This window comes from Chiloscyllium punctatum, chromosome 9 (genome assembly GCF_047496795.1).
Source record: "Chiloscyllium punctatum isolate Juve2018m chromosome 9, sChiPun1.3, whole genome shotgun sequence".
Classification (NCBI taxonomy): Eukaryota; Metazoa; Chordata; class Chondrichthyes; order Orectolobiformes; family Hemiscylliidae; genus Chiloscyllium; species Chiloscyllium punctatum.
The window spans coordinates 41454645-42436214 of NC_092747.1; the positions used below are offsets into that span (position 1 = coordinate 41454645).

The 981570-nt window shown below is 39.8% G+C and overlaps 7 protein-coding genes and 1 long non-coding RNA gene across 15 annotated transcripts; 5 read left to right on the forward strand and 3 right to left on the reverse strand.

Annotated features, from left to right (window-relative positions):
* Nucleotides 1–23646: 23646 nt before the first annotated feature.
* On the forward strand, nucleotides 23647–75769 carry rnf6 (ring finger protein (C3H2C3 type) 6). Of its 2 annotated transcripts, XM_072577322.1 has the most exons (6): nucleotides 23647–23736; nucleotides 40356–40405; nucleotides 40654–40735; nucleotides 57277–57490; nucleotides 65840–65947; nucleotides 71883–75769. In XM_072577322.1, the coding sequence occupies exons 3-6, from the start codon at nucleotides 40694–40696 to the stop codon at nucleotides 73703–73705; spliced, it is 2187 nt and encodes a 728-aa protein (XP_072433423.1). In that variant the 5' UTR covers nucleotides 23647–23736; nucleotides 40356–40405; nucleotides 40654–40693; the 3' UTR covers nucleotides 73706–75769. The 2 variants fall into 2 exon arrangements, with proteins under 2 accessions (XP_072433423.1, XP_072433424.1); XM_072577323.1 differs by lacking the exons at nucleotides 40356–40405; nucleotides 40654–40735 and having other exon boundaries at nucleotides 23665–23736; nucleotides 71883–75768.
* Nucleotides 75770–112084: 36315 nt separating this feature from the next.
* On the forward strand, nucleotides 112085–673678 carry atp8a2 (ATPase phospholipid transporting 8A2). 5 transcript variants are annotated; one of them, XM_072577324.1, is made up of 38 exons: nucleotides 112085–112144; nucleotides 122351–122410; nucleotides 223069–223207; nucleotides 245236–245335; nucleotides 249946–250044; nucleotides 272119–272164; nucleotides 284141–284181; nucleotides 289801–289874; nucleotides 292978–293047; nucleotides 293758–293885; nucleotides 299057–299168; nucleotides 305520–305685; nucleotides 316236–316363; nucleotides 318684–318761; nucleotides 324275–324363; nucleotides 325412–325456; nucleotides 333227–333299; nucleotides 350341–350446; nucleotides 355808–355890; nucleotides 356282–356331; nucleotides 357824–357893; nucleotides 363318–363402; nucleotides 365461–365600; nucleotides 367152–367290; nucleotides 370125–370189; nucleotides 446140–446312; nucleotides 534513–534696; nucleotides 539385–539495; nucleotides 565683–565757; nucleotides 569195–569317; nucleotides 583222–583300; nucleotides 600427–600488; nucleotides 601311–601367; nucleotides 604706–604813; nucleotides 631917–632005; nucleotides 634748–634852; nucleotides 658935–659023; nucleotides 671693–673678. In XM_072577324.1, the coding sequence occupies exons 1-38, from the start codon at nucleotides 112087–112089 to the stop codon at nucleotides 671788–671790; spliced, it is 3597 nt and encodes a 1198-aa protein (XP_072433425.1). In that variant the 5' UTR covers nucleotides 112085–112086; the 3' UTR covers nucleotides 671791–673678. The 5 variants fall into 5 exon arrangements, with proteins under 5 accessions (XP_072433425.1, XP_072433427.1, XP_072433426.1 ...); XM_072577325.1 differs by lacking the exons at nucleotides 112085–112144; nucleotides 122351–122410 and adding an exon at nucleotides 142509–142685; XM_072577327.1 differs by lacking the exons at nucleotides 112085–112144; nucleotides 122351–122410 and adding an exon at nucleotides 142966–143643.
* Nucleotides 596508–607272, reverse strand: LOC140481330 (uncharacterized). Its single transcript, XR_011961503.1, has 3 exons — nucleotides 606759–607272; nucleotides 605630–605698; nucleotides 596508–598484 (listed from the first exon to the last, which is right to left on the reverse strand). It is a non-coding gene; the product is annotated as an uncharacterized lncRNA (long non-coding RNA).
* Nucleotides 673679–703738: 30060 nt separating the features above from the next.
* shisa2b (shisa family member 2b) lies at nucleotides 703739–725217 on the reverse strand. Its single transcript, XM_072577330.1, has 2 exons — nucleotides 724133–725217; nucleotides 703739–707545 (listed from the first exon to the last, which is right to left on the reverse strand). The coding sequence occupies exons 1-2, from the start codon at nucleotides 724464–724466 to the stop codon at nucleotides 706983–706985; spliced, it is 897 nt and encodes a 298-aa protein (XP_072433431.1). The 5' UTR covers nucleotides 724467–725217; the 3' UTR covers nucleotides 703739–706982.
* A 32651-nt stretch (nucleotides 725218–757868) lies between these two features.
* On the reverse strand, nucleotides 757869–818057 carry nup58 (nucleoporin 58). 2 transcript variants are annotated; one of them, XM_072577331.1, is made up of 16 exons: nucleotides 817694–818057; nucleotides 809184–809326; nucleotides 803964–804002; nucleotides 803643–803786; nucleotides 800953–801087; nucleotides 794577–794687; nucleotides 791440–791470; nucleotides 786285–786350; nucleotides 786020–786194; nucleotides 784920–784999; nucleotides 783340–783458; nucleotides 779480–779562; nucleotides 771590–771788; nucleotides 768278–768376; nucleotides 762634–762729; nucleotides 757869–758992 (listed from the first exon to the last, which is right to left on the reverse strand). In XM_072577331.1, exons 1-16 carry the CDS (start codon nucleotides 817759–817761, stop codon nucleotides 758817–758819), a joined length of 1764 nt encoding a protein of 587 aa, XP_072433432.1. In that variant the 5' UTR covers nucleotides 817762–818057; the 3' UTR covers nucleotides 757869–758816. The 2 variants fall into 2 exon arrangements, with proteins under 2 accessions (XP_072433432.1, XP_072433433.1); XM_072577332.1 differs by lacking the exon at nucleotides 762634–762729.
* Nucleotides 818058–820195: 2138 nt separating this feature from the next.
* Nucleotides 820196–863223, forward strand: mtmr6 (myotubularin related protein 6). 2 transcript variants are annotated; one of them, XM_072577333.1, is made up of 14 exons: nucleotides 820196–820306; nucleotides 828976–829098; nucleotides 834639–834801; nucleotides 840073–840230; nucleotides 842567–842695; nucleotides 843113–843247; nucleotides 843369–843501; nucleotides 845185–845294; nucleotides 850241–850366; nucleotides 853046–853095; nucleotides 854725–854925; nucleotides 855174–855308; nucleotides 855394–855520; nucleotides 857625–863223. In XM_072577333.1, exons 1-14 carry the CDS (start codon nucleotides 820283–820285, stop codon nucleotides 857886–857888), a joined length of 1878 nt encoding a protein of 625 aa, XP_072433434.1. In that variant the 5' UTR covers nucleotides 820196–820282; the 3' UTR covers nucleotides 857889–863223. The 2 variants fall into 2 exon arrangements, with proteins under 2 accessions (XP_072433434.1, XP_072433435.1); XM_072577334.1 differs by having other exon boundaries at nucleotides 855482–855520; nucleotides 857625–857780.
* Nucleotides 863224–902922: 39699 nt separating this feature from the next.
* On the forward strand, nucleotides 902923–913341 carry amer2 (APC membrane recruitment protein 2). The gene has a single exon (XM_072577335.1). It carries the CDS (start codon nucleotides 902983–902985, stop codon nucleotides 904909–904911), a length of 1929 nt encoding a protein of 642 aa, XP_072433436.1. The 5' UTR covers nucleotides 902923–902982; the 3' UTR covers nucleotides 904912–913341.
* A 22419-nt stretch (nucleotides 913342–935760) lies between these two features.
* Nucleotides 935761–937149, forward strand: LOC140481335 (junction plakoglobin-like). Its single transcript, XM_072577336.1, has one exon. It carries the CDS (start codon nucleotides 935785–935787, stop codon nucleotides 937132–937134), a length of 1350 nt encoding a protein of 449 aa, XP_072433437.1. The 5' UTR covers nucleotides 935761–935784; the 3' UTR covers nucleotides 937135–937149.
* The last annotated feature ends 44421 nt before the right edge of the window (nucleotides 937150–981570 follow it).

Here is a 981570-nt window from a genome sequence, read left to right on the forward strand (position 1 = left end):
ATTGACTAGGGCTCCCTTGGTACCAGGGGATTAGACAGGGTGGGATTTGTTAGGTGCATTCAGGAGGGTTTCTTGAAGCAAAGTGTAAATAGACCAACTAGGGAAGGGGCTATAGTCGACCTGGTATTGGGGAATGAGCCCAGCCAAGTGATTAAAGTTTCAGTTGGGAAGCATTTCAGGAACAGTGATCCTAATTCTGTACATTTTAAGGAACCTTTGGATAAGGATAAGACTAGTCCTTGGGTGCAAGTACTAAACTGGGGGAAGCCTAACTACCACGATATTAGGCAGAAACTGGGGAATGTAGATTGGAGAAGGCTGCTTGAAAGTAAATCCACATTTATCATTTGGGAATCTTTCAAAGGCCTGTTGATTAGAGTTGACTACCAGCATGTTGCTGTCAAAATTGAACAGTTTTGGCCTGTATTCTCTGGAATTTAGAAGAATGAAGGGAGATTGAATTGAGGCATTCAAGATGATAAATGGTGTGAATAAAATAGGTGTGGAGCAGATGCTTCCTCTTGTGGGGCATTCTAGGATGAGAGGTTATAGTCTTAGCGTAAAGGGTAGCAAATTTAAAACAGAGTTAAGGAGAAACTACTTTTCCCAAAGGGCTGTGAATCAGTGGAATTCGCTACCCCAAAGTGGAGTGGATGCTGGGACAGTGAGTAAATTTAAAGGGGAGTTAGACAGATTTTTAATTGGTAATGGGTTGAAGGGATATGGAGAGAAGGGTGAAAAATGGGGCTGAGGAGCATATCAGCCATGACGATGTTGGAGCAGACCCAATGGGCCGAATGGCCTAATTCTGTTCCTATATCATATGAATTGATGCACATATGAACTTATGAAAAATGAAGGGTAAGAATAGTAAGATTCAGGAACATTGGATGACAAGAAAAATTGTGAGCTTACTCCAAAAAAAACAAGCCTATATAAGGTTTAGGAAACTGAAGAGAGATAGAGGTCTTGAAGAACATGAAGAAAGCATGATGGACCTTAAACAATGAGTTAGGAGGGCTAAATAGTGTCATGAAATGTCCATGGAAAACAGAGTTAAGCAAAATTCCAAATCGTTTTATACATGTATAAGGAGCAAGAGAGTAGCAAGGAAAAGGATAGGTCCATTCAAGGACAAAGGAGGGAATATATGCATGGAGCCAGAGGAAGTAGATGAGATCCTTAACTTTGCATCGGTATTCACAAAGGAGGATACATTGGATGGTGAGTTTGGAGATAGGTTTGATATTCTAGGGCATATCAAAATAAAAGAGGAGGTTTTGGGTGCTTTGAAAAGCATTAAGGTCAACAAGTTCCCAGGACCTGATGAGATCTATCCCAGAATGCTGAGGGAGGTGAGGGAAGAAATTGCTGGGGCCTTGTATGAAATATTTGTGTCCTCTTTAGTCACAGGAGAGGTCCCAGAGGAGTGGAGAATAGCCTTTGTTTCAGAAGTACAATGGGATTATCCAGGGAATTTCAGACTGGTGAGCCTTGCATCAATGGTAGGAAAATTACTGGAAAAGATTCTTTGGGACAGATTTACTCACATTTGGAAGAATATGAATTTATTAGCAATAAGCAGCTTGGCTTTGTGGGAGAAGGTTTTGTCTCGCAAACATCATTGAGTTTTTTGAGGAAGTGTCAAAGATTATTGATGAGGGCAGGGCAGTGGATATTGTCTACATGGACTTTAGCAAGGCCTTTGACAAGGTCCTTAATGGCAGGCTAATACAGAAGGTGGTGTCACATGGGATCTGTGGTGAGTTGGTAAGATGTATACAGGACTGGCTTAGTCATAGAAGACAGAGAGTAGTGTTGGAAGGGTGTCTTTCTGGCTGAACTCCACTGGGGTCATCTGGGGATTTCCAAAACGAAGATGTTGGTGAGGCATTATATCAGAGCCAGAATTGGATGCAGCCATAGTTGTGTTGGAGGGTCTGTGCCCAACAAGGACAAAAATTACTGCCAGGACCTCCCCCACATTTGTGGGACTGGCTGAGTAATCCCTGAACTCAGTTACAGGGTTGACTATGCGGGTCTTTCATGGGCTGCATATCTTTTGTCATTGTGGATGCCCATTCAAAGAAGTTGGGCACAGATAGAGTTCATTCGTCAAATACAGGGATAAAATCCTATAGTTGTACAGCATGGAAACAGATCCTTTGGTCCAATTCATCCATGCCAACTGGACATTCTAAATTAATCTAGTCCCATTTGCTAGCAGTTGGCCGATATCCCTCTAAATCCTTCTGATTCATATGCCCATCCAGATGCCTTTTAAATATTGTTACAATATCAGCTGCCACCACTTCCTCTGGCAGCTCATTCCATACATATACCACCCTCTGTGTGGAAAATTTACCCATTAGGTGCCTTTTAATTCTTTCTCCACTCACCTTTAACCTATGCCTTCAAGTTTTGGACTCACCCCACCCTGTGGAAAAGACCTTGTCTATTCACCATATCCATGCCCCTCATGATTTTATAAATCTCTATAAAGTTACCCCTCATCCACTGACATTCCAGGGAGAATACCCACAGCCTGTGCAGCACCTCTCTCTAGCATAAGCAGTACTGACGGGTGCAGCATTGACACAGCAAAAACCCTTCAACCCTGGCAACAACTTTTCTGAACGCTTTCACAACATCCTTCCTATAGCAGGGAAAACAGATTGCATGCAGTATTCCAATAATGGCCTAACCAAGTCCTCTACAGCCACAACTTGACCTCCCAATTCCTATACTCAGTAAACTGACCAATAAAGGCAAGCATACCAAACACTTTCTTCACTATCCTAGCTATCTGTGACTCCACTTTCAAAGAACTATAAACCCACACTCCAAGGTCTCTTTGTTCAGCAACACTTGCCAGGACCTTATCATTAAGTGTATAAGTTCTGCCCTGATTTGACTTTCCAAAATGCAGCACCTCACGTTTGTCTCAATTAAAGTCCATCTGCCACTCCTCAGCCCATTGGCCCATTTGTATTGTACTCTGTGATAACCTTGTTCGTTGTCCATTACACCTCCAATTTTGGTGCCATCTGCAAACTTAATAACCATACCTCCTAGGTCACATCCAAATGATTTACAGGTGTCCCCTGCTATCCGAAAGTACGGTGTACCTATGAAACTGCTCATAAGCCAAAATGGCCATAATGCAAAGAAGCAATTACCATTAATTTATATGGGAAAAACATTTGAACATTCTCAGACCAAAAAATAGTCTACCAAATCATACCAAATAACACAGAAAACCTAAACTAACACTAATTTACAGTAAAAGCCGTCAGAGGTTGGGTGGTGATAGGTACAGGAGACTGGGGTGCAGAAGAGAGAGAGGAAGAAGGTCATCAGTTAACATGGCATAGTCGCCTGAATCCATCAGGACAGGCAGGTCACTAATGTCTACATTTTCTTCTATGTCTGCCTGCATTGATGTTGAAGGTCGAAGTTCATCGTCTGCTGTGGTTGATGGGGAAGACTGCTTAGCCTCACGCATTTGTCTATCAGACAGTTCTTTGCAGGTACTCAAAACATCCTGCAAACCTGCCCTAAACCAATGTGACCTTTCAAAATTAAAGTCATACTCTTCTGCAATCATTGCTGCACTGTCAATCATAGTGAAAATCTCATTCAGTTCCTGGATGACATCATTTTTGTGCTGTTCGCTATTGCATTTGGTTTCAATTCATATCCTTTCCTCTTGCAATTGCATCAGCTCTTCATCTGTTAGTTCTTGGTCATGGGATACCAAAATTTTTTCAACAACATCTTTGTCAACTTCTACAAACCCAGCCTCCTTAGCCAAATTCACTATTGCTGTATTTATTGTTGTTGGTTTGAAGCCTTTAAAATCGTTCACTCCTTTGGGATATAGTTTCTCCAAATGCTATTTCTCATCAAGGCTTGTTAGCCTACTGAGAGCATCTCCAAGGTTGGTGATTGTCAATTTTATATTGTACTATTTCCAGATTTCTCGCAAAGATGTCTGTCAATGGCACTTACAATAAAACTCATCACATTTTGCACATAGTAAGTTTTAATTGTGGCTATTAGGCCTTGATCACACGGTTGCAGCAATGACATTGTATTCGGTGGTGAGAACACAACACGAATGTTACCGTCATATTCAGCAATGCCAGGTGGATGAGCAGCACAATTATCAACAATCACAAGACACCTATTATCGAGGTTATTTTCTCTACATTATTTTTCAACAAAAGGACAAACATATCCACTTAGCTACTCAGAAAATATCACTTCGACATTCTAACCACCTGGATGTGAATGAAACACAACAGGAAGTGTATTCTTATCAAGGCGTTTAGGTGCCCTTTGATTTTCTGAATGGTACACTAGTAGAGCCTGAGGACAACATCACCAGTGACGCTAATAATAGGCATTGTGCTTTTTTATTCCTGATGAAGGGCTTTTGCCCGAAACGTTGATTTCGCTGCTCATTGGATGCTGCCTGAACTGCTGTGCTCTTCCAGCACCACTAATCCAGTATTTGGTTTTCAGCATCTGCAGTCATTGTTTTTACCATTGTGGTAAACCTGTCCTTCGATGCCTTTTGTCCCTTAGCCTGCTTTTCTTCTATCAAAATAAATGTCTTGCATGGCAACTTTTTCCAATAAATCCCAGTTCATCACAGTTAAACACGTGCTTACACAAATAACCACCTTCTGTAATTATTTTCTTCAGTTCTTCTGGTAATTTTTCAGTAGCTTCAGTATCAGCAGAAGCACTCTCTCCAGTAACCTTTAAGCTATGAAACTGCCATCGCCTCAAAAGCCAATCAAACCAACCATGACTACCTTTAAATTACACTTTCACAACACTTTCTTCACCATCGTCCAGTGCTTTCTGTTATTTAATTTATTAAAAGACTGACCGATATCTCCTTAAGTATAAGATAACAACTGAACACTACGCTTTGTACACCCATTAATCCAGTCAAGCGATAGATTTTCCATTTATTCCATTATCCAACTAAAAGAGACCATTTTGCTACTAGCAGAACCAATAGTAGCTTTGGCAGCTTTCAAGACTCTTTCTCTCTGCCTGTAAATAATACAAATTTGGATGCAGGCAAGTTCAATGCACATACAATGTCCTTATTTCATTGACCACGATCAAAACACTTAATTATGTTCAGTTTTACACTAAGTGTAACAGCCGTACGAGCTCTCTTAGGCTTTTCTGATATCTTAGGACACATCTTGCTAATGGATGTACAAAATAAATTGAGATAACGCACAAATGCTCACAGATACAGTTCAAAGCTATGGCGGCCTGATGCTGAGTGTAGTTCCCGGGGACCATGCTTGGTGGAGCTACTCTCACTGCTTGCACTTTGTCGTAAAAGCAAAAATCCTCTTTCGGTTAGCAACGACAAGTACTAAAGTAGGTCTTTTGTAAAAGCGAATTGGCTTAAAGGAAATTTTCAAAAAGTGGCGGACACCTTTATATACATGTCAAAAAACAGTGGACCCAGCACCAATCATTGTGGCACACGCTGATCGCAAGTCTCCAGACTGAAAAACAACCCTCCACCACCACCCTCTGTCTTCTACCTTCAAGCCAATTTTGTATCCAGATGGCTAGTTCTCCCTGTAAACCATGAGATCTAACTTTGCTAACCAGTCTACCATGCCTTGTCACATGCCTTACTGAAGGCCATGTAGATCACATCCACCACTCTGCCCTCATCAATCCTCTTTGTTACTTATTAATAAAAACTTAGTCAAGTTAGTGAATCACGATTTCCCACGCACAAAGCCATGTTGATTATTCCTAATCAGTCCTTGCCTTTCCAAACACGTTTAAATCATGTTCCACAGGATTCCCTCCAATAACTTGCCCACTACCAATGTCGGGCTCATTGGTTTATAGTCCTCTGGCTTTTCCTCACTACCTTTCTTAAATTGTGGCACCACATCAGCCAACCTCCAGTCTTCCAGCACCTCACTTGTGGATATCAATGATACAAATATCTCAGCATGGGACCCAGCAATTTCTTCCGTAGCTTCCCACAAAGTGTTATGGTAGAGTTGATCATCTTTATGAGTTTTAAGATATACAGCACCTCCTCCTCTGTAATATGGATATTTTTCAAGATGTCGTTATTTATTTCACCATATTCTCTATCTTCTATTTTCTTTTCCACAGTAAACATTGATGTGAAATATTCATTTACTATCTTCCCTCCTCACCTGCAATTCCACACATAGGCAGCCTTGCTGGTCTTTAAAGGTCCAGATGAAGGGCTTATTCCCGAAACATCAATTCTTCTGCTCCTTGGATGTTGCCTGACCAGCTGTGCTTTTCCAGCATCACACTTTTTGACTCTGATCTTTAAGTGTATCCATTGAAAAGCTGCAAGCATATTTTGCAAAACACAGACTACTGAAGGTGTTGGTCACAGATAACTGGCCATTACTTACCAGCAGGGAAATCAAGTACTTCCTGAAGTCAAATGGCAATCTAAACATTGAAGGCAAGCTCAAAAAAAGCAGCCTATAGCTTCATTCCATACCAAACAGACCCTGTTCCTATTTGATTATCAGACCACTCCTCACTTAACTAGAAGAGTTTCTAATATGGAGAAGACTCCATATCAGGTTAAACCTGATCCTCCCAGACCTGGGTGGGGGTGTGTGAAATGACATCACGAATGCCAGTGCTGCTCACAAGTCTCTTCTAAGTGAGAGTGACAGTTTACTTGAGGGAATGAAGTTTGGTGTTAAAACCACGGAAATATCTCTGCATGGGTAAAAGGCATGGCTGACGCGAGGTCAAGTCCCATGACAGACAAAGTTAGGGTAGGAAAGCCAGTCCTGAACAAGTGTGTTGACCACACAAAAGCTGCAACTTCACAAACGAGGCAGGAGCAAAACATGCCCAGGCCCTAGGAATATCCAGCAAGGCTGTCAGAACCCATGGATTCTCCCCGTCCACCTAGTGCGAAGACACCACTGAGGCCGAGATGGACACAGCAGGTGTCGAAGTCTTGACGCCGTTACCACATGTAGAAGAAGATTAATTTCTGTCAAGGTACTCCGAGCACGATTGGCAGACTATTGTCCGGTATACAGTGCCAGAATCTGAGGCAGAGTTGGAGGAACTGAGCTGGGGCAGAAATGCCCCAAGAGAAGCTACAGGAAAAAGAACACGCCTATGTACCTGGTCCTAAAGATTAGGGATGAGGTGATTGGAATGAGGTCAGCCAGGTGGACCAATTTAGAATATGAGTTCCCTGATTTGGGCTGTTGTCATGGTCCACTCAGGGAGTCCTGGCTGACAGATATAAAAAGGAGTATTGGGTGTTCTGTTCACTCTATAAGCCAGCTCTGAGCTAACCAGGTCAGTATCTTGTATTATGCATGTATAAGTAAAGAGTGACTTGGTGACAGGAGGCTAACCTTTGTGAAGTTATTTCAGAGGCATTTAGCTATGAGGAGAGATTAGACAAACTTAATTTGTTTTTACTTGAACATTGAGGGAGGATGAGACACAACCTTATCGATGTTTACAAATTTGAGAGGCATGGATAGTCAGAATCTTTATCCTAGTATAGAAATGCCAATTACTAGGGGTCATAGGTTTAAGGTAGAAGGGGGAACATTTCAAGGAAATGTGAGACACAAGTTGTTTTACACAAAAGGTGGTAAGTACCTGGAATGCACTGCCAAAGGTAGTGGTAAAGGCAGATACAATAACAATGGTGAAGAAGCATCTTGACAGCTATCTGAATAGGCAGGGAATAGATGGAAATAGGCAATGTAGAGGCCAAAGGTTTTAGTTTAGAGAGGCGTCATGTGTTGACGTAGACTCAGTGAGCTGAAGGCCCTGTTCCTGTGCGGTATTATTGTTCATTCTTTGTTTTAACCTGTCAGATATTTCCAGAATTGTTTGTGTTTCATACTTCCAGCATTCATAGTATTCTGCTATTGTATAAATATTAAAAATTAGCTTTACTACATGTGTATACAATACCTTTGTCCTAAATGCATACAACTGTCAAATGAAAAGAACCCACCATTTAGTACAAATTATCCCAAATGGACTTAAGTAGGCCAGCAAATCTTTCTGAAATTAATTACTTCTATAATACTTAGACTTGCATTGTCAAGATATTTGAACATCCAGGGTACACCATTAATGCTCCACAATGCTGTGGGATATTTAAGGACTATCCACACTACCAGGATAGGTAAGTGAGTTTTTTAATTCATTCATGGGATGTGGGTGTCAATGGCCAGGCCAGCATTCATTGCCCAGAGGACAGTTAAGAAACAACCATAAAGGCCAAACCAGGTAAGGGGATGATAGTTTCCTTCCCTAAAGGAAAGAGTGAACCAAATGGGTTTTTTTGATAACCAAGAATGGTTGGTTTCATGGTCAATAGACTCTAATTCCAGACTTTTTAAAATTTGAAGTCAAATGCTACCATCTGTTATGACAAGATTCCAACCTAGGTCCCCAGAATATTAACTGGATCTCTGGATTAATAGACTAAAATTATGGCACTGGAAAAGCACGCCAAGTCAGGCATCATCCAAGGAGCAGGAGAGAATTAATCCAAAGAGAAAGTATGGACTGCAGATGCTGGAGGGTCAAAGTTGAAAAGTGTGGCGCTGGAAAAGAAAGCAGTCAGGCAGCATCCGAGGAACAGGAGAGTCATCGTTTCGGGCATAAGCCCTTTATCAGGAATGTGGTGTGATGGGGGAGGGAGAGGCGGGGGGTACATTGCAGGGGCTGAGAGATAAATAGGAGGATGGGTGTGGGGTTGGGAGGAAGGAAGCTGGGAAGGCAATAGGTGGATATGGGGGATGCAGTGGGAGACAGACTCAGTGTTCCTTGTGGAAGGAGGAGGAGGAGAACTTCTTCAGGTGGGCATACAAGGTTACAGCAACTGAGAGAAAGTAAGGACTGCAAATGCTGGAGAGTCACAGTCAAAAAGCGTGGCACTAGAAAGTCCCAGCCCCAGCCCTAGCCCTAGCGCCACTCCTACCCTCCTATTTATCGCTCAGACTCCATCTCCCAACCCCCAATTCCTGATGAAAGGCTTATGCCCAAAGCAAAGCAGATGCTGCCTGACTGCTGTTCTTTCCCAGCGCCACACTTTTTGACTCTGACCCTCCAGCATCTGCAGTCCTAACTTTCTCTCTGGGTTAATAGCTGAGTGACATGCCATGAGACCATTGCTTCTGCATAACTTTGTTATATAATACAAGATCTACTAAAATGCAAAACAAAACCACAAAATGATATTGCACAACAGCATACGCAATACTGTTAGTGCATGCTTACCCTGTAAATGAACTCATTAACAGAAGTCAGGAAATCGCCAAGTTTCTGACAAATTAGTTGTATTCTAACATATAGAAAATCATTAAGTGTATGTTTTGTTCAAATGTTGTTCCTGTGTCATTGCTGCACCCCCTCAGTACTGTTTTAGGGTCGATGCCTAGGTCAAGCTGTAAGCATGGCTCAGAGGTCAAAGCCCCACTCCCCTTATTTACAAGCAGGGGTGCTACCAATGAGCCACTCTAGTGTTTCTCAACATAATGTGTCCTACTCTGTTACCATATATGATGTGTTTCACTTGGGAGAATTTTTATTTGGAGCTCAATGCATAATTAAGTAAACTGGCAAGCAGAAAACATGATCGCACAGTTGTTTACAGTCACTCAGCAGGAAGTTTGGAATGTGTGTTAAGTATTAAAAAACAATAAATATTGGTTAAGCATTAGAACATTAAATGCCCTCAACTGAGAGGAATAAACTGATGAGTTTTCATTCGTACATTTTACAGCTGGAACAGGGAGGTTGACTTCGATTTGTTTCTATTATTGTAACCTTTTAAGAAACTTATTTCAGTCCTTCCTCTAATGGAATCTAAATTTCAAATACAGTAATTGGATAACATGCTTCAATAGGACTGCCTAAATGAACAATATCATCATGAGAAGCAGTTCAGAAAACACTTTTGTTTTGGCTTGTATGCTTACAAACAGTCCAAAAATATAAATTGTACTCCATTAAATTTACATGCAAGAAACAAGGTACGACATTGTGATGAAAATGAAACATTGTTATGACTGATTCTCTCTTCCAAAATAAAAAATGCCGTTTGTTTTAAACTTGCTAAATCCATTTTTCTGTGACAGAACAAAACAAAATTGCATTTAGAAGTAACAAATGTGTATGGAAATTGTCTATGGGTGTGCCGAAATGTTTCATAGCCAAACAAAGTACTTTGGAAATGTCCTCCTTGATCTGTTTGCAGTCTTTTCTATGACTGACCACACCCTCCTCCAACACCTCTCCACTGTCATCTAGTTGGATGGGACTGCTTTCACCTGTTTTGTTCTTCTCTATCAAGCCAGTGAATCACTAGCTATTGGCTTCTCTTCTTGCTATTGCACCATTATATTTGGAATACTCTAAGCAACTAATGTTGGCATCCTACATTTTTAAAATCTATATTATTTAGCTTAGAAACATTATCTGAAAGCACAATAGTTTTCACACTTATGCTGATGACACCCATGCCTAAATCACTACATCTCTCTTAACTCTTCCTCAACATTCAGTTCTGGATGAGTAGAAATTTCCACCAATTAAATATTGGAAAAACTTATGTCACTGTTTTCAGTCCTCATGCTAAACTCTGTTCCAAGCTATAGACTTCACCCTGCTATCTGCCAACAGTCTGAGATTAATTCATATTCCCCATCACTCCCATGGTCACTGACCAATATCAGTTGCCAGATTCTGGATTAGTGGTGCTGGAAGAGCACAGCAGTTCAGGCAGCATCCAAGGAGCTTCGAAATCGACGTTTTGGGCAAAAGCCCTTCATCAGGAATAAAGGCAGTGAGCCTGAAGCGTGGAGAGATAAGCTAGAGGAGAGTGGGGGTGGGGAGAAAGTAGCATAGAGTACAATGGGTGAGTGGGGGAGGGGATGAAGGTGATAGGTCAGGGAGGAGAGGGTGGAGTGGATAGGTGGAAAAGGAGATAGGCAGGTAGAGAAGTCTGGACAAGTCATGGGGACAGTGCTGAGCTGGAAGTTTGGAACGAGGGTGAGGTGGGGGAAGGGGAAATGAGGAAACTGTTGAAGTCCACATTGATGCCCTGGGGTTGAAGTGTTCCGAGGCGGAAGATGAGGTGTTCTTCCTCCAGGCGTCTGGTGGTGAGGGAGCGGCAGTGAAGGAGGCCCAGGACCTCCATGTCCTCAGCAGAGTGGGAGGGGGAGTTGAAGTGTTGGGCCACGGGGCGATGTGGTTGATTAGTGCGGGTGTCTCGGAGATGTTCCCTAAAGCGCTCTGCTAGGAGGCGCCCAGTCTCCCCAATGTAGAGGAGACCGCATCGGGAGCAACGGATACAATAAATGATATTAGTGGATGTGCAAGTAAAACTTTGATGGATGTGGAAGGCTCCTTTAGGGCCTTGGATAGAGGTGAGGGAGGAGGTGTGGGCGCAGGTTTTACAGTTCCTGCGGTGGCAGGGGAAAGTGCCAGGTTGGGAGGGTGGGTTGTAGGGGGGCGTAGACCTGACCAGGTAGTCACGGAGGGAACGGTCTTTGCGGAAGGCGGAAAGGGGTGGGGAGGGAACTATATTCCTGGTGGTGGGGTCTGTTTGGAGGTGGCAGAAATGTCGGCGGATGATTTGGTTGATGCGAAGGTTGGTAGGGTGGAAAGTTGGTAGGGTGGAAGGTGTTCTGTCCTTGTTACGGTTGGAGGGGTGGGGTCTGAGGGCAGAGGTGCGGGATGTGGACGAGATGCATTGGAGGGCATCTTTAATCATGTGGGAAGGGAAATTGCGGTCTCTATAGAAGGAGGCCATCTGGTGTGTTCTGTGGTGGAACTGGTCCACCTGGGAGCAGATACGGCGGAGGCGGAGAAATTGGGAATACAGGATGGCATTTTTGCAAGAGGTAGGGTGGGAAGAGGTGTAATCCACTCCAGGACACCCGCACCAATCAACCACACCGCCCCGTGACCCAACATTTCAACTTCCCCTCCCACTCTGCTGAGGACATGGAGGTCCTGGGCCTCCTTCACCGCCACTCCCTCACCACCAGACGCCTGGAGGAAGAACACCTCATCTTCCGCCTCGGAACACTTCAACCCCAGGGCATCAATGTGGACTTAAACAGTTTCCTCATTTCCCCTTCCCCCACCTCACCCTAGTTCCAAACTTCCAGCTCAGCACTGTCCCCATGACTTGTCCGGACTTGTCCTACCTGCCTATCTCCTTTTCCACCTATCCACTCCACCCTCTCCTCCCTGACCTATCACCTTCATCCCCTCCCCCACTCACCCATTGTACTCTTTGCTACTTTCTCCCCACCCCCACACTCCTCTAGCTTATCTCTCCACGCTTCAGGCTCACTGCCTTTATTCCTGATGAAGGGCTTTTGCCCGAAACGTCGATTTCGAAGCTCCTTGGATACTGCCTGAACTGCTGTGCTCTTCCAGCACCACTAATCCAGAATCTGGTTTCCAGCAGTCATTGTTTTTACCTCCTAATATCAGTTGCCAGTCAAAATGGGTATTTATTCCTGTTTTGAAATCTCTCGATGGCCTTTGTATCTCTAATCTCTTTTCATACCAAACTCCTCCAAGATATGTGTGCTCCAATAATACTAGGTTCTTGTGGATCTCTGATTTTAAGCATTCCACCAATGGCAGCACAATTCCAATTGCCTAAGCTTCAATTTCCAGAATTCTTTCCCTACATCTCTCTGCCTCACTTTTCTCCTTTAGAAGATACCACTTTAAAAGTGCCTTTAAGCACAAGTGACCTCATCTCCTCTGTGATTCAGTGATCTAATTTGTTTCATAATGCCCTTGTGAAGGGCCTTGGGACATCACATGGCAGCTTTAATGTAATTATAATAAATATGAATTGGAATGGTCATTATTGTGCTGTAAAGAATGTGGCAATAAATTGCACACAAGGTTACACAAACAGCAATGAGATAATGATCAGATAACCTTTCTTATAATGATGGTGACTGAATATTAGCAAAAGCTCCATGCCCACACAGACAAAGCTGTGTTTCCACAACTAACTGATCAAATCAAAATGCTACAATCCTGCCACATCAACCAATAACGGTGCATAATTAAACTAGTGACAGAAAGAGGAGACTCCATAAACATCCAACTGCTGAAAATTAGGATCCCCTTTAAACCTGTATTTCCTCAGAATTCCATAGTGGGTAACTCCTGTGTAGCATGAAACCTCACTCAAATGTAGATATAAAGTAACCATATTCCCAGAGGACCTTGGGCTGCTGTCTCATTAAAGAGAGATGACTTACAGTGGCTTAACCTGAGGGTCATTGCACCCCAGGCAAGAGGTGAAGTTGAGCAGGTGGGACCTTCATGGTAACCTCAGATGGTACAAGAATTGAACCCATTCTGTTGGCATCACTCTGCATCACAGACCATCCTCCAGCAACTGAGCTGACTGACCCTCATTTAGCTATAGTAACGAGCTTTCCATGAGCATAAACAAATGATTCATCGAACTCCATACGATTATGACAGCAATAAGGATTTGTTCTGAGAAGAAGTGAAAACCAATCTTCAAATGGAGGTGGGCAAAGGGATAGTGGTCATCCTGCACAATGAGTAACTGTCCATGACCATTGGCCAAGAAGGTTCAGACAAGCAATTGATGCAAAAGATGGCCAGCTCCCAAAGTAAGGCATATCATCAGGGATAAGTAAAAAGAGATGGGTACAAGCAAGAGGATCCAATGAAAGGAGCCACCGCCTTCCTGGGAGATAATCCTACATCAGTTTGAAAGCAGAACAAAGATAAAGACACTATTTCAAAAGCAAGAAGTTATTCTTCAGAATTGAAGAAGAGTTATACCGGACTTGACAAATTAACTCCATTTCTTTCTCCACTGATGTTGTCAGGCCTGCTGAATTCCTCCAGCATTCTATGTTTGTTTCAGATTTCCAGCATTCAGCTTTTACTGGAGAAAATGGGACTCATACCATTGAGATAGCATTCATCCGAAGAGAGTGAGAGTGAGTATTCTAGTATTAAATACTGCAGTAGAGAGGACTATGAACTAAATAGTGGGAACAAAGGATCAAGTGTGGGAAAACATGGTAAATCAAAGACTGAAGATCAGATAAGGGAGGAAAGTATTTAACATGGGAAATAGGAAACAGACTGTGGCAGGAAGGGCTAAGGAGAATAACTCAAAGAATAAGTCAACAGATATGGCTAGAGGTGAGAAAAATGAGATAAGGTCAAAAGTAAAGGCTCTGTATCTGAATGCACATAACATTTGAACAAAACTGATGAATATAAATATAAACAGTTAAATATGATGCGACAGCTATGACAGAGACATGGTTGTGGGATAGTTTGGAACCTCAACAGTGGGGACCTCATGTCAGTAGGAAAGACAAGAAGTCAGGAAAAATTGGAGATGTTGCTCTGATCATTAATAATTGTATCAACACAATGGAGAGGGATGACCTAACTTCAGGAAAGGAAGATGTAGAAGCAGTTTTGGCAAAAAGGAAATGGTGGATGAATTCTGCACCAGTCTTCACTATAGAGGATAAGAGGTAACATCCCAGAAGCAGTGATAAATCAAGAAGTGGAAATGAGGGAGGAATGCAAGAAAATTGCAATCAGAAGGGAAGTGGTACTCTGTAAAATGTTGAAGCTTCAGATTGACAAGAGCAGGAAACCATAGGCTAGTTAATATTTGCTATGTGAAGATAATAGTGCTGTGAATAAAATTAGCTATAATAGGGATTGGGATAAGTTCAAGGTAGTCAGACAAAATCAACATTTTTTTGTGGTGGGGATTTGATCCTTTGATGAAGTGAGTTACAATGGATAAAAAGGAATTTATGGACTTACTGTACTTAAGGTATTCATCATTATAAATGACAGCATTTACAAGCAGATTTCTTTCGAAAAATTATAGCATCAGCCCAGTTGTATGTGCTCTTCCTAAATGGGGCATGAGTCCCCTGCTATCAACATCCTGGGGGTTACCATTGATCAGAAAAGGAACTGGACTAGCCATGTAAATACAATGGCTATAAGAGTTTGATGATGCAAGTCTTTTAATAAGCTTATGTTGTCCTCGTTTTTTTTTCAAAAGGGATTGTAAAAGGCAGAGATTCCAGTTCGTCTGGGATTAGGCCATTTTGATTATGGCTAACAGATACTGCCTAAGATAACCATCAGGGAAAAGGCTTTTAGTGATTTTTTTTAAAAAAACACTTGTACCATGAAAGGGGAATGGCCAGTTCTCCTAGTTCAGGGATTTTTCTAGTTTGGTTTAGTTTTAGCTGGGGACCCCAAGAAGCTGCTGAAACAAAGAGCCAAAGATCCCTGTCTGATCCTTTCTGCAATCTCTCTCTCCTGTAAAAACCTGTGCTTAAATTTACCTTTTGCCAAGGGTATGTTTATGCGATGTTGTAGGAAATCAGAACAGCTCTTTGTTAAGTTACAGGGGATATCGTGTCAGTCGGGTTTTCTTAAAGTTGCTATTCTCAATTATGTTTTCTTTTGTTTGTGTTTCATTTGGTAGTCTGTAAATAAATTCTATTTTGTTTAAAACTGAGTGATTTGACTAGCTGCATTACTCCTAGAATATCCACCTTAGGTTTGCTTAAAACAATTAGAAATGTTAGGGTCTGGGCTACCTTCTTGAATGTTTTGAGGGTTGTGGCCTTGTCCATAACAAGGACAAGGCAGAGGTTAGGAATCCTTCAGCGAATAACTCACCGATGGCCTCCCCGACCTGTCTACTTCTACAAAGCACAATTTGGAAGTGTGCTGGAATACTCCCTAGTTGCCTGGATGAGTGCAGCTCCAACAATACTAAAGGTAAAAGTAGTTTGCTTGATTGACACCACATCCAAAATATCCATTCCTTGACGCTCAGTAGCAGAAGTGTGTACCATCTACAAGATGCACTGCAAAATTCACTATAGATCCTTAGACAGCACCTTTCAAACCCACAACCACTGCCATCTATAAGGACAAGGGCAGCAGGTACATCCCTGCCATGCCACTCACCATCCTGACTTCAAATAAAGCTCCATTTCTTCAAATTGTGCTAAATCTTGGAATTCCCTCCCTAACACATTGTAGGTACATTGACTGCAGTGGCTCAAAAAAAGACAGCTCACTACCATCTTCTCAAGAGCAACGAAGGATGGACAATAAATACTGGCCCAGCCAGTGATGTTCATACCCCATGAGTCAATAAGAAAACAGTCTGTCTTGAACCGATCCAACAATGAGAGTACAATGGTGAAAAATGTGAATCTGTCCATTTTGGTAGGAAGAATAATAAAGCATATTATTTAAATTGTGAGAGACTGCAGAACCCTGAAATGCAGAAAAATCCTGGTCCCCTAATGTATGAATCATGAAAGTTTATCAATAGAATGTTTTCATTTATTGCAGGGAAAGTAGGGAGGTTATGCTTCTGTTACAACATGGGTAAACCCTTCTGCTAGTTTAAACCCAACACACAGAAAAGATTCACCCTGTGCTGTAATCTGTGAAAATTCGAGAGGCAAAGAACTATCCCAAAAGTCACTACTTAAAGTAAAATTAACAACTTTTTTTTAAAGTCTAACAGAGAATAATTAACTAACAACTATTTACAACTCATTTACCTAAACTTATATTTTACCTTCCCCTCTACAATATTGGTCCGATAAAACTCCCGATTAAGATTTACAGAAAAATTCAAATTTCAACACCAGCCAGCTGTCGAATCTTCTCTTTGTATCTTCCTCTGTTGATTTGCTCTCCAGGTCGGTGTTGATGCTTTTTCCTTTTCCTCCTTTTCCAGACAGGTACCTCTCAGAGAGTTCTTACTAGCAGCCTACATCTGTTGTTCTTTTGGCAGTTCTCCCCCAACTGTTCAATTTTTTTCTGCATTTATATCCCCAAAATATCGGGTCATTTCATTGGTTTTAATATTGTCAAAATACCAAATTCAAACCTGATTGGAGTTTGCTAACTTGGGCCATAATTTAAACTGATTGGCCAAATTTGATTTTGTTTTTGTCTCATAGCAATCCAGCCAATGCTAGTTGTCTTGACCAAGCGTAATATTGTTACCTTGCTCCGAACTCTGTGCCTCTCTAAGTCCCTGCTAGCTTGCAATTCTCTTAAAGGTACAGTACCCCTTACACCTTCATAAACGTTGGATCTGGAGAGGATTGGTGAGACTTCACCTGAATGTGGTTAATTTTGGTCTCCTTGTTTAAGAACAGATGTATAAGCATTGGAAGCAATTCAGCTAAGATTAATACCTGGAATGGGTGAATTGTCTGATGAGGAAAGGTTGGACAGGTTGGGCTAGATTTCAGAAGCCTTTTAGTCTCTTAGTTTTATAAAGGTAACTTAACTGAAATGTGAGGTCTAAAGACATCATAACTTGGTGGATGAAGAAAAATATGTTTCCTCATGTGGGGCAGTATAGAACTAGGGATCACTTTAAAAATCAGGGGTCACCCATTTAAAAACAAATATGGTGACTTTTTTTTCTCATAAATGGGCAGTGAGTCTTTGGAACACTCTTCCTCAAGAGTTCTCAAAACGCAGAAAATTTTAATTTTGTTTTGTTTAACTTATTTATCAAAGCAACCTGTTCAGAGATGTTATTACACAACTCTGGAGCAGGTATGGCTTGAGCCCAGGCCTCCCAGTCCAGAGGTAGGGACACAACCATTGCACCACAAGAGGGCTTGAAAGAGATGGAGAGATTCTTACATAAGAGGTAAAAGGTTAACAGGCGAGTCAAATCAGTCCCTACCTTGTTGAAAGGCAATGCAGACTCAAGTACCTGCTTCTAGTTTGCATACCAAAGATTAAGTCCTGGAAGACTGCTATGTATTTCCAGAATAATCTGTTTCAATTTCAGATTATCAATATTAATAATTTTTTCCATTTTAGATTTGACTGCATTTCTTAACATTTTAACTTTGTTTCATGTTTACTGCTCATCTATTGCCATCTGCTGGTACAGAAGAAATCCCAGCCACAGATCATGGAGTCATGGAATGCCTGCAGTGCTGAAACAGGCCATTGGGTCCATCGAGTCTGCACCAACCCTTTGAAGAGTATCCCACCCAGACCCATCCCCTTACCATATCATCACAACCCTGCATTTCCGATGGCTAATCCACCTAACCTAAACATTTCTGTACAATATGGGCAATTTAGCATTGCTAATTCACATAAACTGCCTAAGATGGGAGAATTTTGTTTGCATTGGAGCTGTTTCTGTAAGTTATCCCAATTCCGCGTGGAAGCAACAATGAAGCCAATGAGGAAACCAAAAGCAAAAAAAAAATGAACTGATGTTGATTGTGTAGACAGTGATTGTTGGCATGATCCTCCCTCTGGGAATTGACATAAATCTTTACAAATGGATATTTTTTTCCCACGTGGGTCAATTAATCTATGTAGTGTACAAAGGCCTTGGTATTTCCAGTGCAGGTTGTATCACTGGATGCTACCTGCAAGGACAGTGTGACTTTCTCAACGAATATGAGTGCATGGAGGCGCATCTCTGTCACACTCATGGCACTGATATTTGAGTGACCGGAAAGCACCATGAACCATGTGGAATCCCCATGCAGCTGACTCCATAGGAACTGACAGGGCAATTGAATTTTCCAATGGGCAAAATTCCTGTGCCAGGAACCCTCCAAAAGAGTTCATTCAAGTCAGAAAATTTGGAGAATTCCAACTCATAGTTAATAGTTATCCAGGAAAAGGCAAAGGACTAAAAAACCTGCTCCAACTCTATTAAATTAAATACCCAACTAATCCAACATCACTGAATACCTGACCCGGCCACTGCTGCTGTCACCACCTCTCCAGCTCCCTGGCCCAGACATGCTGGAACTGATATGTAGCTCTCCCCTTACATCACCAGCATCAGAAATGATTTCTCATTTCCCACACTAAACCAAGCAAATATTTGTCACCCTCCACTTTTATCTACTTGGCATCCAACTTACTTACCTACCCACTTGGCACACAAAAACACTTACCTTTCCTCAGTTGTTGCCGAAGTGTGTTTGGGACCTTTAACTCCTGAAATACAGTCTAAAGTATTGTGAAAAAGAGGCATATCTTGGTCTACAACACTATTCCTGCACTGACTGGGTTTCTCCCTGGTTTCTTCCAGTTGATGCATTTGGGACAGACCAGACTCAAAATTCTTGACTGGAAAAATCACTGTCAGCAAACTGTTCATTCTGGCAAGTAATAGCGTGGGATTTTATTAAGAGCTGTAAGACCAACTCAAGATAAGGACAAGTTTGTAAAAGAGAGGAGCATAACTATGTATTTAAAAACTGAAAGAACTGTGGATGCTGTGAATCAAAAACAAAAATGTAAGTTGCAGGAAAATATCAGCAGGTCTGGCAGCATCTGCGAAGCGCAATCAATTTTAACATTTCAAGTCTGGTGACCCTTCCTCAGAACTGAAGAACTGAACTTAATTCTGAGGAAGGGTCACCGGACCCAAAATGCTAATTTTGATTTCTCTTCACAGATGTTGACATAACTAGATATTTCCCAGTCTAAAAATAGCACTGCTCATCGTGACTTCTTGACCCTTTCTTAATTTTGTATGCATGCTACTACTGTTGCTATGGTTTTGTAAGCTTTAATTTTGCTAATATATTGTGATTTACCATGTGGCCTTTGAAAGTCCATTCATATCACTTGAGTTACCCTTATCAATCTGTCTTCTACTTCAAAGAAATAAATCAAATTAGTCAAGCACCATTTTCCTTTCACAAATCTGTGCTGACTTTCAAAGTCTACATTTTACAAAAGTGCTAATTAATTTTGTTGTAGGTCAATATCTCCAAATTTCCCCACATTTCATGTTAGACTCTACAGCTGATACCATTTGGGTTTCTTTCTCCTTTATTGTATAGGATGTAACATTTGCAAACTCCAGTTCAGTGGCACCTCCCTATTATCTTTGGAGGATTGGAAGATTGTAGTAGCCACAACCCAAACAATTTAAACCTTTACTTCCCTCAACAACCTTAGATGTAATTCATCTGGACTAGGTGGCTTTTCTGTTTTCAGCATCACCAAACTTTCCAGGTTTTTTTTGTAACCAATGTCACCATACTTGAACTACTATCTGCCAATTTTTGACACTAATTCACCTGAGTCAGATACCTAATGAAATTAATCTTTGCCAGTTAAGTATTTTAACTTTGATTGTTACTTATAATTTCCTATAACTGTTCTAATTTTGATTTTATGATCATTATTCTTCAAAAACTTCTGCACTGAAGCATGTTCTGTTTGCCTTATTTAATTTCTCAGAACTAGATCCAGTGCTGCTTCCTTCCTCATTTGGCTGGAAATAGTAGTCAAAAGTTCTCTGTACCAATCTATATTAATGTAACTAAGGCCCTCCATTATTATTAGTTTGTTATTGCATCATCTTTATTTTAACCACAAATTTGCTTTTCTAGTTCCTTTCCATTATTTTGTTGGGTATAATGCACAACAGTATAAAAGCTCCATCACCCCTGAATTCAATGCAAACATATTCTGTTTTTGACCCCCTCAATAACATTACTGCTTTTCAGAGCTAATAGTTTCTTTGAGCACAACTACCAATTCTTCCATTTTTCCTTTCTTCCTTCCTTTCATGAGTACCTTGTTATGAGGATGGTACATTCCCAATTTCATCTTCTTCATTGATCCAGGTTACTTAAATGCCACTTGATCAAAATCTTCTGATAGTTGTATCGGATGCCGACTATATTAAAATGGGAACTTAATTTAGGAATGTCAGTGGCAGGAACCCACAAAAAGGAGGACTGACATGCATGTTCTGAAATTGCCCTGGTGAAGTGTAAATTTGAAGAGTCATCAGACTTAAGATGTTAACTGTGTTTTTCTCTCCAGACACTGCCAGACGTCCTGAGTTTCTACAGCACTTTGTTTTTATTTCAGATCTTCAGCAGGCACAGAGTTGCATTTTTATTTCAGTTTAAATTCTGATTGGTTGATTTCTGACAAAAGTCTCTGACACTGAGGTTAGCATCACAGATTTTGAGCACATTCCTGATACTTAGACCAGATATTAAGCAGATATTGATCGGTGTTAACTGAGTGTTCAAACAATGTCATTGGAGAGTACCACCAATGACTCATTAACTCACCACCACAACCCGTCCACCTGAGTTTACCACTCCACTGACCCAACTTGATCTTCAGCACAGTATTACCCCCCAACCCAACTTGACACATTCCCCAGTCACAAACCTAACAATGCACTTGCTTTCAAAGGCTGTTTAGAATACAGCAGATTATAAAAATGCATAACCTCTTTTTGCCCACCTTCTCAGCTTGAGATCTTCCATGGAAATATATGCTGAACCATCAAATTATAGTCAGGTCTTGAATTTGCAGAAAGGTGTGGACAGCAGCAATGTGTGCAGCATCATTTCTGTGTCTCTAAAGTTAATGCTAACTGGGTGTTTTGATAGCCTTACAGGGTAGCTGGGATTGAACCTGGATCTTCATGCCTAGAGAAAAGGACACACTGTGCTCCAACACCCTTCATGCATGTGCAGCATTAATGCTTACCAGAATAAGGGCCATCGCAACACCAACTATAGCTCAATAAACGTTTTACTTACTTGTGGTCCTTGACTTGCCCATCCCAATGCACTCTGAACCACATTTAAGTAATTGTGCTATTTGAATAGTTAAATGCCTTGGGATATTTCATTTAGAGTCATAGAGATGTACAGCATGAAATAGACCCTTCGGTCCAACTCGTCCATGCCATCCATATATCCCAACTCAATCTAGTCCCACTTGCCAGCACTTGGCCCATATCTTTCCAAACCTTTCTATTCATATACCTACCTAGATGCCTTTTAAGTGCTGCAATTGTACCAGCCTCTACCAGTTCTTCTGGCAGCTCAATCTATACATGCAACACGGTCTGCGTAAAAAAGTTGCCCCTTAGGTCTCCTATATATCTTTGCCGTCTCACCATAAACCTTTGCCCTCTAGTCTGGACTCACTCACCCCAGGGAGAATACTTTGCCTATTTATCCTATCCATGCCCTTCATGACTTTATAAATCTCTATAAGGTCACCCCTCAGCCTCCAACACTCCAGGGAAAACAGCTCCAGCCTATTCAACCTCTCCCTATAGCTCAAATCATCCAACCCTGGCAACATCCTTGTAAATCTTTTCTGAACCCTTTCAAGTTTCACAACATCCTTCCAATAGGAAGACTAGAATTGCATGCCATTTTCCAAAAGTAGCCTAACCAACATCCTGTACAGCCACAACATGATCTCCCATTTCCTATATTCAATACACAGACCAATAAAGGAAAGCATACCAAACGCCTTCTTCACTATCCTATCTACCTGCGACTCCACTTTCAAGGAGTGATGAACCTGCATTCCAAGTTCTCTTCTCTCCCAAGGACCTTATCATTAAGTGTATAAGTCCTGCTAAGACTTGCTTTCCCAAAATACAACACCTTGCATTTACCTAAATTAAACTCCATCTGCCACTCCTCAGCCCATTGGCTCATCTCATTTTTTGCAGTCCCATTAAATGGTTTGTTTTTTGGGAAAATCCGTTGTGGATCAATCTAACGTGATGGCGTCGTCCCGCCTCCTTTTTATGTTGACTGGTTCAGTTGTGTCGCAGATCCCGTCGTAATCTGAGGTAACCTTCTTCGTTGTCCACTACATTTCCAATTTTGGTGTCATCTGCAAACTTACTAACTATACCTCCTATGTTCACATCCAAATCATTTACTTAGAGGGCATAGGTTAGGGTGAGATGGAAAAGATATGAAAGTGACCCAAGGGGCAACTTTTTCACACAGAGGTTGGTACGTGTATGGAATGTGCTGGCAGAGGATGTGGTGGAGGCTGGTACAATTGCAACATTTAAGAAGCATTTGGATGGGCATATGAATGGTTTGGAGGGATATGGGCCAGGTGCTGGCAGGTGGGACTAGATTGGTTGGCATGGACAGGTTGGGCTGAAAGGGCTGTTTCCATGCTGTACATCTCAATGACTCTATAAATGCCTCACAGCGCCAAGGACCTGGGTTTGATTCCTGCCTTGGCTGACTGTGGAGTTTGTACATTCTCCCTATGTCTGCATGATTTTTCTCCTACATTCCAAAAGATGTGCAGTTAAGTGAGAAATTGCACGACACCAGGTTATAGTCGAACAGGTTTATCTGAAATCAAATAAACCTGTTATACGAGAACCTGCTGCCGTGTGATTTCTGACTTTGTCCAACTCAGTTCAACACCGGCATCTCCATATCATGACTCCCTTGACAGTTAGTTTGTTTTCAGAAACCAGGTGATAGAGAAGCAAATGGGGGCACACACACACCCATCATCTCCAGCTTTAGGAAGTGACGGGCGTGGTTCTTCTTTCGCACAACATGGGAGCACGTCTCGGAACCACCTCGCCCGAAGGCTGGCGTGCACCAAGGAGGCGTGGCAGAGCTGGCACGATCCCGTTGGGCTCGTTCCCGAGGCAGTGTCACGTGGTGCTGGTGCGCGGTTGTCAGTGCAGGGAGTAGCACGCGCTCATTCGCTCTCCACTTTACGGCTGGAGCAGCAGCTGAGGAGCCTGGTCTGTGCTAGTGGCGAAAAACCGTCGACTGTGAGGTATCGCTTTTCTCTGACTAATTCGGCGCTGTGCGATCTCATGCGGTTCTGTTAATCTGAAGGTTGGGTTCGATCGGCGAGTTCGATTTTTCCACACATTTTTTGCAGTCCCATTAAATGGTTTGTTTTTTGGGGAAATCCGTTGCGGATCAATCTAACGTGATGGCGTCGTCCCGCCTCCTTTTTATGTTGACTGGTTCAGTCGTGTCGCAGAAAATGGCATCAGAAATGGTTCGAGTTCCGTATGGTCAGTTTGGATGTCAATCGTTACCTTGTCGCTTGCTATCACGTTAGGTTGCATTTTGATTTGTAGTGCTGAGGCCTAAACCTGGGTATTAAAGGATATCTTCATTTTTAATATTTCTTGTTCTGGATCTTGTTTTAACTTTATCCTATTTTATGCTCTTAATTACTCGTTGGATTAAGATTTGTTTCTGTCCTAGTGACGGAATGAGATCTACAAGCATCAAAACGTTCAAGTGTCAGTTTATTAATAGTGAAAAATCTAAAATTGTCTGCTCAGTTATTAGTCACCTCGCGTTCCCTGTGCTCGTGTGGATATCTCGTCTACGCACGTTCATTATAATCCTGCTACAGAGTAACCTAGAACAATCTAAAATATGCCATATAGTTTCTTTTTCCATGTAGGTTTTGTCTTGCAATGTTGTGGCATTTTTACGTAAACAAGGTTCAGAAAAATCCATTAAAATCAAGAGTTAAGTAACTAGGTATATAAAATGTACATGTTATACGTGTAGTGTAGTATTTAGAGGCTCTGATTATAATTTTAAGTTGACATACCTGTTATAGACCATTCCAGTTTCCTTGTCATGTTTTGATAATGACCAATTCTCTCAGCTGTTGTGCAGTATTTCCTTAGTATTTTTGTTACTCATTTTGTTTGCTTTTATTAATTGCATCATTGTGTATGATGCAGTGCAATTTGCTTTAAAATTTCAAGGATTGGGAATTGAACTTAATGTAAATTGGAGATCAGGTGCCATTCTTTCTTGGTTTTAAGTGCCATTTTATCAAAGCATTAAATGCATATTGTGATGGTGATCCAGTAGCCATTTTGTTGGATGCAAACCTTTGGTTGACTTTATTAACAGGCTTGACTGTTCATCGCAAAGGATTGCTCTGGGTAGCATTCTGAAATGTATGTTAACCTCCTCAATATTGTAATGATGTCTTTTAGATTAAGATGTTTACATTTTCAAGTTACTTTAAAATTGCAGAAGTCATTTGTATCCTGAATTATGCTGCCATTTGCCTTTGCTGCTCTAAATCCTGATATCTGCTGCTATTGAGTGTGATCAGGCTGATGCGTCAATACTTGTGAACCATGGCCTAGCTACTTGCAATCAATCTAAGTTTCTTTATAATATGTGTTAAAGTTTTACATTAATACCAGGATTTTTTTAGATCTGTTTTTAACAATTGTTGTCACTTGAATAGTGTCACATTTTATAAAAGCATAATTGAGTCTCAACATCCATTAAACAATACGTTAATCTGTCATGTTGTATTTAATGTGTTTTAGATGCAGCATAAAAGGGTTAACAATAGGGTGATGCTGACGACTTGTACAGTTTCATGGCAGCACATTCTATATGAAGGAGTAACTGTTGAAAAATGTAGATCCTAATCTACACCAGCCAGTGATGCTGACATCCCACAAATGAATAAATTAAAGAAAAATGAAAACATCACAAGATTATTGGAATAATAATTGATATGTGGAACAAAAGGAAAAGGCTATACATGCTGTCAGTGTTTAAGATGGTCTGCTAACACCTGTGGAGTGCGTCATAGTAGGTGAAAATAAATATAATCTTCACATTGTGGGATTAGAGGCTGGATGATAATCAGACCAAGGAAAGCTCTCAAAATTACAATTTTTAAAGATATTCTGCCTCTTTAAAAAAAAAATCCATAATAAAGGTCCTAAATATATTTTCCACATGAAAACTGCTGATGTAATTGTACACTGTAATTCAAGTCTTCTAACCAGTGGTAGTGCATAGTCCTGCTTTTGTTGATTAGAGACAAGTGTAATTATGGCATGGCAAATTTTTGCTTGTCGTCATGAATGTGGTTAGAGCATTGAGTATACGAGTTGGGATGTCTTGTTGCAGCTGTACCAAAGATGTTGATGAGGCCATGTTTGAGGACCTTTTGATCAGATGGGCCGAGGAGTGGAAGATGGAGTTTAATTTAGATAAATGTGAGGTGAGATGTTGCATTTTGGATGGGCAAATCAGGGTGGGACTTATACACTTAATAGTAAGGTCCAGGGGAGTGTTGCTGAACAGAGAGACCTTTAGAGTGCAGGTTCATTGTTCTTTGAAAGTGGAGTCACAGGTCGACAGAGTAGTGAACAATTTGTTTGGCAATCTTGCGTTTATTGTTCAGTGCATTGAGTAAAGGTGTTGGGAATTTATGGAGTGGATGTACAGGACATTGGTGAGGACATGTTTGGAATATTGCATTCAATTCTGGTCTCTCTGCTATGTGAAAGATATTGTGAACTTGAAAGGGTGCAAAAAAGATTGACAAGGATGTTACCAGAGTTGGAGAGTTTGAGCTGTCGGGAGAGGCTGAATAGGCTGGGACTATTTTCCCTGCAGTGTCGGAGGTTGAGAGGTGACCTTACAGAAGTTCAGAAAATTTCGAGGGGCGTGGATAGAGTGAATAGATAAGGTCTTTTCCCTGGTGTAGGGAAGCCCAAAGCTAGAGGGAAGTGGTTTAAGGTGAGAGGGCAAAGATTTAAAAGGTGCAACCTTTTCACACAGAGGATGGAGCGTGTATGAAATTAGCTGCCAGAAGAAGTGGTGGAGGCTGGTGCAATTACAACATTTGAAAGGCATCTGGATGGGTGTATGAATAAGAAGGCTTCAGAGGGATATACGCCAAATGCTAAAGGCAAGTGGGTCCGGATTAATTTAGGATATCTGGTTGGCGTGTTTCCATGCTGTACATTGCTATGATTCTACAGCATGCAGTACTTGTCACCCTACTGTAGAAAAGGATGTGGTGAAACTAGTAAGAGTACAGAAAAGATTTACTATGATGCTACCTGGACTGGAAGGTTTGTGTTATAAGGAGAGGTTGGATAAGGTGGGATATTTTCTCGGTGGAGTGTAGGAGACTGAGGGGATGACTTTCGAGGTTTATAAAATTGAGAGGCAAAGACAAGGTTGATAGCCAACAGTTTTTCCCATTGAAGGGAAGTCTAAAACTAGAGGGCGTAGGTTTAATTTGAGAGGGGAGAGATAGAAAAGGGTGGAGGAGGCAATTTTTTCGCACAGAGGTGGTGTGTTTGGAATGGGCTACCAGAGATAGTGGTGGAAGCAAGTACAAGTTTGTCATATAAGAAACATTTTAGATGGATACATGGATTGGTTAGGTATGGAGGGATATGAACCAAATGCAGGCAAATTGAACTATTTTCTATGAGAACTGGGCAGCAATGGCAAGTCAGGCCAAATGGCCTGTTTCCATGCTGTGGACATCTATGACCAAGTAATTAACCAGTATTTCTTGCTATTGACTTTTCATGCATAATTTCTTAACATTTTTACAAAAGTCAATTCTGGAGCAGAATATTACCTTATTTAAGCATAATGTCTAAATTGAATAACTAGTTCATGAGAAATGACAATGTGGTGAAATGAGATAAAACGATGTGAACCTTTTGCCATATTGTATTAAATGTTAAGCCAAATATCATTTTTCTTGCCCCACCATGTCACTTTTCTGTTTATGGAATTGTATAAAAAAGTAATTGAAAGGCAAGAGTTGAATTTAGTGTACTTCATTAATCATATGTAGAAAAATGCAATCTATTAGGGGATCGAGGTCTTGCATTTGAGAATCTTGATACATTTCTTGGAAGGTACATTGTAATGAGCTTCTGAAGGCCTTTGTAATTGGCTGGGTTTCTGAATGGCATTATAAAAGATTTCTTCAATGTCCACTGATAGCAATGTGTTCTGCAGCTTGAAAAATGATGCAGTGTTCTCTTGATTGTTGAGGAAAAACTTTGGAAAGCATAGAGTACACAGCAACAAAGTAATGGGCATATTATTTGCTGATATTGGCCAATTACTTCCATTTTCAAAGGGCAGTTTTTCATTATTGGGGAAATCATGATCTCACAACCAAGGAGTTCAAATCCATGTTGTAATCAATTTATTGGAGGCTTTTTAGTATCTGGCAAAATTGATGGAAAATTGCTGAAAGATGGGATTAGAGTAATTAGACATTTGTTTTTGAACAGCACAGACTTGATGGGCTGAAGAGCCTGTTTTGTGACATAGACATCAATAACTCCTCTGGTTTCTAAGTTCAAGTGACTGGTGTTTAACATACAGTGGATGATTATGTTTTAAGGCCATGCCACCACGAAATGGAGCATCATGTGCATTACACAGCATTGGAGTATTGCAGGACTATGTCATAACTAAAAATGCTGCAAAAAATTGAGTTTTTTAAACTACTCCAATAATTAGAATTTATAATAACATGTGAATAAGGAGCTGGAGTATGCTTTTTGGCCATCTGTGCATGCTCTGCCATTTAATGGGGCCATGACTTATGCAATAAAGTGACCTACCTTGTGACCGTTCACCCTCGTATCAAAAAACTGTCCACCTCTGAGTTAGTGGTAGTCAAGAACTCAGCTTCCAATACCTTTTCAGGACAAGTCTTCCAAACACTGAACTCTCTGGGCAGAAAAGCTTTTACTTCATCTGTTCTATATAAGTGACCTTTTTTTTTAAAACATTGGTCAGCCCTAATTTAAGTTCATTCTTAACAGGAAGCATTCTCTTTGCATCAACTTTGTCAAGACACCCCAGAATCTTGTATTTAATACAATTGCCTCTTATTCTAAATTTCAGCAGATACATGTCTAGCCTGTCTAAACAATCATCACAAGATAACCCACTTCTTTCAGGTATTAGTCTACTAAATTTTCACTGAACTGCTTTCAATGTATTTGCATTGTTCCTCAAATAAGGCAATCGAGATTTGTACACAGTACCCTGGGTGTGGTCCTATATAACTAAAACATAAACTCCTATTTTGTATTTAATTTCCCCTCACCACAAATAAAGTTTAAAATAAGCCTTAGACCTAATTCTTGCCTCTCAAGCACACTGTAAACTCCAATCATAAAAATGATGCATCCACCAAGGGACACCTTCACTGTGAATTCATTTGTTAACCGTATCTTCTTGCACATTACCAGATATAGTATAGTTTGCATTTTGGTTGGTTGTAGAATGTGCTGTTTTAAGAAATTACCTCAAAAATGTATTTACCATACAGGCTACCTTTGCTAACCTGTGATTTTTTTTTGTCAGTTTATATATTGATTAAAATCTCCCTTGATTATCACTATCCCTTTCTGAGAAGCTCTGTTATTTTTCCCTTTCGTTGCCCTATCCTCCTTTGCTGTTTGACGATAAAAATAGTTAGACCCCAGTCTGTTCAGAGATGTTAATAGACTCCTCTGGAGCAGGTGGGATTTGAACCTGAATCTCCTGGTTCAGGGGTAGGGACACTACCACTGCACTACAAGAGGGTCCTGCTGTTTGGGGCCTGTGCAGCATTCCCACAACTGACGACTTGGCTTTGTCATTTCTTTTCTATCCAAACCTTTTACACATCTTGAACTTGAGTCATCCCTCCCTGTGGTGCAAATACCATCATGAATTAACTCCTCTTCAGCTTTTGATGGCTTTCTGCCCTTGCTAAATACCAATCCATGTTACAAATACAGTAAATGCTAGAGAAACTCAGCCAGTCCGGCACCATCTGTTGACAGAAAGTAGAGTTAACATTTGAAGTTCAGTGACCTTGCAGTGTTCGGAAAGACAAGAGGGATGGAAAAGGTGGTAGGGTTGTACTGTTAATAAAAAATGAAATGAAGACTGTTGTGAGAAACAATCGAGACTCTGATTGTAGAGTCCATTTGGGCTGAAGTTTTTTAAGAAAAGGAAAAGAAGACATTGGTAGAAGTAGTACACAGACCTCTGAACAGAAAAAGCTAAACAAGATCTACAAATAATAGGAGCATGTAAAAAGAATAGAACAATTATTTGTGACTTTAGTATTGATTGGGCTAATCAAATTGGGAAGGATAGCTACGACAACAAAATTAAAAGGGTGCATTAGGGATAGATTCCTCGAGCAATATGTCAGGGAATCAACCAGGGACCAGGCTATCTAGGATTTGGTCATGTGGAATGATATAAGTTTGATAAATGACTTCCAAGAAAAAGCAGGAATAACGGTAAGTAAGCAATGGCAGATAATTTAAGGAAGTCATCCATGACATTCAGCAAAAATGCATTACAGAAAGGACGCAAGATCATGAGAGGGATGAACCAAACATGGCCAACTAAGGATTTGGAGGAGAGTATTAAGTTGAAAGAAAAAAAATTTAACAAAAGCCAAAATCGGTGATAGCCACGAAAACTGGGATAAATTCAGGATCCAGAAAAGGAAGACTGAAAAGGAAGACTTAAAAAGGTAGTAAAGAGGGTGAAAATAAGTTGAGGTCAAACTAGTGAATATAAAAAACTGACATGCTCCTTTTATTTAAAAAGAAAGAGAGCGATCTCAGTAGAAAGATGAATGTGGGGAGATGGCTATGGGAAATAATGAAATGGCAGAGGAGTTAAACTGACATTTTGTATCAGTCTTTATGGAAGAAAATACTCTTGAGTATTCCATTAATACAAAATGAATACAAAATTAAATACCATTCCTATCACTGGAGAAGTAGTAACAGATTAATGCAGGTAAAGGCTAATAAGTCATTTAGCCCTGATGACATATCCCAGAATCCTAAAAGAGGTAGCTAAGAGATAATGGGTGCATTGGTTGTAATTTTACAAAACTCAATAGATTCTATAGAAGTACTAGAGAAGCAGAAAACTGCTAATGTAATACTCCTATTCAAAAACGGTGGGAGGCAAGAAGCAGATAATTATAGACTGATTAGTCCAACATCTATTGTTGGAAAAGTATTGGAATCAGTTATTAACGATATAAGAGCAGAACATTTGGAAAATTATAATCTAATCAACCAGTGTCATTTGGCTTCATGAAAGGGAAATTGTGGCTGAGTAATTATTGGTGTTTTAAGGAAGTCCAATAGATGTGTTATATTTGGACTTCCAGAAGACACTTGACAAGGTACCTCACAAAAGGTTAAGTCATTATGGCCTACAATGTTGGAGATAATATATAATCATGGAGAGAGAATTGGCTAATGGGCAGGATATGTCAAGTGAGGATATGGGGTTCTTTTTGAAGTTCGCAACCTGCAACCAGTGAGATTCCATTGGGGTTGCAACTGTTTTTAATATCTAATAATGATCTGGGTGAAGGAAGTGAATACAAACAGTTTAGAGAGATATTGATGTGTTAAGTAAGTGTGCAAAAAGTTGGCAAATGGAATATTATGTGGAAAACTATGAAGTTTTCTTTTGGAAGGAGGAAATTAACCGCAGAAAGCTACAACACAAGGGGACTTGGCTGTACTTGTGCACGAAACATAAAGCTGGCACAGAGATGCACCAGGTCATTCAGAAGGTGAATGAAATATTGGCCTTTATTTTAAGGAATTGGAGTATGAGATTAAGGATGTTTCTTGCAACAGTACACGATGCTGATGAGACCATATCTGGAGTACTATAAACAGTTTTGGCGGTAGTTCATTTGAAGGTATGGAGAAATTGTCTCATGGGCAAAAGTTAAAACAGGTTGGAACTTGCAGAGTTTCAAAAAATTAGAGGTGATCTCATTGAAAGAATGCCTCCAGTTTGTCCAGAAGCACTACCTGAGCTTCAGTTGGCTTGTCATTTTAATTCCCTATTTTACTATTATGCTGAATGTTGTGCCCTTGTTCAGTGAACTCAGCAATGCTCTGGAGTTTGCATTATCTTTCAACTTGGCACTTGTAACAGTCTTCTAGGCTGAACACTGAATTGGAGTGTGACTCTGCAACCTTGTTGTATATGGTTTTGTTTTATCCTCTTTTATTGTGCTGTCTGTTCAATTTTTCTTCATGCCTTCAGATGATTTATAGCAATTTGTGCCTCATTTGGATGTAGTCTTTGAAGCTTCATTATGTCTACTGCCGCACCTTGTCTATTGCACCATGAAACCTTTTGTAGTTTCAATGTCCCCTGGTCTCCACCTTATCTCTGATCTATTTTCTTGCTTCAATACTGCCACCCTGCTGCCACCCCCAAAAAAAACTTATTACACACAAAGAACTCTAAATTCTCTTTGTTTCAGTTCTCATTGGAAGGTAATTGACATGAAACGCTATCTTTCTCCACAGATGCTGCTTGACTTGGCTGAATTTTTCTAGTATGTTTGTTCTTATTTCAGATTATCCATGTGATTTAGAGCAACAATTTTACTGTGTTGACAGATTAATGCAACCAGCCTCCTTTGCAATGGGGGTTGGGGAAAAATGAAGTAAATTGTGTGAAGAGAAAAGCTGAATGAATTAGTTTGACAGAAAGCAATGGATTTCTCTAAATTCCATCATTCCATTGGTATTCATGAAAAATTCCTCAACTGCTTTTGATGAGTGAGGAAAACTGAGTATGCAGTTCAAATTACTAATTGGCGTACTGTTCTCAGAGATCCTGTGAAATCTGAAGCCTCGATTTGGTTGAATTTCAAATGATTAATGAATCCAATCATTGGCTGTTATGGGTAATTCTTCAAATGGCTCATATGTGTTGATTGGATGGTTAGGATACTTGCAGCTTTCTCAAAAGAAAAGCCTGTATTTTGCTTCGATGATTTAAGGTTTAGGACCGGTTATGATTAAGTATGAGATTTAAGAAACAGGGGAAACTCTGCTCATCATTTCTTTGTAATTTCATCTGAATGCCATATCACATTGAGTAACTGGCAGTGCTCCCAAATGCAATGTTCAAGATGTTAAGTGGAGCATCCTATTAAGTTCAACAGTCTTGGAAGTGAGGGTTTTAAGCAAAGAAATCACAGTCAACATCAGATCCCAGAACGTTAAGATAAAGATTTTTCCAAGCTTAATGTCATAGGAGCTTCACGTTTGTTGATGCTCAGAATAGAACCTTAAAGCTCTGCTTGGTCTTGAGTTGACACGTTGGCCTTGGATTCTTTGACTATCATCTGACCGTTTCCCTTTCACATTTTAAAAAAATTGTGAAGAACTGAAAGCCCCAAAAAATTCTCAATTTAAGACTCTGGGACACACCAACAGCAGCTGACACACAACTGACTTTTTTTATATAGGTATGATTCAAAACACAGATGAGAGTCAGAGCAACTAACACCATTTGCTGTCAGTCATGAATCTGGAGAAGATCATTCATTTTACCTAATGAGTTTGATCTTGTGCAGACTGTTCTGATTTTGTCCCGCTGTCTCCCACATCTTTTTAAGTTAATGCTAATTTGTTGAATTCATTGTGCCTGGGTGTCATAATGCCATCCATTGACACATCTAATTTAGCAGGAACTGTTATTCGAAGTATTGAAATGACATCAGGGTAGTAGTCCTGAACCACCTTCATTCTGAACCGATGTGCATTGATACAGAACAGGGAGAACTTAAGATTTTTGGTTCAAGGTTTGTTTCTTATTTATTTTGAAAATACTGTCTTGCCAACTTAAGCCTATGGCTGTGTTTTGAAATTCTTGCTGTCAGTCATAGCTGATGTACAGCACTCTTGCCTCTTAGCCATAAGGCTGTTGGTTAAGATCTTGTTCCAGCGACTTGAGCAGAAAATCTAAGTTGTTGGGAATGTGCTGACTATATGGAAATGAAGCAGGTGACCAACTCTAATTGTACTCAGTGGTAGAACAGGCTCATGCTATTTCTCATGTTCTTTCAGCCATATTATCTTCAAGATAAGAAATTAAACTGATACTGTTGTCATTGATAAGGAACAACTAGTGGGGTTTTCTTAAAATGAGTTGGGATCTTAGTCTGATTTTGTATGACAACGTAATTTTGAGTCTCTGTTGTGGAAAATTGCACTTTCGATAGCTGTAATATAAGGTGACAGAATTTTGTGATTCTGACACAGGTTACAGAGGCGTACAGTACGGAAACAGATCCTTCAGTCCAATTTGTCCGTGCTAACCAGATTTCCTAAACTGACTTAGTCCTATTTGCCAGCATTTGGTTCCGTTCCCCCTCAATCCTTCCGATACATATACCTATCCAGATGCCTTTTACATTTTGTAATTATACTCACTGCCTGTAGCCTGGGAAAAAGACACTGGCTATTCACCCTATCCATGCCTCTTATGATTTTATAAACCTCCGATAAGGTCACCACTCATCCTCCTATGCTCTGTGGAAAAGAACCCCACCCCATTCAGCCTCTCCCTATATCTCAAATCCTCCAATCCTGGCAATATTCTTGTAAATCTTTTCTGAACTCTTTCACGTTCAATAACATCTTTCCTATAGCAAGGAGACCAGAATTGCACACAGTATTCCAAAACTGACCTCATCAATATCCTGTACAGCTACACTATGACGACTGAAGAGTCTGTTTCCGTAATGTAAATCTCTGTGACTCAATGACTCTTAACTCCTTTTAAACAATGCATTGACAAATGGAGGCAAATGTACCAAACACTACCTTCGCTATCTGCAACTCCACTTTCAAGGATCTATGCACCTGCACCCCATAATTTCATTTATTTGGAATTCTTTAAGCAGATTTTACAATCTGACATGGCTTCTGAACAATGATTTGCTGCTACTTCCATTTAGAACAGGAAGTTGACAATTTTATCAATCTGTGAATCTGCTCTTTAAAATTAAAACTGGACCAGTGTTCTTACTGATAGACCACAATTTTTTTAATATATTGGTCACATTCTTGTAATTTATTGAATAACTTATTTTGTTTGATCTAGTTTCAACCCCAAAGGTGGATTTGGAATTTAGCAATTCTTTATCAGTCCTTTTATAGACAAGAAACTCTGAAATGCTTTGGCTTTTTTGGATTTGAGCCCCATTCTAAGGCTTGACCAGAAAGCCAAGGGTAATGCTTTATTACAGTTTGGAGGAGCAGTGCATTGTTGAAGATGGCATTTTTGATTTAAGATGTTTACTCATTGAAGTAAACCTGAAAGATTCAATTACACTACTCAAACAGCAGCAGTGGAAGTTTTGAATTGTCTTAACCAATTAACTTTCAATGTAGGCATAACCAAATAGGAATAATGAATCTTTATCTGATATTTCTATTTATGTAATCATGTTATGGAAACATGGACTGATCCTTTTGCTTTTGTGATCATAGTGACGATCAGAATTAGTCATTGTTCCATTCTATGAAATATTCCTGAGGACACGATATAAATGCAATCCTTTCTTCTTCTTCAACTTTCACAACTACAAATTTCCAGCTCGGTTGGTATTTTCTACTTGTTGAACATACAACTCTTAATTAAGCCCTACATTTCATTGTTTGGATTGAAAAGTTCAATTCTCAGATCCAATTAGTCACAGAGTCATAGAGATGTACAGCATGGAAACAGACGCTTCAGTCCAAATTGTCCATGCCAACCAGATATCCCAACCTCATCTAGTCCCACTTGCCAACACTTGGCCCATATCCCTCCACAGCCTTCCTATTCATATACCCATCCAAACACTTTTTTAAAATGTTGCATTTGTACTAGCCTCCACCACTTCCTCTGGCAACTCATTCTATACAGGCACCACCCTCTGCGTGAATAAGTTGCCCCTCAGGTCTCTTTTGTATCTTTCCCCTGTCACCCTAAACCTATGCCCTCTAGTTCTGTACTCACCCACCCCAGGGAAAAGACTTTGTCTATTTACCCTATCCATGCCCCTTATGATTTACTAAACCTCTATAAGGTCACCCCTTAGCGTCCGATGCTGCAGGGAAAACAGTCCCAGCCTATTCAACCTCTCCCTATAGCTCAAATCCTCCAACCCTGTCAACATTCTTGTAAATCTTTTCTGAACCCTCTCAAGTTTCACAATATCTTTCTGATAGGAAGGAGACAGAATTGCACACAATATTCCAAAAGTGGCCATAATGTAACAGCCATAATGTGACCTCCCAAGTCGTGTACTCAATACTCTGGCCAATAAAGGAAAGTATACCAAACGCCTTCTTCACTATCCTGTCGACCTGCGACTGTTCTTTCAAGGAGCTATGAACCTGCACTCCAAGGTCTCTTTGTTCAGCAACACTCCCTTGGACCTTACCATTAAGTGTATAAGTCCTGCTAAGATTTGCTTTCCCAAAATGCAGCACCTGTTTTCTCCAATTTAAACTCCATCTGCCACTGCTCAGCTCATTGACCCATCTGATCAAGATCCTATTGTAATCTGAGGTAACGTTCTTTGCTGTCCACTACACCTCCAATTTTGGTGTCAGCAGCAAACTTACTAACTATGTCATTCTATGTTTACATCCAAATCATTTATATAAATGACGAAAAGTAGTAGACCCAGTAGTGATCCTTGTGGCACTCCACTGGTCACAGACCTCTAGTCTGGTAAACAACCCTCCACTGCCAGCCTCTGACTTCTACCTTCGAGCCAATTCTACATCAAAATGGCCAGTTCTCCCTGTATTCCATCAAATCTAACCTTGCTAACCAGTTTCCTAGGGGAACCTTGTTGAACGCTTTCGTTACTTCAACAAACTCAATCACGTTCGTGAGACATGATTTCCCAAGCACAAAGCCATGCTGACTCTCCCTCTTTAGTCATCGCCTTTTCAAATACATGTAAATCCTGACCCTCAGGATTCCCTCCACCAACTTGTCCACCACCAACGTCAGGCTCACCAGTCCATAGTTCCCTGGCTTTTCCTTGCTACCTTTCTTAAACAATGGCATCAAATTAGCCAATCTCCAAACTTCAGGCACCTCACCTGTGACTACCGCTGATACAAATATCTCAGCAAGGGGCCCATCAATCACTACCCAAGCTTCCCACAGAGTTCTCGGGTACACCTGATCAGGTCCTAGGGATTTATCCACATTTTCTGCGTTTCAAGACATCCAGCACTTCCTCCTCTGTAATATGCACATTTTTCAAGATGTCACTATCTATTTTCCCCACATTCTGTATCTTCCATGTCCTCCTTCACAGTAAACACTGATGCAAAATACTCATCTAGTATCTTTCCCCATCTCCTGCGGCTCCACACAAAGGTTGCTTTGCTGATCTTTGAGGGGCCCTATTCTCTCCAGTGTTACCCTTTTGTCCTTGATCTATTTGTAAAAACTCTTTTGATTCTTCTTAATTCTATTTGCCAAAGCTGTCTCATGTCCCCTTTTTTTTGCCTTCCTGATTTCACTCTTCAGAATACTCCTACTGCCTTTGTTCTATTCTCAGGATTGGGCAGCGATTAATAAATCCTTAATCTCGCAAGGATTTAAGGGCTATGTGAAGAGTGCAGGTAAGTGGATTTGAAATGCCCATCAGCCATGATTAAATGGCGGACTGGACTCAATGGGCCAAATGGCCTTACTTTCCCTCCAATGTCTAATGGTCTTATGGACTCTATCTTTGCTATTGATCCCTGATATGTGCTTCCTTTTTCTTAACCATACCCTCAATTTCTCTAGTCATCCAGCATTCCCTACATCTACCAGCCTTTCCTTTCACCCTGACAGGAATATACTCTCTCTGGACTCGTCATCTCATTTCTGAAGGCTTTCCATTTTCCAGCCGTCCCTTCACCTGTGAACATCTGCCCACAGTCAGATTTTGAAACTTCTTGCCTAATACCATCAAAATTAGCCTTCTTTCAATTTCGAACTTCATCTTTTAGATCTGGTCTATCCTTTTTCATCACTATTTTGAAACTAATAGAATTATGGTTGCTGGCCCCAAAGTGCTCCCCCACTGACACTTCAGTCACCTGCCCTAACTTATTTCCCCGGAGTAGGTCAAGCTTTGCACCTTCTCTAGTATGCACAACGACATATGGAATCAAAAAAATTTCTTTTGCACACTTAACAAATTCCTCTCCATCTAAACACTTAGCACATTGGCAGTCCCAGTCAATATTTGGAAAGTTAAAATCCCCTACCATAACCACCCTATTATTTTTAGGGATAACTGAAATCTCTTTCTGGATTTGTTTCCATTTTTCCACTGACTATTAGGGTGTCTACAATACAATCCCAATAAGGTGTTCATCCCTTTCTTATTTCTCAGTTCCATCCAAATAACAGCCCTGGATGTATTCCCAGGAATATCCTCCCTAAGTACAGCTATCCCTCATCAAAAATGCCACACCCCTTCTCTCTTGCCCCCCTTTCTATCCATCCTTTAGTATTTGTATCCTGGAACATTAAACTGCCAATCCTGTCTATCCCTGAGCCATGTTTCTGTAATTGCTATGATATCGCAGTCTCATGCTCCTAACCATGCCCTGAGTTCATCTGTCTTCCCTATTAGGCCTCTTGCAATGAAATAACTACCGTTTAATTTACCAGTTCTACCTTGTTCTCTGCTTTGTTCCTGACTGTTTGACTCACCTTTGCTCTCAACTGTACCAGTCTCAGATACATCTCTTTTTTTCCTCACCATCTCCCCACCCTCCACCGTTCTCAGGGGCTGTTCATTCCCCTGAAAATCAATCACTCCCTACACTTTCCAAAACAGCATACTTGTTTGAAATGGGGGTCGTCACAGAGAGCCACACTACCTGCCTACCTCTTACCTTTCCTGGAGTTAACCTATCTATGTGGCTGTATCTGCGATTTTTCTCCCTTCCTATAACTGCCATCCATCACACCCCCTTGCTCTTGTTAATTCCTCATTGCCTCATTGCCTCTAACTGTCGCTCCAGCTGATCCATTTGATCTGACAGGATTCACAACTAAAGGCATTTATTGCAAATATAATTCTCAGTAACATGTGTCCGCTCCCTAAACCTCCACATCCAACAAGAGAATATCATTCTACTAAGGGCCATTTTTGCTTCTTACAATCTACAGACCCAGAAAGTAGCACCATCTTATTCCATCTTATTCCTCTACAAAACTGCTCCAGGCTAACTTTAATACTTATGGCTTATATTTTTAAATTTAATCAAGAGACCTATCGATTATAAAACCTTTTTTTTTAAATAAACTGATTATTGTTTATATGGGTCCATTGGAGTTACTGCAGCCATTGAAATAATATGTTTCTGACACTTTTTGAGCTGTTATTTGCATTTGGTTTGCACAAAATCATTTAACCCTTGTTTTGTTTGAAAAGGAAGATTGCTTTTTTTCCAATACAATAGCTGTTATTAGTTATGTTTTGTGTATGTCTTCATATAAATAAGCTTTACAAGATAGAGCTTCATATTTTTAAGGGAACTGACTTCTGTAAGATAATCCAATAAACCACATTTATTCAAAGTTGATCATTTAACGGTAGGAATGGGGTTTGAAAATCACTTATTCTTTAAAACGTCACCATGAGCTGTAATGCTTTTGCTGATTAATTCATGGGATGAAGCATTACTGCCATGGCAACATTTATAGCTTATCCCAGTTTTCCTCACAGATGATCGTGTGCTACCTTCTTGAACCATTCCAGTTTGTGTAATATCGATTAAAAACCAGAAGAACTGCAAATGCTGGAAATCCGAAAGATAAACAAAACCCTTGGGGGCCACTGGACCGGGATGTTAACTGTGATTTCTCTCCACAGGTGCTGTATGTGTTATATAGGTACTCTTAGTTTGGTAAGAGGTTAGGAGAGTGGCACTCATCCTAGGAAGGGGAAAGTATTCCATTATACCCATGACTTCGCCTTATTACTAGTGGAAAGGTTTCGGTGAGGCACTTAACTAGCTATAGTATTTAAAAGGCTGATTCAATTCAGTTCCTGATCAGTGGTGAGCTCCTCAAGTATATTGTTCGTGGGGGATTGCAATGGAATTTCAATGAAATTATTAGACCCTGTTCTGTTGGACATGATCATTGAGTGGCACCTGCGAACTGTGAATGTTGTTTGCTACTTACCAACTCAAACTTCATTGATGCCACATCTTGCTGAGTGAGGGCACAGAAAACTTCATTATCAAAGGAATTGTGAATGGAACTGAGCATTGTAATCACCAGCAAAAATCCTGATTTCTAACTTTAGAATGGAGGACAGATAAGCGACTGAAGATGATTTGGGTCTGCTCCACTGTCCTCAGGGCCTTATGCAATGATGTCCTGAGACTCTCAACAATCATGAACATCTTGCTTTGCTTAACCAATGGAAATTTTACTTCTGGTTTCCCATTAATATCAATTTTACTCAGCCTTCCTGAAGACTTGCTGAGTCAAATACTGCCTTGATTCCAAGGGCATCCTTTGGTATAAATATAACATTTGATTTATACTTTTCATATTTGGATCAAGGTTGCTGTCAACCCTGGAGTCGTTTCGACAAGTTGACCTTGTTTTTAAGCTTCTGAGCATCTATCAGGGTTTTGGAAAGAATAATGACTGCAACAAATCATCAAAATGCAGTTGAAAACACTTGCATTTGGCCACTATAAAGCTCTTGAAAACCTAAAGGTCTCATAATTATCTCTACAGACCAGAACGTAATGACGACAACATCTCGTCTGCAACAGCTGAGAAATCTGGTAAGTCATAGCATGATTTCCATATTGTTCCATATTTCAAAGATAAATACATGATATTATATTGTTCATAGTCCATTATAACAAGCATGCATGTATAGATTGGAGTCTTGTAAATGCTTTGGCATGTCTTGATTCTTTCAATTTTTGTTGCTGGTAAATCAGTGGTTTTACTTCATCTGCAAGAGTTGCAAAGTAAGAAATTTAAGTGAATTGACAATTTAAAACCAAGATAAACTTTACTTTTACAGATGCAGCTTGGTCCAAGTCAGAGTAACACCCTGTCAAAGTATGGAGGACACTTCTAACACCGATGTTGAAGTCTCCCTGCAGGTGATGATCGTCTATAGCATCAAACTTCAAATATGCAGTCTGACTGCCTAGTAAGAAAAAAGATGTCTTCAATGAGCAGAATCAACACAAGGCTTACTCTGCAGTGAAAATTGAATGGTTCCTCTTTTTATGTTAAGTTGAAGTATCAAAGCATAGAAGTCAGACAAAGCAAAGAAAAAGGATAAGATAATTCCAAACTTAGATTTTCCAAACTTGAAGCAAGAACCTCAGGTGGTTTGTTTCCGACTTTGAGGAAGGATGAATTTAAGCCATGTTACTGATGATTAAGTCTGCAGAAAGTGTCTTTGGTTGCGAATCCAATCAGATCACATGGATGGAGCGGCAGTTAGAGACAATGAGGAGTTTACAAGAGCTGGGGGTGTGATGGATGGTAGTTTATAAGAAGGGAGAAAAGCTGCAGATACAGTCAGGTAGATGGGTTAACCCCAGGAAACTTAGGAGGGGTAGGCAGGTTGTGCAGGCATATTCTGTGCCTGTCCCCATTTCAAACAAGTATGCTGTTTTGGAAAATGTAGGGGGTGATTGACTGTCAGGGGAATGTAGCATGAACAGCTAAGTTTCAGTCATTTAGATTGGCTCTAATGTAATGAGGGGGACATGGGGTTCCAAGCGATCAATTGTGAGAGGGGACTGTCTAGTCAGAGGCACGGATGAACATTTGTGCGGCCAGCAGTGAAAATTCAGAATGGTGTGTTGCCAGGATCAAGGATGACTCTGAAGATGCTGAATGTTCTCCAAGGGGAGAAGGACAAGCAGGAGTTCATTGTACACATTGGAACTAACAACATAAGAAGGGAAAAGGATGAGATTTTGAAGGGACAATATAGAAAGTTAGGCAGGAATTTAAAATGGAGGTCCTCGAAGATAGTAATATTTGGATTACTCCCAGTGCTACAAGCTAGTGAGGGTAGGAATAGGAGAATAGAGCAGATGAATGCGTGGCTGAGGAGCAGGTATAGGGAAGAAGGATTCACAGTTTTGAATCATTGGAATCTCTTCTGGGGTACAAGTGACCTGTACAAGAAGGTCAGAATGCATCTGAATTGGAAGGAAACTAATATACTTTCAGGGAGATTTGCGTGAGCTGCTTAGGAGGATTTAAACTAGTAGAGTGGGGGGGGGGGGGTGGGAGGAGAGCCCAGGAAGTTAGTAAGGAAAGACATCTATCTGAGATTGGTACGTGGGAAAAGGACCGAGTCAAACAGTCAGGGCAGGCAGGAACAAAGCAGAGAACAAGGTCGGACTGATGAATTAAACTGCATTTATTTCAATGCACGCGGTCTAACCGGCAAGGCAGATGAACTCAGGGCATGGTTCGGAACATGAGAGTGGGATATCATAGCAATTACAGAAACCTGGCTCTGTGATGGACAGAACTGGCAGCTTAATGTTCCAGGATACAAATACTATAGGAAGGATAGAAAGAGGGCAAGAGAGAAGGGTGTGGTATTTTTGATAAAGGGATAGCATTACTGCTATATTTAGGGAGGGTATTCCTGGGAATACATCCATGGATGTTATTTGGGTGGAACAGCGAACTAAGAAAGGAATGATTCCCCTATTGGGATTGTATTATAGACCCCTTAATAGTCTGTGGGAAATTGAGAAACAAATTTCTAAGGAGATTTCAGTTATCCCTAAGAATAATAGGGTGGTTATGGTAGTGGATCTTAATTTTCCAAACATAGACAGGGACTACCATAGTGTTAAGGGTTAGATGGAGAGAAATTTTTTGTGTGTACAAGAACATTTTCTGATTCAGTATGTGGGTATACCTACTAGAGTGGGTGCAAAACATGACCTGCACTTTGGGGCCAGCAACCATAATTCTATTAGTTTTAAAATAATGCTGGAAGAGGGTAGACAAGATCTAAAAGTTGAAGTTCTAAATTGGAGGAAGGCTAATCTTGACGGTATTAGGCAAGAACTTTCAAAAGCTGATTGAGGACAGATGTTCGCAGGTGAAGGGATGCTAGAAAATGGGAAGCCTTCAAAAATGAGATAACAAGAGTCCAGAGACATTATATTCCTGCTTGGGTGAAAGGCAATAGACAGTAGACAATAGGTGCAGGAGTAGGCCATTCTGCCTTTTCGAGCCAGCACCGCCATTCATGATGATCATGACTGATCATCCTCAGTGAGTATCCTGTTCCTGTCTTATCCCCATAACCCTTGATTCCACTATCCTTAAATGTTGGATGACTAAAGAAATTGAGGGTTTGGTTAAGAAAAAGCAGGAAGCATATGTCCGGTATAGACAGGATAGATCGAGTGAATCCTTAGAGTATAAAGGCAGTAGAAGTATATTTAAGAAGGAAATCAGGAGGGCAAAAAGGGGACATGAGATAGCTTTGGCGTATAGAATTAAGGAGAATCCAAAGAGCTTTTACAAATACATTAAGGACAAAATGGTAATTTGGGAGAGAATAGGACTCCTCAAAGATTAGCAAGGTGGGAGATGGGGGAAGATACTAAACGAGTATTTTACATCAATGTTTACTGTGTAGAAGGACATGGAAGATATAGAATATAGGGAAATAAATGGTGACATCCTGGAAAATGTGCATATTACAGAGGAGGTGGTGCTGGATGTCTTGGAATGCATAAAGGTGGATAAATCTCCAGGACCTGATCAGGTGTACCCTAGAACACTGTGGGAAGCTAGAGAAGTGATTGCTGGTCCCCTTGCTGAGATATTTGTATTGATAATCACAGGTGAGGTGCCGGAAGACTGGAGTTTGGCTAACGTGGTGCCACTGTTTAAGAAAGGTGGTAAGGACAAGCCAGTGAACTATGGACCCGTGACCCTGACGTTGGTGGTGGGCAAATTGTTGTAGGGAATCCTGAGGGACAGGATGTGCATGTAATTAGAAAGGCGAGGACTGATTAGAGACAGTCAGCATGGCTTTGTGTGTGGTAAGTCATTTCTCATGAACTTAATTGAGTTTTTTGAAGAAGTCAAAGAGGATTGCTGAGGGCAGAGCAGTAGACATGGTCATTTTGGCTTTCAGTAAGGCATTCGATAAGGTTCCTCATGGGAGACTGATAAGCAAGGCTATACCTCATTGAATACGGGGAGACTAGCCATTTGGACACTGAACTGGCTTGAAGGTAGAAGACAGAGTGGGTGTCGTGAATGGTTGCTTCTCCGACTGGAGCTCTGTGGACAATGGTGTGCCACAATGATTGATGCTGGGTACACTGCTTTTCGTCATTTATATAAAAGATTTGGATGTGGACTTAGGAGGTATACTTAGTAAGTTTGCAGGTGACACCAAAATTGGAGGTGTAGTGGACAGTAAAGAAAGTTACCTCAGTCCAACGAGATCTTGATCAGATGGGCCACTGAGCTGAGGTGGCAGACGGGGTTTAATTTACGTAAATGTGAGGTGCTGCATTTTGGAAAGGCAAATCGGAGCAGGAATTACACACCTTTAATGGTGAGATCCTGGGGCATGTTACTGAACTGAGACTACAGGTTCATAGTTGAAAATAGAATCGCAAGTGAATAGGGTAGTGAAGAAGGCATTTGCTTTGCTTTCCTTTATTGAACAGAGCATTGAGTATAGAAGTTGAGAGGTTATGTTGCAGCTGTACAGGACATAGGTTTGGCCACTTTTGGAATATTGTGTACAGTTCTGGTCTCCCTCCTATTGGAAGGATGTTGTGAAACATGCCAGGGTTGGAGGATTTGAGCTATAGGGAGAGGTTGAACAGGCTGTCTTTCCCTGGAGCGCCGGAGGCTGAGGGGTGACCTTCTAGAAGTTTTATAAAATTATGAGGGGCATGATTTTATAATCATAATAGACAAGGTTTTTTCCCTGGGGTCGGGGCATCAAGAACTAGAGGACATAGGCTTAGGGTGAGAGGGGAAAGATATAAAAGAGACCTAAGGGGCAACATTTTCAGAGTCGAGCATGTATGGAATGAGCTGCCAGAGGAAAGTGGTGGAGGCTGGTATAATTACACCATTTAAAAGGCATTTGGATGGGTGTAATGATTGGCAGGGTTTAGAGGGATATGGGCCAAGTGCTGGCAAATGGGACCAGATAGTTTAGGATATCTGGTCGGTATGGATGCATTGGACCGAAGGGTCTGTTTCTGTGCTATACATCTCTGATTCTAATATTGACATTCCTTTGTTTCAACATCGGAAAAAGGGAAAAAGATTTGGGATGGTATATTTGGACATAAGAGAAATTAAAATAATTTGAATTCAGGCCATTGTAATTAGAAGGTGGCTGAAGGTGCGATACTGACTATCAAAGTACAAATGCTTTCTTGTGTATTTCATAGGATTAAAAAAAAAGAAAGTATTAGTTTTTACTTTGCCGTATTGTCTCCTCTGGCTATCCAAAAGTACTTTGCAGCCAGTTAACCAGTTTTGCTATATGGTTACTGTTCTTGACCACCAGTTTGCACATGGCCAGTTCTTATAGCAAGTGATCAAGAGATGTTGCCCAAATTTATTATGATGCAGTTGTCCTGTTTTCTTTCTTGCAGGTTTTGTTGCCATTTTTGGCATGTAAAAACTGGTGTAAGTTAAGTGCAAACGTCTAACAATTCTGCAGACTTCAAACGTTTATAAAAACAAATGTGCTGTAATCTCATCAGAAAATAAAGACTTGATTATTTTATTGTTCAGTTGATTTTTTTGTTTGGTAAAATGAAAAAGTGTTGTCCGCTTGAAATTGCTGACCTGCTGTGATACAAATGTACCATTTTTCTCACACAACTGTCTTTTTCAAAGATCAGAACATGTAATTTTGTGAATCTTGTGCCGCTCAAAAGGAACAGCTATTGCTTTTCATCTTATTTTACTAGCAAAGGTGGTGAAAGTTGACATGCATGGCATGTTTGTTGTATTTTGATATACTAACGACAATGCAATATGTAACAATAATGTAATACAATCTCCACTTTGTCATCCACATTTGACAATATATTGGACAACTCTGAAACAACATCTGAATACTTGACAGCAAGACTTCTGACTATTTAGTAGTCTGATTTTAAACTTGCATTATGAGGGAGTGTAAATCTCAGTTCACTCAGGGTGTTGAAATCTAATGTGTTGTGATCTCTGAAGTTTTATCACCAGGCTTACTGGAAGACAAAATTGTTTGTGATTTAGCAACGCCTTTCTGTCTACATGTGCTCCATTGCTACATCCTGTAAAAGATGAATTTTTACGGCTTCATGGTGTGGTGTCTATTTAGGTTACAACTATAGTGACACAAAAGTGCTTGTTAATATTAAAATTTGAATTCCAGAGAACATTACCATCTCAAGATAACCCTAACCCATCTATAGATACTAAGAGCAGTTTTGTCTTTCCAAATTCTTTTTTTTTGGTCTGGTATAGTGCCATACTTTGTCTTGTCTAATATTTCTTTTCCTCTATCGTTACTTTATTTTTAGAAACATACTTTTATAAAAGTATGAATAAAGTTTATTTCCTGATGATTTGAAGCTGTCATTAAGGAATACAAAAAAAAATCCTGTTCTTTCAGAATGTGACACTCTTCAAATATATATGTATATTTGTATTTACAATATTCATTTCTTGTCAAACATGCAGCCAGCCGGCAGTCTCATGGTTCAGCCTGAGGTGTTTTTAAACAGTTACCAACACCGCAGCGTACCATTCTAGTGGGCCTTAATCAGTGGCAATTCCCACTTGAGACTTTGCAACAGCTGCCTCAAGTTTTTACATGTCTGTCAGCATGAAGTTTTGGATCTTGGAATGTCGATCTGCAATGTTGAATGATTAACAGCTCATCACAAACAGAGACCAGCAGGTTTTGACAGACCAAAGAGCGCCCTCCAGCTGCAGTTGATGGTTATCTCCATGTCACTAGAAATGTACTGTAGAAAAAGGAACCACTCAGAATGTTGCTTAATAAAAGCCAGGCTGCTTTTTAAACCTGCAAAGGCACATTTCAGAAGGTGCTGGACAACTATTCCTTCTGTACTGCTTTTACCTTTTCTTCCATGATTGTATAGAACAAATATATGCCTGGTAGTAAGCAATTGTGGCTGTTTAGTTGTTATTTTGTGTCCTGAGACAGATAGCAGTTCAGGTATATTGCAAACTGTCAGGAAAATTCAAATTCAATTTAAAATAAAAATGTATAACTGGAAGTTTATTTTCCAGACATTTATTTTAGGCTGTATTGAATCACATTTATTAGACACTCAAGTCTATGCCAATACTTTTATTTATGGAAAAAAGTTATTTTAAGTGCAGGGTTACATGTTTGCAAGCAAAAGGTTTTGACATAACTCAGAAGTGGTGCAAACCATTGAGTAAATCCTTGGGTGGTGAAGGTCCAGTCTAAGTTTCTCATGCTGTAATACCACTCGGGCTATAATGTTTGCAACCTTCAAAACCATTCTTTTGTGATTGTGTTGGTTGAATTTGCTTAGAACATCAGCAAAATGTGCTGTTCTTGAAACAAGTGTTTTTGTTTAACATTTTGACTGAGCACTAGAGATCTCCGAAAGATAGGTTCACTGTCAATGCAACACTCGTTCACAATTGCATTGAAGTCTCATCTTTAACTTTAGTGTTCAAATGTGTTGATGGAATTCAAATTTCACTGTTAACTCCTGAATGAGAAAACTACTACCAATGGAATGTGGGTGACAATTCATGTCACACGTGCAGCCAGAGTGAGGTCTCCTGGTTCAGCCTGATATGTTTTTAAACAGTTACCAACACTGCAGTGTACCATTGAAAGGCGTCTTGATCGGTATATGAATCGGAAGGGTTTAGGTGGATATGGGCCACCTGTTGGAAAATGGGATTAGATTAGGTTTGGATATCTGGTCGGTATGGACGAGTTTGAGGGATGGGTCTGTTTCTGTGGTGTACACCTCCATTACGCGCTCTAACTTTATGTAATATGCAAAGTGAGTAAACAGGGTCCTACAAATGCTGTATGTCTGGTCTTCGAGAAGGCATTTGTAATCTTTAAGATGACTAAGCCACAATGGCATAGGGTCAATAGCGTTAATGCATTCAGAATAAAATTAATAAGCTAACAGCACAAAGATAAATGGATATGATTTGGTGGGAATTACTGAGATATGATTGCAGGGAAATCAAGCTTGAGAACTGAATATCCAAGGGTATTCCTGTTTTGGAAGGACAGGCAAGAAGGAAAAGGAGGTAGTGTAGCTTTGAGGTAAAGAAAAAGATCAGTACTGTAGTAAGAAATGATCTAGACAATGGAGAGCAAAACATAGCATTAGTCTGGGTAGAAAGGCAAGGGAAAGAAATCCCTGGTGAAAGTAATCTATTGGTCCCCAAACAGTAGTTCCAGAGTAGGACACAGTCTCAACAGAAAATAGTGGGCTCGTAAGATAGATACGGTAATGATCATGGGTGGTTTTAAGGTTTTTATAGACTGGTGAGTTTATTCTATGTGTTAGAGATTGATTTTGATTTTGTGTTTGATTGCGTGTACAATTTGGGGAGTGAATCAGGAAGCAGTCTATTCTGGATTTAGAATCCTACAGCACATGCCATCAATTTTGCACTGACCTCACTAATCTCACTTTCTGACACTCTGCCCATAGTCATGAATGTTATTTTATCAAGGTCTAAGTTTTTCATCTCTACTACCTTTTCAGATCCCACCACTGTCTGTGTGAAAATGTTTTTTTCCTTGAATCCTCTCTAAACTATTTGCCTTTCACCTTTTAAAATTATGCCCCCCATAATTAACCTTTTGACTAAGGGGAACAGCTACTTCCTATCCACCCTACAAGCCTCTCATAATCTTAGAAATATCTTTCAGGTCCCCCCTCCGCCTTCTGTGCTCCAAAACTACTCTAGCTAAAATTTCAAATTCAGTCTGAAGGTGAAAAACTGGCGTCCACACTAGTGTTCTGGAGATGAAGGTATTTATGTTGGCATGAGGATAAATTTTGCCTTAGTGGACTGGACAGGAAGGCTATATTTAAAAAAAAGGACAGTTGATAAGTAGTGGCAGATGTTTGAGGATATTCAATTCTTCACAACTAAAACATATATTCCAGAGAATAAGAAAGATTGTAAGAGAGAGAAATCATCTGTAGTTGAGCAAAGAGTTTTAAGATAATATAAAGCAAAAGCTCAGGCATGCCATATTACAAAGGCCACTGGCAAATTGGAAGATTGGGAAACTTTTAAGTTTTAAACTTTCAAGAAAACTAATGCCAAATATGAAAACTGATAACAAAAGCTTCTATGAAAGGGAAGAGAGTAGCTCAAATAGTTGTCCTTGAGAGGAGGAGAGTTTTGAGGCGTGTGGTAGAGGAATGGTTAATAGGAGAGAACACACGCAAAAGTTCAATCAATATTTACCTCCATTTTCATGATGGAGGACATGAGGACCATTCAAATTATGACAGAATGCAGAGTAGAAAAGGAGGAACTTAATTGTCATCACATGGGAGGGGAAAGTACTGACGAAAACTATTGGTATGGAGGCAGACAAATCGCCAGGACCTGATTGCTGATATCCTAGGGTCTTAAAGATAGCCCAGATAGTGGACTCATTGGTTATAATAATCCAAAGTTTCTAAGCCGCTGGACAGGTTCTAGTGTTATCCTCATACACTAGTCACTTAATGGAAGCATGAAGGTGGTAAGGAAAGCAACTGTGTTATCCCTCATAGCGAGATGATTTGAGTACTGTGTAGGAGTGTCTTGCTGCAATTATACAAGGCATTGGTGAGACTGTATCTGGAGTACTGTGTAGTTTTGATTCTTGTACTTGAGGAAGGATGTAATTGCATTGAAGATAGTTCAGAGAGAGATTCACTATATTTATATTAATTCCAGAGATGAAAGGGTTGACTAATGAGAGGTTTGGGCCTATGTTTGCTCGAGTTCACAAGAATAAGAGGAGATCTAAATGAGGTATCTAAGATGCTAAATAGACTAAGTAGACGTCGAGCAATCTAGAGTGAGAGGCCATAGTTTTAGTCTAAGGGGTGGCAGGTGAGGATTTACTTCTCTCAAATGGTAATAAATCTGTTGAATTGAGTATCACTGAGTGCAGTGGACTGTGGGATACTAAATTTAAGAGGAAATAGTTTTTTTTAAAATTGGTAACAAGCCAAAGGTGGTGTTGAGGCCGAGATGAAACCAGTGGTGGCCATATTGAATGACAAAACAGGCGAACTGTCTGCTACTGTCCTTGGTTATTGTGCTGTTATTTGTTGAAATGCTGTGCTCAAAGTTAATACACAAGGCAAGATCATATGAAGACAGGGGTAATATATTAGCTTGGATAGAGGATTGGCTAACCAACAGAAAGGTGAAAGTGAGGATTGCAGATGCTGGAGATTAGAGTCAAGATTAGCGTGGTGCTGGAAAAGCACACTAGGTCAGGCAGCATCTGAGGAGCAGGAGAATGGATGTTTCTGGCAAAAGCCCTTCATCATCATTCCTGATGAAGAGCTTTTGCCTAAAAAGTTGATTATCCTGCTTCTCAGATGCTGCCTGACTGCAGGGAGTCCATGGGTCTCTTTCTGGTTAGCAAGCTGTAATTGGGGGTGACCCAGGGTTCGGATCTCCAGGAAACCAACTATTTACAAACCGTATTAATGACTTGGATGCAGGATTAGAAGGTACTCTAGCCAAGTTTGCAGACAAGGCTAGAATAGATGGGAAAATAAGTTGCAGTGAAGCAATAAAGACTTTACAAATGGGTATGTTTGGTAAATGGGCCAGAATATAACATTTGGAGTTTTAAGTTGTGGTTATCACTTTGGTTAGAAGAATAAAAAGACAACTGATAATGTAAATGGAGGGAAACTTCAAAGTTCTTCAGTGCAGAGGGGTCAAGGTGTCCTTGTGCATGAATCATAGAAGGCTGATATGCAGTTGAAGCAAGTAATTTATTTTTCTCTCATTGGATGTGGATATTGCCCCATCCCGATTTGCTCTTGAAGGTAGGGAACTACTTTTTTTGACTGCTGCAGTCCGTGTGCTGTAGGTAGACCCCCACTGTTGTTAGGAATGAAATTGCAGGATTTGAGTATGAAAGAGGGGAAATGTTTTTGCAACTGTACAAGGCATTTGTGAGACTGCATCTGGAATACTGTGTATAGTTTTGGTCCCCTTACTTGAGGAAGGATATAATTACATTGGAAGCAGTTAAAAAAAAATCGCCAGATTGATTCCAGAGGAATTCCAGGAGTGATTTGAGCAGTTTAGGCTTATACTCAAAAAAAAATCAAGAGATCTAATTGAGGTAGCAGAGATATTAGAATGGGTTGACAAAGTAGATGTTGAGCAAATATTTCCCCTTATGGAGATAGTGTCTCCATGTTTACTTGCGATAATCCAGTGAGTTAACTCAGTTTTATTTTGCTGATTGGTTGAACACGTTGGCTGAAAAAGTTGGTTATGGTGAACCTGCTTGCTGTATTAGGCAGAAATTACTTTGCTTCCAATGTGTATCGTTGTCAGAATATGATTACTGGGATGTCAAAATCTAGCATTTATTTGGTCTTCAGCTTGTATGGGCATTGATTTGCCAAAGTGATAAGACCTGACTTAGTCAAATCAAATGGTTATGGACCAGGCCAGATCCCCTCAAAATATTTTAAGGAAGCCAAGACCCAACCTTTGTCTTATTTTAAAAGCAGATGTGTGTGTTCCAGGTGTGATGCAACTGATCAAACCACTCCGCTTTAAGCAAAACACTTTATTTAAGTGCCACAGTAGAAACATGAACAAAAAAAAATGGAATTTAGCATAACTATATAGGAAAATTTAACCAACCCGCTACAGTAATGTTTATAATTAATTACTGCAGTGCAGTAACATCCCTTAAACACAAACCTTAACAAAAAGGTAAATTTAAACAAACATTCTTAGTGGCAGGAGGGAATGGGATCAAGAGAGATTTCTATCTGAAGTTGGCAACTCCCCTGGACACCCATCTTGAGACTGCTATAGCTAAAGTAAACTAGAAAAATCCTGAACTAGAAAACTGGCCATTCCGCTTCCATCGTTAAAGAAGACCCTTCGACACCTCTGCCTTTATGACCTCTTGAAAAAAACCAAGGACAAAATAACTTCATAAAAGTGAGAGCATCGTCACAAAACTGAAACAAAAACATGTATTTCTTTTTGGAATAATTACTTGAAATTCATTTTTGCAAAGAAAATTACATTAGCTCTAGGTAATTTAAAATTTAACAAACCATATTTCATGACAATTTGTTTTCTTATTAATCCTTATTTTGTCCAAAGAAATTAACAACACATGCTTACCAACTGGTTTGAGTAGACAGCCAGTTTTGCCACATATGTGTTCCCTGAAAGAAGGGATGGCCTTGAGGGCAGAAATAGAATTCGTTGAGCACGAATTGAAAAACAGAAATCTATGATCATGCTGCTAGGCTTGTTCTATAGGGTCTACAAATGGTGCACATGTGGTAATAGAGCAAATCTGTTGGGAAATAACAGGAATGCACAAGAACTATAGTGTGTTGCTACTGGCGACACCAACATCTCTTTTTAAATCTTGTTTAAAGTGAATGAAAATTTAGGGAGCAGTATCTGTGATGTTTGAAAGAACATCTTTTCTCCAGTGTGTTATGGTCAAACTACAAAGCAGATCTAGCGACCAGCAGATCCATTTGAGAATGAGGTATATCAAGTGGATTAATACTTGTGGGGAAACAGCTGATCCTCATTTTATGATCCCAGCTGGATTACGACTGGACACTTTAGCTCCCTGTCTGAAATCCAGCTTGATTGATCATGATTTGTACTTAACGAATGTGCTGTTCTTTTTCTCTTACTCCAGAAAAACTTGTCTAGTTAATGACAAAACTTCCATACTCCTAGTTCAAAAATCCTATCTCCAAATCAGTGAAAACTCATTTATCAATCTTAACCTGTATTACTGTAATGCAAGATTTTTGGTGAGCAAGAAGTGTTCTAAATCTTTTAAAAATAGAACCAAAGCCTGAAAGGGAAGCTGCAATGGAACCTGAGGTGATTTTTAGCAGTAAACTCCTGAGGGTATGGACTCGGTACATTCCAACAAGGAGGCACTGCAGTGACTACCAAAACCACTATTCCGTAGTTGACAAGGGAGATGGTGAATATAATTATTCAGAGTGTGTTATAATGCAAGGTGAATGAAATGTTCAAGTGAGAACTAGAATGGAAATGACCAGACAAATATGATTGGAGAGAGAGATTTTGAAAATTTGAATGTTACTCAATGTGAATGAGATCCCAAAAATCATCTTTTTAATTATTTTTACTCCATCTGCGGGATGTAGGTATCATTGGCTAGCCAGCATTTGTTGCCCCTTAAGTCCCTTTTGAAATCTTTCCCCTCTCATGTTAAAACTGTGCCCTCTAATTTTAGTTTTTCTGTCTGTCTCTTTCTTTCTGTCTGTCTGTCTATCTGTCTCTTTCTGCACCCCTCAGCCTCCAACACACCAGCGAAAACATCCCCAGTCTATTCAGCCTCTCCCTATAGCTCAAACCCATCAACTCTGGCAACATCCTAGTAAATCTTTTCTGAACCCTTTCAAGTTTCACAACACCCTTCCTATTGCAGGGAGATCAGAGTTGCGCACAATATTCTGATAGTGTCGTAACCAGTATCCTGTACAGCCACAACGTGACCTCCCAACTCCTATTCTTAAATCCACTACCCAATAAAGGCACCTTCACTATTCTATTTACCTGTAACTCCACTTTCAAGGAACCATGAACTTTCACAGTAAGGTCTCTTTGTTTGGCAACACACCCCAGGACCTTTAGTGTTAAGTGTATAAGCCCTGCCTGATTTGCCTTTCCAAAATGGCTAGACTAACATTTATTACTCACTTCTAATTGCCCAGAAAGTCACATTGCTGTGGGTCTGAAGCCACATGTAGGCCAGACCAGGTAAAGATGGCAGTTACCTTCCCTAACGGGCATTAGTCAACCAGATGAGTTTTTTCAACAATCAGCAATGGATTCATGGTCATCGTTGGACTCTTCATTCCAAATGGCTATTGAGTTCAAATTCCACCATCTACTGTGGCAGCATTCAAATCAGATCCCCAGAATATTACCTGGGTCTCTGGATTAACAGTCAATTGGTAATATCAATAGGCCATCACTTCCCCAAGCATTAATTACTACTAATGACCAGTCAATTATAATCATAGATAAATACAAATATGAATTATCAACTTGAACCTTCCTCTTAAACCCCCCAACCACCTGCAGATGTAAACAAACAAGCGTATCTGGATATTATCGGTGGAGAAAAAATAATGAAGAAACACAATTCAGGAGCACCAACCCACAGGAATCAATGAGTGTCTCTTTCACTACTTCCAAGCTCCTCTGATCTTCAATCTCCTCAGTTCTTTTCTGAATGCACAGAGTGGTTGACACATGAATTGTTCAATCTTACAATCACTGGTTTAGAGACGACGACTTATAGAAAATGGGAGGGATTAGCTGTCTTTCAGTTTTTGGATATTTTTAAACCATGACCTCTAATCCCACAAGAGGAAACCTCCTTTTCGCATCCACTTTGTCAAAATCCCTCAGGATCTTGAGTGTTTACTTGTCCCATCTTCCTACCATGAAAAAGTTGACTGTGTTGGGGCACAGTTCAGAGGCAGCAGGCAATCTCTGTTATCTCACTGAAGTGACCCAATATGTTGCCCAATACAAGACAATGAATACTGGAAAATATTTGGTTGTTGGAGACATCACAAATAAGCTGTACTTATCATCACTTGATCAGAAACACAAGTTTAGTACAGTGGTAACTAAACAGTAACCAGGCGGTGAAACTAGATGATCCATCAGGCAGAGCAAGAGGACTAAGCAGGTAGTGCAGGAGTCACCTTTGGCTAGTTCCCTGCAAAACAAATACACCACTTTGACTTTGGGAGGAATGGTATCTGAGGAAAATAACAACAGCCAAATTCATGACACATCACTTGGCTGTACTCCATGGTAGAGTGAGTAAATGTGCGAAGTAACAGGTGATTCAAACCTCATAGCAACAGCTAGACATTTCTGTGCCACAAATGAAATTCCAGGCTGGTATATTGCCCCCTGGGTGCTCGGGTTAAGGATATTGTGGAGCAGCTACATGGCATTCTGGAGTGGGAGGTGAGGGAGTAGGACAGATTGGGAGAATAAGATTGTGGAGCACAAGTTCTCATGACAGAGGAACTGAAGGATATTAGTATTATTTGGAAAGCAGTGTTGAGGAAATTGATGGGATGAAAGGCCAATCAAATGCACAGGGACTAATCATCTCTATCCCAGAGTACTTAAAGATGTGCCCCCAAAACGAAATCTACTGACCGTCATCTTTCGAGATGCTAGACTCTAGAATATTCTAATGGATTGGAGAGTAGCTAATGTAATCCCAATACTTTGGGGGGAGGGGGAAAGGAAGTAGAGAGAAAACATGGAATTGAAGACTGGTTAGCCTGTCATTGGTTGTGGAGAAAATGCAGTAATCCAATATAAAATACGTAATAGCAGAGCATTGAGATAGCAGTGACAGGATTGGATAGAATCAGCATGGATTTAAGAAAGGGAAATCCTGCCTGACAAATGTACTGAAATTTTTCAAGGATGTTACTAGTAGAGTTGATGAGAGGGAACCAGTGGATGTGATTTACTTAGTCCAAAGCCTTCTGAAAGTCTATGTCCCAAATCACAGAATACCCCCTACAGTGTGGAACCAGGCTATTGGACTCATGGAGTCCACACTGCCTCTCTGAAGAGCATTCCACCCTCCTACCCTATCCTATCCCTGTAACCCTGCATTTCCCATGGCTAACCCACATAGCCTGAACATCCCTAAACATTGTGGGGAATTTAACATGGCCAGTCTACCTAGCCTGAATATCTTTGGACTATTGATGAAACTTCAGCACCTAAAAGATACCCAATCAGACATGGGGAGAATGTACATGGGGTTGGGGGTAGTGTACTGATGTTGATACGGAACTGGATTGGCAGGTAGGAAACAAAAAATTTAGGAATAAGCCAGATCTTCTTCTGCAAGGCAAGCAGTTCCTAGTGGGATGCTGCAGGGATCATACTTGGACCCCAGCAATTTTCAATGTATATTAATGATTTTGATGAGGGAGATAAATGTAAAATCTCTCTTTTCACATGATAAAATTGGTTGGGGAGGTGAGCTGTGAGGAGAATTTAGGGTTGCTTCAGTGTGATCTGGATAAGTTGAGGGATGGGCAAGTGCATGACAGATGAAGTATAATGTGGATAGATGTGAGGTCATCCACTTTGGTAAAAACAAAAAAGGCAGATTATTAGCAAGGCAACAGATTGTGAAAGGGAGGTGTTCAACATGGGTATCTTTGCACACCAGCCACTGCAAATAGACATAAGTGCAGAAGGCGGTGAAGAAGGCAAATAATATGTTGGTCTTCATAACAAGAGGATTCAATTGCAAGGGCAGGGATATCTAGCTGCAGCTGTTCAGGGCGTGGGTAAGACCACAGCTAGAGTGCAGTTTTGGTCTCTTCCTCAGAGGAAGAATGTTCTAGCTATGGAGAGAGTACAACAAAAGTTTACCAGACTGATTCCTGGGATAGCAGGCCTGACTTAGAAAGAGAAACCGGATCAGTTAGGTCTATATTCACTGGAGTTTAGATGAATGAGAGGTTCCTAATGACTTCGAAAGTCAGAAAGCACAGTCTGAGGATATGGGGCAATCATGTAGGACTGAGATGAGGAGAAATGTCTTCATCCAGAGAATGGTGAACTTGTCCAGTTCAATGCCACAGGAAGTGATTGAGACTTGAATGTTAAATGATTTCAAGAAGATGTTAGATATTGTTCTCAAAGCTAAAGAGATCCAAGGTCATGAGGAGAAAGTGGGAGTAAGGTACTGAGTTGAGCGATCAGCCATGACATTGAAAGACAGAATAAGCTTGATTGGCTGAATGGCCTTTCATTCCTTTATCATTCAATGTTTCTCTGATATTTTCCCTTCCCTGGGAAATTTTCCAACTTAACTAGCTGAAACATTTCTTTTTGGACGGCATTTGCATCAGAAGGTTTGCTTAAGTACTTGCTGATGCTGTGGGATTGCTTACCTACCATTTTTATTTTCAATATTTTGACTAAATCCTGCAGCACTTGACTCGAGAGGTTAAATTTGTAAAGCATGAATTCATTGTGAAGGTAAATTTACTTTAAATGTCAGAGTTATATATCCATAAAAGTAGCTAACAATGAAAGTAAATCTATATTAAGATATCAGTTTTAATTAGAAACTACAATACACTAATCAATTAAAGAACGTGTCAGTTTTCTACTGTAGACATGCAGAAAGATTTTTTTCTGCGTGGCAACTCTGAATATATAAAATCTGGAGACTGCATACATCTGATCCGTTTTCATATATTACTTTGATAAATGAGGAATGTGTATGGAGTACCCTGCTTCGGAAAATGATTGCCTTTTTGTGAGATGTAATGTGGCCTGATTTTTTACTTTACAGTTGTTTGGAATCCCTAGCATCATGGACCCTCCTAATCATGCCAATCGTAGAGGAGATCAGCAGTCTCCCACAGAAAACTTAAACCACAGCGAAGATGAGCGCAGTCGACAGTTGGAGCGTCTGAGTCGAGAGGAAGCATATTACCAGTTTATCAATGACCTGAGTGAGGAAGACTACCGACTTATGAGAGACAGCAATCTTCTTGGCACCCCAGGTGAGGTAACAGAATTTCTTGGAGAAACAGAGGGTTTTAAAATAAAAGTAGGGAAGAAAGTTCATTTTAAAGTGTCAAAACAGTATGATGTAAAGAAACTTTGTTTTGAGTTATGCTTTACAACTTTGTGAGTAACCCTCAAAGAAATAATGCAAATACATTTCGAAAATGGTAAGTGCTGTCTGATACAATCAAGACTGTCTCATGATATGATCATGGACAAAGGGGAAATGAGGATGAATTCAAATTGATTTATTTTCCCCTCTTGAATCTGAGACAGCCAAATATTGTTTAGATTAGATTACTTACAGTGTGGAAACAGGCCCCTCGGCCCAACAAGTCCACACCGCCCCGCCTAAGAGCAACCCACCCATACCCCTCCATCTACCCCTTACCTAACACTACGGGCAATTTAGCATGGCCAATTCACCTGACCTGCACATCTTTGGACTGTGGGAGAAAACCGGAGCACCCGGAGGAAACCCACACAGACACGGGGAGAACGTGCAAACTCCACACAGTCAGTCGCCTGAGGCGGGAATTGAACCCGGGTCTCTGGCGCTGTGAGGCAGCAGTGCTAACCACTGTGCCACCGTGCTGCCCACGGTGATTTATTCCTTTGCCTTTTTACATTGCTCTCTTAGGTAGGCCAAAGGGTCTTCCCTGAACCGTGGCTTTTGAGTATCAATTTTTTTGAAATAAAGCACAGCAACATCCTTTTTAAGTTGAAATCATAGGTTTAATGAGCAACTGTTTAAAATTCAGGGAATTGCTTTGGGTTCTTCATTCATGTCAATGAATGATTTCTTGTCACATGTATTTTACAGTAAGAATGCATTAAGATACAATGGAAATCTTTCGTTGTCATGATTCAACGCCATTTTGAATAATTTAAGAATAAGGGGGGACAAAATATATAGCTTAAAGAGTCCATCAGTTCTGAGCCAGCTCATCATCATCAATGATGTCTGGAGTGCCATCCTTCCTCCTGCTTCGCCACTACACCAAACCCAACCAACGTCTTAAGCCGCCGATCCTCAGGCACCATATTTTATCACTGGGCCAATTAGTCCTCCACAGCCATCTGCCCTAGACCAACCAACGTCAGAGTCATGTCTCTCACTGCTGGACCCACCTCATCGATGTCGTTGTGATGCCATTTCTCTACTGAATTGCCTCCGGCTCCAGACCCAATCAATGACAAGGTCGCTGATCCTCAGGTGGCATCTTTCATTGCTGGGCCTACCTCCCTTCCAATTCCGATTCCAAGTCCTGTGCTTGTCCCGGAAAAGCAAATCAGCACTCACTCAAGGTTCATGATGGGCCCAATTTCCACTATGCTGGACTCTTGCCGAGCTCAGTTCAAGAGATAAGTTAAAAGTATAGAGGGGAAAAAAAAACCAGAAAAGGGAGGAAATAAAAGAAAAGAACAGCAATCAGAGCCCTTTTTCAGTGCTCTCTTGTTCATCATTAGCGTGCGCGCGCGCGCACACACACTCTCTTGCATGCACCAACATGCAAGATGGAAAGAAACAAGTTACTACTTAGGAATTCATTTTTAAAAAATCAAAAGTGTTGGTGTTAGTTTATATGACTTAAAATCCAGTAATTCACTGTCCAGTTGAGAGCCTGTTTGTTGATATTTTTGTAGCAATATCTTTATAGTAGTAGTTTACAATTCGTATGTCATGGTCTGTATTGGAGTCAGAACTGTAGCAGCATATAGTCACAATAGATAACAGGCCAAGTCTCCACATGTTAGAGGTGTTAATGGACCATCTGGCTTTGGCTTGTAGAAAGTTCTGAAGGGTTTTAGACAGTCACACAATTACAGCAGCCATTTAAGAGTCTGGCAGTATTGTCCAATAGTTCTTAAATAAACAAGAAGCACGAATAGTACATAGTTATAATTTTTCTTCATGCCCTCTGTCCATTGCAATACTGTAGAGTTTTTGTTGAATAGAAACTGAACTGGACCAGCTGTATAAATACTAGCCATAACAGTAGGTCAGAGGTTATGAATCCTGCAGCAAATAACTCCGCTTCTGATTCCCCAAACCTGTTGACTATCTACATGGCACAAGTCAGGAGTGTGATGGAATTCTCCCCACTTAACTGGATGAGTGCAGCTCCAACAACACACAAACTTGTCATCTTCTAGGCAAAACAGCCTGTTTGGCACCACATCCACAAACATCCACTCGTACCATTGATAGTAGTGGCAATAATGAGTACCACCTATAAAGATACACTGCAGAAATTTACCAAGGCTGCTTAGACAGCATCTTCTAAATCTATGGCTAATACTATCCAAAATGGCAAGTGCAACAGATACTTAGGAATACCATCATCTGCAAGTTACCTTCCAAGAGATAGCATCTTAATTTGGTAATATATTTTTTTTTGTGTTACTGAGTCAAAATCTTAACTCCCTCCCTGTCATGATATTGTGGTTGTACTTAGGCCAATGGACTGCAACAGATCAAGAAGACAGCTCACCACTACCTTCACAAGGAATGAACAGTAAATGCTAGCCTAACTCATGATGCCCACATCCTGTGAATGAGTAAACGAAAATGGATTATGCAGATTCCTACTCAACATTGTTCAGTTTGAAGAAGCCAGTAGTGGATGTAACAGTAGCGTTTAAGTTTGAGGAAAAAGAATTTTGAGTGAGAATAAAGCTTGCTAAAATGAACTGGGAATCAAGATAAAAGATTGATAGAAATACAGTGGAAAATGTTTAATGAGATATTTCAGAATCTTATGAAAAAATGCATTCCAATGAGAATTTCTCAGAAGAACTCACCATTCATATCTAACTAAGGAAGTTGAAGATGATATGAACTAAAAGAAAAAGTACGTTTAACCACAATGATGATTGACATGCCAGAAGATTGGACAAAATATAAACAGCAAAGAATGACCAAAAAATTAATAACCTGGGGAAACAGAATGTTTCTTCAGATATTTCAAAGGAAAAAAATTCAGCAAAATGACCTTTGGTCCTTGAGTGTGAAGAATTCATGGAAAATCTACTAATAATGGTGTATGAAATGAACTGATTTTGCGTCTGTCTTCACTGTGGAGGATGCAAATAATATTTCAGACATAATAGTGAATCAGGAGGAAAAATGAAGTGAGGAATTTAAAAACAAGTAAAATCACCAGGGAAAGAGCACTGAAAAATTTATTTTTACAATATTTGACAAGTTCCTTGGCCCTGATAACTTTATCTTAGGGTGTTCTTGGAAGTGGCTGCTGAGAAGGCATTTGTTTTAGTTTTACAAAATTCCCTTAACTCCGGAAAGGTCCTATCAGATGAGGAAAGAAAGCGTGTAACTCCTCTGTTCAAGAAAAGAAAGAGACCAAAAGCGGGGATGCTACAGGTGTTCAGCCTGCATATCATAGAGAAAATACTCACCTCTTGGAGATTATAGTAAGGCACTTCGGAAATCTTAATGCAGTTTGCAGGGTCATTGTGGTTTTATGAACACAAAGTAATGTTTGACTAACTTATTGGCGTCCTTTAAGGACGGACAGGTAAAGCGGATAAAAGAGAACCTGTGGAAGGCACGAGAGAATGTTGTTATGACGTGGGGTAAACCCTTTTGCTAATTTAAGCCAGAGACACACTAAAGGCCATCTCTCGTGGCTTAGTGGTTAGCACTGCTGCCTCACAGCACCAGGGTCCAAGGTTCGATTCCAGCCTCAGGCGACTGTCTGTGTGGAGTTGGCACATTCTCCCAGTGTCTGCGTGGGCTTTCTCCGGGTGACCCACTTTCCTCCCATAGTCCAAAGATGTGCAGGCCAGGTGAATTGGCCATGCTAAATTGCCCATAGTGCAAGGTGCATTAGTCAGAGGGAAATGGGTCTGGGTCGGTTGCTCTTTGGAGGGTCAGTGTGGACTGGTTGGGCCGAAGGGCCTGTTTCCGCACTGTAGGGAATCTAATCTAATCTAATCTCTCCTCATAATCTGTAAAAGTGTGAGTGACAAAGAACTACCAAATCCCACTATTTAAAGAAAAAAATTAACAATTTATTCTTTAACACCAATAAAAAAGAAAGCATTAAACACTGGGTGGCACAGTGGGTAGCACTGCTGCCTCACAGCACCAGACACCCGGGTTCAATTCCCGCCTCAGGCAACTGACTGTGTGGAGTTTGCACATTCTCCCCGTGTCTGCGTGGGTTTCCTCCGGGTGTTCCGGTTTCTTCCCACAGTCCAAAAATGTGCAGGTTAGGTGAATTGGCCGTGCTAAATTCCCTAGTGTTAGGTGAAGGGGTAAATTTAGGGGAATGGGTTTGGGTGGGTTGCGCTTCAGCGGGTCGGTGTGGACTTGTTTGACCAAAGGGCTTGTTTCCACACTGTAAGTAATCTAAACAACTATCTGCATGGCAAATGTCCCTTTGTCTTAATGATTTGTCTACCTCCCACTCTACAACAATATACTGATCCGATTAAACCCCCCCCACCATTGTCCGTTTTAAAAAAAAATTAAATTTCAAAACCAGTCAGCTGTGTCAATTCTCCTCTATCTTCCTAAATAGATTTTTCTGGGATACCCCAAAACATTGCACCTTGTCGTCAAAACAGTAATATTCAAATTTGATTGGATTTTGGTTTCTGGGGGCATAATTTAAACTGGCCAAATTCGAATTTGTTGTGTACCATTGTAACAGCTCAGCTATGTGTTTCCCAGCCAAATGTTGCATTTTTATATTTTTCAGCACATTCTGTGCTTGTTAAGTCCTTGCCAGCTTTCACTCTCAAAGGTACAGTACATGCCTAAAACTTTATAACAACAATGTGCACATCAAAAAATGTTGTCAAATAACAGCTCACAGTGGCAAAATAGAGTAGGTGTTTCTGTCAGGTCTCTCTTTGCCCGCTACCACCTCTCCTCTCCTACCCCCAAACCCCCACCACCACTAAAAAATCCCACTGAGAAAGAACACATGCTTGCACACACATAGCACTATTTTATATTTGCTGGAGTTTATGTGCCCATATCCTGCTTGATTAGATTTTTCTCGTTATTGATTTTTGTTTAAATTTAACTTACAAAAGAAAAATGAAAGCTAAGTGAACTGCTTGTATAAACTGAAATGCCCATTATTATGGGCCCAGTTTATTTGATAACAGGAACATCATGTGAAATAATGCAATATAAAAGGAGTTGTGCACACAGCTAAACAAAAGAAAACAATTTAGACCAAATCGATTGAATAGTGCCTCTCCCTCAAAAAAAAAACAATTGGAACAAGAATAATATCTAGCACACTGGAGCCAAAATTTTTATAAAAACTGATGCTTTCATCAAATGCACTCATTGTCCTTGTATTGGTTTACTAGTTTGAAAAGATTTTAAAACTATTTCAAAAATTCATCATTTCATGTACAGTATATCTGCTACTTTTAAGAATGTTGGGGTTGGGGCATGGGGTGAGCAGGAGCATGAGAAAAGGTGATATATTTTGTACATTTTCCACCATATCAGTATGAGAGCTGCATGAGATAGGAGCAGACAATATTGCCCATTTAAGCCTGCTCCTTTTATTTGATGCAATAATGGCTGATCTATGGCTTCAATTCACACTTTTGCCTGTTTTGTAAGTCCTTTGGTTTCCTGAGAGACCAACAATCTGTCCATACTATCCAGACAATTGACATGTTTCAAAGATTTAATAATCCTTTGAGTGAAGCCATTTGTTCTTAGACTTAAATGACTGTCACCTCGTCACAGGTCTGTACCCTTGTGTTCTTGATTCCCCAGCTAGCAACTGGTATCTATCTATCTGTCAAATTGCTTCTGAATGTGCATATTTCAATGAAATTACCTGTCATTCTTCTGATCTCCAGACAGTGTAGACCCAATTTACATTAGCACTCTATACAGGGGAACCTCGATTATCCGAATATGATTGTCCGAAAGTCGGATTATCCAAAGGAAATCTCCAGGTCCCGATGGAAACGTTACATCAAAGACATGTTTCCAAAATGATCACATCTTTTGTTTACAGTGATTAAACCGGCACCATCTCCAAATGACTGACTGCCCACCCTCTCTCTCCCCACACTTTTCCTGGAGTTCACAGGGGTGAACCCTAAACCCCCGTCCCCAGATAATCTCTCCAACATTGTCCTGTACGGGGCAAACATGGAACCTGTCAAAACGTTGCAGTAAAAGGTTTTGTGTGTGCGTGTGGAGACTTACCTCACAAAAGCCGCAGTAATCTTGATGTTGGTGCACAGTCCAGCTGCCCCAGAGAGGGGGCGGGTTGTACGTGGTTGGGGGGGGGGGCTTGGTGTTGCGTGGGGTGGGGATAGTGTTGCATGGGGTTGGGGGCAGGTGGACAGGATTGGCAGCGAGGGGCTGGTGTTGGTCGGGGCGAGGGTTGATGTTGGGGAAGAGGTGCGGTGTTACATGGGATTGGGGTGTGGGAGCAGTGTTGGATGGGGTTGGTGGCTGGGGGTGTTGTTGCATGGGGTCAGGGGGTGGGCCTTGCACGCTGTATGCTGCTGCTTGTCTCCTGAACAGGGAGCAGACTTTAAAAACTCAGAGCCCCTAAGGAAAGGCATTTAACCGAATAATCAATTATCCGAACAAAAGAGTGCCCACTCATCACCTTCGGATAATCGAGGTTCCTGTGTATAAGACAACCTTCTGGATCATGATTGCGGAGACATCTATTTTATTGTCCTAACAGGCATCTGGTTGTGCTGCTCATTCAGGAACATAGGAACAAAAGTAGGCTATTCAGCTCCTTGAGCTTGCTCCATAATTCAGTGAGAAATTTTCTACAATCTGCCCATTTTGAGAAATATGGTCAAATCTTATAAATTAGGAAATAGTATCTTAGTTGCTGTCTAAATGTTTAACTTCAGATTAACATATTCAACAATATATGGTAAAGTTGCCATAGTCCCAGAGGACCATAGGACTACATTCTCATTAGAGTGGAAGTGAGAGAGATGACTGTTGCTGGGTGATCTTAACCTGAGGATCACAACACCTCATACAAGGGGTGACCTTGAAAAGGTGGAATCTTCATAATAATCTCAAGTGTAGGAATTGAAATTATTTTGCCTACATCACTCTGCATCGCAAACCAGCTGTCCATCCAACTGAGCTAACAGCAAATATATTTCAAGTGAACATACAGACTGTGTCTTGGGCTACTCAAAATATTCAAAACCTGCACATAAACTAGGCCATTCTGCCACTGAATATTTTCTTAAAAGGGACTTGTTCTACTTGTCATTGCTAACTGTTTATATCTAAAATATTTTGTTTCTTCACCTCTTCTAAGTTAATGTTCAGCAGTTACCTAATTTTATCTGATCTGCTCTGGTATGTTATTGTGAAATCACAGCATTGCTGAATTTTTAATGAATCAAAGCTTTTTCCTGCAGCAGTTATGTGATGAAAGTTCATGATATATTGTGACTATTTGGAAACTTGGATTCTAAAGTCAAAGGATCAGCTTTGTTTGATTTTGTATTTCTATATTGATTGGCTTAAGGGGAGTTTTGGTACCTATTGAATCTGAGTGAGGTGTGGGTTGTCTGAAGTTCTGTTGATATGCATCTAAAGAAATCTTTAAATGCCTTGAGATAGAGTTCAGCGCATTGGAAGCACGGGTGAAGAGAAGCATCCTATGACAGAAGAAGTCAGAAAAAAAAATCTATTCAGCAGTTCAGGCAGTATATGCAGGGCGCAATCTGACTGAAAAGGTCTTATAAGTACAGCTTTCTCCTGAACAACAATTGTGGCTGGGGGTGAAATCCAGAAGCTGAAAAATACTAGCGGTATAAAAAAAACTCATGTGTGTTTGCTCTACAAGTGTTTAGAATTCAATAAGAAGAAAGTTTCGGAAATCAATTACAGCACTGTTGTTAGATCTCTAAATTCTAAGCATATGTTACATTCTTCAAGGTCTGTCAAATTAATACATTAATCACCACAGTTATTGGTGGAGCCTCTAACTTTATCTCAGTTTAATATCTATGGTTTTACCCATCACTGCCAAGTGAACTGAAGTAGCTTAAATAGGAATGTAATAGCATTGCAAATGTTTAGTTTGAAAGTTTGCAGTGTCTGTGCAAGCTGAGCCAAAATCTAACTTTGATGTTATATCGAGCTTCTGTATTCGAAGAACATGCGTATGTGAACAGGTCAAGCAGCATCTATGGAGGGAAAGCAGAGTTAATATTTTGGGTCCAGTGATCCTTCTTCAGAATGGTTTTCAGTTTTCCCAGCAATTGCTTTTGTTGTTTCTGATTTTGAGCATTGCGTTCTTTTAAAATTAATATGTTCAATGCTTTCTGTTTTATGGCTGCTTCAGGTGAAATTACAGCAGAAGAGCTACAACAGCGTTTGAATGGCGCAAAGGAGCAATTAACAACACAGAATGCTCTCGGAACCTATGAGCATGAACAAAGTCAGAATCAAGGCAAGTTTTGAGTTTGGAGGTAAATTTATAACTGTAACCTTGATTGGTTTATTTTCAGTTCAGTGGTGCTAAAAGGTAATAGCATAGTATTTCAACACTAATTGTGAGGAAGTCAAGGTCTTTAATTATTCCATGGGGATGGACTTCAGGTTGATAGATTGGAGCGCTCCTTCCAAAGATTTGAAAGGAAATTGATATAGGTATTGAAAATTGAGTGGACAAAGTTGATGGGAAGATATCGTTCCCATTCACAGCTGGCTTGAGAATCCAAGAAAACTAATTTGAAGATAAAAGAACAGAGATTGACATGAGGAGAAATCCGTTTTCAACAGCAAGTGTTTCAGACAAAGAATATGTTGCCTGAGAGTGCTTGGTGGATTCATTTGTTTTTTTGAAGGGAATTGGATAATGATTTGAAGATGATACATTTGGCAAAGCTTCAGAGAAATGGTGAGGCAATTTTCCTGAGATGTTGACATGGACACAATGTTGCCAAATGTACTACTTTCTTGTATATATTCTATGATTCTGTAAGGATTAATAAGTCTAAATTTTGCATATAAGATTAATCAAGAAAAAGGGACGAGTACTCCAGAGACCCTGGCTAATGTTCTGGGAACATTGGTTTGAATCCCATGATGGCAGGTGGTGAAGTATGAATTCAGTATAAAATGTGCAATTATAAATTAGCCTAGTGACAACCATATAACCATTGCTAATTTAAAAAAAAACATGAAAACACCATCTGGTGCACTCATGCCCTTTTCATAGGGAAGAAAATCTGCTACCATTACTTGGATTCCAGACATTTTGATTTATTATTGTCATATCTACCTAGATATAGTGAAAAGGTTTTTGTTTTGCATGTAGTACAGGCAGATCATACCTTATAAAGTACACTCTGTCAGTAGAACAGGGTTGAAGAATACAACGTTATGGCTGCGGAGAAGGCGCACAAATAGATCAACATGTAAATTTAATATTTGAGAGGTCCATTCAGAAGTCTGATAACACGGGGGAAAATGCTGTTCTCGAATCTGTTTGTATGTGTGTTTAAGCTTTTATATCTTCTACTGGATGGAAGACGTTGGAAGAGATTATAACCAGGGTGACAGGGGTCTATGATTATGTTGGCTGTATTAATGGAATCCATGGATGGAAGGTTAGCTTGCATAATGGACTGGGCTGTGTTCACAACTCTCTAGTTTCTTATGGTCCTGGGCAGAGCAGTTGCCATGCAAAGTATTGGATCTGGATTGAATGATTTCCGTGATGCATCTATAAAAATTAAGAGTCGTTATGGACATGCTGAATTTTCTCAGCCTCCTGAAGAAGTAGAGGCATTACCGAGCTTTCTTGACCAGACCATCAATGTGGGTGGAACAGGACAGACTGTTGGTGCAAAAGATGAACCTGAAAGTTTTGCAAGCACCTTCAGCCGGATGTGCAAAGTAGACTATCATTCTCCTAAGGTCATTCAAAAGATTCCAGACTTCAACTGATTCAATTCACTACATGTAATTTCAAGAAATTGCTGAAAACCCGGTTTACAGATATTACAGAGGGTGAGAGTCCTGACAACTCCAACACTCTTTCTGAAGACTCGCCAATATCACTAATGCTGTTAGTTTCACCAGGGCCAGTTGGCTCCAGTTCTCAGTACAGCCTTCGTTCAAACGTGGTTAAAAGAGCTGCTCTCCATAAGTGAGGGGGGAGACTGACTACTCTTGACATCAAGGAGCCTTCGCAAAACTGGAGTCAATGGGAATTGAAGGTCGGGGTGGCAAAATGTTGGCTGGAGCCATTCCAGCATAAAGGAAGCTGGTAGTGATCACTGGCAGTAAATCATCACAGCCTCCGAACACCATTGGAGGATTTCCTCATTGTGGTCTAGAACCAATCATCCACAGCTACTACATGAATGACCTTCTCTCCACCATAAAGTCAGATGTGGGGATGTTTGCTGGTTGTGACCAGTATCTCTCAATTTGTGACCCCTCAGACAGTGGTACATTTTGTGTCCATATTGGTCTGATAAAAAGCAGGTAATATTCATGGTACATAAGTGCCAGGCAATGATCAAGTCAAGTAACAAGTAAAGAATTTAGCTGTTGCCCCTTACATTCAATGGCATGATCATCACTGATTTTCCCAATCTTTAACATCCTGAAACTTAACATTGGCCAGAAAATGAAATGAACCAGCCTTATAAATGGTGAAGAAAGCATTTGGTATGCTTTCCTTTATTGGTCAGTGCATTGAGTATAGGAGTTGGGAGGTCATGTTGCAGCTATACAGGACATTGGTTTGGCCACTGTTGGAATACTGCATGCAATTCTGGTCTCCCTGTTATTGGGAAAAATGTTGTGAAACGTGAATGGATTCAGAAAAAATTCATACGGCTGTTGCCAGAGTTGGAGGGTTTGTGCTTTAGGGAGAGGCTCAATAGACTGGGGCTGTTTTCCCTGGTGTATCGGAGCCTGAGGGGTGATCTCATAGAGGTTTATAAAATCATGAGGGACGTGGATAGGGTAAGTAGACAAGATCTTTTCCTTGGGTTGGGGAAGTCCAAATCTAGAGGGCGTAGATTTAGGATGAGAGGGGAAAGATTGAAAAGGGACCCAAGGGGTAAAGTTTTCATGCAGAGGGTGGTATATGTGTGGAATGAGCTGCCAGAGGAACTGGTGAGGCTGGTACAATTAAACATTAAAAAGGCATCTGGATGGTATATGAATAGGAAGGGTTTAGAGGGTTATTGGCCAAATGCTGGCAAATGGGACTAGATTTATTTAGGATATCTGGTTGGCATGGACGAGTTGGTCCGAAGGGCCTGATTCCATGCTGTGCATCTTTGACTCTATGATGTGCTGTATTGGTGACCTGATCATTACTTTAAAATAGGCCAAATGCTTTCATAATGGGATCAGCACACTTGCAACAAAGGCTTAAAGGCCACACTGGCATACAATAATCTATTATGAGAAGATAATGTTTATAATTATTGTATGGTGTTTACACCTCTTAGATAAATGCAACACATTTGTTGTAGAACATAAACAGTGCAGTACAGTACAAGCCCTTTCAGCCCTCTGTTGTGCCAGCCTTTTATCCTACTCTAAGATCAGACAAGCCTATGTACTCTTTATTGTACTATCTTTCATGAGCCTATCTAAGAGTCGCATAAATATTCCTAATATATCTGTCTCTACTACCACACGCACCACGCTGTGTAAAGAACCTCCTTCTGACATCTCCCCAAAACCTTCCTCCAATCACCTTAAAATTATGTCCCTTGTGATAGCCATTTCTGCCCTGGTAAAAAGTGGCTGTCCACTCTACCTATGCCTCTGGTCATCTTGTACACCTCTGTTATCAAGTCACTTCTCATCAATCTTCATTCCAATGAGAACAGCCCTAGCTCCCTCAACCTTTCTTCATAAGACATGCCCTCTGGTCCAGGTATTATCCTGGTAAATCTCCTCTGCACCCTCTTGAAAGTTTCCACATCTTTTCTGTAATGAGGCGACCAGAACTGAACGCAGTATTCCAAATGTGGTTTTACCAGAGCTCTATTGAACTGCAGCATAACTTCATGGCTCTTAAACTCAATCCCCCTGCTAATGAAAGCCAACACACCATACGCCTTCTTGACAACCCTATCAACTTGGGTGGCAACTTTGAGGGATCTATGGACATGGACCCCAAGATCCTTCTGTTCCTCCAGAACATCAAGAATCCTGCCTTAAACCTACATTTTGCATTCCAATTCACCCTTCCAAAGTGAATTACTTCACATTTTTCCAGGTTGACCTTCATCTGCCACTTATCGGCCCAGTTCTATACCCTGTCAATGTCCTGTTGGAACCTAAACAGCCCTCCAACTCCACCAACCTTGGTGTCATCGGCAAACTTACTAACCCATCCTTCGACTTCCTCATCCAAGTCATTTATAAAAATCACAAAGAACAGAGGTCCCAGAACTGATCCCTGCAGAACACCATTGGTCACTAAGCTCCAGGCTGAATACTTTCTATGTGCCAGCCAATTCTATATCCAGACAACCAGATTTCCTTGTATCCCATGCCTCCTTCCTGAAAGAGCCTATCATGGGGAACCTTATTTTAATGCCCTGCTAAAATCCATGCAGGCCACGTCCACTGCTCTACCTGCATCAATGTGTTTTGTCACATCCTCAAAGAATTCATTAAGGTTTGTTAGGCATGACCTGCCTCTCTCAAAGCCATGCTGACTATTTCTAATCAAACTATGGTTTTCCAAGTAATCATAAGTCCTGTCTCCAGTACTTTTTCCACCACAGATGTAAGACTGACGGGTCTATAATTCCCAGGATTATCCCTGTTGCTTTTCTTGAACAAGGGAATAACGTTTGTCACCCTCCAATCATCTGGCACTACTCCAATGGACAATGAGGGCCCAAAGATCATTGCCAAAGGTGCAGTAATCTCTTCCCTCGCTTCCTGTAGTAACCCAGGGTATGTCCTGTCTGGTCCAGAGGGTTTATCTATCCTTAATTTTTCAAAATTTTCAGCACATCCTCCCTTCTAACATCAACCTATCCTAGCATATCCCTTTCGTGCTGTTCTCAGAAATGTCAAGGTCACTCTCAGTATTGAATACTGAAGCAAAGTATTCATTTAAGGACCTCCCCACCTTCCTCTGACTCCAGGCACAAGTTCCCTCCACAATCCCTGATTGGCCATCCCCTTGTTCCTCACAAGTGTAGAACGCCTTAGGGTGTTCCTTAATCCTACTTGGTAAAGTTTTTTTCATGCCCCCTTCGAGCTCTTCTAAGTCCATTCTTTAGTTCCTTCCTGGCTACTGTGTAACCCTCAAGTGCTGTCTGATCCTTGCTCCCTCAACCTTAAGTAAGCTTCCTTCTTCCTCTTGACTAGATGTTCCACATTCCTTGTCACCCAAGGTTCTTTCAACTTACCATCCCTTTCTTGCCTCAGTGCTGGACAGGCTTGTCCTACTATCAGCAAGTGCTTCCTAAACAACCTTCACATTTCTGTCATGCATTTCCCTGAGAAGATATGTTCCCAATTTAGGTACCCCAATTCCTGCCTAATAGCATTGTAATTCCCCCTCCCCCAATTAATTACTTTTTTCATATTGTCTGCTCCTATCCCTCTCCATGAGCATAGTAACAGTAAGGGAGTTGTGATCACAATCACTGAAATGCTATCCTACCTTTGGCGGTTTTTGTGATCTGTTTGGAAATGATGCCTAATTCTTCCCAATCCTTTCTAAGTGATACCTTAATTTGGCTCTTCATTGATAAGTACCCAATTTCTGACCCTTCTCAAATATATGCAAGTTTCAAGATTTATTGCATGAAATGTATATTGCAGTAAGAACTGCAACACAGAATTGAACAATTACAAGCTTTTTTGTAGATTAATTGCTGGTTTTCCAACAAGATGGCCCCCTGGGATTCACCTGTTATATCTACAGTGTGTTTGTTTGATTTTAGTAGCCTTGCACACTGCAAAAGAGAAAACTATAAATAATTGGATTTGGAAATGAAATAGAAAATGCAAAGCACAGTTTATTTTCTCTTTCTATATGTTGATAGGCCAGCTGTGTATGTATTTATTTCTGGTTGATAAGTTGCAGTTTAGTTTTAAGTCATGATGAACTAATGCTGAGACATCTAATCCTGAAGTATTGTGTTATGAAGCAGTGAAGTATCTCATTTGACACCACCTGTTCACAATATGAAAATGTGCATATGATTTCATCATCAATCAAGCTAGGTTTTAGTCTTATAGTATTTTGAAGAATGCATATTGTTTTACCAATAATGAGATATAATTATGTATTTTTTAAAATTAGAAATATGTTATATATGAGCAGCAAGGTAAGAAAATTTTACTGGAAAATTTAACATAATGTATTTTGTTTCCCTGTATAGGCTCTGATACACCAGGAGAAAGTTCCAATAGTGATTCCCTTCTTGAGTGGCTTAACACATTCAGGCGTACAGGAAATGCAACCCGCAGTGGACAGAGCGGAAACCAGACATGGAGAGCTGTTAGTCGGACAAACCCCAACAGTGGCGAGTTTCGCTTCAGCTTAGAAATTAATATTAATCATGAGCATGATGCTGGCAATGGTCAAACTTTGGACACATCTACACTAGAAAATAGGGACAGAAATGTAGAAGGTGCTCAACTCCTAAGTTTATTAACTCCTGTTGCTAGTCGTACAAGAAGTCACACTCGCGCCCACATGCAAGTGACCAATTTTGAAAGTAATTTTGGAGGCACAGTGAGAGTTGAAGAACTTGAAACCATGCAAGTTCCTCCACCTTCAACTCAAAGGAGTTTCAGAAGTGCATCTATTGAAAGATCCACAGGTAGGCTAAGGCAACGGAGACCAAGCACTAACCGACGAGCTGTTTTAAGTGCAGCAGTTGACCAACAAATAGGAAGACGAAGAGCAGGGCGACATAGTATTCGAAGAATACAGGAAGAGGAACAGGAACGTCGAAGTGACCCTGCAGAGTTGCAAAGACATAGTGTTCCAACTACTGTTAGAGAGAGTCGTGCACGACGGCACACTGAACAACGTAGATCTTCCAGGAATTTTCAAAACCAACGGAGTCGTTCACCCATACATAGAACAAGTGTTCCTGTAAGTTCTTCGGATAGGTCTTCTTCCCAGCAGGATGATTATTTACAACCAAGACAAAGCACTAGAAGGCAACGAACAATGGACCAATCAACCATGACAACTGAGGAACTGCAGGCTGTCAGTAGCAATCCTTCCCTGCAGTCAACAGCTGGTGGAATGCTTAGACAGCAAGTTGTGGATGACGGAGATGTAAACCATCCCAGTGGATCCTCTGTAGCTGTTCGAAGGCACCCAACTATTATGTTAGATCTTCAGGTTAGAAGGATACGTCCTGGAGAAAGTAGAGATCGTGACAGTATTGCTAACAGAACTCGATCTCGTGTCCGAATGGCAGAAAATACAGTGACCTTTGAAAGTGACAGTGGCGGTTTCCGCCGTACTATCTCACGGTCTGAACTTGCAGGTATTAGGACTTACGTTAGCACTATCCGTATACCTTTACGTAGGATATCTGAAACTGGGCTAGGTGAGCCATCATCCATAGCCTTAAGGTCAATACTTCGTCAGATTATGACAGGATTCGGTGAACTAAGCTCTTTAATGGAAAATGATTCCGATTCTGAACTTAACCAAAGAGTTCAGCAGAACCAGTCTGAGAGGTCTGATTCAGTAAGCTCGCAGATTAGTCCGGATAGCAATCTCTTAAATTTAAATAATGAATCAACTGACATATTAACAGGAGATCGATCAGAAAGTGAACAAATGAACGAAAGCATGCAGAATGAAACCCTTGACAATGCTGTTGAAAGCCAAGAAACAAGACAAAGTCGAGACACAAATAGTTTAGTAGAAAATGGTACCCTGCCGATCTTGCGGCTTGCTCACTTCTTTTTGTTGAATGATGATGAAGAAGACGAGCGCCAGAGGGGTTTGACCAAAGAACAAATTGACAATCTTTTGACCCGGAATTATGGAAATGTTAGTGCAGAAAATGAAGTCAGCAAAACCTGCAGTGTATGTATTAATGATTATGCAGTTGGGAACAAGCTTAGAAGGTTGCCTTGTGCGCATGAATTTCATATTCATTGCATTGACCGTTGGCTTTCTGAAAACTCCACCTGTCCTATTTGTCGACAGCCTATTTTGGGCTCCAGTAATTGACTGACTTGAGAGGGAGTATACAGCATCCTATCCATTTTGGAAACTTTAAAGCACTAAAAATCTGAGTTATAGGAATTTGTAAAACAAATGTTATAGATTCTATTATAGAACCATGAAATACATTCTTATTGCTTCTTGCTGAAGCTTTATTTTTTTAGACTTTTTTTTTGTTAAGCTGAGCACTTTGTCATTGGAATGATTGGAACTGAAAAGTGAGCCAAGCAGAAGTATATAATTGTACATGATTAATCATATCTAACACATTTGTAGATGCAATTATGGTTTATAGTGTGCTCTTTTTGTTACAGGATAACAGTGCAAATTAACATAAGGCAATTGTCGTTCAGGTCCTACTGATAGTACAAATCATCTGATGGGTAGAATTAAATTGCCCTTGATCATTGTTTATGATATACAAGATGAAACTTTACAGATTGATAAAATAAGCTTGGTATTCTGCAAATAAAAAAAACACATTTACAACAGAATAGACTGATTTTTCTGCCAAATTACAATGAGACTTCTGATATTTACCAACAGCACTATTAAGATTAGTCAAAAATTTAAAGAATCATTTGATATGTGTTTTGCTATTATGGGTCTATAAATGCAATATTTATTCCATTGTCTCTTGTCTTCCCTGCCCCCATCCACCTGCCCTGATCATTACCATACAAATATTCTTCCCTCCATGCCTGAAAGTATCTTCACTTTATGAATTTTTGCTGTAAGTTGGGCAAACTTGGTCACCCAAGTTATGTCACTAAAAGAGTTATGTCAAATTTTCTGATGGTTCCTGAAGTCACTGATGAAAGTTTAACATGATTTTCCAAATTAATCTGCCCAATTTAGCACTTGAGCATCTTGAGTATAAGGGGCAGTTTGCAAGTCGTGATTTGGTGAGGCACTGTGTTTTCCTTCGCAGTTTCATGAGTTCCTGGAAAAAGAACCTTTCCTTGCTAATGGATTTTTGTTTGATTGAAGTGGGATGCATAAAATCCAACAAAGCCAGATGTGTGGGTGCCAGGAAATGGTAGATTGGTATGATGGTTAGCTTTTTGGCCAGTTAGTTGTCCACTGAAAGCTAACATGCAGATACAACTAGCATTAAGGCAAGTGATTTGTTGGCCATTATTTCAACCAGGTTTGACTTTGAGGGAAAGATGTCTTACGACAATTATATAAAGCTTTGGTAAGACCAGATTGAGTATTGTGTAGCATTTTGGACTCTGTCCTTGGAAAGATATATTTGCCATAAAGGGATGTTGAAAAGGTAAATTCAAATGTTGGAGGTCAAAGAGAAACAAAGATGCCTTGAAATGGTTCCACTCTCTTCGGTAAGTAGGAGTCTGACTGGAATGTTACATTAATTGGCCATTTTCTGGTGCCGTTGCTTTTCCTTCCCACTGAGTAGTCCAGGCTCAGATAAGGCTCTTTAATGTCTGCGAAGGTAGTTCCATCCTAATTTCTTGGTACAGCATTTGAAACTTCAGCATTTAAGAAGTGGACATTTTCTAAAGGGTCTGTAAAGCAATTTTCATTTATAATAAGGACATTATTCTCCTTCAGCTGGCCTGCAAGTGTTGCTGCTGGTTGAATCTTTGATTTGTCTAATAATTAGTTTTGCATCTTTGTATCAGTAGTATGTTTGTATAAAAGTGGAAGTATTGGACGTTTTTTTTTTAAAATGACTAAATTTACTCCTCAGGATAAGATTCACATAGGTTTAATAGATGTGATCTCTGAATTTGAGGGTACATTTTTCACCCAAGTGTATGAATTTTTCAAAACGTTTACGATGGCATTGTAAATGGACAACAGTTACCTTTTACAAAATACATTTAACTGTTTAAAAGCCTCTTTCTACAGAATTAAAAATAACTTTATAATGTTCTAAAGATCAGTTTGTCTTAATTTTCTTTTGGTGCATATCCACGCTACAAAATGTGCTTAAATATAGAAAGTTGCCCCTTCAGTGATTTAACATGTCAACACCCAATAATTCTTCATTCTAAATGTAACTTTTTGTGGAGAAATTGAAAAAAAATGTAAAATGCACTTGAATATATTCCATGAAGTTTTCCTGTGAAACCAAATACTCTTATATACATTGAAAGTAGTTAGTTTCTGCAAACTTTGGATTGTCTTATATTACTTTTGTTAATTTTTAAACTTTGTAATTTTTCATGGTAATTATTTAATCTGAGTTACTTCAAAAATAGTTCAGCTAAAAATTAAAAGAAAATGATGAATTTCACCTCAAAGAAACACTCAGTTTCTTTAGTCTTTGGATAGGTTTTATGACAGTCATACATATTTGTGATTTGAAGTTTCTTCCTAATTATTTTACCTATGGCAATGTTTCTCAGGTGCTGAGAAAACTTGGCTGTCACTGTAAACAGTACAAGACAAAATACTGGAAGGCGAGAGCATTTCAGCTGTTTTTTGCCTTTGCTATGATGTATTGCCCTGGCTATATCTTGGTCTTGGCTATCTATTGTGTTATGTTGCTCAGCATTTATGTTTGGAAGACCACATTGTGTTGTTTAAAACCATCTCCTTTCATGATACTTACCAATTCTAGTAACTTAATGTTTGTCTGGGAGTTTAATGCTGATTAACTCTGCGATTTTGTTTCCCTTCCCCCATTCAATAGTGCCTCAGGACCATAATGGTAAGATTACCTGGCAACAGAGAAGGAATCAACTGGGACCTTCTGTATCTTTAGTTTAATACCAGGTTGCTTTAGTACTGTACATATTCCTTCTCCGAGGCACACACAAATGGTTGACAGTTAGATTTCACATTGTTGATCTCTTTCTCCTAATTTTCACTTATGCTGTCAATATGCGCTTTCACCTATAAGCATGGCAAATGTTCAATCTAAATGTGAGTCTTCAATCAGGAGATTGTCAATCAATGAAGCATTTTTTTCCATTATTATAAACATTTGAATTGGCATTATACATATTCTGTTTCCCAGGCAGTTAACTAATCCAAGAACCCTGCTGTACATGTTTTTGGTCATGAGTTTAGCTTCTTTTACTTCAGATTCCATTCATATAACAAATATACACTGGTATAGCGGAGCATAAAAAAGTGATATTTAATCAGTTGCCTGAAAGGAAGTACAGAATTGCCTGTTTTGTGCCCAGGCCAAAATTGAAGATTCAAGATCAATCCTTACCTTCCACACTCGTGTTCCACAATAGGTGGCATTCTCTCTCGCTTATTATATTACATCAAGATTGTAATTTGAGCATCATGGTTGATACTGGTTTAATGTAACTGTAACTACAGGCAAATAGTTAAATATTTATAACTTGCATTCACATTTCAGAAGCAGCGTTCATTATACATGCATTCAGAACAGCATTGAATGGTTGCAATGGTGTGAAGCAATGCATTTTTTAAAAAAATGCTTATGAATATTTTCAGGATGTCAACCAGTAACTAGTGGTGTTCCACAGGGATTAGTGCTGGAGCCACAATTATGTATGATTGTATATTGATGACTTGGATGAGGAAAGTGTACAAAAGTCATGTTTTCAGATGACAATAATAGATGAGAAGTCAAGTAGTGAGGATGGCACAGTCTGGTCTGCAGAGGGATAAAGAGGCCAAGTAAGTGAGCAAAAACTTGGCAGATGAAATAGAATATGAGGGAATGTGAGGTTATGTACCATAGCAGGAAGAACAAGAAGCTGAATGTTATTTGAAAGGAGAAAGAAAGCAGAAAGCCAAAGAACAGAGGGACTTAGGAGTCATCCATTAATCAAAAAGCGAGCACCCAGGTTCAGTTGGTAATAGGGAAGACAATTGGAATGTTGACCTTTATTTAACAGGGAATGGGATGTACAAGTATGGAGTTTTTGTGGAAATTATACAAGGCAGTAGTCAGACCACAGCTGGAATGGTGTGAACAGTTTAGGGCCCCTTATAAAGGACATGTTTATAGGCTTTGGAGGCAGTCCAGAGAAGGTTCACTCAGCTGATTCCTATAGAATGACAATGTCCGTTGGGGAGAGATTGAAGAGATTGGGACTGTACTGGTTAAAATACAGAAGAATGAGAGGCATCCTTATTGAAACATACAGGTTTCTTAGAGGACTTCAATGAAGAATGTTGTTTCTCCTGTACAAGAGCCTTGGCCCAGAGGCCATAACTTCAGAAGAAGGGAATGCTCATTTAAGACAGAGAAGTGAGAAGGAATTTCTTCTCTCAGAAGGTGGTACATCTTTATCACAAAGGGTTGCAGGGTTGGATCGTGAATGATATTCAAGGCTAATATAGATGTTTTTACCTCTGCCCATAATTAACACCAGTACCATTTTTAATGCATTCATGGATGTGGGCATTGCTGGCAAGGTCAGCATTTGTTCCCATCCCTAATTACGCAATGGGCAGTTAAAAGTCAACCATATTGCAGTAGCTATGGAGTATTTTTATCCTTTTAATAGGATGTGAGCATTGTTAGCAAGGCCCACATTTGCTCCCTATCCCTAATTACCCTTGAACTTTGGCTGATTTGGCCATTCCAGAGGGCAGTTAAAGAATCAAACACATTGTTGTAATTCTGGCATCACAGGATGCTCTGACCACCAGAAAAGTAAAATTGGTTCCCTGAAGGATATTGGTGAACCAGATAGGGTTTTACATCCATTGGTCATTTTTATGGTCACTGTTACTGTGACTAGCATAATATTCCAAACTTGTTAACTGAATTTAGATTCCGTCAGCTACTGTGGTGGAATTTGGACCAAAAAACATCAGCCTGGGCCTCTCACTTATTACTCCAGTGCCATTGCCACTACATCACCATCCCACAATTTATGATGGTAAGTTTTATTTAAGGCTAAAGCTCATAAATCTTTAAACACAATTTATTTAAAGCAGTGCTGTTATTTTCTTAGCAGCTTATTAAAAATATAAGGCAATAAAAATGCTTAAAATATTCAGGACACTACCCCCACTCAATGTGTTGGCCCTAGAATTCACAGCCCTTTAATTGTCAAACTGAATTAGCCAGGTTACCTGGAAAATCCCTGCACTTGTTCAGATAACCACAGCTTTTAATTAAGCAGGCAAGGAATAGTTCCAAAAATGCTCGTTTTTTTTTTAAATCATTAACTCCTATTGTATGCCAACTTGTTACAAACCAATATAGCAGCCTTTTTACTTAGCAGCAAAACCTGAGTGTTTCAACGTGGATAGTTTTTCTGATGTAAAGATCATTTTCATTCACCTACTCCATGCTATTCACATGGTTATATTTCTCCCTTCAATAACTCTTAAGTATTCTTTCAAAGAAAGTGAAATGTTTAAGTTTAACTCTGTCTCTGGTTAAGTCTTAATTGAATAATTGAAGCTTGATGCTCATGAACTACATGTCCAACTCAAACTGGAAAAGATTAGCAAAGCTAATTCATTTGCCATTTGCATTGCTACAAGTGATTATGCTGTCTGCCTAATCAAACATGGAAGCATCCATACCAAAACAGCCATCAAGGCATTTCCTACTGAACATCATAGGAAGTATCTTTGACCATGCTGCTCTTCTCAAACTACAGATTCTGATTTGAATGAATTTAGTGTGCTTTCCGTACTAGAACAACTCATGCAATCACAACCTCCAATACGATAGAAAGTTTAGAGTATAAAATGTACTCAAGTGAAGTGAAAAAAGGAAATTAGGAAAACAAAATGAACAAAAGAAAGTCAATCTGGGAAAATCAAGGAAAACCAAAAGCTGTTTCAAATCAATATATCAAGACCCAAACGTTGACTAAGAATTGGGCCTGTCTGATCTACCTGATGCAGATGATGTAGACAGGATTCTTCATGAAAGTCCTCTGTCTTCACAGAGGAATGGGAACATGCTGACATTCTAGTTAAAGTGTAAAATCTAAAATACAATAAGCAGAATATGAGAGGAAAGTACCTAATTGAAGGTGGATAATTGCCAGGGTCAGATACATTGTATCTCATGCTGCTTAAAGAAAGCCAGAAAGGAAATAATACATGTTCTGAGGAAAATTTTCCCAGCTTCTTTAGGTATAGGCAGGAAACCAGAGGATTGTATATCTTTAAAAGTTATCATTGTTCAAAAAGGCTGAGACAGATGGACCAAGTAACTAGAGATTGGCCAGTTTGACTTCAGTGCTGGGCGAATTATTAGTTTGTTCTGTCTCAGAATTAATTCTGTAACTTTGGCACTGATGAATCAGTGTATCGTTTTAAGGGAAGGTATTGACTTACTTGAATTTTTTTAAGCAAGGAGGATTAGTGAAGGTAGTGCTATGGATGCTGTCAAATGTCTTTCTAAAATCACTCCCTGTCAATTAGGTCCAACATGGTGCATCAGTTGGAAAAGTAAAAGCCCATTACCCTCAAAGGCATGTGGTGCATTGAATCCATAATTAAGTCAGTGACAGGAAACAAAGTTGTTGAGTGTTTTTGTGAAAGAAAAGCAATTTTGAGTGGCATGCTAAAGGGCTCAATGTTGAGTTCCTTTTTCACAGTATTACTAATTGGGGTTTAAATGTGGGTGACATGTTTGAGAAATTTGGGTGACATGTTTGAGAAATTTACAGATGATGCAAAAATTGACCATGTAATTCATTGAACATAGCTGTCAACTCCAGAAATAAATCAAATGGATGAGCAAACTAAATGGAATTCAGATTACAGAAGTGACTATTTGGGCAGGGCAAATAGTCTATCAATATCCCTTTATAATTTTATGCTAATTGCACAGCAGATGAAGTTCGGTGTAAGTCAGTGTGGGGTTATCCATTTTGGACTCAAAACATAGATCCAAGTACTTAATTGATGGTATCATGTTATGTGCATTGGATGTCCAAAGAGATTTGGGAGTTCAGACACCTGGATCTTTAAAATGTCAAAAGCAGGTGCAGAAAATAATCAAGAAAGCTAATGAGGTGCTTTTATGACAAGAGGACTGGAGTACAAGGACGCATAAATTATGCTGCAGCTATATAAAACCCTGGTTGGATCCCACATGGAGTAGTGAGAGCAGACCTGGTTACCATACCTTCGAAAGGGTATACTGGCCTTGGAGGTAGTATAGTTACAAGAAAGATTCCTGGATCTTCAAGGTTGAGTTATGACTGGTGATTTCCAAATTAGGCATGTAGAATTTAGATTAGATTAGATTCATTACAGTGTGGAAACAGGCCCTTTGGCCCAACAAGTCCACACTGACCCTCTGAAAAGCAACCCACCCAGACCCATTCCCCTACATTTACCCCTTCACCTAACACTATGGGCAATTTAGCATGGCCAATTCGCCTAACTTTTGGACTGTGGGAGGAAACCAGAGCACCCAGAGGAAACCCATGCAGACACAGGAAGAATGTGCAAACTCCACACACAGTTGCCTGAGGCAGGAATTGAACCCAGGTGTCTGGCACTGTGAGGCAGCAGTGCTAACCACTGTAAAGGCTAGTGTCTGTTTGATTTTCTAATTGCTTGTACCTGCAATCTGACCTTTTACGATTTGTCACAAACACAGTTTCCTCTCCTGCAGAGTTCCATAGTATATGCCCATTAATGTTCTGCTTTTCTACCTGCCAAATTGGGCAAGCTCACATGTTCCCACACATTACCTGTCATTTGCCAATATTTCATCTACTCACTTAACCCATCTATTTCACTTTACAATCTTGCTTTATTACATATACGTTGTCAGCAGATGTGGCTGCGATATGGTTGGCCCCTTCATCCAAGTCATTAATATCAAAATAAAGTTGAGGTAGAAGCATTGATTCCTGTGGCAATCCATTTAAGATTCTGCCATCCTTACTAACTCATTTATTACAACTGTTGCCCGTTTGTTCACTAATTTTCTACTTTCTCGCCTGAAATGCCGTAGGCTCTTACTTTGTGCGGTATATTTGTATGTGACGACAGATTAACTGCCTTTTGGAAATCCAAGTGCATAACACTAAATCTGAAAGAATAAGACTCTACACTTGTAACCAGTCAATTTTGAACACTCAAATGGTGACTGTGTGGCAGTGATGAACACATCACAGTATTAAGAGTGTGTTAGGACTGAAACAGGCAACATTTCACATTGAGTTTACAACTACTATGTAATTTTAGCAAAGTGACATTGTTCAAAGCATTACCTAAGTCAGGCAGACAACAAGAGGAATGGTAACCAGCAGCACATATTATAAAATAACTCACATTTTTGTGTTTAAATGTACATCAGCCTGAGCCTGTAGTTGCTGTAATGTTTGCATAGACGATGATTATTTTTTATTAGACTCACTGTTATTCTGGCAGCAAATTTATAGCTGTGTGCAAGAGAAAGAAATTTGGGACAGGTAAATGGATAATGTAAATTTAATTGGTTAATACAGTACCAGAAAAGTTGAAGCTCATAAAAACTTTGTCCACCCTGAATCTCCTAGATATGGATGCTTGTCCTCTAAAATCTTCAACAAGTGAAGTTATTTAATGCCTTGTTTTTTTTTGAAAATATTAGACAATTAGCTATCCATAGCTCTTTAATTTATTTATTAAAAGCTAACTCTCTTCAGAACTACAAAGAGAACGTTGCCTACATATTTATTTCACATCTGGAATGGTGAAAGGAGCCACATTTTTTTTCTTGATGGATGGACTTCAATGAAGAAAGCCCATTGCATTATAATGTACAAAGTAGCATTCATTCTTGGGTAAATACTCTGCGAAGGGGAAGTAATAACCAATTGACCCATTGTACTTTGTCTTTAACAGGTACAAGTTTCATGGTTGAATGATCTTTTCAAATTCCATGGTTGAGGTAGTGCAGCTGCTATTGCACTTGTTTTCAGGATTTCACACCTTTATTGTAAATCTTCTGCCCGATCCCCATGGTAACCAAATCAACCTGGCTTGTTGACAGTTCAAATTCAAACAAGATCATAGTGTTCTTCACAACTCCATTTCAGTTGAATTAAAGAGACTGCCCCAAAGCAAAATCGTCTTTCAAAGCATTAGATTTGTAGCATTACACTTAGAAAACTGTGACTTCAAACTACTGAGGACCACAGAGACTGTTGTCTGAGTGCTATGTAAGTGTTGTTTTGAGTACTCTACCAGGTGTGCATTTGCTACTATACGGAAATTCATTTCTTTTCCATCTATAAAAGTGTGTTTTGGGATTATTTGGATTATACTTCCAGTGTGTGATTATAAAATCTGTGAACTTGTATTATAGTTGATTTTAGTCTATTCCACTTTATTCTTTTCTGTAATAAATTTCTGTTTTATTGCTAAAGCAAAATCTGTAGCATTATGTGCTTGTGAGCAAGAGACCACTGTTAAAAACAAAACAAATTAAAACATCATCTATCATACCAGATTCTTTGCTGGAATCTGACATTCTGCTATTAACATCAGCTGAGATCAGAACACTGCTTCACTGCAAACTATCATCTTAACCCCTTTTCCTCGTCTTTTGTATCGTCCATCACCAGTGAGTATGAGGAGTTCAGATTACTTGGTCACCAATGTTCAGGTAATCCAATTAGTTTCCTTTGTTCATAAAAACAAAAACTTCTGGAGAAGCTCAGAAATTCAGGTGATTAAAAATGGTAAAAAGGCAAGCCTAAATGCTTTATATCTTGATGCATGAAACATTTGGAATGAACTAATGGTGCAAGTCAAGATTAATGGATATGATATAGGTATTATGGAGACAGAGTTTCAAGGAGATCTAAACTGGACGGATTCAGAGACATTTGACCATTTAAAATGATAGGACAGATTGAAAAGGTAAAGGGGTATCACTGCTCATTATATATAAAATGAGGACTGGTTGTGAGAGATGATCTGGGGTCAGATCCGTCTTGGGATCTTTCAACCACACAGCATCAACATCACTAGTTTCCAAATCTCTCTTCTTCCCTCTTCTCCCCCACCCTAACTCATCCCAGATCCATCCCTCCAATTTGGCACTGCCCTCTTGACCTGTCATACTTGTCCATTTTCCTTCCCACTTAGCTGCTCCATCCTTTCCACTGACCTATCACAGTTACCCCCCACCTGCAACCACTATCGCCTTCCGGCCTACTACCCTCATTCCCACCCAACCCCCGATTTACCTCATTCCCTTCACCTTTCTGATGAAGGGCTTATGCCCGGAATGTCAATCTCCTGTTCCTCAGGTACTGCCTGACTTGCTGTGCTTTTCCAGTGCCACCCTTTTGGACTCAGATGATGCAGAGTTTGTTTGGGTGCAGGTAAAACACAGAAAGGGAAAGAAGACATGGGTAGGGGTTGTGTAGAGGCCCTTCATAGAAGAGCTACACTTTAGAAAAGGGTAAAAATCAACAAATAATAGGAGCATATGTAATAAAAGCAATAATTATGGCTGACTATAATCTTCATGTTGATTGGGTTAATCAAATAGGAAAAAGTGGCTCGGACAAGAGATTCATAGAATGCTACAGGGATTCCTATAGCAATATGCCATGGAGCTAACCAGGAGCAGGCTGTCTTGGATTCGGTAATTGTTAATGAGGCAGGTTTAATAAATGACTTCAGTAAAAGATCTTTTTGGAAGTAGTGATCATAACATGATCAAATTTAATATTAGTTTTGAGAGTGAGGGAAAAAATGGGTCAGAAACAATTGTGTTAAACATAAAAGGGAATCAGAATAAAATGAAAATAGTTAACTAAGCTTGGGTGAATAGATTAACAGGAAAGACCATAACCAAGTAGTGCAGACATATAAGGATGGAATTCATGACTTGCAGAAAAAAGTACCCTAATAAGGAAGAATAATTCTGATAAAGGGATAAATCATGGCTAACCTAGCAAATTAAGGAGAGTATTAAGCTAAAAGCAAAAGCACGTAAGGAGGCAAATGTCAGTAATATCCCAGTCTTCTGGACTAAGTTCAGAATCCTGCAAAGGACCAAAAAGAGAGAAAATAAACTGAGGGAAAACTAGTGAGGAATATAAAAACTGACAATAAAGGCTACTTTAAATATATAAAAAGGAAACGCAAAGTCCAAGTCAACCATAGGCCCCTTAGAAAATGAATCTGGAGAGATTGTTATGGAAAATCAAGAAAACGGTAGAGGAGTTAAACAGAAGTTTGCATAAATCTTTATGGTGGAAGATACTTTGAACATCCTATTAATTCCTCCACTGTATTTTAAAATTAAAATTAAGTGCTATCACCATCATGAGAGCATTAGTTCTGGATAAACTAATGAGGGAAGGTAAGTCCCTAGCCCTGATGACTTGCATCCGAGGATCACAGCGCCAGAGACTCAGGCGACTGACTATGTGGAGTTTGCACATTCTCCCCGTGTCTGCGTGGGTTTCCTCTGGGTGCTCCGGTTTCCTCCCACAGTCCCAAGATGTGCAGGTCAGGTGAATTGGCCATGCTAAATTGCCCGTAGTGTTAGGTAAAGGGGTAAATGTAGGGTAATGGGTGGGTTGTGCTTCAGCATGGACTTGTTGAGCTGAAGGGCCTGTTTCCACACTGTAAGTAATCTAATCTAATCTGATCCTAGAAGTGGTAGCTACAGAGATGGTGGATGCATTGGTTGTAATCTTTCAAAAATCATTGGATTCTTGAAGTACTAGAGGTTTGAAAAATTGCCAACATGACACCCTTATGCAAAAAGGTAATGATAGGCCAGTTAGCTTGACATCTATTTTTGAAATCAATTAATAAGGAAGTAATAGCATCACATTTGGAAAATCATAATGTAATCATGAAGAGTCAGTGAAGCTTGATGAAAGGGAAATAATGTCCAACTAAGTTATTACAGTTTTTTTGGGAAAGTCTCAATCATAGTTGATAGAGGTAAACAAGTAGATGTGTTGTATTTAGAATTCCAGAAGGCATTTGACAAGGTACCTCACTTAAAGTTAAGTCATAAGATAAGATCCCATGGTGTTGAAGGTAATACATGGCATGGAGAATTGCCAAATGGGCAGGCAACAGTGAGTAGAGATAATGGGACCGTTTTCGGTTTGGTGACACATCAGTAGTGGGGTTGCACCAGGATCAGTGCTGTGATTGCAGCTATTTACTATATGTATTAATGACTTGGAAGAAGGAAGTCAGTGTATGTTAGCAAAATCTGCCATTGACACACAAATAGGTGGACAGGCACATTGCAAGAGGGATATCAATAGTTTGTAGAGAGATATTGATAGGTTAAGTTGGCAAATGGAGTATAAATGTGGGAACTTGTGAAGTTGTTCATTTTAGAAGGGAGAACAAAATAACGATTATTTAAATAGAGATAAACTGCAGAAAGCTGTAACACAAAGAAACTTGGGGATACTTGTGCATAAAACACAAAGTTAGCATGCAGGTGCAGCAGGTAATTAGGAAGGCTAATGGAATGTTGCCCCTTATTTCAAGGGGATTGGAGTAGGGAAGTCTGGCTGCAATTGTACAAGATGCTAGAGGGACAACATCAGGAGTACTGTGAACTGTTTTCATCCCTTTATTCATGAACAATATTATTTCATTGGAGGCAGTTCATAGAAGGTTCATTTGGATGATCCCAGTATGGAAGGGTTGTTTTATAAGCTAAGATTGAACAGTTGGGTCTCTATTCATTGGAGTTTAGAAGAATAAGAGATGATTTCGTTGAAACATAAAGGATCCTTAAGGGGTTTGACAAAGTAAATGTTGGGAGGATGTTTCCATTCAGGGAAAGTCTAAGACCAGAAGGTGTGTTTTCAGAATAAATGGATGCCAATTTAAGACTGAGATTATGAGGAATTTCTTCTGAGGATTGAGAGTCATTGGAACTCCTTGCTACAGAAAGATGTCAAAGACCATGTCCTTCGATGTAGTTAAGGCTGAGATAGATTGTTGATCAATTGCAGAATCAAGCTTGTGGGGATATTGCAGGAGAGTGGATTTGAGGAATGTCGGAGCATCCGTGATCCTATTGAATGGCAGAACAGGTTAGAGGAGGCAAATGGCTTACTCCAGTTCCTATTTATTATGGTCTTATAGCAGATTTGGCAGCATCTGTTCTAAAGATACAATGGCTTTAAGAGGTGTATATTGTCCTTTTGCGCCCAAACATCAGCTGCTTCATTAATCATCTTCCCTCTGTTATAAGAGCAGAAGTGAGAATGTTTGAGCAATTAATGGCAATGTTCATCATCATTCATGACTTCTCAGATGCTGAAGTAATCCATATCCAGGTTTGAACTGACAAATATCAAGTAACATATTTGTATCATACAAATGCTAGGCAATAACCATCTCCAATAAGAGACAATCTAACCACTGTGCCTTGATGTTCTATGCTGTTACCATCAATGATTACACCACATTCTGGAGGTTACAATTGACCAGAAGCTCAACTGGTCTCACCATATAAATTGAGTGACTACATGAGCAGGTCAGAAGCAAAGAATATTGCACAAGTAACTCAGCTCCTGACCCCCAAAGCCTGGCCACCATCTTCAAGGCACAAGTCAGGAGTGTGATGGAATATTCCCTACTTGCCTGGATGAGGGCAGCTCCAACAACTCTCAAGAAGCTTGACACCATCTGGGATAAAGCAGCCCACTAGACTGGTACCACATACACAAGCATCTACTCCCTTTATCACCAATGCTTAATTGCAGCCGTATGTACTATCTACAAAATGTACTACAGAAATTCACTAAAGATCCTCAGACAGCACCTTTCAAATCCACAACCACTTCTATCTAGAAGGACAGGAACAGCAGATACAGGGGAACTCTATCAACTGTAAGTTCCTTTTCAAGCCACTCATTATCCTTTGGAAATATATCGCTGTTGCTAGGTTGAAATCCAGGAATTCCCTTCATAAGGACATTGTGGATCTACCGCCAACACATGGACTATAGTGGCTCACCACCTTCCAAGGGCAGCTGGAGATGAGCAATAAATGCTGGCCAGCCAGTGGTGCCCGTTTACCATGAGAATATTTTGAAAAACAGTGTCATGTGACCCAACTTCTATTACTGGTCTCTTGTGTGGAACCTTATTGAAAGTCTTCTGGAAATTGAACTATATCACTTTCACTAGCTACCCATAATCGTACTCTGCTTGTTGCATTCCACAAAACTCATAATAGGTTTGTCAAACATGATTCCTTTTCATAAATCTGTATCAGCTCTCTCTAATACTACTACTATTTTTGGATTATCCAGTTATCATTGTCTTTACAGTAGATTCCAATATGCTCTTTTTTTATATATATATAATATATATATATATTTACAGTCTTTTTTTTTAAACAAACATTTACTTCCTTTCATATTCAACTTTATTTTCTTTCAGTTTCTTGATTTTCCTTTGCTAAATTTAAATACAGCTCAATGCAAATAAATTCAAACACTGCTTAATGCACCACACCTATTACATATCACTATTTATTCAACTCCAACAAGTGCCTCACACAAACAGCAATGCTCATTGTTGCAATTAACTAATTTATAATTCATATGTGTTCATTAATCTATCATGTAAAAGCTAATAAAGTATTAAATATAAGATGAACCTGTTTAAGAAACTGATAAACCATTCTAATTATTAAGTAACTGTTCCATTTATCTTCAAAATCCTCTTAGTGATAGGCATGTTGGCCCTACCATCTCCAGAAAAGAAGCTCCAAGTTTGCAATGCTGGAGAATGGCCTGTAAACTCTGTTACCAAAATAAATCGTTTACACGGTTCTCGAATCAAAGAAGATAATTGAGGATAATAATTATTTGAGATTATCTCAAAGCATGCTATGTTGCCATTGATATGAGTGGTGGTGTAGAAGATTCTTTTGTTAATGTATAATGTTCAGTACCATTTGTGACCCTGCAGATATCGAAGCAGTCCCTATCCAAATGCTGCCGACACCTAGATGATATTAAATTTTGGTCCATTAAGTGGCAAGTATCATATTTGATATTCAAATACCAAGTAATGACCAACAGGAGAGATTCTAACCATCTCTCCTTGATATTTGATGGCATTACCATCGCTGAATTCCCTGCGATCAACATCTTAGGGAGCAGTTTTCCTTAGCCAGAAACTGAAATACATCAACTGTATAAATAATATGGCCAAAAAACAGAATTATTTTATAAAACATGGCAGCCCTTTTTGAATGATATCAACACAGATATTTCAGCCATACGGTCCAGGGCTTTTGTCGAGCTGTGGTAATGGTTCTGGCTGGTACTCTTGAGAGTTGTTGGAGCTGCCCTCATCCAGGTCAGAGGCTAGGAATTCTACGATGACTAATTCATCTCCTGACTCTCTAATACCTGTCCATCATCTACAAGGTACAAGTCAGAAGTGTGATGGAATAGCATTCACTTGGTTAGATGAGTGCAGCTCCAATAACACTCAAGAAGCTTGACATATTCCAGGACAAAGTAGCCCGTTTGATTGGCAGCAGTGCACAGAATTTACATTTTACACTGCAACAACTGACCATGATTCCTTATACAGCACTTTCTAAACCAACTACTGCTACCACTTAGAAGGCTGAAGGCAGTAACTACATGGGGTCCCTCCCACCTGCAAATCCCCTTCCAAATCACACATCATCCACCCTTGCAAATATTGTTGCTCCTTCAGTGTTGCTGGATCAAAATCCTGGAACTCCCTCCATAACAGCACCACTGTGGTGAGTAGTGGCTGCAGTAGTTAAAGAAGGAAGCTCACTACCATCTTCTCCAGGGTAACTAGGAATGGGCAATAAATGTCAACATCCAGAGAATGAATTAAATAAGGCTATTTGCTGAGCAAATTTATAGTACTATTGATGATCAAGGATAATCTGATTGTAATTGGCCAGGTTGGATTTGTTCTGGGTTTTGAGTACAGAACATTCCTGGGCAATTTTCACATTGTTGGATAGTTACAAGCATTGTAACTGTATATGGAACAGCTTGACTAGGGGTGCACAGTTTCTAGAGCACAAGTCTTCAGTCCTATTACCAGAATGCTGTCAGGGCCCAGAGCCTTTGCAGTATCCAGTGCTTCTAACCATTTTCTGAAATCATGTGGAGTCGGTCAAATTGGATGAAAACTTGTATCAGTGATGCTGGAGTTCACTGGAGGAGGCCAAGCTGAATCATCCACTTGAGATTTTTGGCTGAAGGTCATTGCCAATGTCCAGCCTTAGCCTTTGCACCGATGTGGTGGGCTCCTCCATTATTGAGAATGGAAATGTATGTGGAGCCTCCTCCTTCAGTGTTTAATTGTCCATCACCATTTACAACTGGATGTGTCAGTAATGCAGAGTTTAGATCTGATCTGTTGCTAATGGTTATGGGTTTACTTGCTACAAATACAGTTTGGCATACAAGATGTGGACGGCACGGTGGCACAGTGGTTAGCACTGCTCCCTTACAGCGCCTGACACCCGGGTTCAATTCCCGCCTCAGGTGACTGACTGTGTGGAGTTTGCACATTCTCCCCGTGTCTGCGTGGGTTTCCTCCGGGTGCTCCGGTTTCCTCCCACAGTCCAAAGATGTGCAGGTCAGGTGAATTGGCCATGCTAAATTGCCCGTAGTGTTAGGTAAGGGGTAAATGTAGGGATATGGGTGGGTTGCGCTTCGGCGGGTCGGTGTGGACTTGTTGGGCCGAAGGGCCTGTTTCCACACTGTAATCTAATCTAATCTAGTTCTTTGGTAGCTTCTCCAGATTGACACTTCATTGTTAGGTATACCTGGTGTTGCTCCAGACACACTTTGTGGAACCAGAGTTGATCATCTGGCTTGATAATAATAATCTATCCTACAAACAACCAAAACATAAAATAGGATATCATACAATACTAGCAGTAAACAACAAAATAATTAAATAATTTTGAGATACGTGCTCAAAATAGATTTACATCAAGACATAATAAAACCATTCATATGAGATTCCTCCTCCCTGGGGTCCCCGAACCAGCCAGAACCATTACCACAGCTCGACAAAAGCCCTGGACCGTATGGCTGAAATATCTGTGTTGATATAGTTCAAAAAGGGCTGCCATGTTTTATACAATAATTCTGTTTTTTGGTGCACCATATTTGTGAGGAAGTCAAGGGAGATATATTCCATAACTATCCTGTGACCATTTGAAAGTCCTGGGGGGCCTTCAGCTATCCAATTCACTAAAATATTTTTCCTCACTCAAAAGGGGAAAATGGCAAATAATTTCCTCCTGTATATATCCAGGGAGGGAAAATCTGAAGAGCTCAAACCTAGGGACATTGCATCCAATCTAATCTCCATACCCAAGATCTCTGTCAAGGCATTCGCTACTCTATCCCAATACCTGCAGATGTTATGGCATATCCATAGACTATGCTTGAGAGTACCAACTTCTATTTTACATTTAGGACACATTGGGAATGCTCCTGCCTTGAATTTTGCGAGTTGTCCAGGTGCCATATGAGCCCTGTGAAGTATCTTTAATTGAATAGCTGAGTTCTATTACAAATAGAGATCTTTCTGGCATTTTCCCAGATGTCCTCCCACATTTCTAAAGAGATTACCAACCCTAATTCTTGATTCCAGGTTTTAAATAATCATTCCATGTCCTTCGAACCTAATTATATAATGAGTGAAAAAGAGTACTGACCGAGGGCAGCCCCATCGACCACAGCACTCTCCTTTCCCTATCCGATTTGTAGGGATTAACTATCAATGTGGTCTTCTTTTGTATAAAGTCTTGTATTTGGAAATACCGAAAGAGGTCCCTGTTTGGCAGTCCAAACTTCTGGTGCAACTGCTCAAAGGACATCATAACCTCCCCATTGAACCGTTCTCCCAAGCAGGAGACTTCCAAGTTTTAAATGTAGCATTGGTCAGCCATGACTGAAATCCCGATGCTCCCACTATAGGAGTGTAAGGGGAGGTTTTTTGCAGATTACTCTCATCTTGTTGCATTATCCTCCAAGCTTTAATTGTATTTAATACAATATGGTTTTTACAATAGTCCATAATAGCTCTCATCTTGTCCATAAATAAAAGATTGATGAGGGAACATTTTGCTTGGGAAGTCTCAATATCTAACCAGATTGATTGTGGGTCACAAGAGACCCAATCAGCGACATAAGATAATAAGGAGTTCAATTGGCACCTCCTGAAATCTAGAAAGTCCAGCCCTCCCCTTACTTCTGGAAGCTGCAGCTGTTCTAATTTGATAAGGGGCCATCTATGATTCCAAATAAAGGAGCCGTGTAATGCCTGTCTCAGCAGCATCAGGGGGAGCATTCTCATAGGATATAGAAGACGAGGTAGGATATTCATCTTAACTAAGGCTACTCTGCCTAGCCAGGATATTGGGAGATCTCCCCAGTGTTGAAGGTCCTGCCTTATTTTCTCTAATAAGTGTACGTAATTGGCTTTATACAATTGACCAAATACTGGAGTGATAAAAAATACCTAAGTATAGAAAACCTTCTAGTGACCACCGAAAGGGAAAGCAAGATCCGTCCAGTAAATTGGATATACTGGCAAGACCACCCAATGGCATTGCCTCCAATTTCATAAAATTGATTTTATAATCTGAGAACATACCAAATTGATTGACCACTTGAATTAGGCGGGGCACAGATATCAAAGGATCACTTAAGAAAAGGAGAACATCATTCGCGTAGAGAGTGATTTTGTGCTTGCCCGAACCAACCCTCGGAGCCGTTATGTTACGGTCAGCTTGTATAGCTTCCTCCAGTGTTTCAATCACTAGCATGAATAATAATGGTGAAAGAGGACATCCCTGACGACAGCTCCTGCCAACACTAAAGCTATCTGAACCTAAACCATTGGTGATCACTGCTGCTTTGGGATTATTATATAATACTGAAACCCATTTCGTAAATACCTCTCCAACACCAAACCTTTCCAATGTATAAAAAAGATATGGCCATTCTACCTGATCAAATGCCTTCTCTGCATCTAGGGAGACAACTAAACCCGGTATTGTTCCCTGTTGGCAGGCTTGTATCAAATTTAAGACCCTTCTAATATTATTAGTTGACCTGCGACCCTTTATAAACCCCATCTGGTCCTCTTTTATGATGTGTGGTAAGACCCTCTCCAGTCTTAATGCTAACATTTTGGAAAGAATTTTGAAATCCACATTAACAAAGATATGGGTCTATAGGACGAGCAATCTGCTGGGGCCTTTCCTTTTTTAAGAATGAGATAGATATTTACTTCTCTCAAAGAAGGCGGGAGGCAGCCCTGACTATGTGAGTAATTATACATATTTATGAGTGACCTGGCCAGTTCCCCTGTAAATTCTTTATAGATCTCAACCTGGAATCCATCTGGCCCAGGAGCTTTGCCACTCTGAAGCTGCCTAACCGTATCCAGTACTTCCTGGGTTGTCAGGGGGGCATTCAAGATCGACACAGGCTCTGAGGTTAAGCCCGGAAGGGCCAAATTTTTAAAGAAGGATCCCATCTTCCCAGTTCTATCCTCACAGTCCTGTGATTTATACAGTTCAAAATAGAACTTTCTAAAGGCTGTATTGAGCTTTTTACGATCACAAGTCAAGGTACCAGCACTTTCTCTAATGGACGTAATGGCTTGGGGAGTCTTTTTCTTTCTAGCAAGGTATGCCAGATATCTGTCGGGCTTGTCGCCAGTTTCAAATAATCTCTGCTTTGCGAATAAAATTTCCCTCTTTACTGTTTGGGTAAGTGCCAAGGCTGCCCTTTGTAACTTAGTAATGGAGGGCCCGTCAACATACGCTGTTTCAGCTGCCTTCAAGCGAGCCTTGAGCAGGCGCTGTTGCTCTCCCTTTTGTCTTTTCCAGGTTGCAGAATATGAGATGACCAAGCTTCGTGCATATGTCTTACTGGTCTCCTACATCATCGATGAGTTACTGGCCGTACCTGAATTAATTTCCCAGAAGGCTTTGAATTCCTATGAAAAATACTTTATAAATTTGCTATCCTTCAATAAGAAGGGATCCATACGCCGATGTCGGGGGCTTATCCAATCATCCCAAGTCTTGACTTCCATATAGACTGCAGCATGATCAGACAGCTATATTACCTATTTATAAGACAGTATTGAATTCAAGAGGGTTGAGAGGGCAAAAAACATATCAATTCTGGTGGGGCACTTATGTGGGTTAGAGTAGAAAGTAAAGTCTCCACCCTGGGGATGAAGGCATCTCCACACATCTACTAGTCCGAGCTCCTTATTTGGATCCCCCAGTTGTCTAGATTTCAGAGATATACCCATAGTGCTCCTAGGTACCCTATCCATCTCTGGGTCCATAATACAGTTAAAATCTCCTTCTATAATTGTATGGCGGACCCCCAAAAGCCATTAACTTAGAGAACGCTTCCGTTACAAATTTAAAAGGGTGTACCGGGGTGGGGGAATAAAGATTCAAAATTCCATATTCCTCTCCATGTATTAGGGCTTTGATCAATATGTACTGCCCAGACTCATCTTTTATCTGGCTTAACATTTGGAAAGAAAAATTCTTCCAAATAAGAATGGCTACTCCCCCTACTTTTGAACTGAAAGATGAAAAGAAAGCCTGACCAAATCCACCCCTTTGTAGCTTTAAGTGTTTTTTATCAAATGGATGTGTCTCCTGTAAGAGAGCTGCATCAACCCTTTCTTTTTTAAGATTTGATAATATCATTTTCCTTTTGATTGGTGAATTGCTCCCTTTGACATTCCAGGTGCACCACCTAAATGTCGCCAGCCATGATCGTCCGGGCAAGCCCGAGATCCCCAGGAGAAAGAACCCCACCCAAAAGCCCTTGAAAAAAGACAACAGAAAATTCACAGTTAAGCTAACACAATTAAAAACTACTCGTAAATAAAAAAAACACAAAACATATTTGAAAGGAGACTTTCTCCCTTGCTCCCAGAGGGCATAACTACCTATCAATAACCCCACCATAACCTCTCCTAGCTAGGGCCCTGTCTTCGGCCTAGGCATTATAGAATGGAGTGAACAAATTCAAGTGTTCTATAAAACCAGAATTAAAAGTGAGGGACTCACCCCCACCATGCGTTCCCCTCCCCGCCCCCCCCCCTCCCCCACAAACATCTGGGTGCATTTAGCAAACACAATACAAAATAGAAATATTAAAAGTTACAAAATTACAATCCCAGCAAGTATTAGGCTATTAAGTAAAATGAAGAAAGAGGAAAACCCCGCTCTAGAAAAAAAAGGCAAAACAGAACAAAACCCCCTGCCCACAAATCAAGCAAGCCACACGAACTATAAAAAAAAGACCAAAGGAAGAGTAAAGAACAAGTCCCCTACCCCCACCCCAAGGTAAAGATCATTGGAAGAGAGGTGAAGAAGGAAAAAAGGGTAAACAAAGGAGGGGGGAGCAAAATAAAATTGTTATCCATGCAGTTCAAGTCCCACAGTCTATTTAAGAGAGTCCAAGAATTCTTCTGCTTTCTCCGGTGATCGAAAGTTATAAGCAGATCCTCCATGGCTGAGTTGCAGCGTTGCCTCATCGAATGCCCTCCTCTTGCGGAACACGGCTAGAGAGAAGTCCTGAAATAACATTATCCTGGAACCCTTAATCATTATGTCCAGGGTATTCTTCCCCAGGACTCTGGAGGCTTCTAGGAGCATTTGTTTTTCTTTATTACGTTGAAGTCGGACTAGAACCCGGGCAAGGGCGCTGGTCCGACCCGGGCATGCGTACAGCAACCTGGTGGGCCCACTCCGCCCGCACCTGGCCCGGTCCCGATTCCAACTGCAATAATTGTGGGAGTCTTGCTCCAAAAAGTCCACAAGCTGGCCTTCCTTTTCCTGTTCGGGAAGGCCCGGCAACCGAATATTTTTCCGACAATCCCAATTATCGAGGTCGTTGATGCGCTCCTCCAGGGTCTGGATTTGCTGCGTGAGAGCCCGGACCTGACCCATGGATGACTCAGCAGCACTCTCCGAGGCCACAGACCGTTGCTCCGTCCCTCCAGCACACTGCTCATGTTTTTCAATCTCTTGGTCATGCTTCTGCAACATGACCGAGATCGACTCCCACCTGGACCGAGTCTCCTCGATGAAAGCGTCGATCTTTTCCTGGAGTTTGTTGATCCCGGAGAGCAAGCTCACCACCGTAAGTCCCCCGAAGCGGCCGTGGACGTCTCTGCTGCTGCGGGAGGGGTTGGTGGAGGGGTCCCTGCCTATTGCGAGCTATGGGAATTTTTGCCCTTAATCATTTTAGAAAAAACACCAAACTGTCCAAGTTTAATGTAAAATGACTGAGTACGCTGGGCAAAAGCTATCCTAAATGATTTAAAAAGTGAGGTGAAGGTGGGTGCCCCACTTTGCCCAAGTCTTAGGCAGAGCACTACAGACTCAGACTTACTGGGTTGCCACCATCTTGAATCCTACACATTGAATTATAAATGTTCAAACAACTGCAAATGTTCAGATAATGCAGTTTTATGTGACAGATCTATGAAAAAAGAGCCCTGAAAATCTTGTTTGTCATTTGTGAGGAGGAGCTTTATAGAATTAATACATTCCGTCATCCTAGGGATGATCAAATAGATTCACAGAAAATCTGGATGGTTCTTGGAGACCAGCTCAAGAGAAGAAATAACTTCATGACTAACAGGCTGTAACCAATAATCCTTCAGCTCAGCCAGTTGAAAGTTCTGTGCACACCAATGAGCAGAAGTGGCTGCTGCATGTGGATTTCAGCAGCAGCGAAAATTATGGAGAAGATTAGTTCCAACTCACTTCATATGGACTGCAACCCCAAAAGTCTATTGACCAGTTCATCGGAATGTGCTGCAACAAAGGCTATTGGTGTGACTTTTCTGATGATGAACTGTCAGAAGGGATAATTGAGTTAGTCATAACCTCCTTTAGGAACGATTTTCTGGGAAAGAAAAAGGGTTATATGACAGGGTGGGTACCACTGACACTTTATTTGAAGATGGACACAGGTTTGAAGTCATGGTGGCAGGCTAACAACAACTACATGCTCTAGGTGCAGCTAATACAATCAGCAAAGCACAACATGTAGTTTGTCGCACCTATTCAAAAGCTGTCCGTAATACCTGTACAGCATGTGGCACCATGGGACATTAGGCATGTATGCGACGGAAATCTGATTCTAAAGGCCAAGCCACACCTTCAAACGAAGTACAGTTGTCCAACAAGATGGGACAACACAACACCATCAACAAGGAAAAGGTGGCATGGTGACTCAGTAGTTAGCACTGCTGCCTCATAGTGCCAGAGTCCCAGGTTCGATTCCAGCTTTGGGTGACTGTGTGGAGTTTGCACATTCTCCCTATGTCTGCGTGGGTTTGCTCTGGCTTCCTCCCACAGTCCAAAGATGTGCAGGTCAGGTGAAATGGCCATGCTAAATTGCCCATAGTGTTAGGTGCATTAGTCAGAGTGAAATGGGTCTGGGTGGATTACTCTTCAGAAGGTAGGTGTGGACTGGTTGGGTTGAAGAGCCTGTTTCCACACTGTAGGAAATCTAATCTAATCATTAAGCAGGTTCACAAATGCAAACATGTCAATCAAACAAAAGGCAAATTTCAGAAGATGATGATGAAGCTTTCCATTTTGTTAGCTTCTCACATTGTTTTATACCATCAACACAATCAGAAGCTTTGACAACCATTAATATGTCTCCTGTAAAGGCAGGATGTCACAAACTAAAAGCTAAAATTAACACAGGAGTTAGTGACAACAAGTTACCATTAGGCATCTTGCATGACATATCTCTATGGTACAGATAATTATCCGCCAATGGCTGTCAATATTTGAAAAGATTTGTTCATTTGATAAACTTGGTATTTCCTGACAAGTACTTTTCGAAGGCAAACAGATCCTATTACCACAAGTATTTTATGATTATGTCATGTCCATTTTGCACCAGGGATGCATGAGTATTGAAGAGACAAGAAAGCTAGAATGTGAACCTGCATAATAGCCAGGGATGAATCAGGATAGTCACCAACTTGTGAATGTATGTGAAGTATGCCTAACATATCAACCCCAGAAATGGAGGGAGCTTCTACATTCACACAATGTTCCATGTATTTCTTGGATGAAAATAGCAACAGATCTATTCACAGTGCACATGGAAGATTACAGCCTTGAGATGAAATAAACCTCCAAATTTTTCCTTGTTCAACAATTTAGCAAAACAATGAATGCAAACATCACTGATACAATGAGGCTTATTTTCGTATTCTGGAATGGATACTATCTGACAACGAACCACAGTCTACTGGCAACCCTTTCAAGATGTGTGAACTTAGTGGGGAGTGATCCATGTCACATTTTCATCATATTCATGTCAAGATTAGAGTGGTGCTGGAAAAGCACAGCAGGTCAGGCAGCATCTGAGGAGCAGGAAAATCGACGTTTTGGGCAAAAGCACTTCATTAGGAAGGGCCGTGATTTATGGTCAAATGGTCTAGTAGAGCCTATAATAGAATCCCCGTGTGAAGAAGAAGGTCATTCGGTCCATCAAGTCCACATCAACCTTCTGAAAAGCATCCCACCAGACTCACCACCTTACCCTACCCCTGTAACCCTGAATTTCCCATGTCTAATCCACCTAAACTGCATATCTTTAGCCCATGGGAGGAACCTGGAGCACCCAGACAAAACTCAGACAGACACAGGGAGAACGTGCAAGTTCTATGGACACAGCTGCCCGAGGGTGGAATTGAACCAGAGTCCCTGGCGCTGTGAAGCAGCAGGGCTAAACATTGGTCCATTGCGCCACCCTATGGCACATTTTATAAGTCCGTGATTATTATTAAACAAAACAAGATTTTTGTACTGCAATGCTGCATTTCTATGCAACACTAATGGAAAACAGATGACTAAAGCCAGCATGATTTATGCTCAGTCTTTGCTCAGGAACCAAATGTCTAAACATTCTGAGACACACGACACTCTTCTTCAAAGACAGAGGGGAATTAAAGAAATACATGATGAGAGAATTACCAAAATGGCACAATGGGCAGATATTGCAAAATTATAAATTCAAATACTTGGAGACCAGCAAAGATTTCTAAAAAATGTAACCAGCCCAGATCATATGAAATCATTACTGATCAGTATGCTATATCACAAAGGAACCAAAACCAACTTAGACCAATATATGGCACACATAAGAATATAAGAAATAGGAGCAGGGGTAGGCCATCTGGCACCTTGAGCCTGCTCCGCCCACTCAGTAAGATCATGGCTGATCTTTCTTGCTTACTTAGCTCCACCTTACCCACCTGCTCACCATAACCCTTAATTCCTTTACCCTTCAAAACCTACCGATCTTTGCCTGAAAAACATTCAACAAGGGAGTCTCAATTGCTTCACTGGGCAGGGAATTCCACAGATTCATACCTCTTTGGGAGAAGAAGTTCCTCCTCAACTCAGTCCTAAATTTGCTCCCCCTTATTTTGAGGCTCTGCCCCCTAGTTTTAGTTTCATCCACCAGTGGAAACAATCTCCCTCCTTTTATCTGATCTATTCCCTTCATAATTTTATATATTTCTATAAGATGCTCCTTTATTCTTCTAAATTCCAATGAATATAATCCCAGTCTATCAATCTCTCCTCATAAACCACGCCTGTCAACTCTGGAATCAACCTAGTGAACCTCCTCTGCATCCCCTCCAGTGCCAGTACATCCTTTCTCAAGCAAGAAGACCAAACTTGTACCCAGTACTCCAGGTATGGCCTCAGCAGCACCCCATACAGCTGCAGCATAACCTCCCTGTTTTTAAACTCCATCCCTGTAGCAATGAAGGACAATATTCCATTTGCCTTCTTAATTACCTGTTACATCTGCAAACCAACCTTTTGTGATTCATGCACAAGGGTACCCAGGTCACCCTACACAGCAGCATGTTGCAATTTTTCACCATTTCAATAATAGTCCATCTTGCCGTTATTCCTATCAAAATGGATAAACTCACATTTACCAACATAGTACTCCATCTGCCAGACCCTTGCCCACTGACTTTACCCATCGAAATCCCTCTGCAGGCTCTCAGTGTTCTCTGCACACATTGCTCTACCACTCATCTTTGTATTATGTGCGAACTTTGACAGAGTACATTTGGTCTCCAAATCCAACATCAATCACGCATAAAGAGAATGAAAAAAATTACTTGATGATGATGATTGTCTGATGATATTGCTTCAAAGCAACCAATAAAAAAAACTGAAATTACACAACACCAGGTTATGGTCCAACAGGTTTATTTGGAAGCACTAGCTTTCGGAGCGCTTCTCCTTCGTCAGGTGATTGTGGAGAATAAGATTGTAAGACAGAATTTATAGCAAAAGTTTACAGTCTGATTTAACTGAAGTTACATATTGAAAAAGACCTGGATTGTTTGTTAAGTCTCTCACCTTTTAGAATGACCATGTTGGTTTCAGTTCTTTTATAAGTAAATCGCAAAAATTTTTTAAAAAGTTACATTATGGTCAGAATGATTCTAATCTAAAAAACGGATTTACAGAATCTTACATGGATTCATGTCGTTTTTGAGCAAAGTAAAATTATTCTGCAAGTACAAATTCACCCCACAAACTTGTGTGTGTGTGTGTGTTTGTGTGTCTGTGTGTGGGGTGGGGTGGGGTGCATTTTGCATGTCTGTGAGAGATTATGTGTATATGTGTGAGTGTGAGTATAAAAGGGTATAAGACTGTGAGAGGGTCTGTGTGGGAGTGTAGGTGTGAGCGTATGAGATAGGGTCTGCATGAGTGTATGTGTCTGTAGGAGTGTCTGACTGCGCATCTGTGTGTGTGTGTGTGTGTGTGTGTGTGTGTGTGTGTGTGTGTGTGAGTGAGAGAATGTATAGTGCAATGGGGTCACCTGTAGTGTGACATGAACCCAAGATCCCAGTTGAGGCCATCCCCATGGGTACTGAACTATATACACTATTGCACTATATGCACATACAGACACAGACACTCTGAAACACACACACACACTCCTACAAACATACTATCCTACAGACACTTACATAGGGACTAAAGTTAATGTTTCGAGTCTAGTGACCCTTTCTGTGCATTCATATGCATGCGCTTTAACTCTGCTCTGGACTTTCCTTCTTTCTTGCCTACTCCTATTCCTTCAACTATTAACTTAATATTTTCTTTATCAGGGTCAGCTATATTCTTATCCTTAAGTATTTTGCTACCCCTAGGATTTTTTTCTACTGTTCTTTCCTGGTTCTCACATGCCTGCCAAGTTAGTTTAAAGCCTTCCCAAAGGCACGCACAATGCCCTGGAAGGAACTTAATCTCAGCTCTATTCAGGTGTGATCCATCCAGTTTGTTCAGGTGCCATCTCCCCAGAGCTATTCCCAGGGTCACAGGAATCTAATGTTCTCCTTCCTGCACCATCTTTCCAGCCATATATTCATCTGCTTTGTTCTCCTATCTGTACTTACTTACATGTGACAGTAGAAGAAATCTGGAGATTACTACATTTGTGTCCCATCTGCTAACTTTCCACCAAGTTCCCTAAAGTCTGGATGCAGGACCATATCTTCCTTTCTCCCTAAGTCACAGCAACAATGTGTACTAATTACCCTGCCATGATTTATTTTGTTTCGTACAATTTATTTGAGGAAAGCAAAATATTTTAAAAATAAGTTCCTAAAGCACGAGTTTTTATGGCTGTTAAGGTGTTTTCTTAAAATTAACATTTTCATGAAGATTTTGGAAATATGGAATTAATATAAACATATCAACTTTAATATAACCTTCACAGAAAAACCAAAAACAGTTGAGAGCTTCTGCACTGATGAAATTTTCCTTGTATGAACTCCAAGTAGTTTGATGAATGGGTTTTTACTGACAGTGTAAGAAGGATAAATGAGGCTTGTGATGGATGCTGGATTGTGTCAATGGTGGTTGGAGCGAAGAATGATTCGGAGATGCCGGAGCGAAGAATGGCACTGAAATCCACAGGAATAATGATGATGGATGTTGTTCAACATAATGAACCAATAGATGAGACTACCTCTGTCTTAAATAAAGTCACCAATAAAATGGAAATGGAAGATGGATACATAGAATGACAATAGCAAAGAAGGAGGCTAATCAGCCCATTGCCTCTGTGTCAGCTTTCTGAAAAAACTTCTCAGTTGGTTCCACTATGTGCCTTTACCCTGAAGCCTTGCAAATCTTTTCTCAACATCAGAAATCACTCAACACCAGGTTATAGTCCAACATGTTTATTTGAAATCACAAACTTTTTAAGAGCATTGCTCTTTTGTCACCCGGCACACCAGTGCTCTGAAAGCTTGTGATTTCAAATAAACCTGTTGGACTATAACCTGATGTTGTGTGATTTTTGATCTTGTCCACCTCAGTCCAACACCAGAACCTCCACATCAAAGCTTTGCTCATCAGATAATTATCAAATTCCCTTTTGAAGTACATAATTGAATCTGCCTCAACCACTCTGTCAAGCAGTGCAGATTCTAACCATTCTTTGTGTTAACAAGTTACATCTTATGGTACCTTTAATTCTCCTCCTTTTGGTCCTCCTGTTAATCTTCTCTGTCCAGACATCTTATGATTTCAATTAGTTTTATCAATTCTCTTTGCAAATCTCTTCTCCAAAGGGAACATTCCCAGCTTTGCCAATCCATTCACCTAATCAAACATTCTCATTTGCATATTTGATGTTCCTCGTCCTTAGATTCATTCTCATTAACCTTTACTGCAACTTGCACAATTCCATTGGACACAGTAATCCAGCGAGGCAAAGTCAGTGTTTTATAACGATTCACAATAAATTCCTTGCTTTTATGAATTGTGCAACTATTTATAAAACCCAAGATCCTTTGCACTTTATCGGCTTTTTTTTTCAAACTGGCAACACCATTCAATGATTTGTGTACCTATAACCCAAGGTCCCTCTCATCTGGTATCCCCTTTAGAAATGTGTTCTTTCATTGTATGATCTTTTTTCTCATTAATCCCACCAAAATGAATCACTATAACTCTCTGCATTAAATTGTTTCTGCCACATAGCTACCTTGTTCACCAAGCTATCTATTTTCCTTCAATGCTATAATGATTGAAATATTGCTAAACAAAATCAAGAAGTTGAAGATTTTGTCTTACACTCATCAAATTAAGGGTGCAAGCATCATACGACAAAGGGGGCACTGTTTTGTATAGTATGAGAAGAGGGTGCTGATTGGTTGGGTCTTCACTGACATGGGAAAGGAGCAAGAACAGTTAACTGTCAATCAGGAGCTGGATTCTGAATAGTCAGACTGTTTCCATAGGGATATGGCAGACTCTACTGTCTCTATGATGCCTTTCTCTTACAAGAAGTCATCAAAACACAGGCTCCGAGAAGTCTGGGCCTGGATGGATTTTAGGGCCAGTTTGATTATAGCTAACAGATACTGCCTCAGGCAAAAAGCTTTCAAGTTAAAAGAACTTTCGAAAGCTGATTGGAGGCAGCTGTTCGCAGGTAAAGGGACGGCTGGAAAATGTGAAGCCTTCAGAAATGAGATAACAAGAATCCAGAGAAAGTATATTCCTGTTAGGGTGAAAGGGAAGGCTGGTAGGTATAGGGAATGTTGGATGACTAAAGTTATTTCGGGTTTGGTTAAGAAAAAGAAGGAAGCATATGTCAGGTATTGATCGAATGAATCCTTAGAAGAGTATAAAGGAAGTAGGAGTATACTTAAGAGAGAAATCAGGAGGGCAAAAAAGGGACATGAGATAGTGTTGGCAAATAGAATGAAGGAGAATCCAAAGGGTTTTTAATAATATATTAAGGACAAAAGGGTAACTAGGGAGAGAATAGGGCCCCTCAAATATCAGCAAGGCGGCCTTTGTGTGGAGCCACAGAAAATGGGGGAGATACTAAATGAATATTTTGCATCAGTATTTACTGTGGAAAAGGATATGGAAGATAGACTGTAGGGAAATAGATTGTGACATCTTGCAAAATGTTCAGATTACAGAGGAGGAAGTGCTGGATGTCTTGAAATGGTTAAAGGTGGATAAATCCCCAGGACCTGATCAGGTGTACCCAAGCACTCTGTGGGAAGCTAGAGAAGTGATTGCTGGGCCTCATGCTGAGATATTTGTATCATCAATAGTCACAGGTGAAGTGCCGGAAGACTGGAGGTTAGCAAACTTGGTGCCACTGTTTAAGAGGACGGTAAAGACAAGCCAGGGAACTGTAGACTGGTGAGCCTGATCTCAGTGGTGGGCAAGTTGTTGGAGAGAATCCTGAGGGACAGGATGTACATGTATTTGGAAAGGCAAGGACTGATTAGGGATAGTCAACATGGCTTTGTGCATGGGAAATCATGTCTCGCAAACTTGATTGAGTTTTTTGAAGAAGAAACAAAGAAGATTGAAGAGGGCAGAGCAGTAGATGTGATCTATATGGACTTCAGTAAGGCGTTCAACAAGGTTCCCCATGGGAGACTGATTAGCAAGGTTAGATCTCATGGAATAAAGGGAGAACTAGCCATTTGGATACAGAACTGGCTCAAAGGTAGAAGACAGAGGGTGGTGGTGGAGGGTTATTTTTCAGACTGGAGACCTGTGATCAGTGGAGTGTCACAAGAATCGGTGCTGGGCCCTCTACTATTTGTCATTTACATAAATGATTTGGGTGCGAGCATAAGAGGTACAGTTAGTAAGTTTGCAGATGACACCAAAATTGGAGGTGTAGTGGACAGCGAAGAGGGTTACCTCACATTACAACCGGATCTGGACCAGATGGGCCAATGGGCTGAGAAGTGGCAGATGGAGTTTAATTCAGATAAATGCGAGGTGCTGCATTTTGGGAAAGCAAATCTTAGCAGGACTTATACACTTAATGGTAAGGTCCTAGGGCTGAACAAAGAGATCTTGGAGTGCAGGTTCATAGCTCCTTGAAAGTGGAGTTGCAGGTAGATAGTATAGTTAAGAAGATATTTGGTATGCTTTCCTTTATTGGTCAGAGTATTGAGTACAGGAGTTGGGAGGTCATGTTGCGGCTGTACAGGATATTGGTTAGGCCACTGTTGGAATATTGCATGCAATTCTGGTCTCCTTCTTATCAGAAAGATGTTGTGAAACTTGAAAGGGTTCAGAAAAAATTTACAAGGATGTTGCCAGCGTTGGAGGGTTTGAGCTATAGGGAGAGGCTGAACAGGTTGGGGCTGTTTTCCCTGGAGAGTCAGAGGCTGAGGGGTGACCTTATAGAGGTTTACAAAATTATGAGGGGCATGGATAGGATAAATAGACAAAGTCTTTTCCCTAGGGTCGGGGAGTCCAGAACTAGAGGGCATAGGTTTAGGGTGAGAGGGGAAAGATATAAAAGAGACCTAAGGGGCAAATTTTTCATGCAGAGGGTGGTACGTGTATGGAATGAACTGCCAGAGGATGTGGTGGAGGCTGGTACAATTGCAACATTTAAGAGGCATTTGCATGGGTATATGAATAGGAAGGGTTTGGAGAGATATGGGCCGGGTTCTGGCAAGTGGGTCTAGATTGGGTTGGGATATCTGGTCGGCGTGGGCAGATTGGACCGAAGGGTCTGTTTCCATGCTGTACATCTCTATGACTCTATGACTCTATATGGACTTCAGTAAAGCGTTCGATAAGGTTCCTCATGGTAGACTGGTTAGTAAGGTTAGATTTCATGGAATACAGGAAGAAGTAGCCACTTGGTCACAGAACTGGATCGAAGGTAGAAGACAAATGGTGGTGTTGGAGGGTTGCTTTTCAGACTGGAGGCCTGTGACCAGTGGTGTGCCACAAGGATCGGTGCTGGGTCCACTGCTTTTCATCTTTTATATAAATGATTTGGATGTGAACAAAGGTGGTATAATTAATAAGTTTGCAGATAACACCAAAATTGGAGATGTCGTGGACAGTGAAGAAAGTTACCTCATTACAAAAGGATCTTGATCTGATGGGCCAATGGACTGAGGAGTGGCAGATGGAGTTTAATTTAGATAAATGTAAGGTGTTACATTTTGGAAAAACAAATCAAAGCAGGACTTATGCACTTTATTGTAAGGTCCTAGGGAGTGTTGCTGAACAAAGAGACCTTGGAGTGCAGGTTTATAGTTCCTTTAAATTAGAGTCACAGGTAGATAGGAGAGTGAAGAAGGCGTTTGGTATGCTTTCCTTTGTTCGTCAGAGCATTCAGCATAGCAGTTGGGAGGTCATATTGCAGTTGTACAGGACATTGGTTAGGTCACTTTTAGAATATTGCATGCAATTCTGGTCTCCCTCCTATCAGAAGAATATTGTGAAACTTGAAAGGTCCAGAAAAATCTGACAAGGATGTTGCCAGTGTTTGGGGGATTTGAGCTATAGGGAGGCTGAAGAGGCTGGGGCTATTTACTGTGGAGTGTCGGAAGCTGAGGGGTGACCTTGTAGAGGTTTATAAAATCATAATGGGCATGAATACGATAAATAGACAAGCTCACTTCCCTGGGGTGGGGGAGTCCAGAACTCGAGGGCATAGGTTTAGGGTAAGAGGGGAAAGATATAAAAGGGACCTAAGGAACAACTCTTTTGCACAGAGGGTGGTGTGTGTATGGAATGAGCTGCCAGAGGAAGTGGTGGAGGTTGGTACAATTACAGCATTGAAAAGGTATCTGGATGGGTATATGAATAGGAAGGATTTAGAGGGATATGGGAAAAGTTCTGGCAAATAGGACTAGATTAGGTTGGGATATCTGGTCGGCATGGACGAGTTGGACTGAAGGGTCTGCTTCTCTGCTGTACATCTCTATGACTCTATGACTCTCATCCCATTTAATGTTGGACATTGTGATGTGAATTTTGCAAGTTGAAAAAAGTTGGGTACATCAGTTGTGAACAGTGAAAGTGACATGCTGTTTGGTCTGATCCACCAGTCTTTCAAATGTACATCCTACATACTGTACCTAGAATCACACCAGCACTGAAAATCATATACAACATTATTCATTTGTGTGATAGGCCCTTTTGGCTTTACGATAGCGCTCTGTTAGTTACTTGTCCAAATGTCTTTTGAACGTACTTGTACCCACATCCACCACTTCCTCTGGAAGTTCATTCCACACACAAACCACTCTCTATGTAAAAAAAGGTTGCCCCTTGTTCTTTTTAAGTCTTTTTCCTCTCCCCTTAGAAATGTGCCCCCTGGTTTGAATTCCCTCACCATAAGGAAAAGACATCGGCCATTCACCTTATCTATGCCCCTCATGATTTAAAAAAACCTCTATAATGCCATCTGTCAACCTCCTACACTCCAGTGGAAAAGGTCCCAGCCTCTTGCTGAAACAGCTGAGCCACCATGCCCTTCCAGGGTAATCCTAGGCAGTCAGTGCACAATATACAGTGGGAAGTGTTCTAATGTGGGTAGCAGCATATGATTAACCACTTCCCCCTGACATTGAAAGACATGTTTACAGTTTTTTTTTGAGTGGCTTACTGAGTTGCACTTCCCTGAGTTTGCAGGTTTTGGTTTCAAATCTGCTTCCACCAACGCCTTTACGAATACTTGTATTTCAATTCCAAGTTTTTAATTATACGATTGCTTCTTCAAACTGAATTCAATTTCATGAACTGCTGCAGTGGAATTTGAGCTCGTGCTTCATTTGTCGAGCCAACGGTTGGATGACTGTGACAGTGACACAATGCGGCGCTCGTGCTGTTGGAGTGGATTCTCTGCCACTCCAGCAGGTGGCGCAGACATTGCTCCCTGAGCGGTTTTTTTTTGGGGGGTGACAGGGTTCACTCTGGGATGGAGGTGGCAGCCTCAGACAAACTCCTCACTCAATGTCAGGGCTTCAACTTGCTGCTCTCCTTTACTACACGGGAGAGGTCGTCTCACTGTGAGTTTTACTTTGTTTAGGTTAGGGCATGTGATTTCCCAGTTTATTATAAGGTGGCTATTTTAATAATGATTTCATTTTTCAAAAAAATAACTTGTTTTTTCCCCAGCTCCCATCGGTGCTGAGGACGGGTCACTGGACCTGAAACGTTAACTTGGATTTCTCTCTCCTTAGATGCTGCCAGACCTGCTGATTTCTCCAGCACATTCCCAGAGTTCTTTCAGTTTTTACAGTGTTAGGTGGATTATTGGGGGGGAGGGCACAGGTCCAGGTTACCCAGCAGCTTTTACTCGATACAAGGCCTTTAAATGGCTAGTTTTAAAATGAGTTCTGAAATTCTGTTCATTTGTTGTTCTGTACGACCTAAATGTGTGAGATTTGCTGTGTGTTTTTTACTGAAGTTATCTTCATTTATTCATTTAAAATTTATTGACGGGTTGTGCTTATTTATAAGTCATCATGTGCTTACTGACTGTATTTTACATGCCTTGTTAGGTTACTCTCTTTCTGTCTGAGCCATCCTTTCTAGCTTGGTTCAACAACTTTCTTATTGACTTTTTCTTATTAAAAGGTGTTGGTTTTAAGGTTCCAGATATATGAAATGAAGTATCAAATCCATTGTGGTTGCTGAGAATGTCTCCTGTATGCTGTATAGAAGGTTAAAAATCACACAACACCACGTTATAGCCCAACTGGCTTTCAGAGTGCTACTCCTTCATCAGGTGGCTGTATAGAAAAGTTTGTTAAAATAGTTACCATCATTTTTATGTCCACTACTGTTAACACTATTCAACCCCATATTGGTATTTCTTTTGTTTTGGATGATAAAACATTTTGATGGTGGTTTTACCTGAAGATTCAAAATAGTTCTTGAGTGGACAGGAAACTTCATAACCTGCTTGCTCTTGTCTGTATGATCCCATCCTTTGGGAAAGAAAGGGCAATGTTAAAATTCTTTTGGCTTGAATAGTTGGGTGTGTTTCTGAGCTGCCTTCCAAGTTAATTGCTGTCAAAACTGCCACTACTTATCCTGTAACCATACATGTGTCCTGCTTTCTTCATTTAATATTGAATTATCTTTTCAACTATGGCTTCCAAATTCTTGGTCATATCTGGATTTTAAGCCAATCTTATAAGACTCAGCTGCTATATCTCTGATCTAGTTATGCTGCTACTTATGTTAACTAATCAGTTAACTGTAGCTGATCTGGACTGAACCTGGGTGGTCTACTGGTCCTGCTAGTTTATCAGCTTCAGCTACAGTCTGATTCATGGACAGAGATTTACTCTGAATCCAGTAATGTCCTCCAGCTTTGCAACATGTTTTCTGCTCTGAAACTGTTTCTGCACATCCTGAATCTTCACACTCATAAAATATCTCTCTTAATATGTACTTTTTGTACTCTACCTTTCAAATAGTATTTAGTTTTGACTCACCGTCCATACTTGTCATTAAAGTAGTTTGGTGTTGCATGCTGATTCCAGCTATCTACTTCAATATTCCTCCTCCCTGTTGTCCCTGTTTATAAGCAGGACAAGACAATCCTCATTATTGCTATGTAGCCAGAGTTATGCAGCTTGAGTTCACTGTGTCCATCTGTGTGCTGTTCTGGGCCTCAGCCCATCATTTGTATTTCCCCTATTTTTATACATTTTAAGCTACTCTTCTTTTACCTCTCTTAAATCCATTCCTCTTATCATTTTGCCTCTATTCATTTCTTACCTTGGGTATTCTGTCCTCCAAATCTTGAGTCCACTTAAACAAAACAATTGAAACAAGAAGTAGGCCATTTGACTTTTTGAGCCTGCACCACCATCATAGCTGATCATCCAATTTTGTGCCCTGTTCTTGCTTACTCCCCATGCCCTTTGATCCCTTTCATCCTAAGAACTATATCTAATTCTTTCCTGAAAGAGTTGAATGGTTTGGTCTCAACTGCTTTCAGGGGCAGAGAATTTTAATGCTCACTGCTCTCTTTGTGACAAAATTTTTTCTCATCTTCTTTAAAGGTCTACCCCATATCCTTTTACTGTGGCTTCTGATTCTGCACTCCCCAGTTATTGGGAATATACTTCCTGTGTTTACCCTGTTAGAATTTTATACGTTTCTTTGAGGTCTCTCTCATTCTTCTAAACTCCAGTGAATATATTCCTAAACAATATAATTTGGTTAGGATGATATGCAGAGTCCCTTCCTACATCAGTCCAGCTAACCCAGGCATCAGTCTGATAAACCTTTGTAATCCCATCCATAGCCAGAACATCCTTCCTCAGGGAGACCAGAACTACATATAATCCTCCAAATGTAGTCTTACCAAGGTTCTCTACAACTGCAGAAAGATATTCTTGCTGTTGTATTTGAATCCTCTTGCTATGAAGGCCAACATATCCTTTACTCCTTTCACTGTCTGCTGCACTTTATATTGACCTTCAATGACTGGTGTCCAAGGAAGCCCAAGAGTCAGTGCACTTCCTGCTTTTCCAATCTATCACCATTAAGATGATAATCTGCATTTCCAAAGTGCCAAAGTGAATAACCTCAGATTGAGCCACGTTACACTTCATCTGCCATAAATTTGCCCATTCCCTCAACTTTTCCAAATCACACTGAAGCAGCCTTGCATCCTCCTCACAGCTCACCCTCCTACTCAGCTTTGTGTTATCTGCAAACTCAAAGTGTTACCTTTGGTTCCCAAATCTGACATATATCATGAATAGCTGGGGTCTAAGCACTGATCCCTGTCGATTTTCCCCACTTTTTATTGCCTACTGCTTGGAGAAAGACCTGTTTATCTCTACTTACTTTCCACCTTGATCCTGTCCCTTGATTAAAAGGTCTGGACCTTCTGCTATAAATGTCTGGGCAATTTCAGAACATTCAGTACGAGTCTCCGATGACATGGTCAGTGTTGGAGATACATGTGGAATTTTTCAGGCAGAGTGAAAGAGCCTATAAATTCTTTAAAGAACCTCAGTGGAGTTCACTCCAGCATCTTGGCAGGTATTTAGCCCTCTATCAACATCTCTAAAACCAATTATCTTGTTTGTCATCTTATTGTTTGAGAGAACTGAATACGTGTGAATTGGTTTTCCTATATCATATCAGTGACTAGAACTTCCTGATTTGCTCCACTAAAATGGAGCACTTCATATTTGTCTAGATTAAACTCCATCTGCCACTCTGTGGCTCACTGGCCCGTCTGATCAAGATTCCGTTGTTCACTGTCACGGTAACCGTCTTCACTGTCCACAATTTTCGTGTCATCTGCAGACTTAGTAACTATACCTCCTATGTTCCCATCCGAATCATTTATATAAATGACAAAAAGCTGTGGACCCAGCACTGAACCCTGCGGCATAATGCGGGTCACAGACCTCCAGTTCGAACAGGAACACTCCCCTACCATCCTATGTCTCCTACCTTTGAGCCAGTATTTGTATCCACATGGCTATTTCTCCCTGTATTCCATGTAATCTAACCTTGTTAACCAGCCTACTATGTAGAATCTTTTCGAATGCCTTACCTATAGGTCACGCCCACCACTCTGCCTCCATCAGTCCTCTTCATCACTCCTTTAAAAAACTCAATCACATTAGTGAGACATGATTTCCCACTCACAAAGCCATACTGAGTATCTCAAATCAGTCCTTTCCTTTCCAAATACAACAGAATCTTCTCCAACAATTTGCCCATCACTGATGTCAGGCTCACGATCTATAGTTCCCTGGCTTTTCCTTACCTCCTTTCTTAAATAATGGCACCACATTAGCCAACCTCCAGTCTTGTGGGATCTCATTCCTGACTATTGATGATACCAATATCTCAGCAAAAAGAATTGCAATAGAATTGATTTTTATTTCCAAATTGCAATAACAGTTCTAGATCACCATCAAGTCAAAAATGCAGGAAAATTGAGTGGAGATTGTCGATTACTAGTTAGGCTTTAATTGTGAAGAAATAATGCATATTGCAGTCTTGAAGGAACAAAATTGAAATAGACTTGCATCAGATATGAGAATAGCTTCTTGAAATCTTGGGTCAGAATGAGATCCATTTTGAGATGTGACAGTAAGATTCAGCATCCACGTTATTCTAGAGAATATCTTCTTTCTCGTTTTCAGCTTCTTGACTGAGCTCTTGTACTTAAACAGATATCTGAACATAAAAAAATTGTTAGATCCTTAACATATTGAACTTATTTCTCAATAAACTATAAATCAAACTCATAGATGTAAGCTTTTTTCTTGTATTAGGATGTGTTTTGTTAAAACTGCTGATGCTGTTATCAACTTTCTTGATTATACTGTTAATTTTCTAGTTTAATCACTGCGAGCCAGCTGTAAGGGTAATTTGTTTCATTTGTACCTGTCTGGGTAAATTTCATATCCAGTCTATTTAAATAATATATACTAAAATGCACCAGTCTAAGGAATATTACAAATTAACATTTTATTAGATAAAATAATGAGATTGTACACGTTGACTTCAAAATGAAATCAACTGACTTGTAGAAGTAAAATTCCTATTGACAGTTTTGTTAACTTTTCCAATTTCAGAAATGGGAGAACTGGAGTCTGACAATGAACTTTTGGAATATTCTGAAATGGAAGAGAATGGTGAGTTTGCCTGAGACACTGGAATGCTTTTAATTATCTGTCTCATTCAGATAAAGAGCTAGCTTGTTTTAAGTAAAATTGTATCTACAATATCACAAGTGACCTTAGAACATTTTGGTGTAAATGCATGACTGTAGGATCATTATTTGCATTATTTATTGCAACAGTGCTGTTAGATCTTATATTTTCCAATGAGAGTCCGAGTCCGGTGGTAGATTCAGATACAACTTTATTTTGGTACAATTGTGTTGCAGCTTAAGATTTTCTTTGCAGTAAGGCACACAAAAAGTTCAGATTATACACAAGTAAAACTGAGAGTGCAAACTACCATACACACACAGGCACACACCTGTTTGATACTATAGGTCACTGGTGCCAGGTTATTCCTGTGTGATAGTATCTTAAAGTGATGGACTGGTTGGTGGTCCAGCCCCAGTCATGATGTTTTCACAGACTTTCTTATCTTTCTCTTTGAAGGATAACATTCGCCACCTGCGCAAATGTTGCCTATCTCATTTAAGACAGACCTGCTATTATTCTACTTGCAGAGACAAGTATTATGCTTGAACTACTGCAACCATGGGCAACTGTCGGCCATTTTGTACAACTCAATTACCTTATATTTCTATCATATCTTTAGCATAATGAAATCAGTGAGCTTCCTAAAACAAAATTTTGATATTGAGCTACATAAATATGAGGCCAGGTGTTCAAAAATTAGGCCAAAGAAATTGGTTTGAAGGTATGTCTTATGAGAGGGAAGTGAGACAGAGTGGGGAAATTCTAGATTTTGGGCCTTGGCAACTAAAGGCACAGCCACAAATGGTCATACATTTATAATTGGGGCTGCACAAGAGACCAGAATTAGAGGAATGCAGATATCTTGTAGGATTGACAAGCATGGCTATGAAGGGATTTGAAAACAAAAAAAAATTTAATATTAAGTTGCGCCTTGGATGTGAGAAAATGATCAAGGACGGGAGTTGCTGCTTGTTAATACATGAAAGCTGAGTTTTCCTGACTTGAAGTTTATAGATGGTAGAATGTGAAAGACAAGCCTCAGCAATTGCTGCATTGTTGTTGCAATAACCTTGTACACGATACTAAAGAACTCTAAATGTGGGTATAATTATCTTTTGTTGACAATACAGTCTTTTCTTCTATAGCGCGATAGTTGTTTTCCTGTGTGACCACACGCTGTACAAGAATTGTGCAATACAAATAGCACTGAAAATGTTGGTGATGCAATCTGGCTATAGCCAACACATGGTTTAAAAGTTCACCGTTTAGAAACAGTGCCCCATTCGTCAGTCAGGTTACAGTGATTTCGTGCTGATGAAATGCTTCCACTATAATGTGCGTGTCTTTGTGAACTGGTTTTAACGCGATTGAACAATTTAGACCCTTATTTGTGGAACATGAATTTATTTACCTGTATTGGCTATAATGCCCCAATAGTTTAAATGGCATGGCTATTTTATGATTTTCCTATAATGCGAGATCACATGGGAACTATCACATTATATCAGAACTGACTGCATAACTTGGAGAGGACGAAACGTTATTTGCCACCTTAATCTTGTACTTCTCACTGGTCAGGGAACAACTACCATGTTCTTCCTAACCTATGCCTATCTTTAGAGAAAGCTCTTACTAAAAACATAAGATTATCCGTCTCCATTATTCATTATCTCTATTATCCGTCTCCATTATGTCTCCTTTTAAAAGAACATGGCAGTGTAGATCAGGTATTGCCTTAAGCTGGAAGACATTCTAGGCAAAGGGATTGTGGGCAAAGAGCAGCATGCAATATCTGCAAATGCATAAGATGTCACACAAAGGAAAAGGTAGCATGTTCTACAAAATAAAATTGGTAGCTATCAAGAAGGAAATAATTGATGGGGTTTCCATCAAATAATTGAGATGCAGAGCAAAAATCTTAAAATTCAGACCAATAGTCCTGAGCAAAATGAGGACTGATTGATGCAATTTGCGATAGCTGTTCAACCTGGGAAGTTAAATCATTCAGTTGCATGAAACACGACTGCTGAAAATAAACAACTATTGTCATCAAGGGTAAAGTTGTTTCTGAATTTTGCATAGAGCTGGACGATGTTGAGAACATCTATGGAAATGCTGGATCTTGTGTTGTAACCAATAGGAGAAAGAAAGGTTTGTTTTAGTGTGGAAAAAGCAGCTGATATCTGTAGTGGGTGATAACTGTAATGTGGCAATTCCTGCAGTAAAAGGGATTTGTGCACAAAATTGACTCTGATTGTATGTACTCAATCTATAGTTTTGATTCTGAGGAGCATGTTTTATGAATTAATTTAAGTAATTATATGCCATGAGAAGGTTTATAATGTTAAAGGTGATATAAATGTGATTGAGGGTGAGGAAAAACCAGAAGATGTAGGAGCAGAAATAGGCCATTTGGTCAAATATCCATCTCACCTTTGAATATTCTTGGCCATGCCTTGATAGCCCTCTGTGGTAAAGAATTCCACAGATTCACTATTCACTGAGAAGAAATTCTTCCTCATGATTGGCTCAAATGGACAACCATTGTACTCCTGAGATTGTGCCTTCTGTGCTTAAATTTCCCCAGAAGGGGAAACAGCTTCTCCATATCTTCCCTGTCCTGACCTCGAAGAACCTTGAATATTTCAATATTGTCACCTCACGTTCTTCTAAACTCCACTGAGTACAGACCCAACCTCCTCCATCTCTCCTCTTAAGAAAATTCCTGCATACTTGGGATCAATCTAGTTAATCTTCTCTGATCTGCCTGCACTGTCCGCAAATCTCTCCATCGATAAAGGGACATAAAATTTTCACCCTATTCTCAATTTGATGTAGTTAGTGGTTCTTTAATGGTTTTAAGTAGTCTTTCAAATTTTTAAACATCATTTCCCTTTGAAATGAAGGCCAACATTCTATTTGCCTTTCCTATAACCTGCCCAACTTAAATGCTAAATTTTTGTGATTTTACATTATTCTCAAATTCCCGTGTTGCAGCTTTCTGCAATTTCTTTTCCATTCAAATAGTGTTCAACTCCTCTATTCTTCCTGTTCATGCATTATCTCACATTTTCCTGAGTCCATCTGTTGAGTTTTTGCCCAAGAGGCATACATGTAACACATAGCAGAGATGTGCATAGAAAGAGAGAATATGTGGAGATGAGAAGGGATAATGAGAAAAAATGGAAAGGCAAAGAGGAACAATGAAATAATGATATCAAGGACCTTAAAATATTGAAGTGAAATATTTTGCAGACACATCAATAAAAAGAAGGGAGTCTGAGTTGAAAATAGGACCATTAAGGAACAGATAAGATAATACCACATGTAGTAATAATAAAAGATACATTAAAACTATATTAATTTAAATATTGAATAGACTAATCAATGTGGAAAGAAAACCTGGTCCAGAGGGTTATATCCTTGCAATTTTTTGAAGACACTAGGGAAAAGACAGTGGTGGTGTTCCTATACACAAGAAAAGGTATCATGCCAGAGGACTGATGGATAGCTAATGTAATTTCTGTGTTTAAGAACTGGGTTCTGGCCATGTCCTGTATCTTGTAGACCAATGAGTTTAACCTCAGTGGTTGGAAAAATATATTAAAGTTAGAAATATGATAATGAATGGCCATTAGATTTCAAAGAGGAAAATTTTGCTTAACCAAACAGTGAATTTTTTAAAGGAGGCAACATAGTCTAGTTTCTATGTTAACAGAGTAGATGTAATTCTTCATAATTTTCAGATCACCCGAGAATAGACCAAGGAATAAAGGAAGGGAATGTGACTCAAGAAACAAGAGATTGAATGGTTGACTAGATGACTTCAAGATAGAAAGCAGAAAGTGGGAATTTAAGGTTTTTATTCAGACTGTTAGAAGTAAGGAAGTGGTGTTCCTCGAGGACCAGTGCTAGGACAACTTTCACAACTTATACTAACTTCTGAATCAAAAACACAATTTCTGAATTTGTGGATGAAATCAAATGAGGTTGGCAGATAGGGTGGTGAAGAGGACTGCAACAAATTGCAAGAAAACATGAATTAACTTGTGACATGGAAAGAAGAATTGTCAAATAAAATTCAGCACAGCTAAGTGATAGGAAGCTCATTTATTTTGGGAGGAAGCTCATTTATTTTGGTAGGAAGAATAGGGATGTCACTTGTGTTACGTAGAAGGTGCAACACTATGTAAAGTAGAGGAACAAAATGACTTCCGCCACAGACAAGTGGCAAATAGATGTCCTTCAGCGTGAGAAATTTGAATCAGGTGAACACTGTGGCAGCCCATTCAACTGAAGATGCTTCTGTAGATTCTGACACTATCCAAAGCCATTTCAAAAGCAAGGAGAAAACATTGTCCTTAACTTATGGGGTAAAAACTGTAGGCTAGCTGTATTGAGGTATGTGGTAAAGAGATTCTAATTGAACAAAGTGAAATCATGTTGAAATATTCAAGTTGCTACACCTCAGCTGAATGCTGGATTGTGACTAATTACTGATACTACTGAACTAGCTGCTATCCTAGTTCAGTGTCATAGAGATGTACAGCATGGAAACAGACCCTTTGGTCCAACCTGTCCATGCCAACCAGATATCCCAACCCAATCTAGTCCCACCTGCCAGCACCCGGCCCATATCTCTCCAAACCCTTCCTGTTCATATACCCATCCAAATGCCTCTTAAATGTTGCAATTGTACCGGCCTCCGCCACTTCCTCTGGCAGCTCATTCTATACACACATCACCCTCCATGTGAAAAAGTTGCCCCTTAGGTCTCTTTCACCTCTCATCCTAAACCTGTGCCCTCTAGCTCTGGACTCCCCAACCCCAGGGAAAAGACTTGGCCTATTTACCCTATCCATGCCCCTCATAATTTTGTAAACCTCTGTAAGGTCACCCCTTAGCCTCCGATGCTCCAGGTAAAACAGCCCCAGCCTGTTCAGCCTCTCCCTATAGCTCAAATCCTCCAACCCTGGCAACATCCTTGTAAATCTTTTCTGAACCCTTTCAAGTTTCACAACATCTTTCCTATAGGAAGGAGACCAGAATTAAATGCAATATTCCAACAGTGGCCTAACCAATGTCCTGTACAGCTGCAACATGATCTCCCAACTCCTATACTCAGTACTCTGACCAATAAAGGAAAGCATACCAAACGCCGCCTTCACTATCTTATTCACCTGCGACACCACTTTCAAGGAGCTATGAACCTGCACTCCAGGGTCTCTTTGTTCAGCAACACTCCCTGGGACCTTACCATTAAGTGTATAAGTCCTGCCAAGATTTGCTTTCCCAAAATGCAGCACCTCGCATTTATCCCAACTCCATCTGCCACTTCTCAGCCCATTGGCCATCTGGTTCAGATCCTGTTGTAATCTGAGGTAACCCTCTTCGCTGTCCACGACACCTCCAATTTTGGTGTAATCGGCAAACTTACTAACTGTATCACTTATGCTCGCATCCAAATCATTTATATAAATGATAAAAAGTAGAGGACTCAGCACCGATCCTTGTGGCACTCCACTGGTCACAGATCTCCAGTCTGAAAAACAACACTCCACCACCACCCTCTGTCTTCAACCTTTGAGCCAGTTCTGTATCCAAATGGCTAGTTCTCCCTGTATTCCATGAGATCTAACCTTGCTAATCAGTCTCCCATGGGGAACCTTGTTGAACGCCTTACTGAAGTCCATACAGATCACATTTACAGCTCTGCCCTCATCAATCCTCTTTGTTACTTCAAAAAACTCAATCAAGTTTGCGAGACATGATTTTCCATGCACAAAGCCATGTTGACTATGTAATCCAAGATGGAGGACGGAATAAATTTCTGGCTGTAGCAGCTGCTCCTTGTTTGAGGTATTTTAGGTGCTGGAGGTGATTTCCTTGAATTGCAGGAGCAGCAATTGCTGTTTTATATGCCGTTGCATTGTTTTGGAACTTTGGAAAAAAAAGTCAAAACAACAGCAGTTTTAAAAGGGAGAAGAACAGACAAAGTAAGCACATGGTGAGGTCAGTGCAGGAGAGAGAGAGAAAGAAACTGACAGCAGTGAACCTGCACAGTTACTGCCTTTGCTGTTTGAATTCATGTATTGCTGGACATCGGTGTGTGTCTGGGAAAATTAACAAACAGTGAAATTCATATCTGATCTTGGAGGAACTGTTGGCCGAAGTTCACAGCACATTTAATTGTTGTATTATGTGTGGCCTTCAGAAAGTCTGCAGTAGTGAGTAAAGTGGGTTCATTCTTGATTGTGTGTTTTTGGAGATATGTCTCTTGATTAAACTTAAAATATAAGCCATAACTATTAATTTAACCAGGGGCAGTCTTTGTAGTGGAATAAGACGGTGTTATTTTCTGGGTCTGTAGATTGTGAAGGAGCAAAAATGGCCTTTAGTACAGTGATGTGTATTTCTTGACAGATGTGGGAGTTTAAAGAAGTTTACGGGTTGCTGCGGATTATATCTGCCATACATGATGTTGGTTGCAAATTATCAGATCAAATGGATTGATTGCTTCTAACTGTCTCTCCAATGGGGAATTTGCAACAGCAACAGTATGTGATGGATGGCAGTTATGGGAAGGGGGGGAGGTCTCGAGTACAATCACATAGATGGGTTAACTCCAGGAAAAGTGAGAGAGGTAGGCAGCTAGTACAGGAGTCTTTTGTGGCTATACCTATTTCAAACAGGTATGCTGTTTTGGAAAATGTCGGGGGTGATGGATTCTCAGGGGAACGTAGCACGAACAACCAGGTTTCTGGTATTGAGACTGGCTCTAATGCAACAAGGGGTACATTGGATTCCAAGAGATCAATTGTGTTAGGGGATTCTGTAGTCCGAGGTATAGACAGACGTTTCTGTGGCCAGCAGAGGGAAAGCAGAATGGTGTGTTGCTTCCCTGGTGCCAGGATCAAGGATGTCTCAGAGAGGGTGCAGAATGTTCTCAAGGGGGAGAGGGGCCAGCAAGAGGTCATTGTCCACATTGGAACCAATGACATAGGAAGGGAAAGGGTTGAGATTCTGAAGGGAGATTACAGAGAGTTAGGCAGGAATTTAAAAAGGAGGTCCTCGAGAGTAGTAATATCTGGATTACTCCAGGTGCTACGAGCTAGTGAGGGCAGGAATAGGAGGATAGAGCAAAGGAGTTAGTGTATGGGAGAAGGATTCACATTTTTGGATCATAGGAATCTCTTTTGGGGTAGAAGTGACCTGTACAAGAAGGATGGATTGCACCTAAATTGGAAGGAGGCTAATATCCTGGCAGGGAAATTTGCTAGAACTGCTTGGGAGGATTTAAACTAGTAAGGTGGGGGGGGGGACCCAGGGAGATAGTGAGCAAAGAGATCAATCTGAGACTGGTACAGTTGAGAACAGAAGCGAGCCAAACAGTCGGGACAGGCAGGGACAAGGTAGGACTAATAAATTAAACTGCATTTATTTCAATGCAAAGGGCCTAACAGGGAAGGCAGATGAACTCAGGGCATGGTTAGGAACATGGGACTGGGATATCATAACAATTACAGAAACATCACCCAGGGATGGGCAGGCATGGCAGCTTAATGTTCCAGGATACAAATTCTACAGGAAGAACAGAAAGGGAGGCAAGAGAGGAGGGGGAGTGGCATTTTTGATAAGAGATAGCATTACAGCTGTGCTGAGGGAGGATATTCCTGGAAATACATCCAGGGAAATTATTTGGTGGAACTGAGAAATAAGAAAGGGATGATCACCTTATTGGGATTGTATTATAGACCTCCTAATAATCAGTGAGAAATTGAGAAACAAATTTGTAAGGAGATCTCAGCTAACTGAAAGAATAATAGGGTGGTTATAGTAGGGGATTTTAACTTTCCAAACATGGACTGGGACTGCCCTAGTGTTAAGGGTTTCGATGGAGAGAAATTTGTTAAGTGTGTACAAAAAAATTTCTAATTCGGTAAGTGGATGTACCGACTGGAGAAGGTGCAAAACCTGGCCTACTCTTGGGAAATAAGGCAGGGCAGGTAACTGAGGTGTCAGTGGGGGAGCACTTTGGGGACAGCGAGTATTCTATTAGATTTAAAATAACGATGGAAAAGGATAGACCAAATCTAAAAGTTGAAGTTCTAAATTGGAGAAAGGCCAATTTTGACGTTATTAGGCAAGAACATTTGAAAGCTGATTGGGGGCAGATGTTCGCAGGTAAAGGGACAGCTGGAAAATGAGAAGCCTTCAGAAATGAGATAACAAGAATCCAGAGAAAGTATATTCCTGTTAGGGTGAAAGAAAAGGCTGATAGGTGTAGGGAATGCTGGATGACTAAAGAAATTGAAGGTTTGGTTAAGAGAAAGAAGAAAGCATAAGTAAGGTATAGACAGGATAGATCAAGTGAATCCTTAAAAGGGTATAAAGGAAGTAGGAGTAGACTTTTAAGAGGGAAATCAGGAGGGCAAAAAGGGGACATGAAATAGCTTTGGCAAATAGGGTTAAGGAGAATCCAAAGGGTTTTTACAAATACATTGATGACAAAAGGGTAACTAGGGAGAGAATAGGGCCCCTCAAAGATCAGCAAGGCAGCCTTTGTGTGGAGCCGCAAAAAATGGGGGAGATACTGAACGAGTATTTTGCATCAGTATTTATTGTGTAACAGGGTATGGAAGATATAGATGTAGGGAAATAGATGGTGACATCTTGCAAAATGTCCATATTACAGAGGAGAAAGTACTGGATGTCTTGAAACGCGTAAAGGTTGATAAATCCCCAGGACCTGATCAGGTGTATCCTAGAACTCTGTGGGAAGCTAGAGAAGTGATTGCTGGGCCTCTTGCTGAAATATTCGTATCATCGATAGTCACAGGTGAGGTGCCGGAAGACTGGAGGTTGGCTAATGTGGTGGTGCCACTGTTTAGGAAGGGTGGTAAGGACAAGGCAGGGAACTATAGACCAGTGAGCCTGATGTCGGTGGTGGGCAAGTTGTTGGAGGGAATCCTGAGGGACAGGATGTACATGTATTTGGAAAGGCAAGAACTGATTAGTTGCGGGTAACCTTGGTACTGTCCCTGATTCTAAGTTTGTTTTCGGAAGATTATTACAGGTTTCACTCCATCCTTTGTATGCATTTTATAGAATATGGTGTCCTCATCACAAGTTGACAAACATCAACATTTTATTAGACAACACTCTGTTAAACCACATTTGAGAACTTCATGCAGTTATGATTGGCATATTTTGTAAAGGAGAGAGATGCCCCAGAAAGATTGCAGAGAATATTTACAAGGGTAAAACAGAAATTAGTGAGGGTGCATATCAAGAAGGGATGAACGGGCTGGATCCCTTTTTCCTGAGAGAACTTAGGGGTGACTGAATAGATATACAGTATTTAAAATTTTAAAAGATTTTTACAGATTGTTTCCATTTTGGGATAGGAGCATAGCTAGATGCCATCAATTTGATTCACCAAGAAATTCATCAGGAACTCAGAATAAACCTTTTTTGCTCAGAGGGATAGGAATGCAAAACTTGATACCATAATGAAAGATGAAAGTGAGTAGTGCAGGTGTATTTCAGGGTAAGTCACCCTGAAGCACATTCCATCTTTTGAGTATCCACTCACCTTCTGACTTCTGACTTGTAGATACTGATAAAAGACTTGATGATTATGGACAGAAAGTAGGCAGAAGAATTTGTTGTGGATTGCTTGAAGAAAAGCTGGCCTGTTGCAGTCGGCTGAATTACCACCTTGGATGTTGTAAATATCTGTGGTTTTATGAAAACAGACAGTGAGGGAGAGAAAACAGACTGAGGAGGTGGAGGAGAAATATGCCAGAGAACCAAATAAATAAAAATGACAGAAAATGCAAGAGGATTACGTGTAATGCAAGTGGTAATGGTATTAAGGAGTTTGGAATACACTTTTTTGTCGACTAGGAACTAACTAATTTCCTTGGCTCATGAAATGCAAGGGACTGAATATATTCAGTAGGGTTCAACTCAGCTAAGTTGAGAGAAATGATGAATTAGAATTTGTCAAGAATATTGATGGCTGAATATATGTGGGCAGGACATGCTTCAAGTGAGTTTCATTTCCTGCCATCATCTTGTAGATGTTTATTATTGTTGTCTTAGAATTCAAACAAGTATATGGAGTGCATGATAATTACTGTTGATATCAGAAGATTTGATTTTCTTTTTTTTTAAACATAGATACAGTTGATGCCAAGAGTAAATGGAGAAGGTTTTGGAAGAGTTGCATTGATCATCTTGGTAAGCCTTGAGCTGTCAACCAGCACCCCAGTGTTTGTGATATTATTCCCCTTCACATCTCCTTGTATGTTTGATAAATTGTCCTTATGGTCAAATATTTATTTGTTTGAGCATGTTACACTTTCAATTGATATTCTGTTACAAGCTTTAGACACAGTGCCATGGATTTCCTTTTGCCAAATCATCATTTCTGCAGTGTAGATCGAACCATGTGGAATCTCCATTGATACAGGCTTCAGAGGAATTGCCCAGGAACTTGGAGATGATTCTGGATAATCCTCTGTACCTGGAGCCACCTGAACATGTCTATTTAAATCTAATGAAATTAAGTTGGTAGTTACTCAGGAAAAGTTAAACTCTTAAACTTCTGAATAACTATTTAACTGATGTAACATTTCTTTCACACTGGCAATAGCACCTCCCACAGATCCTGATCAACAGCCCACTATCTATGCCCAGGACCTAACCCCACACCCCTTCCTGCTGAACCTGACACAACACTTCTTTTCACCAACAGACCTGAACCCCTTTTCTCACACTGAGACCCTCCCTCCCATGATTTCCCCCTATGCTCGAGACTGCACCCTCTGCACCAGCAGACCTGATATCTCCACCCAACCTAAACATTGCATTACTTATCTGGCACCCGTGCCACCTGGTACCAATTCTCCTACCTACCTGGCACCCTACCCACCTGAAGCCCTAATCTTTCACTTACTTTATATACTTACTATTTTGAAGCAGCTGCCAAAGTGGTTTACTGTGATTCTAGACCATTATATTTCAAAAATGGCAACTAACTACTATGAAAACGGAGTATGATTTTTCTTTGATAGTGTTGAACTATCAGAGAAGGACCTGTCGTGGGTATGTACTTCTGAAGGAGCCATTATTAAAAATTCCTGTCAGAAATGCAGAGCTCTTTTGGTGTACAAAATGGAGAAAAGTGATCCAGTGAATCAGAAAGCATGAACAATTTATAGTGAACAATGCAGGTCAGCAAATACTTCCTTTAATTTGTGTTACAGTGTATTACTGTGTTGAATGACCATGGTACAATTGGATGAGGACCTATTGTGGCTTCAGACATCACGTAAGAGGTGTGCGAGTAAATCTATTGATGCTCAATTTTGAAGTATTCAAAGAAGTCCCATAAATAACCGGAGGACTTCCAGGATATCGATTACCACACCGAGCTTTTGCATTCCTATCAAAATAACGATATCCTTGGCAATCCATCTAATGCCATTTGGAACGGGCCGAGAGAACGACCCCACCGTTCATGAAGTCTGATCGGTTCATTAATTGAAAATGCTTTGCAAGTGTGTACATGTAAATTATTACTTATAAATCTGAGTAATTGGTTTGCATATACTGACATTTGGGAAATGTTTTTATTACATTAATTATCTTTCCATGTTTTGTATTCTGCACTTATATTGGCTTGAAATTAAGTGTCTTTGTTCCACTTTTATCACAGAGGATGACAGGACTGTTTGCATCTTGAATTCTGTATTGTCACTTTCAAAACTATAATCCTGTGACTTGCTTGTAGCCACTTCTTGTCTTCCTGTTGAAGATTTATTTGAGAATATCTCCTGTCTGCCTACACAGGCATTATGATGTGCATGTGGTTATGAATAACTGTGTAGGCACCTTGTAATTTCACTTCAATTGCAAGAAAATTGCTGGTCAGACTTTTGGAAAAGGGTAATGAAATTTTGAAGAATAATTGATGCCTTAAGAGTTAAAGCACTTTTGTGCATTTTTAAACAAGAGCCGAGAGAACAAAGATTAATAAATTACAGTTATGGAAACAGGATTGACGAGAGAATGAAAATAGAAAGAATTAAATGTGTTTTCATTTGCACAAATGTGAGCAAAACATGTATGAACAAATGTGAACAGTAAGAATACTGAACAAACTAGACAAATATTACAATATTCCTTCAAGCTCTGATTTCATTGCAGATGAAATCTGTTCTAGTTTCATAGTTTTTTAGACTTGAGGACTTAGTATCTGCATCAAGTTAACGTGATTATATCTCATTATTTTATCATATCCTGACACACATCACTGGGGACAAATTTCTAAGGCAGATAATCTTTAGCTGTCTTAGGCAGTAAAGTCCTACTTTGGAAGCTAAATTCTAGATGTCTTGGTAATAGTTGGAATGGAACAATCTGGGTAATCCAAGATGGAGGATGGGAAAAGTTTCTGGCTGTAAGAGTTGCACCTTTTTTTTTGAGGTATTTTAGGTGCTGGAGGTGATTTCTGCGAGTTCCAGGAGCAGCAATTACTGTTTTATATGCTGTTGCGTTGTTTTGGAACTTTGGAAAAAAAAAGTCAAAACAACAGCAGTTTTAAAACGGAGAAGAGCAGACAAAGTAAGCACGTGGTGAGGACAGTGCAGGAGAGAGAGAGGACCTGCACAGTTACTGCCTTTGCTGTTTTTGAATTCATGTGTTGCTGGACATCGGAGTGCATCTGGGAAAATTAACAAACAGTGAATTTCACAACTAATCTTGGAGGAACCGGTTTGGGCGAAGTTCACAGCACAGAATCAGATAAGTTAATTGTAGTTTTAAGTCTGTCCAAGGGAAAGGCTGTTCTACTGAGTACAGTGGGTTCTTCCTTGATTATATGTTTTTGGAGATAAGTCTCTTGATTAAACTTAAAATATAAGCCGTAGCTATTAATTTAACCTGGTGCAGTGTTTTGGAGAGGAATAAGACAATGTTATTTTTTGGGTCTGTAGATTGTGAATGAGCAAAAATGGCCTTTGCAGTGATATATACTTCTTGTCAGATGTGGGAGTTTAAAGAGAGTTTAAGGGTTTCTGCGGATTATATCTGCCATAAATGCTGTTGAAAACAAATCTTATCAGTTGAATGGATCGGTTGGAGAGACGAATAGAAGCGATGAGGAATTTGCAACAGCAACAGTATGTGATGCATGGCAGTTATAGGAAGGGGGGAATGTCTCAGATACAGTCACACAGGTGGGTTCACACCAGGAAGGGTAAGAGAGGTAGGCAGCTAGGCAGGAGTCTTTTGTGGATATTCCCATTTCAAACAGGTATGCTGTTTTGGAAAATGTAGGGGGTAATGGATTCTGAAGGGAACATAGCACGAACAGCTAAGTTTCTGGTATTGAGACTGGCTCTAATGCAATGAGGGGTACGTCGGCTTCCAAGAGATCAATTGTGTTCGGGGATTCTGCAGTCAGAGGTACAGACAGACGTTTCTGTGGCCAGCAGAGAAAAAGCAGAATGGTGCCAGGATCAAGGATGTCTCAGAGAGGGTGCAGAATGTTCTCACTGGGGAGAGGGGCCAGCAAGAGGTCATTGTCCACATTGGAACCAACGACATTGGAAGGGAAAAGGTTGAGATTCTGAAGGGAGACTACAGAGATTTAGGCAGAAATTTAAAAAGGAGGTCCTCGAGAGTACTAACATCTGGATTACTCCTGGTGCTACAAGCTAGTGAGGGCAGGAATAAGAGGATAGAGCAGATGAATGCATGGCTGAGGAGCTGGTGTATGGGAGAAGGATTCACATTTTTGGATCATTGGAATCTCTTTTGGGGTAGAAGTGACCTGTACAAGAAGGACAGATTGCACCTAAATTGGAAGGGGACTAATATACTGGCGGGGAAATTTGTTAGAACTGCTTGGGAGGATTTAAACTAGTAAGGTTGGGGGGTGTGACCCAGGGAGATAGTGAGGAAAGAGATCAATCTGAGACTGGTACAGTTGAGAACAGAAGTGAACCAAACAGTCAGGGCAGGCAGGGACAAGGTAGGACTAATAAATTAAACTGAATTTATTTCAATGCAAGGGGCCTAACAGGGAAGGCAGATGAACTCAGGGCATGGTTAGGAACATGGGAATAGGATATCATAGCAATTACAGAAACATCGCTCAGGGATGAGCAGGACTGGCAGCTTAATGTTCCAGGATACAAATGCTACAGGAAGGGTAGAAAGGGACGCAAGAGAGGAGGGGGAGTGGCACTTTTGATAAGGGATGGCATTATAGCTGTGCTGAGGAAGGATATTCCCAGAACTACATCCAGGAAAGTTATTTGGGTGGAACTGAGAAATCAGAAAGGGATGATCACCTTATTGGGATTGTATTATAGACCCCCTAATAGTCAGAGGGAAATTGAGAAACAAACTTGTAAGGTGATCTCAGCTATCTGCAAGAATAATAGGGTAGTTATGGTAGGGGATTTTGGTTTTTCAAACATCGACTGGGACTGCCCTAGTGTTAAAGGTTTAGATGGAGAGGAATTTCTGAAGTGTGTACAAGACAATTTTCTGATTCAGTATGTGGATGTACCTACTAGAGAAGGTGCAAAACTTGACCTACTCTTGGGAAATAAGGCAGGGCAGGTGACTAAGGTGCCAGTGGGAGAGCACTTTGGGGTCAGTGACCATAATTCTATTTGTTTTAAAATCGTGATCGAAAAGGATAGACCAGATCTAAAAGTTGAAGTTCTAAATTGGAGAAAGGCCAATTTTGACGGTATTGGGCAAGAACTTTCAAAAGCTGATTGGAGGCAGATGTTCGCAGGTTAAGGGATGGCTGGAAAATAGGAAGCCTTCAGAAATGAGATAACAAGAATCCAGAGAAAGTATATTCCTGTCAGGGTGAAAGGAAAGGCTGGTAGGTATAGGGAATGCTGGATGACTAAAGAAATTGAGGGTTTGGTTAAGAAAAAGAAGGAAGCATATGTAAGGTATAGACAGGATAGATCAAGTGAATCCTTAGAAGATTATAAAGGAAATAGGAGTATACTTAAGAGGGACATCAGGAGGGCAAAAAGGGGACATGAGATAGCATTGGCAAGTAGAATTAAAGAGAATCTAAAGGGCTTTTACAATTATATTAAGGACAAAAGGGTAACTGGGGAGAGAATAGAGCCCCTCAAAGATCAGCACGGTGGCCTTTTTGTGGAGCAACAGAAAATGGGTGAGATACTAAATGAATATTTTGCATCAGTATTTACTGTGGAAAAGGATATGGAAGATATAGACTGTAGGGAAATAGATGGTGACATCTTGCAAAATGTCCAGGTTACAGTGGAGGAAGTGCTGGATGTCTTGAAACAGTTAAAGGTGGACAAATCGTGATCAGGTGTACCCGAGAACTCTGTGGGAAGCTAGAGAAGGGATTGCTGGGCCTCTTGCTGAGATATTTGTATCATCGATAGTCACAGGTGAGGTGCCGGACGACTGGAGGTTGGCAAACATGGTGCCACAGTTTAAGAAGGGCGGTAAAGACAAGCCAGGGAACTATAGACCGGTGAGCCTGACCTAAGTGGTGGGCAAGTTGTTGGAGGGAATCCTGAGGGACAGGATGTACATGTATTTGGAAAGGCAAAGGCTGATTAGGGATAGTCAACATGGCTTTGTGCGTAGGAAATCATGTCTCACAAACTTGATTGAGTTTTTTGAAGAAGTAACAAAGAAGATTGATGAGGGCAGAGCAGTAGATGTGATCTATATGGACTTCAGTAAGGCGTTCGACAAGGTTCCCCATGGGAGACTGATTAGCAAAGTTAGATCTCATGGAATAAAGGGAGAACTAGCCATTTCGATACAGAACTGGCTCAAAGGTGGTGGTGGAGGGTGTTTTTCAGACTGGAGGCCTGTGACCAGTGGAGTGCCACAAGAATCGGTGCTGGGTCATCTACTTTTTGTCATTTACATAAATGATTTGGGTGCGAGCATAAGAGATACAGTTAGTAAGTTTGCAGATGACACCAAAATTGGAGGTGTAGTGGATAGTGAAGAGTGTTACCACAGATTACAACAGAATCCGGACCAGATGGGCCAATGGTCCGAGAAGTGGCAGATGGAGTTTAATTCAGATAAATGTGAGGTGCTGCATTTTGGGAAAGCAAATCTTGGCAGGACTTATACACTTAATGGTAAGGTCCTAGGGAGTGTTGCTGAAGAGACCTTGGAGTGCAGGTTTATAGCTCCTTGAAAGTGGTGTCGCAGGTAGATAGGATAGTTAAGAAGGCGTTTGGTATGCTTTCCTTGGTCAGAGTATTGAGTACAGGAGTTGGGAGGTCATGTTGCAGCTGTACAGGACATTGAGTAGGTTACTGTTGGAATATTGCATGCAGTTCTGGTCTCCTTCCTATCGGAAAGGTCTTGTGAAACTTGAAAGGGTTCAGAAAAGATTTACAAGGATGTTGCCAGGGTTGGAGGATTTGAGCTATAGGGAGAGGCTGAACAGGCTGGGGCTTTTTTCTCTGGAGCGTCGGAGTCTGAGGGGTGACCTTATCGAGGTTTACAAAATTATGAGGGGCATGGATAGGATAAGTAGACAAAGCCTTTTCCATGGGATCGGGGAATCCAGAACTAGAGGGCATAGGTTTACGGTGAGAGGGGAATGATATAAAAGAGACCTAAGGGGCAGAGGATGAGCTGCCAGAGGATGTGGTGGAGGCTGGTATAATTGCAACATTTAAGAGGCATTTGGATGGGTACATGAATAGGAAGGGTTTGGAGAGATATGTGCCGGGTGCTGGCAAGTGGGACTAGATTGGGAAGGCATAGCTGGTCGGCATGGACAGGTTGGACTGAAGGGTCTGTTTCCATGCTGTACATCTCTATGACTCTATTTATCTACTCTATTTTTATATCAGATTATTTGTCACTAATCTGAACCAACTTGCAACAAAATTAAGCAAAGTTAGTTAAGGACTTCGAACCTTCTCATCCATCAATTGTTAACTTTATTTTAGTCATGGAACCCAGTAGTTTTTAAATCTCTGCACGACCCGGCATATTGTAAACTGAAGTGCAACATGCTAAGATTTGGGACAGAATTTTATTCTCCCACAAATCCCACCTGGAGTGTGCTGGTAGGTATTGAGGCTGGGGATGGGATCAGAAGAGAGGGGTTTAAGCAGCAGTGCAAAATTAGGAGGTATGGCAGGGGCACCTCTGCTCATTATTTGCTGCTACCACTGATATTTACCAGAGGTCAGGTAGGTAATAGGAAACCTATTCGCATTTCGGACAGTTGAGGTCCTTGAGTGGGACATTCACCGTGTGGGGTCTTTCTGACTGGGCATCCTGTATGCACAGAGAACATAGTTTCACACTGACCCCATGAGAAGACCCCCACCCAAATTTTTACTTGCACCCACAAGTTCTTAACCCCTTCTCTAGCAGTGCCCAGGAATCCCCATCCTCTACCTGACTAACTCTAGCCTGTGACCATTATGGCTATTTTGTAGAGCTGATTGATAGTTGCTCTTCAAGGTGACACACCCTGCATGAGAGACCATGACTGCAGGCATTTCAATTGCCTAAGTACTGTAAAATCTGACTGTGTCTTTCGGTCTGGTGGAGGCAGAGTTTTCCCTGACTTTATGGTCAGTGGATAGAGTCATTATCTTGATGTAAAAGCTTAGTGCACGTTTCACAAATCTGTAATTCATGTCAAATTTTATGCAATTTCAATTTTGGGCCCAATTCCTTGGTTGTGCAGTTTTATTTAAAAAAGGCCTCTCCATCAGGCCAAACCATTGTTGTGGCATTCTTCAAGGTAAGTTTAAAGGATAGATGGGGAAGAAATGGAAATAGGTTGAGGTAGGAGAAAGGTTAGTGAGGAAAACACCACATGGCAAGGGAAAGAATTGGATGAATTGGGGACAGAACACAATAGTGGAAACTTGCCTAGGAGGTGGCAGTGGAATGTTGAGAGAAGGAAAGAGTTGCAGTGCCACCTAGTAGTGGAAGGGCTGAAAGATTTGTATCATTGCCATTAGATGTGCATGTGTATATGAATTTTTATTATGCATATATATGCTTTAACATTAACTGTGCCAATAACAATGATCGAGGAGTGCATAGCAAACATTCATTAGTGTGTCTCTTTTTTTTGCACTATTGGCAAAGAATTTTAATATTATTAATTGATTTCTCTGAATGGTATGTTGCATATATTGCTCCTGATTACTAGATAAAATAGACAGGTTGAGCTCCTGAATCTAGGATGCCATTGGCTGATTGTTGTTGTCGTGGCACTGTATGGCGGATGTTTAGTTAAGGATAGTACTTACTTTCTAAAATGGCCGCTAAAGGTTGTGTTCAGAGGTGCTCAGCTGGAAAAAAACCTAGCAGTAAGACAAATGGCATAATCTTATTCTACGGTTCTTCCAGAAAAAAATGGTTTAATTTAGATTGGAATGCATAATCCACTGAAACAATATGATTTTGTGTGAGTGTGTATGCGTTATATATTATTTATGTATATAATGCATGATTAATTATGTCATACTTGGAAATCAATTGGAATATTGTAGTGAATACTGTCCAATATTATAAATCTTTTTTAATGGAGTTCTGATATTGAAATTTTCATTTTAATTCATAATGGGTTTAGTTACAGCTTACTGAATTTTTCCATGTAAGTTTTTACATAATTTACATGTTAACCATACTTGAGGAAACTTGGAAAATAAGAGGGTTCCTAACTTAAGGGTAACCATGTAACACTCGTGATTGTTTGAAAGCTAAACTTTTTTTAAATGTTGCTAAAAATTACAGTTATTTTCATGCATATTAAATCCTATAGCAGTTTTTATTATTCTCACACATGCTATTTCTGTATATTAATTACACCTGAAGTACCCAGGTCTAGTCAGATAAAAAAAAATAAATGTAGGATATTAATCCTTCCCAGCAGTGTCTGTCGTGTGTTCAAACAAACTGCATCTTGAGCCTGTGCAGCACAAAAATACTCCAAATATAGATATAGACCTAGTAATGTTCATCAGTGTGAAACAAACTTCCCTTATACATAAACATCTCTAGTTTACTAGTTGGAAACTATGTTTGAAATCAGAGTATGGGCAGATTCTGAGGGCACTTTGAAAGGTGATAGCTGTACCTCACAGAAAGTACATAAGAAATGGGGTTGTTTGTAGGAAAATAAAATGAAAATTTAGGATGGATAGTTAATATTACAATGTATACAGTTATGAGATTTATATGATTATTTGCAACTGTCTTCAAAGTAGGGCAAAAGTATGAGCTCATATGGCTTGAAGTCTGTCTGACAACACACTTGGATATTTGATTATTAAAAATTAAAAGGTGTGCAGATTGTTTTTCTGGAAAGAAGGTGAAAGGTGTTCATGTTTGTATGCTGTGTCTCCACAATCTCAGAAAAGTTTTGCAAATATTGGATTGTAACCAGTTCCTAAAACTATTTGTTTCATTCCAAGATGCAATGTAGTTCGGATCTCAAGGATACCTAATCCGTATTTCTACCTGGATACAAGGCTCTTGTGGTTGACATTGTTATAGAAATGGACTTTGAGGAGAGGGAGTTTCATATCCCTGAAACTCCCAGACAGCTAATTGTCACAGTCTTGGGAGAAAACAAAGCAACTTGAAGCTTAAGTCTCTGTGGCTCACTATACAAGAATGTGGTGCGAGCTTGCACTCTGATTGAAAGACCAATTTTTTGAATACTTAGAACAAGGTTGGATATTTCTGGCCTTACCTAGTGCATGAATCTCAAGGAAAAGTCCTTGGTGTGAAGGACAACTCTGAGAGCAAAAGCTAGTAGGCTGGGAAATGAAGAGAATGGAAGCAAATTCTAAAGTCCATCAATTTGGACTGCTGTCAGGAAAATCCTTAAAGGATAGTGTGAAGTAAACTTGGACCATTTTTAACAATTGTGTTAAAAGTAAAAGGAGTGCTTGGTTCCATAGTTTAAAGTGTCAGGTGTCTCCAAAAGTAGTATTGGTCAATAGTGCTTTTAGTTTGTTACAGTAAGTCTTAAAATGTGAAAATTGTCATGTTGTCTTTTCAGCTATTAACTGAAAGTTTGAATTTTTAAAAAAAGTTTAAAGTTTTCTGCCAAGATCATAACGAGGACCCATCTCTGGCTTTATCTGGCTTTGACACAACACATTTCAATTATTATCCCCTGTTATGGCCCCTGCACAAGTGAAATGTAATGAAATTTTGGAGATGATGCAAAGGATAAAATTACCATTTTGATAATCCATTGTTATCTGATTAGACTCTAAGTATTTGGTCATTTACATGTGAGAAAATGTTGTTAGGGATTGTGATTTTGGATTCCAAAAGGATCTAGGTTTTGAAGTCAATCTGGTTGAGAGGATTATTTAAAATAGATAAATATGGTGGAACTAAGCGCAATATAAAATCATTTTAATAAAATAATTAAGGTGGACTCCAGGTAGTATTTATTTTCTTCAGAAGAAGCCTACAGTGCCTGTGTCAACTACGAGAGCAATCCAAAACTAATTTTAAAGTCCCATTTTTTCCTCTGCTCTGAATATTTTGCCGCGTTTCCCTTCAAAATGCTGTCAGCTTTTTTTGCTGTAATGGTAATGAATATAATTTCCTATGCATAGCATCATCTGCTTTGTTTATGATATAAATGTGCTTTCTTTATTGGGACACACAAACTGCAACACCCTTCTCTAACTGTATGTTAACAAGTGCCTTTAGCCTCTGAATAGACGATCAAATTATATGGGGTGGCAGTTTACTGCACTACTTTAGGAAAGAAATTGATATGTTCTTAATGAAAGAGGATAAGAAGTTGGTTAGATGGACAGTCTCTGGCTTTATCTGGCATGATGGACTATAACAGTATTATGACTAGACTCTGGATGAGGTTGCCTTTGACCTCTTCATTGCTAACTGCCGCTATGACATTGACCACCTCAATCTGTCCACCCCTCTCACCCACTCCAACCTCCCGCTCTTACAACGTGCAGCCCTCCACTCCCTCCGCTCCAACCCCAACCTCACCATCAAACCCGCAGACAAGGGGGCGCAGTAGTAGTTTGATGCACCAACCTCTAAACTGCTGAATCCAGGTGCCTACTGTCTCCTCGACCACAACCTCCCCTCCTATCACCAAACCATCATTTCCCAGACCATCCACAACCTCATCACCTCTGGGCATCTCCCATCTACAGCTTACAGCCTCATTGTCCATGAAACCCACACTGTCCGATTCTACCTCCTGCCAAAGATTCACATGCCTGACTTCCCCGGTTGATCCATTGCCTCAGCCTGCTGCTGTGCCACTGAACTCATCTCTGCATACCTTGACACCGTACTGTCCCCCTTAGTCTAGGAACTCCCTATCTACTTTCGGGAAACCACCCACACCCTTCACCTCCTCCAAGATTTTGATTTCCCTAGCCCCCAATGTCTCATCTTCACCAAGGACATCCATCTGCCACAAGGAAGGCCTCCAGGCCTTCTGTTTCTTCCTGTCATCCCATCCCAACCAGTGCCCTTCCACCGACACCTTCATCCGCCTGGCTGAACTGGTCCTCACTCTTAACAACTTCTCCTTCCAATCCTCCCACTTCCTCCAAACCAAAGGGGTAGCCATGGGACCCAGCTATGCCTGCTTCTTTATCGGGTACATGGAACAGTCCATCTTCCCCAGTTATACTGGCACCACTCCCGACCTGTTCCTCAGCTACATTGATGACTGTATTTTTGCTGCCCAGTGCTCCCATGAGGAGGTTGAACAGTTCATCAACTTCACCAACACCTTTCACCCCAACCTCAAATTCACCTGACCATTGTGGACACCTCCCTCCCCTTCCTGGACCTCTTTGTCTCCATTTCTGGCGACCGACTAACCATGGACATCTACTATCAGCCACCCGACTCCCACAGCTACCAAGACTACACCTCCTCCCACCCTACCTTTAGTTAAACCGCCATCCCTTATTCCCAATTTCCCGGCCTCCGCCGCATGTTTTCGCAGGATGACTAATTCCACCTTAGATGGCCTCCTCTTTCCAAGATTGCAATTTTCCTTCCCACATGGTCGATGATGAGACCCCCCCCCCCCCACCTCACCTTTCACCCCACCAACCTCCGCGTACGTCGCTTTATCCTCCACCACTTCTGCCACCTACAAATGGACCCCATCACCAGAGATATATTTCCCTCCCTACCCTTATTAACGTTCCGGAGAGATCATTCTTTTCATGTCTACTCATCAGGTCCACATTCCCCCACCAACCCACCCTCCACTCCTGGCACCCTCCCCTTCCACTGCAAGAAGTGCAAAACCTGTGCCCACACCACTCCCCTCGTCTCTGTCCAAGGCCCCAAAGGATCCTTCCACATTTGATTGAAATTTACTTGTACCCCCACCAATGTCATCTAATGTATCCATTTGCACCCAATGTGGTCTCCTCTACGTCGGGAGATAGGACCTCTCCTTGCAGATCATTTCTGAGAACATCTCTGGGACACCCGCACGAACCAACCCCACAGCCCTGTGGCTGAACACTTCAGCTCCCCCTCCCACTCTGTCAAGGACATGCAGGTCCTGGGCATCCTCTACCGCTACACCTTTACCGTCCCAATGCCTGGAGGAAGAACGCCTCAAATTCTGCCTGGGGGACCCTGGAACCACACGGGATAAATGTGGATATCGACAGTTTCCTCATTTCCCCTCCCCCCACATTATCCCAGTCCCAAGCCTTCAACTTGGCACCGCCCTCCTGACCTGTCCATCACCTGTCCCATCTATCCGATCCACCCTCTTCCCCGACCTGTCACCACCTCCCCCACTTTCATCTACCTATTGCATTCTCGGCTACCTTCCCTCTATTCCCACCCCCATTTATCTCTTAGCCCCCCCGGCCCACAAGCCTCATTCCTGATGAAGGGCTTATGTCCGAAACGTCAATTCTTCTGCTCCTCGGATGCTGCCTGACCTGTTGTGCTTTTCCAGCACCACCCTCTCTACTCGGGATGAGGTTCCCCCAGTTGGTTACGAATACAAAAGAGGACACCTAAAACTGTAAGCTCCTTTAATGAGGAGAGATGAACTGGCATCTCATTACTTAGTTCTCCATCAGTTGGTTGCAACAACACATTATAGTAAAAGGGATTCCTCACCTTTCTCCCAGATCCAAATGAACTTGAAAATTTCAATTTAACTAGGCATTCCTAACTTAACACAAAGTGAGTTTATTCATTATTAAATGTGAGAAGAATTAGTAATACAACGCATATATGCAGAGATTACAAATAAGAGATGAACCTGAAAAAAAAGTATGCATCAGTGTCTGAACTATTCACAAAGAACAGATAGTTAGATGTGCTCATGCAGTGGAGATTACGAATAGATTACTAATTACAATTTTGAAATTCCTGGTTTTGTTGTTGAAGTTCTTTTGTCCCAATTCCTTTTTTAAAAAATAGTTTGCAGCAGCCAGAGAATGTTTTCCTTCACCTGCAACACAGGGGTAACTTTGGATTAATTGTACTAGCCCACTCTCTGGTAGAATTGAGACTGACTTTTTGACCTCTGCCCTTGTGTACCATTCAAAGGAGAAAAACATGAAGTATGTCTGCATTTTGGGACATAATCCAGAGGTGATGGCTTGCTATTGAGCAAGAGATCATCAGATCTTTGTTATCTTTGTAATCACAAGAGACCACAGCCCAGTCTGATTTTAAAATAGCTTTCTTAATTATTTGACATCGGTAGAGAGGAATTTGAGTTTTTGTTAAGTTGATTGCAAGTTTAAAAAATAAATGTTTCTGGCATGTTTCAAGAAGGGAAAATTGTTCTGCTGTTTTTGAATGGGGAACAATTTATAGTGTAGGTGATCTCTCCTCTATGTTTACATACTTTTTGTTGCTTTAACATGAGAAAGCAGTATTATAAATTCTATGGTTTGCAGATGAAATTTCCTGCTTCTGGAACTAATTGTCCTAAAGATCTCGTCTTTGGTCCATTAGCTAAAGTTGAAGTTCTGAATTGGAGGAAGGCTAATTTTGACAGTATTAGGCAAGAACTTTCAAAAGCTGATTGGGGCAGATGTTTGCAGGTAAAGGGACAGCTGAGGAATGGGAAGCCTTTAGAAGTGAGATAACGAGAGTTTAGAGACAGTATATTCCTGTTCAGGTGAAAGGAAAAGCTGGTAGGTGTAGGGACTGCTGAATGACTAGAGAAATTGAGGATTTGGTTAAGAAAAAGGAAGCTCAAAGTTTGGGAGAAGATTTGTAGCTCGGGTGCTCATTGTTGTGGTTCTGTTCTCCGAGCTGGGAATTTGTGTTGCAGACGTTTCGTCCCCTATCTAGGTGACATCCTCAGTGCTTGGGAGCCTCCTGTGAAGCCAAGGAAGCCATATGCCAAGTGTAGACAGGAGAGATCAAGTGAATCATTATAGTATAAAGGCAGTAGGAATATACTGAAGAGGAAAGTCAGGAGAGCAAAAAGGGGACATGAGATAGCTTTGGCAATTCGGCTTAAGGAGAATCCAAAAGGTTTTTCCAAAGACATTAAGGACAAAAGAATAACTAGGGAGCGATAAGGGCCCCTCAAAGATCAGCAAAGCAGCCTTTATGTGGAGCCACAGGAGATGGGGGACATACTAAACGAGTATTTTGCATCAGTGTTTACAGTGGAGAAGGACATGGAAGATATCGAATGTCGGGAAATAGATGGTGACATCTTGAAAAATGTCCATATTACAGAGAAAGTGGTGTTGGATGTCTTGAAATGCATAAAGGTGGATAAATTCCCTGGACCTGATCAGATGTATCCTAGTGTCTGTGGGAAGCCAAGAAAATGATTGCTGGGCTTCTTGCTGAGATATTTGTATCATCGATAGTCACAGGTGAGGTACTGGAAGACTGGAGGTTGGTTAACGTGGTGCCATGATTTAACAAAGGTGGTAAGGACAAGCCAGGAACTATAGACCGGTGAGCCTGATGTCAGTGGTGGGCAAGTTGTTGGAGGGAATCCTGAGGGACAGGATGTACATGTATTTGGAAAGGTGAGGACTGATTAGGGATAGTCAACATGACTTTGTGCGCAGGAAATCATGTCTCACAAATTTGATTGAGTTTTTTTGAAGAAGTAACAAAGAGGATTGATGAGGACAGAGCAGTGCACATGATCTATATGAGCTTCAGTCAGGTGTTCAACAAGGCTCCCCATAGGAGACTGGTTCGCAAGGTTAGATCTTATGGAATACAGGGAGAACTAACCATTTGGATACAGAACTGGCACGAAGGTAAAAGACAAAGGGTGGTGGTGGTGGAGGATTGCTTTTCAGATTGGAGGCCTGTGACCAGTGGAGTGCCATAAAGATCGATGATGAAAAGTGGTGGACCCAGCATTTATATAAATGATTTGGATGTGAACATAGGAGGTATAGTTAGTAAGTTTGCAGATGACACCAAAATTGGAGGTGTGGTGAACAGCGAAGAATGTTACTTCAGATTACAATGGGATCTTGATCAGTTGTGTCAAAGGGCTGAGGAGTAGCAGATGGAGTTTAATTCACCTCAGATAAATGTGAGGTGCTGCATTTTGGAAAAGCAAATCTTACAGGACTTATACACTTAATAAGGTCCTAGGGAGTGTTGCTGAACAAAGAGACCTTGGAGTACAGGTTCATAGCTCCTTGAAAGTGGAGTCACAAGTAAATGGGATAGTGAAGAAGGCATTTGGTGTGCTTTCCTTTATTGGTCAGAGTATTGAGTATAAGAGGTCATGTTGCGGCTGTATAGTACATTGGTTAGGCCATCTTTGGAATATTATGAGCTATTCTGGTCTCCTTGCTATTGGAAGGATGTTGTGAAACTTGAAAGGGTTCAGAAAAGATTGACAAGGATGTTGCCAGGGTTGGTGGATTTGAACTATAGAGGGAGGCTGGGGCTGTTTACCATGGAGCATCGGAGGCTGAGGGATGACTTATAGAGGTGTGTAAAATCATGAGGGGTATGAATAGGTTAAATAGACAAAGTCTTTTCCCTAGAGTGGGGGAGTCCAGAACTAGAGGGCATAGGTTTAGGATGAGAGGGGAAAGATATAAGAGAGACCCAAGGGGCAACTTTTTCACACAGAACATGGTGCACGTATGGAGTGAGTTGCCAGAGGAAGTGGTGGAGGCTAGTACAATTGCAACATTTAAAAGGCTTCTGGATGGGTATATGAATAGGAAGGGTTTGGAGGGAATGGGCCAAGTGTTGGGCAAATGGGACTAAATTAGGTTGGGACATCTGGTCGGCGTGGACAAGTTGGACTGAAGGGTCTGTTTCTGTCCTGTACACCCTGTGTTTCTAATCTCTGGGTGACTTTCTCCCTCTCTCTACTAAACAATTTGCCTTGTTACATTTCTTCTTCCTGTTTTGTTTCACATTTGTGAATTATCTAATGACCAATTAGGGATTATCATTGCTACAAATTTAAAGTTTATAGAATGCCCATTTTAGGACCATTCCCTGAAGAAGGGTCATGTTACCTGGTCTGAATTGAGCCTGACAATAGGCTGAGCATGTTTTTAAAAAAATTAAATAAGTAAAATTTTCTGTAGTTTAGAATGTAAATTGCTGATGAGAGTCATGCTACACTGTTTTGCTTTTTAGTTTGTTTATTACAGTAAAAGTCTTAAAAAACCTTGAAAGTGTGTCATGTTCATTTCTGTCAGTTGCTGGAGTGCAAGAATCTTTTTTTAAAACTTACCAATCTCTGCAGAGATTACAACATTATCCTGTGGGAATGATGAAGGAGGGAAGCACACCTTGTACTTTGGGAGCCAAGTTGACATGCTGTAAAGAAAGACTAGATTGCAATTAATCTCTGTGACACACTGGAGAATCCACTAATGAAGCAAACAGACCCATAATGCCTGTAGTACTCAGCAATGATCAGTTGCCAGTTGAAGATAATTTCTCTCATGGTAATTTGTCTTACCATGCTAAAGAGAACGTTGTGATTTATGTCACATCTTCCAATATTTATTTGCTTCTATTTTTTTTTCGAACCTTAAACTAAAAGAACAAATGTGTAGACCACATTTGTAAAAATCTCTGTTTTAATAGGTATGGCATCTACAATGGTACAAACTCCATGCCCCCACCCCAAGCCTTGGCCATTTTGACAGCATTACAAAAGAAGAGTTCCCCAGTAAATAAATGTCTTGAAATTGTGATAGAACATAGAACATAGAACAATACAGCACAGAACAGGCCCTGTTCTGTGATGTGATGTGAACAATTGAGGCAAAGTCATTGAAAATGTTTAAAGCTGAGTAAAATTGATTCCTGCTTGACAGTGGTGAATCAATGTGAGAGTGGAGTTGAGGCTGAAATCAGATCAGTCATGATCATATCAATTAGCAAAGCAAGCTTGAGCAGTCAAAACGGCCATCTCTTGCTCCTGATTTTATGTTCGTATGTTTGTATTTGACAAAAAAAAGCTCAGTGTAGAAATGAGTGAGGACACCAGCTGAAGAATCACCTGAAAAACTTACATTTTGAGACGTGCCTTTTCTAGGTTATAAACTCTGAGAGCCCTCTAAAAATGTATTTACATCCTTTCCAATTATTTAATTAAGTCCATGCTACTTACCAAATGAACTGTATGAAACCTAATAAGTAATGTGTATGATATCCATTGTCAAAGTGTAGTTTACAGCCTTGTTTCCTAAAGCATAGTTTAAGCACTACTTGTAAAACCAACTTATTTGAATTTGCCCTTTAAAACCCAACTTGAAAGTGCATAATTTATCCTGGTGTGTTTTGACATTGATGTTGATAGGCCTGGTTGTCTTGCATATATGTGATCATTGTTTTCTTTTGAGATGCTGTTCTTCAATCTTATGGACATTAGTTAGATTGACAAACCTCAGGAGTTGGTAGAGAAATTGTCAGGAATCGCAAAAAAGAAAATGCCTCCTATGAATTATAGAGTCATAGAGATGTACAGCATGGAAACAGACCCTTCGGTCCAACCCATCCATGCTGACCAGATATCCCAACCCAATCTAGTCCCACTTGCCAGCAACCGGCCCATTTCCCCCCAAATCCTTTCTGTTCATATACCCATCCAAATGCCTCTTAAATGTTGCAATTGTACCAGCCTCCACCACTTCCTCTGGCAGCTCATTCCATACACACATCACCGTCTGTGTGAAAAAGTTGCCTCTTAGGTCTCTTTTATATCTTTCCCCTCTCACCCTAAACCTATGCCCTCTAGTTCTGGACTCCCCGATCCCAGGGAAAAGACTTTACCTATTTACCCTATCCATGCCCCTCATCATTTTGTAAGCCTCTGTAAAGTCACCCCTCAGCCTCTGACGCTCCAGGGAAAACTTTCCCAGCCTGTTCAGCCTCTCCCTATAGCTGAAATCCTCCAACCCTGGCAACATCCTTGGAAATCATTTCTGAACCCTTTTGCGGCCTTAAAATGGCTGTTGCATTCCTGAAAGATGGCAGATACAAAGAAAAGTATTTGCATTTTGAAAAAAATGTGTTTTTGTTTTCCACTCATTTTTAAAAGAAAGAAGCCATTAAAGTTGCCTCTGTTGAACTGTTCCACTAGAAATTGACAAGTACTTGTTGAGCCTTTTGGTTTGTTTGTGGTCAAGTACTTGTATGGGATTTTCCATAAATAGTTCAGCAGGATAGCATTGAATTTGCGTTCTTGACTCCCTTGATGGCATTGGCATTTGTTTTCTTGCACAAATCAGGCCAACATCTGTTTTAAGTCTGTTGTTGGAGATTAAAGTTGTAAAAGGATTGGCTACCGTCAGCCTCTCCCCATTTGACTATTTCTGATCTATTTGAGTGTTTATGATATTCTGACTACCCATCTTCCAACACTCTTTCCCCCCCGTTTTATTGACTGAACATTTAGTTATCCAATTTATAGTTGGTAGCAGATCCCTGGTCAATGGAAATCGACTCAATCAGAAGCCAGAGACTGTTTTCTGTTTGTTGCCATTTCATTGTGGAGTTTACCACTGCTCCCTAGTGTAGCCACTGTCAACACTCAGAATGTTTTTGATATTTGTCACTGTAATGAAACCATTTAGCAGGCTTCTCTAGTCATAAAAAGTCAGAATCATATTGACTTGTAAACAGTCTCTCCTTGGGAATGTCACACCATGCCGGTTGCTGACATTGCATTGTTACTGTGAATCCAGAGCAAAGACCATTTGGTATGGGGCGTACATGCATCCTGGATCCATCTTTCTTTCATCCTCAGTTGTTGAGCAGATGGCTTGGCCTTCATTTTCTCTTTCATAAATGTTTCTTTTGCTTCTGGATGTTGTCTTGTTATTTGACCTTGGTATCTATCACCCTAGATGGTAGCTGCTATCTATAACATGTAACAAGTTAATTAAATCAGTAAAGTTATCTGGAGTAAAGAAAAGTAATCACTGGTATCAAGAGTCTAATGATAACCATGAAACCATTGTGAATTGTCAGAAAAACCCATCTGATTCACAGCTGACCTTACCTGGTCTGGTCTAAGTGTGACTCCAGACCCATAGCAAAGTGATTGATACTTAACTGCCCTCTGGGCAATTAGGGATAGGCAATAAATGGTTGCTTAGACAGTGATGCCCACATCCAGTGAATATTTTTAAAAAATTAGAAACATGCAGAGAATCTGGCAAACTGGATAGATTGAAGATCATAATGAAGAGGTGACATAGGATAAGAAACTTTAAGGAGCAGGTTACAACAGAGTTCTGGAGTAGGTAGCAACAGGAAAAGTTAGTGGAAGAGAAGCTGTCCATAATAGAGCGAACAACTAGTTTGTTTACTAAAAAGGGATAGTTTTGGTGGAAATAAATGATATAAAGGTAGTGGCTTCATACAGTAATCACAATATATTAAACTCTTAAATACAACCAGAGAAGGGTGAGGAAACTCTTTGACTCAACATTAATTCGAATTTGCTCCTGGATATTTTGGAATTAATTCCAATAGCTCCTTAGCTATGTTTAGGATGTAACTCTAATTCACACATTGAATTTTAAAACCATAAACTCTCAAGAAAACGCAGAACCGAATGACAGGGATTACTGGGGTTCACACTGAATCTGTCACTCCCCAGAGTATTCTTTGATGTTCTACAAATTACAGTGCATTGTAAACGGACAGGAAAATGACAGAGATGAAGACTGTGTACCACTGATAACCCCTTTCTAGTTGCTTATTAATTGCTAAATGCTTTCTTCTCTTTGCGCTCTCTCTACTTGCGGTTATCCAATAATTACGTGTGGGTCCCATCAGAGACATGGCGCTGCTGCTTGGCGCCAGAGAGTGGAGAGAAGGAGCGCCGCAGAGAGGCCGCTTCTGGCGGACAGGAGCATGTCAGTGACAGTCAGCAGCTCAGCTCCGCTCACCTCACCTCCCTGCCGCCGCTGCAAGATGTCTTTCCCCAGGAAATCTAAAAAAATCCATTCGTCAGGAGGTGAGTGGGGGAAAACCGAATTGGGTGGCGCACCTTTTAATCTGACAAAGCAGTTGAGTGGGACTGACTCGCCTGTGACGGGTTTATTTTTGTTGGTGTTTGGTTTTCATCGAAGAGGTCGAACCATGACACCAAGCCGCGCCACCGCTTTTATTGTTGTGATGCTTGTTACCGATCACTTTGCCTGGCCATGGATTCGCCCAGTGTGTGTGGGCTGGGTCCAGGCGCAGTGATCATCAGGAGCTGAATCCTGCCTGCACATTGCAAGTGATATCCGAATGTCGTTTGACAAATGGCACTCTGATAGAAATGGTGCAGTGCGTGAGTACTGAGGATCCGACCTGTCAACCTTCGTCTCGACTATGATCCTCCTCTGCTACCTTCAGGCCATACACAGCCTTCCTCCCCCTCCTCCATCTGTTGTTCCCTTCTCAATTTCAGTTCTACGTCAGCTTTTTGTTCTTCCCTGCCATCTATCAGCTTTGTTTGTCCGTTGGTTTTGGATCTACGGACCTGTGAGAACATGTTATTGCGTATATATTATAAACTGGTTTTACGTACTGAGCCAAATGTCATCGCACCTCCGAGCCAATGCCTAATCTTTTCAGCAAATTAGCTGATTTGTTTTTAGATGCTTCCCAATTAGGAAATGCAATTTTTTTCTATTGCATTTTCAATCAAAATGTCAGTGCAGTCCCAGCTAAACCCCAGCATCGAAAAATATAATCATGAGAGGAGCGGAGGAACTTGCGCTACTTATCTTTGAAAGAAGGCAACTGACGGACTTTACAAAGGCTTATATGAAACAATAAATTATGTAAAAAGATAAATGCAGCGCATCATTCATGCTATGCCATGAGGAAAAGGAAACCAGGTTCGAACTGAAGAGCAAGTTTTGGGCAGATAGTAGAAAGTTGTTCATATTGATAATAACTGCCATCTGGTTACAGTAATCAAGGTAAAATCCTCATTTAATATATATGTGGAGAGTTTTAGTTTTGGGCTAGACTAGGTATAATTTTCTGTATCTATCTTTATCTTGTAATGATTCAGTTTTGCATTGGCATTTTGTAATAACCACTCCTCTCTGATTACAAAGACAATAATTTCTGATCTGGTAATTAGTATTTCCAGACTTTCAATTAGAATCATGATGTCAAAAATAGCACTTTAATGAGTCCAGCAATTGAAGGGCTCCCTTTAAAGTACATGTTGAAGAATTAAAGGTACCATTACTAAAGAGCTGAGATTGTGAACTCTGATGAATTACCAGAGGAAAATCCACATCCCACCAATTAAATGACTTTAATTTTGTCTCCTTAGGCATTCTTTCTTCATTCTCTTCTTTTTGATTTGACACTCACAGTATTAATTGTTTTGAATATGTTAGCAGAAGGGGTGATATTGAGGAAATGAGGTTTACTGTGAGCAATGGCAAACTTGACTTGAACAGTCCAAAGAAAGAAATCAACTGTACAGAATAATAGATGATGTTTATAAACAAAATATTGGTATTAGTCAATGTTCCAGGCAACATCGGTGAAATGAGAAACGGTTGGCATTTTAGGCTGGTAATCTTTTATCAGAATTGGAATATTTTAGAGATGTGACAGGTTTTTAGGAAACACAGGAAGTGGAAGTTGTGTGTGTGTCTTTTTGGGGGCAGGTGAGGGTATGAGCAGCCAGGAGCAGAAGAGTGGTTTGTGATAAAGCAGAAGTAATTGAATGATAGAGGAATAATAGCTCAAGATAGAAAAGGACAGTAATAGGACAAATCAAGAAAGATAGGTCAAGAGAAATGGTAAATCTTAAAAGGAGAATCATTGCCAGAATCTATTGTCTGAATAAAGTGGGAACGATAGTTAGGATTTGAAGGCAAAATCTAACTATTTTGAAGTGATTAGTTGCACTTTTTTAGTTTCACAATTCTATATTTCCACTGATCTCCTTTGCAGTAAGGAGGCAAAACACAGATTGGAAGACCATTTTGTTGGATACCCCAGTCGATATACAGTATGTCTTTAAGATTTGGTTGTACACTGATTTAAGTGTCTGCTACACATCTGATCTGATCTCTCTTTTCTGCCCACATAGCTGCAATAGAGCTTAAAGAAAGCTTAGAATAAAACTTTGATTAGTCATTTCCCAACCTTCTAGACTTGACCAAGTTCAATAATTTTAAGTTATCTACTGTTATGTTCATTCCTCCTCCATTCATTCTACTCTGACCTTCCCTGTCTCTGAATTTTCGTGGGCCTATTCCTGTAGAAGTTTCCAGTTCTGACAAAAGTTTATCACTTGGAACTGTTAATTCTCATTTTCTTTCCAAATCTATTGAGCATTTCTGAATTTGCTGCTCATGTTTTGAATTTCCAGCAGTTGGCATTTAAATAAACACAATATTGGAGAAACTCAGCAGATCTGGCAGCATCTGTGGAGAAAGAAGCAAAGTTAATATTTCAGTTCTGGTATGACGAAATAGGTAATTGGAAATCTTTGAACTTGGCCAAGTCCAGAAGATTGGGAAATGACTAATCACTGTCTTAATTTAAGTTTCCATGTGGCTCTCCATTCAGGCAGAAAACGAAAGTGAGGTCAGATCAGAAGTGTAGCAGACACTTAAATTGTTAAACAACCAAATTTTAAAGACATGTTTTGTGCAGTCAACAAAATGGTCTTCCAGTCTATGACGGCTTCAGAACCTCGGCCTATCCAATATTTCCAAAGAGTTCAGTCCAACATCATAGTGGTAAATCATCTCTGCATCCTTTCTAGTGCAATAACATCCTTGGAGCAACAAAGATTGAGATGGGACTTGATAGGGATATATAAAATTGAGGAATACAGAGTGGATAGGAAGGCACCTTTCCATTAGTAGGGGATCATTAGCCATGCGGCATAAGTTTAAGGAAAGAGGTAGAAGATTTCAAGAGTAGAGGAGAAATTTTTTTTTTTACTCACTGGTGGGAATCTTGAACTCCACCTGAAAAGCTGGTTAAGTCAGAAGCTCTTATAACGTTTATGCAGTGCATATTGACTTGCATTGCACAGCCTCCAGTTCCATGGGCCAAGACCTGGAAAATGGGATTTGTGTAGTCAATCTTGTTAACTATCACAGGCATGATGAGCCAAATGGCATTCTTCATACTGTAAACAGGTGAGAGTCTGAGTTTTTGACCATTGTAATAGGTAATTAGCTGTGCGGTAAAATAATGCTCCATACTTGGAATTTTTGACTGGGTAATTTGATAATAGATTTTTGATTGCCTGTGAGGGAATACAAATTAAGTTGGATGCATAATATTCTGTTTCAATGTTATGGCTGAAGTTCATTTAATTTACCAAAGGAGTGGGATAAGGTGGAACAGGGTGATGTTCTTTTACAAGGATATATCATGCATTATACAGATAGTGTTTTTGTCATAACATTTATGGCCCAGCTTCAATTCTGTTCAGAACAATCTGTATTCTAAAATCTGGAAATATAATGAACAGAGGATAGATCATATTGTAATCAATAAAAATGTTGGTAAATGTATTATTTTCAAAAGTAAACTGCTACATCTAGAACCACGCATTAACATGTCCACTGACTTGAGAGGCAGATGTTACTCCAAAAAAATTCAAAACAAAAAAAACAAGAATTTATAATAATTGAGATTGATCTTGAGTAAAGATATAGAAACTTTTAATGAGAAAAATATGGACATCTGTGTAGAAATAAAATAAGAAGGGCTAATAAGTGATTATGATGGGAGAATTTTTAGTGATCTAATTTATTATTTCTACTTTGAGGGAATGATGCAAGAATTTATTTATGGTAAAGACAGTGCAAGGATCCAATCTAGCCTTGATGTATTTGCTTTGGAAAAGCTGGTACAAGGAAAAGAAGTGGGAGTTAATTAATAATTCTGTGGGAACATGGGTTATATGCTATTTGCTAATGCTACCCAAAATCCTAGATGTTATAAATAATTAGAAATCTATTGATGTTTACTTGAATGTGCCTAATGACTTGAGCTTTTGTGCATTGCAGAGTAGAGAATTTCAAATATTTATATTTATAGCAAAAAATATTTTTATAGATGAGCTATATGGATCACTACTTGACTGAAAATTTAAAGTTGCGTTTTTAAGACTGTACAGCAGTGTTTGGTATTTGGTACAAAAGAAGAAAAAGCTATGAAACGTATGTCATCTTTACAACACTTAAAAGCTCTCCACTGTTAGCGATATGTCGTTGAAGTGTGCTACATGTAATACAATAGATGTTAATTTTTCTTTTACTAAGGCTTACATTACAAATTTAATTCCTGTTTTTGAATCCTGATGGCAGGTAACTGAAATATTTTCAAAATGTAGTTTGTGATGCAATTGGTTTGCTTCTTCATCTATTTATAGCTGCTTGATACCTGACTTGGTTTATCTACATCCTTTTTATTTGTTGAAATGTTTTCTACCTTTAAGTGAGTTTTCTGATAATTATCATTGTATAACTAAATTTTTATAGTATTTATATGAACAGTGTTTGAATTAGTTAAATAAGTAGTGCTTGTTGTCTGTGTGACATTTCTGATGTGTCAAAGTGACAGTTACCCTATTCTAGGCTTTTAGCCAAAATCTCTACTATTCACTTTTTGTCACTGTTTTGTGAATTGTTTGGCAAATGAAATGAAAGCTAGTTACCTCATTCTTTTAAACTAAGATGAAAAACTAGAAGATAGACACAGACACGTAATCAAATGCAGTACAATACTTTTATGTGTTGCTGGGATTATACTTGAGAATTTTACTGACCAGAAAAGTAGTTTGTAATGATGAAAGTTGTTTCGCTATTTCCTTTTATAGTGAAAACAATTTCAGAGATTTGTCTTGACAGTTATCTCCAATTGGAAATTGTGTTTTTATAAAATTCATGATCCTGCAAATGATTTGTTGATCACAAAGAACTTGGCCTTTTCAGATTGTTTTTCCTGTATTCTTGCTTCTCTTTTAACATTCTGCATGACCAAGTTTTAGGTTCTGTTGTAACATGTTCTTCATGTGTTTTAGTATGTCTAGTAATAGCTTAAGCTTGTCAGACATTAACTTCAAACAAACTAATAGACCAATAATATAGTGCAAAACAATAAAGAATGTGGAAATTTCCTTTGAAGATCTTAATCTATTCTTTCAAATTCATTCAGTGTTGCTGAAGAGCCCACCAGAAACGGATCTGTGACTTGACGCTTCATATTCTCGTGTCTTTTTTGTCAACTATTTTGCCATAATGAAATGGGTACAAATAGTCATCAGTGATTTTTAAGAGTAATGAAATGTTCTTGACAGTAGAATTTTATACTACATTATTTCTGTCTAGAACTGGATATACTATTTCAGTGGAAGCTGTGTTATCGGTTCTACTGGAATCATGGTCCTAGCTGAGCCACAGAGTGTGTGAGTCATGTAATCTGATAACTGTACTTTACCTGATCTCAGAAACCATATGGGTACAAATGACACACTTAACTCAGGTGAAAGCGGTTTTTATGCCATCACACACTTCTAGGAAATAATTGCCTGAAAAGAATTGTCTGCTCTTTTAGAACGTAGAACATAGAACAGTACAGTGCAGAACAGGCCCTTTGGCCCTCGATGTTGCACTGACCTGTGAACTGTTCTAAGCTCATCCCCCTACACTATCCCATCATCATTCATATACTTATCCAAGGATTGTTTAAAACTCCCTAATGTGGCTGAATTAACTACATTGGCAGGTAGGGCATTCCATGCCCTTAGCACTCTTGAGTAAAAAAACCTTTGAAGTTAGAATGACATCTGCCAGATGTTGTAATTTGTGTGTTCTCAGATGACTGAACAGTTCTTTGGGTAGAAAGGACAAGAGTTTCCTGGAGGAAGGATGGGGTGGGTGTAGTTTTTGTCTATCTGCTAGGTAAAGCATACACTAGAAGAAACATAATCCTTTTGTAACTGTAAAGAGAAATTGCATCTCACGAAATGCATAGAATTTGCTGAACCATAGCAAGTACTGTTTAATATATTCTAAGTTCAAGAAAAAATGGCTTCAAGGTTTTAATTAGTTTTGTATTCCTAGCTTGGGGTTTAACTTTAGACTTGGGGTTTAACTACTTATTCAATATTGTGCAATCACTTTACTGACATTCTGTTTTGGGAACACAGTCAAAATAATTTAAAGAACAGTGCGCCAACAGTTGGCTTCTTTCTCAGAAAAACAAATTGATCTGGATTGGAATGAAATATAATGGTAGAGAGCTAAGGAAGGATGGAGATTTTCCAATGCTGTACTGACTACATTGGTTCCTGTTGTACGAGGATTTATCTTCTGTAGGAAATAGTCTTCTAACGTTAAAAAATGTAGATTGAAAGATTGTTGAGATTTACTTGATGATGCATTGGGGGAAACTGTGCAGAAACTGACATGGTATTTAATAAGTAGGGCAAAAGGGATGAGTAAATTGCACGTGTTCCCTCGAAGAAACTCTTCTGTCACAAATTACTAGGGTAATGCACTGAAAAATGAACCTGCTATTCCTGAATTCATCACAGAAGTGCAAGTTTTTAAAAAAATAAAGCAAAGTCCTCAAAATACAGGTCATTTTCTTATAACATGCATTTTGTCAATGCGGTTTAGCTGTATCGCGATTGGTAATTGAGGAATTATTTTTTAAAACGCCACCTCCCATTGGCTATTACTCTATTCTGTGAGATCACGAACAAAGGAACTTGAGATGGAGTGGTTTCCAAGTGTGTAGAGAGAAGATCTGTCGAAAAAGTATCTGGGACCACCTTTCTTACGATAAAACAGAAAGCTATATCAATTTTTGAGGACCTAAGGGAAAAAGCTGAAAATTCTGCAGTTATGCCTGCCTTCAGTTCTTGTAGTGGCTGGTTTCCTATCTTTAAGAACTGCTGTGCTTTTCATAACATGAAGTTATGTGGCGAAGCTGCCAGTGCAGACGAGGAACATGAGGTGTTGTTTTCTCCCGTGGCGAAAAAGTTGATTTGAGGAAGAAGGCTATAACTTAAATCGGATCTTCAATTTGGACGAGACTGGTTATACTGGATGCAAATGTCATCCACAACTGCATTTCTAAGAATGAAGCACATGCTCCAGGTTTTAAGGTTGCAAAGGATTGTATGACTGTGTTGTTGGGTGCCAATGTTTCTCAACTTTCCTCAGGATAGAAGACAAAAGGAAGTGGAAAGTTCTCGTGGTGCTGCATCTGGATTTCATTGTCTTCATCTCAAACATCAGTTTCCCCCACAGTAATAAGTTGTTGTCGATCAGCTATGGAGAGGTCTTGACTGTGTGACTCAAGCAGCTCCTTGATATCCCTTCAACATATAACACCTTCAACATATTGTCTCGCTATCACCATTGTTGACAGCGAACCCGAGAATGCAACGTTTTAAAAAAAAAGGGTTTTGTGGTTTACACATGAAAGAAGTGAAACTATCACTGTATTATAACAGATGAAAGGCTTAACAGACAATCAGTTTTTCAATGTATAATTTCAGTTACATCACACTGCAAATTTTTGCTATAAATTCTGTGTTACGATCGAGCCCTCCACAATCACCTGATGGAGCGTCGCTCCGAAAGCTAGTGTGCTTCCAATTAAACCTGTTGGACCATAACCTGGTGTTGTGATTTTTAACTTGATATCCTCAGTCTCCACTTCATCTCCAACTTGCTTTGCAAGAGTGACACAATGTTGCCTGATTGCTGGAAGCTCATTTGACAGTTCAATGCCTTTAAATGATGTAGTAGTTCTGGGTGAAGCTTCTGCCAAACTGCATGCAAGCAATCCTTACTGATATTACCCGAGGCTTCCACCAATGATATGATTAGCATTGTCAATGTTAAAGCAACGTTTAAGTCTCCACTAGCAATAGCACCCAACGACACAGTCATATGATCCTTTGCAATCTTAAAACCTGGAGTGTGTGCTTCATTCTTAGAAATGTAGGTCTGAATGGCATTTGCCAGTGACACCCACATTCCATGCAAGAATAAAGAAAACAAAGCTATGTTCTTGATGTGCTGGACTTGCAAAGTTCCTGGCCCTGACATCACTCATCTTGAGAATTGCAAAATAATGGATTTGCGATTATTGTAGGGAGTTTTCTTTTTAAGGAGGTAGGGTCAGTGCATATTTTACCCAGATCTCTCATTTCTTTTTTAAAAATGGCAAGCTTGATACTAAATAGTTGGAGAGAATTAATTTTGCTAGTTACCAGATTTTGATAAGTATCAATTTGTTTTGAAAGTTAGAGGCACGGATTGGGGTTGGGATGATAGACATCTACCTTGCCAACTCCTTGATAAATGTGTATGAAATGCCCAGGATTAAATCATTTTGTTGCTTTCACATTTAAAACTACACACTGTACATTAGAAGTAAAAATAAATTATTGCTATTTACTGACACGGACCCGGGCTAAAGGGTCACTTTCTGTGCTGCAGACCTCAAGATTTAATTGACTTTATTTCTCTCCATTTCAAACTTCAGTTTATTAGATTTCTTTAAGAAAATAAGCAGAATAGATAAAGGAGAAGCAGTGGATGTAATGTATTTAGATTTTCTGAAGATGTACGATATGTTAGCAGACACTAGGCTACTTAATAAAACAGGCAAAAGTGAGGACTGCAGATGCTGGAAACCAGAGTTTAGATTAGAGTGGTGCTGGAAAAGCACAACAGGTCAGGCAGTATCTGAGGAGCATGAAAATCGACATTTCGGGCAAAAGCCCTTCTTCAGGAATAGAGCTTAATAAAACTTGAGACCACAGTGTTGGAAGTAATATATTTGCATAGAGGATTGGTTAAATAATGGAAGTTGGAATAAGGGGCCATTTTCAGTGTGATAACCTGTAAATAGTGATGTACTTAAAGGATCAGTGCTACAGTTAAAATATAAATAATTGTATGGATTAATACCTAGGAAGTAGAAAGTGAATGTACTCTGGCCAAGTTTTAGATGGCACAGAATCTACAAAGGGTCTGCAAGTGGGGAAAACCCAGGAGTTGACATTTACTGTGGGACAAAATGTGAACTTGTTCCCTTTTGCAAGAAGAATAGAGGAGCTGAATATTATTTAAATAGTGAAAGACAGCAGAAAACTACAGAACTGAAGAAATTGGGAATGCTAATGCATGAATTAGAAAAAGCTAGCATCCACGTTCAGCAGATAATAAGGAAGACAAATGGAATGTTGACCTTTCATTTCAAAGAGTTTGATTAGGAATGTTTGCTAAAGCTAGGTTAAAAATCACGCAACACCAGGTTATAGTCCGACAAAGTTAGTACTTCCGAATAAACCTGTTGAACTACAACCTGATGTTGTGTGATTTTTAACTTTGTCCACCCCAGTCCAACAACAGCACCTCCACATCATTGTTTAAACTATACTAGGCAATAGTCAGACACAGCTGGAACTCTGAACAGATTTGGTTTCCTTGTCTAGGAAAGCCATACAGGGATTGGTGGCATTGCACAGAAAGTTCACTAGGGCTGTTAACCGGTGTGGAGGCACTGTCTTATGAGGAGAGATTAAGAAAGGTGGGCCCGTACTCATGGAAATTTAGAAGAATAAGGGGCAACCTTGTTATGTGTAGCGTGGAAAGGTTGTTTTTCCTTATGGGAGAGTCTTGGACCAGAGAATCTAATCTCTGAATAAGATTTGGAGATGCCGATATTGGATTGGGGTGTACAAAGTTTAAAAAATCACACAACACCAGGTTATAGTCCAACGGGTTTAATTGGAAGCACACTAGCTTTTGGAGCGACGCTCCTTCATCAGGTGATAGTGGAGGACACAATTCTAAGGCGCAGAATTTATAGCAAAAATTTACAGTTTGATGTAACTGAAATTATACATTGAAAAATACTTGATTGTCTGTTGAGTCTTTCATCTGTTCGAATACCATGATAGTTTCACTTCTTTCATGTGTAAATCACAAAACCTTTTTTCTAAAAGTTGCATTCTCAGGTTAGCTGTAACAATGGGTGTTAGCTAGACAATATGTTGAAGGTGTTAGCCCCCTGTGTTCTCTGTCTATGCCATGATGTTTAGATTGATTCTAATCTAAAAAGTGAGATAACAGAGTTTTACATGAATTCATGCAAGTACAAATTCACCCCACAAAATGTATGTGTGCATATGGGTCTTTGTCTGTCTGTCTGTCTGTGTGTGTTTGTCCATTTGGGTTGGGGGTTGGGGGATTGTGAGTGTGAGGGAGTGTGTATATGTGTGTGTAGTGAGTGTAGAGTGTCTGAAGTCTGTGAGGGGGTGCGTGTGGGAGTGTGTGTCTGGGGTGGAGGGTTGTGAGTGTCTGAGAGAATGTATATGTGTGTGCATGAGTGTAGACTGGTCTAAGTCTCTGAGAGGATGCCTGAAAGAGTGTGGGAGTGTGTGTGTGTCTGTGTGTGTGTATAGTGCAATGGTAGTCACCTGTAATGTAACATGAACCCAAGGTCCCAGTTGAGGCCCTCCCTATGGGTACTGAACTTAGCTATCAGCCTCTGCTCAGCCACTTTTCGCTGCTGCCTGTCCTGAAGTCCGCCTTGGAGGACGGTCACCCGAAGGTCCGAGGTCGAATGTCCTGGACCGCTGAAGTGTTCTCCAACTGGGCGGGAACACTCCTGAGTGTTGATTGTTGTGCGGTGCCCATTCATCCGTTGTCGTAGTCTTTGCTCGGTTTCCCCAATGTACCATGCCTCAGGGCATCTTTGCCTGCAACGTATAAGATAGACAATGCTAGCTGAGTCACATGAGTACCTGCCACGTACAAGGTGGGATGCGTCCCCACGTGTAATGGTGGTATCTATGCCCACACTCTGACACGTCTTGCAGCGCCTACCGTGACAGGGTTGTATGGAGTTGTCCTGAGAGCTGGGCAGCTTACTATGAACAATGATTTATTTGAGATTTTGCAGTTGTTTAAAGGCAAGCAGTGGAGGTGTGGGGAAGGCCTTGGCGAGGTGCTCATCCTCATTGATAATGTGTTGCAGGTCATGAAGAACATGGCATTGTTTTTCAGCTCCTGAGAAGTACTGAACAACAAAGAGTACCTGTTGGTTGCAGCACATGTCTGTCTCTTGAGGAGGCCATTACACGTTCCTTGCTGTTTCACGTCGGAACTGGCGTTCGATGAGTTGGGCATCGTACCCCATTCTTTTGAGAGCATCCCTGAGTACTTCCAGGTGCCCGTCACGTTCCTCCTCATCTGAGCAGATCCGGTGTACGTGTAGGGCTTGTCCATAGGGGATGGCTGTTTTAATATGTTTTGGGTGGAAGCTGGAGAAGTGTAGCATTGTGAGGTTATCCGTGGGTTTGCGTTAGGGTGTGGTGTTGAGGTGCCCATCCTTGATTGAGGTGCATGTGTCCAAGAATGAGACAGATAGTCGAGAGTAGTCCATGGTGAGTTTGATGTTGGGCTGAAACTTGTTGATGTCACTGTGTAGTTTTATCAGTGACTCCTCGCCATGGGTCCAGAGGAAGAAAATGTCGTCAATGTACCTGGTATATAATGTTGGTTGGAGATCCTGCATAGAGAAGAAGTCTTGTTCGAACCTGTGCATAAAAATGTTGGCATATTGGGGTGCAAAATTGGTCCCCATGGCTGTTCTGTGTGTCTGGATGACGAACTGGTTGTCAAAGGTGAAGACGTTGTGATCGAGGATAAAGCAGATGAGTTGTAGGATGGTGTTTGGAGATTGGCAGTTGTTGGTGTTGAGTACTGAGGCTGTTGCAGTAATGCCATTATTGTGGAGGATACTGGTGTAGAGTGATGAAACATCCATTCTAACGAGGAATGTTCCCGGTTTGATTGGTCTGTGGGTGTGTGATTGGTTTTCAGAGCCTGGATGGCATTGCATTGTGAACGGGCGATGTTTTGCTCTACCTTGTGGGTGCGGCTGATGAATCTGGCATTTATATATTTCCTGACTGTTTGAGCATACATGTTAAGCCCAGGGCAGCGGCCCTCCGATGGTGTCTAAGTTGACACCTTCTTTGGTCGCTCCTCTACATATCCCTGTCATGACTGTTCCAGTTCATCAGTGGGCTCATTAGGATCACTGCCGGCACCTTGAAAGAATTCCCGGAGTCTCATTCGTCTGATGAACTCCTCCGTGTCTGCTGCAAGAACTAACGGGTCCATTTTGGTGGTGGGGCAGAAGTTGAGACCCCTTGCACAGGACTTCAATGGGACCTTGGGGTCATGTCACATTACAGGTGACCACCATTGCACTAACACACACACACACGGACACATATACACCGACACTCTCTCACTCACTCTCTCTCTCTCTCTCTCTCTCTCTCACACACACACACACACACACACACACACACACACTTACAGACACGCATACTCCCACAGTCTCTCAGGCATCCTCTCAGAGACTTCGACCACTCTACACTCATGCACACACATATACACTCTCTCTCACAGACACTCTCAACCCCCACCCCAGACACGCACGCACACTCACACATGCACCCCCTCACAGACCTCAGACACTCTCCACTCACTACACACACATATACACTCTCCCTCACACTCTCAACTCCCAACCCAGACAGACAAACACACAGAGACAGACAGACAAAGACCCACATGTACACATATATTTTGTGGGGTGAATTTATCCTTGCAGAGTTACATTGTGCTTTGCTCAAAAACCGCATGAATTCATGTAAAATTGTTATCTCAACTTTTAGATTAGAATCAATCTAAGCAACATGGCATAGACAGAGAACACAGGGGGCCAATACCTTCAACATATTGTCTAGTTAACACCCATTGTTACAGCTAACCTGAGAATGCAACTTTTAAATTTAAAAAAGATTTTGTGATTTACACACGAAAGAAGTGAAACAGTCATGGTATTTGAACAGATGAAAGACTCAACAGACAATCAAGTTTTTTTCAATGTGTAATTTCAGTTACATCACACTGTAAATTTTTGCTATAAATTCTGCGCCTTAGAATTGTGTCCTCCACTATCACCTGATGAAGGAGCGGCGCTCCGAAAGCTAGTGTGCTTCCAATTAAACCTGTTGGACTATAACCTGGTGTTGTGTGATTTTAACTCTGAATAAGAAGTCATTCATTTAAGACCCAGATGAAAAGTAATTTCTTTTGGTATAATGAACCTGTGGATTTCTTTACCACAGTGGGCTTTTGAGTCTGAGTTGTTGCATATATTCAAGGCTTTTAACCAGCAAGGGATGAAGGATTATAGAGAATAGGCAGGTTAAAGTGGAAGTTGAGGATTGCCAGATAAGACACAATCTTATTGAATGTCAGAGCAGACCCAAGACACTGAATGGCCTAATTCTGCTCTACATCTTATGGTCTTATAATGCTGTTTTAACCCCTCCCAGGATTTAGGTTGGAATGAAGGTCAAACTGACCTGATTATTAGTTAGTGCTAATCCTTTGAATGAAAGTCTCTTGTTTTGTGTTTTCATTTTAAGTAAGTGGTTGGCTGTTGGTAGTTGTGAGGTTGTGTGAACTGAAACTGCTTGTATTTCAGTTGCAATTTTTAACCAAAATTTTACACTCTGCTACGTGAGTGTTACCAGATGTGATCAACATGCTGGCTGAAGTGGTGGGTTTTAAAAAACATCTAAAGCAGGTGAGAAGCAGTGAGGTTTAGCATGGCCACTGACACCGGAGTAATTAAAATTGGGTAAGGACAAAAGAGAAAAACCAGAGGAATTAGCATCACAGAATCACAGTACAGATAGAGGCCATTTAGCCCATGGAGTCTGCACTGAACCTCTGAAGAGCATCGTAGCCAAATCCCCTCCATCCCCGAACTACAGACTAGTTAGCCTTACATTCACGGTGGGGTAATCGTTGGAGTTTGTAATCAAGGATAGGGTAATTGAACATCTTTTAAAATTTTCAGTTAAGCAGGGAGAGCTAGCATGGATTAACAGCAGGTAGGTTCTGCCTGCCAAATTTCATATAATTTTTTTGAAGAATTGAATAAGCTAGTGGACATCTATGGATGTTGTTTATGGATACCCAGAAAGCATTGATAAAGCCCCATATGAGAGACTGTTAACTAAAGTGGAAGCCATGGATTTAAAGGCAAATTACTGACATAGATAGGAAATTTGTTTGAATGGCAGGCGATGGCAAATAGAGATAATGGGTCAGAACTCAGATTGGCAGGAAGTGACAACTACTGTTCCACAAGAATCTGTGTTAGGGCCTCAGTTATTACTATTATTTATTAATGATTTGGACAATTGCATATACCACATTTGCTGAGGACAAAGTAAGGTGGCGTTGTAATCTTTATATTAAAATTACAAAGGGATATTGATGTACTAAGTGCATAGGCAAAACTGTAGTAAATGGAGCTCAATCTAAGTAAGTGTGAGGTAATCCATTTTGGACAAAAAAAATAGATCAGGGTACTTTCTAGATGGTATAAAATGAAATACGTTTGATGTCCAAAGAGATTTGGGGTTCAGATGGATAAATCTTTAAAATGTCACTAACTGATGCAGAAAATAATCAAGGAAGCTAATGGAATGCTGGCCTTTATATCTAGAGGACTGGAGTGTAAGAATGCAGAAGTTATGCTGCAGTTATCCAAAACCCTGCTAGACCCTGCTTGGAATACTGAGAGCAGATCTGGGCACCACATCTAAGAAGCGGGTATGTTAGCTTTAGAATGAATACAACATAGTTTTAGAAGAAGGATACCTGAGCTTTAGGGGTTATGATGAGGAGAGCTTATACAAATTAAGAAGGTTAAGGGGTGATTTGATCAAAGTTTTGAAGATATTAACAGGAAACGATAGGGCAGATAAACAAACAATTTCCATTGCTTGGAGATTGTAGAACTAGGGAGTATAGTCAAAGAATTATGGCAATGGATACTGGATTAGTTGTTAGGTTAAAGCAGAAATAAAAAAAAGTTTTTTGTTAAGCAAAGATATTTAGAAATATGGACCAAAGGTAGATATATAGAGTGTGGTCACAGATCACCCATAATCTCATTGAATGCTGGAACAGGTTCACAGGTTGAAAGGCCTACACCTGTTTCTGTGTTCCTACAAGAGGCCAGAATTGAAGGAATATAGAAATAATGGAGGATTGCAGGGCTGGAAGAGGTAGAAAATAAGGATAGGTCTGCCAATGAATAGATCTGAACTTTGATGAGAACTTTTGAAGTCTGTTCATCACTTGGGAGCCAATATAGACAAGTGAGCCCAGGGCTAATGGGATTTGGTGCAAGTACATTGAAAGTGAACAAATGCATAGAGGGTGCAGCATGGTAGGGCAACCAAGGACACAGGCAAGTATAGCAGTAAAAGCATGGATGAGGATTTTTGCAATGCATAGGTGTGGGAGTGCTTGAGATGAATGATGAAATGGAGGGGGATGTAGATGGTTTTGACACTGATGGGGTATATTGTCAGAAGCTCAAAATGAAATGCAGAGCTTTTGAACAGTCTAGCTCAGTTTTAGGCTATGGTCAGGGAGAAGGAAGTTGGTGACAGGATTGATGACACCAGGCATCAATTTTTGTTCTACTTACTTTGAAGCAATTCTGTTTATCCAGTGTTGGATGTTATATAAGTAACATGACATCTCATAGACACACCCTCATCTCTGATAGGGGATGAGTAATGCAGAGCTCATTGTCATCAGCGTACAAATGGAACCTGGGGTTTACTTTTATAACGGTGTGAAAGGAGGTCAAGCATTGTTTTTAAAAACAGATTCAAGAAAATATCTGTGGGACAACTCCAGAGATAAATTTAACCACTTTTCATATTTTTAAATTGAACTTCAGTTAGATTGTGTTACTTTTAAACATCAGGCTTCTTTCCCTAACATTTCAGAAGCAGCAAGAAACAGTCTCCAGAATAATAAAATAGTGTGAGTTTGCTGGTGCCTGGTCCTGTTGTAGATGTTTTCCTGGCACAGAACTGTATAGGTATGATTTCACTGTACTAATTTTACTCCATCTGCAGTATACTGCTGAACAATAGAGGTTTCTGTTCTAAGCTTGCAAACAAACTTATAGCAGCACTGTGTAGCAGAATTATTTTGTTATTTAGATTTATTTTAGTAGGGGCATTAATGCCAATGTTAAATTTGATGTTTCTGATTTACCCAATAGTGCCATTTAATGCATTAATCAAACATTGTGTAGTGGAGAGAGAGCTGAACTGGCCAGTTAATTCAGGAAAAGGGGATCAATCTTAATCTCAAAGAATTCTCCATTGCTCATTTTTTCTTGGCTATTTGCCTTTCCTTTCTCTCTGTTGTATACTAAAAGGGGATTATTATTTCTTAGAGAGTCATAGAGATATATAGCACGGAAACAGACCTTTTTCAGTCCAATTGTCCATATCGACCAGATATCCTAACTTCATCTAGTGCCATTTGCCAGCACTGGGCCCATATCCCCCTCAACCCCATTCACCCTGCAAGTGTATTTTTCTCATGTCCTATTTCCTTTGGAAATGGTTGATAGTCTCTGCTTCTTCTACACTTGTTGGCAGTGAATTCTACATCGAATCCTCCATGAAAAATTCCTGCTTACGTTTCCCCTGTAGATATTATCTAATCAACCTGTTTAGAAGTGTTACAATATATCTATAACTTTGGTCTATAAATGTCTCTTATGGCTTCAAAAGAAGTTTTGCTAATTTGTGGTGCTTTATAGAATATACCCAATACTGTAAAGGTACCTCTGTTTTTTAGCTACACTCTGTCATTTTCGCCTCTAGACCATACTCTCTTTCCAGCACTGCAATTTTATTCTTAATCAATATTGCCACCTGTCAACAATAAGATTTAGCACCAAATTCTGTGCTTTTTGTTGAGTAAGATCATTGTTATGGTTACTACATTATCTTCTAAATTGACTGACTTTCTTAGCTTCTGTATGTGCCAGGCCTGCTGAGCTCCTCAGACTTGGTTCAAACGTGGACAAAAGAGATGAACTCGAGGGGAATTGAGGCTGACTGTCATTGACATCAAGACAGTACTTGTATGTTGTAGCATCAAAGAGCCCTACCAAAGTTGCAGTATTAGGGAGTACTCTTTACTGGTTGGAGATGATAGCACAAGGAAGATGATTATAGTTGCTGAGGCCACATATCTCAGTCACAAGATAACTTTACAGAAGTTCCTCAGGGTAGTGCCCTGGGTCCAACCATATTCAGCTGCTTCATCAATGACCTTCCCTCTCATAATTTCAGAAGTTGGCATGTTTGGTTGCACAATATTCAGTACAATTCATTACTCTTCAGACACTGAAGCAGTCCAAGTCCAAAGCAACAAGACCTGGACAACATTTGAGCTTTAGGAAGTAACATCTGCCAGGCAATGATTATCTCCAACAAGAAAATCTAACCATTACTGGCTAGATTAATCGTTGAGCATTGAACCTTGACAACATGGAGAACCTAATCTGATAATCAGAATGTTATTCTAGTCTCTTCTGTCTATAGTGTTATGTATGTTATATTTTACTTGGAATGAATTGATTTGTAAATTTTACCTCAGTTTGGCTCTTAGCTCCGATGGTGCTTGTTTTTTAAATTGCCAAATGAGCCTTTGAGCATGTTCATATATAGATACAAAAGCAAAATACTGCTATCGCTAGAGGTTTAAAATATAAACAGAAAATGCTGGAATTTCTCTGTCCATAAACCTGCAGAGTATCAATTATTGTTTCAGGTCTTTAACCATTTGTTCAGACCCAGTATACTTAGTTATAGTTAGTTTTGTTACTATATTAATACTTCCTTTGGTGGATAAGGAAGGAGTGTGTGCTGTTCGTTGCTTTAGGAACCTGTCTGCCTGTTAAATGTTTCAGCTGAATTGACACTGTGTGGCCCTGTAATTCTTAACTTTAATCAAAAGAAAACTATTACTTCTGAAGTTATGTTTAGCATAAGGTTTATCTAGTTGACAATTATATCTTCTCAATTTCCTTGGTGGAGCACTAATAACTTCTTTGCATACGTTGCATAATTCCCTTCATGAATTTTGAAACTTGAATCTGTATTTTTGTCCAATGAGAGATGATACAGCTTCTTCAGCCTTTCTTTATAAGTGGGTTAATTTTAGGGAGAGTGAGAGAGAGAGAGGACCGAACTTGGTAACCTTATTGGAACAGTTTTCTGTCCTCCTTAGTAAGTACAGTGACAAAGCTTTTTATAGTTTATCATGTCCTCTTTCTACGGTTTCCAAGTTGCCATCATATCTGTAAACTTGATTCATCAATATCCGAATGTACTTTATCTCTGTTCTGTTAGAAAATTGTAACTATACATTGTGATGATATGAATGTTAAATCAAATGAAGCCTATGTTTTTACACACGTGCTGAGTTCCCGATCTTATGCTCAGGTAGGGTGCTGGAAAAAGCCATTCCTTGTGGATAAAGGGTGAATTGGAGAGAAGGATATTCATCAGTCTTTTTGGCCATAGTGGACAGAGTTGGTGACTAGTGATATAGTGCTTATCACGTCTTCAGGGTATCCTATAGAGCTTTACTGAAAATATGAAAACAAGAAAACAGGCGCTGAAAAAATGTTTGTTTAAATCATAGCTTCTATTTATTTATTGTTTTACCAACATGCAAGTATTGCAAATCTTTTAAAAGAAGAAATAATGGCCACCATCCTCACAGTTTCAAATTATTCAAGATCCTTGTGCTTTTCTCCAAATGTGAAATGTTTTCTGTCCTTCATGTGCTTATACTTATGTTTCATGCAAAAATGCAAATACTTAACAGAAAAATAGTGAAGTGATAGTGAGGAAAATGTTATAAATGCCTTTTGTTCTGGCTAGCTAGTGACTGTGAACCTGGTTACCTTAGACTGTGATTTAAGTATTTCATGCTCTCACATTGATTTCCTGTCAGTATGACTATCTGATGGTTTGGTTGATATTTTAATGCAACTTTATAACTAATTGTATTATTGTTATGCCATAAGTAAATTGTTTAAAATGCTAATTTGAACCCATACCTTGTTAAAATCAGCATGTGTACTAACTGCTGTTTCAATGGCTATTGGCGCACCTTCAAACTGCGTCTCAAACTGCTTCAAACTGCTTCAAAATACATCTCCTGAAAGAGCAAAATGTCTTCCGCTTAATATTGGTCCATCTATGTCCTTCATTTTTACTTTCTGTTGGAATATGTGACCTTATTTTGGAAAGTCTAGGATTGGCAAATGCTACATGTCAATCTAACCAGTCCAAAATACCACATACTTGACTGAAATCCATTGTTCCTTATACCTTTTGGGGAAGTCTGGAACTTTGGGGTATGGCTTCACTTTATGAGCAGTATCCTCCTGAAATGTTAACTGCTAGCACTCCTACATCTAGCTGCTTTCATTTTTGTTTTCATTGCCTTAGGCTCAACTTCTCTTAACTCTTACCAACTTCCTTAATTCCAATCCCTCTGCTTGTGTTAACGTTCAGAAGCTGTTATCTGCCATCCATGTTGCTAATGCAGTATTCTCTCTGTGCTCCACTGGCTACAAGGTTTCGATGCTAACTTTTAAGAATCCTCCATGCTGACATCTGCTTGATGAGAATTAGGCCCTGTAGTGGACCTTGGAACTGTAACAGTGAGCTGCTGACTTCCCCTTCTGTCTGCTTTATCATTGGTCACTCAACCAGACATCGTACACTTATTGTAAATTATGCCCAGTTCCCCTTTGTCTTGCCAAAACCTTGCTGTTTTTCCAACCACCTCAAAACCTTTTACTTTGGTTATTCTCTTGCTTGAAGCCCAGAAAAACATTCCATCTTTTACTTTCATTTCCACTCAATTTATTTCCTAATGTTTCTCATTGACCTGTTTTTTCTCCCCAGTGCAGTAAATTCATGTTTGTGTTTCTACAGACCAGTAGTAATGTGGTTCTAGTTTTGAAATCTTGTTAGTCGGACATTTGTTACCTGCCTTTTTAGAAGAACTTAAGGATGAGTACATCGTAGTGATATGGTGATATACTGAATAGTCCAGCATTATTATAATTATCAAAAATTACTAATGTGAGTTATCTGATTCTTAATGCATTTAGAGTCTAAACTTGGTCCCAGTCCTTCCACTATAACCTGTGAACAATTCATCGAGTTCTGAAGAATTGCAGGTGAGCAGATGAAGGAATAAGCTGCATTTATAAATTAATTATCTACTAAACTGATGTAACCACATATTTAAATTGCGAGGATTTCATTTCCTGTCTGAAATACAAACACAAAATTCAGGAAAGCCTCAGTAGATCATACAGGTTTCAGTGTAAAAGAGAAACTGAGTCACTTTGAAGGCAGAACTGGAAGAAGTTATGTAATAGTTTTTAACCAAGTCTAGAGACAGGGAAAGGAAGGGTTGAATGACAAGGGAATATTAAGAGAAGTGAAAATAGTGGAGTAGAAGATTCTACTATAGGGTTTATAGATTTTCAAGGAAGACTTCACTGTTTATTTCCACAGTTGCCACTTGACCTGCTAAGCTGTTCCAGCATTTTCAGTTTGAGTCCATTTGCCTTTTTAAAATTTAATTAAAAGGTTTGTAGTCTTTGTTCCGTTTTGTTTACTCCATGGTAATGTTTTAAGCAGTCAGAGTCTATTTACCAGCTAATTAACATGAATTTTCTCATAACTTCAGGTTCCCTTTGACATTTTTTTTGCATTTCTCCTAATGGGTGCAAGACAAAAATATTCAAAAGCACGTACTTTTTTCCAGCAATAATTAAGTTCAATACGAGCAAGAAACAATTTCAGATTTCTAGTGGGCATGGTATTTTCACTTGTTTTGGAATTTTTTTTGTTTACTTAAACTGTTGCTGTTCACACAGTCTCTGTTTACTTTCAAGCTGAGCATAACTTGAATTTCAAGTGTCAAATACTGTCTGATTTATGTAATTAAGCTTTCTTGTAAAACATCATGTTTATTGTAGCATCATCCCATGGTGTCTCCAAATTCTTAACATGAGAAAATTTCAATATCACAATTAACCAAATTATGGACCAAATCCATTACTGTGCCAACAGGTAGGCACTTCATTTCATTTTCTAACATCAGAGTAGTAGTAAGCACTAAGTTCTCTAATGTGAAAAGCATGTTATAGCTTTTCTGTGATTCTTTCTCTTTTTAACCTAATAGTGGGACTCTAGTTCAATTAGATCCGTAAAAATGTGTCAAATCACCAATTTTCTTTATTTTTGATGTGATTGAATTGAATTTTAACTGATTTTACATTTCTTTCAGTTAATTGACTAAATTCCTCTGTTGCTTAACAATCTGATTCAAAACTACACAGCATGGTGGCTTAGTGGTTAGCACTGCTGCCTCGCAGCATCAGGGACCTGGGTTTGAATCCACCCTTGTGCGATTGTTCTATGTGGAGTTTGCACATTCTCCCCGTGTCTGTGTGGGGGTGCTCCGGTTTCTTCCCACAGTCCAAAGATGTGTAGGTTAGGTGAATTGACCATGCTAAATTGCCTGCCGTGTTCAGGAATGTGTAAGTTAGTTGCATTAGTTGTGGGAAATGTAGAGTAATACTTTAAGGGAATGGGTCTGGGTAGGATACTCTTCAGAGAGTCGATGTTTCTACACTGTAGGAATTCTATGATTCTATGGATACACTATGCTACAACCTCAACAGGTCTAGCAACATCTGTGGAGAGAAATGAGAGTTAATGCTTTGGGTTGAGTGACCCTTCCTCAGAACTGAGGAAAATGTTAGTTTATCTACAGAAAATAGGGTGGGGGAGAAGGTAAGGAGTAAACAATAAGTGAGATTAGAGCCCAAAGAGAGAACAAGAGTTGGACAGACAAGAGAGTAGATAACAATCCGGTTAGGAGATTTAATAACTATTAATGGGAACTGTTTGTGGCTAACAATGATTTTGTGTTCAAACCCACCGACTCCCAACAAGGATAGAACCCCTAGTCCTCACCTTCCACTACACAAATGCCCAGTACAGCGCATTATCCTCCGCCATTTCTGCCACCTTCATTCAGACACCATCACCAGACATCTATTTCCCTCCCTATCCATCTGCAGAGACCATTCCGTCCGCAACTCCCTTGTCAGGTCCACGCCTCCCACTAACACCCCCACCACACACACCCACTCCTGGCACTTTCCCTTACCCGCTCCCACACCTCCGCCCTCACCTCCATCCAAGGCCTCAAAAAATCCTTCCACATCCGGCAGAGATTTTCCTGCACACCCAAACACCTCATTTACTGACTCTATTGCTCTTGATGTAGTCTCCTGTACTTCTGGGAGAAGGTCGCCAACATGCAGAATGTTTCAGGGAACATCTCTGGGATGCACACACGAAGCAACCCCACCGCCCTGTAGCTGACCACTTCAACTCCCCCCTCCACTCCACCAAGGCAATGCAAGTTTTCGGCTGCCTCCACCACCAAATCTAAGCCACCTGACACCTGGCGGAAGAGTGCCTCATCTTCTGCCTCGGGACCAACCACACGGCATCAACTTGGATTTCACCAGTTTCCTCCTCCTCCCCTGCCCACCCCCCCACCTCAGATCCAACCATCCGACTTGGCACTGCCCTCTTGACCTGTTTTATCTTTCCATCTTCCTTGCCACCTATCCGCTCCACCCTCCTCTCTAATCTATCACCAACACCCCCAGCTCCATCTTCCTACCACCTTCCCACCAGCTACCTCACCCTCCTAATTATCTCTCAGCGCCCTTCCTCCGTCACAGGCGCACACACAGCAGTATTTGTCACTTTCTCTTTGCTGGTATGTTTGGATTGCCCACTGATGGAGTAAACTTGGTGATGTCTTATATAAGGTAATGGTCTCAAGGAATTAATGTGGGAGATTGCATTAAGCACCAGTCTGTTGATGCCATTTGGGCTTGGGTGGTGAAGAGGAGTCCAGATTGTGTTACTCGTAGTCAGATGTGTCGCCTGTCTCTTGATAGACATAGCAACAAAGACCAAGACTAACTAGCCAATGTAACTTGTGACTGCTGTAATGTAGAAGCTATAATCTTGAGATATGGTTTTGCTAAGCACAATTTAGAATTAGTTCATGCTCTATCAAAGTTGCCATAGTCCTAGAGGATGGGGATGACTGGTGGTGGTTTAACATGAGGGTCACAACATCAGCCATGAAATGAGGGTTGAGAAGGTGAGCGTTCATGTTGACTGTCATCTGTATGTGAATTAACCCCATGCTGTTGGCGTCCCTTGTTGTTGCAAACCAACTGATCGAACAATCCCCTCCTCCCCGAACACTTTTATTCCAATAAGCCTTGTACAATGGTAGTGCCCCGACTACCGAAAGAGCAGATTCTGGTTCAAAAGTCTCACTTTCCTGAGGAGAGTGTCATGACTTGAATAGGTTGATTTTTGTTTAAATCTAGAAAACCGGATCAGGGTCCTCTGGTACAGCGGTAGGGTCCCCACGTGTGTGTCAGAAGGCCCAGATTCAAATCTCACCTGTTCCAGACATATTATAAGATGTTTGAACAGGTTGAATAAAAGTATTTGGGCTTTCGTGGTCTCGTGGTAGTGTTACTATCTCTGTACCAGAAAGCCAAATTTAACTGCCATCTGCCACAGAAGGGTGTCATAATATTTCTGAACAGTTTCAATGCACATAGCTGTAAAGCAGGATTGGTGGCAGTACTTTACCATAATCATTAGTTGATAGTGATTTGAATTGAATTTATTGTCGTGTGTTCTGAGGCACAGTGAAAAGCTATGTCTTGCGAACAATACAGGCAAATCACAGAGTTAAGGAGCATAGATAAGTAAATAATAGGGAAATAGCAGTAAAAACAAAAATACAAGTACAGGCAAATGTTAAGAGTTTGAGTCCATTCAGTATTCTAACAACAGCAGGGTAGAAACTGTTTCAAAACCAGCTGGTACATGTGTTCAGGCTTCTGTATCTTCTTCCTGATGGTAGAAGTTGCCAGGCTGGGATGGATCTTTGAGAATGCTGGCGGCCCTTCCTTGACAGCGGGCCTGGTAGATGGATTCTGTAGGTGGGAGGTTGGCCTTTATGATTGTACGGGCTGAGTTCATCACTCTCTGTAACTGTCTCCGATCTTGAATGGTACAGTTGCCATACCTGACAAGGTTCTCAGAAAAGTAAGATCTAACTGGCAAATATGACTACTTGGTTAAGCTCTAGCAGATCATACTGCTTCACCTACATTCCTAACCTGGTCTGAAGTGAAAATTTAAGCTGAATTTAATGGATTGTTTTCATCATTGTTACCTTATAGTATTTAACCAACAATACCCACTGCTAACTGCCATATGTATGCGCTACAAAACCAACCTTGATCTCAATGCCGGCAAAACCAAGAAACTCATAATTGACTTTTGGTGGGATGTTACTCATTTCCCCCTACATATTAACAGCACAGAGATGGAACGAGTGGATAGTGTCAAGCTCCTGGGAGTGGTCATCCACAACAAGCCTTCTTGGACTCTTCATCTGGAAGCACTGGTTACAAAGGCCCAACAATGTCTTCTTCCTCAGGCAGCTCAGGAAATTTGGCATGACGACGAATACCCTTACCAACTTTTATAGGTCCACCATTGAGAGCATCATAGTGAGATGTGCATTTTATTTTTGACTTTGAAAGGTGGGAAGGTCTCTATCTTTCTACCAAAAACTATCATCTTGGTTGTAGCAAGTGGAAAAATTTCCGTTTTACCTACAGAAGGCAGGAAGCAACCATTTTGTCTGCAAAAAATGTTGAAGCCCTAGGAAGCAGTGATACAGCATTGTTCTTTCATACACCCTCCTCTCATTTATCTCTCCACCCTTCAGGCACTTTGCCTGTATTCCTGATGAAGGGCTTTTGCCTGAAACATCGATTTTCCTGCTCCTCGGATGCTGCCTGAACTGCAGTGCTTTTCCAGCACCGCTCTAATCCAGAATCTGGTTTCCAGCATCTGCAGTCCTTGTTTTTACCTTGTTTATACCAGCTAGTGATACATCCAGACAGAATGCTCTCGATGGTGGACCTATAAAAGTGGGTTAAATACCAAAAGGTAACAATGATGAAAACAATCCATTAAATTCAATTAAATTTTCACTTCAGACCAGGTTAGGAATGTAGGTGAAGCAGTATGATCTGCTAGAGCTTAACCAAATAGTCATATTTGCCAGTTAGATCTTACTTTTCTGAGAGCCTTGTCAGGTCAGTCCTGGTTCCAGGTTTGTCTGGGATACTAACATTCTGGAGCCTTGTGAATAAAGTTTGTTTTCTTTGAGGTAAGGGAGGGGAAAAGAACTTTAAAATATAAGGACCAAGCTAAGGAAGATACAAGTTGAGAAAGAAGTACTTAACATTCACCATGAGCTTTGCAGCCATAATATGTGCACACCACAGGGCACACTATAATGGCAAAGCAAATGGCTGTGGGTTTAATTCTTATTGAGGTTGCAGCAGCAGGAACATCATGGCAGATGTTAATGTAAAAAGGTATTTTAAATGATAAAACAGGGCAGAATCTAATAGATGATAGTTAAAAGATTTATAAGACTGTGGGAAGAACAAATGATGAATAATTTAAGCATTGATTTTGTCAGGAAGCTGTATTAAGACTATAGCCATGAAACTTTATTGGAAAATCATAGTGAGATGTGCATTTTATTTTCGACTTTGAAAGGTGGGAAGGTCTCTATCTTTCTACCAAAAAGCGGTAAAACTGTCACCTTGGTTGTAGCAAGTGGAAAAATTTCCATTTTACCTACAGAAGGCAGGAAGAAACCATTTTGTCTGCAAAAAGTGTAGAAGCCCTAGGAAGCAGTGAGACAGCATTGTTCTTTCATACAGTTAAAGCCTTATTTAAACAAAATAGTACAGCATAGTTATTGTGCAAGGGTTAAAGGCATTTTAAAAATTTTAAAATGGCATTGTTATTTACAGAAGTAAAAGTCTTCCAAAAGAAAGAGATAAAAGCAGCATTGCCTTACTTCAGGATTAAAAGTTGTCAAGGCAGAAATTGGCACCATTTAGATAATGCAGAACTCAAAGAAGAATAATTAATTGAAGAAAACATGACAAGGAAAATAAAATTGCTGCAAATATTTAATCTTCCACAGAAGCTTAAAATTAGGGATGGTCAAATAGAATACAAAATTAGACACCTTGGAGAAAACCACTCAATGTACAGAATTGGTTCAAACCTAAATACTAAATCTTAAATCGAACAAGTAAATATCTGATTGTATCCAATTGGACCTACAGTGGTGAAGTAATAAATCTCCAAAATATTTTTTATGAAGTCCAGATATTTTTGAGGATGTTCAAATAGCTTTTAACAGCTACTGCTTGAGAATAAACAGAATTTGTGAAAGAGCATGATTTAATAGAAGAATTTAACATTCGGGGAATCTTTAGATATTTTCATTAATGATCTCTACAGATTATTTGAAAAAATGTCGCAATGAGCTTTTAAATGAGGATTCAGAAGAGACCAAGTTATGTTGGAATTATTAATGATGCTTTGTCAAAGAAGATTTGACTTTGACAAAAGGAACTCAAATTGTGATGGAAGCAGAAGCCAGGGATACTTTTGGTCAAATGCTGTGAAGAAAAGGGCAATTTTATCAGAGGAGAATAATAGAACCTATTCAATTTATTAGGTATAATATTCTAAAGACGAATGTGAGAATCCAATGCAAAGAGTAGGCCAAACAACAAATATTAAAAGTCATTGTCAGTGCTGGGGAACAAAAAAGCCTTTCAAGTATTAGCAGTGCCACCTGTGACAAAAGAATGAGACATCTATACTACCAGTCACTACTAAAAGATGACCAGAAGAATGGAGATTTCAGAATAACCAAGAGTCAAATGCTTACCCGTACCAAGATGTTAATATGATAGAAGCAGCACCGTTAGAAAAGATACCTCCATAATTGTGAGGCAACCAATTGGAATTTGACAGCACCTGTTTATCAATCGACATTTCATTAATTTTAAGCTTAAAGTGGGGCTGGTGTCAGTGTCCTATCAAATGAAATATGAGGCTGAAAAAGCAGAAGTGACAGACAAAGGAAGCACATGGTGAAGTCATTGCAGGAGAGAGAGAGAACCTGCACAGTTACTGCCTTTGCTGTGTGACTTCATGTATTGCTGGACATCAGAGGGCATCTGGGAAAATTAACAAACAGTGAAATTCACAACTGATCTTGGAGGGCCAAGTTCACAACATAGAATCAGATAAGTTAATCGCTGTTTTAAGTGTGACTTACAGAGAATCTGCAGTAGTCAGTAGAGTGGGTTCTTTCTTGATTATATGTTTTTGGAGATATATCTCTTGATTAAACTTAAAATATAAACCATAACTATTAATTTAACCTGGGGTAGTGTTTGTAGAGGAATAAGACTGTGTTACTTTCTGGGTCTGTAGATCATGAAGGAGCAAAAATGGCCTTTAATAAAGTGATATGTACTTCTTGTCAGATGTGGGAGTTTAAAGAGAGTTTAAGGGTTACTGCGGATTATATCTGCCATAAATGCTGCTGGCTGCGAATCTTATCAGATCAAGTGGATCGGTTGGAGAGACAGTTAGAAGCAATGAGGAATTTGCAACAGCAATAGTATGTGATAGATGGCAGTTAAAGAAAGGGGGTGGGGGGGAAGTCTCAGATACAGTCACATAGATGGGTTAACTCCAGGAAAGCTAAGAGAGGTAGGCAGCTAGTGCAGGAGACTTTTGTGGATATACCCATTTCAAACAGGAATGTTGTTTTGGAAAATGTAGGGGGTGATGGATTCTCAGGGGAACGTAGCACGAACAGCTAAGTTTTTGGTATTGAGACTGGCTGTAATGCAACGAGAGGTATGTCTGGTTCCAAGAGATCAATTGTGTTAGGGGATTCTCCAGTCCAAGTACAGGCAGACGTTTCTGTGGCCAGCAGCGAAAAAGCAGAGTGGTGTGTTGCTTCCCTGGTGCCAGGATCAAGGATGTCTCAGAGAGGGTACAGAATGTTCTCATGGGGGAGAGGGGCCAGCAAGAGGTAATTGTCCACATTGGAACCAATGACATAGGAAGGGAAAAGGTTGAGATTCTGAAGGGAGATTACAGAGATTTAGGCAGGAATTTAAAAAGGAGATCCTCAAGAATAGCAATATCTGGATTACTCCAGGTGCTACAAACTAGTGAGGGCAGGAATAAGAGGATAGAGTATATGAATGCATGGCTGAGGAGCTGGTATATGGGAGAAGGATTCACATTTTTGGATCATTGGAATCTCTTTTGGGGTAGAAGTGACCTGTACAAGAAAGACGGATTGCACCTAAATTGGAAGGGGGCTAATATACTGGCAGGGAAATTTGCTAGAGCTGCTCTGGAGGATTTAAACTAGTAAAGTGGGGGTGGGGGCGTGGGATCCAGGGAGATAGTGAGGAAAGAGATCAATCTGAGACTGGTACAGTTGAGAACCGAAGTGAGTCAAAAAGTCAGGGCAGGCAGGAACAAGGTAGGACTAATAAATTAAACTGCAATTATTTCAATGCAAGGGGCCTAACAGGGAAGGCAGATGAACTCAGGGCATGGTTAGGAACATGGGACTGGGATATCATAGCAATTACAGAAACATGGCTCAGGGATGGGCAGGACTGGCAGCTTAATGTTCCAGGCTACAAATTCTACAGGAAGAACAGAAAGGGAGGCAAGAGAGGAGGGGGAGTGACTTTTTTGTTAAGGGATAGCATTACAGCTGTGCTGAGGGAGGATATTCCTGGAAATACATCCAGGAAAGTTATTTGGGTGGAACTGAGAAATAAGACAGGAATGATAACCTTATTGGGATTGTATTATAGACCTCCTAATAGTCCGAGGGAAATTGAGAAACAAACTTGTAAGGAGATCTCAGCTATCTGTAAGAATAATAGGGTGGTTTTGGTAGGAGATTTTAACTTTGTACACATAGACTGGGACTGCCATAGTGTTAAGGGTTTAGCTGGAGAGGAATTTGTTAAGTGTGTCCAAGACAATTTTCTGATTCAGTATGTGGATGTATCTACTGGAGAAGGTGCAAAACTTGATCTACTCTTGGGAAATAAGGCAGGGCATTTGAGCGAGGTGTCAGTGGGGGAGTACTTTGGGGCCAGCGACCATAATTCTATTAGATTTAAAATAATGATGGAAAAGGATAAACCAGATCTAAAAGTTGAAGTTCTAAATTGGAGAAAGGCCAAGTTTGACATTATTAGGCAAGAACTTTCAAATGCTGATTGGGACCGATGTTTGCAGGTAAAGGGACAGCTGGAAAATGGGAAGCTTTCAGAAATGAGATAACGAGAATCCAGAGAAAGTATATTCCTGTTAGGGTGAAAGGAAAGGCTGGTAGGTATAGGGAATGCTGGATGACTAAAGAAATTGAGGGTTTGGTTAAGAAAAAGAAGGAAGCATATGTAAGGTATAGACAGGATAGATCAAGTGAATCCTTAGAAGATTATAAAGGAAATAGGAGTATACTTAAGAGGGACATCAGGAGGGCAAAAAGGGGACATGAGATAGCTTTGGCAAATAGAATTAAGGAGAATCCAAAGAGTTTTTACAAATACATTAAGGACAAAAGGGTAACTGGGGAGAGAATAGAGCCCCTCAAAGATCAACAAGGCGGCCTTTGTGTGGAACCGCAGAAAATGGGGGAGATACTAAATGAGTATTTGCATCAGTATTTACTGTGGAAAAGGATATGGAAGATATAGACTGTAGGGAAATAGATGGTGACATCTTGCAAAATGTCCCTATTACAGAAGAGGAAGTGCTGGATTTCTTGAAATGGGTAAAGGTTGATAAATCCCCAGGACCTGATCAGATGTACCCTAGAACTCTGTGGGAAGCTAGAAAAGTGATTGCTGGGCCTCTTGCTGAGATATTTGTATCATGGATAGTCACAGGTGAGGTGCTGGAAGACTGGAGGTTGGCAAACGTGGTGCCACTGTTTAAGAAGGGTGGTAAGGAAAAGCCAGGGAACTATAGACCAGTCAGCCTGACGTTGGTGGAGGGAATCCTGAGGGACAGGATGTACATGTATTTGGAAAGGCAAGGACTGATTAGGGATAGTCAACATGGCTTTGTGCGTGGGAAATCATGTCTCACAAACTTGATTGAGTTTTTTGAAAAAGTAACAAAAAGGATTGAGGGCAGAGCGGTAGATGTGATCTATATGGACTTCAGTAAGGCATTCGACAAAGTTTCCCATGGGAGACTGATTAGCAAGATTAGATCTCATGGAATACAGGGCGAACTAGCCATTTGGATACAGAACTGGCTCAAAGGTAGAAGACAGAGGGTAGTGGTGGAGGGTTGTTTTTCAGACTGGAGGCCTGTGACCAGTGGAGTGCCACAAGGATCGGTGCTGGGTCCTCTATTATTTGTCATTACATAAATGATTTGGATGTGAGCATAAGAGGTACAGTTAGTAAGTTTGCAGATGACACCAAAATTGGAGGTTCAGTGGACAGTGAAGAGGGTTACCTCAGAATACAACAGAATCTTGACCAGATGGGCCAGTGGGCTAAGAAGTGGCAGGTGGAGTTTAATTCAGATAATTGTGAGGTACTGCATTTTGGAAAGCAAATCTTAGCAGGACTTATACACTTAATGGTAAGGTCCTAGGGAGTGTTGCTGAACAAAGAGACCTTGGAGTGCAGGTTCATAGCTCCTTGAAAGTGGAGTTGCAGGTGGTTCGGATAGTGAAGAAGGCATTTGGTATGCTTTCCTTTCTTGGTCAGAGTATTGAGTACAGGTGTTGGGAGGTCATGTTACGGCTGTACAGGACATTGGTTAGGCCACTGTTGGAATATTGCATGCAATTCTGGTCTCCTTCCTATCGGAAAGATATTGTGGAACTTGAAAGGGTTCAGAAAAGATTTCCAAGGATGTTGCCAGTGTTGGAGGATTTGAGCGAGAGGGAGAGGCTGAACAGGCTGGGAAAGTTTTCCCTGGAGCGTCGGAGTCTGAGGAGTGACCTTATAGAGGTTTACAAAATTATGAGGGGCATGGATAGGGTAAATAGGCCAAGTCTTTTCCTTGAGGTCAGGGAGTCCAGAACTGGAGGGCATAGGTTTAGGGTGAGAGGGGAAAGATATAAAAGAGACCTACGGGGCAACTTTTCCACACAGAGGTTGGCATATGTATGGAATGAGCTGCCAGAGGAAATGGTGGAGGCTGGTACAACTGCAACATTTAAGAGGCATTTGGATGGGTATATGAATAGGAAGGATTTGGAGGGATATGGGCCGGGTGCTGGCAGGTGGGACTAGATTGGATTGGGATATCTGGTTGGCGTGGACGTGTTCGACCGAAGGGTCTGTTTCCATGCTGTACGTCTCTATGACTCTGTGACTCTATGACTGTTTACTGATGTAAACACACGGTCCAGCTGAAATAGTGCTCATTGTTAAAGATTTGCTACAACTAACATTGACATAAAACAGGATGTCATTGTTTTTACCTCGTTGATTTTAAGCCTACTGCGAATCCTCTTGCAAGGATACCTGCCTTGAAGAGGTTTTCCTCCTCTCTCTACAAGAATCTCAGGGAGTCCCTCTCCCACTGCAACTCCCAGGCTATGCTACTTTCTCCCCACCCCCACCCTTCTCTAGCTTATCTTCCCACGCTTCAGGCTCTCTGCCTTTATTCCTGATGAAGGGCTTTTGCCCAAAACGTTGATTTCGCTGCTCCTTGGATGCTGCCTGAACTGCTGTGCTCTTCCAGCACCACTAAGCTAGAATCTGGTTTCCAGCATCTGCAGTCATTGTTTTTACCTCGTCATCTAGTATAGCATACTTATGTAATTCATCCGAGTCACTGAATTAACCGCACATGCAAACAAAGTGAAGAACCACGAGTGCATAACATGACATGAAAGACTTATGAAGTTATAACTTTTCCCAATTAATCTGTCCCTCAATTTGCTGCCCTGAGCTGTATATGTATCAAGAGGACTTTTGACACTATTTGTTTTTGGTAAAATAGGAATAACTATTTATTACTAATAAAAAATACTGTACAAAATTCTTATGGTAATGATTCAAACCCATTAACTGCCCAGACTATTAGCCTAAAGTTTGCCTCTTTCATTGAAACCAGCAATTTAACCTTTTGTGTTGTCTATCGGATTTGTAGAGGTGGTCAGATATTCGGTTAAAGGTAGCGAGAGAGAAAGATGGTAATCAACATGGCTGGACTCAGAGTATTTGAATCTCAGATGAGCAGTTCTGACCTCTGAATGCGCTAAACCCCTCTCAGCTCTACAACTGTTTGATGAGGAAAAAGCTGAAACACTTGAAAATGTTGGGTTGGTTCCTCCTTCTGGTACCCCATCAATCGGACACTCATGATACAGTTACTCACCCAAAACCTTTCCTGCTGCAGTCACTGTTATCTAATCTTTGCTTCAAGTAGTGTCCCTGTGGTTACCTACCAAGTGGGCAATCATAGTGTCTACTGTCCAGGAGCAATCCTTTCTCTGACCTCTGCTCAAGCTCTAGCCATTGACTCCTGGCACAAGGCTACAGGGTTTAGCCTTACAACTGCAGAACTTCATATGGTATGCCAACTGTGGCCTAACTAATGTTTTGTACAGTTCCATCATAACTTTCTTGCTCTTTTATTCAATAACTTATATTCTCTTTAGGTTTAATTTTAGCTTTGACTGTTTTATGTTGCAAGAATTGGCTCAATAGATGTTTCTATGATCATGAGCAGAACAGATAAAGTGAATAGCAAGGGTCTTTACTGTAGGGTGGGTGAGTTCAAAAGTAGGGGGCACTTTTTTAAAGGGGAGAGGAGAAAATTTTGACAAAGACATAAAGGGCAAGTTTTTTTATACAGGGTGACTTGTGTGTGGAATGAACTGCCAGAGGGAGTGGTGGAGGCAGATACAGTCACAATATTTAAAAGACATATGGTTAAGTACATGAAAAGGAGAGGTTTGGAGAGATATGGGCCAAATGCAGGCAAGTGTGAATAGTTTAATTTGGGAACATGGTCAGCTTGGGCAAGTGTGACCCAAGGATCAGTTTGCATGCTCTTTGACTGTGTTTAAAAAAACCTCTGGCCCCTTTTCTTTCCCTCCAGATTGTAATTTTCCTTCCTGGCATCATTGAACCTTTTGAACAGCACTGAAGCAAAAGTACTTTTGAGATAGGTACTCTGAATTGCTGACAGGATAAGGGCTGCTCAGTACTGAGTGCAATATCACATTAAGGAATAATGCTAACCTCATAGGTCTCTACACAATCAGGAAGAATGTACTGCCAGAGGGAGTACATTCCTCTCCTCGCATTTGGAATTCAGTTCTTGTGTCCATGTTTGAACAAAGGCCATGATGAGGTCTGGAGCTTAATAGCCCTTGCAGAACTGAAACTGAATGTTAGTGAGCATGTTATAGTGAGCAAGTGCTAAGTGATGACACTGACAGAGTGGACGATGTGGTGGTAATTGCTCAGATGGATTTGGTTTGCTTTTCCTGTATAGGAGAAAGTGAGGACTGCAGATGCTGGAGATCAGAGCTGAAAAATGTGTTGCTGGAAAAGCGCAGCAGTTCAGGCAGCATCCATGGAACAGGAGAATTCCCTTTTTGGGCATAAGACCGAAGAAGGGCTTATGCCAGAAACGTCGAATCTCCTGCTCCTTGGATGCTGCCTGACCTGCTGCACTTCTCCAGCAACACATTTTCCTGTATAGGACATGCCTGGACAATTTTCCACATAGCTAGGTAGATGCCAGTCTTGTAGCTGTACTAGAAGAACTGTGGTAGGGGTGCATCAAGTTCTTCAGGGCTGTTTCTAGAATATTATCAGGGCATGTAGTTTTTGCAGTATCTGATGCAGCCAACTGTTGTGGAGTGGACAATTAAACAACTCATTGGAGGACGAGATTCCACAATTGTCGACATCCTAAATTGGGGAGAATCTCAGCACATCGGTATAATAGGTGAAGCTGAATCATTTGTTACAATCTTCAATCAGAAATGTTGAGTGATGCCAGGATTCCATGTGATAGCAAAAGACAGCTGAAGGCACTGGATACTGCAACAGTTATGGGCTGTGCCAATATTCTTGCAATATTACCAAGGGGGCTTGTGATTCAGAACTATTTGTGCCCCTAGTTAAGTTGTGCCAGTACAACTACAGCGCTGGCATCCACCTGGAGATGCTGAAAATTGATCAGTTAAGTCCTGTTCACAGGAAGAAAAAACAGGACTGATCCAGTTAGGCAATTACTGTCCTATGGTTTATCAGCTTATTCCCTTATCTACAATGTGGATGGCTCTTAATTGCCTTCTGAAATGGCCTAGCAAGCCATTCAATTTTATGAAAACCATTACAAAGTCTAAATGGGGGAAGTGAGTATTGGTAGTCCCTCAAGTGGCACTACTCATCAATAAGCTGCTCATTAATGCTCAGTTTGGTTCCTGTCAGGGACACTCAGTTCCTGACCTCCTTTGTAGCCTTGGCTCAAACATGGACAAAGGAGCTGAATTCCAGAGGTGAGATGAGTGACTTGATATTAAGGCAGCACTCAATTGAGTGTGGCACCAAGGAGCCCCAGCACAATTAGATTAGATTAGATTACTTACAGTGTGGAAACAGGCCCTCCGGCCCAACAAGTCCACACCGCCCCGCCGAAGCGTAACCCACCCATACCCCTACATCTACATCTACCCCTTACCTAACACTAGGGGCAATTTAGCATGGCCAATTCACCTGACCTGCACATCTTTGGATTGTGGGAGGAAACCCACGCAGACACGGGGAGAACGTGCAAACTCCACACAGTCAGTCGCCTGAGGCGGGAATTGAACCCGGGTCTCCGGCGCTGCGAGGCAGCAGTGCTAACCACTGTGCCACCGTGCCGCCCTAATTCAATTGGAGTATGAATTTGTGTGGTGGTTTTTCGGCTGGTTGGAGTTAGGAAGATGCTTATTTGAGTCAAGATTAGAGTGCTGCTGGAAAAGCACAGCTGGTCAAGCAGTATCCGAAGAGCAGTATCGATGTTTCAAGCAAACAAAATGTTTTCGCCCGAAATGTCGTTTTTCCTGCCCCTCGGATGCTGCCTGACCTGGTGTGCTTTTCTAGCACCACTCTAATCTTGACTGTGATCTCCAGCATCTGCAGTCCTCACTTTCGCCTAAATGCTTAGTTGAGTCCAGTCTTCCCAGTTTTGGGGCATTAGTGGAGGTTGTCCTCAAAATACTAGACCCAATCAGCTTTGGTTCCTTCATAAGTGATCTTCCCTACGTCAGGTCAAAAGTGGAACTGTTCACTGGTAGTTGCACATGTTCAGCACGTTAGTGACTCACCACGTGCAAGGTCTCCTATAAGCCACGCATGATCCTGACTTGGAGTTACAGCACCATTCGTTTAGTGTTCTGAATTCTGATGAATGTAAAACAAAAGAAGACTGACATTTATTTTGTGCTCATCATGTCCAATGGATATCTACATATGTTTTGCATAAATACTTTTGAAGTGTCATAATTGTTGTAAACTTGAACAAGTATCAGCCAGTGCATGTCAAACTCCCAAAAACAGCAGTGCAATAATTACCAGAAAATCCCTTTCTTTTGTGATTTTCATTAAGAGATAAGTATTAGCCAGGACGCAGAGGATACCGCTTATGTTGTATTTTTGAAGTCAGGCTTTGGAATCATTTACATCCATCTGAGTAGTTTGCTGACACCTTCATTTGCTGTTGATACCTTGGATTGTCCTGAAATGTGAACTATGATCCAGTTTCAAGCACTAACCACACTCTCTACCAATCAATTTTCAGTACCTTTTGCAGTGATAGCTTAACTAGAAGACACTAAAGTTATCAAATCATTTTGTGTTTGCCCGAAGACTAATTCTGTCATCAGTGCAAAGTGAGTCATTGCTATGTTTTTACAGTGCTATGGCATCTGATTATATTGGCAACATGAGAAGCATGGCAGTATTGTGGCATTTCTCTGGAAGGAAGAAGTATTCATCTGCATTTTGTATTGATATGTAAAATGTTAACTTCCATATCAGTGTTTTAAGTAATCTTGTTTCTCAGTAGCATATCATATATGTCATAGAGTCATGTCCTAAACAAATATTTTGCCTGGTGTAAAAAGTTCATTGTCAAAGCAAATTTCTGTGGATCCATCAGTGCATTTTTGCTTGACTGCTTATCCCTGTCAGTAACACTGAATTGTCACATTATTTGTGTTAGTTATGGGAAGCCTGTTTTAATTGATGAATAAATTAATAGAGATATAACGTAACATTCTCTAGCTAGAACTAATATAAATATAGACTGCTAGCATAATTGGAGCCCTATAATTGAAATACACATGACCAGATAGTTGAATGGAAAGGTCAGCCCAACCAGTGTGCAGCATTAGCATACAAATCCATGTTTACCAAATATGGACCAAAGGTTGGGTTGATGGATTGTTATTGTTGGTCATTTATTGATCTGACCAAATTGATCAACTGTTGCCATATTAAGAAATGGCAGGGCAATTCTAAACCTCCAACTAATAGCTTAGACAATAAAACAAGTGATGGACACAGTAGCTATTTTGCCCAAAAATCTCACCAACATCAATGAGGTAAATAACAAATAGTTTTGTTTTTGCTGGTGTTGATTTGAGGAGGGTAGTGCAGAAGAAGTGCTGCATTATCAGGTGTGTTCTTTGGATGACATCAATCTGTATTCTCGCTCTCTCTCTCTCGCTGACTCCCCTTCTCTCTAGAGCTTAGATCTGTGCATCCAACAATCTTAGAATCTAAGGTGATGCCAAAGCTTGTTCGCGACCAGACTCCCTCAGTAGAAGGATAGACTTGGCTTTTATCTGATGATAAAAGTCATTCCTGATGAAGGGCTCCTGCCGGAAACATTGATTTTCCTACTCCTCGGATGCTGGCTGACCTGCTGCACTTTTCCACCACCACTCTAATCTTGACTCTGATCTCCAGCATCTGCAGTCCTCACTTTCGCCTTGTATCTGGTGATTAGCTGTTTTCGCAAGCAAGATGTCAGTGGCTGAAGTGTTGAATCTTAATTCTTTTCCAGTGGGTTAACCAGTCGAACCCTGATCATTTTGCTGCCTGCTGCTTTGGATTGGAGCCATTATTGTAGCCTTTAAAGATCAAATGTTTAACTTTTCAAATCACAGCAACAGATTCAGTGCTGAAGGAGATTTTAATTTGAGTACTTTTGCTGTTCTGCTGATACTGATCCATTGACTACATTGAACCCAGCAAACAAGCAGGATGGAGGAAAATGTGAAACTGATAGACTGAAAAAAACATTAATATAGCCTTCAAGTCTGGCCAACGCTATCATTTTTGCATACAATGATCTTCAACACTTCCTCCCAGCTCAGAAGCCAGCCAGTCAGCCATGCATTATCTTCACTGAGATCAAAAGACCAGCAGAAAACATTAAAAACAGATATGTTCCCTTTGCTTTGAAAGTGATTGCATAAGATCCAGGAGATTTTCATCTGTCAGTCTCATGGGCAGTGTATTAATGAATACACTTTGTTTTGGATAAAGCAAGGTCTTCTGTTTAATTCACGACATTATTGTGTGCTGCCTTGTGCTTAGTTTTTAACTAATTTGAACTAACACTGATGTGTTGTTCACTCTTAGTCTGCAGTACAGCTGTGACAGAATAGTTATGAATTTGGCTATTTCCTCCTAAAGTTAAAAATCACACTACACCAGGTTATAGTCCAACAGGTTTATTTGGAAGCACTAGCTTTTGGAGCGCTGCTCCTTCATCAGGTAGTTGTGGAGCAAGATCGTAAGACACAGAATTAAAAGCAAAAGATCTCCGTGTCATGCAACTGAAATGATATATTGAACAAACTTAGATTACTGTTAAATCTTTCATCTTTTAGAAAGGGTTGCAGGTTTCAATTCACCGACATGTAAATCCCTGAACTTCTTTTAAGTCACATTCTCAAGATGCTTTAAGGTTTTATAAAATAAAAATGACATCTTAGTTGAGACAGTGTATTAAAGATGTGAGGTTAGAGTCTGTCTGTATCCCAATCTTGAGCCAGACTGGTTCTATTTCCAAAGGAGGAATTTATAACATACAATATATGTAAATGATATAGAAGATGGTATCAGCAATAACATTAGCAAATTTGCTGATGATACAAAGCTGGGTGGTAGGGTGAAATGTGATGAGGATGTTCGGAGATTACAGGGTGACCTGGACAAATTAGGTGAGTAGGCAGATGCATGGCAGATGCAGTTTAATGTGGATAAATGTCTGGTTATCCACTTTGGTGGCAAGAACAGGAAGGCAGATTACTACCTCAATAGTATCAAATTAGGTAAAGGGGCTGTTCAGAGAGATCTGGGTGTTCTTGTCCACCAGTCAATGAAGGCAAGCATGCAGGTACAGCAGGTCGTGAAGAAGGCTAATAGCATGCTGGCCTTCATAACAAGAGGAATTGAGTATAGAAGCAAAGAGGTGCTTCTGCAGCTGTACAGGGCCCTGGTGAGACCACACCTGGAGTACTGTGTACAGTTCTGGTCTCCAAATTTGAGGAAAGACATTCTGGCTATTGAGGGAGTGCAGCGTAGGTTCACGAGGTCAATTCCTGGAATGGCAGATTGCCTTACACGGAAAGACTGAAGCGACTGGGCTTGTCTACCCTTGAGTTTAGAAGACTGAGAGGGGATCTGATTGAAACGTATAGGATTATGAAAGGATTGGACACTCTGGCAGGAGGAAACATATTTCCGCTGATGGGGAGTGCCGAACCAGAGGACACAACTTAAAAATACGGGGTAGACCATTTAGGACAGAGATGAGGAGAAACTACTTCACCCAGAGAGTGGTGGCTGTGTGGAATGCTCTGCCCCAGAGGGCAGTGGAGGCCCAGTCTCTGGATTCATTTAAGAAAGAATTGGATAGAGCTCTTAAAGATAGTGGAGTCAAGGGTTATGGAGATAAAGCTGGAACAGGATACTGATTGGGAATGATCAGCCATGATCATATTGAATGGCGGTGCAGGCTCGAAGGGCTGAATGGCCTACTCCTACATCTATTGTCTATTGTCTATTGTCTACAACATGTTACATGGATTTTCTGTTGGCATTAACTGCCTGCAGATAGTGTGCTTTTTGAACAAAATAGAACATATCTGCAATTATAATTCTGCAAATGCAAATTCACCTCATAGACTTAGATGTGTGTGTGCGTGCATATGAAGAGGTGAGAGAGAGAGTGCATGTGAGTGTGTGTGTTTCTATGTGTGCGTGCTTGGTGGAGTATGCGTGTGAGAGTGTGATGGAGTATAAGCCTGTGAGAGGGTGTGTGTGTGCATATATGTGTGTAGTGCAGTGGAATCACCTGTAGTGTGACATGAACCCAAGATCCTGGTTGAGACCATCCTCATGGGTACCGAACTTGGCTATCAGCCTCTGCTCAGCCACTCTGTGTTGCTGCGTATCCAGAAATCTGCCTTGGAAGACAGTCACCCGAAGATCCGAGGCTGAATGTCCCTGACCGCCAAAGTATTCCCATGACTGGGAGGGAACACTCTTATCTGGAAATTGTTGCGTGGCGTCCATTCATCTGTTGTCGTAGTGTCTGCTTGCTCTCGCCAATGTACCATGCCTTGGGGCTTCCTTGCCTGCACTGTTATGAGATAGACAATGTTGGCTGAGTCACATGAGTACCTACCACATACAAGGCGGGTGGTGATATCCATGTCAACACTCTGGCATGACTTGCAGTGCTTGCCATGATAAGGTTGTATGGTTTTGTGGTCAATGTTGTCCTGAGGGCTGGGCAGTTTGCTGTGAACCATGAACTGTTTGAGGTTTGGTAGTTGTTTAAAGGCAAGAAGTGGAGGTGTAAGGAAGGTCTTGGCAAGGTGCACATCCTCATCTATAATGTGCAGGACGCGAAGAACATGACGTAGTTTCTTCGTTCCCGGGAAGTACTAGATAACAAAGGGTACCCTTCTGGACAAAGAAAGGTTTCCTCCTTTGGCAGTCCCTCATGGTCAAGGATAACTTCCACTCCATGTGTACTTTCTCGGGTAACTGATTTCCACATGTTGGTAGGAATATTGCATTTGTTTAAGGAGGCTTTCAGGGTCTCCTGGTCATGTTACCTCTATTGTGGTAGTGATTGCTTACCATTACAGAGCTCAGAATAAAACACTTGTTTTGGCAGTCTTCTGTCAAATATGCAGGCAAAATGGCATGCCCATCATGTGTGAACAGTTCTTTGATATTGGTGTTCATGTTGTTATGACTATCCAGCCAGTCGATTTACAGGATTTTGCAAAGCTACACTGGTGCTAACTCTTCAGACATTTGAAGTTTCTGTTGCATATGGTCCATGTTCCTGCTGCATACTGGAGTTATGTAGATAGTGTCTACATGAGTTATGTAGATAATGTCATTGGTGCTGGTTTTGACCTCTTGGACTTTGAACACATTCTTCCTTGTGGGCAGGGTCAGTGTTGTGTGGCAGGAGCGGACGGATAAATAACCTTTGTTTTCCACATATTTAGTCTGGAGGTCATGCCAGGAACAGCACCGGTCATACACAAAGGCAAGGAGTCAACCTGGTGAAACTACAAAACAGGACTACTTTCATGCCAATAGCATAAGTGGAAATTGATTTACAGAGCTAAACAATTCCCTGCCAATGGATCAGATCTAAACTCTGCTGTCCTGCCACAACCAGGGGTGAATGGTAGTAGGCAATTAAACAACTCAGTGGAGGAGGAGGCTCCACAGTTATTCCCATCTTTCATAACGGAAGAGCCCAATGCATCATTGCAAATAATAAGGCTGAAGCATGCACAGCAATCTTCAGCCAGAAGTGCCAAGCGGATGATTCATCTCTACCTCTTCCAGTGGTACTCAGCATCACAGATACCAGTCCTCAGCCGATTTGATTCACTCCATTTTATATCAACAAAACAGCTGGAGTCATTGGATACTGCAAAAGCTATGGGTTCTGACAACATTCCAGCAATAGTACTGAAGAGTTGTGCTTCTGAAATTGCTACTCCCCTACCCCAACTCGCCCACTATCAACATTCCTATCGACCAAAAGCTGAACTGAACCTGTCACATAGCACTATGACTAGAGAAAGTCACCTTCTGACTTCCAAAGCTTGACAACCATCTGCAAAGCACAAGTCAGGAGTGTGATGGAATATTCCCTGCTTGCATAGATGGATGAAGCTTGACACCATCCAGTTAAGCTGCGCCAGAGTAGCAGCAGAGCATGCTGGCTTCTGAGCCCAGAACTCGTCTGCTCCTTCTGCTCTTACTTCTTTTCTTCATTCTCTGCTTTTTTGACCTTACTTACCTTCTGTGGAGAGCTTGGATAGCATCAAGATGTTCAGCCTGTCACAGGCAAGGTTTGTTTTTGGAGGCAGCGGAGGGAAGTGAGAATGTGTTCCCGCATTGTCAATATTAGTGGAGTTTGTGCTCTGGTGGTGGCAGCGGTGGAGGGAGGTGAGATTATGTTCCTGGCAGTGGCGGTGGAAGTTGAGTTTGTGCCCCTGATGGTGGCAGCAGCAAAGGGAATTGAAATTATGTTCCCAGTGGTGGCGAAGGTAGGTAAGTTTGGGCCCTGTGCTGACGTGGGACCTGGCAGCTTCAGCAGCAGCAGTAGTATTGTTGAGGTCAGCTGAGCATGGACTTATGGCAGCAGCATTGTTGGTAGAGACACGAGGCGCCAAAGAACGGCAGCACGGTTAAGGGACTTGAGGCTGGCCAACTGCTTCATGCAGGTGACAGTCTCAGTGTAAAGGTGGAAGAGCGCAGATCCAGGTCATTGGTCGAGCACTTAAGAAGGACTGTAACAATGAACTTTTTAACTTTATTTCTTTATTTTTCTACTTTATACCAAAGATTTTGTATCTAGGCCCCTTTAAACCTAAGATGGCACTGGCGAATGGCAAAATTGAACACTCTTCACAGTTCTCCTGTATCCCCGTACTTGAGTACACATGACAATAAAACCTAACTTTAATTCCATCCAGGGCAAAGCAGCACACTTGATTTACATCACATCCAGAAGCATCCACTCCCTCCACCACTGACACTTTGTACTTATAGAAGGCACATATTGCTCCTACTATGTCCTTCCCCCAAACCTTACCCCTCCCATTTATCTCAGCCCCGACCCACAAGCCTCATTCCTGATAAAGGGCTTATGCCTGAAACGTCAATTCTGCTCCTCAGATGCTGCCTGACTGGCTGTGCTTTTCCAGCACCACACTCTCAACCACACCACTTCTAGTTGTAAAGACAAAGGCAGTCGATGCATAGGAACACCACTACCTGGAAGTTCTCCTCCCCTGATTTGTAAATATTTTGCCATTTCTTCACTGTTGCTGGATCAAGATCGTGGAATTTCCTCTCTAAAGACAATATGAGTCAATCTACAGTACATGGATTGCAGCAGTTCAAGAAGGCAATTTACCACCAAGGGCAACTAGTGTTATGGACCAAGTCAGTCGCCTCAAAACACATCAAGAAAGTAAACCAGACCCTAACTTTGCTAGTTGTTTCAAGCAAGTTTCATGCAGATATTCTAGGAGTGATGCAGCTGGTCCTAGCGTTAAATGAAACAATTTATTTACAAGATTACCGAATGAAACACAAACAAAAGAGAACAGAATACAGAATAACCTAACCTCTCCGAAAAACCAACAGATCCCAACTTAATGATGCTGTTCCAAATAGTTGCAATGATCCCAATAAACACTCTTTGGCACAAAAGGTAAAATCAAACACAGGGCCTTGCAGGAGAGATATCAGAAAGAGAAGGATCAGCATGGACCTGCATCTTTGGATCCAGCAGCTTCTACAACAGCCTGACTACTTTCAGTGACTAGCCAGACTGCCAAAACCAAATCAAACCAGAGAACAGCTGAGCTGCGAGAACTGACCACTCCCCTTTCATTGTACATGTGTTTTTTAAAACCTGAAAGCCTTGTGCCTGTGGCAGTATCTGTTAACTGTAATCAAATTGGCCCTAAAATCCATCCAAAGCCAGACTTTTCAGAATCGCTGCTTTTAGAACCTCTCTGGAAATAAAAGCCAAGAGCAACATAACCTTGTTAAAGGAGCAGCATCATCACTTTAGGGATGGACAATAAGTGTTGTCCAAGTCTCTTGAGTGAACAAAAGTCTGAGGACCATTTCGCATATGCCTCAGTGATAGTGTTGACAGTGGCTTGTAGATCAGCCTCCAAGTCTGTGCACATGCAGGCATCATCTGTGTCCTGCAGTTTGATGACAGAAGTTGGGATGGTCTTGGCTCTGGCCTGGATGTGCTGAAGATTGAACACTTGCCTGAATGTCTTGTAGGTTAGCTCCACCTCTACAGGGAGTGTCAAGGAAGTGGGATGGAATATTATGGTGAGGAAGGTCGAAAAGAGCGCTGCTGTAATGATGTAGCCCTGCTTGACTGCAGTTTGCACTTGTATTGGGTTGGCGACAAATTTCTGTAGACAACCAAATTTGAGGATTATATTCGCTATTCGCATGGCTAACAGAGCCTTTGTGAAATTGAAATGGCCATGTACAGTGATTGGTGCTGTTCCCTGCACTTGCCTTGGATTTGCTGTGCACTAAAAATCAGGTCTGTTGCGCCTCTTGACATGCGGAAGCTACGTTGGGTCTCTGGGAGGAGCTCTTCAACTGCTGCAAGGAGGTGGTTGAGGAGGATTCTTACTATTACCTTTTCCCATGGCAGACTGTAGGCAAATACCTGTTTTAATTTCCACAATTGAACTTGTCTCCTTTCTTGACAGTTGGCATCTCTGAGTCTCCTGGCATAGTCTCTTCCTTCCAGACAAGGGCAATGATCATGTCAAGAATGTCTCTCCACTGTACTTTAGTACTTCAGTGGGGATTCCACCTGTGCCTTGTTTTACAGCTTAAAGATGGCTTTGACCTCTCAGCGAGTTGGAGATGCGCTGAGAATGGTTACAGGTAGTGAGTGCAAGGTCAAAATTTAGTTGTTGTGTGCTGAGCCAAGTTTGCAGAGTGCTAAACTGTTTCAAATTTCCATTTTTAGCAGAATGATCATATTCATCATTTAAAAAAATATATACTTTTGATTTACTGAATAGTAATTGATAATTGGGTAACTTTTCTGTAATCTAGTAAACTGCCTGTAATCCTGCATTTGACATCAATAAGTCATAAATATTTTTCAACAAAATACTAACTTAATAGTTAGCTGGAGATTTTTGTTTTAAAAGCAGTAAGACCAGTATATAGACTGAAATGAATCATGATGAGTTCAATGAATTCCATAAACACACTATGTTTCAATGAAATCAGTTATGTTTAAGTTGAGGACAGTCTGATGTTAATTGGGTATAGAATTGTAATTAATTGGTTTTGGCAATAAGAAACAAACTTAAGGAACTTTATTGTGAAAGGGTACCCTGTGGGTACTCCTATCAGTTGCATTCCTGTGGAGTTTGCTTGTTTCTCCTGTTACAAAGGTTCAGGTGCTCATACCAAATGAAAGGTAATATTAATTGCTGCACAGATGTGTCTTGCAGAGTTTTGTGCAAGCAAAGCTAATGTCCTCATGCTTTTGTCTGGACTTGATTAAAATAAAAAGGAAACACTATGTTGGTCAGCGTTGGCAAAGGGGGGAAAAATTATAGGTTCTGACGTTTCAGTGAGTCCTCGTCTAGTGTATGAGTTTTTCTTTATTTTCTAGAATTAAATTCTGTATGATAAAAAATAGACATTGTGCATATGGTATGGTAAATGTTCTATCCTATTGCACTTGCATTTGTATACATTCATATTTGCTTGCAATTTGTATATTTTGTAGACCCTTTTACCATTATTTTAGCCTTACAATCTGATATCAAATGATAGAATGTAGAATCCCTACAGTGTAAAAGCCAGCCATTCAGCCCATTGAGTCCACACCGACCCTCTGAAGAGCGACCCACTATCCTACCCTATCCCTGTAACCCTGCTTTTCCCATGGCAGCACATCCCTGGACACTGTGCAATTTAGCATAGTCAATCCACCTAACATGAATATCTTTGGCCTATGGGAAGAAACTGGAACATCCAAAGGAAGTCCACACAGACACAGGGAGAATGTGCAAATTCCACACACTTGCCTGAAGACGGAATCGAACCTGGGACCCCAGCACTGTGAGGTAGCAGTGCTAACCATTGAGCCACCATGCTGCCCAAATGAACTTAGTTACTGTAAGACACTGAAAAGGACCAACAATGTTTGTGATTTCTGATACCAAGTCAAATAAAAACAAATTTCCTGTGTGGGTTAGCACATTGTTCATCAAAATAATTTCGTTTTTAAAGCCAAATATGATGTGAAGATGTTTTTAAAGAAAGTGAATTAGTTCTGTAATTTATTAAGTTTTGTCTTGTTATACATTGCCAGTTTTCAATTTTGAATGTTAGAGTCTGAAAGTCTCTCTATTCTGACTTCTAATCTGTGATTAATATCTCCCCTTCTCTCAAAGTATAGCCCAAGATGCTATTTTAGTCCGGTTAAACCGATTACTGCAAGTGAGGATAACTATTAATCTTTAGGATGTGCAATTCAGCTTCTTAGTTATAGGGAATTAGGTCAGTTATCAGAAACAGCTGTGATTCCACTTTTATTAAAGTTGTCGGACTCCACCTGAATTAAATAATTTGGAGAGTCCATGACACGAGTTCAATTGATTGGCACCTTTGCCATGAAACTATCCACACCTTTACCACTGTTAAAACTTGTCTGGATTATCACTGCATCAACTCATGTTTATTGTAACAACACCTTCTTCTGTCCTTTGTGATCTACACTTTTGAGAACTACAAGATGAACATTGCTGAACGACATAAGAGCTTGCTAGCCAATATTCTAGTATTCCTTACCTAACGCCATATGAGAGTCCAACCTGTGAAAGACTGTTCAAAAGTTGGCTCGCTATCACTTCTTAAAAAATTATTTTGTGGTTGCAAGTTTAGATGTTCCTCTCTAAAGATGCTTGGCTAGTTGCTTCACTGCCTCTTGAATATGATGCAGCTCTGCTAACTGTGCATTGGTAAGGAAAAAATGCTTTAAGATGGAGGATGGAGTGCCAATTAACTAGGCTGCTTTATTGTAAATGTTTTGAGTTTTTTTAGTTGTTGGATTTGCACTTATCCAGATGAGCGGAAAGTATTCTATCACACTCCTTGTAGATGGTGAGCAGGCTTTTGGGGAGTCAGGAAATTAATTACTCACTACAAAATCCCTAGTCTCTGACCTGTTTTTGTAGCCACTCCGTTTATGTGGCAAGTGCAGTCGAGTGTCTGGTCAATGGAGGTCTTGTGATATACAGATAGTATGCCTCCCAAGAGACCCAGGTTCAAGTCCTACTTCCTGCACTGGAGATATTTTCTAACATGACCACATAGATTAATATTACATCTTCTCTTAGACAGTAGTAAATCTGTGGAATTTTTACAGGGCTATATAGCTTAGGTCATTATGTATATTGGAGGTTTTGATAGGCAAATTCTTAATCAGTAAGTGAATCAAAGGTTTTTGGGGAAAAGGGAAGAAAGTAGCTCTGAGGATGATCAGATCAGTCATTATCAAATGTTCTCAGTCTTATGAGTGATTTTGTTTAATGCCTTAATATTTCTGCAATTATTTTTGATTCTGTTAAAATTTCATAAATCCAAAAAATGATATTCCTGTATCTTCTAGACGCTATTGGAATTTTTGATTGTTCAGAAGGTGGTAAAAAAGTATAACTTAAATATTCTAATATTCTCATTCCAATTTTTACCTTCCCAAGTGCACAGAAACCAAAGATCTCTAAAGTATCTCTACAGATCTCTGCAGCCAGTTCATTGTTCCATAGTAACATGTCTTTCAGGCTATTTGCATATCGTGGATGGATATTGGCATGCAGTTGGGATCTGCTAGGAAAAAAATGTAATCTTCTGCAGTATGGAAGTTGGAGTAGAATGCAAGAGTTATTAATTTAATATTTTGAAAACTTCAAAGCTGATGAATGTTTTGAAGCTAAGGCCAATTTGGGTATCGGCCCTGATGTATTGAAGGTTGTGGCAGTGCACATTTCAAAATCTTGAAGTTGATTATAAGATGGAACTCGAGAGATTGGTAAGGAGAGTATTCCATTAGTTTATGGTGTAACTTTGCAGATTTACCAGGACAAGCTTTCTTTGTCATTTTTTTGAAATTTCAGTTTTTACGCATGAACCAAAATTTAGCAAACACTGGGCTACTTTCAAAGAGGCGATTGTCTCCAAAATATTGAAGCAGATCATATTCGGAGAGAGGTGTGACAAATGCAGAAGAGATCAAACCCTGTGGGGAGTGAGAGTCCAGCATGGCTTACCACTTAAGAAGGACTGCAGTGTTGAACTTTTAACTTTTATTTCTTTATTTTTCGACATTGTCTCTAACATTTTGTACCATGGTACCATTGTATTGAAGAGGCACAGGGAATGGCAATTTTTCATTGTACTCCTACATCCCTGTACTTGAGTATATGTGACAATAAAATCCAAACCTAATTCTAATTCATTAAATATATTGAAGTTTTTATATTTCTGCATAAACTGGTTTGTCATGTTGTTCTGTGGGGTTGTCTGAAACGTGGAGCCTATTTGTGATATTTGACATCAATCTGAGTTTCAAAAAGCACACTGCAAGGAAGTGGGAAAGACAACAGATATTTGGCATTAGTTTTTATGGTGAATGATACTTTGATACTTTAAGACTAAAGATTATGGGGAAGGAATCAAGTACCATTACCAGAGATGTAGTATTAGACAAGCTAATAGAACTAAAGGCACATATGGAGATGCCGGTGTTGGACTGGGGTGTACAAAGTTAAAAATCACACAATACCAGGTTATAGTCCAACAGGTTTAATTGGAAGCACATGAGCTTTCAGAGCGATGCTCCTTCATCACCTGATGAAGGAGCATTGCTCCGAAAGCTAGTGTGCTTCCAATTAAACCTGTTGGACTATAACCTGGTGTTGTGTGATTTTTAACTAAAGGCACATAAGTCACCTAGAACTTATGGCTTGCATTCTCGGATCCTAAAAGAGTTAGATACAGCGATAGTGGACGCATTGGTTGTAATATTCCAAAATGCCTTGATTCTAGAGAATTAATGGAGGATTGGAAAACTGCTAATATGACAACCCTCCTCAAAAAAGGAGGAAGGCAAAAAGTGGATAACAATAGTTGGAACCATTGTTGAAAAAAATGTTGGAATCAATTTTTAAGGAAGTAACAGCAGCACATTTGCAAAATCCTAAACATAAGCTAGGGAAGTGATTGCTGGACATCTTGCTGAGATATTTGCATCACCAAGAGCTGTGGGTGAGGTGTCGGAAGACTGGAGTTTTGCTAACTTGGTACTTTTATTTAAGAACAGAGATGAGGAAAAACCAGGGAACTATAGACTGGTGGGCCTGATAGCAGTAGGGACCAAGTTGTTGGAGGGGATTCTGAGGGACAGGATTTACCTGTATTTGGAAAGGCAAGGACTGATTAGGGATAGTTGACATGACTTATTGCATGGGAACTTGTGTCTCACTAACTTGATTGAGTTTTTTTTTGAAGAAGTGATTAAGAGGATTGATAAAGGCAGAGTGTTGGACATTGTCTATATGGGCTTCAGTAAGATGTTTGACAAGGTTCTGCATGGTAGACTGGTCAACAAGGTTAGATCGCATGGAATACATGGAGAAGTATCCATTTGGATACAAAATTGGCTCACAGGTAGGAGTTATAAGGTGGTGGTGGAGGGTTGCTTTTCAGACTGGAGGCCTGTGAAGAGTGGTGTGCCGCAAGGATTGGTGCTGGATCCACTACTTTGTCATTTATATAAATGATTTAGATGTGAGTATAGAAGATATGGTTAGTAAGTTTGCAGATGACTCCAAAATTGGTGGTGTTATGGACAGCCAAGAAGGTGACCTTAGAGTACAACGAGACCTCGATTAGATGGGCTAGTGGGCTGAGGAGTGGCAGATGGAGTTTAATTTGGATAAATGTGAAGTGCTACATTTTGCTAGGGCAAATCAGTGCAGGACTTATGCACTTAATGATAATGTCCTGGGCATACTGCTGAATAAGGAGATCTTGGAGTGCAGGTTCATTGTTCCTTGAAAGTAGAGTCGTGGGTAGATGGGGTAGTGAAGAAAGCTTTTGGTACACTTGCCTTTATTGGTCAGTGCATTGGATAAACGAGTTTGGAGGTCATGTTGTGGCTGTAGGACATTGGTTAGGCCACTTCTGGAATACTGTATTCATTTTTGGTTTCCCTGCTGCAGGAAAGATGTTGTGATACTTGAAAAGGTTCAGAAAATGTTCACATGGAAATTGCCAGTGCTGGAGAGTTTGAGCTATAGGGAGAGGCTGAATAGTCTGGGGCTATATTCCCTGGAGTGTTGGAGGCTGAGGGATGAACTTAGAGGTTTAGAAAATCATAAGAGGCATAATAAGATGAAGACTCAAGGTCTTTTCTCCAGAGTAGGGGAGTCTAAAACTAGAGGGCATAGGTTTAAGGTTTTAAAAGGGGCAACTTTTTCACACAGAGGCTGGTGTTTGTATGGGATAAGCTGCCAGTGGAAGTGGTGGAAGCCTGTACAATTACAACATTTAAAAGACATCTGGATGGATATATGAATAGATGGGTTTAGAGGGATATGCGCTAAGTGCTGGCAAATGGGACTAGATTAATTTAGGATATCTGGTTGACATGGACAAGTTGGACAGAAGGGCTGTAGATCTCTATGATTCTAATCAAGTAGAGTCAGCATTATGTCATGGAAGGATTTTAACAACATCTTGGGGGTATGGACTGTGGATGTGAAGTTAAATCTAAAATTTAACTCGCTCTACATTGAGTTAAATGAGGGGTGAATGTTAAATAATCAATGTGGTGGTTGGTGATAATAGGAGGTATGAGCAAAGTTTTAAAAAAACCTGATTGATTTAATCCACACTTGGATCATTTCTCAATTTTTTTTCTCTTTAATTAATCCAACTTTCTGTGAATTATTGAATATTGTGTATATACGGAGAAAGAACTCAATTTGTAACTGAAGGGTTAATGGTGGCATAATGGTGATTGCATTGGATCGGTAATCCAGGGGTCCCAGGCTAAAGGTTGATAATAGATTTCTGTGGATACAGTTTTGTATCCCACCATAGTAGCTGGTAGAATTTAAAATAATTTTAAAAATCTGTAATATAAAACCAGTATCAGTGATAGTGGTCAGAAGTACTGCTGTCAATTGTTTTAAAAACCCATCTGGTTCACTCATGTCCTTTGGTGAACAAAATCTGCCATCCTTACCCAGTCTGGCCTACGTGTAACTCTAGACCTGGCACAATGTGATTGACTCTTAACCAATCAGTGCAAGGCATAGCAAGCCACTCAATTCAAAGGCAATCAAGACAATAATTGTTGGCTTTGGCAGAAACGTTTACATCGCATGAAATGAGGTCATGTTTGAAGCTCATTGCCTCTTTCAAATTTTGTAATGTGGCTGTATGAACAATTGTATGAATAGTTCAGGAATTGTAATCTTTGGGTATCATGGTTTCCTTAATAGAGACATTTAATGCAGAGCATTCCCTCAACAAATTTAGTGGTGAATTAATCGCCTTAAATTAACCAAATGCGGTAATTGCTTTGCTGTTAAGTGGTGTTGCTAAATTAAAATAATATAGTGACACCAATGTTCATTATTGTGCACTTTGGCAAATTGTGTTCTATTGACATTTCAGGTGCAGAATGAAATGGTTGAACGCCAAGTGGCTGCTACTTGCTTCATTCTCTTTGTTTCGGTGCTTAAATGCCTAAGTTACCACTATTTCAATATGTTTTTGGCCAGTTTTCCACATTTTACAATTCTTGAACTTGAGATCATCCAAAACATGTTCTTACCTTCAACAAATTCTGGCTCCCTGGTTTATATTCATTCATAACCAAACAATGTCTGGATAAAAAAATGCTTATCCTTGTTTTTAGATCACTCCTTGGCCTTTGGCCTCCCTATTTCTTAAAGCTCAAGCCCCACAATTCTCCAAGATTGCTGCACTCCTTTAATTCTGAGCTTCTGTTCATCCAAAGTTGTAATTATTCTATCATTTAGTAGTCATGTATTCACCTTCATAGTCCTCAAACTTCAGAATTCCCTCTATGCATGTCTCTTCCCAGCTTTCCTCTTTTAATGCACTCCTTAAAACCTATCTCTTTGACCAGACATTTGGTCATCTAACCAGCTATGTACTTAATGCCGGTCAGTGTCATATTTTGTTTTGTAATGTTTCCATGAAACTCCCAAGAACTTTTTGTAGCATTAAAATTGCAATGAAAATATAAATTGGAAATATATAAAATTGTTAGCAAATGCATGTAATATAGTAAAACAAAGAACTCCAGAAACAAAAACAGAAATTGCGAGCAAAACTCAACAGGTCTGACAGCATCAATGGAGAGAAAGCAGACTTAACATTTCGGGTCTAGTGACCCTTTTTCAGAACAAAGAACTGCAGATGCCAGAGATCTGAAACAAAAACAGAAATTGTTGCTGAAAATTTTCAGCATCTGTGGGAAGAAAACAGAGTTAACATTTTCCTTCCATAGATGCTGCCAGAATTCTACTGAGTTTCTCCAGCAACTTCTGTTTTTGCTTGAAATACAATCTTTGCTTAAATTTTTTTCTGTAAGTATATCACACACACAAAAGCAAACTGTGTAGGTTGGTATTTTAAATTGTCTTTACCATGTTAGAAATCTATTTGCTATGTCTTATGAAATGAATGTGCTGCATTGCTGTACAGTTTTCAGATATCTTTTGGGGAATATTCATCACTCCATGCATCTTTTGCAGTGAAGGGAGTCTTTCTTTCCCCATTCGTTTTTAATGTCGTACACTTTTATTTTGTTCCCCCTCACTGCTGACCTATGGTTCCACAAATTTTTCTTGATTCACATTGTGTTCTTCCAAGCCACTTGTTTTATTTTGTGCAGCCTTGTTACACTCTAATTTAAATTTCATTCTCTGGAAAACTCCACCATTACCTCAGTGTCTTTACTTAGGCTCCCATGAGCTCTGAGATAGAACAAGGAACTTAATTCCTTAAGAAAGAACGGAGGCTGGAGCTTTGACTACCCAAAATTAATTAATCGTAAAAAATTACACATGAATTTTCAGTGGCATTATAAACCCTGAGGCTGGTAATTTGTTGTGAGTTACACTTGCAACTCATGATGTTATGAAGTTAAAAATCACACAACACCAAGTTATAGTAAGATAGGTTTAATTGGAAGCACACTAGCTTTCGGAGCGATGCTCCTTCATCAGGTGGTACCTGATGAAGGACCGTCACTCCGAAAGCTAGTGTGCTTCCAATTAAACCTATCTTACTATAACTTGGTTTTGTGTGATTTTTAACTTTGTACACCCCAGTCCAACACTGGCATCTCCAATTCATGATGTTATGAGTGCACCTTATTGATACTGATTACAGATTGAGAGCACATTGTGGGATTGTTTAGGGGAGTGGGCTAGTGTTTGGAAATGTGGAGATTTTTTCCAATTTCAACATTTGGTTCAACAATTGCTTTGTTTTAGGCTCATAATGACTTTAAATATTTTTAAAGGAGTAGATTCCAATTGCCAAAGGAATGGAAGATGATTGGTGACAAGTAAGAATGTAGAGTTGAGGTTAAGCTCTGGTCATGATCTTATTGAATGGTGGAGCAGACTCAAAGGACTGAGTGGTCTACTCTTGTTCCTTGTTCAAGTATTGATATCATGTAATTAGAGATCACAGAGTACTTATGACACAAGCTGATCAGGTTTATGCCAAGTGTTTAGATGTCTCTCACCAGCTGACTGAGTACCACCATGTCTTCTGGGACCTGTTTTATAATGTGCTGGTTATAATGGATAACTGCTTAATGATGAAATGAATACAATTCAGTAATTTGGTAATAAGACTTAGAAAAATTGCAATGTTTACTTGTTTATATTGTTATTACATGGTGGTGAACCCTTCTGTAAATTAAACCAAATACCCAGAGAAGCTCACCTCGCCTTGTAATCTGTTAAAATCTGAGTGACAGACAACTCTCCAAATTCCACTATTTAAAGAAAATAGCGTCAGCTTATTCTTTAACTCTATCAAAGGTACTTTTTTCATATGAAACATCTTCACGAGTCAAAAGAAAGAAGGTGACCCTGAGAGATCTTCAGCCGAAAGCAGATAGAGACTGAAGACGACAGCCACTGTATGGTTTTGAAGTAAAGTTGATGTAGTTTTATAAAGTGTTTTGTTGGAACAGTATATTGTTACAGAGTTGGAGGTAGGTAATAGGCAGTTAAGAGAATGGGGAGATTAGAGTTGTGAATAGTTGTGTTTAGAGTTCACTTTTAGAATGTGTTTCAATCTTGCATAGAATCAGAGAATCCCTACAGTATGGAAACAGGCCCTTCAGCCCAATAAGTCCACACTGACCCACTCAGACCCATTCCCCCTATCCTATTACTCTACATTTGCCCCTGAATAATGCCCCTAACCTACATATCCCTGAACACCGTGGGCAATTTAGCACAGCCAATTCACCTAACCTGCACATCTTTGGAATGTGGGAGGAAACCTGTGCAGACCTGGGGGAATCTGACTCCACGCAGACTTTTGGGTCTCTCTTTCTCGCTCTCTCTCTTTCTCTTTCTTTCTCGCTCTCTCTCTCTCTTATTGGTTTGATATTGGCAAATTAATAAATTCAAACTTGATTGGGTTTTAGTATCCTGAGGCATAATTTAAACTGGTTAAATTTGAATTGTTATCTAAACAGCAGCCAACTCAGTTACCAATTTCACAGCCAAATGTTACATATTTTCAGTTTTCCAGTACGCTCTGAGACTCTCCTCTAGTCATAATCACACAGGTGTTTGTAAGCTCTCAGTGCAGAATAGCATCCACCCTCTCTGAAAGGTACAGTACATACCTTCAACTTCATAACACCACCTCTTAAGGAAAAAAGAACCATCATAATGAAAAGATGGCTTTTTTTTTCTAATTCTTAATTCCATTACAAAGAATTACAGGGGTCATTAATATAAGTTCATATTAATTTCTGCATACATAAATATAACATTAGAATCTTTCCAATCTTATCTATACTTTTTCCTTTAATCTGCTATCAAATTTTTATGATCCGCAACATGTACAATTTATAAATTACAAGTCTATAACATAAGACCCCAATGAAATAGTCTCACATTTTTCTCTTTCAATTGTTCCAATAATGTAAGAGGATTGTGGTCTGTGCACACAACCGTCTCTGACACATTGTTCGTCACATAAACATTAAGATGTTGTAAGGCCAGTACCAAACTCAATAATTCTTTTTTGATGGTAGAGTATTTTCTCTGGTGGGTGGTGTTTCTTTCAAAAGTAGCCAGTTGGCCATTCAGTTCCATCATCATCATCCTGTAGCAGTACAGCTCCAACTCCGATATCACTAGTATCAACTGCAACTTTGAAGGGTTTCAAAAAATTTAGTGTAATTAAAACTGGTGCCATGGTTAATACTGCCTTTAAATTCTCCAGTGCCTCCTGGCATTGTCCTGTCCACCAAAATTTTGTGTTCTTCAGTAAATCTGTTAGTGGCGCCAACATGCTGCTGAAGTTTGGAACAAACTTCCGGTAGAATCTGCTTAGTCCCAAAAATCAAAACACCTCTTTCTCTGAGGATGGTCTTAGAAATTCCTCTATAGTCTTCATCTTTGCGTTTCTTGGGGTTAACCTTCCATGACTGATGTTATGTCCCAAGAACATCACTTCCACCTTTGCTTCTTGTAATCGTTCAAAGAGCTCTGCCAACTGTATCATGTGATCTTTACATGACTCATTAAAAATCACTGCATCGTCCATATAAACTGCACAGTTTATTAACCCAGCCACAACTCTATTCATGAGTCTTTGGAATGTGGCTGGTATATTCTTCATTACGAAAGGCATCACTTTGAATTGATATAGCCCATTTGGGGTTACTAACACAGAAGCTTCTTTTGCTTTCTCTGATAAAGGAAACTAACAATAACCACACAGCAAGTCCAACTTTGTGATGTAACTGGCTTGTCCAACTTTCTCTCTGTGGTCCTCCAATCTTGGTATTGGGTATGCGTCAGATTTTATTATGGTGTTGGCCTTCTGATAATTCACACAAAATCATGTAGTCCCATCAGGTTTGGGAACTAATACTTTTGGCGAACTCCACTCACTCTGACTCAGTTGGTGATATCTTTATTGAGCATTGCATCCACTTCCTTCTGGACCTGTGTGACTATGAGAAGATTAAGTCTGTAGGGGTGTTGTTTCATCAGAACAGCATTCCCTACTTCCACCTCATGCATAATAGTACTAGTCCTCCCCATCTTATTCCTGCATATGTCCTCATATTGCTGCAACATACCTTTCAGCTGGGTTCTGTGAGAGATCTCCAACTTCGGTCCTGACAATTTCTCTTTTATTAATTTCAAAGGCCCTCTCCCTTCATGTCCAAATATTAACTCAAAGGGAGGAAACTGAGTAATTTATTTGGGGCATCTCTAATAGGATACCTTCATCACAATCATTTGGGTAATCCTGACAGTATGCTCTTAACATGATCTTCAGGGTCTGATGCCACCTTTCAAAGCTCCATGGGATTCAAGATAATATGCATTGGATTTAAGGTCCTGTATGCTTAAGCTATCCACGACTTCCTTAAACAGTCTAACAGTAAAATTAGACCCTTGGTCTGACTGAATCTCTCTGGGTAGCCCATACTGAGTGAAGAAAGCTACTAACTCCTCGCTCATCTTTTTTGCCTTAATACTCCATAATGGAATTGCCTGCAGAAATCTGGGAGTCACATCTATTATGGTTAGCAAGTACTAGTTCCCACTTTTAGTTTTAGGGAGGGCAACTACACAATCAATCATAACTCGTGTGAAAGGTTCTTTGAATGTGGGAATTGGCAACATAGGTGCTGGTTTTATTACTGCCTGTGGCTTACCTACCATTTGGCATATATAACATGTACAGCAAAATTTAACCATATCCTTGTGCAGTCCAGGCCAATAGAAATGCTTTTGTACCTTAGCCTGAGTCCTTCCTTACACCCAGGTGACCATCTACAGGTAGTTCATGTGCTACTCTTAACACGTACTGTCTTTATGCTCCCAGCAACACAATCTAGTGCACTTCTACCCTTTTCTCCTGTGCACTAACCTGCCATGGCCTCCATTTTTGTCTTAGGATTTTATCTTTAAGATGAGAGCCCTCGGGAATGCATTCTGATTCCTTTTGTGAGTATGCCTCAAAATATGTATCTTTTATTGTCTCTTTTTTTTCGGTTGTACGTCCATTAGCCTTTCAGGACCAAAACTTCTGCCTGACCCAGGGTATTTTTCTTTCAACTCCTCAGTTCCCTGGTCTTCCTTTGGCTTCTCCACAACAAGGAGTGTCATTCCCACCTTGGATCCTGCTAAATCGTTCCCAAGAACAAACTGTATTCCTGGAACTGCCCTCTGTCAATCACTCCCACTGTTACTTTCACCAGTCTTGAATTGGATTCCAACCTGATTTAACATAGGGGAACACTAAATTTCTTTTCATCTATCCCACAAATTACCACACTCTTGTGTAACCGGTCAGAAAGAGTGCAGATATGCTCATCTCTTATTATTAGAGACTGATTAGATCCCGTATCTCTCAAATCATAACTTCTTCCCTGTTCTTCCTGAGTAAACTTTACCCACAGATGCAAAGTTTTTATAGAGATCAGGCACTAACTCAATACTAGGCTGTGCACTCTCCTGCAGCTCCTAGACTTTTCTTGGGGTTTTCTGTACTACTTTCACTAATGCCACTGGTTTGGCTTCTTTTACAACATCTTTTACCACAGTGCCTTTCTTCAACGACCAGCATTGTGATTTTAAATGTCCCACCTTCTAGCAGTGAAAACATCTTTTCCCAGGGCCTTCTTTAAACCACTGGCAATATAATTTTCTATTTCTGTCTCATTTAGTGAAAACACCCGAGGCCGTTCACCTCCTTCCCAACCTCTTGGGCTTCTTTTTTCACCTGTAGCCAACAATTACCAGTGTTCTCAACTTTTTCTTTCATAGTGTAGGATCTCCCCTTCTCCCAAATTCTATCCCTCACAGGATGAAATTCTTGCCTGAAGGTTGTCTTATTCATCAGCTAACTCTGCTGCTCTTCTCACTTGTTGAACTTTCTGTTTATCCACATGAATTCTTATCATCTCTGGAAATGAGTTTTTAAACTCGTCCAGCAGAATAACATCTCTCAGAGCCTCAAAGATCTTATCTGTTTTTAAGGCCTGCGCCCATCTATCAAAATTACAACTCAGCATAAGTCTGACCTGGTTCCTTCTTTATATTTCTTAACCGCTGTTTATATGCTTCTGGCACCAATTCATAAACCCTCAAAATAGCCTTTTTGGCATCTGCATTATCTCTTGACCCCTCATCTGACAGCACTGCATAAACCTCACTAGCTCTGCCTATCAGCTTAGTCTGAACTAGCATCACCCACAAGTTCTCTGACCACTCCATCTCCCTAGCCAATTTTTCATATGAAGTAAAGAAGTCTTCTGCATCTTTCTCATCAAAATGTGGGGATGTTTTAACATATTTGTAGACAAATCACTATCTTCTCTCTTCATCTCCATCCTGTTAATTTGACCTTCCTGACTAATTCGCAGCTTCTGAAGTTCAAATTCTCTCTCCCTTTTTCTTTCTTCTCCCTCTCTCTTTGCTAAGCTAAGAACCTTCTCTCCCTTTTTCCTCCCTCTCTTTTCCTTTTCTCGTGGCTCTTCTTTTCCTTTGTCTTCTAACTCCATATACCTCAGTTGCAATTTTAGTTTTTCTAACTCTACTGCATTTGTCTGTTTATCTGATATGCCTAAGTGCTTGACCAATTCCATTACAATTTCAGCTTTCTTTTTGTCCCTAGTTAAACCCAATTCTAACCTATTTGCTAATACTAACAGTATGCCCTTCCTCTGTCTTTCCAAACTTTATTGGCAAATTTGGGAAACATCCTCAAACCACAGAACCTCTTTAGCAATGTTAAGAGACATTTCCCTCACTTTTAATTTTACCAACCACAAGTAATCGAAATGAAACAAACTGTCTCGCCTACGTTTTATTCATCAATGTAGGACACTATTTGGCAAATGTTTAAATCTGCTGGGATCTTTCGTACCCCAAATCTGTTCGAATCTCAGATTGGATCTGTCTAAACCTGTCCAAATCACAGACCCGAGTCCCCAAACTATTAGAACACGGCAGTGAAGCCTTCTATTAATTTAACCAAACACCCAGAAAAACTTACCATGCCTCATAATCAGTTGAAATATGAGTGACAGAGAACTGCCTAAATTCTGCTATTTAAAGAAAATAACGTCAATTTATTCTCCTCGTTCTAAAAGTGAACATTAAACAACAACTATTCACAACTCTAACCCCCTTTCTATTAACTGCTTATTATCTGTCTCCAACTCTATAACAATATGCTGTTCTAACAAAAGACTGATTAAAATTGTATCAACTTAATTTCAAAACCATACAGCAGGTGTTGTCTTGGTGCCTGTCGTTTCTCAGCTGAAGGTCTCTCTGGGTCTTCGTCTTTCGTTTTACTGTGACGATGTTTCATATGAAAAATGTACCATTGATAGAGTGTTTCCATCTTTTGGCTCCCTCTCTCTCCCTCTCTATCTCTCTAGCTCTCTCTATCTCTATCTTTATCTCTCTCTCTCGATCTCTATCTCTTTCGATCTCTCTCGATCTCTCTCTTGATCGATCTCTCTAACAATCTCTCGATCTTTTGATCTCTCTCTCTCTCTCTCTCGATCTGACTATCTCTGGTGTTTACTTTCTCTGATTTGCAAAATACCTGCTTTTTTTTAATATCTCCAACATCAGATCATCTCATAGTTTCCATTTTGGTAAAACAATAAATTCAAACTCTATTGGGTTTTAGTTTCCTGGTGCATAATTTAAACTGGTTAATTTCAAATTGTTATCAAAGCAGCAACCAACTCGGGTATCTATTTCATGGCCAAATGTTACATATTTTCAGTTTTCCAGTATGCTCTAAGACTGTTCGCTAGTCATATGACACAGGTGCTTGTAAGCTCTCAGTGCAGAACAGTATTCTCTCTCTCTTAAAGGTATGGTACATGCCTTCAACGTCATATTATTATGCAAACTGTACTACCATTCCATTTAGGAAATCAACTCCTGCCCTCTATTGACTTTCTAACACAACCTGATGTTACTGATTGCTGCCTGCTCTTTACCATTGGAAACTGTGTCAATTAATCTCATCTGCAAAGCAACTTGAGCTTCATAAACTGAAGTGTACCAGCTTCATGCAACAATTTATTTTAGTCCTGTCCTGCCCCCATTCCACTTTCATTGCACAAACAAATGAGGTTTTTTCTTATTTTTAAAAGACACAGGAGCCCAGCGCTTTCTTTTTCTCCATCACCTGGCTATTATGCAGAATTTAGTTTGCTAAATAAACAGTGCACGAAATGAAATGTCACATAGTTAACATCTACCATGGAAAACAAGAACTGTGTGTCAGATGATAATTACTATTGTGCTTAACAATTTATAAATTTACTTCTTAAAAATTAAAATTGCTTGCATGATGACTTACAAATAAAAATAAACTAAAGAAAGATGTTAACACTAATGTTGTTGTTTACTGGATTTATAGAAGACAAGTATCAGCCACTTTTTCTCTATAATCAAATAATATTTATACAAAATTTTAGTGCATTCTGCAGGGAATCACTGTGCTTGTAAACTGTCCATGATACAACTAAAAAGATCTGGGAGTGAGAGCTACCTTCCCTTGTGAATGAAGAATGTTCAGTTAATGCATCATCATCTTGATTTCCTTAAAGTCAACTTTAGCCTGCTAATGTGGTCACCTGATATCTTATCAATGGAGATACACATGCTTATTAGTATTCTTAGAATATTGAAATGGTTAAAAAGTGATGCTGCCAAAGATAATAACTTCGTGTGTTGCTACTCCTTCAGAGCCGAATAGTGAGATGAAAATGTGAGAGTAACTGTGACATTGATGTCTATTCAATTATTAATGGCATTTTCTTTCAAAGATCTAATCAATTCAAATACAGATATTGGTACTTCTAGATATTCTGAAAGTATATATTTCCTATTGAATGCTTAGACTTCAGTTATTACATTGTAATATGCTGTCACTGTGTAATATTTGTAATTGTGACTGTACTTGAGGAATTGGTGGCTGATGAAGATGCTTGTCATTACTTCAGTGAGTGGGTTGGAAACCTGTGGAATAGATTCCCAGGAACAGTAGAGGCAGATGGTATTAACACATTCAATTTCAAATTGGATTGAGTTTAAAGAAAATATTTTTGGACACAGTGTATAAGCAACTTAACAACAGTGTTCTGATTTTTTTTAGAATCCAAAATCTATATGAGTGAACCTTATAAATGAATGAATGTTCATGGTTTAAAGAATACAAGATAAATGAAAATTACTGCGCAAAAATCAAAAAAGCAAATATTAACCACACTATTTTACATAGTTACAATGAAAAATTACATAAACACAGATTTATATTTTTGACCAACCTTCTTAACTTCCCTTTCCTTCCTCACTCATTTGATATAAATGCCTCAATAAAATTAAATCAAATGCCTACTAGACCACTTGTTTGGAGGATTGCTTTGAAAATTTATGTAAGGGTTAAGGTTTCTTCAGTTTTATGCTTGCTTCCACCAAGAATTTCCCTTCAAACCTCCACCAACCACGATAGGCTTGTTGACTCTGACTTCAGTCCAGGCATTCCGATTGTCTTAAGTCCCTGGTTATAATATTCTTTAACTCTGTCTTCTTGTATGTTGATCTGTTTTCGTTCTCTCACTCGCTCTCGCTCTCTTGCTCCTTTCCTTTCTTTATCCACTCTGATTTCTCTCTCTCTCTCTCTGTCCTCCCTCAGCTTAGCTATGCCAGAAATTTAACTTGAGTCCTTCAGTTAAGCAGAGTTTTAACTTAGTTTTTTTAGCACACAGAATTTTATCCGAACTCTACTTGAAAGAAAATGTCCCCCTAGCTAGCTTTTTCTAAATGAATTGAAATTCGTAGAAAACAAGAATCTGGTTATCTTTATGATTTAACTTCTCATTAATTTTTTGTTGTTTATCTCCATGGCAATTTGGTCACATATTCAGTTACTGGAAGCCAGCTTTTTATTTACAATACGTAAGTTTCAGAGAAAAGTTGGCACTTGAAAAGCACAGCAGACCAGGCAGCATCCAAGGAGCAAGAGTGTTGATGTTTCAGTCATGAGCTCTTATGCCCAAAGCATTGACACTCCTGCTCCTCGGATGCTGCCTGACCTGCTGTGCTTTTCCAGTGCTACACTTTCTGACTCTGATCTCCAGCATCTGCAGTCCTCACTTTCTCCAACATCTTTTGGAGAAATGCAGCTTTACAAGGGATTACTATAATATAAAACATGAGCTACTCCCAAAAGCATGTGGGCAATCACCATAGTCTCTCAGGGATTTCCTATCAATGATATTTGACTCACTTGAATGTAAGTAATCAGATTGCATTTTCTTTGACTTGAGATACCTGCAGGAAGTGTTTATCTCCCATTTCCTCTCTTACTACCAGAAATTTCTAATTTCCAAAGGAAGAATTTAAAATCATAATGACTTTTATGAATTGAGTTGGCTTAATATCTTAATTAAGATGACCTACTGCCAAAAATGAAGGTTTCAAACTGATAGTTTTGCCCAGTGGAGAGAATGTTAAGTGAATTTGGTTTTACAGTCGAATGTACACAGTGTACTAAGTCTAAATCAACAGATGAGTCATTGTGGAAACTTTGAAGAAAGCTTATTTACTTATAATATGAGCAGGTCATTAACCAGACTTCAAGGCAGAAAATCTAGACTCTTGTCCCTGTAATCCATGTTGATTTTGACTTGATTTTTTTCCCCAAAGTTGATAGAATATTGTGTTAATCTATTTCTTTAAATTAGTCCAAAATTAAAAACAAGAGAGGGGTGGCAATCATCTTCCTTCCTTGAAAAGAATTGTACAGGTCAGAATGAAACAATTAGATAAAGGAAAAATATGTGAAATGCTCTTAAACAGATGAATATAAATCATCTTTCCTTCCTTTAGGCAAATACTCAAGATTGACGATTACACCAAGATTGGCTAGATGGTTGACTGTGAGAAGGAAGGTTTCAGGAGGATATAAATTAATTGGTCAGATAGGCAGCTCAGTGGCAGATGGAATTTAACCCTGATAAATGTGAGATGATGCACTTTGGAAAAAGGAACAAGATAAGGGAATGCTTAATAAATGGCTGGACGCTACGAAACTCAGAGGGAAATTGGGGTGTTTGTCCACATAACCTTTAAAAGTGGCAGGACAGTTTGACAGGGTGGTTAAGGAATCCTAAAGGATGCTTGCCTTTATCATTTATGACATAGGTGATCAGAGCAGTGAGGTCATGTTGGAGCTTTGGTTGGGCCACAGCTGGAGAACTGTGTGTAATTCTAGTCACCACACTATAAAATGAATGAGATTGCACAGGAAGGAGTGCAGAGGAGATTCACCAGGATGTTTCCTTGGATAGAGCATTTCAGCTATGAAGTGAGGCTGGATAAGGCTTGTGTTGTTTTCATTGGAGCAGGGAAGGTTGAAGGACGATCTGACAGAAGGATATAGGATTAAGAGAGGCATAGGCAAAGAGGAAAGGAATCAGCTATTCCCCTTAATTGAAAAGTCAATAATGAAGGGGCATAATTAGACAGTGAAAGGCAGGAGGTTTAGAGGGGAATTGGAGAAAAATGTTTCGCCCAGTGGATAGTGGGGGTACAGAATGCACTGCCTGAATGCAGTTGAGGTGGGAAACCTCACAATCTTTAAAAGTACTTGGATGAGCACTTGAATTGTCATAACATTCAAGGCTATGGCCCTGATGTGAGAAAGTGGCACTGTTGTATATTTCTGACAGTATAGACTCAATAGGCTGAAGGTTCTTTTCTGGACTGTATGATTGTATAATTGACTTTTGGTCTTTTGGTTCCTGAGTTAACTGAATAGTCCAATACTGGATCCACGAGCCTTGCCATAGTTTGGGCAGGCAGTCAATGGGTGAGGTTCTTGTGTTTTCACATGCTTCTATGACTGTTTGCAGTTGGTCTCCATCGCGTGTGATGAAGATGTTTAACATGGATGATTTCACTGATGAAGCTGCTATTTCATAATGGATGGCTTTTGGGCTTTTAGAAAAGCTTTAAGAACATGTGTGAAGTCTTTCACTTGCCCTCTTAATTGCCACTTGTGATGAAACTTGATTTTTCTCTCCATGTTGAATCTTTGGAATTACCTTCCTCAGAAGGCAGTGGATATAGAATCTTTCAATATTTCAAGGCAGGGGTAGGTAGATTCTTGATAAACAAGGGGATGAAAGATTATTGAAGGCCTGCAGGAATGTAGAGTTGAGGTAAAATCAGATCTTATTGAATGGCAGAGCAGGCTTGAAGGGTCAAGTGGGCTACTCTTATTTCTTGTTTATATGGATACTGTGTTTCTTAAAGATAGTTTGCCATTTCTTTCTGATTTCATTCCTTTTTCCCCCCTGTTTTGATGCAGTATTTTTCCTTTGGGCTACGTTTCATAATATGCTGCAAGTCACAGTCAAAAAAAAGTTCTGAAAGGTAAAATTTAGCTCTTGGATGGAGTTGCAGAAAGGGTAAATTTCTGCTATGCTTGATATAATAAGGAAGCTATCTTTTATGTGAAGAAGAATGTTTTATATTTATAAACTCTCAGAAAACCTGAATATGTTCATCTTGCATGACAGAATGTATTGCATCTTTGGGTTGGATATGTTGGAAAAAGTAAGTCCCTTATCCATCCATGGAGAAACTAGCTGCTAATTTGTTCAGTAACATACTGAAATCCACTGAGTTTGATAAAAAAAAAATAAGATATTGATTGAGGAACGAGTACTGGCTAGGACACTGGTGAAATTGTTGTTCAGAATTTTCAACATCCAACCAGTTGTGGCATCAGTGTAATGTCCAGAAAGCACCACCACAGTAATGGATGTGTTCTGTAGTGGAGCCTGAACACTCAGCCTCTGCTTCCGAGCCAAAAAAAAACTCCAAAAAAGTTGACATAAATACAGGCTTGAACAAATGAATCCAGAATAGTTGACAAACATACATTTTCTGTTCACTGGGCCATTCAATAGAGTGACAAAATTAAGATGGACCAAGAAAAGTGAATAAACTTGGAAAGGCACTGAAACATTAATGCATCTATCCTAATATCAGACCATCACAAGCTAAGATGTTCATTATTGGCTGCATTATGCAATTGAACAGCAGATGCAATTGTTTGAAATTTGAGCAAGTATAGGATATGCATCTGCCAGTAAGTCTGAGTAAGGAAGAATGATCTAAGAAAATGGATTAGTGATTTATAATTTCCGTGTACTTAGCCAAAAAAAAAGAAAATCCAATCTTCCTTTGGTCAATGTAATTGGTATATTGAATTTTGTTATTCTAAAATGAAACATGTATTTGTATTGTGATTTTAAGACGTCTTTTCTGTTTGAGAGGATAAGTGACTTGCTGTGTGTATTTTTAATGTTTTCAATTTTTATTTTGAAAATTCAGTATTTGCATTTTTTTGTTCATATGCCTTGATTCATCACCATTTCTCTTACAGCAAAGCTAGCATTTAAGTTCTCCTTCCCAATTGTTAAGTGATCGGCTCCATTTCACGCGTGTTTTGGAGAACGCATTGTCAATGGTCTGAAACACAACTTCTGTATGAGTCCACACACACAAGTGTCAAATGCATGCTGAAAATCTGAGACTGAAATTGAAATGGTTTTGGTTTGAAGGTGGTATAGGTCAAATTGTTTTCCATCTGTTTTGTAAATTATTTCCAATCCTGTGAATGATTATTTGGCGATGAGGGAAAATGGAGAAGAGCATTAATGCAATTAAACTGTCTTGTTTGACACTGTTTTCCACTGAGGTAGGGTTTGTGGTGGTCCCATTAATGAGGATCACAGCAGGCCTCTCAGCATGGAGTAGGTGGGGGGGCGAAAGCTAATCAAGTCCTGCAGCAAAACTCCTCCCTCTTTCAATGAAGATCAGTGGTGTGATGCTGAAAAATGTGGGCCATTTTAAAATAATTGGGACCCTATGATTGAAGCAAAATTGGATGGCTAAATTGAAAATTGTATTTAATGTGCAGTTTACTTGAAAGTAATGTTCTGCATTTATCTATTCAAATGCAATGATGTGAGCTGTTCCTGCAACACTTCAGCTCATGATGTGATCTGGTCAGAGCACTGCAGTCCAATTGTGACCACCTAGGGATGCTTTCACCAAGTATTTCAATATTGTACTGGCTTTGTTTCTGGTTATCCTCTTTGATTTGGACAGATTTAGAATGGTGTAGTAATCTCAAGTATCTTTTAATCCATCTTCAGCTATTTTAATGCTATTTCGAGACAGGTGTTTCCTTATTTTGCCTTTCTACATGTAGCTCTTTGAATTTTTCTGTATTTTGTGACTTCTTAGATATGGAAGCATTTCGTGGTCGTATGCGGCAAGGGCTAGAACACCATTCAGGTTTGGGCTGATAAGTGGCTATATTTTTCATATTCACACCGCACTCATGCCAGGCAGTTCAACAGGAGCAAATCTAACCATCTCTTCCTGATATTACCAGCATTGATTTAAAAAAAAATCACTTGTGGGTTATGGGCATCACTGGCAGGCCAGCATTTATTGCCTGTCCATAGTTGCTCTTGAGAAGGAGGTGTTGAGCTGAGTTCTTGAAGTGCTGCAGTCCATATGGTGTAGTTAGGCCTACAGTACCACTAAAGAGCTGATGCTGAGAACCTCTGGAGGAGGCTGAGATTGATCATCCACTTGGCACTTCTGGCTGAAGCTTGATGCAAACCTTATCCTTTGCACTCGTGTACTAGGCACGAATCTTTGAGAATGAGGACATTTGTTGAGCCTCTTCCTGCAGTGAGTTGTTTAATTGCCCACTACCATTTATGTCTGGATGTGGCAGGAATACAGAGTGCAGATCTAATCCATTGGTTGTGGGATTGCTTAGCTCTGTTACTTACTGATTTTGCTGTTTGGTACACTAACCAGGTTGACAGCTCATTTTTAAGTAAGCCTGGTGCTCCTCCTGGCAAGCCCTCCTGCATTATATGTTGAACCAGGTTGATTCCCCTGCTTTGAATAGGGGACATGCTGGCCCCTGAAATAGCGGATTGTTTTGGAGTATGATTCTGCTGTGGTGGATGGCCCAAGGCGCCTCATGGATGCCTAATCTTTTGTTGCTAGATCTGTTTGAAATCTGTCCCATTTAGCAAGGTGTTTGTGCCACACAACATGATGGAGAGCATACTCAATATGAAAGTGGGACTTTGTCCTCCTGGAGACAATGAGATGGTCACACTTAATCCAGAGAGAGAGAGAAAGAGAGAGAGAGAGAAGCAGACAAAGGAGTAGATAAAGGTCAGTTTAGGAGAATCAATAGCTGCTAATGGGAATCATTAGTAGTTGACAATGGTTTATTTGTATTCATTCTCCCAGGCTGATCTTTATCTTTGTCTGTCCAAATGACCTTCTGTCTCTCTGGGGTCCATCTCCACCTATCATTTACTCCTTCTTTCTCCCCTTTAGCATATATAAAAACCTTTTCTGAGCTATGATCCGTTCTGAAGAAGGGTCTAGAGACCTAAAACATTAACTCTGCTTTCTTGTATTTTTCCAGTAATTTCTTTTTTTGATTATTTCTGAGATTCCAATGTACCTTCAAGTTTTGTATAATACATCATTTAACTAAGTTGTATGAGAGTTTCTCAGTGCTCATCATTTCTCCCGCTTTAGTCACTTTTTTATCTGGCTATAAGGCCTACAGTTTTCAATTGGTGATGAGAGTATTCTGCAGTTTATTTCAATCATCTGCTCACTGTGTACCCTGACCACAACTCCTCCTCCCTCCCCCCCCCCGACATTTATTGGGCATATGTGGACACCATTGCACATGTTCAATTTATAAAATGCCCTGATGCCAGGATATGTGGAATGAATATGAACTAAGAGGATGAAATGATGTCATAGGCAGTACTGGCAGAGGTACAGTGCAAGTGTGTTTTGCACAGTACTGAGTGTGTTTTCGGGGTGACAAATGTCTTCACCCCATCAGTAACAGATATAAACATTTTTAATTCTTTCCTTCTAAAGGTTTGTGCACTTGTTAACTATTTCCTAGCTTTATTTTAATATTTTGTCAAAATTGGTGGTGTATAGTCATATCACTTTCATTCACATTGTTCAAATCACTTAAGCAGGTGTTCATATTTATTTTAAAGAAAAAGCTTTGCAACCAGATTATGAATTAAAACTAAAAATGATAGCACAAAGCCCAGGAATAGAAAATAGTTAACAAAATTTTGATCTTGTAAAACATGAATGCATAACTGGATGTAGAGTGGTATGTTCAGAGGAACATGGGATCAAGAGTAGGCCATTCAACTTATCGAGCATGCTCTGCCATTTAATATTGTTACAAAGTCAAAAGCATGTATATTCATTTTAAAATAGAAACTGTTTTTTGAACTTTGAAGTAAAATTAAAGTGCAGGCTCAGCTGTCCGTATAGAAAGGCTGAGAGATGAGTTGTTCCAAAATAGATACATATAGCAAATGGTTGTTAAATGGATACCTGAGTTTTGGTTGCTGTTTTGACGACAATTTGAATTTAACCAATCAGTTTATATTATATCCAGGATATTAAAACCCGATTGAGTTTGAATTTTTTGTTTTGACACCTGGAAATTAATCAAATTATACCAGTTTAATGTGTCATGGAGGGTATAAAACATGCGGGCATTTTGAAAATTGGTCAGAGAGCAACTTCCGAGCAAAGGGTGTTTAGCCAGAGAGCTAACTGCCCATCTGACATCTTGCTGTCAAAGAAATTAGGAAGCACAATCTTTCAAAGGTACGTTTTTATGTAAAACCTACTCATGGTAAAAAAAAGAAAGACAACCACCCTGGGGGATCATCAGCTAGAATTTCAAGATAGCAATGAAGACAGACTGTGTGGTCTTGAGAATAAGTGAATATATTGTTTAATAAGTATGTTGTTGGAACAGCATTATTTTTTATAGAGTAGGGGTCGGATATTAAGTAATTAAGAAAAAGGATTTGTGAATAGTTGTTGTTTAGCCTTCACTATTAGAGTTAAGAAAATAAATTGTTAGTTTTCTTTAAATCATGGAATTTAGGAGTTTTCCGTCACTGATATTCTCATAGATTGCGAGTTGAGACAAGCTTTTCTGGATGTTTGGTTTAATCAAATGTGTGTTTGACCTCTGTGTCGTAACAATATGATTTTTACTCATTGAATATTTTAGTGCCTTTAATGTCATTATTATCTCCCTAATCTTTTATGTGATTGATAATCAGAAATCTATCAATTGTGACTTAAACAGGCTCAAAGACGGAGCTTCCACTGCTTTTTGCAATAGATAATTCTGAAAGTTCAGAACTCTCTACATAAAAACATTTCTCCTCTTCTCAGTCCTAAAGGTATACCTCTCATTTTTTAAATTATATCTCTGCTTCTCGACTCCTCATTCAAGAGAAGCATTTTGCCTGCAATAACACTGTCTATCCTTCGTAAGTATTTTGTAGGTTTTAACGAGATCAGCTCTCATTCTTGAAAACGCTAGAGAAAACAGGCACAATTTGCTCTTTGTAGGACAGTCCTTCCATCCCAGTAATAAGTCTGGTGAACCTTCATTGCACTCCCTCTGTGGCAATGATATCCTTTTGTAAGGAAATCAAAACAGCACATTGTACTGCAGGTTCAGTCTAACTAAGCTGTTCTACAACTGAAGCAAAACTTCACTACATCTGCACAACTTGGAATAAAGTCTAACATTCCATTAGCGTCTAATTGCTTGCTGCACCGGCATGTAACCTTCAGTGACTTACTGATAAGGGCACCTAGGTCCCTTGCACATCTCCACTTTCCAACTTCTTTCCATTTAAGAAAAAGTAAATACACCTTCTTACCAAAGTTTATGACTACACATTTCAACTCTTTCTATTCCATCTGCCATGTTTTTAACTCAACCACCTAAGCCTGTTTAATTCCTCGTGAGACCATTTTACATCTTCCTGACAACACACATTTCTACTTAGCGTGTATCACCTGCAAATTTGGATATGTTACATTTGCTCCCTACTTCAAAATATTGATATATACTGTATTGTGAACAGCTGCCTAAGTACTGATCTCTACAGTAGCCCTCTAGTTATAGCCTGCCAAAGTGCAAATGACCCATTTATTCATTCTCATGTTTTCTGCCTTTTGGCAAATCCTTAATCCATGACAGTACATTACCCCCTATCCCATGTGTTTTAGTTTTGTTCACCAATCTCCTGTAGGGACCTTTATCGGAGGCCTTTTGAAAATCCATATATGTTATATCTGTGGATTCCCTTTTATCAACTTTGTTAGTGACAGTCCTCAAAAAAAACTCCAATTGCTTCATCGAGCCTGATTTCCCATTCACAGATCCATATTGTCCATGCCTATTAATCATTGTTATGCAAGTGGAAATTTATAACCTCTTTTATGATCGGTTCTAGTATTAAGTACTGTTAATGATATTCTTTTCAATTTATGGCTAATATCACGGTGATGGTGACAGTTACGCTAATTCCTTCTGTGTGCTTTGATACCTCATTCTACTCAAAAGGTTGTAGTTTCCTATTTTCCCTTTCAGTTCCTTCTTGAATAGTGGAGTGACATTTGTGAGCTTCCAGTCTGTGGGAATCATTCCAGAATCTCTGGAATGATCAGTGTATTGACTATCTGTAAAGTCACCACCTTCAGCACTCAAACATGTTCTTCAGACTTCAACAATGTTTACTCAATCTGGCATTTACATGAGTGTGCATTGACTGTGTAAATGCATAGATTATTAGTAAGACAGAATGTCTGTATTAATTATGGCTTCATTAGTACTAATTACAGTTGGTGGAATACAGACATTGAATGTATAGCATTGGTGCTGCTATTTGATGGAAGACAGTTGTTTAATCATCCTCAGAATTGTGATTAAATGTGATTATTATCCCAATATGCTTGGATTGCATGTCATTTCTGGATGACTTGATGACCTGGAATCCTTCACTTAAAATTAGTTAAACAGTCGACCCTCGTTTTTCCTTTTCATTGGCTAATATTTGTTAGAAAAATTATTTATAAATCATAACTAGAAGTACAACAATTTACTTGTGCCTGCTTAACTATTGTATAATGTAATTCTCAATTAGAGTTAACCTTTAAATCAAAGTTATATTATCGTGTTCAATGTACTTTGATATTGTTATGTCATGGAACTGAGTTAAAGTGTAGCATTCCCAATTGTATATTAATCGTGGAAGCAATCATTCTTTACTTAGGAATTGGAAACATATTTTCTCTTGCATAATAATTTAAATGTAAAAATAGAGAATAGTGAAACCAGTAAGCTGTAAAATAATACTTAGCTTTATGATGATATTATTATAACACCCAAAAATGACTTGTAAATAAATTATTGAAATAAAATTTTGAGATTGAGTTTGAGGATTTTTGAAGACACAGTATGAGAAAGCAGAAGCAGAAGATAGAATGGTCATGGCAAAGAAGGTGATAGAGAATGGTGGGGCGTGAGAATTAGGAATAAGAACCCCCAATTAACTTTAACTTTTTTTTTCTTTATTCATTCATGGGACGAGGGCTGGGTAGGCAGTGTTTGTTACCCATCCCTAATTACCCAGAGACTAGTTAAGAGTCAAACACATTGCTGTGGGTCTGGAGTCACGTGTAGACCAGACCAGGTAAGGATGGCTGTTTCCTTTCGAAAGGACATTACTGAACCAGATGGGTTTTTCAACAATGAACAGTGGATTCATGGTCATCACTAGATTCTTAATCCCAGGTTTTAAAAATTGAATTGGAATTCCACCATTTCAAATCTGGGCCCCCAGAGCACCATCTGGGTCTCTGAATTAACAGTCTGGTGACTAATACCACTAGGCCATTGTCTTTCCTTGAAGAAATTAAAATTTAAAATAATCTTGTGTGTGTAACTGAATATCACTTAATATTGAGTACATTTTAATAACTGTACAGTTCTCACCGAAAACTGGTGTCACTGCAATGTGTGACCAGTGATGATAGTTGGATCAGTAAACCAATAAGTATCTCCCTGAAGTCAGATGTACACAAAAGTGACTATCTGTTTTCTGGCGTATGTCAAGTTGCAGGTAAATTAAGCGACCTGGTGTCTTGATTTCTTTCCTGTGATTATATGACCAGAAGGCAAAAGGACATGGAGACTTAACATAGCTGTTTTAAGTGTTCTTCGAGAACCATGTCTCTTATTCCATAGTCCACTTTCTCTGTGCAAAATAATGAGAGTGTCCTGCTGTCATCTGTGCAGGAATTGTATTATTTTGTTTCCATATGGTATCCCCTGCTATTTGCAAATGGGTGGCTCTTGCGACATATGCTGAGTCCGATATGGTTCATTTCCTCTTTCAGGAACAATCTTGGTAATACTGCGACTGCAGCTGGGTGTACAACATAAGTTTGCCAGAAAATATTCAACTGAGCTAGTATTCAATCATAATAAGGAAACGTTTTCTGGAATTGAAACCAATAAATAATTCCACGACATGTTCTTTTACTGTAAGTATAACAATGTGTAGACAATTGTGTGTGTTTTTGTCAGTTTTCCTGACTTGTAGTGCTTCTATCTCCATGTCAGCCAGTTTGAGCTCAAGTCCAATATTGAACTTGAGTTGGCTGACACCTCAGTACAATTTTAGTGTGATACAAGGGAATCCCCTGTAGTTGTTCTCCTGTCAAACAAGTGTTCTGTTTGGGATACTGATGAGAGGTTGGCCCATGAGGTGACAGCAGCAGCACCCCCAGCAGTGGCACCATGACTGGCCCTGTTACACAGAGTGGGGGGGACAAAGTGTACAGGAGAGACTCCAGGATGGTATGTTGCCTCCCTGGTGCCAGGACCATGGGTGTCTCTGAACAGGTTTAGGGCATTCTGAAATGGGAGGGTAAACAGACAAAAGTCATTGTCCATATTGGTCCAAATAACATACGTAGGAAGAGTAACAAGGTCCTGCAACAACAATTCAGGGAGTTAGGTAGTAAACTTAAAAAGCAGGATTTCCATGGTAGTAATGTTAAGATTACTCCCTGTGCCACATACTACTGAGGCTAGGAGTAGAGACAGAGTACAATTGTACAAGTTGTTAAAGAGCTGGTGTAGTTGGCAGGGCTTCAGATATATCAATCATTAGGATGCCTTCCAGGGAAGGACCTATACTGGAGGGGCACCAATATGCTGGCAGGGAGGTTTGATATTGCCACAAGGAAGGGTTTAAACTAGTGTGGCATGTGGAGAAAACTGGAGCAGTGGGTCAGTACGTATAGAGACTGGGGAAGAGAGGAAGAGCAGCCAAGGAGAAGTTGCTGAACTCAGCAGAACTATATTTCCTTCAATGTAAGAAGTATAACAGATAAGACGGATGGACTTAGAGTCCAGATTAATACATGCAGTTATGATGTTGTTACTATCAGAGACGTGGTTGAAAGAGGGACGGGACAGGAATGGCTGTCAAATGTTCTGGGATATCGATGTAAAGAGGTCGGGTAGGTGCATTACTGGTTAGGGAGCATATCACAGCTGTGTTGAGGGAGAACACACTGTGGAGGGATCCCGCAGTGAGATATTATGGGTATAGCTCAGGAATAGGAAGGGTGCAGTCACAATTCTAGGATTGTACTACTGACTTCCTAGCTGTCAGCAGGAGGTAGAGGGAGAGATATGTAGTGTAATTCTGGAAAGATGTGAAAATAACAGGGTTGATGTGGTGGATGATTTTAATTCCCCCCACCCCCACCATATTGACTGGGACTGCCTTAGTGCCAGGATTTTGAATTCCTGGATTTAAATGTGTTAGGTTGTCCAGGAAGATAGTATGTGGATAGTCCATTGAGGGAGGGGCCATACTGGACCTGGTGTTGGGAAATGAGCTCAGCCAGGGGATCAAAGTTTCAGCAGGGGAGCGTTTTGGGAATAGAGACCATAATTCTGTGATACTTACGGGTAAGGACAAGAGTAGACATTGGGTGAAGATGTTAAATTGGGGAAGGCCAACTTTAACCAAATTAGACAAGAATTGGAGAATGTGGTATGGGAGTGGCTGTTTCAGGGTAAATCCATGTCTGACGCGCAACTCTTTTAGAGACCAGTTGATTAGAGTGGAGGACTTTTGTGAAAATCAAGGATAGGAATAGCAGGACTCAGGAATCTTAGATGACAGGGGAAATAATCGACAGTCAACAAAAAGAAAGCATACATAAAGACTAGGCAATTTTAAAATCAGATGAAATCCTTGATGAATGTAGAGAAAGTAGGAAGGAGCTCAAACAGGGGGTTATAAAGGCGAAAATGTCCTTAGTCAGCAGGGTTAAGGAGAATCTCAAGGCATTTTATATGACTCTATGACTCTATATTTTAAGAGCAAGAGGGTAACTAGGGAAAGAGTAGATCCTCTCAAGGATACTGGAGGGAAGTTGTGTGGAACTAGAGGGAATGCATGGTTTCCTTAATGAATACTTCACATAGGTATTCCCCAAAGAGAGGGATGTGTGGATTTTGAGGTTTGGGAAAGGTGTGTGAATACTATCTGACAGGTCAACATAATGAAGGAGTAAGTTTATCTACCAGCTCTTTCTCTCTCCCACATTTCTTTCTGGATTTAACACGCTTCTTCCTCTTCACTCGCTGAAGTCCAATATTGAACTTGAGTTGGCTGACACCTCAGTACAATTTTAGTGTGATACAAGGGAATCCCCTGTAGTTGTTCTCCTGTCAAACAAGTGTTCTGTTTGGGATACTGATGAGAGGTTGGCCCATGAGGTGACAGCAGCAGCACCCCCAGCAGTGGCACCATGACTGGCCCTGTTACACAGAGTGGGGGGCACAAAGTGTAGCTACAGGAGAGACTCCAGGATGGTATGTTGCCTCCCTGGTGCCAGGACCATGGGTGTCTCTGAGTGGGTTTAGGGCATTCTGAAATGGGAGGGTAAACAGACAAGTCATTGTCCATATTGGCCCAAATAACATAAGTAGGAAGAGTAACAAGGTCCTGCAACAACAATTCAGGGAGTTAGGTAGTAAACTAAAAAGCAGAATGTGTCAATAGCAGAACTATTGGGAAATCTCTGTTGTTTGCTTCCTGTTGGAAAAATATATCCTGAATGAACCATTAACGCGTGCATTACATCAAGCAGGATGACTGGTGTGAATCTTTGTCAGTTATATCTTTTAGCTGTCAGTCATGTTGCACATTGTCTGGAAACAACTGATACAATTAATGCTATAGCCCTGGGTAGTGTTGTAGAACTGAGAGACCTAGGGGTTAAGGTTCTTAAGTCTTTGAAATTTATGTCACAGGTAGACAGGTTGGCTAAGAAGGTGTTTAGCATGCTTGCCTTTGTTGCTTGCCTTTGAGTTCAGGAATTGGACATCCTGTTGAGATCATACAGGACATTAGTGAGGCCTATCCTGGAATATTCTGTGCAGGTCTGTTTGCCCTGTTATAGGAAGGATATTATTAAACTGGAGAGGATTTTTAAAAAAGGTTTACCAGCATGTTGCCAGAAATGAGGGTTGGTGTTTTAAAAGTAGGCTGGGTCTTTTGTTCACGGAGCATCGGCGATTGAAGTCGAAGTCTATAAAATCATGAGGGGCATAGATTAGGTGACTAGCAAAGGCCTTTTCCCTGGGAGTTCAAAACTAGGGGACATATAAATTTAAGGTGAGAGGAGAGAGATTTAAAAAGGACTTGAGGGGCAACTTTTTTTACACAGAGGTGGTTACTGTGTGGAATGCACTTCCAGAGGAAGCAGTGGTTGTAGGTACAGTTGCAACATTTAGAAGACTTTTGGATAAGCACATGACTAGGAAAGATTTGGAAGGATATGGGCCAAACACAGGCAGGTGGGGCTAATTTAGTTTGGGAACATGGTCGATGTGAACTAGTTGGACTGAATGGTCTGTTTCCATGCTGTGTGGCTGTACGACTCTAACAGTCAACATCATGTACTTTTTGCTAACTTATAACAAAATATGTAGCCTTTAAGGATTATAACCTCTCTTCTGATTATGTTATTTAGCATGGTAAACACCTGAAGTAGTGTTGTAGTCTGAGCTTGATATTCTATCCAGAGTACCAAATGCCTGAAGTAACATGGTGCTATGGTATTATGTTATAGAGGAAGATATTTGATGAGGGGTATTAAATCTTAGCAAATTATATCCAATAGTATGATTTCAAATATCCAGTATCTTGTTGTTATGCAGGAGTGGATGTATGATTGGCATAGTGTAATTTTTTTTTGTAATTCTTACGTTGGTTCATGTTTCATGAATCATGCCTAGATAACATTTGGATTGTTGGCTTTAAGGTCCCTTTACTAGCTGTTTGTAAATGAAGAAAGAATAAGTTTTTTTTTACTCAGAATTTGGTCAGTTTACATGCTGTGATCAGAAATGCCTGCAGTGACAGTGGAAACACTTTCAGCGGAGAAATTGGAGAAGAGATTTTCTAGGCCATTGGATTGATTGGATAGCTCTGTCAAAGAGTTACACACACTGGATGGAATGGACTCCTTTGCATTCTAAATTGCATGATTTTCTGTCCTGTGCTATGCACGACACAACCACTTTTGACTGAACAACCCAGATGTTGCCACTGTTAAATGCTCTTGAAATCCAACATTGATCTGAGCATCCATTGCCATTTCCTTCCTCAGTGATGATTCTAAGCTCTTTTAGATTATCTCCAGTGTACTTTAAAGAGGCAACTGTAATTTTTGTACTCTTGCCTGGGTGTTATTTATCTAAGCAACATATCTAATGCATGATTAATTTCTACTTCTGTTTCTGTTCTTAAGGGTCTATCTTGGAAGTCCAGCATGCTTAGTTTTCTTTAGTCTGAACCTGTTGGATCTGCGCTAAATAGAAAAAGACTGATAGACAAATACTAGCATCAAACTCTCTTCATTCACCTGTTCAAAAAACTGCATTGATAACATACTTGATGTTTAAGGAAAATAAATATACCTGGTGTTCAGAAACGAATGCATTTGGTCAACAAGTATTCATAAAATGCACAGAAGGTCTCAGGTTCAGCCTTAGCTATTAATTCTTTGGCAGAAATTGAAATACCTTTTGAGCAATACTGAGGAAACATCCCAAGGTGGTGTAGATTCTCCAGGAACTAAGACTAAATCAACATTGAAACAATGGTAGAGCAATCCTACCCTCTTGGATGTCCCATCATAAAATTGGATTATGGTGGACCTGTACCTCAGCTTTGATTAGACCATATCTTACCCATTGCTTAATACCTTCATGAAACAAACATCTAACTCAGTTTTGAAATTTTATATTTTAAAAAAATTGTTCATAGAATACAGGCAGTCGAGGCTCAGTCAGCATTTGCTGTCCCTAACTGCCCCGGAGAAGCCGGCGATTCGCTGTTTGTTGAACTAGGTTAAAAATCACACAACACTAGGTTATCGTCCAATACTAGCTTTCAGAGCGTTGCTCCTTCATGAGGTAACTAGTGGGGCAGGATCATAAAACACGTCTATAGCAAAAGAACACAATGTCATGCAGTTAAAATGATATATTGAACAAACCTATCTTGCTGTTAAGTCTTTCATCCTTTTCGGATGGGTTGCAGGTTTTGGTTCATTAATGTGTAAATGCCAGAACTACTTTGAAGTCACATTCTCGAGATAACTTAACTTAAGTTTTATAAAAAAAGTGACATCTCAGCTCAGACAATATCTTAACGGTGTGAGGTTAGAGTCTGTCTGTATCCCAATCTTGAGTCAGACTGGCTCGATTTCCAAAGTAGGAATTTATAAAATGTTACGTGGATTGACTGCCTGCAGGTTGTGTGCTTTTTGAGCAAAAATAGAATGTATCTGCAAATACAAATTCACCTCATAGATGTATATGTTTGTTTGTGTGTGTGTGTGCATGTGAGGGAGAGTGTGAGTGCGCATGAGAAAGTGTGCGTTTGCGTGTGTGTGCTTGGTAGAGTTTGTGATGAGTGTGACGGAGTATAAACCTGTGAGAAGGTGTGCGCGTGGGTGAGTATGGGGGGTGTATATGTTTGAGAGAGAGCGTGAGTTTAAGAATATGTAAGTGTGTGTGTGTGTGTGTGTGTGTGTGAGAGAGAGAGAGAGAGAAAATATATAGTGTAATGGGGTCAACAGTAGTGTGACATGAACCCAAGGTTGAGGCCATCCCCATGGGTACTGAACTTGGCTATCAGCCTCTGCTCAGCCATTCTGCATATTTCAAAGTCTGTCTTGGAGGATGGTCACCCGAAGATCAGAGGCTGAATGTCCCTGATGGCTGAAGTGTTTCCAACTGGGAGGGAAATCTCTGGCAATTGTCCATTCATCTGTTGTCTAGTGTCACATCATGGCTTCTTGAACTACTGTAGTCCTTGGGGTGTAGGGACGCCCACAGTGTTATTTGGAAGGGAGTTCCAGGACTTCAACTCAAACAATGAATGAGTGATGGGTGGACTGAAGTGAAATTGCCTAGCCTCAACAGATATGATCTAATCAAAGCTTTAAAACACTCTATTGAGTAATCTCCAGCCTTCTGTCTTCCAGCTCCTTTGAGATGAAGGCCAACACATTTTGCTCTAGTTCATTAGCTATAAGTGATTTCTGTACCTGGTAGTCTAAATCTCCAAAGTAGGAATTTATAAAATTCCTTTTCTTCCACAGCTCCTAGTTTCTTAGACCAGAATGCTTTCTAGATTATATCTATCTTAGTTATATTTCCTAAAATTGAACTTCATTTTGTCCACTCTCCTAAGCTGTCAAAGTTACTTGGCAACTTGCTTCCTCCCATCTGGGCTACTTACTTTAACGCGCAACTTAGCATTGTCAGGAAATTTGAATAAATGTCTCCCTATTCTGTGATGAAGGTTCAAAATATATTATTAGGAAACTTGAGTTCTTGGGTATATCTTTAAGCATGGATTTGTATTTCTGTAATGTGTGCATCAAGAAAGGAAGAACTTTATTTCATTTTTGAGGTCTGTTGAGTGGCACAGAGATACCTGGGAATGTGTTTACATGTACTTAAATGAGTTGAGTAGTTCAGCGCTTTAGAAAACAGTAGAAGAGACAATAAAGTTGGGTTGCTGTCTAGCAATAAGGTGTCCTCGGAAACAGAAATGTTTCTCTTTAGAAAACAGATCTTCCAGACGGGCAGGGAGAGTACAGGTTTCTTTTCTTTCGAAGCAGGCCAATGAATGCATGAAAAACCTGCCAGAGGGGCAGTGCAGTTTAGCAGTCTGAACAGTTATGGTAGCTGAAAACATATCATGGGTGGTTTAATGACAGTGACAGAAAGCTCCAAAAACATACAACTGTGGAATAGGAGTACAAGGAGTCCATGTTAAGAAAGAAGTGAGCGATGTTAGCAGTTTGTTTAAGGGTCTTATGAAGAGACGTAGACTAGAGAACTTCGCATTCTGTGAATGGAGAAGTTAGCTGGAAAGAAACCAAGTACATCTGTGCCAACTGAACAAGGAAGTTTAAAGTCGAAACAGGCTGATCCTTCACTGAGGTTTGAGCATTTATAAAATTGTCATTGAGGATTAAGTCTTTTTTTTGATACGTGTGATAAGACAATTTCAGTGAATTATTTTGAAGTGTAATAGTGTTTTTGTGTGCAATAAATGTTGTTATTTTGTTAAGGATATTTTGATAGCCTCTTGTAAATATGTTCAGTAATTGACTGACAAATAGTAAAAAATAAATCTTGTGGTCTATCATGCTCTGGGATCTGGCTTGTTCAGTATTAATATCAACTTCTTTTCTGTATGTCATTGATAAATGCAGTGATAAGTTTGACGTCCCAGTGCTGATGTCTGGGACATGCAGTTAGTTACATCTAGTGAATTGGTACATATAGCCATTAGCCCTACTGTGTTTTCGACCTTCCAATTAATTCTTAATTCATCACTGTTATAGAACAGAGAATTTGATTCTGTCTCCAATAATGCCGTTCACTAACCCCCGCATGTCAAGGTGATGGATAAATAGATTGTCAGCCTGAGCTAATGTTAATCAATGGAAAGTGACTAACAGTCGCCCAGACTGACTCTTCCTCCACCATCTACTGCTCCTCAGCTCTCTGTGCTCAACTGAAATTGAGAAGTTATGATGTGAAGAGTGAATAGTCTTAGTTATGGAGCAGTGTGTTGAACCATAGCTGAGCTGTTTTTAACATTTTATCAATTCCTCTTCCTAAACTTGCTGTGCCTGAAGCATTACTTTGGGTATATTTTGAACAAATATTTATGATGCAATGATAAAACTCTTGACGGCTATGAGTTTTAGATGTGTTTACTGCAGTAGCTGCTGATCCATTATGTTGTTAGACATAATAGAAGTGATTATCAAATCAGCCCCATAGCTCAGCATAACACTGACAGATGGGCTGATCGGTGTATGCTGCGACAAACTGCCTGTGGATCCCAAGATGCTGGGAGGGGAAATCCTTAATATTACATTAGTTGTCTATTTAAGTATTCCTAATCAGTCTGCATAATTTATTACTCTCCAAGTGATATACTACTTGGTCAGACATACTCTGTTGTAAAGCATCCATTTATCTGGCAGTGGCACTTGCAGCTTGCACTTGTATCATTGCTTGACTTCCCATTGGTCTGGAAAAATTATCTCTTTTACAATAATGGCCCTTTTGTTGCTCTGAAGGTTATTTATTTTGTAAACCTGAAAGCCTGCTGATAACTATGTATGTGTGCTTCACATGCATCAAACAAAAGCGTGTCTGTCACTCATTGTTCAGAGAGCATTGTGCTGCTTTCAGCAGCTTAATTTACTGAGAGTGTGGCCCTGCTGTTTTATCAAACTTCTAACATCTGCCATTGGTAAGCATATATTCTGTTTACTTCAAGTTACTGAGTGGTTTCTATCTGGTCTGAACATTAGGAACTGGTTGTTCATCTTCGGGCTACGAGAAGGCTGATGATGAGATGTCTGGAACGACATCCGCAGAGTTGGATCAAGCAGGCCGAGTTATCAATATCAATCTGCCTCAGATAACTAAATTCTGCGACAACCATGTCAGGTAAGGAAACATTAAAATTCATTGTGAGGGTTAGTATAGTTGCAGACATATGTTAAAGGTGAAATCATCTTTTTCTTGACAGAGTTGGAGTTTTTGAATTATTTACCGACTCTAAGTATGTCCCTTATTCCAATACGGTTGTTACTTAATAGAAGTAAGACTTGCTGCCTGATTGTGGGAAACCCAATGTCATGTTCTATGGAGTAATTCTGTTTCTTCCTGCTAGATATAATTAAATTCAGAATAAAACTTATTGAGGGAAAAGGTGATTTTGATGACTGATGGAATATCTGTTAGAGACATTGCAGTGCATTCAAAGTTAAAGGATTTCGGTATTTTGATTTCACTAGCTAATAAATGTTCTTCATTTAAATATAACAAAAGCTAAGGTTGTAGACTGTCTCCAAATTCCCAAATTATTAGGCACTTTAGTTCATCTCAGGTTAGAGTTTCTTTGCATTTACAGAGAGGCATGTTTCCTTTTCGTCTTTAGTTTTAGAAATGCGTTATGGAATTATGTCTACAATGTACTATAAGTATGTGAATGTATTTTGGGGACTTCTTTAGAAGCGTGTTTTAAACATGAAAGTATGTTATTTTTGCTGCTTTAAATTAATTCCAAAAGAGAAATTCTGTGGTATTTGCCTATGAAGGTTCATGGTGTTTCTTGATTTTGGGACAGGGAAACCCATGAAAGTGTGTCGTTGTTTGAAGGGAGTACTACTCATGCAAGTCTCAAAGCCACCAATTTTAAGTGTATTGCAATAACAAAGTTGCTTCTTGCTTAATTATTTTCCAATAGTGATGGCAGAACATTCAGCAGTTATACAAACAGATTTTGAACAGTGGATCAGCTTGAAGTCTTATCCTGGGGACTCAGCTGGAAGCATTTTGAGCAATATTGTGCAATGTGCATGGGGAATCTGAACACATGGGTTTGAAATATATGCAATTTCATATTTGTGGTTCTTTTGAATCACAAGGTCAGACTCATTTCTTTTAGGGAGAGTGTAGCACATTTTATTTCTTTTGAGGTGCTAAACAAGTACATAAACTTCTGAAGCATCATTTAAAGAAAATTCAGTATTATTCAAGTTCTGTACCTCTAAATGACTATTTGTAAACTTACAAAACTGTACTTAAGTAACTATAGAGAACAACTGTAACAATTTGGTTTAATTATCAAAGTTATAGTGGTGGGAAAGGATTCTAAAAGACAGGAAAATATGGATCTCCAAGTCTGAATCATCCCTTTCATAATCTGCCTTGCTGTTGCATTATATATTGTATCAGGAAATTGATATCCTGAGTATCTGGGAATGATTACGAAGTTACTGTTTTATCAGAAGTGAAAAAGATAGGAAGACTTACAAAAACAAAACTTAATCTCAGGATGTCATCAACCAATCAAATAGTTTTGAAGAGTACTCACTATTTAAATGTAGAGAAACATGGTGAAGTTCCACCAACAATGCAGTGTGGCAGTGATCAGATAATGTGTTCTAATCATGTTGGTGGAGAAATAAATATTGTCAAATAGTGTCAAAGAATCTTTGAAGTCCACCGAGCAGCACTTCAGGAAGGCAGATCATTACCATCTTCTCAAGGGATGGGTAATAAATGCTGGCCAACTAGTGATGCACGCATTCCACAAATGAATTAAAAAAAAATACCTAGAGAGTATACATGGCCTCTGTTTATCATCTCTTCGAAAAGATGGCATCCCCAACATGTTGAGGAAGTGCTCCACTGTCTTGAAGTACCAATCTAGATTTTGTGCTTAGATTTCTGACCTAAGGTTTGAACCTACAGCTTTGCTAACATTACAGTCATTATGTCATTGCTGACATCTCATCTAATATGTTAAGGAAATATTACATATGAGTGCAAAGTACATGAGATAGAACCATTTTCTGAACCCTAAGAATTCTGATTACAGCCTAGGAATTATTTTCTTGGCAGCTGTAAACAGATTTGTTTTGTTAGTTTCACCATAACATAGCATTCAATTGCTGTATCTTTGTCTTACAATGTTTAATGTTAATGTGATTACATAGGCAATGTTCTGCAGTTGAATAAAATTCTTTGTGTGAATTCTAAATGGTTTTAAAATCAAATAAAATCAAATCAATTGGCATACGGACTGTCAAATATGCCAGTAGTATAAACAATGGAAGACCCCACAGAATTGTTACAATAACAGAAAGGTATTAGTGACATCTCCATAAAAGTAAAGGTGGACTGCAGTAGTTCAAGAAGGCAGCTCACTACCATCTTCTCAAGGGCATCTAGGGATGGGCAATAACTGATGGTCAGCTCGTGATTGCAGCATCGCATAAAGAATAGAAAAAAAGCCCTGTATAAAACAATTTGTCAGCGGAATTGGAGATTGCCCATAAAATTAATTGGAATTAGTTTGAAAGACTTTTTGTGAGGAAGTGAACTGTGAGTCTGTGTTGTTGATGATATTAGAAAAACCTAATGGTTTAGGAAATGGGAGTTCTGATGCACTTCTGATTATCTTGAATTTGAGAGATAGCAATCGTGTTATGAGAACTCCATTGTAATCATTTGATTTCTGTAGTGGTTACTGTACATTATACATCTTAAGTAGTTTCTCCTCTTCTAGTGTAGTCTGATTCACTAGAACTTATATTTTTAAAAAATTACTGATTTTTAAAAATCAACATTTGCTATTCCCCTATCCAGCACGCTTGACTCTAAAATCAAGTTTTAACATGTGATCTGTAATTTTTAAAAAAATTGTTACTTTAGAAAAGCTAAAAACATTGGGTCATTGTGGTCATTTGAAAAGTAATAGTTACTTTGTACTTTGAAAGCATGTTTGCTTTTCAATAGTATCTATGCTCAGGACGTTCTGGTATATTCTTTAGATAAAACGGATTTAATTTTTCAGCGGAAGTAGTTTTTACTTTGTATACATAAGTATTAGTTGAACTTCCAGATATGTTTTGTAACAACTGTGGTATCACTATGGTTTCCCATGTCATGAGGACATAGGAATTAGATTTTGAAGTAGGCTGTTCAGCCCCTAGGTCTTAACCTACCCACACATGACAGTCCATTCAATCCAGGTATCATTAAATGGGCCTTATGTCCTGCCTTTAATGAGGAGAACAAACCTGCACATAATATTCTGAGCTGAAAAATGTGTTGCTGGAAAAGCGCAGCAGGTCAGGCAGCATCCAAGGAGCAGGAGAATCGATGGTTTCACTAACACTGTGTACAACTATGGCAAATCTTCCCTACTTCTACAATATATTAGATTTAAAATGAATAATGACATTGCATCTGCCTTGCTAATCACTTGCAACATGTTGTGATGTTGTGTAATTCATGTACCAGGACAGCCAGATCCCCCAGGACCATAGAATACTGTAATCTCTTTTCATTTAAGTAATATTGTCCTTTTTGTATTCTTTGTTCCAAGATGAACCACCTCACCACTTTATTTATTCATGGCACGTGGACATTGTTGCATAGTCAGCATTTATTGTCCATCCTTAATCATCCTTGAGATTGTGGTGGTGAGCTCTATTCTTGAACTGCTGCAGTCTCTGGTGAATAGGTATCTTATTGTGCCATTGGGAAGGGAAGTTCCAGGATTTTGATCCAGCGAGTGTGTAAGAATGATTTGTTATATTTATTGTCACATGTACGTAATTACAGTGAAGAGTTTTGTTTGCAAGCAGTACAGGCAGATCATAGTACACAAGGATACAGATCATGGTGTGAAAAACAAATTAGGCATACAGGTTACACCGCATAGGATGTGCACTAGACAAGATCAGCATTATTTGAAGTTAGAGAATGCATTTGTCAGTCTAATAACGGCAGTAAAGAAGCTGTTCTTGAATTTATTGGTGCATGTGTTCAATCTCCTGTATCTTCTGCCTGATGGAAGAGGTGGTCGGAGAGCATAACCAGGGTGGGATGGATCTTTGATAATGCTGGTAGCCTTTCCATGGCAATGAGACATGTAAATGGAGCCCATTGATGGGAGGTTGGCTTCCGTGATGGTGTGCATGTGCACACAACCTTCTGTAGTTTCTTACGCTCCTGGGTAAAGCAGTTGCCACATCAGGCCATTATGCACCAGGACAGTATGCTTTCTATGATACATCTGTAAAAGTTAGTGAGTGTCCTTACGGCTATACCAAATTTCCTGAGCAGCCTGCGGGAGAAGAGGTGTTGGTGTACCACCTTGCATCTATGTGGGAAATCCAGGACAGGTCGGTTATTATCACTCCTAGGAACTTGACGCTCTCAAGTTCCACTGCCTTAATGTAAGTGGGGGCATGTCCTCCTCCTCCTTCCTTTCTGAAGTCACAGACCTCAATCAGTGAAGATACAACTGCACCTTCTCCATGATAGCACTCAACACTGGAGCACCCCACAGAATGCCCCCTTTTGGACAATGATAACCCCTCAATGTCGGCAAAACAGAAGATTGGGAAGTATACAAAAACAGAGGATATGGGTGGTTAGCACTGTTGCCTCACAGTGCCAGAGACCCAGGTTCAATTCCCGCCTCAGGCGATTGACTGTGTGGAGTTTGCACATTCTCCCCGTGTCTGCGTAGGTTTCCTCCGGGTGCTCCGGTTTCCTCCCACAGTCCAAAGGTGTGCAGGTAAGGTGAATTGGCCATGCTAAAATTGCCCAACATGTTAGGTGAAGGGATAAATATAGGGGTATGGGTGGGTTGTGCTTTGGTGGGTTGGTGTGGACTTGTTGGGCCGAAGGGTCTTGTTTCCACACGAAGTAATCTTAAAAAAAACAGAGAGAAATAAGGAAGGAGAGGATCAAATATGAAGGTAAGCGAGCCATTAGTATTAGAAATGATAGTGAAAGTTTCTTTCAATATGTAAGAAACAAGCAAAAGGCAAAGTAGATATTGGGCCACTCCAAATTGATGTAGGAAGGCTAGTGATGGGAGATAAGGAAATAGCTGAAGAACTTAATAAATACTTTGTGTCAGTCTTCACAGTGGGAGACATGAGTAATACCCCAACAATTAAGGAGAGTCAGGGGCAGAATTGAGCATGGTAGTCATTACAAAAGAGAAAGTGCTAGAAAAGGTCTAAAATTTGATAAATCTCCTGGCCCCAATGAGTTACATCATGGAGTCCTGAGGGAGGTGGCTGAGGAAATAGTGGAAGCCTTGGTTATGATCTTTCAAAAATCACTGGAATCAGAGAAAGTCTCAGATGATTGGAAAGTCGCTGTTGTAACTCCCTTGTTCAAGAAAGGATCAAGACAATAGATGGAAAATTATAGGCTGAATAGCCCAACCTCGGTTGTAGGTAAAGTTCGAGAATCCATTGTTAAGGATGAAATTTCTAAATTCTTGGAAGTGCAGGGTCAGATTAGAGCAAGTCAGCATGCATTTAGTAAGGGGAGGATGTGCCTGACAAACCTGTTAGAATTCTTTGAGGTGTAACAAGTAGGTTAGACCAGGGAAACCCAGTGGATGTTATATATCTAGACTTCCAAAAGACCTTTAATAAGGTGCCTCACGGGAGGCTGTTGAGTAAGGTGAGGGCCCATGTTGTTCGAGGTGAGCTCCTGGCATCGATTGAGGATTGGTTGTCTGTCATGCAGAGAGTTGGGATGAAATGGCAGCTGGTGACTAGTGGTGTCCTGTAGGGTTTTGTGTTGGGGCCGCAGCTGTTCACTTTATATATTTATGATCTGGATGAATAGACTGGGAGCATTCTGGCTATGTTCGCTGATGATATGAAGTTAGGCGGACAGGCAGGTAGTACTGAGGAGGTGGGTAGGCTGCAGAAAGATTTAGTTTAGGAGAGTGGTCCAGGAAATGGCTGATGAGATTCAATGTGAGCAAAAGCGAGGTCTTGCACTTTGGAAAAAAGAATATAGGCATGGACTATTTTCTGAACGGTGAGAAAATTCATAAAGCCAAAGGGATCTGGGAATGCTAGTCCTGGGTTCTCTAAAGGTTGACTTGCTAGTTGACTCCGAGGTTAAGAAAGCAAATGTAATGTTCTCATTTATCTCAACAGGGTTAAAATATAAAACAATGATGTGCTTTTGAAATGTTATAAAGCTCTAGTTAGGCCCCATTTAGAATACTGTGTCCAGTTTTGGGCCTCATGCCTCAGTAAGGCGATATTGGCACTGGAGCATATCCAGCGGAGAGTCACATGGACGATCCATGGAATGGTAGGTCTAACGTAAGATAGACACTGAGGATCGTGGGATTGTATTCATTAGAGTTCAGAAAGTTGAGGGGAGATCTAATAGAAACTTAAATGCATGGCTTAGAAAGGGTGGATGCTGGGAATTTGTTTCCATTAGGCGGGGAGATTAGGACCCGTGGGCACAGCCTTTGAATTAGAGGAGACATTTTTTCAGCCAGCTAATGGTGAGCTTGTGGAACTTATTGCCACGGAGCACAGTGGAGGCCTGGATGTTAAATACCTTCAAGGCAGAGATTGATAAATTCTTGATCTCACAAGGAATTAAGGACTATGGGGAGAGTGCGGGTAAATGGAGTTGAAATGCCCACCTGCCATGATTGAATAGCGGAGTGGACCCGATGGGCTGAATGGTATTACTTCTACTCCTATTTCTTATGCTCTTATAGTCTCTCTGTCTCTCTCTGTCTGTGTCTGTCTCTCTCTCATAATATCTATATATTCTCTCTCTTTCTATCTCTCTCTATCTCACTCTCTGTGTCTCTTGAACCCTTCAGTCAGTGAAAGTAATTTACACAAGGATGTTTTCTCTCTCACTCACAAATGAACATCTTCTAACTTTCTGCCTTCGTGTTTTCCTAGCCTGTAAGGATAATGGGACATTTATTACCCAAAACAGTCAAGATGAGGGAGATGAGCTTCATAAATTCAAATTTGCTCAGTGTGGTATACATGAAAATGTTTCTGGATTGTTCTATTATATGCATATTCCACTCAGCTTATTAGCTTACAAGTTCTTTTCTTATTGCATATGAGTTTTGTTAAGAATCTTTCATATAATCCAGCAATTTAGTTATCCAACGTCCCACTGTGAAATATGCGCGCCTCTGGCGTGAGAACGAAGTACTGCCACACGTTCCACAAGTGAACAAATGTTGTCACCTTATTTACAGAGATCCATTGGCACTAAGAACATATATCCCCAATTCTTCTGGACAAATACCCCCCCCCCCCAATAGTCAAGCGCTTTCCCGCATCTCCTTAGCAGATGTAAGGGTACTAACTTTGTCACCAGGGTGCCTGATTCATTTTAATAAAACAAAGAACTGGAAATCTGAAGCCATCCTGAACAAGGGTCATTAGGCTCAAAAAGTTGACATTGCTTTCTCTCCACAGATGTTGCCAGGTTGGGCTGAGTTTCTCTAGCAGTGTTCACTTGCTTGTTTAACTCTTCAGTTCCCACCTTCAGCCAGACAAACTGCATTAAGAACATTGGACCTGCTGGGCAATTGCAATAGTTTAAGGCTGCTGCATTTTCTTTTGTGTCCCCTTACCTGCCTCACCTGTAGTAACTGCTCACCACCCGCCCTGCTGTTCCTGACCATGGATCAAATTAAAAGGCTGTAGGCTGTCTCTCTGACTGTCTCTGGAACAAAGTATCGAGGCAACTTTGGCCTACACTGATGCATTGCAATATGTCACGCTCAGACTTCAGCTGATTAACTGAAGTTCTTCGAGTTGCAGATATATTTACTTTGGATCTCACAGGTGTACATGAATCTCCACATCCTGTAGTTTTAACATATCACCTGTCCTGTTATCTGTGCAGTTTCTATATTCTTTGCCATGGAATGAAATGATCACTTGTGTCCATCTCTAAGTACCCATGAGTTGAGTGGCTTGCTTAGGCATTTAAGAGTTAACCACATTTCTGTATATCAGCAGTAGGATGTCAAGGGAGTAATTTTCACATTCTCTCTGACCACAGGTGAGATGCCAGAGGACTGTTAATGTTGGCCCATTATTAATAAAGGGAGGAAGGGGTAGACAGGAAATTACAGGCAAGTCAGTCGAACCTGGGTGGTGGGAAATTTATGAGAGATAATTCTGAGAAAGAATATGTATGGACTTGGAAACAAGAATTAATCAGGAATGCTCAATCTGGATTTGTTACGTGAAGGTTGTGTTTGACCAATTTGATTGAATGTTTGGGGAGGTAACTGCAATTGTTGGTGTGAGTGATGTTTTTGATGTGGTCCATCTGGACTTCAGCCAGGCTTTTAATCAGGCCCTTTATAGCAAATTGATCAAGAAAGTCAGAAGTGTGTAGTATCCAAGGCAAAGTGGCATGTCACATCAAAATGCATTGAGAGGCAGGAAGCAAAGGGATGTTTTTATGATTGGAAGTCTCTTTATGCAGGGCTTGATACTGCAGCCCTTACTGTCTGTGGTATGCATTAGTGGGTTGGACTTAATTACAAGGGATATGACCAAGAGGATTACGGATGTCATGAAAATTGGAATGGTGATAGATATTAAACAGGATAGCCATAAACTACAGGAGGATATCAGTGGAGTTGTCAGCTGGTCAGAGCAGTGGCAAATGGAATTCAAATTGGAGAAGTGTGCCAAGAAATGGAGTTTAATTTAGAAAAATACGAAATGTTGCATTTCGATTAGACAACTCAGAGCCAGAATTAATGGTAAGGCCCTGGGGAGTGGTGTTGAACAGACAGATCTACGGGTGCAGGTACATAGTTTCTTGAAGGTGGCGTCGCAGGTAAATGGGGGCACGGGATGAAGAAGGCATTTGTCATGCCTGCCTTCATTGGTTAGAGCTTTGAGTACAGGATTTGGGATGTCACGTTACAGCTGTACAAGACATTGGTAAGGCCACATTTGACGTATTGCATACAATTTTGAACGTGCTGCTATAGGAAGGATGTTGTTAAACTGGCAAGGGTGCAAAAAAGATTTATGAGGATGTTACCAAGATGGAGAGTTTGAGTTATAAAGAGAGGCTGGACAGGCTGCAATCTTCTGCAACCCCCTAGATGGTAGGAGGCTGAGTGGTGATCTTATAAAGTTTATAAAATCATGGGGGGAATAAATAAGGTGAATAGCCAAGGTAGGGTAAGGAATCCAAAACTAGAGGACATAGGTTTAAGGTAAAATTGGAAAGATTTTAAAGGGACCTGAGGGGCAACTCTTTCATGCAGAGGGTGGTGCATATGTGGATCGAGCTGCCTGAGGAAGTGGTAGAGGTGAGTACAATTGCAACATTAAGACATTTGGACAGGTATATAGATAGGAAAGGTTGAGAGGGATATGAGCCAACACAGGCAAATGGGACTACTTCAGTTTGAGAAACCTGATCAGCATGGATGAGTTAAGCCTGAGTCTGTTTCTGGCTTGAATGACTCTAAATGTGAGGTAATACACTTGGGGACTAACAAGGTATTACATCATGAATTGTAGGCAACTGGGAAGTATTGAAGATTGGAGGGACTTTGGTGTGCATGTCCACCAATTCCTGAATGGAGCTGGGTGGGTAGATAAGTTGGTTTAAAAAAAAGATTTATGAGAGAGTTGCCTTTGTAAATGGTGGCATAGAATGCAAGAGCGAGGACAACATGCTGGAACTGTATAAAATGTTGGATAACTGGAATTCTGTATGAACCATTCTAGTCATCACATTTTTTCATGAGAGATAGTGCAAAGAAGACTTATTGGGATACTGCCTGGGCCAGAGAATCTGAGGTATGAGGAAATTTGGATAGACAAGGGTTGTATTCCTTGGAGCACAAGAAGTTGAGAGGGGGCCTGATGCAAACATGTAAAATTCTGAGAGGTATAGATTGGATGGATACGAAGGTAGGTTGTTCATTAGCAGAGGTTTCAATAATCCTCGTGGGGGAGTAGTTAAGATCAGAGGAGACTTGAGAAATGTTTTCACTCAGTGGTGTGAGTCAGAGCCTCAGAGTGGTTGTGTCAGGAACTCTTGTGACATTTAAGTTTCATGTAGACATTCAGCTGTGTTGCATTGCCTCCAGGGCTGTGGGCCAAGAGATGGAAAATGAGATTATTATAATCTGCTCTTTGCTGATTACAGACCTGATGGGCTGAAATCTTGCTTCTAAGCTATAAACATCGATGAGTATTGAGGGTCCAGAATCACATGTCGATCAGACCAGGAATGAATGCAGATCCACCCTGAAAGACATTACTGAACTAACTGAAAAGCTAGTCCAACACCGGCATCTCCAAATCTGAACTAGCTGGATTTCTTCAATAACTGTTGTTGGTTTCATGGTCACCATAATTGAAATGGCTTTAAATTTCAGGTTTTATTTTCTAATCAACCTGTGCTGAGATGATATCACACACCTCTGAGTAGTTGGGATGTGAATCCTGGACACTACCACTGCACCACAAGTGCTCTTACTCCAGCCTTTTATTAGTTGAATTGAAGTAGCACCTACTACTGTGAACCTGTCTCCCGAGAATATCAATTAGCCTGCACCTCTGGATTGCTAGGGCAGTGAACTACTGTCTCTCTATAATTTTAATGATCTATTTTGCAAACTAAATTTTAATTTGTGCCTTTAGTCTTGTCTTTGCATGGATACTACTTATTTCAGTTATTGTTCTTCTTGCCCTGTTTGAAATTCACTACTTTAGAATAGATATCAGGTATAATAAATGAGAAATGCTTACCATCCAATCAACTACTTGCTTTCTTGTGATATGAATGGCATAGTTAGATAACTTGGAGCAGTTTGGACTGTTTTCCTTTAAGAGAAGATTCTGAGGAGATTTACGAGAGATATTCAGAATCATGAAGGGTCTGAACTAAATGGTAGGCAGGGACTGTTACCATCATGGAAAGATTGAAGACTGTCTTTGCACAAGTGGAATATGTGCATCCCTACCGAGCCTTTGTCATTGCCCAGAAGGAAAATCCAGTAAAACTTGCGAATTAGACATATTGGCCTGACTCCCCTATCTGCTTTAAATTGGAGGACCAGTATGACCTACCTGTATGTTCATTTCCGTGTATTCCCACCCTATCAAGGTTGCAGAACGCTCCCTCCTCTCAGGCTCTTCTGAGGGGCTTGCCTCCTTCCCTATGTTCTTGGAGAGTCTTCTACCCTGACCCACCCCTAAACCCTTGTCAAGATGCCAGAAGAATTGATCACTCTGGGTAATGCACCAGCATGGATGGAAAATTGGTTGGCTGTTGGGAACAGAAGAGTAGGGATATGTGGTTCATTTTTGTGTTGACTTGGTTGTAACAAGTGAAGTGTCACATTGATTATGCTGTGACATCAATTGTTTCCAATCCATATCCATGACTTAGATACAAGTTATTTTTAATCAATCTGTTCAGACATTATGTCACATGTCTGAAGCAGTTGGGACATAAACATGGGCCTTCTGGCACAGAAATAGGGACAGAGGGTCTGTTTCCACGTTGTACATCTCTATGACTATCACTGTGCAGCAAAGACTCCTAAGGACAAATGTATGGTTGCTATGTTTGCTCAGTTACACGAAGATGTGTAGGAAAGGAAGTTATCAAGAAGTAAAAGTCCACAGAGAAATTTAGATGGATTAAGTGCGTGGGCAAAAAAATGGCAGATAGAGTATATTGTCTGTCAAAATTGACTATTTGCCAAGAAGAACAGAAAATAAACAAACTATTTGAATTGAGAGAGACTGCAGAACTTGTGGTACAGAGAGATCTGAATGTCTTGAAACATGAAGGACACAGTGAACTCTTAATTTACAAGTTAACTTTGTGAAGTAACATACGCATCACACACATAATAGGCAATGGCTAACTTAAAAGAGAAACCATCTAACCACTGCCCTTGACATTCAATGGTGTTATCATCATTGAATTCCCCACTATCAATATCCTTGGGGTTACCATTGACCAGGCCTCAACTGGACTTGCCATAGAAATCCAGTGGCTATAAGATCAGATCAGAGGTAGGAATACCGTGGTGAGTAGCTCTCCTCTTGAGTATAGTCGAATGTTCCCCACTTGCCCGGATGGATACAGCTCCAGCAACAATCAAGAAGCTTCAAACCAACCAGGACAAAGCAGTCTGCTTGATTGGCACCACATACCCAAGCATGAACGCCCTCCTCCATCAAAGTACATACTGCTGTTACTGAACAATCTACAAGATGCACTGCAGAAACTCTCAAAGATCCTGAGACAGCAGCTTCCAAACCTATGATCACTTCCACTTGAAGGACAAGGGCAACCGATACATGGGAACATCACCGCGTGCAAGTTCCCTCTAAGCCTTTCATCGTCATGATTTGGAAATATATGTATAAGTTTGGCAATGCTGTGATGAAACCAAAACTAATTAGAGGTCCAACTAAAAAGGCCATTATCTTTAAAGAACAAACATTTAGCCAAAGGCAGTTCAGAAAATAGGGTCATACAGTACGGAAACAGACCCTTTGGCCCAACTCACTGATGTTGACCATATTTCCTAAATTGAACTAGTGCCATTTGCCTGCGTTTGGTTCATATCCCTCTAAAGTTTTCCTATATATGTATCTGTCCAAATGTCTTTTAAATATTGAAATTGTACCTGCCTCTATCACTTCCTCTACTCTTTCCATATGTGCACAAGCCTCTGTGTGAAACGGTTGCCCTGCAGGTCCCTTTAAATATTTTCCCTCTCACATTAAATCTATGCCCTCTAATTTTGGATTCCCCAACCCTAGGGAAAACACCTTGGCTATTCACCTTGTCTCTGTCCCCCATGATTTTATATAGCTCTCTAAGGTTATCCTTCAGTCCCCAGTGGCCCAGGAAAAATGGTTGTAGCCTCTCCTTGTAACTCAAACATTCCAGACTTTGTAACATCCTTGTAAATCTTCTTTGCACCCTTTCCACTTTTTTAATAACATCCTTCCGGTAGCAGGACAAGAAGCTGTTACCTTTGCTGTGCAAATGATCCAACTGTTTCATCACATCAGTGACACTTCATTGTGCAGTCCTTTATCTAACAGAACTGTCATATTCTAAATGTAATGATACTGTTGTTGCTAGAATGGGTTTGGGGTTACATTCTTACTGGTTTGATTCATTGAAATGCAATTACTGTAGTTAAGAAAATATAGGTACTCAAAGCAACAATGCTGTTTAAAAATACTTTTGAAATTCATCTTGCAATTAAATGCTGCAGTGAGTACTATAATCTGAACTATTGGATTACATAAAAGGCAAGAATATAAATAACTTAGCACTTGCGAATCAAGCAATGGATGAAACATTTTTAATCCTGGAGGAGAAAGATCAATACAAATCATCAACCTAATGTAAAACTCTACTTTCCACCTTGCCTGCATTACTTCAGAATAAAGTCATGGAGAGGCCATCCAACCTCTTGCTTGTTTCACTATTCAATTAGAATATGGTTACATTGTACTTAATCCCATTTTGCTGCATTGATCCATATCTTGAGTTCTTGAAGAAAATTTGCTAACCTCCATTGTGAAGATTTCACTTTGCCCAGCATCCAATGCCTTCAGGTGTTGGTTATTTTCCAGATTTCCACTATCCTTTGCATCATGTGCTTCATGATTTCATCCTGAATGTCCTTGCTCTAAAATCAGAATGAGCCCTACGCTCTGGATTGTTCCACTATAGAGAAAATAGCTTCTTTGCATTAATGCTGTAAAATGATTTTTAAAAAAAACATTCTAAACATTTTACTTACATAACTTCTCAATCTCTTCTGTTTAAGGGAATATGATTTTGAATCTAATGGCCATAATTTAACCCTTGAAGCCCTGCTATTGAAGCATTTGTCCCAATTCTCAACTTTTTAATGAGTTATAGTTCCTGAAACCCAAGTTATAACTTTACGATTGGTATTAATCCTTGAGGACAGCACCTTCATGAGGGTTTTTCTTCTTCTTTTGGACCAGTGCACAAGCCTTTCTACCCAAATCCCTGAGCTCCCTGCAGTGCCAAGTCTCTAACCATTAAGAAAGTGCTTTGTCTAATCTGGATAATTTCACCATTCCCCATATGAACTCCATTTGCACTGTTTTGACCATTGAGTTTCTCCAGCGCTTTCTGCTTTTACTTCAGATCTCCATAATTCACAGCATCTTAGTTTTTATTATCAGACTGATTTCTGTTCCTCAAGATTGTGTGGAGTTCAGTGACTTTAGATCATGACCTCGACCTCCATTTAGTTTCATTTCTTTTCTCTCCTATTTGGTTTGTCTTGTATCTTTCATTCTTTCTCCACATTGTACTTTGTGCCTATTATATAACCATCCAAACTTTGTCTAGGCACTTTTTTTCTTTCCTATACCCATTATGTATCACTCCCTTTGCCTTCAGTTGCTCAGTCTGGATTTCTTTCCTAACCTTTTCTGTGCTTCTACCCTTTTCATTTTTAAGGTCCTCCTTAACAAACACTATAGATCAAATAAGTTGACCTAGGAAGTCTGCAAATATCTTCCCAATATTCTTTCCCGAGAAAGTCTGCAAAAGTGGGAGTCACTCATATACAGTACAAAATGTGAACTGCCAGTGTGAATGAACTATGGACAAAAAACACAGATAATTTATATTAAGTGAACGTGCATGGTTTATTGAATTAGAAAAATATTTAATTTAAAGAAAGTATCTTTAGCCACAATCAAAATGTTTTAACACCACCAAATGTATTTCTTTGGCAACTGTTACAAAACATAAATGGAATTAATTCTGAGTCATTTTGCCTTTGCCATCATCATAAGGATCTGACTTTGGCTTTGACATGATGCATTCGCTTACACGATCATCTCTACAGATAGTCGTTTCTCCATCTTTTGGAGAAATATTTTGAATGAATTGATGATAGATATCATTGCATGATTTAATAATGAAATTACACACAACATCATGCATGTATATTTCTATGCTGAGTGTATTGTGTCCATGAAGCAGCTACCTGTTCCATTCAGTGTGAACATGATCCTTGAATGGCTTGTTTAGCCACCCATCCAAAGATTGAACTACAAAAATGAGACTCCTTCTTACACCCAGTTTTAATTAAAACTGGGTGTTGTTTATTTTCATGTGTCTCTAATTTCTTTATCTGGCATCTCCCACACTAACAACTGGCAATTTTTCACACAGGGCATTTCGCACATGATCAATCCATAACTTCCATTCAGCCTCATCCATCCAAACCATTGGTATGGGCATGAGCAAAACCTCCTGATGGGAACTTCATGTTAAGAATAGACTTTACTTTAAAAAGTTACGTTAGGCTTTAATTTCACTGTTGACTACGTAGGCTTGTACCACCATGACTTATCCTCTTGGGTTTTGTTTTTAAAGCTTTTTGCCTCTGTTTGTATGCAGAACATACAGAAATTTATGGATGTTTCATCCATGTTGCCAATATAACTGAATGGACACATTGCATTTCTGTTACTGTCTGATGAATTGCTGGAAGCTAGTAATTTTAGCATTTGGTATTTTGGTAATTTCAGCCTTCAGTCACAGCACATGACTTTTTTTGATAAAGTGGCTACACTGATGAGCCATTGGTCTGAAACATTTGCTGTCTTAATTGTTTGATTCAGCCCACTTAATTTATATATATATATATATTATGCATGGCATTTCTGATGACAATGTGACTGTCATGACTCTTTGCAAGGAACTATTTTGGTGCATGTTTCTCAAGGTTAGACTGGTCCTTGGCCTGATAGTATGTTTGGGCATCTTCTTCAGGTTAAACGAACACTGAACTCCCTCGTCATTTATTTATTATCAGTTGTTTTGTCAAGTTAGCCAATGTTATGGCTTTTCTTTTGAAAGCAGCTTCTTGTTTTTCTCGTTTTGCTGAAGCACTCATTTTGTTCAGTACTAACCATGTCATATGTGGTCGGTTCTGTATAGATGTGCCATAAGCTCTTGTTTAAAACATAGCACCTTGGCTGAATTGGTGACCTAAGATCCCATGCTTAGGAGATCCTTACTCCTTACTTATGCAAAGAGAATTTTGTCAGCTCCTGTTAATACCAGTAGAATTTTTTTTTTGTATGTGCTATGACTTTGTGACAAACCATTTTGTTTTAAGTTTATATCTAAACTTGTATTAGGTTCAGCAAGTTTATATTGCTGAAATATAAATGGAGCAAAATAGAGTCTGTGAATCATACAGTACAAAAAACAACCCTCTGGCCCATTGAGTCTGCATCACCAAAAAATCCATGTCTTCCTACACTTTACATCATGTACTCATGTTTGTGTAACAGAAGAGATGTCTTTAAAATGCATTTAGATTAGCTTCCACTCTACAAAGTACAAGCATGACTTAGTTTTTGTTTTGGTAATAAAGTTTGGCATCAGGTTGATGTGTATAAAAATGTGTATAAAAACTATGAAGAGTTCTTGGGTCCATTTGCCTGGATGACACCAGGGATGGGAAATGTGAAGGTGGATTTGAAATACTACAGCAGCAGGTCCCAACAACGGAGGGAAGGATTATCTGGTGTAGCTGGATTTGGGAGCAGAATTAAGGGACCAAGTGGCTTACTGTAGTTCCTAACTCGTATGTTTGAATGAGCAGGGTACCAGCGCAATTAATCTCTTCGGCTGTGTTGTTGAACTAGCTGGGGCATATGCCTCAAAGATCAGGGTGCTTCTACTTTATCACAGTGTGGTACATAAGCAAATTGCATGCCAGTTTCAAATTGATGACACTTTTAAATTTTATATATATATTTTTGGGCTTAATGGCCACAACCAAGAATTTTGCAAATGACACAAAACTTGGCTCTTCAATTGATTGTGAGAGTGACAGTTGTGAACTGTCATAAAAATAAAAGGTAAATTGCAGTAAAATATGAATGGGCTAATCAGATGGGTGTAAAAGTAGCAAATGGCTTTCAACCTGGTACAAGCGTGAGGTGGTACATTCAAGAGGTTAAACAAGGTAAAGGAATGCACAATTGATGGGAGAATGCTTAGTGTAGAGGAAGTGAGGGACCTTGGAGTGGATGTCCATTGATCCTAAAAGGGATCAGGACAGGTTGATATCTTGGTTAAGGCGACAAGATACAGAATACAAGAACAAGGAGGTTATGCTGGACTTGTATAAATCATTAGTTGGGTCACAACTTGAGCGCTATGTGCATGTTTTGGCCATCTCATGACAGAACAGATTTTGTTGCATTAGAGAGGATGTATAGGAGATGTTTGAAGATGTTGCCAGCACTGGTAAAATGCAGCAATGAGGAAAGCAGTGCACTTGATTGGCACCACATCCACAAATGTTCACTCCTTCTCCCATTGATGCCCAGTAGCAGCAGTGTGTACCATCTATAAGATTCACAGCAGAAATTCACCAACGTTCCTTAGCAGTGCCTTCAAAATCCATATTCTCCACTATCTAGAAGGATGAACAAGTGCAACAATAACTTGGGAACACTGACGTGCAAGTTTCTCTCCAAGCCACAATATTGCTGATTCAATATCCTGAAACTCCTGCTCTAACAGAATTGTGGGTGTCCTTAGACTACATGGACTGCAGTAGTTCAACAGGGCAACGCATCAGCAGCCTTTTCAAGTGCAATTCTGGTTGGGTAGCAAATGCTGACTAGGCCAGTGAAACTCAAATTTATTGAATGAATTAAACATTTTTGTAAAAAAAAATTAGACTGGGATTGTTTTCTTTGGAAGAGAATGGTCTGAGGGGAGAAATGATTCAGATGCGTAAAATCGTGAGAGGCCTGGGTCAAGTGAATCGCGAAGGTCTATTTATCTTAGCAGAGTTGTCTGTGACTAGGATCCACAGAATTAAAATGATTGGTACAAGTATTTAGAGGGGAAAAGGGAAAGGTTTTGTTCACTTGATGTGTGGTCAGGGTCTGGAATGACAGTACCATTAGAAACCCTTAATCTTTGTAAAACGCATATGGATTAGCATTCCCTCTAATTTTCTTACTAGCTGTGTGAACATTTGAGGCCATGTACACCAGTAACTTGTAGAACCAGAAGTCAATGCCACAATTAGTGTGCCGACACTGACTGCTCTGCTTGGAATATCAGTGGCAATGTGTTATTAATAATGCAAAGACATGGCATTTAAATTCAGCATGTTAACTTAATTAACGTAGAATGAGCAAAGCAACAGTCTTTCAAATGACCGACAACAGCTTTGTTTTTATTGGTTGCTGGTACTTTATCCATGGACCAAAAACTACTCCAACGCTCCATTTGTGATCTTTAAATGCTGATGCCAGATGAAAGATTATCATATAATTATTGTTCAGGGAGTAGAGACAACCCTGGAAATTGTAGATCTGTGAGCTTTACTTTAGTTGTGGGTAAAGTGTTGGAAAGAGTTATAAGAGGATTTATAATCATCTAGAAAGGAATAAGTTGATGAGGGGTAATCAACATGGTTTTGTGAAGGGTAGGTCGTGCCTTACAAACCTTATTGAGTTCTTTGAGAAGGTGACCAAACAGGTGGATGAGGGTAAAGCAGTTGATGTGGTATATATGGATTTCGGTAAGGCGTTTGATAAGGTTTCCCACGGTAGGCTATTGCACAAAATACAGAGGTATGGGATTGAGGGTGATGTAGTGGTTTGGATCAGAAATTGGCTAGCTAAAAGAACACAGAGGGTGCTGGTTGATGAGAAATATTCATCCTGGAGTTCAGTTATTACTGAGGTATTGCAGGTATCTATTTTAGGTCCACTGTTGTTTGTCATTTTTATAAGTGACCTAGAGGAGGGCATAGAAAGATGGGATAGTAAATTTGCGGAATACACTAAGGTCGGTAGAGTTGTGGATAGTGACGAAGGATGTTGTAGGTTCCAGAGAGACACAGATAAGCTGCAGAGCTGGGCTGAGAGGTGGCAAATGGAGTTTAATGTGGTAAAATGTGAGGTGGTTCACTTTGGAAGGAGTAACAGGAATACAGAGTACTGGTTTAATGGTAAGATTCTTGGTAGTGTAGACGAGTAGAAAGATCTCCGTGTCCAGGTACATAGATCCTTGAAAGTTGCCACCCAGGTTGAGAGGGTTATTAAGAAGGCATATGGTGTGTCAGCTTTTATAGGTAGAGGGATTGAATTTCAGAACCATGAGGTCATGCTGCAGCTGTACAAAACTCTGGTGTGGCCACATTTGGAGTATTGTGTACAGTTCTGGTCACCGCATTATAAGAAGGATGTGGAAGCTTTGGAAAGGGTTTAGAGGAGATTTACTAGGGTGGTGTCTGGAATGGAGGGAAGGTTTTACGAGGAAAGGCTGAGGGACCTGAGGCTGTTTTTGTTAGAGAGAAGATGGTTGAGAGATAACTTAATTGAGACATGTAAGATAATCAGAGGGTTAGATAGGGTGGCTAGTGTGAACCTTTTTGCCTTGGATGGCAATGGCTAGCACTAGGGGACATAGCTTTAAATTGAGGGGTGACAGAAGGAGGACAGGTGTCAGAGGTAGTTTCTTTTCTCAGAGTAGTAGGGGCATGGAACACACTTCCTGCAATGTAGTAGACTCGCCAACTTAAAGTGCATTTAAATGGTCGTTGGATAGGCATATGGACAAGAATGGAATAGTGTAGGTTAAATAGGCTTCAGATTGGTTCCACAGTTCCACAGCAACATCAAGGGCTGAAGGGCTTGTTAACATAACTGTGCTGTTATGTTCTATGTTCATGGTGTTGTAGTTTGCCTCAAATTCTATTGTCAAACTGGCACTTGGATTTTGTTTATTCCCTGTGAAATGTTGTTTAGCTGTGTGATTTCCAAACACATCACTCAGTGTTCCCCTTGTCCTGCACGCACAGTACAAAATCCCCACTCAGTCGGATGGATGTATTCTTGTGTTGTTCGTCTGTACCCTTGCTTTTTAGGTAGGTGACTTTTTCACCTTTTATTTTACTGATTTCTTGCTCATGTTGATAAGTGGGAGGCTTACAATGACAAATAAACAAACAAATTTTACATGAACATGATCAAAGGGAAGAGGTGAAGAAAAGGAATTGTAAAAACTGTTTCAACAGGAGTCGAGAACTATAGTGGATAATATAAAACATTGGCAAACAAAAGTGAACTGAAATAAAAGAAGAACATCCTGAGACTTTACCAACTGCAGTGCAGCTTGTGCATTATTTTAAAAGTTAGTCATTGTTCTTAATCTGGATAATTTATATATAGCTAAGATCTATCAAGAGCAGTAATTCTTCTTGAAAATTCTTTGATAGGAGAAATTCCCTATCTTCAGAATTTTCACTGGAAACGTTTGTGTCCATCTGAGCAGACATGTTAATGCCTTATTTAAAAGGTTATGACCTACACATTTCAAGGTGCAAAATGGGTCATGGACTGTCACTATGGTCAACAGAAAACACTATCACTTTCGTGAAAGCAGAAAATAGTGTGGAGGATCTGTGCAACTTTGTTGCACAGATTTGCTGTGTAAATTGGGCTATTTTGAATGCACTTGATACAAACGTTCTTCAAGGGGCCAGATGAGGCTGCAGCCATAAAGGTGCAATTTATATTTATTAAGGTACCTGATTATGGATAGAGAGATGGCAGGAGATTTTCTCTCCACCCACCTAGTGTGCCAGAGTTAGCAGTTGTACATCCTCAGCTCATCCATAGGTAATTTCTCCTAGTAAGTACAAACCAGGAGTTGACCCTGCAATATTATAATCTGTCTAGGCTATTCTACATGTGCGTCTAACCGTTTATGGAGTAGGAAAATTCTCAAATGTTAACTGCAGAAATATTGGCCTAGATTATCTGATGGCCAGGTAGGCATTTCCGCACTAAGTAGGAGTTGTGCATTAGCATCCGGCAGAATCTCATGACAGCTCACTTTGAAGGAATTGTCTGGCAGTTTGAACGTTACAGTGTGCAATTCCCCCGTGCCTGGAATCCTCTGAAGGTATCCATTTAATTCACAGTATTCAGAAGATTTTGCCACAATAAGGTTACCCAGGATAATTAAATTAACAATGAAATTGTTGGACATTTGAGTCTAACTTCTGGGTAGCTATTACATTTATGCCCCCTCACCCCAACTCCCTGGCACCCGACTCACTTGACCACTTTCCCACCTGGTAACTTTGCTGTTACCTTATGTTACCCTTTCACAGGAGCTGTCAAAGTGGCTGTCTGTGATGCTAAACATTTAAATCTCACAATACAGCATGTGATATGGTATGACATACCCTGATTGTCTTTGTCGCACGGGACCTGTCAGATTTAAAGTACACTTCGTGTTTCTGAAGCTGCCCAGATGAGAATCTCCTTTCTGAAATACAGAGCTCACTCGTCACTTTTCAAAAAAAAAAGCAGGAGCGGATTGACGGTCTGAATATTTACCACTCCTTGGAAAATACAGCCTAATTTAAAACCATGTCCTTTTGATAGAAGTACAAAAAATGCTGCACAAACTTAACAAGCCAGGCAGCATGTATGAGGGAAACTAGTCCTTGTGAAATGTTAATTGTTTAATTTTACAAATGCTCCTTGAATTGCTGAGTTTTTCCATGTTTTCTGCTTTTGTTTTTCACATTTCTAGCATCCATGATATACTACTTTTGGTTTTCTCTTGGAATTGATGTTTAAGCAGCTGCAATTTGCATATTTCTGTGATATCCTAGTACTGGTTTAACACATCTCTGAAGTAGACCTTGCAATTCTCACATTCTCAGTGTACTTCCTCTTCCATATTTCATTTGCTTGCCATAGAGAAATTTTCTTGTGGTCTTGAAGCAAGGACATTAGTTTACATTGATAAATTGGAGTGAAAAGGACATTGTTTCAGCTGACACCTTTTACCAGAATTTTCATCAGCCCTGATAAAGTTTCATACCTGAAATGTTGACATCTATTTCTCTCTCGGATGCTGACTGATTCTTTCTGGAATACTTAACCTGAATCTAGAAAGTAACTGTTCTTAGTCTTAGTTAGACTGTTTGCTTTGATAAGAATTTTATAAGATTATTGGAGTTTTTTTAAGCTTTGAGTTTCTTATGACAATATTCTTGTTTTTATGATCAACAGCACAGCAAAATACAGCGTGATAACATTTGTGCCTCGCTTCTTGTATGAACAGATCAGAAGAGCTGCAAATGCTTTCTTTCTTTTTATAGCCTTATTACAAGTAAGTTTAACTTGAGTGTGTTTGGTAAGACTCTGTTCTAATTTAATATTTCTTCCAATGGTGCTTTCCCCTTCATTGTTTCAAGATTTTTGTATGAATTGTTATTGGAAATGCTAATGCTAAGGTGATGGGGATCTGGTAACATTTTCTATTTAAGATCACTTTACTATCAGTTGTCTTATAACTTAAGTGCTCGATTTAATAGTTAGTAGTTAACAATAAAGCAAGGAACCTTTGATATCTTTTTTTTTTGGCCTGACCCCAGCTGTCGAATGGTCATGAGATGGGTTGTAGAGCATGGCACACCACCTGTAATTGACTTGAAATCAACTGCTGCAAAAGAGCAGATTCTCCAAGAATTGAATGAGGATTATATATTCAGGGCTAACCTAATTACTTCCATTCCTAAAGTGCAGTGAGACAGTTCCTAGTTTAATTTTCCTTTCTTTTCAACATATGAACATTCAAGACACTACATTATTACTTTTATCACTGAAGTTTAAAATAGTTCTGAAGGAAAGATACACTTACATAATTCTGGTGTGGAGTTACATTTCTCTCAATATTTATGACTTATTTTTCTTGAGAAACTGAGTGCTGAATCATTTGCAGTTTTGGATGACTGGGTCTTCTTAGATTGTACTTTATATTGACAAATACTGATTGCCACCAGAAGCTTCCTGTTTACTCTTGTATGTGAGACCAATCATGCCCAATGAGAGACTGAGAATAGACACAATCTTAACAGCATTGGTTTGAATTTCTGCTACTGTGAAGTGTCCTTTAACAGCACTTGTATATATGATGCAGCTTTGAAAGCGGAGAGTGGAGTATGATCTGTAATTAACTGGCACGTTGTATGTTCAACAGAAATTTATTAGTGATCATTGTACCACCTAAAACTGCCTGGGAAAATGAAATGTGAGGTGGATGTAGAAATGCCTCAGTGTGATTTGGACAAGTTGAGTGAGTGGGTAAATGCATGGCAGGTGAAGTATAATGTGTTTAAATATGAGGTTATCCACTTTGGTACCAAAAACAGGAAGGCAGATTATTATCTGAATAGTTGGTAGATTGGGAAAGAGGGAGGTGCAATAAGCTTTGGATGTCCTTGTACACCAGTTGCTGAAAGTAAGCGTGCAGGTGCAGCAGGCGATCAGGAAAGCTGTAAGTTGCCCCTCAGTGAGAAGATTCGAGGAAAGGGCCAGAGATGTCTTGCCTTGGTGAGACCATACCTGGAATAGTGTGTGCCGTTTTGATCTCCTTATCTGAGGAAGGATTTCTGGCAATGGAGGGAGTGTAACAAACATTTATCAGACTGATTACTGGGATGGTAGGACTGATGTATGAAGAGAGACTGTGTCAACTAGGACTATGTTCACTGAATCTAAGGAGAATGAGGGAAGTAACTCATAGATACCTATAAAATTCCACTGGGGCTAGACAGGGTAAGTGCAGGAAGGATGTTTCCAATGATTGGGCAGTACAAACCAAGGGTTTACAGTTTCAGAGTCTGAGGAGGCCGTTAAGGACTGAGCTAAGGGGAAATGTCTTCTCCCAGAGTCTGTGAAATTCCCTGCCTCAGAAAGAGGATGAGGCCAATATCTTGAATATTTTCAAGGAGTTAGATATAGCTGTTGGGCCTAAAGGGATCGAAGGTTATAGGAAAAAAGTGGGAGCAGGTTACTGGGTTGGATAATCAGCCATGATCATATAGAACCGAATGGCCCCCTCCTGTTCCTGCTATGATTCCTGCTTCTTTCTGTCTTGTGAGTAGTTCAGTAATGATTGGTTGGAATTCATCTCCCAGTCAGCCTTTTAGTAAGGTATATATGGATCAGTAGTGGGGAGAAAAAGCACCATAATTACCCCATGTCACTTCAGAAAGAATGCTGGGTGGATAAATAGATCCTTAATGGATAACTATCCAGTTACTTTTATTGTGTAAAGTTCTTAAAATCTGTATCTTTGCAGAAAATGTTTACGCATGGCTATCCCCCATGATATAATCCAAAAATGAATGTTTTCACACATTTTTGCAAGTTGTGCCCAATAAATTATGAAAGGTTCTTAAAAATTTTCGGCCAAATTGTTTTTTATACTTTCAACGACTAGTGTCTCTGTAAGACTGCAAGGCTTCGAAGTGATGAAGTTAGGAGTGAACATAGTAACAATGGAGAATTGAGCATTTTGGTGGGGGTGGGGTTGCTTTCCTCAGTCTGTTTATCTTTCTGTGGTAATTCTGACAGACTTCCTACCATAATTATGATCATGTGTAAACCAGTTATATTGCTCAAAGGAGAAGCATGTTGTTGATGCATTTCATCTTGTGTTATCAGTTTTAAAATTAAGAATGCAAAACTTTGAAGCATCAAAAATTTATGTCACATGAATCATTATCAACTTTGAGCTAAGAAATTGTCAAAGAGAAAGAAATAACAGCCCTTTCCTGCTACTGTATAATTTCTTGTGACTGTTTGAAAATTAGCACTCTTGCATTTTACCAGTCTTGCAATATGTCTCTCTCTTTAGCAATATTCCAGATCTGTACTACCAAATGACTGAAAGCAATTATAGTGCCCCTCATAAAATAATCTATCAATGGCTTTAAGCTCATGAAAAATATATGACTTCCCTTTGATTTCTATTATGCCCTTGTGATTTCTGCCGATAGCACTGTGCAGCATGTAAGACATTGAAGTCTCAAAGTAATGGAAGACTTTCACCTATTTTAGCTTTGACTCTTTTTTTCAGTCTATTTGGTTTTGCAAGTGGAGCTCTGATTGGCTGTCTTCTCGCAGGCTGCCCCTTGATTTGTTGCTGATAGCTTCTCTGGGAAATTTAGCTGTGCGTCTCTAAGACAAAGGTGGTACTCTCCACAGATTAACCTGAAGTCTTTTTCCTATCCACATGACTCTTGTCCCTCCATCTCTACTCTCTTTGTATTCAGTCTAAAAGTAATTTGTAATGTTTACAGCAGAGAAGTAAGGTTCTGAACTCTTTTTGTTTGATTTGGTAACACTCGATGGGATAACGGTTTTTGATTTTCACTGTTCTTAACTTAAGGAAGGTGTTGATTAGTAAAAAGACAGTATCTTGCCAGATTACCACTGTGGGTGGTACCTTGCCCAGCTGCTGGTTTGTATGTAAGTTTTCATAGTCACTATTTGTAGCTCATGGAATGTGGGAGAAAATAATTTAGCAGCACCTCATAGTCTCTGCAGTACATATAACCTCAAAATACATTCTTAGTTCCTTCTGTTTTGATGAGATATGTAAACTGTAAATGGACATTGAAAATATCCATATTATAGAGGAGGAAGTGCTGGATGTCTTGAAACACATAAAAGTGGATAAATTCCCAGGACCTGATCAGGTATATCCTTGAACTCTGTGAGAAGCTAGGGAAGTGAATGCTGGGCCCCTTACTGAAATATTTGTGTCATCGCTGGTCACAGGTGAGGTGCCGGAAGACTGGAGGTTGGCTAAAGTGGTGCCACTGTGTAAGAAAGGTGGCAAAGACAAGCCAGGAACTATAGACAATGAGCCTATAGTTAGTGGTGAGCAAGTTGTTCGAGGTAATCCTGAGGGACAGGATATACATATATTTGGAAAGGCAAGGACTGATTAGGGATAGTCAACATGGCTTTGTGCGTGGGAAATCATGTTTCACGAATTTGATTGTGTCATTTGAAGCACTAACAAAAAGAGAATTGATGAAGGCAGAGTAGTGGACGTGATCTATGTGGACTTCAGTAAGGCAGTCGGCAGGGTTCCCATGGGAGACTGGTTAGCAAGGTTAGATCTCATGGAATGCAGGGAGAATATAGCCACTTGGATACAGAACTGGCTCAAAAGTAGAAGACAGAGGGTGGTGGTGGAGGGTTGTTTTTCAGACTGGAGGCCTGTGACCAGTGGAGTGCTGCAAGGATTGGTGCTGGGTCCTCTACTTTTCATCATTTATATAAATGATTTGGATGTGAGCATAAGAGGTATAGTTAGTAAGTTTGCAGATGAAAATTGAAGGTGTCGTGGACAGCGAAGAGGGTTACCTCAGATTACGATGGGATCTTGATCAGATGGGCCGATGGGCTGAGAAGTGGCGGCTGGAGTTTAATTCAGATAAATGTGAGGTGCTGCATTTTGTGAAAGCAAATCTTAGCAGGACTTATACACTTAGTGATGAGGTCCCAGGGAGTGTTGCTGAACAAAGAGACCTTGAAGTGCTCCTTGAAAGTGGAGTCACAGGTAGATAGGATAGTGAAGGTGGTGTTTGGTATGCTTTCCTTTATTGGTCAGAGTATTGAGTATAGGAGTTGGGAGGTCATGTTGCAGCTGTACAGGACATTGGTTCGGCCACTTTTAGAATATTGCATGCAATTCTGGTCTCCTTCCTATTGGAAGGATGTTGTGAAACTTGAAAGAGTTCAGAAAAAGTATACAAGGATGTTGCCAGGGTTGGAGGATTTGAGCTATAGGGAGAGGTTGAATTTATTTATCTCTCCCTTTTTGATATGCTATAAAATCCTTTTGTTAAGATGTTAGAATTACTTCTGTTCTAAGAATGAAAACACCGGGACGAAACACTAAGACTTGGTTATTTCTTTTAGCAAATTCCAGATGTCTCCCCCACAGGAAGATACACGACTTTGATGCCACTTATCTTCATCCTCACAGTTGCTGGCATTAAAGAAATTATTGAAGATTATGTGAGTATAACTGCTGCTTTGCATCCCTGATTACTAATGGCATTGCCACAGAGAATGCAGTAGTTAATGATGATTGCCATGTGTTGTCTTTATTTTTCTTTAATATTGCTCAAGTTCTGTACTACCAAACAGCTACTTCTGTTTTAATGGATCTTGGCATTCACTCTGAAAACCATATTGATATGGTTATTGATATTGATATTGATATAAAATATAATTTTAAATGAAACAACAAGACTTTTTACATTTTTGGCTCTGGGCTATGAACACGTGTTATGTATTTTTCAAATAGCAATATTCAGTATCCAGTGCAAAATCAACATAACGGATTTTGCTTTTCTCAATGCTAAATTAACGAATATAGGTTAAAAACAGCTAAATTCTGAGGCATTCCTGTATCTCTTGAAACATTTTGGATAATATACAAAAAAGTGCCTACCAAAGAACTTGTAGGTGAGGAGTTAATGAAAAGTAATGTGATCAAGGAGAAGCAGTGGTAAATAGTAAACCTGGTCGATTTAGGGCTGATGTAATAAAAGTCAAGAAAATGAATGAAAAAGTGGGAATGGAAAGGTTAGAGAAATATGAATGAGTTTAGCTTAGTTTGTATAGATGCAAACATGTAATTAATATTGGAGAAAGTCTGGGATTTTAAAAATACATTCATTCAATCATTCATAGGAAGTGGCCATTGCTGGCTATTCCAGGATTTATTGACATTCCTTTTTGCATTGAAGAAGATGCTAGTGAGCTGCGATGTTTTTCATCTGGAAGTGTTAAAATACTGTATTGTACATATGTGACACTGGATTCCTAGTTTAATAACTTGAAAAATAAAATGCACAATGAAATGTAAAAGAAACATTATACAACGTTTTAAAGTAAAACTACTCACCATTTCGTACAATACTTTTAGATTGAAAAGACAACATCTGGTGGCCACAGTTGGTTGGTGCACCTGGACACCAAGTTCTACCTACACTGGCCAACTTGGGCCAATTGATGGAGCCTCGGAAATCAGTTCCAATTTAACTGGGAAGCAAGAATTCACACTTTCTGACATGAAAAAAAGGGCAATTGATACTGAAACCATTTGAAGCAAACTAGCACCAAACGTTATGGATTGCCTGTATTACTTGGCAAAGAGAATATAGTCTTGAATTATCACAGAAGAAATGCAGGGCAAGTTACGTACATGTGAACATATGAATTAGGAGCAGAACTATGTTATTCAGTCCTTCAAACCTGCCTCACCATCTCATAAGATCATAAAGTCATACAATCATTCAGCACAGATGAGGCTATTCAGCCCATTAAGTCTGCGTTGACCAATTTGTACTAAACTCACTTTCCACGTCGACCCATAGACTTGAATGTTATGGTATATCAATTGCTCATCTATGTAATTTGTAAAAATTGTGAGGTTTCCTACCTCTACTACCCACCCCAGGCAGACCACTCAAACTTCCCACCACCCTCTGGGTGAACAACATTTCTCCAATCTTCTTTAAAACACCTTCTCTTCACCTTAAAATTATGACCCCTCATTATTGACTCTTAAACTAAGGTAAAAAGCTGCTTTCAATCCATATTGTCCATGCCCTTCATAATCTTGCACAGCTCCAACATAGCCTCACTGTTTTTAACTCATTGTTCTGATCAGCCTGTTCAGAGATATTATTATACACCTCTGAAGCAGTCAGGACCTGAAGCTGGGCCTTCTGGTCCAAGGATAAGGACACTACCGCTTCTCCATAAGAGGGTCCTCCCTCCTTGTTTTTATAAATCCATTTGGACCCTTGAGCCTGCTTCACCATTAAGTACCATCATGGCTGATTTGACATGCCTCATTTCCACATTCCTATCCTTTCCTCATAATCTTTGATTCCCCTATTGATCAAGAACTTCTCCATCTCAGCCTTAAACATACACAAGAACTTTGCCCACAACTCTCTGTGGTAATGAGGTCCAAAGATACTCATCCATCTGAGAGTTGAAATTCCTCCTCTTCTTAATCCCAAATTTGTGCCCCTTTGTTCTGAGACTATGCCATCTAGTCCTAAGCTCCTCTGTGAGCAAAAACATCCTCTCTGCATTTACCTTGTCAAACTGCTTAAAATTCTTGTATATTTCAATGATATCATCTCTCATCCTTCTAAACGCCAGGATTAAGAATCCCAACCTGTTTAACCTTTGGTCAAAAGACAGTCCCTCCATAGTAGGGATCATCTGGTGAACTTTGTGTGAACTGCCTCCATTGAAATATCATTCATTTAAATAAGGGACCACATCTGCCTTCAGTAATGAAGATGTGGTCTCACTAGCACCTTGTACAGTTGCAGTAGGATTTTCCTACACTTATACTCCAATCCCCTTGGGTCTTCACACTTATTACGTTGTCTTCACAACATAATTCCTACCATTGTGTGTTTTTTTTTTGCAAGTTTAGTTACTGTTGCCTTTGACTCATTCATCTAAGTAGTTGATATAAATTGTAAAACATTGACAGCCCAGCACAGACCTCATTACAACCTGTCAATCTGAAAACGACCAATTTATGCAGACTCTGTTTCTGCCTGCCAGCCAGCCAATCAATTATCTGTGCTACTGTTGTACCAACTACACCACCATGAGCTCCTTTTTTTCACTTACTTTAATGGAATCATGTCAAATGCCTTCTGATATCCAAGTGTGGTACATTTTCAGCCTCCAGTTTACACATGGCGCATATATTATCTTTCAAAGCGGTCAAACAAACGTGGTTTCCCTTTCACAAAACTGTGCTGACTGTTCCTGATTATCTTGTGTCTTTCTAATACTGTGGTCCAGTTAATTGATTCTAACATCATGCCCATGACAAATGTCAAGCTAACCAGACTAGTCTACTGTTTCCTGTCTCCCTTCTTAAATAAAAGGGTTGGTTATATTTCCTACTTTTCAGTCTGATTGAATGTTCTCAGAATCTAATGAATTTTGGAAAATTAAAGAACAGTGCATCTACTACCTCATTGGTCTCCTTTTTTTGTTAATTCACTCATAGGATGTGGATGTTGCTAGCTAGGCCAGCATTTATTGCCCATTCCTAATTGCCAAGAGGGCAGTTAAGAGCCTTTGCATCCAGGTCAGTTCAGGACATCGACGATGATTTCATGGCCATCATTAAATTCTTAATTCCAGATTTTTATTGAATTCATACTTGACTATCTGCCATGTTAGGATTTGAACTCGGCTGCCTAGAACATCACCTACGTCTCTGGATTAATAGTCACTTGATAATACCACTAGGTCAATGCTTCTCCTCTTTTAAGACCCCCGGATAAAGTCCACTAAGATCTGGGGACTTAGCAACCCACCATTCCATCAGTTTGTTTTGTACCACTTCTGTAGTGATGATCATTTCAGCAATTTTCTCTCTTCATTCAAACTCTAAATTTACAGATATTACTGGAATTTGTTTGTATTCTCCATAGTGAAAACAGAACAAAATATTTATTCACAACGTTTGCCACTTCCCATTACCTGTAGAGACCTCTGGAGGATCAACACACAATTTACTTGCCCTCTTCCTCTTTACATTCTTATGGGAACACTTGATATCCTTCTCCTAGGCTTTAGTATTATTTGTCCTGATCAGCATTTTAGTTATTCTCTTTTTCACTTTACCTGCCACTTTGATCTTGACACAATTATATGTTCTTTTCTTGTCATAAATTTGAAGCTTTCTGGGGCAGTAACAGCTTGCAGATGCAATCTGTTCGCAGACAAGTTGGAATTGTATCTAAAAGTTGGAATTGGAGAGCCATTTCCAGAAACCGAGGAGCACAGACCAAGGAAAGTCTGAATTACCAGCAGTTATTGAGGCAATCTGTGATCGAGAAATGTTTGATGGAGTTTTGGAGTAAGGTCTTCAAAAGTGAAGAATTTGACTCCTTTGTAAAGTTTTGAACAGATTTGATAACTCATAGTATCCCAGTTTCTGGGGGCTCATTTTGAAGTCTGTGATCTCAACATTAACCTCTTACTATTTGATGTGCTCTATGTAATGTTTGGCTACAGTTTATCTGTTATCCATATTCACCTAGTGTTAATTCTGAATGTTAGAATAAAAGTTCTCTCCTTGTTGCCTGTAGATGGCATTCATTTTATAAATTTGTACAGTAAAGATTTCTTTTGTTCAAAACCATAGATTTGATCATTATTCTGTTAGTGAGGTCTTGGGATCTCACATTTGTCTACATTTTAAAAAAAAGTTACAGATACCTAGCCAGTAAATAACAAAACTGGTAATCTGATGTGGGATCATGGCAACAGTCTCTCGAGTTTAACAGGCTAAGAGGTGATTTCATCAAAACATTCACCATCATGAATTGGCTTGACAGGGTAGATACTAAGAAGGGATTACTCAATTTTTTTCTGTATTCTCTATAGTGAAAACACAGCAAAATATTTATTCATTTATTCACTTTTTCCAGAGACCAGACAGTTGTGTCTCCAGAGTTGACAAGAGCAGGTCTCAAACCAGTGCTTTCCCTTCCTCCATTTCGAACCCACTCGCTCCTCCTCGTGTCTGGATCAGAGGACTCTCTGATTACCCTGTTCTGGACATGGCATACTGCTCCTACTTTCTGGATTTACACCCTTCTTCCTTTACGATCTGCCTGGACGATCTGCCAGCCCCAGACCTGACCCCACTTTTCCCCTGCCACTGGATCTGAACCCCACCCACTTCAAAGCTGACATCCACCTCTGACAGGTCCGATTTTTAAAATTAGATTAGATTCCCTACAGTGTGGAAACAGGCCCTTCGGCCCAACAAGTCCACACCGACCCTCCAAAAAGTAACCTACCCAGATGCATTTCCCTCTGACTAATGCACCTAACACTACGGGCAATTTAGAATGGCTAGTTCACCTGACCTGCACATGTTTGGACTGTGGGAGAAAACCAGAGCACCCGGAAGAAACCCATGCAGACGTGGAGAGAATGTGCAAACTCCACCAAGAAAGTCGCCCAAGACTGGGATTGAACCTGGGTCCCTGGTGCTGTGAGGCAGCAGTGCTAACCACTGAGCCACCATGCTGCCACTCACCCAGCCACTTTGATCTAAATACTGCAGCCCCCCCACCGTCCCCGTCTTGTATCCTGGCACCCTACCCATGGCACTCTATTTCCTATCCAATTGGCATCCCACCTGCCTGGCAACTACTTATATGGCAATCTAACCTCACACTTGTCTTATATACTTAGTGTTTGACAGCTGTCAAAGTGGCTGAGTGTGCAAGATTCCTGATTGTAATTTCCAATCGGAATTGTGGAGTACTGTCCTTTCATAAAAAAGATTGGGCCTGATTTTCTGAAAAGTGGCATTGTTTACTATGACCAAGGAATCTAGAGGAAAGGGACACAATTGCAGGATAAGGAATCGATCATTTACAGCTGAGATGAGGAGTCACCTCTTCACTGAAAGGGTTGTGAATCTTTTAATTTCTGTGTTTTGAGATGTGCCTGCCATGAGTGTGTTTCAAGCGGAGATAGACAAATCTTGGGAGTTTCAAGGAGGGAAGAAAGTGTGGGAGGAAAGATGGAGTTGAAACCCAACATCCGCCTGATCAAGCTAACTTTGGACAGGCTTAACAGGCCATATGTAGAAAGTGAGCACTACAGATGTTGATCAGAGTCAAGAGTGTGGTGCTGGAAAAGCACAGCAGGTCAGACAGCCTCAGAGGACCAAGAAAATTGACGTTTCGGGCATAAGCCCTTCCTGATGAAGGGCTTATGCCTGAAATGTCGATTCACCTGCTCCTCGGATGCTGCTAGACCTGCTGTGCTTTTCCAGCACCACACACACACACATACACACACACACACACACACTCCTCAACAGGCCATCTGGTCTGCTGCTTATTTCTAATGTTTGGAGAGGTCAGAAATCTCTGCTGCAAGTGTTAATATATTAAGTAACAACCCTCTTGGTAGAAAATTCCAAAGATTCACATATCTCTTTGAGTAAAGAAACTACTCCTCATCTCAGTCCTAAATGATCAACTTCTATTTCTGATGTTGTGCATCGTGTTCTATACTATATTCCCTTGTAAGGAAAAGCAACCTCTCTAAGGTATTAAGCCCCTTCAGAATCTTGTATGTTTCATCAAGGTCATGTACAAGACTCCATCTGCTGTGACCTGCCATTTTTGTCTAGTGTTTGTGTGTTTCTTTATTTGAATAGTTATTTAGTTACAGGTCGTTCTGCTATGACTCATGTTTCATCAATGCGAATTGGCTGTAATGCGATTGACAAAAATAGAATGCTGTTTTGAAACCATGTACTTTATAAATGTGTTGGCTATAACGCGATTGCATCGTCAACACTTTAAGTGCTATTTTAATTGCATGATTTTTATATAGCATGGGGTCGCACAAGAATGCAACCATCACATTATAGAAGAAATATCTGTATTAATTTAGGCATGTAGTAGCTCGTTAGAATTTTCTTGCTTGCAGGCAAAGGAAAACTTTTCACAAGTTACTGGAGGTAAAAGATAATTAAAATGAATATCTGCTTCCCCCTTTGTACAAGCTTGCCATGGGAACCAAATTTTTGACTTTTGTGCTTAAGCGCTCCACACTCTGATGCTTGCTTCTGCTACCAAGGTGAACCTACTTCCCCTTTTGATTGTGCACATAAAGATATTCTAACTTTAAGCTGTGTTAGCATGTTATGCTGAAGCACTTCCCTAAAAGGAGAGACGAAGAGTAGATAAGAAACTATGATGCCACAGGCAACTAATTCAAGGTGAGTACAAGCTCAGTCCTGAAAACACAAGCACGGTCACTCTCTTCTTTTACTAACAAAATTATAAAACCTATGAGGCAAACATTACAACAAAATATTAGTAAATTATAAAGAACCTTGCAGCTTATGTATGTATCCTTAACAATTCTATGATCTTACTTTTACCAACATACATGAATATTTTGAGGAATTGTGTTTTACAAATTATGCTGAGAGATGGCAACTTTTTAAATCAAGGCTTTTTTATTGTCATATTATATTCAATGAAAATATGTCCTCCTTATCTGGATTTTACTGCTAAATGCAATTGTAAAAATGGATTTTGATTCTAACTGAATTTATTGAATGATTTGCTTTTAAATGTTCCACGTGCTGCTGGCTCAGCATACTTAGTAGCTGATTTTATCTGTTCACTGTTGTGTGATTGTGCATTAGGATTCAGCAATTGATTTCTAGTTTCTTTAAGTGGTACTAATGGATTGTGGGTAGATCTGCACAAAAGTGTCTGATGGTAGCTGGTAATATTAAAGCTCTTTTCTGACTTTTACTCTGTCTTGAATAGCTCCCATCAGCAAGTGGAATTTTGAGAGGAAGTTCACACAGTTAAATGACAATATCCGTGCAAATAATGATATAACTGAAAACCAAAGTACTGCCAATGCTGAAAGTCAGAAACAAAATCAGAAATTGCTGAAAAAATTCAGCAGGTCTGGCAGCATCTGTGGAGAGAAGGCAGAGTTAACATTTTGGGTCCACTGACCCTTGTTCACAACTGGTCGATTTGAAAAGCAGTCAGTTACAAGAAGTTCATTCTAAGCACAAACTATTACCGTTTGATGTGTGTACACTGAAAAAGTTAGATTAAATTGTGTATAGTTATTTCTTAGCATGCTATGGAGTTGACCATACTTTGGTTTTGGATTATACGTGATTGGCAACTTCTAACACTCTGCTAGAAATGCAGAATTTTCTCTTTTGGTTTTGAGCTCTGGCCAGAGCACGTGAACTCCTAGAACAAGCTAACTCATACAAATCCACTTGCTATACCTTGTCTTGAAAACCCAGAGTGGAGCCGAACGTGACTGTTCTTTCGAATCATTTGTTAGAGTTAAGAAAATCACCAATGTTTTAAGTGTGTATTTGCCACTTGTTGACTAAGAATTTTTGAATAAAGTGTTGTGTTGTTTAATATTTGCTTCTGATATGACAGTAATTGCAGCCAGTTAATTGTAGTGTTGATCTGACAACATGCTAATATGCACCTTCAAAAATACCTGTACAAGATGCTGACTTTCCCAAAAATTTGTGTAAGTTTGATTGTGGAAATTCATGCCCAGCCGTGGAGATGAGAGCAAGTGCTGGAAAAGCAAAATGATGCAGTATCAAAGAACTCAGTTTTCATAATTATTGTTAATGTCTTCCTGCTTAATAAAAGATTTTTAAATGCTCTTCACGAGGGTGTATTTGATTATGAGGTAAAAACAATGACTGCAGATGCTGGAAAGCAAATACTGGATTAGTGGTGCTGGAAGAGCACAGCAGTTCAGGCAGCATCCAACGAGCAGCGAAATCGACGTTTCGGGCAAAAGCCCTTCATCAGGAATAAAGGCAGTGAGCCTGAAGCATGGAGAGATAAGCTAGAGGAGGGTTGGGGTGGGGAGAGAGTAGCCTAGAGTACAATGGGTGAGTGGGGGAGGAGATGAAGGTGATAGGTCAAGGAGGAGAGGGTGGAGTGGATAGGTGGAAAAGGAGATAGGCAGGTCGGACAAGTCAAGGAGACAGTGTCCCTCTCCCACTGAAACAGCACTGTCTCCTTGACTTGTCCGACCTGCCTATCTCCTTTTCCACCTATCCACTCCACCCTCTCCTCCTTGACCTATCACCTTCATCTCCTCCCCCACTCACCCATTGTACTCTATGCTACTTTCTCCCCACCCCCACCCTCCTCTAGCTTATCTCTCCATGCTTCAGGCTCACTGCCTTTATTCCTGATGAAGGGCTTTTGCCCGAAACGTCGATTTCGCTGCTCATTGGATGCTGCCTGAACTGCTGTGCTCTTCCAGCACCACTAATCCTGTATTTGATTATAACTAGTATCAGCTACTCTAATTGGTTTTCGTTGTGTTATTATGTAAGAATATAAGAATCTAGTTGTTTTATCATCTTGCAATATTGTAGTTAATGAATTTGCTTCTGCAGTTGGATTTACTTGAGCTTATATCCGAGATGTTGATGAGTTGAAGTATCAGACTTGGAAGGTAATGTTCAGAATGTGGGCATGAGGATATGGTCAAAGACAAATCAGATTCCTGGACAGTGCAAGCTCTGCAGACAATGCCATTTTTTTCTTTCTGAAATAAGATTTAACAGAGTAGAAAGAAAGTTTTTCTTAAATTATTGGATAAATATACCCCAATATCTATAGCTTCTACTCGTGCCAGAGTTTCAGCAGCTAAGATATTTTAATTACTCTTTTCATTTCCTTGGCTTATCACCAAGAATATGATAAACCTCGCCTTATTCAAATGGTCACATGGAAGATTCGCATGTGAAGCATTGCTGAAGGTGGAAACTTGATTGTACAGTTTTAAATCAAATTTCTTCAGAGTTTTATTTTTTTCTGAAGATTTCCTTAACAGTAACATGTTTAATTACAATCATCAAGTCCAATATTCCGCAGAAGAAGGACATTGTGTTTGTTCTGTTTTCCTGAAGGAGCATATCACCTTGTGGCATTCTCCCACTTTCTAGATGTAGCTGTGCACATTTTTCTGTTTCAGCTAATAATGCAATTTCCTCTTGAATACCACTATTGAACCTAATCCCACTACTGTCTCAGCAGTACAGTACATTCCAAAACCACTTGCTGTGTGAAAATAGTTTTTTCCTGATGTTGCTATTCCATCTTTTGCCAATTATCTTTAATTTGTGCCCACTTGTTCTTCATCCATCCACCAATGGGAACAGTTTTTTTTCATAGTTCTCTGCCCAGACAATTTGTAATTTTGAATACCTCCATCAAACCTCCTTTCAATCTTCTTTTATCCAAGCAAAACAGTTTCTCTGATTCTCCTACCAATCTAACTGAAGTTTCTCATCCTGAGACCATTCTAAGGAATCTTTTCTGCATGCTCCAGAACTAAATGCAGTACCCCAGTTGAGGCTGCACAAGCTACACATTTCATTAACCAATCTATCAAGCTGTTCTTCCACCTTCAGTGATTTTAGAAAAAAAAATTGTTGGTAGGAGTTTGGTGTTGCTGGTTAGCCCAGCATTCATTGCCCTTCCTAATTGCCCAGAGAGCAGTTGACAGTCAACTATATTGGTTGGTCTGGTATCACATGTAGGCTATTCTAGGTATGGTGGATGGATTTCCATCCCTAAAGGATACTGGTGAACCAGATTGGTTTTTATGACATTTGACTATGATTACATGAGTATTATGAGGTGAGCTTTAAATTCCAGATGTTTTACTAAATTCAAACTCAACTACCTGCCATGGTGGATTGAAATCCATATTCTCAGAACATCAGTTTTGAAGAAGTCATATGGACTTGAAATGTTAACTTTGTTTCTCTCTCCATAAATGCTGCCAGACATGCTGAGTTTCTCCAGCTTTAGTATGCATTTGTTAGCAAAGCTAGTAAAATTACCTCTTTTCTATCCACTTCCCTCTGCTCCTGAATCCCTTTTTGTTGAGAGTGCACACTTACAAGAGCCATGAGAAACTGCAGTATGGAACTGTTAGGACATTCTGGATTGAAGAAAGGGTTGTGAAGGAACATGTGATTTGTTGGAATTGTTCAATAATAATGTGAGCTGCAACTTGCTTGCTCAGTGAAGAAATGGCAAGTAACTTAAAAGAGACAAACAAAGTTTTAACGAGGGATGTGAAATGATGTTTATTGCTTTCATTGCTGACCAAATCTAGTTTGGAAGAGACAGCCTTGGTGGAGAAGATAATGTGGAGGTGCCTGTGTTGGACAGGTGGACAAAGTTAAAGATCACACACCACCAGGTTATAGTCCATCAGGTTTACTTGTAAGTACTAGCTTTCAGAGTGTTTCTCCAAAGACTGCCCTCTTTTGCAGTTGGTTTCTATTTTGTTAGTGGGACAGGAGAAGGAAAGATCTCCAAAGGTTATAGTAAACAGGACTCTTTGTCTCTCTGGAAAAGTAAGAAAAACCTTAAAGCATGATTAGCTGAAAGGATCTCTCTCTGTGAACTATTTCTAGGAACCTGAGAAAATTCCCAAACATCAGTATCTAACTTGTAAATTTAGAACACTGAACTCAGAATTCTATTTAAAGATTATCTGTACTGTTGGTACTAAGAATTGGTAATAAACCAGCAAACTGGGACTTGTACAAAGATTTTAGAGCATTGTAGAATCTCTTCCAGTCTTTGTGGTCTGCATATGGTTGAAGTTTTTCAGGTTTCTGATTGATCTCCTGTGGCCTTTCTCATTTTCAGTATTTTTGCTTTTTCTTCTTTTTTTTCTACTTTCCTCTCCGATATTCCTGTTTCTCTTTATATTATTTTTTGGCCGACCTTTTGTACATCTTTCCTATCCTCTGCCTGCAAAGTCTCATTCGCTCTTACTTATATTTGCTATCCACTTCAATAGCTTTTTCAAAATTTTGGAGAAGCTCTATAAAGAGTGATTGTACGAAGTGAATCTTTTTGAGACATGCAACAATTTGTGACAGTTGAGAAAGAAAATGGGATTTAAAAATAACAATTCCATTGTACACAATAAAATTTGGACATGTAGTTTTCATGAATTATATAAATAGACATTGCATCCCTTAACTTAAATGCCTCATATATTTATTTGAATAATTAACAATAAGAATTTTGCACTTTTGAAGCTGGAGAATTAATGTTGAAAGTTACTTCAGAAACTTGGAAGTTAAGAGTTTGCGTAGTGCAAAGAAGGAACTATATTCCAGCATTCTAGAACTCCTCACTTTGAAATACTTCATTGTGCTGTTTCCTTTCCAAGCCATTTGCAAGAACCTGGTTTTGAACAACAGATAAACCAAACTGAATGGCTTACTTTTATTCATTTATGAGATGAAGGCATTGCTCGCTGGGTCAGCATTTATTGCATATCCCCAGTTGCCCTTGAGAAGGTGGTGATAAGTTGTTTTACTAAACTACAACAGTCCAATTGCTGTAGGTAGATCTACAGTGCCATTATGGAGCGAATTCCAGGATATTGACCGAGTGATGCTGAAGGAACTCTGAAGAGTTTTATTTAAATAAAATGTCATTTATTTTGTCAATGGATTACTATTGCTGCATTAGTTGGAGGTATAAAATGGAAACTGATAGAAGGTGACTGCAGATTTTCAATGCATTGATAATTTGTGTACAAAGGATATATAATAGGATGGTAGAATGCATTTCTTCAGAATAATCTTTGAATGTAACATTGCACTGAGGAAAATTAGTTTACCACACTGCATCTACATATGTACTTATCATTTGGTTGGTGGTTACCACTATGTTCTTAGCTGTGAATTATCATGTTCCAGAAACATGAAGACATAATCTGGGTTGATACTTTGAACTGGTGCTGGGGAAGTGATGGATATATTAAGAGTTAATGGGTTTTGAATTGTTTGTATAGTTATTTGGATCTAGTAATCAGTGGGGCAAGGGATTTTTCTTGAAGTGTAACTAACTGAAATAAAGCCCTCTCATAAAAGAGTGGATTTTAAATCCAATTATCCTTTAGATTATTTAGACTATTACATCTCAAGAATCATTTAGTGGATGTGAAGCACTTTGTTCTAAGGATGTGAAAAGAGCTATGTAAGTTTATTTGTAAATTTATTTGCTTGTTCTTCTCCAAGCACTAAAGGAGTTACAAAGACAGCAAGATTATTTTGGGCATCTGGTAGACATGATATGAAGAACTGGTCAAAAATCTCAGGCTCTTTTTATTCATTCATGGGATGTGGGTGTCACTCTCAAGGTTGTTATTTATTGCCCAATCCTTTGCGAAGGCAATGGTGAGTTGGGAAGATGTATTGTGGCATATTAAACAGTAGCTGAAAATGTGTTGCTGGAAAAGCGCAGCAGGTCAGGCAGCATCCAAGGAACAGGAGAATCGACGTTTCGGGCATAAGCCCTTCATCATATTAAACAGTAGGCCCAGAATATCACATTGGACAAAAAGAGAAGCCTCCTCTCCCTGGGGCTGTCTGATGCTTCTAAAATAATGATGGTGGTTTTCCATTGAAATGTCAGTTGGAGAATATGTTTGTTCATCTGAATATTCAAAATACTTTCCATAAACAAGTTTGGAATGTGATTACTGTCATCATTTAAAAATGTAGTATTTGTTAAAACTTCAAACCTTCCTTTAGTCTCCATTCTGTTAAGTGGTAAAGTCCAACACATGACAATTACATTTGACATCAATTGGAATGGCGAAAAGGAATATGCATCAAGATATTAATTTACTGTATTTACATTTTTAACAAAAGGTATCATAGCGATTTTTGAGATTTGTAGCTCAGGTTGATGAGAAGTATGTAAGTTAGCTCAGTGAACTTATGTTAGCTGGTAGTATGATGAAATGTCTAAAAACAAACCTTCAAGCTCAGCAAATTTACAAATAAACTTACATACTTAAAAGCTATGATACTTTATTGGATTGGTTTAACCCCTTTTTTCCTGGTTGTTAGCACAACATAATTACATTGCCAGTTTAGAAACATGCACTTGGGAGGAAAACAAGTGTTTTATGGAGTTCTTTTACCCTGTAAAAATAAATGCAGATTTGAATTTCCATTAATAATTTAGGTTGATCCTAATTAGAGCAGATAGTCATTGCCAGCTTGTACTAATGTTTTATCCTGATCTTTTTGTGAATGCTTAAATTAATATGGGTAGACATTTGTACCGATTTAATAATAAAACCTTGCATTTTAATAAACTTTATGATTTTGAAAGGTATTTTGAAGCAGTTAAATATCAGGATATGCATTAAATATTAGGAGGTGAGAAACTAAGTTCAGTAGAAATGCTTTGCCTAAGATACATCACTTTTATGGAATAAACTGTTATGGTGTTCCTAAAGACAATGCGACCATGGAATTTAGGAGCAGAAGTCAGCCATTCAATCCATCAAGTTGACTCTTGTATTCAATGAGATCATGACTAACTTGATAATCCTCAAGTCCACTTTGCAGTCTTTTCCCCATTACCTTGGCTTCCCTAACTAATTAAAATCTCTCCACCTCCGCCTTGAATTAGTTAATTCATGGCCCAGCCTTGACATCCTCTGCAGTAAAACAAAATTCCATAGATTCACAATCCTCAGAGAAGAAGTTCTGCCTCTTGTCTCAAATATGCACCACCTTAATCTGAGATTATGCCCACTGGCCCCAGCCTGTTTTACAAGGGGAAACTACCATCTGCAACAACTCATGGTCCCTTCAGAATCTTGCATGTATCAATAAGATTGTTGTGCATTCTTCCAAATTTCAATGAGTAAAGAACCAAACTACTTAACCTCTCCTCATAAGACAGTCCCTTCATACCCAGTATCAATCTTTTGAAGCTCTTCTGCACTGCCAGGATATCTTTGTTTAGGTTAAGGCTTCAAAACTAATTACGGTATTCTAGCTGTGGTCTGACTCGTGCCTTGTATAGTTTAGCAAGACATACCTACTTTTATATACCTTTTCCTTGGCTAAAAAGGTGAACATTCTGTTTGTTTTCTTTATTATCTACTGAACTTGGAAGCTGGCTGTTCATGATTAAGAACATAGAACCTCGAACAGTACAGCATGGGAACAGGCCACTCAGCCCACTGTGTCTGTGTTGAATATGATCCCATTCTAAGCTAATCCCATCTGCATGCACATGGTCTGTATCCTTCTATTCCCTGCTTGTTCATGTGTCTGTCTAAATGCCTCTTAAGCATTGTTATGAAATCTGCTTCATCTACCTCCCCCGACAGCACATTCCAGACACCAAACACACTCTCTAAGTAAAAAAACACTTGCCTCACATATCATCTTCAAACTCTTTCCCCCTCTCATCCTAAACCTATGTCTCCTAGTATTTGACATTTCCACCCTGGGAAAAAGACTTCAACTAGCCACCCTATTCATGCCTCTCATAATTTTATATATTTATCTCATGTTGTCCTTCAGTGTCTGAGTCTCTTGCTAAAACAATCCAAGTTTGTGCAACTTTTCCCCATTACTAATAGCTAATGTATTCCAGTTACTAGAATAACCTGGTAAACCTCTTTTGCACCCTCTTCAAAACCTCCACATCCTTCCGACTGTGTGGTGACTAGAACTGCACACACTACTCCAAATGTGGCCTAACAAGTTTTATACAGCTGCAACATAACTTGCCAACTTTGATATTTTGTGCACTGACCAATGAAGGCAAGCATGCCGTATGCCTTCTTTACTACCTTATCCACTCTGTTGCCACTTTTCAGAGATTGAGGGACTTGCACACCAATATTGATATTGTGTATATCAATGCTGCTGAGGGTACTGCCATTTACTGTATACTTTCCTCTCATATTTGACTTCCCAAAATGCATCACCTCACACTTGCCTGGATTAAACTCCATCTGCCACTTCTCTGCCCAACTTTCCATCTGATCAATAATGGCTCTAAACTTTGACAACCTTTTTCACCATCTACAACTCATCCAATTTTCATGTCAACTGCAAATTTATTAATCAGACCATCTACATGTTCATCCAGATTGTGCTTTTATATATAATTACAAACACAAAATGTCCCAGTATAGATCCTTATGGAACACCACTGGTCACAGACCTCCAGTTGGAAAAACACCTTTCCACAACTACACTCTGCCTTCTGTGATGAAGCCAAGTTTATATACAATTTACCAGCTCTTTGTTGATGCTATGTGACTTGATCTTCTGGACCAGTCTGTCATGAGAGACCTTGTTACATGCTTTAAAAAAGTTCATGTAGACAATATCCACTACCCTATGATCAATCATCTTTGCCACTTGTCAAAAAAACTCAAACAGATATGTGAGACGAGGATGTTAATGCTCCCCTGAACAATAGCATACAGACTAACCCTAATAAGTCCATTATTTTTCAAATGGGAATAAATTCTGCCCTTGAGAATCTTGTCCAATAATTTCTTTACCACTGATGTAAGGTTCAACGGCCTTTAATTTCCTTGATCATCCTTGTGGCCGTGTTAAATAAAGGAACAAAATTGGCTCTTCTCCAGTCTTCTGGGACATGGTCTGTGGCTAAAGAGGATACAGAGATCTCTATCAAGGCCCCAGTAGTCTCCACCTTTGCCTCCCTCAGAATCGTGTGATAGATCCCTTAAGGCCCTATGGACTTACTTACCTTAATGTTTTGCAAGACACTCAACACCACCTCATTCTTAATTTCAACATGCCCTAGAATATTAACATACCCCTCCCTCATATTTTTATCATCCATGTCCTTCTCTGTGGTGGCTACCAGTGCAAAATACATACTAATAAAGGACCTCACCCACTTCCTCTGGCTCCACCCATAAATTCCCTCCTTTCTCCTTGAGTGATACAACCCTTCCCCTAGTGACATTCTTGCTCCTAATATAAGTATAAAATGTCTTTGGATTTGCCTTTTTTAGCCTACCTGATTCATTGTTTAAGTTCTTTCCTGCTTCCTTTATACTCCTAAAGGATCTTGTCTGATTTCAGTTTCCTAAACCTTACATATGTTTCCTTTTTCTTTTGGACTCTGGTTTCAGCTAGATATTGCACTTGGGCTAAATGAGATCAAAGCTTATTGGGAGAGAGCAGGATTGGGCTATTGAGTTGGATGATAAGCCATGATCGTGATGAATGGCGGAGCAGGCTTGTAGGACAGAATGTCCTCCTCCTGCTCCTATCTTTTACGTTTCAATATCTCTCATCATGCAGGGATACTGAATCTTGCCATCCTTATCTTTCATCGTCACAGGAACGTGCTGGCCCTGAACTCTGATCAATTTCCTTTAAAAGACTCCCATGTGTCAGATTTGGATTTATCCTCAAAAAGCTGCCCAAATTTAATTTCTTCAGTTCTTGAATAATACTGTTATAGTTAGTCTTCTACCAATTATGTACTTTCACATGAAGGCCGGTCTTCTCTTTCTCCAAAACTATCTTAAAACTTTCAGAATAATGATCACTTTTCCCAAAATGCATCTCCACTAAAACTTTGATCACCTGGCCAGACTCATTCTCCAGTACAAGGTCTAATACAGCCCATTCTGTCATTGGACTATGTACGTATTGTTTCAAGAAAGCTTTCTGGGTACACCTAACAAATTCTCCCCTACTAAGCCCCTGGCACTAACAAAATATCGGGGCAGTTAAAATGACTCACTGCAGCAACCGTGTTGTTTTTATATCCTTCCATGGTTTGCTTACATATTTGTTCCTGTATCTACCACTGGCTAGTAGGAGGTCTACAGTATAACTCCATTATCATGATTGCACCTTTCTTATAACCAAAAAGGCCTTGCAAGATGTCCTTTTGTAGTGCAGTTGTGACATTCTCTTTAATCATCAATGCAGCTTTCCTACCCCTTTTATATCACTCTGTATCATGCCTGATACATCTAAAGCCTGCAACATTGAGCTGCCAGTTCTGCCCTTATGTAATGGCTACAGCTTTGTAGTTCCATGTATTAATCCGGGCTCTAACCATTATCCTTACCTACTATACTCCTTGTATTAATATAACTATACTTCAGACCGCCAATCCTACTGTGTTCATTAACCTGGCCCTTTTTGTTCTTTCTATTCGACTTACTTGACGTAACCACTACCTTCTCATCAGTCACTTCACATGCTGATCAACCACTCTGGCTCCCACCCCTCTGGCACACTCCTGATTAGCACTTGCAAACTTCCCTGCAAGATATTGGTGCCCATTCAGGTGAGGTGCAACCTATTTATACATGAGACCTCCCAAATCTCTCATTTCTGTATTTTTCTGCATTCTTTCTCAATTCAAATGATGTTCAGCTCTTCTTTGTCCTACAAAAGTGCACAACCTCACATTTTCCTATATTATATTTTTTCTGTCAAGTTTTTCTGACTTGCTTAACCTGCCTATATCCCTTTGCAGACTCTGGCATTCACGCCACTTTCCTTCCCATCTGTTTGTCATTCACAAACTTGGCTGTAGTACATGCACTTTACTCATCCAAATCATTAATACACATCATAAATAATTGTAGCCTCAGCACCGATCCCCGTGGCACTCTCCAGGTTGCTATTCCGAAACTGCTCTCCTTATCCCAACTAGCTTTCTTCTAATAGTTAGTCAATCCTCTATCCATGCTAATAAAATACACCTGCAACACAATGGGCTTTTATCTAGTAGGTTAATCTATGGTACCTTACAAACACCTTTTGAAAATCCAAATATATGACATTCATTGCTTCCCCTTTATCTATCTTGTCTCCTCGAAGAATTCTAGTAGACTCGAGAATCGACGTTTTGGGCATGAGCCCTTCTTCAGGTTCAAGCCCGAAACGTCGATTCTCCTGCTCCATGGATGCTGCCTGACCTGCTGCGCTTTTCCAGCAACACATTTTCAGCTCTGATCTCCAGCATCTGCAGTCCTCACTTTCTCCTAGTAGACTCGAGAGGCATGATTTCCTATTCATGAAGACATCCTGACTCTGCTTGACCAAGTTATAGAGTTCTAAATGCTTAGCTATTACATCCTTTGTAATAAACATTAACATTTTCTCATTAACCAATGTTAAGCTAAGGATTGGCTTATGGTTACTAGTTTGTTTTTGTCTCTTTCTGTTTTTAATGAAGATGTTGGCAGTTTTCCAATCCTCTAGGACTTTTCCAGAATCTAAGGATTCTTGGAAGATTACTACCAGTTCATCCACTATCTCTGTTGCTGCTTTCTTTATTAAACTTAGATGCAATCCATCAGGTCAACAATTTTTTTTCCAATGTTTTTTCACAGAATTCCTAGCTAGCCCATTATTTACTCTCTATCCCTAATTGTCCTTGAGAATGTGGTTTGATGTGCGACTGTTACAATCAGTATGGTTTTGTACACCCAGAATGGTGTTAGAGAAGGATTTCTCAGGTTTTGATCCAGTGAAAGTGAAGGAATGGCTTTAAAATTTTGAGTTGGGGAAGTGTGTAACTTGGAGGATAACCTTTGCATAATGTCATTGAACTTCAAAAGGAGGTAATTCGATTCTTGTTTGCTAGAGATGGTCGTTGCTTGACATTGGTTTGGTATGGATGTTACTCCCTTCTTCTTAGCTCAAACCTGAATGCAGTCCAGGTCTTGCTGCACACTGATTTGTTTTGGTACTGAGAAGTGGCAAATACTGTTGAACACTAAAATCATTAGTGAGCATCCACATGTGACCTTGTGATGGAAGGGGATTGATAAAACAGCTTAAAAATGTTAATCCCTCAACATTACCCTGAGGAATACCTGCAGTGATGTCTTGAGGAGCCAGACGATTGACTTCATTGTTCAAAAGAGACTTGGTGAGATGTTAGAGTCGTGAAAGCATTGAAAAAATGGTGCAAAATGTAAATTAGCTTGCGATCTTTCATGAAGAGATGGATTTGTTCCTTCATTGTTATTTTTCCCCATTGTGAAATGTTTTCATGTTCAATGGGGTGGTTTGAGTGGAAAAGAGAGATCTTGCAATCTTGCCCATTAAACTTCGCACTCTGGAGGTTTTAAATACCAGCCTTAAAAATGAGATTTCAATCAAGTATTCTTCATTTGTCAGAATAATCTTGTCAGTCATGGGAATTTGTTGAAAAATGTCTAGTGAATTGTGTCTGAAATAGTTTAACATCTTTGCAAATTGACAACATGCATTAATCTTCAAACTGAACTGGTAATATGTGGTTTATAAGTCAGAAACTTTTGAATCTCAAGAAAAATACAAAATTCAGATTTGTATCTGCAAAATGATATAGGCCAGCCAGCACGGAAAGTAGCTATGTTCAACTTGTTGGTCTCTTATGTTGAGTTATGGTTTTGCTTTCAACTTTTCAACTGCTATGCGAATCTTTATGATACAACTTCTATGTTTCATAAATATGTCATTATCTGCAACTAAATCTAGTTCATAGGCAATTCAGATTTTGTAGAAATAAGATTTCATCAACACAATCATAATCTGTAATGAGATTTCTGTACACTCAGTGCAAAAATAGTTCTGTCAAAAATCTTGATTTGTCTAAATGTGTATTTCTGAAGAAAAACCAGCATTGTAAAGTTCCTGTTCAGGATCTCTGAAAAGAAAAGGCAGCCAACTGTTGTTCAGATTACTTTTGTAGGGGTGACAGAGACTAAAGTTTAAAATATGAAATGCTTATGCATAAAGTCAATTGGTAGGTATTAAAATGTTGACTGTCTGAATAAACTGTTATATAAAATCTTAAATGCATGTTATTGATTCTGCAAGCCAGTTGTCATGTTGCATTTATTTTTGGTGATATTTTGGCAGAAGTTGTAAATATTTTAGAGGGTAGTTTGGGAGTTGGTCCACTTGTCTGCCATGTTGAACCATTGGACACAAAATAATTGTGCTAATGGCACAATAAGCTATTTTAAAAAGGCAGCATTGCTGATAGCTGTAATTGTGGGCAACTGTGCACGCACTTTGAACTGGAAAAATACTTATGCATAACTGTATATTATCACATAAAATTTACATGTGATGTCATATTTAAAGGCCACACTCCACATCCACAGAGGTTTTAAAAATGATTTCAGCTGTTGGGAATGAGGCTGTGGGAGGGTTGGGGGAATGAGGAGGCAGGAAGAGGAGGTTAGGGGTTGTGATAGAACAATAGAACAATAGAACAATAGAACAATAGAACAATACAGCACAGAACAGGCCCTTCGGCCCACGATGTTGTGCCGAACTTCTATCCTAGATTAAGCACCCATCCATGTACCTATCCAAATGCCGCTTAAAGGTCGCCAATGAATCTGACTCTACCACTCCCACGGGCAGCGCATTCCATGCCCCCACCACTCTCTGGGTGAAGAACCCACCCCTGACATCTCCCCTATACCTTCCACCCTTCACCTTAAATTTATGTCCCCTTGTAACACTCTGTTGTACCCGGGGAAAAAGTTTCTGACTGTCTACTCTATCTATTCCTCTGATCATCTTATAAACCTCTATCAAGTCACCCCTCATCCTTCGCCGTTCCAACGAGAAAAGGCCGAGAACTCTCAACCTATCCTCGTATGACCTACTCTCCATTCCAGGCAACATCCTGGTAAATCTTCTCTGCACCCTCTCCAAAGCTTCCACATCTTTCCTAAAGTGAGGCGACCAGAACTGCACACAGTACTCCAAATGTGGCCTAACCAAAGTCCTGTACAGCTGCAACATCACCTCACGACTCTTGAATTCAATCCCTCTGCTAATGAACGATAATACTCCATAGGCCTTCTTACAAACTCTATCCACCTGAGTGGCAACCTTCAAAGATCTATGTACATAGACCCCAAGATCCCTCTGTTCCTCCACCTGACCAAGAACCCTACCATTAACCCTGTATTCCGCATTCTTATTTGTTCTTCCAAAATGGACAACTTCACACTTGGCAGGGTTGAACTCCATCTGCCACTCCTCAGCCCAGCTCTGCATCATATCTAAGTCCCTCTGCAGCCGACAACAGCCCTCCTCACTGTCCACAACTCCACCTATCTTTGTATCATCTGCAAATTTACTGACCCACCCTTCGACTCCCTCATCTAAGTCATTAATAAAAATTACAAACAGCAGAGGACCCAGAACTGATCCCTGCGGAACTCCACTTGTAACTGGACTCCATGATGATGTGGTAATGGTTGGAGAATGAGGTGGCAAGTGGGAGGAGTGAGGATAGAGGAGGCGTGGGGAGGGAGTGAGAATGAGGTTCTCTTCTCTCCACGTGCCCTGCATCCTGTCCTCAATGCCGCCTTTTTGTGTCCCTTGCCTCTACTTGACCCCCAAACCCACTTTCATTTCCCCTACTCCACCCTCTCAAACTCTTGGGTCACATCCCCCAGAATCAGTTTAAATGCACATGCTCCAGTATCTGCAAATGCAGTCTTTTGAAAAATAATGACCTTGAATCGTACACAAAACTAGAAATGTATTATTTTTCTTTTTAGCAGGAGCAAATCTTTGTTTCAAAATTATGTGTCAGATGTATTATTTTCAAAGTACAATTTTCAAATTTTGGTATTCATTTTATTTTGTAACAGAAAAGGCATAAGGCTGATAATAATGTCAACAAGAAGAAAACTAAAGGTGAGTACCTATGAAGTGAGTTTTGGACTCTTTAAGGGTTACTGACACATGGGTAAATTAAGTTAAATCACATAACTTACTGCGAGTAATAGCCAAATGTGCAAACCCCATAGAAATCTAATGGGTATTACAAATTACTAATGTCAAATTCAATCCAACTGTTATGATGCTGAAGATGAGTGTATATTTTCACCTGGGATTCCTTCCTTATACTACATGGATTCCTGCTGTAAACCATCAGTATGATGATGAATTCTGAAAATGTCTGCAGTTTTGTAAATGATGCTTACTTGATGAAATACATTTTAAGGTTTGTAACAGTACTGAAATTCTGTTTCTTACCCAACACTACCGGACTTTCTGAAGTAAGCTTTCTGATGAAGTAATGTTCCAATAAACATTCTTGAGTAACTTTTTAAAGGTTGAGACACAAATTATCACTGTTCATTGATCAAACTTATACATCCAACTGAAAGTAATTTTTTTAGTGGAACTGGAGTTGCATTGGATATATGAGGTGTTATGTAGACTTCTGAACAGAGCATTTCGATGCCAATTGGAGAATAGAGGTGACCACAGTAATACAAATAATAATAATAATATGCATGTTGGAAATTCAAAATAAAAACCAAGTGCTAGAGAAAACAGTAGGTCTGGCAAGAACAAAACAGAACTTAAGTTTAGAGATGAATTACTCCTTTTTGGAGCTTCTGATGAGTTTCTCAAACACATTATCTTTATTCAAATAGTAATAATGTCTGGCAAAAAAAAAATTCCCCTTTGTAAATGTCGCATTTGCTTTTAGATTAAAAATCAGGCTTGGATCTTTGTTCTTCAGGCAGGTGTACAAACTCAGCAAGGTGAGCTGTTTAAAAGACCTGCTTTGGTTCGCTGGGAGTGTATCACAGTTTTGTATAGGATCACATCCCCTCCATGCCCATACATCTCACACTGTAGACCCTTGAAAGCCTCATAGCAATTTAATGACAAAAGAAGATCCCTCACCATCTGTAGGCCCTCCACTCACCACTGTTGGCAACTCACTCAGTCTTCACCATGGGCAGACTTCAGGAACCAATTTGAAATGATATAAAATAGCTTTGAGCTACGTTTTTAAGAAGAAAAATTCATTTATAGATTTAAATCCAGTCAAGTGCTTAATTTCTTATTTTAAAAAAAATTATAATCATAATACTGCCCAAAAGGAAGTTAATTATCGAATAATCTCTTGGAGCTGTCACACAAACTGAGCTTACCATCCTCCAGTGGGAGATCTTTTAAGATGCACTAATTGTATTTTTTTATCATGTGTTCACGGGATGAGGACATTTACTGCCCATCCCAGAGGGCTGGTGAGAGTCAACCACATTGCCGTGGATGTGTAGTCACATGTAGGCCAGACTTAGTAACAATGAGTTTCCTTTTGGACATTAGTGAACCAGGTGGGGTTTTCTTGACAATTGACAATGGTCATCATTTAACTCTTATTTCCAGATTATTATTGAATTTGAATTCCACCATTGCCATGACAAGATCTGAACTTGAGTCCCCAGAGCATTACCTGGGTCTCTAGATTAAAAGTTTAATGATAATACCACTAGGCCATTGCCTCCCCCTAATTGTTCAACCTCTGGTGTTAACGTTAAAGCGACCCTTTGTATCTGCAAATGTCATTGAGTACTCTTGGTTACCAAGTTGCTGTGGCTTTTTAAAAAAGTCTCTCTTCATTAACCAAGTAAAGAGACTGCCTAGCATGTTCCAAATGGATGAAGAATCAGAGGAAGATTTTGCAGTCAGAGTCCAGAAGCATTGATTTCTGAGTTTTGTTTCAACTCACCATACCAAGTCTGATAAACTGGAATACCTCAAAAGAATGAAGCACGTGGTACCACAAGTGGCCATCTCAGCCGAGAGTCGGCCTTCTGGAGCACGAGCTCAGACCTTCCTCCCAGGGCTCAGCATTAGCACTTTGTCTGCAGGGGATGTTTGAATAATGGGAATGGCAAAGCAAGTCTAAGAGGTGCTGCCTCACATCCCACTGTGTAATTAAGATATGAAGTGTTTTGACATGACTATCATGAATTTGCTGGAGGGAAGACTACAAATCTGTGCCCCTGAGCCAGAAGGTCTTGTTTCAAGTCATACCTGTCCAAAGGTGTGTCCTAGCATATCCAAATAGGTTAATTAAAATAACTAGACTCCTCCTCCAACCCCCCAACCTGAGCCAGTGACACATTGTGGAAGTAGTGAAATGGTAATAGCACTATAATAATGACATGTAGTATTAGTACCTTTTTACATCTGTCAATTTCCTGAAATATGTCATGCATAACTAATGACTTTCAAGATATGTAGGTTAATTCAGGGATCATTAATGGACAATAATATTCCTTGAACAGCAATGAGATGAATGATTGGTGTTTTTCTTTTAAATGACTGTCGGTTGAGTGATGATTATTAAGCAAGACACCAGGAAATTACTGTCTGTTCTTCAAATAATGCTATGTGAGCTCAATAGATGTAACTAGAATCACCTGAGCAAGCAGATGAAAGAGCGCCTTTGTCCCTCATCTTACAAGTGAAAGATGGCACCTTGCAATAATGTGCAAAAATGTCAGTCAGATTAACTATTCATGATTGTGGTTGGTTTGAACTCAAACTTAATGACACAGAGCTGCCAGTCCCATCAACTGACCTCATTGATATGTTAAATGAGTGGAACAAAATTTTGCAGTGAATTTTGATGTGCTAAAAGCCAAAGTGGAATTCCCACTGTGGCAATTTGTGAAATTGAATTTAACACATTATTTACGGGAGGGTACCAAATATGTGATTCTGTAAACTGTCATATGCTATAAAAATCCAGCAGATTCACTAATGTTCTTCAGCTCTCGAGTCCCTCACTGTAGCATGGAAATTCCAGTAGGCAAAAGTGAGGACTGCAGATGCTGGAGATCAGAGTCTAGATTAGTGTGGTGCTGGAAAAGTACAGCTGGTCAGGCAGCATCCAAGGAGCAGGAAAATCGACGTATCGGGCAAAAGTCTGATGAAGGGCTTCTGCCCAAAACATCGATTTTCCTGCTCCTCAGATGCTGCCTGACCAACTGTGCTTTTCTAGCATCCCTCTAATCTGGAAATTTCAATAGCCAATTAGTTATTACAACAGCACAGACCAGAGTTATGCATCATGATCATATGAAAATCCTGAATTAGCCGACTCCAACGGAATTGCCTAGGTTAAGACCTGGTCAGCTATTAAACTGAACACTTATTTGCCACTGAATTCCTCCTTTGCCCCATTTTATTCCCTATCCCCATCCCCAACCTAATTCCTGTCACTAACTCACCTCCCCTACCCTGCCAGAAGAAGCTCAACTCTGGCTCACTGTCATGTGAGAGTGATATTGAGAAGTTAGTGATAAATCTTCCATCACTTCTGAAAGCAAAAAGATGCATCTTTCTTAATAATATTGTCCATTGAGTCATACAACACAGAAACAGAACCGTTGGTCCAACCAGTCCATGCCAAACATAATCCCAAGTTAAACTAGTCCCACCTGCCTCCTCCTGGCTGATATACCTCCAAACCTTTCCTCTTCACGTACTTACCGAAATGTCTTTTAAATGTTGTATTTGTAGCCAAATCCACCACTTCCTCAGGAAGTTCAATCCTCCCAAATCACCCTCTGTAAACATTTTGCCGCTTGTCTTTTTTAAATCTTTTCCCCTCCCACCATAAAAGGATATACTAGACAAAAGAAAGCATGTGATGCAAAGTGGAGAAGAAAGTGGTTAGAGGATGTTTTGTGTAGTGATTATGGTTTGCCATGTTGTTTTAGCATGTGTATGAACTGATGATGACATGAAATAATCCATTCTGGTAACTGTCTGACTCCAACACGGATGCAGCTTTCTTGAGTTTAATGGTTTGCATTGAATATTAAGTTATAGTTGAGCTGGTAATGCCAGGACAATTAACCATGCAAATATGTTAGCCTGTCTGGAGTTGGACATCTGTTATTGTCGACAAGCACAGATCCAAACAACAAAGAGATGGTTGTGGCCAAAAATGATTACCATTTTGGAAACCACTTTCCAATAATGTGTGAGACAGTAGAAACTTCACAGTATTGTCCAATGTTTGTTAAAGTTATGTTACTTTAGAGTATTTCTTTTTATTTGTTCTTTCATGGTTTGGGGCATCATATTGGTGAGCCAGCATATTTTCCCAACTTTAATTGCTATTAAAATGGGTGGCTTGCTAGGCCACTTCAGAGGGCAGGTCCGAGTCAGGGTCTGGAATTGATTGTAGGTCAGACCAGTTAAGGATGGAAGGTTTCCTTCTGTGAAGAACATTAGTGAACAAGAGTGGCCTCTGTTTGCTTACTTGTCCACCCTATTTCTACTTTCTCCCAAGTCAGTCAAAAATCCTATCTTTTCTGAGTGAGCATTCAAAATATTCAATATCCTTGCCTCCACTGCTCCCTGAGGATGAGCGTTCCATAGAAGCGTCTTCATCTCTGCTCTTCTTTTTAAAAAAAGATTCTTTTGGAAAATGGAGCTATCTCTGGTGTCCTGGCCAATATTTATCCCTCAATCAACATCTTTTTAAAAATGATGCTCTCAAATGAAAGCAAATATTTTTGGGTGTTAGAAATCTGAAATAATTGCAAAGTACTGGAAAAAATCAGTAGTTTTGGCAGCAACTGTAGAGAGAGAATCACAGTTAACATTAGTTCTGCATCTCTCTCCCCATATTCTGCCAGACCTCGTAAGCTTCTCCAGCATTATATGTTTTGATTTTGTAAAAGAAACAAATTAAATGCTCATTATCATGTAATTTGGAAGTTTGTATGCAAATTGTTTGCCATGTTTCCTACATGACCAGAGTTCTACTTACACTGCAATGCTTTGAGTTGTTTATGGTTGTGAAAGGCACTGCAAGTTTCAAGATCATTATGGAAAGCGAAAAGGAAGTTAAATGGCTAAATTGGGGCAAGGCCAATTTCAATCCCATTAGATAGAATCTGGCAAACATAGGATGGGAGCAGGGTACTTTCAGTATGTCTGCATTTTGAACATGTGAGTCTTTTAAAAGTAGTATAGTGAAAATTCAGGGTCACTGTGTTTCTCTAAGAGTGAAAGCAAGGGAACTCTGGATGTCGAGGGATATCAAGAGTTTGATAAAGAAAAAGAAGGAAGTAAATGTCAGGTACAGTGCATTAAAAATAGGAGGCCTTTCAAAACTGTACTGTGTCGGGGTTGCTTAAAACAGAAAGTAGGAGGGCATAGAGAAGCCACAAAATATGTTAGGCAGATAGGATCAAGGAAAATCTCAAGGCTTTTATAAGTGTAATAAGAGTAAGAAGATTACAAGGGATGGTGTGGGACCTATTAGAATTTAAAGGGACAACCTGTGCATGGAGCCATTGGACGAGGGTGAGGTCTTAAATGAATACTTTTCATCTGTATTCATACAGGAGAAACACATTGTGGTCGGGGATTTCATTTAGGTTGGTAAGTTTAAGATTAATAAGGAAGATTTTGGATGTTTTAGTGTGCATGAGTCCCTAGAGCTTGATGAGATGTATCCCAAGCTGATATGGCAGGCAAGGGAGCAGATTGCTTGGACCCAGGCAGGTATATTTAATATTTTGCTGGACACATGTGCCACATGTCTTGAGGATAGGTAATATGGTTCTTTTGTTCAATGATGGTAGTAGGGAAAGGCCAGGTAAGTATAGACCAGTTAGTCTGATGTCAGTGGTAGGTACGTTATTGGAAATAATTCTAAAGCACAGGAATAATCGATACTTGGAAAGGTAGGGATTGGCAGCATGGATTTGTTAGAAAAGATCGTGTTTGACTAATTTAATTTAGATTTTTGAAAAGGTGATCAAATATATTGATGAGGGTAGTGCAATTGATGTGGGTTATAAAGACTTGATTAAGACCTTTGGCAAGGTCTCGCATGGATGGTTGGTCCAAAAGGTCGGATCCAAAGCAAGTTGAAAAACTGGATCCAAAATTGGCTTGCAAATAGGAGACACAGTAATGGCGAACGCTTGTGATCAGCAGTGTACCAAAGGGATCAGTGCTGGATCCTTGCTGTTTATTATATGCATTAACAACTTGGATGTGAATGTAGAAGATCTAATTAGTAAGTTTGCAGGTAAATGAAAATTGGTGGTGTTGATGTGGGGGAGGATGTTTCATGCTGCCGTCTGATGGTAATCAGCTGGTAAATTGGACAGAGCAATGGTAGATAGAATTTAATCCCAATAAGTGCAACGTGACACATTTTAGAAGGCCGAAAGAGAAAAGGATAACACAATGAATGGTAGGGAGTATTGGGGAACAAAGTAACATAGATCCCTGAAGGTGTCAGTACAGGTAAACAGGGTAGTGAAGAAGGCATATGGAATGCTTATCTTGATTAGCCAGGGCATAGAATATAGGAGCAAGCCAGTCTTGTTACAACTTTATAAAACATCAGTTAGGCCACACATTCAATCCTGTGTGCATTTCTGGTTGCCAAATTATTGGAAGGACATAATTGCACTGGAAAGGGTGCAGGGGTGATTCAGTATGATGTTCCCTGAGATGAAAAGTCTCAGTTATGAGGAGAGATTGGATAGGCTGGATTTGTTTTTCGTGGAGCAGAGGAGGCTGAAGGGGGATCTGATTGAAGTATACAAATTGTGAGAAGTGTTGAGAAGTGTTGATAAGAGTCGATTGTGACAATCTTATCCTCATGGGAGATGTGACAAGGAGAAAGTGAGGACTGCAGATGCTGGTGATCAGAGTCAAAAAGTATTGTGCTGGAAAAGCACAACTGGTCAGGCAGCATCCAAGGAGCAGGAGAGTCGATGTTTTGAGCATAAGCTCTTCATCAGGAATGTCCAGAGGGCCTAAGTTTAAAACAATGAGCAAGAGGTTTAGAAGAGATTTTAGAAAATGTTTTTTCACCCAGATGTTGGTAGAAATATGGAGGCAGGTACTCCATATTTAAGAAGCACCTTGATGAGTTCTTAAAATGACAGGGACATATTAGTCTCTGGGCTGAGTGCAGGCAAATGGGATGAGCATCGTTTGATATTTATTGATCGTCCTTCTAAAATGTATCACCTTGCACTTATAGGGATTAAATTCTGTCTACCATCACTCTGCCCAATTTACCAGCTGATCACCATCTGACGGCAGCCTGAAACAGCCTCCTCCACATCAAGACCACCAATTTTCATGTATCTGCAAACTTACTAATTACGTCTTCTACATTCACATGCGAGTTGTTAATGCATATAATAAACAGCAAGGATCCAGCACCGATCCCTTTGGTACACCGCTGATATATGTTGGGCCGAAGGGCCTGTGTCTATGCTGCGTGACTCTATGAACATAGACTGGGACTGCCACAGTATTAAGGGTTTAGATGGAGAGGAATTTGTTAAGTGGGTACAAGAAAATTTTCTGATTCAGCATGTGGATGAACCTACTAGAGAAGGTGCAAAGCTTGACCTACTCTTGGGAAATAAGGCAGGACAAGTGGCTGAGGTGTCAGTGGGGGAGTACTTTGGGGCCAGGGATCATAATTCTGTTAGTTCTAAAATAGTGACGGAAAAGGACAGATCTAAAAGTTGAAGTTCTAAATTGGAGGAAGAACAATTTTGACAGTATTAGGCAAGAACTTTCAAAAGCTGATTGGGCGCAGATCTCGCAGGTAAAGGGATGGCTGGAAAATGAGAAGCCTTCAGAAATGAGGTAATGACAGTCCAGAGAAAGTATATTCCTGTTAGGGTGAAAGGAAAGGCTGAAAGGTATAGGGAATGCTGGATGACTAGAGAAATTGAGGGTTTGGTTAAGAAAAAGAAGGAAGCATATGTCAGGTATAGACAGGATAGATCGAGTGAATCCTTAGAAGAGTATAAAGGAAGTACGAGTATACTTAAGAGGGAAATCAAGAGGGCAAAAAGGGGACATGAGATAACTATGGCAAATAGAATTAAGGAGAATCCAAAGGGTTTTTACAAATACATTAAGGACAAAAGGGTAACTAGGGAGAGTATAGAGCCCCTCAAAGATCAGCAAGTCGGCCTTTGTGTGGAGCCGCAGGAGATGGGGGAGGTACTAAACAAGTATTTTGCATCAGTATTTACTATGGAAAAGCACATGGAAGATATAGAATGTAAGGAAATAGATGGTGACATCTTGAAAAATGTCCATATTACAGAGATTAGATTAGCTTCCCTACAGTATGGAAACAGACCCTTTGGCCAACAATTCCACACCGACCCTCTGAAGAGTAACCCACCCAGACCCATTCACCTACCCTATATTCACCCCTAATACGATGGGCAATTTAGCATGGCCAATTCATCTGACCTGCTCATCTTGGACAGTGGGAGGAAACCGGGGCATCCGCAAAAAACCCATGCAGACACAGGGAGAATGTGTAAACTCCACACAGTTGCCTAAAGCTGGAATCAAACCTGGGACCCTGGTGCTGTGAGGCAGCAGTGCTAACCACTGACCTACCGTGCTGCTCTAAGAGAAGGAAGTGCTGCATGTCTTGAAACACATGAAAGTGGAGAAATCCCCAGGAACTGATCAGGTATACCCTTGAACTCTGTGGGAAGCTGAAGAAGTGATTGCTGGGCCTCTTACGGAGATATTTGTATCATCAATAGTCATAGGTGAGGTGCTGGAAGACTGGAGGTTGGCTAACATGGTGCCACTATTTAAGAAAGGTGGTAAAGACAAACCAGGGAACTATAGAGCAGTGAGCCTGACTTCGGTGTTCGGCAAGTTGTTGGAGGGAATCCTGAGGGACAGGATGTACATGTATTTGGAAAAGCAAGTTCTGATTAGGGATGGTCAACATGGTTTTGTGCATGGGAAATCATGTCTCACAAACTTGATAGAGTTTTTTGAAGAAGTAACAAAGAAGATTGATGAGGGCAGACGGTGGACGTGACCTATATGGACTTCAGTAAGGCGTTTGACAAGGTTCCCCATGGGAGACTGGTTAGCAAGGTTAGATCTCATAGAATACAGGGAGAACTAGCCATTTGGATACAGAACTAGCTCAAATGTAGAAGACCTTTGGTGGCGGTGGAGGGTTGTTTTTCAGACTAGAGGGCTGTGACCAGTGGGCTACCACAAGGATCGGTCCTGGGTCTACTATTTTTCATCATTTATATAAATGATTTAAAAGTGAGCATAAGAGGTACGGTTAGTAAGTTTGCAGATGACACCAAAATTGGAGGTGTAGTGGACAGTGAAGGTTATCTCAGATTAAAATGGGACCTTGATTAAATGGGCCAGTTGGCTGAGACATGGCGGCTGGAGTTTAATTTAGATAAATGTGAGGTGCTGCATTTTGGGAAAGCAAATCTTAGCAGGATTTCTAAACTTAATGGTAAGGTCTTAGGTAGTGTTGCTGAACAAAGAGACCTTGGAGAGCTGGTTCACAGCTCCTTGAAAGTGGAGTCGCAGGTAGATAGAATAGTGAAGAAGGCATTTGGTGTGCTTTTCTTTATTGGTCAGAGTATTGAGTAGAGGAGTTAGGAGGTCATGTTGCGGCTGTGTAAAACATTTGTTAGGCCACTGTTGGAATATTGTGTGCATTTCTGGTCGTCTTCTTATCGGAAAGATATTGTGAAACTTGAAAGGGTTCAGAAAAGATTTACAAGGATTCTGCCAGGGTTGGAGGACCTGAGCTATAGGGAGAGGTTGAAAATGCTAGGGCTATTTTCCCTGGAGCATCAGAGGCTGAGGGATGACCTTATAGAGGTTTACAAAATCGTGAGGGGCATGGATAGGATAAATAGGCAAAGTCTCTTCCCTGGGGCTGGGGAGTCCGGAGCTAGAGGGATAGGTTTAGGGTGAGAGGGGAAAGATATAAAAGAGACCTAAGGGGCAACATTTTCATGCAGAGGGTGGTACGTGTATAGAATGAGCTGCCAGAGGATGTGGTGGAGGCGAGTACAATTGCAACATTTAAGAGGCATTTAGATGGGTATATGAATAGGAAGGGTTTGGAGGGATATGGGCCGGGTGCTGGCAGATGGGACTAGATAGAGTTGGGATATCTGATCGACATGGATAAGTTGGACTGAAGGGTCTGTTTCCGTGCTGTCCATCTCTAAGACTCTATGAATTTTTTTTAAAAATGTTACATTTTTATTAACGTTGTAGGTTGTTGTTAAAATATGGATTAGTGGAGAAACAGCCCAATTGATTAGATTAGATTACTTACAGTGTGGAAACAGGTCCTTCAGCCCAACAAGTCCACACCGCCCCGCCGAAGCGCAACCCACCCAGACCCCTACATCTACCCCTTACCTAACACTACAGGCAATTTAGCATGGCCAGTTCACCTGACCTGCTCATCTTTGGACTGTGGGAGGAAACCGGAGCACCCGGAGGAAACCCACGCACACACAGGGAGGATGTGCAAACTCCACACAGTCAGTCGCCTGAGGCGGGAAGTGAACCCGGGTCTCTGGCGCTGTGAGGCAGCAGTGCTAACCACTGTGCCACTGTGCCGCCCACAAACTCGTAGCAACATGCGAGTATTTAATGACAAGATATGGTCTTAGCGAATTTTGAGAAGATTTGTAGCTCAGGTTGAGGTTTTGGATGTAGGTTTGCTTGCTAAGCTGGAAGGTTCATTTCCAGACATTTCATTATCTTACTTGGTAACATTTTCAGTGGATCTCATGCAAAGCAATGCTGAAAATTCCTGCTTTCTATTTATATGTTTGGGTTTCTTTGTGTTGGTGATGTCATTTCCCGTGGTGATGTTAATTCCTGTGGTGAAGTCACTTCCTGTTCCTTTTCTCAGGGGGTGGTAGATGGGGTCTAACTCGATGTTAAACAAACCCAAACAATCAGACATAACACGCCCAGAAACCCTAGCCACTCTCCCCTGCATCAAAAACATCTTGGAAATGACTGCCCGACTACTCAGACCCCTTGGCATCATGGTAGCCCACAAACCCACCAAGACACTAAAACAGCAGCTCATGAACTTGAAAGACCTTATACAGACAATGAGCAAAACTAACATCATTTACAAAATACCCTGCAAGGACTGTAACAAACACTACATTGGACAAACAGGCAGAAAACTAGCCATCAGGATACATGAACACCAACTAGCCACAAAAAGACATGACCCTCTGTCACTAGTATCCTCACATACGGATGAAGAAGGACATCACTTCGACTGGGACAATACATCCATCCTAGGACACTGCAAACAAAGACACACACGCGAATTCCTAGAAGCATGGCATTCCAACTGGAACTCTATCAACAAACACATCGAGTTAGACCCCATCTACCACCCCCTGAGAAAAGGAACAGGAATAGACTTCACCACGGGAAACGACATCACCAACCCAAAGAAACCCAAACATATACATAGAAAGCAGGAATTTTCAGCATTGCTTCGCATGAGGTCCACTGAAGATGTTAACTGTTAGATTAGATTCCCCACAGTGTGGAAACAAGCCCTTCGGCCCAACAAGTCCACACTGACCCTCCGAAGAGTAACCCACCCAGATCCATTTCCCTCTGACTAATGCACCTAACACTACGGGCAATTTAGCATGGCCAGTTCACCTAACCTGCACATTTTTGGAATGTGGGAGGAAACCAGAACACCTGGAGGAAACCCACGCAGACACAGTGAGAAAGTGCAAACTCCACACAGACAGTCACCTAAGGCTGGAATCAAACCTGGGACCCTGGTGCTGTGAGGCTGCAGTGCTAACCACTGAGCCACCATGCCACCCTCCAGTGAGCTACGGTGCTGCCCTAGTAAGGTAATGAAACGTCTGGAAATGAACCTTTCAGCTCAGTGAGCAAACCTACATCCAAGACAAGACAAGACAAGATAAGGTAAAATGCAGAGTTCTAAGTTTTCTATTCCACTTCATCAATTAGAAATGTTTTTATTTTATTTTACAGTTTTAAGAAATGGCAAGTGGAAGACCATTATTTGGAAAGAGGTATGTGATACATGTGTACGTTACAATTTGAGGTTGTCACAAAAACCAACAAATAGGGCAACCTCATAAAATCAAGTCAACCTGGAATTTTTTTACATTAAACGTTGAGAAGTTGGAATTAAATAACTAATGAGTTGCATTTTGGAGTACTTCCAACTGTATTTAATATGTTGGAAATCTTTGCGTTGTGAGGAAGGAGAGCTACGCTTCAGAAAGTTGTACATCTTGTCCATAGATACAATAGGAAATTCATTATAGATGTGAATGCTGCAATATCAGAGCTAAAAATTAGGATGAGTGTTTTTAATTGAACTTTTTAAAAACTGACTGATGCTTCAACCACAGGGTTGTTGAACTTGGTTGAGTGTAGTGGGATGAGGTTTTCATCTTAAAGGTATTTTTAAAAGTTGATACTTTAACGAAGTGGATGTTTTAGTCTCCTTGATGGAGTTGAATCATCTTCCAATTGCTTTTCATCTTTCAACATTTGAAACAAGCATTGTATGCACTTTATAAGTTTCCTCTGTTATCTACAGTGAATATTAGGCTGAACAGGGAAGTATTCTAGAGTGGCTGCTGACTGGAGCCTCTAGGTAAAATAGATGGCTGATCAGAAACACTTGTACTTCACCGTTTTCATGCCTTTTATTTAAGTGCGTGGCAATGATGAATTATTGACTTGTTGTCCAGATGCTTTGTTTCCATTACTCTATTTGACTTCCTAAAGCTCACAAAGCTTAAAATAAACACATTTGAATTATGAGGACAAGCATTTCAATCAATTGGAAGTAAATGTGAGCTACTTATTTTTGCGAATATGGCCTGGTTCTTATCCAAGCATTTTACTATCAGACTGTTAACAGTTTCGTGTGTCTGATAATCCCTCCCTGCTTCCCAAAACAAAAGAGGATAAAGGTCACACAATTCTCAGTCGTGATTTGGAAATGCCAGTGTTGGACTGGGATGTACAAAGTTAAAAATCACACAACACCAGGTTATAGTCCAACAGGTTTAATTGGAAGCGCTAGCTTTCGGAGCATTGCTCCTTCATCAGATGGTTGTGCCTTATGAAGGAGCAGCGCTCCTAAAGCTAGTGCTTCCAATTAAACGTGTTGGACTATAACCTGGTGTTGTGTGATTTTTAACAATTCTCAGTCAGTATGTTTATTTTAAGAATAGGCTTTCTCATCCAAATAATTAGTGAATGTCATAGTTGCTGTTCAGCAGGGCACTTTCACTATGGATTTTACACACAGTTCAAGGGAGAGAAGTGTGAGTCCAAAGCTACTATTTTTGAATGTAAACAAGGGCATTTATGTGGGTGTGAAATGGAGAGTTAGCAAAGTGAATTTGCAATTAAGATTAAGGGATAGATCAATACCGAAGATTTGAGGGGATATTCTATACGTCGTAGAATAGTTACATTCCAACAAATACAAAAAATTCTACGGGACAGAACTATCATCTGTGATTAACTAGAAAAGTCAAAGATGGTATCAAACTAAAAGAGAAATCATACAATTCTGCAAGGATTGGTCGCAGGCCAAAATATTGGGCAGAATATAAAAACCAGCAAATAAAAACTGAAAGATTAGTAAGCGTGGAAAAATTGGTATGACAGAAAGTTAGCCAAGAATATAAAAATAGATAGAAAAGGTTCCTTCATGTAATTAGAAAAGATAAACAAAGTAAGTGTTGTTCTTTAGAAAGAGAGTCTGGGATATTATTAGTGGAGAATAAAGAGATAGGAGATGAATCGAACAGATATTTTGAGTTGATCTCAGCAGAGAGGATACAAGTAGCATCCCATAAATAGGTGTAAACCAGGAATTGAAAGGGAAGGACAAAAGAATTGAAGAGAATCACAATTACTAGGAAATGTACTGTATGAATTGTTGGAACTGCAATTTGAGAAAGGCAACTGGGAACAGACAATAAATGCTGGCCAGCCAGCGACATCTATAATCTCACAAATGAATAAAACAAAAAGGCAGTCAATGCTTTTAAATACTTTTAAAGCAGAAGTAGCTAGATTCTTGATTACCAGAAGGATGATAACACTGCCCGTAGTCACACCAAAGTATCTCGTAATTCTGTAACTTTGAGTCACTTGTGACTTCAACTTTTGATTGAAACTCAGATAGCTTCTTCTTGGATCTATCATACTCCTGACCTTCAAAGTAGTCAGCTTTAAGTAACACCTTAGAGTTTTATCTCAACGCTTATAGAATCATACAGCACGGAACAGACCCTTTGGTTCAAATCATCCACGCCAACCAGACATCCCAATCTGACCTGGACTCATTTGCCAGCATTTGGCCCATATCCCTCTAAACCCTTCCTATTCATAAGCCCATCTTGATGCCTTTTAAATATTGTAATTGTACCTTCCTCCAGTACAACCTCTAGCAGCTTGTTTAATACACACACTATCCTTTGCGTGAACAGATTACTCTTCAGATTCTTTTTAAATATTTCCACTCTCACCTTAGACCTACGTTCTTTAGTTTTGCCTCCCCGACCCTAGGTTTCTGATCAGAAAGCAACACTAACCCGTCAATCTAAAGTGATTGACTATATTTTTAGAACCCTTGCTGATTTTTCATTATTTTTCTTTTAATTCTTTTGTCAATTTTGGTTTGGAGCTAAAGATGACTTAAGGACTTTGTAAAACAAATTGTGGTTAAAATAAAGTAGGTCAAACAAGTTGGTGTTTATTTGTGAGGTCAGGCCTGGAAGTTAATGCAAGCTGAGCCTTGATCAAAAAATGTTTCTACAGACACAGTGACCCTAGGAAGAGCATTGTGTTTAATAGCCAACTTCTACTATCTATTTAATGAGGTCAGTACCCGCGAATTAGTTCCAGCAAGTCTGGAAGAGATCCTATGTTCAAGCAAATTCATGTTCATAAGATATAGGAGTAGAATTAGACCTTTTGGCCCATCAGGTATGCTCTGCCATTCAATCATGGCTGGTATGCTCTTCACACCCAAATTTCTGCTGTTTCCCCATAAACCTTCAACTCATTACTAATTAAAAATCTGTCTAACTCTTCCTTTAGTTAACTCACTGTCCCAGCATCCACTGCACTTTGGGGCAGCAAATTCCACAGAATCACAACCCTTTTGGTGAAGTAATTTCTCCTCAAATCTGTTTTAAATTTGTTCTCCTTATCCCAAGACAATGACCTCTTGTCCTAAAATGTCCCACAAAAGGAAGCATCTGCTCCACGTCTGTTTTATCCATACCTGTATCATCTTGAATTTCTCAATTTGATCTCCCCTCATTCTTCTAAATTTCAGATAGTATAGGCTTAAGCTGTCATCTGTCTTCATACAACAAACCCCTCATCTCTGGGACCAAACTAGTGAACCTCCTCTGAACTGCCTCCAATGCCATTACATCTTTCCTCAAATAAGGGGACCAAAGTTTTGCACAATACCCCAGGTGTGGTCTCACCAATGCCTTGTATAGTTGCAACAATACTTCCTTACCTTTATATTCTCTTTCTTTAGCTCTCAAAGCCAACATTTCATTCGCTTTCTTTATTATCTGCTGTACCTGCAAGCTAGTTTTGCGTGATTCATGAACAAGGACACCCAGATCCTTTGGTACTGTAGCACCCCGAGGTGGCTCCCCATTTTGATAATAGGTGACCTTCCCATTTTCCCAACCAAATGCATGACCTCTCACTTATCCACATTAAACTCCATCTACCACATTTTGACCCGGTCTCCTAATCAATCTATTCATAAGGTTCTGATTTCTTCATTGCAGTTTACTGCCCACCTATTTTTGTGTCATCTGCAAATTTGACTATAGAGCCTTCTATCTCTGTATCCAAGCTGTTAATGTAAATTGTAAATAGCTTGGCCCAAGGTCTGAACTCTGTGGCACCGTGCTAGCTACTTCTTGCCATTCAGAAAAAAAAAGTTATCCCAACTCTGTCTTCTGTCCATCAGCCAGTCACCTATCTAAGCTCATAAATTACCCCAAACTTAGATGGCATAGTTTGCTGGTAATTGAGGCCTCTGGAAAGGACAGTCAGTCTCTCGGGGCAGAACCAGAGCTGGAGCTTATTTGAACTGTATTTTGGAGAGGAGAAAAGTTTGGCTGGAGACAACACAGCATGAAGATTTGAAAGTTCCCTGCCCAATCTCTCTACTCATCGGAAACAGGGTAGAAAGTTGAGTCAGAAATGTTACTATTTTCACCTGAGTGAACCAAGAAGGTGACCCTGATTGGTGACAGAAAAGTAAACAAGGAGTCCACATCTATGCCTGTGAAACAATCATTATGAAAGCCATTAAGTAATTTTTAAAAATTTTATCTCCTAATAGTGTTTGCTTGTCTTTGCAACCCTCATTTACACAAAATACAAACAAATGTTGTGGGTTTAAAGCATAGACGCTAATCAGGCCACCTTATTTAAATTTTCTGTGTTTCTTTGAAAATAAATTTTGTTTGAGATACAAACTGGTGTCTGGAATTAATATTTCATTCAATTAATTATTCATAAAGTCTGGGATTGGTCATTCAAAGCCTATTTGGGAACAATTTGTCATGAATACAGGAATAGAAAGGCTGATGTGATTCAGCTGTCTGTCTGCGTATCATAACAATATGTCCTTTGCTTCTCAGGAACATGGGACAATACACCCATCCCATTTCAAGGACTTCACAGACCTGCTACACTCAAAGTAAAAACATTTTCCTCTCTAAAGTTTGGGTGTTTCCCTCAATCTTAAATAAAAGTTCCAGAAGTCTGTAACAAATCTTGAGGGTCCATTGTTTTGCAACACAGTAAGGGAAATAATCTACAAAAAAAAGAAAATCCATTAAAGTACATACAAAACCTTTCACTATAAAATCAGGACTCAAAGCTGTTTTAAAAGAAATCACCATGGTTATAGAAATACTAAGAAGTTAATTATTAACTTCAGGCACACAGAAAATGCACCAGTTACTAACACAAAGAAACAGAAACAGATTGCCTCACACTGACTGTGCCGTTAGTGCAATGTTGACCTTTTAAAGCCATACACCATCCTGAGTTGGAACTATATCACCCTTCACTGTCACAGGGTTAAGTGGTGGAACTCCCATCCTAAAAACACTGTCCATCTATCTATACCCCAAATCTACAGCAGTTGAAGAAGAAAGTTCACCTCCAACTTCTCAAGGGTGTTAGGTTAGACAATAAGTGCTGGGCTACACAATGATGACCACATTCCATCAACAATTTTTTTTTAAAAAAGCTAACAGTGTCATACTGTTCTTAGAACACAAACTATGTGTTCTTCACTATCTATCAATTCTTATGAAAAAACTTCAGTTTGATTTTAGAACATGAATGGCATTAAATATTAGTACCTGTCAAAACTGTTGTTCAAAATTTGAATTGATATTTGTTTTGGGAAGTGAGGAATTGCAGCAAAGCCACATTAAGGCTCTTTTCATGAGCTAGATGAAGACAAAACAAAAGGTTGGCAAAATTGATAGTATTCCCACGATCTGAATCTTTGACAATGTAGTAAGGCGTTTTCAATGCGAACATTTTGTTTTATTTGTTGCTACTTTCTATATTTCCATATCCTAATGTTCATCATGTTTTTGTAGGTGGCAGTGGGGGACATTGTGATGGTGACCAATGGACAGCGTCTCCCAGCTGATATGATTATTATCTCCACCAGGTCAGGCACTATATGAGGTTCATTGCTGTTTCCTCTGAAGTATGCTTTCGAAGTGACTGTAATTATTTTGAATGCTGCAGTTTTAGCTTCCGTATGTATTGTAAAATTTTATATGTTTGTATTTCTGAACAGAATTAACTGACCTGATGGCATTTGAATTGAGTTTTTTTGAGGATTAGAAAAATAACTTTGAATAAGTTCAAACACATCTCCCACTTTAAATGTATTCAGGGAGTGTACCTTTTAAAAACAAACTTTGATGCAATTGTCTGCGATCCTTCAGTTAATGTTATTGACTTCTTCGAACAATTTTTGATAACTTCATATGAAAGGATAGCAGCTTCTGCCAGGAGGTACCCAGCTGAGGTACCTGCACAGTGAGGAGTCCGTTGGGAAGAAGTTGCTTTGGGAGTCTTCAACATTGACTCTGGGCCTTGTAAGTTCTCTTGGCATCAAATCAAATATGGCCAAGAAAACTTCCTGTTCACTCCAACTTCACCTCCAACAGCATTTGAAGGAGTCACTGAGGTAATAAGGGCACAGAATATTCTCTGGGTGGGGGCCATCAATGTTCTTCATAAAGAGTAGCTTGGCAGCACCACCACTGACTGAGCTGGTTAAATCCTAAAGACATTGCTGCTAGACTGGATCTGCAGCAGACGGTGAGGAAGTGAACAAGAGGGTAAAACACGATACCCCTCATCCTTTCCAGTTATCTGAAAAATCTTTTGTTTTGCTTTTGGTTGCATTTCAGCCCTACATTCCTGACTTTTGGGTATCAGGTGCAGAGGGATTTCGGGCAAGTCAGGAAACCTCCTCACATGTCTTCTGGCCTTGGCCAATTTAGCAATGAACACACCCAGATAACAGCCGGAGGAGAGGATCATAGTTGCCAATTTGTCTGCCCCTTTTCTCTGGCTATGTTAGTGTCCAAGTGTCATTGGAGAGGGGGCATGCGGCATCTACCAATACTGTCAATGCTTTTAAAACCTGAGCACTGCACTAAGTAGAATGCTTTTCTCCCCTCTCAACTCCATTTTGATTTAGCTGTCTCCCTACTCTTCATCATCTTTGGTTTTATTGCATTGCCCTTAATGGGCTCCACATGTAAATTGAGCAGTCAAGAAAGCAAGTAATTTAATGTGGTGGTCAAAATTGCTACAGGTGTTTTAGTACTGGGAGTATCAGTTGTAACATAGGACTTCGAGATTTAAAAACAGTAAATACACCCCTCTGGTTTTGCTTCGATTTCTGCAAAGGCCAGCATATACATTGCGATCTATGATAATTTTATCTCAAAAGTTTTAGCTGGGTTCTGATGCAAATTTTGGAAATTGTAAAAGTTAAGCCTCTATATAAGTCCCTCTTATTCAACTTACTCTAATGGTTATACATATAAAATTTTCTTTTTGTTAAAGGTCATAGCGCTACCTTTATATTCTTGCCCAGTTGTAATATTGATTAACAGCCAAGATTTGATGTATTGATTTAATACCATGCAGCATTTAGTCAATGCGATGTCTTTGTTTTTCACCAAATGATGAGATGAGTTCATTAGAGTTACCATCATATCTGTATTACTCAATGCCTGACAAGCATAATTTATGCAAAATAAAAATTAGTACCCCTAAATTTTCCTTGCACATGTTACCTGTCTCCTCGTAACCCTCCTGAATACTATTTGGGTTACCCTGATGGGGCACTGATGGTAATTTGCTTGATAAAGTCACCGCTTGCACGTTTATTTGCATTAAGAATATAGATCCACAATACTTAGTGTTGACTTCTTTCCGAGCCATCTCCCTCACAACACACTTCCTTAGTTTTCAGACTAACTGGGTCACACTGAAAAAAAACCTACCACAGAAAATTACAGTGTATATTTAATTGACCAAATTATGGTATATCTTCGAGCATTTTAGGTAATTTAGACCTGTTTCAGAGTTGTTGAAGTTGTTTTGATGGACTCACTTTGGACCAACCTTCAGATCAGGCAACCTTCTAGAAATAAAACCATTACTTTCCTCCATAAAATTGTCAGAGCAGTTCTTCGGTCATTACGGTCTGAAAATGTTTTTGTTAATAAATAATGAAAGGAAAATTTCCCCCATAGCTACTTAAAAGATGGCGAGATGATATTGCAGTTTGAAAACAGAAGTACTTGTTTTTATATGACAACAAACTGTTTACCCTTGAGAACTTTGCTGTCAAATAAAGTTGATCTATTTTTGAAATGTAAATTTAATTATTTTCCTTAATTTAAAGTATTTTATTTACTAATTACATCGGATTATCATTATTAATAAATTTCCATATCAATAAATATCCAAAATGAGATGACACCAGAAATGTACTAATCCCAATCAAAACGAATACTGATATAATAAATAAAGTCCTAAATCTGAGTTAGCTTCAGGATGTATTTGCTGTGCATTAAAGCCCAGAAGATATTGAATTCAGTTCCTGCTCTATGCTAGTTGGTCTGATCTTATGCAGAACAAAACCTGGGACAGAGGGCATAATTCTTCCCCAGCACAGGAAGACAAAGATCAGCTCGTATTTACACACTGTTCGTAAATGGTGCAAATACATCCTAATTCAACTGCGATGTTTCCTGTATTTTGTTCAGACTTGCACAGGAAAGATGTGTCAGGCCTCTGTGCTGAGCAATTGAAAGTCTGCAAACATTGCCCAGCAAGAGTCCATGTCGTCAGAACAACAGGGGCAAAACATGGGAGGGTTGGTGAGCATTGTGGCCAAACAGTTGGAAAAATGATTTTGGTTACAATCTTGGATAGGAACAGAAAGGAAATTGGGAATAAATATAAATGGGAATCTAATTGCAGTAATGATTTTTCAGATAAAACATGTACGTTCACTGTAACCAATCTGATTTTCTGTTTGAAAAAAGAAATTGACAAAGTCCAGGATGAAGGTCTGCATTATCCATCATTGATTGTTTTAATGTGTTCTCCTTTATTGGTGAATCATTGTTTTAATATTGAGTGCCCTTTTATTGTTTATACTTGTTTTAATGCAAAGATGTGCAAGACTTTTGTGCTTTTGCTATAGACCATTCACGAATTGTTGATTTATTTCTTAGTGAACCACAGGCAATGTGTTATATTGAAACATCCAATCTGGACGGGGAAACAAATCTCAAAGTACGACAGGTAAGTTGGATTCCACTCCAGGTTGCTGGGTTTGGAAAATGTTTCAGCAATATCGTTGGGACCAGAAGTACATTAAAGTTGTTTTTAATATTACCGGTGTGTAATAGAATGTAGTTCTTCCTTTGTTCCTGCACTCTAACAGATGGTGTGAAGATTTGGGAAGTAATGAAGTCACTGACCCATAAAAATTAGTTTGATTTAATAGTAGCAATGAAACACAAAATCACTCTGCTGAAAGAGAGTTATGTTCTGATGAACTTAAAAATTAGCCTGAAACTTGGTATACATCTGTTCTATCTCATCCATTCAGAATGACAGATTTATCAAACTTCAGTATTTCATCTTGTTTCTTATGTTCATGATCGCTCTAGAGTCAGGTTACCTTTGGTTAAAGGAGGAATGTTCTCAATGTGTTTTTCCAACAATATGAAGAATCCATAACTCTAAATGACATTGTCAGAAGTTATATTATCTATATTGCTTCTGAGATTTTTATGAGGAAGATCAATGCTTTAATTTGCATGACTCCAACAATTTAACATAGATGTTGCCATGCCAGCTGAATGACAGTAAGAATGATAATAGAATCAGTTTGGCTTTTGGCATTTCTCATTTGTTTGGTCATTGTCTTGAGAATTGTTTACTATGTTTGCAGAATTTCTGTTGAAAATAGAATTATCTAAATGCCATTTGTCCTTCTTTTCTTTTAGGGATTACCCATAACGGCTAATATTCTGTCCGTTGCAGATTTAGTGAAAATGGCTGGGAGTGTAGAATGTGATGGGCCCAATCGACATCTCTATGACTTCACTGGCAATCTCCAAATTGGGAACAATGGGTATTTTGAAGTTTTTAAAATGCTTGATTCTCTCCCTCATTTATGCGATCTTTCTCTAACTTCAGTAGGTTGTCTTCCTCCCCAGTGTATAGGGTAGGCTCCAGACCTCTGGATCGGATTATTTCAGTGAGCTCACCCCACATGAACATATAATTAGAAGAGCATAATTATAACACTAGAGGGAAATTAAATTAGAAGTGTAAGCTATCGTTTTCAAAATCTCTTCAGAAACAAAAGAAAAACTGATCTATGAACTCAGATACCAATCATCAAATTTCTTAACTTCGCAAGGAACATTTTGTGTTTTATAAAGGTGCTGTTTTCTCCAAACTTCATTTACTTGGATACAGTAGGCTTGTTGTATTGCATTTTTTGGAAACTATGCAACAGTGTGTGCTATAAGAGGTTTGCATCAATGGAGGATTTTATAATTAACCTGATGAGAGATGTTATTTAAGATTTCTGGAGAAGGTGGGGTTTTTAACCCAGAGGAATTTTATATTCTTCTTGATTGGTCATAGCACCACAAATTTTAATGAATGCATCGTTAAGCATTGCCTTTCATTTTCTATTATTTTATCGCTAGAATTTAAGGTATTGGGGAATTTGCATGCTGTCCTTTCAAATCTGAGACATTCTTCACAAGACAAAGTAAAGAACAGGAAGCTTTTGTCTTATTTCCTTAGGTCATCCCATTTCATGCATGAACTGTAATTTTAGTGTTAAATGTTAGGAAGAATAAATCTATTATCTTTGACCTTTAATACAAACTTTATTCCTGTGATTCTGATTCCACCCTTTTCATTGCTTAACATATCCTGTTCGAACTGACTCCTCTTCTTACACTCAGAAACCTTCTTGAACCTGACTGTTGTTTCTCATTCTGCACTTAATCTAAATCAAAAACTGTGTCATCTTTCACCAGTAAAGTTACCTGTTTCTGCTCCATCCTCAACCAAAAGCTTTTCAGTGTTTGTAACTTGCACATTTGGACTGTTTCAAAGCTATCCTGGATGGAGTTTGGTTCTCTACATTCATATGTCCTGCTGCTTGTATCTGTGCTTGCTGACTAACCGTTCCAGTCCTCCAAAGTTTTCAAGTTTAAATTTGTAGTTAATATACTTATAAATCCATTCATGTTCTTGCTTCTGTAGATCTTATAGCTTACTGATAAACTCTTGTTTATCCAATTCTGGTCTTACATATTCCCTGTTTCCTCTGTCACCAATTGGAGGCCATTCTTTCAACCATTAAGTGCTGAAGTTTTGAAATCCCAGATCTTTTTGTATTGTTTCTCTCTTCACCTCTAAAAAATAACTTTTTGTGATGAGCTTTTTAAGCCAATCGAGTAAATCTAAAGTATGAACAATATTGAAACATTAGATTAGATTAGATTAGATTAGATTACTTACAGTGTGGAAACAGGCCCTTCGGCCCAACAAGTCCACACCGCACCCGCCGAAGCGTAACCCACCCATACCCCTACATCTATATCTACCCCTTACCTAACACTACGGGCAATTTAGCATGGCCAATTCACCTGACCTGCACATCTTTGTGAGTGTGGGAGGAAACCGGAGCACCCGGAGGAAACCCACACAGGCACGGGGAGAATGTGCAAACTCCACACAGTCAGTCGCCTGAGGTGGGAATTGAACCCGGGTCTCTGGCGCTGTGAGGCAGCAGTGCTAACCACTGTGCCACCGTGCCGCCCATAGGGAAAGCACAATAACCAGTTTGTGTACAGCTAGTTCCTTTAAACCGCAATGAGATAAATGAGCAATTTAATTGCTTTTTGTCATTATTTGTTAATGGATTAATTAGCTGGTGTTACAATCCTGTTAATAACTATTAATATTTAAGAGGTATCCAAACATCCTTAATTAACTGAACTACGTGATAAGATTTATTGTTTCAAATGCAAAACAATATCTAGTATCTAAGAGCTAAACAGAGCAAGTGCTATTAACATTGTTTATAATTGCTTATTTTCTGAGCTTAGTTCTGCTTTACTTCTCTTCCCATCCCTTCTCCCAGATGTCCCTTGTACATTACAAGAATTACTCACCTCCTGAACCCCAAAGTCTGTCCACCATCTACAAAGCCAAGTCAGGAGTGTGATGGAATACTTTGCACTTGCCTGGGTTACTACAGCTCCAACAACACTCAGGAAGCTTGATAACATGCAGGACTAACTAGCCTGCTTGCTTGTCACCACACTGACAAGCATGTACTCACTTTGACACCACACTGAGAGCAGCAGTGTGTATCATCTACCAGATGCACAGAAGAAATTCATTTTAGGTCCATTAGACAGCACCTTGTAAACCATGACCATTACCATCTCGAAGGACAAAGGCAGCAGATGATGAGAACACCACTGCCAATTTCAAATTCCCCTACAAGCAACTCATCGTCCTGACTTGCAAATATACTGTTACTTCAGTGTCATTGGGTTACAATCCTGGAATTCCCTCCCTAATGGCATTTACCTACACACATGGACTGCACTGATTCAAGAAGACAGCTCATCACCTTCTCAAGGGCAACTCATGATGGGAAATAATTGCTAGCCCAGCCAGCAACACCCACATCCCATGAGTGAATAAAAAAAAATTTGAAGGCTGATTTATTCTTTTAGGCGCCAATCCAGAAAGCGTGCAGCGGTCTTCCAGAATTCACTTTAATTCTCCTCTGTTGTAGCTTTTCTCCATGGTAATGGTTTATGGGGATCCTTCCATTAGCTTTTTTGCTAAACAGTCCTCCAACTTTTATTTAATACTTCGTGACTGTGGGTGTCTCAACCCACAAGTTGGTTGCCAGCAGATTCCTAACTGGCTTCTCATAGCTTCAAAGCTAATACTGGTGAATCCTGGTGAGTCTCTTCTGTACCCTGTAGTGCAGTCGCATCCTTCCTATCGTGTGTTGATCAGAACTGCACACAGTACTCTATCTGTGACCTAACCAACATTATATATAGCTCCATCATAAGCTCCTTGCTCTTATATTCAGTGCCTCAGCTAATAAAGGTAAGTATTCCATATACATCCTAACCACTGTATCGACCTGTTTTGCTGCCTTCAAGAATCTATGGATATGCACACCAAATTTCGTCTGTACTTCCAAAAGTCCTCCTATTCAATGTGTACTCCTTTACCTGTTAGTGCTCCTAAAATGCATCAATTTTCACTTTTCATGATCAAATTCCATTTACCACTGTTCAGCCATATAGCCTCCTGGAGTCGAAGACTTTCCTCCTCAATATTTACCACACTACAAGCCTCTGTTTTCTGCAAACTTACACATCACCTCCTTCATGTCCAGACCATTAATGTCCACAAAAAACAGCAAAGGACCTGGCTTTGTAACCCTGTGTTAAGCCACTGAACACAGACTTCCAATCACAAAAACACTCTTCAAATTCACCCTCTGTTTCTTGAGTTTTGGATCCAATTTGCCAAAATGCCTTGGATTCTATGGTTCTTTTAGCTTTTTAACCAGTGTTCCAAGTGACACTGAGCAACCTTGTCAAAAGCCTTACTGCAGTCCAGATTACATCAACTGCACTAGCCTCATGGATAGTTATCTCCTTGAAAAATTCAGTGAAATTTATTAAAAGCCACCTTTTGATGACAAAGCCAGGCTGACTGTCCTTGATTAATCCTTGACTCTCCAAATGAAGATGAATTCTGTCACTCAGAATTTTCCCTGTAGATTCCCATCTATTCTTTGCTGAAAGTGCAGGCATGAGTAACATTGTCTCCTGTTTGCTATCTGAATCCATTGAGATGCAATCTACTGAAATAAACTACAAGTGCACGCTTCTTGAGAAAACATCCAATAATATTAAACAAAAGAACCTCTTCATACCATCTTCCACTTCTGTGACAGTGTGCATTGTTTTGAGATGGGTCAACAAACAAAATAAGCTCATTAATTTCACCTTCATTCAACATAACTCTTCGATTTTGAAACCAATACGCATCATTTATGTTCCTAATATATGCTATTTGCCTTGTATTCACGCTATCTTGTTTCCAATAAGAGGTCCAGAGCTAAGTCCCTCTTTGTTTTCAGCTTCTTTTTCATCACCACTCTGATCTTGTATATTAAAGATAGGTTAATTAAATGTAGGTTTGTCTTTACACTTGTCTTTACGATAATTTATTTGTTTCTTAACCAGTTTTTACATTTATCTTAACTTAACCCTTGAATTCCTAAAGTTTTATATTATAAAGTTATGAACTGAATACTTGCAGCCCTAGGATGACATGTTTTGTTGAATGCAAGTGAATGCAGGTGAAAGAAATATTAAAGATGATACCTTCCACAGTATAGTACTACTTCAGTACTACACTGAACTAGGATTTTTTTTTTCAAAGTCCTAGAATCATGCTTGAACCTACAATATTGATACAGGAGTAACTATCATACCACTGAGTTGCCACCTTAGAATCATCTTCTTTGAACAAACTCACTACCACTCATTATGTCTTCCTCCAATTTTTGTCTGATTATGTTTTTACCATGGGCTTGGTGTCTTTATCTATGTTAAAAGTACCATTTAAATTGATTTTTTTGTTCACCCAGTTTGCTTTTACAAGACCGTATACTATTCTTCTGTCAGAAGTTTGGATGAGTGAACCCTTTCAAAGGGCATATGGGATTTGATCACTGTGGAGCAATACCTAATTTCCACCCATTTCCTTGTTCATGGGAAATCTTTGTACTGAAGTCTTCAACACTCCTGCTTTATTGTAAGGCTTAAGGTATCCAGCCACCTGCAAATATACTCACTTTCTAAGCCTTGATCGGTTGGTCAATTTTTGTTCAGTCTTTGCTAATTTTCAGAGGTTCTTGTTTTCCCTTGGTAAAGTTTCCAAAGGCTATTTCATTTGTATGATGAGTGAATAAACAAATAACTCCCTGCAACTTAAAATATATTACTGGAAATAGTAAAAGGTTCTAATTACTGCTAGTGATTTTTTTTCTATAGATTGGCAGTCTTCAAACACTGTATTTCAAAGTTTCTGCCATTTTATAATCATAGATTTAAGTGGCTTTGGAATTCACGTTATTAAAACTATGACTTGGAATCAAATAGCTGTATGTTTCATGTAATGTGCAGAGTTCAGATTTGAGTATGTAATGTTATCTTTATTCTGTTGCAGTCCTGTTCCTGTTGGACCTGATCAAATTCTGTTGAGAGGTGCACAGCTGAGGAACACTCAATGGATTCAAGGTCTTGTGGTCTATACTGGACATGACACTAAACTTGTGCAGGTTGATATCTAACTTTCTTATTTTTATTTCATTAAGTATGTAATTGCATCCTGTATTCACTTTTGAATAGTACATTAATGTTTATTGGTTTAAAAAGTCTGTTCCAAAATCAGTTGTAACTGAACAGAAGAGAATTTTTCAAAATATGAAATTGGCTTATTTATTGTTGCATTTTGTTACAGCATGGTCTTTGATAAGTACATAATCTAATTGTTGGAGATTTTTTTCCTGTAAAATCAATAGGGATGCTGACCATTGTATGCATGTGCACATCTTCCAAGAATCTGGAGGTTACTGTCTGAAACATGTTATCTCTCTAATACTTCCCAAAAATGGCAGCTCATCATCTAATTGACCATTCAAAAGCATTGCACAAGGATTGAAAAGTATTAAATGAAATTATGTTTCTGCTAAGTGACTAATCTCACCTGGAAAATGTAGAGAATGTTCATTCTTATGTAAATACACATTGATGACATAGTAAGTGTCAAATACTGCCAAACAACTTACTTGGTACTGAAAATGAACAAATGTGAAGTATCATTCCTTCAGTTTTTAACTGTTATGGAAGGTGTTTCTAAACAAAAAACATTTTTTGTTGTTTTTTTTTCTTTGTATGAAATCAGATGGACAACCTGGCATCCATCTCAGGACTGGGAATGCCAAACAGCTGTGCCAACCTTACAGAATTCTCCTTACTCTGGGATAAGTGCCAAAATTGGGAAAGCTATACCTAGACTAGCCATGCATTATCCTGACATAGACATGGAATGGTACCTTAGAGGGAGTGTCACAGATAACAACATCACCAGTTCATATCCATTTCTGTCGCGGGACAGACCTAGCAAAGATGGCACCTCATTGAAATAAAGTTGGAAGGGATTCCTTGGCAGTATTCAGCATTGACTCTGAAACACATGAAGTGTCAAGTCATCAGGTCAAAGATGGGCAAGAAAATCTCCTGTTGACCACATAACACTGCCTGCCTGCCTGTCCCCAATGATGAATCACTACTTTTTCTTATTAAACACCACTTGGAGGAAACACTGAGAATGTCCAGGGGGCAGAAGGAACTTCATTGTCCATCTCTAAGACTGGCTTGGCAGCTACACTACTGATGGAGCTGCTATGTCTTAAAGGACATAGCTATTAGACTGGGTTTATGGCAGGTCATGAAAGAGCCATAAGGGTAGAACATACATGACCTAATTCTCACTAATCTGCCTACTGCAGATACATCGGTCCATGACTGTATTGGTAGGATTAACAACTACACATTCTGTATGGAGACAAAGTCCCAATGAGGATACCTTCCCGTATACTCCATATATTTTTATTTTTGTGCATTTTTAAAACTGTGGACTGAAATGAGTTGTTTAGAAAAATAGGAATTTGCACGTGAGAGTGGCTGTATGTTTTGAAAGCAAATACTTTGATATCTGTTGTGATCCCTATTTGTGTAGCTGTGGGTTTCAGCGATGTACAGATGAACTGGAGCTGAGGGTTTATTTACAAGTGACATGACTTGCTTTATGGACTAGGGACCAATTAGCAGTGACCAAGGTGCTCTGCCTACCGATGTGATTGATTGTCAAGTGGCTGAACAGCTTGGGCTGTGAATCAGTCCAAAAGAAAGTAGTCAGACCAGACAGAAACCAGCAGATCTGCAGCAGCAAAAAGCATATTTTCTGGAGGGAGTCGAATGTTAGGAAAGTGGCAGGAATTGCCACCATGCAGCCTTCAACAGTTGAGGGGCGGGTGCTACATCAAGTGGAAGTTCCTCTTGCAGTATTATAAAATCTATCTCTGTGACCTGCTCTCAGCCTGCTTTCCCATTAAACTTTACATTATTAGGAAACCTGAACATATTGCACTCAGTACCTTCATCTAAACCATTAATGTTGGATATAGAAATGAAACATAATTAGTTTTTTGGAAAATCATCATGGCAGCAGTGCTAGGTTGTGTTGGTACCAATAAAGTAAGTAACATTGATTCATAACATACAGTGATAAGCAAAATAAAAATAAAGTATTACATAGTGAGGATTGCACAATTATGACCCCTTGCATATACAATGGTTAGAATGCGTTGCAACTCTTAATTTACAGAACATGTTTACTGCTGCGTACATTTTGTATTACGGTCCATAAATCGTATGTTGAGCTGAATAATCTCCTATGCCACAAAATTTCTATGTTCATTGCTCAAGTCACACATTGATTTCAAAATCTTCAAATACCCATCGATCTTTTTGATTAAGAAGATACAGATTTGTTTTAACTGTTAATAAGGGTCCCACATGATCTGTAGAGGATTCTGTGATTTTGTTTTTAAGCTGTTGATTAACAGGAATTTGCCATACAATACTTCACATCTATGGTGAAGAATTGAGTCCACCATAATGCTGGTGCTATTCACTCACTGATTCATGGAACATCTGGCCAGATATCATGCTGGTTGTCCAAGAGGAGGTATTTGCATATTCACGTTACAAACCATTTCCCTATATGCTTGGACATGCAACAGACAAACGTTTCCTTGCATACTTTAGTTCTAAGGCTGTCAGCATGTGAACAAAGTTTTTTAGTTAATAATGGTGTTGGTGTGCAAATTCTGTGTAATAATGTCAATGCTATCTTCCCGGGCAACACAAATTTAAAGCAGTCCCTCAAGTGAAGAGAAGATGATGAAAGGTCAATTTGGATAGTCTGTACCCTGTGCTGTTTTATACACATGGAATGTGATAGAATTTATTTGTATTTTAATTTTTAATTTTAAATTAATTTAATGTAAAAGGTGCAAAATTTAGCCAAACAGAGTTGTCCACTTGATAGTTTGGAATGAGTTAACCTGCTGAAACTCCAGTTCCACTATATAGAATGGAACATGAAATATAAATCAGAAAACACAAAGATATTTAGGCATATGGTGGAAAATAAAACCACTTGTGGCACTTGAGTCTCTATGGGACATTTAAGTGAGAAATAATGTGAGATTTCATTTCAATGCCTATTAAATACGAGCAATTTTGTTATTTATTTAATGGAGAAAGTTGAAATAACTAAATCTTTAGATGTGATGTCATAATATTTTAAAAGCTGAGATTAATTCTAAGGTCATCTTTAAATTCTGTGGAATCTGGGTTTGTTTAATTTTAATACGAGCTTTGCTTTATTTACATGGTCCTGGAATGTTTGTAGGACTTCTATCAGATTGGTATGAGGGAGCATTCTGTAAGAGAGTACTCATGTATGAATTGAGTGAATTCCCTATATGCACCAGAGTATTATCAGGAACCCAACAAAAATGTAGTTATCGCATCGAGCGCAAGTCCTCTCATGGTTCACTTGTTTTTGATAGCAGAAGGAATTACTAGTGGGCAGCTTGTCTTGGATTATTTAGCAGTTCATTTGAACAGCGTAAGGTATTACAAAACAACATTTGCCATATAGGTTTGCAGGTCCTTTACTTTTAATTATCCTTTTCTAGAATGTAGACGTTGCTGGTTAGGCCTGTATTTGTAATTTCCCTTGACAATGTGGTGAGCTGCTTTATGGAATGGTTGCTGTCCATGTGGTATAGACACCCAACAGTGCTATTAGAGAGAGAGTTCCAAGATTTCCCAATGTGAACAGCGATGTAGTTCCAAGTTATGTGTGGAGAAGAACTTGGTAGGTGGTGGTGTTCCCATGCATTTACTGCCATTGTCCTTTTAGGTTGTAGAGATTGCAGGTTTAAAGGTACTTTTGGAGTAGCCATGGGAGTTACTGCTGTGCATCTTGTAGATAGTGTATACAATTGCCACTGTTTGTCTCCTGTGAAGGCACTGAATATTGAAGATGATGGCAAATAAGCAGTCTGCTTTGTACTGAATGGTATTGTGTTTCTTGACTGTTGGGGCTGCAATAGTCCAGGCAATTGAGGGTATTTCATAACATTCTGACTTGGTTGTTTTAAACATTTCTGGTACTAAATCAGAGAGCTGCATTCATAACAGCTTTAAGTTAACAATCACATAGCACCAGGTTACAGTCCAACAGGTTTATTGGGAAGTACAAGCTTTACCTGATGAAGGACCAGTGCTCTGAAAGCTAGTGCTTCCAAATAAACCTGTTGAACTATAACCTGGTGTTGTGTGATTTTTAACTTTGTCCATTCCAGTCCAACACCAGTATCTCCACTTGATAATAGCAGTAGAGGGGTGTACCTATACCTAATAGGCTGTAGCAATTCAAGAAGGCAACTTAACACCATGTTTTTGAAGCAACCAATGTTGGCCTCATCTATGGTACCTGCATCTCAAGAAAGAATACGTTGTATTTAAACTAGCCTCACACCAATTTTTCAAGTCCATTATTTCAGTGAAAGTTTTGGTTCTTTCAAATCTTGCGTCCTGAGAGCAGCTTGTTTCTCTCAAATCTGACCAACAGCTACAACTTTTACATTTCATGGACCATAAGACATAAGAGCAGAAATTAGGCCATTTGGCCCATCAATCCTGCTCCACAATTCAATCATGCCTCCTCCCCACCACCTTCATCCCCTTAATAGTCGAGAACCTATCTATCTCATGTCTTAAATGTATTCAATGTCATAGCCTCCACAGCTGTCTGTGGCAATGAGTCCCACAGATTCACCACCCTCGGGCTGAAGAAATTCCTCCCTATCTCAGTTCCAGAGGGCTGTCCCTTCACTCTGAGGCTGTGCCTTCAGGCCCTTATCTCTCCTACTAATAGAAACATCTTCTCCACGTCCACTCTATCCAGACCTCTCAATCTTCTGTACATTTCAGTCAGGTCCTCCCTTATCCTTCTAACCTCCATTAAGAACTGACCCAGAGTCCTCATATGACAAGCCCTTCATTCACAGGATCATTTTTGTATAACTCCTCTGGACCCCCTCCATGACCAGCACATCTTTCCTTATGTACAGGACCCAAAACTGCTCTCAATGTTCCAAATGCAGTCTGACCAGAGCCTTATACATCCTCAGCAGTACAGCCTCAGTGAGAGACAGTGCTATTGTCAAAGGCTATGTATTTGTAAATAAAGGGGGACTGGTGATGTGATGCTGGTCTCTGAAGAGTTACTTCAAGTATCTTCTCAAAGTCTTCTAATAGATTTTTTAGGCGTGACCTCCTTTTCATCTCCATTGGCTTGTCATTAAATTTTCCTTGATTCACAAATGCAGCAACAGAAATTCCAACATTTATAAAACCATCTCCCATGAAAGCAGCTATGATGCTAAATGTTGCTTTGTCCTCAAGCTCTCAATATTCATTTCCAAAGTCTGGCCAAGACTTGATTACAGCACCTGTATTGGGTACATTTCTTCCACTTTGGAAACAATCCTTTTATTGTCGTAAAACCTTCGATACCCAGTCCATGCTGAGAACTCTAAGGACAACTTCTCCTGATTACATAACACTGTACTCCCACTTTCGCTGGGTCTGTCCTGCTGGTTGAACAGGACATAGCCAGTGATGAAGTGTTGTCTGGTACATTGTATGGGCACAGCATAGGCATGCCCCCACAAGGCGATGTAAACATGTTGAATGTATGGGCATCCGTGTACCACTTACAGTATAATGTGGTTGTAAGAAGTTGTTCATTTTTTGTAGGAAAGACCAAATAGCGGAATAATATTTCAGTGGTGATACATTGGGAAATTTTACGTACAAAGGAATCTGGGTTTCCTTGTACACTGGTCAGTGAATGCAGGTGCAGCAAGTAGTTAGGGAAGGCAGTTGGTTTGTTGACATTTATTGCAAGACCGTATACAGGAGCAAACAATTTATTATGACAATTATACAGGGCCTTGGTGAGACCACACCCTGCAAGACAGTGTGATGTAGATACTAGAGTAATGTAGCATCACTGACTCATCTGAGCATTTCTTCTGAATTCCATGGAATCATGCTTCACAATTTCGCAGTCAAATTGGGATTCATGTTCCATCTGAGAATTTGTTTTTGAAAATAGCTTTTATTTTGAAGAGTGCAAAAATGCTGACCTTTCTTGGATTGCCTGCCATTTTTCAGGTTCATTGTGTCCAGAATCCACCGGTTTTTATCAAACCTTTTTGTAGGAAAACAGTGGGAGAAAATTTACAAATTTACAGAATAGTGAGCTGGGAGACAGAAGGATCAGTGTTTTGGCACAGTTTTGGTCTGTTTAGCTCATTGAATGTTACAGAAGCTTAAGATATAGAAATTTGAATTTTCTAAAAAAAATTAAAAAGTGTATCTGTTAGCCATAGCATATTAGTTTCAAAATGGGAGGGATTATAGACTTTGAAAGTATGATTGTATGTCAGTTATTTTTGTTGGTGTGTTTTCTCAAAATGCAGAACTCTACTAAAGCACCCTTGAAGAGATCCAATGTTGAAAAAGTTACAAATATACAGATACTGGTTCTCTTCTGCATTCTCGTGGCCATGGCTTTGATTAGTGCTGCAGGTGCTGAGATTTGGAACAAGAAGCACAGTAATTCAGACTGGTACCTGAGCTTAATTGGTAAGGATTATTATTACCATAAAAATTTCTCATTGATAACATAAGCAATAGTTTAAAAGAAAAATATTGTTCTTTATTTACTGTGTCCAATTTTGTTTAACATGTTGAGATGCCATTCACTGACAAAAAAAGCCTCCTCAAAACTCAACTTTGAACAATGGCCCACATTAAGTCTTAGTTTGTGTGTCTAGAGTTGTTAGTTTTTTGTAACCATTGAGGAAATGTAGTTCAGTTATTTCTAGATTGATTTCCAATATTTAACAAATGCAAAAACTACTGGATAATGCAAGATAGACAGAAAACTGTGTAATATAGGCCAGTTAACTGAATATCCTTCATGGGAAATTGCTAGAATCCATTATTAAGGAGGCTATGGATGGGTACTTAGAAAATCATAATGGGATGAGATAGAGTCAACATGATTTCGTAAAAGGTAAGTCATGAAAGAAAAGAGTGGATGCTGAAATTCTGAAACAAATCCAGAAACTGCTGGTGAAATTCAGCATGTCTGGCAGCATCTGTGGAGAGAAGGCAGAGTTAATGTTTCAAGTCCAGTGACCCTCCTTCAGAACTGATGATGTAAATCATGTTTAACATGCAAGGAATGGAGGGATATGGACCAAGAGCAGGCAGAAGGGATTAGTTTAATTTGGCGGGTCATGTTTGGCACAACATCATGGGCTCAAAGTCCCGTTTCTGTGCTGTACAGTTTTATGTTTGAACTAACAAACTAGAGTTATTTGATTAAGTAATAAGGGAAGTGGGTACAAAAAGAACTGTAGATGTAAGTACTTGGATTTCCAGAAGGCATTTGACAAATTAAAAGTTAACTTGGACTCTGGACCTGACAAAGTCTTATCACATCAGCCTAATCAAGGGCATGAAAATAACCTGTTCAGCAACTGAAAGATGACAAAATTAAATTTGAGTAAAGGGCATTAGCGTCCATCACCAAGAGTGGCTCAGCAGCATGACAACAGACCAAACAGGCCTTATGCTAAAGGACAGAGCTGCTTCACTGGGCTTGTGAAAGATGTTGAGACAACTAATGAAAGGTCAACATTTATTTGACATAAACTTCACCAATCCAGCAGTCACAGATGCATCTGTCAATCAGAGTATTGGTAGGACTGACCACTCTGCAATCCTTGTTGAAAACAAAAGTTTCAACATCACACTGAGGAGTTTAAAAACAGTGCAAGAGGGCAAAAATCCAAGAATTTGATAAAAAGGCTACTTGAAAGAATTTGAGCAACACATCATTGGGAGGTATTCAAAAACTAGATTCTATGGGCAGAGTGTGGACATTACCACGAGATAAAGGGTGGTACTGCAAAATTTGGAATTCCTCTATCCAGAAGCATACAGGGTGAAGTAAAACAAAAGTGTGCAGCTGATGACAATTTCAAGGCAAATAGTACTTCGGAAGCTTAGAGGAGGGTAAGGTTAAAACAGAAATTAGGAAAGCAAGGAAAGAATAATTGGCTGATTTTAAAATTAAGGAAAATCAAAAGATGTTTTATCAGTATATTAAAAATGAGAAGAATAACAAAGAAAATGGTTAGGCCTATCAGAGATGTACATGGTAACTCAAATGTAGATGCAGAAGATGTGGATAGGGTTCTTAATGAGTGTTTTGTCTCTACCTTCATAAAGGAGAGGAATCATGCAGCTGTCCAATTTAAAGAGGAGTGTGAATAATTAGTTTTAAAAAGAGCACAATAAGAAGGGAAGTACAAGAGGGAGTGACCTCCTTGAAGTTGGATAAATAACTAGGGTCAGATGATTTGTGTCCTAGGCTGTTAAAGAAGCCAAGAAAGAAATAATGGATATACCAAGGATCATTTTCCTTTCCTCATTAGATACAGGCAATGTGCCAGAGGATTGAACATCTGTGAGCATTATACATGAAAGGTAGTGAGGGATAGGCCAAATAATTATAGGCCAGTCAGTCTGACCTCGGTGAGAAAATTACTCATATTAATTTTTCAGAGATTAACTGTTACTAGGAAGGTCAGACATTCATCAGCAAAAGCATGGGTTTGTTAAAGGAAAGTAGTGTCTTACTAACACACTTGATTTTTTTCAAGAAATAGCAAGGAGGATTGATGAGGATAATTTAATAGATATTGTGTTCATGAATTTTAGTCAGGCATTTAAGAAGATCCCTCATAGCAAACTGATCAAAAAAAATAAAGCACATGGCATACAGAGAAATATGGTGAGTTGGATTCAAAATTGGCTTAGTGACACTTTTTTTTTTAATACAAAGTGATTTCCACTGGTGTTCCACAGAGCTCAGCTTTAGGTCCACTGCTGTTTGTGTAACATTTTGAATAATTTGTACTTAAATGTGTGAGGCATGATTGAGAAATTTGAAGATGACACAAAAAAATTGGTTGAGTAGTTGATAGTGTTGACATTGGGAAAATATTCTATGGTTTTGGCAAGTGGACAGATAAATAGCAAATAGAATTCAGTCCAGAGAAGTGTATTGTAGAGGGCAAGCAAAGCAAGAGTATAAATGATAAATGGGGGGAGGAATGTTTGAGCACAATAGAGGATGTGGGAGACCTTGGTGGGCATGTCTACGGTTCATGAATGTGGTAGGGTAAGTAGATTACCTGGTGAAGAAGGCATACAAATGGTTCTCTTCACTGGGCAAGCAGGAAACGTTTTCACCCAAAGGGTAGTGGGTGTCTAGAATTCAGTGTCCAGTTTGGTTTTTGAGCTGGGAATACTCAATTCATTAAAAAAGGAACCTGGATCTGAACCTGAAGTGCTGTGACCTGCAAGTCAAGCGTATTCTTCAGTCTATTGTTGCAATCCTGCAAGGGGCCAACTGGTTCAATGAGGATTGTTGAAGAGCATACCATTGGCAAATCTGGTGAAGCTACAACATAGGATGACTAGCATTCTGAACAGCAAATGCAGCACACTATGAAATCATTTAGCATTGTGTAAAATGAAATGATCACCAACATTACATGAACAAGGAGCGATTCAGCCCTTGAGCCAGCTCTGCCATTCTCTAAGATCATGGCCGATCTGATTGTTACCTCAAATCATTATTTCTGCTTACCTCTGATAACTTTTCTCCTCCCTGATTAACAAGAATCTATCTACCTCTGCCTTGAAAATGTTCAAGGACTCTGCTTTTACCTCCTTTTCAGAAAGAGAATTCCAAAGATGGTCAATGCTCTAAGAAGATTATCTCTTTATTTTAAATGGGTGAGTCCTGATTTTTAAATGGTGACTCCCTATTTTTAGGCTCTCACATAAGAGAACGCATTATCTCCACATCTATTCCTTTGAGATCCCTTAGGATCTTAAATGTTCCAGTCAAGTCGCTGTTTGCTTTTCTAAACTCCAGCAGCTTCAAGTCTACTTTGTGCAAATTTTTCTCGTAAGACAACCTGCTCGATCCAGGTATTAGTCTGGTAAATAGTCTCTGAACTGCTTTCAAATAATTTATATTTTTCCTTAATTAAGGTAACCAGTGCTGGGCAGAGTACTCCAGATGGGGTCTCATCAAAGCCTTGTGTACAAGAAGCATCATCTGCCTACCTTTGTATTAAGTTCCCTCATAGTAAATGGTAACATTCTGTTAGCTTTTCTAATCACTTGCTGTTCATTATTTGCTGTTTTTGCATACTGACTTCTGTAACATACTCATGTATTTTGTGATTCATACACTGGTATAGTCTGATCTCTCTCCATCTTGAAGCTCTACAATTTTCCTCCCTTTAGACAATATGCTTTGTTATTCTTCCCATCAAAATTGACAATTTCACATCTTCCTACATTAAACTTCATTTGCTCACTGACTTAAGCTATCCATGTCTTTTTGTAGCTTCCTTACAGTCTCTTTAAAAATTAATTTCCTACTGATTTTTATGTCAGCCAATTTGGCAACCATAACTTAGTGACCTTCATCCAAGTCACTTTTATAAACTATAAATAGTTGCAGTCTGAGCATCAATCCCTGTGACGTACTGCTAGTTACATCCTGCCAAACTGAAGGCCCACTTTACCCCACTTCTGTTTTTTGTTAGCCAACCAGTCTTCTGTGCAATATAATATATTACTCCTTGCAAGAACTTTTATTTTCCACAATGCCCTTTGATATGGTACTTCATCAAGCGCCTTCTCGAAGTCCAAGTACAGTGTATCCACCTTTTCCATTTTATCCATAGCACATGTTTCTTCGACAAACTCCAATAAATTGGTTAAATAAGATTTCCCTTAGATGTTGAACTAATTGGCCTCTAGATTGTTGTGTTCTGCCTCACCTTTTTGAATAAAGGGCTCAATACTTGCTATTTTCTACCCTATTGGCATCTTCATGGATCAAGAGAATTTTTGGAAAATTGAAAGCAATGTATCGAGTATCTCACAAACTACTTCTTTCAGGACTCTGATTTACCAGCCTGCAGTTTCAACGGTTTACTGAATACCACTTTCCTGGTCATTTGTAATTTTCTGAATTCCTCATTTCTTGATTTTAAAGCTGTACTTGTCACCTCTACTTCGAAAACTAATACATGTTCCGTTCATCTGCCATCTGTTTGTTTTCCATTACCAATTCTCAAGACTTGCTTTCTATAGGACCAGTGCTCACTTTAACTCTTTTTAAACAAAATATGTCTAGAAAAACTCTTTTATTTTTGGCTAGCTTTCTCTTGCAGTCTTAATTTTTCCTTTGTCATTAATTTTTTGGACATGCTGGGCTGTTTTTTACATTATGTCCAATCTTCTGGTCTACCACCTAACCTTGTGCAGTTATATACATTTTTCTTTAAGCTTGATATTGTCTTTCACCTTTTTTCATTAACCAGGGATGGTGGGTCAGTCTATTGGAATGTATTTATTCTGTGAATTTTGAAATATCCTGTTAACTAACTTTCCCTGCACTTCCATTGATCTAGCCTTTAACTAGTTAAATTACTTCAGCTGGTTCTGTTCGCGTTCTCGTTTTTACCCTTCCTTAAATTTTTTTTAAAAAAGTCTCAGATCCATTCCCATCTCCCTCCGACTAAACGTAAATTTCAATCATAAAAGGATAATTGTCACCTAGGTGCAAGTTCACTGTGAAATCATTAATTAATCCTGTCTTGTTGCATAATGTCATTGTATGCTTTCTGGTTGGGTCCAGAACATGATGCTGGATGTTAAATACAAATTACTTAATTAGTAATTAGTTTGCTGATTACTTAGTAAATGAAGTAATTACTCAGTTATTTTATTCAATTAAATATTTACTTTGACTACTAAAATATATAAAATATACTTTAAAAGCTGGTTTCTATACTGTTTATAACCTTAGGAATACAATAAACCTTCTTTTCTGAAGAGATACTCAACAAATAAGCAGATTTTTCTCCTGTAACCGAATAAGAGCCAATTCCTGGAGGCTGAAAATGTTAGACAAAGCAAAGACGAAGGAACACCCCTTTCCCTCCATTCCTTTTTCCCCTTAAATCACCAACTTTCAATACTCTTATTGGAAGTCAAACTCAAAGCATTAAGCTGCAACAAGATCTTGTTAGTTTCCGATGTTCCTTACGCAAAGACCGAGCAAAATAAATTACAAAGGAACTTAGCTGCTAGACTGGGTCTGTGGCAGATGGCGGGGGAACCAATATGAGGGCAAAAACAGACTTGACCTCATCCTTACAGTTCCATAGCGGTGATCAATTCCCTCTGATAATTAAAACTAACACCCTAGAAAAGCTCACTTTGCCTCGTAATCTGCTAAAAGTGCGTATGAATGAAAGAGAATCTCTGATTTCCATTGTTTAAAGAAAATATAACAATTTACTTTTCTAACTCTTACAGTGAACTCTGAACAAAACTATCAACAAATCCGAGCCCCCTTTTTAAAAACTAATCACTATCTAGGCCCAACTCTGTAAAAACGCTACTCCAATAACACAATTATTACACATTAACTTTACTCTCTCACAGTCCATACAGTCTCTTTGGCTGTCTTCCTTCTGGTCTTCCGAATCTGTTACTTCCTTCCGTCCTTCTGATTCAGCTGTCTTCTCTCTGGGTTGTTGCCTTGTTTTCTACTGCTTTTACAGAAAAAGGTAACTTTTGATAGTGCCTCCTGAGATTTCTTTGAGAGGAAGATGTTTATTTCTTTGGATGGCAATTGCTCTCCAATTCAGTGGGCTCTGATCAATTTCCAAAATGCCCTTGTTTTATTCCCCCAGCATTGTACCCTCTCGTTGGTCCTATGTTGTGAATGCAATAAGTTCAAACTCCATTGGGTATTGATATCTGGACATAATTTAAATTAATTGGTTAAATTTGAATCGTTGTAAAAACAGCAACCAAATCTCGGGTATCCATTTACCAACCAATAGTCACGTGTCTATTTTGACACAGCCCATCTCTTAGCTGTTCTGTATACTGGCAGCTGCTGCTGTACTTTAAATTCAGAAAAGCATATACTCTTTCGATGAGTCTGCCAGTTGCAGATACATCTGTCCAAGACAGTATTGGTAAGAGTGACCACCGCACAGTCTTTGTGGAACCTTCTTATTGAGAATAACCTCCATCATGTTGTGTGGCATTATCACTGTGCTAAATGGGACAGACTTAGAATAAATCCTACAACTCAGACTGGGCATCTATGAGGCACTATGGGCCATCAGCATCAGCACAATCTGTAACCTCAAGCCTGGCATCTCCTCTTCCCCCCCCCCCCCCCCCCCCCCACGTAACCATTACCATCATGCCTGCCTCACTGGAAAGTGCAGGAGGGCATACCAGGAATAGCACCAGGCATATCTGAAGATGAGGTGTCAACCTGGTGAAGCCACCAAACAGGACTTTCATACCAAACAGCATAAAAGCAAGTGCTAGAGCTAAGTGCTGCCACAACCAGACCTAAGTTCTGCAGTTCTGCCACATCTAGTTGTGAATAGTGGTGGACGATTAAACAGCTTACTGGAAGAGGAGGCTTGACAGATATCTGTATTCTCAATGCTGGAAGAGCCCAGCACATTCGTGCAAAAGATAAGGCTGAAGCATTCGTAACAGTCTTCAGCCAGAAGTGCCGAGTTGATGAGCCATCTCAGCCTCGTCCAATGGTCACCAGCATTACAGATACCTGTACTCGTCAATTCAGTTCACTCCATGTAAAATCAAGAAACAGTTTGAGACCTTGAGTACTGCAAAGGCTATGTGCCTGACAACATTCCAGCAATAGTATTGCAGACTTGTGCTTCAGAACTTGGTGTTCCCCTAGCCAAGCTGTTCCAGTACAGTTACATCTGGCATCTAACTGACAATGTGGAAGATTGTCCAGGTATATCCTGTTCATAAAAAGCAAAACAAATCCAATCCAACCAAGTACCACCCCTTCAGTATACTGTTGATCATCAGTAATGTGATGGAAGGTGTGATCAACAGTGCAATCTGCACCTGCTTATCAATACCTGGGCAATTTTCCACATTGTTGGTTAGATGTCGGTGTTGTAACTAAACTGGAACAGCTTGGCTAGGGGAATTCCAAGTTCTGGAGCACAGTCTTCAATGCTATTGTTGGAATGTTGTCAGGGCCCACAGCCTTTGCAGTATTCAGGGTCTCCAACTGCTTCTTGATGCTCAGTGATGCCGTTTGGATTCTGTGAGGACCACTCAGCTGCTGACCTCATTACAGCCTTTGTTCAAACAAGGACAAAAGACGAGAGAGCTGAATTCCAGAGGTGAGGTTAGAGTGACACCCCATGACGTGAAGGCTGCATTCAACCAAGTGTGGCATCAAGAAGCCATAGAAAAACTGGAATCAGTGGGCATCAGGGGGTAGCATCTCCGGTGGTTGGAGTCATACCTGACACATAGGAAGATGTTGTGGTTGTTGGAGGTCAGTTATCTATGCTCCAGGACATCTGACCTAGGCCCAACCATCTTCAGCTGGTTCATCAACGACCTTTCCTCCATCATAAGATCAGAAGTAGGGATGTTTGCCGATGATTGCACCATGTTTCGCACTATTCACGACTCCTCAGATACTGAAGCAGTCCAGGTTCAAATGCAACATGGTCTGGACAATATCCAGGTTTGGGCTGACAAGTGACAAGTAACATTTGCGTCACACGAATGCCAAGCTATGACTATCACCAACAAGACACAATCTAACCACTACCCCCATGATATTCAATGGTATTACCATCACAGATTCCCCCAGGATCAACATCCTGGGGTTATCATTGACCAGAAACTCAACTAGACGCCACATAAACACAATGTCTACAAGAGCAAGTCAGAGGCGAGGAATACTGTGGCGAGTAACTCACCTCCTGACTCCTCAAAGTCTGTCCATCATCTACAAGGCTTAAATTAGGAGTGTGATGGAATACTCCCCATTTGCCTGGATGAGGGCAGCCTCAACAACACTCAAAAGACTTGACATCATCCAGGACAATGCAGCCTGTTTGATTGGCACCATTCCCTCCACCACCAATGCTCAGTAGCAGCAGTGTGTATTATCTACAAGATGCACTGCAGTAATTCACCAAAGATCCTCAGACAGCACTTTACAAACCCACGACCACTTCCGTCTAGAAGGATAAGGGCAGCACGATATATGGTGACACCTCCACCTTCAAGCTCCCCTCCAAGCCACTCACCATCTTGAATTGGAAATATATTGCCGTTCCTCCTTCCTTCACTGCCACTGGGTCAAAATGTTAGAATTCCCTCCCGAATGACATTGTGGATCAGCTCACAGCAAATGAACTGCAGTGGTTCAAGAAGGTAGCTCACCACCACTACTATAAGGGCAACTAGAGTCGAGCAATAAATGCTGCCAGCCAGTGATGCCAACATCTCTCAAAATGAATAAATAAAAAGAAAATGCTAATTTTTCAACTAAACCTGATTGCTCTTCCACTGGAGACCTTGCTAAAACCCTGCTTAAAGCTGTTAACTCAGAATTGAAACTATGATTTCATTTAAACGTCATCTACAAAGAAAATTTAAATTTGTATAAGAAGATTTAGACAGTCCTACCCACTAATGACTAGCAATCAGACCAATGATTTCAAATTGATTGGAATTTGGGCATCTTCCACAGCATACCCTCTGAAGAAGAGTACTATTGCTAACAACAGCTGCAACATTAGCCACAACGTGTAAACTCCGGAAATTGTCAGTTTTGGAGGATAATGATGGCAAACACTGACATTTTACTGTCATTGCTACGGCAAAATCCAGACTGATGTTGTTTCTCTTCTATTTCAGAAATTGTGAATAAATATTAAAGTCCTAGGATGCATGGAAATGAGGAAATGCTAAAATCTAAATTCTAACTCTTGGTGAAATTGTAAAGAAAGTTTTGTAGAATTGATCTTTGACATGCAAGTATTCCATTCATTAGGTTGTTGCCTTGTGGAGAACAGGAATATCTTGAGTGAAAAATACTCCTCAACTTGATCTAAAGCTCTTGAGAAGAAAAGTAGTTTTGTTCTGCCAATATCATTTGCCATTATCAGTTAATGTAGGCGCCTGAGACACTTCTGTTTATAATCGTTAAACCTTTTCACTCTACAATAATATAGTGCTGGCAACTCTAAGTGTTTCTTAATTGTTTATCCTTGAACTAAAGTAAAGGAAGGAATTGACCTGGATTCTGATGTTAGCAGAGAACCTTGAAGAAAGATGCATATCAAGATCATCTTTTTGGCATGAATTTCCCCTTTCCCAATGTTAGTTTGATTCTGGTGTCTGGTCTATGGGATCTACAGATGTCCAGCAAAAGTGCTGTCACCAAGAAGACTGATCAGTCTGTCACATTGTCAAATTGTCACCAACAGCAAATCAGGAAGCAAAGTGCAGTGATTAGCATTTATGTTTTATAAATTTGAAAAGCAGCATATGATAGATTGGGTCATGCAAATGTGAATAAGGTAAAAGGGGAAAAATTATATTAAAGACATTTTTTGCATTAAAAAGCTATGGAATTTTATCATGATGTGGAAAAACGGAATGAGCTTTATGTGGACAGTATGATTATTGAGTTGTTATGACACGAAATGTTAAATGTTCAATTACGTTTCACTGAATAATGTATAATTATTTTGAGGTTTTACTGCAACACTACCTTCTGAAGATTGAAGTTTATGACATTTCAAGTGATTTATAAAGATTGCTATTGGTGGAGACTTCAGGAGTGCACCCAGTGAAGGAGCAAAACATTGCTGAATGGAACTTCTAGATTTCTGCATCTAATTGTGCACATGCAGACTTCAGAATTCCTGGCACTTTCACAATTGTAATGTTAGTAAATCCTGATAGTTTTACTATTACCACAACTGCAAATTCTGGGCCATTTTAAACAGTTTAAGTTTGCACCCACTTTGCAGCATACATATGCCAGGAAGTGATTGAAATGCTCCTGCATTATTCAATTTTGTAAGTACAGATTCAAAAATTTTACATAAGTATTTAAATTATGATTTAAATTCCACATGATGCATTAAAATTTTGTTCTGATCTTTATCTCATGCAATTAACTCGAACTTTGTTTCTTTTTATAGGTACTGACACAGCTAATTTTGGGTACAACCTTCTTACCTTCATCATTCTTTATAACAACCTCATTCCAATCAGTCTGCTTGTAACATTGGAAGTTGTCAAATTTACCCAAGCACTCTTCATTAACTGGGTATGTACCTTTTTAAAACGCATTATATAGATAGTGTATTCAGACAAATATTATAATTTGGTTCCTAGCTTCCTAATGAATTGAAGTTTTATTTATTTGGTCACGTAGAAAGCTTTGGTTCTTGATCTGTGCTGACTTAGCCGGCAGAAGGAGAACTGAAATTATGTATCCCTATTTAGAGGGATTCTGCTTTTGTTATACACTTATTGAGGTGTGCTTGTGCAAAAATGAGCATTTATTATGTGCCCCCCTAATGTACTCTTTGAATGATTATAGATCCATAGTCATAGAATCATACAGCACAGAATAGATCCTTTGGTTCAACAAGTCTGTGTTGACCATAATCACAAACTAAACTAGTCCTAGCTGCTACACTTGGCCCATATCCTTCCAAACATTCCTTATTTATGGACTTACCTAAATGTTTTCTGAATGCTGTAACTGTACCTGTATCCACCACTTTCTCTGGCAGTTCATTCCACACATGAACCACTCTCACTGTAGAAAGATAATGCTCTTCATGTCTTTTTAAAATCTTTCTCCTCTCACTTTAAAAATATGCCCTCTAGTCTTGAAATTCCTCACCTTATCTATAACCCTCATAACTTTAAAAACCTTTATAAGGTCACCTCTCAACCTCCTCCTCTTGACGCTATACTTCAGGAAGGAATGGCTTTGAGGAAGAGAGGAAAGAAAGAAACATATCGAAGATTACTTTTGAAAATATCAAAACCATTTGCGGAGCTAGTACTTTGATCACCTTCTTCATAAAAATTACATTTTCTGTTTTATTTACTATATTTTTCTAGTGTTTGAGAGAAGCTGTATAATACACAATATTTAATAATTAAACTTTGATCCAAATTAAACCGTACAAATGTGCCTATGGATATAGAAACCAATTACAATAGACAACAGGTGCAGGAGTAGGCCATTCTGCCTTTCGTGCCTGCACCACCATTCAATATAATCATGGCTGATCATCCTTAATCAGTATCCTGTTCCTGCCTTATCTCCATAACCCTTGATTCCACTATCCTTGAGAGCTCTATCCAACTCTTTCTTAAATGAATCCAGAGACTGGGCCTCCACTGCCCTCTGGGGCAGAGCATTCCACACAGCCACCACTCTCTGGGTGAAGTAGTTTCTCCTCATCTCTGTCCTAAATGGTCTACCCCGTATTTTTAAGCTGTGTCCTCTGGTTTGGCACTCACCCATCAGCGGAAACATGTTTCCTGCCTCCAGAGTGTCCAATCCTTTAATAATCTTATATGTCTCAATCATATCCCCTCTCAGTCTTCTAAACTCAAGGGTATACAAGCCCAGTCGCTCCAGTCTTTCAGCGTAAGGTAGTCCCGCCATTCCAGGAATTGACCTCGTGAACCTATGCTGCACTCCCTCAATAGTCAGAATGTCTTTCCTCAAATTTGGAGACCAGACTGCACACAGTACTCCAGGTGTGGTCTCACCAGGGCCCTGTACAGCTGCAGAAGAACCTCATTGCTTCTCTACTCAATCCCTCTTGTTATGAAGGCCAGCATGCTATTAGCCTTCTTCACTACCTGCTTACCTTTATTGACTGGTGTACAAGAACACCCAGATCTCTTTGTACTGCCCCTTTACCTAAATTGATTCCATTTAGGTAGTAATCTGCCTTCCTGTTCTTGCCACCAAAGTGGATAACCATACATTTATCCACATTAAACTGCATCTGCCATGCATCTGACCACTCACCTAACCTGTCCAGGTCACCCTGTAATCTCCTAACATCCTCCTCACATTTCACCTTGCCACCCAGCTTAGTATCATCAGCAAATTTACTAATGTTATTACTAAAAGCATCTTCTATATCATTAATATATATTGTAAAAAGCTGCGGTCCCAGCACTGATCCCTGCGGTACCCCACTGGTCACTGCCTGCCATTCCGAAATGGAGCCGTTTATCACTACTCTTTGTTTCCTGTCAGCCAACCAACTTTCAATCCAAGTTAGTACTTTGCCCCCAATACCATGCGCCCTAACTTTGTTCACTAACCTCCTATGTGGGACTTTATCAAAAGCTTTCTGAAAGTCCAGGTACACTACATCTACTGGATCTCCCTCGTCCATCTTCAGAGTTACATCCTCAAAAAATTGCAGAAGATTAGTCAAGCATGATTTCCCCTTCATAAATCCATGCTGACTCTGACCTATCCTGTTACTACTATCCAGTTTGCTAGATTTGCCCATTTGGTTCTAGTGTTTATCTTGTAAATTAATAGTTCATATAAAAGGTTTTGAACTGGAAATGGAAGTCTAATTTGTCCTTGGTTGTTTTAGGATATGGATATGTACCATCCAGAAACAGATATGCCCGCAATGGCCAGAACCTCTAATCTGAACGAAGAGCTTGGCCAGGTGGGTGACATCTACAGTGTTTCACTGATTGTTTCAATGTTGTGTTTCATTGAACAGATACTGGATGCTTTTGATTCCAGGGGAATACTTAGCTTTCTGTCTGCCTTGAATTAATTTACATGTTAAAATATTTAAGACTTTGCAATAGAACTTTAGGACCTCGTTGTTGTAAGTTCCCTATAATAAAACAATTGTGTTTATAGCTTTGACTGTTTCCTTAGGTGTTTTTAAAATGTGCATTATTTGAATTTAAAATTGTCCACAAGTTCTGAGGAATCAGATTTCTTTTACTGTACATTAATTATTTCTGTGGAAATTTGTTCTCTTCATGAATAGAAACTGAATCGTCTAGCAGACGTTTCTTTCATTCTAAGGATGTATCATTCTATTGACTCTGATCTGCAAGTCCAACTCACTACTCTGCAAAATTACTGCCCATTCCTTCAGCCATTCAGGCCCTAAAGTCCGGAATTCCCACTCTAAAGCTGTTTGCTTCTGCACCTAGCACTCTTCCTTTTAGCCAACCTTCCTAATGTCTCCATCTCTTGTGCTGTTGTCAAGTCTTTGAAATAGTTTTCTCTCTTAAAAGTGCTATATAAATGCGGGTTGATTCTCTTATTTTGAAGTGCATTCATATTCCTTAAATGTTTATTGCTTTCACCGTTGAATATATTAGATATCAGATGGCACAATGCACAAGAGCTGTTCCTTTTCTCAAAGGTACTGTGTTCTTGGTTATTTTCAGAGGGGTCGTAAACTGCTCCCGGTGCCAATTAGACTGGTTTGGTACAGAGATTAAAGGGTGTTGAGAGGCCTTTTTGTTTATATATAAACAGATGAGACTTCAGGCCAAAATGGTCATGTTTTAGAAGTGACCTGTATAATGAAAGGGGAGCGGTCAGCTTTCTAGCTGAGCAGTTTAGTTCAGTCCAGAACTAGTTTGGAGTTCAACAGTGAGCTGTGCGGAAACTCTCTCTCTCCTTCTGCTGTTCTAACTTCAACCTGTAAGCATCTATTCTATTTTTTAAACTGTGTTTCAAGAGGGTTTGCTTATTAAGACTTCTGTGGATATTCAGAACAGCATAATTAAGTCTAGTTTTGAAAGACGGAGTTCTATAGGTGTTCTTTATTCTGTTCTTTGTGTTTTATTGTGTAATCTTGTGAATAAATTTTTGTCTGTTTTAAAACCTGGTAGCCAACCTAGCTACCTCACTCAGGGTAGTTTTCACTGTACACTTACCAGATTGCAAAGTTATTGTCTGGCCTGCTTGCTTAACAGTGTTCTAAGTGGTCTGGCCTAGTCCATAACACAGAGCAAACTTGATGTCCAATCCTGATGTCCAGTCATGCTATTATTTGGAGCTGTAATAAATTAGTCATCAAGTAACACAATTTCACAGACATTCCTGGAAAAATTAGACTTGTGTTATTTGATCTGTCAACCTACATGCATTTGCACATTTAGAGCTATTATGCAGCTGTCAAAGTGCTTTTACCTTTTAAATTTTTAAATAGAAATTTGTGTTTTTGTAAAGATTTCTTGTTTTTAAAATTGAAACTTAATGTAGGCATTGGCTAAAATGTTTCCAATTTCAAATGTTATAGGTTAAAAAAAACTTGTAAACTTGTCAAGGACCATTTCAATACAGTCTTGTTGCAGTTAACTTGTAGTGTTAACCACAACTCCGTATCATAAACTCAGCTTGCATATATCCTGCAGAATGAATGCTTTCTATTATCTCCAAGAACTTTTGCAGCAAGAATACTTTATTCTCTATTGTATCAACTGAATTATGAATGGCTTTTAGCAGACATCTTTTTTATATATTGATTCAGTTTAACAAAGTGCATCCTAACACTTTTTAATGTCTATCATTCATCTGTGAACGTTGTTACAATTGAGGTTGGAGGAGTACACTGTCTGTAATCCCACTACCCCATTGGTCATAACGTATAGAGTCATAGAGTCAAAGAGATGTACAGCATGGAAACAGACCCTTTGGTCCAACTCGTCCATGCCAACCAGATATCCCAACCCAATCTTGTCCATCTGCCAGCACCCAACCCATATCTCTCCAAACCCTTCTTATTCATATATCCATTCAGATGCCTTTTAAATGTTGCAATTGTACCAGTCTCCACCACTTCCTCTGGCAGCTCATTCCATACATGTACCACCCTCTGTGTGAAAAAGTTGCCCTTTAGGTCTCTCTTATATCTTTCCCCTCTCGCCCTAAACCTATGCCCTCTAGTTCTGGACTCCCCCACCCTAGGAAAGCGACTTTGTCTATTTATCCTAACCATGCCCCTCATGATTTTGTAAACCTCTATAAGGTCACCCCTCAGCCTCTGACGCGCCAGGGAAAACAGCCCCACCGTATTGAACCTCTCCCTATAGTTCAAACCCTCCAACCCTGGCGACATCCTTGTAGATATTTTCTGAACCCTTTCAAGTTTCACAAATCTTTCCAATAGGAAGGAGACCAGAATTGCATGCAATATTCCAACAGTGGCCTAACTAATGTCCTGTACAGCCAACACCTCTCCTCAATACTGTGATCAATAAAGGAAAGAATACCAAACACCACCTTCAGTACCCTATCTATCTGTGACTCTACTTTCAAGGAGCTATGAACCTGCACTCCAAGGTCTCTTTGTTTAGCAATGCCCCCGAGGACCTTATCATTTTACAAGATGATTAGGGGTTTAGATAGGGTTGACAGTGAGAACCTTTTTCCACGAATGAAGTCAGCTGTTACCAGGGGACACAGCTTTAAATTAAGGGGTGGTAGGTATAGGACAGATGTTAGGGGTAGATCTTTTACTCAGCGGGTTGTGAGTTCATGGAATGCCCTGCCAGTAGCAGTGGTGGACTCTCCCTCTTTATGGTCATTTAAGTGGGCATTGGATAAGCATATGGAGGTTATTGGGCTAGTGTCGGTTAGGTAGGCTTCGGTCGGCGCAACATCGAGGGCTGAAGGGTCTGTACTGCGCTGTATTTTTCTATGTTCTATGAGTGTATAAGTCCTGCTAAGATTTGTTTTCCCAAAATGCAGCACCTTGCATTTATCTAAATTGAACTTCATCTGCCGTTCCTCAGCCCATTGGCCCATTTGATCAAGGTCCCGGTGTAACCTTCTTCGCTGTCCACTACACCTTCAATTTTGATATCATCTGCAAACTTACTAACAAACCTGTTATGCTGACATCCAAATCATTTACATAAATGATGAAAAGTAGAGGACCCAGCACTGATCCTTGTTGCACTCCACTGGTCGCAGACCTCCAGTCTGAAAAACATCCCTCCACCACCCCCTTCTGTCTTCTACCTTTGAGCCAGTTCTGTATCCAAATGGCTAGTTCTCCTTGTATTCCATGATGTCTAACCTTGATAACCAATCTCCCATGGGAAACCTTGTCAAATGCCTTATTGAAGTCCATATAGATCACGTCTACCACTCTGTCTTCGTCTATTTAACAAATGCCAATAGATACCTTTATATTAGGTTCACTATGAAAATATTCATCAACTAGGCTTCTTAAATCAATAATTTTATTGGTTATTAATTATAAAATAAAATTTATTCAGCAAAGATATGAAGCTAGTTAACACACAGTTTGAGACATGAAAACACAAATATTTACTCCTCGACATAGCCTAAAGCACATGCCCTCACAATAGGTATAGAAAAAGTGGCAAGATTAAAAAAGATAAATTTAAGACATTTTCAAAATCGATTCTGGTGACTGGCATATGGTAGATAGGCGTTATCGAACACAGGTGTTAGTCTCTGGGATCTTTACAGATGCAGTTTGCTCAGGAATTTTTGAGAAGAACTCTTTGAGATGCTTTTCAGGAGAACATCTTGGTCAGGAATTTAGTTCTCTGTGAACTCTTAGTAATGGTTTCTCAGAAAAGCATAGGTTACACAGGGGAACTGCTGTTTCTAAGCAGACTGGAATTTAAACAATCTCCATTCCACAATTCCTGATAACCATAAAGCAGCCTTAAGAAATCAGTTTCAGTCGAAAAATATTCTAGTATCCCTACACCAGTATCCACAATCTTTATTATTCATTCATGGATGAGGGCATCATTGGCTAGGCAGCATTTATTGCACATTTCTAATTGCCCAGAGGCCAATTAAGATCAAACCACATTGCTGTGGGTTTGAGGCACATGTTGGCGAAATCATGTAAGGATGGCAGTTTCCTTCCCTAAAGGCCATTCGTGATCCCTGTAGATTTTTCTGATAATCGACAATGGATTCATGGTCAATATTAGATGGTTAATTCAATTATTTATTAGCTACATTCAAATTTTGTCATCAGCTATGCTGAGATTTGAATCTGGGTCTTTGGATTAACAGACAAGTGATAATACCACTAGACCATCGTCTCCCTCGACATTCTACAAAGTGAAGAATAATGATAATGATTTGACTTCATAATGACCTTAATGTCTGTTAGAATACTTCCAACAGCATTAATTAATTGAGTGGGTATAACTGTTCACTAATTAATATTGACTAATCAAGTCTAAAGATGTGCAGGTTAGGTGGATTGGCCATGCTAAATTGCTCTTAGTATATTGGGATGTGTAGGCTAGGCGGTTTAGCCATGGGAAAAGTAAGCTTTCAGGAAATGCAGGGATAGAGTAGAGGAGTGGGTCTGGGTGCGATGATCTTCAGAGGTTGGTGTGACTCAATGGATCAAATGGCCTGTTCCACACTGTACAGATTCTGTGACTCTATGGAGTTCTCATCTGACATGCTCACTTCTACTTTGATTTACTGGATAATGATCAGGAATGCCACTGAGATATCTGTATTCTTTTGTTGATTCCGCCTCAGCTGCAAATTGCCATCAAGCTACCAATACTAAAGTAATTGCAATGGCACTACTGTCAGCTGGTCAAACAACCAGCTAAGTCGTCATCAATCAGAGGTGGGCCATAATACCTTTTTAATATCTGTGGCTAAATTCCTAATCACAAGAAGCTCGATCTTATTTTTCTTGAACCTGAAAAATTGCCATTTGCTGACTAAAACTGTTAAAATACAAGATGTTATGTAAACTTATTCTCATTTCCAAGCTCATTATTTAATGTGTCATTAAACAGGAAATTAAAGCACAAATAAATTATGTAGACTTCAGCCATAACCTGATACTTTAAACGGTGTGTGTTTTCTGAGGCACTTTACTATCTTAACTGATTGCCATAAGTACAAAGACTATGATTTTGACTGTGCAAATCACTGCCTCAGTTATCGAATTTCTTCTGCCCTCTGATGTCACCTCAAACCTGAGTGCAGCCATTTTATGTTACCTTCAGCCATGGACAGACCCAGCAGTTCAAATCATCTACAAGTAATTTAAGATCAACCGATTGTCAGCATCTGCAAAGAGAGAGAATATGTGCACAATATTTCTTGGTGTGTTCTTTATGCTGTATTCTTTTATTTCAAATATAGATTTCTGAAAAATTTAAACTTTTTGCTCTTTCCTTTCAGGTCAAGTACATATTTTCAGACAAAACTGGCACCTTAACCTGTAACATCATGCAGTTCAAAAAATGTTCCATTGCTGGCATTACATATGGGTAAGGGCATAAATGAATACTGTAGACATCTCCTTCTTGTTAGATTTTTGTTTGGTTTGGAATATCTGTATGACCAGGGACTTAATTCCCAATAATGAAAGAACAAAATTATGTAAAATGCTCATGCAATTCACCAGTTTACTGCAAAAGAAAGCACTAGCTCTCAGCAACCATGAAATGTGCTCAACGCACGGGCTCTCTTTATGTTTGGTCCAATTTTCCGTCCAGTGTTGTGTGCAACATCTTCCTTGTTGTCATCATCCATGTTGTTGTTATCATTAGTGTCATTGAAAGAAAAATATATTCCCCTCTCAAAAATATTAAATTAAACTTGTCATGAATTGGGACAACTGAACTTAATCATGTCCTGGTTTCAGCAGGATGTGGTGGAGATGTATAAACTAAGTTCAATAAAAAATGTGCAGTAGAAATATTAGTTCCACAGGAAATGTTCAATTTGTTTGGTACAGCTCTTGAGAATTGTGAAAATAGTACACATTTTACTGAAGCATTTGTCTTGCAATGATTAGGACACTTTGCAAGAAATATCAGCATAAAACATACAGCGTCGACTTGCCAAATAATCAGAACTCTGCTCTCAAACAGTATAAATTTTATTTTCCCTTTACATTGATACCTTTTTGCAAATTGTCCTGATGAGTGCAAGATAAAAAGCTTTGACAAAATGTCTCTTTCAGCCATATTCAAATACATTATGTGTTGAAGCAGGAAGTCGTACACATTTTAGTAAATAATGATCTTGCCACAGAGAAATTGAAATCTGATGTTTTCGCACTGTAGTATCTCCTTCCTTCGCATGTTGCAAGAGAAATATTTTTTATCATGAGAAAAGTAGTTTTCAGAGTAAATTGATTGTTGATAGCTTCAGTTGTTAATTTATCATTTGCCCTTGATTTTGGAAAGATTGGAAGACAGATGTGTTTTAAGATAAAATCTGTTTTGTCCTTTGCGGCTGTGTTATAGTTCTTTGCATTTTATGGAGTTGGTGTTTTGTACATACAATAAAATTCTCATTTATTTCTCATAGTCATTATCCAGATTCAGATACGGAACGCTCTTCTGATGATTTGGGGTAAGTGAACTTTATAAATATTCTGCTAATTTGATTTGGGATTTGTATTAATGTATTATATATTACTTCTTACATTTGGATAAGGAGGTATATTTTAACTGCTGTAAATCATAGAGTTGCTTTTAAGTTTGACATTAAAGGACTACATCTTTGTAAAATATCAACGACTATCAGAGGTTAAATACATCATTAAGTCATAATAATCACATTCTATCTGCAAGGATGAACAGACTTCTGAAAATGCAAGAGTATAGATAGATTTTCTGCTCCTCCATCCACATTAAGGACAGACATTATTTGTATATCCCTTCTATTGATTACAATGATGCAATTGAAATTGGATCAATGTTTTATTCTTGGGAAAAAATAGCAATATTTACTGCCTTAAATGCGTCAAACTGGGAACTCTGTATTATTCTAAAATCCAAACATTCCTCCCCTGTGGTGATAATGATTACTTATCCTTTGAAATATGGACTCTGATTACATTCAAAGTAAAGACTTACTTGATATGGCATTTTGTACGCCTCAATGGACTTTATAAAAATGAATATGAGTAGGTAGTGTGGCCTGCTTAGCCATTCAAATGATGATCTAATCATCTTCTCAACTCCACTTTCCTGCTTGTTCCCAAAATACTTCAGAAAGGACTCCCTTTCAGTTTGAAAATCTGTCTATCCGCTTTGAATGTATTCAGTGACAACCTCCATAGCAGTTGATAAACTCATTGGGGTGGAAAGTTTGCAATGATACAAACTTTCTGAGAGAATAATTCATCTTAATCCCATCTGAGAGTCATTCCCTGATTCGAAAAGGATGGGCCAATTCAAAATTTCCACAGGTGGAGAAACATATTTCAGATATAGGAGCATGCATCAGTCATTTGGCCACTGATGCCTGCTGTAACATTCAGTGAGATCATGGCTGATCTGATTCTGTCCTTCACTCACCTTTCTTGTCTCTCTCAAAACTCTTGACACTCCTATAGATAAAAAGTCTTGTCTGATTTGGCTTTGCATATTTTTACTGACCCAGCCGCTGCTGTTATTTTGGGTAGAGATTTCCAAAAATGAGCAACCCTTAATGACCATTATATGGGCAATCCCTTATTGTCCCTTATCATTCTATGTTCCTGAGGAATTGAGAAAAATCCTTTCAGTTCTGCCTTGTCAATCCTTTCCAATGAGTATAACCTCTTATAAAACATCCCCATTGCCCTAGGAATTATCCTAGTGAACCGTCTATACCTCCAACGCAAGTGTATCCCTCCTTAAGTCAGCAGACCAGAACTGTACACAGCATTTTGTGTGGTCTCATCAGTACCTTATACAATTCTAGCAAGATTTTCTTATTTTCATATTCCATCCCCCTTGCAATAAAATTCAGTAATGCATTTGCCTTCCTAATTAATTGCGGTATCTACATGCTAACTTTGTCTGATCTGTGTACAAGGACATCCAGACCCCTGTGAACTACAGTTTTCTGCAATCACTCTTTTCATTTAAATAATATTTTACTTCACTATTCTCCTTGCCAAAGTTGACAACCTCATATTTTCCTACGTTATACTACATCTATAGAATTTTTGTCTTCTCCCTTAACCAATCTACAAGCCTTTTCAGTTTCGTTGTGTCCTTACAATTTGCTTTCAAATCTATCTATTTTGTCATAAACAAATTTGGCTATGATATAGATTCTAAGTATTTGAGTACTGATTCCACTATTTACTGTTTTCAAAACTAAAAATGACCCGTTTATCCCTAGTCTGTTTTCTGTTTGTTAGCAAATTCGCTGTCCATGCTAATATGTTACTTTCTCATAGTAAGATTTTACTGTGCAAGCGCTTGTTATGTGACACCTTATTGAATGCAGTTTGCAGATCCAATACACTATATCTACCAGTTTCCCTTATCCAGCCTATGTTACATTGTCAAGGAACCTGAGCTCGATCAGCAAACACTCTTTCCCCAATAGCATTTTGATTCTGCCTGATGTGTATTATAATTTTCTAAAATCCTGCTGCTATTCCCTTAATAATAGATTTCCGAATTTTCCCCATGACAGGTCAGGCTAACTGCTATATAGTTTCCTGTTTATTGTATCCCTACTTTCCTGAATAGGGATGTTACTTACAGTTTTTCAATCTAATTGGACCTTTTTCAGAAGGATTTTGGAAAATTAGGAAGATGCAATGTATCTCTGCAGCCAGTTCTTTTAACATCTTGGGATACAAGGCGTCAGGCCCAGGAGTCTTCTCAGTCTGTAGTCCCAGTCTAATACTTTTTCCTTCATGGTTGTTTCGGTTCCTCCCCAGCTATGTCCTCTCATTGGGATCATTTTGGTATCTTATATTGTGAAAACTGACACAAATACTTGTGCAGAGTTTATCAGTTTCTTGTGTCCTCATTATTAATTCTGCTGTCTCATTCTCTCAGAAACCAATTTCTTTTAGCTTCTTTTTTTTTGTATACTTGTGTTGACATTCTTTTTTTATTTTTCTTGGTAGTCTTCTTCAAAATCATTTCCTTTTAGTTTCTAGAATTTTCTCAACCGTTGACATTACCATTTCATCTTCATGTTGTTCTATGCTTTTTCTTTTGATCTGATGCCATCTTTAACTTAGATTTTATAAAAATTATTCATTCGTGGGATGTGTGCATCACTGGCTGTGCTAACATTTATTGCCGTTCCACAGGTACCCTTCAAACGGTACCTGCTGATGAACTGCCTTCTTGAACTGCTGCAGTCCGTTTAGTGTAGGCAGGCCCACAATGCAGTTAGGGAGAATTCCAGGACTTTAACTGAGTAACACTGAGGTACAGTGCTATATTTCCAAATCATGCTGGTGAGTGTCTTGGAGGGAACTTATGGGTGATGTTTCCACACAGCAGCTGCCCTTGTACTTGTAAATGCTATTGATCATGAGTTTGGAAAGTGCTATCTAAGGAGACTTGGTGAATTTCTGCAGTGCATCATATCGATGATGCAGACCAATAGCACTTAGCAATGATGGTGGAGTGATTGGCACCACATCCACTATCATTCAATCTGTTATGAAGATGTGGGTATACTGTACCTTTTAAGAGAATTAAAAGCTAGCAGTGACAGTACCAAGTGTGCTGAATAAGATACAATGTAAAATGTGGTCCAGCTACTGGGGTAGCTAGGGTAGCTGGTTGCTTGAAGACAAAAACAGATTTGAATTAGGCCAATTAGTTTAAATATGCCCCCCCCCAAAAAAAAGTACCAAACTCCAATCCAGTTTGAATTTAGTATATTTATGATCTTAAAAGCCAATGACACAATCTGATGCTTTGGGGGTATAAGACTGTGGAAAATTAAACAGTTGGGAGGAGAACTTCCAAGCCAGTGACATCTGCAAACTGCCCAGAGACTAGCTCTCTTAAAGGTACCTTTATTGATCAGTAATCTGTGAAACAGAATCCCTAAGAAGAAGAAAAGAAGACAGGAGTATGGAGAAGAACCGAAGGCTGTCTGGCTGTGAGATAAGAAGTTTAGATTTGTAAATCTAAATCAGGGATTTTATCAGGCTCGTATTATAGAAGGGAAAGTAAAAGTTAGGTTAGAGGAAGGAGTTGTAAATAGTTGTTAGTTAATTATTCTCTATTATACTTTAAGAAATAAAGGTGTTAATTTTTACTTAGTTCTTGGCCTCTCGAATTTTTACAGATTGCTGCATGGGATAAATCTTTTCTGTGTTGCAACTTTAAATTAAGCAGGAGTGTTTACCCCATGTCGCAACAAGCCAAACAGACTGCATGTCCAGATAGTGACGAGCATTTTGAATGTAATTGGAGTTGCACTCATCTAAAAAAATTGAGAGTATTCCATCAAACTCCAGACTTGTGCCTTGTTGATAATGGACAGGCTTTGGGGAAGCAGGAACAGAGTTATTTGCTGCAGGTTTCTTAGCCTCTGATCTGCCTTTTGTAGACACACTATTCATGTGGCTGGACCAGTTCAGTTTCTGATCAATAGAAACCTCCTGCATGTTGTTACCGTTGAATGTCAAAGGACAATGGATAGATTCTCTCTTGTTAGTGATGGTCATTGCCTGGCATGGATTTTGATATCCGTCTAAGCCTGGACCTTGTTGCTTTTAAACTTGGACTGCTTCAGTATCTGCGGCATTGTGAGTGGTGTTGTACATTGTGCAGTCATCAGTGAACATCTGAAAATGTTCAGTGAGCAACTGAAAATGGTTAGGCCAAGGAAACTGCCCTGAGGTTAAGAAGGTTGAGTGGCACTGGTGGAACCCAAACTGATCCTCAGTGAGCAGGTTATTGCTAATCAATAGCATCACTCAGTTCACTTTCATAATGATTGAGAGCAGACACATGGGGCAGTAATTGATTGAATTGGATTTATCCTGCTTTTGTATACAGGACCCAACTAGATATCTGGACAGTCTTTCACACTGTTGAGTAAATGTTAGTATTGTAGATTCACTGGAACAGCTTAGCTGTGGATGTGGCAAATTCTGGTGTACAAAATGTCAGTGCTCTTGCTCAAATATTGTGAAGGCCCATAGCCTATTAGCATTCAGTATCTCCAACCGTTTTTTGATATCACATAGAGGGTGTTGAATTGGTTAAAGATTGGCATCTGTCATGCTGAGAAACTTTGGAGGAGACCAAAATGGATCAACCACTTGGCAATTCAGCACGAAGATTGTTGTGAATGTTTCAGCCTTACTTTTTGCAATGATGTGCTGGCCTCTCCTGTTATTCAAAATGGAGATGTTTGTGAAACCACCTCCTCCACCACCAAATACTAGATATGGCAGAACTGTAGAGCTAAGATCTGACCCATTTGTTATGGGAATACTTAGATCTGTTTATCACTTGCTGCTTATGCTGTTTGGCAAAACGTTGTCCTGTTTTGTAGCTTCAGCAACTTGTAGCAAGCTAAGCCTAATGCTGTTCCTGACATACCATTCTTCATTGAAACAAGGTTGACACCACGTTTGTTAGCAATAGTAAATTGGTGCATATGCAGGTCCATGATGTTGTGAAGTTGTATTGGAGTAACACTTGGCTGCTGATAGCCCACCGCATTTCTTAGTTGCCCAATCTGGAACTGGTAGATCTAGTCAAAGTCTACCCATTTAGCACAGTGGTGGTGCTACACAACATAATGGAGGGTGTTCTCAATGTGAATACAGGGCTTTGTCTCTACAAGAATCATATCACCTATCACAGGCCCACTCTAGCTGTTTCGTTCTTTAGGGCTCAACCAGCTCAGTTTGTATTGGTGCCCCATAATTCAAGTCCCCACCCAGAGAATGGAGTGGCGCACTACCATCCTCATTGTTTCCTTCAAGTCGTGGTTAATATGGAGGAGTACTGATTCATTGGCAAAAAGGGATTAGTATGTAATAGTAAGGTTTCCTTGCCCACATTTGACCTGGTACAAAGAGATGCCATGGCATCCAGGGTCAGTTTTGAGGACTCCTCCAGCATTACCACTGAAACTTGACCTCTGCTGGGGAACAGGACATACATAGGGACAGTAATGGTCTGAAACATTGCATGTAAGGTATGATTCCATGAATTAGAATTAGAACAGGCGTACATGAGTACAGCAAAAAGTTGCCATTTCTGGTGCCATCTTAGGTACGATACCTAGATCCAAAATCTTAGTTATAAGTAAGAAAATAGAAAAAAAAGTTAAAAAGTCAGCGTTACAGTCCTTATAAAGCTAGGTACAAAATTTGATGTATATATTAGAAAAATAAATAAATAAAGATAAAAGTTCGGCATTACAATCTTTCTAAAGCAGGAACTCTGCTCTGGGCTTCAACTTGAGGCTGGGAGTTCATTGAGTCCATCCCACTGGGCTTCCTCGAGACTTAGAGTGCTTTGGTCTGCTGACACTGCTGCCTGGAGTCCCTGCTCTGGGCATACCACAGTCACAGTATAGCTTTGTCAGGCTGCTGATTGACTAGTCTGAGATAGCTCATCCAATTTTGGCACTAGTCCCCAGATGTTAGCAAGAAGGAGTTGGTACGTCATACCTGGTGCTTTGGTGGATGCCAGGTGGTTATTTCGTTTCATTCTTTTTTGCCTTCCTAACAGTTGATGCTACTGAATGCCTTGTTATGCCATTTGAGGAGGCAGTTAAGAATTAACCACATTGCTGTAGGTCTGAAGTCATGTGTAGATCATCATTAATTCTTTTAACTCCATATTTTTATTGAAAAGTACATGACTCTGGATAATCAGCTCAGTGAAATTGTCACTAGGCCATTGCCTCCCTAATGCATCATGTTCATTCTTTTTGTGAAGTGTTTGTTTCTCAATGGAATTTATTTCTGTTGAGGATTGTGTAATGAAATTTTTATACAATGCATTGGTTTGGCATCCTTCTATCAGCAAAAAATGGCGCTAATGCAGCCTCAGAACATCGGGCGGGGGGTGGGAGATTAGATGAGACCATGCTGCTGAAGAAGCCAGTTTAGAGAGGCAATAAACCTTGAAACTAAAGCTGATCAATGGTCCATTGACATTATCACTCTGCCACCATGTCTTTGTGAGAGACACTTTGTTATCTCTGTTAGTCAGTTGGTCAAAGCTGGTTGCTGCATTCCAATGCATGTAGTGAGCTTCACTTTAAACTCATTTAAGGGATATGTGGGTGTAGCTAGCTAGACCAGCATTTATTGCCAATCCCTTACTTCCTTGAGAAAGAGTAAACTGCCTTCTTAAACCGCTGCAGTCCATCTCATGGAGATAGACCCAGAGTGCCTTTGGGGAGGAAGTTTAAGGCACATGTTTCATTCCATTATTAATCTCAAAACTGTCAGATGAAGCTCTTCATCTGAATAGGGGTATCATGCATTCAATTATGGAAGGAGCATAATACACAACAAAGCTTGGATACACAGTTGACATTCTTTAGAGGCCAATCTTATTAAATAAAACGTTTGCTGCTTTTTGCAGTTTTCTCATTGAATTATTTTGAAGTAAAACCATTGCTGTTACTTAAGTGAACTAAAAGTAAACCAAACAGTAAGTAAAAATGAAAGAAAGAAATGAGAGCAATCAGATAAGTAAGCAATGAAAACAAAAACATGCTGGAACTATTCAGCAGCTCAGATTATCCCTGTAGACACAATAGCAGAATTTAATGTTGCAAACCTGAGATCTTTTATCAGAATGCATGCACTTGAAAAATGAACTCTTTCCCCTCCAAATATACTGTCAGATCAGATGAGTATTACCAGCATCTGTTTTTGTAAATTTCAGATTTCCAGCATCTGTTATACTTGGCTTTTTTTCTAAGAGATAAATAAAAATGCTGTGTTAAGTGGTTGTTAAGCTTGAGTTTATTTAAACTGTTGGCATAAAAGATTTGTTTTGCTAATTCAGACCATAATTATTCACCCAACTTGTTTCCTTCAAAAAAAAGGCTTCCAAAGAGACTTGGTGATTCACTGAATTATATGCTAGAAGGCGGGTCACTGCAGAACACTCCCAGTCCAGTCTACTCAGCATTGGCCTGGACCAAGCTTAGCATGCACACACCACCTCCCCAGCAACGAATTTGTGTTCCTCTACAGATGCTCTAATTCAAACAGTCATTTTTGATTTTTTTTGAGGTCATTTTGATTAATTTTCACCTTACTGTCTTCACTATGAAACATTGAATTGAGGGCAAGCATGAAAAGTATTGGATAGTGAAATATTTGTCATATGAGAAAAAGATTATTTGGTGAGTTGATTTTATTTATCATTTGTCATTTTGCAGACATTTTGCTTCCTCCAAGGATTCTTTGGAATTTGATGATCCAACATTGTTAGATAACATCCTTAGTGAGCATGTAAGTCTTTCAACTAAATGGTGTTATGTTTTCAAGTATAATTATAATTTATTTGTTTAGAAACTAAATATGATAAAGACTTGAGATTGCATGACTCCTTATCATAATTCTGAGAAATTATTTAGAACTGCATTAATGTGATTGTATTAATAAATAATTAATTGTCGTAAAAGGGCAGAGACATCAGCTAAGTTCCTAAGTGGAGCAGCATAATTTTCGTTTTGAATTTCTGGTGTTTGAATCACCTACTCCATTGACATGTATTGCATTCTGTGCAGATGAAAATAAGAACTTTCCTTTGTTACAACCAAGACAGGAGATAACACTGTCTTTTTCAACTTCCAATATTCCCATATGTTAGAAAACGAATAAGAGCACACACTAGGTAAAAGAAAGCAAAAATGGACTCTTTCTGCAGAGATTCACTTCAAGGGAGAAATACCCTTTTTGGCCAGTAATTCATAGCTCTTGAAGGCCAAAAGGGAAAAGGTTTGAAATGTTCAGTTGGCTGACAGTTTGATGTTTGGCCCACAAAGATGAACATCACTCAATGCATGCATTTATCACTTAGTTCCTAAGCAGACGCAGTCTGTCAGGAAATATCGAAAAATCCTTCAGAGGCTTTTCATTTGAGACCAAATGGACTTCGGCTCCAGGAACCACACTGTATCCATCCTTAGGGTACTTTTCCAGTAATGGGAGAATTGTGCCAGGAAGCTTTCTTTCAGCAAACTTTTGCCCCCCATATCCAAAAAGGTTCCAAGCCTGCAAACAGAACAGCTCTAAACTCAATCATAAAAGCAGTCATGTATTTTCCCTGAAGTGAGTTAAAAATCACACAACACCAGGTTATAGTCCAACAGCTTTATTTGGCAGCTCTAGCTTTCAGAGCGCTGCTCCTTCATCAGGTGGTTGTGGAGTATAAGACTAAGACTCAGAATTTATAGCAAAAGTTTACAGTGCGATGTAACTGAAATTATATATTGAAAAAGACCTGGATTGTTTGTTAAGTCTCTCATCTTTTAGAATGACCATGTTGGTTTCAGTTCTTTTATAAGTAAATCACAAAACTTTTTTAAAAGTTACATTCTCAAGTGAACATTAGCAATTGGTGTCACGTTGGCCCAGATAATACATTTAAGGTGTGAGCTGCCCTGTGTGAGACTGTCTGTGCCGCAACGGTCAGACTGATTCTAATCTAAAAAATGTATTTTCAGAACCTTACATGGATTCATGCAGGTTTTGAGCAAAGTAAAATGTAATTGTGAGAAATAGAACTCACTCACAAATCAATCAGCCTGAGACAAAGCCTTGGAAACAAGAACAATTTATTACAGCCTTGCAAGAACCGGACGCTTCTTCAATCAAGCAGAAGTGCATGTGAAAACAGAGCATATTAGAATTCTTATTTAGTTTACAAGTTGCGGAACCACGCCTCCCTTTCCCCATCCTATCATAAGCCGATTACTTCACTTGTTAATTATTTTCTTATCTGGCCATCCAGCTGTCCTTGTCTGCATTCTTTGTTCCTTGTTTGTTACAGCATGTTCTTTTATCCAGTTTCTCTTATCATACTATAAGCTTTATTGTGAAATGCCCTTGCTGCTTCTTTTTGTGGTCAGCTACAACCCTTCATAGTTATTTCCTAGCTTAAAACTATTCTCTTTAAAAGACCCTCTATATTCATTAAAGTCTTGGCCTTAAGTATGCTACATGCTGCGAGAATTCTGCGACCGTTTGTATAATGTTCCCCTTCCCTTCCCCCCACTACACCCCTCCCCCACCTGCAAAAACAACATTTTTAATCTCCCACAATCCCCCCTTTTTCTTTTTCTCTAACTGTTGTTTCTGCACTTATTAAGTCTCCTTTAATTCATTTTTTTATGTTCTGCCCTCTTACGCCTTTTGGCGATGAGGTTCACAATCTTACATTTTATATTTGTGTTGTTCGTCCCTCGAACTCGAGAAGCATTCTTTGACTTTCTCTTTGTTGCATATCACCTGCTGATTGTAAAAGCATCTGATGATTTATTTGGGTTCCTTACGTATGGGATGTCATCAGTCGGCTCATTACCTGTTTTAGGACATTGAACCCTACCACCAGACCCACTAATATCAATAATCCATAGATAGCTCGATTGACTAACCACCTTCCCCAACCAGTCAATCCCCAATCCCCCCATTCCTATCCTTTTTTGTTCCAGTACCGATTACCGGCCTCCCTTGGCGATTTTTGTCTCGCACATGTTTGGAGATATCAGTAATGTTAGAGGAGACCTCGGGTATGTACGTACAACATTCCTCTCCAATTAGTGCACAGGTACCACCCTTCTCTGCTAGAATATAATCCAGAGCCATCCTGTTCTGAAGGGTCATTAGCCTAGTGGCAATCATTTCGGTCGTTATGGCTGCTATTTGGGATTGGGTTTCGGCCAACACATCAGCAGTACTGTTGGCCAACTCTTCCAGGGAAGCCGCCAACTTTTGTATTTCTACTCCTGCTCGAGCGGTCCCATACATAGGTATCAAAGTCCAGAGGAAGAGATCTCCTTCGGTTACTTTCTGGGTTACTCACCTTCCTCCCTGTTTATTCCAAGGTATTTTTGGGGTTCTCTTTAACAGCCTCAAGTGGGAAATTATATAGGCAAGGTAGCAGCAGCCACTCCAGCCTTTCTGGCTTTGAGGCAGTGTTTGAACTGGATGGTCCCAGCACCCATTCCCATTACATCCGCCACTCCAAAATGTACTTCTTGCTGGGGATAAATGGGTAGGCCTTTAAGCCATACACCTAATATGTCCCATTCAATATTCGGGGAATGGTCGTGGCATTGGCTTGGCCGGTGTAGACACAAGATGATTTTTCTAATCGGAAGGGTGCGGTATCATTCTGATTACAGAAACAAGTGGTATTTACTGCTCCTTTCGGTGGGGAAACTCTAAGCCCATCGATAGCGCCCAGAGTTTTCGGGGCTGGTCAAGGGAACCATCCCACAAAGTTATAATTACCCCTTTCAAATCTCCAAGTTGTATCATTTGAGCCCGGGTCAAATTGTTGTATGCCGTACACTTCACTTTTGGTAAGTGGTATTACCGTGAGAGGAATTCTGGATTCCCCATGGTGTGGGATCTCAGCTCATATCCAACAGTCGGTATGCCCCTTTAGTTTAGCATAATTCTGACATAAAGCAGTAAAATGATATTTCCCACCCCCCTTGGCAGCTAGCGCTAATATTATTGTGACAATATAAAGCTGACCACTCACTTCAGCTCACAACCCTATCTGTCTATTCCCTAACCCTTTAAATACCGGGAGGAGTGAGTCCATGCAACACTTAAATTGTTTTGGGATACAGTTTTTTTAACCAATACATAATAGTCTCTTATCTCAGTCCATTCTTTTTGCTCAGCTTGATTTTCAGAGGGTTGTCTGTAGAATGAGCTTGCCACTCTGCCGGAGGGGAAGGAGTGTCCACCGGGCCCTTAACACGAGTGTGATGACTCCACCCTTTTTCAGCAGTTCGGATGGCTGTTTCAGTAGTCAGGAGGGTTAGGAACGGTCCCTCCCAGCTTGAATGCAGTTTGGTATCTTTCCAGGTTTTTATCAGGACCCAATCATCCGGTTGTATTCGATGTACGGCGAACTCAAGTGGAGGTGTCTGGGTCAACAGACCCTTCTTCCTAAGGAAAATAAAGAAGAGCCGAGCGCCACAATATAGTTCTTTAAAAACTTTCATTGAACTCCACAGTTGGTAATTCCCCTCTTCCACCCAAGAAAGGTAATCCAAACATCATCTCATAAGGAGAGAGGCCTATATCACGTCTAGGCGCAGTCCTAATGCGTAGCAACGCGATAGGTAAACATTTTGTCCATGGTAATCGAGTCTCTAAGACTAGCTTAGACAATTGCTTCTTTAAGGTTTGATTCATTCGTTCCACCCATCCAGATGAAGGCGGGTGCCAACGAGTGTGGAATTCCCAAGAGATCTCTAATCTCGCCATTACTTCTTGTAGGATCTTAGAGGTAAAATGGCTACCTTGGTCTGAATCTATACTTTCCACCACTCCATATCGAGGAATTATATGTTCTAAAAGAGTTTTCACTACTCCCTTCGAGGTAGCTGAGGACATTGGAAATGCCTCCACCAGTTAGGTGATCCATTAGGACTAATAAGTACTTTTGTTTCCCTACTGGGGGTAATTCTGTGTAATCTACCTGTATTCTTTGCAAAGGTCTTACCCCAGGGTTTCTTCCACCTCTTGGTCCCCCTCTCGTTACTTTCTTATTAATCTTTTGGCAAGTCGGGCATCCTGCGCATAACTGCTTGGCTAATGTGTATATCCCTTTACATCCGTGCTTCCTTAACACTATGTCACACATGGCTTGGGAGCCCCAGTGACTGCCTTGGTGTAAGGTGGTTAGGATGTTTCTCATAACTGGTTTACTTAAAAACTCCCTTCCATCTGGGAGGATCCATCTTCCTTGGGTTGTCTTAGCCATCGTTACAGTTACTGCACTATCCTCCACCCCAATTTTTAATCCTAGCAATATAATCAAATCCCTACCTAATAGATTACTTCCAATATCAGGAATATATAGTAATTGTCCTATCACTTCCTCATCATTTCTTCTAATTAGGACTGGTTTAAAAATAGGCACCAAGAATTCCTTGCCTTTTACTCCAGAAACCCTGAGATTCTCCTTAGTCAATTTAATGCCGGTAGGCCTAAAACTTAGGGATGACCGTGCTTCTCCCTTGTCCACCAAAAATACTGCCTCCTCCCCTTCAGGCCCCACCTTTAAATTTATCAAGGGTTCCCGGTGGGTCTCAGGAGGAAGGAACGCCTGACTCCCCTAATCTTCATCTAAGGTCATTAGGGAAACGGCTTCCCTTTCTCGTGCTAATTCCGGGCATTCCCATTTAAAATGCCCCACTTTCCTGCAATGGTAACACCCTGCCTGTTGCCTCCTTTCCCGGGTATCCGACCCTTGTCTTTCATGTCCTCCCCTACCCTTCCTGTTATTCCTTGATCCCATTCTCCTTTTTGTTATTTCTTCTACTGCCATTTTGGCTTTCTGTTTCTGCTTCTCGTCTTCCCTTTTCACATACACTTTCTGTGCCTCACATAACAGTTCTTCCACTGTCTTTCATTCCATCCATCTGATTTCTGTAATTTCTTTTGTATGTCCGGCCATGATTCAGTTACAAACTGGACCTTTAAGAGTCCCTGTGCTATCAGATTATCGGGATCCATTCCCGAATACTTCCTTGTGGCCTTCTTGAGCCTTTTAAGAAATGCAGAAGGGGTTTCATCCTTCACTTGTCGTACTTCAAAGGCCTTAACAAAGTTTTGTGATCTTGGTGCCGCCTCTTTAATTCCTAATATTACCATTTCTCGTAGATCCCGCATTGATTCCCTATCTCTTCTGTCATTATTCTCCCAATGAGGGTCAACATTTGGGAATTTCTGTTCTGCTGGGGCCCCTTCTTCCCCAACTGGGTGCTTCTTTTCCCATTCCTATAAAGCCACTCTCCTAATCATACCTCGTTCTTCCCTTGAAAATAACGTTCCTAAAATGGCCATCAGTTCTCCCCAGGTATATAAATTAGGCCCAAGGAATTGCTCTAATTGTTCGGCAAGTCCAACCGGATCCTCTATTAAACTTTTCATTTCCTTTTTAAAGACCCTAACTTCACTGCTAGCATAGGGAGCATTTACATATCCGATTGTACCTTCCCCAATCGGAACCTCTTGTAAGGGACATAATTTTACATTTTACATTATCTCTGTCCCTCCTTTACTTGTGGTGGCTCGAGCGTTTCTGAGCCCCCTAGGTTCTGCATCTTTTAGTTCACACTCCGTTCCCCTTTCTGTGTCTGGACTCGGTTCTACTTCGGGAGCTGTAGGCTCGTTCCGGGGAGTAGTATATGGGGGCGGCAAACATGTTAAGGGATCCCATTGTGGCTTCCCTTTTTCATTCTTTTTTTCCTGATTCCTCCGTATTTATAGGACATAATTTTACTCCCGTGCTCCCTATCCAACAAGCCGCATATTCTGACTTTTCTTGACTGCATGTTTCTTTCTGATTGACGTATATATTTATATCTTGGCACAGCCAATTTTCATTGGACCCATATTTGGGCCAGAAAATGCCAGGCGCCTTAATACTTTCTCTAGTCCAGACAAAACAACAAGTTTATCATTGTAGCTTGATCTTTCTCCCGCGTCCGGGAGTTGTGTTCCCAATTATCCAACATTCTCCCCAAAGAACTGTCAGGTGGGATATATCCCCTTTAACATTATTTACAGATCGATTATTACATAGGCAACTCGCCGTGCCTCCCATTCCCGATTTAATTTAATCTTAATGAGGTCTGGTGTCGCCTTCTTCCACCCCGCCTCCCCCCCCCCCACTCAGGGTCCTGACTAGACGCCTGACTTGTCCAATTAATCTGACCAATTATTTGTTTTGTTTAGACTTCAACTTTTCTCCATAAATCACTTTGATGTAAGGATAAAAGAGATTAGTTAGAAACTGATAGTAAGGCAGTCATGACCTGTAAAAAGAACGGGAGTGAACATTTTATTTCATAATCTATAAAATCCTTAACTTTAAAAGAAATCATGTTAAAATTTCCATAGTAGAAATCAGATTCAAAACAGTCCCGGATCTCAAGCTCCAGGGAACAAAGCACAAACATTCAATCACCAACAACCAAATGTGCATTCAAACCGAATCACAAAGAGTTAAACTTTCTACGTACAGCTCTTCTCTTTCTCTCTCTCTCTCTCGCGCACACACACACACACACACACACACACACTTTGAGCTTCCCGCAACAACAAGTCTAGCTTTTGAATATTTTTCTGGATGTCTGGCCATAAGTTAGTTACGAAGTGCACCCTCAGCTAGTACCCCTTCTGACACGGGCTGTTTTCCATTGAAATATGCTTAATTTTATATATTTCCAATTCCCCGTACTTGTCGTATGTCCCGACCACCAAGGCAATGCTTAAAGGTCTCTTTTCTTACCTTAGTCTGTGCACAGAGTTACCTGGTCATTTCGGAGCGCCCCGTCCCACGGCAATTCCTGCAGCAAATACCGCTGCCCCCGGTCGCCTGGATATATCCTTTAAGACCTTTCCCTACCCGGGTCTTGTGCACAAGAGTTGCCTGACCGAACCCGCCGTGTCTGTCCGCCTTGTTTCCAGGGTTTCCCAGTCCGGATCATACTTGTCCAAACCGTGAACAACAAGCAAGGGAGTCGGAGATCACCAAAATCGGCAAGGTGCACCTCCCCCATCATCCCAAGAAAGTCGAGCGGTCGGAGTTTTGGATCCCGGGCGAGCCCCCAAATTGTGAGAAACAGAACTCACTCACAAATCAATCAGCCTGAGACAAAGCCTTGGAAACAAGAACAATTTATTACAGCCTTGCAAGAACCGGACGCTTCTGTAATCAAGCAGAAATGCACGCGAAAACAGAGCATATTAGCATTCTTATTTAGTTTACAAGTTGCGGAATCATGCCTCCCTTTTCCCATCCTATCATAAGCCGATTACCTCACTTGTTAGTTATTTTCTTATCTGGCCATCCTGCTGCCCTTGTCTGCATTCTTTGTTCCTTGTTTGTTACAGCATGTTCTTTTATCCAGTTTCTCTTATCATACTATAAGCTTTATTGTGAAATGCCCTTGCTGCTTCTTTTTGTGGTCAGCTACAACCTTTCGTAATTATTTCCTAGCTTAAAACTATTTTCTTTAAAAGACTCTCTATATTCATTAAAGTCTTAGCCTTAAGTATGCTACATGCTACATGCTACAAGAATTCTGCGACCGTTTGTATAATGTTCCCCTTCCCTTCCTCCCGCTACACCCCCTCCCCCACCTGCAAAAACAATATTTCTAATCTCCCACATAATTCTGCAAGTATAAATTTCAGTTAAATCACACTGTAAACTTTTTGCTATAAATTTTGTATCTTATGATCTTATACTCCACAACCACCTGATGAAGGAGCAGTGCTCCGAAAGCTAGTGTTTCCAAATAGACCTGTTTTGTGATTTTTAACTTTGTACACCCCAGTCCAACACTAGCATCTCCAAATCGTCCCTGAAGAGAGTTCAAGAAAACAAGTCCAAGTGAAATCGCGTAGTTAGCAAGAAAGTGTTGTTTGAAAAAGTTCCATTATCTATGCATTGTAATTTTTAAGAATATCCAACTACCTCTATGACCCTTTAAATTCAAGTGTACGTAAAATTTGAATATGAAGCTTTCATGATACTTTCGAAAAATCACTATCATTCTGTGGGTGTTTTTATATGTAGTATACATTTGTTGTTGTCTTTCAGGTTGATGTTTCCACTATTTTGTGTTTTTCCTATATTTGTAGATCCTTTTATTTGTGTTGCCTTTTAATGACATGCACCATTCCTTTCTGCATTTGGACTCCAGCTTGATTGTTCCCAAATTAACCACTAGATGGTGAACAAGAATAATCTGATGCAGGGGAGCCAGTGTTGGATGGAGGCGGACAAAGTTAAAAATCACACAACATCAGGTTATAGTCCAACAGGTTTACTGTATTTGGAAGCACTAGCTTTTGGAGCGCTGCTCCTTCACCAGGTAGCTGTGGAGCAGAACCAAAAGACACAGAATTGATGGCAAAAGATTACAGTGTTGTGCAACTAAAATGATGTATTGAACAAATCTAGGTTGTTGTCAAGTCTTTAATCTTTTAGAATGGGTTGCAGGTTTCAATTCATTAATACATAAATCCCAGAACTTCTTTTAAGTCACATTCTCGAGATAGCTTTGGGCTTATAAAAAAAAAGGTGATATCTCAGCTCAGACAATGCATTAAAAGTGTGAGATTAGAATCTGTCTGTATTCCAATCTTGAGTCAGACTGGTTCTATTTCCAACGTGGAATTTCTAAAATATTACATGGATTGACTGGCTGCAGATTGTGCGCCTTTTGAGCAAAATAGAATGTATTTGCAAATTTAATTCTGTAAATGCAAATTCACCCCATAGACTTATATGTGTGTCTGCACGCATGAGAGCGAGAGTGTGTGTTTGTTTGTGTATATCCTTGGTAAAGTGTGTGTGTGAGTTTAATGGAATATAAGACTGTGAGATTGTGTATGGGGGGGTGTATGTTTGTGTGTATGAGAGTGCGTGTGTGTATGAGAGAGTCTGCGTGAGTGTGTTTGTGTAGTGTGACATGAACCCAAGGTCCCAGTTGAGGCCATTCTCATGGGTGCTGAACAATCTGCAGACAGTCAACCCATGGAATAGTTTATAAATTCCACTTTGGAAATAGAACCAGTCTGATTCAAGATTGGGATACAGACAAACTCTAAACTCACACCTTTAATTCATTGTCTGAGCTGAGAAGCCTTTTGTTATAAAACCTTAAGTTTTCTTGAGAAGGTGGCTTAAACCAAGACTGGGATTTACATATTAATGAACTGAAACCTGCAACCCATTCTCAAAGATGAAAGACTTAACAGCAGTCTAGGTTTGTTCAATATATCATTTCAGTTGCATGGTACTGTACTTTTTTGCTATAAACAGTGTGTCTTATGGACCTGCTCCACAGTTTGTCGCCACCCCACAGCTCACCAATAGGATAAACAACACACTGAGGAACCGACAAAAAAACGGACAGATAAACAGGTTTGACCTACAGAGAATGAAACCTGAAAGCAACAATGCCCCCAGATTCTATGGACTACCTAAAGTGCACAATCCAGAAATCCTACTCACACCCATAGTATCACTACCAGGGACACCATCACACAAACTGGCTAAAGAACCACAGCAGAAACTGAAACACCTGATCAGCGGATCCAGACACTCTATACAGTCAACACAGGAATTCTTCGACATCATTAGGAATATACACATAGACAAGGAAGAAACTATGGTCTCATTCGATGTAACGGTACTGTTCACCTCTATCGACAAAACCGTAGCCAGAGAAACAATAGCCAACCTGTTGGACATACAGAACAGACAACAAGACGGGGAACCTATCAACAAAGATGGCATACTTAAACTACTGGACCTGTGCCTCACAACACACTTCACATTCAACAACCAAATATATGAACAAATCAACGGCACACCCATGGGCTCACCGATCTCTGGACTCATAGCAGAAGCAGTAATGCAAAAGTTAGAACAAATAGTCTTACCGCAAATTCAACCCAAACTCTGGGTCAGATATGTAGATGATACCTTTGTAATCATTAAAAACACAGAAATAGAGAACACACACCGGATCATCAACACCATACTCACAGGAATTCGATTCACTAGAGAGGAAGGACAACCAACTCCCATTCCTAGACGTGATGGTACAGAGAACACCGAACGGAGAATTCACCACAAAGGTTTACAGGAAAGCCACACACACAGACCAAGTCCTAAACTATGAAAGCAACCACCCCAACACACAAAAGAAGTTGCATCAAGACACTGTTTAAAAGGGCCACAACACACTGCAGCACACCAGAACTGCAAAAAGAGGAAGAAGAACATGTATACAATGTATTCGCCAAAAACGGATACCCCCGCAATTTCATCAACAGATGCCTAAGGGAAAGACAACAGAATGAGGACATGCCACAACCCAAAGGACTAGCCACACTACCATACATCAAAAGCATTTCTGAACTGACAGCCAGACTACTGCGACCACTAGGACTCATAACAGCACACAAACCAACAGCCACTCTCAGACAACAACTCACCAGAACCCAGCATGAGAAAAACCAATGTAGTGTACAAAATCCCATGCAAGGACTGCACAAAACACTACAAACGACAAACCGGAAGACAGCTAACGATCTGCATCCATGAACACCAACTAGCCACGAAACGACATGACCAGCTATCCTTAGTAGCCACACACTCTCATAACAAGCAACATGAGTTCGACTGGGACAACACTACTTTTATAGGACAAGCCAAACAGGGAACAACCAGGGAATTCCTAGAGGCATGGCACTCATCCACAGATTCAATCAATAAGCACATTGACCTGGACCCAATATAAAGGCCACTGCAGTGGACAGCTGGAACTAACAACCGGAAGCGGCAGGTACAAATCACTATAAATGCCAAAGGAAACATCACAGAAGTGCTTCACAGGAGGCTCCCAAGCACTGAGGATGTCACCTAGATGGGGGACAAAATGTCTGCGACATAAATTCCCAGCTCAGCAAACAGAACCACAATAACGAGCACCCCGAGCTACAAATCTTCTCACAAACTTTGAATAGAAAAGGTATCTCCTGCTGGGTCTTAAAAGGCTAAAGCAAGCTTTAGGCACAAGGCTTTCAAGAAAATTTGGGAACAAGATGGAAGAGTAGCTTCACCAATGGCAGAAAAAACAGTAATGAAGTTTTTCTTGGCTTGGTTATTAAGGAGTATTTGGGAACGTGGGTCAGTTGCTAACTAATACTTTATTTCTGCAGGGAGGTCAACTCAAAAGGAAGTGTTTCTTCCGTCTTAACTCTAAGGTTAAATTAATACATTTATGGCCTAAGTGATGCATCTAGAACTTGGTTCTTCTCAGTAAGTTCTGTCTTAACTAGGGAAGGTAAAAGATCTCTTCAAGATCAATGTTGCTATCTATGTTTGGAACCACAAGAGATGGGTGAGATACTAAACAAGTATTTTGCGTCATTTGGAAGGACATGGAAGTTGGGGAAATTAATTGTGATATCTTGAAAATAATTCATATTACAGAAGAGGAGGTACTGGACATCTTAAAATGCATAAAGGTCAATAAATCCCTAGGACTGACCAGGTGTTTCCTAGAATTTTGTGGAAAACTAGGGAATTGATTGCTGGGTCTCTTGCTGAGATACTTGTATCATCGACAGCCATGGGTGAGATGGTGGAAGACTGGAGGTTGGCTAATGTGCCTTTATTTAAGAAAGGCTGTAAGGAAAAGGCAGAGAACTATAGACCAGTGAACCTTACATCAGTGGTGGGTAAGTTGTTGGAGGGGATTCTGACGGACAGGACTTACATGCATTTAGAAAGGCAAGGACTGATTAGTGATGGTCAGAATTGCTTTGTGCCTGGGAAATCATGTCTCACTAACTTGATTGAGTTTTTTAGAAGAGGTGACAAAGAAGATGGATGAAGGCAGAGTGGTACATGTTGCCTCTGTGGACTTCAACAAAGTGTTTGCCTAGGTTCTGCATGGTAGACTGCTCAGTAAGGTTAGAGCACATAGGATCTAGGGGGAGCTAATCAATTGGACACAAAATTGTCTTGAAGGTAGGAGATAGGAAGTGGTGGTAGACAGTTGCTTTTCAGACTGGAGGCCTGTGACCAGTGTGCTAAAAGGATTGGTGCTAGCTCCACTGCCTTTTGTCTTTTATATAAATGATTTGAATGTGAATATAGGAGGCACTTATTTACATAAGTTGGCATATGTCAGCAACATAAGTGATGTAGTGGACAGTGAAGAAGGTTACCTCAGAGTATGACAGGACCTTGATCAGACGGGCCATTGTATCGAGGAGTGGCAGAATGAGTTTAATTTCAGATAAATGTGAGGTGTTGCATTTTGTTAAGGCAAACCAAGGCTGGACTTTTCACTAGGGTTCTGGGGAGTGTTGCCAAAGGAATGCATGTGCATTTTTCCTTGAAAGTGGAGTTGCAGGTAGACAGGGTTGTGAAGAAGGCATTTTGCTCGTTTGCCTTCATTTGTCTGATCATTGAGTATAGGAGTTGGGCCATCTTGTGGCAGCTGTATAGGATATTGGGAAGGCCATTTCTAGAATATGCAGCACTGTGGATCAGTGGTTAGCCTCACGGTGCCAGGCACCCAGGTTCGATTCCACTCTCAGGCCACTATCTGTGTGGGGTTAGCACATTCTCCCCATGTCTGCTTAGGTTTGCTCTGGTTTCTTCCCACAGTTCAAAGATGAGAAGGTTCGGAGAATTGGCCATGATGAAATTGCCTGGAGTTTACAGGCAAGGTGGGCTAGCCATGGGAAATACATGGTGGGGTGGTGGGGGAGATGGCAGTTTTGAATGGGATGCTCTTTGGAGGGTTGGTGTGGACCAGATGGGCCAAGTAGCCTCTTTGAACACTGTAGAGATTCTGTGTTTCTAATACTACGGACAATTCTACACTTCCTCTTATTGGAAGAATGTTGTTATATTTGGGAGAGTACAGAAAAGATTTCCAAGGATATTGCCAGGACTGGAGGGCCTGAGTTATGGGGAGAGGATGAATAGCTGGGGCTTTTTCCCCTGGAGCTTTGGATGTTGAGGTGTGACCTTATAGAGGTTTATAAAATCATGAGGGGCCTGGATAGGGTGAATAGCCAAGACCTTTTTCTGATGGTGGGGTGGGTGGGGGATTATGAAGCAAAATTTGAGGGAATAGGTTTAAGGTGAGAGGGGAAAGATTTTTCACACACACGGTGGTGCGTGTACAGCACAAGCTGCTAGAGGACGTGGTGGATGTGGGTACAATTACAACATTTACAAGGCATCTGGAGAATGAATGGAAAGGAACAGTTTTCAGGGATATGGGCCAAATGCTGGCAAATGGGACTAGGTCAGATTGTGATGTTTGATCGGCATAGACAAGTTGGACCAAAAGGTCTTTCTGTGCTGAATGACACTTTGACTCTATTTAAATTGGGCTGTCACCAGCCGAACACAGGTCCTGCCATGTTTTACTGCCACCATTGAGACAGCTTTCAGGTATCTTCTATGAAAATAGTTCTTTCACAGTTGGGAGCAATAAATTCGAAAACATAATAAATGAGCTTAAAGCAGAATCCATAATTGGAAGTCAGGCTTCTGGGGCTTTTAACATTGGGTTGGAAATTAAGCATATTGAGTGATGCTTTGCATCAGTAATCTGATTTGGAAAAATGAGAACTTCATTTCATTTAGTAATAGTAGAGTGTTCGGATTTCAGCTGATTGTACTATTGGATAAATCAAATTCCAGATTTAAACCTGGCTTGATGGTTTTTTTTAGTTTAATTAATTAAAGTGATGATCAGTTATTGGAAAATACTTACATGAAGCTGAAACTTTTCTTTAACTGCAGAGCAAAATTTTGTTATGCAAAAGAGAAAATAATTAAAATAAACTATCAAAATATGGAAAACAGTGTGGTCTTAATTAAGTACAGCAAACAAACTTTCACCCTGCTTTCTGGTGCTATCTGTTAGAGATTCAAATCCAGAGAAATTACAATCTGATCGTGATTCTGAAATTTATGACTAACTGATTATGTACATTGGAGGAATAAATAATTGGTGTGTTGGAATTTTGTCATAAGAATTGGAGTAAAATTGTAACTAGAAAAGTTTATGCCTGGAGTCTGTCTAACCAGTCTTTAAGTTCTGATGTCTACTAAGATTTACTCTTTATTGAATTGTTCTACATCACTTGATTTTATTAGTCAGAATGCGGTTTTCAAAAATAGTAAGCATTAAACAAAATACAGCAACAAAACACTCTTCAAAGCACAACTGAAATTGGGTTTTTCAAGCTACTTCATTCCTTGCTAGGATAAATTAATTTGCTAGTCTTTTGAAAATGAAACTTGTTTTAGATTTCCAGCAAAGAATTTGAGCAGGAAGACCTAACATTCAGTTCAAACTTTACAGTGTTATCCCATGGTTTTGACAAAAGAGTTTGGCTATTTTGATTAAGTTCACCCGTTCAGTTTATATCAGCTTTCTTGCTCTTGTTTGCTTCAACTTTTCAGTTGATTTAACTGCTACATTAGAATAGTTCTGTACCTGTTGTGTATGACTTCCATTTTTCTAAATTGTATGCTGCAATCAGTTTCCGCGGTAGCTTGCTACCTTCAAGCTTCAGTCAGTAATTTTAAGATATCTATCCTTTTTTTAATGTTAGCATCTGCTAATGCTTTTTCTGAACTGAATTATGAACACCAGTTTACAGAATTCTATGTATACAAGATGGAAGTCTGTCAAAGCTCTCCTGAAGTGAAGTGAATGGGTTTAAGATCAAATTTTCTATTGATCAGGATTAATAGTTTGTTGAAGTGACCAAGTTGTCTCAGATGGGAGGATTGATATTGTAAATCTTGAACAAACCACAGTACAGAAAATGCGGAGCAGACAGAATTGTTGAAATTCTTGTTTCTGTTGTGCAGATGATCTGTTGCTTGACAAGTTCAAACCGTGTGAGTTTGTATATTTGTTCATCAAATTTAATGTTGTTGCAGAACATTTTCTGTTTTGAGTTCAAGGCACCAGTATAACTGTAGTCAGGATTCAATATACCCCTAAGAGAAAGGGAATACAGTAATATAAATGAACCATCTCACACTTCAACCTAACACTGACATTCAGTAAAATCATGGCAGAGCTGTGACCTAATTCCAGATACCTGCCTTTGCCCTCACAGTTTTTTTGAATTGTGCAGTCAATTTTAAAATCAACTTTTTTTTTAAATGACTCGGGGAATGTGGGTTTCACTACCTGGGCGAGCATTTATTGTCTATTTCTACTTGCCCTTGCAAAGATGTTATTGAACTGCCTGTAATCCATTTCGTGTAGATACACCCACACTGACGTTAGGGAGAGAATTCCAGGTTTTTGACTTGAGAGGCAAAAATGAACAGCATTATATTTCAATGTCAGAATAATCCAGCATGAATTTTAATTTGCTAATTTCATTCTAGAATGGTCTAAATCTATTGTTTTACACTATACCACCTAATCTAAATTTCACAGCTACTGAAAATAGTTTAGAAAAAGAGAAACTATCTTCTTAATATCTTGAAACTTCCAACACCACTCCCTTAATTTTCTAAACACCAGGGGGAACAATCCAAGCTTGTTTAATTTCTCCTTATAACTTTTGGAATTCAGTTGTCATTCACGCCATCCAATGAAAATATTTGCTTCCTAAGATATGATGCTCAGAACTGGTCACACTTTGTGTGGTCTAACCAAGGCTTTTTATATCCAAACCAAGACATATGCCCCTCGTACAGGTACTCTAATTCATAAAATAAAATGTCCAACATTCCATTAGCCTTTTTTGATTATTTTCTGTATTCATTCATCACCTTATACTGATCTGTATATTTGGGCTGTCACGTTTTTCCAAGATTTCACTATTTAAAAGATGTTGTATAATCTTTAGGTTAAAATAGGTGACCACATTGTCTGCATTGACATTCACTTGCTATGGTCTTGCCCATTAATTTAATGTATCTTTGTAATTTTATGCAGTTTACAGTACCTTCTATCTATTGCTGGCAAATTTGCTTTCTATCCAATCATTTAATTCATTTATGAATATTGTGAATAATTGATGCAGCGATACAGATCTTTGCCTGACACACCAGAATGAAATTTCCCAACTTCAGTACCTACCTGATGAGTTAAAATCTGTTCCTGTCTCCTTCCATTCACTCTATTTTCTAATCAATTCCAGAGCTTCAGTGTTAGCAAACATTTATCATATAATCAGCGACATTCCCCTTGTTCACTACTTTCGTCACCTCTTCAAAAAAAATAATTGAAAGGCTTGATGTTTCAGAGAATGCAGTCCATTGCAGTACTTGGGTTTGATATTGTAAGCTACTTTGCAAATAGGCTGGGAGTGTCCATGGATCTCTGATACTAAAAATTTACCTAAAGTTAAGTTCAGCACTGACTGATTGGGACCGAAGGGTCTGTTTCTGTGCCCTATGACTTTATGACCAGTTTGGGCTGAAGGGCCTGTTTCCATGTTATATTACTCCATGACTCTATGGCTGTGAGAGTGCAGTTGCATCTGCCTGTGCTACCAAAGAAAGAGGAACTATAGTATAAGTTCATGAAGACCCCTCATTGCACTATAACTGCATTATGTTGTACAGTAAACATGTGCATTGTGGATTCTCTAAACTGTATGAAATTTGAATGTGTACGTGATCAAGTAAATAAGTTTGAGAATATAAGACAATTAAAAAGGAGCATAGTTACTGAGTTAGCAATATACATTGATTATATATGCTTTATTTCAGCCAACATCTGGTGAGATCCGGGAGTTTCTCGTTATGATGGCAATTTGCCACACAGTTGTTCCTGAGAGAGATGGAAATGACATTTATTACCAGGCTTCATCACCAGGTGAGGTACTGGGATATGATGGAGAGAAGCTACAAATAATAATTGTAGAATCAAAATCAATGCACAATATCTACAATTGTCAAAAGTAACTCCAATAATTTTGGTATATTTCAGTGCAATTTAAAGACAAAGAGAAAATCCTGAAGAAATTCTTCAATAAGAATTATTTTTACAATATTATTTCAAAGTTACATTGTGTGCATTGTTTGCTTCAGTTGTGTTCCGTGTATCTCTTGCACAAAAACACGACATCTCTCTAACATCTTGACTTGGGAGTATGGATTCCAATTACGCATAGGTTCCCAATTAAGGAGAGAAATTCTCTTTGTTCTGTTCCTTTTGTTACTGTGATAATTTGGTGAAGGGGAGATTCGGGCCAGTGTTCCATGGTTGTCCAAAAGCATGGATGTCATTGGATAAGCTCGTTATGGGGTTGTGTGCAGGTTTGTTGTTTTATTTGGGTAATAGTAACATTTGTTTTAACTTATGCTTGATTATTTTCTGTCCTCTTCATTACTACTTAGCTGGAAGCTATTAATGGCAGGCTATTCCACAGCATTAGTTGTATATAATGCTGATTGAGCAACAGGATTTGATACATCAAGGGCAGAAATTGCTGACAAGAGAATTTTTAATCCGTCAGATGCAGGAACCTTATCTTTGTGTACCCTTTGCACATTTAATATATTTAAACTAAAATGTTTTTAATATTTATGGTCATTTGTACCGAATGATCTTGAATCACTCCAATTGTATTCAGGGTGGCAACAGATCCTCTAAGATATTCAGTCTTAACTGAAATATTTGTCTATCCAAATGTTATCTCCACATGCTTTGGCAGCTGGCAGTCAGTCATTCGACAGTTAGATTTGCTCAATTCTCAAAACTGATGATCATGAGTATTGACATTACAGAACACAGCTTCTCAGGTAAATATTGTATTATAAATCAAAGCAGATGGGTGTAATTCATTAATTCCTTAATAGGAGTGCTGATGTTAGTAATTTATTTTCTCTTCACAAACAATATGCTGGGATATAAATTGGGCATGTTTCTTGAGAAAAAAGGAACATTAAGGCATGCTTTTGTCCTTGTCTCTCATGTTTCCAGCATACCTGTGATACTGTCATTTTGAACCACAGATTAATGCAAAATAGAGATCTAGGAACCCTGTTTTCTCGATTATCCGGTTTGTCATTCATATTAACCTCATGAATTAATGTAGTGTAAATGCAATTAATTGTTTAACATGCCTTCATAATAGCAAATGACCTTGCGTGCTTTGGAGGAAAAATTGATTTAGAGCAACTGTTTTGATTTTGGAGAGAGGGCAGAAACTATGGAAAATGAAATAAAAGCAGAGTGCTGGAGAAACTCAACATGTCTGGCAGCATCTACTCAAAGAAAGAGTGAACATTTTGAGCCTTTATGAGGGATCACTGGACTCAAAATGTCAACTCTCAACAGATGCTGCCAGATGTGCAATGTTTCTCCAGTATCCTTTGATTTTGTTTCAGATTCCAGGCCTCTTGCTGAGATATTTGTATCATCGATAGTCACAGGTGAGGTGCCAGAAGACTGGAGGTTGGCTAACGTGGTGCCAGTATTTAAGAAAGGTGGTAAGGAAAAGCCAGGGAACTATAGAGCAGTGAGCCTGATGTCGGTAGTGGTACATGTACATGTATTTGGAAAGGCAATGACTGATTAGGGATAGTTAACATGACTCTGCATGGGAAATCATGTCTCACAAGCTTGATTGAGTTTTTTGAAGAAGCAGCAAAGAGGATTGGTGAGGGCAGAGCGGTAGATGTGATCTATTTGGAGGTAAAAACTGACTGCAGATGCTGGAAACCAGATTCTGGATTAGTGGTGCTGGAGGAGCACAGCAGTTCAGGCAGCATCCAAGGAGCTTCGAAATCGACGTTTCGGGCAAAAGCCTTTCATCAGGAACCTATATGGACTTCAGTAAGGCGTTTGACAGGTTCCCAATGGGAAACTGATTAGCAAGGTTAGATCTCATGGAATACAGGGAAAAATAGCCATTTGGATACAGAACTGGCTCAAAGGTAGAAGACAGAGGGTGGTGGTGGAGGGTTGTTTATCAGACTGGAGGCCTGTGACCAGTGGAGTGCCACAAGGATCAGTGCTAGGTCCACTACTTTTCATCATTTATATAAATGATTTGGATGTGAGCATAAGAGGTATAGTTAGTAAGTTTGCCGATGACACCAAAATTGGAGGTGTAGAGGACAACAAACAAGGTTACTTCAGAGTACAGCAGATTTTGATCAGATGGGCCAATGGGCTGAGAAGTGGCAGATGGAGTTTAATTTAGATAAATGTGGGTGCTGCATTTTGGGAAAGCAAATCTTTGCAGGACTTAATGGTAAGGTCCTAGGGAGTATTGCTGAACAATTGCAACAAAGAGACCTTGGAGTGCAGGTTCATAGCTCCTTGAAAGTGGAGTCACAGGTAGATAGGATAGTGAAGAAGGCATTTGGGATGCTTGCCTTTGTTGGTCAGAGTATTGAGTACAGGAGTTAGGAGGTCATGTTGCGGCTGTACAGGACATTGGTTAGGCCACTGTTGGAATATTTCATGCAATTCTGGTCTCCCTCCTATTGGAAGGATGTTGTGAAACTTGAAAGGGTTCAGAAAAGATTTATAAGCATGTTGCCAGGGTTGGAGGATTTGTGCTATAGGGAAAGGTTGAATAGGCTATTTTCCCTGGAGTGTCGGAGGCTGAGGGGTGACCTTATAGAGGTTTATAAAATCATGAGGGGCATGGATAGGATAAATAGACAAAGTCTTTTCCCTGGGGTCAGGGTGTCTGGAACTAGAGGGCCTAGTTTTAGGGTGAGAGGGGAAAGATATAAAGAGACCAAAGAGGCAACTTTTTCACGCAGAGGGTGGTATGTGTATGGAATGAGCTGCCAGAGACAGTGGTGGAGACTGGTACAATTGCAACATTTAAAAGGCATCTGGATGGGTATATGAATACAAAGGGTATGGAGTGGCCAGTTGCTGGCAGGTGGGACGAGATTGGATTGGGATATCTGGTCGGCAGGAATGAGTTGGACCGAAGAGTGTGTTTCTGTGCTGTATGTCTCTAAAACTCTATGATTGCATTTCCAGTATCCTCAGTTATTTATGTTTATTTTGGATGATGCAACATTTTGAACCAATCAAGAGGTGGTAGAAACTGATGTCCAATAAGGAGCACATTGGAGAAATCTTGTTTTATGAGTTACACAGTGTAGTGAGTAAATGACGTCTGCATTGTGGTATGTTGTGGCTGAGTTGAGCAAGTCATCAACCAGTTTGGGCAGAGTGAGGTCCATGAACAGCAATTAAGTATGTTAACAGATATTTTGATGCTTGGTGGTCTTTAAGTAATAACTACTTCCCAAAGCCTCAGGAAAAAAAATGGCCCAATAGTGATGAACAGTGCTGCAGGAACCTTTGCACCTGTCTGAAAGGACCTCTGGAGAAAGACTACAACATCTTACCTTCTGTTCTGGTGGTCAGCATTGCTACAGTAAGCTAATTAAAGTCTGGATAAGGTGAAGGTGAAGTCAAAGAAATGCAGTCAATATTGTACAAGCACACAAAGACAGAGCAAAGTTCATTAGCCACTTTTCTGTTACTGATTATAGTCATGATGTGGAGGAGCCAATGTTATACTGAAGTAGGCAAAGTTAAAAATCTCACAACACCAGGTTATAGTCAACCAAATTTATTTGGAAGCACTAGCTTTCAGAGCACTGCTCCTTCCTCAGGTAGCTGCGGAGCAGGATCATAAGGCACAGAATTTATAGCAAAAGATTACAGTGTTGTGCAACTGAAATGAGATATTGAACAACCCTAGATTGCTGTTAAGTCTTTCATCTTTTAGAATGGGTTGGCAGTTTCGCTTTATTAAAATATAAATCTCAGAAATTCTTTTAAGTCACATTCTCGAGGTTTTATAAAAAAAAATGACAGCTCAGCCAGTGCAGTAAAGGTGCGAGGTTAGAGTCTGTCTGTATTCCAATATAGAGTTAGACTGGTTCTATTTCCAAAATAGGAATTTCTAAAATATTACATGGATTGACTGCCTGCAGATTGTGCACTTTGAATATATAAATATATCTGTAAATATAATTCTGCAAATGCAAATTCACCCCATAAACTTGTATGCATGGGCAGGTGCATGAGAGAGAGAGTGTGTGAGTGTGTGCATATCAGTGTGCGTGAGAGAGTGTGTGCGCACGCTTGGTAAACTGTGTGTGATGGAGTATAAGCCTGTAAGTGGGGGGGGGGGGGGGGGAGGAGAGAGAGTGTGTATGTGTGTGACAGAGGGTCTGCATGAGTGTGTGTGTGTGTGTGTAAGAGGGAGTGTACAGGGTAGTGGGGTCACCTGTAGCGTGACATGAATGCAAAGTCCTGGTTGAGGCCATTCTCATAAGTTCTGAACTTGGCTATCAGCCTCTGCTTGGCCACTCTACATTGTTGCTGAGCAGAGGTTGATGGCCAAGTTCAGAACCCAAGAGGATGACCTCCTTGGGTTCATGTCATGCTACAGGTGATGCCACAACACTATACACTCTCTCTCACATGCATGTACTCATGCAGATCCTCTCGCATACATGTTCTCTCACATATACACACACACACACACACACACACACACACACACACATCCCCAAACTCACCCACGCACACCCCCTCTCACAGGCTGTTACTCCATCACATGCACACTGAACCAAGCATGCATGCATGCAAACGCACACATGTGCACTCACCTGCACATGCTCACACTCTCACTCTCTGATATGCATGCACACACACACATGTGTCAATGGGGTGAATTTGTATTTGCAGAATTACATTTGCAGATACATTTTATTTTGCTCAAAAAGCACACAATCTGCAGGAAATCAATCCATGTAATATTTTATAAATTCCTACTTTGGAAATAGAACTAGTCTGACTCAAGATTGGGATACAGACAGACTCTAACCTCACACCTTTAATGCATTGTCTGAGCTGAGATGTCACCTTTTTTTAATAAAACCATAACTTATCTCAAGAATGTGACTGAAAAGAATTTCTGGTATTTACATATTAATGAACCGAAACCTCCAACTCATTCTAAAAGATGAAAGACTTAACAGCAATCTAGGTTTGTTCAATATATCATTTCAGCTATATAACACTGTAATCTTTTGCTATAACTTCTGTGTCTTATGGTCCTGCTCCACAGCTACCTGATGAAGGAACAGCGCTCTGAAAGCTAGTGCTCCCAAATAATCTGATTAATCATCGTGGTAGTCTTACCTGCTTCTTTGCACAGCTGCTGACAGATATGTTTTTATACAGATGAAAACTCATTGGTTAAAGCCGCAAAGCAGTTTGGATTCATTTTCACTGGAAGAACACCTGATTCTGTCATTATAGAAGCTGTAAGTAAGCATATTAATTGTTTTCTGTGAAGTTTGGATGGCAGTCAGCATTTGGAGGTTAATGTTGCAGTTGCATTGAACATTTTGGGGTGGGATGGACATTTCCTGTCCTACATCATATGTTTCCTAATTAATTATTGGGGTACGTAATTTCCAGGATTGAAATACTTGTGTATTTTCAAGATTTTCAGTTGTTGAAGAACTGAGAAACTATATTTTCTAATGTTCTAAAATTATATATGTGAAGTGCTATATGTTTTGCTGTGTGTTTTGTGTGTCAATTGCTAGTTTTCTGAGAACTGCAATAGAGCCAAGAACTAGCAATATATATCTGAGAAGTTAAAATTGCAAGCTAGACAGAAATAATTTGCTTTTATTTCTCCATTGGTAGATGGGAGAAGAGCAGACCTATGAGCTGCTTAATGTCCTGGAATTTTCCAGGTAAGTGTTTTTGTCATTTAATACCTCACAACTGCAGTTACATTGAAGTACATGGGCCAAGAATTGCAATTACATCATACCTGACAATGACATCATATGTGCCAAAAACCTTCACACAATTAATTACTCTTGGGTGCAATAATGATTATATAGAAGGAAAGAAAACTGCAACTTGGATCAATTAAGAAGATATTTGTTGAGATTTAAATTAAATTCTTAATTAAGAAACTAGAAAATGTGACTCTGCAGCAGATGCACTTATTTTGTTGTAACTTTTAAATGGTCAGTTTTTAAAAAATTGTTAACGTTTTTCAATTGTACAGCAAGCCTTGTTTTATGAAATTGGAGCCCCAATCTTCCAATAGGAAGATAATTTCTGCAGACGTTTACTGGTATTACATCTTGTTGTACCTTGCAACAGATAGTAGTTGACACTGCAAGAATTGCCAGGAAGTTGAAATTTCCTTTTGGCAATTATCTGGCATATCGAACCCTCTGGAAAAACTCCCCAATTCTGAGTTAAAGTTGGAGACTTGAGAGTTTCTACTTATATTAATATTTAATCCAGAGACGTTAGAGGAGTTAAAATCCACTCATTGGTAGTTATGAATTTCTTAACTCATCACTGACTCCCTTGCACCTAACCACCTGTCCCCACTGACTTGGCATCTGGCTCCCTCTCCACCTGCTGCAATGACTCTCCTGTGCATCCAACAACTGACCCCATCCCTGACACCCATCACTCTGACTTGCTCCCATCTGACACGATTTGCCCTTCATCCCCATGATCCCATTCAGACTTATCCCAACTCTGCCCCAAGTGGCAGCTGTACCCTCTTCTCATTTGGCTGTCTGTCCCTCCACCAATCTGCCACTACACTCTTGCCTAACTCTGTCAGTAGCTGTCAACGTGGCTAAAAGGTCCTTTTAAATACGACAGTGCTGCAAATGACAGGTTGTAATTTCAGTGCTGTTTCTGTCCACTGCTGCCTATGTGGATTCCTGGACTGTGCTGCTTCAGCTGGGGTGTCTCTGAGCCCAGTTGTTTAACCAGAAAATTTCTCCAATTGGCTAACTTCAATTCTGATCTGGGTTGAAAATTGGGGTGCAATCCGGATTGGAAATATCAAACCCTGGTTTTGATCTTGAATGTTCTCTTGTAACCGTGAGCATTTGAAAGGAAACCATGGAGCACTACAATTCTATATTCCTGCGCACACCCTTAATTTCCTTATTTAATGCAGAAACAGCAGAATTTCTGTGCTTTCATTTATTATGTTTCCCTTTTTATATTTTTGAAGACCAACATCAATGATGTGCTCTGTACCAATGAAAAATGCACCATAAAATATTGATAATTGTGATGTAGCCATTCCAACTTCAGCTAGTAGTCCAAAATAATGAGGACAAGCTAGTTATTATTGGGAGAAAAAGGAATCATGTGGCTCAGTTTTTGTCAATAATTATTTTGTGGTCTCTTTCTGTCCAAAAGCACCAGGAAAAGAATGTCAGTGATTGTTAAGATTCCATCAGGAAAGATTCGGCTGTATTGTAAAGGGGCAGTAAGTACTCTGTTTAATAGTTTTAAGCATGGAAATGGTACAAATTGGTAACACTGTACAAAACTCTAACCTGTTATTTGTTTTTAAAAAGTCAATGTTTACTGGAACATATTGTATTTACACAATGTATGGGGCAGCACGGTGGCTCAATGGTTACCACTGCTGCCTCACAGTGCCAGGGATCTGGGTTTGATTCCCACCTTGGGCGACTGTTGGAGTTTTGCATGCTGTCCCTGTATCTGTGTAGGTTTCCTCCCGGTTCTCTGGTTTCTTCCCACAATCCAAAGCTGTGCAGGTCAGGTGAATTGGCCATGCTAAATTGCCCATAGTTTAGGTGCATTAGTCAGGGGTTCGATATAGGGTATTGGAATGGGTCTAGGTGGGTTACTCTTTGGAGCGTTGGTATGAACTTGTTGGGCCGAAGGGCCTGTCTCCATACTTTAGGGAATCTAATCTAATCTTTACTGAGAATTCAAAGCATTTGTGTTTGTTGTAAATACTGTACATTTGAATTAAATTGGTTGGAGTTGTAGTTCATTGAGTCCTGGTTGAGAAATTCTACAGAGCCCAAGATTTTATCCTGTGGTGCTAAGATAGTTATGTAAACTGGGATGTCATTTGAGTATATTTTGTGCTTCAGACCTAGATGCTGTTCCAGTCAGCTACAACATGGGCATTACCTGGCAATTTGGAAAATTGTCCAGATTTATCCTGTCTTCAAAAAAAAGCCAAAACAAATCTGATCCAGCTATCAATTCTCCCATAAGTCCCCTTTCAGTCATCAGGTGATTTTTACCAAGGTTGCTTAGCTCCTGATCTCAGTACAGCTTTGGTTCAAATAAAGGAGACAAATGGGCGAAGAAGATGAATTGAAAGGGGAGTAGTATCGAGGAACCTGGCAACATTGAAATCAACGGGAATCAGGGGGTAGGCTCCACTGGTTGGAGTCATAGCTAATCCAAAAAAGATGGTTGTAATTGTTGGAGGTCAATCATTTAGGGAGAAAATGAGCACTGCAGATGCTGGAGATCAGAGTTGAAGAGTGTGGTGCTGGGAAGATACAGCCGGTAAGGCCGCATTCGAGGAGCAGGAGAGTCGATGTTTCAAGCAAAAGCTCTTCATCAGGATGCTGCCTGACTGGCTGTGCCTTTCCAGTACCACACTCTTTGACATCAATTGGTTAGGACCCAGGCCATCATTATGGAAGTTCCACAGGGTAATGTCTGAGGCACACCTTTCTAGAGCTGTTTCATCAATGATTTTCCCTTCATCTTCAAGTTAGAAATGGGGATCTTTACACAATGTTCAGCACCATTCATGACTCAAATACTGAAACAATCAGCATTCATATCAAGACCCAGGACATCATCCAAGCTTAGGCTGATAAGTGCCACACAGGTGCCAGGCAGTGACCATATGGTGAAACATCTGGATTGGGAGCAGACGTAGGCCATTTGCCTCCTCCTTCTGGTGTGCCATTCACTAAGATCCTAGCTGATTTGTTTGTGTATAAAATACCACATTTCCATCTACTCCCGATACTCTTTCCTTTGTTTCCCTTGCCTAAGAAGAATCTACCCACCACCACTTTTAAAAATATTCATTGACCTCACCTCCACTGCCTTCTGAGGCACAGTTCCAAAGTCTCTCAATCTCTGAGAGAGAAAACACTTCTCTTTATGTTTGTCCTGAGAAGCCACCACTAATTTTTTAACAGTGCCCTGTGCGATATTGTGCTATAGGTTATCTTTGTTAACTCGCTCACCAGCTTGCTAACATTCATTAATACGGATTCCTGTTCATTCATTCATAACCCTTTACTAACCCTATATTTACGATAACACGGTTTCATTCATTCATTCGTTCATAAAACCCACAGATCTGTAGTATATTTTACTATCATAAGATAGACCAAATTTAAAACAAACCTTTCAAACCCATCACTGCATTTTCACGCCTTATCAGCCCTTGCTACAAGCAGCGTTTACCTTTTAATAAGTGTAACGTACAGAACATTACCATCCTCACCATCATGTCTCCACAAAATATGATAATATTAATCAGCCCTTACCAACCATCTCATGGACCTGAATAGATTCCCTAATTAATAATTACCTTCCAACTGGACCATTTCCTTTTAAGAATCTAACTGACAAAACAGTACTTCCATGAAATTGCATGAATGAATGAAACTCACACTGGCAAATAGTAAACAAATCTCACAACCCAGCTGTGGTAATCAGTGTAATATCCTTTATTCTTTTATTAAGTACAGGTACAATTTCTAATTTATTTAGAGCATATAGGTCTAGCATTTTTACTAACATTTACTAACTTAAGAGACAAAAGGCCTAATACCGCTTAGCTATGCAAGTAGACCAGACAGACACACTCAATCCCATCTGAAGTAGCAGCTAGCATTTAGCATCTTTTAACCCATCTCTTGTCTCCCAGGACAGAAGCTCTTCAAACCTTGGTGTACTATAGATAAAACAATGTAATGCCATAGTAACGGAATTTTAATATATGTAAGAACTGTGTAGAAAGAGGCTTTTGTAAGAACTGCATTTCAGGATTTTATTGCTGCCTTGAACTTCTCCTGTGCTACTGAATAAAAGAGGTTATTTTTGCCACTCACCTATTCCGGTCGTTATTTGAACATGATCCCACAGCCCCTTAGTTTTAGACCAATGCTTTCCACAGTTCATAAGACCACAAGAAACAGGAACAGGAGTAAGCTGTTCAGTCCTTTGACTGGTCTGCCATTAAATAGGATCATGGTTGATCCAACTTTTCTCATGTCCACTTTCCTCCCCTTTCCCTGTAATTCTTGATTCTCCTGCTGATCAAGAATTTATTTTTCTCAGCCTTCAAAATACACAAGGACTCTGCTCCCATAGCTCTTTATGGGAAGGAGTTCCAAAGACTTTCAACCATCTGACAGAAGAAAGTTCTCCTCATCTCAGCCTTAAATTGGTGCCCATCTATTCTGAGACTCTGCCCGCTGGTGCTAGATTCTCCCATGAAGGGAAACATTCTCTTAGCATTTACCCTGTCAAACCCCTTGAGAATCTGAAATGTTTCAATAAGATCAGCTCCCATTCTTCTAAACTCCAGTGAGTAGAGTCCCAACCTGTTTAGCCTCTTCCTAAATAACAATCCCTCTATACTGGGGATCATCCAAGTGAGCCTTCATTGAACTGCTTCCAATGAAATGGCATCTTTCCTTAGATAAGGTGACCAAAACTGCTCTCAGTACTCCAGATGTGGTCTTACCAACATCTTGTATGGTTGCAATAAGTCTCTTCTTATACTGCTCTTATACTCCAACCCCCTTGAACTAAGGGCCAACATTCCATAGCCTTCCTGATTACCTGCTGTAACTGTGTGCCAGCTTTCTGTGTTTCATGTACAAGTACACCAAAATCCCTTTGTGTTTTAGCTTTCTGCAGTTTTTCTCCATTTAAGTAATTGTTCTTTTGTTCTCCGTCCCAAAATTAACAACTTCACATTTTTTCCATGTTATATTCCATTTGCCAACTTTTTGCCCACTTACTTAACATTTCAATATCTCTCTTTAAACTGTTGTATCTCCCTTACAACCTGCCTTTCCACTTATTTTTTGTGTCATCTGCAATTTTAGCTACAGTACTTTCACTTCCTTCCTCCACATCAATGATATATTGTAAAGCGTTGCAGTCCCAGCATTCCTTGATCCCTGTGGTTACAAGTTGCCAACTTGAAAAAGAACGTCTCATCCCCACTCACTGTTTCCTGCCCATGACTAATTCTCTGCCAATGACAATATACTATCGGTGCTTAGACTTAACCTTTTGTGAGGTACCTTGTCAAATGTTCTCTGGAACACCAAATACAACATGATTTCCCTTTCATGAAGCCATGTAAACTCTGCTTGATTAGATTATAATTTTCCTAAAGTTCTGATACTCCTTCCTTAACTGACTCCAATACTTTTCCAACAATAGATGTTAGGCTAATTGGTTGAACATCATATATAGGAGCCATCAAGTCATCTTTCATTCCAATGGAAACAAGTTCAGTCTTTCAAACCTTTCCTCATTAAAAATAACTGGCTCACTTGTATCAATGTAGTCAATCTCCTGTGTATCTCGTACATCTATTTACATACTTCTATAAATGTGGAAACTAAAATACCACACGATATTTGAGATATGGTCTCACCAATGCCCTCATAGCTGAAGCAATACATCCTGTAACAGTTCAGAAGCTAACTCATCACTCAGTTCACTTATGGATGGACAATAAATATCTGTACAGCCAAAAGAAAATACATTGCAAATAATATAAATCACTGCCAGTGGAAAAAGATATCTTCAGATTAGGAACTTCTTGCTTAACTGATTGAGTAGTTACAATGGAAAGTGGTATACTGATGCTTATAGATCCAGAAGTCCCACGTTCCATTCCTGATCTGTGCTGAGACAGTTCATCTTAGTTGAAATGCCCTTCAGTTACAGCAGTACAGTTAGCCTTCGAGATCAGGTAGTTGAAAGTTAAAAATTCGAGCTCCAGCTTTTCATCTTAGGACTTTTGGTGGAAAATTTATGTGGCAATTAGCTGGTAACATGATCAACACCCCTGTAAGCTACTCGGCCGTATAGCCTTTGGGAGGGCTTGTGCATGCTTGTTGATATGCTGGGTTTGACACTTTGGCTTCTGCTTCCAGAAGCTACTGCCATGCTCAGGCCTCAGAGGTCCCTGCAGAAGAAAAATAATAGACGGAATATTAGACATGATTATACCCAGTCAAAATGGCAGGAATATCATTGGAACTGAAGTTTGGAGACAAGTGAACTGTATCACAGTTTGATTCAGAGAGACAATAGAAGAGACACCGTAAACAAATTTTAAAATATCAGTTTAAATTAGTGCTTACTATTGTGTTCTTTCTGACTAAGAGTTGTAGAGTCCCTACCCATTAGTTGTACAACTTAGATATGCAGCTTGAAAGAATAATTGAAGCCCAGTAATTAAAAGCTAAATAAATAAAGTTCAGGCTTGCGTGCATAGAGGTCAAAGGTTGATTATTTCTTCAAGTGTTCACCAGGTATACAGTACTTAAAATCCTGGGAAAATCAGCTATTGCTATCAGAAGCTGCAACAGTTGAAATATCATTGCCCTAGATTAGCAGAAATGGAACAATGGTAGAAATGCCTTGTTACAAAATATTTCCAGTGTCTCATTAGACCTTTACTTAAAGTTTGACTTCTGAGATTACAAAAGAACAAATGCCTAGCCTGTGTGTTTTTCAATTGCCATGGAAAATGGTTTTCAGTTAAATGCCCCAGTATCAGAAATTAATTTTCAAAGCAGGTTCTCTTGCATTTCTACAGAATTTAGAAAAGATATTTAAAAGCTGAAACCATGACTCTCTTTAATAGGATGATGTCATTTTTGAAAGACTATCTGACTCATCAAAACACAGAGGTCAGACATTAAATCACCTTGAACAGTTTGCCACAGAAGGTAAGAAATCTCTGAACTAATATGCAGTACATGACATAGCTTAACATCTAACTACAACCAGACATTGAATAAAATATTGGCGAATTTGCTCTGACAGTTCGAGGTGATTCTTTTTATTGCCTGAAATCGTGAGTCAGTTTTTGCAATCTTAGCAGTTTCTACATTATCCGACTCCTACCTTAATTCCATGAAATGTTAAGATGAATCATAGACTGGCAGTAAGCAAACATATGGTAGATTAACTGATCCTCGGACAACTGTTCAATAATGAAAATTGGAAAACAGCCTTGAGGACTTTAATATTAAGTATTCTTTGTTATACGCAAGAATCGACTGCGTTTGGAACAACTTGCCGATTAAACAGCTTTAGTAGACATGGTGTCCTCATTCCTTATACATTGCTAGAGAAAAAGGTCATTTTAAAAATTCATTAGCGTTTTTTTTGTTCATTTATATCATGGAAAAATGGCGGTGAGATCCTGCCTTGAACTAATACACTCCACGTTGTGTCACCTTTAGTGATTTTAGGGAATTCTAGGATTTTGACGTATGTGAGTGAAGAAACAATGGTAATATTGTTTCCCAAGTTACAGTGGTGTTCCCATTGTTTCTGTTGCTCATGCTGTTGCAGGTGTTTGTGCAAATGAGTTCAGAAGCTGCCATTGAAGGAGCCTGGGTAGGTTGCTATCAAGCATTAAGTGATGTAAAGATGCTTTAGCTGAACCTTGCTCCCTTACTCTGACATTCAGTGAGTCTAATGTATAACAACAGTGTCTACACATCAGATTTACTTCATTAGTTATGAAGTGCTTTGAGATATCTGATGGTTGTGAAAAATGCCGTGTAAAATGGAATTTGTTTTTAACAATCTCCTGGACACTGGGCTTAATACTATGGAGTGCATTGCTTGGAAAGAAGCCTATCTGTCTAGAATTGTCTCCATTATGTAATACAAAAATGAATTTACCTGAGCAGGTAATATGTAGTGCTGTTTAGAAAACCAGTCAGTCTGATTCCTTTTCCTCAGTTGTATATGCTCTTGACCAGTTAACATGATGAATCAGAAAGTAAAGAGGAGAGAGAAACTGCCAGATGCTGCATTCCGAGTCAACGCATTCAGACATTTCAAACATAGCATTAACTCTTCTCAAAAAGGCCCTGTTCATCTTGTGACACTTTATATTCATGATAGACAATGGCAGACCTTCCGTCAGGTTTAAGGACCTGGGAATTGGAGTCCCAGTCATGGTCTAACAGCTCGTCTATATCCTGCAGCACCACAGGGAAGATGTTGGCAACTGGGGCCACATTGTGGAGAAATCCAGATTGTATGTGATGAGGTTGGGGAGTCATCAGCAAGTGTGGCTCTCAGCCACCCAACCCTTCCTCTCTTTCACCCTTCCTCCCTTTCACCCTTCCTCCCTTTCACCCTTCCACCCTTCCACCCTTCCTAAAGTCAATTCCCTCGGTTGGATATTGGGTGCTTTGAATAAGACACAGTCGGGGAGCCCACAAACAAACACACCAGCATTTGCTTATCATATTTGTGAATGTGACAAGTTCTTTTTCCCTTCCATCCTGTCACTGCGTTACTACGGCAGTGACAGGATAAGGCCCTTAATTGCCTGTTAATTGCTCACATAAGGCCTCTGTTGGTAACTAGGCAGGAAGGCTCTGTGTGGGTCTTTCCACCTCAGACTTAATTGGGAAGTGGGTGGAATTCCTATCCACTTGATTAAATGATCCCTGCCAGTCAACATACTGCAGGGAATGGCACAAATTTCCACTCAGTGAATAGGAGAGTTATTAGTAAGAGGAAAAGAAATGAGGGAGGAATGCAAGCTCAGAAATAAGTAGAAGAAAGAGCAGATTTGCATAACTTAAATAAACAAATGCAATTTCAATATATCAATTTTCAGCCAACTTCTGGTTTTGTGTCCAACAGAGATATAAATTCCCACCCTTAACTAATTTTGAGTTGCATTGGATTCACTGTCCAAAGCTATTCCTCCTAATTGATCTTTTAATATTTTTAAAAAAGTTTGATATCATTTTCAGGTTTAAGGACTTTATGCTTTTCGTATACTGACCTCGAATTGAATGACTATGAGCAGTGGGTACAGATTTATAACAAAGCCAGTATAGCTCTTCAGAACAGAACCACAAAATTGGAGGAATCCTATGAACTCATAGAAAAGGTAAGAACTGATGACTGCTGCATTACATATATCACTGTCGTGGGCACGAACCTCAGTACTAACGTTTAATGAAAAATAAGTATGAAAGAATTCGGTATGGCACAAGTCTCTTAGTTCACCTTAAGGATTCATGTATACTCTGTCCAGATGCGTACCAATGTGTACAGATCCCACTTCACTGATTATAATCGAAAAGTAGATTTGCCAGGATTTGTTAAGGCCAATCATTGGCAACGTTTATTTTTACTGGGTCTTCTGGCAGCTCCTGCTGCAGAAGAATTGTCGATAAGTTGATTTTCAGTTAGCAGCTTGGTTCAAGTGCTCGTGCCACTGAATGATCGTGACAGTGTAGGATGCAGAGGTATCAGGGAAAGTTGGCTGTCGGCTTTCATTGAGGATGTGAAAAGGGAGGTTTTTTTTATAGGAGAGAAATGTAAATTAAGTTAATTTAAAATTAATTGATCCGACAAGGTTTATGACACAAAGAATACTGGTTTGCATGCACATGCAATCAATAATCATGCCAGTGTTTATACTCTACGTTAACCTTCTTCCACACTCTTCACTATTAACCCTGTTGATCTTTAACCTACTACTGTTTTCTCAAATATTTATTTAGCTTCCCTTTAAATGCATCTATGCTGGACACCTCAGCAATGCAATACAGCAATCACTTCCACATCCTACCACTCTGTAGGTGAAGAGGTTTCTCCTGCATTCCTTTATTAAATACATTTGGGCTAAGAGTCGTGGATATAAGATTAAGCATTAGACATTTAGGGCAGAGTACCAAAACATTTCTTTTGAGAGGCTGGAATTCATTGACTATGTAGCTTAATTGAAACAGAAACAACAGGCATTTTTAATCCTAGGTTGGGTTATTACTAGAGCAAATAGGAAATAATGAAATATAGAAACAAATAAGGGAGGATAATGTGGTGGATTTGTACCAAACTAAATTGGTTGAGAAAATGATTTTTTTCTGTTTTGTAATTTCTGTGTAAGAAGTGTTATTTCAATTATATCCAGCAGAGTGCAGTAGTGTTAAAACTTTTAAAATATAAAAAAATTGTTTGAACAAAAGGTTGTTTCATTTAATAGTGTGAATGCTAATTGAATGAATGAAATAAGAAATGAAAAATAACCCTATTCATTTGGGAAAATGAACATAGTAAGAGTCATTGACAGTGTGAAATATTTTCATGTTTAATAATTAACTTCAGATTAAGAAGTTAGTGCTGTTCTTCAGAAGGCTCAGTAAATATATGATGCTGTATGGCACTAAGTCACACAAACATTAAATCTTCTATCTTTCTATGCAAACATTTTTCTGTAGTAGGAATAGAACTGTTGGCCTCAGTGTCTTTGAACAGTTTACATTTTAAAAGTACTTTTAATGGTGCAAACTGTACATGGGCAATTAAATACCCACAGATTGCTTAACCTCCAACACATGTTTGTTTTGTGTTCCTTGTGAAACATTAGAAATTTTTATATCATGTAAACTTCAGTATTTGCATTATATTTGTTTTCCAAAAACCTATTTTTCAGAATCTGCTGCTACTTGGAGCAACTGCTATTGAAGATCGTCTTCAGAATGGAGTACCTGAAACCATAGCAACACTAATGAAAGCTGATATCAAAATATGGGTTCTGACAGGCGATAAGCAAGAAACTGCAATCAATATTGGTGTGTCCACTTAAACCTCCCCCCGCATACTTTTTAATGTTGATTGGGTCAATAGGATTGTCATCTAAAATCCACATTATTAGATTTGCATAACTAAATTCCTGTACATTTTTAAAATTTAAGTTCAATTGGCAAACTGAAAGCAAGGATGTAAAAGTTACCTTGAATTGATGCTTTAGTGCTAGGACTACAGTATGTGAGGCAGCAGCTCTGTTTTGATTAGACTAAAATCATTAATATAAATTTATGTGAACAGCTTTTTGAAAAGTTGCAACAATTAGTTTGTCTTAAAGGATACTGATATTTTCCACTGGTACACAAAATTCATATTGTAAGACCTCTGTTTTGAGGTGTTTACTGAAATAGGTAACCTCGGAGGGTGCAAGGACTGAGTCATGATGTGAACATTAATCTTTTTAGTACAACAGCTGGAGAAAGGTTCTTCAAGGGAAATGTTTGGACCTGTTCAGATTCCATCTTCAGTAATGTGGGGAATGTCATCTAAAGTGATAGATTGTTCAATAATGTTGTAGCCTTCTACAGAGTTGTTAATTTCCAAAACATATAACTGAATTGCGATTGATCACTTTAGCCCAAATTGGACAACTGGGAAACTATTTTCATGCTAACTTCAATGAAGTCCATATTTTGATAGAGATATTGACTTCATTGAAGCTAGTATGAAAGTGTTCCCCAGTTGTTCAATTGCACTCTCAGTAAATACCAACATGATAGGTTCAGTGATCACTTCTGACCAGATGAGTGTTAACAACATAGAATCCCTATAGTGTGGAAGCAGGCCATATGGCCCATCGAGTCCACACTGACCCTCCAAAGAGCATCCCACCCAGACCCATCCCTCTATCCTATACTATCCTTGCATTTCCCATGGGTAATCTTAGTCTGCACGCATGTGGACACCTTTGGGCAATTTAGCATGGTCAATCACCTAACATGCACATCTTTGGACTGTGGGAGCATCAGAGGAAATCCACGCAGACATGGAAAATATGTAAGCTCCACACAGGCAGTCGACTGGAATTAACCTTGCGTCCTGCTGCTGTGAGGCAGCAGTGCTAACCACTGTGCCACCCTAACATTTCAAAAGATGGTGGCACTTTGCACTTTGGAAACTCAGCACGAGTTCTGCCCATGGTTGACTGTGTGTGTACCTTTGTCCAGAAGTGAAATAGCTGAGTGTCATTATATATGATTCAGAAAATGATAAATTCTGAGCAACTTCAAATTATTCAATTCAAAGGTCTTCTTCATAAGCTGACTCTGTCATAATCCTAGTTTAGCTCCCTGGCACATTGAAGAAGATTGGAGCTTTATGCAGGTTATAATTAGATACAAATCCTATAATAATGCATAAAAATTAAAATAAATTTTATTCTTGCTTTGCATTTGGTGTGTTGCGATTATCTACCAGAACCATTGATTAGAAAGGTATTTTCAGATTTAAAGCTTGTATCTTGTTCTTGTGAGACACTTTGCAGCATATTATGTTAAATGGATTGCATCAATGAAACTGTTAGGGAAAAAAGAAATTAACTGAGACAAACTCAAATTTAGAATTTCTAAATTGTTGGTGACTCATATCGATTAATATGACCAACGGGTAAAAAAATGAATGTCATTCAGAATAAATTCTTCTTAAATAAGCTGAAGGAAGTCGAGTACCCTCCCTTATGTTCATTCATTTGTATAATCTGCATTTGCAGCCATCAGACTTTCTGGTAGAATTTTACTTCTACTGGTTTTAAATTCTAAATAGTTCGTTCTTCCGGGATTCTGCTAATGAAGATCAGATCTGATTCGCCCATGTTCCTTCAATATAGGATTGGCACTAATATTCTACCTGAGTAGAATGAATAGTATTGTCAGTCTCTCTTTTTTAAAAATTAAGTTCTGTTTTGATAGTAATAAATGAAGGAACGTCGGCATCACTTTACCACATGTCACCAACGTTTGAGAGCAGTTTTTGCTGTGTGGTTGAGTGGAGGGAGGGAAGCGGTGATGGAAACCAGAACTAATGTTTTGAGATGAGAGAATGGAATCTGCCATCACAATTGCAAAAGGTAGGGGCAGCAGTTGCTAGCATAAACCGGAGGCACAGTTGTCAGCTTGAACTTTTGGGGAGAAAGGGAAAGTGCCAGTTGTTTAGGGAAGTGGCAAATAATGCTAAGTTAAATGGGTTGGGGATTGATTTATATATTTAAAAAAAGCATGAGGGTGAATGAATTGTCTACTTTTGTAAATTAGAGTCAGCTAGATATAGAAAACTAATTGTTAAAGTTGCTGTGTATTTACCTTTACAGAAGTTACAAACAAACCCAACCTGCGACTATAAATTTATACGTCATAACAGGCATCACTGGACAGCAATTACAAGTGTAAACTTTCATTACCTTACTTTGACACAATTCCTTCTCCCTTCCACCGCATATTAAAATATTGTGCAAACCGATATCACCAAATAATAGCATGCCATCTAAGATTGAAGCTGGACTCTCCCTGATATTTGGGGTTCTGTGCCAGATAAACCATAACTGTCACAACTTAGTCATTACAAGGGTTCAGCTGAAGCTCTCTTGTCAGGATAGTCCAAAAAGTTGTTTCACAATGTATTATATCTAAACTTGGGAGTGTCCCGTACTTAGCGGTGGAAAGCTCTTTAGAAATTTTCAAAATGTTCATACCTTTGACTGGAATGTGGAGAATAAAAAGAAATGTAGTCAAACTATTATTCTGTGATCTTTCTACTTGTCAATGTTGTATTTAGGAAAGAATTGATATTTTTCAACTATTGCTTGTTTCTGTTCTTTTGACAGGTTATTCGTGCAAACTTGTGTCCCAAAGTATGTCACTACTAATAGTGAATGAAGATTCTTTAGATGTAAGTCATTCCATTCCTTTCAAATCTTGTCCAGGTTTTAGACCTTAAAGCATTTATCTTTTGTAATTATTGAAACTTGCCATTCAACATTGTAATGCTTTCCATCATTCAATGCCTATAACATTTCTCACCTGTTGAAATACTGAAAGTACATAGGCATTTTAGTTGTAAATCAGTTGTAGTATGATTTGTGTTGCTCTCATTTTGCATTTCTCTATTTAAAAACTATCAATATTGTTGAAGCAATTTAGTGCTATTCAGTCACAGTACTAATATGTCACAGAAGGGAGGCTGGAAGTGGAGAGTAGACTACTCTGTGTACAGAGAAGGGCACTCACTGGACGTGTTTGATTTTTGACTTGAATTGCTATCTAGTGATTGATTTCAAATTTCCGGTTCAACATTTGAATCCCAAATTTGATTCTTACTCAGACTCACAGACCCTTTAGTAATGTAGAAGTAAATCTTTCTTCCCGCTTCTTCACCCTGTCAGTTCTCAATCTGAATCTCACCTCACAAGAAAGTATCAACCAGACACTAGGTGATGCCTTGTCATTCTGATAACAGTTAGGACAGAAATCCTTACTGGACTGATCTTTAAGAAAGGAGCAAGTGAAATAATAGCTTAAGAGGTTGTTCCTCCTGTCTTCAACAATGCCACGGAACCGATGAGTTGACGTGTTTGAAGTGTGAGAAAAATTAGGAGTAATAAAAGGCACTGGAAGGTTATTTTACTCAGAAATAGAACTGTAATTATGTGGTTTCAACAAATGCATTTTTGTATGTGAAATTAATATTTGAGCACTCCATCTTGGCAGGAGGCATCTTGGTTGCCAGCAGAATTAATTTTACTTTTTCTCAGACTTGGTAAAATTTGTGTCTCAGGCCCTCCAACTCTTCTGACCTTTTTGACAGAAGGAAATTGTATAAGGATAAAGTGCAAGACAACTACAAAAAATAAACAAAATGTAGACATTTGCTACTGAAAACAAATGAAGACAAAGGCACAATAAATAGATATTTTGGACCAGATATATAAACAATTGTTGCTTATGGTCTTCTTAAATGGCTTCTTTTGTTGAGTGGGTGAAGAGTCACTGTAGCTGTAACATTTTGACTGGGCTATTCTATGTATCTGACTTGTATAATTACTGTTTGTGAGCAGTCATTGAGACAGGTGCAGACAAAGCTGTAAAAGCTGATTGTACACAAACTTACTCAACTAAAAATGTTTAACATGCATTATTATTTTATTCTCATTCCTTTCAGATGTTAGATTTGTGACACAGGAATGTTGAGAGTTGTTTGACTCTTGTGTTTTGGTCTTGAATATGTTTTATTCTGATTTTAAATTTATTGCTAGAGAATCTGTCATTTTAAATGACACTCGCTGGCTGAAGCAACATTTTAAAATAGAGTGTAGGAAGTCACAGAACATTTTAACTGTTGGAAATGAATCCGCACTACAGATCGAAAAGGCAGTAGGCATATTAGCATGACTTATGGATGACAGCTGGAGTGGGTGTTATTGAGGCTGGTTATCCATAGTGGCACTAAATCATAACATGTTTTTGTCTGTTTTAATTTTATTTGATCTTTGGTATCCAAACTGAGAAGCATATCAGGAAGATTGGTGAATATATACTCACTTAAACTTTGACTTCGTTAGTCAGGCCAACAAAATGAGAAATTTTTAAAAAACATAGGAAAGCATAGAGGGAGCATTAGTTATTATCAGTTGTATATAATCTCTGAACTCATTCAGTCGTACAATAGAACCCAATTGCAACCAAATGACACAGCTAGTTGATGTTGAAGTGATCGGTGACTTCAACCATGATTCCCTCTACAGGGATTTTTCAGTTGAAATCATGATGAGGTGGAGAGGTCACGACGAAACTAGGCAAATCTTTTCTTGATGTGGTGGAATGAAAAATTAGATGTCAAGCCAGCTGTGTATGTCTCATAAATCTTGGCAAAATATTGGAGCCAATGTGTCATTCCCACCTATCTTCTAATTCATGGAAAAGCACACTACTCAGGAAGCATGCTATGGGAATTTTTAAAACCAAAATACCTAACAATTATGAAATATTTTGGTCCTATGTTCCAAAAATAGACATAAAACTGTATTTCTGAAAGAGTGTACTAAATGTAGAGTTAACTTAAGTTAACCCATTCATGGAAGCAAGAACAAACTGACCCTCTGATAGACTTGGTAATCTCGTATTTTAAACAGACATGTCAACAAATTCTAGGATGCTGCTGATTTATCTGGATCAATAATGAAACTTAGCAAGGTGGATTAATAACAACAAAAGTAACCTACGTCTTCATAACACCTTTAGTGTAGATACTTCTGAAGAGTCTTATCAATCAAAATATGACATTGAGCCACAGAAGGAGATATCAGAATGGATCGCTGTATGCTTTGTCAAAGACATCTATGTTAAGGAATATCTTACTATAAATGTTGAAGGAAAAGGGAGATGTTGAAGTTTTGATGGGGCATTCCAAAGTTTGGGCCTAAGGCAATTGAAAATACTGCTCAGTGGTGATGTGATTGAACTCACGAATGTACAGGATGTCAGAATTGGAGGAGTACAGAGATCCCAAAGGCATGCTGGGCTAGAGGAGGTTACAGAACAAGGAAAGGGTCATGCCACCAGGATCAGGATTTTTCACCACCATTGAATGTCAGGACTTTTTCAGTTTAGTAACAAATAATCATGGAAGCTATTGCTTCGGGAGATAGGATGATCGGATCTGTGTGCACCAAATACAACTTTAGTAATGCAATTTGTGGGTTGCTGAAACAACCTCTATACTTGGTATACATAGTCTGCTCAAGTCCTGGCTTTGCCAATCTAGACTTGAGCTTATAATTTTGCATGAGTAAGAAATTTTGTGTGCACAGATCAGGTACGTGGAAAGTCCTATAGTACTGTGGGTATGCCTACTCCCAAGAACTGCAGCTCACTATCCCCTTGTTCAGGGCAGTTAGAAATATGCAGTAAATGCTGGCCGAGCCAGCAACACTCCACGACCCATGGATGACTAATAAAAAAAAGCATGTCAATTTCTTAGACATCTAAACTCACTTAATTTTAAATTACCTGGCTTACCCAAAGGAAAATTTCTCATAGCGCAAGTGTGTGCTGTTTAGAAGCAACATAAATTTACAATTTAAAATACTTTGTAAATTTGGATTTTTTCAGTTTATCTATACTTGTGCACAGTTCATGTGAATTTTTTAAAAAGTAGGAAATGCCATACTGCACAGCTCCATCAGTTGTGATTTCTGATTTATGACTGATTCTTGAGTGAAGATAATGGATGATTTCATGATTTCATGATAATTGCTTATCAAAAGAAATTTGCCCTGTGGTAACTGAAGAGTTTTTTTAAAGAAGATTGTAAATTAAATTTGCATTTTACATTAGAAATTCTGCTTTTCTTGACACTTAACATGAGAACTTTGAAGTCATTGATAGCAATGAAGAGCCCTCAAATAATTTAATGACTGAATGCATCATGCTTCTGGCTTGTATAATTTTGAGTTTGCCTTTAACCTGTAAACAATTCAAATGTAGCTCTGGTCTATTCAATTGCTTCTCATAGATAGTTCCCTCATCACAGGAGTCAGTCTAGTCAACTAACATAGCTCTCCTTTTAGAGCAACTATATCTTTCCTTGTGTAAGGAGACCAAAACTTTATACAGTACTTTAGGGGTTGCTGCCTCCAATGCACTGTCTGATTGTAGAAAGACTTCTTTACTATTAAACTCCGAACGTTTTATGACAAAAGTCAACATACCTTCCTAATTTCTTGGGATACCTGCATTTGAACTTTGTAATTCATGTACAAGAAAACCCAAGTCCTTTTGAATGCAACAATTTTCTATTTTCTCACCATTCAAAATAAACTTCTTCTGTTTTAAACTTAAGTTAAATGGATAACTTTACACTCATTCATCTACCATCTTGCCCACTTACCAAGTGTGCTGGGTGAGGAAAATAGTGCAGAATGAGAAAATAAAATACTGCATATACCTTCTTTAACAACAGTAAAAACAGGAATATTTTGTATAATTATTTACCAGGTCATTTTGCAATTTATGGAAAAATGCATTTACTTTTTCGGAAACCAAGTGCATCCAAGTTATTTGCCAGAGCAAATATGAGCTTTTATGGTAATAATGTTGGTCAGTCTGAATCCTTAACAATGGCAATCCATTTAAAAAATCTTTAGAAAAATGGTCCTCTTAGTTTTCAAGCTCCTCAAAAAGAGTTTTAAGACAATAATAGTGAACGGTCAATCCAGTATTCTTTTTGATAGTGTTTCATAGGTTGTTCATTTACATCAGGATCTTTACATTTGCAAAGTTGCAATTCCCCTGTTAGATATGATCAATTCTGTTACTGGTAGTAGGATAAAGATTAAAAACTTTCTTCAGGTTGACTGGCCTGCTGTGCGTTTTTAATTTCATAGACATGTGCATTTTTTTGTTTGCTTTTGGTGTTTCATAGTATGTTTTATTTAAAAAGATTGTGTCAGATCTTGTGCAAATTTATGTTATGGAAATTGCCTAATTTTTATTTCTGAATATCACTGAATATTGAGGTTGTTTGGATAATGTCTATATTGAAAAGTTGTGCTGTGCAGCTTGTTTGTAACCCAATTCACCCTGAGCTATCATACTTGAGAACTATCTGGATGTTTTGGGCGGCATGGTGCCACAGTGGTTAGCACTGCTGCCTTACAGCGCCAGAGACCCGGGTTCAATTCCCGACTCAGGCGACTGACTGTGTGGAGTTTGCACGTTCTCCCCGTGTCTGCGTGGGTTTCCTCCGGGTGCTCCGGTTTCCTCCCACAGTCCAAAGATGTGCAGGTCAGGTGAATTGGTCATGCTAAATTGCCCGTAGTGTTAGGTAAAGGGGTAAATGTAGGGGAATGGGTGGGTTGCGCTTCGGCGGGTCGGTGTGGACTTGTTGGGCCGAAGGGCCTGTTTCCACACTGTAAATAATCTAATCTAATCTAATGTCTGTTATCCTTAGATTTTGCGCTTACTGATTTCCTAGGCCATTATTTGATAATGAAGGAATAACGCCAATTCAGTTTTTATTGCATGCAATTTTTATCAGTCGTTTGTCTTCTAATCTTTTCTGCTGTGTCTCTTGAATCTTCTCCTCCAAACAAAAGGGGACTTTCAATGGAAATTGGTTTACCTCTGTGTTCCTTCCATATATGAGACATCCTTTCCTTCATTTTCCTCCGTCTTTTTCAGTACTTAATCTCCTCTGAAATTTAACTACTTTATTTGTGTAATTTGTTCTTTCTTGATTTCCTCAGACAGAAACACCAGATCTATTGGTCTGTTCAGATTTGATCATTGGGTGTTTCTGATCCATTCCAAGCATCAGAGTACATTTAGCAATAGTATACTCATCATTCTTTATTGGCTATTTTTTGTTTTGACAGTTCATTTTTTGCTCTGTAAGGTGAGATGTTGAAACTCCTCTCTGTCCAACATTCGTATCAACAGTTCCTCAGTTCACTTTCAGAGTAAAGCTCTCTCAAAATTTTACTGTTCAGTGTGAAGTGAAAGGTTTTCAAAAGTATCAGGACATTTTTATAGCTATGAATTTAATCTTATTTGTTGCAGATAATTATAAACCAATCAGGCTTTGCTCTTGAACTTTGACATGTGTGTTAACTTCTACCTTGTAGGTCAACTTTAGGTATTTTAAAATAAATTATATGAGTGATACACCTGTAGTTTAATGACTATTTTTACTTACATTGATAACAAGTATGAAGCAAGTTAGCATTTTTAAATACACATTCTCAACCAGATTTCGAATAATTTATACTTACAATCTTTAAAGCCTTCTATTCCCTTCTGTTTTAATTTACTCAACAGACTCATGACCAGTGACATCTTTCATTTCACATTGCCATTGCAAATTTCTACTTCTAACACTGCATTTACCTGGTTGTATTTCACTGCTCACATTAATCTTAGACAAGTTGAAGTGTGGTGTTGAATGTTTTAGGGAATAATATAAATACAGCTTTTAACTATTGATTATGTGTATTGGAAAATCAGGGATGAATGACAAGTGCTTGTGTGGGCCAAATATTACACTGTATCTGGATAATGTACACACCTTTTTAAATCAGAAATCTTGATATGTCAAGATTTACTGCAAAACACCAAGAAACATGAAGAGTATGAGACAAGATTAACCAAATAATTAACCAAGATTAAACGACTAATGATTGCGTAGTTTTAAAGTTGGGATTTATTACTGAGGGTGCAGGAACAAAGAAAGATGCAACAAGCCCATAGCTTTGAGTTTTTTAATACATGAAGAAAAAAGGTGAAAAGCTGTAAAGTGAAATGTTTTCCTTGCTGTGTGTTTATATAGTTTCAAATGACATCTAAAGTAAGATTTGAAATATTTGTACAACTCATAACTGTATGATTATCTAGTGTAAGAAATCTCTCAACTAATTTACTTTCTGAATATCAGCAAAGGCCCCTATAACATCATCTCTTTCCTAAATTATCATGCATCCTTGCATTGTATAAAAAGTACAGTTTATCTCAGTTGAACACGCTATAGTATGATTACATATGCTCTACTTTTGAGGAGTAATTGTAAACCATGTAGCTTGAACTATCATTATTGTAATGATTAAAGAACATGAGGTATGATGGGATATGCAGTGTGCTTTATGAATGTCCAATTTACAAACTTTCCTACTTAGAAATGAAAACCCAAACAGGGGTGTAATTTAAAAAACTCAAAACATTTCCTGAATTTACAAACAGCTGCTTCATGTTGTTCTGAATTGTCATAGAGTCATAGAGATGTACAGGATGGAAACAGACCCTTCAGTCCAACTTGTCCAAGGCGACCAGATACCCTAACCTAATAAATGATCTCCAGAACTGAGCCTGTTTTCAAACGGGGGACTGTCTTTGTGTAGAAGCAATTAACTGGCAGATTTGTCGATTCTATTTACATGAGAGATTGTGACCTATTTCATGTTGATTAATTTGTGTGTGTAAAAATGAAGATTGAGTTGGAAAATGTTCGGCATACATCTGCCTATGAGCTGTGAAACAACTTGAACTTTTCTCATATAAGTGAGAAATGAGCCTGTAGTAATTAATGGCTTCTCCTACATATTGAGACAGGCTTCCCCTTGAGAATATATGCTTAATTTCAAGTGAGGTATGCTTAAACCATTATAGTAGTGTCCTTAGAGATGAAATACCAAAATTGTGAGGTAACCACTATTTGTGCAGAGCAGCAATGGGTAAAGTTCATTTTAGATCGGTGGGGACTTTTTGGGGAAATGTATACATTTATCAATGTTTATTAAGCCTATCACTTTGCGTTTATTTGTGATGTCGAAGAAAATTCTGAGCTACCTCTCAAGCTAGTCTCATATTTTGTTCATGAGGATGTTATGTTGGTTCATTGAATTCACTATTTCTAGTTATTTATGATAGTGGATTACAAAGGTGAATGTGTGATGATAAAAATGGCATAAACTTGCTGCTGGTAATATTTCCAGGTAATCCTTTATGCTGGAACTAATCACATAGATGACCTTTGCTGTATTATTATTCTTTTGTAGCACAAAAGGTCCCACTACTCTGTTAATGCTTCACTAGCTCTGCTGATGGATTGAAAGGTCTCACCTTGTATTCCATTTGGAACAAGTTAGCTTCAGTTAATGGGGTTGATACATGTTTTATGAGTAACAAAATCTTGAAACTGTGCAACATACATAAACCTTAGTTTATTTTTATCTTTTTAAATATAGTCTCCCTGTGACTCATTGACACAATAAATATAAGTGAATGTAGTGGTTCCCAATGTAATTTTACGATCAATTCTACCAGAAAACTAATTGAATTGCTTATATCTTAATAATTAAGAATGTAAATACAGCCTGGTATTTTATTTAAACAATGATTTCTGTCAATCCTATAGTCATTTTCACATGAAGTGTCCAGTTTGTCCTTTGTTCTTGCTGCCCTGGTGTTATCAAGGCTATCTGAAGTAAGCTTCTGATCAGTGGTGACTCCCGAGATGTTGATGAAGGGGGATCTCTGTGATGCGGTTCAATTCAAGATCAAGGAGAGATACCTAACTTTTGTTTGTACCTTAGAAAACAGTTTACATGCTTTGCACAAAGGAACAACATTGAAACAGGATTTAGAGCCCAGCCAATGGATACTGGTGTTAATCCTCCACGTGAGCAGTAGTAGAAATCCTACAGGCCTTCCCTGATCCAAATTTATTTTATTTCCCTTCACTGTATCTCCATTTCATAAATGTTTCTACAATGTCACCCCAAAATTGCCAGTATGTTGAGTGACTGACAAACTCAAAGATGATTCTGCCTAAGGCTGAAAGTTCTTCAGGTTCGTGTGAACAAAATGCAAGTTAATCTGTTTGGCCCCTCCCAGAAATGTTTTCCTATAGTTCTTAATCCATTCTCCTTGGTTATTTGCTTGTTATGAACCTGACTTCCGTGCATCCCGAATGCCCTGTTTAAATCTGACATGATCATGAAACCACGCACCAATTCATCATTAAGAGTAATTATTCCCCTTTCTGAAACCTCACTTGCCTATGTTTGTATCTCAACTCCTCCACTCCTTAAAAACTCTCCCTATCACATTTATCACCATAAAGCTTGATGTCACTGTGCTAACTTCAGTCACTTTTAATTATCAGTCAGATGTTTAATTGACAGTTGACCCACAATTTTCTGTACAGCTCTATGATCTGCTTTATGCATGATAAGGAGAAGATATTAACAGTATTGCTTAAGTAATAAGGAACGGGAAAGAACTTGGCATGTTTGTAATGATTTTCACATTCTTAGGATCCCCCAGCTGTTTAACAGTCAGTAAATTACTTCTAAAGTGCAGTCACTATTATAGGGAAAGGCCACATAGAAAGCACACTGCAAGGTTCCACAAATAACAGAGGGATACATCACAAATTCGTCAAACCCTAGGATTATAGTTATATTATAATAGATTTTGAATATCAGTGTTAACAAAATGAGTAGATAATTTTGCTTTCCCAATGAATTCTGAAACCAAGGCCATTTACTTTCTTTCCAACAGAAATAGTTTTGCCAAAGATTAATCCTTTTCTTACCCACCCACTTAGGTAATAGGATAGCCCTCCATCATAATACTTGAAGGTTGCATAGTACCATGGAAACCTATTGTATTCAACTACTGTGATTGAAATATTATATACTTTGTGATAATTTCCTTCGATCTCGAATGTCACAGACATTACATGCAATTGGGATTATTGTTTCAAGCACATTGATGATTTGATGCAATATGTTTTGCTTCTCTGTAATTTAAAAGATTTATTTAGTTAAGTTGCAAAACATGGAAATAAATAGGTGTGGTATTAGTTTTTCCTGTAATGCATCTAGAATGTTTTTACATCTTAGGACTGGTCTGTCGTCTTAAAGCTTGCATTACTTTGTTAGGTGATTCAGTAAAGTTTGAATTATGGACACTGCACCTGTTACCCAGAGACTTAACTGTTTCTCCAGCTGACATTTAATGAGTCCTCCCACTACTGGGTGCAGACATATGGTTTGACTAACGACTTCCATTATCTCAACATGGATTGATTCTGACGGGCAAGTCCTCCACATTCATCTTTTGTCTGTTTTATTTGCACATGCTTGAGAACAGGTTTCTGCCAGGATAGAGCACATTGAGGCCACTGGCTAGAATTTCACTACCTTTCTGAGCCTTGAGCATAATGACCAATTAAAAAGGTATTTTGAAAGAAACTGAAGTACTGTGGCACTCGAACAGCTGGAACCCTTACCTCCTAATTAACAGAATAAGTGGCAACCTACTTATGAAGAGAAAAGATTAAAATCCATTGCCGGAGAGATTAATGAAAAAGTCATGCAAAATAGTCTTGGACGCTAATAATGTGAAAGTAGTATTTACTTTCCATGCATTCGGGACAGTGCACAATTGTCCTTGAAAGTCTTTTGACTATTCCCAGAAATAGTTCTGCACACCTGTTTTGTATTTTGATTCTTTACTTGCTTCTATTTTGTAAGAGGTGTCCGCCATTCTTTTGTCCATTGTCCAATATACTGAGCTACTCCTCATCCTGAGTAATATCAGTCTTTGCCCTACCTCACCCTCTTTTCTCTGATTTTATTACCTTCTTTTCTCCTTCCATATAAACATTCACTGACATGCCTGTTTTGTAAGTCCATGTGGACACTGCACCCTTGGTAACAAACATAGGCAAAATCATCTTTGACCTCTTCTTGCATCCCCTACCAATCTCATTCGTCTATTCTTTTCCAATCCTACTGTCATCCATTGCCATAAAATCTCTTCCTGGATCACTTGTATTACACTTCCAAAATCCATTGCTGAATATTCATTGGGGTGAATGGAAATATTTATGAAGAACTGTTCATCTGCTTAGCAATCTTTAATGTCCTCATCGCCAGCAAAATCTTTGATTTCCTATCCCAGTTATTGTGCTGTTATGGCTGTCATCTTCATTTTATGGTCAAGGAGTGTGTACTTTAGAATATTTGCATACTGCTTTAGCTATCCATTATCTAACTTGGCTGGTCCACACAAGGAATTATCAAGTTTCATTCTCCTGCCAACATCATTGCCATTGGAGAGCAAAGATAACTTGCAGTTTCTTTTCTCCATTATCCATGATCTCCCCTTTCTCCCCTCCCCCTCCACACTCCTCTTCAAAAGTAAATTCTGAAAAACTGAGCTTGCTTGTTACTAAGATTGACAACTATCCATTTTGCTACATCTACTACTACTCCTCCTTTCCTTCCCCCGCCCCCGCTATTCCCATTGAACTCATTGCCTTTACCTGCTCCCATGCCACCTGACAGGTTTTCACATCTTCGCCTCATTCCAAACCATGAAGCTTGCCTTATTGTACCTCTTTCAATAGTTTTTTGGTTACTTTCATTGTTGCAATTTATTCATTTTGCAGCTTAAACTCCTTAGCCAGTTCTGCTTTTGTGCATTTGAATTCAGTTCATAGACCCAGATCATATAGTGATAATGATGGTTAAATTGCCAGTATTCTCAATTGTTATGCTACTAAAGGGATAGCAATTTCTGCGTCTATGCATGTGCATTATGGGGAATCTAGAAGTTGTTATTGCTGATTTTGTACTTCTCCAGGCTCTTGAGGCACCACTAGATTACACTCAATAGAAAAACATATTGAAAAGAACTTCCACTTGTATGTTGTTATTGTGCTGTAAAAACCCTTGAAACACATGTACCTGGGTTTTAAGCAATCTTTACATTAACTGACCCTTTGGCCGAAAAAAACTATTTTAGGAAGTATGCAAAATTACTACTTCATGATTTTTTTAAAATTACATTTTAATAGTTTTTGAGTTTATCTTTTGTCGAATGCTGAATGCTGAAATGCTGAATCTTTCTGGTTTGTTGCATGGGAATACTTCAACTTGAACGGTTGCTTACTTGCTTGCAGACATCATTGTTGCTGCATGCCTAGAGATGCCCTTGACTTGGTGCCAGAATTAAACTGTTGATGTAAAAGGAAAAGTCAATGGCACAGAAATTGCTCGATCTTTATTTTGCTGCTGACCCCGAAATCCAACCACAATTTGCATTCTCAGATCACATCAAAGTTTACAGCGGTATTCTGACTTAGTTCTAAACTGCTTTTACAACTCTGTGCTTTAGCAATCCATACAGTAACCTAAACTAAATCATTATCTTTGATCTTTTTGAAGAAGCCTCTTAATCTGTCAGTTTCTGTTTAGTGTTTGGTTTTTAATTATCTTTCATTGCAGCAGGTGTCTATCTGTTCTGATTATAGTTAACTTCAATTATTATAATTGTTCTTCACTGGAAAACACTAATTTAAAGTTGCAATAGCTTCCTGAGGAAAGATCACTAGAACTTTATATCACAACAAATTTTAATGCATTCAATCACTATAGCAGCAGACCTGATCTTGGCATTTATAAGCATTTACTCTTGTCTGAATTCATGTTGCAACACTACAAAATTCTCCTTGAGGCCCCACTTAAAGCAATAAAGTTAAAAATCACACAATATCAGGTTATAGTCCAAAAGGTTTATTTGGGAATACTAGCTTTTGGAGCGCTCAATTATCCGAACAATATGGGTGGGCACTATTTCGTTTAGATAATTGATTATTCGGTTAATTGATTCGATGCCTCTCCTCTGGGGCTGGAGTTTTCTGAAGTTTCCTTTTTCCTTGCTCTGCCTGCCTTGCTGCCTGTCTGTCTCAGGATTTGTTTCTGAACAGACCTGTGTGTAAGGAACCTGCAGCATTGCTGAAGCCCCTCCTTCAGTTCAATGGGATTGACACAGCCAGCACTTGTTAAGTCCACTCCCTGTTCAAGAGACTAGACAGCAGCAGCACAACATCCACTCCCCCGTTCATCCCCCCATCTGCCCTCGCCCTGGCCCCCGTCCGCTCCTGGTGTCTTACTGGACATCAACAGTAAGACTGCTGCTGCCTTTGGGTGGTGGGTGAGTCTCAAAATAGCATGCACTCCCTCACAAACACGCAACCACACCACAACTTTTTACTGCAACTTCTTGACAAGTTCCAACTTTGCCCTGCACAGGACAATGTTGGAGAGGTTATCTGGGGAAGGGGGGTTTAGGGTACACCCTAGTGTAGAACTTCAGGGAAAGTGTGGGGGAAGAGAGAGAGAGAGAGAGAGTGGGCGCTCAGTCATTTGGAGATGGTGCCTGGGCTCCCATCGATGTCTAAGACTGTTCTCAGCAGCATTTCAGTAAGCCAAGTTCATTTTTAATCGCAATCAGTGTTGGAAACACCTCTTTGATGTAATGTTTCTATCGGGACCTTGAGATCATCTTCAGATGATCCGAAATTTGGATAATTGATATTTGAATAATTAAATATGTAAACCTGTTGGACTGGAATCTGGTGTTGTGTGATTTTTAACTTTGTCCACCCCAGTCCAACACTGCCACCTCCACATTAAAGCAATGAAGTGAAACTTATCTTCATAATTCCCATTGTTGGGACTGCTAAATGTTGAACCTGTCAGAATCAAATCAGTCCAACAGAACCAAGGGAAGATGAATACTGTCCAGTAGTACTAATTGGTTGTTGGAATTTTGAGACACATTTCATCATTATTTGCTTTGAATTTTCTCCCTATTGAGAGTGTTCAAAATAAGTGCTCCTAAATATAAGATGAGTAAGACTAATAAAGCTACCAGGGAATACAGGAGCATTATCTTTACCTCCAGAATGATTAGGATGTGGAAACACTATCATAAGGAGAGGTTGAGATTGAAGGAATCATAAGTTCAAGGAAGTAAACACAACAGGATTATCTAACCTTTTTGTTGGAAGGGCCATATTTCATTTTATTCTCATTCAGGGGGCCAGTAAGAAAATTTCAAAGATAAGGTTTTGAACAACAGTAATCATGAATTTCAAAAAGCATAGTCAAGGTATGAAATAAACAAAAAGTAACTAAACAATTTGAGCAAAAGATATGTCAAAACAAATTGATAATTGAATAAAATATAATTAATCAAGATGATTAAAAGGTGCTAAGCAGCAGAGCTAACCAATAAAGTCACTTTTTTCTTTTCATTTAAAAAGCAAAGCTAGAGAGACTTGGTCTTGACCCCAAATCCTGCACAACAGGGAAAGGAGAAGGAGGGGATTGGAGCCAAACAAAAGAGCCAGGTTTAGCTAGCACTGACCTTGCATTTGCCTGCGGTAATGCACATTCTGAGCTGGTCTTGGTGGAATTAATACAAAGTGGGAGTCAGAGGCGATTTGCCTTTCCGCCTGGGCTTTTCTCCTAGTCTTATGTCGTCTGTGATTAGCTTTTTAAGAAGGGAGGAGGACAGGGAGGGTTTTTATGTGTGCATTCCCCCACAACAAGCAGCATCTGCCTGTCTCTGTATCTGAATCATTTCCATTCTTCTTGTTCTCTCTCACTCATCCTCACTCATCCATAAATGGATGAGTGAGTGAGAACCTTGATATTAAGTGTGTTTCTCATTTGCACTCATGCAAGCTATCACTGTGGAGCTGTTCAGAATGGCTTTAAGGCACTCTGTATTCACCTTAAGATTCCAGCCAATGCTGTAACTCCTCTTCGAGGCCAACTCGACAACCTAGACCCATGTCCTGCTTTAGGGACTAATCCCTGCGGGAGGCAAATGAACATATAGCTAATTGGAAGGGGAGGCAGCAGCAGAGAGTATAACAGGGGCATACGCAAGAGTGTGGGGATGAGAGTCGGAGGGAGAGTGTGGTTAAGTGCAAGGGGTGCAAGATAAAGCACAGCCACGGAGTGATGAAGACTACCTCCCTCATGCAATTTGGATGAGAAAACTATAGAACAGTACACAATAGGAATCGGCCCTTCAGCCCCTGGTGCCAAACATGATTCCACATTAAACTAAATCTTTTCTGCCTGTCCTTGGTCCATATCCCTCCATTCCCTTGCATATTCATGTGCTTATCTAAAAGTCCCTTAAATACCCCTATCGTATCTTCCACCTCCACTTCCCTGGCAGTGCATTCCAGACTCTGTGTAAAAAACATATAGTAGGGTATGCTGATAGAGTCAGATGAAGAGGGGTGAGAGAAGACTATTGATTTTTAAAAATTATTTGCAGTTGGGGTGTTGATATTGCTAGCGAGGCCAAACTTTATTGGCCATCCTAATTGCTTTTAAAATTCCGTAGTCCATTTGATGTAGCTATATTGTTAGGGAGAGAGTTCCACAGTAAATACAGATGCAGAATATTAATTTAGTATCTCCCCCAGTTTCTGTGGCTCCACACAAAGGCATCTGATAGGCAAATCATAAAGAAAGGAACTGCACAAAGTAGGAACTGTGAAAGAATGTGATATGGTTCCAAGTTCAGAACATAACTGAATTGGAGTAGGACTTCAAGGTTGTGGCATTCTCATATGTCTGCAACCCAGCTAACTGAGGTTGTGGAAGTGTTGCTGAAGGGGGCATTCTGACTTCAAACAATATCACTGTTATTCACAGTTTATGTATCAAAAACTGAGAATTGCCTTCCTAACAACAACATAGGTATATCTAACTACATGATTGCAGTTGTTCAAGTTGGCACACACAATCTCCTCAAGGCCAGTTAGGGACAGGCAAAAAATGTTTACTTTCAGTTACACATTCATCCCATGAATGAATAGAAAAAAATGATTTGGGCTGGTGAGAAGAAACAAACACTAATGTAACAGATTCTCAATCTTAGTGACAGAATTTCATAGATTTCATCTGTGTTTTTGGAGTTAGTTAAAGCTATCCATGAGATGGTTTTCCATCATGTGCAGTGACACCGGCACTGTGAAACATAGGATAAATTTCAAGACTTATCTAGCAGTTCAAAATATTTATACATGAGGTGCCATTGCCAGCATCGCATTGCAGTCACACAATTTAGAGAGAACAAACTTGAGTTAACAGTGCCAGTGATCAGCAGGTAAAAGTGGTGGTAGACAGTCAACCAGAGCCAGAGGAACAGCAAACCTGAGGGAATAGATGCCCTTGCAATTAATAATCCACATGCTTGCTTCCTTTTGTTTGCAGTTCCTTTCTTTATGATTTGCCTATCAGATGCCTTTGTGTGGAGCCACAGAAATCAGGGGAGATACTAAATTAATATTTTGCATCCGTATTTACTGTGGAAAAGGGTAAGGAAGATATCGACTGTAGGGAAATAGATGGTGACGTCTTGCAAAATGTCCAGATTACAGAGGAGGAAGTGCTGGATGTCTTAAAACAGTTAAAGGTGGATAAATCCCCAGGACCTGATCAGGTGTACCCTAGAACTCTGTGGGAAGCTAGAGGAGTGATTGCTGGGCCTCTTGCTGAGATATTTGTATCATCGATAATCGTGGGTGAGGTGCCGGAGACTGGAGGTTGGCAAACGTGATGCCACTGTTTAAGAAGGGTAGTAAAGACAAGCCAGGGAAATATAGACCGGTGAGCCTGACCTCGGTGGTGGGCAAGTTGTTGGAGGGAATCCTGAGGGACAAGACGTACATGTATTTGGAAAGGCAAGGACTGATTAGAGATAGTCAACGTGGCTTTGTGGGTGGGAAATCATGTCTCACAAACTTGATTGAGTTTTTTGAAGAAGTAACAAAGAAGATTGATGAGGGCAGAGCAGTAGATGTGATCTATATGGACTTCAGTAAGGCGTTCGACAAGGTTCCCCATTGGAGACTGATCAGCAAGGTTAGATCTCATGGAATACAGGGAGAACTAGCCATTTGGATACAGAACTGTCTCAAAGGTAGAAGACAGAGGGTGGTGGTGGAGGGTTGTTTTTCAGACTGGAGGCCTGTGACCAGTGGAGTGCCACAAGGATCGGTGCTGGGTCCACTACTTTTTGTCATTTACATAAATGATTTGGATGCGAGCATAAGAGGTACAGTTAGTAAGTTTGCAGATGACACCAAAATTGGAGGTGTAGTGGACAGCGAAGAGGGTTACCTCAGATTACAACCGGATCTTGATCGGGTGGGCCAATGGCTGAGAAGTGGCAGATGGAGTTTAATTCAGATAAATGCGAGGTGGTGTATATTGGGAAAGCAAAGCTTAGCAGGATTTATACACTTAATGGTAAGGTCCTAGGGAGTGTTGCTAAATAAAGAGACCTTGGAGTGCAGGTTCATTGTTCCTTGAAAGTGGAGTCGCAGGTAGATAGGATAGTGAAGAAGGCATTTGGTATGCTTTCCTTTATTGGTCAGAGTATTAAGTACAGGAGTTGGGAGGTCATGTTGCAGCTGAACAGGACATTGGTTCGGCCACTGTTGGAATACTGCATGCAATTCTGGTCTCCTTCCTATCGGAAAGATGTTGTGAAACTGAAAAGTGTTCAGAAATGATTTCCAAGGATGTTGCCAGGGTTGGAGGATTTGAGCTATAGGGAGAGGCTGAACAGGCTAGGGCTGTTTTCCCTGGAGCGTCGGAGGCTGAGGGGTGACCTTATAGAGGTTTACAAAATTATGAGGGGCATGGATAGGATAAATAGGCAAAGTCTTTTCCCTGGGGTCGGGGAGTCCAGAACTAGAGGGCATAGATTTAGGGTGAGAGGGGAAAGATTTTTTTAAAAGGGACCTAAGGGGCAACTTTTTCACGCAGAGGGTAGTACATGTATGGAATGAGCTGCCAGAGGATGTGATGGAGGCTGGTACAATTGCAACATTTAAGAGGCATTTGGATGGGTGTATGAATAGGAAGGGTTTGGAGGGATATGGGCTGGGTGCTGGCAGGTGGGACAAGATTGGGTTGGGATATCTGGTTGGCATGGATAGGTTGGACTGAAGGGTCTGTTTCCATGCTGTACATCTCTATGACTCTATGTAATATCCTTCATATTTTTGTTTCTTTCCCATTCTTTCTCTTAATTTTATCCTTTTGTTGTGTGTCTCACCTTTTGTATATCTCAGTTTCGATGGATCTTAATTTCTTTTAACTGCCTATCGATTTCTTCACTTTCCCCTCCCTTTCCAATATATTCCGTCTCCTTGATTTTTCTTGCCTGTCTTCCATCTTCAATTACATTGCTCCCCACCTGTTTTGATAATTATACAGCTACTTAGCTTATTGTGCTTGTGCCAACTCTGAAAATGTTATTCATTTAGTCTCAATTTCCTTTGCTTTCCCTGTAGCTTTCAAAATTTTTGAGTAATTTCTAGTTCCCAGTTAAAGGCTACTGTGGACTCGAGTTCCATAATTTTTTTCTTTCAGAGCAAGACTTTGCTTAAGTAATTTAGACCATAAGGTATTGAAGCAAAAAATAGGCCATTCAGCTCGTTAAGTCTGCTAGCCATTAAGTGATGGCTGAGAAGTTTCTCAACCCCATTCTCCCGCTTTCTCCCCATAATCTTTGATACCCTTAGCAATCAAGAACCTCTCTATCTCCATCTTAACTATACTCTGGCCTCTGACCTGGCCTCCACAGCCTTCTGTGGCAATGAATTCCATAGATTCACCACTCTCTTGCTAAAGAAGTTTCCCCTCATCTCTGTTCTAAAATGTCTTCGCTTAACTCTAAAACTGTACCCTCGGGTCCTACTCACTCTTGCTAGTGGAAACATGTTGGCAATGTCTGCTGTATCCAGACCATTCAATATTCTGTAAGTTTCAGTTAGAACCCCCTCAGTCTTTCTGAATTTGCTTGAGTATAGAATCAGAGTCCTCAAACGTTCCTCGTATATTAAACTTTTCATTCCTGGGACTGTTTTCGTGAACCTCCTACAAACCCGCTCCAGTTCCATTACTTTGTTCCTGAGGTATGTGGCCCAAAATTGCTCATAATACTCTAAGTGTGGTCTGGCCAGAGCCTTATAAAGCCTCAAAAGTACATCATTGCTTTTATATTCTCTTCCCCTTGAAATAAATGCCAACATTGTGTTTGCCTTCCTAACTACTGACTCAATCTGCAAGTTTACCTTGAGAGAATCTCGGACTAGGACTCTCAAGTCCCTTTGGACTTCAGATTTCTGAATTTTCTCCCCATTTAGAAAATAGTCTCCATCTCTGTTCTTCCTACCAAAGTGCATGACTTTACACTTTCCCACATTGCATCATCTGCAAACTTAGCCAGAATACCCTCAGCTCCTTCATCTAGATTATTAATGTGTCAAGTGAAAAGCTGTGGTCTGAACACTGACCCTTGTAGAATACCACTGGCTGCCATCCTGAGAAGGACGCATTTATCCCCACACTCTGCTTTCTGTCAGGCAGTCAATCTTCTATCCATGCTAGTACCTTGCCTATACAACTGTAAGCCTTTATCGTACTCAGCAGCCTCCTTTGTGGCTCCTTGGCCTTCTGGAAGTCCAAGTAGATACCATCCATTGGCTCTCCTTGGTCTAACCTGCTCATTATCTCCTCAAAGAAATCTGACAGGTTTGACAGCATGACCTCTCCTTGATGAACCGATGCTGACTTTGCCCTATTTCACCATGCACTTCCACATATTCGGAGTCTCATCCTTCACAATGGACTCCAAAATCTAGGGAAGTGATTGCTGGGTCCCTTGCTGAGATATTTTTGTCATTGATAGCCACAGGTGAGGTGATGGAAGCCTGGGGGTTGGCTAATCTGCTGCCACTATTTAAGAAAGATGGTAAGGAAAAGCCAGGGAACCATAGGCTGGTGAGCCTGGGCATGTTGTTGGAGAGGATTCTGAGGGACAGGATTTACATGTATTTGAAAAGACAAAGACTCATTAAGGATAGTCAACTTGACTTTGTGCATGGGAAATCATGTCCCATTAATTTAATTGAGTTTTTTTAAAGAAGTAACAAAGAGGATGAATGAAGGCAGAGCCATGGATGTGAACTGTATGGACGTCAGTAAGGCGTTCGACAAGGTTCCATATGGTAGATTGATTAACAAGGCTAGATCACGTGGAATACAGGGAGAACTAGCCATTTGGATACAGAACTAGCTTGAAGGTAAGGAGACAGAGGGTGGTGGTGGAAGATTGGTTTTCAGACTGGAGATCTGTAACCAGTGGCATGCCACTGGAGATCGGTGCTGGGTACACTGATTTTTGTCATTTATATAAATGATTTGGATGTGCATATGGGAGATATGGTTAGTAAGACACCAAAATTGGAGGTGTAGTGCATAGCAAAGAAGATTACCTCCAAGTACAATGGGGCCTCAATCAGATGGGCCAATGGGCTAATGGGCTAAGGAGTGGCAGTTGGAATTTAATTTAGATAAATGTGCAGTGCTGCATTTTGGAAAGGCAAATCAGAGCAAGACTTATACCCTTAATGCTAAGGTTCTGGGAGTGTTGCTGAACAAAGAGATGTTGGAGTGCAGGTTCATAGTTCCTTGAACGTGGAGTTGCAGATAGACAGAATAGTGAAGAAGGTGTTTGGAATGCTTACCTTTATTGGTCAGTGCATTGAGTATATGAGTTGGGAGATCATATTGCGGCTGTACAGGACATTAGTTAGGCCACTTTTGGAATACTGCATTCAAATCTGGTGTTCCTACTATAGGAAGCATGTTGTGAAACTTGAAAGGGTTCAAAAAAGATTTACAAGGATGGTGCCAGGGTTGGAGCATATGAGCTATAGGGAGAGACTGAACAGGCTGGGGTGTCAGAGGCTGAGGGGTAGATTTATAGAAGCTAAATCATGAGAGGCATAGATAGGGTGAATAGCCCAAGATCTTTTCCCCAGGATAGGGAAGTCCAGAACTAGAGGGCATAGGTTTAAGGTGAGAGGGGAAAGATTTAAAAGGGACCTAAGTGGCAACTTTTTCATGCAGAGGGTGGTTGTGTATAGAATGAGCTGCCAGAGGAATTGTTGGAGGCTGGTGCAATTACAACATGTAAAAGACATCTGGATGGGTATATGAATAGGAAGAATTTAGATGGATATGGGCCAAATGCTGACAAATGGGTCTAGATTAATTTAGGATATCTGGTCGGCAAAGACGAGTTAGACCGAAGGGTTTTTCCATGCTGTGCAGCTCCATGATTCTATAACTGCTTTTATTTATAAAATTTAATCCTGTTTCTTTTATTTACAGCTTAAACAACTTGTATTTCATCTTCTATATGTCTGAACACTGTAGATGCATCACTTCATATTTCTCTGTATCTCTGATTACTTACCTTTCTGTTGCCTCCTCATGTAATTTAGTTGATTTCATACTTAACCAGGTTACCCATTTATGTGTTAGCTCAATTTTTTTATTCTCTACCTATCCAGTTCAGGGTAAAAATCTAATTGGAGAAATTTGATGATGGAGTTAGAAGGGCTATGGGTAGCATTTGGGTGTTGACTGCACATTTCAGGTTTGATGGGCAATGGATTTCAGAATTAAAGGCTCCGTAGTTGGAAATTTAAATCTCGTTTTATAAGTAGAAGGAGAATTTTTCTAAGTCAAATGCAGAGTAAACTGAAGTTAAGAGTTAAGTAATGTGGGTAGTGGCATACACAAGGAGGTATTCATGTCCATGGTTGAAGCCTTGTGAGCACAGAAGAAAACTGGAGCTGAAGTTTCGACAAGTAATGTGTTGATCTCATTGAGATGAGAGGATTTCTCAGGTAAGATTCTGAGAAGGTTGAAGTCCTGAATTGAGAATCAGACTAAGGAAAAGAGGCTTTTTAGAACCAATTTGGGGAGACATTTTTTCAATCAAAATGTTCTCAACCTTTAGTATTCTCTTTCCCAGAGAGCTGTGGATGCTCAGTTGTTATGTATCTTGAAGAGATTTGGATACTAATGGACTCTAAGAAGATTGGGGTAAAATGGGAAAGTGAATTTGAAGCAAAGTTGAAACATGATCTTTGTGAATGATGGAGCAAGATGGAGCTGTATCAAGTCAACCAGTTCCTATCTAATGTTCGCCGAGATTAGAAGCATGAAATATGATGAGTCATTCGAATAGCGGTTAGAGATTTCTTTATGAGAAACCAAGGATCGGGTTTGGGAGATGACAGTCAACAGGATTATAAGAGAAAGGCAAGGAGATGGAACAAAGATAGGAGCTCCACAATATAAAGGATACTAGACAAGTAGGAAGTGAGACCAAAGTTTGAGCAACACTCCAATTGAAATATACTGTATTGACATAGATAAGATTGTTAGAGCCATGACAGGGTAGATACAGAGAGATTGTTACCTCTTCATAGATGCATAGAAGTGTTACAGTGCAGAGGAATCCAGCCACCCAGCCAATACGTCTGCACCATCTCTTTAAATTAGCATCATTAGCTGGCTTCAATTCCTTGTTTTTTTTCCCCATTTTGGAGGATCTAGGACCAGAGGTCATAGTCTCAGAATGATGTGCCACTCAGTTAGAACCAGGAGAAGGAGGAATTTCTTCCGTGGATGGTGAATCTTTGGAATTCTTCACCAATGAGAACTGTAGAGGCTGGTCGTTAATTATATTCAAGACTACGATGTGCACATTTTTAATCAGTAAGGGAATTGAGGGTTATAGGAAAAAGAGGGTCAAAGACAAGTGTAGTTGAGGATTATCAGATCAGCCTATATCTCATTGAAAGGTAAAGTAAACTTGAAAGGCTGAACAGTCTCCTCTCTCTTATACCTTATGGATTTCTAGAATTATGAGTGAGGCAGATGATAAAAATTATCACCAGGCATCAGAAAGGCATGATGTTTCCATCTGTGAAGCATATTTCTACCAAAGCCAGGATGGTGTCACTTAGTAGCATTCTCACTTCTAAATCAAAAGGTTTCAGATTGAAGAACCACTGCTTGGCTTGAGTACAAAACTCAAAGCTGACACTGCAGTGCAGCACTGAGAAACTTTTCCATTGATGAAAGTGCTGCCTTTCAAATGAGACATTAAGCTCAGCTACAGAGATGGATTTCAAAGAACAGGGCAACCCCTGTTATCTCTGGCGACCCTCATAGATCTGATATTGCAAGGTCAGAGTTCAGAACAGGAAACCTCAAGCAGCTGAGCCAGAAAACTGTTTATATTGGCAGAAAGTAGTCTGTCATGGCAAAACCATATGGAAAATAGCAAATCTTGACTGATTAATAATGTTGCTCAAATTTTTGTCTACTGCCAAGTTAATAAGTGTTAAGCAAGCCCTCGTACATTTGTGGAGAAAATGGATTTAGTTGGCATGGGCTTTTCCTTTGGGTTTTACCCTAATATCGTCAGTTTATAGAGAAAATACTGGCATTCATTCAATATCTGTCATCAGCTGTGCTTCTTTAAGAGCAATAGTGCATATATCTGTTTATCGTTCCATGGTGTTTGTCTTTTATTCAATTAACAGATGTGTACTTCAATTATGGGCTTGCCAAAGACTTTTTCAGTTTGTTTCAGCTGGAATGAGTTGACCATTTTGTTCAACGGTGATATAAGAAACCAATAGCTCTATAATAATTGTTTAAACTATTATACCGGTACTCTTCATAAGTCTGTAAGTTGAAGTTGTTGCTTCAATTTTGTGTGTGTATGTGAAATGAAGTATTTTGCATTCTGACTAGCTTATTCTTAAGTTTTTAAAGGAGGACATTAGATTGAGTCCTATTGAAAGTCACTGTTACTGTTCCCAGCTGATGCTATTTGCTCAAATTCCAAGAGGAAACAATTTCTGCTATAAGTTGGTTTGGTGGTGAGTCTGTCCCAGCGCCTCATCCAGACAACTATTCTTTGTGTGTGACCCCCTGGATAGTTTTAGTTTTTAATTGCTGGGGATGTTACAGTCAATCATGAACCCATCCTTACGCAACACACACCTTATCACTTTCCAGCACTTGAAGCCCATTTTTTGTGATCAGGTGTGGCTAACTTGCCCTAAACTTGTTCCAATCCACTCCTCACTTCCATGGTCCTGGGACAATTCGGAAAATATAGTGGTCTAAATGTTAGTTAAAATCAACTAACAACTCAATTTGGGGATTAAATCAAAGACCTTCCTTCTTTGAGTGGTTTGCTCCACATAGCATTGGTGGTTTTACCAATGAAGGCTGAGGGAAACCTCAGTTTATTCAGAAGTGTGTGACATTTCATAGCTCGTTATTTGCATCTACACTGTGAATCTTCAATAAATTGTCATTAAGTGACAATTAAAACTTGACCTGATACAGCAATTTTGAAGAAATAAAAGCTCAGAAGCTAGAACAGAGCACTCTGGAAGTGGGTTTGAAACATTTGGCCCTTATTCTGACCATTCAGTGTCTCATGGGTTGTGCAGTTCCTGGCATTGCAACTAGGTAAGAAGCTATGGGTTGACCTCTGGAAATTAAAATTAGTGAAGTTTTGCATCTGGGTGGCTGTGTCAAAATGAATGTGCATACAAAATGTAGGGAGAGCAAAAATAGTGATAAATATACTGTGATGATTGGAGAGAATCCAACTTTATGGCATTTTCCCTGAGGAAAACCTGGTGACAATTGATACATGTAACAAAATATAGATTGAAAGCACAGTTGTTCTGTTAGCTAGATTTCCTGATTCCAGATTACAACGAATAAAACCAAGGAAAGGAATCATAAAGTAGTTGGTACGTATCAGGAAAATGTAGCAATGGCATATTAATCCTAAGTAAAGATGTGAATGGACAGCATCTAGGATTTCACAAATATGTGATTTATTTGGATGCAGCTCTGAGCTCCTATTTGCAGGGCTTTGCTTGTGTATGATTTGTAAAGTGTTTTCTATGGTTTGTGTGTGAGGTAATTTAGTACTCAAGTAAGACTTAGTATTGGTATAACTAACTGAATCTTTCTAATTGCCTAGTGGTTATAATTCGAAGGCAGGAATTTATAATAACACAGATGAAGTTGTTTAAAGCATTCTTTGGGTGTTAAGAGTTATTGTGTTTTTCCAGAATTGACATCAATACTTATTCCATGTGATGTATTTAGGGTAATTGTTTTTTTTAAAAAAAGGTAAGATCAGTTTTTCAAATGAACTTTGTACAGAGTGGTGTTTTGTTTCACAATCTGAGGGCTGTGGTTGAAAATGTGAAGTTTTAATTCACTGACAGAAACGTTACAAAGCTGGAAATATCAATGTGTATTTTAGTTTCTTTTTCCTTAGCTTCTAATTAGCTACTTTGTGCTGAAATGGGTTGTGAACTTCCTGCTTAGATATTGAATACTGTTAATGCTGATTTGAAATTACATAGCAAATGGGCGCAGTAGAAGGCCATTAGGTCCTTGCAAGCCTGCTCCACTGTTCAATATGGCCATTCAAACCCGTACACTGTCCCTGCTTTCTTCCCATACCCTTTGACCCCTTTAGCCCCAAGAACTATGTGTAGCTGTTTGAAAACATTCAATGTTGTGGCCTAACCACTTCCTGTGACAGAGAATTCCACAGGCTCACCACCCCCTAGGTGAACGAACCTTTCCTCAACTCAATCCGAAATGGCCTTCCCCTTATCCGTAGACTGTGACCCATGGTTCTAGACTCATAATTATTGGGAACATCCTGTATTTACCCTTTCTAGTCCTGTTAAAAATTTATAGATTGCTATGAGATGCCCCTTCATTCTTTGAAACTCTGGTGTATACAGTCCTAACTTATTCAGTCTTTTCATATTGTCAGTCCTGCCATCCCGGGAATCAGTCTGGTAAACCTTTGTTGCACTCCCTTCATAGCCACAACACCACCACTCATATAAGAAGACCAAATCTAGATACAGTACTCCAGTTGCAGTCTCAACAAACGCCTTGTACCATTGCAGTCAGACATCCTTGCTCCTGTATTCAAATCTTCTTGCTATAAAGGTCAAGTACTATTTACCTGCTTCATCGCTTGCTTCTTCTTACATGCTTGCTTTCAGCAACTGCTGTACAAGGACATGTAGGTCTCATTGCAATATATTTCCCGATACCCAATCTATTGCCATTCAGATAATCTGCCTGCTTGTTTTTATCAAAATGTATAACTTCACATTTATCCACATGATACTTCATCTACCATGCATTTGTCCACTTATTCAACTTGTCCAAATCACACTGAAACACCTCTGTCCTCTATGTAGTGCACTCTCCGACCCAGCTTTGTGTCATTTGCAAACTTGCTGGTATTACATTTAGTTCCCTCCTCTAAATCATTCATGCATATTGTGAATAGTGGTATTCCAATCACTGATCCCTGTGGTATTCCACTCATCACTGCCTGCCTGAAAATGAATTGAGGTTATGGTATCCAGGGATTTGAAAGCAAGCAGGCAGGTTGTGTTCATGATGTGGAACATCTTTAGGGGAAGGCCTGACAGGAAATGTTTGAAATGCTACAGATACTCCAGCAAATTTGTAGTGGATCTTTGAGGTACTGACAATGGTAGTTGGGGGCAGCAGTAGCCTTTCAAAGTTACAGCAGAGGTTTATGAGTAAAGGCATGCAAAAAGAGAGGACATGATCTCGATATACCTTAGGCGGTTTGACTGCAATGACTTCCTAGATCCATCCTTCAAATAGACTAATGGAATGCAGCTGAAGCACAACTCAGCAGAAGAGTAAAAGATGGGTATTTCTGGATGGAGTTGAGGAAACTTAATTGTGGCAAATCTCATTTGTAATTCCTTGAAGATTACAATACCTGGATCATTGGGAAAGATCATTGGGCATTTTATGACAGCAAAGATGCTATCATCAGGGAGTTGACTTCTGGACAGGGATGCAGACCTCAGGCTGAAGAAGAGGTGGAATAGATTACTACACAGTGAGCAGTCATTGCTGTTGAATCTCCACAGTAAGCCTCATAGCCATTCTGCCTAAGGGCGCTCCAATGCAGTATTAAAGTTGTGACAGGACTGAGCATTTCAGAAAAAAACTGCTCTCAATAACCACAACAACTACTGCTAATAGGCACTGAGATCCCATCCATTGTACCTCCTTCCCTTCTCACCAGTGTTAAACTAATTGGACCTCCCACCAAGAGTCTTTTTTTTAGGGGAGGAGGTGGAGGAAGGTGCTGAAATTATACAGAAATGGCACCTGACTCATGTCAGTTTTTCTGAAAGCATTTCTCTGAGGATGCGAGCTCATTGATGTTCCTTCTGGGTCTCTGCTTCGCATGGTCGTATATGTCATATAGTAGCTGTAATATGTTCTCTCTATCTATCCTCAATCACAATTTACATAGTTTCTTGTCTTTCATGACCTGATCAATGCTCATTAAAAAAGTAGCGAATTTCCAGTTCCTCCTCCTGCATCAAGAAATATACTCATCAATGGCTTTATGTTCCCAAAGATCCTTGAAAAACTGGACAAAAAAAATGAAAGAAATACAGATGCTGGAAATCTGAAACAATAACAGAAATTGCTGGAAAAACTCAGCAGATCTGGCAGCATCTGTAGAGAGACATCAGACTTAACATTTAAGGTTCAGTGATCTTTGTTCAGATCAGATCCTGTGATGAGCAAGGATCACTGGACCCAAAATGTTAACTCTGATTTCTCACCTCACATGCTGCCAGAGCTGCTGAGATTTTGTAGTAATTTCTGTTTTTGCTTGAAAGACTGATCCCCACCTTGGCCTGCCTGTTGAACCTTAACATGAAAGTCAAACCAGAGAGCATCATCTTTTTTTTGGGACATGAATACAGTACCTCGAGCACTTCATGCTTCCAGACCTACTGTATTTCTATAGCCCTTTCTCTTTTTATTTCAGATCTTTATTATCCAATGTGTTTGCTTTTATCACTGTTTGCTGTGTGTTATTGCTGGAATGGCAAGGCTCAAGCAGGGAAGTGTGTAACAAAAGAGACTCCAGCTGTAGGTGGTGGTGGAGAGCATTGAGCAGTGGAGGTTGAGTAGTTGAGTGGACTCTGTCTGGAGGATAAGGGGCTCTTTTCAGAAAGTGATGTCATGATTAGAGGGTGGGACAGATATTGGAATCCAAAGTAGACAAGCAGGAGGCTGGAAGAACACAGCAAGCCAGGCAGCATCAGGAGGTGGCGAAGTCCACATTTTGAGCATAACCCTACTTCAAAGACAGAGGGGCAGATAAAGGATGTCCTCAGCCAGAAGTGAACTACTGGCTTAGTTCCACATAAATCTTTGCTTTACCTGTTTAACTTTAACTGCCCTTTGTGTTTACAATGACCTGAAGCCAGTGGAATAATTAATTCAAGCTTTGTAGTCTTTGGGTGTCCATGCACTTAAATGTCCTGTTACACTTATTTCTGTCTTAATCAGCTCAAATTAGTTCTGAAATGTGATGTCCCTTTAAATTCACAGTCAAATCTAAGGAAGTTGCTGAAAATTGTAAATTGAAATTATTCCTCTTTCCGTAATGGCTGTCAGGAAGAAAGAATTTTTTTTTCCTTTTCTGGGAGCTGGGTACTAGAAGTGAAGTTTTTTTTCAAATGAAAGTAATTTGTAAGCTGTACCATATGAGATAAACGGGCAGTTTTTTTTTCAGTGTAGAAATTAAGATGTTATGGGTATAAAGGCAGAAGTGGTTTTGAAGATTATTAAAGCAGCTATGATATCATTGATAGTAAGGGGCTGAGAAATAAATAGGGGGTGGGGAGTGGAACTCGGGAAAAGGTAGTTGGGGTGGTGATCGGTGGGTGATGAGGCAAACACTTTTTGTGCCTACATCTGATAAGGAGAGTTCTGCAAATGAATTAAAATAATTTTTTTTCTTGATATTGGTTGAGGTAATAATATTGGCCAGGATACCTCAGAACACGTCCTGCTTTGCATCAACCATATGAAAGAACAACAATTATCGGACCTATTGATTGTGATAATAGTGTATACTGATATTTGTTGATCCCTATCAAACAGCAGGTATGTATATGGAGTTGGACTATATTTTTAATAGGAATATAAATATTCATGTAACCTATTCAGCCCTACCACCTTTCCCAACATTCTATTAGATTACTATAATATTCTGGACTCCAGTTCCATTTCCCCACTTTTCCTCCACTCTTACCCTGATCTAATTTTAAAAATCTATCACCATTGGTCTTGAAGATTTCAATCTGCAGTCTTTGGGAAGATTTAAAGTTCCGTTAACTTTTGAGTGAAAAGTGCTTTCATATTTCATTCATAATGAGCTCTAATACTGAGATTATATTTCTTTCTGTCTCATCATAGGAAATAATTTAACTGTTTAGAAAATGAAATGTTTTTATAATATTAAAGACCTCAATTAGGTCTACTCTCAATTAACCTTGTAAACTCAGTGCAATTTGCAACAAGTTTATTTAACCTGTTTTCATAAATTGCCTTTTAAAGTTTTGATGTTATTCTAGTGAATCTACACTTTCGAGGTCACTTTTTAAACATTTGATGACCAATAGTGAATGCAGTTCTCCAATATTTTTTCAACTTAAGCATCCCTTCCTAAAGACCAATATTATATATTAGCTTAATGATCTGTGGGGCATGGACATACAAATCCCTTTACAACTCCACAGCTCCTTGTCCTACTCCAAAAATTTACATTTCTAATGCGCCTTAGAATAATAAAATGTCCCAGGGTACTTAACAGGAGCATTATAGAGCAAACTCAAATGCTGATGCTTAAGTACAATATTGGGGCTGATAGCTAAATACTTGGTCAATATGGGAAGCTTTCATATTCATCTTGATGAAGGTGATTGCAAATCAGAGACTGTTACGGAGGCAATCCTTGGGCACCTAAAGGCACAGCTATAAAAGTTGGAACAATTAACAGCTGGAGGCTTGAGCACAGACTTAAACAAGTGTAAATATTTCCCTGTGGTAGAGCCTTAGGAGATTGTACTAATTGACAATGTGAATCCATGGAAGAATTTGAAAACCACTATAAGGATTTTAAAATTGAGATTTGCTTGGTGAGGTGCTAGTATCTATCTGCCATCCTGGGCAAAAGATACAGCAATGAAGTTTTGGTTTCTGTCGTGTAGAACATGGGAGGTTAGCATTAATTGGAATTACAAGACCAGAGCAACAAGAGCATAAATGAGGGTTTCAGCACCCAATGTGCTTAGAGAGGGACAAAATCAGCATTGCTGAATTTAAGACAGTGTTATGATTTCCTGTTCAAAGTGACTGTTTTTGTTGAGCGTGTTATGATACACTGTCTAATGTTTGCTGATTGATAATGAAGCTACAAGTCCTGTTTAGAGAATTTTTTTGCATCCTTTGCACAAGTGGTAAGAGGATAAATTTCTAGGTTTAAACAATATTCTTGCAGGTTTTCTTATTAGTTCAATTGTCAAGTTCAACTTTGTAGCCTTTGAAATGACATGTGCTTCTTGCTTATTTTTCTTTCTGTTTTGAAAGCTACCGTGCTTGTTTTATTTTAGTGAATCAGAATTTATTCCAATCAGGGAATATTGCTATTCCTTAGTCTGACTTTTTTAATTTCTACGACCCGAACTGGAAGTTGTAACTTCAGGATTCATTTGCAATATTCACCACATGGTATTTGGGACTATATGAAAAGAGCAAACTTAGTTCCACTTACTATCTCTACTTGAGCAATCAGATTGAAATACTGTTGATGAATAACAGGTTGTGTAAATTAGAATAGAAATTTTGGAATCAAATCGGAAAGGTAAATAGAGAAAGAGATTAAGAGGAGGACAAAAAGATCGGAAATGTTAAAAAAAGGGAATTGGAGCTCATTTTTTAAACTTCTAGCAAGAATTAAGCTCTAAAGGAGTGAGACTCCATAACTATAAAATTTAGTTCTAGTGACAAGGAAGTTGTTCATTAGTGTTTAAGATTTACACTGTGCTTTTAAAAATAGTACTAAGAAAAAACTGGACAATTTTCAGTGGGAAGTTTGATCTGTATGTACAACATTAAATACAGGAACTTCAAGCTGTTCAAAACATTTAAATCAGGAATTAGGCAGAATGAATCTGTTTTTTTTGTGGTTAATGAAGTCGTGACACATCGCAGATCACAGACTGAAATGTGTTTATTTGTACTTTGAGCTTGCTGTCTGATTTGCCCTTATGTTAAGAAGCATTACTGTTAAAATTATTCCAAAAAATGTCCTTTATCATGTCATCACATTGACAAGGACTTTAGGAGGCATATGAAAGCTTTAATTTATGCGTTAGTTTTATGTAGGATAGTTAATACTTTGTCCTTTTACATTGTTACTATTAAAATGGTTGCAAGAAGGATCAAAGCCACTCATTGTTAATTTATTTTTCCTGTTTACAGATTCTTAGCAATGTGTAAAAACCCAAGGATGTTACATGTAAGAAAAAGAATTCTTGTGACAGAAGTGCAGCTTTAGCTTCGAATAACTTTTTTTTTGCAGGTTAATACTAGAATAGTTGTCATCTTTACAACACAGTGGCTAAGTTATTTACTGCAGACAGAACCTAATCTAATACTATGTTCTAAACAAAATTATCAACAGCGCCTAGCTTTTATATGGTACCTCTGGTGCAGAAGGTATCTCTAATGTCATCACTGTTTGTTTACCTGTAGTACCCTTTTTTGATTTGTAAATTATTTAATTTTAAAATAGTCAACAAAGCTTTAATCATAGACAAGATAATGTTCAGTTTATTACAAAATATAGCTTAAATAACCGAGTAAAAGTAATTCTGAGGATAAAATATACTTTTAAAGATAAAATTCTGTTTAGACTATTGCATGCTTATAGGTTGAAATTGAAGTTTTGGTAGTCGGGTGTGAAAGGTTGAAGTTGGAGTTTTGTGTTCCGCAGCTGCTATAGGTTTTGAGTCACGTTGTGAAGAGTTTGCCTTGGGTGGTTTCAGTAGATAGAACAATTTCACGGAGCAGGTCAAGGTCTTTTTTCCTGTTGGTTCTGCTGGCATGACACTTGTTCATGGGATGTGATTGTTTCTCCCTTATTATCCATTCTCAATTATCCTTGAGTAATGTGCATGACCATTTCATAAGAACATAAGAACCAGGAGCAAGAGTAGGCCATCCAGCCCCTCGAGCCCGCTCCGCCATTCAATCAGATCATGGCCGATCTTTTCAAGGATTTAGATCCACTTACCCGTGCTCTCACTGTAACCCTTAGTTCCTTTATTGTTAAAAAAACCCTACCTTTGCTTTAAAAACGTTTACTGAAGTAGCTTCACCAGGCAAGGAATTCCATAGATTAACAACCTTCTGGGCGAAGAAATTCCTTCTCAATTCATTCTAAACCTGCTTCCTGTAATGTAGAGGCTATGTCCTCTTGTCCTAGCTTCACCTGCCAGTTGAAACATCCCCTCAACTTCTATCTTGTCTATTCCCTTCAAAATTTTATATGTTTCTGTAAGAACTCCCCTCATTTTTCTGAATTCCAATGAATATAATCCTAGTCTACTCAGTCTCTCCTCATAAGTCAATTCCACAGTCAACCTAGTGAACCTCCTCTGCGCGCCCTCCAGTCTCAGTACATCCTTTCTCAAATAAGACCAAAGCTGCACACAGTACTCCAGGTGTGGCCTCACCAGCACCTTGTACGTCAGCAACATAACCTCTCTGCTTTTAAATTCTATCCTTTTAGCAATGAAAGACAAAATTCCATTTGCCTTCCTAATTACCTGTTGTACCTGTAGACCAACCTTCTGAGATTAATGTTCAAGGACACCCAGATCCGTCTGCTGGATGCTTGAACTTTTTACCATTCAAGTAATAATCCTTTTTACTGTTATTCCTACCAAAATGTATGACTTCACATGTATTAGCATTGTATTTCATCTGCCAGATCTTTGCCCATTTACTCAATCTATCTATGTTCCTCTGCAAAGTTTCACAGTTCTCTGCAAACTTTGATAAACTACATGTAAGTCTCAAGCTCCAAATCATCAGATAAAATTGTAAATAATTGTGATCCCAACATGAACCCCTGAGGCACACCACTAGTCATTGATTGCCAGCCAGAATAGCACTCATTTATCCCCACTCTTTGTTCCTGTTAGTCAACCAGTCATCTAACCATGCTAATACTTTACCCATTATGCTGTGCATCCTTACCATGCGCAGCAGCCTCTTGTGTGGTACCTTGTCAAAGCCCTTTTGGAAATCTAGGTACACCGTATCCACTAGGTCCCCATTGTCCACTTTGCTCGTACTGTCTTTATAGAATTCCAAAAGATTTATTAAGCGTGACCTGCCCCTCATGAAACCATGCTGCGTCTGTCTACCCAACAGGGCAATTTCTATCGAGATGTGCTGCTATTTCTTCCTTGATAATAGACTCAAGCATCTTCCCCCTACAGAGGTTAAGCTAACCAGTCTATAATTCCCCATCTTCTGTCTACCTCCCCTTTTTAAAATAGTGGCATCACATTTGCTGTTTTCCAATCTGCTGGGACTGCCCCAGAGTCCAGTGAATTTTGGAAAATTACTGCCAGTGCGCTTGCTATTTCTCCCGCCATCTCTTTTAGTACCCTGGGATGCATTCCATCAAGACCAGGAGACTTGTCTATCCTTAGCTCCGTTAGCTTGCCCAACACAACCTCTGCTGTAATAATGATTGTTTCCAGGTTCTCACCTACTTTTGTCTCTTTGTCAATTACTGGCATGTTATTGGAGTCCTCCACTGTGAAGATCGATACAAAATACCTGTTCAATGCCTTGACCATTTCTTCATATCCCATAACTAAATGCCCCTTCTCATCCTTGAAAGAATTCATGTTGACTTTAGCCACTGTTTTTCATTTTATGTACTGAGAGAAGCCTTTGTTATCTGTCTTTATATTCTCTGCTAGTTTTTTCTCATGCTCTATCTTACTTTTCTTTATAGCTCTTATCGTGGCTTCCTGTTGACCTTCAAAGTTTTCCCAATCTTCTAGTTTCATGTTGTTTTTGGCTACTTTGTGTGCCTTCTCTTTCAATTTGATAGCCTCCCCTATTTCCTTAGACACCTGTGGCAGGTTTTCTCTTTTCTCACAGTCCTTCCTTTTCACAGGAATATATTTTTGCTGAGTGCTTTGAAAAATTGATTTGAAAGTCCTCCACTGCTCATCAACTGTTCCACCTTAAAATCTTTGTTTCCAGTCTACTTTAGCAAAGTCTTCCCTCATTGTATTGTAGTCTCTCTTGTTTAAGCACAGGACCCTGATATTGGATTTTATCTTCACACCGTCCATCTGTACTCTAAATTGAACCATACTGTGATCGCTCCTTCCAAGACAATTCCAACTATGAGGTCATTAATTATTCCTGTCTCTTTACACAGGACCAGATTTAGGATAGCTTGCTCTCTCGGTTCCATTATATACCCTTCAAGAAAACTGTCATGGATACGCTCAACAAAGTCCTCCTCAAGGCAGCCCTGACCAATCTGGTTCGACCAATCGACATGTAGGTTAAAATCCCCATGATAATTGCCATGCCATTTTTATAGGCATTAGTTATTTCTTTGTTTTATTTCAGAATCAACTGTGTTGCTGTGGATCTGGTGTCACGTTGAAAAAACTTTTTTATTCTTCTGCATTTTTAACTGTGGGCTGAAAAGGGAAAAGGAGTGCTTTAAACTTCTGGATTATGGAAGGGATTCCTAAACTTTTTAAAAGCATGATCACTCAAAGTGCTGTTCACACCACTGTTTGTTCCAGCAGTGGGGTAGATGAGCTGGAAATAGGGCTGTATACGAATGTTGATTCAACCAGCAATGAGTAGTTCATTAGTGTGTGGAACATTGGCTGATTGCCGATGGGGAAAAAAGAATCATCCACTTGCCAACAGCTTAATAAATGGCTTTCTGATAGCCACGCAATCAGATGGACATTTGGATCAGAAGCCTTCAGACCTCTGGAAGGGGAAGTGGTGTCTTTCACTCTGCAGTTTATAGAAAAACCTAAAGCCTAAACAAAGGTAGTTTACTTTTCCTTGCCTATGCTGTAAGCTGGTGCATTTAACCAATTAGGCAGAGTTCTTAACATTGTGAGCCAGTTGCTCTGTGCCTCCTGCAAGCTACTGGAAGTACCTAAAGTAAAGAGATCAAGGAGCAGCAAGTCCTGGCAAGCTAAAAGAATCATCCCAACAAATCCTGTTGGCAGGGATCATTTGATCATCAAAGGCTTCCTTCTTCCATAATCTTGGTTTCCTGCCCACTGTGATTGACAGGGTTAAGAAAGGTGGTAAGGAAAAGCCAGGGAACTGTAAATCCATGATCCTGATATCAGTGGTGGGCAAGATGTTGGAGGGAATCCTGAGGAACAGGATTTACATGTATTTGAAAAGGCAAGGACTGTTAAGGATAGTCAGTATGGCATTTTGTATGGGAAGTCATGTCTCAAAAACTTGATTGAGATTTTTTTGAAGAAGTAACGAAAAGGATTGATGAGGGCAGAGCGATAGATGTGATCTGTATGGACTTCAGTAAGGCGTTCAACAAGGTTCCCCGTGGGACACTGGTTCGCAAGGTTTGATCTCATGGAATACAGGGAGAACTAGCTATTTGGATACAGAACTGGCTCAAAGGTAGAAGACAGAGGGTGGTGATGGGGAGTTGCTTTTCAGACTGGAGGCCTGTGACCAATGGAGTGCCCCAAGGATTGGTGCTGGGTCCACTAATTTTTATCATTTATATAAATGATTTGGATGTGAATATCAGAGGTGTAGTTACAAAGTTTGCAGGTGACACCAAAATTGGAGGTGTAGTGGTCAGCAAAGAAGGTTACTTCAGAGTACAACAGATCTTGATCAGATGGGCCAGTGAGCTGAGAAGTGGCAGATGGAGTTTAATTTAGATAAATGTGAGGTGCTGCATTTTGAAAAAGCAAATCTGAGCAAGACTCATACACTTAATAGTAAGGTCCTAGGGAGTGCTGCTCAAAAAAAAGAGACCTTGGAGTGCAGCTTCATAGCTCCTTGCAAGTAGAGTCACAAATAGATAGGATAGTGAAGAAAGCATTTGGTATACTTTCCTTTATTGGTCAGAGTATTGAGTACAGGAGTTGAGAGGTCATGTTGGAGCTATACAGGACATTGGTTAGACCCTTTTGGACTTTTGTGTGCAATTCTGGTCTCCTTCCTATCGGAAAGATATTGTGAAACTTGAAAGGGTTCAGAAAAGATTTACAAGGATGTTGCCAGAGTTGGAAGATTTGAGCTATAAGGAGGGGCTGAATAGGCTGAGGCTGTTTTCCTTGGAGTGTTGGAGGCTGAGGGTTGACTTTATAGAGGTTTATAAAATCATGAGGGGCATGGATAGGGTAAATAGACAAAGTCTTTTCCCTGGGGTGGGAAAGTCAAGATGTAGAAGGCATAGATTTAGGGTGACTGGGCTCTTTTATATCTTTCCCCTAAGAGGCATCTTTTTCACACAGAGTGTTGTGCATATATGGAATGAGCTGCCAGAGGAAGTAGTGAAGGCTGGTACAATTACAACATTTAAAAGACATTTGGATGGGTATATGAATAGGAAAGGTTTAGAGGCATGTGGGCCAAGTGCTGGCAAATGAGACTAGCTTGGGTTGGGATATCTGGTCAGCATGGACAACTTGGATTGAAGGGTCTGTTTCCATGCTGTACACATCTATGATTCTATGACTGTATCTGACCTGTCACCCGTGCTTCCGCCCTTGCCCCTTTCTATCATTCTCAACCATGTGATCGGGTCCCTTTTGACCTCACTTTTCATCTCACCACCTTTCCATATTCAAAGGATCATCCTCTGCCATTTCAGACAACTTCAGCAGAATGCCACCACCAAAAACATGTGTCCCTTACTCTGTCGGCATTTTGCAGAGATCGTTTGCTCTGGGACACTCTCGGCCATTCCATGATGACTGCCAACACCACCCCCCACCTCCCCACCATCCTTCCCATGGCACTTACCTGTGTAACCGCAGAAAGTGTAACACCTGCCCCTTTTTCTCTTTACTGCTCGTCATTCAAGGGCCTAAATAGTGTTTTTAGGTGAAGCAGTATTTCACTTGACCTTTTCCAAGCTGGTCTATTGCCTTCAGTGCACACTATGTGGCCTAGTCCCTATGACTCTAGTCTAAACTGGGGAAAGCAAACACAGATGTAGGTGACCGCTTTGCGGAACACCAATGGTGCATACGCAAGCATGACTCTAACCTTCCCATAGTCGGTCATTTTAACACAGCATGCTGCTCAAATATTCACTTGTCTGCCCTGGGCATGCTGCAATGCTCCAGTGAATCACAGCACAAAGTGGAAGAACAACATCTCGTCCTCAAACTAGACACTTTACAACCTTCTGGGCTCAATATTGAGTTCAACACCTTCAGATTGTAAACTCACTCCCATTTCTTCCCTGTCTTTTAGCTTTCATTGTTATATCCACTATGTCCTCTCTCCCCTCCCCCCACTCCAGTCAGACCATCTGTTCTTTCCAGTTTGGTAGTTAGGCACATCACTGTTCTCCCATTCTCACATTTCAGTTGCGTAATCTATACCATCAGTACCCTTTCTTCCCTAGCACTCTACCCTCCCCAACCCCACTCCCTATTATTGCATAAATGCTGCCCCCTCCATATTTCACATCAGCTAGAGTCATTTAGAGTCAAAACGTTAGCTTGCTCTCTCTCCACCGATGCTACCTGACCTGATGTGCTTTCCAGCACTTTTTGTTTTCAGTACAGATCCCAGCCTCCACAGTAATTTGCTTCTACATAGTTATATGTTTACTGTTCAAAGTTGTTTATGTGCAGCTAAAAACTTTATTTGTTAAGTACAGAAACCTGTCCCATGCTGTCAACCTGGGCTTAAAAAGACAGGAATATTGAATCAAAAATTAGAACTTATCCTAAAGTTGAAGTTTTTAAACCAGAAAAAAACACTTTTATTCTAGGAATGAACCAAATTGACCGCAAGAAACCTGATTGACATCTTAAGTTAAGCAGTACTTTTTTCAACTCATCTAGACATGCAACTAAGCATTGGCAAATGTGACTTGCAGCAAATTTTTACATCATATTAACATAAATTGGCACAGGTTTGAGAAGGTCCAGAAACCAAATCTCATGGGAAATTTTACTAGCAGGACAGGGTGGAAAGCAAAATAAAAATGTTAAGTCTGGAAACATTAGAATAGCACTTTAGGAACCCTTAGGTAGTTGAGAGCATGGAGAGCCAGTGTTCTAAAAGCTACAAAAAACAGCTGCTCCAAGTATGAGGGAAATGGCAGTGAGATGAGTGAACTGATACTACCTTATTGTTTGAACAGGTGAAATGGGGTTTCCTTGCCAAAACAAATTTGAGCACAATAAAATATGTGATAATGGACTCATTGGATTTTCACTTTTATTAGATTAGCATCTCCACTCCCACAATTCATCAAATGTGCATCTGGAACTTATTAAAGTGTGGTCGAAGTCAACAGGGAGTGCCTGGTGAAAGTTGTTGTATGACTGACAATGGATTATCAGACACCAAGATTGGTATGCCTTGAATACATCATGTGGACCCACCACTCTCTTTAATATCTCATCAGTATTTTCAGAAGTTTGCACATTCACCAATGGAGTAATTTTGTCAAGATTTGAAAAAAGTTTTTTTTTGCAATTATGCTTTTCAGATACTATTAAGTATCAATTCACACCGTACTCTTAAAACAAATAGATGTAAATTTGTGATGTCCTGGTAATAGACTATGGGCTCTTCTGTTCAATTTTAAACTTGAAAGTATTTACACCAAGTTTGTTGCCTTGGGAATGTTAGGTAGTTTTGTGTTCCTGATCTTATTTGTTTAGCCAAAGAGTTATCTTGAGTGGAGTCCAGGCAACTTCCTATCAGGTGATTGAGGCAGGTGAGTGTGCAATTCTCTCGGCTGGTACAATTCAAAGACAACAGATCTGACATAAGGAATTATTGAAAGGTAAGACATATGGCCCATTGTACCTGTCTAGCTTTTTGAAAGGGCTATTAAATTAATCCCATTCATCTGTAATTTTCCTGTAATTCTTCCTCTTCAAGCTTTTAGATTTTATCTTTATCTTTATCTTTTGGAAGTTGTTATTGAATTTGCTTCCAGCATATTTCAGGTACTGCATTCCAGATCACATTACCATTGTATAGAAATAAATCTTTTGTTTCTCTGGCTTCAGCCAATTACCTTCAATCTGTGTCCTCAGATTATTAATCTTTCTGTCACTAAAATTAGTACCTCCTTGTGTTCTTTCTCACCTCCGCTTAAATTTCCCAATAATCTCTGGTCTGAGGAGACTCTGAAATGAAAACTGTTTAATTTGTCTTGGTAGTTTGTGGAATTTTTAATTTAATTTGTTATTTTCGATGTCAGTGGCAGTAGAGTTGTTGCAATTCCATTTTTCAATATCTTATATTTCTAAATTCTCTGAGTTTCAATTTGCAGTTTTTTTTTAAGTTTAGGTAACGTTTAACAACTGAAATTTTTCTGAGAATGGTTGTCCTTTGACGAATTACCCAAGAAATTCTGGTTTATGTGAGATGGAACTTGACCCACTTTGCCCACAATCAGCATCAGAATTTCATTTGTTTAATGTGGAGAATTGTTAGTTTTGCTCCCAGTTCTTGCCTCCCAATGGTATTGACTAAGGTCAAAAATCAAATAACACCAGGTCAAACTCCGGCATCTTCACACCATGGTATTAACTAAAGCAGAGGTATAATTGCATGGGTGCTGCCTATTCTTTTGTCACTCCCAGATGTCAATTCAAAGGATGACTACAGCACCAGGAGTGTTGTTCTGCCTGTTGTGTCCATGTTAGTTCACAACAAGGCAAACTTGGCTAGTCCCATACCCCTGTACTTTCCACATAGGTGTGCAAATTATTTACTTTTCATATGCTTATCCAATTCCCATTTAAATGTCTCAGACTCTGTGTACTTCCACTGTGCTCTGGAGCATTGCATTTCAGATACTAACTATTCATTGCATAAAAAGATTTTCCTCATATCGCTATTTGTTTTTCCAACTGCCTTAAATATATGTCCACTGTGTCTTCACCATTAAACTACTGAGAACTTTCTTTTCTGTCTCTACTGTAGACTCCTCATGATTTTGAGCATGTCTTCAAATTTCCTCTGACCTTTCACTTCCCTAAGAGAAACAAGGTCAGCTTCTTCAAGCTTTCCATGTAGCTTATGTGCCTCATCTTTAGAATCCCTCTTGTAAATATTTTCTGCACTTCATCAAAAATCTTCACATCCATCCTAAAGTATGATACCCAGAACTGGACACACTACTCCAGTTTACAAAGATTCTTCATAACTTGTCTGTTTTAAAGTCCAGGATACCGTATGTATGTCTTTTTGACCACTTTCTCAACTTGCCCTTTCACCTTCAGATACTTGTGCACATATCCTTGGGCTTCTTTTTTCATGTAGTGTTATTTTACCTTGTCTATCCTTTTTCTTCTTACAAAAAATACAGCACAGGAACAGGCCCTTGAGCCCACCAAACCTGCATCAATTTCTTATACTTATTTAGACCTGTTTCTTCTTGCCTATACATGGTTTCTGTTCATGTGTTTATCCAGGAATGCCTTAAACATTGCTAACATGCCTGCTTCCACCAGCTCCATTCGCAGTGCATTACAGGCACCCAGCACACACTCTGAAAACATTTCCTTGGACTTCTCCCTGAAACTTTTTCCCCCCTCACTTTGAATATGTGTCCTCTTGTAGTTGATCTTTCACCCTGGGAAAAAGCCTCTGACTATCCACCCTATTTATGCCTTTCATAATTATACCTGATGAGCAGGTCGCCCCTCAGCCCCCATCCAACCTCTTCTCATAAATAAAACTGTTGAAACCAGGCAAGGTCCTTGTAAACCTTCTCTACAATGTTTCCAAAGCTTCCAGCTCCTTGCAGTGTGGTGACCAGAGCAGCACACAATATTCCAAATGTGGCCTAATTAAAGTTTATACAGCTGTCACATAACTTGCCAACTTTTTTATTCAGTGCCCCATCTGATCAAGGCAAGGGTGCTGTATGCCTTTCTGACCACCTTCTCTCCTGTGTTGCCACTTTCAGAGATCCATAGACCTGTATGCTCAGATCTTTCTGTATGTCAATGCGCCTAAGGATTTTGCTATTTATTGTGTAATTTGCACCTAAATTTGATCTTCTAAAATGCATCACATCACATTTGTCCAGATTAAACTCCATCTGCCATTTCTGTGCCCAAATATGCAATCTATCTATACCCTGCTGTATTGCTTGACAATTCTTCTCACTGTTTGCAACTCTGCCAAATTTGGTGTCATCTGCGAAGTAACTAATCAGACCATCTACATTTTCCTGATGAACGACAATGGTCCCAGCATTGATCACTGCAGAACACCACTAGTTACTGATCTCCATTGCATAAAGCACCCTTCTACCACTATTCTCTGTCTTCTATGACTAAGCCAGTTCTGTATCCATCTAGCCTGCTCACCCTAGATCCGACGAGAATCTCCCTTTTGTACAAGTCGCCATGAGGTACGTTACCAAATTCCTTACTAAAGTCCATGTAGATAATATCCAGTACTCTTCCCTCATCAACCACCTCAAAAAACTCCATCAAGTTGGTGAGATATGACCTTCCCCACAGAAACCCATGCTGCTTATCATTAACAAGTTCATTTGCTTCCAAATGTGAATAAATTCTATATCTTCTCCAATAGCTTGCCCGCCGATGGCATCAGGCTCACTGGCCTGCAATTACCTGGATTACCTCTGTTTCCCTTCTTAAACAAAGGAAAAACATTGGTCATTGTCCAGTCCTCTGGAACCTTGCCTGAGGCCAAAGAGGATGCAAAATTATCTGTTAAGGCCCCAGATAATTCCTCCTTTGCCACCTTGGGGACTTGTTTACCTTAATGCATTTCCAACACTTCCTTCTTGATTACGTTGACCTGTTTGAGAGTATTCACACACCTTTCCCTAACTTCAACATCCCTCACATCCCTCTCTTTGGTGAACACCGATGTGAAGTACTCATTAAGGATCTCACCCATTTCTTCTGGCTCCACACATAACTTCCCTACCTTATCCTTGAGTAGGCCTACTCTTTCCCTAACTACCCTTTTACTCCTAATATATATGTAAAATGCCTTAGGATTCTGCTTAACCCTGCTGGCCAACAACATTTCATGGCCACTTTTAGTCCGCCTAACTCCTCGTTTTGAGCTCCTTTCTACTTTTTCTATATGCTTCAAGGACTTTGTCTCTTTTTAGTTGTCTCAACCTTAGCTATGCTTCTTTTTTTAAACTAAGCTGAGAATTTCCCCTGTCATCTAAGGTACCCGAATCCTGCCATTCTTATCATTCATTTTTACTTCTCTGCATCAAATGCATCTACTACATATCCACATGTTCCACCAACCTGTCTATCTCTATCATTCGCACAGTTTACATGTTTTGTGTCACCAAATATTGATATTATTCCCTATGGACCAAAGTGTAAGTGATAAATATATGTCAACATAATCAATTCTTCATCTGAATTTAATCAAGGAATTGCAACAGATCATTGTCTCATACACCTGTCATTAAATATCGGCATGGTAGCTGAGTGGCTAGCACTGCTGTCTCATATTGCTAGGGAACCGGGTTTGATTCCAGCCTCAGACGACTGTCTGTATGGAGTTTGCATATTTTTCCTGTGTCTGCATGGGTTTCCTCCACAGTCCAGAAATGGTTCAGTGGATTAGCCATGCTAAATTGCCCATAATGTCCAGGATTATGTAGATTAGCCATGGGAAATGTCAGGTTACAGGGATGGGGTGGGTCCGGGTGGGACGTTGTTCAGAGGGTCAGTGTACATTTGCTGGGCCAAATGGCCTGCTTTCACATTGTAGGGATTGAATTACATCTTATTACTATCCTCTTTTTGATGCATTTCCAGCCAGGGAGATAATATTAGGAGTCCTCCTTCTTTGCACCGTCTGTCTCTGTAGACATGGACTATTCCTAAAATGTTGTAATTTCTGGATTGAGTATTGAGTATTTAGTTGTCTTGGCTAATTTGTGAATGGCAGTCCTTCTACTTGTAAAGTTGAACAGCATTGGCCTAATATTGACCGATATTTTTTCCTTCCTTCTGCCATATGGCCTCTTCATTTGTCCTGTTTTTTCCGTGTCCTTCCTAACTATTTGTTGCTAGGTATTCATTTGTAATAACTGTAACCCTGATCAACCTGACGTCTCACTTGCCATCATCTTTGTAACATAGATGTGGGCAATCTTTTGGTATGGATCTGACTGCAACCTTACCATAGACTATACCATTGAGGATGTGGCCATCGTTCATTTGGATCAGAGAACTGTTGCAGTGCAGGAGGAAGCTATTCAGGCTGTCATGTATACACCATTTCTTTTACCTAGTGCCAATCTCCTGCCTTTTCCCCATATTCCTACATTCTGCTTCTCTCCAAATAATCGTACACTGACCTCTTGAATGCTTTAGATGAACCTGTCTCTACCACATTTCCAGACAGTGCATTCTATACCTTTGCTACTCGCTGTGTGAAGAAGTTTTTTCTCACTCCTTGGTTTGTTGCACATTGCTTTAAATCTATGCCTTATCTGTATTATTCCTCTTGCTAGCAGGTCCAGCTTCTCACTATCTACTCTAACAAGCCTGCTCATGAATTTGAAATCCTCGGTCAAATTTCCTTTCAGCTACCTTCTGTCCAAGGAAAACAGTACTAACTTCTTCAATCTATCCTCATAACTTATGGAACTCAGGAATGAGAAACTTTCTTGTAAATCACTTTTGCACATACTCATTCACATCTTAGAATCAGAGAGTCATATAGCATGGAAACAGACCCTTCGGCCCTATAATGTGGCACCTATTACTGTACACAGTACTCAGCTGAGGTCTAACAAGTGTCTTATATAAGTTCAGCATCACCTGATCTAATACTCTATGTCCCTGTTAATAAAGCGATGAACACAGTATGCTGTATTATCGGCTCTCTCCACCTGTCCTGCCACCTTCAATCATCTGTGTACATATACACCCGGGACCCTCTGCTCCTGTATCCCGTTTAGAAGTGAACCCTTTTTTTCTATTGTCTTTCAATGTTCCTCCAACAAGAGTGCATCACCTCACACTTACCTACATTGAACCCCATCTGCCACTGATCCACCCACTCCGCCAACTTTATGTCCTTTTGGAGATTTATACTCTCATTGCAGTTTACAATTCTTCCAAGTTTAGTGTCATCTGCAAACTCTAAAATTCTCCACTGCTCATGAAGATCCATAGCATTAATATACATCAGGAATAGCAAGGCTCCCAATACCAACCCCCTCCAACCCAAAAAACATCCGTTGACTGTTACTGTCTGTTTCCTGTCACTGACCCAATTTTGTTGCTATTGGCCCTTCAATATGACGACCTATAAATGCCACATAAATCTATTATGTGGCACTGTATCAGATGTCTTCTGGTGTTCTTAAGCTAGGTCACATCATCCAAAAATTGCTATTTACTTAAACCAGTAAAATAGTAAATCACAATCTCCCATGTTCCACTCACTGTTTTCTACTGACTCTTGGTAAATTAATGCACTAAGCGGGAAAAAATGGAATTAACCTTGCCAAGGAACATAATTTTTACATCATTCTTAACAAGATTGTGCTTAGAATTGCAATTCAGTAGTCGTAGCTTTGGAATAACTCTGTACTAAATTACATTGCATATTTTTGGAATGTATCAGAAGAATCTCGCACCCTCCCCAAGGTAGGTTTAGTGATGAAGGGGGATTTAATCAGGTGCGATGGTAGGTCTGTAGGAATACAACTGCCATACCATCTCCATCCCAATTTACTCAATAACAGTAAAACAGATGGATGGCCTACCTTGTCTGCTGCTACTTGAAACCATTAAGTCACTAATTCATTTTCACTTAGGGCCTTTTCCCACTGCTCCTGGTTTTAGTGGTATTTGCTTGCAGGCTGCAAGGGAAGGATTTGATACTTTAAAGGTGCTGAATGTCTGATTGATGGACTGACATCAGGAGAGACGTGGAAGGGCCTGCTTGGAGTGAACCCCTATTCTGGCTGCTTACACTCCTCCCACACCACTTGACCCATCCTGGGATCCAAAACTTTGGTTGGAGAAGTACCAACCAATGAACAGGCATCGTCTCCCTGCAGTCAATTAGTTGAGCAGCTAGTCAATCGGAGACTAAAAGCTCTCTGACTGGACTTGTATTCCTGAGTTCTTCCCTTCATTGGCATATCAAATGCTTGATTGGCACGTGATGCATAGGCCTTGCAACAAAGAGATGTTGTGGCGCACACACTGGCTCTCCACATGATGCCCACGACCCTCAATAAGATTCTACCCTAAGTACGCAGAACATAGAACAGTATAGTACAGTACAGGCCCTTCAGCCCTTGATGCCAACCTTTTATCCTATTCTCAGATCAGACTAACCTACATACTCTTCATTGTACTATCTTCCGTGTGCCTATCTAAAAGTCGCTTAAATGTCCCTAATGTATCTCACTCTACCATGTACCCACCACTCTGTGTAAAGAACCTATCTATGACCCCCCCTAAACCTCCTTCCAATCACCTTAAAATTATGCCCCCTCATGATAGACATTTCCACCATGGGAAAATGTCTGGCTATCCACTGTATCCGTGCCTCTCATCAACTTGTACACCCCTATCAAGTCACCTCTCAACCTCCTTCGCTCCAATGATAAAAGCCCTAGCCCCCTCGACCTTTCTTCATGAGACATGCCCTCCAATCCGGGCAGCATCTTGGTAAATCTCCTCTGTACTCTGTCTAAAGCTTCCACATATTTCCTATAATGCGGTGACCAGAACTGAATGTGATAGTCCAAGTGTGTTCTAACCAGGGCTCTATTGAGTTGCAGCATAACCCCCGCGGCTCTTAAACTCAATCCCCCTGCTAATGAAAGCCAACCCGTCATGCACTTTCTTAACAACCCTATCAACTTGGGTGGTAACTTTGAGGGACATGAATCCCAAGATCCCTCGATTCATCTACACTGCCAAGAATCCTGCCTTTAACCCTATATTCTGCAATCAACTTCAACTTTCCAAAGTGAATCACTTCACACTTTTCCAGGTTGAACTCCATCTGCCAATTATCAACACAGTTCTGTATTCTGTCAATGTCCTATTGCAACCTACAACAGCCCTCCACTCTATTCACAACTCCACCAACCTTTGTGTCATCGGCAAACTTACTAACCCACCCTTCCACTTCCTCATCCAAGTCATTTATAAAAATCACAGAGCAGAGGTCCCAGATCCGATCCCTGCTGAACATCACTGGTCACCAAGCTCCAGGCTGAATACCTTCCATCTACTACCACCCTCAGTCTTCTATCAGCCAGCCAATTCTGTATCCAGACAGTCAGATCTCCCTGTATCCCATGCCTCCTTACTTTCTGAATGAGCCTACCATGGGGAACCTTATCAAATACCTTGCAAAAATCCACGTACACTACATCCACTGCTCTACCTTCATCAATGTGTTTTGTCACATCCTCAAATAATTCACTAAGATTTGTGAGGCATGACCTGCCCCTCACACAGCTATGCTAACTATCTCTAATCAAACTATGGTTTTTCAAGTAATCCTAAATCCTGTGTCTTAGAATCCTCTCCAATACTTTGTACACTGACATAAGATTGACTGATCTGTATTCCCAGGATTATCCCTGTTCCCTTTTTTGAACAAGGGAATAACATTTGCAACTCTCCAATCATCTGGCACTACTCCAGTGGACAGTGAGGGCACAAAGATCATCACCAAAGGCGCCACAATCTCTTCCCTTGCTTTCTGTCGTAACCCAGGTTATATCCCAGGGGATTTATCTATCCTTATGTCTTTCAAAATTTCAGCACATCCTCCTAAACATCAACCTATTCGAGCATATCAGTCTGTTTGATGCTGTCCTCAGAAATATCAAGGTTCGTCTCAATAGTGACTACTGAAGCAAAGTATTTATTAAGGACTTGCCCTACTTCTTCCGACTCCAGGCACAAGTTTCCTCCACTATCTCTGATTGTCCCTACCCTCACTCTGGCCATCCTCTTGTTCCTCACAGAAGTGTAGAATGCCCAAGGGTTTTCCTTAATCCTACCTGCTAAAGCTTTTACATGCCCACTTCTGGCTCTCCTAAGTCCATTCTTCAGTTCCTTCATGGCTACCTTGTAACTGTCTAAAGACCTTTTTAGATCTGATCCTTGCCTCCTCAACCTTAAGTAAGCTTCCTTCTGCCTCTTGACTAGATGTTCCACATCCCTCATCATGCAAGGTTCCTTCAACCTACCTTCCCTCCCTTCCCTCCCTTGCCTCAGTGGGATAAACCTGTCTAGCACTATCAGCAAGTGCTTTCTAAACAACCTCCACATTTCTGTCGTGTATTTCCCTGAGAACATTTGTTCCAAATGTAGGTGCCCCAGTTACTGCCTAATAGCATTGTAATTCCCCCTCCCCCAATTAAATACTTTGCTAGACTTTCTGCTCCTATCCCTCTCCATGAGTATAGTAAAGGTGTCAGGGTGTTGTGATCACTAACACCGAAATGCTCTCCCACTGAGTGATCTGATACCTGGTATGGTCCATCATCAAGCACCAAATCCAATACGGCCTCCCCTCTAGTTGGCCTATCTACATATTGAGTCAGGAACCCTTCCTAGACATGCCTGACAAAAGCTGCTCCATCCAAACTATTTGCACTAAGAAGGTTCCAATCAATATTTGGGAAGTTGAAGTCACCCATGACAACAACTTTGTTACTGCTGCACTTCTCCAAAGTCTGCCTCCCAATCTGCTCCTTCGTGTCTCAGTTGCCACTGGGGGTTCTGTAGAAAATTCCCAATAAAGTGACTGCTCCTTTCCTGTTTCTGACTTCTGTTCATGCTGGCTCTATAAACAAATCCTCCTCAACGACCTCCCTTTCTGCAGTTGTCATCCCTGATTAGCAATGCCACTGTCCTAGCTCTTTTACCCCCCATTCCTTTTGAAACATCTAAACCCTGGAACATCCAGCAATCATTCCTGCCCCCCCCCCCCCCCCCCCCCCCCCAGCCAAGTCTCCGTAATGGCCACAACATCACAGTTCCAAGTACTGATCCATGCTCTAAGTTTGTCATCCTTATTCCTGACACTTCTTCCATTAAAATCGACACACTTCATCCCGGATCGGGAGGAAGAGAAGCACATACCTCAAGTAAAATAATCTTTGTTTTCTTAAACGTGAACAAAGAAATACCAATCACACAAACTTTGAAGTGGCCAAGTTAGGGGAGAAGGGGGAAGGAATTGAAGTTTAAAACATAATGTGTAAAATCCTGTTAACTTTGAAAACAATAGGTTGCTGAAGCAATTTAAGGAGCTGGATGTTGGTGATATCATAACTTTCACTGCCAGATACCATTTGGATTCTGCATTTTATTATTTATGTTTTCTGGGATTCCGTATATATCTCAGGCATTTAGTTTCTGAATAATTTTATGGTTGATGAGGGATTTGACATTCCACAGCAACCACAAATGCTGATTGCTGCCAGGATCATTTTTCTACCTATTTGTTCAGTTTCACATTTCAGATGACTTGTCATGATACTTAACCAATGTTACTTTAATTATAATCAAACTTACAGTTCTGTTGCCTTAATCACTTTCTGTTTATTGCCAGATTTCATGTTTCAAACATAACCCATACCAACAAAATTACACTTAATTTTGTTTCCTTGCAGCCAACTATGTGGCTATTATCACCTAGCACACTAAATGGTGACATTCCAGAGCATCCTGCCTGACTAAACTGATCTAGTTTTTAATACATCATATGTGAATGTGTCTTATCTTTCACCCTCTAAAAATTCAAACTCATCCAACATTTTTCTGCCTCAATTCTAATTCATAACAATGGCAGAATTTTGTGGGATAACAGGGGGGTGACCCATTAATTGGGGCACTGAGCTATTAGCTAGAGGCTCACCCCTGCCCCTGCCACAATTTTACAGGATGGATATGTTTCTAAAATTCTCATCTTTGTTTTCAATCTTCCAATTCTCTTTTCTTTCAAATCCCCCTGATCACTTGCAGAGTTCAGGGCCAGAGCAGTACAACGGATAACTTAAAAGTGTGCAGCTTAGAGACTTTATAGGACTGCAAGTTTTTTCTTTCCTGAACCCCTCTTTCTTTTTAAAAAAAATCTTTAAAACAAAACTCTTCTTTGACTAAGTTTTTCAAAAACTATTCTATGAGTGAATATACATGTTAGAAACAGTGGCACGCTATCCAGCCCTGAATTGCTACAGACCCATCCCTAATCAAATTTCCCAGTTTACTTTGACCAGCTCAGTCTTCATACCTCAGAATTGCTCATATTTACGTTGAAAACATCAGTCCTAAACCCCTTTCCCTCCTCTCAAAGGGAACATAAAATTCAATCATGTTAATTGCTACTGCTACCTGGCAGTATGTTTACTTTGAGAAAGTGAGGACTGGAGATCAGAGTCGAGAGTGTGGTGCTGGAAAAGCACAGCATTTGAGGAGCAGGAGAATCAACGTTTCGAGCATAAGCCCTTCATCAGGAATGAGGCTTGTGGGTCAGGGCAGAGAGATAAATGGGGGGTGGGGTTTGGGGGAGGATGTTTACTATGACATTATTAATTAATCCTGTCTCATTACACAGTAGATCCAGAATAACTTGCTCTCTAGTTGGCTGTAGGATCTGCTACTCTAAGAATCTGTGAGAAAACACCTTGAACTCAGTTACCAGGCTATCTTTTCCAGTTTGATGTGTCATCTAATTTCTATGTAGATTAAAATCATCAATGACTATCCCCGTACATTTCATGCAATGGTTACTCTTGAAGGACCTATAAACTGCTCCCATAGTGATATATTATTGCCATTTCTCAGCTCTACGCCAACTGATTCCATGTCATGATCTTCAAAACTGAGCAATCACTCTGTATTGCACGAACATAACTTTTAATTAATAATGTCATTTTACACTGTTCCTATGTAGAGGTGATGTGATTTGCATCAACAGGATGCTGTCATCAATCTAAAAAGATATTCAGCCGGTTACATAATTAAGCAATGCTATAGTTTCAATGTCATCGTAATACCAAGTTTGTAGGCTCTGTGATTAAACAACAGTCAGATGTACTTAAAGATGTTCTTCCATCTGTAGTAGGGAGATGGAATTAGCCTATCCTTGCAAATCCCAGAACAAAACATCTACAAGTACAGTTCTCCAATTAAACAGCATTTGTTGATCAATCCTTAGTCCATGATTAACTACATTGACAAATAAGATAATCAGTTGAGCTTGTAACGTAATTCATTTACACTTGCTAAAAGCAGTATGCACTAATACATACTGATCTATTCTCCGTAAACAAAGGAAATATATCCAAGCTTCATTGAATTACCTGGGACCACAGAGAGTCTATAGTTCTGCTTTGTTTCCACCATGATGACAGCTTGGCCAATCAAAGTTAAGTGATCAATGAATCAGCAGCCCTTTTCTCCTGTAGTGTAAGTTATAATTACTTGAAACTTGACATTCTTGTGTTTATCCTAATATGTGCAAGATGAAACACTTTGACAAAGTGTCTCTCTTCTGAGCAGTATTTTTCTATTTATTTCATCCAGTGCTAGAATGTGTGTCTTCCAGTCAGATATTGAAATACAGTTCTGAAATAAGCAGTGCTAAGACCCAGATCTCTATTGACCATTTCTTCCGTGCCACTGTGCATTTTTCCATTTTCCAAGTAGTCATCCATTTGACCCCTTCATTAATATTACCAATTTTAAAGATATTGGTGGTGAGCTATATTAAAATATTTCTTCAAGTTGAAGGAGCAAGTGGATAACTTATACCAAACTTGCTTTGGAAACTCCATTCAACGCGAACCCCAGCATCTCAACTATGGAATCATTATAAATAACACTGTGTTCCTTCCTAGATTTTGGTATCAGAATCCAAGTTGTTTGTTTCTTGGTAGCTAGAAAATTGTATTTTAATTTTATGACAATGTGTGCATGTGAGAGAAAATGTTCTACTTTTAAATTACACTGGTGAACTGAACACTTGTCTGTTTTTGAATTCCTCGGTCAGTTACGCACAAGTTAAATGCAAAGTTAGGATATCTCACTTTAGTCTAACTTGATTTTTTTTTTGGAGCCATTACCAATGTACTGTATTTCCTCATCAGCTAATACCAAAAAAGTTTGATGACCAGTAAGGAACTACACAGTTGCACCCTCAACCAATCTTGAAGATACTGCACTTTTTTTTTGCTTCTGTTTTAACTTGCTTTGAATGTTTTCCACCTTGAAATGACAGGGGTAAGTTTCTGCTGTTCTGTTCCATCCACTCAGTTTTAGATTATCATAGGTTTCTGACTGGAGTTTACTTCTCCTGAGCAATGACTATGTTGAAAACGTTTTTGTTAGTTGTGTGTGTTATAGCAAGGTTGTTAATTGTTCAATTTTATTAAGTAAATTTGATGTTTATTCATTAGGGCACTAATGAGGTATTCAAACTGTAGCCTATTTTGTCACATCACAGGACCATGTGTACTGAGAACCTAGAAAATTTCAAATTCGTTTTTACTATCATTTGATTATTTACTGTGATCCAGTAATACATTTGACCTACTCGAGTGTTTAAGAGGTATTTATGATGAGTAGAAATCTGATTGTTGACTCAAACACATTCTAACAGATTCCACAGAAGAGTGATATATTGTTTGGTTTGGTGCACTTTAAGTTCTTTCTCTTGTTGACCTTTAATAGTCCTAAGCAGCAAAGCTTTTGTGCGGAAACCCTGTCTGGCATAGTTGGTACGACTGAATTATGAAGTTATGAAGCTGGAGCAAAAGAAATTGTAGTTGGTTGCATTCAAAAAGACATTTTCAATGACCTAATCAGAAAATCAGGAATACTAGATTTGGAACTTTCAAATTATTCTGTAAAAATGAATATGACTTTTATTTTTAAAATAACTGATTACTGGAGATGCTGGGGATCTGAATTTTTGTAAAAAGGTAATGTTGGAAATACACAGTTGCTTTCTGTGAAGAGGAAAACATTCTAGGTCTGACTTTTCATCCGAACTGGGGGAAAAGTTAGAAATGTAATAGGCTTTAGGCAAGATGAAGAAAGAAGAGGTTGAATGACCCAAGAGTTGGTCTTATAGGAATGGTGGAATCTAAAGGAAAAGACAATAGTAGAAAGAAGCAAAATATGTATCTAGGCCAGGTGTGCCACATCTGAAAGCTTGCAAGTTACCACATTCCAGATTCAAGTTCTATTTCAGACTTGAGAATAAAAATCAAAGTGCATACCTCAGTGTGGTACTGTGGGAGTGCTGCATTGCAGGGGTGTTGAACTTTTGATGGGCATTAAACTGAAACAGTATCACCTTGCTGAGCATCTGTGATTTAAAAAAAAATTCATGACATCATTTCAAAGAACAGCAGGAGTCATCAGTGAACATCCCCACTTCTAACCTTATGATGGAGGGAAAGTCAGCAAAAAAATGAAGCAGCTGAAGATGGCTAGGCTAAGGATACTACACTGAGGAACTCCGGCAGAGATGTCCCAGAGCTGAGATGACTGACCTACCAACAACCACTCGCATCTTCCTTTGTGCCAAGCGTGACTCCAACAATTGAAGAGTTTTCCCTAATCCCCATTGACTTCAGCTTTGCTAGGGCTCCTTGATGTCACACATGGTCCAGTGCAACCTTGATGTCAAAGCTGTCACTCTCCCCTCGCATGAAATTCTGTAGTGGTACTAATTGCCTTGACCTTAATTACAAGCTGTCCTGTAGGGCACTGGACCAGATTGTGCATTTGTTTTAATATTCACCACATTGATAACTAATGTGAAGGTTTTAGTAAAGGGAGGTCATGCCTGACAAACCTGTTGGAATTTTTTGAAGAGGTAACAAGTAGGTTAGACCAAGGGAACCCAGTGGATGTGGTCTATCTGGACTTTCAAAAGGCCTTTGATAAGGTGCCACACGGGAGGCTGCTGAGCAAGGTGAGGGCCCATGGTGTTCGAGGTGAGCTGCTGGGATGGATTGAGGATTGGCTATCTAACAGAAGGCAGAGAGTTGGGATAAAAGGTTCTTTTTCAGAATGGCAGCCGGTGACGAGCGGTGTCCCGCAGGGTTCGGTGCTGGGGCCACAGCTGTTCGCATTATATATTAATGATTTGGATGAGGGAACCGGGGGCATTCTAGCGAAGTTTGCCGATGATACGAAGTTAGGTGGACAGGCAGGTAGTACTGAGGAAGTGGGGAGGCTACAGAAGGATCTAGACAGGTTGGGAGAGTGGTCCAGGAAATGGCTGATGGAATTTAACGTGAGCAAGTGCGAGGTCTTGCACTTTGGCAAAAAGAATAAAAGCATGGACTACTTTCTAAATGGTGAGAAACTTAATAAAGCCAAAGCACAAAGGGATCTGGGAGTGCTAGTCGAGGATTCTCTAAAGGTAAACATGCAGGTTGAGTCTGTGATTAAGAAAGCGAATGCAATGTTGTCTCTTATCTCAAGAGGGTTGGAATATAAAAGCAGAGATGTACTACTAAGACTTTATAAAGCTCTGGTTAGGCCCCATTTGGAGTACTGTGTCCAGTTTTGGTCCCCACACCTCAGGAAGGACATACTGGCACTGGAACGTGTCCAGCGGAGATTCACACGGATGATCCCTGGAATGACAGGTCTAGCATATGAGGAACGGCTGAGGATACTGGGATTGTATTCGTTGGAGTTTAGAAGATTAAGGGGAGATCTAATAGAGACGTACAAAATAATACATGGCTTTGAAAAGGTGGATGCTAGAAAATTGTTTCTGTTAGGCGAGGAGACTAGGACCCGTGGACACAGCCTTAGAATTAGAGGGGGTCATTTCAGAACGGAAATGCGGAGACATTTCTTCAGCCAGAGAGTGGTGGGCCTGTGGAATTCATTGCCACGGAGTGCAGTGGAAGCCGGGACGCTAAATGTCTTCAAGGCCGAGATTGATAGGTTCTTGTTGTCTAGAGGAATTAAGGGCTACGGGGAGAACGCTGGCAAGTGGAGCTGAAATGCGCATCAGCCATGATTGAATGGCGGAGTGGACTCGATGGGCCGAATGGCCTTACTTCCACTCCTATGTCTTATGGTCTTATGACATCCTTGATCATCAATATATCAGGGCACTGGACTGGAGAAGTTCTGACAAGCAAAGTGGCAAACTAGAAAGCCGTTATTTAAAAGTTCTTTGAAAGAGACTTAAGCAGGAATTTATTGCTCATGTGAAAAGCAAGCAAAGAAATGCATCCAGTTTATCAGAGGTTAAAGAGGCAAGAATAAAAAACTACTGCAAATTAGATGTCACACTAAAATCATTTATGAATTACAAAAAAACAGCACAGACGTGATTTAAAATTTTTTTTTGATAGTGGAAATTACTGATTAAAAGTGGGATTAAGTGGTTTGAAACCTGAAGGATCAGGACATAGCAGATATGTTAAATGAATTCTGCACATCAGTCATAGCAGACGAAGATCTTGGGCAAATTCCAGATCCAAGCAACTGACATAACAAATGTAGAGGTCAGTTCAGCATGTGTTACAAAGGAAATCAAAGCATTAACTGACCACAAGGCATCTGGAGCCAATGAATTGTACCTTTTGAGTCCTCAAGGAGATGAGTGGAGGTGGGGGCTATGGAAGGTGATGACCAAGGTACCAAGCAAATATCTTAGATCCTGCAAAGCCACCTGATAAATTCATTTGGCCAGGCCACTTGTACATTGTTGTGTTCAATTTTGGACATACTTATGGTGTATTTCTTTAAACTCATCAACAGTCAATTCTTTGCAATGTCATTAATTCAAAAATATTGTTCTAGTACAACAAAGTCATAGTGTAGACTTAGAAGCTCCCCATATTAAACTGATCCAAAAAAAATTCTTGGTTCTCAGTGGTTAGTTTCTTCCTGCAACAGATTGCCTGTCTCCAGCTGCTACAATTTGAGGGGCACCAACCACTTGGTATAAAACTGAGCTGACTAGAAAGCACTCCCATTCTTAGCAGTTGCCAAAGGCAGATCAGAAAGGTTTCCAGATTAGTAATTAACCAGTTTGGTTATGCTATAAAGGTACCTCCCATAACTCTGAAGTCCTGAAGTAAGACTCAACCCTGAGCTTCTTGGTCCAAAGTCAGAGGTGTTATCCACTGAGTCACTAGTCCTTATTGATGAAACTTAATAAATAAAAATGTAATTAGTAGTATTGATAGACTGCAAATATTAGGTGGATATCTAGCCTTTGCTCTGAAATCAGACAGTGTACATGCAAATTTATTGGAATTGACCTAGATATGATGTCATAACTCTAATTGTTTACAATTATTTGTATGATGTGGAGGTACCAATGTTGGACTGGGTGGACAAAAGTAGAAATTTCACAACACCAGGTTATAGTCCATCAGATTTATTTGAAATCACAAGTTTTCAGAGTATAGCCCCTTCATCAGGGGCGACGCTCCGAAAGCTTGTGATTTCAAATAAACCAAGCTCCTTGAAAGTGGAGTCGCAGGTAGATAGGACAGTGAAGAAGGTGTTTGGTATGTTTTCCTTTATTGGTCAGAGTATTGAGTACAGGAGTTAGGAGGTCATGTCAGGGCTGTACAAAGCATTGGTTAGGACACTGTTGGAATTTTGCGTGTAATTCTGGTCTATGGATAGGATAAATAGACAAAGTCTTTTCCCTGGGGTCGAGGAGTCCAGAACTAGAGGGCATAGGTTTAGGGTGAGAGGAGAAAGACATAAAAGAGACCTAAAGGGCAACTTTTTCACTCAGAGGGTGGTACATGTGTGGAATGAGCTGCCAGAGGATGTGGTGAAAGCTAGTATAATTGCAACAGTTAAAAGGCATCTGGATGGGTATATAAATAGGAAGGGTAGAAGGATATGGGCCGGGTGCTAGCAGGTGGGACTAGATTGGGTTGGGATATCTGATCAGCATGGAAGAGTTGGATGGAAGGGTCTGTTTCCATGCTGTATATCTCTATGACTCTAATTATTTGTATAATGCAACTTTGACAGCAAGTGTCAAATTTTGCACTTTGTTTTGAAGATGAATGATCTTTCGGTCACTGCCTGAGGAGACTGTGAATGACTGATCTGTTCTGATCGTTTCCTACAGTCTCCTCTGATTGCTTTATTTTGCATCCATAGTAGATAGAATGTTATTGCAGCAACTTGTGACTAACTATGAGTGTTTCTAAAATTCTTACTTAATTGAAAACCCGAATCCTGCTTCAGCCACACAGAAGAAGTTCACCTCCTACCGTAATCTGTTAAAATTCGAGAGGCAAAGAACTATCCCAGAAGTCACTATTTAAAGTAAAAATTAAAAATTTTGTTCTTTAAGTCCAACAGAGAATGTTAAAATCATCAACTGTTTACTACTACTTTCTCTTAAACCTAACTTTTATCCCCCAGCCTGCAATACTGGTCTGATTTTAAAAAATAATCCTGATTAAGACTTACAAAGAGAAAATCACGTTTCAAAACCAGTCAGCTTTGTCGATTCTCCTTTGTAGCTTTTCCTCTGTAAATTTTTCTCTAGGTCAGTTTTGATGTTCTGCTGAGCAAACTTCTTACTGACAGGTACCTTTCAGAGAGTTCTTCAACTAGCAGTCTATATTTATGTGGATGTCCTTGGCAGTTCAAAATGTCCAGTTTTATACCCCAAAACATTGGATCTTTTCATTGATTTTAATATTATTCAAAATACTAAATTCAAATTTGATTGGAGTTTGGTATTTTAGAACATAATTTAAACTTATTCACCAAATTTGAATTTGTTTTTGTTTAATGGCAACTAATCTGCAGCTGTTTGTTTCCCAAGTGTTGCTTTGTTCTTACTTTGTTCAGGACTCTCTATGCTTTGTTAGTGCTTGCTGGTTTTTCAACTTTCTCAAATGTACAGTATACCTCCATAACATAAGTGGCATGATTATAAGGAAATGTAAAAGCATACTTGTTGATACCAAATACTGTGCAGACCAAAGCCATTGTTTTCAGGCTCTTATTTCTAACTGGCCAACTGTCTGAGGCGAAGCTGTACTACTTGCAATCTTGCGGTCATAATTTAATCTCGAGTTGAGATTTCAGTGATTAACGCAGTCACTAAGACTGCCTAATTTTATCTTTGTAACATTATCTGAGTCTGCCCTGTTTGATTTTCCTGTGTACAGTGCCAAGGAATATTTAATTCTGTTAAGGTTATATAAATGAGTTGATAGAAACCTGACCATATTGAATTTTGTGTTGACCTTTAACAGCATTCTAAGTCATGACTTCTAAAGAAACTATTTTGCATTGAAGATTAATTTTAATTTTGACTTCACAATTTTCCATTGGTAACTATATCATTTTAAAGCAGAATAATTTTTTAAAGAATTTGATACTTCATTATGTGTATGTCCTATTTTTTATTTTGTCAGTTCAGTACATGTTACTTCATATAATTGTCATTGGTAATAATTCTTTAACATGATTAGTTACTTACCCTGCTTGTTGGAATTACAGACAAATTCTGGAGAATTTCTCTCTCTCGTGCATGCACGCGCGCGCGCGCGCACACCCTGCTATCTTGCACATTCTGGTCTCTCCTCAAATTGTTGCATCCTCAAATAATACTGGAGATGAAGAACTCAGTATTTCTTCCTGATTACTGTTTTCTGTGCACATTTATACCCTATACAATTGCATCAGATACTCTGGCATCCTAATTATCATATGATTGCAAGTAAGCCAAAATTATTATAGTATTTGTAATTTTAGTAACACTAGACAATATTACACAGTGGAAGTGTTCCTTATAAAGTGGCTGAGTTCCTCCTCTTTGCATGTTCTACAATGATTATGCTTCTTTACGTTTCAAGATAATTTTCCATTCAGTATGTTTCTAATGATTATTTCTTTTGGATGTTATATCCATCTCCTCCCGACAAGTGTTTGGTCAGATCTCTTTGTGGTTTCAATTTTGCTGCAAACTCTTCTTGTAGCATTACACAGCTCCCTGCTGTGTTCACATTGTAATTGTCCTGTCTGCCACCAATTTTATGCTGGTCTCAGTTTAGAATTAAAGTGTACCTCAACCCTTTTAAAACCTGCAGCCACTTCAAGCTGACTACTAATTTATCTATCTATAGTTTAACTGGAAGCAGTTTCTGTTGATACAGTTGCCAGATGGTCTCATTATGAATGTTTGATTGATCTCCCAGAATGGTTAATGACTCACTGTGCAGGGGTGCTTACTCAACTTGAAAGGCGGAGCTAGTTTAGTACAATTGATAGCACTGTACCTTTGTAATAACCTGATCTTTCTTTTGAAGAGGTTTTTCACTCTCTCTGTTTATTTGAACAAGATTAGGAGGCGTAAACTTGATGATTGAATGTTTGTTCAATGGGGTTTCCCCCTCCCACTTCAACTCTCCACTCCAACTTCTTCTCCACCAGGCAAGTAGGAAAATTTCAAAGCACACCATGTATACTCACCATTCATTGAGGGGACTAGGATTCTTATGTTATAATTAAATATCTCCCTACTTCTAATGGAAACCAGATGCTACATCTATCTTGAATTCCACTTAGAAGTAAAAACTCTGCTTATCCCTTGGAAAAATATTGCACAACTTGCATTCAGTTACTCAGACTTATAGCCATTATTGTTTGGAATTGTTTTGTTTCATTTCTCAAATTCCATTCTACTGATTCTGAGGTAATTTGTGTTCCTTTCTTCCTTATACAACTCTTCTAACCTGCTTCCCCCTACTGAATTTAGTGGGAATCCAACTCCAGTCCCTACTTGTCTCTAATTTCATGACCATCTACACTTGACCTACTGATCAGTCAATTAATTCCTGATCTCATGATTGCTAATATAGAACTGCTCATCAGTGAGAATTCAGTATAAAAGATTTCACTTTGATTACATATCATCACCACTGTGTTTGAGAATTATAATCTTTAAGGTGTTTAGACAGCTGCGCTCTTGGAGTTTTATTTAGGGATATATTTCTGAATGTTACAGAGAAAGTGTTTTGTTGTGCAAAAGTTGAATTGTTCTTCTGTGATGTATGCAAATTTGTCTTATGGTTAGCAAACTTTGTGAATGCAGATGTTTGATTTACACAGGCTAGCAAATCAGCTTTAATGATCCTTGATGTATTGTAAATGATGGCTTTCTGCATTAGTTAGAGATTAATGGAAGTTGATAATGTCGGTGGCTAGTTGCACAGTCCAAAAAGAGTTGTGACTTTCAAATAGGGAAATACAGCTCTGAAACAAATAACATAGTCACAAGATGCATAGATTTTGGTGCAGGCATAAAGTATATTTCTTTAGACCAACATGTATGAATAATTCTATAACGTGCATTTTTGAGAAGTTTAGGCAAATCATTTCATTTTTATGTTGTCATTCAGTGAGTGATTACCAAACCTATTTTATGCCTGAAGAAGTAGGGTTCTGCAAAATACTGAAATTAAGAAAATTGAATCTTCAAATGTTGATTATTTAAAATATATAAGGTAAGTCTGAAGCCCAAGAACTTGGAAATTTCTCTTGAGGCATATCTGTGTTCTTTTTAACCTTTCATGAGATGTGGGCTTTGCTGCTAAGACCAAAGTATTTTGTCCATCCCTAATTATCATTGCACTGAATGGCTTGCTTGGCCTTTGTAAAGGACAGGTCAGTGTTAACTACATTACTTTGGGTCTGAAGCTACATGTAGACCAGAATCGGTAAAGAAGGCAAATTTCCTTTCCTGTTAGTGAACCAAAATGGATAACCTCCCACTTATCCCATTTTGTCAAATTTAGCCCATTTACCTCACTTGTCCATATCCATTTGTAATTTTATAACTTCTCCATTGCAACTTATAGTCACTTTATTCTGTTACGATACAGGGATAGAAAGCCAAACCAAGTCATCCTCACTATTAATGGATTTACAACACTGTGAAATGAAAGCATTCGATAACTCTTTAAATTGCCCAATTGTTCGTAACCAGACTTATAAATAACAGATCTTGGAAACCAACTTTAACTTTTAAAAAAAAAAGCTGTAAAAAGTTAACTTTTTAAATTAACAATGTAAATTTAGCAGAACTAAGATAAGCAAGTTAGTCTAATTAATATCTACAATCTAAACTTAATCTTTTTTCATCACAATTCCCACTGTCTCACAGACAGACCAACTGACAGACACAGTCGAGGGGTAAGTTAGAAAGCAAATAAAAGAATTGTAATTTGCCAGTTCAATTAAACAGTTCCAAATGATGAAAACCAGACCTTCATGAAGTGCTTGAAAAGTGAGTTGTTCACAGACAAATCATACTATGATTATACCTTGCCATAATTTTGAAGTAGTGTTTCTAATGGGTATTCTCCTACATACTATACTAGTCTGCTCTGTGGACTGAGGATCATGGAAAACTCTGCTACCTTGTCTTAACTATTAGTAAATCTCATTCTCCTGTGCTTGTTGACTTTGTTTCTTTCTGTTCAAGCAACATATTAGCTTTCAAAATTTTCATCCTTGCTTTCAAATTCCTCCATAGCCTTTGCCCTCACTGTCTGTGCAATCATCTCCAGTCACCTGCACTGCTTTGATGTGTTCCCAAGTAAAATTCTCCTCCAGTGGTGGCCATACCTTCAGTTGTTTCCGCTTCTAGTCTGGAATTCCCTCTTGACATGTCTTTGCCAGAGTCAAAAAAAATTAAAATGCACACCTCAAGATTTTTGTGTAGGAAGCAGGTAATGTGTCATTTCTCCAAGTTTGTTCATTGGATGAATTATTTGAAGAATGCTGCAGTTGCACCTCTAAGTAAATGACAATTTATTTTAGAAACTTGATTTGTTTATAACTAGGCTTACATTTGTTATAGGTGACAACCCACAGATTCTCACTGGTGACTGATCTGTAGTGTTAATAGTTCTAGGATTTTTGGAACAGGAATAGACCACTTAATAGCATGCTATTCTGTCCTGATTCTGTCTTGTAGTTAATGTGATAATAGTAGGAAGAATAGATATTTGGGTTTCTGAAAAGAGGGTGTTGAAATGAAAATGCAGAAAAGTCGACTGCAGTGAAGCAAGAAAGACAAGGTGAGGTTGGCAGCAACAGAGATTTTTGATAAGTTTTTGCTTTTTATCACACATCAATTAAAATGTAATATATCTGAAATCAAGGACCAGTTATGCAACGTTCTTGAGTGGAAGGAAGAAGAATTTTATTGAAGTCATAGAGTCATACAGTATGGAAATAGACCCTTCAGTCTAACTAGTAAATGCCGACCATGTTCCCAAACTAAACTAGTCCCATCTGCCTGATCTTGGCCCGTATTCCTCTAAACCTTGCCTATTCATGAAATTATCCAAATGTCTTTTAAAATTTATAACTGTACCTACATCCACATTTCCTCTGTCAGTTTATTTCACACATGAACCACTTTGTGTTAAAAAAAAGTTGCCCCTTGTGTCCTTTTTTAAATTTTTCTCCTCCCACCTTAAAATAAATGCCCTAAATTTTGAACTCCCCCCACCCCAGACAAAAGACCCTTATCATTCACCTTATTTATGCCCCTCATGATTTTATAAACCTCAATAAGAGCCTCCCGTGTTCCAGTGAAAAGAATTCTAGCCTTTCCAGCCCATTTTTATATCCCAAACCCTCCCTTGCCAGCAATATCATGGTAAATCTTCTCTGATCCCTATCCACTTTAATAATATCCTTCGTATAGCCAGACGATCAGAATTGCACAAAGTACTTTTGAAGAAACCTCATGAATGTCTTGTACAACCTGAACATGATGTCCAAACACCTATAATCAAAGGTCTGAGCAATGGAGGCAAGTATACTAAACGCTTTCGTAACCACCCTGTCTACCTATGACCTAATTTCAAAGAATTATGTGCCTGAACCCTTAGGTCTCTCTGTTCTACAACACTATCCAGGGTTTAGATCAGAACGGTGCTGGAAAAGCACACAGGTCAGGGAGCATCCGAGGAGCAGGAAAATCGATGTTTCAGGCAAAAGCCCTTCATCAGGAATAGAGGCAGGGAGCCTCCACCCTGGAGGCTTCCTGCCTCTATTCCTGATGAAGGGCTTTTGCCCGAAACATCGATTTTCCTGCTCCTCGGATGCTGCCAGACCTGCTGTGCTTTTCCAGCACCATTCTGATCTAAACTCTGGTTTCCAGCATCTGCAGTCCTCACTTTTGCCTAACACTATCCTGAAGGGCTGATACCCAAAACATTGACTCTCCTGCTCCTCGGATGCTGCCTGACCTGTTGTGCTTTTCCAGCGCCACATTTTTCGACTCTGACTCTCTAGCATCTGTAGTCCTCATTTTCTCCATGTCCTGTCCTTGTTTGTATTGCCATAATGTAATCCCTAACACTTATCCAAATTAAATTCCATCTGCCATTCCTCAGCCCATTGACCTAATTGATCAAGATCTCTTCGTAATCTTAGATAACTTTCTTCACTGTTCACTATACCACTAATTTTAGTGTCATCAGCAAAGTTACTAAACATGCCTCCTAAATTCTCCTCCAAATCATTTATGTAAATGATAAACAGAAGTGCACACAGTACCGATATCCATGGAACGCAGTGGTCACAGATTTCCAGTCCAAAAACCAGCCCTCCACCACCCTCTGTCTCCTACGATAAGGCCAATTTTGTATCCAATTAGCAAGCTCACCTTGAATCCTATGTCATCAAACTTAACTAAGTGGTCTACCATGCAAATCCTTGTCAAAGGCTTTATTAAAGACCAAGTAAAAAACGTCTTATTACTCTGCCTCATAATTTATTTTGTTGTTTTGAGAAGTGTAAGAAGTAGCTACACCAAACACTCAAATACTGGTATAAGATTTAATCAGGCAGAGTACCCTGTGCAAGAAGGAAGAACGGGCAGTATCAAAAATAGCCCTTGAGTTTTAAGCAAAGACCACAGTTGTTTAATTGGTTTGTATCCCCAGCAATGGTGAAGTTTGCAGATGTCCTTGAGTTTGCGCCGAATGGGTGTTTCTCCAATTTGCTTTAACACTGGGTAATGTTTGGCAAAGGTCTGAAACTAGGTGGGTTCTCATCCTATTTCTCTCAGCAGGCAGGTTTTCCAATTCTGCTGTTAACGAATTCATTATTTTTCTCCCTCATCTACTCAAAGTTCTTGGCTGAAATACAGTTGTTAATATTCAAGAGACCATTAATTAGTGACTTGGCTGAATGAGGTGCCTCGTTTTGGTATTTTAGAGTGCAGGTGGAGGCAGTCCAGAAAATAATTTGGTCTTTTAGTATTTTGGTTATTTTGAACTGCTTGGAACTACACCAGAAAGATAATGCTGCAAAGAATTTAACCATATCCTGAGGATCCCAAGAAAGGACTTTGAAGAGAATTGAAGTGCATTGATGAATCCTGTGTCTGACTTAATTATTTTTCTTCAAGCTGGGTGTGATTCGCAAGGGACTTCCATCCCAATTTACAAAAATTCCAAAACTGTGTCAATCACAAAGGAGATGTAGATTGCAATGACTTATGGCATGGTGGCTCAGTGGTTAGCACTGCAGCCTCACAGCGCCTGGGACCCAGGTTTGATTCCAGACTCCATTGTATGCATGGCATTTGCATGTTCTCCCTGTGTCTGTGTGGGTTTCCACTGGGCACTCCAGTTTCCTCCAACAGTCTAAAGGTATGCAGGTCAGGTGGATTAGCCATGTTAAATTACCCTGTAGTGTCCAGGGATGTGCAGGGTTGGTAAGTTAGCCATGGGTAAATGCAGCATTGCAGGGATAGGATGGGATGCTGTTTGGAGAGGCGTGCTGGCTTGATGGGCTGAATGGCCTCTTGCTGTACTATAGGGATTCTGTGATCACTGGGTTTAGTCACTTTGCTATGTTAATTTCAGCTCAGGTTGGGTCTTGTTTATTGATGATTTCATGAACTGGTCAGGTAATCACTGTAACCATTTTATGTCAGTGTTTTCTGTTTTTGAAACCATTTTGATCTATGAAATGTTTAAAAATCAGATGATGGACATTAAAAATTGATCTATTTTTATCACAATGCTGACCAGGTTTCCTAAACTGAACTAGTTTCATTTGACTGTGTTTGGCCCATATTCCCACCCATGTATTGTCCAAAAGTCTTTTAAATGTTGTAATGGTACTTGCCTCTATCACTTCCTCTAGCAGCTGTTCCATATACGCACCACTCTGTGTGTGAGAAAGATCCTCCCCCAGCATAAGAGGTGCAGTTAGTAAGTTTGCAGATGACACCAAAATTGGAGCTGTGGTGGACAGCGAAGAGGGTTACCTCACATTACAACAGGATCTTGATTAGATGGGCCAGTGGGCTGGGAAGTGGCAGATGGAGTTTAATTCCGATAATTGCAAGGTGCTGCATTTTGGGAAAGCAACTCTTAGCAGGACTTATACACTTAATGGTAAGGTCCTAGGGAGTGTTGCTGAACAAAGAGACCTTGGAGTGCAGGTTCACAACTCCTCGAAAGTGGAGTCACAGGTAGATAGGATAGTGAGGAAGGCGTTTGATATGCTTTCTTTTATTGGTCAGAGTATTGAGTACAGGAGTTCGAAGATCATGTTGCAGCTGTACAGGACATTGGTTAGGCCACTGTTGGAATAAGGTGCCATGGTGGCTCAGTGGCTAGCACTGCTGCCTCACAGCGCCTGGGACCTGGGTTCAATTCCCGCCTCGGGCAACAGTCTGTGTGGAGTTTGCACATTCTCCCCATGTCTGCGTGGGTTTCCTCCGGGTGCTCCAGTTTCCTCCCACAGTCCAATGATGTGCAGGTTAGGTGAATTGGCCATGCTAAATTGCCCATAGTGTTAGGTGCATTAGTCAGGGGTGAATGTAGGGGAATGGTCCTGGGTGGGTTGCTCTTCAGAGGGTCGGTGTGGACTTGTTGGGCTGAAGGGCCTGTTTTCACGCTGTAGTGAATCTAATCTAATCTAATATTGCATGTAATTCTGGTCTCCTTCCTATCGGAAAGATGTTGTGAAACTTGAAAGGGTTCAGAAAAGATTTACAAGGATGTTGCCAGGGTTGGAAGATTTGACCTAAAGAGAGAGGCTGAACAGGCTGGGGATTTTTTCCCTGGAGCATTGGAGGCTGAGGGATGACCTTATAGAGGTTTACAAAATTATGAGGGGCATGGATAGGGTAAATAGACAAAGGAGTTCAGGGAGTCCAGAACTAGAGGGCATAGGTTTAGGGTGAGAGGGGAAAGATATAAAAGAGACCTTAGGGGCAACCTTTTCATGCAGAGGGTGATATGTGTATGGAATGAACTGCCAGAGGAAGTAGTGGAGGCTGGTACAATTGCAACATTTAAGAGGCATTTTGGATGGGTATGTGAATAGGAAGGGATTGAAGGGATAAGGGCCGGGTGCTGGCAGGTGGGACTAGATTGGGTTGGTATATCTGATCGGCATGGACAGGTTGGACCGAAGGGTCTGTTTCCATGCTGTACATCTCTATGACTCTATGACTCTAAATCTTTTCCCCTCTCACCTTAAACCTATGGCCTATAGTTTTGGACTCCCCCTACCCTGGCAAAAAGACCTTGGCTATTCAACTTATCTATGCCCCTCATGATGTTATAAACCTCTATAAGGTCATCAGCCTCCTAAGCTCCAAGGAAAAGGGTCTTAGCCTCTCCAGCCTCTCATAACTCAAACCTCCTAATCTTGGTTACATCCTTGTAACATCCTTTTCCAGTTTAATAACATCCTTCCTATAACAAGGCGACCAGAATTGTACCAAGTGTTCCAGATGTGGCCTTACCAATGTCTTGTATAGCTGTAACATGACATCCCAACTGTTGTATTCAATGATGTGACTGATGAAGTGAGGCGTACCAAAAGCCACCTTCACCCCGTGCCTACCTGGGATGCCAGTTTCAAGGAACTTAGTTAAAAAAAAAACGAGTACAGCTTTATTTTACTAAAGATTACTTGTAAGTTTGGATTGTTATATTACTATCACCCATGACCAAATGTTAATGTTGATCAAAGACTCCCTTATCTTATGTTCTTAAAGGCAACACTGAGACTTAACAAGAGGTTAAGATCTTTAAAACAATGTACTGAAGTTAGATGCTTTCTTGTATAATGATCAAATTGGCATGACTTTGCATTACAGCTTGTAAAGAAGGCAGATATTATTGCACATGACTGGTGTATAAGGAGCTTATATTTTACAACCAGAAATCCATAAATGTCAAGCAGTTAGTTCAACTGATGAGGTAGAAGAAAATGTGTCTGGTTTAATTTGTTGCCTAAAGGTCATAGGTCAGTAGCGCTACTGTGGCTGTATCAACAGTAGAAGTAGAAATAGAAACTGCAGCAGGTTTGTGTTGAAGCTTTAAATGCAATATCTTTAGCTTTTGACATTTGTGGAAATACTGACTGACACTTGTCGTAGCTGAAACCTCCAATTAAATTTTTTAAGCTGTGCACAAAGTTAGGTACTTAAAGACAAACTACATGACTGCAAATGGGAATCGCTTTCAATTATAGCTATTTTACAGACAACTGTAAAATTCACCAGTCCACTTCGGTTCTCTTCAAAGTCCTTTCTTGGGATACTCTAGATGTAGCTAAATTCTTTGCAGTATTTTTTTTCTGATATAATTCAAAGTCATTCAAAATTTCCTGCGTCCATTTAAAAGTCAAATTATTTTCAGCCTTGCCTCCAGCAGGACTTCACGTCACCGTGTAACTACTGTCATTTGTTGTAAAAAGTCATATGGTTCACTAATACCCTTTAGGGAATGAAATCTACTATCTTAATGTGGTCTGGCTTAGATGTGGCTCCAGACCTATAGCCATTTGGTTGACTCTTAACTACCCTTTCGGCAATTAAAAATGGGCAATAAGTGCTTGTCGAGATGCTGTCCCCAATATCCTATGAACAGAAATCCATGTTTCAGCAGACCATCTTCTGTCACAAATAAAGCAAAAAGTATTAAAGTATTAAAGCCTGTCAAAATAGTAGTGATTTTGAACTGTTTTGACATTACAGATATAGAACAAATTTTATTGTTAGCAAAAAGAACAGGTCATGTTGTTCACAAGTAATAATCCATCAACTGAGCTGGAGTGATGCTAAATTCATTTGTGCTTACATGTGTTTGACTGATTTAAATCTGAAACAGTTAATGCAAAGTACTGTTTTGAAGAATGTATTAGTTAGAATGCCACTCTGGATTTGGAGTGCTGCTCTACCTGGTGAAGGAGCAGCACTCTGAAAGCTAGTGCTTCCAAAAAATCCTGTTGGACTATAACCTTGTGTTTGCGATTTTTGTACACCCCAGTCCAACACCGGCATCTTCAAATCATGTAAATAATTATATGAACATAACTAATGAGGGTAAAGGAAATTCATCAATTTTAAAAGAAGTTGTTTCCCTGTCTTAATGAGTAAAGGTTCCAGCTACAAATGGTTCTGGTTCAAACAGATAACGGATATATTGTAACATATTATTAGTCTGGCTCAGTTAAATCCAGTAAATTACCACTGTGTCTGATCTACCAGAAGAGCTGAAGAAACCTCCATTTGAACTTCTCCAGTTTAAAGAATTACCAGTTCAATTGACAATGTTACTACCCATTATACTTATTAAAATGCATATTTGAGACATTGCTGGTATAAGTATGTATATTGCAACAGAGTTTGTTTCTGTGACCAGAATACTTGAACTGCTACAAGTTAAACCTTCCAGAGGCTTGAAACTGAATTGTGCATCAGTTCTGACTGCACATTACTCAGTGCGGTGTTCAGACCAAAACAACTAACAGTGATTGATTACCTAATGACTGGAAGCTCTATTCCATTGCTTATATTTTAGTTAGCTGTTTGGTCCCACAGCAGAGAGAACAAAAGCTGATTCTGTGTTTAATTGTGATTCAAGAGACCAATCCGGTATTCGAGGTTCGATTTTTTTTGTGGCTAGTAAAATGTTGGTGTTAATGTGCGGCTATACAGAACCACTGATTGTAGTAATCCAGGACATTTGAAGGTGAGAAAATGTAAACTACATGTCATTACATGATTACTTACAGAGCTTTGGGATGCAGCCTGCAGCTGAGACCACCCATAACACTAAGCCTGTAGGCTGTTCTGATTAGCTACTTGCAAAAGAGGCATTTTTCAATGGGAAGATTCACAATGGTAGCTATTGTGTCTTTTGTTGCTACCTTGTACAGTGGGGATTTAATTTATTTAAACAGTACACATAAATGTACAATACTTTTATCGTGAATACATCTGGCAGCTGTTATGACTTGGGTGTTGCTTTTTCTCTGGTTTGCTGAAATGACCTTTTGAGAGCATTGATTGTATATAATAAAGCTGACAAAAGGTTTGCTTTATTTTTGAATTGACGTATAGGAGGTGACCTACAAATATTTATCAAAACCAATAAATATCCTGTTCCACATGTCTACACTCTTTGTATGAAATATAAAACACAAAATTGGTATGATACCTCATGAACAGTTACTGCCATTTTTATATGGTGTGACTTATTGCATTAAATTTTGTTATTTTTGAAAACTGCGTAACTCCCGGTTAGGCTGTTTCCCTTCAATTCTCTAACTGAGAGAACAGGTGGTTGTTCTTCCAGCCCCTGCCGGTGGTACTCTAAAAATGGTTGTGACAGTGTTACCTCAGCAGAATGGGGGGTTCCGTTTTCTTCTCCAATTTTGCACACTCACTGTCATTAGACTTTGAGGAACATGAATAAAATCAGGAATTGAATACATGGGAATGGGCAACTACCTCACAATAAACTTGACAGTTCTAATTTACAGTTCAGGGAGAAATGTTCTTGTTCCAAGTGGAATTGGAAGGCCTAATTGATGTTTGACTAAATGAATTTGGCAAATTGTTGATAGGCTGTGGAAGTGAGTATAAACTATTACCAAGAATCGCAGATTCTGGAAATCTGAAACAAAACCAGAGGTTGCTGGTGAAACTCAGCAGCTTTGGCAGCATCTGGGAGAAGAAAGCAGAGTTAATATTTCAAGTCTAGTGACTCTACATAAGAATGCTGTTATTGTGGAAGCTACCCATTATACCAATCTTATAGACATGGATTGTCAATTCATGACTGGTGCCAAAGAGTTCAAATGAAAATTATCATGACTGAACCAAAGAAGGTGATTGTTTTAACCCTTTCGAGATGACCCTTAAAGGAATAAACCAGGGTGTGGCAAATCTATTTAAGAATTCCCCCATATTTTGAAAAGGAAGTAAATTGCGGAGTCATATATTAAGGCAGCCATGTTTTCTCTGTAATCTTTAATTGCTGACTGCAGAACATAGCAACAGCAGCAGCAGACAACAAGGCAGAAGAATCATACCGTGACACCGCACGGTCTCCAAGCCTGTTCAGGTCAGTTTTCTGGATTGGTGGACCTTCTAGCAGAGTGGCACAAGAAGGTAACTTTGTGACCTGCAGCATGTCCATCCGTACAAGAGAATCCTGAAATGACTTGACATTATCAATTTGGCTGCTAAATCTACCTAAAATAGGAATGAAGATGTGATCTTCATCACTGTAAAAGTGTAGAATTCTTTTAAACTCTACTTTCCTTGAGTATGATCGTGTGTGAGACTGTGAATGAGTTCTGTAGCATTAGAGCTTGGGGTGAACATGTGAATAAGCAATCCTTGTAAGTTAAACCATGAACTGCACCCCACCCCTTACTTTCAACATGACCATGACATTGTTTAGAGACCATCCACACTTATTAACATTCCAATCTCTCCAGTCTTATGTTTTTTTTTCTCTATTCTTTTGTCGGACTTTTGATAAAGGGAATAGAGTAGGAATAAATGTGTAATTGTCAGAGTAGGAGAAGTGATAAGTGGGAAACATAGACTCTGCCTATTCATGGATCTGTCAAGGTACCTCTTAAATATTGCTGTTGTATCTGCTTCTACCACATCCTCTGGCAGCACATTCCAGGTACTTACACTATGTGTAAAAACCCAGCCTCTCTCATCTCCTTTAAACTTGCCCCCTTTTACTTTAAATTGGCATTTTTATTCTAGGGGAAAAGACTCTGACTATCCATGCCTTTCTTAATTTTGTTAACCTCTATCAAGTCACGCTTAGGTTGTCTACTCTCTCCTCATAGCTAATATCCTTCAAACCGTGGCAAGCGGTGGAGGCCGGGACATTAAATGTCTTCAAGGCAGAGACTGATAAATTCTTAATCTCGCGAAGAATTAAGGGATACGGGGAGATTGTGAGTAAGTGGCGTTGAAATGCCCATCAGCCATGATTGAATGGTGGAGTGGACTTGATGGGCTGAGTGACCTTCCTTCCACTCCTATGTCTTAAGCTCTTACGGTCTAAGCTGAAAATGCGTTGCTGGAAAAGCGCAGCAGGTCAGGCAGCATCCAAGGAGCAGGAGAATCGACGTTTCGGGCATGAGCCCTTCTTCAGGAATGAGGAAAGTGTGCCAAGCAGGCGAAGATAAAAGGTAGGGAGGAGGGACTTGGGGGAGGGGGCGTTGGAAATGCGTTAGGTGGAAAGAGGTTAAGGTGAGGGTGATAGGCTGGAGTGGGGGTGGGAGCAGAGAGATCAGGAAGAAGATTGCAGGTTAGGAAGGTGGTGCTGAGTTCGAGGGTTGGGACTGAGACAAGGTGGGGGGGTAGGGGAAATGAGGAAACTGGAGAAATCTGAGTTCATCCCTTGTGGTTGGAGGGTTCCTAACTGCAGTCCTCACTTTCTTACAGTCTAAACCAAGCAACATCCTGGTAAACCATTCTGTCCCCTCTCCACAGTGTCCCCTTCCTTCTGGTAGTGTGGTGACCAAAACAGTACACAATATCCCAAGTTTGGCACATCTAAAATTTTCTGCAGCTGCAACATGATTTGCCAATTTTTATACTCTGTACCCTGACTGATGAAGGCAAGCATGCCTTGTGCTTTCTTGACCACATTATCCACTTGTGTTGCCACTTTCAAGGAACTGTGGAGTTGTAGCCTAGATCTGTCTCTATGTTAATGTTTGAAAGGGTTCTGCTATTTACTGTAATTTTTTGTCCTGCATTAGGCCTTCCAAAATGCATCACCTTGTACATCAAATTAAATCTGCCATTTCTCTGTCCAAGTCTCCAGCCTATCCTGCTGTATCTTCTGGTAATCCTCCTCACTACGCATAGCTTTGTCCTAGTTTGAATAGTCTTCATATCATTTTTATGCATTTATGTGAATAAAGCACCTTAGTCCTACCAGACCACAGGGCTGTTAGATAGAGATGACTGGCAGTGATTTAACTGGAGGGTCACCAGACCTCAAGTGATGTGAGAGATTGAGAAAGAGAGTCCCTCATGGTAACCTCAACTGATGTGGGAAATGAACCAAGATGTATTAAACTGCAAACCAGTCACCAGCCTTCTGAGGTAACTGATCCACAGAAATGTGAATACACATTGTATCATAAATAAGATTTGGAAACTGGAGGCACAGATGTCAGGTATAATTATTTTGATGAGAATAGTTAGGTGGTGGTTTTTGACTGGCATAGACCTGATGGGCCTTTTTCTGTGTTGTAGGCCTTGATAACTCTATGATTCTAATTATGATGTAGCGATAAGAGACCTGGCTTAATGAAAGGCAGGACTGAATGTTAAACATTGCTAGCTACAAGGAAGATTTACAAAGAAAAGACAGGGAATGGGAAAGATGTGATATTAGTTAAGGAGAACATTGCAGTGTTAGAAAAAGAGGGCAGATCTCCAGCATCTGCAGTCCTCACTTTCTCCCAGAAAAAGAGGGCACCCCAGTGTGTTAATTTGGCCACAGCTAAGGAACAAGACGTTCAGATGCATTGCTCAATGTAATCTATAGACTCTTGACTAGTGGGAAGGATGAAGAGGAATAAATCTGTGAGGAAATTAGAGGTGAAAACATTATCAAGTCTTTATTCTGGAGGACTTTTCATTACCCAGGTGCAGTTTGGAATACTGGTAATTTTAAGGTCAGAGAGGGGAAGTGTTCTTAGATTAAGTTTAGGCTAATTTCTTAACAGTATGTGTCTGGTCCTTGGATATTGAAACAGTCCACTTTCAAATGCAGCAGACAAAATGCAGACTTGGGCTGACAAGTTGCCAAGAACATTTGTGTCACTCAAGTGCCAGATAATGACACAAACACTAATGAGAGAATCCAACTGTCACCTCTTGACATTCAATGGCATTACCATGACTTTATCACCACTATCAACATTCCTGGGGATTATTATTTACCAGAAGCTGATCTGGACTACTCAAATAAATATTAGTCAGAGGCTAAGATAAGAAAATAATGTAACCCCAATGTCTGTCCATCACCTGCAAGGCACAAGATGGAATATTCCTCACTTGCTGGGATGAGTGCAGATTCAACAACACCAAGTAGCTTGACACCAGCCAGGACAAAGAAGCCCCGTGATCGACATTCACTTCCTCCATCACCAACGCACAATTGCAGCATTTACAGGATACATTACAGCAACTCATCCTTCAGCAGGTTCATCCAGATCCACGAGCACTCGCATCTAGAAGGGCAAGGGAAGGAAGTAAATGAGAACACTACCAGCTGCAAGTTCCCCTCCAAGCCACTCACTATTCTTGCCTTGGCAATAAGTGAAGAAGTTCTGAAAAGGGCTCATACCTGCCTTGAAACATTAACAGCTTCCAGACTTGCTGAATTTTCCCAGTATTCACTGTTTGTTTCAGATTTCCATCATCTGCATTGTTTGCATTTATTTGAAATATATTACCATTCTTTCCCTATGGCTGGGACAAAATCCTGGAACTCTTCCATAATGACATTGTGGGTGTACCTACACCAACAGGACTGCATGGTTCCAAGAGATCAGCTCATCAATACCATCTCAAGCAATTTAAGGCAGGCAATAAATGCTAGCAGAATTCATGCAAATTTTTCTATTGTATGTTTTGGCTTTATTACTTGGGTTTCCTTTACAATGGGTTCCAAGTTTAGATATTTTCTTTCATGTGTTCCTTCAAAAATGTTACTGATAAATCTATCTGTATGGAAAATTAAACTTCAGTAAATTAATCTGTTAAGCAATCAACTATAGGTGTAAGGGAATGGTCATTGACTCTTTAGCTCAAGGTATTAAAAGTCTATGTAATGTCTTTAAAGTTTCATTAATAGCTTAAAGGTTTATTATATAATGGTTGTGGAAGTGCCACTTACGCTTAATTTCAAGAATAATGGTATTTTCTGTCCGAATAAAAGCTTGTTTTTACAGCGCAATTGTGTCTTGAGGTTTCTTAAAATGGTTTCTATGCAGCAAAGTTTTTGATGCGCAGTCATTCTTTGTGTATTCGCTGATGTAATAATTACTATTTCAACAGAAAATCCCACAAGTAGTATTACCTGGCTGGTTAATCTGTGATACTGCTGGAAGGAGGAGTGTTGTTGAGGACACCAACAGAACTTGCTCGTCTTCTAGTGGTGTAATGAGACATTTAGCATTCATTTGAAATCAAGGAATAGCTTTGATGGACCTATATAATCCAGCGTTGAGAGTGTGGTGCTGGAAAAGCACAGCAGGTCAGGCAGCATCAGAGGAGCAGGAGAATCGACATTTCAGGCAAGAACCCTTCACCCCATCAGGTTCCTGATGAAGGTCTGTAGCTCGAAACGTCAATTCTCCTGCTCCTCAGATGCTGCTTGACCTGCTGAGCTTTTCCAGCACCACACTCTCGACTCTGATCTCCAGCATCTGCAGTCCTCACTTTCTGCATAAATAATCCAGCTCCTTGTGAAGGGAACCATGGAAGCTGGGGCCTACTTGATCACAAGTGAGGCTCTACATCTCACGCAAAGCAGCGTTAAGACTCCCCCAATTAAGTCAGGGATAAAGGTGCTCACAATGGGGCAATCGATGCCAGTGGTGGCAGTTAGACTAATTATCTTTAAAGTAGTGGTCGCTCAAGAATTAATTATAAGTAACGTGGCTTTCCTGAAAACAGTGTATGATTTGCCAGCAAATTTCAGTTGAAGCATCTGGCATCTGAAGTTGAGTGGCACTGAGAGCCACATCATTGCCCACCCTAGCCTAACCTGTAATTCCCATCCTATCCTCATTCACCTTTGGTCCAGGCTCCCTTGATAGTCCTTAAATTCTAGTGAGACTAACTAGACTTTCTGCTGGTGGACAGGAAGGGATGATAGGTTGGATGCTTTCTGTGGGAGGGGCCTCCACTGTTGAGCTGCTGAATCCATTCCACAGGTATTCTGCTGCTATAATCTGGTTTTACTGGTGACTTCAACTCTAAACTGGTTGAATGTGTTATCAATTGCTCTCTTTACTGTCAATCTGACACTCAAGTGTCTTTGCAATTTAAAAGTTTGAGCTTTACACTTTTGACTCACCAGTTGAGTCAAACCATTGCAACTGATTTAGAGATAGGTATAGCTTTTCCAGAATGCACTGACCTGGCTTTATCATCTGGAGGCAGGACATTATCTCTGTAATGATTAATCAAAATTATTAATAGACAATTTTGGCATCTCTCACAAAACAACAGACCCACTGACCAAAGCGCAATTTAAATTCTCTGCGTAATGGAAAAGTAAACGATTTCAATCAATCCAACGTCGTGAAGTCTAGAGACTTTCAGCCTCTAGCTGCTCTCTTTCTCATTCCCCAGACTAATCTCATTATATATTTTATGAAAGCTTGCAGTGGTTTCATCTGTACCCTTCCCATCTCAATCCCCAGCATGGCAAAGTGAACTTCAGTTTGGATTGCTGATTAGTTATCCTTGGGAACTCAACAGGCTCTCACTTGAGGATGGCCTCAACCAGGACCTTGGGTTCATGTCACACTACAGGTGACCCCACTGCGCTATACACTCTCTCGTACACTCACACACACACACTCTTACACACTCACACAGACCCTTTCACATACACAAGCTCTCTCTCATACACACACATACATCCCCCACACTCTCATCCACGTGTGCACCGTCTCACACTCACTCACATACTTTACCAAGCTTACACATATGAAAACACACACACTCTTACATGCATTCACACCCACAAGCGCACACTCACATGCACACACTTACTCTGTCTCTCCTGCATGCACACACGTAAAATGTTTATGGGGTGAATCTGTACCTACAGAATTATATTTGCAGATATGTTCTACTTTGCTCAAAAATGCATAACCTACAGTCATTCCATGTAATATTATATAAATCACACTTTAGAAAAAGAACCAGTCTGACTCAAGATTGGGACAGAGACAGACTTTAACCTCACACCTTTAATGCATTGTATGAGCTGAGATGGCACCTTTTGTTCGAATACTTGAAGTTATCTTGAGAATGTGACTTAAAAGAAGTTCTGGGATTTACATATTAAAGAACCAAAATGAGCAAACCCATTCTAAAAGTTGAAAGACCTAATCTGGGTTGATCATTTCAGCTGTATGATAATGTAATCTTTTGCTATAAATTCTGTGTCTTGTGGTCTTGCTTCACAACCACCTAGTGAAGAAGCAGCACTTTGAAAGCTAGTGCCTCCCAAATAAACCCGTTGGACTATAACCTGGTGTGGTGTGATTTTTAACTTTGTACACCCCAGTCCAACAGTGGCTCTTCCAAGTCATGAACTTAGTACTAAATAGACATATTAAAGCACAACTATCTATTGTGCTATATTGCTATATTCTCATTACTTCTCAGGGACATTGGAAACCACAAGGCTGTCATACCAGCCTACTGTTAGTACTAAGGCTGATATAATTGATTCCAAGTGTAAATACTTAGCAGCTTTTTCCCATTGAAACAACACAACCAGACACATGCCCCACACTTTAATTCCTAACAATCAAATCACTTAGACTTTCCGAAAGGTGGCCCATGGAAAAGTCACATAGCCCCTTTCATTTTACTTTAAACAAATAGTTCCAAAATGTAGTAACCTTATCAACCTCATCATTGTAACCTCAATTTGTGCTTCCCAAGATGAAATAAAAAAGTTACATTCCAATTTGAATGGGATTGGGAGAAATGAGTGGGCAATTCTCTATAAATGCTAAATATTTATATTGGAATTGTCCTTCTCAGAGCTCAGACTTTACTCCGGAGTAAGTATTCCATTGCATGATGTTCTGCTTTTAAATTGACAATTGCACATTAAATCTCCAAATTATGGCTAATTAATTTGGCTGTATTTTATGGGGGTCAGGCTGTTGAATTCTTGCCTTTCAGTTAGGAAAACAACAACAGGAAAGACAGTATAAATTATGACCATGAATTCAGGAATGAGGAAAGTGTGCCAAGCAGGCGAAGATTATTAACAAAATTTTTGTTTTTTTTGTAGGCAACCAGGGAAACACTTACTCACCATTGTGAGGACCTAGGTGAGTCCTTGAACAAAGAGAACGAGCTTGCCCTAATTATAGATGGGCACACTTTGAAATACGCACTGTCTTTTGAAGTCCGTCGTTCGTTTTTAGATCTGGCTTTGTCTTGTAAAGCTGTCATCTGCTGCAGGTAAGAATGCTGCCTATGTTGACAAGATTTCGTTTTAATTTGTCCTTGGGATGTGAATCATTTTGGCAAATTAGCTTTTGCCTATTCCTAATTGTAATGAGGTATCAAGGGTCAATCAGCAGAGCATGGGGCAAAAACGTACCTAAACCAGAGCAATTAGGGAAAGGGAGGGGTAGAAGGTGCAGCTCCATTTCTTAAAATACAATACTGAATCAATTAGCTATTGCTGACGACTTGGTCACTTTTTTGCAACCTTGTCAAAACGTATACTATAGCATTCAAATCCTGTGCCTGTAATTATAAAATGGTGAGAGTGATATACAGAGTATATGCCCTTATCTCAGCCCCCTTCAAAAATTTGTTTTTTTTAATATTTTGTGTTGTTTTGTATTTTTATTGAAAGTTCAGCAGATATGTATTTGTATTCAAGATGATCATATTTTTGCTGCATTCTTAGTAGCAGTAGTACAAAGTTTCCACAATGGTGAAAGGACTTACTTCAGCTTTACTACACTAATGTCAACACAATTGCGAAGAAACTATGAAGCTATACAGACCTTGTCCGATTGGTGTCAGTGATGCCACTTTGGCACAGCCCAAGTATTACATATCTAGGGTACCTTATTTGTTACATGATGAAAACCTGGTCTCTGAACAGATAGGTTCAGTTCAGCTTTGTGTTTTAAATGTGCAGGACTGATCCCTGTCAAGGGGAGTATCAACTTTATTTCTTGATGTTTGTGCAGTTATTCTTCATGGCACCTCAGCAAAAATAAATGAACATAGATGACCATAAGATTAACAAATGTTTTCAGTAAATATGTTTTTCGTGCTGTATTTAAGAACCTGACATTACAATCTATTAATTCCAGGTAACCATAACTGGGCATTCATTATGTTTCTTTAAATAGGTCAAATTAACTGGTCTTTTTCTGTGCAGACAACTTAAAGACCTATGCACACAATGGTGTGAGAATTTGATCTGTGTCTTTTCACTAACAAGTGATAAACATCTAAATGTGCTTGTATAGTTATAAACATGTGAACTTTTTAATCAATGTGGTCATGTGGAATGGTTAGGCTCATCAAACCAGTCAATGTAAATGTTGCTGTTGGAAATGTTTGACTTTCTGCTGTAGTCAGTTGTGTGGAAGGGAACTTTGCTGCCATGAGTTAATTTATTGTACTGTAGTTTTGTTTTTCTTTGGTGAGACAAAGTATTCATGAGTTGCTAGTATGTGTTTTTAATGCTTTGCTTTTAAAGCAGATACTGCATTTCTACTTACAACTTGATATCTAGATACTCATACTGAGGTTTCTGTAGGAGCAGTAAGGCTCATTATTGGTTATTCCATTTTGTTCTTTATATTAGGATGTAGCTGATATTTCTACAAGCCCTATAGGTTATGTTTGGTACTGATATTCAGAGATTTCAAATTGTTGGTGGATATTTGGAATGCCATTTTAGTTTCAAATGTGAACATATTCATGAGTGAAAACAGATGTCTAATTAAAGAATTCCTCATGAATGTGTTAACTTGCATTATTTTACTGCTTCTCACTTGTGTGTGGATGTCTCCTAGTGCTTTGCAGAATACAGACTGAGTAGGACAATGCTTAAGAAATCGTGAAAGCTATATGCAGTGAAGACAAAAAAAAACACAGTAAAATCATGAAGAAGAGAAATTGGTGGTGAAATTTAGGGTCGTGGAATCTATCTGGCTGGAAGATTAAGATGAGTTCCTTAACCTAATAACATCTTGCAAAACATGAATGGACAGTGCCATAGAGAAGCGACATAGGAGCTGGTAGACAAAAGAAAGGTCTATTATCAATGGATTCCAAGCCAGTTAGAAATATTGAACTCAGGCCACATCTATCTTTTGTTCTGTAAAGAGAGTTTATTGACCTACTGGATCTTGCCCTTCTCAGTCCATGCCCATGTTACACTTGCTTCCTATGAATGATATATTATGACACTCTTGTGGAGCAGCTGGAACTTGAACCCAGGCTTTCTGGCTCAGAGGTAGCAATATTACCACTATGCCATAAACCTATTACACATCTGTGGAGCAGCTGAGACTTTGAACCCAGGTCTCCTGGTTCAGAGGACATTACTACTATGCCTGAAGGTTGCTCCGTATATGAGCTCCAATAGTTAACAACCACTGCCTGCTTTTCTTAACCTTAAATAAAGATATTAAGAAACTCAATGCATTAATCTGATATCAGATATGTTTAGATTTCTGCCATCCTGCTGGTTGCATGATACATTTACAGTGTATGTAGTTGTTGACTAATCATAACAATTAGATGTTATTACTTTGTCCATAATGGGCAATTAATGTCTGCATAAGGAGCTGAGAGACTGCTTGTGGGATTGTTCCCTGCTAAAGGCCCTGTGTAAGTTCTGGCATCAAAAGTGGGGGGTTCCCTGCCCTTTACTGCTGATCCTATCATCTTCAGAGGCACTCGTGTGGCCTGAAATCCAGCAATAATTCTAGGCCCCAGATGGATGTTGTGTGGGCAGTAGCATTGCCATACAATGGAGCTGCTTACCTCTGATTAGCCAGAAGCTCTTGATAAGCAGGATTTTAGTCCTAGGCTCCTTGATCCTGAAGAATGTCCAATAATGTAAACAATAAGAAAGTTAAATGCCTGAGTTGTACTTAAATTTAGCCGGCCTTCCCTAAAAATGATGAAGCAGGCCTCCATTGTCTCAGTTAAGTACCATCCAATACCTTTGGAGTGGCTATTGAGATAGGCAAGATTTAATTTTAAAGCAATTTAGGTAAATATTTCAGAGGAACTATAAAAGGTATTTGAAAGATTAAGAGGGTTGAAATTAAAGTAGATAGTTTCAGTTGGCAAGTTAGCATAGGATACTTGGATTGAATGGCCTGTTTCTGTGCTCCATAATAATTCAATAGAAGTGACATGCATATATGTCAAAATATACTTTGAGTGGTTCTTTACTCTGAAACCAAATTTCATGATGCTTGTTGCATCATAAGTTTTCAGTCACTTACAATAGACATCATGCAGTAAAATACTTGTTTGGGTTCTTCGCATCATGGATGAAAATTCACAGTATGCTGCTATTGATTAATAGATACTTGTATCTCATTATTGGTTACCTTAAGGTCCCAACACCCGTATCATGGACCATCAACATCCCCCTACCCTGGCCTCCCCTTCAACTTCTAGAATTGTACACTGTGTAAGGTCTGCATGATATTCATTAAATATAATACCAATTTTACCTGGAACAGTAGGCAGTGCTCTTCCAGCTGTGAAACTGAAACCTCCTGTTTTGCAATTCATTGCTGCTATTGTCATAATGCAGTCAGATCTGATGTGATGTGAATTTCGACTACTGGGTCTGTATTTAAGGTTTGAAATTATTGCATTTTTAGTGATTACTTTTTCCCAAATTTGTATTTCAATTATCCTTGGTTTGCATCCAGTAATATTCATGTGTTAAACTACTGGACTCTCTTCTAATTTAACGTAGTGACATTGTAACTGATGTGAGAAAGTTCATAATGTGTTACATGTCATCTGAAACCTGTGTCAGTTGTGAAAAGTGCTGGAAAGTTGAAGTGTATCCACTGGAAATGGTACAACCCAGAATAAGTTTTGATCAAGGGTCAGATTTAAAATCATAGAATTATTGAGCACAGAAAGAAGCCATTCAGTCCACCATTCCAACTAGACTCAATCACTGGTCTTTCTCCATAGCCTTGAAAATATTTCCTTTCAAAATGTATATTGAAAAGCACATGTGAAATTCATTGGCCTTTACTTTTAGATGCTAATTAACTTGATATTCAAATTTAGAACTTTTCGTTTTCATTTCAGCTTTTAGGAATGGCAGGGTGCTGACTTTTTAAAGTCAACAAGTGTTTTTGTGCGATTAACATTTGAAAGGAAATATTCTTGGAAGCATTTCTCCCATTAAAGGGAGAAAGCAAAAAAAAAATTATGTAGGAAAGTCCCTACTTTGGGGAACCAGATTCACGTTTTATTTGTAACTGGCGTCTTTCTGAATTACGTGATGTTGAGCTTTTTTTTACTTGTTACTAGATGGCAAACTATTCAGCTCTTCTCTATGGATCAATGAAGGCAAAATTCTTAGTGGCATCAAAACATCTCACAACAATTTAATAAAAGTGCACCCTTTTTACAAGGCATAAATAATCAAATTTACATCATAATAAAAACAGAGGAAATGTAGCAGATTAAATTGTTGGGCAGGATAGTGGCTCAGTGGTTAACACTGCTGCCTCAGAGGACTGGGGACCCAGGTTTGATTCCAGCCTTGGGTGACTGTGTGGAGTTTGCACATTCTGCCTGTGTTTGTGTAGGTTTCTGCTGGTTCCTCTGGTTTCCTGGATTTGGTGGATTAGCCATGGTAAATGCAGGGCTACAGGGATAGTCTGAGGGTCAGTGCAGACTTAGTGGGCTGAATGACCACCTTCAGCACTGTAGAGATTCTGTGATCCTACAATAAATCGTAGATGATCACTGAATGCTGAAGAAGCTTAGCAGGTCTGGCAGTATCTGTGGAGAGAGTTGCCAGATCTTCTGTGTTTCTCCAGTGCGGTCTGTTTGTTCAAGATTTCTAACATCAGCAGTATTTTGCTTTTATTTGAGAAGTAAATTAGAGCATATTTAACACTTCTGACAATTCACCAATCATAAAGCACCTCATGTGTGCAGGCAAAGGAGAATATTCTGTTTGCTATCCATTTCTTTTATACTTGGGTAGTTAAGTAAGAGTCAGTGGATCTAAAACATGGACTCTGCTTTCTCCCCACAGAGACTACCAGACCTGTTGCATTTCTTCAATGCCTTGTGTTTTCATTTGAAATAAATTATTAGAACAGGTTGTGTTGGGGTAAGCTTACATTTCTTTGAGTATAGAAGATGTAAGTGGGAATCTAGTTGAGGTTATTAATGAGTTAATAAACTAAATAGAGAAGCTATTTAGAAATCCAGATGAATAAAATCTGAATTAGGCTATTCTGGGGTAATGTTATAAAGCATTCCTTTACATACAGGCAAGTGGACATCTTGAGCAGTCACCTCCAGAAAGCTGTTGAGGCTAGGTCAGTTAAAAATTTCAAAACTAAGGTAGATTATATTTTTGTCTGGGATAGGTATTAAGAGACATGGGCTAGAATTTATGATCCCCCTCGTTTGCCCATAAACCTACTTTTCCCAACCCTGCTCCCACTTAAATGTGACCAACAATGTGAGAAATGCTGAGTGACGTGGCAGCTTGTTGCACACTTGACATCCTTCACTGAGCATTAATTGTCCACTCTGGTGGAAAATGCCACATATGTAGCCACTGTATATATGAATTATATGTATGTAACCTGTAATAATTCCGACAATTGATTAATAGAATCAAATAGTACATTCCTTTGGTTGTTTGTAATAGTCGGAGTACCTACCATACTCAGCCAGACTGCACTTACACAACCCAAAACAAAACATCTGCTGTTCAATGTGATTCCGTAATGTGGCAGCACTTCTTGAAAAATCTTTCATGGGATGTGGGCATCAGTATTAAGGCCCGCATTTGATTGTTCCTGAAATGAGTCTATAAATGACCATTTCAAAAGGCATTGAAGTCAATGACATTTCTGTGGATTTGTGGTTACATGAAAGCCCAAGCAGATAAAGTTAAGCAGATTTCCTTCCCTAAAAGGTAGGTGTATACATGAGCATCCAAATTAGGAACCTCAAGCCTGCTCTGCCAAACAGTAAGATCATGGCTGATCTGATTGTGGCCTCAACTCTTCACTCCTTCCTAACCCAACAACCTTTGATTACTATGTTAGTAAAGAATCCCATCTCTCCTTACCAGTATTCAATGACTCTGCTTCCACCTGTCTGAGGAAGAGTATTCCAAAGACTCATTACCTCAGAGGGGAAACAAATCCTCCACATCTCCATCTTAAATAGCAGAAACCTTATTTTTAAATTGTTTTCCCCAGTTCAAATCTTTCTCATATGAGCGATCATCTTTTCCGCATCCACCTTGCCGCATCACCTCAGGATTCTGTATGTTTCAAGAACACAACCCCTCATTCTTCTAAACTCCAGAGGATTGAGGCCCAGCCTGTTCAACCCTTCCTCAGAAAATAACTGCTCCAATCTTTGTATTAGTCGAGTAAACCATCTCTGAACTGCTTCTAATGCATTTACATCCTTCTTTATATAAGGAGACCCTAACTGCATATACTACTCCAAATGTGTCCATCCATTACTCCTGAACATCTGTAACAAAACGTTCCTACTTTTATCTTCTATTTCCCTTGTGGTAAGAAACAACTTTCTGTTTGCCTTCTTAATCAGTTGATGTCTTTGCTTATTAAGCTTTTGTGACACATGCAACAGGACACCAAGATCCCTCTATACAGCAGAACTCTGATTTAGATTAGATTAGATTAGATTAGATTACTTACAGTGTGGAAACAGGCCCTTCGGCCCAACAAGTCCACACCGCCCCTCTGAAGCGCAACCCACCCATACCCCTACGTCTACCCCTTACCTACACTACGGGCAATTTAGCATGGCCAATCCACCTGACCCGCACATCTTTGGACTGTGGGAGGAAACCGGAGCACCCGGAGGAAACCCACGCTGACACGGGGAGAACGTGCAAACTCCACACAGTCAGTCGCCTGAGGCGGGAATTGAACCCGGGTCTCTGGCGCTGTTTCTCGTTATATTTAAATAAAGTGCTAATTTTCTATTCAGCTTACCAAATTAGACCAGTTCACATTTTTTCCAATTTATGTTCCAGCTGCCAATGTTTTGCTGAATCCCTTGACTTGTCTATATTCTTAAACAGACTTCTTATGTGCAGAAATATAAATTAAGCCAGAGTAGGCCACTCAGAATCTCAAACTAGATCCACCCTGCAGTTAGATCGCTCTCCATTCCCACCTACCCTGAGAACTTTTCACACCTTGCTTATCAAATATCTTGTTTAAATTCAGCGTAACCTCCTGCCTCCTATATTCTATGTTCCTGTTAGTAAAGCCCAGAATATTGGATGCGTATTAACTGTTCTCTTTGCCTAACCTGCCACCTTCAGTGGTGCTCCTGCTTTTCTCATACTTTTCCATATTGAAATTCATCTGCTTTTTATGTGCCCTCTACTCCAAATTGTCTGTGTCCTTTTGGAACTCTGTACTGTACTTCCAGTTTACCATGCTTCTGAGTGTCATATCATCCACAGAATTGTCCCCTGCATGACAAGATCTACATCATGAATATACATCAGAAAAAGAAAGGTTCTAATACAGAACCTGAGGAACTCCCCGACAAACCTTCCTCGGCCTGGAAAATATCCTCTGATTACCACTATTCCCTATAACTTTTGTATCTGTGTTTCTACTGTCCCTTTATGAACTGTAACTTTTCTCATATTTGTCGTTTGTATTAAATACCTTTTTAAAGTCCATCTGCTTTACCTGTTGAAAAAGGTCCAGCAATTAGTCGAATGTAACTTTTGAAATCTTTTGAAATCAATGTTGGTTCTTCCGAATTGGCCCAATGACTACTAATTCTATCCCAAATAATTGTTTGTGTTATCTTCCATCCTGATAGAATCTTAGCAGAAGCTAGGGAATTTTGGATAATGAAAACCAATGCATCAACTATCTCCACAGCCACTTCATTTAACACCCAAGAATGAGTTACATAATGTAATGAGCCAGATTGGTTTTTACAACAATCAGTGGTCATTTCATGGCACCATTATTTATTCAGCTTCTAATTGCTCACTGCCACGATAACATTGCAGTAGTTGACCACCTCTGGACTCTGCAAGGAACTGTTACAATGACCAACTAGGAATTACTGTAAATTGTTAGAATGAATGGGACAAATCAAATAAAGATATCAATAGACATCCTGATCTAAATACAAGTTCCACAGAGGGGTAAAACTAGTCCTACACAAACCGCTCCCCCCCACCTCCACCCCAACCACCACCAATAAGAGCAATTTTTCAGCGGCTGTGCTGTGATTTTTAGTGAACGTTGCAAAGTAATATGCCCTACCTTCACTGCTTTCCTTCCCATATACCGTCACGCCTAGCTTTTTTCTGGCGTCTGTTATAAGGAGTCCTGTATATATTTTTTTTCTCATTAGTGTCTTCATTTCTATTCTTAATTGTTTAACCCCTTCCAGTTACATCTGGCCAATCCCAGTGTTGACCAGAATAAAGTACTTGGGGGCAGATATAAGCCTAACAATACCTGTGGAGTGTGGTTATGAGTCATGATTTCAGTGAATCAGAACTCTTGCAGAGAAGTTCAACTCAAAATAATTTGGAACTGCAATTGTAGCAAGGTTAAAAATGGCGTTTTAATGCTCATTGTTAGTTACTGCCCAAAGTGACTCTCTGGTCAAGCTATTCAGTGTATTACTAGGCAGCACAGCATAGAAACGAAAGGCTAAACCAGTTCTGTCCAGTCAACCTGTGGTAAATGTCAGCGATCGTAACGGCCAACATTGAGTTCAAAATCAGATGTGAGTGATATCCACATTATAAAAGTTTTTGGTGTTTCTTTTGTGTCAGATCGTAAATATTTTCAGCACTGTTGCTGTGAAGTGATTTTCAGATCCCATGCATGAAAGTTTCCTGATTTTTCAACAAGTCTGATAAACTGGAAAACAAACACAGACGTGTCTTTAATACAATTTACAACAGCTTACTTTGCATTTGCAGTATTAGTACAGATGGACAATGCAGTTGAGTTTATTTATAAATATCAATTTTTACTTTCTGGAGAGGGAAGTAGCCTTTATAGGACATTCCCATATAGATCGAATCGAAAAGATTGGTTCAGAGATTCTGGTGTCAGGATGCTACTTGGCATTAAAAAAACATCATTACCTAGTTTGCTCTTATTAGCAATTAGCAAAAGCTGAGGTTAATTTTATTTCCATACCGTATCTGGGTCACTGAGGTTAATGATATTCCTTCAGCTACTTCTGTAACATAGCTTGGAGTTCTCCTTTGTATGGTGAACAACTAATTCATTTTGACAGTATGTTGGGTCTGATATTTTAACAAATAATATATTCTTTTAAGTGTAAGATTTCTTTTATAATTAGCAAGAACATTTTTCCATCTTTTGAACAATGCAACATAGTAAATAGAAAAATATTATTCACAGTCTTGTTTCAAGAACATAACCCCTCATTCTTCTAAATTTCAGTGCATGCAGGCCCAACCTGTCTAATATTTCCACAGAAGATAACTGCCCCATTCTTGATATTAATGGGGTAACCCATTTCTGAACTATTTCTAATGTATAGATTGATGATAAACAACTGATTATATTGGACCTAGCTTTTCCTTTATAAATGTTACTGATTTGGATTTTGAACTTGAGCAGATCAAATCAAATTGAAAATAGAAGAGTCTCAGGGACCAGAATTTCACGTATTGGGATTTTGTAATTTGACCTCCAATTTGCAGGTCAGCTTCTTGTGTGTCCTTCCTGCCGAGCAAATTTTACAAAAGCACTCTGCTGTCTATTCATCACCTGAAAGGGGGAAATTTATGCTATTCCTTGTAAACGTTACCCTTACTATCTCTCAAATTCACAGGCTGTCTCTCTCGTCCTCTCTCAGTATCTCTCTCTTTCTTTCTCTCATCACCCCTTTTGCTCTCTTCTCCCTTGCTAGTCCGTAGAGCAATAGAAACATCACAGCACAAAGATGATGTTCAGGTCATTGCATCTGTGACAGCTGAATGGTCACCTATTCTCATCTCAGTTAGCAGCACCTGTCCATACCCTTGCAGGTTACATCACTTCAGATACAGGTTCAAGTTCCTTTTAAATGAGTTGAGAGTGTCTACCTCATGAAGCTGGGCAGTGAATTCCAGACACAATCATCCTTGACATTCTTTAATCCATCACCTTAAATCTGGATACCCTAGTAATTGACCTTTCTGTTCGAGGAAAATGGTCTTTCCTGTCTATGTATCTTTCTTACATGTGGACCATACATAGGCAGTGCTGGATGGACTGATGTTTATTGCTCATCTGTATCAGTTCCTAGTTTGCTGCTTTTTTGAACTGTAAATATCTATTTGGTGTAGGTAGACCCACAATGATGTTGGTGAGGGAGTTTCAGAATTTTGACCCAGATGTTGAAGAAGCAGTAATATATTTCCAAGTCAAGGTGGCATGGTGAGTTGTTTAGAGGGTAACTTGTAGATGGTGGTTGTCCCATGTATCTGCTACCCTTGACCTTATAGATGGTAGTGGGTTTGGATGTTACTCTTGAAGAATGCCAGTTGAATTTCTGCAGGGCACCTTGCTGATGGTACTCTCTGCTCGTCCTTAGTGTTGGTGGTAGGGGGAGTGAATGTTTGAGCATGTGGTGCCAATAAAACATTATATTTTTTTCCTGAATGGTGTCAAGCTTCTTCAGCGTTGATGGAGCTGCAGTTTTCTAACAAGTGGGAGTATTCCATCATATTCAATACTTGTGTCTTACAGATGGTAGACATGTTTTTGACAACGAGGAGGTGAGTTACCGTGTAGGATTCTTTGTCTCTGGTCTGCTCTTGTAGCACAGTATTTGTATAGCTACTCCTAGCTTAAAACTGTGTTGCTGGAAAAGCGCAGCAGGTCAGGCAGCATCAAAGGAGAAGGAGAATCGACATTTTGGGCATAAGCCCTTCTTCAGGAATGAGGAGGGTGTGCCAAGCAGACTTGGGGGAGGGGCGTTGGGAATGCGATAGGTGGAAGGAGGTTATTCCCAACGCCCCTCCCCCAAGTCCCTCCTCCCTACCTTTTATCTTAGCCTGCTTGGCACACCCTCCTCATTCCTGAAGAAGGGCTTATGCCTGAAACGTTGATTCTCCTTCTCCTTTGCTGCCTGACCTGCTGCGCTTTTCCAGCAACACATTTTTAAGCTCTGATCCCTAGCATCTGCAGTCCTCCTCACTTTCTCCTGTAGCTACTCCTATTCAATTTCTGATCAATGGTAACCCTCAAGATGTTGAGATGCAATTTTGTGATGGTATTGAATGTCCAGTGGAAAATGGTTAGATTCTGCTTGTTGAAGATGGTAGAACCTGGTACTTGTATAGCATAATGCAACTTGTCAGCCCTTGAGCTGGATATTGTCCAGATCTTGCGTCATTTGGAAATGGACTGCTTCAGTATCTGAGGAGTCACAAATGATGCTGAACATGGTGCAATCATCAGCGAACATCCCCACATTTGACATTATGATTGAGGGTAGGTCACGTTGATGAAGCAGCTGAAGGTGGTTGGGCCTAGGACGTGACCCTGAGGAACTCCTGCAGAGATGTACTGGAACTGAGATGGTTGACATATAAAAATCTTCTTTCTTTCTGTCAGGTATGACTACAACCAGCAGAGGCACTTAGCGCCATCCCACCCCAACACCACCCCCCTGCCCTCCGCCTCCGCCCCCAATACCCCTGTTCCCATTGACTCATTTTTTGCTGGGACTCCTTGGTCCTCACTCAGTACAGTGCAACCTTAATGGCAAAGGCAGTCATGCTCACCCCCCATCACGAGTTGAGCTCCCCATCACTTCATTACTGTGTACACCTTGATTAAGTCCCCATTCAGTCTCTTATGTTTTAAGGAAAGCAATACTAGCGTACTCTATCTTTTATTACATTTGTGATTTTCATGCCCTGACAATGTTCATGTAAATCTCTCCCCCTCTCTGCCTTCCTCTGTAGCCCTCCTGTCTGTTCCCATCTCTACTTTCCTCTGTAACCCTCTTGCATTTTACACTCCAATCTGTTTACCCACTTTCAGACCTCTCCTCTTGATTCTGCACATCCTCTTCAGTGTTCCTCTCCCATTGTTCCTCTCTCTTTCTCACTCGCCCACTTGCTCTCTCTGTCTCTACCTGACTCCTTTCTCCTTCTTCCTCTCCTTCCTCCTCTTTCTCTGTCTCTTTTTTTCTGTGTCTTCTTTCCTCCTTTTTCTTGCGGGCTCTCTCTCGCCCCTTCCCATCCACCTTTTCTTTTGTTCCCTCACCTCAATTTTAACTTTCTCTTTTATTCCCCTCCCTCTCCCTTTTCCCTCCTTTCCCCTCTCCTTTCACTCCTTCTCCCCTTCCCTGTCTCCCTCTCTCACTCCCAGTCTCCCTGACTACCACCCCGTCTCTCTCCACACCCCCACGTTTCTCTCCACCCGTCCCCATCTCTCTCTCTCGCTCCCTCCCCATCTCGCTCTTGCTTCATCCCCCATGACACTCACTCTCGCTCCATCCCCGTCTTTCTCACTTGCTGCCTTCTCCATCTCTCTCTCTCTCTCTTTTATATATATATATGTCACTACCTCCCCATCTTTCTCTCTCTTTCTGTCTCTCTTGCTCCCTCCCATCTTTCTCACTCTCTTTTTCCACCCACTTTGCACACCTCATCTCCCTTTTTCCTCTCTTGCTCTGTCACCGTCTCTCTCTCCCTCCCCTGTCTATCTCGCACCCTCTTCCAACTCTCTCTCTCCCCCTCCCCGTTCTTGTCTCTCTTTCTGTCTTGCTCCCTTCCTCATCTCTCTCCCTCACTCCCTCCCCCGTCTCGCTAGCGCTCTCTCTCATGCACACACACACCTCTTTCCCCCCCCCTTTGTTTCCTTCCTCCCGTGTCTCTTTCTGCCTCCCTCACCCTCCCTTCTCTCTCTCTCTCTCCCCCTCCATCCCTCTTTGTGTCCCTCCTCCTCTTTCTTCTGCTTTTCCCCCTTTCTGTCTGCCTCCCATTCCAAACCTTTCTGTCTCCCTTCCCTCTACTTTCTGTGTTCCTTCCCCCTCTCTCTTTCTTTCCGCCCACCTCCTCTCCACACACACCTCCTCCCCCCACCAGCCCTGTTTTTTTGTTTCTGTAGGATCAGGGCAGACTATGTTCTGCCGAACGGCCTCTTTTTGCACTGTTGGGATTCTGTGACTCTCTGACTGTGCTGAATGACAGCAATCTCAAGTTTGGTGCTTTCTGAAATCCCCTTTGACCTGTTGATTTTATCCTTCTCCAGTTCCATCCTTACATATGCAGCTCTGTGTTGTCTGAGGTCTGAGTCCACCAGTCCACAGAGCCATTGCTCAAGATACAGTGAAAGATTCTGCAAGGGCTGTTCCTCTAATCATAGGCTATTCCCAGATTTGGAGCTGACAATGAGACTGTCAGCAGCAATATGCAGTTGAGAAGCAGTGAGCAGTGTAAACTCTTCATGTTTGTTTTCACAACCATGGTGCATTCTTGGGTTATAGTTCTTTTTGGCCCTTGGTTGCACTTTTGTCTCTCAATCACACCCTCATCCATACCCCCAACCTGTCCTTGGCCAAACAATCTCTTGCCTTCCACATACACCACCTTGGGCTTGACGTTCACTTCACCCCTCATCCACATTACGCTTGCCTAGGCTGTCTCATTACCCCATCCTTTCTGAGCTAAGATAGTGTTGTTGAACTCAAGACAGCACCCAGATAAACTTATTTAAGGTCTGGTGTGCCTTTTTTTAGTAATACTATTTAATTGAAAAGGAAAAAATTGGTTAGCCCTGCTATTTAGCACCTTATAATGGTCATCTTTATTTATTACTAATTTTTTTACATTCTCAATGTCATGCTTTGACCTTTTTTGCCTCAGCATGCTTTCTGTTTTTTGCACATCTTGAAATTCATGCTTAATGTTGTGGCAATCTTATCTCTTCGAAATGTGCCCATCAATCTCTAAGTGAGGAAAACAAAGCTTAAATGGCCTTTTGCATGAAAAGATTGGACACCTCATTCCAGCTTTTTCTTATGAGTTTAACATTTTGTAAAGATCATAAGAAGGAGCAGAATGGCCCAGTTGATTCAGCCCATCTCACCTGCTATACCATTTACTAATCTAATGTCTAACAGAGGGTTGCCTTAACTCCACCTTCCCATTTTCAACCCTATCCCATAACCCTTGACTCATCTCCATCTTAAATAGGATATACCATTTTCTGAAAATGTGTCCCATAGTTCCAGATTTTCTCATGACGGGGACTTCTTTTTTGTGATCCATCCTTCCAAGTCTCCTCTGAATCTTGTAATATTCAATGAAGTCACATCCTATTCTTCTCAGCTCCTTTGAGTATCAGCCCAATCTGCTCAAACATGTCTCATAAGATAACCTATTCATCCTCAATCAGTCAAGTAAACCTTCTCTGAAGTGACTTCAACACAACTATTTTCCTTCATAACTAAGTGGAATTGAACTGTGCATAAACACCAAATGTAATCTTGTCAAGCCCTGTACAAAGTAAAACAACTTTCCTGCTTTTATATTGTAACCCTATTGCAAATAAGGCTAACATTCAATTTGTCTACTTGTTGTAATTGCATTCTGACTCTCTTGTGATTTAGGTACAAGAGCAAGCAGATCCCTCTGCCCTGCAGCAGTCTGCAGTCTCTCTAATTAAACAATGTTCTGCTTTTCTATTCTTTCTATCAAGGTGGATGACTGCACAATTTCCCACATTATATTTTGTCTGTCAAAATTTTGACGTTCCTCAAATTTATCAATATCCCTCCTCAGACATTTATGGCCTCAGGTAGCAGCTCGTATTTGTAGATATTCAGTACTCATTAGCTATGAAAGTACTTTGGGACATCCTGAGGTTGTGAAAGATGCTGTTCTTTAATTCAGCATCATTTAGCACTGATCAGTGGAGTCTCTGTCAAATGCTGTTTTCCTTAAATCCATAGTTGCATCTTAAAAATTGAGATTTTATACCTTCTCAAGTTCAAAAGCTCCTGCAAGTACATAATCTAAGAATCTTACGTTTGAGAGAATCTACTCTTCTGCTGTGTATTTATTTGTATGATGGTGTAACCCAAGGTTCTAACAACAGGATGCTCTTGTGACATGAGACGTATGCTGGTGTCTTTTTGTGAATCTGTACTTCATTAATCACTGGCAAGGTGGACAAATTAAACGATTGGTGAGGCAATGACAGACATGAATTGTTAAACTAGCTTAGTTTGATGTTAATTAGATAAGCAGGAAACTCAAACTCCCTTAAATCAATCCACCCATTTAAAATTTGTTCATGCACATCTTAATGCTCATTCATCTTGCTGCTTAGGTAATACAGCAGCTTGTTTGGAGTACAAAATCATATTAGAAGTATTTGCAAATAATAGTCATGTAGGAGGATTCCCTGACACTGGTGCAACTGATTACTTTAGCATTGTAAATTTATCACGATGCCTTTTTGCCATTTGTTGAAATATCCTCGCTTGTCAAAAATAAGATCAGTTGTTTGCATGTAAATTCAGCACTCCTGTACTCTGGATTAACATTGATTCGAGGTGAATAGAGGCGAATGTGGGTACTGCAGATGCTAGAGATTAGAGTCAAGATTAGAGTAGTGCTTGAAAAGCTCAGCAGGTCAGGCACTGTCCAAGGAGCAGGAAATCAACGTTTTTGGCAAAAACCTGATGAAGGGCTTTGCCCAAAATGTCAATTTTCCTACTCCTAGGATGCTGCCTGACTTGCTGTGCTTTTCCAGCACTACTCTAATCTAGAGGTAAACAGAGATGGGCTAAAACACAACAGTTTTCCGTATCCCCTTTGAATAAGAAGATGGAGGCACTCAGTTACCTTGTGATTTGCATTCATAATTGCTTCATTTACATAGTGAATTGATAACCATTGTAAAGCCATTGCAAATAAATGTAGGTCAGAATGTGCAGGATTTAATTAGAGAAAGTCAAATTTAACTGTGATGTTTATTTGTTTTTTTTATTTTTAAGGTAGATTTACTGCATTCCCCTTGTTATTGGTTACACTTTTTAAAAACACTTGTGGTCTGTAGTTGTCTAAAATAAATTATTTTGGTGGCAAGCTACAATTAATTTAACTTTCATTAACTGAGGATTGGAAATATTAGTCATTGTCCAATGGCCTCTTCTGGAAAATGCACAAACATGTACATTGAGCAGAGGATTGAATAAACGGCTGACATGCCCTGTTTCTGATCATACGGTTAAGGACTATGATCTTTGAAATAGTAATTCAGGAAAGAATGATCCCTCTTAAGGGAGAAGATGATAACGGTGAGCATGGAAAGATCGTGAACACTCTGAATTGCACTAGATAAAACATAATCTCTACAACAATCTTTGTACTGACTCCTTGTGAAAAATATGAATAAAATTCCTGTTTTTGTTTTGTTTCTGAATATGAAATTTCTGAAGAAGTTCTAACCTGCTGGATGTAACTGTTTTAGATATACTAAGGAGCTTCTGTGGAGTGGTAGATTTTGCAGATATGGCAGTAGTTATTTAGGAAGCCCTGTGGTATGTCTGATATTCCTGTACAGCTGACTGGTTTTGCCCTCTGTCTGTGACTCCACTAATTCACCACAAGGGCTTTGGTCTATACAAGGTGACTGCAGCTGCTGGTTCTCAGTAGGGGGGCCGACTGCTTAGCTAAAAAGAACTGGCTTCATTCTCAGTCTGAAATAACACAGCTGCTAACAGTATGGTGGCTTTCCTCTGCAAAACATAGCCTGTCTAATTCTACAGGAAGCCACTCGTAGTTTTTAATAACTCACTAGCGGAGGTCAAAATTCTTTGACTTCATCTGGAGAAATGCAATTGCACCCAATTCACAGCACAGGAAAGATCCATACTATGGTTTCAACTTGACTGCAAACAATAGTGTTACTGAATCTGGTTGAATAAATACTTTATTCATTTCCACATTGAATCTAAGATTATGAATCTTATATTGACTTTTATACATGCTACTTGAATTAACGCACCTAGATTTAAACTTGATTAAGTTCACTGAAACAAAACAGAAACTGATACTGAATGAAGTGAAGTATGAAGATGTGAGAGCTCAAGTTTCCTGGTATTTTGCTTAATTCAGGCACGCCAGAGGATAGTGGTATACTGGGAACATCTACTGTGTCTGCATAACATTATAATGGAGACTGAATAGAAAATAAGATATTTGATATTCTGTGCTTTATACATTCTGTGGTCTCCAGTCTGCAGGGTGCATGCATCAGCGAAAAGGACAATCTTCCATTTATAACAATATGTTGCTATTTCAATGTCATGCGGTACATGGGATATCAGATTGACCCGGCAATCCTCAACATCACACCTTGGTGGCTTTTGGAGAGAGTCAGATGGCAATGAGCAGGTCCTAAGTTGCTTAACATAAGTAAAGAAATTGACAATACATTGGAAACTGTCTTCCTAACAGGAATCCTGGGTAAAGAAATGTAATTTTAAAAACAAAGCTAACCTGATTGAAAGCAGTAAGTAAGTCTTCATATTCAGGCTCAAGACAAGGTGAAATGTGGTGCCCCCGCCCTCCAAAAAAAAATCCAAGGTGTAAAAGAAACGTAGCTGCCCAGAGATGTTGAGAAAGGGCAAGGAATTGAGATTAGAAAGACTAGTCATGGTTGAGCAAGATTTTAGATTTGGACTAATGGTTTAACCCTGTCCCTATATTCCAACAAGAGACAAAGGCTTTTTGTACAGTGTTTTATGGACCAGACCAAACTCCCTCAAAATATATTAATAAGACAGCCTAGACCCTAACTTTTTTCTTCTTTTAAAGTGTTGCATTCCAGATGCAATTTGATTGGTCAAATACTTAACTTTCAGCAAAATACTTTATTTCTTCACTACAGTTAGACCATAATAAAAATAAAAGAATTGGCTTAACTGTAACCCTATTACTAATTAACAGATCTAATATAATAACATCCTATAAACACACCCTTGGCAAAAGCAAATTCAGGAAAATGCATTGTCTTCTCTGCAATTCTGTCAGCAGAATGATAATCCTAGCTTTTAGCTGTAACAGAGAGAGGAATAAGAGCTTTGACACCTAGGTTCAGGACCTTAGCAACTGCTGAAAGCTAAAACTGAAAAGTCAGATTCTGTGGAAGCTTGACCTCACCCACTCAGGCTGCTTCTATTATTCCAACTTTAAAAAAACCTAAGACTTTGAAAACTGTTTGCTTTATTGGCTTTGAACGTTTCATTCAGCACCTCTGTCTCAACCTTCTTTCATTTTAAAAAAAAGGACAAAATGCATTTCTTAAAGCTATAGCTAAAGTGGTAAATAATTTTTAATCAACCTCTTCAAATACAATATGACACATATCAGGTGAAGGTGGGACTTTGAACCTGAAACCTCTGATCAGGAAGGAAGGATACTACACTGCACCTCAAGTGCCCTTTTGTTCAGTGATAAGATGTGGTTTCTTTTAGTGTTGCTCGTGGTCAATGAACTGTGAGATTACCGATACACAAATTCACTAATTGTGAGCAGTTTTGGTCCCCTTATTTAAGGAAAGATATCATTTCATTTTAAGCAGCTCAGGGAAAGGTTCACTAGGATGACTCCTGGTACAGAAGGATGGTCTTACAGGCATAGGCTAAACAAGTTGGGACGCTATTCTCTGGAATTTAGAAGAGTGCGAGGTGATCTCATAGACACATGTAGGATTCTTAAGGGGCTTGACAGGTTAAATGCTGAGAGGATGTTTCCCCTCATGAGAGAGTCTAGGACGAGAGGGCATAGTCTCAGCATTAAAGAGTGCCAATTTAAGACTGAGATGAGATGTAATCTCTTCTCTGAGGATTGAGTGTGTTTGGAACTCTTTGCCACAGAGTGTTGTGGAGCATTGTGCATATTTAAGACTGAAATAAGTAGATTCTTATCAGTAGCCGAGTCAAAGGTTACAGGGAAAAGACAGAAAAATTGATGTGAGGATGGTGGATTGGTCATGATCCTTTTGAATGGCAGAACAAACTTGAGGGGCGGAATAGCCTATGCCTGTTCATATTTATTATGGTCTAACCAGACAAAGTGGTATAATTTGTAGGAGTAGTGCCAAGAAATGGAAGATTAACATAAGCTATTTATCTTGTTAAACTTTTCTGAACGGGTAAACAAATCTTAGAAAAAAAATTTTAAATAGCTGACAGTCATGATGAGGGCTGTATGGTGAGTGCAATCAACATGGGTTTTGGCCAAGTTTTTGACAATTTTCCAAATTATGTGCTGTTCAAGTAAAAGTAAAAGCCTGTAGAATCCAAGCGAGACTGGTAAAGTGCATCCAAAATTGGCTTAATTGCAGGAAACAAAGATTTAACAAATTGAGTGTTCTGCAATGGAAAATCGGGGAAGTTCAGCAGTATTCTATCCCTTGTTTTCTGTTTCTCTTTGTGTTGAAAATAATGAAAAAGTTTGCAGGTTAAAATTGGTTCTGTGCTTGACAGTGAGGAAGAAAGCTTAGACCTCAGGAAGAAATAAATACTCTGGTCAGTTGGACAGGTAAGTGAAAAATGGAATGCAATTGGTTGAGGGAAAAACTGAAAGAACTGTAGATGCTGTAATTAAGAAACGAAAACGGAACATTCTGAGGAAAGGTCACTCGTCCTGAAACATTAACTCTGATTTCTCTGCACAGATGCAGCCAGACCTGCTGAGCTTTTCCAGCAATTATTTTTGTTCAAGAATTGAGCTTATGTATTTTGGGACATACAGCCAGGCAAGGGGATACACAATCGCTGTCAGGATATTGTGTGGTATGGAGGGTCCTGGGAGTATTTGTCCACAGATCCCTAAAGGTAGCAGGACAAAAGACGACAGATAAGATGGTCAAGAAAGTAGGTAGCGTTTTTCTTCTATTACCAGAGGCATAGAGTATTTGAGCAAGGAGGCTGTGCTCGAACTGTGTACAAGACTAGTTAGACCACTTCTGGGTGCTGTATACAGTTCTGATCATCACATTACAAGCAATTAATAGGTTGAGGTTCATTTTCTTGAAAACAGACAATTTTGAGGGGTGGTTTATTTAAGGGCCTAAATTTGGGAAATAAGAATGGGTCTGTTTACCTTCGTGGTTGGATAATGGCCTGGAAAGCATATGATTTAAGTGATTGTGATTAGAGGGGAGATTAGGAACCATTTTTTTTCATCCATAGGATGGTTGAGACACTCTAGGAGACATTGCTTGAGAGAGTGGTAGAGGCAGAAACTCTCCCCATCTTAAAAAGTACATTTGTGTGCATTTGAAAGCTGTGATTTGCAAAACTAGGGCTGGCAGGTAGGATTAGGTTGAATAGTTCCTCATCAATTGGCATAGACACAATAGGCTAAATGATTTTCTTCTGTGTTATAAATTTTCTTTGGTTTCCATTTTCGTGAATGCACATCAGGAAGTTCCAAATTTAATTCCTGATTTGTGATCATCAGGAAAGTCAGAGTTAGATTGCTACAGGTCATCTAACCTAGAAAAGATCAATGTCCTTCTTATGATGTTTCTGTGGTGATTTCTTATTGTGGGATGTGTTATGTGTCAGCCAGTGAAAACTAAATCCTGCTCAACTTGGATGCCAATGAGAGCATGAACTTGCTTTCTAACTAAAAAAATGAGGTGTACTTTTAAACTTACATCCCATAATAATCACCATCAAGTAAGAAGGACAAAAGAATGGAGAGGATGGTGTGCTTCTTTATTTTTTAGTTCTAGAGATGTTCCAATTATTAGTGAATTAGACCAGAGTTTTAAAATAATTTAGTTCAATTTTCAATTTAAAAAGTATTGTCTAAACTTCAGAAATGTTGTTTATTTTGTTTATTCAACCATTTTTCTATCAAAATCGACATTCAAACTTGGAAAACATTTAGTGTACCCTATATTGTATGTATAGCATTGTACTTTGGCATGTGGGATTGAATGCTGATTTCTGATGACAGGGTATGATACTTATTAAAAAGGATAATAATTTACCCTGACATGCTTATAAAACATTTATTTACGCATGTACTTAGGCTTTTGTGTTACAAAATTGATATATATGATTTGGTATGGTCAATTTTTTGTTATTTGTCACAGTTATAACGAACTCTGGTTTAAAAAAAGAATAATTACGTTTGACTGATTGTGAGCACATATTAAGCGTTGTGTTCCACTCCAGTTGTTTGATGCAGAATGGCATCTGTCAAGAAATAAGTGAAAGTTGATTCCTTGGTGGTGTGCCTGACATCTGGCAGCTTGCTTGTGTGGCTGGTTTTTCCCGGATGCATTATCGCTGTGAGTCAGTTGAGAGGTACTCAACTGTTTTTGATGTCTATTCACCAGCAGTGCTAGAAATTTAAAGTTCAGGAAGTTAATGTTTACATGGAAGCTGGGTTTGTGCAGCTTGTAAATTATGCATAAGTTGATTTTAATTTATAAAACAAAAACTGAATTCTGCAAAAATTGGAAAAACATCTGTGCATGAGGGAGTGGCTGTGCAGAAAAGTGTTGATTTTGCTATTTTATTGCAAGGCTTCTTAAATCTTTGCTTCTGTTTTATGGAAATTCAGCCTCTGGTGTGTTGAGGCCCTCTCCCTCATAGGGTTTGAGCTAAAATTAATATTTCCAAGTGATTGATGTACATTGATCTGGTTTTATTGGTTCATGTGAGATGAGATGACAGAAGTGATTTTGGTTAATCCATGAATTCATAGTTTTGCTAGGCTTGTGTGCTTAAAAAAGGGCCTTCATTGAATTTTTCATTCGAACAGTAATGTTTATGATTATGAAAGAGAAATTAAGTTGTTGCAGATTATTAAGCTCCTGACCCAGTTCTTGTGCAATTAGTTTTCTTAGTGACTTAACTGAATTGAGATTGCAGGCATTCAGCTGGTTTCCAGATTCTGCCAAAACTGCTTTCTAAATTTAAGTTAGTGATATCATGCCAACATGTTCACATTCTGTTGTGGTGAGTTGACCCCTAAATGTTAGGTTGAGATCAGTAACCTACTGTTGAATTTCAGAAATAGTTATCAAATAGAGTGTGTCAACATCCATAATTTAGTACCTTAATTCATTTATGTAATGTTCTGAGGTATCTCAACTTTCAGATTCTGCATCAGCCTGCACATTTTCAACACCAATTTGCATTTATGTCATATTTTTAATTAAAATATTACAAGGCATTTGACAGAACTGTTATCAAATAAAGTTTTGGCAAGAACCCCATAAATGGATATTCATGAGGTTTATCGTATGCTTGATGGTAAAGCCCAATTGGAAGGAACATTTTGAAGCTGAAAAGAGACAAGGAGAGAATTCCCGAACCTAGGGCCTCAATAATTGATGGTATGCCAGCAATTGAGTAACTGAAATTGAGGGTGCAACAGAGATCAAAAAAGGAATGCACAACTATCTTCATTTGAAAACAACGATGAGAATTTTAAAATCAAGATGTTGCTTAAACAAAAACCAATATAAGGCAAAATGCACGAAGGTGGTATATGAATTGGACTCTGTGGAAGTTCAGATATGAGCCCCAAAGTTTGGGCATGATCTCAACTTAAGTAGGGTTGAAGATAGGACGCAGGCCAAGAGAGTGTTAGAACAGTCCAGAGGAACATCAGCATAAAAATAAAGGTTTCCGCAACAGATGAGTTGAGATAGGCAGAGTGGAACTATATAGTCAAAGACTATATTTGTCATGGCTCAAAAATGTGGTCAGAAATGCAGTTTGGTCAAATACAACATCAAAGGTGCAACAGTCTGGTTCAGCTTCAAGCAATTGCTGGTGAGAGAGAAAGAGGTGGTGTTTAGCTGATGGAGTCTTTTTTGCGGGACTGAAGAAAACACCTTTGGTCTTCTCAATGTTTAGTTAGCGAAAATTTCTGCTCATCCAGTACTGAATATTGGGCAAGCAGCCTGACTAATCGGTGGTGGCGGCTGTTGTGTAATGAGTCTCATGGAAATCATAATGATGTAACAGATTACACGTCTCTGTCATCATTGAGAGAAACACCAGTCAGGAGTGAGCAAATGAAGAGAGTCGTCTTTGAAGCTACACAATTGACAGAAAGGGTGAGATTCAATCAGTAATCTTTGTCTTTAGGGCAATCAGTAAAAGCCTTTTTAACTGACTCATATTATGTAGCAGGACATTGCAGGTATAGTGTTTTGAAAGATTAGTTAATCAGAGACTATATCGTGGTGTGAAAGATGAGCAAGTTATCAGACTTCCTGCAAACCTAGGAGTACTTAACGTTGGAACAGGTAACACAATTGACTATACAGCCAGAAAAGGAGGTACTACTAGACTAGTAATTCAAACCCAGACAAATGTTAAAAATCCACAACAGCAGATGGTGAAATTTGAATTCAACAAAAAATTGGAATTAAAGTTAACCATTAATTGTTGTAAAAACTCATCTTGTTCCCTAATGTCCTTTAGGAGAGGAAATTTACCATCCTTGCTTGGTCTGGCTGATATAATTCCAGACCCATTGTAAAATAGCTGACTGTTGGCTGCCTTTTAAAATGTTCCAGCAAGCTAATCAGTTCAGGTAGAATTAGAGATAGGCAATAATTGGTGGCCTAGCCAGTCCACATCCTATGAATTTTAAAAATAAAAATCCGGGCCCAAATATTGGTCAATACTGTGATGAAACCTTAAGGATTCTTCTGACGTGATCAGATAGGCCACAAAATGGCATTGTCTGCCTCCTGAAGGCTTTCCAAAATGCCAAATCTGTGTCATCAGTCTAGATTGTACAAGATGCAATTGCAAATGTAACACATGACAAGTAGGGAAAGCTGAATACTATAAATGAGGGCTAGTTGGGAAACTTGAAAAATATTGCAAGTTAATTTTACGTCAAAATCAAAGAAAATTACCTGCAAATCATACAACAAGAAAGAATTCATGAAGAGTTTAAGATACAGAACAAAAGACGAAGAAAATGTTGCTAAGTAAGGTCAAAGAGAGTCAAAATAGATCCTGGACCACCAACTTGAAAATACAAAAGTGTCAACTAGAATTTAATCATGATACCAGAGTAGTTTTTTCATTAGTGCCGTACAGTTTGCCATGATTAAAATCTGAGAGAGTAGGACCAGCTAACAGAAAAATCCAAAGACCAAGAGTCTCAGATCTTCAAGGAGTTTGGGAAAATTATCACAGAATTTGGTCACAGAGATGAAATATCAGTGAAGTATATGTATTGAGGAATCACAATATTGCACAATTGAGCAGAAATATATGTATTCAGAATGAAGAAAATTTACAGTTGGAAAGAATTTGAGCAAGAAGTTTGAAAGTTGTTTGAAGGTTTGCATAAGTTGAAGCAGGGATACCTTATTACTGTGCAAGAGAATACAAAGCCCCCGATTGTACACTGCCAGGGAAATTCTTTAATCTTTGGTGGGCAAAGTAAAATCTTGCAAAGCATATTGAAGGTGGGATCATATCACCAGTGACAGGGTCAACACTGTGATGCTCAGAGCTTGTTACTGTTCCCAAGACAAATGGAAAACTTAAGATTGTGTGTGGATTCTCAATTTTTTTTAAAAATGGGGAAATTCATCCCATTTCATCTGTCAGTAGTGGGTTGGCAAAATTGGCAAGAGGCATTTTTTTCACAAAACTGGATGCCAGAATAGGTCCTGGCAAAACTGCCTTTGGATCCTGGGTGAAGACGCCTGACTTTTACACCATTCAGGCAGCATTGTTTCAAGTATCTACAATTTGAGATCTCTTCTGCACCTTGTATTTTCCATGGAATAATATGTAGAATCCTGGAAGGGAAAAGGAACCAGTTGGAGTACTAATGATATCCTTTTAAAATGAAGAAGGAATGTGACCGGAATAAGCGTCATGTTAAAGGCACTGCAGAATGCTGACCTTGCACTGAATGAGAAATGTCAAATCTCCATAGTGGCAGTTGAATTTTTAGGACATATGATTCGTGAATAAGAATAATGACTTCAGAAACCAGAAGAATTACCAACTCCTGATTCCTGCTTGTAGTGTAAAAATCTAGCCCAGTAACATGTGGCAAAGCTGGTATTTTACTGGAATTTTTGAAGTGCGTTGCTCCACTTATCCAATATAAACATAAACCAAACAAATCTTCTTACTCAAATAAAAGCAAAATACTGCTGATGCTGGGAATCTGAAAGAAACACAGAATGCTGGTGAAGCTCAGCAGATCTGGTAGCACCTGTGGAGAGAGAAACAGAGTCAACATTTTGAATCCAGTATGACTTCTTCAAAACTGAAAGGCATTTGAAAATATGTTTTTTATACATATATGTTTGACAGAGGCAGAGATGGTTTGAGGGAGAAGATGCTAGAGAAGCCAAGTGCAGAAGACAAATGGCTTATTAATGTTAGTGAAAGAGAAAAAAAGATATAAAATAGATGTGAAGTAAGAGAATGGGTCATCTTGATGGAGAGTAGTAATGTCAAAAATATTTTAAAAAATTCTAACTCCTGTCAGTTCATTCTACTCTATTTGTCACATCTTTGCCCACTCGCAGTCTATCCATATTCCTTTTCTAGCTGCCTCTCACAACTTTAAGACCATGATAAGTAGGGACAAGAATATACCATTCAACTCGTCCAGTCTACTCACCCATTTAATAGTATCATCACTGATCCGACAGGCCTCAAGTCCACTTTCCTGCCCTTTCCCCATAACCCTTGATTCCTCTCTACTGATGAGGATCTACCTCTGTCTTAAATTTACGGAAGGTCTCAGCTCCCACAGCTTTCTCTGGCAAGGAGTTCCAAACCCACTCAACCTTCTGAGAGAAGAAATTCCTCCTCACCTCAATCTTAAATTGGCACCCCTTAATTCTAAGACTGTGACCTCTGGTCCTAGACTTTACCGTGAATAAAACATTTTCTCAGCATTTATCCTGTCAAGCCTCTCAAGGTTCCTTTATGTTTCAATGAGATCACCTATCATTCTTCTAAATTGCAATGAGTAGGATCCTAATCTCTCTACCTTTTTCTCATACCCTCCATTTTGGGGATCACCCTAGTGAACTTTCTCTGAACTACTTCAAATAAGATAGTATATTTTCTTAGATAAAGAAACCGAAACTGCTCACAGTATTCCACACGTGATCTCACCAGCACTTTTTACAGTTGAAGTAAGACTTCTCTACTCTTATACTCCAACCCCTTTGAAGTAAGGGCCAACATTGCAATAGCCTTCTTGATTACATCCTGCACCCGTGTGCTAGCTTTCTGTGTTTCATGCACATGTACTCCCAAGTCCCTTTGTGTTGCAGCTTTCTGCTGTTTTTCCACACTTAAGTAATACCTTGCTGCATTTAAATATTTAAATACTTAATAATTTAAATAATATCTAAATCTTGTCTGCCTCTGTTCCTGACCTCAGTGAAGACTCAAACTTTAAGCCATTGTTTTAAGAATAAAAAAGTAATGTCTCTGTAAATGAGAGAGCAGATTATTGTCTGGTAGGACAATAACAATTTCACCTTTTACCTTAATTGAGTTACCTCTGACACTTCTAAACTCTAGAGGATACAAGCCTAACCTGTCTGGCCTTTCCTCGTAAGGCAATCTGTTCATTCCAAGTATTAGTTTAGTAAACCTCAGCTGCATTCATACCCTTCCATGAGTACAGAGGCCAGTACTTTACGCAATACTCCAAATGCGAACTGACCAATGCTTGTACAACTGAAGCATAACTTTCTTATTTATGCTATGAATTCCACTCTCAGTAAGCCATAGCATTCTATTAGCTTTAATGATTACTTGCTGTACCTGCATACTAACCTGCAATTCATGCACCAGGACACCCAGATCCCTGTTACTTGTGCCTACTCTCCATTTCCTATTACTTAGCCAATTTTCTGTCCATGCCAAAATATGTTTCCCAGTACACCATGAGCTTTCATTTTCTGCAGTAACTTTAATGCAGTAATTTATCGATGTCTTGTGAAAATTTGTGTATAATACATCCATCAGTTCGTCTTTGTCCTCAGCACCCTTACTTCTTCAAAGAACTGCAATAAACTGTGAAATGTTAACTGTTAAACTGATTTCCCTTTAACAAAACCATGTTGACTGTTTGTTTGCTTTGACTCGTTCTAAATGCTGTATGCCACACCACACTGACTAGCACACTGACAATTAAGCCCCACTATTCATGGAGTCATCAACAAGTTAAAGATTTTATCAGCTTTTACAAAATTCTGCAATTTACTTGTCTTTTTAGACCCAGATTTCTGTACTTAACAAAAGTGACTATTTATTTCTATTTATTAAATATTAAAGTTATTAAATAAACAGATTCTAACTGCAAGCAATTAGGAATTATCAACATATACTGTAGTGAAAACCCTCACCTCTGTTTAAAACTCCTACGCATACAGATTAGCACAAAAATTAATAGTATTATGGGTAAAGGGCAAACTGGGAAGACAGTACAATTGACCCTATTCACAGAGTTTACTGAGAAGATCCTTTTTATTTCTGAGAACTTGCTGTTCACTCATCTCTCTCTTTTCCATTTACATGCTTGCGGGAGGTACAGAGCAACTGCTTCACAATTTATGAAGTCTCTGACTTTTTAGTTAAAAGCAACAGTTTACAGCAATTAGTAAGGGGGGAAAAAGCTGGCTTCCTTCAGACTATAGGTATGTTGTTGTTTTTAACTGCAGAGAACTGCTGTGAATAGGGGCAACGCAGTGGCTCAGTGGTTAGCACTGCTGCCTCACAGCGCCAGGGGCCCAGGTTCAATTCCAGCCTTGGGTGACTGTCTGTGTAGAGTTTGCACATTCTCACCATGACTGCGTGGATTTCCTCCGGATGCTTCGGTTTCCTCCCACATTCCAAAGATGTGCAGGTGAGATTAGTCAGTGGTAAGTACAGGGTAGGTGAGTGGGTCTGGGTGGGTTACTCCTCGGAGGGTCAGTGTGGACTTGTTGAACCAAGGGGCCTGTTTCCACACAGTGAGAATTCTAATCTTTCTCATCTAAAGACCTCCCCTTTCTGGAGGTCTAAGGATGTCTGTCTGTTTTGTTTCACCCACAAGCTACTCAATTACCTGGGATCCAATCACATAGCAAATGGCAGGAAGAAGGCCTTCATCATCAATAACTGGTCACTACTCCACAGAAAAGGTAGTTACTTGTGCCAGCTGAATCTCACTTCGTAGACATACCCTGCCTGGCTGCAGCCCATCTGGAGTAAGCTTCCACTGTGGATTGAGTCATAGAGTCATACTGCACAGTTATGGACCATTTAGCCCATATCCCTCTAAACCTTTCCTATTCATATGCTTGTTCAAATGACTTTTAAATGTTGTAACTTTACTGCATCTACCACTTTGTCTGGCAGTTCATTCCAAGTATGAGCCACCCTCTATGTGAAAGCATGCTTTTCAAATGTGTAGCAATCTCTTCCACATTCTTTTAAACAGTCCTTTCCTTATTTCAGTCCGCAATCAAAGAAACTGTGAATAACATGATGCAATAGCTATAGCATCTTTAATAAAAGCTTCAACATCTTCCCTATGACAGATGTTAAGTGGCATGCCATTTCCTGCTCTCTGAGTTCCCTTTGACTATAAATATTCCCAAAAGGATGTGAAAGTGAATCCCTTTTAAACGGTTTGCTTTTTAAAACCATCTGCAGATAATTTTTTTTCCAAACAAAGCATTTGTAGGGAAATTAAACAGTTGCAACTTTTTCTTTATTATCAACAAGTTCAAACACATTTATGGAGCTGGTGAACAGTTGGCTAACAGAAACCTTTGGATTGCACAAGTCTGAATGGTCGGGGCATCTTGAATTTTTTTTTTTGCAAACCCTTAATACCACAAGAAAGACGAGCCTTGAAAATGTGACTTCTTTCAAATTATGTTAGTTTGTGAAATAATATTACTTTGATGGAGAACCATACTGTTCTGCAGCTCTTCATTATTTGCCCTTCTCTTTAATTAGACCAGTCTTTCTAACAACAGAATTGTGAAATGCAAGTTTGTAATAGGCCTTGTTTTACAGGAGATCAGTCATATGGTTAGTGAAAACAAACTAACAGGATAGTTTTCGGATTTTATGGGGGAAACACTGTGCAAAGACAAAGTCTTTACAGACAAATAGCAGCTACCCAATACAGAAGTCAGAGTTCAGTAGAGCATGTCACTTTTTGTCAAATTGTAACCAGAAAGACATTAGGTAGAAGGTAGGAACATGATGAGTTCTGACATTTGCTTTACTTACAATAAAACATCATGGAAAACCTCATTAACTTAAAATCTAACAGTAACACTTGACGGGATACAGAACTAAATAGAAAGACTGCAGATCAGATTGTAGTGTGCAGTTTGCAAGGTGAAATTGTCCATGTTTCCCACCCAGAAGTTAGATTGAGGAGTCATAAAGTGTGGCTATTCATTTGTCTGGCCGCTTACACCAAGTATTTAAGTTAAGATAAGGTAAATCCAAACCTCAGACCTAACACAAGTATGCTCTTAAAGGCCTTGCAGATTTTTATGCATGCTCACTCAAGAGTATGAAAAGAAGTAATGGTATTTGTGTCTCCACACACTGCAAAAATACAGGGCGAATAATGGGTATCGCATAGTAAGAGAAAAAGAACTTTTAAAAATATTTTAAATTATACAGGTTTTCAAATGTATATTTTTTAATTAAGTACAAATAGTCTTTGGGTTCCGCTCATCGACCCTAAATGCGACATCTGTTTCTCTCCGCAGATGCTGACCAAGGCCACAGTAATTCCCAGTGAGGGCATGAGAAAATAATGCAGGTTAAAAGGAAAGGGAAAAGATTAGAGATTTGGCACATCAGTTGTACATAGAGCTTTCTTTTCAGCTGGTCTTACTTATTTACAATACTCAAAGTGAAAGTGTTGCCTTTTCCAGAGTAGATTCCAAAAACATAAAGTTGCCCTTAAAAAATAAATAGCTGCTGTTGTCAGGTTCTTAAAATAAGATAGAAACATAGAAAATAGAAGCAGGATTCAGGCCTTCAAGCCTGCTCTGGTGTTCAATATCATCATGGTTGATCATCCAACTCAGTATTCTGTTCTAATTTTCTCCCCATAGCTTCGTTCTCTTTTGACCCAAGAATTATATCTAACTCCTGGAAAGCATTCAATATTTTGTCCTCAACCGCTTTCTGTGGAAAAGAATTCCTCAAATCACCACTCCTCATCTCAGTTCAAAAAGGCCTACCCTATATCCTTAGACTGTGACCGCTGGTTTTGGATTGCATGGTCATCTGGAACCTTTTTTGTGCACTAACCTTGTCTTGTACTGGTAGGTTAGGTTTTTAGGTTTCTGTGAGACCTCACTCCCAATCTTCTAAACTTTAGTGAATATGATTCTAACTGATCCCAGTCTTTCTTGATATATCAGTCCTGTTCTTCCAGGAATCAGCCTGTTAAACCATCATTGTACTTGCTATACAGCTAGAACATCCTTCTCCAGATAAGGAGACCAAAACTGCATCCAGTACTCCAGTACTCCTCACCACCACCCTATACAATTACGGCAAGACATCCCTGCTCCTGTACTCAAATCCTTTCACTATGAAGGCCAACATACGATTTGTCATCACTGTCTGCTGCACCTGCATGTTTACTTTGTGACTGGTATCTGTGGAACACCAAGGCCTTGTTGCACCTCCCCTTTCCCAAACTATCACCATTGAAATAACAATGTATCTTCCTGTTTTAGCTACCAAAGTGGATAATCTCACATTTAAATACATTATACTTCATCAACCATGCATTTGACCACTCGTTCAAGTTGTCCAAATCACACTGAAACATCTCTGCATCCTCCTCACTTTCCCACCCAGCTTTGTGTTATCTGCAAATGTGGAGATATTACCATTTGATACCTCCTCTAAATCATTAATATGTACTGTAAACAGCTGTCATGTAAGCTCCGATACCTGTTGTACCCCATTTGTCATTGCATGCCTCTAGGGAAAAGAACTGTTTATTCTTAAACTTGTTTCCAGTCTGCCAGCTAGTACTCTATCCATGTCAAGACACTATCCCCAGTCCTATGCCCTATATTTTCATAAGCAAACTTCTTATGTGGACCTTATCAAAAGCCTTCTGAAAGCACAAGAAAGTATAAGACTCTACTGGTTACAATCCCACAAATCCAGTGGATTTATCAAGTTTGATTCCCTTTTGTAAGTCCATGCTGACACTGTGCAATCCTGTCACTGTTTTCCAAGTGCTGTGCTACTAAATCTTCTAGAGTGGACTTTCGAATTTTTCATATTATTGATGTGAGGCTAACTGTTCTGTAATTCTCTGTTTTCCTTGTACCTCCTCCTTTAAGTAATAGGTTTACATTAGTTATCCTCCAAGCCAGAGGGACTGTATGGAATCTATTGTATCTTGGATCTGTGACTACCAATGCATCTACGATTTCTAGGGCCACTTTTTTAAATACTCTGGGATGTAGATTATCAGCCACTGGGGATTTATTGGTCTATAATCCCATCAATAGCCATTTCTCTATGAAACCTGATTTCCTTCACTCACTTCCTCTCTCTACGTCCTGTGTTCCCTAACAGGTTAGGGATATCATTTGAGTCCTCCTTTGTGAAAGCAGAAGCAAAATATGTATTTACTTGGTCTATCATTTCTTTGAGTTCATTATAACTTGCCCGGATTCTGACTTTAAGTGACCGACATGTGTCTTAATAATCTTTTTATCTTCATGGAACTATAGAAACTTTTGCCATCAGTTTGTATGTGCCCCATGAGTTTACTGTTGCACTCTGTTTTCTCTCTCTCAACCAATCTCTCTCCTCTTCTTTGCTGAAATCTGACTGCTTTCAATCCTCAGGTCTGCTGGGGTTTGTTTTGGAAAATTTGGTCAGTCCTTCCTTAGATCTAATACTATTCCTAATTCCCTTGATAGTCATGGTCAGGCCACCTTTCCTGTTTTATTTTTGTGCCAGACAAGAATGAACAATTGTTGCAGTTCATCCGTGGACTCTTTAAATATTAAATTGTCGTGTATCCACCATCATCTCTTTAAGCAATATTCCCCAGTGTATCATAACCAGCACACACCTCATACCATCATAGTTTTCTTTGTTCAGCTTCAGGATCCTGATCTCAGAATCAGCTACATTTCTTTGTATCTTAATGAAGAATTTTACCATATTAGGGCCACTCTTCTCCAATGGCTGTCAAACAGCTCAATTCCCAATGTGTCCTTTTTTATTGCACAATATCCAATCTAGGACGGCCTGTTCTGTCACTGATTCCACAATGTATTGATCCGAAAATCCATCTCATACACACTCCAGGAATTTCTCTTCTACAGTGTTTATTATTGATTTGATTTGTCCAACCTTCTTGCGGTGTAAAGTTGCCCATATAAACAGCTGTACCTTTATTGCTTATATCACTAAATTCCTGTTTAATGCCACTACATGTTGGGGTTTATATATAACCCCTCCTATCGTTCTTTGCCCCTTAGTATTTCTAAGTTCTACACATACCGATTCTACTTCACTTGCTGTTGTGTAATTTCCTCTTTAATCAACCATGCTACCCCACAGCTTCCCCCTTTTTGTCTATCCTTCACAAAAACTGAATACCCCTGGATATTCATTTCCCACCCTGATCACCCTTAAGCCACATCTCCATAATGCCAACAATGTCACACCGATTTATATCTATTTGTATGTCTAATTCATCCTCTTTACTATGAATGTTCCACGCACAAAGACACAAGTCTGTTCTTTCTAATAGTTTCGTCCTGTTCACATTTCTTGGCACAATGGACCTGTTTGATTTTTTTACCCTTGAAATCTCTACCTTTCACATTTTTTACCTATCACTTTTCTTACTTCCCATTCTGATTTATGTTTTTTCTCTTGTGTCCCTCTCTCCTGTCTCCCTGTACAGGTTCATATCCCCCTGCCATGGTCTTTAATAATACCATTGTTATTGACCAGACCAAGCCTCCTCAAGATATATTAAGGAGATGGCGTAAACCCCAACTTTTTCATATTTTAAAAGGCAAATGTAAGGCAATGTGTTCGGATGTATATCAATTGGTCAAACCACCAGGCATGAAGCAAAACACACATTTCTTTTGTTTGTACTTTAACTTTAGTGTAAAAATAAGGAGAACTTGGAATAACTTAACTCTATTAGAAAACCTAACATGATAATAGATTGCTTAACTACTCAACAGCAACTGTTCCAATATGATAACATCCCACAAGCACACCCTTGGCAATGGCAAATTCAGTGAAATAGATTTCTCATATAGAGGAAGAGAACCTGAGCTTTTAGCTGTATGAGAGAGAGGAATAACAGCTTTGACGTCTAGTTTCAAGACTCAGCAACTATTGAAAACTAAAACTAAAACTCTGGTTCTGTGGGAGCTTGACCACACCCCTTCAAGCTGCTTCTATTGTTCTGACTTAAAAAGAAAACCCAAGGTCTCTTGAGCTGTTTACTTTATTGTTTGGGAACAGACTGCTCTTCACCTCTGTCTCAATCTCTCTTCATAAAAACAACCAGGCTAAAACAGACCCCTTCAAACCATAGTGTTGTCACATCATTAAGTTAATTCATAATTTTATATGTCAAATGTCAGAAATTTGATATTAAATAGTATAGGGTTCTGAAGTTTAAAAAAGATGGACAAAATGCAAAAAGGTACTCGAGATAATAAGATTGGCATAAACACAGAAGAGACATGGTACATTAGATTAGTTACAGTGTGGAAACAAGCCCTTCGGCCCAACAAGTCCACACCGACCCATCGAAGCGCAACCCACCCGGACCCATTCCCCTATATTTACCCATTCACCTAACACTACGGGCAATTTAGCATGGCCAATTCAGCTAACCTACACGTTTTTGGACTGTGGGAGGAAACCGGAGCACCCGGAGGAAACCTGGACATGGGAAGAATGTGCAAATTCCACACAGAGAGTCGCCTGAGGCGGGAATTGAACCCAGGTCTGTGGCGCTGTGAGGCAGCAGTGCTAACCACTGTGCCACCCACAAAGAAGGTGTAGAAAGTAAAGATGTAAAGTTAGTTTGGTTGGAACTAAGGTACCCCCATAGCAGAAGACACTCATGGAAGGTCATACAATTATCATGGGGAAATTTCATAAGGATGTAAGAGCTAGAAGTAGGAGTAAGCAATTCAGCTTCCCCCACCATTCAATCTAATGGCTGATCTCATCTCAGCCTCAGCTTTACTTTCCTGCCTGTTCTTCATAACCCTTTAACACAGTACTAATTAAAAGTCACCTCAGATTTATTCAGTATTCCAGCATTCACTCCACTTTAGGAGAATGTATTCCACGGATTCGCGACCCTTTGAGAGACATGATTTCTCCTCATCTCTGTTTTAAATCTGTTGCCCCTTATCCTAAAACTGTGACCTCTTGTTCTAACTTGCACCAAAAATGGATATATCCACTCTGTCTGCTTTGTCAATCCCCTTTAGCATCTTGTATACCTCAATTAGATCTCCTCTTATCCTTCTGAGCTCTAGTGAGTATAGGCCTTAAACTATTTGAATTCTGAATATACTACCCAAGAAAACATTCCTAACAGAGTTCGGCAACTCTTGTCCTCCAAACCTTAGAATTATTCTGAAGAAGGGTCTCTGGACTTGAGACTTTAATTTTGCTTTCTTTGCAGAGACTCTGCCAGGCCTGCTGGATGTCTCCAGCAATTTCAGTTCTTGTCTTAGATTTTCAGCATCTGCAGTTCTTTGGTTTCTAAAACATAATAGGAACAACACTACTTCACTTTAAGTTTTCTTTATCTTTCTACAATTTACTTTATTATTTTATTTTACTTTGACTTTTTCTAACTTTATTACATTTTTCTAGTTGTAACCTATTTAAATTCACTCCCGAACAGCAGCTTATCACTAACCAGTAAATTTAGAATTCCTATAATGTCACCTGCAGATTTTTAGTCATTCTATTCACAGCTCTAAAATAGCCCCAAGTTGCAAATTTGTTGTCTCTGCTCCTGGAAGATCTGTGAAGACCCCAAGCCTTGCTCTCCCTTTGTCCACTCCCATGTAGAGGTGTCTCCCACAACTCTGTCTGTCTGTCTTCATGGAAGGTTCCCAGTCTTTGGATCCCCCTCTCCTGTGTTTTTATGTGATGGAGTGCATCGTTGGTTCCTCCACTCCCACTACTTCGGTGGCTTCACACTTAAGTGCTAAGAATCTATTCCATCCCCCCCTCCAGGGGGCTGAACAGCTAGAATTAGGGAATCATGGTCTCAAAAAAGGGATTAGCCATTTAGAATTAAGCCAAGATGCTGTTTCAGACAGCTGTAAATCCTTGGCAATCTTTACCTCAGAAAGTTACGAATGCTTAGTTGTTGGGTATATTGAAATCCCAGATTGATATATATTTGGAGACTAAACAAAGCAAGAGACCTGAAAATAGTGCAGGTGAGTAGATTCACTGTGGAAGATTGTGGAAGATTGTGCTTGATCATATTGAATGCTGGAACAGTCTCAAATGTTGAGTTACCTTCTCTTCTTCCTATTTCTTATGTTCTCAAGTGTGAGTTGCCTCCATGGGAGCTGCAGTTGTAATTTAATTGCATGCCAAAACCTAAGTTATGCTTTCTTTGACCTGGAATTGTTTTGCTGCAGTCAGAATAGGTATATGAGATAAAGGAGTTAACATTTTGAGAGTAGCCAAATTCTCACTGGCGATAATAGCTGCAGAATTCTTCGATTAGCATGTTTACTTTATGTTGATTCTTGTTATAAGGCATAGGAGAGGAAGGTTACATAAATATAAGAGTTTGGGAGTTCCTCTAAGGGGCAGAACCAAATTTTCCTGCTGCATGTTAATGAAATCAGAGCATACCCCTGTGGCTTTTGCTGGATGTGGGCTGTATCCTGATGTCCCTGCAGACAAATTTCCCTCTCGGTCTCACTTTCTCTCTCACTTCTCCCCAATAGTCTTCTGCTGCCAGTGATGAAAATATTTCATTTTCCTGACTAGGTAAAACATCAATTTATTATTAAAGGGATCTCAATTGCCCTTGATTTCTTTTGCTTAGATTCAGCAGTTCAAACTTTTACACTGGAGTATTCAAGAAAATATTTACTTTGGCATTGATAACTTTCAGCCAATTAATCACTTACACACAATGCACAGTGTAATAACTGTTACTTTTTCTTTCACTCAGTGTTTTATTTGTTACCTTGATTAAAATTCAAATCTCTCAACGCAGTATAGTGCAGATGCTGAAAATCTGGAATGAAAATAGTAAATGAGAATTTATTTGGCCCTTTGAGGCAGGGTTGTGAATGGTGATGAACGTTAAGTCTTGGCAGTATTATCTCCTCACACCTTTCCTGGAGTAGTCCTCTCTTTGCTGATGACAATTAAACTGCTTCACTGCAGTGGGCAATTGAGGTTGTTAAGGAAGCATTTAGGCATTTTCTGAGGACAGGAGGATTATCCCAACCGATTATAGGAACAACACAGTATCTGCAGCTCTGAAACCACAGGAGGCAAGTGTGTAGCAGAAAGTTGGAACACTGAAAAATAACATGAAAACTAGATGTTCAAAGTGCAAATTGCAATTGCGAGGACATTTGTGTGTAGAGATTGTAGTTGTGTGGTCATTTCCTGGAGACTAATGATATGGATACTGCTGGTGGTGACCAGCCACTTCACGTTTTCACTTGGTCCATTGTCTCTTGTCCCATTAGTGGTAACGCTGCAGCCACAGAGAAGGCTGCCAACCATCCTTGCAAGCTGATACTGAACCTCCATCCTATATCCTCAACCCATCTACTGTCTGCAATTGGATAGTGATCCTGAACATGCCTTGTTAATTGGTCAATCCCCAGAAGCTTCTACTGGCAATCTCATTGCAGAAAAAAATCCTTTGAGAAAATTCAGCCCAAGATTTCAGTACTGCATTCAGAATTGGAAAAAGTTAAAGGTGCAGCTAGCCCCAAGCTAGTTCAGAAATGGGATAGGGAAGAGGAGGAAAGAACAAAAGTGACTGTCTGTGAGAGGGTGAAATCAAAGAGAGAATAAGTGACAAGTGGGTTGATGCTGCAAAGCAAAAGGACATGGTAAAAAAAAAAGGTCCAGAAGAGTGACAAATAGGAATAACAGAATCATGGATGAAGAAATTACAATCTGAAATTGTTAAACTCAAAGTTGAGTCTGGAAGGCTTTCAAGAGCCCAATTGAAAGGTGAAGTAGCGTTCTTCAAGTTTGTGTTTCGTTTCACTGGAACACTCAGAGTGAGAATAGAAAGCTCAGAGTGGTAGTGAAATAGAGAATTAAAATGACAGATGGCCAAAGCTCAGAGACATACTTTGAGATGCGAATCTCCATACTGGCAGTTAACATTAACTCCAAAGGCATTTTGTAGTATATTTGGGGCAAGGGAATAACAAGGGAAAGGGTAGGGCCCATTACAGAGCAAAGTGGAAATCTGTCTGGAGCTGAAAAACGTAGCAAAGGTTTTGAATGAGTACTTTACACCTACATTCCCATAGAGAAGGACAGTGTAGGTCTAGAAATCAGGGAGAGGATTGTGATATACTTGAACAAATTAGCATTGAGAGTCAGTAAGTATTAAAAGTGGGCTTGAAAGTGGATAAATCCCAAGGCCCAAGTGAAATGTGTCCAGGGCTGCCATGAGAAGCAAGGGGAGAGATTGCAAGGGCTCTAGCATTAATTTTCAAATCTCTCTGGCCACATGAGGGATGTCAGAAGACTAATCATAGAATCCCAACGGTGTGGAAACGTGCCATTTGGCCCAACAACTCCACACCAACCCTCCGAAGAGTAACCCACCTCGACCCATTCCCTTACCATATTACTCTACATTTACCTCTGACTAATGCACCTAACCTACACATCCCTGAACACTATGGGCAATTTAGCGTAGCCTATTCACCTAATCTGCACATCTTTGGACTGTGGCAAGAAACCGGACCACCCAGAGGAAACCCACACAGACATGGGGAGAATGTGCAAACTCCACACAGACAGTCGCTCGAAGCTGGAATTGAACCTGGGTTTCTGGCGCAGTGAGGCAGCAGTGCGAACCACTGAGCCATCATGCCACCCCTCATGTGGTTCCGTTATTCAAGAAAGGTAGAGGGGATAAACTAGGAAACCACAGGCCGGTGAATCTAACATCTGTACTATGGAAACAATTGGAAAATATTCTGAGACACAGAATGAATCACCACTTGAAGAGGCAAGAATTAATGAAGGATAGCAAGCATGACCTTGTGCGGGGGAGATCATGTCTAACAAATTTGATTGAATTTTTTGAGGAGATAGCTAAATGTGTAAATGTGGGTAGTGCATTTGATGTAGACTGGTTAAGAATCTAAGAGCCCATGTAACCTCGGGCAATTTAGCAAATTGGATCCAATATTGCCTTAATGGCAAGAAGGAGAGGATGATGGTTGAAGGCTGTTTTTGTGACTGGAAGCCTATGTAGTGTACATTAATGATCTAGACATGAATGTAGGAGGCATGGTCAGTAAGTCCGCATATTTCATGAAAATTGATGGTGCCTAACTAGTGAAGAGAAAAACTTAGACGATAGGATGATATAGAGAGGTTGTTCATATGGGCTAGGCACGCACAAATGGAAGTTCATCCTGAAAAGTATGCGGTGGTATATTTTAGGAAGACTAACAAGTCAACGGAGTAATTACTGAATGGTAGGACTATAGGAAGTGCAAAGAATCAGAGGGACTCTGGTGTGAATGCCCATAAATCCTTGAACGCAGCAGGACAGGCAGTTAAGATGGTTAAGAAGGCATATTACGACATACTAGCCTTTATTAATCATTAATTTATAATTAATTATAAATATAAGCGCAAAGAGGTTATTATGAAGCGATATATAATGTTAATTAGGCCACAGTGTGCAGGTACTGATTGATTTGTACAAAGTTCATGGTAGACAGGAGAAACCTTTTCCTTTAGCAGAGGGGTTAATAATTGAGGGGCAAAATTTTAAGGTACAGGACAGTAGGGTTAGAGGGGATTTGAGGAAAATTGTTTTCACCCAGAGGGTTCTGGGATAGGAGACAGAGTAATTGTTATCGGGTATCTGTTTGGATGGAAGAAGGTTTTCAGTGGAATTCCCTTGGAGTTGTTTTGATACACTTGTCCTGTATATATGTATAAATGATCTAGCTCTTGATGCACAGGGCACAATTTCAAAGTTTATGGATGACAAACATGGAATAATTTTAAGCTGAGGAGGACAGTGTAGAACTTCAAAGGGTATAGACAAGTTAGTGGAATTGGCAGCTAGGTGGCAGATGAAGTTCGATGTGAAGTATGATCCACTTGGAACAAATAACATGGAGAAACAGAATAAATTAAAAGGTACTATTCTGACTGGTGTGCAAGAGTAGAGAGAGCTGCTTGTATGTGTACATATGCAATGTTGTAGAGTCATGCAGCATGGAAACAGACTCTTAGGTCCAACTTGTCTGTGTTGACCAGACATCCCAACCTGATGTCCCATTTTCTAGCATTTGGCCCATATCCCTCTAAACACATCTCATTCATATACCCATCTGGATGCCTTTTAAATGTTGTAATTGTACCCATCTCTACCACTTACTCTGGCAGTTCTTTCCGGATATGCACTACCCTCTCTGTGAAAAAGTTAACTTTCCCATCCTTTTTAAACCTTTCTCTCTCACCTTAAATCTATGCCTTCTAGTTTTGGACTCACTTACCCTCGGAAAAAAGTCTTGGCTATTCACCTTATTCATGCTCCTCATGATCTCATAAACCTCTATGTCACCACTTGGCTGCTGATGCTCCCACCTATTCAGCCTCTCCCTATAACTCAAACCCTGCAGTTCTCACCACATCCTTGTAAATGTTTTCTGTCCCTCTCAAGTTTAACAACATCCTTCCTGGAGAAGTCATGTTTGAATTGGAGATGAGATTCCAACCATGTTTTAGTGCCATAATGATGACTGTCTATTTCCACCTGTTAATGTTTTCAGACTTAGTCACTTTCTCAGCTTATCTTCTGCAAAACCCTCTTTGATGTCTGTCTTAATTTTAGACTTGAATATTCCAAAGCACTGCTGGCTAGCCTCCCACATTCAATTTTCTATAGATTTGAGACCAAACTCTGCTGCCCGTGTCTCTATAATCCCCTCTAACGCAATATACCATTATCTAATTCTGGCCTCTTGGGCAGCTCCAATTTTAATTCCTCTCTCATTTTTTGCCATACTTTCAGCTGCTCAGGACCAAGATTCCTGCTAAGCATTCTTGCTGCTGTTTGGACCTCCAAGGTTTGTACATGGCAACAACTTCTGGAAGGGGAAACTTTCAGCACATCAATTGGCATGCATGTAATACCGGTGGTATTACTGTGCAGGTAGAGGGAACATTACCCAGGATATGAATTCTAGAATTTCCTCCTGCCACCCCTATCTGGTCTTCCTCCAATTAAAATGCTCCTTAAAACACATATTTTGTTCAACCTTAGATCATATGAACGAATATTTCCTTATGTAGCTCAATATTGCATTTTGTCTTCTTTACTGCTATGAAAGTCATAGGACATAGAATATTACAGCACAGTACAGGCTCTTTGGCCCTCGATGTCGCACCAAGCTGTGAAACTAATCTGAAGCCCAGCTAGCCTACACTATTCCATTCTTGTCCATATGCCTATCCAGTGACCACTGAAATGCCCTTAAAGTTGGCGAGTCTACTACTGTTGCAGGCAGTGTGTTCCATGCCCCTACTACTCTGAATAAAGAAACTACCTCTGACATCTGTCCTATATCTATCACCCCTCAATTTAAAGCTATATCCCCTTCATGCTAGCCAACGCCATCCAAGGAAAATGGCCCTCACTGTCCACTCTATCTAACCCTCAGATTATCTTATATGTCTCAATTAAGTCACCTCTCAACCTTCTCTGTAATGAAGACAGCCTCAAGCCCCTCAATCTTTCCTCGTAAGACCTTTCCTCCATATGAAGCAACATCCTAGTAAATCTGCTCTGAAACATTTCCAAAGCTTCCACATTCTCTCTTTAGGTCTTTCCTGGCTAACTTGTAACTGTCAAACGTCTTAACTGAGCCATCACAGCTCATCCTAACATAAGCCTCCTTCTTTTTCTTGAACAGAGATTCAACTTCCTTAGTAAACCACGGCTCCTTCGCTTGACAACTTCCTCCCATACTTACCAAGGATCCACAGTAGCTGTTCTTTGAATAAGCTCCACATTTCAATTGTGCCCATCCCGGGTAGTTTATTTCCCCATCCTATGCATCCTAAATCACACCCAATTACATCGTAATTGCCTTTCCCCCAGCTATAACTCTTGCCTTACAGTATATATCTATCCCTTTCCATCACTAAAGTAAACATAACCAAACTGTGGTCACTATCACTGAAGTGCTTGCCTACCTCCAAGCCTAACACCTATCTGGGTTAATTATCCAGTACCAAATATAATGTGACCTCACCCCTTGTTGGCCTGTCTACATACTGTGTCAGGAAACCCTCCTACACACATTGGACAAAAACTGACCCATCTAAAGTACTTGAACTTTAGTATTCACAGTCAATATTTGGAAAGTTAAAGTCCCCCATAACAACTACCCTGTTGCTCTCGCTCCTACCGAGGATAATCTTTGCTATCCTTTCCTCTGCATCTCTGAAACTATTCTGAGGCCTATAGAAAACTCCCAACAGGGTGACCTCTCCTTTCATGTTTCTAACCTCAGCCCATACTACCTCAGTAGACGAGTCCTCAAACGTCTTTTCTGCAACCGTAATACTGTCCTTGACTAACAATGCCACCCTTCCCCTCTTTTCTTTTACATTTTCTCTGTTAGTCCTTCAGCCATTTTATCATGTTGAAGGGTGTTATTTAAATGTACATTGTTGTTGTAATGTTAAAACTGGTTGAAATGAGTGCAAGTCAATGATTAATGATTAGTTAATGTTTGAAAGACATCAAAACTATTACTTGTACTTCAAACAAAGAAGGCAGAAAAACTGGAAGTAACACAGCTGTGACATGAGAAGAACTATTACCAGGGTTGATTTAAATGTTTATGCTGTTTTTCTCTCAATAAAAGAAATTAGAACAGAATTTTAACATTTCAAACAATTCCTGAAATGTGACTGCTCTTTCACAACAACTGTTTGAAATAAGAATAAATCTAGAGTCAGTGTTTCAACGTGCTGTGTGGCCAAATGGTATTTGCTGGGGTCAGGCCCACTGATCCAAATATGGTGTGTTCCCATTCTGAATCTCACGTTGCATTCCAAAAGGCATAATAAATTCAATTGAATTACAGGCACTGAACTATCTTCTTCACTACCCAGAAGCTGGCTGTCTAACCTCCAGAAAAGGATCTGCCAAATGCATTTGAAATTTGTATTTTTTTGCTTAATATTAGGAAGTTGTTCAGGATCTTTGATGTGAATTTTCAGATATTTGGTTAAGAAATATAAATCTCATTTGACAATCTTTGTTTTTATGAGGATAGCTTTCCTGTGCACTGCATTAGATAATCCCATGTTGTTGTGCAAGCACAACAGCTTGCATTTATAAAATTTATTTAGACACTTACACTGGGATATTGTCCCTGAGCCAAGTGTCATAATAGAGCACATGACTAATGTTTTGGTAAGGAACATCGTATAGGATGAGAAAAGAGTAGAGAAGCAGAGAGATTTAGGGATAGAATTCTGACCTTAACACATAGGCAGCTGCAGGCATGGCCACCAATGTGAGTGAGTTAAAAGCCCACCAGAAGAAAACATTTATGACTCGGAGCAAATTACTGTAGATGCTGGAATCTGAGCTAAAAACAAAAAGTGCTGGAGATCGCAGTAGGTCAGGCAGCATCCATGGAGAAAAAGTAGATGGCTCTTCATCAGAGCTGCGGTGAAGAGTCATCGAGACTCAACGTTAGCTTGCTTTCTGTCCATGAACGCTGCCTGACCTGCTGTGATCTCCAGCATTTTTTGTTAACATTGATGACCTGTTCTGTTCAAACCCATTTCCTTTTATGCCCAACCAAAAACTAGTATTGACCATCTCTGTGGATGTGATGTCGACAGATATTTCTCCAGATTTACCACTACACCCTGAGGGGTGAGAACATGTTGAAGAAGGTTAACATGAAAAAAGGTAGAAGAAAGGAGAGTAAAAACCTTCTGAATTGTGCCAAAACTCCAAACAACAATTGGTGAAAATTTACCTCAATAATGATAACATGTATGCTGCTATTTAATTGGTTTCACTTTGCTTTAATACCATCAGTGAAATTAAGTTGAAATGAATACTCCAGACTAAAAGAACTGAGTTGCATCCTAAGTCCTATATTCTATTTGGAGTAACTTAGTTTAATTTAGGTAGGTCAGTTAAACTTGAAAGAAGTAGATCAACTCACAAAACTATTTGTGAGTCTATTTGTGATGATATCTGAATGATATTTGCTCCCCTCAACAGTGCTGATGTAATCTGTGTTAGGATGTACATTCATACTTGGTAGCGTTATGATCCCAGTTGACGTTATTACTGGAAAAGTCAGATCCAGACTGAAATCTGGCTTAATACATTTTTCATTTGTTTTGAACAATGAAACAACTTGATTACTTAAAAAAAATACATTCGTAAACTCTTCACTTAGAATCCATATTTAAAGATTTTGAAACACCCTGACACTATAAGACATAGGAGCAGATGTCAGCTATTCAATGAGATCATAGCTCATTTGATAATTCTCAACTCCACTTTCCTGCCTTTCACTATAATTCTTGACTCCCTTGCTGATTAAAAAATCTGCCTATCTCAGCCTTAACTATTGTAATGACCCAGCCTCATCAGTCCTCTGCAGTAAAGAATACCACAGATTAATTAGCCTCTGACAGAAGTAATTCTTCCTCATCCCTGTCTTAAATGTGCAATTCCTCATTCTGTCCTCTAGTCCTAGATTCTCCTACAGAGGAAACAACTTCTCCACATCTATCCTGTCAAGTTCCCGAAAAATCTTTTTTATGCTTCAATGAGGTCACCTCTTATTTCTCTGAATTACAATTAGTACAGACTTAATATACTCAATTTCTCCTCAGTCCATGGCAAAATAGAATCCATTAATCTGAAAAACACTCCTTTACAGTACTTGCATCAGAGAGAATTCCCCTTAATTCACATCTGTAAGGCTTCATTTGACTGTGGCTTCAATGCCCTGTCTTGAGAGAAGGTAGCCTCTTCTTGGAGGCTTCAGACAACTGAGCTTAGACTTTATCAACTTTGTGTAAGCCTTTCAGGGTTTTAACCAAATACTTCTGGTTCAGAGCTTTTAAACCAAGCTTCTTAATTTGAAGTAGTCTCTTCATTAGCAGTTGTAAACTACATCCCTTTCTCAGGAGCAACTATTTTACAAAGCCAATACTTCTGTGAAACAGCCTAACTAAAAACCAAAAGTTTTTTTTGAGCTACAGGCATTTCCCTAACTCAAAACATCAATCCCAGAATCATGTATCTGAAAACCTAATGGACTACACTGTTTACTTTGTTCACTCATAAACTCTCCCAATGAGAAAAAAACATAGCTCTCCAGGAAGTATCTCTTCAGTACTGTGTTTTGGAAGAAATCGCTGTGCTACAGAAATACTTTCAAGTTAATCATTAAACACCTTCACAGATCAAACCCATTTGCCACTACCTTAAAGTTCAAAGATCCAAAATAAATGATATTACTATATATATCATACACTTTACATCATGGTACTGCTAACATGTGAATTGTTCTGTTCTAGGCAGATTGTGTCATCCAACAAAATTGAAAACTGGCTGGTAATATACTTCCTCAGAATTAACCAAACTGAAAGTACAGTGACTGTGTTGTGCAATGAGAGGAATAACCAAGTCCAGGTGCTTAAGGTGCCATCTCCTTTATTCAAGCATATGCAGGGAAGCCATAGGACAGAACAATGTCTCTTCAGAACAAAGCTGACAGTGGATTGCAGTGTTGGATGAAACAAGAAGCTCCATCCAAATTTTAACAAACCAACTAATTTATCATTTTTGGTCAGATCCCACTCGCAATCCTTGGGGCAGGGTTCCCTGCTGTCTATGCTTCCTTAGACATGTTTGTGTTATATTGAGCCTTTCAAATGTGACAAATGTTCACTCCAGTTATGTTCCCTTCGTGGAAGTGTGGTTAAGGCAGTTTCACTCAAAGTATTCAGGAGGATATTGCATGATTCTTTCTATTTATACAAAGTTCAGAGTTAATGGATAAAGGTTAGAGAACAACACCAAGATATAATTTTAATTCAGAGAAACGGTGCAGATATGATGAGCTGAACTGTCTCTTTCTGCATCAAACCAAGCTATGCTGTGTACAGAATAGAAGTAGGCTATTCCGTCCAATGAGTATTTCTACACCGATTAAACTTCCTCCCGCTCTGACATGTCACTCGATCAGTATGTTTTTCTGTCCTTCTTTCCCTCACGTACTTATGTAGCCTCCACTTCGGTGTATGAATCAGTGAGATTCTGTCAGTTGCTGCTGTTCTCATTCTTCAAACTGAAGACAGAAACCAAGTAAATAGAAACTAATTTAGAGAACAAACAGCATTCTCTGGTTCTCTTGATAATATATCATTGATTCATGTTAATGCCAGTATATTTTCATGACTTGCCAATTGCAGTAATATTAACATTGGGCTTTAATTTTCAAGAGTTGGTGGCAGTTTGTATTTTCTCATTGACTAGTCAGACGTAAGATCAGTCTTAGTGAGCTTTGAGAAGATTTGTAGCTCAGGTTGAGGTTCTGGATGTAGGTTTGCTCGCTGAGCTAGAAGGTTCATTTTCAGATGTTTCACCATACTAGATAACATCATCAGTGAGCCTCTGGATGATGCAGTTTATCAACAAACGTCTGTAGTCCACTTTCTATTTATATGTTTGGGTTTCCTTGGGTTGGTGATGTTTCCAGTGGTGACTTCATTTCCTGTCTTTTTTCTTGGGGGTGGTAAATGGGATCCAAGTCAATGTGTTTGTTGATAGAGTTCCGGTTGGAGTGCCATGCTTCTAGGAATTCTCACGCACATCTCTGTTTGCCTTGTCCTAGGATGGATGTGTTGTCCCAGTCAAAGTGGTGTCCTTCCTCATCTGTATGTAAGGATACTAGTGAGAGTGGGCCGTGTCTTTTTGTGGCTAGTTTTCTGCCTGTTTGTCCAATGTAATGTTTGTCATAGTTCTTGCAAGGCATTTTGTAAATGACATTAGCTTTGCTTGTTGATTGTATAGGGTCTTTCAAGTTCATTAGGTGCTGTTTGAGTGAGTTGGTGGGTTTGTGGGCTACCATGATGCCAAGGGATCTGAGTAGTCTAATTTAACCTGGTCTAATCCACTGTATCCATGTCTCTCATCATCTTGTACACCTCCATTAAGTCACCTCTCATCCTTCTTCTCTCCAATGAGAAAAGCCCTAGCCTCCTTGACCTTACTTAATGAGACATGCCCTCAGCATCCTGGTAAATCTCCTCTGCACCCTCTCTAACGTTTCCACATCTTTCCTATAAAGCAGTGACCAGAACTGAAAACAATACTCCAAGCGTGGTCTAACCAGGGCTCTATAGAGCTGCAGCATAACCTCGCAGTTCTTCAACTCAATCCCCCTGATAATAAAAGCCAACACACAATACACTTGCTTAACAACCCTATCAACCTGCATGGCAACTTTGAGGGATCTATGGACATAGATCCCAAGATCCCACTGTTCTTCCACACTGCCAAGAATCCTGCCTTTAACCCTGTATTCTGCATTCAAATTCAACCTTCTAAAGTGAATCACTTCACACTTTTCCAAGTTGAACTCCATCTGCCAATTGTCAGCCCAGTTATGCATCCAGGAACGGAGAGTGTAATACTGGAAAAGCACAGCAGGTCAGATAGCATCCAAGGAGCAGGAAAATCAATGTTTCGGGCAAAAGCCCTTCATCACTTTCTTTCAGTTATGCATCCTGTCATTGTCCCATTGCGATCTATAACAACCCTCCACACTATCCACAGCTCCACCAACCTTCGTGTCATTGGCAAACTTATTAACCCACCCTTCCACTTACTCATCCAAGTCAGTTATAAAAATCACAAGTGCAGAGGTCCCAGAACTGATCCCAGCAGAACACCACTGGTCACCAAGCTCCAGGCTAAATACTTTCCATCTATCACCACCCTTCTATTGGTCAGCCAAATCTGTATCTAGATAGCCAGATTTTCCTGTATCCCATGCCTCCTTACTTTTTGAATGAGCCTACCATGGGGAACCTTATCAAATGCCTTGCGAAAATCCATGTACACCACATCCACTGTTCTACATTCATCAATGTATTTTGTCACACCCTCAAAGAATTCAATAAGTTTGTGAGACATGACCTGCCCCTCTCCCAGCCATGCTGAACATCTCTAATCAATTATGGTTTTCCAAGTATTCATAAATCCTGGTTCTCAAAATCCTCTCCAATACTTCACTCACCACACGTAAGACTTACTGGTCTATAATTTCCAGGGTTGTCCCTATTCCCTTTCCTGAACAAGGGAATAACATTTGCCACCCTCTAATCATCTGGCAGTACTCCAGTGGACAGTGAGGATGCAAAGATCATCACCAAGGTGCTACATTCTCTTCCCTCACTTCCTGTGGTAACCTAGGGTGTATCCCATCTGACCCTGGGGATTTATCTATCCTTATGTTTTTCAAAATTTTCAGCACATCCTTCTTCTTAACATCAACATGTTTGAGCACATCATTCTGTTTCACGCTGTCCTCAGAAATGTCAGTGTCCCTCTCAGTAGTGAATACTGAAGCAAAGTATTCATTAAGGACCTCCCTTACCTCCTCCAACTCCAAGCCACGAGTTCCTTCCGCTATCCCTGATCAGCCCTACCCTCACTCTGGCCGTCCTCTTGTCCCTCACAAGAGTGTAGAATGCCTAAGGGTTTTTCTTAATCCTACCGGCTAAAGCTTTTTCATACCCCCATTTAGCTCTTCCAAATCCATTCTTCAGTTCCTTCCTGGCTGCCTTGTAATCCTCTAAAGCCCTGACTGGTTCTTGCCTCCTCAACCATAAGTAAGCTTCCTTCTTCCTCTTGTCTTGATGTTCCACATCCCTTGTCACCTGAAGTTCTTTCAACCTACTAACCCTTCCTTACCTCAGTAGACCAAATCTGTCCAGCAATATCAGCAAAGGCTTCCTAACCAATCTCCACATTTCTGTCATACATTTTCCTGAGAACATCTGTTCCCAATTTAGGCACCCCAGTTCCTGTCTAATAGCATTGTACTTCCCCTCCCCCAACTAAATACTTTCCCATGCTGTCTGCTCCTATCCCTCTCCATGAGTATAGTAAAGATAAAGGAGTTGTGATCACTATCACCGAAATATTCTCCCACAGAGCGTACTGACATCTGGCATGGTTCATTGCCAAGCACCAAATCCAATATGGCCTCCCCTCTAGTCGACCTATCTACGTATTGAGTCAGGAACCCTTCCTGGACACACCTAACAAAAACTGTTCCATCCAACTTATTTACACTAAGGAGGTTCCAATCAATATTAGGGAAGTTGAAGTCACCCCTGACAACAACCCTGTTACTTCTGCACCTTTCCAAAACCTGCATCCCAATCTGCTCCTCTGTGTCTCTGTTGCTATTAGAGGGGTGGGGTCTGTAGAAAACACACAGTAAAGTGACTGCTTCTTTCCTGTTTCTGACTTCCACCCATATGAACTCTGTAGACAAATCCTCCTCAATGACCTCCCTTTCTGCGGCTGTGATACTATACAAAGAAACCTTGGAGTGCGGGTTCATAGCTCCGTGAAAGTGGAGTCGTGGGTAGATAGGATAGTGAAGAAGACGTTTGGTATGCTTTCTTTTATTGGTCAGAGTATTGAGTACAGGAGTTGGGAGATCATGTTGCGGCTGTACAGGACATTGGTTAGGCCACTGTTGGAATATTGCATGCAATTCTGGTCTCCTTCCTATCGGAAAGATGTTGTGAAACTTGAAAGGGTTCAGAAAAGATTTACAAGGATGTTGCCAGGGTTGGAGGATTTGAGCTATGGGGAGAGGCTGAACAGTCTGGGGCTGTTTTCCCTGGAGTGTCAGAGACTGAGGGGTGACCTTATAGAGGTTTACAAAATTATGAGGGGCATGGATAGGATAAATAGACAAAGTATTTTTCCTGGGTTGGGGGAGTCCAGAACTAGAGGGCATAGGCTTAGGATGAGCGAGGAAAGATATAAAAGAGACCTAAGGGGCAACGTTTTCACACAGAGGGTGGTGCGTGTATGGAATGAGCTGTCAGAGGAATTGGTGGAGGCTGGTACAATCGCAACATTTAAAAGGCATCTGGATGGGTATATGAATAGGGAGGGTTTGGAGGGATATGGGGCGGGTGCAGGCAGGTGGGACTAGATTGGGTTAGGTTATCTGGTCAGCATGGACGGGTTGGACTGAAGGGTCTGTTTCCATGCTGTACATCTCTATGACTCTCTACCTGATTAGTAATGCCACTCTCCCACCTCTTTTATCTCCCCCCATTCCTGTTGAAGCATCTAAACTCTGCAACATCCAAAAACCATTCATATCCAAGTCCCTGTAATGGCATCATCATAGTTCCAAGTACAGATCACAACATCATAGTTTCAAGTACAGATCCATGCTCCAAGTTCATCACCCTTATTCCTGACACTTTTTGCATTAAAATAAACACACTTCAAAGCATCACACCGACTGCATCTTTGCTCTATCAAGTGCCTATCCCTCCTCACAGACTCTCTGCATGCTGCATCTGGCTTTTCACTATCTACTCCATCATCTGATCTATAGCTCTGGCTCCCACCCCCCTGCCAATCTAGTTTAAATAAGATCTTGCCCATAAATGTCTCAGACCTTTTCATTGCCAGTTAAGGCAGCACACATTGACTATTGAATACCAGTAAATAAAATAGACCCCTTTTTACATCTTTGCATAGGTTTTTATGACTCACAAAATGAAAAGTACATGTTTTCTAGCTTAGATAAACTGTTAAAATTGAGTGTGATAAGTATATTTCATTGCATTATTGCTGAATGTGTTCCAGGACAAAGCATGCCACTTGACTGGCATCTCATCCATCTTTTTAAACATGTCTCCCACCATTATCATTGCACAGTGATAGCCACGTGTGCCACATAAAAGATGCACTGCAGCAACCCCTCAAGCTACCTTTGACAGCACCTTCCAAACCCATGACCTCTCCCACCTGGAAGGACAGTGGCAGAAGATGCCACCAACTATAACTTCCTCTACAAGCCAAATGCCATCCTGACTTGATCCTACATTGCTGTTCTTTTGCTGTCTTTCCAGCTCAAATCCTGGAACACCCTTCCCAACAGAATCGCAAGTGAGCACTTCAACCACATGGACTGCAACAGTTCAAAAATGCAGCTGGCCACCACCACCACCTTAAGAGTAATTAGTGATGGGCAAACAATGCTGACCTAGCTAGTGACATTTACTTCCTGTGGAAAAAATGAATTTGAACAACATTGTTTGTGCTGTTTTCTCTTCATCCTCATTACATACAAGAACATGAAGTTGTGACCTTGGCTTCAACAGAAAAAAAATGCTGTCTGCTGATGCAGACACATGCATAGAAATTCTGATGTAGTAGATGAGTTCTTAAGGTACAGCAAAGAAATAATAGGGGGAGCAGTGTGTGATGTGAAGTAAGGAAAATAAATTATCAAAAGCAGAGCTGCACTGAACTTTGCCAAATGCTCTTCACGCTTTTCTTTCAAAATGCTGCCTGCAGAACAGGGATATAACGGTATATGACACTAGATATCTGGCAACTGATGGACTCTGCAGCTTGTGTCGGCTCTCAGTAATAAGACCCCTCTTTGGATGAAGAATCCAGTCTCAAATTCTTGCAGAGATATACACAAAAATAGTCCTGACATACAGTGGCCTTAGTTATGTTACTGGTGCCACATTTGTAACATATATATCACTTTGTCAGTCTTAGAGCAATCTGGCAGCAAAATCTCAGTACTTGCCACAATTTTTTGCTTGCTGCTTTGTTTTACATGCATACCTTCCATGCCTTTCAAATATAATTTATTAATATAATATTTCCTGTTTGGATTAAATGCGTTTCCCATTTCATTACTGTTTAGGAAACATTTCTTTAGTTTTACCCAATTTAAGTTTGAAGTTAATTTTATCTTGAGGACTTTATTGTCCACTTTTCACTCGTAGTGCAAGATAAGTTTCAGTCTTCAACCTTCCTTCCAATGCCCCTCTCTCAAAAAAGGGGGGAAGGAAATGTTAATCAGTAATTTATATGATTGAGCAGTATTTATCAAAATGCTATGTCCTAAACCCAGGCACCATATGAATATTGCAGAGGTTATTATAGCTAAAGGATCATTATTTGCTAATTGAGACAGTGTAATAATGCATACCTATTTTAAGGTCTGAATTTTGCATGTGATTGTGGTTATAAGCTTTTATCATAATTTGAACTTGTCTGGCTACACTAAACTAGAAAGTTCTTGTGCTGCAGTGGTAGCATTACTGCCTTTGATCCAGGGAGCCTGGTTCAAGTCCCAACTGTTCCAGAGGTGTGTAATAACAACTCTGAATAGGTTTATTAGAAAATATCTGCACTAAACCAGCCTCTATCACTCAAGTGCTTAGACGTACTTTTTTTTAAGCAATATACATAGACTGCTTGTACCCACTGCTGTAGAAAGTGGAGAGTGTGCTGGCTTGCCTTCAGTAACACATCCACGGATGACTCCATGACTGAGAGAGGAGGGCATTCTCAAAAGTGGAAAACTGGAGTTCTGGTGGAGTAGATCCTGAGTGGGATGTCCTGAGCCAACATGGTGAGCACGTGGTGTTGGGTACAGGGAGAAAAATGCCAACTCACCCTCCTGTCCCCTTCTGCCAGCTCATGCTGCTCTGCTTAACCTCATATCCTCGTCCCATTCCTCACCTGACCCAAGTGGCCTAGCAGATATACTCCCTTCAGTTAACTCCTATCAGTAAAATAACAGGATGAACTTTTTTGGTGTGAAATCCTTGATTTCCAGAATAAGTGTTGTTAGCGCTGAGTATTGGCAAAACATCCCAGAAGTTTTCTTAATGCGTTTTAGAAATTCTTTTTCCCAATTCCAGCACCACATAACCAGAAATTGCTGAATGTCCCATTAGTTGGCACTCGCGAAGACGATCAATGCTTGAAATCTATGGACAGGATATAAAACAATTGGTGATTCTTAGGCAAGGGCCTTTATTGGATTAGTGCTTTCAATAAGATGTTATGCTGCAGCCTTATAAATGCGATCAGGCACTTTAGGTAACAGAAAATCCTTTAATAAACCTCTGAGTGGCCATTCCTAACACAGGTTTCAAACTCCTGTAAAAAAAAAATGCTGTCTTAGACTAAACTTGGGTGAAACACGGCTTATAGATTTCAATGTAAGCAAGTGGGAGATTATCTCTTTTTAACTGAAAAAGGATAGATCACAGTACTTTTAGGATGCTATGAAGTTAAATATGTTGTATGTTCCAAAAGACTTGGCAGTTCACATATATAGATCATTAAAATGCCATAAACAAGTTCAAAAAAAAAATCAAGAAGGCTAATCAAATGCTGGCCTTTCGAAGACTTGAATATAAGAATGCAGAAGTTATGTTGGAGCTAAACAAAACCCTGGTTAGACCTCACTTGGAGTACTATGAGCAGACGGAGCACCACATCTTAGTAAGGATATATTCACCTTGGATGGAGTACAATAGAGGTTTAAAGAGTAACACTTGGATTTCAGGGGTTAAGTTACAAAGAGATTTTCTAAATTAGGCTCATTTTCTCTAAAAGTTTGGAACTTAAGGGGTGATCAGAACAAAGTCTTCTGGTATCGGTAGAAAAAGATAAACTATTATTCCAAGTTAGAGATTCTAGAAATAATGGGCATTGTCAAAAAATCAGGACCAGGTGAGATGTTAAGAAGCAATTTAACACACAAAGGATGGTAGAAGTTTTGAACTCCTTCCACAAATAGTGGTTGATGCTAGATCAGTCATTATTTTAAGTCTGAGATAGTTTTGTTATGCAATGATATTAAGGGAAATGGGCCAACAGCAGGTCCATGGAGTTAGGGCAAGAATCAGCCATGATCTCACTGAATGGCAGAACAGGCTCAAGGGCCGAATTATCTACTTCTGTTCCTTTGTTCCTACGTATAAGCATTTTAGCTCAAGGCTTCATTTTAGGTATATCAAAATTATCCCATGTTTTTAGTTATTTTAACCTACCTGCTCAGACATGGTATGACACTCTTCCAGGTCAGATGGGACCTGAACCAAGGCCTTTTGGCCCAGAGGTAGGACTGTGTTTATACAATGGGGAGAAAAGATTCAGTAATCAATGATCTTGGAAAATTGGAATTGTTAAGCTTTGCCAATACCCTTTGAATATCCATCGTGCTACTCGTGATATATTAACTATTTCGTGTTCAATGCCTTAATGCAGATTTTCATCAATTTTACCAAGTGGTTAGTGTGTTTATAATGAGACATGTTAACAGCATACCAAAATGATGACACTTCTTGCTAGTGCATTGCTCGACTGTGTGTTGTGATGATCTGTTGTCAAACGGATTGTCTCATCTGGTGAATCCAGCTGTTTAACCAACTGTGATTGGGACATGGCTGACAACTAATAAGTTATAGCAATGATGTAGTATGTGGTCTGCTTAGATTTAGACGTCTTGGAGCCATAAAAAGCTTCAAGGTATTTTCTTCCACTGACTGTAGTACATGCTTCTCAGGTTTCTTTTGGGATCTTGATTTCCCTGTGAAAAAAATTGTGCTTTTTCAGTGTACTTGTGTAGCAGATTCTCTCTTCTGTAATGAATATGTGGAGTTCTTTGCTTTTGACTTCCAGCAATAAAATCAAATATTGCTTTATTTGGTTTTGGCCACAAACAGCCATTCGTTAAAAGGAATCAACAGTCCTCACATTTAAATTGGAGTTAATGTGAAGTTTACACATAAGATTCAATTAAGAAACAAAAATATATTCTTCCGCCTACTGTTTTAATTCAGAGTTTGTCAGTATGTTTCCTTGGTGACCATTCCTATAAGAAAGCCCAAAAACTTGCAAACTGCAGGTTGTGTATTTATCTCTGTCACTGAGTTGATAAATCATCGTAAATTACACAATAGGAAAACCTTGATAATGAATAGATAAGATGCTTACCACACCTCCTGTTAATTTAGACTTTTGAACTATGTAGAAGGACTAAAACGATAGGGAGCCATTCACCCTTATTTTAAGAACCAAGACCCAAGAATAAATGTTTCATGATTGAGAAATCAGAACAAACAAACAAACAAAGGTCACAGACCAAGAAATGGAAATTAAATGGAAAAACAAGAAAGCAAGTATGCTACAAGTTACAGAGAAGTCATGACTAAAACAAAGGACATAAAAAGTCAAGAAGTGTTTGACAGATGAGATACAGTAAAATCATGATAAGTCAATTTGAAGGGGGCCCATTAAATGGAATCTCAAGATAGCTGAGGAAGCTCTATGTAAGCTAATTTGCCTACAATTGTACTCAGTGTCAAAAAAGCAAGCTTGTAGTAAATTTGTGAAAAAATTCTTCAATTTGTTTATATCTTATAATGGTCTGATATTGTACAATAAAAGGTATTGAGAAAAGTTGGAATTAGCTCTGGCAAAACTTAAGCTTTTTTTAACTTATCTTGCTGTCTTCAGACAGTTATGTTGTCATACCAATCAAAAATGTTTTCTGTATTTTCATTCTACAATATGAAATCCTGGATCATCACTGTGATCTCTGCATTCATCTAGACACCCAGATTAGTGAGTGGACAGACATTCATCAAACTCTTCAGGGTCACAGATTTCTTTTGCATTCTTTGAATCATTTTTGTCAACTTTCTTTGCCAAACCTGAAAGAAGCTGAGATAATTGTTGAAACTGAGATTTTGTTATCTTCAGATTATGTGAGTGGTATCTTGACAATCATAAACCAATGTGGCTTCTTGCACTTGCCAATCACAAGAAGCAGTCTGTCAATTCCATCCACGTTGGGGCAGACCATAGCAGTGGCACGTTCCTTTCTTCATTTTCCACAGTTTACCCATTTCACCTTTAAAAAGTGATCTGGTAAAAGACAGTAAATAGCCTGGTTTCGACTTTACTAAAAATGTCTCTTGGTGCATACTTGTTCATGACATGGTGACATCAATTTGCAGCTATTGCTACAAGCCTTCCTGTGATTTTGCATTCTCATGTAACTGATCTCTGCTCGGTTGGTTAGTGAAGTCACATGACAAACACCTCTGAGTTTGGTTAAGCCAGAGTTACTGATCTGAAACCAAAATAAACTGGCCCCAGGAGGTGTGTAATGAGGTATTGGAGCTAGAGTGAATTGTACAACGATCCAAACTGAGAGAGTCGTCAAGAGAGAGATAAATAATCGACAAAACATTGACATTAAAGGTGAAGAATGCTTTGTGATTGACAAGTACAGGGAAAGCACCAGCTATAGATGGAAGAACAAAAGAATATCTAAATCTTTTGAAAAAACAGAATCGAAAATGATAACAGCAATTGTGGTCAAATATAAATTATTTGGATATATTCCAAATGACTCGTGACAAGTTACCTGAGAAACCTAAAGCAGTAGAGTGCAATCCGAATGAGTCATTTTATTAAAGTGATCTTGACAATCAGTTAAGAAAGAAATAATACATTTAAAGCAGAAATGGTGAAACATAATTTGTTTTTAAATCTAGAGAGGGATAAGAGAGGAAATATTTAACCTAAGAACAATTTTTGATAAATGACCAGAAGTAAACAAGAACGTGTCGATATACTTCATAGAGATGATGAAAAAGCATTGAATCATTTTATTACAAAAGTTAATTGATATGTTGCTGAAACATGACATCGACAGTAAAGATGTGAGATCATTTGGGACTAAATGATGAGCTAGAAGAGGGATTGTTAGACATTTCAAGTGACATGAGTACAACAAGACTGTGTATGTTGTCCCCAAAATTATTCAAATATACAAAGAACAAATATTGAGTATTTGATGTACTTCTAAGGGTAAAAATTAGAGGCAAGCACATAAGCTTGCAGTATGCTGACAACACAACAGTACATATATCACACCCAAGCTCTGGGGTGTGGTTTCCCGATTTGTTACAGTTTCAATCAGGAACCCCAAACTGTTAAGCTTCCAGGTGAGAAGGGATGAAATGGCTCCTCTCTTTATTCACCCACCACTTCAATTGGTTACAAAAAGGTTCATTTGAAAATGAATCCCTTATCTTGAGGATATCGCTCTCCCAGATCCAAATGAGCTTGTGATTTAGAAGGAGCCAAATTAACTAGGCTTTCTTGAGTTAACAAGGAGTAAGCTTATTAATTTAAAAAATGAGAAGAATTACTTACATAATGCACATACATGCAGCTTAAAAATAAAAGTAAGTACAAAATGAGAAAGTTTCATTAAAAAAGTATGGACCAGTCTCTGAATTGTTTATGATGTTGTAGCCATTGTAGTGAAGGTTACCTGGAAGCGTTGATGTTAGTAGTTGAAAAATCTGTTTGAAGTCTTTGTTTTACAGGTCAGTTGAGATTGTGTTGTTCTGATTTGCTTTTGATTGTGACTGAATTCCAGTATCAGAGCGAGAAAAAATGTGTGTGTTTGTTGACCTATTTCCTTTTCCTTAGCTTACTGGTTAGCTGGCAGCTGGCACTAAGTGGCAACGTGGGATAGTTCCTCGACTCTGACCTGCACAGCACAGTAATGTTCGTACCACAGGCTGGCACTGGCATACGTGGGTACCTTCGTGCCATTAAAGTTGATTCTGGCTTTTTAACCCCTCTTCTTGTCTGTTCTTCAAGGGGAAAAACACAATATGTGTTTGCGTTTTGTAACATAATCGTAAGGTGCCCTTTGCAGATTGAGCAGGAGGGTATTAGCCTCTTGTATCTTTATAGTCAGAAGTGAACACAATCCAATCTGTTTCGACTTGCCTGTTGTCACTTTGAAAGGTTGTTGCTTGAAGTTTCTTTTGCATCCATAGGTGTAACATTCCATGAGCCTCTCTTTCTACACTGTCACTTATCTTACATCCACATTTTTTGGCATGCAAGCCCTCTTTTTTTTTTTAACATTCTTGAATTATAATTTAAAATGTCCATTGTAGTTGGGGTTCTAACCTATGACGCTTGCAGAATTAGAAAATGCTTCAAAAATCTTATCGGTCAAATAAATATCTAAATGTTTAGCATATGGATTGAGTCTGAACAGTAATAAGACAAATACTGTAGTTGTTAAAAGGGTTATGTTCAAAGAAACTAGGGTGAAGACTGAAGTGGATGCTGTCACACTGGAATAAATAGATTTGTCAAATTAATCAAATTGTAACTGAAGATAGCTAATGTGATGCAGAAATTAGAAAAAGGATAGAGATAGTCAGAAGTAAATTTGTGACAAAAAATTGATCATGTAACAAGAAAACAGTTACATTGTATCCACTTAACTGTATGACTCAGCAACTTGGACAATAAATAAATAAACAATATTGAAGCAAATAGAGATCTTCGAAATGTGGATTCTGTTTCCATATACAGCCATTAGACCATTGAGAACATACTTAAACTTTCAAAAGTACGAAACTTCTAAAAAGTGACATACAGAACAGAAAATATTGGTATTTCGGTCAGTTAAACAAAACTGAAAAGCTACAGCCATCTCTTCTAGAGGGCAAAGTGGAGGCCCAAAGAAAGGGAGGTTAACCTAAGCATAGTTGGAAGACGGATGTCAGAGTGTTTGCAGATGAGCTGCAGTGTGTGAGAGAATGGCGCAAGATGGATAAATGTAGCACGCCATGACAGCAGATCTCCTGGCAAGAGTAGCTACAAATAGCAGCAAATTAATAACACTAATATTTTACTTTGTCAGATCCACTTGTTAGTTAAATGCTAAAGCTAATGGAACGGCCATTGTTAATACCATAATGCAAATAGAAAACTTTTGGATAAGAGTATTGAAAGAAATAATTTTGCAAAAATTTATGTGGAGCACAGTGATTTCAGTGCTCTGAAGTAACATTTTCTACTTTGTCACAAAGTCACTGGAAGGCCATAGTTATTATAATATTGACAATGCAGTATAATTAAAAGTAATGCAATGGAAGAATCTAGCAAGAATTGCAGCTAAATCATTAACCTCTGCACTGACTTTGCTTTCACAAGATTCACTTGTCTTGCCATTGTTATCTGCTTTCAAAAGTGGAGCTTCAAAGAAGAATTATCCTCATCCTATAATCCCACAAGATGTACTGAATATTTAAATGGAACAATGATCGATATCTTTCTTCAATAGTTTGGCTCATGTTGATGGCATAGCAGGCATATAATTTATTGGGACAATCATTTCAGTGTATGTCAGGGCTCCATCACTGGTCTCTTTCTTTGCCTTGGCTTTGCCACCCAGAATTACAGAATGAGATGGAAGCTTCTTCCAGTCACCTCTATCTCTCCACTTCATTCATCAATGCCTCAATTGTTACCAAGGCATGTAACCACCTGTACAATGTTGAGAGTCTTGGACAAATCAATTATCTTTCTCCTTCCTCTTTTTAATTAATCACATGTTGATGCATTCCAGGATATGTCAATCATCTGAGACTCTCACACTACTGAGCTAACTAGGCTTTCGGTTAAGAGCAGGGAAACCTGTCTGATTTGTTAACGATCACAGCTCATACATAGTTTAGTACTCATTGCATTAGCAAGTGTAAGCTTTTCAAACAATACATTATGTGGTCAAATGAGGAGGGGGAGAAGAGTGGAGTCCCTCATCCTCTTATCATTTAGTTGTAATGAATAAAATTATCAGAACCCACTGGAGCAGCCATATAAATTCTATGGCTCTCAGAGCAAGCAGAAACTGTGAATTGTGAGTCATAAATTTGTCCACCATTTGAAAATTTGCATTTTGTTAATGGTGTTGTAGAGTAGTCCCCACTTGTATGGATAACTGCTGTTCCAATAAAAAATAAGTTCAATACTCTCCAGGAGAAAGCTGCCCGCTATTCTGCACCGCTTTCAGCACCTTAAATGTGCAACACCAACGTACACTAGCAGCAGATTGTATCATCTGTAAAATACAATGCAACAGCTTGCCAAGCCTCCTTCATTAACATTTTCCAAACCCACCATGTTTACTATCTAGAAGCAAAGGGGGAGCAGATACATGGGAACATCAGCCAGAGGTCATGGTACACATCAGTACTAATGACATAGCTAGGAAAAGGGATGATAACCTGAAAAGCCGATACAGGGAATTAGGTTGGAAGGTAAAAGAAAGGACGAGCAGAGTAGTAATCACAGGATTGCTACCGGTGCCATGGGCTAGTGAGACTAGGAACAGAGAGCAAGTGCAGCTGAACATGTGACTGCAGAGCTGGTGTAGGAGGGAGGCTTCAGATTTGTGGATCATTAGGATACCTTCTGTGGAAGGGGACACCTGTACAAGGAGGACGGGTTGAACCTGAACTGGAGGCGTACCAGTACCCTGGGCAGAAGGTTTGCTACAACTTTTCAGGAGTGTTTAAACTAGTTTGGCAGGGGGACGAAACTGGAGCTATGGGTCGAGGATGGGGTAGCTGGTGAACAGACAGATTTAGCGTGCAGAGAGTCTGTGAGGAAGGATAGACAGTTGATGGGACTAAGTTGCAGTCAGTGTGATGGGTTGAAGTGTGTCTATTTAACGCAAGAAGTGTCAGGAATAATGGCAACGAATTTAGAGCATAGATCAATACTTGGAATCATGATGTTGTGGCTGTTACGGAGACTTGGATATCATAGGAGCAGGAATGGTTGTTGGATGTTCCAGGGTTTAGATGTTTCGAAAGGAATAAGGAGGGTGGTAAAAGAGGTGAGGGATTGGCATTGCTAAACAGGGATAGTTTTAACAGTTGCAGAAAAGGAGATTTTCGAGGAGGATTTGTCTACAGTGTTCATATGGGTGGAAGTCAGAAACAGGAAAGGAGCAGTCACTTTACTGGGAGTTTTCCACAGACCCCTAATAGCAAGAGACACAGAGGAGCAGATTGGGAGGCAGATTTTGGGAAGGTGCGCAAGTAACAGATTTGTTGTCATGGGTGACTTTAACTTCCCTGATGTAATTGGAACCTCCTGAGTTCAAATAGTTTGGATGGAGCAGTTTTTGTCAGGTGTGTCCAGGAAGGGTTCCTGACTCATTCGGTAGATAAGCTGACTAGAGGAGAGGCCATATTGGATTTGGTGCTTGGCAACGAACCACGTCATGTACGAGAATATTTCAGTAATAGTGATCACAACTCCCTGACATTTAGATTAGATTAGATTAGATTACTTACAGTGTGGAAACAGGCCCTTCGGCCCAACAAGTCCACACTGACCCGCCGAAGCGCAACCCACCCATTCCCCTACATTTACCCCTTTACCTAACACTACGGGCAATTTAGCTTGGCCAATTCACCTGACCTGCACATCTTTGGACTGTGGGAGGAAACCGGAGCACCCGGAGGAAACCCACGCAGACACGGGGAGAACGTACAAACTCCACACAGTCAGTCGCCTGAGGCGGGAATTGAACCCAGGTCTCTGGCGCTGTGAGGCAGCAGTGCTAACCACTGTGCCACCGTGCCGCCCTCTATTTACTGTTGTCATGGAGAGGAATAGGAACAAGTGGTTATGGGAAATATTTAAATAGAGGCGAGGGAATTACAATACTTTTAGGCAGGAATTGTGGAGCATAAATTGGGAACAGATATTCTCAGTGAAATGCATGACTGAAATGTGGAGGTTGTTGAGGGAGCACATGCTGCAAGTGCTGGATAGGTTTGTCCCACTGAGGCAAGGAAGGGATGGTATGGCCAAGGTACCTTGGATGACAAGAGATGTGGAACATCTAGTCAAGAGGAAGAAGGAAACTTAATTAAAGTTGAGGGAGCAAGGATCAGACAGGGCGCTAGAAGGTTACAAGATAGCCAAAAAGGAACTGAAAAATGGACTTAGGAGAGCTAGAAGGGGGCAGAAAAAAGCTTTAATTGGTACAATTAAGGAAAACCCCAAAGCGTTCTACACTTATGTGAGGAACAAAAGGATGGCCAGAGTAAGGGTAGGAAATATCAGGGATAGTGGAGGGAACCTGCGCTTAGGTCGGAGGAGATAGGGGCGATCCTTAATGAATACGTTGCTTCAGTATTCACTACCGAGAGGGACCTTGTATTTGTGAGGATAGCGTGAAACAGGCTGCAACACTCAAACAGGTTGATGTTAAGAAGGAGGATGTGCTGGAAAGTTTGAAAAACATGAGGATAGATAAGTCCCATGGGCCAAATGGGATATACCCTAGGTTACTACAGGAAGAGAGGGAAGAGATTGCAGTGCCTTTGTGATGATCTTTGCATCTTCACTGTCCACTGGAGTAGTACCAGATGATTGGACGGTGGCAAATGTTATTCCCTTGTTCAAAAAAGGGAATAGGGATAACCCTGGCAATTATAGACCATCAGTCTTCAGTTGATAGTGACCAAATTATTGGAGAGGATTCTGAGAGATAGGATTTATGATTATTTGGAAAAGCATAGCTTGATTAGGGATAGTCAGCATGACTTTGTGAGAGGCAGGTCATGCCTCACAAGCCTTATTGAATTCTTTGAGAATGTGACAAAACACTTTGAAGGTATAGCAGTGGATGTGGTGTACATGGATTTAGCAAGGCGTTTAATAAGGTTCCCCATGGTAGGCTTATTCAGAAAGTAAGGAAGTATGGGATACAGGAAAATCTGGCTGTCTGAGTACAGAATTCACTGGCCCATAGAAGACAGGGGGTGGTAGTAGTTGGAAAGTATTTAGCCTGGAGCTTGGTGACCACTGGTGTTTGGCAGGGATCAGTTCTGGAACCTGTGCTCTTTGTAATCTTTATAAATGAATTGGATGAGGAAGTGGAAGGGTAGGTTAGTAAGTTTGCGAATGACACAAAGGTTGCTGATGTTGAGAGTAGCATGGAGGGCTGTTGTAGCTTGCAACGGGACATTGACAGGATGCAGAACTGGGCTGAGAAGTGGCAAATGGAGTTTAATCTGGAAAAGTGTGAAGTGATTCATTTTGCGAGCTTGAATTTAAATGTAGAATTAAAATTAACTTTTATAGGCAGGAGTCTTGGCAGTGTGGAGGAACAGAGGGATCTTGGTATCCATGTCCATAGATCTCTCAAAGATGCCACCCAAGTTGATAGGGTTGTTAAGTAGGCATATGGTGTGTTGGCTTTCATTAGCAGGGGGATTGGATTTAAGAGACACTAGGTTATGCTGCAGCTTTATAGAACCCTAGTTAGACCACACTTGAAATATTGTGTTCAATTCTAGTTGCTTCATTATCAGAAGGATGTGGAAACTGTAGAGAGGGTGCAGAGGAAATTTACCAGGATGCTGCCTGGGCAGGAGGGTATGTTTTATGGAGAAGGGTGAGAAGTGACTTGATAGGGGTGTACAAGATGATGAGAGGCATAGAGTAGATAACCATAGACGTTTTCCCAGGTTGAAAATGACTATCACCAAGGGGGTACAATTTTAAGATGATTGAAGGAAGGTTTAGGGGAGAGGTCAGAGGTAGGTTCTTTGCACAGAGTAGTGCATGCGTGGAATGCACTGCTAACAGTGGTTGTAGAGTCAGATACATTAGGAACATTTAAGCGACTGTTGGATAGGCACATGGATGATAGCAAAATGTAGGGTATGTAGTTTAGTTTGATCTTAGAGTAGGATAAAAGGTCGGCAAAATATTGAGGGCCGAAGGTTCTATGTTCTATCACCATCTGGGAAGGTCTTCTACAAGTCATACACAATCCTCTCTGACAATAAAGGAACGGTGATAATTCTAAATCAGTTGAAACCTCCCTAATAGCTTTTTGGTATACCTACACAGCCCAGACAGCAGCATTTCAAGAAAGTTGTTCACCACTGTCTTCACATAGCACAGTTAGGAAATAAATCAGGCCTTGCCAACAATGCATACAGCCTTGAACATATAACAAAGGAATAGTTGAACCTAAAAAAAAGACAGAAACCATTAATTTCAGGGGTACTGTGTGTTGCATGTTCAAAGCTATTTTACACCAATGGATTTGATGAAGATCAATGGCTTCTTACTGCAGCCCATCCTCTACAACTTTGGAGAAATAATGCTAATTGGGAATTTTCTCAGACCATGCAAGGTGCAACATAGTGGAGATTGCTAATGCTGAAGAAAGTTTACAATGTTTATGCAATCAGCTTACAATTTGGTGCAAAAATGTCAGTTCACAATCAGAATATTTCTCGCACAGCTTGGACTCTTTCCTGATATGTTAACACTATAAGGACAGAGGCAAAGTGCACTATTTAAATTAAATCTTAAGCAAAGTAACTCAGGATGTAAATAGAGGCAAGAAATATAGATGTTGAATACATGCATTTGCTTAAAGCATTTTGTTGGAAGTATGCTGAGATGGATCAGATTATGAGACAACAGCAAGTAAAACCAGAAGTAAATGTGATCCATATTACTCAACATTTTTATCAATGTTTTACAGGAAAGGTAGGTAAATTCTTCTCATGTTTGACAGTCGGTAAGCAAATAGCAGGCATGATTATTCAATGGGAGATGTTTTAGGGTATGGAAGAGTAGAATGACTGGGGCGATAAGATTTGAAAAGTGTGATGCTGGAAAAGCAGGTGAGGCAGCATCCGTGGAGCAAGAGGATCAGAATTTTGGACATAAGCTGTTCATTAGGAAGGGTTTTTCCAGTGCTTTTTGATGCTGAGCTCCAGCATTTGTAGTCCTCACTTTCTCCTGGGGAGATAAGATGCCAATTGTCAAATTTAATATGTAGTTAAATAAAATTCATTGAATCTAAAGCATGATGTGAAAATGGAGCAAAACAGAAATGGGATGTGGGATAAAAAGTGTGTTAGAAATAAGTATGCAAGTTAACTCGCTGAGCTTGAAGGTTTGTTTTCAGATGTTTCATCACCATACTAGGTAACATCATCAGTGAGAGTCTCCGGTGAAGCGCTGGTGGTATGTCCTGCCTCTGTATTTATTGGTCTTGGTTTCTTAAGGTGGGTGATGTCATTTTTGGTTCTTTTTTTCAAGTGAAGGTAGATAGGATCTAAATCGATGTATTTATTGATGGAGTCCTGGTTAGAATGCCATGCTTCTAAGAATTCTCGTGCGTGTCTTTCTTTTGCCTTTTGACATGACCCACTATCACTAGTTTCTACACATATAGACAAAGAAGGACACCGCTTTGACTGGAACAACACACACATCCTAGGACAGGTGACGAAATGTCTAAAAACAAACCTTCAAGCTCAACGAGCTAACTTTCATACTTATTATCAGCCTGAGCTACAAATCTTCTAAGTGTTAGAAATACTTAGGTCTGACAGCATCTGTGAAGAGACCATCAATTGACATTTCAAGTTAGATATGAGCCTGGATATGATCCTAGTCTACTTTTCCATCGCTCCCTACATACCTTCACTGCCCATGGCACTTTCCACTTTAATCACAGAAGGGTATAACATTTGATCCTTTACCTACTCCCTCCTCATTGGCAAAAGCACCAAACACACCTTCCAGGTGAAGCACAGATGTGCATGTATGTCTTTCAATCTTCGTTGCATTGAGAGCAGTGAATGCAGTTTCCTGTATATGGGACAGACCAATTAGGCTGGGTGACCATTTTGCAGGACACCTCTGCTCTGTCCACAAGAATGACCCCAACCTTCTAGTCACATGCCATTTTAATGCACTATCATGCTTTCATACTAATATTTCTGTCATGGGACTGCTGCAGTGCTACATCAAGGCCCAATGCAAACTGAAGGTATAGTATCTCACTTTCCATTTAGGCATGTTAAACCATTCAGGACTCAACATTGTGTTCCATATGTGTCTGGCTGCAATTAGGAACTGAAATTAAATGCTTCTGCAAAAAGAGAAATAGCCATGTCGATCAAAGGAAGGTTACCCAGGTTTAGCTTCTGTCATATTCTGTGAAAACATTGCTGCTGGAAGGTCTTAGGAAGTTTGGAAGCTCCTACTAAAAATGATAAGGGAACTAAAAGCAGTCCCTGGATTATAAACAAGTTCCATTCTAGAATTGCATGTCAATTTGTACCCAAATCCAAAAATGATTCAAGTCACTATAAAGGAGCAGTTCCAAAGTACACAAAATGTTTCTCTGTCAGTTCTTTAAAATTGCAGCCTTGTATGAGATCACATTCATAAATCAGATATTTGGAATTCAGGGAACTCTTGTTATAGAATAAAATATATCAAGATTGAGCAGATTTGGAATGCTTTTAGTTTGTGAAAAGGCAGGGTAACAAAAGAGGTATGCAAATTATTGTGACTCCAGTGGATCAAAGATGTTTGATTTGTTGTGGGATAGAAGTGGAAGATTATAAGTTGAAGAGGAGCTATTTCAGGATAAGAGGATGATCAGTTTTTGGAATAGCTTTCCATGGGAGATAATAGTTCAAATAACTGGATATTTTCAAGGTGAAATTGACCAGAAACATGTTTTATGATTTTCTATGCTTTCTATGCTTTCGGGACAGCAGAACGTTTTGCTATTGAAAGTGGAGGACAAGGAGGGGAAGTTGTAGTAGAATCTGGGATTTGCAAGATCAGAGGGCACGTGCTGGCATGTCATTGTTTGGAAGGCTGGTGAGAAAGGAGAAGACGAAGCAGCAGAGGCATTTAAAAACTGAGGAGTTTTAATCGAGTGTATTGAGAAATAGGGTGCCATTGAAAGATGATGTTTGTGCAAACAGGTTGGTGGCATAGGGGTGAGAGGGTGCAGGATAGGATATGGATTGTATATTTTGCATGAAGGAGAGTTTATGTCAGGTGGAATTAGGAAAGCTGAAAATTGTTGGGAAAATTCATCTTCAAGTTGGTGAATCTGTGAGTTAACTTTTCAGAGGTTGTAAGAATAAAATATAAATGACGACAACTAATGTTACAGAATAGAATTACACAGGCAGGAGGCTCAAAGAACATAGCAAGCCAGGCAGCATCAGGAGGTGGAAAAGTCGTTGTTTTGGGTGTAACCCTTATTGAGGACTGGGAGTATGACAGAATAGAAAAAAGGAGAAAGTGAGGGCTGCAGATGCTGGAGATCTGAGACGAGAGTGGTGCTAGAAAAGCACAGCAGGTCAGGCAGCAACAGAGGAGCATGACAATTGATGTTTCGGGCAAAAACCCTTCATCAGAATAGAAATACGCAGACTACTGGGTTGAAGGTGGGATACAAAATGTAGTGGTTTCTCAAGAATCCTAAAGAATTTAAATGGTATAGAATTGGCAAACCCTTTTAAAGAAGTCATGAAGTGTTTTGTTTTTGTAACCACAGGACTATACTTGGGTTTTGTGCCCCTGGAAAGGCCTATAGACCTTGTGCATAATAAGGTCGATAAATACTACTCCTTTGTCCATCATCAATGCTGTGTACTTTTTTTCTGTTGGGGAGAAGATGTGTAGTTGGTTGTGATTTGGGATTGTAAAATTGGAATTCTTGCTCCATGCTTGCATTCAGCATATCATTCTGTTCAGATGGAATTTTTCTTGCCCATAATTTAATACAAGCTTGTATTATACATTGTAAAAAGGTAAGTTTATGGTAAACTTCTCATGTGATTGATGTGTTTTGTTGCAGTTTATATAACAGTTGTGTTGTCTATATTGTATTGGAAAAATTATCAAATTCTGTTTTTACAAAGGTATAGCAGCCTCATTCATCATTTTGACGAATAGAATATTGAGAATGGGGTAATGTCCCTCAGACAATACTATATCAGCACTATTATCCAAAGGTAGCTGTGGCAGGTCTCACCTTCTGAGAGAAGCATGCCCCAAAGAAATGCCTCAATTGAATCTGCCACTTCCACATTCACAGTGCATTGCAAATCCTATGTAAGAAAAATAGTTTCACCTGTCATTTGCTTCTTTCATGAGTGGCATCGGTTTTTCGCTATCTACTCTGCCCGAATTCCTCATGATTTTGAAAACTTCTGTGAAACCTCCTCTTTGCCTTCTCGTCTCGAAGAAAAACAGTTTCCTTTCTTTTCTGAGGGTAGCAAACCTATGGAAGTCTTTACCACAGAGAGCTTTTGAGGCTGAGTAGTTGATATTATTCAAGGTTAAGACTGATCATTAATCAGTAAGGCAATCTAGGGCTCAGGGGAGCAAAGGCAGAAGAGTGGAGTTGAGGTTAATCAGATCAGCAATGCCTTATAGAATGATGATTTGGAGACGCTGGTGTTTGACTGGGGTATACAAAGTTAAAAATCAAACAACAGGTTATAGCCCAACAGGTTTTTTATTTGGAAGTGTTAGCTTTCGGACCACTGCTCCTTCAGGTGGTTGTGGCAAATAAGATTGTAAGACACTGAATTTATAGGAAAAGTTTACAGTGTGATGTAACTGAAATTATATATTGTTTGTTAAGTCTCTCATCTTTTAGAATGAACATGTTGGTTTCAGTTCTTTCATATGTAAATCCCAGAACTTTTTTAAAGTTACATTCTCAAGTGAGCTTTAACAATTGGTGTCATATCGGCCCAGATAATACATTTAAGTTGAGGTACCCCATGTGAGACTCTCTGTGCCACAATGTTCAGACTGATTCTTATCTAAAAAAAATGGATTTACAGACTCTCGCGTGGATTCATGCAGTTTTTGAGCAAAATCAAATGTAATTCTGCAAATACAAATTTGACCCACAAACTTGTATGTGTGTGTGCGCGCATTTGGATGTGTGTGTGGAGTAATGGGTTATGAGTGTCTGTGAGAGAGTGTGTATATAAGTGTGAGTGTAAAGAGGTGTAAGTCTGTGAGAGTGAGAGTGTGGAGTGCATGTATGAGCATATGAGAGAGAGTGACCGCCCTCCAAGGTGGACTTTGGGACAGGCGACAATGCAAAGTGGCCGAGCAGAGGATGATATCCAAGGGGTCATGGAGGTGGCCTCAACCGGGACCTTGGGTTCATGTCACACTACAGGTGAGCCCACTGCACTACACACACGCACGCACACATTAAGATAGATGCACGCACACACAGAGACACTCCTACAGACACACACACTCTCCTACTGACCCATACACTCACGCAGACCCTCTCTCATACACAAGCTCTCTCTCATACGCTCACACATACACTCCCACACTCACATGCTCACAAGCTCCCTCTCACAGACTTATACCTCTTTACACTCACTCTCACACACACTCTCTCACAGACACTCATAACACCACAGACACTCATAACGCCACACACACACAAAGTTTGTGGGGTGAATTTGTACTTGCAGAATTACATTTGATTTTGCCCAGAAACTGCATGAATCCATGTAAGATTCTGTAAATCCGTTTTTTAGATTAGAATCCATCTGAACCTTCTGGCACAGTCTCACACAGGGCACCTCACACCATAAATGCATTATCTGGACCAACATGACACCAATTGTTAAAGTTCACTTGAGAATGTAACTTTAAAAAGGTTCTGCGATTTACATATGAAAGAACTGAAACCAACATGTTCATTCTAAAAGATGAGAAGCTTAACAAACAATCTAGGTCTTTTTCAGTATACAATTGCAGTTACATCACACTGTAAACTTTTGCTATAAATTCTGTGTCTTATGATCTTATACTTCACAACCACCTGATGAAGGAGCAACGCTCTGAAAGCTAGTGCTTCGAAATAGACCTGTTGGACTATCACCTGGTGTTGTGTGATTTTTAACTTAATTGAATGATGGAATTTAGACTTGATGAATTGAATATCTTGCTTCTGTCTTATGGTCTAATGTTAATTGCAGGATGTTGATAGTATGGAGTTCAACATTAACAATACCATTGACAGCTCTGTCTATTCTGCCACCTTTAATGAGCGTAACAAACCATCCATGTCTTTTTGCTCCTGCGCACCTTTTAATTTAAACTGTCTCTCCATGTTCTTTTACTAAAGTGATCTCGGATCCCTACAGTGTGGAAAACGGCCATCTGGCCGAACAAGCCCACACCGGCCCTCTGAAGAGTATCTCATCCACTCTATTACTTTACATTTCCCCTGACTAATGCACCTAACCTACACATTCCTGAACACTATAGGCAGTTTAGCATGGCCAATTTACCTAACCTGAACATCTTTGGACTGTGGGAGGAAACTGGAGCACCCAGAGGAAACCCATGCAGACACTGGGAAAATGTGCAAACTCCACACAGACAGTCGCCCGAGACTAGAATCAAACCTGGGTCCCTGGTGCTGTGAGGCAACAGTGCTAACCACTGACCCACCATGCTGCCCCTCACACTTCCCCTGCAATGAACTTCACCTGTCATCTGTCCACCCACCACCAACTTGTCAGTCTTTTTAAAATTCTACACTTCTTTTCACAGTTTACAAGTTTTGTGTCATGCTCAAATTTTAGAAATTGTCCCTTCTAGGTCAGAATCTCGATCATTTATATATATCAAGAAATGCAAAGGCCCTTGAGAAACTTCACTACAAGCCACTTTCTTCCTGAAAAATTCTAATTAACCATTACTCTCTGTTTCCTAGCCCTCCGTCAATTTTGTGTCTACGTTGTCATTGTCCTTTTGTTTTCCACGACACACAACTTTCTTCACAAGTCTGTTGTATGGCACTGTATCAGACACCTTTTTGGAAATTCAAGTACACCACACCAACAGCCTACCCTCAATACCCTTCCTATTACCTCTTCAAAGAAACTGCAACAAGTGAGTTAGGTACAATTTTCCCTTAATAAATCCACACTGATACATCTGAAATCAGCGCATACTTTTCCATGTGGCTGTTAATTCAATATTGTGTTTTGTAGAGGTTTCCCCAATGTTAGCTCTGTTTCTTCCTCTACCGATGCTGTTAGACCTGCTGAGTTTCTCCAGCACTTTGCTGTTTATCAAAAAACAATGTGATAATGACTTGGAAAACCCATTATAATGTTGTTGGTTAGGGAATAAATGTCGAACAGGACACCGGCGATAACTCCCATGTTTTTTGAAACTTGCCACTTGCAAGTTCGATAGGGTCTCATTTTCATGTCCCATCTCGAAAGGCAATGTACTTCTTCATTACTGTACAAAAGTGATCGCACTATTCATGTTCAAGTTTCTAGTGTGGAACATAAACCACAACTGCCTGACTCAGAGGTTTGAATGCTATCAACTCCCAGGATCAACATTGAAGTGAGTTGAGTGCTGATGAAAACAACTAAATGAGGTAATGTTGAAAAAAAGATTATTTTCATCGGCATGGCATATTATCCTTATGATAGTGAGCATATCTTATTGGTGTAAACCAATACAAAATATTGTTTCTTAAACCATGATCCTTTGGGTTTCAATTACTCTAGTGTTTTGTATCACACATTTATGTTGCAGAGGATAACAATATTTGTTACAGGAGAACCTCTGTTATGATTTATTTAAAATAAACCAAATACTGTGGACCATAGCTACAGATTTTTAGTTGACTGAAAGCTTGGGGAATCATTTGAACTGCACTGTACAGTACTGTGAATGAAATGAGGCCAGAAGCTTTGGGCCATTGCACACTAAAATCCGCAATGAAATCAATATTGAGTGTTCATTTTTAGAGCACGAACCGGAAGGTTCACAGAGCAAATATTGATTAATATGTAAATTCAGAATCCAGTAAAAAGTCAGAACCAATTTAATTGTTCATATTATTTCAAATTTGCCATTAAAAGATGAGAGAATACTCAAACAGATTTGTTCTAAGACATTTGGGAATAAATAAAGAGGGAAAGTCAGAGAAAATAGTTAACTAGAATTATGTCATGTATTTACACTGAAACTTGTGTTAGAATAACAAGTCCATTGTAGTTCACTCCATGTGTGTAACTGAGTCACCAAAGCTTGGGTTTACTTCCTTACAAATGTTGATTTTAGCTGGGAAGGCAGTATTGATAACATGGATAACAGCTCCATGAAATGTTTCATCCAAAAAATGCAATGTCAGGTTTTAAGGATGATATCTGAAAAATGAAAATCATTGTTTTGAACTTAACCATGAGATATCAAGTCTAAAGTTGTCTTAGAGTGCATTATTGTTGCAATCATAAGACAGTAGTGCTGATGGACTTGTTAATTGACTATTCCTGCTCTCCCCTTTAGCACTCTGCTAGATTTTAACCTTGACCCATTGAATTTGATCACAACTGCCTCTTATTCAACACTTGCTAAATTTGCACTTGTGCACCCTCGTTACACTCATCCAAGTGGGTCCCCTGAAAAAAGCTGTTGAAATCAATTGTGGTTATTATTCCTAACTGGAAAACATTTATGCTAAATCAGGACTATCTACGCACTTTTAATTTTCATTGAGACTATTTTTAGTTTAGCTACCTTGGAAAGATTCCACAAGACAGCCCATCCTTGCCAATTATCCCCTAATCTAAGGAAAGATATACTGGCATTGGAAGCAGTCCAGAGAGGGTTCACTAGGCTGATACCAGGAATGGAGTGACTGTCTAATGAGAAAAGGTTGAGTAGGTTGGGCCCATACTCGTTGGAATTTAGAAGAATGTGAGGTAAACTTATTAAAACATAAAGGTCGGGAATCCTTTATTCATAAACCTCAGAACCACCCTTTTTAACAGATAAAGGATATTCTTGGTTTTCAGTTGCACCTACTGTATAGATCTGTTTAGGCTAGTTTTTGAAAAGACTTTCAGTTTTTTTGGTCTTTTCATTTTCAGATGTGCTCTAGGGGATATCTGGCCTGCACAAGATTTTTAAAGGGCTTGGCAGGATAGATGCTGGAAGATTTTTTTTCCCCCTTGGAAGAGAGTCTAGAATCAAGGGCATAATCTCAGACATTTAAGACAGAGATGAGGTTATTTCTTCTCCAAAGGTCGAGAATCTGTGCAATTATTGACTGCAGAGGCTTGTCTAGTCTGCGTCACTTAAGTATATTCAATGCTGAGACAGATTGATCACTAAAGGTATGAAGTGTGAAAGGAAAAAGACAGGAAAGTGGAGTTGGGGATTATAAGATTAGTCAAGATCTTATTGAATAGAAGAGCAGTCTCAATGGACAGAATGGCTATTTCTGCTCCAGTGTCTTTGGTTCTTAAATCCACAATTTTGAGACCACTACTGACACATTACTTTGATGAATATACAGATGTGAAATGAGTAAATTACTACAAAAAATGCAAGGACATAATAAACACAGCAGAACTTGAGGGAGTCAGAGGGTAGAGGTGAGAGTAGTGGCTATCTATGAGGAGGTGCTGGCAAGCTGAAAGGTCTGATGATAAATAAATCACCCAGACTGGACAGATTACACTCCAGGTTCTGAAAGAGATAACGGAGGAGATAGTGGAGATATTAGTTGTGATCTTTTGGGAATCGCTAGAGTCAGGGAGGGTCCCAGAAGACTGAAAAATGGCAATGTCACATCCCTGTTTAAGAAGGGATTTCTGTTGCCATTTCTGTTGCCAGCAGCAGGAAGAGCAGGAGCTTGGACCAGGAGCCTGTCGGGAAAGGATTTATAATCATCTAGCAAGCAACAATTTGATTGTAAATAGTCAACATGGATTTGTCAAGAGCAGATCATGTCTCACAATCCTCATTGAGTTTTTGAAGTGACCAAGCATGTAGGTAAGGGTAGGGCAGTTGACATGGTGTACGTGGACTTCAGTAAAGCCTTTGATACGTTTCCACATACTAGATATCTGATGAAAATGCGGAGGCATGAGATTGAAGGTGATTTAGCAATTTGGATTAGAAACTGACTTTCTGTAAGAAGGCAACGGGTGATGGTTGATAGAAAATATTCAGCCTGGAGTCTGGATACTAGTGGTATGCCACAAGGATCTGTTCTGGGACCACTGCTGTTTGTCAATTTTATAAACGACTTGGACATAGGCATAGGTGGATGGGTTAGTAAGTTTGCAGATGATACTAAAGATGATGAAGTGGTGGACGGTGTGGAACAATGTTGCAGGTTGCAGGGGGACTTGGATCAACTGCAGAATTGGGCTGGAAGGTGGCAAATGGAGTTCAGTGCAGATAAATGTGAGGAGATTCATTTTGGAAAGAAAAACAGGAAGGCAGAATACTGGATCAATGGGAAGATTCTTGGTAGTGTGGATGTGCAGAGGGATCTTGGTGTCCATGTACATCGATCCCTCAAAGTTGCCACTCAGGTTGATAGTGCTGTTAAGAAGGCATGTGGTGTGTTAGGTTTTATTGGTAGAGGGATTGAGTTCTGGAGCCGTGATGTCATGCTGCAACTGTACAAAACTAATGTAGCCTCACTTGGAATATTGTGTGCAGTTTTGGTCGCCTCATTACAGAAAGGATGTGGAAGCATTGGAAAAGGTGCAGAGGAGATAAACCAGGATGTTCCCTGGTCTTATGCAGAAAGGCTGAGGATCTCGGGTCTGTTCTCATTGGAGAGGAGAAGGCTAAGAGAGGATTTAATGGAGACACACAAGATGATCAGAGGATTAGATAGGGTGGACGGCGAGAATCTTTTTCTGAGGATGATGACAGCTGCTTGTACAAGGGGGCATAGCTGCAAATTGAGGGGTGATAGATTTAAGGCAGATGTCAGAGGCAGGTTCTTTACTCAGAGAATGGTAAGGGCGTTCCATGTCCTGCCTGCCAATGTAGTCAACTCAGCCACGTTAGGGACATTTAAACAGACCTTGGATAAGCACATTGATGATGATGGGATAGTGTAGAGTGATGGGTTTAGATTAATTCACAGATCAGTGCAATATCGAGGGCCAAATATCTGCACTGTATTGTTCTGTGTTCTAAGGGAGAGAGGCTTAAGATGGGAAATTATAGGCTGGTCATTAGTCTGACCTTAATCTCAGGTAAGATTTTAAGAGTTTACAAAATCATGAAGGGTATAGACGGGCTAGATAGAGACAAGCTTTTTCCCAGTGTGAAGGATTCAATAACCAGAATCATGCTTTCAAGGTGAGAGGTGGAAAGTTTAAGGGGGATAAATGCGGCAAGTACTTTACACGGAGGGTGGTGGGCATTTGGGACACGTTGCCAACAGAGTGGTAGAGGCAGGCACGGTAGATTCATTTAAGATGTGTCTGGAGAGATGCATGAGTAGGTGGGGAGCAGAGGAATATAAATGCTGAGGAATTGACCGACAGGTTTAGACAGTGCACTTGGATCGGCTCAGGCTTGAAGGGCGAAATTTTCTTTGTTCTTTAATCCATTATGAAGGATGAGATTGCAGAGCACTTGGAAATGGATGGCAAAATGGAGCAGAATTAGCACAGCTTTGTCAGGTTATGCCTGACAAACCTGTTGGAATTCTTAGAGGGGATGATGAGCAAGTTAGGGAAAGGACAGTCAATGGCCGTGTTCTATTTGGATTTCCAGAAGATGTTTGACAAGGTGCCACACAGGATGCTGTTCAGTCAGGGGCAAGGCATTGACATGTATAACGGATGGGCTGACTGGCAGAAGGCAGAGAGTAGGGCCAAAGAAATCATCTTCAGGTTGGCAGTTGGTGACCAGTGGAGTTCCGCAGGGTCAGTGCTGGGACCACAACTATTCATGTTATACATTAACTACCTGTACAAAGGAACTGAGGGCATTATTGCTAAGTTTGCAGATGACACATGATAGGTGGAGGGACAGATAGTATTGAGGAGGTGGGGAGACTGCAAAAGAACTTAAGCTGGAAAAGTGGGAAAACAAGTAGCAGATGGAATACAATGTGGGAAAATGTGAAGTTACACACTTTGCTAGCAAGGATAGAGGCAGAAATGATTTTCTAAATAGGGAATGGCTTTAAAAATCTGAAGCACAAAGGGACTTGGGAGTCCTAGCTCGGGATTCTATTAAGATTAACATGGAGGTTCAGCTGGTAGTGAAGAACACAAATGCAACGTTAGCATCCATTTCAAGAGGGCTAGAATACAAGAGTAGGAATGTACTGCTGAGACTATTTAATGGTCTGGTCAGACCACATTTGGAATATTTTGAGCTGTTTTTGGGGTCCATATCTAAGGAAGGATATACTGGCTTTGGAAAGAATCATGAGGAGGTTTGTAAGAATTACCCCGTGGGTGAAGAGCTTGCCAAATGAGGAAGGGTTGAGGAATCTGGGACTATACTTAATGGAGATTCGAAGGCTGAGGAGGGATCTCATTGAAGCTTCCAGAATACTGAGAGGCTGGATAGAGTGGACCCGTGGAGAAGATGTTTCCACTAGTAGGAGCGACTAAGTCCTGAGGCCAGAATGAAGAATGAAGAGATGACCCTTTAGAACTGAGATGAGGAGGAATTTCTTCAGCTAGAGAATGGTGAATCAGTGGAACTTGTTGCCACAGAAGACTGTGGAGACCAAGTCATTGCATGTATTTAAGATAGAGATAGGTCCTTAATTAGTCAGGGGAAATTCAGGAGAATGTGGTTAAGAAACATATCAGCCATGATCGAATGGCAAAGCAGACTCAATGAGCTGAATGGCCTCATTCTGCTCCTATACCTTTTGATCTCCAGTCTATAGTCCTTTTAGCTGCTTGAGTCTACTCCATCACCAAGCAGTGAGATCATATGCTGATCTACTTATACACCATTTACTCAGGGATATGTGTGTTGAATGTTGTTGGAGTTGCACTCATCTAGGCAAATGGAAGTATTCCATCACATTCCTGACTTGTGCTTTGAACATGGTGGACAGCTTTGGGGAGTCAGGAGTGAATTACTTGCTGTAGGATACCTAGCCTCTGACCTGCTCTTGTAACCACAACATTTACATTTAATTTCTGGTCAATGGAAATCCCACAATGTTGGTAGGGAAGAATTTGAAGGTAGTAATGCCAGTGAATGTCTAGGGGCAATGGACAGATTCTTTCCTGTTGGAGATGCTCTTCATCTGGCACTTGTCTGGCACAAATGTTACTGACTGCATGTCTGTCCAAGCTAGGATATTGGCCTGGTTCTGCTGCATTTGGTTTTGGACTGCTTCAGTATCACTGGAATCTCAAATGGTGCTGAACATTGTGCAATTATAAGTGAACATCCCCAGTTCTGATCTTATGACAGATGAAAGGCATTAATGAAGCAGTTTTAGATGGTTGGGCCTAGGGCACAATTGAGGAACTCTTGAAGTGATGTCCTGGACCTGACCTGACTGATCCTCAGCAATCATAACCATCATTCATTGTGTTCGATGTGACTCCAGCTGGCAGGGAGGTTTTCCCACCAATTCCCATTGAGTCTAATTTGCTAAGGGTCCTGAGTGCCACATTCTCAACTCCCCATTGAAGGTCATCTCTTCATCCATATTTGAACCAAGATTCAAATGTGATCAGGTGCTGAGTGGCTCTGGTTGAACCCAATCTGGAGTCAGTGAGCAAGTTATTACAAAGCAAGAATTGTTCAGGATCCCTTCTCTTGCTTTAATGAGAATAGAGAGTAGATTGATGGAGTGGTAACTGGCCAGGTTGGATTTGTCCTGCATTTTGTGTATAAGATGTAACTGGGGAATTTCCATTGTTGTCATGCAAGTTTGTAGCTGTACTAGAACAGCATTGCCAGGGGTGCAACAAATTCCAGAGTGCAAGCCTGTAGCCTGTGCCTTCACCTGTTTATTGATATCAAAAGGAGTGAATTGAATTGGCTGAGGACGAGGTCCCCAACCTTGTCTTTTTTTCAGTTATGTGTTGTGCTCCCCCTTCATTGAGGATGTGGAATACAAACATACAAAGTAGGAACCAAAGTAGACCAATCGGCCCCTCAATCCTGCTCCACTCTCCAATAAATGAGATCATGGCTGTTTCGAATTCCACATTCTCATCTACCCTAATGATCCTGCCAAATGAGAACCTATCCACCCCATCTTAAAAATATCCAAACACCTCATTTCCACCATCTTCGCGGCAGAGTTCCAACCTTCTGACATCTTTTATTGTGCACTGGTCCCAGGCCAGAAGCAGGTACCATCTCCTGGATTGAAACAGGGAGCTTCTTAGGGCTCTCAACCTGCTCTCTTAGTGCTAAGCTTACTTTGTGCATGTTTGAATGCATTCCAGCATCTATGTCATGACCTCCCTTGCCTTTTATCACAGACCCAAAGTCAGGCAATTTGTCATGTTTGTTAGTAGCAATAAGTCAACAAGGGTGGACACTGGAAGCATGTTTACGTGGCTTTCACACTCCACATGCCTCAACCAAATGGTCACGTCTCAAAGTCTTAAGTGGAATAATGTCTATGGGTACAGTCTTTAGTGAAGGTACAGCAGCACAGTAAACTTAGGACCTTGTCCAGTTTCAGTCCAGGAGTTCAGACACAGTTGGCCATTTGGGCTAGCCAGGGTCATTGGAACTATGTCACTACAGCCCAGGGAATGGGTCCTAGTTAGCCATCCAGTCCCTGCCATCCAGAGCTTAGCACTGAGTCAGTCTGGAAGTTGCAGAGAGATCTGTCAGAGTCTGGTCACTCACCAGTGAGGACTGTCTTTCTAAATTGATAGGAGGCTATGCCATGATCTGTTCAGGAATTTATCCACCAAAACTGAGCCTGAGTCTGAGGCCAACTATTTTTAGTCTGGTTCAGTAATATCCTTCATGTGCAGAAATCTGTTACCTGTACAAGCTCAAGCTTGCACGTATCTTTTAATTCACATCAATTCAATTTACTCTTAACCATCCTTGGAAATGGTCTGGAAAGCCACTTTGTTGTATCAAATCATTGCAGAAAAATGGTACAAGATTAAACCACACCACCACCAGCATTGGCAAAGGAAACAAATAATAAAATGTAGTCAACCTTGCTACATCCTCGTGAACATGTGGGGACTTTTGCCAGAATTTGAAAAGGTTTTTGACAGTCTATTCAAGCAGTCTATGCAAAGTGATGCTCACCAAATTATACCTAATAACCAATGTCCAAGACGACTCAATTATCATTCCTAAAGATATCCTGTTCCATGTGCAGGCAGGGCAGACCTACCAGCCAGAAGGGATTGGCTCAGGAAGTTATCAAAGTTGACTCTGGACTCCATGAGTTCTCATCGCATCAGATCAAAAATGGGAAAGATTGCTAATTACCACTGCCTACTGTAAGATTTTGGGGTGCACTTTACCTTTAACTGTAGGGGAGGCGAATGACATGGTGGTGTTATCGCTTGGCTATTAATCCAGAAACTCAGCTACCGTTCTGGAGACCCAGGTTCATGGCAAATTGTGGAATTTGAATTAAATACAAAAACATCCAGAATTAAGAATCTACTGATGATCATGAAATCATTGTCGATTGTACCAAAACAACCTGCTTCGCCAATGTCTTTCAGGGAAGGAAATCTGCCATCCTCATCTGGTCTGGCCTACATGTGACTCCAGACACACAGCAGTGTAGTTGACTCTCCATTCCTCTTTCAAATTGCCTAGCAAGCCATTCAGTTGCTGCAAAGTCTCAAAGAAATTAAACCAGATGGATCATCTGGCAACGACATAGGCACGATAATGACAATGACAAAAATAACCCTGTCAATCCTGCAAAGTCCTCTTCATTAACATCTGGGGACCAGTGCCAAAATTGGGAGAGTTGTCCCACAGACCAGTCAAGCACCAGCCTGATATAGTCGCACTCACAAAATCATACCTCACAGTCAATGACCTCGACACCACTATCACCATCTCTGGATATGTCCTGTCCCATTAGCAGAACAGACCACACGGACCGGGTGGCACACTGGTATACAGTCGGGAGTGCATTGCCCTGGGATTCCTCAATATTGACACTGGACCCCATGAAGTCTCGTGGCTTCAAGTTAAACATGTTCAAGGAAACCTCCTGATGATTACTATGTATCGTCCTGAATGAATTGATATTCCTTCATGTTGAGCAACACCAGGAGGAAGCACAGAATATGGCCAGGGCGCACAATGTACTCTGGGTGGGAAATTTCGATGTCTACCACGAAAAGTGGCTCGACAGCAGTACTACTGATCGAGCTGGTCAGGCCTGAAGGACATAGCTGTTCGATCGTGTTTGCAGTAGGCAGTAAGGTAAACAACAAGAGGGAAAAAATACTTGACCTCATCCTTACTAATCTGTCAGCTGCAGATACATCATGACAGTAGCAGTAATAGTGACCACCGCACAGTCCTTGTGGAGACAACATCCTGCATTCACATTGAGAATAACCTACTTCATGTTTTGTGGCATTATCACCGTGCTAAATGGGACAGACTTCAAACAGAATCAACTCAAGATCGGGCATCCATGAGGCTCTGTGGACCATCAACAGCAGCAGAATTGTACTCCAACACAATTTGCAATCTCATGGCCTGGCAAAGGCGCACTCAACCATTGCCATCAAGCCAAGGGATCAACCCTGGTTCAATGGAGGGCATGCTAGGAGCAGCATTAGGCAGACCTGAAAATGAAGTGTCAACCTGGTAAGGCTACCAAACAGGACTACTTGCATGCTAAGCAACGAGTGATAGACAGAGCAATGTGATCCCGCAACCATTTCAAGAATTTTCCTATGAACACAAGCAGTTGACAGAGGATTAGTGATGGAAGAATGAGTAGCTTCATAATATCAGAAATCTGCATTGCATTGCACTTTGTGGTTGGTTATCTGTTTCTTTAAATTTAAATTTTAATAGTATAGAAAGTCATGAAGAAGGACTTTATCTCCAAATAGATTTTTTAAAACAAAGATAGATAGATCCTTGATTAGCAAGAGATTAAACAATTACTAAACTTAGAACAGTCTAAATCAAAGCAGTGTTTTTGAGTAAAAGTCTTTTACGTCAAAGCATTTTCACATCCATTTAATTCAGAATACGTTTAATTCAGAATCAGCCAGCAACATCATAACATTGAATGATCTTATTTCTTAGATATTCTTCACAAGAATAAATAGAGACCAACTTCTCATTTTAATTGACTAAGATCTTAACCAGCATATGCAGAAGATTTTAAAAGTCGAGTTTGTCAAAGAACCTGTTAGCGGATTGTTTTCCAGTTCTGCAACTATTGAGTGAGTTTAAATGGTGAATCTACTTGTGATTTGTGAGAAGATTTGTAGCTCAGGTTGAGGTTCAGTTTGTAAGTTTATCGCTGAACTGGAAGGTTTGTTCTCAGACGTTTCGTCACCATGCTAGGTAACATCATCAGTGAGCCTCCAATAAAGTGCTGGTATTCTGTCCCGCTTTCTATTTCTGTGTCTTGGTCTGTTAAGGTGGGCGATACCATTTCTGGTTCTTTTTCTTGGAGTTTGGTAAATAGGGTCCAAATCGATGTGTTTATTGATGGAGTTCTGGTTTGAATGCCAGGCCTCTAGGAATTCCTGTGCATGTCTCTGTTTAGCATGTCCTAGTATGGATGTGTTGTCCAAGTCGAAGTGGTGTCCTCCTTCATCTGTACGTAAGGATACTAGTGATAGTGGGTCATGTCTTTTGGTGGCTAGTTGGTGTTCGTGTATCCTGGTGGCTAGTTTTCTGCCTGTCTGTCCAATGTAGTGTTGTTACAGTTCTTGCATGGTATATTGCAAATGACATTTGTTTTGCTGGTTGCTGGTATAGGGTCCTTCAGGTTTATCAACAGCTGTTGTGTATTGGTAGATTTGTGGGCTACCATAATGGCATCTGTTTGAAAAGAATCTCAACACTTCTGTTCTCTGGTGAACTTTGAATATTTTTAAATGTGCAAGTGGCTAGACTCAAATTATTTGCATAATTGAAGTTTTTTTTTGTGTATTGTTGCAAGTTTAAAATGAGCTAGAATTTGCTCTATTTTGTTAGCTTTGATTGCAGTTAATTGCCACGAGACAGAGTTAAATGTGATTAAACACGAGGACAGACAAAACTTTTGTAGATATTAGAGTTTTCTGTTGAGGTGAGACTAAGTTTGTCCAAATTGTTGCTTCCACCTGAATGGTTGTAAATAATTCATAGTTTCTCACAATTAATTGGAACTTTGAGCTGAACATGTGAAGTGCAGGTATATTTTCCTACCATTTTTCAATGGTGTTGGTTGCTTCTGAGCTCTGTAAGAGCAACTTTGTTGAATTGTATTTTAAAACTTAATATCTAAAACACATTCAAATAATTAATTGAAGCCTATACAAAGCCTATACAGCATGGAAACAGACCCTTTGGTCCAAACCGTCCATGCTGACCAGATATCCCAAACCCAATCTAGCCCCACCTGCCAGCACCCGGCCCATAGCCGTCCAAACCCTTCCTATTCATATACCCTAATCATTTGCCTTTTAAATGTTGAAATTGTACCAGCGTCCACTACTTCCTCTGGCAGCTCATTCCATACACGCACCACCTTCTGTGTGAAAAAGTTGCCCCTTAGGTCTCTTTTATATCTTTCCTCTCTCACCCTAAATCTATGCCCTCTAGTTCTGGACTCCCCAATCCCAGGGAAAAGACTTTGTTTATTTATCCTATCCATGCCCCTCATAATTTTGTAAACCTCTATAAGGTCACCCCTCAGCGTCCAACGCTCCAAGGAAAAAAACCCCAGACTGTTCAGCCTCTCCCTATTGCTCAAATCCTCCAACTTTGGCAACATCCTTGTAAATCTTTTCTGAACCCTTTCAAGTTTCACAACATCTTTCCAATTGCATGCAATATTCCAACAGTGGCCTAACCAATATCCTGTACAGCCGCAACATGACCTCCCAACTCCTGTACTCAATACTCTGACCAATAAAGGAAAGCATGCCAAATGCCTTTTTCACTATCCTATCTACCTGCGGCTCCACTTTCAAGGAGCTATGAACCAGCTCTCCAAGGTCACTTTGTTCAGCAACACTCCCTAGGACCATTAAGTGTATAAGTCCTGCTAAGATTTGCTTTCCCAAAATGCAGCGCCTTGCATTTACTTGAATTAAACTCCATCTGCCACTTTTCAGCCCATTGGCCCATCTGGTCCAGATCCTGTTGTAATCTAAGGTAACCTTCTTTGCTGTCCACTACACCTCCAATTTTGGTGTCATCTGCAAACTTACTAACTGTACCCCTTATGTTCGCATCCAAATCATTTATGTAAATGACAAAAAGTAGTGGACCCAGCACCGACCCTTGTGGCACTCCACTGGTCACAGGCCTCCAGTCTGAAAACAACTCTCCACTTGTAGTTAAGTTCTTTCTGGGCTGAATGGTCTAGTCCTAATTCATTTGCTCATAGACTGTGTGAGGTAACAACATCAATTATGTTGTAGACAAATGTATCAGCACCAGGAGGTTGATGAGAGTGAGGTCAAGCTAAATTCTCCCTTTTACCATCTTCTGCAGACTCAAACTGATGGATATATCCTTCTGGATGAGGCCAGACTTGCCAATAGTCATGTTACCAACCCACTCTTAGTGATGGGCATTGAAGCAACCCACCCAGACTATATCCAGTGCCATTGATCCCCTCATTGGTTCTTCCAAGTCATGTTCAGTATGGAGTACTGATTTATTGAGGGTGGACAGTATAGAATTGGATTATTTTTAATAATTACTTATTTTGATTTGATTAAGTGAAGGTTAAATTTAGTTCTGTTTAATTGTTTATGGTTTTATTGCTGCTTTTATGGTTGATTCTGAATTAAATGCAGGCTAAAGGATATGAAAACACTGAGGTGTTTGTCAAACACAGCAATGACCTTAATTGCTCTAGGTTTAGTAATCTTTCACTCTTTTGCTTGTCGGGGAGATATTTATCTCTGCCTTAAAGTATCTATTTGGAGATAGAGACCTTCTTCTTATCTGCGAAGCCAACCATTGTAATTTGTACTTCCTGTCAAGTGGAATAGAGTCAAAACCGATAGGGCAACTCAGAACTGGGCATCCATGCAGGGCTGTGGACCGACATTACCATCACAATTGTATTCAACCACAGTTTGCAATCTCATGATTTGACTCTGTTATCAACATTTTTCAATATGGGACCAACCATTTTTCAATATGGATTACAAGAAAGTCTGTCAGGAGCAAATTCAGTCATATCTTAGAAAACAATAACCTTCTGATCTGGTAACATTGCAGAACAGAAATATATGCATGTTAACCAACAGAGAAGCAACATGCAATAGACAGAGCAAATCTCTTGCACAATCAATAGATCGATATCAAAGCTGAGCAATTACTTGAGAGAGACTCACAAACATTCCTATCTTCAATGATGGAGGAGCCTAGCGTATTACAGACGACGAGACCGAAACGTTTGTAGCCCAGTTTTCAGCAAGAATTGCCAAGTGGATTATCCATTTTGACCTTCCCCTGATGGTCACAGCATCAAAGATGCTAAACCTCAACCAAGTTGAGCATTTCATATACATACACATATAGGTGTAAATACATAGGCACATAGAGCATGTATGTTTATTAGCCTCTTTCTACCCCAATCAGCAAACTGTATTTAACCCTTTCATTCCCCACCAAATCTCTCCCACTCTGTAATCACCATATCTCTCTCTCTCACACTCACACACACTCACACACACACACACACACACACACACACACACACACACACACACACACACACACACACACACACACACACACAAAAATACATGAGTAAACAGCCCTTCTTCTCATGCTGGTCAGCAAAGAAGTGGTGACTAGCAGGGGGAGCCTGACTCGCCAAGCCTACACACAATTGCAGTGCTCCAGATGACATTTTTAAATGGCTTTCAGAAGAAAGCAAGCCTTATACTCCACAACCACTTGATGAAGGAGCAGCGCTCCGAAGCCTAGTGCTTCCAAATAAACCTGTTGGACTATAACCTGGTGTTGTGTGATTTTTAACTTTGTACACCCAGTCCAACACCGGCATCTCCAAATCGTGCCAAAAATGGATCTACTCAAAACATTTAGGTGAAAAAAAAATGATGTTTGTTCATAGAACTAGCTTATTTTACTTCAGTAATGCAGCAATCAAGTGCACATCACAATGTTATGACTTTCAGAGGGAAACTGCAAGATGACCAGAGCAGGGCAAGACGTCATCTGTGCACTGATACCAGACTCTAAATGTTAACTGTTTCTCTCTCCACCAGATGTTGCCAGACATGCTGAATTTCTCTCTCATTCTCTGTGTTTGTTTCACTGGAGAGTAATGCTGACCAAGGACAAGGATCATTTGTAATCTTTCCAAAACCAACCCTTCTCCAACCAGGGAATGTTAACCAATTGTAGATCCCTCATTGTTGCTGTATCCTAAATAAACTGATAAATCTTATCAAACATCAGTTATGGAATCTATGCGATTTATATACTTTAGAACTAAATTGATATTGTACTTATTCACTGAACCTTCAGTGAAGCTTCTTGATTTTCCATTTGAATTTATGAAGAAATTTAAGCTTTTAGCTGTCCAACATCAGAATGAACCTGTGCAAGTGTAAAACAAAAAATTCAAGCATAGTTCATTCATTACTCATTACTATCTTAATGCAAACATTGAAATATGAAGCAAATGATCATTGTCAGCAATAAAATAAATTAACTGATTACTGAAATAAGTACTAGATGCCTATCAAGGAATTAGGTCTAAACTAAAACAAAGAACTGCAGATGCTGAAGATCTAAACAAAAGCAAACATTTGCTGCAGAAACTCAGCAGATCTTGCAACATCTGTTGAGAGAAAGCAGATGTTCTGGTTGTTTAAACCTAATGGAAACACCCATACTCAGAGGGAGAAGTTTTTGTTTCAATTTTCTTTTGTTATGGGAAGTTCTGTAAATTCTTTGTATGGAAATGAGTGTGAAGAGCGGTGCTCCTGTAAAGAATAGAATAAAACTAGCTTATCTAACAGTAAGAAGTTACTGATGATCACAAAGGAGAAGGCTACTTTAAAATGAATATAGTGAAGTTCAGTTATGTTATAGCTCCAGAAGAAACTATCTCCAGTCTAAGAGTTGAAGTCACTGTTACCTTACAGCTATTGAGGTATTAGGAAAAGGGATTCAGTGTGAGCATTATACAAGGATGGTTGCTGGGTGTCGTACAAGTGATTTTTTAAATCTTATAATGGATTGTCAAAATGAAGCATCTTAAAAGGTAGTGTTATCAGAAAATGTAAAAGAAGAACCTTGCTTTTACAGAGAGCTTTGTATTGAATGCCGTAGAGTCAATGAAGTACTTTCGAAATGTGGCAGTCAGGTTCCATGCAGAGATATTCTTAGAAATAGCAATGCAGTACACTGCCTTTGTGATTTGATGAGGATAAATATTGCCCAGGATATTGCTGTAACTCCTGTTTTCTTCCTTGAAATAGTCCATGCAGGTGGGGCCTTGATTTTAATGTCTCATCCAAAAGATGACGCCATGTACAATGCAGTTATTCCCTGGAATGTAGTCAATTTATTCCCAATTCTTGGAGTGAGACTAGTTTGAGTCCCAAGATTTTATGTTTGACATTGCTGTTGATTGAACCAGTCACCAAACACTGTATGGGTATGTGCAATTGAGATAAAGATGTTCTTTACGTGAATAATTTATCAGTGATCATCATTTTTACTAAAACAAAAGTGATTTACCCAATGTGTGTTTAATGCTTTTGTTGTTCTCCACTGTTCATAGGATCATGATTGGGCATCTGGTCCTGAAGCTTTGCAAATACAGTTCATGAATTTCTGGCATTTAATCAAAAGATATTGTCAGTTTTAAGAACAAGGACTAGCCTAGAGTTGATATGTGAATTTCTTTCCAGCTTGGACAGCTTACAAGCAAAGACTTAGTTATTGTTTATATTTAAAAGAATACTTCTTGATTTGTTCTTTTTATTCATTCAAGCTGCATCTCTAGCAAGACCAAAATTTAGTACCCATCCCTAATTGTTCTTTAAAAAGCTGGCAAGCTGCCTTTTTGAACAGCTGTAGTTCTTGTTTATGGGCACCCAGTGTTATTAGGGATGGAGTTCCAGGAATTTGACTCCAAGACATTGAAGTACAGGTAGTTCTCCTATAATGCATTGCACATCCTGTGCAACGTTGTGTTACAGAGAATGGTGCAATAGAAGTAATGGGGCCTCTGGGAAAAAACAGGGTGAGGGATACCAGTTTAGCAAAATCTGTCTACTTCTGGTCAGTTACAGATATGCCAAGTTGTTACAAGTGAAATGTCCCAGTGTATTATTGTATTCCCGGCTCCTTGTAGAGTGGGGTTTATCCAGAACCTGGCTGTCTGCCAGTAAGCTTTGTGAAACTTGCAGAAGTTTTTGTTTCATGTGAGTAAAATCTTTTTTTTGAGGGGGTGGCTATAGGGCTGGGATGATCGGAACATCTGGAGGGTTTGATGGGAGTTGGGATTCAGAGATATTCTCAGATCCCTACCTCCCCTTCAAACAAACACTGGGTGAATTTGGACCAGGCAGAACTTGGAAATAGGTGTGGTGGGAGAGATGAGGGTCACCAGTGGTCCGCACTTAATTTAACACCTGCCCCCTTCCTCTCACATACACCCTCTCTTGTAAAGTCGTCATGTGTTAAGGCTTCAGATAGGCAGCAACTGAGCCACTGCTTAACAAAAGGCCCTGCTTACTCTCCAACACTTGCTGGACATCCCTGTAGTTGCACCTTTGCACCTTCTTTCACTCCCTTTCTCTTTCCCTCTCTCTTCCCACTCATTTCCACCCCCCCCCCCCCCCATTACCCAACTCTGCGCATGGTTCTAATAAGTATTCCAGCAGAGTATTCCAATGTTCACTTCCCCTATCTCAGTTGCAGGTAGAAACAAAAAAATACACACGCACAGACAACAACCTGTCACGATTGATGCGCCAGCAGAATAAATCACAGCTGGCTGATAATGGAATCGCATAACAGTGAACGGGAATTCACTGTATAACAAAAACAGTCTGCAATTCACAACTTGTGTTACAGCCAAATCATGTTTACGAAACATGTGTATTAATAGAACTACCTGTAATGGTGATATAGTTTCAAGTCAGAATGGTATTTGACTTAGTGGGGAAGTTGCAGGTGATGTCTACTGCCTTCCTCAGGTTGAGACCCTAGATTTCATGCAGGTGAGTTGCTGCAGTGCATCTTGTATGTGGTGTACACACTATATCACTGGGTACTAGTGATGAAGAGAGTGAATGTTCCAGGTGTTAAATGGAATACCAGAAAAATTTGTCCTGGATAATAGCATATGACTTGAGGTTTCTTTGGAACTGCAATCGTCCAGACAATTGGAAGATATTCTGTCACATTCCTGGCTTATGCGCTGTAGACAAGAGACAGACTCTGGAGTCAGAAAATAAATTGCACACCACAGAATCTGTAGCCTCTGACTTGCTTTTTCACCCCAATGTTTATTTAGCTTTTACAGTGAAGTTTGTAGTTTACAATATCCAGACTAGCCCTTGCCTCCAAGAATATATATGATCGGGTTTCAGCTATCATAATGCTGTTGATTATCAGTGGGAGATATTCAGCTTCTGTCTTGTTGATTATGTTATTTCCCAGCACTGTGTGGCACAAATAATACTTGTCCCTTATTAGCTCAGGCTTGAGCATTGTCAGGTTTTGCTCGATGTGGACATGAATGGTTTTGTCTTTAATTTGATTTACTATTGTCACCGTACCTAGGTATAATGAAAAGCTTTGTTTTGTGTGCAGTACAGGCAGATCATACCATACGAAGTGCAGTAAGGTAATAGAACAGCGCAAAGAATACAATGTTAAGGCTGCAGATAAAGCGCACAAAAAGCAAGATCAGCATTAAATTTTCAATTTGAAAGGTCCATTCAGAAGTCAGTAACAGCGGGGAAGAAGCTGTTCTTAAATCTCTTTGTATGCATGTTTAAGCTTTTGTGTCTTCTCCCTGATGGAAGGGGTTAGAAGAGATTATAACTAGGGTGAGAGGAGCCTTTGATTACGTTGGCTGCCTCCCGAAGCCAAGCATGATGACGTACAAGATCTTAATTGGGGTTATGCCTTTCTGAACTGCTAAATATTTCATGCTCAGTGTTTTATGAATTAACCCCAGAAGCTAGCATGTCATTTAAATGATAAAAAGCTGGAGTGTACCAGTATTTGTTTCAGGCCTTGTGTATTATGCAAAAATCTTGTAGATCCAAAGCTGTCATAGTGATTTATATGTTATTTCATTTCAGAGTTTCTCCTCTTCAAAAATCTGAAATAGTAGACATGGTGAAAAATCATGTTAATGCTATCACCCTGGCCATCGGAGATGGAGCTAATGATGTGGGGATGATTCAGACTGCACATGTTGGAGTGGGGATTAGTGGCAATGAAGGCCTACAAGCCACTAACTCATCTGATTACTCTATAGCACAGGTTAGAGACTTTAATTCTTTCTCTTATTGATCATGATCTAAAATCCACTTCATTGTTTATTAAATGCTACATGTAGTCAGAATGTTTTACAACTATCAAAGTTGGTACCGTTTCTTACCAGGGCAAGCAAATTTATTATCAATTAAAATTTTATGTTACATAACCAGAAGGAAGGAGGAGAGTTTGGAGTGCAGGACTTAAGTGCTTGACTGCCTGACAGAACAATCATGGCTGATTTTGGGATTCAATTCCATTCATCTGCCTGCTCAACCTTTGATTTTCGATGAGATCAAAAATTTGTCTAGCCCTGACCTTAAATGTATTTAATGACAGAAGATTCAAAACCCTCTCCACTGGAGAATTTCAATGTTGCACACACTTTGAGTGGCGTAACTTATGCTATTTTCAAATATAAATGATTGGCCCTCACCTGATCCTATGCCCTCTGCAGTTTAGATTCCTCAACCAGTGGAACAATCAATGTCTACCCTGTCAAGTCCCTTCAGGATCTTCGAAGTTTCATTGAGATCGCGTCCCTTTTTAACCCTAAACCCCAAAGATTTTCTATTCAATTTCTCAGCCTCCCAACAAAGGACAACCCCCTCATCCCAGAGACCAGTCTAGTGCAACTTCTCCTCACAGCTTCACTTTCCACTTAACTTTGTATCATCAGCAGATTTCAATACATTACCCTTTCTTTTCATCAGAATTGTTCGTATAGATTGTAAATAATTGAAAATAACTTTCATTTAAAAAAAGGTCTGAATATCATTATTCCAGAGATTTTGGTTTATTGAGAAGTACTTTGCTTGTAATTTGGGAATTTTCTTCCTTATCATTTCAGTGACTGATTTACTTTTGGCTCCAATTCCCTTTACAGTGGGTGACTCTCTAAACCCTGTCTGAGTGAAAAATAAACTTATAATATTTCTATTGGTCTGACACAGAGTATGGAATGTGTTTGTTTTCAAAGTTGCATAATACTATTATGAAGTTGAAGGTCTGTACTGTATCTTTGAGAGAGTGAATGCTGTTCTGAACTGACAGCTGACAAGCACCTGTATATATGACTAGATGGCAATCTCAGAGTGTACTGGAAAATTGAAAATACGTAACAACGGCTGTTTTGACAGTAATTCAGATTTAACCAGTTTGAATTATGCTAGGAGAAAGTGAGGACTGTAGATGCTGGAGATCAGAGTCTAGAGTGTGGTGCTAGCAAAGCACAGCCGGTCTGGCAGCATCTGAGGAGCAGGAGAATCAACGTTTCTGATAAAGGGCTTATGTCTGAAATGTCAATTCTCCTGCACCTCGGATGCCGCCTGACCAGCTGGGCTTTTCCAGCACCATGCTGTAGAGTTTGAATTATGCCACAGAATACGAAAACCCAATCGAGTTTGAATTTATTGTTTTGCCAACTTTGAACCAATGAGACGATCCGATGTTGGGGATATGAAAATGCAGGTGTTTTGAAAATTGGAGAGAGAGCAGCTGCCATTGAGAGAGACTCAATAAACTAGGAAATACTCTCTATCAAGGATACCTTTTCATGTGAAACATATTCGCAGTGAAAAGAAAGGCAACAACATAGGAAGATCTTCAGCCAGAAGGCAGACACAAGAGATGACAACGGCTGTGTGGTTTTCAAATTAAGTTGATGGAATTTTAGTAAGTGTTTTATTGGAACAGCATATTGTTATAGATTTGGAGGCAGATAATAAGCAATTAAGAGAAAGGGGTGAATTGTTGCTGTTTAATGTTCACTTTTAGAATTAAAGAATAAATTGATGTTATTTTCTTTAAATAGTGGAATTTGGGAGTTCTCTGTCACTCATATTTTAACTGTTACAACATGGTGCTAACCCCAGTGCTAATTAAACCAAACACCCAGAAAACCTCAATTTGTCTCATAATCTATTAAAATATGAATGACAGAGAACTCCCAAATTCCACTATTTAAAGAAAATAACATCAATTTATTTATCAGAGTGTCCTAGATTTTAAAATAAAACTTAGTTGAAACAAATTGTTTAATTTTGGTTACTTGTTGTTGGTTGAATTAAAAGTGAAGGAAATGGCTCTTAACATTGCTGAAGGGGTTCTGAGATTTGAAGATGCTTCCCAAATGTGCCAAGAAAGTTTAGAAAGACAGAGGATGTACTTTTAATATTAGCAAATAGGTTAGAATTGGGTTTAACCAGGGACAAAAGGAAAGCTGAAATTGTAATCGAGTTGGTCAAGCACTTAGGAGTATCAGAGAAACCGACAAGTGCAATAGAGTTAGAAAAACTTAAATTGCCATTAAGGCATATAAAAAGATAAAGAAAGGGAAAGAAGATCCATGAGAGAAGGAGGAAAAAGAAAGGGAGAGAAAGTTCTTAGCTTAACGAAGAAAGAGAAAAGGAGAGAGAATTTGAACTTCAGAATCTGCTTATTAGTCAGCAAAGTCAAGTTAACAGGATGGAGGTGAAGAGAGAAGATAGTGATGTATGCAAATAAGTTAAAACATTGCCACATTTTGATGACAAAGATGTTGAAGCTTTAATTTCATTTGAAACAGTGGCTAAGCAGATGGAGTGGTCAGAGCACTGAAGGGTAATGCTAGTTCAGACTAAGCTGATAGGCAGAGCTGTCAGATGAAGGGTCAAGGGATTATGCAGATGTCAAACAGGCTATTTTTAGTGTTTATGAGTTGGTACCAGAAGCGTATATACAGTGGTTCAGAAACATCAAGAAGGAACCAGGTCAGACTTATGTTGAGTTTGAAAGAATTAAACATGGTAATTTTGATAGATTGGTACACACCTTTAAAAATAGCTAAGACCTATGAGACCCTAAGAGAGATTGTTCTGCTAGTGGAGTTTAAAACTCACTTCCCAAGATGATTTGAACTCATATAGATGAACAGAAAGTTCAAAAAGTGAGAAGAGCAGCAGAGATGGCCGATGAATATGCATTGGTGCATAAGGCAAAACTTAGCTTCCAGACGAGCCCCAAACTGTTACGACATGGAGGTAAACCCCTCTGCTAATTAAACCAAACACCCAGAAAAGCTCACCTCGTCTTGTAACCTGTTAAAATGTGAGTGACTGAGAACTCCCAAATTCCACTACTTAAATTCAGCTTATTCTTTAACTCTAAAGTGAACATTAAATAACAACTATTCACAACTCTAATCCCCCCCCCTTTCTCTTAACTGCTTATTATCTGCCTCCAACTCTATAGCAATATAATAATAAGACACTTATTAAATACCATCAACTTAATTTTAAAGCCACACAGCCACTGTCATCTTCAGTGTCTGTCTTCCAACTGAAGATCTCCCTGGTCATCATCTTTCTTTTTACCACAAATATGTTTCATATGAAAAGGTACCTTTTGATGGAGAGTGCTTGCTAATTTCTTGGGTCTCGATGGCAGTTGCTGTCTCTCCAATTTTCAAATCCCCAACCTTGGATCGCCTTATTACTTCATATTTGGCAAAACAATAAATTCAAAAGTGATTGGGTTTTAGTATCCTGTGGCATAATTTAAACTGGTTAAATTTGAATTGTTGTCAAAACAGCAACCAACTCGGGTATCCATTTAACAGCCAAATGCTACATATTTTCAATTTTCCAGTGCACTCTGAGACTGCCATCTAGTCATATGCACAGGTGCTTGTAAGCTCTCAGTTCAGAACTGCATTCACTCTGTCTTAAAGGTACAGTACATGCCTTCAACTTCATAACAATACTCACTTGACCTGGAAGAACTGACTTCAGGTTGATGGCAGCTATCTCTTGAGGCTCCTATGTACACATTGTGAATTTAACAGACTAACTTGCACCTTACAATCACAAATCATTGGTGAACTTTCCACTGCTCATTCAGCAAGGACCATCTTGCCCAAAGAATAAATTCTGTCAATCAGACTCTTAAGTGAAAGTAAAGATGAAATTCTCAAACCTTCCATCAAACTCCAAGTATAGATTGTGAGTTAATGTGGGATGTTAATCAGTTACATCTTTCATTGCATGCAACATCCTCAAGGCGATAACACTTATTCTGCATTCCTTATGCTGCCTCTAACCGCATTAACCATTCTCTGTCCAGGACACACTATTGATGGCATGTTTTGTTCAAGGAACACTGTGGAACATGTCCCATGGAGTGACACAATTCAGGATATACAGTCAGCTTGAGTAGATAGTTATAATACAATGGATAGGCTTACAATTGTAGAATAAAGGAATGAGTGCCAATAGTCTGGTGCCAAGCTTTAAATCGGGCCTTCTTATCTTCTGTACAGAAGGAAAGACAATATTTATCTTCCACTAAGAGTGGAAGAAATGAAAAATGTAGAGCCTTAGCTAACTATGTATGTGCTGAAGCTGAAAGGGTTGTGTTCGGAGCCCCTGTACTGGTCAAAGAAAGGTGGACTGAAAATAGTGCCTGATCATGTTATAAATAACATATTAAAATGTTTTCTGATTTTTAATGTAACACAATTTCAGCTTTACTGCACTGAGGAAATTACTGCATGTTGATCTTTGATTTTGTAAACCTGATTTTCTTTTGAATATTACAACACTTTTGGTATTTAATATCTTTTTTTTTGCAGATTTGTTCATCATGTGCATTGTTTACTCTTTATTGTTATTTAAAAGAAGTTTTTGTGATACTGATAAAAGCTTTTTTAATTCTAGTTTTCATATTTAGAAAAACTTTTATTAGTCCATGGAGCCTGGAGTTATATCCGTGTGACAAAGTGCATCCTTTACTGTTTTTACAAAAATGTGGTGCTATACATAATAGAGGTAAGGAGCCACGTCTTTGACTGTAGCAATTTTCAGATGGAACATACATTGTTGACTTATATTGTCTTCCAGGAATAGTAGCTTGGTTTTAGATAATTGGACTATTTGGGGAGAGGATGTTTTCTGCCATATTTAGGTGGGGTTTTGAGATTTCAGATTTATTTAGTAACCTTATTCAAAACATCTTGCATTTACTTATGATTTGGAGATGCCGGTGTTGGACTGGGGTGTACAAGTTAAAAATCACACAACACCAGGTTATAGTCCAACAGGTTTAATTGGAAGCACACTGGCTTTCGGAGCAACAGGAGCGCCGCTCCGAAAGCTAGTGTGCTTCCAATTAAACCTTAGACTACAACCTAGTGTTGTGTGATTTTTAACTTTGCATTTATTTAGTACCTTTGCCATAGAAAAGTGTTGTAATGTTCAGAGAGACAGAAGGAAAGATGGCTGCATAGCCCAAGGATGAAATATTAGGAAGGATGAGCAAAAAAAGCACTGAATTAACTTCAGGTTAGAGTTTATTTCCGAACTTCTGTTCCCAAAATGAGTCACCTTGCAGGTACTTAGAATGAATCCCTGTCTACCACATTTTAGTTCATTTTTCTCCTTTAGCAAAATCTTCTTTTGGCTTTCGTTGGTTGAGAGGAGACTTACCTTTATTTCACATTCATCAGCAAATTCTGGCAACACTCCTCTTGGTCTCTGTCTAATTTAGTCTTGAGTCATTAACATCACTAGCCTGAGAACTGTACTGTATTTTACACATGGCTATTCACTTCCATTCACAGTGAGAAAAACTGCGCTTAGCTCTCTGCTTTCTCCCTTGCGAACAATTTTTAATCCAGTTTGCTAATTACAACTTCTTTCATTATTTCTAGTATTCTTGCTTCTGGTAACTTGTTGAAGATATTCCTAAAACAACATTTCCAGATTTATTGTTACACACTTAAAGAATTTTATGATATTTGTCAAGCATGATCATCCATTCTGAAATTGTTGTTAGTTACTCCTAACTAGTTTTCCTTTTCCTGGATCAATATCTTTAATTAAAGGCTTTTGAAATTCGTATACTATTATTTAGGTTAGTTCAATGAGCCTTTCTTAAATAAGTGACTATTATTCAGGTCACTCCTCCTGCACATAGCAACACTCAGATCTATAGTAATCTCTTCAATAAAGACAGGCATGAAATATTTATTGTTGCTATTTATAAATTGTTATTTCTGTCCAATCAGGAGTTGGACCTCATATTTAGCAATTCTCTTTTCATTAATATACTTGTAAAATAATTTGTGCAGAGATTAATTTCAAAAACATGTAGGTTGGGATTGTATCAGTGGTTAAGATGCAAACAATGTGGAATGGAGCGAGAAGGAGTAAGACAAATAAATGGAGAAGATGCCCAGAGAGGCAGAGAGGAAAAAAAAGAAGCAGACACAAATATTGCTGATAAATAAGCCAGGGAATAACTAAAAGTTGATTGGATGTTAATGGGAACTGTGAGTAGTTCAAAATGGGCTGCCTGTGCTGGGAGTATGCTATACAAACCATGACTTTGGGATGTAGCGGTGGGTAATAAACATGGAGGGACATGTTCACACATTGAAATGTTTAAACTCAATGTTGAGTCTGGAGGACTGTAAGGTACCTAGGTGGAGGATGAAGTGCTGTTCCTCCAAGGAGACAAGATGCACCCTAATCCAATCCAACCAACCTATGGATGGGTAATCAATATTATCCCAGCCAGCAAAACCATATCCAATGAGTGATTATTTTAAAAAAAAATCATTGATGGGTACCTGTCCCTGTGTGCAAGGTGTCCTGTCAGCAGCATTACAGTGGAAGGTGTTATTGCATTCCAAAGTGCAGCTTTAAATTGTAGAACTGAATGAAAATGGGTGGGAGCTGTGTCATGATGCACTAAGGCTTGTACATGTCTGATGCTGATGTCTGTAAATGGGGCAGGTTGAGAGTCACTGCTCAAGGAGTGTACATTGAGGTGTTGATGACTAATGTCCAAACGAAATGCCATAAGAGTAAGTGATGAACTCTGTTATTGCATTGGCTTTCATGTTTGGAATTGTAATATTGTTGTTTGTTTTTGACTCATTCATGGGATGTGGGCGTCGCTGGCTAGGCTAGTATTTATTGCCCATTCCTATTTACCCAGAGAGCAGTTAAGTGTCAACTACATTTGCTGTGGGTCTGGAGTCACATGTAGGCCAGACCAGGTAAGGATGACAGTTTCCTTCCCTAAAGGACATTCGTGAACCAGATGGGTTTTTCCAACAATCAATTCATGGTCGTCGTTAGATCCTTAATTCCAGATGTTTTTAATGAATTCAAATTCCATCATTTGCCATGGCGGGATTCGACTCACGTCCACAGAACATTACCTGGGTCTCCGAATTAACAGTTGAGCAATAATATCACTATGCCATCACCTCCCCTCTTTGGCAGGAAGTTATACTTTTTTTTTTCTTTTCTTTTTTTTTATATGATGTGTAGACACAACTAGGATTTGAACCCCAAATTTCACTGTTTAGCAAGCTAGTACTTTGTGGCAGGAAGTTATATGTAAGTGAAGCAAGATTAACTAATAATGAGATGTTAATCTATGCAATTGGCTCTCACTGCTCACTAACAAGATTTTCATCATGCCATTCAACACTTGTTTGGAAAATAGAACTTTTTACTCAACATCAGAAATCTCCTTATGCCAATCGCATGATTTTCTCAACTTTCTCTCAAATGAACCGCATGGGTTCGGAAGAGTTACCTATGGGGTTAGTTTTAGTGAGTCAATTGAAGTCGCGCCCGGCACATAGGAAAATAGTTGAGATTGTTGGAAATCAGTCATCTCAGCTTCAGGACATCTCACTGTAAGAGTCCATTAGTGTAGTGTCCTATGCTCGACCATCTGCAGCTTCTTCATCAATGGCATTCCTCCATCATAAGGTCTGAAAGGGATGTTCACCAGTCATCGTGCAGTGTTCAGCACCACATATGATTCCTCAGATACTGAAGCGGTTCATGTCTGAATCCGACAAAACTTGGGCATATCTAGATTGGGGCTGACAAGTGGCAAGTAACATTAGCCCCACACAAATGCCAGACAGTGACCATCTCCAACAAAAGAGAATCTTAACATAACCCGTTGACATTCAATTGCATACCATCACTGAATCCCTCACTATCAACAACCTAGGAGTTACTTTTGACCAGAAACTGAATTGAACTAGCTATATATATACTATATTGCAAGAGGAGGTTAGAGACTCGGTATCCTGCAGCAAGTAACTCAGCTTTTGCCTCTCCAAAGCCTGTCCACCATCTACAAGACACAAGTTAGGAATGTGATGCAACACTTAGATGAGTGTAGCTCCAGAAGCTTGTAACGCAAGAGGCTTCACACTATCCATGACAAAGAAACCTACTTGATTAACATCAATTCCACAAACATTTACACCTTCCCCACTGACACTCATTAGCTGCTGTGTGTACCATCCATAAAATGTATTGCAGAAATTTATCAAGTGTCTTTAGACATCACATTCCAAATCCACAACCTCTATTATCTAGAAAGGCAAATACAGCTGATGCATGGGAATGCCATTCCTTGCAAGTTCCCCTCCAAACATTCACCACTCTCAACTGGAAATATGTTATTGTTCCTTCAGTGTCACTGGTCAAAATCCTGTAATTCCCTCCCAAAACAAACATGTGTAAACATCTGTACCAAATGAACTGCAGCAGTTTAAGAAGCCAGCTCACTACCACCTTCAACAGGACAAGTAGGGATGGGCAGTAATTGGTCCAGCCAGTGATTCTCACATCCCATGAATTAATAACAAAAAATGTCGTAAGTTATTCTTATAGATATTTTCTATCCAGCCTGTTCAGAGATGTTACTGCACCCCTCTAGAACAGTTGGGACTTAGGTCTCCCAGCTTAGAGTTAGGGACACTACCATGCACCACAAGACTTCTTATATACTTGGCACCGTGAAGTCTAGACTTTTGTTTATATATGTGCATTTTTAATGAGATTTCACAATTCTTAAAATGAAGAGATGGAGTTTAGTGCATGAAAAGGTAGAAGAAAACTGTTATACTGGATTAGTGGTGCTGGAAGAGCACAGCAGTTCAGGCAGCATCCAACGAGTGGGTGGTGTCTTTGGAGGAGGTGGAGGGCGTGGGTGGTGTCTTTGGAGGAGGTGGAGGGCATGGGTGGTGTCTGGAGGAGGTGGAGGGCGAGACACCGCCCACGCCCTCCACCTCCTCCAAGACTTCCGTTTCCCCGGCCCCCAACGCCTTATCTTCACCATGGATATCCAATCCCTCTACACCTCCATTCGCCATGACCAGGGCCTCCAAGCCCTCCGTTTTTTCCTCTCCAGACGTCCCCAACAGTACCCTTCCACTGACACTCTCATTCGTTGGGCCGAACTGGTCCTCACCCTTAACAACTTCTCTTTTGAATCCTCCCACTTCCTCCAGACCAAGGGGGTAGCCATGGGCACACGTATGGGCCCCAGCTATGCCTGTCTCTTTGTTGGCTGTGTAGAACAGTTGATCTTCCGTAATTACACTGGCACCACTCCCCACCTCTTCCTCCGCTACATTGATGACTGCATTGGCGCCACCTCGTGCTCCCGCAAAGAGGTTGAGCAATTCATCAACTTCACCAACACATTCCACCCTGACCTTAAATTTACCTGGACCATCTCTGACACCTCGCTCCCCTTCCTGGACCTCTCCATCTCCATTAGTGACGACCGACTTGACACTGACATTTTTTACAAACCCACCGACTCCCATAGCTACCTGGATTACACCTCTTCCCATCCTATCTCTTGCAAAAATGCCATCCCGTATTCCCAATTTCTCCGCCTCCGCCGTATCTGCTCCCAGGAGGACCAGTTCCACCATAGGACACACCAGATGGCCTCCTTCTTTAGAGACCGCAATTTCCCTTCCCACGTGGTTAAAGATGCCCTCCAACGCATCTCGTCCACATCCCGCACCTCCGCCCTCAGACCCCACCCCTCCAACCGTAACAAGGACAGAACGCCCCCTGGTGCTCACCTTCCACCCTACAAACCTTCGCATCAACCAAATCATCCGCCGACATTTCCGCCACCTCCAAAAAGACCTCACCACCAGGGATATAGTTCCCTCCCCACCCCTTTCCGCCTTCCGCAAAGACTGTTCCCTCCATGACTACCTGGTCAGGTCCACACCCCCCTACGACCCACCCTCCCATTCTGGCACTTTCCCCTGCCACCGCAGGAACTGTAAAACCTGTGCCCACACCTCCTCCCTCACCTCTATCCAAGGCCCTAAAGGAGCCTTCCACATCCATCAAAGTTTCACCTGCACATCCACCAATATCATTTATTGTATCCGTTGCTCCCGATGTGGTCTCCTCTACATTGGGGAGACTGGGCGCCTCCTAGCAGAGCGCTTTAGGGAACATCTCCGAGACACCCGCACCAATCAACCAAACCGCCCCTTGGCCCAACATTTCAACTCCCCCTCCCACTCTGCATAGGACATGGAGGTCCTGGGCCTCCTTCACCGCCACTCCCTCACCACCAGACGCCTGGAGGAAGAACACCTCATCTTCCGCCTCGGAACACTTCAACCCCAGGGCATCAATGTGGACTTCAACAGCTTCCTCATTTCTCCTTCCCCCACCTCATCCTAGTTTCAAACTTCCAGCTCAGTAACTGTCTCCTTGACTTGTCCAGACTTGTCCGACCTGCCTATCTTCTTTTCCACCTATCCACTCCACCCTCTCCTCCTTGACCTATCACCTTCATCTCCTCCCCCACTCACCCATTGTACTCTATGCTACTTTCTCCCCACCCCCACCCTCTAGCTTATCTCTCCACGCTTCAGGCTCACTGCCTTTATTCTGATGAAGGGCTTTTGCCCGAAACATCGATTTCGCTGCTCGTTGGATACTGCCTGAACTGCTGTGCTCTTCCAGCACCACTAATCCAGTATTTGGTTTTCAGCATCTGCAGTCATTGTTTTTACCGTGTTCATTGGGTACTCATTCTTTTTGAATACCCGGTATAGGTGATTTTCTGTGCTCTGAGTAGTTCCTCTGTGCTGCAGTGTGTGTTGGCTTGTTGAAATAATGTTCTGATGCAGCTTCGTTTGTGGGTGTTGGAGTGATTGCTTCTGTAGTTCAATATTTGGTCTGTATGTGTTGTTTATAAGTAGAAAGCAGGAATTTTCAGCATTGCTTCACCTGAGGCCCACTGAAGATGTTACCTAGTAGGGTAACAAAACATCTGGAAATGAACCTTCCAGCTCAGCGAGCAAACCTACATTCAAAACGGTAAGGAAACATTTAGTGAGGAGCCAGAGTCATTCTCACCATAGAAAACTGTACCTCTATATCCCTCTGTTCAAACATGGACATGAGAAAATAGAACAGATGTTGTAACGTAGTGCTATGGTTCAGTACTTCTTGTGGAGTTCCACCAACAACCACTTGATCACAACCAATGCTGCTGGTTGAAAATGTTTGCAGATTTTTGTGAAAAAAATCAGCTGGAGATTATAATATTCCACTTATTACATTAAGCTAGTTATTTAATTTTTTTTAAGTTGTACTTGTGTCTGGGGTTTTTGAAATCTTTCTCCAGCTCCATATGCACATTGCAATTATATAATACTGACTTCATCAAAGAAAACTGAAGTGGAGAATAGATTGAGCTAAGAACATTTCAAATCACTGTCCACAGGAATAACAAGGTTTCTTGTCTGAAGATAAATGTGTATTTTTCAGATGTTCTCAAATCGTTTTTTTCTAAAAAAAAAATTTGAAGATAAAGCAAATCTGTAATTCAGACATTGCAACATACAAACATCGAAAGCGTTTATATGCTTTGGAGAAGTTCAGCAGCAGCAGCATTCCTTTTTGATGCTAAGCATAATCAAACTTCAAATCTACAAAGATTTATGACACAACAGCTTAATTGAGTACTACCCAATTTTCCATTAATCATTCATGAATGTTTTGAACAGATTACAGTACATAGTCTTTCAAATAATTTTGCTTTTGAGTGTTGATGTTTACAGGTTGCCCTTGAAAGTGACTTGAATCAGTTTTGTGACATTGCAATAAAATAGTGAGGATAAATTGTACAATTTATACAATTGTATTGTCCTGTCATGATATGTCAAAGGAAGTTAATTGGTTTATACTCTGTGTTTGTGTATCCTTATTTTCATAATGCAAGATGCCATTAATTTCTCAAAATATGCATCACCTTGAAAGTCCTGGCCTGATGGGTCTTTGCACTGGAAATTTTATTGCAATATTACCCAGCTTCACAATTCATTTATGAACAGTTTGATCTCTCATTTATCATTTCCACAGAGATCTTCAGAGCTTTTGATGATCTCGCACCATGTTGTTCTAAACATGTTGCAAATATATGGCATCCTAGCAAAGAAAGCAGTGTTCTTGGATGGTTAGTTTTCTCTCGACTCGTTGAGTGTGAGAGAAATGGCTGTTGCTGTTTGATATTCCAGTAATTCAGGATGCTTCTGGATGCTTATTTTATCATGTTAGTAACTTCTTGATGTACACATCTACACTCTGTTTCTGTCGTCCCGTTTCTGTATCAATCGAAGCAAATTGCCACGTTCTAGTGAGGCAAGGAATGGGGAGAGAGAGGAGTTGAACACGTGGCTACAGGGATGGTGCAGGAGGGAGGGTTTTGGATTCTTGGGGCTCTTTCTGGGGTAGTTGAGACCTCTACAAGCAAGATGGTCTTCATCTGAACCAGAGGGGTACCAATATCCTTGGGGGGGGTGGAATTCGCTAAGGCTTTTAGATTAGATTAGATTAGATTACTTACAGTGTGGAAACAGGCCCTTCGGCCCAACAAGTCCACACCGCCCCGCCGAAGCGCAACCCACCCATACCCCTACATCTACCCCTTACCTAACACTACGGGCAATTTAGCATAGCCAATTCACCTGACCTGCACATTTTTGGACTGTGGGAGGATACCGGAGCACCCGGAGGAAACCCACGCAGACACGGGGAGAACATGCAAACTCCACACAGACAGTCGCCTGAGGCGGGAATGGTTTTAAACTAATCCAGCAGGGGGATGGGAACTAAAGTTATAGTTCAAGTATAGAAAAGGTTGAGAGTAGGGAGGTCCAAAATCAAGTTTCAGGGATGCAAGATGGCACCGGCAAGCAAGAAGTTGGTTTGAAGTGTGTCTACTTCAACGCCAGGAGCATCCGGAATAAGGTGGGTGAACTTGCAGCATGAGTTGGCACCTGGGACTTCAATGTTGTGGCCATTTCGGAGACATGGTTAGAGCAGGGAGAGGATTCTTGCAGGTTCCAGGATTTAGATGTTTCAGTAAGAACAGAGACGATGGTAAAAGAGGGGGAGGTGTGGCATTGTTGGTCAAGGACAGCATTACAGTTGCAGAAAGGATGTTTGGGGACTCGTCAACTGAGGTAGTATGGGCTGAAGTTAGAAACAGGAAAGGAAAGGTCACCCTGTTGAGAGTTTTCTATAGGCCTCCGAATAGTTCCAGAGGTGTAGAGGAAATGATAGCAAAGATGATTCTTGATAGGAGTGAGAGAGACAGGGTAGTAGTCATGGGGGACTTCAACTCTCCAAATATTGTCTGGGAGTACTATAGTACGAGTAATATAGATGGGTCAGTTTTTGTCCAGTGTTTGCAGGAGGGCTTCCTGACACAGTATGTAGACAGGCAACAAGGGGTGAGGCCACATTACATTTGGTACAGGGTAATAAGCCCGGCCAGGTGTTAGACTTGGAAGTAGGTGAGCACTTTGGTGATAGCGATCACAATTCTGTTATGTTTACTTTAGTGATAGAAAGGGATAGGTGTATACCACTGGGCAAGAGTTACAGCTTGGGGGAAAGGCAATTACGATGCGATTAGGCAAGATTTAGGAAGCATAGGAAGGGGAAGGAAACTGCAGGGGATAGGCACATTAGAAATGTGGAGCTTATTCAAGGAAAAGCTCCTGAGTATCCTAGATAAGTATGTACCTGTCAGGCAGGGAGGAGACTGTAGAGCGCGGGAGCGATGGTTTACAAAAGAAGTGGAATCTCTGGTCAAGAGGAAGAAGAAGGCTTATGTTAGGATGAGATGTGAAGGCACAGTTAGGGCGCTTGAGGGTTACAAGGTAGCCAGGAAAGACCTAAAGAGAGAGCTCAGAAGAGCCAGGAGGAGACATGAGAAGTTGTTGGCGGATAGGATCAGGGTAAACCCTAAGGCTTTCTAAAGGTAGTTAAGGAATAAAAGAATGACTAGTAAGATTAGGGCCAATCAAGGATAGTAGTGGGAAGTTGTGTGTGGAGTCAGAGGAGATAGAGGAAGCACTAAATGAATATTTTTCGACAGTATTCACTCTACAAAACGACAATGTTGTCGAGGAAATTACTGAGATACAGGCTACTAGACTAGGTGTGATTGAGGTTCACAGGAAGAGGTATTAGAAATCCTGCAGAGTGTGAAAATAGATAAGTCCCCTGGGCCGATGGGATCTATCCTAGGATCCTCTGGGAAGCCAGGGAGGAGATTACTGAGTCTTTGGCATTGATCTTTAAATCGTCATTGTCTACAGGAATAGTGCCAGAAGACAGGAGGATAGCAAATGTGGTTCCCCTGTTCAAGAAGGGGAGTAGAGACAATCCTGATAATTATAGACCAGTGAGCTTACTTCTGTTGTTGGTAAAGTGTTGGAAAAGGTTATAAGGGATAGGATTTATAATCATCTAGAAAAGAATAATTTGATTAGGGATAGTCAGCACGGTTTTGTGAAGGGTAGGTCGTGCCTCACAAACCTTATTGAGCTCTTTGAGAAGGTGACCAAACAGGTAGATGAGAGTAAACCGGTTGATGTGGTATATATGGATTTCAGCAAGGTGTTTGATAAGATTCCCCACAGTAGGCTATTGTACAAAATGCAGAGGAATGGATTTGGGAAAGATATAGCAGTTTGGATCAGTAATTGGCTTGCTGAAAGAAGATAGAGGGTGGTGATTGATGAGAAATGTTCATCCTGGAATCCAGTTACCAGTGGTGTACTGCAAGGGTCAGCGTTGGGTCCACTGCTGTTCGCCATTTTTATAAACGACCTGGATGAGGGCGTGGAAGGGTGGGTTAGTAAATTTGTAGACAACACTAAGGTCGGTGGAGTTGTGGATAGTGACGAAGGATGTTGTAGGTTACAGAGAGGCATAGATAAGCTGCAGAGCTGGGCTGAGAGGTGGCAAATGGAGTTTAATGCGGACAAGTGTGAGGTTATTCACTTTGGTCGGAGTAACCGAAATGCAAAGTACTGAGCTAATAGTAAGATTCTTGATAGTGTAGATGAGCAGGGAGATCTCAGTGTCAAGGTACACAGATCCTTGAAAGTTGCCATCCAGGTTGTGACAGGGTTGTTAAGAAGGCATATAGTGTTTTAGCTTTTATTAATAGAGGGATCGAGTTCTGGAACCATGAGGTTATGCTGCAGCTGTACAAAACTGTGGTGTGTCCGCACTTCGAGTATTGTGTACAGTTCTGATCACTGCATTGTAAGAAGGATGTGGAAGTTTTGGAAAGGGTGCAAAGGAGATTTACTAGGATGTTGCCTGGTATGGAGGGAATGTCTTATGAGGAAAGGCTGAGGGACTTGAGGCTGTTTTTGTTAGAGAGAAGAAGGTTGAGAGGTAACTTAATAGAGACATATAAGATAATCAGAGAGTTAGATAGGGTGGACAGGGAAAGCCTTTTTCCAAAAATGGTGACGGTGAGCACGAGGGGGCATAGCTTTAAATTGAGGGGTGATCGATGTAGGACAGATGTCAGAGGTAGTTTCTTTACTCAGAGAGTAGTAAGGGTATGGAATGCTTTGCCTGCAACGGTGGTCGATTCGCCAACTTTAAGTACATTTAAATCATCATTGGACAAGCATATGGACGTACGTGGAATAGTATAGGTTAGATGGGCTTCAGATTGGTATGACAGGTCAGCGCAAATCGAGGGCCAAAGGGCCTGTACTGTGCTGTAATGTTCTATGTTCAAATATTCAGACACTGCACTGCTCTACCTTCTTCACCTTTATTCCAAGTCCTGGAGAGAGAGCACAATCGCCCATGTCCAAGGAGACATGAGTTCTCGGTCTTCTCTCGAACAGCAGATTCTTACGGAATTATATAGTCACTTACAGGGAGGAGCATCCAAATAAGACAACATTTATATTGATTGCATGACCATTACAATCAATAAGCATCAATAGTAAAGCCATCTGACATTACACAATAGATTTTCTTCATCTTGTTAACCCACTATCCTTGACTCCAGCACCTCATTGTTTACTGCAAGTACTTATTTGGTCAAAGTCAAGCTAGCTGAGCTTTTGTCAGGCAACCCTAAACTTCAGTCTTTCCCTACCTGCTTATACCTTATACACATTCTAATTTCCACTTCCATAACGTGGCCTGACTGTCTGTCTCAGCTCATCTGCTGTTTTTAACCTATAGATGCAACTTTCCAATGCATTCCTAGCTGTTCTCCCACATTGTATCCTTCAAGAGCACCACCAAACATTAGTGTCTTGCCTTAACTTGTGGAAAAAAAAAGTCCTGTTTGCCTATCACCCTTGTTCACTGACCTACCTTGGTTCTCAGTCAAGCATTGCCTTGATTTTAAAATTCGCATTCTTATTTTCATCTTCCTGTGTAGCCTGGTTCCCTCCCTATCTCTGTAACTTTCTCCACCCCCTTGTACGCTGGCCTTTAGTGCAACCCCAATTTTAATTGCTGCAATTGATAGCTGTGCTTTAAATTGTCCACATCCCAATCTCTGGAATGCCCTTCCTACACCTCCACAACTTTTGACCTCACTCTCCTATCTTAAGGCACTCCTGCTATTTGACCAAACCTAATTTTACCTTGTATGATTCAGTATGATTCTTTGTTGTATAATACTCCTCTGATGTTTCATTACATCAAAGACATCATCAAAATACAAGTTGTTATTACTGATTGTATTCCATACTTTTGAGCCCACTTCAGAGTGCAGGGTTTTAGTCTTTAAACTCACAGAATCATTACAAAGAAAGAATGGAATAAAAGAGATGAAAAAGCCTCCGGGATTCTTGATTTGATCCAGTTGATTAAGCCATCAAGCCAGCACACTGATTCTAGAGGAAGCTGGATGGTTGTGAGCAGTGCCACCATCACAAAGGATTGCAAAACACATTTGTGATTTCTATAACTTTAAAGTTTTCTTTCAGATTTTTCACAAAATAATTTTACTCAAAGGTTCATATTACATGTTTGTACTAAAGGATAATGGAGATAGTAAAATCTTAAGTTTTCATATTGACCTTTGTCTTACAATACAGATATCATTTCATTGGTTTTCACAAAAGCACAACCCATTTAAATCATTCATGCAGAACAGGCCATAGACCACCAATTAGATAACCAAGAAAAATATGTTTCAAACTGTGCATTAATCATGCTACATTAGGATGTGTAGAAGACTTCTGTTGTAATCACATTAGGAATTAAAAGCTTAAGTAAAATGTCACCATTGCTACTTGCATATTGTCAATGCCCTTAAAGAGAATTTATATGGTAAATTAATGTTGTCAATTATTGAATAAGTAGGTGTTAATCAGTTTGCCACAGCTACATATATTTGTCAGAGGAGAACTTCAAAAAAGGGCATTACTTATTACAACGCCCAAAAAATGCCTCACTTATGTATGAGAATAGTTTTGATTTTAAGGCAAATAGAAAATCGAGTTTCTAAAGCCATACAACATAAACAAAAGCATCTAAGATTCGTTCTTCTGCATTTAAGTAATTATTTCATCAAACTCCTTTACAATACCAGATATTAGCATAGTAGCTCAGTAGAAGAATGGAAACTGAGAAACAGTATGAGGTTTACTTGAGAGAAGTAAGGTTTCAGTTATGATTTGACTTAAGAATACTTCACATTCTCTGAAGCTGGAATGTTTGAATTCTTGCCAGAAGCCAATGCGTCAGTGTTTCTGGTCTGTCTTTTTTTTAAGGTTAGTTGATAATTTTAATTTAAATTTACCCCAAACCTGATCATTTATGATCTCATGCCAAAAGAAATCATCTAATCTGATGGAGTGTCCTGAAAAACCTAACAGTTCATTTGTGTCATTTTGGGAAGAGAGCCCATCCACCCCTGCTGGGTCTGTCTAACATGTGAGTTCTAATCCCATACTTTATGGTTGACTTTTGACGCCCGTTGAGCAACAACAGAGAGGAAGAATACATTGCCCTACTAGCATACAAGACTGAAAAATCAGTAAATAACTTTCAGCAATAATCCATTTTTAAATCTTGTTTCAAGAATGATAAATTTCATATCTGTCTTAGCTTTAAATAAGTCCAACATTTAGAGACACTTTCTGTCTCTAAATTTGACATTTTATACTTCGATTGCATCAATCCTCACCAGGTCTGCCTGAGCTTTTCTGAAGTTAGTTCACTAGAATTATTTCTTACCTGTCATTTTCCAGAGTTTATTACCCGCGCAAAATTTAGAATCATTGAAACTTAGAACACAGAAAGAGATCTTTTAACTTACTGTATCAATGCAGGCTCTTTGAAAGAGCAGTAATGTTTGGCCCACAAACCCTGCAGGCTTTTTTGTCCACAAGTAAGTGTCTGACTGCATTTAAAATTAGTATGGAGGCAACTTCCACTGCATTTCATAGCGTGTTCTGGATGTGGAAAACTATGGTGTGGAAAAGATTCTCCTTATTTTCCTCCAAATCATTGCTAATAATTTTAAGCGTGTGGATAATCCTAACTGCAATCTCTCCTTATAACTGAAGACAGTCATCCCTGATATATTGCTAAACCTCATCTTATGCATGCAAAGTTATTTATATCTCTCCTGTTGTGCCCTGAATTGTCAACAGTACTCCAGCTGAGATTTAATCAGTGGTTATAAAGTCATAGCATGATCTATAAATTATTCTTTCTTGTGATATAGACATTATGGCAAAGGTAGCATTTGTTGCCCCCAGTTGCGCTTGAATGGGTTGGCATTTTAGGCCATTTCAGAGGGCAGTATATATTTCTGTGGATCTTGAATCACGTGGGCTACAATTGCTAAGGATGGTAAATAATCTTTCCCTTAAAGGATTTAGTGGACCAAATGAGTTCTGCAACAGTCTATGATAGTTTCATAGACACTATTATTGAGAATAGCTTTCAATTTCCCCTTTGCTTTTTAGAAACATAGAAATAGGAGCAGGAGTAGGCCTTTTGAGCCTGTTCTGCTACTCAATTTGATCCTGGCTGATCAGGTTGATGACTTGAATACCCATCTGCCAACATTTTTATTAGCCAGATATTTAATTCTGCTTCACTAAACTGTTGGGAATTGGATATTGATTTTTTACAGACACTTCTGTGATTAGAAGTTTCTAGTGAGTATCTGTGGTCACTGTAACTGACTGCCTCCCTAAACTACGCTAACACATGAGAATACCTTTGTCTCAGAACCCAGCACCCCAATGCATATTTCATCTCCATTTGCCATAATATAGCATGAATTTTCGGTGCAAAACAAAGATTAGCGCTCAGAAAACAACAAATAACTTTACATTTCAAGGGAAGGTTTTCCTTTTTTTTATAGATTCATTCATGGGATGTAGTTGTCACTGACTAGGGTAGCATTTATTGCACATCCGTTGTTGCCCTTGAGAAGGTGGTGGTAGAAGAGGCCCTTCAGCCCATCAAGTCAATCCAAAAATAAATCAATACCTACAGTAGTTCCACTTTCCTGCACTTGATCCACAGCCTTGAATGTTGTGATGCCTTGGATGCACATCCAAGTATTTTTGTTTAAGGTTGTGAGGTTTCCTGACTCAACTACCCTTTCAAGAAGTATATTCCAGACTCCCATCATCCTCAGATGGTGAGCTGCCTTCTTGAACTGCTGTAGTCCATTTGGTGTTAGAGCACAATGCTGTTAGGGATGGTGTTCTAGGAGTGCCAGTCAAGTAGCCTGCTATGTCCTGGATGTCATCAAACTTCTTGAATGTAGTTTGAGCTTATAATCATCCTGCTCAGTGGAGAGTATTCCATCGCACTTTGGACTTGTGCCTTGTGGACAGGCTCTGGGGAATCAGGAGATGATCTATCTGCTGCAGGATTCCTAGCCTCTGACCTGCTGTTCTGGCCACCGTTTTTGTATAGCGAGTCCATTTCAGTTTCTGGTCAATGGTACCCCCAGGATATTGATACTGTATACCTTGAAAGTTCAACAAAAGAAAAAAATCTATTGGGTCTTACAATTGTTTACCTAAATACTGACCATGAAAAGCAACATTTTGGATCATCAAATGTGTACTTACAGGAGTGGTCAGTAACACTGAACTGGAGTATTACATAACGTAAAAGTCAAATGTAATATTGACCTTAATGTCAGTGCTAATAACATCCATTGACTGAACACCTTGTTCACTACTTTCATCACCTCTTCAACCAGGATCATCTGACATGACCTAGTTACTGTAAATAACCTATATATTTTCAGGGCAGGTGGGACTTGAACCCAGATTTTCTAGAACCACGGTTATGGGTATGTTCACCAAGCTGGGAAGTTGTTTTGCATATGTTTCTAGGTGACATCCTCACTGCTTTGGACCTCCTGTGAAGTGCTGCTGTACTGTGTCTTCTGGAATTTATTTGGTTCCGTTCTGTTGCTTCCAGTTGCTGGTTCTGGTTGTTCGTTGTAGTGGCCAGTATATTGGGTCTAGATCTATGTGCTTGTTGATGGACACCGTGACTGAGTGCCATGCTTCTAGAAATTCTCTGGCTCTCCTATATTTAGCTTGTCCTGTGATCATTGTGTTGTCCCAGTCAAATTTATGGTCCTTGTCATCTCTGTATGGCTACTAGGGAAAGCTGGTTGTGGCTTTTAGTGGCTAGTTGGTGTTCATGGATGCGGATTGCTAGTTGTCTGCCTGCTTGCCCTGTTTAGTGTTTTGTGCAGTCTTTGTGTAGAATCCTGTAAATTATGTTAGTCTTGCACATGATGGGTATAGGGTCTTTTGTCCTGGTGAGCTGTTGTCTAAGCATGGCTGTCAGTTTATAGGTTGTCATGAATCCCAGTGGTCAGAGAGGTCTGGCTGTCAGTTCCAAGACATTTTTATGTAAGGTAGCATGGCTAGTGAGTTAGGTCGTGGCATGTCCTCGTCACATTGTTTGTCTGTTAGTCTTCTAGAACTGTTACCACTATGCCACAAGTGCTATACCCTTTTGGACATGCTATACCCTTTACAAATCCATGTTGACATGTAGAACCACTGATAAATATCTGCGTGGCAGTTATTCCACTCATTTGAGCTAATTTAAAGTTTTCCTTGACAATTAACTGTTTACTATCGAATGCTGTGATTTTATCAATCCAATTATTTTAATAGGATGATAATTAGTGTAGCAGCTTATACATCTAATGCCATTTGTAGTTCAATTAAATAGGAACAAAGAACCATATTAATACTCAAAATATTTACCTGGAAGATGGCACTTCATCTCCTAAACTTTATTTGCTGTCCAGATTCTCATATAAATTTATTCTGATGATACTGGATAGATTATTCAACAACAACTTCTCAACATGCTTAGCACAAGCTGATTGGCTTCTCCGTAGAAAGATGGAGCTTCCGTTTTTATTCTGCCTTATCTTGTCTCACTCAAGATAACCCAAAATGTTTCTCAGTCAACGATCTTGTTTGGAAATGTAGTTACTGTGATTAGATAGGCAGATCTTTCTACCAGTTTGCCCACAGCAATATTCCATGGACCGTACTTTAGATGAATAACCAATTAATTTGTTATTAAAGTTAAGGTTACCACTGCTTTAAATAAGGCCTGGGAATTATAGCCACCTGAGCAGACTTCAGTTTATCTCCCTCAACATTAATTTGAGCTGTCCATCAGATTAGTTGTTTAAATTTATTCATTTATAAATGAATGTGCAGTGTTGTGAATCATGTCTTTGCTGCAACCTTAATTTATTGCACCTCTGTATATAGAGCTGCATACCATACTGAAACACATTAATTTGGGGAGGGGAAAGTTTTTTACCTTATAAAACTGTTCTGGCTCCTTGTAGCCATCAGGTATACCATATGATGTGTGTGACAATTGTTGAAATTGATCCCATTTACAGCTGGTCGTGTTGAACACAAACTTTGCTCATGTGGATCCAGTTCACTGCTTTAGAAATCAATGGCTGTTCCTTTAGCTTTTATTTCTCTTGCTTGAATGGCTGTTGTGATTCTTTGTTCAGCAATATTGCTTGCATGTTTGACAAGTCTAACTTGTGACATATAGCAGAGTAAAAGCTACCATCCACATAACTGATCTCCACTGTCAAGCGTGCCAATAACAGCATTAATCAAATGCTTGAGACTTCTGGCTAATTTTTCCCAAGCTGTCAAATCCCAGCTACTTATTATTTATACAGTTATGCAAAGCTTGTACTAAGCATCTAGACCCTTTCCAATGTATAAAAGAAAGCTCAAGTTACTCCGTTGAGTAGACTTGAATGTAAACCTTAAAAATTCTGAAGGAACAGGGAATTCTCCTGTACCTTGACAATGTTGCACTCAAACAAGTCTGTCATTTATCTTCTATCAAATGTGATTTACATAAATAAGCCTCAAATGTCAGTGAGGTCTGCAATGTTTATACGTTCATCTCAATCCGAAGTCCACTCACATGGAAAAGAAACCGCTGGTATTGCAGGAGCTGAAGTTTCTCCCTGGTGTCTACAGTTACCTCAAGACTCGTAGAAGTTGAGTCTGGAGTTGGGTCTGGGATATTTTAGTTTAATACTGATGTCACAATATTTCAACATGCATTTATATAGTGCTTAAAACCTCCAGATGTTTCACACAATGAATTCCTTCTGAGATACAGAAGCTTTATGAAGCAAGTCAAAGTTGCCATTCTGCACTAGCAACATCATTCAAATGGCCAAGAGATGAATGATTAGTTGATCTCTTTACAAATGGTATTGAGTGAGGAATCCCTTTCCTGTTCTTTCAATACCTGAATCATCACTGTCCACTTGTGTCACAACAGCTGGCAGGTTGAACATCATCCAGTATGTGATGCCATTAAAACAGCAACCATTTCTCATTATAGCACTTCAGATTATGTGCAGAAACTCTGAACTGTGCAGTTAGACCTTGATCAATCTGAATCAAAATTGAGATGCTTCAGGTTTGTGGTGTTGGTTGGCAAATCAATAAACTGTCAACTTGATTTTTTTTATTGGAGGGGGAGTTATGTAACAGATACACCACCATACCACACTCTGAAGAACATGTCACCTTCGTCAACATAGGGTATTTGCAACAAGATGATTCTCATGGACAGTATGCAAAATTAACTAATGTAATTTTGAGACCAACATCAGAAACACAAGATCATCATATGACTCCACACTATTTCAACCAATATTGTAACTGGATGCTTGTAACTTGCTGCTGGATATTTACTATGAGTCAATGAATTGTGATTTTTAAAAATTATTAATTAAAATTTATTTTGTGTTAATTTATTTATTTGTTTCAAGTCAGGATGTGGGTTATTACATGTGAAAATCATCTCCCACATGATAAAATGCTATTGTCTTATTTGTTGAAGGAAAAATATTATATAGAGCTTGCAACATATCAGTTCAGAAAAGTACATTAGTAGGAAATATTAATTTCTCCAAACTATTGGTGGGACAATGGCCTAGTGGTATTATCACTGGACTGTTAATCTAGAAACCTACACAATGTTCTGGGGACCCAGGTGGAGAAACCCATCTGGATTAGCAATGTCCTTCAGTGTCGTCCTTACTTGGTCTGTGATTCTACATGTGCTTCCAGACCCACAGCAATGTGGTCAACTCTTAACTGTCCTTTGGACAATTAGGGATAGGCAATAAATGCTGGCCTAGCCAGTGATGCCACTATCTCATGAATGAATAGAAAAAAGTTACAGAAGAGATGACGAAATTCAAAGATTCATTCCAAGTGAAAACATGAAGCAGAAAGTTACATGGCCACAGCATTCAATGAAGTATTACTGAGGCCAGTCACTAACATTAAACATTATGTAGACTGTAGTTCAGGGATAAAGTTAAAAATCACACAACACCAGGTTATAGTCCAAAAGGTTTAATTGGAAGCACACTAGCTTTCGGAGCACCGCTCCTTCATCAGGTGGTAGTTCAGGTAAACTAGAACAATGTAGATCATTACTCAGGGAAAGAGGAGTAACACATCAACTGCAAAGAAAAGGGTATAAGTGACAAGATGATTTGTGTGAACAACTAAATGAACTTGTTTTTGAGTTTATATTAGCAGGCAATAGACTGTCCAAAAAATAGAGTATGATACAAAAGATGTGGAGGAACAGAGTAGCCAAGGACTTATGCCCACAAATCATTGAAGCTGACCCAGTAGATTGAGATAGTTTATCCTGGGTTTTCTGGCCAAAGGAAGTTATGGCAACCTCGACATTGCTTCAGCCTCAACAGGAGTATTGTGTTCACTTCTAGATGCCATATTTGAAGAAGGATGTGAAGGGTTTAGAAAGTTCCAAGCATGAGAGACTTCAATTATGTGGATAGATTATCAAAATTTGGGTTATTCTCAGAAATGGGAATATGGTGAGAGGTTTGATAGAGGTGCTCAAAATCATATGAGGGGACAGTGTAGATTGAAAGGTTGAGAACCAGACGTCATCAAACTATGATAATTGGCTAAAGAATCAACAGCAATATGATGAAAAACCTAGATGTAGTGAGTGGCTCGGATTTGCTTAAATATATAGTGAAAGCAGAACAGTCGAGACTTTGAAAAAGAAACTGGATAAGCACTTGATGAGAAATAATTTATGGGACTACAGAGAAAGGGCATGTTTGTGAGATTGACAATTGATCTTGCAGAGGCCCAGCACAGGGCACCTTCCATGCAGTAAGCATTCAGTCAAAACTTCAGTTTTAGTTCTTGATGTGAATTTAGTCAAACTGGAAGAGCAAGACCTTTTGGAAATCTCTGGTAACAACTAAAATGTTCCTAATACCCAGTCCTGCATGAATCTATCTTTTTAACTTTTCCATCATTGAGTTCAAACAGAAATGTATGTTTTCTGTTTTCCTGACTACTATATGACAGCTGACCAAAAGTATAAATTATCAAACTACCTGTTTGAAATTCAGTGCAGGAAAGCTTCAACTGATCAGTAACAGTTACTGTAGGACAAACTGAAGTTTTGATGTGCCCATTGAGGCATGGTATGATCGTGCAAGGAGAATGGAATAGTGCGCTCTTCGTACCACGTCAGTATCAAATTCCCCAAGGTTTGCTTAACTTCACAGTGATTGAATGATGCTCCTTCTGTCAAAAAAAATATTTCAGAGCTGTCAAGCATCAGTACATTTTTGTGACAGTTATTCTACTTTCTGCAACAATCAACATTATATCTGTCTGAATGATATTGCCAATTTGTATTGACCTGCTGGTAGTTTTGGGCTGAACTAGAGGCTGAATTGAGTTGTTTATGAGGTTTAATCGGAACTGAACTGAGACTAGGACCCGGGGTAAAGTCCAATACAAAACTTTTCCCTTCAGTGCACTATTCAGATATCAGCTATGGTGGAACAGTCTTGTCTGTGCTACCAGATGAGATTACCCAATCAACTTACTCTTTGTCCATATTGTTGGATTAGAAGGGGGACACAGGAGAGGACAGGGTTTTCTGGTATCTGGCTCCAGAACATTCAGTTCCTCAATAATTTAGGCAATAACTAGCCCACTCAGTAATTGATGCCCATTAATCATTCAGCAAGACACCTTTGAGGAATACTGAGCAAGTGTATTGCCTTCTGTCCTGATGAAAATAAACTATTATGTTTGTAATGTTTTAAAACAAAAGAATGGTTAAATAAACAAAAATTACAATGTTCCTTTATATTACCTGGCTAGGTCTGCATAATGACATATCATGACTTCTTAGAGTGAATGCAATTCTCCAACAAAGCCATATATTATGAAACTACCTTGCAACATATCAACAGCTTAGATTCAGGGAACATAGAAAATCAACAAAAAACCCAACATGGCAAATGGAAAAATGTATCAATAGACAATAGGTGCAGGAGTAGGCCATTCGAGCCAGCACCACCATTCATTATGATCATGGCTGATTATCCTCAATCAGTATCCTGTTCATACCTTATCCCCATAACCCTTGATTCTGCTATCCTTAAGAGCTCTATCCAACTCTTTCTTGAAAGTATCCAGAGACTTGCCTTCTGGGGCAGAGCATTCCACACACCCACCACTCTCTGGGTGAAGAACTTTCTCCTTAAAATCTGTTCTAAATGGCCTGCCCCTTATTTTTAAACTGTGTCCTCTGGTTTGGGACTCACCCATCAGCAGAAGCATGCTTCCTGCCTCTAGAGTGTCCAATCCTGTAATAATCTTATACATCTCAATCAGATCCCCTCTCAGCCTTCTAAACTCAAGGGTATACAAGCCCAGTCGCTCCAATCTTTCAACGTAAGATAGTCCTGCCATTCCGGGAATTGACCTTGTGAACCTATGCTGCACTCCCTCAATAGCCAGAATGTCTTTCCTCAAGTTTGGAGACCAGAACTGCACACAGTACTCGAGGTGTGGTCTCACCAGGGCCCTGTACAGCTTGTTGAGGAAGGGCTTCACTCATCAAGCAAGTTCAGCCCAGGATTCTGTCAAGCTAAACTTGCAGGTTGAATCAGTAGTTAGGAAGGCAAATGTAATGATGGCATTTAGTTTGAGAGGACTTGAATATAAAAGCAGGGATATACTTATGAGGCAGTTTTGGACCCCGTATCTCAGGAAGGATGTATTGGCCTTGGAGTGTATTCAGAGAAGGTTCATGAGAATGATTCCAGGAACGAAAAGCTTAACATATGAGGAACATTTGAGGACTGTGAATTTATACTCAATGAAGTTTAGAAGGATGAGAGGGGATCTAATTGAAACATACAGAATACTAAATAGCCTGGGTGGAGTAGATGTGAAAATATTTTCATTGGTAGGAAAGACTTAGGACCCAAGGGCATAGCCTTAGAATAAATGGAAGACCTTTTAGGCTGGAGATAAGGAGGAGAATGTGGTGAATGTATGGAATTCATTGCCACAGAAGGCCGTGGAGGCCAGGTCATTGAAAACTGAGATACATAGTATCAAAGGGGATCAAGGGTTATGGGGAGAAAGCAGGAGAATGGGGTTGAGAACTGGTGGGCTGAATGGCCTAATTTCTACTCCTTTGTCTTATGGTCTAATGCAGGACTGTTGTGGTAGAGTAGAAGGGTTTATGTTTTGTCTCTAACTCTGCTCGAAACCAGTGCTTGATGTGTCTTTCTAATTCTCCTTAATTTTATCACCACCCCTCTGTAAAGCATTGGTATGTTTTTGGGGTGCAGCTGGACTGTATTTCTTATTTCTTTCTAAACTTAAAAGGTATTGGATGAAATTTCAAACTGAGTAAAGGAATAAACTATATTGGATTAGCCAATTATTGTACAACCTGCTGAATCTTCTTTTCCATCAAAGTTGATATTGCAAATCTTTCTCTGTTGTAAGTGTTCCCTCAATGGCAGAAGTGCTGGTGCTGCATCCTTTGGGACATACCTTCAGCGTGGTGGGGCACTCCATTGTATATATCTCTAAAATTGACTTCTCTTTTCCCATTTCCAACACCAATTAGGCATCTTTTCCAGCATTTCCATGGCTTTTCCTACATGGTCATTCATACACAGCACTTTTTTGTTTATTTGGTTTCAGCAATGCCCTATGTATGCAGAGGTACTCTAGTAAAGAGTTCAGGACGTGTTTCATCAGAGTATATGAATTGGATGTGGCCATTCTTCCAAAAAATGTAGCAAGTGTCATAATTAAGAAAATACTATAAGTGATAAGCAGTTTATGATAGAAGCAAGGTGCTGCAAATACTCAGCAGATCATATAGAAAGTAGCTTGTTGGTCTGTATTAGAGCAGGAGGAGAAAAGGTCAGCCATTCAGCCAGTGAATCTGCCATGTATTCAATGAGGTCATGGCTAATCTGATAATCCTCAACTCCACTTACCTTCCTTTCCCCCATAACCCTTGAATATACTTAACAACACAGTCTCCACAAAGCAAAGGATTCCACAGATTCAGTACCCTCTAACAGAAAGAAAATCATGTCTTATTCTGTGATTATGCCCTCCAAACCTGGATTCTCCCAGGATGGGAATAATCTGTTCACACTACCCTGTCAAATGCCCTACGAACTCAGTACCCTATGCTTCAATAATATCTCCCCTCATTCCAATAACCACAGGCCCAACCTCTTCAATCCTTCCTCATAAGACAGTCACTCCATACCCAGGATGAGCCTAGTTAGCCTTTTCTGAACTGCTTCCAATGCCAATTTGAATTTGAATTGAGTTTATTGTTACATGTACCAAGGCACAGTGAAAAGCTTTGGCTTTCCTTAGATGAGGAAACCAAAACTATTCATGTTATTCGAAGTAGGTATTAGCAGTAAATAAACATTTCTCACTCAGTACGTTAGGAAGGCTCTCGTCTCGGGTACTCCATTCATATTGTATGCTAGAGAACCTTTCTTCAGGTTATAAAGATAGACCGGTGATAATAGAAGATACAGAAACATGTCAGTTTTTTTAAAACAGAAGTTATAGGAACAGTTTTCTCCAGATCCAAAACAGTAGTAGTTTGGATGTTTACAACACGTACCTACACAACTTTTATATCTCCTAGTGCACCTTGCGCCGCAGTTCCTGACTACTGTTTGGAGGCCTGTACATAACTCCAACTATGGTTTTTTTAACCTTTGCAGTTCCTCAATTCTACCCGCACAGATTCTATACTATCTGACCCTACTTTGTTTCTTACTATTGATTTAACTTCATTTCTTACGAACAAGACTAGGCCATCCCCTCTACCCACCTGCCTATCTTTTCGATAGGATGTATATCCTTGAATATTCAGCTCCCAACCCTGATCCCCTTGCAGCCACGTCTCCGTGATGCCCACCACATCATACCTGCCAATTTTGACCTACACCTCAAGCTCATTTACTTTATTCTTTATACTGCGTGTATTCAGATATAACACTATGAGTCCTGTATTAACCATCTCTCTTGTCATTGTCATTCGTTTATCCAGTATGCTTGAAGTTTGATTGCTAACCCTTTCCATACACTCTGTCATATTTGTATCTGTGCTGTAAATTTTAATAACTTCTCCTGAGTTCTGCACTCTTAGCACCTCCTTTAATTTGGGTTTACTAATTTCCCCGTAACTGAAACCACATATCCCCGCCCCGCCGCCATTTAGTTTAAAGCCCTGTCTACAGCCTAGTTATGCAATTCACGAGGACTCTAGTCCCAGCATGGTTCAGGTGAAGGCTGTCCCATCAGACCAGGTCCCATCTTCCCCAGTACTAGTGCCAATGTCCCATGAATTCAAACCTATTTCTCCCACACCAATCTTTGAGCCATATGTTTACCTGCTTAATCTTATTGATGCTGTTCCAATTAGCTCATGGCTCACATAGTAATCCAGAGATTATTACCTTCTTGGTTCTGCTTTATAATTTAGCTCCTAGCTGTTCATACTTCCTTGGCAGAATCTCTGCCCTAGTTTTACCTATGTCATTGGTATCTTTACCCTCCCACTCCAAGTTCCTCTGCAGCCCAGATGAGATATCCTAAACACCAAGCAGACAATGCAACCTTTGGGGACAATGCACCCTTTGTGACTCTCGATCCTGGTCACAGAGAACAGGGTCTATGCCTCTAACTGTACTGTCCCCAATTACAACGACATTTCTCTTTTGTTCATGCACTTGAATGGCTCCCTGCACCACAGTGCAGCGGCCAGTCGCCTTATCCTCCCTGCAGTCACCATTCCTGAACACACACTGAGCAAAACTCTTGAACCTGTTGGACAAAGATAGGGACTGAGGCTCCTGCAACTCTACCTGCTTCACTCACAGCCACACAGTTTGTCCTGACCACTGGCTGAATTCTAGCTAGTTAGTCTAAGGGATGTAACTGTTTCCTCCTCCCCACCCCCTCCAGTAAACATAGCAACCAATTGGTGTAACATAAATAGAAAATGGGATAATTGACATAAATACTATATTGAGGTGGTGTTGATTGTACGAAACTAAATTCTAACCATGAAATTGATGGGCTCCATAGTCCTGCCAATCTTTCATGCCAACTTGAACAGGTAAGTTGTATTTACATTCTCAACTACCAAATGGTTATAATTGTGAGCATCCATGTTTTCTGGAGGGGGATGTCAATTTCAATTTTTTGCTCTCTGAAGGTCTAATGTTGCATCAAGCATAGGAGTACTGTGACAGGGATGTAATTTTTCTGTATTTCTCTGTTTCTGGTTTCCTGGTTATTAGTTCATTCCTCTGAACATGATGATGACCCATGCTAGATGTGGTTCCACAGGAGCTGAACACCATTTAATGTAACAAGCAGCAGTATTTCTTTTGAAGTTAGTAACCTTTCTTAAAAAGAAGGAAATGCATATGTTTTGCAAAATGCTGAGTCCAAATTGTAAGGATTTTACTGAAATTAAGTGACCGTTTTTTTTCAGAAACATTCTGATTAGAATAGAATAGAATCCCTACAGTGTGGAAATAGGCCATTTGGCCCAACAAGTCTACACCGACCCTCCGAAGAGTATCCCACCAGACCCATTCCTCTATGTTTCCCCTAACCAGTGCACCTAACCTATGCCTCCCTGAACTCTACGGACAATTTAGCTTGGCCAATTCACCTAACCTGCACGTCTTTGGACCGTAGGAGGAAACTGGAGTATCTGGAGGAAACCCATACAGACACGGGGAGAATGTGCAAACTCCAGACAGGTAGTTGCCCGAGGTTGGAATCAAACCTGGGTCCCTGGCACTGTGAGGCAGCAGTGCTAACCACTGAGCCACCATGTTGCCCTGTTTTCTAAGCACCTCTCTCACAGTTGATGGACAGTTATCAATTCAGTCTGGAATAAACTGTTGATTTTATGTCTCTGTTGCAGCTTTGGTTTGCATTTGTCAATGGATTTTCAGGACAAATTCTCTTTGAGCGATGGTGTATTGGTCTCTACAATGTAGTAAGTACACTTGAACACTATATTATGTTGCAGAACAAATCAACGAACATGTATATGCTCTTCCTTGTCTCACACAGCTTCAATAAACAGGCCAACAGCCCTTGTACACCAAAACATAATTATGGGCTGGATGTTATAGGGCGCTGTGATCCATGCCCCCTTGTCTAAAAAGTCAGTGGAGAACATGTCTCTGGAAATAATGGCTGATTAGTAATCAATTGGCCACTAATAGGCAGAAAGCAGATTGGATACTGGAAGTCCTAATTGGGAGAGCTGTTGGCCGGTCAATTGGCTGATAGCTCTGTGGTCCCAGCAACACCTCAGGCACAGCAGTGGTCACTGTTGTGAATCAAAGCCAATGGTGATCATTGTTGTAATTGGACACCAGGCAGGTGTTCACTGGCATCAGGCTGGCAGACCCCATTGAGGCGGGGAGGGAACCAAGTTTGTGAGGCCAGGGAGGAGGGTAAAGAGAAAATGTGATTTCACTGAGAGAAAAGGATGAATGTGTTCAATTTCAGCAAAATAGTGATGGGAATGAGATAAGACTAATAATTAGCCACATCAGGGCCTCAATAAGGGATGGTAGGTCACCCAATGTTTCTACCATCCTTTGTGGAAGTTCAGATAAATAGGAGGGAGAGCACAAGGGTAGATGATAACAAGGCCACCAGCTTTCAAAGCTGCTTGTCGGGTGTGTAAAATCCAATCCATTATGTATAAATGAGTGTAAGAGGGCTTAAAATAAGAAAATCTTATTATACTTTTGGTTATAATTTAACACAACCTTCCTGATCTTTGGGCATCCGGTGGGGAGGAGTGGGCAGGTCAGTAGATCTTCCTCATGGATCTGCTACTGGGCCTGGTCAAGTTGCCTATTAACAGCTTCAAGCAGCAGGCTATGGAGGAGTTTACAACTGCTGACTGTCTGCCCCTCTATCTTCATGCCGTGAGGGAGCATGCCATGTCTACAAATACTCTTGATGCCTTTAGAGAGAAGTGGGAACAATAATGGGTAGAGTGCCTTATCTCCCCCCTCCAACTCCATTTTGATTTAGCCATCTTTCTTCTCCCTACTTCTCCTTATAATTCCAGCTGTGGCCTAATCAGCAATTTATACAGTTCCAATCTAACCTCCTTGCTGTTATGTTCTATCCCTCCACTAATAAAGGCAGCGTCCTGTCTTGCCTATCTTTTTAACCACCTTATCTATTTGCTCTACTACCTTTAGGGATCTGTGTATATGCACACAAGGTCCCTCTGATCTTCAGTACCTTCCAGGCTTCTAACATTCACCTGCAGTTTACAGCTATCCTCCTCACTATTTGCCAATCTGCCAATCTTTGTGACTTCCTCAAACTTCTTGATCATACCCTTACATTTATATTTACACCATAAACAGCAAGTGCCACAGCCCCTTCCATCCTCAGACACCTTACCTGTAGCCAGAACAGATTTAAAAATTATTGCCAGCATCCCTGATACCTCCTTCCTGAATGACCTGGGATGCATTTTATTTGGGCCTGCCGCTTTATCCTTTATGATCCCTAATGCAATCTCTTTTGCTGTTCTCCTGCTCTTTAGAAAATTTTAGAAATACCTTTGCATTTTCATTTGTTCTGATTGCCAATGCTTTCTCATGCACTCACTTTGCTTGCTTAATTTCTTTGTAAAGTTCTCCCTGCACTTTGTATCCTCTTCTAGGGACTTTGCCATATTGAGCCCTTGATATCTGCCGTAAGCTTCCCTATTTTGTCTCTTCATCCTAACCTCTCTGTCCCTTGACGGCCGGGGTTCTGTGGTCTTATGAGAACTTATTTACCCTGTATTCATGCTATTTTCTCCTTGAACACTTCCTATTGCTGCAACACTAGTTCATCTGCACATAACTGCTTTCAATCTTTGGGGCAAATTGTAACCTATCTTCGTAAAATCAGCCTTTCCCTGGTTAGGATTTCATTCCCGGCCTATCCTTCTCCTTTCCCATAAGTATCCTAAATCTAACTGAGTTATGGTCATTGCCTCCAAATTGATATACCTTTCACCTGACTAGGCTTATTTCCAAATTTTAGGTAATGAATGCCCTCCTCCCTTGTTGAGCTTTCTACATACTGGCTAATAAGGTTCCTTGGATGCAATTTAAGAACTTTGCTTCCTCCCTATCTTGCATCCTAAAATTATCCAAGTTTCGTGTTTGTTTAGTTATGATTCTGTACAACTACTGCTTCATTATTCTTACACTTATTTGAAATTCGATTCAATATTTGATTCTCTAGCATTCCCTGGCTGTTTGGCGGCCTACAATCAATGCCCAACAGCATGTTTCCCCCTCCAGCTTCTAGTGCCCTTCTGTGTTGAAGATCTCGACCCCTGGGAGGGGCCTCTCGGTTCCATGATCGGTCAAAAGAATCAGTAGGAGTACGGTCTGCTTCAGCAAGGTTTACTAGTTTATTACGATGCCGGGCACAGGTTTGTCCAGCAACATAGAAGTTAACAGCTTCTGTGTTCCTTGGAGAAAACTGCACAATTTCACTTAGAACAAAGGCAATTTTTTATATGTTTCTCAAGAAATAGTACAGCCTTAATTACAGAATAAATCCAATAAAATGTAATAAATGACATAATGGACAGCAGGTTAACCCAATGATATTTTCTGGAAAACAAAGTTGTTTACTGCACATTTATCTCTTTCTACCTACATTTCAAGGTTAACTAAAATAGTTAGTAATGTCCTATCTAGCTTAGTTAATTCCATGGTGTGAGGGATCCATTGTTCTGCTTTATCTTTAATTCAGCTAGCTCAGCAATGCAGGAATGCAGCCTTTAGCAGGGTGAGAAGCCATTTTGTTATGTTGCTTTGTATTAACAAGCTATTTTGTGGTTAATAAAAGCATGCATAAAAATGATTACTCCTGACAATGGTCTAATTCCAGATTTTAGATCCTCATCATCACATCTGAACACTCTCTAACCTGGAATGTTCAACTCCCAAACCTCCCCATTAATCAGCCAACTTTTCATCAAAGCTATGATGTTATGCTGTCATGTACCTATCTGTGCTCTAAGTTTCTGTGTTATTCCTTTGACTCTTTGCATTAAGATATATTCAATTTAGCCTTGTTAAACTCAGTTCTTTCTTATCTAGCCATGTCTCCTGTGCCTTCCAGACTTGCTCACTTGTGTTTTAACCTCTTGTTCCATTGCAACCTCTCTCTTCTCCACAATCCCATGCCCTGCCAACTTACATAAAATGTACTGTGTAAATACAGGATATTTTTCACTTTGGCATTTATGAAATATGTATAGTGTATCGACTGAATACTTCATTCTTAATTTTCTTATCTTGCAGAATTGACCATTTCTTATCTATTAAAATGTATAAAGCCTACATAAATGTATCTTTTTTATTTACCAAGTCTTTTCAAATTTCTCTGTAGATTTTCACAGCCTTACCTCCCTTCTCATTGGGTATTTTTGAAAGGACATGTAGTCAAGAGAACATGCTACGATTTCCACAGCTGTATAAGATTACTCAAAATGCAGATTGTTTTAATACAAAGGTAAATATTACAGATCCCCAGCCCTGTGTAAAATGCACAAGGGGTCACCTTCAGAATGTTGCTAAGAATGTATCTGTGCTACAAATTTTACTTTGGAATTAGGTATTCTCTCAGGTGTGCAACATTTTGCTATGAGAATTCGGTTCCCTCTGCTTGAGTGTGCCACCACATGTATTTCTTTGATCTATAAAAGGCTGATTATTGGTTTCTGAATGAGAAAAAGTCAAATTTCAATCAACAAACTGAATTTTTATATATTAGGAATCAAACTAAAGCTTGCAGAAGTACAAAATATTTATTTTGAAAAGCTCCCATAATTTAAAAAATAACAAAGCCTAAATGCTGTTTAATTTAACTTTTCTGGCAAGCATTCTCATTGAATTGAGTCAAAAATGTATTTACAGAGATTAATTCTTTTAATCAGGTAGAGATTCTGAATTGCATCTTGACATAGACAATGAGTTACTTTACTACTTAGCTAATCATAAAGTTTGAGGTTAGACCTCTAAACCTCTCCTAATATTGATCCTTTAATAATAACTTGCATTTTAATAGTACTTAACAGAGACCTCAGGAAAAAGTGATTGCTGAATCATAGGATCATAGCTTGGATCTTTCAGGGAGCAGCATTTATCATCAGCTTGCAGCTCTGCTCAAAAATTCTGCTGCCCAACGTTGCTCTGCATTTCCAGAGTTTGGACAATCTGAAAAGAAATGCATCTTGGCATCCCAAGAAAAACTCCATTACAATAAGTGTATAGGTGGAAGATGGGTCACACTCCTCCTTTACTGCACTATCTACCATATAAGGTATTGCACTCCATTTGAATGTGAGTGAGTGTATGGGTGAGTAGGATGGCAGTTGGGGAACAGCATTCCCTCTGTTTTTCTTTTGCAGCTTAGAGGGAACATTTGTGAGGGGTTTGGCATGTGGACAATTCTTGCTTGCATTGATATTTTCAAAGTGCCCCGTGAAAACGTGCTTCGAGACAAATTCTAGCATTTTCTCTATCACAGATGTTAAGCTGACTGGCTTGTAGTTTCCTGCTTCCTGTCTCCCTCATCTTGAATAAAGAGGTCACATTCACTGTTTTTCAATTTAATGGAATGTTTCCAGAATCTATGGAATTTAGATAAATGCGTTCACTATTTCAGCAGCCATTTATTTTACGACATTAAGATAAAGTCCATTACGACCTGTTGTCAATTTTTTGTTCAAATTATTTTCACGATGCCTTTTCCTTGGTAGTTGTAATTGTTTTACATTGTTTCCTACAATTCACCTATCAAGACATAATTATTTCTGGGATCTTATTTGTGTCTATTGTCATGAGGATGAGTAACTGGACTTAAAACGTTAACGCTGCTTTCTCTCTACAGCTATTTGTCAGATCTGATGAGTTTCTTCAGCAATTTCTGTTTTTGATGCAAAGTACCTGTTCAATTTATCCAATGTTTCCATATTTGTCAATTTTCATCCCCCTTTCTTTTTCATTTTAAAATACCTATGAACCTAAACACTTATATACCTAAAAGCAAAATATTTATAATTATGAAAGCTTGTGTTTTAATAGTTTTGTAAAATACAATGAAAACAATGAAATATTTTAAACACTTCTCACGGCATTAGAAAGAAGGAATTTAGGCTCAAAAAATTGTAAAATAGCATATATATGGATGGGGAGTCAGAAAAAGAGGGAGTAATTTAGATCCCCAGTTGAGCACAGCACTGCACTAGAAATTATTTAAGCTTGAATTCAAAGCAACGTAATTATTGGGTGCTTTCATCTTATATATTTGGACAATATTTGGGGTGGCTGAAAAGATGTATATTTTTGCATGTGTATTTATTCAAGTAATATATTGTGGAACCAGTTGAGGTTTAAAAAAAAAGGCTATTTTAGGTTGAGTATTCTGTAATGCTGTACAGTTAATTAGTAATGTCATGGTTGACGATCTGCTGGGAAACAGTGATCATAATACCATTGAATTCCATGTTAAGATTAAAAATAACATAATCCAATCACAGACAAAAGTCTTAAACTTAAAGCTAATTACTTAGGTATGAGGAAAGATTGAAAATAACAAATGCTGGAGGTCATGGCGGGTCAGGCAGCAACCATGGAGACAGAGCAAGCTAACGTTTCGGGTCTAGATGACTCTGTAGACTAGAAACATTAGCTTGCTCTCTTTCCATGGGTGTTGCCTGACCCACTGTGATCTCCAGCATTTGTTTTCAGTACAAATTCCAGCATCTACAGTAATTTGCACCTAAGGTATGAAGAGTGAGCTGGTGAAGCTTGATTGGCAAAAGGACTGAAAGGTCTGGTGATTATTATACAGTGATAAACATTTAAAGAAATAATTCAACATTTTCAAGCAAAAGTACATCACATTTAAAAAAGTACAGTAAGATGTGTGCATGGCTCACTAAGCAGTATTAGATGAAAAGAAGGGGCTTAGAATGTTGCAAAGAGTGGGAGGGAGGGTTAGAATATTTTGAGAAAGTAACAAATGGCCACCAAAAGAAATTACCCATAAGGTATAATAACGGAAAATGAACAGAAACTAGCTTGTAAAATGGAAACAGGTTGTAAGAGCTTTGATGACTGTATAAAAGAGAAGAGAGTAGCTAAAGCCAATGTTCATCCCTATGAAGCGGTGACAGGGCAAATTATGATGGGCAATGAGGAAATGACAGAGTTCCTGAGCAAGTAATTTGTGATGATCTTCACAGTAGAAGTCACAATTGCATAGCAGAAAGGAATAGTGAAGAAATTAAGGTAGTTAATATCAGCAGAGAGAACTTAAGTGAGAGAGGAACTTAAGGGACTAAACTCTGAAAGTTCTCTGAGATGTGATGGACTACATACCAGGGTTCTAAAAGAGATGGTCGCAGAGATAATGGATGCACTGGCTACAATTTTCATAAATTCCTTAAATTTGAGAAGAGACCCACTAGTTGGGAGGTTGGCAAATGTAACATTGATTTCCAGGAAAAAAGAAGAGCGAAAACTAAGAACTACAGGTCTGTTACCAGACATTAATCATTAGGAAAATGCTGCAATCTATTATTAAAGAAATCTTAAGAATTCACTTGGAAAGGCAATTATATTTCAAGCAAGTCAACATAGTTATGCAAAAGGAAAATTGTTTTTCACAAACGTATTAGAGTTTTTTGAGAATGTAATTGGCAGAGTGGATAATGGTGAACTAATGGAGTCAATATATCTGGATTTCCAAAAACCATTGATAAAGTAGCATACAGAAAGTTAATAGGGCAAGTTTAGAGTTCATATATTAGCATAATGTATGAGTATTGAAAGCATGGGTGACAGAATGTAAAGAAAAGGCATAACTAGAGCACTTACAAGTTGGCAAGCTGTGACTAGCAGAATAGAACTTGTAAAGATCAGAAGAGGCCTCAAAATATTTACAATTCATTTCAGTGATTTAATAATGTATCAAAATGCATTGATAATACAAACTTGGAAAAAATATAAAGTACGCAGGAAAGCCACCAAGAGATGCAGACAGGTTAATTGAGAGGACAACATGATGGCAGAGAGAATATAATATAGCTAAGTGTAAGGTTATTTATTTTGGTTGCAAGATTAGAAAGACAGAATGCTTTCTAAGAAATCTATAATTTATAAATGAGATTTAGAGAGATTTGGTGTGCTCACACAAGGAACACAGAATTAGCATGTATGTACATTGGACAATTCAGAAGTAAATGTCATATCACCTTTCTAGGAAGTGGATTGGAATTCAAGAATAAAGAAGTTTTGCTACAATTGCTTAGCATTTTGGTGAGACTGCATTTGGAATGCTGTATGGTTTAGGTCTCAAAGCAGTGCAGCAAAGTTTCACTCGGTTGGTCCCTGGCATGTGATAATTGTCCTATGATAAGCTGCTGAGTAAATGGGCTGTTTGTTCTCTGGCAGTGATGAGAATGATAGGGGACGTTATTGAAACAACAAGATTCTGAAGAAACTATAGAGTCATAGAGAGGTACAGCATGGAAACAGACTCTTCGGTCCAACCTGTCCATGCTGACCAGGCATCCCAACCCAATCTAGTCCCACCTGCCAGCACCCGGCCCATATCCCTCCAAACCCTTCCTATCATATACCTATCCAAATGCCTCTTAAATGTTGTAATTGTACCAGCCTCCACCACATCCTCTGGCAGCTCATTCTATACACGTACCACCCTCTGCGTGGAAAAAGTTGCCCTTTAGGTCTCTTTTATATCTTTCCCCTCTCACCCTAAACCTATGCCCTCTAGTTCTGGACTGCCTGACCTCAGGGAAAAGATTTTGTCTATTTATCCTATCCATGCCCGTCATAATTTTGTCAATGCTGAGAGATTGTTTCCTCTGTTGAAGGAGTCTAAAACATTGGCATGGTCTCAGGATAAGGACTGAACATTTAGGACTGAGGTGAGGAGAAATAACTTCAATCAAAGATTTATGATTCTTTGGAATTTTCTGTCCCAGGGTTTTGTTGATGCACAATTGTTGAATATTCTTAAGGCTGGGACATACAGATGTTTGGTGTCTCAAGGAATCGAGGGATCTGGCGAACAGGCAGAAATGCTGAAACCTGAGATCAGCCATGATCATATTAAATGGCAGAGCAAGCTCATTGGGCCATATGGTCTAATCCTGCTGCTATTTCTTATATTCCATATTCTTATATACAAAGGCGGCACGGCGGCACAGTGGTTAGCACTGCTGCCTCACAGCGCCAGAGATCCGGGTTCAATTCCCTCCACTCTGTGTGGAGTTTGCACGTTCTCCCCGTGTCTGCGTGGGTTTCCTCCGGGTGCTCCGGTTTCCTCCCACAATCCAAAGATGTGCAGGTCAGGTGAATTGGCCATGCTAAATTGCCCGTAGTGTTAGGTAAGGGGTAGATGTAGGGGTATGGGTGGGTTGCGCTTCGGCGGGTGCGGTGTGGACTTGTTGGGCCGAAGGGCCTGTTTCCACACTGTAAAGTAATCTAAAAGTAATCTAATCTAATAATTTGTAAAACCATGTGAAAGGACCAAAAATATGACATTTGCTGCATCTTCTTATTCCAAGCCTTTTCCATTACTGCAAAGGCAATCAATTAAACACTCCATTGTATCAATTTCAAAATATGGTGCACAATGTTTATTGTAGTTATATTTCAGGATGCCTGTACACATGGACTGCAGTGGTTCAAGAAGATAGTCCACCACCACCACCACCACCTCAGGGGCAATTAGGAATGAGTTAAATGCTGGCCCAACCAGTATCATGCACGTCCTGTGAAAAAAAAGTTGAACTAGAACCTTTATTTTTCATTTTTTTTTAATCTATCACTTTACTCTTATTCAATAGAACCTTCTATCAACAGATATTTTTAAGTCCTTTTTTTAAGAATTAATTGGCATATTGTTAATTATCTCTGGTGATTCTGTATGTGCTATTCCCAAGGTTGTGTCTAGTAGTGGAGCATTTGAGGGTGGGGCAGCAATAGAGAGAGGAGACATAGATTTGAGGTCAGGGGGTGTGTGGATGGAGAATTATTCTAATCCCTCCTGACCTGAATAGGATGTGCTGATCTTATATTTCTATACTGTCAGACTACCACCAAGCTCAGTTTGAATGATCTGCTTTGAGTGGAACCTGATCAGCTTGCTAATAGTTCCTCGGTATTACAAAACTGATCAAGTTAATCCATCACAAAGGTTAGAGCCTGTTTTCAAAGAAAATCAGCGTTATAGTACGCTCATTGTCCAATTGTTCACTAATGTGATGAATCAGTTTTTGAAATATCTTTCGGCTCGTTGCATAGTTGCAACTATTAATGTATTTCAGTAGCATGTAATTAAGGTTCAAGTACCGAACTGGATCAACTTAGCTTCAGTACATGGTCCTGATGTCTTATTTATGCGCTCTTTCACCACATTAGAAATCCTCTAATCTGTATTCATTTCAACTCATCAATTGATTTTTTTTTCCACTGCAGTGTTTAAATTAAGGCAAAATCCCATATCTTAGGCAGGACTGTGTAGTTGCAGAAATCCACAAACACAGTTAGTTCAGCTGTTTTGTTCATCTGGTTTGAATGATACAGGTAGGAGGACAGACTTGCCGAAATATTGTCACAATATGTCTTTGTAAATGTTAAATATGGATCCAAATTGAGTAGGATTCTGACATGAATATGTACATTACCTATAAAAATTCTTATTTCATTAAGTCTTTAACTCTTTCATTAACTCTTCTAACTAGTCCAAGAATATATCAATAAAATTCTTTTTGATTTCAACATTTTATTTACATGGAAATCTCTATCCACTGAAATTTAACGCATTAACATTTACTTTAGTCAATGACAGTTATTGTTTATTTTACTGAAACAGTATTGTTGCATCTTTAGCTTATACTTGGAATTTGGATAGTCTGTAGTGCTATACAAATAGTTTTCCACTAACTTATTGATATGGACACACATAAGTAACATACTAGCCAGTCGTATGATGGCATTCTATATTGCAGGGGCAGGAACCATTAAATGAATCAAAGATTCCAGACAGCTGAGGACCAAGGGGAATGAAAGTCACATTTGGTATTTTTCTTAGGCCTATGTAGCAGACCATATGAAACTTGAAAAATGAACAATGCTTAATGCAGTCTCCATGAGGAATGCCAACAAATTTTTTAATTACACATAAACTGAATGGCCAGAGCATTTCACAAAACTGGAATCTCTGAACTTGCTACCTTCAAACACAAAATGAAAAGATGGAGAATTGACAATATAATAATTTGAATTTATAAAAAAAACTTTTTGGAGCCTAATTCAGGCTGCCTTTTATATCTATGAATTTTTGGTTTGTAATTTTTAGTATTTTTTAAAATGGGATGTAGAAGATTATGCTATTATGAATATAAATATTATGAATATAAATATTTCTGTGACAGTTTAAGAAAATAAGAATTGGGATTCATTTTTATTTAGTTTTCCAGTCCTAACAATAAAACAGAGGAAATTGATTCTTGAAGTTTGTAACAATGCTAATAAAGACACATGAAAGAGTGTTAATTTTCATGCTAAATGTTGGTGTTGAAAAGCTTTGTGACATGGTTGATCAATAATTCAAATAAAGGGTTTGCAGCTTTTTATTTCTTGTGTCCTATTGAGATTTATTGTGGAAGCCATGGTTCTCTACATGTGGTGAACTTAACATAATTCTTCTGTATGCCAGTGGGAGACTTTAAGTAAGCTGCTGTGCTTGTCACTATACAGTAGTCTTTAAATGTAATTCTAGTAGCTTTCTCATCCCAAGTTTGGTACTTTGTCTGTTTCAGACTTGAGTTTTTATAATTGAGTTTTAGTTTCTATCCCTCATCCTAATGTTGAGAGTGTTCCTGTTTTCTTTCGGAAAGTATTTTTTAAACCTTCTGATTGAAGGCTGTTAACCTTAAATGAAGCATGCTTTACTTTCTCTAATCCTGCCTTGTTTGTGTTCCTTTGATATCCCTCCCCCCTTACCTAGGCCTCATGACGTCCAGAGCTTCTTTGCTGTCTTCCTTAAATTTTCTTCTTTTCACAAGGACACCCCTAAAGATTATTTTGTATTTCGTATTTTGTATTTTGTAGGTCGCGTCTAAGCCAACTAGCCCATTCCACTTTATCATTTCAGGTTCTGGTGGTTTAATGACCCGAAAGTATCACTGTATTGCTTTTCCATTTTTATCATGAGAGCAAAAATCTCAGAAAAATGTTTAAGCCAATATTTTCAGATGATACAAAATAATATATTTTGAAGTGTCCTGTGATAAAGGAATTTGTTTTTGTCCCTGTCAATACTTATGGTTTTGGTGCATAATAACTATGGAGAAATCAGGGCGACTTAATAAAAAAGAAATTGACTTCTTTCAAACATGCAGTGGAATTAAGTCAAAACAGTACTGAGTGGTTATTGTCATTTTCAAAACCAATATCTAGCATGAATCAGAGCCATAAGGAGAAATAGCACAAAAAAAGTGATGTTTTCTCCAGTAATTAAAATTATGACTGCACCTTGACTTGAAAAAGATGCTCATTAAAACAGAAGATAAAAAGATACTCAAAAACCTTCATAAAAGTTCAGAAAACATGCATAGTACTTTTAAATGTATTTAAACTCCGAATCAGCATTTAATTTTAAAATGCCTAGAGCAGTTACAATGAAACTACACTTGAAAAAGTCTGATTAAACTTAAGTTAGCAGTATCTTTGTTATAATGTAAATTTTGGCTATTCTTCAAACAACACTAATAAAGAACAACTGAATTATGGATAAGAGATGTTATGTTCATTATCTAGAATTACATAATCCCCCCGGTAACTAAGCTGTTGGAATGTACACATTGTAGCTCAGTAATGACCAATAATATACAGTATTGCTTCTGGCTAACTTCCTAGAAATGTGTCGGGTTAAGCATACTGAAATGCCTTACCAATTGCTGGAATTGTACGTAACAGAATGACTGTAGGAAAATATAAAGGATTGTACGAATGTTCCGAAGCCAGCATCCCTCAGTAATTGCAGCTCATGATGAAAGTTGTTTCAACAGCAACTATGGTGTGTTAATCTTCACTCAAGGAGTCTGAGTTGGTGTGGCAGCATGCACTTTTACATACATATCACAGTCTGAAGCTATGGATAATGATAGAGGCTCTGACTTTCTGTCCAGAAATTGCTGAGTCGGAGTCATTTTATATTGTGAATGCATTACCATTAAGATCTTGAATTATCAGTGTAGATCGCAAAAGCATAGAATCATACAGCACAGAGGAGGCCCTTCAGCCAATCAAGCCTGTACCACCAAATGGTAAATCTACACTAATCCCACTTTCCAGCACTAGGCCTATAGCCTCGAATATTATGAAATTTCAAATGTTCATCCACGTACTTTCTTAAGATTGTGGGATTACCCACCTCCCAGGCAGTCTATTTCAGACCCCCACCACCCTCAATGAAAAAGCTTTTCCTCAAATCATAGAGTCATAGAGATGCACAGCACAGAAACAGACCCTTCAGTCCAACTCGTACATGATATCCCAACCCAATCTAGTCCCACCTGTCAGCAACCGGCCCATATCCCTCCAAACCCTTCCTATTCACATACCCATCCAGATGCATCTTAAATGTTGCAATTGTACTAGCCTCCACCGCTTCCTCTAGGAGCTCATTCCATACACATACCACCCTCTGCACAAAAAGGTCCCTTAGGTCTTTTTTATATCTTTCCCCTCTCACCCTAAACCTATGCCTTCTAGTTCTGGACTCCCCCACCACAGGGAAGAAACTTTGTCAAATTATTCTATCCTTGCCCCTCATGAAAACAGCCCCAGCCTATTCAACCTCTCCCTATAGCTCAAAACCTCCAACCTGGCAACGTTCTTGTAAATTCCTTCTAAACTTCCTGCCTTTCACCTTAAATCTTTCATTTAAGGGGAATAGCTACTTTCTGTCCATCCTATCAATGCCTCTGTAATACACCATATATTAATCTTATACACCTATTGTGTCCCCCCTCAACCTTCTCTGTTCCCAGAAAGCCACTAGAGCTCTCTTCACAACTAAAGCTCTCCATCCCAAGCAATATCCAGGTTAACCTCTTATGCATCCTTCCAATGCAGTCAATCCTTCCAGTAGTGCAGTGGATGTACCTACTAGAGAAGGTGCAAAACTTGACTTTCTCTTAGAAAATAAGGCAGGGCAGGTGACTGAGGTGTCAGTGGGGGAACACTTTGTGGCCAATGATGGAAAAGGATAGACCAGATCTAAAAGTTGAAGTTCTAAATTGGAGAAAGGCCAATTTTGATGGTATTAGGCAAGAGCTATTAAAAGCTGATTGGGGCAGACGATCACAGGTTAAGGGACGGCTGGAAAATGGGAAACCTTCAGAAATGAGATAAGGAGAATCCAGAGAAAGTGTATTCCTGTCAGGGTGAAAGGAAAGGCTGGCAGGTATAGGGAATGTTGGATGACTAAGGAAATTGAGGGTTTGGTTCAGAAGCATATATAAGGTATAGACAAGATAGAGCGAGTGAATCCTTAGAAGAGTATAAAGGCAGTAGGAGTATACTTAAGAGGGAAATCAGGAGGGCAAAGAGACGACATGAGATAGCTTTGGCAAATAGAATTAAGGAGAATCCAAAGGGTTTTCAAAAATACATTAAGGAAAAAAGAGTAACTAGGGAGAGAATAGGGCCCCTCAAAAATCAACAAGGTGGCCTTTGTATGAAGACGCAGGAAATGGGGGAGATACTAAACAAGTATTTTGCATCAGTATTTACTGTGGAAAAGGATATGGAAGATATAGACTGTAGGGAAATAGATGGTGACACCTTGCAAAATGCCCCTATTACAGAGGGGAAAGTGCTGGATGTCTTGAAATGCATAAAGGTGGATAAATCCCCAGGACCTGATCAGGTGTACCCTAGAACTCTGTGGGAAGCTAGAGAAGTGATTGCTGGGCCTCTTGCTGAGATATGTGTATCATCAATAGTCACAGGTGAGGTACTGGAAGACTGGAGATTGGCAAACGTGGTGCCACTGTTTAAGAAGTGTCGTAAGGATAAGCCAGGGAATTATAGACTAGCGAGCCTGACGTCGGTGGTGGCAAGTTGTTGGAGGGAATCCTGAGGGACAGGATGTACATGTATTTGGAAAGGCAAGGACTGCTTAGGGATAGTCAACATGGCTTTGTGCATGGGAAAACATGTCTCACAAACTTGATTGAGTTTTTTGAAGAAGAAACAAAGAGGATTGATGAGGGCAGAGTAGTAGATGTGATCTATATGGACTTCACTAAGGCTTTCTACAAGGTTCCCCATGAAAGACTGGTAAGTAAGATTAGATCTCATGGAATACAGGAAGAAGTCACCATTTGGATACAGAACTGGCTCAAAGGTAGAAGACAGAGGGTGGTGGTGGAGGGTTGTTTTTCAGGTTTGAGGCCTGTGACCATTGGAGTGCCACAAGGATCGGTGCTGGGTCCACTACTTTTTGTCATTTACATAAATGATTTGGATGCAAGCATAAGAGGTACAGTTATTAAGTTTGCAGATGATATCAAAATTGGAGGTGTAGTGGACAGCAAAGAAGGTTACCTCAAATTACAACATCATCTTGACCAGATGGGCCAATGGGCTGAAAAGTGGTGGATGGAGTTCAATTCAGATAAATGCGAAGTGCTGCATTTTGGGAAAGCAAATCTTAGCAGGACTTATACACTTAATGGTAAGGTCCCAGGGAGTGTTGCTGAACAAAGAGACCTTGGAGTGCAGGTTCATAGCTCTTTGAAAGTTGAAAATGCTAGAATATGGTGGATGGAATACAACATAAATATGTGTGAAGCTATTCAACCTAGCAGAGAAAGAAAGGCAGAAAACTCTTCATGTAATGAGTGGCTGGGAAATGAGGGTGCCCAAACAGACCTTGGTGTCCCTGCCCACAAAATGTTAAAAGCCAGCTTGCACACAAAGAAACTAGGAAGGCCTTGCTGGCCTCCTATCACTTAGGAACTCAAACACAGGGGTTATAAAGTAGATAGGATAGTGAAGAAGGCATTTGGTATGCTTTCCTTTATTGGTCAGAGTATTGAGTACAGGCGTTGGGAGGTCATGTTGTGGCTGTACAGGACATTGGTTAGGCCACTGTTGGAATATTGCGTGCAATTCTGGTCTCCTTCCTATCGGAAAGATGTTGTGAAACTTGAAAGCTTTACAGAAAATATTTACAAGGATGTTGCCAAGGTTGGGGATTTGAGCTACAGGGCAAGGTTGAACAGGCTGGGGCTGTTTTCCCTGGAGCGTCGGAGGCTGAGAGGTGACCTTATAGAGGTTCACAAAATTATGAGGGGCATGGATAGGGTAAATAGACAAAGTCTTTTCCCTGGGATGGGGGAGTCCAGAATTAAAGGGCATAGGTTTAAGGTGAGGGGGGAAAAGATATGAAAGAGACCTAAGGGGCAACTTTTTCACACAGAAGGTGGTAAATTTTTATGGAGTGAGCTGCCAGAGGAAGTGGTGGAGGCTCGTACATTTGCAACATTTAAAAGGCATTTGGATGCGTACATGAATAGGAAGGGTTTGGAGGGATATGGGCCGGGTGCTGGCAGGTGGGACTAGATTGGGTTGGGATATCTGGTCGGCATGGACAGGTTGGACTGAAGGGTCTGTTTCCATGCTGTACATCTCTATGACTCTAATCCTCACCTTTGGACTGACCAGCCGAGGGAGGTGTCTTAGAGACAAAAGAATGACTTCTCCAACTCCTAATGTTGCCTGGCTTGCTGTGTTCTTCCAGCTTGCCTTGCCTGCATCCAACCTGTGGGTTTCTGTAGGATCACCCCTCATTCCATGGTACAGTGGGGAGTGCAGGTGCAGGTCCTTAACATCTTGGGACCATCTGGTGGGCCTCTGTTGCCCCCCTCACCTCCCCACCCCACAGGGTAGATGTATCTTTCATTGGATTGGAGAGCTTGGGCTGTTTGCAATGCATCAGGTGGGATCTCAACAGGGTCTACACTACTGCAGCAGGACATTTTTACCCCTATGTTTGAGTTCCTAAGTGATAGGAGGCCAGCAAGCCATTTGCCTTCTTAGTTTATTTGTGTGCAAGCTGGCTTTTAACATTTTGTGGGCAGAGACACCAAGGTCTGTTTGGGCACCCTCATTTCCCAGCCACTCATTACATGGAGAGTTTTCTGCCTTTCTTTCTCTGCTAGGTTGAATAGCTTCACACATATTTATGTTGAATTCCATCGACCATGTTCTAGCATTTTCTCCCTGATGGCATTGTGGGTGTAACTGCACCAAAAGGATTGTGGTGATTCAAGAAGGCAGCCTTCTACCAGCTTCTGAAAGGCAATCAGGAATGGGAATAAAATGATGCCACATGAATGAAAGAGAGTTGTCAGAAGAAGAATTCTTGGAGCAGGGCATTGTGGTTTAGGCATGCTTTAGGATACCAGTGTTTGCACATTCTGCTGGACAACTGCACAAAGGAATTGAACAGGGTCTTTAAACATTGAGAGTGGGTGTTTGGCTAAAAGATACAAACACTGGAAATACAGCAGGAGACAAGGCCAAGACCACAGAGAGAATGGAAGAACACCCACTGTGGAGTAGGGTTGTTTTAGTTATTAGAAGATCTGGTTTTCTTTTGCTGACTTGAAAAATATTATTTTTATCTTTATTAAATGAGTAAAAATACATTTTTTGGATATCTGTTTGGGTGCTTGGGAAACCAAAGTGGTCTTTCAAAGGATTTTGAGCTATTTGTGCACTTCACTGCTTTTGTGGTGGTTACTCGTTTATTAGCTGATTTCCTTCAGCAAACATAAAATATGTTGCTTTACAGTTATTTTTAGAGCTACCAAAAATGTTCTAGATAGCCTATTTTCTTATTAATGGAATATTTGAGCCTGTCACACTTATTTGGCACATTAGACACTTTTCTGTACAAAATGGATATGTCACAGGAATGAAGACAAAATGTAATATTTCTTACAGTCAAAAATATTACAGCTAACACACAATTTTCATTCTTTTTGCACAGATGGTTAACAAGTGAATTTTAGTTGCTTTGTGATTATCATTTGCTATTGCACTTCTTTGGGCGGATAATTCAAAATACCCAAGCTGAACATCTTTAGGTAGCATGCAAATTCACAAAACTGATTCTTTTAAAATGCATTTAGCTATAATAAGCTTTACCTGAGCAATTAACACATTTTGCAATGTTTCTATTAATTGCAAATGTTGCCCAATGCAGTTAAACAAGTCCAGCACAGTTATATTCTGTATAACTGTGTTGGGGCTAGTAAGAAAGAAGGGGTTGCTGACTCTGGAAATTTGTTTTCTTCACAGGTTTTCTGGGCTCATTGTATAAATGCCTTGGTCCATTCCATCATCCTTTTCTGGTTTCCACTAAAGGCACTTGAACAAGGTATTTCATTTTTACTCTCAATGTAATTGGAGAACACATGCTTTTTTTCAAATTTGCTCACTTAGGAAATATATAATTTTATTGACTCTCAGGGCCTGTATTACTAATTTACTTTTGAAAACGAAAAGTAAAATGATAATTATTATAGTATATAATTTGAAAGTGTTGGTGAGTAAAGTCTTGATTAATAATTATTTGTGACAGAAACTTCAAATTTGGACAGAACTATTTTTCCATTTACAGTTACCTGATACTGTTATAATGTACACTTTTTATGAACATTGCAGTTTTCTTAGTTCAGTTTTGTCATACATACTAGCCAACTATCTTTTAATTTCCTTCCAATCAATTTCTTTATTTCTTCTGAGAGTGCTGACTCCTTGCTGTCCTATAATTGTATCAGTTGTTCTCTCGTATATCGTCCAAGTTATAATTTATTCATTGTAAATCTTGATTTTGAGTATTTCCCAACTATTTGACCAAAGCAAGTACACCAGAGGGCATTACTGATGTCTCTACACAAAGCAGTTGCTGCAGGTGTTGCTAAATGTTAATCAGATGTCAGAAAATTATTTGAATTATTTTACTTTCCCTCCTTTTCAAACCAATGAATGCTGGAGGTTGTTAATCTACTGTATTCTGGACTGGCTAAAGCTTGTTAATTCAGCATGTTTTCACTTAACTAATCATGCAGTTCATGTATTAAGTCATTTGGAGTTTACATTTTTTTTAAAAACCAAATTTTATGTTCTTCCAGTCAACTACTTCCCGCTCCAATACGATAGGATTTCAGAAATGATGCACAATGAAGTAATTTCATCTTTTTCAGTTTTATGAGATTATAAAAGAAATATTTGCTAATTTTGAAAATAATGAACAGTTCAATCTATTTATGTGATTCTGTTGCTTGGACTGACTTGGAGTTTTACTTTGAGAGGCCACCATAACAAGATCCAATCTTGAGCCAATCTGATTCACTGTATGTGGTCAACAACTGGCTAACTTCGTGGAATATACTGTGGATCCTGACAATATTCCACTATAGAATTGAAGACCTTTGCTCCAGGACTAGTGCTTAGACAAGCTATACCACAGGCATCTACCCCAATAATGTGGACAAGTACCCATGTATGTCTGTCCTCAATGAGTAGTGAAAATCCATCTGGCCAGTTTCCACTGACAGCCATTAGCAATGCTCCCTCAAAACTGTGCATGTCCACTGCCATTCATTGTTTCTAGCATAGCGATTGGTGTCAGCACACCAAACACAACATTGACTTCCAGTTCCAGAACTTGCTGCCATACATATGCTTTAGAGTCCATGCAGCCACTGAGAAAATTAGAGGCAGTGCAGGCCAATAGCAAAGTGATGCAAGATAGCCTGGGCAGTATTACCAAATGGCACTTGAACAACAATGTGCAGTTTAGATTCTGCAGGATCACCTGTCTCTGGACCTCATTAGTCTCTTAGTCTAAACATGGACAACAGATCTAAATTCCAGGGGCGATGTAAGAGTGATGTCATAGAGTCATAGAATCCCTACAGTGTGGAAGCAGGCCATTTGGCTATCGAATCCACATCGACCTGAAGAAGAGCATCCCACCTGGACCCATCCCCCTACCCTCTCCCTGGAACCCTGCATTTCCTGTGACTAACCTGCGTATCCCTGGATATATGGGCAATTTAGCAACACAAATCCATCTAACTGGCACATCAAGGATTGCGGGAGGAAACTGGAGCACCCAGAGGAAACTTACGCAAACAAGGGAAGAATGTGCAAACTCTACACAAACAGTCACCCAAGTCACCGAACCTCAGTCCCTGGCACTGTGAGGCAGCTGTGCTGACCACTGAGCCACCGTGTCACTCTCACTCTCTTTGAACTCAAGAAACAATGTACACTAGGAATGAGGAGAAGCTTTCCATGAGCTGCAGTCGCACCTAGCACAAAGGAAGATGGTTATAGTTGTTTGAGGACTGCAGTAGTTTCTCAGCATTCCTCATCCTGAGGTCAGAAATAGAGATATTTGCTGGTGATTGCACAGTTTTCGGTTCCATTTGCAGCTCTTCAAGAATAAAGCAGTCCCTTCCTACATGCAGCACATGAAACATTTATGCTAATTCCATCAAAAGAGAATTTTATCACGATCCATTGGCAGTTAGCAGCATGTCCATCATTTAATTCCCCACCATCAACATCCTGGACATTACCATCATTACAATCCTTTTTGAGACACCAACATTTATAGAGAAATTCAAAATCTAAATTACCTACTAGAGTCATAGAGAGGTACAACTCGTCCATACCAACCGTATATCCCAACCCAATCTGGTCCCTCTTGCCAGCACCCAGCCCATATCCCTCCAAACCCTTCCTATTCATATACCCATCTAAATGCCTTTTCAATGTTGCAATTATAGTGGCCTCCGCCACCTCTTCTGATAGCTCATTCCATACACGTACCACCCTCTGCGTGAAAATGTTGCCCTTTATATCTTTCCCCTCTCACCCTAAACCTCCAGAAATGGACTCCCTCACTCCAGGGAAGAGAGTTTGTCTATTTATCTTATCCATGCCCCTCATAATTTTATAAACCTCTATAAGGTCTTCGATGCTGCAGGGAAATCAGCCCCAGCCAATTCAACCTCTCCCTATAGCTCATCCTCCAACCCTAGCGACATCCTTGTAAATCTTTTCCAAACCCTTTCAAGTTTCACAACATCCTTCCGATAGGAAGAGACCAGAATTGCATATAATATTCCAAAGATGGCCTAGTCAATGTTCTGTACAGCCTTCTTCACTATCCTAACTACCTGCGACTCCACTTTCAAGGAGCTATGAACCTGCACTCCAAGGTCTCTTTGTTCAGCAACACTCCCCATTACCTTACCATTAAGAGTATAAGTCCTGCTAAGATTTGCTTTCCCAAAATGCAGCACCTCATATTTATCTAAATTAAACTCCGTCTGCCACTTTTCAGCCCATTGGCCTATCTGGACAAGATCCCTGTGTAATCTAAGGTAACCCTCTTCACTGTCTACTTCACCTCCAATTTTAGTGTTATCTGCAAACTTACTAACTATACTTCTTATGCTCACATACAAATCATTTACATAAATAATGAAAAGCAGTGGACCCAGCACCTTGAGGCACTCCACTGGATACAGGCCTCCAGTCTGAAAAACAACCCTCCACCACCACCCTCTTCTACCTTCGTGTCAGTCCTGTATCCAAATAGTTAGTTCTCCCTGTAACCTTGCTCACCAGTCTTCTATGGGGAACCTTGTTGAACACCTTACTGAAGTGCATGTAGAGCACGTCTTTCACTCTTCCGTCTTTGTTACTTCTTCAGAAAACTCAATCAAGTTTGTGAGACATGATTTCCCACCCACAAAACCATGTTGACTATCCCGAATCAGACCTTACCTTTCCAAATGCATGTACAACCTGTCCCTCAGGATTCCCTCCAAAATCTTGCTCACCACTGATGTAGGCTCATCAGTTTATAGTTCCCTGGCTTGTCCTTACCACCTTTCTTGAACAGTGGCACCAAGTTAGCCAACCTCCAGTCTTCTGGCACCTCACCTGTGATATCTCAGTAAGGGGCTCAGCAATCACTTCTCTCGTTTCCCACAGACTCCTAGAGTACACCTGATCAGGTCCTGAGGATTTTCTCCACTTTTATGCGTTTCAAGACATCCAGCAGTACTTTCTCTGTAACATGGACATTTTTTAAGATGTCACCACCTATTTCCCTACATTCTATGTTTTCCATGTCCTTCTCCACAGTAAACATGATGTGAAATACTCGTTTCGTATCTCACCCATTTCCTGCTGCTCTGCACAAAGGTCACCTTGCTGATCTTTGAGGGACTCTATTTTCTCCTGTTACCCTTTCGTCCTTAACATATTTGTAAAAACCCTTTGGGTTCCCCTTAACCCTATTTGCCAAAGCTATCTCATGTCCCCTTTTTGCCCTCCTGATTTCCCTCTTAAGTATACTCCTACTGCCTTTATACTCTTATAAGGGTTCACTCGATTTGTCCTGTCTATACTTGACATATGTTTTCTTCTTTTTCTTAACCAACCCTTCAATTTCTCTAGTCATCCAGCATTTCCTATACCTACCAGCCTTTCCTTTCACCCTAAGAAGAATATACATTCTCTGGACTCTCATTATCTCATTTCTGAAGGCTTCCCATTTTCCAGCTGTCCCTTTACCTGCGAACATCTGCCCCTAATCAGCTTTTGAAAGTTCTTGCCTAATACCGTCAAAATTAGCGCTCCTCCAATTTAGAACTTCAACTTTTGGATCTGGTCTATCCTTTTCCATCACTATTTTAAAACTAATAGAGTTATGCTTGCTGGCCTCAAGGTGCTCCCCCACTGATACCTCAGTCACCTATCCTGTCTTATTTCCCAATAATAGGTACTAAGGGAATGCTACCACAAGGTTCCCTTTTTTTAAACAACTTTACTGCATATACATAACTAATCAAAGCAGGTATCGCCCACTAAACATTATGTTAAGTTGTCAATTATTCCTTATGCCAAAATAGAAACATGAACATTCATATTCTCAAATGAGAACATCCTCTTTCCATTTTGGCTTCCCTCTTCAGAAAGTCTTTGTCTACTCATCCAGCTTTTGAAAAGTCCTTCATGTTCTTAAACCAAATCAAAGTGCCACAGTTCTAAGGAATTAACTTTTACTCTATGTTTCTGCTGTCCTCTGGGCTTTGAGATTTCTGGGATCCTTTCACTAGCCTCTAACTTAGCGACTCCCCACTGCTCCTTAATTACCTCATGATTTTGAAAATTCCAGTCAAAGTGTGGGTCTCACTGCACTCTGGCTAAGTGCTTCCGCATCAGAAATTCTTCTGATTTTTGATGACCCACTTACCTCTGGTGTCTGGCAATTTCCAACTCTTGGCAAACTCTTTCACTGCATGCTGAATTCATAACTTCGCCTTATTATCTTGGGTGATTTCAACTCCAATTCCCAAATATTTTTAGGAAAAATCCAACATACAACTTCCCAGAATACTGACCAAGACTCTTGCAATTTCTAAAGTCCAGCATTTTAATGATCTTATCCTTCCAAATTTAATCTTCCCAAAACAAAAGGTTCCTTCTAAAATGTTCATAGAGTCATTGAGTCGTACAGCATGGAAACATTCTTTGGTCCAACTCATCTGGACCAACCAGATATCCGAATCTGACCTAGACCCATTTGCCAGCATTTGGCCCATATCTCTGTAAACCCTTCCTTTTCATATACCTATCCAGATGCCTTTTAAATATTGTAATTGTACCTGCCTCCACCACTTCCTCTGGCAGCTTGTTCCATACACACACCCACCCTCTGCATGAAAAGGTTTTCCCTTGTGTCCTATTTCAATATTTCCTCTCTCACCTTAAACTTATGCCCTCTAGTTTTAGATCCCCCACCCTAGAAATAAAAGCCTTGGCTATTCACTCTATCTTATGACCCTCATGATTTTATAAACCTCTGACGCTCCTGGGAAAAAAGCCCCAGCCTATTCAGCCTCTCCCTTCAGCCCCGGCAACATTCTTGAAAATCTTTTCCGGATCCTTTCAAATTTAACAACTTCGAATAGAAGGGCAACCAGAATTGGTATGCAGTATTCTAAAAGTGGCCTTGCAAACATTCTGTACAGCTGCAACATGACATCTCAACTTGTATACTCAATATTCTGAGCAATAAAGGCAAGCATACCAAACACCACAGTTACCACCCTGTCTACCTGCGACTCGACTTTCAAGGAACAGTGCACCTGCACTCCTCAGTCTCTTTGTTCAACAGCAGTCTCCAGAACCCTGCCATTAACTGTATAAGTCCTGCCCGGGTTTGTCTTACCAAACTATAACACCTCACATTTATCTAAATTAAACTCCATCTGCCACTCATCGGCCCATTGGCCCATCTGATCAAGGCCCCATTGTACTCTGAGATAATCTTCTTCACTGTCCACTACACCACCTATTTTGGTGTCATCTGCAAACTTACTAACCATTTTTCCTCTGTTCAGTTCCAAATCATTTATATAAATGATGAAAAACGGAGGACTCAGCACCATTTCTTGCGGTACACCACTGGTCGGGGGCCACCAGTCTGAAAAGGAACCCTCTACCACCACCAGCTGTCTCCTACCTTCAAATCAATTGTGTATCTAATTTGCTGGCTCCCCTGGATTCCATGGGATCTAGCCTTGCTTACCATGCAGAACATTTTACTGAATTTGGTATAGGTAGTTTCTACCACTGTGCCTTCATCAATCTTCTTTAACACTTCTTCAGAAAACTCAAGTTAGTGAGACACTATTTCCCACGCACAAAGCCGTGTTGACTGTCCCTAATCTGTCGTTGCCTTTCCAGATGCATGCTCCAACAACCTAACCACACTGATTTAAGAGTCACCAGTCTGTGAACAGAGAGCTAGATGACACTATTTATAACAAAGCAGCATGCATAGGAATATGCCTTCCACCAATGCACCATAGTAGTAGTGAGACCATCAACAAAGTACACTGCAACAACACTCCAAGGAATTTTCAATAGCATCGTCCAAATGATTGGCCATTACCATCAGAAACACCCTTAGGGAGTACATAAGAATACCATCACCCCCCCCCCCCCCCCCCCACAGTGACTTGTCTTTGAAGCCATACACCATTCTGATTCAGAATCATGTCATCAATCTTTCATTGTCATTGGAATTTCTTACCACAATGCATGGACTGCAGTGATTGGGAATGACCAACAAAATGTTAGCCTTGTCAGTGACAACCAGGTTCCCTAAATAAATCAAACATAGTTCAAAGAGTAGATCCATGGATTCTGATACTTGGTATGCCACTTATGTTAATACCTCAGGAATTTTTATATATCTAACAACAGGTACGTACCTAGCATCTCTCTCTAAACCCTTCTTCCCTGCAGCCCTCACCATCTTAAAAGCTGGAAACTTATGGTTGCTTTAGTTTAGCAATTAACTGTTACCAATATTTCAGCTAAAATTCCAAAGAGAGATAAAATTTATTAACTCTGAATTAAACTAAGCAAGCTGATCAATCTTGCAGTTACTTGTATTCAGTATGTACGTAAGGGTCTAGGACTTAGGCAATGTAGTTCCAAGGATGCAGTCCTGAGAACTTGTCAGTCTTTAGGTCCATTGATTTACTAGCAACTTTTTACTGGCTAAGGCATTGTTTTATGCTCATCCTCCTTATTATTTTCAATTATCTTTGAGGAATTTTCTAAGTCTTTGTTTTCCAGTATCAATTTCCCATACTTACTCTCTAGAGAACTGACACAAGCTTAGTTACTCTTCAGCTCTTCAAGTACTTGTAGAAATCTTAATGTTTGCTTCTGTATTACTAGCTAGCTTTCTCTTATACTCTACTTTCTTCCTCTTTATTACCTTTTTAGTAATTTTTGTTGGTTCTTAAAGTTTTTCCATTCCTCTGACATACTGTGAATTTTTGAAGATGTGAACAGCCTTTTCCAAATTAATGCTATTCAGAACTTCTTTATTTAATCACACGTATGATATTTCCTTTTCAAAGTAACTTCCCACTGGGAGAAACCTTTGCTTAGAAATATTTAATGTATTCTGAATAGTTTGCCTTTGCAATTTTAATGTCCTCCTTTTAATCTAGTTTCTCAGTTCAACTAAGCCAGCTCTCTCTCCATGCGTTTAGATTAGAGTGGTGCTGGAAAAGCATAGCAGGTCAAGCAGCATCCGAGGAGCAAGAAAATCGACATTCAGGCAAAAGTCCTTCATCCGGAATGGAGGCAGGGAGCCTCCAGGGTGGAGAGATAAATAGGGGTTCAGGGTGCGGGGTGGGGCTGGGGAGAAGATAGCAAAGAGTACAATAGGTGAATGGGGGTGGGGATGGAGGTGATAGGTCAGAGGGGAGGGTGGAGCGGGTAGGTGGGAAGGGAGATTGGCAGGTAGGACAGGTCACGGGGACAGTGCTGAGCTGGAAGGTTGGATGTGGGCTAAGGTCGGAGAAGGGGAAATTAGGAAACTGGTGAAGCCCGATTGATGCCCTGGGGTTGAAGTGTTCCAAGGCGGAAGATGAGGCGTTCTTCCTCCAGGCGTCAGGTGGTGAGGGAGCGGTGATGGTGGAGGCCAAGGACTTGCATGTCCTCGGCAGAGTGGGAGGGGGAGTCAAAATGTTGGGCCACAGGGCGGTAGGGTTGATTGGTACGAGTGTCCCGGAGATGTTCCCTAAAGCAAGGAGGCGTCCAGTCTCCCCAATGTAGAGGAGACTGCATTGGGAGCAACTGATACAAGAAATGACATTGGTGGATGTTCAAGGGGAACTTTGCTGGATGTGGAAAGCTCCTTGGATGGAGGTGAGGAGGCGGTGTGAGTGCAGGTTTTGTAGTTCCTGCAGTGGCAGGGCAGGGTGGTTTGTTGGGGGGTGTGGATCTGACCAGTTAGTCACAGAGGGAACGGTCTTTGCGGAAAGGAGTGAGGAGGGAAATATATCTCTGGTGGTGGGGTCCGTTTGGAGGTGGCAGAAATGTCGGAGGATGATGCAGTTTATGCTGTGCCCCCATATCTTTTATTTAGTTTTAAAACCTGAGTTATGGACCCACATTTCTCCCTTCTAAACCTAAACTTATTTCATATTGTGACAACTGCCGTCTTAAAGACTCCTTTACCATGTTCAGGTATATCCTAACTGTCAACAAGTCTTGTTCACTCATCATCCTGTGCACATTAATGTAGTGGCTCATGGTGTTTCAAATCTCAATGTTAAAATCCTCTCTTAAAATTTGCGTCTTCTATCTCTGTCTTCCTTCAGGTTTTCCTTTAAAATTTATGTGTTGACTCAGTTTCTAATCGTCTTCCTAATATCTATTAAAGTTGCTGATTGTCAAGTATTGTCTGATTCTGCTGCTTTAGAGCTATGTTGCAGATGCTATATAAGTGGAATTGTAAATACTTATTAAGTTGATGGACACTATCTCTTACAGTATCTATTTTTACAAGCACTTCTAGTAGTCAGCTTATGTGTTCAAATAACCAATTGAGGAGGAGCTGAGTGATGCAGAGAGTTGGAGTATTCTTATTTCTCCTTTGGGACACAGATTTGAATTCAACCCAGACTGAGGTGATGAAAATCTTCTATATTTGAATATTGAAAGCAAAATGAACCTGGACAGTCTCAAATCCCAGTGGACAGGAATAGTCTGCTCAAAATTGCCAGTAATTAAGCACTAAATTGACAGTTTCGCTCCAATGGGTCATAAGAATAGCTAATGTTGGTAAATGGAAATATCGCTGACACAGGAAGCGTCACCTCTTCTGAGACTGAGTTAAAGCATATCTGTGGAAGAGAGTGGAGCAGGCTTTAGCTCTGTCTAACCTATGCAATAACTGACTTCAAAATATTTTGAGCTGAAACTAGGTGTAGGAAGTAGAATATATTAATTTCTTCACCGAATTGAAATAAATTTATTTCAAAGCTATAAAAAAAGACAAATATGGAACAAAGAACATGAAAATGTATTTAATTGAATTTTTACCATTTGTAATCCATTAGAACTAGACCCTCTACCTAGCTGTGCGTATGTAAATCTCAATTGTAACTTGACATCTCAGAGCTCATTATGCTTCTAACTAGTAAGTGACATGACAGCCTCCTCCAGAAGTCAAACCCACAGACTACAGAAATGGAAGCAAACAATATCTTCACTTTGCATTATATGAACAATGATTTTAAATTTGAAATAAGGTAAGCATTTCTCACTCAATGTGGAAGTGGAGGGAAAGAAACAATTTTCATAAGTTAAGAGTGACAGATCCCAATACTGAATTTTATACATCTAATTTTGTTAACTATTTCTACAGTGAGCTTTTTTCTAACTTACTTACTCTGGACAACTGTAACTTGCAATTACATCGTGATGACATCAACCTTTGGAAAAATTTGTGTTCCGATTGTGATTCTTTAAATATCAACATTACTGTTATGATTTTGTGACATTTTCTGACCCCTTCTGAACGAGTAGTAATGTCAGTAACACCTTTTCTGAGTAATGAGAAAATTATGCAGTTTAATATGAATAAACCATTAAAAATATACACAGTCGGTTCTGGTATAGCATGATAGTTCTGTTCTCATGCGATCTTGTATTATAAGAAAATCACGCAGTAGTATCACCATTTAATGGTGCCGGAACCGACTGTAGTCATTGGAAAGGGAAACCCACTGACAGTGTCTCCTCCACTGCCAACACCAACTTCAACATCTCTTACCCTGATCATTAACCTGCAAACCCCCAATTACTGACTTGTGATTTGACTACTGTGATCCTAGGACTGCAGTATTTTTTCTGAGCACAAGAATTGCCATCCTTTGACTGCTGGCAGCTCTCAGTAGGTAGAATCTGTGCTTCCAGTCTTGATTCCAAGAATGGCCCAATAGTGATTTCATTGACTAATGGGTTTTTGGTTTCTGCTTTGGCAGGCCTCTTGCCAGTTCTTAAACGGCAAGCAAGACCTGCCCCCCATACCACCAGAACTTTTGTTTCTCCTTCCACAGATGCTGCCAGACCTGCTGACTATTTCTAGAATTTTCTATTTTTCTTTCATATATCCAGTATACATGCTTTTAATTCTTATGCTTTGCTCCAATTCATTTTAAGTTATGAGGTTAAAAGACAAGCATATGGCCTGAGAATAGGTTAAACCAAAATATAGAATCATTGAATCCGTACAGTGCAGATTGAGGCCATTTGGACCATCAAGTCTCAGCCAACCCTCTGAAGAGCGTCTGACTCAGAATTACACTTCCACTCAGTCCCCTTAACCCTATATGTACCATGACTAATCCACCTACTCTGCACACTATGGGGCAATTTAGTATGACCAAACCACCTAACCTGCATATCTTTGGGAGCACCCTGTGGAAACCCACACAAACTTGGAGAGAATGTGCAAATGCCGCACAGTCACCCAAGACCAGATTTGAACATGGGTCCATGGCACTGTGAGGGAGCAGTGCTAACCATGTAAAAGTGACATTATAGTGAGAAATTGGCAAGTTGTCAAGTTAGTGCCTTTTTGCTGTTGTTCTGCACACTCAATACTGCCTGAAAGGACAATTCCGTTGACTCAATGTCTTCATTTAGTTTTTAGCTGGAGCATCACTAGCTCAGATATTCACTTTCTGAAATTATTTCATGTATCCTAGGAGAGGATCTCTGGTTTTAATCCAGGATGGTCCAAAGTTATTTTAAATTCATGGGATGTGCAATATAGAATAAATGCCAGTATTTATTGCTCATCCCTAATTGCCCATGAAAAGGTCACGATGAGCCGCCTTTTTGCAACACTGCAGTCCATGTGGTGAAAGTACAGTCATGGAGCTAATAGCTAGGTTGCAGGGACCGTATCAGGCATCCATATACAAGTTAGAATGGTATCTTAGAGATAGTGGTAACCACTAAGCTTGCTGCTCTTGTTCTTCTAGTTAGTAATTGTTGTGAGTTTATAAGTTGCTGCAGTGCATCTTGTAGATGGCAGACAATGAAGAACGTTTCCCTGTGATAGAAGAACGTTCTGTTATTAATCAAGTGGGTTCTTTTCTCATGGATTGTCTGAGTTTTTTTGAGCACTGTCTGAATTGCACACTCTAGCCAATGGAGAATATTCTATTACACTCCTTACTTCAGCCTTATAGATACTTGAGAGTAAAAAGGTAAATCACTCACCGCAGTGTACCAGCTTGTTTATTGTCACTATTTATCTGGCTCGTCCAGGTTGATGTTAGTAGTAAAATTCAACGTTCGATTTTCTCTTGTTGAAAAATGTCGCTAAATGACACTTGTAAGGCACAAACATTACCTTCCAGTGGTTTATCCAGCTTGAATATTGCCCAGGTCTTGCTGCACAAACTGTTTCATTATCTGAAGAAATGGAAACAGTACTGTATGCTGTCCGATCATCAATGATCATCTCACATCTGATCTTATAGAGTCATACAGCACAGAAGCAGACCGTTTGGTCCAACCGGTCCATGCTAGACATAATCCCAAACTAAACCCGTCCCACCTACCTGTTCCTGGCCCAAATCCCTCCAAAGTTTTCCTATTCATATACTTATCCAAGTGTCTTTTAAATGTCGTAATTGTGCCCACGTCCACCACTTCATCAGGACATTCATGAAGCAGTTGAAGGTGATGGGCCTAAGGACGCTACCCTGAGGGAAGTACTGATGCAGTGTTTTGACACTGAGATCATTGACTTCCAGTAGCACAGCTATCTTTCGTTTTGCTTGGTTTGACTCCAGATACTGGTGAATTTTCTCTCATTTTAGTTTTCCCTCAAGCTCCTTGATGACACACTGATGTCAGATACTGACTTGATGTCACTTTCACCTGACCTCTGGAATTTAAGTTTGTTTGAACCAAAGCTGAATTGAAGTCTTGTTGGAAAGAGCTGCCACAAGAATTTTTTAATATTAGATTATATTTTGGATCCTATGTAACAGATAGTTAACTGTGGAGGCACATGGTTAAAAGTGGGATTAATACAAAGTGTATACAATGAGATTTCAAAAGTTTTTGACTTGACTTTACACTGTAGTACAGGGTTTTTGACATTATTGAGAATGAGGATATTTGTGGAACCTTTTTCTCTGATCTGTTGTTTAATTTTTCTATTCAAGAATGGGTGTGACAGCATAATGGTTTATTGGTCATGGAATTGTTCAGTGTCTATAACATATTGTTTCTCATGTTTAATATCCTTCTTTGTTGTAGCTTCACCAGTTGGCATGTCAACTTCAGTAATGGCTGGTACTATACCTGGTATGCTATCCTACACTGCTCAGTGAACCATGGTTGGTCCCCTCAGTGATGATGGTAAAGTGAGATTACAAGTTGTTAGAGGTTCCAATGAGTTTATAGATTGTGATGGATTACATTGCATCTGCTGATGATGCCCTTTCAGGTGCTATGGAAGCTGAGCTTTGAGCCCTTGGATTAGTCCTGAATTCATCCTATTTGATACCATTACATAACACAAGGAGTGAGTTCATTCTGAAACCAGATGGTGAAGTAGGAAACCAGATGCCAAGATTTTATTTAGCACTGAATTTACTTACAGAATGCAACATTACAGGTGTCTGCTTCTTTCATAATCAACATTTGGTGTCCTAAAAGTTTCTTTTTCCACTCTTTTGAATACCCAATAAAATAGATTAACTCATAATCAAATTATCAGCATGTTAAAGGGGCACTGTAACAAAAAAAACAACAAACTTTAAAAGAAACACATTAAATGAAGGTAAGATTTTGGACTGATGCACTCCAACTGCTATTGTGCCCACCAATCATAGAAGACCTCAACTGTACCAATGGACACTCTGCGTTCCCTTTCCAAGGGCACCCAAGGCTGGACATAGTAGTGAAAATAAGGCAGGCAGATGGGTCTTGATGACTCCATCAACTACCACTGATGGCACTTGTTTATGGTTAGATTGGCCTAATTTATGGATAGGCTCAGAAGAGGTTCTTCTAATTGTTCAGCTCACTTCCGCAGCCAATCTCTTTCGAATTATTTTATGCCATATAACCAATAATTAACTCTACAAGTACATGGTTAAAATAAATAATGAAACACGTAGACAGCAGAACAACCAGTGTGAGAAGACCCTGATGGATTTTGAATCAGTTGCCTTCACGACAAGTGGCACGGTGGCCCAGGGACCCAGATTCAATTCCAGCCTGCCTGTATAGAGTTTATATGTTCTCCCTGTGTCTGCGTGGGTTTTCTCTGAGTGCTCTGGGTTCCTCCCACAGTCCAAAGATGTGCAGCTTCTATGAATTGGCCACGGTAATTGCAGGGTTACGGGAATAGGGTCAAAGCTGCATCTGGATGGGATCTTTTTGTATGGTTGGTGTGACTTGATGGGCTGAATAGCTTCTTTCCACATAGGGATTCTATGATGATTCACTTGGCCATAACTATAAGTCTCAGTCCATGATTATATACCTTTGAGTAAAGTATTCATTAAATTAACAGATTAACTGAAGAGTCGTTCCTGAAAGGGCAAGTGGTCAAATTAATATTAATTATACAGCCGAGATAAACCAAGAATCAATAAACTAACTTGGAATAAATGAAATTGCTTGAAAAGAAATGAATATTTTATAAAAAGACATTGAAACTTATCCACTTATAAGACATGAAAAGGCACTCCTCCCCCATTTTGATTCATACCTACATGATAACTTTCACATATTGGAGATGACAATCATCACCTGCAATTATCAAGCTTGGAAACAATGAACTCAGAGTCATAGTCATACAATATGGAAATAGACCCTTTGGTCCAACTCATTCAGATTGACCAGGCATCCTAATCTGACTTAGTCCCATTTAGAGTCATAGAGATATACAGCATGGAAACAGATCCTTTGGTCCAACCCATCCATGCCGACCAGATATCCCAACCCAATCTAGTCCCACCTGCTAGCACCCAGCCCATATCCCTCCAAATCCTTCCTATTCATATACCCATCCAAATGCCTTTTAAATGTCGTAATTGCACTAGACTCCACCACTTCCTCTGGCAGCTTGTTCCAGACACACACCACTATCTATGTGAAAAAGTTGCTTCTCAGGTCCTTTTTAAATCTTTCCCCTCTCACCTTAAAGATAGGTCCTCTAGTTTTGGATACACAACCGTTGGAAAAAGATATTGAAATACACAAACTAGGTTCTCAGGATTGCATTTGGCAGTGCAAGGAAGACAGATTTGTGACTGGAACCAGCTGGAAAAAATGCTCACCCATCCATGGTGGCTCATTGGTTAGCACTGTTGCCTCACAGCACAAGGGACCTTGGTTCGATTCCAGCCTCGGGTGACTGTCTGTGTGGAGTTTGTACATTCTTCCCATCTCTGCATGGGTTTCCTCTGGGTGCTCCGGTTTCCTCCCACAGTCCGAAGATGTGGAGGTTAGGTGAATTGGCCATGCTAAATTGCCCATAGAGTTCAGGGATGTGTAGGTTAGATGCATTAGTCAGGAGTCAATGTAGAGTAATAGCGTAGGGGAATGGATTTGGGTGGGATATTCTTCAGATGATCCATATGGACTTGTTGGGCTGAAGGGCCTGTTGCCACACGGTATAGATTCTAAGAAAAAAAGGAAGAGTGCCTGGTGATGGAGCTGATTTTAAAAAAAACATTAGAGTACTGAGAAATTAAAGTTTAAATAAAATATTTGCTCCTACTGAGGATACAAGATTCAATTAAACAATGGTCTCAGGTTAAAATCTTATTCCTAAAGGATATGGGTAAGGATTTTAAACTGTATATTCTTTTCATCTTCCCTCCCTACTGACACTAATGCGTTATAATTTTATGTCTTTATGTATATATGTTTGATGTCGTGTCTTTATCATTTTTCTCAGGATTAATAGATAAAACAATCACTTTCTTTCACTTAAGAAACCCTTACCATTAGTTCCTTTTTGAAACACTGGACATTGGGTAACTGCATTTTTAATAAAACAATTTACATACCATTCTCATGAGAGGGTGTTCAGAGTGTGAAGACTCGGCTTTGCTTCAACATGAATTGTTCAGAGGTCACTGCTACAAATACTGTCATGGATCTCTTACCGTATGTTGAAGGCCCTTGTTGTTCATGATTTGATCATCTCTATTGGTAGTCATATTTCTCTATCACTCATAGTGTCATAGAGTCATACAACACGAATGCAAACCCTTTGGTCCCCACTTTTGCCTTTGGTCCAACCAGTCCATGCTGAACATAATCCCAAACTAGTCCCACCTGCCTGCTCCTGGTCCATATCCCTCCAAACCTTTCCTGTTCATGTACTTAGCCATATGTCTTTTAAATGTAATTGTACTCGATTCCACCACTTCCTCCGGAAGTTCATTCCACACATGAACCACCTTCTGTAAAAAAAAATTGCCCCCATGTCTTTTTTAAAACCTCGCTCCTCTCACGTTAAAAATGTGCCCCTTAGTCTTGAAATTCCCCCATCCAGGGAAAGGATAACGACCATTTACTCTCTCTCTTTCTCTCATTGTTTTCTTCTATAATGTCCCCTCTCAAACTCCTACGCTGCAGTGAAAAAAGTCCTGGCCTATCTCGTCTTTCTTCGTAACTCAAACCTTCCATTCCCAGCAACATCCTGATATATCTCTTCTGAACCCTCTCTAATTTACCATGACCATTGGAATCTCTGCTCTGTACATTTTGTTCTCTTGCTTCTTCCAAGTGATGTTCAACATGATTCATCAGGTGAATGTGCAGGGGAAGGAACAGGTAGATTATAATCAGTAGGCCAGCCAGCAATGCCCATATCCCACAGTGAATAAAAAATAATTCCTTTGCCCAAATTTGACCTAATACCAAGAGACTTCATAACGTGCAGAGTCAATTTCGAGAACACTCAGGAACACTCCCTCCTAACTGTTTATGACAATGCCACCATCTTTGGTGGGTCTGACTTGGCATGCCAGTGATGATGGAAGATTCTGGAACATTTCACATGAGGATTCTGACAGTATGACTGTTGTACTGTTGCAAGTGGGATAGTTCTTTCAACTTTGACACAGATTTCCAGATACTGGTGAAGAGGACTTTGCAAGGTTAACAAAAGAGTGTGCCTTTGATTTAACTTGTGCCTAGGTTGCTAGATATTTTCTGAGGGCAGTTGAGTGAGACAACTTGTTGTGGATTTGAAGTCACATGATTGCTGAGATAGCCGATTATCATCCCTACAGGACATTAATGAGCCAGATAAATTTTTAGAACAATCTGATGGTTTCATTATTGAGACCATTGCTGAGACCAGCTTTATTTTGTTCCAGATTTGTTTAAATAAATTCAAATTCCTCATGCTGTTTCAGAAAGATTTGAACTCCAGTCTGGGAACATTAGTCCAAGCCTCTTGATCATTGGTGCAGTAACATTGCACTAGGCTACCATGCATTGTGGTACCAAATTACAATGAAATCCAACGTGAATTTTAACTAAATCTGCAGAAGTATCTTCTATATGAACATATCATAACCACATTTTAATTTTGCTGTTCTCCTTCAGATTCAGTTTTTATGAGTGGACAAGTTATGGACTATTTATTTCTTGGAAATATTGTTTATACAGTAAGTAATGCACTCTCTGCATCAAAGTAGAAAACAAGTCTGGGAGCAGCAATAGTATTGGTTGTCTTTGATAATATATTTATTTTGTATCTGTTTGCTTAAGTATTTATTTATTCATGCTCAACTACAAAATTGGAAAATTAGCTTTTGTATTATGAATCCCTTAAGCATAACATAAACCAGTACCATAAACATTGTCAATCCCACAGTGCGCCATTAACATTCACCTAGCTCAGAAATAGTATTTTTTTGTTTGGGTTGAACTTGGTTTTCAACTTAACTGCCACCATCTATGCTTTTCTGACATTCCTTAAATATCCTGCCACTATGTAATTTCTGGAACAAATATTGTTTGATTTGTGCAACAGACTGAGTAAGCTCCAGGCACCTATTTGGTCTTTTATGGACCAGCTCCTCTTTCGAAACAAAAACAAAATTATTTCAGTGTAGAACTCATGTTTCCAAATCTGGAAGTGAAAATAAATGTGTTGACCTTTTGGGTGGGGATCTTTGTGAACACCAACTAGTCCATGTGAACCATTGTTTTGAGAGCTGAAGAACCTGAAGACGCTTACTGAGAGATACAACCAGTCTATTAGCCATGCATGACTAGTTCTACTTCAAAAAAAAGTAATTGATGGACTTATATAAGATTGTTGATAAAAATTGCTAAAACCACCAGCATTCTTGACTAAAAACGATTTCAAGTTGCTTGATTTAATTTCAGAATGATGTAAATCTTTATACTCTTATTACATTACAAAAAAATTGTATTAAAAAATCACTGTTTTTATCATAATACTTGTCCATTTTTTTCTACAGTATGTCGTTGTAACTGTGTGTTTGAAAGCTGGCTTTGAGACAACAGCATGGACAAAGGTACAAACTTTATTTAATATTGCACATTTAAAAGCTATGTACAATGAGTGGCGTTTTTGATAAGGGATAGCATTACAGCTGTACTTAGGGAGGATATTCCCGAAAATACATCCAGGGAAGTTATTTGGATGGAACTCAGAAATACGAATGGGATGATCACCTTATTGGGATTGTATTATAGACCTCCTAATAGTCAGAGGGAAATTGAGAAACAAATTTGTAAGGAGATCTCCGTTATCTGAAAGAATAATAGGGTGGTTATGTTAGGGGATTTTAACTTTCCAAACATACACTGGGACTGCCATAATGTTAAGGGATTAGATGGAGAGGAATTTCTTAAGTTTTTACAAGAAAATTTTCTGATTCTGTGGATGTACCTACTAGAGAAGGTGCAAAACTTGACCTACTCTTAGGAAATAAGGCAGGGCAGATGACTGAGGTGTCAGTTGGGGAGCACTTTTGGGCCAGCGACCATAATTCTATTAGTTTTAAAATAGTGATGGAAAAGGATAGACCGGATCTAAAAGTTGAAGTTCTAAGTTGGAGGAAGGCCAATTTTGACGGTATTAGACAAGAACTTTCAAAAGCTGATTGGGCGCAGATGTTCACAGGTAAAGGGATGAGATGACGAGAATCCTGAGATAGTGTATTCCTGTTAGGGTGAAAGGAAAGGCTGGTAGGTATAGGGAATGCTGGATGACCAAAAAAATTGAGGGTTTGGTTTAAACAAAAGAAGGAAGCATATATAAGGTACAGACAGGATAGATCGAGTGAATCCTTAGAAGAGTATAAAGGAAGTAGGAGTATATCTAAGAGGGAAATCAGGAGGGCAAAAAGGGGATGTGATATACGTTTGACAAATAGAATTAAGGAGAATCCAAACGGTCTTTACAAATTCATTAAGGACAAAAGGGTAACTTGGGAGAGAATAGGGCCCTTCAAAGATCAGCAAGGTGGCCTTTGTGTGGAGCTGCAGGAGATGGGGCAGATACTAAACAAGTATTTTGCATCAGTATTTACTGTGGAAAAGGACATGGAAGATATAGAATGTAGGGAAATAGATGGTGACATTTTGAAAAATGTCCATGTTACAGAGGAGCAAGTGCTGGATGTGTTGAAACACATAAAAGTGGATAAATTCCCAGGACCTGATCAGGTGTACCCTAGAACTCTGTGGGAAGCTAGAGAAGTGATTGCGGAGCCTCTTGCTGAAATATTTGTATCATCAATAGTCACAGGTGAGGTGCCAGAAGACTGGAGGTTGGCTAACGTGATGCCACTATTTAAGAAGGGTGGTAAGGACAAGCTAGGGAACTATAGACCAGTGAGCCTGATGTCAGTGGTGGGCAAGTTGTTGGAGGGAGTCCTGAGGGACAGGATGTACATGTATTTGGGAAGGCAAGGACTGATTAGGGATAGTCAACATGGCTTTGTGCATGGGAAATCATGTCTCACAAACTTGAATGAGTTTTTGTAGAAGTAACAAAGAAGATTGATGAGGGCAGAGCGATAGATGTGATCTATGTGGACTTCAGTAAGGCTTTCAACAAGGTTCCTCATGGGAGACTGGTGAGCTAGGTTAGATCTCATGGAATACAGGAAAAAAATCGCCATTTGGATACAGAACTGGCTCAAAGGTAGAAGACAGGGTGGTGGTGGTGGTGGAGAGTTGTTTTTAAGACTGGAGACCTGTGGCCAGTGGAGTGCCACAAGGATTGGTGCTGGGTCCACTACTCTTCATTATTTATATCAATGATTTGGATGTGAGCTTAAGAGGGAGAGTTAGTAAGTTTGCTAATGACAAAATTAGAGGTGTATTGGACAGCGAAGAAAGTTACCTCAGATTACACCGGAATCTTGATCAGATGGGCCAATGGTTGAGAAGTGGCAGATGAAGTTTAATTTAGATAAATGCATTTTGCAAAAGCAAATCTTAGCAGGACTTATATACTTAATGGTAAGGTCCTAGGGAGTGTTGCTGAACAAAGAGACCTTGGAGTGCAGGTTCATAGCTCCTTGAAAGTGGAGTCGCAGATAGGTAGGATTGTGAAAGACGGTGTTTGGTATGCTTTCCTTTATTAGTCAGAGTATTGAGTACAGGAGTTGAGAGGTCATGTTGCGACTGTACAGGACATTCATTAGGCCACTTTTGGAATATTGCGAACAATTCTGGTCTCCTTCCTATTGGAAAGATATTGTGTAACATGAAAGGGTTCAGAAAAGATTTACAAGGATGTTGCCAGGTTTGGAGGATTTGAGCTATGGGGAGAGGCTGAACAGGCTGGGGCTGTTTTCCCTGGAGCGTCGGAGGCTGAGGGATGACCTTTTTGAGGTTTATAAAATCATGAGAGGCATGGATAGGATAAATAAATAAAGTCTTTTCCCTGGGATCGGGGAGTCTAGAACTAGAGGGCATAGGTTTAGGGTGAGAGGGGAAAGATATAAAGGAGACCTAAGGCGCATCGTTTTCACTCAGCGGGTGGTATGTGTATGGAATGAGATGCCAGAGAAAGTGGTGGAGGCTAGTACGATTGCAACATTTAAAACGCACCTGTATGGGTATACGAATAGGAAGGGTTTGGAGGGATATGGGCCGGGTGCTGGCAGGTAGACTGGGTTGGGATATCTGGTCAGCATGGATGAGTTGGACTAAAGGGTCTGTTTCCATGCTGTACATCTCTATGACTCTATATACCTTTCGAAAACATTGCTTAATTGCTACTAATTTGGGATACTGGGAACTTAAGGAAATTTCCTGCCTTTTCTAGGTGTCATTTCTAAAGGTTTTCTTTTTCTTTTTCAGTTTTTGTGGTTATACATTGTCTGAAATGTTTGCTGTTGAAACATTAAATATAAAGAAATAACTTTAAAACATCTTACTTTTCCCACTTCTCATTATATTTTAGAAGTTTTACTTTTGCTTCATTTTCAACAAATATACTGTATTCTAGATAATTCATACCAAAGTCTGTAAACATTTTTAAATTGCTTTGGGTGGAGTACCATGGGAATAAAAGACTCTACAAACATTAAAAGGGTCGGTTTGATCAGTTAGCAAATATGTTAAAGAATTTTGCCAACAGCATGTGCTGATTGTGCTCTTTGACCTGCCCATGTTTCGTAGGGAATATTGTCCCTCAAGCACTGCAATCAATTGTCACTCTCAATGAAAAAAGATGCCTGAGATCTTCTATGGGCAACAGGCAATTGCTTTACCTATTTACCTGACAACCCAAATGTTTATTGATTATGTAACAGCAGCACATTATAAGAGATCTCAAGTACTGTATTGTTGTTAGTCTGTTGATTTATTGAAGAAATTATTTCTTTTTCTTCAGTTCAGTCACTTGGCTGTTTGGGGTAGTATATTGATGTGGTTGGCGTTTTTAGGAGTCTACTCAGCCATCTGGCCCACCATCCCGATTGCACCAGATATGCTTGGACAGGTAAGCAATAATGCTGCTTCTATGTAAAATTATATCGAATAAAAATGATGATGATACTAAACATTGGCACAATTATTTAAGATTTTGCGGTCTGGGCTGCATATATTCAAAATGCTGGTTAGCCCTACGTCTGTCGTACGGAAAATGCTTAAATCTATAATTAAGGAAATTATAGTAGGGCTCTTGGAACATTTTAATGCAACTCGGCAATGTTAAAATTGTTCTGGGAAAAGGAAACACTTAAGAAGCTTGACACTGTCTGGGGAAAAAGCAACTCACTTGACTGGCACCATATTCACAAATATTCACACCCTCCACCATTATGCTCAGTACAGCAGCAGTGTGTGCCATCTACTAGATGCACTGCAGAAATTCACAAAGTATCCTTTGACCGCATCTTCCAATCCATGATCATTACTTCTGGAAGGAAAAGGGCAGCAAATATGTGGAATACCATCACTTGCACATTCATCTCTTTTGTGTACTGAACACTTAGTAGGCTTTTAGTCAGGATTAAGGAACACACAAATTTGTTATTTCCTGCAATCCTACGGGGAGTTTTTATTCTGAGGCAGTTATCTCTGAAAGAACCCAAAACAAGTGTGAACAATCCCACACACCTGACTGATGAGTCACCAGGATTTAAGTGATTCACCTCTTAAAGGGACATTGTCCCAACATGATCTATCCCTACTGTAATACATAATAGCCTTCAAGCCACTCAGCATCCAGATTTGGAAATACATCACCATTCCTTCAGTGTCTCTGGGTCAAACCCTGGAACTCCTTTCCTGATAGCATTGTAGGTCCACTTACACAAAACAGACTGTGGTGGTTCAGGAAGGCTCAGCAACAAATGCAGCTCCAGCTGGCAACACCCACATCCTGTGAATGAATTTTGAAAAATAATGCTTGTTTAATTTATCGAATAGAATAGAATTGAATACTGTCACATACTCAAATGAATACAGTGAAAAGTGTACAAGTCACTGCTTACAGCGCCATCTTAGTACAAAGGTCCCTAAGTACAGTTCGTGGAAAAATAGAAAAGTCAAAAAAGTGTAGCATTGCAGATTTAGAAATAAATTATAAAATGGAGAAAAAGTTTCAGAACAATGGTCGCTGACCCAATCCATGTTGGCACCAAGCCTCCAGTCCACAATGGGCTTGACTCCAGACCACGCCTGGCTTCACCTCAAGGCTCACAAGGCTGGGAGATCATTCTGGAATCACCTCAAGACCAGGAGGACATGCCAGTCCCAGAGACTGCCACATGCTGCCTGAAGACAACCATGTTGGGCCCCTGAGTTATTGCCATGCTAGTCCAAGAGGACTCATGCTTGGCTTGCAGACTGGCATGCTGGGTCAAGAGACCACCATGCTAGGATGGGAGGCCACCACGCCAGGCCGAGAGGAGGCAGGCTGCTTCTGTGGTGAGGCCAGGAGTTCTGAGGCTGGAAAGACAGGGGCTGGGAGTTCCAAGGCCTTATTAAATGTCTTTGAGAAAATTTGAAAGAACATAGATAAAGGGGAACCAGTGGATGTATTGTGCTTAATATCAGGAAGGCATTTGACAAGGCAGCACACTATAAGTTTCTACTCAAGTAAGAGGTTATGAAGCAAGGGCTATTTACAAGCATAGAGGATCGATAGATATAAATAATTGGTTTTAAGTTTTTAGTGACTGATAAGGATCATTGTGTTTGGGCTTACAATCTATAACAGTGGCTTGGGTGCAGAGACTGAAAGTAAGTTTGTTGACTTCGATGATACAAAGTAGATAGGAAAGTAAGTTGTGGAGAGGGCATAAAGAGTCTGCAAAGGTATATAGGTGAGATGAGAGTAGCTGTGTTTGACATTTTATCAAGTGTGACATTGAGAAATCCTAATAAAAGTGCAGTCAATGGGAATCAAAGGAAATACTCTCTGCTGGTTGGAGTCATACCTGACACAAAGGAAGATGACTGTGCTTTTTGGAGGACTGTTTTCTCAGCCCCAGGATGTATTTGCAGGAGTTCATCAGGATAGTGTCCTACGCCCAACAATCTTCAGCTGCTTCATCAATGACCTTTTTTCCATCATAAAGTCAGAAGTGGGGATATTCACCTATGATTGCTCAATGTCAAAGCACCGTCCATGCCTCCTCAGGTCCCGAAGCAGTCTATGACCAAATACAATAATACCTGAACAATTTCCAGGTTTGGGATGACAATTGGCAACTAACATTTGCATCACATAATTGCCAGGCAATGACCATCTCCAATATGGGAGGACTTAATCATCGCTTTGGCCAATTTAAACAATCTAACCTTGACATTCATTGGCATTACCATTGCTGCATCCTACATTCATCATTGACTGGAAACTGAATTGATCTAGCCACATAAATACAGGGTATAAAAGAGGAAGGTGATGGCCTTGCTAATAATCCAGAGATCCAGGTAATGTTCTGGGGAAAACCAAATAACTGCAGATGCTGGAAACCAAACAAAAATAGTAATTGCTGGAAAAACTCAGCAGGTCTGGCAGCATCTGTGGAGAGAAAACAGTTTAATGTTTTGGGTCCAGTGACCGTCTTCAGAACTGGTTTCTGTCCACAGGTGCTGCCAGACCTGCTGAGTCTTTCCAGCAATATCTATTTTCGTTTCAAATGTTCTGGGGATCTAGGTTTGAAATCCATGGCATTTGAATTCAACAAATAAATTGGAGTTATGGGTCTAGTTGTTAGAAAAACCCACCTGGTTCATCCTTACCTGGTCTGGTCTACATGCGACTCCAGACCTAGAGTATAGTTGACATTGACCTGCAGTCCGGGCAATTGGGGATGGACAATAAATGCTGGCCCAGCTTAAAAAGCAAGAACTGGTCAGAATCTTGGAATCCTGCAGTGAGCAACTCGCCACCTGAGTTGAAAAGCCTCTTCGCCCAAGTCAAGACTGTATGAGTACAGCTCCAACAACATTCTGGAAGCTTGACACCATCAGGACAAAGCAGCCCAAACTCTCAGACATTCATTCTCCACACCACTGATGTTCAGTAGTAGCAGTATATACAACTAATCAATGCACTGCAGAAGTTCATCAAGGCTATTTAGACAGCACCTTCCAAACCCATGACCACTTCCATCTAAAAGGATAAAAGCAAACTTCTGTAGATGCTGGAAATCTGGAACAAGCACAGAAAATGCTAGTGAAACTCACCTGTGGAGAGAGAAACAGAGTTAGCAGGTTTCTGGTCTGGTATGACTTCAGAACAGTAATGAAAGCGGACAATGAAAGCAAGCCAGCAAAGTTGAAGCAGGGGCACAATGTGGAATATGGTAGAAGTAAAGTGGAGGTCTCACTAGGAGTGCTAGCCATCCACCCAACGCCATATGTTCCCATTCAATAACCTCTGGACCAAGAAAACTGGTAAAAATCATCATACTCTACTGTCAAGGAAAGTAAAATGGTCATGAATATTTAGAAAATTTGGAGATTGCTTTCCTGAAAATCTCTGAACATGGACTTTCAAAGTACAGTATTCTTGTTCATTTTAAACATTTTTACATTTAACAGTTAACAGATGTTTAATCTTAAAAACTAGCATTTAGATTTTCAACAAATCAACATAATTATTCAAGTGTTAACTTCTTGATTTCAATTCACAAACTGCCGACTGTTACTGTGTATTAAAATATTCAAGGAAACAATCCAAGCATTTATTACTAAAGTTTGTGCAGAACTTTCTGTCACGAAGCATAAATGCAATTCCCTCAGTAATCTCTCACCACCATACAGTAAAAACAGTTAGTAAGTGAACGGAATAGTGATTTCATTATTTATGGCATCACTAGCCTAGTACACGCCTCTCACACAGAAATGCTGATAAAGGATGCAATATTATTTTACTGAATTATTTCTTTAGACCTATTTCTTTTTCTCCCTAAATAAAACAGGCAAAAAACAATAGACCTTCGTTCTTGTCATCAGCCTTATGTTCACAATGGGAAATCATTTTGAGATTTTATTTCATTTCAGGACCAATATTATACAATCCATAATGAAAGTAAATTCCATTGCTCAGATTTACCGTTACAAATTGTGTAGTAAGGTTAGCAGTGAGGTTATGAAAATTCGCCAATATTAAAGGTTAATTGGGAAGTAATTTCCAGTATATGCAATGGTGCTGTTAAACAACAAGATTAGGAAAAAAAACAAAGCAACTGCAGATGCTGTAAATCAGAAAGAAAAACAGACATTGCTGCAAGAGGTCAGTAGTCTGGCAGCACATGTGCAGAGAATTCAGTTAATGTTTCTGGTGAAGTGACCCTTCCTCAGAACATTAGACATTCCTCAGAAGATTAGAAAGTTGTCACAGTTGCCCTAATTCTCCAAAAGCCTTGCCATACTAAAAGACGTCAGGTAGGAGGCTGAAAGAACATAGCAAGCCAGGCAGCATCAGGAGGTGAAGAAGTCGACATTTCAGAACTAAGGGTGGATGTAGGGGGAGCTGCAGATAAAGGGGATTGTGGCGGTGGGGGGGGGGGGGGGGGGGGGGGGGGGGTGGGGTGGTGGGGTGAAGTGGCGATAGGTGAAGACACATAGAGGGTACGACCTGGTTGGTCACTGGGAGAAATGAATCCGGTTGGTGGCAGGGAGAAGTGGAAGGGAGGGGGATGGGCTGAGAAAGGATTCAGGGGATGGAAAAGGAGGTTATTTGAAATTAGAGAACTCTATGTTGAGTCCTCTGGGCTGTAGGCCACCCCAGGCACAAGATGAGGTGTTGTTCCTCCAATTTGCGGTTTGGTTTGTGGTGGCAACGGAGGAGGCCAAGGATGGTCATGTCGGAAAGGGAGTGGGAAGGTGAAATAAAATGGGCAATGACTGGGAGGTCCGGTCGGCCCTGGTGGACCAGGCTGAAGTTCTCGGCGAACCGTTCCCTAAGTTCACTTTTGGTCTCCCTGATGTAGAGAAGACCACATTGAGAGCACCTGATGTGGTAAATAGGTTGGAAGAGAGACAGGTGAACCTCTGTCTCACCTGGAAGGACTGTTTGGGGCCCTGGATGGTGGTGAGGGGGGTGGTGTACCAACAGGTTTTGCATCTTTTCTGGTTGCAGGGGAAGGATCTATGGAGATGGTGGGGAGAGTGGTGCAAACTCAAGACTGTCGAAGGAACGGTTCTTGTGGACATCAGAGAGGAGTGGGAAAGGAAGGTGTTCTTGGTGGTGGGGTCTAGTTGGAGTTGGCAGAAGTGTTTACAGATGATGCGTTCAATGCGGAGACTGGTGTGGCTATAGGTGAGGACCCGGGGTCTCTGTCTTTATTGTGTTGTGGGGTGGGTTAAAGCAGTGGAACAGGGAATGGAGGTTGTGCAGTGGAGGGCTGTCCAAATGACAGAGGGAGGAAAAGCCCGTTGTTTGAAATAGGTGGACATCTGGAATGCTTGGAAGTGAAATGTCTCCTCGTCCGATGTGGCGGAGGGAGAATGGGATGGAGTTCTTGCAGGATACTACGTGGAAGGAGGTGTAGTCCAGGTAGTTATGGGAATCTGTGGGTTTGTAGTAAATATCTGTCTGGAGACTGTCACCAGAGATGGATGGGTGCAGGATACTGCACCGATGCAGTCATCGATATAACGATAGAACAGTTGGGGCACAGTGCCTGTGTAGGTACTGAAGAGGGACTGTTCAATGTAGCTGACAAATGGGCAGGTCTAACAGGGGCCCATCCAGGTACCCATGGCCACCCTCTGGATTTGGCGGAAATGGGAGGGGTTAAAATTTGTTGAGAGTGAGGACCAGTTCAGTGAGGCAGAGAAGAGTATTGGTAGTGGAAGACTACCTTCTGCAAGGACCATTCCCTTCCCAGCCCCTCCCCCTCCCATTCCTATTACCAGTTGGACTCATTCCTCCCATTGACCAACCACGTCATACCCTCTACCTGTCTTCACCTATTCACACTTCACCACCCTGCACCTGCTGCCACCTTTATCTGCAGCTCTCCTCTCACCTTCCCCCAGTCCTGAAAAAGGGTTACACCTGAGACGTCGACTTCTCCACCTCCTGATCTGCCTGGCTTGCTATGTTATTCCAGCCTCCTGCCTGTCTACTTTAGATTCTGTAGGGTCTTTTTGTTTCATACCAAAAGACGTGTCATTCAGACGCCTGAAATACATGAAGTTGCTGTATTTGTGCACTATAAATCCACCAAACATACAAAATAATCCATTCTAAGTTTAAATGAATTACATAATAGATCTTAATTACTGCCAAACCGCCTCTCTGAAAAATTATTTTGACAAGCCTAGAACCAAATTCCTTCAAATTATATATGTCGTTGGAGATTTTTAATCGAGGTAAAATTTAAAGGAACGTTTTTAACTTTTCTTTCCGTGTCTTATCCATCTCTCTTAATCCCATGTTTCTTTCCTTCTCCACTTTGCTTGCCATAAGTGATTTCATTATTAGATATTCTGACTTAGACATCCTGAAGTAAATTCTGTTTGAAAGGCCATGCAGTTGCCTTCCCTGCTCTCTCAGCTACCAGATACCCTGTAGAGGGGACTAGGCTGTGTTGGACTCTTAATGACTGTAATTTGCCATGGAAAAGCATGTATAATATTTTTGGACAGCTGTAAACATGGAGAATAGTAAGTGCCATTTGTTTCTGATTCCAAAACCTTTGATCAGTTACTAAAATCTCCTTTTCATTCTAATTGGCGGAGGTCATGTAGTTAGAAGTGACGGAGCCAGAAAGTGAGTGAGAATACAAAGTAAGATATCATTTTTTAAATTTTATATATGTTTTTGAAAATTTTGTATCATTTTATTTGTGTTTGCGGATTGTTCAAGTGCCACCGTAGACCTTGTAGCAAACACTTTGGTACTTTCAATATCCTCATGCTGTTTGTATTGTTGAGTATTATTTTTAGTAATTGCTGGAAATGGTGGTAGCAAATTTGTTGTGCTTATGACTACAGGTGATTTCTGCTGTCTTGGAATATATGCCATTGTTCATTTGTGGGAGGCAAAATTTGATTATTACAGTTAAAATTCATGCCCAGCACAGTGGCTCAATGGTTAGCACTGCTACCTCACAGCACCAAGGACTCAGGTTCGATTCCAACCTCAGGTGACTGTCTGTGTGGAATTTACATATTCTCCCTGTGTCTGCATGGGTTTCATCCCACAGTGCAAAGAGATGCAGGTTAGATGAATTAGTTTTACTAAATTGTCCAGGAATGTGCAAGCTCGATGGATTGCCATGGGAATGGCAGGTTTACAGGTATAAGGTAAGGGGCTTGGTCTGGATGGGATGCTCTTTGGAGAGTGGTGTGGACTTGTTGGGCCGAATGGCCTGTTTCCACACACTAGGAATTCTATGATTATTATTATTTTCAATCCGCAGTACATTTGGTAGTCCCTGGATAGAACTATACAATCTCTAGTCTTTTAAATGTGTATTTTGGTGGTGATTTTCTTTTTCATAAAGGATTATGGAATTGAATGAAGCACAGATCCTTTGAAAAGTATTCTTTTCATTCAGGACAGTAAAGTTCCTATTTGGAGAAGAATCCCCTTCTAAACAGATCCACCATATGAGTATATAATTTGCAGCAAATATAAATAGCAATGGACGCTGATTATATGATCTTCTTTCCACCAACAAGTCATACTAATGAACTGAGGTTTGACAAATTCTATATGGCAGTCAGCAACCATAGTACAATATACAAAGGAATGTTTAGCATGTTTCATCGTTGAAATAATAAGGTTTTTCCTTATATACTTAAAGAATTCAAGTCCCAAGCAAACAGAGATCACTTTTTACTGCTGCTGTGAAATCAACAAATTGCATTTACATAGTGTCCTTACTATGAAACTTCACAAGGCACTTCACAAGGCATTATATAGCAAGCTTTGGTGGTTATGACAAATTTGATTACAATGCACAGGAAACTAATGCAGTCCCATAAGATCTTTCACAGACATTGAGAAAGCCACAGCAGTAGAAGTGTAAGTCGTATTTACAACTTTCTTTGGCAGCTTTCTATCCTGTTCACAGGCTGGAATCAGTTTCAGCATACTTACTTCAAAATCCAGAGGTCGTAGATTGAAGTCCCATACCAGAGATCTGATAATTTAGACTGATCATAGAATCTCTACAATGCAGAAAGAGGTCATTCGAAGATCAGTCATTCCTGTTTGAAAGTGTGGATGTTCAGCAAGATTAAGATTGGGCTAACCCTTCAATGATTAAATAACCTACCCCCCACTCTCAATCTGCATTTATTAGTGAAGAATATGCACCTTAACATGGTTCTGTTGGGTGACCATGGAGCAATACCACACACAAGTCACTATTTTCAGCAAAGAAGAAGAAAGTTAGCAAAAAAAAGTTTCTGCTCGGCATTCATGTTGTTTGCAACATCCATGAAATAGCAACACTAAAGCTCTCTGATTAAATATGCTCTAATGCAGTGCTATATTCAGTGCCTAAATGGAGCTGGTCCCAAACATTGGTTTATAGTTTGTGCTGTCTTTCTTACAGAGGAGATGACATAATTTCAGCTGTTGTTCCTATTCAGTCAAATGGCCTTACAGTGAGTGGTTGTAGCATGCATTACAGGTTACATATCAGCAGTGCTTCTTGAAAAATAAGCCAGTGTACAGCTACAGTAGCTCTACACCAATGAGTAATTTGGCCTATGTCATTCAGTGCCTTATTTTTTAAAATACTAATTCAAACAGATATTATAAGCAACATGTCAGTATGGCTTTTAATTTTTGAAAAAATATAACCTATCTGTATTTGAACGTAAAGAACGTGGAAGTTAAATTTCACCAAGTCTTTGCTGATCTATTACCATAAATATCATGCAAGATAACAGAATAACCCACATTATGAACAGAAATTAGCAACTCCAAGTCTGAAAGTAGCCAGAATATGGAACAAACCTGATGTAAGCCCAGTATAAGTTAAACCCACATGTGACAGATTGGATTTCTTTATGGGTAGGAGTAGAGGAAAAAGCATAGGCCATCCAGTTTATGGAGTTAGTTCTGTTACTCTAGATTATAACTGATCATCTCCTCAATGTCATTTTCCCACATTCTTTCCATAATCTTTCCATTCTTTCTTTGGGGCAGCACAATGGCACAGTGGTATGCACTGCTGACTCACAGCCCCAGGGACCCAGGTTTAATGTGTGGAGTTTGCACATTCTCCCCTTGTCTGCTTGGGTTTCCTCCGGGTGCTCTGGTTTCCTCCCACAATCAAAAGACGTGCAGGTTAGGTAAATTGGCCGTGCTAAATTGCCCATAGTGATCAGGGATGTATAAGTTAGGTGCCTGAGTCGGGGGTAAAGGTAGGGGAATGGGTCTGGGTGGGATACTCTTCGGAGGGTCGGTGCGGACTTGTGGGCCAAAGGGCCTGTTTCCACACAGTAGGTATTCTATTATTCTAATAACCATTCAACCCATTATTCTCTGGAAACCTGTCGATTTTTGTCTTGAATCTCCTCAGTGATTGAACTTTCACCCTCTAGGGTAGAGAATTTCAAAGATTAATGTCCCATTAAGTGAAGACATTTCTCCCCATCTCACTCTTAATTGGCCTAGCCCCTATTCTGAGATTGTATTCTCTGATTTTAGAGTCATCAATCAGGGAGAACTCCCTATTTGAATCCACCCTCTCATGCCCTGTAAGAATTTTAAAAATTTCAATGAAATCACATCTTATTCTTTGAGACTTGAAAGAATGCACGCTCAATTTTCTCAGTTTCTCCTCATAAAATAATCTCAGAGATTAATCTACATAATAAAACAAAGAAGTGCGGATGCTGGAGATCTGAAACAAAAACAGAAATTGCTGGAGAAAATCTGCAGGTCTGGCAGCAACTGTGCAGAGAAAGCAGAGTTTACATTTCAAGTCTAGTGACTCTTGATGAAACTCTGCTTTCTCTCTCCAGATGCTGCCAGACCTGCAGATTTTCTCTAGCAATTTCTGTTTTTGTATTAATCTTGTCAACTTTTGTTACACTGTCTCTATGCCAAGCATATTCTTCCTTAGATAATGAATCCAAAACTGTTCAGGATCCTTCCAGGTGAAGTCTCTATACAACTGCAGCTAAACATCTTCATTTCTGTATTCCAGTCCCTTGTGATATAGGCCAACCCATCATTTGCCTACTGCACCAACAGGATAGCTTTTAGTGGCTCATGGATCCTTTTGAACATCCTCACCCCAATCACTCACCATTTGAGAAATACTCTTTTTTTTCTCTCTCTCTCTACCAAAGTGAATAACTTCTCACACATTTGCATTACTTTTCATGATCTAGCCCATTCATTTATCCTTTCTAAGTCTTCTGGAAACCACTTTGAACCTCATTATAACTTGCGTTTGGTGTCATCAGCAAATTTGGAAATATTACAATTGGGCCTGTATCCAAATAATTTACATAAATTATGAAGCTAGCAATGATCTTTGTGATAACCAACTGGTAATGGCCTGCTATCTTGAGAATAATTATTTATCTCTATGCGTTGCTTTCTGTCTATTAACCAATTCTCAATCCATTCTAGTATATTTCCCCCTAATTCCATGCACACTCGTTTCATTTCTTCACCTGAGATGTTGTCAAAAGCCTTTGAAAATCCAAAGACACTGCATCCACCGATGCTCCTCTGTCTGTACTAAAGTAACATCTTCAAATCCAATTTTGTCAAACGTGATCCCTTTTCATAAATCCATATTGACTCTGTCTAATTTTATCATACTTTCTAAATTTTCAGTTATCAAATCATTTATAATATGGTCACATCATTTTCTGTATTACAAATTAATATGTTAAATTAAATTAATATGGAGTTCACCAATCTCCTTTTTTTTTCCCCTTTTTAAATAATGGGCTTACATTTGCTACTTTACAGTTATTAGGAACTTTTCCAGAATCTGTGGAATTTTGAAAGATAAACACCAATGCACCCACTATCTCTACTACTATTTCTTCCATCTGTGATGAAGGCCATCTGGTCTAGGAGATTCATCAACTCTCAATCCAGCTAACTTTTCAAGTATTACTTCTTTATTAATAGTAATTTATTTTATCTCTTTACTAACACAAATTCCTTGGTTACCTAGAAATTATGGACATTTTCTGTATCATTCTCTGTGAAGAAAGATGCAAAGTGACTGTTGAGTTTTTCTGCCATTTCCTTGTTTTCATCTCTAAGTTCTCCTATTCCCGACCTGTAATGGGCCTAAATTTATCCTTGCTCATTTTTTTACTTTAACATATCAAGTAGAAGCTTGCACAGGCCGGTTTTATCTTCCTCACTAACTTACCTTCATATTCTCCTCCAATCAGTTTCTTGGCCCCCTCTTGTCATGAATTGCTCCAATCCATAGGCTTGCCGTTATTCATGCATGTTCTTATAAGAGAACTTCAATCAAAACATCAAGATGTAGAACTGAGTGGAGCTAAAAACAAGAAGGAACAAACATTAGTGAGAGTTGATGGCAGAAATCTGAATACCAAGATATTTCACAAACATCATCATCTGATCCTTATACAGTCCCCTCACCAAAGCACATATAAAACTTAATTCAACTAAATAACACTATTGTTTCAAAATGTACTAACTTAAATTCTAAAAGTTACATTTCTGGTGTGCCTTTCCTATTTTCAGTACTACCAAAGCAGTTATGGATATACATATATATCATAATGTTGTAGCACAAGCAAAGTCACAAGAAGCAATGAGACAAATTACTAGATAATGATCTTGTTTAGGGAACGCATTTGGCCAGTTTACCAGGAGAACTCTATTTCAGTTTGAGTAGAGTCATGGAATTTTTTATGACCAACCAGGAGGGCAGAAGGCTTTCAGTTCAAAATATTGTTAAAGACACAGCTCTTCAATATAACGTCCCTTAGTATTATACTGAAGCACCAATCTCCATTTCATGTTCAGATTTCTGGAATGGGATCTCAATCTATAACCTACAGACTCTGAGACAAAAGTATTAATACTGATCCTAGGCTGACAACTGGTCTAGAAATTATACGTCATGGTACCTATTGCCATATTCAATCCAATGCATTTCAGGGACCAACATCCTATACTTCAAAGATGCCATAAAGAAACCTTATACAGGGGAAGATCAATTCCAGGTATCTGAATTGGCCACCTAAATCAGATATTAACATCTCAGTGGCATTGCATGTTTTTCAGAATGCTTTAGAAAATTTTAGTTTCCCTGTGCTGGTGCCAAGTCTGGCTTTGCTTGCTTGAATGTAGTGTAGTAAGTGCCTGGAATAAAACTAAAGTAGAAAAAATGTTTTAAATTTTGACATAGCATAAGAAAATTTGGGAATGCTCTTCCCAGTTCAACAGAACACTGGAGAGCCCATAACCAGCCACTCCAAGTGCGAAGCATGAGTAATTTTAAATAAATCCCCACTCTATTTTCAAAGAACGTGTTCCAGAAATTCCTTTTTAAAACTAAAGAGAAAGGAAATTGTTTGGTCATAGAAAACTTTATTGGTTCAAAGATTGGGAGAAGATTTGTAGCTCAGGTGCTCGTTGTTGTGGATCTGTTCACCGAGCTGGGAATTTGTCTTGCAAACGTTTCGTCCCCTGTCTAGGTGATATTCTCAGTGCTTGGGAGTCTCCTGTGAAGCGCTTCTGTGCTGTTTCCTCCGGCATTTATAGTGGCCTGTCTCTGCCGCTTCCGTTGTCAGTTCCAGCTGTCCGCTGTAGTGGCCGGTATATTGGGTCCAGGTTGATGTGTTTGTTGATAGAGTCTGTGGATGAGTGCCATGCCTCTAGGAATTCCCTGGCTGTTCTCTGTTTGGCTTGCCCTATAATAGTAGTGTTGTCCCAGTCGAATTCATGTTGCTTGTCATCTGCGTGTGTGGCTACTAAGGATAGCTGGTCATGTCGTTTCGTGGCTAGTTGGTGTTCATGGATACGGATCGTTAGCTGTCTTCCTGTTTGTGGATTAGTGGTGCTGGAAGAGCACAGCAGTTCAGGCAGAATCCAAGTAGCTTCGAAATCGACGTTTCGGGCAAAAGCCCTGGGCTTTTGCCCGAAATGTCGATTTCGAAGCTACTTGGATGCTGCCTGAACTGCTGTGCTCTTCCAGCACCACTAATCCAGAATCTGGTTTCCAGCATCTGCAGTCATTGTTTTTACCTCGTCTTCCTGTTTGTCCTATGTAGTGTTTTGTGCAGTCCTTGCATGGGATTTTGTACACTACATTGGTTTTGCTCATGTTGGGTATCGGATCCTTCGTTCTGGTTAGTTGTTGTCTGAGAGTGGCTGTTGGTTTGTGTGCTGTTATGAGTCCCAGTGGTCGCAGTAGCCTGGCTGTCAGTTTGGAAATGTTCCTGATGTATGGTAGTGTGGCTAGTCGTTTGGGTTGCGGCATGTCCTCGTTCCGTTGTCTTTCCCTTAGGCATCTGTTGATGAAATTGCGAGAGTATCCGTTTTTGGCGAATACCTTTTATAGGTGTTCCTCTTCCTCTTTTTGCAGTTCTGGTGTGCTGCAGTGTGTTGTGGCCCTTTTGAATAGTGTCTTGATGCAACTTCGTTTGTGTGCGTTTGGGTGGTTGCTTTCATAGTTTAGGACTTGGTCTGTGTGTGTGGCTTTCCTGTAAACCTTTGTGGTACAGAGAACACCGAACGGAGAATTCACCACAAAGATGACAAGCAACATGAATTCGACTGGGACAACACTACCATTATAGGGCAAGCCAAACAGAGAACAGTCAGGGAATTCCTAGAGGCATGGCACTCATCCACAGACTCTATCCACAAACACATCGACCTGGACCCAATATACCGGCCACTATACCGGACAGCTCAAACTGACAACCGGAAGTGGCAGAGACAGGCCACGATAAATGCCGGAGGAAACAGCACAGAAGCGCTTCACAGGAGGCTCCCAAGCACTGAGGATATCACCTAGACAGGGGATGAAACGTTTGCAAGACATATTCCCAGCTCAGCGAACAGAACCACAACAAACTTTATTGGTGCTGAAAAAGGGCGCATTTTGTTGAAGTTTTTCAGCTTGCATTCATCAGGACATTTCTCAAAAATACAAATTCAGAGGGAAGACTGACATTTCTACTACATGAGATGAGAGTACTGATTTGCCAATCTATCAGCACTATCCTCTCATGCAGTATAAATTTTAATTTTCCCCTTGAATCTCTTCTTAAAAATCCCTCAGGAGAACAAGAAAAAGTTTTGATAGAATTTCCCTTTCAGTACTACTCAAAAGATTAAATTTACTCTGAAGCAAATGTTCATCTGAGTCAAATTTCTGCATTGTATCTGGCTGCTGTGGGATCTCTTGAAACAAACAATGGGGAGCTAACCAGCACACTCTTTGTAGTCTGTGGCTGAAGCTTTTAACTGATCATTGAAACTTATAACAGACCTACCCCAGAACAGCTGTCCTGTTGGTTTTTGAAGAATCTAAGAGTTTGGAGTGGATCTTTGAATCATTAGCTAACCTATAAGACATGCAATCTGATCCTTCTGCTGCAGTTACATAAAGCTTCAAGAAGCTTCTACTACCATTCACTTCCCCAACCAATGTCAGCTTAACTTTTAACTGGCCTTAAGATAGCTGATTAGAGAACTACCATGTGGAGAAAGGAAAGCAAAAGCCGTCATATGCAAAAAACATTTCCCGAGCCAAATTACTCTCATTAATTCAATTTGTGTCAGAAATCCATGTAAATAAATCCTGACAGCTGCAGCAGGTTTCATTTCAAAAGGGCTTTGACAGGAATGTGGGGACCAGCAAATCATAAAATCTGCCTGTGCAGAGTGAACCATTTGCTATGCAAGGAGGGAGGAAAAGATACTCACTGCAGTGGAACGTTGTTTTTTTGATGACCTACCAAAGTGAGACTGGTACGTGCTTCAGGAATCTGTGTTAGCCCTTAGAAAAAAAGCTGATGTCTTATGTGGAGATGTGCTGAACAGCTGGTACATTTTAAGGCTTGTCCACACTTTGGAAATTCCAGCCATCCCATACCTAATGCAGTTGCTGAATATTGAGGTTTAGGGTCTGCTGGCTCCAAGTCTCCTGAGAATTTTGCTTTGCATAGCTTATTGTTTCTAGACCTAATGGAGCAAATTTTCTTAAAACTTCCTTTCATCATTCTTAAGCTGTAAATTGACTCAAATAATTTTCCAAAGCTGGTCAGTCAGAGAGGGGAATTTTAGAAGATTTTTAATGCTAACTTTGTAACTGTGAACACAATATCAATATATATTTGTTAGATAATTTGTGGCTTTTTTTTAGTGATGTTGTCTGTCTTATTATCATGCGTTATTAACATGATCTAAATTACCTTAAACAGATTCCAAAGTTAGCTGGCAGGATGTTAGGTTCACTTTGTTTCACTTGTATTTGAGACCTATGCTAAATTCTTGAGATTGTGCAGAAAAAGGCCACTAAACCTTTTGCAATTGCTTTGTGACGGTTTCTCACAGTTTTTCAAGTGATACAAATGGAAACACTTTGACTGCCATATTCTGAAAACATCCCTGTTTATAATCACTGGATTTAAGAACATGATCAGGTTGTCAAACAAGGCTTGATAAAATTAGTGCTCACCTTATACAAATACCCAAACTTTAAGTTAGTTTGTTATCAATATAAAAAAATGTAATTGTTTAACTTTTTTATGTAATATGTGCACAATGATTCATGGCTATTAATTCCACTGAACTGTTGCACTCAGAAAATGTGAAATTTTTGATAGTTTAATGTTTAAAAATGATAGTTGTGACAGGTAGCAAATAGGAACTGATTGTGGAAACATATGTTACATTTTGGAGCCAAAATGCTCCTAAATTACTGAAATTAATCTTTAACATGTAGATTTAATATGTAACAGTACTTAATCCCCAGAGTAGCATTGGAGCCCATTTAACTTCAACCTGAACGTAGTTTCTGACTCTTAAGATAAAAATCAGTAACTTATACTATGGAGAAATTCATTGTATTGCGAGGGATCTGAGCAATCTATATAAAAGGAGCCAGTGATGGTAGCATTTGCACCTTTTTTTTAGTCCTGGTGAATCTATTCTGCATTTGGGTGATGTAGTGCTCCTTGTACTGCCAAAGGGACCATTGCAAGAGGTTGGGGTAAATGTCACCGTAAAAACATAATCCCAAATAAACTGAAGAAATGTTAAGACTTTACAGAAAAAAATTACAAATGTATAATACCATATGTTTTGGAGAAAAGGAATTTCATAATTTGTACTTCACTGCCAAATAACTATGCACCTCACAAACAAATGCTCTTTACTGGAGGTTACTATATTCTCTTCCGCAAGTCTGATGTTTCAGCCCAGTATTTCCAGGAATAGTGGAAGGAAAATGACAAGGCTGGACACCATTCAGTACTACGTCATTATATATACTTATAATATTTTTCTTTCTCTTTCTGCATAGTAACCAGCCTTAATGTAAACCAGTCAGGAAAGCTGGGGGTAGGAGGCCACCGCTGAAAACATTGGAAAAAGCACCCAAAAAGGATGTGGGTGATTGGGAGAAATGTTGGGATTGGCTTTGTGAAATGCTAATGCAGGGAAGTCAAGCATCATGGAATGAAGAAAGAGATCAGGAGTTGTAGGTGGGAAGGGAAAGTCAGTAACTGGGAGGGAACCAGCAAGTGATCATTCTTTGGGGTGGGGTTGTGTGTTGTCTTTACAAAAGGTGATCATCAAGAGAAAGAGGTCAGTCAATGTAGGAGGCAATTTGGCAGTGGTGTGTATGTTTGTGGAGGGGTCTGGGGTTAAGGTGGTTTACGTCTAGGGGTGAGTATGACGTAGTGGGCACAGGGGTCCTGCAATCACAATGGGGTGAGAAAAAAGCTGTAATGTCTCAGGGACAGCCAAAGGCTGCCTTGGTAGAGATGGAAAGAACACTCGCTCATCCTGTATTTCTCATCACAAGGGGTGGCACAGTGGCTCAGTGGTTAGCACAGTTGCCTCACAGCACCAGGGTCCCAGGTTCGATTTCAGCCTCGGTCAACTGTCTGTGTGGAGTTTGCACATACTCTCTGTGTCTGTGTGGGTGCTCCAGTTTCCTCCCATAGTCCAAAGATGTGCAGGTCAGGTGAATTGGCCGTGCTAAATTGCCCATAGTGTTAGGTGCAGTAGTCAGAGGGAAATGGGTCTGGGTGGGTTACTCTTCAGAGGGTCAGTGTGGACTGGTTGGGCCGAATGGCCTGTTTTCACACTGTAGGGAATTGAGTCTAATCTAATGTAATCTTGAGCAGTAATTAGATCTTCCAATCTGATAAAATAGTACTTTGTTTGTCCTTGGGAAGTATCAAAGCATTTCACAGCCAATGGGATACTTTTGAAGCACAGTCCTTGTTGTTTTCAACCAAGATAGCTAATTTATACTGTGAAAAGCAATAGCTGCTATTCACCCCACCTTTTGTGATATAGCAAATGAAGTATGTTTTGAAGTGTAGTCACTTGTACTAATAAAATGTACATAGCAAAGTGCAATAAGCAGCAAATAACTACAAGAAAGGTATTGTGGCTGGTGGAGATCTGAAATAAAAACCAAATTATACAAGTCCAGTGCTGCTCTTCATTAGAACTGCTGTAATGTCCATTAATAATTAATTAATCTGTTTTTGGTTTTTATTATTTGTGAGAAATATGTTGCCTTAGAATCTCAGAAATTCTAGCTCCTCTTGAAACAGTGGTTTGGGATGTTTATGATTATCTGAATGCTGGCACACCGCTTTAGTTTATTGTATTATTTTAAAGATGGCATCTTGGCCAATGCAGCTCTTCCAACTGACAGTCTGGCTGTGTGTTCAATGATAGATTGAGGCATAAAACCACAAAGTGTCCTGAAAAGTGTACATATGAATTTTTTTTTTCAAAATGCATGAAACAGTAGAGAAATGCAGATGAGGAAGATGACCTGATTTTCTTCTTGTGAAATGTACGCATGCAGATTCAGTTGCACGTGATAGAACCTATTGGGATAAGAAGCCCCTGGTGAGAGTGCTTTTGAAGAAATTAAATAAGGTTGCTTCTGGCTAGATATAACAATGCAATGGGTTGGATCTGGTTTGTAGGCCTTGCATTGTGTACAAATGCTCCAGAAAAGTTTCTGTGGCCCCTCTTTGTTTCTGAGCAAGAAGATCTTTGTGTGTGTTTGCATTTGTTCAATACAGGACAAACCTAGAGGAAGGGATTGCCTTGACATTCAACTAATTAGCGTGGAAGCATACATCTGGCTTTCTAATTACTGCTCTCGGCTTGCCGAGACCCAAGCTGTTACCTTCATTAAATCATAGCGCAATCTTGTAAGGAATTTATACATGAATTCCCTGTAAGAATTGTATCTAAATTAGTATCTGGCTGGGCTCTTTTCATTCTTTATGGATACAAGCTGACAGAGACTGGCAAAACATGCTAATTGGTAAGGCCGAATCAAGAACAATAAGTCTGCCTAATATAACAAAAGGACAAATGTGTCATTCAACACCAAGCAGATTGTATAAGTAACTTGTGAATTACTATAATTATCATAGGCTGAAGGCAATAGCATAATTGACCCTGAACAGCAGGAGTGTATTGCTAAGTTAGTAAATACCCTAGTCCAATTAAAAGAGCAAGTAAAAGGTGATTTTTCATGAGCTTAAAGTTTTGTTTTAACCTTTTGTTTTAACCAACATTGTAAAACTCCTGAGGTTTTGTGCGTAAAGACAAATTTGTTCTTAACTGAGAAGAATTTTAGTGAATCTCTTGGGCCAAGTCATGGGATAGTAGCAAAGCAAAGAAAACAGTATCAGGTTTAGTAGTTTGGCAAAAGGAAGACAAAAAGTGCTTCTGTGTGAGGATTTTGTCTGAAGATCATTTCCTGATCCAAGGAAGTGAACAAGAACTAAATACAGCTCATGTCTTCTTGAAAACAGTCTCCAATTTTTCTGCACTGTTTCTGAGATGTTAGGCTGTATTTAAAGTTACTCTTTCTTCCCTAAATAAATACGAATTTAAAATTTTGTTATCAGGTTTTCTCCCCCTTTCTTTTTCTTTCAGTAAGCTTCCAGATAGGTATCCTTTTTTGGAATTAAATTGAATTGAATTTGAATTAATTGTCCTGCATTAATGCTGCTTTGTGACTGTTGGAGGTTATGGCAGCTGCACAAGTTGCCTTGCAAATTTTTCCTTCCTCCAGGAAAGTGCCTTTACTACTTTTATGTATCTTACCAATAGGACACATTCCTCAATAACCCCGTGTAATTTTGAAAAGTCTATGATTTAAAAACATGGGCAGTATGGTGGCTCAGTAGTTAGCACTGCTGCCTCATAGCGCTGGGGACCCAGGTTCGATTCCCACTTTACGCGACTGTGTGGAGTTTGCACATTCTTCCTGTGTCTGTCTGGGTTTTCTCCAGGTACTTCAGTTTCCTCCCACAATTCGAAGATGTACAGGTTAGGTGAATTGGCTATGCTAAACTGCCATTAGTGTTCAGGGATGTGTAGGTTAGGTGCATTATTTTGGTAAATGTAGAGTGGTAGGAGAATAGGTCTGTGTGGTTTACCTTTTCGGGGGTCAGTGTGGACTTGTTGGGCTGAAGGGCCTGTTCCCACACTGTAAGTAATCTAAAAAAAAAAATCCCTACAGTGTGGAAACAGGCCCTTTGGCCCAACAAGTCCACACTGACCCGCTGAAGCGCAACCCACCCAGACCCATTCCACTACATTTACCCCTTCACCTAACACTACGGGCAATTTTGTTGGGCCAAAGGGCTTGTTTCCACACTGTAGGGATTTTTTTTTTAGATTACTTACAGTGTGGGAACAGGCCCTTCAGCCCAACAAGTCCACACTGACCCACTGAAGCGCAACCCACCCAGACCCATTCCCCTACATTTACCCCTTCACCTAACACTACGGGCAATTTAGCATGGTCAATTCACCTAACCTGCACATTTTTGGACTGTGGGAGGAAACAGGACCACCCAGAGGAAACCCACGCAGACACGGGGAGAATGTGCAAACTCCACACAGTCACCTGAGGCGGGAATTGAACCTGGGTCTCTGGTGCTGTGAGGCAGCAATGCTAACCACTGTGCCACCATGCTGCCCATTCTGGGACTCTATTCTATGATTTTCCTTGTGTGTTTGTACATCTACCTGAATTCAGTTCTGTCTGGTCTCCAATCTATTCCCATTAACAAACATCGAACAGAGTCACTGACACCATTGCTGTATGATTGAGCAGTACATCAAGTCACATGGGATGGATACGTATGTTAAATAGAAAAGAAAATGCAATAATTATTTAATGAAGAACATTTCCAAAACTATACAACTTGGACTTTGATTTTTTTTTTCTTTACATTGATTTTCCAGAGTCAGGTTCTAACATCTTTGTGAAACAAGGCATGGGGCAGGCTGTTCTTAAAGCTCATTGCAAGAAATAACTAGCTTTCATGCTAACAGAGTTTATACAGTCTCAAACAGATTCCTACTGTGTTGAAGATGAGAAATCCAGAAGCTTAATTTTTAAAAGGTTTTCACTGCCACTGAAACATGTTTCACAATAGCTCTTCAGTATTTTGAAACTGTGATGTTTTTTTAGTCAGGAACTCCAGAGATTTAAATAAATCAGTTTTTAAAAAAATTACAATCAGTTATTTCTATTTTCAGCTTTTCTGCTTTTTTTCAAAGCAATGGTTTAAATTTTACAGCAGTCATTGCCTTAAAAGTGTAAATGTCAGATTAGTGTGGCAGAAGTTCAGCATCACATCTGAATTTGGTCCACTCTTAATATTATGTTACCATTATGTTATTCAGTCACTACCCCCGAGTGTGGTGGACAACAGGACACTGAGTAAATTTAAGGAGGAGAGAGACAGATTTTTAATTAGTAACAGGTTAAAGGATTATGGGGAGTGGTCGGGAAACTAGAGTTGAGGTCAAGATAAGATCAGCCATGATTGTATTAAATGGCAGAGCAGCCTCAAAGGTCTGAATTTGCCTACTCCTATTCCTTGTTGTTAATGCATACAGTTTCCATCAAGGGTGTTAGGAAGTGAACAGGAAAGGCAAACTTATCTGTGTGCGTTTTTCTTCCTACTAGTAAACAACTGAGATAATTGTAGCAGTGCTCTGATGATGTATCCTTAAGCAGTTTTGTTCAACTAGTCCACGTCAGTAGATTCCAGCAATGCAGAGAGCTGTATTTCCTTCATTGTTGTGCAAAAAATATTTAAGTCTCCTTTAGTCCACTGTTGTGAAATCAGCACAGTCTGGGGCTTGAATCATTGTGCCTCAATGTGAGATCAGGGAGCATATTCTTAATTGGACCTATGTTGCATATTCCATCTAATATTTTCCGATGTTTACTTTATACTATGCTTTGCAAATTTGACTACACCAACTTCAGTTCAACAAAAGATCAACTGACATGTATAACACTCCTTAATCCCCGATCCACTGAGCTTATTTCATGTAATCAGATTCCTGTGTTGGCCAGCCCCTACTCCCTCCACAAATATTCTTACTTCCTTCCACAATGCATCACATAGACTGATCTAGCATCTCTATCCAGCTGCTTTCCCGCTCTAAATGCTGATTACATTTTTAAAAAGAGACATTGCAGTTAATATCTGCAGGCTTTTCAAGCAACAGATCCCAGCCCAATTAAATATTAAGATCAACTATTTGGTACACACATATACTTCTGTGATGATGTTTATTGAGGAATAAGTTTTAGCTAAGCAAGCTTGAGAACTCCTTTCTCTTTAAATAGGCCCACAGGATGTTTTACAAGTACGTGAATGAGCAGATGGGATTTCGTTTCAGCATTTCTTATGTAAAAAGGCATTGCTATCAGTGCACTTCTCCCTTAGTCATTGCATGCTACACTGAATCAACCTACGTTAGTTATATATTCTTTCTTTCTGACTGAGACCTAAGTATGCTAAAAATGAGCTTATGCATTAGCAATACAGGTCAAGATATAAGTTATTCCCTTATACCCTCAAATGAGTATTGCACGCTCACATCAGATCAGGTTGAGTGATTCTACTGTCATTGGTCAATGTCACATTCAAATGATGTATATCTATGGACTGTTTGGCACCTTCAGACTATAAATCTATCTATATTATATCTAACTAAATTTTGATGTATGTGGGACAGAGTCTCTCTGGCACACCTCTTAGTGTACAACTCAGTGGGGGCATCAACAAGAAACTGGGAAAGATTTTGTAACAACAAATTGCTTTTACTAGCATTCATGATAACTACTTGCAAAATGGTGATAATAGGAAGTTTAAGACAAAATATTTTATGTAGCAAATCCTTAAAATCAGCTTGAAGGCATTTCCTATCACATCAGTTCAAAGGAAGGATCTAATGAAGACTATTTCAGGAGAGCCTATTCCATGATTGGTGTTTTATTTATTTGATATCAAGTGATTTTTGGATCCAAGCTTCCTATATTCAGTGTAATTTAGGCTTGTCCTCTGATGATCCTAAAGCAGTTTCATTCAACAATTCCATGTCAGTAGATTCCAGCAATGCAGAGAGCTGTATTTCATTCATTCGTGTTCCCAGGTTGTGCAAAAAACATTTAAATCTGCTTTAGCCCAATGCTGGCAGACAGACATGATCCTAACAGGAGGAGAAAGTGAGGACTGCAGATGCTGGAGATCAGAGCTGAAAATGTGTTGCTGGAAAAGCGCAGCAAGTCAGGCAGCATCCAAGGAACAGGAGAATCGATGTTTCGGGCATAAGCCTTTCTTCAGCAATGAGAAAAGTGTGTCCAGCAGGCTAAGATAAAAGGTAGGGAGGAGGGCATTTCCAACGTCCCTCCCCCAAGTCCCTCCTCCCTACCTTTTATCTTAGCCTGCTGGACACACTTTCCTCATTCCTGAAGAAGGGCTTATGCCCGAAACGCCGATTCTCCTGTTCCTTGGATGCTGCCTGACCTGCTGCGCTTTTCCAGCAACACGTGATCCTAACAGGATACATCATTAGAGCATTGTGAAAACAAAACCTGCTCCTGACCAGACTAAAGATAGGAATTATTTGAGAACCATTCTTCTCTTTGCTGCTGCAGGAGCAAAATAAAAGACAAAGTACACTCCCATAAATTTACTGATCCTTTCACTTGAGTTCCTGTTAAGATAGTCTAAAAATTATGTTTAGATTTTATTAAGGAATAAAATATTTTAATGATGCGGCACAACAAACCATTTACTTATTCTAAAATTTAATGCCTTTCACCCAGCTGAAAGTTATTTTGCCTCTCTTTCTGCCATTTGATTAAATTCATTAGTTGAATCTCAATCACTCCAGCACCACTGTTTCCTCAAAGCATATTGCTATCAGTCGAAGTTTTAACAGGATCATTGTCTGCTGAGAGATACAATGGTACTGCAGATTGCTCTTTCGGTCTCAAACATGTCTAAGACAGACAGCTGTGCAATCCTATTGAAAGATATGTTGAAGGAGAATGTTTTGATTAACCAATTCCAAATCCCAATTTCCCACACTAAATTTCCATACCTTTGGTTAGCATAATTAAATGTAGTGATTGAATAAAGAGTATTATCACTATTTTCTATTTTAATATTATTGTAAAATATTGTAGTAAACTCTAATTTTCTTTTGATTAACTGTTGGATATTTCATTTGTTTTCTTGAATGAGTGTTTATACTTTTTTTCTGGACATTACAGTCTGACTAATTAAAGAGTTTTCAGCATATCTGAATATTTTTCCAATAGCCAACAATATATTTTAAAGCACATCTGTTAAAAGCAGTATCCTCTTTTCATTATAGTTGCTTCTGGTTGCTAACAGTGAGCATTAGAAAATAGTTCTTAAATTTGTTGGGTTCTAGTGTAGTGTGACAGTTTTTCTCATGTGATTAAGTGATCTAATCAGTAGTAATGACTCATAACAAGATGGCCCAGGTTACACCTCATGATTAGTGTATAACTTATCTTTCCTGGTTTTGCACTGTTAAAATTCTCATGAAAAATAGAACTGCAGTCAAATCTGTACAAAAAAGGATAATAATCATTGCTTAGAGTTTTATCTGAATTTTACCCCAGAGTGTTCATTATTGCATTCATAGCCTTTTAGAGGAATATTGAGTGAGAAAACAAGACAACTGCTTGTTAGAAAAGTGAATATGCTGTGAGACTAAATGTATTGTAAAGATTTCCAGTTTTTACTTGGGTTATCAACAAGAATCTAATGCGATTATGACACTTTCTTTCGCATAAGTCTGTTACTTTTGCTGTTTTCTTCAAGTTACAGACAAGAAGAAATGCTTTACAGATAGAAACTGCAATTATGAAACCATTTCCTCAAGTTATGTCCTTCAAACCACTAGAATATTAATTTAGCTTCCAGCTTTAGCAGTTACTCATATTCAGTTGCCTTCACCAATGGAATAAATTTTCCCAACTTTTGGGCCAAGCTGCTGAATGGAGCAGTTGCAAAATGAACTCTTTTAAAAACACTGATACTGGACAAAAAAAACCCTCTTGAATGAACTTGGGAGTTAAAGGCCAACAATTCAATAAAAAAGTAATAGTTTGGGCCATTGTGTACTCATGGCCAGAAGACAAAAGCAAAGTAGGAAAATGTAACAGAAACAGGATGGACTTAAGGTGAAGGCTTTTTTTTTGTATTGGTGCCAGGTTATGCTGAAGAGGCATGAAACAGCTGCTTTCTCTGCGGTCTGAGACCTACTAGTCAGAGCACAGTTCCTGTCCAGGGTTTCCAGCTGAAGTCACTTGAGACACAGATACTGCCGATTGCATGTTTACTCATCTGTGAGAATGCTGACAGCAGGCGTTTGTAAATTCCCACAGTTGGCCAGCTATAGACATAGAACAGATGCCTGGATTATTTGGACTGATTCTGTAAGGCTTTTACTGCCTGTGGATCTAATTCATTCTTTGTTATGGACTGAACTTTCTGAAATTCAGTTTAGTTAGGAGTCACATATTCTGTAGGTTTCATTGGAATAACGTTTCTTAATTAAACTCTCCTCAAACTGAATATTGCCTGATTTTTTGTCCAGAAATCAAATTAGTGATTTAAATTATGGAATATTGGAGAGTAACAGCAGGGGATTGATGAGGAGAAATGTTCTAAAGCCACCAAAAAACTGTCAAGCACACAACTGCTGTGTAACTGACCCATGTATTGCATGCTTGAAAACATTATTTGACTTTCACATAATGCTTTTCATAAGAGAATCAAACTTGCATTTATATAAAACTTTTCACAATCTTAGTTGTCATAAAGTTTTTTTTAGGTGAAAGAAAGCATTTTGATTGTTGTCACTGATGTAAAATTGCATCTGTTGAAATGATGCCATCTTCCACAGGGCTGCTTGCTTTTTCTTAATCAAGGAATGTTTTCCCCTATTCCCCCAAACCGTGGTTAACCAGCACTCAGTCAGGTCTGACTCATTTCTCACATACCTGGCCTTACTCCCTTTATATTTTGCTCTGGGCACCCTTACAATTTGTTCCACTTGATTTCTGAAGAAGAGTCACTAGACTTGAAGTATTAACTCTGATTTCTCTCTACAGATACTGGCAGTCTTTTTCCAGCAATTCCTGTTTTAGTTGTGTTTTTCCTTCATTTGGTTCCCCTGCAACCTACCACAGACTTAGCCTAGCAATTACATCCTTTAGTGCTCAGTCAGTACTGGAGCTCTTGAGCCACTCTTGATGATGGACATTGAAGTGCTTCCCCCCCAATTCAAACTTCATTCTGTGCCCTTGCCACCCTCTGTGCTTCTTCCAAGTAGTATTAAACATGAATACTGATTTATCAGCTGAGACAGTACAGTAGGGAGCAATTGCAGGAGGTTTCCTACTTTGTTTGACCTGATGCCATGAGACTTCATGCAGTCCAGGATAATTGTTAATGAGCCTCCAGAGCAGCTTCTTCCCAACTGTATACCACTGTTCTGCCATTACTGTTGGCTCTGTTTTGTCAACTGGATGATGTACTGCACATAGTATCTGGGAAATGATCTGTAAGATAAGAATCCATGGGTACGATTGTCAGGTTGTGTTTGGCTAATCTGAGGGATAACTGTTTCAATTTTCACACACAAGCCCCCAGATGACAGTAAGGGGCTTCTTTCAAGGTCATCAAACTGGGTTTGCCATTGTTATTTCCTGTGCCTTGTTCAATTCCCTGCGGTTCATCAGTTTTAATCATTCATTCAGACCTTGCTGTGATTTGATACAATGGAGAGGCTTGCTAGGCCATGTCAATGGGCCTGGAGTCACATTTAGGTCAGATCAAGTAATGACTGTAAATTTCCTTCCCTGTTGAAACAGGTGAGTTTTTATGGCAATCAACAGTGGTCATTAGTCTTTAATTGTAGATTTTTATTGAATTCAGATTTCGCCATCTACCATGATGGGATTTAAACCCATGTTCCTACAGCATTAGCCATTGTCTCCAAATCCTTAGCCTGGTGACATTACCACTACATCACTGTATTTGGCTAAAATGTGCCACCACTTTATTGTGTGGTAGTCCATATATTTTCAAAGGTAGCCATGATGTGGAGGTCCCGGTGTTGGACTGGGATGACCACCTGATGAAGTGGCTATGCTCCAAAAGTTTGAGTGATTTCAAATAGACCTGTTAGACTATAACCTAATGTCATGTGACTTCTAGCTTCATATGTTTCCAAAGGCCTTAGTCTTCTAAGTCTTGAGTGTGATGCAACATAAATCAGATCTGTTGCACTGTTATCATTCTAGTGTTTAACACTTTAAAACTGCGTAATTAGCTGTCAAGACAACTGCCCATCAGTCGTGTACAATAGTTAAAAGGTGTTTCATGACTAAATTAGAATGTGTTGTCTTGCACCCAGTTTTGATGATATAAAAGTAATGGAGTCTTTTTAGTCAGATTTAGTGGTTGCCAGAATGACTGTACACATCAGCCCTCACCTTGTGATTTGTTCCACTAACCTCCAAATTGCTGCCAATCTCTTCTCTTGTAATGGATGATGATTATTTCTCCCTTAATTTTCTCTTTTGCAGGCTGGTGTGATGGTAAAATGTGCGACATTCTGGCTTGGTTTGTTCGTTGTGCCCATTGCGTGCCTGCTAAAAGATGTAGTTTGGAGAGCGTAAGTATTATTGAACTGCAAAATCTTGAATTTACATAGCCTTTTTATGACAGTAAATTGTTTCAAGATATTTCATAGGACTGCGAATAAACAAAATGTGACATTTTTGAATGAGACATTAAACAATGTTTTGTCTATTGCATTGGGTACATATAAAGGAAAATGGCAAATTGAAGGATAGCAGCAGAAATCTCCCTGTGCCATGGCCAATATTTATCCCTCAACCAGCACTATGTACAGAATGAAGTTGTCATTCATCTCATTACTATTTGCAGGATCAAATTGTGCATAATTTGGCTGTCACATTTTTACATATTATAGCATTGACTAGCTTTAAAATTACTGACTACAAAGTCTGAAAAGCATCGTAGGGGTATTGTAAGATAATCCATAATGCTATGTAAAAAACAAACATTTTATAAGTCTCTTTTTCTCTTTCATTTTCTCTTTCCTGGTGTGTAAAACTGGCTTCGCTATCCATGATCAGATTTGACTGAACTATATCATTGTGTTCTTAGAGCATATTAAAACCTTAAGACAAAGAGGCAGTATAGGTCATTCAGCTCATTGAATCTTCTCTGCCATTCAATGAGATTATGGTTGATCTAATAATCCTCTGCTCCACTTTCTTGCCTTTTCCCTATAACTTTGATTCGTTTACTGATTAAAACTTTGTCTATCTCATGCTTCAATACATTTAGCAATCCTACCTCCACAGTCCTTTGTGGTAAAGAATTCCACAGATTCACTACCCTCTGAAAGAAGACATTCCTCCTCCCCTCTCTCTCTCAAATATGCAATCCCTTATTTTACATTTATGCCCTCTTGTTATAGACTCTCGCACAAGGTAAAACAAATGTCCTCATCTAGTCCATCAACTCCTCTAAGAATCTTGTATGTTTCTATAAGGGCACCTCTCACTCTTCTATATTCCAATGAGTACAGGTCAAATGTATTCAACTTCCTGTATGGAGACAGTTTCTCCATACCTGGTATCAGCATAATGAAGTTTCTCTGGACTTTCTGCTATAATCTGACTAGTACTTTGTATATTTTTCGTAAAGCCTCTCTACTTTTATTCTCCATTCCCTTTGAAATTAAGGCCATCATTCCCTAATACCCACTGAATTTGGATGCTAACTTTTTGCGATTCATGGATGAGGACTCCAAAATCTCTCTGCTTTCTGCCATTCTTTGCCATTTAAATAATATTCAGCTCCTCTGTTCCTCCTGACAAAGTGCTTAACCTCATTTTTCCTCATTATATCCCATCTGCCAAGTTTTTGCCCACTCATTTAACCTGTTTTTTTTTTGCCAAAGCCACTTGATATTTCTGGATTCTTCTGTCCATTCTCTACACACTTTTTTATGCTATATGAGGTCTCCATATGCTGATTGATCATGCTTCATATCAAATAGAGTTTTGGGGGAGATTTAGCAGGTTATACAGCTGGTTGCCCTTCCAACTGTGAACCCTCCTATTTATCCTGGCTTGGGACTGGCACCAGTGCATGCTGGCTCGCCTCCAACATTAGCTCGGTTTAGCTGAATCCCTGAGATAATCTTTGAAAACCAAGCTAAATGATTTATTTTTTCTACTAACAACAACCTCATTGGATATCCTGCTGAACTGCCTTCTTTCACTGCTGCAAGTCCATTTGGTATAGGGATACCCACAATGCGCTTAAGGATGGAGTTCTAGGATTTTGATCCAGTGATGTTGAAGGAACAGAGATACAGTTACAAGTCAGAATGGTATATGGCTTGTAGGGGAACTTGCAAGTGGTTGCGTTCTAATCTATCTGCTGTCCTTTGCCTTATTGATTATAGAGATCACCAGCTTAGAAATTTGTGTCTGAGAAGCCTTGATCCATGATAAGGTGTTGCAGTGTATCTTGTAGCTAGTATACACTACTGCCTTTGCATGTCAGAGGTGGAGGGAGTGCATGTTTAACATGATATGAGGTGGTAATGAAGTGGACTGCTTTGTCCTGGGTGGTGTTGAGCTTCTTGATTCATGTTGAAGTTGCATTCATCTAGACAAATAGAGATTTTTTCATCACACGCCTGACTTGTGCTTTGAAGAGTGTGGAGGTGAGTTACTTGCTCCAGAATTCTTAGACTATGACCTGTTCTTATAACCAGAGGATTTAATATGGCTACTTTAGTTCACTTTCTGGCCAATGGTCCTTGGTCCTCAGTCTTGCTCCCTAACCTTGCTTTACAAGTCCTTGACCTTGATCGCTGGTCTTGGCCTCCAATTGGCATGGCTCTTGGTCTCACTCCACTATCCCTTGGCATTGGTGCCCATTCCCATCACCACTTTTCCTGGTCTTGCTGACTGCTGCCACTCACCCCTGCATTACAGGCTCATACTCTCTCATGCTCGCTATGAAACTATTAGTATGAGCACAGGAGAGAACCTGCCTTTCCTTGAAGGAGCTGGTCCTTACCATTCCTTTCTATTTATTTAAGAGTTGAGAGTTTTCCTGGATTGGTTACACCAGTGAATGATTTTTTTCCAGGCAATGTTTAGATTTTGGAGCCCACCTTCACTTGTGTATTTGGAACACTACCTCCAGTCCCCAATGTGGCTCAGTGTGAGAGTAACACATGGATATTCAGTACAATCAATGAACTATTCCAGTTGAGCTAAACAAGTCTTCCCTCAGCTTTTCATATGTCTTCTGTTTTCTGCCTGTTTTTTGAAATACTGAACTGCTTAAAAACTCTGTTCACCAGAGGCTGGCATTCTTACCGGAAAACTTTGCTGGAAGAGGTTCAGGAACTGGAAGCTCGATCGCAAGATCCATCAAAAGCGGTACTACGTGGTATCAGTACGAAGAGGTAGGATGAGAATAATGGTCATGATACAGACACTTCTACATAAAAGGTTTAGTATAGAAATTAAGCCAGTTTTGCTTAATTCTCCTGTTGTGGCTTGAGGATATCTATTTTTAGGTGGTTGAGAAACAGAAAATGTTAGAAATTCTCATCAAGTCAGACAGCGTCTATAGAGAGAGAAAAACAGGCATTACCGTTTTGGTCATTGACATTTCAACAGATCTAGTTTTCTTGGGCACTGATGTTTTTGGAAAAGTTGGGACTTTCTAGTCCATGAATTCAATTCTCTTCATTCTTTTCTCTGTCCATCCACTCACTTTAAAATGTACAAAAACATTTAAGAGCAGAGTGAAGAGAGGAGTAATTCTGAGAGCATTAGATTTTATGTCTGCATACACACTTAATTTGGGCCATTAGTTTTGCCTGCTGTATTGAAGTTGTCAAACCGGTCGCATTGTGTTTTACATCCATTCCATCAAAATATATCCCCTGCAGTGATTTTTTAAAAAAGACACTGCTGTCCGCCAAATGGTAGCATTTGCTCTGAGAATGGAATCATGGATTCTTTTCCTCTTGCTTTAGTCAGAAGTTTATTTCCCTACTCTTTTAAGTTACATTCTTACATCTAGGCTATTTCATTGCTCTGTTCAAACTTGTTTGCAGTAAACTTCAGGAATTACAATTACATTGATGTGTGTCTCTCTAAATGTATATGTTTCTGTCTCTATCTGTGCTTGTGTGGGTGTATAATTTACAATAGCATCTCTGCATTTTGCATAACCTTGATAGAAATCATAAACAATACAACTCAAACTGTATTCCACAGTATTGCATCTATGTTCATTCAGTGCAGGTCAGGATACGGTTCCAATTGTGTACCATCTGCAGAATTCTTGGCTAGCAACTCTTTACAAATCATAGAGGCAATCTTCCTCCTGCACCTTTTAGCTAATGTGAAAGAATAGTTAGGAGGAAAGTAAGCATAAAATGAAATATGCCTCCAAAACTATATTAACAATTGTTTGAAAAGAATGTATGAATGGTTTAGTCAAGGGTAGTGCATTTAAGGCCTAGATTATGAGGAGAAATAATTTTCTCAGAGAGGATTGGAAGTCTTTGGAAAGCTCCTCCTCAAAAGGGTCCTTATATATTTTTAAGGCACAGTCATGTAGATTTTTGCTAAGTGAGGGATAAAAAGATTATAGAGATAGGTGGGAATGTGGAGCAGTCAGATCAACCATGATCTTATTAAATGTTGGAGCAAGCTCAAAGAGTTCCTGCTTCTAATTCTTCTTCTTCCTTCAGTTTGGATTCTCTGAACAGTGTAACAACAAGGATTCCAGCTTTCTAGTTCATAAGTTTTCAATCTCATCAACCTTATATTTGTTGAAATTAGTAATGCTAGCACCTGTTTTAAATCCGTGACATCTCTTTGCTAAAATATTTGAATAATTATTCTGTAAATACCAGGATATTTATCTGAAGTATCAGTGAGACCAAGTTTGACATGCAGGTATGACTGGCATCAAAACACTGCACCAGCAGGTTATGTGGACTGTCTATATTGCATTGCATATCATGGTTTGGTATGTGTTTCTTCTCATTGTTTCAGTTCCATTATGTATGTCAGTGTCACAACTACATAAGATGGAATGATCTCATTCCTTAAATAATCTTAACTATTTGATAAATGACTGACTTCTCATTTTAATTTACCCAAATCTCTCAAAATGAGAGAGGTTTTCGAAAGTTGGGTTTTCGAAACAAAATCGTTAGTGAATCTGTGGTGTTTCCAGTTCCACGATTATTGAGCAAGTTTAGATAGTGAATCTATTTAATGGTCTTGTGAATTGATTTAGGTTTGTAACAGAGCTCTTGGGATAAGCTAAATCAAGTGGAGCTGCAGAAGAATGCCTTGAAATTGTATAAAGAAAATGACTATGCTAATGATAAGATTGGGACTCAATTGAGTTCCATCAGATTTTTATTTTACATAAATGATGTTAAGCAATCAATTTTAATTCAGTCACCATGGGAACAATCACTAACCAGAGAAAATGAGGACTGCAGATACTGGAGATCAGAGTCGAGAGTGTGGTATCAGAAAAGCACAGCACATCGGGGAGCATCCAAGGAGCATGCAGATTCGATGTTTCGGGCATCGATCCTTCAGGAATACTGAAGGGCTTATGCCCAGAACATCGATTCTCCTGCTCCTCGGATGCTGCCCGACCTGCTGTGCTTTTCTAGCACCACACTCTCGACAACAATCACTAACCAACCAACTAATACTGACAGCACGCACTTGTAACAAACTATTGTAACTAAGTACATAGATCACAAAGGTTCAAGAGTCGTAGATGAGATTTAAAAGGAAATAGTCAAGATCTGCATAAGTTCCAATTGTAGCAACAATTCCATGAAAGATCTAAAATGGTTGTTATTGAGATGTCTTAATTAGTTTGACTCTTGTTAGGACCAGCAAAGGCAAGAATACAATCGTTTTATTTTATGCTTATTACTAATTTTATTGCTTATAAAATGAAATTAGCAATACATGCTAAAATAGTTGATTATTCAGTGAAATGTGCTCGCAAAGAATCTCTGTACTATTGTACTCTGGTGAAATTTGAATTTTTAAATGTTCAAATAGCTGGACTCAAACGGTTTGCTGAATTCAAGTATTTGTTTTTCTACTGTATTATTTACAAGTTTAAAGTGAGGTAGAATTTACTGTGCTTTGTTAGCTTTGATTGTAGTTCATGTCCCACTATTCAGAATTAAAGGTGCAACAGACAAGACTTTGCTCATAGATGTTGGCATTTTTTGTTGAGGTGAGAAATTAAGCTTTGCCTAACTGTTATTCTTAATTGAATGATCATAGCCAATTCATAGTTTCTTATTGAATGGGAACTTTATGAATGAAACCCCTAAAGTTCTGTTTCAATTTATTGTTGGTGTTGAAGCTCCTGAAAGTTGTAAGCTCTATTTTGTTAAAACGTGTTCTAAAGTTTAATATGTAAAACATAAACAAAGGATTAATTCAAGCCTGTTCAAAATTCAGTTGCAGTCAGGTTCTTCCTGGATCAGCTTTAATCCTCTAACCTATTTATGTTCAGTTCCTTAGAGAATCCCTTGTTGATGTACGAATTCTGCAAGTTATTTGAAAATTGGACCAGTGAACATTCTTTTATTTGCAATTGGGACCTTAATTGTTTCAAAATAGAATTAACGATAGTTTTAACATACAGATGAAGTGAACTATAATCTTAATTGTTCATTAGCTATGTTTGATGTGCTTATCAGCTCCATTAGGAACGTGGAAGCAGCAGTAGCCATTCGGTCACTCAAACCTGCTTGCTATTCTAAGTTATAACTGATTATCTAACTAACTGTCATTTTCCTATGCTATCTTCATGTTTCCTAATGTCATTAAGTGGCAGAGTGGTTAGTGTTGCTGCCTCACAGTATCAGGGACCCGGGTACGACTCCAGCCTTGGGTGGCTGCCTGTGTGGATTTTCCACATCCTCCCTGAGTCCCGTGTGAGTTTCTGCCAGACTCTTCAGTTTGCTCCGACGGTCCAAAGATGTGCAGGTTAGTTTGATTGGCCATGCTAAATTACCCCAAAGTATCCAGGGATCCAGAATTGTTGGATTAGTAGTAAATATGGGGTTACAGGCATAGGGTGACTCTGGATGGGAAGCTCTTTGGAGGGTTGGTGTAGACCCAATGGGCCAAATGGCCTCCATCTACACTGTAGGGATTCAATAAGTATCTAGAAATGTGTTGATGCCCGTCTTGGACATAATCAATGATGACACTTATACACCTCTCTAAAATAGAGAATTCAGAAGATTCAGAATCCTCTGAGAGAAGAAATTTCTCCTCATCTCAATCCTAAAAAGCTTGGAGCTGCCGGTTGGACTGTGGTAGACAAAGTTAAAAATCACACAACAGCAGGTTATAGTCCAACAGATTCACCTGGAAGTACTAGCTTTCAGAGTGCCTATTCTGATGAAGGAGCGGCGTTCCAAAAGCTAGTGGTTCCAGGTGAATTTTCTAATGTTTATCTAGAATGGAGGAATAGTAGTGTTCTCCAGGCTCCATAAAACAAGCCTGATCCATGAATCACCTTTTCCTAGCCTAGGCGCGCACACCCTCCCAATCAACATCTCAGACATCTCTTAACTCTTTCTCTATGCGCTTTCCCATATCTGCAGGTGTTCCATACCTCAACACTGCCTGGCAATGCTAAGGAGGCCCAGCTACTACATTAGTAGTAGAATCACCAGTGCCTTAGTAACATAGGGAACATGAAAACAGGAGTAAGCCACTCAGTTCCTAGAGCCTGTTCCACCATTCAGTGAGGTGGTGGCTGATCTGTGGCCTAACTTCATATATGGCCCATATCCCATTATATATATTTGCTTAGCAAAAATTTATCTATCTCAGAGTTAAAATTAACAACTGATCCAACATCAACTGCCAAACATCTATCACCCTTTGTGTATCAAAGTACTTCAAAGCTGTGGAGGCCAAGTCATTGTGTGTATTAAATCAAAGATAGATAGGTTATTGATTAGTAAGAGGATCAAAGGTTACGGGGAGAAGGCAGGAGAATGGGGTTGAGAAACATATCGGCCATGAGTGACTGGCAGAGCAGACTCGATGGGTTAAATGGCATTATTTTATGGTCTAACACCTCTCCTGAACAGACTGGCCCTAATTCTCAGACTATGTACCCTAGTCCGAGAATCCCCAGATAATTGAAATAGTTTATCTTTATCTACCCTGTCTTTTCCCATTAATATCTTAAAAACTTCAATCAGATCACCCATCAACCTTCAAAATTTTGGAGAAAATGGGTGCAATTTGTATAATCTCTCTTCGTACCTTAACCCCAGTTATAATTCTTGTAAACCAACATTGTACACCCTCCAAGGCCAATATATCCTTCCTAAGCCTGTGGGCTACATACGTATGCCCAAATTAGACTAAGCTGCTGACTTTAATCATGATGAACAGGGATCAGACAGCCAAGACAAAACTTTGTTCATAGATGTTGGAATTTTTAATTGTGGTGAGAAATTAAGCTTTGTCTAACTGTTGTCTTTAATCATAACCAATTCAGAGTTTCTTATTGAATGAGAACTTTATGAATGAAATCCCTAGAGTTCTCATTCTTTATCATTTATTGTTGGTGTTGAAGCTCCTGAACATTGTGAGTACTATTTTGTTAAAATGTATTCTAAAGTTTCATGTGTAAAACATAAACAAAGGATCAACGTTGGTGTTGAAGCTCCTGAACGTTGTAAGCACTACTTTGTTAAAACATGTCCTTTAAAAAAAAGAAATAGAAACAGAATTATTGGATTATATTTGCGGGCTGCTGGGAAAGTCAATTGAATAGACATCATGGAGAGGTGATAAGAGTGTTGCCAATGGTGAATTACCATCTTGACTTTCAAGATTTTTATTTATGCCTTGATCAATTTCACAAATAAGGATAATTTTGGTTATCTCTTTGCTGTTTGGGTACCTTTGTGGATAAGGTGACTGTCATATTTTTTAAAGTATTCACCAGACATTAGAAGTACTTAATTGGTTATAAAGTGCTATAGCTGTAGTGGACTGAACTGCTGTGGAATGTTTTGGACCTGTACTTTAGTGCAAGTGCACAGTATAATGATTCTGAAAGATTTAAGTCTTTGTGTGAATGACTTAACTGTCTTCTAACCTTAGCCATTAACCAACTGCAAATATTGGACCTCTTCTCCGTTTAGTCAGTTTCAGTTACAAGGGTATAAATAATTCTGACTAACACTTTCGGAGGACAGTACCTAAACAATTTAATTTTCCACAAAAACCTATTGATTTTGTAATTTCTTCCCCTCATTTTAAATTTTGCTTTTTTTTTGTTGGCATATGTTAGACTTTTTTGCATTTTATTTATTTTGTTATCTTTATTTTCTTCTTCATTCTGGCTTTTAATCCATTTCATCAGAACTGTTTTCCTTGGGACTGCAGGCTGAGGTCATATAGGACAAGCATACAAGAAAGGTTGAGATTAAGAATCACCTTATTGAAGATTAGTAAAGTTGTTGAAGCGTACCATGACACCTATTAAAAATGGACAATTATTAACAACCACAAATAACTTATTATGGATGCAGGCTGAACCTCAATCTAGTACCACTTTCAGCTTTTGAATTATGGACCGCCTTCAGACATGGGGTCATTTTGTTACTCAAAGCATGGGGCACACCAGTAACGTGTGGGTGACAATTGATGAAAGGCATTTTGAATAATGACAGTTTAATTACTCCACATCCACGACAGAGGATGGGTCGGCATGGTAGCTCAGTGGTTAGCACTGTTGCCTCACAGTGCCAGGGTTCAATTCCACCCTCAGGTGGCTGTCTGTATGGAGTTTGAACATTCTCCCGGGTTCCCTATGGGTGCTCTGGTTTCCTTCCACAGTCCAAAGGTGTGCAGGTTAGGTGGATTGGCCATGCTAAATTGCCTGAAATGTCAGGGATGTGTAGGCTCGGTGAATTAGTCATGGAGAATGCAGGATTATAGGGATAGGGTAGGATGGGGTGGGTCTGGGTGAGATTCTCTTTGTAGGATAGCTGTGGACATGATGAACTGAATGGCCTCCTTCCACACTGTACGTATTCTATGATTTTCTTACTCTGTGAAGCATAGAAAATTATAGTACATCACTTTCCAAGGAGAGGTAACTTTGATGTTTTCATGGGTATATGTCCCAAATAGTGTGACACTGAATAAGATAAACCAAGCAGATTTTCACAGTATTGTCATAGGCCTCAATAATCTGAGCATCCCTGAGCAAAGAAAAGATAAACTGGCTGTGATTCCTTCAATCTTAGGAAAAGCTTGGTTTGGTTATGATTGTTTTCCCAGCTGCTGACATTCACTGTCTAAACTTGCATGTAAATAATGGTACCTTGTCAGAGTAACCAACAGCATGATAGCAGCAAAATGTAAAATATGCTGTGCCCTCTAGTGCTGATGGTTAGTTCTCAGTCATTTCTTACACAAAGTGGAAAACATACATTTGACCAAATTCGGTTAGATTATATGCTTGAGACAGCCTCAACCCTCTTTAGTTTTTTTCAGGCAGCGACTCTGCATGCTGGTAGAACCATCAGAAGCAATGGTGACTATCAGTACTGCAGATAGGCTGAGGAGGGTAGCAAAACTGAGCAGCGGTGGCTTGAATTGGCACCAGTGCTTGGTAGGAGATTAAGTGCTGTCAAATGTCTCTTCAACTTAGTGACATCATGTTAGGTAAAATTGTAGAGTACCTTTGTACCCAGACAAAGTACATTGTTGCTAAGAGAAGAGATTGTTATGCCTAAAATAGTCTGGCCCTTGAAACAACTTCTAAAGAATTCCATTGCAGCAGCTGATGCTATGGAAACATATATTTGTTTCCAATATATACTGAAGTTACTTGCATAAAATTATATCTCTCCTGACAGATAAAGACTTTTTCTTGGATAGAGAAAGACTGGAAATTCCATTATTGTTTAACAACACACCACTCGTGTTGTATACCTCAAGTTTTACAGCAAAAACCCAGTAAAGCACATTGCGTTAGCTGAATGAGGTCCGTTTTAGTGATTCAGTACATATCTCCAGATGTTTGAGAACTTGTCAAGGTAGATACTCATGTGATATCAATGACTATGATGGCAGATACAGAAGTAAGGAGATCCCCAGTCATCAATGCTTGCTTGCCACTGGAACTGGATCAACCTTCTGTCAAGGACCATGGGTCTGCTGATGTGCAACAGCATTCCCAAATTTAAAAAAGTGTTGTGCGTAATGCATCTACCTAGGGGGATTGAACTCCATCCCAGCTATACACACATGACACAAGTCCTGCGGTGATCAGTGAGAGGTGATGGGAACTGGATGGAGAGATCTGGAAGTCCCTAGATTCAGATCAGCACGACAGTGGTGGCGTTTGACTCAATCATTTCACTCTTGGAATAGGAGGAGGAGAGCTTTCTTCAAGACTGAGCAACCTCTTCAGGATCCACTCAGTTCACCCCACATAAGGAAGGAACTGGAATAGATGCCCTAAAAATAGTCTGTTCTTTCACCAAACTGGCTGGAAAATAACATCCAGTGGACTCATCTACCTGCAGCCTGAAAACCAAAATGAAACTCAATCCCAGAACTTGGAATATAGAAACCCTCATGGATCATGAGCAAAACAATCATCTGGAAAAAAATCTGTTGCCGGTGAACTCAGGTGCTTCAACGTTGAAATCTTTGCTGCAGAAGACTCAAAAAGCAGGGGTAGGGCAGTGGAAGGAAAAAGATCATGTTTACACCTCTTTTGAGAGAGAAAATTCCAGGGATCAGCTCAGGATACGTGGAATTGGATCCGCAGTTAAGGACAAATTCATCAACCAACTCTTGGAGCCCCCAATTGTCACATGAGTTTCCATCTCGAACTTTCCATGAACCAGCATGAGTGCCTATGCTTCAATCCTTGAAGCCACAGAAGTCTGAGAAAGGTTTCTACTCCATCCTTGACACCATATTTGCTAACGTCCTGAAGGAAGTTAACATTATATAATTATAATTATAAAATTATCTTCATTGGAGACTACAACACCAGGGTTGGAAAGTACACCCAATTCTGGAACGGAATCATCAGAAAGGAAGGATTCAGGAATTGCAACCCCAATGGGATTCACCAAATGTGCAAAACATCATCTGGTCATAACCAACACACTGTTCTGTCAAAAAGATAAGTTCAAGACTTCTTAAAGGCCTCTACAATCAAAGCATTGGCGCACAATGGATTACATCATCATTCACTCCCAAGACAAATTGAATGTCCTCATTATTGAAGGAATGACCAGTGAAAATGGCTGCCAGACAGACCATCAGCTCATCCGCTCCTCAGTATCCATCAAATTTCATCAGAAGCAGCTGAAGACAAACAAACATTTCAGAAGAAAATTCAATGTTGAGTGGCTTCAAGAGCCAAGCTGATTGATGAACTTCAACAACATCTTCACCAAAATCGCCAAAAAGTTCATTTTAAATGGAGCAGAGGAAATCAGAAAAGAGACATATGGTGAAGAAACCATTGGCTACCAGACCAAGAAACACCAAGACTGGTTTGACAAGAATGACCGTATCATCCAAGACCTCATTGACAAGAAGAAGAAATCTCTCCATGTCTGCAAAACAACATCACCAGTGAGGTAAAAATGAGAACTTATCAAACAGCAAAGGCAGAGGTCCAAAAAAGAACTAGGGGAATCAAGAACCACTGGTGGACTGAGACAGCTGAGGAGATGCAACTCCTTGCTGATGAGCATGATACTTAAGTGCCACCAAGACAATAACAGACCCAACCCCCTTAGTTTCAAATTGGTGCGGTGTAAGAATGACACTTTTTTTTGCTAGACAAAGGAAACAGTAGTCTCTGGACAGAGCACTTCAAAGAACTCCTAAACCACAATATAGTCATCGAGGGTGTGCTTGAGGAAATTCCCCCAACTCTCCATCAAAGATGATCTTGGTCTCTTACCTAGTGTGACAGAAATTGAAGTTGCTATTAGATACATGGACAATGGAAAAGCTGCCATTCCAGTGGATATTTTTAAACGTGGAGGAGCAGAGTTCACCTGTCGTCTCTATCAACTGTTCCTGAAAATCTAGAGCAACCGCAGGGATGGTGTCATAGCCCCTGTCTTCAAGAAAGGGGACAAAGTGGACTCTGAGAACTGCCAAGAAATCTAGCTACTCTCCATTGCCGGGAACATCAAAGCCCAAACCCTAGCTAGGTGCCTTTTCCCAGTCTCAGAGGAAATCCTCACTGAAAGCCAGTGTGACTTCCGACCAAAACCCTGGAACTATCGACAGATTTTCACTGCTCAACAGCTTTAAGAGGAATGCCAAGAGCAACACCAACCACTCTGCATGGCCTTCATTGATCAGACCAACTCAGTCAGTTGGGAAATACAATGCAAGATCCTATCAAAGGCCAGCTGTCTATTGATATTCATCAACATCCTCCATTTCCTTCACAAGATATTAGTGATAGTCCTCACCGGAAATATGACACAATCCTTTGTGGTCAATAAAGGGGTCAAACAAGGATAGGCAGGGGTCAAACTAGGGTCGGTCATCGTCCACACCTTTTTCTCCATCTTTATCAGCACCATTCTTCATCTTGTAAAGAAAAAGCTTCCCAGTGGTGTAGACATTATCAACAGGATGGACGGAAAATTTTTCAAACTCAACCAGTTGCAATCCAAGGATAAAATGACAGGAACCCTTGTTCCTTGTGGGGCTTACTTGTGGATGACAATGTCATCACTGCTGTCAAAAGAGAACCTGCAAGCTTCATCCAATGCCTTCACAGAAGCATACTGAAGAATTGGCCTTAGCCGCAACCTGAAGAAAACTCGAATCCTTTACCATGCCATCCCAGGTCAAGTTCTGGTCCATTCCATTCTTCTATGAAGATCAACAGAGAAATCCTTCCAAACATGGACCATATCTTCTACCTGGGAAGCTACCTCTGAATCTAAGGCTGAAATCAGTAGAGATTCAACATCACATCCAGACATATAAGGATGGCGGTCTTTGACCATGACGTCTATGCTGATACCAAGATCCTTGTGGATAAGGCAGTTATCCTTCAGACTTTTCTAAACAGATTCAAAACTTGGACTACACATAGACACACCCCAAGACCCTTGAGAAGTATTGTCAATATCATTTGAGATGATTCTCTGCACTAGCTGGGAGGGCAGGCATACTAACATCAGTGTCCTTGAAGCAGCTAATAACACCAGCGTCAAGGCAATCTGAAGCCAACTCTGCTGGGCCTACCATTGCTTACAAAGCCTGAGTTCTGACTACCAAGGAGTTCAAGGAAGGGACTCGAACAAGAGGACAAAAGAAACCTTTCAAAGATTCCATGAAGGCTTCCTTTAGGAAATGTAACACAGATATCAATACATGGGAGACCTTGTTCAGAGAAACTGACTTGGAGGAAAGCCTTGTAGTGACACAATTTTTGGAGAACGTCTGTCGGCATGAGGAAGTACGGAAAAGGAACTGGAATAAGGGATGCCTGTGATCTCAAGGCCAAGGACCGACTTCTACCTCCCAGAGTAACCTGTAAAATGTGTGGCTGGAGTTGTGACTCATCGATCAGGCTCGTCAGTCATACAGAACCCATGATCAATGACTTGGAATTTCCTAGGTAGACAATCATACTCATTAGTGAGTGATTGCCAATGATGACATGGTGAGATTAGCCTTGATCTTGCTGGATCTTGGTAAATTCAAATGTGTCAAAAACAGTTTACTTAATTTAGTGGCGCAAAATGCCATGAAATTTGTGTTATGTTAAAATTTAAATAACATAATCATTCCACGTATATTCAGTAATGTCAAGTATACTACACATACAGTACAACATCATCAGAATAAAGAATACTTGAAGCACCTGCAGTTCAATTACATATCCAAGTTTACTTCAAAATTAGCACAAGAGATTTCAATTCCAACTCAACATGAGAGAAAAAAAAAATTGTTGGAAGTGTTATATTAGAGAATTTGAATGAGTTCATAACATTGTTATTTTGAATACACTGAACTTATGTATTTATTTTTGGTCCATAGTGCTTCTGGTTCAGGGTAGTTGTGCTGCCTCATCAAGTAACACAATGATCTGCTGAGCTTTTCTTAAATGTTAAGCTTGCTAATCTGAGCCATTTCATGTCCAAATTGGAAGGTGGTGTGAAATGCAAGAGATTTTACATACTGGTAGTGGTACTGAACACTTGTCCTCCCAGTATCATGACCTCAACATATTCCATTTCCTTTACCTTCTGTTCCATGACATTGTTGTCATTTAATCCTTCTTGGCTTCTACCGATTTCCGACATTTTATTTTGTTTGTCTCCCCCCCACCCCAAGCATAAAATCCATCATGTTTCTGCCTTTCCTCAGTTCTGAAGAAGTAATATTCAACTGGATCACAAAACAGAACAAATTAGAGGAAACATTCAATGCCATCAAAGATATCCTGACAGGCATAAAATTCACAAAGAGGAGGGGAATGACTACATTCCTGTAATGACAGTTGAACATACAGTTAATGGTGAGCTTCAAACCAGCATCTACAGAAAAACAACAAACACAGACCAAATACTTAACTTCAGAAGCAATCATCCCAACACCCCCTAACGGAACTGCATCAAGACATTATTTCAATGAGCTACATCACCCAAGAACTACAAACAGCAGAAGAAAAGTATCTATATAACGTTTTCAAGAAAAATGGGTACCCAGTAAACACAGAAAGTGAGGACTGCAGATGCTGGAGATCAGAGCTGAAAAATGTATTGCTTGAAAAGCGCAACAGGTCAGGCAGCATCAAAGGAGCAGGAGAATCGATGTTTCGGGCATAAGCCCTTCTTCACAATCCACCAATTCCTCAGAAACAAACCCAGACAAGCAGACACAATGCAACCAAAAACTATAGATACACTAGCTTACACCAAAGACACATCAGAAATGACTTCCGGACTACTCATACTCCTAGGCATTATGGTAGCCCGTAAATCTACCAACGCACTTAAGCAACAACTAATGTATCTAAAGGATCCATTAGATACTACCAACAAAACTAACGTCATTTGCAAGGTACCATGCAAGAACTGTTTAAAAAAAACTACATCGGACAAGCAAGCAGGAAACTTGCAACCAGGCTACACGAACACCAACTAGCCACCAAAGGACGTGACCCATGATCACTAGTTTCCATACATACAAACAAAGAAGGACACCACTTTGACTGGGACAACTCACACATCCTAGGACAGGTAAAACAAAGACATGCATGAACATTCTTAGAGGCATGGCCTTCGAACCAGAACTCCATCAATAAACACATCGATTTAGATCCCATCTACCTTCCCTTGAAAAAAAGAACCGGAAATGACATCATCCACCTTCAGAAACCAAGACCTTTTAATAGAGAGGTGGGACATACCAGCAGCACTTCATTGGAGACTCTCACTGATGATGTTACCTAGTCATGGTGACGAAACATCTGAAAACAAACCTCCCAGCTCACCGAGCTAACTTACATACTTATTAACTGTTTCTCTCCACAGATGCTGCCAAATTTGCTGAGCGTGATATGTTTTCAGAAATTGTTTTCCAGATTTCCAGCAGCATTTATTTTTGATGACTGAAATATATGTTTGAGAGTGTTTCAGGACAGTGGTTTCACTGGAAGCTGCAGAAACCCACCATTTATTAATACTCCAAACACTATTTACCTGATTCAGTTGGACTTTTGGGAAAATACACTTCTTTAAAATCAACCATATGAAATTGATCCAAAATTCTATCAGAATTGAATGTAGCAATGAGTTTTTAAAAATTATTATAGCATATTGTTTTGTTCCAAAGGACATTTCAGGTAGAAATAAAACATAAAATGCTGGAAATATTCAGCAGGTCAGGCTGCATCTGCAAGGAGAGAAAATTAGTTTCATACTAGAACAACTTATTCTATGAAGGTAGTCACATTGAAAAGTTATTCTTCACCAGAGAGATATTTGCATCACTTTTAAAACACAGTGGGCCATTCAAGTAACAATGCCTTGATGTCATGCACAGCATTAAAATGAAATCTTGCATGTGCAATGGCAATGAGACATTGATCGAGGTTTATGTTTTGGACTCTTTCTCATTAATTATTGTTTTATTAGTTTAGTTAGTTTTAATAACAGGGCTTGAGTAAATTTTTAATAACAATACCAATGAAAAAACATTCAAAAATTGAAAACTGGTTTAATTCACAAAATCAATTGTTTTATTTTACTAAAGTAGGAGATAGCATGGGGCAGGGTGATTCTAGGCACACACAAGATGGCCGCTGAGCCATCAGTTGGCCACTTGACACACAAGATGGCTGCCGGACCACAATAAGGAGAGAGACAGCAGAGCAAACACAGACCCTGCCTGGGGTCACCAGAATGCCAGCACAATGCACTCACAACTTAGTTGATTAGCTTAAGGCAGGTGGGGGAGAGAATACACTTGAGTAGCATATACTGCCCAACGAAGTGTCTGGGTCCAGCCAATATCTTTGATAGAAATGCTAACTGTTTGATATGGACTCAATACAAAGTGAAACTGACAATGTCTGTGCTGGAACTGATAACAACCGCGCTGAAATTTATAAAGGCTGCTCTGGAACTGACAATGACTGCACTGAAACTAGTCTGCAATATTTACAATAAACAAACCATGTTACCAAAGCAATAACCTCATCACTGATCTATTTTATCACAAAATGTATAAAGTATCTTCTTATGTGCTCCGGGTTGAGAGAAGAATCGCAGCTGACCACTGTGCTGTTGGTGTCTCTCTCTCCCCAGAGCTCCAGTATTTCCTTGTACATTAAACTCTATCATTGAACCCTGACTCTGACTCACAGACTGGTGATTTTCCCCACTACAGTACATTCTCTTGAGTATCAGTGAGTTTTCGTTGAGTACATTTATATTTCAAATCTGTTTGCCTTGAAAGGAATGTCTGATATAAATTCAAGTTTTTAAGCTTTTAAGTGACTTGGTGATCCCATCTGAGAAATGTTATTGCTGTAGTTCTATCGTGGTTAATTTTAATTTTTAATGCACTTCATTTACCATTTCTCCATAACAGAATTTATCTTGTCAACTGCTGTTTTGTGTTGGGCCTGTATTTTCAACTGTCAGTTACTGAGCACCAGTGGCAAAGTGGTTACAACACTGTCACCTAAATATTTCAACTGCCACTTTCATTGTTCAGCTACATGCTTCTAACAGGCAAGGACAATCCAAACAAATCAGCAATATGAAAGAATTATTGTTTGTTTATACAGACAAGCTGAGTGGTCAACCCAACCATGACCAACAAAGTGGCATTCTGTGGTATTCAAAATACCATCCTGTTGTAATAATATGCTGATTGTGGTATTGTTGTCTCAAGCCTTTTATGGTCATGAACTGAAACAAATTTTTTATTTCAAAAATATACTTTATTCATAAATATTTATATACATACACACATAGTCACTAGGGCACTTCGATTCTGTACAGTCTTTACACATGGAGAACAGACAAAAAAAACTCAAGGCATTTCTTACTTATACAAGATCACATTTACATTCATGATCTGAAATGATCCTTGCATCCTTCAGCTGCAGCATTGCATTCAATAGGGTATTAATCCCAACAATCTGATTGTTATCCCAGTCCCATTATTTATCTGACAGTGACTGTTCAAACATTTCAACTGAAAATGGTGTAGCTATTAAAAGGCATATCAGTTTTCACATACCTCCATAGAAATTCTTTGACTGTGTACCACAGTACTTGTTGTAGCATGCCCAACTTAGATATCTGCTGATATCCATACGTGTCTCTGTGAAGCTGAGTTACAGGTTCTATACAACAGAACTTGTACTTCAAAATAGTCCCTTTAACATAATAAAAGGTCCAAAGGTGTTTCACTGGAGAATTGTAAACAAAACATGAAACCAAGTCATATGATGTAAGATGAGGGAAGCTTAGCTAGTTAAGTAGTTTAGGTGGAAGTATCTTAAAGGAGGAACGAGAGAGAAAAGCAGAGACATGTCGGGGTTAGGGAGCAAAAGAACCCAGAAGTTAGGGCCTCAGCACCTGACAGCATGGTCATCAATAGTGGAGCAATTCAACATGAGGTGCCGAAAATGCTAAAGTTTGAGCTGGGGGAGACTATAGTACAAGGGGTGGGTGAGACCATGGAGAGATTCAAAAACAAGGATAAAAATGTTAAAATTAAGACCTTGCTTGACCAGGTGCCAATGTATTCATTGAGCATTGGGGTGATGAGTGAACAGGACTTGATATGAGTAAGGATATGGGCAACAAAATTTTAGATGATCTGAAAGTGATATTGGATAGAAAGTAGGAGGCCAATCAGTGTCTTGCAATAATTGTAGAGAGCAAGGCTTCCTAAAGTGAGCTCAAAAAGTGACATTTTTGGGTTGCAAGATCCCAGGCACCAGTGACCATTATGGAACTCTGACCAGGCTACAACAGTTTAAATCTTGCATCTCAGATACCTAAACTCAAGAGGACTGGTATCATGATAGTCTCTCCCTTTTCCCCCCATCCCATCTCCTTTCTCTGATTGCTCCCACACCCCATCATTCTCACTGCAGGGTCATGACAATGTTCAAATCTTTAAATGGGGTCACGGTAGGTGAAGGTTTGGGAACAGCATTCCCACTCAGTGGCTATGTAGCCATTCCAAGAATCAACACAGACAGATAGGTGTGCCAAAGTAATGATTTCCAATTTTGGAAGTCGCTGCTGCATATAGACTGAGAAGGTCAAAGAAAAGGAATGTAGTTTGGGAAATACTAGTCTTGGGGTAGCTGATTGGAGACTGGGTCCGACGTTTTTCCAAGGATAGAATTAGATAGTCATAAAGATTAAGCAGAAATATGCTTAGACATTCATCTTGTGGGCAACTATTACATCAAAGTTCCCAACAATCTCGCTCAGCTTCATGACCGTTGCCAGGGCGAGGAATGAAACTATTTGCTCAGGAATAGCATTTGTAATGGGGATCAAAGACAATGGCTTCAGTCTTTCTAATTTTAACTGAACAAAATTTCTGCTCATCCAGCACTGAAACAGTCTGACAGAGATATGGAAAAATACTTTGTTAAGAAGTATTTTGATCCTATAGAAAGGGCAAAAAGCCTAATTTCAGAGACTTGAACATTGAGTTCCAAGAAAGACAAGTTTAGATTTTAAATGTGATAACATGATGAAGGATATTGGAGAGGAGAGAGAGGTTGGAAATGGAGTGATAATTTACAGGACAGAGGGGTGGGTTTAAGTATTTTTTGTAGAAGGTGATAGCAGATAAGGATAGATGTAAGAGTTGCTAAGAGGAGAGAACCATTCTTAGTATCAGTTAATGTGGAAATTTAGCAGGGAAGTTGGATGCTAAACAATTTAATGGGAATATGGCCAAAGGAGCAGGAAGTGCGTCTCTTTAGCAAGATGACCGTGCACAGGTCATGAGAGGGAGGTAGGAGAGAAACTAATAAATATTGCATGTTTATGATTACAGTAGGAATATCTTATGGAAGGTTTGGCCAGATAGGCTCGGGGTAGTGGCAAAGGTAGATGTCGGGATGGCCTCAATCTCGATGATAAGGAAGTCCGTGGGTCCATCACACTTACTGAAGGTGGGGTGGAGCAGATAGAGCAGGGGGGTAACTGAAGAAGCCAGAGGGGTTAATTTGCATTCCAGGATGATCCTAGAATAGTAAACAGTTTTACCATTTGGGATCAGGACCAGATTGTGCTTAACGTGGTCCCCAGCAAGATCAGGTGACAATTGGCTAAGCCAGTTGGTTGCTATATGTGTTGAAGTCCGCATCTCTTAGAATTATTGAAGACAGATGAGAACTGTCCCTGAGCAAACAGATAACATGGGAAAAAGTAATGGTTTTAATGATTGAGCAAATTAATAGCTGCAGAACTGTTCTCGTGAACAGAGAGCCAAAGGCTAGATGTTTGTGATTTTCAAAATGAACTGAAGATTCATATCAACAACTCCTGCCCCGCCATCCCCTAAAGAAAAAGCATGTAAAGTTGGAATACAGAAGAGGTCTGTAGGTGGAGAGAAGAGACAGGATAGATATAGGAAGGTTGTTCCCAATGGCCACAGAGTCCAGAACCAGGGTCACAGTCTAAGGATAAAGGGAAAACCATTTAGGACTGAATTAAGAAAAGATTTCTTCACCCAGACAGTGATAAGCCTGTGAAATTCACAGAAAGCATTTGAGGTCAAAATATTGTATGATTTCAAGAAAGCGTTGAATGTCGCACCTGAGACGAAAGGGATCAAAAGATATAGGGAAAAGTAAAGCAGGAACAGGCTGTTGAATTGGATGATCTCCCATGATCAGAATGAAAAGCAGAGCAGTCTCGAAGGACTGAATAGCCTACTCCTGCTCCTATTTTCTATGGCATGGAACTGATCCGATTGTCTTTTCTTTGATTGATATGAGGAGAATAATGAGATCACCATGAGGTGGCAAGAGTGAGAGGATAGCTGTGAATTTGAATTGGCATATTTATGTGGAGGGAGAAAATAAGGAAATGAAGTAAATTGAGACAGCATAAGTTAAAATGGAGGTTGAAAGTGTGATACTTTGAGAAACAGTGACAGTAAAGAAAAATTATAGCTCCAGTTGTAATTCTATTTTGTTGAAGTGCACATTTCTACCCTCTGAATTTAGAGAAATGAAGTAAATTGAGAAGAGAAAGCATATTTTAAAATGGAGGTTGAAATCACCTAGAATGAGAACCACTCCATGCAGAATTTGAGTCGAGAATGAGGATTTCAAATGAGAGGAAATGATGGAACTGGGTGACATACAATTCATTGATAGCATTATTGTTATCTTAACAAGTGTTAACCTCACCGGGACACAATAAAAAAAAAGGTTTTGAAATTGATCAGTAACTCTTCCATCAACTTTAGTGACAACATTTCACCCCCGCATAAACTGAATTTCAACCGGCTTCAAAAATGAGCATTAGCACTACTACAAGAACATATGCATGAGTGATGAGTGAAATGCTCCCTTGGATGCCCTGAAGCTTTCGGCATGATCTTCCATCTGATTTTGTTTCCATGTCTCCATGACGTTCTCAAGCATTAAAAAGTGCAAAATACAATCCCCTTAGTCTGTGTCCTCACCCAGAAGACAGCATGATTTGCAACAGACACACATATGTGAATATTTTCAATCAAATGGAATGTGTTCTTGTAAACCAAGCATTCTATAAATGCCCTTATTATTTTAGTTTTTTTTCCAATGAATTTTGTATGGTAAACCAACTTTAAGTGAAACAGTGACAATAAATAAACATTATAGGTACAGATATAATTATTTTGTTGAAGTGAATGTTTCTACTTCTTGAATTTAGAGAATCGCTTGTGTTCAAAATATTAAACATAACAGTATTTGGAAGCAATTGTGTTAAAATGTTTTCTTTGTTAATTATTAAGCAGAATGAGTTTACTGTTCATGTATTTTACAGGAGAAAAACAAGAGTCCTAGAACTTGCTATCTTTTAAATTGTAGTTGGAAGAGTATAACCTCCTGTCATCTGGTGACTAGAGGCTGTAAAGCAATTACTAATGTCTGCTAAATTGAAAACCTTTGAAGCTTTTTTAAACTCCGCAGATGAAATAAGGAAACAAGTTTATCTTTGCAGTTGGTTATTGAGAAGCTATTCTATGCTGATTGTATGTTTTTTTGGAAATTGATGTTTTACTTTAAACTATATTTACTATCCTGCAGAAAATATTTACAGATATATAAAAAGATATGTAGATCTTCAAAGTAGCCTTCTGTGAGAACTGAACAACATAGCATTGTTTTTGTTTCAGTCATCACCTCTATTTTTTATTTTCCATTTTTCAGAGTGTCACTATCTCTCTTTGATATCGGTATGTCAGTATAAGAATTGTTGATAGAACTCTGCTCCCGTTATTAAAATGTTGTGATGTTTTCAGCACAATGTTTAGTTGCGACAAAACGAATGGTAGATCTGATTTTCCTCTGTGCATATCAACATGAGTAATGTCACATAACAAGTAATCAGCCAATGTCCCAATGTATAGAATAAGTTGTTTTTTGAACATGTGGAGTACTAGTTAGCCCACATCCAACCCATTTGGCATTCAGGTTTAAAGGAATACATATATTTAAACTGCAATGCTACATTGTGTTCACAGAGAGCAAATTAGGTAGCTAAGCAAATTTTACAACTCTGCAGTAGAACAGTAGACATTACTGGAAGGTGGTTGAATGGCATAATTTTTCATAAACCTGACTACAACCTGCTACGGCTGGTGTCTGTGCACAGAACCACAGCCGACTTCTTGTACTTCAAGAGGAGCTGATTCATGTCCTTAAAAAGCAACAGGTGCAAAGTTGCAGAAACAACAACCCTCGCCAGCCTTTCTTCTGCTGACACTTGCTTAGCTATGATGGCAGAGATAGGTCAAGAGGAATTACAAAAACACTTGAAAACCCATTTTATTTTATGTGTATGCATTGCACAGAAGCTTTGGGCCGTATGTGTACATAATTGTTTGAAAACTTGTTTCAGCTGGGAATATGTTTCAGTTATTTTGTTTACATGTTCATTTAAAAACCTTTTCATCTGCATGCTTCCACACAGACTCGCTTCGCTATCAAAATGCTTTCATGGAGATCATGTAAGATTTGCATCTCTACCACCCAGACTTGCTTTATATTGTTTTTATTTCACTAATTGCTCACAGATCCTCTGGGTGGTCCATCTGTGAACTAGATAATAGTGTGGCTAAATCTGTCAAATGTTTTCGTGTCTTTTTAACTTGTGCTGCTGTGGTTTCCAACTGGGTCTAATCACTGTGATGTTCCTTTTTCTTTGTTCTTCCACAATTCCTTCACACCTGCTTATACTCTGCTATAGAAGAATTCAGACAGGCTTCTGTCGGTTTTCTCCTGCCCTCATTTAGAAGATTCTCTGAATTCTAAGTGGCACAGAGGTCAGGGAAAGACATGGGCTGCATTGTCTGTGATTTGTGTGTGTGTGCATGTCCCACATGCAGCCCTTCTTTCCTCCTGTTACCTTGCTGGATGTCCCTTCTGACTTTGTGTGGAGCCCTTCACTCTCTGTGAGGATATGTGACTGTAGTCTGCTTGTTTCTAATTGGTTGGTGTTACAATATTTATAGAATTGGATCTCATAGGTTCTGTAACTTTAAAAAAGTGGTGGTAAATCAAAGCATCATTTTTCCTGTTGATTTATTTAATTATTCTGGATGTCAACAGAACATTCTGTTTAACATCTTTTGAGTTGTTCTGGATAATGTAATTTGTACACATCTGGGGCTTTGTCAATCCAGATCCACAGAAAATACCAATCCTCCTGATCTGTGTATAAATCCTAGTCAGTCAGCTCATGAATACCAAAAGGGTATCTCACCATTTCAGAGGCTCTGACCCCCAGCAATGACCTACCCACTACTCTGGGTGCTCTTGAAGTGTTATTTTCTGAAAGCCCTTATTGTGTGTATAGGGGAGTTGACTGCACAAGTATTTTTCTCAAGGCCAACAAAACGTTGGTATTAAAGCTATTTTCAAAATCTTTGTTCATTCAAGGTTTCAGAGCTGCAGTTTTCATGATGCAGAGGGTGGGGGAGGTAATTCCCTTTCAAATGTTGTAAATAAATAATTACAGTTAAGCCACTGACACCAAATCTTAATGAAAGCTTTATTTATCCTCTTCATTTGCCCATAGCAGACGGTATTTAAAAGCCTATCCAAGCCTTTTTTCATGTTGTGATTCATTCTAATGCTAGTCTTTGAATAAAATGGATACTTAACTTTTAATCATTTTTAGACTACTCAAAGTCCATTGTCATACAAGCCTAATCCTCCATTAAAACCCTCTCCCAAAATTCTAATAAGTGTTGGTTATTAAGTAGACAATGATGTTGAAAAATCACAATATTAAATAGATTAGGTTGAGGATATAAGTTTGCATCTGCCATTCCAGAACAGACATCTGTGATGTGGCATTCCCATAGGAACATCCAATTTTTCAATTTTAATTTTCTGCCATTTGAAAGCGTTGATTTATGTTGAGGTGTCCACAAACACCTTTCGAAGTCTTGCCCAAGCAGTTACTCTGCATGGTTGAGCCTTAATGATAATTTTGGTAACAATCTAACTAGGGGAGACAGATATGCCCAGTCGTCTCCCCCATTCTTTGTTTGCATGCATACATTGATTAGCTCTGGAGTGGAGGCCTCAACTGAGTTTTCCCCCCACCCAACCCTTTCCTTCATTAGTTGATCACCATTGTAATTAATGTCATCACAATACCTACTGCTCCTTGTGTGCTTTCCACTGCTTTGTTAGAAGAAAGGACAATAAAAGACAACAAACTTGTCCCCATTTCACTTTGTCAACTGCAATATCTGTTGTCATCATTCTTACTTAGAAACATATCATCATTCCTTCAGTGTCCAAGGGTCAAAATCCAAGACCTTCCTCCCTAACAACATTGTGGGTCTACCCACACCAAATGGACTGAAACAATTCAAGAAAGCAGCTTGTCATCCTTTCTCCAGGGCAACTGGGGATGGGCAATAAACGTTGGCCCAACCAGCTCGCTTCCCATGAATTGAAAATAACTATCAAAAAGTGATAAGTAATACTTTTTAAAATTGCAATCTTTTTTTAAAAAAAATGCTGTACAGCAGAGTGCTAAGGAAAAGTGAGCAAAATAATCTCTGGTTTTACTTTTTCAATGAAATTGAATGTAAGCGTGATGATTGAAATTAATGTAAAATAGATGTTGTTCAACAGGACTTTTAACCAAGTTATATAAATAGGAGTAAAATAATTCAAAACCGTATTCAAAATAACTAACCAAAAGACGGAGAAATAATTATCAAGCAGTAGCTGACCTAACACGGAAAAGCTTTTTTTAAATACAGCTGATGCAATCTTCTAATGACATTTTCTCAATTACTTAAAGGGAAATGCTAGGAATGAGTACCTAGCTAGATTGTTGTGAAATTGCTCTGTATAAAGTATGTTCAAATCATCCAACTGATGGCTCTGTTGACACTCAATTCATCCATTTTAGTGTCATGACCATGAGTGCTCTAACTTTCCTTCATTATGCATTACCCATTTACTTCAATACATAGTACTTTTATGAACTCTTCTGCGCATCCATGTAGTATCTGAAAGGTGATAGCTTGCTAACAGTCTGCATCACAGACAGGATTGCTGTGTGATCCCTCAATAATGAGGATGCTCCATGATGTTCCACAAATTAGAAAACTGTTGCTCTCTTATTTTCCTTTGGTCTTTCCATCTGCTATTTTCCAAATGTAAATAATGGATCATAATAGGTAAAGCTCACTGGCAACATTGTTGTAGAGATTGCTGGTGCCTGTAGCTCCAGAAATGTTTTTGTTTTAAGGCTACCCTTTTAACAGTAATAATTTGATCAATGGCCTAATCTTAGATTTGGTGTGATTAAGTTCATACTCAATTTTTATTTAGGGAAGGATCAATAACATTAAGAGGAGCTAATTTAGAAGACGAACACAAACGGACACTAACAAGAAACTCAAATAAAAATAAAATAAAATGGTTACTAGAGATCTGAAATACAAACAGAAAATGCAGGAGATACTCAACAGGTCTGGCAGAGAGGGAAAAACATTTAAAGTTTCGAATCTAGTGTGATCTAGTGAAGAACTAAATCAAGTAATTGATAGGAACTTTCTTAATTGATTTCAATAACCAAACTGGTGCAGATATCAAGACCTTTAGAAAGATGTTTTTTTTCCTGGAGCCATTAAATTGAAGGTTTGTTTTATTTAACTCCGCCTGTTCAGTGATATTATGACACACATCTGGAGAAGGTGGTGCTTGAACCCAGTGCTCCTCGTCGAGAAATGGAGATACTACCACTGCACCAGAGGAACCCCTGAAGATTTGTTTTATTTTTATTTTATTAACTCATTTTTCTAATCAACCTGTTCAGATATGTTCTAACACAACTCTGGAGCAGGTAGGCCTTGAACAAGCCTCTCAGTCCAGGAGTAGGAACTCTACCTCTGCACTACAAGAGCCCTTTAAGGTTTGTTTTACTTGTGGTCAACCATTACACAGAAACCATGCTCATTGTCAGCATGTGATAATCAGCACCTGCTATGTTAATTGTTGACTGAGAAGATTATCCCTTTTAAATTGCAAACCTAATAATTCACCTGGACTTTGCAATTTATTGTGAACATTTCTCTTAATATGAGTTTATACTCTAGATGTGTACTTGTTAGGTTAAGACCTGCATGCTAGTATCAAAGCACGACTTACCACTTCATAATGTATGGAACTTACATATGCTTTGTTTTGCTCCATAGTCTGAATGAACGTGCTTATCTGTTAAAAAGAGTGTTTAGGAAAACCCCTTCAAACCTCGTCCGGACCCATTCTGTTCATGGTCTGTCACGTAAGTATTGCATTACCTCTCACGACTGTGATTACACATTTATGTTGTAATGAAATGTTTGTTCCTTCAAAAAAATGCAAACAGGAGAGTGTATTCATTTTCACTGAATTTTTTTGATCACACATTCAGTTCGGCCTTTCCCAACCATGTGTAAACAACAGGAAATGTGTTAAATATGAGAGTCCATGGACTAGTGGCGTACCTTCAAAATTTAAAAAAGCATCACTCTATTTTTGCTCTACTTTTTTTTCTCTGGTGCTCTGTTATCTATTGAATTTTGTCAGCTTTTTCACAGTTTTGGTGATGATGTGAATAGGTAGTTGAAAGCTAATTTCAACATCACATATGACACCATGGTTATGAACAGCCTGGTTCATCTTCAGTAACCAGCAAGATGTGTGGAGTTCGTATCCCTGAGATGGAATTTGTAGTGGAGACTAAAGATAATGACATTGATACTCCCAATATTATCTCTATGACACCACCTCCCCCTGACAGGGGATAGTTCTACTGAACGTCTCACTAGATGCCCACTGTCCATGTCAAGATGGGCTGCCCTCCAATGGGATTCGGTGCTGTCCTGCTATGGCCTGCTGTAGGTACTTGGAGCTAAAAGTTATCTCTTGGTAGGCAAATTGGTAATGCACCAGACAGAAGAATTCAACAAAGAATATCTCAGGCTTAACTTCTGCAAAAGTCTGAAATTTTACTTTTGGCTTGATGACAAGTAAGGATGCACTTCGTCTGTTCTGTCACCTTCACCCAGGCACCAAGGATAGATTCTATGAGACACTTGGTGCTGGCAACCAAGTGCCTTTATTGGTCAGAGCATTTAGTATAGGAGTTAGGACATCATGTTGTGGCTGTACAGGATATTGATTATTGTGTGCAATTCTGGTCTCCCTCCTATAGGAAGGATGTTGTGAAACTTGAAAGGATTCAGAAAAGGTTTACAAGGATGTTGCCAGGGTTGGAGTGTTTGAACTATAGGGAGAGGCTGTATAGGCTGGAGATATTTTCCCTGGACCGTTGGAGGCTGAGGGGTGACCGTATAGAGGTTTATAAAATCATGAGGGAAAAGACTTTGTCTAGGACATTGGCTAGGACAACCTTTGTAGAGTTTTCTCTCCAAGCTCTTGGCCAGGGTTCCTATCCAATTCTTTGGCGGTCCCATGAGATCACATAGTTTCAGATGGCCTGCAGCACAAACATTGTGATGCACAAGATATTACAATTGTGCATGGCAGGCTAGATAGACTGGTATTTATAGAACATAGAACATAGAACAACACAGAACAGAACAGGCCCTTCAGCCCAAGATGTTGTGCCGAATATTTGTCCTAGCTTAAGCACCCATCCATGTACCTATCCAATTGCCGCTTAAAGGTTGCCAATGATCTGACTCTGCCACTCCCACAGGCAATGCATTCCATGCCCCCACCACTCTCTGGGTTAAGAACCTACCCCTGACATCCCCCCTATACCTTCCACCCTTCACCTTAAATTTATCTCGCCATCTAGCCTCGTATTGATTGTAGTCTCATTATAAATGGTTTGTATTGATATTCTGGCTTTGACTACTATCTAGTCTTTCCAAACTACTCCAGTGACAGTAGAGCCCTAATTCCAAGCTTTACCTTGGTCAGTCTCTCTCTTTCTGCATCTCCTCTTTTCACTTCTAGCATTCTGAGTCACAAGTCCTTCTCCAGGTTGTGCACAGCAAACATCTACATAAACAAGCCAAAATTAATGTTAACAAGCCAGTGCTATACTGATGGAGTGCTGCACTGTCAGAGATACTCTCAGATTGAACTTTGTACTAAGGGCTGGTTAACCTGATTAGATGGATATAAAAGATTGCTTGGTACTATTTCAAAGAAAGACAAAGAAGTTATTTCTGTTGTCCTAGCCAATGTTTATCCCTGAATCAACACACAAAAACATGTCAATATTACATTTATTGCTGTTTGTGTAGAAATTTGCTGTGTTCAACTTTGCTGCGTTCAACTTTGCTGCTGTGTTTTCTACATTACAACGTGGACTGCACTTCAAAGAACAATACAGCACACGAGCGGGCCTTTTAACCCATCAAAACTGTGCTGGCACCTATTGCCTTTCTAAATTAAAAGCCTCCTGCCTCTATACTGTCTGTATCCCTCTATCCCTGCATATTCATATGTCTGTCAAAATGTTTCTTAAATGTTGCTATTGTATCTATCTCCACCGCCTATTTTGGCAGTACATTCCAGGCACTTGCCACCCTCTGTGTAAAAAAAAACCTACCTCTCACATCTCCTTTAAAATTACCCCTTTTATCTTAAACCTGTGTCCCCTAGTAATTGGCTTTTCTATCCTGGGAGAAAGACTGACCATCCATGATTTTGTAAACTTGTAGAAATTGAACCCGTTCTGTTGGCATCACTGCATCACAAATGACCATCCAGCCAACTGAGCTAACCCCTTTGGTAAAACCACTTCAGTAATTAATTGACTGCAAAGTACTTTGATACATCCAGTGATCACAATTTAAATACAAGTCAATCCTTCCTTACTGCCTTCTTTTGACAGCCCATGATTCCTCTCTCGCTTTCTCTATGATAATGTCTCGTCCTTTCAGCATCAATTTGCCAACCAATTAGCACTCTTTTCCAGTCGTATAAATTGTGTTTTTTTGAAATTTGGCATTTGTGTTTGTCCTGATTGGTGCAAGATGAAAAGCTTCTCTTCATCAATATTCATATTCACTTTGCACTAATGACTATAGTGGGAGCTCGTAAGGCTGTGAACCAGCAGTAAAAGCCAGCTCATAGTGCTCTGAAATTGGTGGCAAAACAGTACAACACTTAGACAGAAGAGATCATCCCCTCCCCAAAATAAGGGCACTCCAGAGAAAGACCATGCTTCTTCAAAGCATAATTGTGAACAATATTCTTTTGGTTGACATAGTACCACTTCCACTCTAGACTTTAAACACCACCTCACAGGAATTCATAATATCTGACAATCCAAAACTCCCAACAGAACAAGCAGATATAGAACATAGAACATTACAGCACAGTACAAGCCCTTCGGCCCTGCGCTGACCTGTGAAACCAGCCTGAAGCCCATCTAACCTACACTATTCCATTCTCATCCATATGCCTATCCAATGACCATTTAACTGCCGTTAAAGTTGGAGAGTCTACTACTATTGAGTTGCAGGCAGTGTGTTCCCCTACTTCTCTCTGAGTAAAGAAACTACCTCTGACATCTGTCCTACATCTATCCATACATTACTTTGCTAAAAGGGGGATTGAGTACAAAATTTCATGAACCAATGGCTAAAAATCATTACACATTTACAGTGCCAAAATAGACTTAACTTCAATTGGTCCTTCCTTCAATTCAGGGGTGTTTTGTTATTGTTTGTCATGTAATTATCCTCCTCCACCTCCATTATTAATACTAAAAACTTAGGGAAAACTTTATTCTTCCAAACGTTTTGTAACCTCAATAATATTTTCAGCTAATTGGGACCTCATTTCAATCTGCTCAGTCTGTGGTTTCGCATTATGTTTATAGGTTACTGCCAAGGAGCCATAGATCTATTAATGCTTACTTTCACTTCACAGTTAAGAAAACTTCCTTCAGTCTATTTAGCTGCAAGGCATTTGCTGTCCTTCAGCCCAAATTCATTTCCCTGGGTAGTAACTTTAAAGAAAGCCTTTTAGTGATAGCTGCCTGTTTACGTAAACGGACCATATGTCTGTTCATACCGACACGTCGGGCCTATGGGAGCCCTCCAGGATATTGCCAGAATAGTTAACATCATGGGGGGAGGTGCTTAAAGATAAATTCAATCCTTTCTTTGGCTAAATGCCACATTAAAGGGTCATTGAATAGTCTTTCAAATCCTGTAACCTTACTACCTTACACTTCTCACCCTTCTGTACCTCTGGCTTCCTATATTGTACATCAAGGACCCTTAATATGAATTTTGTGCATCCCTGGCTAGCAGAAGAGTATCACAAATATTGGACCTCCTTGGTTTTTACACAGCTGTGCCATGTCATGTGACACATTAGCAGCACTGCATTTTATTTTCTGAAACTTCAAAAAAATTTGTGTCTGCTCTTATATTTTTCTCTATTCTCTCCATGAGAAATGATCTTGTTCAGAAACCTTGGTGCTGTGATGATGATAGCATTGTGACTATCCTTTCAAACTTTCTTTCCTTTTTTGGTAAGATTGCATTTTTCATTACTCTTTGATAATCCACAAATGTTAACTTCTGATGCCAAGTGCAAATCCCATACCGTTTGTAGTGAGGCCATGTCATAAGTTACAATCAAGGAGGAAGGAAAACAGTACTAGGTACAAACTTGTGCCCTGCTATTTAGGATTCAGGAATGGAAAGGGATTGCAGAGATCCGCCAGAAAAGCTTTCTAAGGAATAGGCATCCCTCATGATTTCCGATACCTGACCTCACTAATGACATTTGAAGGATAACTTTATTGAAATAATGAATACTAGACTACGGTTGAATAATGTATCTTTATTTCACATTCATTCAGGATATCCATTGCAAATAACCCATAGCATCACAGCATGATGCATATCAGTTTACATCCTGTATAGGTCTAAGGCCAAAAACTAGTCCTGTCCAATCTTTTGGCAAGTCTGTAACCAGTAATACTAACACTGAGGTGACTGCTAGTAATAAAAAGGGATAAATCCTTTTGACAACATAGACATATGTAATTTATTTCATGAGAAAAAAATTACCTTTTTGTTGTGAGGTTATTAAATAACTGTTAATAGATTTCTGCATTCATTCCTGGTGGTGATGAGTAGGGTTTGTTGTGTTAGTTACCAAAATGCAATTTGTTTAATTATACCAGAGATAAGTATGAGCTAAATTGAAAAAAACAATTATAAAGCAACGAGAATTTTCTTTATCTGGTTAAGGATATAGAACATTTGAAGAAGGGAAGGAGAGGAAGGACATTGGTCTGCTTTAAAATCGGAGTAGAATTTTATAGTGTATATTGTCAGTTACATTTATACAATAGCTTCTCAATACATTGCAGTACCCAAGACCCAGCTCCAAAGCCATATGTAAGAAGGGATGCAGTAAAATTTTCTGTTTACATTATCTGCATTTTTCTGTGTTGTAAAGACCAGCAATGAAGTTTACAAATTTTGAATCAAAAACACAGTAATTTATATAACTATAAGAAAGCCAAGGCTACTAAATACAAAATAGGATTCTGAAGTTTAATCATCTTATGCCATCCCTCGGAATCATAGTAATAGCAGGATGTTATTCAACCACTGGGTCTGCTTCTCTATTCAATTAGATCGTCGCTGATCATCTACCTCAATTCCACTTGACCATGAAACCGCCATATCACTTGATGTTGAGCACTTTAAATGTCAGGGCATAGTTGGTTATGGAACAAATAAATGGGATGAGAATAATGTGGTGTTTGTTGGTTGGCATAGCCATGTTGGGCCAAAGGGCCTATTTCTCTCTACTGTATGACTGATTGTGCTCCATGATGTCACTAATCTCTCAAAATCTATCAACCCCTGTCTTGAAGATGCTCAACGACTGAGCTTGCATAACCATCTGGAATAGAAAATTCTAAAAATAGGGCTGAGTGAAGAAATTCCTCCTCACCGCCATCTTACATGGCCAGTTCCATATCCTGAGACTAAATCTCCTGGTTTTAGCTTATCAGTCAGGAGAAATATCTTATCTATAGTCACTCTGTCACACCCTGGAAGCATTTTGTAGTTTCAATGAGGTCATCTCTCATTCAATGAAACTCAAGACAATACAGATATTGTCTTTTGAGAAATCTATCCCTCTATCCCACTATCCCAGGGACTAATCTGGTGAAACATAATTGCAATGTCCCTACGACAAGTATATTCCTTCTTCGATAAGTGGAGCAAAATTATGTACAGTATTTCAGGTGTGATCTCACCACTTCCTCAAAAAAAACTCTCATCAAGTTTTTGAAATATAAAGTCATGCTGACTGTCCCTAATAAGTTATTCTTCTCCAAATGTGTGAAAATCCTGTATCTAAGAATCTTCTCCATTAATTTCCCTACCACTGATGCAAGGTTCACCTGCCTGTAATTTCCTGATGAGACCTCACATGTGGCTAAAGAGGATAGAAAGATCTCTGTCAAGGTGCCAGCAACCTAATCCCTTGCCTCCTTCAGTATTTGGGATATATCCCATCAGGCCTAGGGATGTAGCTGTCTGGGGATATACTTTTCAAGATACCCAACACCACCAACTTCTAAATTTTAGCATGCCCCAGAACATCAACCTACCCCTCTCTAATCTTACCATCATCCATGTCCTTCTCATTGGTGAATATAGATGCGAAATACTTGTTAAGGACCTCACCCACTTCATTTGGCACAATGCATAAATTGCCTCCTTTGTCCTTGAGTCGAACTACCCTTTCCCTAGTTACTCTCTTGCTCCTGATAGGTGTAAATTGATTTGCCAAAACATCTCATGGTGCCTTTTAGCACATACTAGTTCCTTGTTTAAGTTCTTTTCTTTTCTCCTTTCTTCTTACTCCTAAAAGGCCTTGTTTGATTAGTTTCCTAAACCTTAATTTGCTTCCTTTTCCTTTTTGACTAAACTTTCAACATCTCCTGTCATCCAGAATTCTCAAATAATGCCATCCTGATCGTTCATCCTCGTGGGAACATGCTGATACTGAACTTTGAATAACTGGCCTTTAAAAGATTTCCACATGCCAGATGTGGATTTACCCTCAAACAGCCACCCACATCTGATTTCTACAGTTCCTGCCTAATACTGTTGTAATTAGCCTTCCCCAAATTTATTACTTTCACCCGAGGACCAGTCTTATCCTTATCCATAACTATCTTAAAACTTACAGAATTGTGATTATATTCCCCAACCTCTTCCTCACACTGAAACTTCAATCACCTGGCCAGGCTAATCCTCCAATCCAGGTCGAATATGGCCTCTTCTCTAGTTGGACTACCTCCGTATTGTTTCAAAAGACTTTTCTCCGTACAACTAACAAATTCTGCCTCATCTAAGCCCTTGGCACTGTAGGAATCCCAGTCACTATACACTTTGTCATATCTGCAAATGATAACTTCAGTCATTTAATACACCTGCATCTCTTAGTGACCAGATTGATGACCATTGATTGTCTTTTTGGCTGTATTGGAAGTATTTTAGTGAAATGGCTGCTCCTGCTTAATTTCCAACATGAACAAAGAAATAAGCAGATTAACCCTAGCAAGCCATTCAGTTGTATGAATTGCTACAAAGTCTCAAAGAATGGAATCGGATGGATAATTTGGCATCGACCTAGGTACCAGAAAAGACAACGGCAGAAACAGTCCTGTTGACCCTGCAAGCATCAAGTGCCAAAATTGGGAGAGCTGTCTCACAGATTAGCCAAGCAACAGCCTGACATAATTATATTCATGGAATCATACCTTATGAACAATGTCACAGACACCACCATCTTATCCCTGGAAATGTCGTGATTCACTGGCAGGATGGACCCAGAAGAGATGGTGGCGCAGTGGTATATAGTTGGGAGTGAGTTGCTGTAGGAGTCCTCAACATTGACTCCAGACCCCATGAAATCTAGTGGCTTCAGGTGAAACATGGGCAAGGAAACATACCATCGTCCCTCAGATTATAAATTGGTACTCCTCCAAGAGGAACACTTTGAGAAAACACGGAGGAGCAAGAGCACCAAATGTACTCTCGGTTGGGGATTTCAGTGTCCACCACCAAAAGTAGCTCGGCAGCAGTACTATAGATTGAGCTGGCTGGGTCCTAAAAAACACAGTTGCTAGACTGGGTCTGTGGCAGGTAGTGAAGAAACCAGCAAGAGGGAAAAACATACTTGACCTCATCCCTACCAATCTGCTACTGGCTGCAGATACATCTGTCCATGTTAATATTGGTAAGAGTGACCATTGTACAGTCCTTGTGGAGACAAAGTCCTAATATTATATTGAGAATAACTCCGTTGTGCTGTGAGGCATTATCACCAGGCTAAATGGGACAGATTTCAAATAGATCCAGCAACTGAAGGTTAGGCATCCATGCGTCGCTGTGGGCAACAGCACAATCTGTAACCTCATGGCCCAGCACAGCCCCCACTCAACCATTACCATCAACCCAGGGGATCAGCCCTGGATCAATAGAGAGTGCAGGAAGGCATGCCAGGAGCAGCACCAGGCTGGTGAAGCCATCAAACAATATAAACAGCGGTGATAGACAGAGCTAAGCGATCCCCCAACCAACAGATCAGATCGAAGCCATCCAGTCATGAATGGTGCTGGGCAATTAAACAACTCACTGGAGGAGGAAGCTCGATAAATATCCCCATCCTCAATGATGGAAGAGCCCAGCACATCAATGCAAAAGATAAGGCTGAAGCTTTCCCAGCAATTTCCAGCCAGAAATGCCAAGTGGGTGATCCATTGCGGCTTCCTCCAGTGGTCCCCATCATTACAGATATCAGTCTTTGGCCAAATTGATTCACTCCATGTGATATCAAGAAATGGTTGGATGCACTGGATACTGCAGAGGCTACGGGCCCTGACAATCAGGCAATAGTACTGCAGATTTGTGGTCTGGAACTTGATGCTCCCCTAGCCAAGCTCTTCCAGTACTGTTACAATGCTAGCATCTATCTGACAATGTGGAAAATTGCCCAAGTATGTTCTGTACATAAAAAGCAGGACAAATCCAACCTGGCCATCACCACTCCATCAATCTACTGTTGATCATCAGTAAAGTGATGAAAGTTGTCATCTACAGTGCTAACAAACAGAACCTGCTCAGCAATGACCTGCTCAGTGACAAAAAGTTTGGGTTCTGCCAGGACCACTCAGCTCCTGATGTCATTACAGCCTTGGTTCAAAAATGGACAAAAGAGCTAAATTCCAGAGTTGAGGTGAGAGTGACAGGCCTTGACATCAAAGCTGCATTCAATCAAGTGTGGCACCATGGAGCCCTAGCAAAACTGGAAGCTAAGGGGGTATCAGGGAGAAAACTCTCTGGTAACACATAGGAAAATGATTCTGGTTGTTGGAGGTCAGTCATCTCTGCAGGAATCCCTCAGGATAGTGTTCTAGGTCCAACCATCTTCAGCTGCTTTATCAATGTCCTTCCCTCCATCATAAGGTCAGAAGTGGGCATGTTCACCGATGAGGTAAAAACAATGACTGCAGATGCTGGAAACCAAATTCTGGATTCACCAATGATCGCACCATTCATGACTCAGGAACTGAAGCAGCTCATGTCCAAATGCAACAAGTTCTGGACAATATCCAAGCTTGGGCTGACAAGTGGCAAGTAACATTCGTACCATACAAATACCAGGCTATGATCATCACCAACAAGAGGCAAACTAACCATTACCCTTTGACATTCAATAGTATTACCATCACTGAATTGCCCAATATCAACATCCTGGGGGTTATTATTGATCACAAACTCAACTGGGCTCACCACATAAACACACAAGAGCAGGTCACCCAGTTGCCTGGATGAGGACAGCCCCAACAACAATTAAGAAGCTTGACACCATCCAGGACAAACCCACCTGCTTGATTGGCATTGCATCCACTCCTTCCACCACTGATGCTCAGTAGCAACACTGTGTACTGTCTAGAAGATGCACTGCAAAAATTTACCAAAGATCCTCAGACAGACCTTCCAAACGCATGACCACTTCCATCTAGAAGGACAAGGGCAGCAGATATATGGGAACACCACCACCTTCAAGTTCCCCACTGAGCCACTCACCACCCTGACTTGGAAATATATTGCCATTCCTCCACTGTTGCTGGGTCAACATCCTGGACTTCCCTCCCTAATGGCATTGTGGATCAACCCACAGCAGGTGGACTGCTGTGGTGAAGAAGGCAGCTCATCACCACCTTATCAAGGACAACTAGGGACAGGCAATAAATGCTGGCCAGCCAGTGAGACCCACATCCCACAAAATGAATCATTTTTTACAAATATATTAAGTTCTATAAAATACGTTTCACTAGATGCCTCAAGATATTTTCACTAGTCTAGACTTACAGCCTGAAGGGTTCTGCAGTTTCCAGTCCCTCAGTGCATAATGGTTGACCAGCGACCATTCTCCACTGTACTTCTGCTGCAACTGCCCTACATTTTGGTATATCACTCAGTATGTAGTTAGGAACCTTGCAATGTGTCAATCTGCAACACTCACTCATTCTTAATTGAAGAATGCTTGGACAAGTTACCAGAAGATGACTGGACTCCATGGAACCACATTTCTACATTAGACATTATTTTGAACTAGAGAGGGGAGAAAGAAAGAAGTAAGTAAATAAATTAATAAACACAATAAATTAGAAACAGGAAATGTAAATAGTAGATCTGTAGAACAGAAATATGGCATCCACCATCCCATTGATTCCATGTCTAAATGAGAAGTACGTTATAGTTTTCAGTTCATTTAGATCAGCCAAGAAAATCTTCGGCATAACTAGCACACTGTACACAACTTACACATTTTTGCAAATGTTGGTTTTGAATGTACAACTGAATTATTATTGACCAATTGGAGTCAAAGTTTCTTGGATGAACTTTGGACAAAGTTTAGCTACAATTTACACTTTTTCCGAACAAAGTGTTATATAAATGTCACATCTGAAATTATCGAAAAGAATTTGGGACATCCTGCAACTAGACAATGACCATCATAACTGTTTTTTGTTTGGAGTCCAATGAAAACTCAGTTTACTTTGAATTTGCTCAACTGCTGTCAGTAAACTAACATTAAAAAAGAGATGAACAGCTGCAGTCAGAAACCATATGCACATCAAAAAATGTCCAGTGGATGGATCAACTGCTTCGCTCTCCCATTACAAGCCAGCAGTATGCTTAGCAATTGCTAGCTTCTGTAAAATTTTACAAAGCTATATATAAAGTAACTGGTTTTCTTCAAAACTGCCCCACAAAGTATACACGGGTGATTTGACAAGCATTTAGGATCTAAGAATTTCTCAAAAACAGAAATAAGCCCAAACAAGCATTTTCAACTGTTATAATATAATCCCAACTCTCAACAACATTTTACGTTTTTATAATACACTGTAAGGTTGTCAATCAATAATTTGGCATTGAACCACACGGAAATACTAAGACAGGCTCAAAACTTCCGTCTAAAATGGAATTGAGAAAAATCGAGAAGCAGAAAGCAATTTCAGCCTGATATCTCATGTTGGTCAGTAAGCATGGCAGTGAAGGGTGAATAGTTGGTTCATGTTTAAATATAGGCAGCAGAGTTTTGGATAAGCTCAAGTTTATGGGAAGTGTTTATGGCCTTTTTCTGGCAGGGAATACCATAAAGTTTCCTGGGTAGCCCTTAACTGAACACTTTTGCAGGGGACGGGCAAGGCCTTGTGCAACTCATTCTTCCTCATCCTAACTGAAATCCTTAAGTGGTTTGAGCAGCTTCCCAGCCAGACACCCCTTTAAGACTGGTAGAAGGAATCCATAGGCCAGGTGATGCTACTCAGGCCCCAGCCCAGGAGAAGAGGGATTCTTGTTGAGAGCCCCCTTTCCACATGAGGCCCCCCCCCTCCCACAGGTGATCCAACAGCTGCTCTGTTACCATCTCAAGACCCCAGGCACTTAGCTGATCCTAAACTTTGAATCTGGAGATTGCTTATAATTCCAATCCTCACCACTGTTGCAATACAGCTGTTTTGAGGTAGGGCTTGAGCAGAAGTCCTTTTCCGAAACACTTAATGCTGCTAGAATGGTTATCGTCTTAGCTGCAGGGATGCTGTGTTGGCAGGGTATATTAACCGCCGAATTTTACAGTTGGCTGGTGGGTCATCCTGCCTCCAAATGAAAGCATGGATATAGGTTAGGAGTCTGACCAGGAGAACATTTGAATAGTTGTGTCAGGAGATAACAGACACATTAGGGGTTTTTTATTTGCAAATAAGCTGATGCCAAAGTAGAGATATGCAATTTATAGCAATGAAAGTAGTGAGTGTTGGTAATGGAGAAGATTTCATGTCAGAATCTCAGCTTAAAATCAAATGGAATGCCAAGGTACCAGCAGTGGCAAGGGGGAAGAGCAAAACCTGTGTCTCGGGAACTGAGTTTGTTTTGGAGACCTCAGACAATGGCCCTCAGATAGACAATAGATTCATCAGACTTGAGTTTGTTTGGACAATTCAGTTCCATAGCGTTCATGCTTCATTCATTTTTACTCCAAGCTTACTATTTTTTAAAACCTTCAACTTTATTATTTAAGCCCTTCAATATAGAAAATAAGTTGCTTCCCATTTGCTTTGTCAATCCCTTTTAATAGAATTGAGAATTGCAACTAGATAACCTGTCTCATTTCCAGAAAAATATAGAATACAAGTTCAATAACCTTTCTTTATACCCTAAACCCTTGATGTTGCAAATCACCTCTTCCCTTGTGATTTCTCTTACCCCAGTATATGTGGACATAGCATTTTGCAGCAATCAGTGCTGTGAGTTGCCAAATAATTTAAGCAAATTTTTTAAAAACTGGGCATGGAGGTAAAATACTTTGAATATAAATGAAATGGATGCCCACATTAGAACTGTTCAATAACTTTGTTCTGTTGCAGATGGCTACGCATTTTCTCAAGAGGAACATGGTGTGGTTTCACAGAGTGACATGGTCCGATCCTATGACACCACCAAACAGAAGTTTGTAGCAGATTGAACAGTGTCAAGCTCCTCAAGTATTGAACTGATATAAATTTTTATCAGACATTTGAGCGTGCTGACCGTATTCAGCATCAGCCAACAAAAAAATGAATTCCTCTTTTCTGTGGCCTTAGCCTAATAGCTTGACTTAACTTTCATTCTCGCACTGACGTCAGAGATCTAATGCTGTACCTAAACTAATACTGTGTTGCTGTTCTGATTAGATTCTAATAATGTAAAATCGTGGGTGCTTGTGAACAAAATTGTTTAAAACAGTACCGTATCATATGTGGAGCAGAATGGAACTGTCAACTCTCCCACCCTCAACCCCCTTCCCAGTATGCAAAGTGATAAATATCTTTAATAGATTAATTTTATTTGAAATTGGAGGATGAGGTGGGTGAGACAATTATATGTTGAACTAATTTGACTTTCATAAGCTGAGAATTGTTCTGCATTCACCTTCGGTCATGCAGTTTCATAGGGGAAAGTCATGATTGCATAGACTCCCCTTGAGAGACACTGCCTGCATGAGACCTAATGATTATTATAAAACGAAAGCCCAAAAACAGCTCTCCGACTTGAAATAATAAAAATGGCAACAGACCTATTCAGCCATACCTCAGTAAGGCTGTCAAAATGAGTAAATGTCTGGAACTTATATTTTTTAAACGTTTTGGAATTTTGGTGAATCTATTCAATGTTTGTGTAAAAATCTCATGTCTGATAATATTCCCTAGCAGCATTTCTATGTAACTTTCAAATTATTAATGCAGAAAAATCCTTTGCTTTAGATTAGTCATTTTGTGATTCAGTAAATTGGTGTCCTGGGAGAATGAGATGGAGTGTTCACCAATAGTGTCTCATGCAATTTTCACCTGATTTCAACTTCCTTCCTGGAGAGAGACTGAGCTGAGAGCAGGTGTTTCTCTTCCACACCTGAGCACCGATGTAGACTACTCTGACACCTAGCCAGTTACAGTAGTTCATTGCCAGAGATTTTGCATTAGGTTAACTTTGCAGTAACACCAGTCTATGCCCCCGAGAGACTATGGGAAAAGAAGAAAATGAATGACATCCCTTCTTCTTCAAAATGCAGAACTCCTTTAGAATTTTGGTTCAGAGATCAATTGAAGCAAGGCAAAGAAAATCCTGTCTGAGCTACAGTTAGTGTCTGGATTGTGTTTTTTGTTATTTGAAGGGATGTTCAGAAATAGGCTCGGGTAGCATCTTTTTAAAAAAAAATATAACTTCTCTATTATCAAATTATCAAAATGTGCAAATGTTAAATTAAAGTAAGGAAGGTTACACACTTTGCATGGTCTGTACGCTGTTCTGTTTTTTTCATCACCATTAACATTGTTTCTATTTAATGTAATAATATGGAACAATGCTTTTGTTTCACATTAACCATGTCATTGAAAATCACTTGTGTACATACAATTACAGTTTCCTTAAATGTCCCTTGTATTCAGATATTTTTATTATGAGCTGGTCCATAGTCAGACTCTGGATGTATTGCTTATCAACAAGTGAAATTGTGCATCTTGTGTATCATTTCTAAAGGTTTCTCTTTTAAGTATCCTTTTAGACACGCATTCGTAATCGGTGTCTGCAGAATGGAGTGACACTTCAGTATTTAATTAATTCCCTGCAGATTCCCAGTGTCCATAGGTCTGCATTTTTTTTTGCAGTGATACAGGTTTCCTTGACCGATTAATATTGTACTTTTAATACAAGGAATAAATTGCAGCAGTTCTTTCCATGTCTTGAAATAAATCCCTATTAACTATTAACTGCTTGACAGTGGTGTTAATAGTTGCAGTAGATAATTCTTTAACAGCTTTTGGAACAGTGTGGACCTGCTTCTACAACACAGAAAAAGTTGTGAATAAAAATTTTATAAGCTGTCTATGTCTGATTTGTGTTCTCTTGTTTTGAAATCACAGCTTTAAATAAGAAATCCTCTTAAAGAGGAACTTAAAATGTTTTAAATTTGCTTAATTATTCTTTTCAATTAAGCAGCTGTTGCAGATGTGAAACACTAACATAGTTGCAATATAGTTTTGCCAAAGTGACATCGAAAATATATTGAGCCCTGCGATCTATACTCCTCCCTAAGCAACAGAGCTGCATTTTTCAGTGTTTGACTCAATGAAAGCCATTTAAAATGACTGTAATGGCCAGCTCTAAGATGCTTTCTTCTGTATCAACAAAATGTTCCTTCCTTCCTTCTCAAAGTAAGAAACTACTCCTCCATGAAGGCTCATAGCATCACAACAAACAAAAATCAGGAAAACTCCCAATGATTATCACATACTGCGCCCCACCCCCCACCTTCAGCTGATGAATGAGCTAATCCTCTTGATAAGTACCAACTGGAAGAAGTCCCTGAAGGAGCAATAGCACAGACTGTTTAGACTGGTATTGGTTAAGGTGGCTAGGAAATCAGTGAGTGAAAATCCTACTCACCTAGCCTCATGCTATAATTGCAGTTGATGGTAATACTGGACAAGTCAGATCCCAGAAAAAAACCTGATCTGACCGATCAAATGTTTAATTTTCACAATTGCTTACTACGGGGGTTAGTCACAAATGTATTCACATGAAGCTCAACTGTTCTCTAACAATGGAACATGATTAAAAATCACACAACATCACAGGTTATAGTCCAACAGGTTTAATTTGAAGCACACTAGCTTTCAGAACATCACTCCTTCATAAGGTGATTGTGGAACATGAGTTCATTATGCAAACGATAAGAAAATGCTTTTTATATACATATTCTATACGACAGATATTTCTTAATAACTGTTTCCCAACACTCTCCTTTTATAGATGTTGAAATCCAGATCAATTTCATTCCAATCTCAACTCTTTCAGGTTTATTTAACTGATGTTTTCACAGTTTATTTTCTTTAGATTGCAGAGGTAACTTTGCAATTCATTTCTAAATCTGCAGGCACAAACCCTTCACAACTCTGACAGCCTCAACTGTTTCCGTTTTTACAACATGAAGATGTCTAACCAACGTCTACTGATTTGGACTCTCCAAAAGCTAAAACATGTTAAAAGAAAGTGTTCTCCATTCTGGACTGAATACTTGATTCTTCCAAACTGAAGATGGCTTTCTGGTCTGTTGTAAACTCAGCAGTGTAAATGTCCCATCCAATAGCACTGCAGGAGTTCTCTCAGGCACTTGACTGCAGTCACATGCTTCTTTGGAATTGACACATTTCCAAATTACTTTCTGACGTGTTATTATTTAAAAATCAAACTTTACAGAATTACCTACATAATTCTGCTGCTATTTGGGCGGCACAGTGGTTAGCACTGCTGCTTCACAGTGCCAGAGACCCAGGTTCAATTCTCGCCTCAGGCAACTGTCTGTGTGGAGTTTGCACATTCTCCCAGTGTCTGCGTGGGTATCCTCCGGGTGCTCCAGTTTCCTCCCACAGTCCAAAAATATGCAGGTTAGTTGAATTGGCCATGCTGAAGGGGTAAATGTAGGGGAATGGGTCTGGGTGGGTTGCTCTTCGGAGGGTTGGTGTGGATTTGTTGGGCCGAAGGACCTGTTTCCACACTGTAAGTAATCTAATCCAAATCTCAAAATACATATAATGCTTCTTTGATCACACTTACAAATCTACCAATTGTGGATGTGTCTATCCATGACATTCTTGGTAGAAGTAACCAATGCACTGTCACTGTGGAGACAAGATTTCATCTTCATGTCTTTGGCCTGGGGAGATCAGTCACGATCTTGTTGACAGGCTTAAGGAGCCAAAAGACCTACTCCTGTTTCTTATGTTTGCCCTCCATAGTGTTGTGTGGCACTAGCATCATGCTAAAATTTAAATAAACCAAGTAACTCAAACTGAGGCACTCTGGAGCATCAGCAGCAATAGAATTATATTCAACTACAATCTGTAACTTCATGGCCTAGTTATCCCTCACTCTACCAGTCCTATCAAGCCAGGAGCTCGTTCCTGGTTTAAGGAAGAGTACAGGTGGCATATCAGGAGTAGCAGAAAGTGAGGACTGCAGATGTCGGAGAGCAGAGGTGAAAAGTGTGATGCTGGAAAAGCACAGCAGGTGAGGCAGCATCCGAGGAGCAGGAGTGTCAATGTTTCAGGCATAAGCCCTTCATCAGGAATGTCCAGGTCCAGAGAAACCTGGGCACCTTCAAGTTTATGTTTATTTTAGTGTCCCAGAGTCGCGGACTGACTGCTCTCAGAGTCACGGATGACATACCCGACACAGTTGCTTGTGAAAGACCTGGGCAACTTCAAGTTTGTATTTATATGAGGAGTAGCACCAGGCATATCTAAAAATGAGGTCAACCTGGGATGCTGTTCTACACAACTACTTACACACTAAACAGTTTACAGCATTTTGTATCTTAATGCTGAGAACATCGGTGAGGGACTGCTATGCTGAAGAGCTAAGGAATACCAAAAACAATAAATCCAATGTAAGCTTTGTAGTCCTGTCACATTCAGTCATGAATAGTGGTGTTCAGATAAACAACCAATAAGAGAAGGCTACACAAACATCCTCATTCCGAATGATGGGTGAGCCCAATGCATCATTGTAAATGACAAGCTTGAAGCCTTTCCAACTACCTTCAGCTTTAAGTGTTGAGTAAATGATCTATCTCTGCAAACTCCTGAAGATTCAGGCTTCACAGGTGCCAATCTTAAGCTGGCTTGATTCTGTTGACATGATATTCAGAAACAGCTGAATTCATGGATCCAGTGAAGTCTATGATCGTTAGCAATGTTCTGTCAATATATGAAGACCTGTTCCAGAATTAGCAATGCTCCTAGCCAAGCTGTTCCAAGTCAGCTACAATACTGACATCTACCTGGCAATTGCCCGGGTACGTCATCTACAAAAAAGACAACTCCAACCCAACTAATTATCACCCCAAAATCAGCAAAGAAAACGACAGGGCTCATTGACAGTTCTACTTAGCAGCACATACTCAACAATAATCTGCCCAATGATGCTCACTTTGAAATGTACCTTAGCTACTCAGCCCCGACCTCATTACAGCTTGGACATGGGAACACTGGAACCAGGTCCATAGGACCTGGACCAGCCATTCAGCCCCTTGAGCCAATTTCTTCCTCTTGCAATAAAGGTCAACATATCATCTTATAATGAGGGAAGACAGTGACACAGTGACATACTTGTAAATCCAGACTAATGTTCTGGTGATGTGAGTTTAAATCTCACCAGGGCAGACAGATAGTGAAGTTTGAAATCAATACAAATCTACAATAAAAAGCTAGCCTGATGATGGCCAAGTAAGCATTGACAATTATTTTTAAAAATTGTTTCACTAATGCCCTCGAGGGAAAGAAATCTGCCAACTTTACCAGATCTGGCCAACATGTGACTCCAGACCCACAACTGACCTTAACTACCATGTGGACAATTTGGGATGGGCAATAAATGGTGGTGTAGCTAGTGACACTCAATCCATGAACAAATAAACAAAAACGCTTACTGTACTTGCATGTGAAAAAGAACATCTAGGTCCTTTTAGACATCCACCCTTTCACTATTCAAAGATTGCTCTGCATATCCATTCCTCCCACCAAAGTGAATTACCTTGTACTTATCCACATTACATTCCATCTGCCATGATCTTGCTAACTCATTCAGCTTATCCAAATCCCTGAAGCTTCATTGCATTATCATCATAACACATATTCACAACTAATTTTCTGTCATTGGCAAACTGGGACATATTATAGTTTGCCTCCACCCAATACATGGAAAAACTTGTGAATAGCTGGGGGAGGGACTAGATTGGGTTGGGATATCTGGTAGGCATGGATGAGTGGACCGAAGGTTCTGGTTCTGTGGTGTATGTCCCTACGACTCTAGCACTGATCCTTGCGGTACTTCACTAGCTACAACATGAAAAATTGAGGATGGCCCAATCCATGTTTTGTGTCCATGAACCAATCCTCAGTCCATAGCTGTATACTATTCACTATGGTTTGCACGCTAATTTTATTCATTAACCTCCTCTGTGAGAACTTATTGCAAGTCTTCTGAAAATCTAAATATCCATTTGTTCCCCATTATTAACTCTGCCAGTAGTGTCCTCAAAAAACACCGTCAGATTTATCAAACATGATTTCCCCTTCATAAATCCATCTTAACTTTGCCTAATCAGATCATTACTAAAGTTTTCAATTATCACGCTCTTTGTAACAGATTGTAGTACTTTCCCAACTATTGATCACATTACAACAGATCTGTAGTCCCCATTTTCTCCCTCCATCTTTAATAAATAGCAAAGTTTCACTTGCAACATTCTAATCTGCAAGCATGATTTCAGGATCTATAGAAATTTGAAAGATAATCACTATCTCTATAGCCACCACTTTCAATATTCCTGGACTGAATCATCAGATCTCAGGGATTTGTCGACTTTCAGTCTTGATAATTTTCCAACACAGTATTTTTTTATGAATGCTAATTTCTTTAAATACTTCATTCTCATTGGTCCCTTGGGTCCCTATTAGTTCTTCTATCTTTCTTCATGAAGACAGACATAAAGTAATTATTTAGCTTCTCTGTCATTTCCCTATTTCATATTATAAATTCTCCTGTCTGTGACTGTAATGCACATACATTGCCAAACTATTCATTTTCACATATCTAACCAAATGTAACTGTCCATTCCCATGTTTCCTGCTCGTTTGCGTTCACATTTTTAAATCAATGTTTTGATTCTCCTATGCTTCCTTCTAAAATGCACCAATTATCAGACTTACTACTTTTTTGACAAGTATAGAAGCCTCCTGCTTCGATCTAATACAATCTTTAACTTCTTTAGTCAAGACATGAACAAAAGAGCTAAACTCAAGAGGCAAAATCAGACTGACTGCCCTGACAATAAAGGCTGCATCTGATTGAATGTAGAATTGAGGAGCCCAAACAAAACTGGAGTTAATGGAAATCAGGAGGAATCCACTGGTCAAAGTCATGCCTCGCACACAAAAAAATAGTGTCGTGTTAGAGATCAATCGTCTCGAATCCAAGACATCTCTGGAGGAGTTCCTCAGGGTAGTGCACTTGACCCAACTGTCTTTGGCTGCATTATCACTGACCTTCCTTCCATCGTAAAGTCAAAAGTGGGATGTTTGTTGATGTTTGCACCATGTTCAGGATGATTCATGATTTTAGATATCAAGAAGCACATATCAATATGCAGTAGGGCCAGGAGAACATTCAGATGTAGCAAGGTATATTTGTGCTACACAAGTGCCAGACAATGACCATCTCTAAACAAGATAGAATCTAACCATATCTCCTTGACATTCAATAGCATTACCATCACTGAATCCCCCATTATCAACATTTTGGGGATTACCATTGACCTGCAACTGAACAAGACCAGCCATAAAATCCCTCAATAACACATTCCAACCCATGACCTCTAATAGCTAGAAGAATAAATATGGAAATACTACCATCTACAAGTTTCCCTCCAACCCACACACCCTCCTGTCTGGAACTATAGTGCTGTTACTTGTTCAAAATCCTGGGAAGTCCTCCCTTTACCCCACCACAACCTCCAAATAGAGTATAGTTATTCAAGACGGCAGCTCACCACCACCGTCTCAGGGACAATTAGTGATAGGTAATAAATAATGGTCTCTCAGCCATGCCTACATCCTGTGAATAAAGAAAGAAATAATTCTTGTGAGACCTCAATGATATTAAGAGGTAGTGATGCCCTCACTGCCTACTCACTCCTTTACCATGCTGATGCCTTCATTTACAGCTGCCACTCTCAACTACACCTTGGTCTTTAACTCTTCAAATTGTTTCATTCAATAATAACAATCAAAGTTCAATTCTGTGGCAATATTTATAAGAATATTTCACAAACCTTCTCATGTTTCAGCTGATTCGTGCAGTTCAAGCAGGCATGTTCATATACATGTTAGCTTTTGAACTCTATATTACACCTCATGGTGTATTCCATTTTATCTGTTACTGAAGACATGGTGCACTGAACCATCATTGTAACACAATTCCAGAAAATGTAATTTTATTAAGTGATACATAGCATATTGGATATCTTTTGAAAATATAAACTAGAAAAAGAACTGTAAACCAAAGTATGTATGTTTGCCTTATTAGAAAGAGGGGGAAATGAGGAAACTGGTGAAATCCACATTGATGCCATGGGATTGAAGTGTTCTGAGGTGAAAGATGAGGCCTTCATCCTCCAGGCGTTGGGTGGTGATGGAGCGGTGGTGGAGGCGGCCCAGGACCTGCATGTCCTCAGCAGAGAGGGAGGGAGAGTTGAAATGTTGGGCCACAGGACGGTGGGGTTGATTGGTGCGGGTGTCCCGGAGATATTCTTGAAGCACTCTGCTAGGAGGTGTCCAGTCTCCCCAATGTAGAGGAGACTGCATTGGGAGCAACGGATACAATAAATGATATTGGTGGATGTGCAGATAAAGCTTTGATGGATGTGGAAGACAACTTTGGGGCCTTGGTTGGAGATGAGGAAGGAGGTGTGGGCCCAGGTTTTGCAATTCCTGCAGTGGCAGGGGATGGTGCCAGGATGGGAGGGTGGGTTGTTTGGGGGCGTGGACCTGACCAAGTAGTCACAGTGGGAATGGTCTTTGCGGAAAGTGGAAATGGGTGGGGAGGGAAATATATCCCTGGTGGTGGGGTCCGTTTGGAGGTGGCAGAAATGTCGTTGGATGATGTGGTTTATGCAAAGGTTGGTAGGGTGGAAGGTGAGCACCAGGGGGGTTCTGTCCTTGTTACGGTTGGAGGGGTGGGGTTTAAGGGCGGAGGGGCAGGATGTGGACGAGATGCATTGGAGAGCACCTTCAACCACTTGAGAAGGGAAATTGCAGTCTCTAAAGAAGGAGGCCATCTGGTGTGTTCTGTGGTGGAACTGGTCCTCCTGGGAGCAGATACGGTGGAGACGGAGGAATTGGGAATAGGGGATGGCATTTTTGCAGGAAGTAGGGTGGGAAGAGGTGTAATCCAGGTAGCTGCAGGAGTTGGTGGGTTTGTAAAAAATGTCAGTGTCAAGTCAGTCATCATTAATGGAGATGGAGAGGTCCAGGAAGGGGAGGGAGGTGTCAGTGATGGTCCAGGTAAACTTAAGGTCGAGGTGGAATGTGTTGGTGAAGTTGATGAATTGCTCAACCTCCTCGCGGGAACATAACAGTGGCGTCAATGCAGTCATCAATGTAGTGGAGCAAGAGGTGGGGAATGGTGCCGGTGTAATTACGGAAGATCAACTGCTCTACGTAGCCAACAAAGAGACAGGCATAGCTGGGGCCCATACGGGTGCCCATGGCTACCCGTTTGGTCTGGAGGAAATGGGAGGATTTGAAGGAGAAATTGTTTAGGGTGAGGACCAGTTCAGCCAAATGAATGAGAGTGTCGGTGGAAGGGTACTGTTGGGGACGTCGGGAGAAGAAGAAACGGAGGGCTTGGAGACCCTGACCAAGGCGGATAGAGGTGTAGAGGGATTGGATATTCATGGTGAAGATGAGGCGTTGGGGTCCGGGGAAACGGAAGTCTTGGAGGAGGTGGAGGGCGTGGGTGGTGTCTCGAACATATGTGGGTGTTCCTAGACTAGGGGGGGATAGGACAATGTCAAGATAGGTAGAGATGAGTTCAGTGGGGCAGGAGCAGGCTGAGACAATGCGTCGGCCAGGGTGGTCAGGCTTGTTGATCTTGGGAAGGAGGTAGAATCGGGCGGTGCGGGGTTCCCGGACTATGAGGTTGGAAGTTGTAGGTGGGAGATCTCCTGAGGTGATGAGGTTCTGTATGGTCTGGGAGATGACGGTTTGGTGATGGGGGGGGTGGGGTCATGGTCGAGGGGGCAGTAGGAGGAGGTGTCTTCAAGTTGGCGTCTGGCTTCAGCGGTGTAGGGGTTAGTGCACCAAACTACCACTGCACCCCCTTTATCTGCTGGCTTGATGGTGAGGTTGGGATTGGAGCAGAGGATGTGAAGGGCTGCGCGTTGTGAGGGTGAGAAGTTGGAGTGGGGGAGGGGGGTAGACAGGTTGAGGTGGTTAATGTCTCGGCGGCAGTTGGAAGTGAAGAGATCAAGGGCAGGTAATAGGCCTGCACTGGGTGTCCAGGTGAATGGAGTGTGCTGGAGGCAGGCAAAGGGATCCTCAGAAGGTAGGCGGGAGTCCTGATTATAAAAGTAAACATGGAGGCGGAGGCAGGGGAAGAAATATTCGATGTCATGGCGTGTATTAAATTCATTGATGCGTGGGTGGAGGGGGATAAAGGTGAGGCCTTTGCTGAGGACTGATCGTTCGTCCTCAGTGGGAGGTCAGGGGGAATGGTGAAAACCCGGCAGGGCTGGGAGCTAGGACCCGGTGTAGGTGTGGAGCAGAGAGTGGGGGCGAAGCCTGTAACTGGAGTGGGCATGGTGTTAGGGGGAACGGGGTTGGAGTCATGAGCAGGGGTGGTATTCCCCTCAGGGTTCTGGGGGGGGGGGGGCGGGGATAGTGACAGTGGGATCTGTGGGGTGGGTGCGTCAGCAGAATGCAGGTGAGTGGCACTGGTGGGGGCGGAAGTGATGGCGAATATGGCAGTGGCAGGGGGCAGTCACTGAGTGTGTGACATCAGCGATGATGTGAGGGGCAGAAGTGATGTCACATGTGGTGCATGAGGAATTGTGAAGGGCGTGGACCTGACCAGGTAGTCACGGAGGGAACGGTCTTTGCGGAAGGCGGAAAGGGGTGGGGATGGAAATATATCCCTAGTGGTGGGGTATGTTTGGAGGTGGCAGAAATGTCGGCGGATGATTTGGCACCCTACCAACCCTAGCATAAACCCACCCTCCCATCCTGGCACTTTCCCCTGCCACCGCAGGAACTGTAAAACCTGCGGCCACACCTCCTCCCTCACCTCTATCCAAGGCCCTAAAGGAGCCTTCCTCAGCCATCAAAGTTTTACTTGCATATCCACTAATATCATTTATTGTATCCGTTGCTCCCGATGCGGTCTCCTCCACATTGGGGAGACTGGGCGCCTCCTAGCAGAGCGCTTTAGGGAACATCTCCGGGACACCCGCACCAATCAACCACACCGCCCCGTGGCCCAACACTTCAACTCCCCCTCCCACTCTGCCAAGGACATGGAGGTCCTGGGCCTCCTTCACCGCCGCTCCCTCACCACCAGATGCCTGGAGGAAGAACGCCTCATCTTCCACCTCGAAACACTTCAACCCCAGGGCATCAATGTGGACTTCAACAGTTTCCTCATTTCCCCTTCCCCCACCTCACCCTAGTTCCACACTTCCAGCTCAGTAACTGTCCCCATGACTTGTCCGGACTTGTCCTACCTGCCTATCTCCTTTTCCACCTATCCACTCCACCCTCTCCTCCCTGACCTCTCACCTTCATCTCCTCCCCCACTCACCCATTGTACTCTATGCTACTTTCTCCCCACCCCCACCCTCCTCTAGCTTATCTCTCCATGCTTCAGGCTCACTGCCTTTATTCCTGATGAAGGGCTTTTGCCCAAAACGTCGATTTCGAAGCTCCTTGGATGCTGCCTGAACTGCTGTGCTTTTCAAGCACCACTAATCCAGAATTTTATAAGTGTGGATCTCGTTCCTTGAAATGTTAAAGATTTCGAGATGTATCATTTTGTCTCCTTATGTTCTCTCTCTTCATCCAGCCTTTTATACTCTATCTTGCCTTTGGGTATTAAATATTCAAGTTTAACTATGTTAAATATCCAGATTCAGACTCCAGTGTTCACAAATGATATTTTAATTTGTTTGGTTTAGGAGATAAGTTGTTGGTCCAGTTCACATTGGTCTCAGTCGGCTCTATAGAGAATGTTTGGTCAAAAGTATTCGCTGCTGACTGCAAAATACCTAAAATGGAGAGTCTGATAGATAAAAGTAGGTTACACGAATCATTTGTGATTGTGAGTTCACAAAAAAATTGATGTCAATAAACTAGTGAACCATTGTCATTTTACTGTGGAGAAAATATGTTTGTAAATCCTTTCAGGCATATGTTTGGAATACTTCGTTCAATCACAGACACTTGTGATAAATCCAAAATTTCTGGAAATACATAGCAGGTCATTTAACATTTCCAAAGGAAAAAGTGAAATAGCTTCTGAATGGGACTCAAGTGATTTTCTCCAGATTAACAACAAATTGAAATAATTTCCAATCCTGGCAATATTTCATGAAGGATTTTTTTTTTCAGATACTGACTAAACTGTGCATTTCCAACTTGCTTGATTATATGTTTGATTTCCAATAATTTTCTTAGTACATCCTTGTTGATGCCACTGCAAACAATTGTGCTTCAGGTGGCAGGACCACATAGCTTTTCACAAATAAAAACCAACTACAAACCTCATAAAAATGAAAATCAAGGTTAGAAAGCAAATGATCCAAAATAAAACTCAAATGTTCTAATGTGGTTTTCTTTTAGCGGTTCCTAATCTTGAAAGAAAAGCCTGCTTGAATTCACAATGGAAATGTTCAATCTTACATTGGATTACTTACCTTTGCAAAACCAAATTAATTCAACCTACTAAGAATGCTATTTGCAAATTCCAGGATAATTGAATGATCCTTTCAATTATTGAATATCACCCTCCCAGCCCAGATAGCGAGGAGAACGGATTTTCAGTTTTACAGACTGGTGTGACAAAATATGTCCATGTGCGATTTCTCACTGAAAGAAATCCCTTGAAGGATCTAAGAAATAAAGAAATAGCCTGTAGACCAGGATTCCCAAACTTTGTGTCATAACCTCCAGGGGGGTCACCAGCTGAAAGTGTGAGGTCACAAGCTCCAAGGTATCAATGTTTGGCATTGAAATGTAATCAAGTATGAACAAGAATGCAACTCCCTTAGATACTTTGTTTTCTTTTAGTGGGCATAGCCCAACTGGAAAATTCTTAAGATTTGATTGTCCTACAAATGTAGATGCTTGTTCCTCTGTGAAGCTCCTTCTCACCATGCTATGACAGATCTGTCACCCCTTTATGAACCACCCCGCACTCACATCCTCTCACCATCACTGACACAGTTCTCTCACTCCCTTAACTCTCCAACCCTCTCAACCCCTCCCTAAACTCCCCTTATGCCCCAAGTCCACCATATACCATCCACCAGTCTCATGGGTCTGCAGTCACAATATTTTTCAACCTCCAAAAATGGAGTCACAATGGGAAATGTTTGGAAAATGCTATTTAAGACAATTTTCAGCATGGAAATATTCCTGACAAAATACCTGACTAGGTGAAAAGTAATCTTTTCAGAATCAATTTTCACTTTACAGTCCTAATAGTCCTCATACGAACCCATGATAACCTATCTTCTAATAATCACTGTGTCAATCCATGCCATCAAACCTCCCCAAGACCTCTTGTAGCCCTCATGTCAATCCACTATCCTATTCATTCCATGCTAGCTCACTCAGGTTCCATCAGTTATAGGTCCCAGAAGCCAAGTTGAAATGAAATGAAATACAAAAATTAAAATCTGGCCTAATATGGGAAAAATATTCCCATTCATGAAAGCTCAATCAATCCTTTTAAATCTCAAATGGGTGATCTCTTTTAAAGACAAACTTCTCCCAATACATCAACTAAAATATTATTGTTTGTTTAGAATCTGCTAAACATTCATGATACTGTCACAAAACTGGTCCCCTTTTTCTAAAAGCTGTTCCATTTTTCAAGGATACTGGGTCCTTGTTTTTTTTCAGAGGGGTCATAAATGGGTCAGGTTCTGATCAGACTGGTTTGGTACAGAGATGAAAAGGATTTTGTGAGGCGTTTTGTTGAAATGTAAACTGATGAGACTTCAGGCCAAAGTAGTCATGTTTTAGAAGTGACCTGTATAATGAAAGGGGAGTGGTCAGCTCTCTAGCTGAGCAGTTCTGTTCGGTCCAGAACTAGTTAGGAGTTCAGCTGTGTGGAACCTCTCTCTTTCCTTCTGCCCTTCTAACTTCAACCTGTAAGTATCTGTTCCTTTTTTTTAACTAGTCTTTAAGGGGGTTTGCTTATTGGGACTGTTGTCCATGTTCATAACAGTATAATTAAGTCTAGTTTGGATAGACTGAGTTCTGTAAGGGTTCTTTGTTCTGTTCTTTGTGTTCAGTTGTGTAATTTTATGAATAGATTTCTGTCTATTTTAAAACCTAATAGTCAACTTAGCTAGCTTACTCTGGGTAAGCTAGTACACTGTACACTTACCAAACAAATTGCAAAGTTATGAACTGGGTTGGCTCTTTGCGGGATTTTAACCAGCAAGTGGTTGGTGCTAGTGTCTTTATTTCGGGTGTTGGTTTGGTTGGGTAGATAAAGCTTGGGATAGTAATGGCTCGTTCAGTTGCCAAACGTTTTCTGGATGTGGATGCAGTGACTTTGGAAGGTTTGTAAAAAGTGAATAAGACCAAGTTGCAAGAATTAGCAGAGAAGCTGGAACTGGAACTACCTGCTTCTTTGAGGAAAGGAGAGATAATTACAGCAATAGCTCAGCATTTAAACCTGCTGCAGAAACCCTCAGAATCTATCGAGATGGCAAGAATTCAATTGTAAACGAAGCAGCTTGAGTTAGAGGTGAGAGATAAGGAAAGGGCAGCAGGAATGAAACAGTTTGGGTTACAATTAGAAGCAGAAGAGAGGGAAAAAGAGAGAGCAGAGAAAGGAAAGGAGAGAGCTTTTCAACTTCAAAAACTGACACTTAAAAAGGAAAGTCAGCATAAAAGGCTGGAGATAAAGGCTGAGGGTAGACTTAGTGAGGAACAGAGTGAGGATGAGTAAGACCCTGGTAGTCAGAAGCCCAGTGAGAAACTGTTAAAGTATGTTCAAGCATTGCCTAGATTTGATTAGAAGGATGTGGAAGCCTTTTTCATCTCATTTGAAAAGGTGGCTAAACAAATGCAGTGGCCAGTGGCAATGTGGGTTTTGTTGATCCAAATGAAACTTGTAGTTAGGGCTAGTGAGGTATTCACATCACTATCAGAGGAGGTATCTGGGGAGTTTCAGGAGGTGAAAAAGGCCAGTTTAAGAGCATATGAGCTCATACCAGAAGCTGATAAACAATGTTTCAGGAATCAAAGGACGGACCCTGGACAAACTTATATTGAGTTTGAAAGGATCAAACAGAGTAATTTCGATAGATGGAAAGAGCTTTAAAAATGGGGCAAACCTATGATGCCCTTAGAGAGGTAATTATTTTGGAGGAATTCCAAAATACACTGCCTGACGTAGTGCAAACTCATGTGGAAGAGCAGAGAGTTAAAACAGCAAAGTTAGCAGCTGAAGTGACTGATGATTATGAGCTGGTCCATAAAACTTGGTTTTGCTTCCAGAATCAATTTTAGTCCCTGAGGGATAGAAATTGGGGCAAAGAGAAATCCTCACGTGGAAAGGGAAAGGTAGATCTCAGTGAAAATCATAAGGAGAACTTACCACAGGGTAAAAGAAGAAGCCCCCTTGAGGGGGACAAAGAAGTTAAAAAGCTCCGGTATTTTCATTGTGATAAAGTGGGCCACACGAAATCACAGTGTTGGTGGGCTAGGAGAAAGCCAGATGTAGGGAAACCAGACAAGCCTGGGAGTTTAGCTGGACTAGGAACAAAAAGCACAAGGGAAGGTAAACAACTGCCTTAGAGTGTACAAGATGATCAGAGGTTGATTAAGGAGGAAATGCCAGATTTGCTTAAAAAATATACATGTAAGGGTAAAGTTTATTCACATAGGCCAGGAGTAGTAGGTAAGGAGGTTACAATATTAAAGGACACAGGGTCCTCTCAGTCTGTAATGTTGAGGGATGAGGAGATATGCACTCCTGAAGGACTATTGCCGGAAAGGTACTGGTAACAGGAATTCATGGTGAGACAAAAAGCGCTCAATTATGTAAAGTGAGGTTAGAGAATCCAGAGAAGAGTGGAGAATTTGTGGGGGTACTGGACAAACTCTCAACTCCAGGAATACAATTTGTCCTTGCAAATGATATAGCTGATTCACCAGTAGACGTGCTGCCTACTCTAGGTGAAAAGCCAGTGGAAATGCAGGCAACTGATGAAATTAAGGTTGTTTATTCAGGAATTTTCCCAGATTGTAAGGTCACAAGACCACAAAGGCACAAGTTGAAGCAGGAGAGTTCAAAAGGCACAGATATGGAAGCTGACATAGCTTTATCTGATACTTTTTTTAATCAGATAAGAGGAGCAAGGAGAAGGAGCAAATATGTAAACATGCAAGTCCCTTTAGCTCTGCTAAGCTGGTTGAGTTACAGCAGAAAGATGAGAAGTTAAAACAGTTATATCAAAGGGTATATACAGAGAAGGAGAGCGAATGCATCCCTGTGTGTTATTATTAACAAGTGATGTCTTTTTTGAAATAGATTTTTATTGAAAAAATACATTTTTTAATATTACATTAAGTACAAAACAATACAATTCAAAACAGTACAAATAAAAACAACCCAAGTTTAAAAAAATCCCCAACCCACGCTCATGTACATATGTATAAACCAAAACTGGCTATTTAACTAAATAAATAAATAAATAACTGAAAAACAACTAATAAATAATAATAACTCAGCCCAACCAAATAAAACGCTCTATGTTCACAGTTCCTTCTCCCTGGTGATTGGACTCGTAAAATGCAATCGTTACGGCTATATAAAAGCCCTTGTTAGTGTGGCAGATAATTCTGTGCCCAGGAATTCCAAAAAGGGCTGCCATGTCTAATAAAAGTTCTCAGTTTTGCGGTGTACCATATTTGTGAGAAAATCCAATGGAATACGCTCCATAACATTCTTCCCCTAACCCCACAGCCCGGGGGGGTTTTCGGATATCCAACTTAGCAAGATATTCTTTCTTGCATAGAACATGAGAATATTGAAAGCTTTTTGCTTATGTGTGTCTGCAGGAAATACAGTGGGCAGGCCCAAAAGGAGACAGATAGGGTTCTTCTCCACCCTTACACCAAAATCTTCTCCATTGTGCCCACCACAGAACTCCAATATGTTTGAAGCCTATTGCAAGACCAGAGACAATGGGTAAGAGTGCCTGTACAGACCTTGCACCTGGGACGTGTGGAAGATACTCCTGGTTTGAATTTTGACAAACGGTCCGGAGCCAAGTGGACCCTGTGGAGAATCTTCAATTGTAAAGCATGGGTCATATTGCAAATTGATATCTTCCTTGCATTCTCCCAAATATTATCCCATGCCTCGGAGGAGACTTCAACACCCAGCTCTCTCTCCCACATCCTGCAGAATCGATCAAACTCATCTGAGGGGGCACCCCACAATTGATGATATGAAGTACTGACAGAAAGTGTACTCTTAGCCCTTAGCACCCCCCCTCTCGAAGTTGAATTTGTAGGGATCAGTCAAAAGTGTGGTCTTTCTTTGAATAAAATCCCTAACTTGAAAAAATTAAAGAGGTCTCTACTAGATAACTCATACTTCCATATTAACTGATCAAAGGACATCATTACATCTCCCTCAAATAAATCACCCATGCAAGACACACGCTGCCTAACGTTTAAATCCTGAATCTATCATCCCTGGTTGAAAACCCAGCTTACCCACTAAAGGTGTAAACAAAGATGTTTTGCCAATATTGCCTTCCCTCTGCTGAATTGCCCTCCATGCTTTAACAGTATTGATGACTATTGGGTTATGGTAATATTCCCGAACAGTCCTCACCTTGTCCAAAAACAGCAAACTGGTAAGGGGGCATCTTGCCTGGGAGGCTTCGATATCTAACCATATTGGAAGAGGATCTCCACAAACCCAATCACTTACATAGGACAAAAGTGAGCTTAAATGGTAATTTTTAATGTCTGGAAGGTCCACTCCCCTCCCATCAGTGAGGTAGTTGTAGTTTAGCTAATTTAATGAGGGCCGCTTACGATGCAAAATAAAGGAGCTGAACCAAGTGTTCAGTCTCCTGAGTGTTTGTTTATTGAAAATGAGGGGAAGCAACTGTATAGAGTATAGCAAACGGGGGAGAATAGTCATCTTAATAAGCGCATCCGACCCAACAATGAGACTGGAAGTACCTCTCATCTTTGGAGATCTTGTTTGATTGTTTTCAAATAATTGGATAAAATTGGCTTTGAACAGCCAATCCAGAACTGGAGTAATGAACATGCCCAAATACACAAAACCCCTCTGTGACCACCTAAATGGGAATCTATAGTCGCCCTCAAGACCTAGCTCCTTCATGAGACCACCCATAGGCATAGCCTCTGATTTCACAAATTTAATCGTGGACCTTGAAAAAGCGCCAAATGCATTGTGTCAGACGAGGCACTGAACCTGCTGGGTTTGTCAAAAAAGTTAGGACGTCTACATACAACAAAATATTATGCAATTTTGACCCCATTTCTGGAGCTGATATATTGGGATCCCTACAAAAGGCCTCCACCAATGGTTCAATCACCACCGTAAAATATAATGCTGAAAGGGGACAGCCCTGCTGGCTGCCCCTAAAACTATTAAAATTGCTTGATTGTACCCAGTTGGTGATGACTGCTGCGAGAGGGCCACCGTGGAGAACCTTTACCCATCTTATAAAGATTTCGCCTTAACCAAACCGCTCCAGAGTATATGAAATTTACAGCCACTCAACTTAGACAAATGCCTTCTCTGCATCTAGAGAAATCACCAATCCCTGTATTGACTGCTCTTGGCATGCTTGAATTACATTAAGCAGCCTCCTAACATTATTGGAGGATCTGCGACCATTTATGAAGCCTGTCTGAACTTCTTTAATAATAGCAGGTAACACAGTCTTCAGTCTTAATGCGAGAGTCTTAGAGTGGATTTTAAAGTCGACATTTAAGAGCGAGATGGGCCTGTATGAAGCACAGTCTTCCGGGTCCTTCCCTTTTTTAAGGATAAGTGAGATATTGGTCTCTCTCAAAGATAGTGGGAGACAATGATAACTGTATGAATCGTTAAACATATTGAGCATCGGGCCTGACAGTATACTTATACATTCCTTATAGAATTCACTGGGAAGTCCATCAGGACCGGGCGCCTTTCCACTCTGAAGCTGCCTCACAGCTTCCTGCACTTCTTGCTCTGAGAACGGAGCGTTGAGAAAGGCTGATGTTCGGGAGTCACACCCAGGAGCTTCAGATCCTTAAAAACAAATTCCATTTTGGTCTGCCCCTCCTCACAATCCTCGGATTGGTATAACTTAGAGTAAAATTGCTGGAATGCCGCATTAATCTTTTTAGAATCACATGTTAGTTTCCCAGAATCTTCCCTAATCACCATAATGGCTTGTGGGGCACTCCTTTTCCTGGTGAGATACTTTAAATATTTGCCTGCCTTGTCACCATGCTCATATAACTTTAGCTTTGCAAAAGCCAGCTCCTTCTTTTTCATCTGCATGAGCATGGAATTCAATGCAGACCGCAGTGCCGTAATCCTCTGTAGTTTGACCAACAAGGGTCTGTCAAAGTAGGCCTTCTTGGCTGCCTTCAACCGTGCTTCAAGGAGACGTTGCTGCTCACCCTTCTGCTGCTTCCTACTGGTGGAATATGAAATAACTAACCCCCCTAGCATAAGCTTTGGCAGTTTCCCAGAGAATGGATGAGCTACCAACTGAGTCCATGTTAATATCTAGGAACGCCCGAAATTCCCTAGCGAAATACTCCACAAACTTATTATCCTTAAGGATAAAGGGATCCATTCACCAATATCTCGAATCCACTGTAACGTCCTTAATCTTAACCATAAGGTACACTGCAGCATGATCAGAGATGGTAATATTACCGATCGTACAAGATGCCATCAAATCCAGGATTACTGCAGGGGTCAGAAAAACAATCAATCCTAGTGTGACATCTGTGTGGAATGGAAAAAAACATAAAATCCCTACCTGTAGGGTGGAGATGCCTCCAGACATCTACCAACCTAACTCCCTACACAGATCCACTAATTGTTTAGTTTGTACAGAGGGTATCGAGGGACCTTTGGTCTACTGTGGGATCCATGAGACAGTTAAAATCTCCCCCTATAATGTTGTGCTGGGACTCAAGACTTATCAGTTTAGAGAAAGCTACCAAATATTTAAGGGAATGAGTTGGAGGGTAACTAACATTTAAAACACCATATTCTTCCCCATTTATCAAGGCTTTAAGAACTACAAACCTCCGTGTGTGTCTTTAATACACTGTAACAAGTTAAATGGGAGATTCTTCCTAACTAATATAGCCACTTCCCTACTTCTGGTATTAAATGATGAAAAATAAACTCGGTCAAACCATTCTGCTGTAATTTCAGATGCTCCTTGTCATCTAAATGTGTCTCCTGTAACAAAGCAACATCTACCTTCTCCTTTCTAAAACTCAAAAGTACCTTCTTCCTCTTAATTGGTGAGTGACTTCCCTTGATATTCCAGGTATACCATTTGATCAAGTAATTAGCCATAACTTCTGCAATAACATATAAATTCCAGAGAGGAGGAACCTGAACCACAAACCGCTGAGCCTTAGTGTGACATGATCCACCAAATATAGAAACAACATAAACTAAAACCACTACATTTAACAAACCTACAAAACTATTGAAAATTAAAAAAAAACCAAAATATAGACCAACATACAAAGCGCCAACAGCGCTGAGTAGGAACTTATCCCCTGTTGAGGGGGCAAGTACCCATCCTAAACTGCCCATAATTAGGCATCTAACCATCCCAACCACCTTCACTTCTCCCAGCGAGAGCCGCATCGCAAACACAAGCAGAAAAGAATAAACACCCCATAGAATATCGATATGAATAAAAATACATTTTCTTAAAGAAAAGGGGGGAACAAATATCCCACCCATTTTTGGATATATCTTAACTTAGAAATTGAAAATGTACATCTCAACCACCGCCAAACATAGTTTAAACCAAATTATTATCAATAGAGGAAAAAGAAGGTAAAGCCCCAACCAGAACTTCCTCCGTTTCTTTTGCAAAATGATAAACACTATTTATACATACTCCAATTGTTCAAATTAGGTGAGTTTGTCCACAAAGTCTCTTGCCTTCTCCGATGTGTCAAAGAGATGTATGGATCCATCTAAGGTGATCCGTGGCACCACCAGACACCTCAGGGAATACTGAATCCCAAACACCCTCTTGACACCGTCATAAGATTTTCGTTTCTGGATCACCATTGCTGAGAAGTCCCGAAAGAACATGATCTTCGAGCCCTCATAAATTACAGCTTTTGGATCCTTTCCCTGGACTCTGGAAGCCTCCATAGCTCTCTCTTTATCCCAGTAGTGATGGAACCACACCAGGAGAGGACGAGGACATTGACCCAGCCCCGATCTCTGTGCTGAGACCCGGTGAGCCCTCTCTATCTTCAATCCTCTCATGTCAGCCTCCAAGTCAAGGAATTTCATCAGCCAGTCCTCAATAAATTCTGTAGGCCACTCACCTTCCTTAGCCTCAGGCAGACTGATGATCCAAATGTTTTTTCTCCTGTCCCTGACCTCAAGATCATCCAGTTGGTCGCGTAAATTATGGACCGGTGTCTCCAAGGCTTGGATCCTATCCTTAGATGAACTGGCATCAAGCTTCCACCACTGTGACCCTGTGCTCCACCTCATCCATCCTCTTCTCCAGGTCTCTCAGCTGCTGCTCATGCATCTGCAGCATGAGAGAGATTGGAGCCAGCTTCTCTTCAATTTGGTTCCCCAGCATCTCACGAGATTTCATGAGTTCATTCATCAGGGCCTGGAAAGTAATCGACTCTGAGGATCCTGTAGGCTGAACTGCAGACCTGGTCTCAGATGCTCCTCCTCCCTTTTTGGGCATCTCTGGACAGCTGGAAATGCAGGTAAGTCAGTTTTTAAAGGTTTGTTGAGACTCCACAATCTTTCCAGATCCCAAGCTATCGTGATGGTCTGGTTTGGGTGGGTTAGAAGTTCGTCCCACTTGTGCTGTGATACTGAGCTCTGCAATGCAATCTTCTTAGATCACCACCATCTTGAATCCCTTCCAACAAATGATGTCTTAATAAGGAAATGGAGACCATCACACATTGAAGCAGATGAGAAATGGGCAGAGATTCATCAAATTGTTTTACTAGTAGGGTAAAAAAGGAGTTGCTGCGAGTGGCACATGAGCTACCACTTGAAAGTCATTTAGGGGTGAGGAAAACACAGGTTAAAATACAAAGACATTTTACTGGCCTGGACTACTCAAAGATGTCATTGAATTTTGCTAGGCATGTCATACATGTCAGCTAATCAGGAAAGCACTGGAAGTAATAAAACTTGCAACTTTAATACCTATTCCAGCATTTGAGGAACCTTTTACAAGAGTCTTGATTGATTATGTATATCCCCTACCTCAAGCAAGAGCGGGAATAAGTATTTATTAACAATAATGGATGTGTCGACTAGATTTCCAGAGGCAATCCCATTACGCAACAACACAGCTAAAAGAGTTGTAGAAGAATTACTTAATTTTGTTTTACTAGATTCAGACTACCAATAGAGATCCAGTCAGATCTAGGACCAAGCTTCATATCCAAACTATTCATGGAGGTTTTGGATAACGTGGGAATAAAGCAATTCAACTCTACTGCATACCATCCAGAATTGCAGAGAGCGCTCGGGAGATGGCATCAAACACTACAGACCATGTTGAGGGCTTATGGTCAGGATTATCCAGATGATTGGGATAAGGGAGTTCCGTTTGTACTTTATGTGATCAGAGATGCACCGAATGAATCGACCAAATTCAGTCCATTTGAATTAATTTTGGGGCATGAAGTAAGAGGACCATTAAAAGCAGTTAAGGGGAAATTAATAATTCAGAGACCACCCATTTGGACTATGTGTCACATTTTAGAGAACGATTAAATAGAGCTGGAGAGTTGGCTAAACAGTATTTAAAAGTATCACAGCATACAATGAAACAGGAAGTGAATAAGAAATCACAAATTCACAATTTTGCAATTGGGGATAAGGTATTGGTGTTACTTCCAGTAACAGGTGAACCTTTTAAAGCAAGATTTAGTGGACCATATCAAATTGAGAAGAAATTGAGTGAGGTGAACTACTTGACAAGGACTCCAGACAGGAAGAAATCTCACAGAATGTGTCATGTGAATATGCTCAAAAGGTATTTTGATAGGGAAGGAAAGCAAGAGGAGAATGTGTTAATGACTACAGCACAGAAAGAAGAACCAAGTTTAGAGGATTCTGAATTGGACATTCCTCAAGTCAAATTGGACAATGAGGAAGTTGTCAAAAATTGGGATAAATTATTGAGTTACCTTTCACAAGAAAATCGAAATGACCTGAAAGAGTTATTGCTATCACATGGGGAGATATGCAGAAATAAACTGGGAAGTACGAACCTAATTGTGCATGATGTAGAGATAGGAGATACTGTTCTGATTAAGCAACATTCTTATAGGTATAACCTTATGAAGTTGGCACAGGTTCAGAAGGAGATAGAGCGCATGCTCCAAGATGGCATAATCAAAGTGAGTTACAGTGACTGAAGCTCACCAGAGTCATGGTGCCAAACCCAGATGGTATCCACCAGTTATGTGTGACTATCACAAAGTCAACACTGTTACAAAGACTGATGTATATCCAATTCCACAGCTGAAGGACTGTGTCGAAAAAGTGGGGCTAGCGACTTACATTTCTAAGTTGGACTTGCTCAGAAGCTACTGGCAAGTACCTCTGTCAGAGAGAGCAATGGAGATTTCAGCTTTGGGAACGCCAGATGGACCATATCAGTTCAAAGTCATGCCATTTGGTATGAAAAATGCTCCAGACACATTTCAGAGACTGTCATTGCCGGATTACCCAACTGTGTGGTGTATTTTTATGATTGGGTGATTTTTAGTCACTCATGGAAGGAACATTTACAGCATTTACCGGACTTGTTCGATCGACTTCGGAAGGCAGGCTTGTTGGTAAACCTAGTTAAAAGTGAATTTGCCAAAGCCCAAGTCACCTTCCTGGGCCATGTTATTGGACATAGACAAATGGCCACACAGGATCCGAAAACAAAAGTAATTGGGGAATTCCCCACACCATTGACGAACAAAGCAGTACTATGTTTCCTGGGATTGAGTGGGTTTTACCGAATGTTTGCACCAAACTTTAGCAATGTGGTTGTTCCACTCACCAAATTGTTAAAAAAGTGTAAGGGGGGGATTCAAGATGGCGGCGACCCAGTAGGTCCGAGTTTGCTGAGCCCTGCCCAGGACCCAAGCACGGCATGGTGGCACAGTGGTTCGCACTGTTGCCTCACAGCGCCAGAGGTCTGGGTTCAATTCCCGCCTCAGCCAACTGACTGTGTGGAGTTTGTACACTTCTCCCGTGTCTGCATGGGTTTCCTCTGGGTGCTCCGGTTTCCTCCCACAGTCCAAAAATGTGCAGTTTAGGTGAATTGGCCATGCTAAATTGCATGTAGGTTAGATGAAGGGGTAAAATGTAGGAGAATGGGTCTAGGTGGGTTGCGGGTCGGTGTGGACTAGTTGGGCTGAAGGGCCTGTTTCCACACTTTAAGTAATCAAAGTAGGGTAGCCACCCTTCTCTCACATTTTAAACCACTAAAAATAGCTTTTTCCCAGTTCCTACATTCATTTTACACCAAGCTTCAGGAGTTTGGTACATTTTAAAATGACCAAAGGAAAAGTATCACGGAGTTCGGAACAGACAGGGACCCCCCACCACCCCCCCCCACCACCACCACCACCACCACCACCACCACCATCCCATCCACGCACCCCACCACCACCATCCCTCCACCCCCGTAGCAACAGATGCGTCTGCGGCTACCCTGGGGGCCTCACCTGCAGAGGCGAGCCTGATCTTGGAGTTTTTAAAACTCTGAGAGAAGATCAACACATCGATTGAAGAGACCAGGTCCAGGTGGGAGTCGATCTCGGTCATGCTGCAGAAGCATAATCGGGAAGCTCAGGCAGCATTTTGGAGGGGTGGAGCAATGGGCCGCGGCCTCTGAAACCGCTGTTGAATCCTCTCTGGGTCAGGCCCGAGCTCTGAAATGTCGAGTTCGGACCTTGGAAGAACAGATCGACGACCTTGATAATTGAGGTCGTCGGAAAAATATTCGGTTGCTGGGCCTTCCCGAACGGGAGGAGGAAGGCCAGTTTGTGGATTTTTTTGGAGTAATGGCTCCCATAACTGCTGAGGCCGGAGTCAGGGCTGGGTTGGGTGCGAGTTGAGTGGGCCCACTGGGTTGCTGTTCACAGGCCCGAGTTGGACCAGCACACCCGCCCAGTCCTAGTGCTGGAGGCCTCCAGAGCTTTGGGGAAAGATCCCCAAGCTATGATATATAAAGGATCCAAAATAATGCTGTTCCAGGAATTCTCTCCGGTTGTGGTTCGTAAGAGGAAGGCATTTGACGAGGTAACGAAGCGTCTGAAGGATTTAAATATTCAATACTCCTTGAGGTACCCGGCAATGCTTCGCCTCAGTCACGGGGGGTCTGTGTGTAACTTTGGTTCGCCGCTTAAAGCAAAAGAATTTTTCGATGCTCTTAAATAGACTGAAGGACTTGAATTATTTGGATATTTATTTTTCTTTTTTACCCCCACCCCACTTTTTTCTTCTCCTTTCACCCCTTTGTTTTCTTCTTACCTTTTCCTGGGGAGGCTTGTTTTTTAACTTTTATTTATAATTTGCTTGGTTCATCTGGTTGCTGGGGGGTATTGTCGAATTTCTTCAGGTTTTCCTTGAATATTTTCTGGGATTGTGATTTTTTTTATGATGCTGCTTTGTTAAGAATGCCTTGGGTAATGATGTGGAAGGGATGGGCTGGATGTCCACTTTAATTTCCTTGTTATAAGACATTGGTATCTGTTCATCTCATTTTGCGATGTCTAGAGCAAGGGCATAGCTCCAGCTGGAAGGGGTTATGGTGGGATTACTGGATAGTAGGAGTGCTCCCTGTGTACAAGGGGGAAAGTCCCCTCTTAGCTATATTTTATGTTATTACTTTATGGGAGTAATTTTTAGTAGTTTTGTAAAGGTTTTTTATAAACTTAGGTGAATTGTTTACAGTTTTTATTCAATGTCTGTTGTGTGGGGTTCTTCCTCCTGGGGGGTCTCGGACTTTCTTGAGCGATCATGGCTAGTCATTTGCTTAAATGGTGCACCTGGAATGTTAAAGGGAGCCACTCGCCAATAAAAAGGAAAAAAAATTATCGAGTCTTAAAAAAGAGAGGGTTGACGTAGCCCTTCTACAGGAGATACACATAACTGATAAGGAGCACTTGAAGAAGCAGCAGGGAGATTTGGTCAGGTGTTCTTTTCATCCTTCAATTCAAAAAGTAGGGGAGTGGCCATTCTTATTTGGAAAAATCTTCCATTCCAAATGCTAAGCCAGATAAAAGATGGGTCCGGACAGTATATATTACGTAAAGCTCTAATATAAGGAGAGGAGTATGGGATTTTGAATGTATACTGCCCCCTGACACATCTTTTTACATTCGTAACAGATGCTCTCTCCAGTCTGATGGCTCTTGGGGTACGTCACATAACTATAGGGGGAGATTTTAATTGTATCATTGCGCCTGAGGTGGACAGAATACCTAGGAGCTCTGCGGGCATATCTCTGAGATCTAGACAGTTGGTTGATCTAAATAGGGAGCTGGGACTGGTAGATGTGTGGAGGTGTCTTTACCCTGAGGGCAGAGACTTCACCTTTTACTGTAACCCATACAACTGCCATGCCAGAATTGATACGTTTTTTGTCTCCTTGATCTCTCTGAATTCAGTACTCTCCTGTAAAATAGGGAATATAGCTATTTCTGACCACGCAACAGTCTATATGGAGGTTAAGACTAGCGGTGATAAGATAGACTCCCGACACTGGCGTATGGACCCTTTCCTATTGAAGGATAGTAAGTTAATAGAATACTTCTTGCAGGAATTTAAAGCTTTCTGGGACATTAATACAGGTACGGCCAGTAACCCATCGGTGATGTGGGAGACTGCTAAGGCATATGTGCGCAGCTTAATTATTTCATATTCTGTGACCTGGAAAAGACAAAAGGGAGAACAACAGCATCTGCTTGAGGCTCACCCGAAGGCAGTTGAGTCAGCGTATGCTAATAGGCCATCCCTAATTAAATTACAGTGAATTACAGCCCTCAGGGCTACCTTGAATGCTACTCTTACTCAAACAGCAAAGAGGGAGATATTATTTGCAAAGCAGAGATTATTCGAGTGCGGCGATAAGCCAGGCAGGTATCTAGCATACCTTGCCAGAAAGAAGAAAGCTCCCCAATCCCTTACATCTATTAGAGATAGTGCTGGTATTTTGACTTGTGACCCTAAAAAGATCAACTCAGCTTTTAGAAAGTTTTATTTTGAGCTATACCAGTCGGAGGGCTGTGCGGATAGAGCAAAGAGGATGGAGTCTTTTTTTAAGAATCTGGATCTCTCGGGCATAACCGCAGAGCAGGTGTCCTATTTGAATGTGCCCCCTGACAACTCAGGAGGTGCAGGAGGCGGTGAGGCAGCTCCAGGGTGGCAAAGTGCCCAAGCCAGATGGATTCCAGGCTGAGTTTTATAAAGAGTTTATAGACGAGTTGGCCGGACCACTTATAGACATGTACATCTACTCATTTAGTTAGGGTTATCTCCCGCCTTCCCTGAGAGAAGCAAATATCTCCCTCATCCTCAAGAAAGGGAAAGCCCCAGACAATTATACCGCATACAGGCCTATATCCTTATTAAATGTGGCCTTTAAAATTCTCCCAAAAGTGCTGGCAATAAGGCTGGAGAAGGTTTTACCATTTACTATAAAAGATGATCATTCGGGGTTTATTAAGGATCACAGATCAACTAATAATATCAGAAGAATGTTAAATATGGCACAAGTCTGCCAGCAAAAAGCAATACTGGGATACGTTGTCTCCTTAGATGCAGGGAAAGCATTTGATAGGGTGGAGTGGCCATACCTGTTTTATACTATGGAGCAGTTTGGTGCTGGAGAGGTCACAGTTTTATATAATGACCCAAAAGCAGCAGTGATTACTAATGGTATAAGATTGGATAGCTTTAATGTTGGCAGAGGCTGCCATCAAGAATGCCCTCTTTTGTCACCACAATTTACATTAGTGGTCGAATTGCTGGCGGAAGCCATCCGAACTGATTCCAGTATAACAGCCCCGGAGGTAGGATCAGCCAAGCATAAAATTACTCTCTATGCGGATGACGTCATTCTTAAATGATCCATTGACATCTGTGCCCTGCTTAATTCAAGTGGTTAATTTATTTGGTGTGTTTTCAGGATACAAAATTAATTTTACGAAATCAGAGGCCATGCCGGTAGGGGGTCTCGCCACCATATCTAACAGCGGATGGATCCCACTTCCCCTTTCGGTGGTCACTGGGAGGTTTTCCCTATTTAGGTGTTTTTATCACAACAGTATTCAGTCAGCTATATAAAGCTAATTATATTCATTTATTAGAAAAAATAAGGCAGGACCTGCAGCGTTGGGAAGATCTCCCGATATCCTGGTTAGGAAGAATAGCTCTGGTTAAGATGAATATTCTCCCACGCTTATTATACCCCATGAGAATGCTTCCCTTGATGTTGCCGAGACAGGCGCTGCATAAGCTCCAAGGTTGGCTCGGCTCCTTTGTTTAGAATCATAGATGGCCCCTTATCAAATTAGATAAATTACAGCTCCCACAAATAAGGGGAGGTCTGGATTTTCCAGATTTTAGAAAGTACCAACTGAGCTCTCTGCTATCATACGTGTCTGACTGGGTCTCTTGCGATTCACAATCAATTTGGCTGGATATTGAGGCTTCCCAATCAAAATGCCCCCTCATCAATCTATTGTTTATTGATAAGATAAGAACTGTCATGGATCATTGTAAAAGCCCGATTGTCCCAAATACAATCAAAGTTTGGAGAGTGATACAACAAGGTGAGAGTAATTTACAAAAAACTTCCCCCTTTACTCCTATAGTGGGAATTCTGGGATTACAGCCAGGCTTGGCAGACCCTGGATTTAGAATCTGGGAGTCCAGAGGAATCTCATGCTTGGGAGATTTATTTGATGATGTCTTTTGAACAGTTACGTCAGAAGTTACGGTTGCCTAGGATCTCTTTCGATATTTTCAAATACAAAATTTTGTACAAAAAAAACCCACATTGATGACCAATCGTTACAAATCAGATATGGAAAGGAGATTGCTTTGGCCGATGGGTGCACTCTTGGTCAATACTCTCTATCACTCACTAGGTAATAATATATTGAAGGGCATGGAATGGTTTTAGAAAACAGGAATCAAGAATTACGGTTGGAAATCCCCAGAGATGTGGGAAGACATCTGGGAACATGCCAGGAAGATCTCTATTTGTAATAGGACTCAAGTTATTCAAGTGAAGCTACTTCATAGGGCCCATATGGCACCAGAGCGGCTTGCAAAGTTTAAGGAGCATCTTCAATGTGGCCTAAATGTAAAATAAAAGTCGGTACTCTCACTCTTTGTTTGTGGACATGTCATATGATGCGTAGATACTGGGACAGTGTAGGGAAAACCTTGGCAAAGATTTTGGGAACGGAGATTGGGTTAGACCTGGTGTCTCTTCATTTGGGCTCTTCAAATCTTCCCTCTCTAGATGGATATGGGTAGAAATTATTTTCTAACCTCACCTTCTGTGCAAGGAAAAACATACTCGCAAGCAGGGTATCTGAAGGTCCTCCTGGACTTTTGAACTGGCATCGGATATTTATGGAATATATCCCTCTTGACTTCCTTACGAATACGGTGCACCAAAAAAAGTGGAATTGTTTTACAGAAGGTGGTGGCCCTTTCAGAATCATATAAACACAATTGTGTGGGCCATACTGTCTAGGGCCTTTGTTTAGCCATGAGGACTATGTCTGTTGGTTCGGGGGCCCCTGGAAGGAAGAATCCCGTATAAATACGGGTTTTGTTATGACTTGACATAATTTTACTTTGAATGCTTATTTATTTATTCATTTACTTTTTCCTTTTTTTTGTTGTTAGTTATGTTCTATACTGTTGTTTCCTTTTCTCGTTAAGAGTTTTTCTTTATATCTTATTTTGTGCTTTGGTAGTGTGTAGAGAAGATTAATAGTTAGTTTTTTTTATACTGATATTGTCATTATACAGTAAAGAGATTACACTATTTAGTATTAGTTTTGTGATTTTGTAAAAAAACCTAAAAACTTTCTTTCTTTTCAATTAAAATGTTTATTTAAAAAATGGACAAGACGTTTCAGTGGTCAGTGGATTGTCAAAATGCATTTGGCAGCCTAAAAACTGTGTTACCCACTGCCCCCGGTATAAGCCACACCAAATTACACGAAGCCTTTCAAGGTAGCTATCGATGCCAGTGATTTGGGTGTCGGTGCGGTTCTCCTGCAGGAGGATGACGAGGGAATAGAAAGACCCATCGGATATTCATCAGCAGAAATAATCAACGGTGGAGAAAAAGACTTGAAGCTTGGTGTTAGCCTTACAATATTTCAGTGTTTATATTACCAGCAATACAGCTGAGACAATCGTATACAGTGATCACAACCACTGACATTTGTGGAAAAGGTTAAGCACAAAAATGCCAGATTGTTTAAATGAAGCTTGTTGTTGCAGCCATTCAATTTGACAATTGTGCATGTGGCAGGTCGCGAAAACATGATTGCTGATGCATTATCGAGACTCGAATGAGATATGGAGGCGTTCGGTGGTGGGTGTACGGCGGGCTGAATTTGCATGTGGTTGTGCACATTTGCATGTTTATAGTTAGTATAGTGTACATATGTGCGTTTAGACTACTAACCAGGTTTTTGAAGGGTTTTGAAAATGAAGCCATCTTTTGATATTAATGGTTCATTTTTTTTTAAAAAGAGGGAATGTGTCACAAAGCTGGTCCCTTTTTTTCTAAAAGCTGCTCCTTTTTTCAAGGATACACGGTCCTTTTTTTTTCAGAGGGATCATGAACAGGCCAGGGTCTGATCAGACTGGTTTGGTACCGAGATGCAAAGGATTTTGTGAGGCCTTTTGTTTTGGTGTAAACTGATGAGACTTCAGGCCAAAGTGGTCATGTTTTAGAAGTGACCTGTATAATGAAAGGGGAGTGGTCAGCTCTCTCGCTGAGCGGTTCAGTTCTGTCCAGAACTAGTTAGGAGTTCAGTTGTGTGGAACCTCTCTCTTTCTTTCTGCCCTTCTAACTTCAACCTGTTCCTTTTTTGTACTGGTCTTCAAGGGGGTTTGATTATTGGAACTGTTGCGTATATTCGGAACAGCTTAATTAAGTCTAGTTTGGATGGACTGAGTTCTGTAGGTGTTTTTTGTTCTGTTCTGTGTGTTCAGTTGTGTAATTTTGTGAATAAATTTCTGTCTGTTTTAAAAACAAGTAGCCAACCTAGCTAGTTTACTCTGGGTAATTCTCATTGTATACCTACCAAAATAAATTGCAAAGTTATGGGTTGCCTGCTCAAGAATGTTTTGGGTGGTCTGGCCTAGTCCATGACAGTATCTTAATGAAAATGTAAGCAAACAACCCTTGAAACAGCGAGAACAAATTTTCTTCAAAAATTCTCACTGAAACCATAGCCTTTCAACAAAAAAGGGCTGAGCATTTAAATAACCTCATAGCATGACAGTTATGCAGTTATTCCACCAGTCAAGAGCCTTTGTTGTCTACTTCATAAATTTGTGACTCCTACACCAATGGAATAAAGCAGTTTGAACACAGCATTGAACTTAAATTGCTTGCTGAGTTCAGGTTTCTATCATGTGTGAATTGTACCTTGCCCTCTTTCTCTGACCCGCAAAAGTCAGATAGGTCAGAAATGGCACGTGCTGTTCATATCTGAATGCTGTTCATATCTGAATGCTGTCCATTTTGCAAACTCCAGAGACTCCACAACTCTATGAAAATCCAAGCTATCTCAATTTAAACATAAGATATTATGTTGCCACATAATTAACAGTTTATTATGAAAATGTCATTTTTTGATTCTGGTTCAAGAAATACACAAATGTCCTTTGAAATATTACAGACTTGGCTTAGTCTTTTTCTGAGAAGCAAACAAAATGTGTACAACATTAATTAGCCTTTGGGAAATACACTGTTTAATTCAGTTTCTCTTTCTTTTGCAACATTTCTACATGATAAAATTAACACTTCCATATTACAAAAATGCTGCATCAAAGAGTTGCACCTGAGAGGGATTCACAGATCAATTATTAAGCACAATGTGAAATGCACACTGACCACTACGGTTCATGAGACTCTGTACTTTTATAGCAAGTTGGTCCAACTTTCTAAATGGAACAGAAAATTGAATCAAAGCCAATATAGTCGCTCCAGTTCCAAAAAACTAACAGAAGCTGTACAGTCTTCTGAGCCAAGAACTTCCTGTTCATTTTGGGTTAAATCAAAAGACTGTTTTACTTGCTGATCATTAATCCATGAGAGGACGGCATTCTAGCATCGTTATATTCTGAAATACTAACTTTTCCCTGAATTTTTAAGTGACCACAAACAAATGTCCAAAAGGTGCAGTGTGATGGAGTATCAACATACGATATCCCAAGCCACCACAGCATCCAGGATTGACTTCCTCTTTCCCAGCGCCAGTACTGATTTCACACATTGTTGTGTCTAGCACATGCAACACTAATGAAACCTGGAAAAGGTTGGGATCAAAAAACCGCCTGACGGCACATTGTGCATTGATAGGGCAGAATACAGAACAGAGGGGAAAGTGGAATGATTTTAAAATTCTTGGAAATAAAGAAAAAACAAATGGGCACTTATGGGCCCTTAAGCCTGAGGTTCCATCCATTTTTTACTTCTTAATTTTTTTTCTAGCGGGAATCATTATACTAACATCAGTTGGAGGATAGGAAAACCAAACCTTTAGACTTCCAACACAGACGTGATTAATGAAAGGACAACATATTCGTAAAGAGCTGCTGTGAGGACCAACTGTTCCACTGAAGAATGCGATAAATGTTGTGTGGTACTGGTCAGAGGCAGGAGGGCAGGGAACAAGAGGTAGAAGTTCTATTTTCACTTCTATTTTCAATAATTCTCTAAAATACAGCCAGGAACCAGAAAGTTGTCCACAGAGTAACACATTCTGTTTATAACTATGGTTGAATGCAAAGCAATTAAAGATGACATTACTGAATAAATAATTAATTTTCAAATACATGTCATATAACCTTACATTAGCAAGTACAACAAATTCCCTGGTGTACAAGTTAATTGCTTTGTTATCTTTACACAGATCATTTGGATGCTCTTGCATAAGTTATTTTGTTTGCATAGTTTTCACATTCAATGCAAATAATGAATAGATGCTTGGATACTCGAGAGATTAATTACTCTGTCTTAAAAATGGCAATTGTTAACTTTACAATAATGAATTTGTATTAAGAAGAAACCTTTGATGGATAATCTCCATACCAAAAACTATCCTTCAGGATTTCAGTATGTTTCACTAGAAAAGCTGAAACAAAGTGGAGTATTGAAGGTATGCATTAGTCTATATTTCATTCTTCTGGCGAGATATTCCAGTGTAAAAGTTGCTCCTTCATACTTGTTTGTCTAACTTCTACCACAATATCAACCAATAAAGTAAGGGAGGTATACTTCTGTAACTTGCATACCAAGTTTTACAAAATCACTTCGAAAAGCACAAACATGGGTGTTCTGTTTGAACTTCTTTTAAACATTTTGTTGAAATGTGAATATCATAAAGTAAATTAAATATTCTCAATATTTGAACATTCAAAACAAACCAATTCTGAATTAAACATCCATTTGCAGTCTACTGGTAGGGGCTCTAATAAATCAACCAGCATAAGTAAAATTACTGGTACAATTTCAGAATTATTTGAAATAAATGAGAATGAACTAAATACCTGATTTCTATGGAAAACTCTCTGAATTAATGGGGAATGATGGCCGAATTATATTTATGGAACCATCATTATGGAGCTGGAAACTGACACAATCTCACCATAAATTCCATGTTAATTTATTGTTACACAAAAACTTCCATCACATTTAGTTGTTGTATAAAATCACAACTAAGGCAAACATGGATCCCTTATACTGTAGTGAATTGATTTCAAAACTATCAGAGATGGGCATAATAAACTGATTATGGCATTTTCCATACTAACGAATAGATTGTTGTCAGCAGAATTGGCCATGTAAAGGTGATGACCTTCCATGACTGCAGCCAAGGTGCTAGCTAGCTTCACAGTTAAAATTTCGAGATAAAATTGCTTAAGATTCAAAGACATTTTTCATGAACATCTGTAGGTATTTGCATTTCCTTTGTTTTGGACTAAATTGTGATCCTTTACAACTAACTTAAATTTGGAGTATCCAAAATGTCCTTGCACTCTTAATAGGAATTGATTGGTTATTTCTGGAAACAGCAGTGTAGAGATGGGCCAGTGTAAGATATTGACAGTCAACATGTGGTTTATGAAATAGTATGTTTTCTGAGTAGATTAAGGGGGATGGATTTACAGACAGTGTAGTACCTGATAAGAATAGTTGCCTGTTTAACAAAGTCAACAGGTAAGACAATATGTAATTTCCCACTCCTACTCTGAACTTTAATATGTGATCATTAGTGCAGTTACACTGTCTGCTCTAAGCAATGTAACAGAACTAATTGCATGTACTGCCACAATCATCAATGAGACAGAACTGACCATCATATACATCTACAACTCATCACTGGGCAACAATGGCCAGTGTTATACTCCCAATCTTGAGCCTGTTACAGTATTCACCAATCAAGTGCTTCCAACCAACAATTGAATAGCAATGACCATCAGGTACTCCCAACATCTTTGGCTAGGCGGTACTAACCACCAGATATTCCCAGAGTATTACCTGGGCAGCATTAACCATCAGATACTCCCAGAAGCATCAGCATGACAGTGCTAACCACAAATATTCACAGGATCATTGCCAGGGTAGCAAATTTAAAAATACGTTTTCATTGTACACATAATAAAAAGCTTTTGCCATCTCATCTGAGATACAGTTGACAAACTAATTGCTTTAAAAAAACTCAAATTGAGTTTCAAATTGAGTTATGCTTCTCACATTTTAAAGGAAGAAACTTTTCATTGTAGATATTACAAAAATTGAGAAGTATCTTTCTAAACAGTTACTGTTGTATACATCATCTGTTCAGGATTCCCACTAACATGAGGGAAGGGGGTCTGCATTTGTCGGAAACCATTCTGCAGTCCATCTATGTAGGGAGGAGTAGGGGTCATTGCCAAAGAATCATGTTGCACAGCATAACTCAAGTACTGAGGGTGTAAAAACTGAGCCTGATGAGGCATAATCTGTGGAGCTTGCTGGCAGTTCATCACCGAGAAATTAGGTGGCATATTCAAGTATATATTATTCATTGTCCCTTCTGTTGGCAGACAGCAGTTTGTCTGTGTTCTTAGAGGAGGGGCCCTGGCCCCTGAGTTGGCACTGGAGCTGGAGCTGGCAGCTGTGCTGGATTGTCTGGACGAGGATCCCCTGGGATTGCCAGAACTCGAAATCATTGGGATTGTTTCCATGAGGCGATTTTCCGTTGGGGTTCTGCTCTGTTGTGGTTCCTGTTTAGGCTTGAGGCACCTGCAGCAGCAGATTGCCACAAATGAGCCCACGATGACAAAGGCCACAAATACAGAACCAACAATGAGGAACGGCACGTAGATTGGCACTGGAGGGAAAGAAACATACCATGTTATTAATGAGCAGATACTATAGAAGAAGAAGTATAAAAGATATAGTCAGCAATAGATTCTGAACATATACACCACCAGTATGGCCTATTTAACAGTTACAATGCTTTCTTAGCCAATATGCAAATAACTAACAATAATACTGAACACAAAGACTAAATCAAGTGGATGGAGTGTACAAAAATACAAATATATTAAGCTACCACAATGAGACAATTGGTTATGTGTTACACTAAATGTCATATATCTTCTACAATGATTAGAACTAGACCTGGTCATTGGAACAATGGTAGTGTGACAGAGAGATCCCGAGACACATTATTATTTATGGAGAATCGCTGCATCTCATTAAAGGGCTTCAGCAGCAGACGTAATTCTTTAAAATGTGTGACTAGTTGGTCAGTCTCTGAAATGATGTGGAGATGCTGGTGTTGGACTGGGGTGGACAAAGACAAAAATCAGACGACATCCAGTTATAGTCCAACAGGTTTACTTGAAAGTACAAGCCTTTAGAGCACTGCTTCTTTGTCAGGTAGCTAGTCTTAATCTCTGAAATGGTAAGTCATATCGACTATGTAATTGCCTGGACACTATCACCATCCTGTTTGCAGATAGTAGAATACATCAAGGTGTATCACAGAATCAGATCATTGGGCCTAACAGGACCATGCCAGTGCTTATACTTCACATAAACCACCTCCTACCATTCTCCAGCTTTCCCTAAAAGCATAGCCTTCCGCTCATTTCTTTCTCATGTGCATACATAGAGTCACAGATTCATAGAGATTTACAGCACGGAAACAGACTCTTCGGTCCAACTCATCCATGCCAACCAGATATCCCAACCCAATCTAGTCCCACCTGCCAGCACCTGGCCCATATCCCTCCAAACCCTTCCTATTCGTATACCCATCCAGTTGCCTTTTAAATGTTGCAATTATACTAGCCTCCACCACTTCCTCTGGCAGCTCATTCCACACATGCACCACCCTCTAACGTGAAAAAGTTGCCCCTTAGGTCTCTTTTATATCTTTCCCCTCTCACCCTAAACCTATGTCGTCTAGTCCTGGACTCCCCCACCCCAGGGAAAAAACCTTGTCTATTTATCCTATCCATGCCCCTCATGATTTTATAAACCTCTATGAGGTCACCCCTCAGCCTCCGACACGCCAGGGAAAACAGCCCCAGCCTATTCAACCTCTCCCTATAGCTCAAATCCTCCAACCCTGGCAACATCCTTGTAAATCTTTTCTAACCCTTTCAAGCTTCATAACATCCTTCCAATAGGAAGGAGACCAGAATTGCACACAATATTCCAAAAATAGCCTAACCAATGTCCTGTATAGCTGCAACATGACCTCCCAAATCCTCTGCTCACTACTCTGACCAATAAAGGAAAGCATACCAAACGCCTTCTTCACTATCCTATCTACCTGTGACTCTACTTTCAAGGAGCTATGAACCTGCACTCCAAGGTATCTTTATTTAGCAACACTCCCTAAGACCTTACCACTAAGTGCATAGGTCCGGCTAAGATTTGCTTTCCCAAAACGTAGCACCTCGCAATAATCTAAATAAAACTCCATCTGCCATTCCTCAGCCCATTGGCTCACATGATCACAGTGGTTAGCACTGCTGCCTCACAGCACCAGAGACCCGGGTTCAATTCCCGCCTCAGGCAACTATCTGTGTGGAGTTTGCACATTCTCCCCGTGTCTGCGTGGGTTTCCTCCGGGTGCTCCGGTTTCCTCCCACAGTCCAAAGATGTGCAGGTCAGGTGAATTGGCCATGCTAAATTGCCCGTAGTGTTAGGTAAGGGGTAGATGTAGGGGTATGGGTGGGTTGCGCTTCGGTGGGTCGGTGTGGACTTGTTGGGCCGAAGGGCCTGTTTCCACACTGTAAGTAATCTAATCTAATCTAATCAAGATCCTATTGTAATCCGAGGTAATCTTTTTCACTGTCCACTTTCGTCTCATCTGCAAACTTACTAACTGTACCTCTTACGCTTGCATCCAAATCATTTATATAAATGATGAAAAGTAGAGGACCCAGCACCAATCTTTGTGGCACCCTAATGGTCACAGGCCTCCTGTATGAAAAACAACCATCCTCCACCAGCCTCTGTCTTCTACCTTTGAGTCAGTTCTGTATTCAAAATGACTAGTTTTTGATTAGATTAGATTACTTACAGTGTGGAAACAGGCCCTTCGGCCCAACAAGTCCACACCGCCCCGCCGAAGCGTAACCCACCCATACCCCTACATCTACATTTACCCCTTACCTAACACTATGGGCAATTTAGCATGGCCAATTCACCTGGCCTGCACATCTTTGGACTGTGGGAGGAAACCGGAGCACCCGGAGGAAACCCACGCAGACACGGGGAGAACGTGCAAACTCCACACAGCCAGTCGCCTGAGGCGGGAATTGAACCCGGGTCTCAGGCGCTGTGAGGCAGCAGTGCTAACCACTGTGCCACCGTGCCGCCCCGTTCTCCCTGTATTCCGTGAGATCCAACCTTGCTAACCAGTCTCCCATGGGGAACCTTGTTGAACACCTTACAGAAGTCCATATAGATCAAGACTACTGCTCAGCCCTCGTCAATCCTCTTTGTTACTTCTTCAAAAAAACTCAATCAAGTTTGTGAGACATGATTTCCCATGCACAAAAGAATCCCTAATCCGCTATCCCTAATCAGTCTATCCCTAATCAGTCCTTGCCTTTCCAACTATATGTAAATCCTGTCCCTCAGGATCCCCTCCAACAGCTTGCCCACCACCGACGTCAGGCTCACTGGTCTATAGTTCCCTGGCTTGTCCTTACCATTTTTCTTAAATAGTGGCACCACGTTAGCCAACCTCCAGTCTTCTGGCACTTCACCTGTGACCATCGATGATACAAATATGTCAGCAAGAGGCCCAGCAATCACTTCCCTAGCTTCTTACAGAATTCTAGGGCACACCTGATCAGGTCCTGGGGATTTATCCACTTTTATGAGTTTCAAGACATCCAGCACTTCCTCCTCTGTAATATGGACATTTTTCAAGATGTCACCATCTATTTCCGTACATTCTATATCTTCCATGTCCTTTTCCATAGTAAACACTGAGGCAAAATACTTGTTTAGTAACATATCTTACTGTTCACTGTATTTATGTTACCAGCCTCAACTACCCTTGTGGTAGCAGGTTCCACATTCTAACCATCCTCTGGGCAAAATAAATTTCTCCTGATTTCCTGATTAGATTGGGGGTTAGCAATACTCAGGATATAGCTAAGTAGACAGTAGAGAACTACTGTGATTGAAAAGTCGTATACAATTAGTATATTTTGCCAAATATCCTGTTACAACTAGAGTCCACTGTTTGTAATGAAAATGAATTAAAAGACATGTCAAATATTTATGTTTCTTGTTAATTTCCCACTTTGTGAAACAGAAATAAAATGATTTCAGAAGTAAGCTTCCAATGTTATTATTCAAACATTTAACATGATTTAGCTGAAGGATATTTCAGAATGATAGCGTACTGATGTTTAATTGGATGATTTTCATCCCTAGAACAAAATAGGTTTGATAAAAAATTTCTATTCTATCAGCTGCAATAAAATAATCATTGCATCAGCACACTGCAGGGAATGCATTACACTATCCTCAATTCAGTTCATCAGTGCAATACAGGGAGTGCAGTACTCTGCCTCCAATGCAGTTCATTAGTGCACTACAGGGAGTACAGGACACTGTCTCCAATGCAGTTCATCACCTCACTGAAAGGAGTGCATTATATGGTCTCCAACGGAGTTTATCAACACACTGCAGGGAGTGCATTATACTGTCTGCAATGCAGTTCATGAGCACACTGCAGGGAGTATGTTATCCTAACTCCAATGCATTTCAGTGATTTGAAGTCAGAAGTCACAATGACACCAGGTTGTAGTCTAACAGGTTTATTTCAAATTACAAAGTTTCAGAGTGCTGCTCCTTCGTCACCTCACCTGACAAAGGAGCAGTGCTCCGAAAGCTTGTGGTTTCAAATAAACCTTTTAGACTAGAACCTGCTGTTGTGTGACTTCTGACTTTATCCACTCCAGTTCAACATCGGCATCTCCACATCATGGCTACCATTAATTTGAAGATCATACTGAATTCTATTTGACTTTCAGAATGTATTCAAATGACTGTTCAGGTCAGATATATATTTGTTACCCATTTTGTGTAACCCTATTGTGTTCGTTTCCATGCAAATTACAGCTGCTGCTCTAAATCACAGTCCATCACTTACAATTCTCTTTTGTATTCCCTTTGCCTTTCTATCTTGACCATACCACCATTCCATTCTTCACTTCTTCATACTTTGCAACCTACCCCACAGACTAATCCCTACCCAAATCAATCAGTACTCTTCAGTCCTCCTACTCTCTGGTTGCCAGCACAGATTTCAATTTAGTTTTTTTAAAATATATTCTACGCATCTCAACAAAACAAAGTAATAGTCCTCAACCATCAAGAGCATACATTTATACATATTCATGTGTTCGTAGTTCCTCCTCCCTAAATACCAGGCTTATTAAACAGAATCGCCATGGCTATACAAGGGCCCTTATTAGTATGGCGGACAAATCTGGATCCATGCAACCCAAAAATGGCTTCCACGTCTTATAGAAATTCTTAGTTTTATGGTGCACCATACTTGTAAGGAAGTCCAAGGGGATGTGCTCCATGACTAGCTTATGCCAGCCCTTCAGCTCTGGGGGGCGGTGGTGGGGGGGAGGTTTCAAACACCCACTCTAACAGAATGTTCTTTCTTGCACAAAAAATAAGGATACTGAAAAGGATTTTTTCATGTGTGTCTAATGGAAGTGGGTTAACAAGACCGAGAAGAAGAGATACTGGGTCCATCTCCATCTCTGTCCCCAAGACCCCCTCTATTTCACCTACCACATTGCTCCAGTATGCCCGCAGTCTGTGGCAGGACCAGAGACAATGAGTGAGTGCACCCATACCCATTTTGCATTTAGGACACATTGGAGATGCTTCCATTTTCAATTTTGAAAGGCAGTCTGGAGCCAAGTGGATGGACCCTGAGGAGAATCTTCAATTGCAAGGCACTGATCCTGTTGCAAATCAAGATCCTTCTTGCATTTTCCCAGATATCATCCCATAACTTAGAAGAGTTCTCAATGTCCAGCTCCCTCTCCCATTCCTTACAGAGCCTTTCAGACTCATTCGAGGGACCCTCTCCCAACAGGTGATAGACATTGCTGACAGAAAGTGTGTTCTCAGCCCTCAGCAAGTGATGGAGTCCATGTCAGATTGATAAGGATCAGTTAGAAATGTGGTCTTTTGTCTAAATTTCTAATTTGAAAAAAGCAAAAGAGGTCCCTACTGCGCAACTCATATTTCTGAGCCAACTGGTCAAAAGACATCAATATATTCCCCTCGAATAAGTCACCTAATGAGGGCTATCCGACCTAACCAAGAGATCGGAAGCGCCCCCCCATCTTCAAAGGTCTTGTTTGATTCTGTCGAATAAATGGGCAAAATTGGTTTTAAATAGCCAATCAAAGATGGGAGTAATGAATATACCGAAGTAGAGAAAGCCCTCCTGTGACCATCTAAAGGAAATCGAGATTTGTCCTCAGGACCAGGCATTTTCAGAAGAACCTCCCCCACCCATGGGCATGGCCTCTGATTTCGAAAAGTTGATCCTGTAACCTGAAAAACCACCAGGTGCATCATTCAGAGGGAAAGGGGTCTGGGTAGGTCACTCTTCAGAGGGTCGGTGTGGACTCGTTGGGCTGAAGGGCTTGTTTCCACACTGTAAGGAATCTAATCACATTAAGCAACCTCCTGACATTATTCGATGACCTGCGACGTTTTACAAAACCTAGCTGATCCTCCTTTATGATGGAGGGCTGTACATTTTCTCATTTGAGAGCAAGAATCTTAGATAGGATTTTGTAATCACCATTCAGGAGTGAGATGGGCCTATAGGAAGTACAGGCCTCCGGGGCCTTCCCTTTTTTCAGAATAAGAGCGATGTTTGCCTCTCTTAAAGATGGTGGGAGGTGGCCATGACTGTGTAAGTTGTAAGTTGTAAAACATACTAAGCATTGGTCCTGACAGTATAAGAAAGTCCATTCAAAGGGGGCACCTACACATCCCAAAATCCTACTCACCATTGTAACCACCCTCTTAACTCCTACCAGCTAGGGTCGGACCACACAAGACAGGCAACTCGGCAGGACAAAATAAACAAAATTAGTAATATACACAAGTAAGTTAAAAGTAAATGTGTCACCCATCCCTTGGTATAACTTAACTTAGAAATTAAAGGTAAATACTCGATCCATCCCGAGCACTATTTAACGCAACTTATATCAACAAAAGGAGACTCCACCAAGACCTCTCTAAAGAAGGACAAACCCGAACAACCCTGTTATCTGTGCCTATTCAATCATCTAGCTTAAGTCAGTACTTCCACAAAGTTCCTCGCTTTCTCTGGTGAGTCAAATAAATGTATAGCTCCATTGTAATTAATCCCCACTGGATATCTAAGAGTATGCTGGATCCCAAGCTCTCAATCTCGTCTTGATGCAGTTGTAGGATTCCTTTACTGGAGCACCACCGCTGAAAAGTCTTGGAAGAACATGATCATGGAGCCCTTGCACACCAACGCCCTTGGATCCTTCCCTTGGGCTCTAGAAGCTTCCATGACTCTCTGTTTGTCTTTATAATGATGAAACCTTTCCAGGACAGAGCGAGGGCACTGGTCCATACCTGGCTTTCATCCGCAACCTGGTGGGCTCTCAATCTTTATCCTTCCCTTTTCAGCCTCCAAATTAGGGAATTCCGGGAACTATTTCTCAAAAAGTTCCACTGGCCACTCACCTTCCATCCCCTCCGGCATGCCAACAATAACGATGTTCTTTCTTCTGCCCCTGTTCTCAAGATCATCCACCAGGTCCAACAAATAGGCTGGTTCAACTGTAACATTTAAGAGGCATTTGGATGGGTATATGAATAGGAAGGGCTTGGAGGGATAATGGGCCGGGTGCTGGCAGGTGAGACTAGATTGGGTTGGGATATCTGGTCGGCATGGATAGGTTGGACTGAAGGGTCTGTTTCCATGCTGTACATCTCTATGACTCTAAACCTCGGACCTGTGTTTCCAGGGCTTCAATCAGACTCTTGGATGAATCAGCCGCTGCCTCCACCTCTGTGACCTGGTGTTCGACCTCATTAGTCCTTTTCCCCAGGTCTTCCAACAGCTGTTTGTGCTTTTGCAGCATAGCAGAAACCACAGCCAGCCAGCCTTTCCTTGATCTCGCTTCAATCTGCTTTCACAGGACCTTGTGAGATTTGGTAAGCTCCTCAACCAGGGCCTGGTGAGTAAGCAAGCCCACCACCTCGGTGGGTTGGGACCTGGCCCCAGCTCTGGGCCCGGCGCTGGATGAACTTCCTCCTTTTTTCAGCATTCTCCAGCAGCAAAAAATAAGCCAAGTGAAATTTTCAGGTTCTGTAGCTCTTTTACTGTTTTTTGGCTCACAATTACATAGATGGGATGGGTTCTAGCTCTGTCCTGCCAATGTTGTGGTACGGAGCCTGGCAAACGCATTCCTCCTAGGTCATTGCCATCTTGGAGCCCCCCCCACCCAGATTTCAATTTAGTTTAAATAAGTGCAAGTGCTTCTCCTGGTACAGGTCAAAAAGCCGATAGGTTGTTCTAGTAAGTAATAAAGTTAAACTGCCCCAATCTCTTTTTTGTTGACCTTCTCACCACAGCAAACTCACTCTCATCCCATTCACCCAACTCACCATCTTTCACTGTGCTATCAGATAATAACCCACTCCCCACCTCTCTCCACACTGTCCTGTACAATGACCACCCCACGAGATCATCCTGAAGAGTACATATAAAATGAGGTTTTCTTTTCTGTTTTGGCTATTCGATCTTTATGCTGCTTTTCTTTATCCATCTACCTTATTATAAGAGTGAATAGTTCATTGATTTCTACATCACTTTGGTAGAGACCACCCATTCAGCTCCCTCTATAGCATCTTCTCTCCTCCCATAAGAAATAGGATCAAGAGTAGACCATTTGGTTCTCAAGGCTGCTCTTCCATTCAATAGAATTATGGCTGACCAATATTCTTCACGTCCATTTTCCTGCTTTTTCCCTCTAACCCCCACTTGATTCCCCTATTGATCAAGAATCCATCTATTTCAGCCTTAAATAGGCACAAGGACTCTGCCCCACAGGTCTCTGTGGCAAGAGGTTAAGATTCAAAAACTCCTGAACCCCTCCTTATCTCGATCTTAATTGGCGGACCTCTCCCATGAGGGAAGCATCCTCTCAGCATTTATCCTGTCAAGCCCATTAAAAATCCTATATATTTCAATGAGATCACCTCTCATTCTTCTAACTATAATAAGGGGCTTCCCTACTTCTTTAATCTTTGTTCATAAGACAATCCCTGCTTACCAGGGATCATTTTAGTGAACCTTCTCTAAACTGCCTCCAATGAAATGGTACCTTTTCTTAAGGGATAAAGGGATCAAACAACTCATAGTACTCCAGATGTGGTCTCACCTGCACCTTGGACAGTTGCAGTAAGATTTCACTACTCCAATCCCCTTGAAATAGAGCCAACATTCCATTAGTCATCCTGATTACTTGCTGCACCTTCAGCCCTGAAGAAAGGTGATTGGATCCAAAATGCTAACTCTGCTTTCTCTCCACAGCTGCTCACAGGCCTGTTGGGTTTTTGCAGCAATTTCTGTTTTTGTCTTTGTGTAAACTGTTTGTATCCCCTTTGCAACTTGCCTTTCCACCTATTTCCACTTCACACCAAAGCCCACTTACCATCTTGCTTGAATCGCTATCTCCCCAAACTCTTTCCAAGATCAACGAGGTAAAAACAATGACTGCAGATGCTGGAAACCAGATTCTGGATTAGTGGTGCTGGAAGAGCACAGCAGTTCAGGCAGCATCCAAGGAGCTTCGAAATCGACATTTCGGGCAAAAGCCCTTCATCAGGGATAAAGGCAGTGAGCCTGAACGCTTCAGGCTCACTGCCTTTATTCCTGATGAAGGGCTTTTGCCCGAAATGTCGATTTCGAAGCTACTTGGATGCTGCCTGAACTGCTGTGCTCTTCCAGCACCACTAATCCAGAATCTTTCCAAGATCATACCAGCTGAAACCAACCTTATCCAGGCAGGGTAGAGAGCAGATGGTAATGTGCTATGCTGGCAAATTGCAAATTTTACCAACAGTGTGCATAAAGATTAAGGGTGAACCTCTGACAAACTTAGAGATGGACTTTTTAAAATTTCAGCTATCTTTCTATAGCTGAGCATTCTCCACTCGCCCACAGACAATGCTACTCTCTAAGTGGCAGAAGCTTCAGTTCAAGTTATTTTTTCTCCTCAAAACATTTATTCTGTTTTATTTTAAATCTTTATAGATTCTGCTTCTGGCAACAAGAGCTTTTTATGTTCTTTGGTGTTAAAAGTTATTGCAACTTCTTTGTCCTTTGCATGACAAATTAAATTAAAATCAAATTACCAACTCACTAACTGGTAGGTATAATTATTTTCTCTTGACCATCTCTATTGCAGCTCAGCCACACCTTCTTTGTGCTATTTAAAAAGCCAGAGTTCCTCTTGTCTCACACAATCCACAGCTGTTATCACTAACTCTGGTGCATCATAGTAAATCTCTTATGTATCCTTCACATTCTTCTTAAATTTCAGCACATAAAATTGGCCCCAATATTCCAGTTGTAACATAACCAATCATTTTTACAAGTTTAGCACTGTTTCTGTGCTGTTGTCAGCTGTTCTAGTTCTTCATCATGGAACTATTCTTCCTGTAAGCAACACTCCACCAAGGTCTCAGATCAGCAGTAGTAATTCTGGATTAGAGCCAGCTCTAGGATTTCACTGACTAATTGAAAGTCAATGAACAACGGTTCAGCTTGATAAAAAAAAACTACTGCATAATCACATTGGAATGGGATATTGGAAAATATTGGAACACAGGTACTGAATTGTCTTTGACTGCTAGTTATAGCAAGTTGAATGAGAGAAATCGGTGAGAGTTGTAAAGGGGCTTTCACACAAGTGAAACAAGACCTGAAGATCATTGTCACTGCAATCAAACATTCTGTCTAGTTTACAAGCTCACATGTCCTGTTAGATTCCCAGCGCATATAGTCACAGCAAATTCTTATGCATGAAAGGAATTATGGCACACTGCACATGAATGGCATCTATCACACAGCTATAATTAGCTTTATACTTTAATGATACAAATATTCATGCTTCAGTGGTAAAGTTGTGTTATGAATATTTTTGGCATTTTACCCCCAGAATAATTTCAGCATTATGGCCTGCAAAAAATGCCTTTGCATGAGCTCCAGTGAATAGGCTCAATGCCCAGTCCTCAAAATGCAGAAGTAATATTTTTATTTCCGGTTATATGGCACAACAATACTTTACAAAAGAACATTAAAAATAGCAAAGTAGGCCATTTGATCCATCAACCAGTCCAACCAATCAATAAGATCATCACTGATCTGCCTCAGACCTCATCACCTCTTTCACTGAAGCTCAGCATTGCCCTCAACTCCCTGAAATTTCAAAAATCTATCTCATTGTTAAATAGTTAAAGATGCATTTTTAGATATTTCAAATAATTACTTTCAAAGTACACTGACAGTGCAAATGTAAATACAGCGAACAATTAGCACCAGCAATTCTCTACAAATAATAGAGATCACTGAACTACTTTTCCCTGATGATCAATTGTGAAATAAAGTAGTGAAATACATTGTGTTTCATTCTGTATCAGTTTACTGCAATTAGATTCTATGCTTAATGCCAGCAAGACTTGCACTGCAGCTTGATACATTCTTGGTTGATGAAAACATGGTGGTATAAAATAATTCAATGGAGTCAACACAATTGGGACAAATTACAAATTTCTTTTCAATTCAGCATGGAACTACAATTATCCTTGAATCTGAGCACTAAAAGCCAAAGTAACAATGGTGTCAACCTAATATTTTCTTAATTGGCAGCATTTGGAATCTACACTAGGTCACATTTCAGCTTTTGTTTCTAATTGAGCCACTGTTCATGAAGCTCAGTGGGAGGTGCTTTTGCAGTGCAGTGGGAGCGTCCCCAACCTCTGAACTATTCAAATCTTACTTCCTTCAGAGGTAAGTAACAACATCTCTAATAACAGGTTGATTAGAAAGTGCATTATTTGCTGGGACTTCTCAGCTGTATTTTTTCTTTCACCAGACTAATCAAATAACTTTTTCTCCTTCCACACCATAAATTTTTATGTAGGTTACTGTGGATTAATGTGTTAATATGGGAAGGAAAAATTAACTTGGAAAATTTTACATTAACTGCACTTTCTCAACAAAAGATGAGAGTAGAGACTTTAACTGTCATGATGTTAGATTGCCTATATGAACATATTTTATTAAAGGGGAAATATGCTAGATATTGTATTTATTAATAGTACTTCAGTGAAAAAAAAGCATCTATTGCCCAGACTAGATCATTTATCCTAGCTTAGCTAATCCTACATGACTAAATTGTACAATACTTTGTATTCTTCAATAAAGGTGTGTCATGGTTTAAAAAGTTATTTCTTTTACTTTTTGCATCCAAAGCACACATGAAACCATTTCCCAGGTTTAGATAAAAGACAAATGCCACTTTCAACTGCACTTGGACTTTATCTTATCCCCAACTTTAGAAGGTTCCCCCTACATCCGCTGTGACATTTTCATTTGGCAGATCATTCTAAAACTGGTATTCCCAATTTGGAAATCTAGGATGCTTTTTTGTATTTGACTATACAAAAGTAGGTTAAATATATGGCAGTTATACTATTGACGGGCAAATAGGTCCAACACATCACATAGCCTGGGTTTCACAGGTTCCAGCTTATTTAAAGTGGTAATGAGTGCAGGTTTTAAAACTGTCTATATGTCTAACATCCAACAAAACTGGGCTATAAATTAATTTCAGTTATAAGCAGTGGCTCTCAAGCTGTAAATCCCTGCCATTATGAATTGGATTGAAATGCATATGAATATTTTAATTAATGCCCTTTTTATAGTCCATTGAAAAGTGAATGCTCATGATTTTTAGTGGAATCTATTTTATAAATAATACTCTTCCAAAAAGAGTACAAAACCATTTCTATTAAACTAGCTTTCATTAATGGCTTACTGCTACTAGTTGAAATTGTTAGTTGGTTCTCGCATATTGTCTTGCCCCTCATCTGACAATCACAATACAATCTACACAATGAGCGAGGGATTTCACTGGTCCATAGGCGTCACATTCACAATTTCACTGAATTACCAAACAGAAAACTTCAACATTTTGAGTACCATACCAAATATGGACCAGAGAAATTTTTGTTTTAATATATTTATGAAATCAAAATAATGTAGATGCTTAAATGTGCTAGATATTGTATTTATTAATAGTACTTCAGTGAAAAAAAGCATCTGTTGCCCAAACTAGATCAATTATCCTAACTTAGCTAGCCCTACATAAGTAAATTGCACATTTCTTTGTATTGTTCAATAAAGGAGTGTCATGCTTTAAATATGTAACAAAAAAGACTGATGGAAGTACTTTACTCATTAGGTATTGCAGCATTCATGAAGAAAGAAAAAGAGTGATGTTTCAGGTCATACTGGACTTTTGTATACTGAAAGCACTGGCAACTATTAGTGTGTTGGGAGTTGGTTAGCTCAGTTGTCCTGATTGTTGGTCCATATTGCAGAATGATGCTAATATCATGGGTTCATGATATCTTTTAGGACTCTCCTTCTCAACCCTTCCCTGATGTGTGGTGGGCACTCAGGTTAAACACCACCAGTATCTTTCTTTGATAGGAGAGCAGTTCCATGGTCTGACAGTTCTTATGGATAGTTTACACTATATATTAGTGTGCAGCTTTATCAGGATTCAATGGACTTAATTTTCTTAAAGAATTCATAGAATCAAAAATCACAGAAAGAGGAGCTTCAGCCCATCAGAATTGTGTCATTTCTTTGCAAGACCGTTCCAATACCTTTCCACTTTCATGCTGATTCTTTTGATACTTTCCCGATAGGTATGTACTGAATACCTTTTTTGAAAAATGCTATTGCATCCCTTTTCACCACACTTTCATACAATGCATTCCGAATGACAACCTGCTGAAATATAAAGCCCAGAACTGAACGCAATATTCCAGCTGAGAGCTGACCATTGTCCCAATTGTGCACTGTTTCTTCCCAATAATAAATATCACAGACTCCTTTCAAAGTCTTCTGTTGTTGTTTGCTACATTTCCAAGTTGTGTGCCCTCTGCAAACATTGAACTGATCATCTGTATGCTGAGGATAACTTTTTATATATATATATATATATATATATATATATCAAAAAGAGCAGCATACTGGCACTCACACCTGGATGAACAAGACAGTATACACTCTTTTAGTCTGCAGATTCCTTAGCGACTGTCCATTTAGTCCCCTGGACTTTAATGTTCTTTCCAGGTCTGTGGTGTCGTATTTTGTCAAGCACCTTTTGAAAATCCATTCAACCAAATAAAACATGATTTGGCCAATGGATTTTCCATTCATTTAAAAAAAAGTAAGACTTATGGTTGACACCAATAGTAGGAGTGCCATGGTGACTGACAAACTGCTATTACAATCAATATGAGCTGGTTTACAAAAACACACAAAATGCAAAATGTTTCAGGTGAAGCAGATTTGTTACAGATTCGGGATTCCATTTGAACAAAGTATTCAGAGAGACCCCATCAACCAGCAGGAACTTGAAATATAAAAAGAGTTTACATTAGCTCATTTTTCATTCAAATCATAGGAGACTGGCACATTCATGTACTCATTTCAGTGCTGATAAAATCGTTGATTTTTTTTTCATGGTCCTTATTGTATTGCCAGAAGTCAGATGAGTCATTTCAGCAATGTAAACGTAGGCTGCCAGCAAACAAGCACCAGCCTCCTGATCTGAACCAAACTAGTTGTGGTGCAAAAATAACTTGTCATCTCAGCAGCCCAGTCAGACTTTAATTCAGTTCCCAACAGGTAAAATGGCACACTGCAAACTCACATCGTTATTCATCCTTTAAAGTTTCTATCATTCGTAATTTTTTTTGTATTAGTGAGAAGACATCATCTCTTTTGTCTTTGCTTTCGTCAACATGTCTAATAAAATTTTAAAATTCTTAAGATACATCTGGGACATTTAACTGTTGTCCCCACACTAACATGCAATCAAAAGGACAATGGCTTGTATCAGATATTTTCTTAAATCTTGTAAGACGAAGAATTCATGCTCAATCTGTTGTCACTATAGTTTAATACATAAGCACTGCATTAAAGGTTTACAGCTTCTCTTCCAGCTTAATCATCCCAGCACTTAAGATTTTTAGCAATCTTTTGCTTTCAAAAGCCAATATGTGCTAGATATATTTCCTAAAGATTATTCAATGTCCATAAAGAAAGCTCATTCTTCTATTGTATGTACGAATAAAGTATATACTATCGGAATAATAATAAAACAAAGGATTGTGGATGCCGGAGATCGGAAACAAAAACAAAAACTGCTAGAGAGACTCAGCAGGTCTGGCAGCATCTGTGGAGTGATGACTTGGAGGTGCCGATGTTGGGTTGGGGTGGACAAAGTTAAAAATCACACAACACCAGGTTATAGTCCAACGGGTTTATTTGGAAGCACTATATTTTGAAGCGGCACTCACAAACCTGTTGGACTATAACCTGGTATTGTGTGATTTTTAACTCTGCGGAGTGAAACAGAGTTAATGAGTTTGGTGGACAATATCATTCAACATTTCACAAAATGGAAAGAGCTTGTATTTTGTGAATAGTCTTTCACTTTCCAGTCGTTATATGCAAAGGTTCAGATGTAGGAATCGACAGTGTGCGCAAATATTCTTAGTAAACCTCGGCCGGAGTAAACAGATAAAGAATCCAAATGGAACCCAACATTAGACAGATGGATTCGTAATTGACAAAATAACTCTTCAGGTATGTGGACGTTTCAAGAGCTGTTCCACACAAGGAAGCGGATCACAAGTGATCACGCTTTAAAATAACTTCTCGTTCCGCTGGGGCTGGAAACCATGGGAAAGTTACGATGCCACGTTATTTATTTTGTCTGGTTAATTTGTTGTGTTTTTGTCTGGATATTTTTGAAGCCTGGTTTCCGATCACTTGTGTGGTCTTTTAATTCTTCCGAATTGCGCTGTTAGAGAAATTGCAATGACCGGAAGTTATCTTCATCTTATTACTTAAAACAATTTGGGAAACGTTTAGTTTTCCATGATACTGAACCAACAATTTCAAACCCGCAGCCTGTATTTTGCATGCGCCCATTTGGGGAGAAAACCAATAACCTACGATCCAACAGTTGCTTTTCTCACACATACACGTGTGCATCTCAATTCAAACAAACGCTCCCAAGCATTGGGCCCCCGTGTGTTGCAATGGTAATGTCCCTATCCCCTAGACTGAAAGACCCGGGTTCAAGTCCCACCCGCTTCAGAAGTGTATAATAACATCTCCAAACAGCTTGATTAGGAGGAAAATAGGTTAAATTAAAAACAAATGCAGTTGGTTATTTACTGTGCAGAGGAACATTAATTGTGTCATAAACTAATAATGAGAACTATCACTCCTAACTAAATTACTGTGACAGGCGGTAACTTTCCGGTTGTTATTCGCTGCACAATGTATCGGCCACGATTAGACTTCTGTAACATGTACCCTCTGACCTCGCTCTAAGCAAATACCCAGCATTCTGCCCGATTTTATGAGCCTGGAAGCCCTGTCAAGTTGGTTGGTCTCCAGTGACTAGACCTCAATGCTCCTGGACCGTGATTGCAGCTTCCCTCTGTTTGGCTGGGATACCTCGGCCCAGGATTCCTACAGAGCCTGAAATGTAACCATTGAAGCAAGGGGCCAGCTCTAAGATGGGGATGGGGGCAGACGGGGAAGTAGAGTTAAGACAGCGAATGACTTTATAGAGGAGCAGGTTAGAAGGGCCGAATGGCCTGTTCTTGCTCCGAAGTCCAAGTTCCTATTTGAAGCCCCCCCCCCCCCCCCCACACACACACAAACAAATGTAAGCTGCTTTAGAAAAAGACTGAAACTTCCAAAGGCACACACTTCTTGTTTGGACAGACCAATTTCTGAATATTAACACATTCAAAACGAAAACACAAAAGTCCACTTTATACAGTGCATCTTCATTTCACCATCATTTATATTATGGGGGGAGGTTGAAATCCTGGTGAGTTGACAGAAATCTAAGCCCTTTCACACAGGATTGAGAGTTTTACAGCAGGCCATTCGGTTCAACAAGTCCATGCTGGTCCTTATATTCCTGACCTGATCTCATGAGCCTTATCCATGGCGTTTCTGTTTCTCTAGCTGATCTTCACACGTTGCTTTGTGATTGGAAGTAATCTGGGTGTGGGGTAGCCTTACCTGCTGAGGAGTTAGCACTGTCCCTGCCCTCGCCGCCGGCCGCATCGCCGCTGCTCACCGCGGGTTGGTCGTTGTGACAGTGACCCTGGTCGAGTCTGGCCTCAGTACTGGAGCAGCAGTAGCGCAGGGAGCAGGAGCCGCAGCAGATGGTGGCCGAGCTTGAGTCGAAGCGCTCGGGACACTGGAACCCTTGGTGCCAGCTCCCCTGAGAGTCCAGCCAGCCGTGGCAATACTCTCCGCTGGCACTGACCGGAACCGGGGCCACTAAGAAAGCAGCGGCGACCAGGAGGTGCCAACCCGGGAGCACCCTGCAGCTTCTCATCATCAAACCCATCCCCAAGTGACCAGGAGCCACAGGTCAGGGGTCAAACCACAGAGACAGGCAGCAAAATACAACAATGAGGAGCCTTCACACACTCTGCCCAGCTTTTAAAACATCCGAATAAGTTCTGAAATTAGAAAAGAGGGACAGAGAGACCCCGACATCAGACCCACAGTCTTTAAACAACAAAGCAAATGAAGAAGAGGCAGATTTCACTTCCCATCTTCATCCAGGCGATTCACAATTACATCTGATTTAGCTGCTGGTTTTACTGGAACAAGCAAGTGACACTTTCCCCTTTGCCCAACATCTCCACGGTGCTTCTGAACCGGGAGCAGTAGCAAGAACAAAAAAAAACAAGCGTTTTTCAATCCAGATCTCCAAGCAGTGGACACCGGCTACTCCCCTTCCGTCCCCAGTCCGGCTCCGTACGCATCACCTTTAACACTTCCTTCTCAGCATTGTAATCCGCCCGACCCGATTAAAGGCAAAGACACTGTTGCTACTGCATTTTAGCACAGAATCCCTGAGGTACACCCGTGCACAAGGGATTGTCAACTTTCTTTTGGGGAATAAAACGGTTCAAAAAGCCCGCTCTGTCCAAAGGCTGGGACTAGCCCAAGACGCTGGCAGATTCTCGCCTCTATTACATCCAGGAGCTTGCACAGACCAGGCGCAGCAGTTAGGCGAGTGTTAGCGCCGGAGCTGAAGCCATCCCCACCTCTGGCTCCGCTCAGTACTAACAGCCTCAAGCCCCGACAATCCCTGCTTTTCACTGTCTCACCAGCAGTCTCCGCTTCATATTATACAGGACCTGCGCATAGGTCTGAGTCTGCGTGAAAATCAAGTCCCCATGGGAATTGGAGTTTCTTCAGTGGCCAAGCTTAATGTGCCTGATGCATTTCATTGTGTGCCATTTATTCCCTTGGCAAGATGGATAATCTTAAACTGAATGATTCGCTAGAAATATGTGCAATGCTTTGAAAAAGTCTTTGACCACTTGATGCAGGTATCCGGGGGCTCAAACATAACGCCAGAGGGGCTGTTGGCTGTGCAAGTTCATGACAAGCTGCATAGATAAATGGGGGAGAAACTTTGAGGACGGGTTCACATGGTTTCCTCACTCGGACCGGACTCTGAATTAACGTGAAGTTGGTTTTGTGTTTGCAACAGCCTCCACACTGTTGTGAACAACGAAGAATGGAAAGTAGTTACAGGTAATAGTTAAGAGGTCATAGAAACCCTTTTAACTGGAGCAAATGATAAAAGCTACAATACACGGTTTTTAGGAAAAAAATCCCACTGGGAATCGTGTAGGGGGGGGGGGGGGGGAATACGCCGGAATTGAACAGCAAGTCGTTCAGAACCTTATTTCAGCAGATTCTCTGATCGAGGTGCGCAGTTGCTGTATTTGCTGTTGTTGCTATGGTAATATTCGTATTCAGAAAGTCAAATATGGAGATTTCATTGTTAAACAGGAAATGGGACGTGGGTGATTTTCCGATTTCTTTCATCGTAGTAATGTACCCGGATCATATATTGCTACCAAAATATGTCAATTGAACAAAGTTATAACCGGTAGGGACGTGGCGATGCTGATTACGTTCAGTTGCGTTGGATCGTCTGCAATGTACAGGGGAAGTTGGTTTTCCCATTCTGTTTGGAAGCTGTTAATATGAATCAATGAGACCAGGCCAAAATTATAGTTGCGGTGCTTCAGACCCAATCCAATCACTTCGGGAGGAGCGGGCAGACTGATGTTTCTTTCATTGTTGTTTGTGACAAATGTGAGGTCAAACAAAGTTTAAAGACGAGCTTGTGGTTTCTGGGAATTACAGTAACAGGTGTTGGCTTTTTGGTCCTGTCCTCAAAGGTCCTCTGCATACATTCAGTGCAGATTTCACGTTTTGAAAGGAACTTGCTGAAAATGCCAGAAATTTTCTCCAGGACAGTTGCAAACACTTTTTTTGAAGTACAGAAATTGTTCTCTACTATAGATACACAAATGGGTTTTTCTGGACTACTCCTGTCATTCTATTGGGGAAATTGCCTGGATTGGAGATTTTAAAAAAGTAATAAATAATGAGCCTTATTTAATGTATACACATCTTAAAAAAAGAATTCCCATGCAGTATTTGGAATTTCACAACATTGTATCACAGTAACGTGCAATGAAAAAGGTTGGCTTATTCATATAAAGCAATGGTCAACTTCGTTCAATGAAAAAGAATATTCACAGTGCAGGGTATTTTTAATGCAAAAATTGGCAGCAACAAGAAGTAGAATTATGCCACGAGATGTGAATCTCCAAAAGTTGCTGATCAACTCAGGCTGCTCTCACGTTTTACACAGTCATAAACCCACATTTCCCGTTTTATCTGCCTGCTATTTTTAAGAACTTGCTAGACTTGCACTTTAACTGCCCAAGAAGGCAGCTCACTGCTATCTTCTTTAGGTAAAAACAATGAGTGCAGATGCTGAAAACCAAATACTGAATTAGTGGTGCTGGAAGAGCACAGCAGTTCAGGCAGCATCCAACGAGCAGCGAAATCGACGTTTCGCGCAAAAGCCCTTCATCAGGAATAAAAGCCATCTTCTTTAGGCCAATTGGAGTTGACAACATCCCCTAAATTAATAAAAACAAGAAGCAGGGGCACAGTATTAACATAGGTAATGTAATTCCAACCTATACCTCTGCATCAGAAAGGGAACAATTCTTGCAACAAATACTTTATTTTTACAACTTTTAAAAAGGACCATTTTGATTTTGTAGAAGTGAAGAACGGGAAAATAAATAAATAAAAATAAATAAATGAATATGCTGGAAATCTGAAACAAAAACATAAAGTGCTGGACAAACTCAGCAGGTCTGGCAGCAGATAAAAACAGAGTGAACGTCTTGAGTCCAGTGACCCTTTGTCAAAACAGACAAAGTTATTTCAAAAGGTCTCTGGACTCAAAACATTAGCAGAATTTTAGTATTCTTCTTTTAGCCAAGTGACTAGCACTTTTGCTGTGAGTCTGAAGGCTGTGGGTTCAGAGATGTGAGCGTTAAAATCTAAGACTGAATTCTGTTACAGTAAGAAATTTTGCAGATGACACCAAAATTGGAGGTGTAGTGGACAGCAAAGAGGGTTACCTCAGATTACAACAGGATCTGGAACAGATGGGCCAATGGGCTGAGAAGTGGCAGGTGGAGTTTAATTCAGATATTATGCGAGGTGCTGCATTTTGGGAACGCAAATCTTAGCAGGACTTATACACTTAATGGTAAGGTCCGAGGGAGTGTTGCTGAACAAAGAGACTTTGGAGTGCAGGTTCATAGCTCTTGAAAGTGGAGTCGCAGGTAGATAGGATAGTAAAGAAGATATTTGGTATGCTTCCCTTTATTGGTCAGATTATTGAGTACAGGATTTGGAAGGTCATGTACAGGACATTGGTTAGGCCAATGTTGGAATATTGCGTGCAATTCTGGTCTCCTTCCTATCAGAAAGATGTGAAACTTGAAAGGGTTCAGAAAAGGTTTACAAGGATGTTGCCAAAGTTAGAAGATTTGAGCTACAGGGAGAGGCTGAACAGGCTGGGGCTGTTTTCCGTGGAGCATCGGAGGCTGAGGGGTGACCTTATCGAGGTTTACAAAATTATGAGGGGCATGGATAGGATAAATAAGCAGTCTTTTCCCTGGGGTCGGGGAGTCCAGAACTAGAGGGCATAGGGTTAGGGTGAGAGGGGAAAGACATAAAAGAGACCTAAGGGGCAACTTTTTCACGCAGAGGGTGGTATGTGTTATGGAATGAGCTGCCAGAGGAAGTGGTGGAGACTGGTACAATTGCAACATTTAAGAGGCATTTGGATGGGTATATGAATAGGAAGGGTTTGGAGGGATATGGGCTGGGTGCTGGCAGGTGGGACTAGATTGGGTTGGGATATCTGGTCAGCATGGATGGGTTGGACCGAAGGGTCTGTTTCCATGCTGTACATTTCTATGACTCTATGACTCTAAGAAGAGAGTGCTGCACTGTCAAATATGTTGCATTTTAGTTTCGACATTAAATTGAGGTCCTGTCTATTCCCTACAGTGAATGTAAAAGATTTCTTGGTAATATTTTGAAGAAGATCAGGACAGTTATCCAAATGATAGATTACCTGGTCATTATCACATTTCAGTTTATGAGGACTATGTTTTATTCACTCATGGGAAATGTGTGTCACTGGCTGGCCAGCATTTATTGCCTGTCCCTAGTTGCCCTAGAGAAGGTAGTGTTGAGCTGCCTTCTTGAACTGCTGCAGTTCTTACGCTGTAGGTAGACCCACAGTGTCCTCAGTGAGGACTTCAGGTGCGTGTCTGGATTCCTTTTCAATGAGTTGAGAATATCCATCTCAAACCCCAAACTGGGTAACGAATTCCAGACACCCACCACTCTCTGGGTCAAAGAGTTTTCTTCATATCTCCTCTGATATTTTGTCAATCACTGTAAATTTATGCTAGTGAGCTTCTGCTCAGGGAAATTGTATCCAAGTCGCATTTATTTTGTGGACCTTAATTAAGGCACTCTCTCCCTCCTCTGTTCTAAGGGAAACAATTTTAGCCTATCCAACCTTGCCTGATCCCTGCAACTTTCAACTTCTCGCAACATTTTTGTCAATGTCCTCTGCATACTCTGCACAAATACATCCTTCCGGTAATGTGACTATACACAAAACCACACTCATGGGCCTAACTGGTATCTTGTACTGATACTCACCAGTCCTCGACACTTACTTCCCAAGAGGCTTTGATATCCTACTTCTTCCAACTTCACTTCCTGAAAGATTAAGCAGATGGTCAGATTAAAATACCTGTAGGCAAACAAAGGGAGATCCTTTGTGTAGTGTTTATCCTCTTCATTCTCCTCAAAGTTCCATTCCGGTAATAACAACTTGATTTGGCAACGGCGCCATCAGTTGCTCCATTCTCCATCTGATCCATTCATCTTCCCTTCAATAGGCTTGCTGTGTGCAATTGTCCACTGTATATTCTATAATACAGTAATTACTAAATTTCAGAGGTATTCAATGGCTTTAACGCCCTTCAAAACATCTTGTGAAAGGTATTGTATAATTGCAAATCTTTTTGCACCTTTTTTTTCCCACTCTACCTCTCTTTCTTTCTTGCACCTTAAATGGGTAAACTTGCAAACAATATCAAGACAGTCAGTGAGAACTTCTTTAAATATGTGAAAAGGAAGTCAGAAGTTTGAGTAAATAATAATGGGGAACCAGGAGGTATCCAAAGAGCTAAGTAAATACTTTGATTCAGTCTTCACAGGAGAAGACATTAATAGCATTGCAAAATTACTTAATATTTAAGGAACAAAATGAGGAGAGGGAATAAATATAATAGCTATAACTTAAACAAAATGCTAGGGAACCTAATGAGCTAAAGACCAATAAGTTCCTTGAAACATCCTGGGATATTAAAGAAGTAGCTACAGAGATTGTGATGCATTGGTAGTCATCTTTGAAGAAATCTTACATTGTGGAAAAGCCCCAGAGTATTGGAAAACTGCCAATGAATGAGTGAGTATTATAAAGGATGTAATAGTAGTATTTAGAAATACAAATATGATCAAACAAAGTTCACATGGCTTTATGAAAGGGAAATCATATCTAACAAATTTATTAGAATTTTTTGAGGAGGTAACAAGCAGGATAGATAAAGGAGAGGCAATGAATGGGGTATATTTGGATTTATAGAAGGCTTTTAGTAAGGTACCATACATTAAGTTATTTAATAACAGTCCATGCTGTTTGAGATAGTTTATCAGCATGAATGGAAGATTGGCTAACTAATAGAAAACAGAGAGTTGTAAGGTGAATATTTTCTTTTGTTTTGAAAGTATTAACCCTTTTAGTTTGGCTTACTGAAATCTTATAACTATTTTTATTTTCACTATTTGAATATTTCTAGCATTTCATGAGAATTTCATACTCAAAAATTAGTTAAATTCAAAGTGCTGAAAAATGCATAAAACATTCCTCTACATGCCCACATTGCTATACATACTCACAATTAGCATTTTCAAAGCCCTGTCCAAGTACAAGTTCAATTTGTTCCTCCATGTCCTGCTGCTCTTAACTCTAATGGTTAATATTGAACACAAGGCCCTTCTTCTCCTCTCTATTTTGCTCTCACACAGATCCAGATTGTCAATTGTATGTGCTCTTCTGCAAACGTGAATAAGAGGCATGGGACATTTCCGGTCTGTTGGGTAGGAGAAGATAGATGAACTTGAATGTCAAGCTAAGATTAAAGGGAAGAATGCATGACAAGGAAAGGGACAGAGGTAGAGGAACCAGGAAAATAAGTGGAATAAACACGTGATGAGAGGGAGAATGGATGGGCAGGAGCAAAGATGTGGTTGTTATGAAAGAGGGAGAAATGGATGGTGATGACGGAAAGGGGCAAACACTGCAACTGGACTTCGACTTTGTGGAGGAAGAGGAACGGCACCATTAACTGAAGGCTTGAGCAAAGGGATGCCGGCATGCTGTAGGTGATGGTATGCGAAAGAAAGTTATCAGTTAACTGAGGAGAAAAGAAGGCAAAGAAAGAGGAAACAAAATGTGAACATGAATTATGAGAGAGGAAGAAAGAGTGTTTCTTTGGATCAGATTCTCTGACTCCATCTGGAGAAGATACATGGGAAAATTTGGCACAAATGGGATAGTAGATATTGAGATAACGTTTGGATAAGTGATGGTCTGTTGAAACTCTAAATATGACTTTTAATTGCCTTTTAAAATAAAAAAAACTATCACAACTTAAACAAAATATTTGTCCATTTAACATTTCATGTTTGTAATATACTTTCATGCATGAGTGCTTATTCTTTTCCAAAGTAATTGAAGGAATGCTGTAAAAATCAAAAGAACTGCATAGACTATAAATCAGAGCCAAAAATAGAAATTGCTGGAAAAGCTCAGCAGGTCTGGCAGCATCTGTGCAGACAAATCAGAGTTAACATTTCGGATCAAGTGACCTTTCCTCCGAACTGGACAGGAAGGAATGTTATGTACACTTACCCTTTTATACGTTATACCTATTCTTGTGTAACCAGAAGTTTGCTGGTGCATAGACATTAAGGAAACTGTTTTTCACTAGTTTTTGGAGTTGGTATGTTTGACAATCACAGGTTCACTTGTATCTTCTCAAGGGTGTCATAATTCTTATGATTAAATTCTGACCTGTAAAATATAAAATGATGTTTTTAAAACACTAGTTTCATTGGGCACTGAACCAGGGTTAGTAAGGACAGTTGCAAGTTTGGAGGGGTCGATGATAACTAAGTCGTTAAATTGTAGATGTTAGTGATAAAAACTGCTAATATTGCATGTTTATTAACAATTCTCTGCACAGTTTAAGTAAGATTACACTGCTGCTTTCCTTCTAACAGTTTAATTAGTGTGCTAAGGAGATTGTAATTAGTTAATTCCACTGAAATGTCACATTGAGAAAGAGATAGTGGATCGACTATTGAATCTATTACTCTAGTTGATCAGTGGGAAGCCAGAGTCAGCAGAGCCAAGGTGTATTAGACAACCACTAGCAGATATGAGCTAATGAATTCACAATTAAAATAATAGTACTGTGCAAATTGTGAAGATACATTAGTTTCATATTTGAAAAAGACTGTAATTGTTATGGGAGTTCTTTGGTGGTTCTTTCCAACAATGAAATAAATTTAACATTGATAAGTACCTTTGGTAAGTTAAGTAACTAATGTTCATTGCATGCAGCCAAACTAATTCCTGGGAGCAAAAGGAAAGTTTTGCAGCTCATTCATTCGCGTGTGGAAATAGCCCCTTCGGCCCAACAAGTTCACACCGACCCTCTGAAGAGTAACCCACCCAGACCCTCTGACTAATGCACCTAACACTATGGACGATTTAGCATGGCCAATTCACCTGATCTGCACATCTTTGGACTGTGGAAGAAAACTGGAGCACCCGGAGGAAACCCACGCAGACACGGGGAGAATGTACAAACTCCACACAGACAGTCGCCCACAGCTGGAATCAAACCTGGGACCCTGGTGCTGTGAGGCCACAGTGCTAACCATTGGGGCTGGGTGCAGATTACACCAAATCAACACATTATTGCCAATCATTTCAAAAAAACTGCACCTTTATTGCCATCAGTGGAACTGAAAGAAGTGTTAAACAGAAGTGAGATGCTCTGCAACAGATGTAATGAAAGATTTTAAGGACTTCTATGTGGAAATATAGTACATAGAACATTACAGTGCAGTACAGGCCCTTCGGCCCTCGATGTTGCACCAACCTGTAAAACCAATCTGAAGCCCATTTAACCTACACTATTCCAAAATCTAGGTTAATTTATCAGATATCAATTTTAAGATATTTAGTGAGTTTGCTGAAACTGAATTAAGGCTTACTAAAGGTTTTCATCATTATTTTCCACGGTTGCCAGCTTATGTAGTTTAAGGTAGACAAGCAGGACGCTGGAAGAATACAGCAAGTCAGACAGCATCAGGAGGTGGAGAAATCAACGTTTCAGATGTAACCTTCCTTCAGGACTGGGGATGGGTGTAAAGGGAGCTGCAGATAATGGGGCAGGGGGAGGGTTGGGATGGTCATCGGGTATGGGTGTCAGGGTGATGAGATAGGGATAGGTGAACACAGGTAGAGGGTATGACCTGGTTGGTCGATGGGAGGAATGAATCCAGTTGGATCAAAGGAATGGAAGGGAGGAGGAGGAGATGGGAAGGGAAGTTATTTGAATTAGGAGAACTCAGTGTTGAGTCCTGTGGGCTGTAGGCTGCCCAGGCGAAAGATGAGGTGTTGTTCCTCCAATTTGCTATCTGATTCCCTGTGGCAATGGAAAAGGCCAATGATGGTCATGTCAGAAAGGGAGTAGGAAGGGGAATTAAAATGATCAGTGACTGGGAGGCCAGATAACCCTTGTGCACCTAAGTGAGATGCTCAGTGAAACGTGCTGAGTTTTTGTTTGGTCTCCCCAATGTAGAAAAGACCACATCAGGAGAATCGTATCCAGTCTCCTAATGTGGTCTTTTCTACATCGGAGAGACCAAACGTAAACTGAGGGAGTGTTTCGCCAAGCATCTCAGCTAGGCCTGCAGGACTTGACCTCCTAGTCCCTGCCCATTTTAATCCACCTTCCCACTCCCTTTCTGACATGACCATCATTAGCCTCCCCCATTTCCACAGCAAATCAGACCGCAAATTGGAAGGACAACAACTCATTTTCTGCATGGCCAGCCTACAGCCCGAAGGAGTAAGCAATGAGTTCTCCAATTTCAAGTAACCTCCCTTTCCATCCCTGACTCCTTTCCCAGCCCCTCCCTTCCATTCCTCTGATTGACTCTTCCTTCCAGCTACCAACTCGTTTCATTCCTCCCATAAACCCAACAGGCCGTACCCTCTACCTGTGTTCACCTATCGTCCCTCACCACTCCACCACCCTCCTCTCCAAACACCTGCCCCTTTATCTGCAGCTTCCCCCTACACCCCACCCCCAGTCCTGAAGATGGGTTACACCCGAAATGTTGGTTTCTCCACCTCCTGAAGCTGCCTGGCTTGCTGTGTTATTTCAGCCTCCTGCTTGTCTACCTTGGATTCCAGCATCTGCAGTTTATTTAATTTCTAAATTATGTAATTTAAACTGTTAAACATAGCTCTCCAACACTGGCATTTTCTTAAAGTCTTGTTTGGCTTTGCCATGTGTTATTTGATAATGTTGATAACTATGATCAGTGAACATTATCAACACTAGGATGGCAGATGGTGAACTGAATGGGATTTAGTCTTTTTCCATGTAGCAATTTCTCTGCTGTAATGCTCAAGTCAGTGCAAATGGAAGCATTGTTTCATCTTGTGCTGTCATTCAAATTATTTCTGTTGATGTTTAGAATTTTATTGGTGTCATAACACAGTGAAAGTAGTTTTTTAAAAAAATTCATTCATGAGATAAGGGCAATGCTGGTTGGGTCAACTTTTATTGTCTGTCCCTAGTTGCTCTTCAGAAGGTGATAGTGAGCTGCCTTTTTGTACCATTACAGTCCATTTGCTGTAGGTTGATCCACAATGGGTTAGGGAGGATTTCATATAAGCTGAACAGAAATGATTGTTAATTCAATGTTTTTCACTTATCAATTCTTTAATCAGTACACAAAACATAAGTGCGAGTAACACAGATACCATAAAAGCTACAGCTTGTTGTACAAAGGTCTATCAAAATGTAAAAAGAAAACCTGAACTAGTTCTAACACGTCAATGAAGTAATCTGTAACTGGTGTCTGATGTTGTTGCCTGATGTCAATTCAGCATTCCTATGAATATAGAAAGAACTTGACATCAGAATCATCAAATCTCAACTGAAGACGCTATACATCATCAGCAGGCTAGCTGAACAGGGTGTGTTCTCCATGTTTCATATGATGGTAGATACTTCTTGCTTATTCACAGAGCAAGTCTGAGTGACCTCTATAGTTACCAGCTCACTGTACCTGCCATTTCTTCCTGCAGCAATACCTTAAAGAGGAAATCGATATGCTAAACTAAAATACATTGGATTAAATCAATACCAGTCTTAATTATATTACAACTGGAATTGCCTTGACTTCAACTCTGGAAATCTTTGATACTTATGATTCTGTCAGCGTCCAGCAAAATGGAAAGTGAATCAAGTAATCTTTAAATTTTGCATTGAGTCAAAAATGAGACTTAGCTTAGGATTTTTTTTATTTCTGCACAACTAAGATGGGAGCATCACTGGAGAGACAAACATTTGATGCTCATCCCTAATTATACTTGAGAAAATGGTGATGAGCCATATATTCAAATATATAAATTGAAATTAAAAATGGCAATTTGATATTCATTAGGGAATAATTTAATCTCTTTCAATAAGACAGACTATTTAGGATAAATATTGTGATATATTCCCATCTACTCTGTCTTTGATGTCAGATATAACAATAACCTATGGTTGCAGTGTAATCACGAATTGGATAATGTAGCTGATGACTATTTTACAAAATATTAACAACATAAAAAATTAAAAAGTTGGATAAACATGAAAGCCAAAAGGATTCAAATTCCAACAAAACAATATTTCTATGCCCAAGACTCTTTCTCATTTACTTCATTTCCTGAGGATGTGACTAATGATTGGTAATGCTGAAAAATGAAAAGAAAATCCACAGATACAAAAGTAAAGTGGTGAAAAGCTCTAGGATACCATGGCAACAATATATTTGGTGCTTTTAAAACATCAGAATTTCCCAAAACATTTTATAAACATTATCAAACTAACATTTGGCAAGAACTACATAATGAGACATTAGTCCAAATGACCAAAACCTCGGTAAGTTTTTAGGTGAGTCTTAGAGAAAGAAATGGAGGTAGTTGATAGAGAGTTTTCGACAAGGAATTCCAAAGCTTAAGGTCTTCACAACAGAAGGTACAGACATAAATGGTGTTGTGAATAAAGTATTGAATACTCAAGAGGCCAGAATTGGTGGACCACAAATAGCTTTGTTTGTTGTTAGGTTGGAAGAGATAATAGATCTAGGCAGGAGCAAGGCCTTGGCAAGATTTGAAAACAAAGATGAAATTTTTAAAATCATGGCATTGCTTAATTGGGAGCTAATGTAGCTAAACAGGCACAGAATATCACATTCTATGTTATCTTAACTTGCAACATCCAGTAGATGACATTTTTAAATTATTCTGATTACAGATGTTTATGAAGTATTTGTTTATTATAATACATTTCTTCTGTAAGTACCTTTTACAGTATGATGAACATATTCATGCTGAATTTCTTTTTTTTAATTCATTCACGGGATGAGGGCAGCACTGGCCAGGCCAGCATTTATTGCCCAGAGGGCAGTTAAGAGTCAACCATACTACTGTGTGACTTGGAGTCACATGTAGGCCAGACAGGGTAAGGATGGCAGTTTCCTTCCCTAAAGGACATTAGTGAACCAGATGGGATTTTCCAACAATCAACATTAGACTCTTAATTCCAGATTTTACTGAGTTCAAATTACACCATCTGCCATGGTGGGATTTGAACCCAGGTCCCCAGAACATTACTTGGGTCTCTGGATTATCAGTCTAGCAATAATACTACTAGGCCATTGCCTTCCCTTTACACTATGTTACAGAAGCTAACTTACTACAAATAACACACAGTTTAAGACATCAATGTTTAAAATCATATAAATATGATTTTCCCTCCATAATGGTTAGTACTGCAGCCTCACAGCACCAGGGACCTAGGTTCGATTCTACCTTTGGGCAACTGTCTGTGTGGAGTTTGCACATTCACCCCGTGTCTGTGTGGGTTTCCTCCGGGTGCTCTAGTTTCTCTGACAGTCCAAAGATGGGCAGGTTAGGTGGAATGGCCATGCTAAATTGCTAGGTGGTTTAACCATGGGAAATGCAGGGTGACAGGAATACAGTAGGGAGATATGTCTGGGTGGGATGCTGTTTGGAGGTTTGGTGTGTACTCAAGGGGCCAAATGGCCTGCTTCCACATTGTAGAGATTCTATGGTTTTTGATGTGCAGGAAAATTTCAAAGGAGTTAATTAGTATACCATCAACTACATTTGATGGGAGTGTACTTTATACATTTAAATGTGTGTAGTGGGTGTGGGATGTGGGTGACAGGTGGTTTCAAACCTTGCATTATTTTGAGATAGATCTGAGCTAAGAATGGAAACTGACTCTACCTGTTGCAAATGAAACTCAGACTGAAATAGATTGGAAAATAAAACTTCTAATTCTAACTATGTAAAATGAGACAGACCATTAGAGTTTAGTGGTGGAATGTGATAAGGCCAGCGATGCAGCCCTGAAGAAGACAGAGGATAGACCCACAAGCTGAGAGTAAGAAAATATGCAGCTGTTGCAGCTGTTTTGATTATTTGAAGATAACATTGATGGATCTGCATCAGCCAAACTGAATTGAGGAACTTCTGCAGACTTGTACTACTTTGGGTGAAGACTTTGCTCCTGGAACCTGGGTTGGTTGTGCAGTGAGATCTCTAGAAGAGATGCTGAAATTCTTCATAAGGAAGGCTGAGTTTTGAAGTACTGTATAACTGAGTGTGCCGGATTTTGTGCTAAACCAATTCAAAAGCTCTGTCCTAGTCATATTTACCAGTTAATGCGTAATTCATAGTTGATAATGACCATTATTTCTTGTTCATACATATTCAACTTCAGGTTTTGAGTAATTTTGACTTCAGGTTTTAGAGTAGACATGAACAACTAAGTTAGTTATTAGTATTTGCTTGTTTGACTCTTGAATAATAAAAATTCTTCTGTTGCAAATTATGGTATCATGTGGTTTAATTCTTTCAATAAGTAACTAGGTTTTTGCATTTCTCTAATTAAAAATATTATCAACCTGTGCTGTGATTATAGCAAGTGAGGACAGCATTTCTTCGAATTGCTTGTACTTTTGTCTGGCAGATTATTTTTTAAAATAATAATTCCTCAAGTAAAGGTTCTGATATGAAGTCGATTTACACAAATTTAAATTTATGCTTTTGTTACCACTCGCAAGGGTTAATTTAATATTTAGCATTTGCCTTATGCATACTGTTTATATTTAATTAGTGTTTCTTGCTTGACTGGCTTCCTTTCATATTGAGCTCATGTCACGTATCATAGTTTATTCTCTTTCCAATTTAAATCAGTTTAATCACACAGCCATGCACCTTTCTCAATGCCTGTATATATTTCATTATATGGTGACCAGAGTCAAATACAACAGTCAATGCAGTAAATACTGATATAAAGCAAAACACTCTGGAAGGCCGGCAATGTATGGCATCTACAGGGAGTGATATTGGAAAATCACAAGTAGTGGGAAGGCAATGGAATGAAATCTATTATCAGCCAAACAACTTTTGCATTGAACATGCCAAAGAAAAATATTTTGTTATTATATGTGATACCCAGATCAAATTGAAATTGTGAAATTACAATGTTAATTTTATCTTACATTCATTACAAGTTATTGTAATAGTCTACAATCATGCTTGAGCTATATTGCTTACTGGTACCTTATATCTTACTTGCTAATCAGCTTTTGTCCTTTGTATCATTCTAACTTGGATTCTTGTGGCTTTTAATTTAGTTGACAGAACTTTCACATTGATTTTACCAAAAGGTTTTATGTGAGTCTGAATAAACAATATCATGCTATGTACTGAAATGTCTTCAAAGAATTAACTGACACATGAGTTGTTCCTCTCGAATCCCTTTTACTCATCAAATACCACCCACACTTTCTTCAAATTCCTCAAACTGGATAGAAAATTACTGTAATCCTCTTGATGATTACCTTCACTAAATATGCATTTCAGATATTAATAATGCATCTGTTTTCAAATTCAACATTTTTTTGAACTCTTGACTTTTCTAACAATTTCATCTTTCTGAGAATCACTTCCAAATCACTTTAGCATGATCCACTCACACATACCTTTCTTAACCTGTTATGGAATTATTACCAACATTTTCCTTGTTACTTGTGTATCATTTGTCTTTTAAATCTTGGATAGGAGCTACCAGATACAAATTTATATCTGTGGATATAAGGTCATTCTGCTATAACATGTGTTTTGTTAATATGAATTTGCTAAAACACGATTGATGAATTGGGAACACTGTTTCTAAAGCACAAATTTTTAAGGCGTATGTTGGTTATAATGCGATTCTGCCCCATTACTTTAAATAGTGCTGCTATTACGAGACTTTCTTATAACATGAGCTACACGAGAACGCAACTACTGTATTATAGCAGAACCAACTGTACCATTATATTGAGTTGTTTCGTCATTCATGTCCTTAGCCCTGCAAACACAGTTTGTATTCTGAGTCTTAATGATGGTTCATACTGAAACCTTTCTCTCAAATAAGAACCGTTTTGGTATTTTTAGGTTACTCCCTCTACCATGGCAGGTCTCCAATTTAATGGAGTTAGCTTTGCCTTTGCACCAGTCAATCACAATCTGATTTATAATAATTTGTCGTTTGCCATACTTGACAATTATTGTATTTGATAGCTTGTTCAGATTGAATAATAATGTAAGAGTAGTCAAGATTCGAAAGCTAAATCAACCAGTCATAATCATAAGTTTTGTAATCTTATCTTCACTGAGGATATTTGACAGACCGATGTGACAGAGATCAATGGCTCACAGATTTCATCTGGAAAAACACACAAAGTGTCTGTCAAACAAGTTTTATCTAGCCATGGACTGAGCCCCTGCCAAACACTTTGCTAATTGAATGCCTCATTGCTGAAGTACTAAAAACATATATTCCCTAGTTATTTGATCTTTCTTCCTTTCTCCTAATATCAACAACTTAACACCATCAGTAAAATTGCTTTGGCTTATGGTATTTTGTAAGGGAATCATTCTCGGGCATGATTGTAGAATATTACAGTAAGTTGTAATGAATGTAAGATAAAATTAACATTATAATTTCACAATTTCAATTTGATCTGGGTATCACAGATAATAACAAAATCTTTTTCTTTGTCATGTTCAATGCAGAACTAGTTTGACTGATAATGGATTTCAGTCCATTGCTTTCCTACTACTTGTGATTTTTCCAATATGCACTCCCTGTAGATGTCATGTCCTGCCAGGCTTCCAGAGTGTTTTGCTTTATATGTGTATTCACTTTGAGCACAGGAAATAAATTTCATCTAAGCGATTAATACATCAACTAAGTCACTACTGCAAAAATGACGCTACCATTCCTTTGTTACTAATTAATCCATTGATGGGTACAGAAAAGTGAATTTTGACTGGAAGAAAGTGATGAAACAATTTTTTGAAGCAGACATTTTGGTGAAAACTAGCAATGACATTTTACTAGGAAAAATAACAACAAATGTGCATATCAATATGATCAATATTTTGGAACAGTAAATCATTTAACTCTTCCAGTGTGCCTATGCTCTGGTTTACTTAGAGTGTCCTCATGCTTGATCTAACTCCTGAAGCAACTCAAGAGTTCAGGAGCTCATTGGTTATTAAATGTTTTGAACATCAGTTCCACATTCCCATGACTTAAAATTTGGCAATAACCCATGTACATCTTCAGCATTTGTTTTCCCCGGCACTAATTTTTCTTTAAACATATCATTACATGGAGAATGCAAGCCTGTTTTTATTACTCTTTCATGGGATATGACTTTCTAAGCCATTTCAGAGAGCAATTAAGTGGGTCTGGAGTCGCATGTAGGCCAGCCCAAATAACGATGACAGATTTCCTTCCCTAAAGGAAATTAATGCACTGGATGGGTTTTTACAACAATCAATGATAGCTGTCATGTCCATCATTACTGTGACTATTCCAGATTCATTCATTGAATTGATTTGAATTGCTCTGTTAGGATTTGAACCCATGTACCCAGAGCATTAGCCTGGACTGTGGATTACTACTCAAGTAACATTACCACTTTGCCACTTTCTTAAGCCCAGCATGAAGAAGTTGTATCTACTAAACAGGCAGGATCTAATTGTGCAAGAATACTAATCCTCTTACAAAAGTGTAAGCAGCCATTCCATGCAGGCAAAACATGAGGTTCCAAAAATTAGATTCTTGAATGTTCAAGAATTAAGACCCAAAAGCAAGAACTTACATACATGCAAACATATAAAAAATAATTTTATATTAGAAATTCGGACTGTTCCATATGCAAATTGAAAATTTATGGGGTAATTACTTCTACATTAGATTTAGCTACTCATATCTGTTACTAATATTGAGTCATTTAAAGTAAAACTATCATCTTCCAATTTATATGTAGCAGGGTAAGGTTGCTCAGAGCATATGGAGTTTCCTTGGATCACTTGCAGGTTATCTCATGAAGCAGGAGAAATTGACATGAGAAACATTATTACATTTGTGGTTTTGGATTGAGTTTTGTGATTAAAAATAAAATAGAAAACTGTGAATTAGATTGGTATTGCAGATAAACACCTGTAGTCAAATTGCAGTCAAACCTGTACAGATTACAATTGATGCTGAAGAAAAACCCCATGGATGTACATGTAGGGATTAAAATTATGTAAGAATATTGAATATATCTTTTCACGTTATGATTCAGATTCCTACACCTAACTTCCTCTAACTTGGAAGTGAGATATGTACTATTTATTAATTTGCGTCTACTTCAGAAAATGATTTTGCAACATTCTTTAACTCTTCAAAATAAAATTTTGACAACCTGATAGAAACACATCTCATTATGGATTGTGACATAAAGTGGAAGGATTTAATTGTACTGTAAAATATTTCAGAAGATATCTCAATTACAATATCAGATGGAGGCGCACTACCACTATTTTGCAAATCAACAAAGGAATCTTTTGGGGTCGATTTTAAAATTGGACCAGTCTTACAACAGTTTTTCAAAAACTTAAAATAATGTTTTTCCTGTACTTGTTAACTTGCTGTTTAGAGATATGTGAGAAAAAGTTAAAATGCAGAATGCTGACTTCAGTATTCTAAAGTAGCGACCTGTAACTGTATTCAGAACAATAAATTCTCTGACTTATCAGCGTTTAAAAAAAGCAGATTCCAATTGCATTCTGTGAACTATGTCAAGTGTCCATGTATGGTCATTGCACTAATACTCATTAAAGGAATATCTGGAGACCTAAGAAGAAACAAAATAAGAAAAGTTTGTTTACTTTGGTTTGTAGAAGGGCAGATAACAGGGTTATTGAAAGTTGACTCAGCTTCACTCACATCGAAAATATTGTGTACCATGTACAGTGTAGCTCAGAAATATGCTGTTACACACTGACCAGGCATGCTAGGCTGGTTGTGCCATAGAAGGGTAGTTTGATAAGAAACTTGTACAAAACTAAGATATTTAAATCAATGTATTTTGATTTGACAAGGAAAGATTGAGAAATGGTAACTCAAATTACATTTTTCTTTTTTTTTCAGCCAAGCTTGATTTGTTTGATATACTTAATTTTATTTGAAGTATTAATGCTTTAATTAAATTAACTTATTTGTGACTTTAGTATTTTGACTGTGAATGATTAAACTCATAACTATTTAACATTATTCACACATTATTTTGATACTGTGCACTAGCAACATTTTTTTGTCTAACAAGCATCATCTTCAAGAAGAACAAGGACCACTAGATAAACATTACTTCTTGGATGTGATCTTGAGGGTTGGCTTCATATTTGATTTACATTGCCTCATACTATGTTGATTTTGTTTGCATGGAATTCCCAAGATGTAAGTTTGAAAACTTCTGTTTTGTGGGGACATATTTGAAAGTAAGATTCAATGGGTATTTCTTTTGCCTTTGGGTTAGTAGGCTGCTATTTTGAGCACCATTTCAATGTTTGAGCTCATATCCCAGGCCAACAAATGACTACATGAACTGAGGGAATGCTGGATTGTATGAGAGTCTATCTTTTGGACCAATTGTCTTGTTTCAGTAGGTAAAGTCAATATTGTTAGCCATAGCTCATGGTAAGCACTCTTAATTCAAGTCACAAAGTTGAGAATTGAAGCTCCACTCCAGAGACTTGAGCTCAAAAATCTAGGTTGACACAGCAGTCCAATACTGACAAAGTGCTCTGCATTGGTGGTGTTGTCTTTCACATAAAATACTATACCTTCTTTCTAAGGTGTATGTAAAAGATTCCTTGGTTCTACTAAAAGAAGAGCAAGGGATTTATCCTTAATATCTGGCCAATGTTCATCACTCACTCAATAAACATTAAAAATTTGATCATTAACATGTTGCAGTTTATGGGAGCTTGCTGTGTGCAAATTGGCTGCTGTATTTTCTACATGACACCAGTGGCAACACTTCAAAAGTACTTGAAAGAGCTGTAAAGTGTTTTATGACACCATGAGGTTCTGAAAGACACTTGCAAATGCATATTGTTCTTTTCTGAAAAATCTCATGGCACTAATTGAGGCAGAAGCATTCTTTTTGCCCGAAACGTTGATTTCGAAGCTACTTGGATGCTGCCTGAACTGTTGTGCTCTTCCAGCACCACTAATCCAGCATTCTTTAAGTGCCCCAGTCACTATTTCTCTCTCAATCAAAACCACCAAAAAGAAAACTGGTTAGTTGCTGGTGTTAGTATGTTTCCTTACATAATAATCCAGAGATAAAGGAAGCGCAAAAACAAATGTTTTAGAAGTTACAGGGAAAGAGGTTGGTGTGAATGGTCAAAAGGCCTTCTTCAGTATTGTAAAGTCTGAGAATCCTATTAAATACTAAAACTTATGCATTAACTAATTGAAAATAATTTTACTGCAGTAAACAATTTGAAGCATTTTTAGTATTGGTACCCTGAAACCTGGAAAATCCCTCCTCTTTTTCAAATAGTGGCAGGGTATCATACATTCACCCTGACTGTAGTCAAAGCCTTAGTTGATGTCACGTGTAAAGGCCTCTGATAGAGGTTACAGTCAGAAGCAACACGACACCAGGTTATAGTCCAACTGGTTTATGTGAAATCACAAGCTTTTGGAGAAGGGACCATGCTCCGAGAGTTTGTGATTTCAAATAAATCTGTTGGACTATAACCTGATACCTTGTGACTTCTGACTTTGTCCATCCCAGTCCAACACTAGTACCTCCACATCATCTGATAATGTAGTACCCTTAAGTGTCAACTAAGATTACATACTCAAATCATGTGTCAAGGTTTGCTTTTAGATTTGCTTTATTGACATAACTTTGTAGATGTAAGCATGGTAATCTTTCCATTGCTTAGTGTAAGTTAGTAAATTTTTTTTGCCATATTTGTAAATATTTGAACATGCAAAAGGTATGTCTTAGGAATATAGGAGAAGGAGTAGTTCATCCTGTACAGTCACTTTAATCACTTAATATGATCATGGCTGATCATTCACTTCAATGCCTTTTCCCCGGGTAATCCCCATATTCCTTCATTATCTTTAGGAATCTGTCGATTTCTACTGCAAAAACTGAACTTCCCTGTGGAGTACAGAATTCCAAAGACTTTCTACCTTCTGAGTAAAAATATTTCTCCTTGTCTTGGTCCTATGTGGATTCATCTTTATTTTGAAATTGTTTATGAGAACTCCCCAACTAAGGGAAACATCTGCATCTACTCCTGTTTACCCCACTGGGTATTTTGTCAGTTTCAATGAGATCGCCTCTCATTCTTCTAAACTCTAAGAGAACTCAGCACCGCCTTCCTAACCTGCAATCTTCTTCCGACCTCTCCGCTCCCACCCCCACTCCGGCCTATCACCCTCACTTTCTCACCCTCACCTTAACCTCCTTCCACCTATCACATTTCCAATGCCCCGCCCCCAAGTCCCTCCTCCCTACCTTTTATCTTAGCCTGCTGGACAACTTTCCTCATTCCTGAAGAAGGGCTCATGCCCGAAACGTCGATTCTCCTGTTCCTTGGATGCTGCCTGACCAGCTGCGCTTTTCCAGCAACACATTTTCAGCTAAGAGAATACAGGCCTGGTTTCCATGATCTCTCTTCATGGGACAGGGCCTGCCATCCCAGGAATAAGTCTGGTTCATTGCATTCCCTCTATGGTAATATTATCTTTCCTAAGGCAATGGGACCCAAAACTACATACAATACTCCAGGTGTTCTTTAATCCAAGGTTGTATTCAATTGAAAGAGGTCTTCGATATTCAAATCCACTTGTAATAAGGGCTAACTTTTTAGCTTTTATTAGCCTTTCTATTTGTCTGCTACAGCTGCATATTAACTTTCAGTGACTTTTTAATATGAACATGCAGGTCCACAAATGTGCATGTACATTTTATAACCTCTTACCATTTAAAAAATCTGTTCTTCCTACCAAAGTAGATAACCTCCATATTTTCCACATTATGTTCCATCTGCCATGTCTGGTGCATTAATTAATTCTGCCCAAATCCTCTTGAAGTTGCATATATCTTCCTCGCAGCACACATTCCCACCTAGCTTTATATCACTTGTGTTTGCAAACATTACATTTGGTCCAGATATCCAAATCATTGATATATATTGTGAATAGCTACAGTCTAAGTATTGATCCTGTCAGTTTGACATGAGGTTGAACCATCTATTCCTACTCCCTGTTTTCTGCTTGCTAGTCAATTCTTAATCCATCACAGTACGTTAACTCTTATCCCATGTGCTAGGGGGCAGCACAACAGCTAGGATTTGGAAAGGCCTGGCAAACAGGATCATGATTTAACGAAGGGCAGAATATGCTGCTGAAGGCAATAATGTTTCACTGATTGCAGGCTTAATTTGTTGAACTTTTACAGGCTAATACAACAGTTTAGGAGAGAGAGAGAGAGAGAGAGACATGGGGAGGACAGGCCTTTCAATTGGTGGCTGAAATTGCCTTCTGGCTCATAGCCTGACCGCTCCCCTGCCAGATGTCCTGCAGCTGTACACCTGACTGGGCATCAAGCCCCTTTCATAACGCTAATTGGACAGCATTCCCAATGACCAGCTGACACATGATTCAACAGCAAGGATGGGAGTGAGCAGAGAACAACACTTCCTGTTGTGCCTCCCTTACACTGCTGGAAAGCATAAAACCTGTCCCTCTGTGAGGGATACATATCCTGCCCTCTAGAGAAATGCTTGGTAATATTAGCTTATTAGATTCTGTTATGCTTTCAATCTTTTTCCTCATCAGCTCCCAGTTTTTTTTTAATATGATAGACATTGCATTTATGATCTGGCCCAATTCCTCTTGCAGATAGCTATCCTGGACAAAATTTCCATGCAGCCACCAGTCCAACAAGATAGCCAATGTTTGCCCAGTTCTTGAAGGAACAAATTAACACCTGTGTTTCTAAACATCTGCATTCTTCTGACACGCTGTATCATTCCCTTACCAAGGCTTCCTCTGTGGCAATGAAACTGTGTGTGGACAAAAGCCTCCCCTTCATAAATCAGTACATTTATGTTTATTTAGAAAAGAAAATGTAATTTGAGTGTTGCAGGAATTTTCCTTTCACAGTGAGATAAGTTCAGATAGAATACTGTTCTTAGAAGTTATTTTACACTTTTACAATCTTTTTCTCATCAACTCCAAACAAAAATCAGCCTTGATTGCTGTACTCCTAACCTGTTATCACTGTGAATCCTGTTCTGCTTAAGCAATTCAGGAACGAGCATTGTGAATGTTTAGTTTAGAAGTCAAACTCGCCTCCCAGTGGAAGATGCAGCAAGTAAAAGCTGGATTTAGAATCGGTCGTTCATGGGATTATTCGTGCAGCACATTGACTACCTTTTCATTGCGCTGTAACCCCCATAGAATAAAGAAAAACATGCTTGTTTTTAGTCACTCGCAGGATATGGGTGTCGCTAGCTGGGCCAGCATTTATTGCCCATTTCTATTCGATCTGTTATTGCTATAACTTGCTGTGACGGGTGGACAAGGAAAGGACACCCGAATCCCAACGTTTGCTGTTCTCTCACCTTTCAAAATAAAATCCCGCATGTCCAGTCTTCTCATCTAAATTTATTAGAACACGCTTCCCCACATTAAAAGACACTCTACTTTTTTGCCCAAACACTTATCAAGACTTATGTTTGTTTCTTGCATTTAATATAAGAATATTGTTTTGCAAAGTAGGTTTATTTAATGACGACAGTATATGTCAAAATTCAATTGTGCTAAAAATTCAATAAAATATTCATATTTCAATATTGCCTTGGGAAATGCAACTGACAACGTTAGTTAATGCATTTGTAAACATTGCAACATAATTATAATAATTTGGTTATGTGGAATCATGTTCAAATAACAACCAAAATCAGTGGAAATAGCCTACTTTATTCAGCAAGTAGTACAACGTTCGAGACAGCAATACAAATTCTTACACTGTCCCTTTTCATACACAGTTCTTACATATATTAAAATTCCATTACTATGGTGTTAAAGCTTTCGTCCATCGAACACAAAGATTTGAGGGGCTTCAGTCCTGGGAGACAGGAAATGGGTTGAAACACGTGCTAAATGCGGGCTGCTACTCCTGATAGGATTAAGCGTTCAGTCCAGTCTACTTGCATAATTAAGAGGTGCTAGTCCTTTTGCCTTTAACGTAAAAAAAGTAGGCTTTTATGCTGTAAATAAGCTAGAAACAGTACCTGTACTTAATAAAGAATAAAGGATATTAAATTGATTACCGCAGTGAGGTTTGTTTACTATTTGCCAGTGTTCGTTTAATTCATTCATGCAAATTTCATGGAAGCTGTTTTGACAGTTTCTTAAAGGGATAACAGCCCAGTTAAACAGTATTTAACAAGTATATGTTAATTGGAGAAAATGTTTGGTGTTCCAGGTCCGAGAGACAGTTGATAAGGGCTGATTAATATTATAATGTTTTGTGGAGATTTGATGGGGATGGTATTGCTTTTGATATTCGACACTTTTTAAGAGGTAAATAGGCCGAAACGCTGCTTGTAGCAAAGGCTGGTAAGATTTGAAGGTGTGAAAAAGCAGTAATGGTTGAAAGGGTTGTTTTAATTAGAAAGTGTTTTCATTTGGTTTATCCTGTGATCGTATAATATACTACAGAACTATGGTTTTATGAATGCACGAATGAAATTATATTACAGTAAATAACGAGTAAGTAAAGGTTATGAATGAATGAATAGGTACCCGGTATTAATGAATATAGCGAGTTAGTGAGTGAGTTAATAAAGATAACCTATAACACAATATCGCACAGTTACAAATCATGATTGTAGCCCATATTTAGCTCAAGCACTTGAGTTATTTTCAGTACTTTGTATCTGAAGATACTGTGCTTCTGACATATATGTTATGATCTCTGTGGAAGCAGTCTACAGAACTCTTGAATGGACATAAATACCTCAGCTTTCAGTCTTTGAATACAACAAAACATCTGTTTCAGTGACTAATCACTGGTAACCAACTGCAAAAAAACTACCAGTACAGGGGCATGGACATGATCAGTCAGCTGCTCAGGGTGGTCAGTCAGGAAACTCTGCACAAAGTGAGTGAGGGAGAGAAAGGTGGGTGGCATACTTATTATTGGTGCACGTGTGGAGATGTGCTGAGGGGGGCAGTAGGCTGTTGCAGAAGAGATTTAGGGTTCATTAGGGTCAGGTGTTAATGAAGATGAGAATGAGTGGGGAAGATGTTGCAGGAAATGGTGGGTACAGTAGCAGAGATAGAGTGAGTGCGAGATACCAATGAGAAGATGGTGGCATTTGCCCTGGCAGAATGAAGGTCATTGATCTTCCTACATTCTGTGAATTCATTCAGATGGTTCAGACTGCATTGACTGGATGGCAACCCTGGTCGAGATTGGCATGCCTCCAGTAGAATAGCTTCTTCCATTGGCCAAGGAGAAAATGATGTCCTGCCTCTGCATCACCCCATCCCCTCATCTCTATTTCCCTGCCCACAAAGAGAGACACCAATTTTCCGTTGTCTGCCACATCCAGAACCAATGTCAGGAATCATGCAGGGCAGCTCTGGACTGACAGCTCTTGGCTGGATGCACAATACCTTTTTAAAAGTGGTTCTGCACCACAGATGTTGGTCAATTCTGGGATATCCAGGGAGTGGTGAGTTGTTTCGGAAATGGTACATGGTATGATGATTCCAGAATGTGTGACAGGGACACCAAGAGAGGCGTAGGCAATAGATCAGGCGTGTTTTGTAAAATAAGTTGATAGACATCCCCAAGCATCACGGTGTGAAACCCTCTGAAAAACTTGACAAAACTGACACGTTAGCAAAAGAAATTGAGATTCAGTTTTTACCTCCTTGATCTATCAAGGCAGGTTTCATTCTGGGATCTGACCTGTGCAGTGTTACCATTGGATGGGATCGGAAGAATGGCTAGACTGTAGCACAGCCAGGAGGTTCAGATGCCAATCCAGGATAATCAGTTAAAGATTCAGATGAATTGCACTATACAATACCATACAACAGATCAGTTACAACAGATCAAAATTTACTTAGACTGTGCTATCGTTTGTGTTAGGCTAACTGCTATTTTTGTTTCAATTTTTACTGGTATTTTTGGTGGTTTCCCCCAACCCTGATTTTCCCATAGGTCCCATTATTTCTATTGCACGATTTTCTATAACACAGTATCGCTAGGGATGGCAACTATGGCCTTATAGGCGAACTACCTGTATCCCCTTTAATCTCTATCAAACCATTCAGGCTTGCTGCCAGGCAGACTTCAGGTCACATGATCTTTTATACCTTAAACTAAAGACAATCGCAAAACCTAATCTCATAAACCTCATGATTTTAACTAATACATACAAATTGCATACAAAAGTACTCTCTCTCTGTATGCTCACCACCTGTCCGTAAACTGATTGAGATTTGATTTTCCCCCTTTTTAAACTAGTGCGAGTATTTTCGCAATCTCTCGGTTTATGGACTCTGACTTTATTAGCACAACAAAATATTGTCAAATCAAATCAGAGCCACACGTTAAGCATACAATATGATGATATATTTCAAGCCTGAGCAGGTAGAAAGGCTTTGGTTTAATATCCTATCCAAAAGGCAGACCCTCCAAACAATGCAACTGTCCCTCAGAACTATACTAAATGGACAAATCTAGGGGTGGAGCTTGAAAGCAAAACTATCATATTTAAAGGCAACAGTGACTTCAAAGATGATAGTTATCAAAAATTACTGAAGATAAGTACCCAAATCTTTATTTTGCAATTGTCACTGACATCTATAGAGCCCTCTTATTAGTTGTTGCAATGCTGTGATTCAAAGTTGAAGATTTTAGTTCCTTTTTACAATATATCAATTACATGAACATCAGCATTCTATTTGGGTTTCCAGTTATTAAAAGAGATGGAGTGGAGATCTAAGATGGCGGCAACTCAGCAAGTCTGAGTCTATAGTGCTCCTCCCAAGACCTAGGCAAAGTGGGCCACCCTCCTCCACCGCACTCACCAAATCATTTAAAATAGCTTTTACTTAATGTAATTAGTGGTTCAGTACTAAATTTAAACAGTTCAGTCTCCTGTAAAAATGACTAGGGGGAAAGGAGCCCGCAGTTCTCAGCAGGCATGAACCCCTCCCCCACCGTCTCCAGCTGCAGCAGAGGTGCCCGCAACCGCCCCGGGGTACTTACCTACAGTGGCGAGCCTTGTGGAAATAATCTCTAAAATCGATGCGAAGATCGATGCTTTCATTGAAGAGTCCCTAAGTCAATGGAATTCATTCTCGGCCGTGCTACAAAAGCACGGCCGAGACATCAAAGAAATTGAGCGCCGAGTCAGAGGGGCGGAGCTAAAGGCCGCGACATCCGAGGCCATTGCAGACTCTGCCATGGAACGGGTCTGGACTCTCGAGCAGCAAGTCCAGACCTTAGAGAATCACATTGACAACCTCGAGAATCGAGGTCGTCGAAAAAATATTTATTTGCTGGGCTTTCCTGAACGGGAAGAAGGAGGCCAGCTTACAAGATTCCTTGAACAGTGGCTTCCACAGCTTTTAAATCTGGAGGCTGGATCAGGCCAGGTAAGGGTAGAATGGGCCTACCAGGTTGAAATACGTGGGCCCGGCTCGAACCAGCGCCCCTGCCCGGTCCTGTTCCGGCTACAGAGCTATAAGGGGAGGCAGATGCTCTTGGAAGCCTCCAGAAATCTTGGGAAAGATCCCCAAGACATGACTTATAAAGGATCCAAGATTATGTTATTTCAGGACTTTTCCCCAGCTCTGGTCCAAAAGAGGAAGGCATTTGATGAAGTGAAGAAGTGTTTAAGGGATTTAAACATTCAATACTCCTTGCGCTACCCAGCTATACTACCCTTCAGCCATGAAGGGTCCTTGTATAACTTTGGATCACCAGAGAAGGCCAAGGAACTTTTGGACTCTCTTAGATAAATTATAAGAGTTAATTGATGTTGTTTTGCCCTACCCCCACCCTGGTTTAGCCCCCTTTTTTTTCCTTTCATTACCTTACTGTTTAACATTATCTCCGGGGGATGGGAAGAATGGTTTATTTATTCATTCTTTACTTGGCGATTTTCTTTCCCTGTTTTTTATATATATATAGGCCAGGGGGTCTGGTTAATGTAGATGGGGGGAAAAGGTGGCTACCTTATCCTATTTTATCTTTGGCCTTGGGAGCGGGGTTGTTTTTCCCGTTATTTTGTATTACTATATTTAATTATTATTTGCTGAGACTGTAATTTTAGAGTCATATATGTTCATATATGGTATTAACATTACCAAATATATCCAGGTGTTGGTGTGGGTGGGGGGAGATGGGCAATAGTTCTAGTTCGGTGGTATACTTGAATTTTCTTTATCCTATCGTGGGGTGCCTGGGTCAAGGGTGGGGCACTGGTTGGGAGAGGTTATGATGGGTTTTTTGGAAAGGAAGTGATGCCCCCTGGGAATAAGGGGGAAGATCTCAGTTTAAATAAGTTTTATACTTTTTTTACTACTTAGAAACAGTTTTTTATTATATTGATCTGAATGTATTGAAGAGCTTTTATGTTTGTGAATTTTATATGCTCTATGCTCGGGATGTTTTGGATAGGGTTCCTTCTCCGGAGAGGTCTTGGACTTACCCGGTGATTATGGATGATCGGTCGATTAAATGGCGCGCTGGGAATGTCACGGGGAGTAATTCATCAATCAAAAGGAGGAGAATATTATCAAACCTCAAGAAAGAGAGGATCGATATAGCTCTCCTATAGGAGACACATTTATTGGAAAAGAACACCTGAAATTACAACAGGGAAGAGATTATTTTCCATTTTCTCTTTCTGTGCAGGGAAAAACATTTTGGTAAACTGGGTGGCTGAGGGCCCTCATGGACTTTTGAGTTGGCACAGAGTAATCATGGAATATGCTCCACCTGACTTCCTTACAAATATGGTGCACCAGGAGAAAAAAAATTATTCCATAAAATATGGCAGCCCTTCTTGAATTACACAAATATAGATATCTCGGTCATCCTACAAGGGCCTTTAATTGAGAGGGTGAACCTGGCTGGTCCGGGGCCTCCTGGGTGAGGAATCCCGCATAAATACGGGTTTTGTTGTGATCTGATGTTAACACATTCCGAGCATGTATATCACTGCTCAATTTATATGTTATTCGTTGGGTTTTACTTTTCTCTTGAATAATGTAAGAATTTTAATGATACACTCTGGTTAGTTGCAAGTTAGACGAGTAGTTGAGTTTTGGTTTTTTTTCTCTTGGTATTTCTTTTTTCTTGTTTGATAGATTTTGGTTATTATTTATTTAAGATTTAACTGTATATCAATGATTATAGTTTGGTTTTTTTGTTTTTACAAAAGAAAACTGTTAAATTTTCAATAAAAATTATCTATATTAAAAAAATGGCGTATGGGGCTTGTGGGGTGCGACCTGTTCACTCCGACTGTGAAGTGCCAGAAGTAGTTTTTTCAATTTCCTTTGAGAGAGAATTGAAAGGAAAACATCATTATGATCTTGGAAGGCCCTGTGATCGGATACAGTGCTCAACCTGAAGACTAAAGAAATGTTGTTCCTATAAACCCTAACATTTGGATATTTACAGTAACTATGACTTTGTAGTATGGCCAGAAATATACGTATTATCGACAATAAGACATGGGAGTGTAATTACTGGATTAGTGGTGCTGGAAGAGCACAGCAGTTCAGGCAGCATCCAACGAGCAGCAAAATCAACGTTTCGGGCAAAAGCCCTTCATCAGGAATAAAGGCAGTGAGCCTGAAGCATGGAGAGATAAGGTAGAGGAGGGTGGGGGTGGGGAGAGAGTAGCATAGAGTACAATGGGTGAGTGGGGGAGGAGATGAAGGTGATAGGTCAAGGAGGAGAGGGTGGAGTGGATAGGTGGAAAAGAAGATAGGCAGGTCGGACAAGTCAAGGAGACAGTAACTGAGCTGGAAGTTTGAAACTAGGATGAGGTGGGGGAAGGGGAAGTGAGGAAGCTGTTGAAGAAGCTGTTGAAGTCCACATTGATGCCCTGGGGTTGAAGTGTTCCGAGGCGGAAGATGAGGCGTTCTTCCTCCAGGAGTGTAATTAGGCCATTCAGCTATCAAGTCTGCTCAACCATTCAATGAGATCATGATCTATCTGATAATCTTCAACTCCACCTCTCAGCCTTTCCTTCATTCCAATCGATTCTCTTTCTGATTATAAATGTCTATTTCATTCCTGAATATACTTAATAGCCCAGTCTCAATGATCCTCTGCGATAAAGAACTCCATAAATTCATTACCCTCAGAGAAGAAATTCCTCATCTGTCTTAAAAGGGTAATCGCTTATTCTAAGACTATCCCCTCTAGGCCTAAATTCTTCTACAAGGGGAAACAACCTACATGCATCTAGTCTGCCAAACATCCTTAAAAAAAATGTATGTTTCAGTAAGATCTCACTTCATTGTTCTAAATGGCATTGAGAACAAGCCCAAATCATAAGAAAATCTCCCCGCATCCAGAATCAACAAAACAACCTTCTCTGGACTGCCTCCAGGGTCTTTACATCTTTCCTCAGATAAGGGGACCAAAACTCTTCACAGTATTTCAGGTGTGATCTAACTAGTACTTTGAATAGTTTTAGCAAGACTTCAGTATTTATATAGTTAGATCCCTTTGAAACGAAGGCCAAAAGCCCATTGGCTTCTCGTTTAGCCACTGAACTTGGATGCTGTTTTGCGATTTATGCACGAGGGCATTAAAACCTTTCTACTGCAGCTTTCTCTAATAATTTTCTACTGTTACATTCTCCCTGCCAAAGTGTATCATTTCCAACATTGCATTCCACCTTAATCTATTTGCCCCGCGCTTATCTATTTTCCTCCACAGAGTTATGGTGTCATCCTCACAATTTGCCTTTCCACCTGTTCTTGTGTCACCTGTAAACTTGGGAATAATACATTTACCTCCGCCATCGAAATCATGAAAATACTTACTATAAATATAAATAATTGTGGCTACAGCTCTGATCACTGTGACACTCCACTAATTAGTTTGCCAACCTGAAAATGTCCCATTTATGCCAACTGTCATCTATTAGTTAGTCAATCCTTTATCCATGCTAATATGCTAATCCAACTCCTTGTTACACCTTGTTCCCCTTGACCTATCCTGCTTATTACCACCTCAAAAGAACACAATATTAAACACATCAGGCATGACTTCCCCTTCAGGAAGCTAAGCTGACTCTGCATGCTGTATTTCAAAATGCTCTATCACCTCTTTTATGCAAGTCTTAACATTTTCTAATAACAAATGTTAACCTAACTGGCCTACATTGCCTGTTTTTGGTCTTTTTCCAATACAGGTATTATTTTGGCAGTTTTCCAATCTTCTGTGAGTCTTTCCAAAGCTAAGATCTCTAGTAGATCTCCATTAACTCTGTAAACAGTTTCTTTAAAATAGTAGGATGTGATCCATTAGGTAAAGAGTACTTATTGGGTTTCTCCCATGTATCTCTTTAGTCCCTTCAAATACTTATCTTTAAACACTAAATAATCAAAGTTATTTTTGAATATCCAACAAATGCTCTTAATTTAGTAAGTTGTGATTCTAAATAAAAAAGTTAATGTCTGATGAACATTATCTGAGAATGAGAAGACTTTAATTTATTGATAAAATAATGGTTTTATAAACTTCATAAATCCTGAAGACAATTCGAGTTCAGTTGAGAAAAAAAAGAGATGCTTTCAAAGCTTTTCATCTTGCACTCAGAGACAGATGGAAGTATCAAATTTCAAAAGGGAGGCATAACCATTACCACAACAGCAAAGAGCGAAAAATGGTTGACAAGTTGATGCTGATTTGTTCAGATATTATTGGAAAATGCACCAAGATTGTCACCCACATGTTAAATTAAAGTGAATATGTATGATCCTTCTTCCTTTATCACGTATGAATAGTTTCTAGCAAATGTGAGGAACGTTCTGAGCACAGCTGAGAACCTTAAATTGGTATGTTGTGCAATCCTTCACACAAAGTACAGTATTATAAACAAATAATGCCAATTGCAGAACCACATCTAACATTACATCTGACATTCAGGTTTGTAAGCATGAATTAGTCAAGTGTAGTCAGTACTGTACCGATACTAAACAGTTTGAAGCCATATCTTGTCTAATATGATCCATAAATCATTGGAACATATGGTTCACATACCAGTCATTGCAGTGGTGCTGCAATTCACTCAATATATTACATTACTGGATGGTGGCAGAATCTCTTTTTGGAAATGGTAGTAGCTGGTTAATGGAAAATTCTACTCGTGCTAGTGAATAGTAACATAAAACATATAGCTTCACTTATTATTCAGATTTCTGAGATACACTTTATCCTTCTTGGGCAATTTGCAATGGAGTAGGCATTTTGCACATGCAAAAGTAGCAGCCCTACACAGATTCATGAGCCTGGCTCAGAGAATGTGATAATTTTTTTGTTTTTTTCAGAATCCCTACAGCATAATTCTACAGCAGAATCCCTACACCATTCGGCCCATCGAGTCCATACTGACCCTCCAAAGAACATTCCACCCAGACTCCCTATTTCTCATGGCTAACCCACCTAACCTGCACATCATTGGACTGGTGGAAACCCACACAGACACAGGGAGAACGTGCAAACTCCATATAGACAGTTGGCAGAGAGTGGAATTGAACCTGGGTCCATGGGGCTGAGAGGCAGCAGAGCTAACCACCGAGCCAGTATACTGGCTGATCTCGGTGGACATTAGCCTATTGGAAACTTCAGTGTGCTCTACTTCAACACTGAGCTTGCCAAATGAACAAATATGATTGTGCTCGATTTATGAGACAGTAAATAAATAGTCACACAGAGACAGTCCCATCAGTCCAACTCGCTCATGCTGCTCAAGTTTCCCAAACTAAGCTAGGTCTGGCCCATATCCTTTCAAACCCTTCTTGTTCATGAACTCGTCCAGACATCTTTCAAATGTTCTAAATGTATCTGCATCTACCACTTCCTCAAGACAGTTCATTCCACACTAGAACCACCCTCTGTTTAAAAAGTCACCCTTCAAGTCCCTTTTAAATCTTTCTCCTCTCACTTTAAATGTATGCCCTCTAGTTTTGAACTCTCCTACCCTAGGGAAAAGATCTTTGCTATTCACCTTATCTATGCCCCTCACGATTTTATAAAAACTTCTTTTAAAGCCATCAACCTCCTATGCTCATGAAAATAAAATCGCAGCCTCTCCTTATAACTCAAGCCCTCCCGTCCCAGCAACATGTTTGTAAATCATTTCTGAAGCCTCTCCAATTTAATAATACCGTCCTATAGCAAATTGCAGCAATTCCAATGCGAGTTGCTCAACTAGCACAATCAAGAATATTTCAGAAGAAAATTTTTTGGGTGTAGAAAATTCTTACATGCAGCAGTGACAGTATTTTTAAAACAATAGCAATATTTAAGTTCAGTGGACTGAATTCAAACCCCTTCTATTGATAGCAAATCCAATCATCTAAGATATACTGTAACATCGTATGGTTCTACTTGATAGGTTGAAACTAACATTTTAGAACTTGACTTTCAGCCAACCATCTGTCCAAAGTCCTAAGTGGTCTGTCCAATCTGTTTCTTCTCTAACAGCATTGTCAGGTTTCTTCGATGCATAAAAGGCATAATGCTTCTGCTCTTTTTTTTGGACAACTACAATATTAAATATTTTTCAATTGTTGTGACACTATTGCTGCAATTCACAAGCCTAATGAAATACCATTTTCAACTTTAAAGGTGTTATTTCCCAATCCTGTCCAACCTCTTACACCTTTTGCCCTCCATCAAGCTGCAGTAAAAAGAGAAGACTAACCTGACAATATCCAACATCTGACAATAGGCACTCTAAATAATTATAAAGTCTAACTACAAGCTAAAAATGTGAGCATCATGTACCTGCATCAAGTTATTCCTTTACGGGAATCCAGTGAAGATTAATTAATTGATTTAAATGAGTTCAGAAAGTGATGCTGCAGACTTGAAATAAGAGGTTTCCTTGGAAAGACATTTCAGACTGGTCAAGTGAAGAAAGATGTGCCAAAAGCCTTTTGAGGTAAGAAACTTGTAAAACTGCAATTTTGACATGTAAATTAATTTACGTGCATGTGAAAATTATTAGCAGCAGTAAGCTGCTTGTTACCTGCTCCATCATTTGATGCTGATTGGATTATAGCTGCTTCTCTCATGACTGTCCACACCATAAAAGCACAATACACAACCCAAGTGGCAATTTTCTTTTCCCTCAATGAATGGATAAAGTGCAGGTAAATTTGCATAATGAGTGTCTGGTCAGTAAAGTAATTATTCTCAACTTTTGGGGTAGAACTCATTAAAATACAGCAAGACAAACCATGTGAAAGTTGTTTTATTTTAATCCAAATCATATTTCTTGAAATACAATTTAATTTTCTTCCGATCCAAAACTTACAGTCTTCAAATACATTGGAAATTTAGTGACTATTTCACTGCAGTTTTGAAACAAATGTTATAAATAAATGTGTAGTCACAATGAAAACAATTTTCATTAGATCTGGCCTTCAAAAGTCACTGAAAAATGAATGCAGGACCTCATGCAAATACATACACACAACAAAATTCAGGACATCCTGTGGCATTCCTCAACCATCTCATCCAAATCAGCAAATCTCAATTTCCCTTCTCTCTAACAAAAAGGCATTCAATAGCAGTATCCCTTATCTTATAAAAATAGACATTGACTATGTGTTAAAGGAAAGTCACCACTACTAAAGCTTTCTTCAAAGTACCTTAACAACTCATCAAAAGTAAGACATTCAATTCTTTTTACTGCAAAGACAAATATTGGGCAGTACCTACTGTATAAAAAAAGTGCAATGATTAAAGGAAATAATAGCTGTAAATTTCCATATTAAAACATATACATTGCTGACTTTACACAAATGAATTTTGCAGTTATGCAGACATCTGCAGCACCCATGGTTCAAATTCACTTACATAGCAGCTGTTCTTAGATACATTTGTGATCAATTCCTGAAGTAGAAAACAGATACAACTATGCATATGAAATTATCCAGGTACACAATCCATCTTGCTTTACTTTCAAAAATATAATCTTCAATTGTTAAAACTGATCATTATCAGAATCCTTTTAGAAACAAAGGAATTTCTGGTTAAAGCTCCCCGGCTGGAATATAAACGTTCTATTTGTTGGTATTTTTGTATCTACAACTATTAAAAAAACATTTTTAGGACATAGAACCACATGAATCATGCCTAATTTAAGAAAATATATTCCCTTTCCCACACTGACAATTCCCTATCTTTTGCCTCGTTTGTTTCCAGCTGGAGGTTTCTTCAGTTGCAGAAGCTGTGTCCCTAGATTATTGGGGAAGGCTGATGTGGAAGGATTGGACACGCCAAAAGTCAGGCCAGCAGATGCTGTGATCCCAGGATTATTGAAGTTAAATCCAGATGTGGTTGAGCTGCCAAAACCTTGCACAAGGAAAACAAAAACAAAAACTACTCATGAAGTAATTGACAACATCTATGCAAATATTAACAGGTTTAAAGTAGGTTCCTTGTCTCCATCCTGGCTTTTGCTAAACTACAAGTGTTAAATAACTACAAACGCAATCATTAGACTGAATAAATTTGTCTCAGCAATACAGAAAGGGGATTTTGATTTTAAAAAGGAAACACATTGCTAATACAGTGTAAAAAGCACACAGATCTAATGCCAGTATTCCATGGATCTGGTTTTAGTTCAAGTTTTGAATACTCAAGATAATGGCCCTGATTTTTCATTCATTTCTCTTACCATGCAAATGATTGGCGCACTGAGTTATGTAATCAGACTGTTCAAGAGGCCAATCATATTAATGAAGTGTCAAATGCAGCCAGGAGGTGAAAAGCACTAAACCCAAATCATTTTTTAAAAGAAGTTTTATATGGAACAAAATAAAGATTACAACACACGTACACTGGAGACGGAAGCTGAAATATTATGAAAAAATCTTTAGAATTTAAAAATCCAGTAATTTATGGTAATTGAGACATTTAACAGCATGGCACAAATATAATGTTTTTGGAGAAAACAATCTTCAGCAATGGCCATTATTCAGAGCTTCATATAAATTCAGACAATGTGTGCAATTCATTAACATAGGTTTAAAACATAACTAAGAAAACACTGCTACAAATAAAAGACTTAATATTTACTAGTATTTACAGTATGAAGATTGAATAGAGGATAATGTTGAAGATGATAGAAGAAAACCAAAGGAAAAAAATTGACAGTACACCATTGCAGGAAAAAAAGGAACACAACAAGAAAAAAAAGGTAATTGATTAGAAGCTCCAAACCAATGGGAGGATAACACATCACCAGCTAGGCCAGCATATACTGTCCAACCCATGGCCCAGAGGTCATTATGAAGAGCCAACCACATTGCTGTAGATCTGGAGTCACATGCAGGCCAGATCAGATAAGAATGGCAGACTTTCCTTCCTAAAGGAAAGCCAATGATCCAGAGGTGTTTTGAATGACAATCATATTTAATTCAGACTTTGATAGAATTAAAATTTCATCATTACTTCCATGTGGGATTCATATCAGAGTCCTCAAATTACCTTGGGATTCTGAAGTCTTAGTTGCATAATATTACCACTAAATCACTGCCTTCCATCAGTCATAGGAGCAAAATTAGGCCATTTGGCCCATCAAGTCTGCTCCTCCATTTGATCATGATTGATATGTTTCTCAACTCCATTCTCCTGTCTTTGCCCTGTAACTCTTGATCCCCATACCAATTGAGAATCTATTTTTGTCTTAAATACAATGACTTGGCCTCCACAACCTTAAGGCAACAAGTTCCACAGATTATCCACCCTCTGACTTCCCAAAGTTTTGAATTTTTAGAGAACAGCAGCATGTGACCTAGAACGTGTTTGTGTGTAAACGACACAAAAGGCAAGCCTTAAAACTGCATCCCCTCCCCCAACATTCAGGGGAATGTGCTTTAAAAAGTCACAAAAACTTGTGCACTGTTTGTTCTCTGTTTCAGCAAGAAGCCTCCCAAATACTCCACTGTAAGCACTAAACAGCAAATGCTGGGAAACCAAGTATCATCATACATCTGTAAAAGGAGGTTATGTTAAACATATTTACTTCAAAATGTGAAGACAACTGATAGAATGCAGAAGACAAAATCAGAAGACAAAATCAGAATAGTTCCATGGATGAAAAACTTCAGTTATGTGGATGGATTTTGAAGTTAGGATTTCCTTGAAGAAGAAGAAAAGGTTGAGAGAAGATTTGGTGAAGGTATTCAAGATCATGGGAGGTCTGGACAGAGTAGATGAGGAAAAAACCTGTTAAATCGGTGTCCCTAATGGGAAAAGGTAATTGGCAGAAGCAATGGAGACATAAAGAGAAATGCTTTCACAGAGTAAGTGGTTAAGGTTTGGAATGTGCGCTCAAGGCATTAAAGGAATTAGATTATCCAAAAAGGATGAATATGCACATTTACAGGGAGAAGGAGAGGTAAATGGCAAAAACACTGCTCATTTAGGCAGACACGATGGGCCAAATGGTCTACCGTGCTGTAATTATTTTGAAAACAAAATAACATCCCTGACCAGGAGGGTCAATAAGCATTGAATCCAAATTAGATGCAAAATGAGCATAGAGAAGAAAATCAAGGACTTCAAATCCTCAATGAAAGATGACAAAGCCACAGTGCTGCTTAGAAGCAGTTAGATTGATATTCTCAAAGTATTTTCAACAAACTCCATTAAATGTAATGAATAGTAGCATCCAAACTCATCCATGGATCCATGACCCAGCACTAAAAATATTACAAGCCACAACAGACAAGTGTGCAATGCTGGTAGATAGTAGATTGTTATTGAAATGTTGGTATTTTAGTTGGAGTAACGAAGTTTCAAAAATAATGAACAGAGGAAAATATATTCTTTACTATTTAGGAATTTTGTGGTCTGGGACCCACACAAACACATCTTCATGCTTATTTTTGTGAAATTACATGGCAATTACAGCACAAATGTGTTCTTTGGTACATACAGTCATTGCTGGTATTTATCTGTCATATCAGTGTGTGTCTTAATCCCATTTGCAAACCCTGTTTCCATGTTACATTATTTTTCTTCAAGAATCTCCAAATTGAACCAAAATATCCACACAAGGCTTTGCTTATCCAAAACGTATAAGCTCACAACCGAGAATTATATATCCCGTTTACTTAAACCCAAATTTAGATGCATATTAACAGAATCACTAGTTGATGTGTCAGTAACAAGGGGTTACAATTTCAAGACTGTTAGCAAGAGGGCTAGGACAGAGATAAAGGAGAAACTTCTTTACTTCGAGTTTTTAGGTTTTGAAATGCACTGTCTGGGAGAGTGGTGGAGGCAGATTTCATAGGAGGTTTCAAAAGAGCTAGATATATATTTGAAAGGAATGAACTCAGAGGTTACAGAGGTACATCTTGGGAATGGGATTAGCTGCAGAGCTTTTTCTGGGCCCTGGTGCAGACATAATGGGTTGAATAGCTTCTTTTTGTACTGTAAAATTAGAGATCTTCAAAAGTGCAATTAAATGGTGGAGGAATTCAATGTAATATCTTACCAGAAAAGCATCGGCTAAATTATCATTGCTTATCCAAGCATGGTCATCATTTAAAATTAGAGCAGAGATTTGTAGGGCCACTTGAAAGCAAGGGAGATGAATTCTAGTCTAATAGTCTGTCCATGAAATATCATTTTGCTCAATTGACAGATTCTGAGATATTGAAATGTCTTCGAGACAACTTATCTCAAATGGCAAGTGGTTTAAGAAAAAAAAAGGCACTGTCAAAGTATTTTGATGGCATTGTTCATAAAGGTGATAAAATCTAGACATTTAGTGTCACTGCAATACAATTTTGGCATCATAAAAATTATCCAGTACAAGTGCAACAGACCCACATTGGATTAGGATTTGAATGTTCAATTCTTTCATCAAAACATTTGAAAATTCAAATGCTTTCTGCTATGTTATGCAGAAATGAGTTACTAGAATTCCTGGTCATCATACCCACGGATGAACATTGACAGATACAAAATTACAAACAAACCTGCACTGAGGCTTCCTGAGGGCTTATTGGTTGATCCAAATCCAAATGAGGTGGTGCCTGAAGTATTACTTCCAAAGCCAGAAGTACCTCCAAATCCTACAAGAATAAGTACTGTACACTTAATATAATTTATGCGGTTGAAGAAGTTATACAGCAAACCCAACATGTAACCAAATGGGAATGGACCAAGTTTACGTTTACAAAACTCCATTAAAAACGGCAGCTGAAATAAACAACTCAGTATTTCATGTGGAGTATTTCTCAGCAAAAATCAAAATTCTGAGAACAGGGTTAAAAATGCTTTCCTAGGTTGATAAACTAAATAGCAAATGCTACATAACATACACTGAAAAGTAGACAAAAACAAATGAAAAAAAATTGTCTGTAAAGCATTTGTACCAAAGTACCATGATGACATTGGGGAATATGTTTGTGTAAAACAAGGAAAAAATTACCAAGGGGAAAAAAAAAGGAAGTGAAAGAAAAGTGGAGATAATGAGAATATTGACTTTCTATCGTGCCTTTTTAAAAAATGCATGCCTGAAATGATTAAAATTTTACAAAGCAATGATTCTAGACTGGGTGAATTTGCATGTCGATCACAACTGATGTTTTTTTCATGATTTGGAGATGCTGGCGTTGGACTGGGGATCACACAACACCAGGTTATAGTCCAACAGGTTTAACTGGAAGCACACTAGCTTTCGGAGTGATGCTCCTTCATCAGGTGATAGTGGAGGGCTCGATCGTAACACAGAATTTATAGCAATAACTTGCAGTGTGATGTAACTGAAATTATACATTGAAAAATTAATGGTCTGTTAAGCCTTTCATCTGTTAGAATACAGTGATAGTGTTTTTTTCTTTTTTTTAAAAAAGAAAGTAAGTGCAATTTTGTGCCAAGGTAAAGCCATCATAGTTCCATAGGGCCATAGAACTCCTCTCTGAGACAGAGTGATGACTGGTGGTGGTTTAACCATGCCACCGGCAAGGGGAAGAGGTCAAGAAGGACGGTCGTTCATGGAAACTTCGGTTGGTATGAAACTGAATCCTGCCAGTGTCACTCTGCAATGCAAACTAGCTATCTGTCCAACTGAGCTAAATGACCCCAACATTATAGTCACAAGTTGTTTATAATCTTTGTAGAACTGTTGATATTTTGTAAACTTAAAATTTTAAGACAACCAAGTTTAATGTTTTAGGCTTCAACATAACAATTTTTGGTGATTCCTCATGGAGTTTGATTTTCCAGCAGTCCACCTTCCTTCGACTGTTGCCATTTGCAGTATCTTTTTTTCTGTTTCATAATCATTCACAGTTCATATTGTTTTTAATGCTCTGTTAACAATGTTGGAATTGAGTGAAAATGGAGACAGTAGGGAAAAAAAAAGTGAAATATTTGAAAACTGATAGATCATAAAATATGACAATTATTTCAAAGTGTGGGAATTTTAAATGGCATTTAAAAACTTTATGAATTAATGCTTTCATGTGCCGTTCACAGTTTATTATCCAAACCTAAATGTTTAAAATTGTACAAGAACTTTATAACCCTATACAAGTAATACACTTAAAAAAAGCTCCATCCTCTTTCAGCATTTCACTTTCCACTTATCAGGAGGCAATGAGGTCTTGAGACACAATAAGTTAGGAAGCCTGCCTCTGAGACTTGTACTAGGCACATGCTCCACTCCATTTCATAAAAGAACACTCAATAAGCAGTTCAAATAGATTTTGGACATTCAGCCTGGTGACCCTTTCAGCATCTCACCAATACTCTCCAAAAGTGTAAGAAGTGTGAAGAAATGAAACAAAGAATGGAATCAATTTTTTTTTCCTGTTTGCTTCCCCTTGTAAACTATTTTCTGCATTTTAGATTTGGGTGGGCATTCTGAGTGCTTCCACTAAACCCTCAATGTAAATTAGCACTGGGTCACCTAACAGCTGTTGTTTTAAAATGTAACATTCAATGTACAACAAAATGGATTTACATTTTCGTATTTCCTTTCCTCTGAATTTCAGTTTTAGATTTTCTCTCCCTTCCATCTTTTTCCCTTTCATCTACTTCAGTTAGAATCAGGAAAACATGTTCTTTGCCAGACACTTTCAATGATCATCTAATCGATCTGTACTCCAGATAACACACAATCATTACAATGACAATCATTTATATGTTGAGACAGTTGAGGAAACTGCATCATTAAACAAAAGCTGAGCCATGATGATCTGAGAATTTTCCAGAGAATTCTATAAATAAATCAGCAAATGCTTTTAGGTGATTCAAATGTTTATTTAATAATTTTGGTCATGGAAAGAAAATTCATGCTTTGAGAAAAGCAACAAGCAAACATCTTAAGAGTTAGAACATGAACTGAAGCAGGGAGTGCCCTAGGTTTATCAACTTGTGTTAATCCATTCAAAATCAATGGTTTTCCCTGACTGTTAAAACAAATCAGCTAGCTGCACACAAATACGTAAGGATAATTCAAATGTGTTGGAATCAAAAGTTGATAAATGTAGTGTATAACTTCTTCATAAGCCAGTCAGTCAGTCAGTCACTCAGAGCAGATGGCCATTTGCTGAGTTGGGATAACTCAAGAAATGTTTAAAAATGAGTACATGTGTACATGTCAGGAATAAGATGCAAAAGCCCTATTCCCATTTCTGGAAGATACCATTTTTTGCCAACAGAAGGAAAGGGGACAGTCTATGAATTGCACAGGCAGAAGTTCCAAATTTGGCCAGGCCATTTGAAACAAAATGTTGAGTTTAAATTGATCACTTTGTTGCTTCAAAGTTCCCACTTGTGGGAACTGCAATTTTTTCAAGGAGCTGGAAATGCCAAAGGGAAGATTCAAGATCACAACACTTAAAATAAACCTTTAAGTAATTTGAATTCCCAGCCTTTGACTGAAAGCTGCAGTCACTTCATCTTTCATTTAAATAAAACAAACATGCAAATTAGGATGACTGACAATTTGGCCACTCTAACCTGCTTTGCCATTCATTAAGATCATGGCTGATCTGACTGTGGCCTCAACTCTACATTACCATTGGAGACAAAGCAGACACTAACTTCTGGAGTGCACTGAACCACAGGCCATCTGATGTACATGAGCAAAAGCCATTAGCTAGCTCTACCAGCAGTTTAATTTGCTTCATCGTTAAACGTTCCTGAGTACTGTTATTAAATGAATAATTTATTACAACAGATTGACCACTTGAGCAAAGAACATGCCTGCTTCCATGGTTGTCTCTGGATGTGGCTGGCTCACATCCATCTCAACCCATCTTCCCGAATATGGACTGAACTATGGCTCCAGCTGCTCAAAGTCAAAGTAGTTACTTTTGAGCTTGACAGTCAGCTGGGGTCATTCCTTGCCTCACCGAGTAGCAAGAGGAAAATTGGGAGAATAAATCTGGTTTGAGGCATGGTGCAGGAGGAAAAGCTTCAGATTCTTCAGGCATTGGGACTAGTTCTGTGGCAGGGGGCCCTTATTCAATAAGGGATAAGTATGCACCTCAACAGGATAGGGACCAAAGTCATTGCAGGAAGTTTCAGTATTGTGATTGGGGAGTGATTTGGAGATGCCTGTGTTGGACTGGGGTGTACAAAGTTAAAAAAAAATCACAACACATGGTTATAGTCCAACAGGTTTAATTGGAAGCGCTTTAGCTTTCGGAGCGCCGCTCCTTCATGAGGCGATCACCTGATGAAGGAGCGTCGCTCCGAAAGCTAGTGTGCTTCCAATTAAACCTGTTGGACTTTAACCTGGTGTTGTGTGATTTTTAACTTTGGTTGGGGAGGGTTTCAAAATACATTGGCAATGGTATACATAAGCAAGCAAAGCAATAAAAGGTGCATGAAGGAGAACATGCATTTGATAATACTAGAAGAGGAAGCTTGTCCATTCCGATAGAAGCACACTAAGGAGGACTACAAGAAACACAAAAACAGATTTGCAATGTACATGAGAGAACATACGTTCAGTCGGTAAGCTATCAGCACAAATAGTTATATAGAAATATGAAACTGCAATAAAAGAAATAGGATTTCAAAATAGTGAGGACAGATTTTCAACAAAGCTACAAAGTATTCAAAAAAAGAGAGAGGAAATCAGATGAATATTACAATAGTTTTAAAAGAAAGTTAGTATAGGGAGTACAAATTATCAAATGCCTAAATAGAATCTGAATCTTTGCAAAGACCAAGACTGAAACAAGCAAGCACGGGAAAAAAAAATAGAAAAACCTCATAACACCCTTGCACTACAAGTATACTTAGAATAAAAACATTGAGCCATCAAGACTTCTGCAAGTCATAAGATAAGATAATAAACAAAAAGGAGTTATCTTTTAACTCAGACAACAGTAACAAAAGAAATTCCTTAAAAAAATTAGCCTCCATGGCTGAGTTACAGCACAATAGCCATCTCTGGCGTAAAAGAGAGAGTTAAAGTCTCAACAAGGTTTCTTCTCAAAAGCAGAGACAATAAAAAAAACTGCAACATTATACTGGGATTGTATGTATAATTTTCATAAAATATTTTCATTTCCTAAATTTATTTCCAGATAGATTTGAATATTCTGAACATCTACTCCTAGGTGAATTTGAAAGCGGAGTCATATATCCAAACAAATTGTTCCATTACATTTCTTTCCAATTAAATAAAAACAACCAACATTATCTCTAACTGGATTAAGTATAGCAGTTATGTTGAGATGGCTTGACTTATGTTAACTATCCTATAATATGTAATACTGTAACCATACCTATGATGTAGAGGAGGATTGATTCTTATAATAGGATAAGAAAACCATTTTTAAAAGATTGTAGACTCCAATTTAATATCTCAAAGATCTGACCAACAAAACAAATTGATGCGAATATTCTAGACTTCTTTAGTTAGAATCCTACAGACGGTTTTAAAAAAAAAGACGAAAGAACTACGGATGACGGAAATCAGAAACAAAAACATAAATTGCTGGAAAAGCTCAGCAGGTCTGGCAGCATTTGTAGAGAGAAATCAGTCCTGACAAAGGGTCACCAAACCCAAAACATATTCTAAAGAATTCAGTTAATATCTTTGCAGATATATTTTATTCTAAATTAAATTTGAGATTCTGCAAATTCCTGGTGGCAGGGGGGGACATTTACTTGAGACCAATCTGTAACTGATAATGTAACTATGTTCCTATGAAATATTTAAAACCAGTCCTAATTGAGGTTTTAGCCTAATAATAAGTTCAAGTGATAAATTTTAACTCACGTAGATTTAATTTGGAGTGGGGGTGGGGGGAAAGAGGCTGCAGAAAATGAGGAGGGGTGAGGAAAGATTGTAGAACCATTAACAGAAGGTCTATTATTTTGAAAATCCATACTGAAATGGCAGCTCCTCACCTAAATTCTAGATGCATGACATATCAAACAACTTCATGCATGACTCAGATCAAATGTAACAAACATCTCCTTTAAATAATTATTATTTACTTTCTCAAAAAAAAAAACTATATAGTGTCTCTTGGAAGGAAACTTTGCATTTCAGGTTTATTTTCTCATCAGTAATTGATTCAGTGCATCTGAAAACCAACATTTTTAAGTATTAAAATGGAAACGTATATTAAGAAGATTTTAAAATTGTACCTCCAAGATTTGTAGAACCTAAGCCACTTGACTGCAAGCCTGCACCAATACATGTGGCGAATGGTGTTCCAAAATTAACTCCCAGAGGTTGTTGCGGTCCTAGTACAGAAAAACCAGAAAATTTGCCTTACTCTTCGACGTAGTTTTATTGAATAAGTATATATAAAACTCACCAATGTGAACAATTTTTATATTTGCTATTGTTGAGATAGTGGACAAGAGCATCAACTGGAAATAACCAGACTTAAAAGTTATAAATAATTGGTTTAGAACTAGATTGAAAACTATTAAGCAAATCAAATGTTAAAATATAGATACATATTCAATTTATTTCAAATTTTAAGTCAACTGTATTTGAGCAAATTTACCCACTTTAGTAATGTGTAAGCTGAATTTTATAAAAACCTAATAAAGCTTTCTATCTACCAATTTCTCTGTATATTTTTATAAAATGTAGTGGTAGCATAGTATGCATGATCGGCACAAGTTAATGATGTTCCAAGTGTTAGTTTTTAAATCAACAATTCATATCCAGTGACAAACCCCAATTTTATATGTTGGCAGATTTTACACATGCATTACACTTAATTGTAAATCAATTTAGCAGTACTTTTTAAAATGAACAAAATACATAAAGAAGCAAGACAATAAAATCTTTCATGGCTCAATTTATTGTTTAGTTTTGAAACATCTCAGTTACATGGCAACATAACAATGCAATTTCATTTTTTAAAACCATTACTGCTATTATCTTCATTTTAGTGCACTACAGTTTGAAATTAGGCAACCTTTTATAAACCAAGGGAATAAATCATTCAAGTTCAAGGCAGTTACAAATGAGAAGTGAATTTCTTTGCGTGCGCAATTTGAAAAGGCACCACTGAATTTAAACTCCAAATGTAGATTTAACACATCCATACTTTTCACAGTTCAAATACACTACTTATTTTCTCTTCTTAAAAAGGTAGAACATAATATTGCTTTTGTATTCTGATATTCTAGAAGACCTTCAAGTTTCAGAGAGAGAATTTAGTGTAGAGAAATAGAAATATGTAAATTAAGCCAGAAGAAAAGCCAGAAAACATATAAGCAAATTATGGGTCAAATTCTTAAGTAAAGAGACAGTATCATGTGCACCGACTTGGGCTTCATTTTAAAACTTTAAATAACTCTTACACAACTGCAATTTTTATACAGAATCCTAGTATCTTACCTTTTTAAAACATTTGTTGGAACATTAAAAGATGGTTCAAGTAGAATTTTAGGCAAATTTGATCTTTCCTAGTATTCAAAAATTCAGCCATCTTTAAGTCATAGTAAACGGACACTGTCTCTTTGCATCATATAGATTTCGAAGAACAATGATAAGAGTCAAACGCACAAATGATTTTTAACACAAGTTTACAGATATGGTAGTATTATATAATATATAGTTTACAAAGACTGATTTCATAATCAAACCAGTGTCATAATCTAGTGTTATTTGGAAGGCAACTGTGGCACTGTGTTGGTATATAAAAAGAAATAGTGTTGCATAGTGTTTGCAACATTACAATACTGGGCAGAAGTGTTTTTTTTGGCGTTTAAGACATTTCAGTTTTCATTAGAACGACAATTTTATTACTGCTTCATCAGAAAGCTAAAGTTATAAAAATTGTATTTTCTGATCAAAATATAGCACACAATAAGTGCACCAACTTACCTGCATATTATTCTAGCAGCCTCATTTTCTAAATACTTTACCATCTTAAATTAATTTAAAATGTTTATATTGTTGTTAACACTAGTTAATAACAAATATTTGTATTCTTTTACATTTATTTAAAAGATCCTTCATTTTCATTTATATCACATACTAACCAGCCAGTTTTACTGGTGGGGGCAAAAAGGGAGAGTTACAAGTTAATAAATATTTAAAAACTGTACAAAACAAACATTACTTAGCTGAGATTGGCAAATTCAGTTATTTGCATTTTAAATGCTGCTCTGGAACATGCTAAACAAGGCAGAACCGTATTAATTATGGTGCAAGTATAAGAAAATGCAGCACATTAATACTGGTTAAGTACTCCTTTACTTAGTTTCTTCTGTAAACATAATTTACTTTTTGTTGAGCCTCATTTCTTATTAAAAAAGACCAACATGTATTAATACTATTGTAGAACATTTTTTTGTGTTACACCTTCCCAAAAGTTATACTCAAAGTATCTTTTTTCACTATTTTCTCAAAATTATATCCCTGACATTTCGATTCTAAAATAAAAGCCAGTTTAATTTTGTATTTCTGACACCTGTTTCTACTTGGATATAGCACCTGCAATGGGAATCTGCAATTTTTACTAAGGAACATTTCATTCAAAAATAATCAAGGCTATTTTAAAATTCCCACCAACCCAGTGTGCCAAAGAAAACTGGCATCTGATCTGTCACGGTTTATGACAAGTTTTCAAGCTGATAGGAGGGCTGCAGTAGCAATCAATTTAGAATGAGTCACATTCCCAACGAAATCCTTGTGGAAAAGTGTCTAACTTCTGCTCGGCACCTTTTACCTCAGATTAGGAATGCACCACTTGGGGATCCTAAGCATAAATTACATTTTGGAGAGTACATTGGTATACCAATATATTATACAACACTTTGTCATGAATTAACGTAGTGAAAACATATGTCATTGTATAAATATAGTGGATATGGTATGAAATGGCATCCTTCAGTAGTATCAAGCCTATAGGTTAATCAAAGCAAAATCCAATCAAACACACTCAGGGCTATATATGGCTGAAATTCACCCAATAGCCATCTCTGGAGTTTAAATATTAACCAAGTTTTTTTGAACAAAAACATTAATTCTAATAAATATTTCATATTTGCTGAAATTTATCATCAGAAGTTGGTGACTCAACAATTCAACACTGAAAAAAACCTCACTGGTCACATCAAACTAAATTCTTAGTCATGGTTACAGTATAAAAAGTCACTTCACATTTTCTAAATTACTGTAGCAGTAATGATCTTTTAAACATCAATTTAAGAGATTAAGTACTTTGCAGTTTAGGATTATTGCTTTGCATACCCTGCATAATAATGATCTAGTAGTTATATATGCAGGTATCAATAATTAATCTTGATCATTTTATTTAAATACAAAAAAAAGTACAAAGTCTTAGTTGCTTTCTAATACAGCAGTAAGACCACGGAGATGTATCCAGGAAGACAATAAAGAGTAATAGATTTATTCACTATATGGTATGACCCATTTTAACCAGATATTTGTCTCAACACTATTCATCTATAACTTGAAGACATTCAGACCTGTAGCAGGCTGTTGCTGCTGTGATAATGTTGCAGCCATGGCAACTGCCGCTGCATTTGGTATGCTGAAGGGAGTTGGCCCAGTTGTAACGCGTGGAGCATTCTGCCATTTCTTAGTTTCAGCACGCCTTGCTTCAAAGACATCAGTAGCATCTCCAAGGAATGTTTTCCGATAGCCAAGATACTGTTCTCTTAAAATCTGAAGAAAAAAAAATCTCATGTTTCACCACTGCTCAAATTCAAATGATACTACACAGAGTAAAACAAAGGCAGCTTACTTTGTTGTTGAAACTAGTAGAATTAAAGGAATATTACTTATTGCAGAGCTAAGAAAAAGGATATTACAATATTTGATCATTCATAAATGCATCTATGCCACAAAGACAACTGTGCAACATCACCAATGTCATAAGCATTTGCAGAACTAACACATCAAATCATACTTGTGACGAATCTTCTGTTATTACATTTACATTAAGGTTCTATGTTATTTGGTTAAACATTAAATAAACTAACTTCTAACTGCGTCAGGTGAGGGCAAGTTATTGGAGTTTGCTCCAGAAGGTGCACAGAGCCCTTAGATTAGGCAATTCAAACTCTGACTATAATCAAGGACAGGAGGATATGAAAGTAGGTGAAACAGAGATGGAAATTCAAGGGGCAGCTCTTAAAAGTGTCTTAGTTACGAGTTTCTTGCAAGTTTTGTGGGCAAGAAGGAGTACAGTAGGGACAATGACAATGGTATTGTGGCACAGGAAGCTATTTAAGTGAGAGAATGAAATAGGAACTAGTAGTGATAGTGGAGTGTTAAAGTAGGGAACTCGATATTGTGCTCTGCAAGTGTGGCTTACAAAGCAAAAAGGACTTGCAGACTACAATAAGAAAACAGCAACAAATAGTCTCAGGGGTTGACAAAATGGCAAAAAAGAAAAAATAATGATTCTTTAATGTGTGAGGTATTTGGAACAAATTAAATGAATTAACAGCACAAGTACAGGTTAATAGGTATGATCTTATAGGCACTACAGAGACATGGTTTCAAGGAAATCAACATTGGGAATTAAGTATTTAGGAGTATGTGACTTTTCAAATAGGACAAGAAAGGAAGGGTGATGGGAAAGCTTTGTTAGTATGTGATGGAATAAGTATAAGAGCTAGAAAAGCTTTTGAGTTGGATGGTTTAGAATCCATATGGATGGAGTTAAGAAATAAACAACAAGGCAAGAAGGCACTGTTGAGAATAGTCCATAGACCCCTAACAGTAATTGTCCGATAATGAGGGCATATAAAAAAAAGTAGAATACACATCATAGGTGACTTTAATCTTGATGTAGATTGGGAAAATCAAATTGGCAAAGGTAGCCACATGGAGGAATTCTTAGAGTGATAGTTTCTGAACAATCTTTTGTGGATCCAACCAGGGATCAGGCTGTTTTGGATTTGGCAATGTATAATGAGGCAGGTTTGATAATTATCTCAGCGTGAGAAATCCCCGAGGGAACACATCATAAACTTGATAGATTTTAGCATTCAGTTTGGAGATTGAAAAACTTAGGTGTAAAAAAAAACTCAAATAAGTGTGATTACAAAAGGAATAAAGGTTGAGTTGGCAAGAGCAGGCTGGGAAAGGGAATGCCAGAAAATACTTTAGCAGTCACAGCAAAGATATATCCCAGTAAGGGCAATGGGTTCTAGGAGGGGAATAAACTAGTTAATCAAGTTAAGGATATTATCAAATTGAAAGAGAAAAGCAAAAGGTGGCAAAGATTAGTGGCAAACCAAAGGACTGTGAAAGCTTCAAAACCAAAAGTTGAACAGAAGGAAGAAAGTAAACTATGAGGGCAAATTAGCAAATAATACAAGAACAGATAGCAAGAGCTTCTTTGAATACATAAAAGGAACGAGGGTGGGAAATAAAAATGAAGCAGGAATAATAGATTTAATGAATACTTTGCATTGTTCTTCACTGTTGAGGATATTAAGAGCATTCCCAAAAGTACTGAATAAACGGCGGGGTGGGGGGGGGGGGGAAAATCGCTAGAGAAAAACGTTCAGGAAACCAACAGGGCTAAAAGACAGTTAAGTGCCCTGAACCTGATGAGTTGCATCTGAAAATGAAAAGGAGCTACACAGAGGTAGTGGGTGCATTGGCAGTAAATCGCCAAGAACTCTTAGATTCGAGAGAAGTTCCAGACATTTGGAAAATTGCCAATGTTATACTCTTATTCGAAAGGGGCACACAAAAAAAAAGATAAGTCCAGGTCAGCTAGCTTAACATCTATCATTGGGAAAGTGTTGATCTATCATAAAGGATATAATAGCAAAACAATTGGAAATAGATAATAAAATCAAGCAGATTCAGCATGGACTTCAAAAGGAAAAACATGCCTAACAAATTTATTCAAGATTGTTAAGAAGTAACAAGGAGTAAAGAAAGAAAATGAAATCAGAAGATGTAATATATTTGGATTTTGAAAAAGTAAAAGAACATAAGTAAGTACCCAAGGGTGTTAAACCTGTAGCTAGTGAAGTGCCACAGCGATAAGTGCTGGGGCCACAATTATTTACAATGCATATTAACAACTTAGATGAGGGACATGAATGTATCACTGCCATGTTTGCGGATGACTAAAATAATTGGAAAGGCAGGTTGTGAGGATGTCACTGAGTCTGCAGAGGGATATAGACAGGTTATGAGAGGGAACAAACATTTGCCAGATTAGATTAGATTACTTACAGTGTGGAAACAGGCCCTTCGGCCCAACAAGTCCACACCGCCCCGCCGAAGCGCAACCCACCCATACCCCTACATCTACCCCTTACCTAACACTACGGACAATTTAGCATGGCCAATTCACCTGCCCTGCACATCTTTGGATTGTGGGAGGAAACCGGAGCACCCGGAGGAAACCCACGCAGACACGGGGAGAATGTGCAAACTCCACACAGTGAGTCGCCTGAGGTGGGAATTGAACCCAGGTCTCTGGCGCTGTGAGGCAGCAGTGCTAACCACTGTGCCACCGTGCCGCCCAGATAGAATACAAGAAAGGGAATGGAGTATAAAATTAGTGCCTGGTGGATGATCACTTTGCAGGAGACCCAGGTTCTGTCTATGAAAATGACCTGGAGCTTCCAGTAGCTTGTCATTTCAACATGTGTGTCTCAGGCCTGCTACAGTGCTCTAGTGAGGCTCAATAGAAACTGCCAGGACAACACCTTATCTTCTGCTTGGGAACTTTACAGCTGTCAGGTCTCAACATCAAGTTTAACAACTTTAGAGCATCAACATCTCCTGCCTTGTCAATTAGCCATCTCTACACCCTAGGTCCTGTCATGACTTGGGTTGCTATCAACACTGTCAGCCCACATTTATCTACTGACTACCACCCTATCACCACCAAGCCAGCTTTCCTTCCTCCCTGCCTTACTATCAACATTCCCTTTGGTTGCTGAATTTTCTCTCTCTGGACTCTGTCTTTCACATCTGCTAATTTCTCTCTCTCTCTCTCTCTCCCCTACCTGACAGCAGCATAATTATCTCTTTGCCTACCAGCTGCTATCAGTTCTGAAGAAGGGTAACTGGAGAAGAAGCTGGAACGGACAACTGGAAGCGGAAGATTCAAACCACTACAAATGCCGGAGGAAAGATCACAGAAGCGCTTCACAGGAGGCTCCCAAGCACTGAGGATGTCACCTAGACAGGGGACGAAATGTCTGCAACACAAATTCCCAGCTCGGCAAACAGAACCACAACAAGGGTAACTGGACTCAAAACATTAACTTTTCTCTGCACAGATGCTGCTAGATTTGCTGAGTTTCTCCAGCAATTTGTTCTTCTTTTTTTCACTTTACACAAATAGTGAACACCTGCTGAAACTATAAAAAGGCACTAGTCAGATTACAGCTTGAATATTATGAGCAGTTGTGCTCCCCTTATCTAAGGAAAGGTATACTGGTATTGGAAGGGTTCATGAGCTTGATCCTTCGAATGGAGACTCTCTTTTCAGGAGAGGTACAGTCGGTTGCAAGTGGAGCTTTAACTCATTAGAGTTTGGAAGAATGAGAGATTTTATGGGAGATATACAAGATTCTTAGGAGGCTTGACAGAGTAGACGCAGGAGGTGGTTTCCCCTACTGTGAGGATCTAGGGACCAGAGGCATACCTTCAGAATAAAGGGGTTGCCCACTTAAGACAGATATGAGGAGAAATATTTTCTGAGCCGAAGTCATCCATGTAATTCTTTATCACAGAGGGCTGTCTAGGCCAGGTCATTAAGCATATTCACAATTGAGATTTAAAAAAAAATTAGTAAGGGAATATGCGTTATGGTGAGAAGGCAGGAAATTGGAGTTGAGGTTCATCAGATCAGCCATGATCTCATCTGAATAGTGGAGCAGACTTGATGGACCGCATGACCTATTTCTGCCTTTACACCTTATAGTTTTAAGGAGCAAGCAACTACTTTCCACATTTTCGGTTAGGTATCAGTATTTTGAATAGTATTTCCTTAAAGTCGCACAGATTGGGAATTTAACACATGAAGAAAGATGCAGCCAATCCGCACTATTTTGCTGTTCATATTAAGACTAGCCAATTCTGTGCGGCATTTCACATGGCGAGTAAGACCAAAACCTACCAATTGGTCAAGTGGAGTATGAGGAGAGGAATACTGGAGTACAACAGGAAATATGAGGGTCGGAGAGCTGGTGATGACAGTTGAAGAATGAGAGAAAAAAAAAAGAGAGAAGAGTTTGGAAAAAGAAGCAAAGATAGGTTAAAAGGAAAAAGGGGGAGATAAAAAAAAGAAGAGGGATATGTGGCAAGCAAGTTCAGTAGGAACAGCATATTACAGCAGATGCAGTTAGAGAGATATCCCAAAAGGTCACGGTGTGGTTAGAAAAATGGGACTGTTGGAGGCATACATCAGTGGGAAGGACTGGGGAAATTCCACAGCTTTGAGGGACTGAATGGCCTACTCCTAAGTAAAGAGTTCCTATTTTACTGAAAACTGCCTGGTCTCTAATTCTAATTCAAATTCAAACTAGGGATTATTATTTCGTAACCTTATGTTTTACTGAAGAAAAAGTAACATGCTGCAGAAAATTTTTGTCTCAGATTCATCAGCACTGGAAAGGTATCAAATTTTAAAGAGAACAACATTTCACTATTTCCTTTACTCTTTTATGAGCTGCGGGCATTACTAACAAGGTCAGCAATTGTAGTAGATCTCTAATTGCACTTAAACTGAGTAGTTAGCGAGTCAATCACAGAGTCTGGAGTCACTTTAACCAGACCAATTAAGAACTGAAGATTTCCTTTTCTAAAAATAGATGAGTGAATCAGATAGATTTTTCCAGTTACTTGAGACTCCCTGGCCATCATCACAGAGTAGGCTTAAGGTTGGAATTTTAGCAAAGTTTGTAGCTCAGGTTGAGGTTTACTCACTGAGCTGTAGGTTTGATATCCAGACATTTCATTACCTGGGTAGGTAACATCATCAGTGGCGACCTCCAAGTGAAGCGAAGCTGTTGTCTCCTGCTTTCTATTTATAGGTTTGTCCTGGATGTTTGTTTTCTGAGGGGTTGATAGATGGTATCTAGATCTATGTGTTTGTTTATGGCGTTGTGGTTGGAGTGCCAGCCCTCTAGGAATTCTCTGGCATGTCTTTGCTTAGCCTGTCCCAGGATAGATGCGTTGTCCCAGTCGAAATGGTGATTTCTTTCAACCGTGTGTAGGGCTACGAGGGAAAGAGGGTCGTGTCTTTTTGTGGCTAGCTGGTGTTCGTGTGTCCTGTTTGTCCTCAAACAAAAACTAACAAACTTAAAAGACCCAGTACAACCCATGGACAAAACCAACGTCATCTACAAAATTCCATGCAAGGACTGCCACAAACACTACATAGGACAAACAGGAAGAAAGTTAGCCACCAGTTAGCACTCCAACCACAAAGCCATAAACAAACACATGGATCTAGATACCATCTTTCAACCCCTCAGAAAACAGGAAATGACATCACCACAAATCCCAGGAACCCCATCCAGGACAAACATATAAATAGAAAGCAGGAGGCAACAGCTTCGCTTCACTTGGAGGTCACCACTGATGTTACCTAGCCAGGTAATGAAACGTCTGGATATCAAACTTACAGCTCAGTGAGCAAACCTACACCCCCACCCCTTAAGGTTGGAATGTTTATGAACTGAATTCAAACTCCCCCAGTTACCATGGTGAAGTTTGAATCCATGTCTACAAAGCGTTATCTTAGGCCTCTGGATTATGAGTCCAGCTCATTATTCCTATTGCACCATCCCCCCACATGTATGAGGAAAACAAGGTGCTGAATGGTTGAGCACTGCTATGAAGAATCCACCTAGGAATAATCTTCCCTAAAGTTTAAATTTAAAAAAAGGACATATTAGCCCTGATTGGGTGAGGTTTCATTTCGGGGAGTTTCTCCACGAGAAAGTAAGTATTTGATCTTTAACTCCCATTTTCTGTTGGTTCTTCACAACTTCATGCCATGCTTTTACACCATTTAATGCATTCCACCCCCCAGTTCATCTCGATTTAGAATAGAAGAAGAACATTAGACTTAGGACCAGAAATTAGGCCATTCAGCCCACTGAGTCTGCTCTACCATTCAATCATGGCTCACACATTTGTCAACTCCATTCACCTTTTTCTTCCCATAACTCTTGATCCCCTTGACAATCAAGAACCTATCTATCTCAGTTTTTAATATATTAAATGACCTGGCCTCCACAGCCTTCCTGAGCAGTGAACTCTGCCAAATATAGCCAAAACGTAAGAAATGATACAATGATTTGACACAAAAGAAGGAGATTCTCATCATGCCTATGTTGGCGCTTTGAAAGGGCAATCAAATTAGCTTCACTGCCCCATTCTTTCCTCGCTTTGCAAGCTGCCACGAAGTATTTGTCAGATTCCCTTCTCAAAGTTATTACTAAATTTGCTTCCAGTAGCTTTCAAAAAATAAAAAAAATGCATAAAATATTTTGCCTTTGCAGGTTTGCACATTTACCTCAAATCTGTCATTTATTTACTGATCTTTCTGGTAATGAAAACAGTTTCTCCTCACGTACTGTTATCAAATGCTATTTAAATCATTGGTGTTTGTTCATAAAGAGCTGACCACTGAATTATATCTAAAGAAATGGCTCGTAAGGTTGACAGAAAAAAAAAGTTGAAGTGTTTTGAATAACTTAGACTCCAGGAGAAGGGAACATAGGAAATGGTCATCCTAAGATGAAGTAAATCCTCAGTTCTTTGAATGGTTCTCACAGCTTTTTAGAAATAATAGCAATTAGATTAGATTCCCTACAGTGTGGAAACAGGCCCTTTGGCCCAACAAGTCCACACCGACCCTCCTAAGAGTAACTCACCCAGACCCATTTCCCTCTGACTAATGCACCTAATAACTATGGACAATTTAGCATGGCCAATTCACCTGACCTACACATCTTTGGACTGTGGGAGGAAACCTGAGTACCTGGAAGAAACCCACACAGCAATATTTTCTTTATCTGAACTAATGCTCTGCCATAGTTATTGCAAAAATTATCAGTTGTGTTCATGAAAGTATGCTGAAACATAAATGAGCATATTGTTCAGACTGCGGTTTAAGCCTGTGCCCTTTCTCTTGGCAATTTTATTTTGTAACTCTTGGTTTGCCACTGCCTTCAACTCTCAGGTGCAAAACAAGATGGAATCTGAACTGAACCCAAGTTACAGGCATGATTCTGAATGTAAGCCATCGAGCCAACTGAACAAAGCACCCCCTAAAGATTATGGCAACCAATATCCATTCTTCAAGAATATTAATCTTCAGAATTCTTCTAAAAGTTATAATATTCAAATTCAAGCCCTACCTTTGCACTTTCATGAATTGACTGGAGTTGGGCAGCCAAAGCCACAAAAGTCTGGTATACTTTCTGCATTGCAAGAGACAAATCTGCAGGAATGACAAAAATGGTTAAACAATCAAAACATCCTTTATTAACTCAATGTTTATTACCATATGTTCTCAACTCCTTTGGTGTGGCTCCATACGTATGTTTTAAAAACTTATCCAAGTTGTCAATATTCAAGTGCAAGCAATGGCTTGCTACTTTATTGTGAAGGAAACAACTGTTAAGTACAATTCTGTCATGAACATCTATTCATTTCACAAGAATGTCACTGATTAGCATCCTGATTTTTTTTGTCCTAGTCAAGGTCTGGGGGACTGTTGGGGCAGGGGGGTGGGTAGTGATTATTTGAGTAGCAACTAAACAAGGGTTCCTTTTGCCTCAAAGATACACAAGCATAAATAATTTAAAATTTGCTGAAATAGTTCCTTTTTCTAAGCTGTTTTAGCAGGATTCACCACTCCAAGGAGTTTGGTCTCTACTGCTAGTTTCTCTGCAACTGCCAGTTTCTCTGCAACTGCCACAATTAAGTTTTTATTAGTTCTCAACTCCCAAGAAATATTGACAAAAGGCAGTGTTGAGAAAATGGAAACTTCACAGTTTGTCATCACTTATGATCTGGCTGAGCTTAATGTTGTTAAGGGGAAGCAAAGAAAGAGGAAAATTCTTTCATATTAGCTTTGATATACCTTAAATTCAGGAAACAAAAATACTTTTAAACTGCAGAATATGTTTATGACAGTAAAAATACACAGATCGCTGTTTAAACATTCTCGATTAGATTAGATTAGATTACTTACAGTGTGGAAACAGGCCCGTCGGCCCAACAAGTCCACACCAACCCGCCAAAGTGCACCCACCCAGACCCATTCCCCTACATTTACCCTGCCCCTAACACTACGGGCAATTTAGCATGGCCAGTTCACCTAACCTGCACATCTTTGGACTGTGGGAGGAAACTGGAGCACCCGGAGGAAACCCACGCAGACACAGGGAAAATGTGCAAACTCCACACAGTCAGTTGCCTGAGGCGGGAATTGAACCCGGGTCTCTGGCGCGGTGAGGCAGCAGTGCTAACCACTTCTCTGCTAATTAAATTCTCTATTCAGCAAATAAATTTTGCTTAAGAATATCTCCAGGACTTTACACAGAAGAAAGCCACTTAGCCCAGCATGACAATGCCACCACAAAGAGTTGGCCAATCTAATCCCACTTTCCAACTCTCAATCTGTACAGTTTGTGGGTAAAGTCCATTCAAGTGCATATTAAGTACATCATAAATGCGATTTTCTGCCTTCAGTGCCATTTCAGACAGTGTTCCAGACCCCACATCTGGTAGGTAAAAAATAAAGTTCTCAACTCCACCTTAAAATCAATTATATTTCACCTTTGCCCACCTTGTTACTGACTTTTCTTTGATGTGAAATAGGCTGATTTATGCTTTTCTTAATTTTATACACTTCAATTATATTTCACACAGCCTCTATTCCAAAGAGGACGACCCAAACCTATCTATATTTTTCCTCATAGCTAAACTTCTTGCATTTTGACAACGTGGCCTGAAATAGTGTGATCAGAATTTGATGGATTTCTGAAAAACTTTTTATATGACAACTAGTTCACCGCTTAACCTTCTAAATTCAAAGGACCACAACTCACTATTTAATCTGGTATCAATCTGGTGAATCAGCATTGTATCTATTGCAAGAAGTATACCAGTCTTGATGTTTGATATTTAAAATTCAATACATCAATAAGAGTATGATCAAGGTTCTATATAATCAAAACATCACCTTTTAATTGTTATGCCCTTGAGATAAAGGGCAACATTCTCTTATTCTTTCAGAGTAGTAGTAGTTTTTAATGATTTGTGCACATGAATGCTAAAATTTATTTGCTTATAATCCCTATCAAAGTAATTTGTCTCATCTTTCTTAAATATCCAGTTGTGGAAAAGCAAAGAGTAAGGTACAAAACCAACAATATTCCTTCCTGTTCCCAACCAACTTATTGAATGAATGGCTAAGGGTTTTAGAAGACACTAATTAATATACAGTGAACTGACATCAGTGCAGATCACTTGCCATAAATTGTTAGCTAAAGATGGGCTGAATAGCTCCCTTCAGTTCCAAAAAATCAAGGTCACGTAAGGTGTATAACAGAGTCATACAGATGTACAGCATGGAAACAGACCCTTCGTTCCAACTCGTCCATGCTGACCAGATATCCCAATCCTAATCTAGTCCCATCTGCCTGCACCTGGCCCATATCCCTCCAAACCCTTCCTATTCATATACCCATCCAGATGTCTTTTAAAAGGTTGCAATTGTACTAGCCTCCACCACTTCCTCTGGCAGCTCATTCCATACACGTACCACTCTCTGCATGAAAAGGTTACCCCTTAGGTCTCTTTTATATCTTTCCCCTCTCATCCTAAACCTATGTTCTCTAGTTTTGGACTCACCCACCCCAGGGAAAAGACTTTGTCTATTTATCCTATCCATGCCCCTCATGATTTTATAAGCCTCTATAAGATCACCCCTCAGCCTCTGACGCTCCAGAGAAAACAGTCCTAGCCTCTCCCTATAGCTCAAATCCTCCAACCCTGGCAACATTCTTGTAAATCTTTTCTGAACCCTTTCAAATTTCACAACATCTTTCCGATAGGAAGGAGACCAGAACTGCATAAAATATTCCAACAGTGGCCTAACCAATGTCCTGTACAACTGCAACATGACCGCCCAACTCCTGTACTCAATACTCTGACCAATAAAAGAAAGCATACCAAACGCCTTCTTCACTATCCTATCTAGCCATGTTCCCAAAATGCAGCACTTCACATTTATCCAGATCAAACTCCATCTGCCACTTCTCAGCCCACTGGCCCTTCTGATTAGGATCCCATTGTAATCTAAGGTAACCTTCTTTGCTGTCCACTACACCTCCAATTTTGGTGTCATCGGCAAACTTACTAACTATACCCCTTATGTTCACAACCAACAATGATTTACTATAAAAACAAAACTTTGTATTCTGCTCCCTACGACCAGCCTCTACTGTGATTAAGCATTAATAGTATTGAAACAGCAAAGATACTTTAGAGGATGGGAATAAAATATTTTCAAAATTTTACTATTAAGCAATTAAAAAAAATGTGATAGACACAAGCAATGTAAATTGATGTTTCTTTTTAAAAATGGTGACTGAAAAGTAAAAGGGCAAATATAAAATAAGGGACAACTGTTACATACAAACAGTTTTTCTTTTCTTCCAGTATGGGTTGTACTTACTTTATGCTAGAAATGGAAATTAAGACTACAAGTGTTTTTTCACTTGCTCATGGGATGTAAGGGTTGCTGGCTAGGACAGCATGTATACCTATCCCTAATTGCCTTGGAGAAGATAGGTTAGGGTTAGCTGAGGGGTTAAAGTGCCAACCAAGCAAGCTACTTTGTCCCAGATAGTGTCAAGCCCATATTTGACACTTCCAGCACTACAATATGTGCAACGAAATCTGGAGCAAGTTTATCATTTAAGTTTTAGCTGTGGGTGTTGGGTGGTCTCAATGCATAGGATTTCCGTTTTCACTTAACCCTTTGCTCTTTCTTAAATTGAAATTACAAATTACTGGTGATGCCAAGCTTACATTTCAAGTTTATGCTTGATAGTGAAGAGCAATACCGCACTGCACTACTGCAAAAAGATTTCACTACAAATGAACAGATATTCGACTGAAAAATGGTAAAAACATAATTCATGATAATTCACCACCATGCTTCCTTAAGTGACAAAATAAACTTTTCTTTTTAAATAAGCCAAACCTTGTGGAGTCATATGTGAACTGTTAGCCTGAGCAGCAAGGTGATTTTCCAGTTCCTCTATTTGCTGTCGGTACTGCTGTAACTGAACTTCAAACTGTTCAACCAGCTGTCTGAAATAGCTGTTAAAATATGACTCAAAATTAGCAGGCCTGTTGAAATTCAATGTAGCATATGATTATTTTCATGTGCATAACTACTTGTATATACAAAATTTACAAAGTTACTTGACTAGCTAAACTTAAATGCAATCAGTTAGCGAATGGAGAATCATGATGTGTCACTGATTAAATCCAGAATATTTCTTAAGAAAAAGACAGAGAGCTTGTTAAGTATAGAGAGAATGTGGTTAAAGAAATAAAATGAAGGAGGCAGTTTTCAGGAAACAACTGATGAAACTTCAATGGTGATGTATTTGGAACATGTGGACGATCTTGCCATGGACACATTTAGAAACTGTGTATTCTGAGAGACTATTCAAAACCCTATAACATCAGAGTTAAAATAATTTAGGTGTTCCAAATGTAAACAGCAGACAAGTTTACATGTCATTTTTTTTAAAACAAAGTTTCTATTAAGCAGCACGACCTAAAATTAAAAAGCAAAACCAGCAGGCCTAAGCTTTGGTCATGAAGGAATGTGGCCTGCAGAATTATCTGCCACAGTAAGTAGCTGAGGCCAAAACATTTAATGTTTTCAAGGATTTAGATATAATTCAATGGACAAGAGAGATTAAAGAGTATTAGAAGGTAGTGGAAACAGGATACTGTGTTGGATGATCAGCCATGATAATACTGAATGGCACGGCAAGCTCGAATGGCCAAATGGTCTACTCCTATCTAGTATATTTATATGTTTCACTTCGCCCACTATTTTTACAATGACTTTGAGTAGACAAGATCAGAGGACAGCTTTGGGATGCTTGGTGCAAATGTTCTCTCATCTCAGCCTAATTTGTGTGCATGAAGTGTTTCCTGCAATTTGACACATTTGGTTATAGGACATCACTGAATCTTGCAAGCATTCAGGTCAGAGTTCAAATGTCAGAAGAAAGGGTACTGTAGTTTGTACCTCCAAAGGGATCTTAGCAATACCTTTGCACAGTATGTCTGTAACTATAAAGTTGAAGGGATACTGCATGCAAATAACCAAAAGATAGGAAATCAACTGGGATCAGGAAGCCATCTTTGTTGAAGAGGAAAACCTTCACCCATCAGAGGTGAAAATCAATCAGCAAGTTTAGGGTGTGATTTCTTAATGTTATTTTCGAAATGCACAATTTCTTACTCAATATTCAGTTGAATCGACAGTCAGCTGAATGCTATGGTCATTTGGCTTTGCACGGAGTGTGAAACTGGACTATGCAGGTAAAAATATAAAGTTGCCGCCAATCAGACAATTCATCTGCAAAGCAGCAACTTGAATTTGACAAAAAAAAGTGTTTACAATTCATGCTTTAAAAAAATTTGTGCCAAATTCATATCATCAACAATTAAAGACCTTCTACTGCAGCATTAGTTCAGTTTAAAAACTGTTAAATTGTATCCTAGACCTCTCATTTGCTGAATCATCCATTAACTTACTCTGCTGGTGCTGTATTTTCATGTTGAAGTCCTGGTGGTATCTTCTGTGTCCTGAGTGCTATTTCGGCATTTTTAAGCTCCTATGAATAAATTCAATATTTTTATTTAAAGTGGCTTTTCTTCAATCTTACCTCATCTCTACTTGCAATTCTAGGCTAACTTCAAAAAAGGTTTTCTTTCACCATTTAGTACTTTCAGATTTATAGGAGATCACTTTTCTGTTTGGTGGCTATGCCCAATTTGGAAAGATGCTTAATGCATCCAAAAGGGGTATTGCTAAGCCTGACAAATTATTTTAAGGTTTAGAGTAGTCTTCCTTAATAGGATTTCTTGAAGGTTTATCACCTCCAGACAGCAGCTTAAACATGTACACCAGCTACAGCATAAAGCATCGGACTTCTGCAAGATTCCACAAACTGGTCACTGGAGTCTGCAGGTTTTTCATTCCATTAGTAACCCCTCTCTTCTACGGAGCTTCTTTGTTGTAAATTTTCAAAAGGCCTCTGGTTAGTATGTCAATACAGGAAACCTGTTGCATAGTTATTTTATACCATATGCTGTTAGGATTAAAAATATGGTATAAGATTTAACTTGAGCACAATCACACTATTTGATTATGGAACACATTTTTGCTTCCAGCTAAAGTCACAACAAGTAAGTGACACAATTCAAGAGGAAAATCTAAGACTTAAAACCCATTTCTGTATATGGTTAAAAAGGGATCAATGACCACCTTCTGTGCTGTACTATTCTATGCTGTAATTCTGTGTTATCTCCTGCATTTCTGTGAACACATAAAAACACAACTGATCTTACTTTGAGAATAAAATGTACTGCTCTCAATGCCAGCAAATCAAAATTCTTTTCTCGATTTTGATGAGTATTTTTCATTTAAAACAGTCTTTTTATTAAAACAATGGGGGAAAAAGTTGAATATAGTTCAATGGTTATTGTAAAATATTACTGACTTTAATCTCTACCCTTGAAGTCCCAAATGCATCAGATTTTAATTTTTAGGTAGATAGAATTATACCATTTCTTTTTCAAAACTGGTTGTAATTACACTCTTAATGAAAAAAATCTCTGTGCAGATTATTTACCTGTGCAGATTCTATCTTTAGCTTGTCAATGGCAAGTGAATCTCTCTGAAGTCCGCTGGCAACTACTGTTAATAATTGTTTCAGGGCTTTGATATCCTCTTGTACTTTCAACATAGCTTTAAAGGACATTCGGCTAATTTCTTCTTGCACCTGCTTCTGTTCTTTTACAAACTTCCTACAAATGTGTAAAAAGAATACATGACTTTAAATGCTGATATTGTAAAAGAGAGAGTTAATGATTGGATATCAAACTTGTAAAACTCACTGAAAGTGCTCCACATCTTGACAGATAACAGGCGGCAGATTTTCATCTTTCAGGGCTTTGCTATCACTGGAAAACAAACAGAAAAAGGACTAAAAATGTCAATAGTGAGAAATGTCCCTTTACAAAATTTTTAACAGACAAACATTGTAGATAAATTCAAGGTAGGAGGATATTATAATAATCTACATTCCATCCTCACATCAACACTAGAAGGTTTAAAGAAAGAGAATATTTTAACATTTTTATTAAGAACTCCAAGTTCCATTATACAGTGAAATAATATTGTTTGGTTAGATGAATCACTAGTTAACTTGGTGTGAAACCTGTTTAAAATTTCTTCAATTGTTATGTATTATAAATTTTAGACACCATGGTGAAATGATATGTACAATATATTTCTCATAAATGGCTTTATAATTTTTATATAATGCAGCAATATGACTTCTGCATCACAATAAAGCTATAATCAAATCATTATTAACATCTACCACTGCATTGCTGAAAAGTGTTCAGTTCACTCAGAATTACTGCTGAAATCCAGCTGCGTCACAAGATTCTCTCACCCACTACTCTAAATCATCAAATTGCTTCTCTGACATCCAACATGTTCAGATGATTACAAATTTTCTCCAGTTATAAAGGGAAAACACAAGTCATTTTATTCTGTCTGTTGTAAACACCATCTTCCTTTCTGGCAAACTAAAAGCTAAATCAAACTCTTTGCAATCTTGGTGCTGGATATGTTTCAGAGTTGAATTTTACTTCATATATCTGCACTAATCACTGCCAATTTACACTTTTGTAACATAGCCAGATTCCACCCCTGCCTTTACACTCATTCAAATCCTTGGCTTTCTTGAGACTGGATTATTTTAACCAACTCTTGCTCGGTCTCCAACATTTTACGTTTCATAAAATTGACATTCCAAAACACTGCTATCTATGCACTGTTTATCTATCCTCCCTGAACATAAGATATATTGTCTCCTGGTTTGAAAAAAAATCATGATAGTACATTCTTATCCTGGTTTTCAGGTCTCTCCAGATGATTCTTGGTTCTCATCTCTAATCTCCTTTAGCCCACAACTCTCCAGGGTAAGAGTTTACATCTCTTCCTCAAAATAGCAATTGATGCTGGGTCACTTACTAATTTTGAATCTGAAGACTGATAACAGCTTTTGATTTCTACATGTTTGGAAAAGGGATAAGGGAAATGGCATTTGGAGCATAAGGACAGCAGAACAGTTTTGAACAGGTAAACATTCCTAGCTATCTGTGCTAATCTAAATCTGGTCTCTTTAGCAACCCCTATTTTAGTTAGCCTACCATTTGATTAGGCCTTCAGGTGTCAAGACACTAACCTCTGAAATTCTTTCCCCAAACCCCCAAGCCTTTATTTCCATCTTCAAGGTACAAAAGGATAGAAACTTAATGGCGCAAAAAGCAGCCATTCAATCCATCACCTTAATGTCAAACAAAAAAGTATCATACAATCTAATGCTACCTTCCAGCTCTTCATCCATTGCCCTTTAAAAGATGCTCATTAAAATCTAGTTCTTTGATTTACTTTTAGCTACCTGCTTGTGGTCTGGTATCAAAGTTTTGATTTTTGCCTTGATACTTTGTACTGCACCTGAAGTGCTACATGAATACAAGTCAATACTAAATTTTGAGAAGATGGTAGTGAGGCTCTTTCTTGAAGCATGCAGTCCTCAAGCCAGTAGGATGGTGACATCTTGCAAAATGTCCAGATTACAGAGGAGGAAGTGCTGGATGTCTTGAAACGGATAAAAGGTGGATAAACCCCCAGGACCTGATCAGGTGTACCCAAGAACTCTGTGGTAAGGCAGAGAAGTGATTGCTGGGCCTCTTGCTGAGATATTTCTATCATCGATAGTCACAGGTGTGGTGCCAGAAGACTGGAGGTTGGCTAATGTAGTGCCACTGTTTAAGAAGGGCAGTAAAGACAAGCCAGGGAACTATAGACCAGTGAGCCTGACCTTGGTGTTGGGCAAGTTGTTGGAGGGGATCCTGAGGGACAGGATGTACATGTATTCGGAAAGGCAAGGACTGATTAGGGATAGTCAACATGGCTTTGTGCACAGGAAATCATGTCTCACAAACTTGATTTGAGTTTTTTGAAGAAGGAACAAAGAGGATTGATGAGGGCAGAGCAGTAAAGGTGATCTATATGAAGGCATTCGACAAGGTTCCCCATGGAAGACTGATTAGCAAGGTTTGGTCTCATGGAATACAGGGAGAACTAGCCATTTGGATACAGAACTGGCTCAAAAGGTAGAAGACAGAGGATGATGTTGGAGGGTTGTTTTTCAGACTGGAGGCCTGTGACCAGTGGACTGCCACAATGATCGGTGCTGGGCCCTCTACTTTTTGTCATTTATATAAATGATTTGGATGAGAGCATAAGAGGTACAGTTAGTAAGTTTGCAGATGACACCAAAATTGGAGGTGTAGTGGACAGCGAAAAGGGTTACCTCAGATTACAACAGGATCTGGACCAGCTGGGTCAATGGGCTGAGAAGTGGCAGATGGAGTTTAATTCAGGTAAATGTGAAGTGATGCATTTTGGGAAAGCAAATCTTAGCAGGACTTATACACTTCATGGTAAAGTGCTCAGGAGTGTTGCTGAACAAAGAGACCTTGGAGTGCAGGTGCAAAGCTCCTTGAAAGTGGACTCACAGGTAGATAGGATAGTGAAGGCGGCGTTTGGTATGCTTTCCTTTATTGGTCAGAGTACGGAGTACAGGAGTTGGGAGGTCACATTGCGGCTGTACAGGACATTGGTTAGGCCACTGTTGGAATATTGTGTGCAATTCTGGTCTCCTTTCTATCGGAAAGATGTTGTGAAACTTGAAAGGGTTCAGAAAAGATCTACAAGGATGTTGCCAGGGTTGGAGGATTTGAGCTATAGGGAGAGGCTGAACAGGCTGGGGCTGTTTTCCCTGGAGCGTCAGAGGCTGAGGGGTGACCTTATAGAGGTTTACCAAATTATGAGGGGCATGGATAGGATAAATAGGCAAAGTCTTTTCCCTTGGGGTCGGGGAGTCCAGAACTGGAGGCCATAGATTTAGGGTGAGAGGGGAAAGATATAAAAAGACCTAAGGGGCAACTTTTTCATGCAGAGGGTGGTGCGTGTATGGAATGAAGTGGTGGAGGTTGGTACAATTGCAACATTCAAGAGGCATTTGGATGGGTATATGAATAGGAAGGGTTTGGAGGGATATGGGCCGGGTGCTGGCAGGTGGGACTACATTGGGTTAGGATATCTGGTCGGCATGGACGGGTTGGACACAAGGGTCTGTTTCCATGCTGTACATCTCTATACTTTAGTGCTCAATAAGGAATTCCAAGATTTGGGGAGGTAATCATATATGATCAATCAATGAAAAAGTAAACCAGAAGCTTTGACAGAGTACCTGCTGAAATTTAAATTCAATTACGGGATCAGTTATATAAAGTTGGTATGAAAACAGATTATCGCCGATATTGAAAAGACAATTCAATAAATAACTTCACTTGTCCTCTTTCGGGAAGGAAATCTGTCACCTTTGCCTGGTTTGGTCTGTATGTGGGTTCCAGACTCTCAGCTGCCCTTTGAAATGCAAGCCAATGCAAAACCAGGTAGAGGTATGAGTGGCAACAGGTAAAAGGGATTCACAGTAATTTAGACAAGATGAACGAGGGGGTAATTGCATGGCAGATGCAGTATAACGTAGATAATGTGACATTGCCCACTTTGGTAGGAAAAATTAAATGGCAGAGTACTATTTAAAGTTATAGACTGGGGAAATGTTCATGTACAAAAAGGGACCTTGGTGTCCTTTTACACTAGTCACTGAAAGGAAGTGTGCAGGTGCAGCAACTAACTTGAGGAAGACAACGATTCGTTGGCCTCCATTGCAAGAGTACTGCAGCCGTGTGGCTGAAACCATATCCACATTCATGCCTTTTCCCCTACTGATCAAGAATCTACCTATCTCAGCCTTAAACATACACAAGGGCTTTGTCCGTACAGCTATTTGTGAGAAGGAGTTCCAAAGAATCTCAATCGTCTGATAGAAGAAATTCCTCCTCATCGGTCTTAAATTAGTGCCTCTTTATTCTGAAAATATGCCTCTCTCAGGAGGGAAAACATCCTCTCACAGTGTTTATTCTGTGAAGCTGCTTAAGAAACTTTGATGAAATCACCTCGCATTCTTCTAAACTCAAGTGGAATCTCAATCATAGAATCTCTAGGGCAGAGAGGTCATTCAACCCATCAAGTATGCACCAATCCTCCACCATCCTACACTCCCACACTATCCCTGGAACCCCAAATTTCCCATGGCCAATCCACCTCACCTTCACATCTTTGGACTGTAAGAGGAAACTGGAGCACCCGGAGGAAATCCACACAGACGTGGGGAGAATGTCTGTGTGAAGTCTACACAGTCATCCAAAGCTGGAATCGAACCTAGGTCCCTGGTATTGAGAGTCTTCAGTGCTAACCACACAACAGTTGTGCTTTGTACAACAGCCACCCCCAACCAAATCAGAATGTGTGAATAAGAATTTCTTTTTTAAATCGTCATTGTGGCATCACTGGCTAGGCCATCTTCATGCCAGAATAGTTGAGAATCAACCACATTGCTAGGGACCTGGAGTCATATGTAAGACAGACCAATTAAGATTTCCTTTCCTAAAATGGACTTTAATGGACCAGAGTTTGTTGTTAAAAAAAAGACAGACAATCAGCAGTGGTTATCAATGATAGAAACATAAATTAATCCTCAGTTAATACCCACTCCATGCATACAATGAATAAATGTGGAATCAGAAACACTTCTTGGAGTCAAATAGAACAATGGAGTGTGATGGATATTCACTGTTCTGTTCAATGAGTGAAGTTGTAAAGATGTAAGAAAACTGGGATTGTCAGGATGAAGTAGTTTTAACACTGAACTTTGGTACAGTGTGGATGTGATACACAAGATCTGCAGGAAGTAGTACTGTAACTCACAAAATAATTCAATAGCAAATAAACAGGTGGAATGAGCAGTGGTTGATTAACATTTGTGGCAGAAGTTATCCCTTCACAAGCTGCCTAAGATTTCTTTTAAAAATTATACATATGTTTAGATACAAATATACTTACTCAGGCCTAACTCCAGTTGAACCTTTATCATCTGTAATGGATAAATATACACCCTATTAATGCATCTAATTGCACTTTTTAAAAAAAAGGAACATGACATACAACATAACAGAACATTAACAAAAGAACAAATGTCAAGGAGAATGGAACAGGCCCATTTCCCCTTCAAAGGGATCGAAAACATCCAAGCAATTACTAGGGGAGCAGAATCAATGGAATGCAAATTTGGTAGTTGGCTGTTACTTGTGCTAGATTGAAGTTAGCCTGCAGAGATCACACAATCTTCTTTTTTCTTATATTTACCCAATTGCAACCCAGGATGCTTCAATTCTTATCTTAAGTACCCCTCATTTAACCATCTGCAAAATTTTACCATTTTTGTACACCCTCCAATCAGCTATATCAAAACAGCATTTTTAAAAAATATCCCATGCAGTATTTATCCCCCATCATGCTTTTACATTGATGAGCATCTCTTTAAAATTTCAGTTAACAGCACAGACAGAGAGATTTAAAACATTTAATTCCTGCTTAACTGCCCACCCTCAAACCCAATTTAAAATACAATTTTTTCATTGAAATTTATAGATTTTGGATGTAGGTTTGCTCGTTGAGCTGAAAGGTTCATTTCCAGACGTTTCATTATCTTACTAGGTATCATCTTCAGTGGACCTCAGGTGAAGCAATGCTGAAAACTCCTGCTTTTTATTTATAAATATTTCAGCATTGCTTCGCCTGAGGTCCACTGAAGATGATACCTAGTAAGATAATGAAACGTCTGGAAATGAACTTTTCAGCTCAGCGAGCAATCCTACATCCAAAACCTCAACCTGAGCTACAAATCTTCTCAAAACTCGCTATTTATACATTTATATGCATATTTTACAGGAGACATTCATCAAATAAAATCAAGGATACTGTGTTAAAATGGTGGGGCCAAAGCAACTTGGCTCCTTCAAAATTCAAACTTGTGCTTCTGCCCACATATTTGATGTCTTCCTGTGTGATTTAACTTTGTCAAGATTGATGACAGTCAATTTTCCACTTTTGTTGCAACAACCAAAGATCTAATACATTTCCAAAATCAAAGCGGTAAACTCAAATATGGTCTGCTCCTTCTAGTTCATGAGGTTGGCTCAATCTAAAGCTGATCAGATTTTTTTATCGTTCTTATTTACTCTCCACAAAATAGACAAAATATGCAATTCAAGGAGGAAGAGAAACACAAATGACAAGAAAAGGGAGACAACTACAAAAGGATGGCAAGATCAGAAAAGATCTGAAAGAAAAGAAAGAAGGGAAGAGAAAGAGGTATATATACAAAGTCTTGACAAACTGTGGATTAAATGGCTGTGTTCTAAACCTTAGTGATTGGCAAAAAAAGCATTAGGGAAGGGACTAGACTATCTTATAGTTTAGACATCCCACTAGTTGTACCCATTGTTAGATAGATTCCTTGTCAGACTGTGGTTTTCTTTCGAACTTACAAGTTGATTTAAAATTTTGCACACCTATATTCCATCCAGGGTCACTCGAGCATGTAAAGAAACAAAATTTAAAAAGATACAGATGTCTGACTGAATTGACTTCTGACTCTAGAAAAATAACTTTCATAAACAGGGGTCAACTTACATGTGCAGTATAAAAGTGAACTGCTGATACAAGTGTCAGTGGCCAACATTTTGAAGGCCTCCAACCTCCAACGTAGAGGGGCCTTGTCTTTGCCTCCTCCATATCTTAACAACATACTTCACATCTGCTGGATTCCTTGTGCGAGTTAGACCAAGAGATGCAGGAGCAAAAGTAGACTATTTGGTCTATCAAGTCAGTTCCAACATTGAGATCATGGCTGATCTGACAATCCTCAATTCCACTTCTCTGCCTTTCCCCCACAGCCCTTACTGATTAAAAATCAGTCTGTTTCAGTGTTGAACATATTCAACAACCCTGCCTCTACAGCAAAGAATTTCAAGTATTCATTCCCCTCAGAAGAAATTTCTCCTTATCTCTAACATAACCAGGCAAACCATCACTGATACTATGCCCTCTGGTTCTAGATTTTCCCATAAGTGGGGAAAAACAACCACTCAGCACCTAACCTGGATTTTGTCAGTTTCTTTTTAGTTGCCTTTCTTCTAAATTCAGTGAGCACAAGCCCAACGTACTCAAACTCTCCTCATAACGCAATCTGTCCATGCCTGTACTTAACCTAGTGAACATTCTCTGGACTGCCCCCAATACATTTTTTCCCTTAGATACAGAGATCAAGACTGTTCACAGTATTCTAAGTCTGGTTTAAGTAGTGCCTTGCTTACATTTAGTAAGGCCCCTGCCTGCTGTCACACTCCATTCCCTTCAAAATAAAAGGGCAACATTGCATTTGTCTTCCCTTTTATGCTCTGAAGTTAGATGCTTTTTTTTATGATTTATGCACAAAGATTCTCAAATCCCTGTGCTGCAGCTTTCTGCAGTCTCTCTCAATTTGAATAACATTCAGCTGTTCTATTCTTCCTACTAAAGTGCAAAAACACATATTTGCCCCACATTATACTCCACCTACCAAGTTTTTGCCCAGTTTTAAGTTACTAGTAAGTAAACATGCATTTATGGGGTGAAAGAGGCATGCCATGGCAAAGAAGAGAGGATTTTAAAAAAAATATATGTTTGGAGTTGAAAGAATTGAATCATTGTGGATTCAGGGTGGACCTATATAAATCGCAGATTATGGTACTTTAACCAAACTAATTGATCTTAAAAGTTTACAACTATGCAAACCCACTATAAGACACAAAGAAGTTCAATATGGGGAGCTTCATTGTTTGATGTTGCAAGTTCATGAGACAGGGATAAAGACAACAAGAACAAAGAAAGCAAGAAACTTCTATTTAATGACAAAACAAACAGGTCTTCATATTTCATGGTGTTACATTCAATTTCTTTTGTTCAAAATCAACTTAACAGTAACTTACAATCTTAACCTATAGTGGAATCAAAGTGCTATAAAGGATTCCTCCATTCAATAGTCAAGTCTCCTCCATTTAAATGTTTTAAGCCCAGTAGATACAATTACTTAACATTGTGAATTTAGCTGCTGTATAATTAAAAAGATATGAAGATGATCCTTAGTTACTACTCACTCTTCTTATCAGACGACCCACTGAAATCTATTCCACCAAGACCTTCACTGGCTGTAGTTGTTGGGGCAGCTGTAGATACCCCAAGATTCAACCCCAGTGATTGACCAAGTCCTAAAATTGAAAAAAAAAAGTTAAAACCTTGTGGCTGTTCAATTTAGTTATCAAAGCTTCAGAAGACTTTTAATTATATCCAAAAACACGGGATGAAAACATGCTACCTGAATATGATCAGTGTGCTTCTCATTATTCCAACAATCCAATTTACCTACTAGATGATCATGAGGAGGAAATAAATCTAATTGCAATATATATTCCTGAAACTGACCATACTCTCACCTCCATCTTCAATATCTCTTTCCCTGGAAAAGGCCTCACACCTCTTTTCTACTTTGGTCATTGCTCTAGTATGCCCCCTATTTTGCGCCATACGTCCAGAAAGCTCAAACCTCAAATGAATATAGCACACTGTTTTATCTTTGCCGAATTTGCTCATTACTCAAGGAACTTGGAAGGTCAGGATAACTCTGAGCTTCTTTGTTTTACTACCATATCTCTACCTGCCCCTATTCCCCCCCTCTTCAAATAAAGTTCAAGCATGGTCTTTGCCATTAAGATTGCAACTGTCTGGTTTGCTGCCTTGGCCACATCCCACATTTCTTGATATCTACTAAACAACAGGTCATCTCACCCCCTTGAAGCTCTGAACTCTTACTCTTCACTGGTTTACCCATTTCCTCATATCTTCTTCAAGCTCATCCATTAACTCTATCTCCTCCTCCTTTGATCCTGTTTCACAAGGGACACCAACTCTCTGGTATCTCAACAAATCACCCATCTCCATAATAATTCTGAACAAATATGTTCTGAAGATGATCATGCGGTTAAACCTATCCCTAACTAAGCATACGGTCAGTAAAGCCAGTAGTGGTAATGAGCATTAGCATGATCCTACCAATAAATTTTGTTCAGTGTCACAATATCCCACACATTCACCATTAAAAGGTATTATACTTTCCACTTTATAAAGGTTTATAGTGCCTTATTATTCCAAAGAGCTGCAAAATGAATGATTTAATTCTGAATTGCAGTCTCCTGATGTTCATTCTGAAGCCAGTTCAAAGTGGAAACTTGATGCAAATCCTATACTTAATAATTGATCTAGTTACAGAATGCAACATTACCAAAGGTCTGAATCCTTCCAATCTAAAATCCAGTCTCCCAGAAATCCCTCTTTATACTCTTTGATCCAAACAAAAACAAATGAGCAATCTTTGCACTGCAAAAAAAAAACGAACAAGAAAACGCAGCAAATTAAATTAGAATTTAGCTTTGGAGACATGATGCATTTCAGCCCTGCAGCACTCATTTGTCAGATTATGGCCTCAAGCAAACCGGCAGACAGTGCATGCTCCCTCTCCAAGGTTATTTGATCACAGGTGCATCAACAAAAGGAGGAAAGGCAGTGGAGTCTAATGGGCCCCACCCTGGGCCACATCCCAGAGTTGCTCCGGCCGCCTTGGTGTGAAGGTCTTGCTTCATAATACTCAGGTATGTCTAATCAACCTACTCAGAAGTTATTACACACCTCTGCAGCATGTAGGCCTTCACTAGAGCTTCCTACCACTGCACCATAGGAACCTTTGTCCACTTCATGTGCTCCTTATATTTTCTAAATCGATCTGTTTAGAAATATCATGACAGACTACTGGAGCAAGTGGGACTTGAATCCAAGATCTCTTGGTTCAGAAGCCGAGACAACCACTGCACAAGATTCCACAATTCTTTTTGTTTAAATTTCAGGTGCAATTCAAATTTGACTGTGTCCCTTGATATACTTTGAATCCATATCACGAGAACATTGCAGCTTAGATCGCTAATCCAGTGAAATTATCACAACACCACTGCCCTCATCCATTTTCTAATCACCTATTTTTCTAATCAGCCTGTTCAGAGTTATCACACATCTCTGGAACACACAGCACTTGAACTCACTACCACTGTGCCACATGAGCCCCAACTTAATGTGCTCAAGGTACCTCAAATCAATGCCTTCCACCGATCTATCGCTAGCCTAATGATCCAATTAACATACTATTAACACTATATTCACGTGAAAATTTCCTGCAGCTTGATGGATCCACAAATAGCAACTGGGAGAATGACTAGTTAAGTCAGTTATTGATGGTATTGGCTGATGGAAAGGTGCAAACCATTAAATCAGGGGAACCATCTGTTTTTCTTTGAATATTGCCACGTGAGTTTTCACAACCACTATGAAAGATATCTCAGTTTAACAGCTCATATGAAAACAGCACATAGTCCAAATTACTAGCAATCCCTCTATAATGCATTTATGTAGCATCCAAGCACTTATATGCAATAGAATTCCCATGGTTCACGGAGTATTATCAAACAAGACACGTTAATCTACATTAGGAGGCACAGAGAAGCAGTGAGGAAATAGCCAGTGATGATGCAACTAAAATGTGACAATGCACAAGATTAGAAGAGAATTGAAGAAGTGCATACATGTCTAAAGGTCTGTCGGGCAGGAAAAAGGGAAGAATTGTGGCCATGGTGGATATTTGAAAATAACAATTAAAAATATTAAAATCGAAGTGCTGTCCATGTAAGAGCCAGTGCAAGTCAGTGACCGCGGGCTTGAAGGTGAAGGTGTGAAATGAGGATACAGGCAGCAGAATTGTGTATTTTCTGATTTCAATTCATGAAAGGTGGAAGAGGAGATATGGCCAGACAATCAATGAATTGATGAGCTAATAACAAAATTGATGTGCGTCACAAAAGGTTAGCTGAAGCAGGACAGAAATGAGTCAAGATGGTGGATAGAATCAGCATTTTGTGTGGTACAGAAATAGTTAAATACAGTAGGAGGCAGATTTCAGACTCGGACAGAAGCCAGGGAGAGGAATACGGGCTTGATATCAGAGCTTGTGGCAGTAACCCTTTTCCTATCAAATGGAAATTTCTGCTCATCGAGGACAGGATATTAGGAACACAGGAACAGGAGTAGGTCATTCAGCCTAGAGTCTGCTCCGCCATTTGGTAGGATCATGGCTGATCTGCGGCCAAATTCCAAATGCCTGCCTTGGGCCCATATCAGTTGATAGCATTGTTTGAAAAAAAATTCTCTCAGATTTAAATTTAACAAGTAAATTAGCATCGCCATTCTTGTTGCTGGAATACAGGATCCCATCGTTGGTATGAGGCAGAAGATGTAGGAACTCTTTTGTGACATTGCGTACTATCTGATCCTGTCTTGTGAGTGTGTTCTGAGAGACTTTGGAAAGGATCAAGTGAAAATACATACAGTCTGGGGATGACATGAGTTTTCAAGATCTTGAGGCATTGTTTTAGTCGGAGAGATGTTGCCTACAATCCACCTACCAAGTCTTAAGCTTCCCATGCCACTGGCCTTCTGACACACCTGCACATGGGTTGATAAGGGCATCCAGGTATTTCTCAGTTTCTCTTGGGGGTATACAGGATATAAGGTCGTCAGGAAGCTTCCAATTGTCAAAGAAATTGGATAGGAAGGTTTTCCTCTTAAAATGTAAAGCAGAAGCCTTTGTCTTTGAAATGTTGATATTGAAGTCCGTATGATCACAATATGATTGGAGCAGTTTTTGATTCCTTCACCTAGGGGTCTGAGAGTCACTCAGAAAAAGACTATGTTGTCTGCAAAGGCCAAAGTTGCACCGTTGACTCTACCTCCCATCTCTTTTGCACACTGGTATTATTGTCAGTCTGTCTCTTTTTGTTTGACCTCCGAGACCTTTTCTGTTTTTTTGGTTGATCCCCACTGTTCATGAGTAGGTCAGTTATGTTTTCCATTAGTCCAATGCCTAGGGCCAGAACGTCCGGGTCATTCCTCACGCCCAAACAATCTTCAGCTTGTTTCAATCGGTCATCTACGTCCCTCTGCTTTGCGTTCAAAGCTGGTGGTCTATGATAAGATCTTTGGTGCGGGCTTGATTCCTCGGAATTATCAAGAATACTCTCTGCCTCAGATTTGTGCGATTTCTCTGCTACATTTGCATTATACGGGATTTGAACCTCTGCTGGGGTGTTAGCAAGGTTTCTGCTTTTATCAGAGATTTGCTTTGGTGTTTTGGTTTTGAGGATGCTAGCGATCTCCTTAATAATGAAACTGCATCTTGCAAATCTCTTGTCTAGTTGCCTCAGGGGTGATACTTTTTCTGGTAACTGTACTTTATCACTTCTTCCCGGTTTACCTCTGACCTTGAGTGCTGCTTTGGCTCAGTGAACAAATCTACATTCATTTTGTCAGAATGTTGATTATTTGGCGTACTTTGGTCAGATGGATCTTAAATAGGCTCACAGTCACATTTAGTGCAGAACAACTGACCGAAAGGACAATGGATCACAACCTCTCGGACAGATGTTTTGCCTTATACCAGTTCGTATTCATCTCAGATGTTATGCTATCGGTCTCAATTTCGTCCTCGTTTGACGAGTTCTCCGCTCCCAGTTTCAATATCTGATCATTCTTGAATAGTAATGCTTATACTGTCCGGTGGGCCGCCCACATGAGCTCTTCAACATTATCGGTCACATCCACTACTGGGCTGACAGGTTCTTTGGGTGGAACAATCAAACTCAGATCCAAGTATGGCCAAGAGGTATTGTCTCAAGATCATTCTCTCAGTTTCAGTTCAGACTGATCTTGTTGCTGGCTCTAGACAACAGGCATATTTGCAACTTAATTTAACACAGCTCGCAATTGTGGACAAGGCTGCGGGAAGGTTATTTCTCCATGATGCTTCCCAAGCAGACTGCTCCATCGAATATGGAAAACTCATGCTTGTTTCTGCGGGTGATACTGGACTGTCAGGATGTTGTGAAATTTGAAAGAGTTCAGAAAAGATTTACAAGGATGTTGCCAGGGTTGGAGGATTTGAACTATAGGGAGAGGTTGAATAAGCTGGGGCCGTTTTCCATGGAGCGACGAAGGCTGAGGGGTGACCTCAGAGGTTTATAAAATGAGGGGCATGGATAAGGTAAATAGACAGACAGTTTGTTCCCTGGGGTGGGGTTTTTCCAGAATTAGAAGGCATAGGTTTAGAGTGAGGGGGGGGGAAAGACATAAAAGGGACCTAAGGGGCAATTTTTTTTTTAAACGCAGAGTGTGGGGCGTGTATGAAAAGGTGCTGCCAAAGGAAGTAGTGGAGGCTGGTACAATTGCAATTATTTAAAAGGCATCTGGATGGGTATATGAATATGAAGGGTTTAGAGGGACATGGGCCAAGTGCTGGCAAATGGGACTAGATTGGGTTGGGATATCTGGTCAGCAAGGACAAGTTGGACTGAAAGGTCTGTTTCAGTGTTATACATCCCTATGACTGCTATTTAAAAGGAACAGGGTTCATCGATCCATGTAGCTGGACTGAGAATTGGACCAGCAGCCTAAGAAATCAGAGAAAACAAAGGGGTAATCAGCAGCAATTTTGAGTGATGCCATTGAGGGATAGCATGTAAGAAAATAAAACAGGATGGAGGAAGGCAACTAAAAAAAAAAAGGTCCTTGGGGGTGACTCCAGAGGTAACTGTGTCATAACAAGATGTTAAGCTTTTGCTCATGGTTCTCAGCCTATAGCTTATAGAATGGAATGGAACCAGTGAAGGTCACCTAGCTGGTTGACAATATCAAAAGCTTCAGATCTGCCAAGGATGAGGGTAGACAATTTATGTTAACCACAGTCACATAGGATGTTGTCATTTACATAATTTCCATTTTAACACTGGCTGAGATGGAAGCCTAAAGATCACAGACGACTTCAATACCCTATAATTGCTCAAGACCGGCAGAAGCACTTCTTCCAACAAACGTGTATGGAATGAGCTGCCAGAGGAAATGGTGGAGGCTCGTACAATTGCAACATTCAAAAGCCATCTGGATGGGTATATGAATAGCAAGGGTTTGGAGGGATATGGGCCGGGTGCTGGCAGGTGGGACTAGATTGGGTTGGGATATCTGGTCGGCATGGACGAGTTGGACCAAAGGGTCTGTTTCAGTGCTGTACATCTCTATGACTATGACACTATAACCACCTGACTGATTTCACTATCACCAAATGAATTTGAAATATGAACAAGCATCTGAGAATTAACAGACAGCATGAAATATTCAACAAAACTGCAGTAATGTTGCTTTAACGATCACATTTTTCAAACAAAGTACTAAAACATGTAAATTAACTTCAAATTCCATTCAATGAAGTGAAAATGGCTGTAGAAGTTTCTAAAAATTCATATTTTCAGCTACAAATCATATTTGATAACAAACATGCATACACTCACATACAAAATCTTGAAAATGATGTAAAAGCATACTGACCTGCAGTGGAAGTGCTTGCACCCTGAAAGAGGCTGCCACTTAAACCAGTCAAAGCCCCTCCCAATGTTAAGCCTGTTGACACTGGTGCAGTGGATGTGGATGCTCCACCCAAATTTAACGCAAATCCTGTAGAGCCTGTGCAGAACCAGTTATTGGTAAATTACATGCAAACATAAAGGAGCAAGAGTAGACCATTGGGCCCTCTAACTGGCTCAGTGACTCAATATAGCCATAGCTGACTGAATTGTGGCCTCAGTATCAGAGGTACACAATGGAATGGAGATGTGAATCAGGTGAGGACAGAACCACATGGTGTCAGGAGAGGGTGCAAACATTGTAATAAGGTATAAGGGAGAGAAGAAATGCCAGAGACACAGAGGAGATAATTGAGCAGCAGTGAGAGATTGGAAGTGACAGAGTGCAAATGGGAGGTCAGGTGTTGTTAAAAAATGCTGGAGTGCAGGTGGTATGGTTGGGAAAAGAGCAACACGGTTGGAGCAAGTTCCATCATCAGAGGGCGCAGGAAGTGATATGAGCATAGTCTGGATAGGAAGTGGGATCAGTGTTTTTGTTTGAGGATTTCTCATACAATTCCTGCTGTTACTCCTTGTTTCATCCCAGAGATTGACTGTGGGAGAAGGATAGGACAAATACCTCGTCAAATTTAGGATACTATAGTCAGTCTTAAAGATATTCTGCGAAGGTACCCGGGAAACTTAACTCTATCCACTGGAAGTTCAAACTTCCAGGGTAAATGCAATGCATGCTTGTGGGTTGACACTTCCTCTGGGTCCCAATGTACTATAGGGAAGATCTTAACATGCCTTTGATTTAGTGAAAATCCCACTAAATTGCAAGATGGTGACTGTTAAAGGAAAAAAAAATGTTTTTTTTCAAAACAGCCTTTCAGGCTCAGGAAAGAAGGGTGTAACAAGAGAAACAGCATAAATAAATTGGAAACTTAAGTGCAATGACCCCTAAAGACCAATAGGCTGTCTTTGTGTTGATCCTCAGCAGGTAAGAGAGGTATTAAATGAATATTTCACATCAGTTTTTCCTTGGATAAAGAAATGAAAGCTAGAGAACTCAGGGAAATGTTTTGAAAACAGTTCACATTACAGAAAAGTAAATGCTGGAGGTCTCAGAAAATAAAGATGGACACATTTCTGGGACCTGATCTAGTGCATCCCATGATGTTGTGGGAAGTTAGGGAGGAAATACTGGGGCCCCTAGCAGAAATCTGTATCATCTACAACCACAGGTGATGTACCAGAGGACTGGAGAGTGGCTAATATTTTGTCTTTATTTTGAGAAAGGCTGTAAAGAAAAGCCTGGGAACGATAGACCTGAGAGTCTGACATTGTTGTGGGTAAATAATTGGTGGTGATTCTGAAAGATAAGATTTACATGCATTTGGAGAGGCAAGGAATTAGGGCTAGTCAGCATGGTTTTGTGCGAGGGAAATTGTGCCTCACAAACTTGATTTGAGTTTTTTGATGAAGTAACCAAAAAGATTAAGAGGGTAGAATAGTAGGTGTTGTTTACATGGACTTTAGTAAAGCCTTTAATAAGGTTCTGCATGTAGACTAACTAGTAAACTTAGATTACATGGACTTGGAGACCTTGTGAACTGGATATCAAGTTGACTTTACAGTAGGAGACAGAGGGTGCTGGTGGAGAGTTGTTTTTCAGACAGAACACCTACCAGCAGTATTGGGCCCACTTTAGTTTTATTATTTATATAAATGATTTGGATGAGAATATAGGAGGCATGCTTAGTTAGTTTGCAGATGACACTAAAATTGCTGGTATAGTTGACAGTGAAGAAGGTTATCTAAGATTACAAAAATAGATCTTGATAAATTGCATCAATGGCTGTGGAGTGGCAGATGGAGTTTAATTTGGAAAGGTGAGGTATTGCATTTCAATTAAACAAACAAGGGCAGGACTTGTACAATTAATGGTAAGGCTTTGAGTAGTGTTGTAGAAGAGAGAGAACTAGGGATTCAGGTACATAATTGCTTGAAATTTGCAGAGATAGACAAGATGGTTGAGAAAGCATTAAGCATGCTTGCCTTCATTGCTCAGACCTTGGAGTATAGGTGTTGGGGTTGTACAAGACAGTACTCTTCTGGAGTACTGTGAGCAGTTCTGGACTCCCTGTTATAGGAAGGATATTATTAAACTCGAGAGTGTTTAGAAAAGATTGACCAGGAATTTGTTTGGAATGCAGGGTTTGAGTTATAAGAATAGGCTGGGACTTTTTTCACTGGAGTTGATAAGCTCATGAGAGGCATACATAAGGTGAATAGCAAAGGCCTTTTCTTGGGCCGGGGGGGGGGGGGGGGGGGGGGGGGGTGGTGGGTGGCATCAAAACTAGGTGGCATATCTTTAAAAAAAGTGAGAGAAAGAAACTTTTTTTTAAAAAAAAGACATTAAAGACAATATTTTTACACAGAATGGTTAGTGTGTGGAATGAACTGCCAGAGGAAGTGGTGGATGCAGGTACAGTTACAACATTTAAAAGACAATAGGATAAGCATATGATTAGAACAATCTTGGAGGAACATGGGCCAAACACAGGCAGGTGAGACTAGTTTAGTTTGAGAACATGGTGAGCATTATCTAGTTGGACTGAAGAGTCATGCGAGATGACTCTATGACCAGGAAGCATGAAAACCAAAGCTTACTTGTTGTAGATGTTGGCAGTGCAGATGAAAGGCACAATCCTCCAGTGGTAGAAGGTGCAATAGGCATCGCAAAAGGTGTTGCTGAACCTGCTGGTTTGTTGAATCCTAAACTAAAACCAGCTAATGCTGTGGTTGCAGGAGTTCCTAAAAAAAGAATTGAGTCAAGACCAAATTCAAATATAACAAATAATGTTACAATGCAACAAATTATTAGGATGACCAGATTACAAACTAAACCATGTTTAAAAGAATAGGAAGATGTTTACTAAAATAATTTGTTAACCAACTTAACACTTCATTACTTGATCAAAAAAAACTTACCCAAAGTTAGCCCTGTTGTTGCTGCCGTTGTTGTCGTCCCTGCAATTTAAAAAAAAGGCCACAATATAAATGGCAAAGTTTTGATTCTCCATAATCATAATACACGAAAGTCAACACACTGTCAACCAGACAGAACAGAATTCAAACACAAACCTGGAATGGAACATGAGGTCCTTCAATTTCTATTGCTCTGTAATTATTTTAAGTCCGAATTATTCAGTTATGCTTTTCTTTCAACAAGTTGAAAACAAGGTGGAAACAAATATTTGTTCAAGATATTGATTTTACTTCAGCAAAATAAGTGTTCAGATTTAGTTATCTCCATTATAGTAGTCATGATTTGGAGGTGCCGGTGTTGGCCTGGGGGGTACATGTCAGCAGTCCAGGACCTTCAGGTGACCATCCTCCAAGGCTGACTTCAGGATAGACAACAATGCAAAGTGGCTGAGCAGAGGCTGATAGCCAAGTTCAATACCCATGGGAATGGCCTCAACCAGGACGTTGGGTTCATATCACACTACAGGTGACCCCACTGTATGCACACACCCACTTCTACAGACCCATACACTCACGCAGACCCTCTCACACATACATTGCCACTCTCAACCTGTCACACTTATACCCCTTTGCACTCACACACACTCAGACACACACACGTCTCTGCCACCCTCCCCACCCAAATTTGTGGGGTGAATTTGTACTTTCAGAATTACATTTTATTTTGCTCAAAAACTGCATGAATCCATGTAATATTCTGTAAATCCTTTTTTAAAAAAAAGATTAGAACCAGTCTGAACATTGGGGCACAGAGAGCCTCACACAGGGCACCTCGCACCTTCAATACATTATCTGGGCCAACATGGCACCTATTGTTCAAGTTCACTTGAGAATGTAACTCTAAGAAAGTTTCAGAATTTACATATGAAAGAACTGAAACCAATGTGCCCATTCTAAAAGATGAGAGATTTAACAAACAGCCCAGGTCTTTTTCAATATATAATTTCAGTTGCATCACACTGTAAACCTTTGCTATAAATTCTGTGTCTTACAATATACTCCACAACACCTGATGAAGGAGCAGTGCTCTGAAAGCTAGTGCCTCCAAATAAACCTGTTGGACCATAAACTGGTGTGTGATTTTTAACTCCATTATAGTAATAACACTTAAGTTATGGGAATGGTAAAATGTAAAATCATTTGGAAAAAAAGATTTAGTTATTATGCAAATTCTAAAAATTGTGGTTGCAATACTGAAGGAAAAAAAGTTACAGGCTTATGTAGCTTTTCAGAAATCCACAGCAACTTGGGGCCATACATCTAGGATTAGCATTAAAACATAATGGGGCAGTCGGATGAACTTGTCGTCAAGTGGACAGAGCTACCATAATACAAAATGCATTACAAGGACTCGTAATTGAAGCCAGGTCAAATCAAATATTTCAGAGAATCAAAGAAGAAGAAGACCGAATGTGTGGACTACAAAGAGAATTCAATGGATATTTGCAATTTGGACAAAAAAAAAGGTGCTTCATCTATTCATGTACAAACATGATGAATGGTCAGAGCTTGGGAAGCGCTGAGGATCAGGAGCCTTGATGTGCACACACTCTCATCCCTGAAGGTACTGGGTCAGGTAGATAAAGTGGTTAAAGCAACATATGGGTTACTTGCCTTAAATAGCTCAGGTAAAGAGTTCAAGAGCAGGGAGGTGATGCTGGAAGCATCTAAAATGTTGGTTAGGCCACAGCTAGGATATTGTAGGCAGCCCTGGAATCCACATAAAAAGGCGGGTTGGGACTGCACTGGAGGGGGTGTAGAAGTTTACCAAGATACTGCCAGAGTTTTAGAGTTTTAGTAATGAAGAGAGATTGAATACAGTAGAGTTATTTTCCTTGGAAGAGAAGACTGAGGAGGCACATAATTGAGATATGTAAAATTATGAAATGCATAGTCAGGCACGAACTCTTCCCCTTGGAAGAGGGATCAATGGACAGGGGGCATAGAATTAAGAGGCAGGAGGTTTAGAGGGAATATGGAATCCACTGCCAGCAAAGATGGTAGAGATAGAAACCTTCATAGCACTTAAAAAGTATTCAAAAGGTAATATAAATGGTATGATTTGTCCACCCCAGTCCAGCACCCCCATATCATATTTAGATGTATGCCTTAGCATCACAAATATACATGGCTATGGGCCAAGTGCTAGAAAATGGAATTGGAATGGTCAGATATTTGTTTTTGACGCAGAACTGATGGGCCGAAGGGCCTTTTTCTGTCCTGTAGACCTCTGACTCAGGTCAAACAAAGCCTTGCTTCCCTCTTCCCAATCTCCTGTATTTGCTTGGATAATACTAATTTGCACACTAGCGCTTCAGCAATGTCGTACTGATTCTCTACCGTTATGCTAGACTGTTTCCAACTATTTTCCTATGACCACCATCCGGTCCTCTTTGTCCTCCTCTTTTACCCCCTTCTGCCTCCACAGTTGGAAAGTCAGCCCTCTACTACTTCCAACATAATCATAAACTGACTGTACCCTCTTTTCAGCATTTTGAAATTGTTCCCAGCCATGACAGCCTGCTACATTTCACCAGCATGCTTTCTCCTCTGTAGCCATATTCCCTGAACTTCAGAAAATATAGATCGGCATTTTTACTCCTTCCCATACAACTATTGATTCCAAACACCTGTTCTCAGTGAAAAAGTGGGAACTAAAAAGCTTAGATGAAAAGTTATCTACCTGAAGCATTAACCCTACATTGTCTCCAGCCAGAAGCTGCCAGAGTTGTTGAATGTTTTGGTACTTAGTTTTTTTTGTTTAGAATTCCAGAATCTGCAGTACTTTTGCAGGAGAAGGAGGAGGATTTGCAGACAGTCATCAGCAGCTAAATGCGAGAGTGGGAGGTAGGGCAGGCTGAGTAAAACAGCATGAGGAGGAGAATAAAAGACAAAGGGTCACAACATAGCAAAGTTACAAGTTGATTGGTTGTTGAGCAGCTGCTATTCGGAGCTATGTTTCAACTCCAGTAATTTTGAAAAAGAAGTTTCTAAGTTAGCATAGTGAAGGAAAAAAAATGGTATCATAAAGTTTCAGATGATCGTGGAAAATGATATTGGTCAATTCAGAGCAAGAATAATAAAGAGAATGGCCTTCCATGAAGCGAGAACAAATTAGGAACCGGAACCAAAGGTTAGTGGGAAAACCAGTCACTGAACAATGGGCTATCTTCAAAGAGGAGACAGTCTGGCAGAGTCAAGATATGTTCCTCAAAAGGAAAAAGACAAATAAATCCAAAGCTTCCTGGATTACAAACAAGATTGTAATTAAATTGAAGAAAAAAAGAAACGGCTGCTTATGATTGGTGTCCAACAGCAAATACTGTTGAGAATTAGGCTGAAAACACAAGGGAGTTTAAAAAACAAGATACAAGAAGCAAAGAGGGATTACAAAATAAAAAGATTGTCAGCTAGCATAAAAAGACATTATAAGTACATCAACAGTAAAAGGGTGGCAAAAGGAGGAGTAGGCTGATTAGGGACCAAAAAGCGGACTTAGCTGAGGTGTTAAGATACTATTTTGCATTCATTTTTACCTATGAGGCAGATTCATCCCAGGCCATGATGACAGAGGAGGATACTCAGGATTCTCACTAGAAGGGTTTAAAACAAATGAGGCAGCAGCATTGGATAAGATGTTGGTACTTAAAGTCGATAAGACACAAGGATATTGAAAGTAGCAAGTGTGGCAACTGCAAAAGGTGCTGGCAATTATGTTTCAATCTTCTCTAAATTTGGGCGTGTCATAGGAGGTTTGGAAAATTGAAAACATTTCGTGTTCATGAAAAGGTTCTAAAAATTGGTCTGTAATAGCTGGGCCTGAGTTTAACTTCAGCAGAGGTTTTACTTCTAGGAACAGTTATTCACGGTTGAATTAATAGTCACATACAAAGTATGGATTAATTCAGGACAGTCAGCATCGATTTAAAGAGAAAATCATGTCCAAATGATTTGCTGGTCCTTTTATTTGAGACAACAAGAGAGGATTGATGTGGAGTAAAGTACTAGATGGATTTTGAAAAGGTGCTAAATACAGTGCTATACTACAAACTTGTGATGAACCTTATAAGTCGTGGAATAAACGGGACAGGAGCAATGTGGATCCAAGATTGTCTGAGGTAAGGAAAGCAGAGTAACAGTTCATGGGTATTTTTTTGGCTGAAAGGTCGTCTGTAGTGGAGTTCTCATTGGGACTTTCGCTTTTCCGGATGAACAGAAATGATCTGGATCTCAGTGTGAAGGGGACAATTGCAGACAATGCAAATATTGGGAGAACTGTAAAATGAGAAGAGGATAGTGTAGAATTTCAAAAGTACATGAACATGAAGGGAAGGATAGATGTCAAATGAAATTCAATGCAGACAAGAGAGAGGTGATACACTTTGATACAAAGAATATGCAAAGTCAGAGGCACAGCTTGACAACAGGAGCAGAAAAACATGGGTTTATAAGTCCATAAACCATTTAAGGTAGCAGGATACATAGAGAACTGCTAAGAAAGCATGCATTATTCTAAGATTCATAAATAAAGGCATGAAGTACAAGAACAAGTACAAGAACTTATACAAGATATTGGTTAGACCTCAGCTAGATTACTGTGTACAATTCTGGGTGTCACTATTTAGCAAGTACTTGCATCTGAAAGAGTGCAGACAGTGTTTACAAGAGCAGTTCCAGGAATGAGGCACTTCAATTAGGAGGATAGACTGGACCTTGTACATGGCTGAAAGTTCTCAGGTCATAAAATGGGATTTGCCTACATCTGAAACTTTTGTCCAGGATATGCAATTTTTAAATCTGTGATGTTCTATCTACTTATTTTGTCTTGGAATGATATGTCCTGGCTTCAAACACTCTTCCTTACAAACCATCCAACTGTGGAAAAATTCAAGTAAAAATTGACATTAGGTATTGAATGAGATTAGACAGTTTAAAGGCAAATAATAATGGATAGAGCAAGAGGATAAACAAATTCAGTCAAAGGTTCCCAGATTCATTTTTGAATAAAATCCATTTACAAGCATGAACATTTGTTACTGCTATAGCATGCATTTTCCACCTTAGCAACTTTGTCCATCCTGTTTCGGTGGTAAAAAGGTCACACATGAAGAACAGGAATACAAACTGGGGGCTAAAGCAACAATAAAAAAAATTTTAATTCACCTGTTGAGGTAACTCCAAATGAGAATCCAGTAGTTTGTTTCTGCCCAAACAGTCCACTCCCAAGGCCCCCAAATGTTGAAGCTGTAGTTGTGGTTGTGGTACCAAGATTTCCAAAACTAAATCCCCCTGTGGTACCAGGATTGCTGCGATAAGATAGGGGGTAAATGTTAGTCATGAGAAGGTCAATCTTACGACTAGCCATACATTTCATATTGCACTTGTATGTTTCATACCACCTTCTGGCTGACAATTATATAAAACATTAACGTATATTCTGCAGCCATCGTTATATTTCAAGACTAACTTATAAATAGAAGATGGTGTGAGACAAGAAAAAAAAACATTATGTAGCAAAAAGTTTCAAATGTTGAATAGGATAGGTGTGGAGGATTATGGACCAGGAGCAGACAGGTGTGATTAGTTTAGTTTGGGATTATGTTCAGACATATGTTGGGATTAAGATAGGTTATCATTTGAAGAACACTACTTCTGCAGATGTGAAAAAAAATCAAAGAAATCTTAAAAAAAAAAGAGAAGAAATTCATATGTGGCCAGTAAACTACTTACGTGAAAAGATAGATATTGTTCAACTATACAAAAGACCACCACAGACAGGAAGACTAACAAAGAAACATCAAATAGCCAAGAAAATTGAAAGTACAAAATAAAGGGCAGGAATAAAGAAATTGAGTGAGAAGTGGGAGGACATGGGTTAGAAAGGAGAGAACCTAAAATGAAAATGTATTTCTGAATTGGCAAAAAAATGTTACCAATAGCTACGTTTAGTTACTATAATCAAGATCCATTCCAAATAACAGTTTGATTGAATAACTTATACAAATTAGTTAACAGCAAAGACCTGCAATTATCTTGCACAATTGAACTTCAAACACTTTCTCTAGATGCATCATGTAAAAGAAAAACAAATTATAGTTATATCGCAAGAGCTACTGTAATTCAAGTGGATACTGCACGACAAATCCAATTAAGCATATTTCAGGTGGTGGATGGGGTGCCAATTAAATAAGCAGATTGTTGACCTTCCCAGGTCCTGTTGGATCTGCACTCATCCAGGGAAGCAGGCCTTGTAATTAGTAGATAAACTTCAGGGAAGTAGAAGATGAGTTAATTACCTCCGACTTCCCAATCTCTGACCCCACTGTGTATGTGCCTGGACCAGTTCAATTCAGTTTCTGATAAATAGTAACCCCCAGTTGAAAGTAATTCAGCAATCATAATACAATTGCAGATCAAGCAGAGATGGTTAGCTTCTTGTTGCAAATGGTATTGCCTGGCACGTGTGGTGTGATTATGACTTGCCACTTGTCAGCCCTAGCCTGGAGGTTGTTAACATCTTGCTGTACATGGACAGAGATGTTTTCATTAATGAACGAAATAGATCTGCAATCATGACAGTCTTCTCCAATCATGCAGTAAATGCTCAAAGTAGAGCAAATCAGTAATTTAGGCATAGGCATCAACTTAGAAACACCTGCAAACAATAGGGCAGAAAAGGAATATGGAGAGAAATACTATTCGTGAAATTATAGCTAAATTCCAAATATTTTGCTCATCAAAATGAGCAATCTCATCTATCCCGATGAAAAATCAGAAAAAAAAAGTGTTTGCAATAGCTGATAAGGTTCTCCACATTATTCAGCAATAATATACAAAATTACAAATGTTGACGTTCCATTATATTAGTGTTCTTGGGATATGGCAATTCTTGCAAGGCTGCATTTATTGCTCATTCCTCAGTGTCCAAGGAGAAGTGGAAGTAGATACCTTTGACATAAAGGCAATATTTAGCAAAATCGAGAGTGTGGTGCTGGAAAAGCAAAGCAGTTTAGGCAGCATCCGAGGAGCAGGAAAATCGACGTTTTCCAGCACCGCACTCTTGATTCTAATCTCCAGCATCTGCAGTCTTCACTTTCTCCTAATATTAAGCAGTGCATGGCACTGGAGAACCCTACAAAAGAAAATGGAGGTCAAATGGGGTTAATAGTCAAATGCTCCTGTTCTACAGTCAGAGACAGCAGAACAATAGTCATTGCTAAAAGAGACCAATCACTTCAGTGCAAGCCGTGCTGGAGGACTTTATTTAAAAAATCCTCAGTTCAATCATCTTCAATTGCTCTACCTGCAACCTTCCCTTCAAAACCAGGTCAAGATTTGAGGTGTTGGACGATGATGCTATAGTGTTCAACTCCACACACAATTCCAATAATGAAGCAGCCACTTAACAGGACCTGGTCAATATCCAAGCTAGAGCTGGCACCATACAAATGGAAGTCCATCTCAAACGGCAAATTGCCAGCCACCATGCTATGACTTTCAAAATTGGCCTAAACCCCTACACTTCCCCATCTCAACCAGCACTATGCTATCCTGGAGATTATCTTTGACCAGATGTTTACATTGAACAGCCAGATCAACACACTGATAAAAGAGCAAATCAGAGACCAGTTTGAATAAGAGAACAGGAATGACAAAATGGAACCAAAAAAATGTGGGACATGATTAGCAAGAACCTTGAAAACTTGGAGATGACCAAACATACAATATGGAGTAAATTAAGGCAAACAAAATATGAAAAGCTAAGAAGAAGCCAACTATTATGACCATACAAAAACACAGCTGACAAATTATATTTATTTGCGCTGACCCAGACTCCTGTTCAGCGAACACACACCAGTTTCAATTCTTATCTGGAGCCAATGAGATTGCTTAAAAAAACAAAGCAACATGATGCATACTGACCAACAATGCAGGTTAAAACAGTTACTAACAACTGAGAGTATAAATCACTGCAGACCACTATGTTAGCTAGAAGGAAGAGTTAAGTCCAAAATGATCACATGTTCATTATTAGCTAGTAAGATTAGTCCAAATGAAAGGATCTATTTCTCTTAATTTTAAAATTGGGGACACTACAAGTTTAGGTAAAAAGCATTGGTACTTCCAATGTCTATAATTTCCATTTGTGTACATTACTTATATTAATCCAGTGATCTCATTTCAACTTTAAAAAAAACACTTGTCTCCATAATCCAAAACGGGCCTAACTCTACTCAGACATCTGCTTATGTAACCTGTAAAAGCAGTGTTATGACACAGTGGTTAACCCTTCTGCTAATTAAACCAAACAGACAGAAAAGCTCACTTCGCCTCAATCTGTTCGAGTATGAGTGACAGAGAACTACTACGCCTCCTTTCGCTTAAAGGTTTGTTATCTACCTCCCACTCTATAATAACATACTGATCTAATAAAAGCCTCTATTAAATTTACAGCAACTTAGTTTTCAAAACCAGACAGCCGCTGTCTTTTCTAGTATCTGTCTTCCTCTATTTGTAGATCTCCCTGGATCGTCTTTGGTCTTCTGCTGCAAAGACATTTCATATGAAAAAGGTGAAAAATAAACACCTCTTTGACAGAGATGTTTTTTTGGCAGTTGGTTTTCTCTCTCTCTCTGGCTAACTCTCAAACTGCCAGCTTATTTATACTCCAAACATTAGATCATCTCATTGGTTCGATGTCAAAACAGTAAAATTCAAATGCAATTGGGTTTTACTATCCTGGGGCATAATTTAAATTGATTAGTTAAATTCAAATGGTGGTCAAACCAACTGAGGTATCTCGTTTACAGCCTATGTTACACATTTTCAATTTTCCAGTACACTCATACTGCTAGTCAGTCACATGACAGTTGCCTGCAAACTGACTGCCAAAACAGCCTTCACTATCTCCTAAAGGCACAGTACATGCTCTCAACTTCACAACAACCGAGCTGGGCATGAATAACTTATATTTCTATTTCAAACATGGTTTCAAAACTTTGTTTTACTTTTGTTCAAGTTACATTAGTCTAGCATAATGCTAAAAGCATTGTATGACGTCAGACTATGCACGTTACAATTATAAGGATTAATTCCAAAACGTTAATAAGCTAAAATGAAGGGGATAGTGTGCTCTGTTCTGAAGTCTCACTGGCAGCAAACTGTAAATGGTTCATTCACTCCCAATATAACAGAACTGGGAACTTGCTATATCAAGCATCGCTATTCAGTAATTTACCTGAGTGCAAGGCCCAAGTGAATTATGCTATCTTGAAGACAGGCTTTGAGAGAGTTAGGCTTTGTTAGATATTCCAGAAACTCTCATAGGAGGCTAATTTGCCGGCACTTGGGAAAGAGAAGTAGCAGCTAGAGGCCAAATGCATGGATGGTGCATCATGCCAGAACGTGGCAGGAATCTTGCACTTGGATTGAAAGGACCAAATTTTAAAGTCAAAACAAGCTGGAAGATTTACCCAGCTTACGAGAAAAGGGAAGGGGTCTACTAATACTCACAGCGAAGGACCATTTGAGTTAGAAGTGACAGGCAATTAAAGACTAGAAATAAAACCTCAGGAACCAAGAATCACTTTGGACAGATTCTAGAGGAATTGAATGTCCACTTTAAAAGGATAGTGGATACAACTGAACCTAAACAGACACATTGATGTAGGAAATACAGCTCTGCAATGTTACTACAGGTTGTGAAAAAAAATTAGCAAAGAAAATGAATGTAGATTTGCTCGCTGAGCTGTAAGGTTCGTTTTCAAATGTTTCATCACCATACTAAGTAACATTATCAGTGAGTCTCATGAACATCAACTAGCCACAAAAAGACATGACCCACTCTCATTAGTATCCTTACATATGGTTGAGGAAGGACACCACTTTGACTGGGACAACATATCCATCCTAGGACAAGCCAAACAGAGACATGCACGAGAATTCCTAGAAGCATGATATTCCAACCGGAAATCTATCAAATATGTTGACCTGAATCCCATTTACCACCCCATGATAAAAAGAACAGGACTACAGGAAATGACATGACCCACCCAAGAAACCTAAAAATAAATAAAAAGTAGGCCATGCCACCAGTGCATCATCCGGAGGCTCACTGAAGCTATTACCTAATATGGTTGAGTCTTTTTCCTCGGATGGTGAAGGCTAACACGAGGGGACATAGCTTTAAATTTAGGGGTGATAGATTTAGGACAGATATCAAGGGTAGTTTCTTTACTCAGAGAGTAGTAGGGCATGGAATGGCCTGCCTGCAACAGTCGTAGACTCGCTGATGTTAAGGACATTTAAATGGGTATTGGACATATATAGGGATAATAATGGAACAGGATAGGTTAGATGGGCAGATTAATTTCACAGGTCAGTGCAACATCAAGGGCCGAAGGGCCTAAACTGCGCTGTAAAGTTCTATGGTGACAAAATGTCTGAAAATACACCTGCCAGCTCAGTGAGCAAATCTACAACCAGAACCTCAAACTGAGCTACAAATCTTCTCAAAGCCTGCCCCAGAAGAAAATCTTCTGTACCAGAAGTCCAACGCACAATGGCAGAATGAGTGGAATGATTTTTCTCTGTTCTTATGACTCTAATATATCAGCTATGGGGCAAATCTGCCAGATCTTTTAGTAAGCACGTAGTTCAACTTTCAGAATAAGCGTTGTCTTACATCAAGAGACAGCGCGAGAACAAGACCTTTTCCAAAAGGTTGCTCAATTTTTTATAAGCAATAATTGAGCACAATACAGTTTCACAAAATCACAAGGTTAAACACTCCATTACACAAACTGTCCAAAACTTTCATTTATCCAGTTTTCATTCATGTTACTGAATGCAACCATTTTAACTTTTCAATCTTAAAGTTTCATAAAAAAAGCAACCGTTCTTGGGAGTTTCTTGCAATGGTTGACAAAGGTTGATTTAAAGACCACGGTAGAAAAATTGGAAAGATGTTTAAAATTAAGCTCTAAAAATATTTTATAATATTTGATCAATATTTGAACCTTGAGAAAGGAAAAGGTAAGCCAATCTGATTGAGCTGGCTAGGATTCAGTAACAAAGGAAGCAACATGAGAAATAAAGCTAAAATGATAAATAAAAAAAAACTTGAAAATGGATCAGATTTAATTCCTGACTTTTGATTTGACAAGGAATATTGGCCTACAACTAAAATGTAATACAGAGTTATAAAGAATGTTTGGTAGAACATTTAGAAATACATAAAGTCACGAGGCTTCACGAGGAGAAACATCATGTTTCATAAAATTATTAGAATTCTTAAAGGAGGTAACAACTAAGTCAAATAAAGGCCAAGATAGATTTAATTGCTTCATTTGTTTCAAAACAGAATGCAACTAAAACTTTGGAAATACACAGAAGTTCCATGTGATCAAATGTGAAGGTCAAATCTATACAAGGAAGATGGGAAACATTACAACAGGTGTACAAAAGATATATAAGCATGATCCCAAGTCTGAGACTTTAGTTAACGGACAGAATGGTAAAGCTGGGGTTTTCCTGAAAAATTAAGGTTGACAGGAGTTTTGATCAGAATTGTTTAATGCCTAGGAAGTGCAGACAAGTGTGGGATATAGGTAAATTAATGTTACTTCTGCAATTCCATTTTACAAAGTAAAATGAACTCACACCAGTGTGTAATTGTTTTAGCCAAAAGCTGAGTCAACAAGAATGGAAACGATGTGGAGGAAATATATAAATGTTTTTGTATTAGCTAAAATTGTATGTCAGAATGAAATGTGACTGCAAAACAATGGTAGACATTACGGGCAAGTAGACAAGATGTTGTGAGGGGATGAAGTTAAGCTAGATACGCCTGTACAAACAGTAGGTATAAACATCTGTTTCCCACTTTTACAGAGACAGAGGAACAAACCCCAATTAAAAGGGTCATAGGGATCAGAACAGCCTCGGGAAAGGCACAGATGGAGGGGGTAGATAATGATGAAGAAAGAATATGCCCAACAATGACCTATAGCGGGATGAGGTCAAACGGTCTTGTGAGGTTAGAAATAAGCATTTTGTCACAGACAAGGCCGGATAAGGCAAAAGATAAACAGGAGTAATGGGTGCCAGCCTTAGGGAAGTGGAAGATGTAAACAGGGGGGAAGCAATGTAAAACAAAAGAAACTAAATTATATAAATGTTGTGTATGAATTGAATTTGTGTGTATGTCCTCTGCCTTATAGACACTGGACATCACACCCACTTGCAAGTGTAAAATAAATGACACTACTGATTCAGATCTTGTCTCGGACTGAAATTATTGAAGTGAGTGAGCTTTGTTTCTCACACAAGCAAAATGACTGGGGTGCAGGTGCATAGTATGATAAACATGGAATCACAGTCGGACAAGGTGGTGAAGAAGGCACTTGGCACGCTTGCCTTATTGGTCAGAACACTGAGTATAGGAGTTGGAATGTCATGTTGCAGCTGTACAGGATATGGTGAGGCCACTTTTAGAATACTGCATACAATTCTGGTCACCCTTTTAAGATGTTGTTAAACTTGAGAGAATGCAGCAAAGATTTAAAGGATGTTGCCAGGACTGTAGAGTTTGAGTTAAATAGAGAGGCTGAATAGGCTGGGGCATCTTTCCTTGGACTGTCAGAGGCTGAGGGATGCCTTCATAAGGGTTTATAAAATCATGAGGGCATAGATGGGATGAACAACCAAGGTCTTTTTCCTCAACTGGGGAGTCCAAAACTAGTGGGCGTAAGTTTAAGGTGAGAGGGGAAAGATTTACAAATGACCTGAAACTCATTTTCATACAGAGGATGGAAGTGTATGGGACGAGCTGCCGCACAAAGTAGTGGAAATGAGTACAATTACAACAAATAAAAAGGCATCTGGATGGATACATAAAGGTTTAGAGGGATATGGGCCAAACGCTAGCAAAATGGGACTGGGTCAGATTTAGATGTCTGGTCAACATAGACACGTTGGCAAAAGGGTCTGTTTCCATGTTGTATGACTCGGTGATTCTGTCCGAAGGGACGTGGACAGATTTGATTTTAAAACAATTCCATTGGCTGAAGGATCAAGAAGGGGCCATAGAACTAAGGTATTTGGTAAAGAACGGACAGGATCTAGGTACATTCTGTGACGATGGTGTAGGCAGATTCAAAATGTGACTTTCAAGAGGAATCTGAACATTATTTGAAGGGGAAAATAAAACTATCCAAGAAAATATGAGGAATAAGTTTGCTAAACAGTTACAGGTACAGACTCAACGGGTCGAATAACCTTTTTCTGTTCGCCAACCATTACCATGAGTAAAGTTTAAAGTCTGGTGCAATAGTTCTCAAAGTCTGCAATTCTACAGATAAAAACTAAATTGGAGAACTCATGAAATGATTTTAAAACTGATCACACCCAACGTAAACTTTCCAATGGGGAATTAGAAGGATATGAGCCAAATTGGACTCGGTTAGGATGCAGTTAGGACTAGGCACGGACCAGTTGGACCGAAGGGTCTGCTTCGCCGCTGCATGATTCTATTATGACTATTATTTTGTCGAATGCATGCGTGGGGTAACTTAGTTACCCGGACACAAGTTTGCTTACGACTTCGATCCATCAGTTCCCAGTTGAAGTAAAACAGAACAAAAGCCAGAGATGCGTCGCCATTAGTTAGTTACCTGGACGCTCCGAGGGTGAAGCCGCCAGTGTTACCGGCCGCAGTACCAAAACCAAATCCGGTTGTCATCCTGTATTTCTGGACAAGCTGGAGCTGAACCGTGGCCCTGGTGCGGAAGGCGCCGCTTTCTCGTGGTTACAACAGGCCTCCCTTCCACACAGAGGAAACACAATCCGACCAACAAAAGGCCGTTTGAAAGACAAAGAATCTGCAAGCTAACTACCAGATCGACAGTGCAGTTAAATAAGGAGAAAATAATAAGTCAAATGAGTTTCCGCTCGCTCTTTTTAAATTAATCATCGATTCCGCGGGTTTCCTGCAGCTCGGCTCAGGAGAGGAAGTTGCCCGCTTTCCATCTACGGCATGTCGGGATACTGGAGGACTGTGGGGGAGGAGTCAGTCATCCAAGAGGGGGATGTATGGGGGGGGGGGGGGGAGAGAGAGTGGATGTGTTGATGTAGAGAGACTTTGATTGCTTGAGGGTGGGTTGATCATGTAGCAGGGCATTGTGAGGGAGTGGGACCAGGCCAATTGGAGGATGACCAGTTGAAAGTGAAGACGCTGGAGGACCAGGTGGCGTGGGTACGCTCACTTACTGCCCTCTATTCAGAATGACGTGACAGAGTATAATCCAGGTCATAGAGATGTACAGCATGGAAACAGACCCTTCGGTGCGACCCATCCATGCCGACTTCCCGACCTCAGGGAAAAGATTTTGCCAATTTACCCTATCCATGCCCCTCATGATTTTGTAAACCTCCATAAGGTCATCCCTCAGCCTCCGACGCGGCAGGGAAAACAGCCCCAGCCTGTTCAGCCTCTCCATACAGCTCAAATCCTCCAACTCTGGCAACATCCTTGTAAATCTTTTCTGAACCCTTTCAAGTTTCACAACATCTTTCCAATAGGAAAGAGACCAGAATTGCTCACAATATTCCAACAGTGGCCTAACCAATGTCCTGTACAGCCGCAACATGACCTCCCAACTCCTGTACTCAATACTCTTACCAATAAAGGAAAGCATACCAAATGCCTTCTTCACTATCTTATCTACCTGCGACTCCACTTTCAAGGAGCTATGAACGTGCACTCCAAGGTCTCTTTATTTAGCAATACTCCCTAGGACCTTACCATTAAGTGTATAAGTCCTGCTAAGATTTGCTTTCCCAAAATGCATCACCTCGCATTTATCTGAATTAAACTCCATCTGCCACTACTCAGCCCATTGGCCCATCTTGTTGGGAGACAACATATTGCAGGGACAACACATTGTGGCGCAATGGGAGAACATAATGTGTTGGTTGGTAGTACTCTTACCTCTAGATTTCAAGGCTTTGGGTTCAAGCTGCATGCCAGTGCTTGAGCGCAGAAATATAGAAATTGCATATGGTGTTTAATGTGGGAAAGAGTGGTGATGCATTTTGATCCAGAGAACTTAGAGAGACTTTATAAAGCAAATGATACTATTCAAAAGTGTGTGAGAGTAGAGAGACTTTGGTGTGAAATGCAGAAATCATTAAAAGTGGCAGAACAGACAGTAAGTTAATAAGATATATAGAATTTTAAGAGTTAATAAAAGGGACATTGATTAAGTATTAATGAATGTATATAGGATACTTAGTCCTCAGCTGGATTATTGTCTAAAGTTCTGAATGCTACATGATGAAGCAGCGCTTTGAAAGGCAGTGCTTCAAAATAAACCTGTTGGACTATAACCTGGTATTGTGTGATTTTTCACTCAAAACATTAACTCTCCACAATTGCTCCTAAGCCTGCTGAGTTTCTCCAACAATTTCATTGTGTATATTCAAATAGTTGTTGTTAGATCATGTAGTTCCTAAAATCTCATACTTCTCAAATTTAAAATGCTGAAATTTCAGGATACCTTGGCCACTTTCCATGTAGCTGGTGGAGTGATACGTTATTGCTATAGACCTGATTTCAGTATAGCAGTAAATGTGGTATGCCAGATGCATATCCTCATAACAATTAGTTCCTACGATCTTTGTGAATGATGCGACAATATAACAAAAACAAAAAGTGCTGGAAAAACTCAGCAGATCTGGCAGAATCTGTAGAGAGAGAAACAGTGTAAACATTTCAAGTCCAGTGACTCTTCTTCAAAGCTGACAAGTTTCCAATCCGGAGGGGAGATTCTAACATAGAACTTGCTGGCGTAAGAGAGTCTACAGAGACTACTACCCTAACAGGGGGTTCTTGCAGATAGCTTGCCGCCCTGAGGTAGAGCATCGAGTTACTCACAGCCCCAACAGACGAGGGCGCAGTGGAGAAAGACCGACTGAAAAGGAACACGGAAAGCGATGCACGTGTTACGGCCCAACAAACGCGTGTGGGTACGCGGTTTTGCGCAGGCGTGGTTTGTGTATATACACGCCCGCACATGGCTTTGCGCATGTGTGGTTTGTGTGTGTACGCACGTGTACACGGCGTTGCGCATGCGCGCTGTTTGTCCATGGACGCGCCCACAAGCGGTGTTGCGCAGGCGCGGTGAGTCGGGTGGGTCTCGGGGAGGAGGGGACTGCGGAAATATCAACTTTCATCTGTCTGTCTGTCCTCATCCTCAGTTAAAATGGAGCACATCAGGACCCCGAAGGTGGGTGATTGACGTGGATTTTAAATTATGTGGTGCTTTGTAGTAATATTTGTTTTTTCCCCTCCTCTAAAATTGTTTATTCGGGGCCCTGTCGCAGTTGTTGAATCAAGCGGTGTAATGGTGGGTGTTGTAAAGTGTTATTAATCCTATCTGGAAGCAATTAAGAAAAAATGAGATAATTTAAAGAGATTCGGCTTTTGATATGGTATTGTAAACATTCAATACTGAGAAGTTTTACTTCAAATGATGTGGGTGCATATTCTGCGTTGCCTACTATCGTTTCCAGGTTTTTGCTAGCTAACGTAGCCATAGTTACACATTACGGGAGATAGGGATACTGTATATTGAGGAGTTGGCAGGCTGCTTCTCCGGGATTGACAAGTTTGCAAAAAATGCTGGAGAATATTAATAAGTCTGGTATATCTGTGGAGAGTGTGTTAACACTTCAAGCTTGGTGTGATTTCTTTGCAAATGAAGTACCTTCAGAATTATGGATTTTATGCTATTTGGGGAAAAAAAAGGTGAGGTTTGAGGGTCGGGGAAACTGAGGGTTATAGTTGTCAAGGAACAAAAGACAGAGTTGCCATGATTGTGAAGGAGTGGGAGATACAAATAGGTGTAAATAGCAGAATATAGGTAAGTTTCTTTTTACTAAAAACAAAATCTAGGAAAAATCAGACACTGGAGAAGACAAAAGAAACAAAGAAGTTTGAATTCATAGTCTGACCTTGTTGACTCCAGAAGGCTCTGAAGTGTTTTAACTGAATTAAGATGCTATTTCCTTCAGGTTGTGTTGGACTGCACTTGTAGTAGACTTAGGACAAAAATGTGAGCACGGAAGAAAGTTGTTGGTTTAAAAAAAAACAGATCTTGAAGATTGGGATTGTGTTTGTGGACTGAGGCAAGTGAGACTGCATTTTATCAACTAAAATAGTAGACCAGATTGAAAGAGAGACAAATTGATTGATAGGTTCTTGTTGTCTAGAGGAATTAAGGGCTACGGGGAGAACGCTGGCAAGTGGAGCTGAAATGCGGGGAGAACGCTGGCAAGTGGAGCTGAAATGCGCATCAGCCATGATTGAATGGCGGAGTGGACTCGATGGGCCGAATGGCCTTACTTCCACTCCTATGTCTTAAATTGCTGCTTCACCTAGGAGAGTTTATGACCCTGGATGGTGAGGAAGAAAGAGAAAGGACAAGTTTCCCACAATTACATAGGAAAGGGGTGATGGAGGATTAGAATACAGTGCTAGAGGTACTGATGCTGAAGAAAGAAGGAAAATATTTAATGGTGGTGTCATGTTGGCGGTGGCAGAAATGTTGGAGGATGATCCTTTGCATGTTAAGGATGGAGGAGTGAAAAGGGAGAATGGAGGAAGCCGATAGTGGCTGTAAGCAGAATAGGAATGTGAGAAGGCAGAAATGTGAGGAGTGAATTGCATACGATTTGAGGACATCTGTTCTAGTAATGTTGCCTTCATAATGGGCAAGGCCACAGCAATACCCTGATTCTCTATTGCCCCAACACCTCATCTCCCTCATGCCATCGCAGAAGCTGTAATAAATGTTCCTTTATCGCCCCCAATGCCCCAAGCACTCCTGCAAGTGACACAGTAAGGGATTGAAGGAAGTGTAAGTCTAGTCTACTGTAATTTGTTTACACTGTGATTTTTCGATGTTGGGAGACCTAACAGATTGGTGACTGCTTTGCAAAGACCTTTGGGTTTTCAAGCATATCCCAACTCTCCAGTTACTTGGCATTTTAATACACCACCTTGCTCTTATCCTCTTCTTTGTTTTAGCTGTGCTGCAATGTTAACACAGTTGGAGTAACAGCACAATTAAGGCACTTTATAGTTTTCAGGACTGAATATGACAATTCAACAATTTCAGACTGAGCTCTATCCTCTGTTTCAACTCCGTTCCCAGCCTACCTGAGTCGGCTGATACTCTGCTATTAGGAACCAATCATTGTACAACTGTGATTGCTCTCTTTGCTTTTTATCTGTGACATCTGTGGTCTTTTATTTCCTGCTCCTTCCAATTTTCCTCTGCTCTCATGTTGTGGATACTGCCACCCTCCTATCTTTTTCTACAACGTAAAATCTGTCATTGTTCCATCTCTGGTTTTACCTGACCTCGGTTGTAGGTAAAATTCTAGAATCCATCATTTTAAGGATGAGGTTTCTAAATTCTTGGAAGTGCAGGGTTGAATTAGAACAAGTCAACATGGATTTGGTAAGGGGAGGTCGTGCCTGACAAACCTGTTAATATTCTTTGAAGAGGGAACAAGTAGATTAGACCAGGGAAACGCAGTGGATGTTATCTACCTAAACTTCCAAAAGACCTTTTGATAAAGTGCCTCAAGGGAGGCTGCTGATTAAGGTGAGGGCCCATGGTGTTTGACGTGAGCTACTGGCATGGATTGAGGATTGGCAGTCTGACAGAAGGCAGAGAGTTGGGATCAAAGGTTCTTTTTCGGAATGGCAGCTGGTGACAAGTGGTGTCCCGCAGGGTTTGATGTTGGGGTCTCAGCTGTTCACCTTTTATATATTAATCTGGATGAAGAGACTTGGGGCATTCTGGTGAAGGTCACCGATGATACGAAGTTAGGTGGACAGACAGGTAGTTCTGAGGAGATGGGGAGGCTACGGAAAGATGTAGACAGTTTAGGAGAATGATCCAAGAAATGGCTGATGAAATTCAATGTGAACAAATGCAAGATCTTGCACTTATGGAAAAAAGAATACAGGCAAGGGCTATTTTCTCAGTGGTGAGAAAATTCATACGGCCAAAGTACAAAGGCTTCTGGGAGTGTTAGTCCATGATTCTCTGAAGGTTGACTTGCAGTTGAGTCGTGGTTAAGAAAACAAATGTAATGTCATTTATTTCAAGAGGGTTGGATAGTAAAAGCAGTGAGGTGCTATTGAGACTTTATAATGCCCTGGTTAGGCCCCATTTAGAATACTGTGTCCAGTTTTGGGCCCCACATCTCAGGAATGACATACTGACACTGGAGTGTCTCCACTGGAGATTTACACGGATGATCCCTGGTATGGTAGGCTGAACATGCAATGAATGGCTAAGGATCCTGGGATTGTATTCATTAGAGTTTAGAAGGTTGAAGGGAGATCTAATAGAAACTTACAGGATAATGCATGGCTTAGAAAGGGTGGCCGCTGGGAAATTGTTTCCGTCAGTGGGGATACTAGGACTCGTGGGCGCAGTCTTTGAATTAGAGGGGGACAATTTAGAATGGAAATGAGACATTTCTTCAGCCAGAATGTGGTGGGCCTGTGGAATTCAGTGCCATTGAGCGCAGTGGAGGCCGGGACATTAAATATTTTCATGGGAGAGATTGATAAATTTTTAATCTCGCAAGGAGTTAAGGGATACGTGGACAGTGCAGGTAAGTGGTGTTGAAATGTCTATCAGCTATGATTGAATGGCAGAGTGGACTCGATGGGCCGAATGGCCTTACTTCCACTCCTGTTTCTTATGGCCTTCTTCCAAGGAAGAGTTATATTGGACTCAAAATGTTAACACTTTCTTTTCTCTCCTGTACTTTTTAAAAAAAATTTCAGATTTCCAACATTGTATTTCACTTTTGAGAAGTTGCCAAGTTGCTTTGCTACTTAGTTGTTTTAAAGATGGACAGGTGACATGCATGAGTTGTATAGTAACTTGTTGCCACTTTGAAAATGGGGACAGTAAAAGTAATTAGGCATGAGGATTAGCTTAATGCAGTGAATGGTTAGGATCTGAAATACATTGCTCGAATGTATGAAGGCAGATTTAAATGAGGCATTCACAAGGGATTGAAACGTTTATATGAAAAAGATCTTGCAGGGTGGTGGTTTGAAGGTGAAGGGGTGGAGTTAAGTAAATTGCCCATTTGGAGAGTCAGCAGAGATGAGGTGTGGCTTTTTATATTGTAACCATTGTGATTCTGTAATTGAGAGACCTGTTAAACCAGTCTATCTGTGAAACAATAGGAAAGAAGCTACTCCCTCCAGTAGTAGCAACATGTTGCACCTAAAAAGTTTCAGTATATTAATATAAAGTTACTTTATTATTTTTGAATATATTTCTTGAATTGCATTGTTGCTGTCCAATTTACCTTGCCTTCTCCCCAACAATGCAGAACCGCTGAGCAGAAGCTGATAGCCAAGTTCCATACCCGTGAAGACTGCCTCAACAGTGATCTTGAGTTCATGTCACGCTACAAATTATGTATCTGTAAAATCTTCCTCACTGTCCTGTGTTTTGATACTATCACCTTGATAAATTATGATTGCTACCTTAATTAGTTTAGTGTTTTGGATTACTTGTTACTTTGGTTCAACTCTCAGCATACAGCTCTTATGCCTATCATTTTATTTCACTCAAAATGCTGCTACCTGATACTATAGTAGGTGAGGGCTGGAGATCAGAGTTCAGAGTGTGGTGCTTGGAAGCACAGGTCAGGCAGCATCTGAGGAGGAGAATTGATGTTTTGGGCATAAGTCCTTTATCAGGGTACTGCCTGACCTACTGTGCTTTTTCCAGCGCCACAGTCTCAACTATGTAGTATCAGGGAAACATTAGAGCACAGAAGGAAACCATTCCATCTGAGAAATGTTGGCTGTATGGAAAGTAACCCAGTCAATCCCATTCTTTGCTCCATGCCTGTGGTCCTCCAGTGCAATCAGATTTCAGAATGAAGTTATTAATCATCTCCATTTCCATCAGCCTTATCGTAGAGTGTTCCAGTTCATTATTGCTTTCTACATTTTAACAGAAAATTTCTTCCAGTGATTGAAGATGTATAATTTATAAAATTTACAATAAAAGTGAATGGATTTTGGTTACTTCTGTGAAAGAATTTCCTAAAAACAAAAGCCACAGTCCTCCCAGAACAGTGACCTAAACCAGTTGTCAGAAAGGAGGAGATTGAAAACCAATGTGTTGTAACAGAAATATATTTATATGGGTTACAACAGGTGAGGTCAACATTTTAAAGGTATAAGCTTTGTTTCTAGTTCAGAACAATCTCTGAGCAAGGTTTTTAAAATTGAATTCAGGGTTGAGTTCAGGAGTGAGTTTAGCTTCTCTCTGATAAAGAATTCACAGCAGTTCAGAGAACTCTTACCCCAGAAGGGATTAGTTTATGAATCTTCCATGTCAGGAGACTTTGGTTAAAAAAATCTTCAGGTTATTAGAACTGTAGGGTAACCAGTATGGGATCTCAGATTTGTGAAAAGTTTGTTAACTTGGAAAGGACTCATCAAATTATCTCCATAATGCACAGCAAAGAAATTGTAGAGACAATTAATTTGAAATGTAGAGTTGAGATACAAGTGTAATTTCTCTGGACCCAGAGTACCTATGAGGAATAGTGTTAGGAAACAGATTGAAACTTTGTTTTGCTGTGCAGTTTAAGATAATTTAAACTCTCTTCTGCATTTAGCTTTTTTATTGTTTTGTGTAATAAAATAAAAATCTGGAGTATCGTATGTATGTTTCAATGATTAGCACCACGTTTATGAAACAAATAGGAATGATCTATCTCGAGGAACAAAAGGAAGATGGTGCACGAGTCTGTAAATGCCTTTAATGTGTCAGCGCAAGTGGTTATGGTGGTGAAGAAGGCACATGAGATGCTTGCCTTTTACTCAGGGCATAGAATACAGGAGCAAGAAAGTCTTCTTGCAACTTTATAAAACATTGGTTGTGTGCAGTTTTGATTGCCACATTATTAGAAGGGCATGATTGTAGGGGAGATGATTCACCAGGATGTTGCCTGGGATGAAAAGTTTCAGTTATGAGTAGAAGTTGGAAAGGCTGGATTTTTTTCCATGGAGCAGAGGAGCTTGAAAGGGGAATCTGTTTGAGGTGTATGGAATTGAGACATAGACTTTGATTACTTCTGTGAAGGGTGTTCCTAAAAAAACAAAAGCCAGAGTTCTTCCAGAACAGTGACCTCAACCAGTTGTCAGAAAGCAGGTGATTGAAAACCAATGTGGTGTAACAGAAATATGTTTATATGGGTATATATCATGAGAATCTTTTCCATATAGCAGACGTGTCTTAAAACCATAGGGCACATGTGTAAGGTGAGGACTAAGTTTTTAGAGAACTGAGAAAATATTTTGTTTGGTAGAAATATGAAATGTGTTGCCTGAGAAGCTGGTGGAGGCAGGTTCTCTCACAACAGGGCCATAATAGCCTACAAACCAAGTGCAGGTAAATGGGATTGGTATAGTTTGATGTTTGTTGGTCAGTATAGACATGGTGGGCTGAGGGGTTGTTATCCATGCTGTGAGATTGACTGTACACAACAGCTTTCATTCTGGGATCTGACTTATCCAGAATTTTATCACCACTTGGGATCATTACATTCCTCTCGTCCTCCCTGTAACTCTTGCCAGAAGTTGTTTTATTATGCCTGATCCCAGAAAATCAGCTAATTGGAACTGTTTCTTTGTCTACCTTAAATAAACCAATCATAATTTTGGATGTTTTTATGCTGTCTCCCTCAATCTCTTTTGCTCTAAGGAGAACAACCCCAGCTTCTCTAACCAAACCTTTATTGCTAAGTTCCTTCCGATTGGAACCATTCTAGGAAGTTTCCTCTGCACTTTCTCAAGAGCCTTCACATCCAGATGCAGTACTCTAGTCGTGGCCTTATCAGAGTTTTGTAAGGGTTCAGCATAGCAACTCTTCTTTGGTACCCAACAACTGCATTAATGATTTGCAGGTTATTTTGCCCTAGCTAACTTCAAAAATCTAAGCATATGCATTTACATGTCCCTATGTCTCTGAACACACTTTAGAACTAGTGTATTAAGTCAGAACTGCCTCCCCCTTCTATTAAAATTCAGCATCTCACTCTTTTATATTAAATTCCTCTACTCACTCTGTTAACCCTATTTATATTCTGATACAGTTATTGGCTTTCATCACTGTTTGCTGCACTTCAAAATTTGGTATTGTGGGCAAATTGAAATTTGATTCTTTATTCCAATATTCAGCTAATTTATGTACATATTATTCGTCCTATCACTGATCCCATGGTTAGCTCAACTATCTATCACCTATTCTGAACAACAGCCCATTTGTCATGATTTATTGATTCCTGTACTTGAATTTTTAAAATCTAAGTTGATGCTGCTCCAACTATTTCGTGAACTATAATTCTGTTAGTAGTCTTTTGTAAGGTACTTATCAAATATTTTCTTAAAATCTTTTCCAGTCAATGGCATTTTATATTCTGTACTTACATTGAAAGATTAAATCAGGAAACTTAGACAAAGTCTACCTTTTACAAATCTATGATGGCTCTTTCATTAACTCACCATTCATTTTTTTTTTGGTTGTGAGAAAAGGTCATTGGACCCAGTATGTGAACTGTTTTCTGTCCACGGATGCTGCCAGACCTGTTTTTCCAAGAATTTCTAGATTTTATTTTTCTCAACCCTTTCTTATCACAATTAATTGAGCCCCCTCTGTTTAGAAGTTCTATTTCAAATTGTTCATTGCGTATCTCTATTGTTAGTCTAAGTCCTGGATAAGATATCACCCTGATCCAAATGTTCACCCACAGACATTTAGTCCACTTCAACTGAGAACATACTGGCCAGGGGTGCTCTGAATGCATTACATAAGTTCCTCAGTCCTTTTCCAGTGCTCTAACAGTGTCTACATCAATAAATGAGTGAATAAAGTTTTTGAGTATTATAGTTGCACATTCTTGCAATGCAAAATGCCGCGTTTTGTTCAAAGTCTTAAAGCAAGAGAATTTGTATGTAACTATTTTTACACAAGAATTACTAAAATATACATGATATTTCATTGTTACCATATTAACATGGTGCTATTTTTCTGGCAAAGTATTTTAGAATTCATTTATGATTGTGCTGTTGCATACTAAGATATACAGTGAAATTAGTTTTGTAAAACAAATTACATCTCAGAAATAGAGCATGATTCTTTTCTTTAGTGATATTTTTGTCCTATGTGTCATTCTTTAATTATAGCCATTTACGTATTTGTACTGTTATCTCTGCTCACAAGTTCTGCCAGCTGTGAGGGAAGCAGTGCTCTGTTCTTAAGTACTCATTCCTATTTACGCAGTGTACTAAAGTCTCAACTTTGTTATATACGGCCTGTTTAATTTTGTACATATTGACAGGAGTTCCTCAGGATAGTGTCCTCGACCTTTTCCTTGGACATGTCTGAAATGTTTAAGAAAAGAAAAACAACTGGATGTCATGCATTGGATTTTAATATTACATGACTGAAGACATTTTCACTCAAATGACACTGGTTTTGTCTTGAAATGAAATAAAATGGGGCTTTTCAGCATAATAAGGAAAACACTTAAAACACTTGCAACTTTCAAATCTGGAAGGTGCAGAAGAAGATATCTCATTTATCTCTCTCCAAACCTCTCATGAGTTATTTTGTACATCTTTCTGTTCTCTTTCCTTTTCCTAGATCTTATCCACTCTGTGATTCTTGTAACTAATAATTTCTTCTTTCTGCCATATTTCTCACCCATTCCACTTAGTTAACAATTTGAGTAATGTGGTCCAATTTATACTAAATTGAGGTGACCATCTGATGCTTAACACTGTTACCACACTGCCTTGCTCAATTTCTCATTGTTTCTTACATCATTCTTACAGGTGGAGCAGGTAAAATGTTTAGATCGGTTTAGCAGTAACAAGTCAACTACTGGAACTTTACATCTTACTACAACCCACCTAATTTATCGGGAGTCAACTACTAGCGGACCTAAGGAAATTTGGGTATGTACTTGTACATTCACAAGTATGCTAAATGATTGCAATTTTAGAAGGGTGAAAAGTGTATGCTAGAACATATATAACCTGAGCATGCTGCAAGTTTGGAATACATGTTCATGCAGTGATTTCTAGATGAAAACAGCGCTTTCATGCTCAAAGCTCAAATTGACACCTTATTAACTGCCTTTGGAAATACAAATAAGCTATGTTTACTGGTTGCCCTTTATTCACCCTATTTTTCTAACACCAAACCATGTTGACTTTGTCTGATTGTACCAGGACCTTTAAAGTATCATAACTCCTTGAAAAACTGTTCAAACATTTTCCCAATGATATGTTCAGCTAACATTGGGAAAATGTGAGACTCAATTATCAATGGGCAAGAAGCCTATCAAATTGATCAAATAACTGGTTAGAGATGATACAAAATTAAAAATGCAAAAATTTTTTTTGACTTTCATGACAGCACAGAAATCATCTACAACAGTACTGCAGATGGTCTCTACGCCTATTACAATCCAAGTTCCCGAATAACCCTATCCTACTAACTTTTAAACTGCTGGATTAGCTAGCAGAGGCCAGAAAACCGTGTATTCAGGGTACATAGTTACACTCCTGCATGTCCACTGACAACGTTTGAACATAGTCTGAGTCAAAATATTTAAGAATCTATTTCTAGATCCGATTTAGCGCCCACTCCTTTAAATTTCTAAACTACTATTACAGTTTTGTATAGAATGCTTTTTAAGATCTCATGTTCAATTGTATTTAATGTTATAGTTATTAATACCATGTCTTAACAGAGAATATAAGAATTATTATTACAAGTAGCCAGTCAGCTGCTTCAGCCAGTTCCAACATGAAATAAAATCATACTTGATCTGATTGTGACCTCCTTGATAAAGCTCCTGTTCAATGCTTTGGCCTCCTGGTCCTTCTTGACTTGTAACAATTGTCATGTCTCTAAACTTAATTCTGGTATATTGAAGCTTCAACAAATCTCAGGGTAGATTAACTGAAATAGAGTTCAGCAGATTCTTTCGTTATTCTGGCATTTTTATAAGCTATACCTAATTACCTTGAGGGCACTTAAGAGTCAACATTGAGGTAGTCAGTAAGTTTAGGTCAGACCAGTAAGGATGGGAGATTTCCTTAAAGGACATGATTGAACCAGATGGGTTTTCATAAGAAAACAGACAATGGTTACATGGCCACTATCAGTAGCTTTTTGTTCCAATTTGTTTAATAGAATTAAAATTACGCCATCTGCCATGGTTGGGATTCAAATGCACCTAAAGTTCTGGATTACTAATCTAGCAAATTTGTCACTATGCCATTGCTTCCTTTCTATAAGGTTAAAATTCCACCTTTGTGTGTGCATTTTACCCATATTTAAGGTATTGTTAATATAATTTTGAAGTACAGGGTTTGTGATTTATTTATTGGTTCATTTGGGAACTTAAGAACCAGAATAGACTATTCAGATTTTCAAATCTATTTCCCTCTACAGTGTCTATTGATTTCTACTTAAGTACTGCTTACCTATCATTGCTACCAATTCTTTTTTACTCTTGGTTTCAAAAATTTCAATTGACCCCACAGCCATTATCATCTTGAGTGGAATGTTGTTCAAATTTCCAGTCCCATTTCTATCAGAAAAATACTTACCGATTACGCTTAACATTCTAGCTCTGATTTGAACATTGTTCTGTCTTGTTTTGGGTTCCTTCAGCCAAGGAATTCCCTTCTCTATATCAACTAAGTCAATTCCCTTTTTCAATTTTTTAAAATCTGCATCCCATCTAAGAATATGTTATTACTGGCAAGACCAGCATTTGTTATCTATCCTTAATTGCCTTTGTACTGAGTGACTTCCAGGATGATTTCAGAGGACAGTTCAGAGCCATGTTGCTGTGGGTCTGGATAACATTGACTAGGCAAGAATGGCAGATTTCGTTCTTTGAGGTAATTTAGTGAAGCAAATGGGTTTATCCAACAATTGGTAATTTCATGGTCACCATTTAGAGTCATAGAGTTGTACAGCATGGAAACAGATCCTTCAGTCCAACTTGTCCCTGCTGACCAGATATCCTAAATTAATCTAGTCCCATTTGGCCCATTATCAATCCAACCCCTTCCTATGCATGTGCCCATGCAGATGCTTTTTAAATCTTGTAATTGGATCAGCCTGTACCACTTCCTCTGGCAGCTCATTCCATATTCTCGTTACTCTGTGAAAAAGTTGCATCTTAGGTCCCTTTGTAAACTTTTCCCCCTCACCTTATGTCTAACTTTTTATATGACAAGTTTATTAATTGAATACCACCATCTCCTCACTCCAATTAGACTATTCCACAAAATCTAGGTTCAAGTGAATGCCGACAAGTTTTTGCAACCTTTTTTAAGCTGAGTAAAGTTAAGATGAGTCTGCATTGTTTCTCCTCCAAAGTTAATGTGTGTGTTCTTGGAAGGATATTATTAAACTGGAGAGAGTTGGAAAAGATTAGAGGGTTTGAGTTATAAAAATAGATTAGTTAGGCTAAAATGTTTTTAACTAGAGCATAGAAGATTGAAGGGTGACCTTCATAATGGCTTATAAAATCATGGGTATAGATAAGGTGAATAGCAAAGGTCTTTTCCCTAGGGTAGGAGGCTTAAAACTAGGGAGGAATTTTTAAGGTGATAGATTTTTAAAAAGGGTGAGGGACATTTTTATTTGTGGTTCGAATGTGGAATGAACTGCCAGAGAAAGTGGTGGATACAGGGTTTACAATGTTTAGAAGCCATTTGGATAAGTACATAATAGGGAAGTTTGGAGGGACATGGGCCAAATGCAGGCAGCTGGGACTAATTTAGTTTAGGAATATAATAGGCATGCACTAGTTGGACTGAAGGGTCTGTTTCTGAGACTGTATTCTTTCTTCGTTTTGGTGTCTAAAGCTGCACATTCTCCTGATTTAAGCCCTGATTGCATCTAGGTTTTGTAGTGCTTAATGTTTTGCTGTTTTACTTCAAATGATTTGAAAATAAAAAGACAACTTTTCTTCAGCCCTTTTGATGTATTTTTGCATTTGTGTGCTGATTATTAATGAGTTGTGTGCATGGACACCCAGATTGCTTTGAACCTTTGCAGCTTCTTGTCTTTGCTGCTAAAATGTTGTTTTCTATCTTGGAACAGAAGTAGGTGATCTTATATTTTATTACCTTCTTTCTACCATAGTTTGTGCATTCACTTCATCTGTCTGTCCTTTGTCTTAATGTAATTTGTAAATTTGTATGTTCAAGATTCTATTTCTGTAACTGGAATAGAGGTGAGAAGAGTTGATGTATTCGCAAGGTTTGTAGCTCCGGTTGAGGTTTAGGGTGTAGATTTGCTCGCTGAGCTGTAGGTTTGATATCCAGACGTTTCATTACCTGGCTAGGTAACATCAGTGGCAACCTCCAAGTGAAGCGAAGCTGTTGTCTCCTGCTTTCTATTTATATGTTTGTCCTGGATGGGGTTCCTGGGGTTTGTGATGATGTCATTTCCTGTTGGTTTTCTGAGGGGTTGATAGATGGCATCTAGATCTATGCGCTTGTTTATGGCGTTGTGGTTGGAGTGCCAGGCCTCTAGGAATTCTCTGGCATGTCTTTGCTTAGCCTGTCCCGGGATAGATGTGTTGTCCCAGTCGAAATGGTGGGTTTTTTTCATCCGTGTATTGGGCTATGAGGGAGAGGGGTTTGTGTCTTTTTGTGGCTAGCTGGTGTTCATGTATCCTGGTGGATGACTTTTTTCCTGTTTGTCCTACGTAGTGTTTGTGGCAGAAGCACTACATAGGACAAACAGGAAGAAAGTTAGCCACCAGGATACATGAAAACCAGCTAGCCATAGAAAGACATGACCCCTCTCCCTCATAGCCCAATACACGGATTGAAAAAAAACCACCATTTCAACTGGGACAACACATCTATCCTGGGACAGGCTAAGCAAAGACATGCCAGAGAATTCCTAGAGGCCTGGCACTCCAAGCACATAGATCTAGATGCCATCTATCAACTCTTCAGAAAACGAACAGGAAATGACATCACCACAAACCCCAGGAACCCCATCCAGGACAAACATATAAATAGAAAGCAGGAGACAACAGCTTTGCTTCACTTGGAGGTCGCCACTGATGTTACCTAGCCAGGTAATGAAACGTCTGGATATCACACCTACAGCTCAGTGAGTTGATGTATCAATGATAAGCATGTCCACATCCATGAGGAATACAATTCGTCATATCCTGTCAGTCAGTAGATTTCCTATATTTGTATTGTATCCTAAGTGTCCTATCCCTCTCCAATTTATATTTTTCTATTTTAAATTTTTGTGATTTTCAATGCTATGAGTACTTCTCATGTTCCTTACTTGCTTAGGTTCTGAAGATCCTGAATTATAAGATTTCCCTTGACGTAAAAACCAAAAACAATCTTATTTAGATTTTTCTGTTCTGTTAGTATAGTTATATTAGAGGGCTTCCCAGTTAAGCATCTGTATAAGTTGTTTTGGGGTGCTTTTATTTTTCTAGAATAAAATTTATGAATTTTTGGAGAATATTTGAAAATTGAATAGTGTTAGTTTGCAGAAATCATGAATTTAAATACAACACAAACACTAACCAGTGGTATTTCCTACTGAAATAGTCTTTTACGAACTTCAATAAAGTTATTTAATGGCAGATTGTTTAAGGGCCATGATATTTTAATTCTTAAGTGAGATCATCATTGATTCCAGTTAATCTGCATCCTAGCATATTTTCCTACACAAATCTATTATGTACAGTGGTCGCTTTAGCTACTTTTATCTTTTTGTTTCTTCTCCACTCACAAATAGTTAACAAAAACAGAAATTGCTGGAAAACTCGAGCAGGTCTGGCTGCATCTGTGGAGAGAAAGCAGAATTAACATTTATAGTGCTGTGACCCCCCCTTGAGAACTCTCCCATTGTATTGGAATTGTGGGTGCGGGGCAGAGTAGGACTGGAACAAGGAGTGTTCTATTTACACCACAAAGAGGCAGGTATAACTGGGGCCAATGCCACTCCTTTTGATCTGAAGAAAGTGGAGGGAATTAAAGGAGATGCTGAAAGTGAGGACAAGCTCGGCCAATTTGAGAGTGGTAGATTGCACATCCATTGTAAATAGTTGGTGGCTGGAACCAGCGAACTGGAAATTGTGAAACTGGCATAAAGTGGGAAGGGAAGGGATGGGACAAGGGGAGAAAATAGAGTTGAGGGAGGAAGAGATTTATTCTGTGGGGCTGGAGGATCTCTCTGAGCAGTCCTGTTTGTGAATATTGCGAAGGCGGAAGAGCCAAGTTGGGTGCAGTGACAGTTTTGAAGGATCACTTGCCCTGAAATGTTAATTCTGCCTTCTCTCCACAGATGTTGCCAGACTTGCTGAGTTTTCCCAGCAATTTCTGTTCATCTGATTGCCTGCATCTGCAGTTCTTAAGTTTTTAATTTAGCAAATATTAATTGCATATTTGATATTTTAAAATGTATATATTTGGTTGTTTTTTAGATAATGCATCATCACATTGCTGTAGTAGAAAAACTTTCTCTGACCGCAGTTGGGTGTCCATTAGTAATTCAGTGCAAGAATTTTCGGGTCATTCACTTCATCATTCCAAGAGAAAGGGACTGTCATGACATTTTCAACTCTCTGCTCAAGCTCTCACGGCCAGGTATGCATTTTGATAAAATCTCAAAACATTAAGTTATTGAATTTAATTTTGTTGAGTTCTTGCTAGTTGATAGATATCTTATAAAAAGTTAATTATTTAATCATCTGTTCAGTTTACTTTGTTTAGTATGGCACTATAAATGTTAGATTTAATTGTTACTTTTAAGCTGGACAGTTATGGAAAGTCGTAGCTCTGACCTGAAACAAATTTCAATTAAAATGTAGTCACAATCTTATGTGACTATTCTTAATGTCTTCTAGCCAACTTGCATCAAGTGAGTAATGAGTAGTTAAGCTTATAAAAAGGATCCAGGCAAAAGTTTCAATCGGTAAGCAACAATAAATTCAGAATCACATTTGCAACGACCATATCAAAAATGTCTAATTCAAAAAATATTGAAAAAATATTCCTTTGTCCTTTTTTTTTGTGAACGGGGAATAGACCCTTAGTTTTGTAGAACAGCGGGACCTAGGGGTACAGGTACATAATTCTTTGAAGTTTGCATCACATATAGACAGAGTGATTAAATAGACATTTACCAAGTTTGCCTTCATTGCTCAGTCCTTTCAGTATCAGAATTGGGATGCCATGTTGAGGCTGTACTGGACTTTGGTGAGACCTTTTCTAGAGTACAGTGTCCCGTTCTGGTTGCCTTGTTAGAGGAAGGATATTATTGAGCTAGAGAGGGTTCAGAAGAGATTTCCCAAGATATTGCTGGGTATCGAAAGTTTGAGTTATAAAAAAGCCAGATAGGGTGGGTCTTTTATTTTTACTGGAGCATAGCAGGTTGAGAGGCGACCTTATAGAGGCTTATAAAATTGAAGGATATAGATAAAGTGTATAGCGAGGGTATTTTCCCTCGGGTAGGGGGTTTCAAGATTAGGGGGCATTTTTTAAGATGAGAAGAGAAAGATTAAAAAAAAATACATGGAGGGGCAACGTTTTAACACACTGGTTCGTGTGTGGAATGAATTTCCTGAGAAAGTGGTGCGTGTAGGTACGGTTATAGCGTCTAAAAGACATTTGAATAGATACTTGAATAGGAAAGGTTTGGAGGGATGTGGCCCAGGAACAAGCAGGTGGGGCTAGTTTGGTTTGGGATTATGATCGGTATAGACTGGTCGGACTGAAGAAAGGTCTGTTAATGTGCTGTATGACTTGATGTACAATGAAAATTTCAACTTGACTGCACCTTTTACATTGCAGGAATGTGACCTTTTGGCCAATGCTGTGAAGTAGTTTTAGGTATGAAAAGCAGTTGGTTGTGTTGTACAACTTCACCAAAGTGTCACTTGAAGTTGAGTAATTTAAGTAGGTTAACTCATTTTCATTGCATATCTTGGACCAGTCAGTTAATTCGGGTCTCACCAATTTAAGTTGGTATTGTCCTATGTATACCAGTTTGAGTCATATCAACTGAGTTTGGAGAGACTTTGCACCCATATCACTGAAACATTCAAAATTCTGAACAGCACCAATAGTTTCCAGAGAAAATGGGAGTAATCTTGTTGTTACAGCATAGGTCCATAAAATTAAGCCATTCAACCAATTGCATCTAGTTTGCCATTATAAGACCATAAGACATAGGAGTGGAAGTAAGGCCAATCGGCCCATCGAGTCCACTCCGCCATTCAATCATGGCTGATGCGCATTTCAGCTCCACTTGCCAGCGTTCTCCCCGTAGCCCTTAATTCCTCTAGACAACAAGAACCTATCAATCTCGGCCTTGAAGACATCGGTCATGGCTAGATATCTGCCTTTTCCTGTATTTTCTTGATGTGATTAGCAATTAGAAAGCTATCAGTCTCTGTTTTGAACTTGTTAATTACTTAGTTTTCATAGCCAACTCCAGTAAAAAAAAATCAAAAGATTCACCACCTGAGTGAAGATGTACTTTTCTTATCTCAGTTCACATCACTTGTATTTTCTTCCTCTTATCAAAGCATCCTCCTCAACTCTCATCACCACCTAGCTTTTATATTATCTATAAACTTGGGAATATTACAATTGGCATCTGCATCTGAATCATTAATATAGATTGAAAACATCTAGGGTGCAAACACTGATCTTGTGGTATTGGTCATAGTCGACCAACCTGAGTGATTCATTAGTTTTTGCTTTCTGCTTATTACTAGTCTTCGTCCATGCTAGTATATTACTTCCATTCTCATGCTTTTTTAAAAAAAAATATTCTCCAGTTTGAAAATCTAAATACCTACATCCACTGGTTCCCCTGTTTCAAGTTTGCTAAAACATACGTTTTTTTTAAAGAAAATGTATCAGGTTTGTCAAACATGATTCCATCTTTTATAAATCCATGTTGACTATGTCCAATTAAACAACCATTTCCTAAAGGTATCATATCCTTTTTAAAATCTAGTAGTTTTCCTACTCCTGATATCTGACTAAGTTTCCTGTTTGCTGTCTCCCTCTTTTCTTGAACAAGGAGGCTACATTTGCAGCCTTCCAATCTGCAGGCTCATTGCTTAATAGAATTTTGAAGTGTGATTACCAATCTATCCAGTATTTCTGTAGCCATCTTTTGTAAGACTGAGTCCTGGGGAAAATGTCAATTTTGGTCCAGTTAATTTCTCCAATACTACTTTTGTGCCAATATTAAATTCTTTCAGTTCCACATTCTTGCTGGGATATTAATTATTTGTAGGAGTCCAGCTGTCTCTTCCACTGTGAAAACATGTATATGGTCAGTTTGTTTCTTAAGCCTAATGGTATTTGCTAATCTTTTCCTTTTAACCAGGCTCTAGAAGTTTTTGTCATTTTTAAAATATATTTCTTGCCATTTTATGTTCAAATGTTATTCTCCATCAATTTCTTGATCCTCCTTTGGGTTATATTTCTCCAATCCTCAGACAGCCAACTTGCTTGGCAACTTTATAAGCTGCCTTCTTTGTTAACTTTCTTTGGCTAGCCATCATTTTCTCTCTTATCTGGTGTCTTTAACATAACTAGTTTTGAAAAAAAAATCTATTCATTATTTACATGAGAGCCATTTTCTGTGTCAAACCTTTTTAAATGCTTGCTTTTAATTAATTACAACCATTTTCCTCCTCTTAGTTTTTATAATTGCTTTTGATGGATTTAAAATCCTTGTTTTACAATTGAACTATGTATTTTCAAAACTTTAGTGAAAACTTCTATCTCATGTTGGTGCAACAGGTGGTGAAGAAGGCAAATGGCATATTGGTCTTCATAGTGGCAGGATTCAAGTACAGGAGCAGGCACAGCTTGCTACAATAGTATAGGGCCTTGGTGAGACCGGACCTGGACTATTGTGTGCAGTTTTGGCCTCCTTATCCAAGGAAAAATGTTCTGACAATAGAGGGAGTGCAATGAAAAATTACTAGGCGCATTCCTGATATTGTAGGACTGATGCATGAAGAGAGATTAGATCGGTTAGGATTATATTGACTGTTTTTTGCAAGAAAAAGGGTGTTAAAGAAACCTATAAAGCTCTAACAAGACTAGTTAGGGTAAATGCAGGAAGGAAGTTTTCAGTGACCAAGGAGTTCAGCACCAGAGGTCACAGTCTAAGGATATAAGGTAAGCCATTTAAGACAGATGAGGAGAAATGTCTTCGAGGTGTGGTGAGTCTGTGGAATTCTCTACCACAGAAAGTGGTTGAGGCCAAAGCATTGAATCTTTTCTAGAAAGAGTTAGATGTGGATCTAACAACTAAGGGGATCAAAGGGCATGTGAAAAAAGTGGGAGTAGGGTACTGAGTCAGATGATTGGCCATGATCATATTGAATGATGGATCCGGCTCAAAGGACTGAATTGCCTACTCCTAATGTATTCTCTGTTTGTTTTTATAAGATAGTGACTATTTCTGAAATATTTTCTTGCAATAAAGTTATTATTCAGGCTTTTCTCATTGAATAAAAGTGAATCTAAAATAATCTGTGCTCTATTTTGGTCTGAAGAAGGGCTTATGCCCGAAACATCGATTCTCCTGCTCCTCGGATGCTGCCTGGCCTGCTGTGTTTTTCCAGCACCACATGTTTTAACTCTGGTACTCCAGCATCTGCAGTCTTTGCTTTCTCCCAGATGTTGCTTTTGCCTAACTTGCTAAATTCTACTTGAAGGAGGATTTCATCTTTTTGTTTTAAGATTGAGTGGAGTGAGTTATACAGAAGTTTATATTCTGATTTGTTGTTACTTGATAAACATTCAAAATATGATTAGCTGAGAATTATTTTTGGTTTAGCCACACAATTTCTCACATGTACTTTTCCTCTGGAAATTCATCTGATGATCAGCTCGGTTAACAAATAAAAACTGAAAGAACTGTAACTCAAACCAAAATAGGGATTGCTGTAAAAGCTCAGCAGGTCTGGCAGCATCTGTGGAGACTAATCCAGTAACATTTTAGGTTGTGTAACTCTTCCTCAGAACAAGCTGAGTTAATAGCGCCTGTTTTTCCACCAATGTTGCTCTGAAGCCAACCACTAGATGGTGTACACGAGCAGCCCAATATTGCTTTTGACCGATTTTCTACTAATTCTCGATACTAAAAACTGTTTCAGTTCTGCTTTGTGCAGTAACAAAACTGGTTACCCTGAACTTGCCGTGTAGGAAAGGATCTGATGCGTTTAAAAATCTTAAAGCTGTAGTTGATGATGGCACTGGTTCCTGGAATTCTTGGGAGATTCTATGCTTGTTATAATCATGATTTGGAGACGCTGGTGTTGGACTGGGGTGTACAAAGTTAAAAATCACACAACACCAGGTATAGTCCAACAGGTTTAATTGGAAGCACACTAGCTTTTGGAGCGACACTTCTTCATTAGGTGGTAATGACCATCAGGTACCACCTGATGAAGGAGCGATGCTCCGAAAGCTAGTGTGCTTCCAATTAAACCTGTTGGACTATAACCTGGTATTGTGTTATAATCATGATTCCTAGTTACAATTTTGCTTCTGCCATATTGCAGTTTTATCATTCAATATTGTATATACTGAGTCATTTCAAATTTAATGTAATTGTCTTTAAACAAAATCAATACTTTGATATTTTCAGTCAACCTCTTTTTTTTAGATGTAAGAGGCATCTGGGACTTGAGCTGTAAACTTCTGGTCTAGAGATGGGGACCCCACCACTGCTCCACAAGAGCCCTTGAACAGTACTTCTATGTTTGACAAAGTAGAGATATTGCTTGGAACAAGTGTGTGAATTTATGGGTAATTTGTCATTTTATTTCTCACAAGTGGTTTGTAGACTTACTGAGCAATTGAATGCACTCTGTATTTCAGTGAAGTATGATGACCTCTATGCATTTTCATATACACCTAAGAAGACTGAATATGAGAGAACAATGGGCTGGAAAATCATTAATTTAAATGATGAATATCAACGTATGAGAATTCCAAATGATATCTGGCAGTTAACTGATGTAAACCGAGGTTACAAGGTAAGAGGGAGTTGCCAAGAATATAGGGTACGTCCAGTTTTTTGGAACTGGCAATATGAAGAATAACATTTACTTGGATTTTCCTCCGTTTTCTGCCCTCTTACTGATGTTTGTATTTAGCAAAGTGAAGTAATCTTTGTTTCAAACAATGTTTTGTGCATGTACTTGATTCTGTTTTGGTTCCAACTGTGGTTCCAAAAGCCCCTCCAAGTGTCTGCTGATGAAGGCCACATTGAGACATTATAGCCAGTTTTTTGGCAGTGGTGATCTTGAATTCACTGTCCAATAATGCACACAATAACTGGGTAAGATGCTCCTCGTAACTTATTGCTCGCATGCAGTTATTTTGTATTATCTTGCTGTAAGAGCTGTGTTATGAAGGTTTAGGTATGCGTACTATACCTTTTTGAGAGACTGGAAGCTGGCATGGAATTAGAGAGGCACAGAATATGCTGAAAGAATTTAAATTCTAACGTTTAAGTGAAACCAACAGTGCAGCTGAGTTGCCATGGTCCACAACAAATTCAAATTCATCCAATTAGTTTAAATTATGTCCCAAGGTACCAAACTCCAATTGAATTTGAATTTAGTGTTTTGATGATATCAATCCAATGAAATGATCTGATGTTTTGGGGTTTAAAAAAACCCAAACATTTTGGACAGTTAGGGGGAGAACTGCCAAGCCACCAACAAACAGACTGCTAGCAGATCAGCTCTCTGAAAGGTGCCTATCTATAAGAAATTTGTGCAGCAGAACATCAAACTCAGTCTAAGGGAAATCTGTGGAGACAATTCGACATCTGAAGATTATACCCGGGTTTGAAATTGATTTTGCCATAAATTTAAGAGGGAATTTATCGGGCCAGTATTGTACAGTGGGAGGTAAAAGATGGATAGGGTTTAAGAGAAAGGAGTTGTAAGTAGCTGTTGTTTTAATGTTCTCTGTTGGACTTAAAGAGTAAAAGTGTTAATTTTACTTTTAAATGTTGACCTCTGGCATAGTTCTTTTGCCTTACAAAATTTTACAGATTATGGCACAAGGTGAGCTTTTCTGGGTGGCGTGTTTAAATTAGCAGAGATTTACATCGTGTTGTAGCAGCTGTTTATTCTTCGTTCTATTCTACCCTGTCTTCACCATGACAACGTAATTATGTTTTGTTTTTCCTAGTCTTTTTGCAAAGTTGTACTTTCAGGTTTGCAGACTGGGTCCAAAATATCTTATCAAAATAAAGATGACATTGAACTAATAATTTTGAGTAAAATTAAACTGTTAAAGTATTTGATTCTTGTTCAATTAAGATACTTAGTCACTTCCCCTTTTGGGAGGTAGGCCTAAATCATTAAAAATTCATTGTACTGCTTTTGAAGTAACATTTCTTATTAATCAAATCTGATACTGGGAGTTATTTTAAATGACTTTGCATGTAGAAGTCAATATAAAGTAATAATGCTACTTGTTTGTTTTGTTATCTCTTTATTAGTTGATTAAATTTCTGTTGTAACAAAGCAAATGTAATGTGGGAACATACAGGAGTAGGCCATTCATCCACTTAAACCTTTTTCTGCCATTCAGTGTGATTGTGGCCGTTATATGGACTAACTCGATATACCTGCTTTTGGTCCACCATGTCCATTAATACCTTCACAAAAAATTATTTATCCAGATTTAAAATTAATAACTGATGTGGTATCAACTGCCATTGTGAAAGAGAATTCCAAACCCCCTCTTGTGTGTAGAAGTGCTTCATAACATCTCTCCTTAACAAACTGGTCAGTCTTAACAGTTTATAGATTGTCTCCCAGTTCAAAAATCCTCCAACAGTGGAAATAGTTTATCTTTGTCTGCCTCAGCTTTTCCTGATCATATCGTGAAGACTTTGATCAAATCACCTTTTAACCTTCTAAATTCTGGAGAAAACTAGCCTAATTTACATAATCTCTCTTCATAACTTAACCCTGAACTCCAGGATTGTAAACCCACGTTTTACTCCATCCAAGGTGTTGAGTCCAAAGCTGCTCTCAGTGCTCCAAGTAGGGCCTACATTTGTTTAGGTGGAGCACAACTTCTGCGTCCTTATCGATATTGACTCTAGTCTTCTCGATATCCAGTCCAGCATTCCACTGGCCACTTTGATTATTTCTGCACCTTTTCATGACATTTGAAAAATCTGTGCACCTGAGCTCCTCTGTCTCATTGGACATTCATTGTATCTATAGACTGTATCCACTGTTATAAAATCTTTTTATAACAAATGGCACCTGGGAGTTGTGGATTTTTTTTATGCTAGTAGAGTTTTTTTAATTTTATGAATATGCTTGTTCATTTCCACCAACAGGTTTGTGATACATACCCAACAGAAGTATATGTTCCCAGAAGTGTCAGCAAGCCCATTATTGTTGGGAGTTCCAAGTTCAGGAGCAAAGGAAGATTCCCTGCATTGTCTTATTTTTTTGACCAGAAGCAGGTATTGTATTAATGTTCGTTATTGTCATGTCACCAACAAGTGCCCAATTGACCAGTCTCAAGTTATGTTTTTCTTTGGAGAGGTAGCTAGAATGCAGTAGATTAAAAATGAGACCAGAAAAAACACGAATTACAAATGTGCAGAGAATGGAGAGATGCTACTGAGAACTATGGAGAATATTTAAAAATAAAATCAAAGGCAGACAGCACAATAAAGATTTAAACTGAAAAAGTCAGTTATAGAAGCTATTCATATCAGCTGAGATTTCTTCTTAAATCTGGTGCTGATGGTTAAGCCTGTTCTGTGCCCAGTAAAATACGACTATACCTCTGATTTGAGGAAATGAAGGTGGAAGTTACTTGCTGCTGTGCTGTTTATTGTTGTTTTACTTACCATTATGTATCTACTTCTTACCAGGCTGCCATTTGTAGATGCAGCCAACCATTATCTGGCTTTAGTGCCAGGTGTCTCGAAGATGAGCATATGTTGCAAGCTATAAGTAAAGCTAATCCCAACAGCCACTTCATGTATGTAATGGATACAAGACCAAAAGTAAGTGTGAATCTTGTTTTGCAATAAATCAACACAGACAAATATTAAGAGTTTACTAGATATCTTTGACTAAATATAGCAATTGTAAGAAATATTGCAAGCTTATTTTTATATTTTTCAGCTAAATGCAATGGCAAATCGAGCTGCTGGCAAAGGATATGAAAATGAAGACAACTATTCCAATATTAGATTTAAGTTTGTTGGGATTGAAAATATACATGTCATGAGAGCGAGCTTACAGAAAGTCAATGAAGGTGTGTTTTGATCTGCTGTTCCTAAAGTATGGTATGTACATCTTTCAGGGCTCCATAATTCCTCCTATTCTTTTTATTTCTCTTCGAAATGTACTGAGCTACATTTCTATTAGAAGTAAGTTCTTTACCACCTTACCAAGGTGCTGATTATTTAGTTGTCTTGTAGCATTTTGATTCAACCATATAGCTTGCTCGGCCATTTCAGAGGAAAATTGAAAATTGAGCACATTGGTGTGGATTTAGTCAGTAATAGTGACTGAAGTCACTGAATTGTCATTAAAAATCCATCTGGTTCACTAGTGTCTTTTTGGGGAACAAAATCCGCCATCATCTCAGTGTGGACTACAACCTGACGTTGGCTGAAAGGCTGTGGTCACAACTATCTCAGCCTTTTCCATCACCAACACCATATACTGTGTTATGAGGATAGCAGAGGTGACCGTGCAATGGTATGTAATCAGGAATGAGCAATCTTGCACATTCGCAATATTTGACCTTGTGAAATTTCATGCAATTGAGTTAAACATGGGAAAGGAAATTTCTCATGACTACCTACCACCTTCTTTCAACTGATAAGTGAGTATTCCTCCATGTTGCACACTACTTGGAAGATGTACAGAGAGTAACAAGAGCACAGAACTTACTCTGGACTTGAGTCTCCAGCATCCACTACTACTGTGCTAAATGGGAGTGATTCAGAAGAAACCTAGTAACTCTGAGTTGGTCACCATAAGGTACTGATGGCCAAAACAGTATGAAACCTTATGCTCTGACATAGCTTTCACTTGCCCATTAACCGCAGGCTATTCACCAAACCTGTTTCAAATGAGGAGTGTAGGAGATCATGTCCGGACTAACTTAAGACGTTCTCAAAAAAAGCATTCCCTTGTGAAAATACAATTCAGGGTATAATGGATGATTAGATGCAGGACAGCATTCTACAAACAGTGAACTAAGTCCACAACCAAAGAAAATGATTCCTGCAGCCCTGCACTGTCATGAATGTGGGAGAAAATTAAACAACTGAGAGGATAAGGACACTGCAAATATGCCCATCCTCCATGAGGCTGAGCACCTTGTTGCAAAAGATCAGGGTGAATCTTTTTTCAATTTTTTTTGTTTGCTTAAAGTTTCAAATGAATGATTCAGTTCAATTTTCATCAGAAGTTAGTGTACAAAGTAAAGCCAGCATTTATTGCCTATTGCGAATTGCCCTCCGTCTGAGTGCCTTCTCCTGAAGTGCCACTATCATGGAAGCACATGTTTAGTCAATAGAATCAGATGCTATCTAACTTATTTTGTGAATTGAACACTTGTTTATTTTTTGTTTCAAGTCTTAGCATCTGGATATAAAGTATCATTTGTTATTTCCCTTGCAGTGTTGGAGGTAGGAAACTACTGTAGTGAAGTCCTTCAATTTGACATGGGAATTAAACCAGAGTTAATAATCAGAAGTGTTAACCTTATCTGTTACATTTCTTTTGGGCAGAATGTTGTGAGAATCCAATAATAAAATTCGAGCAGGATATGAAACAGATGTTGAGAAAGATTCCTCTTTGTCTCATTCTATAACAGATGAAAACTTATTTACTTGTACAGTTTGGAGCCAAGAAATATGTTCTTACCAAGTGTACAAGCTAAAATTATTTGACTCATGTTGATTATATATTTCCTTGTTTTTAGTGTGTGGAACCAAAGAGTTGTCTCTAAGTGACTTCTTAAGTGGTTTGGAGAGTTCTGGATGGCTTCGCCACATTAAAGCTGTGCTGGATGCTGCTACATCTCTTGCTAAAGTACATATTAATTCATTTTACAACATGTATGAAGTTCCTTCCTACATATAAAAATTGTATCTAGCTAATAATTTAGTTTATAGAGCAAGGATAAAGCTTTCTTAACCATTAAGCAGTTAGTGCTGATGTTTGGTGTATATTACAAAATTGGAATAGCCTTCACTAGCTTTTTGACGTTTTGCTTGTAAATGTCTTACCGTTCCTTCGATCCAGGCTGTGTCGTGCGCACACAGACGCACACACTTGCATGGGTTTACATCTGCAATATACAAATCAGAAGGAAGAAATCATGTCCTCCACAATCCCAACTATGAGGCCAACAAGTTAGTTTTTATTTCTTTTTCTTCCTTGGATGAGGTTAACTGACTCAGCACAGACTGGTGATTCACCCCTATACCTTCTGTAAGGTTCTTATTTACCTAATTGGTTGTCCTTTGAGCAGAAAGCACTTTTACAATCTAACTTCATATGGTTTGGAGGTACTAAGAGTCCACTTCAAAAGTTTTGTTTTATTTAGAACATGCTGATGGTATGTTTTAGAACTGATTTAGGATACCATTTCTATCTTCTACAAAAAGTGCTGTGAAAACTTCATGATTTCATGTTTATATTGTCAGTTATGTCAAAGTATGGTACCATACTGTTGTCTGAAGGATTAAATGTAACAATGATCAGACACAAGTGGTGGTACAATTCTTTTTTTGTTTCTCCATGTGTTAGACATGGAACAAAGTCTAATTATTCAAACTCTGAAGTAGTACCTTGCTCATGCTGCAAATGTATATTTACTTTGGCTAATTTGGTGTGAATTAAAAGATTTACACATGGGAAAAGAAATAAATTTTTATACTGAGCTTATACACTGAAACATGTTACTTTTGCAGCTAAGGACTAAGGAATCAATCACCATTGCCATTAAAGCCATAGTATTAAATAAACTAATAGGAGTAAAGGCAGATCGATTTCATGCGTTGTAGGATCCTAAAAGAGGTAGTGACAGAGTGAATGCATTGGGTATAATTTTCCAAAAAATGATAGATTCTGGAGAAATACCAGAGGATTGGGAAACTGCTGTTGTGACACCCCACCTATTGAAAAAGGGAGGAATGGAAAAAGCAGGTATCTATGGCTCAGTTAGCCAACCATCTATTATTCCAATACTTTGCCAATAATCATTACAGAAGTAATAGCCAAACATTTGGAAAATCCTGATCTAATTGACCAGAGTCACATCCCTTCATGAAGGGGAAATTTTGGCTGACTAAATTTTTAGTGTTTTAAGGAATCCTCCACCACAGTGGATCAAGGAGAACCAGAAGTTGTTGTCTGGACTTCCAGCAGGCATTCACCAAGGTACCTCTCGAAGCTGAAGTCTTAAGATGAGAGCCTGAGGGGCTGGAGGTAGTATATTAGAATGAATTACAAATTGGCTAATGAGCAGAAAAAAGCAAGTGGGGCTAAGGGTTTTTTTTTCATTTGGCAGCCTGTGATCAGTGGGACCACTACTGTTTTTGGCACATATCAATGACTTGGAGGAAGGAAGCAAATATATTGTAGTCAAATTTGCGAATGACACAAATATAGATGGAAAGGCAGGTTATGACAGTGATACAAGCAGTTTACAGAGAAATGTTGAGAGGTGAAGTTGGCAAAATGTAGGCAAATGGAGCATGATGTAGACAAGGAGACCAAAGGAATGCAATATTCTTTCAATGGAAAAAATATTGTAGAACGTTGCAACACAACTTTGGGGTACTTGTACAAAAAAACCCTTAGCCCCACTTGCTTTTTCCTGCTCATTAGCCAATTTGCAATCCATTCTAATATACTACCTCCAACCCCTTGGGTTCTCATCTTAAGACTTCAGCAGTAAGTTAGACATAGGTGCAGCTAATATTCAGCAAGGCTAATGGAATGTTGGCCCTTATTTCAAGGGGATTCAAGGAAGAGTAGGGAAGTCTTACTGCAACTGTAAGACCACATCTGAAGTACTGAGAGCAGCTTTGGTCCCTTTATTTAAGGAAAATGTCATTTCATTGGAGGCAGTTCAGAGAAAGTTCACTGGATGATCCTTGGAACACTCTGGAGTGTAGAAGAATGGGAGGTTATTTTAATTGAAACATAGGATTTTTAAGGGGCTTGTTAGAATAAACTGAGGGTGTTTCTATTCTGGAGAGTCAAGGACAACCAGAGGCACACTCTGAATGCAGGGATGCCAATTTAAGACTGAGACGAGGAAGGATTTCTTCTCTCGGAGGAATGTGTCTTTGGAACTCCCTGCCACAGAGCTGTTGGGGCAGTCTTTTGTGTATATGTAAGGCTAAGATTTTTGATCAGGGAAATAGTTACAGGGGAAAGGCAGGAAAGTGGATGCGAAGAGTTTCCGATCAGCCATGATCCTATTGAATTGCAGGGCAGGCTCAAAGGGCTAATTTCTTATGGACTCCAAATCTTACTAAAATTAAAAAGATAAGGCATTGAATAATGCAGACTGAATACTAATTAGATTTTATTTATCTGTCTTAGAGGGGGAATTATTATCAACTGCAACAGTATCTTAAAATAACAACTATAAAATCCAAAATGATTTTTTTTACAGACACAACTACTGTGATCCATTAGCCTTGATGAAAGCTTTTTCTATTCAAATCAGATTAAAAGTACCACAAAAAGTAACTAGACACATATACCAGTCTGTTCTGATGTAGTTTAAAATTAAACATATTAATATGATTAAATATAATCCCTCACTTCCACAATGTAGTAAAATAGTTGCATTAGATGTTTGCAAAAATGGTCATTTCATTGAATCCCTACAGTAAGGAAACAGGCCATTCAGCCCAACAAGTCCACACCAACCCTCTGAAGAGTATTCCACCAAGACCCGCATCTCTATCCTATTACTCTACATTTCCCCTGACTGATGCCCCTAACCTACACATGCCTGAATACTATGGGCAATCTAGCATGGTCAATTCACCTGATCTGCACATCTTTGGACTTTGGGAGGAAACTGAAGCACCCAGAGGAAACCCACAGAGACACAAGAATGTGCAAACTCCACAGAGACAGTTGCCCAAGGCTGGAATTGAACCCAGATCCCTGATGCTATGAGGCAATGGTGTGAGCCACCATGCCGTTCACATTCCTAAACCATAATATCAGCTGTTCACTTGGAATACTCATTTACCAGATTTCAATGTTGAAACAAGCATTTTGCATAATGGAGCGCAGTCAGAAAATGCTAAACTTGTTCAGAGCAAGCATAATTTGGAAAAGATATGAATCCTTTACCTCCATTGTTAATTTGTGTGTTCTGTTCAAAAATACTTTTTGACAGGTTGAATATTTGTTTTCTGCTGCTTTTTAAAATTTCTGGTATCTTCAGTTTATTACCTTTAGTGCCTTGATTCTGACTCTCCGTCAGTAACCATCCCACAAGGAAAGGAATTTTTTCTTTTGACAGGTGATTCCTTATCAGTAATTAATATAGTTGTAAGGGATTCCACTTTCCTAGCTATAAGTAGATGCCACCCTTCCGTGCAGGTGCAGATGCAGAAGTAGATTGTTTTCTTGCTAGTTTGCGTGAAATACTTTTAATTTCTGAAATAAAATGATACTTTGACCATAACTCTTCCATCAAAAGCATTTAATCATAGTGTCCAATACTATCACAAGTGTGAATTCAAGGTTAAGTGAATGAGCATGTATTGAAGATAAGAACTTGAAAATGGAGCTGTATTCTTTAATCTCCTCGGCTTTGTGCATTAAGCATGTGTTCGACTGTAGCTAAAACATAACTCATAAATTTTTGTGTATAAGTGCTTAAATCAAACTATAAACCTGCTTCCACAGAATATGTGGAGTCATCTTCACGTAATGAAGAAATACTTTTCAGTATTTGATCTTGGTTAACAGACACCAAAGCCATTAGAAGTTTTAAACAGTTTATTTAAGAACTTTGGATGCAGGCATAAGAGGTACAGATAGTAAGTTTGCTGATGACACCAAAATTGGAGGTGTAGTGAACAGCGAAGAAGGTTACCTCAGATTACAACAGGATCTGGACCAGATGGGCCAATGGGCTAAGAAGTGGCAGATGGAGTTTAATTCAGATAAATGCGAGGTGCTGCATTTTGGGAAAGCAAATCTAAGCAGGACTTATACACTTAATGGTAAGGTCCTAGGGAGTGTTGCTGAACAAAGACCTTGGAGAGCAGGTTCATAGTTTCTTGAAAGTGGAGTAGCAGCTGGATAGGATAGTGAAGAAGGCGTTTAGTACGTTTTCCTTTATTGGTCAGAGTATTGAATACAGGAGTTGGAAGGTCATTGTTGGAATATTGCGTGCAATTCTGGTCTCTTTCCTATCGGAAGGATGTTGTGAAACTTGAAAGGGTTCAGAAAAGATTTACAAGGATGTTGCCCGGGTTAGAGGATTTGAGCTATAGGGAGAGGCTGAACAGGCTGGGGCTGTTTTCCCTGGAGTGTCGGAGGCTGAGGGGTGATCTTAGAGGTTTACAAAATTGAGAGGTATGGATAGGGTAAATAGACAAAGTCTTTTCCCTGGGGTGAGGGAGTCCAGAACTAGAAGGCATAGGTTTAGGGTGAGAGGGGAAACATATGCAAGAGACCTAAGGGGCAACTTTTTCACGCAGAGGGTGGTACGTGTATGGATTAAGCTGCCAGAGGATGTGTGGTGGAGGCTGGTACAATTGCAACATTTAAGAGGCATTTGGATGGGTATATGAATAGGAAGGGTTCAGAGGGATATGGGCTGTATGCTGGCAGGTGGGACTAGTTTGGGTTGGGATATCTGCTCGACATGGACGGTTTGGACCGAAGGGTCTGTTTCCATGCTGTATATCTCTATGACTCTAAGAACTCTGGATTTCACTATGCTGAAGAAATAAATTTGCATTAATGACATTGTCTTCTGTTTTGAACAGGCAGTGGGACATGAAGGTGCTAGTGTCTTAGTCCATTGCTCTGATGGTTGGGATCGTACGGCCCAAGTCTGTTCTTTGGGTTCCCTGCTGTTGGATCCGTACTATAGAACAATAAAAGGCTTTATGGTGAGAAAAGCTTTCTTTCTTTTTGAACATAATTCCAGCATTTCCTTTCAACTATTTTCGATAAAGTTCAATTTGGTAAACAACGAATGTAGTGTTGTACTTAACTGGAGTTATTAATTAATTTCACACATTTCCATTAATCATAGAAGTGAATCTTTATGGAGATTTAAATGCATTAGAGGTGCCATGATTGGTACTGCTCAAATAATACACATCAAATTACATTGATCTTTGTGCAACTGATCCCTATATAACCATCAAAAATAGTTTGACCATACTTTCACCCCAAAGTAAAGTAGCTTTGAAAGTAGTGTGCTGGTTGGTGACATAGCATACAAGTAGGAGGCTGGAAGAACACAGCAAGCCAGGAAGCGTTAGAAGGTGAAGAAAGTCAATGATTAGGGTATAACCCTTCTTACTACAATTGGTATATCCCCAAATCGCAATACGGAGGTTGGGGAAAGAAGAGTCTAGGAGAGACTGGAGTTGATGCAAGGGTGGAACTTGGAAGAAAGGATGATTAAATTTTCCAGAATGAAGCCAAGGGATGGCACTGAAAGTCATTAGCATATCAGAAGAATGTGTCTAGAGGAGAGATGTGATCAGGGCTGAAACAAAAAAAAAGGTTCCATGTAGTCCACAAAAAGGACAGTACAAGGTAGAAGAGCCACTTGTGCATTGTCTTTTATTTGGAGGAAATCTGTATAATAAAAAAAACCGTTGGGAACATGCTCAACCAGGTTGAGAATGATTGATTGTGGGGATTGATTGCACCTACAGTTAAGGAAGATGTTCAGGACCTCTAAAATGTCTGGTCGGGAATATGGTTAGTGATGAGGATACTATTATTGTTCTCCCTCCTCCCTCCTAGCCAGGGACTTGTTGGAGATGTGTTGGATTTAGCTTTCATGTCTCCTTGCACATATACATCTTGCACATTTTCTAGGCTCAAATTTGAAGCCATTGTTTGTGTGTGACATTAGAGGCTGGCACTGTGTATAAATGTACTCCATAAACCAGTAGCCTCAGGAGAGGAGAATGTGAAAGATGTAAAGATGGGAAATTAATTATTTGGGTCTGTATCACTATGTGGAAAACTGGGAGGAAAAGGAATATTCTAATAGCACAAGCAGAATGATGTAAGTTCACGTCCTTTGGCGAGAAGCTGTAGTGGAGCAGGTTTAATTACTTGAGAGAATTCATCTTGTTTGTGTCATTATAGCATGTTGCAATGTTAGTCAGAATTTCACTGATACAGGAGGCCGAATAGGTTTTAATTATGATTTCTGCATTTGTTTTAACAGTGCAATATCTATGAGATACTCTTCCTCTCCTTTTATAAACAAAAAATAAGGTGCTGAACTGGGCAATATTTTCGGCTGTTATGTCTCTGCAAGTCTCTGTGAAAAGAGCTATATTTACTTTGTCACTTGAATTATGTATACCTTTTGCTGATTCCTATCTTGAGTCTCTAATTAGCTTGACTCCTTTAATTTCTGGTGTGTTGTTGACAGAAGTGTAAACAGTAGGTGTTTCTCTCTGCATTCCTATGTTTTCAGAATTGCCTCCGTACAGTGGTGATATAATCTTATTGTCAGTACTTTAAATAAGGCTGTAAAATTTTACAGCATGAACTTGACTTATACACTTAATGGTAAGGTAATGGGGAGTGTTGCTGAACAGAGACCTTGGAGTTCATAGTTCCTTGAAAGTGGAGTCGCAGGTAGATAGGATAGTGAAGAAGGCGTTTGGTGTGCTTTCCTTTATTGGTCAGAGTATTGAGTACAGGAGTTGGGAGGTCATGTTGCGGCTGTACGTGTATGGAATGAGCTGCTCGAGGAAGTGGTGGAGGTTAGTACAATTGGAACATTTACAAGGCCTCTATGACTCTATGAAAGCATGAATGGCTTGCTTTTGTGTTCTGAGGAGGGCAAAGCCATGGGATAACAACTTTGGGTGCACAAGCCTGATGTAGTGAACAGGCAGTTGAAGGCTGTGCTTTCCTTACACAAGATCTAAGTAAGCTGACTTGCAGGTCCCTGCCTTTGAACTGTTCCCACCAGCCTCAAAACTGAGGCCAAGTAGGCAATAGCCCTTAAATGGTCATTAATGGCCACTTGAGGGTCTGAAATGGTGCAAAAGCAGAGACACCCTCTTTTTTTTTTTCCCCCCCCTCCCTTCCCCCATTAGAGAATTTGTTGACCCCCACATGCCTGCATTACAGCTGCTGAAGGACCATAAATTTATGCTCAATGATTTTAAACAGATAGGATTTGGATCCCAAATAAAGGCCAAACAGACTTCTAGGCAAAAATGACAGCAGGCACACCATTAAAGTAGAAGTAAGGCAAAGTGTTCATAACATAACTAACTAATTTGAATGTCATAACTCATAGCTTCACAAACATTGTGTTTTAGAAGTTTGATAAAACTTTGTTTGAGGGCAACTTGATTAATTAAATGTAACTCATCTCTGAACTTTTTTGTTTGAAGCTACCAAATCAGAAATTTCTCTGTACTAATCTAATTTTCAGGCATTAATGACATGACAAAAAGAACACATCCTGCCCTAATTGAACAAATTATTTTTCTAAAATGTTTTTGCAAATGCAAAACTGTTGAATGTACTAAGATTGTATTTTTTAAATTGCTTCTAACTTTTTTTTTCCTGTTTGTAAGGTTTTGATAGAAAAAGACTGGATTACATTTGGACACAAGTTTGCGGATAGGTAATGTGAATAGAATTTGGAGGAAATTATATTTTTTATTAACTAAAGTAGATACTTTAACAAAAATGAACTTGCATTTTTGTATTGGTTTTCAACTGCCAGATATCTCAAAGCACTTTACAGTTAATGAAATACGTTTTGAACTGTTGGGATGTAGGAAACGAGGCAACCAACTCGTGCAATGCAGCGACACTGTGATCTGTTTTCTATTATGTTGATTTGATTGCAATTGACTAAGACACTGGAGATAACTCCTGCACCATTTCTGAAATGGTACCACAGGAGGTTTTAAATTTATCCAAGCAGTCAGATGATAGTTTGGTTTAATAGCTTGTCCAAAAGATGACACCTCCAACACTTTCAGCACTGCAGTGGATGTCAGCAGGAACTTTGAAGCTCCAGCCCTGGAATGGAACTTAAAACTTGGAATTGTACAACTCGGAGGAAGTTCCATGTTTGTTTTAGCATTAACTTTGTTTCTCTCTACATAAATTATTGTTTCTATTATTTGATTTCTTTACAATACACCATTTGTGGGCAGTACGGTGGCACAGTGGTTAGCACTGCTGCCTCACAGCGCCAGAGACCCGGGTTCAATTCCCGCCTCAGGTGACTCTGTGTGGAGTTTGCACGTTCTCCCAGTGTCTGCGTTTCCTCCGGGTGCTCCGGCTTCCTCCCACAATCCAAAAATGTGCAGGTTAGGTGAATTGACCATGCTAAATTGTCCGTAGTGTTGGGTGAAGGGGTAAATGTCGGAGTATGGGTCTGGGTGGTAAACTCTTTGGCGGATCGGTGTGGACTTGTTGGGCCGAAGGGCCTGTTTCCACACTGTAAGTAATCTAATCTAATCTATTCTAGGCACTGATTAAAAATATCCGAAACAGTAAAGTTTATTCAATTTACTAAAACCTAGTTAGCTTCAATTTTGGTAATATTCTTGAAACCTTTTTAAGTTAATTGTTTCCCTTATATTTTTCTGATAATAGAATCCCTAGAATGCAGATAGAGCCATTCAGCCCATTGAGCCTGCACCAATCCTCCAAAGAGAATCCCACTCAGACCCAGACCTCCACTCTATCCCATAACCCCACATTTTATCATAGCTAACTTACCTATCCTGCACAACCCTGGACACTATGGGGAATGTAGCATGGCCAATCCACCTATTGTGCATGTCTTTGGGCAATGTACGTTACTTGTTGAATAACTTGAGCTTTTTGTTTTATTTGATTTTTATATACACAATAGAGTAGGTATTGTCTTAAACTGCCATACTAACTCAGCCACTCCTCCATCAGTGTAGCTGGCTTGTAGTTATGGATTGCGGGTTTGCATCTGAAGTTCCTGAAACAATGCGGTCTTGGTCTCTTCAGTCTATCGGACATAGCAAGAGCATAATACTCCCGGGGAAGGAAGGTAGAGTGGAAGGAGTCTCTGTATTTACAAGTTTCAATGTCTTGACCAAAAAAAGTTTACCTCGTCTCTATCTCCACCCCCTCCCACAAACCTAAGAGGTCCTTGCACCAAGAGTACTGCTTTATTTTCTTGATGAAGAAATAAAGAGCATCCAAAAAAAATTTGAAAAATTTATTCTAATGCTATTTTTTTCTCTCCTTTTCTGTCATTTAGATGTGGCCAACTTGATGGAGACCCCAAAGAAATATCTCCTGTGTTTACACAGTTCATCGAATGTGTTTGGCATCTGACTGAACAGTTTCCTCGTGTTTTTGAGTACAGCGAAACTTACTTACTTGAGATTCATGAACATGTCCATTCCTGCCAGTTTGGAAACTTCATTGGAAACTGCCAGAAAGAAAGGGAGGAAATGAAGTAAGATTTATTTTGTACTGGCATGGTAAATTTGATTGATAAAGTAAAAGATGAATTCTGCAATGAGATTCTCCATCTTTTAGAAGCTTGAGAGACATGCAGGTTGTATCCTATCACAGCACATTGATTTTAATAAATATCTGAAATTTTCAATTTGAGAAAGTCAATGACCATCTATTAGTATGAAACTCTTTCAATGCAAGCATTCTTGCAGATGTAATATTTTTAATAAAACCTACTTTTCACAGAATTCAACAGAGAACCCATTCCTTGTGGTCATTTCTTTTGGAAAATCAGCGCAAGTATTTGAATCCACTCTATGACAGTAATCTTCCTTGCGCTCGTGAAGTACTTCAACCAAACACTGTTTCTTTCAATTTCAAGTGAGTTTTGATTATTCTTAAAATTCCCTGTCATGTATGCAGTTTATTCTTTTCTAATTTTCAAATCTTTTGATTTTGACTTCAGATTTTGGCGCTGTATGTATCATCAGTTTGACATAACAGTACATCCCAGGCAATCACAACTCACCCGAATTTTATCTTTTACTGAGCAGAATAAACAACTGGAGATGGAAGCCAAAAAACTGGAGGAGGTGAGTTGAACAAAATTTATATGAAATAGATTTGAAATTCACTTGCAGTATATTGTTCCATTTAGTGCTTTTCATAATACAGGCTAGTTTCACTTTGTAACTTGGACTAAGTTTGCAATCTTTGAGTCAGTCATGGTTCAATTGGTAGTATGATTGTCTGTGCCAGAAAGTTGTAGGTTCAAAACCCTTTCCAGGATTTAACCCAATCGTCCAGGCTGGTTCTCTGCTGCTTAACTTTGAAACACCAGTCTGTCACGGGTACTACCTTCCAGACGAGACATTAAACAGAGGCTTGTCTGCAATCGTTGGAATGCTCCTATCGTGTTTAAGGACAAAGACTTCCAGTGTCTTTGCCAGTTACTCTTCCTTCAACCAACATCAGAAACAATTGTCGCCTACCATACTACTGCTTGTGGGAGCTTGCTATGTACCATATTTCTTCTATGCTAACTAATACATTACAGAAAATAAAGCACTTTCTGAAAAGAACTTTGGGATGTCCATTGATTATAAATTACACCATTTAAGTGCAAGATTTTTTCACTCAAAACAGTTTCATAAAGATGGCTCAGGCATTGGTGTAATATGTCATAAAGTGCTGGGATAATGGCTGTATTTTATGATTTTGCACATGGTCTGTTTAAATCACATCATAGCCTTGGGGGAGCAGCGGCTAATATCGTAAAGTTGAGTCATCTTGACCTCGCACCAGTGGTCTGAAGTTAATCTTTGGCAATAATCTAGGAATAATTAATACAGATCTTGTAGTCACTTATTCAACATAACAAAAAACACAATACTATAAAAGACGCATCTTATTTCCTTGTATTTTTGGACTGAGCAAAAGATACTGCTTTAAATCAACAAGATTGTGCAAAGAGAACTGAAGTTTTAAAAATCATGTTTACTGGAGCACATTGTGTATTGTATATACAATATTGCATTTTCTTGGAACAGTGAGGGCAGAAGCTGACACTTGGAAGCCAACAGGTTCTGTACTAAGGGAAAATTGCTTGTCGATAACATTCTATTGGCTTCTGACCGGGTGATCGTGGCTACTGTGGTAATAGTGCAGTGGGGAACCATATGGCATGCAGAAAGAGTATCTTGGTATCTCTCCCTCGTGTGGAGGTACTGGAAACTTTCCAATAGTTATTTGCTGTCTTCTACTCTTTTTTGATAATCTTCCTCTGAGGAGGAGTAAAAGATGGTGAAAAGATGAGTTCTCAAAAGTGAATGGAAGAAAGCATCAATGTGCAAAGAATCTTGCATCAACTGCACAAACTTAAGAGAAATTGGGAGAAACTGAAAGGAATAACTAATTGAATCCCATAGTCCAGACTGGTACAATTGAACAGTTTCCTTGATTTTCTGTTTTCTTCCAGTTTAATATCTGTCTTGCATGTCTGTTTGAGGGTCAAAAATTCTAAAGGGGTAGCATTGGAGTTATTTATATAAGTATTTCATATTCAACAATAGCAATTCGAATTTCCTAATTGCTGTTGGTTTTGAAGACAATTTGTTCAGTTTAAGTATTAACCTGTATTTGTCAGCCAGGACAGTTGTGGAGTTTTGACTGAATTGCTTTTATATTTTTGACAATTCTGGGGTTAATGGAGTTTAATTTCCAGTATACTACTACAGTGAGTTATGACTAGAAGTACATTCTATAAGTTTTGTTAGTGAAAACACAAAAGCATGTGTTGATTATGGGCCTACATGTCATTGTTACAAACAAGTTAGATATATTCCTGTTAGATATATTCAAGTTAGATATTCATCCTATGATTCTCCTGCCCAGTCAAACAGCCTTTACATTCCACTTCCAATATACTTAAAGAAAATGAATAAAGGCAATAAAACAACAGGGCACACTTTTTTTCAATGCCCTCCAAAAAAAATTTAACTCCCAGGTTTCTTGCAGCAGACTCCAGATTAAATTTAAATTTTGAGATTCCAAGGTGACCCTGAGAAGTTAGAATTCAGCTAAATGTTAATTACAGTCATCTTAAAATGTAAACTATAACCTTAATCTTTGATTTAGTCATAATACGTATTGGCTAATTTAGGATTAATTGTGGTTAACCTTGTCTTTCTGTTACAGCAAATAATAAAACTGGGTCAAAAACCATGTGCGGTCTACAGTAAGGAACCTTTTCATCCAGTTAGCCGATTATCACAGATGCTCAAGGCATCTGAGATTATGTGTAAAGAAGAACAGCAAACAACTATGAAAAATAACTCCATTAGAACATCCGAAGATGGGAACATTTCTGGAGATGAATGCAAAGAACTCAAAGCTGCTTTCTCTAAAACTGAGCCTATGTTAGTTAATTTGGAGCTTGGAATGGCAAAGATGACCTGTTGATTCAGAATGGGAGAGAGTTCTTCATACACTTGGAGAAGTATTTGTGGTGATCAGAAACTGCTAATCATCAGTTCAATAATATAGAAAAACATGGTTTACACCGAGCCAATCAGATTGGTAGTTAATGGCAAGTTTGAATTTTACTTGATTTTTGCTCTCATTACTGAAGTAAATTTTCTTAATTTAAATAGTTGTCGGATTTAGATCTGTAATATCTCAAAGTAGTATTTCTGCTATTTCAATCTGAAAGGTACTAGATCTAAATCAGTAAGATTTGCACTGTTAGTGTTTTCCAACGTAATTAAATGATGCACAGTAATTAGACTTTGCAGACCTGAGAGTTGATAAGCTTAATATAAATATTTAGCTGTGTTATGTTTGGGTCTTGCATGAAGCATTCAAAGTGTTGGCAGAGGATGCACTGAATCGTGTTGTTCCTTTTTGGAGTTCAGACACATTCATAAAATGGTGACATTGCTGCAAACTGCCTATTTGGAAAGTTCCTATTTATGTCTGCTTGCAGGAGAATCATGTCACCATATTTTATGACGTTAACAGAACACTTTCAGCAAAAAATATGGAGTAGCTACCTCACAGCTACCTACTGTTATTACCAAAGTGTATGCTTGCTGCTAGATGATCATATTAATTCCAATGTAATATATCTAGGAAACAAACTACTTGGAATCTAGCTACTGAAAAGTCATATTTCTAATTTCTCTCCCCTTCTACTCATTGTTGCATTGAAAAATGCCAGTTGATTTAAAGGTGGTCTACTGTCACTTCATGACTTGCTGTATATTTGGCCCAATGCTATGTGCTGTATATGCACAGATGATGGATGTAATGCATTTAGAGAAAACTGGGTGCTCTGTCCTTGCTGATACAATTTAATAGCAACAGAGCCCGATGTGGCAATGGTGTTAGTTTCAAGTATTTAAATGTTAGAGTAGTTGGCATTCCCTGAGGTTTGTTTTATCACATTGAGCAGGTTGAGTCAATTGTTTGAGGCAGAAGTTTGCAATATTTAGAAACTGCTTTAGAAGTCTGGATTTTGTTTTTTTTATAGCACCCATCAAAATATTGTACTGAATTAATTTTGTTTTTGATAGAACTAAAGTAACAGAAGGTGAGAGCAGTTGTAGTATGATTTTTATCACTTAAAAAAAAAAATCTGAATTGTTACTTTCATACATTTTCCCCCTCTCACTTATGGGCTGATAAAGGAAAAGAAACAACACATTTCTCATTCTCGTCTGATTGTAAAAATTGATTCCCACTGTAAAGAAAGATTTGAAAAATAGTGAAGTGTTTACTATGTAGTTCTCTGGGATGAGTGAAATGATTAACTTCACATATAGAATTGTATGGACTATATTTATCACTGTACAGTAAAGCAAACAAGTATAATGCACTATCTGGTCAATTGGTTTGATCTTGGGTTTTGTGAAATATACGATATTTTCCTGTGGTTCTCAGTTTGGTCCTTTTTATGGTCTGTTGTATTCTCAAATGCTTTTACAACCATAGCAGAGCTTGCGGAAAGGCAGAAAAAAACCTTGCTCTGGTGGAAATTTTGTTAAATTACTCTGATAATTAAAACTTTTTGCTTCTCTGGTCTGTGGATTTTCCTTGCACTGAGTTTGTTTAAGTAAATGTTTAAGTAAAGCCCCTTGTCATAAGAACTAATTGTAAAGTAGCACATTCAGAGCAATCAAAGTAATTCAAATTCATATTGTATGTAATGGATACAAACCTATTAACTAACCTTTGTTGAAGCCTTTTTGAAAACCACTGCTTTTTCTTAAATTCTGGAAATTATTTAAATTGCTGTGCCATAATTTCTGTGTGGTGCAAATTACTGTGCATAGTAAAGCAAGGCTACAAAGGTTGTCTGTTCCAAATACTATGTCTGGTAATTTTATGGGAGATAAGTTGTAAATAGATGTTGGAAGGTGTTGTATATGCTTACTGTTCAAGTATTTGCTCTTTATTATAGTAAATGATGTCACTTCAAAACAAAGCTTTTAGAATTTGTCAGTTCATAACCTGAGAAACAGATTAGAATACTTTACTAATAGGGACATACTAGGACAGATTTTACTCAGGCACGTTGCAGGCATCTATCTCACCTACTGGGAACACATCAAAAGATCATTGACACCATGTAATTTTCTGTTCTCTAATTTTAAATCACGGGGTTTGTGTCTTTAATTTTCTAATATGCTGCCAGCAGACAAGGCTTCATGCCAGAAGCAAATATTGGGAGATTTGTTTTGGAAATATTTGGAGAATTTTCTTAGGTATGTGAAAATCCACTCCTGCTTATCCTTCTAACAAAATGCCAGTAAAGCGTCATTCATGTGTAGCTACACATAGATTCACTTTTACATGCCCTAAATCTTACATGACTTGAGACTTAAAGCAGATTTTATTGTATTTAGAGGCTGAATAGAATATCTGAAATTGATATACATTTATCTGAAATGTTTATTCAGGAATGTTTTTGGCACTGTATGTAAATGTAAGTTCTCTTAATCTGAGTAAACCTTTTGAGCTAAAAATACAAGCCACATTGTCTATGATCAGATGAAAGTCATGTGCATTTTAAAAGTTAATGGGAAGAAGTATGTACATTTTTTTTAAACCAGTAGGAATAAGATTGTAAGAAGGTAGAAATTTGACATTCGACTCAACTAAATTGTGTCAAATGGTACAATGTGGCAAAGATGGATATCAATAAATGGATGTTTGATTGGAAGAGTAATAGGTAAATAATTTCAAATAACAATGGACAGGTATTAACTTTTCTTTCTTTGCTTGTTTGAAGGTATTGCACTTTTAAAAATAAAATATTAATTCTTACTGATTTTACTATCCATATAATGTTCAACCACATAATGTGTAAATTCTGAATTCTTCTGTTCCAGACTGCAGTTTGGCAGGTGGCATAGGAACAGCATTTAGAAAGATGTAGATTTTTATTAGATTAATTCTTTCAACAATTGGTTTGAAACATTTTGCATTGTAGTGACCTTAAAATATTAAATGAAAGCATTCTAACTTGCCATTATGGCAGATAAGGTCACTTCACATCATAAGGCACGTCATCAACTTGCAAACTGTTTGTGTATTTAAAAATGTACAGTCCATGTTCCTATTGCCCTTTTTGTTTTGTTTGGAAAGTTCAGCGGTAGGCTTAAAGTAGGTACCTTTTTTAATACCGTTAATAAAGGGAATAAACTAGATGCAAGCAACTAGACCTGGATAAATCTTTTTTTCAATTTATCCTAATCATTCATCCTCACTGTTACGCACACATCCTTTACGTACTCCAGTGCAGTATCACACTATTTGTTGTTACCTTTGTAATTTGTGTAAAACAAATATGGGCTATTATCTAGTTGTTTTGTATTTAGGAGCTTTATTTGAATAAATTTGTATTAAGAGATGTAAATTATGTACAGATCTGTCAATGATTTAAACTTGCTTTAGTTCTTTTAAGTTCAATAACATGGTAGGGACTAATGCATAGCCCTTATGGACTAATAATTTCTCAAGACATTGACCAATTAACATTTTTTTCTGCAGTAAACTTTAGGTCAGCAATTTAATTTAGCAAAACATCTTTTGCCTTTGAATTCTGTAGACATCACTTAGGCAATATTACTACAAAATAAACTTTACTCATTATTACAGGTTTATGAACAAATGATTTATTGTTGTCAGAAGTAAATTATGAATTATGGTGTACAATTTGTAATTTTTTCCCCATGAACATTGGTTATATATGAAGTTTTAAAGTTTGGATGAAATTCAGTTATTGGAAAAAAATTACCCTTTTGCATGTTATTTTTGTAAGTTGTGTTATATCAGGTGATTGGTGAGCATTTACAAGCACACAAACTCTGTACTTGTATGATCTTTTACTTCAGCATTCCATCTGTGTGGCCTGAATGTGATCTTAGATTGGAGTAGATTTTCTTTGTGCAGAAATATTTTTTGTTATGATCTTTATTGGCTTTTAAGTGAGAGTAGGTGCTTTAATCTGTTAAGACTCTGTTCTTCAGTACAGTCAGAACAATTCTGAAGAAGGGTCACTGGATCTGAAATGTTAACTCTTATTTTTTTCTCCACAGATTCTGCCAGACTTGCTGAGCTTATCCAGAAATTTCTGTTTTTGTTCCCTATTTAACACTGTCTAGTTCAGGTTGATAGTTCTGCAACCAGGTACCTAGCCATGAATGATGTGGCTTTTAGCTATAACTTTTAAATTAAAATAAGTGGTCATAGCAAGATGCAATTCTTTGGGAATTTTAGATTTTCAATCTACTGGAACAGGGCTGTTAGTGACTGCAGTATATTAGTGATAGAGGATCCACAGCAGTGAGCCTATGGTTAGATCATATTTTATAAATAAACTGGAGAAAAATTGAATACTTACAATAACATTTTAATTTATTTGCCTGTTTTGGTTATCTGATGAAAATTCCAAGAGCTTTCAAGGGACCATGCAAAAGAAAGTGCTACAGAAATTAGAAGTAGTACATATCACTAGAGACATAATTTTAGTGACTGTATCTCAGACTCTGCTTCAAATTCAGTGCCTAGTTTTGATGTATAAATGAAACATGTAGCTAAATGTGTGAAGCAGTTTAATGCACTCATGCTAATTAAGAATGGAAATGCAGGGAAAAATTACACCTCTATAAACTAAATAGACGTTTTTTTGTTATGCTGAGTATTCCTACCTCTTTATGTTTAATCTTTTTTTTTCTTAATGGACACATTAAATAGAATGGGCACAATTTGAGTTTCCTAATTGTAATATAACTATTGAGTTTGAAATATATATAGCGTTTTACTTCTTGGCCTGATGCATGATTACATGTCGCAATACACTGAGAACTACTACAGAGATGTGAATGGGTAGTGGGGGTAGAAAGAAGTCATTGTATGATTTGAACTATGGCAATTATTCAAACTCTTGGAATGTTTGAAGCAGGAGCCTTTTCCAAGTTTTTTTATGTAGTTAAACATTCAACATTCAGCTTTGAAAGTATTACTGTTGACCCCCTTTGATTAGTCTTATTACAGTATCTTGTACTGCTGAGTTTGCCATGTAATCTTGAATTGGGCAAAGTATATTGTAAATATTAACTCTTTGAGAGGAGTCTAATTTTTAATGTGACTATAAATGCCTACGAAGAGCGTTACATTTAACAAATGTTTTGGACACAATGTTGCCTTATTGTAAATCCAAAAATTGAATTAAAAAGACTTGTGTTCTTGCTGTAACTGTTTGTTATTTAAATAAAGCTTAAAACAACTTTGAGCATATACCCTCAGTTTTATCTCCTTTAAAATGTAGTTGTAAATGGATCTTTTTTTTTTATTCCTGCGCAATTTGGTTAAATCATTTCTTGTGACCATATGCACATCATGGGGCAAGGACAACTGTGTACACTGCTGTATTCGGGACCAGGGAGAGAAATCATGAGTCTTGGTGCATCTTTTATTTTGGCTTTTTTTTTTGTTTAATTTGTAGGATTTAGGCATTGCTGGCTAGGATCCCTAATTACCGCAGAGAAGTTAGTGATGAAGTGGTCTTTTGCAGTGCTGTAGTCTTGGTGAAAGGACACGGGCAATGTTGAGGAGAGTTCCAGATTTTAACCCAGCAACGCCAAAGGAAAGATAATATAGTTCAAACCTAATATTGTGTGGCTTGGAGCGAAATATGATCCATTGCACACCTGCTCTTATTGGAAGTTTGAGACTCAATTTAACTTATTTTCAAAAGAACTAGCAAAAACATGGAGCAAACCTTTTTAATACAGGAATTATATAGGATCGCAATCACTGCCTGAAAGTGTGATGGAGACCAATGCAATCTGGGTTTTTTTTTTAAACTAGTAGACAATCATCTTAAGAAAAATGTGGGGAAAAGGGAACAGGATAGTGGATCCAGGGACTTTGATTGGAGAACCTGCATAGCAACAGTGAGCTGATGGTGTCCTTATTTATGTGTTCTATAATTCTTTGAAGTGTTTCTCACTACTCCTGTACTTTTAGCAATGTATTGAAAATCTCTTTTCTAGTTCATTGCCAAAGGAGATATTCTTCAGGTTTCCTCTGTTTAAATTCCTTTTATAATTTTGAATGACCTCTATTATTAATCTTGACTTTCTCTACTCAGTGGAGAACAATCTCCAGTTCTCTCATTTCTCCACATAACTGAAAAACCTCATGATGACAATAGTGCAGCTGAGTCCCAGACAGTGATTTTGTAAAGGCTTTGGAAGATTTTCTTTGCTTGTACATGGTGTGCTTTTTTACAAAGCCAAGTATCTTGTGCACGTCATTCTGCTATAATGTGATAGTTGTTCTTCTGCAACCTCTCGCTTTGGAAAAGTGCTTAAGAAATCACACCATAAAAGATTGCGCTATGGAAAACCTGCTAAAGCTTGTTCAGCAAAAGGTTTGTTTTGCAAGCAATGTCCACAACTCATTAATAACGTTATAGCCAATTCACACTGATAAAACACGTGTTGTAGCAGAGCAACCTGAACTAGAGAAGAATAGTCATTGGACTTGGAAAAGTTAACTTTCTTTCTATGCTGATGTAGCCAGGCCACCTCAATTTCTCCAGCGTCCGTGAATGAAAGAAACACTTACACCTCACAGCACTGTCTTCCTGTCTGTTTATACAACAAACTTTTTTAACTCTTACTGCCACAATGGACCATTTCACGTTTTCTAACTTTATGCTCCATTTGACAAATCTTTGCCCACTCACTTAACTGGTCAATATCCTTGTAATCCATGTCCTCTTCACTGCTTACTTTCCTACCTTGTCAGCAAATTTGACAGCTATGCCTTTTGTCCCTTTATCAAAGTCACACATACAATTTGTCAGCAGCTGAAGTCCTATAAGGCATTAAGATTTAGAAGCAAAAGTAGGCTGTCCAGCCCATCAAGTCTGTTTCACAATGCAATGAGATTGTGGCTGATCTGATAATCCTGAATTTCACTTTTTCCTACCTTTTCCTCTTAAAACCCTAATGCCCTTACTGATTAAAAATCCAACTCAACTTTAAGCGTCGCAACACAGTCTCGACAACCCTCTTTCTATAGTTTTACTACTCTCCGAAGAAATTCCTGTTCATCTTTGTCTTAAATATGAGACCCCTTATTCTGAGATTATGCTGTCAGGTCTTGGACTCTGCCATAAGAGGAAATAACTTTTCCACAGTTACCCTATTACCTGATGAACTTGAATGCTCTGCACAAGAACTCCTAAATCCCTGTTCTGTGGCTTTCTGTAGTCTTTCTCCATTTAAATAATATTGACCGCCCCACCCCCCCCCCCCCCCCCACTTTCTGTCTTTCCAGGCAAAGTGTATAAATTCACTTTTTCTCAACATTGTATTCCCCCATCTGCTAAAATTTTGTCCAATTATTTCACCAGTTTGGGGAAGTTGAAATCCCCTAATATGAGATTTTTACACACCGCAGGGAACTGTCTAATATCTGCTTTTCTGTTTGTACTCCACTTCCAGCAATCTCCCAATGTGACTGCTCCCAGTTTATTTCCAAGTTCTACCCACAAGCCTTGTTTTAAGACCCTTCCAACATATTGTCCCTGTTCACACCAGAAACTAACTGACTAACAATAAGGCATTACCTCCTTACAAAAACAGAAATTGCTGGGAAAGTTCAGCAGGTCTGGCAATATCTGTGGAGAAGTTGTCTCCTCCTTTACATCCTCCTCAGGCTGGCCTGAAAACTGTTATCTTCACAGCCTCCCTTCCCACATATTATTGTCATCTAGAATGTGGCTTTAGAACTTTCCTCATCCAAGTTATTAATGTTCTTAGCTTAGCATGTTCAGTTCATGCAAACCAAAGCTCAACATATTCTAATATAAAGCATACATGTGTCCTGACATCCTAAGTACTGCAGTGGTTCAACATATAGGTATAATGAGGGTTGCATCAAGAATTTAGGGACTCAGGCAGTAGACGAAGAGTAGGAGCTCCAAGATCGTAATTTCTGGATTATGCCTGGTACCAAATGTTAGCAAATACAGAAAAAGGAGCATAGGGCAGACAAATCCATGACTCAAAAGTTGGTGTAGGAGTGAAAGTTTCCTGGATCACTGGGTTTCTGAGAATATGGGACCTGTATAAGCAGAACTGTCTGTCCTTGAAGCAGAATTGGACCAACAGCCTTGCTGGTGGGTTTGCTAGTTCCATTGGGAGGAAACTAAAACTAGTAGGAATAGGGTCACAGGACACTTTAAGAAAGGAACAGAGCCAAGGGAATTCAGTCACAATGAGTTTTAAGGGAGTTGGGTGAGGTTAGATGGCCTGTACATTAACTCTTACTAAATTCCTAGTATTAATGGTCGAGTTATGGATTGACATGTGGAATTGTGATTCTGTTGCAATTCAGAGATATGGCTGAGGGAGGAATGGGACTGACATATCAACATTCTGAGATATTGGATCTTCAGGCAGGATCGGGGAGGGTATAAAGGATGAGTTGGTGCCTCGTTATTAAGGAATCAGTTACTGCGGTAACAGGAACAATATGTTGGCAAGGTCTTCAAATGAGACCTGTGGTTAAACTTAGAAATAAAATAGGGCAGTCACATTGCTGAAAGTAGGTTACAGATTCCCAAACACAGGAGTCGATATGCAGACAAGTTCAATGAGGTGAATAAAGGCAATGTGATTAATGTTGGCGGAGTTGAAAACCCCTAAGATAAAGTTTAACAGTATGACTATGCAAATCAGATTTCTTGAAGTATCCAAGAGAGCTTTTTATATCATCATGTAGAATGTCCAGCTAGAGATGTTGCAGTGCTGGGGAACATACAGATGTTAGAGGTGGAGATGGGCAAACATCTTCGTGACCACAACCATGACACAAATGTTTAAAGTTTGTTTTGGTAAAGGAAAATGATGGTCTGTAAAAAAAAAAAAGTTGAATTGGGGGGAAAGCAGATTTTATTAAAGGAAGGTGGGATCTGGCCAAGGTAGAGTTGAAATAGTTTTTTCTGGGTAAAACTACAGCAGAACATTTAGGAATGGTGGGTATTGTTGACCTTCAAAAGAGTATAAGTTCAATGTTTTGCCTCCCAACGGAACTAGCAAACCCACCAGCAAGGATGTTGGCCCAATTCTGCTTAGAGTACAGACAGTTCTGCTTGTACAAGTGGAAGCAATGTAGAAGTAACAAGTCCAGGTAACCTTGGATGTCTGGGAAAATTTAGCAATGGATAAGATGATGTCAGGTTCTTAATAGGTACAGAGGGAGCAAAACAACAGAGGCCCTAGTGAAGTATAGAAAATGCAAGGGGATACTTAAGAAAGCAATTAGAGTAAAGAGGGTGCAGGCGAAAACACTAGTGATTATGATTAGGGAGAATCCCACGATATTCTCTAAAAACATCAAGAGGAAGAGGATAACTAGAGGAAACCTAGGGGGCGAGAGGACATTGGCAGAATGTTAAACATCATATTCCTCTTCATTTGAGGAAAGGAAGAAGTAATGTTGATACAGAATTTGGGAACAGGGACTATGAGCTGCTTGAGCAAATTGAATTAGAGTGAGGAGATGGTGGTTTTGAATGGTTTTAAAGTAGACAAATCTCCAGGCAGTAATGAATTGTATGGGAGATGGAATTTTCAGGGGCTCTGACTCGTGTTTAATTATAGAGGGGAAGTGCTAGAGGACCGCTAATGTTTCCACTTTTCAATAAGAGGCTGCAGTTCCATGGGAAGTTTGGGTGTCCTTGAAGAGAAACCAGTAACACTGGGGATCACCAGGGCCAGTCAGACAACCACAGATAATCACAGAAAGAGGGTGTAGTCATGAGGCAGAAATGGCACTATTGTTATAGGGTGGCCATTGACTCAGAGAGGACTCCCAGTTAGACAGTAGCCCAAAACCAAAGGCTTCTAGTCTGTGCTAGGGTTGAGAGGGCACCAGATTTCAATGGGTTGTCTTTTCAAATGGCACTGGCACGGTTTGGAATTGGCCTTTAATGGCTTAAATACACTTAAACAGTTTGCACCTCCTAAATGTTCACCACTGGCAAAATATCATGATGGTGGGAAGCTTTCAAGCTCAACATCTTGCCACTTTGTCAGCAATGTCTACCTTTCAGCCATCAACTGAAGATTGGTAATTATTCAGGCTGTGTCTCTGGAATAAAAGTTAAGGTCTTCAGTTTACTAGTCCACCTTATATGATGCATTTGTAATTCTATAATTGAATTTATAAGTGGGAAGATTGTAATTCACTGTCTAATATACCACTGCTAATTAGAATTGTGCCCAGTACCATATTTTATATATATATATAATATATATATATATATATATATATTATAAGCACTTTTAAAAAAAATGTTCATTAAGGTGCAAGGAACTTGCAAATTCAAGTAGCATTTTGAGAGATGTTTCTATTCAGACTGGAGGAAAGAGAGATTCTCATTTCCAAAAAAAAGGGAAGAATGGAGCATACATTCTTAAAGGCAATAAAAGAAGAACAGTTATGTGTTTAATTATACATTTTATAATGCTGGAAAAGTGCTTATATTCAAGGTTGTGCAAATGTTTGATAACACGAACAGTGAACCTCCAGAGCAAAATATGTCAAGATCCCTGGAATTTTCTCCCTCTTAAAACAAAATCTGATTTTTCTAATAATGTAGCGCATTTTCATAATGACAAAATGTTCATATCATGGAAAATGTGCAAAAATCAGGGAAGTTCAAATAATTAGTTGTTCCTACATGATTAACACTTTTGTTTAACTGCACTTTAAAGGGATACTTCAAACAAATAGTTCACTCAGAAGACTAGATAGAGAATGGGTTCAGAAATTGCATCATACACATACATAGGATGAACATTGGTCAAAACTTTACTCTTAAAGTAACATTAAGGCTTATCGTGCATGCTGATTTTAAATGCACAAATACCTAAACTTCAGACACAGGCATATGCGTAGTTAAACAGAGAAATCAAAAACCTACTGAAGAAAGACATTGCACTCTCTGCTTCCCCATTCAAATGTACTGAGTTTCTGAACTTGTTGATGCAAAGTAAACCCTGTAGTGAAAATTAAGCCAAATATATTCTCTCTTCATGTGTAAGAAATGAAAGAAGTGAAACTATCATGGTATTCAAACAGATGAAAGACTCAACAGACAAGGTATTTTTCAATGTATAATTTCAGTTATATCACACTGTAAATTTTTGCTATAAATTCTGTGCTTTACAATTGTGTCCTCCACAATCACCTGCTGAAGGAGCAGTGCTCCGAAAGCTCGTGTGCTTCCAATTAAACCTCTTGGACTATAACTTGGTGCTGTGTGCTTTTTAACTTTGTACAACCCAGTCCAATACTGGCATCTCCAAATCATGGCATAGGTTTGATATTGAACCCACTGATCTAAATTACACTTCCTTCTCAGTTCTTGAGCTGTTCATTTCAGAATCTGTCAGAGTGATGACTTACATGCTTTGATTTGCATGTGGACTATCTGAAATCTGAGTCAAATGCAAACATTTACCTAATCCACTTCCCATTTGTTATTCGTAAAATTGTCAACCTTGCATGGGCAAGTGCAGGTCTAACTAACAGCAGTTAACTGGCTTGCCATTATCATAGTTAGGTTATTGTTGCATGTTCAAATGATAGACTCATAGAAGTCTACAGCGCAGCAAAGGTCCTTTGATCTGTACCAACCAAAAACAAGCACCTAACTATTCTTATCCTGTTTTCCTGAACTTGGCCCATAACTTTGTATTCTGGATTAGTGGTGCTGGAAGAGCACAGCAGTTCAGGCAGCATCCAATGATCAGCGAAATCGATGTTTCGGGCAAAAGCCCTTCATCATTCCTGATGAAGGGCTTTTGCCCGAAATGTCGATTTCGCTGCTCGTTGGATGCTGCCTGAACTGCTGTGCTCTTCCAGCACCACTAATCCAGAATTTGGTTTCCAGCATCTGCAGTTATTGTTTTTACCCCATAACTTTGTATGTCTTGGCATTGCAAATTACACCAAAATATTTTATCATGTTTACCCTATCTATGCCCCTTGTAATTTTATATACCTCAATCATGTCTCCACTCTGTTTCCTCTGCTCTAAGGAAAACAACCTCAGATTGCGTACCATATGCATTTAACTTGAATTGCAGTATGAAAGGATTCAGTACAGGGTACACCTTTTGCAATTATAATGTATGACTGGTGAGTCATAAATAAGTTAATGGTTACAGTGGAGAAAATCTAACACTGCTAAATAAGTTCTTTTTTTAGTGCAGAGATCCTTCCAGAGATGAGATTGAGTGATGATGCTTCCAGTACATTAATTGACAATATTATTTCCTTTTTTTTAAAAAAGTGATGATTAAAAATAAATTTACAAACTAAGTTAATCACTTTGCTTTGTAGTATCTCAAGTATGAAGCTTGTTCTTTACTGATAATTGGGGTTTATATGAATAGCTATTTCTGATTATGATCTCCTAATATGCACAGGATAGTGCCAGCTATCCACTTTACTGCAGGATCATACATTTGTAACCAATGCTTCTGCTTTTTATTAGTCTTATGAAACTGCTAAAACCTGAAAAATTATTAACGATTTCAAGGGTTTGCTGACAATCTCAAACAAAATATTGAATGTCCAGTCATAGAAAATGCAATGCCAAAATGCTGCATTTTAAGAGATGTTGTGATTCTTAATCAGTTAAAAGAACAATCCTATATTGAACTCTTGGGTACTGCAGGCCGAGAGTTAATCTTAATTGATGCCTGAGGTATTCAAATTTTGAATCTCAAAGTAGTTTCATTCATTGCACAACCATAATGAGACAGTCCTTTGAGCAAGAATTCCCTAAGAGAAACACAAGGATTGAATATCAATTGAAAAGTGTTCTGTATACATGCTGAGCATAAACTGTAACAGGAAGCTAATTGCTAATGCAAGATTTAGCTTTCCTACAGCTGGAAGAGCAATGTTAGATAAGTGGACTTGTGGTAATCAAGCTTTCATGTTGGAGTCATGATAATGATTCTGTGCAGATGTAATTCACCACAAAAACAAGTCAGACTCTTAGTTACAGGTGCAAGCATGATGAGATTGTCATTAATATTCACTATTTGCTGAAATATTGACTGTTAAATTGACGTCTGCTAATTTCTGTGACTACTTATTTATATCTGTTTAATCTGATCTTGTGACAGTTCTTGAAATAGTAATTAAATATTTGAATAAATGTAATTACCGAATTATAGCATACTCATTTATAGAGGGAGGACGTGCATGGCCACTGAGCAAGGTATGTATGGTGGAACAATCTTTTAGGAAAATGAGAAGATGTGTCTAGTTCTGGATAGAGGCTTCAGGATAGTGTACAGAGAAAAGGTAGAATATTGTAAAAGTTAAGCACACAATCATTATGAAACTACTTCTAAACAGGGCATTAGAGAGTAATTTACTATTCATTTTTATTATTTAAAAATGCTAGCATGGTACTGTGTTCAGAAAAATCCATCTACTTCTAACAAAGAGTTGACATTGAATCTAAGGATGGTAAAAACAATGACTGCAGATGCTGAAAATCAAATACTGGATTAGTGGTGCTGGAAGAGCACAGCAGTTCAGGCAGCATCCAATGAGCAGCGAAATCAACGTTTCGGGCAAAAGCCCTTCATCAGGAATAAAGGCAGTGAGCCTGAAGCATGGAGAGATAAGCTAGAGGAGGGTGGGGGTGGGGAGAGAGGAGCATAGAGTACAATGGGTGAGTGGGGGAGGAGATGAAGGTGATAGGTCAAGGAGGAGAGGGTGGAGTGGATAGGTGGAAAAGAAGATAGGCAGGTCGGACAAGTTAAGGAGACAGTAACTGAGCTGGAAGTTTGAAACTAGGATGAGGTGGGGGAAGGGTCCCCTTCCCCCACCTCATCCTAGTTTCAAACTTCCAGCTCAGTTTCTGTCTCCTTAACTTGTCCGACCTGCCTATCTTCTTTTCCACCTATCCACTCCACCCTCTCCTCCTTGACCTATCACCTTCATCTCCTCCCCCACTCACCCATTGTACTCTATGCTCCTCTCTCCCCACCCCCACCCTCCTCTAACTTATCTCTCCATTGAATCTAAGGAGCTGCACTATTTCACTACTTAATGTTTTCAGAGATATTTTCTGTTTCTCAGATTTTGGATCCTCATCTAAATAATACTGAATGTAGTTTTCGTGCGCTGCTTCTATACCAACCAGCTGAGATCTGTGAGCACCTTAGAATTTTTCTGACTGGGGTCACAAAAGTAATTCAGGGTAATTGGGATCTCTCAAACATTGGCACATTCATTTACCTCTGAGCACAGGATAAGTCTTTCACTTGCTATTGTAACTGTATTCATGAAAGCCTTTGTAGAAACTGTAATAGTCTCGACAGGTGGTAGACCTTGTGCCCTCAGCTTGTCCCACTTAGCAGCTTGGCACTTGGAGGCTGATTAGATGTCGAAACACAAGCTGAAGCCTAAACAATGTGACAGCAGGTCATTCCTGGCTGACAGGAGAATGGGAAGGCCCTCAGTCAAATAAAAATTTAATTTTCTCTGCCTCCTGCCCTCCTAGAATTCAGTGTAGCATCTCCATGGCAACAAGTATCAGTTCTCAGGATTAGCTGTACCAATAAAGTGGAACTAAAATTCATGAGGACACAAATGAAATAACGTTACAATAAATATTAGATTTTTGATTGCCTATATTAAAAAAATTGCTAATGTGATTGAACATGTTAGAAAATACATGTTCAGAACTTATTTGTGTTCTACTTTTGAAGGACTTCAGAAGAATCTTGAAGATCATGTCAGACTTTTAGGTGTTGGTACTGGGTTCATTAGACATTCTTTCCTCTCTGGTTAATCCAGAGAGGATCCAACCTGCAGCTATTTGCAGCAGAACTGCTCAATGACCACACATTTTGATTGCAGACTGGCCATTCTTTTGGTACTGAGGAAGATCTTTAATATTTAAAACTGCAGCAATGAGTCCAATTTTGCTGTAAAGGTGAGATTACCTGTGTTTACTTTGGTTCATGTAAATGAGACAATATCTTTTGTCGAATACACATGTTCAGTGAAATTAGAGCATTGCTGGTTGAAAGATTTCTAAAATGCGTTCTGCTGAATAAGCAGGAAAGTGCATCTGAGGTCATCATCAGGTCAACCATGATCCTACTGAATGACAAAGCAGACTGAAGAGCCTGATAGCCTACATTTGCCCCTATGTTATTTTGCTGTGTGAGGTCCCTGAACTTATGAATATGGTCTATACTCACGAAAAAAGTCAGGGTTTGTCCATTCCAGTCTATGAATCTTTTAATGATATGCTGAAACTTAATTGTTTCCAGATTAGCTCTTTGGTAGTGAAAATTAACTTTCATAAATGTTTAACATAGGATTTAGGAGCAGAAGTCTGTCATTTGACCCTTTGAAACTGTTCCACCGTTTGAAAAGATCACGGCTTGTCTGGCTGTGGTCTCAACTGTATTTCTTATGTGCCCTTCCACAATCCTTGCCTCCCTGATTCTCAAAAACCAACACAACTCAAACCTGAACAAATTCAATGACCCAGCCTGCACTGATTTCTGGGGAAGAGATTTGAGTACAAGGATGAACTTCCTGAGCAAGTGGGCACAATTACAATGTTTAAAAGACACTCAGACAAGTACATGAAAGAAAAGGTTTGGTGGGATATGGACCAGGTGCAGGCAGGTGGGACTAATTTAGTTTGGGGATTATGTTCAGCATGGACTGAGATTAAAATTAATTTCCCTTTTAATTTATTTCTCTCCAGTTTTTATTCCAATCTCTCTCATTTTGCTTTCTGCATGATTTGATCCTGAATTTATTGTTCTAATTGACATTTCCTGATTCAAACTCAGCTCGTTAATGATCTTTAATCTGATCGATTAGGGAGCACGCTGTTACTTTATCAGTTCACTGGTGTTCTAAATTCCCTGTTTGACAACAATTTCCCATGCAAAAGCCCACTGAAAGGCAAAGGGAAAGTACAAGATCAATGAGCATGATTCATTCACTGCTCAGAGCAATCTAGCCTGATGTTCAGTGTATCATCATGTAAAATAAAGTAGGAAAATTATTCACTTTCTCTTCTAACGGAAGCCAGGTTGTTCTTTGGTTTACTGCCATTTTACTGGATTTCAATATTGGTGAGAATGTATTCTCAATTCTGGTCATTTTCCGCACAGTGCAGGTAAGCAACAATACATGAATGCAAACTGTTAATGATCCTAAGGAACCACCAGGAGTAGAAATGCAAGTGAAGATTTAAGCCAATACTTCATTTGGCTGAAATCTAAATATATTTGAACCAGCAAGAAAGGTTAAACATGCATGATTAATAATTCTAACCATCCTGCCAGGTAATTCTTCAGGATTGAATTTTCCCACAGTTAAACGCTGCTTCTCACAATGGCTGATCCCCTGTAGTGCTGTTAGTCTTTTTATCTCAGATCATCTATGTTAGACATAAGCCATACATAGGCTCCAAGACAATATAAGCTTCTAGCTTGTCATTGGAGTGTGATACTAAATGGTTCAGTCACATAAACTGTCAAACTATCCAAAGATTTTTCTGTTAAGAGGTTCTGCATGCAGAAGAGTCAAAGCGAGCATTAAACGCTGACACTGTTAGTCTCCAGTATGCATTTAGTTCAGTGATTGATGAGTCAAATTGAGATTAGATCTGGTGATAATCGACTGATCTGCAGAACAAAATACTTACAGCACCTCAATTCCACAATCATAGGATGAGGTAACTTAATTCCAAATTACCACTGAATATAATTAAAATGGTTAAAACCTATTAATCGTTTCAGGTAAAGAAAATAATCATTGCCCTTTCAAAAGTTTATTGGGACTTCAAATTAGGTGACTATTTAAATATTCCAAGCAAAAATTGCGTTAAAGTCCATTTCTACCATGTCCAGGCTGCAATGAAAGAGTCAGGTGTAGTTACTGTCAAAGGTGTGGTCTTATGTGTCCTCAACTGGATTATTTAACTGGCATCAGATATAAAGCTTTATAACTATATGAATGGGATATTGCTCTTTTCAACAGATTTATTTATATTCCTTTTCTTTTGAATATGTATTTTCAAAATGATTTAAGGATCTACAATAATTATATATAATGTAACTGAGCTTAAAATATTTCACTCAAGTTCTTTGTGTATGTCTAGTGTGTTTATATATTACTTGTTTATGGAATTACTGACAGCAGATGGTGGAATGAGGAATCCCAGATCAAAATAAACTTGCACGTGAGAAACTTTTGTTCTCCCAAAGCACAAAGATTATTATTGCTTTCTCTAGTTTTCTGTTCCCAATCAGCGATTGCAGTAATGCCCTGGACAATATGGGCATTGACAAGTTGGAAAAATTCAATGAGACCAGCAAGAATGAGCTTGATGGCAAGAACAAAAGTGCTTATGAGCTGGGTGTGAGCAGGTAGGACTAGATTGGGGTGGGATATCTGGTTGGCATGGATGAGTTGGACCGAAGAGTCTGTTTCCATGCTGTACATCTCTATGACTAGAAGTGTTGTATGGTGACACAAGAATTTCTAATAACTGGCAGGATGCCCATTTACATCCATTTGTATTTATTAACATCTCATTATTAGTGATTCTAACCTCATTAATATGTAGTTTTCCATTCACCCACCTGTTGAATAAAAACTAGGCAGTTATCAGTTGACTCCAGCTCGCCACTTGCTTCTCTGAATGTCCATCATGGATATGAGTTAGACACCTCGGGGCATGCTCCACAGGCAGTGACTGCTCACATTACCCTGGATCACCCTGTCCATGGGTATTTGTAATGGACCCATAACAGCCTCTCTGTACCCTTGTTGCACATTACCAATTCTCGAAAAATACGGTCCTGTGTTTCAATGCTGCTCTCGGGAGCACGTTTCAATGAAATGCTGCTGCTGCTACAGAGACAGTCTCCCATCTCCATGGATTGAACCAGGGAGCATCTAAGGACTCCTTCCTGCTCTCTTAGCACTCATTTTGTGTCTACTTTGCTGCTTTGTTCTGCCTTACCCTGCTCTGCCTTGCCTTGCTATGCCTTTTTTGCTTTGTGTCCCCTCAATTGGAGTTTAGTGCTCTCAGTACTTCTGTCCTGACTTGTCTTTTAGCACAGATGCAAAGCGGGTCGCTTGACATGCTTTTCAGCAGAGATCAGCCACGGGGGTGGACAGGTTGCTGTATACCATTGTACTACATCAATCTCCTAGCTGCACCATGTGCTTACTTACACATGGCATGTGCAAAAACCAAATAATCATGTCACAATGTATAGGTCTTCTGACAAGTTAAGGAAGACATTGTTCAGCCAGGGGGTCCGAGTACAGTAAGTCAAGGGGCAGGCTCTGGTTAGTTTGATAGGCAGTCAGCTGTTTGCACCAATCAGGGCCAGGGTCAGTCCTGTAGGTCTAGTGCAACCAGTTCAAACATTGTAGTAGGTCATTTGGGGAGCTGCACAGAAATCATCAGGGGTCTGACTACCCATAGTAAGGGCAGTCCACAGGGGGCCTGGGTCATGGTAAGTCTTGGTCTGTCCAATAAAAGCCAATATTGTGCTAGAAACTGGTGAATCCAATGGCGGCAGTTGGAGGCTGCCTGCAGAGGGGACGCCAATTGTAAAAGAGGGCAACTCCACACATAAAAGAATGAGGCAATACAGCATGGCAAGGAAAGGTGTAGTGCAGGAGGGGAGGTCATCCAAAGTCAGCAATGTCCTGGAGTTGATGGGGGACAGTGCATCACTACGTTTGGCATAGTAATATGACAATTTGGAGTCAAAGAGTCAATAGAGTCAAAAAGTCATACAGCACGGAAACAGGCCCTTTGGTCCAACCAGTCAATGCTGACCATAATCCCAAACTAAACTAGTCCCACCTGCCTGCACTTGGCGCAAATCCCCCCAAACGTTTGTAACAATTATTTGTGATCATTGGTGTCTTTCACCTATATTGTGTTGGTGTCTGTTTAATGCTACTGCCCTTTAAGAATCTTGGTTATTCATGTACTTATCCAAATGTCTTTTAAACATTGTAACTCTACCATAAGGCTCAAGGACTTCATCTTAATTGTGAAGATGCATAGATAAATATGTGGGTTGTGGCATGATGTGATGAAGATTAAATCTGCTGGGCTTGATGGAGAGTGCCACTAAGATTGAATATGAAAATTTTGGGAGGTCACCTCCACTGCAAAGCTGACGGTGTGGTTCATTCCATGAAGTGTGACTGCTGTTTCCTTCCATTGTGTTCCAAATCACAAATGTGTAATAGAGATGAAAATAACTGGAGTAGGCAGTGTAAATGGTTTCATTCTGTGAGGGAAGGGACTCCACCTGCATTTGTAATAAGGCATTTAGAAGGCAGTAGCATTAAACAGACACCAACTCAACGTAGGTGAAAGACACCTAAGATCACAAAGAGTTGTAAGTGAACATACTATGTTGAGTATAAGTCCTGGCCCCAATTTCACGACGTCATGCAACATTACAAATAAATCCAAATAAGGCTATGCTGCAGAAGCAGTATGTTGCAGCCTAGGAACATTCAGTCTCATCGCCAAAGTAGTAAGCACCTTCCAAGGTCCCGTAGTTGCACATCATGCAGTAACAGCTCACTTCACACCTTGATCCACAGAACCTCGTGTCGAGCTAAAGATGGCAAAGCTCTATTCATTCAATGTTGTATTTGTGACTAGACTGACTTTCACTCAAACAGTTGATGGTATAAAGTATGCCCTCCAAAAATCATCTTCTTAGAGTCATAGAGATGTATGGCACAGAAACAGATCTTTCAGTCCAACTTGTCCATGCTGACCAGATATCCCAACCCAATCTAGTCCCACCTGCCAGCACCCAGCCCATATCCATCCAAACCCTTCCTGTTCATATACCCATCCAGCTGCCTCTTAAATGTTGCAATTGTACTAACCTCCACCACTTCCTCTGGCAGCTCATTCCATACACATACCATCCTGTGCGTGAAAATGTTGCACCTTAGGTCTCTTGTATATCTTTCCCCTCTATGCCTATGTCTTTTAGATCTGGACTCCCCCACCCCAGGGAAAAGACTTTGTCTATTTATCCTATTCATGCCCATCATGATTTCATAAACGTCTATAAAAGGTCATCCCTCAGCGTCCGACGCTCCAGGAAAACCACCCCAGTCGATTCAACCTCTCCCTATAGCTCAAATCCTCCAATAAGAAGGAGACCAGAATTGCACACAATATTCCAAAAACCCTCCACTGCACCATTTGGTCCATCAGAGACTCCAGGTCTCTGTTGGCAAAGTGAGGTGCCAATGTTCCTCTATCTGCTGTGTCCTGGACAATTCACATGAACTGTGCAGGGTAGCTCGGGACTGACAGCACTTGGTGTATTTTGATATTTAAAATATGGCATCATGGTCAGGAATCCTGGGAGGTGCCAACAGGAGGCCTGTCCTTCCACCTATGGAAGATACAGCCTGTTAGAGGCTGTGAGAATCCTTGCAAGGCCCTTAGGGAATCACGAATTAACCTCCTAATGGAGCTCATTGAGAACGAGTTCCCTTGGCAACAGGTACCAGCTTGCCCAGCTGGAACTCATCAATCTGGTTCTTGTGGCACAATGACAATGGGCCCTCTTGTGGGACAGTAGTAATGACCCTGCCCCTGAAGTGGGAGGCCCGGGTTCAGGACCCCACCTGTACCACGGGTGTACAATGACATCCCTGAACAGGTTTATTTGGGAAAAAAAGGTTAAATAAAAAAGGCACAATGGTAGTGACTCTACCGCTGGGCCAGGAGAACCATGTTCCAGTCCTAGCTGCTCCAGAGGTGAGTAATAGCATAATTGCATAGATTGATTAGAAAATTAAAATGAAAATAAAGCAGACCTTCATGCTCTTGCAGTACAGTGGTAGTGTCCCTACCTCTGAGGCAGGAGATATAAGTCTCACCTGCTCCAGCTGTACGTATTAACATCTCTGAAGTAAGTAACAGTAAAGCAGATGCTAGGGCAGGACTCTTGTGATGCAGTGGAAGTGTCCCTCATTCTGAGGCAGGAGACCATCTGCTCCAGACATGTGTCATAACATTTCTGAACCCAGTCCCTCTCTTTGATTGTTTGCATTTCCTCCAATGGAATCTGCATCTAATCTGTCACATGGGTGACTACTGGTTAATAGTTGAAACCTAATAAAAAAGTCACGGTGATTTGGTGGTGAGAAATCCGTTCCATTGTGTGAAAGAGCACTTCCGGATATGGAGAAAAGAAGAGAAAATGTATAAAAATGAACTGTCATAACTGTCTGTCCCAAGCAGGGACTCGCCTATGTATGCCACGAGCAGTGGTTCTATTTTGGTGTTCAGCAATAAATGATGTTCTTTTCCTGAGTTATTACAGAGGCCTAATGGACAGAGTGCATAGGTAATGAGGCAAGTTTCAGAAAATAGTGTGAAAAATCTTGTTAGGCCTTACTGAGAGAATCCATCCATGAAACTCACCAAAATTGACACTTATCCAATTTCTCGTAAAATTCAGTCCAATAACTTCATGTAAATTGTAGTTTAATGGTTTAAGTGACAGAGGAGGAAATGCTGGATATCTTGAAACGGTTAAAGGTGGATAAATCCCCAAGTCCTGATCGGGTGTACCCGAGAACTCTGTGGGAAGCTAGAGAAGTAATTGCTGGGCCTCTTGCTGAGATATTTGTATCATCAATAGTCACAGGTGAGATGCCGGAAGATTGGAGGTTGGCAAATGTGGTGCCACTGTTTAAGAAGGGCGGTAAAGACAAGCCAGGGAACTATAGACCGGTGAGCCTGACCTCGGTGGTGGGCAAGTTGTTGGAGGGAATCCTGAGGGACAGGATGTACATGTATTTGGAAAGGCAATGACTGATTCAGGATAGTCAACATGGCTTTGTGCGTGGGAAATCATGTCTCACAAACTTGATTGAGTTTTTTGAAGAAGTAACAAAGAAGATTGATGAGGGCAGAGCAGTAGATGTGATCTGTATGGACTTCAGTAAGGTGTTTTACATGAAGTTATTGGACTGAATTTTATGAGAAATTGGATAAATTCCAACAGAACCTGTGTCAAATGTTGTAGCAAAGCTGAAACAATCAACTGAAAACTACTGTGTCTGTGTGGGACTAATTAACACACAGTAGATTAAAACTAAAATTCTCATAAGGCTCTTGTATGCTCCTTAAAACATCTCAAAAAACTAGGAAACATTTTAATTTGACACCTTGTGAAATTAGTCTTTGACCTACTTGCACATGCTGGAATGCAGAAATGCACTGTTTCTCAGATAAACATTTTCATCAATGCCCCCATGGAAAGGAAGCAGCAATATAAAAGGGCTCATACAATTAAATCAAAGTCAGAAGAAGTATGAGTGGAATAAATAAGGACAAGCTGTTCAACTGGCAGGACGGGCAGGAACCAAATTCAGCTGCATCAAGCTGCTACAGAAAACTCGCAAGAATAAAACATTTGGCAGCCACCAAGGCATCAGAAAATAACAATGATATATCTTGCCCTATTGACCCTGCTAAAATCTGAGGGCTTTGCCAAACTTGGGAAAGTTGTCTCACAAGCCTATTACATAAGTAGCAGCCTGACATACCCGAATCGAACCTCACAGACAGTATCCCAGAAGAACCACTATTATCAGCAAGGTAGATATCATGTGGTCTAGCTGTGACATGCAGCAACCCTGGGAAAGGTTAACTGTCCTAGAAAGGCTTCATTTGCAGGAGGTGTGTATAGCTGCAGCTCTTAACAGATATCACTTAGATTGACTGGAGCAGCAAATGGACACACTTGGGAGCATGCAGGAGGCCGAAAGTGCCAGAGACATCAATTTCAGGGAAGTGGCCACACCCAAAGCTGGGGCAGATGGATGGTGATGGTCACAGGAAGCAGGCAGTCAGTACAGGAACCCTCTATGAATGTCCCCCTCTCAAGCAGGTGTACTATTTTAGATACTGTTTGGGGGAACAGCCTATCAGGTATGATGACAACTGTAGCCAGAACAGTGGCACTATAACTGGCTCTGTTGTACAGCAGGATGGATCGAAGTGCAGACAAGCAGTGGTAGTCGGGGACCCAATAGTTAGAGGAACAGAAAGATGTTTCAATGGCTGCAAATGAGACTCCTGGATGGTGAGTTGCCTCCCTGGTGTCAGGTTGAAGGATGTCTTCAAGCATGCTCGTGACACACTGAAGGGGAGAGGCAAACAGGTTGTGGTGCATGTTGGTAACAATGACATAGGCCGGAAGAATGACAAGGTCCTGCAAGAAGACCCCAGGGAACTAGGCCATAAATTGAAAAGCAGGAAGCTCCAGTGTTGTAATCTCAGGATTACTCTCTGTGCCATGTAGTGGTAAGGCAGAAGAAGGGCTCATGCCCAAAACGTCGATTCTCCTGCTCCTTGGATGCTGCCTGACCTGCTGCGTGACCTCCAGCAACACATTTTCAGCTCTGATCTCCAGCATCTGCAGTCCTCACTTTCTCCTAGTAGTAAGGCAAGGAATAGGAAGATAGTACAGCTTAACATGTGGCCAAAGACCTGGTGCGGTGGAGAGGGTTTCAGATTTTTGGATAACTGGGATCTCTTCCAAGGCAGGTGTGACCTGTGCAAAAAAGACAGATCACATCTTAACTGGGGAGGTTTGCTAGTGCAACTTGGGTGGATTTAAACTAATAAGGCAGGGAGTGGGAACCAAAGCAACCAAAGAAGTATATAAAATCCTAAAGGTGGATGTTGAACAGATGTTCCCCTTGATGAAAGAGTCTTGAACAAGAGGGCATAGACATAGAGTAAGAGGAGGTAGGTTCTCAACTGAGATAAGGGGAAACTATTTGTCTCAGAGGGTTATGAATCCATGGAACTCACTGCCACAGAGTGCAGTGGATACAGAATCAAGCAACAATTTCCAAGAACAAAATAAGTATGTTTTTGATGAAAAGTGGGATAAAGAGCTATGGGGGTAGGCAGAAAAGTGGAGTTGCGATCAGAGTAAGATCAGCCATGATCATTTTTTTTGTAAACACAAAGCAACACTAATAAATATGTAAATAACTAACAGATCAAAAAAGGAAAGAAAAGCACAACAAAATCACAAAATACAGAACAACTATGCTCGGCATAAAACTCCCCAACAAAGGAACAGGAGCATTGTATATATATTTTATATAGATATATATATATCCGTATTAACTCAGGAGACCCCCCCCTCCAGAGCCCAGAGCTTGACAAACCTAACCATCCTGGTTAAACAAACGCCCTAGTTAAGATAGCCAACAAATCTATATCCAAATAACTCAAGTAGGGCTGTCATGTCTTATACAAATAGTCTGTTGTGTCGTGCACCATGTTTGTAAAAACATCCAAAGGAATGTTCTTCATAATTAATTTCTGCCATCCCAGCAAGCCAGACAGGTTCTCAGACACCCAATTCATCAGAATATTCTTCCGTGCACAGTATGCAAGAATATTAAATAGTTTCTTCCCATGCCCATCTAAAGATGGTAAATTCGGTAGACCTAAGAGGAGAGATATTGGGTCTACTTTAACTTCAGTCCTCAATACCCTCCCTATCTCTCCCGCCACAGCGCTCCAATAAACACGGAGCCTGTGGCAGGTCCAGAAGCAATGGGTAAGAGTACCTACACTTATTTTAATCTGGGGCACATTGGAGATGCCCCTTTTTCAAACTTCGCCAGACAGTCCGGTGACTGGAGAACCCTGTGCAGGACTTTTAACTGCGTAGCACATGTCCTATTACAGATTGAGATCTTTTGACCATTCTCCCATATGTTCTCCCATGTTTCAGAAGAGATCTCCACTCCTAGCTCTTGCAATCAGACCTCACATAACCGGTTAATATCCTGCCAGGCCCTGCCATGCAGCAGGCGATAGAGGGCACTAACCGAAAGGGTGTTTGTGAAATGTAGCAACAACCTCTCTGTATCAGGCTTATAGGGCTTAGTGAGAAACGTAGTCTTCTTCTGGATGAAATCCCTAACCTGAAAAAAACGGAAAAGGTCTCTGCTGGGTAACCCGTATTTGCGGCTCAGTTGCTCAAAAGACATCATAACCTCCCCCTCAAACAAGTCTCCCAAACTAGAAACTCCTCACGCTCCCATAGTTTGAACCCTGAGTCCATCATCCCTGGTCAGAACTCTCGTATATCAACTAAAGGTGTAAGTGGCAAAGTCTTGGATAAACAACCCTCACTCTGACACATCGCCCTCCATGCCCTGACTGTACTAATGACAATGGGGTTCCGGCAGTGGTCCATAACTGTCCTCATCTTATCCACGAACAACAGATTAATAAGAGGGCACTTTGCCTGGTAGGCCTTAATATCCAGCCATACTGAGTTTGGATCGTTACCTACCCAATTGCAGACAAAGGACAGCAGGGAACTCAATTGATACCTCCTGATATCTGGGAAATCAACTCCTCCCCCTCCTTGAGGTAACTGCAATTTAGTAAGTTTGATGAGGGGCTGCCTATGATGCCAGACAAAGGAACCAAATCATCCCATAACCTTTTGCAGCGTTGACCTGGAAACATTATAGGGAGCAAACGCATGTGATAAAGTAAATGAGGAAGACCCATGATCATGTTAAATAGAAGAATGGGCTCGAAAGGCTGAATTGCCTAGTCCTGCTCCCTAATTCCTATGCTCCCATGTTCCGAAAAATTTTGATAAGGACTTCTACAAATTGAAACCAAAAGCTTTCCAAGATACGGATTTTTCCCTAAGCAAAAAGAAAATCCTAATTCTACTAAACCAAAGCAAGTTAATAGAGTAACAGAGTCATAGTAATGTACTGCACGGAAACAGACCCTTCAGTCCAACCTGTCCATGTCAACCAGATATCCCAACCCAATTTGGTCCCACCTGCCAGCACCCAGCTCTTACCCCTCCATACCCTTCCTATTCATATACCCATCCAAATGCCTTTTAAATGTGGCAATTGTACCAGACTCCACCACTTCCTCTGGCAGCTCATTCCATACACGTACCACCCTCTGCATGAAAAAGATTCCCCTTAGGTTTCTTTTATATCTTTCCCCTCTCACCCTAAACCTATGCCCTCTAGTTCTAGACTCCCCCAACTCAGGGAAAAGACTTTGCTATTTATCCTATCCATGCCCCTCATAGTTTTGTAAACCTCTATAAGGTTACCCCTCAGCCTCCAACGCCCCAGGCAAAACAGCCCCATCCTGCTCAGCCTCTCCCTATAGCTCAAGTTCTCCAACAGTGGCAACATCCTTGCAAATCTTTTCTGAACCCTTTCAAGTTTCACAACATCTTTCTGATAGGAAGGAGACCAGAATTGCATGCAATATTCCAACAGTGGCCTAACCAAAGTCTGTACAGCCGCAACATGACCTCCCAACTCCTGTACTCAATACTCTGACTGATAAAAGAAAGCATACCAAACGCCTTCTTCACTATCCTATCTACCTGTGACTCCACTTTCAAGGAGATATGAACCTGCACTCCAAGATGTCTTTGTTCAGCAACACTCCCAAGCACTTTACCATTAAGTATGTAAGTCCTGCTAAGATTTGCTTTCCCAAAATGCAGCATCTCTGAATTAAATTTATCTGAATTAAACTCCATCTGAATTAAACTTCTCAGCCCATTGGCCCATCTGATCAAGATCCCGTTGTAATCTGAGGTAACCCTCTTCGCTGTCCACTACACCTCCAATTTTGGTGTCATCTGCAAACTTACTAACTCTACCTCTTATGCTTGCATCCAAATCATTTATATAAATGACGAAAAGTAGTGGACCCAGCACCGATCCTTGTGGCACTCCACTGGTCGCAGGTCTCCAGTCTGAAAAACAACCCTCCACCACCACCACCACCACCCTCTGTCTTCTACCTTTGAACCAGTTCTGTATCCAATTAGTTAGTTCTCCCTGTATTCCGTGAAATCTAACCTTGCTAACCAGTATAACATGGGGAACCTTGTCGAACGCCTTACAGATCTACCACTCTGCCCTCATCAATCTTCTTTGTTACTTCTTCAAAAAACTCAATCAATTTTGTGAGACATGATTTCTCACGCACAAAGCCATGTTGACTATCCCTAATCAGTCCTTGCCTTTCCAAATACATGTACATCCTGTCCCTCAGGATTCCCTCCAACAACTTGCCCACTACCGCGGTCAGGCTCACTGGTCTATAGTTCCCTTGCTTGTCCTTACCGCCCTTCTTAAACAGTGGCACCACGTTTGCCAACCTCCAGTCTTCCAGCACCTCACCTGTAACTTTCGATCATACAAATATCTCAGCAAGAGGCCCAGCAATCACTTCCCTAGCTTCCCACAGAGTTCTAGGTCTTGGGGATTTATCCATCTTTAACCGTTTCAAGACATCCAGCACTTCCTCCTCTGTAATCTGGACATTTTTCAAGATGTCACCAACTATTTCCCTACATTCTATATCTTCCATGTCCTTTTCCACAGCAAATACTGATGCAAAATACTTGTTTAGTATCTCCCCCATTTTCTACGGCTCCACACAAAGGCCGCCTTGCTGATCTTTGAGGGGCCCTATTCTCTCTCTAGTTACCCTTTTGTCCTTAGTGTATTTGTAAAAATCCTTTGGATTCTCCTTAATTCTATTTGCCAAAGCTATCTCATGTCTCCTTTTTGCCCTCCTGATTTCGCTCTTAAGTATACTCCTATTGCCTTTATACGCTTCTAAGGATTCACTCAATCTATCCTGTCTATACCTGACATATGCTTTCTTATTTTTCTTAATCAATTTCTTTAGTCATCCAGCATTCCCTATACCTACCAGCCTTTCCTTTCACCCTAACAGGAATATACTTTCTCTGGACTCTCGTTATTTCATTTCTGAAGACTTCCCATTTTCCAGCTGTCCCTTTACCTGTGAACATCTGCCTCCAATCAGCTTTCGAAAGTTCTTGCCTAATACCGTCAAAATTAGCCTTTCTCCAATTTAGAACTTCAACTTTTAGATCTGGTCTATCCTTTTCCATCACTATTTTAAAACTAATAGAATTATTGTCGCTGGCCCCAAAGTGCTCCCCCACTGACACCTCAGTCACCTGCCCTGCCTTATTTCCCAAGAGTAGGTCAAGTTTAGCACCTTCTCCAGTAGGTCCATCCACATGCTGAATCAGAAAATTGTCTTGGTACACACTTAACAAATTTCTCTCCATCTAAACCCTTAACACTATGGCAGTCCCAGTCAATGTTTTGAAAGTTAAAATCCCCTACCATAACCACCCTATTATTCTTACAGATAGCTGAGATCTCCTTACAAGTTTGTTTCTCAATTTCCCTCGGGGGTCTATAATTCAAACCCAATAGGGTGATCATCCCTTTCTTATTTCTCAGTTCCACCTAAATAACTTCTCTGGATGTATTTCCGGGAATATCTTCCCTCAGTACAGCTGTAATGCTATCCCTTAACAAAAATGCCACCCCCCTCCTCTTTTGCCTCCCTTTCTATCCTTCCTGTAGCATTTGTATCCTGGAACATTAAGCTGCCAGTCCTGTCCATCCCTGAGCCATGTTTCTGTAATTGTTATGATATCCCAGTCCCATGTTTCCCCTAACCATGCCCTGAGTTCATCTGCCTTCCCTGTTAGGCCTCTTGCATTGAAATAAATGCAGTTTCATTTATTAGTCCTACCTTGTCCCTACCTGCCCTGACTGTATGACTCGCTTCTGTTCTAAACTGTACCAGTCTCAGATTGATCTCTTTCCTCACTATCCTCCTGGGTCCCACCCCAATTTATCATGGCTAATCCACCTAACCTGCACATCTTTGAACTGTGGGAGGAAACCAGGGTACCTGGAGGGAACCCACACAGACACAGGGAACTGTGCAAACTCCACACAGTCACCCAAACATTGAATTAAACATTTTCGCTGCTGGCCACAGAAACGTCTGTCTGTACCTTGGACTAGAGAGGCCCACAACACAATTGATCTCTTGGAACCCGACATACCCCTCATTGCATTAGAGCCAGTATCAATACCAGAAACTCGGCTGTTAAATCCTCCTGAGCAGCTGACGCAAATCTCCCTGCCAGTACATTTGTCCCCTTCCAATTTAGGTGCAATCCGTTCTTCTTGTACAGGTCACGTCTACCCCAAAAGAGATTCCAATGATCCAAAAATGTGAATTCTTCTCCCATATACCAACTCCTCAGCCATGCATTCATCTGCTGTATCCTCCTATTCCTGCCCTCACTAGCTCATAGCACAGGGAGTAATCCAGATATTACTACTCTCAAGGACCTCCTTTTTAAATTTCTACCTAACTCTCTGTAATCTCCCTTCAGAATCTCAACATTTTCCCTTCCTATGCCTTTGGTTCCAATGTGGAAAATGACCTCTTGCTGGCCCCTCTCCCCCTTGAGAACATTCTGCACCGTCTCTGAGACATCCTTGATCCTGGCACCAGAGAAGCAACACATCATTTTGCTTTTTCGCTGCTGGCCACAGAAACGTCTGCCTGTACCTTGGACTAGAGAGGCCCATAACACAATTGATCTCTTGGAACCCGACATACCCCTCATTGCATTAGAGCCAGTATCAATACCAGAAACTCGGCTGTTAAATCCTCCTGAGCAGCTGACGCAAATCTCCCTGCCAGTACATTTGTCCCCTTCCAATTTAGGTGCAATCCGTTCTTCTTGTACAGGTCACGTCTACCCCAAAAGAGATTCCAATGATCCAAAAATGTGAATTCTTCTCCCATATACCAACTCCTCAGCCATGCATTCATCTGCTGTATCCTCCTATTCCTGCCCTCACTAGCTCATAGCACAGGGAGTAATCCAGATATTACTACTCTCAAGGACCTCCTTTTTAAATTTCTACCTAACTCTCTGTAATCTCCCTTCAGAATCTCAACATTTTCCCTTCCTATGCCTTTGGTTCCAATGTGGAAAATGACCTCTTGCTGGCCCCTCTCCCCCTTGAGAACATTCTGCACCGTCTCTGAGACATCCTTGATCCTGGCACCAGAGAAGCAACACATCATTTTGCTTTTTCGCTGCTGGCCACAGAAACGTCTGCCTGTACCTTGGACTAGAGAGGCCCATAACACAATTGATCTCTTGGAACCCGACATACCCCTCATTGCATTAGAGCCAGTATCAATACCAGAAACTTGGCTGTTCGTGCTGCTTTTCAATGTTTATTGAAACATGTTCGATTCCAGCTTTGGGTGACTGTTTGTGTGGAGTTTGCACATTTTCCCTGTGTCTGTGTGGGTTCCCTCCAGGTACTCTGGTTTCCTCCCACAGTTCAAAGATGTGCAGGTTAGGTGGATTAGCCAGGATAAATCGGGGTTATGGGGATAGGGTGGAGGGACGGATCTGGGTGGAATGTTCTTTGGAGAGTTGTTGCAGACCTGATGGGCTGAATGGCCTCTTTCTGCATTGTTGGGATTTTGTGATTTTATGAAATCTCTCTTTCATATCGGTTAAAAAATAGACTCCATAATTATTGATAAGTTAATCATTAAACCCCTTCATATACACAGACCAATCCTCACAATATATATGTCATATGTATATTAATAAATCACATATCTTACTTCACGCCTTTCAATATAAGATCAGTAAATTACAATCCAGCCAATTAGAGTCCTATGTCAGTTTACTCTCATCTTTTAGAAAGGAAACAAAAGGCTTCTTCAACAGTGTTATCAAGCAGCACTTTGACACACCGGCACCACTCCCCACCTCTTCCTCCGCTACATTGGTGACTGCATTGGCGCCACCTCATGCTCCTGCGAGGAGGTTGAGCAATTCATCAACTTCACCAACAGATTCCACCCTGACCTTAAATTTACCTGGACCATCTCTGACACCTCCCTCCCCTTCCTGGACCTCTCCATCTCCATTAGTGACGACTGACTTGACACTGACATTTTTACAAACCCACCGACTCTCACAGCTACCTGGATTACACCTCTTCCCACCCTATCTCTTGCAAAAATGCCATCCCGTATTCCCAGTTTCTCCGCCTCAGCCGTATCTGCTCCCAGGAGGACCAGTTCCACCATAGAACACACCAGATGGCCTCCTTCTTTAGAGACCGCAATTTCCCTTCCCACGTGGTTAAAGATGCCCTCCAACGCATCTCGTCCACATCCCGCACCTCCGCCCTCAGATCCCACCCTTCCAACCGTAACAAGGACAGAATGCCCCTGGTGCTCACCTTCCACCTCACAAACCTTCGCATAAACCAAATCATCCGCCGACATTTCCGCCACCTCCAAAAAGACCCCACCACCAGGGATATATTTCCCTCCCCACCCCTTCCCGCCTTCCGCAAAGAACGTTCCCTCCGTGATTACCTGGTCAGGTCCACACCCCCCTATGACCCACCCTCCCATTCTGGCACTTGCCCCTGCCACCGCAGGAACTGTAAAGCCTGTGCCCACACCACCTCCCTCACCTCTATCCAAGGCCCTAAAGGAGCCTTCCACATCCATCAAAGTTTTACCTGCACATCCACTAATATCATTTATTGTATCCATTGCTCCCGATGTGGTCTCCTCTACATTGGGGAGACTGGGCGCCTCCTAGCAGAGCGCTTTAGGGAACATCTCCGAGACACCCGCACCAATCAACCAAACTGCCCCGTGGCCCAACATTTCAACTCCCCCTCCCACTCTGCTGAGGACATGGAGGTCCTGGGCCTCCTTCACCGCCGCTCCCTCACCACCAGACGCCTGGAGGAAGAACGCCTCATCTTCCGCCTTGGAACACTTCAACCCCAGGGCATCAATGTGGACTTCAACAGCTTCCTCATTTCCCCTTCCCCCACCTCATCCTAGTTTCAAACTTCCAGCTCAGCACTGTCTCCTTGACTTGTCCGGACTTGTCCGACCTGCCTATCTCCTTTTCCACCTATCCACTCCACCCTCTCCTCCTTGACCTATCACCTTCATCTCCTCCCCCACTCACCCATTGTACTCTATGCTACTTTCTCCCCACCCCGACCCTCCTCTAGCTTATCTCTCCATGCTTCAGGCTCACTGCCTTTATTCCTGATGAAGGGCTTTTGCCCGAAACGTCGATTTCGCTGCTCGTTGGATGCTGCCTGAACTGCTGTGCTCTTCCAGCACCACTAATCCAGTATTTGGTTTCCAGCATCTGCAGTCATTGTTTTTACCACACTAATCTGCTTGCTGACTCCCAGTAAGGCCATTAACTCTTGCCCTCATTACGGCTAGATCCAAATATGGTCAAACATGTTGAAGTGAGGCAAAAGAGCCTGTTGTTGACATCAAGCAACAGTGTTTCCAAGTTGCTCCATGCTCGCTTGATAATATAATCTTAGGCACCAGCAGTCATCAAATTCCTCATCCAAAATCTTTGTGTGCATGCTTGGGTAATGAATGCTTCCAGGTTATTCAAGCATGGAGAGCATTGCAGATGAACTGATTTTCCTTTCATTCGATTCTCATGCATCTGTGCCAAAGGATCAGTCAGAATTGGGAACTTTGCCCGATTCTTTTCACTCCTCATCTCAGGTCTGCTGAAACTAATCAGAGTGACTACTGCTACCCTAACCATGTTCAGCTAATACTACATACACTCGGATAATTATCCTGGTGACTTTATAGTCTATATGGTCAGTACTGCATTTGTGCCTTATCATTGCTTCATAAGTTCTATTTCATGCAAAAACATGAGCATCTGTAAGTGCAACTGAATAAAAGCTATTGGAGATGCCTACTGTCTATAATAATCTCTGATGATCGAAGTAAGGTGGCAACTGAGATATTATTTGGTTGCAAGTTAAAAGAAAGTATGATTTTAAGCTAAATGGACATACTTAAAGGTGACTAAGAATGTTTGGTTTAAGAGTTTCTAATGAATTAGAATTTTTCTTTCTTATTAATTCAGACCAATATGAAATGGCGCAATTAATAGCCATATCAAACAGGTTTATTTCTGCTAAGTGAGTGCAAACTCATTTTACCATTAATAGTTAGCTGTAATAAAAATAGAAAATGCTGTAGAAACTCAGCAAGTCTGACGTCATCTGTGGAAAGAGAAGCAGAGTTAATTTTTAGATCCAATATGATTCTTCTTTCGAACTGACAGTTCATGTTCTGATGACTATGTGTGCTGTGAAAAGCTATTCCTGGATGGCAGCATTTGAACTAAAACACAGCTAAGCTTTAAATATGCAACTGGCAATGCAAATCCCGGAAGGTGCTGGCAGTGACTGCTGGTGAGTGCATAATAGTGGGATCACAGTGCCATAAAGGTGTGGTGCATACATAATGAGGTGACCAGGGGAGAATCTCATGAATTAACTCCACTAGAGCTCATGGATAGAACTCCCTCATAAAACTCCTCAAATTTGACATTCTCTTAGCAAATTGCTTTCCTAATTATCTTTGTGTCATTAGCAAATGTAGCTAACAATGCTTGCACCCTTTATCGATGTCTTTAACAGATGCAGAATGTTATCCTATTCAATCAACCAGCACTTGCAAAACCCAAAACAAAATGTCTGCTGTTAGATTTGCTCTCACAATTGCTGAACAATCCTGAGTGAACTAATAGCTACACCAAGAACTAAATTAATGTAATTGATCAAACCCATAACACGGCTCTTTTACAGTTGCTAGAATTGCCATACCTTCATTTGCAGGGACGCACTGTCTTCAGACAAGGAATTCTTTCAAGCTTACATCTTCTGGAATTATCCAGAAGCTTGTTGGTTCTTCCTTGGAAACACCTTGGCAAATCAGAGTCATTTGCCAATAAATCAGCATTCTTTACTCCTGGGGTATAAATTATTGTGGTAGTTTGAAATTTGATCTGTTGAGTACAAGATAAAAAGCTTAAAGAATATGTTTCTCTTTTCAGTAAGTTTTTTATTTTATTAATATGAACGAAAGCATGTGAAGTAGCAGGTATAATTAGTCATTTTGAGGATGACACAAAAATTGATGGTTTTGTTGATAGTGAGAAGGATGGTCTCAGGCTACAGTCTGATATTGATCCGCTGGTAAATTGGACAGAGCAATGGCAGATGGAATATAATCCTAATAAGTACAGGGTGATGCATTTTGGGAGGTCTAAGAAGGGAAGGGTGCACACAATTTTTTTCAGCAGTAGTTGGAGTGGGAGGAGCGACAGCGAGGACCAGTGGCCCGATGGGAAGGTAATTTTTAAATATAAAGACATACCTTGGGAGTTTCAGGCATATACTTGGGCAACGGTTGAATCCCGAGACACTACGTGAGTAGTGTCTCCCACCTGCCCTCCTCCTTTAACCAAAAAACAGGACTCGTGCTTTGCTAAGGTGAGGCGTTTCAATTGATATTTCTTGTGTATTCTGTGATTGATTAAAGTTTACTATTAGTTAGTTAATTGAATAAGATGACAAAAAAGTACTAGAAATTATTTAACTCATAAATTTGTATAAATTAATTAAGTAAGTAGAGATGGCTGGGCAGGTGATGTGCTGTAGCTGTATGATGTGGGAGCTGGTCGATCCCATTGTGAACGGCAGTGACCACATCTGCAGCAAGTGTTGGTTGCTGGCAGAACTCTAGATCAGAATTGATGATCTGGAATCTGAGCTTTAAACTCTGCAGCACATCCGGGAGAGGGAGATTTGTTTCAGAAGGTAGTCACAGCCGGTAGATGACGTAATTCAAATTCAGTTAGTGATCAGGAAGAGCAAGGTGTGACTGTAAGTGAGGCAGTTAGGGGGATTCTGAGTTCAGGAGTGGAGGAGCCTCAGCCCTTGACCTTGTCCAACAGGTATGAGATTTTTGCTCCCTGTTCGGATGAGGAAATCGGCTGTGGACAGGATGAGCCAGCTGAGCACGGCACTATGGTGCAGGAGGCCATTCAAGAGGGGAGAGCAAAAAGACAAGTAGTTGTTATAGGGTATTCTATAATTAGGGGGACAGATAGTATCCTTTGTGAGCCGGATAGAGAGTCCCGCATGGTGTGTTGCCTGCCCGGTGCCAGGGTGCAGGACATCTCTGACCGGCTTGAAAGGATATTGGAGCAGGAGGGAGAACATCTGGTTGTTGTGATCCACGTTGTCACGAACAACATAGGCAAGGCTAGGAAGGAGGACTTGTTTGGGGATTATCAAGAACTAGGAAAGAAATTGAAGAACAGGTCCTCAAGGGTCGTAATCTCTGGATTACTGCCCAAGCCATGTGTTAATTGGCATAGAGTTAAGAAAATTAGGGAAGAGATTGGTTTGGGAAAGAGGGATTCCATTTCATGGGACATAGACATCAGTTTTGGAACTGGGGGGATCTGCACTGATGGGACAGTCACCACCTGAACCGATCTGGAACCAGTGTTCTGGTGAAAAAGATAAATAGGGTGGTCACTAGAACTTTAAACTTGTGAGTTGAGGGGGCAAGGGAAAGGGAAAGCGGCAGGGAGTATGGAGTCAAGTAGAAAGATAAGCAGCAGGTTAGCATGTGTGTAGGGTTTAAGTTCGAGGCAGACTAGGAATGAAGCAAAAAGGAAGGATTACTTAGGACACATTACTAAAGATGATAGAAATCATGAGGATAAGAAAATTAGCATTAAGGTGCTTTACCTGAATGCTCGTTGTATTTGTAACAAAGTTTATGAATTAACGTCACAAATCATCGTGAATGATTATGATGTGGTAGGCATCATTGAAATGTGGTTGCAGGGGGTTTAGGACTGGCAGTTAAACATCCAAGGATTTACAACATATCAAAAAGACAGGGAGGTGGGCAGAGGGGGTGGAGTTGCGTTGTTAGTTAAGAATGAAATTAAATCTACGGCACTGAATGACATAGGGTCAGATGATGTGGAGTCTGTGTGGGTGGAGTTGAGGAACCACAAAGGCAAAAAAACCATAATGGGAGTTATGTACAGACCTCCCAGCAGTGGTCAGGACCAGGGGCACAGAATATACCAGGAAATAGATAAGGCATGTCAGAAAGGCAAGGTCATAGTGATCAATATGTAGGTGGACTGGGTGAAAAATGTTGTTGGTGGACCCAAAGAAAGGGAATTCATGGAATGCTTACAGCATGGCTTTTTGGAACAGCTTGTGATGGAGCCCACAAGGGAGCAGGCTATTCTGGACTTAGTGCTATGTATTGAGTCAGACTTCATAAAAGATCTTAAATTAAGAGAACACTTAGGAGGCAGCGATCATAATAGGGTGGAGTTCAGTCTGAGTTTGAAAGAGAGAAGACAAAATCAAATGTAATGGTGTTACAGTTAAATAAAGGTAATTACAAGGGCATGCGAGAGGAACTGACAAAAATCGACTAGAAGCAGAACCTAGTGGGGAAGACAGTAGAGCAACAATGGCAGGAGTTTCTGGGTGTAATTGAGGACACAGTACAAAGGTACATCCAAAAAAGAAAGATTATCTTGGGGGGGAGGGAAGGTGTGGAATTAGACAGTCATGACTGACAAAGGAAGTCAGGAAATGTATCATAGAAAAAGAGAGAACCTGTAAAGTGGCCAAGAGCAGTGGGAAATCAGAAGACTGGGGAAACTACAAAAACAAACAGAGGATAACAAAGAGAGAAATAAGGAAGGAGAGGATCAAATATGAAGGTAAGCCAGCCAGTAATATTAGGAATGATAGTAAAAGATTTTTTTCAATACATAAGAAACAAACGAGAGGCAAAAGTTGAAATTGAGCTGTTCCAAATTGATGTAGGAAGGCTAGTGATGGGAGATAAGGAAATAGCTGAAGAACTTAATAAATACTTTGTGTCAGTCTTCACAGTGGGAGACATGAGTAATATCCCAACAATTAAGGAGAGTCAAGAGGCAGAATTGAGCATAGTAGCCATTACAAAAGAGAAAGTGCTAGAAAAGCTAAAAGGTCTAAACATTGATAAATCTCCTGGTCCCGGTGGGCTACATCCTTGAGTTCTGAGGGAGGTGGCAGAAGAAATAGAAGAGGCATTGGTTGTAATCTTTCAAAAATCACTGGAGTCAGGGAAAGTCCCAGATGATTGGAAAATCACTGTTATAACCCCCTTGTTCAAGAAAGGATCACATCAAAAGATGGAAAATTATAGGTAAAAACAAGGACTGCAGATGCTGGAAATCAGACTCTAGACGAGAGTGGTGCTGGAAAACCACAGCAGGCCAGGCAGCATCCGAGAAGCAGGAAAATCGATGTTTAGGGCAAAAGCCCTAGCGTAACCTCGATGGTTGGTAAAATTCTAGAATCCCTTGTTAAGGATGAGATTTCTAAATTCTTGGAAGTGCAGGGTCAGATTAGAATGAGTCAGCATGGATTTAGTAAGGGGAGGATGTGCCTGACAAACCTGTTAGAATTCTTTAAAGTGGTAACAAGTAGGTTAGACGAGGGAAACCCAGTGGATGTTATCTACCTAAACTTCCAAAAGGCCTTTGATAAGGTGCCTCACAGGAAGCTGCTGAGTAAGGTGAGGACCCATGGTTTTTGAGGTGAGCTACTGGCATGGATTGAGGATTGGCCGTCTGACAGAAGGCAGAGAGTTGGGATAAAAGGTTCTTTGTCAGAATGGCAGCCGGTGACAAGTGGTGCCCCGCAGAGTTTAGTGTTGGGGCCACAGCTGTTCACTTTATATATTAATGATCTGGATGAAGGGACTGGGAGCATTCTGGTGAAGTTCGCTGATGGTATGAAGTTAGGCAGAGAGGCAGGTAGTACTGAGGAGGTGGGGAGGCTGCAGAAAGATTTAGACAGTTTAGGAGAGTGGTCCAAGAAATGGCTGAGGAAATTCAATGTGAGCACATACAAGGTCTTGAACTTTGGAAAAAAGAATACAGGCATGGACTATTTTCTAAATAGTGAGAAAACTCACAAAACCAAAATACAAAGAGATCTGGGAGTGGTGGTCCAGGATTCTCTGAAGGTTGACGTGCAGGTTGAGTCCATGGTTAAGAAAGCAAATGTAATGAAGTCATAGAGTCATAGAGATGTACAGCATGGAAACAGACCTTTCAGTCCAACCTGTCCATGCCGACCAGATATCCTAACCCAATCTAGTCCCACCTGCCAGCACATTGCCCATTTCCCTCCAAACGCTTCCTATTCATATACCCATCCAAATGCCTCTTAAATGTTGCAATTATACCAGCCTCCATCTCTGGCAGCTCATTCCATACACGTACCACCCTCTGCGTGAAAAAGTTGCCCCTTAGGTCTCTTTTATATCTTTCCCCTCTCACCCTGAACCTATGGCCTCTAGTCTGGACTCCCTGATCCCAGGGAAAAGACTTTGTCTATTTATCCTATCCATGCCCTTCATGATTTTGTAAACCTCTATAAGGTCACCCCTCAGCCTCCGACGCTCCAGGGAAAACAGACCCAGCCTGTTCAGTATCTCCCTGTAGCTCAAATCCTCCAACCCTGACAACATCCTCGTAAGCCTTTTCTGATCCCTTTCAAGATTCACAACATCTTTCCAATAGGAAGGAGACCAGAATTGCATGCAATATTCCAACGGTGGCCTAACCAATGTCCTGTACAGCCGCAACATGACCTCCCAACTCCTGTACTCAATACTCTGACCAATAAAGGAAAGCATACCAAATGCCTTCTTCACTATCTGCAACTCCACTTTCAAGGAGCTATGAACCTGCACTCCAAGGTCTCTTTGTTCAGCAACACTCCCTAGTACCTAACCATTAAGTGTATAAGTCCTGCTAAGATTTGCTTTCCCAAAATGCAGCACCTCGCATTTATCTGAACTAAACTCCATCTGCCACTTCTCAGCCCATTGGCCCATCTGGTCAAGATCCTGTTGTAATCTGAGGTAACCCTCTTCACTGTCCACTACACCTCCAATTTTGGTGTCATCTGTAAACTTACTAACTCTACCTCTTATGCTCGCATCCAAATCATTTATGTAAATGACAAAACGTTGAGAACCCAGCACGATCCTGGTGGCACTCCACTGGTCACAGATCTCCAGTCTGAAAAACAACCCTCCACCACCACCACACTCTGTCTTCTACCTTTGAGCCATTTCTGTATCCAAATGGTTGGTTCTTCCTTTATTCCACGAGATCTAACCTTGCTAATCAGTCTCCCATGGGGAACCTTGTCGAACGCCTTATTTAAGTCCATATAGATAACATCTACTGCTCTGCCCTCATCAATCCTCTTTGTTACTTCTTCAAAAACGTCAATCAAGTTTGTGAGACATGATTTCCCATGCACAAAGCCATGTTGACTATCCCTAATCAGTCCTTGCCTTTCCAAATACATGTACATCCTGTCCCTCAGGATTCCCTCCAACAACTTGCCCAACACTGAGGTCAGGCTCACTGGTCTATAGTTCCCTGGCTTGTCTTTACCGCCCTTCTTAAACAGTGGCATCACGTTTGCCAACCTCCAGTCTTCCAGCACCTCACCTGTGACTATCAATGATATAAATATCTCAGCAAGAGGCCCAGCAATCACTTCTCTAGCTTCCCACAGAATTCTCGGGTACACCTGATCAGGTCTTGGGGATTTTTCCACCTTTAATCGTTTCAAGACATCCAGCACTTCCTCCTCTGTAATCTGGACATGTTGCAAGATGTCACCATCTATTTCCCTACAGTCTATATCTTCCATATCCTTTTCCACAGCAAATACTGATGCAAAATATTCATTTAATATCTCCTCCATTTTCTGTGGCTCCACACAAAGGTCACCTTGCTGATCTTTGAGGGGCCCTATGCTCTCCCTAGTTACCCTTTTGTCCTTAATATATTTGTAAAACCCCTTTGGATTCTCCTTAATTCTACTTGCTAAAGCTATCTCCTGTCCCCTTTTTGGCCTCCTGATTTCCCTCTTAAGTATACTCCTACTGCCTTTATACTCTTCTAAGGATTCACTAGATCTATCCTGTCTATACCTGACATATGCTTCCTTCCTTTTCTTAACCAAACTCTCAATTTCTTTAGTCATCCAGCATTCCCTGTACCTGCCAGCCTTCCCTTTCACCCTGACAGGATAAGTGCAACAGCCCACGCAGAGAAACCAGTAAGAATACTGGATTCCTGTTATCTCATTTCTGAAGGCTTCCCATTTTCCAGCTGTCCCTTTACCTGCGAACATCTGCCTCCAATCAGCTTTCGAAAGTTCTTGCCTAATACTGTCAAAATTGGCCTTTCTCCAATTTAGAATTTCAATTTTTAGATCTGGTCTATCCTTTTCCATCACGATTTTAAAACGAGTAGAATTATGGTCGCTGGCCTGAAAGTGCTCCCCCACTGACACCTCAGTCACCTGCCCTGCCTTATTTCCCAAAAGTAGTCAAGTTTTGCACCTTCTCTAGTAGGTTCATCCACATACTGAATCTGAAAATTGTCTTGTACGCACTTAAGAAATTCCTCTCCATCTAAATCTTTAACACTATGGCAGTCCCAGTCAATGTTTTGAAAGTTAAAATCCCCAACCATAACCACCCTATTATTCTTACAACTACCCTATTATTCTTACTGGTTTCTCTGCGTGGGCTGTTGCACTTATCTCAAGAGGGTTGGAACGTAAAAGCAGCGATGTGCTACTGAGACTTTATAAAGCTCTGGATAAGCCCAATTAGAACACTGTGTCCAGTTTTGGGCCCCACATCTCAGGAAGGGCATACTTGCACTGGAGCATGTCCATTGGAGATTTACACATATGATCCCTAGAATGGTAGGCCTAATGTATGATGAACAGCTGAGGATCTTGGGATTGTATTCATTTGTGGTTAGAAGGTTGAGGGGACATCTAACAGAAACATTCAAGATAATGCATGGGTTAGAAAGGATGGATGCTGGGAATTTGTTTCCGTTAGGCAGGGAGACTAGGACCCGTGAGCACAGCTTTAGAACTAGAGGGGGTCAATTTAGAACAGAAAAGACGAGATATTTCTTCAGCCAGAGAGTGGTGGGCCTATGGAATTCATTGCCACGGAGAGCAGTAGAGGGTAGGACATTAAATGTCTTTCAGGCAGAGATTGATAAATTCTTAATCTTGCAAGGAATTAAGGGATACGGGGAGAGTAGGGTTGGACCAAAGGCTCTGTTTCCATGCTGTACATCTCTATGATGTTATAACTCTACGGGGAGTTGAAGTGCCCATCAGCCATGATTGAATGGCAGAAAGGACATAGTGGGCCAACTGGTCTTACTTCCACTCCTATGTCTTATGGTCTCATGAATGGTCGGTCACTAGGGAGTACTGAGGAACAAAGGGGCCTTGGTTTACAAGTCTATATCCCTGAAGGTGCCAACACAGGTAGACAGGGTGGTGAAGAAAATATAAAGGGATGCTTGTTTTCATTAGCCAGAGCATAGAATATAGGAAATCTGTTACAACTTTATAAAACATTGGTTAGGCCACAGGTGGAATACTGTGTACAGTTCTGGTCCCCAAACTACTGAAGGATATGATTCACTAGAGAGGGTGCAGAGGAAATTCACTAGGATGTTGCATGAGATGAAAAGTCTCAGTTATGAGGAACGACTGGATAGGCTGAGTTTGTTTTCCTTGGAGCAGAGGAAACTGAGGTGATTTGATTGAGGTGTACAAAGTATGAGAGGCATAGACAAAGTAGATTGTAGAAAACTCTTCTCCATAGCAGATGTGTCTAAGACCAGAAGACATATGTTTAACGTGAGGAGCAAATGATTTAGAGGAGATCTGAGAATTTTTTTTTATTTAGAGAGTGGTAGGAATATGGAAAGTGCTGCCTGAGAGGGTGGTGGAGACAAGTACTTACACAACACCATAAAAGCATTCAGATGAGCACTTAAAATGCTATACAAATGATGGAATGAAGGGCCTGTTTGTCTGTTGTATTACTATGAATTTATGTTATGAAATGACAAGTAAATAATAATCAGTCAGCCCGGTGAAATGCACCCGGAATACTACAGCTGGAATAGAAAGGTAGTCTAATGTCAACAATGTAACTACTGTCAATTGTCATAAAGAAAACCCATCTGATTCACTAATATCCACAAATAGCCTGCATGTGACTACACACCTGCAACAATGTGGTTGGCTCTGAACTGTTCTCTGGGCAATGAGAGGTGGTCAATAATGATTATTTAGACAATAAATAGATTAATAAACACAAAATAGCCATGACATCCACATTCCATGAATGAATAGAAAGAAAAAGTCTCTTGGCAAATTATTTGTAGCATTTATGAACATTTAAATAGACAATTTCCTCAATATCTGTTTCAAATCTACTTTCACTAATTTGGAGTACATTGGTGAAAGATATTCCTATTTACGTTCTCTAAACCTTTCTTTATTTCTGACTTTTATAAGTTTGATGAGCTTTGTCCATTACTATAAGACCACAAGACGTTGGAGCAATAGTTGACCATTCTGCCCATCAAGTATGCTCCAACATTCAATGAGATCATGGCTGATCTGATCATTTTCAATTCCACTTTCCTGCCCTTTCCTCATCACCCTTCTGTTACTGATTAAAAATCTGTCTATTTCAGCCTTGAATATACTTAATGACCCAGCCTCAACAGCCCTCTGCAGTAAAGAATTCCACAGATCCATTACCTTCTGAGAGAAGAAATTCCTCTTCTTTTCTGCATTAACAACATTTTTTTCAATTTATAGTTTAAACTTCTCTAATCTTTCCTCTCAACTCATGACTTTTCTACATTTGAAAATGAATCATACTGCCCTTCTCATAATTCTTGTTAATGTATGATTTGTTTATAGTTTGTTGTGCTAACTACAGTTATTCATATTTAAAGTGTAGCTTGTCCAGTGAATTGTAATCTGTGGAGATTTATGTCTTCCATGGTTAGGCCAATATTTATTGTCCATTCATATTTAATTGTTTTGGTTACATAACTCAGCATTCAATAACTGTAATGAAAAGAAAATACAATAGACGCTGGAAATCTGAAACAAACACAGAACATTCTGGAGAAACTCAACATGTCTGGCAGCATTTGTGGACAGAGAAACAGAATTAATATTTGGAGTCTATTTTCACTCCTCTTCAGACTGAAGAAGAGTTATACTGGACTTGATTTGATAAGTATAATTGCTTTAGTGCATTGCCCATAGTTAAGAAAGTGAGATGTAATTTGAAATAACATATTCATGTACAAATAAATTTTAAAAGACCTGCAATTTTGCGATATTTTTCACAACAATTGGATGATTGGTATAGCTAATCAATACAGTCTTAAATGAGAGATCTTGTAAATCTGAAATTGTGCTCCCATTGGGGAGAAAGATCCTCTCAGCATCTACCCTGTCAAGACTTCTTAGAACATTATATTTTTCAATAAGATTGCCTTTAAACTTCAATTAGTATAGTTTCATCTGTTCTCATAATGCAACATATTTGTCCAAGGAATCAATCAAATCAAATCACAATTTGGGATATTTTGCATCCACAAGAGCAGGTAGATAGATTCTCAGTTTATCATTTTGTCCACTGACCAATGTACATTAAAAAAATGGAGGAGCTGTTGTATGATGTGGAGTTATGGGGAGGTGGTGATGTATTGGTAATGTCACTGGACTAGAAATTCAAATCCTAAGCTAATGTTCTGGGGAAATGGGTTTGAGTCCCACCATAGTAGATGGTGAAATTTGAATTCAATAGAAATTTGGAATTTAAAAACACACTAGCCTAATGACAATCATATAACAGCTGTCGGTTGTTGAAAAAAAACTTACTTGGTTCACTAATGTCCTTCGGGAAGGCAATTAACCATCTTTACCTGGTCTGACCTACCTGTAACTCCAGATCTATAGCAATGTAGTTGATTCTTAACTAGCATTTAGGCAATTGGGGATGGACAATAAATGCCAGTCTAGCCAATGAAACGCATGTCCCACGAATCAATAAATAAAAAAGACAATGGATATATAAGGGTTACTCTAGCATACTAAGATGCTCTATCTACTCTCGTACATAGCGTAGCACTAGGGAGCCTTAAAGGAGTTAAAGGGTTCTTACAGAGATATGGGTGGTTCTGAACAGTTATAATTGGAGTTAGTCATGACATCAACTTCTCTTGTTGCCATAAGTATAATGTATATAGTTAGTAAGATGTAATAAACTTTATTTTGTTACCTAAGAGATGTGTCTCCTCTGGTGAGAATTATTCTTGGTTGGTTCTTTACAACAAACAAATAAAAAAAACCCCCAAAAACACCAATAACATGATAACACTGCAACATCAGCTTTGATTTTTGTGGTCAGACTCTGGAGTGGGACTAGAATTTTCTAACCAAATTGTGAGAGCACGACTAACTGAGCTGCAACAGGCACTATTTCGATTTATTGCAGCTCCTCATTTTCTAAATTTTCATTCACAATGCATATGGTATAGATTGTTTCTAATTATTATTTCTGTTTCTGTCTATGTTATTTTCTGACTAGTATGGAGGGTAGGCAATCTGTTCCCAAATGTTTGCCAGTTCTAGTAACAAGTCATCAGAAAGGAAAACAATTAAAAGATTCAACCTCCATTTTCCTCCTCTTTCTCCTTGTGAGACTGACACACATTATAATGACAATTCCTACTCCATAGTTAGCCCTATGTAAATCATCTTTTGTTTATATTTATTACTCAGCACCTAAGCAGAACTAGAACTGTTTACCTATTAAAATGTGTTTATTTGTGTCAGTCATCATTTCTATTAATCATGATTAAATATAATTTGCTATGTTAACAAAAACAGAAACTTCAATTCAATGTATAATTGTTCAGAATGCTAATTTTTCCAGTGATTTGACGAAATTCAGGTTAATTTACTGTCACTGAGGGTGGACTGGCTCTAGTCCACAGATGACGAAAGCTGCTTATCCTCTTGGTTGCCATGGAGTTGAATTTGAGCAGCACTGAGGCTGCTAGAGGGAAAGTCAGCATCAGGCAGCTGCAGTGGTCTGCAGAAAGAAAACAGGGACAAGATCGTGGCAGACATGGACTTGCATTGTGATTGTAATGATATTTCGGCTTCTGAACAACAAACTGGCAAGATAAGTAAGACAGCATTTAAATTATTTGGGAGGAAAAAATCAGGGGGCACCATGCCTAGTATTTTTAATCTGAAAAACAAAGGGGATAGGAAAAGCTCCTTGAAAATGGGGCTTGTTAGAAGCAAAACGCATGATGGAATTGCTGATATGGGACTGGAAGTAAGCACCAAGGAAGAATCTTTGAGTAATTATCAACTGGACAATGATTCCAGTACAAAAATTGTCAACAGTATGAGCTTTGCTGCTGGTGGTTGCGGACCTATTGCTAAGTCTCACAGCTTTTTCTCTTTACTAAAAAGGAATAGTAGGTTAGAAAATGGCAAGGGGGAGTCAGTACATTCAAACTCTGAGCAGGTGAAGGAGAAGAGTTGCAACAGACAAAAGAAAGGACTGAAAGGGTTGTTCAGCAGCATGAAATGGCATAAAAAGGACAAAATTAGTAAAGAGGAAAAAGATGAGTACCTGGAAATCCATGGCACTATTACACTGCCTAGTTCTTTGACTGCCAGCTTGGAATGTGTAAAAGAAGAGACACAGAAATCTTGCTCTGAACCTGAAAGTGCTGCACTGGAAATGCAAAACAAATTATCCTGTGAATTGCAGTATGATAATGAGGACACCTTCACTGAGGAATCAAAACACACAAATAGTGGGAAGTGCCTTCCAGAATTATGTAAAAACTTGGAGAAAGTCACAACTGACCGCCAATTATTGGACCAAGATTCTAATGTCAAGGCTTTTGAACAGCTGGAGGAAAAACAGGATGGAGGATTGACTCATGTGGGGCAGGATGTACAAGACGAATGTATTTCTGTAACTGGATCTGAATCTCATCACACTCCTGAAGCTTCAACACTCTGTGCACCCAATAATGATCCATCCTCAGAACAATCAATTGATCGTATTTGCTTAATGTTTTCTGATGTTACATCTTTAAAGAGCTTTGATTCATTTACAGGGTGTGGAGACATTATCGCTGACCAGGATGATGAGGGGAATGTCTGTGAAAGAGGAGCTCCTGCAGAAAAGGGAAAGGGTGGTGCAAAGAAACGCTCAAATATTCTGACTTATCAAGGTGGAGGAGAGGAGATGGCAAGCCCAGATGAAGTTGATGATGACTATCTGCAAGAATTTTGGGACACACCTCCATCAACTGTTGAACCTCTTAAAGACAAACAGGACCAGACCATGGCTGATCAAAGCCCCTGGATAGCTTCAGAAATTCCAACTTGCCTTGGTGATGCGGCAGAAGGAACCTTAGTCAAACAGCTTACTTTGAATGATTTTCCCAAAACTAAAAATGATAATGAAGACCCAATGACCACTAAGAATGATCAACAAGATTGTGTCCCAAATAGTGATGAGGGATACTGGGACTCCACAACCCCTGGACCTGATGATGAAAGTGGGAAAACACTTGCTACCAGGGCAAGTATTCCAAGAGACAGTTACAGTGGAGATGTTCTGTATGATCTGTTTGCAGATGTAGATGAAAGTCTGACAAGTATTGTTTCAGATGAAGAAATGTCCTCTGTATCTGAACCTAAAATCCAGTCTCCAAAACCTCTTGTGTCCACATCTAATATTACTGCATCCAACATTACTACAATTTCCAAGGAGAAGAATGTATCTGCTATCCCCAGGCATCGGGCCACTTCAATTGCACGACAGAGTGAAGCAAATCACACTCACTGGCCTCAGACACATCAGCAGTTGGTAGGATATGAGCCTGCAAGAACCAAAATTCCTGTTGCTAAGACATCAATTCCTAGACCCAATAACAAAGGCATCACTGGAACAAATGCAAAGGTCTTGGCAACCAAGGGAACTGCAAAAAAAATAGTCTCTGAAAAGCTACGGTTGGAAAATTAAGAAGTGCATGTTACATCACTCCAGAAGCATGTATTTTGTAAGGATAAGCACAATAGTGTGATATTCTGTTTGCACTTGTAATGTTTACACCGTGTGACAGAACTTTTATCACTTGGCAAAGGGCTTCTCTTGTGATGTCATAGAATCGTGCCTAGAAACATTAAGCAATTTGAAATTTTAAGAAGCACAGATGCAAACACAAAATTTATAGCTCACAAATGCTTCTTAGAAAAGAACAAGAATTGTTTGACACACTAAATTTTAAATAGAACAGCTAATGTTAACAAAAAAGGTGTTTGTGAGGGAATACAAAATATATTTGTCAAACAATGAATGAGAAGTTGAACCAAATCCCATACACTTTTATGATGAAAAATAGACAGCATGCCGATATCTTTTGCTCAGATGATATTCTTCAAAAGACGATCGTGAATTTCCACCAATACAAAGTACAGCAGAGGAAACAAACTGCAGTAGGATGGCACCTGAAGCCAATCCATTCTGGGATCAGATTGTGTTGATTCATTGGACATTTGTGATCCACAGAAGAAGAAAAGAAACTGATATGTAAAATGGTTACATAATTATGATCAGGGAATGATTACATAATCAGGCCAGATTGTATTCATCACAAAGAAAATACTTTAAATGTTAAATGGTAAATAGTACAACATTTATTCCCTTGAAGCTATTTTTGGAAGGGAGAGAAGTCTGCCTTCTATATTGTTTTATTACCTTCACAAATTTGATTCCTTTTGAATTTTCAGTCTGACAATGCTTTTTGCATAACTAAATCTTACTTTCCACAAGTAGTGACGATAAGTATAATCGAGTGAATGACCACCAGAAATGTTCTCACAATGGTGGGAGATAATATATGATTATATAACTTAGTGATACTTTCTAATTAACTGTCTCTGAGATATCATACAGCTCTGGAGCATGTGGGACTTGATCCCGGATCTCCTGGCTCAGAAGTAGGGGACTATGATTAAGCCACAAGAGTCCCCTTATATTGCTTAGATTGTTCAATCCAACATTTTGTGTTTAAGTCTATATAGTGAGTGAAATTGATAGTCATACAACCTTTTTTTTATATCAAGTCACTTTGTGCAGTACCCATTATTTCTGTGCATTGATTCTGACAGAGACCAGCTTATGCAGAGGAAAACAGAAATGGATAATACTTATAATATATTTCTACTATAGTATCCAGTGCAAATGTTTAAAATTGTTCTTATTTATTTGCAGAAAACATACTATCCAATAATCTGGTCTGTTAAACTCCTGTCTTTTCTCATTTTGATATTTTTTCCACTTGGGACATAGGCCTAGGGAATGGTCCCAGTGCCTGAATGGAAAGGCTGAAGGCCAAAGCAAACTTTGACCTCAGGCCTTATTTAACTGATGTAGATGGGCTGCTGACTCCTGCTTACGTCCCAAGGCAGCTTGCTGGTGTGGACGATAGCCCTCACGAGCCTGAGGATGGGGAGGAACTAATAGGGGTGGAGGATGATATAGGAAGGATATAGGAATTGGATATGGGAGATACTAACAACCTTCAAAGATTTACTTTAAGTGCATATTTTGGTAAATAATGAGTGCAATGACCCATTTGCCATATTTTTCGAAACATAATACCTATTTTCTTCATCCAAAAAGAGGACAATATCATTTAAATTCTAAGCCACTAATCTGAAAAAAAAAACACATGTACATAGAAAATAAAAAGGAATAGCCTAAAACAGCAGGAGAATGAATTGTTAGGCATCTGAGAATAAAAGTATTCAAGAGCAAAGTTAGTAGAGAGATAATGCTTCTATTTCATGGTTAATGCAGGGGAGCAACAATATGAGGTAAATTTCTACATTTATTTTAGTGAAATTATGTCAGAAAACCAGTAACAGATATAAGGGCTGGATCTTACATCTTCCAGAAGGCTGAGGGAGGTGGAACAGAAACTGCATGGTCTACTTGCTCCTGTCCCTGCCATCTGGTGGGAAGGGAGCCAATTGTAAATGCAAAGGAAGCTTTCTTTCCAACAATTAACCCGATGTGTTATTCCCTCACAATCTTGCAACTATTATCAGATGCCACAAACTAAAGCTCTTGTGAATTTGAGTCACTGGGAAAAAAATGTTGGATTGAATTTTTTTGTTGCAGCTATATTCACATAAAAAAATGAATCATACCTTGGTGTGAATAAATAACTTGTGGATTCTGAGAAACTGGTACAAAAGAAGGCTGTGCAGCAATTGGCCCTTTAGGCCGGAATGTCATGTGGTGGAAGGGTAATGCCATGGTCCTGACTAGAATTTCAAGTCTCCCTGCTCTCAAAATTAGACTTTATTATTCATTCCATGCACAACCATTTTCTAAAAAAAATGTAACCTCCCCCAGCAGAACGTGCTAGTACGATCAACCACAGCCAGTCTTTTCTACTGCACTTGTGCCATAAAATCTTCCCAAATTTTTTATACTTGACTCCTGAAAAATGCAGCAGGCAATGAAGTATTGTGAGTGAATGGCTTACTAATGATCTTAATGGCTTATTAATAAATTATTTCAAATTGGGCTAATGATTTGAGGAGCCACTGGTACTGCAATTGGAGACTGACTTAATGATGTCACGTTGCTGATCTGACACCATGAATGTTTTTATCAGCACATGTGCTTCATTTGGGAATGTAGAATCCAGCCAATAGTCTGTTCATTTTTCAACCAGAAGTATGATACTCCTAAGTGTTAACTGTTTTAGAAAAACATGTAGAGCAGATGACCATAGTATGTGGCTCTGTGTTGGGAATGAAGTAAAAATGTTCAATTTTTAAAATTAATTGTTTGTGATACTATACTAGCTTCCTTACAGGAAAACAAAAGGTTCAAATGCACAGCAAAAAATATCCCTGTTGCTGGCTAGTTGGAGAGCTGTTAGACCGAGGCAGAGAAGCAGGTCACCTTCCAATCAACAGTTGAAAATATTGTAAGAGAAGATCCTTAAGAGAGAAGGAATCAAATATGTTGACTTTGTTCCAATGAAATGTTATCCTGTATGATACTGCCTGCTGAGGAGTTAGATGTTCTCAACTATTATTCATTATGGTTAAATCTAGGAGGACTAAAATATGGCTACCTTAGCTTGGTAAAATCAGTTAGTTTATCCTGAGCCTAGTCTTCAAATGGCTTGATTTAGATTGCTTCTAAAATGATTTGATCATTTATTTTACAAAATTTCTACATGTAATTGGCTGAGGTTACTATGAAGAACTCTCCTTCTTAACCTCTCCTAAGGCATAGTAACCCTTAGACTAAACCATGAGTGATCCGTCTCTAATGAGAGAGCAGCCCTCTAGTCTGATAGGACTTTGGCAACTTTTACTTTTTACTCTTACTTGTAATTGGATTAGCCAGCTACATTTTTTTTTGTAAACTTATACTGACAACTTTACTGTTGTGTTGTTATTGGTTGGTTCAGATTGTAATTTCAAGGACACTGATCAGTTTGCCTCTACTGCACCAAAACAAAATAAAAGGAAGGACTAGCATTAAAAGGAATAACTAAACAACTAAAAGTATTTTCATTCAATAAATTACTTTAAAGAGCAACAACTGTTCCTCTGTAGGCAATTGAAACAATCATTTTGCATGCAACAAAATTACACTAATACCATTAAGGTGGCTAGTCAGTTAATCTACTTTTGGTGATTTTGATCTTGGCAGGGACATTTAGGAAGACACTGAAATAATTTTTAATTTTTCTGTGAATAGTGTCACAGGATCTTTAATATCTACGTATAGAAGCAGACATCCTTGGTTTAGCATCTTCTGTAAATGATTACATTTCTAACAGTTAAATTATGCTACTGTACTATGCTGGATTATCAGACTGTGTGCTTAGATCCTGGAGTGGGGTTCTGATCTATAACCTTTTGCATTGAGACAAATATGCTACCAACTCATTCATTGTTATTGAATACATTGTGCTCTTTTGAATTGAATTTATTGTCACGTGTACTGAGGCACAATGAAAAGCTTTGTCTTGTGAGCAATACAGGCAGATCACATAGTTAAATAGCATAGATAAGTAAATAATAGATAAACAGCAGCAAAACCCAAAACACAGGTACAGGCGAATGCTAAGAGTTTGGGAGTTCATTCAGTCAGTTATCAAGCAACAGACTGTTATCAAGACTAATGAATCTGTCTTGGTTCCTGAACTTTTTTTCTTTTGGATGCACCATATAGAAAAAACAATGTAAAAGTGCCTATTTTTGGTTTGAGTTCAAGAACAGTTTAACCTTTCAGTCTACTGACCATTTATTTGTCCAACTATGTTAAGCCTCACTTGTTTTCTTCTACTATCAGATGTTTGTTTTAATCATCCAATTTATGGCATTTGAATTACATCAAACTTCATTTAAATTTAAAAGGTTTTGCAATTCAGCTTCTCTAAATTCAAAACAAATCTCAATTCTTCATTGAATTTTGTTCTCAATTTGTCGTTTTTCATTTTTTGTCTCTTTTTTTAGAAGCTCATTAATCACTGTTGTCCTGAATGTTGTTTCAGTTAATGTTATTTGTATCTGATGCAAGGGTGCAGCCTGGGTATATTGAATTTGTTTTTATCCTTGCCCTTTAAGAAAACACCTTCTCTAAACCAATTTTCCCTTGAAAAGCAAAATTGTCTTCTGCAATCTAAATTTTGAACTCTGATACATTAAAAAAGGACAGCGTTTTTTTTTGTTCTCCTTCACACAAATGCAATGTTACAGATTGCTATTAATAAGCTTAGAGTCAGCAGTCTCACCTTAATGGTAAAGAACAACTTTGTGATAGTGACCATTATGATTAAAATTTACAATAGGTTTGAGAGTGAGATGTAAGAATCACAAATCAAAGTTTCAAATTTAAGTAAGGCAAAATTCAAAGGAATAAGAAATGAATTTGTCACAGTAAATTGGCTGAGTTCTTAATGGTTAAAGCTATGGACAAATAATAATAAACATTCAAAGTTACATTTTGTATGATATAAAACTAGGGTATACTCCTGAAAGACAAAGACACTACTCACGTGGTCAAGTGACAATGGCCAACAAGGAGACATGGAATCACAGAATGACTGTGTTTCAGATGGATGAAATATATAGAAATGTAAGAAAAATAGATTTGAGGTTATTAAGCATCATTTATGATATTCACATTAAACTCAAGTAAGCACTTTTGAAGGGTGGTCACAGTTATAACATAGGAAGCAAGGCAGTCAACTTCATGCAGCAAGGTCCCAGAGCAAGCTCTCTTTGAGTTGTTGGAAGGGATGAACATTGTCCAGTACAGCTGGCAGAGTATCTCAGATCTTTTTCAGTGAAATACAATAGGATCTTTTCTTTCTACTTGTCTGGCCAGATAGGGCCTCATTTCAATATCTCATCTGAAAGTTGGAACCTCCAACTGTCTCGCACTTCTTTAGTACTGCACTGGAGTATCGGCCTAGATTTTGTGCTCAGGATCTTTAAACCCACAACCTCTATCAGAAGACAGACCTACTAACTAAACCAGAGTGGACACTGGAGGGAAAGCAAAATGGATTAAAGCCAAGGGCCTGAGAGTTATATAATGTAAACAATAAAGAGAAATAACTAAAGAAGAAGAGGTGGAAAAGGGAATATATAAAATTTTAAGGAATGTAAAGCTAACAATAATAGTTTACTGAATATATTAAAAGGAGAAGAATGGTAAAAGGGAATAAATTCCCTTTAAAAATAGGTTGATGGAATATATGAAAATAATGATCGGAAAAGACCAGCTAGTGCATCAGGTCCAGCCCACAGATCATTTAGGAATTAAATATGCCCTCTGTCCCATGGCTGTCATATTGGTAGGAGTTAACAACAAGTGATCTCTGCAGAATCCTGACCAATTTCCATATGTATTCAAGATTTGCGAGAAGCAATTGAGTTCTATGTATAAGTTTACAAATAGCAGTGGGAAGCAGAGCAAAGTTGTGGAGAAAGGAGCAAGAAGTTGCAAAGTGACAAAAACAGACTGAATGAATTGACAAAACTATGGCATGTGACAGTCAAAGTGGGGAAATTGATCTGAGACAAATCTTAATATTTTCTCATTATTAAGAAGAGAAAAGTTGAAAAAGAGCTAAGATATCCATATACATAAATGACTTAAAGCTAGTTTACAGTCAAATGTATTGAAAAAGGCAAAAGTATGTTAAAAATGAAGTTTTAAAAAGAAAAGTAAGGAAAGAAGTGGTTTGATTGTATCGACCCTTGGTCAGACCCCATTTGGAACATACTTTCAGTTTTGGGCATTGATTCTCAGGCACTATGTTTTGATGTTAGAGAATTGCAATATAAATTAATTAGAATGGTAAATACTGGAAGTCCTCAGCAGATATCTTGCTTCACTGATGCTACCAGACTTTCTAAGCATTTTCAGCATTTTCTGTTTTTAGTTCAGATTTCCAACATCTGTAGTATTTTAATTTTGAATGAAACGAAAGGTGAAGAGAAGGTGAAGAGAAATAAATTATGGTGGTAGGTTACATAAGTTTGACTTGTGTTTAACTAAGACGTGAAAAACGATGAAAGAAATTTGTCTAGGTAAATACAGAGAAATAAATTCTTCTGTCAGTAGAATCCAGAACAAGGGGGCACCAATCTTAAATGAGAGCCAAAATTGAAATCAGACTGAGGATGATAACATTCCAACAACTTCGCCAAAAGTGGTTGTTGATCTTGGGCCAATTGAAATCTTTAAGACTAAGATTGATAGAATATTGTTGGACAAGTGTATCAAGAGATATGTAGCAAAGACAAATAAACAGAATTGAGCTGCAGCATAATCTCATTGAATGACAGAACAGGTTGAGTGGATGAATGGCCTATTGATGTTCCTATGTCAATTAGTTACAAATACAGATTCATGAGGGTGGAGATTACACATTAGAAAATGGGGTACAATGCTGGAATGGCTGTAGTCACTTTCATTTGCCTGTCTCTATGTAGTTGCTGTGAGAAGTCTCTAATTGTGCTTGAGTATTTTCCTAAAGGGATGAAACTTCAAGATTGCAATTATCCCAAGTCTTCTTTCACATTCCCACTAGAAACTAACTTTTTATTAAATAAAGACTCAGAACAATTGCATATTCATCCTCTTATCACAGTCAGAAGATGAGTACCTGAGCTATGATGTGTATTTGCTGGAGAGAAATATAGGAACTTATATTCTCACTAAAAGGGGTATGACTTGTTCTAAAGTTAGTTCCCTAATATATGTTGAGAGAAATTGCCTTACAGTGACTACAGTTGGCATGGTACATTGTGTCCAGATTAGGAAGAGCAAAAAACAACAGTTGATGGCTACTGGGGGATCCCTGGTCCATGTGGCTGCTTGGTGAGAACAACATTAGGTGATATTGCTGTCCATACCGAATTGATTGCCTACACATCGTGACTGACTTATTGGATAGTAAATAAATAGTTTGACCCTGTTCATGGAAACCAATCCCAATATCTCATAGAGACAGAAAAAAAGACAAAGAGAAAAATAAATGAGTTTGAAAATGAGTTCATGGCAATCAAGTCATTATATGACAGGTTGTTTCCAATGGCTGCATCATGTCAATATTTGCTGATACTTGGTCAATGTAAAAATGAACAAATTTTGTGAATGGGTATAACTAATTTCTCAGAAATCAACATGACTAAAACCATTCTGTTTTAATTGTTAATTTGCCTACCTTTAGAATCGAAACAAACTACTGTCAGTGCTTTAAACAGCAATTCATCTGGATTTAACATCATTTAGAATTTTACTAAGTGCCAAAAATAGGCAAAAATTGAAGCTTTACACTCTGTACTTCTACCATCTAGTGCAAAATCTCTGTGAAAAAAAATGGAAATGTGAAATTGTTTTAGTAGAAAGATATTTTTAATTAAAAACAAAGTTTTGTTGTTAAAGAAATGGCATTTTTCACAATACAAACTGTCAGCAGTATGTGCAACTTCCTATTGTTTGCTGCAAACTAAACAATCATTGTGTTCAACATTTTTATTAATCAGACCAAATTTATTTTGATAAATATGTTTGATTCTTGTTCTATCCATTATTACTTGTATCAATCCATGCTATTGAAGGTAGACAGAGTGAAAGGAGACTGTAGAATTTTACCTTTGTGTAATCATGTAAAATGGCAAGAAGCAAATTGGAAGATTGTGAAATTGTTTGATAATTATTATCCACTTACACTATTGCACAATGTCCAAATTAATCCTAAGGTGTCTTTATGCACACTGCATTGATGGAATGTAAGTGAACAGTACTTCCCTTGAATGCATAAGCAAATATAAATATTTGTAATTTTCACATGTAATGTTGGATGTGATTAATAAAATCAACATTTTGGTGTTAATTTTATGATAATCTGTGTGCCTGTGATAACGTTAGTGTACCATTCAGAGATAAAAATATTAGAGTAAATTAATTTTGAATGAAACGTTTTGAAAATAGTGATTTAAAATAGAATTGTTATTCCACAATACCAATCTCAGGAAGGTATTGACCAAAAGGTATTATTGATAGATTATTAATTCAGACACCCAGGTAATGTTCTGGGTCTTGGGTTCAAATCCCACCACTGCAGATTGCAATATTTGAATGTAATAAAAATCTGGAATTAAATGTCAAATGATGACCACAAAACCAATGTTGATTGTCAGGAAAATCCCATCTGGTTCCCTTTAGGGAAGGAAACTGCCATCCCAACCTGGCTGTGGTCTACATGTGACTCAAGACCTACAGCAATGGGACAATAAATGTGGTTTAGCCAGTGACACCCATAACCGATAAATGAAAAAACTACTGAAAAATTCAGTAAATAGTTGCTTTGACAAGCAGTGCATCATCATGACAAAATTACTTTGACATGTTCAAACAGGAAAGCTGATGATTAAGGCAAGACTTTTGCAGCCTGTCCGAAACCTACAAATATTATTTTTCAACCATTCCACTCATAGAGTCATAGAGATGTACAGCATGGAAACAGATCCTTCGGTCCAACCTGTCCATGCTGACCAGATATCCCAACCCAGTCTAGTCCTACCTGCCAGCATCCCGCCCATATCCCTCCAAACCCTTCCTATTCATATACCCATCCAAATGCCTCTTAAATGTTGCAATTGTACCAGCCTCCACCACTTCCTCTGGCAGCTCATTCCATACGTGTACCACCCTCTGTGTGAATAAGTTGCCCCTTAGGTCTCTTTTATATCTTTCCCCTCTCACTCTAAACCTATGCCCTCTAGTTCTGGACTCCCCAACCCCAGGGAAAAGACTTTGCCTATTTACCCTATCCATGCCCCTCATAATTTTGTAAACCTCTATAAGGTCACCCCTCAGCCTCCAACGCTGCAGGGGGAAAACAGCCCCAGCCTGTTCAGCCTCTCCCTATAGCTCAAATCCTCTAACCCTAGCAACATCCTTGTAAATCTTTTCACAACATCTTTCCGATAGGAAGAAGACCAGAATTGCAAGCAGTATTCCAACAGTGGCCTAACCAATGTCCTGAACAGCTGCAACATGACCTCCCAACTCCTGTACTCAATACTCTGACCAATAAAGGAAAGCATACCAAACGCCTTCTTCACTATCCTTTCTACCTGCGATTCTACTTTCAAGGAGCGATGAACTTGCACTCCAAGGTCTCTTTGTTCAGCAACACTCCCTAGTACCTAACCATTAAGTGTATAAGTCCTGCTAAGATTTGCTTTCCCAAAATGCAGAACTTCGCATTTATCTGAATTAAACTCCATCTGCCACTTCTCAGCCCATTGGCCCATCTGGTCAAGATCCTATTGTAATCTGAGGTAACCCTTTTTGCTGTCCACTACACCTCAAATTTTGGTGTCATCTGCAAACTTACTAACTGTACGTCTTATGCTCACATCCAAATCATTTATGTAAATGACAAAAAGTAGAGGGCCCAGCACCGATCCTTGTGGCACTCCACTGGTCACAGGCCTCCAGTCTGAAAAACACCCTCCACCACCACCCTCTGTCTTCTACCTTTGAGACAGTTCTGTATCTAAATGGCTAGTTCTCACTGTATTCTATGAGATCTAACCTTGTTAATCAGTCTCCCATGGGGAACCTTGTCGAACGCCTTATTTAAGTCCATATAGATCACATCTGCTGCCCACATCAATCTTCTTTGTTACTTCTTCAAAAAACTCAAACAAGTTTGTGAGACATGATTTCCCATGCACAAAGCCATGTTGACTATTCTGAATCAGTCCTTGCCTTTCCAAATACATGTACATCCTGTTCCTCAGCATTTCCTCCAACAACTTGCCCACCACTGAGGTCAGGCTCACTGGTCTATAGTTCCCTGGCTTGTCTTTACTGCCCTTCTTAAACAGTGGCACCATGTTTTCCAACCTCCAGTCTTCCAGCACCTCACCTGTGACTATCGAATGAAACAAATATCTCAGCAAGACGCCCAGCAATCACTTCTCTAGCTTCCCACAGAGTTCTCGGGTACACCTGATCAGGTCCTGGGGATTTATCCACCTTTATCCATTTCAAGACATCCAGCACTTCCTCCTCTGTAATCTGGACATTTTTCAATATGTCATCATCTATTTCCCTACAGTCTATATCTTCCATATCCTTTTCCACAGTAAACACTGATGCAAAATACTCATTTAGTATCTCCCCCATTTTCTGTGGCTCCACACAAAGGTCGCCTTGCTGATCTTTGAGGGGCCCTATTCTCTCCCTAGTTATCCTTTTGTCCTCAATATATTTGTAAAACCCCTTTGGATTCTCCTTAATTGTATTTGCCAAAGCTACCTCATGTCCCCTTTTTGCCCTCCTGATTTCCCTCTTAAGTATACTCCTACTGCCTTTATACTCTTCTAAGGATTCACTCGATCTCTCCTGTCTATACCTTACATACACTTCCTCCTTTTTCTTAACCAAACCCTCAGTCCATCAAATGATTTTACACTATCTGAGTATTTCACTGTATATATTCCTCCACCAGCAGAAGTAGGAGTTAAATCTGAAGTGTTCACCTTTGCTTTCTTCAAGTTGATGTCCCCTGGTTCTAGACTTGGTGTCAATGTCAAATATATTATTGGGATTAAGGGATATTTCAATGATACTTAAAAAGTACTTAAAGGAATAATCCTCTAAGAATCTTAAATACTTCAATAGTATTTCCCTGAATCTATTCTCTCCTCATATTACAAATGCCATTAGCTCAGAATACAGTTTGCTTTTTTTTACACTGGATGGACTGTAAAGTCTGTGTCTTTGTTATTTTACTGTATTTTTAATTGTGGACGGAGGTGGGAAAAGAACTGTTATAAAAAAACAAGATGTGGAGGAGCCAGTATTGGACTGGGGTGGACAAAGTTATAAATCAGGAGAAAGTGAGGACTGCAGATGCTGGAGACCAGAGTTAAAAAATGTGGTGCTGGAAAAACACAGCAGGCCAGGCAGCATCCGAGGAGCAGGAGAATCGACGTTTCGGGCATAAGCCCTAAAGTTATAAATCACACAACACCAGGTTATAGTCCAACAGAAGCACTAGTTTTTGGAGCACTGCTCCTTCATCAGGTAGTTGTGGAGCTAGACCATAAGACACAGAATTTATAGCAAAAGATGACAGTGTCATGTAACTGAAATGATATATTGAACAAACCTAGATTGTTGGTAAGTCTTTCATTTTTTAGAATAGATTGCCGGTCTTGGTTCATTAATATGTAAATCCCAAAACTTCTTTTAAGTCACATTCTTGAGATAACAAGATTTTTTTAAAAAGGTGACATCTCAGCTCAGGCAATGCTTTAAAGGTTTGTATCCCAACCTTGAGTCAGACTGGTTCTATTTCCAAAATGGAATTTACAAAATATTAGATAGATTGAAGCCTACATTTTCTGCCTGCAGATTATGCACTGTATGAGCAAAATAGAATGAGTCTGCAAATATAATTCTGCAACTACAAATTCATCCCATAGACTTATATGTGTGTCAGCATCCATATGAGAGAGAGAGAGTGCATGTGAGTGTGAGTGCACATGAGAGAGTGTGTGTTTGCATGTCTGCAAGCTTGGTAAAGTATGTGTGAGTGTGTGTGATGGAATATAAGCCTGTGAGAGGGTGTGTGAATGGGTGTGAGTGTGGTGGGTGTATGCATGTGTATGCGGGAGAGGGTGTATATGAGAGAGGGTCTGCGTGAGTGTGTGGTTATGTAAGAGTGTGTGTGTGTGTATGTGTGTTGTGTGAGAGAGAGAGAGTGTATAGTGCAGTGGGGTCACCTGTAGTGTGACGTGAACCCATGATGGTTGTATGGTGTTGTAGTCGATGTTGTCCTGAAGGCTGGGCAGTTTGCTGCGAACTATGGTCTGTTTAAAGTTTGGTAGTTGTTTAAAGGTGAGAAATGGAGGCATGGGTATGGTCTTAGTGAGGTGCTCATCCTCATCGATGTGTTGCAGGCTGCGAAGATCCCACTACACTATACACTCTGTCACTCACACACACTCTCTCATATAACAACACACTCGCACGGCCCCTCTCTTATACACACATTCTCTGTCAGACACACACACACACATACACACCCCACACTCACACCCAAGCATGCATCCTTTCGCAGGCTTATACTCAATCACACTCACATACTTTACTAAGCTTGCACACACAGAAACACACACTCTCTCATGTGCGCTCACACCTATGCACACACTCACTCTCTCTCTCTCATGCACGCTCACACACACAGTCTAGGAAGTGAATTTGTATTTGCATGATTATATTTGTAGACTCATTCTATTTTGCTCAAAAAATTCACAACCTGCAGGCAGTCAATGCAGGCAGTCAAACCATCTAATATTTTGGAAATAGAACCAGTCTGACCCAAGGTTCAGATACATACAGACTCTAACCTCACACCTTTAATACATTGTCTGAGCTGAGATGTTGCCTTTTTTTTATAAAACCTTGTTATCTCAAGAATGTGACTTAAACGAAGTTCTGGGGTTTACATATTAATGAACCGAAACCTGCAACCCATTCTAAAAAATGGAAGACCTAACAACAATCTAGGTATGTTCAATGTATCATTTCAGTTACATGACACTGTGATCTTTTGCTATAAATTCTCTGTCTTATGGTCTAGCTCCACAGATACCTGATTAAGGGGCATCGTCCCGAAAGCTAGTGCTTCCAAGTAAATACTGTTGGAATATTGCGTGCAATTCTGGTCTCCTTCCTATCGGAAAGATGTTGTGAAACTTGAAAGGGTTCAGAAAAGATTTACAAGTATGTTGCCAGGTTTGGAGGATCTGAGCTACAGGGAGAGGCTGAACAGGCTGGGGCTGTTTTCCCTGGAGTGTCGGAGGCTGAGGGGTGACCTTATAGAAGTTTACAAAATTATGAGGGGCATGGATAGGATAAATAGACAAAGTCTTTTCCCTGGGGTCAGGGAGTCCAGAACTAGAGGGCATAGGTTCAGGGTGAGAGGGGAAAGACATAAAAGAGACCTAAGGGGCAACTTTTTCACGCAGAGGGTGGTACGTGTATGGAATGAGCTGCCAGAGGATGTGGTGAAGGCTGGTACAATTTCAACATTTAAAAGGCAAATGATTAGGGTATATGAATAGGAAGGGTTTGGAGGGATATGGGCGGGGTGCTGGCAGGTGGGACTAGATTGGATTGGGATATCTGCTCGGCGTGGACAGGTTGGACCGAAGGGTCTGTTTCCCACTGTACATCTCTATGACTCTAAACCTGTTGGACTATAACCTGGTGTTGTGTAATTTTTTTTATAGATGCTTTTATTGAAACTTTAACATGTTTTTACAAGTTTACAAATAAAAAAACCCCAAGTGTAAACACTGATATACAATTAAATCTTAAATAAATAATAACCAAAGTCAATCAAACAGAAAAAAGAGATACCGAGAAAAAAAACAAAACTCAACTAACTACTAATCTAACCTACAACTAACCAGAGTGTATAATTAAGTCTGTTACATTTTTCAGGGAAAAAAATCAACGGATAACACAGAAATTGAGTCGTGAAATACATGCTCGGAATGTGTTAACATCAGATCGTAAAACCCGTATTCATGCGGGATTCCTCTCCCAAGGGGCCCCGGACCAGCCAGGGTCACCATCTCAATTCAATAAAAGCCCTCGTTAGGATGGCCGAAATATCTGTATTTGTGTAATTCAAGAAGGGCTGCCATATTTTATGGAATAATTCGATCTTTCGGTGCACCATATTTATAAGGAAGTCAAGGGGAATACATTCCATGATTATTCTGTGCCAGTCCGAAAGTCCAGGGGGGCCCTCAGCCACCCAGTTTAACAAAATATATTTCCTTGCACAGAAAGAGAGAATGGAAAATAATCTCTTCCCGTGCACATCCAGGGAGGGTAAGTTCGAAACGCCCAAAAGGAGAGATACTGGATCCACTTTAATTTCCGTTCCTAAGATTTCTGTCAAAGCACTTGCTACTTTAGTCCAATATCTACAGATCTTATGACAAGTCCATAAGCAATGTACAAGAGTGCCCACCTCTATTTTACATTTGGGACACATTGGAGATGTTCCTGCCTTAAATTCTGCCAATCGGTCCGGTGCTGTATGGACCCTATGAAGTATCTTCAACTAAATGGCCTGAGTTCTGTTGCAGATGGAGATTTTTCTGGCATTTTCCCAATTATCATTCCACATTTCTATAGAGATTTCCAGCCCCAAATCCTGATCCCATGTTTTAAGCAGATTGTCCATATTTCTGATACTTCATCATGTAATAAATGATAAATAGTGCTGACCGATGATACCCCCATTGGCCATAACACTCTACGTTCTTTGTCTGATTTATAAAGACTATCTAATAGCGTAGTCTTCTTCTGTATGTAATCTTGAATTTGGAAGTATCTAAAGAGATCACCATGAGGTCATCCAAATTTCTGATGCAGCTGTTCAAAAGACATCAGGACCTCTTCTTTAAACAGATCCCCTATACAAGAGATACCCCTTGATCTCCAGAGTTTAAAAGTGGCATCTGTAAGCCCCGGTTGAAACCCCCATGCTCCCACTATCGGAGTATAGGGGGATGTTTTATATGAGTTGCCCTCATTTTGCCGCATCATATTCCAAGCTTTAATTGTATTTAGTATTATAGGGTTTTTACATTGATCCGTGATGATTTTCCTCTTATCTGAAAACAAGAGGCTAATAAGTGGGCATTTTACTTGAGAAGCCTCGATGTCCAGCCAGATTGATTACGGGTCAGACAAGACCCAATCGGCTATGTAGCTTAATAGGGAACTCAACTGATATTTCCTAAAATCTGGAAAATCCAGTCCTCCCCTTGTCTGTGGAAGCTGTAGCTTCTTCAGCTTAATGAGGGGCTGTCTATGATTCCAGATAAAGGAACCCAACCAGCCATACAAGTTACATAGTGCCAGCCTCGGCAGCATCACCGGAAGCATTCTCATAGGGTATAGGAGACGGGGCAGGACATTCATTTTAATTAGTGCTATTCTGCCTAACCAGGAAATTGGAAAGTCTCCCCATCCTGCCTGATCCTTTCCAGTAAATGCACAAAGTTAGCCTTGTATAACTGACCAAATACTAGGGTGATAAAAATGCCTAAATATAAGAAACCTTCCAGGGACCACCGAAAGGGAAAGTGGGATCCGCCTAATAGGTGGGATATACTAGCACGGCCACCCATTGGCATAGCCTCCGATTTTGAAAAATTAAGTTTATAGCCTGAAAATGCACTAAATGTATTAATAACTTGGATTAAGCGAAGCACGGATATCAGAGGATTACTGAGAAATAGGAGAACATCATCTGCATAAAGGGTAATTTTATCTTTACCTGTACCAATCCTCGGGGCCGTTATATTAGGGTCAACCTGTATGGCTTCTGCTAGTGGCTCAATTATTAGCTTAAATAGCAATGTGAGAGAGGACATCCCTGACAGCAGCCCCTATCCACACTGAAGCTATCCAAATCTAATCCATTGGTAATCACAACTGCTTTGGGATCATTATACAATGTTGAGACTCATTTGGTAAACACCTTTCCAACGCCAAACCTTTCCAATGTGTAAAACAGATATGACCATTCAACCCTGTTGAATGCCTTTTCCGCATCTAATGAGACTATTACTCCTGGTATCTTTCCCTGATGGCAGGCTTGAATCATATTCAAAATCCTTCTAACATTTTAGGATGATCTACGGCCCTTAATAAACCCAGTCTGATCCTCCTTTATGATGTATGGCAATACCTTTTCTAGCCTCAATGCTAACATTTTAGAAAGGATTTTAAAATCTACATTTAGCGAGGATATTGGTCTGTATGATGCGCAATCTTCTGGGTCCTTTCCTTTTTTGAGAATAAGAGAAATATTTGCCTCTTTCAGCGAAGGATGGAGACAGCCCTGACTGTATGAGTAGATATACATGTCCATCAGTGGACCAGCCAATATTCCTGTAAATTCTTTATAGAATTCAGCTTGAAAGCCATCTGGGCCAGGTGCCTTACCGCTCTGAAATTGCCTTATTGCGTCAAGTATCTCTTGGACTGTTAGGGGAACATTCAGGACCGCTACCTGTTCTGGAGTTAGGTCCGGAAAGGTCAGGTTTTTAATGCATGACTGCATCCTCCTAGATCTATCTTCGCAATCCTGTGATTTATATAAATCAGAATAAAATTTTCTAAAGATTGCGTTAATCCTTTTATGATCATGAGTCAGAGTACCCGCACTTTCCTTGATAGACGTGATAGTTTGAGGGGCTTTTTTGGTCTTTGCGAGAAATGCTAAGTATCTACCCGGTTTATCGCCAAATTCATATAATCTTTGTTTTGCAAATAATATTTCCCTCTTAGCCGTTTGGGTAAGCGTGGTGTTTAGAACTGTCCTAAGGCCAGTAATCCTTTGTAATTTGATAATAGAAGGTCTGTCGGCGTATGCTGTTTCAGTCGCTTTTATGTGAGCTTCGAGCAGATGCTGTTGTTCTCCCTTTAATTTTTTCTGGGTCGCTGAGTATGAAATGATCAAACCTCACGTGTAAGCTTTTAATGGTCTCCCACATCATTGATGGGTTGCTAGCCATACATGAATTAATTTCTAAAAAAGTTTTAAATTCTTGAGAGAAGTATTTTACAAATTTACTATCATTCTTCAGGAAGGGGTCCATACGCCAATGCCGGGGAGGTGCCTCATTGTTCCTCGCCTTGATTTCCATATATACAGCAGCATGATCAGAAATTGTTATACTACCGATTTTACAGGATGATATGGAATTTTTAAAAATCGTGGGGGCAAAAAACATATCAATTCTGGTGTGACATTTATGTGGATTGGAGTAAAAAGAAAAATCTCTGCCCTGAGGGTGAAGGCATCTCCAAACATCTACTAATCCTAATTCTTTGTTCAAGTCCACCAATTGTCTGGATCTGGGGGATACTCCTGCAGTACTCTTGGGAATCCTATCTATTTCCAGATCCATAATACAATTAAAATCTCCCCCTATAATTGTATGACGAGCCCTGAGAGCCATCAATTTTGAGAAGGCTTCCGCTATAAATTTAAAAGGATGTGCCAGGGAACAATACAGATTTAAGATCCCATATTCCTCTCCATTTATAAGGGCTTTAATCTGAATATATCATCCAGATTAATCTTTTATCTGCTTTTGGATTTTGAAAGGGAGATTCTTATGAATAAGGATAACAACTCCCCTACTTTTTGAGCTGAAGGAAGAAAAGAAGGCCTAATCAAATCCACCCTGTCATAATTTCAAGTGTTCTTTATCCAATAAGTGTGTATGTCCCAGAGATGCACCCTGAAACATTGTTCCCAGGGGGCATCACCTCCTTTCCAAAAGCCCATCATATCCTCTCCCAAGCAGTGCCCCACCCTTGACCCAGGCGCCCCACGATAGAATAAAGAAAATTCAAATATACTACAGAGCTAGAGTTAACAGTGAGTACTCTACCCCTCCCCCCACCCACACCAACACCTGGATATATTTGGTAATATTAATACCATGTATGAACATATATAACTATAAAATTACAGTCTCAATAAATAATAATTAAATATAATAATACAAAATAACAAGGGAAAACAACCCCGCTCTGAAAGACAGAGATAAAATAGGATAAGGTAACCACCTCCCCCCACCTACATTAACTAGACCCCCCCAGCCTATATATTAAAAAAAAGGAGAGAAAATCACTAAGTGAAGAACAAATAAATAAACCTCTCTCCCCACCACCCCCCCCCCACCGCCCCTGGAGATAATATTAAACAGTAAGGTAATGAAAGGGATTTTAAAAGGGGGGGTAAACCAGGGTGGGGGAGGGCAAAACAACATCAATTAACTCTTACAATTTATCTAAGAGAGTCCAAAAATTCTTTGGCCTTCTCCGGTGATCCGAAGTTGTACACGGACCTTCATGGCTGAAGCGTAGCGTTGCTGGGTAGCGCAGGGAGTACTGAATATTTAAGTCCCTTAAATGCTTCTTCGCTTCGTCAAGCGCCTTCCTCTTTTGGACCAGAGCTGGGGAAAAGTCCTGGAATAACATAATCTTGGATCCTTTATAAATCATGGCTTGGGGATCTTTCCCAAGATTTCTGGAAGCTTTTAAGAGCATCTGCCTCTCCTTGTAGCTCTGCAGCCGGAACAGGACCGGGCGGGGGCGCTGGTTTGAGCTGGGCCCGCGTATTGCAACCCGATAGGCCCATTCTACCCTTACCTGGCCTGATCCAGCCTCCAGATTTAAAAGCTGTGGAAGCCACTGCTCAAGGAATGCTGTAAACTGGCCTTCCTCTTCCCGTTCAGGAAGGCCCAGCAAACGAATATTTTTTCGATGACTTCGATTCTCGAGGTTGTCGATGTTATTTTCTAAGGTCCGGACTCGCTGTTCAAGAGTCTGGACCCAACCCACGGCCGATTCTGCTGTAGTCTCGGAGGTCACGCCCCCCACCACCGACTTGGTGCTCGATTTCCTCGATGTCTCGGTCGTGCTTTTGTAGCGCAGCCAAGAGAGTGAATTCCATCTGCTCTGGGACTCTTCAATGAAAGCATCGATCTTCGCATCGAGTTTAGAGATTATTTCCACAATCTCTAGGTAAATCCCCCGGGGCGGCTGCGGACACCTCTGCTGCAGCTGGAGACGGTGGGGGAGGGGTTCCTGCCTGCTGAGAACTGCGGGCTCCCCTCCCTTTAGTCATTTTTACAGGCGTCTAGACTGTTTAAATTTAGTACTGAGCAACTAATTACATTAAGTAAAAGCTATTTTAAATGATTTGGTGAGTGTGGTGGAGGCGGGTGGCCCACTTTGCCCAAGTCTTGGGAGGAGCACTATAGACTCAGACTTGTTGGGTCACCACCATCCCCCCTGTTGTGTGATTTTTAACTATAAAAAAGGATCACTAGATTGCTGCATGTTTTTTAAATCAAGTAACCTGACATTTGTAAACACTTGTTTGCGTAGCTGCTGGTTCTAGAAGTAGTTGAAGTGTAATTTGCAGATGAGCTGGAACTGAAGGATTGTCCGCAAGTGGAGCTTTGCTTGGCAAAATGGTCAGTAAACTAGTGACCAATCTTTCCCTGCAATCTGCAATGCCATGGCCCAGCATATGCCCCACTCAATGACTACCATCAAATTGGAAGTTTAACCTTTGTCCGATGAAGAGTGCTGGAGGGTCTGCCAGTAGCAGCCCCAGGCATACCTAAAGCTGGGGTGCCAATCTGGTGAAGTTAGAGAATTAAAACATTACATGCATACCTAATGCTATAAGCCGTGTGTGATAGACAGGGCTAAGCAGTCCCACACCAACATATCAGATTTAACCTCTGCAGTCTTGTCATATCCAGTCATGAATGCAATTATACAACTAGCAGGAGGAGAGGGCCCCTACAAATGTCACCATTTTCAATGATGAGGAAGCCTAACACATCAAAATAATTGACAAGGCAGACGTATTTACATCCATCTTAAGTCAAAAATGCAGATTGGAGAGTGCCTATATGTTTTCTCTTGAGGTGTCAAGCATCTCAAGATTTCTGGAAGCTTTTAAGAGCATCTGCCTCTCCTTGTAGCTCTGCAGCCGGAACAGGACCGGGTGGGGGCGCTGGTTTGAGCTGGGCCCGCGTATTGCAACCCGGCAGGCCCATTCTCCCCTTACAGCCCATTCTATTTACTCCATGCATTACCAAGAAATTGTTGAAGACACGAGAGACTGCAAAATCTATGGGGACAGGCAACATTGGTATTGAGCTCTTGTTCTTCAGAGGTAGCGGTGTTTCAAGCTGAGCTGTTCCATTACAACTACAGCACTGACATCTCCTCAGCCATCTGAAAAATTGTCCATTTATATCCTGTCCATAAAAGCAGGACTAATTCAATCTTGCCAATTACAGCCCTATCAGTCTCATTGCTCTTGAGAGAATACAGAGATTTACAAGAAATTTTCAGGGCTTGAAAATTGCAAGTATGAAGGAAGATTGAATAGGCTGAGGTTGTTTTACTTAGAACAGAGGAGCTAGAGGGGTGTCTTAATCGAGGAGTACAAAATAATGAGGGGTTTAGAATGGACAGAGAAAATCTGTTGCCTTTGAACGGAGTAGTTAGTTACCAGGGGCACAGAATTAAGCTGATTAGTAGAAGAATTAGAGGACACATGAACAAAACCTTTTTTCACACAGAGGGTGGTGAATGGCTGGAATTTGGTCTCCAGTGTGGTGGTTGAGGTGGAACCTCTTAACCCATTTAGAAGGAACATGGGGAATAGCATATGAAGTGCTGTAATCTGCAAAAGTACAGACCAGGTGCTGGAAAGTGGGATTTGAATGGGTGGTTAGTTTATTCAGCTGGTACAAAGAGATGGTCTGAAAGGTGTCTTTTTGCACAGTAACTTTAGAACCATCGAAACGTTAGTGCTATCAGGCAGACAGTGGCCTCTGGTGGTATAACACCCACCTGAGGCCTATGTAATGGATCCCACGCTACAGGTGAGCAATGGTGCAAGGGGGAATTTACAGGGTGGAGGCTGTTTGGGGCCTTGGCAGCAAGAGCACTTGGGTGGCTCTCAGTGGATTCCCAGTCTTCCCGATGTCAAGTAACTTGATCAGGCATCAAGTGCCTTTGACTCCCCATCTGGAATAACCATGCAACCCCAACAACGCTTGCTTATCATGATCTCTGCATGGTGAACCCTTGCTTGCTGTTGGATTAATGTAAATGACAGTGGGATGAGACCCTTAAATGGGTATTAACTCACCACCTAAGGGCCTCAGTCGGCGACATGTCAGAAAAGCAGTTCATGCTTATTTGGGCTGGAGGCAGAAGCACAGGGCAACTCTCTGATGAACACTCAGCATACCTTTGATTTAGACCTTGGGTGAGCTGCTTTCCATCAGTTCTGGTGTGGCATGTATGTACATACCCTCTCCAGATAACCTGAAAGTATATCACTACATTGACGAGTGTCATTGCCCAGTTATAACCCTGTTTGACCTTAGTACAAGAAAAGGGTTCCACATTTGCTCCATCATACTAACTTTGCTCATCATGTTGTTTAACAAGACAAAATCACATTTAGCAGCATTGGTGGGCAGCCAAGATGAGGCACTTTTCCTCCAGGCATTAAATGGCTAGGATTTGGCTGTGGAGAGCAACTCGAGCATTGAGAGCTCTCGATGTGGTCTCCTCTACATTGGGCAGACAGGACACTGACTTGCGGAACATTTCAGAGTGCATCTCTGGGACATACACACCAAACAACCCTACCACTTATGACCGACCATTCATCTCCCTCTCCCACTCCACTAAGGACATGCAAGTCTTGGGCTTCCACCACCGCCAAATCCAAGCCACCCAATGCCTGGAGGAAGAACACCTCATCTACCGCCTTTAGACTGTCCAAACAAAGTATCAACATTGATTTCACCAGTTTCCTCATCTCCCCTCCGCACCTCATCCTAGATACAACCCTTCAACTCAACACTGCCCTCTTGAAGTCCTACCTGTCCGTCTTCCTTCCCACCTCTTCGCTCCATCCTCGGCTCTGACCTATCACCATCACTCCCCACTTGCATCTACCTATCATCTTCCCAGCTACCTTCCCTCCAGCCTCCCCCCACTCTCATATTTATCTCTCAGCAACACCCCCACCCCCCATCCCAACATTCCTGATGAAGGGCTTATGTCCGAAACGTTGATTCTCCTGCCTTTCGGATGTTGCCTGATCTGCTGTGCTTTTCCAGTACTACTCTTTCGACTCTGATCTCTAGCATCTGCAGTCCTCACTTTCTTGTTGGAGGGATATGGGTCAAATGCAGGCAGTTGGACTAGTTTAGTTTGGGAACATGGTCGGTGTGGACTAGTTGGGCCATGCTGTATGATTCTGTTACTCTATGTGACTATTGAGTGTGGACCATCTGGCTTCAATGACAGGTTCCATTAGTGTTGAGTGAATCAACATTTTCTGCTCTTGCTTCTCAAATGTATAGCGTGATGTATTGACAAAAGAGCCTTGAAGTATGTTCCATTTTGTTTCTGCAGTCTGTGTGAAATTGTGGAGATTGTCTGTTCTGTTGACTTGAAGAACTTGAAGGTCTTTATTTGGTAGGCAGTTTGATATGGGGATCAAATTTCTAATTTGAATGAAACAAGATCAAGGATTGCGTCCTAACTCTGGTCCACACCAAGGAATAATCAGTACCATAGTCAGAGCTAACCCTGACCCTGACCCTGGCTCTATCGCACCTGGTAACCTGTGTGTATTGAGAGTGTGTTCAGAATAAGGTCTGTTTTGAATGCTTCCAGAACTCTGCTATGATCGAGCCTGAAGGGGTGAATAAATTTCTTCTCACTCCTCGACTCCTGATAAAGAGTTTTCCAATTTAATATCCAATTAAATAGGCATTAAAGTTTTGAAGAACATGCCAGACAGATCTCCTTGAGGTCATCAAAATTAAGGGGTTGATTATTTTAGGCTTCCTCAATAAAAGTATAAACTTACATGAAGGAAAATAAAAATTGTCCCACATTTTGTGATATGTAGGCACACACATTAAAGTTTTAGGAAACAGAACAATGCACAGTGTGAAGGCAGGAGGAATCGAAAGAGAACTGGCTGTCCAATTGTACAGAGCAGATTTCAGTCTTTTTAAAAGAACTTGGTTCCCAGCTGGTTTTCTCTCAGGGCTGAGCACCTTTTCCACTTTAGTGCATGCCACTTCCAAACGGGGAGGACAAAGAGAGAGAGAGAGAGAGAAAGAGAGAGAGAGGTCTTCTTCTTGATGACTGTAAGTATGCAACAAATGCATGCATTGCAATAGATATGCCTTATTTTTGGAAAAGTGCAACAAAAGAAGTGGCCCAACCACAGGGAATGGGAACCTGAAATTCAGGAAAGGAAACAAAGTTAGCAATGGAAGACAGAAAAATAGAAAGTAAAAGTGGAAGGCAGAGGAAACAAGGAATGGCAGAAAACAGGGTCATTGTACAAAAAGAGATACGAAAACATATTAAAAAGACAAATCTAAGGATTCTGTATTTAATGGCATAAAGTATTCATAGTATAATGGATAAATTAACAATGCAAAATGTTGTAAATTGTCATGATATGATTTTGGTTATAGAGACATGGCTGTAATGTGACCAAAGCTGGGATCTGACTCTCCGAGAGTATTCAATATTTAGAAAAGACAGGCAAAAGGTAAAGGAAGTGGATAATGTAGTTAGTGAAGAATTAAATCAGTGTCATAATGAGTAAGGATATCGGATTGGAAAATCTAGATGTTGAATTAATCTGGGGTGGAGGTACAAAGCAATAGCGGGTTGTCTACGGACCTATAAACAGTACTAGTAAGGTAGAGATGGCATTAAATAAGAAATTAGAGACGCATGTAACAAGGAAGTTACAGTATGCGTGGGTGACTTTAACCTGCACATAGACTGGGCAAACACATGCGCAATAATAATACAGAGCCAGCTGAATTCCTGGAATGTTTACAAGATTTTATTTAGATTAGATTCCCTACAGTGTGGAAACAGGCCCTTCAGCCCAAGCAGTCCACACCGACCCTTTGAAGAGTAACCCACCCAGACCCATTTCTCTCTGACTGATGCACCTAACACTATGGGCAATTTAGCATGGCCAATTCACCTGACCTGCACATCTTTGGACTGTGGGAGGAAACCAGAGCACCCGGAGGAAACCCACGCAGACACAGGGAGAACGTGCAAACTCCGCACAGACAAGGCTGGAATTGAACCTGGGACCCTGGTGCTGTGCAGCAGCAGTGCTGACCACTGGGCCACCATGCCACCCAGTATGTTGAGGAACCAACAAGGAAATTGGCTATCCTAGATTTGGCATTTTACAATGAGAAGGGTTTAAGTCATCATCTTCCAACGTCCTTCAAGGAATAATGATTCTAACATGATAGAATTCTTCACTGATGTTGAAAGTGCTGTACAATCTAATGTTAGAGTCCTAAATCTAAACAAAGAAACTCCAAAAGAAGAGGCAGGATTTGGCTGCAATAGATTGGGTAACTTCATCAAAATGCATGAGATTGATGTGCAATGGCTAATATTTAAGCAACAAATTGCAATAGTTAGATATGCCTTATTTTTGGAAAAGTGCAACAAAAGAAGTGGCCCAACCACAGCTAACAAAGGAAATTCAGGACAGCATTAACTCTAAAGAGGAGTCATATAAAGCTGCTGGAAAAAATAGCAAAAGTGAGAATTGGCAGCATTTCAGAATTTAGCAAGTGAGGCCAAAAGATTAAATAAAAGGAAATAGAATATAGGAGTAAATTTGCAAGGAATACAAGAATGGACTAGGATAGCTTTTATAAGTAAGTTAAAAGGGAAAGTTACTGAAGACCAATGTAGGCACCTTACAGTCTAAGATGGGGGAATTGATAATGGAGAACAAGGAGTTGGCAGAACAATTAAACTACCACTTTAATAAAACAAAGAGTTACAAATGCTGGAGATCTGAAATAAAAACAGAAATTGCTGGCAAAATTCAACAGGTCTGGCAGCATCTGTGAGGAGAAAGCAGTCAACATTTCAAGTCTGGTAACTCTTCGTCAGAATACCAGTGCTGATGAAGGGTCACTGGACTCAAAACATTGACTCTATTTTCTCTCCAAAGATGCTGCCAGACCTGTTGAGTTTCATCAGCAATTTCTGTTTTTGTTTCAAATACCTACTGTAGTTATTCTTCACAGATGAAGAAATAAGTAAAATCCCAGAAATTCTAGGGAAGGAGAATTAAAGGCAATTCATATTACTTAAAAAACGCTGCTGGAGAAATTAAGGTGATTGAATGTTGATAAATCCCTAGGCCCTAGTAGTCTATTTTTAAAGGAGGCCCTAAAAAGAGTGGATGCATTAGTTGTCATCTTCTAAAATTCTGTAGATTCTACAATAGTCTGAGCAGTTTGGAGGGTCACAAATGTAAGCCCACAATTTAAAGAAGGAGGAAAGGAGAAAACTGGGGAAAATGGTGTAAAATGCTGGTGTCTATTTTTAAATGGAGAAATAGAAGATATCAGCAGGATTGGACAAAGTCAACATGGATTTATGAAAGGGAAATCATGCTTAACAAATGGGGAGATTTTTGAAAATATAACTGTTAAAATAGATGAGAGAGAAACTATAGATGTGGTGTATTTCAGAAACCTTTTGAAAAACATCCCATATAAGAAATTAGTGTGCAAAATTAAAAATATGGCAATGGTGGACTGAGAACTGGTTAGCAAACAGAAAACAGAGAATAGAAATAAATGGGCTTTTTGGGAGTGGAAAGTGGTGACTAATTGGGAACCACAAAGATTGGTGCTTTGGCACAATATATATCAAGAATTTGGATGTGGGCACCACATATAATATTTCCAAGATTTCTGATAACACAAAATTAGGAGGAACTATGGGTGGTGAGGAGAAAGTCTTCAAGATAATTTTAATAAGTTACGTGAGTGGTAAAATACATGGCAGATGCAGTAAAAAAATTGATAAACGTAAAAATATATAAGTAAATGTAAAGTTTAGTAAAATCAAAATGGACGAATATTAGTTAATCAGTGATAGATTGGGAAACATTGATGTATAAATGAACCTGGATATCCTTGTACACTAGTCACTGAAAGCAAACATGCAGGTCCAGCAAACATTTAGGAAGAGACATGATATGTTGGCATTCATTGCAAAGGGATTTGAGTACATGAACAAAGATGTCTTGCAGATGTATAGGGTCATTGTGAGACCATACCTGGAGTATTGTGTGCAGTTTTGGTCTCCTTTTCAAAGAAAATATATACTTGTCCTAGTAGTGTCGCAAAGTTTCACCAGATGGATTTCTAGGATGGTTGAGTTTGTTACCTGAGGACAGATAGGACTGACTGGGCCTGTTTTCACATGTTTAAAAGAATGAGAGGGGATCTTACTGAAACATATATATATCTGATGAACAAGACAGACTGGATAGGAGGGTGATTTTTCTCCTAGTTGATAACTCAGTCATGAGAAGATATGAAGCATTTGTAAGTTTGACCCATGTTCTGCCAGTATTTGATTATAGTTTAGTGTGTACTTGGAACAGATGTAACTCTGGTTTATCTGAATTACCAAATCCACATGCCTCCGCTGCCCCGTCTGAACAAATTCTGGTCCTCTAAACTTGGACTGCTCTGAGTTGGCACCAAAATGTATACTGAAATTTCAGGGTCAGTTTCTTCCATTAAATCTTCTGAAAATAGTTCACATTTTTATAGTTAACTGGATTGATATGGATTTTATGGAACTTTAACTTTATTTGAGCACAGTAACGAAAGCAATTGATTGTGACTCTGATAATAAACAATAAAATGTCTCTGTTACTTCCATTGTTTTGAAACCAATATATTTCTAAATTTACAGTCTGTATAACATAGTGTTATATTAATGTATTTAGAAGTTCTTATTTTCAGACATTCATTAGCATTATAAAATCTCAACGCTGTGTAAATATTTCTAGAACGTAAGAGACACAACAATGCAACTCTTATTAAATTTTGAAAAAAACTTGTCATTAATAGTAATTGCATGGGACTGACTCCTTTCCCAGCCGTTTGCCATGGTAACAAATATCAATGACAATTGTTACTGTGCGCTGTACAAGTGCAATGTGAAACAAATCTATGGCTAACTTGCTAATGAGCTGAAAATGTGTTGCTGGAAAAGCGCAGCAGGTCAGGCAGCATCCAAGGAACAGGAGAATTGATGTTTCGGGCATCAGCCCTTCTTCAGGAATGAGGAAAGTGTGTCCAGCAGGCTAAGATAAAAGGTAGGGAGGAGGGACCTGGGGGAGGGGCGTTGGGAATGCGATAGGTGGAGGGAACTCAAGGTGAGGGTGATAGGCCGGAGTGGGGTGGGGGCGGAGAAGTCAGGAAGAAGATTGCAGGTTAGGAAGGCGGTGCTGAGTTCAAGGGATTTGACTGACACAAGGTGGGGGAAGGGGAAATGAGGAAACTGAAGAAATCTGAGTTCATCCCTTGTGGTTGGAGGGTTCCCAGGCGGAAGATGAAGCGCTCTTCCTCCAACCGTCGTGTTGCCATGGTCTGGCGATGGAGGAGTCCAAGGACCTGCATGTGGTTGGGTTGGTTGGTCCGGGTGTCCCAGAGGTGTTCTCTGAAACATTCCGCAAGTAGGCGGCCTGTCTCCCCAATATAGAGGAGGCCACATCGGGTGCAGCGGATGCAATAGATGATGTGTGTGGAGGTGCAGGTGAATTTGTGGTGGATATGGAAGTGTCCCTTGGGGCCTTGGAGGGAGGTAAGGGGGGAGGTGTGGGCGCAAGTTTTGCATTTCTTGCGGTTGCAGGGGAAGGTGCCGGGAGTGGAGGTTGGGTTGTTGGGGGATGTGGACCTGATGAGGGAGTCACGGAGGGAGTGGTCTTTTCGGAACGCTGATAGGGGAGGGGTAGGGAAATATGTCCCTGGTGGTGGGGTCCGTTTGGAGGTGGCAGAAATGACAGCGGATGATACGCTGGATATGGAGGTTGGTGGGGTGGTAGGTGAGGACCAGTGGGGTTCTGTCCTGGTGGCGGTTGGAGGGGCGGGGCTCAAGGGCGGAGGAGCAGGAAGTGGAAGAGATGCGGTGGAGGGAATCGTCGACTACGTCTGGGGGGAAATTGTGGTCTTTGAAGAAGGAGGACATCTGGGTTGTATGGTTTTGGAACTGGTCCTCCTGGGAGCAGATGCGGTGGAGACGAAGGAATTGGGAATATGGGATGGCGTTTTTACAGGGGGCAGAGTGGGAGGAGGTGTAGTCTAGGTAGCTGTGGGAGTCGGTCAGTTTATAATAAATGTCCGTGTCGATTCGGTCACCCGAGATGGAAATGGAAAGGTCTAGGAAGGGGCGGGAGGAGTCTAAGACGGTCCAGGTGAATTTGAGGTTGGGGTGGAAAGTGTTGGTAAAGTGGATGAACTGTTCAACCTCCTCATGGGAGCACGAGGCAGCGCCGATACAGTCATCGATGTAGTGGAGGAAAAGATGGGGGGGTGGGGCCAGTGTAGCTTGCCAATGAATCTGTTATTGTACTAGCTATTTTCCTGCTGTCTGAAAGGGATAGTTACCAATTTAGAGCATTCACCATCAAAATTGACCTTTGATACTTCATTTCTTTTGACTGCATACAATACCTTTAGGTTAGTGTGACTAGTTCAGACCTATATTAGAATGTTCCATATTGAAGAAATTTGTTTTTTAAAGGATTGAGGTTCAATGTTGGCAAATGGAACTTTGTACCAATGGCCTGGAGCAATCTCAACACGTTATTACATCATGTCAACACAAAGTGGCATCAGTGAACAAAGAGGGGGAAGGGAGACAGATGATCAGTTATATACAAAATAACTTCAATATGTATTCAACTAAAGGGATATGTACCTTTTAATGTTTATAAAAATGTAAACTTTTTAAAGACTGCTGATTTAATACTTCTTTTCCAACAAATATGGAATAGCTCAGTTGTTAGGTATTTCATTCTTCAGTTTGTAAAACATGCGGTAAATTAATTGATGATTGACCCAGAGTAACATTGTGATCGGCTACAGCTTAACTTTTCCCATTTTTAACCATGCAAGATAAACATGTTTTGACATGAGAACTAGAGGATTTTTTCTGTAGCAGCTGCAGTGACCTAATTTTAAAGTAGGTCATATTCCACATTTACTATTTCTGCTTGGTTTCTGATTTTTTTACTGTGAAGTGTAAAGGGAAAGCTGGGGATTTGGATTACTGGTTTCTTTCATAAGCCAAATTTATTTTGATTGACTTGCAATATTTGTTGCCAACCTTTAACTGCTCTTGGGAAAGATGGTGGTGATTCATAAATTGCAATAGTTCCTGTAGCAGTTTGATATGACAGTATTTGGTACCATTTCAGATGACAATTACTTTTTGCTTTGGGGCATCAGATTTCCTTCACTAAATGTCTTGTTATTATAGTATTCAATGATAGTTTTGTGGTCACCATTGCTGAGGCTAGCTTCAAATTCCAGATTATTACTTAATTGAATCGACCAACTGCAATGTTGGGAGTTGAAATTATTGCCCATGGGGTGTTAGCCTGGAAAAAGCTGGATTTACTAGTTCAGCAACACGAACATCAAGCTCCCAACTGGCCTTATGTCCATACTCAATGTTGGAGTGAGCACCTCATATATAATTGTCTGAACTGTTCTTGGCTACTTGAGACCGCTATGTAATTTAGCATTGGACTAAAATGGGAAACATTGCAAAACAGATGATTAGAAATTATTCTAAAAGTTAAAGATCACACAACACCAGGTTATAGTCCAACAGGTTTAATTGGGAGCACTAGCTTTCGGAGCACTGCTCCTTCCTCAAGTGGTTGGTGAAGGAGCCTGATGAAGGAGCAGTGCTCCGAAAGCTAGTATTTCCAATTAAACCTGTTGGACTATAACCTGGTGTTGTGTGATTATTAACTTTGTACACCCGAGTCCAACACCGGCATCTCCAAATTATTCTAAAAGATTATACTTAAAGTTGAAAGTGGTCTGAGTGTTCAACACATTGGTGGTCTTGGGCTTTCTTTCCCATCGATGATGCAGTGAGCCATTTTTCAAACAAGTGATGTCAGGCTAACTGATATCATTTGTTTCTCTGTCTTTCCAAAACAGTGATGTAAATTTCAGAACTTTTTGTTCAGAGACTGTTCAACTGTGTAGGGATTTTTGAACATGTTCATAATCAGTGTACATCCATGGCCTTTGCAGCTATCTCTTTAAAACCAAAGGATGTAAACCCTCAAGGCATAGAAATTTGTCAGTTTTTTGTTCATTAAAGCTTCAGGTATCTAGCTATGGCTAAAGCTCACTGATGTCTAAAACTATGATGTTTCCCAGGTTGTATTTGTGTGATTCAGAATTAAATGGGATTGCATAGTTTTAAGTCCTCACAGCAGTTTGCAGAATTCTCACGAGTATAAATCTAAATCCCAATAAAATTTGGGAAATAAAAACGGAAGTTGCAAGCGATATGAAGTGACACCTTTGCATGCCCACTAAGTGCGTGGGTTCCTCAGACTAAAGTGGTGCCCAAATTTTTAATAAAAACTGAAAGAACTGCAGATGCTGTAAATCAGAACCAGAAGCAGAAGTTGCTGGAAAAGCTCAACAAGTCTGGCAGCATCTGTGAAGAGAAATCAAAGTTAACATTTTGGGTCTAGTGACCCTCTGAAGATGCTGCCAGACCAGTTGAGCTGTCCGTTTGGCTGATGGGCTCCAGAAGATGGTTCCTTTGCTGAAGAAGAACAATGTGAAGTCTCTTGCCATCACCATGGATTGCCTGCAGCTGCTGGCCTATGGCAATCAGGAGAGCAAGTTGATTATCCTGGCCAACGGGGGCCCTGAGGCTCTTGTTCATATCATGAGGACCTATAATTACGAGAAGCTGCTCTGGATCACAAGCCGGGTCTTGAAAGTTCTGTCTGTCTGTCCCAGTAACAAGCCTGCAATCGTGGAAGCTGGTGGGATGCAGGCTCTGGGTTATCACCTGGGCAGCTCCAGCCCCAGGCTGGTTCAGAACTGTCTCTGGATGCTCAGGAATCTCTCTGATGTAGCAACGAAACAGGAAGGATTAGATCCTCTCCTCTCCACATTGGTCCAGCTGCTGGCTTCAGATGACATTAATGTGTTGACCTGTGCCACTGGTATCCTCTCAAACCTCACCTGCAACAATGCCAGGAACAAGATGGTGGTCTGTCAGGTAGAAGGCATTGAGGCCCTGGTCCACACAGTACTGAGAGCGGGCGACAAAGAGGACATTACTGAACCAGCTGTCTGTGCACTCCGTCACCTCACCAGCCAACATCCTGAAGCTGAGATTGCCCAGAATAAAGTGCGCTCCAAATATGGTATCCCTGGAGTTATCAGGCTTCTGAATCAACCTTTCCACTGGCCACTGATAAAGGCCACTGTCGGACTGGTCCATAACCTGGCACTGTGCCCTTCTAACCATGGTCCTCTCCGTGAGAGTGGTGTCATTTCCCAACTTGTCCAGCTCCTAGTGAAAGCTCACCATGAAACACAGCGACAAGCGTCTGGAGGTGGACAGCAGCAATACATGGATGGAGTACGAATGGATGAGATTGTTGAAGGCTGCACTGGAGTGCTGCACATTTTGGCTCGGGATCCTAGCAACCGTGCTGAAATCACTCGACTAAACACAATCCTGCTGTTTGTTCAGCTCCTTTACTCTCCGGTTGAGAATATCCAGTGTGTTGCTGCTGGGGTTCTCTGTGAACTTGCACAGGACCGAGATGCTGCAGAGGAGTTAGATCGAGAGGGAGCCACGGCGCCTCTCACTGAAATGCTGCATGTCATGAATGAGGGAATTGCCACCTATGCTGCTGCTGTGCTGTTCCGGATATCAGAAGACAAACCTCAGGATTACCGGAAGCGACTGTCTGTTGAATTGACCAGCACGCTGTTTCGCAATGACCCAGAGGCCTGGGATGCTGCTGAGCGACTGATGGTTGCAGATTCCTATCATGATTTATTCCTCCTTGGGCTAATGGTCGGATACTTGGTAGTGTGGATGAGCAGAGGGATCTTGGTGTCCATGTACACAGATCTCTGAAAGTTGCCACCCAGGTAAATAGTGCTGTGAAGAAGGCATATGGCGTACTGGCTTTTATTGGTAGAGGAATTGAGTTCTGGAGTCCTGAGGTCATGTTGCAGTTGTATAAGACTCTGGTGCGGCTGCATCTGGAGTATTGTGTACAGTTTTGGTCACCATACTATAGGAAGGATGTGGAGGCACTGGAACGGGTGCAGAGGAGGTTTACCAGGATGTTGCCTGGTATGGTAGGAAGATCGTATGAGGAAAGGCTGAGGCACTTGGGGCTGTTTTCATTGGAGAAAAGAAGGTTTAGGGGTGACTTGATAGAGGTGTACAAGATGATTAGGGGTTTAGATAGGGTTGACCATGAGAACCTTTTTCTGCGTATGGAGTCAGCTATTACAAAGGGGCATAGCTTTAAATTAAGGGGTGGTAGGTATAGGACAGATCTTAGGGGTAGATTTTTTACTCAGCAAGTCGTGAGTTCATGGAGTGCCCTGCCAGTAGCAGTGGTGGACTCTCCCTCTTTATGGGCATTTAAACGGGCATTGGATAGGCATATGGAGGATAGTGGGCTAGTGTAGGTTAGGTGGGCTTGGATCGGCGCAACATCGAGGGCCAAAGGGCCTGTACTGCGCTGTATTTTTCTATGTTCTATGTTCTAAACTACTTTAATAACTTGGATGCAGGAATTGAAAGTACTATCGCCAAGTTTGTAGATGACACTAAAATAGACAGGAAGGTAAGTTGCAATGAAGAAATAAGAAATTTACAAATGGATGTGGATAGGTTAATTAAGTCGAGCTAATGTGGACTTGGCAAGGTGGCAGCGATTCTGTAGAACTGCTGTGGACAGCTCTAACTAACAGCAAAGGCATTATGCCATCACTGGCCAACTTATGTGGTGGAAGTATTAGTTTAAAACCTTACAGAACACATATTTGTTAATATTTGGGAGTGGGAAGGATGCCAAAGGGAAAAGGATTGAGCAAACAGCAGCAGGGAGCATACTCCCCTGCAGCACCTACAACACCAGAGACTGCAGCAGCAGCAGCCTCTCCTGAACCCCCCCCGGGGACCTGACAGACTCTCAGGAATTGGCGGCGGCGATGGAGAGACTTACCTTGAAAGTTGGGGCTGCGACTGAGGAGACCCATGGGGAGATTCGTGACCAGGTCCGACCACTTGTACACTTAATGGTAAGGTCGTAGGGAGTGTTGCTGAACAAAGAGACCTTGGAGTGCAGGTTCATAGCTCCTTGAAAGTGGAGTCACAGGTAGATAGGATAGTGAAGAAGCTGTTTGGTATGCTTTCCTTTATTGGTCAGAGTATTGTGTACAGGAGTTGGGAGGTCATGTTGCAGCTGTACAGGACATTGGTTAGGCCACTGTTGGAATATTGTGTGCAATTCTGGTCTCCTTCCTATCGGAAAGATGTTGTGAAGCTTGAAAGGGTTCAGAAAAGATTTACAAGGATGTTGCCAGGTTTGAAGGATCTGAGCTATAGGGAGAGGCTGAACAGACTGAGGCTGTTTTCCCTGGAGCATCGGAGGCTGAGGTTATAGAGGTTTACAAAATGATGAGGGGCATGGATAGGATAAATAGGCAAAGTCTTTTCCCTGGGGTCAGGGAGTCCAGAACTAGAGGGCATAGGTTTAGGGTGAGAGGGGAAAGATATAAAAGAGGCCTAAGGGGCAACTATTTCACGCAGAGGGTGGTACGTGTATGGAATGAGCTGCCAGAGGATGTGGTGGAGGCTGGTACAATTGCAACATTTAAGAGGCATTTGGATGGGTATATGAATAGGAAGGGTTTGGAGGGATATGGGCCAGGTGCTGTCAGGTGGGACTAGATTGGGTTAGGATATCTGGTCAGCATGGACGAGTTGGACTGAAGGGTCTGTTTCCCTGCTGTACATCTCTATGACTCTATGACTCTATTGCATCCATGCTACAGAAGCATGAGCAGGAGATCGAGGGTCTCGGGGAGAGACTGGAGGAGGTGGTGGGTCGAACTAAGACCTCGGAAGCTGCAATGGAGTCCTCATCCAGTCAAATCCAGGTGCGGGCCTTGCGAGACCATATCGATGACCTCGAAAATTGTGGTCAGAGGATAAATCTTCAAATTGTCGGGCTCCCTGAAGGTGAGGAAGGTGAGCAGCCAGTCAACTTCTTTGAAAACTGGCTGCCGAAGTTTTTGGGCCTTCACATTGAGTCCAGCAGGCTACAGATTGAAAGGGCGTATCGGGTTACAGTGCACAGGTCAGGCCCAGTGCAGTGCCCCTGCTCGGTCCTATTGCACTTCCATTCATATAAGGGCAAGCAAAAAGTGATAGAAGCTTCCAGATCCCTGGGAAAAGATCCGCAGGCACTGCTGTACAAGGGGTCAAAAATCATGTTTCTCTAGGATTTGTCTGCATCTGTAATTCGAAACAGGAAGTCCTTTGATGAAGTTAAAAAGAGGCTGAGGAACCTGGGCATCCATTACTCCATGAGATACCCCGCAGCGGTCCATTTCAGCCACGAGGACTCAGTTTATACATTTGACTCGGCGGATAAAGCAAAAAACTTTGAAAACACTTTCAAATAGACGGATTGGCCTAACAAATATGATTAATGTTTGCCCTCTTTTCTATCTTTCCCCATGTTTTCCCTTCCTGTTTTTAAAATTCCTTTCTTTCTTCCTAATAATTTCATTTTTGGAAAGGGGAGAAAAGACCTTGGAATAAATTGTTCCTTTCTTTTAATAACAGGACTTTCTGATGTGAAATTTTGTGGATGTTCTTTGTTGTCTCTCCCCTTTTTTTTGTTTGTTCTGTTTCTCTTTTAGTCACAAGTAGGAGTGACATGAAGCCAGGGATGGGTGGAGTGCTCATCCTGACTTGGTCTTTTTTCTGTTGATTTAAGGATAATCTCCTTGTTTTTCTTTCTGGGTTAAGGATGGGGCACGGTCTGGGTTTGAAGGAGCTGTGAAGGAGTGGATGGGTAGGGTGAGTGCCCCCTATGAGCAGGGGAAAGAGTCTTCCATTCAAGGTTTTATAGTTACTTTTTTTTGTTGTTTTTTTGGTAGTAATAGTTGTTCATAGTTATGATAGAATAGTTTTTGTATTTATAGTTTTTCGAATCCATGAGTCTTTATTTACTTACACTCGGCACTTTGTAAGCAGGGTTCGCCCTCCCAGAGGTTCAAGGGTGTCTGAAAGGATATATGGCTAAGTGTCTTATTAAATGGTGCACCTGGAACATTAAGGGAAGTCATTTGCCTGTTAAAAGGGAAAAAAGTACTTTCTAGCCTTAAGAGGGAAAGGGTTGATATTGCTTTGTTGCAGGAAACCCACCTTGATGATGGGGAGCACCTGAAATTACAACAGGCGGTTATGACCGGGTATTCTTTTCATCCTTTACAACTAAAAGTAGGGGAGTGGCGGTACGTATCCAGAAAAATCTTCCGTTCACATTATTAGAGCAGGTGAAAGATGAGCAGGGATGGTTTGTGATACTTTAAGCCCTGATACACGAAGAGGAATATGGTATTTTAAACATCTACTGTCCTCCGGCACATCCCCTCAATTTTTTGATTAGTGCTTTCTCTAAGTTGAGTGCATTTGGAACACGGGACATTATTATAGGGGGGGATTTCAATTGTCCTTTGGATCTGACAGTGGACAGGATGCCTTGTCGGGCCCCAACTATTTCTTCACAGGCAAAGCAGGTGGTTGACTTATGTGAGGAGTTGAGGCTGGTGGATATGTGGAGATGTCTTCACCCTAGCGGCAGGGACTTCGCCTTTTTCTCAGATCCACATTAATGTCACACGAGGATTGACCTCTTTCTGGCTCCCTCGGCCCTTCTGGATTTGATTATGGGTTGTAAAATTGGGAATATAGCCATTTCTGATCATGCAGCAGTATATTTGGAGGTTAAGGCCAAGAGTGAAGGGCTAGGTTTGCGGCACTGGCCTTTGGACCCTTTTTTCCTTAAGGATTCCAAATTTGTGGAATACGTTTTGAAGAAGTTTCAGAAATTCTTGACTATCAACTCAGGCACGACTAGTAGTCCGTCCATGCTATGGGAGACTACTAAGGCCTTTGCTAGAGGATTAGCTATTTCGTATTCGGCTATCCAGAAATGACAGGAAGAGGAACAGCAACGTCTACTTGAGATGCGGTTGAAACGCGCTGAGGCAGCACATTTTGCGCGGCCTTCGGTGACTAAGCTACAGCGGATCACAGCCCTTTGGGCTGCCTTGAATTCAATACTGACACAAAATGCAAAGAAAGAACTTGCTTTTGCAAGACAGAGGCTGTTTGAATATGGGGATAGGCCAGGGAAGTATTTAGCATACCTGACGAGGAAAAAGCGTGCTCCCCAATCCATTATTGCAATCAGAGACAGTGCCATGATCCTTGCAAACGATGCTAAAAAGATTAATGAGGCTTTTCAGAATTTTTACTCTGAATTGTATTGGTCTGAAGGTTGCTAAAACAGGTGTGCTAAAATGGAGATCTTTTTTAAGAACCTGGACCTCCCAGAGGTAACCACGGAACAGGCCTCTCTCCTTAATGCCCCCTTGATAGTTCAGGAAATATCGGAGGCAGCTAGGCAACTTCAGAGTGGGAGAGCGCCTGGCTCTGATGGTCTTCCGGGTGAGTTTTATAAGGAGTTTATAGCGATTCTGTCAGGGCCGATGTTGGAGATGTACAATCACTCCTATATGCATGAATGCCGACTACCATCTTTAATATTTCCCTAATTCTTAAGAAGGCAAGTGTTCCTGAGGATTGTGCCTCATACAGGCCCATCTCTATTAAATTCTGATATCAAGGTTCTGTCCAAGATCCTGGCGCTGAGATTGGAAAGGGTGTTGCCCCATATTATTAGAGGACCAGACAGGCTTTATAAGGGGCCGTAGGTCCTCTAATAATATTAGAAGGAGGCTGAATATGGTCCAAGTTTCAGGGGTTGGTGATTTCCTTAGATGCGGAGTAAGCATTTGACCGGGTGGATTGGCCATATCCTTTTTATCTGAAAATGTGTTGCTGGAAAAGCGCAGCAGGTCAGGCAGCATCCAAGGAGCAGGAGAATTGACGTTGTTTACGTTGGTGATCGAGCCGCTGGCAGAAGCCGTTCGTCAGTACATCCACATAACCGCTCTGGAAGTGGGATCGTGGGCACACAAAATTACAGTGTATGTGGATGATGTCCTTCTGTTTTTATCAAACCTGATGACCTCCGTACCCCATTTGATACAATGTAGCATTTCATTTAAGGCTATTTCAGGATAGAAGATTAACTTTACAAAATCGGAGGCTATGCCTTTGGGGGACCTTAAGGATGTGCCAGAAGTTGAAGGTGGCCCTAAGTTCCCTTTTAAGTGATCACGGGCAGGGTTCCAATACCTAGGCATTTTTATTACCCCCAAGTCTGATCTGTTATTTCAGACTAACTTTGCTCACTCGCTCGACAATATTAGGCGAGATCTCCAGAGATGGGAGGCTCTTCCAATTTCATGGCTGGGCCAAATATCTCTCATTAAGATGAATGTTCTTCCTCGTTTGCTTTATCCCATGCGTATGCTCCCTGTAATGTTTCCCAGGTCAACGCTGCGGAAGCTTATGGGGTGGTTTGGTTCCTTTGTCTGGCATCATAGGCAGCCCCTCATCAAACTCACTAAATTGCAGTTGCCTCAAGGAGGGGGAGGAGTTGATTTCCCAGACATCAGGAGGTATCAATTGAGTTCCCTGCTGTCCTTTGTCTGTGATTGGGTTGGTAACAATCCAAACTCAATATGGCTGGATATTGAGGCCTCCCAGGCAAAGTGGCCTCTTAATAACCTGTTGTTCATGGATAAGATGAGGACAGTTATGGACCATTGCCGGAACCCCATTGTCATTAGTACAGTCAAGGCATGGAGGGCGATGCGTCTGAGTGAGGGTTGTTTATCCAAGACTTCACTACCTACACCTATAATTGGCATGTCAGGGTTCTGACCAGGGATGATGGACTCAGGGTTCAAACTATGGGCAGCAAGAGGAGTTTCTAGTTTGGGAGACTTGTTTGAGGGGGAGGTTATGATGTCTTTTGAGCAACTGAGCCGCAAATACGGGTTACCCAGCAGAGACCTTTTCCATTTTTTTCAGGTTAGGGATTTTATCCAGAAGAAGACTACTCTTCTCACTAAGCCCCATAAGCCCGATACAGAGAGGTTGTTGCTACATTCCACAAACACCCTTTCGGTTAGTGCCCTCTATCGCCTGCTGGGCCTGGCAGGATATTAACTGGTTAAGTGAGGTCTGGGAGCAAGAGTTAGGAGTGGAGATCTTTTCTGGAACATGGGAGAACATATGGGAGAATACTCGAAAGATCTCAATCTGTAATAGGACATGCGCTACGCAGTTAAAAGTCCTGCACAGGGCTCATCTGGCACCAGACCGTCTGGCGAAGTTTAAAAAAAGGGCATCTCCAATGTGCCCCAAATGTAAAATAAATGTAGGTACTCTTACCCATTGCTTCTGGACATGCCACAGGCTCCGTGTTTATTGGAGCGCTGTGGCGGGAGAGATAGGGAGGGTATTGAGGACTGAAGTCAAAGTAGACCCAATATCTTTCCTCTTAGGTCTACCGAATTTACCATCTTTAGATGGGCATGGGAAGAAACAATTTAATATTCTCGCATACTGTGCCATGGAAGAATATACTGATGAACTGGGTGTCTGAGAACCCATCTGGCTTGCTGGGATGTTGGAAATTAATTTGGAGCACATTCCCTTGGACTTTTTCACAAACATGGTGCACCATACAACAGACAATTTTTGTAAGACCTGACAGTCCTACTTGAGTTATTTGGATATAGATTTGTCAGTTATCTTAACTGGGGTGTTTGTTTAACTAGGAGGGTTAGATTTGTCAAGCCCTGGGCCCTGGAGGGGGTCTCCCAAGTTAATACGGGTATATATACAATGCTCCAGTTCCTTTGTTTGGGAGCTTTGCGCTGTGCATAGCTGTTCTGTATTTTGTGGTTTTTTTTGCTTTTCTTTCTTTTTTTGTGTTGCCTTGCACAATGTTGGGGTTTGCTTTGTATTATAGGGTAGGTTAGTAGTTAGTAGATAGTAGTTGTATTGTAATTTGTGGGTTTTTTCTTTTTATTATACTGATATTTGTCATTGATTGTTTTTTTCAATAATTTTATATGTTTGTAAAGTTAAAAAAAATTGCTAATAAATATATTTACAAAACAAAAGGAGCTAATGTTAGCAGATGAAGTTTAATGTGAATAAGTGTGAGGTTATCCATTTTTGTTGGAGGAATAGAAAGGCAACTTATCTAGTGTACCAATAGGGTGGTATAATGTTCAGTGGTTAGCATTGCTGCCTCATAGCACCAGGTTCAAAGGCTCAATTCCATCCTTGAGTGACTGTCTGGAGTTTGCACTTCTCCCTGTATCTGTGTGGTTTCCACCCACAGTCCAAAGATGTGCAGGTTAGGTGGGTTGGCCATGCAAAATAGCCCATAGTGTCTCAATAGATTAGCCATAGGAAATGTAGGGTTACAGGAATGGGGTGGATCTCGGTGGGATGCTCTTCAGAGAGTTGGTGTGGATTTGACAGGCTTGAAGGTCGAGATTAGATTTAGGTTAGATTAGATTCTACTTCCATGCTGTAAGGATTCCATAATTCTAATAAATATTGCAAACGTTAGTTTGCTTTATACACACATATATATATATCCCAGGGACAGTCTTAAGTCCACTCCTATTCTCTGGACATACAGATGACTTAGATATCTTTGCCCAAAATAGAAAATACCGTTGTTTGAGACTAGGTTTAAATACTGTCACGGTGAAAGGCCAAACTGTTGTCTTTATTTCAAAACAATATATAGAAAATATTTAATATGTAGATTATTACTTTGTACTATAGGTGGCACTAACATACCATACTTTCATGTTCAATTATCTATGTTCAAAAGATGTCTGAAAAGTGGACCTATTACAATTTTCAAACACCGAGGAAACAGGTTTCGATTTTATAAAAACTGTAAAATTTATGAACTTAGAGAATATTTGTTAAGAAGTGAATTAAATTCACAAATTATCACATTTCTTTCAAAGTATCTGTTAAAAAGGTTATATTCCTTTTTTCTGTCATTTAAATGAAGATAAAGGGTTACATTACAATCACTAACCATCTCCTACTTCTCTGGTTAATAATAATTCTAAACATTATTCAGTTCTGCTCAGAAATATCTGATGGTCACCAGTTTAGTGACTTACGGGCAAATTTAAACTGGTTTGCAGGGTAAGTGCAGGTTGGCAATGATTAAATTTAAAGTGCTATCCTCCTTGTTCCATTCTCTCTCCAATCCTGCTGTGATAACTTTGTGCAGCATCAACCAGGTTACCAAGAGGAGAATCTCAATTAATTATGTAATTTTGACCAGGTAATTTGTTTTATTGGCATTGGTTGAGATATAATGTTGGAGAGGATGGTGGGAGAGCTCCCATCAACAGAAATAAATATTAGTAAAGTAAACAAGCAAGCAAAAAGTATTACAACTTGGTCTTCATTTGTACCATTTGAAAAACATTTTCTTAGCTGTATCATCCTATAATAGTTCGATTATTTTCTCTCAGCAACAAACAAGTTGGAGTGAGTCCAGGCTGGTTACCATAGTTAATTGTAATGTTAATGAAGAAAACAAAGGGGAGATTGCTGTGTACAATCCCAACCGTATTACACCATTGTGATGAATTGGTTCCTTTATGACACCGAAGTGACCAGGAATTTTCTTAATTCATTCATTTAGTGAGGAGGCAGGGAGGTTGTTTAACTAAATCAGACACTTCGATGTCTCATGTTCCAACATCAAAGAAAAGGCATTTCAAATAGAATACCAACTCTGAATAATGACTTGATGGGTAAAACCATATCAAATAGTTAAAGACAAGTGAGAGAATTTTTTTTCAATGACAGAGCTGAATTTTACAGAGGAGATTACAGAGGTACCCAACCCTGGCTACAATGCTCCTTGGTAACAGGCTGACCAGAAATCCACAAGACCTGAAGCAATAATAGACCAGTAACAGCATTGATTATTTAGGAGTGGGACTTAGGAAGTCCTACCATAAAGAACAATCAGATAATTTGAGTGGTTAACAGTTATGTAGTTACAGCAGTGCCAATATTGAATAATGTCTAGTGTTGGGAATGCAATCAGTCCTTTAAGATGAATTGCCATTGATCCTGGAACTCAGGTAAGTCTGTGGATTTTGGATAGATCTGCCTGCTAACAGAAGAACAGGGGTGAAGGTGGTACATGTGTACATCTGGAAATTAAAGGCAAGGTGGAGTGTCATCTTGGGTGTGTGTGTCCCAAGTGGTCTGTACAGTGAAAGCTGCTGGATTGCTCACGACTCTGAGACTAGCCCCAGTTAGATAAAAGTTTGTGGAGTCAGAATAAAGCCCTTTTATTGCAATTAGTTGTTGACCAGCTATGGCTCAGTTGGGAGCAACCACCTCTGAGTCACAAGATTCTGGGTTCAAGTCTGACCTTAGGCGATGACACAAAAATAAAGACGCTCCTGTGCCGTACTGGGGAAATGCTGCCATTTGATGAGATAGTAAATCAAGCTCTGTCTATGTCCTCAGTTCAATGTAAAAGGTTCACTTAGGGCCAGCCTAACTGGCTGATATCACACTCGCCTTCCAGTAATATAGAGGACGGAGTCAATTGGCTAGGGCGATCATTTACAGTAAAGCAATGTCCTCTCATACACAATTGTCTCCCATTTTTATATCTTGATTTACCCTGGCACAATTTTTGGCCCACACTGTAGCTAGCATGCTGCCTTCAATCTCCACAATTGACTGCACCTACAACCCAAACAAGGGCATCTGATAAGCTGGCTTTTAGTGAAGAGACACCCAGGACTGACCTTGTTTCACCACTCTGATTGATAGCCAGAGGACAGCCCTGACTGGTTTCTGTGCAGCTGCCCTACTGACCTTTTGTTAGTCTCTGGTTTGATTGCATTGGGCCTGCAGGATGACCATGGCTTTCTCCCCATACTGTGGAACTATTGATCCTGACCACTCCAATTTGCCAACTTATTATATCTAAGACTTGGACTGTGATCTGACACTACCATTGACTAACTGTGGTGCCACGTCCTGCCTGACATGGTCTCCCTTGGCTTGACTGAGTACTACCCCCTTGAGACTTTGAGAAATATCCATTATTGAAGCGCATGCAGTTTGTTTGCCATACAAGTGCTGGCACATGATTTAACATGACATTGATGTAGCACACTGCTGTGCTGCAACATTGTCCACTCCCTTCACTGATCAGTGCTGACAACCATGACATGTGGCCTGGCTTTGTGTCTATGCTGAAAGGCAAGGCAAGACAGAAGCACTATGAGCCTATGAGTTCTGAATGAGGCACAAAGTTAAAAAGGCAAGGCAGAAATGTTGTTAACATCCAAGTAAAGACAAAGTGAGTGAGCGCTAAGAAAGCACGTGAAGAACCCTGAGGTGCACCCTGCTCCACTGTATGAAATAGGTGCCTGTCCAACTGTGCAAAGCAGCCTGGTAGCAGCATTACAATGAAAGTTGCTAGTACACTCCAAAGTGAGCATTGAAGTGAATAACTATTCTAAGTGAGTCAGAAATGTGTTGTGAAGATGTGATGAGGTTGTTGCATGTCCAATGTCTACCTCCATGGATGGGTGTGGAACACAGTTGGTCGAAAGCCATGGAGTGAGTCACAAGGTGTCGGGGTCTGCTGACCAAGATGGAGAATTGGAGGAGTATTTAACAAACTGGAGCCACGAGGTATCTCTCTGATTTTCGTGTTGGGAATTGTTGCTATTCTCCCCCACTGCCTTTGGGGGAGAATAGAAACTGTATGTAAGTGAGCTGAGAATAGGTAATAATGAGATGTTGACTCATGCAAATGGACACCTTGACACTCAGTAACAAGATTCTTGTCTCACCATTTAAACCTTCGGCACAAAATTTATCTTGATGTTTATCCCTTTTATATTGATATCAAGATTTGACCATCTGGTTGTTTTTTGTGGTGTGAAGTAAGCAGTGAGTGATGTCAGGTAAGTTTGATATTATAAAGTGATGTTTGGACATCATACGAGATGGTTATCTAACTGCAGGGAGGTCAGGCACAGCTGAAGAGATGGATGTCAGCTGATTAAAGGATTCCTAATTTCTGGTTCTGCAGGTTTGTCATTTTTGTAGCTGCCAGTTACTCTGCAAAACAAGATGTTTTAAAATATGTTTCTGTTCCTTTATTTTTCTTAATTTCTCTCTGCCTCGAGAAGTCTTGTTTTCCCCTGATGCTTCAAGATGGAATCTCTTTCTCCCTCTTGGCCAAAATCCCTCTCCAAGATTGATTCTCAAAGCATTTTTCACGGAGTTCTGTACAATGACTGTTCTTTGCTAGGTTTCTTTACACAACTCAAAGCTCAAAATGGGGTCTGATAATTTTGAGAAATCAAGGATTCCTCAAAGCAAACAAAAATTAAAAGGGGGGATTTCAATGTTGAGTAGGGGTGGCATGGTGGCTCAGTGGTTAGCACTGCTGCCTCACATGAGTGAGAGTATTAGGTTCGATTCCAGCCTCGGGCAACTGTCTATGTGGAGTTTGCGCATTCTCCCCATGTCTGCATGGGTTTCCTCCAGGTGGTCCGGCTTCCTTCCACAGTCAAACAACGTGCAGGCCAGGTGAATTGGCCATGCTAAATTGCCCATAGTGTAAGGTGCGTTAGTTAGATGGAAATGGGTCTGGGTGGGTTACTCTTCAGAGGGTCAGTGTGGACTGGTTGGGCCAAAAGTCCTGTTTCCACACTGTAGGGAACCTAATCTAAACAATCAATTTTGTTGAGTCTCTTTGAAGTTCTTGCTTCTCTCTGCTGTTTTTCTCCTGAACTAGAACTCACACATCTCCATCGCAGACACCTGGTCTTTCAAGAGTTTTTACTGTTTAGAAATCTTCCTGCAATCTACCCCAAGCTTGAAGCTGTATAATCAGGCCACTCATGGCAGCCTTTTTTTTTTCGTGTTTGCTTCAAGACAGATCTTTTTTTTAGAAATAAAACTAATGTTTGCACATCAAATAATTGAGAAGACTTTATGTCAGATATGAAGCAGCTTAGAATCTTCAAAGAAATAAAAGAAAATAGGCCAGATGTGATTAATAATTTTTAGGAACTCAGACAAATATACCCTGAGGATTATAAGGGTGCAAATGCTATTTAAATACATAAACACGTAGAACATAAAATGTGCATTCATAGACTCAATAGACTATAAAATGAATAGATTTAAAGAAGCAGCCTTTGCTATATTAAATTTAGGATTGTTTTCCATTTAAATCAATATAAAGGAAAATCTAGCATGGTAAATAATGGGAAACTAATTCACAATGCTGAATTTCTGACTCAAATTGAAGTTAAAATCCTCTACATTGAGGTGCCCTTGTCGTCTCCTGACTGTTTGGTATTGCCAACCCTCTGAGTGAAACCATCAAGGTACTTTCCTTGGACCAGCAGCATTGGGTGTCCACCAAGGGAAACAGTTAAGAGGAACATCAAGAGGTTCTTCATCCTTCAAGGTCCTCAGAAAGTGAGAGAGTGATAGGAAAACTGTCCAAACCCGGTAAAGTATGCAAAACCTACTCATCTGCAGATAATGGTCAGTGTCAAGGAGAATATTGAAGAGGTGAAGAGCCAGCAGGCTTCAATGTTTGCCTTGAAGGCCTCTAAGCTAATCTTCCGGTCAGGGTCCACATCGTGGAGGAGGATGAGAAGTGCTCACATTTCTTCTTCCAGAAGTGACCTTGAAGTGCAGGTTCATAGTTCCTTGAAAATGGAGTTGTAGGTAGGCAAGGTAGTGAAGGCATTTGGTACACTTACCTTTATTGGTCAGTAATTGAATGTAGGAATTGGAAACATCATGTTGCACTGTACAGGACATTGATTAGGCCACTTTTGGAATACTGCATTCAATTCTGGTTTCCACTGTATGGGTAAGAGATATTGTTAATCTTGAAAGGATTCAGGAAAGATTTACAAGGATGTTGCCAGGGTTGGAGGGTTTGAGCTACAGGGAGAGGTTGAATAGGTTGGGGTTGTTATCCCTGGAGCATTAGAGGCTGAGAAGTGACCTTATAGAGGTTTATAAAATGATGAGGAGCATGGGTATGGTGAATAGACAAGGTCTTCTTCTCAGGCAAGGGAGTCCAAAACTAGACAGCATAGGTTTAAGATGAAAGTTTTAAAAGGGGTCTAAGGGATAATGTTTTTTAGGCAAAGTGTGGCTGTGTATGGGATGGGCTGCCAGATGAAGTGATGGAGGCTGGTACAATTACAACATTGGGAATCTGGGTGGGAATATGAATAGGAGGGAAAAGGGCCAAATTCTGGCAAATGAACTAGGATGTCTGGACGAATTGGACTGAAGGGTCTGTTTACATGCTGTACAGCTCTATGACTGTATGACAGAAAGTACGCAGGGAGAGTTCTGCGCTCAGCAACCTGAAGGAAGAAGATGGCTCAGTGGTGTCATCTCAGTCTGACATCCTGAGGATCACAAATCCTTTTATGCCAGTCTGTATGACACAAAGCCCACAGACAGCCTGGCCTCCCAGTTGTTCCTGTCCACTATCACAGAGATCTTAGATGACAGTACGTGAAAGAAGCAGGACCAGCCATTATCACTGGATGAGCTGATCAAGGGCCTTGAGTCCTTAGAAAAGAAAAAAAACTCCCAGGAGTGATGGCTTACTGGCTGAGTTGTATATATCTCTGTGGGATTTGATTGGACAGGATCTGCTGGAGATGTATGACAGTATGCTTCTAGCAGGTAGCATGGGTGAATCCATGAGGAAAGAAATCATCACCCCCATCTACAAGTGAAAGGGGAGAGGGAGAAAATTAGAAATTGACGACTAATTCACTGTTCCATAATTCGCTGTTGAAAGTGAACTACAAAATTCTGTCTAAGGTCATCACCAACCGGGTCAGGTCTATGCAGGGATTTGTGATTCAACATGACCACACCTGTGCTGTACTGGCTAGGACAATCTCTGAGAGCTTTTCACTCTTCATGGATACAATCACTCAAGTTCTGGACACCTGCCTCATCAGCCTGGACTAGAAGGATATTGCACACCTACATGTGGGATGTGCTCTTCAAAGTGGATGGTGTGAAGGGTATCAGCAATTGGATTCAACTGCTCTACACCACATCAATAGTGCAGTCTCAATCAATAAGAACAGAATCCTGTGTTACAGAGGACATTGCTTGGCTGGTGATGAGAAGGGCACTACCTGTGAGATCATTCAAGTATACGTGGTTGATCTGTGCCATCACATGCTGCCCTCGAAGTGGCTGCAGAAGGAGGGAGGAGAGGTTGTTACATATCGCCTGCTAGAATGTGCCTTTGTAAAGGTTTTTGTTGAGGATTATCCAAAGTAACTCCGTGACATAGGATTCTGTTCTCTATGGTCTGATCCCCAGGATGCGCACTGAGACAAACATCGATTGTGCCTAGAGGATCATCAACTTGGTGAAAGATGCTCTTCAGTCTGTCTGAAATTTGTTGGTCTTCCAGTGTAAACAGTTGATCCTGACCGAGTAATGCAGACTGGCACATTCCAAGGTCCAGGACTACATGCTGAGGGCACACTAAAACTTGGGGTAGCTGCTTACAAGGTGCAGTGGGGAAATACCACCTTCTGAAGTCTTTCTGCTGAAGTATAACAAGGATCTCTTCAACTACCAGACCTTCTCTTTGCCTCAGAATGAATATAAATAGTTTCCTGTCTGAGTGGAAAATGTTTTTGTTTTTAAATGCAAGAAAGCTCTGAGGAAAATCCAATTCCAATTGTGTTTTGTTTTCTGTCTACAAAGACTAAAAAACTGTTTTAGGACCTTTTGTATGTACTTTTAGATAATTTGTTATGAATAAAATACATTTTTGTAATAGTAAAATTGAGTATCTACCAAACATCCTTAATTGGATATGAGCACACAAGTGGCCAGTTAGAAAGCTTCCTCTGGCAAGATTGTGCCCTTAGTCTTGCTGCCAGTGTGCGTGCGTGGATCCCTCAGTTAGTCCAGACTTGGAGTCTGAAGCTGAGGGAATATACAGCTCAATGACAAATATACAAATACCTTTTAGTTCATGGGGATGAAGAATTGCTCATGAATATTCTTAATTTGCATGCTGTAATACATACAGTCGATAATATCACTCAGTAATGTGACCTAGTGCTAGGAATTGGAGAGATAAACAGCACGGAAAGAAAGGTAGAACAATTATGTCAAAAAGTTGGAACAGTATATTTCAAACTGTTTAATGTGTGGGGACATGTTGCCAGAATTCACACATCCTCAGGATCCCTTTAATCACTCCTGACAAACATTGCCTTAATCTGCAAAGTAAATTATTGCTTTGAAGTAGCCAAAAATAAGAATAACATATCAGAGTTACAAGAAAAGCTGCAAGTAAGTGAAAGAACAAATTAGATTCCATGGAAATAAAGAAACGATGCTGAGCATAATATTGAGACTAAAAGTAAACAAAATTCCAAGACCCAGTGTTACCCTCTAGAGTATTAAGTAAATGTGGTGAAGAGACTTTTAACCACAATCTTTTAAAATGCTCTTGATTCAGTAATTGTAATCTTTAGTTGAAAATTGCCAATGCTATTCCATTACTCATGGTGGATAGGAGAGATAAACCAAGAAATTAAATGAGTGAGTAGAAGGAGTTCAAAAATGTGTGACAGCATTTATGTTGGACATAAGGAAAGTGTTATTTATAAAATAAATATACTATTTATAAAATAGTAAGAATTTAGAAACAGTCATGAAAACAGAAGTATTTAGTGCATCAGTACAGCAAATCATTATAAGCCAACAAGAGGTACAAAATAATCAACAAGGCTCACAGAATCTTTATTTGAAGGGGCTTGAATATTCATGGATTGAAGTTAAATTACAACTGCATTAGCCTCCAATCAATCTCCATCTGGAGTTTTTCATTTAGTCCAAGGCACTGCGCCTCAGGAAAAGAATATACTGTTCTAGGGGTGGATGCAACACAGACTGCATGGACTAGGTTAGCAATTTCTTGACTCTAGAATGCTAAAGAATTATCTAATTCAAGTGGTTGAGATGAACAAGAGCTGATATATGAAATTATTTCCCCTAGCAAGGAGGGGTTTAGCACATTCAATCTTGGCCATAAATTAGAACTAGGCCATTCAAGGATGATGTCAAAAAGCATTCTTCACACAAAGTATAAAATAAATCTGAATAAAGCCTCTCCAAAATACTGCTGAAACCAGGTCAATTAAAAATTTCAAAACTGGTGTTTATAGGTTTTTGTTAACTATGGGGCAGCACAGTGGCTCAGTGGTTAGCACTGCTGCCTCACAGCGCCAGGGACCTGGGTTTGATTCCGGCCTTGGGCGACTGTCTGTGTGGAGTTTGCACATTCTCCCCGTGTCTGCATGGGTTTCCTCCCACATTCCAAAGATGTTCAGGTCAGGTGAATTGGCCATGCTCAATTGTCCATAGTTGTAGGTGCATTAATCGGGGGTGGGTTACTCTTTGGAGTGTCGGTGTGGACTTGTTGGGCTAAAGGGCCTGTTTCCACACTGTAGGGAATCTAATTAAAGATAATGGAACCGGAGATTCAAGATGGCGGTGACCCAGCAAGTCTGAGTCTGTAGTACTCTGCCTAAGACTCGGGAAAAGTGGGGCATCCGCCTTCACTACACCTTTTAAATTATTTAAAATAGCTTTTGCCCAGCATACTTAGTCACTTTACATCAAACTTGAACAGTTTGGTGTTGTTCTTAAAATTACTAAGGGCAAAAATTCCCGCAGTTCGCAACAGGCAGGGACCCATCTCCCATCCCTTCCAGCAGCAGCAGAGACTTCCATGGCCACCTCGGGGGACTTACCTGCAGAGGTGAGCCTGATCTCTGGGATCAACAAGCTTCAGGAGAACATCGATGCCTTTATTGAAGAATCCAGGTCAGGTGGGAGTTGTTCTCGGTCATGCTGCAGAAGCATGACCGAGAAATTGAAAAACTTGAACAGCGCATTGGAGGGGCAGAGCAAAAGGCTGCAACCTTGGAGACTGCTGTGCAACCTCGGGTCCAGGCTCTTGAGTAGCGATTCCGGACCTTGGAGGAGCATGTCAACGACCTCGACAATCGGGGCTGTCGAAAAAATATTCTGTTGCTGGGCCTTCTTGAACGGGAAAAGGAAGGCCAGCTTGTAGACTTTCTGGAGCAATGGCTCCCACAAATGTTAAAGTTGGATGCCGGACCAGGCCAGGTGCGGATAGAGTGGGCCCACTGGGTTGCTGTACGCAGGCCCAGGTTGGACCAGCGGCCCCTACCCCTGGTTATATTCCGGCTCCAATGTTATAGAGAGAAGCAGATGCTCCTGGAAGCGTCCAGAGTCCTGGGGAAGGATCCCCAGGCCATGATGCACAAGGGTTCCAGGATAATGTTATTCCAGGATTTTTCTCCAGCCGTGGTCCACAAGAGGAGGGCATTTGATGAGGTGCAGAAGCATCTAAGATACCTAAATATCCAATACTCCTTGCATTCCCTGGCAAGGCTAAAGAATTCTTGGACTCTCTTAAATAGACTGTGTGACTTAAACCATTTGAATAACGATTTTTATTTTGCTCCCCCCTGACCTTTTTTCCTTTTTCATCTTTTTTTTTCACTATCTTCTCCAGGTGGGTGGTTGAGTGGGGAGGGGGGGCTTATTTGTTATTCGCTATGTGATTTCTCTTTACAGATCATGCGGCTTACTCGATTTGTGTGGGGGGTGGGGGGTTGTTTTGTTCTACCCTTTTTTCAAGAGCGGGGTTTTCTTCTTCTGTCATTTTACTAAGTTTTGTAATAATTGCTGGGATTGTAACTTTTGTGGTTTTATATATTTATATTTTGTATTATGCTTGCTAAACACTCCTAGGTGTTGGTGTGGGGGGGTGGGTGGAAGATGAGGGGCGCTGTGTGAATCAGTCACTTTTAACTTTGGTTTCATAGAACACTCGAATTTGTCTACTCCATTTTATAATGTCTGGGCCAAAGGCGTGGCACTACTTAGGAGGTTATGATGGGGTTATTGACAAGTAGTTACGCCCCCTGGGAGCAAGGGGGACAATCTCCTTTCAAATGTGTTTTGTATTGTTTTCTTTACTTAGGAATAGTTCTTTATTGTGTTGGTGTAAATGTCTTAAAGAATTTTTGCTTTTGTGAATTTTCCACGGTCTTTATTCAAGGTGTTTTGTGTGGGCTTCTTCCTCCTGGGGGGACCTCGGGCTTGCCTGGATGATCATGGCTAACCATTCGCTTAGGTGGTGCACCTGGAATGTCAGGGGGAGTAATTCGCCAATCAAAAGGAAGAAGATATTATCAAACCTCAAAATCGAAAGGGTTGATATAGTTCTCTTACAGGGAGACACATTTACTTGACAAAGCACACTTAAAATGACAACAAGGTGGGTTTGACCAGGCTTTTTTTCATATTTTAGTTCAAAAAGTCATTGTCATTTGGAAGAATCTTCCTTTCAAAATCTTAAGCCAGATAAAAGATGAGTCTGGATGATATATACTGATCAAAGTCCTAATATATGGAGAGGAGTATGGAATTTTGAATCTTTATTGCCCCCCAGTGCACCCCTTCAAATTTGTAATGGAAGCATTCTCCAAGTTGATGGGTTTTGGGGCCCGCCATACAATTATAGGAGGAGATTTTGATTGTATTATGGACTCAGAGACAGATAGGATACCTAAGAGTACTAGGGGTTTATCTCTCAGCTCTAGATAATTGGCAGATCTGAAAAAGGAGCTAGGGCTAGTAAATGTGGAGGTACCTTCACCCCCCGGGCAGAGACTTTACTTTCTACTCTAACCCACACAAGTGTCATACTAGAATTGATATGTTCTTTGCTCCCTCGACCCTTTTGAATTCCATATTGTCCTGCAAAATAGGTAATATAGCAATCTCTGATCATGCCACAGTATATGTGGAAGTTAAGACTAGGGATAATGGGACAGGCCCCCGACATTGGCGTATGGATTCTTTCTTAATGAAGAATAGCAAATTTATAAAATATTTTTCTCAGGAACTCAAACCTTTCTGGAAATTAATTCAGGTACGGCCAGTAACCCGTTGAAGATGTGGGAGACCAGTAAGGCTAATGCACAAGGTTTGATAATCTCATATTCTGCGACCCAGTAATAACAAAAGGGAGAACAACAGCGCCTGCTTGAGGCTCGCTTGAAGGCAGCTGAGACAGCGTATGTTGATTGGCCCTCTATTACTAAGCTACAAAGGATCACAGCCCTTAGGACAGCCTTTAATACCGCACTTACCCAAACAGCAAAGAGGGAAATATTATTTGCAAAGCAAAGATTATATGAATATGGCGACAAGCTTGGCAGATACCTAGTATATCTTACTAGGCAAAAAATGGTTCCTCAAACTATCATGTCCATTAGGGAAAGTGCTGGTACGCTGACTTGTGATCGTAAAAGGATCAATGCAGCCTTTAGAAAGTTCTATTTTGAACTGTATAAATCGCAGAACTGTGAGGATACAACTAAGAAGATGGAGTCCTACTTTAAAAACTTGGCCTTTCCAGACTTAACCTCAGAGCAGGTGTCGATCCTGAATGCTCCCCTGACAACCCAGGAAGTACTCAACGCAATTAGACAGATTCAGAGTGGCAAAGCACCTGGACCAGACGGATTCCAGGTTGAGTTTTATGAAGGATTTATAGGGGAACTGACGAGTCCACTTATAGACATGTATAATCACTCACATAGTCAGGGCTGCCAGGGCTGCCTCCCGCCTTTGTTGAGAGAAGCAAATATTTCTCTCATTCTTTAAAAAAGCAAGGCCCCAGAAAATTGCTCATCATATAGACCAGTATCCTTGTTAAATGTGGATTTTATAATCCTTTCTAAAACATTAGCATTAAGATTGGAGAGGGTCTTACCATACATCATAAAAGAGGACCAGACGGGGTTTAAAAGGGACATAGATCAACTAACAACATTAGAAGGGTCTTAAATATGATACAAGCCTATCAACTGGGAAGAATACCGGGGCTAGTTGTCTCCTTGGATGCAGAGAAAACATTTGATCAAGTAGAATTGTCATATCATTTTTACATGCTGGAAAGGTTCGGTGTCGGAGAGGTATTTTCTAAATGGGTTTCAATATTATACAATGACCCCAAAGCAGCTGTGATCACCAATAATTTAGGTTTGGATAGCTTTAGTGTTGGTAGGGGCTGTCATCAGGGATGCCCTCTCTCACTGTTACTGTTCATACTAATAATCGAACCACTGGCGGAAGCTATATGAACCGACTCTAACATAGCGGCTCCGAGGGTTAGTTCGGGTAAACATGAAATCGCTCTCTATGCAAATGATGTTATCCTTTTCTTAAGTAATGCTTTGATATCTGTGCCCCGCTTAATTCAAATAATCAATCTATTTAGTATGTTCTCAGGCTATAAAATCAATTTCATGAAATCGGAGGCCATACCGTTGGATGGTTTTGCTCGTATATCCAATTTATCGGACAGATCTTGTTTTCCCTTTTGGTGGTCACTGGACGGTTTTCTATACTTAGGTATTTTTATCACCCCAGTATTTGGTCAGCTGTATAAAGCCAATTTTGTACACCTACTAGAGAAAATAAGGTAGGACCTTCAACGTTGGGGAGATCTTCCAATATCCTGGTTAGACAGAGCAGCTCTAGTTAAAATGAATATTCTGCCTCGTCTCCTATATCCTATGAGAATGCAACTTCTGATGTTGCTGAGACTGGTGTTGTATAAGTTACATGGCTGGCTTGGTTCCTTTATTTGGAATCATAGGCTGCCCCTTATCAAATTAGAGAAGCTGCAGCTTCCACAGGCAAGGGGAGGACTGGATTTTCCAGACTTTAGGAGGTATCAGTTGAGCTTTCCATTAGGCTATGTAGCTGATTGGGTCTCTTGTGACCCACAATCAATTTGGTTAGACATTGAGACCTCCCAAGCAAAATGTCCCCTCATCAATCTTTTATTTTTAGATAAGATGAGAGCTATTACAGACTATTGCAAAGACTCTATTGCATTAAATACAATTAAAGCCTGGAGGATAATGTGGCAAGATGAGGGTAACCTGCAAAAAAACTCTCCTTATACTCCTATAGTGGGAGCATCAGGTTTTCAGCCAGAGCTGACAGACACTACATTTAAAACATTTAAAACCTGGGGTCCAGAGGTATCTCCTACTTTGGGGTACTTGTTCGATGGGAAGGTTATGAGGTCTTTTGAGCAGTTGCACCAGCAATTTGGACTGCCTAATGGAGACCTTTTTTGGTATTTCCAAATACAAGATTATATACAGAAGAAGACCACATTATTAGACAGTCCCTACCAATCAAATAGGGAAAGAAGAGTGCTATGGCCAATGGGTCCACCCTCGGTCAGTACTCTTTATCACTCATTACATAACGAGGTATCGAAAGACATGGAACAACTGTTTAAAACATGGAACCAAGAATTGGGGTTAGAAAGCTCTTTAGAAATGTGGGAGGACATGTGGGAAAATGCCAGAAAGATCGCTATTTGTAATAGAACTCAATCTATTCAATTGAAGATACTCCATAGGGCTCATGTAGCACCTGAACGACTTGCAAAATTTAAGGTCGGAACGTCCCCAGTGTGTCCTAAATGCAAAATAGAAGTGGGCACTCTCACGCACTGTCTATGGACATGTCACAAGATCTGTAAGTACTGGGACAGAGTAGTGAATGCTCTGACAGAGATCTTGGGAACGGAGATTAGATTGGATCCAGTGTCTCTTCTCCTGGGCTTTTCAGCTTTTCCCTCCCTGGATGTGCATGAGAGGAACCTATTTTCCATTCTCTCCTTTTGCACAAGGAAAAGTGTCTTAGTGAATCGGGTAGCTAAAGGCCCCCCAGGACTTTTGAATTGGCACAGGTTAATCTTGGAATATATCCCCCTTGACTTCCTCACAAATATGGTGCACCAAAAAACTGAATTATTCTATAAAATATGGCAGCCCTTTCTGAACTATATCGACACATATTTTGGCCATACTATCAAGGGCTTTTGTCTGGCTGCGGTAATGATTCTGGCTGGTCCAGGGGGGCCCTCGGGAAGAGGAATCCCGTATAAATACAGGTTTTATTATGACTTGATGTTAATTCATTTTAAGTATGTACTTAATTATTTAATTATTCCGTTATTTTTTGCTGGTAATTTGCGATATCCTATTTTATGTTTTGGTTGTTTGTAGGATAGATTAGTAGTTAGTTGGGTTTCCTTTTTTTTCAATAAAAATACCTATATAAAAATAGATAATGGAACCAAAATGTGTATATGGACTTAAAATACAGATCAACTATGATCCAATTGAAAGAAGAGGCTCATGAGTGACTGATCCCTCCTGTTCCTACATTCTTAAGTTTGTGTTTTATAAAATAATAGAAATAACATAACAAGCAATGTAGTGTAGTAGGGTCCGAGGAGCAGGAGAATCGACACTTCGGGCATAAGCCCTTCATCAGGAATGAGGCTTGTGGGTTGGGGCTTGTGTGGTTGCAGAGTCTCAAGTTGGAATATGAGGCGTTCCTCTTCCAGGCATCGTGTGGTAATGGTTTGGCAGTGGAGGAGGCCCAGGACCTGCATGTCCTTGATGGAGTGGGAGGGGGAATTGGACGTGCAGGCCCTGGGCCACCTCCACCGCCAAACCATTACCAACAGACACCTGGAGAAGGAACGCCTTGGGACCCTGCATCCAAAAGGGATAAATGTGGATTCCAACAGCTTCCTCATTTCCCCTCCCCACATTATCCCAGTCCCAAGCCTCCAACTCAGCACTGCCCTCCAGAGCCCCCCATCAATCCCCCCTCTGACCTTTCACCTTCTCCCTCACCTTCATCAACCTATCACTTTGCCAGCTACCTTCCCCCGCAACCCCTTCCCCTCCCATTTATCTCTCAGCCCCGACCAACAAGCCTCACTCCTGATAAAGAGGTTATGCCCGAAACATTGATTCTCCTGCTCCTTGGATGCTGCCTGACCTGCTGTACTTTTCCAGCACCACACTCTCGACTCTGAGCTCCAGCATCTGGGGTCCTCACCTTCTCCCAATGTCGTGTAGTAGTTCCATTACTGTACTAGTAACCTATAGACCTGAATTAATAATCTATCCAATGTGAATTAAATTTCCATTTGACATTTTAAGAACTGGAATTCAGGTTTTTTAACATCTGGAAAAAAATAAATTATACCAGTGAAAATGATAGACTGTAGTAAAAATCCAAATTGTTCATTAATACTGTGTTCAGAATTAAATAATATCTTTCTTCTATCTCATCTTGCTCTTAGGCCACCTAGGTTTCACAGTGGATAATAAACACCCATTTCTTTCTTGTGACATAACAAATGATGTAACTCAACAAAGTTGCAGTTGGAAGAAGAGTTCCTTAAAGACAGTATATTGCATTACTGAACATGAAATATGTGCATCTGATGAAAGGGTATTTATTACCAAGAGAGTTTCACTTGAAACTGTTGGAGATAAGGAAGTATTTACATAGAACCTGTTTTGATCATGATCCTGTGAATTGTAATATTAATGCTGGAGCTAAAACATGCTTCAGTAATCATAAGTTCTTTGTCCATCAAAACTATGATGTAACTAATTTGTTCGTGTGTGGATCTCATTCACATGAGCCAAGAATGCTGTCATTGAAGTTTCTGTGTGCTAAGAATAGCCTTGAAGTTAAATTTAAATCTGGGCTCCATACTATTGCTGGCTTCCTCTCATAAGTCCTGAAGTTAATAGTATTCACAATAATTCAGTGCTAATTATCCAAGAACATGGTATTATTAACCTTGATAATACAGTCAGTCTTCTATAAAGCAATGGTTGCATTCTTGTGCAATCCCGCATTATAGAAAAATCGCAATTTAGAAACAGTGCTTAAAGTGTTGGCAATGTAATCATGTTACAGCCAATACACATTTTAAAAGTTCACACTTTAGAAACAGTGTCCCCAATTAGTCAATCACGTTACAATGAAACTGTTATAACAGAACGACCTGTAATGTTGTTTAATAATTTATATAGAGTACCAGCTTTTAAAAAGTTGTCATGTCATCAACACTGCATCTAATGCAGAAATGTATTTGAAAGAACTGCAAACATATTTGAATTTGAATGATTTTTTTGTCACTTGCATTTCACAATGAATAATACAGTGAAAAGCTTCAATGTTGTCACAATCCAACACCATTTTGAACAGTTTAAGAATAAAAAGAGTAAAAAGGTATAATGAAAGAGAGTGTATCTTCATTCTGCTGCCTCCACCATGAATCCTGAGCAGGCTCACCTGCCACACCTGTGCCGCCACCCCTCCTCCATCGCCTCGTTGCCATCTGCACCAGATCCACCAACATAGAAGTCACCATTCTTTAGGTGCCATATCTTTGCCGCTGAGCCCACCTTATTGATGCCAAATCCCATACCAAACCCACACTCATCTCACAACAATGGTTCCCAGTTCCACTACAGCCACCACGTCACCAAGAATCAGGAGTTCTGGGCCTACCACAACCGCAATGAGGAATCCTTGGCTCTGCTGCTTCTTCAACAATAAACAAAAACAAAAACAGTGTTTCCACAGCTTGGTACAAAATATTGTTAAAATAGTTGGAATCTATTTAGAAGTTTAAACAAAAAGATGGCAGTAATTAATGAAAGTACACAGAATGAATCATAATCTATCAAGAAATGAAAAAGCTTCTTTGATTTGCTGAAGGGAACTGTTCTGTATAAACCACAAATTTTAAACAACACTAATCTTAATCAGGAAAACTTTATAATGTTTGTCAATTCTATTATTTGAGAAATTAATTATGACAATCTAAAATATCAAACTGGATTACTAGATCTCATGCATGCAATAATAATCACAAGGGAATAATTTCTTTCACAAAATAGAAGAATTATTCTGAAACAATTTTCCTGAACACAGCTACCTGGAATTTTGATAGTTCTCTTGATTTGATTGTTTCTTCCACCATAACTCCGGTGGAAAACTTTGGAGAAACAGTGTAAATGCTAAAGGTATAGTAGTTAATTGAGATGACTTGGACAGAAATGTATTCTTCCAGTCTTTTTTTAAACAAATAAAACAAATTGCAATTAAGTATTTCCAATTTTATGTAATAGAAAAAAAACAACATTGTGAATAGCAATTTACATCAGTACTAAAATATTATTTAAAAGCACCATACTGAAAAACTCTGTCTACTTTTCTCTATTGTCTGGCAGCCAGAATGCCGAAACTGAGCACCCATTCATTCTGACTGGTCTCACTGTAAAGTGCAAATTAGTCTCAGCTCTGGAAAACTGGGCATTAATTACCTGTTAGGCGCTATTGCTTAGCAGATTGTGAGATTTTTGCAAATATCACCTGAAAATCTCTGGAAGAAACCAAAAGTGAATGAATGTGCCCACCAGCAGTTTTCTTTAAGGATTTTGAAAAGATCTGTGGCCAGCTGAAGTGAAACCCTGATAGTCAGTGGCACCAATGTTTGGAAATGTCCTGGAATGCTTTCCTTTGCTGCTAAAAGGTGTATTGAAGGCATTCTTTCTTCTGTCTTCTTCTCTTTCCTGTGGACTGAAATGAGAGATAGTGACTGCTGCTCCTTCGGGTGCTTTTCCTGCTGTAGCTGATTCGGCTGTAGCAGTTCTTACGGTTTTTTGGAAGTCCAAGGGAGAGCGTTGGATTGTTGAGGTAGTGATAGGTGAAAGCCTTTCAGTTAGGCAAGGAAGCAGGTACAGGATTTCAGGATTTGATGGATTTCTTGCCTGTTTCTTGTGCAGCCCCCTCCAATCCAACTACCTTCTTGCCTTGTTTTCTCTGGTAAATTCCATAAATCTCAGGAAGCCCATGTATCAACAATTTCAAGAAAAGTCTATTAATGAGCACTCTATGTGTTATACTTGGCAAACAGGGAATTTCTTGCATGCAGTTGACCACACTTGGGATAAGGGCAAAGGTAGGCTGCTACCAGCTTTTTGGTGTGATAGTACTTTCAGACCTTAAAACTCATCAGCTCTCTCACAAATGTACTCACCTTTTGTAGTGAAAATTCCCCGCAATGTCTCAGAAAATCACATTTGAAGATCTGACACAAATGGTAAGGGTTTGACACAGATGTCAGAGCCAGAATTAAGTCAAAACACGAGGATGATTTGTACTTAGGTCCCTGATAGAGAGGCTTCCAGATCTGTTGATGTGTCCAACATGTATGATTTGCATCTTCAGGTATTGGGAGATCATTTAAAGAGAAGGAAGCCAACTACCTTCTGAGAACTACATGATGCCATTTCTTAGGCTCTGCAGCATTTAACTTCTACCAACTTTGCCCTCCTGTTGAGCAATCTAAAATGTATCAAAATGGGTTACCAGATCTCATTAAACCATTTTCCTGAAGACAGTTACCTGGGATTTTGATAGTTCTCTTGATTTTATTGTTTCTTCCACCATAACTCTGGTGAAAAATTTGGAGAAACAGTGTACTGTAAATGCTAAAGGTATGGTAGTTAATTGAGGGTGGTACATGTATGGAATGAGTTGCCAGAGGAAGTGGTGGAGGAAAGTACAATTACAACATCTAAAAGGCATCTGGATGGGTATTTGGATAGAAAGGGTTTTGAGGGATATGGGCCAGGTGCTGGCAGGTGGGACTAGATTGGGTTGGGATATCTGGTCGGCATGGACAGGTTGGACCGAAGGGTCTGTTTCCATGCTGTACATCTCTATGACTCTATGACTTAGATAGAAATGTATTCCTCCATTTTTTTTTTAATGAATACAAACAAATTGCAATTAAGTATCCCCAATTTTATGTCACAGAAATAAAATAACATTGTGAACAGCAATTTACATCAGTACTAAAATATTATTTAAAAGCACCATACTGCAAAACTCTGTCCACTTTTCTCTATTGTCTGGCAGCCAGAATGCCGAAACTGAGCACCCATTCATTCTGACTGGTCTCATTGTAAAGTGCAAATTAGTCTCAGCTCTGGAAAACTGGCCATTAATTACCTGTGAGGCGCTATTGCTTAGCAGGTTGTGAGATTTTACTAATGTCACCTGAAAATCTCTGGAAGAAACCAAAGATGAATGAATGTGCTCACCAGCAGTTTTCTTTCAGGAGCTCAGGTGTACAGATCAAGGACTCAGTACAAACTGATGTACCTACAGTTGCAGTTTCATGACACGACTCCTTTTCCCAATAAATTACAGGAGTCCCTTATAGCCGACCTCCTCATGCCTGCCTTCCTAAATGTTAGGATACAAAACCAAGCAGCCTATCCACTTGTAGTGATGATGCAGCATCCCAGAAAGCCCCTCCAGGATTCAGAAACTCTGAAATGAGACTCATATTTTGATTGAAAGAGGCTCATCAATCTCAGCACAACTAATGTCTTCTGCTGTCAGGTGACACATTGGCAAAATGGCTCACAAAGCAGCTAGCATACAGGCCCATTGGAATATATTGTGCATTTTAATTTGACTTCATTTGACTCATCGATTTGATTTATTTATCGTCACATGTATTTTCTGATTACAGTGAAAAGTATTGTATGGAGCAGACTTGATGGGCCGAAGGGCCTGTTTCCACACTGTAAGTAATCTAATCTAATCTAATCTTAGAAAATAAACCAAAACATAGATTATAATGGCAGAAAAATGAAGAAATAAAGAAACAGTGTTTGACTTTACAGTCCTTCATGTTAAGTGCTCCACCATTGGCCATGGGCCTGGCCCATTCATCATGCCACCTCTGAAATGAAAGTCGTCACTCTTCGGTGCTATGTTGCCTCCATTTACACCCTCACCACTATGAGTCCTTACTGGACCTCACTAATGCAGATGCCACTGATGCTGCCAGCAGCCCATTCTCAACTCTGCCATTGCCGTGCATCCACTTCAGGCCCACCTCACCAACGCAGCTATTACTGAGTCTTGTACTGGGCCCACAACTGCCTCTGCCATTACCCCCGTGAATCTGTGCTGGATGCAGATGCTGCCGGGGACCCAGTTTGCCAAGAATCAGCACCAGGATCACCTCGATGATGCAGAAGTAGCTTGGAACCCAAATTTGCCTCCACCGCTGCCACAAGTCCACGCTGCTCGGCCTACTCAAGTCTGTGCTCGGCCCACTCGAGTCTATGCTAGGGTCACTCACTGCTGCTGATGCTGTCACTACAACTGAGCTCTTCAACTAGTGGTAAATAAATTTAAAAAGGAGAAAAAGAAAGTAAACCAAGAGAAAAAATAAAGAAAAGAAATGAAAAGAGAAGTGGGTGGAGTAGACGAGTGAAATGGATGTATCTGCATTTGATTTATATTCCAAATTCTAAATTCCCACTTTGAATATTCACAACAAAGATTGCAAATTTTCTGCTCCACTATACAATAATTTCTTTCCTGTGGCTACAGTCAAATGGTAGTAACACGGTAGAACATAGAAACAATTGATGAGAATACAGCAGAAAGCAAATTTAATTTTTTAAGGCTTTTTATTTCCTTAAGGCTTCCCAAAATACTTCATGACTAAAGGAAAACCAAAGAATCTTATTCAAAATAAAGAAGTGGGACTTCTGAACCTAAAATAGGTTGGGAGAAAACCAGTATTATGAGACTTAACCACAATCATGCTAAGGGCACTTATTGAAGAGAACAAGTACAGGTAAGTGGATACTGGAATTAACATATTCAATGCACAAACAATGTAATGATATACTACTCCTGTAAGGCAGCCAATGCATTGGTTTTTATGTGACAAAGATGTTGACCCCTATCCAGCATTCAGGTAAAGAATCAGGGCCTGGTTATTGTTTTTCTGTGAAAATGTAATGGCTGTCTGATTCACCTGCTCTATTGTTCTGTCTTTACTTCACCTCCCACCACATCTCAGATTCCATCTCCTCCATTTGCTGTTCAGAGTTAAGTACCTTAGTTTTTTTCCAAAGAGAAGTGAAGACTAAACCATTGAATATATTCAAGTCATAATTAGACAGTTTGCCGATTGACATGAGTGTTGAGGGTTTGTGAACACAGACAGGAAGGTGAAGTTAAGGCCACAATCAGATCAGGTGTGATTGGTAGCGCAGTTTCAATGAGGTGAATGGCCTATGCTTGCTGCAATTTCTTTGGATCTTATGCGTTATTGGGAACAATTTGGAAAGGTAATTAAAAATTTGAGAAAGAGAAAAAAGGGTAAACAAAAAGTAAGTAATAGGGTAAAAAACTGTTGATATGAGTTTTTTTTACAATTTTGAAAAAAGGACTGTTGGACCCTTGTAGACAGAAACAGAAGAAATTGTCAGTGGGAATGAGTAAATGGCGGTAACAAACATTCTAGGCTGGATTCTCCCTCTGGACATGGAAAGCAGAAGTCAGGACTATCTGAATCCTGAACTCACTGCTAGGAGGAAGCAGTTGTTCAGAAGTGGACAATTCTGATGGGCCCGGACCAGCTTCTTTATGATAGTTAGTATTGGGCTTGGCAACAGGAAACTGGCACATTGGTTGCTGTCCACATTTTCCGGCCCCATTCACCTCCATTCGCATACCTAAGGCCCAAAAATCTTGACCTTCATGTAAGTCTCATAGTAGAATTAAAAAATTACAAGTCAGAACTAATGGATAATCAAGGGCCTATTACAGATAAATATTTTAAAATAATATAGCAGAGCAAGGTTGGCAAAATATAAGAGAAGAAAAGCTGGCAAATCCCCAGAGCCTGAAAGCATGGAATTTAAAAGAGGTTAGTGTTAGCAGGCACTGTAGCAGGATAAGGTGTAATTTGGAAAAAGATAAGGAAAAATTTGTTCACTCTCTCTGAGTTGTGAATTTTTGAATGATTGTGGATGCCTGATTGCTAAGTATATTTAAAGCTTAGTTAGACAGATTTTTGATCTTACAAGAAATTAAGAGGAAAGGGAGTGCAAAAGTGAAATTGAGACAGAAAATCAGCAATACTCATACTGATTATTAGAGCAGGCTTAATGAAGCAGATATGGTCAACTCCTATTTCTGTTTATTAAGTTCTTAAGTATAATGAACAATTCTATGGTATCACGAATTACTGTCTTCCTGAATCAAATGGTTGTAAGTTTAAACTGAGATCTAGAGACAGAATCTTGATACTTCTGTGCAGTACTGATAGGGCGTTACAGTATCAGAGTTACAGGGTTTCAAGGAGGCATCAAAACATCTGCTTTCTCAGATAAAAATAAAGATCTCATCACATTCTATAGAAAGACAAAAAGAAGTCCATCAAATAATGATAGTATATTATCTGATCACTCATCTATCTCACTGCTGTTTATGGGACCTCACTGTGTGAAAACTGACTGTCAAATTTCCCTGTGTCACAATAGTGGCTATATTTAAAAATTAGTAATTGACTGTCAAGTATTTTGTATGTCCAGAGATTATGAAACTTTCTTTATGAACTAAGCTACTTATTTCTTACCTATGCTTTAATTCTTTATATATGACCCAGTAAATGTTGACGGATTATTTGACCTAGAAAAATGAAACGTATGTGTCTAATCTAGTTCTAGCTCAACATCCATAATCACTGAACTCCAAAGAGAGATAGAAACCAGATGATGTTCTGACTCTTTAGTTCAGGAATGCGCGGCCAATTGTTATGCCCTAGCTAAGAACAACAATTTAGTGCAGATTAAAAACTGCATCTTAGTCCTTCTGGTTTCTTACTATTCGTCATAACAAGAATTGCATCTTCGTATCAAGAAATCAAGAGAACCAAAAAGAACTATCAAAATTACACTAAGAATAAAGGGATATAGGTGTGAAGATATTGGGACTTGCAAGAGCAGGAAATATGACAGATGGAGTGAGGTAATTGGTGGGAGGTGATATTTCAGATTCCCAATGGTGCCTGAGTTGCAGAAATTAAGTCTTCTTTGGCAGTGTGTTGGGCCTCACACTATGTTGTGGTTTCAACTAGTAATACATGTTGCATTCTAGGAAGACTATTAAAATAGTTTGAAATTGAGTCTTATGTTCAACATTAAATCAGTGGTGCACAACAATCTTGAGAGACCTAGTTCATTTTCATTTAAAGTTGACATGGACTTTGTATATTTGTGTCTGAAGTCAGTGATCTACTGTGTTGAACTCTGTGGCACAAGTGAGCCGAGCAGAAAAATGACAGCTTGTATGAAGGCAAGGTCATGTTGGCATGAGGAGGTTGTGGAGTCTGGAATGGAGTTAGGGACATGGGGGAGTAACAGAGAGATGCAAGAGAGGTCAAAGGGAGAGGGCTGGGACATAAAAGAGTGAAGTGAGAATTGGGATATCTTAGTTGTGTTGGGCATTGGGGATAATGAGAATCAGTGAAGGTAAGGAATGATGGACCTAAAGGGTAGGGTCAATATTCTCTATTTGTGAGTCTATCTTGGAATATTGACTGGCAGAAGGAACAATCAAAGTGGGAAGCAGAGGAAAATCAATGTGGTATTTGATATTCCAGACTAATGTTTGGATAATCAAATGTCTTGATGGGTGTGTCATGGGATCTTCCAAAATGTCCAAAGATAATGCAGGGTTAATAGAGGATAATATAGGATGGAAGAGGAAATGTTGATGGGGACAGGTGTACGCTCGGGACAAGGATGGTATTTCCAATTTGAGGGTGATGGAGTAAGGACAATGGGGAAAGGTTGAAGGGCAAGAGAGAGAAGGCAGAAAGTGATGCTGGGAGAGTCAAGTGTAATGACAAGAAGATGACAGGAGAAGACGGAAGAGTCATAGGTTCTAGCACAAACATTTCTTTATCTATTTTGCCAAAATGTCTCTGAACATACATGTTGCCCAACTAAAATGGAGTTCAAGGTGGGAAGAGCCCAGTGTGGGGTGGCTGGAGCTTTGATTGTGCACAGTGGAAGAAGTTGAAAGTTTCACCGTCCATCAGTAATGTGGAAGAAATTCACACATACACATGTTTTCTTATCACTGTCTGCCTTCTTCATACATTTTCATTACTAGAGTAACTATGGCTGTCATACACCCAATAGCCCAACAACATCGGGTGTAGGAGGAGTAGATGTAAAAAAGGAAGGCTCTCATTGGTCAACAGTTGAGGCTGTAATACCAGTAGCAGACAACACTAGAGAGGAAGGCTGATTGGATGCTGTCATTCTGGGACAGCTTTTTAGGAAACAAGTACTAGCACATAATCAGGTATTCGAGACAAGACTAACTGTTCATGCAGAGTATCCATGTATTGATTCAGGTAGCAAAAGATTTTCAGAGATTTATAATGTTTTATTGTAAATCTATACTATAGTACAAATATCAGTTTCCATATTTCCCTTCTGGTCCCTTTCCCTCTTCGAAAACCGTCAGCCCATGAGCAACCCTTCTTTTTAAAATTAATTGTTGGAACTTGTTATGATTAACTTCTAATATAGGTGAGACTTGAAACCGAACCTTCTGACCTCGAGGTAGGGACACTACTACTGTGCCACAAGAGCCCAAAACTTCAGCTCCTTTTTAAAAATAAAAGTCAAACCCATTGCCAAAATACAAATAACAAACACTGCCGAACAGGGGCAGTGTGACAATGACCAAACAAAATCTCAAAGGTCAAAAACCAAAAGAATGAGAAAAAGGGGATGAAGACTATTAAATCAAAATAGTGCTGGAGATACCAGATTCCAGTCACAGGGTGCACACCTCTCTTTCAAAACTTTGAGGATTCCTGTGGATACACCCTTTCCAAGTAGACATGGGCACAAATGTAGCCATGGAAGAGATGCAGGCAGTTGGGAATTAAAATACCCCCTCACTTCTCCGCCTGGACCTATTGATGGCTACTGTAGCTAGAACTCAGCTCATCTTTTATTTTAATATGTTCCACAGGGATCTGTGCTGGGACTACTGTTGTTTATGATATATATATATATATATATAAATGATTTGGAGGAAAGTATCGGTTGCCTGGTTAGCAAGTTTGCAGATGACACTAAGATTAGTGGAGTAACAGAAAGGGAAGGGGACTGACAGAAACAGCAGAATATGAATAGATTGGAGAGATGGGCAGAGAAATGGCAGATGGAGTTCAATCTGGGCAAATGCAAGGCGATGCATTTTGGAAGACCCAATTCAAAAGCAAACTATACAGTAAATGGAAAGGTCCTGGGGAAATTGGCATACAGCGAGATCTGGGTGTTCAGGTCCATTGTTCCCTGAAGGTGGCAATGCAGGTCAGTAAAGTCAGTAAAGGTCAAGGAGGCGTGCGGAATACTTTCCTTCATTGGATGAGGTGTTGAGTACAAGAGTTGGCAGGTCATGTTACAGTTGTAGAGGACTTTGCTTTGGCCACATTTGGAATACAGCATACAGTTCCGGTCGTCACATTACTAAAAGGATATGGATGCTTTGGGGAGGTGCAGAGGAGGTTCACCAGGATGCTGCCTGGTATAGGGGGGCTAGCTATGAAGATAGGTTGAATAGATTAGGATTGTTTTCATTAGAAAGATGGAGATTGAGGGGGATCTGACTGCGGTCTACAAAATCATGAGAGGCATTGACAGGCTGCATAGCAAGAAGCTTTTTCCCAGAGTGCGGAACTCAATTACTAGGGATCAAGAGTTCAAAGTGAGAGGGGAAAGATTTAGGGGAGATATGTGTGGAAGGTTCTTTACACAGAAGGTGGTGGGTGCCTGGAACGCATTGCCAGCGGAAGTGGTAAAGGTGGGAACAATAGTGTCATTTAAGATGTATCTAGACAGATACATGAATGGGCAGGGACCAGAGGGATACAGATCCTTAGAAAATAGGCAGCAGGTTTAGATAGAGGATCTGGTTTGGCGCAGGCTTGAAGGCGAAAGGGCCTGTTCCTGTGTTATAATATTCTTTGTCCTTTAATAACCCACTGCTATTTTATCAATTCACTCAGTTAACAACAATCAAACAACAAACACTGTCTAGTTGGGCAGTAAGAATAAAGATTTTTATTATTCAAAAAATATTTTTATCCACCACCAAATTACTCAATCACAAAAATTACCAACATTGCATGTAGTTGGCATGGACAAGTTGGACCAAAGGGTCTGTTTCCGTGCTGTACAGCTCTATGATTCTGACAGTGTAATGATATCAAAAATGTTTTTAAAATGAGAGGGAACAAGGGAAGGGATGAATCAAAATGGAGTGGTATGGGGTAATAATGCCCTTCATCCTCTGTGATGACCAACTCTCTGCAAACTTCGAGGCTGTTCCTGGACATCGTATACTCTCTCTCCAAGGACATCCCGGAGTGAATGCTACTATGGAAGAGAAGTAGGCATTTGGAATTGCAACCGAGGCCAGCTCTTTACTTTCGAGCCGCAAGAATCCTCAGAATCCAGTTTTTCTTTTATTCTGAAAATCCACTGTCAAATCACACAATTAACTAATTAAACAAGTAACAACTTACATCCAGTTACATAAAACAAAAAAAGGGAGGAAACAAGGAAAGGAACTAAATCAAACTTAAGCTTAGAATACTATTATGCTAAGATCAATTAATGGAAACAATGCACTTCTGTAATATGGAGGTAAAAACAATGACTGCAGATGCTGGAAACCAGATTCTGGATTAGTGGTGCTGGAAGAGCACAGCAGTTCAGGCAGCATCCAAATAGCTTCGAAATCGACATTTCGGGCAAAAGCCCTTCATCAGGAATGGGGCTTTTGCCTGAAACGTCGATTTCAAAGCTACTTGGATGCTGCCTGAACTTCTGTAATATGGAGCCTAGGTTTCATTTTCCTACAGTTCCACATTCTTTCCTCTCTTCAGAATCTAAAACTCATAAATTTGTTGCAATCAGATTTTATTGTCAATCAGCACAAATGTTGAAACTCAGAACATTTTGATAAGGAGTTCAAAAACTCTGACATATAGCTGTGACCACAAGACTGACTTGCTTCATATAGAATCAAAGAGTCATAGAGATGTACAGCACGAAACAGACCCTTCAGTCCAACTCGTCCATGCCAACCAGATATACCAACCCAGTCTAGTCCCACCTGCCAGCATCTGTCCCATATCGCTCCAAACCCTTCGGGAACTTTGTCAATTGCCTCACTGAAGTCCATATAAAGCACATCTACCACTCTGCCGTCATCAATCCTCTTTGTTACTTTTTCAAAAAACTCAATCAAAGTTGTGAGACATGATTTCGCACATACAATGCCATGTTGACTATACCTAATCAATCCTTGCCTTTCCAAATACTCGTAAATTCTGTCCCTCAGGATTCCCTCCAATGACTTGCCCACCACAGACATCAGGCTCACTGCTCTATAGTTCCCTGGCTTGTCCTTACCACCTTTCTTAACAGCACCATGTTAGTCAACCTCCAATCTTCTGGCACCTCACCTGTGGCTATCGATGATACAAATATCATGTTTAAATATATCACTAAAAACAGGCAGGAAATATTAGCTGGTTTGATAAATGAAATGTAGACATAAAATGAAAATAAATAGAAATAATAAGTCTATGGAAAAACAATTAAGTCGCTCATGTATTAAGAATCATATGGCACGGAAGAGGCTGCTCAGGTTGCTACCTTTAGACCAGTGCTTCAAACCAACTATTCAAATTGACCACTCCTCTTTACCAAGAGGCCTAAATTTGCTTTCTTGGTTATAGCAGAATTAAAGTCAGAATTAATGTCGGTCACCTAAGTTCTTCTTCCATTTAACTAATCCAAATATGTTCTACAGTAAAGATGACAAATAATAAACTTTTTCCTGGTATCCTCTTAAAATTTGGCTCTGAACTTTAGTTATATATTCAGCATGTATTCATAAGTATCACTGTGCCAAATTGATATACAAACAGTTACATTGCAATGAAAGACGACATTGTAAGTATAATGGAACCACATTATTTTCCTATGCTGAGTTTCAATCCCTCAGGGTTCACTATCTGCACACTGTTTTACTGTATTTATTGGCAGAATATAGACAGGAATGCTGACAGACCTACTTAGTAAACTGATAGGTTGAGACTAGACAGTCTGTTCTGAAAAAATATTTCATCCAGTTTCCCCGCCATGGAAACTGTGAGGACACCTCTGTGCTAACAAGTTGGCAGATACTCAAGACTTTCTGTTGAATCATGACAGACCGTGTTTTTTTTAACTGTGGTGCAAGGGAGTGATACATAATAATGATGGAGTGTTCCTAAGAGGCCATACATTGCTTATAAACCTCATGAAATATCATAACATTATGCCAAGTAGGAGTAAGAAACCATTTTGCTGATCAACAGTTATGTGTTGTGATGTAAGGTGCGTGATTTTATATATATATATGTTAATATCAAATATTTTGGATTGTTGGATTTAGAATGAGGTTTGTTTGTATTTATTGAAAGGTTTAATTATTAACTTGCAAGTATTTCTGTGGCCATGGTGACTTTTTGAAACACAGGAGAAGACCATAAGATCATAAGAAATAGGAGCACATGTAGGTCATTTGTCCCCTCAAGCCAGTTCCTCTATTTAATAAGATCACGACTGATCTGACATTCCTCATGCCCAGATTTTGCCTTTTCCCTGTAACCTTTGAGTTCATTATCTTTGAAGAGTACTCCATCAGCTCAAACCCTGATTCCCCTACTGATCAAGAATCTATCTATCTCAGCCTTAAATATGCACAATGACTCTGCCCCACAGCTCTTTGTGGCAAGGAGATGTGGGAAGGAGATCCCGATTTCAGACTGGGATCTGACTTGTCAAGTGATAACATCAGCTGGGATCCTAACAGTTCTCTAATTTGTACCAAGCACAGCACTCTTGTCCGTGTTGACTTACAAAGGTTCTGTTTTAAGTAAAGCAGTCAACTTGCTTCCATATCCCACAAGGCCTTGTCCCTTCCTATTTCTTATTTCTCCCAACTTCACACCTCTCTAAAATATCTGGGTTCATTTACTTCAGGCCTCGTCAGCATCTCCTTATGTAAATACAAAATAAGATGCAGCTGAGGATTAATATTTGAGGGACACTAGAGTTAACAATGAGCGAGTGGAAAGGGAAGTTGTTCAAACTGATATGATGAGATGAGAATGGAACCACGTTAATGCAGCACCAACCAGCTGGACAACAGTAGAAAATCATTAAAGAAGGGTGCTGTGGTTAAACATGTCAAAAACTGCACGCCAGTTGAAAAGGACAGAGAGAGATTGTTTACCTTTGTCACAATCATAAAATATGCCATTTATGACTGTGCTAAGAGCTCCTTCAGTGCTGTGACTAGGGCAGAAATGTGATTGGAGGGACTCAAACATGGGAGTTCCAAAAAATATGAGTACAGACTTGGGAAGTGACCATCCATTCTTTTGGTTTGAGCTGATGGAGTACTCTTCAAAGATAATGAACTCAAAGGTTGTATTCATGAGAAACTGGATAATGATAAGACCATAAGACCACAAGACATAGGAGTGGAAGTAAGGCCATTCGGCCCATCGAGTCCATTCCACTCTTCAATCATGGCTGATTGGCATTTCAACTCCACTTCCTTGCACTCTCCCCGTAGCCCTTAATTCCTTGCGAGATCAAGAATTTGTCAATCTCTGCCTTGAAGACATTTAACATCCTGGCTTCCACTGCGCTCCATGGCAATGAATTCCATAGGCCCATTACTCTCTGGCTGAAGAAATGTCTCCTCATTTCTGTTCTAAATTGACCCCCTCTAATTCTGAGGCTGTGTCCACGGGTCTGAGACTCTCCACCTAATGGAAACAAATTCCCAGCAATCCACTCTTTCTAAGCCATGCATTATCTCGTAAGTTTCTATTAGATCTCCCCTCAACCTTCTAAACTCTAATGAAACAATCCCAGGATCCTCAGCCATTCATTGTATGTTAGGCCTACCATTCCAGGGATCATCCGCGTGAATCTCCGCTGGACACGCTCCAGTGCCAGTATGTCCTTCCTGAGGTGTGGAACCCAAAATTGGATACAGCATTCTAAATAGGGCCTAACTAGAGCTTTATCGTGTCTCAAAAACACATCATTGCTTTTATATTCCAATCCCCTTGAGATAAATGACAATATTACGTTTGCTTTCTTAACCACGGACTCAACCTGCAAAAGTCAATCTTTAGAGAATCCTGGACTAGCACTCTCATATCCCTTTATACTTTGGCTTTACAAATTTTCTCACTGTTTAGAAAATAATCTATGCCTGTGTTCTTTTTTCCAAAGTGGAAGACCTCGCATTTGTTCACGTTGAATTTCATCAGCCATTTCCTGGACCACTCTGTAAATCTTTCTGTAGCCTCCCCGCCTCTTCAGTACTACCTGCCTGTCTGCATAACTTCGGATGATGATGACAGTTTTAAAGGAGAGTGACACAGTAGAGATGTATTTAGAAAGAAATGTGTTAAGAAAACCAGTTAACAGAGGATCTAGGACAGATATTTGGGCAGCCAACAGTTTAATGTGAATGGGGTAAAGGGAGCAGGGCATGGATCTTACAGACAAGATGATCTCAGACTGCAGGAGGGGAGACAGGAAAGAAATTCAAGCAAGATGTGAGTTCAGGGTGAGGAAAACGAAAGTAAGAAGCTAGTGGAAGGGAGGAAAGCAGCAGAAGAAGCTGATTGATTGCGCTGGATCTGAATGACAAAGTCATCCATAAGGTCCTTATATATATTGTTGGAGATGTAGTTGGAAAAGGCATAGGAAAAGGATTTAAGAAGACAATTTCCAATCCAGAAAAGAAGCCAGTGATTTTTTTTACATGACTTTGGTACAGAGAAGAGTTTTAGCAGGTGACAACAGCACCCTTTGTGATCCAGCTTGAACTTACAGTTGTTTGCCACATCCATTCAAGTTTGGGACCAGGGACAGCAAAGTTAGGGAAAGTTTTATTGGAGACTAAAGCATTAATGAAGTCAGAAAATCAGTAGCTGCAGAAATACAGTGGCAAATGAAAGGTCAAAGCCTAGACCCTGGGAATGTTTGGAGTGAATGTTATGTGAATTAAGAGATGGTTTAATTTGGGGGTGGGTATGGAGATATTGATATAACAGATGAGGAAAATGATTAAGCGTCTAGAATATAGATTTTGGACTTTATGTAGAGGAAGAACTTAAGCAAGGGTGAGAGGACAGTGAACTCAGGAGAAAAACAGCATATTGTGTTGAAATGGAGGTTGAAATCATTGAAGCTGAGAATTGGTTTAAGGTGGAACTGAGGGAGGAAAGCAAAGAAGAAACCTTGGTTAGAATATTTTTATCTTACTTGGGAGGGCGATAGAGAATGATGATTTTGACTAAGCTGAAAGCAAGGTAGAACAAGGTGAGATGCTTAAAGGAGGAGAAGATGGCTGAGGGCCCTCCTGGACTTTCAAATTGGCACAGATTAATTATGGAATGTATTCCCCTTGACTTCCTTACAGATATGGTGCACCGAAAGACTGAATTATTTCATAAAATATGGCAGCCCTTCTTGAATTATATGAATACAGATATTTCGGCCATCCTAACAAGGGCTTTTATTTAATTGAGATTACGAACCTGGCTGGTCCAGGGCCCCTTGGGAGAGGAATCCCACACAAATACGGGTTTTGTTACATTTGATGTTAACACATTCCAAGCATGTATCTCACTACCCAGTTTCTATGTTATCCGTTTTTTTTTTCTCTTTCTCTTATTTGAATAATGTAAGAGACTTAAATATACACTCTGGCTAGTTGTAGATTATATTAGTAGTTAGTTGAGTTTTGGTTTTTTTTCTTTCTCTGTATTTTTCTTTTGTTAAATTTTGGTTATTATATATTTAAGATTTAATTGTATATCAATGTTTGTACTTGAGAGTTTTGTTTATTTTTGTAAACTTGTAAAAATGCCAAATTTCTAATAAAAATATCTATAAAAAAAGGAGAAGATGTTTGAAGAGTAGAAGTTCAGATCAAGGTGAGATATCGTGTTAATTAGCCTATTGCACCACAATTTGTTTTGATGGGACAAGATTTAATCAATATTCAATCAGGTTTCAATTAAGCCTAAGACATAATTCCAATCACCCATTAATAGTTTGCAGATGGAAAACCTTGTTTACAAGTAAATGGACATTCTGGAGGGTGTTGCTGAGCAGGGCAATGAGAGATAATCCAATGGCAGAGTCCAACAGGTTCAGGAATGGGAGAGACAAGTTGAAAGGGTGCATTTTGTACAGTAGCCTACTGTGGGGAACCTTATCGAACGCCTTGCTGAAATCCATATTCACCACATCAACCGGTTTACTCTCATCTACCTGTTTGGTCACTTTGTCAAAAAAGTCAATAAGATTTGTTAGGCACGACCTACCTTCACAAAAACGTGCTGACTGTTCCTTTCCAAAGCTTCCACATCTTTCTTATAATGCGGTGACCAGAACTGTACACAATACTCCAAGTGTGGCCGTACAGCTGCAGCATAACCTCCTGGTTCCGGAACTCAATTCCTCTATTAATAAAGGCCAAAACACTGTATGCCTTCTTAACAACCCTGTCAATCTGGGTGGCAACTTTCAGGGATCTGTGTACATGGACACTGAGATCTCTCTGCTCATCTGCACTCCCAAGAATCTTACCATTAGCCCAGTACTTTGCATTCTGATTACTCTGTCCAAAGTGTATCACCTCACACTTGTCCACATTAAACTCCATTTTCCACCTCTCAGCCCAGCTCTGCATCTTATCTATGTCGCTCTGCAACCTACTACATCCTTCATCACTATCTACAACTCCACCGGCCTTAGTGTCGTCCGCAAATTTACTAACCCACCCTTCTAAGCCCTCATCCAGGTCATTTATAAAAATGACGAACAGCAGTGGACCCAACACCGACCCTTGCGGTATGCCGCTAGTAACTAGACACCAAGCTGAACATGTTCCATCAACTACAACCCTCTGTTTTCTTTCAGCAAGCCAATTATTGATCCAAACTGCTATGTCTCCCACAATCCTATTCCTCTGCATTTTGTACAGTAGCCTACTGTGGGGAACCTTATCGAACGCCTTGCTGAAATCCATATTCATCACATCAAGATTCGTTAGGCACGACCTACCCTTCACAAAACCGTGCTGACTGTCCCTGATCAGATTATTCTTTTCTAGATGGTTATAAATTCTATCTCTTATAACCTTTTCCAACACTTTACCAACAACTGAAGTGAGACTCACTGGTCTGTAATTACCAGGGTTGTCTCTACTACCTATTTGAACAAGGGAAACACATTTGCTATGCTCCAGTCCTCAGGCACTATTTCTGTAGACAATGATGATTTGAAGATCAATGCCAAAGGCTCGGCAATCTCTTTCCTTGCTTCCCAGAGGATCCTAGGATAGATCCCACCCAGACTTGTCTATTTTCACACTCTGCAGTATTTCTAATAGCTCTTCCTTGTGAATCTCAATCTCTTCTAGTTTAGATGCAAGTATCTCTGTATCTTCCTCACCAAAATTTTCATTTTCTATAGTGAACACTGTCGAAAAATATTTATTTAGTGTTTCCCCTATCTCCTCTGACTCCACACACAACTTCCCACTATTATCCTTGATTGGCCCTAATTTAACTTTCGTCATTCTTTTATTCCTGACATACCTATGGAAAGCCTTAGTGTTAACCCTAATCCTATCCACCAACAACTTCTCATGTCTCCTCCTGGCTCTTCTGAGCTCTCTCTTTAGGTCTTTCCTGACTTCCTTGTAACCCTCAAGTGCCCTGAGTTTTCACATTTTGTCCTAACATAAGCCTTCTTCTTCTTCTTGACCAGGGATTCCACTTCCTTGGTAAACCATGGCTCATGCATTCTATATCTCCCTCCCTGCCTGACAGATACATACTTATCTAGGACACACAGGAGTTTTCCTTGAATAAGCTGCACATTTTTAATGTGCTCATCCCCTGCAGTTTCCTTCCCCATTCTACGCTTCCTAAATCTTTCCTAATTGCATCGTAATTTCCCTTCCCCCCAGCTGTAACTCTTTGTGATCTACTTTTTTTCAATGGTTTCATGAGTTTCTTGTCATAATCTTTAATTTTATTTCACTGGGTGTGAAATTGGCCTTTGGTGGTTGGCAACATTGCCATCTCTTTTTGACACCAAATACAATTCTCTTTTCCATTGGGTTTGAAAACATTGATTAGCATTACAGCCTATGATAAATTTTACCCTCATTATTTTTCCTTTTGGCTCATGTTAATATCCAGGTAAAAACAATGACTGCAGATGCTGGAAACCAGATTCTGGATTAGTAGTGCTGGAAGAGCACAGCAGTTCAGACAGCATCCGAGGAGCAGTAAAATCAACATTTCAGGCAAAAGCCCTTCATCAGGAATACAGCCTTCAGTTATTTTAAAAATTTCCTGTTCTTATATTAGTTACTTCACAAGTTTTAGTTGTGCTCTTCCTTCTTGGTTCTGTAACTTTTAAAATTCTGCTCACCTGTAATTTTCAAAAATTCTCTCTTATGTTAACTCATCTGAACACTCTAAAATGTCTCTTTTGGTTAAAATCACAAGGCAATCTTTATCCCAATGTCATCAAACCAAACTAATCTAACAAGGGTGTATCTTTTTAAGTTGGAGCATAGCTAATTTAGACCTAAATCGTAAAAAAACAAACAGTACATTATAAATTTAAAAATAATATTGTAACCCATATCGTAACACTCCAGTCCCCATGGACACAATTAAGTATAGTGTGCTAGGACAATCAGGGTACAAACGTGATGGAAAAGAGGAACCACATCTATGATCCACACCTCCAACAGGTGCTAACTAACCTGTAAAATGTTTCCAGTATTTTCTGCTGTATGTGCCTTCTGCAAAATTAATTCTGATAGTTATAACTCAGATTACCTCATTGGAATCAAATCAGAAATCTCTGAGAGACCATAAAGTGGCTTATATTGATATAAGAATGGGTACTCATCTGAGGTTGAGAGTTTTACTTTCAAGATGACTATATTAAAAGTTCTTTCCTGCCTGCTTTTGTGTGTAAGTTAGATGAAAACATTCTGTCCACAGTACTGGCATCCCTGTAACAGATGAACACAAAAAATAAAAACTAAGAGAATACAAGAATTAAGAGTCTTCTCACTGGACCACATTAATATTATCATATTTCACCATGTCTATTGAGCACGATTGAACTAAACATTTCCTAGTTGACTCAGTATACATGATAGAAACTTAAAACTATACAATAAAGATCAGCCATGGCATTTTATTGCTGAATTTTTAATGTCAACAACATTCAAGTTATCTGTGTAAATGACAACATTAAAATACATTAATATGAAGTGCCACAAGTGATTACAGGAAAGGAATGAATGCTTAGAGCGAATTACATCCAACCATGCATTTCAATCTTGATTAAGATTCCAGAATGAATGAATCAAATCATGTAAAGCAAATCAGACTAAAATCTGTCTAACAAGCTACAACTCAAAGTGACTAACAATGATCTGTTATTATAAGGTTTATCTGTATTTTTGATCTATGTATTCTTCAGGAAGTAAAATTGTATTATGAGAGCAGGAAGTAGATATTAGTCAATTTCACAACTCTTTGAATGGAATATTAATTTCCTGTTGCTTGAACTATTATGCCATGTGGGAAGAGAAATATGTGAAAAGCTAATTCGTTATTTTTTTGACATCCAAATATTTATGAATCCTCAACACTTTACCTGAAATCTGTCTGCAGAATTTAACTCTAAAGCCCATGGTTTCGGTGCTTTGGGAGCCCCTGAAGGTTAAAAATTTTGGGGGTGCTGCACCCAACCACTGCAGCCAAGATCAATATTGATAGTCATTTTGTGGATGGCTGGTATTTTATACAAGTGCTGGTGATCTGCAGAATGCACAGTTTGCGACATCAGTTGTGTTCATTTGCATGAGAGACAACTTTGCCATAGAACTACTTAAAACCATTACTAACCAATGTAAATGTGAATAGTTTTTAACTATCAATTTACTATTGTTGAGCTAAAGTTAGAAGTCACTCGACACCAGGTTATAGTCTAACAGGTTTATTTGAAATCACAAGCTTTTGGAGCACTGCTCCTTCATCAGGTGTGACTTCTGACGTTGTCCACCCCAGCTCAACTCTGGCACCTCCGCATTATTGCAGTTAGTGAAGGTTCTGGGTAATTGGGGAGTGATGAAAAGTTCTTTAAGCCAGCAGAAACTTTTGTCAAGAATTGTCTGCTTTTGGAAGACCTCTTGGTACATAATTTCCTTCCAGAAAGTGGGCTGCAGTTGCAG

What these genes read in the sequence shown, in the direction of transcription:
- rnf6 (XM_072577322.1), top strand. Translation starts at nt 40,694, where the DNA reads ATGGAGGACACTTCTAACACCGATGTTGAAGTCTCCCTGCAG. An exon ending in CAATCTTCTTGGCACCCCAG is followed by an intron (nt 57,491 to 65,839) that starts GTGAGGTAACAG and finishes TGGCTGCTTCAG; the next exon opens with GTGAAATTACAGCAGAAGAG. An exon ending in TGAACAAAGTCAGAATCAAG is followed by an intron (nt 65,948 to 71,882) that starts GCAAGTTTTGAG and finishes TTCCCTGTATAG; the next exon opens with GCTCTGATACACCAGGAGAA.
- atp8a2 (XM_072577324.1), top strand. Translation starts at nt 112,087, where the DNA reads ATGGGAGAACTGGAGTCTGACAATGAACTTTTGGAATATTCTGAAATG. An exon ending in GAGTTGCATTGATCATCTTG is followed by an intron (nt 122,411 to 223,068) that starts GTAAGCCTTGAG and finishes TCTGAACATTAG; the next exon opens with GAACTGGTTGTTCATCTTCG. An exon ending in ATGATTATTATCTCCACCAG is followed by an intron (nt 289,875 to 292,977) that starts GTCAGGCACTAT and finishes TTTATTTCTTAG; the next exon opens with TGAACCACAGGCAATGTGTT.
- shisa2b (XM_072577330.1), bottom strand. Translation starts at nt 724,466, where the DNA reads ATGGGTTTGATGATGAGAAGCTGCAGGGTGCTCCCGGGTTGGCACCTC. An exon ending in CAGTGCTAACTCCTCAGCAG is followed by an intron (nt 707,546 to 724,132) that starts GTAAGGCTACCC and finishes CTTTCCCTCCAG; the next exon opens with TGCCAATCTACGTGCCGTTC.
- nup58 (XM_072577331.1), bottom strand. Translation starts at nt 817,761, where the DNA reads ATGACAACCGGATTTGGTTTTGGTACTGCGGCCGGTAACACTGGCGGC. An exon ending in TAAAGATAGAATCTGCACAG is followed by an intron (nt 785,000 to 786,019) that starts GTAAATAATCTG and finishes ATTTATTCATAG; the next exon opens with GAGCTTAAAAATGCCGAAAT. An exon ending in GCAGCAACAGCCTGCTACAG is followed by an intron (nt 768,377 to 771,589) that starts GTCTGAATGTCT and finishes TTTCTGTACTAG; the next exon opens with GACCGCAACAACCTCTGGGA.
- mtmr6 (XM_072577333.1), top strand. Translation starts at nt 820,283, where the DNA reads ATGGAGCACATCAGGACCCCGAAG. An exon ending in TAATGGATACAAGACCAAAA is followed by an intron (nt 843,248 to 843,368) that starts GTAAGTGTGAAT and finishes TATATTTTTCAG; the next exon opens with CTAAATGCAATGGCAAATCG. An exon ending in GGACACAAGTTTGCGGATAG is followed by an intron (nt 853,096 to 854,724) that starts GTAATGTGAATA and finishes TCTGTCATTTAG; the next exon opens with ATGTGGCCAACTTGATGGAG.
- amer2 (XM_072577335.1), top strand. Translation starts at nt 902,983, where the DNA reads ATGGACTTGCATTGTGATTGTAATGATATTTCGGCTTCTGAACAACAA.
- LOC140481335 (XM_072577336.1), top strand. Translation starts at nt 935,785, where the DNA reads ATGGTTCCTTTGCTGAAGAAGAACAATGTGAAGTCTCTTGCCATCACC.